This window comes from Triturus cristatus, chromosome 1_1, assembly GCF_964204655.1.
Source record: "Triturus cristatus chromosome 1_1, aTriCri1.1, whole genome shotgun sequence".
Taxonomy (NCBI): Eukaryota; Metazoa; Chordata; class Amphibia; order Caudata; family Salamandridae; genus Triturus; species Triturus cristatus.
Genome location: NC_140579.1, coordinates 647,852,779 through 649,006,211, shown reverse-complemented (window position 1 = coordinate 649,006,211; position 1,153,433 = coordinate 647,852,779). Strand labels below are relative to the sequence as shown.

The 1,153,433-nt window shown below is 46.3% G+C and overlaps 3 protein-coding genes across 8 annotated transcripts; 2 read left to right on the top strand and 1 right to left on the bottom strand.

Moving 5' to 3' along the window:
* Positions 1-14,735: 14,735 nt before the first annotated feature.
* Positions 14,736-15,110, bottom strand: LOC146870775 (protein phosphatase 1 regulatory subunit 3D-like). Its single transcript, XM_085644210.1, has one exon. The coding sequence runs from the start codon at positions 15,108-15,110 to the stop codon at positions 14,736-14,738; it is 375 nt and encodes a 124-aa protein (XP_085500336.1).
* A 40,216-nt stretch (positions 15,111-55,326) lies between these two features.
* DBF4B (DBF4B-CDC7 kinase regulatory subunit) lies at positions 55,327-185,377 on the top strand. The gene is given in 12 exon segments (XM_085644196.1): positions 55,327-56,191; positions 56,759-57,045; positions 67,859-68,086; positions 68,217-68,267; positions 71,428-71,491; positions 72,773-72,833; positions 74,605-74,751; positions 89,809-89,943; positions 137,061-137,166; positions 151,596-151,720; positions 183,782-184,761; positions 184,764-185,377. Coding segments are annotated over 12 exon segments (3,663 nt in total).
* Positions 185,378-305,336: 119,959 nt separating this feature from the next.
* ADAM11 (ADAM metallopeptidase domain 11) lies at positions 305,337-1,095,242 on the top strand. 6 transcript variants are annotated; one of them, XM_085646669.1, is made up of 27 exons: positions 305,337-305,563; positions 344,761-344,939; positions 426,605-426,681; positions 521,636-521,702; positions 586,191-586,279; positions 587,245-587,308; positions 590,831-590,897; positions 618,383-618,447; positions 631,197-631,271; positions 632,038-632,109; positions 633,618-633,784; positions 641,631-641,715; positions 663,782-663,872; positions 707,068-707,119; positions 717,735-717,834; positions 719,159-719,230; positions 784,577-784,672; positions 792,053-792,133; positions 793,527-793,577; positions 794,511-794,574; positions 812,362-812,461; positions 981,476-981,595; positions 989,006-989,174; positions 990,215-990,326; positions 1,063,640-1,063,730; positions 1,089,200-1,089,217; positions 1,091,489-1,095,242. In XM_085646669.1, exons 1-27 carry the CDS (start codon positions 305,500-305,502, stop codon positions 1,091,502-1,091,504), a joined length of 2,304 nt encoding a protein of 767 aa, XP_085502795.1. In that variant the 5' UTR covers positions 305,337-305,499; the 3' UTR covers positions 1,091,505-1,095,242. The 6 variants fall into 6 exon arrangements, with proteins under 6 accessions (XP_085502795.1, XP_085502805.1, XP_085502768.1 ...); XM_085646679.1 differs by lacking the exon at positions 1,089,200-1,089,217; XM_085646642.1 differs by having other exon boundaries at positions 1,089,200-1,095,242.
* The last annotated feature ends 58,191 nt before the right edge of the window (positions 1,095,243-1,153,433 follow it).

The window sequence follows — 1,153,433 nt, the reverse complement described above, 5'->3', positions numbered from 1 at the left end:
TGAGTCGCTCTGGACCCATCGAGGCTGGCCACCCCGCTTCCCTGTCACCTGCCTGCCACTGGAGCGTGCCTGGTGCCCTCTCGCCCTCCCACCGGATTTCTAGTTGGGAAGTGCAATCCAGCCTCGGACGGCCGCCCGTACGTCGTAACGTATCCGGCTGCCCCGCTTCACCTCCCAGCCTGAGTCTGACCGTGCCGCCCTCCGCAGCAACCTCCCGCACAGTCCGTGTCGGAGGCCCTGGGCCGCACCTGTCTACCAAGAGCCGCCCGCTGAATTCTTGATCCGGAGACCCGCGAGGTGCAGAACCTGCATCTCCCCCGAAGACTCGTGCAAGCACATCGCACGTTCCCAGGTACAGTGAACTTTCTATCGGACTCGGGGTCCGCAACGTTCTGATTTCCCCGTATCACTGTACCCCGGGTGCACTGCGCATCATTGTGACTGGACCGACTCAACCGAGCCCTGTGAAGCGCTCGTGATCGAATAAGTTACCAAAGAAAAGAACAGTGCCTAATTATCATCTTGTGGCTTCCATTTCGCAACCGTTATTGATGGTCTTGTACATGCCTGCGTAACAAAGAATCTTTTATATAAAGCATCCGTATTTTTGATACAACTTACGCCTGGTGTCCATTTTTGGGGGATCGTTGTGATTTACTGTGTGTGATCATAAATGCTTAACTGATTAGCGCCCTGAAGTTTAGCCCTGACTGCTCGCGCCACACTACCTATAGGGTGAGCAGGGGTTGTTCTGAAGGGGTAATTCTCTCGCCCTGAATAGAAGAAGGGACCACTGCTTGTCACAAGTACCTACCTGTGCCAACCAGAGGTTCCCCATTCTAACACCCACTCATAACCTGAACTTACCCATACATGTAGAAGAGACTCGGTTCCCGGTTTATGTATCTCTAAATGGATTTGTGAGTGGGTGCAGGAGTCTCTGAGTGGGTCTGTGAGTGGGTTTGTCAGAGGGTGCGCAAGTCTCTGAGTAAGTCTGAATGGGTGTATGAGTCTTTGACTGGCTCTTTAACTGGGTGCATTAGTCTCTGAATTGGTCTGTCACTGGGTGTTTAAGTCCCTCAGTGGTTCAGTTATTTGGTGCATGAGTGCCCAGGGGGGGTCTGTGAGTGGGTGTAAGAGTCTATAAGTGGGTCTTTAAGTGGGTGTGTGAGTTTCGGAGTGGGTCTGTACATGGGTGCATGACTCTGAGTAAGTCTGTGTGGGTGCATGTGTATCTGAGGGGGCATAGGAGTGGGTGCATGAATATCTGTGTGGGTATGTGACTGGATGTATCAGTGTCTGAGTGGGTGTATAAGTGTCTGAGTGAGTTTGTGAGTGCATACATGAGTCTGCAGCAGTGACCAGCAGTGTGTACATATATATATATATATATAATCTACTGGCGGTCGCCAGTAGATAGTTATAGTTAGGACTGAGTTCCCATAGGAAATCTGAAAATTCTATTTTGAATAACTTTGGCGCCGGTTGACTTATCTTCGTGACATTTTCAAAACTAATGGGGCGCTCCGCTCAGCTCCTACCCTGAAAGTCTCGGGGTGATTCGTCAAGCGGGGGCTTTTAGTCAAATGTACAGCCCGAACGGCTGAAGAGAATTACTTGAAATTTGGCAAAGAGGTAGTCCTCAGGTCAGGCATGTGCCTTTTGCTTAAATGGTGTAAATTCGTTCAGTAGTTCCTGAGAGAATCAAAAGTAAAATCACATATATATCTGGGCGGAGCCTAACCACACATCTCATCGTGAGATCTGATTGGCTGTCAGCACTTCATCCAAGAAGTGTTGGCAGCCATCTTGGGACCAATATACATGATAGCACCTCATTAAAAAGCATTGCAGTTAATAGAGGGTTTTAAGACTTTAGTTACATTATAAATCATTTGTTGATGGTACCATACTCATTTTAGGAATTGTGGTGTGTTCTAAGGTGATTTTACCATGTGAAAAAGCCTTCTGCTGTGATATCATGAATCATGTTTGAGAGAAAACTATTTTCTCATGCTTTTCCCACAGAGGTTTGGAAGGTGATCTATAAGCTAACTGAGAGCACATTTTCTGTAAATTCACATTATCTTTCTCAGTCATGTGAGAATGAAGTCTGACATTCTCAGGAAAACATGTACATCCCACAAGGGCAGAGACTGTCAGTTGATTCCTTTGTGTTCTACTGCAGCTTCCCAGAGTGTTATAAAGAACAACTAGAGCGCTAACAGTCCTACTTATGACAAACGTATGGCACACCTGAAGCCATCTTGGTTGGAATAAAGTGGTAACTCTTATAACATTTAATTTAAAAAGGAACAAAATGAGGGGGGTCATTTTGCCATAGAAAGTATGATTAGTGCTGCAGAAAGGAAAAATTAGGGCACATTTTGAGTGACTTCTCAAATCCTCTTCTATTTCATAAACAAATTCTGACATGCAGACTGAAACATGCACTTTGAATACCAGCAGCAGACTTCCCTGGTGAGCAGTGGTTTTACTACAGTGATCTAATGAGCAACTAGAGTGCTAACATTCAGAATTTATGGCAAATGTGTGACACATCTGAATGCCTTCTTGATGGAACCAAAATAAAAAACTGACAGTATTCCCACTGAGGAGACTGCATTAAATGAGGAAATTAGGAAACTTCATAACAAATAAATCTCCCAAGATGGCCACCAGAGACAAAAGAGCCCAAATGTAGCCCAAATATCACCCAGATGTAGCCCAAGTATAGCCTAATGACAGAATGTCCCAGAGTGTTCTTAACAACAACTAGAGCGCTTACTGTCTTACTTATGGCAAAAGTATGGCACACCTGAAGCCATCTTTGATTGGAATAAACTGGTAACACTTAAAACATTTAATTTAAAAAGGAACACAATGAGGGGGTTCATTTTGCCATAGAAATTATGATTAGTGCTGAAGAAAGAAAAATTAGGGCACATTTTGAGTGACTTCTCAAATCCTCTTCTATTTCATTAAAAAATTCTGATATGCAGACTGAAACATGCACTTTTAATACCAGCAGCAGACTTCTGTGGTGAGCAGTAGCTTTACTACAGTGATCTAATGAGCAACTAGAGTGCTAACATTCAGAATTTATGGCAAATGTGTGACATATCTGAATACCTTCTTGATGGAATCAAAGTAAAAAACTGAAAGCATTTCCTACAGAGGAGACTGCAGTAAATGAGGAAATTAGGAAACTTCATAACAAATAAATCTCCCAAGATGGCCACCAGACACAAAAGAGCCTAAATGCAGCACAAATATCACCCAGATGTAGCCCACATGTAGCCCAATGACAGAAGTGTGCAAAACACTTATGTTTTGTGTATTTTCAGTTTTATATAGTGCAGACTTGTCAGGTATTGGAATGCTTTACATGAGCATTGGTTACATCACACAAGATCAAATTCATTTTGGTTGTAGACATGGGGAGATTAAGTGATTTGACCACAATCACAGAATGTTGAGCTGAAGCAGAAACTCCAACCTGGTTCCCCAGTTGCAAAGTCTGCAGCTCTGGAAGTAACACCACATCCTCTCGCCAAGGTGCAACATTTAATCAAGTGGTCAACTGGATAAAAAAACATAAAGATTACAAATAATTTAAAAGTTCTTTGTCGCTATTTGAAAACTCAGAAAATATGTCCTCATTTTAGTTTTTTAGAGCACTAACCATAATTTTGATGCAAATAAGACCCTCTCATATATGTAATTTCTAAAGGAAATACTCTAGGTATTACAGTTTTGATTACATCAAGATGACGTCAGGCGTTCCACACTTTTGTAATAAATATAGAATGTTAGCAATCTAGTTGTTCATTGGGATACTGTTGAGAGGCAGAGGCCAGGGGCACGGACTCTGAAAATTGAAGGCAGGTAGGAGAGTGCAGAGGCAACAATTTTACCACACTGGGCAGGCAGGAAGGGCAGTGGCAGCACAACAGACTATGGAGGGCAGTGGAAAGGGGGGCAGGGGCAACAAACCAACAATACAGGACTGGCAAGAGAGACTGTGGCAATATAATAGACCATTGTGGGCAGAAGGAAGAGGCAGTGGTAGTACAACCATACATGCCAACAGACCCGTTTCAGCCAGGAAACGTCCAATGTTTTTAAGCTCAAATGGGCTTTATTTGATCTGTCTCCTGTCTACAATCTCTTTCAATGTAACTCAAAGGGGAAAATCAATACCCCAGTTTTTTTTCAAAATCTCCCTCTTACCAAGTTCAAAATGTTCGCAAGTATGGTACATTGAATCATGGTAGGCAGGAGGGATTGGGGTAGGGACATGGACTCGGATAACAGAGGACAGGAGGGACATGGAGAGGTGCACCAAACTCGGCAGGCATCAGGGTTTGCAGCAGCACAATACACCACACAGCGCATGCGGGACGGGAGTGCAGCACAACAATCCATAGAAAGCAATAGGGAGGGGACAGGACCATGCACATGGACAACAGAGAACAGATGGGAAAGAGGCAATGGTAGCTAGCTGACCATAATGGACAGACAGGAGAGAAAGCTGCAGCATAACAGACCATAAAGGGCAGGAGAGACGGATCAGGGGCATTACAATGGAACAGACAAGCCAGGAGGGAGGGAATAGGGGGTCTGCACATGGAAACAGAGGGCTGGGGGCAAGGTGGCAGGGCAGGAGCAGCAAGATGACCATGGAGGTCAGGCAGGATGGGCACTAGAAACAAGACACACCATGGAGAGCAACAACGAGACTATGGTGGCATACACACAGACCATGGAGGGAAGGTGGGAGGGGGTCAGGGGCAGCTAGCTGCCCGCACAGGGAAGGTGGGAGGGGCCATGGCAGCACAGAAGACCATGCATGGCAAGCAGGAGTGTTAGTGGCAGCACAATGGCTATGATGGGCAAGAAGGAGGGTGCAGGGGCATGCACAAAGGACCATGGAGGATAGAAGGGAGGGTCAGGACCTGGGCACAGACAAGAGAGTTCAGGGGAAGGGGCTTCACAACAGACCGTGCGGGGCAGGCAGGAGGAGCAGTTGCAGCACAACAGATCAGGGAGGGCAGAAGGGTGTGGCAGTAAAATGGACCATGGAGGACAGGAGGAAAGGGATAGGGGCATGGCGTGTGGACAGGCAGGGTGGAGGTGGCAGGGACAGGTTACAGTCATCTGACAATGCTAGGCAGGTGGGAGGGGAGTCGCAGCTCAACAGAACACTCAGAGTAGATAGGAGTGGCAGGTCCATGGAACATGGTGGGCAAAAAGGATGGAGCAGGGGCATGCACAAAGACATCGGAGGGCAGGGGGAAGGAGAATAGGGGCAGCAAGCTAAGCACAGAGGCTAAGCAGGAGGTCCATGATGGGCCATAGAATTGGGCAATGGAGGGCAGGAGGAGTGGACTGGTAAATCATGCTAAATGGAGGGCAGTGGCAGCACATCAGACCATGCATGGCAGGAGGGAGGAGGCTAGTCCATGGATTCAGACAACAGAGGCTAGGGAGGAGGTGGATGGGGCAGCAAGCTAACTGTTCAGAGAAGGTGGGTATTAGGAATTTTATTGTTTTTAAAATGTGTGTCTGTTCAAACTACTTAAAATATGAACAAGTATGCAGCATAATCTCACTTTTATTCAGGAAGAAGAGGACGTTTGTGACTGTGACTCCGGGCTCACTTGGCAGAAACACCCCCTGACCCTCCACCCCCATCGCAAAATGTAATGCCTGTGAAAAGAGTAGGTGGACGCAGTGTTATATAGAACATAGTCCTGAGAGCACGATTGAAAATGAAAACTAGATATAGTATATGGTACAAACGATGCACCAAAAAGTGTGATATAAGATGAACCGGGGCGTGAAATATAATATGCAATACATTGTGCGCAATGACAGATTCATTGGAGAGCGCGAAATAGCACAGGCACTAGCGCGTGCTATGCGATATGCGCCTTGGAGTGTAATATGCACAGGGCAGTGTTGTGTAACCCAACTAGTCTCTAAAGTTGTAATATAAAATATGTGCTGGGGAGTGTAACGTTGCATATGCACTGTGACAAAGATATGGATCCCAGATTGTAATATGTATGGCATAGCGCTGTGCGTTATAACATAGGCAACGAGGAAGGCACGTTAGATGGGGCAATATAACCCGCACGAAGGCAAGTGTGGCATGATATATTCACGGGGTGGTGTTACAGTGCACATGGGCTAGAGAGTGTCATAGCATACGCACTAGCTGGTGGAATACAACACAGAGGTGTGAGGCAATCGACGGGCACTGGTGGGTGTAACACAGCATTGGGCTCAACCAAGAGCACGCTGTGACTCTCAAGTGAGGTTCATCTCCTTTCCAGAGAGTAAAATAAAGTCAGTCAGTCAAAAGCTTTTAATATCGGTAAAAAACCATAAAAAGACATAAGCACAAATTTGCAGTAAAAAAAGAGCACAATTAGAGCTAAAAACATATATATTAAAAAGAATCAGACTTTGTAGTCCTAAGACATAAAAAATTAATATCGAAGACGAAAAAGGATCATAAAATTTCATTAGATACATTGAGTAAGCACAGCGCTCCTAACGGGCAATCCCAAACTATAAAATATATAGACAACATAAGTTAGTGTTTGAGCTACTGCAGAAACAATAGTTTGTGGACTTTCAGATTTTAATTTTTTACACCTCGAGTACCACATAGACAAAAGAAATCTAGCAGTCGCAAACACTATTAGAGGGGTGGTATCATATTTGAGAAATCTAAATGCCTCCCTGTAGTCCTTAAGCCCCCTGGACTTGCAAAGTCGAATGATCCATTTGGCTCTTGCCTTGCCATAAAAGGGGCAAAAGAGCAGGACATGCAAATCTGTCTCTCTACTACACGCACAACCTGGGCAGGAACTCGTGGGATGTAATGCATTTGTCCACTTATATGTTGCGTCCCTAAGAGGCAATGAACCATATCTAAACTGTGTATATAATTTCTTGGCCAAGGGAGGCTGGATATCATCCAAGAATTTCTCAAAAAAAGGATGGACTTTGATATTCAAAAAGGTGTCAGTCAGCCTACCCGTGGAAGAATTTGTTATTATGTATTCCATGCGGTAGCGCTTAAGGGCTGTGCTCAAAGAGTTTTTGGAGTACAGGGCACAGGTCTCCTCAGGGGTCGACCACATATCCCCCCTACCTAGAACTTGACAAAGTTGCTTAATGTGATTTAGCCATTGAATTTTCCCCTTGCTCCCCCCGGACATAAGATCCCCTAGATCCTCCCTGTAGCTGGAGAGCTCGGGGGTCGTCCATAAGCGTCTCCAGTACAGGAGGGGGCGATTTGAAACCAACTCCTGAATAGGAGCCAAGCCCAAGTCCAACCGAAGGGGTGTCAGGGGCGTACTCATAGGGAGTCTCAGTAAACGCCTGATAAAACTATTCTCAGTGAGAGATAGGGGGGCAACACTAACGTGACCCCATAACTCTGCACCGTAAAGTGCTCCCCCTCTCGCCTTGGTTTTATAGATTTCCATAGGCGGACCCAACAGTTTAGAAGAGGTGTGTTAGAATCCGGGTTCTCTGGTTGGCACAGGTAGGTACTTGTGACAAGCAGGGAACCTTTCCTCTAGTCAGGGTAAGGGGTTACACTCCTAAAATAACCCCTGCTCACCCTCTAGGTAGCTTGGCGCGAGCAGACAAGGCTTATCTCAGAGCGTTATAGGTTAAGCATTTGTGAACACATACAGTAACCCAGTGACAACACTTCAAATGGACACCACACAGATAGGTATATTAAAAATAAGGATTCTTTATATAGGATTATCACAAGACCATTAAACAATTAAAAATACACAATACGGCTACTTAGTTGGTAAAAGGTTGCTTAGTTTCTCTCAAGTTCTTAAATGCGACACTTTAAGTCAATGTACCTTAGATGCGACACGCAGGGCAACGAAAGTGTTGCAGCGATGCAGATGCGTTGAAGTTCTTGGTGCAAAAGAAATAAAGACGGGATCTTCCAGATGCGTGACGCTTCTCCGAGGTTGCGAGAAGGCCCGACACGATGCGTCAGCTACAGCGGCGTCACCTTTGACGAGATGCGACGACAGCGGCTTTGGCAGCGGCACTCTTCTCCGACGTTGCGAGACGCTTCCGCTCGATGCGATGCTGCAGCGGCGACACCCCTTCTGCGAGGTGCGGCAACCGCGGCTCCGACGGCAGCACGCTTCTCCGTGGATGCGAGACACTTCCGGACGATGCGAGACGCTTCCGCTCGATGCGATGCTGCAGCGGCGACACTCTCTGCGAGATGCGACGGCAACAGCTCCGACGGCGATACGCTTCTCTCCCTTGCGTCGCGCTTCCAGCTCCTTGCGACACGCAGTCCCTCAGAAGGCCCAACAACAACAGCAGGCACTTCCAGAAGACTTTGGGGAGCTGGGGATAAAGTCCACTGGTCCTGGGACTTCGTTCAGGGGGCAAGCTCAGTTCAAGCCCTTGGAGATCTTTAAGCACAAGTTGAAATAAAAGTCTTTGTAGTCTTTTCTCCTCTCCTTCAGCAGCAAGGCAACCACTGCAGGCCAATCCCCCAGGTCAGGGACAGTTACTCCTCCTACAGCTTTTCCAGTTCCTTCTCTTCTGGCAGAGGTTCTTGTTTCAGCAGGATCTGATCTAATTTCTTGGGAGCAGGGTCCCAATACTTATACCCCTAATTCCTTTGTTCCTCTGGGGTAGAGGGGCCTTTGCCCAGTCCAAACCAGTTCTTGAGCACTCTGTTGACATGACTCGGCCTTTCTATTCAGGGTGCAGGGCAGAGACATCAGCCGCTCCGCAGGAGGTGGCGCCAGCATTGTGGTAGCAGAGCACAACCCTATTCAGAGCCCAGGTGTACTCCTCCCACCCATCTGACTGCCAATCTTCCTATTCACCACCAGGCTACCTAGCCCTGCCCCTCTGGGTTTCCCCAGCCCTGTCACTCACACAACCAGACAGGCAGATACACATCATAGCAGAGGCGGGCTGAAATGGTCAGGCAAGCAAATACCAACTTTCTAAAAGTGGTATTTGCAAACACAGAATATTAAAATAAACTTTACTAAAAGATGTATTTTATTATTCTGAGTTCAGGCATACTAAACTCGAATTTCTACCATGTTCCCTGGATCTGTTAGGATTATAGAATGTAACAATTCTGACAGCTCATTCTGGCCTATGGAGAACAGGTAGCCTTACAATAGTGAAAAACGAAAATGGCAGTAATTCACTATTAGGACATGCCACACACATCAGGGCTTGTCCTACCTTATGCTTACAATGCACCCTGCCCTTGGGCCTACCATAGGGGTGACTAATATGAAGTTAAGGGAAGGTTTAGGGACTGGGAAGTGGGTGCACTTACCCAGTCAGCATGACAGTACCAGACTGCACGCAGGTTCTGCAATGGCAGACCCTAGACACATTTTACTAGGCCGCTTCTGTGGGTGGCACAACCAGTGCTGCAAGCCCACCAGCAGCATTTGTATTTACAAGCCCTGGGCACTCCTGGTGCACTTTACTGGGGTCTGACAGTAAACCAAATAAGCCAATCATGGAATCCAACCAACATAAACATTTTAAATAGGGAGCACTTGCACTGTGGCCCTGGTTGGCAGTGGCACAGTGCCCTGAGCAGCTAACACCAGCAAAAACATAGGAGGCACAACGACAAAATGTGGAAGGGAGACTCACGCCAAGGTGCCAGGTCTAACAAGGTGTCATTAAAAACCTTTAAGATACCACTAGTTCATTGTGCCAATTTCAAGTTAGTCTTAACCATATGGGATCCCCAATCCATCCGATCATTTAATGTAATCCCCAGGTAATCGAAGGTGGTTACTCGTCCAGAGCAGTTCCATCCAGGTGGGGGAGGGGACAATTGGCTAAGTTGGTGTTATAGGCCATGAACTTAGTTTTAGAGAGATTAATCTCCAAGTTCCTCAGTCTACAAAAGGAGCAAAAAGCCTCTAATGTGCGCTGGATACCTGTAGTTGATTTTGACAGTAAAAGGGTATCATTAGCGAGCATTAGGGCAGGTATCTTCTGCCCCGCTAAACTTGGAGAATCCAGATCTCTTGCTCCATATAGATAGTCTATCAACCCGTTTAGGAAGAGCGAGAAGAGCGTGGGGGCCAGAACGCACCCCTGCCTTACTCCCTTTTCCACCGGGAACGGAGCTGACAGTTCCCCACACCTCCCAAATCTCACCCTTGCATATGTACCTTGGTGCATGCGTTTAAATAGATGGCACAGATAGGCCGGAACGCCCATCTCCAACAGGATTGCCCAGAGTTTATCCCTTTCGACCAGGTCAAATGCGGACCGAAGGTCCACAAAAATCAAGTACAAACTACCTGCCCCAATAGTGACCGTCTTCCAGTAGACCAACTGTAATCTAAATAGTTGGTCTATGGTGGATACTTTTGCACAGAAGCCCGCTTGAAGGGAGGTTAGGATGTGATGTTCGTCCATCCAGGTCTGCAGCCTAGACAAAAGAAGGCGGGCAAATCATTTCTGGAGGACGTCAATCAAACTAATGGGGCGGTAGTTGGCCGGGTCGAGAGGGGAAGCTTTTTTGTGGATTGGAATAATTTCAGCTCCCAGCCAAGTGGAAGGGATCTCCAAGCCCTGAAGAATGGCGTTAAAATAAACCCAAATATAGGGAGCCCAGACCTTTTGTTCACTAAGATATAGATCACCCGGGATCCTATCAAGGCCTGGGGCTTTCCCTAGAGACAAACTTTTAAGGGCCGCCTGGACTTCAAGGAGAGAGCAGGGTGGACAGGCAAGGCACAGGGCCTCCAAGTGTACTGGTGCACATATGCACCAGATCACTGGATCTACTCGAGATGCAGGGTTACTAAGAGAATAAAGAGGTTTAAAATGGTCCAGCCAGACCTCTTCACTAAGGTTAGGTGTAATGGCCGACATCCCTTCAGCCGACCCCACTTGGACAAGGTTCCAAAAGGACCTAAAGTTGCGAGCTTCCAGAGCTGCTTTGATACTTTCCCACCTTGAGGCCTCCCACTCTCGCCTAGCCTCCTTAATCAAGGTTTTGTAGGTTTCCCTGGCGATTCTAATACCTGACTGGGACCCCGATTTTACCTCCTTGAGCAAGATGTTTTTAGCCAGCCTACAGTTTTTATTAAACCAGTGGTCTTCACCCTTTGCCTTGTCATATTGGTAGTGTAAAAATAACCAATCAGGGAGCCGAAAAGCTTCTTGTGAATGCACTGCAATCCCTGTAGATGGGGAAGGGGGGAATCGCCATTAGAACTCAAGAGGTGAAGAACCTCTATTAGGGACTGTACAACATAAGAATATAACTCCGCTAGGTTGTTGGGTGCTAGTGCGATCTTCGCCCACCTGATACGTCTCCCACCTGCCGCTCTAACCAAGTTCAAGTTACAATTAATCTCAACACCCCCAATTTCTTTACGATGGCCCAGAGTAGTAGATAATTCTAGTGACAATAAATTGTGGTCACTGTCATCCCTTTGAAAGACGTGAAAGGCTCTCAACCTAGCCCAGAATTCTACATTTACCAAGATGTAATCTATGGTCGTAGTTTTCCCTGGTCTGTTAAAGGTGCATAAACCCGGAACATCTGGGGGAAGTCTGCCATTACAAACCCTTAAAGAATGTGAAACAACCAACTTGTTTATTGCAAGGGCCAAAGGCAGTAAGAGCTTTTCAGGATACATAGTGCATTCCGGGATCAGCCAATTTTCATCCTCGTCTGAGGTTACCGAAGGGATCCCCATAATGACAATTGAGATCGGCGCCAATGATTTTATGATATGACGAGGGGAAAGAATGAAGGAGAACCTCTAAGGCGTCCAAGATTGATAGACCCAACTGAAGCGGTTGGGGGCGCAGATAAACGTTAATCACTGCCAATGATAAGCCATCCTGGAAGTTAAGTATAATACATAGGATGTCTGGGCAATGAGAGTCTATTTTCTTAACTGAGCAGCCTAAGTGGGAGGCCACCCATGTACATAACCCCCCGAGGGTCTTCCCCTGGGTCCCTGCACTGCTGGAAAATAGAAGGACGCATATCCTACCCTCACTGGGTCAGATAATAACCAAGTCTCTTGGAACAGACATAAGTCGTAGCGATCCATCAGCTCACCCCATTCCGGATTGTGCAGCTTAGGCCCTAGCCCTGCTATGTTCCAAGACCCGATTAGTGGACTACGTAACACCACGTGGGTAGGAGAACCCTTGAGGGGTTGGGACGCGCTGAGAGGGGGAGATGCTATATGTATACGAGTGTCCAGCTCCTGTATACCACCAGTAAGGCCAAAGTTTTGGGAAGATGGGGGTATAGTTCCCCTACCCACCTTGGTGCTAATGACCTGCTCAGGGGACCCCACCACTATACTCGAACCCTCCACAGAATGACTCCGAGACCACAGCGAAACCGTTCCGGCTGGACGCAATGATGATAGTGGTCAATCTATATTGCTCAGTGCACTGTTTCTATTGCCCACTAAGATGTTGTAGTCTGGTTCATTGACATCATACTGAGGGGGAGATGATTCTAACATTCCCGGTATAAGAGGTCGAGAATAAAAATACCCCAGGTGGCAAGTGTTGATAATGCCCCTCTTAGAAGGCCCTCCATATGCTAGTATGTGTCCAGCTACTCTAGGATCCCTAAAGTTGATAATTACACAGTCGCCGCAAATATCTTTGGGTCTAGTCCCCAACCAACTGACTCTACGCACAAATAGGATCTCCCCCAGGTCGGCACCCCTTAAAGGTCTATGTCTGTTTAACCAAAAGGTGGTTTTATTCTTTAACTCCTGGAAGGTTTCCCCTCGGTCACTATCCAGTGGAGGTACACCCGTAAGCACCACCACATACGGTGACGCTTCTGGGGGTAACTGGGGGCGGGGAGGAGATGTGGGTGAACCGTTTACATCGGATTTCCGGGGAAGATTGTGTGGAGGCCTACCCGATTCTAGGCTCTGAGTACTGGGGATTTTTGGTATAGTAGATGAACCAGACTGATTCACACCCGATACAGCTGAAGACAGTTTGGAGCCAGTAGTTTGACCACAACCAGTCGGAACTACCAAGGGGGTCGGCATATTTTGAGAGGCCGAGGCATGCGTACAGATGTCAGGGCAAATGCATGCACCTTGAGTTGGACCTTTGATGGCAGACTAGGTTGCTCCTTCAGCCCCTATAATAACAGGATTCCCCGACGAAGGGCTAGACTGAGATCTCCCTGGGCCTTTATTGTCTATCAATGAGGCTAGTCTATCGATCCTGGAAGTCAAAGATTTGAAGTGAGTGGTAATAAGATGTTCTAAATGTGACTGAAGATCAATTATCAGATGGGTAGCCCAAACAGGCAGACCTATAGTAGAAAATGGAGGGCCCGGGTCGGACTGCACATAAACAGGCGTTGATGCTGTTCTCTTAGCCGATTTTTTGACCCGTTTTACATTTTTAGTTCTAGCATGGGGTTTAAAGGGCTTTGTACATACCGGCGGAGAGGATGGAACAACCTCTATTGAAGGATTTTCATCAGGCTCAATCTCAGCACAAGGTAGATCAGAAAAAGAGGGCATGTGAAAAGAAGTAAATTCAGAGGGGTTAGCTGTGGCTACAGAGCTATCGCCCACAGAAGTAAAAAGGGGCAAAGCGGGGGTAATTGAAAGACGCCTTTCAGTATTTTCTATGGCTGTTGCCACTACCCCTATTGTTTTCTGTAGCATTTTGTCAATGGCTGTAAGGGTCGGGAGCGATTGGGTCGTTTCTGCTAATTGTCTAGTCAATGGGCGGGCAGCAGAGAGCTTACTATTTTTGCCCTTGCTGCTCATTGTAAAGGATTAAACAAAGCTATCTACAAAAGATAATACACTCTCATACACAGATTAAACTGGTCGATTGAGATAAGGAGAATAGACAATATTAAACAATATTAACAATGTATAGCCCCACAGAGGCACTTCAAATAATAATAAACAAGTATCAGGGCACAAATTCACTGGTTACAAAATATTATTAAAATTACCACGAATGTCGGGGGTCCGTAGCTCGTATAGTCTCTACCATCAGGACCAAGAGGGGTGGCCCAGCCCAGCCTCCTGCAGCCCCTGACGGCCACAGACGGACCCGCCCTTGTCCCGGCTTCTCCCGCACGCGTCCCGCGGGACGAGGATCCAAACAGTCCTTTATGCGCCTCCTGGTGCTTACGGATGGCGTTTGCAGCGACCTCGCCGCAGTCCGGGTTGATGGAAGATGTAGTCCCAGTGTAGCGGAGCCAAACCCGGCCAAGGAAAGCGGCAGAGCAAAGCCCGGCCCGGAGTTCAGCCCCAAGCAGGAATCAGCTGCAAGTGAGCCAGGGATCACAGGTGGAGGCTCGGCGGAGTCAAACCCGCCCAAGCAGAGCGGCGGAGCAGAGCCCGGCCAGCGGTTCAACCCCCAGCAAGATAGAATGATCACAAGGAACTCGGCCCCAAACAGTCCTCCTATGCGCCTCCTGGCGCTTACGGATGGCGTTTGCGGCGAGGCTCGGCGGAGTCAATCCTGGCCAACATGAAGTGAGGTCCAACAGAATATGAACTGTATCCAGACGCCTTTCACTGCGGACCTCGGGGCGCTCCTTAGAGTATTCCTGTGCTCTTCTTGGAGGGCTTCAAGTGTCCTCAGGATGGTCTAGAGGCCACGTGGAGTGTTTCCAGGCGCTCTCCTCATGGGTCTCGGTGGTGCTATATGAAGTGTATCCAGGCGCTGTCGCAGTCCCGGGGCGGGGACACCCGCAGGCGGTGTCTGCGCACTTTGTAGTCGTGACCCTCGTTGTCCCAGTACTCGGCCCCGCACACGCAGTAGCGGATGGCGAACTCGAGCAGACCGCCCTTCTCGAGCAGCGAGGGCATCACCAGCTTGAAGCTGAAGCGGTCGGTGTGGCGGTCGCTGGAGCCGGGAAGGTAGGAGGCGGCGCAGTCGGCCGAAGCGGCCCAGCGGTCCAGACTGTAGCGCACGGTCACCGTCTTCTCGAAGGACTCGTTGATGACCCGCACCAGACCGCTGAGGCTGAACTGGTCGGTGCGCAGGCTCTCCAGGCACAGGTGCTGCTTCCTCATGCGCTCCAGGAAGCTGGGGTCGGCTGAAAATCAGGTAGGCAGGCATTCCGCTAGTCCCACAGTCAAAGTTCTTTACAAGCTCAATGAGTGCGATTCTCCGACTAGGAATGTATGCTGCCTCCTGAATGTTTATCTCGTTCACTTGGGATTATCGATCAGACATAGCACAACGCCGGAACCGCTGTAGTGCGGGTGGTGCTGACACGGTCTGACACAACCTCGGTGAAGAGCGTGATTCCGCGGGGGGTACAAAGGGCTGCTCGGGTGCCTTGGTAGTGCAAGCTCCCCTCCCCGTTTTTCGCTCTCGCTATGTTCCACTCTAACTGCAGCAGTACCTCCGGCGTCCGTGTCCGTGTCCGACCTCTCTGGCTCTCATAGGAGTCCGTCCTCTCTGTCCCTTACAAGATTATTCCTCAGTAAGTATCAAACAGTAAAATAAAAAGTATTACACATCCGGCGGTGGATGTGTGTAGGAGAGTAGGGTCTGCTATCCTATGGTCACCCCAAATTTTTGCTTTTTGCTTCACTGGTTTTTGACATATTGAGGCTGTGGGCCTGCCAATCAGACCCCCAGCCTGCTGTTCTCTCTACTAAATTCACACTATGCACCCTAGGTGCATAACCAATTGGAAGTGGATCACCCTGTGAGCCCCTGTACCAGTGTACACTAGGTACCCAGGGCATTGGTGTATCTAAGGCCTACCAGGGGCTGAAGCATGTATTGTGCCACCCCTGGCCTGGCCTAACAAATTTGACACAACTGGCTGATCACTCAGCTGGGGTAAGTTGGTGTAACCACCTCTTACTTAGGTGTAGTATACCTATACCTAACCTTAAATGGGACACCTGGTAACCTATAAGTCACTCCTATGGCAGGCCTTAACAATCCTGAAGGCAGAGTGCTTGGTTCCATGTGAGATGGTGCTCTGGCATGAGCTGAGCCTGTCTGCAGTGGTCGGAACCACTTCCTTCTACTGTTTCCAGATATCGTCATACCATATACTCTTAAGTGCATTATGAACCTCGCGGTTAAATGCTATCTTTGGTTTGGCTTTATCAAAACATGTCGAGTAAGGTGTCATACGAATTGGAATACTAACCCCTCGCCAATTCTGGCGACGGGGTTAGCATTCCACCCTTCTAGAGGGACACGACATGTACAGTACCTAAAACCCGGGTAAAATCAGACATAGCCTCAGCTCCACAAAATGGATGCTGCCACCACAGACACAAGTCTGCCCTCCTGCTGCTGGGAGTCCTTCCAGCTTGGGAGGTGTGGACAAAGTGTTTCCTGCCAGGGGAGGTGCGTGCACCACCCCAGACAGGATTTTGTGTATTGGTCAGGTAGGGCTTGAAAGAAACCAGACATGCCTGAGGCTCACAAGGAGCCTCGGTGCATATGCCAGTTCAATCCAGTCCTGGGGCACACCAGTCCCGGGCCTGGGGCGAGCTGGACAAAGGATTGGGGGTGTAACCACCCCCCTTCCTGGTCCCACCCTTAGGGAGGGACCTAGCAGGTAGTCCGGCCCCTAGAATCCGCTTAAAGGTAGGAGCTGTGTCCTAAGACTTCAGACATCCTGGAATCGACTTGAAACTAAGAAGAAGACGGGAACTTCGACGCTCTGCCGCACAGAGGACTGAAGCCAATCTCCCCTGTGGTCAGGGAGTGACCACCTTGCTAACGCAAGCACCATCCAGCAAATCAACGTCTGCTTTGCCGCCGCCTCCCGCCGGAGCCCGAGCCCAGAGACTGACAAGACCTGGACCTCCAGACCTCTCACCGCCCGATCCACAGTCCCTGAAAAGAGGAGACCCGTGGAGGCACCGAGACACGTGGAGCCAGCCATCTTGAAAAGACCACGACAAGCTGCAAGCGCAACAACCGAGGCTCCCTCCAAGTTGTGCTTTGGGATCGGAGAAGCCCAACACCCGAGCAGCATCTGCACCAAAGGTGAGCCCTCCAGCATCTCCACGATCTGCGTGGGGCCCTTCTGCATTTTGCCACTCGACGCGCCTAACCGGTTGCTGGCCTGCTGGCTAGTGGCCATCTTGGCGACGAACTTCAAGAAATACACCACTGGTCTGGTTGCTTCAGACTGGCCCTTGCTCCCCTCCAAAGGAGCAGTCCCTCTGACCTTGCTGGTCAGAACCATCAGCTTATTTCGTTTTCCACAACAATTGCTTTTGCCAAGGCTTGTTTGCTTCAACCAAGTCGCCGGCACCGCCGACAGTGAGAGCCTGCGCGGGACAGCTCGTGAACCGACTCCTGGACGTCGTCAACCTTCAGGGACCACGTGGCTGCAGAGACAAGCTACACCTTTCTTCCTGTTTGCACCCGACATCGCCTGGTACCCACCTGGTGCCACGCTGGTCACTGGCTAGTGACTGTGAACACTGTCCCCTCTGCTTACAGGTCTTCTACAACTCCGATCCACTCTTGGATCCACCGCATCCCTTCCGGACCGACCGCCTGCAGCATCTTTGTCCACAGGCTCCATTGAATAGATAGAAGAAACCCGACGCACTTCGAGGCCTATGCACCCGCTTCCTGTGGGTGAGGTAAAGCTGGCACTCCGGTGCCCAAGTGTAGAGAATCATCTCTAGTGTCTGTGTTTCCAATCTTGAGTTCATAGTCCATCCGGAAGATCCTTTTTGCAGTAACGTTGTAACTTTTACGCACCCATTGAAAACCTATGGGAGCACGCGTGTGACTATTTGCTCTGCACACGCAACCCGTGGACCTCCTGGTCACTAACTAAAGTTAGCTCCTTGTAGGCCCAGCGATTCTAGAGGCCCTAGGCCTTTTCCCTTTTCTGGTCGTGGTACTTATACCACTATTTTAGTATATGGTTCGAGCGGCCACCAGGGCCTATCCATATAAAGTGCAACTACTGTGTATTCTAACGTATTCTTGTTTAACGATTTGTGCTCCTGTGCTCATAAAGAGTCTAGGGGATACTTTGAGAAATAAATACATATATATTTTCAATATATATCTGTGTGGTGTCCTTTCATTGGTATAAAGGGGGGTTACATTTGGTAAAACAGCCTGCTTAACACGTTTCACGAGTTTAGCCTCAAAGACTGCTTAGCCTACGCTACCACTAGGGCAGCTAGTCCGAAAAGGTTGACTTACAACCACACCATAAGGGTTGCTTGGCATGGTACAAGGTGGTCACTTTAACTAGTGAACATCATATACCAGGCCAACTTCTCACATTGGTGAGCAGCGGTTGGATTTGAGCTTGCTGTGTTTTACCATTGTAATCTCTTGGTTACCAATTGAAAGATCACATAGGTACCTGTAGGTACATATAAAACAAGATTAGATATACTTAAGTTCTACTGAACTTAGTTGTTGTAAAGCAAAGGGAGTAGCACACCCTGACTACAACTACTAGATAGGTTTAGTAGGTAAACCCAAGTGTAGGTAGATTGCAACACATCCACCCACACTTAAGAGCAATGGCTGGGGCAGAGGGGTCCACTGTACCCATCTCTGTTGAGAGTGACCCCCAGAGGGCACCATCCATCTTTGCTACCCTTAATCAAAATGAGCTCAGGCAGTTGGCAAATATCAGGGGCCTTAAACAGCCCAAGAGTCCTACTTCTGCTGAACTCAGGGAGCTCTTACAGGCTGATGAAGATCAGAAAGCTCTCAGGAAAGCCTCCCAGTCAGGCCCCTTAGGGACAGGAACAGGAGACCCCCTTCTGAAGATGCTACTGAAGTACCCCTTTCCAATAGCCATCCCTTAGATGAGAATCATACTACAGAGGAGGAAAGTGGTGGGGATACAGAAGGTAGTGAGGATGAAAGGAGAATTAGCCCAGTGCCAAGTGTTATACGTGGCCCAGCTAACTTAAGGCTATTGGGGACTGACAATGGGATCACCCCATTGGATCTCCCCAGTGGACTTAACCAGGGGCTTGGGAGGCAAAGGAATCACTCAGGTGAATCCAATGCTTCTCATACCTCTAGAGGCTCTCAAGGTCACTCCAGGAGAAGGATGACCACCCCTCAGAGGAGGGAGCATGAGGCCAGAATGCAAGAAGCCCAGCTGAGGATCAGGAAGCAGGAGCTAGAAGTAGCTCTGATGGAAGAGAAACTGAGCAAGGCTAGGCAGCATAAAGAGAGTGGGTCTATACCCACTGGTGGCAGCATTGTCCCTAAGGACAAAGATAGGGTCTTTGATAATAGGAACCTGTCTAAGGTTGTGCCCCCCTACAAAAGTGGGGATGACATCCACAAATGGATGACTGCTCTTGAGAGAGCCTGCAAAGTACAGCAGGTTCCTGAAGACCAGTGGGCAGCAATCCTCTGGCTCTCTTTTGAAGGAAGAGGCAGAGATAGACTCCTCACTGTTAGAGAAGAGGATGTCAGAAATTACAGAGCCCTGAAGAGTGTCCTAGTTGATGGGTTAGGCTTAACCACTGAACAGTACAGGTTAATGTTCAGAGACACCCAGAAGACACAGACTCAGGACTGGTCTGAATACATTGAATGTGCCACTAAGGCTTTGGAGGGTTGGTTGCTGGGAAGTAAGGTATCTGATTATACAGGATTGTACAATTTGATGATGAGAGAACAGATTTTAAATAACTGTCAAAACCAGCAACTGCATCAACACTTGGTTGACTCTGATCTGACCTCTCCCCAAGAATTGGGAAAGAAGGCAGACAAATGGGTCAGAACCAGGGTTAAGCAAAAGAACCAGAACCAGGGCCAAGGGGGTGATCAGAAGAAAACAGACCAAAAGGGTGGAGATCAGAAATCTAAAGACCAGAAGTCTTCAACAGGGCCCCAAACTACTGCTAAGGAGGGTGGGTCCCAACAACAATCTAAGGGAAAGAAGAAAGAAGGTCAAAAGAAACCCTGGTGCAATCATTGCAAGAATACAACTCACTGGACTAGTGATTGTAAAAAGGGTGGAGCCCCCAACACTGTTGCCCCTAAGGCACCTGCTCCCCGTACTACTGTTAGCAGTGTTGGTCCCCAGACAAAGGGTGTAGTGGGAATCACTATGGGAACTGAAGGAGATTCTGACTTAGACAGGACCCTGACACAGGCAGTCTTGATCTGTGATGGGGACATTGATTTGTCCCTGACTGTGAGCCCCAGTAACCTGGGCAAGTACAGACAGACTCCTTTAATTAATGAAAAAGTGGCTCAAGCCTACAGGGACACATGTGCCAGTGTCACTATGGTGACACCAGGCTTTGTGGACCCTGGACAGTACATACCAGGTGAGAATTACCTGGTGACCAATGCCAGCAATGCCACTACTTCACATAGTGTGGCAGTTGTTAACTTCTCATGGGGAGGGGTAACTGGACTCAAAAGGGTTGTGGTTAGTGCAGACCTCCCAGTAGAATGTTTGTTGGGCAATGACCTAGAGAGTTCTCTATGGTCTGAAGTGGAGTACAGGACACATGCAGAGATGTTAGGTATATCACCACATGTCCTTGCTGTGACCAGGTCACAGGCCAAAAAGTGCCTTACTGAACCACAGGTCTTGGATCCTGGAACAATGGACCAAGCACCTACCAAGAAGAAGAACAGGAGGGTCAAGGCTGTGCCTTCCCCCCTGCCTCAGAGTGATGATCAACCTTCCCAGGAAGCTGATCTAGAGGACCCTGAAGGAACTGTCCCTGAAGAGCTTGAACCTGATCAGGTTGAGTTTCTGGGACGGGGGACCTTCAAGGGCTGACTTGAGGCAGGCTCAGTTATCCTGTCCCTCTCTTGAACCCCTCAGACAGCTGGCTGCTGCTGGGAATGCTCAAGGTACCCATAAAGTGTATTGGGATGAAGGGCTCCTTTATTCAGAGGCTAGAGACCCCAAGCCTGGTGCTACCAGGAGGTTGGTTATACCTCTGCAATTTAGGGGCTTCCTTCTTACCTTGGCCCATGATATTCCTTTAGCAGGACACTTAGGCCAGAACAAGACTTGGGACAGACTTGTCCCTCACTTTCACTGGCCTCACATGAATGAAGATACCAAGGAGTTTTGTCGCTCCTGTGTGACCTGCCAAGTCAGTGGCAAATCAGGTGGCACAACAAAGGCCCCCCTCATACCACTACCTGTGGTGGGGGTCCCCTTTGAAAGAGTGGGAATAGATATAGTGGGTCCCATGGATCCTCCCACTGCATCTGGGCACAGATTTATACTGGTGGTAGTGGATCATGCCACCAGATATCCAGAGGCAATTCCCCTTAGGACCACTACAGCTCCTGTTGTGGCCAGGGCCCTGCTGGGAGTATTCTCCAGAGTGGGGTTTCCTAAGGAGGTGGTTTCTGACAGAGGTACCAACTTCATGTCAGGATACTTGACAGCTATGTGGAAGGAATGTGGTGTCAACTACAAGTTCACCACCCCTTATCACCCACAATGCAATGGGCTTGTTGAGAGATTCAACAAGACCCTAAAGGGTATGATCAAAGGATTACCTGAAAAGCTTAGGCGAAGATGGGACATCCTTCTACCCTGCCTTCTGTTTGCTTACAGAGAGGTCCCACAAAAGGGGGTTGGCTACAGCCCCTTTGAATTGTTGTTTGGGCACCCTGTAAGAGGCCCACTGTGTTTAGTGAAGGAAGGATGGGAGTTACCTCTCAAAAAGCCTAAACAAGACATAGTGGACTATGTACTTGGTCTCCGCTCCAGGATGGTTGAGTATATGGAGAAGGCATCCAAAAACCTTGAGGCAAGCCAGGCCTTACAGAAAGCTTGGCATGACCAAAAGGCTGTCTTGGTTGAGTTTCAGCCAGGACAGAAGGTCTGGGTGTTGGAGCCAGTGGCCCCAGCAGCACTCCAAGACAAATGGTCTGGACCCCATACAATCCTGGAAAAGAAGGGAGAGGTCACCTACTTGGTGGACCTAGGAACTCCCAGGAGTCCCCACAGGATACTCCATGTTAACAGGTTAAAAGCATATGTTGACAGGGCAGACATGGGCTTGCTCATGGCTACAGATGAGGGACAGGAGGAAGAGAGTGACCCTCTCCCAGACCTGTTGTCTCAGAACCCTGAAGATGGCTCAGTTGAAGGAGTGACCCTTGGAGGCAACCTCACTGCCCATCAGCAGACTGAATGTAGACAAGTTCTACAATCATTTCAACATCTGTTTTCCCTAATACCTAGCCAAACTGACTGGTGTACCCATGTGGTGGACACTGGTGACAGTCTGCCTGTAAAGAACAAGCTCTACAGACAACCTGACCACGTCAGGGACTGTATAAAGGCTGAGGTACACAAAATGCTGGAATTAGGTGTCATTGAACCCTCAGAGAGCCCCTGGGCTAGCCCAGTGGTTCTGGTCCCCAAACCTCACACCAAATATGGCAAGAGAGAGATGAGGTTCTGTGTGGACTACAGGGGTCTCAATGCTGTCACCAGGACAGATGCACACCCTATTCCAAGGGCAGATGAGCTCATAGACAAACTAGCTTCTGCTAAGTTTTTGAGCACATTTGACTTAACAGCTGGCTATTGGCAAATCAGATTAGATGAGGAGTCTAAGGCCAAAACAGCATTCTCAACCCCAGGTGGGCATTATCAATTTGTGGTGATGCCCTTTGGTCTGAAGAATGCACCTGCCACCTTCCAAAGGCTGGTGAACCAAGTCCTTACTGGGTTGGATGACTTTTGTGCAGCATATCTTGATGACATTGCTGTCTTTAGCTCCACCTGGGAGGATCACCTGATCCACCTGAAGAAGGCTCTTGAGGCTCTGCAAAGGGCAGGCCTCACTATCAAGGCTACTAAGTGCCAGATAGGGCTGAGTAAGGTTGTGTATTTGGGCCACCTTGTAGGTGGAGGCCAAGTTCAACCACTGGAGAGTAAGATACAATCCATCAAGGACTGGTCTCCTCCAACCACCCAGACTCAAGTTCGAGCTTTCTTGGGCTTGACTGGGTACTACAGGAAGTTTGTTAAGAACTATGGGTCCATTGTGACTCCTCTTAATGATCTGACATCCAAGAAGATGCCCAAAAAGGTTCAGTGGACAGGAAGCTGTCAAAAGGCATTTGATGACCTGAAGGAGGCCATGTGCTCTGCACCTATCCTGAAAAGTCCTGACTACTCCAAAGAGTTTATTGTCCAAACAGATGCTTCTGAGTTGGGTGTGGGAGCTGTGCTGTCACAACTTAATGTAGATGGTCAAGACCAACCCATTGCTTTTATTAGCAGAAGGTTGACCCCCAGAGAGAATTGGTCAGCTATTGAGAGGGAGGCCTTTGCTGTGGTGTGGGCCCTGAAGAAGCTGAGGCCATACTTGTTTGGCACTCACTTCACGATTCAGACCGACCATAAGCCCCTCTTGTGGCTAAATCAGATGAAGGGTGAAAACCCCAAACTGCTTAGGTGGTCCATTTCCCTACAGGGGATGGACTTTACAGTGGAGCACCGGCCAGGTACTGACCATGGGAATGCAGATGGTCTCTCCAGGTACTTCCACTTAGGACATGAAGACGAGACTGGTCAAGGCTAGTTTAATGTCCCTGCGTTTGGGGGGGGGTTGTGTAGGAGAGTAGGGTCTGCTATCCTATGGTCACCCCCAATTTTTGCTTTTTGCTTCACTGTTTTTTGACATATTGAGGCTGTGGGCCTGCCAATCAGACCCCCAGCCTGCTGAGCCTGTCTGCAGTGGTCGGAACCACTTCCTTCTACTGTTTCCAGATATCGTCATACCATATACTCTTAAGTGCATTATGAACCTCGCGGTTAAATGCTATCTTTGGTTTGGCTTTATCAAAACATGTCGAGTAAGGTGTCATGCGAATTGGAATACTAACCACTCGCCAATTCTGGCGACGGGGTTAGCATTCCACCCTTCTAGAGGGACACGACATGTACAGTACCTGAAACCCGGGTAAAATCAGACATAGCCTCAGCTCCACAAAATGGATGCTGCCACCACAGACACAAGTCTGCCCTCCTGCTGCTGGGAGTCATTCCAGCTTGGGAGGTGTGGACAAAGGGTTTCCTGCCAGGGGAGGTGCGTGCACCACCCCAGACAGGATTTTGTGTATTGGTCAGGTAGGGCTTGAAAGAAACCAGACATGCCTGAGGCTCACAAGGAGCCTCGGTGCATATGCCAGTTCAATCCGGTCCTGGGGCACACCAGTCCCGGGCCTGGGGCGAGCTGGACAAAGGATTGGGGGTGTAACCACCCCCTTCCTGGTCCCACCCTTAGGGAGGGACCTAGCAGGTAGTCCGGCCCCTAGAATCCACTTAAAGGTAGGAGCTGTGTCCTAAGACTTCAGACATCCTGGAATCGACTTGAAACTAAGAAGAAGACGGGAACTTCGACGCTCTGCCGCACAGAGGACTGAAGCCAATCTCCCCTGTGGTCAGGGAGTGACCACCTTGCTAACGCAAGCACCATCCAGCAAATCAACGTCTGCTTTGCCACCGCCTCCCGCCGGAGCCCGAGCCCAGAGACTGACAAGACCTGGACCTCCAGACCTCTCACCGCCCGATCCACAGTCCCTGAAAAGAGGAGACCCGTGGAGGCACCGAGACACGTGGAGCCAGCCATCTTGAAAAGACCACGACAAGCTGCAAGCGCAACAACCGAGGCTCCCTCCAAGTTGTGCTTTGGGATCGGAGAAGCCCAACACCCGAGCAGCATCTGCACCAAAGGTGAGCCCTCCAGCATCTCCACGATCTGCGTGGGGCCCTTCTGCATTTTGCCACTCGACGCGCCTAACCGGTTGCTGGCCCGCTGGCTAGTGGCCATCTTGGCGACGAACTTCAAGAAATACACTGCTGGTCTGGTTGCTCCAGACTGGCCCTTGCTCCCCTCCAAAGGAGCAGTCCCTCTGACCTTGCTGGTCAGAACCATCAGCTTATTTCGTTTTCCACAACAATTGCTTTTGCCAAGGCTTGTTTGCTTCGACCAAGTCGCCGACACCGCCGACAGCGAGAGCCTTCATGGGACAGCTTGTGAACCGACTCCTGGACGTCGTCGACCTTCAGGGACCACGTGGCTGCAGAGACAAGCTACACCTTTCTTCCTGTTTGCACCCGACATCGCCTGGTACCCACCTGGTGCCACGCTGGTCACTGGCTAGTGACTGTGAACACTGTCCCCTCTGCTTACAGGTCTTCTACAACTCCGATCCACTCTTGGATCCACCGCATCCCTTCCGGACCGACCGCCTGCAGCATCTTTGTCCACAGGCTCCATTGAACAGATAGAAGAAACCCGACGCACTTCGAGGCCTATGCACCCGCTTCCTGTGGGTGAGGTAAAGCTGGCACTCCGGTGCCCAAGTGTAGAGAATCATCTCTAGTGTCTGTGTTTCCAATCTTGAGTTCATAGTCCATCCGGAAGATCCTTTTTGCAGTAACGTTGTAACTTTTACGCACCCATTGAAAACCTATGGGAGCACGCGTGTGACTATTTGCTCTGCTCACGCAACCCGTGGACCTCCTGGTCACTAACTAAAGTTAGCTCCTTGTAGGCCCAGCGATTCTAGAGGCCCTAGGCCTTTTCCCTTTTCTGTTCGTGGTACTTATACCACTATTTTAGTATATGGTTCGAGCGGCCACCAGGGCCTATCCATATAAAGTGCAACTTCTGTGTATTCTAACGTATTCTTGTTTAACGATTTGTGCTCCTGTGCTCATAAAGAGTCTAGGGGATACTTTGAGAAATAAATACATATATATTTTCAATATATATCTGTGTGGTGTCCTTTCATTGGTATAAAGGGGGGTTACATTTGGTAAAACAGCCTGCTTAACACGTTTCACGAGTTTAGCCTCAAAGACTGCTTAGCCTACGCTACCACTAGGGCAGCTAGTCCGAAAAGGTTGACTTACAACCACACCATAAGGGTTGCTTGGCATGGTACAAGGTGGTCACTTTTACTAGTGAACATCATATACCAGGCCAACTTCTCACAATGTGTTTTTTATTAACCGTGAGGGGGGTTTCTTGCATAGTTTGGTCGAATTTTTGTCGAATCCCCTTTGAATGGCTTGCTGTGCATGTATATTAAATGTGCCCGTCAATAGCTACCCATGTTTGTATAAATAAACGACAAAAGTGTCTACTTGGAGAGTACCCACCGGCGGGGGCGCCGGGATTAGTCACGGTAGGGCGTCAGACACGTCAGATCTTCACTAGCGGTGTAAATACATACCATGTGGATTCATTCTATGCATAGTCGCCTTTTAATGAATATCACGCAAATAGTCATGGTGATAGGTACATACAGTTTGTCCAGCATGTCCTAGGTGTTTCTATAAATATATATATTTTTAAAACAATAAAAAACATAAGTGGCCTGAGGAGGGGGGCAACGCAGCCCCCTCCTAAAGAATTTAAATAAAAAAAAGGCCATGACCCGGGGGTTGGGGTCCCCGGGGCCGATTAAGGCCTTGGGAGGGCCAAATGTATTTTTTTCAACAAAAAAAATTAGGGTGCAGGCCCTGGGGGGTGGGGTCCCCAGGGCCAGTAAATTAGAAAAAGAAGGGGGGCCACACAGCCCTCCTTCTTAAAAAAATAAAATAAATAAAAGACCGGCATCGCGCTGGAGGCCACGCCCCCTCCTTGCAGCACTCTGCAAACGCACCTCCTGGCCAGTTGTAAGTTGGGGAATTAATTCCCCTTCAATACTGAGGGTCCCTGAGGGCCAACTAGCCCAACAGGTATCTCCAGTGTGCGCCAGGGAGCTGCGTTGCAGACAGGTGTTCTGAGGCCACGCCCCTTTTTACACCTCTCTGCAACGCAGCTCTCTGGCGCATACTGGAGGTACCTAGTGGGCTAGTTGGACCCTAGGGACCCTCAGGATTCAAATGAACTTAATCTCCCAACTAAAAACGGCCACAGGGCGTGTTTACACTGTGGCGCGTTTTAAGAGGTAGTTTTAATCCCCTGCCCTATTATATACTAGGGGCTTACAGAGGAGGTCATGCTGATCACAGGGGGACCCCAACGCATAGTGTTCCCTAGTGTATGTAGGTGTTTTCACTGTATTCTGAGTGTCTTTTAACATAGCACTGGCTCTAGGACTGGTTAGTCAGACTCAGATACCACCAGTATCCGTCTGAAAAAGTTGAGGGTACAGGATGATTTTGCAACAAGGCTTCTTTCTGCTCTTCTGTTTGTTCTTTCTGCACGTTATCCTTCTTCCTGCACTTTTCTTCATCTTTGAGGACTTCTGTTGCTTCTTTCTGCATTTCTTTTTTTTCTTTCTGTGCGTTTTTTCTTCTTACTTCACATGTCCTATCTCTGTAGGCATAGTTAGAAATTAGCATTTAAAAAACCTTTGAAATTCACAGAAAAAACCATAGGTTTCAGGCACGTTATAGTTAGGAATTAGCATTTAAAAAACCTTAGAAATTCACTGAAAAAACCATAGGTTTCAGGGGCGTTATAGTTAGCTGGACTTTTCACTCGTACAAAACCATTGAAATTCCCCCGTTATAGTTAGTTTAGCTAACTATAACTCGCGCGCCCGCAATGCACTGCTGATGACGTCACATATTACATCACTCATGACATGGTCAGTGACATCACTCATGACATCACTGATGACATCACTGATGACATCATCCTTGTGATAGAGTGGCAGACCTCCTCTTCCCCTAATATAACCTTTGATACACACATTCAAAGTTAGAAAGTACAATGTTCAAAACAATGGACATACCAATACCAGTTACAACAACCTATTCAGTAATTCTAAGATCCACATACACATCCACTCATTCACCAACAGTCCTATACAGTCACTCATACATGTACTCACTCATCATATGTACTCACACACCTATAAATCCTTAGAGTTACTCCCACACATAGTCACTCATGCTAATAAAGAATCAAACATCCATTTACTTGCATATACAGTTATACACACACCACCACACCTACTTCTACAGAAACTTACACATACTTAGTCTTTTAAACAATCACTTATAGAAACACATACTTATTCATACAGGAACTCTTCCAATCTCTCACTCTCACATATACTCACTTATATACACCAATAGTCACATATACTAGTTTAAAACATATGTAGTTACTCATAAAGACACTATTGAGACAGTCATTCACTCACTAACACACCCATGCACACACTCATCCACCCATACAGTCCTGCACACATGCTGTCTTCAACACATACAAACAGTGAGTCACTCATTCATGCACCTATGCACTACGTAATACCCCCCACCGAACCATACAGACACTCATACTGATACTCAAAAAACCAACTAATAACCTATATAGACACTCATGTAGCTACTCACCAACCCATGCAGCCACTTATACACAAAGTGAGAGACTGATACAGATATTTACACATTTAAACATTACTCACTAAGCCATGTATTCACTAAGATACACTTAATCAGTCAGTTATACAATCAACTTCTCAAAAACAAATCATCCATTTAGACACTTATATACCCATTTATTCTTCCATCGACCTTGAGATATACATATATAAAACATATGTAATTTTCAGAAAAATACACATTCACTGGATGATGTCATCAGTGATGTCATGAGTGATGTCACTGACCATGTCATGAGTGATGTAATATGTGACGTCATCAGCAGTGCATTACGGGCGCGCGAGTTATAGTTAGCTGAACTAACTATAACGGGGGAATTTCAATGGTTTTGTACGAGTGAAAAGTCCAGCTAACTATAACGACCCTGAAACCTATGGTTTTTTCAGTGAATTTCTAAGGTTTTTTAAATGCTAATTCCTAACTATAACGTGCCTGAAACCTATGTTTTTTCCAGTGAATATATATATATTACCTACTGGCGGTCGCCAGTAGGTAGTTATAGTTGGGACCTATTTTCCATTGGAAATCCGCAACATTCTATTCCTAATAAGTCTGGCGCCGGTTGATGAATCTTCGCAAAATTTTCAAAACTTTTGGCCAGCTCCGGTCCACTCCTATCCTGAAAGTTTCTTGGTGATTCGTCAAGCGGGGGCTGAGAAAAAAGGGGGGTCCCAAACCGCGTTTTCCCCTTACAATTTCCGATAGGACCTGTTGACGCAGCTACAGCCCGAACTGCTGAACGGAATTGCACCAAATTTGGCAGAAAGGTAGACCTTGGTTCAGAGTCGTGCCTTTTGCTTAAATGGTGTAAATCCGTTCAGTAGTTCCTGAGAAAATCTAAAGTAAAATCACATATATATCTGGGCGGAGCCTAACCACAGATCTCATCGTGAGATCTGATTGGCTGTCAGCACTTCATCCAAGAAGTGTTGGCAGCCATCTTGGGACCAATATACATGATAGCACCTCATTAAAAAGCATTGCAGTTAATAGAGGGTTTTAAGACTTTAGTTACATTATAAATCATTTGTTGATGGTACCATACTCATTTTAGGAATTGTGGTATGTTGTAAGGTGATTTTACCATGTGAAAAAGCCCTCTTCTGGGATATCATGAATCATGTTTGAGAGAAAACTATTCACATGATTTTCCCACAGAGGTTTGGAAGGTGATCTATAAGCTAAACTGAGAGCATATTTTCTGTAAATTCACATTTATCTTTCTCAGTCATGTGAGAATGAAGTCTGACATTCTCAGTAAAACATGTACATCCAACAAGGGCAGAGACTGTCAGTTGATTCCTTTGTGTTCTACTGCAGCTTCCCAGAGTGTTCCAAAGAACAACTAGAGCGCTAACACTCCTACTTATGATAAACGTATGGCACACCTGAAGCCATCTTGATTGGAATAAAGTGATAACTCTTAAAACATTTAATTTAAAAAGGAACAAAATGTGGGGGTTCATTTTGCCATAGAATGTATGATTAGTGCTGCAGAAAGAAAAATTAGGGCACATTTTGAGTGACTTCTCAAATCCTCTTCTATTTCATTAAAGAATTCTGACATGCAGACTGAAACATGCACTTTCAATACCAGCAGCAGACTTCCCTGGTGAGCAGTAGCTTTACTACAGTGATCTAATGAGCAACTAGAGTGCTAACATTCTGAATTTATGGCAAATGTGTGACACATCTGAATGCCTTCTTGATGGAACCAAAATAAAAAACTGACAGTATTCCCACTGAGGAGACTGCACTAAATGAGGAAATTAGGAAACTTCATAACAAATAAATCTCCCAAGATGGCCACCAGAGACAAAAGAGCCCAAATGTAGCCCAAATATCACCCAGATGTAACCCAAGTATAGCCCAATGACAGAAATCCCAGAGTGTTTTAAAGAACAACTAGAGCGCTAACAGTCTTACTTATGACAAAAGTTTGGCACCCCTGAAGCCATCTTGATTGGATTAAAGTGGTAACACTTAAAAACATTTAATTTGCAAAGGAACAAAATGAGGGGGTTCATTTTGCCAATTAGAAATTATGATTAGTGCTGCAGAAAGAAAAAATAGGGCACATTTTGACTTCTCAAATCCTCTTCTATTTCATTAAAAAGTTCTGACATGCAGACTGAAACATGCACTTTGAATACCAGTAGCAGACTTCCCTGGTGAGCAGTAGCTTTACTACAGTGATCTAATGAGGAACTAGAGTGCTACCATTCAGAATTTATGGCAAATGTGTCACATCTGAATGCCTTCTTGATGGAACCAAAGTAAACAAGCATTGAAAATGCAATAGGTCTCGTTTAAGTTAACCCCTTCCATGCCCATGACGGAACGGTTCCGTCATGAGCATCGGTTGCGCTGTGCTCATGACGGAACCGTTCCGTCATGGCCCCGCCCGCGCTCGAACCCTTCAGCACCGCGGGGGAATTCCCGCCGCGCTGAAGGGGTTATAGTAATTCTGTTTGTAATTAGGTAGCTTTTTAGCTTTGCTTTTATTAGTGTTTTTCAAAATTTCATGTACATAACATGCATATATGTATATGTATGCATGCATTTATATTTGTATTTATATAGATATGCAGATTAAATATATGTTTCTGAATGTGTATATATATATATATACACATACATATATATAAATGCATATTACCTACTGGCGGTCGCCAGTAGGTAGTTATAGTTAGGACCACGTTTCCATAGGAAATCCGCAACATTCTATTTTGAATAACTTTGGCGCCGGTCGACGAATCCTCGCGAATTTTTCAAAATAGGTGGGGCGCTACGCTCCGCTCCTACCCTGAAAGTCTCGGGGGGATTCGTCAAGCGGGGGCTGAGATAAAAGGGGGGTCCCAAAACGCGTTTTTCCCATGCATTTTTCCATAGGACCTTTAGACACAGCTACAGCCCGAACGGCTGAACAGAATTACTTGAAATTTGGCAGAGAGGTAGCCATAAGGTCAAGGAAGTGCCTTTTGCAGGTCTGGTGTAAATCTGTTCAGTATTTCCTGAAAAATAGCATTTAAAAGCATATATATATGTGGGCGGAGCCTAACCACACATCTCATCCTGAGATCTGATTGGCTGTCAGCACTTCATCCAAGAAGTGTTGGCAGCCATCTTGGGACCAATATACATGATAGCACCTCATTAAAAAGCATTGCAGTTAATAGAAGGTTTTAAGACTTTAGTTACATTATAAATCATTTGTTGATGGTACCATACTCATTTTAGGAATTGTGGTATGTTCTAAGGTGATTTCACCATGTGAAAAAGCCTTCTGCTGGGATATCATGATTGAGAGAAAAATATTTTCTCATGCTTTTACCACAGAGGTTTGGAAGGTGATCTATAAACTAAACTGAGAGCTTATTTTCTGTAAATTCACATTATCTTTCTCAGTCATGTGAGAATGAAGTCTGACATTCTCAGTAAAACATGTACATCCAACAAGGGCAGAGACTGTCAGTTGATTCCTTTGTGTTCTACTGCAGCTTCCCAGAGTGTTCCAAAGAACTACTAGAGCGCTAACAGTCCTACCTATGATAAACGTATGGCACACCTGAAGCCATCTTGCTTGGAATAAAGTGGTAACTCTTAAAACATTTAATTTCAAAAGGAACAAAATGAGGGGGTTCATTTTTCCATAAAAAGTATGATTAGTGCTGCAGAAAGAAAAATTAGGGCACATTTTGAGTGACTTCTCAAATCCTCTTCTATTTCATTAAAAAATTCTGACATGCAGACTGAAACATGCACTTTCAATACCAGCAGCAGTTTTCCCTGGTGAGCAGTAGCTTTACTACAGTGATCTAATGAGCAAAAAGAGTGCTAACATTCTGAATTTATGGCAAATGTGTGACACATCTGAATGCCTTCTTGATGGAATCAAAGTAAAAAACTGAAAGTATTTCCTACTGAGGAGACTGCAGTAAATGAGGAAATTAGGAAACTTCATAACAAATAAGTCTCCCAAGATGGCCACCAGAGACAAAAGAGCCCAAATGTAGCCCAAATATCATCCAGATGTAGCCCAAGTATAGCCCAATGACAGAATGTCCCAGAATGTTCTTAAAAACAACTAGAGCGCTTACTGTCTTCATTATGACAAAAGTATGGCACACCTGAAGCCATCTTGATTGGAATAAACTGGTAACACTTAAAACATTTAATTTAAAAAGGAACACAATGAGGGGGTTCATTTTGCCATAGAAATTATCATTAATGCTGAAGAAAGAAAATGAGGGCACATTTTGAGTGACTTCTCAAATCCTCTTCTATTTCATTAAAAAATTCTGACATGCAGACTGAAACATGCACTTTTAATACCAGGAGCAGACTTCCATGGTGAACAGTAGTTTTACTACAGTGATCTAATGAGCAACTAGAGTGCTAACATTCAGAATTTATGGCAAATGTGTGACATATCTGAATACCTTCATGATGGAATCAACGTAAAAAACTGAAAGCATTTCCTACTGAGGAGACTGCAGTACATGAGGAAATTAGGAAACTTCATAACAAATAAATCTCCCAAGATGGCCACCGGAGACAAAAGAGCCCAAATGTAGCCCAAAATCACCCAGATGTAGCCCAAATATAGCCCAATGACAGAAGTGTGCAAAACACTTATTATTTAGTGTTTTTGCAGTGTTATATAGTGCAGACTTGTCAGGTATTGGAGTGCTTTACATGAGCATTGGTTACATCACACAAGCACAAATTCATTTTGGTTGTAGACATGGGGAGACTAAGTGATTTGACCAGAATCACAGAATGTCGAGCTGAAGCAGAAACTTCAACCTGGTTCCCCAGTTGCAAAGTCTGCAGTTCTGGAAGTAACACCACATCCTCTCCCCTAAGTGCAACATTTAATCAAGTGGTCAACTGGATAAAAAAAACATAAAGATAACAAATAATTTAAAAGTGCTTTGTCGCTATTTGAAAACTCAGACAAAATGTCCTTATTTTAGTCTTTTAGAGCACTAACCATAATTTTGATGCCAATAAGACCCTCTCATATATGTAATTTCTAAAGGAAATGCTCTAGGTATTACAGTTTTGATTACATCAAGATGATGTCAGGCGTTCCACACTTTTGTAATAAATATAGAATGTTAGCAATCTAGTTGTTCATTGGGATACTGTTGAGAGGCAAAGGCCAGGGGCACGGACTCTGAAAATTGAAGGCAGGTAGGAGAGTGCAAAGGCAACAATTTAACCACACTGAGCAGGCAGGAAGGGCCGTGGAAGCACAACAGACTATGGAGGGCAGTGGAAAGGGGGGCAGGGGCAACAAACCAACAATACAGGACTTGCAAGAGAGGCTGTTGGAGGGAAGATCTATTACGGGTCAAGGAAGCTAGAGGCGGTCCCCAGAGCCCCGGGAGCCACCACAGAACTGAGCAGGAGAGTGAGTCAGGGACAAAAGGGGCACCTTAATTTGAGCCGGGGTGCCTAGGAACGCTTGCTCCAAAAATGAAGAAAACAGACATATGAGACATGGAATTGGTGGCAGAATACAATGGCAGTTTAATGAGAAGATACAACTTCAAAGAAACCGCAGAATAGAGACATAAAGTACAAAATACAGAATCCAGATAATCATACAGCTGTCATGATATTCTCTGTATCTTAATTAATGTACTGACAGAGAGAGAGAGAAAACACATCTATAAATGCATCATGAGAAACAAGTTACACCAAGGAAAATGTTACCTAGGAACACTCACGTTTACTCTTAGAGCAAGCATTCCTGCAATTACAATACAAAATCTTTTAAATGCAAAAGTAAAGAGAACAATGGTTAAACATAACATGACATTTCATATAGGTAAAATAGAATAAGATACTTCAAGCAAAGCAGAGCAAGACATTTTAAGCAAAGGAAGACAAGAGCTCCCAGCTCTTGGGGAAAACCTGCACAGCCTGTTAACCTACATACAGACGGCGAGGTAGTCCGTCGATATCTGTGGGTGCTCCCTTTTTATATCATTTTGTGGGCTCCTTTGCACGCTACATCTACCTACGTATGCTACCCAAAAGCTTCGTCTGCAGATTTTACCAGACATTTCGTCATTTACCCACTTAATGCTGACAATGGACTGGGTGAAAAGGTCAGTCTCTCAGGCCAATCGCTTATCGTAAGTTCCATAGAGCAAGCAGAAAATAATGGGTATTGTACGGGAATTCAATATATTCATGTACAAAATCTCCTCAGTTCTCCTAACTTGACGCTCTGCGGTTGCCACTTCCTTAAAAGCGGGAAACCTGCCCAGGAAGCAAGTACCAGTCCAGGATGCAGCCTACTGTATGTCGACAGCTTCAGTGGGATGTTGAACTTTGATACCGAGCACGGAGCACTCGTGTAGGGTGGGGGCTACTAGTTTGGAGCAGAAGGCCTCGCAGACCTGCCTTCAGACTGCTATACACTAAAATTGCAGAGCTATGGTCAATTTAACAAAGAGGCCTACATATTGAACAGAAGGGCCTACACAGGGGTTTTATGCTGGCTGAGTGGTAAGGATGTCTCAGGATAATTATATAGCAACACAGGACCCGCTGGTCAATTTAATACGGCCTACAAATGCGGCTGGCAGGGCAAGGACAAGGGTCTCATACTTCAGGTGTGGACAGAACGGGCCAGGGGCCCCCTGTGATACAAAATCTACACTCCTTCAAGGCTGTGGCAATGTAATAGACCATTGTGGGCAGAAGGAAGAGGCAATGGTAGTACAACCATACATGCCAACAGACCCGATTCAGCCAGGAAACGTCCAATGTTTTTAAGCTCAAATGGGCTTTATTTGATCTGTCGCCTGTCTACAATATCCTCTTTTTCAATGTAACTCAAAGGGGAAAATCAATACCCCAGTTTTTTTTCAAAATCTCCCTCTTACCAAGTTCAAAATGTTCGCAAGTATGGTACATTGGATCATGGAAGGAAATGGGATAGGGACATGGACTTGGTTAACAGAGGACAAGAGGGGCATGGAGAGGTGCACCAAACTGACCCTGCAGGGCAGGCATCAGGGTTTGCAGCAGCACAATACACCACACAGGGCATGCAGGACGGGAGTGCAGCACAACAATCCATAGAAAGCAAGAGGGAGGGGACAGGACCATGCACATGGACAACAGAGAACAGAGGGGCAAGTGGCAATGGTAGCTAGCTGACCATAATGGACAGACAGGAGAGAAAGCTGCAGCATTACAGACCATAAAGGGCAGTAGGGACGGATCAGGGGCATTACAATGGAACAGACAAGCCAGGAAGGAGGGAGTAGGGGTCTTCACATGTAAACAGAGGGCTGGGGGCAAGGGGGCAGGGCAGGAGCAGCAAGATAGCCATGGAGGTCAGGCAGGATGGGCACTAGAAGCAAGACACACCATGAAGAGCAACAGTGAGACTGTGATGGCATACACACAGACCATGGAGGGAAGGTGGGAGGGGGTCAGGGGCAGCTAACTGACCACACAGGGAAGGTGGGAGGGGCCATGGCAGCACAGAAGACCAATGGCTATGATGGGCAAGAAGGTGGGTGCAGGGGCATGCACAAAGGACGATGGAGGATAGAAGGGAGGGTCAGGACCTGTGCACAGACAAGAAAGTTCAGGGGAAGGGACCTCACAACAGACCACACGGGGCACGCAGGAGGAGCAGTTGCAGCACAACAGACCAGGGAGGGCAGAAGGGTGTGGCAGTACAATGGACCATGTAGGACAGGAGGAAGAGGATAGGGGCATGGCATGTGGACAGGCAGGGTGGAGGTGGCAGGGACAGGTTACAGTCATCTGACAATGCTAGGCAGGTGGGAGGGGAGTGGCAGCTCAACAGAACACTCAGAGTAGATAGGAGTGGCAGGTCCATGGGACATGGTGGGCAAAAAGGATGGAGCAGGGGCATGCACAAAGACATCGGAGGGCAGGGGGAAGGAGAATAGGGGCAGCAAGCTAAGCACAGAGTTTAAGCAGGAGGTCAATGATGGGGCATAGAATTGGGCAATGGAGGGCAGGAGGAGTGGACTGGTACATCATACTAAATTGAGGGCAGTGGCAGCACATCAGACCATGCATGGCAGGAGGGAGGAGGCTATTCCATGGATTCACACAACAGAGGATAGGGAGGAGGGGGATGGGGCAGCAAGCTAACTGTTCAGAGAAGGCGGGTATTAGGAACTTTATTGTTTTTAAAACATTGAGTCTGTGCGAACTACTTAAAATATGAACAAGTATGCAGCATAATCTCACTTTTATTCAGGAAGAAGAGGACGTTTGTGACTGTGACTCCGGGCTCACTTGGCAGAAACACCCCCTGACCCTCCACCCCCTATCGCAAAATGTAATGCCCGTGAAAAGGGTAGGTGAACACAGTGTTATATAGAACATAGTCCTGAGAGCACGATTGAAAATGAAAACTAGATATAGTGTATGGTATAAACTATGCACCAAAAAGTGTGATATAAGATGAACCGGGCGTGAAATATAATATGCAATACATTGTGCGCAATGACAGATTCATTGGAGAGCGCGAGATAGCACAGGCACTAGCGCGTGCTATGCGATATGCGCCTTGGAGTGTAATATGCACAGGGCAGTGTTGTGTAACCTAACTAGTCTCTAAAGTTGTAATATAAAATATGTGCTGGGGAGTGTAACGTTGCATATGCACTGTGACACAGATATGGATCGCAGATTGTAATATGTATGGCATAGCACTGTGCGTTATAACATAGGCATCGAGGAAGGCACGTTAGATGGGGCAATATAACCCGTGCGAAGACAAGTGTGGCATGACATATTCACGGGGTGGTGTTACAGTGCACATGGGCTAGAGAGTGTCATAGCATATGCACTAGCTAGTGGAATACAACACAGAGGTGTGTGGCACTCGGCAGGCAATGGTAGGTGTAACACAGCATTGGGCTCTGTCAGGAGCGCGCTGTGACTCTCAAGTGATGTTCATCCCCTTTCCAGAGAGTAAAATAAAAAGTATTACACATCCGGCAGTGGATGTGTGTTTTATTAACCGTGAGGGGGGTTTCTTGCATAGTTTTGGTCGAATTTTTGTCGAATCCCCTTTGAATGGCTTGGTGCGCATGTGTAATAAATGTGCCCGTCAATAGCTACCCATGTTTGTATAAATAAACGACAAGGGTGTCTACCGGGATTAGGCACGGTAGGGCATCAGACTTGTCAGAGCTTCACTAGTAGTGTAAATACATTCCACGTGGATTCATTGCATGCATAGTCGCCTTTTAATGAATATCCCGCAAATCGTCATGGTGATAGGTACGTACGGTTTGTCCAGCATGTCCTAGGTGTGTCTATAAATAAATATTTTTTTAAAATAATAAAAAACAGTGGCCGGCCCTAGGGATTGGGGTCAAAAAAATATAATTAGGAGACAGGCCCTGGGGGATGGGGTCATCAGGGCCAATAAATTAGAATAAGAAGGGGAACCACACAGCCCCCCTTCTTAAAAAATTAAAATAAATAAAAGACTGGCATCGTGCCGGAGGCCATGCCCCCTCCGTGCAGCACTCTGCAAACGCGCCCCCAACAGGCATCTCCAGTATGCGCCAGGGAGCTGCGCTGCAGACAGGTGTTCTGAGGCCAAGCCCCTTTTTACACCTCTCTGCAATGCAGCTCTGTGGCGCTTACTGGAGGTACCTAGTGGTCTAGTTTGACCCTAGGGACCCTTAGGATTCAAGGGGACTTAATCTCTCAACTTAGAACAGCCACAGGGCGCGTTTACACAGTGGTGAAGGGAGGCGACGGGGCCTGAGGTGACGTGTGCAAACACGCACTATGGCACGTTTTAAATTGGGGATATAATTTCCCTTCAATACTGAGGGCCCCTGGGGGCTAACTAGCCCACCAAGTGCTTCCAGTAAGCGCCACTGAGCTGCATTGCAAGGAGGTGGTCCAGGCCGTGCCACTTTTTACACCTCTCTGCAACACAGCTCTGTGGCATTTACTGGAGGTACCTAGTGGGCTAGTTGGACCCTAGGGACCCTCAGGATTCAAATGAACTTAATCTCCCAACTAAAAATGGACACAGGGCGTGTTTACACAGTGGTGAAGGGAGGGGACAGGGCCTGAGTTAACGTGTGCAAAAACGCCCTGTGGCCTGTTTTAAGAGGTAGTTTTAATCCCCATGCCCTATTATGTACTAGGGGCTTACAGAGGAGGTCATGCTAATCACAGGGGGACCCCAACGCATAATGTTCCCTAGTGTATGTAGGTGTTTTCACTGTATTCTAAGTGTCTTTTAACATAGCACTGGCTCTAGGACTGGCTAGTCAGACTCAGTTACCACCAGTATCCGTCTGAAAAAGTTGAGGGTACAGGATGATTTTGCAACAAGGCTTCTTTCTGCTCTTCTTTTTGTTCTTTCTGCACGTTATCCTTCTTCCTGCACTTATCTTCGTATTTGAGGACTTCTGTTGCTTCTTTCTGCACTTCTTTTGTTTCTTTCTGTGCATTTTTTCTTCTTTCTTCACATGTCCTATCTCTGTAGGCATAGTTAGAAATTAGCATTTAAAAAACCTTGCAAATTCACTGAAAAAACCATGGGTTTCACACACGTTATAGTTAGGAATTAGCATTTAAAAAACCTTAGAAATTCAATGAAAAAACCAAAGGTTTCACACATGTTATAGTTAGCTGGACATTTCACTCGTAAAAAACCATTGAAATTCCCCTGTTATAGTTAGTTCAGCTAACTATAACTCGCGTGCCCGCAATGCACTGCTGATGACGTCACATATTACATCACTCATGACATGGTCAGTGACATCACTCATGACATCACTGATGACATCTCAAATGACATCACTGATGACATCACTGATGACATCATCCTTGTGATAGAGTGGCAGACCTCCTCTCACCCTAATATAACCTTTGATACACACATTCAAAAATAGAGACTAAAATTTTCAAAACAATGGACATACCAATACCAGTTACAACAACCTCTTCAGTAATTCTAAGATCCACATACACATCCACTCATTCACCAACAGTCCTATACAGTCACTCATACATGTACTCACTCATCATATGTACTCATGCACCTATACATCCTGTTACACAATGCCACTCATCCATAGAGTTACTCACACACATAGTCACTCATGCTAATAAAGAATCAAACATACATTTACTTGCATATACAGTTATACACACACCACCACACTTACTTCTACGGAAACGTACACATACTTAGTCTTTTAAACAATCACTTATAGAAACACATACTTATTCATACAGGAACTCTTTCAATCTCTCACTCTCACATATACTCACATATATACACCAATAGTCACATATACTAGTTTAAAACATATGTAGTTACTCATAAAGACACTATTGAGACAGTCATTCACTCACTAACACACCCATACACACACTCATCCACCCATACAGTCCTGCACACATGCTGTGTTCAACACATACAAACAGTGAGTCACTCATTCATGCACCTATGCACTACGTAATACCCCCCACCGAACCATGCAGACACTCAGACTGATACTCAAAAAACCAACTAATAACCTATATAGACACCCATGTAGCTACTCACCAACCCATGCAGCCACTTGTACACAAAGTGAGAGACTGATACAGATATTTACATATTTAAACATTACTCACTAAGCCATGTATTCACTATGATACACTTAATCAGTCAGTTACACAATCAATTTTTCAAAAACAAATCATCCATTTAGACACTTATATACCCATTTATTCTTCCATCGACCTTGAGATATACATATATAAAACATATTTAATTTTCAGAAAAACACACATTCACTGGTTATAGTTAGGACCCTGTTTCCATAGGAAATCCGCAACATTCTATTTGGAATAACTTTGGCGCCGGTCGATGAATCCTCGCGAAATTTTCAAAATAGGTGGGGCGCTACGCTCCGCTCCTACCCTAAAAGTCTCGGGGGGATTCGTCAAGCGGGGGCTGAGAAAAAAGGGGGGTCCCAAAACGCGTTTTTCCCATGCATTTTCCCATAGGACCTTTAGACACAGCTACAGCCCGAACGGCTGAACAGAGTTACTTGAAATTTGGCAGAGAGGTAGTCCTCAGGTCAAGGAAGTGCCTTTTGTAGGTCTGGTGTAAATCTGTTCAGTAGTTCCTGAGAAAATAGCATTTAAATCAATATATATATGTGGGCGGAGCCTAACCACACATCTCATCCTGAGATCTGATTGGCTGTCAGCACTTCATCCAAGAAGTGTTGGCAGCCATCTTGGGACCAATATACATGATAGCACCTCATTAAAAAGCACTGCAGTTAATAGAAGATTTTAAGACTTTAGTTACATTATAAATCATTTGTTGATGGTACCATACTCATTTTAGGAATTGTGGTATGTTCTAAGGTGATTTCACCATGTGAAAAAGCCTTCTGCTGGGATATCATGATTGAGAGAAAAATATTTTCTCATGCTTTTACCACAGAGGTTTGGAAGGTGATCTATAAGCTAAACTGAGAGCTTATTTTCTGTAAATTCACATTATCTTTCTCAGTCATGTGAGAATGAAGTCTGACATTCTCAGTAAATCATGTACATCCAACAAGGGCAGAGACTGTCAGTTGATTCCTTTGTGTTCTACTGCAGCTTTCCAGAGTGTTCCAAAGAACTACTAGAGCGCTAACCGTCCTACTTATGATAAATGTATGGCACACCTGAAGCCATCTCGCTTGGATTAAAGTGGTAACTCTTAAAAGATTTAATTTAAAAAGGAACAAAATGCGGGGGTTCATTTTTCCATAAAAAGTATGATTAGTGCTGCAGAAAGAAAAATTAGGGCACATTTTGAGTGACTTCTCAAATCCTGACATGCAGACTGAAACATGCACTTTCAATACCAGCAGCAGTTTTCCCTGGTGAGCAGTAGCTTTACTACAGTGATCTAATGAGCAAAAAGAGTGCTAACATTCTGATTTTATGGCAAATGTGTGACACATTTGAATGCCTTCTTGATGGAATCAAAGTAAAAAACTGAAAGTATTTCCTACTGAGGAGACTGCAGTAAATGAGGAAATTAGGAAACTTCATAACAAATAAGTCTCCCAAGATGGCCACCAGAGACAAAAGAGCCCAAATGTAGCCCAAATATCACCCAGATGTAGCCCAAGTATAGCCCAATGACAGAATGTCCAAGAATGTTCTTAAAAACAACTAGAGCACTTACTGTCTTCATTATGACAAAAGTATGGCACACCTGAAGCCATCTTGATTGGAATAAACTGGTAACACTTAAAACATTTAATTTAAAAAGGAACACAATGAGGGGGTTCATTATGCCATAGAAATTATGATTAATGCTGAAGAAAGAAAATGAGGGCACATTTTGAGTGACTTCTCAAATCCTCTTCTATTTCATTAAAAAATTCTGACATGCAGACTGAAACATGCACTTTTAATACCAGGAGCAGACTTCCATGGTGAACAGTAGTTTTACTACAGTGATCTAATGAGCAACTAGAGTGCTAACATTCAGAATTCATGGCAAATGTGTGACATATCTGAATACCTTCATGATGGAATCAAAGTAAAAAACTGAAAGCATTTCCGACTGAGGAGGCTGCAGTACATGAGGAAATTAGGAAACTTCATAACAAATAAATCTCCCAAGATGGCCACCGGAGACAAAAGAGCCCAAATGTAGCCCAAAATCACCCAGATATAGCCCAAATATAGCCCAATGACAGAAGTGTGCAAAACACTTATTATTTTGTGTTTTTGCAGTGTTATATAGTGCAGACTTGTCAGGTATTGGAGTGCTTTACATGAGCATTGGTTACATCACACAAGAACAAATTCATTTTGGTTGTAGACATGGGGAGACTAAGTGATTTGACCAGAATCACAGAATGTCGAGCTGAAGCAGAAACTTCAACCTGGTTCCCCAGTTGCAAAGTCTGCAGTTCTGGAAGTAACACCACATCCTCTCCCCTAAGTGCAACATTTAATCAAGTTGTCAACTAGATAAAAAAACATAAAGATAACAAATAATTTAAAAGTGCTTTGTCGCTATTTGAAAACTCAGAAAATATGTCCTTATTTTAGTCTTTTAGAGCACTAACCATAATTTTGATGCCAATAAGACCCTCTCATATATGTAATTTCTAAAGGAATGCTCTAGGTATTACAGTTTTGATTACATCAAGATGATGTCAGGCGTTCCACACTTTTGTAATAAATATAGAATGTTAGCAATCTAGTTGTTCATTAGGATACTGTTGAGAGGCAGAGGCCAGGGGCACGGACTCTGAAAATTGAAGGCAGGTAGGAGGGTGCAAAGGCAACAATTTAACCACACTGAGCAGGCAGGAAGGGCCGTGGAAGCACAACAGACTATGGAGGGCAGTGGAAAGGGGGGCAGGGGCAACAAACCAACAATACAGGACTTGCAAGAGAGGCTGTTGGAGGGAAGATCTATTACGGGTCAAGGAAGCTAGGGGCGGTCCCCAGAGCCCCGGGAGCCACCACAGAACTGAGCAGGAGAGTGAGTCAGGGACAAAAGGGGCACCTTAATTTGAGCCGGGGTGCCTAGGAACGCTTGCTCCAAAAATGAAGAAAACAGGCATATGAGACATGGAATTGGAGGCAGAATACGATTGCAGTTTAATGAGAAGATGCAACTTCAAAGAAACCGCAGAATAGAGACATAAAGTACAAAATACAGAATCCAGATAATCATACAGCTGTCATGATATTCTCTGTATCTCAATTAATGGACTGACAGAGAGAGAGAGAAAACACATCTATAAATGCATCATGAGAAACAAGTTACACCAAGGAAAATGTTACCTAGGGACACTCACATTTACTCTTAGAGCAAGCATTCCTGCAATTACAATACAACATCTTTTAAATGCAAAAGTAAAGAGAACAATAGTTAAACATAACATGACATTTCATATAGGTAAAATAGAATAAGATACTTCAAGCAAAGCAGAGCAAGACATTTTAAGCAAAGGAAGACAAGAGCTCCCAGTTCTTGGGGAAAACCTGCACAGCCTGTTAACCTACATACAGACGGCGAGGTTGTCCGTCGATATCTGTGGGTGCTCCCTTTTTATATCATTTTGTGGGCTCCTTTGCACGCTACATCTACCTACGTATGCTACCCAAAAGCTTCGTCTGCAGATTTTACCAGACATTTCGTCATTTACCCACTTAATGCTGACAATGGACTGGGTGAAAAGGTCAGTCTCTCAGGCCAATCGCTTATCGTAAGTTCCATAGAGCAAGCAGAAAATAATGGGTATTGTACAGGAATTCAATATATTCATGTATAAAATCTCCTCAGTTCTCCTAACTTGACGCTCTGCGGTTGCCACTTCCTTAAAAGCGGGAAACCTGCCCAGGAAGCAAGTACCAGTCCAGGAGGCAGCCTACTGTATGTCGACAGCTTCAGGGGGATGTTGAACTTTGATACCGAGCACGGAGCACTCGGGTAGGGTGGGGGCTACTAGTTTGGAGCAGAAGGCCTCGCAGACCTGCCTTCAGACTGCGATACACTAAAATTGCAGAGCTATGGTCAATTTAACAAAGAGGCCTACATATTGAACAGAAGGGCCTACACAGGGGTTTTATGCTGGCTGAGTGGTAAGGATGTCTCAGGATAATTATATAGCAACACAGGACCCGCTGGTCAATTAATACGGCCTACAAATGCGGCTGGCAAGGCAAGGACAAGGGTCTCATACTTCAGGTGTGGACAGAACGGGCCAGGGGCCCCCTGTGATACAAAATCTACCCTCCTTCAAGGCTGTGGCAATGTAATAGACCATTGTGGGCAGAAGGAAGAGGCAATGGTAGTACAACCATACATGCCAACAGACCCGATTCAGCCAGGAAACGTCCAATGTTTTTAAGCTCAAATGGGCTTTATTTGATCTGTCTCCTGTCTACAATATCCTCTTTTTCAATGTAACTCAAAGGGGAAAATCAATACCCCAGTTTTTTTTCAAAATCTCCCTCTTACCAAGTTCAAAATGTTCGCAAGTATGGTACATTGGATCATGGAAGGAAATGGGATAGGGACATGGACTTGGATAACAGAGGACAGGAGAGACATGGAGAGGTGCACCAAACTGACCCTGCAGGGCAGGCATCAGGGTTTGCAGCAGCACAATACACCACACAGGGCATGCAGGACGGGAGTGCAGCACAACAATCCATAGAAAGCAAGAGGGAGGGGACAGGACCATGCACATGGACAACAGAGAACAGAGGGGCAAGAGGCAATGGTAGCTAGCTGACCATAATGGACAGACAGGAGAGAAGGCTGCAGCATAACAGACCATAAAGGGCAGGAGGGACGGATCAGGGGCATTACAATGGAACAGACAAGCCAGGAGGGAGGGAGTAGGGGTCTGCACATGTAAACAGAGGGCTGGGGGAAAGGGGGCAGGGCAGGAGCAGCAAGATAGCCATGGAGGTCAGGCAGGATGGGCACTAGAAGCAAGACACAACATGAAGAGCAACAGTGAGACTGTGATGGCATACACACAGACCATGGAGGGAAGGTGGGAGGGGGTCAGGGGCAGCTAACTGACCACACAGGGAAGGTGGGAGGGGCTATGGCAGCACAGAAGACCATGCATGGCAAGTGGGAGGGTTCAGTGGCAGCACAATGGCTATGATGGGCAAGAAGGAGGGTGCAGGGGCATGCACAAAGGACGATGGAGGATAGAAGGGAGGGTCAGGACCTGTGCACAGACAAGAAAGTTCAGGGGAAGGGGCCTCACAACAGACCACACGGGGCAGGCAGGAGGAGCAGTTGCAGCACAACAGACCAGGGAGGGCAGAAGGGTGTGGCAGTACAATGGACCATGTAGGACAGGAGGAAGAGGATAGAGGCATGGCATGTGGACAGGCAGGGTGGAGGTGGCAGGGACAGGTTACAGTCATCTGACAATGCTAGGCAGGTGGAAGGGGAGTGGCAGCTCAACAGAACACTCAGAGTAGATAGGAGTGGCAGGTCCATGGGACATGGTGGGCAAAAAGGATGGAGCAGGGGCATGCACAAAGACATCGGAGGGCAGGGGGAAGGAGAATAGGGGCAGCAAGCTAAGCACAGAGTTTAAGCAGGAGGTCAATGATGGGGCATAGAATTGGGCAATGGAGGGCAGGAGGAGTGGACTGGTACATCATACTAAATTGAGGGCAGTGGCAGCACATCAGACCATGCATGGCAGGAGGGAGGAGGCTAGTCCATGGATTCACACAACAGAGGATAGGGAGGAGGGGGATGGGACAGCAAGCTAACTGTTCAGAGAAGGCGGGTATTAGAAACTTTATTGTTTTTAAAACATTTTGTCCGTGCAAACTACTTAAAATATGAACAAGTATGCAGCATAATCTCACTTTTATTCAGGAAGAAGAAGACGTTAGTGACTGTGACTCCGGGCTCACTTGGCAAAAACACCCCCTGACCCTCCACCCCCTATCGCAAAATGTAATGCCCGTGAAAAGGGTAGGTGAACACAGTGTTATATAGAACATAGTCCTGAGAGCACGATTGAAAATGAAAACTAGATATAGTGTATGGTATAAACTATGCACCAAAAAGTGTGATATAAGATGAACCAGGCGTGAAATATAATATGCAATACATTGTGCGCAATGACAGATTCATTGGAGAGCGCGAGATAGCACAGGCACTAGCGCGTGCTATGCGATATGCGCCTTGGAGTGTAATATGCACAGGGCAGTGTTGTGTAACCTAACTAGTCTCTAAAGTTGTAATATAAAATATGTGCTGGGGAGTGTAACGTTGCATATGCACTGTGACAAAGATATGGATCCCAAATTGTAATATGTATGGCATAGCACTGTGCGTTATAACATAGGCATCGAGGAAGGCACGTTAGATGGGGCAATATAACCCGTGCGAAGACAAGTGTGGCATGACATTTTCACGGGGTGGTGTTACAGTGCACATGGGCTAGAGAGTGTCATAGCATATGCACTAGCTAGTGGAATACAATACAGAGGTGTGTGGCACTCGGCAGGCAATGGTGGGTGTAACACAGCATTGGGCTCTGTCAGGAGCGCGCTGTGACTCGCAAGTGATGTTCGTCCCCTTTCCAGAGAGTAAAATAAAAAGTATTACACATCCGGCAGTGGATGTGTGTTTTATTAACTGTGAGGGGGGTTTCTTGCATAGTTTTGGTCGAATTTTTGTCGAATCCCCTTTGAATGGCTTGGTATGCATGTGTATTAAATGTGCCCGTCAATAGCTACCCATGTTTGTATAAATAAACGACAAGGGTGTCTACCGGCATTAGGCACGGTAGAGCATCAGACATGTCAGAGCTTCACTAGTGGTGTAAATACATTCCACGTGGATTAATTGCATGCATAGTCGCCTTTTAATGAATATCACGCAAATCGTCATGGTGATAGGTACGTACGGTTTGTCCAGCATGTCCTAGGTGTGTCTATAAATATATATTTTTTAAAAATAATAAAAAACAGTGGCCGGCCCTGGGGATTGGGGTCAAAAAAATATAATTAGGAGACAGGCCCTGGGGGATGGGGTCATCAGGGCCAATAAATTAGAATAAGAAGGGGAACCACACAGCCCCCCTTCTTAAAAAAATAAAATAAATAAAAGACTGGCATCGTGCCGGAGGCCATGCCCCCTCCATGCAGCACTCTGCAAACGCGCCCCCAACAGGCATCTCCAGTATGCGCCAGGGAGCTGCGCTGCAGACAGGTGTTCTGAGGCCAAGCCCCTTTTTACACCTCTCTGCAACGCAGCTCTGTGGCGCTTACTGGAGGTACCTAGTGGTCTAGTGTGACCCTAGGGACCCTTAGGATTCAAGGGGACTTAATCTCTCAACTTAGAACAGCCACAGGGCGCGTTTACACAGTGGTGAAGGGAGGGGACGGGGCCTGAGGTGACGTGTGCAAACACGCACCATGGCACGTTTTAAATTGGGGATATAATTTCCCTTCAATACTGAGGGCCCCTGGGGGCTAACTAGCCCACCAAGTGCTTCCAGTAAGCGCTACTGAGCTGCATTGCAGAGAGGTGGTCCAGGCCGTGCCACTTTTTACACCTCTCTGCAACGCAGCTCTGTGGCACTTACTGGAGGTACCTAGTGGGCTAGTTGGACCCTAGGGACCCTCAGGACTCAAATGAACTTAATCTCCCAACTAAAAATGGACACAGGGTGTGTTTACACAATGGTGAAAGGAGGGGACGTGGCCTGAGTTAACGTGTGCAAAAACGCCCTGTGGCCTGTTTTAAGAGGTAGTTTTAATCCCCATGCCCTATTATATACTAGGGGCTTATAGAGGAGGTAAGGCTAATCACAGGGGGACCCCAACGCATAATGTTCCCTAGTGTATGTAGGTGTTTTCACTGTATTCTAAGTGTCTTTTAACATAGCACTGGCTCTAGGACTGGTTAGTCAGACTCAGTTACCACCAGTATCCGTCTGAAAAAGTTGAGGGTACAGGATGATTTTGCAACAAGGCTTCTTTCTGCTCTTCTTTTTGTTCTTTCTGCACGTTATCCTTCTTCCTGCACTTATCTTCGTATTTGAGGACTTCTGTTGCTTCTTTCTGCACTTCTTTTGTTTCTTTCTGTGCATTTTTTCTTCTTTCTTCACATGTCCTATCTCTGTAGGCATAGTTAGAAATTAGCATTTAAAAAACCTTTGAAATTAACAGAAAAAACCATAGGTTTCAGGCACGTTATAGTTAGGAATTAGCATTTAAAAAACCTCAGAAATTCACTGAAAAAACCATAGGTTTCAGGGGTGTTATAGTTAGCTGGACTTTTCACTTGTACAAAACCATTGAAATTCCCCCGTTATAGTTAGTTCAGCTAACTATAACTCGCGCGCCCGCAATGCACTGCTGATGACGTCACATATTACATCACTCATGACATGGTCAGTGACATCACTCATGGCATCACTGATGACATCTCAAATGACATCACTGATGACATCACTGATGACATCATCCTTGTGATAGAGTGGCAGACCTCCTCTCACCCTAATATAACCTTTGATACACACATTCAAAAATAGAGACTAACATTTTCAAAACAATGGACATACCAATACCAGTTACAACAACCTCTTCAGTAATTCTAAGATCCACATACACATCCACTCATTCACCAACAGTCCAATACAGTCACTCATACATGTACTCACTCATCATATGTACTCATACACCTATACATCCTGTTACACAATGCCACTCATCCATAGAGTTACTCACACACATAGTCACTCATGCTAATAAAGAATCAAACATACATTTACTTGCATATACAGTTATACACACACCACCACACTTACTTCTACGGAAACTTACACATACTTAGTCTTTTAAACAATCACTTATAGAAACACATACTTATTCATACAGGAACTCTTTCAATCTCTCACTCTCACATATACTCACATATATACACCAATAGTCACATATACTAGTTTAAAACATATGTAGTTACTCATAAAGACACTATTGAGACAGTCATTCACTCACTAACACACCCATACACACACTCATCCACCCATACAGTCCTGCACACATACTGTGTTCAACACATACAAACAGTGAGTCAATCATTCATGCACCTATGCACTACGTAATACCCCCCACCGAACCATGCAGACACTCAGACTGATACTCAAAAAACCAAGTAATAACCTATATAGACACCCATGTAGCTACTCACCAACCCATGCAGCCACTTATACACAAAATGAGAGACTGATACAGATATTTACATATTTAAACATTACTCACTAAGCCATGTATTCACTATGATACACTTAATCAGTCAGTTACACAATCAATTTTTCAAAAACAAATCATCCATTTAGACACTTATATACCCATTTATTCTTCCATCGACCTTGAGATATACATATATAAAACATATTTAATTTTCAGAATAACACACATTCACTGGTGGCTGTCATAGGCTGGAGTGGGGGTAGGTGTTGGAGACTAGTCTGATGATATTGGATAAAGGAACCTGTGTAGATGGTGAATAGGTCGTTAGGCTAAGTGTGGTCTGGTGGATAATGAGTAGAGATGCAGGATTGGGGTGTACATGTCTGGTGTGGTGGGTGAGTGTAGGGTGAGTTTGTTATTTGGCGAGATGGGGTGGGGGTAGTTGGATTAGCTGCATTGGGAGAGGAGTTGGGGATGTCAGGTTCAGCACTGGTGAGTGGAGAGGTGGGTTTGGGGATAGGGCGTTGAGGGTGGGGATGAGACGGTCAAAGATGGAAAGATTTTGTTCTGTGGCTTAAATGAGGATATTTCCATTTTTGGAGCTGGTTATGAAGAGTTCGCCAGCGAAGTTTTGTGAAGGGAAAATGGTGAGTTTTGTATCCATATGGGATATTGATGGCATTGGCCACGTGTAGGATCTGGAAGAAGTTGGTTTAGTGATAGAGAAGAGTGGCGGCTACTACTCTCCGAATAGTAAAGTGCCAGAGGCGTGATGAGGGAGGGTTCGGGGGTGGGTGGGCTTGAAAAGATGATCTAGTGAGATCCCTGTGAGCTACAGGAGACCTTTAGAGCTGAAGAGTGCTGATAGGTATGCTGATCTTTCTGGGACCGAAGTGGTCATGGTATCTAGGTGCTGGGGGTTGTGACTGGGTTTATAGGCTGATCTGCAGAGAACCCTTTGTGTGACACTGTGGACTGGTACACTAGAGGTTCCAGATTGATGGTTGAGAAAAGTTTCAGCAGCAAATTTTGCTATGTCAAAGGTATTGTTGTTTTTTTACTTTTTATTAAACATAAAAACAAGCTTCAGATAATTATCACATTCGCATTTACATTTCAGGATAAACATTGTTACAAGTATCTCAAAACATGGCAGAACTCTATCTCCATTACTGGCTGTTACCATCCAGAATTTAGGTATTGTTGTACTTCTAGTGAACCATGAAGGAGAGCTGGCTATAGACTGAGAAAGTCATGCTGCTTTTTTTGGGTAGTGGGGGCCTATATACAAGAAGAATCTCAGCATCCAATGGTTACACATACACTTTAAGTAGGATATCCATGTAATAAAGGACTAGTAGACCTCAGTAAAAGCAAGGTAGAGTAGGCAAAAATCACATGATACCCATAACATGACAGTATATGCATACTATATAGGCATAAAGTAGGCAAAAATCACAGCATAGGCAAACTGTGACAGTGTAGCTCTCAAGTCACAGTATAAAGTAAGATAACGGTTTAGGGGTGAAATAATTAAAGCAATCAATAAAGGCATGATCCGGAGTTTATCAGCGGCTGTTTGCAGAGTTGCACTCTAGTAGTGACCTGCAAAACCAGGCCATTGGGTGATCGGGGTATAGGAGTGCTGGTAGTTGCCCAAGAGGGCGACAGGGAACCACTGTAAATGGGGAGTGAGACTGGCTGAGGAGGAGACTAGGCGGGCTGGGCGGTCTTCTAGCACGGCCCCAGTGAGTCAAGAGCTGGTTGTCAATGGCACTGTTGAGGAAGCTGAACCTGAATGAGGCTCAAAAAAGTGCATCTACAGGACTCCTCCAAAGCCCCGATCTCAGAGAGCTGTTCCTGACATTGGAGTTAGTTGTGCAAAAGAATAACGACCACCCCTGAGAGGCCGAGGCAGGCAGTACACTCCATAGGACTATAGGGACCTCCAAGGGCGCAATCGGAGATTTGTGGACCTCCTCCGCAGGATGGTGCAGGCTCGTTTAGGTGGGGCAGACAGCATAACTGACCAACCTTGCGAGCAAAAGTGCTCGGCCGCCGGGGCAGGTGCAGCAGAGAGTGGTGTCCAAAGAAGCGTATGAGGAATGTATGACGTTACTACGCCAGCAAATACCACGCAGTAGGTTACAACGCGGTCGTTACAACGACCGTGTTGTTACCACGCATGGCTTTACATCGGCAGTCGTTTCTACGACTTGCACTAGATGGTGCGCTGGATTTAGAAATAGTATAAATTACTATTCCTACTCCAGTTAGCGCAACAGCAGGGAATGTGTTGGACTTAAAATCCAACACATTCCCTGGTGTTGCACGCCACCTAGCGCAAGTCGTAGAAACGACTTGCGATGTAAAGCCACACGTGGTAACAACGCAGTTGTTGTAATGACTGCGTTGTTACCTACCTGCATGGTAACAGCAGCTTTGTAAATGCTGTTTCCCGCGTATGAGTGCATAGATTTTGCAAAGCAGTGGCTCAGTGTCACAGATCAGGTGTTGGCACCAGAACCAGTCATACATTCCCACCCGTACTCTATCAGTTTGATGGGGGGGCCCTTGTGTCATCAAACGACTGTAGTCAGGCAGCACCCTGCAATGGTCACCTTAGTCTAGTCAACTTCGGGGAGGTCCCCTCTGGGTCGATGGCGTTGTCGGGAGCCTCAGGAATTCCAGAGGACTGCCTCTGGGGACCAGCTTGTGGCCAGAGACAGACGAGGTGTAACGGGGCGGAAAGCAAGATGCCTTTCCATGAAGACTGCCTCTGTTGAAAGCAATGACAGCACACACTGTAGTGCACTGCTGAGACAGGACAAGTGAGCATCTTGGTAGTACTGACTGGGGTGCTGCTGAATGTTTCAAAGTTGGAATGCGACCCATAGATGCTTTATTGGTGCGGGGGGCCCGATAGATATGTGCTTTGGAGAAGCTTTAGTGTAACAAGGTTACAATAGGGCGTGGTGTCAGGGAGACTCTGATCATGGGCAGTCAGGCGTTGTCCTCTGCTTCGATACAGTGGTGTGATTCGGTTAAGTTAAAGTTCTAAGGCTGGTTGTGATCGGGCAGAGTTACAGCAGGCACGCTTTAACTCGGTGGGGCTCTTAGAGGCATTTGTGGCACGGAAGGGCTGGCCGCCATCTTAGGTGTGCTGTGTCTACAAATGGATCCCAACAGATATAAGAAAGACAGTCACCCAGGCCCTCGTCAGCAGCAGACTAGACTACGGAAACGCCCTCTACGTGGGAGCCCCGACCAAGCTCATCAAACAACTACAACGCATCCAAAACGCCTCGGCGCGACTGATCCTCGACGTACCCCGCCACAGCCACATCACCCCCTTCCTGAGAAACCTGCACTGGCTCCCCGTCAACGAGAGGATATCCTTCAAGCTCCTCATCCACACACACAAGGAACTCCACAAGACCGGCCCTGCCTACCTCAACAGACGTCTCTCCTTCTACATTCCCAACCGCCAGCTACGCTTCGCCGACCTCTCACTGGTCACCGTCCCGCGCATCTGTAGAGCTACCACCGGCGGGAGATCCTTCTCCCACCTCGCTGCCAAAACATGGAACACCCTCCCACTAAGCCTATGACAGACCCAAGACCTGCTGACCTTCAGGAGAATGCTCAAGACCTGGCTTTTCGATCAGTAGCGCCCCCCTCCCCCCCCCCCCAACCCCCGCGCCTTGAGACCCTCGCGGGTATGTAGTGCGCTTTACAAATGATTGATTGGGTCGGGGAGTGTTGCTGACCAATTCCCATGTTTGGCGAGAGATCTCCAGGGGGCATATGTTCGATCGTCTTCTTGACCCCGAGGTGGTGGATTCACAAGTCTGTTGACCCAGGCAGCGCATAGAAGTATTGAAAGTATATATATCCTCCAACATCCTACATCGCCCTCACCCACCCCTCCATCCTACTATTGATCCTCAGTGTTTTATGCATTTAAGTGGTGGTAGCACCCAGAAGTCCAGCTCCTTCTTAAATGGTGGTTTCAGGACCATAACTACAATTCTCTCCCAAACCCACACAGTTTGTCGCTCTGTAGGGATATTCCTCAGCCACCCTAGAAACTCCTCAAACAGTTCCATCAAGGGAGTATCTTCACAGGTACACCGAGCTTGTTAATTAATGAAAAGGTACCATATCTCTGAGTTGCTTCTGGACCAGAAGCACTCTTTCCTACACCAGTATCAAGAGTCCTGAAACGACAACCAACCACCCTGGACTAAACTACCCTACAAGCAAGGTGACCTGCTGTAGTGGGATTATTCTGTGGTCGTGCTACCCTCTTTGGTCTGCGTGCTGTGTTCTGTGAGGTTGGATGACTTTTGTCTTGGGTGCAGCAATAGGGAGGAACCATTCTATCCTGTGTGTGGACACGCACACTTTAAAAACATTTTTTTAAACCAATTTCTGTTTATGGTTGCTTATATAAGCAAACTCAGTCCATGAGTATCATATTTATGTTCTAGCCGAATGGGCAGAATTGGTGTGGGGGGAATATGGTGGGATAAGCTGGGCCTGGTTACACAACTGGTACCTGAGCACCCTGAATTCCCCCAGACCGTTAACCCTGCAGCAAATATTGCCCTTCAACAAGGTCAAGGTGCAAATATATTTAGTGCTTCTCGCTCCCTGTTTTTCACCTTCTACCCCACAGAGCCGCAGCGACCACCGGTTGGACTTTCATAACCGTCTCACCCATTATGACGACTGACCATTCAGGATCAGTTACCGATGCCATTTCAGACCTAGACACCTTCTCCGATTCAGTTGGCAACGGGTTCAGAGCCAGAGTAGAATTCAGTAAAGTCAGTTCAAATTATTTTTAGTAGTGAGCCAAAGAGGATTGACTTTTGAAAAAATAAATGTTCTGCTTGGCCATCAGGTCAATTTTATGTGCTTTTTAGATGGGTTCACCCATGATTGTGGGACATGATCAGTAAAGTTTTGCCAGTCATCCCGGACAACTTCTGGTCCTTTTTGCCCCAAACAATACAGGATAGCCAGGATGCAGCCAAGTTTTTTCTGCGCACTAACCTGGACTCCACACACTGCATAAGAAAAGATATTGGCACCAGTGTCACTTAAAAGACACACCTGGATGAGATCAACTGCGTTTTCAACAGACGTCCAAGTGTCTTTGATGGATTTTGCCTCTTGGGTCCAGGTTGTCCAGAGAGAAGGCCAATTCTGTGCTAGAATTAGAACTTGGTACTAACCTTCGTTAGAACTTGGTACCTGCGAAATACAGGTTACTCATAGACCATCATAATACATGCTTTAACTAATTAATCTGTGGCTGGGACCTCATGTGATCAGAAGTGCACACAATCTCTGCTCTAGGTTTGTTAATCTAGTGTGTTTTTCTTACTGGAATTAGTGTTGGGGTGCCTGCAGGGATCTACATTGCGTGCTAGATGTGTCTGTGGATGTTTATTAATCCACTGAAATATGTCCAGAATTGGAACCAGTAAACCAAAGATGTCAGATGTTCTAGGCAGTCTGTCAATTTCTCTCCTGAGGCGGATGCCGGGAGATCTTCCTTTTACATTACTGTAGTGCATTGTGCATTTTTAAAAATTGTTTGTGTCACTGAGACTTTGTGTGCGCTAGCGCGTGGGTTTTCTACCTTTCGGTGGGGAAACCTGCTAAAGCTCCTGGAAAGTCATCTCCCCCCCCCCCCCCCCCCCCCCGTTGCCGGTTACTCTCAGCCGAGTACCGACGCTGAGAGACCGGCTTCGTGGGACGAGGGGTAAACGGCGGCCATATTGGCTTGGGCTACTGGTCGGTGGCGCTCTAGCTGTGCATAAAAGGGGACAAGCATGGCCCCGTGCAGCGGACGTGTTCAGCGGATGCGCCGTCCCTGCGCCGGAGTCGTGCCAGAGTCCTGCCCGTCTGCGCTGGTCAGCGCTAAGGAGGCGATAGGAGCAAGGGGGAACGGGGCTATTGTCACCGGGGCCGGTCCTTACAAGAGAGAAGATCTACTAAATATCTGGCAGACTCTACTGCCTTGTGAGTGCACCCCTCTTGCCCCGCTGTGCGGTCCCTACCGGTGCCCTTGTGGTAATTTTGTTCTCAGCTCCCCCACTCCCATTAGAGCACTTTGTAAGAACCTTCCCATGATCACTTTGCCCAGCGAGTCTCAAACTCCCCGGATCCTTAAAATATGGAACCTCAATGTTAGATCATTGGTCAAACATCACGCTGCTATTTACGACCTTATCATAGCTGAAGCCCCTGATATCTTTTGTATGACTGAGACTTGGCTTCATGATGAGTCTATGGTGGAATTGAACCTGGCCATTCCGCAACACTATTCCATCTTCGTGAACAATCGTAACTCTAGGGGCGGGGGTATTGCTATGGTAGTTAAATCATGCTACCCCTGCACTTGGAAGAAAGTGACTATAGATGGCTGTGAGAGTGCGCACTTTTCTGTCTCGATTAATCCTCACCTCACCTTCTCTGGGCTTCTAATCTACAGACCCCCTGGCAGTGATATAGCCTTTAGAAAGGCTCTTCCTGAAATAGTGAGCTCTCTCGCGATAGGCTCGGCTAATTTCAACATTCTTGGCGATCTTAATCTTCATTTCGATCTCTGCCACACTCCTGATATCAGCAGTACTCTTGCAGATCTAGAGGCGCTGCAGTTAAGACAAATGGTCACCCTTCCTACGCATATAGGTGGTCATATCCTGGACCCCATTTTCACTAATCTGTCTGCGGCCAAGGTTCTGCCCCCTTCCCCGGTAGCCTGGTCAGACCATTCTTTGGTGGTTCTGAACCTTGTAACTGAAAATCCTCCCTTTACAAACTCAGACAGGTCTGTCTTTAAACGCCCTTGGAAGAAACTGAAACTCGAGGACTTCCATCGGGTGCTCAGTGAACACCCACTTGACCCTTTTTATGATGTCGAGTCTGGCTACGACCTCTTTTGTGGATGGGTTTCTCGTGCTCTTGATTCTTTAATTCCTGCTACGTGGGGTAAATGTCGCTCTTTTGAACCCAGCCCATGGTATGATAATACCCTATTGCTTTTAAAAAAAACATGCAAAAAAGCGGAAAGAGACTGGCGAAAAACTTATGACGCTGAGAAAAAAAAACTGTACCTTGATAAAATTAAAATATACCACAGAGCCATTTGCAGAGCCCGCGCGGCTCATTACTCCCAGGAGTTTAAACGCAGCTCTAATCCTGCCAAGCTGATTTTTAAAGTTCTTAAAGATCTGACGGCTAAAAGAGCTTCAGCTGCTGAGATATGCTCTGCATCTCATTGTGAGGAATAGGCCAATTTCTTTCTGGATAAGGTGCATACCATCTATCGCTCCTTTCCTAATACCACCCCTCAGGGTGAAGGACAGAGACCCGTTTCTACCTCTATTGCTGCTCTATCTACATTCCCGGGAATTTTAGAGGCCGAGTTTAATAGGCTGGCAGCCAAAGTTAAATCCGGGTCCCCTGCAGACCCGCTCAGACCCGCGCAGTTTGGAGACTCGGCTGCTTTATGTTTCCCCCCTGTACGCCAACTTATCAATCTTTCATTGTGTTCAGGGATTGTACCAACAAAGTGGAAACAAGCCTATGTCACCCCTATTTTGAAGAAACCCACCTTGGACCCCCTTAAACTGGAGAATTATCGTCCAATCTCTCTTCTCCCATGGGTCTCCAAGGTTGCGGAGGCTTATGTCAATGGAATTCTGACCCAATATCTTCAAACTGCTAATATCTTGGATCCTTCCCAGAATGGTTTCCGAGCGGGTCACAGCACGGAGACTGCTCTTCTAGCAATGACGGAACATCTGCGCACCATGCTTGATTCCGGTCAAACTGTGGCACTGGTACTACTCGACCTCAGTGCAGCGTTTGACACGGTCTCACATGTGATACTTCTGCAGCGCTTGGGTGAGGCCGGTATCTCTGGCTCAGCACTGAATTGGTTCCGGTCCTTTTTAGCAGGTCGCTCTTTCCGGGTCGCTACCCCTCCTTTTGAATCTAAATCCTATTCCATCGAACAAGGAGTTCCTCAGGGGTCGGCACTCAGCCCCACACTGTTCAACTTATATGTGCAGCCGCTGGCTGCGGTCGCCAAGCAGTGGGGCCTGACTCTGGTTAACTATGCGGACGACACGCAGTTGGCGGTTGCACTAAATGGGGATTCCGACTCTGAGGCCCCTAGGTTCAGGGAGGGTCTAACAGCAGTAGCGGGCTGGATGACGGCCAACTGTTTACAACTCAATGCTAAAAAGACGGAAGTCCTTATCATTGGTAAACAGTGCAATCTCTGGGACGATCAGTGGTGGCCCCCAGAGTTGGGTCCAGCACCCATCTTGGTCCCTGAGGTTAAAAACCTGGGGGTCTGGCTAGATTCTGCCCTCAGTTTCTGTGGACATACAAAAAAAGTGGCTGCTGCCTGTTTTGGGGTTTTGCGGGGGCTTAGGCCAACCCTGAAATTCTTTGATGCCCCCACAATCCAGGCCACCATACTCTCACGGCTTGACTATGCGAGCTCACTCCTGGCTGGGGCCAATCAGACGGAAGTTATCCGGATGCAGCGAGTCCAAAATGCGGCGGCCAGAGCCTTGGTGGGCCTACCTAGATTTTGCTCCGTGAAGGAAACTATCCATAAGCTTCACTGGTTGCCCATGGCTCAAAGGATCGAGTTTAAGACTCTATGCCTCTCCTTTAAGATCCTTAAGCTGGCCTCCCCTCCGATCCTGGAGCATCTTCTCATTTCTTATGTTCCCTCTCGCTGTTTGAGGTCATCTGGCCAAAATCTAGCAGTAGTTCTACGGTTCAAGCGCTGCAGAGCGGGAGGGCGTTCCTTCCGCTTTCTGGCGGCTAGGCTTTGGAACTCGCTACCCGCTCATATCTGCGCCCTTGATGACTTGTTTATGTTCAGGAAGGCTATTAAAACATATCTTTTTCCCTCTGGCTGCAGCTTTACTACATAGGCTATCATTCTTTTCGCTGCTCTCCGTTTTCCTTTCAGTTTTGTTGTTCTTGGTGTTTTTTATTCTGCCTGTTTGAGCGCCGGGACGCCCCTTTGCTGGGGCAGCTGTGCGCTATATAAGAACATATAACATAACATAACATAACATAACAATATGTAGTTTCCATTAGCATGTTAATCACATAATAGCCTACAACTTCCCTTTGTCTCTTTGTTATGCTATGTCAAATATCTAATGCAGCACACAACCATCTTGAATCAAGTAGGAAGAGGTCCCTAGAGTCCCAATACTCCTAGTTGAAATCCTTAGAGAACCAGTTGTTTTGCTTTTAATACTTTGAAAAATTATTTGCCTTGTGTCAAAGATCTAGTTTCTTTACCTGCAGAGTCTCCTTTCATTTCTTTACTCCGTGTTTTTAGGTCTCGCCTGACTCAGCGCATGCGCTGGTCTAGCGAGACTTATTGAGAGGGCTCCAAAAAGTGCTACCAGGCCAGCCTAGAGCCATAGTGCGCGGGCGCGCGCGCAGCGCTTTACCGCGATTACTTTCACTTTGATGTTTGATCGCGATCACTTTCGCGGCCGCACGGCCGCTTGGCATAGCCAATAGGTCTTGCTTTTGGGACCTTATAAGTATTTAGTTATGCAACTGTTGCATGGCTAAACACTTATAAGGTCCCAAAGGCGAGACCTATTGACTATGCCAATGCTTGTTTTTTTTATTTTAGCCCATATCTTTCCTTTCATGTTTGCTTTAAATTTACCATTTCCTGGTTTTCTCCTTTAGAGTGGTTATTCCCTCACTTCTTTGTTCCCTACTTGTTTTGCCCTCCCATTTTTAGGTCTCGCCTGACCCAGTGCATGCGCTGGTCTGGCGAGACATTTTGTGAGGGCTCCAAAAAGTGCTACCAGGCCAGCCTAGAGCTACAGTGCATGTGCGCGGGCGCGCGCGTCGCGCTTTACCGCTATTAATTTCACTTTCGCGGCCGCATTGATGTTTGATCGCGATCACTTTCGCTGCTCCACGGCCGCTTTGATGTTCTCCGTGAGGCAGAAGTCAGTACGAATAATACCCTTTTTATTAATTTATTTTCAATTTAAAACGAAATACATTAGTTTAAAGATGAGTCTTCTGTTAAAAAAAATCTCACATTTTGAATGTATAATATCTCCATATCATACAATTATTTGTCCAGTCATTTGAATACCAGCAATACCTTGTTTTATATATAGTGCTGCATACTGCACTTTTACTATTTGAATGCACTGTGAAGAATAGGTGTTAATTTACTCAATTCCATGGCAGTCGGTTTACCGTTTTAGGAAGGATTAAAGACTGAATTGACTTTGTTGGGATTCAAACTTTAGAACAAGGGAACATATTTTCTATTGCTCCACCTCAGCTTGTAATTCACTGCCTCTTTGCGTTCAGGTTATTAATTTCGTCTCTTCTTTTTTAGAAAATTATTGAAGCCTTGGCCTTTTCTGTCAAATTTCAATTCCTAGCACACCCATTTTAACATCGCAATTTTTGTCTACATCATTTGGTTAAAATACTTTTCAGAATCACATCTGCATAAAGTCCTTTAACAAATGTCATAGAGTGTAGTTTCCCATATCTTCATATATATCTGTTTATATGAGCCCTCATGCGTCGCCAACATGTTTAATCAAATAGGCCTTTAGCCCTATGACTTCCTCATCTTGCATCTGTATTATTGCGGTCTGTACTTCAATGCATTTGTAATCGATGCAAGCTCACATGGGGACTGGAGGAGGTACTTTTTGAGAAATATCGTTCTCCGTTGCTTTTAGTGCCTAACTAGAGGTCAGGGACACACCGGTTGTGATATTACCACATCATTCCGAGTGTCCTACCTCAGAATGAGGGATACTATGTATGTTTCTAGTTCTGAGCTGCAAAACTCAGAATGTGGGTCATTTACCAAGCATTCCAAGTTTTACATGGCAAAAAATATGTGGGGGGAAAGGTGGTAACGTCCTTCAGCTTGAAATCTGAATCCAGGGCAAACTCCTGTGTGTGCCAACATCTGGATCACTGCCTCCACTTGAAAGAGCGCAGGAGAGGTGTTTTAGTATTCATAGTTTCCGGCTAACAAAACAATACGGGAGCCCAAAATTCAGAGCATTGTGACACATTTTATCATATGCTTAGGAACTCAGGAAGGGTTTTGAAGGTGGGTTGGTTGGTGGAAGAACAGGTTTGTGCCCTGAGGGAAATGCTTCCTACTGCCTGGAACAAAATTCATAACATTACGCTTTCTTGTGCAGCATGCTCTGAGGCAGATTGAATAATATGCAGACCATTGGTGTGCAGTGGGGATAATCAGATTTATAAATATATCCTGAGCCCGTCCCCTGGAAGTGCAGTGTGTGCTGAAACATTCGAAGGATGTTCTACCAATCAGCTGATGGAACGAGGCCACTCAGACACGTTGCACTAGTTCAGGATACCTCAGAAGCTTTCAATATGACACTTCTGTAAAATTTTTGTTTTCCTTGGAGTTAGTTGTACGTTAGCCTCTGCACCCCTAATTTTTCCCACTATTGTGTATTAGCCTATCACACTCTATTTCTGCCCAACCTTCGCACAGTTCTCCCAGTTGTGGATTCTGTCTGCGTGTATGTGCTATATGTGTTCAGGAAGGGCAGCAAGTTAACATAATGAAAATATCTGAACCCAGAAATGGCGGGAAGTCTTCTCTGTGCACCCCCTTGTCGAGCAGATGAGGAATGATCTGCCAGCCCATGGATCTGGAAACCTAATTAGAAAACTGACGTCCGCATCCCAGCTCACATCAGTTCTCGCTATACACATCCCTCTACATACATGTACACACACACATGCAGTAGTCACTGTCCTAACTCTGACAATAATAACAAGCATTGGCATAGCCAATAGGTCTCGCCTTTGGGACCTTATAAGTGTTTAGCCATGCAACAGTTGCATAACTAAACACTTACAAGGTCCCAAAAGCGAGACCTATTGGCTATGCCAATGCTTATTTCATTTTACTACATTCCTCTTATCCTCGTCTTTCTACCTCCCACATGCTTGGGTGCTGGGAAGGGCCTTGTGGAGTACAATCACCTGGAAGGAACAGTTGACATTGAACTGGGGCTCGCAGGCCTGTAATATTATAGCGGACGTCGCCACCTTCACCTGCACAGACACACAACCTCCTAAAAAGATGCATTTATAGATCTGATCCGCTCATCTTGAAAAGCGCTTCTTACTCTCTTCCAAGAGCTGCTGTCCCAGTTGATGGCAGAAGGGATTGGCAGCAGAGAAGCTTGGTTGTCACCTCGATGGGAAATTTTATAATGTATCCAAACTGTTCTATATGCAGTGGTTAGATCGGAGCGTAATCAAAAGTACATAAAGTAGGGTCCATGCTGCATTTTAACCACAAACTTATCTACAGACCAAGCCACGCATGTTATAAGAATACTGTTAAACATGAGTGGTGCTTCTTTCAACCGGTCAGCGGTACAAAAGGGGGTGGTGATGGACGGAGCATCAGAACCAATCAAACACTCACACCCAGTCAACAGATCTGGGTTTGATCCATCACCGTTCTTTAGCCCACTCTGCCACCCCAGTTCAGACATGGCCATATGCAAATCAGTCTGACCCTGTGCCTCATGGGAACAGTCCAGCCCGAACTGCCAAGCCATGCCTTCCCTGGACCGGAAACAAGCTTCCTAGGACCGGTTTCTGGCATTTCAGCCGTCTTCAGCCAGGCTTGCTTGAATCCAGTGGCAAAGTGAGCAAGGGACTCACGTCTGAGCATACCCTGCCAACTTATGGCGAACAAAGCGGTACAGAAGGGGGTGGTGATGGACGGAGCATCAGAACCAATCAAACACTCACACCCAGTCAACAGATCTGGGTTTGATCCATCACCGTTCTTTAGCCCACTCTGCCACCCCAGTTCAGACATGGCCATATGCAAATCAGTCTGACCCTGTGCCTCATGGGAACAGTCCAGCCCGAACTGCCAAGCCATGCCTTCCCTGGACCGGAAACAAGCTTCCTAGGACCGGTTTCTGGCATTTCAGCCGTCTTCAGCCAGGCTTGCTTGAATCCAGTGGCAAAGTGAGCAAGGGACTCACGTCTGAGCATACCCTGCCAACTTATGGCGAACAAAGCGGTACAAAAGGGGGTGGTGATGGACGGAGCATCAGAACCAATCAAACACTCACACCCAGTCAACAGATCTGGGTTTGATCCATCACCGTTCTTTAGCCCACTCTGCCACCCCAGTTCAGACATGGCCATATGCAAATCAGTCTGACCCTGTGCCTCATGGGAACAGTCCAGCCCGAACTGCCAAGCCATGCCTTCCCTGGACCGGAAACAAGCTTCCTAGGACCGGTTTCTGGCATTTCAGCCGTCTTCAGCCAGGCTTGCTTGAATCCAGTGGCAAAGTGAGCAAGGGACTCACGTCTGAGCATACCCTGCCAACTTATGGCGAACAAAGCGGTACAAAAGGGGGTGGTGATGGACGGAGCATCAGAACCAATCAAACACTCACACCCAGTCAACAGATCTGGGTTTGATCCATCACCGTTCTTTAGCCCACTCTAGGCCTGTAATATTATAGCGGACGTCGCCACCTTCACCTGCACAGACACACAACCTCCTAAAAAGATGCATTTATAGATCTGATCCGCTCATCTTGAAAAGCGCTTCTTACTCTCTTCCAAGAGCTGCTGTCCCAGTTGATGGCAGAAGGGATTGGCAGCAGAGAAGCTTGGTTGTCACCTCGATGGGAAAATTTATAATGTATCCAAACTGTTCTATATGCAGTGGTTAGATCGGAGCGTAATCAAAAGTACATAAAGTAGGGTCCATGCTGCATTTTAACCACAAACTTATCTACAGACCAAGCCACGCATGTTATAAGAATACTGTTAAACATGAGTGGTGCTTCTTTCAACCGGTCAAGCATAACTGGAATATGTACAAAAGTAGGATCAGCAGCGGTTTCATGTTAGCGGGAAATGCATACTGGTGTTTTATCAGACTAATTTAATATTAAGAATGATTGTAATCCTCAGAGTACACTAGATCATTAAACAGTAGTCTAAGACTGGAAATTGTATCTTCATTGGCAGGGAGCTTCTGGTAACGCCTTCCAGAACAACATGGGTATACTAAACTCTAGAAGGAAGCCAAGTGCCTGCTAGTAGTACCCGACAAGAAAGTAGAAGAGGCTGAGCAATCAACCGATTGATGTGGGTTTACAGGAAACCATTGTACTGGAAGCATCTTGCATAATGTAGCCGCCTTTAAAGGTCAGGCCAGTGCTTTGCATAAACCCTAGCAGACTGTGCCAGACAACAATCCTGCCTGACACGAACACCTTGCAATACAAGAAAAGAGACTGATGGAAAAACAGTTTTTGTTCTGGGGACTAACACAGATGACCCCTGACAACTTGCCAGTGGTTTTTTTTCTCAAACCTTACTTGCTGCGACCAATTCCACTTGCGTAATCCATAGTTTTTAAAATGACAACGGCACTGTGTGATTTACAGCTTAGCTTAATGCATCGTCTAAGAGCTCCTCGGTAACCATTAATCACCCGCTAAAGGTCTTGTCTGTTTATTCATATACAGAAATCCCGTTTTCGATGACCATGTGCTAATCAATTTACTGTAAAGTATGCTGAAGGGCTGTGATAGCAGAACGAAGAGGATTGAGAGGTAGGTTATAAGGGAGAGTAGAGGGGGTTATAGAGCAGTTACTGGCGGTGTTTAATCGTGGACACAGGAGAACTAATAACCTATGGTATAAGCTGCAGCAGAAGAATTCCAGATAAAATTGTAGAAACCCAGGAGCCTAACAGAGCTTGGCTGAATCCAGTAGTTAACACTGAGGTACAGCTGGTTACGCGCTCACTGTCCTCATGTTTAGTTGTCCTTTGGACAAAATAAACCATATCCCTTCTTCTGCCAGTTGGAAACCTACAGGTCTTGATAGATACCCCTGAAAGCATCTAAGTTATGATCATTGAACTGGAGTATTGGGTGTGGCAAGTGAGAGATAGTGTGCAAGAGAGTGCGAACCCACGTGAGGCAGGAGTAATCCACCAGACTCAGTATAAACATAGAATGTACCAGGTTTAAGCCTTGATCTGCTCTTTCCCTTGCAAATAACCTTAATATCTGCAGTCGTATGGGAGAGAATCGATTTGTGCATTATAGGTAGCATTCTAATAACATAATAATATGGTTCAATTTCAATGCCTGTGTGTTGCCCCATATTAAGAACTGCAGTTTGCGACCACCTTTCAAAATCTGCATGAGTCTTGGCCATCAGAAGGAGTACATTATGCTCCACCATATTGTTCAGTTCTGTATTAAGTAAACTTCATAGATATTTCATGCCCTTTGCGACCCATTTCAAATCTTTCAATGCTGGCCCTGGTTGGTTACATAGGACATGACCTCGTAATTCTACCAGTTTACCTTAGATCTGGAAAACGACACAAGCATGCCTATGATGCAGGCCAAGATGTATTGTGTTTTGTAATTGGCATAACGATATCTTTTCCATACATGAAAGATTTTAATGAGCCTATCCTAGGTGGTGACATCTAGAATCTGTGGGAAGGGGGGCGGGGGGGGGGGGGGAAGGGGGTCATTTTACAACTGCTAGAGGATCTAAGGCCAAGAGTAACAGTGAGGGAGATAAAGAGTGCTCCTGCCTCTTATTTGAATAATGAGAAAAGGCCTCTGCAACAGATTGTACCATCGGCATCTAGTATATCAACTTACTTTTATTAATGGAGTTCTGCCATCAACTAAACCTGTCAAGTTCCTTCAGTAGATGTTCCTGATCCACCCAGTCAAAAGCCTTTTTGGCATAAAGTGTGATTGCCAATGTTTCCTCTTATATGTTTTTCTATTCCCAAAAAAGTTGTGCATGTGTTCTCATGAATTCTAGTAGCTTGCCCTGGGACTAATTCCACCTGGGAGGAGCAGGTCCGTAGTGAGATCCAGTTCAGCCTGGTCAGAATTTTTGTCTAATGTTATGATGGCATTTATGAGAGGTGGCCCTGTTACTCCCAGATTCTAATCGTTCTTTCTTATCTTTGAGTATGAATGATATGTTGGGCCCTGTTGGATACGACACCCAATAACTATGGCTTCGGCTTCCTTTAAGCTATTATATAACATGCAGGCTCTTTTGGTTTAGCATGTTTAAAAAAATTGGCTTGAAACTCCATCTTCACCTGGCGATTTTGTCATTTCACTTCTAGAAACGTTAGTTCTTCATTAGTAAGAGAGGGAAGACCAAGTTCAATAACGTATTCAACATCTTGGGCCTCCTGCTGGATGAGCCATATAATTTCACTTAAAAGGAGGTAAACAGCTGAAATATTTTCGGGGTGAGTGAGAAGCTTCCCTATATTATTGCTGATTGTTGTAATGGCCACTTTAAAATTCTCTCTGACTTTACTAAAAGGCTAATATCCTGCCTGTTTTCCCCCAGTCTTAGTTTTATCTTCGCCTAAGTTTACTAAAGCCTTTTTTTGGCACAAGTATGGTGTGCATTGAGAGCCGATAGTGTCCTAGCTAAACGGTGGTGTTTGAATTATATTCCACCATCACTGTGGAAATAGTATATTCAAGTGTACTTTTCGGTTAAGGATTTAGTAATATTTATAGTGAAGTCCCTTCTAAGAAGAACCCTCCAGGTCTCTTCGTCTGGCGAAATAACGGACTTCTTGGTTTTAAATCTACACAGGTGTATGTGTAAAAATTAAGTGGTGCTTCCTTTCTGGTAACTTTATATTTGGAAGCATTCATCCTCCAGAGTTGTTGGAGGTAATCCATGGCCAAAGTGGATATTGAACTCAATCGGACAACAGTCTCATACGCCATCTGGTAAAATGTCAGCCAGGAATTGGGATTGAATTAGATTCCTGTATCAGGAAGTAACCTAACCAGGATGAAATGTTGTGCACTTATGAGATGTGTTGGATGCTGTACGTGTATCAGCGCATGGTCACTCATGACATCGTGTAGGAGTGCCCTGTCCTCATCATTGCATTTATATGTAGAACTAGTTAGGTTTATGGTTGGATCAAGGTCAATAATCCAGCCATCCCCACAATAAATTGTGTTCGCAAATACAGTCCAGATAATGTGCAAGAAATGTGGCTTTACTGTATTATAGGCATAGTTTGATCCTGTATTAATTTCTCACCAGTTGTATCTCTTTTCACGTAACTGCCCCATTCGAGATCAGTCCATGTGAGGGGTATAGTGTATGGGAAAGGTTTGCATACAGGAATTGGAACCCCGAATTTCCTAGCATAGTTATTTATTGGTGTCTGGCTGGCATTCTCCGAGTCAGTACAACTGCTACTTGTATCTATTCCAAAATAGGTGTATGTGATAAACTCTGCTCCTCCTGTAAAGTTTGCAGAATGTTGCCCACTTTGAGCTCTACCTAGAGTTTTGGAAAAACTCCGCCAACCGCCATGTGGCAGTTTTTTTTTCTTCTCTCGTATGCTTCTTGCCAATGGCAAGTTGACGAGCGCAAGTGAGAAAAAAAACACTAGACCGCCTCCCAACGAGATTTATGAAGGCGGGTGGTTGCTGCAGGTCACTACCGCTCGCGTTGAGAGAGCTGCCGCTCGAGTAAAAAATCTACTCGAGCGGAAGAAAAAAGCAGTGCCCTCCGGTGCGCAGTGTGGTGCTGCTCGTACTGATTTTACAGTGTGGGACAAACTCCTGTTGCTAAATCTGCACAAGCAGCGCGCCATGCCACAACTCTGCCACACATGGAACTCCCTGGAGTTTTTGGGTAACTCCACGGAACTCCACAGAGTAACACTAAGTTCCACCCAACCCTATTTTAACAGTGAGTTATATGTAGTTCGAAGTATCCATCAGAGGAAAGTTACTTAACCTTCGGTAGCACTTTTTCTAGTGGATACTCTATTTAACCACAGATTACTCACCATTAGAATACACCTGACAAACCCCATTAGTTTCTTTCTGTATTTAGGTGACAGGACTACACACACTGGACATGCCTGATAGTTTCTGTGCAGTTGTGTTAGTGGACACGAGCACTGATTAGACAGCTTTTCTTCAAAGCAGATGGAAACCTACTTTGCAAAACAATTCCTGATTTACTTCATTAAATATTAATTTCCTCTGTCTTTCGGGTAAATCATTGAGTTTCATGCTTGTTTGACGAAACCTAGATTGGCAACAAAGTGATGCTGAGAGCAGACTTTAATGAACTGAAAACTATGATTGGTTTTTGGACGTGGAACAAGCAGGATAAATAAGCCTGAGAACTTGTGATATGGTTTGGATGCATCCTTATGTAATTTGTGCCACGTTGCTCCTTTCTTGGAGACCCAGGCTATTGGGTCATCCTTTGTGCTGAACACCCCCATCCCTTTTGTGGGTTTTAAAACATTTTTAATGTAACATTGTTATGTGGTGTGCATTTTGAAACCTGTTGTCCTTTTTTCATATTCTTGAAGTGTGATATGTGCCAGAGGGATGAAAACTGCAGGATGCTTAGAATTCAGTGTATGTGTCCCAGCGTTGCTTTGTTTGCTCATGGTCGCTCTGCTGAAATTCAAAACCTTGTAATAGGCCAGCACTTCAGTCTGACTGATTTGATATCCTCTCTGCTTCCTTTCCAGGTAATTGAGAGCTATCTGAGCAAGGAGGTAATTTATGCGGTTACCAGTAATAAAGAAGCAAGGACCAGTGATGGAGCTACCCGGCAGACAAATCTGAAAAACAATGCTGGTTCGGCTTCAATGGAAAAAGCAGAGGTTAAGTTGCGACTATCAGACAAGAAGCGGTTGTCAGACACTCCTGGCAGCTCTGGACGGGATCAGATGCGCCGGCAAAAACCTGGCCAGAACGTAAGGCTTGTCCAGCAACGTACATTTTTTTTGTTAATAGATCTAGATCATACTATATTTTCATTTTATATTTTTTACCTCACACGGGCTTAATCCTTTGTTTACCGGTTGCTGTCTTTTCCTTCCACAGCCTGCCTTAATTAGTCGAGGGAAGGAGTTGCTGAACAAGGCCATGCAAAAGGTTTTTTTTATTATTCTTAATACGTGCATTGCAAAAGTCCCAATTACCAAGGAATAGCTTTGTCACACAGTGCACTCCTCAGCATGATGGATGTAGGGGGTTCATAATTACTACTCTCATTTGCTAACTAAATTGACTGCTTGATGTGTAAAGCTCAGCCTCCATGATTTACTCTAAAAATGTGGAGGACAAGAACTCCATATGAACATCTCGTCCTCCACACAGAGGTGGATAATCCTTTAGGTGCTTTTACATGAAGGATTTTCTATGTATAAGACATTTTTTACTGATATGAAGCGCACACAGCATTCTGACATGATGGTGAAAAAAGTTAAACCGATTTATGCCGTTAGGCACTATTTCCCCTAAACCCAACCCACCATTAAGCACTAATCCCTCCAGCTGGCAAAAAGCCCACTAAACAACAGGGATTTTGTTTAGGGGAAGTACCCCCACCCAAGAGCAAGAGGTTCCCCCTCTGATAAAAAGATCGTGTGAGGAGGCAGCGTGCCCAGTAATTGGCCTCAGAAGTCTTTCTGCCCACCCCCCCCGACCATCTGTTCAAGCGCCCCCCAATTCTTTGTGTTCTTCCTTTCCCCGTGGGGGTGGTTTAAGGGGTTTTACCCACCCAGGTATTGGGCCCAAGCCCCCATCCTTAAAGCCGCTTCCTAGGGCATCCCCACTGGAAGTATAAATCCCAATTTTCTTGACTGCCATGATGAATGGCCATACTGTTCAGGATGTGAATTAACTAGCAACTAGGAAACCCTATGAGAATTTCTGAATCCTAGTGACACAGACCAATCTAGGCTGGTGGGGCTTGCATAGATCCAGCTGTGTATTTTTAACCAAAATATCCTGCAAACCTCAAACTTGGTCTAAAATCATGAATTGTCTTCACATTTCTGTGAGGGAATGTTCTAGAATGTGATCAAAACAGGGACTATGCAAAGACCACATTTACTTCATATGGTCAATTTTACTCCGATCTGGTTTCAGTCAATGGGCCTACCCACTCAAGTGTAGAACTGTTTTTATCAGGAGAAATGTGGGCACGCAGATTACAGATAAAAAAAAATTAAAATTGCGAGGAACATTTGTGTTTTTAGTCAGAGTTTGAGGTTTATAGGCCTTTCTGAGTAAGAAACAGTAGTGTGAGCTATGCAAGTCGCACCACCCTGTCTCCTCATGTCTGTATTTCAGAAATGTCATCTTCGGTTTGGTAGGTTCCTCATGAGCCCAATTTCTTTAGTCCACTTCGCCAAAATGGGTCATTCTTCATGGGGAAAAGTTTATGTGTTCACATTCCATTTTGGGGCCTTTTCTGTCACAGGCGAACTGTGGGAATACAGAATAGTGAACATTCGTTATTCTCAATTGAATTTATATCCATTTTTCCAGTGGAAGGAAAGCCATATTTTGAAATGTAAATGTGAAACGTGATGTAATGGGTGTAATCCCGAATTCAGAGTTGTACATTTACTACTGAACTCTGAATCTTTGGCACATTTCTAAAATTCATAGGTTTCCATATTGCCTGTTTTTCATTAATTAGATTTTAGTATTTGAATTGCTACATGGTTAGTGCTCAAAGTGGATACCACTGCTTATGTTGGTTTCTGCAATTCCGTAAAGCAACTGGTTGCGGTATGCCACTCGTGGGATACGTTTGTAATGCTTATTATTTTGTCTTTAATGGATTTTTCATTTGTTTTTTTCTGTCCCGTGCCCTCTGTAGGAGATGGCCTTAGGTTAACAGATTTTCTAGATAGACCTCGTCACTTATTGTGTTCTGCAGCGCTCAACATTACAATTTTCTTTGACAAATACACAGCATTCTTTCTCTGTAATCATAATGAGAACTCCACTCTTATACATAATGTCCTTTGATTATTTCAGCAACGCTGTTTAACACATTTTCAATCCATTATTCACTATGGACTTTCAGCCCCCACTAGTTGTGGCCCATAACGGATCATATCGAGTATTGGGACCATCAAAACCAAAATGGTGGCCCCATTATACAATTGGTGCAAAAACTGGCCCCCCACATGTGTAGAATGATAGAAATGAATTTAGCACTCCATTTTTATAATGGAAAAAGCTTCATAATCCCAGAAACTCATTGCCATCCGCCAGCTTCAACCCCCAACAACTTACATGCACAATAAACACCCTACAGTCCACAATACCACAATTAGCATCATATCCATGTGAACTTCTCCGCATAAATCACCACTACCCGATGTTCGCTAACTACACTACTTATTGCACCACCATTCTTCACAGTCCCTTTCTCAGAATTCTTATTCTCAAGTTCTCGGCTGCATTGACCACAATGTGTTCTCCCCACTGGCACACAGCTCCCACTAGCGTGGTAGCGCATTAAGTGGCCCTCTTTCCCTCTCTGCCTCGGTGCGAAGTTGCCAAACTCCATGACTGGCAGCTCCTGTCGCTTCACACAGCCCACCATGCTAATGGAAGGGCTCCGACAGCAACAATGTCCCCAGGATCTAGACCTGAAGCTCAGTAATAGTCCCACCGAGTCTCCATACAGTCCCCAACCAGTGGCTTAGGTGTTTCACTGCAGTCCCAGACACTTTCACTCTTTTACAAACTAGGTTTTCAGTTCAGTCCGCACTTTCCATTTTAATCTGAGTTTGCAGAGGAAAACAATTTCAGCAAAAAACCTCTCACTACATAAGATGAATTTTCCTTTGAGTGCAGAGATGGATTCCGTCTTTTAATTTATTTATTTTTTAAATAGTTTGACCCGTATGAACCAGATAAACCCACAATGGGTATCCACGCTGGCTTCCTTTAGTTCATTGGATTTGGCCATTATTATCCCTATTATACAAATGGCTCAAAAACTGTCCCACCACAGATCTAGAATAATAGAAGTGAATTAAGCACGCTTTTTGACAATGAAAAGGCTTTGTATTTCCAGATCCTCATTTGGTATGATGTGCTACATTTACAGCTTTTCCAAACATGGTACATTGCATTCCAGGCATTATTTGCAACGTTTTATCTAATAAACACCCGCGTTGCTGCAAACAATTGCAGGGTGCCATTGGCTTGCACTTTGCAAGCCGATTTTATTTTGTCTTCTTGATGATATTTGAGAAGTCAAGACCATTTTCCTTTTTCTTTTTAGGACGGTGGCACCAGTATCCTTGCCAATGCACACTCTTGGGGAGTTCACATTCTGCATGTGAATGGTATCCTTTTATTTAGACTCGAGGTAATTGTTTATTTAGGAGTTGTGAAAGGAGCAGAATGTCTTTGGATTGTGGGAAGGAAATGCATCTTATGCGCTCTTGTCATTGATAGTATAATGTCCTCTGACCAGTTCTTACAATTCACTTTTTTTTAAAAGAAAGCAATATTTCAGGTACTGCACTTCCATAACTTGTGTAAATGAGCCTTTTTAGGGTCTCACTGGTGCAGGGGTTCACCCTTATCTGTCCACTGGTTCTTAAACCAACAAAGAAGAGATTGGCACGGAAGCTGTAATATCAAAAAATAGATTTATTAACCTCTCATGAGTGGGGCTGTGTCAATACAGTACCCTCAGGACACTGTAGGAGGTAGTCTATAGAATACAAAGGCCATGGGCCTTGTATATACATTTGTCGCATAGTCTGCATGGAGACTCAAAGGGAGGTACTGGCACATACAAGAATAGTTATTGACTATCATGGGCCTACAAAAATTGCTTGGTCAACAGTGGGAGGGGAGACATTTCTGCTTACATCAGTTAAAACAGCCTGACTGTTATACACTAAGACAGGTGCATTCTAGCAGCTACAGGCCTTTCTGAGCATGCGCAGTGCTCTAGCTCAGTACTGAAAGAGTTGACTATAGTTGCTGAATCAAGCAAAAAAGAAAAGCAGGCAACAGTGAAGACGGAAGAAGCACATGGCTAACTAAAATGGATGCCACAAACAAAATGGCTTCAGTTTATGCTAACGGTAACTTCTGCGATTTCCGCAAACCTGGGTAATGTTAAAGTAATGATGGTGTCCGGTATGAGTGGTGTGCAGTATTGGAGTCTAGTGCAGTTGTAGATTAATAAGAATGGGGTGGTGGATGTTGGGGGGCTTGCAACAAACTCTGTCCTCATTCCCGTCTTGCAGTTAATTGCTAGTAATGAAATGGGCGCAGTGTGGAACAGTTCATGCCTGAATTTGTGTTTTTTTTTAAAAATAATAATTGTAATGAGAAGGGGGAGGTGGCAGCGAGGCATTTCTTTAATCATTAAGGAACAAGCGTATACACTCAACACATCCCCTCTTCTACTGTTGAGGACTTCTGAAGTGTCAGTAAAAGTTGTTAGCAGAGCATTACTCATAATAAGATCTTATGTGGTTATGGGTGGGGGAACTGGAGGTTAAAAACCCAGTTGGCCACTGTCTCCTGTCACTCTCAGTAAACTGTTTCTTGCGCTGTCCTCCCTGTTAGTCACCACGATGTTGTCCTTAATTATGTCGTGCATGAAGAAGTTTTGGATTACATCGCAAAGCTGTGCGTAACAACAAAGAAAGTCTGCAACCAGAGAGGGTAGGTAAGGCACAGCATCCCATACTTCGAGGTTCGCCATGGGGGCACAGTATTATACTTTGGACTTGGGCAGTTATATATTCATGGTCATTTGAATCTTGCTTGCATGGAGAACCACATCATGTATCATGCTGGAAAAATGATGGGGCGTTATCATCTTGTTACTTTGACATTTAAACACATTGCTACATAAGGGACAACAGCACAGAAGAAAGTTGAATGGTTTCTTTAGGAAGAAATCTTGATATGCAGCAAAACACATTGAAAACGTTTTCACCCACACATCTATCTGGCCAGCAGTTTCACTAAATTAGAAACTATTTAGCACCTGTATACAGCAACGAATAGTGGGACGTGTAAAGTGTTTGTTACTGCCTTGCACTACACATTCCTGGCTTTTTCTAATAACGTGGCTTTTCTGAGCTAGAGACACGTTTTGAGTCTGCAGGTCGTTCAGTATCGACGTATTATATGGCAAATGCATAACTGTCAAAACCTGCAGCTTCATTGGCTCTGAATATAGTCTAATAAAGGGTTGCAACACACAATTTAAAGGTTCGATTGCTTTAAAATCTAAAGTCCACTCAAACAGTATGAAGCCAAAAAAGCTTGCCTTTTCTCAAGGTACACTCCAAGCAGGATTCTCACGTCTGCCAGAGACCATAACTGGTTCTTAAAGTGACAGATCTTAGTGTTAGTTTTGGAATAGCGTCCATCCGCTCCTGTATCTACAGCTCAGCCTTCTTGGATCTGCAAAGGCCGAAAATTCATTTTATAACCAAATGTTATTTGTCTTTTTCCTAAGATTATTGTAGCTGTTATGCAAGTCTAAGTAATGTTGTTCCCCTAAGCGCATGACTGAAATACTATCATGTTTTCTAATCGCTGTAGTAACAACGTTCACACTTTTGAATGAACAATGTTAAAAATTCCAACTTTTTTGCTCAGTTTTTTCAACACCTCCAAAAGGTATATTTTCTTTTGTATTTCAAAAGGCATTCTCCATGGTGGCTAAAACATAATCGCCTTATTTTTTGCACGTCATTACCTCTTTCTTTGCAATTTTCTAGTGCTGAAAGTAATGATTACTAATTCGTTTTTGCGTCATATATTAACATTGGCAGGATGGAAGTGCTAATTTGGCCTTTCTGGGATTCTTACCTCGGACCAACATGTCTCACACATCCAACAATGCTTAACTCGGAAGAATTATTCGAACTGCTACTACTCAGCAAATTTCTTGTTGCTCTCAAGGACTACAAAATATAAAACATTGATCTTTTTATTCTTTTATAGTAATTATTCATTTTGGGTACTGACTTTTGTTTGGTATGTGCCAGTACTCCATGAAGATACCCGATTTGCAAGGTATCCCCCACCCTATTCTTAGTCTTGGACATCGTTTACTTTTAATAAAAAGTACTTCCTTTCCAGACTGCCACTTCTTTCAGAAGTTGACCTTTCATATATTTTGAAGGAGAGGCATCTAATATTTTCCAAGTGTAGTTTTAATTTCATTTGCTGTAGACTTTCATTCCAAAGGACAACGTTAACATGTTTTTTACTATTCGCTTTTTAACAATTGGCAGCTTCCAGTCCTGCACGAAAAGGTCAGTAATTACCGTGACATATGTTTTTTCTCACCCTGAAACTAGTCCTTTCCATCAACATTTAGTGTCTCCCAAAGCCCTTTGCCTCCCACAAAGAGCTCAGTGAATGTATGCAACTGACCAGGTGTACTCAGACTTCTGTTTCCTAGTCCATTCTACAGATCGAATACTAGTATTCATAAAGGCAGAGGGAGTTTGGGTGGAGGAGAGGAGCAGTCTTCCAAGCATGATGGGTTTCATTATTTTAATATTTTATTACCAGTGGCACAGATGAAGGTCCCTTTTCTGAAGATTGAAGACCAGAGCAGGTAAGACCAAATTTTCTTGAGTCTTTAAAATACAATGAGCTCTGAAAGCAGATTATTGCAGGTAAAGAGGATATAAGTACACAAGGCTCCAGGGAATATATAAGCAGTTAATGTTATCTGGCTCAAAATGGCGTGAGCAGGATCACACAAAAATTGAGCTACATTCAAAGGACTTTTGTGAGATATTGACAAATAAGGTGGATGAAGTGATTTGTGGAATATAGTAAACTATAAAGGGATGAAGGCGCAAAGGTGGCTACAGGAGAAACTAATTGAACGTTGCGAGGGAATGAAACCACGAGGCTGCATCTGATCTTGCTTTGCTGTTGGAGTCTTAGTTACATCCTGTAGCTTACCGAGAAGGATGTGTTGCTATTATGACTAAATACATTGCGTTTAAGGATTACCATCATTGCCTGCAGGCATTTTAACCTCTGAAAGGGTTAGCATGCAAGAACCTATCTGTAGATATTTATATAATTAATGTAAGGCTGCCCTGGTCCAACAAATATTTCTTTAGAGAAGAGCTACTAGAATGTATTATGATATGGGGTGAAGTATTGGAAGTTTGGTTTATGGTAGTTTAAACTTTGTGCAGAAACAAAACTATAAAATCACCGTAACTGCTAATCCTCATCAAAGCCCTTGATTATAGCGTATTAGTAACTCCTCCCACACATTTAAAGGCCATGCTGGAATGGGTATTGGTTACTGAAGCAGTCGTAAACTGCAAATTACTCAGCTTGAATGTTTTATACAGTCCCATTCTGTGCATATCCTACCACCTTGTGGCTGCTTTGGAAGACTAGTTTTTACCTAAGTATTTTGACAGTTGACAGGCAGGTGTCTACAAAGACTCCCATGTGAACGTAGAGCCTTATGCAAGATGGGTGGCGTTTGTGCAACTGAGGAGCGCTACGAGGGATGTAGGGTAAAAGCCACCTCTTGGCCTGATCCTGAAGTTCTTGCAGCAAGGAACTGATGACCAACTGGAGAGGCACACTAAGCGGACTGGTGGGGATGTGTTGGAGGCATGGGACAGTCCAACAATGTGTGAGCAAACCCACTGTGGTTCGTGTGAAGAGCACAAAATGGTGGCATGGCAGCTGTGCTGCAATCCTTGTGCAAGTGGTTCAAGGTGAGCACCCCAGCTAGCATGGTACTGCTGCAGAGAATTGTGTGGCAGTGAGACGTGCGACTCCCTTAGCAATTGTATATCTAAGCCATCAACTGTTGGTCGTCCTGGAGCCCAGCGAGTGAAGTAGTTGTATCTTAGACAAAACTGATGGTCTCCTCCAGGCGGAGAAGGTAGCGTGGTGCTTGATCGAGTCTGCAGGCTGTGGTCCTTAGCGTGGCTCTCTGACTTGGTGAACTTTTTATCTGAAAGAGACACGTTAGTGATGGATTCCTTACCTTAGAATATCCCCAGGAGTCAGACTGAATCCAGAAAGTTTTCGTCAGCAGTACCCCTGCACGTCGGTAGGTGTCGTCGTACGGCTCCGCGTACGTCGCTGGCGTTGTAGCTGCAGAGACGACGTCGTCAGAGCTACATAGATGCGCCCACGCGCTCTGACGTCCGTTTCTTTTTCCGCACGAACAAGCGAAGATCCGAGAGAGTGGTACTCCTAGTCAATAAAATTGACTTTTTTATGAAACTTGTATCTTGTTTGTGTCGACAATTCGACTTTTGTTGCAGTGGGGATGCCCGGGTTTAAGTCCTGTTGGGACTGCCATCGGACCATGTCGGTGACGGACCCGCTCAACGTCTGTCTCTTCTGCTTGGGGCACACAGTCTTCGCGAGACGTGCCCTGATTGTTGGGCCATGGAGCAGCCGACATGCAGGAGCGTTCCCGGTAGTTGTTGAAGACCCGGCACTCGGTCCCGCGCCACTCGAGGTCCCGCGCCACTCCAGGTCCCACGCCCGTGGGAGGTCGAGGGATCGGAATCGGGGACAGGTAAGTCACAAGTGCCAATAAAGGTCGAAGGAGCGGTGTCGCTCTTCGTCCACCCCTCACCGGTCGCAGGACTCAGTGGAGGGTCGGGTGGTCACTCCCCTGCGGCTTCTTTGGGGCCTCGGTTGTTGCCTGAGACTTATCCGCATTGTTGGGCACCGTACGTGCCTCCGGAAGAAGTACAGGTGCTTGTGTCGGCCATGGGCCGTTTCTTTGTTCCATCGGGTCCCTCCGGAGCGCCTTTGTGTCCCGCAGACCCCTTGGGTAGTTCTGCCGCTGCCTTTGGCCCCGGTTACGCCGGCAAGATACCCTGTGGCGCCGTTGGTTCCGGCCTCGTCGCTACCGCCGTTGGTTCCGGCCTCGTCGCTACCGCCGTTGGTTCCGGCCTCGTCGCTACCGCTGTTGGTTCCGGCCTTGTCGCCGCCGGTGGCTCCGGCCGTAGCACTGCCGGAAGCCTCGGCGCGGCAGTTGGTTCCTTCTCGGCGCCGCCTTAAAATCCCGCATCGGCTCTGGCCTCCGCACCGCCTTTGGATCAGGCATCGACGGCGTTGCCTCCCGGGCCGGATTATATCGAGCCTGCCTTGTCCTGCCTCCAATTCCTGACCAAAGGGGGTTAGAAGGGGGGGTTCTGAGGACCTGCTCGCTGTGAGGATGATCTACACTAGATTGACAATATGGAGGATCCCAGCAAGCAGGAATTATCTCCACACCCTGATACACTGTCCCCCTTCTCCGTAGCTACGGAGGTGGTGGGTTCATTCTGTGATATGGCGTAGGGGAGGCTCCTAATCTCAAATTCCCTACAGTGCCTATCAGGGCAAATCTCCTCACAGCAGTGCTTCAGCAGCGGCCTCCTCTACAGAGCTGTTACTACCCTTCAATAACGCACTTTAAAAGTCACACAGGGGCGCCTTTGCATGCAAGGCATCCCCAGTTTCATCGCACAGCACCTACCGCCAGAGTGTCTAGTGGTCCAGGGCTCTGCTTGTCCGAGGGCCTTTGGCCCTCTATTACAACTCTGTGTGGGACACGGTGGCGCAGGTGCTGCCACAGTGTCTAGCGGAGGCTTTGAAGGTGCTCTCTCAAGCAATTGCCGAGGATGCGGCGGGATTCACCATCCATTATGCTCTTGACCCCGCATCCTCCATGGGCAGAGCAATTTGTATAACAGCAGGGTGGGTCCCAGGGCTAGTGGGCAGATCAGTCAACCACCACCCCTACCACCGCTGCCTCAAAACCTTCCTAGTCTGCTGTTTCAGGCCCTCTGCATGCCAGGGGGCGGCTGGATTCGCCATCCCCTCCCCCACTGGCGTGCCATTATTTTACACAAGTGGGTTCTGTAAACAGTCCGAAGGGACTACTCCCCCCCCTTCGAGACTACGCCTCCTGCTCTGCCACGTCAGTACCACCGCATGTCGGGGGATCACTTGACACTTTGCAAACAGGAAGTTGCGGCACCCTTGGCGTAGGGGGCCATTGAGCGTGTTTTAGACCTTCGGAACGTCAATCGTTTCCTAGATCCGCAAGCCTGGATGGTAGCGTTACACTTGCAGGACGCCTACTTTCACGTCCTGCAGTCCAACCGGCGTTACCTGCGGTTCACGGCTGGCCACAAGCACTTTCAGTTCACTGGGCTCCCCTTTGGGCCTTACCAGCGCCCCTCGGGTGTTCCCTAAAAGTGCTGGAGGTGGTCGCAGCTCGTCTGCGCAGATCAGGGGTTTCCGTCGTCCCCTATCTCGACGACTGGTTGTTGAATGCAGGCTCGCCCCAGGCAGTAGTCTCCCACCTCTGGCCGACCTCCTGCATTTGCTGGGGTTCTCCATCAATGTGCCGAAGTCGCATCTGATTCCCTCTCAGAAGCTCCTCTTCATCGGAGCGGTTCTGGACTCTGCGCACTTTCGGGTTTGTCCTCCCGAACAGCGTGTCCGAGACACTCTGGCTATGATTCCGATATCTCAGCCCTTGTCCTGGGTTTCAGTCAGGGAGACACTGAGGCTGCTGGGCCTCATGGCCTCCTGCATCCTGCTGATCAATCATGCCAAATGGCATATACGGGCTCTGCAGTGGAACCTGAAGTTCCAGTGGACGCAGCGTCAGGGACACCTGTCTGGCTACGTCCAGATTTCGGAGGGCACTGCACAAAACTTGCAGTGGTGGTTCACTGACCAGCGTTGGGTCAGCGGCAGGTCCCTCTCCCTTCCCCAACCAGAGCACACAGTGGTGACGGAAGCGTCCCTCCTGGGATGGGGCAGCCACATGGGGGAGGCAGAGATCAGGGGTCTCTGGTCTCAGGCGGAGTTCAAGCTCCATATCTATCTTTTGGAGCTCAGAGCGATCCTACTTGGTCTGAAAGCATTCCTTCCCTCTGTCAAGGGGAGAGTAGTGCAGGTGTTCACAGACAACACCACCGCAATGTGGTACTGCAACAAGCAAGGCGGGTGGGGTTGTGGACCCTATGTCAAGAGGCTCTGCGTCTCTGGACATGGCTGGAACATCAGGGCATTTTCCTGGTGGTTCACCACTTGGCAGGTCCTTTGAACGCCAGAACGTACGCACTCAGCCGTCTGTGCATAATGGATCACGAATGCCGTCTTCACTCGGAGGTGGTGCAAGGTCTCTTTCACATGTGGGGAGAACCTTGGTTAGATCTATTCGCTGCCGAAGAGACCGCGCAAGTTCCGCCATTCTGCGCGTTGGAGTTTCCAAGGCGGCCCTTGCTCGGTAACGCTTTTCGTCGCGAGTGGAGTTGCGGTCTGTTATACGCCTTTCTGCCTATATCACTGAAGAGATTCCTTAAAGGCATTACTCACCTTTTCCCTCCTATTCCTTTTGTGATGCCTCAATGGGACTTGAACCTGGTTCTCACATATCTGATGTGTGCTCCATTTGAGCCTCTTCATATCTGTCCTTTGCCGTTATTGACTCTGAAAACTGTCTTCCTGGTGGCCATCACCTCAGCTCGGCGGGTGAGTGAGCTCCTGGCTCTTTCCTGCAAACCTCCTTTCCTGGCGATTCATCCGGACAAGGTTGTGCTTTGACCGCGTCCCTCCTTTCTACCAAAAGTAGTCTCTGCCTTTCATCTCGGGCAAACTATAACTCTTCCCACTTTCTTTCCGCCTCTGCACCCTTCAAGAGAAGAGGAGAGGCTCCGCCGTCTGGACCCAAAACGTGCGCTCTCATTTTATCTCAACCGCACACAACAGCTCCAGGTGGATGACCAGCTCTTTGGTGGCTACGTGGGCGCCAAGAAAGGCCAGGCTGTGCACAAGCGAACTATCTCCCGATGGGTTGTCTTGTGCATTAAAGCCTGTTACACTCTGGCTAAAAAGGAACCTCCGGTTGGGCTGCGCACCCGTTCTACTAGGGCGACAGCAGCTACTACAGCGTTGGGACGAGGTGTCCCCCTGCAAGACATCTGTCAGGCGGCCACCTGGGCCTCGTTGCATACTTTCACTAAGCACTTTTGCCATGACAGTCCGGTCCGGAGATACTGCTTTTTTGGCCATTCAGTTCTCTGTGACTTTCTGGTGTAATCTCACTTCGCAGACCCACCACTGGGGTTGGTATTGCATGGTTTATATTCTAAGGTAAGGAATCTATCACTAACGTGTCTCTTTCAGATGCACAAGTAACTTACTTGTGTAACGATATATCTGTAAGAGACATTAGTTAGTCATTGATTCCTTACCGCCCGCCCATCCTCCCCGTTCTGCGAACTGTTCTCTAGGGTTCAGGTCATCCCTTTCAGGGCTCTAGTTTTATTGCACCAGTAGTCGGTCTCTGGCATAGCTCTGCGCTTCTGGTGCGGAAAAGTTGTGTACAGAACTGACGTCCACGCACATGGGCGCGTCTAAGTAGCACTGACGATGTCATCTCGGCGGCTTCGACGCCGCCTACCGATGCGCAGGGGTACTGCTGACGAAAACTTTCCGGATCCAGTCTGACGCCTGGGGAGGTTCTAAGGTAAGGAATCTATCACTAACTAATGTCTCTTACAGATATATTGTTACGCAAGTAAGTAACTTGTGCTTTAATAGCTCATTGGTTGGCAGGACCCTGGATGTTGTGGGTCAACTTTCCCCTCCCCCCCCCCCCCCCCCCCAGCAGTAATCGGAGGAGAACCAGGGAAGCAAAACATTATAGGTTGGCAGACACTCTGTTATAGTTATGATCAACATCTGCACTGGCAAGTATAGAAATGAGACCATATACTATCAGACTAGTCTTGTCTAACTAGATATCCCCTCCTGTAGTGGCAAATAAGCAGAAAGTTGACTTGCACCACGTTTTGGGAAGGGGTCAGTGAGATCAAGCGAGGGTGTGGGGGGGAGGGGCAGTACTAATGATCTCCTAGCGGGACCCAGCATATCCATGATAAGTGGCATAGCAATGCATAGTTATAAGAGTTTTCCTCACACTGCTGATAGCAACCCATAGCTCCGAAGATGCTGTATCCACATCTAATAAATTAGCATCTAATAAAATACATGAATCTGAGTGGATCCAAGTGGAACCTTTTAATGTATGACCAAATTGTAGCACACTGAGGTACCCTTAAATGACGTAATTAAGTGCACATGGTGGTTAGAGTGGCTGGAACAGAAAGGGGAAGGATTCCAATATAAAATCTTTAAAAGGGTAGGGCCTAAAGTAACTATTAGGAAATGTGGGCAGAAAGAGTGAAGAGACTGCACCAGGGAGTGCCCACTGGGGAAGGCAACAAACCGGTTATTAGAAGATTTATAAAAGTGGTCCTTCTTGATGTTAATGCAAAAATTGGTGTGATTAGGCACCATCTGAAACTGAATTAAAGAGGTGAAGAAATAAATTTCTGGGCTATGGAATAGTGAGCTCCCTAGAAGAAATGGGAGACTAGCAAACTCCTAAACAAGAGAAACTTTGAGCTTGTCTCCTGCAAAAGTAAAATGTGTTATTAAAAAAAATAACAGAAAAATCAAGAAATTCTGATTGATACTTCTAACAGCATTTTCCTCCCCTTAGAATATGCGCCAGAGTGAACCTGGAGAATTATGCATCAGTGCCTCTGCTGGCCGATATGTTGCATAGTGAAGGCTCTGTGCCGCCGTATACAAGTGCCACCCTGCATAGTAACCTCATTTCCTTTTCTGCGCCTTCTAACGCATGAAGTGAGGTACCGTTTTTCTCTGAAGACTTTAGGGAATGCGGGGTGGGTGGAATTTTGTGGATCCATGCAGATTTCAGAACTTTCCACCACAGAAATATGAGGAAAACGTGTTTTAAAAAAAAAACATTTTTGTACAAAGTTTGAGGTTTGCAAGGGATTCTGGGTAACAGAACCGGGTGAGAGCCAGACAAGTTACCCCACCCTGGATTCCCCTGGGTGTCTAGGTTTCATTAATGTATAGGTTTGCTTGGTTTCCATAGGTGCCGGCAGAGCTAGGGTTCAAAGCCTACAGCTAGGCACTTTGCAAAAACAAAAGGTCAGTTTTCACTGTGAAAATGTGGTGTGCCCTTGTTGCGTTTTGGGCCGTTTCCGTCGCGGGCACTAGGCCTACCCACAGAAGTGAGGAACCATTTTTCTCGGGAGACTTTGGGGAACGCGGGGTGGGTGGCATTTTGTGGGTCCACGCAGATTCCAGAATTTTCCACCACAGAAATGTGAGGAAAATGTGGTTTATTTGACAATGTTTAAGGTTTGCAAGGGATTCTGGGTAAAAGAACCTGGTGAGGGCCAGACACGTCACCCCATCCTGGATTCCCTTGCGTGTCTAGATTTAAAAAATGTATAGGTTTGCTAGGTTTCTCTAGGTGCCGGCAGAGCTAGGGTTAAAAATCTACAGCTATGCACTCGGCAAAAAAAGGGTCAGTTTTCACTGTAAAAATGAAGTGTGTCGCGGGCACTAGGCCTACCCACACAAGTGAGGTACCATTTTTATCGGGAGACTTGGGGAAACACAGAATTGTAGAGCACCTGTTATCTATTGACTTTCGATGCATTTCTGCCTTCCAAATGAAAGACAATGTGTAAAAATAAAATAAAAAAAGTAGTCTCTTTGAAAAATGTCCTATGATTCTCATGCTAGTATGGGTACTCACAATTTTGGAAATGTGCAAATAGCTACTGTTTCTAAACTCTATATGTTGTTCCAATTTCAGAAATACATAGATGTCTTTCATCCCGATTGTTCACTGTATATATTTTCCCAAATGAATTGCTATATACCCGGTACATAATAAAAAAACATTGCAAGATGCTGCTCAATTATTGGCTCTGGGTTCGTCAGGTTCTTGGTGAACCTACAAGTCCTATATATCCCCACAACCAGAAAGGTCCAGCGGATGTAACGGCATATTGCTTTCAAACGTCTGTCATAATTAGAAGAAGTTACAGGTGAAAATGTTGGCACAAATGGCTGTTTTTTTCAACTCCTTTGCAATTTTTCTATTTTCAACTGTTAGTTTCTATAAAGAAACCTTGAAGAATCTACACAAAAAAACCCTTGCTGAATTTTGTCTACTTTTTTAAAATGTATAGCTTTCCAGGATCCATTATTGCTTTCGTACCCCTTTCTACCATTAACTGGAAGAAGGTTGAAAGCACACAAAATAGAAGAAATAGGCTATGTCCCAGTAAAATGGTTGATTTTGACACAAGTCTGTTGCTCCCTGAAAGCTGGGAAAATGGTGATTTCAGCCCCACAAACCCTTTGTTGATACCATTTGCGGGGGAAGAAAACAGTCGCTTTTGTTTCCAGCACTTTTTTCCCATTTGTCCCCCCCCCCCAAAAAAACAAAATGTAGCTGTATTTTGGCTAATTTCTGGGTCCCCTCCAGGGAAATCCACGAACCCTGGGTACCTTTAATCCCCGTAATGTTGGACGAAAAGGACACAAATTTGGCGTGGATATCTTATGTGGTCAAAAAGTTACAGGGGCCTAAGCGCAAACTACCCCAAATAGCCAAAAAAAAGGCTTAGCACAGGTTGGGGGTAGGCCTAGCGGCCTAGCAGCGAAGGGGTTAAGGTGGCTTCCCTGCTCACTTGTAATATGCAACAATGGAGCTAGACATTACAAGGGCATATCTTATCATGCAGATATGTCCTTGCACCTGATATAATCCACCCTGCCTTAGGGCTCCAAGTCTTGCTGTAGGGGTGACTTGCATATAGCCTATGCAGTGTCTTTGGCATGGCACACAGGAGTGTCATGTCAGATTTCAAACATGGTTTTCACAATTTCACGCAGTCTGCAATGTCAGTCTGTGTGGAATTTGTGTGTGGGTCCTTTAGGTTGGCATAAGATATGCTGCAGTCCTTAGCGATGCTCTAGTACCCATGCCCTAGGTACCTGGAACACCATTTAATAGTGACTTACAGCGACACTAAAGTTCTTTATCAATTGTAAAACAACCAGTCATCACTTGGTTTTAAGGAAGGTGCACTGGCACTGAAGTCCAATTAGCAGGCCTCAGTGCACTGTTGGATTTCATAATCCGCATCTAGCAGCTATACAGGGGGAAAAAAGTGGGGGTATAACTGCAACAAACACCCAGTTTCCTACATTTATTCCATATAATGATACACTTGCAGATACTCTGATGGCAACTGATTGAAACCATGTTCTTGCCTGCCTTTTAGCTGGCAGGTGACCAGGTGAAATAGGCTGGCACCTGGTGACCTGAATTTTCTCACCAAGCATCCTTACCTGGATAGTCTTATCGCACATGCCTTGATCAGGAAGGTTTACCCTAATTAATTTCTGACCAATTTTTCAGAGTGAATACAAAAGTATTGATCTTTTTGGCAAATATTCAGTTTTCTTTTGCCAGCCTGGCATTGATGTCCATAAATGCCCTGGTTATATCGAACTGATATATGCATGCTCTTTGGGACATGGTCAGAGAGGTCTTGCTGGCTGTCCCGGAGGACCTTGGGGCCTCTTGGGGTCCAGACATTCCATGATTTGCAGGATCCACGCAGGCTTGGCTATCACAGACTGTATTGTCAGACAGTTGGTGCCATTGTTGTGCTTTGCAGGCAAACTTGGATGAGATCAAATCTTGGATGAAATCGACCAGCTTCTCCAGTGATATACAATCATCCTTTGATCGGTTTTGTCTCTTCAGAGAGAAGGAAAATTCCACTTTAGAATATTTTAAAGGTACCAGAGAAGAGTGCGTTGATTGGGGCTGTTAACCTCCTGCGAGGCAATTTCCTCACCAGTTCTGAAAAGTCAGGGACTAGCATACAGACAGACAGCTTTCTCAGACAGTGATGCAGCTGACCGCCCAGTCTTTCCAAGGCTGTGGAACTGGCAGATGGCACACAGACGGGCTGGGGCTACTGATCTCTGACTCCTTCCCCTGCTGCAGTGGGAAACAAACCACAGTTTGTCTTCAGCTGTGCATGCCCAACCAGTTGAGAAGGTGCAGGATCCAGCACTTCCTCCGGGGTTGGTGATCCATCACGTCTGACAGGTCTTGTATATTGTTCAAAAAGGCTATAGATTACATTTTTCTCTTCTCCTCACCCCCTTATCACTTTTACACCAGAAAGAACTTCAGAAGAGCACATGCCCATCCTGTTATAGGAGGGTATGCATGTTACTCCAAGTATGCTATAGAGAGGGTACTGGATTCAGAGAATGGCAGTGTTATCCCTCTACGTCCTCATCCCTGAAAAGGACTGGGGCATCAGGCCTAACTTGGACCTCCAGCCCCTGAATGCCTTCCGGTGGAAGAACAAATTCAGAATTCTCACATTGGCTTACCTCTTTTCTGCCCTGGGCCCAGGAGACTTGGTGTCCTTGGGCCTCCAGAATGCATAGTTTCATATACCTCTCCTGCTGTCCCACAGGCGTTAACTGCAGTTCAGGGTGGCCCAGGAGCATTTTCATTTTGCTGTGACCCTCTTCAGCCTACCAGTGTCCCTTTGATGTTCACGGAAGTGATGGTGGTGGTTGCTCTTTTTCTGAGGTCTGGAGTGCCTGTATTCCTGTAGTATGACAGCTGACTACTGAAAGCGTGCCCACCACAAGCAGCCATTAATCACCATAGGACAACTGCAGAATTCAAAAAAATCATTTGGATTTACCAAAAATTTGTCAAAATCCCACCTGACCCCTTCACAAAGACTTCCATTCTTTGGGCTGATACTGCACACTGTGGCGTACAAGGCTTTTCCTCTGCTGCAACTATTCTGGGACATTCAGGCTATGTTCCTGATATTACAAGTTTGAAACTGGATCGAGGTGAGGGTGGCTTTGAGGCTTTTCGATCTTGTACAGCCTCTTTTCAACTGGTGCACATGCAAGCCCTGCAGTGGAACATTGTCTCAGGGGTCCAGTATCAACACTGCATTTCCGACACATTCCAGGTCTTGATGAAGATGGCCCATTATCTGCAGAGTTGGCTAACCGATCCCAATCTGTTTTGCTGCAGGCCACGCTCACTTCTCAACTCTGCACTGACAGTGGTGACAAATGCATTGCTACTGGGTTGGGAGGGTGGATGGGGGTTTGGTAGGGAGTCCTTTGGTGGAGATTAGAGGTCTCTGGTTGCCTGCGCAGGGCTAGCTCCACGTCAACTTTTGAAGTTACAAGCCATTCACCTGGCCCTGAAGGCCTTTCCTGTCATCCATCAGGTGAAGCCTGGTGCAGATTCTCATCGACAGCACCACTGCGATGTGGTACTGCAACTAGCAAGTTTGTGTGTGGACCTGGGTCCTGACATGTTGCACCTCCTTGAGGTGGATGGGGCATCTAGGCTTCTTCCTAGTCAACCACCTGGCAGGATCCTCGAATGCCAGAGCAGGCAAACTGAGCCAATGTCATCTGGCAAATCACTAGTGGCACCTACATCCTGAGGTGATTAGAGCTAGACCTTTTCCTATGCATTAACTTGCAATATCAATAGTTTTGCGCATTGGAGGTTCTGTAACAGCACTCGTTGAGACGCATTCCTTCTGGAATGGAATAATGGACTTCTGTATGCCTTCCCGCCACTAACTCTCCTTTCACAAGTTCTGAAGAACATAAAGTAAAGCTGGGCCATCCTAGTGGCCTTGAATTGGACTTGGAGAGTGGTACTCTGCACCTCCTGAGCTTGAGCATCTGTCCTCCCATCAGGCTACCACTTCGGGAGGACCTGCTGTCTCAACATGAAAAACCATAACTTTCACCTCCATGCCTGGAAATTTGATGTTGATCTGTCATTTGAAATGGTGGATGTTACCCTCTCCACTTGATGTCCTTCTAAAAAATCATCTACACTGGGAAAAGTTTGCAGCCTGATGTGGTGCCTGGAATATTGACTACTTACAGGCAAAGCGGTCGGGATTATTTTCTGTGTTTTTGTCTTTGGACAATCAAGGCCTGGCAAAGGGATCTGTAAATGTTTGTCAGCTCTTTCACTCTTTCTACATCTGATGGACCAACCGTGCTTCTTTAAATTGCCTACTGTGATGAGCTTTATTAAAGTTTGGCACACAAGATCCCTTCCACTCAGTTTGTGATGACTCAGTGGAATCTTAATTTGGTATTGACGTTCCTCATGGGTATGCCTTTCAAGCCTATGCATAGTTGGTCACTGCAACTCCTGACCTTGAAGACTGTCTTCCTCATTGCAATTAGCTTATCATGAGTGAACTGTCGGCACTTTCAGTGCAATTTCCCTACAGCACTATTTTTTCTGACAGATTGATTCTGAGGACTCAGGAGGGCTCTTTCTAAAAGTTTTAACTTTCTTTTTACATATTTCTGACTGTACCTCTTGCCCCAACATGAACCTTTGGTCATGAATGAGGTCACTGACAAAATGTAGAACCAATTGGGGGGATGGAAGGTACCACTGTCTCAGATGAGATGGGGACTTGAGCTGAAGACTTGGGTCTTACTTGTGGTTGGCTGCTAGACCTCCTTTAGAAAAACGTCTTACTCTACTCAGCAGCGCACAAAAACTACACCAGAATGCACTAAATTTTGATAGATAAACAGCTTCTAGTGAAGATTAGGGACTCTGATTAGAGCCCCCTGACATGGTCGGATCATGTTTTGGTTAACTTTGCTTGTGACTGGCTTCCGAAACCAGAAGGGTTGAAAAGGAATCTCTGGCTACTGAATACGGCTTTCCTCAAAGACCAGAATGTGCAGAAGAGCGTGCAGGAGTATTTAGTGGGGCAAAAAAAGGCTTAGTGATTCCAAACTTTTCTTTAGCGGATGCTATTGCAGTGACACTTTGTACTCTAAGCCTTTTGCACTTCCCAAGCTAGGCCCTTCTCCCACAGCTCTCTGTGATGGGGTTTTCTTTAAAGGCTTCTCTACAAATCTTAGGGCCTTTTGTGTGTCTGGCAGTTTTAAATTGTCAAAAATTCCTAAATGAAGTCTCCCCAGAAGCGAAAGATGAACAACTCAGTGGGTGCATTGTTAGACCACCAAAGAGGCCATGACTCTTGAACATCCTTGCAAGCAAGAGAGCCACTGGTCTTTCAGTGTCTTAAGAGAACGGACGGACAGAGGGAGGTTGAACAGACCCCAGTAAATAATTCATGGAACCCAACCAGAGCAGCCTGAGGGCCCAATCCCTAGAACCACTGTAGAGCTACCAGGAATACTATATAAAGCCAATTCACTAGGATGTTGGGTCAGTGGGCTAACAAGTGTTATTAACTGATCTGGTTAGGTGCTGTCGTTGATAGTGTTGCGTCTGAAATGACTATAAAGAAGGTATTTGGTTAGATGATGAAACTGGGACTGCAAAATGAGGAGTGAGTTCTCAGGCAAATGAGGAGTGGTTCTAGGCCAAGACTTGTTCCAGGCCCAAACCGAGAATAGACGGCACACGCTAGAGGGCCTAAAGGGAAAGGTTAGCTACAATTTCCAGGAGAGATCATCTGCCGATCGATGCAACCATAAGTCTAGCATTTCATGCCCCTGGGTGGCTTGAGGGAGCTGGTAGGTTGGTAGCTGGACTGTTAGGTGGGGGAGAGACGGATCTCAATTCTCCACAAAGGTTCAAAGTTTGAGTTGTATAATCGTATGGACAGTCTATGGCTCACTTCACTGTTTGACCATTTAAGTTTTGCATTTTGTGCATAGTGTATAACGGAGACTACTAGCTACTTTGTGATTTCAAAAAACTTAAATAAAAGCTTAGAGTAGTGTTTTCTGTCAACCGTACTCAAGCCGTTCCTAAATGAAAATCCCAAAAGATTAAAAATGTCTCTTGCATCAAAGGTGTTCTGCTGCTAATAGATTCATAGAGAATACCAATGGCACCAGACTGTGAATACAGCAAGTACCATGTTCCTTTGTGCCAGTTATCTTGTTGGGGTACTATAGGCAAATGTAGATTCTAGGCCTGGGGCACATGGAAATGTTGTAAAGTATAGCTAGGATAACAGCTCTGCCAGAATACCTGTAATGTGAAAGAACGCTCCTCCGCATATGGTCCCCTTCACATGCATCCCGCGTAACTTCTCTTTGGAGCAAACCAGTTCAAAGGTGGAGTCATTTTCATGTGGTGGCTCAATAAGACCATATGAAGATGCCAACCAATAGCCATTGAGGGCTTGGTTGCTGTCACAAGTGCTGTGGTAAGACAGATAGTACCGCATGTTCAATGCCCATATGCAATTTGAATGTGGACATAATTCTTGACTAGCCACTATATGGCAGAATTATATGCAAAGACTTTAATGTATATGGTAAACAAGAGTATGATGTATAGACAAAAAAACGTTATATTCAGTTCAGATAGAACCGGCAAAGGGGAGACTTTAGGGACTTCCAGAAAGCCAGATGATTGGGCATGGAATGCATGTTGGTAGAGAGGGGGGTTCTTGGATTTTTAGCTCCTTCTGTATATTGCGGATTCCATACTTGAGAAGCTGTGAATCTCGATATTTCGAATAGATGAGTGTTTGCATCTGTGACCACATTAGCCGCCAAAGATATTTGAAACCTCGTACAATGTTAATTTTTGTAGAGGAATTGCTTTTACTTAAGAATAGCATTACTGTAGATGAGCATTTATTCATTACACATGCACATAATGATTTGAAATTCAGTGAAGCAATTCAAAACATGGAGGTTGACTAACTTGCCAGTTTATATTGTTTGATTTCAGGCTATTCCGACCTCTTCATTATCATTTCCAGTCCTTCCCTCAGCTGAACCTGTTGGCAGCTCGTGGGTTCAGCCTGTTTGAGGCTGCAAGCCCTTGCAATTCGCACAAAGACCAAAAACGAAAACCTAAGGAAATGTGAGTATATTTTTCCTTGTTCTTGATATAAAATTAACCGTTGGTGGGGGTGTACTTTTTTTTCTTTTCTTTTTCTTTTCCTTTTCTTTTTTTATCTGAACGGAGCAAGAAACGTGAGGTGATGTACATACAGGAAGACCTAGTTGGTGTTGAGCTGTGCTGGCAATTGTGCGATAAACCTGTAGACTGTTTTCACTTGTTAAACTGGATGCCTGAATTAAGAATCTAGGACTATGGGAGGGTGTGGATGATGGTAGTGGTGCTAATAAAATATTTTTCTGTGTGCTAGGGGATAATGCCCCCACTGAAAACGACATGCAGCGACTGGGAGAAGCATTTAAGTAACGAACCCACATGAGTAGTGCCTTTTGGGGCCTGGCTTCCAGATATGACTACACTGTGTGACAAGTTCACATTAATACACCTGAAGGTGGTTAGAGATAGAGAGGCGAAGCTGTATGTAGCTGAACACAGGAAGCCGCTGCTTTCGCACAGATTCTAAGTCGTGGGCCTTCTCTCTGCCCAGTCCTAGGGATGCTCCCTTGACCGCTCCACTTCCAATCCGTCGTCTCCAAACATAATAAAGTGAAGCAGGAATCTACCTCAGTAGTCTCCAACCAGTAGCTCGTGAGCTACGGGTAGCACTCCAGCTAACCTGTGATTAGCTCTCCGATATACAGTCTAGCCTACTAGCACAGAAGCTTTTGCTTGGTTGAATTATATGTATACCATAATTAAAAATCACATATTAGACACACAAATGTGTTTATATGCAGAACTCTTAGACTGATGTCTGGAGGAAAATGGTTGAATTTCGAAAGTGTATTTCAAGCTATTACTTTAGTTGGAAAGACATATTGTTCGTATTATCACCTTGGTCCCAGGGGTATTGGTGGCAACCCTGCCTAATGCACTGATGTGATCGCGGCTGACAATGTCGGATATGGTAGTCGTTATTTCATCACTAATATTAAACGCTCTGGATCAGTCTCATTGAATATAAGTACATCTTATTACAGGAAAGGTGGAAAACCCCTGCTTTACCTCATCCCGCAGCTCTGACTCCAAAGAGAAATGTATGAGTGTGTCAAGATATAACTTTCACTTTGAGGGCATCGGCCACGGAACCGATTCCTCAATTGATCACAATGCGTCTTGAGTTTCCTAGGCCATCGTCAACCCGGCAATAGATCAAGACCTTCAAAGAAGCCATGCTGCAGGGTTCTGCATGCAAGTAACTGGGTCTTTCCTGGCACAGTATGTCCCATTTGAACACATTACCAGACCTGTACCAATTCTGGTAGTCTTCTACTCTTCTTCCATGAGCCACACTGGTTTCAGGCACCAGTATAGTAGAATGTTCCAGAGTAGACACCCATATTGGATCCAAAACAGTTTGCTTGAGCGCGGCAGATGGCGCACTATGAGATTACAAAGACTAAACCTGTTTTCATGCTCCCTGACTATAATTCTGTTCCTCTACCGCCCTGCATCAATCTGGATCTTGGTGCTCATGTCTTGTACATGAACATCACATGGAATCATTACTGGTTAAACAACCTGGTTTAGAGTTTTTTTTCCCTAACTTTTACAAGCCGAGCGATGGTTTGAATAGCGAAGGAAATGAAATTTCATGATTTAGTGCCCTGGAATAAAATAAATCTTCCTTGCCCATTTGAAAGGCAGCACCACTAGCCTCAGTTTGGTGCTAGATGTGAGTAATTGGCTGGGTTGAGACTTTTTAAATGTTTCACAAATGTAAAGGAGAGTCCTTCCAGCAACGATTTTTAAACATGATACAGGTGGACTTAACATAAATCAGTTTGCCCACTGGCATCCAGTGGCGTTGTCAAAGGTGGGCAAAAGTGGAGTCCATTTTTGTAAGATGGAAGATGGATCTGACCAAGGAATTCTGATTTTTTTTTTTTGTCATGCAGTTGACGTTTTGTGGATTCCAAGGTATACAGCATTGCTCTAATTCATTTAAAAAAAAAAAAAATTCTATTCATATTTTAGTGTCATTTGACATCTAGATCAAATTTCACATCCTGGGTAAAACCCAGAATTCTAGCCTTTTAGAAGCAGAGTGTACAATCACCCAGATTAAGAGGCCTTAAAGAATTGTTCCATAGAATCTATTTACGAAAGACAGACCATTTCTGAATTTGGGTTAATTTGAAGTTAATGTTGTCCCATCCATTGATTACGAAATTCATGGTGACTTGGACTCTTGAGCCTCTTGAAGGTCATCCTGCAAATCAACAATCTCCTTATCATCCGCATAAAGATTGAAAAGTGGCTTTGGCATGTTTTAACAGTTCTGTAAGAGGGTCAAATAAAGATGGAACAGAAGTGGTGCTAAAGATGATCCCTGTGGCACTCCTCTGTTTATCGGGGTGGAGGAAGGAGGAGTCCAGTTGGACGGTTTGGAATATGCCTTATAAAACGAGGCAGTCCACTTCAGGGCTTTAACTCTACTCCTGATATAGTTCAAGTAGCATCTTATGGTCAATCGTATTGAAAGCTGCAGAGAGGTCCAGAAACAACAGGGCTTAAGATCCTGCTGTAAAGCCCCTAAGGTCCGACTCCATTTTTAGATAGGCCCCGACTTCATCTTGGGAAATGGAAGTCGCCGTTTAAAAAACAATTATGCAGAATCATTGTCATGTCTGTCATTGACGCTGAGGTCTTCTCACCTTATCATTCCAAAAAACTTTGAAATTGTCAAATGATTCAGACAGTGACACAGATATCACACCTGATGTGAAATGTCTGGAACAAGTCTCTAGTTCTCACAATAGCAAGGTCAAATAAGAGCAAACACGGACATAGAGCCAAAATAGTAGTCTAAATTGACATCTCTTTACCTTGTATGTTCAGAAGGATACTTCCAAGACTCACACCTTGAGATACATCATCTCTGTCGGCAGTCCCAATCTTTGATAAGATTTAATATATAAGAAATAACCCCTTGACTATTTGTTATAAGAGGTCCTTCACCCAGATTATAGCACAGGATACTGCCGGAGACTGTCTTGACGGCAGCCAGCACACCATGAAGATGCTACATCGCATCTGTTGTGAATGAAAGCTGAACCCAGGATAAAGGATGCTGCTGCATTGTGTGTTTTTGTTTCACGGGGAGCACTGCCTTCTCGCCTCTTTGATAACCACAGCTTTGGCTGTCAACATGGTATGAAGTGTGTTGCTTCTCCTTAAGAAAGACTGGATTGCAAGTTCTACTTTATATGCTTTCCTAGTGCAGCGCATAAAAGTAGGTTTCGGGGTGTTGGCTAATAAATGACATGTTAACTATGTTAAATTGTTGTTTTTATGCTTTAAGTAAGTTGAGGTCTAATGTGAGAGATAGTTTCTAATCATTTAAATTTTGTCTTGGAGACCAGACTATGGGTATCTACCCATTGGGAGGGCTCTAGACAGTCTTTGACTGCTGAGGGATCATTTAAAGACTATATAGTTTCAAATAGTTATTTGATATTCTTGGGGACTAAAAGGTTTTTCTTGATACTCGTGATGTTTTCGAATCAAGTGATTCCACTTGAGCATCTGTTTGCGGTACTCTGCATTTGCCTAGGTACTATATGGCCTCCTCCAAGCTTTTTCAGAATTGTGGGGTACATTTTCTCTACTTCAAATTGCTCTATGAACCTGGGACATCTGGATTTATACAACTTGACCAGAGTGGGTACTAGACTATATCTTCTCTCAAACTTTGCATGCTTAGCAGCAAGTGTTCTCAATTAAAATGGCCATTAGCAGAACACAAACTTTGGGCCAGAGTGAGGGTGTCAAAGGTATTCTTAACGTTCTCAGTAGTCACGTTGTTCCTTTCTCTCTTAGCAACTGGTTATTTGCCATTAATCTTAAATATTGTTCTCCCGTTTATGACAAAGATAAGAAAATGATCAGATAATGGCAGTGGAAAAGGGGAAACCAATCCTCACTGGCAGTGTTTGAAAAAATATATTCAAGTGTATGCCAATTAATTGACTAAGGCCTAAGGGACATATATTCTTGAATGTTATAGCCGCACGAAATGGGCTATTGAGCTCCTCAGCTGAAAGATTCAAATTACTTAATCACAATATAACCAACATTTATAATGAGTTCTTTAAGCTTAATAAAGTCATTGGTGATTTTGATAGGCAGTAACTAGTGCTTGATTTGTAAAATGAGTGCTGGTGCTAAAATCTGTTTACTTGCTCTTGGCTGGTGCGGCGCAGTGATTTCAGTCTTGAATCTACCTCATGCCTCTCTTATCCACTACAAGACACACTCTGCTGTCTCTCCTGCAGGTTCCTGCTTTGTCCCTTGATAACCTCTTTCTGACTTTCTACTTTCACCGGTTTGTTTTTCTTGCCCTCAGTCACTATCTGATTTAAAAAATATATAGATAGATGTTTATGCACATAAAAATCATAATAGTGCTATAACTGTTAAAATGGATCACATAAAGAGCAGGTTTCACAGTATAAATATGTGTATGCCTGGTAGTGCATAAATTGTGATCAACCGTTGTGATAACGTGGCTGGTCTGAGTGTAAAGTACAACAAGCATTTGCAAGGCATTAGGTCTCGCTTTTGCGAGATTTTGTGTTATTGGCATTGTAAATGATAATGCCTTTTATTATTGTATGTTTTTTTTAAACATATACATAAAAGGCATTGTCATTTACAATGCCAATAGCACAATATCTCCCAAATGCGAGACCTAATGCATTGCAAATGCTTGTTTTGTTAGGCATGGGGAGATTAAGTGTTTTGCCCAGAATCACAGGATGTTGAGCGCCCCTTGCGAGACTCGAACCCGGTTCTCCTGCTCCCAGGACGACCCTCTAGCCGTAAGGGTACATCCTCTCCCAAACTTAGTCCCTTGTCTAGAGATGGAGTGTGTTGTGTGTACTATACAAGTTCCTCCAGCAATAGGCTTTTTCGCTGTAGGCTTTCTAAAGTTAATATTTGTATGTGAACCACCACACATCTAAAACTACTGAAACTGGGCCATGCCTGCAGGAAAGATGACGAGCAACGCATGTGCTGCGTCGCTAGGCAAGACCTAAAAAGGAAGGTTTGGGCTTTCCCATTACCTTAAATGGCTACGTTGAGTTAGCAGTTGAAACCTTCCCAGCCACCCAGTAGTGGCAGGCTGGGAGTCGCACGTTGCTTTGTCACATTAATGGTAGCACAATAAGTGCTGCAGTCCATGAAAGACTCTTTAACTTACAGATCCGGGATGCCACTAGTGCCATATTCTAGCGACTTATTAGTAAGTTAACTTATAGTAATTGTGGGTGAACCAATAAGACGTATACCTTTCAATGGTCAGGGTGCTGGTACTGAGGTCTGTTTTTGAGGCCTCAGTAGCACCTTCAAAGTTGAAAAAGCAGCATAATCAGTCCAAAAACTTGAGGGTGATCGTGCAAAAAAAGATTTCCTTACAATACCCAAGTTCAATGAAAAAATAAATGTCCATTTGTTTAAGGGTTGCTAAATATTAACATTTAACTCTTTTATGAGCATTTTTGGCAGCTCACAAAACGGAAGCACATGGTAATTAAATAATTCGAGCAAGATAAAAATTGTGGTGCATTTGAGGAGCCAGGGTTTGAACATGGATCATCTTGGACAACAGTTGCCAAGTTAGTCATTAGACTATGTATTTCCACGTATTGGGCTACTGGCATTAAGTGAAACACGTACATTTCCCAATGGAGTAGTTGCTGTAGTAGTCTTTTGGGGCCAGAGGACAACTAGTCATTCTTGTTTACCATAATGTACTGCTACTGGAATAATGCGATTCTGCAGCTTTTATTCATAAATATAGGTTTGCCACATAACCCATCATCTGCTGTATAAATTGCAGATTTTAACAACAAAAATTTCGATCTCAAACAAATCAAAAGTTCTTAAAAACGTGGCAACATGTATTTGTGCGCAGTGGAAGGCCCTGTGCAAAGGTCTACAGGTCATCTTTCAGTTGCTTATTCCTGCACATGGTTTGTGAAACTGGTACTAATGAGGTGAAATCTGTGCCCAGACTGTATTACCCTGTGTAAAAATGACAACATAATGAATTAATACTATCAAATAATGTGCTGCATTATTTCGCATAATTTGCCTTTTCTTACCACGTAATTTAGTAAACCCTATTGTGTAATTTGGTGGTCCCCTGCCACATACTTCCAGTGGCCCTGCCATTATGTGCTTGATGATGCTCCAGCCCTATTGGCTTTTACATACTCAGCTTCTGCCTGAAAGAACAAGTGCCATTGGAAGACTTATGAGCACATTTATTATGGGGGTTTTCTATAAGTTTCCCAAAATGTCCATAAGGTAAGCATGCAGCACCAGCTGTTTAACAATAATACACCATCGAAAACATGGTCTGTAATCCTGCAGCAAATGTACGCCTTCCTGGAGTTGACGTTTTGTTATAGTTTTGTGTACAAATAAGCTGGTTAAAATAGCGTGACTACGTGTTCACTTATGTTGATGTAGGAGAGTGGAATCTGACTAATGGTTGCCCCCAACTTTTTGCCTGGTATTTAAGTGGTTTTTGACTAGTCTGGCTGGGATCCTGCTATCCAGGACCCCAGCCTATCTGCTTTCTCCCTAAAACTGTTGTGAGTACTCTAGGTACAAACATAATTGGATGCTGGACATGCCCTACCAGTCCCTTGTAGATGGTACCCTAGGTTCCCAGGGCATGGGGCCCCCAGTAGGCCTACCAGGGCTGCAGCACTTATTGTGCCACCCTGGGACAGCCACCCAAACTGACACCACCAGGCCACTACTGTAGCCTGGGTAAGGTGGTGCTAGCACCCCTTACAGGGATGTAGGTACCCTATGTCCCATACCATACAACACATATACTCTCATAGGTCACCCCTATGGCAGGCCCTGGTAATCCTACAGGGCTGGGTGCTGAGGTATGTGTGAGGGGGGACCCCTACGTGAGTAGGACCTCCCTGCAACCTTCGTAACATCGTTACTGGGTTGTTTGTAGTGTAGCCATACCATATACTCTTACCGCATTATAAGTTATTGCGTCATCGCTGTAACTTTGGAGTGGCTACACAGAACCATATCGTGTTTGGTGTCAATCATGAAGGAATCATACCCCCAGTCCAGCCATGGGCATGGGGGCACGATTCCCCCTTGCTAGGAGGGTGATATGGGAAAAGCGGTAGAATTTGGAAACCAATTTAAAAGTGCACATGTACCACAAAATGGCTACTGTTCGCCACCTACACGACTCTGGCTGGCTGTTGCTGGGGAAAACCCCAGCCTCGCCATCTGGACAATAGGGCTCCTGTGGCAGGGAGGTGCCAGCACCTCCCCAGACAGGATATGTGGATTGGAACAGGGTGGGTGCACCAAAAGTCCATTCAGAGTTGCACGTAGGCAGCTGCAGAGCCCCAATTCTGCATACACCGCCTGGAACCGGTTCAGGGGCATCCTGCCCCTCGCCCAGGCGGGAAACACACAAAGGGGAGTGGGTGTAGCCACCCTTTCCCGCCTCTACTCTGATTGGTAGGCTCTATTTTGGACCATCCCCTAATCTTGGGGATATATGGGAATAACTTTGCCCTAGAGCCTTAGATTCGTACAGGACTTCACAGAACTGACCTTCGACGAGCTGCTGCCCAGCTGACTGAAGAAATCTCCCTTGGGATAAAGGAGTTATCCCCCTGCTTGGCAGGCACCTAAAAGACTACAAGATACCCGGTTGGAACTTCATTGCTCTCACGACCTTCGACGCCTTCCAGCAACCTCGAGGTGGGTCTCCAGTGCATCCCAGCGTCCTGTGAGCGTGCCCAGCAAGTCTGAGCACCCTGGACCACGTGGGTGTCGAGATCCCCGCATACCCCGAGACACCGGCCACCTCTTGTCCAGCACACGACCCCGACCAGTGGGGAAGTTGTGCTTTGGCCCATTCTTGAGCCAACCTTCAAGCAGCATTTGTGCCGACCCTCAGCTCCCTGGCCCGCTCCGGTGGCCCGTGGGAGCCCTTTTACGCACTCCATTTTGCTGCCTTCCGCGGTCCCTTGTCTCTCGACTTGTGGGCCCTGACGGAGGACAATCTTCTTTTCTAAGAGTTCCCCTGGTTGCTCCAGGCCTGCTCTACGCTCCCTGCAAAGGAGAGCACCCTCAGACCACGTGGGTCTGCACCAGCAGCTGCTTTGTTCATCTTGCGTGGGTTGCGGTTGCCAATGCTTAGTGGATCCAATCGGGACACTAACACCGCAGCGACCCTCAGCCGACGTGGGACAGTTGCCCTCCAGAAGCTGGCCTTCCTTGAAGCCTCCCGGAGCCCGTGACTGCAGAGCCCAGCTGTACCTTCCACACCTGAAGCACCCGACATCCACGAGCTCCTTCCTGTGAGCTCCCTGGTCACTGTGCTGTGACCCAGACTCTGTCCCCTCTGCTTTCAGGTTCATCTTTGTCTTTTCTTCAACTTCAATCTTCACGACTTCAGCGACACTTCCAGCTAGCAGCAGTTTGGACTCCTTTTCCATAGAAAATCAGCCCGCGACCCGACACCAGAATCGACCTATGCACCCGGCTTCCCTGGGGCAGGTAACAGTGGTACTTCGGTACTTCCGTGGTGGTGGGCTCTCCAAAGCCTTAAGTCTCAAGCCTTAACTTTGTACTGTTGTTAGAAGTGTCCTTAAACCTTAATTATTCAACCGCGACATTCTCCATAGGCTAACATTGCGATCCCGACAGCAACTTCTCGCACTGCACACGCCTCCCGTGGGTCCCCTTCCTCTTAACTGTGGGTGGATTCTTAAGGGGCCAGCGATCCTGAATGCCCTAGGCATTGCCTGTAGAATTGTCGTGGTTCTTATACCACTATTTTAGTATATGGTTTGGTCCCCCCCTGGGGCCCATTGATTTCTGTGCTATTTATTGTATTTAGAAATGCTTGTTTGAATTGTAACTTTGCCACTAGCCACATAAAGTGACTGTGGGATTCTGTCTAGAATAAATACATATATTTTATATATATACCTGTGTGGGCTACTCTTTCATTTGGTTATTCAAGAGGTTATTATGGTAAAACAATAAGCTTAACACTCCTTCAAGACTTAGCCTGAAGGCTGCTCTCCACAGCTACCACTAGGATAGCTTTCTTTAAAGGTTGTCTTAAACCTACCATCAATAGGAGTCGAATTGGACTGGTGCAAGGTGTCCCTATAACTAGGAACAGCATATGCCAGGCCAACTTCTCACAGTTGAAAACTTCAATTTTTTATTTTTAGCCAAAATAACAGTTAGGTTAAATGCACTTGATCGCTGTCTGGAAGAACAGACCAGTTCCACCACAATGCTCACTTAAAACTCTGATTGACGAACACAGTTCGCTACCTCGTGAGGAGCAACGCATGTCCATATATAGTTATTTAATTGGAATTTCAGACATTTAATTTTGGTTATAATTGGTGCTTGCTTCATAACGTTTGTTTGAAAGCATAGCTGTGCGCTTTCCAAGCATGTTTCATGTATGCAAGTGCGTATTTACAATGGTTTTTCAAGCTGCCTTCGTTAAAGGGTGAGGGGATGAGCGGACCGCGCCTGCTCGTCGCCTCCTGCCCTGGCTCATTGCGGCACCCCCTGGGACTCGTCTTTTTTCCGCACTTGTTTTCTGCTTGCCAATGAAGTCACTTGGTGAGCTCACAGGGCCTAGGGGACGGGGGTTCCATCAATATGCGGCACACTCACACGCACCCTTCTGCTATAAGCAGCCGTTGCCTTCCAGTCTCTTGAAAGGCAACGGTCCCGGACTAAACACCTGAGGAGCTCGATTACTGGGCCTAGTAAAAATAAAAGTGGTGTGCGCGCTGCTGCGTGTGTGGATGAAAGCAGCAGCATATGTTTCCAATTATCGCGTCCGTGTCTGGGCACGATAATTGGAAACATATGCTGCTGCTGCGTGTAACAGACACCAATAGGCCATGGGTGGAGCAATGCGCCCGCCTTTGGCCAATTGCGTGCTGTCTTTGTAAAAAAGACGCACGCAAAGGCCAATAGCGTGGCCCAAAAGGAAAGGCGCACGCTCATGTGTGTGAGATTCCTAAACCCTTTACAAGAGGTCTCTCGCTGCGCGAGACCTAAAAACGATATGTTGTGTGTGAATGTCGCCTATGTGAGATCAGAACTACTTTCAATCAGTAGTAGATATCGGGTCTAGTGACCATTGTTATTCCCGGATTGTCAACGAGCAGGGTGGTGAGTGGTAAGTCCCCATTAGATTAAGTCAGTCAGGGGTACTAAGGCTGTCCAGGAAGAGTGCAATTATGGTACAATATTACAACATGGTGAGAGTGAGGGTCTAGTGCCCTATGGTGTGCGCCAGACGGTGATTAAAAGGAGTAGGGGTGGGTATCCGCCAGGTTCTCCTGTGCCCATAATTGTAACACAAACGTGACGTTGAAGATTGGTCCTCTGCTCTACTTGCCTGTAACAATCCAAACATGGTATAATTAGCGACATGTAAGATACATATCTATATGAAAAGATGAAACACATTTCATACAACATAATGTGATAGGTGACATATAAGCTACATACACGTACAATGACAATAAGCACATTTTGTTAACTGATACGAGACTACACCCTCAACACAACGATCCAGGTTCGATGGTGTCTGCTCTTGTGGTACTGAAGAAACAGAGTGGTTAAAATCAAAAAAGGAGGGAAGAGAGAGGTGGGATGTGAGTGAACCAAGGCAGGTTATCAGAGTGATCTAAAAATTACAGGTGGGAATACAATTCCTCATCCTGGTTGAGACCGTCTGGGAATTTGGTTCCTGCTAAAAGGATGTAACGTGACTCGCGTTTGCGTAAGGCTGCAGTTCGATTCCCTCCCCTTGGGTTGGGGTTGACTGTATCCAGTCCAAAAAATCTGGCTTTGGTCCAGTCAGCCCCATGCTCCTTAGCGAAGTGTCTTGCTGTGCTATAGCTTTGGTCGCGGTTGGTAATAGCTCGCCAATGTTCCAAAATGTGCTTTTTTACAGGGAAGGTTGTTGACCCTACGTACCAGAGGTCACAGGGGCATATGATGGTGTACACTACGAAGTCTGTGCTGCAAGTTATCGGCTTCGGAAGTTTCCGTAGTGTGCGCATTCTCTCTAGGGTAACCTCGGATACGTTGTTGCTGTGCTTGCAGGCTTTGCATTTTCTGCAATGGCGAAACCACTTACCTAGCTTGAGCCAGCTGGTTATTTTGGGTTGTAGGTGGCTGTGTACTAGCATATCTTTGAGTGATGTACGTCTCCTGTATGTGATGGATGGTGCTACACTTATTTTGTTCCTCAGAATAGGGTCTTGTCTGAGGCTGTCCCACCTATTCCTAAGAATTCTGCGTATCGGATTGGATTGACTGCAATGTATCGCGTGATAAATCTGATGGGTTCTTTCATAATGTTTTCAAGAGTTCTTACAGGTTTTACTTTGGTCAAGACCTCATCTCTAGACTGCTTCTCAACCCGTTTTTCTGCTTGTAGTAGTGCTTTCCTGGAGTACCCCCTTTATCTGAATCGCTCTTTCATCTCTTGTTTGGTACCTTCATAGGATAGGGGGGTGCTACAATTGCGCTTAGCCCGCAGAAATTCGCTGTAAGGGATGCCCCATCTGAAGCTAGGTGGGTGGGAACTAGCGGCATGTAGGACCGAGTTTCCCGGCGTTTTCTTTCTAAATAGGCTGGTACTTAATCTCACATTTTCAACGGTAAGTTTCAAATCGAGGAAATCAATAGAACTCTGACTGTAGTGCCTAGTCAATTTAAGGTTCACATTATTCAGATTCAAACAGTCAAAGAGATTCAATTCCATTTCGTATCCTTTCCACACAAAGATGTCATCAATGTACCTTAGCCATTTTGATACATTGAAAATCCAGTGTTCAGTTTGGTCGTTCCAGATATATATATATATATTCCAGTATTGGAACTTTCATAGATTCCCATGCTTGTATCATTCCCCTTCGTCGGAATGGGAGTCCCCGGTATACATGCAATAGAAACCATTACAAAAACAGAACCTAGGTCCATTCTTGTTTTGCAACCTATCCACCTCTTTTTGTTAAAAGACCAAAAAAATGAACAACCAATCAGAATAGCCTCACCCCTTAGAACCCTCCTGAGAGAAGCTCAGAACCTCAGATTTTCTACCAACCATACGTTGTGCAAGGGAGTTTCCACTGAGCTCTGCTCAGTTTTTTCCTGTCAATTTTAATTCTACAAATTTTTCACCCGTTTTCTTCAACAACTTCTTCAGGATGTCTGATAAGGAGAAGGCCCTCTTTAAAGCCTATGCTACCTGTGCTAAGAAGAGGTTATACATTGAGGACAAGGAAAAAGATTGTATTTAGTGTCTGTACCCAGACCATAAGGCTGCAGACTGTAAAATATGCCGCACTTTTCCCACCAAGACTCTGCGAGACCGGGAGGGGCGTCGTTTGACCTGGCTCCAGAAGCTGAAATCAAGGAAGGAACCAGTCTCCAGTGATAGTGACGAGGCATCCGCTGCAACATCTTTAAGAAGGTCTGTAAAAAGGGGTAGAGCTTCTCCTTCACCTTCTAAGAAACGCCCTGGTAAGGCCTTAAAAAAGACCTCTCATAGGTCTGAAGGGCTTAGTCCTGTTGAATCTCTTCACCGAGGTGTAAAGGAGAAGGAAGGACTGTCAAAAGGAGTAATTTCTGAGAGGAAATCCAGATCTGTTCCTCGATCTTCTCCTCCTGTGGCTCTGAAGACCTGCAAAAAACCCTCATTGTCTTCTGAGGTAAAATTCACGAAAAAAGTTCACTCGACGACGCGGTATATGACTGTTGACGAAAGCTTCAAAGGTACAGTTTTCTTCTTCTCTGGCCCCGTCGACTGTTGTTTCCTCGTCTCCGGCACTCCGACATGGGTTCCGCGTCGACTATATCGATGCCGGTAGTGATTGTATCGTCGACGAGGATGTCTACGACTAGTGCGACGACGGCGAGTACGTCGACGACTGCTGGGATGATGACGGTCTCGACGACAGCTGCGTCGACTACGTCCATTTCTTCGTCGACAATGCTCTCCTTCGTCGACGGTGGAAAAAAATTCTATTTCACTCAGGAAGCGCCATATTATGCCTGAGATGACTTCCCTCAAGAGGGTGACTCCTTTACCTCCTGCACTCCTCCTTGAAGAAGAGGAATCTGAAGAGGAGGTGTTGCACAGAACTATGCGCAGGAAACCAGGACCTCAGTGAATTGTGGTGTACCAAAAAACTCACCTCAGTACCCAGAACCCCTATCCGACTAGCATCAGTGTCTCATTCGTTCTCCGTATCATCTCGAAGCTGCCAATGATTAGACAACCCAGAAAAAGCGACTTGCAGTACTCTCAGGAATGGTGGGAATCAGAAACCCATTTTTGTTATTATTCTCATATCAGTCCACAACAAGAGTAATCGGAGAGCGACACGGTAAAGTTTAAAGTGTTTATTTATAACTATGTGCTCTAAGGTGCAGTACTTTGGCTAACATAAGCAGACAAATGAATAAAAATAAAACCATCAGCATTGTTACAATACCATAGAAAATGAAGGGAGAAATCAATTGCGTTCTATAATGCAGTTCGCATGGACTTTACAAACATTGAAAGCTGGGAAAGTTCCCTGGGACTACATGAACACATCATCTTTGTTCCTGCCGTTTAATCTGACTGATAAACAACAGTTCCTGTCCATGAAGGCTGCAACATACTCATTACTGCGTATTGAAAAGTTGGAACCTTTACCCTAACATTTTGATCTTATGATTGAGACGCCTTAGTAGTGCTTATATTAGTCCACAATACCCTCACTCTTGTTTCCGGTTGACGGGAGTGACGGTTTAAACCTACCTAAATAGTTCATATATAGGTTCTCTCAAGCTTGACAATTTAAAAAGGTTTCATTTTAAATTATACCCTTTGTGTGCTACAGTTAATTTAGATTGTTTTTCATCTCTGTGTCCTTATGTCTGAAGTCGCTATTGCAGCGCATAGTCGTGCACCTCTCCGGCGTCATTTGACGCAGTTCGGGGCGCCTGACGATGGGATGTCTATCTTTGTAGTGAGTGCCGATGCATCGCATCCCTATGAGCTATTTTACTCTTGGGTTACTTTGCCAGAGGTGAATGCAGATGATAATACGTTTCACTCATACACTCCTACGGCAGTCCCGGCCAATTACACGCCGTATAGGAAGCAGGAAATTCCAATTTCTGCTTGGCAGCATCGTATTTGGTTCAATGGCGCCCTCCCCCACACGGTTACACCGATTCGTTTGGGTCCCTTGTCCATTCCAGGGGCCACTTGACCAGTCTTGGCTGGGTTTACACCACATCAACGTTATTTGCAAGCCCCGGTGGATGATTTGCGTCAACTCCATACCGCCCTGATTACAGTACATAGGGCTTTAGTGCAATACGTCTCACGCAGTGTCCAGGTGGGGGCACCTGGGGTTGCGGCGCAACCAGCTGGCCCAGCCGGGATTACTATTAGTCCCGTCATGGTTAATTCGGTAATGGGCAAGCGCCCCCAGAATCAGGACGATGTGCCTTATTGGCTTGCTGAGAAATTTGACCAGCTGGAAGCAGTTTTTCCAAATTCTACTACTGTAGAAAAACACAGGATCCTCACCATTAGTTTGGAGAAAGACTTTACCCCAGTTATCACAATCAGCTACCTCTGGGACTAAGTGTTTGCGGCAGTCTACTCAAAGTGCTACGGCACCCCGTCTATGGCTGTACTGCCCTCCGTGATCAAGCGTGTTCAGGATCAACACGGTTCGGCGGCCGAGTTAGGGATGAGGCTTGTCGGCATGTTCAACGTAGTTGCCAAGGTCATCCTTGCTAACGTCAAGGGAGATGCAGTTAACTTTCAAGTGTCGAATGAGCTGCGCCTCGTCGCCGATAAACCCCGGCAATTACCAAGGATTATTGCGGAGGCTTATAAGACCATTGGCCGCAATAGTTTTTGGGGTTAAGGCTTTTGTTCAAACAACAACTACGCAACCGCAAACTAAGACCGGGACGTCTTCTAAAGACGACCGTCCAGCTTTAACTAAACAAAATTGGAAAGCTAAAAAACAGGGGAAGCAGCAACAGAAACAGGGGTCTCATCCCGTGTCGCCGGTTCAAGCAACTACTGAACGCACATATGATTTGCGCGATCGCACTAGGATTAGGTTTTCTGATAGATTTCGGGTTCCTGAACAATGTTCACAGGAAACATCGGTCTCAGTCCGGTGGAGGAGAACGTGGCAAAGGTCGGGGTGCCCAACAAGGACGTGAGCAGCCCCGCCAGGCTGACTGTTAAGGCAAGCAGGACGAATTTGCACAACAACGACCCCCGTTTCAAAAGAAAAAAGTTGCTGCACTAACAGCGAGGTATGCCACCGATAGTGAGAACGCAGCTTCGGAACATGACATGGGCACTAACGCTGCTAGACAGCGCAGCGGAGGTTACAGTAGTGCGGCAAGCACTGCGTCCATATCTGAAGGCGACGGCAACTGATAAATTCACTGCTTCAGAAACTGCTGATACTAGAGTAGCTCCCCCTGACAGACTATATGACATAGTCCTTTTAATAGAAGGTGACATACAGCGTCACATAAAAGGGATTTTTTGGGAAAATCTGACCTCTACATATGACATTCTGTTAGCAGAGGCAGACTGGCCCCCAGCTTTTGTTTTGGCTTCTCCTAGAAGGGAGGAGGTAATTCTCCCATCTTTCGCACACACTGTTGCAAAGGATCAGGCTCAGAACTTTGCCGAAGAGTGGGCTCAGGTACTTGCTCCAGCGTTGTACCATACTCTGGTTGGGTGGGATGAATTGTCTCTTAGCCATGAGAGTGCATTACGGTCTATGTCCCAGCCACAACCCCAATATCCCATGCGCCGCGAAGCTAGATCTCACGTCGTGGAAATCCTTGAACAATTGGAATATCAAGTTGTTATTGAAATGTGTGTCACCCATGAATAATCCTTTATTCACTGTAACCAAACCTGATGGGTCGTACCGCCTAGTTTTGGATTACCGACATTTGAACTCTCATTGTCGGACCTGTGCGGTACAGAATACCCACAGTTCTGCCCTCGTTGATAGTCTCGTGAGAAAAAGGTTTAAGACCACACTTGACATCTCCAATGGCTTTTATAGCAATAATCTGTCCTCTATTAGTAGTCAATGGACAGCCTTTACTTCTGGCGGCAAACAAACATTTTAAAAGATTAGCCATGGGCTATAAAAACAGTCCGGGTGTCTTTGCCGCTCGTGTAGTCTCTCTATTCGAGAGCATTGACCCTGATGCATGCTCGTATGCTGATGATATCTATCTCACAGACGACGAATTATGGCAGCCTCTGTGTTGCGTTGACCGCATCATTATGTTTGCAGACTTCGGTTACAAATTCAACTTTGCAAAGTCACACATTGCAGAGTATACAGTGTTGTTTTTGGGCTATGAACTCAACAACGAAGGACGAGGTTTAGCGCCTCACTTACTGGAGAAGTTTGCATGTTTGCGTGCTCCCACAACACTGAAGAAACTACAATCTTTGCTGGGTTTTTTGAATTTCGGGCGTACTTAGATTCCCGATTATGCCCGGCATATCAAGCCGCTATATGCCTTGGTACAACCTACTTTTTCCAAATCTGAATGGCTGCCAGACCATTCAGCTATCCTGCAATCTTTGCAGGCTGATATTCTTGCTTCGAAATACTTACTGACGCGTGATAACCACACTAACCTGGTAATAAGAATTGTGCCAGGCACGGTGGGTTTCACGTACTTAACATTCAATGAGGGCGACACAGTCCCCATTGCTTACAGATCACACTTGTACACATCGGCTCTCCCCCTGCAGCAACCCGAGGTGACACGACCACTGGAGGAGAGATATCCCTATTATGCACAGGACTGGCCCGTGGGAAGTGAACAGGGCTCCTTTAACTTCGCCTTTCAGAATGACGAAACCCCTCCCACCGACGACGTCACGTTGCTGGGATACACAAAAGCAGTAGGATTCCGGAAGACGACGGACGGCGTTTCCCTGGAGGCGGAAGGAGATTCAGAGCGGAGAAGGAGGACGATTCGGGAGTGGAGAAGCGGAGGTAGCAGTACGGCGGAGGAGAGAACGGACGGAGACGACCCCGACAAGCCAGGAGGCCAACGTTACCACGAAGCGCCCGGCCACGTTCCCAGGGGAGGACCATGGCTCGAGCAGGTACGTGGAAGGGTAGCGGGTTGGTTGGGGAAAACCGCCTCGCCTCCACTGATAAACCCAGACCCGTAGCACCTATACCGTATCCGGTACCCTGCCATAGTCTCCCCCTCGCACGTGCACCTGCCCCCCCTCACAGTCACAATCGAGAGAGAGAGAGAGAGCACGAAGAGCACTGGGTTTCCCTCACCCCCGGCCCCATTGTGCCCCGGCGCACGAGATCCCCGACCTAACTCGTACTTTTCATCTCTTTTGTTCTATACGACGGAGGGAAGACTCTGAGGGATCCCCACCGCGGACTCGACAGCAACTGGCCAGACGACCGCCTAGGAGCTTGCTGACGAACTTTGCACTGAGTGTCCACCAGACAGTCAAAAGACTGGAAGAGCCAGAGACATACCATCCGTGTACCAGACAGTATTGGGAGAACCCCTGTATAAGGTCGAGAATAAAGTGCTCAACCTAAACTGCATCCTCTTGTTTGTCGTCTCTGCCGCACCAGCCCTGCCACACTGGTGTCAGAAGTGGGATCCAGTCCGTCTGTACGACAAGATGGACGCCCTCATCCAGCATCTCGTAAAAGGACAGGAAAAATTAGAATGGGCAGTACAGAGGCAGATGACGTCAGCCCAAGCCGACCGGGACCTTTTCCAAAATACTATCGCGGCCCACATGGAGAGTCTACAGAAGACTCCTACGGTCGCAATCGTCCAAACACCCCTGGAGACGCGACCCCTTCCCGCTCCTCACCCCTCAGGACTGGCCTTACAAAAATATACGCCAGAGGAGGACCCGGACATGTTCTTGATGAACTTTGAGAGGGCGGCCAGAGCAATGGGATGGCCGGAGGACAAGTGGCCCTTCTTTTTGGCGCCGCTCCTGTCAGGGGAGGCGCAGTTTGCATACCAGGTGGCCAACCCCACGGGCACCACGCCCTACCCAACCATAAAAGAGGTCATCTTGGACCATCTAGGGCTTGACGGGGAGGCCTACAGACTCCGCTTCAGGAAAGAGAGGGGTATACCTGGCGAGAACCCCAAAACTCTGTTTTTCCGATTGAAGTTCGCCGCGGATAAGTGGCTAAGACCGGCCACCAGCACGACGGAGGAAGTAATGACCAAAATATACTTAGAACAGTTTATGGAGGCCTTGCCGTACGCATCTCAGAGGTGGCTCAAACAACACCAGGGGTTGTCCTTGGAGCAAGCCATTGAAATGGCTGCTAATTATGCCCGTGCACAACCTAAGGTCACAGGGTGGGACTACGAGAAGGGGACAAAGATACAGACTCCCGTCAAGACCGAGAGAAAGAAACCGGTACCAGACACCACGAAACCTAGAACCCCAAGATGTGAGGGAACACCGCTCCGAGGCCCCCAGTGCTTCGAATGTGGAGAGCGGGGCCATATAGCGCGACTGTGTCCCAAGAAACGAGCGACCGAGGAGCCCATGGAGGTTGGGTACCTCCCTAAGACCATAATGTATGCCGCCAAAACAGGTCCCTCTTTTTATGTGAGTGTGTCGCTAAACGGTAAAACCGTAAAAGCCCTCTTAGATTCGGGATGCCGACAGTCGGTGGTCCAGAAAAGACTGATACATCCACACCAATATGTCCGGGACGTTCTAGTACACATAAAGTGCGTCCATGGGGACGTTAGGCCCTACCCTCTTGCTCAGGTCACGATAAAACCCCATGACAAGAACCCGTGCACGGTAAGGGTAGGTGTGGTTGACTCCCTGCCGGAGGAAGTGATTTTGGGGGTGGATAATCCGGAGTTTTTGGCCCTCTTTCATAGATCGATAACCATTACAACAGCCCCTAGGATAGTAACAACCCTTATCTCTCCCGAGCCATGGGTCACGGACCGCAGTTTTCGTTTCGCCCAAGCCAATGACTCCACTTTATTAAACGCTTGGGAGAGCGCACACATGTCCCAGAACCTAGACCCCCCGAGATATCCTAGATTTCTCATAACCAAGGATCTCCTATACCGGGAGGGGGTTGAGGGAGGGGACCCTCAGTGGTGCCTCTCTCTTTCCGAGACCAGGTTCTCTTCTTCGCCCACACCCATCTCACAGCCGGACACAGTGGGACCGAGAAAACCACAGACAGTATACTACGGTATTTCTACTGGCCCGGGATTTATAAACAGGTGAAGGACTATTGCACGAAGTGTGAGATATGCCAGCGAAGGAACCTACATCGCCCCCCAGCAGCACCTCTGGTTCCATTACCCATCGTAGGACGGCCCTTCGATAGAATTGGCATGGATTTAATCGGACCGCTGCCCCGTTCATCCAAAGGTAACATGTACGCGCTGGTACTTGTTGATTATGCAACCAGATTTATCGAGGCTTTTCCCCTGAGAGCGCCCACAACAGCTAACATAGCCGAAAGATTGATTGAGCTATGCTCCAGGGTCGGATTTCCGAAGGAGGTTTTAACAGACCAAGGTACCCCGTTTACCACGAAATTAATGAAGGAGGTCTGTAAAACCTTAGATATACGACACCTACGGACGTCGGTGTACCACCCGCAGACGGACGGTCTCGTCGAGCGGTATAATCAGTCTCTGAAAACCACCCTAAAGAAAATGCTGTCGGCTGAAGGGCCCGAGTGGGACCGCCTCCTCCCGTTAGCCCTCTACGTCTTGAGAGCACAGAAACAGAGCAGCTTGGGATGTTCAGCCTTCGAACTCCTTTATGGCAGACATCCGAGATCCTTACTGGAAATGACCAAGGATGCATGGGAGATGGAAGGGGAACAAGAACAAAGGGCCCTCCTCGACTACACACAACAACTCCGGTCCAAAATAAGAAAACTTCGGAGCTTGGCCTATACCAATTTGGAGATGCAAAGACAGAAGCAAAAACGATGCTATGACAAAGGAAAAAAACTCCGGACCTTAACTGTCGGCGATTGGGCATTGATCCTGCTTCCAGCCTGCGCCAGCAAAGAAAGGAGTGAGTGGAAGGGACCTTACGAGGTGGTTGGTACGATTGGAGACACCACCTACCGATTACGCCTTTCACCATCAAAAACCCAAACATACCATATAAACCTATTGAAGAAATGGATAGGGCCTCCCCCAACAAGCGCCCACTTGCTCCTACCTCAACCCCAAAAGGAACCCTCCACCCTGAACGAACTGGTAATAAGTGAGGAACTTCCACGAGTCCGGCAGCAACAGTTACACGACAGTCTCCTCCCCTTTCAGGACATATTTTCAAACAGACCCGGGAGGACATCGTTAGTGGAACATCACATTGAGACCCCGGCCGGACAGAAGGTAAAGCTGAAACCATACCGCATACCGGCGACTCGGAGAGAGGCCATCAAAAATGAGGTCAGAGAGATGTTGAATCTCGGAGTGATTCGGCCCTCGAATAGTGACTGGGCCTCACCTATCGTTATGGTGCCTAAACCAGACGGCTCGCGGCGTTTCTGCATGGACTTCCGAGCCCTAAATGCCATCTCTACGTTTGACGCCTACCCCATACCGCGCGTGGACGAGCTGATTGAAAAACTCGGAGAAGCCGCCTTTATAACAACGCTAGACCTGACAAAGGGATATTGGCAGGTGCCCCTCACAGAAGCCGATAGGAAGAAAACGGCCTTCATCACGGACGAAGGATTATTCGAGTTCACCGTGCTACCGTTTGGCCTTCATGGGGCCGCGGCCACTTTTCAAAGACTTATGAATGCGATCCTACAACCCTTCCCGTCATTCAGCTCAGCTTACCTGGACGACATCGTCATATACAGCGACACTTGGGAGGAACATCTGGGACACCTAAAGACGATTCTCACCGCCCTGCAAAAAGCCGGACTGCACATAAACGCCAAGAAATCCAGAGCGGCGTTTACAAAGGTCAATTATCTTGGCTTTGTGTTAGGTGAGGGCTCTATCACCCCACAAACCTCCAAAGTCCGAGCTATTCAAGCTACCCCCTTTCCTTGCAATAAAAGAGATCTTAGGGCATTCCTAGGCCTTATCGGGTACTATCGTAGATTCATCCCCAACTTTGCAGACACCGCTGCCCCTCTTACAGACCTGCTACGCAAGGGGATAAACCAAAGGGAGTTCCTACAGCCCAGTCCTAGCGCCCTGCGCGCCTTCTCAGATTTGAAAGATACCATCACGAACCAGCCGGTGTTGTTGTCCCCGAACTTCTCCAAGCCCTTTATATTAGCCACCGACGCTCAGACATGGGGATAGGGGCGGTGTTGTCTCAGGAAGGAGGGGATGGGCTAGAACACCCCATACTATTTGTGAGCCGAAAACTGTTACCGAGGGAGACCAAGTACCCAACTATTGAGAGGGAATGCCTGGCCATAAAATGGGCCGTAGATAAGCTCCAATATTACCTGGAAGGAAAACCATTCATCCTATACACTGATCATGCCCCCCTGCAATGGATGCATAAAAATAGGAGCCAGAACCCCAGAATCCTACGCTGGTTCCTCGCCTTGCAGCCGTTCGCATTCACCATCAGACATAGGAAGGGCAGGGATAATGGTAACGCAGATTTCTTATCGAGGGCTTCCCTCTCCCCGAACGGGAGAATCCAGGGGGGGAGGAGTGTGACAGGGCGTTAGACACTGTAAGACCACCCTCCCATGAACAGAACAGTTGTACACAAGACGCCTCGTTGACCCCTTCTCTCCCCCTGCAGCAACCCGAGGTGACACGACCACTGGAGGAGAGATATCCCTATTATGCACAGGACTGGCCCGTGGGAAGTGAACAGGGCTCCTTTAACTTCGCCTTTCAGAATGACGAAACCCCTCCCACCGACGACGTCACGTTGCTGGGATACACAAAAGCAGTAGGATTCCGGAAGACGACGGACGGCGTTTCCCTGGAGGCGGAAGGAGATTCAGAGCGGAGAAGGAGGACGATTCGGGAGTGGAGAAGCGGAGGTAGCAGTACGGCGGAGGAGAGAACGGACGGAGACTACCCCGACAAGCCAGGAGGCCAACGTTACCACGAAGTGCCCGGCCACGTTCCCAGGGGAGGAGCGTGGCTCGAGCAGGTACGTGGAAGGGTAGCGGGTTGGTTGGGGAAAACCGCCTCGCCTCCACTGATAAACCCAGACCCGTAGCACCTATACCGTATCCGGTACCCTGCCATAGTCTCCCCCTCGCACGTGCACCTCCCTCCCCTCACAGTCACAATCGAGAGAGAGAGAGAGAGAGCACGAAGAGCACTGGGTTTCCCTCACCCCCGGCCCCATTGTGCCCCGGCGCACGAGATCCCCGACCTAACTCGTACTTTTCATCTCTTTTGTTCTATACGACGGAGGGAAGACTCTGAGGGATCCCCACCGCGGACTCGACAGCAACTGGCCAGACGACCGCCTAGGAGCTTGCTGACGAACTTTGCACTGAGTGTCCACCAGACAGTCAAAAGACTGGAAGAGCCAGAGACATACCATCCGTGTACCAGACAGTATTGGGAGAACCCCTGTATAAGGTCGAGAATAAAGTGCTCAACCTAAACTGCATCCTCTTGTTTGTCGTCTCTGCCGCACCAGCCCTGCCACACACCCCTGCCGTTTCACTTGCCGGCCAGCTGAGTTGCACCCTGCCGTTTCACTTGCCGGCCAGCTGAGTTGCACCCTGCCATTTCACTCGCCGGCCAGCTGAGTTGCACCCTGCCATTTCTTTCGCCGGCCAGCTGAGTTGCACCCAGCCGTTTCACTCGCCATCCAGATGAGTAGGCGCCCCTGCACTCACCGGCCAGCTGCAGCAGGACAGCCATTCACGTCTCGCCCGCCGGGCAACCACTCAGGCGCAGGTCCACTAAGATTGCCATTAGCATTTGACTCGAGGTGGGTCCCCGCAGCCGAGTGATCGGGGGACCCACCCCGGTGGCTGTAACGAAGAGCTGCTGCTGCTGCTGCCTCTGGACTCTGGCTGTCGGTTCTTCAGATCCAGGCCTGGCCCACCGATAGGCGGCCCTGGACTCGGAAGCTTGTCTGCTCGGGCGTGGGCCCCACCCTTGAAAAACACCCTCTCAACTTTGCAGATTCTGCAGGAGTCATTGGCATTCGACTCCCGTGGGCTTCCGGTGGGGGCAACCGCCGCTATTTGCTTGCTTATTCCACATTAACTTGTCCGTAAAAGAAAGACTGATTCAAGGCGTCGGCGGAAGAACCCGCCTGCTGCCCCGCCCCAAGAACGGACCACGGCATTGCTACAAGATCGCGGTGACGCCATGCTGACGCAAGCTGACGCTAACGAAAGTTCTCGAACTACCGAAAGGGATTCTGGTCCGGCAGCCAGTTAGTGCGAAGACTTAGACTGTGCACTGGACCCACCCGACCTCGCCCCAAAATGGCGCCAATGTAGGAGGGGCCTGCAACTCCTCATGGCGTCCCGGTTACTTGACATTTATGTATGCAATATTTCCACACATGATGGTCGGAGGGACGGGGAGGGTACTGAATTTATGCTAAAGTAGTGTTGCTCATGATACTCGACGCCTTTCACACCGTGGCCGGCCTGTAGCGGTTGTAGGCCCGTATTTGTATACTGACATTGTTTTAAATAAAGGGCTTCTTAAAGGAATTACGGAATCAGCGTCATGACAAATCATCTAGGTTGGTAAAGGTTTTTGAATAAATGATTGTTACTCCCAAGCAATAGAAAGCAGATAATGCAGACCCTATTTGCCTGAATTTTGGATTGATGAAATTTGTACCAATCACGCCTGTCTTTTTCAGAATTGTTGGAAAATGGTTGACTATTGCTTAAGGTATCTGCCGAATGCAAGGTACGGTACCTTGCCCCATAATACGCGACCGATTGAGAAACAAATGCACGACAAGGGAACCCGAATTTAGGAGACGAATAAAATGGAGCATCTTGTATAGTCGAAAGGAAGGATATAGTAGGTCTGTGGTATTACCCGCTCCTGCCGCTAGCCTGGTACGTGGTAAGTAGAACTTTTTTCGTGTCTATGCGCGCTGACGTGCTTCGAATGCTGCACACCCCCCTTCTTTTCTTCTCTATAGGTCACATCGGAGTTCCGACTGAAGAATGGAATGGACATGGACCGCACCGTGCTCAATGTAGGGAAAAACATAGACAAACGTTGTGAGATGGTGCGTGAAGTGCAGACCACCACTGGGAGCGTGAAAAACTGTATGGTATGACTGTGCGTATGTGCCCTGATTATACGGTATGAATGTGTATGCATTTCATAGGCTTGGGTCGCTGGAAGAGAACGTCATCATATGACTGAAGTGCTTGTCTATCGATCAAAGGGAGGGGAGTGAAAAGTCCGACACCCCCCCCAAAATGAATTACGGAAAATACTGAAAATACGCAGCATGCATAGGAAAGAGGACAGGAAAGGAGAGGTCCCCGTACTTAACGTAGCTCTGTGTCTTCGTCTTAATTCCTGCGCTTGATGTATGTACTGTTACGCCCTACCCGGTATTTGTGTGTACGTGATCGCCGAATTTGTGTTTTTCCCCCGCTTGTGTTTTCTTACGTAGAATTGACCCGTGCTACTCCATGTTGTGTGTACACCAAGTAGCCTATTATCATACCCATGTCTCTCTCTCGTTTTATGTAGCCTACTTGATGCGCACGTCTCTCTCTCTCTCTCTCTCTCTCTCTCTCTCTCTCTCTCTCTCTCTCCCTCACTGAAGGCTCTCTTGCTCTCTCTCTCTCTTTTTGAATAAATTAACGACACTATACCTCCTCAGTATGTGTAGAATTGGCCTCAAACACGGCGGTGTTCGAACAAATTGACAGAAACAAAAAAAAGAAAAAACGACCGTACTTTACCACGTAACTACCTCTCCTTTCTGCAAAATGTTGAATTTAATTGGCTGAGAAAGAAGGGACAGGTAAGACGACTGATGTCTCCCAATCTGGCCCTCAACACGGGGACTATATGTCAGTGGTTTTCGTTTTTAGAGCTTTAACGACACCATCTTCACCGCCCAGAATTGCCCCCGCCCAATTGTTCCGAACTAGAATATCCAAGCACCCCGTCCTCCCAGAATCACCCCAGCTCTGTACTAGCCGTCCCAGAGTATTCCGAACAAACCAGCTGATGACTTTATTTTCTAAAGGTACATCGCCTAAACTAATGAGGGTTACCTATTGTCTCCAGCAAGAAAAATGTTTAGCTTGTGTCCTTCCCCGAAATAGATCCCTGTGAACCCATGACAGTAGCACCTCGCGCTTTTCTTTTTTTTTTCATAAACTTAGCAGTCCTCGGAGGAGAATGTGTATGAACAGAACTTGTGTAAAGAAGAACGAGTCTCTACCGGAGAAGCCGGTTCGAATTTTTTGATAGACCAGAAAGTTGACAGATATCAGGCTTCCTACAACGATTATAGGACACAGGAATCAACACCTAGCAGGCCAGACGATGGACAGGAACACCCACAGAAACCTGCACCACAGCAATGATTAATAAATTAGTAACACACACCGACATAAGAGTTAATAGACATCAATCATACAGCGACCGATAAAAGCATTTCCCCAACTACTCGGTGGTTGGGAGAGAGGATGAAGTGTGTAAATGTCTTCCCTGCCAACTCTCTAAGATTTTGTTTCTTGTACTCATTCCAAGATAACCTGTGGCCATCGGAAGAGAGGGGTCGGACGTGACGCACAGCCTGGCTACGGACCATGGAACATCTATGGCATCGACCAAGGGGGAGCCACAAAGCAAAGGGATGCAGGACGAGGCACCATTCACAGCATGGAAAGCAATAGAATGAAAGGCTATCCCGAAGCCCCCTGCTCGCTGACCAACGTGCCTGAAGTCCCAACCCGTCGGGCCCGATTGATGGGCCCAGTGCTGAAAGATTCTGCTCTCCTTGGTCCGCTTTTTGATCCGATCCCACTCCACCCCCTCTTCCCTCGGCCTCCCAAACACCCCTATTTTTGACATTGACCTTACAAAAGAACAATGAGAAGCGGGTACCCCGTCTCAAGGTACCTACGATAAGACCAGTCAAGGGACAGGACAGAACAGGACTGTGATCCAAGAGCAAAGGATGATCACACCCTGCAACGCAAAAAATCTGGATTTGAGCTGGACCTTAGCTCCACCGCCGGTGCTCAACAGTGCCAACGTAAGAAGAAGAGAGAGCTTACCAGTGATGGCTCACTGCAATAAGACACTGGAAAGAAGAACCGCCCCCCCCCCCTGACTGTAATTCATGTTGAGTTGTATTCCTCTCCCAACCACTTTTTGATTTGACTACCTCCCAATCAAGTTTCCAAGATCTTTTTATCGGTCGCTTCCAGCTACACACTAAATAAATGAGGAAACATTAGCTTATTATAAATGACAATTGTATAACATCAACCGTACACATGACTATGCTGTTTAGTTTGATCCACACGAAGTCTGGGCCTTAAGTAATATACGAAATATTTTACTTTACGGTATCATGTTTGTGCTCGAGCAAGCTTCTCTCCTCCTATCTCTGGGTCTGACATGTGGCGCAGCTGATGTAATTTTGTATGCACTGCCTCCTCGCCTATCCCATCAGCTACATGTAATTATGTACAAATGTGTCAGGTTATTCCCGTCCGCCCTAAAACTCTGAACTTTGAAGCGGAGCGAATGAAAGCTTTTTATGAGGAGGAAGTTCGTAGTATCATGGGGATAGATCCGAACTAAAACAAGCTGGCGAGATATGTTAAAAGGGAGGACTGTGGAAATTTAGCTTGCGAACTGAACATTATCTGCGCCATCTTGTCTCTCCCCAGCGCGACACACAGGAAAGCGCACGGCAGCCATTTTTAGGCACCCTGGTCTCTCCCTGCTCATTGCCGATCGCCAGCGCGTCCCCCTGGCGCTGCGAGCATTCCCCCGCGCGCTGGCCACCCCCGCTCTCTCATACACAGGCCATAAACCCTCTCCTTCTGCGCGACCCTGCCATGGAACCACATCCCACGCCTGACCGACATCCCATACATGGTCATGCATCTCTTTGATAACCCCCTTCCTCTGCGCTCAATTGTCCGAACCGATCCCAGGCCATCACCTAGCCCTGCGGATTCAGTTTATTGCCCCTACTGTAAGGGAAACACCCCACATCAAAGGGATTACAGTAGATCAAGGCCCCCCACCCCCTGAGACCCGACCGGTCACACACACACCCCCGGGAATTGGCGGAATGCCCAGCTGTGTGATAGCCATCTCCTACTGTGGGTGGGGTGGGGACTTCCACTGTAGATATGTGTGGGAACGAGCTTGAAGTGGGGATTCTGAGGATGTTCTTTCATGTATCAAAGCGATCTCAAGAATGTGCCATGTATGATAAACTTGCAATAAAGTCATAAACCTGTGTATAAGAGGCCAGGCCTCAGAGATGCAGTTAGAGCACCTCATGACGATACCTTGCTGTCTGACCTGATGTGTTCTCCTCCGGAGAGAATAAAACCTCGTTTCCTGCCTTCCAGTCTCCGGCGCCTGCCTCTTTGTTGGTTTAGCATCGAATGGTATAAGAGGCGATTACCGCCGGGCAATACTTGAAAGGTTACCGACTACGACTGCCGCTACCATTTAACAATGTGACAATGTCAAACTACGAGTGGCCGATTCTTCTTAGTATGACTCCAGAGGTCTCTTGTCCAGCAATGCTGAGATTCTGTTTTGGCTCCGGCAACCACCAACAGGCCTGACATTGCCATCGAGATGCATACAGTTACTAATCCTTTATTGCCTCCACTGGCTGGTGGTCCAATTGAAGATACTGAATATACTTATCCCACAGATGTGTTGTTGCCTGGTTTACATTCAAGTGCAGTTGACCAGTCAAGTTTTTCATTTGACACTACCTCTGTGACTTCCAATACCCCATCGAAAATTTATATTTTTGCCGCTTGGTTTAAAAGACATTTTTTAATTCTCCCTTGCACTTACATTTGGCTGGTGCTCATAACTATTTTCTTGTTTGTCCATTGGATTTGTGGTTGTGTTTTTTCGTCTAGTAAATGGATACTATCTCACCGAAAGATCTACAATTAGATTAATTGATGGAACTTTGGCACCCCACTCCTCATCACACATTATGAAAAGGGACCAGACTTTTGTGAATATTAATGCCTGGCCTGTGTTGGATGGGATTGTATGGGATGCTGTTAAATTTCAAATTCATTGTCCCATAGAGGTGATTAATGTCCCTAATGTACTTCGTGTTTCTATGGGGGATGTTGTGAAACAAAACATACGCTCTGATGATTGGGATGTCCAAGCCGTAGAGGCTCTTTTTTCTGATTTGAAATATTATGCTGCTTTTGATGCTGAAGATTTGTATTTAGACACGGCAAATTATGGCGAGTTGTTTTGCTACCAACACTATGGCAATCATTTCCTACATAAAGCAAATACATTTAGAAATGTTGTCAATTACACACAATGGGAACATTGTCCAGCACCAATTGAAGGCTGCTCCAAAACTCTTGAGCAAATTTACATATTTTTCTGACTTCAATGTATCTAAACCTGAAGCCTTTTATTTTAAATTGGCTGCTGAGTCAAATTCCAAAATCAGACTGACCCACACTAAATTGCTGTATTCAAAATCCTTTATGGATGAATTGGCTATAGGAGGCTATGAGCTGTGGAAAGATACCATTGATCTTAAATCTGTTTGGGGTTCTAAAGCTTGGCAGGTACAAGGCATCGAGGCACTATATCGTGCATGCCTTATTCTGAACCACATGCCGTTTTTGAATTCTACCATATATCAAACCACCTGCCTTGGATTGGCTTCTTCTAAAAAGATGAATTCCCCCTCTATTCCTGATCTGGGAGCTTATCCAAAATGGAATAATCACACAGATCTGTCCCTTGATGCGTTGCAGTCATTCATTACTAATACATCCTTCAACGTTTCAAACCTAGACCCTGAAGGGTGGTTAATATGGCAGAAGAGCTCAGAATACTGTCAACCTAGTTTTCTGGGTCTATACCCTGGCTATACACAGGTTAGAGTGGACCACCGATTTGAATATTCCCATTCAGTTACTACCTATTCTGTAGGGAAGTTGTGTCAGAACTGGCTGCAACATTTCACCTTTGCATCTGTTAAAATTCATTTATCAAAATTGAACGACAAAATGGATTTGAATGATTTTGTTAAGGGTCCTGTGGGTGGCAGGTCCAAAAGATGGGTGTATGCTATTTACAACGAAGTTTGGAAATTATCTCAAATTGAGGCTGCTTCCAGATTAAGGGCTATTAATCAAGCCAATTTAGAAAGTGCTAGCTGTCATCGATAACCACATTAACACCCTTTCGTCCAGAATTTACACATTAGATAATATTGTTTCATCTGTTGTGGATATTGTACAGGATGACGTCTGTTTTATACCATGGTCAAAATCAATTACGTTCTATAATGCAGTTCGCATGGACTTTACAAACATTGAAGGCTTGGAAAGTTCCCTGGGACTACATGAACACATCATCTTTGTTCCTGCTGTTTAATCTGACTGATAAACTGTTAATGTCCATGAAGGATGCAACATACTCATTACTGCATATTGAAAAGTTGGAACCTTTACCTTTCTCTGTAGCCGAATCAAACTCAGCTGTGTGGCTTATCCACGGTTTAATAACCTTACCTTTTCTATTGTTTAAGTTCAGTTCATGCATGAAACATTATGCCCTAGGCAGATACGAACCATTGGGTATTGCCTTCCTGCATGAAGTTTGGTCACTACCATTTACATACAGATGCCTGAGAGAGGGTAATGAGGTTTATTTATAAGGAGAGGAATGCACTTCCACACCTGATCACTCAGTAGTCTGTAGGAACATCCAATTGCATGGCGCCTGCAACGTTCAGGCACCTAATTTAGCTTGCATTCTGAAGGGAAATCCTGTGTCAGCGATTACACCCACTTTTATATTACTAGCTAACGGTAGTTATTTACTTTTTAATAATAAGGCATGCTGCGGGATGCTAGTGGAGATTCCGTATATTGTAACTGTCTCAACGCGTAGTCTGTTGTAAAAATGTCCTTATCCCACCCCCCACATGGGAGACTGGATGTATCCATCTGGCCTTCCATCCCAACCTTGAAAGCAGAGTTCAACAAGATGAGCAGAATAAGGGCTCTATTGTCTCAAAAAGAAGTCGCTCTGACTTCCTCCCGTGAAACATTCGTCCTTCACGTGGCAAACACCCGCACCGAGGTGCATGCGCTTCTAAATACTGATCTCCCCCTTCATTTCGGTGCTCTGATTCATACTATATTCAATGCCTCGTCAACAACTGGCTTGGTAAATTTTTTCAAAATTGTGGGCTCCGGCCTCGTGACCTCCTTCCAAAAAATATTTGGTGTGATACCGGCATTTTTTCATTCTATTTTTTCCAGCGTCTTCGGCAGGCTACCATTGATTCTGGCCCTGACTGCTGGTGTGCTCCTGTTCTGTTGAACGCAAGCGCTAGGCCAGCCAAAGCATGGGGTAGCACTTTCAAAACCCCGCTTACTAAATGTCTCACCAGGGCAGCGCATGCGTGCCTCAGGAGAGACCTAAAAAGCAAGCAGTTTTTCTCTTAATAACAGCTACCTGCAGTGTCGTGTGCAAAAGCAGCAAAGTGGCAAGATGGCGTTTTACATCTAAAGCGCTGATGCTAACATAGCAATGTGTGTACATAAAACCTCGTGCTCACTACACCCTCCCTTGATCGGACCACGAACAGAAGAGGGGAGCAATGTAGGAACGCAGAGTTCAAGTCCGTGCGAGACAGAACCAAGTTCATGTATTGTCAAGCCATATTATTGGAAGTAAAAGTTCGAAAAATGTGTTGGATATAAAAAATTAAAACCTCTCTCAGGGATGGTATACCTCCCAATGTGGAGGAAAAAAGATAAATTAAAAAATCTGGATGAAGACGTGCGGAAGATGGACAACTACCAATTCAATCCATCAACGTGTAGGCACAATAAGTTGCAACTGCCTCCAAGAGGAAGTCATTATAATGTTCAGTAAAAGAGTCAGCCATCCAGTCAAGCACAGTAAATGAACATACATGTTCTTCGATAACCGGAGCCTCTAGCACAATCCGAGGACATCTCGCCTGTTCCTCAAGATAACTTCTCGCCAAGAAGTCATATGCTGCTGCATATATATCCCAATTCCCCCATGTGCCGCTCCACAGGCCATAATCCTGATGCCAGAACAGCCCAACTCATGAGCCACTAAGGGACTCATTAGTCGATCATAATCCGGGGCAGGAGACACCGTGTTCGACAGGCACAAATCCAGAGCCCATTCGAATGGAAAATCTAGGCAATGGAAAACAGGTTGCAAGCAAGTAAAGTAAGAGAACCAGAAGGATAATCCATAGGCTACGCTTAAAGTGGCCAGTGGTAATGTTCCATAGTATTCAAGCATCCGGTTGCGCAGTTGAAGTAGCCGGGGCAGGTTGTCGTGTGATACAGATCGTGCAGCCATTGCGGAGCAAACAAACCAACAGGAGCACACCAGCAGTCAGGGCCAGAATCAATGGTAGCCCACCGAAGACGCTGGAAAGAATAGAATGAAAAAATGCCGGTATCACACCAAATATTGTTTGGAAGGAGGTCACGAGGCCGGCCCCACAACTTTGAAAAAATATACCAAGCCAGTTGTTGACGAGGCATTGAATATAGTATGAATCGGAGCACCGAAATGAAGGGGGAGATAAGTATTCAGAAGCGCATGCACCTCGGTGCGGGTGTTTGCCACGTGAAGGACGAATGTTTCATGGGAGGAAGTCAAAGCGACTTCTTTTTGAGACAATAGAGCCCTTATTCTGCTCATCTTGTTGAACTCTGCTTTCAAGGTTGGGATGGAAGGCCAGATGGATACATCCAGTCTCCCATGCGGGGGCGGGTAAAGGACATTTTTACAACAGACTATGCGTTGAGACAGTCACAATGTACGGAATCCCCACTAGCATCCCGCAGCATGCCTCATTATTCAAAAGTAAATAACTACCGTTAGCTAGTAATGTAAAAGTGGGTGTAATCGCTGGCACAGGATTTCCATTCAGAATGCAAGCTAAATTAGGTGCCTGAACGTTGCAGGCGCCATGCAATTGGATGTTCCTACAGACTACTGAGTGATCAGGTGTGGAAGTGTATTCCTCTCCTTTTAAATAAACCTCTTTACCCTCTCTCAGGCATCTGTATGTAAATGGGAGTTACCAAACTTCATGCAGGAAGGCAGTACCCAATGGTTCATATCTGCCTAGGGCATAATGTTTCATGCATGAACTGAACTTAAACAATGGAAAAGGTAAGGTGATTAAACTGTGGATAAGTCACACAGCTGAGTTCGATTCGGCTACAGAGAAAGGTAAAGGTTCCAACTTTTCAATATGCAGTAATGAGTATGTTGCATCCTTCATGGACATGAACAGTTTATCAGTCAGATTAAACGGCAGGAACAAAGATGAGGTGTTCATGTAGTCACAGGGAACTTTCCCGCCTTCAATGTTTGTAAAGTCCATGCGAACTGCATTATAGAACGTAATTTATTTTGACCCTGGTATAAAACAGACGTCATCCTGTACAATATCCACAACAGATGAAACAATATTATCTAATGTGTAAATTTTGGACGAAAGGGTGTTAATGCTATTATCTATAACAGCTAGCACTTTTTCCAAATTGGCTTGATCAATAGCCCTTAATCTGGAAGCAGCCTCAATTTGAGATAATTTCCAAACTTCGTTGTAAATAGCATACACCCATCTTTTGGACCTGCCACCCACAGGACCCTTAACAAAATCATTCAAATCCATTTTGTCGTTCAATTTTGATAATTGAAGTTTAACAGATGCCAAGGTGGAATGTTGCAGCCAGTTCTGATGCAACTTCCCTACAGAATAGGTAGTAACTGAATGGGAAGATTCAAATCGGGGGTCCACTCTAACCTGTGTATAGCCAGGGTATAGACCCAGAAAACTAGGATGACAGTATTCTGAGCTCTTCTGCCATATTAACCACCATTAGTAATGAATGACTGCAACGCATCATGGGACAGATCTGTGCGATTATTCCATTTTGGATAAGCGTCCAGATCAGGAATAGAGGGGGAATTCATCTTTTTAGAAGTAGCCAATCCAAGGCAGGTGGTTTGATATATGGTAGAATTCAAAAACGGCATGTGGTTCGGAATAAGGCATGCCCGATGTAGTGCCTCGATACCTTGTACCTGCCAAGCTTTAGAACCCCAAACAGATTTAAGATCAATGGTATCTTTCCACAGCTCATAGCCTCCTATAGCCAATTCATCCATAAAGGATTTTGAATACAGCAATTTAGTGTGGGTCAGTCTGATTTTGGAAGTTGACTCAGCAGCCAATTTAAAATAAAAGGCTTCAGGTTTAGATACACTGAAGTCAGAAAAATATGTAAATTTGCTCAAGAGTTTTGGAGCTGCATTCAATTGGTGCTGGACAATGTTCCCATTGTGTGTAATTGACAACATTTCTAAATGTATTTGGTTTATGTAGGAAATGATTGCCATTGTGTTGGTAGAAAAACAACTCGCCATAATTTGCCGTGTCTAAATACAAATCTTCAGCACCAAAAGCAGCATAATATTTCAAATCAGAAAAAAGAGCCTCTACGGCTTGGACATCCCAATCATCAGAGCGTATGTTTTGTTTCACAACATCCCCCATAGAAACACGAAGTACATTGGGGACATTAATCACCTATGTGGGACCATGAATTTGAAATTTAACAGCATCCCATACAATCCCATCCAACAGAGGCCAGGCATTAATATTCACAAAAGTCTGGTCCCTTTTCATAATGTGTGATGAGGAGTGGGGTGCCAAAGTTCCATCAATTAATTTAATTGTAGATCTTTCGGTGAGATAGTGTCCATTTACTAGACGAAAAAACGCAACCACAAGTCCAATGGACATAAACAAATAAATAGTTATGAGCACCAGCCAAATGTAAGTTCAAGGGGGAATTAAAAAATTTCTTTTAAACCAAGCAGCAAAAATAGAAATTTTCGATGGGGCATTGGAAGTCACAGAGGTAGTGTCAAATGAAAAACTTGACTGGTCAACTGTACTTGAATGTAAACCAGGCAACGACACATCTGTGGGGTAAGTATGCTCAGTATCTTCAATTGGACCACCAGCCGGTGGAGGCAATAAAGGATTAGTAACTGTATGCATCTCGATGGCAATGTCAGGCCTGTTGGTGGTTGCCGGAGCCAAAACAGAATCTCAGCATTGCTGGACAAGAGACCGCTGGAGTCATACTAAGAAGAATCGGCCACTCGTAGTTTGACATTGTCACTGGAGATGTACCTGTTATCCTTGCGACCAGGAAGTGGAGGTAAAATGACTTTTCGTGTACCCTGCACGCCAAGCACTGGTACTGGAGCACTATAAGAGGGGCCAAACTCCTCCTTGTTCTCCACCTTCTCACCATGGTATAAAACCCCGTCCTCACTACAGAGGATGGACCTTTTGCTTATGCTAATAGCCCATCTCACCTGCACGTTAAGTGCCAGGACATGGATTCTGAGGGGGAATATGAAGATTATGAGCGGTATGGTCCTTCCTCACAATATCAAGACCAACAGGAGATGGTCTCTATGCCGTGCTCCTTGCTAACGGACTTGCAAGCTATGCTGTTGGTCTATAGAAAAAGATTCGCAACTCAGCCTCCAGTTCCAGTTGTGGAGCCTCTTACTACTGTTCCTCCAGATCGTCTTGTTGCCCCTCAATTGCCACCACCTCAGCCAGTGCTTGAAGCTCAGGCTACACCACCTGTTGTGCCCCCCGTTCAGGAGGACACCTCTGACGACCAGGGCACCATCACGATTCCGGATCCAGATGCTGAGTGGGATGACTATATCATTCCAGATCTGGCTTCTCTGGCACCTGTTGATTCCCCCCTGCAGACATAGGGGGGTTTCCATAACTTGATGGAGAGAGCCGCTAAACGATTTGACCTGCCCATGGCCAAGGTGCAATCTGATTGCTTCCTTTACGACTTTAAGGAACCTTACAAGAAGTCAGTCCGATCAATACCTATTCTTGGTCATGTCTGGGATGAAGAGTTAAAGGTAATGCAAAGTCCAGCCACGGTCATTCCAGTTCACCTCGCCTGTAGAAAAAGTATAATGCTCCAGATAGCCCAGCCTGTTTGACCAGCCAACCCAAACCGGACACCGTCATCTCGCAAGCTGCCCAGAGGTAGTCCAGAAATCCTTCGGCTCCCTTTACCACTCCTCCGGATAACGAGGGCAGGCGTCTTGATAATGCAGGCAAGAGGTTTCATCTATGTCCAGCCTGTTAGTCAGAGCTGCTAACTCCTTGGCTATACTCGGTCGCTATGATCGCCAAATGTAGTGCGACCTTTCACCCTATCTAGATCAGTTGCCGGAAGAAGGGATGAAGGAAGCAAAAAGGATTCTCCAAGAGGGCGAGATAACATCTGCAGAAATAATTGACTGTGCAATGGATATTGCAACGACTACTTTCTGCTCCTTGGCTGGCGCGGCTGTCTTTCGTCGGCAAGGCTGGCGGCGGGCTACTTGGTTTCATCCGGAGGTCTAAAACAAGATCTTGGATGTGCCTTTTGATGGGGAAGCGCTCTTTGGAAATCATGTAGATGATGCGCTCCAGGATATTAAAAAGGATACGGAAACCGCAAAATCCTTGGGCACTCAGCAATACCGCAAAGTTCCATTCCGAGGAGAAAGAGGAAGAGGTAACACAACCTACAGGGGAGGATATCAACAGCAGTGATATTCTTCATATGGTTCCCAGTCACAGACCTACCAGCCGAACTACAATCAGCGGCAGAATCAATCCTCTTCTTTCTCTCTCTCTAATAACAGGAGAACAAGGACGCCAGGGCAGAGATGCCTCTAAGCGTCAATAGCGGCTTTCTGGCTCTGACTGCTGTCCCTTCTCCTCCTGTGTCATCAGTGGGAGGCAGAATTTCTTGTTATCTTCACAACTGGCAACAAATAACATCGGACCGTTGGGTGTTGAAAATCATTCAATGCGGCCATACTCTGGAGTTTGTCCAAGCACCACCAGCCAAGCCCCCTCGCGCCACTGTATCAAAACATCTCCGTCTTCTACGGTTGGAGGTCCATCAAATGCTCGTCAAAGGAGCGATAGAACCGGTCACTATCTCTCAGCGGGGAGAGGATTTCTCCTCCCGGTTCTTCCTGATCCGGAAGACCTTAGAAAAGTGGCACCCTATTCTAGATCTGAGGGAGCTCAACACCTATCATCAAACCATCATTTCGAATGGTTTCTCGTCTTCTAAACTCGGGGGATTACATGGCCACATTGGATCTCGAGGACGCTTATTTTCACGTGCCCATTCATCCAGCTCACAGGAGGTTTCTTCGCTTCACAGTAGCCACTTTCAGTTCAAGATTCTACTTTTTGGACTCCAATCTGCTCCGCGGATCTTTACAAAGGTGTTGGCTCAGGTAGCAGCTTTTCTTCGAAAATAAAAGCATCAGGTCATCCCTTACCTGGACGACTGGTTACTGAGAGCTACCAGGGAGGCAGCACAAGAATCATTCGTAGCATGCACACGCCTGTTCGTCAATCTTGGACTAACTCTAAACGGGGATAAGTCTTCTCTCTGTCCATCCAGAACAGCCAGATTTCTCAAAGCCATTCTGGACAAGTCCATAAACAAAGGTTTCCCGACCTTGGAGAGGCAAGAAAAGCTGATGACCATGACCTCCCGGTTGTTAAAAAGACAGTCGCTTTCAGTTCGCCTCTCCAAGTCGTTTCTGGGGTCCACCTCCTCCTGCATACCTCTAATTCCTCACTGCAGGTTGCGGATGCGTCTACTCCAGGAGGAGTCGGACTTGCAGTGGCGCCAAGTCGACGGATCCTTCGACAAGATTTCAGTTACCGTGGGCATGAAGGATACCGCATCGTGGTGGATGAACCAGGAAATCATTCCTCAGGACCTGTCCTTCAGGATCACCCCGGCTCCTCACATAATAACTACAGATGCTTTGCTAGAGGGCTGGGGAGCAGTGTTACAAGACCTCCATGTAAGCAGCCGTTGGCTACCCCAACGTCGTCTTTTACATATCAATCTGCTGGAGCTCAGAGCGATTCGCCTAGCCTTGCAGGCCTTTCTTCCACGGATACAGCGATCTGGTGTTCCAATACGTACAGACAGCACGACGGCCATACATTATATAAACAAAGAAGGCAGATCCAGATCTCGACTGTTGTCACAAGAAGCCCAGACAATCTGGGAATGGGCAATCCAGCAGGAGGTATCTCTCCAAGCGGAGCACCTTCTAGGTGTTCTCAACAAAGCAGTGGACACGCACAGCAGACTGAATGAAGTCTGTCAGCCATGAGTGGAAACTGGACCACTCCACTGTACAAGAGGTCTTTCACAGATGGGGCAGGCCTTCCATAGATCTTTACCATGCTGGAGAACAAGAAATGCCAGTTCTATGCAAGCAGGCTTCACCATCTGGGAACGTTTGGGAATCCACTTTCGAATGCCTGGTCAGGCGCATTTGTTTACGCCTTTCCCCCCATTCCTCTGATCCCCAGACTTCTCAGGAAGCTCAAAGCGGAACCCTGCAAGATGATTCTGATAGCTTCTGTGTGGCCTCAACAGTTTTGGTTCACAGAACTGCACCTTTTCTCCCTGAACCTTCCTCTCCTGCTGCTGACGATGGCCCAGGGCCAGGTTTGGCATCCGTATCCGCAGTCTCTACAGCTCTCGGCATGGCTCCTGAGCAGCGAGAATTTCATGGTCTAAATCTTTCATCAGAATGTAAGGCAAGAGCACCAAGTACCAACAAGACATACAGATTGAAGTGGAAGCGTTTCTGCATTTGGTGCCGGCAAAACGATGTCCATCCTTTTAAATCTGATCCACATAAAGTTCTTCTATATATTCTATCATTGGCAAAATCGAGGCTGGCTCACTCTTCCATCAAGGTGCATCTTGCGGCCATTTCTCGCTTCAGATGCACGTCTTCAGGCCCTTCCCTCTGGTCGGCTAGAATCATTAAGCAATTTCTCAAGGGCCTTTTCAGAGTTTTCCTTCCAGTCAAGCCTCATCCTCCTCTTTGGCATCTGAACTTGGTTCTTGCCCAACTTATGAAACCTCCTCTTGAGCCTATTCACAGGGCAGAGTTAAAATTCCTCTCCTGGAAAGTAGCTCTTCTACTCGCTTTGACTTCAGCTAGACGAGTGGGTGAATTGCAGGCTCTCCCCATTCAGGAACCCTTTCTCCATTTCAAAAAGGGTACAGTGATTCTGCATGCCAACCCTAAATTCATGCCTAAAGTTCCTTTGGACTTTCATTTGAATGAGCTGGTGATACTAAAAACTTTTTTCCCTCAACCAGCTACTCCGGCAGAAAAGCCACTTCACTCTCTGGACATTCAGAGGTGCTTCAAGTTCTATCTCCAACGTACTAAGGACTACAGGAAGTCTTCTCAACTGTTTGTGTCCTTTAGTGACCCTCGTAAGGGTTTTCCCCTTTCCAAGCAAGGGATTGCTCGTTGGATTACCAGCACTATCCTGTATTGTCACAGAGCAGCGGGCAAGCCCCTGGAAGGTTGAGTCCGTGCTCATTCCACAAGGGTCATTTCTTCTTCTACAGCCCTCTTTTCTGGAGTTCCTATCCGGGAGATCTGCAGGGCAGTGATCTGGAGCAGTACCTATACGTTTACAAGGCATTACTGCCTGGATTCTGCAACGCTGAGTGACACAGCAGTCGGCCAGGCAGTCCTGAGGAACCTCTTTCAGTAGTAGTGAGCTTTCCCTTTCATCCCTCCTTCCATGCTACTGTTTTTTCAGCTCTGGCACATTTTTTAACCTCATGTGTTTATATTTTTTAAAGTTTCTAAGTATGTTATTGACCATTGAAAATGTCATTATGGTGAATATGCTATTGCTTTGTTCTTGGTTTTATAATTGGTCATGGTTCCAAAAAATGTGCTATTAACTGTTAGCTACTCTGATACAAGCATGGGAATCTATGAAAGTTCCAATACTGGAGTAAGAAAACAAGTTACTTACCTGTAACTTTGATTCTCCAGTATTGGAAACTTTCACAGATTCCCATGCGAGCCAACCTACTCCCCTGGGAAAGCTCAGCCTCTTCCATCTTCAGTGGTGTGGTTACACAACGGCTACGAAAATCTGTGGTTCTGAGCTTCTCTCAGGAGGGTTCTAAGGGGTGAGGCTATTCTGATTCGTGGTTCATTTTTTTTTGTCTCTTTTACAAAAAGAGATGGATAGGTTGCAAAACAAGAATGGGCCTGGCCTAGGTTCTGTTTTTGTAATGGTTTGTATTGCTATTTTATGCATACCGGGACTCCCATTCAGACGACGGGGAATGATACAAGCATGGGAATCTATGAAAGTTTCCAATACTGGAGAACCAAAGTTACATGCAAGTAACTTGTTTTCATATCTGTCCCTAAACATCAGTGTCGTTTGGCCCCACAGGCAACCACCACCTCCAATTAAGCGTTGGTGGTGACCCAATAATCCTAGTATTCACTTTTAATAACTGGAAATTGGGAGCGCTATAAAGACAGAATTTCTATATATTCCCTATAGATTCTACCTGCCCACCACTTCTCTTAATGAGGTGGTAAAATCTTGTTAATTTGAAGTGAGGTGGGACCACATCTGTTAGAAATGGCAAGCAATCTGATGTGAATCCACGTCTGAGTCAAGAGAATTTTAAGTTCCTAGATTTCAGTTAATGAGGGCGTGGTTCTTTATTGCGGAGGACACATTGCAGAGACGCACCTTGACGTTACTACGGCCAACCTAACCCCAATCCCCACTTGAGGGGCTGGCATGAGATTGAATTACAAGGCTAAGCGGGAATGACCATACAAATGCACAGCTTTTGCAATTGGATACCTGTTGGATACCTGGGTTCAGACATGGGCAAAAAAATCTGATTTAAAAAATAAAAAAGCACAGCAATTCAAAAGGCTTCAGGTCCCATTGGGTGATTTCTTGCCTGTACCACCTCATTGCATTATATCCAGCAGCATGGCTGGCCGCCAGACCCTGTCTGGTGCAGACATACTTCCCTTGGGTGCCATATGCAAAAGAAACCATTGATGGACGGAATGCTGGACAATGCAATCATTCACCCCCAGTCATAAGGATCTGGGTTAAATCCAGCATTCGTTTGCTCACCACACCTCCCCAGTTTGGACCCAGCCATATGCAAATCGATCTTGACCCTGTTCAATGTGGGAACATGCTTTCCCGAACTGCCAAGCCAAGTCCTCCCTGGACCAGGAATAAGCATCCTGGGACCGGTTTCAAGGCATCACCCTTCTTCAGCCAGGCTAGCTTGAATCCAGTGGTATAGTGAGCTCGGGACCAACGTCTGGGGATACCCTTCCCACTTAGGGTGACATATGCAAAAGCAACAATTGATGGATGGAATGCTGGACAATGCAAACATTCATCCCCAGTCACAAGCACTTCTGCCATTTAACGCTCTAGTAAAAGCGGTGCCTAGGTGGGGAATATACAGAGGGCTTGGCTCCACCCAGAATCAGGCAGGAGAAAATAGGGCAAAAACAACCACACTGGCAACAAACAAGCTAAAATAACAGCCTAACCAACAAGCATTGGCATTGCCAATTGGTCTTGCCTTTGGCACCTGATCAGTGTTTAGTCAGAGCTATTGATTTTGTCAATGTCTTTAAGCTATGTTGTAAGCAGTGTGGCTTCTGTACAGCATGCTGAAACGTTATAATAAAAAAGTGTTATAAACATTTACTTATCTTATATATAACCACTCTGCATGGCTTGTATATACCTTACACTCAGGTGGCGAAGCGCATACTACCAGGTGCACAGGCTAGGTGCAGAGTTCCTATATAAAAATACACAAAATAAAATGAAATACATAGTTTCAGTAACTCAACTTACCATTCATAGTGTGCAAAGGTTTCTTTAAGTTAGCTCTTTGTCAGCTTTGTGAATATTTTTAAAATACTCAGCAGCTTTTCTTTGTATCGCAAAGTTTTCTGTAAATATATCTGGTGGATAACCATACAAAAAAGTAGCATTTGCTGGGGAAATGGTGGGAAAATATGCGCTTTAAGCAAGATTCTTCCCGTAAAGGTTTTGCTAAAAAAAACACCAGCAAAAACTTATTACAGAAAATTTCATCTGCGAGCAATGTGTTGTGTTCTGTGGTAGAAGTAGACACTAGTAGCCAAGTAGATTTAACATGTAGCTTTAATCTGTAGTCGGTTCAAGTACATCCAGATGGTTGGTAAGTACATCAGACAGGTAGTCCAGGTAACAGGTGAAGTAGCCAGTAGATAAGCCAGTAGTCAAGCCATTAGTTCCAGGTAGTAGGAAACCCCTTGTAGTAGCAAACCCCACCAGGAGCAGCCATTTCCTTTTTAGACAGTTGAATCCCTGCTTAGGGATGGGAGTGGGTTTTTAGTCCCATCACCCCACGTCAACAGTAATTGATATAGGAATGGGTTTTAGCCCCATTTTTTAAGGGGGTTTTAGTCCCACCTTTGTTATTTTGAGTTTGGGTGTCAGTCCCATTTACTCTGTTATAGGGGGTTAGAGTCCTACCTATTTATAGGGGGTGAGAGTCCCACCTATGTCATTAGTAATGGGTGCCAGTCCTATTGACTAAGTTAAAGGGGGTTTTAGTCCCACCTTTTACGTGTATGTTGGGTAACAGTCCTTTCATTTACGTATTTGCTGTCTTGTGTGTGGGTAGCCATCTTTTGATACCACACTGTGCTGCATGTCGGTTTTACATGCTGCACGTGTCAGTGGGTTTCAGTCCCATGTGAAGTATTATTTACATTTGGGTGTTAGTCTCAAACACGTGGGTTTTAGTCCCATAGTGTCCCTTTCATGAGGGGTGGCGTTTTGAGTTGTCGTCAGGGTCTTCTCACGTGAGAAGTACTTCCTTGGGTATTGTTCTGTTGGAACCTCAACCAACGTCAGCATCTTTTAGCACCACACAGGTACGGTGATACTTATACATGATACTACGTGCTAATGTGCAGCAGCCTGTTTGATGAAACTAGGGACCTCTGGATGTCTACTCTTGAGGCGAGGTGCCTGATCGGTGTCTTGGGGCACTTTGGGTTGTATGAACTTTGGCTCCTATCTGCAATGAAGCGGAGATCCACTCTGATCGGGACTTGCACAGGTGTTTGCAGCCGCAGGATTGGCAGCGTCTTGCAGTTGGTGCACTGTCGGGGAGATTATGGAGTGTGCACACTGCCCTGCGATTGACACACGATGCTGCACTACATTTGGCATTTTTAGTGCCGAGTTGGCGTACCGTATCCTTCTACAGTTTTTTTACTTGGACCTTTTCTACATGTTATGCGATAAGATGCGGAGGCAATTGCTCAAATACAGACTTTTAAGCGCTTTTAAGGTGAGCCATTATTTTGTTTTAAACCGTTCTGGCTGCGCTTTACTTTTGCCACTTTAACCGCTCTCCTCACATTCAAATTTTAAAAGTGCCTGCTCGTGCCACTCACCTTTGTTCGGCGTTGCGCGAGGCTGCTGTGGAACTTTGGTGATGCTTCATCCAGTTTGCTGCTCGAACACCTCCTATGGACATTTTGGTGCACGGACGCACCGTGAGCCACTCTGCAGTGACGTCGACGGCGTGCCGCCATCTTGAGGTTGGCGGCCGCTATTGCCTTTCCCCTTTGGAGGTTCCAGTTTGCTGTAGTGTTGCCGTCCACACAGCTTCCTTCTGCCAACCACGGTGTTCGTATTTCTGTGTAGATAAAGTTTTCTGGAAGTCGACATGAGGGTCGGGGACAACGCGTTGCCTGCACAACTTCATCTTGATCTGCAATTGTGGACCCTGGAATCTTCTTGTGGTGATCCTCCGTTTCATGGATGTCGGAGGTAGTGTACATGGTTAATTGTTCCCACAGTTGAGTGCATGCTTGCCACACGGTACATCCACGTTCTCTGTTACGAGTTGTTTTTCTGTCTCCAGTTACTCTTTACAATCAGCTTAACTGTTTTGAAGATTACCCAAGCCTCTTTTGAGTACATTACGTCGCAGAATCGCTGCAGTTGCGGGCACAGGAGTACATGCCTGCATGCTCCCACTGTTATCACTGAACACTTATTGGATATGGTGTTGTTCCCAGCAAGGTTTTATTTGTGCTTTGTCAGTCTTGACGTGTCCTGCACCCAAATAACATTTATTCAAGTACAAACTCATTTCCAATAAGTAAACTCTCCTTGCAGGTGCAGGACTTGTGGGTGTACACACAACCACCAGGTACAGCACTCTGTAGTTGGGGCTGTCCGAAGTACAGGACACTGGTGGGGCTGTGGAGAGTGCTGTGCCAATTTCTTTTGTTGCTTGTGACATCTTGTGTTGCGTTGGAACCTCTTGAGTCTCTTCATAAGTTGCCTTTAGTGTGCTTATAGTTGCATCATTTCTATGCTGTCTTGGCAAGTTAGACCTGTGGTTTCTTCTCATCATGTGGACTTGTGCAGATGTCATCCTGTGGTTACTTGACCAACTGTAGAGGCAAGTAGGCACGTCTCCAACTGTCGCTCGTCGCCAAAATTTGTTGTGTTCTGTGGTAGAAGTAGACACTAGTAGCCAAGTAGATTTAACATGTAGCTTTAATCTGTAGTCGGTTCAAGTACATCCAGATGGTTGGTAAGTACATCAGACAGGTAGTCCAGGTAACAGGTGAAGTAGCCAGTAGATAAGCCAGTAGTCAAGCCATTAGTTCCAGGTAGTAGGAAACCCCTTGTAGTAGCAAACCCCACCAGGAGCAGCCTGCCTGCTGCTCAGCCCCTCTCTCTCTAACTGTCATTCCTCACTCACACAGACACCCAGCATTGCATGCATCACTGCATTCCCAACATTCTACAGTAAACATGCACTATGGCTGAGCAGCAGGAATAAAGGATGAAGTGTAGAAAATACAGTAACTATGCAGGGCATAACACAATGTTTTGTTAAGTTGACAAACTTCACAATGTCATGAAAAGCAGAGCTCCTAAAATGTATGAGAACTTTTAATTTCACTAATCCAACTTATAGTTCCACTTACAGCAACACCCACAGTTCTTCTAAGAGTTCCACTCACAAAAAAGCGGAATGCTTCACTCTCAGTTCCAGCTGCAGTACTCAGCATGTGGTTCCACTCACTGAATCCACTCACTTTATCTTTTTAACAGGTGGTTCTGTGTATTTGTCAGCGTTGAGAAAGTCGCACCAAGCATCCAGGGAGAAAACTATGTTTGCGGAGCTTAAGACCAATACTGTATGACCGCTTTTGTCTTCCTGATTTATAAGCACCATTCTGAATATTTAATAAAAGTTCTTTTTGAGGATAAAGATAAATTGAACTTTCTGTACTCACTGCATTCTGCAACCGTACGAAGACCCAGGCAAACACCCTCGTAGCACGGCATCAATAGGACTTTTTGAGCGACAAAGCTTAGCACAACTTAAGGGATCTAACAGCATAGTACTATGTATACAGGACTTGGAGAAATATGTTTAATGTAGATCGTAATTCTGAAAATGAGATACAGGTTACATGAGACAGTACAGCCCCCTGGACTGTCTGAAAATCAAGCAATAACTCAGAGAAGTATTGGGTTAAAGAATTCACTTTACGTACTAAAGGTGCGCAAAATAGGCGCTCGGCTCTGTGCTGTGCCGGAAAAGTCCATCATGCTCTTAGATGCAGTGTTGCACATTCAGTGCATATGAACACACCCAGATCAGGCAACGGCTTTTTGATGTGTTCTTCCTGTTTATTAACTCCTTTCTGAAAAGATGATGGCCTGGCTGTGAGCTCAGGTACGAGCTAGGAGTGTTTCAGGGCCTGCAGTATTTCAGTCCAAAGGAAGGACATGCCCACATGTGTTTTTGTCAGTTTGACAATTTAATGTTGAACCCGATTTGTGCTCGACCCTGGAGTTTTTACTTGCTCAAATTCCTCGGTGTTTGGACTAAAGATTTTAATGTGTGCGGAAATCACAACCGCGCATTATTCCTATTCCTACTCCCAACAAGGAAGTTAACCGCGGGGCCAAAGTGAAAGTGATCGCGGGGGAAAAATGCTACCGCCGGCCCCAGCTTGCAATGCATGTATGCGAGTGGTGCGCGCGCAGCAGTAATCACGCCATATGACGCCTCTGCTCAAGCGCGCGCGCACATGCACTGCAAGCTGTGGCCGGCGGTAGCATTTTTTGAAGCCCTTACTTAAAGTCTCGCCAGACCTGCGCAAGCGCTGGATCAGGCGAGACCTAAAAATAAAAGAAACCGGGCAGCTGCAGACAAAAACACGAACTGGAAGATTTAAAACTAACCAAAACACAAATGATGGCCAGTCACCCCTGTCTAAGGGACTGGGGGATTTCGGCCACTAGAAGTAAATGGTCAGGTTAAATAGCTCATCCAGGGAAGCATTGTTAAGACATGGCATGCAAATGGGTCTGCGCTAAGGCCACCATATAATGCCCAAGTAAGGGTGGTGCCTCGGAGGATTTGTGAAAGGTGTTGGGAGGTGAGGGGGGTGCATACAGAGTGCATGGTGCCTCGGGGGATATTGGGGGATGGGGGTCTCTGCCCAGAATCAGGTGGGAAAAGGGGGGCAAAGAAACCATATTGGCTACAGAGATGAGCTTCATATTTTTTACTCCGATTCTGATCCTGTGTTAGAAATGGGTGCACTCCAAGATATTGATGGTGGTGGGGAGGATGGCTTGTGCCCCCTTGTTATACTGAATGATGCCTCATACTGTCATTTACAAAGCGCCAACGGCCTTAATACCATACACGAGAGAGCTTGACTTGCCACATGAGCCACCAATTGATGAAATTGCCTTTTTTTGCAGTGTGGCCCGGAAGGCAGCCAAAGTACTAGAAATACAGCTGCCTGTCATTTAGACTAAAATATTTTGATAGAAATTCTACAACCTTGGCCAGCAACGTCTGACACATCCCCCAACCCCCCTTTACGCCTATTTAATGATGCTCTCACATACTTGATGGCTACCTGGTTGATACCATGTTCTTGCCTGCTTGTTGGCTGGCCAAGTATCCTAGACTTGCACCTGGCCAACCACCGTGCTCCAAAGAGTTGTCTTCTACCGCTTCGACCAGTAAGATTAACCCAAACTCATTTCCAACCAATCCTCCGAACTGAGAGTCCAAAATGATCGACGCGCTAGCTTGGCACTGCGGTCTGCTTGTTGTGGTGCTAAATGTGTTTTCTTTGGGACATGGTCAGCAAGATCTTGCTGGCAGCGAGTGTGTGTGGGTGTGGGTGTGGGTGTGTGTGTGTGTGTGTATGTATGTGTATATATATATATATGTGTGTGTGTGTGTGTATATGCACACACACACATGCTTGGCAAAGCTCTTGCAAAAGCAGGTGTTTCGCTTCCTGTTCCGTGTTGAGGCCCTTTGTGTTAGATCTTCTTATAAAGGATTATTTTTACTTTTAGATTTGGAAGTATGTTGGCATGATTGAAGTAGCCAGGAAACCGTAAGACAGGAAAGATTAAAGAACAGATTTAAGACACTATGCAAGGTTAAATTGTGGACTGGTTTGTTTTTATGAGTTTGTGTTCGATTGAACTGAATTGTTGGTGGGGGTATGGAGATTAAGTGTAGGACTAAATTGGTGTTCTGTATGTTTCAGCAAAAACGTATATTCTACTACATCTCTAATGCCAGGGCAGCTTTCTTTTCTAGCATCAGAATAGGTACTTTTTTCTGAATACCAGCCTACCAACTTTTCTTTAATTCTTCCCACAGTGATATCAAATGTTGTCTTACGCACAGTGAAACAGGAGAGAGAAGCCCGAAAGTTAAGCTAACCCTTGCAGCGAAGAAAAAGAGAAAGGGGTACTGCGAGTGCTGCCAGGAAGCCTTTGAAGAGCTTGTCACGGTGAGCGTACATGGTGTTTTGAGTTTGAAACATCTATCTGCTTATATGGGTGATTAAATAGTCTCTTATGAGAATTTCACCTACTGTAACAATCCTATGAGAAGCAGATATTCACTTACCACAGACTTTGCTGCCACAAGCTGCATTATCTGGTTCATAAAGGAGATCTTAAACACTTAGACCTTCAAATGGGCACATTCATTCTCCAGTATGGAATCTTTTATGAATTCCCATGCAAGGCCCGCAAAATCTGGCATTTGTAATGCATTTTGTAAAAATACCTGGAAAGAGTGTGACACACTTGGATATTACTTTGTTGGGGAAAAGGCCTCACAGCTCTATCTAGTCTAGTACTTATCAAGCAGAAAAAAAAAATTTGAACCAGCCGCTGATCTAAAGGAGGGAGTGGCAACACCTTCAAGTAAGTGACCCACCAAGTCTGCTGTTAAGGTTCAGCCTTTCATGTTTGCCCTCTGCAGAGTCATCCTGATGCTTTGACTAAATTTTACAACAGCATTCAACACAGAAGACCATCCCAAATTGATACGCACCCTGAAACCACAGACGACTTCCCTGGTTCAATCCTACAATGATTCACATCCTGCTTCACTGACTAGAAAGCAACTCATTCCTATAGGAACTACCAGATCAGCCTCTTCTTGCTTCAAGTGGCTCCATCCTTATATCCAAAATGTTCAGCCTTTATGTGGAAGGATTACATGGGAGCCATCCTTTCAGACAACATCAAAACTCATCAATATGCGGACAACACCCAAGGTGATCTCAAAATCTCCTCAACCAATTATCTACATAGAATCAGTCTCCCTCAAAACCATCCAAGGCTGAAAGTCCACAAACTATCTGCATGTAAATGTGCTACAAGGGCAGATGGGCTGACAAAGTCTTTCTTTTCCCAGGAGTTGTAACATCTATGGCTGTGGCCCCTGTGTACAAACTGAACTTCATAATGGTTCATATGACATGGGTTGACCATGTATGTCCTGATATGCTTTGTTGACATTGGGTAGACAAACACGAATGTGAATTAAGTGGTGAGTAGATGCAATTAGTGTTTCAGTTGGGGGGAGCTACAATGGGATCTGTTCTCAACCCGCAACAACAAATACTAGTTATTCATGAGGATGCAACCATGGCCCAGTTCTCAAACGATCAATCAGTATTTATAAAGCGAAGCTATTCACCTGATAGGTTCTCCAGGCGCTTGAGATGAGAAAACGTCTAGATGGATTGGGTGGTTAAATTCCTGTATGCTTTGCTACTGATTCTAGTGATTAGCTACTATGTAAAAGGATGAGAGCTGTCTCATGTCAAACTTCATATGCCTGGTAACACTGGTTTCCAGAACTGTGGGACAGGTCAGTACAGACAGTTCAAAGCACACCTGTCACAACCAGACAACTAATCAATTACAAGTTCTTAATCTGACCAAAGATTCAATGTACTTAACAGCTACAGCTTGGCTGCTGAGGATTAGAAGTTCTTGACCAGTGTCGAAATCATGAGGTCAGTCAAAACTACCTTCACACTTAACTTATGATTGTAAGTGGTTTTTTTTTTGGTAACTAGGTACAAGTGAAAAACCTAAATATTGCCAATGACTCCATCAATTCCTTCCTTATTTAGTACTCCTTGCTAAATCGGGGCTTAAACCTCCATCCCTATAGTCCAGTTATTAGCAAAGTCCAAGTACTTGAGAAAGTCGGGTACTCCATTTCTATTCTCAAGTAGAAGTATTACGGAGTATGAGTGGTTAATTTTGAACATTCTTTCCCAGTAAAAAAAAAATAACACATATTTGGGAATTCAATCCTGTTTTTGCTACTTTGACAAGGGTACTTTTGAACCAATACATATTTCTACAGTTCAGAAATTATCCTGGAAGGACTGCCTTTGTCTATGTTTCTTTGAAGATAAAGTCAACCTTAAAACTAAACCAAAGTTTGTTTAGGATACAGTGATCTTTCCACTTAAATGAGCAAATATGACTGCCTACTAATTTTCAACAACCATTGATAGAATCTGAAATAGAATTTAATTTTGCATTTTTTGGTTGTCAATGTCTTATCTCTGTAGAACAAAAGCATTCCACTATTCAGATCCACTTTCTGTAGCTTTCAGAAATGCAACCATGGTAGGCCTTCCACACAACAGAGAATTTCTAATGGGTACCTCTAACTGCAGATTCCTCACCTAAGAATACTCCTCAGGTGTCTGGAAATGTTCACAATAGCAGTGCTCCTATGCTCTGCTAGGTGGCATTGTATGTCTCCAGGCTGACTCCATACTGCCCTGGAAGTGGAGTGGAGCCCCATGTAAGCGCCACTCCTGAGCCTGATGTCGGTTCCTTTCTTTCCATACATTCAGATGCAGATCAAAAGCTCTGCTGTCAACTTTCTTGGTTTTCCGAAAACTTCAAAACTATTTCAACGGTGTGCTAGGGAATGATGTCCCGACCCAAAATGAAGGGTTTCATACCAGGCTATGACTGCAGGAAACAGTTGTCGGTCATGAACCAGCACAAAGTGTCTTTGGTGTCTGGGCTTGAGGCATGACTCAGTCGTGTGATAAATATTCCCTCATGCACCCAAAGGCGATCTGAGACCGGGGGGTGAAGATGCATATATCCGAACACAAGGCTTTGCAGCCTTTGTGTAGGTTTTGCTTGCTCTGCAAGACACAGGTGCAGACTCTCCTGAGGCTGTTCCCATGACCACTGAACTTCGCACTTGAAGTACTCCAGTAACTTGTCCAAGGGCAAGCAAGCAAAGCGGGTCCCCAAAGAGAAGGCTCCAGGGTGTTGTAATATATGTGCAACCGTTCAAATTAACCAGCCATAAAAGATTCCTCAGTTGGCATGTATGTGCCTCGAATTTCTCAGACCTCCTTGTCCCCAAGCAGATCGATGCCTTCAATTAGGCCATATTGCAAATGTTTGATGTGCACCTTCAGGCCCCATGGAACTGCTGGGGCCTGCAGTCTGGTTATCACTGCGGGTCCATCCCTGCACAGTCTGCCACCAGGGGAAATTACTGCTCCATACCAATGCCAGCACAGACTTCTACTCCATACTCAAGATGGTTCCTGCTACCCCAGTGCTGATGCAGACGCCAATGAACTAAAGGATGATCAAGTATAAACTCCTGTATCACACCCTGAACTGTCTTCGACTCGTGCCGGACCAGTGTCCCACTATAAGATAAAAGCACAACCAGTTATCATGCAACCTAACTAACCAGTGCATTTCCCATGCTGCGTCTACCAGCACCGCCTCCATTATCTCTTTGAATCGACTTTGATCTTATAACAGAGTGGGCGGCACCTTCAAGATGTTGACGTAATGGAGATGGCTTGCTACCTATACTGATGATGCCTTGGCCATTGATTTTCAAAATGCCAGTGGGCTTGATACCTCGGCTGAGATGGAGCTGGATTCACAACTTGGGCCCAAAACAGAAGAGTGTCTCATTTCAGTGGTGATTTGGAGGGCAGCTGAGTCATTAGAATTGGAGCTGCCATCAGTTGAGACTAAAACAAATATCTGAAAGAGACACGTTAGTGATAGATTCCTTACCTTAGAATATCCCCAGGCGTCAGTCTGCATCTGGAAATTTTTGCTAGCAGTAACCCTGTGCGTCAGTAGGTGGCGTCCTGCGGCTCCGCGTCCGTCGCTGGTGTCGTAAGCGCTGACATGACGTCACGGAGACTACTTAGGCGCCACCCATGCGCGCTGACGTCAGTTCTTTCTTTTTCCGTGCCAGCAAGCACAGATCCGGATTGAGCACGTACCTTAGTCAGTTTTTGACTACTCTTTTGAGACTTTGTCTCCCCTTTTTTCTCCTGGTGCACATAGGGATGCCTGGGTTTAAGTCTTGTGGGGCCTGCCATCGCTATATGTTGGTGGAGGATCCCCACGATGTCTGCCTCTACTGCCTGGAGGCCGGCCACGACTCCCTGTCCTGCCGGGATTGTCGGGCTATGGCCCCGAAGACCTTGAGGGAGCGGCGCCAGAAGCTGCTGGAAGCCTGGCACTCGTCCCCGCGCCGTTCCAGATCCACGGACCATTTCTGGGATCGCTCGCGGGGCCGCAGTAGTCGTTCCTCGGGCTCTAAGTCTTCGCCCTCGGATTCCGGTTAGCGACGTCATAAAAAGAAGTCAAAGAAGCGTGCTTGCTCTCCAACCCCCCCCCCCCCGTCGGCCCTCGGATGTGGACGAGGGAGAAAGGGGCTCTGCCCCTGCGGCTCCTTTGGAGCCTGGGAGTCCTGTGGCCTACCTGCCTTACCCGGGTCCGTCTGCGACTCCCGAACAGATACAAGAGTTTGCCACCATGGACTGCCTTTTTAGGCCTCGGGCTCCCGCCGGCTTGCCTTCGGGCCCCGCGGTCCCGTGTCCAAATCCTGTTGGGCCGTCGGCAGATCCAGCTTCGGCGCCACAGGATCCTGCGCTGTTGGCTCCGGCCTCGGCGCCACGAGGTCCGGCGCTGCCGGCTCTGGCTCCAGCGCTGCCCTCGGATCCGCCTCCGGCGCCGCAGTGGGTGCCGTTCGTTCCGCCGTTGCCCCGGTTCCAGGACCATTTTGTTCCTGCCTGGGATCCGCATTGGGAGACTGCCGCCGCGGCCGATTCCTCCTGCTACGGAGGTGGAGGAGGACTGAGAGGGGTCCGAGGACCCGCTTGCCTGTCAGTGTGACTCCGAGCAGGACTGGGTGAACGACCTGGAGGACGCCGGCGACCTCGATGTCTCCTCTGACCCAGGGTTTGCCTCTCCTCCCCCTACTATGGTGGAGGGCCGCTTCCTACACGATGGTGCTCCGTCGGGTGGCTGAGGTCCTCCATCTCGACCTCCCTACGGTGGCCCTCAAAACTAATCTCCTCACTGAGGTGCTCCAGACGGCATGTACTTCATCAGAGCCACTGCTTCCCTTCAACAACGCCCTCACCGACGTCCTGTTGGCCACTTGGTCGCGGCCGGCCATGGGGGCCCCTGTGGATAAGAATGTCGCCAGGCGTCACCGCCCGGCGCCTGGTGACCCTGCATTTCTGACCACTCATCCCACACCTGAGTCTGGTCATCCAAGCCTCGAAGTCGCAGCGTGCCTTTCCCATGGCTCCGCCGGGTAAGGACTCTTAAGAAGCTGGAACAGTTCGGTAAGCGGTTGTTCCCTTTGGCTAGCTTGGGGCTGCGGTCGGTGAACACCGCCTGCTTATTGGGCAGCTATTCCCATGCGATGTGGGATACGGTTGCTCAGGTGTTACCTCAGTGTCCTGAGGAGGTCCATGCTGTTCTTTCCCAGGCGGTTGCTGAGGGTAAGGATGCGGCTAAGTTCGCCATTCGGTGTGGTTTGGACACAGCTGACTCATTGGGCAGGATGATTTCTACGACTGTGGCGCTGCGTTGCCAGGCCTGGTGGTGATCTATTGGGTTCTCGCCCGATGTCCAGAGCTCGCTCATGGACATGCCCTTTGATGGCACTAGCCTGTTTGGCGATAAGGCTGACAGTGCACTGGAGCGTTTTAAAGACTCGCGAGCCACGGCCAAGTCCTTGGGTCTTTCCACTAAGAGCCCAGCCACTCCTGGTTTTCGTTCCTTTCGTGGCCAAGGCTGGGGCACCCAGACACGTTCCTTCAGCAAGCCTGTGCAGAACCAGCCTCAGCACGGACGAGGCTTCTGCAGGGGCTGCTCTGGGAATCAGTGTGGGGGGCAGTCCACCTCCGCCCCCGCTGCCTTCAAACCTTCCTAATCCATGCTTTGTGGAGCACCCCATGCCAGTGGGTGGCAGGTTTCGCTATCACCTTCCCCACTGGCACGCTATCACATCGGACAAGTGGGTGTTGCAGATCATCCGCAAGGATTACTCCCTTCCCTTTCAGTCCACCCCTCCAGCCATGCCACCTCGGTACCACCACATGTCGGGGGAACACTTGGCGACTCTCCAGCAGGAAGTTGCGGCCCTCTTAGCCAAGGGGGCCATTGAGTGCGTTCCTGGGCCAGAAGTAGGGAGTGGTTGTTATTCCCACTACTTTCTGGTCTCCAAGAAGGACAAAGGGGGTCTGCGTCCCATCTTGGACCTCCGGGACATCCACCGCTTCCTCTGGGAGAAGTTCAAAATGCTGACTCTGGCTCAGGTCTCGGCTGCCCTTGACCCTGGAGACTGGAGGGTAGCGTTGGACATGCAGGACGCATATTTTCACATCCCCGTCCTACCGGCCCACCTGCGTTACCTGCGGTTCACGGTAGGCCAGGAGCATTTTCAGTTTGCCGTGCTCCCCTTCGGCCTTACCAGCGCCCCTCGGGTGTTCACGAAGGTGATGGCAGTGGTCGCAGCTCATCTGTGCAGGTCGGGGGTGTCAGTCTTCCCCTACCTCAAACTGGTTGTTGAAGGCGGGCTCGCCCCAGGCAGTCGTCAACCACCTTCAGACTACGGCCGACCTCCTGCATTTGCTGGGGTTCTCCATCAACGTGCCAAAGTCACACCTGAGTCCCTCTCAGAAGCTCCCCTTCATTGGAGCTGTACTGGATTAGACGCTGTTTCGGGTTTATCCTCCCGAGCAGCGAGTCCGGGATATTCAGGCTATGATTCCGATCTTTCAGCCTCTGTCCCGGGTTTGTCAGGATGATCCTCCGGCTTCTAGGCCTGATGGCCTCCTGCATCCTGCTGTTGACACATGCCAGATGGCACATGCGGGCTCTGCAGGCAACCTGTCCGATCATGTCCAGATCTCGGAAGGCACTGCACGGCAATTGCGGTGTTGGCTCACGAATCGCGATTGGGTCAGTGGCAGATCTCTCTCCCTTCCCCAACTCTGGTCTCCGGCGGAGTCCCGGCTCCATATCAACCTTTTGGAGCTTCGGGCGATCCGACTTTCACTGAAAGTATTCCTTCCCTCTGTTCGGGGAAGTGTGGTGCAGGTGTTCACGGACAACACCACCGCCATGTGGTATTGCAACAAACAGGGCGGGGTGGGGTCTTGGACCCTTTGTCAGGAGGCTCTGCGCCTTTGGACATGGCTGGAACATCACGGCATTACCTTGGTGGTTCAACACCTGGCAGGTTCTCTGAACGCCAGGGTGGACGAACTCAGCCGCCGGTGCTTGATGGATCACGAGTGGCGTCTGAACTATGACGTGGCGCAAGGTCTCTTTCAGCAGTGGGGAGAGCCTTGGTTCGATCTATTTGCCACCGAAGAGAACGCGCAATGTCATCAGTTCTGCACGTTGGAATTTCCAAGGCGGCACTCGCTCGGCGACACACTTTGTGACGAGTGGAGTTGCGGTCTGTTGTACGCCTTTCTGCCTATACGACTTCTGCCCAGAGTGCTGAAGAAGATTCGGCGCGACCGGGCCCCAGTCATCCTTGTGGCTCCGGATTGGGCACGAAGATACTGGTATCCCGAGCTACTCAGCATGGCGATCGATCCCCCGATCCGACTTCCCCTTCGGGAGGATCTTCTGTCGCAGCAGCAGGGGATGGTCTTCCACCCAAACCTGTCCAGCCTCCACCTCCATGCGTGGAGATTGAGCGGCGACAGTTGAGAGCTTTCGATCTTCCTCCCGAATTCTGTGATGTCATTCTGGCAGCCAGGCGTCCCTCCACTAAAACGGTATATGCCTGCAGACGGAACAAGTTTGTGGCATGGTGCACAGCTAAGACGGTGGATCCCCTTTCTGCCCCTCTTTCTGAAGTCCTTCTGTTCTTTCTTTCTTTGGCCCAGGAGGGCAATGCTCTGGGCACTATCAAAAGTTATCTTTCGGCCATCTCCGCCTTTTTACGGCTTCCAGATTTGCCTTCTCTTTTTAAGTCCCCGGTTGTTAACCGTTTCCTGAAGGGCATTACGCACACGTTTCCTCCGGTGCCGTTCATAATGCCTCAGTGGGACTTGGACCTTGTCTTTACATATCTGATGTGCGCTCCCTTCGAGCCCTTTCATAACCCTCCTTTGCATCTTCTCACTCTCAAGATGGCTTTCCTGGTAGCTATCACCTCTGCCAGAAGAGTGAGTGGGCTCCAGGCTCTTTCTTCCAAGACTCCTCTCCTTTCTGTTCATCCGGACAAGGTGGTTTTAAGGACACGTCTTTCTTTCTTGCCAAAGGTTGTCACGCCCTTCCACATCGGGCAGACCATCACTTTGCCCACCTTCTTTCCACCTCCGCATCCTTCAAGGGAGGAGGAAAGGCTCCACCGTCTGGACCCAAAACATGCGCTCGCATTCTATCTGAAGCGTACGCAGCAGTTCCGGGTGGATGACCAGCTCTTTGTTGGCTACGCGGGCGCCAAGAAAGGTCGGGCTGTGCACAAACGGACCATCTCGCGGTGGGTTGTGTATCAAAGCATGTTACTCCTTGGCTAAGAAGGAGCCTCCTGTGGGGCTGTGTGCCCATTCGACCAGGGCAACTGCAGCCACTACTGTCTTGGGATGCGGCGTTCCCTTGCAGGACATTTGTCAGGAAGCTACGTGGGCCTCGCTGCACACGTTTACCAAGCATTACTGCCTTGACAGTCAGGTCCGGAGAGATGGCTTCTTTGGCCGTTCTGTTCTCCGTGACTTTCTGGTGTGATATGTTTGCAGACCCTCCACCGGGGTTGGTATTGCTGGGGTATCTATTCTAAGGTAAGGAATCAATCACTAACGTGTCTCTTTCAGATGCACAGGTTACTACTTGAGTAACGATATATCTGTAAGAAACATTAGTTAGTGATAGATTCCTTACCGCCCCACCCATCCTCCCCGTTCTGCGAACTGATTCTAGGGTTAAGGTCATCCTCCTTTCAGGGCCCTAGTTTAATGGCCCCAGTGGTCAGTTTCTTGCATGGCTCTGCATTCCTGGCGCGGAAAGTCGTGTATAGAACGGACGTCCGCGCGGATGGGTGGTGCCTAAGTAGTCTCCGTGACGTCATCTCGGCGCTTACGATGCCAGCGACGGATGTGGAGCCGCAGGACACCACCTACTGAAGCGCAGGGGTACTGCTAGCAAATCTTTCCGGATCCAGTCCGACACCTGGAGGTAAGGAATCTGTCACTAACTAATGTCTCTTACAGTAGTAACTTGTGCGTTTTAACCGATTTTGCAGCCCAGGCCAGCAACCTCTGAGACCTTGCATGCTTTTAATGATGCCTTCACTCTGTGGCCACTTGGTCGAAGCCTTGTTGCCTGCATGTGACTAGGCAGATAAACAGAAGTCACAGGCTGGCGTCTTATGACCCAGACTTTTCTTAACAAGCATCCCACTCCAAAGAGTCTAATCGTATAGCCATCCACCTGTGAAACTGCAGCTCGTTTCCAACCCCCGTTCCGGATGGGAAATCCAAGAGAATTGATGCTTTTGGCAAGCACATGTTTTCTTAGGCCATTTTAGCATTGCGGTCTGTGAATGTTTATTTGCTGGGCCGCTACACACATGCCCTTGAGGACATGGCAAGCAAGATCTTGGTGGCGATACTAGAAGATCTTGGGGCCTCTTGGGCCCAGACGATCCACGATGCTCGCAGGCAAATATTTTATCTGCACAGGTGTGGATACAACGGCTGTCTTAGGAGGGCAGTTTATAGATGTGTTGGTTGTCGACCTGCATGGATGCATTCCACAGAACTTTCCGGTAATATAGAGGCCCTCTTCCTGGATATGCCTTTTGATGAGTCCCACATTTTTGGTGGGAAGGTGGACTCTGAAAGGGGTCTGCAGCTCCATAGGTTTGCTGTTCTTAAAGCGCTACAATGCAAAGAGTTCCCACATCTACTCCAGTTTAGAGTCTATTCTAGTAGGCTGGTGTATAGACCGAGACCCCCCTCAACCGATGCAGCAGACACCCCAGTCCTTATGTGGACGTGGATCTGGCAGCAGTGTGTGGGCCATCAAACTTCTTTAGTGTGCTCCAAGTGGTGCATACCTAACCATGATTCGACATTTCCTCCCAGGTTGGCAATCCCTTATGTTCAATAGATGGGTCTCACAGATCTTTCAAAATAGGTGTGCCTGCCTTTTCTTTCAGTGCCACCTACTATTCTATATATACACACCTGTCTCTTCTCTTACAGGAGGTGTGCTGTTGCCCTCCAAGGGTATTATCAAGAGGGTTTCGGACTCAGGAAGAGGAGGGGGTTGTTGCATTTACTATTGCTTGGTTCCAGAGGAGGTCTCTGAATGCCTTCCTGTGGAAAGACAAATTGGAAATGCTAATGCTTCTGTCTGTTCTTGATTCGGTTGACTGAATGGTATCTTTGGACCTGCAGGAGACACGTTTTCATATAAATGTCCTGCAGTCCCACAAACGTTCTCTGTGGTTCAGGGAAGGCCAGGAACCTTTTCAGTGTGCTGCACTCACATTTGGCCTCACCCCAGTACCCCAGAACTATAAAACAAAAAACAAAAAAGTGATTGGGTCAATGCCCATCTCTGGAGTTTGGGGATACCAGCATTCTCGTACCTTAAAAACTTGCTGTTGAAAGCAAGCTTACCAGTCCTTCGTGGACCACCTCTGGGCAATGGCTAACCTCTTGATGTGGTTGCAGTTCAGTTTCAATGAGCCAAACTCCCACTTGACAACTTTGTTGGAGCCTTCTATCCATAGGAGCAATCCTGAACAAGGTGAAGCTTAGGTCTTTTCCCTCTGCCGCAACGAGTCCATTACGTTCAGGCTAATGCTCTCAATGTGATCTAGAATCAAGAGTGAAACATCAGAACAGCTCTGCCTCAAGCATCCTCTGTCGGCTCTGCCAGCTGATGCATGCAAGCTCTGCAATGGAATTTGAAGTTCCAGTTGGCCCAGCATCTAGGCATTCTGACCAGGTCCCCAAGGAGACTGCTCGTGAAACGCAGCAGTGTCTGCTCAAATGCAGTTAGTCCAGTGGTAGACCCCTCTCCCTTCCTCACCATGAGCTAATGGTGGTGGAGTGCATGTCTCTGGTCTGCTGGGCTTGGGTGGGATGGAGATGAGGTAACTGTTCTCCACTGGAGGGCTGGCTCCTCATCAATCTCTTGGTGTTGTAGGCCATTCATTTGGCTCTTAAGGCCTTCCTGACATCCATCAAGGAGAGGCTGGTACAGCTTCTCACGAACAACACTACCGCCAAGTGGTACTGCAACAAGCAGCATGGAGTGGATCCTGGGTCCTCTGTGAGGAGGGTCTTCTCCTCTGTGGGTGGTTGGAGCCCCAGTGCATTTTCCTGATAACAAACCAACGGGCAGTGTCCCAGAGAGGACTAACTAACCAGGTGGCATCTGGCAGATCACGAGTGGAGCCCACGTCCTAAGTTTGTGTGGTGTGGCAGTGGGGACAACCACATGTACCTTTCACCACTGTTGAGCGTGCAGTGTGGAATGTTTTGTACATTGGAGTGTTGACACGAACCCTCATGAGATGCCTTTCGGTTGGAATGGAAAACGAAACTCTTGCCGCCCATGCATCTTTTTCCCAGAGTTCTGAAAACTGGATAGACTGGGTCCAAGTTCACCTAGTGGCTCGAGATAAACTCTATAGATAGGTGTACGTTTGGGTGCTATTATTGCAGAAATGCAGTGGTATAAAAACCCATATTTCACAGTGAACCGTGAAATATGTAAATTGAATAATTGTTCCTTGTGAAATATGGATTTCATGACCACACCCAAACCACTCTGTAGAGGTTTAACTCTGGGCTATTTGAAGATTGTGGCATAGAAGACTAAATTGTGCGGCAAGGTTCTCTTAGTTATGTATCAAAAATCTGAATTATGATGCATATTTTCTGACTGCATTTTCATCAATTTCAGGTATAAACATAATTTTTGGTGGAATCTACACATTTTTCAAATTTTTTGGCAAGTACAGTGAATCCATAATTATGTAGTTGATGCTGCACCGTCAAAATTGGTCTGGGATGTTATTAAAAATTGGTCATTTAACATTGAACCTAAATGCTCCAGTTACCAATATTGCCCTTCTGCAATTTGAAGAACACAGCTTTGTTCAAAGTAACCACCCCAAAACAAGCATGTAATATTGAAAATATGCATCAGGTAAAGTGTAATTTGGTCCTATATTGCCATCCCAGGATTCTGCTGACATTTACAAACCACCCAGCCTTCGGCCTTGTGGTTTGATGTCAGTAGAACACCTTAATGGCAATGTTGGGTCATATTACTCAGTTACCTGTTGTATATACTTGTACATGGGAGCCTGCAACCTCTGTATAAAAGGCAGTCCTTAATTTCCTTATTACAAACCACTTCTGATGTCCCTGATTGCCCCAGTAAAGAAATAACTTAGCTGCTAAACTGTAATAACTTATTACAGTTGAGTTCTGACGTCATAGTGCCTGTCAGATCACAGAGCATGCATGACTCTTGTTCTCTCACTTTCCTTATAAAAATTCTTTGTCAAAATGTTTGTCAATCTTTATTTAGTCACTTAAATAAAATCGGCTGCTTTTAATTTAAAAGAAAAATGAAAATTGATCAATAAAGCCTTCAATAGCCTGTCAAATGTATTTTATTGTAAGTAGGAAAAATAGTTTTTACTCAGAAAAGTATATATTTATATTATGTAAAGTGGTATGTGTTCCGGCTCATGGGCGGGACAATTTGGTGCTTATGATTTCAATGTGGATAACCTGGAAAGTAAGTGAAGGATACAAGAAAGGAACAGATCCTTCCTTGTTCTCCTTTGTTGATGTAAAATGTATGCCAATTTTAACCTGGACACCCATTCAATATACTTTGATTACTTGTCCAGCAGTGCTGCTTTCTTAATGTCTGTCCCTGCTGTAGGATCTTGGCATCTCTTTAAATGTAGTCGTCTAAACGTAATAAGACTAGTGAGATGATGTTTTGCCACTTAAAATATTTCATTCACCACTGCGTAACTTTGACTTACCAGAACTATCCATGGTGTCTGTGAAAGGATAGAGAGAAAAGTTTGCTGCAGGAATTTATAGATATTAGTGGGAAAAGTTACCAATGGAGATGACTGAGGCAACCAGGGGGTGGGGCTCATGTCCATGGTAGAGTAGGGTAAGGTTGTGTTTGCAAACAGTATTACAAATTTGTGCAAAGTGCCATGTTATATTTGCAGCAAAATTCAATCCGTGTCATGTGCTGTCTGCTGGGAGATGTATTGTTTACTATAAAGGGTGTTGAACCCGCCCATTGCTTACCATTCGCTGGCATCATTATCACTCTGTGCTGCCTCTAAAATGGCCAGCACGTGGCAGGGGTAAACAGCCCTTACAACGAATCATTCACCCCGCATTCAATTACAACACGGTCGCTACAACGACCGCGTTGTAACAACGCATACCATTACCCCGCAAGTCGGAACAACGACTTGCGGAGGGGGGAGAAGGTGTTGGATTTAAAATCCAACATCTTCCCTACTGTCCGCACAGACTGGAGTTGGAATAGTAAATTATACTATTCAAACATCCAGTGCCCCCTCCGCAAGTCGTTACGACTTGCGGGGTAATGGTATGCATTGTTACAATGCAGTTGTTGTAACGACCGCGTTGTAATTGCATGCGGCGTGAAGGCATGCGTAAAAGGCATATTCCGTGCCAGGCATCACTTTCTTTTCTTTGTGTGGAGCACGGTCCAAGCACAGATTGATTCATCCTAATTAGTGTCGGTCGGCTGCTCGCTCTGTGATTCAGGTACTATTTTTCCATTACTGCACTTTTTTTTATTAATCATTTATTGATTACCACCACAAGCTAGGCACTTCCTCTGTCTCCACGTCTTGTGCTGCTTTCTCCATTCGTTCTGTTTTCAACACTTGGTTGAACATTCTTTATCTAGGCCTACATCTTGTGGCTTACCCGCACAACTAAAATAGAAATAAATTTTATGTGGCTTGGATTAATTGGTTATGTATAAATGGCACACTAGCAACACATTTATACATTTACGATGCTTTTGCTGCTCACCTATTTTTGTTGTCATTCATTTTTATGCCTCTTACCTTTGCCTTGATGAGTTTATTTCTGAAGTACACCCACAACTGTACTACTTTATGCCACTCCCCGCCACTCCACTCTTCCACTTGACTTTATTCTACTTAACTCTAGACCACGTTACTCTGCGCACCCTACGCCCTTCCACTCCACTGAATTCTACACCAATCCTCTTTACACCACTACACGCCACTTTACAACACGCCACACCACGTTACACCACTCCACTAACTTTTAGCCATGTTGAACAGCAGCCACGCTGCTGTACATTTCTAAAAGACATTGGCAAAGCCAACAGCTCTCCCATAGTCAAGACATTTGGCTTTGCCGATAGTGAAGTGTGGTATCAGTGAGGATGTGTAATTGGCTAGGCTAAGTGTAGCAAATCTATTGCATGATTATGTCTTTATCCACCTCAGAGAACTGGGGCAATATGTTAGTCATTGCTGCCTTCGTGTGTTTCTGTGCTGAACTCTTCTTTTAATTTTCAGCATCTCTACAGTGAGCAGCACAATCGCTTTGCATTGGAGGCAACACATTATGCTCTTGTTGATCATGTCATCTCTCAGTTCCCCAACGACTTCATAGAAAGTCCACCAGTCTGTCCGGATTCTAGGTAAGTCCACTCCTCCCTCTTAGCAAACCTATCCTGTCCGTGCCTTTCTGTGTGCACCTAGCATGCCTGACTGCAGTTTTTGGGAAGCTGTACTATAATAGCGGTCTATACTACTTTGCATGTGAATAGAAATCAAATTGCTGGTGGCGTGCCATCTTATATGTTGCATGGACTAGGAGTACTTTTCCATCACAAGATCTTCAGTTGCATGCAATATTTTTGCCAAGGTCTGGGATTTTTTTTTTTAATATGCTTGTCTATAACAGCAACATTAACTGATTTTGTATTTTGTTTCTGTAGTGTGAAGCAAAATGTATTTAATTTAAGGAACCACTTTAGAGTTGAAAGTCTCACCTCCTTTCTGCACTGCAGCATTTCTGTTTTTTTGGGGTCTAAGATGATTGATAAATTTAGTGCCTGCACTCCCAGTTAAATTGCAAATAATTTGATTGGTTGACCATCTCCAATTATTGGAAAGATGGGTGAGAGAGTGAGTGGCGGCTGAATGGGAAGGAGACCTGCCCTTAGGTGCTCCTTGTTAACCAGCGGATGTTGAGATATTACATTCTGATCATTGGTGTGGGTGATTGAGGCTGGAGATAGTGTTTTGGTGATGAGCAAAAAGATGCTTCCGTCCTTATTTTTATAGAAGATGTATTTTGCCACAGTTCGATTTTAATTTTTGTTCTTTCAGGTTACCCAAAAACATTTCTTCCTGGGTACCCGAACCTATGAATTTATCTTTTTGGTGACCACTTAAAAATCAGCATTTACCCAGAGCAGTCTTACTTGGGCATTCTTTCACAAGGACATTTTCCCTTAATAGGCGATTTTGGGTGAAGAACATTCTTGTGTTGTGGCAGCTGTCCTTGTGTAGTAGTCTTTGCCTGATTGGCAGTGCTTACTAAGGAACCTTCTCTTCCCAATGCAAAATACTTCCTAAGCAATCTCACCTTCCCATTAGATGGTCCTCACGAGGCACCCTTTCCTTTTGGACGAGTAGTTCTTTCTGGGGAACCATTCTTTCTGCTTCGCAGGTTGTTCATTGGGGGTGAGTGTGTATATATGTATATGTGTATATATATATATATATATATATATATATATATATATATATATATATATATATATATATTCACTGAAAAAACCATGGGTTTCACACACGTTATAGTTAGGAATTAGCATTTAAAAAACCTTAGAAATTCAATGAAAAAACCAAAGGTTTCACACACGTTATAGTTAGCTGGACATTTCACTCGTAAAAAACCAATGAAATTCCCCTGTTATAGTTAGTTCAGCTAACTATAACTCGCGCGCCCGCAATGCACTACTGATGACGTCACATATTACATCACTCATGACATGGTCACTGACATCACTCATGACATCACTGATGACATCTCAAATGACATCACTGATGACATCACTGATGACATCATCCAGTGAATGTGTGTTTTTCTGAAAATTAAATATGTTTTATATATGTATATCTCAAGGTCAATGGAAGAATAAATGGGTATATAAGTGTCTAAATGGATGCTTTATTTTAGAAAAATTTATTGTGTAACTGACTGATTAAGTGTATCATAGTGAATACATGGCTTACTGAGTAATGTTTAAATATGTAAATATCTGTATCAGTCTCTCACTTTGTGTATAAGTGGCTGCATGGGTTGGTGAGTAGCTTCATGGGTGTCTATATAGGTTATTAGTTGTTTTTTTGAGTATCAGTCTGAGTGTCTGCATGGTTCGGTGGGGGGTATTACGTAGTGCATAGGTGCATGAATGAGTGATTCACTCTTTGTATGTGTTGAAGACAGCATGTGTGCAGGAATGTATGGGTGGATGAGTGTGTGTATGGGTGTGTTAGTGAGTGAATGACTGTCTCAATAGTGTCTTTATGAGTAACTACATATGTTTTAAACTAGTATATGTGACTATTGGTGTATATAAGTGAGTATATGTGAGAGTGAGAGATTGAAAGAGTTCCTGTATGAATAAGTATGTGTTTCTATAAGTGACTGTTTATAAGACTAAGTATGTGTAAGTTTCCGTAGAAGTAAGTGTGGTGGTGTGTGTATAACTGTATATGCAAATAAATATATGTTTGTTTCTTTATTAGCATGAGTGACTATGTGTGTGAGTAACTCTATGGATGAGTGGCATTGTGTAACAGGATGTATAGGTGTATGAGTACATATGATGAGTGAGTACATGTATGAGTGACTGTATAGGACTGTTGGTGAATGAGTGGATGTGTATGTGGTTCTTAGAATTACTGAAGAGGTTGTTGTAACTGGTATTGGTATGTCCATTGTTTTGAAAATTTTAGTCTCTATTTTTGAATGTGTGTATCAAAGGTTATATTAGGGGAAGAGGAGGTCTGCCACTCTATCACAAGGATGATGTTATCAGTGATGTCATCAGTGATGTCATTTGAGATGTCATCAGTGATGTCATGAGTGATGTCAGTGACCATGTCATGAGTGATGTAATATGTGACATCATCAGTAGTGCATTGCGGGCGCGCGAGTTATAGTTAGCTGAACTAACTATAACGGGGGAATTTCATTGGTTTTTTACGAGTGAAATGTCCAGCTAACTATAACGTGTGTGAAACCTTTGGTTTTTTCATTGAATTTCTAAGGTTTTTTAAATGCTAATTCCTAACTATAACGTGTGTGAAACCCATGGTTTTTTCAGTGAATTTGCAAGGTTTTTTTAATGCTAATTCTTATATTTACCTTTTTTTTTTTTTTTTTTTTGCAATGTTTTATACATATTTTTATTTTAATTTTCTATCCTTTTTTAAAGACTATGGTTAAATTTTAAAAATTCTACAATATATTTTTTATTTTTACCTTTTTTTTAAACTAAACAGGTAAGATTTATTAGTATAACATAGTGTTTTTTAAATTCCCCTTTTTTTTTTTTTTTTTTAGTATTTTTTTAACGTGCGCGTACGGTAAGCGCACGTCTTGCTTTTATTACGTTAGATTTCTACGCTGTTTGCGTTCATTTACGCAATTTGCGTAGACGTACGTCACGCGTACGCGGCGCGTAACGCGTACGCTGCACGCGCATGTTACGCGGAAGTGAAGGGGCGTGCCTGTTTTGCGCATGCGCGCGTGCGCGTGTCTTTTTTACGCGCATGCGTACTTTTGCCGTAAGCGCACCGTAAGCGCACCGTAAGCGTAACGTACGTGCACGTTGGGTCATGTGATCAAGAAACAAGACTTTTGATTGGTTTTTACTACTTTCAGTTCTAGAACTCTCCTACACCACACCCATTCCCCTCATTTCTGCTTGTGATCCCTTAGGAGAAGGAGCTGGGTTGTCTTTGTGATACGATGGCAGAACAGCAGAGCTCTTCTGAGAGTGAGGCTAGCAGCACTACCTTGAGGCAGAGAAGGAGGAAACAAAAGACCTCTTTCATATGGGAGTATTTTTCTTTTCCAGAGGGCAAGAAAAAGGTAAATGCACCCTTAGTGACTTGTAAGCTTTGTGGCCGTGTACTTTCAAGAGGGAATCCCAACAAGAAGTATTCCTTCGGGAATCACACCATGTTGAGACACCTTCAAGATGTACACGGTAGGACACATGCTCGACATACTGAAGGTAACCCTTCAGTAAGTCAACCAAGCACATCCACAGCAGCTCAGCCTGGTCCATCATCTGCAGGGCCGAGTCCATCTTCGGTAGGTCAGCTGAGCCCTTCATCTGTGGGGGGAGCATCTCCTTTTTCTCGTCCTCTGGAAACCAACCATCGGTTTGCGAGGGTTTTAATTCGGTGCGCCACTTGTCATGATCTAATTTGTCATAGGGAGACCAGTGTTGCCCTAGTGAACAATTTAATAGATCAGCACATTTGTCGTACCGACTAATATTCCCATTCTTTCTTTCCTCTGTCCCTGCATGAACACAACGGCTCTTTTAAGAGCCAACCTTACCTTTTAACTTTTTTTTATATATTTTTTAAAACTTTTTTTTATTTTTTTTTACCGTACGCGTACGGTACGCGTAATTTTTTTTTTTTTTTTTAAAAACACTAAAAATCAATTATCACATTACAAGGTCCTTGAGAGACTACAATGAAAAACTGAAAATGTGATTGTGGAGAAGTGGAAAAAAGGGACCATGAAATTTTTGACTTACCATACCCACTTTAAAAATTATTTATGAATTAAAATTTAATTTTAATTGCTTTATCAATGGTTCAAGTTTTCGAAAATTTTCTATCTCAATCTGAAAAAAAGAAAAAAGTATTAATATTTAATAAAACATTTTATAATACAGTACACATATTTACATATTTTCCCAAAAAATGTTTTGCCTTTTTTTTGCTGTTTTCAGAATATATTGCATTTCACTATAAATTGTGAAAGCAATTGCATTCATCATTTAACAGCGGGCAAAAAAAAATAACAATCTCAAAGATTGTTTTAAAAAAGCCCAGAATCTCTTTTTACTTAAACATAACATTATAGAAATGCATAATATTCTAAAAAAATATCATCTAATATCAATACTTATTTCTTTAAAATACCGTCTGACATTTTTGTTTCAGAAGTATAATCACAAAAATATATCTCAAATAACTCCACAATACATCTGGTTCCATTTCCTTTAGGCCAAATAGTAATTTTAAAATTCTTTTTTGATTAAATTTCCAATGTTAATCCAATAAAATTCTAAAGTTTAAATTGTTCAGATCTCACCGATTCTCTGTAACATTTTGGTTTCCGATTGATTAATTAATAATTAAATAAGTCCACAATACAATTGTTTACCTTTCCTCATGGCCAAATAGTAATTTAAAAAATCTTTTTTGAATAAATTTCCAATGGCAATCCAATAACATTCCAAAATTTAAATTGTGCAGATGTTAATGATTTTGTCTAAATTTTTGGTTTTCCAAAGTTTCATTAAAAATTTAAAAAGTCCACATTACAATTGGTTACCTTTCCATTAGGCCAAATGATAATTTGTAAAATCATTTTTTTTTTTAAATTCCAATGGTAATCCAATAAAATGGTAAAATTGTTTTGTACAGATCTTGCCAAGTCTCTCTAAAATTTAGGTTTCAGGAAGATTAGATAGGAATGTGCTAAATCAAAAGGCAAACGTTGCTTGAAAATCAATTGAGAATCATTACACAGTGTCCAGCCTTTTTCACATTTAAGATAAACTGTGTAATGTCCAGAAGTAACAGTAGGTCCTTCATGGAAAATTATTGCAACTGTTACAAAAGTTTTTCCTGAAATTGATAATTGCTGTCCTGTAAACTTCTTTATTAAAGTATCCAATTTTGAACCATCAGCTTTACATCGTTGCATCATTAAAATTACATATTTTCTGTATTCCTTTAAAATTAACGTTGAAAACATTTCAGATTGACACTCACTGCATTCCATGCTATGATTAGCATCTTTAACTAATTTAGCAAAAGTGACTGTTTTACTTTCTGGCAATGTTAAATAAATAAACCTTTCAGAATCAACATTAGAGCCACATGTATTGTAACAGTTTTCACAACTATGTTCCCATTTATAAGAGACACCAAACATATTTTCAATGGGAACCCCTTCTTCTTCCAGTACCTGAAGAAAAAACATCAAGAATTCCTGTGCGTCTTGCTGTACATTTTGAGAAAACTGTGTTCGTCCTGAACATACATCTAAAAGTTTTCTAATTTCAGTAGCACTTTCTAGTTGAGTTTTATCATTACTCAGCTTTTGAAAAAGGAGACTCAACTCAGAACAGAATCTTTTTCTCTGATTTACTATTATCTGCTCTTGCACACTTTCCAGATAAAATGCAACATTCAGCACTACATTAGCGTAGCAGTTGACACCAGAGCTATTTTCAAAATGACAACCTACAACCTCTTCAACATTTTCCTTTTTCTTTTGCTTGCAATTACATCACTCCTCTTTTTTTTCCTCCTCTCTACATCTTCATTACAGATATTCTCATTTCTCCTTTTACGAGAAACTACACGTTTCTCAAACACAGGATACTGACCTAAATGAGGAGCATAGGTTCTTCTTAATCTATTATACTCCTTTACACAATTTGTATCAGCACTAACTTTTGAGTCATCAAAGTCTATCATGAATAAACCAGATAATGTTTTCACTCGTGACAAAGCTACATAAGCCATACCTTCTTTGAACACAGTTGAACCAATGTTCACAAAAGCACAATCTACAGTCAATCCTTGAGACTTGTGAATAGTTACAGCATATGCTAGAGAAAACGGAAACTGCTTCCTACGTACATATAAGTCTTTCACAAGCATGAAACGAACTGAACAACGACAAATGTCTTTAACTTCTTCTATCTGATCAAATTTTATTTTTAAACATTCAATTCCATCTTTTTTCTGATAATTAATAAAACCCACAACTCTTCCCATAGCTCCATTAACTAAACCTTTTTCAACATCCAAATTTCTCCTTAAAAATACTCTACAGTTCATGCAAACATATAGATTTTTTTCTAATCCAGCTGTTTTGGAAATGTTCTTCTCTAGTGAATCCAATTTATTTTTCAGTGTGCCTGTTAATGTGATAGTAATTCTTCCATCCTCAATTTTGTCCACTGCTTCCAATTTCCTGATATCTTCCTTTTCCAATTTTAAAAGCTCCTCATTGAATATTGAGCATTCACGTAGAGTTGGCATTAAGCAGATGACACTTTTCTTTTCTGCAATGTTCTTGTATATCTTCTCTGCAACTATTTCTTCCTTTGGAAATAAATTATGTAGCAGCCGACTCTGTAATGCTTTCGTGCCAGCTTCAGTGAGTAGTCCAATTCTGATATCTTTCAGAATACTTCCATATTCTTCATCGTTTGCTTGCCTCATATTAGTAGTAAGTTCCTTGTACTCAAAGAAGGACCAAATATTTGCATTACCGATGCTTCCCAATGACTTCTTTGTGTCTTCATGTGTCATAGTATTAAACACTGGTTGTCCTTTAACTGGAGTAAGTTGTAGAAGATCCCCAAAAACTATGACATGTTTTCCACCAAATAACACGTCATAGTCTGTCCTTAGAATTTGCTGCATTCTTAAATGCACAAAGGCAAGCATTAAGTTTGATACCATGCTCACCTCATCAATAATGAGAACTTGCATCTTCTTCAATACTCTTGAAACTTCCAAGCATGCTTCTCCAGTTAGCTTGTTGTATTGTATTTTGTTCTCATGCTCCACTGGTAACATTAGCAACCGATGTAAGGTGATTCCTTTTATGTTATATGCTGCTAACCCAGTTGGAGCAGTAACCACACAAGACAAAGTAGAATCCGTTTTTTGCTGTAGGTAGCTTCTGATGACTTTTATTAAGAAACTTTTTCCAGTTCCAGCTTGTCCGCTTACATACATCCTGATTGGATGAAATGATGTGCATGAGCACTCTTTTTTTTCATGTAGTAATCCGTGATCAATTTTGCTTCTGATCTCCTCATAAATTTGTTGCTGCTCTTCATTCAGTTGTCTTTCCAAATTTTGTAAGTCTATAAATTCTTCTTGAGCTTGATTCATAGCCGTTTCCACTTCATTCATGGCTATTGATGCTTCATTTTCAACGATTGGTTGTCCTAGGGGATCTTGACTGAGTGTTCCTGAACTTTGGCTGTCTGGAGAACTGTCTCTAGCTACTTCAGCTGCAATTGTAGTTTCCTGTTCAATTTCTTCATTTAACATTTGCAGATAAGTTGAGAATGTACTGCATTGTATGCTGTCTTTGCAAGCATTAAAAGAATCTTCATAGCTTTGAAATTCTCCCAGTAGTTCATCCTCTGTACGCCATGGTTTAAACAGCTGTAAAAGAGCCAAGTAGTAAAATTCCTTTTTGTCAGTAGTGTCGCAACTCAGCTTCCTGTGATTTATCAAACTTCCTTTTGTTTGCTTCACCAAACATCCTTCCTCACCAATGACTTTATATTTTCCATTGTTGATGTCTTCTGCGGCTTTCCGTGAATAAATGTAGTTCTGCAGCACTTCATAGAGACACATGTTTTCCAGATGATGACTTCTTTTTGGATAATATGTGTCCAACATGTTTGATTTAAAAAAATCTGTACTTTCTGGGTCATTCTCGGCCAAATGTTCAATTTCTCCAACAGATTTCAGTACCCGATTTCTCATTGCTGCAAGGCCTAAACTTGCCCAAATTATTCTTCTTGATTTCGAGTAGAGACTTGCAGAAGATAACCTATCTGAACATTCGTAGGATCCAATTTCTCGATGCGATAACATCTTTAAACTGAAACTGTACAGCTTCTTACTGACAGTCTTCTCGTGAGAATTCTCTCCCCACATTTCTTTCAATTCAGTTTTTTCAGATTTAGTAATGTAAGACGTTACATATCGAGCAACAGCAATGGAATTGTCAGCTACATACTGTATATCCATGTTAGCATTCCACATGGATAAAATGACTGGGTTGTAGTCATTTATATTTTTTGATTCTTCTTTTCTTTTTAGGTTGTAGGTATTCTTAGGTGATTTTCTTGTGATAGTATGTCTCACAGATGACATAAAATTGTTTACTCTTCCATTTGAAAGAACAGGTCTAGGAAATCCAAATCGACATTTAGGTGCCGATCACGATCCGGTAAAAAATGTCCCCGTGCGACTCGTATCGGGTCTTTTTACCGTACGAATCGTACAAGTGCCGTACGAACTGGCAATCACAATTCGCATGGTAAAAAGTCCATACGAACCGCACTGGGAATCATTCCCCACACGTCCTCGGGTCGGAAAATGTGTCCGACACGTCCTCGGACGATTTACCTTACAAACGTGAAAAGCCAAGTCCGACCGAGGAATCACGATCCATCCCGTGCGTCCGAGCGTACAACCGTATGGAAAAAACACCGTCCGCACCGAACTCCTATAGCAACCATGGAGACATGTGCCCGCATACGCGCCCAACACTCCCCCCAGCCCCCGTACGTCCGACACGTACCCCCCGTGTATGTATACCCCCACCCGTCTAGGTACACCCCAGTACGTTCAAGTCGTACCCCCACCCCAGTACGTGTCGTACCACCGTCTATGTACACCCCAGTACGTTCGAGCCCCACCCCCACCCCAGTACGTGTCATACCACCGTGAACCTACACCCCAGTACGTTTGAGTCCTACCCCCACCCCTGTACGTGTCGAACCACCGTGTATGTACATCCCAGTACGTTCGAGCCCCACCCCCACCCCAGTACGTGTCATACCCCCCCGTGTACCTACACCCCAGTACGTTCCAGTCGTACCCCCACCCCAGTACGTGTCGTACCACCGTGAACCTACACCCCAGTACGTTCCAGTCGTACCCCCACCCCAGTACGTGTCGTACCACCGTGAACCTACACCCCAGTACGTTCGAGCCCCACCCCCACCCCAGTACGTGTCATACCCCCCGTGTACCTACACCCCAGTACGTTCCAGTCGTACCCCCACCCCAGTACGTGTCGTACCACCGTGAACCTACACCCCAGTACGTTCCAGTCATACCCCCACCCCAGTACGTGTCGTACCACCGTGTACCCAGTACGTTCGAGTCCTACCCCCACCCCTGTACGTGTCGAACCACCGTGTATGTACATCCCAGTACGTTCGAGTCCTACCCCCAACACAACCTCCTAACTACGGAGCGCACCCCAGGCCCCAACATCACAACCGCATGTACGAGTCGTACCAAGCCACACACAAGGACAGCACCGTACAACCAAATGGCCCATGTACACACCGTACACACGCTCAAAACGCACGGACACAACCAGGACACAACAAAACAACACAACAATACACCATTCGAATGGCACAAAGCCACTAAACATGGCCAAAAAACACCAAAACAACACCTTCACTGACCTGCAACTGCCAAAAACAAACAGAGGCCCAATACACCACCACTCCTTATAACCAACCCACCCACAATTCAAACACAGCCACACCCACCAATGGACCAATAAAAAGGGCCCACACACACAAACCATGAGCCTTTGCAACAGACCCACTGCTGCCAGACCCCACAGACAACCCACAGCACCAGACCTCAACCTTTACTACACCTTACACTTGCACACCTTCACACAACCACCTTCACAAACACACCCTCATCACATTCACACACACACGCACCTGCACAACCACACCCACACACCCACAACCATCCACACACCACCCCCACCATCCACACCCCCCCCCACCATCCACACCCCTCATCATGCCCACTACCAAGAATCCAAAGTTCAGTAACCGAGAGTTGGAGGTTCTTGTTGATCAAATCCTCAGAGTCGAGCCACAGATCTTTGGAACATTGGTCAGAAACACCAGCCAGGCAGCAAAAACAGCCATGTGGCAGACCATCGTCGATGCTGTGAATGCTGTTGCGGACACCAGACGGACCAGGCAGGAATGCCAGAACAGGTGGTACGATCTGCGGAGGAGGGTCCGAGCCAAGAGGCAGGATGAACACGACCAGGCCAACGCCACCGGAGGAGGGCCCTCCCGCAGACCCGTACACTACCATCCCTGGGAGGAGAGGGTGATGGCCATACTGCCGGTGGAGGCAGTCGAAGGATTAGAAGGACTCCGAGACCCGGGTGAGTACACAAACAACGCACCTCACATGGGGGGAACGGCATCCACAACCAACATCACTAACAGGCACGCAACCACCACAAGCCATCGCATGACTCAACCACACTCCATGAGCACGCACATGCCACTGCTGCCACCATGCCCCATGCACCCAGCTGGACAATGTCAAGTCACAGGCCACAGAAGACAACAACACATGACACGGTAACCCGGATGGCGGGAGGCTGGGCCCAAAAAAGCACATAGTGCAACTCAGAAGCAGACAACAATTCACTCTACCCATATGGCCTAGGTCACAGCCAGACAAACAGTGTGTCCCAACACAGGAATGACTTGCCAGCAAATGGCGGACGCCTTGCATCAACACATGGGGGTAAAGGCACTGTTTTGCACATGACAGCAGCTAATGAACAGCCAACATTGTGAAAGAGTGGCAGCACACACCACCACAGCAGCAGCGCACAGACACACATCACACCCAATGGGTGCCTGGAGATCAGAAACAAACTCACATCAACAAGCCAAGGGCCACTCAAAGATCTGCTAACAGTGTGTGCCCAGGAAGCTGGGCCGAGGTGACAGAGGGTGACACACGGAGGGAGGGAGAGGGGGACAGAGAGGGAGGGAGAGGGGGACAGAGGGAGGGAGAGGGGGACAGAGAGGGAGGGAGGGAGACGGACAGAGGGAGGAGGCTGACACACGGAGGGAGGGAGAGGGGGACAGAGAGGGAGGGAGAGGGGGACAGAGGGAGGGAGAGGGGGACAGAGAGGGAGGGAGGGAGACGGACAGAGGGAGGAGGCTGACACACGGAGGGAGGGAGAGGGGGACACAGAGGGAGGGAGAGGGGGACAGAGAGGGAGGTAGAGGGGGACAGAGATGGAGGGAGAGGGGGACAGAGAGGGAGGGAGACGGACAGAGGGAGTAGGCTGACACACGGAGGGAGGGAGAGGGGGACACAGAGGGAGCGAGACACAGGGAGAGCTAATCAGCCGTGTTGCGTGTGTGAATGTCTGCTCGTCAGCAGGTAGACTGCGTGCATGTAGACAAGGGTGGCCAGTGCCAGAACCCCCCCTCTTCACCATGGCAAAACACAGGGCCATGTCACAACCTGTACACGAGCACAAGGACAGCTACCTGGATATAAGTGTGTGGATCCACTCCATGTGCGCATGTACAGTGCTAAACGGAAGGCGCCAATGCATGGCTCGCCACACCTGCCCACTCCACTGCTGACTGCAGTCACACTTGACGCAGCAAGTAAGACTGTGCCACACATAGTTAAAGGGGCCAAAGTGGTGGCCAAGGGACACACCACTAAGAGTACGCATACGCGTGCAGACCCATAGTGATAGTGAGCGTAGATGCGTGTGTACGGCCCTATCACTATGGGTCTGCACGCGTATGCGTACCCGTAGTGGTACGGACCGTACACACGCATCTACGCTCACTATCACTATGGGTCTGCACGCGTATGCGTACCCGTAGTGGTACGGACCGTACACACGCATCTACGCTCACTATCACTATGGGTCTGCACGCGTATGCGTACTCGTAGTGATAGTGAGCGTACATGCGAGTGTACGGCCCGTACCACTACGAGTACGCATACGTGTGCAGACCCATAGTGATAGTGAACGTAGGCATGCATGTACGGGCCGTTGCCATGCATTTGGGGTGCCCTAGGGCCCCGAAACGCACCGTACCTGTGTGTGATGCTCCAAATTACATAGGGGACAAGTATTAAGGCCTACATGCATGCTGGTTGTCATGGAGACCAAGTTCAAATTTCGAAATTGTTCTGGAAGGTGCACAGCAGGAGTCAGTTGGAATTATTCTACTTTGTTGCAATGTGTTTGTGGGGCTGACATCATGCAGGAGAATGAAACCGATAGAGAACCCACAGACTGCTAGGTTTGAAGGGATTGGTGGAAACATAGGATGCAAATGTGAGTGACCAATCACTCTGTACTCCTGTGCATGAGACTGGGCAGAAGGGCACATATAAGGCAGCCAGGTCCCATGAGGGAGTACTTGCCTGCACATCTTTGCATTCGTCGACCCAGCTGCTGCTACTGATTCCCTGGAACCATGTCAAGGGCTGTGGAGAGGACACAGCCATTCACCCTGGAGGAGAACATGGCTCTGCTGGATGTGATCCTCCCACAGTACTCCATGCTGTATGGGCGACCAGGGTATCAGGTGAGTGCATAGGCCACTGCCACAGACTGTCCCTATGTTGTGACTGTGACTTCTGGCATTGTGTCCAGGTGTAACACACATGCCATGTACTGTCGGGGGGTCCCAGGGGGGGGTGCCTGATGTCTCCCAGCAGTGCCCTGAGACAGGAGGGGTGGGGGCCTATCACTCACAGCAGTGCCCTGAGCCAGGAGGGGTGTGTGCAGAGTCCTCCCAGCAGTGCCCTGAGACAGGAGGGGTGGGGGCCTATCACTCACAGCAGTGCCCTGAGACAGGAGGGGTGGGGGCCTATCACTCACAGCAGTGCCCTGAGACAGGAGGGGTGGGTGTGATGCACAGTGTGAGCCTTGATCATTGATTGTGACATTGCCATCATTCCACCTGTGTACCCACTGTGGCACGTACTGCTTTTTCCCTCACCAGGGGATGATGTCCCTATGACAAAGGTGCAATGCGTTGGCTGCATGACATGCCTTGTTGTAACCAGCTAATTTGTACCCATATGTCTCTCTGTGACATGTGGCTGGTGTATTAATGTGGTGTCACTTGTTCCTCCTCACAGGTAGGCGCCACTGCCAAGGAGCAGATCTGGCTGACCGCCGTCAGTGCCGTGAGGGGTGTGGATGGTCGGAGGCGGAGCCTGCCCCAGGTGAGGAAACGCTGGCAGGATATCCGGTGCTGGACGCGGAGGATTGCACGGCTCCTGCTGGTGGACTCACCTGAGAGCCACAAGAACCGCGGCCGCCGCCGTCTGAGCCACCTCCACAGGCGTGTGCTGCCGGTGGTCTTTCCAGACCTGGAGAGGCGCTTACAGGCGATGCAGCAGCCGGAAGGGGGTAGGTACATGTGTGTTTGTTGTGTGTCACCGGCATTTGTAAGGGCACAGTAGCATGAATTCACTGGCATGGTTTAAAGGTGCTGTGCAGATCCTGTTTGCCCCAGTATAGCGCTGCGCCCCTGCCACCCTTCCCCTCCTTGCAATGTGTTCCCTGGTCTGTGTGTAGTCACTCCTTCACAAGGTAATGTAGGCTGGCGCTTTGTCCACGAGAACAATGACTGTAGCATCATGTGTGGGGGTGGTGTGTAACAGGTTGTGGGACCTTGCCTGTGCACTGTCAAGTTCACTGCATGTGGGTTCCATGTCAGTTGGCACTGATGCTGACTCCAGACATGGGAGTTGGTCTCTCATGTGTCATGCCTTACAGCGCGCATGTCCTATGTAGTGGCCTGTGACATGATGTGCATGAGTGTGCGATACACATAGTGCAGGGATGGTGACGTGTGTTGCAGTCATTACCATTCAGTAGCATGTAGTTGCGTGCCCACTACTGTCCCCTGGGGCACCTTTTCCTCAGTGGTGTATGTGTCATCATAAACGTGGACAATCTCAGTGTCTACAGCGTAGGTTGTGCTCTGTGCCATTGTCCCCTGTCACCATGTATATAGACGTGCTATTTTGTACAGGTGTCCACTGTGCAGCCTGACCTGATTGTCCTTCTTCATACTCACAGTTGCCAGTGCCTGTGTGTCTTGTTATACTCATCTGAGGATGGGCACTGGTACCTCATTATTTGTACAGGCGCACCTTGGCTGTTTGGCGTCCAATCTTGCTTTTTGCCTGCCCCTGTGTGTATCACCCAGACTATGAGATGTTGGTGCCACCTGTGTCTCAACAATTTGCCTCGTGTAGGGTCTTGTTGGGGCGGGCAATGCCTATGTGTCAAATCCTGATTTCTACTTGCTGGGTCTGGGCAGTGTGTGATGTGTCTGGACACACACGCAATGTGCAGTGACCGAGTCATGTTGGGCATGTTTTCAGCATTACCTATGCAGCATGTGTCTCAAGTTCATGGATATGGTCCCTGGTCATCGGTATTTTCGCCAACGCTGTGTGGTGCAGATGCAGTGCTGGATTGTCCCCAGGGCCTGGGTGCTATGTCAGACTCCGTTTCCTGTGTTTAGCTATTGTCTCATGCTCTCCATGGTATTTCAGTGGCATGGTGGCTCAACCAACTGTGTGTTTCATGCCCTACATTGGTACCTTGTTTAGTAGATGTTAGGGATCTTCCTTTTCAGGCTATGCAGTGTTACCTATGTCGATTGGACTCATGTGACTGATGTGTACAGCTGTCTGATTAATTTCTGTCTCTCCACCCTGCCCACAGCATCGTCGGGGGACACAGAGGGAGACATGGACACAGGCAAGGCGGAGGGACCGAGCACCAGTGCCAGCCGTGACATCGGGGCTGGCACATCGAGTGGGACAGAGGTGGAGGATAGTGCGGCCGAGGACCTGTCGACTGGCACGTCAGAATACGAAGCTGACAGGTCCGAGGAGGATGTCTCCGAGTGGGCGGTGGCTGCACCAGCAGCTGACAGCGGAAAAACACCTCGCACCGCCCCCTCAGTTCCCACCAGCCGCCTCCCACTTGCTCGTGTCCCTTCCCAGCGTGCCCGGTCACAGCATGTCTCCTTCCTGCTAGGCACTGCACCCCCTGCCCCTGTCTCCACTGCTGCCGCCAATGCAGAGTCTGTGGACATCCAGCGGCAACTGCAGGTTGGTCAGGCTGCGATCTTTAATGTCCTCCATGCCCACGGCAAAACCCTCACCAACATCGAGGCTTTCTTGGAGGGCATTCATTCATCGCAGGCTGACCAACGCAACTTGCTGAGGTCCATAGACTCCACACTGACTGCAGCAGTGGGTCTCCTGCAGCGCGACCTCCCCCCACCTACCCCTGCCCCATCCGCACTTCCCACTCCCATGCCTGTCCCACGTACACCCAGACGTCGGCATGCACCCACATCAACGGACACGGGCACCACACCAGCAGGGAAGGTCCACCGCACTCCTCCTGACACGCACACACAGGGTGAGGTAGGCACACCCACTGGGTCGGGGGGCAAACGTGTGACACGCAGCCATAGTGGGAGTCCGCATTCCACCCAGTCCACTCCCTCCAAATCCCCTCCCCTCAGCTCTCCTGGCCACATCTCCCCCAAGGACTCCTTCATGGCCGCTCTGTCCCTGAGCCCCACAGTTACACCACCACGCAAGCGGTCAAGGAGGTCCCCGGTCAGGGTGGTTGAGTCTCCCCCCCTGTCTCCACCCTCCCCCGGTGGCGCTGCGACCCATCCCTCTGACCCCCCCCCCTCCTTGGGGCCTGAGGTCCCTTCGGGTGCAGGGGACTCCCTGGAGGACCTTGCAAAGGTGTGTAGTGCCATCCTGGCCTCCGCCTTTGGCACTGACCCACCCCCTGTGGTGGAGTCCTCCATCCCTGCACCCACAACGCCGCCCCTTTGCCCTGATGTCCCTGCGGTGCCTGTTGCTTCCCCCCCCCCTGATGCCCTCACCAGTGTGGAAGACGATGCCATTTGACTGTGCAGGCAAGGTAGGGGACACGCATCCCACTGTGTCCCCCATCCAGCTGAGAATCATTGACTGCCCTATGGGCTTTGTGAAGATTGAACTGCCTGCGATCCACGGACATTGTGCTCATGCTGAATAAAGCTTAATTTTGTTTTCATTATCACACTACTGCTATGCTGGTATTGGTGTTGGTGGGGCTGCTACATGGTTTTGGGTGGTGTGTGAGGGTTTGGGTGTGTGGGATATGTAGTAGTGTACTGCTCATTGGTGGGACCCTGGGATCTGTGTGCCATCACAAGGTGTTGGCTAACTTTCTTTGTTCATGTAAGCAGTTACTGCATGGTGCACTTGTCCCAGGGTGTATTCCTTCCTCTGTGTACCCAGCTTTCTTCCCTGCAGGGTGTTCCCAATGTTTAGCGCAGAGCTGTGTCTACATGAGCTGTGTGTGTGACGGAGCCCTTCTACTTTGGCCATGCATGCAGGGCCATGTCTCCACCTGCAACAATCGTGGCATCCTTGGTGATCACTGTACTTGTGTGTGGAGTCTGTTGACATGAGTTCATGGGGACATGTTCCCTTGTAGCCAGTATGCATGTGGATAATTCTGGCCTCACACACACATGTGTTACACCCCTCCTGTCTCAGGGCACTGCTGGGAGGACTCTGCACACACCCCTCCTGTCTCAGGGCACTGCTGGGAGGACTCCACACCCACCCCTCCTGTCTCAGGGCACTGCTGGGAGGACTCTGCACACACCCCTCCTGTCTCAGGGCACTGCTGGGAGGACTCCACACCCACCCCTCCTGTCTCAGGGCACTGCTGGGAGTGATAGGCACCCACCCCTCCTGTCTCAGGGCACTGCTGTTAGTGATAGGCACCCACCCCTCCTGTCTCAGGGCACTGCTGGGAGGACTCCACACCCACCCCTCCTGTCTCAGGGCACTGCTGTTAGTGATAGGCACCCACCCCTCCTGTCTCAGGGCACTGCTGGGAGGACTCCACACCCACCCCTCCTGTCTCAGGGCACTGCTGTTAGTGATAGGCACCCACCCCTCCTGTCTCAGGGCACTGCTGGGAGGACTCCACACCCACCCCTCCTGTCTCAGGGCACTGCTGGGTGGACTGTGCACACACACCTCCGATTTCAGGATATGTACGCTTGGAACATACACGGTGGGGGTACGCTCAATGCATTCGAGGTGAGGGTACGAGTCTACTTACACTGGTGTGGTGGGGGTACGCTCCATGCATACGCGGGTGAGGGTACGGGTCGTACTTACACTGTTGGGGTGTGGGGTACGCTCCTTGCATACGCGGGTGAGGGTATGGGTCGTACTTACACTGTTGGGCTGGGGGGTACGCTCCTTGCATACGCGGGTGGGGGTACGGGTCGTACTTACACTGTTGGGCTGGGGGGTACGCTCCTTGCATACGCGGGTGAGGGTACGGGTCGTACTTACACTGTTGGGCTGGGGGGTACGCTCCTTGCATACGCGGGTGAGGGTACGGGTCGTACTTACACTGTTGGGCTGGGGGGTACGCTCCATGCATACGCGGGTGGGGGTACGGGTTGTACTTACACTGTTGGGCTGGGGGGTACGCTCCATGCATACGCGGGTGGGGGTACGGGTCGTACTTACACTGTTGGGCTGGGGGGTATGCTCCTTGCATACGCGGGTGAGGGTACGGGTCGTACTTACACTGTTGGGCTGGGGGGTACGCTCCATGCATACGCGGGTGGGGGTACGGGTCGTACTTACACTGTTGGGGTGGGGGGTACGCTCCTTGCATACGCGGGTGAGGGTACGGGTCGTACTTACACTGTTGGGCTGGGGGGTACGCTCCATGCAAACGCGGGTGGGGGTACGGGTCGTACTTACACTGTTGGGGTGGGGGTACGGTCCGTGAGTCCGCGGGTGGGGGTAGGAGTCGTACTTACACTGGTGGGGGTGGGGGTACGGTCCGTACGTCCGCGGGTGAGGGTTCGAGTCGTACTTACACTGTTGGCATGGAGGGTACGCTCCATGCATACGCGGGTGAGGGTTCGAGTCGTACTTACACTGTTGGCATGGGGGGTACGCTCCATGCATACACGGGTGGGGGTACGGGTTGTACTTAGACTGTTGGGCTGGGGGGTACGCTCCATGCATACGCGGGTGAGGGTTCGAGTCGTACTTACACTGTTGGCATGGGGGGTACGCTCCATGCATACGCGGGTGAGGGTACGGGTTGTACTTACACTGTTGGGCTGGGGGGTACGCTCCATGCATACGCGGGTGGGGGTACGGGTCATACTTACACTGTTGGGGTGGGGGGTACGCTCCTTGCATACGCGGGTGAGGGTACGGGTCGTACTTACACTGTTGGGGTGGGGGTATGCTCCATGCATACGCGGGTGGGGGTACGGGTCGTACTTTCACTGTTGGGGTGGGGGGTGCGCTCCTTGCATACGGGGTGGGGGTAGGGTCCGTACATATCCGTCCCCACGCTATGTGATGCTTGTGTGGCCCGTACCCAGGCCTTTGCCACGTGGGTGCGATCCGTCCCGCCATTGTTGGGGTGACGTGTGTGGGCGTGGTCCGACTCGTACCCACGCTCTTCAGGCGTGGGTACGGGACGTACCTGTCTGGTTGTGTTGCCGGTTCGCGTGGTGACGGACTTCCGTTGTGGCGGTCGCTGGCTTATCAGGACACGCCCCCACCCCCTCGTGGTGACCAGGGCATGGGAGTCAGGTATGTCCAGGCCATGTGTGGTGTGTGACTTATGTGGTTGTTTTGTGGCCTGCCCTGGTCCTGCCACCCCCACCCCACCCCACTTTCCCCCCTCCCTTAGTTATTCTGACCTTCTGCGGCGTCTGCGTCGTAACCTGTAGAGGAGGTGGACTGCTATGAGGGCAGGGATGACTCGTAGGTTCGGGTCCATGTCTGTCCGTCGCGTACTGGTACTCCTTGATCGCGTCGTCCTGTCGCATACGGGTCCTCCTTGATCGCGTCGTCCTGTCGCGTACGGGTCCTCCTTGGTCGCGTGGTCCTGTGTGTCCGTCGCGTACTGGTCCTCCTTGTTCGCGTCGTCGTCTGTCCGTCGCGTACTGGTGGTCCTTGTTCGCGTCGTCCTGATTTCCCGGCAGTTTTTGGCTGCCGCAAAATATTCACCGTGCGGGGTGACGTCGGTGCGAATCGTGATTCCTGGGTCGTGAATGGCTGGCTGCGAGCGTCCCGACGTCAGGTCGGCGCTTTTCCGGATCGCATTGGTAGGTTTTTTTGGTCGGTCGGGCTTTTTTACGATTCGTACGGTACTGGTGTACCCGTGCGAATCGTAATTCCTTGTTTGTAAAAATTGACGACCGGGTACGCGTCGGATGGAGATTGTGCTCCGTCCGACGGTTTGTACCCGGTTTTTGCCGGATCGTGATCGGCACCTTATCTTATCTTTGCTCTTGTATTTCCGTCGACAGTATTTTCCACACCGATGACTTTGGAAACGTAAAACTTGCTCCTTTAACTTTTTCTCTTCTGTGCTTTTTGGTATAGCACATGTTGCATATTTTTCAATGTAAGATAACACTGCTTCATCAGTATCTGTTCCAAACTTTGGGGCATCCTTGATCCACAACAGCATATGAATATGAGGAGCACCTCTTGCCTGGTACTCTTTTCTCCAGAAGAAATCCACTACTTCTCCAAGGGGTGGATTTTTTTTATTGCAGATGAAGGACATCATAGCCTCAAATCTATGATTGAAATATCTGCAAACATTAACCGGATCCAATGAGCACAGTTCTCCTGCTGTCTTGTATTCAATGTTTTTAATGTTTGAATTTGCCTCTCGTAGAAAATCCAGTAAATCATCCCAAGCGTACTCAGCACAGCTTAGGGTAAGGAACCATGTTGGTGTTCCTAAATTCCGTAACATGCATTTTAATTCACCATGGCGTCGGTACCAATATTCATTTGTCCCACGCTGACAAGCCATCAGATTGAGCAGTTGTGTTTCCAAATGATCATCTCGGTGCTGCACTTTCTCCATAAAATCCTTAGCAGACACATTTTGTAAATGTACTCCACTTTTTAAAATGTGATTTACTGCATAAGATAGTGCAGACAAGTCGCTTTCAAATAAAAGATGGAACAAATAAGGAATACTTTGTCGAAATCTGGGATCTTCTGCATATAGTCTTGTAGTCCGATACTCAGAAGCTGGAATCTGTTCTGGACGTTCATCGTATCGTCCTCCTTTTCCTTTAGGAAACAGCTGGGGAAAACATCGAGCTTCCAAGCTCTCCTCCCATACACTCACGGGAGTTCCTTTTGCTTTCTTCATCTGAAACAGATCAATATTGTCTCCCATAGCTTCTTTTGAATGTAGAGGATGTATGCTAAAATGTTCATAAATTTCTTCTTCCTTTGACTTGTCCACTTTTTCAATTTGTCCAGTTGGTGTTTCTGTGTCTTCTTGTAAATCTTCTTCTTCTTCTTCTATATAAATTGATTCATACCATTTGTTATTCCTTTTCAAATACAAATTTGCTCTTTGTACTTTCCGTACATCTACCAGCTCCTGCCAAATCTTCTTATTCTTTAAAGTATCTGCATCAATAGTTTCCATATTTTTTTTCAAATCCAAGGGCAAATACACCACTCTACCTTTTAAACCTCTCAGTAAATCTGAAGGAGGTAATTTACCAGTTTTGGGCTCCATACGTACTATGGTCTGGAAGGGATGAACACACATTGAATGAGTATAGACTCATATGTATTTAATTCAGAAAGTTCGGCAGGAATAGCACCCAATTCTAAATTATTATGTACAGCTCTGGTCGGCATTCTATTTTCTTCTAATTTGTTGTAACAGTATTTACAAATACGCTGAACTTCACCCAATTCAAAACAATTTTCAAGAAATATATATGTGGCAAAATCCTTCCACTTATAATTATCTTCATTTTCACTTTTTCTGTAGAGATCAACATACCTGGTTTGTTTTCTATAGTGAGTTCTGCGGCAACAAATACAAGTAATTTTTGGTCTTTCATTAGAGATTATTGCAAATTTTGTTATGTGATCATTAAATGTCTTACTTACAGAGGGTTCTACATTCTCTTCCACTTCTTCCTCATTTACTGTGTCCTTTTCTGCACTGTCTTGTTCAGGACCAAAGTAACAAAACTGAATTTCATCAACAACCTTCTCTACATCTGATACCGATCCACGGAACAGAGCCCTATTTAATTCATCTAACTTTATTGCTGGACTTTTAGCAAAATACAACCGTCTCACAAACTTTCTCATTTCAGTATGATGAACAGCCAGCATCCTAAAATGATGGAAAACACTATTACACACTTTTCTAGATAGACAAGCCAGAGAATGACCCTGCAAACCAGTATTCTCTCTCACTCTGCATGGATCTAGACTTTGAAGCACCTTAATCTTCTGTTTTACACTTTTTTTACTATATTCTCTTAGAAACTCACGAAATTTATCAATAGATTCCTGACGCACAGTGCAAATACTACTACAATTCCAAGTGTACACTGGGGCTTTAGGACGTCTCCCCATAGCCTCATCCGCCATCACTTGTACCTCATCTCTTGGAACCATTTTCTCCTTCTCCATTATACAACCATTTTTCACTTCGTAAGCACGACCTCTGGTGTCAACTGCATGCAGCAAACTATTACTTTGAAAATAACTCTCTTCATTAAAAAAAGGTTCACTACTTGAACTATGCATCCATTCTCCTGAAAACACTTTACAAAAGTTTGTTCTTTTCACTACTCTTTTCCTTTTGCTTTGTGATTTCAGTACATTGACCATTTTATCTAATATACCCATCCTATTCGAAATTAAAATGAATAGTTTCCTTTTTAATTCTAATGCCTTTGCTGCAATGGCTTCAATTTCTTTTTTTCTCTTGTAATATTTTGCCTTTTTCTTATATTTCTTTACATCCTTTATCAAATTGGACATAACTCTTCTCTGAAACATTTTTCTACGTATCTCTTTAAACGCTGTTTTTCTGTTTAAGTTAATCTTTGTTATTGCAGAAGGTATATTTGCATTAACTAAATTCTCAATTTTTTCCTGTTCTTTTCTATTGAAAAGATTCTTTCCAGTACAGACATTTTGTACATTTTTCCTTTTTTTGAAGATGTTCTTTAAAAAAATGTTTGTCTGCTTACCAGAAGACTTTCTCTTTTTCCCAACATGAGCATCTCCAGCTAACTTAGGTCCTCCAGTTGTCTTCAAATATAGATTTTTTTTGTGGTTTTTCCTTTGTCTGGATTTTGTAGGCATCTTAAATTTTGTTCACTGCTCTTCAGTAATACCTGAAAAAAACTAAAAAAAAAATTCCTTTATTTTATTTAAATATATTACTACATTTTTTAAATTAAATATCTAAAAACAATTCCTGTGTGCACACAGAGTCATGGTTTGAAATTAGGCAGAAAACGAAATTTCTTTGCCATTTTGAAAGCACACTTACTACTCTTTTTTTTGGCAAGTAATAAGTACTTTTACAGTCTGACACATTTTGAATCCACTTTTCAGATTCTGATAAAAGCACATGTCCAAACTGCTTTTTGAGACCAGCACCATGTGTAACCTGGGTGACTGACTACACTCCAGCAAGGGCAACCAGCCTTAGTGATGCTGAATGTATTTGCATTACTGACTGCAACCTCAAACCCAACTCGGTTGTGAATACTGTGCATGATTCCACAGGATAAGCAGCTGGGTGTGTGCTAAGAGTCTGCTTCTGCATAAAAAAAAGCTCCCCCTTTCCATCTAATGCAAATGTAAAATCACCAGAGCAATACCAAACAGATTTCTGAGACCAGCAACATGTGTAACCTGGGTGACTGACTACACTCCAGCAAGGGCAACCAGCCTTACTGATGCTCAATGTATTTGCATTACTGACTGCAACCTCAAACCCTAAAAGTATTCCTCATTTATACCACTACACCTTAATTTATAGTGAAAACATAGTCCATATTATTTTACATGTTTTTATTTGCATTATTAAGTGCAACCTCAAACCCCACTCAGTTGTGAATACTGTGCATAATTCCACAGGATACGCAGCTGGGTGTGTGCTAAAAATCTGCTTCTGCATAAAAAAATAGCTCCCCCTTTCCTACTAATGCAACTGTAAAATTACCAGAGCATAACGCAATAAATCTCTGCCTGTAATTCCTCTTTGCACACAGAGTCATGTTTTCATATTAGTCTGAAAACGTAATTTCTTTGCCAATTTGAAACCACACTTACTACTCTTTTTTTTGGCAAGTGATAAATACTTTTACAGTCTGACACATTTTAAATCCACTTTTCTGATTCTTAAAAAAGCACATGTCCAAACTGCTTTTTCAGACCAGCAACATGTGTAACCTGGGTGACTGACTACACTCCAGCAAGGGCAACCAGCCTTAGTGTTGCTGAATGTATTTGCATTACTGACTGCAATCTCAAACCCCACTCGGTTGTGAATACTGTGCATGATTCCACAGAATAAGCAGCTGGCTGTGTGCTAAGAGTCTGCTTCTGCACAAAAAAATAGCTCCCCCTTTACATCTAATGCAACTGTAAAATTACCAGAGTAATACGCAATAAATCTCTGCCTGTAATTCCTCTTTGCACACAGAGTCATGTTTTCATATTAGTCTGAAAACAAAATTTCTTTGCCAATTTGAAAGCACACTTACTACTCTTTTTTTTGGCAAATGATAAGTACTTTTACAGTCTGACACATTATGAATCCACTTTTTAGATTTTTAAAAAAGCACATGTCCAAACAACATTTTCAGACCAGCAACATGTGTAACCTGGGTGACTGAGTACACTCCAGCAAGGGCAACCAGCCTTAGTGAAGTTGAATGTATTTGCATTACTTACTGAAACCTCAAACCCCACTCGGTTGTGAATACTGTGCATGATTCCATAGGATAAGCAGCTGGTTGTGTGCTAAGAGTCTGCTTCTGCATAAAAAAATTACACCCCCTTTCCATCTAATGCAAATGTAAAATCACCAGAGCAATACCAAACAGCTTTCTGAGACCAGCAACATGTGTAACCTGGGTGACTGACTACACTCCAGCAAGGGCAACCAGCATTAGTGATGCTGAATGTATTTGCATTACTAAGTGCAACCTCAAACCCCACTCGGTTGTGAATACTGTGCATGATTCCACAGGATAAGCAGCTGGGTGTGTGCTAAAAGTCTGCTTCTGCATAAAAAAATAGCTCCCCCTTAACATCTAATGCAACTGTAAAATTACCAGAGCATAACGCAATAAATCTCTGCCTGTAATTCCTCTTTGCACACAGAGGGGGAACAACCTTTACAACGCAACTTTTACAACGCACTACCTTTACAACGCATTTTTTACAACGCATAATCCATTACAACGCATGACATTACAACGCATGACACTACAACGCATTTTTAAAAACTACCTTTACAACGCATTCCATTACAACGCATACTACCATTACAACGCATACAATTACAACGCATAATGTTACACTACACTATCCAACACTTACCCTACTGTTGCGCCCCCTGGAGTTAGAATAGTAATTTTTACCCCTATACTATCCAACACTTACCCTACTGTTGCACCCCCTGGAGTTAGAATAGTAATTTTTACCCCTATACTATCCAACACGTACCCTACTGTTGCACCCCCTGGAGTTAGAATAGTAATTTTTACCCCTATACTATCCAACACTTACCCTACTGTTGCACCCCCTGGAGTTAGAATAGTAATTTTTACCCCTATACTATCCAACACTTACCCTACTGTTGCACCCCCTGGAGTTAGAATAGTAATTTTTACCCCTATACTATCCAACACTTACCCTACTGTTGCACCCCCTGGAGTTAGAATAGTAATTTTTACCCCTATACTATCCAACACTTACCCTACTGATGCACCCCCTGGAGTTAGAATAGTAATTTTTACCCCTATACTATCCAACACTTACCCCACTGTTGCACCCCCTGGAGTTAGAATAGTAATTTTTACCCCTATACTATCCAACACTTACCCTACTGTTGCACCCCCTGGAGTTAGAAAAGTAACTTTTACCCCTATACTATCTAATACTTACCTTAAATGAAATTTAATATTATGCGTTGTAATGGTATGCGTTGTAAAGGTATTATGCGTTGTAATGGTAATGCGTTGTAAAGGTAGTTTTTAAAAATGCGTTGTAGTGTCATGCGTTGTAATGTCATGCGTTGTAATGGATTATGCGTTGTAAAAAATGCGTTGTAAGTGCATGCGTTGTAAAAGTGTGCGTTGTAACGTCATACATCCCACACAGAGTCATGTTTTCATATTAGTCTGAAAACGTAATTTCTTTGCCAATTTGAAACCACACTTACTACTCTTTTTTTTGGCAAGTGATAAATACTTTCACAGTCTGACACATTTTAAAACCACTTTTCAGATTCTTAAAAAAGCACATGTCCAAACTGCTTTTTCAGACCAGCAACATGTGTAACCTGGATGACTGACTACACTCCAGCAAGGGCAACCAGCCTTAGTGATGCTGAATGTATTTGCATTACAAAGTGCAACCTCAAACCCCACTCCGTTGTGAATACTGTGCATGATTCCACAGGATAAGCAGCTGGGTGTGTGCTAAGAGTCTGCTTCTGCATAAAAAAAAATGCTCCCCCTTTACATCTAATGCAAATGTAAAATCACCAGAGCATAACGCAATAAATCTCTGCCTGTAATTCCTATTTGCACACAGAGTCATGTTTTCATATTAGTCTGAAAACGTAATTTCTTTGCCAATTTGAAACCACACTTACTACTCTTTTTTTTGGCAAGTGATAAATACTTTTACAGTCTGACACATTTTAAAACCACTTTTCAGATTCTTAAAAAAGCACATGTCCAAACTGCTTTTTCAGACCAGCAACATGTGTAACCTGGGTGACTGACTACACTCCAGCAAGGGCAACCAGCCTTAGTGATGCTGAATGTATTTGCATTACTAAGTGCAACCTCAAACCCCACTCGGTTGTGAATACTGTGCATGATTCCACAGGATAAGCAGCTGGGTGTGTGCTAAGAGTCTGCTTCTGCATAAAAAAAATGCTCCCCCTTTACATCTAATGCAAATGTAAAATCACCAGAGCAATACGCAATAAATCTCTGCCTGTAATTCCTATTTGCACACAGAGTCATGTTTTCATATTAGTCTGAAAACTTAATTTCTTTGCCAATTTGAAACCACACTTACTACTCTTTTTTTTGGCAAGTGATAAATACTTTTACAGTCTGACACATTTTAAATCCACTTTTCAGATTCTTAAAAAAGCACATGTCCAAACAACATTTTCAGACCAGCAACATGTGTAACCTGGTTGACTGAGTACACTCCAGCAAGGGCAACCAGCCTTAGTGATGCTGAATGTATTTGCATTACTGACTGCAACCTCAAACCCCACTCGGTTGTGAATACTGTGCATGATTCCACAGGATAAGCAGCTGGCTGTGTGCTAAGAGTCTGCTTCTGCACAAAAAAAATAGCTCCCCCTTTACATCTAATGCAAATGTAAAATCACCAGAGCAATACGCAATAAATCTCTGCCTGTAATTCCTATTTGCACAGAGTCATGTTTTCATATTAGTCACAAAACGAAATTTCTTTGCCAATTTGAAAGCACACTTACTACTCTTTTTTTTGGCAAGTGATAAGTACTTTTACAGTCTGACACATTATGAATCCACTTTTCAGATTATTAAAAAAGCACATGTCCAAACAACATTTTCAGACCAGCAAAATGTGTAACCTGGGTGACTGACTACACTCCAGCAAGGGCAACCAGCCTTAGTGATGCTGAATGTATTTGCATTACTGACTGAAACCTCAAACCCCACTCGGTTGTGAATACTATGCATGATTCCACATGATATGCAGCTGGCTGTGTGCTAAGAGACTGCTTCTGCAGAAAAAAATACCTCCCCCTTTCCATCTAATGCAAATGTAAAATCACCAGAGCAATACCAAACAGCTTTCTGAGACCAACAACATGTGTAGCCTGGGTGACTGACTACACTCCAGCAAGGGCAACCAGCCTTACTGATGCTGAATGTATTTGCATTACTGAGTGCAACCTCAAACCCTTAAAGTATTCCTTATTTATACCAGTACACCTTAATTTATCGTGAAAACATAGTCCATATTATTTTACATGTTCCTCACATTTAAATTTCTCCCAAAACAGAAAATGATAAACACAACTTCAACAAAAGGAATTCCAATTCTATTATTCATTTCTTAATTTACCATATACATCCCCTCTCAAACTCTAAACTCACCTTTAAAATTAGTTAGTTGTGAAAGAAATGTGGCACTCAAACAGCAGATTATCAGAGCCAGGATCTCTGTTCTGTACACCTCTCTCCTCTCAGCAGAACCAGATAATGGCAAAGTTTCCCTCTCTTTTTCCACACATATACATGTAAGTTTCAAATCTCAGTGCTTCCCCCTTTTTTTCAAATGTAATCACACATTTCTATTGGTTGAAAACCAACCCTTTTCCAAAAGTACCCTTCCCCCAACTTGACTTCTGCCTAGTACCCTTCCCCCAACTTGGCTTCTGCCTGCTACCATAGCAACAGCTCTTGAAACACTGCTGTGCAGAGTTAGGTCAGAAGTTCACCAAACAATGTTTCATTTCCAAAGAGCAGGAGTGGTTGACTTTTCAAACCTAACAGCAAATCCATAGTACTGTTCTTTGGTAAGACATTTTTCTGTACCAATACAAAACATGCTTCTATAAATTTACACATACAGCCTAGTTTTTATTGTAGAATGGTATGAAACAGCCAATCATTTTTTTTTTTTTTTAAATATGTATGCCTCCATTTCCAAACTGTCTTTCATTTCTTGTTACCATTCTACTGAATTACACCTCCTGAGTGCATCCAGTTCTCCTTTGAAGATGTCCACAGTGTGGATTGTAGGGCACAGCTATGTCTTCTGGAGTGAAAAGTATGCAGAGAAAACAGGTATGGTGAGAGACCTTGCTTTGCCAAATGTAGACATTAAATGGATTGGTCAGAGAGGGTTAAAGTGGCACCAATTGATGCCATTGGTGAAAACCTTCATGCAAATCCAACACCCTGACCTCATAATAGTGCACTGTGGTGGCAATGACCTAGGCACTTTGACTGGGGTAGGTCTGGAAATGCTTATGAAGGAGACCTTTGCACAACTGTTTTCACTTTTCCCTAAAACTGCCTTTGTGTATTCTAACATATGCCAAAGGCAAAAATGGAACTGGTCCAATCATTTTTGTCCGCAGATTGACAAAGCAAGAAAGCACGTCAGCAAATCTGTTTCTGCTTTCCTCCGTGACTATGGTATGGGTTCCATTTACCACAACAACTTGCGTTACGACATGCAAGACATTTATAGAGGAGATGGTGTACACTTCACTGATGAAGGGAACAGAGTCTTCCTCTTGAACCTTAGACTCTGCGTCGGTACTTACTTGTAGGTACCACTAAAAAATCACTTCAAAAACACAACGGCTCTTTTTAGAGCCCCCTAATATCTAAACACTTAAATCTGAATTTCATTTCATTTTTTATTTTTTTTTTCTACCGTACGCGTACGGTAAGCTTACTGTACGCGTACCTCGCGATTTTTTTTTAAAAATTAATAAATGTTTTTTTTGTACTTTTCTGTCCTTCTTTGACCCCCTTTCAAATGTTAGGGGGTCTGTAACTCTCTTCCTTGCCCCCTTTTCAAGTTATCACCTTTTTTTTTCTGAGTGAAACACACAAAACGGCGGCCGCCGCTTCCTGGTTTCGACCGATTCGAATGTTTACTAAGATCTAACAGCCAATCAGAATCGCGCTCGCGCACGTCACCGTACGCGTACGGTAAGCGCACCGTAAGCGCACCGTAAGCTGGCTCAGATATATATATTGATTTAAAGGCTATTTTCTCAGAATCTACTGAACAGATTTACACCAAACCTACAAAAGGCACTTCCTTGACCTGAGGACTACCTCTCTGCCAAATTTCATTTAACTCTGTTCAGCCGATCGGGCTGTAGCTGTGTCTAAAGGTCCTATGGAAAAATGCATGGGAAAAACGCGTTTTAGGACCCCCCTTTTATCTCAGCCCCCGCTTGACGAATCCCCCCGAGACTTTTAGGGTAGGAGCGGAACGCAGCGCCCCACCTATTTTGAAAATTTGGCGAGGATTCGTCGACCGGCGCCAAAGTTATTCAAAATAGAATGTTGCGGATTTCCTATGGTAAGAGGGTCCTAACTATAACTACCTACTGGCGACCGCCAGTAGGTAATATATATGTATATATATATATGTATATATATATATATATATGTGTGTATATATATATATATATATGTATATATGTGTATATATGTATATATGTGTATATATGTATATATGTATATATATATGTCAAACCAAAGCCCTCGAGCTTAAGAGAGCACTCAACGGTGTTCAAACCTTCCGGTAGTATTTGCCCCACTGCAGCTCGCTTTCCTGTTCCATTAATATATTGCCATTTCCGACGCGTTTCGAGGCCAGCACGCCTCTTATTCATGGATTGCTTCACAGAGGCACAGACAGCTCACCTTGTAATTCACTTCTCCATTTATTGAAATGAACTGCCCTCAGTGGGCGTGGCTCACAATGAATGCCTAATAGCATGATGGTCGTTGTGGTCCTGAACAGGGTGAGTAAGTACTTAACCTATAGTAGGCTCCATGCCCCTGTGATTATTTCGAGCTTCTTTTGACTCCCTTTGTAGGTAGGAACTCGGAAATTGCGGTCCTCATTAGCATATTGAACATCGTGCTTTCACGGAGAGAAACCGTTCCCCTCCAAGCCTTTCTGTCTTTACGAGAAATGATGCATCTCTTCTCCGGCCAAGGGCAGCCGCGTTCAAATTTGTCAAACCAAAGCCCTCGAGCTTAAGAGAGCACTCAACGGTGTTCAAACCTTCCGGTAGTATTTGCCCCACTGCAGCTCGCTTTCCTGTTCCATTAATATATTGCCATTTCCGACGCGTTTCGAGGCCAGCACGCCTCTTATTCATGGATTGCTTCACAGAGGCACAGACAGCTCACCTTGTAATTCACTTCTCCATTTATTGAAATGAACTGCCCTCATATATATATATATATATATATATATATATATAGTGTGTATATTGTGTGTCTATATATACACGCACTTACTTTCCATTCAAAAGGCCCAGGTATGTTGAGGGTTGTTCCGGTCCTTGGGTGTGATGTAGGAGAAAGCTTGACCTCCCGTTCTGTCTTTGTGGATGCAAGGGGGAGGTGAGTGAGGCTAAGCATAGGTGTCTGGTGGGTTGGTGAAAGCGAAGTGGTTTGTTCAGGTTTGTTGGTCTAATGTTGTGCAGTGCCTTATACGCATGCGTGAGGCATTTGAATTTGTGGATTGGGAGCAGTAGAGTTCTGAGATGTGGGTGGGGTCATGGGAGGTTAAGGATGAGTCTTGCTGCTGCATTCTAGATGGTCTGAGTTGGTGGAGGGGATGATTAGACATCCCAGCATAGTGCGTTGCTGTAGTCTAATCTTCTTGTGATGGGGGATTGTGTGATCGTGCATCTGGTGTTCAGGATTAGCCATTTGAAAATCTTGTACAGCATATGGCAGTAGGAGGAGCTGACTGTGTTTACTTGTGCTCTCATGCTCTGCTTGTCATCCAGAATGATTCCCAAGTTTCTGACAGTCAGTTCGTGTGGGTTCGAGCTCTGATGGCCACCAGGTCCCAATGAGAGTTCTTGTTCCCGAAGATCAGCACTTCTGCCTTGTCGGAGTGGAGATTCAGGCAGTTAGAGCTCATCCAGTCTGCTACATTGAGCATGCGGTTGGAGAAGTTGGTTCTGGTGGACTTATCAGTCAGAGAAAGGATAAGTTTGGTGTCTTTGGAGTAGAATATGATGGAGATGCCTTGTAACCTGATGTTGGCGGGTGGTACCATGTAGATGTTGAACAAGGTTGGGCTAAGCGATGAGTCCTTGGGGACTCCACAGATCAGATTCTTGGATTCCGTTGTGTAGGGTGGTAGTCTGATTCGCTGTGTTCTTTCTGTGAGGAAGGAGCTTATCCCGTTGAGGGTCGGTCGCTGGCTGCCTTTGTTGTGCAGCCTTCTTACAAGGGTGTGGTGGGAGCCTGTTTTTATCGCAGGGGAGAGGTCGAGTAGGATGAAGGACTGCGGTTTCTGTGATCCAGTGTGGTGCGGATGTAGTCTGTGGTTACGATGAGAGCAGTTTCTGTGCTGTGGTCGCTCCAGAATCCTGCTTGGTTGTGGTTCAATAGGTCCTGCAGATCAAGGTGGTTGGTGAGTTGTTTATTGATTGTCTTCTCCATCACTTTGGCTGGGTATGGGAGCACAGATGGGTTGCTAGTTACTTAGCTCACTGGGGTCAGCTGATGTTTTTTTGTGAGGAGGGCGTTCACTGCTGCATGTTTCCACTCTTTTGGGAAGGTGACAGAATTGCTGGAGGTGTTGATATAGGTGAGCAGGTTGATGATTGGTAGTCCTGGTGGTCCTCCTATGTTGTAAATGTGGTGGGACCCCTGAGAGTACTGTTTTCAGGATCGCTGTGATGTCTTCAGTGAGGGTTTCCGTTAATCAGGAGTTTGTTTTGGTTGGTGGTGGTCAAGTTAGTGATGAGATCTTTGGGCTCAGATTGTTGTTTGAAGTTGCAGTAGATCTTTTCTATTTTACTGTGGAAGAAGTTTGGTAAGCTGTCGCAGAGTTCCTTATTTTTCTTTATTTGAATTTTGATTGCATGTACCCTTTGACCAGCACCATCTGATCACTTTTTTCTTATTGTTTAGAATGTTGACTGCAGATGATGTAGGTGCTGGATTCCCTGAGAACATGGTCTCTCTTTCAGAAGAGGTGAAACTATCTTCGACTGGCCTTGGCGTCATAAACGACTCGCCTACAATCAATGGATGCCTGGAGTTTCTTAGTGACTGCTTAAACTTAAACATGGCTGGTGTGGAAAGGCCAGATGAGTTGGCAGATAGGTCTGCCCCAGGTGCTGGAAAGGAGAACTGCCACAGAGTCGACCCTACTAGCCTTCATCTCCATAAGGTGAACTGTCTGGTGGAGACGTCAAGGAGGAGAAATGAATTGTCAATCCGGGCCCTGTTAGAAGTTGGAGTACAGCATGCTGGGACTGAACAAAGTGGATGCAACCGTGAAGAGGCTATTTGCTGCAAACTGACAAATAATACAGTATCCTCACTAAATTATCATTTTGGAGGATGCATTAATAGGGAGTCTGCTGCAATCAGCAGACTGCCTTTTTCACTCGGTGAACAGATACAAATTTGCCATGACACACCCTCTGTGGTACTTGAAATAAATGTTGCTATACTCCATCTTGGGAGTAAAGGCCTGATGCGATCTGACTCTGAATTGAATGAAACTACCTCCTCTGTCAAAAAACGCAAGCGATCCGGCCATCTGAGTCCTCAAGCACTAAAACGGCGGCAAATCAAGCCTGGTTGTAGTTTGTCTGGCCCACTTAGTGCCCCTTACCAACGTGATGAGCAGAAACCTGTACATACCCTAAGCTGCTCTAAAGGAAATGTGGCAGGCAGCATGCAGGCTTCCATTGTGGGGCAGTTGGAGATATTTCCTAGAATGCCCTGCAACCTTAGGCAACCTCCTTCAGCATTGGCACATCCCACGCTGCCAAAGGACCTTCAACACTATGAGCAACTTTTAGGTCTCTGGGAGTGCTTTTCCCCCAGAACGGATGTTGATCAGACATTGCCCTCAGGATTGTCTGTTAGTAGAGATGAGTGGACCTGAATACTGCGACTCCCCAGGGTCAGACAACACTGGTGAAGGAGCAGGGCTTTTCGTGTGATATGGACTGCCCAGCCTTGAATGAACTGTCTTTGTGCTGCAAAACGTACCGTAAAGGTGGATCAATGCTTCAAGAAGTGCAGCAAATGGAGCGAGTGCAGTGTGCATCGCCTGAAAGCCCTTTGCATTCCTTTCCTAGTGGATGCGGTGGCAGTCTGCAGGCTTCACCCAAGCGCGTTTGCACTGTAGGTGCAGCTGATGCATTGTGCATCACCCCCGAGCATATTTTAACATCAGGTGTTAAGAATGGAACGGGTGTGGCCTCAGTAGAGAGTGTTTCCTCGTTATCAGACTGGGATGTTCAGCTGATTTCTCGACTGGGCAGTCTTCATGCCATGAAAGAGCACACACTAGATGTGGAGGATCTGCGGCGGACTTCTGTCAGCATGCAAGACACTGGCTACGAATCTCATCTCTACTCAATCTTGAAGCCAAAGTCTGAACTTGACTGGGTACCCAAGGAACAGAGTGTTAATGCCAGCTGTTGGGCAGAAGCAAATGGTATCCCCTTCAATTTGTTTGAGGCTTGCCTCAATGGCTTGACCAGTTGAACACTAATAATACTGCAGAGTTGGTAGTCTCTCGAATTTCTCTGATGCCTCCAAGGCTGCCAAAGTTCTTACTCCTGCTTTTCAGTTACTGACCTTGTAAAGGGCGAGCGTTGAACCTGCAGCAATATGGGTGCTACCAGGAAGGAGTGGAGGTGCGGATTCATTGCAATGAAACCAAAGAATTCTATTTTTGAAATACTGGATAGGTAACGAGTGTATTTAGTTGTTGATTAGTAACCAGTAGGACAGATTTTGACCTGCATTCGCCCAGGTGCAAACTGTACAACAGGCCTGTATTATCCATTTCAACCATTTCCCCTATTGTCATACCAAGAGACATCGCCAATTCCGCTTTCAACCTCCTAAGATTAGTCTAGAAAATGTGTGCGTATAAATACTTGATGCAGTTGACATTAATTTGTAGACACACATTCAATTGTCTGCTTTTGAGCATATCAAGCCCAATATCTCACGTACAGTAAGCAAAATGGGAATGCAGCTTTGCGCCTGTAAACAAAATGCTGTGCTGTCGCACTGAAGGAACAAAACGCCTGTCAGTCTATTTCTGAAGTTTCGTAAATGTTTCAAATGTAGTTTGCATTCCAGCATTTAGTAGTTTAATTATTTCGTTTTTGGTAACTATTTACCTGATGTAAAGAGTAATATCAGGTGTAAATTAACAATCCAATAAGGATGTGTGGGACCGGGCGGGCATTCAGATGACTGTTCCAGTGTCTGATTTTTCTCACCTGACCGGCGATACTCTAAACTCCATTTTTTTTTCTTTTTGATGTCTGTCGGTGCTGCTTACCACATTTTAGGAAAGGACTATGCTCATGATGTAACGGGGGAGAGGGGTCGTTCGACTGGACAATAGCATAACAGCCAGAGCAAATTGACTGCAGAAGGTGAATTTTTAAAAACGATTTAGGCTGCTGGCCCAATTTGTCCCTGTCTTCTAGAAAGCTTTATTTAGCACAACTAACCTGTGGAATGGGCCGTGCCATGTAAAACGTTTGGGGAACACCGCTGACTGATTTCTGTACATCACCAATTATCTAAACATTTGTCTACCTGGGACTGTAGTACGCATAAGGGGCACTTTTCTGGTTTTTGCCATGGCGCACCTTTAAATCAGTGTGCAAACAGGGAAAGTGTGCCCTATTAAAAAGAATGTGCTACACCTAGGGGAGCCGCAAACTTATGCTGGCTGGAAGCAGCCCATTCAAGTGAAATGCGGAGTGGCTGCTTCAAAGCCACTCCATGTTTCACAGCACAGGCGGCAACCTGCCTGCACTTTGAGGAGCGATGAGAGATCCCTTTGCAGCTGGGTGCAGTGAGTGACTACAATCGCCTGCAAGGGGTATATCTTGGTGGTGGGGGGGGGGGGGAGGGGGGGTGCCTGGTGTGCTCTGGTAGTTTAAAGAACTGAACACAAGACAAATATTGTAGTAAGTGTGTATACCTTTGGTGGGACTTGAGGTGAACTAAATGGAGGTAGAAAGGGTAAAACTCTTACATACAAATCACCTGTCCATGTTCTTCCATTGTACTCCATCATTGTTCCAGAGTTTGCGTGTTGAACCTGTTACTGTACATCATTTTGAAACGTCATTCACGGTGGACCGGAAGCAGTAGTCAAGGACCTGCATATTCCAAGTACTTAATTGCTAGTCTAAAAACCCTTTATAACTGGTATTTTAAACTTCAGTGAAACATTGATTCACAGAGGTATTTAGAACTCTTCTTACAGGAAATACAATTTTCACATGGATTTGCAGGAAAGCGATCTTCCAACGCTGAGAAGATCAACAGCAGTTCTGATTGGCTTTCATAGGGTGAAGGTACCTTGCTGACCCATTCATTCAAAACACCAAAACAGTCCCTTCAGAAATAGTTGTTTGATCTGTTTGAAGTGTGAAAGACTAGTCTGTGTGTTTTCCTCCTTCCTCCCTCTGAAAACCGTTGGGATTGTTAACAATATTCAATTGTCACTGATGGAACTTGTAGTTTTGTCGGGTTTTTTTGGGGTGGGGAGGGGGTACTTGTTTTCCTTTGCTCACTGTGGCCTCCTTGGACTGGGCAGGTGCATTCCACTGACAGCTGGGTTATATTTTTTCTTTTGTAATCTCTAAGGTGCTATTGACCTTTGCGTTCTATGCAGACTGTTACTGTATGTTCCTGTGGCCACTGATCAAACTCATCATTTCCATATAGTGAAGAATGGATGAAATGTTCCCCGGTCCGCTCCTTTTTTTTTTTGTTATCTTTTATCCCAGGGTGGTGTGCCCTCACCTGTTGATACTCTTATCATGCAGCCTTGAATTTTGTGGTGACAATCTGATTGTCTGTTTTTTGGAGGGAGGGGTTCTGACGGCATTGATGTGCCTGTGCCCCTGCAGTCAGATATTGCCATATTAGACTGGTTTAAGGGGTCACATGTCCAGATGACTAAACTATGTCTAACCTTCATACACTTCTTTAACCTGTCAGTTACACAACTTTTACAGCCCCTGTCCTTGTGAAGCTTTAGATGCCCCCTCTGAATGATTATGTAATGGGGAGCAGTTACTGGACACCGTTCCTTACAGGCTAGCATTAGCATGATCCCGTGGGTGGGCTTTTGCGGCCTGTGTCTTACATCTGAGACCTCTTAGGTAGCCCTGTACAGTACATGTCTTACCTTTAGCAAGAATGTAGGGGTCAGGTCCTCTCTAACTGCCAGTACTTTGAAACATTTACATCCGAATCCATCCTGGCCTGTGCAGTCCCCATCCAGATTTCACATAGGTCTTTACTTTTGACTTTGATGGGAGGCAGTCATAGGAGTGAGAAGAAATACCCCTTGCAAAGTAACGTGCGTGCTTTCCGTTATTCTCACTTATTGTAGCAGCACAGAAGAAGCTTAAAGTCCTGATTGGTCAGCTGTGGTGAACGGACTGCGTTGAAGTGCATGTGGCTGCTGAAGGAATGTCCTGGACTCGTGGGGCGGGAGGTCGTGCTTACCCCATGCTCTCGTCGCATGTTGCTTTAGAACATTCTATAGTTATACCTATTCCGAATGAGGATCCCAGGTGCTTTACCTTTACTTTTATAGTCTTCCTTAAAGCACAATAATCATTGTTTACATTATAAATCTGGTACCATAAATAATGACCTTGCATCATACTGTTCATCCTAAATTAGTAAACGCCTAAAGATGCGTGCACCCAAAACCTGAGGGATACTGTTTAATTTCTGCAATATGGTCCTAGCCTCAGAATCCTCATTTGTGTGGTTCTGGAAGTTGGCCGCAGTTTCCAGCCCATCCGCCTGGGTCACAAGAAGTATCAAAGATGCCAAATGGCCGGACTGTTGACTGGCGCCTGCCACCATCTTGGAGCCCGTACAAGGGGAATGGCATGGCCATGAATCCAAACTATTGAATGCAAAGGAACCAGGGTACCTTAGTGCATTCTCTTTCATAATGGATTTATTTTAACTTCAAAGTTTTTTACTTTCTACAAAATCGTTCTGTTTTTAACGTTTAGCTAGAAGTAATGCAGAGAAGTCTGGTGCTTTAAGCAGAACTTTTCAAGTGAAGCCAATAAAGAGTAGAAGAATAAATTGAGCTGTTGTGACAAGATGGAAATAGTCTGGCCGCTTTTGCCTACTGCTTTTTGGATGTGCTTATGTAAAACACGTGCCCTTGGGGTTTTTACTATGACCGTGCTGCCTCTGGTGAAGTTCCTTTTCAGCTATTGTACTTGACGGTGGGTGGGTCGAAGGACCTGTGTTAAAGTAAGATAATATTGTAACAAAAGCATTGCTGTAATGCAAACTCATCTCGTTGTTAAAAAATAGTTCGCAGTCAATATCGTCTATCATAGAGCGCTGAATAATTTAAAGGCGGTAATGACGCTTCTCTCCACTCGTCTGTATATGTATTGGGATCGTTCATAAAGGGGCGATTGGGGAGGGGGGGGCAGGTAGGCAGGTGGAGTGTTCCACTTAAACTCCACACCTCCAAGAAGATGGCAGCTGTGCAGTGATGTGAAAGCGTGTGCATTTCTTTGCCATTACTCGCTCATTTTAAGTAGACCTGTGCATTGTTTGTGTGAGCCCCCGGCGCCCTGCTCTGCCCTCCCCTCCATTTTGAGCTTGTTGTTGTTGTTGTGCTCCGTCCCTTGAGCCCGCCACGCCTCCCAGCTGAGCCGCCCTCCCACTAGCATTAAAGCGCGTCCTCTGACCACGCAGCGCTGTGATTCACTCGTCGCTTCCTCCTCGAGTGATCGCTCCCCTGCCTGCGCTCTCTGTGCAACGTGGTATCGTTATTTCAAAGCTGCACTGTTTGGCGATTTTAAAGCGTGTGCATTTCTTTGCCATTACTCGCTCATTTTAAGTAGACCTGTGCATTGTTTGTGTGAGCCCCCGGCGCCCTGCTCTGCCCTCCCCTCCATTTTGAGCTTGTTGTTGTTGTTGTGCTCCGTCCTGTGGAAATATGGATTTTTATGATCAGTTATGTCCCCTATCTTGGACCCCAACGGTTTCATGTATAAATCACAAATACATGTATGTTTCCTCCAGTTCCAGTTATGAAGACGCAAACACATGTGCGTCCACCGCCAACATGTCCTCTTTCAGATCAGCCATGAATGGGCCGGATATTCTATTCCTAAGTGTGAAAGGCCACCGGCTTTATATGGTTCATTTATCCCATTTTACAGTTCAGGCGAGTAGGCCCTGATTCTGCCATTAAGCCTTTTCCTGCCTTCTGCCTCTGAAAGCTCCAGTCTGAGCTCGCATCTGTATCCATGAACTTTGTCCTACTCCCTGTGCGGCTAACGGTGCCTGACTCGATCTGTCTGCTTGCCAAAAACTGTATTTCACCTTCAAGATTATCTGCTCTGCTCCGCTCCTCACCCAATGCATTCCTGTCTAGTAGTTTAAGTAAATATTCTTCCAGCTACCGAGCAAAAGGCCCGGCTCCTCTGTCTTTATGCAAGTAATTCATAGCCCTGTTACTATGGAAGATTTCTGCCCTCGCATCTAGTGTAGACACTTAGACGCTTGTACACGCACTAACAGTCAGTATAGTCAGTATAGTCAGTATAGAATAAGATTCTATCCTAAGAGACCTCTCTTTTTGGATAACATAGTTCTTTAAACATAGGATGTTAGATATGATTTGGGATTAGGTTGACATAACCCCAGACTTCTGTCTCCACATGTAGAGCTAAATGTCAAGTCCCCTTCACCCCCTAGTCGCACGTCAATCACACGTCATGCTGCTGCGCGCGCATCTCTGCCAAGTATTTCTGCTGACATTGCGAAATTCTTTCATGGAACCACCCTATTGTGACATCATACCTGATGACGTTCTTTAAGTTACGCCCAGTTACACCCATTTTAGTTACGCATGTATGTTCTTATCTTTGTTATCAACTGTTACGCCTCCTGCATCTGTTTCACTGTAATGCCTATTGTATAAAAATGATTACTTGTCAATAAAGTTGGTCCTTCACTTCCTGAACCTTCGTGGTGATGGAATATGGAGTCCATCAATTCGAATTGATTTTGGAATAAAGCCCGTTCCGAACCTCTAATACCACGGATTCTGCCTCTTATTTTACTGAGCTATTATTTTAGATTTTCCGCATCAAATTAAGTTCCGGTAATTAAATTATTTACCCCATATATGGCGCCCGAACAGGGACACTTTCTCATCTCACGCGCCGGAGGTGCGTTGCAGGCCCGGTCTCCTGCCACAGCTGGACGGACAACAACGCGTACCCACAGGATTTCCTGTATCTCCCTCCTGCCGAGCGGGGGTAACTGAGGCTGCGATCAACACCCAGACGAGGCGGTGAGAAGTGCGAAGTATCCCAACCAGAGCCTAGCTGAGAGAGCAAGATCCGAGGTATACAGAGGCCCACCAGTTCCGAGGTTCCGAAGTTTCGAGTCGAGTCCAGTCCGGTCCGAGTCCAGTTCAGTTCAGTTCCGAGGCTTTCCGTTCCGAGCTACCCGGTGAGTACCATTGTCGGGGAGGCGTTCTGACGTGCACATAGTTTGTGCCGGTCAAGACGGGTTTGGGTACACAAATCCGGTCTGCACTGTTTTAGCAGTGTATCTGTACTGTTTAGCAGTATATCAAGTATGTCTAGTATATAATCCAGAATTACCTAGTTAGTGCCGAGTATTATGCTTAGTGACTAGTTCCCTAAATGGCCATCATTGTTGTTCATTAAATGTTAAATGTTAAAATGTTTTAAATACGTTCTGCATATTGTGGTGTGAATGACTGTTCATTATTGTGTTTTGTTGTATTAAAACGTGTTCAGAATTAGGTATCAGATCAGTTCTCAATATGCCGCTCTTTTCGAAATTAAGACAGATCAAAACTAGAAAAGGGGTACTCGAAGAAGCTGTTCCCATTCCTCCTAGGGACACTCCAGGGTACTTCATGTATCATAAACATGGCCTAGACGCCATATTATTTCTTGATTTATGGGTAGACTACACCAAGGAATTACCAGAAAGTCAGAGGTGGCCCGCAGCTGGGACCTGGGATGCAGATTGCATCATGAAAGTAGAGGAAGAATTATGGAAAAAGAAAGCTAGACAATCACAGAAAGATGCCATTGAATTATGGCGTAAAGAATCATATAGACGTACAGAAAAAGCACTCAGACAGGAAGAGAAAAGTAAGGAAAATTCAAATAAAGTTCGAGAAAATCTATTAATTGAAGAAGGTACTCGAGTAAAATCAGAACAAATAGACAGACAAAGAAATGCCCTTATGAATGGTATGTATCCTCTTCTGGCTGAAGGGTTACCTAAGGCTACTCCGGAGATACCAAAAGACTTGCCACCCCCGTTGTTTCCGATAAAAGTCCATCCCAAAGGGCATCCCAGAACCGCAGAAGATGTTTTTCTTTCCTCTTATTTAGACGACGCAGCTCCCGAGTATGCTAATGCTGCGCCACATAGACCGCCTGCCGAGGGGGTTCAACGCCAAGACCCTCCTCCGTCTGTACCTCCGCAACAACAAACTCCGATACAAGTTCCGGCAAGCACATCTGTTTCTACAGCTGTACCCACACCCATGGTTGCTATATCACGTTCAACGAATCCTTTCACATCCAGCACCCCAGGTGGTGCTACGGGAGGTACAGCAAACATTTTTTCCACGCCACCCAGAGTAAATAAACTTTCCTTTCAAGAATTAGCCCACCAACGTACGCCCAAACTAGTAACTCCCGACGCGCTTAAGGAACTTCTAATAGATTGTAGATATGACCCGGTGCCCGGAAAAGGGGACGAAATGCTGCTGGCATCATTACGTATCCGACGAGCTGCAATATATTTAGGGAGGCTACCAGGAATGACTACACATTTAGAAAATATATATCACTTTGTCCAGTCAGGACGAGATTCTGAAAGTATTAATAGAGCCTTGGAGTACCAGAAAGTGGAGATACAGGGGGAACTGTTACGTTTCCTCATAAATTGTGTGATCAGAAATCAAGATCGACCAGGGGTAAATCCGGAAGAAATGCAAATTCTTACCACATGGAGTCGGAATATATCAGAGGGGAGACATGATAAACGATCATGTATAGTAGCTATGTGCCGCAAGATCCGCAAAGAAGTAGAACGAATACACGAAGAAAGATTAGCAGTAGACGAGCCTGAACAAACCGAGGAGGAGGAAGAATTAGAACTACCCACAGGACAGTTAGAAACTATGGCCTATGTAGGTAGAGGAAGATCTTGTAATAATACTAGATGCTTTACTGATCCGATACGTCCAATACGTCCAGATAATAACAGAAATTTCCAAACCCCTATAAAAAATATAAGGTCCCCCGAACATTCGTTCCAAGCCGCTGACAAATTACTCCGAGAACGAAGGGGTTATCATATACTCGATTCTATGGACGAACAAGAATTAGCCAGGTCAGCCGTTCACTGGGTTGACAGTCCCGGAAAATATAGTGATGATACATTAGCGCACACGTTTTTGAACCTCACCCCAGATGAACAGCGTTTAGCTGGTATCTATATGATTCAACAACTCCTTATATTATATAAAAGCCAACACTCCGATCCTGGTCCATTACCTGATATACTGACTGAATTACTCACGAATAAATGGAGAGGTTCAGGTACTGAGTTAATTAGAGAAATACTAGAATACAGAAAGCAGTACATTCTTTTTGTATGTCCCGAACATGTCTCACTGCCCATAAAAGAAAGAACGACGTATTATATGGATAGACAGAATCCCTTACGCGAAGTGCACCCGATAAAAGGTGATGACAATCAGTTTAAACGTGTGTTTGTATACACACCCATATCTAAAATAGAACTATTAGAAATGAAGAAAGTGGTACCCAGTCATGACAAAGACCCAGCGGGTTTCCACCGTGAAATTAAAGACATGTTGCTCATGGGAGAGTATACCTATCCCGACATTATGACAATATTGAAGGTATTAATGCCTGCGGGCATTTACGAAAAACTCAAGGAAAAGGATTGGGAGGTGGGAGACCAGAAGATAGATTGGACAGCATTAGAAAACGAAGAAAAAGCTCGAGGTCCAGGTTCAGGGCTTGGGGAAAAGACCAAAACACTACCAGGTTTACTAGTACAGGTACTGCCATGTTTATTAACTACGAAAAAGGAAGACTGGGGTGCAATATCAGCCTGTAAACAAAAGCAAGATGAAGATACTAGTGATTTCTATGCCCGATTCGAAAAATGTTTTGGTATAAATAGTGGAATAAAAGCAAGTAGCGAATCGTATCCACATCTGTTTGTGACAAAATTAGTTGAAAATTCCTTGCCCCAAGTTAAGAATAGAGTATTGAAATTCGAGAGTACATGGCAAGGTAACACTCCGTCACAAATGTTACAAATGCTACAGTACCATCACAATAGAATTAGAGAGGAACAAGAACATGAACAAAGACGCATGAAAGACACGAAAATGAAAATGCTAGTTTCTCAGACAGTTCCAGCTGACGGTCATAAAAAGGGTATGACACAGTCCAGTGTTTCAGCAGGTCCTGTAAAAGGGACATGCAACTATTGTAAACAGCCAGGTCATTATGTACACGATTGTCCAGTTTTAAAACATAATATCGCCATAGGTAATACAAAAGAAAGACCACGGCCAGTTAGACAGGATCAGAACCAACAAGGAGCTCCGCAGCATGCACAGTCCATGCCAGCTCCGCAACAATCTATGACAGCTCCACCATCGCAGCCTATTGCTGCCACACAAACAACGACACGACAGATGTACCAGACCGCACAGTATGACTATCCTGATTATCAACGATACTCATGAAACAGCCTAGAGAGGGAAGTTGACTTACCCCTTATCGAGGTCCCTGTAGATCAAGAAGGACCTTATGTACACAGTGAACTATTAGGCCAAGATAGAAAATTTTTACTTGATACAGGGGCAAGCCGAACAACAATAAAACGGAGTGAAGTTCCAGGGGCACCCCTCTCAGGCTCACAGAATATTTCCCTTGGCTTTTCAGGAAAACCTATCGTTAACGAAGTATCACAGCCTCTTCCCCTTACGATTGGTCCCTTGACACGAACTACAGATTTATTGCTTACTAAATCATGTCCAGAAAACCTGTTAGGTATAAAAACTTTGAAAGCTCTAGGAGCTATAATATGTTGTTCTCCGGAAGGAGTAAGATTGTTTCTACGTGATTTCAAAGGGCACTATGTGTCCCGAGACATGGATCACCGACTGCAGACTTTACCCACACATTTATGGGCACAAGGCCCTACAGATGTTGGTTGCATGAACATTACACCATATCGAGTCACACTAAAGGCAGGAGTGGTACTACCACGAATGCGACAATACAAGTTACCCCCAGATGCTGTAGTGGCTTTACTGCAAATCATTGACGAGCTTATTACCCAAGGAGTGGTTGTGGAAACCGACTCCAATGTATGTAATTCACCGATAATTCCGATTCTTAAACGAACTGATCCGAAAGCCCCACCAGTATATCGATTGGTTATTGATCTGCGCGAATTAAATAAATGTATTGTACCACAATACCCCGTAGTCCCAGATATTTCTTCATTACTGACAGCCATTGATTCCGAAGCAACATTCTTTACTGTAATTGATCTCAAGAATGCCTTTTTCAGCGTCCCAATAGATCCGGAAAGCCAATACTTGTTCGGATTTAGTTTAAATGGACGAAGCTTTAAATTCACACGCGCACCTCAAGGATTCACAGAAAGCCCCAGCATCTATAGCCAAGCACTGAAACGAGAACTTGACAGTATACACATGCCAGTCAACACTGCCCTGCTTCAATATGTCGATGATCTGCTGATCACCGCTAGAAGCGAACCTGAATGTGAAAAAGCCTCACTGACGGTTTTACAATTCTTGGCCGAAAAGGGGCACAAGGTGTCCCCTTCTAAGCTGCAATTCTGTGTCCAGCGAGTTGTTTACCTTGGTCACTCGCTGTCCAAGGAGGGAAGGCAGCTTACACCCGATCGCATCCAGTTAATTGCTAACATGCCAATACCCAAGACACAAAAGGAGGTGCGGGCTTTTATAGGCCTCACTTCATATTGTAGGCAGTGGATCCCTCAGTATGCATTTCTAGCAAAACCACTCATTCAGTTGACAACACAGGAGGCAGCCACATCGACTGTCCTCCCTTGGACTCAGGAACATACACAAGCTTTTGAAAGCCTAAAGAAAGCTTTATGTCAAGCACCTGTCTTAGCAACACCATGTTACAATAAACATTTTACACTCTTTGTTACAGAACGCGAAGGTACTGCTTTGTCAGTACTCACACAGGAACAAGCAGGATCACACAAACCATGTGCTTATTTTTCTAGTACATTAGATCCCGTAGCTCAGGCTCTGCCTGCGTGCCTGAAATCAGTGGCAGCGACAGCTTTAGCAATCAGACAAAGCGATGCCATAGTGTTAGGACACCAATTGACGGTACAAGTACCACATGCAGTAGAGGTTCTCTTGAACCGCACACAAACACAACACTTGACTATAGCAAGACTCACTGGTTACGAATTGACATTGTTTCAGCCACACATAGAAATCAGACGTTGTAGTACATTAAATCCTGCCACACTGTTACCAGTAAACGGAACAGACCCATTAGCACATGATTGTATTGAAGTTATTACTATCACGACGAAACCCAGACAAGACTTGACAGACGTCCCATTGTCAGACCCAGACCTGACGTTGTATGTAGATGGGTCATGTATGAGAACAAGTACAGGAGAGCTAGTGGCCGCGTATGCAGTCACAACAGACACTGAAGTCACTGAAACAAATCGTATTAATACCTTGTCAGCTCAAGCAGCAGAGCTCATCGCTCTGACACAAGCCTGTATTCAAGCTACAAATAAGAAAGTCAACATATACACTGATTCACGTTATGCATTCGGAGTTGTACATGACTTCGGCGTGCTGTGGCGAGAGAGAGGTTATTTAACTTCTCACGGTGCCCACATTCAGCACGGACCCCTCATTCATGCCTTATTAGATGCAATACATCTACCCGCTGCAATATCAATTATGAAATGTAAAGCTCATACGAAAGTTACTGATATCATTTCCCAAGGCAATGATCTAGCTGACAGAACAGCTAAACAGACTGCTCAAACTCACACATCTGACATGACAAAAACAATAGTTCCGACACCAACACATTGCATGATGGTTAAGGATCCCGCTCTTGACGTAATTGACATACAGACACATGCTACACCAGACGAAATAAAGAAATGGACTGAATTAGGAGGGATCCAAACGGATCAAGGATGGATGACGAAGGAAAAATCTGTATGGTTTCTTCCCGACTCAATGGTCCAAGTTATCATTAATACAATACATAGTCCAGCGCACCTAGGAGAAAAGGCTATGCTAGACAGCATTCAACACATTTGGTTCAACAAACATTTACGAGCAGCAGCTAAACAAAAAGTCCGTACCTGTATGATCTGCTGTCAGTTTAACCCAGGTAAAAGCATTCCCGTAGAACAGGGTGGATTTCAGCCTCCTGAGCACCCTTTTGAAGTCCTCCAGATGGATTATATCCAGATGGAACGATGTCGAGGATTCAAATATGTTCTTGTAGTTGTCTGTGCTCTTTCCCGTTGGACAGAGGCATACCCGGTTTCAGATTACACTGCCCCGACTACTGCCAAACAGTTAGTTCGAGAATTCTTCCCACGGTACGGTTTACCACGTGCTGTCTACTCAGATAACGGCCAGCCGTTCTCATCCGAACTAATGAAACACGTTTCACTTTTGTTAGGCTATCAATGGAGATTTCATTGTGTCCGACACCCCGAGGCAGCAGGTCTCGTGGAACGACATAATCAAACTCTGAAAATTAGATTGTCCAAAATATGTAGAGAGAAAGGTGTCGACTGGGTAGTAGCCTTACGAGTTGCACTCTTTTACATGAGAATGGTAGCGCACTCTCGAACAGGGCTATCCCCTTATGAGGTGATCTTCGGTAGACCACCAAATATGTGGGGGACGCCTATACCACGCAAAATAACTGATGTAGACTGTAATATGCTGACAGATTACCTAGCTTCCTTGATGTCTGCACTACAATCTTGTCGTTCACAGGTAGCTGCAGCCTTTCCCGACAACACCGAGGTGAAACCCCATGACGTAATTCCCGGGGACCTGGTGTTAGTGAGGAACTTTGACCGGAAGTCTCAGCTGGATCCTAGGTGGAAATCACCTCAACTCGTACTGTTAACCACGAGGACAGCCGTGAAGATCGAAGGTCGAAAAGGCTGGATACATTCAAGTCATATCAAGAAATTTCATGGATTACCATCCGATATAGAGACTAAACCCTGTATTTCCTCAAAGACAGACTCAAAGCTCCCCTTGGTTGAGCAAACGAACTCAGAACTATATAGACTAAAATTGAGGTCCAATAAGTCAGACAATTTGATTGTTTAAGTCCTCTCCAAGGTGAATCGGTTGAATTTGTCTCTGACATGTATCCTCTGGACCGGAATAGAGAAAGAAATAATCAAATCCAGTTGAAAAAACATGCGTACTGTAAATCACTGCGTAGTCATTGCACAGTGACGTTATTAATTCTGTTTTTCTCATGTCTTTTAATAATCGCTGCAAGTATATTATTGCACATATATTATCCTATTTCTAAACATGTTTACAATGTTACTGCTGAACATTCTTTTAGTAAATTACCCCTGCATGAGTTGTCATATAGATTTGCGCTGCGCAATAACACTTTTATTAGTATGTTACATCATTCCCATCAGGCTAGCAATGCTACAAATTGTTGGATATGTGGCCGACTCCCTCCCTATCAGAACTATAAGGGAATTCTGCCTCTCTTTCCATATCCGTTCACACACAATGGCTCCTGTGGAGCATGGTTTAGTTTAATCGATTCCCTAGATTCGAATTCCACAGTTTATCAAGACAACTGGGTATGGGGAAACCTGAACTTAGTCTTGCTTAAAGTCTGTTACCCTAACAAGGAGGGACTTCCCAAAAGAACAGGAACTGATCTAGAAAATGAAGTATATGGATTAGGTAATTTCACGCTTAATCTCATGATCCTGAATGTCGAATCCGAAGCTGCACCAATTTTGCCCGCTATGTCAGTATTTCCAGTTAAAGGTGAATTGTGTATAAGAAAGAATGGCTCCATACACATGGGCCATAGTAAATGCATCACTGTAATAGAATTCAGTGATCAAGGCAAATCTACATTTAGAGCTTCTCGCCATTCCTACTTTGTATGTGGTCAGACTGCATATACACGTTTGCCTCTAGATTGGGATGGTACCTGTTACATCGGATTCCTTTTGCCACCTGTTTTCCTAGCTCCTCCTGATTATCATAGAAATACTCACTTAGTACACAATAGAGAACGGAGAGATCTCCCAATAGTCGACTACACTGAAACAGCATGGGAAAAATACACAGATTTCAATAAAGGTCTCTTTCCCTATATAGGTACAGTCACTAATAGTAAACTGATACGTAGATTAACCAGAACCCTTGAAGCAGTAGTAAACGAAACTATTTCCGCCTTAGGCAATTTAACAGAAGAGCAGTCTGCTATGCGGATTGTTGTGCTTCAAAATCGTCTTGTCCTTGACGTCATTCTGGCCGATAGGGGCGGAGCTTGTAGGGTCATCGGATCAAGTTGTTGCATTTTCATACCAGAAAATTCGCCATCTGTATATAAAGCCATAACTCGCCTTCATAAGATTGTAAGCCAGATACACCAGAATCCAGGCACCTGGACTTGGTCCGGTTGGTTTTGGAGTGTATTATCTACCTTTGGATGGAGGGTCCTATCCTTCCTAGGTATTGGCTTTCTCATACTATTCAGTTGCTGCTTATGCCTACAATGTGGACCAGCGATTTGCGGTCTGTGTGCCACATCGTGTATTCCACCACCAAGATTTCATTCATCCCGGAAGAAGAAAGAAGAACAAATGATGCTATATGAACAGATCAACGGATTGATGAAGATTGATATCTCTTAAGGGCAAGTAGGGGACAAGGAGGGAATGTGGAAATATGGATTTTTATGATCAGTTATGTCCCCTATCTTGGACCCCAACGGTTTCATGTATAAATCACAAATACATGTATGTTTCCTCCAGTTCCAGTTATGAAGACGCAAACACATGTGCGTCCACCGCCAACATGTCCTCTTTCAGATCAGCCATGAATGGGCCGGATATTCTATTCCTAAGTGTGAAAGGCCACCGGCTTTATATGGTTCATTTATCCCATTTTACAGTTCAGGCGAGTAGGCCCTGATTCTGCCATTAAGCCTTTTCCTGCCTTCTGCCTCTGAAAGCTCCAGTCTGAGCTCGCATCTGTATCCATGAACTTTGTCCTACTCCCTGTGCGGCTAACGGTGCCTGACTCGATCTGTCTGCTTGCCAAAAACTGTATTTCACCTTCAAGATTATCTGCTCTGCTCCGCTCCTCACCCAATGCATTCCTGTCTAGTAGTTTAAGTAAACATTCTTCCAGCTACCGAGCAAAAGGCCCGGCTCCTCTGTCTTTATGCAAGTAATTCATAGCCCTGTTACTATGGAAGATTTCTGCCCTCGCATCTAGTGTAGACACTTAGACGCTTGTACACGCACTAACAGTCAGTATAGTCAGTATAGTCAGTATAGAATAAGATTCTATCCTAAGAGACCTCTCTTTTTGGATAACATAGTTCTTTAAACATAGGATGTTAGATATGATTTGGGATTAGGTTGACATAACCCCAGACTTCTGTCTCCACATGTAGAGCTAAATGTCAAGTCCCCTTCACCCCCTAGTCGCACGTCAATCACACGTCATGCTGCTGCGCGCGCATCTCTGCCAAGTATTTCTGCTGACATTGCGAAATTCTTTCATGGAACCACCCTATTGTGACATCATACCTGATGACGTTCTTTAAGTTACGCCCAGTTACACCCATTTTAGTTACGCATGTATGTTCTTATCTTTGTTATCAACTGTTACGCCTCCTGCATCTGTTTCACTGTAATGCCTATTGTATAAAAATGATTACTTGTCAATAAAGTTGGTCCTTCACTTCCTGAACCTTCGTGGTGATGGAATATGGAGTCCATCAATTCGAATTGATTTTGGAATAAAGCCCGTTCCGAACCTCTAATACCACGGATTCTGCCTCTTATTTTACTGAGCTATTATTATAGATTTTCCGCATCAAATTAAGTTCCGGTAATTAAATTATTTACCACAGTCCCTTGAGCCCGCCACGCCTCCCAGCTGAGCCGCCCTCCCACTAGCATTAAAGCGCGTCCTCTGACCACGCAGCGCTGTGATTCACTCGTCGCTTCCTCCTCGAGTGATCGCTCCCCTGCCTGCGCTCTCTGTGCAACGTGGTATCGTTATTTCAAAGCTGCACTGTTTGGCGATTTTAAAGCGTGTGCATTTCTTTGCCATTACTCGCTCATTTTAAGTAGACCTGTGCATTGTTTGTGTGAGCCCCCGGCGCCCTGCTCTGTCCTCCCCTCCATTTTGAGCTTGTTGTTGTTGTTGTGCTCCGTCCCTTGAGCCCGCCACGCCTCCCAGCTGAGCCGCCCTCGCCCCTCCCCCTCCACTCTCCATATATGACAGTACTTCCCGCGCGCAGCGTTTACGCGCAGCGCCCGCGCCCAACCCGCGCCGAAGGTGCGCCAAAGGTAAGCCCGTCTACGCCCGTCCGCGCCAGGACCGCGCCCAGCGCCAGACCCCCTGCCCCTCGCGCTGCGCTGCCCTCCCGCATCACCTACGATGCCGCCACCCTCCTAGCCCTCAACCCCGGTCGCGCCCCCAACTGCGTCCAAGCCGCTCCTGGACACACTCATGGACCTTTCTCCTGCTACTCCTGCAAATTCAGCGGCACCGACAACATCTCCGCTACGACCACACCACAGATTCCCGACCCCAACCACCTACAATGCATCCTTCTCAACACCCGCTCGGTCCACAGGCACACCATTGACCTATGGAACCTACTAGACACCATCTCTCCAGACGTCGCCTTCCTAACAGAAACATGGATGAACGCTTCCTCCGCCCCAGACATCACCATTGCCATCCCTGAAGAATATAAGATCACACGCAAGGACCGTACCAGCCACACAGGAGGAGGCATCGCCATCGTCCATAAGAAATCTATCCGCATCTCAACCAGCTCTGACGCCAACCTCGCCAACTCCGAACACCTTCACTTCCAGATCCACATCGACCCCAAGACCACACTCAGAGGCACCCTCCTCTACAGACCACCAGGACCCCGCGCAAAATTCAGCGAAGACATCACGGACTTCATCACTCCACACGCGCTCCCCTCCAAAGACTACATCCTTCTGGGAGACCTCAACTTTCACCTTGAAAAGACCAACGACCGCAACTCCACCACCCTGCTGGACAACCTCGCCAACCTCGGACTTAAACAACTAGTCACTTCCCCCACCCACATCGCAGGGCACACACTCGACCCCATCTTCACCTCCAGCAACCATGTCTCCTTCAGCCACACTACGGATCTCCTCTGGACTGACCACAGCTGCGTTCACTTCACCTACAACAAGCCAAAACCCACCAACCACCTCCAACCAACTCTGCAAAGAAACTGGAACAAAATCACCACCGACCAGATCTCCGCATCGCTCCTTCTAAACACCCCAGCCCACTCTTCTAACCCAAACCAAGCCGCCGCCAACTTCACCCTATGGCTATCCAACACCTCCGACACCCTAGCACCACTGAAAAAACGTCAAAGCAAACCTGGCAGCAAGAAGGCCTCATGGTTCAACGATGATCTTAAGAAGTCCAAGAAACTCTGCCGCTCCCTTGAAAAGGCCTGGAAAAAAGACCCATCCACTAGCACCAAGGACGCCTTCAAAAACGCCACCCGCACACACCACCAACTAATCCGAAAGGCCAAGAAAACAGCATTCAAGGATCGACTTGACAACAACGCCCACAACAGCAAGGAACTTTTCAACATCGTCAAAGAATTCTCCAACCCCTCAGCCAACTCCAACGACATCACCCCCTCTCAAGCCCTCTGCGACTCCCTAGCCTCATTCTTCCACAACAAGATTGCAGACATTCACAACAGCTTCGACAACCAACCCGGAGACCAACCCACCCAACCATTTGCTGAACATTCTCCCCCCGTAAACACCCTCAACGACTGGAACCCAATCTCCACTGCGGACACAATCCGCCTGATGAATTCCATCCACTCAGGATCCCCCACAGACCCATGTCCTCACCACATCTTCAACAAAGCAGACTCCGTCATAGCACCGCACCTCCGAGACGTCATCAACTGCTCCTTCAACTCCGCCACCTTCCCGGAAAACTGGAAACACGCTGAACTCACCGCCCTTCTGAAAAAACCCACAGCGGACCCCACCGAACTCAAAAACTACCGCCCCATTTCGCTCCTTCCATTCCCAGCCAAAGTCATCGAGAAAGCCGTCAACAACCAGCTCGCCGCCTTCCTCGAAGCCAACAAATCCCTCGACTCCTCACAATCTGGCTTCCGAGCAAAACACAGCACTGAGACCGCCCTAATCGCAGCAACAGACGACATTCGAACTCTATTGGACAATGGAGACACAGTCGCCCTCATCCTCCTCGACCTCTCTGCAGCATTCGACACAGTCTGCCACAGCACCCTGTTACAACGCCTCAATAACATCGGAATACAAGGAAAAGCACTTGAATGGATCACCTCTTTCCTCTCCGGAAGAACCCAGAGAGTCCGCCTCCCACCATTCAAGTCCGAGGCCACTGAAGTCATCTGTGGCGTACCACAAGGATCATCACTCAGCCCCACCCTCTTCAACGTCTACATGAGCCCCCTCGCGGCCATCGCCCGCCAACACAACCTCAACATCATCTCTTACGCGGATGACACTCAACTAATCCTTTCTCTCACCAATGACCCCAGCACCGCCAAAACTAACCTACACGAAGGAATGAAAGAAGTTGCCGAATGGATGAAACAAAGCCGTCTGAAACTGAACTCAGACAAAACAGAAGTCCTCATCTTAGGTACATCCCCCTCTGCATGGGACGACTCCTGGTGGCCGGAAGCCCTTGGAAAAGCACCCATCCCGACAGACCACGCACGGAACCTAGGCGTCATCCTGGATTCTTCACTCTCAATGAACAGACAAGTCAGCGCCGTATCCTCATCCTGCTTCAACATTCTTCGCATGCTCAGAAAAACATTTCGCTGGATCCCCACCGAAACAAGGAAAACAGCCACCCATGCTCTAGTCACGAGCCGACTGGACTATGGAAACACCCTCTACGCAGGTACTACCGCTAAACTCCAGAAGAAACTCCAACGAATCCAAAACGCCTCAGCCAGGATCATATTAGACATCCCGCGCAACGAACACATCTCCAGTCACCTGAAAGACCTCCACTGGCTACCCGTCAATAAGAGAATCACTTTCCGACTGCTAACTCACGCACACAAATCACTCTACGACATCGGACCAGAATGCCTCAACTCACGACTGTCCTTCTACACCCCCTCCCGCCAACTACGTTCTTCCAACCAAGCCCTCGCCACTGTACCTCGCATCAACAGGACCACCATGGGAGGCAGATCCTTCTCATACCTGGCTGCTAAAACATGGAACTCACTCCCCGCTTACCTTCGCCTCACCCAGAACCACCTGGCATTCAGAAAACAACTTAAAACGTGGATATTTGACAAGTAATCCTCCTCCCCTTTCTAAGCGCCTTGAGACCCTCTGGGTATGTAGTGCGCTATATAAATTCTCTGACTTGACTTGACTTGACTGACCTTCGCTTAGGGCAGCAAAGAGGACGGACTGTCATTTAAAGGGCACATGTCCGTTTCTTTCAGCCTAGGAACATAGGAAAGTTAACCATGTTGCACCCTCCGACCAAACCCCGTTGAATCTCGTCCCCCACGTGGCATGATCTGACAGTGCAAGAAAGGAAAGGTTTCTTGAACCTCGTAAAGAGAAGGAAAGCCCTTCACACTTGAGGTACAAGGAAAGGCGCGGTTTTTCGAGTGTTTTTCCGGTGAGTCCTCGCTTACGAAGCGAGCCGTCAGTCTGTACCAATGGTCTGAGACCCCGTTTTCTGTGTGACAGATCTTTGGTAGCTGCTGCGAGAGGCCCGGTGTTCACTGAGTTGGGCCTAACTCTCCAAGCGCTCAGAAACGCATAGCACTGACCCAATTCAAGAATCTGGAGTATAGTTAGTGAAATAGAAACAAACTTTCTTCTTCGAGTCGGGGCGTTTCCTTTCCTTCATACATTGAAGCACAGAAGAATGCTCATCTTATTGAGAGCACGATGAGAAGAGGCGACACAACATGCACCCAGTACTACCTAGCTTTGGGCACTCTAATGCTACGTCCAGTGCCCACAGCTATTACTGTGCAGAAGCACGAGCAAGCAGTATACAATTTAGAGGCACTTGTAGCGTGTGATGCCTCTTGATAATTTGTGATATTAATTCATGACCGTGGAACTGTCCCTCTGGACTGGATTTGCGGCGGCTTGACTTTGAAATATCTTAATTAACATAAACATGTTTTCAAATGTATAGAGCTGCTGCCTTACAGAAAGGCCTCCAGTCTGACCAGCAGTACATTCTCCTGGCCCTGCTTTTGCAGATGTTAAGAAATGTGACCTGGATGCTTCTCGTTTACATTTATGCTCGGAGCCCTACCTTCCCCTTTCACAATATTTTGTGGTGTCCTCTGTCTTGTGGCCACTGTTTGCTTAATGGACCACTCGCTAGAATATCTCAAGAAGTCTCCGCATGTGCTCTCTGGAGTGAAAGCTTCCAGCCACCACGCTCCAGTGGTCTGGGTCTTTTCTCAGTCTATCTCTTTGGGACTACAGCTATGGCTCTTGGCACAGGGAGTGGAAACATTATTGCAACATTAGTTTAGGGGCGCACTGCACCTCTGTGTGGATTTAGAGATGCCCCTTAGCTACCTCCAGTCCATATTCGCTGCTCCCCCACTCAACCCGTAATCACTGGCAGTCCTTTTACCCCAACATGGGGAACTCAAACAACCATAAGGAGCCGGTGCTTTGAATGATTTTTGCCTATCCAAATAACCCATAAATTTGATGCGAACGTATGTATTGTGGTCTTCAGTGCGGCTAGAAGCACCTTTAAGTTAGCGTTTGGGAACAGTCTGCCTCGCCATTTAAGAAAATACAAAGATCAAAGCACTATTTCTCTTGCGCTCTTTCCTAGGACTTTTGTATGGAAAGTTTGTGGGTAGGGAATGGAGACCGCTGGCGCTTTTTCTGAAGCCATTATCACTGATTTGCCCAAGTCTAACATTTCAGCAGGTTTTTAATGGACTCTAATGGTTCGTGGATGGGGAGGGTTCATAACTTTTTCATTTTCCTCCCCATCTTCGCAAGAAGATGGGCCTTTCATCACTGACTGAAACATTAAGATTGGCACAATATGGTGCAGAGGCAGACGAGGTGCTCTCAAATGGAAGGGCCAAGAGCTTTCTGGTTCCCATTACAAAAGTCTTCCGGTTAATATGATTCTCTTCAGTACTTATCCTGTCCCAAAGGCCCCCTGCGCTATAACATTAACCTGCTAATGCACTAGCGCCATTGATTTTGTTGTTGTTGCTATAATTTGTTTTTTTTTCTAGCTTCGTGCACATGGATTTCAAGCAGAGTGGCTTGACCATTGGCATCCACCATGATTTAGTGTTTTTTGTGTGTGTTTTTTTTAAAGGCTTCTGAATGTTCGATTTGTCTTTTTCATAAAATGTTCATAATGCAGGAATCTCATCTTGTTTGGTTAAATCAGCGGTTACAATTTTTTTTGAGTAATTTGAATCTTCACAATTTGCCTGCATTGCCTCTGTTACCACAGAGTTAGTGCAGTCAGCTGCATACTTTAAGAGTGCTGTTTGAGGTAGGGCTTGGCAAACCGCCAACAGTCTGCAAGGACTTCATTTGTCACCAGCTAATCAACACGCGTGACCTTTCCTGTCCATTCAGATACCACCATCTGTAGATGAATGGGCAACCTGCATGACTTCTCAGGTCTTTAGAAAAAGTATTATTGTTAAGACCAGCCTGTGATTGGCTCTGCCATCGCCGGCCAGCCATTAGACTATTAGTTCTGCTGTCGCTGTATTTCCTTAATAGTAGTCTGCTGCTTTGTGAACAAGCGCCTTTCACTTGGGCAAGTGACAAAACCTGACTGAGGATTTCTTTCGAGTATGACGTTTCATGTTACTGACCTGAAGCTTTAACTCACGTTGTCTAATAGTGAATGTGGTAGCTCAGCTTTTTTCACAAGGTATTTTATGCTGTATAACAAGGTTGTCGAAAAGATGAAATGCCTTTGTGCAATTTGGAGAGTACGGCTCTGAGGTGAAGATGGCCCTTTTCGAGTTCTTTCAAAATGCAGGGGTGCGCCTTGATTTGAAAGCACCTAGCCAGTCCTAAAACCTACTGGTAAGATCAGTGGCTTTTGCACAATCAAGCCCTTTTCCCCGAAAGTTAAGAGCCCATGAAAGGCTTTAGGAAGTATATTTTTAAATGCTAACATTTTCCGTTTTCTGGCTGTAATATGTGGAGGCTACATCATCGTTGCACGTGTTCCATTTGCAGGCAGACCTAGAAAGACTCCCCGTTTTGAACGTGGTCCCTTACTCTTACCAGTTTCAGAATCGAGATTCCTTGCGATTGGAGCTGCACTCTAAACACGGTAGCAGAACACTGTGGAAAATGTTTTCTTTTGGGGAATTTTTAATAGATCGTACTTCAAGTGAATGCACATCAAACCTTCCTACTATAGTTTCCTTCCCTTGAATCCCCATCCATCTCTCTCCACATCTGATTTAAGTATCTCCAGTCCTCTGCCTCCCTCCACGCCAAAAGATATGTATTTTTTGCAGAATAAGTAACTCCATATCTCCCTTTGAAATGCTTAACAAAGGTGCCTTAAAAGACAGGCCTTTCTAATCTGCAAAGGGCGCTTCTTACTAACTCTGTTTACTATGCTAGTTGCTGTACAGTTGGAGCAAGAGCCGACAACTGAGAAATTGGGGGGTCCGTTCTGTCTGAGCATTCTTATTGTCAATGTGTCTGTCTTCTGCCCAATTTTTATTGTGTAGTTTATTTTAATGTGCATATTGTAAACGTTTCAAATATAGATTTTATGAACTGTGAGGACCTTTTGATATTAAAAGCCCAAATGTTCATATTAAATGAAGTGTTATAATAAAGTGCTCATAAAACCTTTTATGCATCAGCCATTAATGTTTCCTTTTAGTCCACCTGGCCCTGCTGCCCTTTGTTACCTCTTGTTCCTACACTTAAAAAGCTGATAGCTATTCATGCCTTATCCACATTTGAGTTGAGACTGGGATCCCATCTACCGGATGAATTCTAATAGGTCTATGGATAGTCTCAAGCTTATCCCATCCACAGCAAAAAACACTATGCTGATGGAGTGGTCATTGGTTGGGTATTAACAGGAGAGAGTAGGATTACTGGAATCACCAGAAAGGTAACTTGATCCCTTTTCTACATTTATGTCCTCACCTGTCCTCCTTTAATGTGTGGAACAGATAAAAAGTAGAACTGTGTAAAGAAGCCGGGACTCTGGAAACTATCTTCAAGTATGCTCAAAGGCCAAAAGTGTCCTACTTGTCTTCCATTGAGATTTGTCGTATGGCAAGTGTTGAAGGGTTCCGATGTTGCCTAATCCCTGAGTTTACTCTGTACCTCCCTAGAAGATGAGAACAATGAAGGCTATATCAGCGTGCGATGAAGAAAATCCATGCAGCATTAACTTTAAAGGAGGATTTGCTGGTCGGTGGCTTGGCTAGCCAAGATAGCGGTCGCATTCTAAGAGTGCTCTGGACCCCTCGGCAATCCGTCACCATCCTGACTCTCCTCCAGTGAATTAGTCTGCTGGGGCACATCCAGCCTTGAGATGCCCTCCCCTGCAACAGCCCTGACACCAGACGTGCGCCTTAGGGGATGTAGGAGTCTGCCAACAACCTCTCGAGGAGCGGCCCGTCACCGTGCCGAGCCAAAATGACAGCTGGCTGGCTTACCATCTGAAGGTTAGCCCCATGAGCCTCATGGGAGGTGTCTCACCGCAGTGGAATGTGCCGGAGACCCTGTTGATCGATGGGCTCCTGAGGCGTGAAATCTCCACACTATTCCATGTGTGGCTCTGAAGACCTATAGGCGCCACGGCGCCCGGGATGGCAGCTTGCGGCTGAAAGGAGCTATCGAGACCTACGCGGGCGCTTGGGGTGAGGAGAGGGCCTCTCCGACTAGTACAGAGGCTGCTACGTTGCACCGGAGATGACGGTGACCCTTGACAGCATAAGATCCAGTCTGCAGGACTCCTCGAGAGGGCCAATATTCAGTGTGGGGAGCGGGCCTTGTGGCGGTTAACCATCCCGAGGCCCTATAAGACTGCGATGGGCTACCCGGGTGACTAATTCAGCTCTCTCCGACCCCACCAACACTAGTGAGGGTGCTGCTTGACCCACGGTCAGCAGACAACACCAGGCGACAGGTGGCCTCCAGAAGCCGGCTGACGCTGCGTGTTCTGACATGGCGGCCAACTGACTGGGAGTCTGCAACAACCTCGGAAGAGCCACTGAGGGAGGAATAGCCGAGCCGCCGCTTGGCCCTTGGGATGTCAGTGACCCTTGAATATTAGGAGGCTCCCTGCACGTGGGCACTTCGAGGGCTAGCGACCTGCGATCGGCAGGGCATCTCGGGGTGAGCCCCACCCCATTAGTGGGCCCTGCCTTTGGCACACACTGCGGATCCTGCCCGGCTCATGATCGGATGGACTGGGACCTGGGCTGCTGATGCCCTGGGCGCTACATCGACTGAGCCCCCCTGCCCCTTTATTGCCGGGCTATCCTTTCAAGGCGACTCTCTGGGGCCTGCCTCCCAAGTCCCTGCAGGCCGTGAGGCCTGCTGACGCCGTTCAGTTGGTGGGACAGACTCAAAGGTGCCAGGGTTCGCTACCACTTCAGTGGCCATCGACCGGCGGGGTGCGCTGTGGTGAGCCCCCCCAATAGCGGGCCCTGCCTCCTCAGCCACCTGCCGGCGCACAGTAGGGGTCCCGCCTGGCCTGCGATCGGCAGGACTGAGATCTGTGCTGCTGTGGCCCCCTGGAGCTGTATCGCCTGGAGCCTTCTGTACATACAATGTTGGGGTAGTGGTGGCGGCCCCAAAAGGGGATTTACCGCACCTCGTAATATAGTAGTAGTTCAGAAATATTCTAAAAGTATGGGAAACAACTCAAATATGCCAAATGTAGACCAGAGAAACAGAGGTGCTGCTAATGCTCCAGCAGCCTACTACCCAAGGTTGCACTTGCACACTACCACAGTTAATGTGTTCAACATACATTATAAAGGAACTCGAGAAAAGCACTCTCCTTACACAGTTGTGGATAAAGGTTCATAGAACACAATATGTTGTATCCTTTTGATAGGTTTTCAATCATCCATGTGTCAGTACATTTCAAAAACAGAAATTCTTTACTTTGTTTATAGGAAAACACATTTCTCCTTTTCACTCCACTTACATTAAGTCTAAATATGGGTCCGTTTTCACAAAGAAAACAATCCTCTCTTTATTTGATTATTTGATGAAAAAACAGTCTCCAGGAAGAGTTCAGCCAACACGTGTTTCGTCTGTCTGGACTTTTTCAAGGCAGGTAAGTAGAAACGAGAACAATGTAATGTTGGTAATTCCAAGCCTTGATCGCAATGCGACTCATCCGTAAGGATCTCGGCATGTTCAGTGTTTGTCAACTATTTGTAAAAAAGGGGTAAACCACACACTACTAATAGAAAGAGCAGTCTGGAAGTAGTCTCCTGATGAATATCTAAAATTGGTACTTCTCAGGAAAAAACAACTCCAGCGTCACGGACATATGTATGTTACCAGAAAGCAACGGTGTTCAAAAATAACACAGTAACGTATGAGATCAACCTGGTACCCCATTAAGCTTCTAAGAGAGAGAGTCCATGATAAGCTCCAAAGCCTTCTGTTTCCCAGAATGCCCAAAAAACGCACTAGAGGTAGCTCCATTGCGCTCCTCAGTCAGCTGAGCTAAGTCTCCAGGGTGACTCTGTGGCCGGGGTGCTCCTGCTGAGTACTGCCGGGTTTTGAGGCCCGCTCACACAGTTTGACTCTCGGTTGGCAGGACAGCCTAGCAGGTGCAGTGTTCCGCTGCCCCCCCAGCACCAGCAACAACAGCAACCGCAAGGGGGCACTGAAGCCCGGGACAGATCTGAAGAACCCTATAGATCCCTAGCCTGCAGCCTGCTGCACACGGGGGGGTGGGGTCCCACAACTCTGCAAACTACCGGTAGCTAGCTGTCAGCATCCCTCCCCGACACCGACTTGCTTCCTCCAAAATCTCCCGCACTTTGGACACAGCGCGACAGCCGGACACTGCCGAGGGCTCGCACGAATGGACGCAGCGACCATAACAATCCAGCCTCAATAGGCCGCAGAGATCTTATGGGACCACAAGCATCCCTCACCCGGCTCAGTCGACCAGCGTCCCTGGAAACTAAACGACAGAGCACACAAAGGGATCGAGGTGTGTGTCCCCCCCCCCCCTTGAGAACGAGCAACCATTGGGAAAGATAGAGGGCTACACCCCCTTCGACTCAGACTCGAATGGAGCAGTATGCAATCAATGGCCCTGGACATGGGGAGAATGCACCCCCAGCAACCAGCCACCCAGAGGGAGACCTAGCCACCATCCTGTGGGCCATTAAGTCCTAGTCAATGGAGACCAAAATCGGGGAGCTGCAAGTAGACCTGGCCCTTATTCGACAGGACCTCCGCAATGCAACCGCTCGCATCACAGAAACCGTATCCTGCATCCTAGTGGTCGAGGACGATGTATCCAGCTTGAAAGCCCAGGTAAAGCATCTCTTATCCCACATGACTGATCTTCATAGATGAGCTGAAGATGCTGAAAACCGATCACGTTGGAATAATCTTCGCCTGGTGGGCCTTCCCAAAGGAACGGAATACCTTCATCGAAGATTCAATTAAGTCCTGGATGCTCCCAAATGCCCTATCATCGTGGTTCGTGGTGCAGAGGGCCCACCCGGCGCTCGCACCCAGGCCACCTCCGGGTGCCCCTCATCGGCCAATAATTGCAAGGGTACTAAACATCAGAGACCCCGATGCCATTCCTCTAGGAAGTCTGCTCCCAGTCAGAGTTGTACTACAGAGATGCAAAAATGATGATCTTCCCCGATTATACAAAGCAAGTGCAAGCCCAAAGAAGATATTCACCCATGTGAAACAAACTGCGAGCCCTCAACCTGCAATACAGACTCCTCTTCCCAACCCGTCTGAAAGTGATCTTTCAAAATAAGTCGTACTTTTTTGATATTCTGGAGGCGGCGTGGACCTGGGTGACCGAGGAAGGCCCAATCCGCCCTCTAAGAAGTGCTCCCCAGACCGAACTCCAGAAGGAGCCTCGGGTAGATGTGCTGGTGGGCACCTGTGGGCAGCGCACCGGTTCCCGAAGAAGGCGCAATGCCCGTGGAGCAATCTCCGCCTCACCCGCAGGTTCCTGCCCATAAGAGGAGCAGATAGTCGGCATCCCTGGAACTGGCAAAAATCTGTGAACTCTGATGGGCCGGACTCAACACCCGAGGTGTGTTCTGTTGATTACCCGGGGCTAAGCTCTGAAGACACCGACTGTGGGAAGGTGGATATCTGACTATGGTTACCCCCAAATTTTTGCCTAGTGTCTAGCTGGTTTTTCGACTTAGTTGGCCTGAGATCCTGCCATTCAGGCTCTCAGGCTATCTGCTCTCTCTTTAAAATGGACTCCATGTACCCTAGGTACATACCCAATTGGTTGGATCACCCTGTCAGCCCCTGTACCAGTGTACACTAGGTACCCAGGGCATTGGTGTACCCCAGGCCTGCCAAGGGCTGCAGCATGTATTATGCCACCCCAGGCTTGGCCTAACAATCTGACACAACTGGCTGATCACTCAGCTGGGGTAAGTTGGTGTAATCACCTCTTACTTAGGTGTAGTATACCTATACCTAAACTTAAATGGGACACCTGGTAACCTATAAGTCACTCCTATGGCAGGCCTTAACAATCCTGAAGGCAGAGTGCTTGGTTCCATGTGAGATGGTGCTCTGGCATGAGCTGAGCCTGTCTGCAGTGGTCGGAACAACTTCCTTCTACTGTTTCCAGATATCGTCATACCATATACTCTTAAGTGCATTATGAACCTCGCGGTTAAATGCTATCTTTGGTTTGGCTTTATCAAAACATGTCGAGTAAGGTGTCATACGAATTGGAATACTAACCCCTCGCCAATTCTGGCGACGGGGTTAGCATTCCACCCTTCTAGAGGGACACGACATGTACAGTACCTGAAACCCGGGTAAAATCAGACATAGCCTCAGCTCCACAAAATGGATGCTGCCACCACAGACACAAGTCTGCCCTCCTGCTGCTGGGAGTCCTTCCAGCTTGGGAGGTGTGGACAAAGGGTTTCCTGCCAGGGGAGGTGCGTGCACCACCCCAGACAGGATTTTGTGTATTGGTCAGGTAGGGCTTGAAAGAAACCAGACATGCCTGTGGCTCACAAGGAGCCTCGGTGCATATGCCAGTTCAAACCGGTCCTGGGGCACACCAGTCCCGGGCCTGGGGCGAGCTGGACAAAGGATTGGGGGTGTAACCACCCCCCTTCCTGGTCCCACCCATAGGGAGGGACCTAGCAGGTAGTCCGGCCCCTAGAATCCGCTTAAAGGTAGGAGCTGTGTCCTAAGACTTCAGACATCCTGGAATCAACTGGAAACTAAGAAGAAGACGGGAACTTCGACATTCTGCTGCACAGAAGACTGAAGAAAATCTCCCCTGTGGTCAGGGAGTGACCACCTTGCTAACGCAAGCACCATCCAGCGAATCAACGTCTGCTTTGCCGCCGCCTCCCGCCGGAGCCCGAGCCCAGAGACTGACAAGACCTGGACCTCCAGACCTCTCACCGCCCGATCCACAGTCCCTGAAAAGAGGAGACCCGTGGAGGCACCGAGACACGTGGAGCCAGCCATCTTGGAACGACTACGATAAGCTGACCAGTGCAACAACCGAGGCTCCCTCCAAGTTGTGCTTTGGGTCCTGAGAAGCCCAACCCTCGAGCAGCATCTGCACCAAAGGTGAGCCCTCCAGCATCTCCACGATCTGCGTGGGGCCCTTCTGCATTTTGCCACTCGACGCGCCTAACCGGTTGCTGGCCCGCTGGCTAGTGGCCATCTTGGCGACGAAATCTACGACAAACACCGCTGGTCTGGTTGCTCCAGACTGGCCCTTGCTCCCCTCCAAAGGAGCAATCCCTCTGACCTTGCTGGTCAGAACCAACAGCTGATTTCCGAATCCTCCTGCAATTGCTTTTGCCAAGGCTTGTTTGCTTCGATCAAGTCGCCGACACCGCCGACAGCGAGAGCCTGCGTGGGACAGCTCGTGAGCCGACTCCTGGACGTCGTCGACCTTCAGGGACCACGTGGCTGCGGAGACAAGCTACCCCTCATCACCTGTTTGCACCCGACATCGCCTGGTACCCACCTGGTGCCACGCTGGTCACTGGCTAGTGACTGTGAACACTGTCCCCTCTGCTTACAGGTCTTCAACATCTCCGATCCACTCTTGGATCCACTGCATCCCTTCCCGACCGACCGCCTGCAGCATCTTTGTCCCAGGCTCAACGGAACAGATAGAAGAAACCCGACGCACTTTGAGGCCTATGCACCCGCTTCCTGTGGGTGAGGTAAAGCTGGCACACCTGTGCCCATGTGTAGTAATACATCTCTAGTGCCTGTGTTCCAAATCTTAAGTTCCTAGGTCATCCGGAAGATTCCTTTTGCAGTAACTTTGTACTTTTTACGCACCCATTGAAACCTATGGGAGCCCGCGTGTGACTATTTGCTCTGCACACGCCACCCGTGGACCTCCTGGTCACTAACTGACGTTAGCTCCTTGTAGGCCCAGCGATTCTAGAGGCCCTAGGCCTTTTCCCTTTTCTGTTCGTGGTACTTATACCACTATTTTAGTATATGGTTCGAGTGGCCACCAGGGCCTATCCATATAAAGTGCAACTTCTGTGTATTCTGTGATAATCTTGTTTGACGATTTGTGCTCCTGTGCTCATAAAGAGACTAGGGGTTACTTTGAGAAATAAACACATATATATTTTGAATATATATCTGTGTGGTGTCCTTTCATTGGTATAAAAGGGGGTTACTATTGGTAAAACAGCTTGCTTAACACGCTTCACGAGTTTAGCCTCAAAGACTGCTTAGCCTACGCTACCACTAGGGCAGCTAGTCCGAAAAGGTTGACTTACAACCACACCATAAGGGTTGCTTGGCATGGTACAAGGTGATCACTTTAACTAGTGAGCATCATATACCAGGCCAACTTCTCACATTGGTGAGCAGCGGTTGGATTTGAGCTTGCTGTGTTTTACCATTGTAATCTCTTGGTTACCAATTGAAAGATCACATAGGTACCTGTAGGTACATATAAAAGAAGATTAGATATACTTAAGTTCTACTGAACTTAGTTGTTGTAGAGCAAAGGGAGTAGCACACCCTGACTACAACTACTAGATAGGTTTAGTAGGTAAACCCAAGTGTAGGTAGATTGCAACACATCCACCCACACTTAAGAGCAATGGCCGGGGCAGAGGGGTCCACTGTACCCATCTCTGTTGAGAGTGACCCCCAGAGGGCACCATCCAGCTTTGCTACCCTTAATCAGAATGAGCTCAGGCATTTGGCAACTCTTAGAGGCCTTAAACAGCCCAAGAACCCAAACTCTGCTGAGCTCAGAGAGCTCTTACAGAATGATGAGAATCAGAGAGCACTCAAGAAAGCTTCCCAGTTAGCCCCCTTAGGGTCAGGAACAGGAGGCCCCCCTTCTGAAGATACTACAGAGGTACCCAGTTCCAATAGCCATCCCTTAGATGAGAACCATACTACAGGGGAGGAAAGTGGTGAGGATACAGAAAGTAGTGATGATGAAGGGAGAACTAGCCCAGTGCCAAGTATTATACTTGGCCCAGCTAAACTAAGGCTATTGGGGACTGACAATGGGTTCCCCCCATTGGATCTCCCCAGTGGACTTAACACAGGGCTTGGGAGGCAAAGGAATCGCTCAGGTGACTCCAATGCTTCTCATGGCTCTAGAGGCTCTCAAGGTCACTCCAGGAAAAGGATGACCACCCCTCAGAGGAGGGAACATGAGGCCAGAATGCAGGAAGCCCAGCTGAGGATCAGGAAGCAGGAGCTAGAAGTAGCCCTGATGGAAGAAAAACTGAGCAAGGCTAGGCAGCATAGAGAGAGTGGGTCTATACCCACTGGTGGCAGCAATGTCCCTAGGGACAAAGATAGGGTCTTTGACAATAGGAACCTGTCCAAGATTGTGCCCCCCTACAAAAGTGGGGATGACATCCACAAATGGATGACTGCTCTTGAGAGAGCCTGCAAAGTGCAGCAGGTTCCTGAAGACCAGTGGGCAGCAATCTTATGGCTCTCCTTTGAGGGGAGAGGCAGAGATAGACTCCTCACTGTTAGAGAAGAGGATGTCAGAAATTACAGAGTCCTGAAGAGTGTCCTAGTTGATGGGTTAGGCTTAACCACTGAACAGTACAGGTTAATGTTCAGAGACACCCAGAAGACACAGACTCAGGACTGGTCTGAATATGTGGAATGTGCCACTAAGGCTTTGGAGGGTTGGTTGCTGGGAAGTAAGGTGTCTGATTATACAGGATTGTACAATTTGATGATGAGAGAGCAGATTTTAAGTAATTGTCAAAACCAGCTTCTCCATCAACACCTGGTAGACTCAGATTTGACCTCTCCCCAAGAATTGGGAAAGAGGGCAGATAAATGGGTCAGGACCAGGATCAGGCCTAAAAACCAGGGTGGTGACCAAAAGAAAGATACCACCAAGCCTCAAGAGAAGGGTGGGGATAAAGAAAAAGAGAAACCTTCCTCAGGGCCCCAAAACTCCACACAGGGTGGTGGGTCCCAAGCTCCCTCCTCTACCACAGCTAAAAAGCCCTACTGCCATGAGTGTAAAACTCCTGGGCATTGGAAAACTGACAGCGGTTGCCCAAGGGCTAAAAACAAAACTGTTCCTCCAATTACTCCTGTCACACCACCTATTACTGTTAGCAGTAATCCCCCAGGTGGTGGGAGTGCCCCCAGAAATCTGGGTGGGTTTACTTGGGGAACACAGGGGGACCCTGGCTTAGCCAATTCCCCTACAGCAACCACTCTTGTCTGTGATGGTGGCATGGGGTTTGCCAACTTCACTGCCTGTCCCAACACTTTGGGTAGGTACAGACAGGAGCCCTACATCAATGGTACAAAAGCTGAGGCCTACAGAGACACTGGGGCTAGCATCACAATGGTGGCCCATTGGCTAGTTCCCTCTGAGCAGCTTTTGCCCGGTTTCTCCTACCAGGTGACTAACATTGATGGCAAACAGAACAGTCATCCCATGGCAGAGGTATGTCTCAGCTGGGGAGGGGTCACTGGCCCTAAAAGGGTAGCAGTGTCCCCAACCTTGCCTGTAGACTGCTTACTGGGGAATGACTTAGAACTCTCAGCTTGGGCTGGAGTTGAACAAGACACCCATTCTAAAATGGTAGGCCTTTCACAAAAGGGTAGGGGGGTTGTGCCATTCACAACCCCTGTCCAAATAGATTTCCTCCCTGAAAAGGTTGGAAGGGCAGTGGTAGCCACAGCCCAGGCACAGACAGACTTCCCTGTAGGGACTGGCAGAGCTGTGACAGTCACAGCTCAAACACAAACTGAGTGCCCCCCTGAAAAGGTTGGCAAGGCTGTAATGGTCTCAGCCTATACTCAGACTGACATAGGTGTAGTGAAGCCTGAAACAATGGATCACTCCACACAAACTGAGAGTAGTGGGGAGGAAGAAAAGTCTCCCTCTCCCCAGACATTAGGAAAAGGTCAGCCTCCTCAGGGATCTGACCTCACCCCTTGTGAAGGAACTGCCCCAGAGGTAGCCAGGCCTGGCCTGGCAGAGCCTCTGATGTCAGTGGCCCCTTCCAAGGTGGGATCCAGTCTGGTGCAGGTAGCCTGCCTCTCTCTACCCTGCCTCAGTCAGCCCAGGGCTGCAGAGGTCAGGGAGGCCAGTGGACCCCCAGAGGGCCCCTGTCCACAAGAACCCCCCCATCAAAAGAATGAGGATTGCCTGGCTAGTAGCCCTAGTCAGGTGATGGGTAAAAACATTCCTGAGGGATCTCCTTTACAGGTAGTTAGGGACCTCCCCCAGGGGGATTCTGTTGGGCACAGGCAAACATGGGACCTTAGGGCCCCAAACCTGACCCGTCCCTCCAGTAAGCCCACAAAAGGGACCCAGCCTCCAGCTTTAGGTAGCCAGAGGCTGACCCTGAGAGCACAGTGCAACTCAGTTAAAGAAAGAAAGGCATCCATGGTGGAGGATGATTGGAGGAAGCTGAGGCCTCACTTTGAGGACACTCACTTCAGTACTCCATCTCAACACCAGCCTTTTACTTTGCCAAGACACACCACAGGTAGAGATTCCCTATGGTGGAGACCCTCTGATACCCTTAGGGTGAGGGATTGCTTAGTGGACCATGAGACAGGGGGTAACCATGCCAGTGCTGGTTCCTCCTTATATGGCCACTTGGGCAATATAGGCTTACCTGGTCAAGGTCAGCCTTATCTCCCTTCGTTTGGGGGGGGGTTGTGTAGGAAGGTGGATATCTGACTATGGTTACCCCCAAATTTTTGCCTAGTGTCTAGCTGGTTTTTCGACTTAGTTGGCCTGAGATCCTGCCATTCAGGCTCTCAGGCTATCTGCTCTCTCTTTAAAATGGACTCCATGTACCCTAGGTACATACCCAATTGGTTGGATCACCCTGTCAGCCCCTGTACCAGTGTACACTAGGTACCCAGGGCATTGGTGTACCCCAGGCCTGCCAAGGGCTGCAGCATGTATTATGCCACCCCAGGCTTGGCCTAACAATCTGACACAACTGGCTGATCACTCAGCTGGGGTAAGTTGGTGTAATCACCTCTTACTTAGGTGTAGTATACCTATACCTAAACTTAAATGGGACACCTGGTAACCTATAAGTCACTCCTATGGCAGGCCTTAACAATCCTGAAGGCAGAGTGCTTGGTTCCATGTGAGATGGTGCTCTGGCATGAGCTGAGCCTGTCTGCAGTGGTCGGAACAACTTCCTTCTACTGTTTCCAGATATCGTCATACCATATACTCTTAAGTGCATTATGAACCTCGCGGTTAAATGCTATCTTTGGTTTGGCTTTATCAAAACATGTCGAGTAAGGTGTCATACGAATTGGAATACTAACCCCTCGCCAATTCTGGCGACGGGGTTAGCATTCCACCCTTCTAGAGGGACACGACATGTACAGTACCTGAAACCCGGGTAAAATCAGACATAGCCTCAGCTCCACAAAATGGATGCTGCCACCACAGACACAAGTCTGCCCTCCTGCTGCTGGGAGTCCTTCCAGCTTGGGAGGTGTGGACAAAGGGTTTCCTGCCAGGGGAGGTGCGTGCACCACCCCAGACAGGATTTTGTGTATTGGTCAGGTAGGGCTTGAAAGAAACCAGACATGCCTGTGGCTCACAAGGAGCCTCGGTGCATATGCCAGTTCAAACCGGTCCTGGGGCACACCAGTCCCGGGCCTGGGGCGAGCTGGACAAAGGATTGGGGGTGTAACCACCCCCCTTCCTGGTCCCACCCATAGGGAGGGACCTAGCAGGTAGTCCGGCCCCTAGAATCCGCTTAAAGGTAGGAGCTGTGTCCTAAGACTTCAGACATCCTGGAATCAACTGGAAACTAAGAAGAAGACGGGAACTTCGACATTCTGCTGCACAGAAGACTGAAGAAAATCTCCCCTGTGGTCAGGGAGTGACCACCTTGCTAACGCAAGCACCATCCAGCGAATCAACGTCTGCTTTGCCGCCGCCTCCCGCCGGAGCCCGAGCCCAGAGACTGACAAGACCTGGACCTCCAGACCTCTCACCGCCCGATCCACAGTCCCTGAAAAGAGGAGACCCGTGGAGGCACCGAGACACGTGGAGCCAGCCATCTTGGAACGACTACGATAAGCTGACCAGTGCAACAACCGAGGCTCCCTCCAAGTTGTGCTTTGGGTCCTGAGAAGCCCAACCCTCGAGCAGCATCTGCACCAAAGGTGAGCCCTCCAGCATCTCCACGATCTGCGTGGGGCCCTTCTGCATTTTGCCACTCGACGCGCCTAACCGGTTGCTGGCCCGCTGGCTAGTGGCCATCTTGGCGACGAAATCTACGACAAACACCGCTGGTCTGGTTGCTCCAGACTGGCCCTTGCTCCCCTCCAAAGGAGCAATCCCTCTGACCTTGCTGGTCAGAACCAACAGCTGATTTCCGAATCCTCCTGCAATTGCTTTTGCCAAGGCTTGTTTGCTTCGATCAAGTCGCCGACACCGCCGACAGCGAGAGCCTGCGTGGGACAGCTCGTGAGCCGACTCCTGGACGTCGTCGACCTTCAGGGACCACGTGGCTGCGGAGACAAGCTACCCCTCATCACCTGTTTGCACCCGACATCGCCTGGTACCCACCTGGTGCCACGCTGGTCACTGGCTAGTGACTGTGAACACTGTCCCCTCTGCTTACAGGTCTTCAACATCTCCGATCCACTCTTGGATCCACTGCATCCCTTCCCGACCGACCGCCTGCAGCATCTTTGTCCCAGGCTCAACGGAACAGATAGAAGAAACCCGACGCACTTTGAGGCCTATGCACCCGCTTCCTGTGGGTGAGGTAAAGCTGGCACACCTGTGCCCATGTGTAGTAATACATCTCTAGTGCCTGTGTTCCAAATCTTAAGTTCCTAGGTCATCCGGAAGATTCCTTTTGCAGTAACTTTGTACTTTTTACGCACCCATTGAAACCTATGGGAGCCCGCGTGTGACTATTTGCTCTGCACACGCCACCCGTGGACCTCCTGGTCACTAACTGACGTTAGCTCCTTGTAGGCCCAGCGATTCTAGAGGCCCTAGGCCTTTTCCCTTTTCTGTTCGTGGTACTTATACCACTATTTTAGTATATGGTTCGAGTGGCCACCAGGGCCTATCCATATAAAGTGCAACTTCTGTGTATTCTGTGATAATCTTGTTTGACGATTTGTGCTCCTGTGCTCATAAAGAGACTAGGGGTTACTTTGAGAAATAAACACATATATATTTTGAATATATATCTGTGTGGTGTCCTTTCATTGGTATAAAAGGGGGTTACTATTGGTAAAACAGCTTGCTTAACACGCTTCACGAGTTTAGCCTCAAAGACTGCTTAGCCTACGCTACCACTAGGGCAGCTAGTCCGAAAAGGTTGACTTACAACCACACCATAAGGGTTGCTTGGCATGGTACAAGGTGATCACTTTAACTAGTGAGCATCATATACCAGGCCAACTTCTCACACCGACCATTCATGCAGCCCCCATATCTAAACTTAGGTACTCACATTAGTTAATTTTTAAACTGGAGGAACGCTAATCCTTAATTGTAGAGGGGCCCAATGCCTCGCCCTACACCGCACTTCCATAACTAGTTTCTTACACTCTAAGTCTTTGTTTAACTGGGCGACAGATGCTTCAAATGGGGAAGTATGAGGAGTGGGGGGGTGGTTGGGATTGTGGATAGGGAATGTTCTCCCTGATGTTGGTTGTGTTAACCTGTTTCTCTCGGCGACACTGTTCAAAATTCATGATGCACCCCCACATAGTCCGTGTAGTAAAGCGGAATGCCTCCAGCCGCGCCTAGGCCCCAAGCATCGGGAGCACTTAAGCGCCCCAGGCAGTCACTACTCTGCCATAATGTCAAGACCATATAGCGGAGGTGAGCCCCTTAGAGTCCTTTCATGGAATGTTAACGGACTCTTACATAAAATTAAACGGACTGCGATCTTAAAGTGTGCACGGATAGTGTGCCCAGATGTCCTTTTATTGCAAGTGACGCACCTGATGGGAAATCTATTCCCCTTTTTAGCATGTCAGGGCTTTGACAGGGTATGTCACTTTGGGTTCTCTAGAGGGGCCTGAGGAACGGCGATCCTTCTAAGACGCTCCCTCCCCTTCACGCGACCCCCGGGGGCGATTTGTCATCCTCACAGGTACCCTTGGAGACACCACTATTAATTTGATGTCGATCAACTTAGACACCACTCTCCCCTAGGGCCATGGAGACAATACCCTCTCTCCCCTAGGGTCTGACGGTGATTGGAGGAGACTTTAATGCTGTCCTTGACCCAAAGATGCCAAGGGCTCACCATCCTCCCATACAAGGCTAGGGGCTAAATGTCTCAGAGACTTTATCTCTAAACTGGGTCTCTGCGAAGTCTGGTGCGAGGCAAATCGGACTACTCCCCACTCCTCCTGCAGATAGGGGGCTCCACTGGAGCTCTACGCCCTTTATGGAGGCTAAATGCATCTTTTCTTCAGAATCAAGAGTATAAAGGAGGGATTGAGGAAGAACTGACACTACTTTCACGCTAACGGGGGCGCAGTCCAACTTCAGAGCACACTATGGGAGGCGGGCAAGGCCACAATTTGTGGGTATGCCAAAGGGTTCCTCAAACGCAAATGGCCGCTCCAGGAACGCCATCTCTCCCAACTTGAGGCCAAGGCCTTCCATCTGGAAATTACTATGGCCACCAAAAACGGGGTGGCGGAACTCCGGCAGCTCCACTTAGTACGGGAAGTGATCAGGACCTTCTCTCTATCAATCTTATTGTACAGCGATCCCGCGGGCCCGCGGCAGGAGAGAGGATCGCTGTGAAATAAGATTGATAGAGTGAAAGATTTTGAACTTAGGAGGAGGACTGAAGGATTTCAGAAAAATAACAATTGATTATTTTCAAGTGATTATCTTTTGAACATGGTGAAAGGGGGAGTATTGAAGAAATTATGAGAGATAAGAATTGATGGAATTCAAGATACATGGTTGCGCACCGCAAATTTATGACACAAAGTATTCGATGTTTAGAAAAAGAAGAGAATTCTTCTCTCTAAAATACAGGCCCTGATGAATTCCTAAGGGAAGGACGAAACGCGTAGGCAGAAAGGCTGTTGATCTATAGAAAATGCAACTGTGATCTTCAAATCGATTTTGTATTGTCGATTGAAGTAACTCGTTGAAGAATCAGCAAATTTGAAATAAGAAAAAAATAAAAGGTTACTGAAACCTGAAGGAAAGATTTCATGGACTCTATTTTTTGATGTTCCTTCCTAACTGTACTCTTTTATTGATTGTGGTTTTGATGACAGTGAACCACAGGAAGTTGAGCATCTAACATTTTTCAATTGGGTGGTACTGTATGCGTTAGTTGCGCACATTGTGTTCCCTTACTGTCATGGTTCTCAGAGTCTTGCATTAGTTAAACTGGTTGAGAAAAAGTTTCAGTAGATTGGAAAATACGGAACTAGATTTTTTATAAGTTCGAGCAAATCTTCAATAGCAAGTTTGTTCAATTTTTGGGAAGTGGCGACTATTCACGCATTGAGAGTCTATATGTGCCACTCATGGCCGTGTTGGGAGAAGATTGGCTACAGGAGATACTCCCCGCGGAGGCACAACTTGTGTTGTTCAGACTGGCAATGCTTTCATCTTCCGTGTTGTGCATTGCTGCCCTCAGCATTTGGAGAGCTTGTGCTGATAGACATCACGCTGCACATTCTAGCTGCACTCAGCCTGCAATTGTGGGGGCGGGACAGCAATCCCCCCTGTGTACGCATTCACCTAGCGCGGTGTGCAGGGTGTCTTCGCCCACCTCTCTCTGACCTCCCGCCCTCACCACTCCTCCTCCCCCCTCACTATCTCACTGAAGGAGGGGGGGGCACGTCGACGCACCACGCACTTTTAGCTTTTGACATGGCGGTATCTTGGCAGCCATCTGTGTCAATTGAGAGCCTGAGGTAAACAGACGGGGGCAGGTAATCCCTTGACGGCGGAGACTGTGGTGGAATGTGGGCCGCCTGCCCAGTGGAGGTTTCGGCATGCCCAAATCTGTATCCTGGTGTAGTGTAAATAAGGCGGCTTGTAGGCAGCCTTATCAACCGTAGAGCAGGCCGGGGCAGCGTGAGGTAACACAAGCTGCGGCTTGGCATCCCAAGTGGGGCAGGGACTCGCGCTCCTGAAAGCATGCACTTCATGGAAATATGTGAACAAAGTCCCAGTGTGTTCCTCCCCCCAGTGCCAGTCACTGGTCCTATAAGAGCATTCCTCTAATGTGAAATCTTAGTTCCCACAGCCCCACGCTCTTGCATCACAGGTAGGAACGAGCACTGCCTGACCCTGCATCGGCCCTCCCGTCACCGAGGAAGGGGTATTGTTTCACCAATGTGCCACCCATTTCAACACCTCCCTTCACTCTGACAGATTTTTATTAGTTGTTATTTACATAGCTTTATTGATGATTTAAAGTTCTTACACAATCCAGCTTATGAACGTAGCCAAAGAACGCATAAAAATGGTAAAAACACACAACAAGCACGGAATCGAAACCTGTGGTGCGCGCGCACCACAGAGGAGCCGACGTGGGAATCGAAACCAGTGGTGCGCGCGCACCACAGAGGAGCGGGGGCGAGGGAGCCCTTCGTCTGTGCTGCGCTGATGCGTGTGCTAGACACCGGCGGGAATGGGTGTAGCAAAGGCGGGACATGCGCCCACCTTTGCCCAATTGCGTGATGTATTTTTTTTTTAAAAGCTACAACCAATTGCGGCCTGCGAAAGCAAAGCCACACGCACGAGCGTGTGGTGAGCTTTCTGAAGCCCATACAAGAGGTCTCGCGCTGTGCATGCAGTGTTGTGCACTGCAACGCTAGGCGCGAGACCTAGACAGGCACGGCCTCCTCTTGCAGGACAACCAAAAGAAATCATTAGTGAAATCGCCATGGGAGAAAGGAGCCACACAAAGGAGGGACAATTGCTGTAATAGTCCAATAAGAAGCCAGCCTTTCTGAATGCTGCAGCTAACAGCCAATAGCAATGGGTGAGTTTGCCAAAGCCACACAGAGACATACAACAGGTCATCACTTATACTCGACCTAAAAAGGACATAACACTGTCCACCCTAAATAGGGTGGAAGGTGTAATGCCCATCCGTCGACAGACCCTACTCTGTATGTAAGTTTTCCATTGATGTTGGCAATAGGAGCTCTGTCAGTAAGGTATGTGGAGGTGGTGGACCATCTTTTTAGCAGAGAGGGTACCTGTCAGTCAAGCCAGGACCGGATAAGTGACTCAGTCTGACGTAGATCCTTAAAAACTTTAATTTGATGCATTTTATTGAAAAGAACCCTTTACAATTGCACAATAGAATATATATATTTTTAAATATAATTTTAAACCACTCTTTTTACTTTTTATATAGGGCAACAGAAGACCCGCTCAAATTCCAGGTATTCATAAATCAAATTACATTCAGAGTGATTTTCTCAGTCCGTGCACGCAATTTACTCCAAAGCTGAGCAATTCTTTCTCATGGTTTCATTTATTAATATTAACATCGATTGCTATTTTAAATATTCTAGCACTCCTATCTCCCACTAATGAATTCATTCATCACCGTTTGTGTCTTTTACATGCTACTTAGTGGTTCTTTGGTTATATTCACTTATTAACTTGTGTTCCATGCGTTTTGGGCATTTCTTTGCCTTCATCAGGAACGTATTATTAAGTCACTGTACAAACAATCTGTTAAACATAAAAACAATTACAAACAAACGTCAATTTCAATGCATTCGCTTAAAGTTCCTTTGCCAGGGCAGTGTTTTCTGTTGTTAATTCAAACCTGAAACACTGCTTTGCCTCTTCTTCTCTCTCTGCATCTCACTGGCTACTCTTCCCCGTCCGCCATCTTGAATCTCTGTTCTACTCATAGATCTCTATGGCTGCCTCTGCAGCTGTTTTCTATGTGTTCTTTCTAATATTACTTTTATTTCCATGCCTCCTATCAGGAGTGTTATGTCGTGTTTATTAATAGGATGGATTGTGTCCTTTTTGATGTTTCACTTTTTTGTGTATCTCCCATTCTTTACATAAATGTGTTTTATAAATGTAACTGCAATCATTGGATGGCACTGCTCTGCCCCCTCCAGCTTTCTTTAGACGTCCTTCCTTTTCTCCTTTGCCCACCCTCCCTGCCGAATGCAGTGCATAAGTAAAGAAGGGTAGATGTTCCTGCCTGCCAAATGCTAAGTCGAGGTTTTGTGTTCTTTTCCTTTTTTCTCTCTCTTTTTTGCTTGTATGTGTGTTTCTGCCTATGTGTGGTCGGGCTCTTATGTTGATGTTCACCTGAGATGGTGTGGGAGCAATGATGACCGTTTGTGTTGTAATGGGCACCCCTCAACCCCCCCAACCGGCGATGTTTCATTCCTGTTGGGCGTGGGCAATACCACTAGAATACCTTGTGACTGTTGATTCATGCTTACCCCAGCTGGTGCAGGCCTGCCCTGACCTGTATTTTTGTTGTCTGTAGAAATGGCAATAAACACATTTTTTTGTTAGGTTCTAGCCGTTACTTTTTTTTTCCCCTTCATTCGGCCACAGTATTTTTTCTCATTCTCTGCAACTCATATCTTCCTTTTGATTATCCTCAGACAGCTTTGGGGTCTGTCTTTACATTCTTTCATTTCAAATTATTTCTCATGTTACATTTTTTATGATAGACTGTGCTGGTGTCACTGGGCCAGATATATCAATAATGGATTTTGCGATTCCATAATAGCAAATTTTACCGATTCGCGATTATGGAATTGCAAGATGCAATGTATGTAGGTTTCGCAATAATAATTCGATTCCTACATATTCCTTATTTGCGACTCGAAAATTGCGAGTCACAAATAAGGAATGGCTTCTCATTCATTCCTATGGGCCTAGAGGCCTATAGGAATGAATGGAAATTGCATGGGCAATTTGCAAGTACCCAATAGGTACTCGCAAATTGCGCATGCAATTTCAAGGGTGCAAGGGTGCCAAATGGACACCCTCTTGCACCCCTGAAATATACATGTGTGCCCCAAGGGCATGTATGTATGCCACATGGCACCTAGAAAAATGCAGCAAAGTGCATTTTTCATGGAATTTGCAAATTACCACCAACTAGAAGTTTATGGTAATTTGTGATTCATTAAAGCCAGGTTGCAATTTTGTTTTGCTTTCTGCATTGCATTTAAGGAATCGCAAATTACAATTCCTTAAATGCATTCGCAAAATAGGTAATCGCAAATAATTGCGATTACCCATATTGCGAATTCAAAATGTTTGATACATTTGAAAACGCATATTTGCGTTCGCAAACGGCCCGATTGCGAACGCAGAAACCATTGATACATCTGGCCCACTATGTTTTTGACCTCCCCATGCATGATGTCTCTTCATCTTTGGCTCTGTTGAAAGGCTAGTCTATGAGCAAAATCGTAATTTTCCTTTGTACTTTTCCAAAACTGATTGTAGTTCCCTCTCATAATTTCATGTACACTGAATCATCATCAGTGCCGCGTATTGTTTTCCTTTTCTGGCTGGGTATTGTTACTCTGGAGTATATGTCGCAGTTGTTTCTGCATTACTTCAGCTTCTCTGCTTATGAAAAAACATTGCATCTTTGCTTGATAGTCTGTTATCCTATTTCTGTGTTAGTGCGACTTACTTCTCGTGTTCATACAAACCCCTTCATCTCAATTCGATGATTATTTTTTTCTGGTTGTAGGGTTTGTAGTGCTTTTTGTCCAGTACATTTCCAAATTTGGTAATGATATTTCAGTATTCCCATCTCTGTCCTAAAATCTGGAAGTTAATTTGACCTATACTGTGTCATAATTCCGTGCAATATTTCCTCAGTAGTGAATTATCGTAGTTTATTCTCATATTAGATTTTTGTATTGACCGCCTAATTTTTCCCTTTCTTGTGGGTTTCCCCTACAGCTTTTGCCACAGAGGCATTTGATTGCGTAAAAGCAATATGCTATATCGCATGTGCAGTATCCCTTCACCTTGTACTTCATGCCCATTCCCTGGTGAGTGTGGTATTTAACTTTTATAATGTTTGCACAATGTGTGCAATTCAGGTGTGAAAGTGTGCAATTTGTCTGTTAATTTTAGTGCACTTTGTGTTGTTTTCTGAATGGGGTGTCTGCTTTGACTACCTTATCTTTGACGTTTAGTCCTTTTTTATATGCAAACCCGATTTGTTAATTAAATATCTTCCGCCATTCTTCATCCATCTTAATAAGTTGTCAGTTTCTCTGCATAATCTTTTTAATTTTCAAACTTTGTTTTAAATATATTAAAGTGTAAACTAGCTTCCCCACTTCTGAACTCAATATCTCCCCCTTGTTTTTCCATTTTTTCTGCGTTGCTGTTTCTTTAAATCTTTCGGAATATCTTATTTGCAGAACATTTTCTTTAATCGTTTGTTGCTGTGTCTGTGCCTCCCTCTTGTCTCAAACTATTCTTTTGATCCAGAGTCCTTGTGATAAAGGTAGACTTTCTGCTAATGGTTTTGGATGGACACCTTCATATCTTTGTTATGTGTTTGGGTCTGCTTGCCGTGTGATGCTTGTGAGGCCCCACATCATCTCATGGCAGAGTGTGTTCTTCAGTAATCAAGGATCAGTGCCTGGGGATGACTATGTCCCGCCTCTTGAACCTCCCAGATTTTGGTGGAGCATGCGTTTCACTGCATCCAGCCAGAGAGGGAGAGGTTTTGGTCTCCCTGATTCCTGCCACATTCATGAGAGTCAAACATCAGTGTATATATGGTGCCAGACATATTCTTTTTGAACCCTAAATCCCACTGCTCTGCAATTGCCACTGTGTACTATTGAGTCTAGTGGGGAGGGGGGGGGGGGGGGGGGGTTCTAGCCGTGAAAAAGAGTACTTGCACACAGCTGTTTCCAGATTTGGCTCCATGCAGTTTTGTAACCCAAATAAAGGTACTTCTGGGGTTGGCAGTGGTTGCTGGACAGTGTCGTTTTCCAAAGGTTTCCCAGGGCCACACATGCTTGTGCTCACTGATTGCATAACGAATTAGCTTCTTTTTGGAAGTTGCCTGTGCAGGAAGAGTGGAATCATGCTGTTATGCATTGCTGTAGTGTTCGTGGGTTAGAACTCCCATACAGCACGACCCAGTGAATAATTCTCAATTCATGCACATCTACCCAGAACTATTACTTTATGAGGATTATGTATTTATTCCCAGGAAGGTATGGTGGGGCAGGTACAAATATGTCAAACCCAGAAAATAGAAGCTACTTGCCAGATAGGGCTCCAAACACTTTGTAGCATTTATGTGCTGGGTCCTAGATTTTCATATCATGGGACCTTGTGTAAAACGGTGTGTTATGGGGAAACATTGTGTCCTTGATGACTTTTAGAAGTTCTTAGATTTGCTACTGTTTAACTCTCAGTGAGTCAGTGGGGCAGAGGTACTAAACCAAGTGCAACTATGTGTTACTTTTACTATGACATGTCTGTCATCTTCCCTATCTTGTCGTAAGCTCTTACTTTGAATCGGTGCGGTGACTGTCCCACAAAATAGTCCAAAAAACTGAAAATTATAAAAGATTGCATCCTAAACATGAAAAGAGGCCCTGCCCAAGACCAGAATTGGTTCAGGGCGCCAAAGGCTAGTTAAAAAATAAGCTTTCCGTCAAATTTAATTGGAATACTGGAGGGGTCCTCTTGGGCAGCGGTATGCTTCTTTCTGTCCTCTCGGCAGGTCAGCTTCTCTTCTTCCAAGACATGATCTCTTCTAGAATATAGACCTGAATTTGGCTTTGACTGGTTATCCTGTCCCTGAAAAACACCTTTCTCAGCTGGTGCACAAATACTCCTTGATGTGTACCTGAATTACAAATTTCTGACACAAGGGGGTGCTATGTATCCTGCTTTGGGATCACTGGGGGAAGCCAGACCCAATAAAGTCTCAGCTTCATTAAACATAAAACATCCTCACATCACGGGTGAGGGGCTTTTTGTTCCTCACCTGGGGCCCTTTGGATTCTTCCCTTACCATACCCTGTGCCCTGCTGCTTTCAGCCACACCTCATCACCTGGAGTGGAATGTAGCTGTTTCCCACTCACAGTATAGCCTCACATCTATAGTGAGAAACCTGGTATTAATATCCGTTACCAAGTATGTACCCCAAACACTATACATAGGAAGCTCTTTAATAAATAAAGATCATGTGAATGAGGACTGTGCCGTTGCTCTGCTAGAAACATATACCCTGACACCACTTGTGAGCTAGCCTTCTATATACACTATCCTTAAATCCTTTTTCATCTGTAACCATTCCCTTCTCACAGTCTTTGGGGGGCTTTCAACTTTAAGAATATTGTTCCATGTGTAGGGTTGTATTTTGCTCCTTGAAGTTTAATTTCCAAGTGATGATGTAAAATAAGTCTCTTAACTGGTGTGATTTTTCATTTTGGTATTTGCATTTAGAGCACTTAGAATGATATTGACCATTCTTTCTTTACACTGAACATTCCTTTCTTTATTCTTTGTGTATTGTTTCCTCCATAGTCAAAGTCAAGCCACTACTTGGAACTGGGTCATTATAAAGTGGTATGGAAAATAATGCACCATTAAACATATTTCCAGTAAGACGTTTGTAGTGTTTCCCAATTCTTTTTTAGGTCTCGCTGAGTCTGCGCGCATGCGCTGCTCGAAGAGACATTTTGTAGGTGAGTTTTCAAAGTGCTGCTGGCTGGCCTAGCGCTTGCGTTCACGCGAGCAATCACGCGCGCATCCGCCAGCTTTCAGCCCCGCACCGCATCGCACACCACTCGCCAGCCTACTTTTGACATGGCGCGCGTGCTTGTTAAAATTCCTTTCCTGCGTAGCTACCACACTAACGACTAACTTATCCCCATACCAAGTTATACCAATGCAACCTTTGAGCGTACATAAAAAGTTTGAAATTGAAAAAATTCTGCAGGCCTGCAGCGTGTGTTTTACCTCCTGCCTCATGTACATTTCATTGCTGGCACATGGCTGGCATACACGTAAGCCTCTTAAAGATTAATTGTTGCCATCCCTCTATTTTCACATTTGTATTTCAGGTTTTCTGTGGTATAGTTAACAATAATCAAGGTGCACTTTAAGTATGGGCACAGCAGAACATTAATGCTGTGTCGCAGTCACAGGTTGTTGGACCCGGCCTCGTAACATGGCTCTACTGGTCCCCACACCACCTAACCTGGTGCCGGCGGCCCCAATCCCCCGGCCTCACCAAGCCTTTCCACCAGAACACACGCACTCAACCCGGACACCCTCGTCCATGGCCTCTCTCCTTTCGGCCACCCCGGGCCCGCGTGCCCACTTCATGCACCAAGATGGCCGCCCGGCCCCAGCGCGACCCGGGCCTAGAGGCGCCACTCCGGCTGGAGGACATCACGCTTCCAGGGGTGAGAGAGGGAGGAGCAGTTTCTATCGCACCTCTGAACTCCCCTGGGACGATGGGTTTCGATCGGCCCTCCGGCCTCCCTGAAGGCTGGCTCCACGCCTGCTGGGTGTCTGGGACTCCTCCCGACCCGGCCCTGAAAGGATCAAAAGACAATGGCAGGAAACCCCCGACAAGCGACCCCCAGGTGACAAGACCCCTGCCTGCACAGACTCCGGACATCAAAGAGGGGTCGACCTATAACCAGGGGTGCTCTGGGACTGTCCGGCAGATTCGACGCTGGAACAACGAGAGCCTGCTGACGCGGTCGCGGCTCCTGGAACTTAGAACTACCTGAGCCCTGCTGAGTGACTCGCGGCTCCCCGAAGATCGTAAGACCTCCGAACTTGTACCTGAGCCCTGCTGAGTGACTCGCGGCTCCCTGAAGATTGTAAGACCTCCGAACTTGTACCTGAGCCCTGCTGAGTGACTCGCGGCTCCCCGAAGATCGTAAGACCTCCGAACTTGTACCTGAGCCCTGCTGAGTGACTCGCGGCTCCCTGAAGACCGTAAGACCTCCGAACTTGTACCTGAGCCCGCTGAGTGACTCGCGGCTTCCACAGACTCCACTGGTCCCGCCGGACCCCACGACAACCAGCCTACCCCCCAGCTCGAGGATTGTGAGCTGTGCGCCGGGTACATCCTTACCTTGAACTTTTGTGCCAAAGACTGTCCCGCTACCCCCTATCCCTTCCGAGACTCATTGAGCCCGCGTTCTCCTTGTACATATTTGCAGTGCTAACCTATTTGATAAAGATTGGTTCCTGAGAACGCACGGTGTGTTGTTTCTGTGTCGTGTGGTGCCCGAAGTACGATCCTCGCTACGAGACTTCTCCTCCTGAGGAGTCTCCCGCCAGCGCCCGGCTACGATACTTGAGGGTGGGTCTCAGGGTAGTCAGGACTCCCTTCCCGGGCTCCTCTGAGGTCGCCGTCTAACATTGGTGGCAAGCGACGGGATTCGGGCCCATCACCGAGAGATCGTACTGTGAACGACGGACGCACTACCAACAAAGATGGCAGAAGGAAACACCGTGATCCCCGCAGAAATAAACGCCAACAGGGTGTTCCAGGTGGAACAACTAGAAGAATACACACACAAAGAACTAAAGCAATTCTGCAAAGAACTTAGAATCGCTACCACCGGTCTCAACACCAAGGAAGATTTGCAGAAAGCACTGAAAGCCTGGGTGGATACCGGGGCCTCCCGCCCGGAAAACACGGGGGAGCGCCCCGACGAGGCCGAACCTCCCCAAGGCGAAAGCAGCAACAATCAGGTGCGAAACATCGTACCAGAAGGGGGCCTATCCCCGGAGGAACTCGCGGACAGAGAGAGAAGCCGCAATCACGAACTCGAGTTAGCTAAGCTCAAAATCGAAGGCGAATTAAAGTTAGCAGAGAAAAAGCTAGCAGTAGAGCAAATGCGCGTGCAAGGCGAGCTAGAAGAGAAGAAGCTCCAACGGGAACACGAAGGAAGGAAGCTCCAACTGGAGCACGAACGCAGCTTGAAGGAAATCGAACTCAAGGCCAGAAGTGAGGAAGGGAGGCCCCCGGGAAACCGAGAGGCGACCTCCCCAGCGGAGCAGAAGGTCCACATCCCCAAAGATGTGGTCAAGGAATATTATAAAAACGATGACATTCAGCAATGGTTCAGGGCCTACGAGGTCGCCATGACCTCCCATCGGGTCCCGCAGAAGGACTGGGGGGCAGGGTTGTGGGGGCGATTTCTGAGCGAAGGAAGAGACACCCTGCTCGACCTACCCCTCTCTCTGCAGACCTCCTACAGCCACATGAAAGAGGCTCTACTCACAAGGTACGGTCTCACCCCCGAGATGTACCGTCAACGATTCCGGGACTGCAGGAAAATCCCGGGCACCACCTGGGTAGAATATGTAAACTTTTTTAGTCGGGCCTTCGATGGGTGGGTCAAGGGCAGCAAAGTCACCACTCTTGAGGAACTCACCGACCTCCTATTGTGGGATCACCTGGCTGCGAACTGCTTTGTGGAACTACGCCAGCATCTGCTCGACAGCAAACTCACCGATCCCACGAAGCTGGCGGTGGAAGCAGACCGCTGGACCAACACCCGGGTCACCCGGGGCATGGTAGGAGAATACCCCCGAGCCAGTCAGGGACCACCCCGCCAGAGAGGAGGGGGGAACCAGGGAGGCCAGAGAGAGTCCCAGCCTAGTCCTCCGAAGACCCAATCTCCACCTTTCCCAGCGCCCCCCCCACCAGTAACCGGACCCCCCGGGAGACGGGGACACAGGGTAACCGTCACTTGTTTCCGTTGCCAGAAGCCCGGGCACTACGCCAATGACCCAGAGTGCCCCATGGCCACCCAAAACACCCCTGCAAGACAGATAGCCAACGTAGCTCTGGGGGAGGAGGTTGAGGAAGCCGGGGAATGGGAACCCGCAGCCATGGCCCTAGTATCCCTGGGAGATAGAGAGATGGTCCCTGGTAGCCTCCTGCCCTCCAACACGAAGAAATACGGGCAGCTCGTTAAGATCAATGGCCACCAAATAGAGGCCCTGCGGGACACCGGGGCCAGCATCACCGGTGTCCTCAGGCACTTAGTCCCCGAGGAGCAGATCCTCCCCAACGTCTTTTGCCCAGTCATTTCCGCCGATAATAGAGAGAGTATGTGTCAGGTAGCTCTGGTGCCGTTTGAGTGGGGTGGAGTAATAGGTAAACTGAGGGTGGCCGTAAGAACCTCCCAGCCGGTCGACTGCCTCCTAGGGAACGACCTGGAGAGTTCGCCCTGGAAGCACGTCGAACGCAAGGCCCACCTAGGGATGATGGGGCTCCCCGAGTGGGTGTGCGCCACCACCCGATCTATGTCAGCCCGACTCACCCCCCTGGGAGAAGTCGAAGACGCCCCGACCGAAGAAGTCAGAGCAGTAACCCCCGAGGGTCCTCCCGTCCCCCCATCGGAGGGCCCCGTCGCCAGCGACGAGCCCTCCCTGTCCGACACCGCCCCGGTCCCTGAGTTAGGCGATCTACCCGAGTTGGCCCAATGGCGCCACGAGGGTGGACCCACCCGGGAGGAGTTTTGCCGGGAGCAAGCCACCTGTCCTTCCCTGATCGGACTGCGGCGCCAGGCCGAGGGCCAAGCCGCAGGCGACCAAACTGGCACGCACCGAATTTATTGGGAAAATAGCATTTTGTATAGTGAGCAGAAGTCGGTGGAGCTGGGATCCGGACGGGTGCTGGTGGTACCCCTCCGCTTCCGAGACTTCCTCCTGGGCTTAGCCCACGACGTCCCACTTGCCGGCCACCTGGGTCAAGACAAGACCTACAGCCGTCTCGTGACCCATTTTTACTGGCCTAAGATGAGAGCAGCCGTAGAAGCCCACTGCAAGTCCTGTCCCACGTGCCAAGCTAGCGGGAAGAGTGGGGGGAAGCGCAAGGCTCCCCTCCAACCCTTCCCGGTCGTCAGTACCCCCTTTGAACGAGTCGGGATCGACATCGTGGGGCCCCTGGACCCCCCCACCTCCCAAGGTCACCGTTTCATCCTGGTCCTGGTGGATCACGCCACCCGATACCCTGAGGCGATCCCCCTACGCACCGTCACGGCCCCCGTAGTGGGCCGGGCCCTGATGGGGATCTTTTCCCGGGTAGGGTTCCCCCGCGAGGTCGTGAGCGATCGCGGCACTAATTTTATCTCGAGGTACATGACGTCCCTGTGGCAACAATGTGGAGTGTCCTACAAATTCACTACCCCGTACCATCCCCAGGGGAACGGCCTAGTAGAGAGGTTTAACCGGACTCTGAAAGGGATGATCACCGGCCTAGAAGAGCCCCTCCGGCGTAAGTGGGACGTCCTGCTCCCCTGCCTCTTGTTCGCTTACCGAGAGGTCCCCCAGAAGTCCCTAGGGTTCAGCCCGTTTGAGTTGCTCTATGGACACCCCGTCCGGGGTCCCCTCAGCTTGGTTAAGGAAGGGTGGGAGGCGGCACCCCAGACCACCCCACGAGATGTGTTCCACTATGTTCTGACCCTCCGGAACCAGACCAGGAAGTTCCGAGCACTGGCCGAGGCCAACCTAGAGACAAGCCAAGAAGAGATGAAGCGCTGGTACGACCAGAATGCCACTCTGGTCGAGTTCCAGCCGGGCCAACAAGTATGGGTCATGGCTCCCGTGAAGCCAGGCGCCCTCCAGGACAGGTGGACCGGGCCCTACAAAGTGATTGAGCGGAAGAGCCCAGTCACATACTTGGTGGACGTCCAGTCGCCCCGGGATCCCCTCCGGGTCCTTCACGTGAACCGCCTCAAGCCTCACTTTGTGCGGACAGAACTAAGCCTCCTGTTGGCCACCGATGACGGGGCCGAAGATGAGTCCGATCCCCTCCCGGACCTCCTGTGTGTCAAGGAGCAGGATGGCTCCGTGGAGGGAGTGAATCTCTCCCCAGCTCTCACTACCCAGCAGCAAGAGGACTGCCGCCAGCTACTAGGACAATTTGCCGACCTCTTCTCCCTGATCCCCCGAGTCACCGACTGGTGTGTCCATGACGTGGACACCGGGGACAGCCCGCCGGTGAGACACCGAGCCTACCGGGTCCCCGACCGGGTCCGGTCCTGCATTCAAGCTGAAGTCTCAAAGATGTTGACCATGGGAGTGATCGAGCCATCTGACAGTCCCTGGGCCAGCCCCGTGGTCCTGGTCCCGAAGGCAGCGGCCCCCGGTGTCGCCCCCGAGCTCCGGTTCTGTGTGGACTACCGGGGGCTCAATGACGTCACCCGAGCCGATGCCCACCCCATCCCACGAGCCGACGAGCTCATTGACCGACTCGGGGCAGCACGGTTCCTCAGCACCTTCGACCTCACCTGCGGATACTGGCAGATTGCGCTCACCGAGGGGGCCAAGGAGCGGTCTGCCTTCTCCACCCCAGATGGGCATTACCGCTTCCGCGTAATGCCCTTCGGAATGAAAAATGCCCCGGCCACCTTCCAGCGACTGGTAAACAGAGTCCTGGCCGGGCTAGAACAGTTCAGCGCGGCATATCTGGACGACATCGCCGTTTTCAGTTCCGGATGGAGTGAGCACCTCCAGCACCTCCGGAGGGTGCTAACCGCCCTGCACCAGGCAGGCCTGACAGTAAAAGCCAGCAAGTGCCAAATTGGACAAGGATCAGTAGTCTACCTGGGGCACCAGGTCGGGGGTGGCCAGGTCGCCCCTCTACAACCAAAAATCGACGCCATCGTGGCCTGGGAACCCCCCACCACCCAAACGGAGGTCCGAGCCTTTCTGGGCCTCACTGGCTACTACCGCAGATTCATCAAGGGGTATGGCAGCCTTGTCGGCCCCCTCACAGAACTCACATCCAAAAAACAGCCAAAAAAGGTTCAGTGGACAACCGCCTGCCAGGAGGCGTTCGATGCCCTAAAGAAGGCCATGTGCACGGCCCCCGTCCTCCAGGCTCCCGACTACTCCAAGGAGTTTGTAGTCCAGACCGATGCCTCCGAGCATGGCATTGGGGCCGTCCTGTCCCAGATGAGTGACCAAGGCCTGGACCAGCCCGTCGCCTTCCTCAGTCGGCGGCTGTTACCCAGAGAACAGCGATGGAGTACCATTGAGCGCGAAGCCTTTGCCGTGGTCTGGGCACTCAAGAAACTACGCCCTTACCTGTTCGGCACCCATTTCAAAGTCCAAACCGATCATCGGCCCTTGCGATGGCTTATGCAGATGCGGGGAGAAAACCCCAAGCTACTGCGGTGGTCAATCTCCCTTCAGGGGATGGATTTCACCGTGGAACACCGTCCTGGGACGGACCACGCCAACGCCGATGGCCTCTCCCGGTTCTTCCGCCTCAGCGAAGAGAACCCCCCAAGATGATGGGCAGTTCTCTCCGGCTTTCAGCTGGGGGGGACGCGTGTTGGACCCGGCCTCGTAACATGGCTCTACTGGTCCCCACACCACCTAACCTGGTGCCGGCGGCCCCAATCCCCCGGCCTCACCAAGCCTTTCCACCAGAACACACGCACTCAACCCGGACACCCTCGTCCATGGCCTCTCTCCTTTCGGCCACCCCGGGCCCGCGTGCCCACTTCATGCACCAAGATGGCCGCCCGGCCCCAGCGCGACCCGGGCCTAGAGGCGCCACTCCGGCTGGAGGACATCACGCTTCCAGGGGTGAGAGAGGGAGGAGCAGTTTCTATCGCACCTCTGAACTCCCCTGGGACGATGGGTTTCGATCGGCCCTCCGGCCTCCCTGAAGGCTGGCTCCACGCCTGCTGGGTGTCTGGGACTCCTCCCGACCCGGCCCTGAAAGGATCAAAAGACAATGGCAGGAAACCCCCGACAAGCGACCCCCAGGTGACAAGACCCCTGCCTGCACAGACTCCGGACATCAAAGAGGGGTCGACCTATAACCAGGGGTGCTCTGGGACTGTCCGGCAGATTCGACGCTGGAACAACGAGAGCCTGCTGACGCGGTCGCGGCTCCTGGAACTTAGAACTACCTGAGCCCTGCTGAGTGACTCGCGGCTCCCCGAAGATCGTAAGACCTCCGAACTTGTACCTGAGCCCTGCTGAGTGACTCGCGGCTCCCTGAAGATTGTAAGACCTCCGAACTTGTACCTGAGCCCTGCTGAGTGACTCGCGGCTCCCCGAAGATCGTAAGACCTCCGAACTTGTACCTGAGCCCTGCTGAGTGACTCGCGGCTCCCTGAAGACCGTAAGACCTCCGAACTTGTACCTGAGCCCGCTGAGTGACTCGCGGCTTCCACAGACTCCACTGGTCCCGCCGGACCCCACGACAACCAGCCTACCCCCCAGCTCGAGGATTGTGAGCTGTGCGCCGGGTACATCCTTACCTTGAACTTTTGTGCCAAAGACTGTCCCGCTACCCCCTATCCCTTCCGAGACTCATTGAGCCCGCGCTCTCCTTGTACATATTTGCAGTGCTAACCTATTTGATAAAGATTGGTTCCTGAGAACGCACGGTGTGTTGTTTCTGTGTCGTGTGGTGCCCGAAGTACGATCCTCGCTACGAGACTTCTCCTCCTGAGGAGTCTCCCGCCAGTGCCCGGCTACGATACTTGAGGGTGGGTCTCAGGGTAGTCAGGACTCCCTTCCCGGGCTCCTCTGAGGTCGCCGTCTAACACAGGTGAAAACTGGTACTAGCCAATCGGAGGCAGCCAACTCGATGGACAAGTCTTGGAAGAGCCAATGGGTTAACATGTATGCTTTTTACTTGACTTGATGTGAGGTGATTGAGTTACACTTTGTGAATACTGAGGAAAAAGTAGCTGATGAGGAATGGAAGCCATGTCACTGTAATCGCAGATAGTGCATTTCATGTGTGTGACACAGTAGTATATTGCATATTCATACAGCTTAACGTGAGATTCACTTATTGGTAAATCTAATGACTCTCCAATATATTCTTAGTATGTGTTCTTGCTGTTCATTTAAACATTTACTTGTTCGTGGCAAATTCATTTACATGTGATTAGTTAACAACATGTAATGAATCGAGTCAGTGCTTGCACTTATTCATTCACGATGGACTCTGGAGGCCACACCCTTTAAATCCTCCTAGTCTGGCAAGTATGGACACATCTTTCTGTGGATAGATGAGCAGCTCCGTCATTCTTACCCTAATCCCAGGCGCCATCTTTGTACGGGTATTCTAGCACATTCCTGATCTGAGGTGCAACCAAAAACAACCAGCAGAGGGGTTTCGTCAGCTGTTCACTCAACATGGTTTCTACTAACTCTGCAAATGGCAATAATTACCAATGTCAAATTAATAGACTGAAAGGCAGGATGCACAACAGGCAACTATAGTTTATAAAACTACCCAAATGGTCAAAGTTAACATATTTGCACTGTTTGAGAATGATTTACAGCCAGAACACGTCCAATAGACTAAGGTGAGACTGTCTGTTTAACTATTTCACAATATTCTACAAAATGAAACTCGGCTGTGAGAACTAAATCCAGATGACAGTGGGGCGAAGTCAAACAAACCACTTCTTGTTTTTTCATTCTTTTATAACCACCAGAGTGTGTAATATCAGAATAACCAGATGAATGCATGCACCATTGCAACAAATTAGGTAATGCTTGGCTTATCCGCATACCTTTCTAATCAGACGCAAGTGAAAAGGGGGGGCTCTTGGCAACCCCGCCCGCATGGCGGTGCGGCGACCCCCCTCTCCTCCTCGACCTCTCAGTGGTGGGGCGTGTCTTCTGGGGCGCGCCCTGCCACCGATTGGTTGCCAACCTCCCTTGACCCGGATGTCGTTAATCGACATCCGGGTCGGAGGGGAGGGGGCGGGCTGTGGAGGAATAAGAAGGCGGGGAGCGCCCAGGTGACCCCCTTGTTGCCTGGACGCTCCCCCTCACCGGACGTGCCCTGCGCTCGGGGCCTCTTGTTTTTCTTTTAACCTTTTCTTCTTTTTTCAGGAGGCGTGTGGACCGCGGACGTTTCGCCTGCTAGGAGAAGCGGGAGGCTGGGTCGGCAATTTTGATTTTCGCGCCTCCACTGCGTTCGATGCTCCGCTCAAGGCAGAATACGGATGGGCTGACGCATCCAGCCTGCTTGACTCTCGGCGGGGACGTGGGCAGTAATCGACGCTCCGCTCAAGGGTCCTGGTTGAGCGAGGTTTGGCGCGCAAGTTCGGCGGCCAGGTGCGAGGCGGACGCACGCTTTGGTTTTGTGCCTTCGATCTCAGAGGTGAGGTGTGGGGGGCCTTGGGCGGTGTCCTGCGGCCATCCCAGGCGGCAAGTTTATTTGGAGAGCTAAGGAACGTGGCACAGCACTCAGTGCTGCAGATTTAGGAGCTGGAGTTCCGTGTTCGAGCCCCAGCCTCGTTTTCAACATCATTGGGGAACTATTTTGCATTTATAAAGGAAAACACACCAGTTGCTCAGCCGGCAGCGCTATCGGCCGCCACTCATAGTTTAACAAGTGTATTGAGCTCCATTCAATCTGTTTTTTTTTTTTTTTAGCGTTTGGTAAGACGGGAGCAGGTGTGGTTTGCTGCCGAACCGAGAGAAGATTGTTTTCTAATTTTAGGCAATTTGATACTGCATTTCTGATGGGGATCATGGTATTGACACAATAGATAAATTGAATTTCCTTGGCTAAGCCGTGTGTTAAACGCTCTTTTACGTTTTGAGAGAGCCAAGGGAGGTGAAACAGCCAAGGGCAGTAGGGGGGGGGGCATAAAAGAGGGTAGGTACGAGCTTGTACAGAGGTTGTTTCACCTCATACAGTCTGCTGTCACCAATTATTTGATTTCACACTCCCAGGAATTAATACATTTTCTATTTTAGGCATGTTAGAACTGCATTCCTGCAATTTCACGTGGTAAACTCGTAGTGGTGGACAGCGGTTGTGGTCGCAGGTCGAATTCCGGCTGGGAGTGCGCAGGATTGGAACGGTAAGAGGAGAGCGGGGGGCTCGCATTACATTGCTTCTGGTAGCCGCCGGGTGGGTCTACGTTAGAGTTTACTCACCCCTGACAAACCGGATAAGCCGGGGCGTTGCGGTTGCATGGTGCTTACAGCCCCCTGTACATCCTCCATCTGGTGAAGGTAAAAGCGCACTTACGCCTGAGTTGGAATACTAGGAGTGTAGGGCAGTACTCCTCAGTCATGCCGGGGTCGAAGGGTGGTAACGGAGGGTCCAGGATGGAGGTTATGATGCAGGCCATGATGCGGGAGATGAACAGCATTAATAGGAGGTTGGGGAAAGTGGATGAATTAGAGGCCCTCATGAATGAAAGGTTTGCTGATCCCCCAGGCCATTCAGGCAGGCCCACGCGGCAGCGAAAGGCACCCTTGCCAAGGGGGGATTTCGCTAGCCCACCACAGAAGTCTAAGGACAAGAAGCCCAGGTACAGTGCCCCAGCCCCGGTAGTTCTGGTTTCGCTTCCACCCACGCTTCCGGTACCTCCTATACCTTTGCAGGTAGTTCCGGCGCCCGCGGCACCGGCTCCTGCCAGGCCGCCGGTGCTCCCTCCTGTGGGCCCTGCTTCCCCGCCCATGGTACCGATGCCAGTGCCGGGCCTGCCGCCACCGGTCACGCCATTGCCTACCATACCAGTGCCACCGGCCATGCCCCCTGGGGCGCCTGTAGTCCCAGCTGATAACCCGGACTCGGTCCCTGCTGAATTGGTATCGCAAATAGCGGCCCTATTGCCGTGGCTACAAAAGGGGGGCATGCTACTTGCTTCATCAGATCATGCTGCGGAAGCAGCACAGTTGGTAGAAAGGATTAAATCGGCAGCGGCGGCTGACAGAGCTGCGGTTCCCTCATCTTCTTCACTTACAGGTTCCAGCCCCGCCCAACCGAACGCAGATGGTGGTCAACCGGGCCGGGTGCCAGGAAATGGTAAGGAGGTGGCACTGCCTCTTTTGGGGGATGGGTCAATGCCCTCCAGGAGTGAGAATTTGGCACAACATGTGTCCCAGGCCACGAAAGAAATGATCTGGGCGGGAAAATATATTTACATTTTTTCATTGCTACTTGATAACAGGGAAATGGAACATGCAAAGACACTAAAGGATTGGATGCATCCGAGTGAATGGAGGGCACAGTGTTCTAGATTTAGGGTGGAGGAAACTTTGCTCAACCGGGTTAGGGCTTTCGCAGTATTCACGACCATCATGGCCGAACGGCCTCCTAATGTACAGGCGCCATTGGCTTGCTACCAGAGTAGGATTGTGGGGTGGAGCGAGCAGTACCCGGGGTATGCCTGGAAGGAGTATGATGTCAATTTCAGGAAAGCTAAAGAATTTGACACATCACTGACATGGGACAGGGTTGACTCTGTGTCGTGGCATAAGCAGTTCTCAGGGAGCACAGCCCCATCCCCGTCCACCAGCGCGGTCAGGGGTTACTCCGCCAGACCCCAATACCCCTTTCGGTTGGCCCAGGGGAGCGAGGTCCCGGGTAGGAGTAGGGGGGGGTCTGAGAGAAAAGGGGTGTGCTGGGATTTCAATAAGCGCTCTTGCACAAGGGCCCCTGGCACCTGTAGATTTAGACATGCATGTTCAGTCTGCGGTCACCCCTCCCACCCCGAGTCATCTTGCAGGTCTAAGCAGGGCAATCACAGTCAGAGGGGGAAGAGGAAGCCAGAGTAGTGCAGATAATTGGGATATCCCCACCCTTTAGCAATGATCCCTTGGTTGAATAGGTACCCGAACCACACAGCGGCCACTCTACTTCAGGAAGGTTTCTCCCAGGGATTTAGGATCCCGGCAGGGGGGTACACAGGTAGCGCACATTGCAGGAATCAACTGTCAGTAAAACATAACCCCGCAGTGGTGGCTGCTAAGATTAGCAAGGGACTGTCTCTGGGCAGGATAGCGGGCCCTTTCCAGAAGGTGCCGGTCCCCAATTTTGTGTGTTCTCCACTGGGGGTAGTACCCAAAAAAGAGGAAGGGGAGTTCAGACTGATCCACAACCTGTCGGCACCTAGAGGAGCGTCATTGAATGATGCTATTGATGAGGGGATTTGTAGTGTAAAATATGCCTCATTTGACCAGGCGGTTGACTTATTGCGGGCGTTGGGGCCAGGGGCAATGATGGCAAAATCAGACATAGAATCTGCTTTCCGTCTCCTCCCAGTCCATCCTCTGGACCACCATCTCTTAGGTTTCACTTTCGAGGGCAAGTTCTATATGGATAAATGCATGCCCATGGGCTGTTCCATTTCATGTGCCTACTTTGAGACGTTTCGCTCATTTTTGGAATGGGTCATGAGGGAGGCGACGGGCCACCGGCGGGTTATGCATTATTTGGACGATTTCCTTTTCTTAGGTGCGGCGGGATCTCAGGAGTGTGCTTGGGCGTTGCAGGAATTTTGTGTGCTCATGCGGGCTTTTGGGGTCCCGCTAGCACCAGGGAAGACGGTTGGACCGTCCACCTGTTTGGAATTCCTTGGTATCGAAATTGATTCAGTGGAAGGATGCTTCAGGTTACCCAGGGACAAAGTGTCTAGGTTTAGAGCAGTCCTACGTCAATGCCTACGCAAAGACAAGGTTACATTGCAACAGCTACAGGAAGTGGTGGGGCAATTGAATTTTGCACTGCGGGTCATCCCAATGGCACGCCCTTTCTCACGCTCCATTGCCCAAGCTATGAAAGGGTTACGGGAGAAACATCACCGCACGAGGTTGTCATCTGAGGTTCGCCAGGATATGCGTATTTGGATGGCATTCCTGGAGGACTTTAATGGCAGAGTAGTGTGGTCAGGTCCTCCCGCCACATCAGCAGAATTGGGTTTATGGACGGACGCTGCGGGGAGTGCGGGCTTTGGTGCCATCCTGGGGAACAAGTGGGTCGCCCAGCGGTGGCCGGCAGAATGGAGAACATGGGGTCTGACCGCCAATATTGGCTTACTGGAACTCTTCCCAATATGGGTAGCATTGATGGTCTGGCCGGAACACTTATGCAATCAATCGGTGGTGTTCTGGTCCGATAACATGACAGTTGTGAAATGTATAAACCAGCAGGGGGCACGCTGTCCATTCATACTGCGCTTAATAAAGGAGATTGTGTTGCAGTGCTTGAAATGGAATGTGGTTTTCAGAGCCAAACATGTCCCTGGCATCCTCAATAATGCAGCTGACTCCCTTTCTCGCTTTAAAATGCAGGTTTTCAGGGAACATCTTCCTGCAGCAGACCCCTCGCCAGCACAGTTCCCGGCAGTACTTTGGCAGATTGGTGCCCCAGCTTACAGGACCTCGTGGTTGCTAGCTTAGCCCCCAGGACCAAGACAGCTTACGAAGGGGCGTTTTTGTCTTACCGGGCTTTTTTGGGGCAGGAATGGGAGGTTAGGTGGGCCCAGGAGGACAGCTTCGCAGCTTACATAGAATCAATGCACAGGGAAGGGCGCTCAGTGGCGGCTGCGAGCAGACATAGGGCGGCAGTCTCCTTCTTCGCACAGGCTAAGGGCATGCGAGATCCCACTAACACCTTTCTGGTACGCAAGGCCTTGAGGGGTTGGCGCCGTTTACAGGGTTACCAGGGTGATAAGAGAAGGCACATTGGACTGGCACGGCTAACAGCCTTATTGGGGGCGCTTCACAGTGTATGTAGCTCTCAGTGGGAGGTACTTTTGTTCAAGGCTGCATTTTCCCTGGCCTTCTATGGGGCTTTGAGGATTGGGGAGTTAGTGGCTGGGTCAAAAGCTGATAAGGTGGGCGGATTACAGTGGGCCGGTGCGAAGATCAGGGAGGACTTTATGTGGATAACAATTCAGAGATCAAAAACTGACCAGGACTCTCGGGGTCACACCATAGTGCTCCACCGGGCCCGGGCCGACCCTTGCTGCCCGGTTTCTCACGTGGAGGCTTTCTGCAGGCAGCGGGAGGGCACGTAGGGGGGCGCACTGTTGTGTCACGCCGACGGTACACCATTGACCAGGTACCAGTTTAGACGAGTCTTGGAGTTAACTGTCGGACTGGCAGGTTTTGATCCAAAGGAATTCGGCACCCACTCATTTAGGATTGGGGCAGCAACTGAGGCAGTGGCGAGGGGTCTCCCAGTTGAGGATGTGAAGAGACTGGGGAGATGGTCGTCCGAACGTTACAAGCGTTATGTACGAATTGACATGTTGTGACAGGACAGTGCTCACGCCTGGTATGTTTCTGGTTTTTTGCAGTTTCTCAAACCTGTCACGCGGGGGAGGAACTCGCTACCGGGCGTCAACGACCGACACCAGCACAGCACGAAGGACACAGGAAATTGGTGACTTGGATTGTGGGCCACTCTTATGTTAGGCGTGCGGAACATGTTTTTCTTTCAGGAGACTGTAGGACGAAGGCGGCGCAGAGGGGGTTTGATATCTCATTCTTCGGGAGAGGGGGTTTATGCCTCAGCCAGTTTCGGAACTTTTTCCAGGGACTCTTAGCTCAGCAGCCCGCCCCCCGTCAGTGGTGATACTTCACCTAGGGGAGAATGATTTGGCCAAACTGGGGAGGCGCATCCTTATTGAGGAGATCATTTCCACTGCGGGGTGGGTGGCCAGGATTTGCCCGGGTTCCACAGTAGTTTGGTCGCAACTTATCCCTCGGTGGCAGTGGCGAGGGGGGGACTCGGTCAGGGCTTTGAATCACTCGGTACAGAGGATCAACACACAGTTGGACAAATTATTTAGAGCCCCCCGGTTGCAGACGATTCCACATGGGTGTATCTGGGGCGAGCAGTTCTACCTGAGGGACGGGGTTCACTTGACTGAGGCAGCAAACGTCTTGTGGTCTAATAATGTCTGGGCCTGGTTGGAGGGTTTTGCAAAGTAAGCGCGCTCCTGGCTTAGGTCTAGGTAAGGGGGAGGCCAGATCGTCGGTTAACAATGCTGGCCTGTGGCGGTAAGGTCATGACCGGTGAGCAACTATTTTAAGGTCTGAGGGGGCGGGCATCATCCTATGGAGGTTCCCGCCCAGGGGGAGGGGCCATTGGCCCCTCCTAGAACTTCAGGGGCAAGGTAACGGGGGCTTCAAAGGGGCGCGGGTTGGGGAGTCACGCTTCCCTTAGGCTGGTAGCCACCCCGCGCGCGCATACTCATGACGTCACCGGATGGCGCAGAGTAAGGGCCCTCCTTTAGTGGGTAAATGAAGTTCACGGCGTGGACTGGGTAATTACCGGGCCCGGCTGCGCATGCGCACAGCTCTAGGGGAGGCGCAGCTAGTAGGACCTGACACCGGTTAGCGACCTTGCCATATGGCCCAGAAATGTTAGTATACAAAAATGCAGAGGAGGATGTTAGACTCGGTTAGGAAACAATCTGTATTAGAGTTTTTGTTAAGGATAGTCACTCACACCTGTTGACAATAATGTATCTAATGTCCTGCTGATTTTTGTATAACTGTTATCATGCAAGTATAAAAATGTTATTGTTTTATAACTTAATAAATACGGCCGGGGGGTCTTGCGACCTCCCGCCTTCCAAAGATACCATGTTTATGTTCCTGTGTCCGGGGGTTGGTGAGGTCATAGGGGGGGGGCGGTAGCCAGTCACTGACCATGTGAAAAGGGGGGGCTCTTGGCACCCCCGCCCGCATGGCGGTGCGGCGACCCCCCTCTCCTCCTCGACCTCTCGGTGGTGGGGCGTGTCTTCTGGGGCGCGCCCTGCCACCGATTGGTTGCCAACCTCCCTTGACCCGGATGTCGTTAATCGACATCCGGGTCGGAGGGGAAGGGGCGGGCTGTGGAGGAATAAGAAGGCGGGGAGCGCCCAGGTGACCCCCTTGTTGCCTGGACGCTCCCCCACACCGGACGTGCCCTGCGCTCGGGGCCTCTTGTTTTTCCCAACCCACCATCCCTGGAGTACGCGGTTGATGCGTTACTAGTCCGATTCAGTGTGTAAATTGCTAGGATTTTGTTAGCTTAATTTCCCAGGCACGGTAAACGGTAATGTTGATTTTCTGATGAGGTTTTCTTTTAGGACTTTCTCTCCCATTGTAGTGATCGATACTGTATCTGGAATGTATGTTGCTGATTATGCTTTCTCCTAGGCCTTTCTTTCCCATTGTAGTTAATGGTACTGTATTATGTGTCGCTGGTGCAATTGTGTTTAGGCCCTTTTTTCCCTTGTAGCTCTACGGTGTTATACATGATGTATGATTTAGTCAGTGTAGTTGTCCTTTAGAATTTTTCCCATAGGTCGTCGTATTTATTTGGAATGGGGGCATGCGGTAAGGTCATGACCGGTGAGCAACTATTTTAAGGTCTGAGGGGGCGGGCATCATCCTATGGAGGTTCCCGCCCAGGGGGAGGGGCCATTGGCCCCTCCTAGAACTTCAGGGGCAAGGTAACGGGGGCTTCAAAGGGGCGCGGGTTGGGGAGTCACGCTTCCCTTAGGCTGGTAGCCACCCCGCGCGCGCATACTCATGACGTCACCGGATGGCGCAGAGTAAGGGCCCTCCTTTAGTGGGTAAATGAAGTTCACTGCATGGACCGGGTAATTACCGGGCCCGGCTGCGCATGCGCACAGCTCTAGGGGAGGCGCAGCTAGTAGGACCTGACACCGGTTAGCGACCTTGCCATATGGCCCAGAAATGTTAGTATACAAAAATGCAGAGGAGGATGTTAGACTCGGTTAGGAAACAATCTGTATTAGAGTTTTTGTTAAGGATAGTCACTCACACCTGTTGACAATAATGTATCTAATGTCCTGCTGATTTTTGTATAAATGTTATCATGCAAGTATAAAAATTTTATTGTTTTATAACTTAATAAATACGGCCGGGGGGTCTTGCGACCTCCCGCCTGACAAAGATACCATGTTTATGTTCCTGTGTCCGGGGGTTGGTGAGGTCATAGGGGGGGGCGGTAGCCAGTCACTGACCATGTGGTTCAAGCTGTTTTATCAGCTGGCTATTTTAATTTGAATCAGTCTCGGTTTGATAGCCGGCGCCTGTGCAAAGCTGTTCACAGCAAAAAAGCATAGTTCTGTTCTTTTTCTTATGTTGTCTTACAGTCTAACTTTTGTTATTTGTGAAAATGTTTCAGTAGTTTTCTGTGAGTTTTAACCTGGCATTCTGCTGCCCGAAGGTACAAGTGCCACTAATTTACCTGGACATTTGAAGAAAATGCCACACTTTCCTAAGAGTGAAAAGCAAAAACTGTCCCTATTGGAGCACAAATAAAGGGTCGAGTTGCAAATGGTTGCACCCTGCCTGGGGGGCACAAGAAGCTTAAAAATCAATGAACTAAAATGCTTCCCGAAGTAATTATGAGACTGAGATCATTTCATGTGTTCCACCTATCGCTTTAATGTTTTTTTTTTTACTCTGATGCCATTGGTACCCAGATGTGGCTAGAGTGACTCACTGTGCCATAGGACTAAAGCTGCACCATACTAACGAAGCACAACAAGGCTGAAACTAGTCTGAGGTTGCTTGTGGTCCGATTCAGAGAGGACACGGCCTGACAGTTTGAGCTGGACTATTCCTATTGGAGCAGGGCCAAAGCTGAGCTGCATATGGTTTCTCCCAGTATGTAGTGGAACAGTGGGCAAAAATGTGATGGACTGGAATGTGACCCAGCGTAATTACTAATGGGCTGAGATTAATTCAAGCATTTGACGGATCACTTTTTTTTCTCAGTGTGATGCCCTGAGTGCAACGGGTGAGCACAGATGTAGCTTATCGTGCCCAAGCACTCAACGTATGCCTTGTTGAGGAGGTCCATCAAGGCTGAAACTGTTCTGGGGACGCTTTTTTCTCCAATTTTAGATAGCGCAAACTCGAACCAAAGGTATCAGAGCGCTTTACATGAGTACCAGTTGCATTACAAATGGACACAATTATTTCTAGGCATGGGGGATTAAATGATTTGTCCGGAATCACACGATGACTGAGCCTCCTGCCAGACTCGAAACTGGTTCCCCAGCTTCAAAGTCGGCCGCTCTAACCATTAAGCCGATCAGAGGGTTTTCAGAGGAATGCAACTGGGCAGTTTGGTCTGGATTAATCTACTGGACCAAAACCAAAACAGATTTGCATATGGCTGCTCGTGTCTGAAGTGCATAGTGAGCATAAACAATAAACTGGATCACGGCCGAGAGTAATTAACAGCAGGTGAGATTAATTCAAGCATTTGTCCCATCACTTTCATTTTCACACTTGCCTAGATGTCACATCCCCATTTAGTGTTCTCTTGCAACCAATATTATGAGCGCACGTGCAGGTAGCCCGCAATTCAGTGTTGGGATAATGTGATCAGAGCACATGGCATCCTGTGAGACTTTTCTATCCGAATACTCTGAAAGAGGCAGAAAAGGTTCCTTGGCTCACTCTGAATGAAGGCTTTACCATAAGACTATGCCTAGCTTCCCTACTTACATTTTCTTTCAATAAAGATACTTTTTTAGCAAAGCTGAGATATCACAACTTGAAAAAGCAGTAATTACAGGTGATTTGAACAGCCTCCCATAGTTACTGAGAAGGTGTTCTTCTTTGGAGAGAAGCCTTTAAACTTTAGAATAGTTTTTCATTGATAGGGAAAAACTACTATAAGGATACAAGTGGGAGTTCTGAGGAGGAAGCCAGCAAAAATATATTTTTTCTACCTTTGCCCAAAAGAGTCCCTTCATCACAGTTAATTCTGGCACAGAGCATATAAATAAAAGCACTGTGAAGTGAACTTTTATAAAAACCAATGATTTGCTATGTTTGAATGAGAGCCACTCATCCCAGACAAAGAGAGGTCAGACAATCCCTATTCAGTCCTTTTTAGGTCTCGCCTAGAGCTCTGCGAGGCTTCTTGTAATCGATAACATTTTAGAAGTGGAGTGTAGGCTCCCCCCCTTGTTTTCATTGGCTTGCGTCATTCTTTATGGTAAACGCTGGCTTTCCATTGTAAGTGAGGCTTTTCAGTCCCACCTTGTTACCGCCCAGTCTCCTTTTGGCCCCACCCACCCGAACTGGATTGTTTGCTTGCGGCGTTACACCCACAGTCTCCATAAGTCGGTGAGCACTCTTTTATTGTTATTTGCAGGACCACGTTGTTATTTGCAGGACCTGGCTTGTTTATTTAATTGATTTGCCGCCTGGGCCACATTCACTGCGCTTGGTTTCTTTATTTAATTAATTTGGAGCGTGGTCCGCTGACTTTAGCGGCTGCACTTGGTTAGTTTATTTAATTCATTTGGAGTGTGGTCCGCTGACTTTAAAATTACTTTCCTGCCCACCCACCAGCCTACTCGTCGTGCGCGCGCGAGCACCACTCGTGCGGCACGCGCTCTTGTTTTCTTTCTTCTTTGCTCTCTACGGTCCTAACTTCTTTTCTCAGTTCCTTTCTTCCTCCCACCACTCATTCATTCTGCATTTCCTTCCTTCCTGACTTATTTCTGATTCCTATATTGCCTACATTTCTTTGCCTTCGTCTCTTTCCTCCCCCCTTCTTTTTATTCTGCCCTTCGTTCCTTCCTTCTATCCATTTTTCACTAACTTCCATAACACTCTCCTCCTGCCCTGGATTGCCTTCCCTTCGCCCAAGGCTTCTTCCCTCGTTTGCTGTTTGCTCCATTTCTCCATCTTTGACTCCCTCGTTCATTGCTATTCCAGACCTGTTTCCAGGCAAGGGTGTCTTTCTTTCTGCCCTCCATCTCCTGTAATCACCCAGCTGTTCCCGTGAACTCTGCTCCTTTCAATCACGGAGAAAACCAGCATTACCATAACAACCTAATGCGATCACTGAGAAACAGCCGGCCTCCTCTGCAGTCGCCCTGCAGTCACCGTCAGTTGCAGCGGCCGCCTGGGGCCTTGAGCCCTCGAAAGCGATGGCTCCCCCCCCTCCTCCCGCGTAGAGCCTATAACGGGAGGAAGAATAGTGAGCTAAAAAATGCCTCCGAAAATGTTAGACAAGCCCTGGATTTTGCTCTGTGCTACATTCTGATCCTCTCAAGGGAGGTTAGGGTGTTCTTTCTCTAGTATTTTTTTTTAAATGATGCCAAAGCATGCTTTTTAAATAAAGATTTTCGGTTTGGCATGCAGTTCTGAGACATGAATGTGCCAGTGACATTTTGCTTCCTTGCTGCTTTAACGATTGGCGGGGCCGAGAAGCCCCTCAGCCCTCAACTGAGCCCCCGCCTGGCGGTACATACACCATCGACCTCACTACATGAGAAGGACGGATCCCTACTCTTACATAAAAGAGATAGAAAACTAAACTAAGAACAAGCATTGGCATAGCCAATAGGTCTCGCCTTTGGGACCTTATAAGTGTTTAGACATGCAACAGTTGATGTTGTTGCACCTAGGATATTGTACTGCATAACTAAATACTTATAAGGTTCCAAAGGCGAGACCTATTGGCTATGCCAATGCTTGTTATGGTTTCCCACTTGTTTTATTGCGGAATGTGAAGTATTTGACCTGTAGAATAGATGGGGTCTGTAGATTATACTTCAGCTACATATGGTCTTCTCTAAAGGTGAACAGCATTTTTGTGGTTAAATCACCATATTTGACATGTTAAACTCAGGTTTAATCATGCAGAAAGGTTTTGCAGTGCTGTACAAAGTTCAAATAGGGAATGTAAGTTTTAGGAAGATATTTTCCCCACTTGAATCTTAAAACAAACAAGCACTGGCAAAGCCGATAAGTCTTGCCCATCCTACTTGGTGCCTTCCTGTTGCCTTTGCCAATGTTTCTTCCCCCTCCCCACTCCAGGAGGGATACCAAGCATACCAGTTCATGCACAGTGATCATCTTGTAATGGAAGTCTGTTACTGCTTCTAGAAAATTACCATCTGCCTTACAGAGAACTGTGGAGACAGTATGTCTCCAACTCTGGGACTAGAACACTGCTCAAAGAGCTAAGGCAGATCACCTCTTGCTCGTCCACAAAGACAAACGAGTTGGGGTTCTGTCAGTAGACCCCGTTTGGTTGTGGAACTTATCCACCAAAGCTAGAGAAGCAGAAAGGCCTGGAGAAAGAGGAAGTTGCATCTGCGTGGGGTGAGTAAAACCAGTTGTAACTGGACATTTGATCAGCTTACCCTTGTGAAACTTCTCCTGTGTCTGAGGAGTGATGAAGGCCCTCAGGGCTCAGACAGCTGGAGCTGGTGCAGAGTATACACTTGAACCACGTGTAAATAGATATTTTGCTGCAGAAGTGGGGTTGTGTGTATATCCCTCCGCAAAAGAAGATCGTTGACTAGTGCTCAAGGTGCGAGCTCTCAAACTAGAATAGTTTTCGTCAATGGCTTTCTGACAGGTGTCACCTATTAAATCACAGAACCCTGCACCCTGTTGCAGAAACCTGTGCTTTTAAACATATGTTGTAATTTTTAGATACATATGGCTAAAATATATCCCTAAAAACTGCATCCCAGATCTGAATGTTGTGCAGCTGTACAACAAACATTTTAGCACAATTACAACTGACTAAAGTGTTAAATATAGCATTTTAAACATTTTTTTTTTCATATTGAGGACAGAAGACGTACAGTCTGGGCCTGTTTAGAAGGCCAAAGCCTCTTCTGATGCAAAACACTAAGGGCCTGATTATGATGTCGGGTGGAAAGCCTCCTTCCGACAGTCGAAATCTCCTTGACCGTGTTTGAACCCTTCCAACCGACTCGGTCGGTTTACATTCCGATCGACCAATTATGATTTTTGCGGTCTGAACATAAACTGGTCTGTCGTTCTGAATCGGTTCCGACTGGCTCTCGGAGTATTCGTGTCAGTTGGAGCTGCATCGTGCACCTATATGGACAGCATTTCCGACCGACCGATTACGATGTCGATTTGCAACAGCCTTTACAAGTCGGCCTGTCAGACACGAAAAGGCTGTCGGAAAGCGACTTTGGGAGCCGCTAGCATGGCCCCTTGCCTCTGCAGTCTATGGTTATTGGTCAAGGTGGGTACCTAAGGGACCCCCCTGTAAAACTGTGTGGCAGGCACAATGGGGTGCCCGCACATCCCCCATTTCCCCATAGAAGCCCGCGTTGTCTGGCGGAACACGAGCTCCCATAGGGAACAACGGGACTCTGATCGAACAGTGTTCGGTCGCATCGTAATCGGTTGGGTGGAACTGCAGACTGCGAGTTGGTCGGTCACGAATCTGAGATGATGTCTGGCAGAAAGTTTCCGCCCGACATCCTTATTGGGCACTAAATGTCCACAGTGCACAGATAAAAAAAATTGGGATAAAGTTGTCAAAAAGATGTTTTTCCTACACACACCCTCCCAGACGGACGTTAGCCAGGAGCTACCCACCTGCTTGGGATTTTCCATCACTAAAGTAATGGAATGTAGACAATTTATCAAATTTGATGTGAAGCTTGTCTGTTCTTCACCTGCACAGTAAACCTACTGATCTGAGAATCCCACTTTTCATGTATGGACACCACCCAGGAGGAAAATAACTTCAGTTTGCTCTGTGTAGTGAGAATAGCCCCAGGGGCCAATCTAGTGATGTGGCCAACTGTGCCTCCTGTTTCACTTCCATTCCCAAACTCAAGAGCTAAATCTTCTAAACAGGGTGAGCAAAGGCAAAGGCCAAGTGTAGCTGCACATGGGATCTCAGAGTAGTCAGTTTGTGGGACAGAAGCACCATCCATCCACTCATGTGTGGTTGTTTAATTCTATCTATCCAGGTATTGGACTCTCATGTTAGAGTCAGGCACAGTACCTAACACCACTCCATCACTCATATTAGCACAAGGGTCCCATAATAAAGGGACCAAAAGAGCCCCTCTCACTCCCAAGTGTGAGGAACAACCCACTATCCGCATTGGTTAGGGTAGCTAGCACTTCAACCTAAAGGCATAGGGCCTGATTATGAGTTTGGTGGTCCATGGGACAGCCCAACCTCTGGTGGAGGTGCGGTGGCAGTCGGGGACCGCCACACCAGTGGTCCGACCACCGCATTACAACCGTTGTGAGACCGCTTCAACCACCGGGGAACCCCGGCAGTCCGGAGTCTTCAATATGCAGCGGCAATGCCAAGCATATTACGAGTTTCCTCACCCCAGCAGTTTCATGGCAGTGCGCCCCCTGTTGCCTTAGGCCCATGGGATGCAGGCAGGGGGCACATGGTGTGTCACCTGTGTGCATGCATCCCTTTCCTGAAGGGTGCGGACTTGATAAGGCACCGCCCTGGGAATACCAAAGAAGCGCCGTACTACAAAAGTACTTGTAATCTGGTGGGCGGCCGGCGACCCTGTTTGGTTGCCCTGGAGTGGGGCAGTGGCATGGCGGCTGGCTCCAGGACCGCCAAACTCATAATTGGACCCATAGTCTTTTTAACTAAGTTAGTTTGGATATTTCAGGTTATAGATAATCTTAATAGTGTTTCTGTTTTGGTCAGTTGTAACATATGCATTGCGTGCATTTCTTTAAGGGAAGCCTTACTGCTTAAGCCAGATTTCAGGGGTGAGCAGATATTCCTCACAGGAACCAGTTTACCTAAAACAACCAGCCCAGACAGTCTGACTTTGGGTGAGCTAAGGCACAACTCACATTAAGATGTGACCTCTTTCTTTCCTAGGTTACAAATCAGGTTTCCTGTACACTGCGATTTTTGTAATTCCACTACTGTTTAAAATTATGCTAGTTTCATTACACGAGAAGTGTTTTTATTTTTTCCCTTTCTGTTTTCTTCCTCCGTCCCCCCTTATCCTGTTTTCTACATATAATTGCAAATATTTTCTGTATTGTCTCATTATTATTCAAATGTTTTCAATACATTGTTATTATATTATATTTTAAACCCGCAATTTGTTTTTCCCTTTTACCTATTTAATAAACTTTACTTTTAACACTTAAAAAATAAACCTGGTTTCCTATTAATATGTTAATCTCAGCCCGACTTTCATGGGCTATTGCTTGCTCTCTTGCCTTATGCTTCCCGCAATAAGCCTTTCTCTACTTTATGGGATAACTCACTATCACTGGTCCATCCCTTTCCTTAGGTTTTGGGCTGGCAGATTAAAAACTATACTGGTTCTGAATGATCCATAGTTTTAAAGAGTTAGCTAAGACACCCGTAACTAAATGTACCTGGTTGTTACACCAGACCCAACAATGTTGGGTTTCAGGAATAGTAGAGAAGAACTGGTTTGGGCGGGCTGCAGCTACCCATCGCCCATTAGACAGCTGAATTTAAGGGCCGAAAAAAGGGAACAAAGGACATGTTGTTGTCAAATGCACAGAGGACAAAGGCAGCGCCTGCATGTGCAACTTCTATACTGTCTACCTTCATGATTTCTGCACTTTGGAGCTGTTTCACAGATGTGGAATTGGACTGTAAAGAAATCCTGACTGTACCCCATACATATGTACAAAGTATTGCATTGCATCCTAGTTGTGTTTAAATGCAGCTTCCCATCCTTGGCGAGGGACTGAAGCACATTTGTGGATGGATAGCACGCTACTCTGTGGAGATGCTGTAGATCAGGGGCGGATCCTCCACTAGTGCGGAGGAGCGTCGCCCTACTGCTTTCTCGCAGTGCGAGAAAGCCAAAACATAAAATGGTAATAACTTTTAGTTATTACCATTTTATGTTCGCTTTGCGCATTGTGGGCGGATGGGCTGCTCTGCACTGTGAGCAGGGCGGGGAAGAAGTGGTTTGCCCACTCCTGAGTGCGCAAAGACTGTTTGGTCGGACCTCTTGGGCTGCCCAAACCAGTCATGCGCACTCTGCCCTTCTCCATGCAGTTTGCATTGCAGCCTGCATGGAGAACATGCCTACCCCACTAGCCCCTGGTGTTCTGCACTCTGTACCTCCCAAAACACAGTACCATTTCAGTGTTTCCACTGAAACCACTTTACAAAAGAAAACATATTTTATTACTGCCAAACTACTTTGCCAGGCAGCTCCAGTGAATCAGAATTGCCTTCACTTATAGGTGCAAAATGTGTGTACAACATAACTCCTCACTGACACACATTTGAAAGCCATGGCACGCAACTCTCAGAATTATAACAGTTGGTCTTTATGCTGCTGGTATTTGTACAGCACAACCCTAGCCGAAAGGGAGTGTAGCACTGTACAAGATCAAATGTTAAGATACAAATTGAAAGGCTACTGGATTTATGAGAGCTCAATGAGAACTCTTTTCTAAATTGAACCCGCAGTTGAGTAGTCCTGACTGATACGATTATGTTCTTCCAGATCCTGGTTGTATAGATGAAGGAGGCATTTTACCTTTTTTCCCCCTGTTTTGCACATCTTCCACTCCAGATGGATGCAGTGGCGGCTAGAACTAGAAACATACGGTGACACACGACTGTTCTAAAGTCAGCATGGATACAGCTCCCCCAGGTGCAGGACTTCTCTCTTCGATCAGCGTCCTCGAGCAGAAAAGGGAAGGACTTCCTTCTTGCTCACTGGAACGCAGACAACCAATCCTGGAGCTGCTCTCATGCTGTTTTCAGCAAAGAGCTGCTTTGGGATTGGTGGGAGCAGGCCACCCAGTGCTCATGTTAAGGCTGGGGACCTGTGCCAGCAATCCCCAGGCTTTTTCACAGCCAGGGGATTGCTGGGTCTACAGTGCACATGTCGGGCTAGCTGTAGCAAACCAACCGGCCAACCCGACATGCACACTGCAGGGGCAGCTGTAATCCTGCGATTGCAGAATTCAGCTTCGCCCCTGCACTCACACTGTGATTTATAAGAATAATGCCATTGACATGTCATTTTATTTATTTCTGTGTGCCGGCTACGCTCGCAGCAGGCGGTGCAAAGCTCCCCCGCTCTTGAAGAGCCACCACTCCTGGTTTGATGGCATCCTGGTTGAGAGTGTGCAGAGAGCCACCAGTGGTAGTAAGCTTGGCAGCCAGATAGGCAGGTGTTGTGGTTGTTGTGGCTTTGTTGATAAAAGAGCTAAGTTTGAAGATGGTGCAGGCTGGCAAGGGGAGCCAGTGAAGGGTCATCAGGGTGGGGGTGATATGGTCATATTTCTTCAGGTTCTTGTTGGGGTGTGCAGCAACTTGTAGAATGCTCATAAGTAATGCCACTCCAGAGTCTAGGTGGCTGCAGAGCAAAGCCGCCATTCAAATGCAATGGCAATGAGAGCTCAAATAGCTGTTCTGAAGTCACCTTCTGAGAGGAATGGTTTCACTTTCTTTAGTAGTGTGAGATTGCTTCAGACTGGCTTCTCCTGCAGTGTTGCATCCTCGCAGCGCCACATGTAAACGTTGCTGCTATTACACCCCCTTTTCGTTTATGGCCCTTGGAAGCTTGAACAGTTGAGCCATCCCCACAGGATTTGAAAGCAACACCTGATGACTGGCTAGATTTTCAGGTTAGGAGCTCAGGCGGCTGCAGCTGTCATTCAGTTTAGCGCTATACACAACCACATTAAAGTACATGAATGGCATTTGTGTCAATTCCTAGAAAGGTGAAAAACACCACATTTTGTAAGTTACTCCAACTCTCCTTTTTAGGTCTCGGCTGTCGAAAGCAGCGCATGCGCTGCTCTCGGCATTCGAGAGCTTCTTGGAATAAATACAGATTCCAAAGCTCTTGAGGCGGAGTTGAAGCCCCGCCCATCTTCCTCATTGGCTGGCGTCATCCTGCATGCAAAACGCAGGCTTGCGATTGAAAAGGAGGCTTCTTAGTCCCTCCTTGTTGCCGCCTTGTCTCCTTTTGGCCCCGCCCACCGGGATTGGATCGTTTACTGGCGGCGCGTTACCATCCTCTTTAATTACCGGGTGAGGACTCTTTTGGTCATTCCAGCTGGTTAACTTTTAACTGAGCGCGGCACCGCTTCAGGGACACCGCGCTCGGATTATTTATATATTTCTTAACTTAAGCACTGAGCGCAGCGCCCGCTTCAAGGACACCACGCTCAGTGTTAAAGTTAAGAAATATATAAAGAAACCGAGCGCGGTGTCCGTGAAGCGGCACCACGCTAAGTTATAAACGTAAGCATTTGCAAAGCAATCGGACTAATTACATTGCAAATGCTTGTTGTTTATTAGAGAGAGGTTGTTCATTTCCCCATCTACGGACAAACCGGGTCCATCTCGCTGTTTATTTACTCCTAGTCTGCTAATTGTGCCGTAGTTTGTATGATAGAGGCTCCGTATTAAAAATGGCGAAAACGCAAGAATGGATAACCCCGCGACGTATCTAGCCGGATGTGGTGAGCCTCATGTCCGGTCGGTCTTTTGAATCACAGCGCCGAAACTCAGACCGTGGATGTTCGAACCCGGGCGCAGCTTCGACCAAAGGACACATTTTGTATGGGTAAGCCTAACTCCGTGGGACTGTTCTGTTTTGTCAGGGTCTCATCATCTAAAGTCCTCAGTTGTCGATGTAGTGCTGCTGCAAACAAGACATTTTTAGTGATCATGGACACCCTGGGCAGACCTGTTCGTCATATATTGTTTGTAGGGGATTGAGGAAAATAAAATATCATGAGGCCTATGTGTCCCCGTGTGTTCCCCACCACTCATGTGCACATACATGTCACCTATGTATTTCCCCTCCATGGCCTGTCTATCATGATGCTTATGCTATAACGTGGCCTGCCATCATCCAGTCTCCCATGAGAGAAACGACAAATCTGCACTGAGGCCTACACGTTTTGCATCATGTTTTCCCGCATTTCCATTATTGTGGCTCAGCCAGAGCCGAAATGAGGTTTCAGGCCTCAGAACGCTCTGAAAGCTGCAGCTGCGTATCCTTGGCCTTGCACACTTGGGCCTCAGCCAAAGGGGCCCCGACCAAGGTGCCGAGACAGTATTGAGCACGGTTATCTGCTTACTCCTACCGAAACCACATTCCTGCCTGGAGAAGGAGGGATAAACATGACCCATCTGCAAAGGAGAAAGCCTAGCCTTCCTGTCTCTTTTTGTGCGATTACAAAGCTCACGTCAGTGAAAAGCCCATAGCCCCCATGTAAGACTTCAGCAGTAAACGAAGAAATAAATGCCACATTGGCCCTTGGTGATGGGCAACCTATGTCACGTATCAGTCCCTGCTCCAGACCTAAGATATCAGATAATACAAGATGTGCTGGTCGCCCTGACACTGAAGGCCTCATTTTCAGACTCCAGACTCCCCGGTTGCATAGCAACCTTTCACACGTCAGTTACACGTCATGCTCGAGTTGAGCACAAGTAAGGCAAAGTTCCAGTAAAGTTCCAGCTGATCACGCAACCCCCTCCAGGCATCCACCCACCTATGACACTTACCTATTATCATCAAGTGGACGTCCACCATCACGCCTAATTACACACCCACATGTTCTTATCTCATTTTCTCTTGCTCCGCCTGAAGCACTCCTGCTTACGTATATTATTACAAACATATATATACTGTACTCTGTGAATAAAGTTTGAGAATATCTTTTTGAGAATCCTGGTCCTGATCCCTTGTGGTGATGGAACTATTCTCCCTATAACTCGAGTTATTTGAATAAAGCCCTTGTTGAACCTGATACCACAGACTCAGCCTCTTGCTTTATGCATGATCATATTGATAAAGAAATTATGAGTGCGTAATTTTATTTACGACATAATGGCGCCCGAACAGGGACAAATCTCCTTCCCCATGCGCCGGAGATGAAGGTCCAGTTTTGCCCCCTTCCACAGCCGTGACGGACTTCGAGTGTACACGTCGCGGGTTTTCCCGCCAACTCCCTCAGGCCAACGAAGGAGACGGACTGCGACCAGGCATCCATACGAGGCGGTGAGGATTGCGGATCGTCCCGACCCAGAGCCCACCCTGCGAGAGAGCTGTGTCCGAGGTTTCTAGAGATCCACCTAAGATACGCCATTCCCTGCGCAGCGTCAAGTGTCCGAGGCCTTCAAGTTCAAGTTCAAGTTCTGCTTCCCGGTGAGTTTCTCATGGGGGTTGCAATAATGACGGGTTCATTTAATGAACACGGTAAAGACGTGTCTCACTTGTGAGACCGGTATGTTCAAGAGCATGCATTCAAGGATTAATGTTTCAAGAATTAAAGTCCAAGTTTTCAGGTGCACCGATATAACTGTATGAATGTTATTGTCTTAGTAAGGTTCAGTTAGGTTTGAATGTGTCAGGTTTTTGTGTAAGTTTGTTTCATTGTGATTTTTGGTTTTTTTTGTTCATTGTGATTTTTGTTTTCGGTTACATTCCAACATGCCGTTATTTTCAAAACTGCGTAAGATATGTACCAGAAAAGGTGTACTAGAGGAACCAGTTAACATTCCGCCTAGAGACACACCTGGACATTTTATGTACTGTAAGCATGGTTTAGATGCCGTGTTGTTTTTAGAACTATGGGTGGATTACACGAAGGATTTAGAGACAAAGTATAAATGGCCTATTACGGGAACGTGGGATGCGGAATGCATTATGAAGGTAGAGGAAGAGATATGGAAGAGAAAATCTAGACCTGCTCAGAAGGATGCCATTGAGTTATGGCGCAAGGAGTCACATAGAAGAACAGAGAAAGAGTTCCACAAAGCAGAGAGAAGTAGACAGGAGTCCGAAAAAGCCAAAGAAGAGAAATTACAGGAGGAAGGGGAGCGGGTAAAAAGAGAGCAGGCTGAAAGAGAAAGAAATACTGTCGTTGCTGGTATTTATCCCGTCCTTTCAGAGGAACTAGCAAAAGTGGCCCCAGTAGAAAGACCAGTTAGAGTGCCACCGCAAGTACCCCGAAAAATAAAACAAACAGCATCCGAAACGTTCATTAACACCTACCTAGAGGAATCCCCACCAGCATACGTGGACGGATTTTTCCCTGCACCCCCAACGCAAGAACAACTCCAGGAGCTCGAGGACGGCGGGGAGGGAGGATCCGGGGCAACATCAGGAGGGGGGCCGACAGTAAAGATAGACATCCCCGAATGTATATATGACCCAGATCCAGGAAAGGGCAGAATGCTCGTGTTTTCACTAAGGCTTAGACGAGCAGTCGCAGATTTGGAAAAATTACCAGATATGGATAAACATCTAAAGAAAATGTACACATTCATAAGAACAGGGGAAGGTCCTGAGTGTATAGCAGAAGCTGTACAAAATAGAAAGGTAATTATTAAGAACTATATCCTTCGCTTCCTAATTAATTGTCTGATCAGGGAAAAAGACGAAGGCGACGGGGACGTAGACCGTTGTTATATTGGTTGGAGTGATCGCATAGATGCCGGTCAGCATGATAAATCAGGCCAGACAGACAACATGTTGACCAAAATCCGAAAGGCAATAATAGCGTCACACGAAGGAGGCCCGAACGAAACAGCTGAGTTATCGTCTGATGAAGAAGCAGGGGACAAAGACAGAATACATTAGGTGGGCCGTGCCCGACGATTCGAAAGGCCCAAGGGCCTCAATCACCGTAAACAGGGAACTGCCATAAAAGAAAGATATTCCCTTGAAAGTTTGTTCCAGATCACCGAAAAAGCGGTGAATAAATGGCTAGGTAACGATCAGCCCCTCACCCCGACCGAAAATGAATTAGCACAATCAGCCACCCTATGGATATCCCAATATGATATATATAATAATGATATCGTAGCCCAAACGTTCTTGAGCCTCCCACCAAACGAACAGCGCATAGCTGGTGTTTACATGGTCCAACATTTGATCACGTTATATGAGAGTCAATATTCTGGTCCTGGTCTATTGTATAAGTTGCTGGACGACATAATACTAGACAGGTGGGTGAACATGGGTACTGAACTGATTAATGTCATTCTGGATCAGCGACACAAGTATATAGTATACGTGACTAGATCCCTGCTTCCCGCTCCACCCCAGGTTAAGGAACAGTCATACGACAAGCTGAACCCCCTACGAGAGGTTCATCCTGTAAAGGATGCAAATAATGAACTGCAACGGGTGTATGTCTACACCCCCTTGTCGAAATTAGAGATACTGGAAATGAAAATTTTTTTACCATCCCATGATAAAGACCCGGGGGGGTTTCACCGAGAACTAAAGGACATTCTTCGCTTAGGAGAATATACATATGCTGACATTCTAAAGTTATTAAAAGTATTATTGCCTGCTGGTATTTACGAGAAGCTGAAAGGACAGGACTGGGAGGTGGGAGAGAAAAGGCTCAGCTGGGATCTGTTGGAAAGAGAGGAAGTGGGAAGAGGCCCGGGGGTTGGTCTGGGTCCCCGAGCTAAAGACCTACCTGAACTCCTTGTACAAGTTTTGCCCAGATTACTAATTACCAAGAAAGAAGACTGGGATGCTATTTCAGCCTGTAAACAGAAACCAGACGAGGACACTAGCGATTTTTACTCTAGGTTTGAGAAATGTTTCACTATCAATAGTGGTCTTAAGCCCGGTAGTGATTCATATCCCCATCTTTTCGTGAGCAAACTAGTAGAAAATTCCCTACCAGAAGTGAAGTATAGGGTACTGAAGGTTGAGAGTACTTGGCAAGCAAACAGCCCTTCACAAATGTTACAGATGTTACAATACCACCAGAACAGAATTAGAGAAGAACACGAACAGGACAAGAGACGAATGAGAGACACAAAGATGAAGATGCTGGTGGCCCAATCGACCCCGGCAAACACAAACACGAACAAGAATAGCACAAAACAAAATAATGGGACCTGTAATTATTGCAAGAAGCCAGGCCACTTCGTAAATGAATATGCGGTCCAGAAACACAATATAGCGATAGGTAAAACTAAGCCACGTCCTTATCCTCCCAAAGAAAATAACACACATCAGACATCAGATACATTTCCACCGCCGCCGCCGCCTGTCCATGCACCTGCACCAGCCCACGCCACAACACAAATGTATGAGCACGCTCAGACTAACTATCCAGAATACCAAGCATATTCGTGAAGAAGCCCAGAGAGGGAATTCGACTTGCCCCTTATTCCGGTTCCTGTGGACCAAGCGGGTCCCTATGTGCATGCACGTTTACTAGGAAAGAATAAAAAGTTTTTGATTGACACTGGGGCAAGTAGAACTACCATCAGTCATTCTGAGGTTCCAGGGGCACCCCTCTCGGGCTCAAAGAGTATATCCCTGGGCTTTTCAGGAAAGCCTATTATCAATGAGGTTTCAGAACCAGTCTCTTTAGGAGTTGGTCCACTAATACATACAACAGACTTACTGCTTACTAAATCATGTCCAGAAAACTTACTCGGCATAAAAACGTTGAAGGAACTGGGGGCAATTATCTGTTGCTCGCCAGAAGGAGTGCGGCTGTATTTACGTGATTTCAAGGGACATTTTGTTATGAAAGATATTGACATCAGGCTTCAAAATGTACCACAGCACCTATGGGCACAAGGCCCGACTGACGTAGGTTTCATGAACATTACACCATACCAGGTCACCCTCAAGGAAGGAGTGGTGCTGCCACGGATTAGACAATATAAAATTCCACCTGAAGCTGAAGTAGGGTTGCTGAAAATTATCGATGAACTCATCGCACAAGGGGTGGTGATAGAGACAGATTCAAACATATGCAATTCACCTGTTCTTCCTATTCTTAAAAGAACTGATCCCAATGCATCACCTGTCTATAGATTAGTTGTGGACCTGCGAGAATTAAACAAATGTGTGGTGCCACAGTACCCTGTGGTCCCGGACATTTCTTTATTATTGACTGCCATTGATGCGAAGGCTACGTTCTTTACAGTTATCGATCTGAAGAACGCCTTTTTCAGTATCCCAATACATCCGGACAGCCAATATCTTTTTGGTTTCAGTTTAAAAGGCCGCAGCTTCAGATTCACAAGAGCACCATAGGGCTTCACGGAAAGTCCTAGCATCTACAGTCAGGCACTCAAAAGACAACTAGACAGTATTCATATGCCTACCACTACAGCACTGATACAGTATGTAGATGACATTCTCATTACTGCACGATCGGAAACTGACTGTGAAAATGCATCACTCACTGTTTTACATTTCCTGGCTGACAAGGGGCACAAAGTGTCCCCTTCGAAGTTACAATTCTGTGAACAGCAAGTGGCGTACCTTGGGCACTTGCTATCCAAGGAGGGTAGGCGACTGACACCAGAACGTATTCAATTGATTTCTGGCCTTTCACAGCCCAAGACACAAAAGGAAGTACGTGCATTCATTGGCCTCACTTCATATTGCAGGCAGTGGATTCCCCAGTATGCTTACATAGCCAAGCCCCTAATACAGTTGACGACACATGAGGTAGCTTCTACTAAAGTCCTCCCTTGGACACAAGAACACACTGTGGCATTTGAAGAATTAAAAAGAGCTCTATGTCAAGCACCAGTTTTAGCGATCCCTGATTACAACAAATCTTTTATGCTTTTTGTGACAGAGCGAGATGGAACAGCACTATCTGTCCTAACACAAGATCATGCAGGAAAACACAAGCCCTGTGCTTATTTTTCTAGTACATTGGACCCAGTAGCACAGGCTTTGCCTGCGTGCCTAAAATCTGTTGTAGCAACAGCCTTAGCCATAAGACAAAGTGACTCGATAGTGCTGGGCCACCCCCTGACAGTACAAGTACCGCACGCAGTGGAGGTTCTCTTGAACCGAACACAAACACAACACCTGACTGTAACGAGACTGACAGGTTATGAGCTGACGTTATTTCAACCACACATAGAGATCAGACGATGCAACATACTGAATCCTGCTACTCTTTTGCCCTCTAGTACAGAAAACGTTTCCCCACATGACTGTGTTGAAGTAATACATACCGTGACTAAACCAAGACAAGACTTGACAGATGTTGCACTCCCAGACCCTGACCTAACACTCTATGTTGACGGCTCATGCATGAGGACGGGGGCGGGAGAATTAGTGGCAGCATATGCAGTGACCACTGCTACTGAAATCATAGAGACTAAAAGAATAGACATACTGTCAGCACAAGCAGCAGAGCTCATCGCTCTGACACAAGCGTGCATAAGAGCTAAGCACCTGAGAGTAAACATTTACACTGACTCACAATACGCATATGGGGTAGTTCATGACTTCGGCGTACTATGGAGGGAAAGAGGTTTCTTGACTTCTCACGGGGCCAAGATACAGCATGGCCCCCTTATTCAAGCCCTTCTAGATGCTATACATTTACCAACAGCCATAGCTATCCTGAAATGCAAAGCACATACTAAAGCCACAGATACCATTTCTCAAGGCAATGATCTGGCAGACCGAACAGCTAAACCGACAGCTCAGACCCCACTAGACATGACAAAATCACAGATACCATTAATGTCCAAAGCCATGACAGTCAGGGATCCTTCCAAGGATGTACAAGACATACAGACACATGCTACTCTAGACGAATTAAAGAAATGGTCGGAACAAGGAGGGGTACTGACTGATCAGGGTTGGATGACTATGGGCAAAGAAACATGGTTTCTTCCTGATGCGATGGTACAAGTGATCATCAATACCGCACATAGTCCTGCACACTTAGGAGAGAGAGCAATGCTAGACAGCTTACAGAATATATGGTTCAACAAGCACCTGCGTGCAGCAGCGAAACAAAAGGTCAGAACATGTATGATCTGTTGCCAATTCAATCCAGGTAAAGGCATTCCAATGGAACAAGGTGGATTCCATCCACCTGACCATCCTTTTGAAGTCCTCCAAATGGATTATATCCAAATGGACAGATGCAGAGGTTACAAATATGTCCTGGTAGTAGTATGTTCCCTATCAAGATGGACAGAGGCCTATCCAGTTCCTGATTATACTGCTGTAACTACCGCCAGACAATTGGTCCAAAAGTTTTTCCCACGTTATGGATTACCGCGTGTCGTATATTCCGACAACGGTCAGCCTTTCTCCTCTGAACTCATGAAACAGGTGTCCCTTCTGTTAGGGTATACCTGGAAGTTCCATTGTGTACGACATCCTGAGGCAGCAGGCCTTGTAGAAAGACATAATCAGACCTTAAAGATAAAACTAGCAAAGATTTGCGCAGACAAAGGTGTAGATTGGATGGTAGCCCTGCCGGTTGCTCTCTTTTACATGCGAATGGTAGCCCATTCTAGAACAGGCTTATCTCCCTATGAAGTGGTCTTTGGTAGACCACCGAATATGTGGGGCACTCCAATGCCTAAAAAGATCACTGATGTTGACAGTAACATGCTGACAGATTACCTGGCTTCCTTGATGTCTGCACTACTCTCTTGTCGTTCGCAGGTTGCTGCCGCCTTCCCTGACAACACCCAGGTCAAGGAACATTCCCTCGTTCCTGGGGATTACGTAGTCATACGGAACTTTGATAGAACGAGCCCTCTTGAGCCAAGGTGGAAGACGCCCAAGTTGGTATTATTGACCACGAGGACCGCTGTTAAAGTCGAAGGACGGAAAGGATGGGTTCATCTTCATCATTGTAAACGCTACTTTGGAAATAACGATTCGTTTAAAAAGGACATACACTTTTCAGACTTTGAGCCCCCTTTACTAGAGGAGACTCCCCAGCAGGAGTACAAAGCTAAACTTAGATCTAAAAAGTCAGAACCCGTTTGATCAATTAAGTCCACTAGGTGGTGAAGCGGTTGAACATGTATTCTGGCTTGCATAAGTTCTTGGATACTACGGATGAAAAAAAGAGCAAGATGAAAAGCAAATACTGTAAAATATTACGTGGTAGATGTATAGTGACTTTGATTTTTTTATTTCTTCTGTGCATCATGATAATATGTATCAGCTTAATACTACATGCTATTTTTCCTCCTATTGCCTCACTCTTACACTCTTCTACTAATGATACCATAAAGCACACATTTAGTGATCTGCCATCCCATGAGCTATCATATCGACTTGCCTTACGCAACAATACCTTTATTCAGATGCTGCACCATTCACATCAGACTAGCAATGCTACAGACTGCTGGGTCTGTGGCCGACTTCCCCCGTATCAGAAGGTGAAGGGAGTGTTGCCTCTTTTCCCTTTTCCATTCTCCCATAATGGTTCTTGCGGAGCATGGTTTGCCTTAATGACATCCATCAACGGTGATGCCAAAGAATGTCAAGACAAGGAGTGTAGGGGCGACTGGGTATGGGGTAATTTGAATAAAGTCATGAATAAAGCATGTTTCCCAGATGACGAAGGTCTTCCCCAAAGGAAAGGTACAGATCTAGAAAATGAAGAGTATCTGCAAGGAAATGCGACCCTTGACTTTATAGTGTTGAATGTTAAGCCCATACACAATTTAGGTCCATCCTCAATCACAGTCCTGCCAGTAAAAGGGAACTTGTGTATCAGAAAAGAAGGCTCTGTACATTTGGGGCACAGCGAGTGTAACACTATACTGGTGTTTAAAGACAAAGGAAAGTCTTACTTCAGAGCATCACGACACACCTACTTTATTTGTGGCCAGACAGCCTATGTGCAACTGCCCCTAGACTGGGGTGGGACGTGCTATATATCATTCCTTTTACCACCCGTTTTCTTGGCCCCATCGAACTATCATCAAAATCTCCAACTAGCACTTATCAGACACAGACGAGGGCTCGATGCCTCTGGCATTGACCAGACTGAAACAGCTTGGGAACAATATACAGATTTCAACAAAGGTTTCTTTTTCTTCATAGGTCCCGTCCAGAATAGTAAACTTATCCGCAGACTAACAAGGATTCTAGAAACAGTTGCTAATGAGACTGCATCAGCCCTGGGGAACTTGACCCAGGAACAGTCTGCTATGAGAATGGTCGTTCTTCAGAATCGTCTTGTTCTTGACGTCATCCTAGCGGATAGGGGCGGGGCCTGTAGGGTCATCGGTTCCAGCTGTTGCGTTTTCATACCTAATAACGCACCGTCTGTATACAAAGCAATAACAAGACTCCACAAGATTGCCCAAAGCATACACCAAGACCCAGGCACGTGGACTTGGTCCAGTTGGCTCTGGGAAATAATATCAGCATGGGGATGGAAAGTGTTGACAGTCTGTGGACTAATACTACTGATGATATTCAGTTGTTGCCTATGTCTGCAGTGTGGCCCGGCCATTTGCGGCCTGTGTGCTACTGCATGTGTTCCGCATCCCCATTTACAGCGCATTGAAAATGGTAAAATAATGCTGCAAGAACAGATTGACTGTCTCATGAGAATAGATATGACATGAGGGTCCACTAGGGGACAAGGAGGGAATGAGGAAAATAAAATATCATGAGGCCTATGTGTCCCCGTGTGTTCCCCACCACTCATGTGCACATACATGTCACCTATGTATTTCCCCTCCATGGCCTGTCTATCATGATGCTTATGCTATAACGTGGCCTGCCATCATCCAGTCTCCCATGAGAGAAACGACAAATCTGCACTGAGGCCTACACGTTTTGCATCATGTTTTCCCGCATTTCCATTATTGTGGCTCAGCCAGAGCCGAAAAGAGGTTTCAGGCCTCAGAACGCTCTGAAAGCTGCAGCTGCGTATCCTTGGCCTTGCACACTTGGGCCTCAGCCAAAGGGGCCCCGACCAAGGTGCCGAGACAGTATTGAGCACGGTTATCTGCTTACTCCTACCGAAACCACATTCCTGCCTGGAGAAGGAGGGATAAACATGACCCATCTGCAAAGGAGAAAGCCTAGCCTTCCTGTCTCTTTTTGTGCGATTACAAAGCTCACGTCAGTGAAAAGCCCATAGCCCCCATGTAAGACTTCAGCAGTAAACGAAGAAATAAATGCCACATTGGCCCTTGGTGATGGGCAACCTATGTCACGTATCAGTCCCTGCTCCAGACCTAAGATATCAGATAATACAAGATGTGCTGGTCGCCCTGACACTGAAGGCCTCATTTTCAGACTCCAGACTCCCCGGTTGCATAGCAACCTTTCACACGTCAGTTACACGTCATGCTCGAGTTGAGCACAAGTAAGGCAAAGTTCCAGTAAAGTTCCAGCTGATCACGCAACCCCCTCCAGGCATCCACCCACCTATGACACTTACCTATTATCATCAAGTGGACGCCCACCTTCACGCCTACTTACACACCCACATGTTCTTATCTCATTTTCTCTTGCTCCGCCTGAAGCACTCCTGCTTACGTATATTATTACAAACATATATATATACTGTACTCTGTGAATAAAGTTTGAGAATATCTTTTTGAGAATCCTGGTCCTGATCCCTTGTGGTGATGGAACTATTCTCCCTATAACTCGAGTTATTTGAATAAAGCCCTTGTTGAACCTGATACCACAGACTCAGCCTCTTGCTTTATGCATGATCATATTGATAAAGAAATTATGAGTGCGTAATTTTATTTACGACAGGATTCAGGGGCATATTATCAAGCAGGGCGTTAAAATTATCGCCGCTTTAGCGGCAGAAAACTGCCGCTAAGGCTGCGATAATGGGCTTGATAATATGCCGCAGAGAATTCCCATAGAAGCCTATGTTGACACCAGAACATGGGCTTCTATGGGAATTCTCTGCGGCATATTATCAAGCCCATTATCGCTGTTTTAGCTGCAGTTTTCTGCCGCTAAAGCGGCGATAATTTTAACGCCGTTTCTTGACAATATGCCCCTCAGTTCTTCTGTTGGCCTGCCTAGGAACTTGGGGCCATATTATCAAGGAACGGCGGTAACATTATCGCCGCTTTAAAATGCCTGGGGGGAGGCGGAGTGGGTTTAGATGCCACTCTAACCAGCTTCACGCACGGGCTGTGATTGAATGACCTCCCCCATTAGCTTTCAGCACTTGCGCCTTTGTACTGAATGAAAAGTTAGAGTAATCGCCAGCGCTTGGTATAACTGGAGGAGGCACAGATAATTGGCTTTAGAGGAGGGAAGGGTAGGTTTGTGTGTCTGTTCTCATATTGCGGGCAGTGTTAAAGTTATTGATTACTCAACATTTTGTGCCTAGGAGCGTACATCTATGAGATACACGCTTTTTTTTATTTTTTGAAGAGTCAGTTTTAATTTTTGCACAGTGGGTGAAACCGAGTGACACTGTGCAATATCGAGTCCATTAAAGAAAATATTCTTGGACTGGTGCAAATAACTTTTCTGGCAGTTCCTGTTCTAGGGTAAGTAGTAAGTGTGACTGTGTACGTTGTTCACAAGTTGTAGACTGCTCTGATTAAAAGAAAACTCTACCCGACAACACAGGGCTGTTGCCAATTGAACTGTCTCTCTCCCATGTCTCCAAGGGGAGCCCTGTCCTCATTGGAGAGAACTGAGGGCATTAATCTTATGTGATAGGGAGCCTGGACATCCCATGGAGAGGGTGGGTGCCTGACTGCCTGAGAGGCGGAGTAGAGAAGCGTTCATTTGAGTTCACTTCCAAGCAAAGTTAGAGGAGGGGAGAGAGAGGAGAGATAGAGAAGAGATGGACAGGAGGGACAGTGGAGAACTTGGTGGGGTATGCGAGAGAAATGTGAATCGTAGGGAAGCCAGACAGCAGCAGGAGAAGTAACAGTTACGTGATTCAATGTCAGACAAATCATGCTGAGTGCGCTCAAATCATAGGGGGGGGGGGGGCGCCTGTGAAGCACTTGAAATAAAAATATATATATGTATAAAAAAACAACAAAGAGAACCACCTATAGGGGCCACTCATTATACATAAATTCGCAAACAAGTCTATTAGCACTGGGCTTAACTGAAAACACAGTGTTAGTGGCAACACATTGCACAGGGACAAACGTGCGCAGAAATGCTCCTTCGTACGTGATAAGCTACATTGGTATAAACTGGCATGTGCAGTAAAATCTAAACTAGCATAGGGAACAGTAACTTGCAACAATGTTGCACACGCAGTAAATAAATGTGTATGAAACTAACACGAGGAACACGCTGGTAACGAACTAGGACAGCAGACACATACACTGAATGACAAAGAAACGAAAATAAATCAAAAGCCCTGTTTAAAGTTAGCAGCATGATAACCGCAACTTAGTTTTAACAAGCCAGGGAGTTGTGGAAGACGCGCGGCCGCGAGTCGCACTCTGTGGTGGGGGAGGAACGTTGAAGCGCGCGCTAGGGATAGACAGCTCCTTGCGCTATAAGTAAAACAAGCAGGAAGTGGGATAAGGGAGGGGGTAGGGGAGAGAGGCACGCAGGCTGGCAAATGGTGAGCACTTTCGCGGCCGCTTTGATGTTCTCAGTGGCAGCGCGGCTCACTGAGAACATCAAAGCGGCCGCAAAATGATCAGGCGGGCTGCCAAATGGTGCGCGCGCCCGGCACACATGCACTGTATTTGGAGGCCTGAAAGCACTAGTTTGCACTTCCAAATCCCCCGTTTACTAAAGCTCTCACCAGAGCAGCGCTAAAGCGCTGGCTCAGGCGAGACCTAAAAAGCTACTACCAGCATTAAGTGACGGCCGGCCACCCTGGTGTCACTTCTGAGACTCCGTAGTTAATTCAGTGTGCTGGTCGTTGGGCGTACCATGTCTCCTCGAGTATCTTGTGAGGCGAGATGTCTAGGATAGACAGAGGGGTGTGGCAGATGCCCGTCAGACCCTAATTAAGTTTGTCCCCTGCGAGCTGGACAGTTTGTATAGTTCTGCACCTGCTTTGCACTTTAGGAAATGACATTTCCAATGGAGATGGCACTTTATTGCCGACAGCCTTATAACACAATAATTCCCATTTGCAATTAAGAGAAACGAGGCATTTGGGAGATAAACTGATTTGTGCAAGATCGCACACTGCATCAAGTGGGTGAATCAACAGTGGAAATTGAAGTCATATCCTCAGTTTGTTTAGTTAATGTGGTCTTATGGGCTTTTAAAGGCTCTTTGCTGGAGGGTGCTTCAGTGATATTTCTATAATGAGGCCTTCAACAGAGGCGTAGCTAGAGCTTGTGGCACCCGGGGCTATCCCTCAGATTGCCGCCCTTGGGAGGGGGGGTTGCTGGGGAAAAAGGACGGCAAGCACTTGAAAGAGGACCGAGAGACACGTAGTATCGCCGCTGATAGTTACCTCGATCATGCAAGTTACATGCACATACATGACATGGTCCAAGGCTACACAGTTGAATACACCGGTGACTGGCAGTGACTGGCATTACAAAAGAGAACACACAGACTGCATGATCTATCTGGGGACTCAGAAAAACCGCATGTGACATCCATCAGAGAGCTGCGTGAACAATTACCTGGTAATCCCCTCAACACAATGCAAACATGCACATACATGACACTGTTCAGGGATCCATCATCTACAGCTGACATTAAATGACCATTCATCATGGTCCACCCATTAAAGCAGTGCCTTTGTGATCTGCATGGTACATGTTCTTTGCAGCAGGCACATTAACCCTCTGTGTTACCTTTCCAGGAGTCAACCCTTCCGCTAGACAAAACTGGGATCTCTCACTAGGAAGAACATTAATCACCGAAGTTATCATGACATTTTTATTCTTTCTGAAAATTGCTGGAGGCCAGGAAGGCGGCAGCAAGTTTTTATTTAAACCATAATATACTTGCAAACACTACGCACCCACCCGAAATAGGTACCCAGTGCGGTCACACCGTTCGCACCGCTCTAACCTGCTCAAGGTTCATGTGACCTCAGTGACAGAGTCACAGTGACTGGATCACTGTTGCTCTAGGGTGAGCTGCTTCGTAGGCCTGCCCGCAAGACTGGAGATGAACTTCAGTATGGATTGTGGTGGACAGGCCTTCAAGGTTAACTCACAATTGACACCACTAGGCTACACCTGCTTGTGCTAAGACATCAAAGCCTTCTAAGGTCTAGCATGGGAATATGCTCCCTCAGTAGAGTGGTCTGGTGGACTGGTCATGAAGGCTGAATCCAGTTCCCCAGTTCCAAATTTGACAGCTCTGACCATAGTGCCAAATCTCTACCCCACTGAACACCATACTGCCCCACTGAGAGAAACTCGCACTGCCTTCAGCTACAACCTAATTGTGCCCGCTATAAACACTTGGATGTGGCTCAATTCAAATTATGCACTTGATAAGAGTAATATGCTGCCTAAAAAAAAAGTAAAAGCAAACACTCATAGGGAATACAAGATTAAGTAAAGCATGTGAAATGTAAGCAGAAACAACATGGTTACCTTAACGATCTCTCACTCACTATTCAGAAATCAGCGAGTGGTTTTACCTGAAAAGTTAAGGACATGACTAGAGGGCCCTGAAGGGAACCGTTTCAATGTCCATTGCTTATATCCTTACAAAACGTAAGCAGTATGGTTTAAAAAGACCACATCCATAAACACAGAGCCATGGTACACATTTTGTTTTCCAATCCACCCATCAACCAGGTATTGCAGTCCCTCCAGGAATGGTACACTTTCCCACCTGGGGACAACAATGCTGTTCATAGAAAGACTAGAAAACAAAAGTAGCGCTTCACTGCAAAGTCTGTAAAGTGATGCTGATGTATTTGGATGTGAATAAAATTAATCTGGCCACTTTGCAACTGTCTTGCTTTATTTAGGTATGTATTTATTTTTCATATTTAAAACCTTCTATTTCTCTCCATCCCGCTGCACTTTGGAATAGAAAAATGTCAGAAAAAGGGCATTTCCTGCAAGAGTGTTTTTCTGTTTTTGAATCCATTTCACAGGGAAGCAACTAAATGAAAGAAGGAAAGAGGTTGTAAACCGTTTCTTCAAGTCACAGTTTTCAGTAAGTGAGGAGCAAGACAGAAAGAGAGGGAATAATAGGTAGAGAGGGGGGGGGGACAGCTGCCAGCACAAAAAGAAGAGGACATTGCCCGAGTCCTATTCCTTCTCTGCCCGTCCCCGAACGTCCACGTAAGCAAGCCAAGCCGTATATGTATGGCCAGGTACTACCTACACCCCCTCCTCCCCACTCAAGACCCATGACAGGAGAGAAGTTTTTGGATGCGGGGGCGTGACACCCCCCGGACGTATTTATTATATACACTTAATAAACATTAATCATAATTACAATATTTACAAACTGTAGCAGAAAATATACTTTACACGGATTACAAATGATAATTACAAATATTCGATGGCTAACCGTAACATAACTCTAATACAAAGGTTTCCTATCCATATCTAAACATATCTTCAATAATCTTTACAATCTTTATTTTCGGCGTACCTAATAGAGCCTACGGCAAGGTCACTAACTGGTGTCAGATCCTTATCAATTTCTAACCACGTCCTCCAGCCGGAGTGCACATGCACAGAGGGCCCGTTCACCGTGAGGTTACTTCCCCCCCCCCCGGTTACCCACGTACGCTCTGTACCTGATCTCCATAAAGGGGCCCTTGCAGCCGTTGTGCACGTGCGGGATGGCCAATCAGCCTAGAGAAAGCGTGACTCCCTCCTCTCCCGCACCCAACTGCCCCTGGAGTTCTAGGAGAGACCAGTTGTTCCTCCCACTTGGGCGGCACCATTCGGGAATGGCGCCGCCCTCTAAGGACCTTAAATTTACTGCTCACAAATCATGACCTTACCGCCACAGGCTAGCATAGTTGACCGACTATCTAGCCCCCCCCCCTGTGCTCACTAGAAAGATCATCCCCTGTGACTAAGGCCCCTCAACCATGCCAACATATTCTCCAGGAAAACCTCATTGCCTACTTTGGACAAGTGAACGCCGTCTTTTAGGAAGCACGGTTCACCCCTAATGCATCCATGGGCGATGGTCTGTAAGTGGGGAGCCCTGAAAAGTCTCTCAATCTTGTTATTTATTCTCCTCGCGGAGTGATTCAAAGCCTTTACAGATTCCCCCCCTCTCCATTGGAATCGGGGTATCGTCTGAGACCACGCGATAGTGCAGCCCTGACAAATCTTGGCTAACCAGCCTACTTCAGTGACTATAGTTTAAACCAACCCTCTTCTTCCCAGTCTTGCTAGATCATTCTCCCCCCAAGTGTAATATGATTATATTAGGGGGCGGACCACCTTTCTTTAACAAGTCCAGTATGATACCCCTGAACTGATTAAAACATAGCCCCCCTTTCCCATGGCATGCTATTTCAAAACCTGCCTGCCGTGCTCTTTACATATGAATGGCCTATGATCCAAACTGCCTGTGGTCTTTCTTTTAGTGGTGATGATATTCACGTTGTCAAATGTTGCTGACGCCGTGTCTTGAGTTTGTTCCCCGTGTGACAGGCTTGAGAAACTGTAATGGAAGCAGAAAAGACATGCATCAGTGCTGTGTGACTCTCTCACTCACAGCATGTGTAGGTGCACATATCGTTTGTAACAATTGGAAACCCCTCTCCCTATCCTCTGTACGTCGCTGTTTGGCAGACCCCTGGCCGTTGCTTCAGTGGCAGCCCCTATCCTAAAGGGGTGGGTACCAAAACTGCCTGGATTCTGACCTGACTTCAGAATTGTCATGTCCAACACCCTTTTGAATTGAAAGCGTGTCAGTGGGACCCCATCCACATGGATCAGGAAAGGCCCCCCTACGTTATGTGGTCTAACTTGCAGGTAGCTCTCAACATGTGATACAGGACAGCATGGGTTACCCTGTGCCCGGTGCAGAACTACCCCATCACCCCGGGTCTCCTGATCGGTCTTTGACTTCTTGATCGATATTAGTAAGGTGTTGGCCCTGACTTTAAAGCATTCAAACTGTAGACCGCCGTGTATGTCCAGTTTGCTTTGGGCCACTATCTCCCCAATTCTAAATGCGCCGTAAAAGGCCAACAAAAAGGCTACAGTGAATAACCGTACTTCCCCTGATGTGTTGCAAATTGCGGGGAGGGCTGCTAGTAGTGACGTCAGGAGCTCAACCCCAATTGGCTGCCTTGTGTCTGGGGCCAACCCTTGGAGGAGTTGCCAACCTTTCAGAGCCTTCCTCACTGTGAAACTGTTAGTGGGATCCCCCCTGTCGCTGATCTGAGCGAAGAAGGAGATCGCCGCCACATGCCGCTTAGCTGCTGCCGCTGAACGTCCGTTGGTCTTTAAACAACCTAGATATGCAATGAGTGCCCCAGTGTCGTGCCACCTCTCAGCCCACCCCACACCCAAGAATGAACAATATTGCCAGAACGCCCCTTCGTATGCTTTCCTGGTCCTGGGTGCTAGGCTGGCTGCAACGAGGTCCGGTAAGTGGGGGCACCAATCTGCCAGAGTCGTTCTGGGAAGAGGGTGGCATACTCTGCCGCTGTTGGGAGGTGAGCCCTGAAAACCTGCATCTTAAAGCGAGAAAGTGTATCAGCAGCATGATTAAGGACACCAGGCACGTGTTTAGCCCTAAATTGTACATTCAATTTCATACATGTGAGAACAATCTCCTTCAAGAGGCAGAGAATCATCTTACACCGGGCTGCTTGTTGGTTGATGCATTCGACCACGGTCATGTTGTCTGACCAGAAAACTACTGACTGATTACGCAATTGTTCAAGCCATACAGTCAATGCCACCCAGATGGGGAAGAGCTCCAGGAACCCAATGTTACCTGTTAGGCTGTTCTCTACCCACCACGCCGGCCAACGTTGTGCCACCCACTCGGTACAGAGTATGGCTCCAAATCCCTCACTGCCCGCGGCGTCAGTCATTAAACCCAACTCCGCGGAAGCAGTGGGCGGACCGGGCCACACTACTCTGCCATTGAAATCCTGCAGGAATGCCATCCAAATCCGCATGTCCTGCCGAACCTCAGCCGACAGCCTTGTGTGGTGATGTTTTTCCTTGAGGCCCGCCATGGCTTGGGAGATGGATCTGGAGAAAGGTCTAGCCATTGGAATGACCCTTAAAGCAAAGTTCAGTTGCCCTACTGTCTGCTGCAGCTGGTGTAGTGTGACCTTCTGTTTGCCCAAGCATAGCTGTAAAGTAGCTCTGAATTTGTTGACCTTGTCCATGGGTAACCTAAAACACCCCTGAATAGAATCCAGCTAAATGCCCAGGAACTCTATCGTGGATGCCGGGCCAACTGTCTTTCCCGGAGCCAAAGGAACCCCCAAAGCCTGCATGAGCGCGCAAAATTCCTGCAGCTTGCCCACCCACATTCAGGGGAGCCCCACGTCCCCAGGATAAGAAAGTCATCCAGGTAATGCATGACCCACTGGTGCCCTGTCCTCAGTCTGAAAACCCATTCCAAGAATGAACTGAATTTTTAAAAATATGCGCATGAAACAGAGCAGCCCTTCGGCATACACATATCCATATAAACATTTCCTTGAAATTTAAAACCAAGCAGATGATAATTGTCCGGATGTACAGGGAGTAACTGAAAGGCTGATTCTATGTCAGATTTTGCCATCAATGCTCCAGGGCCCAAACCCCTGAGGATCTCCACTGCTTGGTCAAAGGACACGTATTTAACACTGCAGAACTCATCAATTGCATCATTCAGAGAATTACCTTTGGGAGCTGACAAGTTGTGTATTAGTCTGAATTCCCCTTCTACCTTTTTGGGGACTACACCCAAAGGGGATCAGACAAAGTTCACAACTGGCACAGACTTGAAAGGGCCCGCCACCCTACCCAGGCGCAACTCCTTGGCAATCTTTGTGGAGACTGTACCTGGATTGGTCCGGGCAGAGAGTTGGTTACTCCCACCGCCGGGGCGAGAATGCCTGCCTTCCCCAACCATGGCAAAATTGCCGCCAGATGTGACACTACATCTTGAGGGACCACCCCCCCCCACCGGTGGTGTCCCCCCCACGGGTGTTGGTAAAGGAACGGTGACCGGGGTGGCCGGGACTGGCGCCCCTAGGGGGGGAGAGTTGGGGCACTGGGACCACGGGGATCGCTGGTGGCAGTGGATGCAGAGGTGGGGTCTGTGGTGCCACTGGTGGTGCAGGTACTGGTGGGGCTGTTGCCGGCACTGATGACAATGAGCTCACTGGACCGGGTACTGGGACAGGCAAAGGGGTAGGTGGCACCGGGTCGTTACCTCCCGGGGTCTGGGGAGTGGGTGGAGGTATTCCCTTTGGCACGCGCTTCTTGGTTCTCACCCTTTTAGGGATTGATGGGAAAGCAGCCTTGGGAGGCACATTTGGGCGCCTAGGCCTCTCTCCCTCTTGCCCCTCAACTTTCTCCCTGAGGTTAGCAAGATCCTGCTACGGAGCAACCTACCCGTAGGGCTGATGCTACAAATCTTAGATAAATTATTCACAATAAATTGAACATTAAATCAATACTCATATACAATTTGAAAAAACAATTTTGCATGGACATTTCTATATTTCAAAACGACATTTTAATCATTGTTTAAGTCACAATAATATTGTGTTCATTTCAATAATACATAGGTCAGATGTTAATCGAATTCATGCTTGCCCAATGCATTTCGGGCCTCTCAGCGGCCCTTCTTCAGGGGAAAATCTAGAAACAAATAAGAATAATGCAATCGTTTTAACATTTGCGTGCAGGAAACTACTATCCATAACAAAAAGCCATTTTTGTCAGACAGTTAATGACGTAAGTTTTTGATAAATGCAGAAAAAATGCTCATTTTATGAATCCTAGAGAGCCATAACATAATAATTCTGTGAAAAAGGACACCTTACTAGAACCAGTCACCCTGTGTGGTAAAATAATACATGTGAACGCGTGCTATATACAAAAAACCACAAAAGATTAGCAATACCTGAGTGCCATGTATTCGAACGCTCTGTGGATAAAAAGGAAAAAATACGCATCCTTAGCATGACGTAAACTCCAAATGACCAAAATGAAAATACAATGGTCCCCCTCAGACTGACCTTTTAACTGAAACAAATCCACGTGTACTGGTGCTGCCTAACGGGATCACAGTCACAAAATGAATTACTGGAAGAAAATAAAAAGAACGGATTACCGTCCCCATTGATCAACACTGTGACACCGAAACTGCTCAGGATTAAAAAAGAGAACTCCCGCTCACCTTTTACCGAACTTTTCCAAATGAGCGCTAAATAACCAAGCCGAACTCGACAAGAGCTCCTCTGCCGATATAAAAATCAGTTCCGCGCCACTGACAACAAAAACGGACAAAACCACGTGATCCACATGTTTACACACCCGCCATATTAGAAAGGAAAAGTTCATTACCCCACAACAGAGAATTACACACACTAGAAAAACTAGCAAAATGGAATCAGAAACGCCGCTGTGCAGAAAAAAATAATATGTATAAGTAATAACGGAAAAGTGTGAAAAAGGTGAAATTAAAAAAGTGAAAGAAGGCTGTAAAAATCGCTCTATCTGGTGATGTAATCATAAGCATTTTTATGAGATCTGTCAACATGTCTTCAACAAAGCACAATACATCGGATTAAAGAAAACATCCTAAATCCACTCTGTCGTTGATGCCATGGGGATGTTGAGTGTTTAACCTCCTTATCCAAAAAATCTCCCTCTGTAAGAGTGTTTTGGTTAAGTTTCTGCCAGGGGTCGGGGCCATTTTCTCAATCACTTGAAATTTAAGTTGGGATATGGAATGTTTGCGTGTATTCCAATGAACCGCTAAACTACTTTTGGGGTTAGCGTTTCGAATCGTGCTTTTGTGCTCTGAGATTCGAGTTTTTATCTTCCTCTCTGTTTTGCCTATGTAAAGAAATCCACACGGACATTTTATGGCGTAAATCAAGTTGATGGAATCACAAGTTGAATTGTGGCGTAGTTTGATGGTTTCCCCTGTAGAGGGGTGATGTGCTTCATTACCAGTGATTACGTTATTGCAATGTACGCAATTTGAACAACGTTGCGTACCTTTGTATTCTATTTCATTAGTTTTGAATGTGGTAGAGAGAATTTCTTTAACATTTCTCGATCTTTTGTAGGCAAACAAAAAGGTTGTATGAAAGGCACTCTGTTCTATGAGTAGTACTACTATATTTTTATCCAGGGGTGCTTCCGAAAAGGGGCTGGCTGTCTAAACAGACCCAGGGGTTTAATAGGAAATCATGCAAGTAAAGAAGTCTTGCTACGGAGCAACAGGTATTCATCTAAAGGGTACCCTGAAAATATTCTCAAAGAAGCCACCACAAAAACCAAACAAATAACCAGAGAAAATCTACTGCAGATTAAATCCAAGAAACGATCTACCAGACAGGTTTTTGTGTCTACATATTCGACAAGTTCCAGGCAAATTAAAAAGATTCTGATGAATCGTTGGGAGATGTTACAAAATGAAGAAGACTTTAAAGATTTATTTCTTGAAAAACCTTTATTTGCCTACAAAAGATCGAGAAATGTTAAAGAAATTCTCTCTACCACATTCAAAACTAATGAAATAGAATACAAAGGTACGCAACGTTGTTCAAATTGCGTACATTGCAATAACGTAATCACTGGTAATGAAGCACATCACCCCTCTACAGGGGAAACCATCAAACTACGCCACAATTCAACTTGTGATTCCATCAACTTGATTTACGCCATAAAATGTCCGTGTGGATTTCTTTACATAGGCAAAACAGAGAGGAAGATAAAAACTCGAATCTCAGAGCACAAAAGCACGATTCGAAACGCTAACCCCAAAAGTAGTTTAGCGGTTCATTGGAATACACGCAAACATTCCATATCCCAACTTAAATTTCAAGTGATTGAGAAAATGGCCCCGACCCCTGGCAGAAACTTAACCAAAACACTCTTACAGAGGGAGATTTTTTGGATAAGGAGGTTAAACACTCAAGATCCCCATGGCATCAACGACAAAGTGGATTTAGGATGTTTTCTTTAATCTGATGTATTGTGCTTTGTTGAAGACATGTTGACAGATCTCATAAAAATGCTTATGATTACATCACCAGATAGAGCGATTTTTACAGCCTTCTTTCACTTTTTTAATTTCACCTTTTTCACACTTTTCCGTTAATACACTTATACATAAGGCTACAGTGAATAACCGTACTTCCCCTGATGTGTTGCAAATTGCGGGGAGGGCTGCTAGTAGTGACGTCAGGAGCTCAACCCCAATTGGCTGCCTTGTGTCTGGGGCCAACCCTTGGAGGAGTTGCCAACCTTTCAGAGCCTTCCTCACTGTGAAACTGTTAGTGGGATCCCCCCTGTCGCTGATCTGAGCGAAGAAGGAGATCGCCGCCACATGCCGCTTAGCTGCTGCCGCTGAACGTCCGTTGGTCTTTAAACAACCTAGATATGCAATGAGTGCCCCAGTGTCGTGCCACCTCTCAGCCCACCCCACACCCAAGAATGAACAATATTGCCAGAACGCCCCTTCGTATGCTTTCCTGGTCCTGGGAGCTAGGCTGGCTGCAACGAGGTCCGGTAAGTGGGGGCACCAATCTGCCAGAGTCGTTCTGGGAAGAGGGTGGCATACTCTGCCGCTGTTGGGAGGTGAGCCCTGAAAACCTGCATCTTAAAGCGAGAAAGTGTATCAGCAGCATGATTAAGGACACCAGGCACGTGTTTAGCCCTAAATTGTACATTCAATTTCATGCATGTGAGAACAATCTCCTTCAAGAGGCAGAGAATCATCTTACACCGGGCTGCTTGTTGGTTGATGCATTCGACCACGGTCATGTTGTCTGACCAGAAAACTACTGACTGATTACGCAATTGTTCAAGCCATACAGTCAATGCCACCCAGATGGGGAAGAGCTCCAGGAACCCAATGTTACCTGTTAGGCTGTTCTCTACCCACCACGCCGGCCAACGTTGTGCCACCCACTCGGTACAGAGTATGGCGCCAAATCCCTCACTGCCCGCGGCGTCAGTCATTAAACCCAACTCCGCAGAAGCAGTGGGCGGACCGGGCCACACTACTCTGCCATTGAAATCCTGCAGGAATGCCATCCAAATCCGCATGTCCTGCCGAACCTCAGCCGACAGCCTTGTGTGGTGATGTTTTTCCTTGAGGCCCGCCATGGCTTGGGAGATGGATCTGGAGAAAGGTCTAGCCATTGGAATGACCCTTAAAGCAAAGTTCAGTTGCCCTACTGTCTGCTGCAGCTGGTGTAGTGTGACCTTCTGTTTGCCCAAGCATAGCTGTAAAGTAGCTCTGAATTTGTTGACCTTGTCCATGGGTAACCTAAAACACCCCTGAATAGAATCCAGCTAAATGCCCAGGAACTCTATCGTGGATGCCGGGCCAACTGTCTTTCCCGGAGCCAAAGGAACCCCCAAAGCCTGCATGAGCGCGCAAAATTCCTGCAGCTTGCCCACCCACATTCAGGGGAGCCCCACGTCCCCAGGATAAGAAAGTCATCCAGGTAATGCATGACCCACTGGTGCCCTGTCCTCAGTCTGAAAACCCATTCCAAGAATGAACTGAATTTTTAAAAATATGCGCATGAAACAGAGCAGCCCTTCGGCATACACATATCCATATAAACATTTCCTTGAAATTTAAAACCAAGCAGATGATAATTGTCCGGATGTACAGGGAGTAACTGAAAGGCTGATTCTATGTCAGATTTTGCCATCAATGCTCCAGGGCCCAAACCCCTGAGGATCTCCACTGCTTGGTCAAAGGACACGTATTTAACACTGCAGAACTCATCAATTGCATCATTCAGAGAATTACCTTTGGGAGATGACAAGTTGTGTATTAGTCTGAATTCCCCTTCTACCTTTTTGGGGACTACACCCAAAGGGGATCAGACAAAGTTCTCAACTGGCACAGACTTGAAAGGGCCCGCCACCCTACCCAGGCGCAACTCCTTGGCAATCTTTGTGGAGACTGTACCTGGATTGGTCCGGGCAGAGAGTTGGTTACTCCCACCGCCGGGGCGAGAATGCCTGACTTCCCCAACCATGGCAAAATTGCCGCCAGATGTGACACTACATCTTGAGGGACCACCCCCCCCCCACCGGTGGTGTCCCCCCCACGGGTGTTGGTAAAGGAACGGTGACCGGGGTGGCCGGGACTGGCGCCCCTAGGGGGAGAGAGTTGGGGCACTGGGACCACGGGGATCGCTGGTGGCAGTGGATGCAGAGGTGGGGTCTGTGGTGCCACTGGTGGTGCAGGTACTGGTGGGGCTGTTGCCGGCACTGATGACAATGAGCTCACTGGACCGGGTACTGAGACAGGCAAAGGGGTAGGTGGCACCGGGTCGTTACCTCCCGGGGTCTGGGGAGTGGGTGGAGGTATTCCCTTTGGCACGCGCTTCTTGGTTCTCACCCTTTTAGGGATTGATGGGAAAGCAGCCTTGGGAGGCACATTTGGGCGCCTAGGCCTCTCTCCCTCTTGCCCCTCAACTTTCTCCCTGAGGTTAGCAAGATCCTGCTACGGAGCAACCTACCCGTAGGGCTGATGCTACAAATCTTAGATAAATTATTCACAATAAATTGAACATTAAATCAATACTCATATACAATTTGAAAAAACAATTTTGCATGGACATTTCTATATTTCAAAACGACATTTTAATCATTGTTTAAGTCACAATAATATTGTGTTCATTTCAATAATACATAGGTCAGATGTTAATCGAATTCATGCTTGCCCAATGCATTTCGGGCCTCTCAGCGGCCCTTCTTCAGGGGAAAATCTAGAAACAAATAAGAATAATGCAATCGTTTTAACATTTGCGTGCAGGAAACTACTATCCATAACAAAAAGCCATTTTTGTCAGACAGTTAATGACGTAAGTTTTTGATAAATGCAGAAAAAATGCTCATTTTATGAATCCTAGAGAGCCATAACATAATAATTCTGTGAAAAAGGACACCTTACTAGAACCAGTCACCCTGTGTGGTAAAATAATACATGTGAACGCGTGCTATATACAAAAAACCACAAAAGATTAGCAATACCTGAGTGCCATGTATTCGAACGCTCTGTGGATAAAAAGGAAAAAATACGCATCCTTAGCATGACGTAAACTCCAAATGACCAAAATGAAAATACAATGGTCCCCCTCAGACTGACCTTTTAACTGAAACAAATCCACGTGTACTGGTGCTGCCTAACGGGATCACAGTCACAAAATGAATTACTGGAAGAAAATAAAAAGAACGGATTACCGTCCCCATTGATCAACACTGTGACACCGAAACTGCTCAGGATTAAAAAAGAGAACTCCCGCTCACCTTTTACCGAACTTTTCCAAATGAGCGATAAATAACCAAGCCGAACTCGACAAGAGCTCCTCTGCCGATATAAAAATCAGTTCCGCGCCACTGACAACAAAAACGGACAAAACCACGTGATCCACATGTTTACACACCCGCCATATTAGAAAGGAAAAGTTCATTACCCCACAACAGAGAATTACACACACTAGAAAAACTAGCAAAATGGAATCAGAAACGCCGCTGTGCAGAAAAAAATAATATGTATAAGTAATAACGGAAAAGTGTGAAAAAGGTGAAATTAAAAAAGTGAAAGAAGGCTGTAAAAATCGCTCTATCTGGTGATGTAATCATAAGCATTTTTATGAGATCTGTCAACATGTCTTCAACAAAGCACAATACATCGGATTAAAGAAAACATCCTAAATCCACTCTGTCGTTGATGCCATGGGGATGTTGAGTGTTTAACCTCCTTATCCAAAAAATCTCCCTCTGTAAGAGTGTTTTGGTTAAGTTTCTGCCAGGGGTCGGGGCCATTTTCTCAATCACTTGAAATTTAAGTTGGGATATGGAATGTTTGCGTGTATTCCAATGAACCGCTAAACTACTTTTGGGGTTAGCGTTTCGAATCGTGCTTTTGTGCTCTGAGATTCGAGTTTTTATCTTCCTCTCTGTTTTGCCTATGTAAAGAAATCCACACGGACATTTTATGGCGTAAATCAAGTTGATGGAATCACAAGTTGAATTGTGGCGTAGTTTGATGGTTTCCCCTGTAGAGGGGTGATGTGCTTCATTACCAGTGATTACGTTATTGCAATGTACGCAATTTGAACAACGTTGCGTACCTTTGTATTCTATTTCATTAGTTTTGAATGTGGTAGAGAGAATTTCTTTAACATTTCTCGATCTTTTGTAGGCAAACAAAAAGGTTGTATGAAAGGCACTCTGTTCTATGAGTAGTACTACTATATTTTTATCCAGGGGTGCTTCCGAAAAGGGGCTGGCTGTCTAAACAGACCCAGGGGTTTAATAGGAAATCATGCAAGTAAAGAAGTCTTGCTACGGAGCAACAGGTATTCATCTAAAGGGTACCCTGAAAATATTCTCAAAGAAGCCACCACAAAAACCAAACAAATAACCAGAGAAAATCTACTGCAGATTAAATCCAAGAAACGATCTACCAGACAGGTTTTTGTGTCTACATATTCGACAAGTTCCAGGCAAATTAAAAAGATTCTGATGAATCGTTGGGAGATGTTACAAAATGAAGAAGACTTTAAAGATTTATTTCTTGAAAAACCTTTATTTGCCTACAAAAGATCGAGAAATGTTAAAGAAATTCTCTCTACCGCATTCAAAACTAATGAAATAGAATACAAAGGTACGCAACGTTGTTCAAATTGCGTACATTGCAATAACGTAATCACTGGTAATGAAGCACATCACCCCTCTACAGGGGAAACCATCAAACTACGCCACAATTCAACTTGTGATTCCATCAACTTGATGTACGCCATAAAATGTCCGTGTGGATTTCTTTACATAGGCAAAACAGAGAGGAAGATAAAAACTCGAATCTCAGAGCACAAAAGCACGATTCGAAACGCTAACCCCAAAAGTAGTTTAGCGGTTCATTGGAATACACGCAAACATTCCATATCCCAACTTAAATTTCAAGTGATTGAGAAAATGGCCCCGACCCCTGGCAGAAACTTAACCAAAACACTCTTACAGAGGGAGATTTTTTGGATAAGGAGGTTAAACACTCAAGATCCCCATGGCATCAACGACAAAGTGGATTTAGGATGTTTTCTTTAATCTGATATATTGTGCTTTGTTGAAGACATGTTGACAGATCTCATAAAAATGCTTATGATTACATCACCAGATAGAGCGATTTTTACAGCCTTCTTTCACTTTTTTAATTTCACCTTTTTCACACTTTTCCGTTAATACACTTATACATATATTTTTTTTTTCTGCACAGCGGCGTTTCTGATTCCATTTTGCTAGTTTTTCTAGTGTGTGTAATTCTCTGTTGTGGGGTAATGAACTTTTCCTTTCTAATATGGCGGGTGCGTAAACATGTGGATCACGTGGTTTAGTCCGTTTTTGTTGTCAGTGGCGCTATTCCCTTATATGGCAGACGCGGAACTGATTTTTATATCGGCAGAGGAGCTCTTGTCGAGTTCGGATTGGTTATTTATCGCTCATTTGGAAAAGTTCGGTAAAAGGTGAGCGGGAGTTCTCTTTTTTAATCCTGAGCAGTTTCGGTGTCACAGTGTTGATCAATGGGGACGGTAATCCGTTCTTTTTATTTTCTTCCAGTAATTCATTTTGTGACTGTGATCCCGTTAGGCAGCACCAGTACACGTGGATTTGTTTCAGTTAAAAGTTCAGTCTGAGGGGGACCATTGTATTTTCATTTTGGTCATTTGGAGTTTACGTCATGCTAAGGATGCGTATTTTTTCCTTTTTATCCATAGAGCGTTCGAATACATGGCACTCAGGTATTGCTAATCTTTTGTGGTTTTTTGTATATAGCACGCGTTCACATGTATTATTTTACCACACAGGGTGACTGCTTCTAGTAAGGTGTCCTTTTTCACAGAATTATTATGTTATGGCTTTCTAGGATTCATAAAATGAGCATTTTTTCTGCATTTATCAAAAACTTACGTCATTAACTGTCTGACAAAAATGGCTTTTTGTTATGGATAGTAGTTTCCTGCACACAAATGTTAAAACGATTGCATTATTCTTATTTGTTTCTAGATTTTCCCCTGAAGAAGGGCCGCTGAGAGGCCCGAAATGCATTGGGCAAGCATGAATTCGATTAACATCTGACCTATGTATTATTGAAATGAACATGATATTATTGTGACTTAAACAATGATTAAAATGTCGTTTTGAAATATAGAAATGTCCATGCAAAATTGTTTTTTCTAATTGTATATGAGTATTGATTTAATGTTCAATTTATTGTGAATAATTTATCTAAGATTTGTAGCATCAGCCCTACGGGTAGGTTGCTCCGTAGCAAGACTCCTTTACTTGCATGATTTCCTATTAAACCCCTGGGTCTGTTTAGACAGCCAGCCCCTTTTCGGAAGCACCCCTGGATAAAAATATAGTAGTACTACTCATAGAACAGAGTGCCTTTCATACACCCATATTGCTTATAGCAAGATCCTGCCCCATCTCAGTCACTTTCCTCATCATATCCTCCATCAGCCTCTCCATACGAGAGCCCTGCTCCCCCCTCTTAGCCTTCCCCGCCATACTACAATAGATCCCAATAAAACCACAAAAACATTCACTAGAACCAACCCTTACCCTAACTCGAGCTTACTGCGATTGCTCCGGTGTGCACGGAGGGTACTTCTCTTAGTGGCCTTTACCGTGAAGTTATTAAGATGAAATGAGTAAAAAGGCTAAACAGGCGGAAATTGCATAAAAAACACCCCGAAATACTGAGGCCCCACACAAACCAACGTGTTAGAAGTTCAAACCCACTTAACAAAGCTAATAATTGCCCCTAAAATGCATGCAGCTAACAGTACGATCAAAGACTCCACCAAGCAAGCATCAAAGGCAACGTTTTATGCAGTTGGATACAGCCAATACTTGACCCTAAAACCGTTTGTATTGCGATCCTATGTGTTCAACTGATCGCACATTCATATGGTATTTTGTTCCAACCCCTCACTTGTCCAATGGACACTGCTGTCTATAGTTCACCGCTTGCGCGCTACTGCTTTAGGACGCGCGGTGAGGTACAAACAGACTATACAAACACTAAACGGGGACCTGAAACAATGTGCTGCTGACATAGCATTTCCCAGCGCACGCTACTATTTTTGGACGCGCGGTGAGGAACCAAACCGGACTACAATGTAGATGCCCCCTTCCTGCACGCACGTAACTCAAAACTATAAACGCGCGGTGAAAACAGCACAAACGAACGCGCCTGATCAAATACTTTCGCACAGTGCAAAACCGGAGGGGTGCATGCCATTACAGGACCTGCACAACCCCAACCGGGTACCTGACCAGGATGCTCCTGCCCCTCCGCCTCCGTACGTAACAAAGCAGCCTCGCTGAGCCCGCTGCTCCCTCCGTTTGAATCGCCTGGATTCCGCCGATGCCTGGGAAAGTCCAGCAGCAGTCGACGGCCTACCCCTTCTTCCGGCTTCCTCTGGTGAATTCAGCCGATGTCCGATGCCCGTCTTCGCCACCGCTGACCACGACCTGCAAAAACAAACCAAAAGCAAAAGTTACCGCCTCCTAGCGAGGCGTGGGGGGCAAGCTGGGGAGTCAGGAACCTAGAGGCAGATTCCTGGGCTCCCCAGCTCTTTATACCCGGGATGGTCCGGCCAGACATACTGGCCAGACGTTTGCCCATCGTCGCGACCCGGAAGTGATTCCAATCACCTCCGGGTCGCGCCCACGACCGGGCCAATGTGGGTAGGGGGGGTGCGCCTGCCGTGTCACATAGGTGCGCGAGAGGCATGCCCCCTGCTGTAGCGGAGGGGGCTGGCTCGACCCGCCATACTTTTGGCGTGGCCGATGCCGGCCCCGCCGTTCTAAATGCCTTTGTCCGCCCCCAAAATAGTGCCGCCTGGGACGGACTGCCCCAAATGCCCCCCCCCTAACTACGCCACTGGCCTTCAAAGTCCAACGAGGAACTGGAATTAACAGGAGCTGCCGTCCAGGGGTGAAAGACTAATATTTATTCAGGGCTACCTTTTCTCCCTATGTGGAGATGAGAACGAAGCTCCTGCCTTCCCGGGGACTGGCCCTTTGATGCTTTTTGTCGCTTCGGCCCTGTTGGGTGCAAGGACATTCTGCTGAGAGAGGGGGAGCAAACACGCGCATGGCAAAGAACTTGGGACACTCTTGGGTGTTTGAGGAGCCCTGGGGTTGGCATTTGGGTTTATCAGAGGAGGTGTCAAAACAGTTTGGCTCTCCGGCCTGGAAAGCATTTATGCACTTTTTGTATTTAAACTCCACCAAAGACGTTAATTTATATTCCACAAGTTATAATGTATCACCTGCCGGACTCGAGGGTGTAGTGTTGGGCCACAGGCCTAGAAATAATGGGGGCCACAACACACGTGTCTCCAACTGGTGGCTAGAACACTGCTTGCCACGCCCGGTGTCCCGGGCTCTTTATTTGCTTATACCACGTGTCCTCTCCCTGGACGTCAGGCACGTCCACAGGAGGCACGCTCGCAGGGGGAACATGCTTTCACTTTGGCCAGGGACCCCCACGACAGTGGAAGGGTCCACCTGGCAACACTACATTCCTCCTTTACCCACGAATAGAAAAACTTGAGAAACAACAATAAACATAGCGACCATGGCCACACATTTCTTTAGAGTCTCTAAACACAGTCTCTGCCGGTTTCTAGACACAACATCAACACAGAACAGTCTTACTTGGTCTAGGCGCAGCTCACTTCGGCTTCGGGAGATGACAGCGGGCCACAAAGTCTCGGTACCTCTGGGATGGCTGCGGGCATGGGCGTAGGTGGTACCTGCTTTGGCTGCGCCCATCGGGAGGGGTGAGACGCATATCCTCCGAACAGTCTGCGCCTGCTCTGTGGGGGCGGTTCTGTGTCTCTTGCGACTCCTGACCTCCTTGGGCTGAGGCGGTCGGGGCGCTCACCTCTTCTTCGGCGCTGCGGGGAGTCCTTCCTGCTGCCGCTGGTTCTTGTTCCGTGGCCTTCCTGGGGCTCGTGTGTGCCATTGGCCCGTCATCTTCCTGCTCAGGACCCTCTTCCTCTCCACCGTCCGGGACCTTCTTGAAGAACGATACGTTTCTCGTGACTTCTTCACCATTCCTGGCCGCCGTGACCAGGGTTCCACAGACTCGCGTGACAGTCCAAGGGTCCAACTCGAAAGGCAGTCGGAACTTTCCCCCGGGGTGGCGGTCTTTCACTAGCACCCGGTCCCCCACTTGGATGGGGCTGTCAGCCGCTCTCCTTCTCCGTGATGCTTCGCAATTAGTTTTTGTCCTTTGTTCCATGGATCGGTTGGGTGGGGTTGGTGCTGACGCCCACCGGGGATGGTGTGGAATAGTGTCGGTGACTGTTCGGCCAAAACAGAGGCGGCTCGGATAAACCCCCGTGGTGCAGTGGGGCATCACTCGGTACTCCCGTAGAAATTGATAGAGGGCTAGTTCTATGCTCTGGCCATCTGCCAGTGCGATTTGAATTGTCTTGTTTAAAGTCCTCATTAGTCTCTCGACTTCTCCATTGGCTTGCGGCCACCTTGGGGTTATGCGTCGGTGTTTGATGCTGTGTGACTGCAGGTACTCTGCCAGCTCGGTGCCATTGAACGGGGGCCCATTGTCTGTGCGCAGCTCCCCGATGAGGCCGTGGGTGGCAAGTATCTTTTCCAACTTGGGGACCACTTCCGCAGCGGCTGTTGAGGACAGGAGCTCCACCTCGGGGTATCGCGAGAAATCGTCCACTACTACCAGCATGTACTTCCCTCCGGAGAGGCTGCCGAAGTCTGCGCTGGCTCGCTCCCATGGAGCCGCTGGGCCTTCCTCAGTGATTACAGGTGCTGGAGGGTTGGGTAGGCTGGTCGCTAGGCACACGGGACACCGCTGGACGATTGTTTCCACCACCCTGTCGAGGCCGGGGAACCAGAGCTTGCTCCGGAGGCGGTTCTTCGATTTCACGATGCCTTGGTGCGCACCGTGCGCCAGAAGGGCTGCCTGTTGGGTGAGGCAGCTAGGTAGTACCAGACGGGGCCCTCTCAGGAGGCATCCTTCCGGGGATACGGACAGTTCGTTCCGGACTTGATGTAGGGCTTTAAGGGTTGCTTGGGCGTCCGACGTGCGGAACGACGCTGGGCTTTGGAGGTCCTTCCAGTTGCCAGACATGACGGCTTGGATGGCAATCTGGAGACAGTCATCATCTTTGGTGGCTCGCGCCACTTCCTCTAGAGAGATCGGTAGTGGCCGTGACCTTTCGACGATCATCTTGACAAACTCCTCCGTGGCTGCGGCTTCAGCTGCCTCTGAGTCCGTGCCTCGACAGAAAGTCAGCAGGGTTCCGGGTGCCTGGTCGATACTCCAACGTGAACTGGAATTCCTGGAGTTGGAGCACCCATTTCTCGATGCGTGGCGGGGGGCGAGTGGAGGATCCCTGGAACAGTGGGACTAGAGGTTTGTGGTCCGTGATGACCACAAAAGGGTGCCCATACAGGTAGATGTGGAAATGCCGGCATCCCCATAGGATGGCGATGGCCTCGCGTTCAATTTGCGAGTACCGCTGCTCCGTTGGTGTGAGGGTCCTGCTCGCGTATGCAATGGGGGCCCACTCCCTGCATGCTTATCGTTGGGTCAGCACGGCCCCTAGGCCTGTCGGGCTGGCGTCCACCACGAGTTGTGACTCATTACGGGGGTCAAAGTAGGCCAGGGTGGTGTCGGCCGAGAGCGCCGCCTTGGTCTTCTGAAACGCCTCTTGCTGTGCCGGGCCCCACTCCCAGGTGGCAGCCGCCTTGGTGAGGTCCCGGAGGGGGCCGGTGAGGTCGGACAGGTCCTTGATGAACCTCCCGCAGTAGGTGACCATCCCCAGGAAACTGCAGACCGCGGTCACCGACGTGGGGGCTGGAGCAGCGTGAATGTCCTTGACCTTTTCTGGATCCGGCCCAATTCCGTGGTCTGAGAACCGGTAGCCGAAGAAACTGATGTCCTTGCGTAGGAAGTTGCATTTTTCTCGGTGGAGGGTCAGCCCTTGCTCTTGGAGTCGGGTGAACACGGCCTGGAGGCGTTGGATGTGCTCGTCCAAAGTCGGTGCGTGGACCAAAATGTCGTCACTGACATTCAGAACTCCCTCGAGTCCCTGTAGTACGTTCTGGATGATGTTTTGGAACACCTCCGCGGCACTCGAGATTCCAAAGTTGAGCCGGGTGTAGCGCCAGAGGCCTGCATGCGTTGAGAAGGTGGTGATTGAACGCGAATCCGGGTGCAGGGGAATCTGGTGGTATCCTGACCTCAAGTCCATCTTGAGAACCACTTTGAGCCGGACAGCTCTCCGACTATCTCATCAATAGTTGGCGTCAGGTGGCGTTCGCGCTTGATGGCGAGGTTGGGGATGCGCATGTCCACGCATATTCGCACCGCGTCCGGCTGCTTCGGTTTCTTTGCCACCACGATTGGCGACACCCACGGCGTGGGCCCGCTTACCCTCTCAATGATGCCAGCCCGCTCAAGTACTCTCAGTTCTGCTTCCACCTTGGGTCGCAGGTGGAATGCAATGCGTCGGTGCCGGAGGGCCACCGGGGCGACCGACTTGTCTATGTGGAGGTGAATAGCAGGTCCTTTCAGGCAGCCTATCCCTTCGAATAGAGATGTGTGGTTCCGAACTAGGTGGTCGAGGCTGCTGGCTTGGACGGTGAGTGCGAAGTGGATCAACCCGAGGTCTTGGGCTGTTCGACAACCAAGCAGGAATCCTGATCCCTCTTGCGACACATAGATCTTGGTTTGTAGTCGAGTGGCATCATGGTACAGGTCCGTCCGGAACATCCCGCACAGGCGGAGTGGGCGGCTGGTGCCGTAGGCGTACACCTGTACCCTCGTGGGATGGAGCGCCGGGGCATTCTCTAGCGTCCGGTATACGCTGGCAGCCATCAGGTTGATTGATGCGCCTGTGTCGATCAGGGCCGCCACAGCTTGGTCCCGTACGTTGACCGTGCACATGGGTTCTGTGGATGGAGAGGTCGCCAGGGTGTGTAGAACTCTCACGACATGGATAGAGGCCACGTCCGCTTCATCGTCATCCATGTCGCTGCTGGTGGATGTGCTCGGTAGCGGCTCTACCTGCCTAACCCTCCTGGGCGGGCCACTCTGTTTCTTCCGGGGTGCCGACAGACACACGCTCGCAAAGTGGTTGGCCTTTCCGCATGCGCTGCATACTTTGCCGTGTGCTGGGCACGCTCCTCTGTGGGGCGTCGCCCCTCCGCACCACGCGCACGCGCGGCCGGGGGTTGCTTGCGCCGGTCTTGGGTTCCTCCGCCGAGGCTGCTTTGAGTTGTTCTCGCCAGCGTCAGTCTTGAGGGCGCACACTGGCTCTGTCTTGATCGCGACTGTCGGCTTTGGCTCCATGTGGGCGGCACGTGCTTTAGACAACTCCTTTGACCGCCCGAGCGCAAGGATGTCCCGCATGGGCATGTTGTCCGTTTCTAACACCCTCTCGCGCAACTTTGATGACGCGCAACCTTGTATGAATTGGGCGCGGATCTCGTCGTCCACGTCGGGGAGTGTGCATGTGCTGGCTAGCTTCTTTAGTCTGGCGTGAAAAACATCCACCGACTCCTCCGGGAGTTGGCGGGCTTGGCGCAGTAAGAATCGCTCATAGTCGGCACTCGCAAATGGCTCAAAGTATCCAGTGATAGCGTCGCGCAGCGTGGCATACGTCCTGGGCGGGCCAGCCTCCGTCACGTCCTTCGATATGTCGTGGATCGCCTCACCTCCTAAGTGTAACAGCATGGCGCGCTGTCGCTCTGCCGCGATTTCCGCCGCCACGAAGTAGTTCTCGAGTCGTTCCACCCACTTCCTCCACCGTGCCGCCTGCGACGGGGGTGTGCCAGTGACTGCAAACGGCTCCAGGGGGGGCACGGTGGCCATGGTTGTCGTGGGCGGGCGCAGCAGCGGGGGTAGGCTCACCTTCACCCTTTCGGGGCCGGCTCACTCGTCTTCCGGGCGTCGTGTACTGACCCTCTGGGGCCTTCCCGGCATCCAGGGGAGTCCTGGGAGGCAGGAGGAACAAGTCCAGGCAGCAGAACTACCAAAAATGGGTCTCACGCGAGATACGTGAGAAACGGCAAGGCTGGATCACCCGGTGCACGCGAGATGCGTGGGAAACGGCAGGCGGGTCCGATGTTCCGCGCGTGCAGGCTCCGCGGGCTCAGAAGCTTCTCGGGCAGCCCGGAAGCAGGCGCTGGAGGCCGAGGGGGCAGCGGAGGGCCCTGCTAGGCGGAGGATGGGCGCAGCACGGCTGGGCACAAGGTAGGTGGTGCGAGGGCAGCTGGGGGCCACGCTGGGGGCACCACTCCTCACGAGGTGAGGAAAGCATAGTCGCTCCTTGGGCAAGAGCGCAGCGAGGCGGTGCACGCGATGGGGTAGCGAGACCACCTCGTCGCCAGTGTAGTGTTGGGCCACAGGCCTAGAAATAATGGGGGCCACAACACACGTGTCTCCAACTGGTGGCTAGAACACTGCTTGCCACGCCCGGTGTCCCGGGCTCTTTATTTGCTTATACCACGTGTCCTCTCCCTGGACGTCAGGCACGTCCACAGGAGGCACGCTCGCAGGGGGAACATGCTTTCACTTTGGCCAGGGACCCCCACGACAGTGGAAGGGTCCACCTGGCAACACTACAGAGGGGTAGACTTGGGGTGCATGCTTATTACACCCCGAGCCTAGCTTCACACTCCTGAGTCGGGAGGTCACTAGACGTATTTTGTATGTCTTGGTTTCTAAATAATTTTAAATACAACGTTCTTGTCTGTGTGCGCATTAACTGATGTGACCACTAGAGGGTGCTGAGAGGTTTAATATAAGACGTAATTGAAAGACCGTTACCTAGCACACAGATTTCCGTGAACAAAACGGGTAATAAACATGTGTACTCACTGTAACACACGGTGAATCTCACAACTGCACAGTGTACTGCAACACACTTTAGAAAGATACAGTGCTCACAACAGTCGGTCAGGTGAAGTAACATGCTACACAAAGCTTACAGGAGGGTGAGGGCAATTGATGGAAACTTTTGTCATAAGCCTCCCCCTACACAACTCTCTGTAGTCGGCTTACAGGGCTGCCAGCCAATAGCGACAGGGCCACTTCCTGATCCGGGGGTTCTACCCTCTCACAAGGAGCACTTCCAAAGACAAAGCATTTTCCTTAAGCGCCACTGACCACTGTGTGTTTTTTGAGACCAAAAATATTTTTTGCTATTTGTCAATGTTGTTTTGTAGATTGATGAGGGCCGGTCAAGTTCCCAACAATAAAGCACTTCAAAAACCATGACAACGAACGCATTGACAAAGCCAAGATGGCAGCTAAAGCCAGATTTAACTGGTTTTGCCAATGCTTGTCCTTTTATTATATTGACTACTTCTTCAGCCTGGCAGGTCTTGTACACTTTGCATCTTTGTAAGCAAGGGCATTAATGAATACCTTATAACTGTGGGCAACTGTGTAAACTAGCTAGCCATATTTGTGTTATTTAAAAGCACGTAACAGTAATTAATGTGACCATAGTTTTTTTCTTCTTTTTTTTAAAATCCATAAAAGCAACACATAATAGTAATTTAAATCTAAACAGCAACAAAACCACAACTCCATACAAATAACATAAAATGAAGAGGCCCAGCAAGACTTCATTCTCATCACGCAATGACTAACCTGCCTAATACATCCTGTTGAGATTACATTACATGTAACAGCAATCTATTCATCTTCGAGGTATTTGCCAAACCTCCATCCTTTGCGTGCAGGCAGCATGCATTAAAGGCGCGCGCACTGAGCACCTGGGGATGAGAGTGTGCTTTGCTTCTGTGCACGGCAGGCGCAGTGATCTGGTGATTTCCTTTTGTCTCTGTGCCCCTTGCAGATCTGGGTTTGTGTCTCAGATTCTCCTAAGTATCCTTTGCCTCCATATTCACTCTGCCGCTCTTGTTCGGCCCCGTGACATCACCCTACCTCCCACCCCCTACACCATTATCACCACACTTTGTCGGCTACACACCCTCGTCATCCCCATCTCGTCTTCTTGCTCTCCAAGTTCTTCGCCTGGCCTTACTCTCTCTTGATCCTGTGCCTTGTTCTCTCCCCCTCGTCTTCTCTTTCTGCACACTCATCCCCTGCTCTGCCTCTGTGCGGCCGTACTCTACTCCACGCGTTCCGCACTCCCTATCCCCCCTGCGCCTGCACTCTTCTGCTCCTCTCTTCTCCCCAGCCCACCCTTTGTTTCTTACGCTGATTTCCCCGATCTTCGAATCTATGCAGCTAAAGAGCTCATCACGTCGGCAGTCTCTTATCTCCATGCACACGGACCGGCTCCCTCTTCACGGTTGACGCGCAGCCACTGTCCCATTATCTACTGCAATGGTGAGGCAGGGGAGGGGTGGGCGGAAAAGACACAGGAGCAGCGTTTAGTGTTGTTTTAGCCTGTCGTTTCTTACTTGGGTACTCTATCTTCACCCAGGGCTTCTTGTGTACCACTGGTGACGCCTGAACCGACATCATTAATGAGCTTACAACATCACTGTACAACTAGTGTAATGTATGCTGCGGGGCGTGTACATCAGGCCCGGCTCCAGGAATTTTTATTTGGGAGGGCCAAGGGTGCATTCGGGTTGGCCACTGCTGGCCCAATTTGGCACTTATATGTCTAGCCAGGCCTGCTTCAGGGCCTCCTTTATCTCTTTTTAGTCTTACAAGGCCCAGTAAAACGCACTCTTTTCCAAATCTCTTTCCAAATTTTATCACTCTCAAAAAGTGTTTTTTTCCATGTAATGTCTCTTTGATTGGAAGAGGAGGTTTTTGAGGTGGGTGTATCAGGCAAATGACTCTACTTGGGCTCCCTCTGTTCGAGCCTTCAGGGAGAATTCCTCTTCATTACTACCTCCACCTGACCCCTGACTCTGCAGCGCACTCCCTTACAGGCTTGATTATCCACTTTTCTACCACCCCTCTCCAGTGCCCCTTATCTCATAGCTGACCTTGGGCTCCAGCCCCATATCAGCCACCATCTGGTTTCACTTTCATTCTTCCTGGAAAAAACACATTAGTAAAATCACCTTGAAACTTGAAACATTGAATATAGCAATAAATGTAATTAGCATGTACTTTAAGGTATGTTCCACAGTTGCCCTAATGACCCGACTGGTAATTAAATAACCAAAAACAGAAAGGCCATGACAGAGCGTGCTTTAGCACTGGTGTGAAAGTCTTTCTTTGCGCCCACCAATGACCTCTTTGTCTGCACATGGCATTAGTACCACCCTCCAACAGTGCCCTTTATCTCTCCGTAGCCCCTCCCCTCATGACCTCCTCCTCAGACTCCCCCACTATCACCCTCCACCAGTGTCCCTCATCTCTCCGTAGCCCTTCCCCCTCATGACCTTCTCCTCGGATTGCCTCACTGCCACCCTCCACTAGTGTCCCTCATCTCTCCATAGCCCCCCTCCCCATGACCTCCTCCTCGGATTCCCTCACTGCCACCCTATCACTAGTGCCCCTCATCTCTCCATAGCTCCCCCCCCCCACCCCATGACCTGCTCCTCGGATTTCCTCACAACCACCCTCCACCAGTGCTCCTCATCTCTCCATTGCCCCTCTATCATATCCATTTCATTTGTTGTATAGCGCTACTCAGATCAGTGTAGGGTATCACAGTACTTTACAGCACGCACACATTATACAGAGACAATAAATCAGTCTATGGGGAATGTCACATAAGCCAATGAGGATTACAAGGTGTAGAAATTGCATATCATCCATACTGGTGGGTCTGGAGAAGCACAAACTCAGGATTTAAAGAGTACTCCAGTGGTTGGGGGTTGGCTTTACTGATAAAAATGTATAACTGCCCATACAAACTCTTTTTAGCAGCATTAGAATAATGAAAGACTGGGGAAGTTCTGACTATATCACATCACAATAAAGCGAAGTTTGTAAGCAGCTCTTTGATGACAGTTCATAGGTCACTGTCCTATTTTAGGATTGCAACTTCTGAACTGCGAGTAACACAAGGATCTCTGTGACAAACGCAGTAACCCACTGAGCTATCCATATAAAATTCAGTTTATCTGCATTTAAAGACTATAAACAGATAAATGATTGCTCTCCAGCAGGATCATAAATCACCAGTTATCGGAACATTTTTTATTGGTGTTGTACATCGGTGGCAGATTCACTGCGAGGGCCAAAGCTCATCTTTGGGTGGGCCTGACCCACCCGACCCACCCGCTAGAACCAGGCCTGGTGTACATGTCCAGAAACCACAAGAAATCATTTCATTTCATTTTCCAATCTTTATTTCGACCATTTGGTCATAAAAGATGCACATACAAAAAAAAATCACATGAATTCTGTCAGATTTGTTAAAACATCAATACATGATTTTAAGATCAACACAAACAATAAAAACAGTTATTAAGAATTGAAGTGATTCTAAAATCTACCCAGCATTTTTTAAAAGACGAATACGCGTATACCAAACATTCGTAAAGAATTTGGAAAGTGCAAAAACGGTTGGGCCAGAAACATCGGATTTTAAAATCCTGTACATAGGTGTATATTCCCTACCACCCAAATTCTTAATCAAGGGAAGCAGCCAATGCTTTCTGGCTGCCTTGTAGGCTGGGCATAAAAAGATCACATGCAAATCATTTTCCTCTTTATCAACGCAAAGAGGACAGTATTTGGTGGAAGGGACTTGTAGCCAGGTGCTTGAAAAGGACCGAAAAGGCAATGTACTGTATCTCCACTGGAGAAATAACTTTCTGGTGAGTATGGGATATATGGGATCGAAAGCCTTCTCAAATCTGTAGAGATCCTTAGTTTGCAGGAATATGGAAGAGAGGGACCCCTCTGTCTGGGTAGCTAAGGCCCTTGCCCTTTTGTGTTCGTGATACAGATTCGCCAGGGATCTCTTAGAGATTCCTGGTGCTACATTCGCTGGTTCAGTCCACAATTCAGGGAGCCCCAGATCGGTGCAAATTGACTGGATGTTTTTGACCCAGGGAATACTGAGCGCCTTGGGGTGCTTTAATAGTTCGGCCAATTCCGCCCTATAGTCGGCGAGATCATCGCTGCTCCATAGCCTGCGCCAGAAGGCAATGGGTCTTAGACTTATCTCGTCGGCAAGTGGCCGTAGCCCTAGATCAAGCCTCAGAGGAAGAAGTGGAGTGCTAGGGGGAAGTGCGGTTATTTGTCTTATAAACCTATTTTCCGTGGAAGACAGGTTCCGACATGGAATGTGGCCCCACAATTCAGCCCCGTACAAGATCGCCCCCCTGGCCTGGGCTTTATATATCTGAATTAAGGCCCCCAGTGGGCGGTAGGTCGAACCAATCATCATCCGGGATATACCCCCGGTAATTTGCACTAATTTAAGGTTAGCCCTGCTCTGATGGGTCCCCCAGATCATATTTTCGTTGAGCGTCACGCCGAGATATTCAAACGTGGCTACTCTTTCCAGCCGCACTGCTCCCAGTTGGGGATTCGGGCGCTGTTTGGGGCTCGGATTCAATACCATATATTTGGTTTTTGTGGCGTTGATTTCCAACCCTCTATCCTGGCAGAAGGCCACAAAGGCATCGAGTATCCTTTGGATGCCCATGGGTGTTTTAGATATTAACAATGTGTCGTCCGCGAACATTATTGCGGGCACACTGTTGCCGTTTAGTTTGGGGGCATCTGTGTAGTCGGTGGCGTTAAGATGGGCGATTACCCCGTTGACGAAGAGGCAAAACAGGGTCGGCGCCAGCACACAGCCCTGTCTTACCCCTCTGCCAACGGGGAATCTGTCAGTCAGTTCCCCCGACCTCCCACACCTCACCTGGGCATAATTGTTATGATGCAACCTCTGCAAGGTCAATAAAATATCTGGTGGTACGCCCATCCCTGCCAAGATAATCCAAAGTTTTCCCCTGGGCACGAGGTCGAAGGCGGCCCGTAGGTCCACGAAAATCGTGTACAAACTACCGCCCTCGAACCTCACTGTCCTCCAATAGACCAGTTTCAATCTAAAAACCTGGTCCACAGTCGATACTCCTTTCCTAAATCCTGCCTGGTAGGGACTGAGGGCGCCCACCTCCTCTATCCAGTCCTGGAGCCTATTCAGGAGAACCCTGCCGAACAGCTTCTGCGCTACGTCTATCAGACTAATCGGTCTGTAGTTGGCTGGGAGGAGGGGGGATCCCTTTTTGAAAATCGGGACCACCTCAGCCCCCAGCCAAGTACTAGGGATTTCCATCCCACCGAGGATACCGTTAAAAAGAGCAGCGAGGTAAGGCGCCCAGACGGTGGGCTCCTGCTTGAACAGGTCTCCCGGTAGCCCATCCAGTCCAGGCGCCTTCCCCGAAGCCAGGCCTGAAATAGCAGCAGTGACCTCACTCAGTGTTATTGGATCCGCCTGAGGGCCCAGCCTCTCCGGTTCGATTGGCGCAGGGAGTTCTCCAGACTCAGCGCTATATAGGGACTGGAAGTGGGCCTGCCACACTCCAGGAGCTATGTTAGGCTCCACTGCCGAGTGTAGACTCCCTGATCCCCCATTCACAATTCTCCAGAACAGGCGTTGATCTTGAATTGCTAGGGCCTTTGTAAGTTCTTCCCACAGATTTTCCTCCCATTCTATTTTGGCCTGAGCAAGAAGCTTCTTGTAAGCTTGCCTGCGTTGCTTAAGGCGTTCCCCTCCTGTGCCCTCCTTAATTGCTCCAAGGAGTTCTGTTTTGGCCCGTCTACAGGCTACATTATACCATTGTGTTTTACCTTGGCACCTCTCCCTTGGCTTTCGTATGTTACGAGTAAAGTGGGGTGCCGCAACTTTTATAAGTTCCTCATGGGCAACAAACAGTTTGCTCCTTATATCTATTTTATTTGCCACACTGTCAAGATCCCCAACAGTTTTCAGGATGGGAGTAATCTCTGCATAAAGCAGTGGGAGTTTATCCTTGCTTGTGACCATATGCTCCCACCTAATTCTTCTCCTACTGTTGTCTATGAGGAGCGTGGGGCGATTCCCTTCCTCATGGGTCACTGGGGCCTGAGGTGCTGGATGAGCAAGGTCTAACTCGAGGGCATTGTGGTCACTGTCCAACCTGTCTATTACCCTGAAGTCCTGTATTGTTGACCATCTCGCCAATTGGACCAGGACATAGTCCAAATGAGACTCTCTTCCCCGCCGATTGTAAGTATTTTTGCCTGGTATATCGGATTTAATTCGCCCATTACACGCTCTGAGTCCAAACCTTAACGTAAGGGCAGTGATTTGCAGTGCCAGTGGAGTCCAAGCTTTCGGAGATGGCACATCAACCCATGGTACTGCCCACCTAACTTCTTCTTCTGATAAGAACCCTTCCTGGAGGCCGGGGAGTGGCTCAAAGTGAGAGTTAAAGTCCCCACCCACCACATAATATGAATCAATCGACAGTTCAGATAAAAAGTTCGAGAGTTCATCAAAGGTCGATGATTCTTTTGCCATTCCCATCGGCCTGGAATAGATGTTAACCAGCAGGAGGTTAGCTTTGTTTGGCCATGTTAATAAGACCGCAAGGATGTCATCAGAGTTGAATGGGAGCCGTGTGGCCACACAGCCCAGGTGCGCAACAACCCACGTCGTAAGGCCCCCTGATGGGCGGCCTTTGCCTTCCCACCTTGCTGGGATGAAAAATGACGAATAGCCTTGATGTCCATAGTCCTCTCTGGCCCAGGTTTCCTGGAACATGCATATGTCACCAGTTTCTATGTACTTTGCCCAAGCCGGGTCTTCCAGTTTGTTAGCTAATCCCGCGATGTTCCAGGAAATTATCTTCAAATGTTCGGAGGTGGCAGATGCCATACCATGAGGGTTGGAGGAGGTGAGTCCATGCCCCACTTCAAATGCGGGACCTATAGTAGGGGCAGCAGAAGATGCATGTGGCACCGGTGGTCTTGGCGCACCATTGCCCACAAGGAAAGGAACCGTAGTTATCCCCTCAACAACAACTACCCCATCAGTGGCTTGGTGAAAAGATTCGGTTCTGCCATGGTCTGAAGCAGCTGGATCATTCAGGGGGCCAGAAATTGAACCGGAGGACACAGCGGGGGAGCCCGAGACCCCTGGCACTGTCTTACAGACGGTAAGTCAGTCGACCCCACCCAAACCGTTCAGGCAGTTAAAGCGATTAAAATCGCAAAAAGGTGTTTCAGGCGGTTGGAAGTACGGGCGTTGTCGAAAGCCTTTGTGTTTACGTCTGTGTTCCACCCTTGTCCAGTCATCGTGTGTTGGGACCTGGTGCCTGGGAATCGGGGGGAAGAAAAAAGATACTGGGAGGGTCTGTATGGTGGAATCAAGGGATCGGTTCATTCCTCCACAAATGTGTCGTACCGTTCCCGGATCCTTAAAGGTTACCATAATACAGTCCCCCACTATGGTTTTCCTGGTCTTCCCTAGCCATGGAACCCTTCTCACCATGATGATTTCGTTATTAAAATGGGATGGCAAGGGTCGGTTCCAGTTAAGCCATTTGATTACCTTTTTCTTAAGGGATTGGTAGTCCTCATTTTCCCATGATCTTAAGTGGGGGGCACCAGCTAAGACCACCATTAATCTATTAGCTTCAGGCGGGAGGTCTGGCCTTCGTGGTCTGGGAGTTGGGCAAATGGGCGTGGGTGGGGGGGCGTTAACCTGATCTTGATGTATTCCAGAGGACTCTATTTGAGAGCTATGGGAGGCTAAGTCCACGGGGTGGGTAGGTCTGTTGCTTTGATTATTGTGCCGTGCCTGGAGTTGGATGGCCATAAGGGGTTGCAGAGGGGGGGCAGGCGGTGGGTTTCTGGGGGGGGCTTTATTGGCATTAGTTGCAGCTTCTGCTTTGTAAGGATCCCCAGCAAAGGAATAGGTTCCCACTAGCTTTGTCTGCTTACTTACTAGAGTGTTCAAAGTGGTAAGAGAAGTTTCTAGTAGGGTGAGCCTGATCTCGACTTTTTTTAAGCTGTCGGTAATGGGCTGCAAAAGGGAGCGGAGTAGGAATTCAATGCTCCCTTTGGCAGAGAGTGGGAGGTTTAAGTTTGAAGAAATTACCTCTGGTTCTTTAGTGGTGGCCGTTATACTGGGGTTTGGGGGCGTGGGCGGTGGAATGGTAGGCACTATCTTCGTAGGCTTCCCCGATAGAGCGGTGTTAGTGCGTTTCTTGCCAAAGTCAAGATGTGATATTTTGGATTTCCCCCGCCCCCCCACTGTTTTCCGAGCACGTTTGCTGGGTGGAGGCCTATGTAACTCCGCCACTACATTTAATTTGGACTTGCTCTTATTAACCAATTGCGTAGGTGGGGTTTGAGTTACCAGGTTAATAGGGGCATGGGAGAACTCGAGAGGGGCTGGCTCTGTGTTTTTTCCAAGCGCTATCCCTGGAGTAGAGGGAATTTCCCTTAGTAAGACGGGGAAGTCCTCGAGTGTCGATTTAATCAGACTGCTGGGTGGAGTGCCTTCCTCTTGAGTGGTGGGATAAGGAATGATATCGGTCAAGGGCCTGGTTTTCATAGATTCAATGGAGCGCCTGCGCTCCACCCTACGGTTCTCAAGCGAGCTTTCCTTGTCCGCTTCTCCTTTAGTGGGTTTAAAGTAATTATCCAAAGTCCCAGAGCTGGAGGCGCCATCCCTTGAGGGGGTTTCCCGTGGTGGGGGCGAAGGCATTGCCTTAATTGTAACACACAGGGGGATCAAGAGAGTGGGCCCAGCCCAGCCTCCTTCGGCCACTGACGGCCAAAGACGGTCCCGCCCTTGTCCCGGGCTTCTCCCGGGACGTTCCCGCGCGCTCCCGCGCAGCGGTGTTCGTGCTCTTACTTATGGCCTAGGATATAATTGGGTAATGGGTAGGGGCGTGGCGATGAGGGAGAGCGGCCCAGGTGTTGCGGGCGGAGCTGAGCTGTGACTCTTGGGAAACTGAGTCCAGCCCCTCCTGCTCGCAGCCCTCACAGCCCTTAGCCCTGGTCTGTCCCAACAACGGCAGCTCCCAAGTTCCAGGCGCCCCTTGGCGAAGCGGGACCCGCGGAGCGGGTTCCGCGAGGCGTGAGGTCAGAGACAAAGGCAATGGCGATCCAAACGCCGTCCAGTAGGTCCACGTACTGCCCAGGTATGTGCGAGTGTTGTCCCACGTAGAGGGAGGAATCCGGCAGCTTTCACTGGTCAGCTGAGGGCGGGGCGATGAGGGAGAGCGGCCCAGGTGTTGCGGGCGGAGCTGAGCTGTGACTCTTGGGAAACTGAGTCCAGCCCCTCCTGCTCGCAGCCCTCACAGCCCTTAGCCCTGGTCTGTCCCAACAACGGCAGCTCCCAAGTTCCAGGCGCCCCTTGGCGAAGCGGGACCCGCGGAGCGGGTTCCGCGAGGCGTGAGGTCAGAGACAAAGGCAATGGCGATCCAAACGCCGTCCAGCAGGTCCACGTACTGCCCAGGTATGTGCGAGTGTTGTCCCACGTAGAGGGAGGAATCCGGCAGCTTTCACTGGTCAGCTGAGGGCGGGGCGATGAGGGAGAGCGGCCCAGGTGTTGCGGGCGGAGCTGAGCTGTGACTCTTGGGAAACTGAGTCCAGCCCCTCCTGCTCGCAGCCCTCACAGCCCTTAGCCCTGGTCTGTCCCAACAACGGCAGCTCCCAAGTTCCAGGCGCCCCTTGGCGAAGCGGGACCCGCGGAGCGGGTTCCGCGAGGCGTGAGGTCAGAGACAAAGGCAATGGCGATCCAAACGCCGTCCAGCAGGTCCACGTACTGCCCAGGTATGTGCGAGTGTTGTCCCACGTAGAGGGAGGAATCCGGCAGCTTTCACTGGTCAGCTGAGGGCGGGGCGATGAGGGAGAGCGGCCCAGGTGTTGCGGGCGGAGCTGAGCTGTGACTCTTGGGAAACTGAGTCCAGCCCCTCCTGCTCGCAGCCCTCACAGCCCTTAGCCCTGGTCTGTCCCAACAACGGCAGCTCCCAAGTTCCAGGCGCCCCTTGGCGAAGCGGGACCCGCGGAGCGGGTTCCGCGAGGCGTGAGGTCAGAGACAAAGGCAATGGCGATCCAAACGCCGTCCAGCAGGTCCACGTACTGCCCAGGTATGTGCGAGTGTTGTCCAAGAAATCATTAACAAGCATAGACATAGCCAATCGGTCACACCTTTAGGTCAGAATGGCTTTGCCAATTGCTTTTGGTGATGCTTCACAGGCTTGGGGGATGCTGTGCAGCATTGTTAAAGTGACATTTAGTAGAAAATGTTTTAAAAAGTGCGATTGCGGCCGTCTAATCCAACTGATATCACCATGCCTCAGAACGCGTGTGCGCCAGAAGAATGACATGGGTACCATGGTGTACTGATCTAGGATGGCAGAAAAAAATATGATTTTTTTAGACCAGAAACAAAACAAAAACAACAAAAAAGAAAAGGAGAGAATAGCATGCAGGAAGAAAAAGCGGATGGGATGAGAGAAAGCAACACGGAGTGGGGGGGAAGCACTTGTGGGAGACAGCTAAAAAAAAAGCATTGTAAATGCAATAGGTCTCGCATTTGATTAAGTTAAAGCCATTTGCTTTGCTAATGGTATTGTATAGCAAAGCAAATGGCTTTGACTTAATAAAAGACGAGACCTATTGCATTTTTAATGCTTGTTTGTATTAGGAGGACCGTAAAAAAATATGGTACCTCAGTGAAAATACCGGCCAGGTGCCAACCCGCCCTATCCCGTTGCCCGCACGGAGGCTGTTCAGAGAGCAGGTGCTGAAAGATGCTGGGAACGAGCAGCTTTTCGCGAGCGGGGCGGGAGGAAGGGGCGTGCTCCGCAGCCGCCCCCTCACGTGCCACTTACTTCCCCTCCGCCGCTCCTCGCGCTCCATCGTCTCTCACACCGCAGAAGAAGCGCCTTCAGGATGCAGCTCGACGGAGGCAGATTGGCGGTGCACACCCTCGGGGCCCCCAGGAGCCGGAGCTCGGTATGAGGCCTCCCCCCGTCGCCGCCACCCTTCTCTCCGAGGCCTCCATGCCAGCTGAGCCAGGCAGCTCTGGGATGAAGGAAACATGAGGATCGTGCATTGCTGGCTGTGGACAGCCCTCCTGTTCCTGCAGCCCCTGCATCACCACGGTGAGTACCACCGGCTCCCGTCGTGTTTTAGCTGAGCTCGTTCACCCCGGCGCAAATTCCAGTTCACCAGTTACAAATGGTTTCTACTGGATCCACATGTGGCTTATAGGTTTTTTAAAATACTGGCACGTGTTGCCAGAGTAATTGAAATCGACCGAGTAAAGAAAAAGCGCAACCTAAAACATTTGGGTACACGTGAACGCCCGTTCAGCGAGGCAACTGGAATTTTCTCCCCAGCGGTTCAGCATACCACAAAAAACCCACACTCTAGCTATTGGGTCCAGCGAAATCATTTGCAACGAGTTACCTGGAAGTTTCACCTGGTAAAGCGTGTCAGGATGTTACCTGTTTGGCGCTTATTGCGCTTTGTGATGTAATCATACATATGTATACTGTACCGGGGATACAGGTAAGCTGCACTAACTGCCATAGGACAACAACGAAGGGGCCTTGCAACCTAGTAAGCTAAAGTGTCATTAAGGTGTATCATCCATACTTTATCGCGATAATATTTTCTTAAGTCACCAAATAATTTTCTGCTTATTTTTATTTAACTGGCTTTACAAACTGTGTGCCTCGAGTATTTAGAACAGTGCTACAAGAAAGTGAAAAAGAAACAATCTGCCACCCGCTGCCTGTCGTCCCTTTTGGGTGCCTGAGTTCTTGCCTCCAGTGGGATCCAGATGTGTTTTGTCTGTTTTAATTTTGTTCCATGTAGAGGAATTTCACAATTATTTTCTTCATTTGCAGAGGATAATCTTATAAACGGTGCGTGGATAGCAAAAATATTTTGCTTAGGGATGGGTTAAAGGGTAAATTCGACGTGGTGGGTCGTGGGTTAAAGGGTAAAGTCAACGTCGTAGGTCAGCTCAGTGTGTCAGTGCTCCTGCTGTTGATGTGTGTACACCCTGCTTTGTGACACGTCTCCCTGCTCGTTGAGGACACATTCATTGCTGGTAAATGATAATTGACCTTGCCAGGTAGGTCTCCCCCCCCCCCCTGCTGCAGCTCCACCTGCGCTTCTGTGCCTGTTGCTCCTGTGCCCCCGCTGCCCTTGTTGCCTTGTTCCACGTGTGCCCCGGTCCCGCCGTGCCCCGCTGCCCTTGGTCCCTCTGTGCCCCCGCTGCCCTTGTCACCTCGCTCCCCGCTCCCTGTGTGCCCTTGGTCCCGCCGTGCCCCGCTGCCCTTGGTCCCTCTGTGCCCCCGCTGCCCTTGTCACCTCGCTCCCCGCTCCCTGTGTGCCCTTGGTCCCGCTGTACCCCGCTGCCCTTGTTGCCTGATTCCCTCTTGTGTGCCCTTGGTGCCCCCTTGCACCCCGCTACCCATCTTGCCTTCTGTGCCCCTCCATTGAGCCAGCTCGCCTCCTGGCTCGCCCCCCTCGCCGCTCCCGTTCCAGCCGCTGCCTCCCCTGCGGCCCGCCCCCCGCGCCCATTCACTGCCCTCTGACACCCGCCTCCCGCTTTCCAGCTGCTCCTCCCTCCCACCTCCCCTTAAATTGGCGGCCGCTGAGCGGTGAGGAGAGTGACCCTTGACCTTGCCAGGTAGGCCGCTCCCCCCCCTCCCCGCTGCACCTCCACCTGCGCTTCTGTGCCTGTTGCTCCTGTGCCCCCGCTGCCCTTGTTGCCTTGTTCCACGTGTGCCCCGGTCCCGCCGTGCCCCGCTGCCCTTGGTCCCTCTGTGCCCCCACTGCCTTTGTCACCTCGCTCCCCGCTCCCTGTGTGCCCTTGGTCCCGCTGTACCCCGCTGCCCTTGTTGCCTGATTCCCTCTTGTGTGCCCTTGGTTCCCCCTTGCACCCCGCTACCCATCTTGCCTTCTGTGCCCCTCCATTGAGCCAGCTCGCCTCCTGGCTCGCCCCCCTCGCCGCTCCCATTCCCGCCGCTGCCTTCCCTGCGGCCCCGCGCCCATTTGCTGCCCTCTGACACCCGCCTTCCGCCTCCCAGCTGCTCCACCCTCCCACCTCCCCTTAAAATGGTTGCCGAAAGCAGCTGGCACGCCACTGGCGCGCCGAAGGCGTGCCTAAGGCATGCCCGTCTGCGCCCGTCCACGCCTGGCCCGCGCCCAGCGCCAGAACCCCTAGTCCCCGCACCAGCCATAAAGACCACCTCCGATACGAGGCCAGCACCCTCACCGCTCTCAACCCAGGACGGACCCTCGCCTGCTGTAGGGCCACCCCGAAGGGCACTCACGGTCCCTTCACATGCCAGAACTGCAGCTTCTCCTGCATCAAAGACGCAGAGACACCCGCCGTGACAAAACACAACCAGCTCCGATGCATCCTGATCAACACCCGCTCCGCACGCAAACACGCCGTCGAGCTATGAGACCTACTCGACACTACATCACCAGACGTCGCCTTCCTGACCGAGACCTGGATGAATGAAGCCTCCTCTCCAGACATCGCCATACCCATCCCAGACGGATACAAGATCGCCCGCAGAGACCGCACCAATGGAGTCGGAGGAGGAATCGCCATCGTCCACAAGAAAACCATCAGGGTCTCAACAAACACCGACGACGCTCTCAGCACCGCCGAACACATGCATTTCCAAATCCACACAGACCCCAAGACCACCCTAAAAGGCACCTTCGTCTACAGACCACCCGGACCCCGACCACAATTCTGTGACGCCATCGCCGACTTCATCAGCACGCACGCACTGACCTCCACCGATTACATCCTACTCGGAGACCTGAACTTCCATCTGGACTGACCACCACTGCATCCACTTCCCCTTCCGGAAACCCGTTGCACATCACCGCACACTGCAGATCTCCCGCTGCCACTGGGGCAAAATCACCGAAGCACAACTACAGACAAACCTCGCACTCCACCCACCGACCAACCCCTCCAACCCCGATGGCACGCACCCTTAGATGATGGATGGACGACTGCGCCAACACCCTAGCCCCGCTGAAAAAGCAAACCCTCGAAGACACCAGCAAGAGAGCCAACTGGTTCACCCCGGAACTCCTAGCGTCAAAGCGCACCTGCCGGAAATTGGAGAACATATGGCACAGCGATCAATCACCGGGCAACCGCGCAGCCCACAAAGACGCCATCCGCAACCACCACCACCTCATCAGGACCGCCAAGAGGACCTCCTTCAAAAGCCGTCTCGACAACAACAAGGAGCTCTTCAGCGTCGTGAAGGAACTCTCGAACCCCAGCTCCAACGCCAACGGCATCCCGCCGTCACAAGCCCTGTGCGACTCCCTCGCCACCTTCTTCCACCGCAAGATTGCTGACATCCACGACAGCTTCAACCCCCGGACGACCCTAACGGGCCCCAACACGCCAGACCCACCACACCCCACCGACCACAACCCCCTGACAACCTGGGCCAACGTGACCAATGAAGAAACAATCAAGACCATGGGCACAATCCACTCCGGCTTGCCGTCTGACCCGTTTCCACACCACATCTTCAACAAAGCCAGCAACTCCATCGCACCCCACCTGCGCAACATCATCAACCTCTCCTTTGAGACCGCGACCTTCCCTGAGAGCTGGAAACACGCCGAGATCAACGCCCTACTAAAGAAACCCAAGGCGGACCCGAGCGAACTCAAAAACTTCCGGCCCATCTCCCTGCTTCCGTCCCCAGCTAAGGTCATCGAGAAGATAGTCAACAGCCAACTCACCCGCTACCTCGAAGACAACCGCATCCTGGACCCCTCCCAGTCAGGGTTCCGCAGCAACCACAGCACCGAGACCGCCCTCATCGCCGCCACAGACAACATCAGGACCCTACTGGACAACGGCGAGACAGCGGCCATCATCCTTCTGGACCTCTCCGCCGCCTTCGACGCCGTCTGCCACCGCACACTACGCACACGACTCCACGATGCAGGGATCCGAGACAAAGCCCTGGACTGGACCTCCTCCTTCCTCTCCGGTAGAACCCAGAGAGTCTGCCTCCCCCGTTCCGATCCGAAACCTCCGAGATCATCTGTGGCGTCCCGCAGGGATCCTCCCTCAGCCCGACGCTGTTCAACGTCTACATGGTGCCCCTCGCACGCATCGCCCGACATCACAACCTCAACATAATATCCTACGCCGACGACACGCAACTGATCCTCTCCTTTACCAAGGACCCCCTCACCGCCAAATCCAACCTCCACCAGGGAATGAAGGCCGTCGCCGACTGGATGAAGGATAGCCGCCTTAAGCTGAACACAGACAAGACGGAGATCCTCATCCTCTGGCCCAACCCCTCAGCATGGGACAACACCTGGTGGCCCGCGTCGCTGGGGACACCCCATGCACCTACCAACCACGCACGCAACCTGGGAGTCATCCTCGACTCGAAACTCACCATGGCCAAACAAGTCAACGCTGTCTCCTCCACCTGCTTCAACACCCTCCGCATGCTCCGCAAGATCTACAGATGGATCCCGACTGACACAAGGAAAACAGTCACCCAGGCCCTAGTCAGCAGCAGACTCAACTACGGAAACGCCCTCTACGCCGGAGCCCCGACCAAGCTCATCAACAGACTGCAAAGAATCCAGAATGCCTCTGCACGCCTGATCCCCGACGTCCCGCGTCGCGACCACATCACTCCCCACCTGAGGTACCTGCACTGGCTCCCTGTCATCAAAAGAATCTCCTTCAAGCTCCTGATCCACGCACACAAGCCAGCCCAGCCTACCTCAACAGCCGAGTCTCCTTCTACGTACCCAACAGGAAACTCCGCTCTGCAGACCTCTCCCTGGCTACCGTCCAACGCATCCGCAGAACCACAGCCGGAGGCAGATCCTTCTCTCACCGTGTTGCCAAGACCTGGAACACCCTCCCCCTCAACCTAAGACAAACCGAAGACCTTCTAACCTTCTGGAGATGACTCAAGACCTGGCTGTTCGACCAGTAGCTGCAGCCCCCCCCTCCTTCAGCGCCTTGAAATCCTTGCGGGTATGTAGTGCGCTTTACAAATTGCATGATTGATTGTTTGATTGATTGATAGTTGAATAGCTAATCCGAAACGGAAGGGGTTAATTCCATGCAATGAAGTAAAGACCCATCGAATGTGGGCACGTTAAAATTGGTACCTTTTGGGCCACCGTTTAGAATACAGCAAAGAGATGTTTACTGTTAATTTACATAATGATACCTTTTTTTTTGCGTGGGCGTTATTATAATCCGCTTTGTGGTGCAGTTAGTATAAATTATTATAATCATTATTATCGTCACGCTCTCTTTCGGCAGCGCACTGGGGACGCGCGCGCCCCTCCCCTCCTCGCGGCTGTTGTTATCCAGTGAATGTCTGCATCCGTGCCGCAGCTCCTACCTGCTGCAGCCTCCACCTGCTGCTTAGCCGGGCACAGGTGGACAACCGGTGGGCGTGGGAGGTGCCCCAGGGCTTGTCTTGTTGGGAAAGGGAGGGGGGTCTCCACCGGATCGGTCGATCCGTTTGCAAAACAGACCCGGCTTGAATTTCCCCCATTCCGCGGTTCTGCTGTGTCTGCAGTGCTTTCTGCTGCATCGACACATTAGCTGCAGTGTCTCCCGTGGTAGGTAGGGGGAGGAGCGATCATTGTTTTAAACCCATTTCACACGGAGTCCTGCACGGGCGATCGATTGACAGCGTTAGATTGTGTTCCCGTGAGCGGGGTAGGGTGGCGAGTAAGAAAGAGCACGGCCTGGCGGGTGGCCTGCCTGCTCACCACAATTGTCTCCTTTAATAGTGATAACAACACACTGCTTGTACAGAGGCCTGCCTCATAGGTGCAGAGCACCAGCTTCTCCTGACATCTGCCTGTCTCGCGGAGGACGACACCATCTTCAGATTCCGGCCGCAGCTTTCGAGACCCAGATTCTGACAGCTACGTGTCTCGCGCGTGTTTTTGTTTGTGTCAGATTCTGACAGCTAGCAGTCTCTCTCTCGTGTTTCTTTGAGTCTCTGATTCTGACAGCTCCCTGACTCTTTCTTGGACTTGGAGTCTCTTGATCTGACAACTGCCCGTCTTTCTCCTGTTTTCCTTCGAGCCTCATATTCGGACGGCTATCGGTATGTCAGCATAAAACAAAACCTACTGGACAGAAAGCCAGCCGTCCTCGCTTCTCGGATAGCTGTCAGTCCCGCGTTTTTTGTGTCATAGCCCTTCCTGTGTCTTTAGCAGATCTCCCTTTCCCCCCTGTTGGTTTTTGTCCTCAGATTCTGACAGCTGCCTGCCTCTCTGTAGCCATGTTCACACACTCCAGATAGTTGCAGTAGGGTCTGTAGTGCAGCCATAGTGGTACACAATGTTGCTTTCTTCGGTCAATGTCTCCTGCTGACTTCTTGTCAGAGTACAGAACCTGCAATCTTAAATGTCACCCCCGGGATCACAGCTTTCCAGCTGATTCAACTCTACACATGCTTATTTCCCTTCCTAACAAATTACCAAACACAATACAAAATGCTTCGTAATTATAAGTAACTGACAAGTTAACACAAAAAGAATTAAATGACAGCCATAGTGCATTCCACAACAGCAAGGGTCATAACAGTAAGAATAGTGCACTCAATAAAAGAAAGAAAATAACAGTAAAGGATAGTATCTCCCTTTTGATAATAATCAAGTTCATTTTTGGGTTTGTTGATAACACAACCATGTTTACTTTTTCTTTCATTCCCACCTCGGTCACTCTCAAGTGACAGATCAGGAACAACTTCCTCTTGTGTTTCTTCGCTTCTATCCTCTTCCTCATCCAACCTGTTAGATTTACTTGTGTACCTGCAATGCTTTTGTTACACCTAGGCAATCTTCCCACATGCCACGTCTTGCAATCGCTCAATAACACTGAATTACAATATAATTCTACCACTCTCAAATGTTCTGAAAACCTACACTCTCCTTTCTTCAGGATACCACTCCTTTTCAATTTGAACTCATTCTTCTAAATTGAGATCATCTTCCTTCACTTGATGTTTAGCATCTGTTGGAGGGAGCTTTATTAAGGGTCAAGAGGGCAGGGGGCTGAGCACAGAGCTCTTGGAGCCTTCATGGAGTGATCAAGGGAGTGAGTTAGGGACAAAAGGGGCACCTTAATTTGAGCTGGGGTGTCTGGGAACGCTTGCTCTAAAAATGAAGGAAACAGACATGTGAGCCATGGAAACTGACACTGAGAGTTTAATTAAGAAGGTGCAACGTCAAAAACTGCAAGACAAAGGCATAAACATACAAAATACAGAATCCAGATAGTCACATGGATAAGATGGCATTTCTGTATTAAAACTATTGTACTGTCTGAGAGAGAGAAAGACTAAACCTCAACGACACATTTATAAATGCATTATGAAAAACGTAAGTTAAATCAAGGAAGATCTTCTCAGAATGCAAAACACACTTGATCTAAAATACTGAGAATACTCGCGTACCTACCTAAAACCTAAAAGAAAGCAGCTTTGTAAATGTAATACAAGTATGAAATGCTCAATAAGAAAACACCACTTTAGGGACAAAATAGCATAGCAAAATAGCATATACAGCAAATATATTGTCAAGTTAAATTGTATCTTAAAAAACAAAAAACAAGAAATGAAAGCTCTTGGGAACCACCCACACCCGCCTGCCATCTACTAACAGACGGGTGGGGTAGTCCAAAGATGTCTCTGTGGTCTCCCTTCTTATACTCTTTAAGGCGGTTAGAAGTGCCTACGGTATCGTCATCTCACGCCATTTCTACCTCGTGACTTACGGTATGGTTCTAATATTTTACCATACATGGTGACGCCCTTTCCAGTAACTGTGGTACGTGAGCTAGGTGAAAGTTCATATCTCATGCAAGGTGCTTGCCGTAAATTGGAAGCAGAAAAATGTGTATTGTAAAGGGATTCTGTATATACATATATAAATCTTCACGTCCTGTATTTCTCAGCTTGACACATCTGCGGTGGCAACTTCCCTAAAAGTATGTACTGGCCAAGGATGGAGTCTGCTGCATGTCGAAAGAACAGGGGCATGTTGAACTTTGCGCTAGTGAACTTGGCTCACGGGTAGGGTGGGGGCTCTATAGTTTGGAGCAGGAGGCCTCACAGAAAGAGGAGCTAGATATGATTTGGATCAGACCTGCCTTCAGCCTGTTGTACAGGAAAATGGCAGAACTATGGTCAATTTAACAAAGAGGCCTACATATTGAACAGAAGGGCCTACACAGGGGTTTTATGCTGGCTGAGTGGTAAGGATGTCACAGGATATTTGTTATATAGTAACACAGGATCCTCTGGTCAATTTAATACAGCCTACAAATTAGGCTGGCAGGGCAAGGACAAGGGTCTCATACCTCAGGTGTGGACAGAACGGGCCTGGGGCAAGCTATGATATAAAATCGACCCTCTCTCACATTATATCCCTTTTTATAGACCTTTTGAGGCGTTTCTGGATTCACCCATACTCCTACGAGTGACCACATTCTTTCCTGCTTTTCCCCATTACAAAGATGTCATCTTTAAAGAAATGACGTTAGATGCATCCTTAAACAGTGTAAAAATAATTGCTGAATAGCTGTTGCTGCTGCTGAATCTACCCAAAACGGTACTCGACAAAATTGGAAACACACAAATTGTGTTATATAGGCAATGAGTTTCTTACATGTTTTATGTAAAAGTACCCACATGATGGTATGCCGCTTTTACATCAATAGTTAAAAAAAACGTTTTACTCCCTTAGCCATGGACAAGATGTCTTTTAATTTAGACTAGAGAAATCAGTCATTAAAAATATTCCTATTAAATTATCTTAGGTAGACACATGATGGCACCGTACCACTGGCCTATCTTGCCACCACCAATGGTGAAATACAATTAGGTGATTCTACAGGGTCTATAATGCCAGATTCTGCAAGCCTCCAACTGCAATTCCCCACTCAAAATAATAGGTGCACTCTTCTCTTTATGCACACATGGTACAGCGTTCGCCTTCACCACAATGCATAACGCCACCCAATCTGCCTGCATTTCCAGAGAATACCTTGGGAAATTCTATCTGAACTTGTGCCTCCACCATTTCACTCCCTGTCACAACTAATAAAGGTTCAGGGCTATTAGTATCTAAAATCATAACAAGTGTCTCAAAAGCCATCCAATAAAGAACTCTTGGGTGTTCTGCATTCCTGTTTTTGAATTCTAATAATAATCTCCTAAATCCTAGTAATTTAATAGACGCACCACTAAAACTTTCTGGCTTGATGTCAGAATGTTTAAGATCCTCACCCATGTTTTCCACAAACTTCTCTTTCCAAACATTGTTGTTGATAATTGTACATGGGACACAAAGTCTGCACTATATCCAACTATATTCCACAAACGTCATGTCACATAATGGTTTCCATACATTACTATAACCAACAGCTTTATCAACACATAGTACACAACCATCTTCCTTACTACCATCCCAATCACTCATGTTATTTTCTTCCACATAAATACACTTGACTCTATCATTTCCCTTAAGCTGGCCATTACTATTTCTTTTCCTTCACACCTTTACAAAATGACTCATGACCACACCCTGAACATTTTTGTTTAAGGGCTGGTCAAGATTTACTATGAGCAAAATGCTCATAACTTCCACACCTATAACATCCATTTACGCATACCACCTTTCCAAGCTGAAAATTCTTTCTGGTGTAACTATTGTTATTGGCATACTTCTTTACATCCTTTTGCCTCTTAAGCTATTCTTTGCCACCCTTAATCTTCCCACCACCACACTCTCATTTACCACTGCTTTAGTGCACCTTCCTCTCAACTTAGCTTGTTGTACTATCGCTACTACATCTTTCAGCGACAACTTGCCATCAACCCACAACCAGTCTTGTATACTAGGATCCTTAATATATCCTTAAATTACTTGATGCCGCATTTGTTTGTCATGTAAAGTACCAAGTGATGCAACATAAGCTATCATTTCTTTATTTCTTTGCTTCCTTTGAAAAAATGTATAGGGGTCTATAGCAGCACACACTGTTGGTGAAAAGTATGTATCGAAATATTCCAAGGCATGTTCTGAAACATTTCCTTGTTCAGGTTGCCTAGATTTCTTCTCCATTGTGCTATGTACTTTTAAACCATCTGGGTCCAGGCAATGAAGTAACATTTCCTTCTTCCTCTTCAGTGCCTTGACTTGTCAAATTCTTCAAATGTAGAGATATCATTATAAAAGAAATCCCTCCATTCTTTTCATTTTGTGGATGATTCTGAGCCAGAATTTATAACTGGTTGTTTAGGTGTGAGATTCATGATTGTGCACACATGTTGTTTACACAATTTATTTCAATGTACTTTGTAACATAAGTCTTACAGAATTGCAGAAGAACTTAAAGCAACCCTTGACAAGGGCGGGATCACTGCTCTCATTCGCCTTGATTTGAGTGCAGAATTTGATACTGTTTCCCACCTGTTCCTTAGAAGACATGAGGAGTGTGGGATCACTGGCATGGCCTTGGGATAGTTTTCCTCCTTTCTGGATCATCACTCCATTCAGGTCACCTCCAAACCTTTCCCCTTTACTACTCAGACAATTTTGTCCTCTTGCGCACTTTGTGGACGCCTTTGATTTCTGTATACTTTCATATGCGGGCGATACTCAGATCGTTGTTACCCTGTCTCCAGTTTCATGCAAGTTCCTTTCAACGTAAACTCTGCCTAGAATCTATTGCACAGTTGGTAGGAGGCAACGGCCCTAAACTTAATTGGCAGTAAAACTGAGATAATTTTAGTCAGGAACTGGCCTTGCTATGGGGTCCCCAGAAGTGACCATAAGCACGTGGTCTCCTGCCTGTACCTAAACACTTCCCATAGAAAAGAACATTTATTTTAAGGATCTCTGTTTGACTTACAGAGCCATGCGCCACTCAGGCCCTTTATCTCTCATATGTCTTGTTAGTCCTTACCGGCCTACAAGAGCAATACGTTCCTTCCACCTCCAACTGGCGCAGGTATCCTGTTTAACTGGGTAAGGCAGGAATACTGTTAGTCTCTGCCTCTGAAAGGGATCTTCGAAAACAAGACCTGGCTATTCTAATAGCCACGGCCCTTATGGCTGTTGAGGTTTTCCTTCTGTCTGCCAGGGCTGGGAAGCTCTACTTGGGTCGTCATGGGCTATATAAATTATTGAAATAAAAAATAGAAATATATAAATATCATGCACAAAAAAATAGCCAAAATCAGCACTTTGGCATGAACCAGTATTATACAAAATATGTGAAGTAAAAGTACAGTTATACACCACTACTTATAGACCCCCAAAAAATGATTACAGAACCTTGGCAGGTTATTTTCTTTAATCAACACGATGATCTTTTAGAGTATACTTGGACAATATTTAGTGGCCCCAAATGACTAAGCATAAAGCATTAGCAGTATATACATTCGTTGAATGTTCACATGAGTTGAAATAGTTCACCAATTTGTACTGATGCACACACAATCAAGATACTTTAAGTAAAGTCTTTATTGCCACCCTTGTGTTACACAATATGGCTGTCTTCAGGCAGCCGACTTCTCCTTGTTATTGCACAGAACCTAAAACCTTATGATGCCAAACACAGCATCAAAACCTTTAATCTAATCCATCTCTGAACTTAGTCGCTGTGTTTCTGTCTGTCTCTTTCCCTGTCCTCATATTCCAGCTGTGACAGCTACTTGACTCTCTCTGATGAGTGCTTGATCCTCAAGCCTCGAGGTACCTGTCCCTCTCCCTGCTGTAATTGTGACAGCTGTGTGTCTCTTGCATGTGTTTTTGATCTTCTGATCCTGACCGCTGCCTGTATTATGATGTGCTTGATTCTCAGAATCTTATAGCTACCTGTCTTCATTGCTGTCCGTTTGCTCCCTGACCCCCATCCTGCCATTATGGTAGCTGCCAGTCTCTTTAATGTATTATTTCTTCTCAGATTATGTTCGGTGTCTCTCAGGCAAGGGAGGATATTTAATGCTTTCCTCTTGGACACTTGGGGCCTGATTACGACTTTGGTGGTGCAGCTCTGGGTCAACCCCGCTGCCGCACCACCAAAGCTGAGGTCGGGTCACCCTTCTGATTCTGAGTGTAACTCATGTCTGGCGCGCTTTGTTTTGACGTTCCAATGACAGTGCCCTGACAGTGGGCACCGCATTGGGAACGCTCCAAAAAGGTCCTGCCCGGCATGGACTGTATCAACTATGCCATGCAGGAACTGGTGTGCATGCACACGGGGGTACATGTTGAGCCCCCTTGTGTGCATCCACATGGCGCTAAGGCACACGGGGGCTCTACCTTTGTTTCCTCTCTGCCACTGTTTTCAAACCATAGCGGAAACTTGTAATATGTTCTATATTATTGCCTTCTGACTGTCGCATCACTGACAGGGAACGGCAGTTCCCTGGCAGACGCGGTGGGGCGATGGCGGTCTAACTCCCCTTATTGTAATATGGCAGTCCAGAGAGCGCCACCGCCTCGCCGCCACGAGTCTGGCAGTTGGTAATTAATCCCTTAGTGTTCTGTATTTCTCTTGTTTTGTTTGCTCCTTAGATTCTGTCAGAGGCTTGCCTCGTTTTTTTAGGTGACTGTCATTTTCAGGGTTATATGATTCTTAGAGTCCAATAGCTTCCCCTCTCTTCTTGGGATATTTGATCTTCTAATCGTGACAGCTGTGTCTCTCATGGTGTGCTTGATTCTAACATTTTAGACAACTGTTTTTAGTCGTAGGGTCAGAATTAGAGTTTGGCAGACAGTGTACCCTGTCACAAATGTAACGGAGTACCCTGTCCAACAAATCCTCTGTCTCCCTGCTCAGTTTTGAGTCAGACAGAACATCAGTTTGCCGTTTCAAGTGCCCCCGCTGATTCCACCATCTGAAAATTTACTTCGAAGGCCCGATGGAGTAGGGGCCATCAGAGTAAGAGCATCAGACTACCCACCCTGCTTAGAGTGGGGGCTCTGATGTCCTTTTTCTTACGAACAAAAAAAGAGGCCTCCATTGTCTGGGAGAAAACTCCTGCTTTGGAAGTTTGTTTCTGAAAAACAGAAATGCACACTAAACTTTGTGTACCTTTACAGGAGCCACCCCAGTATTGGCTACTGTGAAGGCACAGAAATCACTACAGGGCCGGCTGTGATCTCTTAATTTGACATGTGGCAATGCAGTCGGGTTGGAGGACATGACTTCTGCCACCTAGCTAGAGGGCAGGCCAACTGCCAGAGTCTAAATCTGCCCCTTTGTGTCTGTCCCTCATAGTCTGGCTGTTGCGTGACTTTCCTGTGTGTTTTATCCTCAGATTGTGACAGCTGTCTGTTTCTCTCTTGTTAAGTGTAATCTTCAGAATGCAACATCTGCCTCTGTATTCCGTGTTAATTATCAGATTATTGCCAGCTGCCATTCTCTCAGAAGGTGTCTGAATCTTAGATGCTTGTAGCTGTCTTCCTTATGTTGTGCATATCCTCATTTCTGACACGTGAATATCTATAATTGTGTCTGTGCCTCAGATCTGTCAGCTGACTCTCTCTTGGAGGGAGGGAGGAAGGGAGGAGATGTTTGATTCTCAGCCTGTGTCAGCTGCTTCTCTTGCTCACGTGGGTTCATCCACTGCTTGCCTTTCTGTTGGAGATGTTTCATTCTGATACTCTTCTTACTGCTGCACTCTGCCTGCCTGTCTCATAAGATACTTTATCCTTAATTTCTAGAGATGGCACTGTGTTCACTGCGCACCCAAAATGAGAATATCCAGTATTGGATATTTATGTCGACCAATTATGTGAGGCGATGACATTGCAGCCACAAATACGGCAAAACATTCTAGTATCGTCAATCAGTGACTAAATGATACAGTTGATCTTAGATTTCATACTGATTAAGCCAAGTCATTCACACAATCGCTCCTAGATCTCTGGCTTTTGATGCTGTCTCAGATTCAGAGTTCAGGCAGCGGATTAAACCTTCCCCATCTTTAATGAAAAAAAAATAAAAAAAACCTTCACCATCTTGTATATCGGGATTGCTTCTGAAGTTCACAGTTCAGGCGTCTACCGTGTATCGGCTGCTGATAAATTCTCATGTTCAGATTGGTTCATCTTGAACTTTTGATACTCCTTACACTGCATCACATACAGTGATTACTTCTTAGAAGCAGGGGCGCATCTACTCACCATCTTCAGATAATTTGAAGCTCAGACTTCAGGTAATAGCTCATGTTGGAATTCAAAGTTGCAGTAGCTCACCAGATCTTAATTATTTGTAATGATAGCCTAGACTCTTTTTATTGACATTGGAGCAGAGTAGACTTTTCTGAGTCCACATTCACTCTGGTGGATCCTGGATGGCTCATAACCCCTCACATTTCCATGGCAGAGCTTTTACTTCTTCTGAGTTTTGGTATTTATCATCTTATATTGTAAGACTTGTAATAACCATTCGTGTTTGCCTTGTGGAATCTCAGATTTTTCATAGCACTTCAAGTTTGCCATGGTGAACTTCTGACTTTGTCCTTTTGTTTGACTTGGTGGATATCAATTCAATTCAATTCAATTAAGTTTTATTCGGTGCAAATTAATGACCATAAAAGCACAATACACAAACATAATAAGAAAAAAAATAAATAAATACAAGGGCAGATTATAGTAGACATAACAATACATTAAAAACAATAAATTAATTATATAATACTAATTAAAAAAAATAGGGGCATTTGGTTAAAAACACATACTTTTCCTGGAATTGATGCATTTGTTTAAAAAGGTTGCAGTATAAAAACAAATATCCGCAGATTGCAAATTAAAAATTAGTTTCATTGCTTGCTCAACTGAACGTGTTCCATATTTAACAAACATTGGTTTGAGAAGGGCAATCCGAAAATTAGAATACAATTTGCAAAATAGCATAAAGTGCAATGTGCTTTGCATGGAGATCCCGTCACATCTACAAGGCCCAGATGGATGTTTTTTCATTGTTGGATGGCCCACCAAATGGTGCGCTATTCCAAATCTGAGTCTTGTTAACACAAATTTATGTGACGGTCTTGTGACCAAGGTTAAGTAGACAGGAAATCCATCCGTAGATAAATATCTGTTATAAAATGTGACAGTGGACAGAGTTCCAGCGGCAACAGTCCTCTTTCTCTCTACAAAGGCCAGAAAACCCCTTTTTAACTCGACTTTGGGGATCAGTAAAACTGCTTTGTGCGAGGGCGAGTGAAAAGGAGCACAGGTGTCTAGCAGGTTGGTGGAAGTTCAGCCGATGGGTGAGGTAGGCAGGTCGTAGGTCATGGCGGGCTTTGTAGGTGTGCGTGAGGATCTTGACCTGGCATCTTTTCTGGATGAGGAGCTAGTGGAGGTCTCTCGTGGGGAGCGATGTGGGTTCATTTGGGGAGGTCCAGGATGATTCTGGCTGCAGCGTTCTGTATGGTCTGGAGTATTCTAAGGAGCCGGATGGAGATGCCAGCGTAGAGGGTGTTCCTGTAGTTGAAGTGGCTGGTGAAAAGGACCCGAGTTACGGTCTTTCTGGTGTTTTTTGGGATCCATCTGAAGATTCTGCGGAGCATGCAAATTTTGTGGAAGTAAGCGGCGGCGACTGCGTTAACTTTTTGTTTCATTGTCTGTTGACTCTCATGGTTGATGCCGAGGTTGCCTGCGTGGGTGGTCAGTGTGGGTGTGGGTTTGAGTTCTGCTGGCCACCACCTATGGTCCCATGTGGAGGCGTTCTTCCCAAAGATCAGTACTTCAGTTTTGTCGGAGATGAGTTGGAGGCAGCTGTCTCTCATCCATTTGGCCATGTTGGTCATGGCGTTGCAGAACTTCGTTTTGGCGTTGGCGGGGTCTTCGGTGAGCGAGAGGGTCAGTTGATGTCATCTGCACAGAAGATTATGTTGAGTCCGTGGGATCTGACATCAGTGAGGGAGGTCATGTAGAAGTTGAACAGGGTGGGGCTGAAGGATGATCCTTGTGGTACACCACATATAATGTCTTTGGGTGCAGAGGTGAAGGGAGGCAATCGTATGCTCTGTATGCGTCCTGTAAGGAAGGAGGCAATGCACTTGAGGGCATTGTGCCGTATGCCTATGATGTAGAGTCTGTTGATGAAGGTGTTGTGGGAGGCTGTGCCGAACGTCGTAGAGAGGTCGAGGAGTGTTCTGATGTCGTCTGCAGCGGCAATCAGCATGATCTCAGTGCTGTGTTTGGAACTGAATCCTGATTGAGAGGCGTCCAGTAAGTGGTTTTGTTCTACGAATTCATTGAGCTGCTGGTTCATGGCTTTCTCGAGAACTTTGGCTGGGTAGCGGAGATCGAAAGATAATTTTTGAGATCGTTGGGAGTCACCGTAGGCTTTCTTTAGGAGTGGTCTGATGTCTACATGTTTTCATCTGTCCGGAAAGGTTGCTGTGGAGATGGAGGCATTGAGGATGCTGGTGAGTTGTGTGCTGATTGGGTTTGTTGCAAGGTTGTAGAGGTGGTGGGGGCAGGGGTCGTGTGCGCCCCAGTGTGGATGGAAGACATGATGGCTGAGGTGGTCAGGCTGGTGAACGGTGACCAGGTGGTGATGGTTTGGCTGGTGTTTGCTGGTTGATTCAGGTCAACGGGGTTGATGGTGGCGGGTTGGATGTTTAAATTGTTGTAGATGTTGGTGTTCTTGTTGTGGTAGAAGTCTGAGAGAGTGTCACAGAGTTCTTGGGAGGGATAGATGATGTTCTTATGACTGTCGGGTTGGAGAATTCTTTGACTATTTTTTTTTGTAAACATATTTTATTGGTTTTAGATATACAGTACAGGGTTTTTGAGCATCATACGACAAGACATCTTTAGTAGCATTATTTCTCGGTCTCCCATGTGCATTCTGAATCAAGGAGATTCCCCCATACATTGACGCAAAAAAAAAGCGAACTTAACTCTAACTATGCCGTGTACCTGTATAAATGTATGGTCTTGGTCGTGTACCTACTTGGTGTGTCTATGTGTGTCAATAGATTCTCTGTTCTCGTACCTATGGGACGTGGTGAGACTGCTGTGTTACGGCGGCGCTGCTAGCTGCATCGAACGACATTGATGTGTAAATACTGTATGTTTTTAAACTGAAATTATTGCAATTTTAATAGCTTGACAAATTGGCTAAAATTGGTTACATACCGATATTTACTGAATTGCTCATTGCTCATTTGCACATTATATTTGCTGCTACTTGCATATAGGCATAGAAATTACCTTTTAAAATTGCTCATTTGCACATTGCACACGCGCTGCTTGTTCCTCGCCACCATGCCTCGGTCCGACTCGGCAAATGTCGTTGATCGGAAGGCGATTTCTGGGCGGACATATTGAGGGTCTTGGACATCTCAGGGTAAGAGTGGGTAGCGGACTAGCATTCCCGCTGACAGCACCATAAAACCCGATGCAAGAGCGCACGCGCAGTGGACGCGATGGAACTGCTGTGTTACGGCGGCGCCACTAGCTGCATCCAACGACATTGATGTGTAAATATTGTATGTTTTTAAACTGAAATTATTGCTATTTTAATAGCTTGACAAATTGGCTAAAATTGGTTACATACCGATATTTACTGAATTGCTCATTGCTCATTTGCACATTATACTTGCTGCAACTTGCATATAGGCATAGAAATTACCTTTTAAAATTGCTCATTTGCACATTGCACACAAGCTGCTTGGTCCTCGCCACCACGCCTCGGTCCAACTCGGCAAGTGCCGTTGATCAGTAGGCGCTTTCTGAGCGGACATATTGGGGGGTCTTGGACACCTCAGGGTAAGAGTGGGTAGCGGACTAGCATTCCCGCTGACAGCACCATAAAACCCGATGCAAGAGCGCACCCGCAGCGGACGCGGTGGGACTGCTGTGTTACGGCGGCGCCGCTAGCTGCATCGAACGACATTGATGTGTAAATAATGTATGTTTTTAAACTGAAATTATTGCAATTTTAATAGCTTGACAAATTGGCTAAAATTGGGTACATACCCATATTTACTGAATTGCTCATTGCTCATTTGCACATTATACTTGCTGCTGCTTGCATATAGGCATAGAAATGACCTTTTAAAATTGCTTATTTGCACATTGCACACGCGCTGCTTGGTCCTCGCCACCACGCCTCGGTCCGACTCGGCAAGTGCCATTGATCGGAAGGCACTTTCTGGGCGGACATATTGGGGGTCTTGGACACCTCAGGGTAAGAGTGGGTAGCGGACTAGCATTCCCGCTGACAGCACCATAAAACCTGATGCAAGAGCGGACGCGGTGGGACTGCTGTGTTACGGTGGCGCCGCTAGCTGCATCGAATGACATTGATGTGTAAATACTGTATGTTTTTAAACTGAAATTATTGCAATTTTAATAGCTTGACAAATTGGCTAAAATTGGTTACATACCGATATTTACTGAATTGCTCATTTGCACATTATACTTGCTGCTACTTGCATATAGGCATAGAAATTACCTTTTAAAATTGCTCATTTGCACATTGCACACGCGCTGCTTGGTCCTCGCCACCACGCCTCGGTCCGACTCGGCAAGTGCCGTTGATCGGAAGGCGCTTTCTGGGCAGACATATTGGGGGTCTTGGACACCTCAGGGTAAGAGTGGGTAGTGGACTAGCATTTCTGCTGACAGCACCATAAAACCCGATACATGAGCGCACGCGCAGCGGACGCGCTCAGTGGGCGCGTCGCCGGCGCGCCAAAGGCAAGCCCGTCTGCGCCCGTCCGCGCCTGGCCCACGCCTAGCACCAGAACCCCTGTGTCTCCTCCATCAGAACCAAAAATTGTGACCTATACACAAGAGGAGCTATGGAGGCTGAACACTATGAGCACATCAAACTGCGGGTTGTGTTATGATTTTCAGAAGGAGCCAAAGAGATGTGAACAATGTGGGCTGCAGCTGAGTTATATGAAAGTAAAGACATGAATAACACAGCAAAAATCCACTAACACTAAAGAGATTAAAGCTGTGCTAATTAACGCACGCTCACTGGTAAAACACAACATTGAACTTGCAGAAATGATAGAAACTCATAAACTTGATTTAGCGTTTATAACGGAGACTTGGGCAGAAAAAACGTCAGACCTGGAGCTAATACTAGCACTTCCTGCGGGCTACTCCATTACCAGAGCTGACCGAACACACAAGCGGGGAGGAGGATTAGCTATCATCTCCAGAGAAGAAATCAGAGTAGCTGGATGTTCGATGGGCAGTACACCGGACTGTGAAATATTAGCATTCCGAATATCAATAAACAATAATGATTCACTTAAAGGACTTCTTATATATCGTCCGCCAAAAGCCCGGACTCCGCTAATTGATAATATTAGCTCCTTCTTGGAGTCCAGCATAAACTACTTAGATTTCACAGTGCTGGAAGATTTCAACTATCATCTAGAAAAGGAAAAGGAGCACAATATTGTCACATTCATTGAGACCATGGCAAGTTTCTCCTTGGAACAGATAGTTAGGCAAGAGACACATGTCGCAGGACATACACTGGACAACATTTTTACTTCCAATCCATGGGTAAGGATTTCGGAAGTCATTCCAGTCCCGTGGTCGGATCATTAAGCTATAATATTAACTGTACAGAATAATGGGCACAAAACACTATCAATTAGCAACAACACCCCGGTCGTATATCACGATTGGGATAAAATAAACATTCCTAAATTACATGCCCAACTAAGCGCTTCAAAGCCAAGCCTAGACTCAGACTCTAACTCTGGGGTTAATAAAATTACCCCAACAAATCAATAAGAGAGGGGACTAGGAACTATAGGATTGAAAGAGGTCCTGAACCAGTGCTCCTAAAAGTCATATACTATTCCAATGGATGGTTACAGTTCCTACATAAGGAAAAAAAGTGATAGCCAAAAGATAAGCTATAGAAAGTAGGGGATGTCTCCAAGGGCAAAGTGAGTGTGCAGAGTGAGGAGAGGATACTCCTTGATGTGGTACTTGGTGCCCTCATACACCCTTGCGGATGTTTGGCATCATCATTGGGCACAGTTGCTCCTCGTGGGGGTGGCGCTGCAGTCCCTCACGGGCCCTTGGTTAGGGGCTCTCTGGCGGAGTTCTTTTAGGAGTTGCCGCATTTGTGAGTGTGGGTGTGTGGGTAGTAGTGTGCTAGTGAGTGCAGGTTATAAAATTGAAACAGGGTCCAAAAATAGTTTAATTGGGAGGTCCCTGGTTCAAATTAAAACATGGACGGGGATGGAGATGCACGGTAGTGCTAATATGAGAGGGGAAACTGAACCAAATAAAGTCCCACTTCTCTCAACCCGTGTAGTGTATTAACAAAAGTGCTCTAAAGAAAGTCAGGTCAACATGTTTCGCGCTATCTGATGGTCCCTATTGGATCCAGGAGCGCTTCGTCAGGACCAAAAAAGGAAGAATATTAGAAGAATGGGTTCGGGAAAAGACAGCCCGTAATCCCATTCGTTACCTAGGTCTGGTATGCTTGACAGATCATGTCCAGAATCCGTTTTTATACGAAAATCCTGTATCACAGCCTAAGAGGAGACATAACAAAAAAAGGGGGGGGGGGGGAGAGGAAGGGGGGGGGGAAAGAATAACATATCAAGGGTGCCGTAATAATATGGACACTCTTGCACAGTCTGTGCTCAGGTGCCCGGTGCATGTAGACCACCGGTGATCGATACGTGGTGATCATGCTTACTACGCGGCAGGGTACCGGGATACTACCCAGCATAAACAGGAAAAGGTGTGAGGGTGATGATTAATAATAGGAATTGCGTGTGACACACGAGACGGTCGTGACTGACTGGAATGCAACACTGCAATGGTGCTGAGAAGACATCGGTATATTGGTGTTACATTGCGACCCCTTAGAGTTGGTGCTGTGAAGGCTCTCCACATCCAAAGAATACGAGATAAAACTGTTAACAAGCCTGTATCTCTGCTGAATATGGTGGGGAGTGACTGACCATAGCAGGGCGGTGCAAGTGCCGGTCGTATGGTAACTATGGTGTCCTCTCCTGTGAATAAACTAGCACGGTGTAATCTTAGTGCTATGTACACGTGAGGTGGTCAGGTGCAAAACAACAGTACATATCAAATTTACCAGACACATAAAACGAGAGCACACGCCTACCCTCTCCAACTAGGTGATGGGCTCCGTCAGCTAGAGCCGCGTTGTAAGGCTGTAAATGGTAGAAGTAGTAAGAGGTAAGAGAGAATTGACAATACCTGGATCGAGGATACTGCTCGGGCGTCCCGTGACAAAGGTGCCGGTACTTACTAGACTTGTAGCCTTACGTTGCGGGGTGACCTACCCGAGCGTTGCTCTGCCGGTAACATCAGAGTGCATAAACCATTAGGTTATGTAGTGCTGCCGGACAGGAAGCAGGCTCCGACTAATGACGTCCTATCGGAAAGCGCCCGTCAGTCAGCATGCACGACGGAGGACAGAAAGGGGCTGGGCTGTTGGCTCTGGCGGCCATGTTGGAGTGGTAAAACGGTCCATAGGGGACTAAGTAAAGGGAGATGATGACTGATACCGTGAGGTCAGGGGGTGGGAGGTATAGAGCAATACCTCAACACACAAATCAATATGGTAAATGCGTGTCATTCTGGAAAATAACAACGATAAGTGGAGTTAACGGAAATTATAATTAATAACTGACTAAGATGCTATTCTCAGATAAGAAAAATGGACGTACTAAAAACGATCGTGTTCCCACTCGGGGTTAAGACCACAGCGTTCTAAGCCTCGAAAGAAATGTTACATGATGTGCCTGTGGCGGTTCAGTAAGTGTGGCAATAATGGTAATACATACTAGAGCCTAGTAATATAAGCAGCAGAGGTATGTTGGAAGGATATTGATTTGTGTGTTGAGGTATTGCTCTATACCTCCCACCCCCTGACCTCACGGTATCAGTCATCATCTCCCTTTACTTAGTCCCCTATGGACCGTTTTACCACTCCAACATGGCCGCCAGAGCCAACAGCCCAGCCCCTTTCTGTTCTCCGTCGTGCATGCTGACTGACGGGCGCTTTCCGATAGGACGTCATTAGTCGGAGCCTGCTTCCTGTCCGGCAGCACTACATAACCTACTGGTTTATGCACTCTGATGTTACCGGCAGAGCAACGCTCGGGTAGGTCACCCCGCAACGTAAGGCTACAAGTCTAGTAAGTACCGGCACCTTTGTCACGGGACGCCCGAGCCGTATCCTCGATCCAGGTATTGTCAATTTTCTCTTACCTCTTACTACTTCTACCATTTACAGCCTTACAACGCGGCTCTAGCTGACGGAGCCCATCACCTAGTTGGAGAGGGTAGGCGCGTGCTTTCGTTTTATGTGTCTGCTAAATTTGATATGTACTGTTGTTTTGCACCTGACCACCTCACGTGTACATAGCACTAAGATTACACCGTCCTAGTTTATTCACAGGAGAGGACACCATAGTTACCATACGACCGGCACTTGCACCGCCCTGCTATGGTCAGTCACTCCCCACCATATTCAGCAGAGATACAGGCTTGTTAACAGTTTTATCTCGTATTCTTTGGATGTGGAGAGCCTTCACAGCACCAACTCTAAGGGGTCGCAATGTAACACCAATATACCGATGTCTTCTCAGCACCATTGCAGTGTTGCATTCCAGTCAGTCATGACCGTCTCGTGTGTCACACGCAATTCCTATTATTAATCATCACCCTCACACCTTTTCCTGTTTATGCTGGGTAGTATCCCGGTACCCTGCCGCGTAGTAAGCATGATCACCACGTATCGATCACCGGTGGTCTACATGCACCGGGCACCTGAGCACAGACTGTGCAAGAGTGTCCATATTATTACGGCACCCTTGATATGTTATTCTTTCCCCCCCCCCCTTCCTCTCCCCCCCCCCTTTTTTTGTTATGTCTCCTCTTAGGCTGTGATACAGGATTTTCGTATAAAAACGGATTCTGGACACGATCTGTCAAGCATACCAGACCTAGGTAACGATTGGGATTACGGGCTGTCTTTTCCCGAACCCATTCTTCTAATATTCTTCCTTTTTTGGTCCTGACGAAGCGCTCCTGGATCCAATAGGGACCATCAGATAGCGCGAAACATGTTGACCTGACTTTCTTTAGAGCACTTTTGTTAATACACTACACGGGTTGAGAGAAGTGGGACTTTATTTGGTTCAGTTTCCCCTCTCATATTAGCACTACCGTGCATCTCCATCCCCGTCCATGTTTTAATTTGAATCAGGGACCTCCCAATTAAACTATTTTTGGACCCTGTTTCAATTTTATAACCTGCACTCACTAGCACACTGCTACCCACACACCCACACTCACAAATGCGGCAACTCCTAAAAGAACTCCGCCAGAGAGCCCCTAACCAAGGGCCCGTGAGGGACTGCAGCGCCACCCCCACGAGGAGCAACTGTGCCCAATGATGATGCCAAACATCCGCAAGGGTGTGTGAGGGCACCAAGTACCACATCAAGGAGTATCCTCTCCTCACTCTGCACACTCACTTTGCCCTTGGAGACATCCCCTACTTTCTATAGCTTATCTTTTGGCTATCACTTTTTTTCTTTATGTAGGAACTGTAACCATCCATTGGAATAGTTAATAAAATTACCACCTGGATTAAAACAGCATTAGACACAACAGCTCCCAAAAAGAACTTCATGTCGAAAAGGAAAAAACCCTCTGAGCCTTGGTTCTCAGAAAAGCTAAGAGTGAAAAAAAAGAATGTAGAAGGTCAGAAAGAAAGTGGAGAGCTAATTATGACCAGACAAGAAAAACTGACTACACATATACCATGACAGAATATAAGAAACTGATTATCGAGGAAAAGAGCAAATATTTTACAAAGAAAATTCTGGAGGCTAAGAACACCAGTAGAGAGTTGTTTGATACAGTAAAAAAATTAGCAAACCTCCCAATGAATGCTCGAAAAAGTTTCAGCCCAGATTTCTGTAACACCTTAGGTCAATTCTTTATAAACAAAGTCGAGACTGTTTATAGAACATTCTCGGATAACAACACCTTTTCGGATGAAAGACCTAGGCTAGGACCAGGGGCATTGGACACGTTTTTTACTTTTTCTGGACCTACGATGGAAGAGATAACCAAGTGGTAAAGACTACCAAGTCAGGGGCTCCGTCTGACCCTTGCCCTCCTAAGGTTTTCCACCTGTTCCCAGAAATACTCAGCGAGCAACTTAGAGCACTGTTCTCCGATATAATACAATCAGGCACATTCCCAATGGCATGGAAGTCAGCCTCAGTCCGACCACTACTGAAAAAATCTAACCTTGACCCCAATAACCCTAGCAGCTACAGGCCCATCTCTAGGATCCCGTTTCCATCTAAGGTGCTGGAGAAACTACTTAACACACAGATCTCAACATATATCACCACTGGAGACTTCTTGGACCACTCACAATATGGTTTCCGAGAGGGCCATGGGACAGAGACGGCACTGATTATGGCAGTAGAGGAGCTCAGAAGAACTCTGGATGCAGGAAAGAAGGCAGCCTTGATCTTGTTGGATCTCTCGGCGGCCTTCGACACTGTTAACCATAAGATCTTAATTGGTATACTAGTTGAGCTGGGATTCCAAGACAATGCCATTACCCTACTGTCGTCATATTTAGCAGACAGATCCTTTGTAATAGAAGTAGATGGCTCAGCATCTAAATCCTTCTCGATGCCATGTGGGGTGCCACAGGGCTCATCCTTGAGCCCTACACTGTTTAATATATACGAGGCCCCTCTGGCAGCGATCATCAGGCAATGTGGCTTCTCGGTGATATCATATGCCGATGACACCCAGGTGGTGGTATCAGTCTCAAATAACATCGATGAGACAGTCGATCAATTTAATATCTGCATGTCACAGATAAAGACATGGATGCAGAAAAACTGCCTTAAATTGGACGGTGAAAAAAACGAGGTGCTGCTATTAGGGGCAAACACCTCCTTCTGGTCCCCAAGATGGTGGCTAGTTGATATGGGTGAATACCCAACTCAAGTCCCAAAGGTTAGAAACCTGGGGGTAATATTCGATGAAAGACTGACATTTGAATGTCAGATCACCAAGCTCGCCTTTTTGGAGCATCCTGAAAATGATTAGGAAAATCAGCCCTTTCATCCCCAAGGATACATTAAAGACATTGGTCACAGCACTGGCCCTTTCTAGACTGGATTACGGCAACACCCTATATGTGGGGTTACAGTCTCAACTCCTACTGAAGCTTCAGCGAATGCAGAATGCAGCAGCGAGATTAATTCTAGATGTCCCCAAATACGAACCAGTTTCTCACCGGTTGAGAGACCTCCACTGGCTTCCAGTGGAAAAGAGAATTAAATTCAAGTCACAATGCCTAGCATATAAGGCCCTACAGGGCAGAGGACCTTTGTATATAAGAACACATCTCCAAAGATGTATACCAACCACAGCCTACCGATTCAGATAAAAAACAGCACATCACTCATGTCATTTAGAAAGCTATTGAAAACTTGGTTATTCGCCAACTGAAACGCCAAAATTCCTAGGGCCGCCAAAAAGTTCAGTACTCCTGCCTACTCTGGCGCCAAGACGCCCTTGGGCATACGTTGCGCTTTACAAGTCTATAAATCAAATCAATCAAATCATTATGTTATCACCTCTGTAGCTAGTTGATCTTCTGCCTCGCAATACGTTTTCAGGGGTATATTTCTATAGGTGGCCCACCTTGCCCAAATTTTGGTGTGTTTCTGCGGGCATCCTGGAGCTATGAAAACAGGGAGTTCCAATTCCATGATAAAATCCATACCCGCCTTCTAAAGCACCACTCGGGGAGGGCTCTCCGTTTTCTATTTTTTGGCAATGACCCAGGAACAACAAATATCTTTTATACCTATTTCCCCCTATAGGGTCTGTGCTATGCAATAATGTTAATTTTGGAGATCTGGGTATGTCCCATGCAAGCACTTCAGTCAGACAATTTAATACCACACGCCAGAAATTATCAAGAACTGGACACGACCAGAGTGTGTGTATGAATGTACCTTCTTCTACATGACATCGAAGACAGAGCGGAGACGCAATCAGTCTCGCCTTCCATAACCTATGTCTGGTGTAGCAAACTCTGTGTAAATATTTGAAGTGGATGAGGCGGAGTCGGGTGGAGACCCCTGTTTTGTGCGGTGATTGTAGCGTCCCCGCCCAATCATCATCCTCATTCTGGCCGATATCAGTATCTCATGTAGCTCATAAGGATTCTAAATTTGTGGGACTATTAGTGACGAGACTTTGGTAAATTGTGTAGATTTTGTGAACTCCTAGATCCCCCATCAACAATTTGCCCTCTAATGGGCTAAATTCTGGTATGGTAGTCAGGTCATATATGGGTGAAGGGCATGTCGCAGTTGTAGGAATTTTATAGAATTGCATATGGGGCATGGAGAAGTCTTTACGGAGGCTCTCGAAAGATTTTAGTACTGTTGGCTTCATGACATCTCCAAGGGTGGAGAGTCCAATTCGGTCCCAATTTCTGAATCCCTAGAGGTCCGCGATTTGTGGGAGCAGTCAGTTTTTGCCAAAGCAAAGTGGCTTGTGTTAGACAGATTCTTTGACTATTTGGAAAAGTTCCTTTGTGTGGCTGGCTGCTTTCTTGTTTTTTTTGATGTGCTGGTGATAGTTGCCGAGGGCTATTTTGTGAGCCGCTCTGTTTGCGGGGTTCTTGGTGGCCCGCCATTGTTTCAAGATATCAGTACAAGGCAGTACACTTACAATGCAAGATGTAAACAAAAGTAAGTCCATGATACACAGCCAAATTAGAGCATTTGGTGCCCAATAAGCACCTAGCCTCCTTCATCTGTAATAGAGTGGCCCTTAGAGAGCATGCAAGCAGAAGAATTTGTGTGCAAAAGTCCCTTACTATCCCTTGCCTTGCAGCTTCACTAGGGGCCCTGGCTTACAGTAGACTCCCACATTAGCAGACCAAGATACCTAGATAGTTGGGTACGTGGGAGACCTGTGGTAGTTCAGCAGGCACGTAACTTTAAAAAATAGAACAACTCGACTGGCTGAGAGGGCTTTTTTCCTCATTGTTTGCCTCGTTCCCATGGTAGCATGAAGCTCCTGTGAGCCCAGCAGGAGCTTGCCCTCTGATTGGCTGGCTGCAGTCTGAAGAAAAATGTTGCGCTGCCATTACAGGATTAGTGGACTCTATCCCTGTGTCCTGAAAATCAAAATAAAATAAGGTATAAGGGGACAGGGTAGGGGTACGCTGAACCCCTGTACCTTGTGGCGAGTCCCAAAAGGCCCCACCTGGGTCAAATAAAAAATGGGTTTTTTTGGGTTGGAGCTGCAACCCACCGGGATCCAGCACAGCCCCTGTGTACTCCAGCGGGAGTCCCTCGGAAAGCGTCATGACCCCCTTGCTCCCACAAGAGTCCTGCCAAATCAGGAAAACAATCTAAAAAAAAGGAGCCGGTTAGGGTCCACTGGTGTTGGGAAGTGGGAGTGGGCCGGAAGATGGGCAGAAGGGTAGGCGCAGGGCCACTCTGTAGACCAAACCCTGCAGCAAACCCCACCACGCACACAGGCAAAGGCTCTGCGTAGTGTTGAGTTGCCAGAGTTAGGAATGGTAATAAAATCTTAATTGATGTTAAAAAATCCTTTGAATTCACTGACAAACCAAAGGTTAAAGTAATGTTATAGTAAGGTATGAAAAAATATCCTACTTTACCTTCAAAAACCCTCCAAAATTCACTGAAAGACCCAAAGGTTAAAGCAACGTTATAGGTAGATAAAAATGTAAAAAAACACTAAAATTCACCAGTTATAGTTAAATGAAGTAAATATAACTTGCACACTTGCCATGCACAGATAAGGACCTCACATATTACATCACCCATGATATATTTTATGAAATCATTGATAACGTCACTGATGACATCTCAAATGACATTATTAATGACATCATTGTCATGGCGAGTGCAGAGACCCTCAGCATTTCTTTTATATAAAATGCTACTTTTTCACCTAACTATAACGTCACTTAGAGCTTTGTGTTTTTTCAGTGAATATATGTGTATATATATATATTCACTGAAAAAACCATAGGTTTCACACATGTTATAGTTAGTGGAAATTTTACTGATAAAAAACCAATGAAATTGCCCCGTTATAGTTAGCGCAGGCAACTATAACTCACGCGACCGCAATCCTCTGCTGATGCTAATACTGTATTTAGACACTTATTTGCCCATGTCTTCTTCCATACATTTTTAGCTATACATATATTACAAATATTTTTTTTTCATAAAGACACATATGTCATCAGCAGAGGATTGCGGTCGCGTGAGTTATAGTTGCCTGCGCTAACTATAACGGGGCAATTTCATTGGTTTTTTATCAGTAAAATTTCCACTAACTATAACATGTGTGAAACCTATGGTTTTTTCAGTGAATTTGCAAGGTTTTTTAAATGCTAATTCCTAACTATAACGTGTGTGAAACCTATGGTTTTTTCAGTGAATTAGTACGGTTTTTTAAATGCTAAGTTTTTTTCCCTTATAATAAGCCCTGTACATTTGGTGGCCTACGGCCACCAAAAGCACAGGGGGTGGGGTAAGTGTGGATAGTGTTTTTTTCCATTGTAATAAGCCCAGCACATTTGGTGGCCTTCGGCCACCAAAAGCACAGGGGGTGGGGTAAGTGTGGATAGTGTTTTTTTTATTTTTATTTTTTTACCGTACGCTTACCGTAAGCGTACGGTAAGCGTACCCCGCGAAATTGCCGAAAAAAAAATAAAACCGTTTTTGCACTTGGGGGATGTTTGGGGACTCCCTCAACATGACTATGTGGGAGGGAGTTGTCAAAACAGCCCCTTTACATGTTTTTGGGCTTCCGATTTTAAAAATCTCTCTCAGTGCGAGAGACAAAATGGCGGCCGCCGCTTCCTGGTTTCGGCCGATTCGAATGTTTACTAAGATCTAAGAGCCAATCAGAATCGCGCTCGCGCACGCCACCGTACGCTTACCGTAAGCGTACGGTAAGCGTACCGTAAGCTGGCTCAGATATATATATTGATTTAAAGGCTATTTTCTCAGAATCTACTGAACAGATTTACACCAAACCTACAAAAGGCACTTCCTTGACCTAGGGACTACCTCTCTGCCAAATTTTGAGTAATTCTGTTCAGCCATTCGGGCTGTAGCTCGTTCTAAAGGTCCTATGGAAAAATGCATGGGAAAAACGCGTTTTGGGACCCCCCTTTTATCTCAGCCCCCGCTTGACGAATCCCCCCGAGACTTTCAGGGTAGGAGCGGAGCGTAGCGCCCCACCTATTTTGAGAAATTCGCGAGGATTCGTCGACCGGCGCCAAAGTTATTCAAAATAGAATGTTGAGGTTTTCCTATGGAAACGTGGTCCTAACTATAACTACCTACTGGCTATCGCCAGTAGGTAATATATGTATGAATGTGTGTGTGTGTATGTATATATATATATAAATATATATATATATTACCTACTGGCAGTCGCCAGTAGGTAGTTATAGTTAGGACCTATTTTCCATAGGAAATCCGCAACATTCTATTTGGAATAACGTTGGCGCCGATTGACGAATCATTGCGAACTTTTCCAAACTTTTGGCCAGCTCCGGTCCGCTCCAATCCTGAAAATTTCACGGTGATTTGTCAAGCGGGGGCCGAGAAAAAAGGGGGGTCCCAAAACACATTTTCCCCATGCATTTTCCCATAGGACCTGTTGACGCAGCTACAGCCTGAACTGCTAAACGGAATTACACCAAATTTGGCAAAGAGGTAGTCCTCAGTTCAGACTCGTGCCTTTTGCTTAAATGGTGTAAATCAGTTCAGTAGTTCTTGAGAAAATTAGAGTTAAAAAGATAGATATATCTGGGCGGAGCCTAACCACACATCTCATCGTGAGTACTTCATCCAAGAAGTGTTGGCAGCCATCTTGGGACCAATATACATGATAGCACCTCATTAAAAAGCATTGCAGTTAATAGAAGGTTTTAAGACTTTAGTTACATTATAAATCATTTGTTGATGGTACCATACTCATTTTAGGAATTGTGGTGTGTTCTAAGGTGATTTTACCATGTGAAAAAGCCTTCTGCTGTGATATCATGAATCATGTTTGAGAGAAAACTATTTTCTCATGCTTTTCTCACAGAGGTTTGGAAGGTGATCTATAAGCTAAACTGAGAGCATATTTTCTGTAAATTCACATTATCTTTCTCAGTCATCTGAGAATGAAGTCTGACATTCTCAGTAAAACATGTACATCCAACAAGGGCAGAGACTGTCAGTTGATTCCTTTGTGTTCTACTGCAGCTTCCCAGAGTGTTCTAAAGAACAACTAGAGCGCTAACAGTCCTACTTATGACAAACGTATGGCACACCTAAAGCCATCTTGATTGGAATAAAGTGGTAACTCTTAAAACATTTAATGTAAAAAGGAACAAATTGAGGGGGTTCATTTTGCCATAGAAATTATGATTAGTGCTGCAGAAAGAAAGATTAGGGCACATTTTCAGTGACTTCTCAAATCCTCTTCTATTTCATAAAAAAATTCTGACATGCAGACTGAAACATTCACTTTCAATACCAGCAGCAGACTTCCCTGGTGAGCAGTAGCTTTACTACAGTGATCTAATAAGCAACTAGAGTGCTAACATTCTGAATTTATGGTAAATGTGTGACACATCTGAATGCCTTCTTGATGGAATCACAGTAAAAAACTGAAAGTATTTCCTACTGAGGAGACTGTAGTAAATGAGGAAATTAGGAAACTTCATAACAAATTAGTCTCCCAAAATGGCCACCAGAGACAAAAGAGCCCAAATGTAGCCCAAATATCACCCAGATGTAGCCCAAGTATAGCCCAATGACAGAATGTCCCAAAGTGTTCTAACGAAGAACTAGAGTGCTAACAGTCTTACTTATGACAAAAGTATGGCACACCTGTAGCCATCTTGATTGGAATAACGTGGTAACACTTAAAACATTTAATTTACAAAGGAACAAAATGAGGGGGTTCATTTTGCCATAGAAATTATGATTAGTGCTGAAGAAAGAAAAATTAGGGCACATTTTGACTTCTCAAATTCTCTTCTATTTCATAAAAAAAAATTCTGACATGCAGACTGAAACATGCACTTTTAATACCAGCAGCAGACTTTCGTGGTGAGCAGTAGCTTTACTACAGTGATCTAATGAGCAACTAGAGTGCTAACATTCAGAATTTATGGCAAATGTGTGACATATCTGACTACCTTCTTGATGGAATCAAAGTAAAAAACTGAAAGCATTTCCTACTGAGGAGACTGCAGTAAATAAGGAAATTAGGAAACTTCATAACAAATAATTCTCCCAAGATGGCCACCAGAGACAAAAGAGCCCAAATGCAGCACAAATATCACCCAGATGTAGCCCACATGTAGCCCAATGACAGAAGTGTGCAAAACACGTATTTTTTGTGTATTTGCAGTTTTATATAGTGCAGACTTGTCAGGTATTGGAGTGCTTTACATGAGCATTGGTTACATCACACAAGATCAAATTCATTTTGGTTGTAGACATGGGGAGATTCAGTGATTTGACCAGAATCACAGAATGTTGAGCTGAAGCAGAAACTCCAACCTGGTTCCCCAGTTGCAAAGTCTGCAGCTCTGGAAGTAATACCACAACCTCTCCCCTAAGTGCAACATTTAATCAAGTGGTCAACTGGATAAAAAAACATAAAGATTACAAATAATTTAAAAGTTCTTTGTCGCTATTTGAAAACTCAGACAATATGTCCTCATTTTAGTTTTTTAGAGCACTAACCATAATTTTGATGCAAATAAGACCCTCTCATATATGTAATTTCTAAAGGAAATGCTCTAGGTATTACAGTTTTGATTACATCAAGATGATGTCAGGCGTTCCACACTTTTGTAATAAATATAGAATGTTAGCAATCTAGTTGTTCATTGGGATACTGTTGAGAGGCAGAAGGGAGAGGCAGTGGTAGTACAACCATACATGCCAACAGACCCGTTTCAGCCAGGAAACGTCCAATGTTTTTAAGCTCAAATGGGCTTTATTTGATCTGTCTCCTGTCTACAATCTCCTCTTTTTCAATGTAACTCAAAGAGGAAAATCAATACCCCAGTTTTTTTTCAAAATCTCCCTCTTACCAAGTTCAAAATGTTTGCAAGTATGGTACATTGGATCATGGTAGGCAGGAGGAATTGGGGTAGGGACATGGACTCGGATAACAGAGGACAGGAGGGACATGGAGAGGTGCACCAAACTGACCCTACAGGGCAGGCATCAGGGTTTGCAGCAGCACAATACACCACACAGGGCATGCGGGATGGGAGTGCAGCACAACAATCCATAGAAAGCAATAGGGAGGGGACAGGACCATGCACATGGACAACAGAGAACAGAGGGGAAAGAGGCAATGGTAGATAGCTGACCATAATGGACAGACAGGAGAGGAAGCTGCAGCATAACAGACCATAAAGGGCAGGAGGGACGGATCAGGGGCATTACAATGGAGCAGACAAGCCAGGAGGGAGGGAATAGGGGTCTGCACAAGGAAACAGAGGGCTGGGGGCAAGGGAGCAGGCCAGGAGCAGCAAGATGACCATGGAGGTCAGGCAGGATGGGCACTAGAAACAAGACACACCATGGAGAGCAACAGTGAGACTATGGTGGCATACACACATACCATGGAGGGAAGGTGGGAGGGGGTCAGGGGCAGATAGCTGACCACACAGGGAAGGTGGGAGGGGTCATGGCAGCACAGAAGACCATGCATGGCAAGCGGGAGGGTTAGTGGCAGCACAATGGCTATGATGGGCAAGAAGGAGGGTGCAGGGGCATGCACAAAGGACCATGGAGGATAGAAGGGAGGGTCAGGACCTGGGCACAGACAAGAGAGTTCAGGGGAAGGGGCCTCACAACAGACCGCGTAGGGCAGGCAGGAGGAGCAGTTGCAGCACAACAGACCAGGAAGGGCAGAAGGGTGTGGCAGTAAAATGGACCATGGAGGACAGGAGGAAAGGGATAGGGGCATGGCATGTGGACAGGTAGGGTGGAGGTGGCAGGGCCAGTTTACAGTCATCTGACAATGCTAGGCAGGTGGGAGGGGAGTGGCAGCTCAACAGAACACTCAGAGTAGATAGGAGTGGCAGGTCCATGGAACATGGTGGGCAAAAAGGATGGAGCAGGGGCATGAACAAAGACATCGGAGGGCAGGGGGAAGGAGAATAGGGGCAGAGGCTAAGCAGGAGGTCAATGATGGGCCATAGAATTGGGCAAATGGAGGGCAGGAGGAGTGGACTGGAACATCATGCTAAATGGAGGACAGTGACAGCACATCAGACCATGCATGGCAGGAGGGAGGAGGCTAGTACATGGATTCAGACAACAGAGGATAGGGAGGAGGTGGATGGGGCAGCAAGCTAACTGTTCAGAGAAGGTGGGTATTAGGAACTTTATTGTTTTTAAAATGTGTGTCTGTGCGAACTACTTAAAATATAAACAAGTATGCAGCATAATCTCACTTTTATTCCGGAAGAAGAGGACGTTTGTGACTGTGACTCCGGGCTCACTTGGCAGAAACACCCCCTGACCCTCCACCCCCCATTGCAAAATGTAATGCCTGTGAAAAGGGTAGGTGGACGCAGTGTTATATAGAACATAGTCCTGTGAGCACGATTGAAAATGAAAACTAGATATAGTATATGGTATAAACTATGCACCAAAAAGTGTGATATAAGATGAACCGGGGCGTGAAATATAATATGCAATACATTGTGCGCAATGACAGATTCATTGGAGAGCGCGAGATAGCACAGGCACTAGCGCGTGCTATGCGATATGTGCCTTGGAGTGTAATATACACAGGGCAGTGTTGTGTAACCTAACTAGTCTCTAAAGTTGTAATATAAAATATGTGCTGGGGAGTGTAACGTTGCATATGCACTGTGACAAAGATATGGATCCCAGATTGTAATATGTATGGCATAGCACTGTGTGTTATAACATAGGCATCGAGGAAGACAGGTTAGATGGGGCAATATAACCTGTGCGAAGGCAAGTGTGGCATGACATATTCACGGGGTTGTGTTACAGTGCACATGGGCTAGAGAGTGTCTTAGCATACTCACTAGCTGGTGGAATACAACACAGAGTTGTGTGGCACTCGGCGGGCACTGGTGGGTGTAACACAGCATTGAGCTCAGCCAGGAGCACGCTGTGACTCTCAAGTGAGGTTCGTCTCCTTTCCAGAGAGTAAAATAAAAAGTATTACACATCCGGCGGTGGATTTGTGTTTTATGAACCGTGAGGGGGGTTTCTTACATAATGTGGTCGAATTTTTGTCGAATCCCCTTTGAATGGCTTAGTGTGCGTGTGTATTAAATGTGCCCATCAATAGCTACCCATGTTTGTATAAATAAATGACAAGGGTGTCTACTTGGAGAGTACCCACCGGCGGGGGCGCCGGGATTAGGCATGGTAGGGCGTCAGACACGTCAGAGCTTCACTAGCGGTGTAAATACATTCCACGTGGATTCATTGTATGCATAGTCGCCTTTTAACGAATAGCACACAAATCGTTATGGTGATAGGTACATACGGTTTGTCCAGCATGTCCTAGGTGTTTCTATAAATATATATAGTTTTTAAATTATAAAAAACAAAGGCCGGCCCCGGGGGATGTGGTCCCCGGGGCCATAAGTGACCTGAGGAGGGGGGCAACGCAGCCCCCCTCCTACAGATTTTTTTTTTAAAAAGGCCATGACCGGGGGGTTGTGGTCCCCGGGGCCGATTAAGGCCTTGGGAGGGGGGCCACGAGGCCCCCTTCCAAATAAAATTTTTTCAACAAAAAAAAATTAGGGTGCAGGCCCTGGGGGATGGGGTCCCCAGGGCCAATTATTTTGAAAAAGAAGGGGGGCCACACAGCCCTCCTTCTTTAGAAAATTTAATAAATTAAAACACCGGCATTGCGCCGGAGGCCACGCCCCCTCCTTGCAGCGCTCTGCAAACACGCCCCCTGGCCAGTTGTAAGTTGAGGAATTAATTCCCCTTCAATACTGAGGGTCCCTGAGGGCCAACTAGCCCAACAGGTATCTCCAGTATGCACCAGGGAGCTGCGTTGCAGACAGGTGTTCTGAAGCCACGCCCCTTTTTACACCTCTATGCAACGCAGCTCTGTGGTGCTTACTGGAGGTACCTAGTGGGCTAGTTTGACCCTAGGGACCCTTAGGATTCAAGTGGACTTAATCTCTCAACTTAGAACTGCCACAGGGCGCGTTTACACAGTGGTGAAGGGAGGGGACGGGGCCTGAGGTGACGTGTGCAAACACGCCCTGTGGCGCGTTTTAAGTTGGGGAAATAATTCCCTTTCAATCCTGAGGGACCCTGGGGGCCCACTAGCCCACCAGGTGCTTCCAGTAAGCGCCACTGCTCTGCGTTACAGAGAGGTGATGCAGGCCTTGCCCCTTTTTACACCTCTGCATCTGCAATGGCGCTTACTGGACGTACCTAGTGGGCTATTTTGCCCCTAGGGAACCTCAGGATTCAAGGGGACTTAATCTGCCAACTTAAAACGTCCACAGGGCGTGTTTACACAGTGGGGAAGGGAGGGGATGGGGCCTGAGGTGACGTGTGCAAACACGCCCTATGGCGCGTTTTAAGTTGGGGAAATAATTCCCCTTCAATCCTGAGGGCCCCTGGGGGCTAACTAGCCCACCAGGTGCTTCCAGTAAGAGCCACTGAGCTGCGTTGCAGAGAGGTGGTCCAGGCCGTGCCACTTTTTACACCTCTCTGCCACACATCTCTGTAGCGCTTACTGGAGGTACCTAGTGTGCTAGTTGGACCCTAGGGACCCTCAGGATTCAAATGAACTTAATCTCCCAACTAAAGTTGGCCACAGGGCGTGTTTACACAGTGGTGAAGGGAGGGGACGGGCCTGAGTTAACGTGTTCAAACACGCCCTGTGGCGCGTTTTAAGTTGGGGAAATAATTCCCCTTCAATCCTGAGGGACCCTGGGGGCCAACTAGCCCACCAGGTGCTTCCAGTAAGCGCCACTGCACTGCGTTGCAGAGAGGTGGTCTAGGCCATGCCCCTTTTTACATTTCTCTGCAACGCAGCTCTGTGGCGCTTACTGTAGGCACCTAGTGGTCTAGTTGGACCCTAGGGACCCTCAGGATTCAAATGAACTTAATCTCCCAACTAAAAACGTCCACAGGGCGTTTTTACACAGTGGTGAAGGGAGGGGACGGGGCCTGAGTTAACGTGTGTAAACACGCCCTGTGGCGCGTTTTAAGTTGGGGAAATAATTCCCTTTCAATCCTAAGGGACCCTGGGGGCCAACTAGCCCACCAGGTGCTTCCAGTAAGCGCCACTGTGCTGCGTTGTAGAGAGGTGGTCTAGGCTATGCCCCTTTTTACATCTCTCTGCAATGCAGCTCTGTGGCGCTTACTGGAGGTACCTAGTGGTCTTGTTGGACCCTAGGGACCCTCTGGATTCAAGGGGACTTAATCTCCCAACCTAAAACGGCCACAGGGCGTGTTTACACAGTGGGGAAGGGAGGGGACAGGGCCTGAGGTGACGTGCGCAAACACGCCCTGTGGCGCATTTTAAGAGGTAGTTTTAATCTCCTGCCCTATTATATACTAGGGGCTTACAGAGGAGGTCATGCTAATCACAGGGGGACCCCAACGCATAGTGTTCCCTAGTGTGTGTAGGTGTTTTCACTGTATTCTGAGTGTCTTTTAACATAGCACTGGCTCTAGAACTGGTTAGTCAGACTCAGTTACCACCAGCATCCGTCTGAAAAAGTTGAGGGTACAGGATGATTTTGCAACAAGGCTTCTTTCTGCTCTTCTGTTTGTTCTTTCTGCACGTTATCCTTCTTCCTGCACTTTTCTTCGTCTTTGAGGACTTTTGTTGCTTCTTTCTGCATTTCTTTTTTTTCTTTGTGCGTTTTTTCTTCTTTCTTCACATGTCCTATCTCTGTAGGCATAGTTAGAAATTAGCATTTAAAAAACCTTTGAAATTCACTGAAAAAACCATAGATTTCAGGCACGTTATAGTTAGGAATTAGCATTTAAAAAAACCTTAGAAATTCACAAAAAAAACATAGGTTTCAGGGGCGTTATAGTTAGCTGGACTTTTCACTCGTACAAAACCATTGAAATTCCCCCGTTATAGTTAGTTCAGCTAACTATAACTCGCTTTAGCAATGCACTGCTGATGACGTCACATATTACATCACTCATGACATGGTCAGTGACATCACTCATGACATCACTGATGACATCTCAAATGACATCACTGATGACATCATCCTTGTGATAGAGTGGCAGACCTCCTCTCCCCCTAATATAACCTTTGATACACACATTCAAAAATAGAAACTAAAATGTTCAAAACAATGGACAAACCAATACCAATTACAACAACCTATTCAGTAATTCTAAGATCCACATACACATCCACTCATTCACCAACAGTCCTATACAGTCACTCATACATGTACTCACTCATCATATGTACTCATACACCTATACATCCTGTTACACAACACCACTCATCCATAGAGTTACTCACACACATAGTCACTCATGCTAATAATCAAACATCCATTTACTTGCATATACAGTTATACACACACCACCACACTTACTTCTACAGAAACTTACACATACTTAGTCTTTTAAACAATCACTTATAGAAACACATACTTATTCATACAGGAACTCTTCCAATCTCTCACTCTCACATATACTCACTTATATACACCAATAGTCACATATACTAGTTTAAAACATATGTAGTTACTCATAAAGACACTATTGAGACTTTCATTCACTCACTAACACACCCATACACACACTCATCCACCCATACAGTCCTGCACACATGCTGTCTTCAACACATACAAAGAGTGAGTCACTCATTCATGCACCTATGCACTACGTAATACCCCCCACCGAACCATACACTCAGACACTCATACTGATACTCAAAAAACCAATTAATAACCTATATAGACACTCATGTAGCTACTCACCAACCCATGCAGCCACTTATACACAAAGTGAGAGACTGATACAGATATTTACATATTTAAACACTACTCACTAAGCCATGTATTCACTAAGATACACTTAATCAGTCAGTTATACAATCAATTTTTCAAAAACAAATCATCCATTTAGACACTGATATACCCATTTATTCTTCCATCGACCTTGAGATATACATATATAAAACATATGTAGTTTTCAGAAAAACACACATTCACTGGATGATGTCATCAGTGATGTCATTTGAGATGTCATCAGTGATGTCATGAGTGATGTCACTGACCATGTCATGAGTGATGTAATATGTGACGTCATCAGCAGTGCATTGCGGGCGCGTGAGTGATAGTTAGCTGAACTAACTATAAGGGGGAATTTCAATGGTTTTGTACGAGTGAAAAGTCCAGCTAACTATTACGCCCCTGAAACCTATGTTTTTTTAGTGAATATATATATATACATTTTGCACATGATCTCCTAATCCCCAATTCTAATTGTTGAATTTGTTTCAGTTATGTTGATTCTTGTTTATGCCTTACTCTTTAAAGCATCTGGACGTACAACAAGCCTTGCATGTACTATATAAAATCCCCAAATTAATTAAAAATACCTCAGGTTTCTTTTTCCATTCTACCTCCTCACCGTTGGTATGCCTGTTTCATATTGCCACTCATTTTGTTCCGATATACCTACTCCCTCTCTATCATTGTTTTCTGAATTGTTTACTTGTTTTGAACTGCTTACCTATCTCTGCTTAGCTCTGCTACTAGACCTATAATTTCTGTCTCTCCTAACTTCGGGGTCCTTATTTTCCCCAAACCTGCGAGTTGCCTCTTCTACTTGACCTAGCCCTCCTCTCGCCTTATATGGTGTTGTCTTTGGTCTGCTTCTCCATCAGTCTCTTCCACTTCTGTCCTTTCTTTACTACCCGCTCCTTTTGCCCCAGCCAATTGCCTTGCTCCAGTTTATTCCACTATTTTTATTTGCTGGTTCATTCTGCTGTGATAGGGGATTGGCTGATCCACCCCAACCAGTCTCATCCTTCCTGCCCTTTCTCCATCTTCTCTCCTTCGCCACCTCTTCTTCTCATTCCAAGTTGGGTGTCTTGGTCTGTTTTGTGTTTGACTTGCAGATGTACTCCCAGATTTTGTCACTCCTCCATCTGCTTCTTCCAGGTCTCGTGAAGGCGGAGATGCCACCTGTCGCTCAGCAGTGGGAGACTCCCAACACTCGGTGGGATCCAGGGCCTCCTGCCTCTGAAGTAACCTATCCCAGCCGGTTGGTAGCACTGAGCTTAGGCGGAGAGGTGCAGACGCAGCAGCTGGACACCCGGGTCAGGAGTGATACTGAACAGGTATGTGAGGCAGCACATTATATTGAGGTACTTTGCCAAAGCAGAGATCCTCAGATCTTCTGACATCTGGGGATGGATAGCACAAGTCTCTCTTCTAAGTGGTTAATGTGATGTACACACCACACACGCCCAACATGACATAACACTGTCTGTTTTCTCTTGTATCTGCTTAACATTACCTTGCTCCCCTTTAATGCTTTTCTTGTTTGGTCAGTTCCCCATAGCACTTTGAAGCACTCTCTGGTCAGCATGAGCACTATACAAGCAATTAGCAGAAAAGAGCATCATTCGCTTCTTCCCTTTTGTATATGACTCTCCCTCCGTTACAATCCCTTCAGCATTCTGTTCCCCACAGATGGTAAAGTGTCGGCGGGACATGACATCTAATCGAAGGTCAGATGTGAGGGCTCTTCTATGAAGAGATGTAAAGAGTGCGCTCCTATTTATTCAAGGTGTAGAGGGAGAAGGAAAGTCCTTTGGAGAAAAGTTGGAATCTGCAGACAGCCAAGTGCCTCTGAATCATAGGTCAATATTAATTGTGCAGAGTTAGTCACATATTAAGTACTATCTGACATGCATCAGCCCTTTAATAAAGCAAACACAATGCATACTTTGGACAGTTCAGGTTGTCAACCGCGTGTTGGTGATTCTTAAATCCTGAACGTTGGATGATATTGGGCAACCTCTGCCCATCCTCCAGCACTGGGTATAGAACACCGAACAGAGTAAGACTGGACCATCTTAAGGAAGTTGCCCAGGCCATGGTGTGCTCTAAGGAATCTGGAAAGGCATTCACATTATTTTGATGTATAAGAGGTACTACTACGGGGAGGGTGGTTTGTCAATTGCTGGATATTGCTATGTGACATGCATCTCTATGTCTGTTACCATGTTTGAAGGAAATTAATAAACATATTAAAAAAAAAAAAAAATAAGAGGTACTACTAGCAAAACACTTATTGTTTTGTCTCTAAAGATATGGTTTCTTTTGTACTCTCGAAATGCTCTCTCATCTCTCCATTCATTCCCACTCCTAGTCTTACTTTATTCTTAATTCCTGTTGTCCATCAACCACACTCTCTCCTCCTGTCTATTATCCTCTTTCTGGTACAACCGACTGCTCTTTTTCCAGAATGTTTACCTCTCCCTCACCCGTAAAACAACAAAACCCAATATGAGAGATGAGATTGTTAAACTTGTCCTCATTCTCCCTGTGCATTCCTTCCACTAGTCTGCCTAGTTTTTCTCACTGGTCCCATTTTACCTCTTCCATCCTCTCACTACCTCCTTCCTGCTTCAATGAATCCATTTCTCTTCCCATGTGTCTGCCTTTTGCCACCTCTGTGCTCCTTCAAATTATTTTTCCCCATTCCACATGCAATCCCCTCTTCCCTCTGCCCTCAAAAAATGTCACACCATTGTTTAATCTGAAGTCTCCCTCCTCCCACATTTCCATCTCCTTTGAACTGTCCCTTCTTGGGTCTGTTCCCTATTATTCCTCCTCTGCACACCCCACTTGTCCTTAACTCCTTTCACCCCTTGTTCGGACATGGTGACGAAATACCCTGATGAACAAATTCTCTGTCCACTCGGTCTATTATACGTCGGGCAGACCGCCAGGTTTAAATGTACTCGGTGTACACTTTCCTCTGAAGGCCCAAGGGAGTACAGGCCGTCAGAGGTAAACCATCCGCCCATCCACTGTATTTAGAGTAAGTAGTCAAATATTTTTTTTACTGTCTGCCACCACGAGGAATATCCTGGTGGTAAGGGACAGAAGAAATTTAAAAAATGACCGCCACAGTATGGGAGAAAGCGCCTTTGATTTTGGGGCTAATTGTTTTTTCTTTTCCAAAACAAACTTCTGCTTTGGGAGTTTGTTTTTGGAAAAGAAAAAAAACTTTGTACATTTTGGTGCAAATGTCTATTACCAATGATGGAAGTTTACAAGACTTTTAAACGGACCGCTATGATGGCAGTTCATACAGACCGATAGAGGCCACCGCAGGGCGAGTGGTGAACTCTAAATTTAGTGGGTGGAGTAAAGGCAGGATGGCTGACGTAAAGACCTCTGTCACCCTGTTGGCCTTTACTCTGTCCACCAAACGCTAAATTGAGTAGATTTTAGGGGTTGGGATTCCAGGTTTAGACCCTTTGACTTGGGACTTCAGTTTTGGTGTTATAATTAGGCTGATGGATTTTCTTCTTGGATCTTAGTTTTGAGGTTTAAGGCTTAAGGGTAAGGATTATGCTCATATGTAATGTAGTATACATTTATATGTTTAAGAGGTTGACTGGTAGGATTTGGCGCAGGAGTTTAGCTATAGTCATTGGCTAAGTTTCAGACTTAGGGTTACATTTCAGTGTTTACGTTTAGTGGATAGGAATTAAGTTTATGACTTTAAGTTTTGGCATAGAAATTTAGGAATTATTTGACAAGGCATACCTGTGGATATGGAGTTCAGTTTATTTTTATATTTAGGAGCTTAGTCTTTGGTTTGTAAATGTGATAGTGCAAGTGTTTACGTTATGGCAGGGAGGTTTGCTTTAATGCCACAGAGTTAATGTTTACAGCTTTAGTGTCCAGGTTTAGATTTAAAGTTGCTTAGGCTTACAGACCTAGGTTTAGGGACTCAGGTCTTAGATTATGGACTTAATGTTTAGAAGGTTTTAGGTATTTATGTATTGGGTTAGACTTGTAGCTATGGGTTTAGTCTGTGGATTTAGACTTTGGGGTTAGAGTATAAGGGGCCTGTTCACAAACTGCATTTTGTAGCAGGTGAATCAGTACTACAAAATGCTATTCATTAATGTACAACCAGGAACCTCCACCTCTCCTTTATTTTCTGTAGAGAGATATCCACATTTGTAAGCCTTAATGTTATTAGTAAATGTGGGAGGCATAAGGGGGAATGGCTGGTAAATGGAAGATACTTATACAAAAGGGAGGAGTTTAAGAGTTACCACAGCCTCAAAGTTGACAAAACAGTGGCATTGGAGTAAGTCAAGCATCCACATGGCCACTCAGAGGTTAAACAACACCCTCACAAAGCCAAAATAATGGAGCAGGAAGGGGCTAGAAATAACACCCCATCGGAAATAATATTAAATAAATAGCATTATTTTGACTTTTAACGTGTCTGTATATTTTTTTTTGGGGGGGGGGGAGTTTTATATAGCGCTAACTCAACCCGAAGGTATCAGGAATCAGAGTGCTTTCCATGGGTACCAGTTGCATTACAGAAGGACACATTCATTTTTTTTAGGTACGGGGAGATTAAGTGATTTGCCCAGAATCACAGGATCCACCCCAAGCAGTTCCCTCCGGGATCCCTGGTCTGTCGTCAGGTGGTTCAATGAGCCGACGGAACAAAAACCAGCTGTATTACCACATAACTGAATTAAATTAAATTAACACTTTGGAGTAGTTGCTAGTTGCAGGTTTAATAACCAGTCATAACGCGTTTCAACAGCAGAGCTGTCTTGATCACATATATATATAAGCTTCTATACATAAAAGCTTCTGTTTGAGGCCTCAGCCTCATGAGGGAGTAGCACACGCCTGGAGGAGCGCGCCATCCCACAAATATATCCACAAAGTTTCCAAGACAGGCACTCACTTAGGAACAGTTCTGATACAGCAATTGTATTTTTGAGTGACACAACTCATAACACATTTCTGCTTTGAGCCAAAGTTAAGCTTAGTTTTTAATTTAGTTAGGCCGAGTTTTAGGATATGGGGTTAGGCTTTGGGGTGGGAGTTTAAGTTGAAGGCTGTGACTGTGCTTAGAGGTTGGGCTTAGATGTAGGGTTTGCTTAGAGGATGGGCTTGGATTTAGATACAGGCTTGAGTGCCTGGTTGGTTTATAGTCTCGATTAACCCCTGTGCCAGTTCATTTTAAAATATCTTTGTTAGATTCATAAAGAATAACGTACAGCAGTACATTAGCAAATTGACTTAAACTCCGAAATCACCTCCACCCCCACATTGGGATTTTAACTAGGAATGCTTATACCTTAATGTAAACTTAGTATATAGAGTTCATAAAATGCAACAGCGCAGTTATCAGGAATATGGGGAATCTGTAAGATAAAATACTTATTTACGTTACTGTTGGGGTTTCTTACAGATGCATACAAAAATGCAAAATGCTCAAACAAATAAGAATACAAATACATAGGTGGTTCAACTAAAAGTAGTCAAAAAGAACCACATTTGTCATTTCCTGAAGAGACCCTGGCATGATGCAGCACTGGCTTTGTGTTATGTAACATGGGGTGAATTTTGTGAGCAGCAGTGGTGGCTGGTGTATTCAAGGAGATTTGCCTCTAGCAAATCTGGGCAAGTATTATGTAGTGGATGCAGTGTTCATGTTTAAACAAGTGCACTGGGCGCAAACATGAACAGTGCGCCTGATTACAATGAATGCGTTGCCCTCAGGGCTGCTGTTAACTTGGGCTTCCCTGGAGGCAGAGCATTCAGTGAAATGCAGAGCGACTGCTTTAATGAACCACTCGATTTTTAGGTCTCGCCTGGCGTAGGCTGCACGCATGCGCAGTCTCGCTGGCCAGATTTAATGAGATGTGGTATTTTCTGTAAGAGGCATTAAGCCCCGCCCCTCTTTTCCATTGGCTGGCGTCACCGTTTATGCTAAACGGTGGCCAGCCATTTGAAAAGAGGTGTCCGTGACGTATTTGCTTGGCTTTCCGAGCCGTCCAATTTGGACTGACTCGCTTGCTTTGCGTTGGTCGCAAAAGGTTTCTTATCTTTATGGGGCCAAACACATGGCCCCATAAAGACAAGAAACCTTTTGGCAGAAGCCGAGCAAATACGTCATGGCGAGCGCTTGTGCGATGTGAGCATGCGCAGAGCCTTTCGGTCCTAGCGTCGCCTCTTGTTATTCGAATGTACGTGCCGTAGCCCGAAGATACCAATGCTGAGCGGAGGGGGCAGGCCACTGTGCTGGGTATGCTCCGGGGACAGGCTGTAGTTTGGAGCAGACACTGGGTTTCCATTGGTAATTACACATCCTGTGCTTAATTACACAGTAACGGGCTCCAAATATTATCCAGATTCCGGTCTGCGGAAGAAGAGTAAACTTCCAGTCAATGGCATTTCCTTACTGATGAAAGCACCCACTTTTCCACGTTGTTCCTACGTCATAAACAGGTCTCCCCAACAGCACAGGTATGCGTCTCTTGGCACCCCAAGGGCTTAGATCATTCTGCACCACAACGAGAGGACAGGGGTCTCTAATCCCCAGTGCCAAGTGCAGAGGGTCACACAGGCCCAGGGTGCCGTCCACATGGACTGTGTAACATGGGCGTGGGTCTCACAAGAAACAACGACGGGCATCGAAAGAAAGTGCTGGCGGGGCAGACACTCGGGTACAAGGGCCCGCGAGGCACAATGCTGAGTAGGGCACAACAGTTTCCTTTATAGGGGGTGCACTGGCTCTTAGATTCATTGTATCCGAAGCAGACTCCTACTGATATTGGAAAGCGGTGATGTTTCTGGTTTTAGTTCTTTGCAAACTTGAATGACTGACTGACTGCCCAGCCTCTTCCATCTTGACTGAAATGGTAAATGCTCGTTTCACTTCCTCTGATTGTTCCAAACTCTGAATTCTTTAAAATTATCAGCATCCCTCACAGCATCCGGAGCCCAGAGCAGGGATTGCAGGGAGAGGGGTGTGTGTTACAAGAACATGTGCTGCAGGGGATATTGTGCCTGACAGGGAGTGCCGAGAGCAATCGCTGCAGGACGAATTGGAGACAGGAAGGATTAGGAAGTGGGCCGTGCGGAGCTATAAGCGAGCTTTTGGCTGTTTTTTTTGTGTGGGGGGAGGTGCGCGAGGGATGTTTCTTGTGACTCAAAGCATGCAGCAGGGGGGGTTCCACGGCCAGATTGCGGTGACCTAGCAGACGCCCAGAAACGGCTCTAACTGCTGGAGTTGCAGTGTTGTGTTGGTGAGGAATGAGGTGCATTGGAAGAGCCCTGTTCGGACTCCAGTGCTGGAACAGCAGTGTGCGGCAGACCAGGACTGATGTGGTTTGGCAGAGCTGTGCGTGGGTCCTTGCGGAAGAACAGTAGATTTACAGTTGATTTTATTTTTTGAAAGTTTTATATAAAGGTGAATGAGGGTGTGCGCAGTGCGGGAGATATTTTTCCTTGTAGTTGAGTAGCTTGCTCCTCTCTACACACTGCCAGCCCCATATGTGATGGCGCTTCGGTGACCCCGACAACATCACCCTGCAGGTTGTGCGTATACTCTGCCCTGCATGCTTTCCATCTGGGCATATTGAGCCCATATGCCGGGCCAGGCTTATACTTGTGCCCAGTGTTGCACATAAATAATGTGCTACTTTCTGCTTACTGCCCTGCGTATACTGTGGGTTAGGTAACAATTTGGTGCGAACTTTTAACTCAGTGATGGGCAGGCAGCCTACACTAGGTCTCCACTTTGTGCCATGGATGCACACGGTTGCCCAGCTCTGTATTCGCCAAGGAGAAGATATATTCAGAGATGCACATGCGCTCGGCGCCACCCTACATTTAAGCGCTGCTTCCGTCCTAGTTCCCTTTTCAATCTTCTCTCATACTTCCCCCCCACCTTCACAGTTTTGCTCTGACTTCCGCCACACATTCTCTCACCCTCATCTCTCTGGTTCTCCACCTGCACCACTGATTCTTCCACCCACTCCAGCTTCACCAGTTCACTTTCTCACCACTAACTTTCCCCCTCTCTTCCTTACCACACTGCCCCCTATCGTTCCTTCTCATGCACATTCCTAAGTGACTTACTCCGCGCACAGACAACAGGGACAACAAATCGTCCATAAAAAAATATAAACAGTTAACCTCCACTGCTCGCTCTCACTTTCACTCTGGCCATTGCCCCTATTTCCCAGTTTCCCTCTGCTCCACTGTTATTCCTTGGTTCTCTCCCACCTCAAACTCTTCTTCCGTCGCCTGCATATTTTCCACATTCATTCATTCTCGCACCTGGGTCTCTGCCTTTTACTTCTACATATTTCTTTACAGTTTCTCTGTCTCCCAGTTCCATTGTCCTCTCTTCCTCCTCGTCCTTCATCGGTCACCCTCCCATGTCCACGTCCTACAGGGTCTCCCCATCATCTCCCACCTTTCTCTTACCTTTGCCTCCCCCACTCCCTCCCCCTCTAGCTCCACCAGTCTCCTTACAGATTCCACCTTTCTTCTATTTTTTTGCCCCCACCTTCTGCAAACGGCATCATTTCTATTTCTCACCGCTCCACCATCACCCTTCCCTTTCCCCATTCATCTCTAGCGCTTATTCCCTCACCACTACGTGCTCCATCGCCCTTCTCTTCCCTATACAATCAGCATAATTTCACTCAAAGCTACACACTTCCACACCACACAATTCAACTCTTCACATTTCCATTCCACACCACATACAGCAAACCACATCATTCAACTCAACAACACAATTACACAACACACCACATACATTCAATCCATACCACAGAATTCCACATCATGCCACAAAAAACAACAGTAAACTCCTCTACATACCACTCCCGAACACAAAATACCATTCCAAATAATTACACTCCATAATGCACAATGCCACTCCACATAATTCCAGTGCACTCATTACCACATCTTTACTATCCACAAAAAAAACTGCACACCATACCACATAATTCCACTACACTAATCCGCTCCACACCACACAATTCTACCTCATAGAATTCCACAACTAACAATATCAATTCAACCCACACAATTCCACTCCACACCACCTACATCCACTACACTCCAAACCAAAGCACATGGGTAAAAAATATTATCATTTACAACGCAAATAGCTCTAACTCTCACAAATGCGAGACCTATTGCATTGCAAATGCTTGTTCACTGTGCAGGCGGCAGCCACCTACACTTTAGAGAGGGTACAGAGATCTCCCTGCAGGCGGGTGCAGTGAGTGTCTGCACCCGTCTTCAGGGAAATGTCTGGGGGGTCCATGCAACCTCATTTATGCCAATAAGAGGGCTGCCCTCAGGGGGCGTGCTGACAGTGCACCACCTTTTTGTCAGGGTGCCTACTGTTTTCTTTTTTGAGTTTGCATCCACGTCCATAATATGGCGCAGAGGCAAAGAGATTCGCTTCAGAGGCCATGACCCATGCAAATGAGGGAATGCCCTCTCGAGATGTGCGCCCAGAAGCGTCTGCGGCCTTTTCTGTAATAGCAAAGTGCCCTGGGACGCACATGCCCATTGCGCCCCCATGGGACTTTGTGTAATACTGTTCCAGGTGTTTGTGTTATTGGAGAGAAAATGGACTGTCCCAGTGTTTTATAATTCAAGTCGTTTAGTGACACTCTCTCTGGTTCCGTCCCTACTTCACAAATCTGCTTGTCATGGCAGATACAGAGCCTGCAAGCATAAACAGCTTAACGAGGCCATTGGTGTAGAGAAAAAATACTACTGTCTTGGCCCAATCCTGTATCTCTAATAGTCAGCACAAATTATGTTTCTTTGTTGGTATCAGCTGGGATTTTTAGGACTTTTGTGACTTCTTTCACCAGATGGGGCTCCATAAAAGGTGAACAATTCCTGCCTGAGGGCATATGGGCAGAATCAAGTCCCTCACCCCCCACCCCCCTTGCATCTCCATGTAGCTTATCAGTATATAGTGGCGCAGACTTTATCTTTTTTTGGTAGATGTGGTCCAGCTGAGATGGCTGGATGTGTGAGTTCAGGTGCAGATTAACACAATATTTATCACAATAAAGAAAAATATTTAACCAAAGTTATGTGTTTGCATAGAAATACATCACCAGTATCAGTATACAAATCACAAATGTGAAAGTACATTAGCCTGTTTGGTGAGAAGATGACTCCATGTGACAGGAACACTGGTTTTTCCGGTGCCACTCTTTCTTTTAACATGTCGGGTGTGTTAGTCCAGTTGGTTCAGTTGTAGGAAAGCAAGACTACAACTTCTCTTGTGCACTGTTTTGTTTAATGAAAGCCCAGGCTGTAAACAAGATTTCCCAAAGACTGTCATCCCGGTACCCTTTCCGCAATTAGTGCATATTCCAATGCTGTATGGTAAAGACAGCTGCAGGTTTTGTGGTGTAAATTAACATTTCTAGTGGGTAAATGGACTCCTGCATTTAGATAAGCTGGGCCACAGATATCATATTCTGTGGTCGACTCTGCAGCTGAACACAAGGTGTTTAAAGGACCTTATGTTCTAAGACCCCTTCATTGATGAGAGGTGTCAAGCAAGAAATCAAATAGGCCTATACCATCTAACAAATACTTTCCAGGACATTAACTCCAGACATTGAGATCTGAAATTTGCATGGTGCTCTTAACGGTGTATGAGGTCGAGTCTCTTAGGGCCTACGGAGCACCACTGTGATCTTGATAATAAGTGAGAGAGAGAATGGTGCCCAAACTTGCGTGCCCTTTTGAAGAAATTTTATAGGCAGATCTTCTTAAAGGCTTAAAGGCTTTTCTGCAACAGGAATTGACTGTAGTGCACCCTGTACATCAAGGACCATCTCTTATTGGCTAGCTGCTTCCCTACCTCCTAGACCAGCTCCATGAACCAGAATAAACCTTACATCAGCAATAGACACTTCTGTTGGGGGACTGCCCAACAGGGTGACTTCTCCATGAGCCAGTTGAGCTGCAATGCATGCGATGGGGTGCGTGACAGGGGCATGGTTAGGGCAGAACCATGACATTTTGGACCCTGATTGTAATTTCTTAACATCAAAGACGCCAAGGTGTCATGTACTGGGAGTGCTGTATGAAACTACTAGTGTACAATGAAAATAGATGCAATTAGCCAGACATGCAATTTATTATAGATGTTTTTGCGTGAAATACACAGGGTCAAGACGGATTTGCACATGGCTGAGTTCAAACTGGAATGGCATGGTGAGCAAAAACACAATGGATTTAAGCCCAGATCTCTGTACTGGGGTGAATGTATAACATTGTTCTGCGTTCTGTCCCTCAATTGTTTTTTTTGCATTTGTCACCCCGAGTGGAACGGGTATGCCCAGACGTGGGTCCCGTGCTCTCCATGCCACTGGAGTCAAGCTATCCTGGCTGATGAGGGCTGAAAGCCCGAAACCGGTCCTAGTATGCTTTGTTCCAGTCCAGGGAGGACCTGGCCTGGCAGTTCGGGCTGGACTGTTACCATTGGACACAGGGTCAAGACTGATTTACATATGGCTGGGTTCAAATTGGAATGGCATGGTGAGCAAAAAAACGATATACTGAGGTGTAGACCTCAATGAGTGCATCGTGTGTCACAGATGCCAGTAAAATAGCTCAGCGAGTCAAGCCCTCACTTTTGAAACCTCTGGTCTGGTAGGGTTAATGGAGTCAAATCCTTTCTGGAGCATGATTCTAAGAGTAATCGTCTGGGCTAGTGGTAGCCTCATGCACAATGCTAGTCGTCATCGTATGCAATGATCGCATTTGTTTGGATGGTTGGAGTGTTTGGTTTAGTGTTGTTTTTGGGAGCATGTAGAATACCGATAAGAGAATGCATCCCTGGTGCTTCATGGCATACACCACATCCATGGCGGTTGTCGGGGGGTGAGTTAACTCAATTGGCGCACTGTAATAACAGGACACACACACAGGTTGATGGCTAGTGTGGGCCGGAAGTCCCGAGCGACTCCGGCCCGTTTATTTAAGCCTTCTGGCCACGCCTGGCCAGAAGGTGATACAATGTATGTATCTGGTTCCGGGTAGGGGCCTCAAGGACAGCTAGCGGCAGATAACTAGACCGCTACATCCCACCCCAAATCAGTTCAAGACAAAACAAAATAAAATAAAGATTAACACACAAAATCAGCAAGTCTTTGATTCGACTTTGGATTGAGTCTCAAGTCATACCGATGGTGACGGGTACCTCCCCTTGGACTGGCAGTCCCTGCTGCACTGGGTAACTCGTTTGGTATTGGGTCACAAGGTATCGCTGGCACTGCTGGGTTCGGAGCCAGGTCATCAGTGGTGCTTGGGATCATGTCTTCACACATGCCTTCTCCACTGCAGGACGCCCCGGACCTTGGTCTTTCACCCTCCGGAGTGGGGACCCTCTTGAACCATGAGATGTTCCGGGTAATTCCTTCTCCGTTCTTCTCAGCGGTGACAGCAGTTCCCCTGACTGTCTTGACGAGCCATAGTCCTGGTTCGTAAGGTGTGCAGAATTTTCCTCCGCTGCGATGGCTCCTCACTAGGGCGACACACCCTGGCACCATCGGCCGGATACGTGCTCTTCACCGCCGACTTGCTTTCTCATTGGTTGCCGACCTCCAGGCTTGAGCGTTTGCGGGGTCATATGGTTCTTGTTCCCAGTTTTCAGCTACCAGGATAGTGTCCGCCTGTGCCCGGATAGCATCAGCGACCACGAGGATCCCTGGGTTGTGCAGTGGGGAGTACTCCGGTACTCCCGCAGAAATCTCTGGAAGGCGACCTCTGGGTCTGACTGCTCAGCCACTGATATACGTAACATTTTGTTCAGGGTCTGCATGAATAGTTCATCCTCGCCGTTGGCTTGTGGCCATTGTGGGGTGATGCCTTACTCCCAGCCGAGATAGGAATTCCCTGAACTCATTCCCTTGGAACGGGGGCCCATTGTCTGTTTTGACTACGTGTGGCAGCCCAAATAATGCAAAGGTCTTTTCCAGCATTGGTAATAGGTGGTCGAATGTGGTGGAAGGCAGCACTTCCACGACTGGGTATTTCGTGTAACCATCGACTAGGACGGCAGTTACCCGCCCGTCTGGAAAGCTCCCAAAATCAAGGCTTACCCACGACCAGGGTGACGGGGCAGGGTCTTCGGTTATCACAGGAGCTGGTGATTCCGGTCCGCCGGTGAGTTGACACTCTCTGCGCCCACGCACAAAGTCATCTACGACCTCTTCCAGACCAGGGAACCACACTTTTTCCCTCATCCTGGCTTTCACTCTTCTTGTGCCTTGGTGACCTTCATGTGCCAGAGCAGTTGCTCGTTCTTGAAGGCTCAGGGGTATGACGATGCGTGAGTCTCTCAACACTACACCACTTGCTGCGGTGCTCAGTTCTTCATGGATTCTCCATACTTTCCCTAAGCGGGCCCGGTCCGACTCGTTCCACCCATTGACGTTGTGGTCCATGAGCCTTTCTGTAGCGCTTCTAACACCTTTCCTAGAACCATGTCAGTTTGTGTGTGAGCTTCAATTTCCGAGATAGTGAGGGCTTTTGGACAGGCCCACTGGGCGACCATCTTGATAAAGTCTTCAGTCTGCCTCTCTTGATCTGAGGTTTCTTCTACGAGAGCGGCTGGATGGCGCGACAAAATGTCAGCTGGGTTCTTGGCACCTGGCTGGTAGACTAATTCCAATTGGTAGTGCTGGAGTTGGATCGCCCATCTCTCGATTCTGGGTGGCAGATGAGGTGCGGTCCCCTTGAATAACGGGAGGAGTGGTTGATGGTCAGTTACCACGTGGAACGGGTGCCCACTGATATAGAGATGAAAGTGGTTGCAGGCCCACTTGATGGCGAGTGCTTCGCGTTCAATTTGTGAATATCTGGTCTCCGTTGCAGTCAGCGATTTGCTTGCGAAGGCTAGCGGGACCCATGTTCCTGGTAATGTTTCCTGCGTCAGTAAGGCTCCCAGCCCCACGGGACTGACGTCCACTAACAGCTCTGTAGGCCGTGATGTGTCGAAGTATGCCATTGTCGTTTTCTCCAACAATGCCGACTTCACCTTGCGGAAGGCTTCTTCTTCTTCTTGGCCCCATCTCCAACCGGCGTCTTTCTTCATCAGGTTTCGCAACGGCTCCGCGATGGTCACGAGGTTGGGTATAAATCTCCCACAGTATGTTGCCATGCCTAAGAAGCTCCGAACTTCTGACGCTGTTGTGGGAGCTGGGGCAAGCTGGATGGCTTGTGATTTTCGGGGGTCCACCTTCACACCTTCCTGGCTGAAGATGTATCCGAAAAATTTGATGGATTTCTTGAAAAACTGGCACTTCTCCTTGTAGAGGGTCACTCCGTGCTTTGTGAGTCACTGGAGGGTGACGCGGAGCTCGCGGTGATGGCCCTCGAGTGTTGCTGAGTGTATCAGGATGTCATCGCTGACATTCAGCGCTCCTTGAAGTCCGGACAAAATCTATTTCACTGCATTCTGGAATATCTCGGCGGCTGACGATATTCCAAAGTTTAGCCTCTTGTAGCGCCTGAGCCCCAGGTGAGTCGAGAAAGTGGTGATGTATCTGCTTTCTTCAGCTAACCTCAATTGGTGGTATCCTGCATTGAGGTCCAGCTTGGAGAACCATCTGGATCCATTGAGGTCAGCCAGGATGTTGTCCACCATTGGCGTCAGGTGTCTTTCTCTTCGTATCGCCTGGTTGGGCATTCGCATGTCTATGCAGAGTCTGATCTGTCCGGGTTGTTTTGGTTTCTCCGCTATGATCATGGGGGAGATCCAGGGGGTTGGTCCAGTTGCTTTCTCTATTACCCCTTGTTGCTCCAGTTTTTGTTCTACTAGAGGTCGCAAGTGAAACGGGATTCGCCGGTGCCACAGGGCAATGGGCTTTACTGACGTGTCGATGTGCAGCCATACAGGTGGTTGCTTCATACTCCCTAAGCCTTTGAATAGTTGTGGGGAGCCTTGCCTGTAGCCTTGCGTGCTGCGTGGGCCATTACCTGTGTGTTTGTTGCTGAATCCTGCATTGTTTGGGGACCTGTGGGGACACATCTTGCTGGTCTTCCCCGCCGCCGCAGCCCCGTTACACCGGAGGGCGCGGCCTCTGTGAGAGGAGACTACATCCCCCAGAAGCCTTAGCGGCCGGACGCCGCATATCGTCATCTCGCGCCTGGTGGCGCTTAAAACAGAGCGGGACGCGCGCGGGCGGCGCCGGGAGAAGCCCGGGACAAGGGCGGGCCGTCTGTGGCCGTCCGGGGACAGACGAGGCCAGGCCGGGCCATACCTCTTGGCTACCTCCCTCGTGACGTGAAGTAAGACTCTTGATCTGTGATTCGGACTGACAATTGATTTGACATTTGCTATTGTATTCCTATATTATTGATCCTCTGCTAGCTGCGTGGCCACAATGTCAGAAATTTTGTCTACACGTTTAAGCAAAGGCAAGAAGTCATTGGTGGGAGGAAACCTTAGAGGGACACTAGATCACTTCCTGACTAAGGCTGCCTTGAAATTAGATCATGAGATAGCTGTTACCGAACGCCGTTTGTCCTCAGATCTACACCCTAACAAACGCTCATCCCTGGGTTCTATTCAAACAGCGCTTTCTCCACCCATACAACGCACTGAAAAAAATCTTATTAGCGACCCGGGCTTCCCTCTACTCTCACAAGACCGGTCGCCAACTATAGAATCTTCTAGGGGGTCTGATATTATCATTGCAAACTCGGATCCTTCTTTAGAATCTATTTTGAAGGAGGCCTTACCAATTTTGCCACCTAAATCTAAACCTAGGAACAAGAAAAACTGTAACCCACACAAAATTTCAGGGCCAGGGGTCACATCAAAGAGAAAGCGGGGTGGAGAGGGGACCAAAGGCAGCCGCGCTAAAACACCCAGACTACATATAAGCCCTTTACAGGCTAAAAACATCCAAGCACCCCCCGTGTCTGATCTGACCCAGGGACTAGTAGAGAAAATAGAACACCTAGTAAAATCCCTACTATTGCCTCTTTTCGAGAGAGTTAAGAAACTGAGTGAACAACTGGACTCCTTAGCGGAAGTATCCTCATCAAATTGTAAATTATTGAAGGAACTGGCTACTATTCAACCTCATATCACTAGTGGTCAGAAATCCTCTAATTCTACCACCACTGGGGACATCTTACCGCCACTCACAGAAAGCATATTGATTCCGGTTGACACCGTCAGTGCGCCTACTACAACAGGCACGGTGAGACCATCAGCACACCTGAATACACAAGGAAGTAAAAGCGCAACCACCACTAGGGTACCTCTCCCGGACAGGATTATGAAAGGAACGGGTCAGCTTATAGACTTGCCACCCGAGGCGGCTCCATACGTTATAGTACTTACAGGAGTCCCAGAGCTGACAGCTGGGAAGACGGAGGGGTTTAAAGAACTTAAAAACAAAGCAATTTATTGGTTAAGGAAACATAGACCTCTGCCCCCTAACATAAATGGCGAAATTCTATTTGTGAGAAGACTGGCTTGGGTAGGGCATAGACCCAAAGATATAGAGGGGGATATTTTAATCATTAACTTCAAGGATCGAAGGGTAGTTACCCATATAGTAGATTGGTACCTGGAGAGAGGAGGGGCAGGAATATCAACCTGTGATCTGAACTACTTTTACCCTCAATCTCTCTTGATGCCCCGTAACAATAGATCCATCCGTGAGACTTTTAAGAATCCTAGACATACCCCCCCAGCCCAACCCTTTAGGTTATCTAGCCATTGGGTAGACCCCTATCCATTACCATCACATGTAGATAGGCCCTTCCCCTACCAACATCATAGTATACAAAATGGAGTTCAGTATCCACAATGGTCCATCCCTCTAGCTAACCACTTTGAGGCACTAACAGATTTAGATGACCTGGACTGACAGATGAAGAATAATCTGGAGGCCCACTTTTATGTAACTACTATTGTGGCACCCAACGATCATTCTAGAAATGCATGCCTAGGCAGGGATGCCTATAAAAACTGGGACAAGGGAACCAAAACTCAAGAGGCAGTAAATGACCAGGGTCAGAATGATCTAGACAAAATATACATGGACTCTATGTCTCAACCTGATCGTCAAACAAAGTTAGCTCCTCCTCCCACTATAGCGGTCATACTTAGAGACAGTATTGACGACTCCTCCCCTAGTAGGGTAAATGCTACCCAAAACATCCTATCATCGAACGTCGCAGGTCTTACAAATAAAGTGATCTATCAACCGTGGCTAGATATAGTCACCAATTATAGTATTATCTGTCTCCAGGAAACGTGGGCTGTAGATGAACTGCACATACCTGGATATCAGACTTTTCATACACCCGCATTAGTAAGCCCACAGGGGAGAAATAAAGGGGGCCTGTGTATATGTTTCTATTACAGAGGAAATAAAAATACTCAGATACATGACTACTGAGTATTAACAGATTTTATCAATTAGCTGGGGTCATGGAAAGTTTCTGACCCTAATAAAGTTTTACAATAATGTGCCAATAAACAGTTTAGAAAGTGTAATTGATAAACTTATGCATAGTGTTAATATTATGAAGGACCAGAAAGAAGGTGAGATGGCTCTGATCTGGCTGGGTGATTTTAATTGTACTGTCTGTCCTAACGGTTCCAAGGGCATTTGTGGCCTTGGTGAACATAAGGATGAAAATCCCACCCATTTCACCCACTCAAATCCAGGAAATATGTTTAATAATATGATTTTTCATTTTAATTTGTCCTATATTAACGAGTTATGTACTCCAAATATTCCGTTTCAGCCAACTTTTCACGGGCGGGGGTGCAACTCAACAATTGATTTTACTTTTATATCCACAACTCATGCAGGGTTAGTATCAACATGGGAAACACTTGATGCTGTTTTTAGCGATCATTATCCAATTTCTTTTAACCTAAAAATTAAAGGGTGCCAACAGACCTCAGTGGATAAGTTTATATACCAATCCACCATTAACCTAGCTACTAAAAATGGTTATTCTATAAAATGGGACAGGGTAGACCCTGTAGGATTCCTATATAATTTAACAGTAACAACTCAAGAAGATATGTTTATCTGTCTGTCAGAAACTGAGAAGTCACCAAAAATTATGGGCTCGTTCTTAAAAATACAATCGGAATTGAAAAAGCTGCTAACTAGGGAGTATCGACCAAATTCCAATAGCACCCACGGCTGGTTTGATAACAGCTGTACAAAAGCACTCACAGCTCTAAAAAGAGCATTGCATGCATCAACAAAATGCCCTGTGGAGATTCGCCAAGCTAGAAAGCTGTATCAGTCGGCAGTTAAAATGAGGAAATTATCCCTGAGGAAAGAGGCTTGGTCGGCCCTGTATGAAGCCTCTAAATCCAAGGATAATACCGCTTTTTGGAAAGCGGTAAATGCTCCTTACTTACAGAATAAACAGATAGACATCATAGACCTAGCCATCAACGGGGAAATCTGGGTCAACCATTTTAAACACCTGTATGACAAAGTTAATCATTCTGACCCTGTTAATCCCACGATTGATGAGACGGGTACCCAACATATTACAAACTCATTGAATATATTCCCGCTAGGTATTATTTTTACTTGTAAGGAGGTCATTAAGGCAATTAAAGAAAGCCCTTCAGGTAAAGCACCGGGCCCGGACGGAGTCCCAATAGACATCTACAAAGCTGAGATTGATCTTTGGGCTCCCATGTTAACAAATGTTTTAAACCACTCAAACCAACATGGGTTTTTATCGTCCTGGTCTGAAGCTATAGTTGTTCCAATTTTTAAAAGAGGAGACAGAAATGACCCCACCTGTTACCGGCCAATATCATTATTAGATGCATTAATGAAGGTAGCTGGCCGGATAATTTTAAATAGGATACAACTCTGGGCAGAAGAGAATAACGTAGTCTCAAACTTACAGTATGGATTTAGATCGGGTAAAGGTACCATAGAGCATGGATTACATTTGGCTTTAGTTTTATCTAAGTATACTCAGGCCAAAAAGGGAAACCTCTTTGTTACCTTTGTGGACCTGAGTTCCGCTTTCGATTGTGTGGACCACGAGAAACTATGGTCCACATTATCTGAAATGGGTATAGATTTTAATATCCTCCAGTTCATAAAAGCACTGTATAGGGATGCAGGTGCCAGGGTACATTATGGCAATAAGGGCGAGTGCTCTGACAAGTTTCCCATTAAGAGAGGGGTGCGACAGGGGTTCATTTTAGCACCCCTTCTCTTCACCCTATATATAAATTCCATCGGTCAACACCTAAGGGAGTCACAGTACGATTACCCAACTATCCTGGGAACATCAGCGCCACTATTCCTTTATGCTGATGATGCCGCTATCATGTCTCGAACTAGGATTGGCTTACAGAGGGCCGAACTGAAATTTGCTAACTACATGAGAGACAGAGGGCTAAAAGTCAATACTACAAAAACATACACCATGGCATGCGGTCCTGGGACAAAGAAAGCACCCTGTCCAATCTTCCTTGATGGCAAGAGGATCGAGACCACGGATCGATTTTCCTACCTCGGAATAAATTTCGATAGGAAGGGCAACTGGCATGCAGCATTAAATGCCAGGCATCTAGCTTTCACCCGGGCAATAGGCGCTCTGAAAAATTTTGCGGCCAAACTAGGTGGTAGACCTGTGAAGGAACTGATTTCAATTTATAAAGCAAAATGTATCTCTACTGCCACTTATGGGTCTGGCCTTTGGGGTATTGAAAACCCACAACTGATACAAAAAACTGAAAATCAGTTCCTTCGCTATTTATTAGGGGTCCCCAAATCATCAGCTACCTACATTGTACATATTGAGCTGGGCCTATTATACATTTCCGATGTCATAAAAATCGCGCCTATATTATTGTGGCACAAAATATGGGTTACCCCTGAGACTTCATTAAACAGAGATTTAATCATTGACTGTCTTAAACTTGATGGAATAAGTAATATCAAATGGCTCACTTATGTAAAGAACATGCTAACTGAGCTTGGACACCCAGAGTTTTTTGTGAGGCCATCAAGTATGGAAACGGTGTCCAGAAAGTCGCTAAGAAAGCTGGCCCTCAACCATCTAATTAATATTAGGTGGAATCTGGAAAAAACTAAAACCGCAGTCATTGGATATCAGCAAACCACTGTTCATGAAGGGCTCCAAGGGTACCTTTCGATTCAGTCAAGCTGCTATGCCCGAATGTTATTGACCCGTTTTAGACTAGGCACTTTTTTTCGCCTGACTACCTTCCCAGATTGTAATAATTGGTCAAACGAAATTTTAGTATGCCCATGTGATGACATCTCTGCTCAATCAAATATCCATTGTGTTTTATTTTGTAAATTTTATCAGGTGCCAAGGGGGGCTTTCCTGAAACCAATTTTAAAGGCATGGGGTATTCGTACGTGCAGATCAGCTATAACCAGGTTATTACAGCTAGAAAATGAATCTGTTATTTTTGCTGTATCTAGCTTCTTAAAACTGGTTATCAGGTTTCGGAACTCAATGCAATCACTATGAGTATCAACCCTATATTTTAGATCTTGCTGTTTCTCGAGGAATACTAGCTTCTTCTTAAATGAACTTTTATGATTTGCACATGACAGATATATTGATAATATTTCCAACTCAGGCGACTGTTTTAACTGTATTTAATGTTTATTGCACCTTTTAATGTATGCTTTTATGATTTTGTTCTGAAAACCGAATAAAGCTTTTTGAGATTGAGATTGAATAGTTGTGGGAATAATTCTAGAATGTCTTCTGTCTGTAGAGTCTTCACGGCGTCTGCAAACATCACCAGGCTTAGGTCCTCAGCGGTGTGACTTCCCACGAGAATGTCTGCTTCCCTGTCGACTACGTGAAATGTTGTCGTAACTTCATGGCTTTCTGACTTGACTTGGACAGTCATCTTCCCTTTTAGGGGTAGTGGTGTTTGGCTGCCATATGTGAGGATCTTTACTTTGGACGGCATGAGCGCTGGTCTTGGGTTCAGTTTTTTGTAGTGCTGGCTTCCCATGACATTTACTGAGGCTCCAGTTTCGATGAGGGCTGTGACGGGGGACCCTGCGATTTCGATGGCACATGTTGGCTGAGGACGCCGCCTCCATTTGAGGTCATTCGCGAATGATATGAGAAAGCACTCTTTTTCTTCCTCGGTGGAAGGGTCTTCGAGGTATGATCTATACTGGGTAGATGTCTTCGGCGTTCGTGACGTGTCAGGCTCGTCTAATGAGAGGTGTTTCACCGCTCTGGTTGGTGGCCTTCGTCCTGGAATTCCTCTGCTCCGCATTTCTCCTCGGCATACGCTTGAAAAATGATTGGGGATTCCACACTTCGAGCAGGTTTTGCCTTTTGCTGGGCAGTCATTTGGAGTATGTTCTTCCCTGCCACAGTACCCGCACTGTGGCTGGCGCGGTCTTCTGGTAGGCCACCGTCCTCGGTTGCCGCGAGCCGATGTGCGGGCTACGTCCACCCGCTCTGTCTTAACTGTCACGGCTTGGTCAGTTGTAGTGGTGAGCGCTGCTTCTATTGCCATAGCTCTGACTTTAGACAGGTCGTGGGATCGCGCCAGGACAAGCATGTCCTCCAAGGTGATCCGGGGTTGTCGGTGGATGGGTGTGCTCAGGGTTTTATTTTGGCACCCCTGGATGAGCTGCGCCCGTACTTCTTTGGATTGATCGTCTTCAGTGCACGTGCTGGCTAGCTCTCTCAGACGGGCATGGAAGGCGTCCATGGATTCGCCCTCCCTCTGATGGGCCTGACACAATTTAAAACGCTCGTAGTCTGGGTTGAGTTGGGAGTCGAAGTGGGCGTTGAGCGCTCCAACTGCCGCTTCGTAGTCTGTGGGGGCCCCCATGTTCGTTAGGTGCTCAAATAGTTTGTGAATTTCATCCCCTGCGAAGTGTAACAACAGTGACCTCTTGACTGCGCCATCTGTTTCTCTGGTGGCGACAAAATAGTTGTCTGGGCGGCCAACCCACACGGTCCACCTCGGGTATGCAGTAGCAGGATCGATTAGTTCACTGAAAGGTGGCAGTGCACTGACTTGGGAGTGCACATGCGCCGATGGAGCTGCAGGGGCCACTGGCTGTGGAGCTGCTTCTGCTGTGGCTTGATCAGTCATGGCGGAGCGTGGCACGCCAGCCTTCTTGCTTTAGGGATGTCTGTGTCTTTGTCCCTTTGTATGCTTCACCGCAGTGTACTTTGTCAGTGCTTATTTTTCTTTTCTTCTTTTCTTCCTGGAGTGGTGGGTTGAGCCAATGCTTGTTGTGTCTGGCACTTATTTGCTGAAAGTCATTCGCGCAGATTTTGCCAAAACTTGTGTTCTCCAGAATGCTGTATTTTGCCACTGCTTGTTGCTTTATGTGTGTGTGTACTATGAATTGGCCGGGGGCGTCACACACTTTCTGTCTATTCGGGCCGTGGAGGGTTCCTTGTGCTGGCTGGGGCGCTGCTGCGCATGTGCGCCTTTCAGGATTCAGCGCGGGCTCCAGTTAATCCAGTCAGGTTGCTTCTCTCGTTGCTGCGCATGTGCGCGCTCTGATCTGCCGAGCGGGCTCTACCGGGCTTCTACTGGGAGCACCAGCACGTCTCTACTCGGTGTTGGGGCGCTTCACCTGCCTTGTGTGCGGGCGTGGCTGTACCTGAAGCCACAGGCTGGTGGCTCATTCCTTTTCTCGACGATGTCTCCCGATCTTCCGCGCTGACGTGCCTACACGACAGGAACGTTTCGGTTTGCTCCGACAGGCAAACGGATCGGACGGTTCACGTCAGCTGAGTGGAATGGCGGGGTCTTTATATCCCATCCTCGTCGCCAGTGTCGGGGGGTGAGTTAACGCAATTGACGCACTGCAATAACAGGACACAGGTTGATGGCTAGTGTGGGCCGGAAGTCCTGAGCGACTCCAGCCCGTTTATTTAAGGCTTCTGGCCACACCTGGCCAGAAGGTGGTACAATGTATGTATCTGGTTCCGGGTAGGGGTCTCAAGGACGGCTAGCGGCAGATAACTAGACCGCTACAGCAGTGACGGGCTTGCTCTTGGTGTGCCCAGTGTAGGTGATGGCATCACATTCTCCAGGACGTGCTTGTGAGCATTGCGGGCCTCCTCCTAGAAGAGGCAGGAGAAGCGCTGAACTCCTCCACTTCACGGTAGACTGCAAATGGCAGTCTTGGTGATGCCCCTGATGTTGCCCCAAAGCACCTTCCTGTGCCTCTCAGGGATTCCTCTCCTCCTTTGCCGCGTGCAGACATGGTCTTTTTTCGCTTAGAACAGAGCTAAGGGTCTCTCAACTGCGCTCACACCCTGCCTCGCTCTGCAGCGTGAGCTTTCCTTCAGTCAGTTTCTGCTCTCATTGTCATTGGTAGAGTTACACTTTAACCACTCTGCTATCCAATAAACCAAACATTGTCCCAGTCCTTCTGCAGATGAAGGTGTTGGAGTTCAGCAGTGGCGGCTGGTGACATTTGAAAGTGGTGAGGCGTCAAATTATTGCCGTTCCGCACTGCGGTGAGCAAGTGTAGCAAGCGTGTCCGAACAACCGACGGGGGCTGGGGGGGGGAGAAATTTTTGAAAAAAGAGTGGACAAATGGTGCATTTTCAAGCAAATTTGAGAAAGCAGGAAGGTTAATAAAGCAATACGATTTAATTATCATTTAAGAAATTGTCAATTTTTATGACCTATAGAGGACAATCTTTGCCAGAAGCGCCAAGGAATGCCCTACACTTCTACTGTTCCTCGTGTCCAGCCTTATGTAAAAACTCCATAGGTATGAGTGAACCTACAGAAACATGATTCAACTGAGACATAGAACTTAGAAAACCAACAGAAATATCTCACTGTGACCCCACGGCACAAAAAGATACCATGTCAGTGTGCAAGCGCCGCAAAAGTGTACAGAAACAACCAGCAGTAAAATCATAGCAGAACAGCATAAACAACGCACTGTGAATTTAAGTCACAGAATTGAATTCACACTGTGAAATAACAGCACAGCATACCCTTAAAGACATCTCTCTGCGCCATCTGAGAAAAGCAAACAAGTGGACAGCATAAATACACAACATTTTATACTGTTAGCAGAGGAAATCACAAATATGTAAAACTCTTCCTGGTTTTTTGGTGCATGAAAACATGTACCTAAACATCTCATTTTCACATCTGCCCGAATGGATCAGACCTAGACAAACATTTCTATGACTTTATAAAAAAGCAAATCAGAGAGGCACACACATTTGACGGGGCAGCGACGAAAAAACACAGAGACAACTTGTTGTGACTTCAGAAAAACAGAGGACACAAATGGACGCACCGCCACTGAAATAAAACCGGAGTTGCTGTAGTACATTAGCAACAACCAAAAAACATATGGACAACATCGTTATTTTCAGTCTGTGGTACACCGTTTGACACCCTGTCCACGGAAGGCATACCTATGGAGTCCGCAGCTCACAGCAAGGAAGGCTGGTGCTTGAGGCGCCCCCTGTTGAAGTAGAAACCACGTCACACTTGCCTTTGGCAAAGTACACGGCTGTTGAAAGACCCCCTCCAAGCGCTAAAACTTGTATACACAGTCTGCCGCATTAACTGTGATATCGCGGCCTGCTGCTTGGTCGCTGTACGCAACAGGCCACACAAAACACAAGGGACACAGAATGACACGCACACACGCTGTGATAGTGTGTCGGGAGCTGAACCCCGTGCGATTCCTCCCCATTTATTATGCACCCTGCAGGCATTGCCTGACCCGCGGATGACGTGACATCCTCATCCGGCCAACACGCCGTAAAGTAAGACAGCTGACCCACTACATTAATAAGGGTAACCATAATAATATGCCGGTCCCATCATAAATTACGCTGTTTACGTACTGACTTTTCAGTCACCCTACAGCCCGATTCAGAATTATTCGCCCCCTTGTCTATTAAGGGACATGAGCTATTTTACTTTTGATTGTAATCCTTCCCCCAAAAATATTGTATAGCTGAAACTGGGAATATAAAACGTAAGCCCAGTGATTCTTTTAAAGAGGGAAAATGTTTTGGGGATGGGGATTCAAGATGACGTGTTCGTGTTCTGAATCATAACAGTGGAGGAAGAGGGGACGATTGGGAAGAACCTCAAATCAGTGTAACATCACAACATACACTGCAATGTCGCTGAAACCCTCTGCTGACCAGCATTCGAATGGACATCCCTCTGCCCTTTCCGAAAGTGTTAGAGAAACGCCGAGGACCAGCAAACCCGACGAGAATTGTACTTTTAACCACATATAAGGAAAATACAACATTACAAATCACTCGCATGAAAACAAAGTGAAAACCAGACCCCAGGGATTTGGAAAGCGCTTGCAGTGTTTGCGCGGCATGACCTGGGAGCAGTACAGGCGGGTTCAGTTCCTAGCACACAGGCACATGCCCGGCAGCCACGGCCTGGGGGGCCCCCAGCAGAAAGCCCTGCTCAGACACAGTGCATCCTCTGTAGCGAGAGTCGGGTGCCAGCCGGGGAACAAAGGGATCTTCATTAACACTTTGAAAGCCCTGCAGTGGACCAGGGGCCGCACAGAATCCCTTTGTTGCCCCATCATGTAAATAAAACCCTCCTGCCGGGGCACTTGAAGCAGCCGTGGCGTATGCATGTGAAGCACACGCCCCGTGAAACGGCATGTGAATAAAACCCTCCTGGCACTCGCATGTAAATCACAAACATTGTATAACGTGATGTGTGTAAACGGATTTGAATAGCTCGCCTGATGAATGCGAACAAATCACACAAGGATTCTGAAAAGTGGTTTAATTAAAACGGAGTGGCACACGCATCTGAAGCACATACTTTAAACCAATGCATCACTTACCACAAAGGCTAGATTCGCTTCTTGTCACCGTCTGATTTTTAATGCATATACCTGAATAACCTGTTATGCCTTTGGCCTACAACGGCCTTTCCTATGTATTGTACTTTGATGCATATGGCCATAATTTGCAATCAGTCGCGGCTCGCGGGGGGGGGTCGCGCACGGGGGGGAATGAAATATATTAAACAAAAAACTTACCTCACAGCCGGTCCACGCCACCTCTCAGACCTCTGCTCCCCTGGGCGCCTTCACGAACGGCACTGGAGGGGCCTGTCAGCCCCTCTCAGCCAATCCTGGCGCTGCCAGCAGCGCCAGGATTGGCTGAGGGCACAGCTTACGCTACGCCCGCTGCCTGCCCATTAGGAGACCGAGGGGCTCCTAATGGGCATGCGCAAGCCAGTGCAAACACAAGTGCGCATGACTGGACACGGGTGAAAATTCGCTCACCTTCCCCACTCATGCGCACTTGTGCTGCTGCCTGTTGCCCCTGGTCTAACAATCATGTCAGTCAACATGACGCCGGACCGCCCACCTCCTTCAGACTCTGAAGGGGGTGGGCGGTCCGACGTCATGCTGACTGACATGATTGTCAGTTGGTTCTCCCTCGGCGTCTTTGAACTTAAGTAAACTGATTCAGTTTACTTAAGTTTAGAAACGCCGAGGGAGCTACGGGCGAGGGAGCTACGCCCCAACGCCCCCAATGGACGCACTGCCACTGTAAAGTGTGCTTTAGAGGCGGGCGCATCGTGGTACGCACATAAGAACCTGCTTGTCCTGTTAGAGGATGGACTAGGCTAAAGCAGGAGCCATCCTTGAATTCCCCAGGCACCCTCTTCATGGAGCCTTTCCATCTCCAAGCCCTGCTCGGTAGAGACCCGTCCGGCCGCTGAGCCACAGATCAGCGCATATCCATTACAAGGAGCCAGCTGCTGGTATCAGCACGGGCGTTGTGTGGATGTGTTTCCTCTCGGTGATGTGTGAATGAAAGGCGATCTCCCCCGCGTACACAGCAGCGGGGCTCGAGGCTTGCCTCAAGTATAAGGTGTTTTGTGAACGGGCGGGGTCGAGGAGTGGCCGGGATGCGAGGACCAGGTGCGCGGGAAGAACAGGTGGCGAGATGGTTTAGCCTGAAACAGGATCCCCCAGCCGATCTCATTGGGCCCTCTGGTCTCTCTAATGCTGCCGCTCACTCTTCCCGTCTCTCCTTCAGTAGTTATTCCCCACCCAGGATCTGTCCTTGCGCGCCAATATTTCTGCTCTTTTCCCGACATTTATTTATTTATTTAATGCGATTTTATATAGCGCGTACATTACCCAAAGGTGTCAGAGCGCTTTACAAAAAAACCAGTTGCGTTACATAAGGACTTTGGATTACATGAGTTACATAAGAGATACAAACAGAATTTTTTTTGCAAATGTACAAGGTGTAAAGTCGCTCAAGGAAGAGATATAAACAGGAACAAATTAATCTTCACGATGCTCCGTCTCATCCTCTTTAGTGAGCAGGGTCAGGCCTTTCTCCGAGCCACGGGACAGACAGTCTTGACGTGTCAGTCCTGTCATCTGTCACCAGGGTCCCAGGGCCTTTGTTAGTATTGCACTGCTCACTGGAGTCATGGAGCCAGATTCACAGAGCCATTTGCAGCGTAAAATGTACATTAATGTCTGAATAGCACCATTTACGACTGCACCACCTACAAAAGGTTACATGCAGGCACACATGGTTTTACTACTGCATAGTCTTCTGCCTTGAGTGCGCAGTGACGCAGCGGTCGCGCTACGCATGGGGTGGCGGGTGGTAGTTACAAGGCATGATTTGCCATGACTTTGTCAGCGCCTACAAACTCCTGAGTCTGTGACCGTTCACACACTTCTAGCTTACCCCTTCCCACTCTAGAAACTGTAGGAGTTTTGCTCCAGGGAAGGGTAATTGACACCCCAAACTTGTTGAGGGCGTGGGAGAAGGGGTTCCTTCATGAGTGCAAATGTTTTGCCTATGGAGGGAAAATAATAGTGCTCTTTGCACATCGACTGCCGTTCAACAGTGTGTAATTGTATACTGTACACACTTATACCTGTGGGAAACGGCAGCCTTTACAAACACCAGAAGCTCACTAGCACCCCTGACTGGTTCTACCGGCTGAGCTCCCCAGGTGCACTGATGTTGAGTTTTGTATATAAGGGAAACTCGAAAACTTCATGTGTGTGTGGAATGGTCCTGCTCTGAGCACAGATGTGTGATTCCCTTTGTGACTGGGCCCCACAGTAGTCTTATTTGGGCCTTAACTCGCCAAGTATTTCTGGGGTGATGAGGGTTGTAACCTAGATACTGAGTGACACAAGATAATTGCAAAGCAAAAACCAAAGGAAATGATGGACGGAGTGTTGAACATTGCAAGCACTCACCCCCAGTCAACTGATCTGGGTTTAATCCATCACCGTTCTTTAGCCCACTCTGCCACCCCAGTTCAGACATGGCCATATGCAAATCAGTCTGACCCTGTCCCTCATGGGAACAGTCCAGCCCGAACTGCCAAGCCATGTCTTCCCTGGACCGGAAACAAGCTTCCTAGGACCAGTTTCTGGCATTTCAGCCGTCTTCAGCCAGGCTTGCTTGAATCCAGTGGCAAAGTGAGCAAGGGACTCACATCTGAGCATACCCTGCCAACTTATGGCGAACAAAGCAAAAACCAAAGGAAATGATGGACGGAGTGTTGAACATTGCAAGCACTCACCCCCAGTCAACTGATCTGGGTTTAATCCATCACCGTTCTTTAGCCACTCTGCCACCCCAGTTCAGACATGGCCATATGCAAATCAGTCTGACCCTGTGCCTCATGGGAACAGTCCAGCCCGAACTGCCAAACCATGTCTTCCCTGGACCGGAAACAAGCTTCCTAGGACCGGTTTCTGGCATTTCAGCCGTCTTCAGCCAGGCTAGCTTGAATCCAGTGGCAAAGTGAGCAAGGGACTCACGTCTGAGCATACCCTGCCAACTTATGGCGAACAAAGCAAAAACCAAAAAACAAGATAATTGCACACATTAAACGTCACTGTAGCAACAAAGCTGTGTAAATATAGGCTTTAATTTACATCAACAATATATACCCTGATTAACAGGATAGGGCTAGTCAAAAACTACCGTTCTGCACTTCAGTAGTGCTATAAAGTGGCTCATCCTCTACCAATCAGCGCTTTGAAAAACATTAAAATTAATAAAGCCCTCAGCCATCACCAAAACCTTCGGGTCTCGTTTTTTAAATACTACTGATAACCTTTCTCAGTGACTTTTGTTGCAGGAAAAGTTATACAAATATATCCGGTGAGCTGCTAGGACTGCTCTCTCATCTAGTTTCACAGCAGGCCCGGGTGCAGGGGGAAATACCTGTGGATTTGTGTTTTCCTAATAAGGACTTCACCAAAAACTCAAGAAGCGCAAAGAAGCTGCCAACCCACAATGTTGATGTTTTCTGCTTGGCAGCTGGTTGTAATGTTAAAGTTCCTGTGTTAAGTTAAAAAGGCTAATGGAGATCCGATTGCTGATGATGGAGGCGCTGGGCACAGTTCAGGGGCTCAGTAATGCTGCCAGGGCTTTAAGTGAAATGGATAAACTAGGGGGTCTCTACAAGGGGCCTGGCCTATGCAATTAAGGGCGTGGCTTAAAAATAAGCAAGCTAAAAATCTGTGCTTATCATAGTGTGCCGTTTTGCTGTTTCTGGCATCGAATACATATGTATAATACAACAAGTAACATTACACCTGCAAGAAGTCAGGGCTATTAACTTTGCCAATGGTTGTTAGTTGTGTAAGGTAAATAACCAACAACTATGGCTTCGTTGTATATAATATTGAAAATGCTTCAGTTTTGAAATGATGAGACTGTGAAAGAACTATAACGAGTCTCTTTGAAGTTGCATCAAAGGCAGTGAAGGGTGGTCCTGCTGCAGAGTTAAGATTTTATTTTCACCCTAATGGTGAGGGCAAAAATGGAGAGCCCGATAGGAACCCGTCTCAGCACCTGCTTTTAAGAACAGGCAGGACCCGGCTCATTAAAAAGCCCTGGTTATACATAACAATTGATCCTAAAGCAATTTACTAATATATCACCCTGCTGTTGCTGCCCCTTCATCTCTGACGATCCATCCACTCCTGTGGCTTTCTTTCTCACTCCACTGTTCCATCTCTGCCTCCCTTACCCTGGCACTCCCTCCTCACTGCCTTCTCTACCTAGTCTCAGATGTCCCTCGCTCTTGGCCACTAGCCAGAATTCTTGATTGCCAGGGCACAGTGATGCTGAACCCGATGGCACGATTTCTGAGCTATTTGGATGTCAGTGAAGACACAAGCTTCAGCTCTCACTGTATCGAGGCAGGATGGGTTTTGCTCTGCCAATCTGGCATAATGTCGAAGTGTTCCCGTCAGTCAGGGAAATCTTAGATGATGTGTTGGCCGGACTGCGCGACACTCTTTTCTATCGCTTCCCCTTCTTCAGAGCCCCCACTCTCCTGGAGATCGACCACATCTGCCTTCGAGCCTCCAGTGTCTCCAGCTAGGAGGGAAGACCCCTGCCAGCTCTCCTGCCAGAACTCACCTTAGCTCCCTTGATAATCAGACGCATCCTATCCAGCCCCATTATCTTGGCCACTTTCCTGCTTCCGCTCGTGCTGTCTTTCATTAATGGACTGTTAGCGACTTACATTCTTCGCTTGTTTTATCGCCAGGAAACTATTCTCTCTGCCTTGATTTGCTTCACTGCCTTTCCTTCGAGTGATTTCCTATACTAAGCCCCAAAATACCTCCACTTGCAGTAGGTGGGCACCATGAGCGCTGCAGGCCTCTACTAGGCTTCAGGGAGTGTTGAATCTTGATGAAATAACTTATCTCACTAGACAGTGAAGAGTGGAAAGGGAGGTATCAGCAGGCGCTTGGAGACATGTCCGAAGAGGTGCTTCATAAGGCTTATATGACATATGCGTGTATCACCAACGGCTAGACCTGTTTTACGGAAACTTAGGCAGAGCGATGACGGCGGTGAGATCTCAGATGCAATTCTGGAGTACGCTCCCTCTTGCGGCGGTTGGTAATGTGGCACTGCTCAAAATGGTGGCCCTGCCGTGATTCCTGTACTAGTTTGCTAACCTGCCCATCAATGTCCCCGCCTCCTTTTTTGCCACACTGGAGAAGATGGCCAGGGATTTTATTCGGGTCCCAACCGACACAGGGTGGCGATTTAAAAAACTATACCTACCCGTTGACCAGGGAGGCCTGGCGGCACCCTGATTTGAGCACTACTACCTGGCAGCCCAACTACAGTGGATTGCCAGATGGATGGCAGACCGTCAGCGCTGCGACACAGCGACCTCGAGCCCCTGGTACACGCTCCCCCAGATCCTTGTGCTCTTCCACCCCGTTACACGGGTGCGCCCCCCAAGCCTCGATTTCTGAATGTAGCGTACAGGTGCTACCGTAGAAGCCTTTACCTTTCCCCGGACACAATACCCTATGCCCCTGCATTACCCCTGGAGTGTGCCCCTGCCGGCCGGGCAATGATTACGGCCCCCGAACTTCAGCATTGGCATGATGCGGGTATGCACACTCTGGGTGATCTCTACCATGAAGGCACGCTTGTTCCCTACACCACACTAGTGACCGACGAAGGGCTCCCTGCAGGGCAATTCCCCCTGCATCTTTCATTGATAACTACGCTCTCTGAGAAGTGGGGAGGTCTCGCCACTGAACCGCAAACACACCTCGTTGTGCAATATATACATGTCATGGGGCGTGGTAGGCATCTGACGCGGTGGTTGCGGCCTCACTGCGGCAACACGCAGCGGTAAATCTTGGACCCCTCTGTCATAAATGGGAGCACGATCTGGGCCGACAATTCATGGATAAAGAATGGGAGCGGGTGCTGGCCACCCCGGTGCAGAATCCCAGAAACGCTAGATTTCGACAAATCCAGTACTACATAACACAAAGGGCATACCTCACACCAGCTAACATCAACCGATATTTTCACTGCGCTGACTCGTCCTGGCCCAGGTGTGCTGCAGTGAATCCAGACCTGGTGCACATGCTCTGGGGCTGCATCAGGCTGCGCGAATACTGGGAGGTGGTAGCATCCACACTCCGCGCCTGTACCGATAGAGAGATACCCTTTGATTGGCCAACATACCTGCTACAGATATTCCGTAGGACACAAAACATTGGAGCCACCTCTAGAATCCTAGACCTGGGCATGGCGACAGCCAAGAGGCTCATTACAAAAAGGTGGAAGACACCAGATCCCCGCACATACAGGCATGGAGGCACTCTACAATTGCGTGGGCCAGGGCTGAGGGAATAGCGATCCGACGAAAGGAAACTATGGGCCTCAGGAAACTACCTATCTCTGCAAGCTGGGAGGCGACCGGGGCAACACTACAAAAATGTGTGGATCAATCAGAGCAACCCTCTCAAACACCTAAATCGGTGGGGTACCCCCCGCGCATGCGCCCAGTAACCCTAAACCACTTGTAGACACCAGAACTGCTGTCACTCTGCTATGCTATGGCGGACTGGAGCACACACACACCTGACACCATCTTCTAAGTCTATTCATGGGGGCGCTCAAAACAAAGCTCAGTACCTCATTTACCTTGTTTTCTTTCTTCATCGCATGTACAAAATGTCTGTGGTACTCAAACTGAACTTGAACCGGCAAGACAATCATAATGCAAGAACTCTGTACAGTACACATGTTATAATGTGCCGTGCATATAGTGGCCGGACAAATGTAAAGCATGCATATCTATGTAACATCATAACCATTGCAGGAATGTAAGGAGTATTTATTGTCATGATTAAGTAAGTCATAGTGGTTGTCGCTACGTGTTGTAACGAACTGCTCCAGCGGTCAGACATGGAAATGTAGAATTTCAAAAATTCAATAAAAAATATATACAAAAATAAAAATCTGGCTTTCATGACCCGTTAGATTTTCCAGGTATCTAATAACCACTACTATGTAACATTCCCTTTTCAGCCACTGCTCTGAAGAACCAAATTTGATTTTTTGTTTCCTCACATATTTGTTTTTATTTTATATTTTATGTGTTGCCGCTTCAAGGTCTCTGTTTATTTCTCCTCTTTTTATCGGTATCTGATAGCTGACTCTTTCCTCCCCTGTTTCTCAGCTAGTCATGCCTTTGCTGTTGCGTGAAATGCCAACCATGTTACATCTTGTGGTTGGTTTTGGATAGGACTAGGTTAATCAGTGTTGTTGTGAAGGAGGCACTTTTGTCATGGCGGTTGGCTGAGCATGAGTGATGGTTAGAGTTTATGAGTCCTCTAAAGGATGACATGCTAGAGCCCTTAGGAGCTTTGCAGGTCTCGGTGGAGACTCTGAATAGGTTAAAATGTACTTACCTTCTTTCTAAGGCGTTACAAACAGCTCTGGTAGTTTGTAGGATCTGGTGCGGTTACACTGGAAAGAGTTCCAGTAATGCTACACACTTCCTGGAAATTATCTCTTAGGGAAAAAGTAAAAATACTTTGCCACATATCTTCAGCTCCCAAGATAACTTTTCCCTTTTTTGGGGTTTCGACAAGTACGACAAGTACAAGCATCCACTGTATTGATGCACTTTCATGACTTAACTAAACCTCTTTCTCAGACTACCTTCGATGCAGGTTACAGTGGATTCAGAAGTAGACTGTTAGTTTGCTACCGTTTCTGTGATTCTAGGGCAGGGTGACTGGAATTATGCAATTTAGCAGCCGCTGTTTTTTCTGCAAATTAATGGATTTGTCACATTTACCACATAATCCATCATCTACTGCATATTCTTCAGATTTTAACAAAAAAATAGTTACTAAAACTAGGCAACGTGTGTTGCCGCACAGTGCCAGGCCCTCCATTAAGGTTGATTGGTATCCTTTCTGTTGCTTATTGGTTTATTTGTGCACTAAACTGGTACTAATGAGATGAAATCTTTGCCCAGGTATTGTTAAAGTGTAAAAGTGAAGAAATAATGAAGTACTATTATTAAAAAATGTTCTGCATTACACCGTGTCATTTTGCTTTTCTTGCCACATTATTTAGTGAACCTCATCATCATCATCATCATTAGTCTTTATTCGATTTAAAAAAATCATAGAAGACACAAACATATATCCCAGCATAACATGTAAAACCCATTAAAACTTTTGAAATTCATCAATAAATACTTAAAAAGTGGTAAAAAAGCATTAAACAGATCAAGATGACAACGGAATTGATAAAACATGATTAATAAACCCACATCAGCTACAAAGTTATGGAGGATCAATTAATAAGGTTCACACTATATTGCGTCAATTTAGGCAAAATAATGGAAATGTTTCTAGTATTTGCCACAGACTTGAGCCCTTAGGGTCCATGCCCAGCCCAAAAATTTAGCTATTGATACGGAGACAATTGGTAAAGTGCTAGTGCATAGAATTCTTAAAGCAACAACACAGCTCCTGGTACCTAGAGTTCTACACAGAGGTGACAACCACACTCGCCTAGGAGTGGCTAATGCTGGGCAGACAAAGAGGAAATGGGCAATAGATTCTGTCTGTGACCCACAAGCGGGGTACTTTTCCTCTCGGGGACTAGACCATCTACCTGTGAGAGATTTTAGTGGTAGAGAGCCTGCTCTAAGCTGGAAGTAAAGCTTCCTGTCTCTGGGTTTTGCAATCAAGTCCCAGTACTGTTCTAGAGCAGGTGTGATCTTTACCTCAAGATAGCGCCCAGTCATCCCGTTGGGGTTTGCTCTACTCCATACTTGGTGGTCAACTCGTTCCCAATATATGGATTGGATAGACTTCTTTGGAGGAAACTGTGCAGCCGCTGGGTCGCTCCACAACCCCTCCATACCCAAATCTATCAGGGTCTGGCGGAGCTGCCTCAACCAATCGATCTTGTGAAAGACGTCTAGTTCTATAACATCCATAAGCCCTTTGGCATACAGGGAAAGCTCTGGAGTAGTCCAGAGCCTTCGCCAATATAGAACCGGACGGAGTCTGGCTATATCCGCAATGGCCTTCCTACCAAGCTCATATCTTAAGGGAACCATAAGGGAGCTCTGAGGAAGACCTGTTATGCTACGGAGGAATGTATTTTCGGCTGTAGTTAAAGCAGCCAGCCGATTAAACCCCCATAGTTCTGCCCCATACAAAGCTGAACTTAAGGCCTTAGCCTCATAAACTTGGAGCACAGGTTTTACGGGCTTGGTAAAAGATTTTTTGTGCTCCCTAGTTAATGCTCCTGATATTTGCCTATGCTTCAGGGTGGCCATCTCTATATGCTTGTCCCATTTATTGTTACTAGTTATATGTATGCCCAAATAAACAAAATTAGTAACCAATTCTAACGGTTGTCCATCCATAAAGAACTTTCTCCCTCTAAAGCTTGGATGTGGGTTAAAAACCATGAGCTTCGTCTTGGCCACGTTTACCTCCAAGCCATGGCCAAGACAAAAATCCTCAAAAACTAATAAAGCTCTTTGCAAGCCACTCGGAGTTTTTGATACGATAAGCGTATCATCCGCGAACATTAATATCGGAGTGATAACTCCGGCAAGCTTAGGGGCGTCAGTGGTGGCACTAAGCATAGATTTAACTATCCCATTGATATATAGGGAAAAAAGCGTAGGAGCCATGGTGCAGCCTTGCCGCACACCACGTTCTACCGGGAACTCAGGAGTAACGTCACCCTGTGGAAATTTAGTTCGTATCTGAACATTATCTGCGCCATCTTGTCTTTCCCCAGCACCACACGCAAAAACACACGGCAGCCATTTTAGGCACCATGGCCTCTCTCCCTGCTCATTGTCGATCGCCAGCGCGTCCCCCTGGCGCTGCGAACATCTCCCCACACGCTGACCACCCCCGCTCTCTCATACACGGGCCATAAACCCTCTCCTTCTGCGCGACCCTGCTATGGAACCACATCCCACGCCTGACCGACATCCCATACATGGTCATACATCTCTTTGATAACCCCCTTCCTCTGTGCCCGATTGTCCGGACCGATCCCAGGCCATCACCTAGCCTTGCGGATGCAGTTTATTGCCCCTACTGTAAGGGAAACACCCCACATCAAAGGGATTACAGTAGATCAAGGCCCCCCCACCCCCTGAGACCCGACCAGTCGCACACACCCCCGGGAATTGGCGGAATGTCCAGCTGTGTGATAGCCATCTCTTACTGTGATTGGGGTGGGGACTTCCACTGTAGATATGTGTGGGAACGAGCTTGAAGTGGGGATTCTGAGGATGTTCTTTCATGTATCAAAGCGATCTCAAGAATGTGCCATGTATGATAAACCTGCAATAAAGTCATAAACCTGTGTATAAGAGGCCAGGCCTCAGAGATGTGGTTAGAGCACCTCGTGACGATACCTTGCTGTCTGATCTGATGTGTTCTACTCCGACGGAATAAAACTTTGTTTCCTGCCTTCCAGTCTCCGGCGCCTGCCTCTTTTGTTGGTTAAATCATCGAATGGTATAAAAGGCGATTACCGCCGGGCAAATCTTGAAAGGTTATCGACTGCAACTGCCGCTACCATTTAACAATTGGCGCCCACTGTGGGACCCATCAGCGACACGTGGATCCAGTGGGAGAGGTCCCGACGACAGAGTGAACAACTGCAACGATCGGGAGAGCTCCTGCCCGATAGACCCTCGTCTGGCAGCCGATCATCCGAACTTCACTGGTTCCGAACAGACCTCTCTCGAGTGATCTACGGTCCTGACTGGGAACCATCAGGAGTGCTGTGGCAATAACGGAGAGTAGAGGACGATCGGGCGCTGGAGGCGGAAGACAAGAAACTGTCCATGCGGTCCGGGTAAGGTCGTGAAACACGACAAATTGCGACACGATTGATTGATTGATTGAAAATACTAGTATTACTTATTGATTGTTCTCCATGAGATATTCGCTGTCTACAAACGGGGAAGAGTAGAAATACTCTCTCTTCCTTTGCAGATAGTGAAGGGTAGGTAACGCAGACTTTTGTCCCCATTGTAACACGTCGTGCCTATTTTTATCTCCCCACTGATTGATTGTCCGAACATTGATTGTTTTGAAGAATAGTGCTCTTTGAGATATTCTCTGTTAGCAAATAACGTAGAATAGAAATATTCTGTCTAGTCTTTGCAAATAGTGAAGGGTAGGTAACGCAGACTTTTGTCCCCATTGTAACCCGTCGTGCCTATCTCTTTCTCACCATTGATTGATTGATTGTCTGAACACTAGTTGTTCGATATTGGTTCTTTGGAGGTATTCTCGGCTTACAAATAACGTGGAACAGAGATATTCTGTCTAGTCTTTGCAAGCAGTGAAAAGATAGGTAGTGCAGACTTTTGTCCCCGTTGTAACCCCTCATGCCTATCTTCTCCCCACTGATTGGTAGTTGGTTCTGCCCGGACCGCTTATTAGAGGTGAACCATCCGGCTCCACTGGAGGGCACCCCTAATAAGGACATGTTCACTAAATATGGACTAGTCGCCGTAGCTTATAGCAAGCTATGGCATAAATATACAAAGAAGGACCCCGAGAGTCAGTGGCCACAGATGGGATCCTTCGATGACCATAAAATAGAAACGCTAGACATAGCTCTACGTGGTAATAAAACGACGCCTACTATGCTTGACAGTGTCGGCATGTGGCGCAAAGAAGCAACGCAACGGAAAAAGAGGGAAGAATAAAAGCAGAAAAGGAATTACGAAAGGCAGCTCACCTTGCCGCTAGAAAGTTAGAGGAAGAAATAAAGGAGAGAAGGGAAGCTAAACTAAAACAAGAACCTGAACCTGAAACATCAGGCCAGTACCCTGTTAGGACCCCCTCTATGCTCTACCCTGAGTTGCCTCCCAAGCAACGAACGAATGACGAATTGCTATTAGGTCCCCCGATCATCTACATGCCCCCTCCATACGCACCCTCCCAACCGGTAGTGCAACACCCACAACCCCCAAACACAAGCGAAAGCAGTACCAGGGCCTCGGTCCTCACGGCCTCCGCGCCGGCCGAGCCTCTTGTACTGAACACAACGTTGGCGATAACGTTAGACGACCCTGAGATGAGAAAGAAAGATTCCACCAGAATGAATCGACTAACAAAGGATGAACTAGCCGGAATCGATAAGACATTAAGGACACTGGTAGAGCGAAAGGAAAGTGAGGAGTATATAACAGACGTGTATGACTCGTATGCTGACAACCGCAGACGACACTTTGTCGTACGACTTTGTTATCACGCCCTGAATACATATGAGGATAGGTACCACGATAAAGGTCCCGAAGGCTTAGCGGCCCTATATAGGAAGGTAGACATTGGGGATGAAGGAGAGGGCGATGTGACGGACCTCTTCACTCGTACACTCGAGGTCCTCCGGCACCTTAAATAGCACAGACAGACAACCAAAGCAGAGACCCCCATAGCGACTGGACCCCAGACAGGAAGGGCTGATACCATGATGCCCATCAAAGAAGCCGCCCCCTACTGGGTCCCCCCACGAGGTCAGGGAACGCATGACGACATCAACCACCAAGATGCGAAGGGAAGGGTTGTATATAACTGGGTCTACCAGCCATGGGACCGACAAGACATTTTGACCTTTAGAAAAACCCTACCCGACTTAAGAAAGAACCCGACTGCCTTCTACACCGAACTAGGTACGGCCTTAGGTTCGACAATAATGACCTTAGCAGATATCCACTTGTTCTTCGGGTTATGTCTGCCGGCTGATGTGTGGAAGCAAATCCGGAAAGTCGACCACGCTGAGCCGTTCGGATATACCTGGGTACAACTCGATACCATAGACAAACAGCGAGAACCGGGACAGAAACCCCCGAAAGCCATATTGGAGCTCCCAGACAAGATTGTACAGAAATTGAAGACTCTAATCCCAGAAAGAAAGGTAGACTGGTCGATAGTGACGGCTTGTCGCCAGAAACCCCAGGAGGATGTGTCTGAATACTTCTCTCGATTCGAGACCGTGTTTTCCGATTATAGTGGCCAGGACATGACCACTGCTACCGGACATCACCTCTTTGTCCAGAATTATGTGAAGGGTCTGTCACAAGAAGTCTCCCAGAAGCTACAGACCAGCGAGAGTAGTTGGGCAGCCTCCAAACCCGCAGCAATCCTCCAGATGGCCCAATACTACGAAAACCAAAAGAATGAGAACGATAGGGCGTCCGAGAGAAAGAAAAAGGAACTGAAGGAGAGGGTAATGATAGCACAGTTGCAAGGGGTGACCATAGGAAGGGAGCCCCCTAAAGGGAATTACCAACCAACCGCCTCTAGAAAGCTACCCCCTAGAGACCAAACACCTGCACCCTACACCGGACGAAGAGATTTAGACGGGAACCAATGTGCGTTCTGTAGAGGGTTCGGACACTGGAAATCCCAGTGCCCGGTCCTTCTGGAAATGAACAAAAATAGGGACACCAGAGACATGGCATATGACCCCAGAAGTAGAGGACAGGGACGAGGGTACACAAACGACGCCATCAACGACAGGCCAGGCAGACCAAACACCTTTGATCGCCCCCGACAAAACCAGTGTCAGCAGTCCGACTACGAAAGCACCCATGACTTTGCATAGGACCGCCAGGGGCAAGGGAGGGATCCAGTCGAACTCCGTGTTGACCAGCAAGGTCCTTACGTCACTGCTAAGGTCTTGGGCACAAAGTCTCCATTTCTGGTAGATACTGGGGCGACACGTAGTGCGTTATCTAAACGACTGATTCCTAGGGCACCCTTATCTGGCTCACACGTAACCTCAATAGGCTTCGATGGAACGCCCTCCACTAACCCCTTGTCAGCACCAATCTCCTTTGACTTAGAAGATAACACCACTGACACGACCTTTCTGCTCTCCTCCAACACCCCCGATGCTATTATGGGACTCGATTTGCTAAAACATTTCCGAGCTACCATCAGATGTTCCCCAGACGGAGTTCGAGTCATCCTGCACGATAACCCAGATCTGTTCAGACCTTGTCACACACGACGTATGCTCTCTATAACCGATGCTGACCTGTCCCTACTCGACACGTTACCCTCACATCTATGGGCAAAAACCGACTCAGATGTAGGGCGCATGGTGATCGACCCAGTACACATAACCGTCCGACCGGACGCAGTGCTCCCAAAGCTTCCACAGTATCGAATATCGCCCGAAGGCGAGATGGCATTGGTGGAAATCATCCAGTCCCTAGTCGATGCAGGAGTAGTAGAAGAAGTAGTCAGTAATGTTTGCAACAGCCCTATCCTACCCATTGTAAAGAAGCAAGGCGAGGGAGATGAGAAAGCATACCGCTTCATTGTTGACTTACGAGAAGTTAACAAAGTAGTCATACCTCAGTACCCCGTGGTCTCAGACATCACCACCATCCTCACCCTGGTTCCGTCCACTGCCACCACCTTTACTGTTATTGATCTCAAGAACGCATTCTTTTCCATCCCCATCCACCCAGACAGCCGCTTCCTGTTCGGCTTCACTTTAAAAGCCCGCTCGTACAGATTCTGTAGGGCACCCCAAGGCTACACTGAGAGTCCCAGCATTTATAGCCAAGCCCTCAAGAGACAACTAGATGCAGTCCACTTACCCGATGGAGTGGTGTTAATACAGTACGTCGATGACATTCTTTTGGCGGCCGACACCACTCCACTTGCTGTCACAGCCACCATTCACCTCCTCCACTTCCTTGCGGAGAACGGTCACAAGGTCTCCAGGAAGAAGTTACAGTTCTGCCAACCCCAAGTGACATACCTAGGCCACCTCCTATCCAAGGACGGGAGGTCTCTAGTAGGCCTCACCTCCTTCTGTCGACAGTGGTTGCCAAACTTCAGTCTTATTGTAAAACCTCTGCTTTCCCTGTTGGCTAAAGATGCCCCCTTCTCTCTCCCCTGGACACCCGAATGCCAATCCTCCTTCAAAGAATTACGAGATGCCCTTTGCTCAGCACCAGTCCTAGGAACCCCAGACTACACTAAACCTTTCTCCCTCTACACCCACGAAAGGGAGGGATGCGCGTTGTCTGTCCTAACCCAGTCCATAGGTCCTAAACAACGCCCTTGTGCCTACTTCTCTGCCACTCTTGACCCTGTAGCCAGAGCTTTGCCCGCCTGCCTTCGAGCAGTAGCCGCCGCTGCTGTCTCTATCCGGCAAAGTGAGGGGATCGTGCTCTCGAACCCCCTCACTGTATTGGTACCCCATGCGGTTGACACCCTCCTGAACCAGACCAAGACTCAACACCTGACTAGCGCACGACTGACTGGTTACGAACTGACTCTGCTTGCACCCCACATCACATTAAAACGATGCACCACTCTGAATCCAGCTACTCTACTACCTCTCCCTGACACTGACCCCAATGCGTCCCCTATACATGACTGCGTGACCCTCACCGACGAACAGACCAAGAGTAGGGTTGACCTTCGAGATACTGCCTTCCCGGACCCTGAGGGAGAACTGTGGGTAGATGGCTCATGTATCAAGCTCCCCGATGGCACCACCTCAGCCGCCTATGCAGTCACCACAGCCCGAACAGTTGTAGAGACAGCCCGCATCACACAGCGATCCGCGCAGGCGGCTGAACTGATCGCTCTCACACGAGCATGCATCCTAGCAACAGGGACTACCGCAAACATTTACACAGACAGTCAGTACGCCTTCGGGGTAGTTCACCACTTTGGGCTCCTATGGAAAGAGAGGGGATTCCTGACTTCACATGGCACACCCATCTTACATGGAGATCTAGTCTCTGCCCTGACCGAAGCAGTCCTCCTCCCCACACGGCTGGCTGTGATCAAATGCCAGGCACACAAGAAGGTGACAGACATTATAGGACAGGGAAATGCACTAGCTGACATTACTGCCCGAACCACAGCCGAGGATAGGTCCATGACCCGTATGTACGTGACCAGGTCACAAACTGAGAAATGGAAGGATGCTAGGGAAACGATTAGGGACATCCAATTAGCCAGCTCACCGCACAAATTAACTGAATGGGCACAGGTGGGATTGAAGGACGATGACGGTTGCTGGCGAACTAAAGACTCGAACAAATGGTTGCTACCTGACTCATACTTGATCCCCATGCTGACCATGGCACACTCCCCCGCGCACATAGGGTCCGCCCCCATGATCGAACTCATCTCCAACGTCTGGCACAACGACAAAGTCCCAGACTCAGCCAAACGTCTGGTCCAACAATGCCTGGTATGCCTCCAACACAACCCTGGGAAAGGAACTGCTGTACCCCGGGGAGGGTTTGGGGTTCCCAATCACCCCTTTGAAGTCCTACAAATGGACTACATCCAGTTAGAAAGGTGCCAAGGTTTGAAGTACGTACTTGTCGTTGTGTGTGCCTTCAGCAAGTGGGTGGAAGCCTACCCAACCCGCGACAACACCGCTATGACTACCGCAAAAGTACTACTGAAAGAATTCTTCCCCCGGTACGGCCTTTGTCGAATTTTGTGGAGCGACAACGGCCCCCACTTTGTAGCCGAGGTTATCCAACTCATCTTAAAGGGGCTGGGTGTAAAACAGAAGTTCCATGCGGTCTTCCATCCCCAATCTGCAGGCTTGGTCGAGCGACATAATGCCACATTGAAGCTTAAGATAGCCAAAATAGTTGCCACCACAGGACTGAAATGGCCAGACGCTCTCCCGCTAGCATTGCTATCAATGCGTTCCACCCCCACAAAACACCACTTAACCCCCTACGAGGTCGTCTTCGGGCGGCCCATGAACCTTTGGACTGCACCGAAACCAACATCCATCCACGACGTCCCGGACGTCCTCATGTCCGACTATTTGTACAACCTAACTAAAACATTGTCTGTTATCCATCAGCAGGTGCTGCAAGCCATTCCCGATGTTTCCAGGGGCCCCGGGCACGACATCCAACCCGGTGACTTTGTCTTAGTGCGTAACTTCCAGCGCACCAAGAGTCTGGAGCCCCGGTGGACGGGCCCCCTACAAGTCCTGATCACCACCCGAACAGCTCTTCGAGTAGAGGGGAAGCGCAATTGGCTACATGCACACCACTGCAAGAAGGTATCATCGACCCTGACGACCACGAACAACATCACCGCCCAAGAGGAACTTCTGGACAAAGACCGACCATCCCTGAGCCGCTGCCCGGATACAGAGACACTTGAATTAATTAAATATCCCGATCCCACTGTGCCATCCAAAGAAGGGTATAACCTACGACGAAAGGAGGGAACTTCGGCTAAGCAGACCACAAACTAAATTGAAATCTCAGAGCGGTTGCCTAGCCACTTCAAAGGCCACCAGGAGAGAAACTAAACAAAGTCTGTGGCTCTGCCCGCTACCAAGTCCCTTGAAGGTGATGGAAGCACCCGACATGAAGATGATGGAAGCAACCGGACGTCCGAAGATCCACTACAAAAATCCAAAGACTGACAAAATGCACAGCTCAAAGACTATTGCACTTTTCATTACCCTTCTCTTTTGCCTTCTCCTCGTGGTCACCTTCTGGATCGTAGAGGAGAGCGCACCTGCTCATAGGACATTACTGACCACCGTTCAACCTACCACCATGAAAGAACACCATCTGATCTCACTTTCACCCCAACTCCGAGAAAGGCGTAAGGAGTTCTGGAATAACTCTTTTGTGCAGTTGCTCCACCAACACAATCTTGCCGCCAATGCCACAAATTGCTGGATCTGTGGATTACTACCACATGCCACCGGACACTCTATCCCTTTCATCCCTTCACCTTTTTCGGTCCATGGCTCCTGCCTCGCTTGGCTAATCCTCCTGCAAGAAAGCTACAAGGATAATGCCACTTCCGGCAAAACTGTGTCACACTTCTACCATGGGTTCTGGCTGAACAAAACTGGAAAAACTTCTGCCCCCTTCTGTCCTCTGAGATCAAACACTTCCTTTCACATGGACATCCCTGCCAAAGAACGAGTTGAAATGCAGGTGTTCAACAACCCAGCCAGACCCACCTTCTCTTACCTCCAGAAACGGACGGCCGCCACCCTAACAGTGGCCCTATCCGTCATCAACATCACTGGACTCGTGTGCCTAGAAGTCCTGGGGGCGCAGCTGGTGGGCCACAGCTCCTGCCTCATCACCCGAACATTGGACTCAGTTGATCCACCCTCCTTTGTTACCTCCCCAAATATGTACTTCGTCTGTGGTACTAAGGCCTACACCTGGCTTCCGAAAGGTTGGGGAGGCACCTGCTACATCGCTTTTGTCCTTCCTCCGACATATGTGGCTCCAGCAAACCATCACCGACAGAAACGTGCCAAAGACATTGTACAAGCCGACTCCACCGGAGCACAGTTCCTGGATGCAGTAAAGGGACTTGTTCCACTCTGGGGTCCAATGGCAAACAGCCGTGCCATCCGCCACCTAACCCAGGCAGTCGAAACGGCCATGAACATTACGGCTGGCATCCTCACCAACAACACCGCCGAGCTTCAAGCCGTCCGCCTGGTGGCTCTTCAGAACCGCCTCGTTCTAGATGTGGTTCTGGCTGATCGTGGAGGAGCATGCCGCATCATTGGGTCCAGCTGTTGTACCTACGTACCGGATAACTCACCCACAGTCTACAAAGCAATTGAACATCTCCACAGACTTTCCGCAGAGGTTCATCAGGAGCAAGGAGGATGGTCACTTGGAAGTTGGTTTTGGGACACTATTAAAAGTTGGGGATGAAGGCTGTTTTCATTTATCCTAATACCGATTGTGATACTATGTGGATGTTGCTTGGGGATACAGTGTCTGCCACCTTTATGTTCGCTTTTTATGAACTGTATCTGTCCTAAGACTCTGGACTTTGAAGCCGAACGTATGAAAGCTTTGTATGAGGTAGAAATGCGTAATATTATGGGGATAGATCCGAACTAAGCAAGCTGGCGAGATATGTTAAAAGGGAGGACTGTGGAAATTTAGTTCGTATCTGAACATTATCTGCGCCATCTTGTCTTTCCCCAGCACCACACGCAAAAACACACGGCAGCCATTTTAGGCACCATGGCCTCTCTCCCTGCTCATTGTCGATCGCCAGCGCGTCCCCCTGGCGCTGCGAACATCCCCCCACGCGCTGACCACCCCCGCTCTCTCATACACGGGCCATAAACCCTCTCCTTCTGCGCGACCCTGCTATGGAACCACATCCCACGCCTGACCGACATCCCATACATGGTCATACATCTCTTTGATAACCCCCTTCCTCTGTGCCCGATTGTCCGGACCGATCCCAGGCCATCACCTAGCCCTGCGGATGCAGTTTATTGCCCCTACTGTAAGGGAAACACCCCACATCAAAGGGATTACAGTAGATCAAGGCCCCCCCACCCCCTGAGACCCGACCAGTCGCACACACCCCCGGGAATTGGCGGAATGTCCAGCTGTGTGATAGCCATCTCCTACTGTGATTGGGGTGGGGACTTCCACTGTAGATATGTGTGGGAACGAGCTTGAAGTGGGGATTCTGAGGATGTTCTTTCATGTATCAAAGCGATCTCAAGAATGTGCCATGTATGATAAACCTGCAATAAAGTCATAAACCTGTGTATAAGAGGCCAGGCCTCAGAGATGTGGTTAGAGCACCTCGTGACGATACCTTGCTGTCTGATCTGATGTGTTCTACTCCGATGGAATAAAACTTTGTTTCCTGCCTTCCAGTCTCCGGCGCCTGCCTCTTTTGTTGGTTAAATCATCGAATGGTATAAAAGGCGATTACCGCCGGGCAAATCTTGAAAGGTTATCGACTGCAACTGCCGCTACCATTTAACAACCCGGTCCTCCCCACTGGATTTTAGCGAAATTAGACTCGTGGAGCCTCATTATCAGGGTCAAAATTTCTGCGGGGAGCCCTAATTTTTCTAACACTGCCCACAACCGCTGTCGAGGCACGAGGTCAAAGGCAGCTCTTAAGTCCACAAAAGCTACGTAGAGACTGCCTTTCCCCAAAGTAACCACTTTCCAGTGGAGTTGCATGAAGCGAAAGACCTGGTCCACTGTGCTAGTTAATTTACGGAAACCAGCTTGAAAAGGGGACAGGATCGTATTGTCTTCAGTCCACACTAATAACTGGTTCAGTACCATCCTCCCTATAACCTTCTGGATTGTATCGATCAAGCTGATTGGTCTGTAGTTACCAGGCAGCGTTCTGTCACCCTTCTTGAACACTGGGATTATATCGGCCCCCACCCAAGATTTAGGGACTGGGGCACCTTCAGCAACAGCATTTGCTAGTAAAGTGATGTATTTACTCCAGCAATTTTTGTTGTGAAGGAAAAGATCAGATGGAACCCCATCAAGTCCTGGTGCTCGTCCAGATGCTACAGATCCCAGAGCCATTAAGGCATCTTTGGTGCTAAATGGTCCTTGGCGAAAAAAAACATGAGTTATCTCCCAGGTGGGATTAGACTGAGGGTCACATGCATATTGGGGTTTAAAATAGTTTACCCATTCATCTTGTGAGACATAATTTGAGGGTCTGTCGGGTAACCCTCCTCTGTCCCACTTGATGATATTCCAAAATAGCCTGGTGTCCCTGGCATGGCTGGCATCCTTCAAGTCAGACCAATAGAGCTCGTCCCATTTCTTATTAGCCAGACTAATACCTTTTTGTAAAATTGGCGAGCTTTCCGCACGTGGTCATTACGACCACTGGAAAGGGCTGTAGTAAGATCGGCTCTGGCTCTCCTGCAGTCATTATCATACCACCGTAGACGCTTGGGAGGGAGACTTTTGTCTTTCCTAGCAGGTTTGAAAAAATACCGGTGTATCCCTTGAAAAAAGTTTTGTGGAGTCCAGTGATTAGCGAGATGCCTGGGACAGTGGTCTTGTAACTCTCAAACTCCAATATAATTTTGGACAGCTGATTATCAATGCTATCGGTAACCTTGTCATTGGACTTAACCACACTCCACTTGAGCCTGCGCATGTCGTTGAAGGGGAAAACTTCAGGTAGCATGGATTTCGTCTCCTCTTCTTTTGAGTTGCCATTCTTCCACCAGCAGTGCGTTACACATAGAGGATTATGGTCACTTTCTGGTCTAGGTTCGACTACCATATCTTTTACAGATTGCCATAACCTCATGCTACAGAGGACATAGTCAATCCTGCTCCTATGGTGGCCGTCATCAAAGGTGTTGGCCCCTTCCAAGTCCCCCGGGGTTCTTCCGTTCAATGCCCTCAAACCTCTCTCGTAACAGAGGGTGTTGACCTGCACTACGGCCTCTGGCCATCGTTTGATTGGTTCTATTTCGAGTCCAGGAATACCCCATAGCTGGTCTTCCTCAGGGTCAAGTCCCCAACAAAAATCTGGATTTAGAAGTGGTTCGAAGGTTACATTCAAATCCCCCGCAGCAAGCACTCCCCTCTCACTCGAGTGCTGAGCAATAAGGGAATCCAATATAACCAGAGTCCGGGACCTTGTCCCTTTGGTCCCTCTTAGGTACAGATTATAAATATCCATGTCACCCAGTGGGCCCAGGGATAATCTGACCAGTTGGATGTCGGGGGACCCTGTGGGAATCTCATTAGCCACCAAAAATAAGTCTTGGCGAACCCACGTTGTTAATCCTCCCATGGGACGCCCTTTGGATCCCTTGGATTCGGGAATATGAAAGTTCAGGAAACCCGGCAGAAGCTGGGGCTCACAGGACCAAGTCTCCTGGAGGAGGCAAACGTCAAAGTTACCAATAAATTGAACCCACTCCGGGGAGTCCATTTTTGCCTTTAAGCCGGCAACATTCCACAAGATCATTGAGCCCACCCCTGATCCCAGCTTATTGGTCTGGTGGTTGATTTTAGGACTTACGTCATGATGGTTCGGATGCTCTGGGTGCGTTTGCAATGGAAAGACTCTGGCTAAATTGGACGACCCAGGAAGCGGAAGGTCCGCTTCGTCGCTTCCAGCCATGGGCACAGCACCAGCTACAGTGGCATCCCTTGGGGCCTGAGATTCCGGTCAGTCAAGATAGTCTAAATTACGGAAATCATTGTAGCAATTGAAAGGGGGAATGCTGAACTCAGGAGGCGATCTCTCCCCCGCCCAGTGTTGGCTAGTCCTTTCAGCATGATAAGGAGCTGAATTATAGAAATGGCCTAGATCATGCACCCCTATCCCCGACTGGTCACCAGAAAATGAACAATCACAGATAAAACGCACTAAGCGCCTATCTTGAAAGTTCACAATGATAGAATCGCCCACAACATCTTTCGGTCTGGATCCGACCCAGCTGACCCTTCTAGCAAACAAAATCTTCCCATTCAAACTGGCAGGGATAGGTCTATTTTTATTTAGCCAAAAGGTCACTTTATTTTTGAGTTCAAGGTAGGATTCAGACTTGCCACCTTTTAGCTCCGGGACACCAGTTAATACTGCTACATAGGGGAGAGAAGCTGGGGGAAGATGAATATGGACATTGGGAGATTTCGCAGGTCTGGTGTGAATCCCACTGCTTGTATCTTCGCTCATGCCCTTGTTCTCCCTAGTAATGTTCTCGCTATTATTATTGCCCCCAGATTCATTACTAGTTTGGCCTATCCGTAGATTAGTTTGATTAGTATTGGCCAGAACCGTGTGTGGGTCAGTCCCTGAGTTATCCCTTGCGGTTGCAACGGAATCAGCATTAAGAATGGGTGAGGGGGTTAGTGTGGGTGCTGCCAAGACTATTGGGTTGGAATTAGATTTTGCTCTCTCACTTGTTACTAATTTGATAACATTTTTTAGGGAGCAAAAATTATCGAGCATCGTCTGTTCAAGGCGTTCAACTCTTGCATGGACCAGTTTAACCCTTTCTACAAGGGGGAGTAGTAGTGATCGAACCATCTGTTCTAATTGGGTGATCATTTCACCAGGTTGAAGCTGGTCAGGGGGGCAATTGTTACCCACCCCAGTAGCTAGGCATTCCCTCACTGATAGAACACCAGGCACATTAATTGGATTATCCACTTTTTTGGAAAGTTTCGACTGCCTCCCACCTTGAGTATCCCCAGCTCTTTTCCTTTTTGGAGTAATCTTGCTTTTTGATTTCTTACTAGCCCGTGTCTGAGGATAAAGTGCTTCGGATCTTGTAGAGTTTTCGTCTACAGAAGTGACCTCACCAGAGACCTCGGAGATCCTTATGCTGTCCTGATGAATGATAGGACTTGCCTCAAGATCCCCAAGCTGAGAAGGATTATTCACATCAAGCCCGGCAGGCCTAATAGGAGATTTAACTAGTGCTAGAGGCCCGATAGATGAGCGTCTAACTTGCATTGGCTCAGTAGAGAGTCGCCGCTCAGTTATGGCGATTTCATGCTCTAGGACTGAAACAGCCCGCGTTATAAACTGATCTAGAGTGCCAGTAACTGTCCCGCCCCCCGTGCGTTTGCCCTTCCCTGCCATTGGCCAGCCGTTTATTAAAGTAAGGACCAAGGAACTTACTATGGGGTAATGAGCTATAATAAAAAGTGATTTCACGTAAGTGTAACTGATAATGATAAAAGTTCTGTAAAACACTTATATAACCACGATGTTGAACATAACATTACACCCGTGTATACAAATATAGAGTCCGCAGGGTACACGAGATGGAGCTCAGGGACGGCAATTTGGCAAGTGATCAACCATACGCCCTCTGTAACTTTGCCCAGGTATTGTTAAAGTGTAAAAGTGAAGAAATAATGAAGTACTATTATTAAAAAATGTTCTGCATTACACCGTGCCATTTTGCTTTTCTTGCCACATAATTTAGTGAACCCTGCTGCATATGTTGTCCTTCCCTGCTACATGATTCCAGCGGCTCTGCCCTATGGTCACATCACAATGGCATTGCCATTCCACAAGGTGTGATATTGCCTCATGCCTTATTCAAGACGTCTTGCATTGCCCCCAGTGCGTTAATGATGTTGCTCCTTACTTCCTTCAACACAACCTTTAAATCTAAGATCCTAGAAGGAGTCTCAGATTAAAACCCACACTTCAAATCGACCTCCTAAGATCTGCCAAATCTTGCTTGGCATCTCCATTTTAAGTACAGACTTCCAAACCTTTCGCAACACTGCTGATCCACATTTGCAAACGCTGTTATCATGTGGTCTTCTGAAGACTGTGCGTGTAAGTACAATCTCAGGTTTAACTTGCTCTGGATAAGAAGTTTCCTAGCACGGTCATCTTAATAATGTTCTCTCGTGCAAGATGGTTCTGTAGCTCACCTACCTAGGTGAAATGACAACCAATTAGCCAAGCTTGATGCTTCTATGACCTTTGTTTGACCTAGCATGCTGCACACACAAAAATGTCCATCCCAGCTTTCTCTGTGTAGGAAGGTTCTGTGTTTTAGTTCCATGTGTAGTAAACAGTCTGTTTAGGCTCAGTGCTAGTAATAATGGTTTTATATCTAGCTAGCCCAGCATATCATTCTAGGTCAATTTGTGAAACAACAAACTATAGTCTTGCTAGTCTCCAAGGTAGGGTTCCCTTAAAATCATTACAGACAGAAGTCTGGAGGCTCCTGGGCCAACGGCCTTCATCCTCGTTGAGGATGTACACATGTACTGTGAATGCAGAGATGTATGAGTGTGAGAGAAATTAGGGTGACTAACAGACTGCTTGTTAACAACAGATGAACACAGCGTGACATACGGAGGCACTTACCTTTGTAAGGATTGCGGTGGTAGCTCTCTCTGTGAAATATTAATCTGTGTCCTAATTCTCTCCTTACAACACTCTCTAGTCTAACTCCTTGATCAAGGGCCTATGTGCTAGTTTTCTGTATGATGGATTGGTCTGTGTCATACTCTGTTCCAGTTTGCAGTGTGTAGGAACATTCTGTATTCTAGCTCTGTCTATAGGAACAACTAGTCCGCTCCTTGAAGGTATGTTTTCTGTGCTAGCTCTTTCTTCAAAGGGACCCTGTAATTGCTAGACCACTGAGTTGGAACAATCTGCATTTGAGCTCATTCTGTATAATAACTTTCTTTTGCATGACTCTATGATCGAGAGTTTTCAAAGTTCACTGTGTGTAAAAAGGTTCAGAATCCTAGTTCACTCCAATAAGGAAGTTCTCCATCGTAGTTTGCTCTTCCTATCCAGCATTGTATATTAAGGTTTTCTGCCCTAGCCTGTTCTGAAGAAGGTCCTTTCTTTGAGAAGTTGTTGCCCATCTTTACATTGGTACGCTTTTTGGAAGAATTCTGTCTTAGCTCAGTTTGTGAAAACATGTCTGTCCCTGTTCACTCTGGTCATATCTCGCTCTGTGGAAGTCAGCTTCCTGACTGTCCTAGCGTGAAGTACCCTAGTCTTTCTCTGAGTTCATTTGAGCGAATGTGTTCTCCTCAAGCTCTTTGTTAAGGAATGTTCTGTATCATCGCTCGTGCTGTGTAAAACGAGTGTCTAGCCTCACTCGTTCTCTGCAAGAGGGTGCTCGCTCCTTACCGAGCGAATAGGCAAGCGAGTGCTGTAACTAGGTCACGAGTGATTTCAATTTTTAGAAGGGTGAGTGCTCTGTGTGAATGCAGTGGTCGGTGCTTTAGGCAGAAGTGTTACACACTGTCTAGTGGGGGGTGGGGTAACTGCAAAATTAAGATTACAATGGATGGTATCAGTTCCTATGGATGAAGGGGAACATCCACTAATTATGTGGTGTTATAAAGAAAAGGGGTAGTCTCCTGGGATAGGTGAGTGTGTGAAGAAAGAGAAAGGTACTCCTAGGTTTTGTACGTAGTGCCCTCACACACCCTTTCGAGTGTATAGCATCATCATCGGGCAATGTTGCTCCTCGTGGGGGTGGCGCTGCAGTCCCTCACGGGCCCCGAGGGGCTCTCTAGCGGAGATCTTTTAGGAGTTTGCCACAGTGGTGAGTGCGGGTATGTGGGAAAAGGTGTCAGTGAATGTGAATTAAAATGGAGCAAGAGGCCCTGTCAGTTTTATTCGTAGGACCCCTGCTTCAGAGTAAAAGTCAACGGGGATGGAGATGCACGTATGTGCCGTTGTGAGAGGGGAAATAAAAACAAATAAATTCCCACTTCTCTCAACCCGAGTGTCAATGTGATAAAGTGTAGTTTAAAAAAAAGGGGGTCGACATGTTTCGCGCTACAGAATGGTCCCTAAGGGATCCTAAGCGCTTCATCAGGACCAATTAAAGAAAAGAATTACCAGGGATCAGGAAAAGACACACTGTATCCCTAGACAGACCTGATTGTGGTAATGATTGGGAGGACCCGTTCTTATACTAAAGTCCTACTTCTCAACCTAAAAGGGAGACAAAAAGAGGGGGGGGGGAAAAAAAAGGGAGAAAACATACAAAAAAGGAGTTCAGAGCCCAGTTGCATATAAATTATATATGTATCAAGGACCATGGATGGGTCCCCAACCCGTATGGAACGGTCCCATGGGACAGAACCCGATACAGAGTTATCAACGATACCAGAACCCACCCCCACCTTTTTTCAACAGAGGGAGGGGCAGAGGCAGAGGCAAAAGAAGAGGAAACAACAAGTCCGTCCATTGGCAGGACCCGGAACCAATGACCTTGAGAAGCAAGACAACAAGACCCTAGTGGTGAACCTATCTTCGAGACCCATCACTGACGATGAGAACAACCTTCTGGAGAAAGGTTTAGGGTTTGTACCGACACCAAAGGAAGACGACTTCCTGTTACATCAACAGCCAAAACCCAAATTGGCAAACCCTGGCCACATGTCAGCCCCTGGTAAATGGTACCCTAGGTACCCAGGGCCTTGTGACCTGAGAAGGCCTCTAAGGGCTGCAGCACTCATTGTGCCACCCTTAGAGGCCCTGTACCCTAACACACACACACTGCTCTTGCAGGCTGAGTGTCTGGATACAAGACAAAACAGAGAGTCGACATGGCACACATCCCTGTGTGTAACGATAAGTGGGAGAGGTTCTGGAGTGACCAGAGCCTACGTGAATCACAGCTCGGACCCTCAGGTCTCAACAGGAGTAAACCAAAACATATACAAGTTGTGCGAAAAATTTACAATGAAGCTAGATGCTAATGATAAAATATGAAAGACAACAAACAAGTTCTGTTTAGCCGTTTTTTGTATTCAAAAACAAGCTTAATGGGTATTGTTAACACCACAATACGTTCAATAAAGATTCTGTGTTTCAATTCACAATAAAAAATGACATTCAACAATTACAAAGAATAGATCCCAATGCATTTCGGGTTAAACTCTAACCCTTCGTCAGGGGATACATTTGTTCACAAAACCATCTTAGCAAATGTTGTGGTTCTTTTAAACTTCTTTTCAGTCTCACACCGGAGCTGCACACCTTGGTTAACTAAGTCCACTTTGAGACAGTCCTCTTTCCATTTTTGACCACTCGTAATGGACGTGGTCCTTCGTTTATGTCTTTCACCTTCCCGTTATAACCGACACGGTTTTCACACACACGCATGCGCTAGCAGTAGACTTGCTGGAAGTGAAGATTTCGCGGAAAGACAGGAATACTTTTCTAGTACGGTAAGCCTCGTTCACGTTCTCTGATTTCATCGAGCGTATTACAACCCCCGGGTTGTTTTGTTAATCTTAGCCCTCGCTCATTACAGATTTCATCGACCGGCAGACACTCCGATTCTGTTTCGCATATCCCTGGCGTCTCAGCTAGGTGAGTCGAGGCTAGACAGTCTTTTCCGTCAGAGTATCGGTGGTGGTTTAGCTCTAATATGCATGTCCTTTACGTCTCTTGTAAACGCATGACTTCACTCGGCTGGTTACACATCTTATGATTATAGCACAGTTTCTCTCACACACACCAAAATGAGACTTCACGTTTTTTACTTCCTTCGTTCCCTTTAAATACAGTCACTCCCTGATCTCTCGGTCACGGTTTTTCACCCTTTTGGACCTAATGTCGAGTGCAAATCCTATTGTACCAATGTACATGTAATTTCCTTAATTGGATTTATGTGGCTTTTGTTGCAGCTCCGGTGTGAGACTGAAAAGAAGTTTAAAAGAACCACAACATTTGCTAAGATGGTTTTGTGAACAAATGTATCCCCTGACGAAGGGTTAGAGTTTAACCCGAAATGCATTGGGATCTATTCTTTGTAATTGTTGAATGTCATTTTTTATTGTGAATTGAAACACAGAATCTTTATTGAACGTATTGTGGTGTTAACAATACCCATTAAGCTTGTTTTTGAATACAAAAAACGGCTAAACAGAACTTGTTTGTTGTCTTTCATATTTTATCATTAGCATCTAGCTTCATTGTAAATTTTTCGCACAACTTGTATATGTTTTGGTTTACTCCTGTTGAGACCTGAGGGTCCGAGCTGTGATTCACGTAGGCTCTGGTCACTCCAGAACCTCTCCCACTTATCGTTACTGATAGGGACGTTGACTCACATCCCTTTACGTGAAAGCACGCTTAAAATACACTAAAGATTTTTGCTATATAAGAAACATAGGTACACAAAAATAGGTGTGCAGGCCCACTCAACCACATATTAACACATCCCTGTGTGCCATGCCCACAACCTACACTGCCCTGGCATACATCAGCCACCCCTCTAGCTGGGTGCCCTATGCCAGTGGTGTGGACACAGAGGCAGGAGCCCTGTGCCCCTTCAGTACCCAGGTCCATTCCTGGGTCCTGTAAGTGCAGTGCTGCCAGCTAAGAGTATATGGTGCTGGGAGCTTGTCAAACACGAACTCCACAGCACCATAATGGCAGCACTGAAGACTGAGAAGTTTGGTATCAAACTGCTCAGCACATTAAATCCACACTGATGCCAGTGTGGGATTTAATGTACAAAGCACCACAGAGGGCATCTTAGAGAGGCCCCCTGAAACCTAAACCTACAATCCACGTCTGTTCTGAGGCTGCCTAGGCTGCCACACAGCAGACATGTTGCTGGACCCCTGGGTAGGAGAGCCCCTGCTCTCCTCGGTCTGCAACAATGCACATCCTGGGCGAGGTGCTAAATCTCCTCCCCCAGGATGGGCAGGGGGAAGCTTCAAAGGCATTCCCCATCTGTGAGCTTCCCCAGGCCACTGCAACCCCCCACTCTGGCGGGAAGCTTGGCCGGAAACCCCAAATAAGGACAGAGGATGTGCCAGCCTGCCAACCCCACCCCTCAGGTGGGGGAGGCGAGGTGAAGCACATCTCCGGGCTCTCGCCATCTTGAAGATGGGAAGCCCTGCCCAATCAGGACTAGGCTCCTGCTCCCCTCCCACAGGAGAGAGGCAGGATAGGGGGTGTACCCACCCCAGGACAGGGACCCATTGGCCCCTGCCCTTCACCTACCTGTAGCGCCCCTAAATCTAGTATTTAGGGGCACCCTGAACCTTCCTTCCCCAGATCCCAGATTCGAAACGACAAGAAGAGCAAGAAGAACAAAAACCTGCCCTGCAGCTGCTAAAAAGAGGAAGACACCAACTGCTTTGGCCCCAGCCCTACCGGCCTGTCGACCCTCGAACCTGCTCCTGCTCCTGCTCCAGCGCGGCATCTCTCGTGGCCAGCAACCTCACCAACCCCGGAGGACCTAGCTACCTTTTGGCTCTAAGCCCCTGGGACTCCCATGAGTAGAGGCTCTACTCGAAACCTATCTCTAACCCCTGGCAGCAGCCCGGAACCGCGAACCCAGCACACTCTGCACCAGCCAAGCCTGGCCAGTGCCGGAGTGAACAAAGACCCTGAGGACGACCCCACGGCGACTGTGACCCCGAGTCCGGCACCCAAGGACCTCCCTCGACACTCCTGAAGAAGCCTGCAGCCTCAGAACAAGGTGCCCCCCCTACCGCGATCAACAGAGGGTAAGATTTCCTGACACCAAAAGGCACCCCTGCACGCGGTGCCCCACGGCCCCCTGTTTCCAACCCCGGGGTACCTACCTATCCTACAACTACCCAACTTACCTCTCGAAGTGGTGGTGGCACCTGAAGAGTTCTCGTCCCCGAGCTTGCAGTCTTTTTCCTAACCGGAGATTTCCCATTGACATCCATTGAGCGCCCGAAGGCTCAAAAGCACTCTGCACCCAGCCGCCCGAGTGGCCCTGGCAGTGAAAACTCTATTCCTTCCTACTTCCCCACTTGCCCTGAGTAAGTGACCAGGAGCCCAGCTACCACAGCCGCGTGTCTTGCCAGTCAGCAGCCACCAAACAAGGCCCCCCTATCCCTCATAGGATAACATTGGGCCTAACTCTCTCTGCACCCGGCCGCCCTAGAGCCGCTGTGGGTGAACCAACTGTACCTACCTGACCCTGGGAGACCCCTGAGTCTGTGCCCAGAACCTCAACTCTGCCAGTCGAGTACTTACCCTTAAACCGCAAACTCTATTTTCCTCATAGGGTAACATTGACTGGCTTTTTCCTGAAATTTCTTCTTAAGTGTGGACTTTTCAAATCTTCAAATATTCACCAAAAATCAGCCGAGTGACAAAAACGAATTTACTCACCTGTTCCTAGGTGAACTCCCAGTGCTGGAGCTTGGTGCCCAGCACTGACTCTGAAAAGTCTCTACAGCTGTACTTACCCGTGACCCAATTATCTTCCATAGGAAACCATTGACTGTTTTTCTGTGAAATTTCTTCTAAGTGTCGATTTCTGCAATCTTTAAATATTCTTCAAAAATCGTATAATATCTGAAAACGTAATTGCTTACCTGTTTTGGATAAAGGTCCCAGTACTGAGTCTAGGCACCCAGTACTGGATTACAAAAGTAACGAGAACATACTGTACCTGTAACCTGCATTTTCTTCCATAGGGAATCATTGATTGTTTTCTCTGAAATATTTTCTAAGTGTCAACTTTTAAAATAGCTAAATATTAGTTAAAATCATTACAGTACTAAAGTCGACTTTCATCACTTGATTCTGAGAACTGACCCAGGACTGAATCTAGGATCCAGTCCTGGAATTCCAAAAGTAATTTGTTGCAAATAACTTGAATTTACCATTGAGCTCAATGTATTGTTGTGTTTAAAAATAGAGTTGCCTACTGCAACCTCTTGTAACTGTTTACTAAAATCTATTGCATATTGCAAAAGTATTTATATGAAACATCTACTGTTGAGAAAGTATATTTTAACTCCAAATGTTGGTTCTAAAATAAAACAGGCATATATTTTTTATATATAAACCATTGGCCTAGAGTTCAGTTATTGAGTGTGTGAAACTATTTGCTGACTGAGTGTGTACAACAAATGCTTTACACTGTCCTCTGGTACTGCCTTACTGCTCGACCAAGCTACCACTTCAGAGAGTAAGGTTATACCTAACTTTAACCTCTGTCAAACCCTTGTAGATTGTGGACTCTGTACACCCTGTACCTATTTGGGAACAGTATATACAGAGCCACTTTCTCACACCAGGGCGATAGGTGTGTGTGTGTGCGCGCCTGAAGTCTCCTTTGCTCCAGATCGTCTGAGAGGGTGGAGCGTGTCGTGAGAGTTCAAGGGAGAGAGAGACTCTTGAGGATGTCTCTTTAATGCTTGCCTTTGGATGTGTCCACCACAAAGGCCCCTCTCGTGGGATGGCTCCCTTCATTATTGGCATGTTTTTGATTGTTCTGTATAAGATTGTTACCCACTCTATCTTGCTTTCTCTAAAGAACTGTGTATCCTAGTTCACTCTCCATGAAAAGTCTCTATGGTAACTCATTCCGTGACAGAATGCCGTCTCGCCTCTGCTTTAGAAGATTTTATACATTAGCTTACTCTCCAAAAGTTCCTTCTTTTGGCGAGCTCTTTGTAGTAAAGTTCTTGACCCAAGCTTAGCCTTGGTAACAATGGTTCCTAGTCTAGCTCTATCTGTGGAAGAACAATCCCACAAAGAGCTTTACCGTTTCTTTAGTTGTAATAGATTATTTGCTCTGTTCTAGCTCACTTAGCTCAGGCTGTGTAAGTAAGATCTCTGTTTTAGCTTACTTTGTAAGAACCTTCTCTTTTTCTCATCAAACTTCTTTTCATCTAAATATAAAAGAACAGACAGAATCACAAGTAATGAGCATAGGTACGTTCCAGCATCATAAATTACATATAATATTATGGGGACTAATTATTCACTCGTCCAGATGGGTTCCACGTCTCGGAGGTGAATTGGGGTTTGCTCGCTTTAAATGGTTTCCGGCGGTTGTGATGTGCAGGTCCTGCCCGATAAACACTGTAATAAATCACTGGAGATATCCCAGTGCATTTGTCCTAGAGGGATTGCGTTAATGTCCTTCAGCCTTCGTCCTGGATGCACATTAGATATGAGCCTAGAGATCCGCAGGGAGTATTTGGTTATACGCAGACACAGCCAGTGTGGAGTTCTTGATCATCATTGAGGCAAATTCTGTGAGTCTCCATTGGTGTTCTCAGTAGGATAAAGGACCCACAGTAAGCAGAACATCGCCAACAGGTAACGCTGTATCAGAGAAGGCTCTCAAAGTATCAAATCAATGATAATGAACCGCAAGAATTGGACTTTGGACATTACCAGAGGATGCATAGGAAGATGTCTCTGAAGGTGGGATACTGCTCACCAGGAATGGTCGCATGGTGCATTGTTATGCAGTCCTCATGGTGTGAGATATAATGATTTATGGATCACCCTTCGGCTTGCCTATAGAAGCCCTTTACTGTGTCTGGGACCTCCTCCTACTCCAGAGAACAACCAATACCAGCTTCCTATGTCCTAGGAATTGTGCAAGTACTTCATCCCAGATGGTTGGGTGCAAAAACTTTACCTGTCTTTGCTCAGTGTAAGAACATTCTCCATACTAGGTGCTCTGTGTAATAACGACCACCCCCCAGCTTAGCTTGTGCTGTGCAAGAAGAGCCTCCAGCACGGCTTGCTTTGTGAAAGAAGGTGCCCTGTCGTATCATATTTTTGTGAAACCAGACTGTCCCGGTTAGCACTGCCTATGAAGGTTGCTTGTTTGTAAGCCATCTCTCTGCCGTATCCCACTATTTACTGCTTCTCCATCACAGCTCACTATATGTAAGAACTGTATTTAGATGAATTATTTTGTAACTCGTTTATACCACTGGCAGCCTCTACGGAGGGGAGAAGCAATGTGCTGGAATGGGTTAGTATTGTAGGATCAGATGGGTCTCCAGTACAGCCGACCTTATGTGGAAGGGTTCAAGTGGTAATCGCAGTTGTAGGGAGTTACAGAGGGATGGGCCTTGGTGAGCTAACATTGTGGGGACGCTGGGGCAGTAGTTGAGTTAATGTTTATGGGTAAACCTGAGGGTTTTTATAGATATGCATTGTTTCATCAGCAGATAGTACAAGAGTGTCATGAGTGTAGCATTCTGGGCTCACCTTTTAATGTGGGAGATGTTTGCCCTAAATAGCAAATGTGCAGCACTAACCTGAGGGCGTCCCAAACATAACCCATTCCTGGTGGGACCCACAGCGGCCTGCACATTCTGACAACAATACAAGGAAAGGGGAGGGCAACACATTTGAAGGACCAGCCAAGACTCAGAAGGATCTTCTGAGAAGGAAGAATAACGGCCTACACAAGCCTCAATATTGAATTGATCACCGAGAGTAAAGCTATGTGGGCTTTGGCACTGTTTAGGGTTTTGTGGCAACATTTTGGTATTTTTGTACAACTGTTCTGTGCACGGTCAGCAGGCGCAGGACAGCTGTCGCTCAATATTTTATTTCATGGGAAAAACCATCTTGCCAGGTCTCAGTTTTAGTTCATTTGGCTGAGTCCAAAGTGTCTCTGAGGCTACTTGTCGTTCAGGGCTGGAATGGTGTAGAAAATAGGCCTGGCACCAAAAAATAAAAGTGGCCTCCCTTAGCAAATCAGATCGCACAAAAATGGCCCACATTTGTAAACTGGGGCGATTTGGAACTTGTAAAAAAGCATGCTATAGCTGGCTGTTTTCCAAGGTGTTGGGGACCGCATGCGTTTTTGCTCTCTGCAGGCAGTGTTTGTGGTAATATAAGGGAAATCAACAGTAAAACCATACCATACCAGAGGCCCACGAACAGCCGAAAAACACAGACCTTCACACTAGCCTTACAGACCAGCCCTTCGGGCACTGCCAGATTGTATATAGGCCAGTCCGACCCTAGTGTCCTCTGCAGAAATGCACACTGTATGTTGACTTGACCTGTACACATGTTGAGCGGGGGTGTCCATTCGAGTTAAATTCCTCTGTTTCCTGCATACCGTAGTGATTCCATACTTTATGACAGTGATGCTTTCAATGCACGTCTCCCTCTTCTTTGCGGCTCTGTGTGCCTTACACTTTGCTCTCCATGCGTAACAAGTTAGAAAGCGCTTTGAAACTCTAGAAGTACGCCGTGACGTGACCCATAGTGTAGTTTTTGGATAGTTATATGATGAAAACAAGTTTTATAGGTAAGTGACACAAGGGTGGAGTAGACCACGAGAGGGCTGGGAGTATGGGTGTGGGGGCTGCTGCGGGCCCCAAGAGTCTTGCTGGAGGTCAGCGGAATGAACAATAAAGATCTTTACATTCTGTTTTATCTCGCTGGATATGCTGATTGTGCGAGAGAGATCGAATGTCAGGCAAAGTTTCCTGTCAAATTGCTTTTTATTCTTTTAACACGAGATTGCTGTTTACCTTTCCGTTCCCTGTAACATCAGGCGCAAGGGAATGCCTCATGTGAATCAAACGACCATCTTGCTGGGGTACAGGGAGAGTGAAAGGAAAGGCAGTAGTGTGTCAAATGTTTTCTAACACACAACAACATTCAAATAGTTGCAAATCAGCTAAACAAATATATCGAAATGTAAGCTGCAAGGAGAGTACAAAAAATACATGTTGGCTTTTTTTTGTAACTCTGAAGAGTGATAGTAACAAAAGATTCAATAGGATCAAACTAAGCTAAACCGAGACACTTGTGTGATGTACAAAAGATATGAACTGAAAAACGTTTTCACTTATTATCCTTTCTGCACCATATATGTATAGAAATAAAGCTGCATGTTTGATACAATTTAGTATTCATTTCAATGGAAAATGTGCTCTTTGTAAATGGCTGTACCCTACCACACCATGCTTTGGTGACGTATTCGGGACAGTGTGCTCTAAAGGGCACCACTGCACACATACTGCTCCCTACCACCCTTCTGCTGATGGGCATGGCTCATTTGCCACCCTTGTTCTTTGTGTAACACTTGGATTACCCAATATCATACCTGTGACTTCAGTGACGTAACATTGTTTGCAGGACCCCCCACTGTGAAAGTTGTTCCCGCTCCTTTGGATGCATGAGTACAGTATATATACCAGAGTACCGTGGATGTGAGCTCGGTGTAAAGAGCCCTTCACGCGGCTCAGAATCCAGACATAAAGTGCGCTGCTAAACAGTCTGAGTCTAGGCTGTAAGTGCTGACAGTCAATCCTGTTCACTTTGTAGTAGTGCAAACTCAAAGTGACTGAATGCCATAGCGTCTGGCTACAGTGCTTAAGAGTGGGCGCTGTGTGGTTCCATAGTCTAGTGTAGCAACCAGGTGGGGGTCTCAGAGACGCCCAGTTTCCATCACTGACACGAGAACAAAAAGAGCATACTAGTGAATATTTCCTAGTGTGGAAATGTGCCTAAAAGTGGGCACACTGGTGCAGGGTCACCCTCTTGTCCACGGGTCCAAAGACCAACAAAATAGAGATCTGCACTGGAGTTGGAATAAATAACAAGTTTATTAATCACTCATGAGTGGGACCACATCCACACAACACTCTCAAGTGCTGCAGGAGGTAGTACACTGAATTGACAAACCATCGTCCCTTTTATACTGGTTTTCTGCAATGTAAGCATGTGAACAGAAATAGGAATAACAAGTTTTAGAAACAGTTATCAGCAAACACGGGCAGATGAATAACTACGTGGTCAGCAAAGTGGGAGGGGGAGCAGGAATGCTTATGGCAGCAGTAAATGGTCGACAGTAAACATCTGAGACCAGGTGCACTGGCAGCTACAAACCCTCAGCACATACATTGCTTTTAGCTGAGTCAGGAAGTCAACTAAAATAGATAACACAAGCAGAGTGAAAAGACGAGCAGCTGAGGATGGGAGAGTTACGAAGGAAACAAAATGGACACCACAGCCAAAATGGCTGTCGCTTATGCTAAGTACAATACTACACATTTCCACAGACGAACCTTTTAGCATAAGCTAAGACATTTTCTTATGCTTCAAAAGGGGTACGATAAACATCATGTATATCAATTAGCATCATATCGCTGACTTCGCGGTCTTATTGCTAAACGGGCATTTACATTTTGGACATTCGTTTTAGATGGTAGACAAGTAGTACACGTGGAAATACAGAGGGAACAACACATTGGTCCTGCATTGGATACATAAACAACAAGAGAAGAGAATTACAATAATTATGAACAAGGTCGATAATATTTTCAAACCCCATACAGAAAATAAGCTCCAGAACCATCCAGCCCAAGTCCATGTTCTTGAATCTTGATGTATCTCAGTGGCTATTTTATGCACTTTGGAAATGGCATCATAAACAGCAGGGGCGTGGCCAGGGATAAATGCACAACAACTACTACCGATAATGCGACATGCTCCACCACGATCAGCTAGAATAACGTCTAGCACCATTCTGTTTTGTAAAGTTACAATTCTCGTAATTTGGAGTTCTTCTTTAATATTTCCAAGCGCCATCGCTGTCTGATTAGTCACAGCCTCTACTACACAGGTTAAGCGTCTGATTTTCCTGCTATTTAAAGCTGCGCCAACAAAGAAAAAGAGTCCCAAATTAAAGTCAACATATTGCTGTAATGCAGTGTCAGTTTGATGCACTTCATCATTATTTATAGTTCTTTTGAATTGGTTCAAGGAAATGTCATTAAACAGTTTTTGATCTTTATGATAAGATGCAGCTGCTAGGAACACTGGAGGAAGCAAGAAAGACACATAATATGTTCCAGACCACCTGATTGGTAGATGATAGTAGCCACGACTCCCACAAATGAAAAAAGTGTTATGTGAGGATAGAAAACTGCTATTGTTCGCTCCAGTAATGTTCAGTACTGTGGTACAGTCACTTTTTCCCACTGGGATACTACCAAAACTGCTCACACAAAGATTTGCTCGGGTTCTAGTAACAGCGATAACAAAGGCGCCCATTACCCTTAGCCGTTCGAGTGTTGGGGAAAATATAACGTGTGGAGGAATTTCCTTTGTGTTACTCCTCCATTTCCCATTCAGTTCCTTTGGCTTGTGGGTCCCCTTCCTCATCGGGGTGACAAACTTTATTAAGTTTTGCATTAAGTCCTCCTACATCAGCTAGAGTAATATTAGCAATTTCAGAGGCCCACATCAGTGCAAACCAGGCTCTACAGGAGCCATTATGCGAGAATGGCAAGGGAATGAAAGGCGTTCCTCCCTTCTTCTGATGAGCTGGCATCATTCCACATACCCAGCAGTTGGTAGTGTTCGTAGCATTATGAGTATGATGCAGCATTATGAGTATGATGCAACATTTGTATGAAAGTGTTATTGGGATACGACATTTGGTGCTTCTTTTCATGATAGGGAAGAGTAAAATAATAATGTTCGGTGGGAACAGGAGTAGTAGCAGTCAATAAGTTTCGAGCCGGAGCTACTTCCTCTACAACCCACATTATTACAGCAATGATGACAACAGTCAAAGTTAGTCCAAGAGTGAACATCATATTTTTACTACAGACTTTTGCAGCGTTCAATTTCTTCTCCTCCCCCATGTTCATTTCGTCGGTAAACAACAAAAAGATGGTGCCCTAAGGTCCTGGGCAGGCATTGGTTTCTTCACTAACGTTGATGCGAGTAGTCACTAATAGGCTACCCCCCCTTTGTAGACAGTCTTTAACCACCCAGGACCGTGACTCAAACAGTCTCTTTCTGCGATGAAATGTATTTCTTTCTGGATCGAAGCAGATATCTAGATGTACCCTTTGATCGTGTGGTCCGGGAAGACTTCCTCAGGTCTTTCAGGTGGCACAGCTCGTCCTTTCTTGGTGACCAGGATGTTGCAGTGGTCTGTCAACGCAGCTGGGCTCACAAGAGCATGCAGAACTTTTCGACAGTGGGTGGCATGCACCCAATTTTTCCGGTTGGTCACTCGCACTGCAAGTCTGGTAGCCAGGAGGACTTGCCAAGGAACTGGTCCGTTGAAACGACTTTGTCAAGACAAAATCGCCAGGCCGCAGATCATGGCCATCACCCTGCAACCTGTCTGGAAGGGCTACCCGTACCTGCTGATAAATAGAAGACAAGCTGTCAGTTAACTGGGACAAATAGTCACTCATCAACACATGGGGTATGTAGGAGAGTAGGATCTGCACTTCTGTTGCCCCAACTTTTTTTCTGATGTTTACACTGGTTTCTGGCTATAGTCTGGCTGGGTCCCTGCTAATCAGGGCCCCAGCCTCTCTGTTCTCTCTAAACAACTTGGAGTGCATATTAGATGCACTAGTGATTGGATACTGTGGTGCCTTATGAGCCCCTAGTATATGGTACCTTAGGTACCAAGGGCATAGGTACTTCACAGGCCTACCAGGGGCTGAAGCATGTATTATTGCACCCCTGGGATGCAGACTAAATCTGACACCACAGGCCTGCTACTGCAGCCTGGGTGAGGTAGTGTTAGCACTCCTCACTGAGGTATAGGTTCCTATATCTCACCTTACACACACATATAAACCTATCAGTCACCCCTAAGGCAGGTCCTATCAATTCTGAGGGCAGGGTGCTTGGTTTCCATGTGAGGGGGTGCCTCTGCCTGAGCAGGGCCCCTCTGCAGCTCTCAGAGTCTGTTCTCTGTAGCTGTTTGTGGATGTGGTTAAACCATATACTCTTAAGTGCATTATAACCTAGCGGTAAATGCTAACTTTGGGATGGCTGCATCAAAACATGTCGTGTTTGGTGTCAAACGCTTTGGAATCATACCCCCACACCAGTAACTGGTGTGGGAGTATGATCCCACCCTTCTAGAGGGATAGACATGTACCCACTGTGGAAACACGGTAGAATCCTGAAGAGCCCTGGCATCACAAAATGGATGCCACCAGCACAGACACTGGGCTGCCCTCCTGCTGCTGACCGAAACTCGCAGTGGAGGAGGCCCAACAATAGGCATCCTGTCACAGGGAGGTGTAACCACCTTCCAGACAGGATTTAGTGTATTGGGGCTGGGTGGGTGCACTTCTAGAGTGCTTTGAAGTCCTGCACTGGGGGAGCAGTAGGCTCCTCTGTGCATATGCCAGCTCAAACCGGTTCAGGGGCTACCAGCCCCTGCTCTGGTACGAAACTGGACAAAGGGAAGTGGGTGTAGCCACGCACTCCCCTGACCCTCCCATAGGAGTGGTCATAGAGCTAGTCCCTCCCTTCTTTCTAGTATAAGTGAGGGAACCCTTGCCATTGCAAACTAGATATCCCTGGATGACGCTCTGAAGAAGAATCCTGGACCTTCGCTGTTCCACTACCTTTGGAAGACTGAAGAATCTCCCTTGGAGTCAAGGAGTGACTCCCCTGCTTGGCAGGCACCAAGACTTTGCATCAACGGTCACAAACGTTCCCACTCCCACCAGAGTCCAAAGTTCCCTGCAGCCCCAGAAGTGGATTTCCTGACGGCCATTGTGAGTCCCCAGCGAAGCTGAGGCGAGTGGACCCCACGAGTGATGAGGAAAAGCAATACCCGGGTACCATGCACTATTGTCGAGTGCAATCCCTTCACAACGTTCTATGAACTTGTGCTTTGGACCACGTGTGGCCCAAGCCTCCAGCAGGATTTCCCTCGAAAATCAGAGGCCTACCTCGTCCCAAGTGACCGTGGGCTCCTGTGAAGGGAATCCTCACGAGGCATCTTCGCGATCCCTTGCCGGTTGGCTTGTGGGTCCCCTAAAGACTTTTCTACAGAACCAAAGGGCTCCCCTGGTTGCTCCAGGCCTGCCCTGACTTACCCTTGCTGGGTGAGTCCCTCAGACCTTGCTGGTCTGCACCGCTGACTTTCTTAACTTTCCCCTAGACTTGCTGTTTTCAAGGCTTGTTGGCTCCAATCCGGTTGCTGACACCTCAGTAAGCTGTAGACTTCGTGGGACACTCCGAATCCAGCTCCTGGTCATCATCGACGCTTCGTGGACCTCGTGGCTGAAGAGTCAAGACACCCGTGATCACCTGAAATCACCCGACATCTGTGGGCATCCAGCTTCCTGGCCCCGGGTCACTGGCTAGTGACTTTGAACACTGTCTCCACTGCTTTCAGGCCTTCTTTCTTCAGAATCCTTGGATTCCACAGGACACCTCTCCTGTCTTCACAAGCAGCAAGTCTTCTTTGGCTCCCATTGAAAACGACGCCGCGACCCGACACCAAAAGACACCTATGCACCCGGCTTCCCTGGGTGAGGTAACTCGAGTACTCCGGTGCTCCTTTGTGTGTTGGCCCTAGAACTACTTACCCTGTAAGTGACTTGCTTGTAGACTCCCGAAGTAAACTAAAACTTTAAAATTCCAACCGCGACTTGCTCCATTGAAGTGTATTGGGATCCGCAGCTGTGTTCTCACACTGCATGCGTCTCCCGTGGGTCCTTTACTTACCTGCCTTGGGTGGATTTGTGTGGCCCCAGCGCTTCTGAAGACCATAGGCCTTCTCCCTTCTCAAGTCGTTCTTCTTATACCTCTTTTTTAGTATATGGTCTGGTACGCCCCTAGGGCCCCAGTCATATAAGTGCTTAATTTGTTGTGAAATGTTGATTTGTGCATATGTCCTTGACTTCTAATCTCATAAAGAGATTAGTAGAGTGTGTCTAGTAATAAATACATATATATTTTATATATATACCTGTGTGGTGTCCTTTCATTTAGTGATTCAGGAGATTATAAGGTAAAACAAGCTGCTTTACATTCCTCTGAGACTTAGCCTGAAGGCTGCTCTCCACAGCTACCACTAGGATAGCTTTCTTTAAAAGGTTGTCTTAAACCTAACTACCATAAGAGTCGAATTGTACTGGTGCAAGGTGGCCACTTTAACTAGTGACCAGCATATACCAGGCCAACTTCTCACAGGGTACATCATGTATAGGGGGAGGCTTAGGGATTCCCCAAATATTCATGGGCCTGCCAAACACAACCTCTTATGGCGTAAGGCCAGATCCCGTATGTGGTATTGATCTGATAGAAAGTAGTGTTAGGAGCAGGGCATCAGGCCATTTCAAAGACGTGGAAGCCTGTATTTTAGCCAATTTCAATTTCAGGGTGGAGTTGTAACGCTCCACCAAGCCTGCTGATTGTGAGTGAAAAGCGGCATGAAATTTCTACTTAATCCCTAACCCTTTCATGACATATTCAACAACTTGCCCAATGAAATTAGGTCAGTTGTCACTCCATAAGAACCGACAAATGCCGAATCGAGGGAAGAACTCCTTTAGAAGAACTTTCGCTGTCGTGAGAGCTGTTTTATCCTTCGTAGCATAACCCTCCACCCATTTACTGAAGGCACAAACCACTACCAGGACATATTTCAGATTATTACAGCGCTCAAACTGAATGTAGTCCATTTGCAGGACCTCAAAAGGTGCAGTTGGTGTCGCAAACCCTCCTGTTGGAGTTCGCGTTCCCTTTCCAGGATTATACTGGAGAAAAACCAAACACGACTGGACCATCTTTTTAGCAGTGCCGGCAATATCAGGATGATCCCAAACTTGCATAAGTTGTTTTGCCATTGTGGATGCAGCAACATGTGCCGGCCCATGTGCCATGTGAATCATGGGGTATAAGTAGGCTGTGGATAACTTCCATTTGGGCATATCTTTATTCCTCCAACAGCCCTCATCATCCAGTGTTCCCTCCTTAGACCATTGGTCTAGTTCATCAGTGGAGGCTGATTGTTGCATGTCCAGCACCTCTTGCCTGGCATCATGCCAACGTTCAGCTTGTGACTTCACTACATACATAGATGTGGTACTTCGCTGCATTGCAGTTTCACTGGCTTTGTGATCTGCAAAGGCATTACCTGCTCCTATTTTATCAGTCCCTTTCTTGTGTGCACTACACTTAACAATTGCCACTTTCTTAGGATAGGTTAGAGCAGTAAGGAGATTATGCACTAATTCTCCATGCACTATCTGTGTCCCATGTGAGGTGAGAAAGCCCCTTTCTTTCCACAAACGCCCTAATTTGTGTGCCACCCCAAAAGCGTACTGGCTGTCGGTAAAAATGTTAAGAAGTAAGTCTGTACTAAGCTCACATGCTCTCATCAGTGCAATCAGCTCGTCTGCTTGGGCTGACTTCAATGGGATGCGAGCTGTTTCAACTACTGTCTGAAGTGTTGTAATCGCATCGGCAGCAGATGTAGTGCCATCAGGCAATTTTAGACATGAGGCGTCAACTCATAGCTACCCATTAACACTAGGTAGAGGTGTATCATGTAGGTCAATGCGGCCCTTTGTTTGCTCTTCAGTAAGGAATATACAATCATGTAACTCTTGCGACTGAGACTGAGTAGCTGGAAATGGCAATAGTGTAGTAGGGTTTAGGGTCAGACATCTTTTCAGCATAATATGAGGGGCCAAAAGTGTCAATTCATATCCTGTCAAGCGAGCACTAGCCAAATGCTGTGTTTTCGTTTGATTTAGCAAAGCATCAACAGGGGTACTAACACAAGCAGTTTATGTGACAAAACTATTCCTTCACTCTGACTTATTGATACAGCCATTGCTGCCACTGCTCGGAAACATCCAGGCAGCGCACGGGCGACTGGATCAAGGACAGCTGACAAATATGCACAAGGACGTTGCTTATCACCGTGTGTCTGTGTTAAAACTGAGAGGGCACAACCTTCCCTCTCGTGTACATAGAGTGTGACAGTTTTAGTGTAGTCTGAAGTTCCTAATACTGGTGCAGAGCAAAGAGCTTGGCGTAACTGTTGGAAGGCATTCTGACATTCAGTAGTCCATGGGAGGGGCATCGGAGTGTCTTTAGTCAAAAGGGCCAACAAAGGTTTATTAATGTACGAAAAGCTGGGGATCTACTGCCTACAGAAAGTAGTGAGGCCAATCAGTGCACGGACATCCTTCTTAGTACGGGTCACGGGAGTATCTAAAATAGTCTGAATTCGGTCTGGTGTAAGTGCACATCCCTCCTTAGACAGGAGGTGACCTAAATAGGTAACCTGCGGTCTACAAAATTACAATTTTTTTCGCAAGACTTTGTGATTGTGAGAGGCAAGAAATGATAACAATAACAGTGTTTCTTCTTCACACTGCTCAGGGGTATCTGCAGCCAACAAGATATCGTTGACATATTGGACAAGGGCCACCCCTTTAGGTACAGGAAAAGAAACACGCTGCCTTTTTAATGCCTGACTGTAAATGCTAGGACTCTCTGTATAGCCCTGTGGAGCTCTACAGGACCGAAATTATCTATTTTTCAGGATGAACCCGAACAAATAACAGCTGTCAGGGTGAATGGGTATAGAGAAAAAAGCATTCTTCAAATCGATCACTGAAAATGTAGTGGCAGTAGGAGGGACCATAACTAGAAACTACCGGATATTGGGGCACTACAATTTTATTAACTTCTCGCAAATCAATAATGAATCCATAGATTTTAGTGTCAGTGTCTTTTTTCAAAATTGGAAGGATAGGGCTATTGCAAGTGTTATAGGGGACTTCTTCCACTACCCCTACTTTAATCAAATCCTGAACAATATGTGCAAATGCTTCTTCACTTTCTCTGGATATTTTGTATTGGGGCAGTTGAGGCAATGAAACATTCTCCTTTACGTGAATATGTACAGGTGGTATAACCATTTGACCCACATCAGTATCTGATTTAGCCCACAAAGTACTGGGTAAGGATGCCAGAGCGACATCCTCATTGATAAGACAAGATCTCTCAACCATTGGATAATTGTCATTCAAAATAACACGCACACCTTCCGGAGAACAACGTATTGGGGCACGAAAATATTTAAGCATATTGATACCCACAATGTTGTCCGGTGTGGTAGGGGGAAACAAAAATGGACATGCTGCAGTGAATTTATCAAGTCTGAATTCAAGTGGCTGTGAAAGTGGGCTAGGTGTAGGTGTCTCATCGAATCCTATCGATGTTATCATTGTGCCGGACAGGGGAGCCCTAGGAACCAATTTTTTAGACAGAGCACTACGGGTAGCCCCTGTATCAACCAGAAACCGATAAGTATATCCCAAGATGTTTGCGTCAACATAGGGACCCATTTGATCAACTGGCACCTCACTCGGTTCCTTACCCCATCCTAGGCATCCCTATGCATAGTTGGAATCTGCAAGGGCATCAGCAGCATAATCAGACATTTGATATTGATTTTGTCTTTCAAAAGTATTAGAGTCATTTGGTCCTTGTTCAACTGCTTCAAATCTGGGGCGAGCTCCTGTACTTCCCGTGCTTCCTGAATTCCCTGGGCGTCCTCTTATACTGCCCCTTCCCCGCTGATACTGGTGACCTCGCAATAGAGGGCACTCAGAACGCCAATGCCCAGCCTCTTTACAATAAGCACACTGATCAGGGGACATTTGCTTGAGGAAGAGGGGGCACTCCAGGTGTATACATTGCATGTCCGTCTCTTCATCCTCCCCTAAATGGTGGACCATATACTTGAGCCAACATAACTTTTGTCTTTAATTCTCTAACCTTCTTTTCCTCCCTGCCTTTCACTTCCTGTTCCTGCCGCTCATAATATTGGGCCATAGTCAAAAGGGAAACTGGGGAAGCTGTGGTCCAAGAACTCTCGCTGGCATTTAAGCAACTAGCTATTTCCGGTAACATATTAGCGACAAATTTATCGACAAACAAATGCTTACCCGTATCATTGGCCAAAGACTGACCACTAAAATCATGGAATGTTTCCTCAAACCTTGAAAAGAAATCAGAAACTGACTCATCCGTTTTCTTTTTACAGGACGCTAACGTAGTCCAATCTATTTTCTTAGGGGGTATGAGAGTCTTTAACTTAGTCACAATAGCTTTAGGAAGATCTAATATCTCCTTCTGAGGTTTCTGTGCAGGCTCCCTTTCCGCATCTATTTGTTCTATATGTTCCCAGGTATCACCATATGCTACATAATCATCTATTTTACATATCGTTCTTCACATATCAGGACGCAAAATAGCCCCGAAGAACATATCAATATTTGGCAAGGTCATAGTGCCGGAGCTAATGACTCCTTCCACCTCCTCATAGAAGGCGGCAGGATTTTTCTGGGGGTCCGGCAAAGCAGCTTTAAGAGCCATCACGTCAGCTTTGCTCCAAGGAGTGTAAACCCAATAATATATAACATTTCCCTTTGCATCATCTGAAGTTTTATCATCATTGGTTCCCGCACCCTTTCTAGGAACATACAGGGGTGCAGCTTCACGTGTAGGTTTCACAGTAACTGTAGTACTATTGGGTGCAACCTCTTCCACCGGAGCATCTACGTCCTGTGATTGAGCTTGAACTGCCTCTATACCTCTCTGTTTTCTAGCTAATTCTTGCTCCTTTCGTAAAAGTAATGTTACATCTCGTATTTTAACCACTCGTCTAATCATATCAGAAAGGTCCAAAAAAGGAAAAGTCCCCTCTGTTAATCGTTTATAATCCGTATTTATATCAGCTGGCTCTAGTTCCTGAGAAATCTGTCTATAATCAAATATTACCTCCCATGCAAATTTTTCTACAAAATAAAATTGCTCTGTATTTTTCCACTGTTGAACCATAGTTACAATGAGCGATGCAGCGTGAGGCCGACGAGCCTCCTCTCTAGCAACGGTTTTTAATTTATCTTTTTCTGCTTTAGTCAAAGTAGAGTGAGACTGTCACCCATCTTGTTTATCGTGTTCTTTGTAGTCTGAAGACAAGTGCTCGTTGTCAGAAACCTCATCAGGGGCACTTAGAGTGGGAAGTTTATATGGGGGTGGGGGGTGTTCTAATAAGATGCAATCATCCTTAGATGTATCAAGAAGGGAATAGAGATGGCGCCTAATAGAATACTGGCCATTTACCTCTAATCGACGTTCCCTATCTTCTTTTTCTATTTTTTCCTTCTTTTCTTTATTTTTTAATTTTAGCGCTTTTTGATATATCATTTTTCGTTGTTCTTTTACTGCTATAGCTTTTGCTCTCTTCACTCTCTCTCGTACTTCTTTCTCCCGCATACGCAAACAATAAAACATATCCTGTCTACTTTTTCTTTTAAATAAACACTGCTCTATATATTGAACCTTTTTAGAATCGAATGACCCATTCACTGGCCATTGTAGGTCGGAATCTTTCTTTGTGTATTTGTTCCATAGTGGACCGTACATTATGGAAGAAATACCATATTTGACATACATGTCTCTATTAGGTGTTCCTTCTGGGGGGGATGGCTGACTTTGTTCCAAGCTTATTTTGGTAGCACTGGAGCAGCAACACCACCTACGAAGTGTTCTGAGAACAGGCATGTTTTATAAATATATGTAAAAGATTACTACTCCAAACAAATATTCCAAAAGGAGAAAAATCTCCACATTACTTGCCTTCAAACTTTGCAAAGAATGAATAACAAATCTAAACAAAAAAAAAAGCCCAGGCCACACAAATCAAGAGTACCGCTTCAGCGACCTTACCAAACGGAAGTCTCTAACTCCCACCTGCCGATCTCTTGGTCGACCTAATGCTCACTTCAAAATTACGCCAAAGAAAACCCCAGTGGAGACCGGCCACCACCTAGAGGGTCAAATCGGGAAAAACAGTCACGATGGCCTGCAAAAACAAAGGTCTCCTCGTGCAGTGTGCTTCTTCAGTAATATTTCGATCCTCTGTCAAGACCACTCCTTCGGACGGCCGCATCTCCGATGGGGCCCCACGTGTCGGGCGGCAACTGTGGAAATGTGCCTAAAAGTGGGCACCCTCTTGTCCACGAGTCCAAAGACCAACAAAATAGAGATCGGCACTGGAGTTGGACTAAATAACAAGTTTATTAATCACTCATGAGTGGGACCACATTCAAACAACACTCTCAAGGGCTGCAGGAGGTAGTACACTGAATTCACAAACCGTCGTCCCTTTTGTACCGTTTGTTTTGCAATGTAAGCATGTGAACAGAAATAGGAAGAACAAATTTTAGAAATAGTTATCAGCAAACAAGAGCAGATGAATAACTACCGGGTCAGCAAAGTGGGAGGGGGAGCAGGAATGCTTATGGCAGCAGTAAATGGTCGAAAGTTAACATCTGAGACCATGTGCACTGGCAGCTACAAAACCTCAGCACATACATTGCTTTTAGCTGAGTCAGGAAGTCAACTAAAATAGATAACACAAGCAGAGTGAAAAGACGAGCAGCAGAGGACGGGAGAATTACAAAGGAAACGATATGGACACCACAGCCAAAATGGCTGTCGCTTATGCTAAGTAAAATATTACACATTTCCACACTAGCATCTCTGATTTGTAGGACTTGGGTCTGGTGATTCTCGGGTCTAGCTTGTTGTGTGCACGCTGAATCGTCCTAGTTGTGTGTGTAAGACTCAGCTCTGTACATACCATAAATGCCCCTTGTGAGCATGAGCTGCTGAGGGCACTTTATATATCGTAGCTTCCTGTGGGTGAGAATCAGCTCAAGGTTCCTATATTTAGTAGAGCTTGTTTTGTGTCTGGATGGACTCTGGCTAGCTCTGGATGCCAGCTGGCACGCACATCTTTGTAAGTGTGGCTTCTATTGGCTCTTTGTAAATGTGGCCACTGTATCCTTGCTAACTCTCTTCATAGGACCCTCCTTGCTGCTCTGCATCATGGCATAGTTAGTGCCTAGAAGAAGTTTGTTTAGCAACGCACTCTTTACGTAAGCGCAATCTCTGTGTGCAAGTGTTAAGACCAAGTGACTCAGAGAGGACGTTGTATGGCCTAGCTTAGCTTGTAGGTCCATTCAGTGTCCAGCACCGACAAGAGGAAAGAAGCACTGGCAAAGCCAATTGGATGGGCTTTAATGTTCAACTGCATGCAAATACAAACATGCACTAATGGGGGTTGCATGTGTTTCATGCACTAATGCTGCTTAACATGTCAATGCCAAATTCGCAATACTGGGGAAAACAAGCAAAAAACATTACTTTCTATAGAAAATAGAAATAGGAGATGAACATTTGAATGACAAACATTGTGATGACAGAGTGTACGTTTCAGATGTATATAGCCTTTAATGCATTCCAATGGAAACACTTCCTAGATTGTTGAATGATATACCTAACATCCAAAAGCATGAGGGGAAAGAGAAGTACTCCGCTATTAAACTGGACTTAAAAGACGATATGCTCTACTGACTGGTAAGAGTCCGCCATAGCTGGTGATGTAGTGAAGGTTAAGTATGAACAATATGTTCTATCTAGCTCACCATTCTACCTGGCTAGCTTTTCGTTGTAGTGTTTAAGAGCAGGCTGTAAGTGTCTGTATAGGATAGCTTATAGTGTGCAGAAGTGACTGTTAGCTGGGTCTTTGATGTAAGCCGCTGGGTGTCTGCGGGACCAGCCAGCTCACTAGGTGAGGGACACGAGGGCCTGATATGGATCTTGGCGGACGGGTTACTCCATCACAACAGTGATGGATGGGATAATGGGATTTATATTTCGGCTGATTGGATATCAGCCACCATTGTGATGGAGTAACCCGACTGCCAAGATCTAAATAAAGCCCTGAGTAGTTACTCTGTGCAAAGTGTGCTTTGATGTAGGTAAGCTTCAGGTTCACGTCAAATACCCTAATCATTCGACACTCACAAGTTATGAGAGAGGCCGGTTTAATTCACACCTCAGGACTAGGCTGAGCCACTCAGCAGCACGAGGGACGCAATGTGCCCATCGAGTAGGCCTCAGCATATGGAAAGGATTTAAAATGTTTTAAGGCAAAAGCGAAGTGGACAATTGTGAGGGGGCCTATGTTCAAAGGGGCCTCTGTGAAAGTGATCGTTTTTTGATTTTACTTCTATTTCTCTCCCAACCTGTAACATATAGTTCAATATTGTTTGGCATCAATATTGTTTGACATCATGGAATTTAAATTAGTAAAAAGGAATGGGTAATCAAATGTAAAGTTGTTCCGAACAAGGATTCCAAAATATTTTTTGCCCAGGGCCCCCAAATGCTCAAGATGATGACCCTGAACAGGGGCGGCTTCTCCGCTATGGTGGAGGAGCATCGCCCCACTGCCCGCAGAGGCAAATGAAAAATAAAATATTAATGCAGATCATTTTATTTTTCGTCCTGAGTCTTGGGGGGTGGAGCCACAGCACTGGAGCAGGGGAGGAGGAGTGGTGGGCCCTGATGCCGTGCGCATGAGGGTTTGGCTTGCCGTCTCAGGCCTGCTAAACCCTCATGCACACTGACATCTCTCCAACCCAGCTGTATTGCTGGGTGGAGAGATCAGCAGGCACGCGCTCCAAGCTCCCAATGGAGTGCATAACCAGTGCGCTTCGCCCAATCTCTATGCTGCTCTCATGGTGAGAACAGCGTTGGGATTGGCTGCAGGGGCAGCTGGGAGCCTCAGCCTGTATTAAGAGAAGAAGCCCGGGGAGCAGCGCAGCAAGCGAAAGACTGGCAGGTAAGTTTTGACTTAAAAAAAAAAAATCTTTTAGCCCACTTGCGCTGACCCTTCCCCCCACTCTCCCATCCCCTCTGCACTTCCCACCCTACCACATTTATTTTACATCAGCCGCTACTGACCCTGAAACGTACTGCCTATTGACCCACAGTACGAACCCTACACCAGGTAGCGGTGGGTACCTGACCCTGAGCAGAAGAAGAACAAAGAGCGATGGGGTCCCAGGGCTGGAGGAGAACATAACCGTGAAACATGAAAATTACATCATTGCATGGAACAAGCAAGAAACCTGAAATGTTCAAAAAAGATTTGGGAGAAATGATCACCTGAGAGAAGAGGATGTTTCCAACAGCCTGTCTCTAGCCATAGCTGTCTAATGTTTATGAGAACATGCTTTAATCCGAGGAGAATCGAGTGTGGTCCAACCTGGAGCAGAAGTACTGTAATCCTGACACTAAGGACCATTGGTCGAGGCTCAGAATCAGAGCCATTGACCCCTGGTCTACAAAGCGCTTTGGCACCTGGACGAGAGGTGGAAAAGTGCTATTGATATGCTACAGTACAGTACCATGGCTGGATGCTGTACAGTTTCTGGAACTAGGGAGGACCAGACTTTCCTTGCCGCCTCCAGTGCTTGGAGCTAAAGCGAGCCAAAAAGGAAGAGCACCAAATGTTCCAACGTTGCTTTCTGGAACTTGGAGCTACACCGAGAAGGATGGAACAGCACGACCAGGCAGACTGCAGAACAGAGGGCGGGCCCTGCAGCTTGCTGCTCCACGGAGAAATGGTGCGCTTTCAACCAAGCCGCGAGCTCGAATCCCAGCGAGGACAACTCGGCCTTCCATCCTTCAGAAGTCTGTGTATGAGTACCAGTGAAGTGGAATATAGTAATAAGCAATGTCAAAACTGGCAGCAGTCAGGCCATGCAAGTTGTTATCAGTGCTTAATTTGTAAAACAGTAAGTGCCAGGGCCTTTCTCAGGAGGCCACTGCAGTTTGCACCACCCCTCCCCCATGTCAGCGATGCCAATTGCAGTACCAACACAACTACTAACCATTGCACTCCTAAAAGTGTGACGATTCAAACTTCCACAATAGAGTGGTTGGCAGGTATTATTCATCTGATAATGTATATTGAATTATTAAAAACTGTTGTTGAGCTCATCTCAAAATTAGACAGACAACGCCACCATGTGTTGGACTGTCAATATTGCCAATGTTGAGAATTAAGTGCCAGTGCCGAGCACTGGAAACCAGTGGCTCAAATTAAGCACTGGTTATTATTATATAAACTTTCAACTTTGGAACTCAGGGACCTGTGTTCAAATCCTAGCCTCGTACTTTACTGAAAAGTATGCACAGGTCTTCAAGTGGGATCAAAAAAGTGGAGGTCTCTAGATGAGGTGTGGCCTCTGTAATTAAGGGTGTGGCTGAAACATGTAGAATGCATTTTTGCTTTATGTATATAGTGCCACTTCAGTATTATTTTGTTTCCTTTTTGATCTTTCTTTTACTGCATCCAGATCTATAACCACAATGAACATACAACTGAAACCAGCCAGGGCTACTGTTTTGTCAATGGTTGTTAACTGTTTTAGATAAATGAGCTACAACAATGAATTTGTAATTAATATTAAATGTTGACAACATTTCAATTCTGGAAGTTGTGAGACTTTGAATTAAACATTCCAGAGGCCTTTGGAAGTGGTAGTGGTCTTCAGAGTGTCTCATTCATTGCTGTTATGCTCACTCTGTTAGACATGTATGCCCTTTCTCTCTCCTAAATGGATTTCCACAGTATCTGCGTCACTCTTCACCCCCAAAAACAAAAAGCACCCGCTCATCTGTAAGCACTGCATTTTCTTTTTCTTCCGCTTTGTCAATATTTTGACAACTGTGCATCTCCCTCACATACGTTTGCACAGAATCACAATTGCAATTTTAATTTGTGATCATTGGTCTGTGCGCTCTGCAGAGAGGCAAAGAATTGGATAACCATGTATTCTAAACCAGGGTTGGATTTAGCGCTGGTGGCGCACGGTGCGGCAATTTTGTTGGTGCCCCCCCAGTGACCACCTCCACCACGGATTCGCTCACTACCACCCTTTAACAGTACCCCTCAAGTCTCCATAATCACTCTCTCTCATAAGCATTTCATTAGTTTTATAGTGCCACTCATACCATTGTAGGGTGTCAGAGCACTTTACATCCAACACACATTACACAGAGACAATCAATCATATGTGTGTAAATCAGTGTATAGGAAATGTTACATAAGCCAGAAGACTACAAGGTGTATGAGTGACATGTCATCCATACTGGTAGGCAGTATATTTTAAGAGTGCTTGGTCTTGAGAAGCACAAACTCAGAATTTAAAATGTAACACTATGGTTGGAGATTCTCTTTAATAATCAGAATTGATTTCCACCCAAATGAACCCTTTTAGCAACATTAGGATAATGAACGACTTGAGAAAAAATCATAACGCTCTAATCTCTAACTTGCAGTTTTCATGCAGCTCTCTGATGAAAGTTAATTGCTGACTGTTCTATGTTAGGATTTTAACTTATAAACTGCAAGTAACAAAGGGATCTCTCTGACAAAATCAGTAACCCACTGACCTATTTAATTATTTTTCTTTTTTGTGGTCTGCTTGTTACTCGTTTTTTGCAGCATATTAACTCTCTGTGCTACCTTACTTCCACTAGATAAAACTCCGATCTCTAAACTCTGATCTCTGTCCAGGAAGAACATTAATCACCGGAGTGATTTTGACATTTTTATTGTTGCCTCAAAATTGTTGGAGCCCAGGAACACCGCAGCAGGTGCTTTTAATACCAAAATTATGCTTGCAAAAATGGCACACCAAGTGAGTGCCTGCCATGGCTCCGGTCACGCCGCCCTAGAGCCGGCCCTGTTCTAAACACTGTATTGGCCCACTGGCAGGCACTGTGAGAAATGCACTATCTTTAGCTTCAACCCCAGAGCTCTTAATCGTGGCTCCTTTAAAAAACCTGGCGGCAACTCAGTTCAAAGTATGCACTATACAAGAGTAATAAGCTACACAAAAAAATACAGAATGACAACATCCTGGAAATAGCAAACACTCTTAGGGAATGCAAGATTAAGTAAAATGTGAAATATAAAATAGAACTCTATTGCTGACATTGATTATCTTAATGTTTTTAACATTCATTGTTAAAAAATCGATAGGGGCCAATTTCAATGTCTGTTTTAAATTACTACTGGGTCTGAGACAGGACAGACCTGCGGCACTTACATTTCTGGGTGTGTCATCCTGGACAAATCATTTTGTCTCCCTGTGCCTAAATTGTGAATCTGCAAAATGGAATTGTAAATATGTGAATTGTGGAATTCAAAAGATGTAGATCCCCCACTTGATGTACTTAATCTTGGATTATCACTCACGAACAGCCCACATAGGGCCTCATTTACATGTCCATTGCCCGCTGGGGCATCACTTTTTTTGACGCACCGGCGGTGCAATGGGATTGGCCATATTTACAAGGCCACGTAATGTCACCCTGCATGACTATTCATGGGCTTGCATGTATGCACTCCTTTTCATGCATTAATCTGCATAAAAGGGGTGTTCCATGGGTGTTGCAGTGGTTGTTCCCATACAACATCCATGGAGCCTGATATATTCCCAGATTTAGAACGTTTTGAAAAGTTGGGAATGTGTAAGAAACCTACCCCTTCCCAGGGGAGGCGTAGCAGTGGCGCAACGACGAAAAATACTTTTATTTATCCAAGTTTTCTTCTCTTTCTAGGAAAATGCCATCAATGATTGTTTTTGTGCAGGAAGGGACAAAAACTAAAACAATCATCCCTGCAACGCAAGCACCCTTGCAACATGATGCAAGGGTGTCTGTGGTGGCTCACTGCTTCTTTTTGTGCGCCAGTGTCGGTTAGAAGGACAGGAATGGACCATATCTTACAGATACAGCCAATTCCTGCCCTTTTATTTTGATGCACGGCAGCGTAACAGAAAGGCTTGCTCCGCTGCGTGCGTCAAAATATAATAAATGAGGCCCATAATGTGCAGTGCTGCGGTGCTCCTCGTTTTGGTGCGTGCAGAACGCCACCACCTACATATAGAAATATGTACCGAAATCACTGAGAATTTAGAAAAGATCTCCATGAAACCTTCATTCTCGTAAAACGTCCTAAAAAGTGGAACTCCCTCCATTGAAAGAGTTTAAAACAAGTCAAGGTTAAATAACCATGTACTGGCTAGCTTAGAATGCTGGTACATGAACATTTATTCCAGTGCTAAAACTGTGCAGTACCTGCCAATACAGATTATGCACTGTTGCTCGACTCTTTCCTTCTCGTTTTTTAAGCTGAACTTTGTTTTCCAGCATGTAAAGGGCGATTTTTTTTCTACCCGAAATGCAGAAGTGAAAAAACACGCAGAACTGCTTGTTACTGTTTCATGAAGTTTTAACATTATGCTTGGTCAAGGTGAGGGTGGAAAGCACCCCAAATTCTACGAAAACTGCAAAATCTCAGTGGAATACATTTGCTAAAAAGTGTTGATTTCGTTTTCCATGTGAGATTTCTCCAGCAGACGGACTTTACATTTCATTGCAGTGTTTTGGCCACTGCTAGCGATAATTTCACATTATAAAGTCAAAACAATATTCATTGAGAAGACAGCACTCTCATCATTCGTCTCGCAAGGGTTCACAAAACCGCTAGAGAGTGGATATATTGGCAGGATTTCATTTGTGAACATGGTGGAATTGGGAAGGTAAACTTGCACACTGCCTAAAATTGTCTTCTGGTGTTGTGTAAGAGTGAGCGCCATGTGGGCATATCCTAGCTGAGACTTTGTAAGATTAGGGTATGTCCAGTCCTATTTTAACTAGACTGTGTAAGACTGAGCACCATGTGGGCCTATGTTGGAGCTGTGCAAGGCTGAACTCCGTGTGGGCCTATCCTATCTGGGTCTGTGTAAGATCAAGTTCCGTGTGGGCCTATCCTAGCTGGTCGGTGTAAAACCGAGCTCCACGTGGGCCCATCCTAGCTGGGGCTATATATGACCTAGCTCCTTGTGGGCCTACTCTAGTTGGGACTGTGTAGGAGTGAGCTCCCTGGAATTCTTTACTCACATGGTGCAGTGTAAGAGAGAATTCCTTTGGCTCCTATCATATTTAGTGCTGTGTAAGAGTGAGCACTATTAGTCTGTTGTAGATTTTAATAAGATCAGATTCCTTGAGTTTTATGTTTTTTTTCTTTGCAGTTTTATTTAGTGCGGACTTGGCCCGAGGGAATCGGAGCGCATTACAAGAGAGGCAGATGACTTTACACATTTTTTTAGGCACCAGAGATTAAATGATTTTCCCGAAATCACAGAATATTGAGCTGAGGCTGGAATTCGAACCCAGTCCCCAAGTTCAAAAGTAGACCGCTCTAGTCAGTCAGTCATACCTCCTGAGGTGGGGCTGTGTAACTGGGAGGTGTCTATGGGGCTATAATGGTATTTAAAAATGGACTCTCTAAAAAAGTGTTGTAAGAAAGTGTACACTGTTCTATATCAGCTGTTGCTGTGTAAGAGAAAGCTAAAGAAAATGTATTTCATAGTTGTGCTATACAATGAGTTTTACGTGGTTCTGTGTTGTATCTTACTCCGTGTGAGGAAAGTCCTTTAGGATTTACAGTCTAGCTTGTTCTGTGTTTGACTCTTCTCTATAATAATCCACATTTGTAAAGCGCAAACAATCACCCGTAAGGGTCTCTAGGCGCTGGGGGCCGTCGGGAAGATTAAGCAAGCTATTGCCCAGAGTCACATGGTGCTGGGCTAAGCTGCCTCCGGCGCCGGGGATCGAACTGTGATCCCCAGATTCCGGAGTCAGTCGCCCTGGCCACGGCGCCACACCTCTTCCCTTATCTACCCTTGCACCTTTCTATAACTTCTATGAATGAACCTTTCTCAACCTCAATGACTGCAGTACTGCATATTAACGGTGGGCGCAGTGCTCCGCTCCGCCCGCGGAGTGTGCGTAGTGCTGCCTACTTCGCGCTTCGCAAAGTAGGCGTAGCAGGCAGACTACGCACACGCCACGGCGGAGCAGAGTTGCCTGCCACCCGCTTCCCGCCCGCCCTCATTTTAAAATTACTTACAACCTTAAAAGTAAAGAAAATTACTTACCTCAGCTGCGGTGTCCCGGGGCTCCATCTTCTTGCTTCCTCGCTAACTTCTTCCTCCCAAATGCGCATGCGCGGGCGGCCGCGCATGCACATTTCTCCCGAGAAATGTGCATGCACGGGCGCCCGCGCATGTGAGGAAGAAGTTAGCGAGGAAGCAGGAAGATGGAGCCCCGGGACGCCGCTGCTCAGGTAAGTAATTTTCTTTACTTTTAAGGTTGTAAGTAATTTTAAAATGAGGGCGTGAGGGAGGCGGGTGGCGCGTAGTGGGGCTACGCGGAGTGTGCGGGTGCGCGTAGATTTTGCCCCACTCCGTGATGCTCCGCGTAGCCCCACTACTCCCACTACGCCCAGGGTTACTGCATATAGCCTGATGTCCTTAGCCTACAAAACCGTATCTCTGATGCCTCACTCCTCTGTGACTGCCCACCCTTTCCTTACCACTGTCTTCAAGCCTCTGGGTTTGCACACCTAGCCTTGCCCCCTGCCCAGGGTTTTGTTTCCATACTCACTTTAAATGACTCCAGCTCTGTGCCTCATTCCCGACTCAAAGCCTCAATGACTCCACCATCAATCAATCAATCAGGATTTATAAAGAGCGGCTAATCACCCAATAGGGTATCCAGGCGCTTGCAGGTCCCAGAGGCTTATTCGAACAGCCAGACCTCGAGGGCCATTTGGAATTACGGACGTGAGATGATGGTTCGGAGGTGCGTGGGGAGGCTGTTCCAGGTCTTTGCTGCAATGTGGCAGAAGGAGCGTCCTCCACTTCTGCTTCGATAGATGGAGGGAGCATGGGCAAGTGAAATGGAGGATGAGCGTAGTCCTCTTGACGGTTGGTGGAAGTTCCGGCAATGGTTAATGTAGGCAGGTCCTTGGTTGTGTAGAGCCTGTTGTGTATGGGTCAGCAGCTTGAATTGGCATCTCTTCTGTACGGGAAAGCCAGTGCAGTTTCCTGAGGTGGGATGTGATGTGGGTTTATCGGGGAAAGCCAAGGATGAGTCTGGATGCGGCTTTCTGTATGGTCTGAAGTCTCCGTAAGAGATGTGTGGCGATTCCTATGTAGAGTGCCTTACTGTGGTCCAGTCACCATGATCTCAAACTCTCGCGTCCCCTCCGACCCCACACTTGGGGCCATCCAGTTGTTTCCAATCATGCACCTTACATCTAGCCCTAACCACATCTATGCTTACTCCTCAGTGACTTCACCTCTGTCACTGTGTCTCTCTCCCCAGCAGTCATTTTCTTCCATCCTCTGCATTGTTCACTCTCCCCTGTTGTGCACTCTAGTGACACTGCACATTGTGCAGTTTGTGAAGTTAACCTGTTGGGTTTCATGCTTATCTTGTGTTTTTTTTTGCAGCCTGTACATCTCGCAAAAGTGAGCTTCGTTATCCAAGCCTTTGTGTCGGCCTTCACCCTGGACCTTCATTTAAACCAGTAAGTCTCTTCTCCCCATCATCTTTATGTTGGCGATGTGCAGTGTAGATGAAGGTTTCTGACACGGTATATATATAGATTTATATTTATCTATATCTATATCTATATTCACTGAAAAAACCATAGGTTTCAGGCACGTTATAGTTAGAAATGAGCATTTAAAAAACCATAGAAATTCACTGAAAAAACCATATGTTTCAGGAACGTTCTAGTTAGTTGGACATTTCACTTGTATAAAACCAAAGAAATTCTGGCGTTATAGTTAGTTCAGCTAACTATAACTCGCGCCCCCGCAATGCACTGCTGATGACATCACATATTACACCATTCATGACATGGTCGGTGACATCACTGACGACATCACTGATGGCCTGTCAAATGACTTCACGGATGACATCAACGCGAAAATCTGATGCACCTCCTCACACCTGAATATAACCTTTGATACACCCACTCTAAAAATACAGGCTACCATTTAAAAAAAAATAGACACATCAATACCAGTTACTAAATACGCACTGACTGATTCCTATAGTCTACACACACATCCAATCATTCACGCATACAGTTACTCATACATACAGTCACTCATCAATATAACACTATCCTATGCACTCATACACCTATAAAGACACTCACACTCCAGAGTTACTCACACACCTAGTCAGTCATGCAAAGAATCAATCATACTTCCATTTACTCACCTATACACTTATACAGACATCACCTCACTTATTCATACAGACACTAACACATAAATACTCTCTTATAGACTCACTGACACAAATACACACTCATCCATGCAGCCACTCTCACAATTACTGACTCTCACATATAGTTATTTATATACTCCATCACTCACATATACTACCTTTTACATATGTAGTTACTTGCACATGGACCACTGAGACATCCATTCACTCACAAACACACCCATACACACACTTTTTCTATTGTTTTTTCAATGCTAATTTCTAACTATAACGTGCCTGAAACCTATGGTTTTTTCAGTGAATTTCAAAGGTTTTTTAAATGAAAATTTGTAAGTCTAATGTACCTCAATCCTATGTTTTTTTAATTTTCTATATATACCTATATATATGTATTCATTGTTGTAAAGTGCGTGCAAGTATTTCTTCCATATTTATGACGATCTAATGTGGGATGGACTATATATACTTACGCTGTAATGGCGCCTTTTAGATTGACAAAGACTCCTGTGGAGTCGAAACGCATCTCTCGTAATCCTGGGTTGAGGGTGACCTGATTAACTAAAAAGAAACCTTAATCCTACACTCTTGCATCCGTGCCTTCTTCGTTGGAGTTACGTCTGAGGGAGCTGGATTGTCGTGTTTATCTAAATACAGCGTTTGGGTCTTAGCGCTGCTCACGGAACACTGGTCGTTTTGTGGCTCTCCCTTAGGACCGCATTTGGAGGAGAAGTACAGGAGCGCTATTGGTTGAGCCCCCAGTTGCATTGCCAGGAAGCGGACTTTGGATGACAGCAGAGGGAGGTCATGACCTAGTAGCGAGGCGGTTGTTTGACTGCCAGCACCCGGTCTGTATTCCCTTTACAAGAAATGCCTTGCCCTTGATACTGATGCCATCTGGTGACCAGGCACCGCCGACGCCGATGCCGAAGCGGTGATGAGTGTGTGGCATGATTGGAACTTTTCATTTGCAGGTCCCCTTCCACCCAGAGCCTGCGCCTGGTTTGAATTTTCACTCAACGCTGCTTGCTATTATAGACATGGTAACTTTTTTCTGCATAGAGACAATATTTGTATTGTAATGAACATTTAGTTTTTGCTTTATGGCCCTGGTATTTTGCATTTACAGACAGTGACTTTCTCTCGGACATTTTGGCCTAGCTTTGCTGTTACTCGCTATGTTGAATTATGGGAACAGTAGTCCCGTTTGCAAATAGGCACGCACTGGGTGTGTTGACATTTATGTCTCATATATCGCTAACTATTTATAGTTATATCCCGGTGCTTCAGTGCGAGCATTTGGGCTTCGGTGAACCCAGGTGCAATTTTTCCAGCAACTGCAAGCAGGCACAAATGGACATTTGTCAGAGAGGTCCAAAGGTTCTTTTACCAGAAGGTCAACAGCAAGTGCGACAAAACTATTTGAATTGAAAGTGGTGCCATGTCGAAAAAAATGTTTTATATAGCAAGGTCGTTTGTTTTAAATTTCAGTTTTATTTACATATTATGTGTTGGATGAATTGGCGATGTATACGAATGAAGGGGCGCAATATGTTATATGTACAAAATGTTCCCACTTAGTGGAAGTTATTTTCCACTTTTAAGGGCACTTTCCATCACCCATGCTCTCAAAATGTATGGTAAAAAAACATGCAGACAATATACAAGTATTAAGACTTGATGTTTTTACCTTTGTAACATCGGAGCATACTGCATAGGGTATTCATTGTTGTAAAGTGCGTGCAAGTATTTCTACGATCTAATGTGGGATGAACTATATATACTTACGCTGTAATGGCGCCTTTTAGATTGACAAAGACTCCTGTGGTGTCGAAACGCGTCTCTCGTAATCCTGGGTTGAGGGTGACCTGATTAATTAAAAAGAAGCCTTAATCCTAAACTCTTGCATCCGTGCCTTCTTCGTTGGATTTACGTCTGAGGGAGCTGGATTGTCGTACATATATATATATATATATATTTAAAAAAAATGTGAATAATTTTTAGTTAGGAAAACTATAGTCAATCTTTTTTTTAAAGTATTATACAGAAGTCGCGCACCCTACACGATGGCTGCGTGCATTCTGGTAGCCATTTTGAAAAGTCACGCTGGGGTCGCGACTTCAGCTTAATTTGTAAAGTATGAAATATCTTTAAATTAATTATAAATAAAAGTTTTCCTTTAAGTGTTTGTCTAAATTTATTAATAAAAGTATTTTGAAAGTATTATGTTCAAAATAATTTTGACGAAAAATTATTCGATTATTATTGGATTCTGAGGTTAGGAGAGATGGCCATTTTGCTTGATCTGTTTTGCAAGATTTTTTGGTCTAGTAAGGTGGACACCCTCCTCCGGGTGAGGTACGGCTTGGGGATTCTGTTTAAAATGTGAGGAATCTACAGGCAGAAGTATCCATCAGAAGAACAAGTTACTTACCTTCGGTAACGCTTTTTCTGGTGGATACAGTATCTTCGTGTGGATTCCTCACTGTCCCACCTGCCTCCCCGTTGTCCACCTGTTTCTACCAAAAATATGCTATTACTGTTTGGCATGAATGTTCTTAATATGTCTTAATCATGCGTATGTTTTAATAGTGATAAATGCTTGATCTGTTGCTACTTCTTTATGCCTTTATTGGTTATGCATATATATAAGCCCTCGGAGGGGCTGAAACGCGTCATGGCGGCATTTTTGCACAATTAATAAATGAATTTGCACTTAACTCTGGTCCGTATCCGTTTTCTGCAAGGAGATACAAACGGAGTTCTTGGTATATATATATATATATATATATATATATATATTCACTGAAAAAACCATAGGTTTCACACATGTTATAGTTAGCGGAAATTTTACTGATAAAAAACCAATGAAATTCCCCCGTTATAGTTAGTGCAGGCAACTATAACTCACGCGACCGCAATCCTCTGCTGATGACATATGTGTCTTTATGAAAAAAAAATATTTGTAATATATGTATAGCTAAAAATTTATGGAAGAAGACATGGGCAAATAAGTGTCTAAATACAGTATTAGCATCAGCAGAGGATTGCGGTCGCGTGAGTTATAGTTGCCTGCACTAACTATAACGGGGGAATTTCATTGGTTTTTTATCAGTAAAATTTCCGCTAACTATAACATGTGTGAAACCTATGGTTTTTTCAGTGAATTTGCAAGGTTTTTTAAATGCTAATTCCTAACTATAACGTGTGTGAAACCTATGGTTTTTTCAGTGAATTTGTACGGTTTTTTAAATGCTAAGTTACTTTACGCCATTCGTGGCGTGCGCGCCCACTTAACGCAGTTCGTTCCGTGCGCGCACGGTGCGCTTCGCGCACCGCGCGCCCACTTTACGCAGCTAGATGGGCCATGTACGCACGATGCGCTTCGCGCACCGTGCGCACATGGAGGACATATGATGCGCTTCGTTGTGAAAGGTAATATTTTAGTTTTTCACTATTATTAAATAAGCCATGCACAAATGGTGCCCTTCGGGCACCATTTGATCATGGGGTGGGGAGAGTATGGATATTTTTTTTTTTTTATAATTTTTTACGTACGCGTACGGTAAGCGTAATCGGCGAAATTATCGAAAAAATGAAAATTCAGTTTTTGGCTTTAGGGGAACTTTGGGGACTCCCTCGACATGGTTAGGTGCTTAGGAGCTGTCTAAACAGCCCCTTTACATGTTTTTCCTCTTTGTTTTTTAACCCCCTATCAGAGTGCGAGAGAGAAAATGGCGGCCGCCACTTCCTGGTTTCGACCGATTCGAATGTTTACTAAGATCTAAGAGCCAATCAGAATCGCGCTCGCGCACGCCACCGTACGCGTACGGTAAGCGTACGGTAAGCGTACCGTAAGCGGGCTCAGATATATATATTGATTTAAAGGCTATTTTCTCAGAATCTACTGAACAGATTTACACCAAACCTACAAAAGGCACTTCCTTGACCTAGGGACTACCTCTCTGCCAAATTTCGAGTAATTCTGTTCAGCCGTTCGGGCTGTAGCTCGTTCTAAAGGTCCTATGGAAAAATGCATGGGAAAAACGCGTTTTGGGACCCCCCTTTTATCTCAGCCCCCGCTTGACGGATCCCCCCGAGACTTTCAGGGTAGGAGCGGAGCGTAGCGCCCCACCTATTTTGAGAAATTCGCGAGGATTTTACCGGCGCCAAAGTTATTCAAAATAGAATGTTGCGGATTTCCTATGGAAAAGGGGTCCTAACTATAACTACCTACTGGCGACCGCCAGTAGGTAATATATATATATATATATATATATATCCAGCAATACCTCCGCTCCACATGGAAAAGAGCAGGCACACATGGGCAACTGCGTTTGAAGCTTTTTGATTGTATAGAGCCTCCTCCGACCCGGCAGACAAGAGAGACACGTTTCGGCTGGCACATCAGCCATTCTCAATCTGATCAGTGCCATTTTTCATCAAACTTAAATACCTTGCTGCAGTCATAGACATAGAAGAGTTTCTAAATCACAGATAATAAAGCATTACATTTCCTTGAAATTGCGAAAACATGCATTGTCGTCCTGTTGTATAATCAATGTGCTGTGTGGAAAATATTATGAATGTCTTTAAAAATACATAGTGCATCATAATGTTCCCATTAAGTGGCCAGTGCACACACAAACCCCTGCGAATTACACAGAAAAAGTATTGCCTTATTTAGTTCAGAAACAGGTACTCATAAAAAATCATATAGTAAAAACGTCGCGCTAACCCTTACAGGTAACACTGTTTAAAAATTAATCATGCTGTATCTAAAACATGGCAAAAGAGTGATTTGCTGAAATACAACTGCTTCCTTCATTTCATAAAAGCACCACAGGTCAGTGTCCGTAAAGACTTGTTTTCATACTCCTGTGAATATTAAGTTAACAGTCATGCTCTTCAATATCAGGGTCTGGCACAGACAAATCAGAAACAATCAAAAACAATCACCATTGACATTTCAGAAACTGAAAACATTTTGTATGCCAGAGTAAATACGGGACTTTCGAACACACCCAATGCGCTTAATCGCCTATGTCAATCTCCACATTGCCTAATCCCCACAGCAGAGACTATATATATATATATATATATGTATATTCACTGAAAAAACCATGGGTTTCAGGAACGTTCTAGTTAGTTGGACATTTCACTTGTATAAAACCATAGAAATTCCGGCGTTATATTTAGTTCAGCTAACTATTACTCACGCCCCCGCAATGCACTGCTGATGATGTCACATATTACATCATTCATGACATGGTCAGTGACATCACTGATGACATGTCAAATGACATCACTGATGACATCACTGATGACATCATCCAGTGACTGTGTGTTTCTGTAAAGTTTAAATTTGTTTTATATATATGCCAAGCTGTATTGAAGAATGAGTGGGTGTATAATGTCCGTATGGAGGATTTAGTAGGTACGTGACTGACTGTATAAGTGAGTGATCAAATGTGTCTTACTGAATGCATGGGTTAGTGAATAAACTGAGTGAAAATCTGTATCAGTCTGTCTGTTGTTGTGTAAGCTGCTGCATGGGTTGGTGAGTAGTTGCATGAGTGTCTATATGGGTGATTGATTGCTTGCCTGAGTATTTGTACAGCTGCCTGAGTGTGTGTGTGGATGGGTGGGAGGTATATGACTCTGTGCATAGAAGTGTGAGTGGTTGATTCACTGGGTGTATGGGTTCAAGAGTGCATGTGGAAACAACTGAATGGGTGGGTGAGTGTGTGTATGGGTGTGTTGGTGAGTGAATGGATGTCTCAATGGTACATGTGCAAGTAACTACATATGTAAAAGGCAGTATATGTGAGTGATGGTGTATATAAATAACTATATGTGAGAGTCAGTAATTGTGAGAGTGGCTGCACGGATGAGTGTGTATTTGTATCAGTGAGTCTATAATAGAGTAATTATGCGTTAGTATCTGTATGAATAAGTGAGGTGGTGTATGTATAACTGTATAGGTGAGTAAATGGAAGTATGATTGATTCTTTGCATGACTGACTAGGTGTGTGAGTAACTCTGGATATGTGGCAGTGTGTGAGTGTCTGTATAGGTGTATGAGTGCATACGATAGTGTTATATTGATGAGTGACTGCATGTATGAGTAACTGTATGGGTGAATGAGTGGAAGTGTGTGTAGACCATGGAATCAGTCAGTGCATTTTTAGTAACTGGTATTGATGTGTCTATTTTTTCGAAAATGGTAATCTGTATTTTAGAGTGGGTGTATCAAAGGTTATATCAAGTGTGAGGAGGTGCATCAGATTTTCACGTGGATAATGTCATCAGTGATGTCATAAGTGATGTCATTTGACATGTCATCAGTGATATCACTGACCATATCATGAATGATGTAATATGTGACATCATCAGCAGTGCACTGCGGGGGCGCGAGTTATAGTTAGCTGAACTAACTATAACGCTGGAATTTCTATGGTTTTATACAAGTGAAATGTCCAACTAACTATAACATTCCTGAAACCAATGTTTTTTTCAGTGAATTTCCATGTTTTTTTAAATGCTAATTTCTAACTATAATGTGCCTGAAACCTATGGTTTTTTCAGTGATTGTCTATTGTTTTTTCAATGCTAATTTCTAACTATAACGTGCCTGAAACCTATGTTTTTTTAGTGAATTTCAAAGTTTTTTCAATTGAAAATTTGTAAGTCTAATGCACCTCAATCCTATGTTTTTTTTATTTTCTATATATATATATATATATACATATATATTTTAAAAAAATTGTGAATAATTTTTAGTTACGAAAACTATAATCAATCTTTTTCAAAAAAATAATATACAGAAGTCGCGCACCCTTCGCGCACCCTACACGATGGCTGCACGCATTCTGGTAGCCATTATGAAAAGTCGCGCTGGGGTCACGACTTCGGCGTAATTTGTAAAGTATGAAATATCTTTAAATTAATTATAAATAAAAGTTTTCCTTTAAGTGTTTGTCTAAATTTATTAATAAAAGTATTTTTAAAGTATTATTTGCAATATAATTGCAAAGAAAAATTATTCGATTATTATTGGATTCGGAGGTTAGGAGGGATGGCCATTTTGCTTGATCTGTTTTGCAAGATTTTGTGGTCTAGTCAGGTGGACATCCTCCTCCGGGTGAGGTACGGCTTGGGGATTCTATTCAAAAGGTGAGGAATCCACAGGCAGAAGTATCTATCAGAAGAAGAAGTTGCTTACCTTCGGTAACGCTTTTTCTGGTGGATACAGTATCTGCCTGTGGGTTCCTCACTGTCCCACCCACCTCCCCGTTCTCCACCTGTTTCTACCAAAAAGATGCTATTACTGTTTGGCATGAATGTTTTTAATATGTCTTAATCATACGCATGTTTTAATAGTGAGAAATGCTTGATCTGTTGCTATTTCTTTATGCCTTTATTGGTTATGCATTTGTGTGTGTGTGTGTGTGTGTGTATATATATATATATATATATATATATATATATATGTGTATATATATATATATATATATATATTCACTGAAAAAAACATAGGTTTCAGACATGTTATAGTTAGGAATTAGCATTTAAATAACCTTAGAAATTCACTGAAAAAAACCATAGGTTTCAGGGCTGTTATAGTTAGCTGGACATTTCACTCGTACAAAACCATTGAAATTCCTCCGTTATAGTTAGTTCTGCTAACTATAACTCGTGCGCCCGTAATCCACTGCTGATGATGTCACATCTTACATCATTCTTGACATGGTCAGTGATCACTGATGACATCTCAAATGACATCACTGATGCCTACCTCTATTACTACCAATCCTAAGCCTGTATATAAAAGTTGCCAGAATCTAACTCCACTCATGTGTTGGTTAACCATTTAACCCTGACTAGTTTACTGTTCATTTTTATTATCGTTAGAATCAAATTTTATAAAGCTTCCCACCCTATTACAGTGGGAAGTCTATTTACCGCACTATTAAAAATAAAGATCTGATGACCACTAACTGGCTGTTAATGTCATAATTTATCAAGTAACTCAATACCGGCGGGCAATCCCTTACATGTGTAACCAATTTCTATTTATATCGAGCAATCCTTCAGCTGCAAATCCTATCAATCAAGTCCTCTCGATTCTCACAGTAAGAAGTGATGAAGTTACGTATCACTATTTAAACCCAGAGAAACCGATCTGCACTTACTAATCCATCTGGCCTTTTCCTGTCTAATTCTTAATTCCCAATCACCTCCTCTCATGCTGGGAATCACTCTGTGAATTCCATGAAACCTGAAATCATTCTGCGTGTTATGATGTTCCTTAATGTGTTGATAGAGTGGTGATCTAATATCCTGATTTAATATAGAGCGTCTATGCTCCTGGATTCTTAATTTCAAATTCCTTTTGGTACTGCCTATATAGAGTATATTTGGGGCCGTGCAGTGGTGTTTGGGAAGTGTAGGTGTTCATGCTGGGGGTAGTGTTTTAGGGTGTAGGGTAGTGCAGTGGTGTTTGTGTAGTGTAGGGGGTTGTGCTGGGGGTAGTGTTTTAGGGTTTAGGTTAGTGCATTGGTGTTTGGGTAGATCGACAACAATAGATCTCGCCAAGCCAAAGCATTGCACCAAGATGGCTGCCAACACTTCCTGGATAGAAGTGTTGTCAGCCAATTAGAGCCAAGCTCGTGTTTGTGTAGTTAGGTCCCGCCCAGATATATAAACAGCATTTAAAAACAAGCATTTGCAATGCAATAGGTCTCGCAATGACATTATTTTGAGATATTGACATTGTAAATGGCAATGCCTTTAAAAAAAATTAAAAGGCATTGTTATTTACAATACCAAAAGCCACACCTATTGCATTGCATAGCGCGGCGTCCGTGAAGACAGCGCCGCGCTTATTAAAGTAAAAAAAAAAAGTGTGTTGGGAAGGCAGAGAGCATTGGCATAGTCAATAGGGCTTGCTTTTGGGACCTTGTAAGCTTTTAGTTATGTAGCACAATATCCTTGGTGCAACAACATCAACCGTTGCATGGCTAAACACTTATAAGGTCCCAAAGGCGAGACCTATTGGCTATGCCAATGCTTGTTATTTATGTTTTTTTGAAAACCTGCAAGATGTGCGTTAACAAGCACTTTGTACCTCTAGTCCTTGCTTACAAGAAGCAAGGCTGGCAGTAGCTGCGCCCGTTTTACTGACAGCTTTGCTTCTCGTAAGCAAGGACTATAAGTACAAAGTGCATGTTTGCGCACCTCTTGCAGGTTTTCAAAACACATATATAAAAAGCATTGTCATTTACAATCAAGGATTGAGTGCATGTCTCGCATGCCAAAACTGGGAAGCCGAGGCACGCTACCAGCAAGGTAACGTAAAATGATTGGCGTCTCAGCAGAATGAGTCTCCCACACTGCACAGACATTTGACCTTAAAGATGAATGAGGCCCCTCTAAATGACTGAGGGCCCTTAAATGAGTGCTTGTGATGTGCCCTGTCTATTGGGGGATGGGGGGGGAGTTGCAGCTATGATTCCCTCATAAGGGGTACTTACACATCCGCATTGGAGCTGTAAACACTTAGTGAGAAGGGCCCAGCGCTCAGAACCACGTTACTGGAATAGTGAAGGCCCCGTGGGCCACGAATAACACGCGACAGCTGCCTCCATTTCTGCAATGAAACATTTTGGGGTGCTGCTAACGTCGGCGACTATATGAAGGCTCCAGTCTGATACCTGGGCCCTGGCTCGGCATCTACTTGGAAACTCGAGCCGAAAACGAGCCGATCTTTGAGGAGGCTTCGGCCCCCCTCTCCACTTCATGTGGTTGAAAACTGCACACAGGGCCGCACTGGAGCTGTGGGGCGAGGGAGCCAAAGGGAGAATGGGAGTGGAAAAGAGCAATGGGGAGGGGGGGGGACAGGAATTGTGAGTACGACCCTGGCTACGTGGACGTGTGGAGGCATGCACGGATGGAGAAGGGTGGACAGGTGCGTTTTTGCTGGTTGTCATTTTGGGATATTGTTGAAAGTTGGGGGTACTTTAATTGTCTGGCCCCTCCCTTGCTTTATGTCAGCAAAGAGGAGGGAGTGGGAACCAAGCTGGCACACTGCACAGATCTGGAGGGGAAATTCAATCTTTGCGGTGGATAACATGAGAAGCGTGTTCAGCCGAAAACAAAGAGACGAACACGATGTGAGAGCTACACTGTGTGCAGACGGCGGAGGAACAATAATTTAACCAAGAGCAACCACAATCACAAAACTGAATACAACACGTGTAAACTCGTTAGAGAGCAATGCCCTGCTGCTAACAGGCTGCTACACCTGCACAGCTATATCCGAGCGGGACAAAAAGTTAATTTTGTAGATTTGAGCAGATTTCAAATGAGCCTCGCCTGCCAGTTTGATCACTTCATAACTACCCTACTGCTGGCTGGCCTCAATTCTTACAGCGCCTCGTGCTCTGAAAACAATTACCGAATTGTTTGCACTTTATTTATCAAGCTTCGGAAGGGTAGACAGCCTGTTATTATCATGTTATGTGATCTCGGGAAACAGATTCTCAGCTGGAGGGGTGCACAGCGGAGCCGGGGGCTAGGAAGAGAACACTTCTATATGAAACGTGCCACTGTCGTCATCGAAAGCACACGTAAAGCACCTGGCTGAGATATAAAGTGTCACTCCATGGTTAGAAAAGCTGTCAGTCCCCCACCAACGGCGGTTGTGTGCAGGTATACCCCAGGTACCCACACCAGAGCTTCCACGTGTCTGTGAGTGTGTGTCTCCCATAAACACGGCACATCTGACATGTTCGCCCTCTTTTATTCCTCCTTTGCAGCTGGGAACACAGTGCCTCAACGCGACGAAAGCTACGAACTCCCGCGGAGCACCGGCAACTCTGAATCATAAAAAATAAATTTGGTGTGCGGTTTGAAAAATAAAGGACACGCTATGCCCTGCTGAGTTTCCCGATGAGGTTTCTGTTTTTCTGCCGCCAGCCTCTCACCCCGGCTTTGCCAATGTGACCTCTCCCCGGTGGCCATTTCGACATGAAGTAATGGCGACAAGTTGGACGTCCCCGTGCTGGACATGAACAAGCACAGATCTGTACATATGCAAACAGAGAGTCCCTACTAGAAGGAGTTTCTGTTGCGTGACCAAGGTTCTAAATAGGCTTCCTTTGAGCGACCACAGCGGAAAGACAGATTCCCAAATTCATTGTTTTACACCGCTTGTTAAAACAAGCAAAAGAGAAAGCAGCTCCATATCCGGGCCGGGGAGGAGACCTGCGAGGGAGGGGGCTGCCTGCGCATGCGCGGTACCTGTAACTTTCGCGTTTTCTGCGGCTCGGGGCTCCTGTGAGCAAAACGGAGCCACGCGTGTTGCTGCAGTGACCGGCAGGAACAGCAGAGGAGCAGCGCAGAGTACCAACAAGAGCCGGTAAGTGCTTGGAGCGCGTGTGCGCATTTAAAAAAAGAAAATGAAATTGTATTAGGCTGCTCAGGACGGAAGAGGACAGGAGATGTGCACTCCGCGTGGCTGTACGTGCGCGTACACCAACTCAAATCCGCCAAAGCATGCGCGTGCCCATCTCCTGTCCCACTTCCAGCGCGAGTCAGCAACAATAGATCTCGCTGGCGACAGCAGCGCTTCGCGCTGCGTTCGCCAGGCGAGACCTAAAAAGGTCTCTTCCTGAAACAAGGGCTACCTTTTTGCCAAATTCAGCAGTTCGAGCTGTAGCCGTGTCTAAAGTTTCCTATGTGAATTAAAATGGAGAAAACATGTTTTGGGTCCCCCTTTTTTTCTCGGCCCCTGCTTGGCGAATCACCCCGAAACTTTCAGGATAGGAGCTGACTGGAGTGCCCCACAAGTTTTGAAACTTTCGCGAAGATTCGTCATCCGGCACCAAAGTTATTGGGAAAACAAAAAACGCTTTTCCTATGGAAACTAGGTCCTAACTATAACTATCTACTGGCGACTGCCAGTAGATAATATGCACAGACATGCACGCACACACATACACACACCTACAACTTTCTTACAAATAGCCACACATTTCACATACTGTGAGACATAGTTCTGTACTTATAGAAGATCGTTCAGATCAGTTACATACGTCCAGACCAACTGATAAATATGGCTTTGACCTAGTGTGGGTTTTGTCTATATGTATATTTGTATTTAATGCTAATGTAAGTGTAGTTTTTGTAGTGTGGGTGTGATAATTGCACTGGGCACTGTGTGTGTATTGTTGGAATTACCTGTCTACTATACTGTACTCTCTACTGTCTGTGTTTCTGTGAGCACAGCCTGTGTGCCATTGTAGCAGCCTATGAGTTGTAGACACAAGCACTATTCCTTCTGTGCAATATGTGCTTTGTAGACACAGCCAGTCTGTTGTGGGTGCACTCTGTGGTTTCTAGGTGCAGTCTGTGCCCTGTGGCTGCTGTCAGAGCCCTCTGGCTGCAGTCAAAGCCCTCTGCCTGAAGTCCGAGCCCCATAGCTACGGTCATAACCCCTGGCTGCAGCCTGAGCACCATGAATGCCATGAGTCCACACTGACAGCATCCTGAGCACCCTGGCTGCATACCATACCCCGTGCCTACAGTGTGTGCCCAGTGGCTGGAGTCAGAGCCCCCTGGCTGCAGTCTGAGCACTGTGGTTGTAATCTGTGCCCCTTGGCTGCAGTGTGTGCCCCGTGGCTGCAGTGTGTGCCCCGTGGCTGCAGTGTGTGTCCGTGGCTGCAGTGTGTGCCCTTTGGCTGCAGCCTGTGCCCTTTGGCTGCAGCCTATGCCTTTTGGCTGCAGCCTGTTGCTGTGGCTGCAGTCCGAGCAGTCTGGCTGCAGTCAGAACCCTGTGGCCGCAGTCTGTGCCCTATAGCTGCAGTCAGAGCCCATGGCTATGTGCAGACTGCAGTCAGAGCCCCCTTGGCTGCAGTCAGAGCCCCCTTGGCTACAGTCGGTGCACTGTTGCTGCAGTCTGTGCACCGTGGCCACAGTCTGTGCACCGTGGCTTAAGTCTGAACACCATGGCTGCCGCAAGTCCACACTGGCAGCATCCTGAGCACCAAGGCTTTGTCCCTTGCATCATGGCTGCAGTGTGTGTCCAGTGACTGGAGTCAGATCCCCGTCGCTGCAGCCTGAGCATCGTGGCTGCAGTCTGTGCCCAGTGGCTGCAGCCTGTGCCCCGTGGCTGCAGCCTGTGCGCTGTTGCTACAGTTAGCACACCGTGGCTACAGTCTGTCCCATGTGGCTGCAGTCTATGCCCTGTGGCCACAGCCTGTGCACCATGACTGCAGCCTGTGCCCTGTGTCTCTGTGCAGACTGCAGTCTGTGTACCATGGCTTCAGTCTTAGCCCTGTGGCTGCCGTGAGTCCACACTGGCAGCATCCTGAACACCCGGGCTGCAACCTGAGCATCATGGCTGCAGTCTGTGCCCCATGCCTGCAGCTTGTGAACCGTGGCAGCAGCCTGTGCACAATGGCTGTAGCCTGTACCATGTGGCTGCAGGGTGTGCACCGTGGTTGCAGTCTGTGCACAGTGGCTGCAGCTGGTGCACCGTGGCTGCAGCCTGTACCCCGTGGTTGCAGTGAGAGCCCCTTGACTGCAGTCAGAGCCCCTTGACTGCAGTCAGAGCCCTTTGACTGCAGTCAGAGCACTGTGGCTGCAGTCTGTGCACCGTGGCTGCAGCTTGTGAACCGTGGCAGTAGCCTGTACACAGTGGCTGTAGCCTGTGCCTTGTGGCTGCAGTCTGTGCCCCGTGGCTGCACTCCGAGCAGTCTGGCTGCAGTCTAAGCCCTGTGGCTGCAGTATGTGTCCTATGACTGCAGTCAAAGCCCCCTGGTTGCAGTAAGAGCAACTTGGGTGAAGTCTGTGCACAGTGGTGACAGCCTGTGCCCCGTGCCTCTGTGCAGACTGCAGCCTGAGCACGTTGGCTGCAGTCAGAGCCCCCTGGCTACAGTCTGTGCACTGTGGCTGCAGTATGTGCACTGTGGCTGCAGTCTGTGTCCTGTGACTGCAGTCAATGCCCTGTGGCTGCAGTATGTGCACTGTGGCAGTAGTCTGTGCATCGTAGCAGCAGCATGAGCACCGTTGATGCAGGCTGTGCCCCCTAGCTGCATTCTGGTCCCAGTGGCAGCAGTATGTGCCCCGTGGCTAAAGGCTGTGCCCTGTGGCTGCAGTCTGGGTCTAGTGGCTGCAGCTTGTGAATCGTGGCAGCAGCCTGTGCACAGTGGCTGCAGCCTGTGCCCTGTAGCTGCAGGCTGTGCCCTGTAGCAGCAGTCTGGTCCCGATGGCAGTAGTCAATGCCCTGTGGCTGCAGTATGTGCACTGTGGCAGTAGTCTGTGCATCGTAGCAGCAGCATGAGCACCGTTGATGCAGGCTGTGCCCCCTAGCTACATTCTGGTCCCAGTGGCAGCAGTATGTGCCCCGTGGCTAAAGGCTGTGCCCTGTGGCTGCAGTCTGGGTCTAGTGGCTGCAGCTTGTGAATCGTGGAAGCAGCCTGTGCCCTGTGGCTGCAGTATGTGCCCCGTGGCTGCAGGCTGTGCCCTGTGGCTGCAGTCTGGGTGTTGTGGCAGCAGTATGTGCCCGGTGGCTGCAGCTTGTGAACCGTGGCAGCAGCCTGTGCACAGTGGCTGTAGCCTGTGCCCAGTAGCTGCAGGCTGTGCCCCGTAGCTGCAGTCTGGTCCCAATGGCAGAAGTATGTGTCCTGTGGCTGTAGTCCGTGCCCCGTGGCTGCAGTATGTGCCCTGTGGCTGCAGGCTGTGCCCTGTGGCTGCAGTCAAAGACCCCTGGTTGCAGTAAGAGCAACTTGGGTGAAGTCTGTGCACAGTGGTGACAGCCTGTGCCCCGTGCCTCTGTGCAGACTGCAGCCTGAGCCCTTTGGCTGCAGTCAGAGCCCCCTGGCTACAGTCTGTGCTCCGTGGCTGCAGTATGTGCACTGTGGCTGCAGTCTGTGTCCTGTGACTGCAGTTGTTGCAGGGATTCTGCTTATGCACAGAACTATGCGCAGGAGACCAGGACCTCAGAGAATTGTGGTGTACCAGAAACTCCCCTCAGAACCAAGAACCCCTTATCCGACTAGCTTAGTATCCCATTCGTTAGCCTAGATCTAGCTAGGCGGTCCCAATGTATAGACAAACCAGAACAAGCGACTTAGATATTTCTCAGGAGCGGTGAGAATCCAAAATACCTGTTCGCATCTATTTGTTAGTCCACAACAGAATAATACAGACACGGTAAAGTTTAAAGAGTTTATTTTATAAACCTCGCGTCCTAAGATGCAGTACTTTGGCTAACACTAGCAGACTAACAGTACAGATCAGAACCATAAGCATTGTTACAATACCATATAAAATGAAAGGAGCAATCATACTAATAATGACAGTGGTATACAGCCACACTCCTTTCTCTAGAATCTAATACAATATTATTAGACTATTAGAAGGTCTCTTAGGTTAACAGGGGGGACCCCATACCGTATAGATCAGCTTAGTAGAATCACATCAAAGGATAAGCTAGCTCTCTCATGCATCAGCTCTTCTGTTCGAATGCTTGCAAACCCAAACTGTTCTGCAATATTAAAGACGCTTGTCCTTCAGATATTGGCAACTGCATGTATGATATGTCTAAAAAGTGGTACGATCAATCTAATCACAACACTCTGTACCTTCTAGTGACCCAGACTCGTTCTTTACATGATGTACAGACCAAGGGCACATTTCACTGTTAAGAATGTGAAACAACAGTTTGTTATCCTGTAAGGCAAAGTCGGGTCAGCATTTCTAAAATGAATAACACATAACAACAGTGTCGTGTGCAGCGCAGCAGAAACGACAAGCTGGCTTGCTAACAATTATCTCGGTTATGCTAACTTAGTGTTGTAAATAGGGCTTAATCCATCCTACACCCCCCCATGATCGGAGCACGAACCAATAGGGATACACTTATCAAGAACGCAGATTTCAAGTGATATAGAACGGAACCAAGGGCATGAACTATAAGTCCATATAAGGTAAGTGTAAAGTCCGAGTATTAAAACAAATAGTTAAAAAAAAATTTCGATGAAAAATGAACAGCCCCGGATGCACCCTGGAGCGACAATGTCAATCAGTCAATCCATAAAGGTATATGCACCGCTAGTTGCAACAGCTTCCAAGAGGAAATCACTGGAGCGTTCCGCAAAAGTATCTGCCATCCAATTTAGCAAGTGAAAGGAACACACGTGTTCATCAATTATCGGAGCATCCAGCACCAAAATAGGACAACTGTCCGCATCCTCGATATAACTCCTTTCAAGGAATTCAATAGCCGCCTCTCCGATATCCCAGTTACCAAGGACTCCTTGTGCAGCACCCAAAGCCATAAGCCCTACACCAGAACAATCAAAATCATGAGCCACTAAGGGGCACATTAGTTCATCAAAATCCGGGTCAGGTGACGCAAAGTTTGACAGGCACAAGTCCAGAGCCCACTGGAAGGGACAATCTACGCATTGAAAGACAGGTTGCACACAAGTAAAAAAGGGAAACCGGAAAGACAATCCATACTTGACGCTTAAGACCGCCAGAGGGAAAGCGCCGTAATAATCAAGCATCCGGCTACGAAGATGGAGCAGGCGGAGCATGCTGTCTTGCAACTCCTGGTGTGCATCCATATCGAAGTGCGCAAATCAACAAGAGGATCCCAGCCACCAAAGCGAGGAGCAAGGGGAACCCTCCGAAGACACTCGAAAAAATAGAATGTAAAAATGCGGGGATCACACCCCTGGAAAGATGTCACGAGGCCCGAGACCAAAATTTTAAAAAAATGAACAAGGCCAGTCGTAGACGAGGAAATAAAGATAGTTTGAATCAAGGTTCCAAAATGGAGGGGGAGGTCAGTATTTAAAAGAGCTTGTACCTCAGTGCGTGTGTTCGCCACATTTAGAAGAAATGTTTCACGGGACGAAGTCAACGCAACTTCCTTCTTAGACAAAAGAGCCCTTATTCTGCTCATCCTATTGAACTCTGCGTTCAAGGTTGGAATCGCCGGCCAGATAGATATATCGAGTCGGCCTTGCGGGGGTGGGAAAAGGACGTTATTACAGCAAACCACTTTTTGCGAAACAGTGACTATGTAAGGAATACCCACTAGCATCCCACAGCAAGCTTCACTATTTAAAAGCAAATAACTACCGTTGGCAAGCAGCTTAAAAGAAGACGTTATAACTGGCAGTGGAATCCCCTTTAGGACACAAGCCAAATTAGGAGCGTGTATATTGCAAGCGCCATGTAATTGTATATGTCTACAAACCACAGAATGATCAGGAGCGGAAATGCATTCTTCACCTTTTAAGTAAACCTCCTTGCCATCCCTTACACATCTGTAAGTGAACGGAAGTGACCAAACTTCGTGCAGAAACGCATCACCCAGTTGTTCATATCTGCCAATGGCATAATGCTTCATGCACGAACTAAATTTAAACAGACTAAAAGGTAAAGTGACCAATCCGTGTATAAGCCACACGGCTGAATTCAACTCAGCAACAGAAAAAGGTAAAGGTTCTCATTTTTCAATGTGCAGCAATGCGTAAGTTGCGTCTTTCATGGACATGAACTGCTGTTTTGTCAAATTAAAAGGAAGGAACAACGATGAAATATTCATGTAGTCCCAAGGGACTTTCCCTGCCTTTAACGTTTGTAATGTCCATGCAAACTGCATAATTGAACGCAACTGATTTTGACCATGATACAACACAGATACATCATCTTGCACAATGTCTACAACAGAAGAAACAATATTATCTAATGTATAAATTCTAGAAGACAAAGTATTAATACTATTATCTATCACAGCCAATACTTTTTTCCATATTGGCCTGGTCAATAGCACGTAGTCTAGAAGCAGCTTCAATTTGCGACAATTTCCAAATTTCATTGTAAATAGCATAAGCCCATTGTTTAGACCTGCCATTTGCAGGACCCTTAATAAAATCATTCAAATCTATTTTGTCATTTAATCGTGATAAATGAAGCTTAACTGAAGTTAACGTGGAATGTTGCAGCCACGACTGACATAACTTACCTACAGAGTAGGTAGTCACTGTGTGTAAAGATGTAAAACGAGGGTCAACCCTAAGTTGTGTATACCCTGGAGCCAAATCCAGAAACCGACGTTGACAGGAATCTGAGCTTGTTTGCCAAACCAACCAACCCTCAGGATTCAATGTGGAAATATTGAAGGTGCCATTGGAAACAAGGGACTGCAACATAGTAAGGGACAGATCTGAGTGATTCTCCCAACCAGAATAAGCACCCAGATCCGGGATCGAGGGGGAAATTAATTTTTTAGATATAGCCAATCCAAAACAAGTGGTCTGAAAAATAGACGCATTCAAAAATAATATATGGTTTGGGATAAGACAGGCACGATGCAAAGCTTCTGTTCCTTGTACCTGCCACGGTTTAGTTCCCCAAACCGATTTAAGATCGATAGTAGCTTTCCATACGTCATAACCTCCAATAGCCAATTCATCCATAAAGGATTTGGAATATAATAATTTTGTGTGTGTCAATCTAACCTTAGAAGTGGGTTCTACCGCCACCTTAAAATAAAAAGACTCAGGGTCTGACACACTAAAATCCGAAAAGTACGTGAATTTTTTCAATAAAGTGGCAGAGCTGCTAGGCATAGGGACAGGACAATGTTCCCACTGAGTAAAATTAACAAAATTCCGAAAAGTATTTGCTCTGTGTAGGAAATGAGTGCCATAATGTTGAAAACAAAATTGCTCATCGTAGTTTGCAGTATTTAAATACAGATCATCAGTATCAAATGCAGCATAATATTTTAAATCAGAAAACAGTGCTTCTATTGCTTGTACATCCCAATCATCTGAGTGGATGTTTTGTTTAACTACATCACCCATAGAAACACGAAAAACAGTTGGCACATTAATAACTTCGGTGGGACCATGAATTTGAAAGTTCACTGCATCCCAAGCAATCCCATCACGTACAGGCCAGGCGGTGATGTTCACAAACGTCTGGTCTCTTTTCATGATGTGTGATGAGGAATGGGGGGCCAAAGTTCCATCAATTAATTGAATTGTAGAACGCTCATTCAGGTAGTGTCCATTGATAAGTCTAAAAAACACTACCACAAAGCCAATTGTCATGAATAAAAAAATACAAATCAGCACCAACCAGATGTAAGTCCAAGGTGCAACCAAAAAATGTCTCTTGAACCAGGCAAAAAATATAGAAATTTTGGAAGGGGCAGTGGAAGTCAATGATTCAGTTTCAAAGGAAGAATGGGTCTGGGTAAGTGTTGTTGTATGTAATAGGGGCAAAGGGACTTCTGCAGGATAAGCATACTCAGGATCAACAGGCAAACCACCAGCAGTAGGTGGCACAGGCGGATCAGTAGGGTGGCATCACAACAGAGTTTCTCAGCATCGAAGGGCAGGAAACCGAAGGTGTCATACTATGGAGAATCGGCCACCCTGTGTAGCTTGACATTTTCAATTGAAATGTACCTGTTACCCTTGCGACCAAGAAGTGGGGGTAAAACAACTGTACGTGTACCCAATACTCCAAGCACCGGGACTGGTGCACGATAAGAGGGGCCAAACTCCTTCTTGTTCTCCACCTTCTCACGGACCAGGTCACCAACTCGAGGTAGCCAGCCGACTACCGGAATCTGGAGCGCTTCCTCGGATGTAGAGGGCACGTGTTCCTTTGCTAGAGTGTCTCTTGCTTCTTGTAGATTCTGTAATACAGCACAGTGGTCATCTAGGTTAAAAGGCGCGGCAGCCGCCGCCATGTCTAGACTGTCAAGGTCCGGAACAAACATTCTCACTCCAAAGAGCATCATGTAAGGGGTCCTCCCACCCAGAGACCTTCTAGGGAGGTTATTAAGTGCACGTTGGACGTCATACAAGTGGGCAAGCCAGTTCCGTCCTGTACCTAATACCTTGGCTGTCAACGATTGCTTTAGGTCACGGTTCATCCGTTGCACAACACTATTGCCCTCAGGCCGGTATGGAGACGAAAATTTGACTTGGACCCCCAAACTTCTCATTGCTTCTTTGTACGCCTTAGAGGCGAAAGCCGGGCCCTGATCAGAGTGAAGGGTACCACATGCAAAACTCCCTATAAAGACACGCAATACTTTGATGACAGTCCTGGCATCAGCACTCCTTTGTGGCCACACCCACAGAAAACGTGTGCACGAATCCACTGCAACCAAGATGTACTTGTACGCTGTATCAGAGGTAAAAGGACCGCAGTGATCTAAATAAACACACGCAAGTGGTTGATTAGATATATGCAGCTGCGTTGGAGGTGGACGCGCAACAGAAGAAGGTTTAATCTGCTGGCAAATGTCACAACGAAGTACATAAGCCCGCGCTTGTTTATACAAACCATACCACCAGTAACTTTGCTGCAAAAGAGACACAGTTGCTGACACTCCAGCATGCGCAGACGCAACACCTTCGTGGGCAGCCGTTATCAAATTTGGTCTGCAGTCCGCGTTGGGAATCAATCTATCACCAACGTCGTTAATCCTCACTAACGGGACGTTATCAGGACTTAAGTGATAATGGTATCGAGAAGGGAACCCTCTAGGGAAGTTTGTCCCTGTCTCAGAAGCAGCAATAGCTGCTAAGATGTCAGTATCAATCTTAGATTTTGATCTTGTAACTGCTGCTACTAAATATGTCACCACTGCGGTTTTAGCTGCCTCGTCAGCCAAACTGTTACCAACAGCTTGGACACCAACTCGTTGGTGACCAAGAGTGTGAATTACATTCACAAGTGGCAGACTCCCTTTAAGTTCTGCCACTCGGGCCCAAAGCGTTTTATGCTTCACTGTGCCACCTTTGGAGTCACGAAAACCATTCATAATCCAAAAAAGTAAATTGTCGTTGTAAGATTGAACACAATAGTAAGAATCACTCACTATAAGAGTAGTGACCCTGTGATCAGCAAACAAGTGCAAGCACTAGAGCATGAAGCTCCGCCAACTGCGCGGTACAATCACCCAATGACTGTGTATGCACTGCATCGGATTGGAACTCTTCATTTACGAAAGTACCGACTACAATTGCGCAAGCCGCTGAATAAGCGTGCCTTGATCCAGTTGCGGGTTGCGCCGACCCGTCAGTGTATATGACACAATGGTATTCCTCGATAGGGCGCAATGACAGAGGAGCAGGATGAACAAATTCATACTCTAAACTCTCCTGAGTTTGCAACGCTGCGTCAAAGATGTATTCGACGTCAGGCGAAGCTAAGGAGGTCGCCCATTGTATCCACCTTGGATGCAAAGCCTTTGAATTCGGTACACTAGCTTTAGTGACTGCTTCGAGAGCAGAAAACGGTGTTACCACCAGCATGCGCTTTCCTTGTGATAGGGCTCGTTCTTTCAGGATCGCCATCTGAACTGCTGTCAAGACTTTTTCAACAGTGGAAAATCGCAGCTCAGCCGAAGTGTACAGATGAGATTTGTATGCAATGGGGACTGTGTCGCCCTCATTGAACGTGAAGTACGTGAAACCCTCCGCGCCTGGAACAATTCTAAGGACCAGGTTGGTGCGGTTATCACGAGTTTTTAAATATTTAGCAGTAAGAAGATCAGTCTGCAAAGAATACAATGCCGACGAATGCTCAGGCAGCCAGCAAGATTTGGTAAAAGCTGGTTGTATCAAAGCGTACAGCGTCTTGATACGCTGGGCATAATCAGGAATGTAGGATCGACCGAAATTCAGAAAGCCCAGCAAGGATTGTAGTTTCTTCAGTGTCGTAGGGATACGAAGGCGTGCACATTTCTCAAGGAAGTGCGGTGCCAAGCCTCGACCCTCATTATTGAGTTCGTACCCCAAGAATAACACCGTGAACTCAGCAATGTGGGACTTCTTAAAGTTAAACTTGTATCCTAAGTCTGCAAACATAGTCACTATGTTATCCACACGAGCAAGGTGTGGAAGCAACTCGTCGTCTGTCAGATAGATGTCATCAACATACGAGTATGCCTCCGGGTCTACCATCTCCAAGAGAGAGACCACTCGAGCGGAAAAAACTCCAGGGCTGTTTTTATAGCCCATCGGGAGCCTCTTGAACAATTTTTGTTTGCCACCCGAGGTAAATGCCATCCACTCATAACTATGAGGGGCCAGGTTATGGCAATAAAAACCATTTGACAAGTCGAGCGTTGTTTTGAAACGTTTTCTCACAAGACTATCGACGAGAGCCGAACTATGAGTATTTTGTACCGCACACGTCCGGCAATGTGAGTTTAAATGCCGGTAATCCAAAACTAGGCGGTACGACCCATCAGGCTTCGTCACAGTGAATAAAGGATTATTCATGGGTGACACACATGTCTCAATCACTCCTTGATATTCCAATTGTTCAAGGATGGATGCGACGTGAGATCTTGCCTCGCGACGCATGGGCTATTGGGGTTGAGGCTGGGGATCGGACCGCAATGGAATCTCATGATTGGGAGAACATTTATCCCAGCCAACCTGATTACGATATAACGCAGGTGCAAGCACCTGTGCCCACTCCCCGGCCAACCTATTAGACTCATCCGTGGGCACTGCGTGCCCAAAGGAAGGAAGAATGACTTCCTCTCCCCTTGGAGTGTCCAAAATGAAAGCCGGAGGCCAATCTTTCTCCGCCAAAAGAATATCATAGGTGGTCCTAAGATTGTCCCAAAAAACCACTTTAATTTTGCGTTGTATGTCACCCTCAATATTAGGGACTATTTCAAATAATCTTTCTGGGGGAGCTACGCGAGTATCAGCAGTTTCAACTGTCACATAAATGTCAGTTGCTGTCGCCTCCAGAAATGGACGCAATGCTTCCCGCACTACTGTAACTTCCGCCGCGCTGTCTAGCAGCATTAGTGCCCATGTCAGGTTCCGAAGCTGTGTCCGTACCATCTGAGGCATATCTCGCTGAGATTGCAGCAACTTTCTTTTTCTGAAACGGTGGACGTTGTCTGGCAGCGTCTTCCTGCTTGCCTTTACCGTCAGTCTGGCGGGGCTGGTCTCGACCTTGAGTTCCCCATCCTCTTCCACGCTCTCCACCACCAGTATGAGAAGCCGATGTTTCCTGTGAAGAACGAGGAGAGCGTTGTTCAGAAACCTGAAACCTATCAGGTGACTTAATACGAGTACGATCGCGCAAATCATAAGTGCGTTCACTATACGACTGTACGGGTGAGGCAGAACGAGAAACCTGTTTCTGTTGCTGTTTCTCTTGTTTTTTGGCTCGCCAACTTTGTTTAGGAAAGTTGGGCTTTTCGTCTTTGGTAGACGAACTCACCTTAGTCTGCTGTACTACATCAGGAATTTTGATGGTGGGTTTCACGCCTAAAGCACTACGCCCAACCATCCTGTAGGCTTTTGCAATAATTTTTGCAAACTCCTTGGGCCTATCGGCTACATCCACAAGTTCCAGCATATTACCAACTTGGAACTGTATGGCATCACCTTTGAGGTTGCCCATTACCATGGAACAAACCACATCGAAACTGTCGACAAGCCTCAATCCTAACTCAATAGCTGCCTCCGCACCATGATTGTCTTGGACCTTCTTGATGACGGAGGGTAGTACAGACATAGACGGAGTGCCGTAGCACTTCGAATAGGTCGCAGCAAAGACTTTACCCCAATTGTCACAATCAACAATATCAGGGACTAAGTCCTTCGGCAAAGTAATGGTGAGTATCCTGTGTTTATCCACAGGTGTAGTGTTTGGAAACACGGCTTCCAATTGATCAAATTTTTCGGCAAGCCAGTAAGGAAATTCATCCTTACTGGGGGGGCGCTTGCCGACAACTGCATTAACCATAACCGGGCTTATCACCACCGCGTGATGGTGATCAGCCCCGTGCCCAGCAAGCGCAGGTGCTCCCACCTGTACTGTGCGAGACACATACTGCACTAAAGCCCTATGGACCGTAATCAGGGCTGTGTGCAGTGTACGTAACTCACCCACTCCCACCGTCAGGTAGCGTGGGTGTGGTGTATATCCGGCCAGTACCGGCCAAGTGGCCCCTGCAATGGACAACGGGCCCATTCTCGCCGGTACGACCTCATGGGGGAGGGCGCCATTAAACCAAATTGTATGCTGCCAAGCAGAAATAGGTATTTCTAGCGTCCTATATGGGGCATAAACCGCAGGCACAGGCGTGGCTGTATATTCGTGGAACAAATTATCGTCCGTATCCACCTCCTCAAAGGTCACCCAAGAGTAAAACAACTCATAAGGGTAGGTGGCATCAGCACTGACCACAAATACTACGGCCATCCCGTCATCAGGTACCCCATAGGCCTTCAAATGAGTGCGCAGAGGAACCCTACTATGGGCGGGAATATTAACCGCCATAAGGACACACTAAAGAGCAACAACGATCTCTACTGTAGCACGTGGGCTCAAAAGTCTTAACCTTTTTAATATTCAAGCTTGAATGAACCTTTAGTCATAACCTAGGCAGGTTAAATCGTCACTCCTGTTATCCGGAAACAAGAGTGAGGGTAGTTGTGGACTAACACAAGTACTACTAAAGCGTCTCAGATCATAAGACCAAACGTTAGGTGCGCCATGTTGCAGGGATACTGCTTATGCACAGAACTATGCGCAGGAGACCAGGACCTCAGAGAATTGTGGTGTACCAGAAACTCCCCTCAGAACCAAGAACCCCTTATCCGACTAGCTTAGTATCCCATTCGTTAGCCTAGATCTAGCTAGGCGGTCCCAATGTATAGACAAACCAGAACAAGCGACTTAGATATTTCTCAGGAGTGGTGAGAATCCGAAATACCTGTTCGTATCTATTTGTTAGTCCACAACAGAATAATACAGACACGGTAAAGTTTATAAACCTCGCGTCCTAAGATGCAGTACTTTGGCTAACACTAGCAGACTAACAGTACAGATCAGAACCATAAGCATTGTTACAATACCATATAAAATGAAAGGAGCAATCATACTAATAATGACAGTGGTATACAGCCACACTCCTTTCTCTAGAATCTAATACAATATTATTAGACTATTAGAAGGTCTCTTAGGTTAACAGGGGGGACCCCATACGGTATAGATCAGCTTAGTAGAATCACATCAAAGGATCAGCTAGCTCTCTCATGCATCAGCTCTTCTGTTCGAATGCTTGCAAACCCAAACTGTTCTGCAATATTAAAGACGCTTGTCCTTCAGATATTGGCAACTGCATGTATGATATGTCTAAAAAGTGGTACGATCAATCTAATCACAACACTCTGTACCTTCTAGTGACCCAGACTCGTTCTTTACATGATGTACAGACCAAGGGCACATTTCACTGTTAAGAATGTGAAACAACAGTTTGTTATCCTGTAAGGCAAAGTCGAGTCAGCATTTCTAAAATGAATAACACATAACAACAGTGTCGTGTGCAGCGCAGCAGAAACGACAAGCTGGCTTGCTAACAATTATCTCGGTTATGCTAACTTAGTGTTGTAAATAGGGCGTGGCTTAATCCATCCTACACAGTCAATGCCCTGTGGCTGCAGTATGTGCACCGTGGCAGTAGTCTGTGCATCGTAGCAGCAGCATGATCACCGTTGATGCAGGCTGTGCCCCCTAGCTGCATTCTGGTCCCAGTGGCAGCAGTATGTGCCCCGTGGCTAAAGGCTGTGCCCTGTAGCTGCAGTCTGGGTCTAGTGGCTGCAGCTTGTGAATCGTGGCAGCAGCCTGTGCACAGTGGCTGCAGCCTGTGCCCTGTAGCTGCAGGCTGTGCCCCGTAGCTGCAGTCTGGTTCTGATGGCAGCAGTATGTGCCCTGTGGCTGTAGTCCGTGCCCCGTGGCTGTAATATGTGCCCCGTGGCTGCAGGGTGTGCTCTGTGGCTGCAGTCTGGGTCTAGTGGCAGCAGTCTGTGCCCTGTGGCTGCAGCTTGTGAACCGTGGCAGCAGCCTGTGCACAGTGGCTGTAGCCTGTGCCCTGTGGCTGCAGGCTTTGCCCCGTGGCTGCAGTCCGAGCAGTCTGGCTGCAGTCTAAGCCCTGTGGCTGCAGTATGTGCCCTATGGCTGCAGGCTGTGCCCTGTGGCTGCAGTCTGGGTGTTGTGGCAGCAGTCTGTGCCCTGTGGCTGCGGCTTGTGAACCGTGGCAGCAGCGTGTGCACAGTGGCTGTAGCCTGTGCCCTGTGGCTGCAGGCTTTGCCCCGTGGCTGCAGTCCGAGCAATCTGGCTGCAGTCTAAGCCCTTTGGCTGCAGTATGTGCCATATGGCTGCAGTCAAAGCCCCCTGGTTGCTGTTAGAGCAACTTGTGTGAAGTCTGTGCACAGTGGTGACAGCCTGTGCCCCGTGCCTCTGTGCAGACTGCAGCCTGAGCACTGTGGCTGCAGTCAGAGCCCCTTGGCTACAGTCTGTGCACTATGGCTGTAGTATGTGTCCTGTGGCTGCAGTCAAAGCCCTGTGGCTGCAGTATGTGCACTGTGGCTGCAGTCTGCATCGTAGCAGCAGCATGAGCACCGTTGATGCAGACTGTGCCCCCTAGCTGCATTCTGGTCCCAGTGGCAGCAGCCTGTGTCCTGTGGCTGCAGTCAATGCCCTGTGGCTGCAGTCTAAACCCCGTGACTGCAGCCTGAGCACTGTGGCTGCAGTCAGAGACCCCTGGTTGCAACCTGTGCCCCGAGGCTGCAGTCAGAGGACTGTGGCTGCAGTCTGAGCAACGTGGCTGCAGTCTGAGCACCGTGGCTGTAGCCTGAGCACCATGGCTGCAGTCTGTGCACAGAACTGTAGTCCATGCATCGTGGCTGCAGTACATGCACCCATGTAGCAGTCTGTGCATACCCACTTGATACCAGTTAATATTTCATGTGCCTCCCCTTCACACATTTGCTCTGGTAATTAAGATGGCTCCGGTGCTGTAGTGTAAGGTGACCCCAGCCCTGGGGCTAGGAAGTTGAAGTTGAACCCGCGGATTGTATGCTCTCCAGCTCCAGCACGCCTGTTCTATCACTCCTGCACCTGCCCGGCTTGCGTCCATGGCCTGGGACTCTGAAGGTTTGTGAATTCAAGACACAGGGCAAAGGATCTCTGCTAGATTTATAGTATCATAATTCACAATTGGCAGCCTTCCCCACCCCTCCAGCGTAACATGCATGCTAATAAATAAACACACAACACATTTCTTGTTTGGGTAAAGTTGCTGCAGGTTTATTACATACACCGTTATGTAATATGGTGGGTTGTCTTACGGGCGATCCAAGGGCAGGCAACCAAATGGGCCGTCTGCCCGCCTGATGAGCCAAGCAGCACTGGGGCGAACCCCATCTGTGGTGCCCCTTTTGGTGGTCCTCTTCCCGGATCACGTGATGCATGGTCCCTTATTACTCACGCCCCTTTCAGGGCGGAGCGTAGCATAGCAAACCTCCGGTTGTTCAGGCCCACAACCGCCCGAAGGACTAACGAGGCACCGACACGGTTTTCCAGGAACCTCCCATGAGGCTCCTAGGATTTAGCTTTGGCACCCACTATGGTGCCGTGCAGACATACCCTTCTGTACCCCTCTGCTTCCAGATCGCTCTGTAACTCCGCCTGCAACAAAAAAAGACAACATCACATCATACTCTGCCGCCTGCCTGCCACGAACCACGCCTGGTAAGCGGTAGGGTGGGTGGCGGCGTGTCGGGCGCGCGAAAGAGAGCGCCAAGATGGTGGGGGAGGCCTATATACACCTCTCGCAGTCCTAGCACCCAGTAAGTGACGCTCCCTAGCACGCCGCGACAAGGCTGGGGGGACTCCTCCCTGAGTCCCTGCCCCTAAAGGGGGGTGTGGGGTGCCCCGATGATACTAGAGGGCTGCCCTCTTTAGTGGCACCCTGCGGGGGCCTCGGTCAGCCGCATAGTATCACCATTGGCAGCCTTCCCCACCCCTCCAATGTAACATGCATGCTAATAAATAAACACACAACACATTTCTTGTTTGGGTAAAGTTGCTGCAGGTTTATTACATACACCGTTATGTAATATGGTGGGTTATCTTACGGGCGATCCAAGGGCAGGCAACCAACCTGGCCGCCTGCCCACCTGATGAGCCAAGCAGCACTGGGGCGAACCCCATCTGAGCTGCCCCTTCTGGTGATCCTCTTCCCGGATCACGTGATACATGGTCCCTTATTACTCACGCCTCTTTCAGGGCGGAGCGTAGCATAGCAAACCCCCGGTTGTTCAGGCCCACAACCGCCCGAAGGACTAACGGGGCACCGACACGGTTTACCAGGCACCTCCCATGAGGCTCCTAGGATTTGGCTCTGGCACCCCATATGGTGCCGCGCAGAGGTACCCTTCTGTACCCCTCTGCTTCCAGATTGCCCTGTAACTCCGCCACTGCTCTGGAGGCGGCCACCGTTGCCGCCAGAGCCCCCCACCACAACAGCTATAGTCTTACCCACAACCTCTCCTGTCTAGAGCCCCCTGCAACTCTAGATGAAAGTGAACCATTCCTACTGGTTATAAATGACCCCATCTATATCCCAATAGCCCTTGACATTAGCCTGGTTCAGCTAGTGTCTGATGAAACAAAAGGCCCTTTTGGCCTGTGAAGTTGTGCCAAGAACTATTCACCCCATGCGGGAAAGTTCCACTGCGTCACATGACTCTGGGCGGGACGGTTTCAGACACCCTGGCTCACAATGCCCCATCTATTTGCTGCTCTTACCTCGCTGCCATCCTTCTAGCACGGTGTGTGCCTGAACACCTGTGTCCCACATCTATGGGACTGCAGCCCACTTGTTGGGTGACCACTCCCGTAACCCGCCTGCCTACCTTGGCTATTAGGGCGAGAAGGGTTGTCCTTAACTTTTGAACAGCCCCTTAGCTTTCAAAATCATGACACACCGGAATGACCACAACTAGAAGTATGTGACAGTGAGCAAGGGTGCCATCCTGCCCTTGCCATGCATCCCCTATACCTTATGGGGAATTTCGCCCGCTCAGCTTCCTCAGTGGTGGAACCTCTTAGGCATACCAGCTTAGAGAATCTGTCTGATTAAATACAGTGCGCACTGTCTACAATGTGGTGTCTAACACTAAGGATTGCTAAGTCCTACTTTACCCCCATCCTAGGAACTCCCAGATAGGGGGGTGGGGTGGGGGTTCACACAGCCCACCCTGAGCTGCCCCGGTGGTGGAAAATTACCTGCTCCGTTAAATTTACATTTTTGTTGAACACTGGACGTGCCAAATGTTCTTACCGCAAAGTAGCCTTTTGTGCTCGACACCCTGTTTTCCTATTTATTGGAACAGCAGCACGCTATGTTGGTTGACAGCGTCCACACCCAGCGTGGCTAATATAGCTGACCGTGCGGGGCTTTTGAGCTTAACTGCAGCAGAGGTCACCTACCCTTGGTTCTGGGATGCATTTACTTTGCCTTGTTGACCAGACAATTGCACAGACCCTTCTGATTGCTAAACCCCGGTCAACACCTTATTGGTGTCAATTTGGTTTGAACCATATATGTATTCTCACTATTGGCGATACCTCACCCTTTCGTGTAGTGACAACTTACGCAGCACACCCTGCTTGCTTAACTGCCGTCGGATCACAGATGCCAGTACCTGCTACCCATCTCTGACCCTGGCTGCTTAAACTCGCAAAAGTGTCGGACTCCCAGATTCCCCGTTCTCTGTTCAGCTGCAGTACACCTTCAGTGGATCCGCTGGGAGATACCACAAACCGCATTGGTCATGCGAACCCTAAGAAGCACCCAATTCTCACCTGTGTGTACCTCTAAAGGAGATTGGCTCCACCCCGCTGTAAGGCCAGAGACACACATATATTAAACTTATTTACTGGTTTCTGCCACTTGGCACCTTTCTGGTTGCAGCTCTGTGTTTTGTGAAGCGTGCGTGCCCCCGGGACATGCTGTCACTGAATAACCGGTGTATGTTACCCACTCCCTGATACTGTGCAACGCTAACTGCCCTTGTTAGGGTTGAAGGAATGCTGGATGATTCCTAAGGACTGTGAACTTAATACTCCACCCAGTTTGACCCAAACAATTTTGGGACAACCAAAGGAGTAATCATGCCCTTCATGGTACATCTACCCCAGCGTTGACTATCAACGTATTTGGCCACCGGTAGCAGAAGACGCCCCTTCCAGTCTCAGGTTCTAGCCCATAGAAGAATAACCCAGGGGGCAGACAAGTCTGTGGGAACCAGAGGGGAACATTCTGTGCAAATACCTGCCCTTTCCTGAATATTGGGAATGCCAAATGGTCTATAATGCCCTGTCGCCATTCGGCTCTAATGAAGTGTTTACCAAACTGTTTTTCAGCGCAGCACACTTGTTAGATGACAGCTACCACCACCCGCCTGCTGCCCTGAAACCTGCCCTTGGTTGCAGAGGAATGCCCACCCAGTGTACATGGTACCTGTTTCTATATGGTGCCAGCAGATGTTCCTCATAAAGGCCCTTGTAGCCAATTGCCCAATGCAGTCTCAGCCTTTTGCAGCGCCTCTTTGTGCATATCATTCTGGGGTGACTAAGCCTAATGTGCCCCCTTACCTGGATGATTCCCAGTACGAGGGTACAGACTGATGACCAAGTGCTGCACCAGCCAATAAACATGTAGACATGGCGTGAATCTACACTATCTCATGCCCTACAAGGCCACTCAGTGTGCCACTTCACCTAAACCAAGGCAAGAGTGGCTCACCCTGTCCTTATAGCCTGCAAACCCATCCGTCATCTGCACTGACGGATGCTGTGTCGGCACCTCTGCATATGTGTGTGGGTGACCCATACGCTGGCATTTTTATAAGCTTAGTGTGCTGCCGGCTGGCATTTCGCGGCTTCTGTCACTGCCTCCAGCTATATACCTCACAACCACACTATACCTGCAATATGTCACTACCATTGGCTTAGACAATGCTTGTCTAGTTGTATAAGGTAAATTAAGCCCTAATTTAAGCTTCGTTGCATAGTGTATTGAGAATGCTTCATTCTATAATGGTGGGTCTGTCACTCCTAATGTGCTGACCATTGAATTACATGTCTCAATTCACGCGAAAGCAAGTTGAACCGCAAATGAGATCATTACCACTAAGCAACATCACATCACGAATCAACCGAGATCCTGTACCGCCCCATGAAGCAGGTGAATGTGTGTAAAACCCAGTCATAGCCAAACAAAACCTCTAGAAGCAGTTTATCAGGGAATCGTAGAGACCACCGGAGTCCCTCCACGCCCTCCGTACTTCCGCAACAGCCAGACAGGTCACCCGCGCGCATGCCAGGTGCCGAATCCAGAAAGCGGCAGCCGTTTTGAAAATGGAATGGCGGTGCGCAGTCCTCGCATAGGAGACAAAATTGGCTTGTGCCGGCATCTGCCCCACACTGGGCTAGCTACTTTATTTAACCATGGTGCTTTCAGCGAACTGCCCTCTTCCAGTGAACTGGAAAGTCATGGAGGAAGCTGCATCTATCCTTAACCTGGCAATTCTCACCGGCACCACGCAGCTCGGTACCTGTGAACTGCGTGCCCCACGATGCAGAAGTCAACAACCCTGGTGCTCCAAGGCCCAAAACTGGTAAAACCAGGCACACAACCAGAGCACCGTGCCTGCACTGTTAGCCTGTAGCGAAGACGCCCAGGTCTATAATGCGTTTCTTGTAAGTTACCTCCCATTCCAACATTCCACAAAACTACTGCTTTATCGCTGTGCTTTATGAATATTGGCAACCTATCGAAGTACCACAAAACGTAACTAAGAAATTGAGCCTCAACCTTGAAAAGTAACAAACACTGGCCCTGAAACGAGGCAGACAATGCTTCAGCAACTCAGCAACCTCACTCTCCAAAATTACCTGCAGGTTATATGCTCACACAACTGGGCAGCTAATAGCTAAACGACCAGAAATATTGATTATCTTTATATGCTCATACCTACTCTTTGTCCGTAAGGGGAACTGGGTCCATTTCATGGAGCACCAACAAATCCCCCTTTAGACTGAGTCACCGCATGCAGACAGCAAAATAGTGCGCTGGCCAGACTCAGTGCTCCGTAATCAGGTTGCCTATCTTGGAAAAGGCCTAGTTTGAGGATTCTGAACGTGCATGCTAGTTCGGCCCCATCCATAGCTGCCATTGCTGCAGATTGCTATGTATGACGTTTGCATAATTCCAGTGCATCTGTGAGTGACATCAAGACTATGCCTGACATTGTCTAGCACTACACCTACAACAAGCCCATTTATTGGCTTTGTCAATGCTTATTAGTTGCCCACACAACTACTAAGCTCGCCACTCCTATGAGTGCGACAACTCAGACTGCTCGAGGTACCAAAAGTGATTTGCCCCACTTCACAGGATGCTTGAGCCTAGACACGAAGAAGGATTTTTGAGCGGTCACTAGGTGTCGCCAATGCACATTGAACAACAAACAACTGCTGTGCTCATCTTTAACCACACAAGAAAACACACAAACAGCGCCACCATGTGGCAGCAACCACATCTGCTGCCAAGCTCCAGAAACCACCTGCTCAAACCAAGCTCTGCGAAAATACCGGCGAGGCAAATGCAGACCCCCCATCTATCCGATGGCCATAGCGAGCAGCACCGGGCGTCCGCGCGTTGGCGCTTGACACTGTACTGCATCCAAAAGTAAATTTACAACAAATTACGAAACCGTCCCCATGTAGCAACCGTGGTAAGCGCCGCTCTCATTTGCCGCCGGCCCAAATTAAACGCTGCGACAATGCCGAGTCAAACTTAGAGTTTTATCCCTCCGATGGCAAAAAGTGAGCAGCACAGCTCTGAGTAAATAATCTCGTTATTACCGCACTTTCGCGCCAAAGCGTTTTAGCATTATATCAAAAGTGAATCGAAAACACCTAGTCGCCATACCACAAGGGCCCCTTGCCTACTCAAGTGTGCCCTTAAGTTCAAAACCATCGGGAGGTTTGCTTCTCATCACGAAAAGCTAAACAGTGGTGCACGTGGCCGCCACCTGCCCCCCCGGTTGGGGTCTGCCCATAAGAGGCCCGCCTGTTGTGGGCGCTGCAGGGTTTGCGCTGTGCCAGACATTTGCACACTTCATTGATAGTTATACTTCAGAACGACAACCATTGAAGCACCAGGGTTTGAACACATGACATTCGGAGTAGGAGTCAGAGACCTTAACCAGTACGCACTGCTAGATTTAGAAACACTAATAACACTAATAACACAAAGGAAACTGCTTCCTTCCTATTATGTAATTAACAAAATGGACTCCCTCCATCGTCTGCTTAAACTGCACCTTGAAGTTCAATGCACTTAGAAGGGGGCAGTCCTGCAATCAAGTTAGCTGATTCACCCAGCCACTTCCCCTAGCTTCAGCGTGGCCTGCAGTTGCAAGAATGCGACGCGACCGAGGGGCAGTGGGACCTGAGATGTGTCACGATCGCCAAAGGTCCAGGCTCACCACTGTAAACTATTGCCTGGCCCCGCTCCACCGCCGTTTGGACTGCACTGGCGGCATGGCAAGGGAGGCCTGGAGACGTGTGCAAATATTTCTCAATGGCGATGTGCCCTCTGCCACGTTGCTAAACTTGCCTCAACTCATGTAAAATCTGCGCACTGACTGTGCATGAAAACTACCGTGGCACTTGCCCCTTGAGTATGAGTGGGCATGACCTATCCCCGGCGCTGCTAGTGAGGCTGGACCCATGTGATAGCCCGGCTGGAACGCCCCACCGACCATCAATCAGGAAGCAGCACATCAGTGTAGACTCAAGGTCCGGGCTCTGTCCATGTGGGACCTAGCCCAGCAGGAAAGAAATGAGCCCCCCCCCCACATGAACCAGTTACATGGAACACTTCAGCTGCCTAATTTAGAGTCACACCGTCAGCTGACTTGCACGCAGACAGGCACCATTTGGACATTGTTTACCACAGCGGTGTGCCAGCCGGGTCGCCCGCCTCCTTAGAGTCCCATCCTGGCCGAGCCAACATGCACAACCCCCCGTCGTGCCCTTTGGACATACCGGCGGTCATGCGACAAATGGCTGCCCGGTACAATACAAACACTGCTGGACGCCACGTGCGGGGGGCTACGGCGGGCACCCCCTGTCATGGCACCTCTGGGGGAGATCTGAGGCCCGATCGAGATGGGCCCGCGGCCTCCTCAACCATCGGCAGGCCAAGCCAGGTTACCAGCCAGGAGGAAGTAACCTGGCGCTCGCTGCCCCCGCACCCCCACCAGGCAGCCACAAATTCCCGCGGGCCCAAAGCCCTGGAACCGGCACAGACCCACCGAAATTCCCGACGCATCTGAGCCACTCTCGGGCTCATTGCAACACAACACCATCCACATAATGTAGGTAACGGTTACCCGAATACTGTCTCTCCCTCCAGCCCTCCTAAAGATGAGGGTCTGAATGGGCCCTGTTGGGGTCCCACTCGTGACATGCCCGTCGCCCTAGGCTCAGTGGTGATTAATATCATCCGGCAACCTCGACCTTACCACCCGCAATGCCATTACTGATCAACCGAGGTTGCTGCGGTTCACCGAACCGGGCACCTCGCACTTGCAAAGCCGCCCCAGCGTCCTGGAGCTGGGATGGAAGCAGTCTGACTGTGGTGCCAGAGAGGGCCCTCTCCCCGCAAATGCTCGCTGCATGGGGCCCTAAACATAGTTCCCCCTGCACTTTCCAAAGCCTCCACAGCTGGCAATGGAGGTGGACCCACAAACACAACACAACGGACCCACGCAGGCCGTAGCCTTGCTACCATCCCGCCAGAGAGAGCAGACACAGAGGGGGATAAACAGGGTGCTCGATGCCCCCCCACACACACACCACCTGAGACCGGCCCTCACAAGGGGGTACCTATATAATGATATAGAAATGTTCTATAGAGGACGGACGGACGACCGATTCGGTCAACAGAGGAGGGAGGAGCATCGCGGCGACCACCCCCCCCACCCTAGCGGAACAACAGGCCCGCGCCTGAACTCACCCTCTCAGGGTAAACTAGCTGTTAAACCCACTGAGCCCAAGCTGGGCAGGGTCCCGGCACGTGCCGAGCTAAGAGGTGTTCTGGGCCTTCATCCACCTTCAACCCACTGCGCTGCTAGCTTGCCCCTTGCTGCATCGCCTCTGGAGCTTCCAGTGCACTGGTCCTGGAAGAGGGGGCCGTGCTAAGGAATGGTGAGAGGAGCTAGTAAAGCTCCTTAGTCTACGGCTGTTTGGTCACCTGCGCGGCATGAGGCCGGGAGGTTTGTACCCCCCTTACCCTGCCCCCATCCCAATCCCTCGCCAGCACCCCACCCGCAGGTACCGACACCAGCGGACCTCCTGCGGGGGCCGAGGCAAAGGATTTGTAACTAGGAGGGGTCCCACACCGGCCATGGCCTTACGTAGTGGGACGGGGGGGTTGGTGACCACACTCACCTCACTACCGGACGCGACCGACCGCACGACCTCAGGGCAGGACAGCATGTCCTGCAGCAGACGAACAGCACGACCCACCAGACGGCGTGTCAGACGTGCGAAAGAGGGCGCCAAGATGGTGGGGGAGGCCTATATACTCCTCCCCCAGTCCTAGCGCCCAGGAAGTGACGCTCCCTAGCGCGCCGTGACAAGGCTGGGGCGACTCCTCCCTGAGTCCCTGCCCCTAAGGGGGGGGGGGTGCCCCGATGATACTAGAGGGCTGCCCTCTTTAGTGGCCCCCTGCAGGGGGCCTCGGTCAGCCACAAATATCCTGGTCCTTCTTTATTATCAGCTTTTTCAGCTTATTTCCCTCCTCTCCTCCCTCCTACAGTACAAGACTGCCTGTCCCTTGTTCACAGGGGAGATGTAGGCCCCTCTCCAATGCCTGCTCTCCTACCATGGAATATTTCCAGAGCCTCGTGGAAACAAACCTCTCCCTGAGTCAAGCATTCAACCTGCCGGGACCATGGACCTTGCAGCTGTATCTGCGTTAGGATGCGCTTTCACCAGGGGTGGGTGGTGGTGCTGGGACGGTGACCCTTGTGCTCTGCGCCTCTTTCATGCTATCATCATGGAGCTGTAGGCCTCTTTGGAGAGGATGCTTCTTGTCTCTAGGACTGGTCCCAACGTTTAGCTCTTCCTCCTTCAATTCTGCGCCTTAGGCCTGGACTTCAGTTGGGTACCAGAGGTCTCAGATTCTATTCTCTTCATGAGGTTTTCTAAAGCACCTGGCTACCCAAAAGGTTCTACCAGTGCTAAGCCCACAGCCGGAGATGTCTGAATGATCCGATGAGTTCAACAGGATGGTTTTTAGCAGTTGCCTAAACTTAGGGTAGGACTCTGTTTTCCTAATATGTTGTGGAGGCGCGTCCCAGAGCTTCGGGGTTCAAGAACTGAAAGGAACTTCCTCCACTCCTAGTTCTCTTTATCCGAGGTACTGTAAACTGCTTCTGAATGGTAGAGCACAGCATTCTGGCAGTGTTAACTGGTGAAAGAAGTCTCTGAAGTAACATTGGGCCCATTGCTCGATGAGATAAGCACAGTGCTTTGAAATGTACTCTTTTACTTACTGCTTACTGGTAGCCAATGCAGGCTTGCCAGTGCTGAAGCAGTGGACTGATGTTTGGAGATTATTTTCATAGTATACGATCAGTGGCTTTCTGGTTAACCTGTAATCTTTTTATGACAGCCTTGGGACTTCCCTTATGTAGGGAGTTCCCATAATCAAGACGTGAGATGAATAATCCTTGCACCGCTGTTCTGCGCGATGGCTCAGGTAGCCATCTCAAAAGCTTTTCAATGTTCTGAGCATGCCAAAGCACGTTTTTTTTGCGTGACTTGTCATGGTGAGCTTGTCATCAAGCCAGAAGTCCCGGCTCTTCACCTCTGATTTTGAGGTAGGTTGGCTGCCCAGACAGGCTTGCCAGTTTATCTACATCCACCTAGTGTGGTTGTGTCCCACCACCATCGCTTTTGCTGTTCCCCGTTCAGTTTTAGACTGCTTTCTGCCATCCAATCTACAACATGTTCGAGTCAATGCTTTAACTGAGTTGAAGTTTTGTCGGTTTATGAGGAGAGAGAGATGATCTGATGTATCACTGCGTAAGAAATTGAATAGAAGTGGTTAGCATTTATGATCTCTGTCAGTGAGATGACATAAAGGTTGAACAAGGAGGGACGTAGCCAGGAGCCCTGAGGTATCCCACAGTTTAAGGAGTGAATTTCCATTTTAGTGGCTGCCTCGCAGACCTGGAATGTTCAGATTTGGAGGAAGAAGGTAAGCCATTTAAGTGCTTTTCCAGCTACACCTGCTTCTGCTCCAGCGCTGAATGCCACAAATCCCCTCGCTACAGACCAGAACACAGATCTTCTTCTACAACCACATTTCATTCACTCATTCACTGGTGGGGCCATAACACCAATCATTCATTCTACTTTCAGATCAATGGTCCTCGAGAGAGGGGAATCCTTTCTTTATTCCATGCGCTGGAAATGGGAGGAAGATTGCACCAATCACCTGATGAGTAACAACAAGTTTACCTATACCTCCCTACCTCACCAGGATCTCAATACATTATAACCTAGCAGTTCCTCCCATACTATTGGCCATGGATCAGCCAGTTGCTGGGAATAGCAACACTAAAACAATATACATTGAAATACTTCAAATAATAACCCGACACAGTTCTTTAAATGTAATAATATGTTTATCTAATTAAAGCATAAGGAAATCATATAGCATTCAATATTTTGGTTCGCATATTTACCTAATCTGGCTAAATGGCGTCCTCTATGTCAAATTCAGATCTTTCATCTCTATGCCCATAAATCAAAGAATCAGTTTGTAAGTTAATAGGGCATTTGATCAGTCCATCAGAGTCTCTGGCAAGCAGCTGTCCAGCCGTGTCACCGTCCTCTCCGTCAGCATAACGTCGGGCAAGCTGGTAAAGTGATGGTGTGCAAGGGGATAATGTCCTACCCTCTCTAGTCTACTTTTATAGTAAAATTTTATTAACAAATGTTTCAATACATGGTTTAGAACAAATTCGATTGGTTAAACCAGGATCATTCTTCCTGATTCCCATGAATTAGATGTTGCATTAGATGCAGCTCTCAATTTATTACTAAAGTAGCAACAGTTTCTAGTTCATTCAGGGCATGTTGATTCCCATGCGGGGTTGTGTCCATAGTGTCATCAATTATAACAGTTCATAGTTTAAGAAAGTCCTTTGTTTGATGCTTGGCGCTCCTCCCAGGATGTCCTTCACGGGTACAGTCTGCCTGGGGTCAGGACGAGGTTATTGTTGCTCATCTTTTAGCGCAGGCGCACTTCACTCAGTGACTTCCGTGTCTTGTCTGTGCGTCAAAATAGGGATGGCAGCCATTTTGTGGCCACTCCAGAAAGGCCAACTTGAGCAAAGAAACATAAAATGTAATTAATACATGGAAATGACTATCAAAATGTTATTCCCTCACTAAACCCTCTATGTGTGTGTATTTATCTAGCAAAAGCAACACGCATTGCAGTTTATTTATTTAGAAATCTGTTTATTAAGTTTTAAGTTTTGTAGCAAAAATCATACAATGCAGTTCAGAATGGCAAAGAGCATAATTACAACTAATGCACAGTAAGGTCTCAGAGCATATCACATATAATCATAACACTTTACACCAGTTGAAGGGCGTTTAGTATTGACTAAAGTTGTAACCCGTGAGTCTGTAAGGATAACTATCATCACGCGTGGTGTTGCAGTCTCTGCGCTAGCTGAAAGTAACAGGTCGCAGTCTCGTTCGCCAAAGACGTATGCTGCCCAGTGTACCCCCTGATCGATAATCAAACATCTCTGTGCTTCCATATTGCAACTGGGGAACTGTCCTTCCTGCCACATAACAACGAAAACAACATCCAACAGCAGCTCTCCTGTTTTAATTCTAGGCGTCCTTCCCCCTCAAACCCCCCTCCCGTCGAGTCCCTCCCCCGGCCCCCGCCTCCAGGAATGTCATGTGCACTATCATCCGGGCTGCGGCATGCAGGGACGCCAGAATCCAAGCAAACCGACCCCAGCGCTGCGGCACCCCGTCAGATCGGACTACCTCCCTGCAGCTAACGCGGTTCCTGCAGCTCGCCCTCGTCCCCAGCCAGAGTCACCCCATCAGACTGTAGCAGGACCTGCAGCATCTCTCCCCATTGGGATGCGATCGGTGTCATCCGGAGGCCCAGTGTTTCCTCCCTCCGAAGTGCCACCTCCTCCGCCTTGGCCCAGACTAGAAAAGAGCCGCGCCACGCCCGCACGTGTGGTGCAGCGTCTGCCTTCCAGCGTTTAGTGATGAGTCGCTTTGCCACTATGATCCCCAGATCTATAAAACGAGATGCTACCTTGACCGGGGGCGACCTATGAAAGAGGTGCAACAGGTAAGTAGGCCACTCAGGGGGGATCTCTCGTCCCGTACACCTGCGGAGCATCCCGTGTATCGCCTGCCAGTATGTGCTCAGTTCCGGGCAGCCCCACAGCATGTGAAGCAGATCAGCATCAACCTCCGCACAACGGGGACAGCTGGCATCCACACGGTGGAAATATCTATTAATGGCAGCAGGCGTTAGGTAGGCCCTATGCAAGACGAAGAACTGTATTTGGCGGAATCTCATATTTCTAGGTACCCTCCTCGGCCCTTGTAACACCTTTTCCCATTCTTTGTCCGCCGTGGGGCGGGCAAGGTCTCCCTCCCATTTCTCGCGTAGTGCCCCCAGGCTTGGCACGGCATGCGTGCGTGCGTAAGGCCGCGGCAAACCACTTGATCAGGTGCCCCCCTCGGCCCAAGACGTGGAGATATTGCATCACCAAGTGTTGTTCCGGCTCCTCCCGCAGGTCTCCCCAGTGCCCTGTGAGCGTCTCCACCAGGGCCCGACGGCGGAGGAACTGGCCCTGCGCCAGCCCCGTCTCCTCCGCAAGGGTCGCGAATGGCAACAGTTCTCCCTCACGGTAGAGATCCTCTAAAGTGTGGATATCCACCGCATGCCAGTCCCTCAGTTCCGTGGCCCCAAGTGTGTCCCGGCCACAAGGGGAACACTCCAGGGGCATAGCTGGGGCATAAGGGATCCTGGCACTGGTGAGCCGGAGGCTTCTACGGTAGCATTTGCACGCCACCGCTAACAGCACCGGTGCTGGTCGTGAAGCACCTGTCGTCGGGTGAAAGATCCGCAGAAGCTCCGCCACTGCCATCAGAGGACCCTCCGGCATTGCAGTATCCTCCCGACACCTGTCCGCCAGCCACCGGGCCACCCATTGCAACTGCGCCGCCAAATAGTAGTGTTCAAGACAGGGCATTGCGAGCCCGCCCTGGCCAACGGGAAGGCATAGTTTGGGCAGCGCAACCCTGTGGCGTGCCGCTCCCCATACAAAATCCCGGAGGGAGCGCATGTGGCCTGCGAAGAAAGACGCCGGTAAGTACAACGGCAGATTGGCAAAGTAGTACAACAACCGAGGCAGCACTACCATCTTGACTAGCGCTATTCGGCCAGTGACAGACAGGGCAAGCGTACTCCAGAATGCCATCTAAGTCCGAAGCGCCATCACGGCTCGTCCCAGGTTGCCCTCCACCAGGTCCTCTGGCCGGCGATAGATCTGGACTCCCAAGTAACGAAAGGTGTCCGGTTGCCACAGCACTCGTACCCCACCAAGCTGGTAAGCGGGATCCTGAGTGTCGTCTCTGAATGCATAGAGACAGGATTTGGCCGTATTCACCCGGAGTCCCGAGAGCTGTTCAAAAGTAGACAAGACACGCTCCAACCCCGCAGGGATAGAAGACACATCTCTAACAAATACTAGGAGGTCATCTGCATAAAGGGATACCTGGTGTACCGCATCTCCCAGCGGAATGCCATCTGCCAAGTCTCTACGAAGCGTCGCCGCCAACGGCTCCATTGCGAGCGCAAACAGGAGGGGTGACAACGGGCAGCCTTGCCTGGTGCCGCGTCCGACCTTAATGGGTTCCGAAACATACGGGCCAGTACGCACTCTCACCGTCGGGCCCTTATACAGAAGAGCCGCCAGCTGGAGAAAGCCGAGCCCCAGCCTGAATCGCGACAGTGTAGTCACCAGGTACCCCCATTCCAGGCTATCAAAGGCTTTCTCCAGGTCTAAAATCAGACAGCCTGCCCGGGGCCAGAGGCGGCTTGCTCTCCGCCATGATTCGAAAGAACCGCCGCAAATTGAGAGAGGTGCTGCGCTTGGGCACGAAGCCGTTTTGATCACTGTGTACCAGGGCAGGCACCACTGGCGCCAACCTCTCCGCCAGTATCTTCGCCAGGATTTTATAGTCTGTATTGAGCAGGGCGAGCGGGCGGTAAGACCCCAGCTGGGTGGCATCGCGACCCGGCTTAAGGAGGGAAATCAGATAGGCCTCCTTCATCGACTCCGGTAGCGTGCCTTTCTCCAGAGCTGTTAAGTAGAGGCTGTGGTGTTTTGGTATCAGTGACTCTCGGTAGGACTTATAGTATTCCGCCGGGAGCCCATCCGGCCCCGGCGCCCTCCCCGTCGCCAGCGAGGAGACAGCATCCCCTATCTCCTCCACTGTGGGGGGGCCCTCCAGGAACGCATGATGCTCCCCCGGCACCACGGGCAGTACTACATTGCCCAAAAATTCATCCAAATCACACTCTCTTCTCCTACCAGTTGACCGGTACAGAGAGGTATAGTACGCCGTGAATGCTTGGTGAATTTCCCATTGGGTGTGGACAAGCGTACCATCAGGACCAGCAATGGCGCCTATTGGGGCTTGAGCGGTCTCCTGCCTAATCAGCCAGGCCAGGAGCCGCCCGGCCCTATCCGACGTAGCGTGCACCCTAGCCGAGTGAGCCGCATAATTAAGGCAGCGTAGTCGGTCTAGAAGTTCGGCATGGTGTGCCCTGAGCTCCAATAAGCCACTGGAGTCTGCACCGCCACCCTCCCCAAGTAATTCACACGCGAGGAGGCGGGATTCCAGGTCGGCGAGAGTTCGCGCCAACTGCCTACGAATATTCCATGTCGCACCCAAGCAGTGCCCCCTAATATACACCTTATGGGCGTCCCATTCCAACAACTCACTATCCGTGGTGCCCTCATTAAGATCAAAGTATTGTTCGATCGCTGTACCCAGGGAGGCACGAAACTCCGAGTCCTCCAAGGCCACCGTCTGAAGGCGCCAGGTCGGAACCGGAGGTCTATCCGGTCGCCACCAAAGTCCCAGGATGAGGGGATTGTGGTCCGAGTGCGTCCGGCCCATATATTCCGCCCGAACCACCCACGGAAGCACTGAATGGGTACCCCCCACCCTGTCCAACCGAACATGGAGGCCGTGAACCGCTGAATAGAATGAGTAGACACGGTGGCCGGGGTGGATGCTCCGTCACAGGTCAATCAGGGTCCACTGCGATAACCAGGCGGCCAGGGCCCTAGCGTTCGACCCCACCTGAGTGCTCCGCAGGGGTGGGAAGGACCGGTCTAAGTGCACATCTAGGACGGAATTAAAATCTCCTCCCAAGAGCCAGGGAATGCCAGCGTATGGCGCCAGTACCGCCGACAGACCGGCCAGATAGGAGGACTGTTCTACATTTGGCGCATAAAGGGACCCCAGCAGTACCTGTTGCCCATCAATCTTCCCGTGCACCAGGGTATACCTCCCCTCCGGGTCCACCAACACCTCCAAGCAAACAAATGGGGTGCCCGCCCTCACCCATATCAGCGTGCCTCTAGCGTGCGCCGAGCATGTAGTGCCATACACCTGCCCCCTCCAGCGCATGCGCAGCCTGTCCAGTTCCCTCGGCGTCAAGTGCGTTTCCTGCAGGAGAGCTATGGCCACTGCGTGTCGTTGCATGTATGCATAGACCGAGTACCTGCGCGCCGGCGTGTGCATACCCCGGACATTCCATGTGACTACATTGGTAACAGCCATGTGTAGATCCGAAGTGTAGATCTGCGGCAGGGGCCAGGGACACTGCCCCAGAGCGGGAGGCAGAGGGTCGTCACTAGACTATGTAGGGAGCTGCATTGATAACCCATCAGAACAATATCGTATAAACGTACAGTCAAACACAAAACCAGACCAAACAGGCCAAAGTAACCATCAGGGCAAACCCCTCTACGGGTGTTCGTCCAAACCATGAGGCAATGCTCACAAAATTGAACTGAGCCTAATTGTGGCTAATGGGGCGGGCGAGTGGTGGTCGCTGCGTGTGTGTGTTCTCCTGTAAAGGTGCCTGTGTATATGCGGTGCAAGGGACTCCCATGCCCAGGGTGCAGTGTGAGCCTGAGGAGTGCGCGGCCCCCACAACATGATCCCGCGGTCGTGAACGTCTAGCACCACAGGCGCGCACCCCACTACAGAGAAACACGAGCCCGGCCGCCTCTTCCTCATCCCATCCTCCTCGCCAACCCCCCCAGAAATCCGACAACAGGCCCCCCCTGTCCACCTCCCACCACTCCATCCACCCCACAGGCCCGGACCAAGCGGCGTCAGCCCGCAAGAGTCAGGGCCCATCTCTGGGGAGTATCCTTGGCGATGACCCCAACCTCCTCACCACCCACGCCCTACATTACGTGGTCCGATGTCTGTGGGGTGACCAGCGGCAGCAGCTGGTCATCCGATATTACAGTGGACGGGGAAGAGGAGCCGCTGGCCACCAGTCCACCCTGCTCCCGGGCAGCCTCCCCACTCCTGCTGTCCGGGGACCCGAGAGTGGCCACCGCCTCCAGTGCCTCCCGCCGTTCCATTCTGCTCCTCTCCGGGCTGGGGGCCACTCCCAGGCTCCGTCCCTCCTCTCGCATGTGTCCTCTCCCCCTGCGTTGCCGAGACCTGCTGTTGCGCCGCGGAGCCGCTTCCATGTCCTGCGGCCGCCGGCCATCACTGCGCCCAGTGTCCTCCAACCAGTTCCAGACCTCAGATGGTGTATCGAAGAAGCGGGTGCCGTCGGCAGTGACCACCCGCAGACGGGAAGGAAACAGAAGGGCATATGACATCTCCAGCTCACGCAGGCGACGCTTGACCGCCAGATAGTTACTGCGGCGCTTCTGCACCAGGGCGGTATAGTCCAGGAAGATTTGTACCTGTCCACTGCCAACGGCGATGTTACCAATCCGCCGGATCTCCCGGAGCACCACATCTCTGTCCCGGTAGTTAAGGAGCTTAAACAGGAAGGGTCGAGGTCGAGACCCGGGGCTGGGCCTCTGTGTTGGAACCCTGTGGGCCCGCTCCACTACAAAATGCGGCGAAAGCTTCTCGGGAACGATCAGGCCGCGCAGCCATTCCTCCACGTAGTGCTCCGGCTGCCGCCCCTCCTCCCCCTCCAGCAGGCCCACCACGCGCACATTGCTGCGCCGCGAACGTCCTTCGGCATCGTCCACGCGATCCTCCAAGGCATGGACGCGGTCAATTAGGTCCTGGAGGGCGGCCGTGTGGGTGGCCACGACCGGCCGCACGTCTTGTAGAGCCTGCCCCTGCAGCGTCACCTTGTCCGCCAGTTTGCGATGATCCGCGTGGAGCAACGTGAAGTCAACCGTGACCTTATCAATGGGGGCCTCCAAGGAAGATCTTGTTTGCTCGAGCGAGGATCCGATCCGCTCCACTGCGGCCAGCACAGAATCCAGCTTAGCTGCCAGTAGCTCAGTTTGTGGAGTCGGGCCAGGGTCCCCAGATGCCGTGACCCGGCCTGGGCCGGCTGCTGGCGGCTGGCCATCCCTCTGGGCATTGCGCAGCCGACCCATGACTAATTGCTGCGCAGTGGGCATCCGCTCCGCCAGTCAGCCCCCAGCAATGACCCTGCGCGAAGCGTTGCACTCCCAGGACACGCAGCGTGGGCAGCAGTGGAAGAACCGCTATCTGCGGGCCCCGGGCGGCGTCTCACGCCCCGGCCTTCCCGTTACCTTCACAAAAGTCCTCCACAGGGGCCGAGAGTTCAGGGGCGCAAGCACTGCCGAGTCAGGGCCGCCTCCCGTGTCCGCCTCCGTCTCCGCAGGGCAGGCAGCCAGGTGTCGCAACGGGGAGCACCTCCCCCTCCACAGCAAGGTGATCACGCTTCGGTGGGCTCCGGACCGCAGGATGGCTCCCGCTGGTGTGTCAGGCGTACCCCGCTCCCTCCGCGGCTGGCCAGATCGTCCTCCGCCCAGGGCTGCCCGCCGTCTACACCGTCGGCGCTGGACACCTTTCGCTCCGTGTGGCTCCTCAATGCCGGCTCATCACTGCGCGTGCACCGCACTGGCACCCCTGCGGATCCGCAGCACTACCTCAGGGTCCCGATCTCCGGCGCCGTAACTGTCGCGGCCCAGAGGGCCCTCGCCAAGCCGCGGTGTCCAGTCGGGCACACTGCCGGGCGCCGAGCTCCAGCCTCACTCCTCAACTGCCGGCCGTAGCTCGCAGGCGTCCCCAGCTTTCCGCACAATGCCCACGCGTGCCGACCGCCACGCCGACGTGTCGGGGGGTAAATGAGCCGCCCCCGCCGCAGCCCACAGCACCCAGGAGGGGCCCCCTGCAGGAGAATCCCCAGGATAAGGGCACCAACAAGACGGAGCTCTACAGGGCTGCGACCATCTTAGTCGCGCGCCAAGCCACGCCCCCAACACGCATTGCAGTTTATACTCACAATTTAAAGCACGATTCACAAATCACATCACAAAAGCAACATATAACATGCAAATTCTAAATATCTGACATTAGTATGCGTTCGAAATTAGTTTATGTATCAATCAAGCCATGCAAATGCGATTCCCACGTGTATTTTCTAATTAGTAATGTTGATTAATTAAACAAAGCAAACAATTATTACTATTAATGTTAATCAATTATTCATGTTAATTCAAAATGATGAAATGGAGGAGGTATACAATTCTTAGGGAAAACCTCACTCCAGCAATCCCCTCTTTGGTGATTTTATCACCACAAAACACCCAAATTTAGTACTCTTTTACGGATACTTGAAATGACTTCTTACTCATAGCTCAAAATTCAGTTTCTTCATATTCATCTCTTTTTACTTTCTAGTCTTTCCACTCATCTAAGGCTATCTCTTCAAAATCCTTTTCTGGATCTTTTCCTTTTCTCTTAAGTTTATCTCTTTTTATTTTATTATTTGTTTTCTTTTTCCTGCAACACATACACCCTAATCTTATCACTAATACTGCAACTATCACACATGTTAATGGAAACAGAATTTTACCTATAACAGTACTACCTATTTTAGCTAAGAAATTTTTAATAGCAGCTATTTTCTTTCCCATTCTTGTCCATACATCTTCAACCTCCAGTGGTACAAGTTCATCGTGCAATTCAGTAATATTTTTAATGTAAACATTTACATCTTTACTTTCATCTGGAATGTAAGTGCAACAATGTTGAACTTTCAGCATTCCACAGACTCCACCCTCTTTTGCCAAAAGAATGTCAAGGGCAAGTCGATTTTGCATTACCATAGCACGCATGGCAACCATTTCAGTATTAACCAATAAGAATCCATGAGCAGTGCTTGTTGACAAGCGATCCACTACTGTAGATAATCTTCTAATTTTATTTGCATTCAGAGTTATTCCCACTGCCGGTATCAATGCACAAAATATGTCACCCACAATTTCTGCCCAAGATTCTCTCTTTCTTCGCACTAAATGACTATTTAAACTATTTACACCCTCTTCTCTGTCCATGTGAAAGATTTTTGGAAAAACCAGGCCTACATAACATGTGCCATACCAATGGTCTGGCAAACGATAATATGCCCTGTTCCCACAGATAAAATATATTCCAGGAAATACTGGATCTCTTCCACCTTTGAATCCCCATCCACCCATGATTTGGTATGTATCATGGCACTCACTATTACCTACAAACAGGTTATCATATGCAGTTTGATTCCTTCTTATACAAAGTTTTCCTTTCTGAGGCCTATCTAAAGCTATCGTTGGTGTTGACTCTCCTTTTGTCAGGTGTTTCTCCATTTCTATGTCCCAAGCTGTTTTCTCAACCTTTCCTTCTGATGCCTTTTTGTGCATCTTATGCCTTCTTTCCTCAACCATATTCAAAAATGTCTTTTCTTCTTTCTGCAAACTGCATGTCAAATTATATTTAAACACAGCTTCCAATGTTAGTTCACTAGTTTCTAAGAAAAATTCACCTAAAACCTTTGCAGGTCTTACCTTATTTAGCTTATTATTAGCAGACACTAATGCAAAAATGTTATCTACATCTGAAAAATAATACTCTAATTTCCCTATCTCATAAAATAAGCTAGCTATTACACTACATGTTATTCCGTAAGTAGCTGGAAGGTGATGATAAGCCACTCCCTCTGCCACAGAAGCAGGTAACTGCATGCAGACGTAGCAGTCCCTTACATCCATAGTCTTTACATATTCATACAAAAATTTTAAAAATACATTATTAGAGAAATCGTTAATAGACCTATCTTTATGCAAATGAATGTTTGTTTCTACAGTCGGTACTACCTTTGAGATTTTACCTATGTTAGTTTTGTTTTGACCATTTCCTTCTATTGTATCTATTGTGACTTTAAATGATATTACAAGAGCTAGGATGCTCCATAAAAGCATTAATAATCCTGTACAACAGCAACATGTTTTACACCATCTCTTCATGAATGTACATCTACTTTTACTACCATCTGTGTTAGCCATTTTTCTAAATAGACTGTGTCTTTTGACTTAGCCTCTTCTACTTTGTGACCAGTTTCTACCCCAAAGCTTCTAAGCTTCTACTAGTTTTCTACTTTTTCTCTTTTATTATCGTCCTCCACATCAACAGCTTGTTTGATTATTCAGTTTGGCATCTCATCGTCCTTTGCCTCCTTCACCCAATCAGGATACAGAATTTCCTGAATCTCTGCTTCTTCTTCTCCAATGTCGGACAAGAGAACTCTCAGGATTTCTGATTCTTCTTCTTCTTTAACCACTTTCAGTAAAGCCTCCTCTGGATTTCCTTGACTATCTGCCTCTTGGGATTCTTCAGGCAGGGCCACATATGTCCATTCCGGTGACTTATACTTCTGGTTATGTTTTCATGTTCTTCCAGATTCTTTTGTTACAACTGTTTCTTTTTCCTTTGATTTTTCCTGACTCGTGACTTCAATCAACTGTTCAGCTCTTGGTGATTTCACTCGAGACAGTCGATATCTTAGTCTTTTTACTTTGTTCGGCCAAACTTCTGGTTTTACGGTTCTTATCAATTTACTTTCTTTGACAATCTTTTCATTCTTTTCTTCTCTCCAAGCTCTCTTTCTCAGAACTCGACCTTCAGGTATTTCGTTTCCACTCTCTTCTGATTCTGTCCCAACTTGCTTTTCCTTTTTACCAGTTTCTTTATCCACCACTTGTTCTGGTTTCCCTACTTCTTTCCCTCCTCGGATCTCCGGCACGCAATCTTCCTGCTGACTACTTGTCCCTTCACCTAACTGGATGTTGCAGTTCCCTACACCTCCTCGGGGGTCTTCCGCAATCTGTCCCTCTCTCTCTGTAACTGTTCCTTCTTCATTCAAATCTATTAGTTCAGGTGGAATTTCTCTCAAATTTTCATCTGGTATTTGTTCCTTTTGACTTTCTTTTACTGCTTCTTCTTTGTCTTTTCCTTCTTTCTTTTTAGGTTCTTTGCTGGGACCTTTCTTTCTCTGCTCATCTTCAGAATCTGAGCTGTCAGAAATCTGCAATCTTCTTCTCAGAGAGACACTTCTGGGGACCAGAATCTGCTTTGGTTCGTTTTCCCCCTCTCAGGATCTTCACGTGTTTTTGGTTCTTCGTGATCTGATTCAGTACTTGACTCTGATTCGTCATAGTACTCTTTCTCCTTGCAATCCACCGGATTTGGTATTCTCAAGGTATGGCTGGCATGGATCCAGTTTTTTAGTCCAGCACACTTCACAGCTGTCGTCGTGGTCAGAATGACTTGTCTTGGTTTTCCCCACCTGGGAACCAAACAGTTTCTTCTTCTGTGGACCTTTATCCTCACCCAATCTCCTGGGCTTAAATCATGGGATTGCTTCTTTTCAAGGGTGGTGGCATCCGCTCCAACCTGATGAAACACAGAATGAACTGCGTCAGCCAGGCCTTTACAGTACTCCAACATCATGTCATCAGAAATTGTCATCAGCTTGTTGACTGGTATGTAAGCATGCCTCATTGCACGTCCCATGATTATTTCATGAGGACTTAGCCCTGTAGTTCTATCTGGGGTTGCACGTATGGTCATCAAAACTAGAGGCAAGACATCAGGCCATTTCATTCCTGTGGCTAAACACATTTTCCCAATTCTGTTCTTGCTTGTACCATTCATTTGCTCAACCACACCAGAAGCCTCTGGTCGGTAGGCACAGTGCAGTTTCTGTTGTACATTTAATGCTTCACTGACCAATTTCACAATCTCATTATAAAAATGCTCTCCTTTGTCTGATTCAAGGGTCACTGGGAACCCGAACCTGGGGATGAATTCCCTCAAAAGTAGCTTTGCTACTGTCAATCCATCATTTTCCTCGTCGGGTATGCTTTTACCCACCTGGAGAATAGGCAGACTATGACCAGAACGTACCTCAATCTGTTACATGTTGGCATCTCAATGAAATCTATTTGCATTCTGGTAAAAGGCCCTCCTTCTCGGCCTATAGTTTCCAGGCTCACCACTGTCTTTCTCCCAGGATTGTACTGCTGACAAATTAAACATCTCTGACATAGGCTCTCTGATATGATTCTGAATTTTGGGTTGTACCAGGTCTGCTTAAATGACCTGTTCATGGCATCTCTCCCTATGTGTCCCTGGCCATGATACATCCGTGCCATGGTAGACAACATGCTATCAGGCATGACTGGTCTTCCATCTCGATAGACCCACACATGATCCTTTTCCCTTGGTGCACATCCTGCTTTTACCCACTGCCTTCTTTCCTCATCTCCTGCTTCCTCTTGCAATTGTCTCACTTCTTCCCATGTCCCTACAACGTTAGTAAACATTAAGGAATAGATAGTCATTTCTTTCTCCTTTGCCCGATTGACTGAATAATGATTTCTGGCACAGTACTGTGCCATGTCATTGGCATAACGATTGCCAACAGTAACATAATCCTCCCCTTGGTTATGGGCAGCACATTTCACCACAGCCAATTGTTTAGGCAGCTGTATCGCCTCAATCAACTTTCCAACCACTTCAGCATTCTTTATAGGAGTTCCACTTGAGGTCAGGAAACCTCTTTGCAGCCACAACTGGCCAAAATCGTGAACAACTCCGAAGCCATACTGGCTGTCAGTTATCACAGTCACTCTCACACCTTTCCCAATTTTGCGTGCTCGAGTCAGAGACACTAACTCTGCTACTTGGGCAGATTTCACTCCTTTCAAATAGGATGCTTCCATCACTGTGGAAACCGTACACACTGCATATGCTGCACTCAACACTCCTTCTTCTGTCCTCAAACATGACCCATCAACAAACATTACATAATCATTTTCTGCCAAAGGTACATCTTTTATGTCTGGTCGTGGTTTCGTACAATACTCAAGCACATCCAAACAATCATGATCTGCTTCATCTTTCACTTCCACATTCTCACCATCAGGTAACAACGTTGCTGGATTCACATTCACACATCTTGCAAGTCTCACATTCGTTGCACCTAATATGACTTTCTCATACTTAGTCAGCCGACTATGTGTCATATACTGAGTACGACTCCTTGTTAAAAGAATCGCCACATCATGAGGTACAAACACTTTCAAAGGATATCCCAGATTCCTTCACTCTGCTCCAAACTTCGGCATGTTGCAGCCACTGATGAGTAATATGCAATCGGTCTCCTCAATCTTCCCTGCTTCTGGATTAACACAGAAAGTGCGCATCCATTTCTTTCACTGCAATATAACTCAAATTCCTTTTCATAATCAGGCATACCCAATGCTGGGGCTTCACACAATCCATCTTTCAATCGTTTGAATGCTGCCAATTCTTCCTTGTTCAATTCAAGGGGATCTTTTACATCACTCCTTGTTAGCCGTACCAGAGGTTTTGCAATCAGCGAAAAGTTGCTGTTCCACTGGCGGCAGTACCCTACCATTCCCAGAAACATTCTCTTTGAGTCATGGGGGCTCTCATTCCTTTTATGATTCTGATTCTGTCTATTGTTATTTTCCTCAGTCCTTTTTCAATGTTATGTCCCAAATACTGTACTTCCTTTTTACAATACTGCAGTTTGGCTGGGGACACTTTCAATCCACCATCTGCCAGGTGATTTAGTAAAGCTATAGTGTCTACTTCACAAGCTTCACGAGTTTTCGACACCACAAGGAGGTCATCGATGTACTGCACTAGTACTGAACTCTCGGGCATTTGCAGACTCTCCAATGACTTTTTCAACAATTGATTAAATATTGAGGGGCTTTCTGTATACCCCTGTGGGATTCGGCACCATGCCAAAATACGGTCTCCAAACCGAAATGCAAAAATTTGCTGACTGTCGTGATGCAATGCAATGGAAAAGAACGCATGGCACAAATCAATTACTGTGTACCATTCTGCATCATGGGGAATCTGATACAAAATCACTGATGGATTTGGCACAATGGGACAGCATGGTACAACTATTTTGTTTACCTTTCTCAGGTCTTGCACTATTCTGAATTTCCCATTTGGCTTTTTCAGGCCCATAATGGGTGAATTACATGGACTGCTCAATATTTCCCTCAGAATTCCTTGCTTGATCATTTTCTCAATTATTGGAGTTACTCCTTCAATTATTTCAGGTGTCAATCTGTACTGAGGAATGTTCGGATAACTAACTCCATCTTTGACAGTAATTTTTACTGGGTCCACGTTTCTCATTAGCCCTACATCTTCTCCGGTAAAATCCCAAACCTCTGCTTTTACAGACAGTTTCAATTCTCTGGGCAGTTCATCTGGATTAAATATTGCATATGTTCCAATATTTTCACATTCTCTGTTAGCTATGGTCATTTTGTACAATACATCCTCATCTGGTGTTTCAAAAGCTATTCCATCTGGAGTACAAAATATAGTGCAGTTCATCTTGCACAGCAGGTCCCTACCTAGCAAATTCACAGGACTGGTGTCACACACCACAAATCGGTGCATGTCAGAAAATTTCCCTATACTAACCTTTACAGGTTCTGTAAGGTACGTTTTCAACTGTTGGTTAGATATACCAACTACTTGGATTGTTTCATCCGAAAGAGGAAGGTTCTTAACATCTGCTGATCTAACAGTAGATCGAGTAGCGCCAGTGTCCACTAGGAAAATAATGTTATCATCATTAATCTTCCCATCTACAAATGGTCCTGTCTGGTCTACTTCTAGAGTTGCGCCAAGTACGCACTCCTCTTCCTCCCTTCGGCACAGTCAATAATCCATTTCTGAATCACTCTCATCATGTTGCAGCCAGTACTGCGAAACAGTGGGAGCGCGTGATGGTTTATTTACCTGTTCTTCATTGTAGAATCCCGATTCTTTACTATACTTCTGTGAGCTTCTGTTCTGTGGAAAAGGTGGTTTTGGCACCTGGTTCTGGGAAGTAACCACCTGCTGCTGATGCTGCAGCTGACCACCCACCTCTTTCCGCACCTGTGGATTCAACGATCGATTTTCAATATTAGTATTTGGAGGGTTCTTACACTCGGATTTCCAATGCCCTAACTCACCGCAATTGTGACATGGGAATTTCTTTTTGGCTTCCTCTATATTACCTTCCCCTTTCCCTGTACCAAATCGGGGTCTTACTCCTGGATTGTTCGCTTGTTCTACCAATTGAGCTTCCTGTCGTTCGGCTACCTTTACCTGTGCCCACATTGACTTTTCTTTCAGCTTTCGTTGTTTTGCCTCAATCTCATCACTGAAATATTTTGCATGTCTCAAAACTTCATCTATTTTCTTATTTTGCCAATCAACTGTATGCTGCTTTATCATATCACCAATTTCTGGGCGTAAACCATATACAAACCTGTATACGAAATGGCTCAAGTCATTATCACTCAGGTTCTCATCTCCACTGAACTGTTTAAAAGCCTGAATTAGTCTTTCATAATATGCATGTACTGACTCCTTGCTTTCTTGTTGGGTTCTGTCAATTTTTACCCAATCGGTCTCTTTAGGGGGTACCTTATTTTTCAGGAATGCCATAACCTGCTCATATTTCTTCATTACCTCTGGATCGGGAGCTCCTGTCTTAGGGTCCCTGGGATACTCTTGAGTGGGCCAATTTATCATCAGCTTGCACTCTGTCCACAAATCTGCTGGTACTATTATATCAAATAGACTATTCAAATCTATCCATAATACCTTTGCCAATTTTACAAATCTGTCTACCTGCCGGTACCACTCGACGGGCTTTTCGCGTAGTCGAGGGAAATCATTTGTGAAAGACAAAATGTCCTGTCTTGTCCATGGAACATGGACATACCCTCCCCCTGGAATCTCTCTCATGGGGTATTCTGTTGTTACCTTTTCTTTCTCTCTAACGGGAAATGCTGAAACTGTCCTTTCTGTGATATTATCACGTCTTCTACACCACTTGCTTCTCCATCTGTAAACATCTCCCCATTTTCTCAACAAACCAATTATGTCCTTAATTTAACCTATCCTTCCTGTGGTATTCATGTTCTCTATATCCTTCTCAGTGAAATCAACTCAATAAGATTTTTGCAGTGCTTTTACTTTATCAAAATCTATTCCCATTTCATTTGCAATTTCCTCTAATCTTTCATGAAGGTTTTTCGCTCTCCAGGTTGCACTCTTACAAAGGAACAACAATTCCTCATCCTGGTAATTTTTCAATTTTTCAGTAGGGATGGTTCCTACTATTAATTCTTCCAATACCATTCGTAATTTTGCCACATCTATTGACTGGGATTCTTGATCCTTTTTCTGTAACTCTCTGATCCATTCATTTAACTCATCTACGGAAGGTCCCTCTGGATTGTTTACACTATTTTGTTCTGGGGCCTTTTGTGGTTCTAATAATGTTTACATTGTCATTCTGCTCTTCTCAGCATCAATCTGATTTACAAATGGATTATTTGAAACATTTGGTTCAAACATATTCATTGTCGGTCCCCACGGATTTGACTCTGTTCAGTATTTTCAATTGTATTTTGGCTTCTGTATGGCACTGTCAAACAATGTTCAGTATCTTTTTGATTCTCAAATATGGGCATTACTGGACCTATTGTTACTGGAACTGTTACAGCTTCTAGATTCTTAGTCAGTTTGTTTTGGCCGGTTCTACTGAATTCTCATCATTTACCCTACTTCCTGTCTGTTTTTCTATCTCTCTTGCAGAGTTACTTTTCCCTAGTTCTGGTGACATGGTCTCTGTTTTAATTATTCGTAATGTTTCTCTCATTGGGGCACTTGGTGTCAATGCCTCTGGTTCTGGTCGATACGGTGGTGGGTTTTTGTAAAACACTTCATCAAGAACATCATCTTCTGATTCATTCACTTCATACCCACTCAAATCCGTATTCCGCCTTTTCTCAGTGCATTTTCTACCTTCATTCTCTCCTATCATTCTCACGGGATACATACCATCAGTCATACTTGCATTCCGCCACCTTTTCATCCTGTCTTCATGTGTCTCATGTCAGTATGATCTACCAAACATGTATTGATAACCCCTACCATTTCTCTGTTTTTCTTGTTCATGCATTTCGTCTTCCCATTCCGTCAATGCCACAAACTGCGTCGGTCTAGGTCTTGGTTCTAAGTTCATCATTTTGTCTCGGAGGTTTCTTAAGACAGCCAAATTAAAGGAACCATGTTCTGGAAACGCCAGGACTCCATCGTCCTTGGTGTATTTTGCCCAATTATCTAACCAAATACAAGTATGATACCCATATTTCGCAATCATTGTAGATGCGGGGGTTTTCGGTGGAGGAAGTAACTGTTCTTCCCTAGTCTCAGCTACTTTATCTTTCTTGAACCACCTTTTAATTTTCCCAAACCACGATTTCTTCTTTTCTGGTGGTTGGTAATACATTTTCTCGTTTTCCGTATACCGTTTAGTCCTCTTACAATGGTACCGCTATTCTGTTCACTCACAGTGCGACTCTTACTAACGCACCAATCAGGAGTGACTACGTCACTATTGCAATCCTCCAATCTCAGCGCGACTCACACTAACGCACCAATCAGGGTGCGCTTACGTCACTCTGTATTCTTCCACTCCTAGCGCGGCTTTACACTAATACACCAATCCGGAGCGATTTACGCCTCGAACCTACTGTCCAATCCCAGCGCGGTCGTTCTGACGTCAGGAGCCGCTACGGCAGCTCGCTCTGCTCTGCTCCCGTCTACCCCTCCTTTACAAGACCGCTCCGTGAACTCTTACTGTAACTTTTTACGATTCGATTAGTAACAACACTAAAACATCTCCATTGTCTGCTTCGCTGACCAAAGAACAGTGAAAAGAACTTTCTCACAAGAATTCCGTCTGTCCCGAGGGCAGCGCTTAGCTCTGCCCTACTACGGAATCGTTACTTCCGTTGACAAAGTAGCACATCCCTCTACTTCACCCTTCTAGCAAGCATTAGCTAATTGTTTCACTGGTATTTTAGAAATAACCTAGAGTTTCACAATCAACGCAAATGCCTTTTCATTCACACTCGTTTATACAAGAAAATGTAGTACATACACACAGAATTCTGTCTTTCCCGAGAACAGCGAACAATCTGTCTTACTACAGAATTATGACACTCGTTAACAAAGCAGCGCTTCCCTCTACTTTGTCCTTCTAACAAGCTCAGAGAACACCTGCTACCTTTTCAGTGATAAGCGTTATTGGTATGCCAATTGGTTTCCTGGTACTTAAAGACCAAAATTTCACAGGTATCCTTCGCTATCATATACACTTCTCTCACACAGAAAATGTCTCTATTGGCAACACACGACGATGTCACCGAATTGAACCCAGACAATGCATCGTGCAACTTCACTTGTCACACGTTTTCCCTGTGTACCTACAGGGCTACAACAATCCTGTCTTTCCTGAGAGCAGCATCTGCCTCTGCTCTACTACGGAACTGTTAAACTTCCGACTCCCTACATCCCAGAAGCCGTGCAAACAACATATAACTCAACGCGACTCAACATATGGGTGCCAATTACGATCCGGCAAAAAAATTCCCCGTGCGACTCGTATCCGGTCTTTTTACCGTACGAATCGTACAAGTGCCGTACGAACTGGCAATCACGATTCGCATGGTAAAAAGTCCATACGAACCGCATCGGGAATGATTTCCCACACGTCCTCGGGTCGGAAAATGTGTTCGACACGTCCTCGGACGATTTACCGTACAAATGGGAAAGGTGAAGTCCGACCGAGGAATCACGATCCATCCCGTGCGTCCGATGTTACAACCGTATGGAAAAAACACCGTCCGCACCGAACTCCCATAGCAACCATGGAGACATGTGCCCGCATACGCTCCCAACACTCCCCCCGCCCCCGTACGTCCGAGACGTACCCCCGTGTATGTACACCCCCACCCGTGTATGTACACCCCAGTACGTTCGAGTCGAACCACCACCCCGTACGTGTCGTACCACCGTCTATGTACACCCCAGTACGTTCGAGTCGTACCCCCACCCCTGTACGTGTCCGACCCCCATGTATGTACACCCCAGTACGTTCGAGTCGTACCCCCACCCCTGTACGTGTCGTACCACCGTCTATGTACACCCCAGTACGTTCGAGTCATACCCCCACCCCTGTACGTGTCGTACCACCGTCTATGTACACCCCAGTACGTTCGAGTCGAACCCCCACCCCTGTACGTGTCGTACCACCGTCAATGTACACCCCAGTACGTTCGAGTCGTACCCCCACCCCTGTACGTGTCGTACCACCGTCTATGTACACCCCAGTATGTTCGAGTCGAACCCCCACCCCTGTACGTGTCCCACCCCCGTGTATGTACACCCCCACCCGTGTATGTACACCCCTGTACGTTCGAGTCGTACCCCCACCCCTGTACGTGTCGTACCACCGTCTATGTACACCCCAGTACGTTCGAGTCGTACCCCCACCCCTGTATGTGTCCGACCCCCATGTATGTACACCCCAGTATGTTCGAGTCGTACCCCCACCCATGTACGTGTCGTACCACCATCTATGTACACCCCAGTACGTTCGAGTCGTACCCCCACCCCTGTACGTGTCGTACCACCGTCTATGTACACCCCAGTACGTTCGAGTCGAACCCCCACCCCTGTACGTGTCCGACCCCCATGTATGTACACCCCAGTACGTTCGAGTCATACCCCCACCCCTGTACGTGTCGTACCACCGTCTATGTACACCCCAGTACGTTCGAGTCGAACCCCCACCCCTGTACGTGTCGTACCACCGTCAATGTACACCCCAGTACGTTCGAGTCAAACCCCCACCCCTGTACGTGTCGTACCACCGTCAATGTACACCCCAGTACGTTCGAGTCGAACCCCCACCCCTGTACGTGTCCGACCCCCATGTATGTACACCCCAGTACGTTCGAGTCGTACCCCCACCCCTGTACGTGTCGTACCACCGTCTATGTACACCCCAGTACGTTCGAGTCGAACCCCCACCCCTGTATGTGTCGTACCACCGTCAATGTACACCCCAGTACGTTCGAGTCGAACCCCCACCCCTGTACGTGTCGTACCACCGTCTATGTACACCCCAGTACGTTCGAGTCGAACCCCCACCCCTGTACGTGTCGTACCACCGTCAATGTACACCCCATACGTTCGAGTCGAACCCCCACCCCTGTACGTGTCGTACCACCGTCTATGTACACCCCAGTACGTTCGAGTCGAACCCCCACCCCTGTACGTGTCGTACCACCGTCAATGTACACCCCAGTACGTTCAAGTCGAACCCCCACCCCTGTACGTGTCGTACCACCGTCTATGTACACCCCAGTACGTTCGAGTCGAACCCCCACCCCTGTACATGTCGTACCACCGTCAATGTACACCCCAGTACGTTCGAGTCGAACCCCCACCCCTGTACGTGTCGTACCACCGTCAATGTACACCCCAGTACGTTCGAGTCGAACCCCCACCCCTGTACGTGTCGTACCACCGTCAATGTACACCCCAGTACGTTCGAGTCGAACCCCCACCCCTGTAGGTGTCGTACCACCGTCTATGTACACCCCAGTACGTTCGAGTCGAACCCCCACCCCTGTACGTGTCGTACCACCGTCAATGTACACCCCAGTACGTTCGAGTCGAACCCCCACCCCTGTACGTGTCGTACCACCATCAATGTACACCCCAGTACGTTCGAGTCGAACCCCCACCCCTGTACGTGTCGTACCACCGTCTATGTACACCCCAGTACGTTCGAGTCGAACCCCCACCCCTGTACGTGTCGTACCACCGTCAATGTACACCCCAGTACGTTCGAGTCGAACCCCCACCCCTGTACGTGTCGTACCACCGTCTATGTACACCCCAGTACGTTCGAGTCGAACCCCCACCCCTGTACGTGTCGTACCACCGTCAATGTACACCCCAGTACGTTCAAGTCGAACCCCCACCCCTGTACGTGTCGTACCACCGTCTATGTACACCCCAGTACGTTCGAGTCGAACCCCCACCCCTGTACATGTCGTACCACCATCAATGTACACCCCAGTACGTTCGAGTCGAACCCCCACCCCTGTACGTGTCGTACCACCGTCAATGTACACCCCAGTACGTTCGAGTCGAACCCCCACCCCTGTACGTGTCGTACCACCGTCAATGTACACCCCAGTACGTTCGAGTTGAACCCCCACCCCTGTACGTGTCGTACCACCGTCTATGTACACCCCAGTACGTTCGAGTCGAACCCCCACCCCTGTACGTGTCGTACCACCGTCAATGTACACCCCAGTACGTTTGAGTCGAACCCCCACCCCTGTACGTGTCGTACCACCGTCAATGTACACCCCAGTATGTTCGAGTCGAACCCCCACCCCTGTACGTGTCGTACCACCGTCAATGTACACCCCAGTACGTTCAAGTCGAACCCCCACCCCTGTACGTGTCGTACCACCGTCAATGTACACCCCAGTACGTTCGAGTCGAACCCCCACCCCTGTACGTGTCGTACCACCGTCAATGTACACCCCAGTACGTTTGAGTCGAACCCCCACCCCTGTACGTGTCGTACCACCGTCAATGTACACCCCAGTACGTTCGAGTCGAACCCCCACCCCTGTACGTGTCATACCACCGTCTATGTACACCCCAGTACGTTCGAGTCGAACCCCCACCCCTGTACGTGTCTTACCACCGTCAATGTACACCCCAGTACGTTCCCGTCGCACCCCCAACACAACCTCCTAAGTACGGGGCGCACCCCAGGCCCCAACATCACAACCGCATGTACGAGTCGTACCAAGCCACACACAAGGACAGCACCGTACAACCAAATGGCCCATGTACACACCGTACACACGCTCAAAACGCACTTACACAACCAGGACAAAACAAAACAACACAAGAATACACTATACAAATGGCACAAAGCCACTAAACATGGCCAACAAACACTACAAAAACACCTTCACTGACCTGCAACTGCCAAAAACAAACAGAGGCCCAAAACACCACCACTCCTTATAACACACCCACCCAAACTTCAAACACAGCCACACCCACCAATGGACCAATAAAAAGGGCCCACACACACAAACCATGAGCCTTTGCAACAGACTCACTGCTGCCAGACACCACAGAACCATACTACAAGCTTCACCACACCTTACACTTGCACACCTTCACACAACCACCTTCACAAACACCCCCTCATCACATTCACACACACACACCTGCACAACCACACCCACACACCCACAACCATCCACACCCCCCCCCACCATCCACACCCCTCACCATGCCCACTAACAAGAATCCAAAGTTCAGTAACCGAGAGTTGGAGGTCCTTGAGTCGAGCCACAGCTCTTTGGAACATTGGTCAGACAGACCAGCATTGCAGCAAAAACAGCCATGTGGCAGACCATCGTCGATGCTGTGAATGCTGTTGCGGACACCAGAAGGACCAGGCAGGAATGCCAAGCCAGGTGGTACGATCTGCGGAGGAGGGTCCGAGCCAAGATGCTGGAGGAACACAACCAGGCCAACGCCACTGGAGGAGGGCCCTCCCGCAGACCCGTACACTACCAGCCCTGGGAGGAGAGGGTGATGGCCATACCGCCGGTGGAGGCAGTCGAAGGATTAGGAGGACTCCGAGACCCGGGTGAGTACACAAACAACGCACCTCACATGGGGGGAACGTCATCCACAACCAAACTCACAAACAGGCACGCAACCACCCCAAGCTATCGCATGACTCACCCACACTCCATGAACACGCACATGCCACTGCCGCCACCATGCCCCATGCACCCAGCTGGACAATGTCAAGTCACAGGCCACAGCAGACACCAACACATGACACGGTAACCCGGATGGCGGGAGGGTGGGCCCCAAAAATCACATCGTGCAAATCAGAAGCAGACAACAATGCCCACTGCCCATATGGCCCAGGTCACAGCCAGACAAACAGTGTGTCCCCACACAGGAAAGACTCGCCAGCAAATGGCGGACGCCTTGCATCAACACATGGGGATGAAGGCACTGTTTTGCACATGACAGCAGCTAATGAACAGCCTACACTGTGAAAGAGTGGCAGCACACACAACCACAGCAGCAGCGCACACACAGACACTACACCCAATGGGTGCCTGGAGATCAGAAACAAACTCACAGAAACAAGCCAAGGGCCATTCAAAGGACTGGAAAAAGTGTGTGTCTAGGAAGCTGGGCTGAGGTGACAGAGGGTGACACACAGAGGGAGGGAGAGGGGGACAGAGAGGGAGGGAGAGGGGGACAGAGAGGGAGGGAGAGGGGGACAGAGAGGGAGGGAGACACAGGGACACGGACAGAGGGAGGAGGCTGACACACGGAGGGAGGTAGAGGGGGACAGAGAGGAAGGGAGACACAGGGACACGGACAGAGGGAGGAGGCAGACACACGGAGGGAGGGAGAGGGGGACAGAGAGGGAGGGAGAGGGGGACAGAGAGGGAGGGAGACACAGGAACACGGACAGAGGGAGGAGGCAGACACACGGAGGGAGGGAGAGGGGGACAGAGAGGGAGGGAGAGGGGGACAGAGAGGGAGGGAGACACAGGAACACGGGCAGAGGGAGGAGGCTGACACACAGAGGGAGGGAGAGGGGGACAGAGAGGGAGGGAGAGGGGGACAGAGAGGGAGGGAGACACAGGAACACGGACAGAGGGAGGAGGCTGACACACAGAGGGAGGGAGAGGGGGACAGAGAGGGAGGGAGACACAGGGAGAGCAAATCAGCCGTGTGGTGTGTGGGAATGTCTGCTCGTCAGCAGGTAGACTGCGTGCATGTAGCCAAGGGTGGCCAGTGCCAGAACCCCCCCTCTTCCCCATGGCAAAACACAGGCCCATGTCACAACCTGTTCACGAGCACAACAACAACTACCTGCATTATATAAGTGTGTGGATCCACTCCATGTGCACATGTACAGTGCTACACGGAAGGCGCCAATGCATGCCTCGCCACACCTGCCCACTCCACTGCTGACTGCAGTCACACTTGACGCAGCAAGTAAGACTGTGCCACACATATTTAAAGGGGCCAAAGTGGTGTCCAAGGGACACACCCATGCACAAGTGCACTGTGAGTGGAATGCAAGACAGATCCTAATTCCAAGAGGAAAAGTGCCAACTTTGAAACTGATGAAACATGGATGTTGCATGGACCAAAATTAACATTGTCTCTCTCACACACAGGTCAACGTCGTGGTTCACCCCCCAACACTGGGGGGGAAGACTCACAGGACCCGGATCTGCGGGAGCCCGATCCCACCAGCAGCGACGACTCCCACCACTCTGTGGACGACCCCGACCGACCTGGCACCTCTGGTGTCCAACCACCTGCAGCACCTGCGTCAGGTACAACTGTGCCAACCACCACCCCCACTCCTGCCACATCCCAGGAGACACCCAGGATCCCTGCCCCACCACCACAATGCAGCCAGGCTGGCCAGGAGGGACACGGTGTCCCGGGCACCCAGGAGGAGGCAGGCGACAACGCCAATGCCACCCCTCAGGGGTCCCGGAGACCCGATGTACCCACAAGGGCAGGCCAGGTGCAAGTGGGCAGGGGTGGTGGGAGTGGAGGACGGCGGAGGCGCGAGCCTGACCAGTTGGCTGGGGAACCGGTATTTGCCCATGTCCGTAACATCATGGACACATACCGGCAGGACACCACGGGCATGGCCCAGGTTGTGTCCATCCTCGAGGGGATCAAGACCCAGCAGGCCCAGCAACATGCCTGTCTACTGCAACAGCACCGGAGGATGGAGGACAGACAGGCTGAGCAAGTGACGGTGTTCCAGGGGATTCACGATACACTCCGTCGGATGGCCGACAACATGGCCGACCCTCCCTGTGCCAGAAGGCGGAGAACATCACCACCCACAGGGAGGGAGCAGGAGGAGGAGGAGGAAACATCCGATGGAGCATCCCAGACGTCGTCACGGCCTGCTTCTGAGGGTCCCCGCAGGAGGGCGGGTCGTCCACGTAAAAGACCGTGAGGGTCGGCGCAACATCACCATCTCCCAGGACACCTGGCCTGGCACCTGGCCCACTGGAGCAACAGCATCACAGCATCAAGAGACATTCTCTGCCACATGGCCCTGCTGGTCACTGTCTGACCAATGTTGACAAAGACTGTGGCATGGACTCTGAGGATTTCAAATGGCAAGGACACCAACTCCCCTACTGAACTTTGGATTCCAAACTCCCGGAAAGCCCCTCACTTTATCCCCCCCCCCCCCAAAATAAAAATTCACACCATGAAGAGAAGATGCCTGCTGGTTGCATTATTACCTTACATGTGTGTTGTAAAGTCTAAACATGCCTGAGCTCTCTTTTGACTCCAACCATCCACACCCTGGGGCCTGAGTCTGGCACAGGACACACGGGTCACAGTGTATTAGTCAAGACAGACATGGAGCACCATACACACCCGTGATGGGCCCAACCAGCTGAGGGGGTGGCCGCACAACCGTGCTGACAGACACATTGAGTACAGCAACAGTCATGCGCAGAGGTCAGGGATCATGTCCAGTGTCCTGGGGGGCACCCAGGTATGTGTAGACAGGTGGCAGAACCATGTCCTGCAAGCTTGAGTCCGGTGGATGCAGAGAATGGGGGCCTGGCCAACGTTGGATGCATGGGGATGGCACATGTCACAATACCCACACAGTCATGGACATCATGCCCAATACACAGTCTCAGCCCACACACACAGCTTGCATGTTGCTACTCGACACATCGACACATAGCCACTATCAGGGAGAACCATGCCAGACATGCTGGATGCACCGTGGCAACACACCAGCATTGACGGAGAAGAGGCACCTTGGAGGCATAGGGACACCTTTATTAGTCATGTTTTCGGGATTGCAGAGGCAACTTGAAGTACACATGAACACATCTTGTGGAGTAACATGTGGGTCCAACACTGGCACCCCCCTTCTGCAGCACAAATGCGTGTTAGCCATGAATCGGCTAACAGCTAAACACCCACAGCTGCTCACGGAGAGCCTGCCACACACCATTGATCCGCTGATGTGGAAGTCCCACACCATGTCAAGCCAATGCTAACCGCATGTGTCCGAGGGCAGTGTTACACACATTGATGCCATCATCACAATCCACTATCCCATCACTGATGACTGTCAACAAGTCTGACCATCTATTCAGGTGTACACAGCTGCATGTCGTGTCCCATGGTGATGCTACATGGCTGCAGAGGAACCAAACATCGACAGGGGCAGTGTGCATACATCGTGAACAACTGCCACACCCAATACACCCCTGATGCATCCCTTACCCTATGGAGACTTCCAAACGTGTCCATGCCTGTAACGCTGAGTCAGCCCACGATGACGTGTCCATGAGGAATAGCAGTGCCACAACAATGCAAGCAGCAGACGGCATGCGCAAGTACCTGGGGAAGAGAGACACACAAGAAGTCAGCCACAAAAAGCACAGCCACTTGCATGTGCATTTACTCGACACATGTATGGATGACAACATGCTAGGTCACAATTATGACTGGGGAAATACAACCATCACTGCCACCATCACTCCAGTGACACACCCACACACACCTCTGACTCACGTGCCATACATGCAGGTGGAGACACACATCACAACACATGCCACACGGGGACCAATGCGTGCACACTCAGACGCTGGTACTCACCACTAAGCAAAGAAGTCACGTATGAGCCGAGTCCGGATGTCCTCTTGCGGCTCCACATCCTCCACATCACTAGCCCCATTGCCAAGCCCTTCGTCCTCCACGGGTGGATGGTCCTCGTCATGTTGATCCAGGATGAGTGGCACAGCTCTCTCAACTGCCATGTTGTGCAGCATGCAGCAGACCATGAAGATTTTGCAGACCTTCGCAGGGGCATATGGGAGCGCGCCGCCGGTCTTGTGTAGGCACCGAAATCGGCTCTTCAGCAGGCCAAACGTCCTCTCTATCACTCGCCTTGTCCGGCCATGGGCGGTGTTGTAGCGGAGCTGGGCCGGCGTGATGGGGTTGCGGAGAGGTGTGAGCAGCCATTGCATGTTGGGATAGCCAGCGTCCCCTACATGGGAAGCACATTGACATTGTTAGAAGTGGTGCAGCGGTCGTGCTGGTAGGCTATGCGAAATACAGGACAGACAGACTGTACCCACCAACAACACATGCTCTTTCGTTGCGCAGCTGCATCATCATTTCAGGCATCCTGCTATGCCTCATGATGTAGGCATCGTGTGCTGATCCTGGAAAACGAGCACAGACATGTGAAATCACCATTTTGGACTGACACACCACAAGGGCATTGATGGAGTGGTAGAGCTTCCGATTGCGGTACGCCAACTCCCGTGCGTGTGGTGGTACCAAAGCTACATGTGTCCCATCTATGGACCCAATGACATGGGGCATCCCTCCCAGGGCATAGAATCCACGCTTGACCGCAGTCAACTGTTCAGGGGTTGGGAACTTGATGAAGTCATCCAGGTGAATCAACATGGCCTCTAAGAAATCATGCAGCACACGGCAGAACATGCTCTGAGACATGCCACCAACATGAGCTATGGTATTTTGAAAGGTACCCGTGGCAAGAAAATGTAGGGCAGCCATTACCTTCAGCTGGGGTGTCAGTGCCGTAGGATACCTGTGCTGCGGTTGCAGGTGTGGTGCCAGTCTTGCCGTCAACTCCAGAATCAACGGTTGGGGGAAGCGGTAGAGCCGGATGCTGTCATTCTCCCGCATGTCAGCCAAGTCCGGAATTGCTCGGGCAAGAGGCGGCGCTCTGCAGTAATTTGGAAGTGACAAGGAAGAGTGAGTGCACTACGACAACAATTCATATGTACTGAGCACATGTTAATCTGTCAATACACATATGCTACATAGGGAGTCAGGTATGTGCTACATGCCCAGGACACGTATGGATGCAAGGTGACACCCCTACCAAGACCCAGCTACACACGGAGATTGAGAACCTCCCCATGCCATGCCATGGGAATAGCTGTGTCCCAGTGCAAGTGAACAGCCAGACGCAAGACAGGAGTGACATACGCCCACACATCAGCAGAAGTAGGATGCCGATTGCAGAGACTGGTAGCGGAACACTAGAGCCACAGGTCACATGACATTACACTAGGACAGCCCACACACCTTGCCATGAAGGTGCACATGTCATGACTCACCACACATTCATTGTGAGGATGCAGACATGTCCTTGTCACGGTACTCCGTGTCCCATGCATACATGTGGACCTCACATCCGCTACCACATGTGGCATGGTGTGCGGAACAGTGTGCAATGTCAATCTACACACAGACACATGTTGGTTGCTGCAACGGCTGCAGCTTTTGAGGGTGCTCCAACATCAACCTGATGGGAAGCCCCCACACATACATGACATAGTCACATTGTGCACCGTGGGTAGTGACAAGTCAGGTGTGGTAACCCCTGTACCGGGCATCAGGGGACACTTCCGTGTGTTGGTGTCCGTGCCATGCCAGTGACGCTCACCCCAAGTGTGCAGTACGACATGCACACATGTCAAAGGAGTCAAGGGCATGCCTGGCACACATTGCACCATCACACAGTACATCTGTAGACATCTCATCATACATCTGGTGCCTTCTCGACTCAGGAGTAATGTTCCACATCACAGGCCGTCACACCTGTGCCCCACACATGTAGTAATGCACAGACGATGCCTTGATGTCAATTAATGGACAAGTATGTCCATTCATGGACAAGTATGTCCATCCATGGACAAGTATGTCCGCCCTATCCCTACCTGTGTGCCGCCTGTCACCACTGTAATGTGTGAAAACCGCTGTACTGCTGCGAAGAGGGCCTGTGTACTTCCCATATCACTATGGGAGTGCTGCCGTATGTGTACCCATCGTGATGGCGAGCGTACAGGCATGTGTACGGCCCGTACCACTACGAGTACGCATACGCAAGAACACCCATAGTGGTAGGGCCGTACGCACGCCTGTACGCTCCCTATCACTATGGGTGGCCTCGCGTATGCGTACTCGTAGTGGTACGGGCCGTACACACGCCTGTACGCTCCCTATCACTATGGGTGGCCTCGCGTATGCGTACTCGTAGTGGTACGGGCCGTACACACGCCTGTACGCTCCCTATCACTATGGGTGGCCTCGCGTATGCGTACTCGTAGTGGTACGGGCCATACACACGCCTGTACGCTCCCGATCACTATGGGTGGCCTCGCGTATGCGTACTCGTAGTGGTACGGGCCGTACACACGCCTGTACGCTCCCTATCACAACGTGTACGCATACGCGAGGCCACCCATAGTGATAGTGAACGTAGGCACGCGTGTACGGGCCGTTGCAATGCATTTGGGGTGCCCTAGGGCCCTGGAACGCACCGTACCTGTGTGTGAAGCTCCAAATTACATAGGGGACACATGAGGGACAAGTATTAAGGCCTACATGCATGCTGGTTGTCATGGAGACCAAGTTCAAAATTTGAATTTGTTCTGGAAGGTGCACAGCAGAAGTCAGTTGGAATTAATCTACTTTTTTGCAATGTGTTTGTGGGGCTGACATCATGCAGGAGAATGAAACCGAGAGAGAACACACAGACTGCTAGGTTTGAAGGGATTGGAGGAAACATAGGATGCAAATGTGAGTGACCAATCACTCTGTACTCCTGTGCATGAGATGGCCCAGCAAGGCAGATATAAGGCAGCCAGGTCCCATGAGGGAGCACTTGCCTGCACATCTTTGTATTCCACGACCCAGCTGCTGCTACTGATTCCCTGGAACCATGTCAAGGGCTGTGGAGAGGTCACAGCCATTCACCCTGGATGAGAACATGGCTTTGGTGGATGTGATCCTCCCACGGTACCCCATGCTGTATGGGCGACCAGGTTATCAGGTGAGTTCAGTGTCCACTGGCACAGACTGTGTCCCTTTTTAGTGACTGTGACTTCTGCCATTGTGTCCAGGTGTGACACACATGCTTTGTACTGTAGGGGGGGTCCCAGGGGGGGGAATGCCTGATGTCTCCCAGCAGTGCCCTGAGACATAAGGGGTGGGGGCCTATCACTCCCAGCAGTGCCCTAAGACAGGGGGGGTGGGGGCCTATCACTCCCAGCAGTGCCCTGAGACAGGAGGGTTGGGGGCCTATCACTCCCAGCAGTGCCCTGAGACAGGAGGGGTGGGGGCCTATCACTCCCAGCAGTGCCCTGAGACAGGAGGGGTGTGTGCAGAGTCCTCCCAGCAGTGCCCTGAGACCGGAGGGGTGGGGGCCTATCACTCCCAGCAGTGCCCTGAGACAGGAGGGGTGGGGGCCTATCACTCCCAGCAGTGCCCTGAGACAGGAGGGGTGTGTGCAGAGTCCTCCCAGCAGTGCCCTGAGACAGGAGGGGTGGGGGCCTATCACTCCCAGCAGTGCCCTGAGACAGGAGGGGTGTGTGCAGAGTCCTCCCAGCAGTGCCCTGAGACCGGAGGGGTGGGGGCCTATCACTCCCAGCAGTGCCCTGAGACAGGAGGGGTGGGGGCCTATCACTCCCAGCAGTGCCCTGAGACAGGAGGGGTGGGTGTGATGCACAGTGTGAGCCTGGATCATTGATTGTGTAGTTGCCCTCAAACCACCTGTGTCCTTTCAATGGCACGTACTGCTTTTGGCCTTCCCCCACAGGATCTTGTCCCTATGACAAAGGTGCAATGCGTTGGATGCATACTATGCCTTGTTGTAAACAGCAAATGTGTTCTAATCTGTGTCCCCGTGACATGTGCAAGGTGTATTGATGTAGTGTCACTTGTTCATCCTCACAGGTAGACGCCTCTGCCAAGGAGCAGATATGGCTGGACGCCGTCAGCGCCGTGAGGAGTGCGGATGGTCGGAGGCGGCACCTGTCCCAGGTGAGGAAACGCTGGCAGGATATCCGGTGCTGGACGCGGAGGATCGCACGGCTCCTGCTGGGGGACTCACCTGAGAGCCACAAGAACCGCGGGCGCCGCCGTCTCTCCCACATCCAGAAACGTGTGCTGGCGGTGGTCTTTCCTGACTTGGACAGGCGTCTACAGGACATGCAGCAGCCGGAAGGGGGTAGGTACATGTGTGTGTTTGTTGTGTTTCACCAGCATTTGTAAGTGCACTGTTCCATGGATACACTTCCAGGGTTTATGGTGCTGTGCAGATCCTGTTACCCACAGTGTTGCAGGCCTCTCCTGCCTCCCTTCCCCACCTTGCAATGTGTTCCCTGGTCTGTGTGTAGTCACTCCATCACAAAGTTATGTGGCCTGACACCTTCTCCAAGTGTACAATGCCTGCAGCATCATGTGTGGGGGTGGTGTGTAACAGGTTTTGTGACCTTGCCTGTGCCCTGTCCAGTTCTGGACTTGTGGGTTCCATGTCAGTTGGCACTAATGCTGATTTCAGACATGGGAGTTAATCTCTTGAGTGCGAGGCCTTCCAGCAGGCATGTCCCATGTGGTGGCCTGTGACATGATGTGCATGAGTGTGCGTTACGCATAGTGCAGGGATGTTAGCGTGTGTTGCAGTCATTTCCATTCAGGAGCATGGAGTTGTGTGGCCACTACTGTCCCCAGGGGCATATTTTCCTAGGTATCATGTGTGTAATCCGAGAATGTCGACAATCTCTGTGTCTACAGCATAGGTTGTGCTCTGTGCCATTGTCCCCTGGCACCATGTTTCTTGACGTGAGATCTATTACAAGTGTCCACTGTCCAGCCTGACCTGATTTTCAAAGTGCATACTCACGGTGGCCATTGCCTGTGTGTCTTGTAGCAATCATCTGATGATGCCCATTTGTACATGATTCTTTGGACAGGCGCACCTTGGGTATTTGGTGTGCAATCTTGAATTATTGCATCCCATGTGTATTTCACCCAGACTAAGAGATGTAAGTGCTTCCTGTGTCTCCACAGATTTGTCTCATGTAGGGGGTGGTTGGGGCGGCCATGGCCTACATGTCAAGACCTGTCATCTCCTTGCTCGGACTGGCCAGTGTGTGATGTTTGTCTGGACATACACTCAAGGTGCAGCGTGCCAGTCAGGGTAGTTCCTGGATTTGGTCCCTGCCATCCCAATTTCCTGCCACGCTGTGTGGTGCAGATGCAGTGCTGTATTGTCCCCAGGGCCTTGCTCCTCAGTCAGAATAGCATGTCATCTCATTTGCTATTGTGTCATGCTCTCCATAGTTTTTCCATGGCATGGTGGGTCACACAACTGTGTCTTTCAGGGCCTACGTATGTACCTTGTTTTGTAGTTGTAACTCATCCTTTGTTTCAGGCTATGCACTGTAACCTACGTAGATTGTACTCATGTGACATATGTATACAGGTGTATGAATACTTTCTGTCTCTTCACCCTGCCCACAGCATCGTCGGGGGACACGGAGGGAGACATGGACACAGACGGCGGGGAGGGACCGAGCACCAGTGCCAGCGGTGACATCGGGGCTGGCACTTCGAGTGGGACTGATGCGGAGGAGAGTGAACCCGGGGACCTGTCGACCGGCACAACAGAGTATGAAGCTGACGGGTCCGAGGATGATCTCTCCGAGTGGGCGGTGGCTGCACCACCATCTGACAGCAGCCCTACATCTGGCACCGCCCCCTCCATTGGCATCAGCCGCCTCCCATGTGCTCGTGTCCCTTCCCAACGTGCCCGGTCACCACATGTCTCCTTCCTGCCAGGCACCGCACCCCCTGCCCCTGTCGCCACTGCCGCCGCCAATGCTGAGTCTGTGGACATCCAGCGGCAGTTGCAGATTGGTCAGACTGCGATCCTTAATGTCCTCCATGGCCACAGCCAGGTCCTCAACAACATGGAGGCATACTTGGAGGGCATTCATTCATCGCAGGCTGACCAACGCAACTTGCTGAGGTCCATAGACTCCACACTGACTGCAGCAGTGGGTCTCCTGCAGCGCTACGTCCCACCCCCTACCCCTGCTCCTTCCACAATTCCCACTCCCATGCCTGTCCCACATACACCCAGACGTAAGCATGCACCCACCACAACAGACACAGGCACCACACCAGCAGGGAAGGTCCGCCGCACACCTCCTGACACGCACACACAGGGTGCAGTAGGCACACCCACTGGGTCGGGGGGCAAACGAGTGACACGCAGCCAGAGTGGGAGTCCGCATTCCACCCAATCCACTCCCTCCAAATCCCCTCCCCTCAGCTCTCCTGGCCACATCTCCCCCAAAGACTCCTTCATGGCCGCTCTGTCCCTGAGCCCCACAGTGACACCACCCCGCAAGCGGTCAAGGAGGTCCCCGGTCAGGGTGCTTGAGTCCCCCACCCTGTCCACACCCTCCCCCAGGGGCGCTGCGACCCATCCCTCTGACCCCCCCCTCCTTGGGGCCTGTGGTTCCTTCGGGTGCAGGGGAGTCCCTGGAGGACCTTGCCGAGGTGTGCAGCGCGCTCCTAGAATCCACCTTTGGCCCTGCCCCACCCCCTGTGGTGGAGTCCTCCATCCCTGCACCCATGACGCCTACCCTTCACCCTCCTGTCTCTGCGGTGCCTGTTTTTTCCCCCCCACATGATGCCCTGACCCCTGTGGAAGACAACGGATTGTAACTGTGCAGGCAAGCTAGGGGACACGCATCTCACTGTGTCCCCCATCCAGCTGGGACTCCTGGACTGCCCTATGGCCTTTGTTAATATTGGACTTACGTCATACTAGTTTTTTGCTCATGCTAAATAAAGCTATTTATTTTTTGCCCTTGGAACACTCCTGCATTGCTGGCATTGCTGTTGGTGGGGCTGCTACATGGTTGTGGGTGTTGGTCATGTGTTGGGTGTGTGGGTAATGTAGTGGTGTGCTGCTCATAGGGGGGACCCTGGGATCTGTGTGCCATCACACGGTGTTAGCTACCTTTCTCCATTCATTTAAGCAGTTGCTGCATGTTGCAATTGTCCCAAGGTGTATTCCTTCCTCTGTGTACCCTGACTTCTTCCCTGCAGGGTGTCCCCTGACTTTAGCACAGAGCTGTGTGTCCATTAGCTGGGTGTGTGACCTAGTCCTTCACCTTTGCACATGCATGCTGAGCGATGTCTCCACCTGCATCATTCGTGGCATCCTTGGTAGTCATTGTACTTGTGTATGTGGCCTATTGACATGACTTCATGTGTACATGTTTTCTTTTCTGCGCTATGCATGCGTATACTCCCAGCCTCGCACACATGTGGTACATGTACTGCAGGGTCTTTGTGCACCTGACTGACATTTGTGGGCATGGTATCTGTGACTACTCCACCCTTTGCGTTCCATGGGCACTGCTGGGAGTGATGGGCACCCACCCCTCCTGTCTCAGGGCACTGCTGGGAGTGATAGGCCCCCACCCCTCCTGTCTCAGGGCACTGCTGGGAGTGATAGGCCCCCACCCCTCCTGTCTCAGGGCACTGCTGGGAGTGATAGGCCCCCACCCCTCCTGTCTCAGGGTACTGCTGGGAGTTATAGGCACCCACCCCTCCTGTGTCTGGGCACTGCTGTGAGGACTCTGCACCCACCCCTCCTGTCTCAGGGCACTGCTGGGAGTGATAGGCACACACCCCTCCTGCGTCTGGGCACTGCTGGGAGGACTCTGCACCCACCTCTCCAATTTCACAATATGTACGCTCATGACATACACGGATGTGGGTACGCTCCATGCATTCGAGGTGGGGGTACGTGTCGTACTTACACTGTTGGGGTGGGGCTACGCTCCATGCATTCGAGGTGAGGGTACGTGTCTTACTTACACTGTTGGGGTGGGGGTACGCTCCATACGTACGCGGGTGTGGGTACGGGTCGTACTTACACTGTTGGGGTGGGGGTACGCTCCATACGTACGCGGGTGTGGGTACGGGTCGTACTTACACTGTTGGGGTGGGGGTACGCTCCATACGTACGCGGGTGGGGGTACTGGTCGTACTTACACTGTTGGGGTGGGGGTACGCTCCATACGTACGCGGGTGGGGGTACGAGTCGTACTTACATTGTTGGGGTGGGGGTACGCTCCATACGTACGCGGGTGGGGGTACGAGTCGTACTTACATTGTTGGGGTGGGGGTACGCTCCATACGTACGCGGGTGTGGGTACGGGTCGTACTTACGCTGTTGGGGTGGGGGTACGCTCCATACGTACGCGGGTGTGGGTACGGGTCGTACTTACACTGTTGGGGTGGGGGTACGCTCCATACGTACGCGGGTGTGGGTACGGGTCGTACTTACGCTGTTGGGGTGGGGGTACGCTCCATACGTACGCGGGTGTGGGTATGGGTCGTACTTACACTGTTGGGGTGGGGGTAGGCTCCATACGTACGCGGGTGTGGGTACGGGTCGTACTTACACTGTTGGGGTGGGGGTACGCTCCATGCATACGGGGTGGGGGTAGGGTCCGTACATATCCGTCCCCACGCTATGTGATGCTTGTGCGGGCCGTACCCAGGCCTTTGCCACGTGGGTACGAGCCGTCCCGCCATTGTTGGGGTGACGTGGGTGTGGGCGTGGTACGACTCGTACCCACGCTCTTCAGGCGTGGGTACGGGACGTACCGGTCTGGTTGTGTTGCCGGTTCGCGTCGTGACGGACTTCCGTTGTGGCGGTCGCTGGCTTAGCTGGACACGCCCCCACCCCCTCGTAGTGACCAGGGCATGGGAGTCAGGTATGTCCTGGGCATGTGTGCTGTGTGACTTTGGTGGGGGGTTTGTGGCCTGCCCTGGTCCTGCCACCCCCACCCCACCCCACTTTCCCCCCTCCCTTAGTTGTTCTGACCTTCTGCGGCGTCTGCGTCGGAACCTGTAGAGGAGGTCGACTGCTATGAGGGCCGGGATGACACGTAGGTTCGGGTCCATGTCTGTCCGTCGCGTACGGGTCCTCCTTGTTCGCGTCGTCCTGTCTGTCCGTCGCGTACTGGTCCTCCTTGATCGCGTCGTCCTGTCTGTCCGTCGCGTACTGGTACTCCTTGTTCGCGTCGTCCTGTCGCGTACTGGTCCTCCTTGTTCGCGTCGTCCTGTCTGTCCGTCGCGTACTGGTGGTCCTTGTTCGCGTCGTCCTGATTTCCCGGCAGTTTTTGGCAGCCGGAAAATATTCACCGTGCGTGATGACGTCGGTGCGAATCGTAATTCCTGGTTCGTGAATGGCAGGCTGCGAGCGTCCCGACGTCAGGTCGGCGCTTTCCCGGATCGCATTTGTAGGTTTATTTTGTTCGGTCGGGGTTTTTTACGATTCGTACGGAAATGGTGTTCCCGTGCAAATCGTAATTCCATGTTTGTACATTTTGACGACCGGGTACGCGTCGGACGGAGAATATGCTCCGTCCGACGGTTCGTACCCGGTTTTTGCCGGATCGTAATCGGCACCAGAGTGTTAGTACATAAATCAATACCAATCAATAATCAATAAGCAATTTACAAGCAATCATCGCTAAACCCAAAACAATAGCTAACCATCATTCTGCTACCAAGAAAACTGCTCCAGCACTGAATGCTACAAATCTCCTCACTACAGACCAGAACACAGATCTTCTTCTACAACCACATTTCATTCACTCATTCACTGGTGGGGCCCATAACACCAATAATTCATTCTACTTTCAGATCAATGGTCCTCGAGAGAGGGGAATCCTTTCTTTATTCCATGCGCTGGAAATGGGAGGAAGATTGCACCAATCACCTGATGAGTAACAACAAGTTTACCTATACCTCCCTACCTCACCAGGATCTCAATACATTATAACCTAGCAGTTCCTCCCATACTATTGGCCATGGATCAGCCAGTTGCTGGTAATAGCAACACTAAAACAATATACATTGAAATACTTCAAATAATAACCCGACACAGTTCTTTAAATGTAATAATATGTTTATCTAATTAAAGCATAAGGAAATCATATAGCATTCAATATTTTGGTTCGCATATTTACCTAATCTGGCTAAATGGCGTCCTCTATGTCAAATTCAGATCTTTCGTCTCTATGCCCATAAATCAAAGAATCAGTTCGTAAGTTAATAGGGCATTTGATCAGTCCATTTTGTGGCCACTCCAGAAAGGTCAACTTAAGCAAAGAAACATAAAATGTAATTAATACATGGAAATGACTATCAAAATGTTATTCCCTCACTAAACCCTCTATGCGTGTGTATTTATCTAGCAAAAGCAACACGCATTGCAGTTTATACTCACAATTTAAAGCACGATTCACAAATCACATCACAAAAGCAACATATAACATGCAAATTCTAAATATCTGACATTAGTATGCGTACAAAATTAGTTTATGTATCAATCAAGCCATGCAAATGCGATTCCCACGTGTATTTTCTAATTAGTAATGTTGATTAATTAAACACAGCAAACAATTATTACTATTAATGTTAATCAATTATTCATGTTAATTCAAAATGATGAAATGGAGGAGGTATACAATTCTTAGGGAAAACCTCGCTCCAGCACTTCCTCCAGCCTTTTGATTAACACCAGATGGAAAACTGTGTCAAATGCTGCATTCAGATCCAATAGGATCATCCCACCTGATCGAGAAGGGCTTTAAAGTCCTCCATGCCAGCAAGCAGGGCGGTCTCTGTGATGCTCTCTGGTCTGAAACCTGTCAGAGAGGGATGTAAGATACAGGAGCGGCCCGTGTAGGTAGGGGCGGTGGGGCTGGGCAGTGGGGCGGGGTGGGGGGTTGTTCTCGACAGACAATGATGAGGGGAAATGTATTATTTATTTAATTTTCCCTCGTCGTTGTCTGTCGAGTCCTCCCCACCCCACCTCTCATACATGCACGGGTTGCTCCTGGTAAGATATCATGTGCTTCCCAATAAAGTGGGAGAGTCTTGCTGATAATTTTTTCTAATATCTTGCTCGGTCCTGGTAGGAGAGAGATAGGGCAGTAGTTTTCACATTTAGAGGGATCAGCTAATGTTTTTTTTTCAGCAGCAGCCTAGCAATTGCGTGCTTCCATTCTGCTGGGACAGTCCCTGACTTCAGTGACAGATTAAACATTTCAATCAAAGTGCCAATAACTGCCTTGCCACCTTTAAGCATGATATCCGGAGGGGCAGGGTCTAGCGGGGACCATGATTTGAGAGATTTGAGGATTCTTACGGGTCTTCCTGGGTCATTTCTGGAAATGTGTTTAGTTTTTCATGTTGCAGTGAAGGCATTTTCATGACTTCATTATCCTCTCTCAGAGTAAGGAGGATGTTATTAACTTTTTCTAGAAAAAAGGTGGCTAACATATTACAACGGGAGTCTGATGGAGGAGGACCTGATTTACTACTTGCTGGTTTTGTCAGGCTACTCACCAAAGTGAACAGTTCCTTAAAGGAATTTACTGCCTTATCAATCTTGGAGGCAAAGTAGTTGATTCTTCCTTCTCTAATGGCTTAATGGTATTTATTTTACTGCCTTCTGCCCTCACTTTCACCCTTTACATTCTCCCCTTGGTTAAAATCATCTGCAGCTTTGGACTAACTTAGAAGTACGCTGATGACACCCAGCTTTGTTTTATCAAACTTGGGAGAAAAGTATTAATAATGGAGTTTTAACCAGTGTTTAAGAAGTGTTGTTGTGTGGATGTATTTGAATAAAATTGAAATAAAAACCCAGTAGAGCCCAGATCATGAAGGTAGTTAGACATTAAAAGCCCTATTATGATGTCGGTCGGAAAACCTCTGACCTACGGTCGGTCAGAGGCTTTCCGACCGACATCATAGGTTTCACTTTTGACCACCGTATTAAAATGACAGCTGTACAAAGTCGAAACTGGCACGTAATCCCTTCAAGACGGCGTTTTCGCCGTCGGGATTACAATGTCGGTTTCCCACAGGCTTTGCATGTCGGGCTTTCCGACATGGATAGCTTGTTGGAAAGCGACTTTGGGGGCCACCAGCAGGGCTCACTTCTCCCGGCGGCCTCCAGTTGGAGGCCGAGGGGGGCACCTATGGTGCCCCCCTGTTAATCACTGCATCGTGTGGCAGGCACCTTGAGGTGCCTGCCGAGTGGTGCAGGGTTCAACAAAAACTCACATTTCTCTATGGGAGCTTGTGCTACTGCCAGTTTACAGCCGCAGCTCAAGCTCCCATATATTGAAATGAGAGTATGCGACCGCATCTTAAGCGGCCTCATTGTAATAGTGGTGTCAGGACAGCCGAGACATTCTCTGGGTACAGCACCTCGTCGTGGCACATCCGGAAGCTACTTTTGTGTGTGTGCCCAATGATACACGTGGGTGTGGGTCATGTGTGGTCACTGCCTCTTTCCCAGTGCAGGTGCAAACCATCCATAATTCACTTGCCTTCGTCCGTTGGTGTGAATTCGTAACTACATCTCCTGCGCTAAGCCAATTCCTTCATAGAACTGTGCCCTCTTTTTTTCAGTAACTTTTGTGTTAGCTGTCTAATCTGTCTTCAGCTGTGGACGGCTTATACCATTATGGCCTCATTTAAGCCATGTGCGTTGTGCCCCCTCTTGCAGTATTTCACCCGTATTACCTCTACCTCTCCTTCACACCTGGGCTGTGTGTGCTGTTATTGGTACAGAATCCTACTGGAATCACCTGACATGCATTTAGAGTAATATGTGCCCTGTCACACTGTAGAAAATCGATATCATCATCCGGAAGAGAAGTCATTAGGCAGCTAAAGGGGGGAAACAGCCTTTACAACGCAGCTTCAAACACATTCCGTTTCACCGCAAGCTAAACAACGCTTGCCTTAACCATGCATATGCCTAAACCACGCAAATGTGTGGTTAAGGCAGTCGGCGTTCTAGCTTACTAAGCGGGCGGGGAGAGGGCGGGTAGAGGAACCTTAAGGCAGGACCTGCATGAATGACGGGGACACGGCAAGGTAAGTTGGCTGGGGTGGGGGTGGTGGGGTAGGTTTTAAGGGAGGGGTCCAATTTTAGGCCTCAAGGTGGGGGACTGGGGTCAGGGTAGTTTTTAAGGTAGGTGGCGGAGTTATAGGGCTCAGGGCAGGGGGAAAGGGGCAGTTTTCAGGGCATGGGCAGTTTTTAGGGCTCAGGGCAGGGGGGTGGGGGTAGGTTTTAAGATAGGGGGCAGAGTTTTAGGGCTTAGGGCAGGGGGATGTGGCAGTTTTCAGGAAAGTGGAGGACGTTTTTAGGACTCAGGGCTGGGCGAGTCTGGATAGTTTTATGGGTCGTGTCGTTTTTAGGGCTTGGGGGTCAGGTTATAGAGCAATTGCCAGAATTTTAGGTCTCATGGCGAAATGGCTAGGGTGTAAACTTTACCACACATTCCTTTACTAACATGCCTTTACCACGAAATTGCGTGGTAAAGGCATGCATGGTAAAGAAATGCATTGTTTAGACGCATTAGTTGTTGGGACTGTGTGGTAGAGGCACATGTGATTCAGCCATGCGCGCCTCTGTCATACAACCGCTAAAGAGGCTTAGAAACAGCGAAGTAGCGGAACCTTCCTATCAGTGAGGCACCAGACGCATTGTCCAGGTATCCTCCTTCTGCCACAGTTAGGCCAGCCTCACTGGCCTTATGCTTGTGGGGTGAGTAGCTCTGGGGCAGGCGAATGTACCTAATTGCTTGACCGGGTATTGACTACTTACTTTCAGGTGAATCCAGTTGTCCAGGTACAAGGGACGGAGCGCTAGGTGTTCATGTGTCTGGGAGCTGAGGCGCTTCAGGGACCAAATGTCACTTAATTCAGAGACTCCATTTCACCATCAGGCCTAGTGGCTATGCCTGTCTGGGTGCAGAGGTCCAGAGCCCCAGTTGTCCCATGTGATCAAACTAGTTTCTCTTTCTGGGTGGGTTACTGCTGCCTCATTGCATGGAGAGAGAAACCACACTTCCCTCCTTTGGTGCAAGTGAGGGAACCCAACAGCATCCATCGTAGGTCTTTGTGACCCTAACCAATTCTTCTGTTGCAGAGCCTAAGTTGCAAGCCAACTGATCTTCAGTTTTGGCTCCTTCGGCAGCTTTAGTTTCAGATGCTCCATTACCATGCAGTTACTTTCTGCTCAGGGCAGCCTCTGAGCCAAAAACCCCACAATTGGTCTTAGTACGCTATAACACCCCAGTCATTTCACATGCATTACTCTTTCCAGCAACCTCAGTATCAGTCCATGACGGCTGCATAGATTTAGACTGATAGAAATTGAATGCTGCATTAAGGAAGTAGGCTGGGTAGCCACTGATCCACTGGTGTAGAGAGAAAATGGGAGATTTACATATACGCTGGGTTTTCTGCAATACCAGTATATCTGGGGCGAAGTCACTAACAAAAACATCGAAAAAAATATATTGATGTGAAATATATTGATGTCCAAAATATAGTTTTTTAAAATATATAAAAAATTATGTTAAACAAATTATATTATAAAATTAACTAAAAAAAAAAATATATATTATATAAAAATAATGTAATTAACTAAAAAAATAGATATAATATACATTAAAAAATATATAATAAACACATTTAATTTAAAATAATTTAAACATACATATATAAAATTTAATATATAAATGTATATATTTACTTTAAAATAATTAATAAACTAATAACTAATTTATTTAAAAATATATAAAAATGTACCATTATATATATATATATATATATATATATATATATATATATATATATATATATATATATATATATATATACAAACCCCGCTCGCATTCCACTGCCACCAGTATTAGTGACGGAGCACGGACCACGTTTTTAGTGCATAGAAGTATTTTATTTAAACTCCTCCAACACCAGCCATCATGACGCGTTTCGAGCCCCAAGGCCCTTGATCACATGACGCGCTCTCTGGTAACAGGTACGTTTAAATGCATTTTTTTCCATTTTCTCTTAAAGTGCCAGTGCAATGGGTGGTTTTATATATTAGACATAGTGAACAGACCTTTGGCATTATAAAGTGCAAGTTATTAAGTAAACATCATATGAATAGCAGCAAATGTTATAATAAATAAATAAATATTCACAATTGATTACATGTTAAGGTTAAAAACAGTTTTAAATATGTAAAACCATTGATGTCAAAAAATTATATATTGTTGTTAATAACATATATCTGACAGCTTGCTAGACTTCGGCAGTAGTGCTTAGGTCTGGCTGTATCTAATTCAAAGCTGATTAGCAGGGAACCCCATTTGTGAGTATCCTGTATCTTCCATATGTTAATTACTATAATTCCCCCTGTTTTCCTCAAGATCTATTGCTTGCCTTTGTTCTTGCCTTGTCTCACTAATGTCTGCCTGTATTGCCCATTTAAGGGCTTTAGGTGGCGTTCAGGTCTAAATACCTGAAGTTGCCATAGACTTCGTACAGTTGTTGCTGTGCTATATAGCCATATAGCTTGTTGTTTCATCATGTGCAGTTATATTAAAAGCTCAAAGATAAATACCTGCAAATAAAATCTTTCCCATTGCGTGTAGTGCAAATACTAACAATTCTTAATTTGGGAGTCGGGCGGTTTTCATCTGTGATTCTGTTAACCTTATTTCATTTAGATTGATGTAATTTGACAGATTTAGTTCAGCTAGATTCTGTGCAATTGATTCACTAGAGGCATGTGTAGAGCTCCTCTGTAGCATTCAAGCCCCGTGGGGCCTTTGTATCTAAATCCAAAATGTACCGGGTCTCTAAGCGTCTTAGTGCCTTTTCTCTATTTCCTCCTCTCTTGTTAGGTGGGATGGCATCTATTAGGAAATACATGAGACCCTTAGGGTTTCCATTGTGTTTTTCTTCAAAGTGCCTCGCCACCGAGTAAGATTGGTCATGATTTTTGATAGTTCTTATGTGTTGGAGTACCCTTTTGTGGCCCTGCAGAATGGTACTGCCCACATATTGTAGGTCACAGGGGCACTCCAGCACATAAACAACAAACTCACTTTTACAAGTTAATGTTTTGGTGATAGGTTTGCTCACTTCACTGAAAGGTGTCTGGTAAGTAGTTTTGCTTGTCCCAAATTGGCAAGCTTTGCAAACTTTGCATTTATGGAAACCCTTTCTCTGGGATAACCATGTGACAGTTGGTGGAGTGCTTACATCATTATGTACCACGGAATCTTTCATTGAGGGTGCCCTGCTGAATGTGATGGAAGCTTGTCTTGGTAGCAAATGACCTATGATAGGATCTCCTAGCAGGAGTGGCCAATTTCTTTTGATGATATTTTTTATGTTTCTGTGCTGTTTGTTGTAGCCAAAAATCATTCTGAATGTTGTATCATCCTCACCTTGAGTTCTTTGCTTTCTTTTATCTGGTTTCTGTTCTAGGAGGCTTGCTCTGGGGATAGCTGCACTTTTCTTTATAGCTGCATCCACACATGTTTGCGTGTAGCCCCTTGCTAAGAATCTGAATTTGCTGTCTGTCTGTGCTTTTTTCAAATCATCCTGACCACTACAGATCCTTCTCAATCTAAGCATCTCCCCATAGGGGATGCTATAGATCAGGTGCGACAGATGGGAGCTGCTCGCATGTAAGACAGAATTCCCTGCCGTAGATTTCCTATGCAGTGTGGTCTCTATCTTACTTTCTTTTATGTAAATCTCAACACCCAGGAATGTGATTCTTTCTGGGCTAATGGTGGATGTAAAATGCAGGTTTAGGCTGTTTATATTGAGGCAGTCTATAAACTTTTGTGCTAACCTTTCTGAACCTTGCCATACTACAAAAAGATCATCTATAAATCTGTACCAACATTTCACATTATTGCTTAAAGTTGTTTCAAAGTGTTTATGGAGGACCAGCTCCTCCCCCCACCCCATATGCAGACAGGCATAGCTTGGGGAGAAGCTGGCCCCCATAGCCACCCCCTGTTGTTGTTGATAGTGGGCATTTTGGAACAGAATTTTTTTTTTCAGACAGAATTCAAGCATACTGATGATCATTTTACTATGCTGTTCTTGTTCCGATGTTCTTTTTGCAAGGTGATGACTCAGGGCCCTGAGTCAATCCTGGTGGTTGATAGAAGTATAGAGCGACGTGACATCCAAAGCAATTAGTAGATAGTCCTCTTTCCACTCCAGGTCTTGTATCTTGGATAGAAAATCCCCCGTGTCTCTGATGTAAGAGGGCAGTTGTTGGACATGGTCCTGTAGATAGTAGTCTACATATTGCGATGTTGCTTCTAGTAGACTGCATCGGGACGAGATTATAGGTCTGCCTGGAGGTTTGAGAGGGTCCTTATGCACTTTTGGAATAAAATATAGTATGGGAGTGACTGGATGGTCATTGCGTAGAAATTTGTATTTCTGTGCTGTGATTAGTCCTACACGTTTCCAAGCTATTAGCTGGCCATAATAGTTGCTCTGCATTGATTTGATTGATGTTTGATCACAGCGGAGATAACATTCCCTGTCCTTCAGTTGCTTGTTAGCCTCTTCAATATATGCTTTTTTACTCCAAATTACTAGGTTTCCCCCTTTGTCTGAGTTTCTAATGACAATATCTTTGTTGGTCTTTAATTTGCTGATCAATAGATGGTACTGTAGTTCTTTTTTGTTGTTTGTTTTCCTTCTGTTAGTTTTGTTGACCTCAAAGTTCAGTTTTTTAATGTCTGATATCACGTGCTCTTGAAAGATGTCGATGGCGTCTCTAGTTGTAATCGGGTTAAAGGTTGACCGTGGTATGAATGGGGTTGTTTCCCTGATTGATGCAGCCTGTCCACTAGATTGGATGTGTCAACTAGCAATCCCTTGAGTCCAATTCCATTGGTTTACAATACATTCAAACACTCTAATTAAAAAACATTGACATTTATTATATATAAAGCATGTGATACATCATATTTAAAAACAAAACTTAAAATAGTCCCTTCTTTGCACTTGTCTGAACAATAGATTTTTCCTTAATGAGACAAGAGAAAACAAAATTGGGAATATATAGGGAAAACCCTAAAACAGAGCTTAAATTCTTACAAAATAATCAAACAATAAAAACACCCCGTTATGAACCTGCATAACCGAGAAAACACAACATGGAAAGACAGTACACTTTGTCATATATTGCACATCCTCTTGAACACAACTGAGATTGTACCACTTATGAGATATTGGTACATTCGTCTCTATAGGTAGGTACCCGTTCCTTGGATTGTGCTTTATCTATGCGTCGACGCGTTTCGATGGGCTTGTTCGTATGCCACTATCTTTGTCAAGACCATTGATGAGGGTTTTCTCAGACTCAATGTTCCATATTTCAATCCTGTATTTTAAGATAAATATATCAATCAGTCATCCAATTTGGACCTTGTTTCCTTCTCCTCTTTCCTATCATCAATTCCTAGGTAGCCCTAACTTTCATTTCAACCTTCCAGTTTCATGTAAACCATAGTTTAATATATATCTCTCACACTTATCCCCCTGCATTTTTTCGAGTTAAATCTGGGTGGCTCATATTATCTTTATGTCAGGGTTCTCACCTTTTTATACTTTCAATTTTTTCTTTTCCTTGGGTAAATCTGCTATAGATAGTTAGTTGCTCTTCCTTTTCATTGTGGTGAGCCGTCCAAACTTTCTGCGTTATTTGCTGTTATCTACAAAACATATGTGTTCTCAGTCATATCTATTCTAAATTGGCCACTCCCGACTTCACCCTTTTAACCATAAAGCTTTCTCCCCAAATGCCTACCTTAAAGTTGATGCTGATGCTATTCGCGCCTTCTTAGATTTTGATATTTATGTTTTTTTGCACCGGACACAGGGGGAAAAGATTCCGGGTCTCCAGCGATCCTCCCTGTTCCATGAACCACCTTTACCTGAAACGGGAGGATTGGAGAATTGCCCCATGAGTCGTTACTCTCTATCACTCACCCAGTGTTTGTCTAATACGACGTATTCTTAAATAACTTTGAAGCAGAGATATTCCTCCCGCTATTATGCCTCGTATTATTCTTACCTATGGCGTTCAGGCAGTTTCGTTGATGCGGAAATGTTTCCTCGTAGTTTCTTACGCTACTCTGTATCGCGTACTACTATTTGACCTCGCTAACCTGCTTGCTTATTGGTCCTCATGTGCATGTGACCCAATACGGACTGGTACCATCGTATTTTTTATTAATCCCTATCTTTGCGTTCTCATTCTAAAATCCTAATGTCATACAATTTTGAGAAACCTCGCTATTAAAGTTACTCTATAAGAGCAGTTTGTTTCATATATTCGTTAAAATTCCAACTTGTGGCTTACTCGTAACGAGTTCACTGATAGGTATTCCTGCCTCTCTCCTTTGTTTTTTTCTTTTTTTCTCGATTAGTCGGTTACGTCTAAAACTTTATTACGCACCCATAGGCCCAATCAAGTCTGTAATCTCACCTGATTGGCCAATTGTTTGAGTAACAATTTTTTTTAATGTGTATTTATTGTCTCAACTGGATCGCATGATTCAATAAGGTCCTTGGACCGGTTCGCAGAGTGTTAAAAACGCAACCACATAGCTCCTGCTCAAAGATCTTAAGTTGCACCTTTACCGTCATATCTTTTGTGCATGAGACTGCTCCTAAGTGAAGTAAGGCTCTCCCGCATAACTCACGCAGTTCGTTATAATGATTAATACCCCCTCTCTACATGTTTAAGGGAGACTCACCCGAATCCCATACTCTATGATATACATTACTAGTAAAATAAAAACCTCATGCATCACTCGCGCGGTTTGTTATGGTAATCAATACCGTCTTTCTACATTTTTAAGGGAGACTCCCCCAAATCCCATACACTAAGATGTACGTAACTAATATCTCCATGTGTGTTTATTTTGTACGGAAAACTAATCCTCAGTTTACGCTCACATATAGCAAATAAGGCATATTTATTGTCTTGTAATGATGCTCATCCAATCTTCTTTAGAGTTTAACCCCCTGTCAACTGTATTTAAATGGCACATAAACCATTGCTCACGTTGTTTCCTTTTTGCATTCAAATCGCCCCCTCTCCTATTTACTGTCACCTGTTCCAGTACGAACCATTGAAACTGCTCACAGCCATGTTTCAATAGTTCATAATGGTCTGTGAGTGGAGCATTTGCTTTGTTCTTCCTGATTGCAGACTTGTGCTCCAACAAACAAATGCGGAGTTCTCTGCTTGTTTCCCCTACATATCCTAATCCGCAAGGACAGATCAGGAGATAGATTACATTTTTACTGCGACAGTTATTTAGAGATTTGGCCCACATTTTCTTGTTATTATGAATTATACTTTTAGTTACAATACACTGTGCGCATACAGAGCAAGTACCACATTTGTGGTTACCCCTTGCTCTCTCTCCTGTTAGTGTAGTCTGAGTATCGTACGTCTGTTTGTATGTATTCACTAGGGAATTGCGGATGGTTTTGTTTCGTCTAAATGAAAACAACGGTTTCTCTAATTTGTTGTTCGCTTCATAATTTAAAATTTTCCAATTTCTGTTGACTATATTCTTTATTTTGTTGCTCATATTTGAAAATTGTGAGACAAAGACAATTCTGCTACTTGATTTGTCCTTTTTATTTTTGTTGGTTTCTAATAAGCAGTCTCGGTTATAAAATCTTGCCCTTTTTAGTGAGTGTTTGATAAGCTTTCCTGGATACCCTCTGGCTTTTAATTTAATCGTGAGTATTTCCGCATGATGGTAAAAGTCCGATAGTGTGGTACAGTTTCGTCACAGTCTCAGAAACTCCCCAAAGGGAATATTATCCTTCTGAGATCGCAGATGATTGCTGTTATACGTTAATAAAGTGTTTTTGTCAGTCGGTTTAGAAAAAAGCTCAACCTGTAACACCTCTGCAACGTTCTTTATTTTTATATCTAAGAATTCCACATAAGAATTGCTATAATGCGCTGTGAATTTTAGGTTTGGATCTCCCAAGTTGATCCATTCTAAAAAGGATTCTAACTCATGACTGTCACCGTTCCAGATAAAGATAATGTCATCTATAAAACTGTGCCAACCCGAGATATTTTCAAAATATGGGGCCATTTCATTAAAAATAAGTTTCTGTTCGAAGTTGCCTACATAGAGACATGCCAGGCTGGGAGCACAGGTAGCCCCCATGCTGGTCCCTTTAACCTGAATGTATGCCTCCTCCCTAAATAAAAAGATGTTGTTTTTTAGAACCATATCAATGCATGACACATTAAAGTTTTTATTTGCACCTGCTAGATCTTCCCCCTCCAGAATATTTGAGATTACCCCGATGGTATCATTCTGGGGAATGTTAGTGTATAAGGCTTCAATGTCAAGGTTGACTAGGATTTGGGCACCCCGTTGAAGCCCTGCCCTTCAAATATCGAAATAGCATGGGCTGTGTCTTTAATATAGAATCTTTGTTTCTGTACTATGGGTTTCAAAAAATGGTCAACGTATCTGCTCAAAGGCTCTAATATTGAGCCTATGCTACTGACAATTGGCCTCATGGGGGGATCTTTGGTATTTTTATGGATTTTCGGCAAACCATAAATAGCCGGATTTATAGGGTGCATGTTCAAGAGATATTTATATTCATTGTCACAAATCCACCCCTCTTCACGTCCCTGGTTTAAAAGGGAGGCCACTTCTTTCTTCAGTTTATCAATGGCTGTTAGGCCGATGGGTCGATAATGCTCCCTCACATTAAGGAGATTCCTCATTCTCTTTTCGTAATCTGTAGAATCAAAGATTACGACCCCCCCGCCTTTATCGGCGGGTTTGATGGTGATATCATCACACTCCTGTAGTGATTTTAATGCTTTCTTCTGATCTACTGACAAATTGTGATTGTTATTTTTGGGGACAGCATTCCTCATGTTTTTGATATCCATTTCCACAACCCTTTCGAATATCTCTACATTTTTATCTACCTGACCTAGATTCGGGGTGAAAGTAGATTTGGGTTTAAAACCCGAAACATTCGGTGGTTGTATATATTGTTTATCTTCAAAAAACCTATTTAGCCTAATTTTTCTAAAAAACATCTTTAAATCACTTTCAAACTCATATGTGTTGTGGGGGGATATAGGCGCAAAGCTAAAACCTTTTTTCAAGATCTCTTGTTCGTCTTTGGTTAGTACCTTTTTTGATAGATTTATAATGGGTAATTCCTCTATCTCCAGTATTGTCTGCTCCTGGTCGTTAGGTATTCCTGCCCCGCATTCTGAGGTTGATGGTTCCTCTAGGGTTCTTGCCGATTGTAGTTTCTGTAACCCCTCTGTCCCTGATTCTGGCGTCTGCCTAAAAAAGGCTCTCGTTCAAATGTTGGTGCAGTCCTACTGTTATGTTCTACTTCTTGTTCCTCCTCGCTACTAGAGCCTGATGTTTCAGAGAAAGTTACCCGTTTATTGCCCCCTCTTGAATACACGGGTCTAGCATATTGGGGTTTTTCCCACCTTTGCTCTTGTCTATTTTTAAAATACTCCTTCCCTAAATATGGATATACTGTCTCTTCATTGTATCTATCTATATCCTTTCTCAGCTTCTTCATTTTTTTATTAGCCAAATAGTCTCTATAACTGTTGGTTTCACTCTCTAGTTTATCCATCTTTTTCTTGGCCTCTTCCAATACTGAATTTTGCCTGAGAAGAATCTCCAGGTCCTCTATTTGTTTTTTCTCTATTGCTATTAGTTCTTGGGCCGTCTCAATAATAAGAATGAGCCAGTCGCGGCTACAGCGATTCGCTATATGTGTCCATGTTTCTATAAATTTAGGGTTCTCAATAAAAAGTCCGGGTTCATTCCTCACTTGTAGTCCAATAGGAATTACCCCTGCCTTCAAGTATTCAATTAAAAATTCCGCATGTAATTCAGTGCGGATTGATTTCTTCTTTAAATTCAATATTTTCACCAATTGTTCATGACTGGTGTTTTTTAGAGCATTGGTGTTGCCATTACGAGGATTCTGACTAATAAGCCTATTGAATTGGTCTTCTGAGAATCCAAAGGTTTTCAATTTATCCATATTTGGTAAAGATTTGTTAATATCAATACAATTTGATTAATCTATGTGTCTTAGGGTAAACCTAAGCCCTCTCCAACCAACAGGTTGTGCTGAAAATTTGTAAAAAAGTAGAGAGATACCCCTTGTAGTGCTCAAGGGAATAGGGTACTCTTACAAGTGTCAACTAGCAATCCCTTGAGTCCAATTCCATTGGTTTACAATACATTCAAACACTCTAATTAAAAATCATCGACATTTATTATATATAAAGCATGTGATACATCATATTTAAAAACAAAACTTAAAATAGTCCCTTCTTTGCACTTGTCTGAACAATAGATTTTTCCTTAATGAGACAAGAGAAAACAAGGGCCTATTCCGATCCTGGAAAAATATTCCCCGTACGAATCGTATCTGGATTTTTTACCGTACGAATCGTACAAGTCCCGTACAAACTGGCAAGTACGATTCGTATGTGAAAAAGTCCATACGAATCGCATTGGGTAAATTCCCCAACACGTCCTCGGGTCGGAAAAGGTGTCCGACACGTCCCCGGACATTTTTACGTACGAATCTGAAAACTGAAGTCCGAGCGCGCAAGTACGATTCGTACCGTCCGTCCGATTGTACAACCGTATGGTAAAAAGACCGTTCGGAGCGAACTCCTATAGCAACCATGGCGACGTCCAAACAGGTGCCCGTTACGCGCCGAACACCCCCCCCAGCCCCCCGTATGTACGCGCCGTCCCCCCCCAGCCCCCCGTATGTACGCGCCGTCCCCCCCAGCCCCCCCACGGATGGACGCGCCGTACCCCCAGCCCCCCCGCGGATGGACGCGCCGTACCCCCAGCCCCCCGCGGATGGACGTGCTGTACCCCCAGCCCCCCCGTGGATGGACGCGCCGTACCCCCACCCCGGTGTGTACGGTGTGGACCCCCACCCGTGTATGTATGGCGCGGACCCCCACCCGTGTATGTACGGCGCGGACCCCTACCCCCGTAGCTCCGGTGCGGACCGCACCGTACCTACGGGGGTGGGGGTCCGCGCCGTACATACACGGGTGGGGGTCCGCACCGTACCTACGGGGGTGGGGGTCCACGCCGTACATACACAGGTGGGGGTCCGCGCCGTACCTACGGTGGAGGGGGTCCACGCCGTACATACACGGGTGGGAGTCCGCACCGTACCTACGGGGTGGGGGTACGGCGCGTCCATCCGTGGGGGGGCTGGGGGTACGGCGCGTCCATCCGCGGGGGGGCTGGGGGTATGGCGCGTACATCCGCGGGGGGGCTGGGGGTACGGCGCGTACATACGGGGGGCTGGGGGGGGACGGCACATACCGGGCCCCCTATTCCGCTCGCATCGCGGCGTACTTCGCTTTTCCGGCACTTTTTGGGTGCCGTAAAAATATTGCCGTCCGGACTGCTGTCGGTACGAATCGTACTTGCTGGGACGTAAAAACATGCCTAACTCCGTCCGGACGTCACGTCCGCGGTGTCCCGGATCACATTCGTATGTATTTTGCTGTCGGTTGGTGTTTTTTCCGACTCGTGCGTAAATGGTGTTTCCGTACGAATCGTACTTGCAAGTTTGTATGGTGTTTTTACCGGAGAAAACGCTCCGACCGACGGTTCGTACCCGGTTTTTCCAGGATCGGAATCGGCCCCAAAATTGGGAATATAAAGGGAAAACCCTAAAACAGAGCTTAAATTCTTACACAATAATCAAATAATAAAAAAAGATTGGATTACATTCCTACTTTCTTCTGCTAAATCCAATAGATTGTTGAATATTGGGTCATCAGAAGGCGTGAGGTCAAAAGAAGGTGATATATTTGAGGGTCCAGCTAACTGTTCTGAGGGTTCCCTGTCTGTTTTATCACTTAGGCGAAAGTGCTTCTTCAGTTTCAGTTTTCTCACGCTTTTGTAGATATTCACTCTGGTTTCTGCTTAGTTGAAACTAGTTTGAGGACAGTATGAAAATCCAAGGCTTAGAAGTTGTTTTTCTGCTTCGTTAAGTTTAATATAAGTCAAATTGATGATTGTCTGGTTATTTGAATGTTCTGTGCTGCTTAACGCCTCCATTTCTTTTTTGATGTTTGTGGTGCCAATTACGATCCGGTAAAAAAAATTCCCGTACGACTCGTATCCGGTCTTTTTACCGTACGAATCGTACAAGTGCCGTACAAACTGGCAATCACGATTCGCATGGTAAAAAGTCCATACGAACCGCCTTGGGAATTATTCCCCACACGTCCTCGGGTCGGAAAATGTGTCCGACACGTCCTCGGACGATTTACCGTACAAACGTGAAAAGCGAAGTCCGACCGGGGAATCACGATCCGTCCCGGGCGTCCGAATGTACAACCGTATGGTTAAAAGACCGTCCGCACCGAACTCCAATAGCAACCATGGAGACGTCCAAACAGGTGCCCGGTACGCGCCGTACCCCCCCCCAGCCCCCGCATGTACGCGCCGTACCCCCCCCAGCCCCCGCATGTACGCGCCGTACCCCCCCAGCCCCCGCATGTACGCGCCGTACCCCCCCCAGCCCCCGCATGTACGCGCCGTACCCCCCCCAGCCCCCGCAGGTACGTGCCGTACCCCCCCCAGCCCCCGCATGTACGCGCCGTAACCCCCCAGCCCCCGCATGTACGCGCCGTACCCCCCCCAGCCCCCACATGTACGCGCCGTACCCCCCCAGCCCCCGCATGTACGCGCCGTACCCCCGTGTATGTACACCCGAGTACGTGTCGAACCCCCGTGTATGTTCTTCACGTTTTAGCCGCTTAATCATTTCCTCTTTTAGCTTAGTTATTTCCTCTTTTAGTTGCCCCATGGTGTCTAATTCATCCGGTCAATCTGTTCCTGTAATTTCTGACGATCTTTCTCCGCATATTTGACTAAAATTATCATGAGCCTACACGATGAATCTAGATTTGTTTCTGCCCATTCACGCACCATGTCCTTATCTGGGTATTCATAGCTGGGTGCCGTTAATATCCTCAAGCCTCTTGGCACCCTGCCAACATCCAAATATCTCTGGAGGGATTTACCCTCCCACCATTTGCTTTGCTATATATACATATACACCTATAACATAAAATATCATAATAAAAACATTATGTTATAAAATAAAATACTAAAATATTTATACATTTTTAAACTTACATTTTGCACTTCATTGAGTGCAACAGTAGGAAAATTGTTGAATTGCATAAGGGTAAAAATGTATTATTCCCACTGCAATTACTGCAACATTAGGGAAAGTGTTGGATAGCGTAGGGGTAAAAATTACTATTCCCACTCCAGAGAGTGCAACAGTAAGGAATGTGTTGGATAGCAGAGGGGTAAAATTAGTATTTCTCAAAAATTTTAATAAAAAGAAAAAAGAAACAAAATACCAACTACAATACAAAAATTGTTAACACAAAAATAAAAAAATATATAAAAATATGAAAAATTATATAAGCTTGACAAATATTTTAATGTTAAAAAGTACTAAAATTTAACTACAATAACTAATTTATAAAAGTTAAAAATAACATTTTGCTAACAAATAACTATATTTAGCATAAATATATTATAATCAAAAAATTAATTATTAATGATTTTTAAATAAATTACTTCACACCATATTCCCCTATAAACGCACAAACAACTCCTACATAATAAACACAATTAACATATTTACCAATTAATTATTTATAATTAACAAACAATTAATAATTAATTTATAATAAATGAATTACCACAAACACTATAAAATCAAAATGTAAAATAAATACTAATAAAAAAACTATTAATTACTGTATTATAATCAAATTACTTCCCACCCTATTCCCCTATAAACCCACAACCCATTCCTAAAAATAACACAATTAACATCATTATCAATTAATTAATAAAATTTGATAACCAATTAATAATTAATGAATACATTTCTTTTTATAAATGCTAGTAAATAAAAACATGTTAATTACTTTATTCAAATTAAATTACATCCCACCCTATTCCTCTATAAACCCACAACCCGCTCCTAAAAAAAAACAATTAACATAATTATCAATTAATTAATTAATAAAATGTAATAACCAATTTATAATTAATAAAAAATAATTATAAATACTAATAAATAATTATTAATTACTTTATTATAATTAAATTACTTCCCACCCTATTCGCCTATAAACCGACAACCAGCTACTAAAAAATCCCACAATTAACATAATTATCAATTAATGAATTAATAAAATTTGATAACCAATTAATAATTAATACAAAATTAATTATAAATACTAATAAAAATTATTACTTTATTCAAATTAAATTACTTCCCACCCTATTCCCCTATAAACCCACAACCCACTCCTAAAAAAATAACACAATTTACAGAATTATCAATTAATTAATTAATTAAATGTAATAACCAATTAATAATTAATAAAAAATTAATTATAAATACTAATAAATAACAATTATTAATTACTTTATTATAATTAAATTACTTCCCACCCTATTCGCCTATAAACCGACAACCAGCTACTAAAAAATTCCACAATTAACATAATTATCAACTAATGAATTAATAAAATTTGATAACCAATTAATAATTAATACAAAATTAATTATAAATACTAATAAAAATTATTACTTTATTCAAATTAAATTACTTCCCGCCCTATTCCCCTATAAACCCACAACCCACTCCTAAAAAAATAACACAATTTACAGAATGATCAATTAATTAATTAATTAAATGTAATAACCAATTAATAATTAATAAAAAATAATTATAAATACTAATAAATAACAATTATTAATTAATTATTATAATTAAATTACTTCCCACCCCATCCCCCTATAAACCCACAACCCGCTACAGAACTAAAATACGCAAAATGTCATTAACATAAAATTAATCATGTCTAATAATTTCAAACATTCTTTTAAAAAAACAGCTATACTTATACAAAAAAATTAGATCACACTCTTTCAACATACATACTAAAATACAGAACACTAATATAAATATCGATATTATTAATAACGATATGTTTACAAATGATATTACTGACTTCGATATTACAGAAAGCGATATTTCTTACCTTCAAGTCGATATTCTGGTCAACGATATTCTTGCAGTTGATATTATGCCACTTCGATATTCAGATCTCGATATTCTGTCTGTGCATCGTCTGTTACATGCCAGACGAGTTCTTCACTCTGGCCCATGCTCTTGGGTAACCCTAGTGGTTCTGCATCATTCTGTTTCTGTTTGCCTATAGCGAGTTCTCTTGCTGCTGGAACTTTGCTGTCCTGACTGTCTTTGTTGCTGTACTCCAGAGAGGAGAAAAATGGCATTGCTTTCCAGTCTTTTCTGGGAAATGGGGATGTGTGATCCTGTATCAACCGCTGTGGCCTCACCATCCAGCAAATGATGTCATCAGCTAATGACTCCCCACACCCTTGTTCCACACCATCAGCCTGTTCAGAGATCACCCTCTCTCCCCTGATATCAGTCTACCTGGCACCAGTGAGGGCCCCCAACAATACCACGAACCTTGAAAATGACTGGAAACAACTACCTCACAAACCTCCTGTGGCGTCTTATGTACTCATTCCGCCTAGACTCTTTGGAACCTGCACACGCCCTGCAATGTGCCTTAGTGCTTTAAAAGAGCGCTTTAAAAAGTATATTGATAACTGAAGGCGATTCTTGGCACCTTCGGGTACTCCACGTTTGTTAACTCTGCCTTAAATTGCGCCAGTAAAAGCTCATGGATTGTACAGTGGGCTTCTGCATGTTTGTGGCTGCTAAAGGATCAGAATCTGCACATTTTATTTCACATTTTCATAGAGCGCTGCTGGACTTGTGTAGTGGGTGTTGGGGAGCCTGAGAATACAACAGCAGAGGATGGCCTCTTCACTGTGTGATCATCGCAGAAGGTTCAGTAATTCATCTGGACCTTCCTTTAAGGCTTCTCCTACTGATAAGTGTCAAAGGCTCTGTTCCCTTCGTAGTGACCTATCTAGCAGCGATTTGCCAGCTTCTAGTTACTGGGCCGCCAACTATTCATTTTAAAATATGCACATTTTCCTAGTGTTTTTCGGAACATCCCAGCAGTTTTCTATCACTTCCAAAACTGATCATAAAGGTTCAGCCAATGCAATTCAGAAAAGTTCCATCACTTTTTTAAAGAACTTTCCACCTTATCAATCTATGACAGTGTTCACCTTACCATCCCTCTGAATCCGTCCTTAGTCTGTGACAACACAGAACAGTTTACAGAGCCAAGGAGAGTTGTCCTTGCGTGTTCATTAGCATAGTATGGTGATAATATAGTCTTAAACCAGAGCAAATACTTTGTGAAAACAGGAGAGAGCTGCCACTTGCATTTATAAACAAGAAGTTCTCAGCCTGGCAACATCCACGTGATTCATTTGCTTCATATTACAACAGGTTTAGTGAGGCTTCAACACAAACACAACCAACCTATATCGAAACAATAAATCAATATATCACAAAGAGCAATTTATTCTCACATTACTTTTTCAATAAAATCCAGCTATCAAAATGTAACATCGTATGCCTCTAGTACCATAGTAACAAAAAATGGAATGGGTTTATCGTTTTGATATTGAGGTTGAACGTGTTTGGGTTATATCCTCACAGAAATTGTTGTAATAATATATCCATGAAATTGGGGCCAGTGGGATTTTCTGGTCTTTTTCAGGTAGAGGATAGCAGGGCCTTCAGAAATGACAAAAACATCCCAGTCCTGTACTGTTTCTGAAGTCCATTTCTTTCTCTCTCCACAGCCACTTGCTGTCGTCACACTACGTTGAGCGTCACTTCGACCACGAAGGCAACGCCACACATACATCGGTAAGTGATGGACTGCAGTTGAGCAAACAGACAGGGGCTGTGTCTTTTCTGCCCTGTTGGTTGAGGGTAACGGTGATTGGCAGAGGGACTGATGACCCTGCTAGTTGAAGTGCACACACCGAATGGGATGACAGCTCCTTATATAGTGAAGACTGTAGCAGCGAGTCGGCAGGCTGAACGGCAAAGGTCCAAGTAGCTCTACCTACTCCTTTCTTCTGCCATTGAGTCCCAGACTGTCTTCTCAAATTCTTGATATCACAGTAAGAAACTGTTAGACCTGGCACCTTGGCGTGAGTTTCCCTTCCACTTTTTGCTGATGTGCCTCATTGTGTTTTGTTGGTGTTAGCTGCTCAGGGTACTGTGCCACTGCTAATCAGTGCCACAGTGCAAGTGCTCCCTTTGGAAAAGTGTATACATTGATTGGTGTCCATGTTTGGCTTATTTGGTTTACTATCAGCCCCTAGTAAAGTGTACCAGGAGTGCCAGGGCTTGTAAATACAAATGCTGCTGGTGGGCTTGCAGCACTGGTTGTGCCACCCACAGAAGCAGCCTAGTAAAATGTTTCTAGGGCCTGCCACTGCAGAACCTGCACGCGGTCTGGTACTGTCGCGCTGATTGCGCAAGTGCACCTATTTGCCAGTCCCTAAACCTTCCCTTAACTTCATATTAGTCACCCCTCTTGTAGGTCCAAGGGCAGGGTGCATTGTAGGCATAAGGTAGGACATGCCCTGATGTGTGTGGCATGTCCTAATAGTGAATTACAGCCATTTTCGTTTTTCACTATTGAAGGCTACCTGCTCTCCATAGGCCAGAATGGGCTTCTGGAATTACTACACGCTGTAATACCAGTGGACTCAGAGAGCATGGTAGAAAGTCAAGTTTAGTATGCCTGAACAGAGAATAATAAAATACTTCTTTTAGTAAAGTTTATTTTAATATCCTGTGTTTGTAAATACTACTTTTAGAAAGTTAGTATTTACTGACCTGGCCATTTCAGTCCGCCTCTGCTGTGTGTGTGTGTTCTGCCTAGTAACAGGGAAGAGCAGGGCTGGGGAATTCCAGGAGACAGGCTGGCTGCCAGCTGGTGGGTAGAGAGATTACACCAGGATGGGTGGGAGGAGTACACCTTTGACTCTGAATAGACCTGTGCTCTGCCTCCACAATGCCGGCTCCGCCCCCTGTGGAGCGGCTGATGTCTCTGCCCTGCTGCTGAAAGGAGAGAGCAGAGTCACCACAACAAAGTGCTCCAAAACCGGACTGAGCCAGGCCCAGGCCCAGGCCCCCTGGCGACAAAGAACAAAAGAATTGTGCTATAAAAGAAGGAGCCCTGCTCCTAAGAAATCAGATCCTGTTTGCGCCAAGAAGAACCTCTGCCCGAAGAGAAGGACCTGGGAAAGCTGCATGGAGGACTACTGTCTCTGACCTGTGAGACTGGCCTGTGGTGGGTGCCTTGCTGCTGAAGGAGAGGAGGAAAAGAAGCTGCCGTGGGTGATTCTACAACGCTGACCCCAGAGAACCTGTGCACCCCCTCATCTCGCTGAGCAACGCGACTTCTGCCGCCGGAGCTGCTGTGAGCAACGTAAAGGCCTGCCAGCCTGAGCAAAGCAAGCAACTGCCCCCTCGAGCCGTAGCTCGCAACGTAAGGAGGAGATCACCGTGTCTGAGCGCTGAGCCCCTGCGACCCCCTCCGGGCCGTAGAGACTACTGTAAAGACCTGAAGTGCCCTGGTTCGCCACATCCGGACGAAGCTAACAGCGCGCTGCGCTGCGACATCACCCCCGGGCTGCCCCTCCTGCTTCCCACTTCGCTGGTGGGCTGAGAAGTCGGAAAAGTGCCCCCACGAAACATCGTCGTCCACGGAGAAGCCGGGACCAGGACGCAACGTGGGACACTCGTGAAAGACGTCTGCAAGCCTCCGCGAACATTGCCCCCAAAGAACTAAGGTATTTGTGACTTGTACGCCGTGGTACGACCCGTACTTGCCTTTGTACGAGCCATACCTGCTCTGCCGTCCTTGTGCGGCGCGTACCTGCCTCTGTACGGTCCGTACAGTGAAAAATCCATTGCCGGCGCTCACGCGGGAAGCGTGGGACTTGGCAAGAGACGTCCCGAACGTGTACGACGCGTACCTGCGAGGGTACGGTCCGTACGGTTCACGTCCGGCATACGCGTACTCACGTGAGAAGCGTGAGGAACGGCACGACACGTCCAAATAGCGGTATGACGCGTACCGGAGGCGCTACGAAGCGTACAATACCCCAAAGAAGCATTTTTAAAGTAGAACTTGGCCATTTTAAGATCTGTGGACTGCCTAAAAGCAATACAAGTAACTGGAGCCTCATATGAGTGAAGAACTGTATTTTTGAAAGCCTGCTTAAAGAAATCTTATATATAAAGAACTTTATTTTTACATAAATACAGCCTTGTGTCTCTGTGTGGTGGGTTGGTGGTTATTGTGTGGGACACTGTGAATGCTTAACCTAATGCCCTCTGGAATCTAGCCTGACTGCTCGCGCCACGTTACCTAGAGGGTGAGCAGGGGTTATTTTTAAAGAGGTAATCCTACGCCCTGACTTAGAGGAAAGGGTCCCTTCTTGTCGCAAGTGCATACCTGCGCCAACCAGAGACCCCGGATTCTAACATTGGTGGCAGCGGTGAGGATTTACGGATTTGCATTCTTGGTGTCTGCGCAGTGATTACTAGCCATTGCACAGTGAGGACAGTCCAGTAGCTTGAGCCAAAGAACTTTACAATTTTAATTTCGCTTGCCAAGACAAGAAGATCCCTTGTGTTTGGAGTCATGCCGGGCCCAAACAGCATAGAGAAAACAGCATCTGAAGCCTCAGAGGCTGGAGAATTGGAAAGGGATGAATCAAAGCTGGACAGCTACACAAAAAACCAACTCAGGAGCTTTTGCAAGAAGTTCAAGGTTCCACATGTAGGATGTAGGCTCAAACCAGATCTCTACAAGGCGCTGAAAGCCTGGATGGAATCAAGAGGTGGCGTTGAGGAGATTGTGCCAGTGGAACCAGCAGAGAGCACCCACAGTTTTGGCGGAGGCCTGTCACCAGAGGAGCTGGCAGACAGACAGGCCGCCAGAGAGCAAGAGGTCACTTTGGCAAAACTGAAATTAAATTGCCAGTTGGAGCTAGAGAGCAAGAAACTGGCTCTGGAAGAAAAGAGAATGGCTCCGGAGGAAAGAAAGATTCTGATGGAGCACGACGCAAGAATGAGGGAGTTGGCGATAAAGGAGAAAAGTTTGGAAAACCCTCCCTCTGGTGGCAGCGCAATGCCGGTGCAGGTAGAGTCAAGGGTGTACATGCCAAAAGATGTAGTTAAAGAGTATTTCAAGAATGATGACATAGGGCAATGGTTCCGGGCCTATGAGATAGCCATGTCCTCCCACCGGGTCCCTGAGAGAGATTGGGGAGCGGGGTTGTGGGGGCGGTTCCTCAGTGAGGGGCGGGACACACTCTTAGATTTGCCCTCTGATGTCTACACTCTTACCCCCACATGAAAGAAGCTTTAATGACCAGATATGGGCCAACTCCTGAATTATATAGACAGAGGTTCAGGGGGTGTACCAAGATTGTGGGGAGTACGTATGTGGAGTATGTAACCTTTTTCTGCAGAGCACTGGATGGCTGGGTGAAGGGTAGCAAAGTGAATGATTTCCAAGGTCTCTTTGATCTAATTGCATGGGAGCACTTGTCGCTTAATTGTTTTCCTGAGCTACGCCAACACCTGATGGATAGCAAGCTGACTAACCCTAGGAAGCTTGCTGAAGAGGCAGACCGCTGGGTCAGCACCAGGGTCCACAAGGGTCAAGTGGGAGACTCCGCCAAGGGTGGGCAGGGTCCCCAGCAGAAGAGTGGGGGGGACAAGGGAAAACAGAAAGGGTTCCAAAAAGGCCCCCAAAGTAATCCCCAAGGGAACCAGCAGAAAGTTTCGCAGCCTCCCCCACCCCCGAAGCCGACAGGGGCCCCGACAGGTAAATCTGTTCCCAAGGGGCCCTCTCAATGTTATAAATGTGGTGAACTAGGTCACTTTGCCAGTGATCCCAAGTGTCGCCAGTATGTGGAACCCGCGTGACCACCCGGTCGATGGCAGCCAGTAGGGGTGTTGAAGGGACCCTGGAGCCTGAGGGAGAGGCCCAGGAACCGGCTTTAGGGAGAGGGCGCAGGAGGCACGGGAAACCGGCTCCTAAAGTTCCCACGGCCCAGGAGGAAGCAGACCTTGAGGGGGATGCCCTGGAGCCTACCGGGGAACAGATAGCCGAACTGGGGGACCTGCCTGAGCTGACCCATTGGCAGTAAGAAGGAGGCCCCACCAGGGAGGAATTCTGCAGGGAGTAGAAAGAGTGCCCCTCTCTAGTGGGTATGCGGCAGCAGGCTGCAGCCCAGGCCAATGGTGATCAGTCCGGTACTCACTTAATCTACTGGGAGAACGACCTCCTGTACTCAGAGCCTAAGGTTGCTGAACCTGGGTCAGCCCGTGCGCTGGTGGTACCCCAGAAGTTCAGAGCCTTCCTACTGGGGCTGGCTCACGACGTTCCGTTAGCATGGCATTTGGGGCAGGACAAGACCTTCGAAAGGCTTGTCACACACTTTTATTGGCCTCAAATGCGCAGGAGTTCTGACATTCACTGCAGGACATGCCAGACTTGCCAGGCAAGTGGCAAGAGTGGAAGGAAGCTGAAGGCTCCACTCCAACCTTTCCCTGTGGTCAGTACCCCATTCCAGCGAGTGGGGATTGACATTGTGGGGCCACTGGACTCCAAGACAGCCATGGGCAACAGGTTTATCCTGGTCTTGGTGGACCATGCCACCCGGTACCCTGAAGCCATCCCTCTGAGGACAATTACGGCCCCCGTGGTGGGACGGGCACTGATGGGAATTTTCTCACGAGTAGGATTCCCTATAGAGGTGGAGTCCAACAGGGGGACCAATTTCATATCGAAATATATGAAATCCCTTTGGCAAGAGTGTGGTGTGACATACAAGTTCACCACCCCTTACCATCCCCAAGGAAACGGGTTGGTTGAGAGATTCAACCAAACCCTAAAGGGCATGATTATGGGTCTTGAGGAACCCATGAGGCGTAAGTGGGACGTCCTCTTACCATGCCTTCTCTTTGCGTACTGCGAGGTGCCACAAAAGTCTCTGGGGTTCAGTCCCTTTGAGCTTTTGTATGGCCACCCAGTACGAGGACCTCTTAGTCTGGTCAAGGAAGGCTGGGAGCAATCTCCCAGAAAACCTCCCCAGAATGTATACAGTTACTTGCTGGCCTTCCGGAACCAGACTCGGCGTTTCAGGCAACTTGCTGAGGCAAATCTGGAAGCCAGCCAGGAGGAAATGAAGCGGTGGTACGACCAGAACGCCACTCTGGTTGAGCTTCTACCTTGTCAAAAGGTATGGGTCCTGGCCCCTGTGGAGCCTTGTGCACTCCAGGACAAGTGGACAGGACCCTTTGAGATTGTGGAGCGCAAGAGTTCTGTCACCTACTTGGTGGACTTGCAGTCTCCGAGGAACCCCTTGAGGGTCCTCCATGTCAATCGACTGAAGCCCCACTTGGAAAGGTCCGAAGTGGGCATGCTCTTGGCCACCGATGAGGGGACGGAGGAGGAGTCTGAGCCTCTTCCTGACCTCTTGGTAGCCTCAGAGCGAGACGGGTCAGTGGATGGAGTTAGCCTCTCACCCACCCTGACCCCTGAGCAACAGGATGACTGCTGCCAGCTGCTGGGGCAGTTTCCTGACCTGTTCTCCCTGGTTCCTGGTATCACAGATTGGTGCGTCCATGATGTGGATACAGGAGACAACTTACCTGTGAAGCACAAGGCTTACAGGGTAACTGACAGGGTCAGAGCCTGCATCAAAGAGGAGGTCTCAAAGATGCTTGCTCTTGGGGTGGTTGAGTCCTCCAGCAGTCCTTGGGCCAGCGCCGGGTGCCACACCCGACCTCCGGTTCTGTGTGGACTACCGAGGACTCAATTCAGTCACGAAGACTGACGCGCACCCCATCCCCAGAGCTGATGAGCTCATCGATCGGTTAGGGGCTGCACGGTACCTCACCACGTTTGATTTAACGTCTGGGTACTGGCAGATCGCCTTGACTGATGGGGCCAAAGAGAGGTCCGCAGTCTCCACACCAGATGGGCATTTCCAGTTCCGGGTTATGCCATTTGGGATGAAGAATGCCCCTGCCACCTTCCAGAGGTTGGTCAACCAGGTGTTGGCTAGGCTGACCGAGTTCAGCGCAGCATACCTGGATGATATCGCAGTGTTCAGCGGCACATGGAAAGAACACCTGCAACACCTCTGGGAAGTGTTGATGGCGCTGCGCAAGGCAGGCCTCACGATCAAGGCAAGCAAGTGTCAGATCGGGCAGGGTTCCGTGGTGTACTAGGGACACCAAGTAGGGAGCGGCCAGGTGGCGCCCCTACAACCCAAGATCGAAACCATCCTGGCTTGGGAGCCCCCAAAGACCCAGACGGAGGTGAGGGCCTTTTTAGGACTCACAGGGTACTACAGGAGGTTTGTCAAGGGGTATGGCAGCATCGTTGCCCCCTTGACAGAGCTGACTTCGAAGAAGCAGCCCAGGAAAGTGATCTTTACTGACACCTGTCAGAAGGCTTTTGACACCCTGAAGACTGCCATGTGCACGGCGCCCGTGCTCTTGGCTCCTGACTTCTCCAAAGAATTCCTAGTGCAGACAGACGCATCAGAGCATGGTGTAGAGGCTGTTCTCTCACAGATGACTGAGGAGGGCTGGGACCAACCTGTAGCCTTCATAAGTAGGAGGCTACTTCCACGGGAACAAAGGTGGAGTGCGATAGAGCGAGAAGCATTTACTGTGGTCTGGGCGCTGAAGTAGCTGAGGCCCTACTTGTTTGGGGATCACTTCCGGATTCAGACCGACCACAGGCCCCTCAGATGGTTGATGCAAATGAGGGGTGAGAACCCAAAACTGTTGAGGTGGTCCATCTCCCTACAGGGTATGGACTTTACGGTGGAGCATCGCCCTGGCACAGATCACGCCAATGCTGACGGTCTGTCCAGGTTTTTCCGCCTTAGTGAAGAGGAACTCCCTGGGGTAGGGTAGTTCCCCCCACATTTCAGCTGGAGGGGACACGTGTTAGACCTGGCACCTTGGCGTGAGTTTCCCTTCCACTTTTTGCTGATGTGCCTCATTGTGTTTTGTTGGTGTTAGCTGCTCAGGGCACTGTGCCACTGCTAATCAGTACCACAGTGCAAGTGCTCCCTTTGGAAAAGTGTATACATTGATTGGTGTCCATGTTTGGCTTATTTGGTTTACTATCAGCCCCTAGTAAAGTGCACCAGGAGTGCCAGGGCTTGTAAATACAAATGCTGCTGGTGGGCTTGCAGCACTGGTTGTGCCACCCACAGAAGCGACCTAGTAAAATGTTTCTAGGGTCTGCCACTGCAGAACCTGCGCGCGGTCTGGTACTGTTGCGCTGATTGCGCAAGTGCACCTACTTGCCAGTCCCTAAACCTTCCCTTAACTACATATTAGTCACCCCTCTGGTAGGCCCAAGGGCAGGGTGCATTGTAGGCATAAGGTAGGACATGCCCTGGTGTGTGTGGCATGTCCTAATAGTGAATTACAGCCATTTTTGTTTTTCACTATTGAAGGCTACCTGCTCTCCATAGGCCAGAATGGGCTGCTGGAATTACTACACGCTGTAATCCCAGTGGACTCAGAGAGCATGGTAGAAAGTCAAGTTTAGTATGCCTGAACTCAGAATAATAAAATACTTCTTTTAGTAAAGTTTATTTTAATATCCTGTGTTTGTAAATACTACTTTTAGAAAGTTAGTATTTACTGACCTGGCCATTTCAGTCCGCCTCTGCTGTGTGTGTGTGTTCTGCCTAGTAACAGTAAAGGAGCAGGGCTGGGGAATTCCAGGAGACAGGCTGGCTGCCAGGTGGTGGGTAGAGAGATTACACCAGGATGGGTGGGAGGAGTACACCTTTGACTCTGAATAGGCCTGTGCTCTGCCTCCACAATGCCGGCTCCACCCCCTGTGGAGCAGCTGATGTCTCTGCCCTGCTGCTGAAAGGAAAGAGCAGAGTCACCACAACAAAGTGCTCCAAAACTGGACTGAGCCAGGCCCAGGCCCCCTGGCGACAAAGAACAAAAGAATTGTGCTATAAAAGAAGGAGCCCTGCTCCTAAGAAATCAGATCCTGTTTGCGCCAAGAAGAACCTCTGCCCGAAGAGAAGGACCTGGGAAAGCTGCATGGAGGACTACTGTCTCTGACCTGTGAGACTGGCCTGTGGTTGGTGCCTTGCTGCTGAAGGAGAGGAGGAAAAAGACTGAAAGACTTTTGATCAACTTGTGCTTGAAACAATCTCCAAGGGCTTGCTGGTGAACTTGCCCCCTGATCTGCGCCCCAGGAACAGTGGGCGCTACCCCCCCCTAGAAGGAGAAGAAGCTGCCGTGGGTGAATCTACAACGCTGACCCCAGAGAACCTGTGCACCCCCTCATCTCGCTGAGCAACGCGACTTCTGCCGCCGGAGCTGCTGTGAGCAACGTAAAGGCCTGCCAGCCTGAGCAAAGCAAGCAACTGCCCCCTCGAGCCGTAGCTCGCAACGTAAGGAGGAGATCACCGTGTCTGAGCGCTGAGCCCCTGCGACCCCCTCCGGGCCGTAGAGACTACTGTAAAGACCTGAAGTGCCCTGGTTCGCCACATCCGGACGAAGCTAACAGCGCTCTGCGCTGTGACATCACCCCCGGGCTGCCCCTCCTGCTTCCCACTTCGCTGGTGGGCTGAGAAGTCGGAAAAGTGCACCCACGAAGCATCGTCGTCCGCGGAGGAGCCGGGACCAGGACGCGACGTGGGACACTCGTGAAAGACGTCTGCAAGCCTCCGCGAACATTGCCCCCAAAGAACTAAGGTATTTGTGACTTGTACACCGTGGTACGATCCGTATTTGCCTTTGTACGAGCCGTACCTGCTCTGCCGTCCTTGTGCGGCACGTCCCTGCCTCTGTACGGTCCGTACAGTGAAAAATCCATTGCCGGCGCTCACGCGGGAAGCGTGGGACTTGGCAAGAGACGTCCCGAACGTGTATGACGCGTACCTGCGAGGGTCCGGTCCATACGGTTCACGTCCGGCATACGCGTACTCACGTGAGAAGCGTGAGGAACGGCACGACGCGTCCAAATAGTGGTACGACGCGTACCAGAGGCGCTACGAAGCGTACAATACCCCAAAGAAGCATTTTTAAAGTAGAACTTTGCCATTTTAAGATCTGTGGACTGCCTAAAAGCAATACAAGTAACTGGAGCCTCATATAAGTGAAGAACTGTATTTTTGAAAGCCTGCTTAAAGAAATCTTATATATAAAGAACTTTATTTTTACATAAATACAGCCTTGTGTCACTGTGTGGTGGGTTGGTGGTTATTGTGTGGGACACTGTGAATGCTTAACCTAATGCCCTCTAGAATCTAGCCTGACTGCTCGCGCCACGTTACCTAGAGGGTGAGCAGGGGTTATTTTTAAAGAGGTAATCCTACGCCCTGACTTAGAGGAAAGGGTCCCTGCTTGTCGCAAGTGCATACCTGCGCCAACCAGAGACCCCGGATTCTAACAGAAACCCGATGCAACTGGCAGTGATAAACCTCCAGTGTTGCGCCTTCCAGGCCGTACTGTCATAGTATGGAAGGACGGGCGAGGCAATGATAAAATACCATAATATTCCATCTCTTGTAGACTGTATTGCCCTTCTGGCATAGGAGAAATACCGAGAATTAGTGTGAAAGGCTTCTTGGATATTCATTGATTATCCATTTGCCTTCTGTAGATGGTGCATTTTACAGCTTTGAGTTGTCCTTGTCCACAGACTTGCAAATTAATTGCTACTGACACTTTATTTGGTCGAGAGACAGACAAATACTGAAACCAATAGGGTTAAGAGAGGCACTGTTATGTTGGTAATTCATTATTTTTGCTGCATGCATGTACAAACTTCCCCATTTGAAAGAGACCTGTACATTTACACCTGCCCGTCTCCCCTTTAGTCCATCCCTCTTGGTGTGTGGGTCTAACCTCCCTAACTCCAGCTGCACAATTCCAGGTGAAAAAGTGGCCAAGAGTCCAAGGCTCCTCCTTGACTGTAGATATCTTTTCACTTTTGATCCGCTAAAAAGTGCAAATAAGATATGCTTGTAAACCTTACATCTAAGATCAAAGTCTTCAAGTCGACACTAGCGTTTATTGATATGCATTATTACTTGTTGTTAATTCTTTAAAGTGTTATTTGTTCACTTCAGTTCAAGATGTAAAGCACATATGGCCACATTCTGAGTGCGCACAAAAATTGGGTGAAAAAAACACTTGCGGAAATACTATCTACATATGATATTGGGTCGTTTTTCTGCATCCAGGTACATATTTCCCCCTGTGCAAGGGGAATAATGCACCAGAGTGATCTTTGTGAGCAGTTTTACTGTATATTCTGTTTATTGTGCTATTCTATGCACGGAGTTTCCACTAGTCATTACCTGGAGAAAATTGCACTTTCAAATAATATGGGACAGATCACATAGCTCTGCGGTGGTATGTGTGGGAGTGAGGAGGGCCAGGGTTCATGGCACTTGGCACGGTCCGGGTGCGTGATGTATGTGTCCAGCATTTAAAAAAAAAACTTTTTATTATTTTCTCACATTTCCTTATTAAACAAGAACATTTTTATCGCTAATAAATGCACATAAAGTTTGGACATACACAGATTTCCCCCAGAAATATTTATCACAACCACATTTGCCAACGCTTCTGTCATTTTTCCCGTTACTGCCGTTTTCCCGCTCCCCGCCCTCTCGCCTCCCTGACAGCTCTTCCCACCTCCCAGGACTACTTATGGAGGCTGATGCGTGACTGCGCTGTAGACGCGCCACCGATATGCTGAAAAGCGTTACAACAAACAAATGATGGACGGAATGCTGACCATGCATACATTCTCCCCCAGTCAAGAGATCTGGGTTAAATCCATTGTTCTTTTGCCCACTACACCACCCCAGTTTAGACATGGCCATATGCATACATTCTCCCCCAGTCAAGAGATCTGGGTTAAATCCATCGTTCTTTTGCCCACTACACCACTCCAGTTTAGACATGGCCATATGCAAATCAGTCTTGACCCTGTGCCTCATGGGAACAGTCCAGCCCGAACTGCCAAGCCATGTCTTCCCTGGACCGGAATCAAGCATCCTAGGACCGGTTTCTGGCTATCAGCCGTCATCAGCCAGGATAGCTTGACTCCAGTGGCGTAGTGAGCACGGGTCCCACGTCTGGGAATACCCATCAGTTCGGGCTGGACTGTTCCCATGAGGCACAGGGTCAAGACTGATTTGCATATGGCCATGTGTAAACTGGGGTGGTGTAGTGGGCAAAAGAACAATGGATTTAACCCAGATCTCTTGACTGGGGGAGAATGTATGCATAGTCAGCATTCCGTCCATCATTTGTTTGTTGTAACGCTTTTCGCCCTAAGTGGGATGGGTATTCCCAGACGTGGGACCCATGCTCACTACGCCACTGGAGTCAAGCTATCCTGGCTGATGACGGCTGATAGCCAGAAACCGGTCCTAGGATGCTTGATTCCGGTCCAGGGAAGACATGGCTTGGCAGTTCGGGCTGGACTGTTCCCATGAGGCACAGGGTCAAGACTGATTTGCATATGGCCATGTCTAAACTGGGGTGGTGTAGTGGGCAAAAGAACGATGGATTTAACCCAGATCTCTTGACTGGGGGAGAATGTATGCATTGTCAGCATTCCGTCCATCATTTGTTTGTTGTACCGATATGCTGAAGGCGCTCCAAAGGCAAGCCTGTCTGCACCTGTCCGCACCCGGACTGTGCCCAGCGCCATGAACCCTGGCGCTCCTCACTCCCACACATACCACCGTAGATCTCCGTCCCCTCTACCCCGGATGCAACAACAACTGCTGCCTTGCATCGCCTCGCTCCAGAGCTGGACCTTTCTCCTGCATCCACTGCTGGTTCACCGCCACCCTAGGACCAACTGACATCTCAGCAACCAGTGCCACGCCATCTCCATCGGCCAATATCCCCTCACCCCCAGAACAACTCAGCTGCCTCCTGATCAACGCACGGTTTTGGTGCAATTATACCACCGAAGCCATCTCTGCCCTCACCCTGTCATGACCTTCATCACAGAGTCCTGGGTCACCCACACATCCGCCCCGGACATCGCCACTGCAACATCCATTGGCTACAAGATGAAACACATGCGACCGCGCCAACTGACGTAGAGGTTTCATCGCCATCATACACAAAGAATTGATTGTCTGCACTACCACCGATGATGAGACCACGCTGATCATGGAGCACATGAACTTCCAGCTCCGCACCACATTTCTCAAACAATCACACCCTACTCAGTCTTGGTTTATACAGGCAACCCAACCTCAATCTTTTTTTATAAACAAACAGGGAGGAACGTTTGCATGTTCTCTCACTGGAACTCAGTGGTTGTTGAATTGAGCAATTCAGTATTAAGTCTCATAAACGGCAGAGCATTTGCCAAGAGATCCGACTCACGTAACTGATGCATAGGAAAATGCTACGGTTGGTAGTTGAACCAAACAAAACTGAACAAAATCTTCCATCGTGGTGCAAACCAAATCTCATTCTCTTTGCCACCAACATCAAGCGCAAATGTGGTTAGTCAGGAAATATATGCTTCAGAGATTTTGGGGGAATTAGTTTTAAGTAGCTTCTGATTTCCAGTAGGTGGCACCCTGGGGCTCTGTACCCTTCTTCCCTGGAAGTGAATACTGGAGCAACAAATAAGCGCCACCCAAGTGCTGACATAAGTTTAATTCTTGACAATGTCCGTGCCCTTGGACGCGGAGCCGAAACCAATTAACTGTGCTGGTGTGCAGATCTCTGATTTGGGACCTTTTTAGATGGAAAAGAGGCCATTTCACAGAATGGGCAGGTGGGAGGGCAGTGAGGAATCTGCAGTTAGAGTAGCCACCAGAAAGAGTGTTTCCAGAGGTAAGTAACTTGTTCTTCTGATGGATACTTCTAACTGCAGATTCCTCCCCTTTAGAACAGATACCAATGATGGAATAGTTTATTTCTCCATTGAAATCATAAGCACTGAATAGTCCTGCCCATGTGCTGGGATCCCAGAGCACTTCTTTAAGATATATCTTCTTTAGGGTAGACATTCGCCTTACTTCAGGAACGCCAAGACTAGGACACAATTTTTTAAAAACATTTTGCAGCCAATAAAGAAGCTATACTGGCCAAGTACATTAGTTTATATTTAAAAAAAAGTCAAAATATCATTAAAATAGGAAAAATATCCCGGAGCTGAATAACTTTTTCTTACATATATCTTTCATAAACCTCCATATAGGCTGCAGTACTGTTGCTATACAAACTGACACTGCAACTTTAAGGGCTCACTGCCCTCCAGTGTCCCATCATGCCCAGCAGGTGGCAGTTACCTCAGTTATTTTTACTAAGCAAAAAATAGTAGAAATAATGAAAATAGAATGTCACCTTTGTCTCTTTCATTGCGGAGGAGGGCGGGTTGCTTATGATTTCAATGGAGATTCCCCTGAGAGAGAACTAGGATTACAGGTAAGAAACCATTCCTTCTGTCTGAGGGGATCTCCCTTGATATCCATAAGCCAAGAATAGACTTGCAAGCCACCCCAACCAACAGCAGTGGAAAAGTAAAACATGATCTATCTAAGCAGCCAAGCAAAGACATTCCTTAAGGAAGCTTGTCCTACTTGACCATCTGTTCTAGCATCTGAGTTTAACCAATAGTACTGCTTAAAAGTGGGAACAGACCGTCATGTCGCTGCTTTACAGATTCCTATAATGAGAATGTTCCTCTCTAAAGCAGCTGTTGCTGCTTTCCTATGAGCCTTTGGTCTACCAGTCAGGGTTTTGTTTGCTTTTTAATATCACAATAGAATGCAAGAGACTGTCCACCTGTTTATAGACTGTTTAAATGTGGCTAGACCTGTATGTAAACAACCATAATATAAAAACTATTGTTTGGATTTGCGAATATCCTTTGTTTTGCCTAGATAAAATTTTAAGAGCTGTCCCACATCTAAAGTGTGCTGAGATCTTTCCGCTGCAGTTGAAGGATTCTGAAATAAAGTTGGCAGGGTAATGGTTTGATTAATGTGAGAATCCCAAACAACTTTGGGTAAGAATTTTGGATGTGGGGGGCTCCGTAGTCCGGGAGCTCCGTGGCAGCCCTCCCGTCCTACGGAAAATCCGGTATCAATTTGAGGTCCCTTACACAACAATTACTGCTCTAAAAGTCCGCAGTATAGCAGGGCAGTGAGCAGTCGGAGAGAGGAAAACCGTGATCGGCAGCGCCGGAGGCCAGGGAGCATCGAAGCCTAGCGAGGGAAGTGCTCCACTGCTGGGAGCCTGTGGGGGGAGGATCCCCATCATCGCTGTTTGCTTCCTGATCGAGGGAACAGAGACCGCAGCCGCGGGACATCATACCCGGGTTCGTCTGAGCCCGCAGTGCCGCCTTCCATAAAGAGAGAACCGGCCAGCGAGCAAGACAGCAGGTGAGGCCGACGGTGTGGGCCGGGGCCGCGCAGAAAGCAGCGCCGTAGCGGCAAGGGCCGCGCAAATCTCACATGACTTGGCGATCACCCACAGGGGGTGGCTGCCGAAGCGCCAAGCCCCTGCAGCTTGGAATGCTACTTCTTCCCCGGCCGGACGGTGCTGGCGCGGGGGCCGCTGCTGTGGACGCCACAGGAATAGCAAAAGCACAGAAGCGGCGAGACCACCCACAAGATGAGTGCCGGGCCGCACTGCAGAGAGCCGCAAGCGGCAGCGAGGGCCAAGCTTTAAGGCCGCTGGCGGCGGAGACCGTGCATGTGGGTGCGGCATTGAGGACTGCGGTCTTGAGTGCCTGCAAGAACCACTTCGTGTGGCTTGATTGGGGCAGTGAACTCAGCTGGACAGTACCAGGAGGTGCAGAGGTGCTGGGCCAACGAGCCTCAGGGAAATAACAGGGACCCCTTGGGGGCTCGGACCTGTTCCTTCTCACCCAGGCGTTTGCTGGTGCGGGATTGATTGTACCTCACGCTCGCACTCGAAGGGGGCCGTGGACTGCTGAGCTGAGAGGGCCCATTAAAGATCTGAGATGCAGAAACAATAGCCCCAGCGCCTGACCCGAGCACAGTATGCCCCCCAAGACTTCCCCCGCAACAATCTAATAAACTGGACAAATATACTGTACCCAAAGTAACGATGGCAGAGGGAGTATTGATGCAGGGCTCCCAGGATCCGGTGGAGCCTTAATTTGGCTTTCAGTGCCACACTGACAGGAACCGCGTATTGTGCACCAACAAAGGATACTGTTTAGTAGTCAAAATCGCACCAGATAAGTCGCTGTGGCCGTTAGCTGTTGCTTGCACGGTTTAACTAAATACGTGCATGTAAACTGGTCGCAGATATTCCTTAAACCGGACGCTGCACGCGTCGAAGTACCTTGATGCTTCTGGGTCCAATTCCTTTCAAAGAAACTATAGAAGGATATCTTTTGGTTTCACAATCAACCCCACGTCCTGAAGATGGTCTGACGGTCTTATTGCCAACACAGACTGAAACGTCGACTGCAACGTCTATTTCTTCACACATCTGTTGATCTTAAGGAACCATTTTCTGTTTTGTCAGATCGTTTTCCTTAGTTAATTTATTTAATAGATGTATACATATTTGCTTTGCAGGATAATTTGCAATACCTCTAGCACTATATCTGGCTGATTCTAATTATACTTCCCTTGTTCTTATTGGTGTATATATTAAATATATATTTTTTTTTAAGAAAGGTGTGCCCCGTGTTTCCCAATTTATGTTTTTGAGACAAATGTCTGCCTGAAAAAGAATTATTTGTCTTCCCTCTCTCTGTTTGCTTAATCATTAGTTCACCACTAATTAGGGTTGAACAATAATCTTTCTAGATATAACTATTGAACTAAGCGTAGAAACAAAATCCCTTGTAGACTGGAAAAACAAATACAGCATCTCACACACAACAGAATGCAATGGCGGCAAAGCTCAAAGACCAGGAGGGGAGAGCCCGCAGAAATAACATCAGAGTCGTGGGGGTGCCTGAAGGGGCAGAGGGCCCTGACGCTGGACTCTTCCTGGAGTATTTTATCCTAAACCACCTCAAGCCCAAATGCCTCTCGAACTTCTTCTCTGTGGAGCGAGCGCACAAAGCGTTGGCGCCACCCCCCAAGCCGGGTGCTCCACCACGAACTATGATTGCGCGCATTCTCAATTTCCGAGACCATGACATTATACTACAAATGGCGCGCACCAGGGGTGATCTACCTTTTGAAAACGCAGTGGTACGGTTCTTCCCAGATTTCACCCTTGCGGTCCAACAACAGAGGCGCACCTTCCACGAAGTTAAGGTGAACCCTAAGGGCACAGAATCTCAAGTACATGATGCTCTTCCCTGCTAAGCCTAGGATCTTGGTACTTCACATCGCCTCAAGATTGGCTTGAGGGAGGGAGAAAGCAGTGGCTAGGGGCCTAAAGAAGGAGAGTCACTCCAAGTGCGACACACTAGAACAGGAGACAGTGCAGCTAGAACGGGGCACCAAATGCAATGGAGCGAATACTCAAGATTTACACCACACAATCCGCCTCAAACATCATGCAGTGGCAACATAGAGGCGCCTGCATGACCTGGGGGATAAGGCAAATAAACGTATTGCTTGGCTTGAACGGAGGGACAAGGAGAGGAACTGGGTGGCTGAAATCCACACAGCGGACGGTGCTAAACGGGGATCGGGAGCTGATATAGCAGAAGCATTTGCGACCTATTACGAATCACTCTACCAGTCCAGGACAGACAAATCTGAAGACTTGGGCAGAAAGTTTCTTAGAGGCATCTCTCTCCCAGTGCTTGCTGCTTAAGAGAGGGAGGTGATTGATGGCGGCCTAACAAGGGAAGAGGTGGAAGGGGTCATAAAAGATTTACAAATCGGGAAAGGCGGCCGGACCAAACGGGCTGCCCACGGAACTCTTTAAATGCATAGCCACAAAGGTGGAGCAGCCGATGCTTGATATGTTTCGGGCAGCATTGGAGGAGGGGTGTCTACCTGACGACCTGCAGCGGGCTACAATCGTGGTCATCCCCAAAAAAGGCAAACCTGCGGGTACATGTAGCTTCAATCAATCAATCGATCAATCAATGAATTTGTAAAGCGCGCTACTCACCCGTAGGGTCTCAAGGCGCTGGGAGGAGGGGGATCCGCTACTGCTCGAAGAGCCAGGTCTTGAGCTGTTTCCTGAAGGAGAGATGGTTCTGGGTCAGCCATAGGTGGGTGGGGAGGGAGTTCCATGTCATGGCCGCCAGGTAGGAGAAGGATCTTCCTCCGGCGGTGGTCTTGCAGATGCGCGGGACGCTGGTGAGGGCGAGGCTGGCGGAGCGGAGGTGGCGGGTGGGTGTGTAGAATGTGAGGCGGTTGTTGAGGTATGTGGGTCCCATGTCGTGGAGAGCCTTGTGTGCGTGGGTGAGGAGTCTGAACGTGATCCTCTTGCTGATGGGGAGTCAGTGCAGGTCTCTCAGCTGGGGAGAGATGTGGCTGAAGCGGGGGGTGTCCAGGATAAGTCGTGCAGAGGCGTTCTGTATGCGCTGGAGTCTTTTCTGTAGTTTGGCTGTGGTTCCAGCGTAGAGGGTGTTTCCGTAGTCCAGTCGGCTGGTGACGAGGGCCCGGGTGACTGTCTTCCTGGTGTCGGTGGGGATCCACCGTAAAGTCTTTCGGAGCATGTGCAGGGTGTTGAAGCAGGATGACGAGACAGCGTTGACTTGCTTGGTCATCGTGAGGGAGGAGTCCAGGATGAAGCCCAGGTTGCGAGCATGGTCCGTTGGCTTTGGAGCGGAGCCCAGGGCTGGAGGCCACCAGGAGTTGTCCCAGGCGGAGGCGGATGTTCCCAGGATGAGGACTTCCGTCTTATCTGAGTTCAGTTTCAGCCGGCTGAGCTTCATCCATTCCGCGACGTCTTGTCTTGGCTTGTATCGGCCCATATTCCTTCTCAACTATGAAATAAAAGTACTAGCAAAAGTACTGGCCACTGACTCCTACCCATAATCTCCATGTTAATACATCCCGATCAGTCTGGGTTCATTCCCCATAGAAGTACCTGACTTAATCTTAGGCGAATATATGGGGTTATCCACGCCATGACGAGACGCCGCATAAACCAGCCGCCCTCATGTCATTGTATGTCCGCATGGCGTTCAATAGCATTGAGTGGCCCTACCTGAACACAATGCTCCTTAAACTGGGCCTTGGGCCACCCTTTTGCGCTTGGGTTCGATTGCTATACCAGTGTACAGTGCGTGTTAATAGCTCGGTATCGAGAATGTTCACACTCCACTGGAGCATGCGACAGGGCTGGCCGCTTTCCCAAATACTTTTTGCCTTGGCACTGGAGCCGGGATAAGTCCCTCATATTCAGGCTTGCGGGCACTCTCCCACCTTTCACGACAGAATGTGCAGCTCTACCAATCCAAGACAAATTCAAATACCAGGGCATGTGGATCACAAAAACGGCAGAAGAATTCCTAAACCTAAACGTGTATCCACAGCTGACGAGGCTGCGCAGTGACGTAAGGCTTTGGCGTAACCTACCGATCTCAGTAATGGGAAGAGCGACATTCTTTAAGATGATGGCTCTGCCGCGGCTGCTCTATGTCCTACAAAATACCCCGTACAAAATCCCGGACTCCTTCTTTAAAAATGTAGAGGGGGAACAACGCACTCTCCTATGGGAAGGAGGCAGACCCCGAATAGCACTGCGTAAACTACAGCGCGAAGTGTACGACTGCTGCCTAGCGGTCCCGGACATCCGGAGTTATTGCCTGGCTTCCCAATTGATAAAAATTAACGTCTTTGAGCCGCAGCCGGAACCAGCATACAGAATTGACAGATACACGATGGGAAGCGGTGGACACTTATCGGCCCTCTTTCAGAAACGGCGAGGGAATCAACTGCGACCACACACACATGAGGTCATTAGAGCATGACGGACCACGAACAGGCTATTGGGGTGGGAGTCAAGGCTAACCCAGCAGACACCACTCTGGTAGAGCGATAGGCTGAAAGACGTGGGGCGCCTGCAGGAATTCCATAAATGGAGCCTGATAGGCTTGGACACTCTTGGGGATGTGTGGCGAGGAGAGAAAATGCTAACCTTTGCAGAACTCCAAAATGAATATAAATTGACTGACACAGAACACTTCCATTATATACAGCTATGGCACGCCATACACCACCATATATCGGAAGGAGAATCCGTCCCGAAGTACTCCCCACTTGAAGACTGTGAGAAGTTGGCCTGGCATATGCTGGTCACTAGTTATAGTGGCCACCTTGCACCAGTCCAATTCGACTGTTATGGTAGATAGGTTTAAGTCCACCTTTTAACCTCTTCAATGCCCATGACGAGCTGGTCTCGTCATGGGCCGCGGTTGCGCTGTGCCCATGACGAGACCAGCTCGTCATAAACCCCGCCCGCTAATGAAACGGCCGGCACAGGGCAGGGAAAGGGGCGGGCACTGAAGGGGTTAAAGAAAGCTATCCTAGTTGTAGCTGTGGAGAGCAGCCTTCAGGCTAAGTCTCAGAGGAATGTAAAGCAGCTTGTTTTACCTTATAATCTCTTGAATTACCAAATGAAAGGACACCACACAGGTATATATATCAAATATATATGTATTTATTACTAGACACACTCTACTAATCTCTTTATGAGTCAGGAACATATGCAAATATCAACGTTTCACAATAAGTTAAGCACAAATATGGCTGGGGCCCTAGGGGCGTACCAGACCATATACTAAAAAAGAGGTTTAGGAAAGTCGACTTGCAAGGGGACAAGGCCTAGGGCCTGTAGAATCGCTGGGGCTTCAGTAATCAACCCAAGGCAGGTAAGTAAAGGACCCACGGGAGACGCGTGCAGTGTGAGAACACAACCGCGGGTTCCCTATTGATTTCAATGGAGCAAGTCGCGGTTGGATTTTTAAAGTTTGATGGTACTTCTAGAGAGTCTACAAGCAAGCCACTTACGAAGTAAGTAGTTCGAGGGCCAACACCCACAGCAGCACCAGAGTGCACGAGTTACCTCACCCAGGGAAGCCGGGTGCATAGGTGTCTTTTGGTGTCGGGTCGCGTCGTCGTCTTCAAAGGAAGCTGAATAAGTTTTGCTGCTTGTGAAGACTGGAGAAGTGTCCGGTGGAATCCAAGGCTGGATTCAAGATGAAGAAGACCTAAAAGCAGAAGGGACAGTGTTCACAGTCGCTTGCCAGTGACCCGGGGCCAGGAACATGGATGCCCTCGGAAGTCGGGTGATTTCAGGTGATCAAGGGTGTTTTGACTCTTCAGCCACGAGGTCCAGGAGGCGTCGACGATGACCAGGAGCTGGATTCGGAGTGTCCCACAAAGTCTGCAGCTTACTGAGGTGTCGGCAACCAGATTGGAGCCAACAAGCCTTGGCAACAGCAAGTCTTGTGGAAATTGAAGAAAGTCAGCGGTGCAGACCAGCAAGGTCTGAGGGACTCACCCAGTGATGGTAAGTCAGGGCAGGCCTGGAGCAACCAGGGGAGCCCTTTGGTTCGATGAGAAATTCTTCAGGGGACCCACATGCCAGCCGGCAAGGGATCACGAATACGCCTCATGAGGATTCGTCTCACAGGAGCCCACGGTCACTCGGGACGAGGTAGGCCTCTGATTTTTTAGGGAAATCCTGCTGGAGGCTTGGACCACACATGGTCGAATGCACAAGTTCGTAGAACGTCGTGAAGGGGTTGCACTCGACAATAGTGCATGGTACCCGGGTATTGCTGTTCCTCGTCACTATTGGGTTCCACTCGCCTCAGCTCTGCTGGGGACTCACAATGGCCGTCGAGAAGTCAGGAAATCCACTTCCAGGGCTGCAGGAACTTCGGACTCCGGCGGGAGCGGGAAAGTTTACGACCGTTGATTCAAGTTTTTGGTGCCTGCCAAGCAGGGGAGTCACTCCTTGACTCCAAGGGAGATTCTTCAGTCTTCCAAAGGTAGTGGAACAACGAAAGTCCAGGATTCTCCTTGTAGAGAGTCGTCCAGGGATATCTGATTTGCAATGGCAAGGTTTCCCTATCTTATACTAAAGGAAAGGGAGGGACCAGCTCTATGACCACTCCTCTGGGAGGGTCAAGGGAGGGGGTGGTTACTCCCACTTCCCTTTGTCCAGTTTCGCGCCAGAGCAGGGGCAGGTAGCCCCTGAACCGGTTTGAGCTGGCATATGCACAGAGGAGCCTACTGCTCCCCCAGTGCAGGACTTCAAAGCACTCTAGGAGTGCACCCACCCAGCCCCAACACACTAAATCCTGTCTGGAAGGTGGTTACACCTCCCTGTGACAGGATGCCTATTGTTGGGCCTCCTCCACTGCGAGTTTCAGTCAGCAGCAGGAGGGCAGCCCAGTGTCTGTGCTGGTGGCATCCATTGTGTGATGCCAGGGCTCGTTCAGATTTATACCGTGTTTCCACAGTAGGTACATGTCTTCCCCTTGAAGGGTGGGATCCTACTCCCACACCAGTTACTGGTGTGGGGGTATGATTCCAAGTTGTTTGACACCAAACACAACATGTTTTGATGCAGTCATTCCAAAGTTAGCATTTACCGCTAGGTTATAATGCACTTAAGAGTATATGGTTTAACCGCATCCACAAACAGCCACAGAGAATAGACTCTGCCAGCTGCAGAGGGGCCCTGCTCAGGCAGAGGCACCCCCTCACATTGTAAACCAAGCACCCTGCCCTCAAGATTGATAGGGCCTGCCTTAGGGGTGACTGATAGGTTTATATGTGTGTGTATGGTGAGATATAGGAACCTATACCGCAGTAAGGAGTGCTAAGACTACCTCACCCAGACTGCAGTAGCAGGCCTGTGGTGTCAGATTTAGTCTGCTTCCCAGGGGTGGCATAATACATGCTTCAGCCCCTGGTAGGCCTGTGAAGTACCTATGCCCTTGGTACCTAAGGTACCATATACTAGGGGCTCATAAGGTACCACAGTATCCAATCACTAGTGCATCTAATATGCACTCCAAGTTGTTTAGAGAGAACTGAGAGACTGGCGCCCTGATTAGCAGGGACCCAGCCAGACTATTGCCAGAAACCAGTGTTAACATCAGAGAAAAAGTGGGGGCAACATAAGTGCAGATCCTACTCTCCTACACAACCCCCCCCCCAAACGCAGGGACACTAAACTAACCTTGACCAGTTGAGTCTTCGTGTTCTAAGAGGAAATACCTTGAGAGTCCATCTGCATTGGCATCTTGGGTCCCAGGCCTATGTTCCACTGTATAGTCCATCCCCTGTAGGGAAATGGACCACCTTAGCAGTTTAGGATTTTCACCTTTCATCTGTTTAAGCCATAGGAGGGGCTTGTGGTCAGTCTGAACTATGAAGTGAGTGCCAAACAAGTATGGCCTCAGCTTCTTCAGGGCCCACACCACAGCAAAGGCCTCCCTCTCTATAGCTGACCAACGTTTCTCTCTAGGGGTCAGCCTTTTGCTTATAAAAGCTACTGGCTGGTCTTGACCTTCATCATTCAGTTGAGACAGTACAGCTCCGACACCCAGCTCAGAAGCATCTGTTTTGGACAATTAACTTTTTTGTGTAGTCTGGGCTCTGTAAAATGGGGGCAGTGCACATGGCCTGCTTTAGGTCATCAAATGCCTTTTGACAGCTAGCTGTCCACTGAACCTTTTTTGGCATTTTCTTTGAGGTAAGATCATTTAAGGGGGTCTCTATAGATCCATATCCCTTAACAAACCTCCTATAGTACCCAGTCAGGCCTAAAAAGGCTCTCACCTGTGTCTGTGTGGTTGGAGCTACCCATTCCATTATGGTCTGGATTTTGCTCTGCAATGGTTGAACCTGGCCTCCACCTACAAGGTGGCCCAGGTACTCAACCTGACTCTGCCCTATATGGCACTTAGTGGTCTTGATAGTGAGGCCTGCTTTTTGAAGAGCCTCCAAAAAATTTCTGAGATGGACCAGGTGATCCTGCCAGGTGGAACTAAAGACAGCAATATCATCTAGATAAGCTGAGCAATAAGTTTCCATACCTGTCAAAACTTTATTCACCAACCTCTGAAAAGTGGCAGGTGCATTTTTCAAAACAACGGGCATCACCACAAAGTGGTAGTGCCCACCAGGGGTTGAAAAAGCTGTTTTGGCCTTGAAATCATCAGCTAACTTGATGTGCCAGTAGCCAGCTGTTAGGTCAAATGTACTCAGATATTTGGCTGAGGCCAAAGTATCAATGAGCTCATCTGCCCTGGGAATTGGATAGGCATCAGTCCTGGTGACTGCATTGAGGCCTCTGTAGTCTACACAAAACCTCATTTATTTCTTACCACCCTGGGTATGAGGTTTATGCACAAGGACTACTGGACTAGCCCAAGGGCTATCTGAAGGCTCAATGACACCTAGTTCCAACATTTTCTGGACTTCAGTCCTGACATGGTCAGGTTGCCTGTAGATTTTACTCTTGACAGGCAGACTGTCTCCAGTGTCCACCTCATGGGTGCACCAGGAAGTCTGACTAGGGGTCAGGCTAAACATATGTCTGAACTGCTGCAGAACTTGTCTGCATTCAGTTTGCTGATGGTCAGTGAGGCTGCTTGCCAAAGCAACACCATCTACTGACCCATCATCAGGGTTCTGTGAGAGCAGGTCAGGGAGAGGGTCACTCTCCTCCTCCTGCTCCTCATCAGTTGCCATGAGCAAGCCCATGTCAGCCCTGTCAACATATGGTTTCAATCTGTTGACATGGAGCACCCTAAGGGGGATCCTGGGAGTTCCAAGAGTCACCAAGTATGTGACTTCTCCCTTTTTCTCAACAATTGTATGGGGGCCACTCCACTTGTCTTGGAGAGCTGCTGGGGCCACAGGCTCCAACACCCACACTCTCTGTCCTGGCTGGTATTCAGTCAGCGCAGACGTTTGGTCAAGCCAAGTTTTTTGTAGTTCTTGGCTTGCCTCCAGGTTTGTAGTTGCCTTTTCCATGTATTCGGCCATCCTGGAGCGGAGACCAAGTACATAGGCCATCACATCCTGTTTGGGAGGTTTGAGAGGTAACTCCCAGCCCTCCTTCACCAAACATAATGGACCTCTTACAGGATGCCCAAACAGAAGTTCAAAAGGGCTGTAGCCAACCCCCTTCTCTGGGACCCCTCTGTATGCAAACAGAAGGCAGGGAAGTAAAAGGTCCCATTTTCGCCTAAGCTTTTCTGGGAGGCCTTTAATCATTCCCTTTAGGGTTTTGTTGAACCTTTCAACTAACCCATTGCATTGTAGGTGATAGGGAGTAGTGAATTTGTAGTTTACACCACACTCCTTCCACATTGCTTTTAGATACCCTGACATGAAGTTGGTACCTCTGTCAGATATAACCTCCTTTGGGAAACCCACTCTGGAGAAAACTCCAATGAGGGCTCTTGCCACCACAGGAGCTGTGGTGGTCCTGAGGGGAATTGCTTCTGGGTACCTGGTGGCATGATCCACTACCACCAGGATAAACCTGTGCCCAGATGCTGTTGGAGGGTCAAGGGGACCAACAATGTCAATCCCTACCCTTTCAAAGGGTACCCCCACCACAGGTAGTGGTATCAGGGGGACCTTTGTTGTGCCACCTGACTTGCCACTGGCTTGGCAAGTGACACAGGAGCGACAAAACTCCTTGGTGTCCTCTGACATGTGTGGCCAATGAAAATGTGGAACAAGCCTGTCCCAGGTCTTGTTTTGGCCCAAGTGTCCTGCTAAAGGGATGTCATGTGCTAGGGTCAAGAGGAACCCCCTAAACTTCTGAGGTATTACCAACCTCCTGGTGGCTCCAGGGGTAGGATCTCTATCCTCAGAATATAGGAGTCCCTCATCCCAATAAACTTTATGGGACCCACTAGCACTCCCAGCAGCCTCAGCAGAAAGCCTGCTGTCTGAGGGGTTCAAGAGAGGGGCAGCACTGTTGCTCCTTACTCAGATCTTCCCTGGAAGGTCCCCCTGCCCCCAAGAACTCAACCTGATCAGGCTCAAGTCCCTCTAGGGCAGTTCCTTCTTCAGGATCTGCTTCTCCTCCCTCAGGGGGGGAATCTGAGATCTGAGACAAAGGGGAAGGCACTGCCTTAACCCTACTGCTCCTCCTCTTGGGTAGCACCTGGTCCATATTTTCAGGATCCAGAGCTGGTTCAGTTTGATGCATTTTGGCTTGTGACCTGGTCACAGCAAATACCTCTGCAGGTATGCCCAACATCTCAGCATGAGTCCATAACTCTACTTCAGACCAGGCTGAAGCCTCTAGATCATTGCCCAATACACATTCGACAGGGAGGTCTGCACTGACTACTACCTTCTTGAGGCCAGTTACCCCTCCCCAGGAGAAATTCACAACTGCCAGACTGTGGTTGGTCCTGACATTGTTTGCATTGGTAACCTGGTACATTTCACCCAGGATGATCTGCCCAGGGTCCACAAGATCCTCTGCCACCATGGTGACACTGGCACCTGTGTCCCTGAATGCCAAAGCCTGTTTGCCATTTATTACAGGCTGCTGTTTGTATTTGCCCATATTACTGGGGCTCACTAGGAATGACATATCAATGTCTCCATCACAAATCAGCAATGCCTGCTTGGGTACTCTGACTAGGCCAGAGTCCACTTCAGAACCCAGGGTCAACCCTACTACACCCTCATTCTGATTACCACCTCCACCAGTAGCTGCACTAGGGGGAACAGCTGCCTTAGGGGCAGGAGTGGTGGTGGTTTGGTCTTTGGACTTGGTAAAATCAGAAGTCCAATGCCCTTTCTGTTTACAGAATTTGCACCAGGGCTTCTTTTGGCCTTTTCCCTTTGTAGACTGTGAATCCCCACCAGATGCAGATTTTTAGGGCCCTTGTGAAGACTTCTGGTCTTTTGACTTATCCCCACCTTTCTCAGAGCCTTTAGGATCCTGCTTCTTAGTGTCACTCCCTTGGTTCTGGGTTTTCTGCCTCACCCTGGTTCTGACCCATTTGTCTGCCTTCTTTCCCAATTCTTGGAGAGAGGTCAGATCAGAGTCCACCAGGTATTGATACAACACCTGGTTTTGGCAAATATTAAGGATCTGTTCTTTCATCATAAGATTATACAATCCCTTAAAATCAGTAACTCTACTACCAACCAGCCAACACTCCAGAGCCTTGGTTGCACAATCTACAAAGTCTGTCCAGTCCTGATTCTGTGCTTTCTGGGTGTCTCTGAACTTCAACCTGTACTGCTGAGTGGTTAAGCCAAACCCATCTATTAATGCACTTTTCAGAACTTCATAGTCATCAGCATCCTCTTTGCTAACAGTGAGGAGCTTGTCTCTACCTTTATCTGAAAAAGAGAGCCACAAGATTGCTGCCCACTGTTTCTGGGGGACCTGTTGTACTCTACAGGCCCTCTCCATCGCAGTTATCCATTTGTGGATATCATCCCCACTCTGGTAGGGAGGAACAACCTTGGACAGGTTCTTATGGTCTGGAATGTAATCTCTGACTCTAGGGACACTGTTGCTGCCACCAGGGGGTTCTAATCCCTCTTTTCTAGAAGCTCTCTGGAGCTCAAAGGCTTCTTTATCTAATGCCAACTGTGTGGCCTTAAGGGCAAACCTTGCTTCCTCATACTGCAGCAGTTTGTACATTCTTTCAGTGGAGGTCTCTCTTCTATTAAAGTATGAGCTCCTCTGGTGGACAGATTATCTGCCAGAGTGATATGAGTGGTCAGAGTCCCTAGAAAGGGACCTAGCCCTCTCCTCTTCTCTGTCAGTTCTCTTAGGGAGAATTCCTCTGCCCTGTTCAGACCCATGTGGGTCTGGCCCTTCAACCACAGAGTCCTGGTCATCTTGATTTTCACCATCTGACCCAGACACTGTAATTGACCCACTCCCTGATTCAGATCTGTTAGCTCCTAGGGAAATTCAAACTCTGAAGCCTGCCTACCTGTTGGTGGTCTCGTTCGCTGGTCTGCTCTGCCGGCCAGCGCTGCTGTTGCCGCTGCGAGGGTTCCCTTGGCCGCATTTCTCCCCCGTCGCCGCCGCCATGGTACTCTGAGGACGAGAGAGAGGGGGAGACTACATTACCCAGATCTCCTAGCGGTCCCTCACGCCCTGACGCCACCTACGCGCCCGGAGGCACTCAAAAGACCGAGGCTCCCTCTGGGGAGCGGGAAATTCAAACTCTGAAGCCTGCCTACCTGTTGGTGGTCTCGTTAGCTGGTCTGCTCTGCCGGCCAGCGCTGCTGTTGCCGCTGCGAGGGTTCCCTTGGCCGCATTTCTCCCCCGTCGCCGCCGCCATGGTACTCTGAGGACGAGAGAGAGGGGGAGACTACATTACCCAGATCTCCTAGCGGTCCCTCACGCCCTGACGCCACCTACGCGCCCGGAGGTGCTCAAAAGACCCAGGCTCCTTCCGCGTCGCGGGACGCGCGCGGGCGGCGCCGGGCTAAGCCCGGGCAAAGGGCGGGCCGTCTGTGGCCGTCCGGGGCAGGAGGAGGCAGGGCTGGGCCACATCTCCTTCGTTTGCGTACTGTAAGTAGCCCGATTATGTGAAGTTGTGTGTTGCTGGGACCGAGCATACCAACTTTTGTGACAGTGATAACAAACAGTTTACAATCTCTTGAGTGAGCTCCAGAAACTGTCATTCACACTCATATACTGTTGTCCAGTTGAAAATTTTCGGGACTGAGTAATTTGAAGTGTATAGTGCCTTGGTCTGAGGATGGGGAAACGGGCTTGCACTGTGAGACAACACGATCCTACCCCCTCAACGAGCATGTCCAAACCCACATCCATAGACAGAATGTTGGAGAAAGCCTTAGGTGTAGTGGCCACTGAAATAGAACGCACTGAACGGCATCTCTCTATCACTCCAATTTTAGAGCAGACTACTCAAGTTTCTGATTCTTTAATCACCACACGATCATTAGAAACAGAGCCCCCCAAAGAACATTCCCTAATTGAGGTGATCCAGACCTTAGATTGTCCAAGAGAGGAGGCTCCCCGCTGCTTTGGTCATAAATGTAAAGAAAAAACCAAATACATTACGAAACCAGCTATAAAAAAAAGCAAGGGACAGGCCGTGTCCTTGGAGAAGGGGAATCAAGGTAGGCCTACTGAGGCTGATATTGCAATTGCAAATGTTCAACCTGAGTGGGTCACTGCACTGATGACGAATCTGCAACTGCAGATAAGACTCATCATTAAAGAAGAAATAACCCCTGTACTAGCAAGGTTGGATAGCCTGTTATCAACGTGGAATGCACGGGCACAAAATCAAGAAACGTCAATCAATATCAATAATGAAAGGAGTAGGGCGAATGTCCCGGCCCCAATGAGCAATAAGCAATTTGGGTCGACCTTAGCAACTAAGGCCCCCTCCAACATGACCCCACAGGGAATATCTGTTGATGACAGGGTGGGTTCTGTCCTTAATGCGGGTTGTAGTCTGGCCCCAACCAACTTGGCGTCCCAGCTTCGACCGCAAACGACATTAGAGGTCACACGTAGACGGGGGCCGGTCGAAACTCTCCCAAATCCAGATTACAACGATTTTGTTCCAAACATTCAAACACAGGGTCCCCCAACTATCAATCTACCACCCGAGTCTGCACCTTATGTTTTGATTCTAGCAGGAACCCCTGCTCTAAGGGAAGGTACATTTGAATCTCATGAAGAGCTAAAATATAAAACCCTCCATTGGCTTGCTAATCACAGTAACTTTAGCTATGAGTATACCCATGAGATCTTGACCACAAGAAGGGTAGGATGGATTGGTAAACACCAAAAGGACATTCAAGGAGACTGTGTAATAATTAATTTTAGGAATTCATGTATCATTGAGCATATTCTAGCGACAGAGCACGGAAAAAACAGGGGGTCCATTATTCTACTTCCTCTGGGATATTTCTACCCCCCGATAAGGCCTCTCTACCAAAAACATCTATTCCAGCCAAAAAGGAGAGCTCCTTTTACAAAGATGGATCCTCCCAAACCGGCTCAATTGTTTTATAATTATCCAATTTTTAACATCCCCACCAGTAATAGGTATAGTTCACTTGAAGGCGTGGATTGACATGGGGACCCAGACATTATCACCAATGTGGGAACAGATATGACAACACCCGATTCTGAGCTCCAGGATAGGATAATAGGGATGATCTCTAAAACTCGGGAAGAACAAGTTAAAGTGAGTGAGAGCGGTTCCAGCAACTTAAGTTTTTCTTCTCTGTGTTGCGATCTTTCTGAACCCATAGATCGCCCGAGTCACCTTGTTTGTAATCCTATTGCCAGTGTAGAACCATTAAATGCTCCCCCATATAAAATAGCTATGTTACCGTATAAGAACTCATCTATAGCCGAAATTACTAGGGTTTTATCTTGGAACATAGCGGGATTGACCAGTAAACTTGATGATCCTGAGTGGGGTACGTTCATTGATGGGTTTGAATTCTGCATGTTCCAAGAAACCTGGGCAAGAAAAGAGGTTCTTAAACTAGGATATGCCAGTTTTAACATCCTGGCATCCTCGAGGGGAAAAGGAAGACCCTCTGGGGGTCTTATTATTTGGGTACGTTCCCATCTGGGGTGCTCTGCAACCGTAATAGACACAGGCTCTAATGATATTTTATGTGTCAGGTTACAGTTTCCGGCTAGGCCCCCTGTTGTTTTAATAAATGTATACTCACGCCCGTCTCCAAAAGGTATTGAATCCAATACTTTGGAGGAATTAACTACCTTCCTTGGTACCATTGATACCAACCAGTTGATCATATTAGGTGGGGATTTTAATTGCCAATTTGAACCGCTGGAAGGCTTGCCACTGGATGGTTTGTATGATGAGGACCAGTTTTTAAAAATCCCAGAGTCAGGGTGCCCCAAAGTAAAAATTTGGTCCCCTTTGGCGATCCAGATGAGTTGTCTCACTATGAGGCATAGTCTTCGTGCCTGTAATGGGAGAGCAACATCTGTGACATCGAATAGCCACACATTCTATAGCAAGAACAAGGGGTCTATATTAGATTATATTTTAATTAATTCACATTTTTGGGACATGGTGCTGGATTTTAAGATAATTCCCCGCACTGACAGCGATCATTCCGCCCTTGTGGTGGAACTTAAAGCGCTGAACAAAGGGAGTTTGCAGGATATGGGTAACCCCCTTGACCCTAGGCTTGTGGTCTCCCACTGTAGAAAGAGAGTGAAATGGTCTAATTTTATCCAATCAGAAACAAAAATTGCCACTTTATACGATGCCTTGCTCCCAGTTTTTATAGATGCGTCCAACCTGTCGAACTTGACTAAAGAGAGTCTAGACCTTCAGCAGGCCCAATTAAATTTTGATAAACTAGGTAAAATTACCTATGATTTCTTTTTCCCAACAAAAAAATGGAAAAAAGATAAGCAGCCTATCCATCCTTGGTATAATAGCTCCTGCCGTAAGGCAAAAAAGGAATTGGTATTGATAGAGATCTGGGTGTATATAATATCCCTACTTCCACAGATAGAGTAATCTCACAGTTACACGCACATACATTCTTCATACACTAGGGCCCATTTCACTAACATACGTTCAAATACTCTACCAGTAAAAACCTGTGGAAAGAAAAACTCCTAAACACCCTGCATCTATATCAGGTCGATAAGATCTGGTTATTGAGACTGCCCTTAAACATAATTTAAACAATCTATACAATAATAATCAAAATAGGATACTCAATAATTTACAAGAAATAATAACCAACACCATATTCAAAATTATATTGCTTTATCTAAAATTAGTCAAAGAAAATCAATCAGAATAAATCATTTTTCTCATAGTTACCTATTCTAGCTAAATGTCAGAACGGGTCAGGACAAGTCTCTCGGTAAAGTCTCACAAGACGAAGTCCTCTCAGCAACGATCTTCACCAACGCAGATTCGGAACGCGGTAAAGGCAAATGGCAAGTGGCAAAAACCCTCTCTAGGCTAACAATTCTTATAGTAAATCAAACAAAGGAAAATATAATTTGTATTGACTTCTTCCGTCAAACCTCTGAGCAAAGCGAGAAGGAAAGGATGTAGCATCGCTACATTTGAAAATCTCCGCTCAGGAAAAATCACAAAATAAACATAACGGAACAGGAACCAAAAAATACATTTGTATCTTGTAGTTTCCACGTCTCCTCGGCAATGAGATCATAGTTCAGAGTCTTTCTTTAAAGCTCCTTTGTTTCTCAAAATTGCCAAGGACGCTTCATTTCATTTGGAGATCGCCCAAAACTGCTGCTGTCCTCACGGAAAGTTTTAACCAGGCAAAGCAAGGACTGTGGTCAGCTGACTTCAGGACCATATTCAGCAAGGCTCTCTCTCATCACAGTTTTCTACTCGAGGCCAGGTTTTACATGTCGGCCATCTTTATTTAGGCCACAATAGGCCACAATAGACCATCTTAATTAAAAGAAACAAAAACAACGTTACCACAGAATAGTGATTGAACAGTGTTAACCCCACTAATACCCTTATGTGTATGCAATTATCTAGCTCTTGCAACATAGGAAAGCATTAATTCGAAAAGCGTTTTGTGCTTAAAAAATAAAACAACACACAGCAATCTTTAAACATGTAAACACGCACATTATTATTAAACAGCACACTTATGCATTCCCACGTGTAATTCTCTCTTGTTAAAACAAACGAGTTGATTAGTATAAACACTTACACAAGACAAATAATTAATAATTAATAATTAATAAATTAATATAACAAATAGACATGCCAGAGCTTCAAAACCCAGTTAATTGTCAAACTGAAAACTCTGCTCTAGCAATCCCCCCTTTGGTGATTTTATCACCAAATAAACCCAAAAAAAAAAAATTAGTGAAAATGTAGTCCCATTTTAGGAGAAATCGGAAATGTCTTTTCCTCCTTACACAACACTACACACCAGTCACTCTTTCATCATCCCTCTTTGTTTCCAAATAAACACTCTCCCTCAATTCTTCTAATTCAATTTCTTGTGGTTCTCTTTTCAACCTTTTGTTTTTCTTCTCTTTATTCAATTTCTTCTTCCCTCCCCTGTTTTTACAACACACACACACTAATCTCAGTATCAATAAAGCAATAATTATACAAGTTAAAGGAAACAATATTCTACCTATAATAGTACTACCTATTTTTGCAATAAAATCTTTAACAGCTATCACCTTATTAGCTATTTTAGTCCATAAACTCTCAGCTTCAAGTGGTACTAATTCTTCATGCAAATCAGTAATATTTTTAATATAGACCTTCAGGTCTTTGCTTTCGTCTGGAATGTAAGTGCAACAATGTTGAACTTTCAGCATTCCACAAACTCCACCCTCCTTGGCCAATAAAATATCAAGGGCAAGTCGATTTTGCATTGACATGGCACGTACGGCACTTAATTCCGTATTCACTAAAAGAAACCCTCCAGCGGTATTTGTCGATAAGCGATCCACCACTGTTGACAGTTTCCGAATTCCATAAGCATTTAAAGAAATTCCCACTGCTGGAATTAAAACCCCAAAAATATCACCCACTATTTCAGACCAAGTTTCTCTCTTGAAACGCATTAGTAAATTAATATGTTCTACATCTCTTATTTTATCTATATGGAAAATCTTTGGAAAAACCAGGCCCACATAACACGTGCCATACCAATGGTCAGGCAACTTGTAATAAGCCTTGTTCCCACAAACATAATACACTCCTGGAAAAACTGTATCTTCTCCACCTCTGAAACCCCAACCTGTTGCAATGAAGTATGTATCATGGCACTCACTAGTCCCAACAAAATATGTATCATATTGAGATTTCCTCCTTGTAATGCATAGCTTACCCTTCTGTGGTACATCTAGAGCTAAAGTTGGACTAGCCCCATTTCTCAATTCTTTTCCCATCTCAATGTCCCAAATTGTCTCACTCACTTTATATTTCCCTGCTTTCTCATGCATGTTCAATCTCCTTTCCTCTACCATATCCAGGAAAGCTTTCTCCTCTTCTCTCAAACTGCAAGTTAAATTATTCTTAAAAATGTAATCTAATGTTAATCCTTTCTCTTCAATAAAAATTTCACCAAAAGTGTTAGCTTCTTTAGCTGGATTCAGGTCTTTGTTCATTGGCAAATGCCCAAAAATACTATCTCTGTTAGACATCTTATAATCTATTTTCCCTAACAAATATAAAACACTACTTAATATACTACATGAAATACCATATGTAGCTGGCAAATGATGATAAGTAACACCCTCTGAAACGGATGCAGGTAATTGCATACAAACGTAGCAATCCCTAACTTCCATTGTTTTCACATATTCGTACAACAACTTCGAAAAAACATTACTAGAAAAATTATTAATTGACCTATCTTTGTGTATGTAAGTATTACTAATTCTAGTCAAAACTACTTTTTGCAAATTCTTCTCTATATCTGTCATATTTTCTGTATGCATCTCAAATGTAACTTTAAAAGTAACTACTAAAACTAAAACTCCCCACAGTAGCATTAATAATCCAGTACAGCAGCAGCACATTCTACACCATCTTTTAAAGAAGGCACATCTACTTTGATTATTCTCTATGTTAGCCATTTTACTACTTTGACCTTGTCTTTTGACTTAGCCTCTACTACTCCACTACTATTATTTCTTTGGATTACTTCAGACAACTGAATTTCAGACTTTCTCTTTTCACTTTTCCTCCAAGTGATTTCTCAGTTCACTCAATTTGGATATTCATCAGTTTTCACTCCTACTTCTTCAGTAACATCAAATTGTATCAGATCATCAACAACATCTTGTGCATCTGACTCATCTCCAATGTCAGTCAAGATAACTTTTAAGATTCCTTCTTTTTCCTCAACCACTTTTCTCAAGATCCCCTCCGGATTATCTCGAGTCACTGTTTCTTCTTCTCCTTCTTCAGACAGTGCCACATAAGACCATTCCGGTGATCTGTACTTTTGGTTGGGTCTTCTTATTCTTTTTATTTCCTCAGGTTCTCTTGATTCTTCTTGCTCCTTTCTTTTTACTTCATTTTGACTCGATACTTCATTCACTTGTTCAGCTTTTGATGTATTTGTTCTTATTACTCTGTATCTCAATCTTTTTACTCTGTTGTTAGGCCAACGATCTCCTTTTATCACCTTTTTCGGCCTAATTTCTTTATTATTTTACTTCTCCAATCCAAGTTCTCTTTCTCAGAACTCGACCCTCTGTTTGTTCATTCTCACTCTCATCCAATTCTGTTTCAAGTGCCTTCTGTTTTCGTTTTCTATCAGTTTTCTTTTCTTCCACAGTTTCTTTCACCACTATTTGAGACTTCCCTACTCCTGTCCCTCCTCGGGTCTCCGACACGCAATCTTCTTGCTGTCTACTTGTCCCTTCACCTAGCTTGTCAAGAATGTTCCCTACACCTCCTCGGGGGTCTTCCGCAATCTGTCCCTCTCTATCTTTTTCTGACCCTGTTTCTTCAGGTATAATCTCAAGTGGTTCTTCAGTCTCCTCCTCTTCTGATTCAGGAGTAATCTCTGTGGAATTGCTCTTTTCTTTTCTTTTTTCTTCACTGCTTTTTGAAATTTCAGGCTCTCTTACAGAATCTGATCTCCTTTCTAAGACTCCCAATGGTTCTCTTGGAGCTTTTTCTGCTTCTTTTCTCACTGGTTCTGGGTCTTCATCATCACTGGAATCCGATTCTTCAAAGTACTCTTTACCAGTTCCCTCTTTTGGGTTTGGAACTCTCAGAGTATGACTTGCATGCACCCAGTTTTTCACACCAGCACATTTCACTGCAGTTGTCGTAGTTAGAATGACTTGTCTCGGCCTTCCCCACCTTGGAACTAAGCAATTTCTTCTTCTGTGCACCTTAATCCTCACCCAGTCTCCTGGACTCAGATCATGAGCTTGCTTCTTCTCAAGTGTGGTAGCTTCTTCTCCAACCTGGTGAAACACAGAATGAACTGCGTCAGCCAGGCCTTTACAGTAATCCAAAATCATGTCATCAGTTATTGTCATCAACTTATTGACAGGTACAAATGCATGGCGCATTGCACGTCCCATGATTATTTCGTGCGGACTTAAACCAGTAGTTCTATCTGGAGTAGATCTAATAGTCATTAGCACTAGAGGCAAGACGTCCGGCCATTTCATGCCAGTGGCTAAGCACATTTTACCAATTCTGTTTTTGATTGTGCCATTTATCTGCTCAACCACACCAGAAGCCTCTGGTCTGTATGCACAATGTAGCTTCTGCTGTATGCTTAATGCTTCACAAATCAAACTCATGAGTTCATTATAGAAGTGTTCACCTCTATCAGACTCAATCGTTACTGGAAACCCGTACCTAGGAATCAACTCCCTTAACAGTAATTTTGCCACTGTTACTCCATCATTTCTCCTAGTCGGATAAGCTTCAACCCATCTTGAAAACAAACAAACTACCACTAGAACATACCTCAGTCTATTCACTTGGGGCATTTCAATGAAATCAATCTGCATTCTTGTAAAAGGACCTCCTTCTCTGCCTATTGTTCCCAGACTCACCACTGTCTTTTTCCCAGTGTTAAATTGCTGACAAATCAAACACCTTTGACAGATGCTCTCTGCAATTGTCCTGAACTTTGCATTGTACCAGGTCTGCTTGAACGACCTAATCATCGCATCCCTCCCCAAATGTCCCTGGCCATGATACATCCTTGCCATTGACGACAAAATGGAGTTTGGCATTACTGGTCTGCCATCCCTATAGACCCAAACATGGTCTGTTTCTCTTGGGGCACATCCTGCCTTAATCCAATCTTTTTTCTCTTCCTCTCCTGCCTCATCCTGCAACTGCTTCACTTCATCCCATGTCTCTAAGGCATTAGTAAACATCACAGAGCAAAAAGACATTTCCCCCTCTCGTTCCCTATTAATAGACTGATTGGATTTCACACAGTATTGAGCAATGTCATTCGCATAACGGTTTCCAACCGTTAAAAAATCCTCCCCTTGTCCATGGGCAGCACACTTTACAACTGCTAACTCCTTAGGCAGCTGTATCGCCTCAAGTAATTTCCCAATCACTTCAGCATTCTTTATTGGAGTTCCACTCGATGTCAAGAAACCTCTTTGTAGCCAAAGCTGGCCAAAATCATGCACCACTCCAAATCCATACTGACTATCAGTCATCACAGTCGTCCTCAAATCTTTCCCAATTTCACAAGCTTTTGTCAATGCCACCAATTCAGCAACTTGTGCAGATTTCACTCCTTTCAATGGTGATGCTTCCATAACCTCTGAAACTTTGCACACCGCATATGCTACACATAGCACACCATCATCATTTCTCAGGCATGAACCATCCACAAACAACACATGATCACTCTCATGTAAGGGAAGATCCCTTATGTCTGGTCTCGGTTTTGTACAGTAATCAAGCACATCCAAACAATCATGATCATCTTCTGTTTTCACACCCACATTTTCAATATCCGGCAAAAGTATCGCTGGATTCACATTTACACATCTCTCAAGAGTCACATTCGATGCTCCTAGAATCACTTTCTCATATTTAGTCAACCGACTATGTGACATGTACTGAGTTCTGCTTCTTGTCAAAAGAATTGCCACATTGTGAGGTACGAATACCCTTACAGGATATCCCATTATGATTCCCTCACTCTGTTCTAGACTCCTGCATGTTGCAGCCACAGATTTCAGACAACCTGGTAAACCCACAGCTACAGGGTCAAGTGTCGATGAGAAGTACGCAATAGGCCTTCTCAGTAATCCATGCTTCTGAATTAACACTGAAAGTGCACATCCATTTCTCTCACTGCAGTACAACTCAAACTCCTTTTCGTAGTCAGGCATACCCAAAGCTGGAGCCTCACACATTCTATTTTTAAGCTCTTCAAATGCTGCCATTTGTTCTCCATCTAGTTCCAATGGGTCTGTCATCTCACTTTTTGTCAGTTTAATCAGTGGCTTTGCTATCAGCGAAAAATTAATTATCCACTGACGACAATAACCCACCATCCCCAGAAACATCCTCACTTCTCTCTGGGTCTTTGGGGCTTTCATTTCCCTGATGATTCTGATTCTGTCATCAGTCACTTTTCTCAGACCTTTTTCAATATTGTGTCCAAGATAATGCAACTCTTTCTTGCAAAATTGCAATTTGGCTGGAGATACCTTTAACCCTCCATCTGCCAGATGATTCAGTAAAGCTATTGTATCTACTTCACAAGCTTCTCGTGTCTTTGATGCCACAAGTAGGTCATCAATATATTGTACTAGTACTGAATTTTCAGGCATGATCAAACTCTCCAACGATTTTTTCAACAACTGATTGAATATCGAAGGACTCTCTGTATACCCCTGTGGGATTCGACACCATGCTAAAATACGCTGGCCAAACCTAAATGCAAAAATTGGCTGGCTATCATGATGCAATGGAATTGAAAAGAACGCATGACACAAATCAATCACTGTATACCACTCAGCATCATGTGGAATCTGATACAGGATCACTGATGGATTTGGCACAATAGGACAACATGCCACCACAATTTGATTAACTTTTCTCAGATCCTGTACGATCCTAAATTTCCCATTAGGCTTCTTTAGCCCCATTATCGGTGAATTACACGGACTACTCAGTAGTTCTCTCAGGACTCCCTGCTGAATCATTTTCTCAATTATAGGAGTTATTCCTTCAATTATTTCTGGTGTCATTTTGTACTGAGGAATGTTAGGATATGTAATTCCCTCTTTCACTGCAATTTTTACTGGATCTACATTATTCATCAATCCCACATCCTCTCCAGTAAAATCCCATATTGTACTTTTCACTGTGTCCCTCAGCTCTCTAGGCAAATCCTCTGGATCAAACACAGCAAATGCACCAATTAACTCACTTTCCCTATTTTCTAGAGTCACTCGGTACAAAACATCCTCATCTGGTGTTTCAAAAGCTATTCCATCCGGTGTACAAAAAATTGTGCAGTTCATCTTGCACAACAGATCCCTACCTAACAGGTTCACTGGACTCGTGTCACAGACAATAAATCTGTGCATGTCTGAAAATTTCCCTATCTGTACTCTTACTGGTTCCGTAAGACGTGTTCTGATTTGTGTATTGGCTACACCAACTACTTGGATTGCTTCATCCGAGAGAGGAAGATTTCTAACATCTGTTGACCTGACAGTTGATCTTGTCGCACCTGTGTCTACTAAAAAAGTAACACTCTCTTCATTTATTTTCCCATCTACAAATGGTCCTGCCTGGTCTATTTCTAGAGTTGCACCAAGTATGCACTCTTCCTCCTCTCTTCGGCACCGTCAATAATCACCCTCAGATTCACTCCCTTCATTCTTTAACAAGTACTGTTGTACCTGATTAGAACGCTTTGGTTTGTTTACCTGTTCATCATTGTAGAATCCTGAATCCTGATTATACTTTTGTGCTCCTCTATTCTGCGGCAAGGGCGGTTTTGGCTCTTGACTCTGCTGTCTCACAACTTTCTGCTGTTGCTGCTGTTGATTTTTCCCCTCGTTCTGCACCTGTTGATTCAAGGAATTTCCCTCATTATTCACTAATGGTGGATTGGTACACTCCGATCTCCAATGCCCCAATTGGCCACAGTTGTGACAAGGAAACTTCTTTTTTGCTTCCTCAAGATTCCCCTTTCCTTTCCCTGCATATCTAGGTCTATTCCCTGCATTATTTCCTGGATTATTCGCCTGTTCCATCAACTGTGCTTCCTGTCTTTCTGCAACTTTCACTTGTGCCCACATTGCTTTCTCTTTCAGCTTTCTTTGTTTTGCTTCAATTTCATCACTGAAGTATTTAGCATGTCTCAGAATCTCATCTATTTTCTTACTCTGCCAATCCACTGTGTGCTCACGAATTCTCTCACCAATTTCAGGTCTCAGGCCATATACAAATCTGTATACAAAATGACTCAAATCTTTGTCACCCAGGTGTTCATCTCCACTGAATTGTTTAAACGCCAGTATCAGCCTCTCGTAAAAAGCATGAACTGATTCTTTTGCTTCCTGTTGTGTTCTATCTATTTTTACCCAGTCTGTCTCTTTTGCAGGTACTTTACTCTTCAGGTATACCATCACCTGATCGTACTTTCTCATTACCTCTGGATCTGGTGCTCCTGTTCTTGGATCTCTTGGATATTCCTCAGTAGGCCAACTCACAACTATTTTACACTCAGTCCACAAGTCAGCTGGAACAATTATATCAAACAGACTATTCAGGTCAATCCACAGCACTTTTGACAATTTCACAAACCTATCTACCTGCCTATACCACTCGACGGGCTTTTCTCTCAATCGAGGGAAATCATTCGTAAATGATAAAATATCCTGTCTGGTCCATGGAACATGTACATATCCTCCTCCAGGTATTTCTCTCATAGGATAATTATCCACTGGTTTCTCTTTTTCTCTCACTGGAAATGCTGAATAAGTTGTTCTATCTTCAGATTCCTCTCTTTTCTTATACCACCTATCCTTCCATTTTTCTACATCTCCCCATCTTCGCAATAATGCAACCATTTCTTTAATCTGTCCTGTTCTACCAGTTGCATTCAAATTTTCAATATCCTTTTCTGAAAAATCCATCCTGTAGGTTTTTTGCAAAGCTTTAACTTTATCAATGTCAACTCCCTGCTCATTCGCTATTGCTCTTAACCTGTCATGTGTATTTCTCGCTCTCCAGGTAATGTTTTTACACATGAACATTAATTCACCATCATGATGACTTTTAAGAATTTCTGTTGGAACTGTCCAGGTAACAAGCTCTTCTAATTCTACACGTAACCTAGCCACATCAATTGCTTGTGAATCTTTATCCTTTTTCTGAAGAACTTTCATCCAATCATTCAAATCTTCAGCTGTTATTGCAGTAGTTTTTCTCACTGGAACCACTCTCTTTTGCGGTTCTAAAATTGGCATCCCTGAACAACTAGCTTCACTAGCATCTAATATTTCACTACATGTGTCATGTCTGGATTGTCTCAGGTCACTACTTTCTGTCCTTTTTCCTGAATCTCCTGAAGGACCAACTGAACTTATCAAATTATTCCCAACATATGGAATCACCAAACCATTTTCACCTATTCTCTGCTTGTCAAACACAGGCATAACCGGACCTATTGTTACAGGCACCGTAACAGCTTCCAGATTCTTCGTTAACTCCCTAATCTTTTCAGTCAGCTCTGTTGTAGTTCTGGCTAATTCTCTTGCATTTTCGTCACCACTTCGATTCACTTTCTCCCTGAAAGAATTACCACTTCTCGATTCAGATGTCACATTTTCTGTCTCAATGATACAAACTGTATCTCTTATTGGAGAAACAACTGGTGTACTCTCATCTGGTTCTGGTCTATATGGAGGTGGTCTTTTGTAAATCATGTCATTCAAGACCTCATCCTCATATTCATTAACTCCATATCTTCTCATTTCTGATTCAGGAACCCTCTCTGCTCCTTCTTCAACTGTTCTCATTGGATATAATCCCTCTGACATACTAGCATCTCGCCACCTTTTCATTCGATCATGATGAGTCTCACGATCATGTCTCCTCCCAAACATGTACCTGTACTGTCCTTCAGATCTCTGTTTTTCTCGCTCATGTACTTCCTCTTCCCATTCCACTAAAGCCTCAAGCTGTGTAGGTCTTGGTTTCGGGTCAAGACATAACATCTTTTCCCGTAAATTTCTCAACACGGCCAAATTAAATGAACCATGTTCTGGAAATGCTAGAACACCATCCTCTTTGGTATACCTAACCCAATTCTCCAACCATATACAGGTATGATACCCATATCTTGCAGCCATGTAGGATGCAGGTGTTTTCGGTGGAGGTAACAATTCACCCTCTCTCGTCTTAACATCTTTATCCTTGTTAAACCACTTTTTAATTTTTCCAAAGAATGTTTTCTTCTTTTTCTCTTCTTGGTAATACATTTTAGTTTTTACCAAAACTTCTACTCTTTTCCTGTATTATAAATATACAATACAGATTTTCAACCAATAACAGCGCGACTCACACTAACGCACCAATCCTGGAGCGTCTACGTCACTAGAATAGCTCTTCCAATCCTTGCGCGGCTCACACCAACGCACCAATCCCAGCGCGAACACTATTCTGATCTATTATCCAATCAGAGCGCGGTCTTCCTGACGTCAGCAGTCGCTGCAGTCGCTTGTCTCCTGTCTCCTGTCACTCGTCTACCCCTCCTTTACAAAATCTTTTCAGTAGACTTCGTGTCAAAATTTCTACAAAATCTATTAGTTACAACATATAAACATCTCCATTGTCTGCTTCGCTAACCATAGAATAGTAAAAGAAATCTATTTCACAAGAACCATCAAACTTTCATACATCTCTTAACTGTTTCCTCCAGGACTTATCCAAAGAGTCTTACAATCAATTAAATGTATATGCATTCACGCACATTCATACAAGAAAATATAGTACATACACACAGAATCCTGCTTCCCGAGAACAGCGAACAATCTGCTCTACTACAGAATTATAACACACATTAACCAAAGCAGCTTACCCTGCCCAGTTCCTCAAACAAGCTCAGAGAATACCTATTACTCCTCCCGCGATAAGCTTTAACGGTAAACCTTACGGATCCCTGGGACTTAAGACCAGAGTTTCAAAGATAACGTTCACTACCATACACACTCCTTAAATACCAGAAATATATTCTAATAGTAACATACAATAATGTCACTGATTCCGAACTCAGACAATGTGAATTTTCCTGCATACATACAGGACCAACAATCCCGTCTTTCCCGAGAGCAGCATATACTTCCCTCTGCCCTACTACGGAACTGCTACCAGCTTCCAAGTTCCAGAAGCACTACATATAACTCAACATGACAACTCCAACATATAGTATTAGTACATATACCAACATCAATAATCAATATGTAATCTAATCAAATCAAGACAATCATCAATAACCATCCTACTCTGCTACCAGGAAATTGATAGAGATCTGGGTGTATATAATATCCCTACTTCCACAGATAGAGTAATCTCACAGTTACACGCACATACATTCTTCATACACTAGGGCCCATTTCACTAACATACGTTCAAATACTCTACCAGTAAAAACCTGTGGAAAGAAAAACTCCTAAACACCCTGCATCTATATCAGGTCGATAAGATCTGGTTATTGAGACTGCCCTTAAACATAATTTAAACAATCTATACAATAATAATCAAAATAGGATACTCAATAATTTACAAGAAATAATAACCAACACCATATTCAAAATGATATTGCTTTATCTAAAATTAGTCAAAGAAAATCAATCAGAATAAATCATTTTTCTCATAGTTACCTATTCTAGCTAAATGTCAGAACGGGTCAGGACAAGTCTCTCGGTAAAGTCTCTCAAGACGAAGTCCTCTCAGCAACGATCTTCACCAACGCAGATTCGGAACGCGGTAAAGGCAAATGGCAAGTGGCAAAAACCCTCTCTAGGCTAACAATTCTTATAGTAAATCAAACAAAGGAAAATATAATTTGTATTGACTTCTTCCGTCAAACCTCTGAGCAAAGCGAGAAGGAAAGGATGTAGCATCACTACATTTGAAAATCTCCGCTCAAGAAAAATCACAAAATAAACATAACGGAACAGGAACCAAAAAATACATTTGTATCTTGTAGTTTCCACGTCTCCTCGGCAATGAGATCATAGTTCAGAGTCTTTCTTTAAAGCTCCTTTGTTTCTCAAAATTGCCAAGGACGCTTCATTTCATTTGGAGATCGCCCAAAACTGCTGCTGTCCTCACGGAAAGTTTTAACCAGGCAAAGCAAGGACTGTGGTCAGCTGACTTCAGGACCATATTCAGCAAGGCTCTCTCTCATCACAGTTTTCTACTCGAGGCCAGGTTTTACATGTCGGCCATCTTTATTTATGCCACAATAGGCCACAATAGACCATCTTAATTAAAAGAAACAAAAACAACGTTAGCACAGCATAGTGATTGAACAGTGTTAACCCCACTAATACCCTTATGTGTATGCAATTATCTAGCTCTTGCAACATAGGAAAGCATTAATTCGAAAAGCGTTTTGTGCTTAAAAAATAAAACAACACACAGCAATCTTTAAACATGTAAACACGCACATTATTATTAAACAGCACACTTATGCATTCCCACGTGTAATTCTCTCTTGTTAAAACAAACGAGTTGATTAGTATAAACACTTACACAAGACAAATAATTAATAATTAATAAATTAATATAACAAATAGACATGCCAGAGCTTCAAAACCCAGTTAATTTTCAAACTGAAAACTCTGCTCTAGCAGTATCAGCCATTAAAAATAAAGATCGTTCTTCAATAAGGATGGCTAGAGCACGCTACAAAATAGTTATAAATAAAACAAAACAAAGCTGGGAAGTAGAAAACTGGGCTACCATGAAAATCGCTTTGGGTGATAGAGACATGAGGACCTTCTGGGGAATAGTCAATTCAGGCACAACTACTTTACGCAGTGCGGTCGAACCAAATTTAGATGAACAGACCTGGCGGACCCACTTCGAAACCTTGTATGCCAAGGAACCTGAAGTTGCCCATGCTTATGGCTGTGATCCACCAACCTCTGGCCCAGTGATTAACGAAGATTTAAATCCTTTATTCGAAGATGATCTGATATTGACCATCTCTATAAAGGAAATAAATACCGCATTAGCTAGTATAGCTCCGGGCAAAGCCCCAGGGTTAGACAAGATACCCGGTGATCTATTTAAAAGCGAATCTGTTATTTGGGCTCCTTATCTTTGGATGCTTTTTAATTCAATTATGCAAGGCATGAAGATCCCTAAAAGCTGGTTAGGTGCGGAAATAATTCCGATTTTTAAAAAGGGTTCCCCACTTCTCCCCACCAATTACAGACCCATAAGTTTAATAGACATCTCCCAAAGTTTTTTTGCGAGAGTTCTCCTCCTCAGACTACAGTCCTGGATGGAGGAGAGGGACATCTTGTCTATCCTCCAGGCCGGGTTCAGAGAAAAATTATCAACTCTGGACCAAGTCTTAAGACTGCAATTATTATACTGGAAAACTGTGTGCCTGCAGGGGGGTAGTCTTTTTTTAATATTTGTTGATCTAAGATCAGCATTTGATCTGGTCCCAAGGGAGAAATTATGGTCTGTTTTAGGTAGGATGGGGGTTCCTGTTTATTTAATAGATCTTTTTAAACGTTTGCATGAATGTAATTATGCCCAAATTAGGTATGGGAAGGATGGAAATCTCACTGCTCCTATTCCAATCAATCGTGGAGTTAGACAGGGTTGTGTTCTTGCACCAACCCTGTTTAGTCTCTACATTAATGGCCTAATTGATACCCTGTCTGCAGCAAAAGACCTAGATGCCCCCAAGCTAGCCACTCGTAGAATTTCAGCCATGATGTTTGCCGACGACACCCTTTTGGTTGCCAAATCATCCATGGGGATACAGAATGTTTTGGATAAATTTGAGGAGTTCTGTAAGGATCGTGGTTTAGAAATAAACCTTCAAAAAACTAAATTCATGGCATTTAATTGCCCAAAAAGTACACGTCCCAATCCATACCTAAATGGTAAACCCCTTGAAAGGGTGTCATCTTTTGTGTATCTTGGACTTACAATAACCGAGTCTATGGACTGGGGGGCACACATTACAAAATCTACGTTAAGATTAGCACAAACTTCAGGAGGGATCATGAAGGTTTTTAATAAGTCCAGCAAAAGGAATGTTAGTCCAGCTGTGGAAATTTATAGGGCTCAGGCAAGGGGTGGAGCATTGTATGGTGCAGAGTTATGGGGCCACCTAAACACGCCAAACTTATTGCAGGTGGAGAACCAATATTTAAGACAACTATTTAAACTGCCCCGTAGTACCCCTCTGGTCCCGCTTCGCCTGGACGCAGGCATAACGCCAATAGATGAAGTAGCGGGACTTAAACCAATTATGTATTGGCGACGCCTGTGGACAATCCCCGAGCTTACACCATACAGGGAGGAGCTCTCTGAGGTACTAAGGTCATGTGGTTCTTTGAAAATTCCATGGTTTGACCATATAAGACTTCTCCTAACTAGCCTGGGCCTTAGAGATTGTTGGCTTCATCCCGAGTCTGCTTGTTTGTTAATATCAAAGGGTCAAATGAAGGCTTGTTACAACGATTATAAACTTGCACAACTTAATAATTCCTCTGGGACAGGGAAATGTACTAGTGCCTTCTTAGAAATTAAAGCCTTTCCACGCTTTGAACCGGCAATTGATCTCATTACTCCACCTGCAGCCAGGAAGCTCTTTTTACAATTTAGATACGGGGTACTCCCACTACGTTGTTTTACATCTAAATGGAGTAAACAAAACCCGACCCATTGTCCAATGTGTGATTACCCTGAGGAAACAGAGCTCCACGTTTTTTTCTATTGCTCTGGGCACCAGAAGGCAAGGAGTCGCTGGTTGGCCCAGATCTGCAGGAATCTTGGCACCAGGTCTTGTTTTGAAGCATTTAGGATACTGAAATCGGATACAAGTATCCCAATAGTTTATTCGGTGGCCGGTTTTCTATTTTCGGTATGGTGCACTAGAAGGGCCCATTTGAGAACCCAGAATGTAAATTGATTGCGCTAGCATATGTTGTATTTTTATCTCTTACCTATCCATTCATGCATTATTTTTAATTATAGGAATCTCTCTTCCTATTTTTATTGGAAAAATGTTTTTAGCTTAATTTATATACTTATTGTTCCATGAACTCTCTAACTAAAACCGTGATATCTCTGTCCAAATTTTATGATGCAATGTTTCGATGATTTTCTAAATTTAAAATTGTATGCATAACTGTATTGTTTTTATTTATTTACATGTACTTTTTAGGACATTTTGTCCGTAGTAAAGTTTTTTGACTTGACTTGTTAGCTCCTAGAGCCTACCTCAGATCATCTGCTGTCAGCAGATCTATCAGGCCTAGTGTGGAGGGACTCTGTCCTAGCTTCAGGTGTCTTGCAACACACATGGCCTTCAAGTCAAAGAAGGTCATGTCCTTATACTGAGGCTGGGTGGACCCACTGGCTCCATCCCTTGAGGACATTCTAGTGTTGTGCAGTGTTGTACTACCTACACTAGTTTGTGGCCTACTGATCCTAGCTTGAGCTGTAGCAAGGGTGTGCTATCCCTTCACTCACAGCTCTAAGTTCAGTAGAACTTATTGATACTAAGCTTGACTTTTATATGTACCTTGAGTACCTTTAGTGGTTTTCAGTTAGTAATTCAAATAGAGATTTTCCGGTAAAACAATGGCAAGCTGGAATCCCACACGCTGCCCACCAATGTGAGAAGTTGGCCTGGCATATGCTGGTCACTAGTTATAGTGGTCACCTTGCACCAGTCCAATTTGACTCTTATGGTAGATAGGTTTAAGACAACCTTTTAAATAAAGCTATCCTAGTGGTAGCTGTGGAGAGCAGCCTTCAGGCTAAGTCTCAGAGGAATGTAAAGCAGCTTGTTTTACCTTATAATCTCTTGAATTACCAACTGAAAGGACACCACACAGGTATATATATATGTATTTATTACTAGACACACTCTACTAATCTCTTTATGAGATTAGAAGTCAGGAACATATGCAAATATCAACGTTTCACAAGAAGTTAAGCACAAATATGACTGGGGCCCTAGGGGCGTACCAGACCATATACTAAAAAAGAGGTTTAGGTAAGTCGACTTGCAAGGGGACAAGGTCTAGGGCCTGTAGAATCACTGGGGCTTCACTAATCCACCCAAGGCAGGTAAGTAAATGACCCACGGGAGACGCGTGCAGTGTGAGAACACAGCCGTGGGTTCCCTATTGATTTCAATGGAGCAAGTCGCGGTTGGATTTTTAAAGTTTAAGGGTACTTCTAGAGAGTCTACAAGCAAGCCACTTACGAGGTAAGTAGTTCAAGGGCCAACACCCACAGGAGCACCGGAGTGCACGAGTTACCTCACCCAGGGAAGCCGGTTGCATAGGTGCCTTTGGTGTCGGGTCGCGTCGTCGTTTTCAATGGAAGCCAAAGAAGTTTTGCTGCTTGTGAAGACTGGAGAAGTGTCTCGTGGAATCCAAGGCTGGATTCAACATGAAGAAGACCTGAAAGCAGAAGGGACAGCGTTCACAGTCGCTTGCCAGTGACCCGGGGCCAGGAAGATGGATGCTGACGGAAGTCGAGGGATTTCAGGTGATCAAGGGTGTTTTTTTTTTAATTTACATTTGTTTATTGGTTTTAATCAAAGCCATACATACATTATTGGACGACATACCTGAGACAGTTAACAGATCAAGGAACAGCCATTAGTACTTGAATTATGCTATGCTCTCCCCTCACGGCTCACTTGCTTAGTCATCTCCATGTCAGCAGTAGGTGACACACAAGGGTTCCCTCGATACACATTCCAATGCGACCATTTTTTATCCCATTTCTTTGGGCACCCCCAAGCCCCAAAGACTGCGGTCTCTGCCAGCATGCATCTATCCATCTCGGGGTGTTTTGACTCTTCAGCCACGAGGTCCAGGAGGCGTCGACGATGACCAGGAGCTGGATTCGGAGTGTCCCACGAAGTCTGCAGCTTACTGAGGTGTCGGCAACCGGATTGGAGCCAACAAGCCTTGGCAACAGCAAGTGTTGTGGATATTGAAGAAAGTCAGCGGTGCAGACTAGCAAGGTCTGAGGGACTCACCTAGCGACGGTAAGTCAGGGCAGGCCTGGAGCAACCAGGGGAGCCCTTTGGTTCGATGAGAAATTCTTCAGGGGACCCACAAGCCAGCCGGCAAGGGATCACAAAGACGCCTCGTGAGGATTCGCTTCACAGGAGCCTATGGTCACTCGGGACGAGGTAGGCCTCTGAGTTTTTAGGGAAATCCTGCTGGAGGCTTGGACCACACGTGGTCTAAAGCACAAGTTCGTAGAACGTCGTGAAGGGGTTGCACTCGACAACAGTGCACAGTACCCGGGTATTGCTGTTCCTCGTCACTCGTGGGGTCCACTCGCCTCAGCTCTGCTGGGGACTCACAATGGCCGTCGAGAAGTCAGGAAATCCACTTCTGGGGCTGCACAGACTTTGGACTCCGGTGGGAGTGGGAAAGTTTGCGACCATTGATTCAAGTTTTTGGTGCCTTCCAAGCAGGGGAGTCACTCCTTGACTCCAAGGGAGATTCTTCAGTCTTCCAGAGGTAGTGGAACGTCGAAGGTCCAGGATTCTTCTTGTAGAGCATCGTCCAGGGATATCTGATTTGCAATGGCGAGGTGTTGGACCTGGCCCTTTGGCAGGTTCACCCCTAACCTTTTTGCTTTTATCCTAGCCTTTTCCCTATGCAGTGTTAGTGGTTTTAGGCCTCTAGGCACGTTAGCACTGTGTCCCAGTGTAAAGTGCGTGCGCTCTGTGTTACCTTTAGTGAAACTGGCCTGCCCTCCCATAGGAACGCATGGGGGATATGTGTGTCCATGGTAATTCCTGATGTGAGAGGAGTGCAGGGTCAAGTTTAGTATGTGCAAACTCGTAAGAATAAATGCTGCGCAATGATGTGTGCAGATTTATTATAACTATAGGAGAAGTGCCACTTCTAGAAGTTTGCATTTCTGTGTGCTGTGTGTCTGCCTGCCTGATGTGGAGTGCCTGTCTGGCTTGTGATTGACAGGTGCTGGATGGTGTGGGGAACTCCAGGAGCCAGGGTGAGTCTGCCCGGTGGTGAATGGAGAGATCTGCATGTAGATGGGAGGGAGGAGTTGCACCTGGGAGCTGAATATGGCTGTGCCTCCCCTACACAATGCTGGCTCCACCTCCTGTGGTGCGTCTGATGTCCCTAGCCTGTCCTGTGAATAGGGAGAGGGGCTGAGCAAAACAAAGTGCTCCAGAACCAGTTGTAACTGGTTCTCCCCATGCCCTACAGTTTGTAACAAAGTAAATGTGTGTATAAGAAGGGGCTGTGACCCCATGTATGGGTTCTGCTGTGCTGGTCCTGACGCTGGGCGTTGCTGCTTCTGTGCTTCAGGAGGAAGCGCCACTAGGGACTGCCTCCCTGCTGGAGGGCCCTGTGTGCTGGCCTGCCTAAGCCCAGCCTTGTGCCCCCTGACCTTTGCCTTTTATTTGGAAGAGCGCTTGGCTCTACATTGCTGGGAAAAGCGCTCCATTTCTAACTTTGGACTTTGACTCTAGCGCCTTGGGAGCGTTTCGCATTCATTTTTGAAGAACGCTTTGCTGTCCGCACCTGAGGAGCAGCGCTTCCAATTTTAGTTGCAGCACGGAGCTGCGATCCTTTTAAAAAGGCAATCCCCGGTGTAGAGATTGCCCCGCAATCCTCTGTATTCCAGGAAGCGGGTGCCCACCCCGCGTTTCTGCCGCATTTTCCATTTGTTTTCGGCGGGTGCCCACCCCCCCGTTGTGTTAGTTGGCGGGTGCCCACCCCGCTATATATATTTTTAATCTCGAGAGGGAGAAACGCCCACGATCCGCGGCTCGCCTGGTTGTGGGCGGGGCCGCGCTGGCGGAAGCGGAAGGGCCGTGCGGCAGGAAGCACCGCGTTGAGAGACCCAGGCAGGAGCCCACCCTGCACTGGGATGTGCTGGCCCGAGAGAGGAAGCAGCCTGTCTGGAGGCAGGGCTTCCGCGAGTGCTGCAGCCGTGAGCCCAGAGAGGAGCGGGGTCCCCATGTGTGAGGAGAGCCCCGCTACGGGAAAGCCGACCAGAGGAAGCCCAGTAGAGTCCCGGTGAGTGGTGCCGGCGTTCTGTCTGTCTCATCTGCACCGCAGTTGCGGGCAGCTGCGACGCTTGGATAATTTTGTGTATTTCTGAGTCCCAGAGCGAGACTCCAACGTAGCACGCACATTGTCGGTGCCTCCCCCCGGGGGGACGCTCTTCAAAGGCACAGAGGGTGCAGGTGATCGTTGGTTGCTGCCAGCTGCCCCGTACGACAGTGGACAGCTGCAACATTTTCTTTGGGGGGCTTCACAGCGGCACCGCAGTTGCGGGCCGCTGCAACATCTTGGCAGTTCCTGTGGTTATTTCTAAGTCCCGGAGGGGACTCCCACGTGTCAGTACTTTGCTTGCTGGTTTTCAGTTGCACCGCCGTAGCGGGCAACTGCAACTTGGGGGTGCCTTTTTGTTTTCAAGAGTCCCAGTGGGGGACTCACGGCCAGATGGTACCGGCACTATTGCCTGTGAGGGCAGTATTATTGCAGAGAAGCCCCAGTGAGACCCAGAGCAGGGCCCCCGAGCCCAGCGCTATTCTTAAAGTGAGTACCCACATTTCTGCCTGCACAGCTGCCCAGCAATTAGTGGGCAGCTACAACGTTTAGGCCTGATCTTTTGCGCCTTCTGCTTTTGCTGCGTGCGCAGCCGCCCGGACATTCTGGACATCAGGCCTTTGAGCCCCCGTGGGAGGCCAGCTGGCCTGGGGCCAGTTTTCAGGTGTTTGTTATAGTGATTACATGATGTTTTATACCTAACATGATGCCTAATGTGATTTATGCGCAACGTATTTATGCCCCTAAGGGTTGGACAGGATATAATTGATCCCTAATGTGTAGTGTATTTATGCTTAGGATGTTAGGCATAATGGGATTTATGCTAAATTGAAGATGCCAAGTTCATTTCTTCTACCAGTAGCGACTGGGTGTTATTACTGATTGACTACCTTTATTATTTTATGCTACAATTAGTATATCTTCTACATTTGCTAAATTCCCTTTGTGATTGTTCTGACAGTGGCCCAATTGGCCCTGTCAGGTGTATATAATCCCCTGTAGATACTGCCCAGTGCCAGTTGGCACAGTGTATATGATGTGATTATGATCTAATGTGTTTATTATAATACAAAGGCTATTTTTATATATAACCTTGTGTGGAGTTCCTTGTGTGGTGTGCCTAGGGTGTTGTTGCTGTGTGCGCGCGCAAACGCTTTACACATTGCCTCCGGGATAAGCCTGACTGCTCGCGCCAAGCTACCAAGGGGGTGAGCAGGGGTTATCTTTGGCGTGTAACTTCCTTGCCCTGACTAAAGTGGTGGTTTCTGCCTGGCTTTGGCGCAAGCCTTAGCCAACCAGAAATCCCATTTCTAACACGAGGTTTCCCTATCTTATACTAAAGGAAAGGGAGGGACTAGCTCTATGACCACTCCTCTGGGAGGGTCAGGGGAGGGGGTGGTTACACCCACTTCCCTTTGTCCAGTTTCACGCCAGAGCAGGGGCAGGTAGCCCCTGAACCGGATTGAGTTGACATATGCACAGAGGAGCCTACTGCTCCCCCAGTGCAGGACTTCAAAGCACTCTAGGAGTGCACCCACCCAGCCCCAATACACTAAATCCTGTCTGGAAGGTGGTTACACCTCCCTGTGACAGGATGCCTATTGTTGGGCCTCCTCCACTGCGAGTTTCAGTCAGCAGCAGCAGGGCAGCCCAGTGTCTGTGCTGGTGGCATCCATTGTGTGATGCCAGGGCTCTTTCAGATTTCTACTGTGTTTCCACAGTAGGTACATGTCTTCCCCTCTAGAAGGGTGGGATCATACTCCCACACCAGTTACTGGTGTGGGGGTATGATTCCAAGTTGTTTGACACCAAACACAACATGTTTTGATCCAGTCATTCCAAAGTTAGCATTTACCGCTAGGTTATAATGCACTTAAGAGTATATGGTTTAACCGCATCCACAAACAGCCACAGAGAATAGACTCTGCCAGCTGCAGAGGGGCCCTGCTCAGACAGAGGCACCCCCTCACATTGTAAACCAAGCACCCTGCCCTAAGGATTGATAGGGCCTGCCTTAGGGGTGACTGATAGGTTTATATGTGTGTGTATGGTGAGATATAGGAACCTATACCTCAGTGAGGAGTGCTAACACTACCTCACCCAGGTTGCTGTAGCAGGCCTGTGGTATCAGATTTAGTCTGTTTCCCAGGGGTGGCATACTACATGCTTCAGCCCCTGGTAGGCCTGTGAAGTACCTATGCCCTTGGTACCTAAGGTACCATATACTAGGGGCTCATAAGGTACCACAGTATCCAATCACTAGTGCATCTAATATGCACTCCAAGTTGTTTAGAGAGAACAGAGAGGCTGGGGCCCTAATTAGCAGGGACCCAGCCAGACTATAGCCAGAAACCTGTGTTAACATCAGAAAAAAAGTGGGGGCAACATAAGTGCAGATCCTACTCTCCTACAAAGACCGACTACTACTTGATGCTATGATAGACAAGGCAGCACCCCTAACGTATGAAAAAAATCATGGATAAGCTTCCAAACTCCCTCGTCTCCCTGAGGGAAGATTGGGAGACTGATCTGGGATTGATAGAGGATGATGACTGGCAAGAAGCAATCCAGAGCCCCCGAGAATTTGCCATCAGGGCATGGTTCCGGCTGGTTCAGCTGAGAGTACTACACAGGTCCTACACCACCCGGATGTTATATCAGAAACTAGGCTGGATAGATTCAGAGCTTTGCATCAGGTGTTGCGGCGAGGTAGGCACATTATTTCATATAATCTGGGAATGCCCTGCAGCACAGCAATACTGGACCCGAATCACCCGAGTAATGTCTGAAGTCATCGGTACACAAATACCCCTGGACGCTCGCTGGCATTTGTTGGGCATCACAGGCAAAATTCGCTGGCCGCCTCATGTAAAAATGTGGCTAGCCTTAGCCTCTGTGGTGGCAAAGAGCAACATTGTCAGACTGTGGGGTGTTCAGGAAATATGGACGCTCACTGCTTGGAAACGAGACCTAGACTGGTGTTGCCTAGCTGAAAAAACTGTCTATCAGAGCAGGGGATGCCCCAAAAAGTGGGAGAAGATATGGAACACATTGGACAAGTACAGATCCTTGACACAAATGGGCACAGCCCAGGGGGAGTAATGGCACAAGCACAGTAAACAACTGAGGGAGGGGCGGATCCTTCCCCCATGCCCATAGCACGCAATACTGTACCCCGACCTACACTACAGATGATGTACAACGTGTTAGGTATATGTAATGATGGGATGTTTACATGTTTGTTTGTTCAATAAAAATAATAAAAGAATTTCGGATGTGTTCTCATAACTGGTTTATTGCTATGAAATATTGTGTGTGGTTCATGGGAGCATAAAGCTTGAACCTCACTAACCCCATGTGCTGACGTGATGGCAACCAGAAAAGCCATTTTCCAAGAAAGATGCTGTAATGAAACTTTATGAAAAGGTTCAAAAAGGCCTGCCAGGAGCTTGCCCAGCCAAGTTAGAAGCCTCCCAGCCCTCTCTCCTGACTGATAGAGTTGGTGGTGGGTGGCCTGAATTTCGGCTTGTACCTCCCGCTCTGTCAGGTCCCAAAGTTCCCTGCGTGTAACTGTAATTTGTTTTATCAGAGTGGCCTCTGCATCTGGGGTAACACCTTTCTCGAAGTCTAGGAGTTTACGTTCCAGTGTTTCTACTTGGTGAGCTTCTTCCCACCTTTTCTAAGCTATTACGTCCTACACCCTACCTCAGATCACTGTCTTATAAGCCTCTGAAAGGGTGGCATCCGAGGCTACCGAACCCTCATTCTCTTGGAAGTATAGCTCAGTCTCCGTCCTTATCACTCCAGTTACTGTTTTGTCCTGGAGCTCCCAGGCATTCAGTCTCCAATCTGACCGTGTCTACTTCCCCTGCCTCCCACCGTCAACCACACTGGTGAGTGGTCAGAGTACTCTTGCGAGGTACTCTCCTTTTCCACCGTCCGTACCTCCCCTCCCAGGGCAAAGAAATAATCAAGTCTGGAGAAGACTCCGTGGGCCCCGGAGAGGTATGAATAAGTGCGATCTATTGGGTGGTGTTGCCGCCAGAGGTCAGTCAGCCCCAAAGAGTTCACGAATTCGGCCAATGGAGTGGGTATACGGGTTCCTGACGTAATGTGTGTGCGGTCAAGGTTTGGGTCCATTACGTCGTTGAGTCACCACCAATAATGTGTGTGGAGGGGCCCGATTCTAATAATAGCTTAGCTACTGCATCTAGGGTTTGAGATTGCAGTTGTGGTGTGGCATAGACACTGATCAACGTAAGCGACGAAAGTCCTACCGGAGTCTGTCCAGATCTTAGTTGTATGGAATGGGGGAGTTTTCTAAATCAATATTGCAACACCCTGAGCCCCTGAGAAAAATCCTGCGTGTGCAAGTGTTATGTATGTCACCCTCCCTATAAAGGTGCAATGTGTACCCATCAGGTGGGTTCCTGCAAATAGACAATGTTGGGCTTAAGCCTCTTGATGTATCTAGCTACTAGTCCTCTCTTGATCTTATTACCTAGCCTGTTGACATTCCATGTCAACGCTGTATAGGGTTCCTCATCCATCGTACATGGGTCCCTTATTTGTCCCTATGTGTTCGGGAAGACCTGCCTGCTTGTCTCTATCCCCATGATAACGGTAAAAATGTAATCCCTCCACCTATCCCCCCCACCCCACTCTCTCCCACTTCCCATGCCCATCCCCATAACTGTCAATATGACAACCTGGCATAGGTGTTGCCTGAGAGGTCGGTATTCCCTCCTCTTCCCCATACCCTCTAAAATGCTAAACAAACCAATCAAGGATATGAACTTCAGGTAAGTCTTTTCGCTCAGAAACGCTGAGCGCGGTAATGTCTGGGGGGCTCCTTAGCCGTTCTGTAGATCATTTGCCATTGGCATATCCCGTGTTTCAACCTTCATCGCCGCTCTTGTTCTCTGGATTTCCTGTCCCGGTACCTCGTTGTTCTTCCAATTGGTTAATGTTCATGAGAAGTGGGTGATCGCTGTCCGTGTCGGCAAGGTACTCCTCATCTGATGGTTTTGTGTGGGTACTGTCCCATTGGCTGGAGTATTTTTTACTAGCTTTGGCTTGTTGCGACCTCATCCGAGTCCAAACGCATCTTCTTCTCCAGCGTGTGTGGTATCCCCTTCAGGCGGGTCCCCGTCCGTGTTCTGCACCCTCCTGTGAGTAAGCGTCTCTTTTTCACTCTCCGTGGTTTAGGTTCTGGACATGTTCTCTGAATTGCGACCTTCCGACCTTTGCCTCACACCTTAGAGGGGGGCGCTCCTCAATCCAGGCTCATGCTTCTTCTGGTGACTGGAAGAAATGGGAGTTGCCCTGAAAAATGACTTTTAGTTTGGCAGGAAAGAGTAGCTTGTACTGCATTTGCAGGGCTCTCAGTTTAACTGTCACAGAATCAAATGTGTACCTCATCTTCTACACTTCTCGCGAGTAGTCAGGCATGTTTGATTTCACCAACACGCCGTGACTCTCTAAGGATTGTATCTCGGTCTTGAAAGTTGAGAAATCGCGCAATCAGTGGCCATCGAAGGGGCATTGGGTGGTGGTCTTGCATTGGGCATCATGTGGGCCCGTTCGACTATAAAGCAGGGTGAGAACTTTGCCATTGGGAGGGAGTCACGCAGCCATGTAATCAAAAATGCTCCTGGGTCTGAGCCCTCTGTTCCCTGAAATCCAATCAAGAGCAGGTTGTTTCTGCGTGCCCTGTTTTTCGCGTCTTCCACTTTCCATGCTACCTCCCTCACGGTTGCCTTTAGGACGGTAACGTCTGCTTTTAGGTTGTGTGTCATATCTTCCACCTCAGTGATACGATTTTTAGTGTGGGTTACCCTTTCTGAGATATTACGCATGTCCTGGCATAGGAAGGACACCTCCGACCTTATTCCTTGCCATTTGAACAAGGATAGTTGAACCAGTAAATGCAGAAAGGGACAGACAGATAACATTTACCAGTGCCCACTGCAAGACTATACAGGGCCAAAGACAAAACAAACAGCAATACATTTGGCCTGTAACAGGTCTGTATTACAGGTGCTGCATCAAGCCACAAACTTCTCCTTTCGTCCAGCCTCAGAACACTATGGAGGGACGCCTGGCCACACCCACTGCTTATAGAATATAGACAACTGCTTCTGCTTAATTTCCTTGCATAAAAGTGTAGATTGCGCAGGCCCGGGTGCAAGACCCTGCTGCTATGACACAAGATCCTCCAGAAGTGGCAGCCTGATCGTAGGACAGATCCTAATGCCCTGAAGTTCGGGTACCACATTTTCCTAGCCTAATCCAGAGGCACTAAGATGTCTTTTGCCTGGTTGTTCCTGATCTTCTTTAGGACTCAGGGCAGGAGAAGTAAAAGCGAGAAGCCATACAGAAGCCCCATGCTCCACTCTAGGTGGAATGCGTCTCCGAGTGAGCTATCAGGAGAACTACAGCGTGCAAAAGTGATGACATTGCGCATTCTTGGTGGTGGCAAATAGATCGCGCCAGAGTACTTTCCATTGTTGGAAGACGCCCTGCACCAGCTCCAGGTGTAAGTGCAATTCGTGATCCGCTAGGTGTTGTGGGCTGATCTCATACGCTCTAGCATTTAAAGATCCTGCCAGGTGGTGATTAATCCGGGAAATGCCCTGATGATTAAGCCATTTCTAGAGGCACAAAACCTCCTGGCACAGAGCCAGGACCCCAAACTGCCCTATTTGTTACAATACCACATGAAGGTGGTATTTTCTATGAGGACCTGAACTAGCCTCTTCTTGATGGATGGCATGAAGGCATTCAACAGCTAAGTAATGGCCTGTAACTCCAACAGGTTGACATGGAGAGCAGTGCTTCATTTGTAAAAAAAAGAGGTGCTGGTGTCGAACATTTTGCCAAGGAGGCCACAGCCCACTTATACCTCCGGAGAGCCCCACTTTCAACACTCGCACTGCCTCAGTCTGTATCGTCCAACCTTGCTTTGTTGTCTGTCCCCCAAGTCTTTGCTCTAAGATTCTATCCTCTCACCTCTCTAATCGTTTCTTATCGTCTTTGTCACACCTGGTGCTTTACCTTATTCCCTGTATTTCTGATTTGCCATCTATTCATTCTACCCCTGCCCTTTTTCCGCTTCACTTTTATCCATCTTGTGCTCTCTCTCCCCTCTATCTTGGCTCTTTACTATCACTCTTCTAGCAGTGATTAGCTGTGTCTCCGTTTTATCATTTCTCCACTTTTTTTCTCTGTCCTGTCCTCTACATCCTTTCATTTTATCTTTCCTCTTCTTATTGCGCTCTTCTTCACATCATGTCTGCTGTCTCTTTGTCTCTGATTTGCTCTCCTTCTTTTCTTCTACTTTGCTCTGTTTTATCGCGCTCCTCTCTTGTTTCTTTCTCCTCTTTACTCTTGCTCTCTCTCATCTAGAACACTGCCTCCAACCTGTACTTGTCCCTCCTATTGTGAACTCTGCGTTTTCTTGTTGTCATTCCTAAAGAAGAGGAAGATGACATGGATTTTACTTTCCTACCTATACCGAGTGCAAAAACAAAATGTACACCAAATGAAAATGCTTTTTTCGCATATATTAATCAGTGCGGAACAGGCGGCTGCCCAAGCACAGCAGGTCGTGTCACTATTAGTGCTGCCTGTAATTAGTAGGTCCGGGGATGACAACAACATCAGTATCCACTGCTGAGCTTGCTGTGACCCTGCCTGCTACTGTGCTACAGCACAAACATTGTCCCCGGCCGATGCCGGTGAGTATGGCTGTGGCGCCTATGGCTCACGCACGCTCAGCAATTAGCATGGTGGGAGGCAGCAGCACCGATTCTACAGGTGACTCCATGGCGCAAAAAAGTTGTGGTGGGCCGCATCAAGCACATTGAAGATTTAGCAGCAATTCAGGGCTACAGGTAATGCTACTCTGCCTGCGCAGCAAGAAGAAAGTCCACACTTTCATTTATTCTTCCTCATAATGAGCCCTCACTCTCAAGTTCCAAATGCGCTCTCGCAGCTTCCTTGCCTCAACTCCGTCATGAGCCAGCCCCCAGCTACAATTATCCAATGGGAGGCCTAGGCTCAGGCAGTGGACGGGTGCAGCAGACTTGGGGAATAGAAAGCAAGCTATTGTTTGAAGATGACTTCTTGGATACGTGACTGCCAGGCGTGAAGACATCATTACTAACGTAGTGATACACGATCATGCCTGCCTGGACAGGCATACGTCGGCCTGCCTAAGAACACATAGCAGCCAGTCACTATGCAAGGTATGTTATTTATTTTATTTTATAACTGAACAATTAATATTGAAACCACCACCTGCAGGGTCAGAAATTGTAGCCCCGGCCCAGTGAAATATTTATATAATTGACCACCGGAAAGCACCGGCTCAAATTAAGCACTGGTGGAGAGATGTTTCTACCAGAAACCAAAGTCCTCTGATATCTACCCCTCCTAGGTGAGCTGCCTAACCCAGAAGGGCTGCATTCATCACACAGCTCTGGTTGGGCAATGGTGGTTTAGCGGCCACCACTGCGGATCTTTTGCAGTCTCCGAAGAAACCTGAATGGAATCCACCCAGTTCCCTTGATGCTGAGTCCAATGAAATTTCAGAGCCCGCATATGCCATCTGGCATGGTTGATGTGCAGAATGCTGGAGGCCAATAGGCCATGAAACCTCTGATCCACCCTCACTGAATCCCAGGACAGAGGCTGAAACACTGAGATCTTAGCCCGAATGTCCTACACCCGCTGATCCGGAGTGAAGACCCAAACGTGCAACGTATCCCGGATAGCTTTGATGAAAGAGAGCCTCTGCAAAGGAGTCAGGGGTGATTTTGGCATGTTGATAATAAATCCCTATGATGACAAAAGGTTCATCGTCATCTGAAAGTAGACCACGACTGACTGTGGCGAGTCCAACTTCAACATGCCAAACTGAAAATGCTCCTGGCCAACCTTGAAGCGCAAGTAGTGTCTGTAGTCTACAGACTGGGTACATGAAAAAAGACGTCCTATAGTACCAACCAGTCTCCTGGATCCAAAGCATATAGAGCCAGGGCCAGCATGGGCCAACATGAGCATCTTGAATTTGTCCTTCCGCAGGAAGAAATTGAGATGCCAGAAATATAAATTGGACAGAGGCCTCTGCCCTTCTTCAGCATTATGAAATAACAAGTGTGTTGGAAATGGGGGTCTCTAGTTGGCAGAGGTAGGTACCTTTGACCAAATAGGGACCCTTGCTTCTAAGTCAGGGAAAGGAGATTACACTACTGGATAACCGCTGCTCACCCCCTTGGTAGCTTGGCACGAGCAGACAGGCTTAACTCAGAGGCAGTGTGTTAAGCATTTGTGAACACATACAGTAATACAATGAAAACACTACAGATGGACACCACACAGGTTTTATAAAAATAAGTATTCTTTATATAAACACAAGACCACAAACGACAAAAATCCACAATACTGTACTCAAAATTGACTTAAAGATGGTAGAATTAACTTAGTTCAAGTTGATGGTAAATGCGACACAGTTCTCACAAAAGTACCTGGATGCGTAACGCAAAATAAACAAAAGGCTCGCAGCGTTGGAGATGCGTCGGTTCCTTGCTTCGGGGGAGACGATGCGTAGCGCCTCAATGCTTGTGCAGAGTAGGGGATGCGTCTTGATCCTTACCGGAGAGGAGGTGATGCGTAGATTCTCGTGCTGCAGGAGGTTGCGATGCGGCAAGATGGCGCCCTTGATGCGACGTTATTGAGATGATGCGTGCACGCCCTGGCAGCCTTGCGGCGACTCTGTACTTTGGAGCCGCGACAGGCCCTGCAACACGCTTCTCCGGTGATGCGACGACGACCCTCACGGTGGTGACACGCTTCTCCGTGATGCGACAGTAGACAACTGTGACGAAGACACGCTTCTAGGGAGATGCGGTGGCGGCACGCTTCTCCGGCAATGCGACGACTACAGCTGCGGCGGCGACATGCTTCTTCTCGTTGCGTCACGCTTCCAGCTCCCAGCGACACGCAGGCTTCTGCAGATAGAATTCCCAGCAAGGAAATTCAGAGGGGAGCTGGTGGTGAAGTCTTTTGCCCCTGAGACTTCAGCAGGAGGCAAGCACAAGTTCAAGCCCTTGGAGTAATATTCTGCAAGATGATGAAAGTCCATTGAAAGTTCCTTCTCCTCGCCTTGGCACTGAAGACACCACTGTAGGCCAACACAGCACACTGGCAGGGGGCCAGTACAACTCCTACAGCTTCCTTTGGTTCTTCTCCTTAGCAGAGGTTTGTCTTGTTGTGTACCAGAAGTGATCTAAAGTCTTGGGGTCTGGGTCCCCATATTTATACTACTTTTCTCTTTGTTCTCTGAAGGCAGAGAGGCCTTTGCCTAGTCCAAACCAGTTCTTGTCAGTCCTGGAGTACTTTGTTGACAGGACTCCTTCTTTCCTTTCACAGGTTAGGCAAGGGACATCAGACACACCACAGGAGGTGGAGCCAGCATTGTGGAGGGAAGGCACAGCCCTATTCAGGTCCCAGGTGCAGCTCCTCCCTCCCATCTACATGCAGATCTCTCTATTCAGCCCTGTGATGACTCGCCCTCTCCTGGAATCCCCCAGCCCCTGCCACTCACAGAACCAGACACACTATACAAAACCTAGCAGAGGCAGGCTTGGACAGTTGAGCAAGAAAATACCTACTTTCTAAAAGTGGAATTTTCAAACACAGAATGTTAAAACCAACTTCACTAAAAGATGTATTTTATCCTTCTGAGTTCAGGCATACTAAACTCGAATTTCTACCATGTTCCCTAGGTCAGTTAGGATTATAAGATGTAATAATCAAACTGCCCATTCTGGCCTATGGGGAACAGGTTGCTTTGCAATAGTGATACACGAAAATGGCTGTAATTCACTATTAGGACATGCCACACACACCAGGGCATGTCCTACCTTATACTTACAATGCACCCTGCCCTTGGGCCTACCAGAGGGGTGTCTGATATGAAGAAAAGGGAAGGTTTAGGGACTGGCAAGTGGGTGCACTTGGTCAGTCAACATGGCAGTCAGAGACCGCACACAGGGTCTGCAGTGGCAGACCTGAGACACACTTTACAAGCTGCTTCTGTGGGTGGCACAACCAGTGCTGCAAGCCCACCAGCAGCATTTGATTTACAAGCCCTGGGCACACATGGTGCACTGTACTCGGGTCTGACAAGTAAATCAAATAACCCAATCATGGAGTCACTAATCAATACATCAATTTAACATAGGGAGCACTTGCACTGTGGCATTGAATAGCAGTGGTACAGTGCCCAAAGCATCTAAACCAGCAAAACATATCAAAAACAGATGAGGCAATCAGAAAAAATGGAAGGGAGACTCACGCCAATGGTACCAGGTCTCACAAAGAGTAACAGCCAGTACCCATTTCCAAGGCTCTACTCTGATGTGAGTGGAAGATGTGGCGGGCTGGAAAGGAATGGCAGGGCGCAGTCTGTTTAACTATCTGCAGGACCCACTTGTCAGATGTGATGACCTGCCTAAAAAAAACAATGGATTTTGCCTCCCACAGGGTGGTGGTACACCGTCAAATGCAGACTAAAGTGGTTAGGAGGCTGTTCCTGGTGAGGGGGTGCAGAGGACTGGGAGTCTGCTGTCCTTGTATGCCTTGATAGTGTTTGCTAGATCTCCTGTCTCGTAATAACTGTGGTGTCTGTTGCTGGGTTGGTGGGCGTTGGTGTTGTCTGTAACCAAAGCCCTTTTCAATGGCACAAAAAGAGCGTACCTGTAGGGGGACACTGCCTGGTGGGTGTGGGGAGACTGAGGGAGCGTGATGTGACCCTGCTTTCCTTGAAGAGCTCTAGTGTGGAATCGGCCTTCTCACCAAATAGGTGAAACCTGTCGAATGGCATATCCATGAATGATACCTGAAAGTCACCTGGGAAGCCCATGGATGTCATCAATACGTGGCTTTAGAGCACCACGCTAGTCCCAAATGCTCTACCTAAGAAGTCAATAGTGTCCAGTCCTGACTCGATAATGTATTTGGCCGCCCCTTCGCCATTCTGGATGGTTTGTGCTGGTTTGGCTTGGAATACCTCTGCCGGCAGGGTCTTTGCGACCATGCCCCATAATACTTGGGTGTATTTACCCAGCAAGTTGCTGCCATAGTCTGACCAAAGGGCTAGTCTAGCTGATGAAAACATCAATTTCCTGAGTGCTTCAATTATTTTTGACCCTGTCTGGGGAGGGGGGTTGTAGGGAAAGAATTGAGATTAACCCTGCTAGTAGATGCCTGAACTACCAGGCTCTTTAGAGTAGGATACTGCATCACAAAGGCATGGTCACCTGGAGTGGGCCAGTGGAATTGTACTGCCTGTCTGTTCACAGTTGGGCAGCAACAAGGTGTAGTTCAAGTACCTAAGAGGGTGTCCATCAGGGCTTTGTTTAATATCAGCAAGGGCTCGGACAAGGCCTGCCTGGTCTGTAAAACTTCAATGAGGAAGTCCACGACTTCTGCTTCTAGTCAGAGGACTAGAGCAAATGAGGTGGTCTCTTCCATGAAAGGGTCAGAGGGAGAACCCAGTCCCAATGTCAGGAGAAGTGTCAAATCTGCTGGCCTCTTGTAGATCCAGATAAAAGTTGCCATCGTCATATTGTGGGGGAAATTCATCGGCATCAGTACCAAAACCGTGTTGACTTTGGTCAGAATCCAATCTAAAAAGTTGTTGGAGCTCGGGAGAGTGGTACCTATGTAAGGGTATTGTTTTGTCAGAATGAACTGGTGCTGGACACATCGAAACTGTTCTGGTACGCGACCTCGGCCAAGGTCGAGAAAGACAGGCCAATACAATCAGCATCCTTCAGTCGGGCGTCATTGTAGCAGGAACCAGCTTGGATCGTGGTGCCAGGCATGAAGTCTGCTCTGGAGTTGAAGCTGAACCTGAAACAGGTTTAGGAGACATAGCCGGTACTGAGAGCAGACCCATGGGCGATATCCTGATGAGGCCTCCTTGGATCCGTGGGCCCCAAGGCACTCCAGAGGAAGTCAGAAGGGTGCCAAAGATTCGTAACACTGGCTCTCTTGAACTCCTCAATCTGTTGAGGTGTCACCAATGGCCTTGGAAATTTATGGTCTATCGCGATCAGCTGCAGAATCTTTTTGGGGTGTTTGTATCCCTTTATCTTCATGTGTTTTTACTCTTGGTATAGCTGTGACTACCTCTATATCCTTTACTACTGTTGTCTCTCTCTTTCTGTATATCTCAACCTCTACCTCATTCATCCATACTTGTTTGATGGATCTGCCCATTTCTTCTTCAGGTTCTCCTTCTCACTGATTCACATGTTTGTCAACCTTAGTTGCCTCTTCCGTTGTTATGTATGCCACATTTAATTCGCTCACTATTAGCTCCAAACACGTCATTAGCTCTATTTCTCAATACAACATCTCAAAATATCTTGCCGTGTATTGAAACCTTATCACAGTGTCCTGCTCTTTCTTGCATTCTCTACGAGTTGTTCAACATGGTTCAGCTGTCGGTAGGTTAGGTTATCCTTTAGGATGATACTTGGCAAGGATGTGCAGGGAGGTGAAATGAATGTAGTCGTAGTGCATGCACATTACATTTAAACTGCAGACAATTCAGGGTGATATCTTGGCATTGGATGAAAGTAGTCTGTGGAATGTTGCTTGCTACTTTCAGCAATTTGGCTAAAAGTAACTTGCCATGATCCTGGTCCTGATCGATGCTATCAGAAATAGGATGAGTGTTCTCTGTGCTCCCAATTCTGAACCACCTGCACCTTTCCTGGAGGCTGTACCTGTGCAGAAATCTGCATTCCTGTCTATATGTGCTGTGACATGCTATGCTGGGGCCCACATCTTGATTCGTATTGCTGTTTGCACCCTTGCTTGTTAGGGTATATGGAGTTGATTGGTGGTAGAGGTAACTGGGGGTTAGGTAGTTGAGGATATTTGAGACCTTTCCGTGGTGAAAGGGACATTTGGTTTGGTGGTTCATCATCATCTTTCTATGGGACAGACAGTTTTGGTTTGCATGGTTATTGAGGAAATCTAGATTCTGTCCCACGCTCATAATCCTTAGAGTCGAGTCTGCCATTCTTAAATATGTATGCATAAAAGAACCTTGTGAATCTAAAACAAACTCTGACTCAGTGACACCAAACCTAGCTCACAGTCAGATTGCAAATAAAATTAATGATTCCTTGTTTTGTTTGCAACTGCGCACATCACTGAAGCGCTTTCATGGCTCCTAAGCACAGTCCGCATCATCCAAAGATGGCGAAGCCTCCTGACTTTGTGATCACTCCTGTGTGAAACACTTAGATCTAGACTGTCCTCCAAATGTATTTATGGCTTCTCAGAATTTGATCTCACTTTTGAACACTTTATCTTGAGACTGAGAACCCTTGTTAACCTAGTGTTCAGAAGAATGATTATTCTGTTTCAAAGCATTCCTGTTTTTGAGGGTATGAGTGTAAACTGATGTCACTAAACGAAACACAGCCAAGTTAGAACTAATTACTTAAACTTGTATTGATCCCTTATGATGCTCTGCTCTAGGTTCTGGTGATTGAACACTGCTACTATCAAGGCAGAGTGCGAGGGAATGTTGACTCTTTTGTGGCTCTGTCCAGTTGCCATGGGTTGCAGTAAGTACCCTTTGTTTGCACATACAACTTCTTGATCGATTTGCTGTGAGTGGCCTGAGTTGTTGATGAGTGCGAAGTATGAAGGCTTTGTATATGGGGCTGGAAAGTGGTGTGATTGCATCATAAGTGATGTGTGTATATCTGAGAAAATGTTAGCTGTGAGTTTATGCTGGGTGACAGAATATAAGGTGTAGGAAAAGGTGGCAAAATACCAGGTATAAGTCTATAAGAAGCCATCGACCCCAAATGGCAATATGTGAGGAACAACATACTGTTATGTGTCACCCCTCAAGGGGAAAGACAATGTCAGGTATAAGTCTGCAAGAGGAGACAAAACTTGCAAACTTTGAGTGTTGAAAAGAAATTTCATATATTGGCTCCTGACATAGAAAATGCTGGATGAGACCCGTGGTGATAGGAAATACAGATGTGTCTCTAGGGGTAGGAAATGGCAGGCGATTGTAATCAGAGGTAAGGGCAGATGTAGATGGTCATACTGAGGAAACACCTGGTGTGACTCTTTGGAAAGAGGAAATGCCAGGTGTGACTATTGCATCAGAGGAAATAGGAAATGCCAGGTGCGATGGCTGGGACAGAGCAAATGACAGGCATATATTTTGGGGCATAGCACATTCCCATTGTCCCTCTTGGGACAGAGGATATATAAGGTGCCCCTTTTAGGACTGGGCAAATGCTGGGTTCAACTGTTTGGACAGATGATATGCTTAGCATGACTCTTAGGACAAGGGAAATGCCATGTGCAAATTATGGGACAGAGTAAAGGCTTGAGTTACTCTTGAGAGAGGAAAGTCAGGTGTGACATCTGGAACAAAGGTAGTGTTAGACGTGGTGATGGGTGCACAATCATCAGAAGTGACTGACTGGAATAGGATGGCTGGGTGCTTGAGGGCACTTTAGTTGGGAATGATGGCTTTTCTTCACATGACTTTTCATTTTTCCTTTAGTGGTGTCTTCTCTGATGGAAACTTCATGTACATGATAGAGCCACAGGCAGTTGACAGCCAAGAGGTGAGACCAGACTTCACTGAGATCTCTCTACACTTTGTTTCATAAACAAATGGGACCATGCTGTTTTCCCTTGCTTGCCTTTCACTTTTGCGAGCATCTTGCTTCTCCATTGGGATTAGTGACCCTTGTGAACTGTAAACTGCTCCTAGGAAAGCTTGGGTGTTGCTCTAGAATCAGAATAGGGATGTAAGGTTGGCAGGGTGGAAGGCAGAAGGGCGGCGATGTTACGTGATCAGGCAGGCTAAACTTTCCATGATCACTCAGATTCACAATGCTATGGTTCGATGAGATGCTACCAAACTTTGAAGAAGATAGTGAGTGGAGGAGGATCTTTGCTGGCCTGAGCTGCAATTGTAGTGGCTCTGGAGAAAGCAATGCTTAGAAGCACTGTTAAAAGTTTAATTCTTCATTTAAGATTTCAATATCCTACATCATTATAGAAAAACTGTTTTGTTCTGGAAGTGAGTTTGAGTAGCTGAGCAGCCTCTTCTCCCATCCCCAGTACCACAGCAGCCCCTAAGACCACATCTCATGTTCTGGCGAGGTAGCAAAATCCGTAAAGGATTACATCAGTGCAGGGCCTCCATACACAAACTGAAAACCTACACTGGTCCAGCACACCTTAGTATTCACTATGTGATAAATTCTCTTCTCCCGATGTCCGTGTGAAGAATGCTGATACTGCTTTACATGGTGTCACCATCTGAGTTGACTGGACTTGGAGTCCGATGTTATGTGTTCCAAAGTTGGAAATGAGCAAGGTCAGATGTTAGTCTTTACATTTTATAGGTGGTGCGCCTCGTCAAAATAAAACTAAAGATTTTAAGACAGGACACATACACACCTGGTGATAGGATGTGAAACTGCTTTCATGGTTGGTCCATTTGAGCTTTTGCATGGACGTGCCCTCGACCGCAACACAGGTGCATTTTCTAACTAGTTCCTTTTTTGTACCAATTAGTGTGGATCAGAACTTGCTTCTCGTGTTCTCAGCAACTCTGTAAATGGAGCTCTTGTCCTGTTATTTCTCTTATTTCAGTTTTCTTGTTTTTCACTCTGCTTCATCTCTTGCATCAGTCCAGGTAGGGTATTCTGCAACACTGTAATCCTACGATTTGTACATCGTTTCACTAAACATTTGCATCAAATGATCTACATAATCTCTGTATCTCTTTCCTGGGTGACCCAAACCCACAGGTGTCATCAAAAGGGGAGTCAGTAGGGAAGTGTACAGAGGCTCAGACACCACATGCAGTAACAAGTCCCATTCCTGAAGGTAGGGTTGTAAGGTATCCTTTTCAGAGACTTCTGCTTCCTGTGTGGTGATATCTCTCACTACTCTAGGAAAGTGGAGTGAGTAACTTCTGAAAAGGAGAAAGTACCTAAATGCATGACAGTTTTTCCCTCTAATTCTGACATCTTATTACAGCTACATCCAGTTGTAAATGTCAGAGATTTGGCATTTTGTGTGTGGGAGGTGAGGCTCTTCTAGGACTAAGTCTTCATTTGTTCCAGAGACTCAATTGACCTGTTGGGTGGAGCCTGGAAGAAATTCTTTCATCTCCAGTTCACTGAGGAGTACTTCTTTAATCCTTGCATCTTTGAAATCCTGCAGCCGTCTTGGCACATTCATGGTCAAATCGTTGAGCTTCGTCTAAGTGTTGTTCACCAGACCATAGTCTTTTCAGTCTTCCAAAACCAAAGACTCCTTTTGCTCGCAGCCTCTGGCGGCTGCCTACTCTTTCTCTCACTCACTCCCCTCATCCTTGAGGAGGTGTTTCAGGCAAAAGACCGTTCTGACTCCTATTCTGGGATCAATGGAGGATACAATATCCCAGTGATTTCCCTCGGGATCAGTAATCCTCCTTAGCTCAATCTCCGGAAGTTAATTTCCCTGAGTGGAAAGTTTGTTCCTCCATTATCACCATCTAAGACAGATGAACACTGAGGTATGTGATCTCTCAGTGATAAATGTGGCAGACAATGAGCAGACCTGTTATATGCTGGGACCGGCTTTAATACCGGGACAAGCATTCATTACTCCTAACCATGGTTGCAGGGCTCTGTACAACTCCTGCACCCAGTTAATCAGTCCGTGTCCCAGTCCCAAATTATATATTACTATAAGAAGCAACAGGCAAATTCAGTCAAATGTTTTTTCTATGCCTTATGTAAGCACTGCCTCCTCTTCGAAGTTCTTTTTCCCAAGTTCCATGGCTGAGGGGAGTCTCCTAAGATTATGAGAGGTGTTGCTCCCTTGTCTGATGTGATTATACCTGTAAGGGAGTTACGCCATTCAGCCTGGCAGCTAGTAACATTGCTAATAGTTTAGTATCTCAATTCAGAAAAGACAGCGCATGATAGAATGAGCTATTAGAGTGAGCCTTACACGACTAAGGTTGAACTGTGATTAGTACATTTCCCATTGGAAGATGCCTAGCAGCCAGTAACTCATTGTAAAATGGGGCATATTCCTGATAGAACTCAAAAGTGCTGTTGTTCCTGGTGCAGTGAGTTGGGGTGTCTCTCTTGTATCCTGAGACATAGTTTTAATTACGACTTGCTCTAACTGTTTCATGACTAAACCTATTGGAAACAAGTTATTTTAGTTTACAATTAGATCTATAAGGAGGGGGTCTGCACATGTGCAGCAGGAGAGGTGTGCCTACATATGACACGCCACAACCGGCCCACTGTGTGTCCTTGGCCCCTCTCTTATTCTTCCCCAATTAGCTCCCTCTCTAGGCTCGCATGATTCCCTTTGATTTTGATCCTTCTAGTTTTACATACAGATAAACACTCCCTTATCTTAGCCTTCAGCATCACGCTTTAATTTCCACACTGTTCACATAGTTCCCTTACATTTCCTTCCCTTTGGTTACTGACACACTGTCAGCGATTATGTAAGGATTGAAATCAATCTCTTGCTCTCTTTTCCGTTGTGGTGTTAATCATGGAAAGTGTTGGGAGGGAGGTACGAAAAAGGAGGGTGATGAATTAATCAGGATGGTGTCGGCTTTACGCCAGGAGGGGAGTGCTGAGTGAACAGAGGAGAAGAACTTTCCATCTCATTACCTATTATTCTATGGACATATAAGTAGGACATAAAAAAAAAATCATTCAAATTTCATGGCTCAAAATATGTCTACTGCGTTGAGAGTCTTCGGACCAAAAATACTGGTCACTGCTGAAAACTGATTATGTGTTGACAGATAAATGAAAGTTAGACCTTGAAAGTGAGCATTGGTTGAGAGCTACTGAAATCCTGTGAGCAAAATCCCGTTTAAATCAACTATTTGTATCCCAAAGTGCATTTATTACCAAATGATGGTGACTCTCTAGTTGTGTTCTGTTGACGCTCTAAAGATACAGATCTCTTATCTTCTTCAATTCCCTGTAACCCTGTCCACTCCTTGCACGCCTCTCTTTGTTGCTTGTATAGTGAAATCCCTGATGAATTACACGCCATTGTGACTCATGTCCAGAAATGACCATCTCCTCTTCTGCGATTTCCATTCACAGGGGCCGCACCCTCATCTGATTCACCAAACTCCAGCCTTCCGTCTTTCTCAGGGATGCACAGAACCAGGTGAGCTCAGCGGGTCGTCTTCAGTTTCACTACTAGCGCTTGGTACCAAAACATCAGCAAGGCAACCACAAGTGTTTGTAAACAAAGAACTGACAGAGGATATGCAATAAATGGTCTCTGCAAAGAGAGCTAACAGATTTGTGCAATTCCATCTTCCTTTCCGAAGCTTTATGACCTGATTTACAGTTTGGCGGGTACTCTGTCACAAACGTGCTGCATATCGTCCGGCTTATTTCAAGTGCCTTAGGATATAATGCACTTGTAGTAAGACTTGATTTATTGTTTCTTGCTTGGCCCTCAGCTGGCAAATTCCTGTGGACAGCAATGATGCATACGGATATCTAAGCTGATAGGATTCTCACCACATTGAATCTCATCTGTTAAGAGACCCTCTCCAAAGTCATCTACAGAGACATTGTACAGTATCTAAATGATTTACTATGAAACCGTGCAACTGGAGCCCCTCTCCACCTTGCCCCCTCGTCCAATTTCAGTAAATGAGTAACTCCTGTACAGAGCAAATCACTGGATTTTTATATTTTCGTTACCCTTTAGTTGCAGAATCTCTGCACTAAAGTTAATAAAAAAAGGCAAAGTTACAGTGCTCTTTCCTGGCTACACAGTTGCCTGCACTCTAATGAGCAGTAAGGTATATAGTGACAGGCTTCCGTCAACCACAGGCTGTTTCTTTCATTTTTCAGTTTGTGCAGTCTAACTCATTGAATGAATGTCATTTATGAAGCGCAACTCCTGCCCGTGGGCGTCTTGGCACTATAGAAAACGGATATAGCTACAGCAATGTCAGAAACGAGTCAAGCAGATGATCAAGTGCCTTCTAATCCTGTGAGAAAAGCCAGGTCTTTAAGGCCTTTCTGAAGGTGAGTAAAGAGGGAGCAGCTTTTAGTTTCAGTGGAAGGCTATTCCGGAGCACAGCTGTGGTCCTGAAAAAACCCCTCCCGCCCCTGGTGGTCCTTCTAAATGAGGGGACAGTCAGGTTCATGGCAGAGCCTGAACGAAGCATCCTCACTGGGACGTACCATTTGAGTTTCTCTTGAAACGGGCTGGCCCTAGTCCGTGCAATGATTTATAGGTCAAACGGAGAGCCTTCAACTTACAGCGTTGTCTGACTGGTAGCCAGTGTAGGTTCCTGATGGCTCCTTAGCTGATTCATATTTGGGAATTTAAAAAAGGAAACGAGCAGCAGCATTTTGCAAAGTCTGAAGCCTCTTCAGGAGTCCCGGTGTGAGATTAAGATAGAGACTATTACAGTAATCGATGCTTGTGAGTACCAATGCAATGGTTACAGTTTTCAGAAGTTGAGGAGGCAAAATATTTTTGATCTTTTTTATGAGCCTTAAAGGAGCAAAATGAGACAGATGTAATTGTATTCACTTGGTCCTTGAACTTCAGTTCTTTAGCTAACAGGAAGCCAACGTTTTTTACTCTGTTTGAGGGCTCAGGCACTGAGTACAATTCAGGCGGCCACCAATCCGGCATCCAAAATGAGGGGTTGTTGCCAAAGATGATGACCTCAGTTTTAGCGACATTCAATTTAAGGCAGTTGTGATCCATCCAATTGCTAACGTTGCTCATGCATGTTCTGAATGCCACACCCAAGTTGTTTTCAGGTCTTGCTAGTGACACTACAATTTGGGTGTTGTCAGCGTAAGACACTAAGAAGAAACCAGAATTTTTAATAATTGTCGTGAGTGGCGTAACGTAGAGGTTAAACAGTGTTGGACTCAATGCCGAACTTTGGGGGACTCCACAAGGCAGGGAGAATGGCCTGGATGTAAACTTGCCTATCGTCACATTATGTTGTATTGTATTGTATTGTATAAGGTCTTATATAGCACTCTATCACCCTACGGGTATCCTGGCGCTTTGACAAAACAGTTGATGAAATAAGGCTGAGAGGAATAGGCAACGGTGGAGGCAATCAGGCTACTGGAAAGAGCCAGGTCTTGAGACTCTTTCTAAATTCCGTTAAGGAGTCAAGCTGTCTGATCCTCGGAGGGAGCTCGTTCCACAGCCGAGCACCTGCCACACTAAATGCCCTCCCCCCCCAACCTGACACGTTTGAATCTGGGTTGTGACAGCAAATTGGCGTTGGAAGAACGCAGCTGTCTCGGGGGGAGATAGCGCGAGAATCTCTCCTGCAGGGGAATCGGGCCTCTCCCGTGTGCTGCTTTGTGGATCAGGCAGAGAGATTTAAAAAGGATCCTTTCTCTGACTGGCAGCCAGTGGAGCTCACGCAGCGCCTGAGTGGAAGAGGCGTCGCGTCCGCGGTTTAGCACCAGCTTTGCTGCAGCCGACTGTACTCTCTGTAATCCCAGCAGAATATACTGGGGGGCACCCAGATACAGAGAGTTACAGTAATCCATTCTGCTGAGTACTGTGCTCCTTACAATCAAGGCACGCATCTCCCCTGGCAAGAATGGAAGAATCCTGCGGAGAACTCTCATTAGTCCGAAGCACACACTGGCTGTCTTGTTCGCCTGCGAGTTCAATTGCAGATTATTGTCGAACAAGACGCCAAGATTACGAATGGTATTTGCTGGAACCAGTGGAGCCTCATCTGGAGCAAGCCTAAACTCCATTGTCTATTGGCCAAGAAAGATTGGAGGAAATTTAGTGCTGTATCCTCTATCCCCAGACTACACATAAGGTCAACCAAGATCTCGTGGCTGACCGTATTAAATGCTGCGGTGAAGAAATTCAAAACTCCTTCTCAGGGTTAAACTAACAAAAAACAGAAGTTGGCACAGAAACTGAAATATAAAAGAACATCTTTATTAAACTCAAAATGAGTGTGACTACGTCACCCAGAAGCCGCAGCAACTGAATGAGGCAGTCCCAAGAGAGCAGAACACTGGGGCCTTATATATGTGAGGGTTACATACTCAGCATAAAAGAAAGGGGCAGTCCTGGCTCATGCAAGCATGCAAAATGCCAATATGGACATACAAGATCTGCCAAATATTAGCCAATAGGAAAACATTCAAAACAAGGCATCATGTAACCAGAACGTCCCCCTTGAGTCTTGTTTTTGCCCAACCCCATAAGTCAATCAATGACAGCACCTATGGGTCAATCAGTAACGGCAGGACATGTTTGTGTGCTTCAAAGGACAACTTGCAAAATAGGATAATGCAGAGAAAGAATACTGAAGGCCAACAAATAGTTGGGACAAGGATTAGTCAGTATAGGCAGGGCTTTAGTCAGTCTGGCTAGTTCCTGGAATTGGCTTCACAACAAGGAAGGGAAGGTTATTTGACACGTGGCAGTACAAAGGGCAAAAACACTCGGTTTACCAAGTTGCCTTAGTGAGGGCAACAAAATGGCGACAGAATGCAGAATGGAGTTAAAACTGAATTACCTCAGACCCTCCTTTTGCCATTACTCAGGCAAATCCTAATTCATTGCTAGGTGAGCATTTTCCATTCTACACATTTCATTTAAGCAGGTATATGTAAGCTATCAACAGGGATACAAAGAGAACAAAGCATCGAGTCATAATTAACATTCAGATAGCAGAAGAAAGTAATGACCATTATTACAAACAGGATTATCATTTTTTCACAACCCTAGGCAAAAGCAAATCCTAAAATTATTTAGCGAACCTTTTCAGGGCTCTTATGCATTTCAGTGACTATTGTATACTCAGGTGAAACAGTGGCGATCCTTATCAATGTTCTCAGGTGAAATGGGGATACTCTTCAACAGAGGATAGACCTCATTCTGCTTTTACTAAACAGAATACTACTCTAAAACAATGCCAGCAAAACAATAAGAATCAGTCTCCTAACACCCATTCTATGCAGTTGCACGGGAACTGCTTGTGCAACCATAACTATGCCAAAGTCCGTTCTAAGCCTCTCTGGTAGGCTTCTATCGTCCATCAAATCTGCTTCTGTTGTTTTCTTCCGCATTGGGCCTCTTCATTCAGGCCTTCCATGAAAATAGTGCTTCTCAGTATCCGTTGGAGTGCCCTCCTGGCAAACACTCACAGCTTACTCGAAAGTATCAATGTCTCAAGGCAGTGCGCCAATATATTTCCTCTGCGGCAGGCACTACAGATATTGTGCTCTTCGTTGGTCATGGGCGCAGATCATCTTGTGCAGACCCAAGTACTATTAATCGGAAAGAACAACAGACTTTCACGCTCAGCAACACTTTCAGGCTCCAACACTCGCTATTCAGTGTCAAAGGATGTTTGGGCTGCTCTTTCCTTTAATTTTCCTTTCATCATGTAGTGCCTTAGATCCTCCGGTGCACTGCCCTTCCGTTGGAGCAAAGAAAAGAGAGCGGGGGGGGGGGGTGGCCAAAACTCAGGCCAAGGGGCTCAAGGGACTGCACACTGTCAGAGGTTACCAGCACATGACAGGTAGAAAACTGAAGCCTCAAACCAGCTCTGCCATCAACAACAGGGATCCTTCTCTTTCGCTCTTTTACACTGAAACTCTGGTTTTGTGATGTCCAACGCCGTCTGATGGAGCAAGTACGATGCTTTGGAGATACCATTGATGGTGCGCTGGAGATCGCTGTCCAGCCTTGCTACTTTCTGGGTGCTGGGACTGTAGGGCCAAGACGTCCGTCTTTCATCTGTAGCTGTCACTGATGGGAATTAGGCTTAAATCAGTGTTCTGCAGGTTATTATGACTTAATTCCCGCAGAATCTAGTGACGTAGGAAATGTGACACAGTTGTTAGTTTCCCTCAGTTTAGTATAAAAACAGTTCATTGTATTTAACAATGGGACTGCTAGCAGGTGGCCTACAATCTGCAAGGGAGTGACCATACACCATAGGACAACTCTGGTCTAGAATACACTGTCATTCTCAAAGGCAGTACTTCTAGTCTCTTCAATTTGGGTACCCTTCATTATCCTCTGCCATCTGAGGGTAGATAATTACATGGGAATTCTATCACATGGTGGCATTGCCTAATGGGGTAAACATTTATTTATTTATTTTTCAATGATTACGTCTAGGTGTTCCTAAATTCCTTATCTAGAACACCTCAAAAGAGAAATCACATGATACAGATTATCAGGGACATGTAGATACCTCCCTTTAATAACTGTGCATCAGGTGCACTATGCAATACACAGGCTAATAATCAAATGTGGAAACAAAAGACAAGAACTAGAGAGTCCTGGTATCTCCATGATTTAGAACACATCTGATCCCACCGACAATTAAAGAAGCAGGAACAAAAGGGTAAAAAAACAAATTAAAATAGTCATTGAAAATTTGTCATGTTCAAAAAAATAAATGTAAGGTATCTCCTATTGAGGTGGAAAACTTGTCTTACTATAGTATTGAGTCAGTTAACCAGTCCATCACTACCCTGACAGTCAGACTGGAAAACATCGAAGTAGGCCTAAAGAAAATTCTTAAAAACCAGTCTGGTCATACAAAAAGGTAATTATACATAATATGGGGGTCCCTGGTATATTACTACAGTCTGGAAATGTGAACCTGAACAATACAGCAATAATAATAAAAGGGCTGACTGGTGAAAGGAATTCGAAAAAGAAAAATGGGACTAGGACATAGCTAAAATCCCCAATAATTAGGCACAATGCATTATCAATCAGGGGAGAAGCGGCAAAAGAATAATCTATAGGAAGAACGAAAAATTACTCGGGTGATAGTCAAGTTTGTGACACAATACCAAGAGTATGGGTGATACACAAAAGTCAAAATAGTACACAAATGTTAACTCTACCGCTGGCCCCTACACCATATATGGTAATCTCAGCTAATGTTCCAGTTCCTCACAACACCATGTCATGTACTTTATGCACTATGAACCTGCAGCCCAAAACCCAATATTCGGGCCTGCTTAATTTGTCAGGCTTAAAATGAAAATTACACTTTTTTTACTTTCCTAACCCTCCGTTTGACAGCTGGTCACCAGTTAGTGGTGACCGGCTATCAAATATAACTTACTGTGTCGCTTCTGACACACAGGACCAGCAGGAACAATTCATAGAAGGACAAAATGCAAAAACATGGAAAACACACAAACATTTTGTTTTGTTTTCAAAGAAGTCATACAAAAAAAAATCATCTTGTTTCAACCTACTGCTGATACTTCACATAACACACAAAATATCAATTGTAACCAACCATCTTAAATTAAGGCAACTACGTGGACAATATTTTCAAAAGCAAAAATATTAATGTATCACCCCCTTTGAGGCCCTGCTTTGAGCGAGGCCGTGCAGGAATGCACTTCTCGACCTTGCACAGTCCTCCAATAGCTAAGAATAACACCTCAGCAGAACTTTCTGGGCTGCTATGCAGCCTCTGCCAGCATTCCTGGTCCCCGCCACTTTTCAAGGTTCCTATAGTGTGCAAACATTAATGTCTTCTTCTCAGAGATGCTTTTCCAAGCAATGGTTACTCCATCTGTTTACACTCACTCCTAACTCCCACCTTACTGACCTCAAGGTCAAAATCTGCCTCGCGTTCTGCGCTCCTCAGCCCTGTCTCTCTCCTCACCCTGAAGCTTGTCACAGACAAAAAAACCTTCCTAACTCTTCCTAACCTGCAATAATTAACCCTTTTTAAAAACACATGTTATATATATTACTTCTTTTAGGGGCTACAATTTATTTCTATTCTTAAATTATTAAAATATTTACTGTGAATAACTCACAGAACATAATAACATAACATACTAGCTTTAGAACAAATGTTTGTTATTACCCTTTGCAACGGTACTTAGTTCATCAACCTTAAAAGGATGAACGTCTCAGTAGGTCTAGCTAGAGTTAGAACCTTTAATCTTGATATTAAACCGAAACCTCTGCACTGGGCACATTGGCTCACTGAGACATTAAAAGCAACCCCAAATGGGAACAACCTGCAAATTTGTATTATACCTAAATATATGCATTTACTGAAGCCTAAGGCACTTTAAAGCTATTGTAAAGGCCAAGAATGCTGTTAAATAGTCTATTTTACCCAATTTCGACTTTGATATCTGGGGCACTTAAAAATAAATATCCTATAATTGTGCTACATATTAATCATCCTCAGAATGTTCTTTACAGATTGCAGATATTGGACATTAGACATATCTCTTGCAAATCCTTTAGAAAAATTAGTTTTTTTAAGCCTGCGCCAAGTGAAATTCCATATACAAATGTCCTCATTATGCAGTACAACACAACTTAAATTAAATTATAATGCTAGGAGGTCACCGTAGGAGTATTAAGCTTTATAAATAGTAAAAAAATGAATTTAGAAGCACTTATTTTTAATAATTATTTTTCATGATTAATAATTATTTTTGATAAACCCAATCATTTTTGATAATTTCACATATAAAAGCAAGCTGCATCCCTTGCCTATCATTTTAGATGCATTCATTTATAAGCCTAAGCACAGAAGCCTAACTTAAAACGACAAAAAAATTTTTCATCGCCACTTTTTAAAAAAAAATTTTAATAAAACAATTATTTTAACATTGGAACCAAAAATATTCTTATAAAAATGCTTAAGGAGAGGAAACCCTTAATTGAAATGTCTTCCTGTAATACAAAATAATGAACCTTAGTTCTGGAACCTTTTTAAAACAACATTTTGAAATGCAAAGTTTCACCCGTGTTCAACTGAGGGCGAAGTCCTGGCTGAGTAAACATTCCTGTCTATTAGAGCTGCTTGCTTAGCGACAATAAAAGCTTGTCTCTCAGTGTTGTAACATGAGCACGGTGGCAGTCTTTTTCAAACTAAGACATATCAATGCGTGTTGCGTTTGAGTTCAGCAAAAATTTACTTCAGCTGAAGTGTTTGCCTGTTAATATCTAAAAAAATTTATGTAAGTAAAAAATACTATAAGTTTATTTTTCTACAAAACGCACAATTTCGTTTTTGAGGCCATTGTATTCCTAGTGAATGTACATTTTAATTCGATTGTTTTTTAAGCATTTAACAGTTTGTACATGTGCATAATTGCTTACTCTATAAATTATATAGCAACATATAGCTATTTAGCATATCACATGGTTCATTTCTGGATTTTTATATAATTTCTACTTAATATTAATTAACTGACATTTTGCTTAACAGACTGAAAACATCAAGAAAAACCACAAACACACATTGATCTCATTTCAGACATAAACAAAAAGGGGTCAAACACTCAAGACACATATATTTAACCCACAGGAACACACATTTAACCCACAGATCAACACTTAGGACAGAAACAAAGGACAGCCCACAGACTGTACTTAAACCAAACCATTTGTAAATACTAGTTTCAAGTCATATTTACAAGAAACGCTTCTTAATAGTGTTCCAAAAGACTGCAAAAAAACCAGCCCAACAGGCTGCTATATGTCCAAGAAGCCAAAATACACTTCATTCATAAGATTGCGCAGAACAAAGGATCCTTGTATGTATTATGTTCATATTTAAATTCCCTGGGGATACAGAATCACCAAGGAAGAAATATGTTTTTATACCTAAACCTATTTAGGTATACCCTCATGGGAGCCAGCTAATTTAATTCACATCTCACTATGGTACCTTCAAAAACAAAAAAGCAACACATTCTTCGATGTGGGCTTGAAACAGGCATGCCCAAAAACTACTGCAGAATATGCAAGTATTTATAATCAAAGTAGTGCTTAAGGTACTCTCCGTACGTTGCACCGTTCAAATTTCATACAAAGTAGAGAAAAATCTCCTCATGACCTGCCTACACAAATTGCAATTTGCATATCAATCCAATACAAATCCAAAGTTGGCCAACACAAATTCATAACGACTCTTACCAATAAAAAGGTTGTCCAAATTCTAACTGCCAAGTTCTGAATGACCTAACGGTCTTTCTTTAGAATACTCACGCCAAAAAAAAATTCTCAGTCAGGAGTGATATCATGTGGAGGATCAAAATCAGGAAGTTCAGCAATATACTGGGCTGCAGAGACAAAGAATACCCAGAATCTCCGTGCACAGAGTACCTCCTTAGTAGAGTCCTGTCCTGTCCTCCTCAGTAGATTTGAGTCTCCTGACAAGATCGCTCCCTCAGATAGCCACTCCTGATGAGCCTCAGAGAGGGCACCAATTGAAGAAATTCAAAACTCCTTCTCAGGGTTAAACTAACAAAAAACAGAAGTTGGCACAGAAACTGAAATATAAAAGAACATCTTTATTAAACTCAAAATGAGTGTGACTACGTCACCCAGAAGCCGCAGCAACTGAATGAGGCAGTCCCAAGAGAGCAGAACACTGGGGCCTTATATATGTGAGGGTTACATACTCAGCATAAAAGAAAGGGGCAGTCCTGGTTCATGCAAGCATGCAAAATGCCAATATGGACATACAAGATCTGCCAAATATTAGCCAATAGGAAAACATTCAAAACAAGGCATCATGTAACCAGAACGTCCCCCTTGAGTCGTGTTTTTGCCCAACCCCATAAGTCAATCAATGACAGCACCTATAGGTCAATCAGTAACGGCAGGACATGTTTGTGTGCTTCAAAGGACAACTTGCAAAATAGGATAATGCGGAGAAAGAATACTGAAGGCCAACAAATAGTTGGGACAAGGATTAGTCAGTATAGGCAGGGATTTAGTCAGTCTGGCTAGTTCCTGGAATTGGCTTCACAACAAGGAAGGGAAGGTTATTTGACACGTGGCAGTACAAAGGGCAAAAACACTCGGTTTACCAAGCTGCCTGAGTGAGGGCAACAAAATGGCGACAGAATACAGAATGGAGTTAAAACTGAATTACCTCAGACCCTCCTTTTGCCATTACGCAGGCACATCCTAATTCATTGCTAGGTGATCATTTTCCATTTTACACATTTCATTTAAGCAGGTATATGTAAGCTATCAACAGGGATACAAAGAGAACAAAGCATCGAGTCATAATTAACATTCAGATAGCAGAAGAAAGTAATGACCATTATTACAAACAAGATTATCATTTTTTCACAGCCCTAGGCAAAAGCAAATCCTAAAATTATTTAGCGAACCTTTTCAGGGCTCTTATGCATTTCAGTGACTATTGTATACTCAGGTGAAACAGTGGTGATCCTTATCAATGCTCTCAGGTGAAATGGGGATACTCTTCAACAGAGGATAGACCTCATTCTGCTTTTACTAAACAGAATACTACTCTAAAACAATGCCAGCAAAACAATAAGAATCAGTCTCCTAACACCCATTCTATGCAATTGCACGGGAACCGCTTGTGCAACCATAACTATGCCAAAGTCCATTCTAAGCCTCTCTTGTAGGCTTCTATCGTCCATCAAATCTGCTTCTGTTGTTTTCTTCCGCATTGGGCCTCTTCATTCAGGCCTTCCATGAAAATAGTGCTTCTCAGTATCCGTTGGAGTGCCCTCCTGGCAAACACTCACAGCTTACTCGAAAGTATCAATGTCTCAAGGCAGTGCACCAATATATTTCCTCTGCGGCAGGCACTACAGATATTGTGCTCTTCGTTGGTCATGGGCGCAGATCATCTTGTGCAGACCCAAGTACTATTAATCGGAAAGAGCAACAGACTTTCACGCTCAGCAACACTTTCAGGCTCCAACACTCGCTATTCAGTGTCAGAGGATGTTTGGGCTGCTCTTTCCTTTAATTTTCCTTTCATCATGTAGTGCCTTAGATCCTCCGGTGCACTGCCCTTCCGTTGGAGCAAAGAAAAGAGAGCGGGGGGGGGGGTGGCCAAAACTCAGGCCAAGGGGCTCAAGGGACTGCACACTGTCAGAGGTTACCAGCACATGACAGGTAGAAAACTGAAGCCTCAAACCAGCTCTGCCATCAACAACAGGGATCCTTCTCTTTCGCTCTTTTACACTGAAACTCTGGTTTTGTGATGTCCAACGCCGTCTGATGGAGCAAGTACGATGCTTTGGAGATACCATTGATGGCGCGCTGGCGATCGCTGTCCAGCCTTGCTACTTTCTGGGTGCTGGGACTGTAGGGCCAAGACGTCCGTCTTTCATCTGTAGCTGTCACTGATGGGAATTAGGCTTAAATCAGTGTTCTGCAGGTTATTATGACTTAATTCCCGCAGAATCTATTGACGTAGGAAATGTGACACAGTTGTTAGTTTCCCGCAGTTTAGTATAAAAACAGTTCATTGTATTTAACAATGGGACTGCTAGCAGGTGGCCTACAATCGGCAAGGGAGTGACCATACACCATAGGACAACTCTGGTCTAGAATACACTGTCATTCTCAAAGGCAGTACTTCTAGTCTCTTCAATTTGGGTACCCTTCATTATCCTCTGCCATCTGAGGGTAGATAATTACATGGGAATTCTATCACATGGTGGCATTACCTAATGGGGTAAACATTTATTTATTTATTTACTTTTCAATGATTACGTCTAGGTGTTCCTAAATTCCTTATCTAGAACACCTCAAAAGAGAATCACATGATACAGATTATCAGGGACATGTAGATACCTCCCTTTAATAACTGTGCATCAGGTGCACTATGCAATACACAGGCTAATAATCAAATGTGGAAACAAAAGACAAGAACTAGAGAGTCCTGGTATCTCCATGATTTAGAACATATCTGATCCCACCGAAAATTAAAGAAGCAGGAACAAAAGGGTAGAAAAACAAATTAAAATAGTCATTGAAAATTTGTCATGTTCAAAAAATGAATGTAAGGTATCTCCTATTGAGGTGGAAAACTTGTCTTACTATAGTATTGAGTCAGTTAACCAGTCCATCACTACCCTGACAGTCAGACTGGAAAACATCGAAGTAGGCCTAAAGAAACTTCTTAAAAACCAGTCTGGTCATACAAAAAGGTAATTATACATAATATGGGGGTCGCTGGTACATTACTACAGTCTGGAAATGTGAACCTGAACAATACACCAATAATAATAAAAGGGCTGACTGGTGAAAGGAATTCGAAAAAGAGAAATGGGACTAGGACATTGAAGAAATTCAAAACTCCTTCTCAGGGTTAAACTAACAAAAAACAGAAGTTGGCACAGAAACTGAAATATAAAAGAACATCTTTATTAAACTCAAAATGAGTGTGACTACGTCACCCAGAAGCCGCAGCAACTGAATGAGGCAGTCCCAAGAGAGCAGAACACTGGGGCCTTATATATGTGAGGGTTACATACTCAGCATAAAAGAAAGGGGCAGTCCTGGCTCATGCAAGCATGCAAAATGCCAATATGGACATACAAGATCTGCCAAATATTAGCCAATAGGAAAACATTCAAAACAAGGCATCATGTAACCAGAACGTCCCCCTTGAGTCGTGTTTTTGCCCAACCCCATAAGTCAATCAATGACAGCACCTATAGGTCAATCAGTAACGGCAGGACATGTTTGTGTGCTTCAAAGGACAACTTGCAAAATAGGATGATGCGGAAAAAGAATACTGAAGGCCAACAAATAGTTGGGACAAGGATTAGTCAGTATAGGCAGGGATTTAGTCAGTCTGGCTAGTTCCTGGAATTGGCTTCACAACAAGGAAGGGAAGGTTATTTGACACGTGGCAGTACAAAGGGCAAAAACACTCGGTTTACCAAGCTGCCTGAGTGAGGGCAACAAAATGGCGACAGAATACAGAATGGAGTTAAAACTGAATTACCTCAGACCCTCCTTTTGCCATTACGCAGGCACATCCTAATTCATTGCTAGGTGATCATTTTCCATTTTACACATTTCATTTAAGCAGGTATATGTAAGCTATCAACAGGGATACAAAGAGAACAAAGCATCGAGTCATAATTAACATTCAGATAGCAGAAGAAAGTAATGACCATTATTACAAACAGGATTATCATTTTTTCACAACCCTAGGCAAAAACAAATCCTAAAATTATTTAGCGAACCTTTTCAGGGCTCTTATGCATTTCAGTGACTATTGTATACTCAGGTGAAACAGTGGCGATCCTTATCAATGCTCTCAGGTGAAATGGGGATACTCTTCAACAGAGGATAGACCTCATTCTGCTTTTACTATACAGAATACTACTCTAAAACAATGCCAGCAAAACAATAAGAATCAGTCTCCTAACACCCATTCTATGCAATTGCACGGGAACCGCTTGTGCAACCATAACTATGCCAAAGTCCGTTCTAAGCCTCTCTGGTAGGCTTCTATCGTCCATCAAATCTGCTTCTGTTGTTTTCTTCCGCATTGGGCCTCTTCATTCAGGCCTTCCATGAAAATAGTGCTTCTCAGTATCCGTTGGAGTGCCCTCCTGGCAAACACTATAAGCTTACTCGAAAGTCTCAATGTCTCAAGGCAGTGCACCAATATATTCCCTCTGCGGCAGGCACTACAGATGTTGTGCTCTTCGGTGGCCATGGGCACAGAACATCTCGTGCAGACCCAAGTACTATTAATCGGAAAGAGCAACAGACTTTCACGCTCAGCAACACTTTCAGGCTCCAAGACTCGCTATTTAATGTCAGAGGATGTTTGGGCTGCTCTTTCCTTTAATTTTCCTTTCATCATGTAGTGCCTTAGATCCTCCGGTGCACTGCCCTTCCGTTGGAGCAAAGAAAAGAGAGCGGGGGGGTGGCCAAAACTCAGGCCAAGGGGCTCAAGGGACTGCACACTGTCAGAGGTTACCAGCACATGCCAGGTAGAAAACTGAAGCCTCAAACCAGCTCTGCCATCAACAACAGGGATCCTTCTCTTTCGCTCTTTTACACTGAAACTCTGGTTATGTGATGTCCAACGCCGTCGGATGGAGCAAGTACGATGCTTTGGAGATACCATTGATGGCGCGCTGGCGATCGCTGTCCAGCCTTGCTACTTTCTGGGTGCTGGGACTGTAGGGCCAAGACGTCCGTCTTTCATCTGTAGCTGTCACTGATGGGAATTAGGATTAAATCAGTGTTCTGCAGGTTAATATTACTTAATTCCCGCAGAATCTAGTGACGTAGGAAATGTGACACAGTTGTTAGTTTCCCTCAGTTTAGTATAAAAACAGTTCATTGTATTTAACAATGGGACTGCAAGCAGGTGGCCTACAATCTGCAAGAGAGTGACCATACGCCATAGGACAACTCTGGTCTAGAATACACTGTCATTCTCAAAGGCAATACTTCTAGTCTCTTCAATTTGGGTACCCTTCATTATCCTCTGCCATCTGAGGGTAGATAATTACATGGGGATTCTATCACATGGTGGCATTGCCTAATGGGGTAAACATTTTTTTTTTTCAATGATTACGTCTAAGTGTTCCTAAATTCCTTATCTAGAACACCTCAAAAGAGAAATCACATGATACAGATTATCAGGGACATGTAGATACCTCCCTTTAATAACTGTGCATCAGGTGCACTATGCAATACACAGGCTAATAATCAAATGTGGAAACAAAAGACAAGAACTAGAGAGTCCTGGTATTTCCATGATTTAGAACACATCTTATCCCACCGAAAATTAAAGAAGCAGGAACAAAAGGGTAAAAAACCAAATTAAAATAGTCATTGAAAATTTGTTATGTTCAAAAAAATAAATGTAAGGTATCTCCTATTGAGGTGGAAAACTTGTCTTACTATAGTATTGAGTCAGTTAACCAGTCCATCACTACCCTGACAGTCAGACTGGAAAACATCGAAGTAGGCCTAAAGAAAATTCTTAAAAACCAGTCTGGTCATACAAAAAGGTAATTATACACAATATGGGGGTCCCTGGTATATTACTACAGTCTGGAAATGTGAACCTGAACAATACACCAATAATAATAAAAGGGCTGACTGGTGAAAGGAATTCGAAAAAGAGAAATGGGACTAGGACATAGCTAAAATCCCCAATAACTAGGCACAATGCAACATCAATCAGGGGAGAAGCGGCAAAAGAAAAATCTATAGGAAGAACGAAAAATTACTCGGGTGATAGTCAAGTTTGTGACACAATACCAAGAGTATGGGTGATACACAAAAGTCAAAATAGTACACAAATTTTAACTCTACCGCTGGCCCCTACACCATATATGGTATTCTCAGCTAATGTTCCAGTTCCTCACAACACCATGTCATGTACTTTATGCACTATTAACCTGCAGCCCAAAACCCAATATTCGGGCCTGCTTAATTTGTCAGGCTTAAAATGAAAATTACACTTTTTTTACTTTCCTAACCCTCCGTTTGACAGCTGGTCACCAGTTAGTGGTGACCGGCTGTCAAATATAACTTACTGTGTCGCTTCTGACACACAGGACCAGCAGGAACAATTCATAGAAGGACAAAATGCAAAAACATGGAAAACACACAAACATTTTGTTTTGTTTTCAAAGAAGTCATACAAAAAAAAATCATCTTGTTTCAACCTACTGCTGATACTTCACATAACACACAAAATATCAATTGTAACCAACCATCTTAAATTAAGGCAACTACGTGGATAGTATTTTCAAAAGCAAAAATATAAATGTATCACCCCCTTTGAGGCCCTGCTTTGAGCGAGGCCGTGCAGGAATGCACTTCTCGACCTTGCACAGTCCTCCAATAGCTAAGAATAACACCTCAGCAGAACTTTCTGGGCTGCTATGCAGCCTCTGCCAGCATTCCTGGTCCCCGCCACTTTTCAAGGTTCCTATAGTGTGCACGCATTAATGTCTTCTTGTCAGAGAAGCTTTTCCAAGCAATGGTTTCTCCATCTGTTTACACTCACTCCTAACTCCCACCTTACTGACCTCAAGGTCAAAATCTGCCTCGCGTTCTGCGCTCCTCAGCCCTGTCTCTCTCCTCACCCTGATGCTTGTCACAGACAAAAAAACCTTCCTAACTCTTCCTAACCTGCAATAATTAACCCTTTTTTTTTTTAAAACACATGTTATATATATTACTTCTTTTAGGGGCTACAATTTATTTCTATTCTTAAATTATTGAAACATTTACTGTGAATAACTCACAGAACATAATAACATAACATACTAGCTTTAGAACAAATGTTTGTTATTACCCTATGCAACGGTACTTAGTTCATCAACCTTAAAAGGATGAACGTCTCAGTAGGTCTAGCTAGAGTTAGAACCTTTAATCTTGATATTAAACCGAAACCTCTGCACTGGGCACATTGGCTCACTGAGACATTAAAAGCAACCCCAAATGGGAACAACCTGCAAATTTGTATTATACCTAAATATATGCATTTACTGAAGCCTAAGGCACTTTAAAGCTATTGTAAAGGGCAAGAATGCTGTTAAATAGTCTATTTTACCCAATTTCGACTTTGATATTTGGGACACTTAAAAATAAATATCCTATAATTGTGTTACATATTAATCATCCTCAGAATGTTCTTTACAGATTGCAGATATTGGACATTAGACATATCTCTTACAAATCCTTTAGAAAAATTTGTTTTTTTAAGCCTGCGCCAAGTGAAATTCTATATACAAATGTCCTCATTATGCAGTACAACACAACTTAAATTAAATTATAATGCTAGGAGGTCACCGTAGGAGTATTAGGCTTTATAAATAGTAAAAAAATGAATTTAGAAGCACTTATTTTTAATAATTATTTTTCATAATTAATCATTATTTTTCTTAAACCCTATCATTTTTGATAATTTCACATATAAAAGCAAGCTGCATCCCTTGCCTATCATTTTAGATGCATTCATTTATAAGCCTAAGCACAGAAGCCTAACTTAAAACGACAAAAAATGTTTTTCTTCGCCGCTTTTTTTTTTTTTAACAGAACAATTATTTTAACATTGGAACCAAAAATATTCTTATAAAAATGCTTAAAGAGAGGAAACCCTTAATTGAAATGTCTTCCTATAATACAAAATAATGAACCTTAGTTTTGGAACCTTTTTAAAACAACATTTTGAAATGCAAAGTTTCACCCGTGTTCAACTGAGGGCGAAGTCCTGGCTGAGTAAACATTCCTGTCTATTAGAGCTGCTTGCTTAGCGACAATAAAAGCTTGTCTCTCAGTGTTGTAACATGAGCACGGTGGCAGTCTTTTTCAAACTAAGACATATCAATGCGTGTTGCGTTTGAGTTCAGCAAAAATTTACTTCAGCTGAAATGTTTGCCTGTTAATATCTAAAACAATGTATGTAAGTAAAAAATACTACAAGTTTATTTTTCTACAAAACACACAATTTCGTTTTTGAGGCCACTGTATTCCTAGTGAATGTAAATTTTAATTCTATTGTTTTTTAAGCATTTAACAGTTTGTACATGTGCATAATTGCTTACTCTATAAATTATATAGCAACATATAGCTATTTAGCATATCACATGGTTCATTTCTGGATTTTTATTTAATTTCTACTTAATATTAATTAACTGACATTTTGCTTAACAGACTGAAAACATCAAGAAAAACCACAAACACACATTGAGCTCATTTCAGACATAAACAGAAAGGGGTCAAACACTCAGGACACATATATTTAACCCACAGAAACACACATTTAGCCCACAGATCAACACTTAGGACAGAAACAAAGGACAGCCCACAGATTGTACTTAACCCAAACCATTTGTAAATACTAGTTGCAAGTCATATTTACAAGAAACGCTTCTTAATAGTGTTCCAAAAGACTGCAAAAAAACCAGCCCAACAGACTGCTATATGTCCAAGAAGCCAAAATACACTCCATTCATAAGATTGCGCAGAACAAAGGATCCTTGTATGTATTATGTCCATATTTTAATTCCCTGGGGATACAGAATCACCAAGGAAGAAATATGTTTTTATACCTAAACCTATTTAGGTATTCCCTCATGGGAGCCGGCTAATTTATTTCACATCTCACTATGGTACCTTCAAAAACAAAAAAGCAACACATTCTTCGATGTGAGCTTGAAACAGGCATGCCAAAAATATACTGCAGAATATGCAAGTATTTATAATCAAAGTAGTGCTTAAGGTACTCTCCGTACGTTGCACCGTTCAAATTTTATACAAAGTAGAGAAAAATCTCCTCATGACCTGCCTACACAAATTGCCATTTGCATATCAATCCAATACAAATCCAAAGTTGGCCAACACAAATTCATAACGACTCTTACCAATAAAAAGGTTGTCCAAATTCTAACTGCCAAGTTCTGAATGGTCTTTTTTTAGAATACTCACGCCAAAAAAAAATTCTCAGTCAGGAGTGATATCATGTGGAGGATCAAAATCTGGAAGATCAGAAATATACTGGGCTGCAGAGACAAAGAATCCCCAGAATCTCCGTGCACAGAGTACCTCCTTAGTAGAGTCCTGTCCTGTCCTCCTCAGTAGATTTGAGTCTCCTGACAAGATCGCTCCCTCAGATAGCCACTCCTGATGAGCCTCAGAGAGGGCACCAATTGAAGAAATTCAAAACTCCTTCTCAGGGTTAAACTAACAAAAAAAGAAGTTGGCACAGAAACTGAAATATAAAAGAGCATCTTTATTAAACTCAAAATGAGTGTGACTACGTCACCCAGAAGCCGCAGCAACTGAATGAGGCAGTCCCAAGAGAGCAGAACACTGGGGCCTTATATATGTCAGGGTTACATACTCCGCATAAAAGAAAGGGGCAGTCCTGGCTCATGCAAGCATGCAAAATGGCAATATGGACATACAAGGTCTGCCAAATATTAGCCAATAGGAAAACATTCAAAACAAGGCATCATGTAACCAGAACGTCCCCCTTGAGTCGTGTTTTTGCCCAACCCCATAAGTCAATCAATGATAGCACCTATAGGTCAATCAGTAACGGCAGGACATGTTTGTGTGCTTCAAAGGACAACTTGCAAAATAGGATAATGCGGAGAAAGAATACTGAAGGCCAACAAATAGTTGGGACAAGGATTAGTCAGTATAGGCAGGGATTTAGTCAGTCTGGCTAGTTCCTGGAATTGGCTTCACAACAAGGAAGGGAAGGTTATTTGACACGTGGCAGTACAAAGGGCAAAAACACTCGGTTTACCAAGCTGCCTGAGTGAGGGCAACAAAATGGCGACAGAATACAGAATGGAGTTAAAACTGAATTACCTCAGACCCTCCTTTTGCCATTACTCAGGCAAATCCTAGCAAATCCTAATTCATTGCTAGGTGAGCATTTTCCATTCTACACATTTAATTTAAGCAGGTATATGTAAGCTATCAACAGGGATACAAAGAGAACAAAGCATTGAGTCATAATTAACATTCAGATAGCAGAAGAAAGTAATGACCATTATTACAAACAGGATTATCATTTTTTCACAACCCTAGGCAAAAGCAAATCCTAAAATTATTTAGCGAACCTTTTCAGGGCTCTTATGCATTTCAGTGACTATTGTATACTCAGGTGAAACAGTGGCGATCCTTATCAATGCTCTCAGGTGAAATGGGGATACTCTTCAACAGAGGATAGACCTCATTCTGCTTTTACTAAACAGAATACTACTCTAAAACAATGCCAGCAAAACAATAAGAATCAGTCTCCTAACACCCATTCCATGCAATTGCACGGTAACCGCTTATGCAACCATAACTATGCCAAAGTCCGTTCTAAGCCTCTCTGGTAGGCTTCTATCGTCCATCAAATCTGCTTCTGTTTTTTTCTTCCGCATTGGGCCTCTTCATTCAGGCCTTCGATGAAAATAGTGCTTCTCAGTATCCGTTGGAGTGCCCTCCTGGCAAACACTCACAGCTTACTCGAAAGTCTCAATGTCTCAAGGCAGTGCACCAATATATTTCCTCTGCGGCAGGCACTACAGATATTGTGCTCTTCGTTGGTCATGGGCACAGATCATCTTGTGCAGACCCAAGTACTGTTAATCGGAAAGAGCAACAGACTTTCACGCTCAGCAACACTTTCAGGCTCCATCACTCGCTATTCAGTGTCAGAGGATGTTTGGGCTGCTCTTTCATTTAATTTTCCTTTCATCATGTAGTGCCTTAGATCCTCCGGTGCACTGCCCTTCCGTTGGAGCAAAGAAAAGAGAGCGGGGGTGGTCAAAGCTCAGGCCAAGGGGCTCAATGGACCGCACACTGTCAGAGGTTGCCAGCACATGACAGGTAGAAAACTGAAGCCTCAAACCAGCTCTGCCATCAACAACAGGGATCCTTCTCTTTCGCTCTTTTACACTGAAACTCTGGTTTTGTAAAGGCCAACGCCGTCTGATGGAGCAAGTACGATGCTTTGGAGATACCATTGATGGCGCGCTGGCGATCGCTGTCCAGCCTTGCTACTTTCTGGGTGCTTGGACTGTAGGGCCAAGACGTCCGTCTTTCATCTGTAGCTGTCACTGATGGGAATTAGGATTAAATCAGTGTTCTGCAGGTTATTATGACTTAATTCCCGCAGAATCTAGTGACGTAGGAAATGTGACACAGTTGTTAGTTTCCCTCAGTTTAGTATAAAAACAGTTCATTGTATTTAACAATGGGACTGCAAGCAGGTGGCCTACAATCTGCAAGGGAGTGACCATACGCCATAGGACAACTCTGGTCTAGAATACACTGTCATTCTCAAAGGCAGTACTTCTAGTCTCTTCAATTTGTGTACCCTTCATTATCCTCTGCCATCTGAGGGTAGATAATTACATGGGAATTCTATCAGATGGTGGCATTGCCTAATGGGGTAAACATTTTTTTTTTTTTTGTTTTTCAATGATTACGTCTAGGTGTTCCTAAATTCCTTATCTAGAACACCTCAAAAGAGAAATCACGTGATACAGATTATCAGGGACATGTAGATACCTCCCTTTAATAACTGTGCATCAGGTGCACTATGCAATACACAGGCTAATAATCAAATGTGGAAAAAAAAGACAAGAACTAGAGAGTCCTGGTATTTCCATGATTTAGAACACATCTGATCCCACCGAAAATTAAAGAAGCAGGAACAAAAGGGTAAAAAACCAAATTAAAATAGTCATTGAAAATTTGTCATGTTCAAAAAAATACATGTAAGGTATCTCCTATTGAGGTGGAAAACTTGTCTTACTATAGTATTGAGTCAGTTAACCAGTCCATCACTACCCTGTCAGTCAGACTGGAAAACATCGAAGTAGGCCTAAAGAAAATTCTTAAAAGCCAGTCTGGTCATACAAAAAGGTAATTATACATAATATGGGGGTCCCTGGTACATTACTACAGTCTGGAAATGTGAACCTGAACAATACACCAATAATAATAAAAGGGCTGACTGGTGAAAGGAATTCGAAAAAGAGAAATGGGACTAGGACATAGCTAAAATCCCCAATAACTAGGCACAATGCAACATCAATCAGGGGAGAAGCGGCAAAAGAAAAATCTATAGGAAGAACGAAAAATTACTCGGGTGATAGTCAAGTTTGTGACACAATACCAAGAGTATGGGTGATACACAAAAGTCAAAATAGTACACAAATTTTAACTCTACCGCTGGCCCGTACACCATAAACGGTAATCTCAGCTAATGTTCCAGTTCCTCACAACACCATGTCATGTACTTTATGCACTATGAACCTGCAGCCCAAAACCCAATATTCGGGCCTGCTTAATTTGTCAGGCTTAAAATTAAAATTACAGTTTTTTTACTTTCCTAACCCTCCGTTTGACAGCTGGTCACCAGTTAGTGGTGACCGGCTGTCAAATATAACTTACTGTGTCGCTTCTGACACACAGGACCAGCAGGAACAATTCATAGAAGGACAAAATGCAAAAACATGGAAAACACACAAACATTTTGTTTTGTTTTCAAAGAAGTCATACAAAAAAAAAATCATCTTGTTTCAACCTACTACTGATACTTCACATAACACACAAAATATCAATTGTAAGCAACCATCTTAAATTAAGGCAACTACGTGGACAGTATTTTCAAAAGCAAAAATATGAATGTATCACCCCCTTTGAGGCTCTGCTTTGAGCGAGGCCGTGCAGGAATGCACTTCTCGACCTTGCACAGTCCTCCAAGAGCTAAGATTAACACCTCAGCAGAACTTTCTGGGCTGCTATGCAGCCTCTGCCAGCATTCCTGGTCCCCGCCACTTTTCAAGGTTCCTATGGTGTGCACGCATTAATGTCTTCTTGTCAGAGAAGCTTTTCCAAGCAATGGTTTCTCCATCTGTTTACACTCACTCCTAACTCCCACCTTACTGACCTCAAGGTCAAAATCTGCCTCGCGTTCTGCGCTCCTCAGACCTGTCTCTCTCCTCACCCTGAAGCTTGTCACAGACAAAAAAAACTTCCTAACTCTTCCTAACCTGCAATAATTAACCCTTTTTAAAAACACATGTTATATATATTACTTCTTTTAGGGGCTACAATTTATTTCTATTCTTAAATTATTAAAACATTTACTGTGAATAACTCACAGAACATAATAACATACTAGCTTTAGAGCAAATGTTTGTTACTACCCTATGCAACGCTACTTAGTTCATCAACCTTAAAAGGATGAACATCTCAGTAGGTCTAGCTAGAGTTAGAACCTTTAATCTTGATATTAAACCCAAACCTCTGCACTGGGCACATTGGCTCACTGAGACATTAAAAGCAACCCCAAATGGGAACAACCTGCAAATTTGTATTATACCTAAATATATGCATTTACTGAAGCCTAAGGCACTTTAAAGCTATTGTAAAGGGCAAGAATGCTGTTAAATAGTCTATTTTACCCAATTTCGACTTTGATATTTGGGGCACTTTAAAATGAATATCCTATAATTGTGCTACATATTAATCATCCTCAGAATGTTCTTTACAGATTGCAGATATTGGACATTAGACATATCTCTTGCAAATCCTTTAGAAAAATTAGTTTTTTTAAGCCTGCACCAAGTGAAATTCCATATACAAATGTCCTCATTATGCAGTACAACACAACTTAAATTAAAATATAATGCTAGGAGGTCACCGTATGAGTATTAAGCTTTATAAATAGTAAAAAAATGAATTTAGAAGCACTTATTTCTTAATAATTATTTTTCATAATTAATAATTATTTTTGATAAACCCAATCATTTTTTATAATTTCACATATAAAAGCAAGCTGCATCCCTTGCCTATCATTTTAGATGCATTCATTTATAAGCCTAAGCACAGAAGCCTAACTTAAAACATGACAAAAAAAAAAATTCTTCGCCACTCTTTTTTTTTTTTTTAACAGAACAATTATTTTAACATTAGAACCAAAAATATTCTTATAAAAATGCTTAAAGAGAGGAAACCCTTAACTGAAATGTCTTCCTGTAATACAAAATAATGAACCTTAGTTTTGGAACATTTTTAAAACAACATTTTGAAATGCAAAGTTTCACCCGTGTTCAACTGAGGGCGAAGTCCTGGCTGAGTAGACATTCCTGTCTATTAGAGCTGCTTGCTTAGCGACAATAAAAGCTTGTCTCTCAGTGTTGTAACATGAGCACGGTGGCAGTCTTTTTCAAACTAAGACATATCAATGCGTGTTGCGTTTGAGTTCAGCAAAAATTTACTTCAGCTGAAGTGTTTGCCTGTTAATATCTAATACAATATGTGTAAGTAAAAAATACTATAAGTTTATTTTTCTACAAAACACACAATTTTGTTTTTGAGGCCATTGTATTCCTAGTGAATGTAAATTTTAATTCTATTTTTTTTAAGCATTTAACAGTTTGTACATTTGCATAATTGCTTACTCTATAAATTATATAGCAACATATAGCTATTTAGCATATCACATGGTTCATTTCTGGATTTTTATTTAATTTCTACTTAATATTAATTAACTGACATTTTGCTTAACAGACTAAAAACATCAAGAAAAACCACAAACACACATTGAGCTAATTTCAGACATAAACAGAAAGGGGTCAAACACTCAGGATACATATATTTAACCCACAGAAACACACATTTAACCCACAGATCAACACTTAGGACAGAAACAAAGGACAGCCCACAGACTGTACTTAAACCAAACCATTTGTAAATACTAGTTGCAAGTCATATTTACAAGAAACGCTTCTTAATAGTGTTCCAAAAGACTGCAAAAAAACCAGCCCAACAGACTGCTATATGTCCAAGAAGCCAAAATACACTCCATTCATAAGATTGCGCAGAACAAAGGATCCTTGTATGTATTATGTCCACATTTTAATTCCCTGGGGATACAGAATCACCAAGGAAGAAATATGTTTTTATACCTAAACCTATTTAGGTATTCCCTCATGGGAGCCGGCTAATTTAATTCACATCTCACTATGGTACCTTCAAAAACAAAAAAGCAACACATTCTTCGATGTGAGCTTGAAACAGGCATGCCAAAAAAATACTGCAGAATATGCAAGTATTTATAATCAAAGTAGTGCTTAAGGTACTCTCCGTACGTTGCACCGTTCAAATTTTATACAAAGTAGAGAAAAATCTCCTCATGACCTGCCTACACAAATTGCAATTTGCATATCAATCCAATACAAATCCAAAGTTGGCCAACACAAATTCATAACGACTCTTACCAATAAAAAGGTTGTCCAAATTCTAACTGCCAAGTTCTGAATGACCTAACGGTCTCTTTTTAGAATACTCACGCCAAAAAAAAATTCTCAGTCAGGAGTGATATCATGTGGAGGATCAAAATCAGGAAGTTCAGAAATATACTGGGCTGCAGAGACAAAGAATCCCCAGAATCTCCGTGCACAGAGTACCTCCTTAGTAGAGTCCTGTCCTGTCCTCCTCAGTAGATTTGAGTCTCCTGACAAGATCGCTCCCTCAGATAGCCACTCCTGATGAGCCTGAGAGAGGGCACCAATTGAAGAAATTCAAAACTCCTTCTCAGGGTTAAACTAACAAAAAAAGAAGTTGGCACAGAAACTGAAATATAAAAGAACATCTTTATTAAACTCAAAATGAGTGTGACTATGTCACCCAGAAGCCGCAGCGACTGAATGAGGCAGTCCCAAGAGAGCAGAACACTGGGGCCTTATATATGTGAGGGTTACATACTCAGCATAAAAGAAAGGGGCAGTCCTGGCTCATGCAAGCATGCAAAATGCCAATATGGACATACAAGATCTGCCAAATATTAGCCAATAGGAGAACATTCAAAACAAGGAATCATGTAACCAGAACGTCCCACTCGGGTCATGTTTTTACCCAACCCCATAAGTCAATCAATGACAGCACCTATAGGTCAATCAGTAACGGCAGGACATGTTTGTGTGCTTCAAAGGACAACTTGCAAAATAGGATAATGCGGAGAAAGAATACTGAAGGCCAACAAATAGTTGGGACAAGGATTAGTCAGTGTAGGCAGGGATTTAGTCAGTCTGGCTAGTTCCTGGAATTGGCTTCACAACAAGGAAGGGAAGGTTATTTGACACGTGGCAGTACAAAGGGCAAAAACACTCGGTTTACCAAGCTGCCTGAGTGAGGGCAAAAAAATGGCGACAGAATACAGAATGGAGTTAAAACTGAATTACCTCAGCGGAGAGATCCAGCAAAATCAGGGCCGCTGTCGCTCCCCTGTCAAGCAATTCCTGTATATCCTCAATTGCTACCACCAGTTGCAGACTCTGTACTACGGTTTTTTCTGAATCAGTGTTGTATATCGTCCTATAAAGAGTTTTCCACCAGATACTCTGAAAGTTGTTGATTCATTACTTTCTCTACCAATTTGGCGGCGAAGGGAAGTCTTGATATAGGGCGATAGTTATTCAGGTCCAAAGCATTCAGATTGTCTCTTTTTAACAGGGGCAAAATAGCGTCATGTTTCCAGTGAATAGGGAAGGTTCCTCCTGCAAACATGTTGTCAAGAATTTGTCCCAGATATTGTGCCACTTGAGCAGGGATCGTATGCATTATTTTAGGAGGACAGGGGTCTTGTGGCGCACCAGATTTGATTAATGGAATTAACTTTGTGAGTTGTTCTTCTGAAGGGGCCTTAAAGGTGGAAAATCTGATTTGACCTAGAGAGGCAGTTAAGGCGTGCCCATCTTGTTGACCAGCTACCCTCTTCACAGTAACTATATTAAAAATATTAGCAATTTTTTCTTGAAGGAAGTTTGCCAGCACATCACAAACATTTAGATTTTTTACTGCATGGTTAGGGCTAGCTGGTACTACCAATTTTTTTTATTACTAAGAAAAGGGATTTGTTTGCATCACGGGCTGCTTTTATATGCTCAGAGTAATATGAGGTTTTTGCTGCTAAGATATGTTTTTTATGTTCGGCTAGTTTATTTTAATAGATGTTTTTCTCCTCCACCTCATAATTTTTTCTCCAGTTTTGTTCTTGTCTAAGGCAATTCTGCTTTGATATCCTAAGATTTTCATTGCACCAGGGCTGTGATATTTTCTTGGCTGTGATGGTTTGATTGATTGGTGCTATATTGTCCAAGGCAGAATTTAGCCAAAGCGACACTCTGCTCCAGGTTATCGTCTGGTTGCCATGGACCATGGGTGATGACCTCTCTCACTTCGGCCGGCCGTATTTTGTGCCAGGCTCTACTTGGGGTTTGTTGGATAGTATTTCTTTGCATGATACTTTTCTCAGTCTTTGACATCATTTAGGTGTAGCCAGAAGACGCAGGTGCTACGCCTGGCTTGCCCTTTGCTGAACTCCGTGGAATCATGAAGGTCGTTACATGAACAGAGTAAAAATGCTCAAATACCAAATTTGCACTCTGTCGTTTCCACTTTATGCCCTTTTGCTAAACCTTTAACAGTAGCTTTGATGCTGTTGAGAGAGCCCTGGTGGCTCTCTTTAAACATAGACAGAGGCATGCCCAGGCATGTTTCTTTCCAAGTTCCCGCCACAGACTCTTGCCATATTTCTATCCAGTTACAGGGACAACTGGCAGTGGCAAGAATTGGCAAGGGTTGTGGTGGACATCTTCAATGGGACGTAAGCACCACTACACTGAGATCACTTTTCTGTCTGATCACCCTGAAGGGCCACTGTGGAAATCAATACCCGGCAGATAGCTTATAGACATCTAGAGAGTATTGGTCACGGGGAATCCCCAGGAATTCCAATACTGCAGTGCTGGGCATGCACATCAGTGTTGAGGGTGTAGTGTAATTTTTATGACTACATTCTCTTGCATGTACAAACACCATTAAGCAAAAGTATTCTATCAGCAGTATCACACACAGAAGCACTTTTCAGGATTAAATAAATGTGTTTCTTTAGATGAAATAGAAGTGACCTCAATGATGAGACTGGGGTATCTTTTAAATTAGAGCTGAACCTGGAAATAAGTTTGAGGCTGCTCCGTAAAATGGGGTCTCTTCGGGGATAACATAGAGGTGAATCAAGGAACTACATCTGTGTGTCCCCTGGGATTTGGTGTGATTGGAAGTATCTTTGACAGGTTGATAGTGAGTTTAAAGCAATCTTTTACTCTGCATGTGAATGTCTGTTGAGGGTGTTTTTGTGCTTTTTGCACAACGTAATGTGTTTACCTCACTGTGACTAAAATAGCTGTGTATTATTTTCTTTTAGTTTTTAACTTTAATTTCCTGTTTGGTTCTATGATTGAGGTCTGACCTCTGTAATAGAACACACATTCCTCTACAAACCTCTCTTAATAATTTAATTTTTATCCTTCTGTTCCCAGGGTGCCTATTTTATGGCTTGGACGAATATACTTCCAATATACCAAAACTTAGAAGAAAACGACAGGTACAGAAGTGTGTGCAATGCTTTCATTTGTGCATTTCTCTTGCATAGTCAGGGTGGTTATGAGGAAATTTGCCTAGGTGGTCACAATAATTCCTCAGTCGTAAACACCTCTGAGAGATCCAGAGGTACTCCAGACCAGGTAGTAATTAGATGACTATCAAATCAATTAATATAGCTAGAACGTCCATAATGAAGCATGCAGTGGGGCGAGATATTTAGTTTGAGTTTGAAGTTAAACCTACATGTACATTTTTGAATTATCAAGGCCGCTGAACATGTAAGTATGAAACATGCATTAAGACATTTGCTGCAAAGTTTATCATAAATAAAGGGAGTGTGTGCTAAGTGTGCATTGGGGTGTTCCCCCAGGGCCATTTAATTGGTTGGAGACATGTTGGATTGTACTCCTAGGTGAGGTTTGGGTGCATTTTAGAGAAATGACCATTCACCTGAAGGCACCAGTGTGCCCAGTTATATTTTCCATGGACCTTGATTTAAAGTTGGTATTCACAGTCGGTGCCCATGCGGGTAAGAGCGGTGGGGCTGGATTGCGGGGGGGAGGGTGTTGTCGACAGACGATCGGGGACAATTAAATGAATAATTAATTTTCCTTCATCTGTCGAACCCCCCATTCCCACCCCCACCTTCCCCTCTTAGCCCCACTGCTCTTACCTGCACAGGCCATGGCTGGGTTTTCAGTGAAGTTCCAACGCAGGTAGGTGAACTGCACCTTCTCTCCAAATGAGCATGCTTGTGAGAAGGTTATAGATAGTTATAATGTTTGGATTAGTTATTGATATTTGCCATTTCTTTCCTTGCGTCCTAGACAATGTTATATACTCATACACGCAGATAGTTGCACCAAATTCCTCAGAATTACCTTGAAGTAATACTGATTGTTTCTTGTCTGCCCTCACAGACCATACATTTCTGGAGGGACTCATAAAGGACAGACCTGCAACTCAATATATTGAAAAACTATTGTATCATTAGTTTGAGGCAGCCCCGCTCTTGGGGGCAGGGGTGTGTGTGAGGTCGGAAGGGGGAGAAGAGGTAAAAGTGCTCTGACAGGTAAAAAGACAACAGGTTTTCATGTTTATTTTGTCCACTGGACAAGTGTACCCATCCCCGGCAGTACAAGAGCTTTGGCTGCTAGTTTACAGTACGGATCTGTCCTAGAAGATTATCTGCAACTAAGGAAAGATTCATATCCTAATTAAAATGTACACAAACATTTTTAAACGTAAACTTTAAAAACAATTTCCCTGTGGCATCCTTTTGTAAAACATATTTGAACTACACCATTATATAAAACAAAGAGCAATTATTCATGGAGTTCTGCGCCAAACCATCATGCTCAATATGAAAATTAATGAGGAGCCCGATTCTTCAAGTAAGTCACAAATATGCACCCCTGCAGTTATATTTCCTTGCATTGGTGAAGATTTACAACTTTCAGGAATTCACAAGATTTTACAGAAGTAGGCCTGGAAATCACACACTTAGCAAACTTTGGTGAATTTAATTTTTGCATAAGGAGATATACATCTGTATAGATGGTGAAATTCTGCTAATCGAGTACAAATCCACTTTCCGTACAACCCCTCTTTCCCAGCCTGGCACAAACCGTTTTACTCCAGTTGTAATTTTCTAATGTTAGAAGAGATTGGAGAGGAGTTGGTGAATACACTTAAGCTTATTAGTTTGTGGCTCTGGACAGACACACAAATGACATTCTAACCCTGCTTCCTGCTTTTGTCCAGCCCCTGTATGTAGATTTGCAAGGTGGCAGAATCAAAGCCTTGCCAGAATCAAAACCTGATACATGATGAACCACCCTAACCTAATCCGAGTTCTGAAATCACGTGAATGCTGCCATCATTTGTCATCTCACTGCATGACACTAGAATGGACAAGTGCATTTCTTTACAGGGCAGGTATATTCCTGAATCATCCAATCCAATGGGCTAGTAGGTATTTTATAACATGCATTTACAATGCAATGGTCTCGGCATTGTTAAAGTTAGAGCTATTGACATTGCTCATGACATTATTTTTGTTTATGTTTTTTTTTTTTAAACATTTTTTAAAAACGGCACTGTTATTTACAATGTCAATATCTTAATCACTCTCAAATGCGAGACCTATTGCATTTGCACCCACACACAGAGCCACACACACAAATAGAGCCACCCACACACACAGAGCCACCCACAGAGAGCCACTCACATAGAGCAACCCACACACAAATAGAGCCACCCACAAAGCCACCTACACACACACAGAGTTATTAAAAGGTGTTTGTGATGGCGTGACAATCGTCTGCTCTAAATACACAAACACAACCGGTATAGCCATTCGCCGCAAAGCACGCATATGCACACATCCTTACGAACACACTAATATGCATAGATGATTGCCCACACAAAAACAATGCCCACACGGAAACTCATACGAATGAAGAGGCACACACAAACATCTCCTTACCACTTCCTCCTTTGCTTGCCCGTCGACTGTATATAAAATGTGTGCAGGGTGAGCGGGTTTGGAAAACATGTAAGATAGTTAACCCTTCTTGTCCTCTTAAATCATGAATTCAATTCAACTTCTGTTTTCTCAATGCAATACTTCATCCAGTCTTCAGATTTCTTTGAAGGGTGAGGAGGCTGGAGGTGGGTTTGTTCAATGCTTTCAGCCGTCAGAGGTGTGCCTACAGTTTCTATGAGGGATTGCTCCAACCCTCCTATGCCTAAAAAGTGTGTAAAGTGTTCAACCTCCCCATATGTGTGCATGATAACAGAGTAATGCTCCCTTTATTTCTCCCACAGGGTGCTGACAACGTGAGGGGGATGTTTCACCCATCTATCCCCAAAATATGTACATGTAGGGTGTATCAATAAGGAAGAGGGGTGTTTTAGTAAAAAACCCTCTTCCTTATCGATATATGTACATATTTTGGGGATGCACAAAGCAGGTTAGCTCTTTTCTCCACAGAGGTGTGCATACAGTGTGTGTCTATATTTAAAGCTTTTTATATAGCGCGTACTAGACTCAAAATCAAAGAGCTTTACATAATACCTCATAAAAAGATCATAACACAATAAGATGATTAGAGGGGGGAGGGCATAACTGTGAAATAGGAAAAAGGTAATAATTGACAATCCAATAGAAGTCACATATCCGCACACAAGGTTGCGAGAAGCTGAACCATTAAGTACACCATGCTTCCAAGCCCAAACACAGATGGAATAAGACGTCAACAAACCGTCTCACTTAGAAGTCACCAGTGGATATAGGGATGAATTTGTCGAAGTGGAATGCTTTAGGTTTTGACTCATTACAGTAGTTAGGGTTCAGATTTCTGGTCAGATTGAGAGAGAAATCTGTAATTCTGTGACGGGTTTGGATTTGGTAGTCTGCATTTCTACCCGAGATATTGCTGACGTTGTGAAGGTAAAATTACTGTCCAGGATAAAACCTAGGGATTTTAAGTTCTTTTGTAGAATAAAGCCATTCTTGGACCAATGTTGAAGAAGATTTTGATGCAATGAGGACAACCCATGCACAATACTACTCCAGATCTGCCGTTTGTCTGGGACCTATGATATCAAACCTCTTAGTAATGAAGGGGTGCAACAGCAGATTATTTCTGACTAGCCATACTGTTTGCCTTCATTCAGCCACCATGTCAAAGACTAGGCGGCTTAACGGCTAGACAACTATTTAAATCTCATGAAATCCGTTCACGGTAGGAGACTGAATACTAGAATGGGCTTGAACTACTTAATGTTACAAAATAGCATCTCTCTGTATACATATAGTTTTAGGCAGGGTAACATTTACCATCTCTTAACCCAAAGGATCTGCTTACAAGGTGGCAGAGAGGTTTCTGTGTTCCTTTCTGTGACGATGCACCACAATGCAGATTTCCCAACAACTTTGCGTGTTGCTGGTTTACAGGAAAATGAAAGAAAGCAGGGGTCTTGATATGACCTCTAAAGTGCATGCTCAGTGCGTAAGTGGTGGTCATGGGGTAACATCATGAAATCTGTCTAGTTAACATCAAGGAACATATATAGTTGTATTAATTTTGTTTACGCACTCAGCAGGTTGAATGAGGGGGAAATCAAATAATTATTTTATTTGCCAAGAGGCCAAAGGGTGTTTCTACCAGAAACATAGTATAGAAGCATTGAATTGCCAACTTGCAAACCTCCAGTGTCGTGTCTGGGAATCTGCAGTTCCATGTCTTGCTCATGAGTGCGTGTTCTCACTGTCCATTCTTGTGGCATTTAACCTAACAAATTACTGGATGGGATTGCTTTTTGAGGAGTCAGTCGAAGAGGCTGAATTTGGCCTGAGCAAGGGTCATTGTTGCTCCTGACGGTTTGTGTTACTCACTTACAGATTTTTCGGTCACTATGAAACTACTGAACATAACTGGTTTAATGTACCTCACTACTAGTGGATGGACTCTGCAAACAGTTTAACTAGAACTATTTGGAGTGTGATAAAAAGATGGTGAACGGACAGTGGCAGTATATCCGCATGACATTTTAAAGTATATAAACTTACAGAGCACTGTGAGGTAAACTGAGTATAGGAGCGTTGAAGTGGGCACAACAGAAACCTCTATATTATCTGTATCCCCGGAGGGTGAGCACAAAACAGTATGTATCCAAAAATACCAATTTGGGTTGAGCCGAGTACATTCGAGAACATCCTCGTCTGGAGGAAAATTTATCTTCGAGACCAAACTACGAAATCAGTGTTAATTTCAGCACGGTGTGCGCGAGAACACAACGCAGCCTCACTGACGAGCATCCTCTTGCCAGCCCGCTCTAAGAGGCTGCCAACATTCCAGGTTTTAGTTCCTCTCTAATCCAATCGACGGACTCCAAATACCCGCAACAGTCGCTGCTTACCCTTAACCATCTAAAACCACGGTTCCCCCGACCCAACTAACACCTCTTCCTTAACCCTCAAGGTGACTTTCTCCCGACTCTACCTCGTTCTCTAAAGGTGACCCAGTCTCTCACTTACCCCTTTGTTTAGGTGGTCATAGAGAGCGTCCGCTCCTTGGTCAAAGGCCCGTTCAAAGAACAGAGCGCCCACCACAATAGTCAAGGTGAATGTTGAAGTCCTGCGGAAGAGCAGCTTATACACCGTAGAGCCCAACGCCATTTTTGCTGAACGTGTGCGCCTGCGCGACCTTTCAGTAAACTGTGTCTTCTCGTGACCTCACGCTTGAGCGACGTGGCTCAGGATTAAGTCGCACGCTTTAGGACACTCATGACATGAGCAATATTTTGCCTGTTCCTAAAATGGCGGCTTCTTAAACTACTGCCAGACTAGACACTCGAGAGGAAGCAGTGAACATCCTGCTGTGCGAACGCTGCAGATGTGGGTTTAGACTGGTCACTGCCTGGGAAATGGTCACGTCCCCAGTTCCCACCTACATTGTAGCGACAGATCTGCAACTAAAAGTCGTGTCATGTGAGCAAGTCTATCCAACGAGACACCAATGATGACAGTGGCAGCAGCAAACATGGTTTTAATAGAAATCTACAAAGGGAAGAGGTACCTACCAAAGAAGTACATCGTGACCAGAGCAGCAGCCGGACACGGGAGCACCGAGGGAGCCGAGAACAGGGGGAAGAGGACGCCATGAACACCACCGCCTTTCTCCGAGGTCAAGCAGAAATGCCTCGGAGAAACGCAGCAGCGTTTTCGGATTCGGGGGTGTGTTTTTCTTTCTCTCCTCTTGCCATTGGCTGGAATGTTTACATTCCAGAGGAGAGAAAGAAAGTTAAAAACACGCCCCTGAAGCCAGCCAATGGAGAAGAGGGGCGGGTTCAAGCCCCGTACTGAAGTCATTAAATCTCGCGAGCGAGACTGCGCAAGCGCAGCCTTCCCTAGCCGAGACCTAAAAACGAATTAAGTCACACCCCTATGAGTAATGAAGGTTACTGACAAGTACCGATCATTCCTCCTGATACTCTTCCTAGTCCTGTTAATTACTTTTGAGTATATACCTTCGAGAATAATATGGGTTAATCCAATCCCCTGTTGAAAACAAATTTCACCATATGTCCAGTCTGCTACTATCACATTTAACTTGATTAGACAACAGATTGGATTTTTTTAAACAGAATGCTGTAAGCTTAAGGGATCGAAGACAAAACTGACGGTTCAAAATGTTAAATCTTACAGTCAAATGTCTTGCATTGCTCTGCTGCTCAAAAAGCAGACATGCCTCTTGTACACTTTCCTTAAACCCAACTCATCCTTACTTCAAGACCAAGAACTCAATAACTTGATCTAGAAGCAAAGGGAGGAAGTGTAATATTTGCACCCCTTTCTGGTGACCTCTAAATCACATAAACATCTCATAAATGATAGGCAGAGGACCAATTGAGGGACCAGGTCACCACCCTTGTGACACCCAAATGGTTATGAAGAGTATTGACCTCTCAGCCTGGGAGGGATGTGGACAGGGGTGGGAAGGGTGTTAGGAGGCAGCAGGAAAGTGCTTCACATAACCATTCCCCCTAGTCCATGGAACTACATATTTGCCACTAAGAAAAACAACTTCAACTACTGGAAAATCTTAAAAACTACAAGAAGGACCTTTAAGATGGAATCTGTAAAGAAACTAGAACTAAAGGAACCAAAGTTTATATACCAGTGCAAGGAGCAATATCTCTTCCTGCTTCAGTTGATGCTAAATCACTCAGAAGTTGCTTGCAAGGCCTATACTTTTGCTTTCTAGTTTGTGGATGAAAACTAATACAGTCAGGTTCAATACCTTCTGCAAGAACTTTCAAATTAGACAGGAATCTCAGTCCCTGTGCTAAAACTGCTTCTAGTGACATAATGGCTGCCAGTGAAAGTGAAAGGACCTTGTCTAGAGGTTGCACTACTTTAGAGACCATAACCGTAGAAGTCCAGCCCACTGACCCTCCACACTAGTAGCTGTATTGAGCGGATTGCAGGCAATAAACAGAATCAGGACAAGAATTGTCGTTGTCCTGTCACACTTTCCACAGTTCTTATATTAATTGCCATCAGGAAGCTGAAATAAGATTTTGGCTGTGGCCCATGTGAAAGGTCAGGGTTGCTAGAGGTTGTGACCCACTTCTACACAGCCAGGTAGCGAACTATGTGAGCACTGTTTCTACCTTTCCTACTCTAACTTTGGAAACCTGAATACGTGGTGCTCTTGTGACTGTCACCTTTAAACTTTTCCACTGATTTCAGTGGGTAAAGCTGCTAGCGCAGTGAGGTAAAGAAGTACACTGTTGAGGTTCGCTGTCTGCATAGACTTAGCTCCTGGAAGAGCTCCGTATTACTTCTCCAAGTCCTGAGGAGAATCCCAGTTGAGAAAATTATTTGTCAAGCCATCTGGACAGAAACAAGTGAACTACTTGATTGGCAAAATGAGAAACATCCCATGTCCTACACACTTGAAGCCAAGTCTAGCACAAGAGATCAGGACGTCACTTGGGAAAGTATTTATTGAGATAGAAAAACTTGCTTCAATGAAAAGCCCACCCTGGGATGGAGCAAGGCAGTGTTCACAGGTTTTTAGAAGCAATCTGTGCATTGACAGACTGTTTCCATGTCTCTCTGTACGTGGTCCATAGATGCTCAAGTCATAAAGTTAGGGGTGCACTCTGACTCTGTTGTGAATTTCACCATAATAAAGATCTACAGCTTTGCGAAGACCTGAGAGAAGAATGTCAGTGTTAACAAAAGCAGATTGCCAAACTGCTTACTGTGTTGTTGTGACATGCACGTAAGAATTTTGAAGGTATTCATCAGTTCCTGTCTGTGAGTTGCCACTACCATCACGATGCAAAAATTGATGCCATTAGCTCATCAAAAGCTGTCAGGCAGAATTACCACAAGGGGAGAAGGAGAGAGGCTCATTAGTCACACGTTTCCCTCTAAAAGTAACTACTACCAGGGTGGACTCAACCTCAAGAGATTGTCGAGGGAGTTCTTATAATAGTATTCTTCTGGATAACATTCCAGAGATCCAGTAAAAACAAGCATTTGCAATGCAACAGGTCTCGCATTTACCTGAGCATGAGCTATTGGCATTGTAAATAAAAAGGCCTTTTATTTATGTTTTGGTTTTTGAAATATAAATAAAACGCATTGTCATTTACAATGCTAATAGCTTAAACTCGCGTAAATGTGAGACATATTGCATTGCAAATGCTTGTTGTTACCAGTCATTGGTACATGCTTTTTCATCCTTGCCTCATCTGTCGACGTTCCATTTATAACCAAAAATTATTCCACCAGTTTATCTACTCATGTTCTGTATTTTCTGTTAACTTAGCTATCTGACACATGCTGGTGATCCAACATCCTTAAAATTATTAGCTGATTTTGCTTCAACCACAACCATAAATGTTTTCTTAATGAGCATTACTAACCCTAATGCTGCCTAGGCGAGACCTAAAAAAATATGTTTTGTGGTGCTAAGAAAGCAGTTTATATTCACTTTATGCTGTGTAAAAAGCATATTTGAGGAAGGTTGTTAGCAATGTATGGTTTACCACATTTTGGAAATCAAGCATTGGTTTTGTAGCCATGAATACAAATTAGAGACTGAATATTTTTTACATTTTGCATTTTTTCCATCAGGGAGCAATCACAAGGAGGCAGTGCCACCTATCGCACCACCATAAGTTTAAGATGTGGTTATAAATATATGGATCTCGGGAAAAAGAGTGTGTGTGCGAGAGAGAGAGAAAGAGCGAAAGAAAGAGAGAGGGGGAGGGAGAGAGGGAGAGAGAGAGGGACAGAAAAAGTGAGAGGGATAGAAAGAGATGGAGAGAAGAGGGAGAAAGAGAGAGAGAGGGGAGAGAGAGAGAGAGTAGAGCGAGAGGGAATGAAAGAGAGAAAGAGAGAGGGAGAGAGATAGAGGGGGAGAGAGAAAGGGAGAGAGAGAGGGAAAGAGAGAGGGAAAGAGAGAGGGAAAGAGAGAGGGGGGAAAGAAAGCTAGAGTGGGAGAGAGAAATAGAGAGAGAGAGAAAGAGAAACAGAATGAGAGAGGGAATGAAAGAGAGGGGAGAGAGAGGGAGAGAAAGAGAGGGAGAGAGAGGGAGAGAGAGGGAGAGAGAGAGAGAGGGACAGAGAAAGAGAAAAAGAGAGGGAGAGGGAGAAAGGGAGAGAGAGGGAGAGAAAGAGAAAGAGAGAGAGTGAAAGAAAGAGAGAGGGAGGGAGAGGGGAGGAGAGAGACAAAGCACAGTGGGACAGCAAGAAAGATGGAGAAAAGTCATCATGGAAGAAGCGAGGGGGGAGAGAGAGAAAGAGAGTGGGAGAGAGAAAGAAAGAAAGAGAGTGGGAGAGAGAAAGAGCGAGAGAGAGGGAAGGAAAGAGAGAGAGAGGGGGGAGAGAGAGAGAGAGAGAGAGAGAGAGAGAGAGAGAGAGAGAGAGAGAGAAAGAGAAAGAGAGAGAGGGCGAGAAACTGACAGGGAAAGAAGAGGGAGAGAGAGAGGGGTAGAGAGAGAGCGAGAGAGAGAGGAGAGCTAGAGGAAAAGAAAGAGAGAGAAATGAAGGGAGAGAGAGAAAGAGAGTGAGAGAGAGAGAGGGGGAGAGAGAAAGAGAGAGGGAAAGAAAGAGAGAGGGAGCGGGAAAGAAAGAGAGAGGGAGCGAGAGAGAGAGACAGAGACAAAGAGAGAGAGAGAGACAGAGAGAGAGAGAGCGGAGTGGGACTGCAAGAAAGAAGGGGAAAAGTTATCATGGAAGAAGAGGCTGAGATAGGCAAAGAGAATGAAAGGTAATAAAAGTGGAGAGAGAGTATGGCGGGAAAAAAAGATTTGCCTATTAGCTGAAAATATAGACTAGCATGCCAAAGACATGAGACAAAAAAAAGTACTAACAAAAAAAGACAACAGTAATAATAACAAGTAAAATAATAACGCCAATACAATAATTATAGGACTGCAATAGTTATTATTGATATTAATAATGATAATAACTATAAGAAGGATTTAATGTTGATACCACTATAAGTAAAGCTATTTTATCTTTCTATTTATTATTTTACTGTTTTAGTGAAATGGTCTAATTCTTAGATATGAATGGATTCAGGTGTGATATAATTATTGAACGTGAGGGGCGCCTTAAACTATTGTGAAATCAGGCTGGTTATCTAAACAAGTGTTCATTTCTGTTTATGGCTTCATCAGTGTCACAGTAGGGTCAATATTGCATTCGCCTCGGAGCCGGTGTGCCGATATTTAATACTGGCACTGCCCACTGTGTAAGCAGTAGTGCCATATGTGGTATCCATGGCTTTAAGGTGCCGCGTCAATGTGAAATTCATATTTAAAAGCAAGTAAGAGGCTGGCACACACATCACTGCACATGCATAATCCCTTCCAGAAGCCGTGTGCCCTGCTCGGTGGGTGCGACCACCGTGCACAAAGGCCGTAGATGTCCCTCGGGCTGGGGGATGCCACGCAGGGTTGGTACAGCGCACTCTGGGCTTTGATGCTGTGCCTGCCAGCCCCCTCACATGCCAGGCCTACTCTGCGGGGGTGAGCCAGCTGCACGGGGCCTGGGGTGTGGGCAAACATATGCTCCATTTGGGAAGGCTAGGCCCCGGCCCGGGGTAGCTTGCTCTGCAAAGGGGGCTGGACTCTGATTATAGGCAAATTTGTTTACGTCTTTGATGTCCACTGCCAGTGACAGCGCTGTGCTATGTCCTGTTTTTACTAGGAAACATTTAGGTCTACAGCTCGAGTAGGGGCATCTAAGTATACGTGAGTGGTTCCGGAGCGAAGATAACAAGCATTGGCAAGGTCAAGTTTCAGATTGCCGATGTCCGACATTTGTGTCTGCCAATGTGCAGTACGCCTCGGCGGGCTTCTCCCTACCTGAGCAGGAGATGGTGGAGGCCTGCTCGCAGAATGGGCGGACCACCGGAGGACTGCTTCTGCTGTGTTTGTGTTCGGAGGGTGGAGGGCGGCTGATAATGGAACAGAAAGCAATTGATTAAAACAGCGCGTGTGGGCTTGAAGTCAAAGCAGTGCACTTCATAAATATACAAGGAAGTTAACCGCAAAGTGACAGAATCTTGCCAAATTGCATAACGGGAGCTTGTTAAAGTGCGGCCGCGAAAGTGAAAGTGATCAAACATCAAAGCGGCCGAGCGGCCGCGAAAGTGAAAGACAACGAGTGCTTTCAGGCTGCCAAATGGTGCGCGCGCCCGGAGCACATGCACTGTAGTTGGCGGCCTGAAAGCACTCGTTTGCACTTCCAAAAGTGCTTACTATAAGTCTCGCCTGACACAGCGCTAAAGCGCTGTGTCAGGCGAGACCTAAAAACGAATAAAAATACCTTAAGGTACCCGTAAAGTAATACTTTATTAGGTGGTACCTTAGAAATGAATAAAAAAATTACTGAATTATACATTTAGAGGATGTTACTGGGTATAATGAGCCAAATGTACCCTTGTTTTGCTATCATGTTTCTGCCTCACAGTAGCCATATGCGGACCCAAGCATTCATCAAGCCTCTAAATGGATCCCTACCAATTTAGTGATAAGAAGGAATAGGGAGGACCTACTTCCCTTCCGAAGTTTCAAATACGTTTCCCAGGGTTTTGCTTGGGCTTTCTTGTCTGATCAGGAGTGGCAACTCCTTTAGTCACACATTTGCAAGGAGAATCACCGGCAAATGTCCTATCTCTCCCACATATTCAATCAAACTGAGGGACCAGCTGGCAGGGCAGGAACATCTGCAATGGGAAGAGTTAGTAGCACTAGTGCTAGCCCTTATTTGCAGATCAGGGTGTATGCAAACTTCCATTCCACCTAATCTGCAGTTGATACAGTCTTGACATCACAGCCATGCTGGCTGAAAGAGGAGAAAACAAGCAAAATCCAAGTTCATTTCTGACTACAAATAGTATGACCACCAATGCCATAACCTGCCTCCTTGAAGGGACACTGCTTTTGTAATGATTCACAAAGTCTCGATGCCGAAGCTGTTGTGAGGATGGCTGTTAATCAATTCATTTTCTTTGTCTGGTTATCATTAAGGGCCCATTAGGATGGCTGGGACCGGCAGCCAGAAGTCCGGCGGTCACGCACCAATGATTAGGATGCAACCGCCACCCTGGTGGTCGCATTCCGCTATCTTGACATTGTGGCGGGTGCTGCTGTAAGCAGCAACCGCCGCAATACCAAAATAGAATGTTGTGCATTGCCATGCACAACATGGCAGGCATCGTGCGGTGCCTGCCACCTTGTGCATGGCAATGTAGCGCAGCCCCCCATCCCCCCACGCCCCCGGGGGCCCGCAACAGGCCCCCAAAGCAATTCCTGCCACCATGGAAAGGCCTTTGAGAACACCCATACTAATATGGATGGCCGTGCCTGGTAGGCACCGTCACCATATTAGTGCCCAAGTCCGCCCGGCCGGCAATCGTAGTGATTGATGAGCGGCGGACGCACTTTGCGTCCACCGCGATACACCCTGCCATGATAATATGGCGGGGGGTAAATCAGGTTGTGATGGCAGCCGGATTGCCACAGCCAGTGGCAATCCGGCCGCCATCATAATGACCCCCTAAGTGTTTTGCTGTTTATAGTCCAGTAAGTGTTGTGGTGAAAGCGTTGTATGTTGTGTTGGAACTCCAAGAAAATAAAGATACAATAAAAAGGTAACTCGACTGAGATCAAAGGCTAATTTAATATTTTCTCTTCTCCTTGTTTCCTGTCCAGGTCCACCGAGTCCAGCACACTGTCCAGAGCGAAACCAAGTACATTGAGCTAGCTGTGGCCAATGACCAGCAGCTGGTAGGTCATGGAGTGTTTTCTGTGTGTTGTCGTGGAACATGCTATTTTTGCGCACACAAAGTGACTGAAATTAACTTTGTTCTTGACGACATGCTAGGATAATGTCCTGATGTTCCTCAATCCCGTGCACACCTTCCAGCCCCACAGCTGCCGTGGTGAGATCTTTAGCATTGTTTGCAATGGGCTAAGGTGACAGCAAAGAGAATATCTATTTTGGAATGGTTTGCACAGCTGCTTCTTCCTCATAGCTGCCTCAGGACCAAGGATATGGACTTTCCACACTATACAGAACATTATGCCCAAATCTCATCACCTGGCTGCTTCTTGATAAAGATCATTTACCAGTCCCAGTACAGTTAACTAGAATTTAACATTTTTAAGGAAATAATTTCTGCTTTCAAGTTGTGTGTGTACAATATCTAACATTTACCCCCAAAAAGCTCCTTGGACCACAATTTGATTAGATCTCACATATGTACACCTAAGAAAGGAACTTGTCTCAATGCAAGAACATCTACATTTCTGATACTGGAGAGTTCTTTCAACTGAGAAGTGCTTTTCTTAGAAAGATGGGATCCCTGCAAGGATGTTGGCTTTAAGGTTCTTCAGCTTTTACCTTAAGTGGCCTTCCCATCTCTTTCTAAAAATATTGACTAAGGATAGACATATCTGCCTCCCTTCCCTGGATTAGTGAACGTGGAACATTGCATTCTGGGCTAAAACTCTGTTTTTTTCATTAACAATGTTAATTTGCTTTGCCTTTCAGTTTGATCAGCTTCGCCAGTCAGTTGTTCTCACAAGCAACTTTGCCAAATCTGTAGTCAACCTGGCAGACGCAGTAAGTGCTGTTGATGGGCTTCCTTTGAATTAAGAGTTACACGGGTCTGTCCTGAAAGTGGTCATTATCTATAAGCAGATTTTACAGAGCTAGCAAACCTGGGTGCTTGGAATATGAAAGTACTTGATTTGCCCGAAATGGCTGTTCAGTAGATGTTATACATGTAAGAGAAATGTTTTAAGTTTACAAAATTATTTTTCTGCTTATTATAGTTTCACGGCTTTGGCATAAAGCTTGGACACCGATGTTTTTTTGATTTAGAGAAATAAGCTTGTTGGTAGACTAATGGTGTGGAACAAATACATCTAATAGTGCTGAAATGCTCACAAAAATGTGTTTTGTGAGCATGTAGTGATATATGTGAAGGGCAATGCCATTCTACTTTCAGTGACCTCACAAGGAGCTTATTTGAACCCACAGTAAAGTACGGATCTGCACAGACCAGATATTTCCCCTTCCTGAAATTTCTAAAAACGTAGGTTTCTGGTCTCTTTATTATGGACCTGGTAGTTGTGCATTTCATAAATAATCTGGTATAGCACAAGTGCATGTGTCATAATCGCAAATTGATTGCAAGTTTCAAAATCACATTGTGCATATGAACAATGGACATTGCAATTGTTCATTTGATAAGATGTTCCTTATGGTTTGCTTCAGTGCAAATCTTACCATCTATTTTTGTTTTGTGTGGAAACAAAGTTGTATATTAATGCCAATTTGTAAACCACTTAATATTTAATATTACGTGAAACCAAAAATGCAATGTGGCCGTACTTCAAACATTTAAGATTGACTATCTGCCTGCTCTTTTACTCTATTACTGCACTGTGGACATTGCAGTTGTACAGTTATTTCTCACTCTACAATGCATTATAGTCTTAGTAGTAATTTTTGTGGTAAACGTTTACTCACATTTTGCATCCATGCACCTCTTAATAAATTCATCTTCATTTAGAACTCATGAGAACAGTGTAGTAGTGCCATTTTGTAATCAGATAAATATACAGTAGCAAGTTGTGTAATGCAATGGGAGACCATAAAGAGAGGAAGGGCTGATATATCCAGTGGCTGTTTTAGAGTGGACTCGCCTAACCATGATGTGGTTGTAAACTTTGAATGTTCTGTCTGATGTTTGTCTGAATTGTGTAGAGGCCAGGCAAATTTCCTAAATCTTGTGTTTGATTTAGGCTTAAATGTAGTTTATAGCTTGTCTGATTGTTATTCACACTTGAATCCCTCAATGTATGGCACAGATAAATGTCAGCAGCAAAATTGTCTGTACCAGTGCACAGTTGTAAAACAAGACTGCTCAGTTGATCAGCTGTTCCAGGCCACATGGAGCAGTGGGAGCAGGTTGACTGCCTTGGCCATTCTAGGTGCCTCCCAATTTCCCCAATATTCTCTAGCTTTCCCCAAGGGGGGTGCTGATGCCCAGTGTAGAACAGTCAAATTTATGTGACCCGTTGCGGTGCTGAATTTTGCTGAGATGCCTCTTGTGCTTCCTACAGATCTACAAGGAACAGCTAAACACTAGGATAGTCCTAGTTGCTATGGAAACGTGGGCCTCTGGTGACAAGTTCCAGGTGGAAGAAGACCCTTTGGTCACCCTGAGTGAGTTCTTGAAATTCCAGCGGAAGAGGCCACAGGAGTCAATAGATGCTGTGCATCTCTTCTCGTGAGTCGTATGCCTTTCTTACAACATTCAACCACTTTGTCGGTGCTATAATATTTGGGTTGCTTTCATCTCAGCCTCTTTCTGGATATTCAGCATCTCCAGCCTACTTCTATGAATTCTTTGTCTGTTGTTTTCTGACTGAAAGTAATCCTCTCAGTGCTATCATCAAAGGATTTGGTGGCTCTCTTCTGGTCTGTCCATTTCTGAATCCATCTGAAGAGTTTATTTTATTCCCTACCTATGAGAAAGGTTTCCATGTGCCTGCGAATCTAAAAGCAACCACATTGTGCTTCCTTTATATGATGGCACCGGAGTAACTAAACTTGAGGGGGCCCCTCTGCAAGGTACGTGTAGGGGCCCCCTCCGGACTCAATCAGGAGCTCTCCAGCCAGAGTATTGCGCTGAGGGGGCCCCCTGGAGCTTGGAGGCCCCCCGCACCGCGGGGGCCTGTGTTATACCACTGTATGATGGAGTACTTATATTCTTCCTCTAAATCAGGCTTCTCCAAAGAGTAGCTTGTGAGCTACTGTTAGCTACTAGCTGCCTCTGTGTACTGCCCAACCTACTAAATTAGACATTTTTCTTGGCATATTTAATATATTTGTACCAAAATGGAAGAGTGTATTCAAGATGAAAATGGTTGAATTTCCAAAATACTTATAAAGCTAATATTTGAGTGAGAAATCACTTGGCGTAGGGGAGACTTATTTCTAATTTTTCCTTGGTGTCACAAGCAGTGCAGCTATGGGTTTTATGCATTCCAACTTAAGAGCACCTTTTCTACTGTACTGCTGGTAACGGTGTCTGATCCACTGAGGTGATCACTGCTGGTAATCTTGCATAGGGTGGCCACTGATATAATCTTGTTTCGTGTGGTCTCAATTACAACAGTAATAATATTAGTAGCTCGGGATAGTTTTCATTGAACATAAGAAGCTCTTGTTACAGAAAAGGTTGGAGACCCCCTGCTCTAAATGGTTCATGATTCTCCTTTCCATTAGCCAATCCCCTCAAGCTTATTCCTCCAGAGATCTCTGTTGGTGAGTGTGCCCATTTCCCACACCTTAAGGAAAAGCCCTGTTTCCTGGGAGAGTTTTGCATCCTACTTCAGTTAAGTGGCCTTCTGTTTTCAGAGCCTTAAATCGTGTGGAGGTGTTTCATTGAATATTGTCAGGAATACACATTTTGTTTGCATTATCTTAGAGTAGATGTCATTGGTTTGGCACAGATGATTTAATAGGGGTTGTCAGAGGTTGTGTAGGTGGATTTGAAGTGGGATATCAAAGACCTTATAAGGAGGGTTTAATGGTTGATGTAAGAGGTTGAGAAAATTATTTGCAGAAACTTGATCAAGAATATCGGAGGCCTCTTGTATAAAGTTTGAGATTGGACTTTGTAGGTAGAGTAACTTTGGAGTCATGACTAAAAGGGGATGTAAGAGGCCTTGTACTCATTAGGTATCAGTGGTTTTCTAGAGAGGATATAAAATGTGGTGCCTCATGCCTTGTTTGGAGGATGTTGGAAGATGTACATTGCATAGTGGATATTAGAGTGGGTGAATTCCTTATTATGAATTTGATTTGGTAGGTTAGAAGCATTTTGGATTCAAACAGGGTTTCTAAACACGTTTAAAAATATTTTAGAGGGAATACACAGGTCTTGTGCATGGGACAAATATAATTTTCTTTTTAAATTAATTATTGGATCAACACGATGGCTGCACATATTTAATTAATTCCATGTGATAACATACACTGGAAAAATATCTGTCGCAAAAACATAGAGTTCAAAATATGGATTGCCATAATCTTAACCTTACATAAGTATCTCCCTACAAACTTGCTGACTTCTAAGTATTGCCTAAATCAAGCCAAATGCACGTCCCCCCTATTTTAGGTGAATTGATTTACTACTTAAACTCTAATCGAAACATATTTGGTGGCAATTGCCTAATAGTGGGATTAAGTACTGGATGAAATTGATGAAGGGAGGTATTTATGTGAGAGAGAGATGTTGCTAGTTATGTTTCAAAAATGGGTTTTGAAAAATAGGTTTTGGAGCTGGGTTTTTTTATCATATGCCACCCATTTCATCCTCAAACTGATAGCTTACGAGCATTTACCTTCATTATTTGAAGCATTGTTGTCTGCTTAAAAAGTCAAATGAAATAATACAACATTAATTATCTACAGTAATCTGTAATTTGTAATTTGTATGATATTATATGTTTGTGTCTTTTATGATCGTTTGATCGAAATAAAGACTAAATTAAATTAAAATTACAACATTAATAACATATGTTTTCATGCTGCCCTTCCATGCAATACCTCATAAGTCCGAACGAAGGTACTTACTTTCAGCCTTACCTTGTTACAATAAAAGTCTTGTCAGTTGCAGTTTTCCGCGATTGGACATTATACTATTCTTGAAAGACATTTTATGGATCTTCATCAGTTGGAGTATTTTCAGTGTTTCTTACCAACATGTAACAGTCCTATCTTTCCTGGTGTACATTATAATATTCAGATAGTTCAATGCCAAGCCCACCCATCATCGTCCCAACTAGAGATATAGCAGTCAACCTTAAGCACTGCACTGAACAATGTCCAGGTAACAACTCCAATAGATAGAAGGGGTTTTTGGTAGGTATTACACTTAGTAGTCGGCCCTGTTGCTGTACTACCTGTCCTGCTATCTTTTTTTCTTAGTTCCTGTTGCATTTCAGTTTAGTTTGTTGATGCCCAAGCCAGCAGGTTGATTACTCAATCTCTGGTCCAAAGCTTAACTTCCAGATCATCATAAAATTATTTTTGTGTCATTAATCTAGAAGCACATGAAACGTCCGTATGGACCTGCCTACCTGTAATCTCTTTCATAGCATCACATTCTTGTTCAACAAGTGTCCATAACACAGCTTGCCCAACTATATAAAATCTGAATACCCCGTTTGACACCTAGGGCACCCTGCAATGACACTTAGCTAATTTTGCAGACTAATTGTGGAGTAATGTTTTGACACCATTTAAATGCAGTTGAATCTGGTGAAACCTAGTGGGTCTACACTCAGAAAGGGGACAGGTTATTCGAGAGAAGGAAAAAGGTATACTTTAGTTAATATAAGGTTATTTCTTTGGAGGGAGAAAACATAGAGTGCCTAATTTAAATGGAACTCCAATATTGCCTCCGACATGAGAATTATAGATTACTGAACAAACAAAAGATAAACAGAGAATCAGGTGTAAGTGACGGTGATTAATCCGAAGAAAAACATTGGTACCAGTGCAGAAAGCATACTGAATTCCATGACAGACATGGATAGGAAGCAACATTATAGTCTGAATTGCATGATGTTATATACGCATTTATGTTATGAGCCATATATAATGTGATTAAACGATAATGTAATAAACAGATTTTAAAACACTGCTGATGAACGTGTTGATGACAAAATCTTTGTCATACCCCTCGACTAAGAAGATCCCATTGAAAATGGTGATGCTGTTGGTGATGACTTCTGGACACTCTTCTTCAAACCCAAGAACACAGAAAATGATGAGCCTGTCAACGGCGACACTGGCCTCATCAACAAGCATGACATTGAGTAGCACTGCGACAAATACATATCAGCGGCAATAGAACTCTCAATGAGTACATAGTTATCTCTTTTGTCATCCTTGGAGGCACCTTAAACCCATTTACAGTGACTATTTAAGATTTCTGCTCAATAACCAATGCATGTCTTGGACTCTGAGCTAGAGGATTATATCAGGCACTAAGCTAAGGCATATAGTGCGGTGCAATTGAATGTGCAGTACATTCCAGAATACAAAGAAGGAGTCTTTGAAGAGGCGGAAGGAGACACATACTACCAGCAAGGCTATGAGGAGTATAATCCTCAAACCTTTTCATCTGAAGGCCATCCATGAGTATAAGGGCTGTCGTAATAGTGCAGTCATCAGTTCATGACCTCCTGTAGTGTAGGTTCCAATTTCCCTCATGACCGCACTGCAGCAAATGATGGAAATTTTCAGAACCGGATCCTTCAACTGCAGCATCTTTAATCTCTGCAGTGTCCTCTGGCAGAACCTCCATTACCACCACATCAACTGATGTTCCCCCCGTGGGAACCCACTGCATCCTCAACCACAAGAACCAAATATTTAACCTGCAGCACATCCACCAATGGTGCCCTGCTCAGTAACCCCAGCGCCAAGGGATGTGTAAGAAGAAGTGATCAGAAATCTGACCTAGATAAGGAAGAAGTTGAGGTCATGGATGAAGGGCAGGAGGACGACTGTGAATCCTAAAACGAGGAAGAATGAAGAGACTTTGTCTTACCCAAGGTAGGAAATAAATATTCCCTTCCCCCACAACCGACTCTCCTCTAGACAATATCACCTGATTTCATCCCTGCTAGAATGAGTATGGAATAGGGTTGACCATCCTGTGTTTTTGGTGAACCAGTAGTGTTTTTTTATGACCTCAAAGAGAAGCCCAGAAAGACGACTAAATCCATCTCTAGCCTGGATCACATTTTGGATAGAAGGGCTCAGATTCATGCCGACACCAGCCACTGTACACGCAGTGATGTTGTGCTTGAAAAAGAAATGCAGGGCTCTGCCAGACTCAAAAACAGTATGTTCGACCAGCCATTCTAAGTTTGATTCTGTTTATAAGGAAGCTAGACAGAGACTTTCGGAAAATCCTTTAGCACCCATCTTTGCCCCTTCAGTTAGAGATAGAAGCATATTGACAACTTGGCACACAGAGTGAGTTATATGGTGGTGAATTCCAAAAAGGCAGCAAAAGCAGTGGCAATCCTAGGCCAGTATGACCACCATATGTGACATGATATCTCTCCTCTTATAGACTTAATTCTGGACAAGAGGTCCGAAGATTCTTCGTCTAAGGACATAATTAGGTAAGGGGCTAACACTTCGCCTTAAATCATCGTTGCAGCAATAGAGGTATTAAATGCTAGTTGTTCTCACCTTGCAGGAGCTGTACCGCTTAGGAGACCAGGCTGAATAACTTCTTTCTGCCCCGAAGTGCAAGCAAAAATCCTTGACATGCCTTTCATCAGCAAGGCCTTGTCCGACAAGCATGTAGACAGTGCCCTGTAAAGTGTTAAAAATTACACAGATATGACATGCTTGCAATACAGATGTGCTCCTTCCACTTCATTTCAAGGCTCCAGGTGCTGCCAAGCTTACGGGGGAGGTTACAATCCATATGACAGACAAAGTCGCCACTACTTTCCATCCAAATAAATCTGATTACGACCAAGTCTACTCATCATGAAAAGGCGAAAGCTGTCAAGGCTAAAACAAGGTGACAGGAAAGAAGAGAGGTGCCACTCTGTCCTGCTACCAAGATGCTACAAGGAGAGCCTGACTTGTATATGCTGCCCCCCATGCTAACCCCCATACAGACTGTGAGGGGATGGTAAATTCCTGTTTTTCCTGTGCATGGGTACAGATTACCACCGATTGTAGGATGCTCCAAATAGTGCAGTCAGGACATACACTGTAATTCCTGGAATGACCTCCAGATCATCCACCCTGGAAAGAGCACAGTCTGCACATGTAGAAGGCGCGATACAAAATTCTTCTCCTCCTTTGATAGGGAATGTACCGAAACCCCCAAAAAATCTGGGCAGCTATTCCATGTTCTTCCTGGAAGAAGACAGGAAAATAGTGTAAAGAACTAAATGGGGGTCTGAAAATTTTTTTATTTGAGGTTGGTCACCTCACAGAAAGTCCTTCTGTTGCTTCACAAAGGGAATTCCTTACCTTCTTGGACTTACAGAACGCCTACTTCCATGTCCCTATGCAACAATATCCCAGACAATACATCTGGCTATTAGTTGCATGGCAGTAGTAGTACTAGTTGAAAGCCCTCCCCAATCTTTATACGCAGTGTCAGCAGGTGTATCCATACTTGGACTGGCTTGCCAGTGCTCCTTTAGAAGAAACTTCAGTTTCCATGACAACTTGTATCAGTCTTTTCCATTAGCTGGGTCTGATGCTAAATGTGCAGAAGTCTTCCATTCATCCTGAGCTAAGACTACAGTTTCTGGGACCAATCTTGAACATGTGACTTGTTGAAGCGTTTCCCCCAACGAAAAGGGTTAAAAAGCTCATAACATTGGCCACTTATTGTTCGATCATCTTGACATTCCTGTGGACTGCAGGAAAATACTGGCACAACCATGGGCACTTGCTACAACATGGACTTAGAATGCTAAATGGAAGTGCTTCGATGTCTGGTGTAAGGATGAAAGGCTTAACTGCCATATCGATGCAACCTCATCAAGTACTGGTGTATTTATTGCACCTAATCTTATGACAGTCTCAAATACTCCTCTGTCAGAGTTTACTTTGTTCCAAAATCACTATTTAGGTGGACGAGTGATGTGTCTGCATTTTTCTCTCAAAGAATCATCGAACAACTTTGACGACGTTTGGGAGAAGGACCTTTTTCGGACTTTTCCACGATTCAGAGGCCCTCCTGTTCCATGGGAGTTGAATATAGTGCTGGGTCAGCTGATGCTGTCACCCTTTGAACTGATCCATATGGTACATCCCATGTATCTGTCATCAAATACGGCGGTGATGCTAGCTCTCACCTAAGGGTAGAGAGTTAGAGAGCTTCAAGTGTTCACCAGAAAAGAACTATACATATGGTTCACAAAAGACAGACATCATGCGCTCTAATCTTAAATTCATGCCCAAGGTCCGTCGGACTTTTACCTGAATGAACATGTTATTCTTGCTCCTTTTTCCAAATTCATGCAGTCAGCAGAAGGATCGTTAGCTGGATGCATGCAGGGGTATCAGAGTTTATATGGACAAAACTAAAGCAGTTATTTCCCTCATTCGGCCACCCAGAAAGATTTTGCTCGCACCCAAGCAAGGAATTGCCCATTGACTATCATCCAGCATCTCCTTCTTTCACAGTAAAGCAAAACACCCACTTCAAGCCAGAGTGAGGCTAACTCCCAATAGAAACATGGCAAAGACAACTGTATTGTGCTGAGGTGTACCTCTCCTGTTTATTTGCCTCACAGCCACATGGAAAAGCTGACACACTTTTACAAAGTAGTTCTGCCCGCGTGAATGCTGCAGCCGATACTTCCACGGGTCAAGCAGTCTTACGCACCATGTTTCAGTAAAGGTGAGATTACTTTCCTCCTTATTGACATTTGCTAATTTAATGTACTGCTTACTGTTCTGATACCAGTAGATTAATCTATGAAAGAAATTAGGTAATTAACTGCACCTCCAGTTCTCTAGCTTTGGTATCCTTCATAAATTCAGATGTGAGCCTTATCACCCCTCCACCCCCGATCAGAGGCTCACTCCCTATTATGTCTATACTTCACAGTTGTGCTGTGATATGTGAGATATGGTGGCAGCTAGGAAGAGGTTTGGCTGAAGTTTGGGTTATTTTTAATAAGTGGGCGTCCTAATGAACAAATATTACTGTTGAGTCTCTGGCCATTTTTAGACTGGTTTCGGATGCTTAAAGTTGCCAGGGTTTCCCAGGCTGAAAACAGGAAAAATTCAAGCAATTTGAATTTATGAAAGATATCCCCGGAGAACAGGAGCTACAGGTAAGTAATTGACTTCTTCACAGCTGCTTCTCATACCCCTCTTACACAAGCCATTTTCACAGATGTTGAGGGCCGGTTTTGTGTGGGGATATCATGGCTAGTGAAGGGTTTATAAAGCAAACCGCATGAGCCGTAAATAGTTTGTGCAGAAAATCTGTTAAATGGTCAAAAAATTGAACTTGGAATGGTTGTGCCACATTTTGTTAACACTTGATTTCCTTTTTTCCCCAGGGGACGAACATTTCAGAGTAGCCGTAGTGGCACGGCTTACTTTGGAGGAATTTGCTCACCAACAAGAGGAGGTGGTGTTAATGAGGTGTGTATTCTAGGGCAACTGACAGCAGTGTCCATCTTAACTTCCAGTGCCTTTTGGATGCCTATAATGCAAGCAGACTGAAAAATCCTCAGTAAAAGTGGGGGCTAGCAAACAATTAGGAAGGAGCTTTTTTCGTTAAGTAACTTCTTCAGGTTTCCCGCTCAACCCATAGTGATTTGGGTTTATTGAGAAAATGAGGTACTCCGCATTAGCTTGCCTGTCTGAATTGCGCCAAAATAAGAAGTTTCTACTTTCCATTACTCTCCCTTCGTCACCGAGAACAAGTTAATTCGGGATGGTATTGCAGGTCTGCTTTAATGTCCTTTGATGTTTTCCCATTAGTATACTAAATCCTCCATTATACTGATTCTGATGCAGTGATCGTCTTTTCATATGTAGAGAAGGTTCTTATTTCTAGCCACTGTGATGTGGTTCTCCTATAGGACACTAAATGCATCACAAACTTCTCCAACTTTACAGATCGGTTGCTCTCCCGCCCAGTCAACAGGAGACATACCCTGTGTGAAAAAATACATCTTAATCAACTAGCCAATTCGAGCTATCCAACTTTCAGGGCAGGTGCAAGGATTTTTGCTCTCCTAGGAAAGGTGGCAGTTTTCTGACTCAGCAGTAAGGTCTCATTTGCTGCAAGCAGGTTGCAATCTGGCACCTGGCTGTTGGTGGTAACCCAAACAACTATCATTGTCTTGCCATAGCACTTTTATGAACCTGCCTCCTATATTTTCGGAAAAGTAAACACTTCAACCGATTGGCTGAAACCACTTCCCTCTGTCTAACCCAAAAATAACTACCAGTTTTCCGACATGATCAGTAAAATTTGCTAGAGTTTAAAACCGAGGTTAAAATGTGCTGCAACAGAGCTGCTGACCTTTATCTCTAGGCCCGCTGTGCGAAGTTCATAATAGGATGAACATACAGATCCCTCTCTGTCTGACAGTGGATAAAATCTTCACAACTGCTTTCATTTGCATATTACTCTCATCCAGTGAAGGCTGGTGAAGATGGAATGTAGTGGATCGTAAGTTTCACTGGTAAATTCCGTACATAAATGCACACTTAGATGTATACAGGGTTATATACATATATGCATAGCTAAATTGATGCTTTTCTTACCTGCATGTATACAAATAGAAAGGCATGGATACACACATATAAACATGCATACATTAACATATATATGTATATATTTGCATTCCACTGACACATACATTCAGTCTACACATGCCTTCTCAATTCATCATAACTTAATACATGTTTCTCAGAGTTGTGTCTCCAAATTGTCATGGTGCTTGTCTGGTACACCCTATCTGTGCGACAGGCCTGGGGCTGGAGTATGCCATATATCCAGTCATTGGAGTTGTTGAAAACATCTCAGATTGTCCCAGTTCGGTTGTGAGTAGCTTGTCTTGTCCTACTCTTCCTTTCATTGTGGTTCTTACAGTGCTTAATATGTAGTAGAAAAATAATGGAAGTAATAAAACAGGACTAGTTGGCTTTACTAGATGTTCCTCTTGTGTCAGAAGCAACTACTTAACAAGTCTGTCACAAAGCTGTAGTACCCCAGTCATTACTAGACATCCCTCTTAAGTCAGAGGCAACAGCTTAAAATGTTCTTCACAAAGTTGAGGGGGATGACTGCAAAATGTAAATTTACACACACACCCTTTCACCCCTTTGCTATTGTAATGAATTGTGCTTGTTTTCATTAGGATAATATGCCAAAGCAGGGGTATGATGATGAGTCAGTATTGCAACTTACAATACATGTCTTTATTACTATGGAACTTGTGATGACAACTGAGTGCACATATGTACTAGCAGTCACTGGTAAATTGGAGTGCCTTACACCTCATTCTTTGCAAATTGCTTTTTAACTTTCACTATACATGTGCCACTAAATTGCTTATCATAAAGTTGGCCTATGACTGAATTGTTCTTGAGATTGGCAATACTTTGACAATATTGCAACTTTCAATAACTGTCTTGATTACTATGGAACTCCTTTGATGACAACCCATGGTATAGATAGGAACTAGCAGTTACTGGCAAATTTAAGTGCCATCCACTCTCTGCCTTATGCTTATGCTGTGGGCTGTGGTAGGAGGAAGCAAAAGGTCAATGTCACCTGAGTAAACCAATAGATAAAGATAGTTAATGAAATATACACATAAATATATATTTTACTATGATTTTTCTTGAGGCTAGCAAGCCTATCACAGTCAACTGCATCACCTCAAGTTGGTACTGGAAATACTTCTCGAGTCTGCTGCTGGACTTCATCTGGTTACTTGGTGTCCCTCTTGAGTCAGATCTAACGGAAGTGTCTACAAGCTTACAGTATATCAAGTTGTTACTAGAGGTTTCCCTTGAGTCCTAAGCCAAAGACTCGAATTTTTTTCATAAAGCTGCAGTACCTCATGTTGTAACCAGGTGTTTCTTACTAGTCAGATATTTGCACTTCAGATAACCTTTACAAAAGTGAGGCAGTGTGACATCAACATATACATTTGTGTATGCACTATAGCTATTTTAATGGTTTGTGATTGTTTTCCATAGGATAAATAAATATGCCAAAGTGGTTTAGGCTAATGAGTCAACATTGGAGATTACTATACATTTCTTGATTTTCATCAAAGTAAGTGATGACACTATACTCTGTATAGGTACCTGCGTTCACTGGTAAATACAAGTGCATTAAAATGTCTAAAGATTGGGGTATTATTTATCTGATAGAGACATCTAGCCACAGATTCCTTAACTTAGAATATCCCCAAGCGTCAGACTGGATCCAGAGAACTTTTCTCAGCAGCACCTCTGCGCGCTGGGGGACAGCCCCGCATGGGTCAACCCTGACGTCGTCCACGGACATGATGTCAGTGGAGCCATATAAGTCCCTCCCGGCGTGTTGACGTCAGTTTTATTCTTTTCCGTGTCCCAACGCAGATCAGGAGTAGCGGTTCCTCAGGCCTGTTTGGTTTTCAGGCCTTCTCGAAGCCTTCAGGCTTCAAATCGTTTGAGACCTGTACGTGGCAGATGTCTGCGACGGATCTGCATGTGATCTGTATGTGGTGCCTGGGAGAGCACCACGTCTCCAACGAGTGCAACGCCTGCCGGCAGCTGAAGCCGAATTCTCTGCGGGAGCATCGCATGACGTTGCTGACTGCCCGGATGTCCCGTTCGGAGTCTGCTCGTCGTTGGTCTCCATCTCGAGCCCGGGCTCCTGTTCGGGTCCGGTCACGGAGTCGTTCCTGCAGACGTCGTTCGCCTGATGCAGGTAAGCACAAACATAAGTCACAGAGCTCGTCGGCCTCGCATAAACATAATGGCGGGGCCCGCTGCTCCTGGTCTTTACCGGACATGGTCTCCCAGGAGTCGCCCCCACCTACCCACCGTTTCCTGGTGTTGGGGTGTCTCGAGCCCTGATGGAAGCCTATTCACAGGATCTTCAGTCCATCTTTGGGTCACCCCGTCTCCCTGGCGTGCCTTCGGGCCCCACAGAGGGGGTAGGGACTGAAGTCGGGTCTTCGCCAGTGGGTTCGCCCTTGGTCCGATTGAGGTTCCTGACTCTGGTCCCGGAGTCTCTGCGACGTCGGGGCACGACCCGGAGGGGCATCCAGGCCAGACGTCTAGCCCTCCTGTGATGTCTCTGCATAGTCCTGTGAGGCTCTCTGCGCCAACACCAGATGCGGCTGCCGCACAGTGCTCGAGTCGACGTCGTTCTTCTCCGCAGTTCCCCATCTCGGTGGAGGTCGAGTCGACACCTGTCGGACGCTGGGTCATCCTCGGTGGTCATCGATGTCGATATGATGCCGTCTCAACGTCGGTCAATGCTGGTGCTGGTCTCTGCTGTTCCTCTGTTAGAAGAGGATGAGGCCCCTGAGGTCTCTCCACACCCAGGGTTGTTGCTGTGCTCTTCGGAGCAGGTGCCCATGGGACAGTGATCCATTGATCGATCTCAGGCTCCTGCGCCTCTACTGTCTGGTAGACGGATTAGCCTCCAGCCGTCCCCTACAAATGGTTTATTGTTGCCACCTAGAATGGCTACAGAGGCTAGTGCGGTGTTTGCGAGGGCTGTTCGCAGGGCTGTAAATATTTTACACATGTAGCCTCCCTCAGTCTCTTTGCCTTCTGATCCTTTATCGGAACTACTCCACCAGGATGCTGTTGAGCTGGAGCCCTTGATGCCTTTTGGTGGGTCTTTGTATGACACCCTTCTTGGGACGTGAGTGCGGCCCTCATCCGGAGACCCAGTGGATTGGGCTATAACACATCGTCATCGCCCGGCTCCAGATGACCCTGTCTATTTGTTCCTCCATCCTAGGGCTCAGGGACTGGTGGTCCCGGCGGCTTCAGCCTCGCTACCTTCCTCTCCTCCCCCACTGCTTCCTCCCACTAGGAAGTCTCGCTGGTTGGAGTCGTGTGGCCATCATATCTTTGCGTCCACCTGTTCGGGCCTCCGTTCTCTAAATACGTCTTGCTTGTTTGCACGGGCTACTTTTGCCCTTTGGGACTCAGTCAAGCTTCTTCTGCCATCTCTTCCAGAGGGTCCCCATGCTGACCTGGATCGTCTGTTGGATGATGGCCGGGAAATGGCACAGTTTTCCATTAGATGAGCCGTAGACACCACTGACTCTGTGGGTCGGGCAATGGCCAGGTTAGTTGCTCTGCGTTGCCATGCTTGGCTGCGAGATGGCAGTTTCCCTGAAAATGTTCAGGAACGTCTTGGGGATCTGCCTTTTGATGGAGTTGCCCTTTTTGACAGTTATGCTGACCACCGTCTGATGTCTGAGTTTCCAAGACTGTCTTTGCTAGTCCTTCTGTGGACTTTTACTTTCATATGCAGAGTTCTCTCTGTTTGTTCTGGTATCCGTCAATGGGTTCATGACGTTAATTCCCAGGCTGTCTGTGCGGCTATTCCGTCGTTTTTGCCCTTATTTGGTACAGCAGGCCAGCTGGTTTACTTTTCCTTTCGCTTCCTCCGTCTGAGTTTGTCTCAAGAGGTGCCCCCCTTGCTTATGAGGATGAGACTTACCCTATGTACGGTATCCGTTGTCTATTGTGTAGCTGTCCTTCCTTGCTGAGAAGCTTCGTAGGCTCCTGTAGAGGCTTCTTTGGTCGGGGTTGTCCTAAGGATCTGACTGTGGTCTTTTCCTGCTATTTTGGGACCCCCCTCCCTTCCTTCCCTCCCCCTGGTGCAGCCCACAGGTTGGCGTCACTCTCTTCTAATAATTATGCGTTTTGGTCTGCGTTTGGTCCGTAGCACTCCCCTGCATCTGTGGATGCTGACTTCTTTGAGGTGTTGTTGGGTGTCTGCTATGACTGGCTCACCCCGGCGTGTTCTTTCAGCTTTGCTCTCTACGTTGGCTTTCATTGCTGTCAGTAAGTGTCCCTTGGGGACATGTTGTTCTGTTCCGTTCCGGCACAGTTCTCCGTGTTCTATGTGGACACGTCATGTGGGTACACCCATGTATGTTCACTGTCATGGGGTGCCTGCGATACCCGTTGTGCCTCTGAATTTGCTGTTTTCTACTCTCCACCCTTTGGGCTGGGGAAGTGCTTTGGGCTTTTCTCGTGGCTCAGACCCTGTCTGGTCTTTGTCTATGGGCGGTCGAGTCCCCGCCAGACATGTCAATGCTGTACTTTGCCTTGTGCCCTACTTTCCTGTGCACTTCCCAAGCAGGGGTTCAAGCTCCTCTGCTCATTGTCGCGCAGGAGTTCAGATACTTTCTGCTCCGGGCTTCTGCTACTGTTGTCAGTTACAGTGCTCTCTTCAGGATACTCGCTGTCATTGTGTGGTCTTTGTATATGGATCTCTATGCAATTTCCTGTTACTCTATGTTGTGTAGTACTAACTCATACCTCGTTCATGTGATGGTCAGTCTCCCTGTCTGTCACATGGAGGACAGGGCCTCCTCTCTGACAGGTAGCTGATGTCGCCTTACGTTTCTGGACATTGTCCTATCCTGCTGGGCTTCTCACTGGTACTGCTGGTACCTATGGTGTGGTCGTCTTTCTCTACATCATGCTCGTCGAGCCCTTTTCAATTTTTTCATAGCTGTGTACATGTCTATGTGTATTCTGTCTTGCGAGCTACACACAATGAGAGGTCACCCATAAAAGGTTTTTCCTTGCTGCTGTATCTGGGATATTTTGCCCCAACTTCTCTCTCTCTCTCTCTCTCTGTCTCGCTCTCTCTCTCTTTCTCATTGGAGCGAGCCTTCTGTGTGTGTCTGGCTTGCCGGGTCCCCTTCGCCGGTTGGCTGGTTGACTACCTGGTGATGCGTCTCTCTCTCTCAGCTGCCGCATCCGTGATGTTAACGCTACATTGCATTGGACATTACATATATGTGGTGTGGTTTTCACAGTGCACACTGTCTGCTCCTGTGCACTCCTGTTATTTCTCCACCCATTATCGTGATTGGGTAGTAGGTTCATGTGTCCTTCTATGCTCCTACACCCTGGTCCTTCCAGTATGGGGCTTACTCATGTCCTTCCCTCCCGTCCGCCATCCCCTGCCTTTTCTCCATTGCTTGGGGTCTCTTGACTCTGCTACAGTCAATTGGTTCAGGGTCTATTTGATTGTGCCTCAGTCCATAGGCCTCTTATAGGGGGTATGGTTGCACATTCCCTGTTGTTGTCAACCTGTGGTCGATTATCATGAGTCATGTTGCTCAGGTCTTGTTGCCCTTCACGGTTGCATCCTTTGGTTGCTGACTTCCTGTTGTTTGCCATGACATGGATTTCAAATGCCGTTTTGCCTCTTAGGAGGCATAGTTTTCACTTTTCTAAAAGCGGGTACATTGCTCTTTTCCTTCAATTCCTTTCAGTATAAAGTGCTCCTTCACTGTCATTTATGGTGATTTTCTCACCGTTCTATTCTTTCTGTTATTGTTTCAATGTTTTTCATCTTTTTTGGCACACTATTCCCAAACTCTCACAGTTTTCGTAGTGGCTCCGCGTTGTGGCACCGAAAAGTTTCACCCAAGAAAACTGACGTCAGCGCGCCGGCAGGGAATTATATGGCTCCACTGATGTCATGTCCGTGGACGACTTCAAGGCGGAGCCATGCGGCACTGCCTCCCGGTGTGCAGAGGTGCTGCTGAGAAAAAAATCTCCGGATCCAGTCTGACGCCTGGGGATATTCTAAGTTAAGGAATCTGCGGCTAGACTGTGTCTCTACCAGATACATTGTTACCAAAGGTAAGTTACTCGTTCGAGGCATGTGGGCTGCTGAATTCATATCTGTGCATAGATCGCCGCCTAGTGTTGGGTCCGGATGTTTGCATGTTGTTGTCCTGGAAGAGTCTTCGAAGTATCACGAGATAGGTGACTCCTCCCCTGGACCACAGTGCGCATGGGCATCCTCTCCATCCTTAGATTGTTTTTTTCCGCCATTGGGTTCGGATGTGCTTATCTTAGCTCAAGTTAGGAAAATTTAGTTTAAGGCCAAAAGGCCTTTAGTTTTCGTCGGTACTGTTCCCGCTCGGTATCGACTGCTTTCTTGCTTAGTTTAGAAACTTCTTCCATGTTTTTCGGATCCGTTTAATCCGAACATCGACCTTACATCGACGATGGAATCGAGGACCCCATTCAAACGGTGTCCTGTATGCCACGCCAAATACCCACACATCGACGTCCACCCGGTATGCAACAAATGTCTCTCGCCGGATCACGACGAATCGAAATGTATGGCCTGTGCCCGATTCCGATCCAAGAAGACTCTCCGGAATCGACGGGCAGCGAGATTAGAAGCGCAGCAATCGGCACCGGCCCCGGCCAACATCTTCAGCACCGATGACGAAGATGTTGAAAGCATGGAAGAAGTAAACTCCAGCCCCGCTTCCGAACACGATTCCCGATCGGAAGACGCCGATGAAGCGCTTTTTCACAGGGAAGAAGCCGTCGATGAGGTAGGAGACTACGATGAGGCCTCTGGGGCCGAAGAAGATAGCTCTGGTGAAGAGCCAGGCCTACCCGTCGAAACGGAGGCTATCAAAGTGCGTCATTCTACGGCTCTGGTCAAGGGATCGCCTCCGGGCCTTACCCGAGATCAATCCCAAAGTTCTTCGGCCCCGCCTTCGGGCCCGGCCTCGAACATCCAGCACGAGCCATTATTACCGAAAAAGACTGGTTTCCCTTCAATGAAACCGAAACCAATCGTCGCACCAGTTCCACCGAAACCAAAAGTGAAACTGGCAGTGGTCGGCTCGAAGCCCTCAAAGACCTCCACTCCTTCGACGCCAGCACAGCCCATCGGCTCCGAACGCACTAAGAGGGATTTCGGCGCCGAACTCGCTGCAGCAGATATCGGTACCGACCCGAAAAGGAAGGCCATCGGTCCCACAAAAGCGCCTCGGCCCCTAGCACCGAAGCAGTCGGCCCGACCACCAAAGTCAAAATGGCCGCTCCATCTGAGTCCACTTCGAAGACAGCGACACGCGTCAAGTCATCGGCTCCGACGACCGCTGATACCTCTCCTCGGATCGATGACCCTGTGGCTCCGAAGCAGTCGACGCCTACCTCTACGGAACCACTCGGCACCAAAGAACCTTCGGCGTTCTCGGTGCGGCAAGTCGTGGCATCGTTGCAACGCATCAGGGAACAGGCAGCCCTCCGGTCCACGTCGGGCCCCGACCCGAACAAGGCTCCAAAGGCACCCTCGGCACCAACCAACATCACTTTTGGTTTGCCGCCATCCACGGCGCCGAAGATGTTCGAGATCCGAACACGTGTCCGCCAGACAAAGTCCCCATCTACTGGACACTCTCCTACTGAGCCTTCACAGTCACAATTCATCGACGCCGACACTGGCAGACTCATGCTCCGAAAACGGAAGGTCATGCCAGAGCAGGCCTTGGACTCCTACAGAATCCCTCTGAAGCAGAAACTGCCAGCAGAGTCGGAACCGGTTCTATACGAACGCTTGCACACGTCCTATCAGGATCCCCAGTCCTTTTCTCCTACGCCCTCCGACACGGACGCAATGAAGGATTACATAGGTGATGATACCACCTACCCTAGGGATATCGATTCTGAAGAGCAGCAGGACCCAGATCAAGCTTGGGATGACCCTGCAGACCAGGGTGCCGCAACAGATACCCAGGACACGCAGCTTTACGGCACAAAAACATCTCCCACAGAGGACACTGCTGCCTTCAATGCCCTCATAGAACGTGCTGCAGCCAATCATGGAGTACAACTCCACTCTGACACAGTTGAGGAAGACTTCTTGGTGGACACTTTCGCCTCCTCCGAGAGAACTGTCAAAACTTTGCCCATGTTGAAAGGTGTTCTCAAGCCTGCATAGGACATTTTCAAGGAAACAACCAGGGCACAGGTGCTAAACCCCAGGATTGAAAAAAAATACAAACCTGCGCCCGGGGACCCTATGTACATTAGAGGTCAGTTACCTCTGGACTCCATGGTGGTTGCTAATGCTCGCAAACGAGCCCACTCGCAAACAACAGATGATGCTCCTCCCCCAGACAAGGAGTCCAAAGTGCTGGAGACCTCAGGCAAGAGAATTGCAGCTCAAGCAGCAAACATCTGGCGCATTTCCAATACACAGGCCCTCCTGGCTCGCTATGATCGTTCACACTACGACACGCTAGAGTCACTACTCCAACATCTGCCAGACGAATACAAAGAGGCAGCGGAGCTCCTCATCAGAGAGGGACAACTTCTTACCAACGCATCCATTAAGTGCGCACTAGATGCTGCCGACACAGCTGCAAGGGCGATAAACACCAGCGTCATGTTACGACGACACGCTTGGTTAAGAATCTCCGGATTCAAACCAGAGATTCAAAACAACATCCTGAATCAGCCAGTCAACCCCGACTACTTATTCGGCCCAGAAGTTGACACCACCTTAGAAAAAATAAAGAAGGACACTGACACTGCGAAGTCAATGGGGGCTCTGCAAACGCAGACATTTCGTAGTAGCTCCTTTCGTCGCCCCGGGAATAGGGGAGCAGCTAGAGGCCAGGGGTCACAGCAGCAATACACTAAAGGGGGCACACAGAGTACCTACGATAAAACCAACAGAGGTGGATATCGTGGCTCCAGCACCAAGGGCAGAGGACGCAGTTACAGCAACACCAGGTCCTCACCCAAGAACAAACAGTGACGCCCTCTCCCTTCCCCCCGACCACATAACACCTGTCGGGGGGAGACTCCAGCGGTTCCTGTCCACGTGGAAAACCATCACCACGGACAGGTGGGTCAGGGATATTATCCAGCACGGTTACTGTCTCGAATTAACCTCCACTCCACCCACAATACCGCCAAAGCACCGTCCTATGTCCGCAGAGCACTTAGCATTATTGCAGCAGGAAGTGCTAAGTATGCTGCAAAAAGGTGCAATAGAGGTCGTGCCCGTCAACCAGCAGGGGACAGGGGTGTACTCTCTGTACTTCCTAATCCCAAAAAAGGACGGGTCGCTCAGACCTATACTAGACCTGAGACCCCTCAACCACTACATTCTGTCAGAGTATTTTCATATGCTCACCCTACAGCAGGTTCTCCCGCTGCTCAGCCAAGGAGACTTCCTAGCCACACTAGACCTCAAAGATGCGTACTTCCACATACCCATACACCCGTCACACAGGAAATATCTCAGGTTCACTATTCAGGGACAGCACTATCAATTCAAAGTCCTCCCCTTCGGCGTGACAACAGCACCCAGGCTTTTTACCAAGTGCCTAGCTACAGTGGCTGCACATCTACGGAGACAACACATTCACGTCTACCCTTACCTGGACGACTGGCTTGTTCAGGCAAAGTCAGCCCAGCAATGTGCCAGCCACATGTCCCTCACCATTCACCTTCTTCACAGTCTGGGATTCTCACTAAATTACCCAAAATCACATCTACAACCCGCACACGTACAACAGTACCTGGGCGCGACCATAGATACTCTGGCAGCCACAGCTCAGCCAAATTTAGTGAGGATCAACCGCATGCAACTGCTGATCTCAAAGTTCAAACCTCAACACTCCCTTCCTGCGCGAGTGTTCATGCAGTTGATAGGCATGATGGCCTCCTGCATTTTCATAGTCCCGCACGCGAGACTACATATGCGCCAGCTTCAGGAGTGCTTAGCACGTCAATGGAATAAGGCTCACGGGCAATTAAAAGACCTAGTGTTGGTGAGCGGTCGGGCATACAACTCTCTGCAGTGGTGGAATCCACAAAACCTTTGCAAGGGCCGACCATTCCAAGAGCCTATTCCACAAATAATACTGATGGTGGACGCCTCTCTCCAGGGATGGGGAGCTCATGTACTCAATTACACAGTGCAGGGACTATGGACGACACAACAAAAGAAGATGCACATCAACGTTCTGGAACTGATGGCAATCTTCCTCGCCATGAAGGCATTCAAAGTACACTTGTGCAACAAAGTCGTGTTGATCCGGACGGACAACATGACTGCCATGTACTACATACAAAAGCAGGGAGGAACACACTCTCCACAGTTGTCTCAACTGGCTCAGAGCATGTGGAAGTGGGCCATTCAGAGGAACATATTCCTCATGGCGGAACACCTCCCCGGCAAGGACAACCAGATGGCGGATCTGCTCAGCAGACACAGCCACCAGATGCACGAGTGGGAGCTACACCCATCAGTACTCCAACCGTACTTCCAACAGTGGGGTCATCCAGAGATAGACCTATTCGCCACAAACGAAAACGCAAAATGCCAAAGCTTTGCCGCCAGGTTCCCACATCCGCAATCGCAGGGCAATGCGATATGGATGAACTGGTCCGGCAGATTTGCGTAAGCTTTTCCCCCAGCGCCATTAATACCGCTAGTGGCACGCAAACTGCGACAGCACTCACTGACACTCATCCTAGTTGCTCCAACGTGGGCGCGCCAGCCATGGTACACCACCTTTCTGGAACTTTCCGTGGTGCCGCATCAAAGGCTGCGGATAAAACCTGCACTCTTAACGCAGAGCCATGGCGAAATTCAGCACCCAGATCCGCAACAGCTGAACCTGGCAATCTGGCTCCCGAAGTCTTAGAGTTTGGCTACCTAAACCTGCCACCTGACTGTATGGAGATCATCAAGGAGGCCAGGAGACCCACTACCAGAGCTTGCTATGCAGCTAAATGGAAGAGGTTTGTCATTTACTGCACCAACAATGACATTAACCCGCTAGACGCATCCATTCAAAACATAATCTGTTACCTCTTACACCTATACCGATGCAATCTGGCATACACCTCAATCCGTATCCATTTAACCGCAATAGCAGCCTATCTCCAAAACAGGCAGCACCTCTCTTTATTCAGAGTGCCTGCCATCAAAGCCTTCTTGGAAGGACTTAAACGAGTGATTCCCCCAAGGCACCCACCAGCACCAGTGTGGAACCTCAACTTGGTCCTCACCAGACTAATGGGTCCACCCTTCGAACCTCTCCACTCATGTGAGATTCAATTCCTCACCTGGAAAGTAGCTTTCCTAGTAGCAATCACTTCGTTAAGAAGAGTTAGTGAACTCCAGGCACTAACCATTCAAGAGCCATTCATACAGGTTCACGCAAACAGGGTCGTACTACGTACCAACCCCAAATTCATGCCTAAAGTAATATCGCAGTTCCACATGAATCAAACTATTGAACTGCCTGTTTTCTTTCAAAATCCACAAAATGTCGCTGAGAGAATGCTCCATACACTAGATGTAAAGAGGGCCCTCATGTACTATATAGACAGAACTAAGGACTTTAGAAAGACAAAACAACTTTTCGTTGCCTTTTCTCCACAACACAAGGGCAACGCCATTTCCAAAGCAGGTATAGCCAGATGGATCGTTAAATGTATTCAAATTTGCTATCAAAAAGCTAAACGCACACTAACGATTCCCCCACGAGCCCACTCAACACGAAAGTTAGGGGCGTCCATGGCTTTCCTGGGAAACATTCCTTTACAGGAAATATGTAGAGCAGCCACATGGTCCACTATCCATACATTTCCCAAACACTACTGCGTAGATGTACACTCAAAACAGCAGGCAGCTGTAGGACAGGCTGTTCTCAAAACTCTTTTTCAGACTGCTGCAGCTGGCACTGGTAGCCGCCGCTAATAGGAGGTACTGCTATGTATTCTATGCACAGATATGAATTCAGCAGCCCACATGCCTCGAACTGAATATGCTACTTACCAGTATGCATCTGTTCTTGTCATGTAGGGCTGCTGACATTCATATCGCCCACCCTCCTCCCCGGCGCCTGTAGCAGCTGCAGCTCTCAGAATTACTGTATAGCATGGTCATCACTTACTGTATCTACTCCATCACTGCCACAATGGCGAAAAACAATCTAAGGATGGAGAGGATGCCCATGCACACTGTGGTCCAGGGGAGGAGTCACCTATCTCGTGATACTTCGAAGACTCTTCCAGGACAACAACGTGCAAACATCCGGACCCAACACTAGGCGGCGATCTATGCACAGATATGAATGTCAGCAGCCCTACATGCCAAGAACAGATGCATACTGGTAAGTAGCATATTCAATTCTTTACGTCGATTCATACATGTGCATAAGAAAAATGCAGTCTCTCATGGTGGAGGTATCTAGTGGCTGAAGTGGGCTGACTCAGTGTCCTACACTTTGTGTTGTGGTGGGAGGAAGCATTGTTTGCGTGACATTTGAGCATCCAAGTGGATAAAGAGGATTGAGCCCCACTTATGCATACATTTTTATTATGATTCTTTTGAAAAGCACATGTCTGAGAAGACCTAAAACCCTGCACTGACTGAAGGTTTCAATGTGGTAAACCGTCATCCAGAAAAATATGAGTGTCAGCAGCTCATCTAGCAGGAGTGAACAATGTAAACACAGACAAAGTCGCACACACTGGCCGAATTCAAGCGATTAGTTTGAGATGATACATCATGCTCAAATATTTTAACAGCATTTTGGCAAGTGTGGTATCCTCAAATAAATATTTCTCTGGTATCCCCTTTCCCTGAATCCATTGAGGGACTCTCTCTCTGCCTCGAGATAATCTTTAGGAAGGGAACAGTTACGCTTAAGTCTCAATAGTTCCCCATAGGGTATGCTATTGATTAAAGTGCATGGGTGCAGACTTTGTGAATGTTTTACCATATTCCCTGCCGTGGGCTTCGCATACAGTTTCCTACATAGTTTATTGTCTGATTCAAAAACCAGGAGATCTAAAAAAGCAACTTCGCTTTTGCTCATGTTGCTTGTGAATCTCAGATGTAAACTATCATTTAGGATTCAAATATATTCTTCGGCTTCTGTTTGTGTTCCTCTCCAGACAATAAAAAGATCATCTATGTATCTAGCCCAAAGGGCTACCTTTTCTACCCAGGACTCATTGTTTTCTGCCCATGCCACGTGCTTCTGCCACCAGCCTACGAAAAGGTTCACATAGCTGGGGGCGAAGCACGTGACCATGGCAGTCCCCTGCGTCTGTAAGTACAGTTGACCTGCAAATAGGAAAATGTTATTATTGAGGCATAATTCCACAATTTGAAGTAACATTCTACTATGTTCTTGAAATTTGAGTGGTCAGGTTTTCAGAAAAGATTCAAGCACCACCAGACCCTTTGAATGTACAATACAAGTATAAAGGCTTGTAATGTCTAGGGTGATCAGCAGGAGGTCCTCTTCCCAACTAATGTTCTGTATTAGACATATAAAGTCTGTGGTGTCTTGGATAAAAGAACTGAGATCCTTCACCATGGGAAACAAGAAAAAGTCTGCTTAAATAGATGATCTTTCCAACAAACTTCCTTTGGAGGACACATGTGGGTGCCCAGTTGGCCTCGTCATGCCCTATGTATTTTGGGCAGATGGTAGAATGTAGGAAGAACCGGGTGATGCACCTTGATATATTGGTATTCATCTTCCTCCAAAATGCCCTTCGTCCTCCAATCCTGGAGCAGATCATGAAAGGCTTGTATTGTAATCCTCCCTACTGATTTTTCTGTAGCTCTGTGTATCACCTAGAAAGCATAATGCTTCTTCTTTATATAAGTCCTTTGGCATAACCACGACGTTTCCGCCTTTATCCGATTGTTTAATGACCAATGATGAGTCATCCTTCAATGTTTTAACAGCATTCCATTGTGACCTGGAGAGGGTATATTTCCTCCTTGCTGCCAGTTGGATGAATGATGTTCACAGTTTGTCAAGGTCTTGGATCAGTGCCTCATGGAAACAATCTATGGCATCAAATGGGGGTTTTTGGAATAAATTTGGATTTGTGTTTACATTTACTCTTGCCACTCCCTTGCTGGATCCCCATGTGCTTCAGCATTATTTAATTACATTTTTTGATTTATGGTTGCCAGTACTAGTTTAAACTGTCACTGTGATGTTTAAAGATGGCTGATAGCCTTTAACTATTTTTGCCATATTGATTAGGCCCATACAGGGCGAGATACTGTGGCAATGTATCCATAAGTATTTGAAAGGGACGCTTAACCGGCTCATATTCAGTCTGGTTTAAAGGTTCTTTCAAATATATTCTGGTAATTGGTATCTTTGAAGTGGTCACAGTGATGTTCTAAGATGGCCGACAATTCGCTTAATTTTTGCTACTTGTTTTGAGTCCATTAACTATTTTTTTTATCGTGCCGCCATCCAATGAAATCATGTTTTGTTAAAACGTGATTTCACGAATATTGACTGACATTGACAAAGGCCAGGAGGCTGAAACGCGTTTGTCAGTTTGTTTGCCTCGAGTGACATGAATAAAAATTTACATTATCAGCCTGAGTGCGCAGCTTTGTCTTCGGACTTTCGGTGTGTGATATATATATATATATATATCACCATACTCCCCTTCAGTGCGAAGAAGAAGAGGCCACACGAGGATTCCTTAGGGAGGCACTTTATTGACAAGCAACGTGGCATGATGCATTTCGGCGTAGTATCGCCTTCTTCAGATGCCGATGCTATCCATGTCTCGCATTGACACCGCCTTAAAAATTGCCCTCTGCACATCCCATTGGTGGGATTGCTCCACTCCCAAAGTCTTGTATCCGCCCACTAGATGCAGTGTGGTAGATATATATATATCCCAAATTAAGTTTGCTCGTTCGTTGAGGAAACCACACACAACGTTAAACTCTGCCTCCTTTATTTGAATGACAGCAACAAGACCGGTAACAGACCTCCCAGCATAATCTTTGCCACTATTGCCACACGCGTTCCGGGACAACCTCCCTTGATCACTGGCTGGGCTCGGGTGGAAGAAGGACAGCGTGTTCATTTTTTTACAATGTTTTAAGGTCTATTAGACTGGCCCTTCGGGGAGTGTCCTCGCTGTGCATGCTGGTAAATGCAGTTCAGGTAAGTGTAAAATCTTTAGTAGACACTGTCCGTTTTCCCTACCAAAATAAAAATAAGAATCCATTGGGTTGCTGTGTGGTGCACTACCTGCTTGCTGCTTTTCTTTTGTCAGCCAAACCAGCACGTTGTTCCATTGTGTGCTTCAAAGTCCATGGCACACGGACCTGTTCAGTCTGCAGGGGGGTCTCCTCGTGGCCAGAGCGGGCCACAAAACATCCCAAATGAGGTTTGCTCGTTCGTTGAGGAAACCACACACAACGTTAAACTCTGCCTCCTTTATTTGAATGACAGCAACAAGACCGGTAACGGACCTCCCAGCATAATCTTTGCCACTATTGCCACACGCGTTCCGGGACAACCTCCCTTGATCACTGGCTGGGCTCGGGTGGAAGAAGGACAGCGTGTTCATTTTTTTACAATGTTTTAAGGTCTATTAGACTTCCCCTTCGGGGGCGTGTCCTCGCTGTGCATGCTGGTAAATGCAGTTCAGGTAAGTGTAAAATCTTTAGTAGACACTGTCCGTTTTCCCTACCAAAATAAAAATAAGAATCCATTGGGTTGCTGTGTGGTGCACTACCTGCTTGCTGCTTTTCTTTTGTCAGCCAAACCAGCACGTTGTTCCATTGTGTGCTTCAAAGTCCATGGCACACGGACCTGTTCAGTCTGCAGGGGGGTCTCCTCGTGGCCAGAGCGGGCCACAAAACATCCCAAATGAAGTTTGCTCGTTCGTTGAGGAAACCACACACAATGTTAAACTCTGCCTCCTTTATTTGAATGACAGCAACAAGACCGGTAACGGACCTCCCAGCATAATCTTTGCCACTATTGCCACACGCGTTCCGGGACAACCTCCCTTGATCACTGGCTGGGCTCGGGTGGAAGAAGGATAGCGTGTTCATTTTTTTACAATGTTTTAAGGTCTATTATCTGCCCCTTCGGGGGCATGTCCTCGCTGTGCATGCTGGTAAATGCAGTTCAGGTAAGTGTAAAATCTTTAGTAGACACTGTCCGTTTTCCCTACCAAAATAAAAATAAGAATCCATTGGGTTGCTGTGTGGTGCACTACCTGCTTACTGCTTTTCTTTTGTCAGCCAAACCAGCACGTTGTTCCATTGTGTGCTTCAAAGTCCATGGCACACGGACCTGTTCAGTCTGCATATATATATATATATATATATATATATATATATATATATATATATATATATATATATATATATATATATATATATACATACGCTCACTCTCTTCTCCTCTATGGTCTCGAGAAAGCACTCACAGGGGTCTTTGCCTTTTCCAAAATCACTTTAATTCGTACAATCCACAGTCAACATGACGAGTTTCGGCTTACGCCTTAGTCAAATGTTTACATGTCATGTAAACATTTGACATGTACCTGTCTATGATTTAACATCCCATGCGATGTAGTAGTAGAAATATTTACCTATAAATTAGTGAATCCCTGTGTAGTGCCAGCAAAGTAATGAGTCCCAATCTAGAACTCTTGTTGTAGTGGAGCATCTGTCCATCTGCATTATGCTTTTCTCCCATTTATGTTCTCCTGAGGGTGACACAGTAGATGTTTAGATTTCTACAGCACACTGTTACCCCAGGGATGTTCTGGTGCTATGGCAAACAGGTAAACTTGCTAGAGAGGGTCAAAAGGGGTCACTCTGGGATGGCTGGATAAACAGAATTTAGTTTTGAGCTGCCATTGAAACAGGCGATGGTCAGTGGTAGAGTGTAGGGAAAGAAGAAGTTTATTCCAGAATTTTATCGCTAAGTAGGAAAAGAATTGACTACCAGCGCATGCTCAAAGTGTAGGATATACGTTTATACTTCAAATAAGTGGGATCTAACCTATGTAGGACTCTGCGGCAGAGGCATAAAATATGTTTATGTACTGGTAGCCAATGAAGCAAGTTCAAGTGAGCAGATATGGAGTCCCTAGCAGGAAGACGTAGTATGAGTTGAGTGGCAGAATTTTGAGCTAGTTGCACTCAATTAAGTGGCACCAAAAAGAAGAGTCTAATCGTGAAACAGCAACTGTACTAATATTGCTGTTTATTTTGTAGCTTGAAGGGGAGCCATATTTGGGGATGAGCAGTCTATTGTGTTGCCTCTTTGGGCATGACTCGACAGTTCCCAGGCCCATTTAATGCCTGCAGTAATGCAGATGCACAGCTAAGTCAGACTGAATTTGAATCTTTTTAATGCATGGGGAATTTGGCTGGGGGGTTTGCTTTTAATCGAAAAACTGCTTTTTTGCTTGATTTGTTGGGCATTACGGGCCATAATTCTATATCCGTGAATTGCGGCCATTTTTACTCACTTAGGGGCATATGCATCAACATTGGCATTTGCGATTCCTTATTAGCGAAAAATAAGGATTCGCTAATAAGGAATAGCAAAAGGCTATGCATGTAGGAATCGCTATTCAAATAGCGATTCCTTAACTTTCCTTAATTGCTACTAGCAAATTGCGAGTAGCAATTAAGGAATGCCGTCCCAATCATTCCTATGGGCCTCCAGGCCCATAGGAATGAATTGGAGATTGCATGAGCAAATTGCGAGTACCAGTAGGTTCTCGCAAATTGCTCATGCAATTTCAAGGGTGCAAGGGTGTCAAAATGACACCCTATTGCACCCCTGAAATTGATATGTGCACATATGTTGCATACACACATGCTCTAAGGGCATGTGTGTGCGCAACATGAAACTTTGAAAAATGCACAAAAGTGCATTTTTCAAACTTTTAGCAAATTACCATGCAGTTCATCTTCATGGTAATTTGCTCCCCCTATTAGCGAATTCGCTAATTTTTTAACTTTCATGCATTGCATTTAAGGAATCCCAAATTGAGATTCCTTAAATTAAGGAATCTCAATTTGGGATTCCTTAAATGCTATCGCTATTTAAGGAATCGCTATTTAAGGATTCCTTAAATAGCGATTTTTGCTTTTGGGTTGATGCATTGGGATTGGGTATTTTTAACTCAATACCGGGAGCTATTAGCGAATCGGATTTTGGCTTGATGCATGAGGCTGTTTGACGGCTCCACACCAGATGCCCTTTTTGGGGGTGAGCAGTCTAGTGTGCAGTGTGTTTGTGCAGGACTGGACAACTCCCAGGCCCATTTAATGGCTGCAGTGACGCAGCAAGCCTGTCTGTTCCTGTCCACGTATGGCCAATGTCCAGCGCCAGCCACACTGCATCTCTCCCTAAAATGTAAAGGTCAGACTTTCATATCAGAAAAAAAGATTTGATGGCTTAGCAGTAGAACTGTTGTAACATTCCCTTTAATTTAGCAGAAGAGGTTAACCTCTTTAGCAGCTCAACATTGACAATTTACACTCCAACCAGGATATGACCCTTTCCCTCATCCTACTAGCAAAGATGATGATGCTCACTTGCCAATACTTGATAAAGTAACCAAATTTAAGGAGAATAAGGAGCTAAGACCCTGTTTTAAAAAATTGTGTGAATGCCTAGAACGCATAAGGCTCAAGGATATTAGCATCAATATTACAACCATCTACCCCTCAGCCCTGAGGGAATATAACAAGCTCATCCATGCTGCGCAAAGAGATTTCTATGCTCATAGGATCAAGGCCTCGTCAAATTCCTCTAAAGAACTCTTCCAAATTGTTAATGCCCTATCATCCCTGGAACGTGTATCTGCCCACATAGTCCCATCCTTACAGAGTCACCAACTGATTGCCTGCTTCTTTTCTGACAAAGTTGTGAAAATCTATGACTCTTTCGCGGAGACTCTAAGGGATTTCCAGTGCCCAATTGCCTGGTTTCACGCCCCAGTTTCTAACAAGGGTCTTTCTGTTTCCTCTTACCCCTCCCTGGATGAACTTCGCATACTTCTCGTGAAGATAAAATCTGGATCTCTCTCTGATCCGGCTCCCCCAAGAATCTGAGTCCAGGGAATACAGTCTATTTTACCTGGGCTGAGCAATCTGCTCAACGTCTCCTTTACAACAGGTATAGTCCAAGTGGAAGTATGCTGTGAAGCCTCTTCCCAAAAAGATTCATCTTTTGCAGAAAACTTTAGGCACATCTTGCTTCTCCCCTTTTCCTTTTTAAAAAATCACTGGGAAACACATTAATGCCCAACTGCTAAGCTTTTTGGAATCTAATAGCATACTCCATGAATCACAGTCAGGTTTTCGTGCCCAGTTCTGAACAGAATCGGCCTTATTGCTTGCCTCCAAATCTCTCAGACTCACCGCTGACCAAGGCCTAACGACCGCTCTATTTATGCTGGACCTTAGTGCAGCTTCCAATACTGTTTACCATACCCTCTTGTTTGAATGCCTTGGAACCTACGGTATCAGGGGCTTAGCCCGAACATGGATGGCCTCTTTCCTTCAAGACCGAACCTTTCAGGTGGTACTGCAGCCATTTGCTTGAGAAGTGCTTTCTCTATCTCAGGGGGTGCCCCCAGGGCTCGATACTAAGCCGTACACTGTTCAATCTCTATATGCGCCCCCTGGCTGATGTCAAATGACACAATGTCACCATAGTCTTGTATGCTGATGGCATACAGCTCATTGTCATTCTCTCTCAGTAGAAGGAGTGGGCTGCACCTCAATTTAGATCCTGATTTCTGTTTGATTCTAGACTCACCTTTGACAGCCAAGTAACATGTGTGGCTGGGGAATGCTTTGGCACCCTTCAGACACTTGCCAAAATCTTGGATCTTCTTCTTCTGTCTGCCAGGAAAACAGTTGTCCAGGCTCTTGTAATGTCCAAACTGGATTACTGTAATGTACTTTACATTGGAACCTCACTGGGCAGACTAAACGAACTCCAGAGAGTGCAGAATGCTGCTGCACGTATTGTACTGAAACTTCCGAGGAGGGAGCTTTCCGTCCCTGCCTTGGAAGATCTTCATTGGCTGCTGGTGAGCAAAATAATCTCTTTTAAAGCTATGTGCTTCTGCCATAGGATTTTTTTAATGGCAAGGGCCCCCCTTTTCTCTTTCCACTAATTAAATCCTACCAACCCAGCAGAAGGCTCATATCTACAGATTCTGCACTGACAACAGTGCCCAGCATGAAAAGAGCTCGTTTGGGTGACTCCTCTTTTGGCTTTCGGGTCTCTAAGCTGTGGAACACTCTGCCTCTCTACTTGAGACAAGAACCCATTGAGAAAATCTTCAGGAAAAAAATCAAAACATGGTTGTTTTAGCTAGCCTAACTTCTTCTGCTTGGGGCCTTTTTTTCCTTTTTTCCCTTCCCTTCATTCTTCATGTCACTCATGCACTTCAACAGAGCAATCCTAGCTTGGGGACGCTCCATCCGGAGCAACCATGCTCTCTAAAAAAGTTTACCGTGGCATTACGCCAGACCTTTTCCCATACATAAGTGGGATATTTGGTCACTCCTGTTTGAGAGCTCTTGGGATCCTATGTTTTTAATGCAAGCCTGGCTTAAGGAAAGCTCGGTCTTGATTTGGTGGAATCCATTCCAGGCAGATACTCAATTCTGCACATCAGTCATGATTCAGGAATGGGTGGGGGAGTGGCAGTGATTTATTGCACTTCCTTTTGTTTTGGCCATTGTCGACTCTGTTTAGTTCTTATTTTGTCTCAGTGGAGCATAAAAAAGTAGGCACTGATGCAGGTAGCTCCTTTATTGAACTTTCTATCAGAAAATATTTTGTTGAAGATAACCAACTTTTTCTTTTTATTCTTGCAGTATGGTAACATTGGCGCCATGGCTATAACCTTGGCACAGACCCTGGGCCAGAACATTGGAATGGTGTGGAATAAGCAGCGTGGTGCTGCAGGTAAGCTGACACATACTTTTTAATACATCCTTGCCTTTACCACAGGGATGCTGCACAGCGATAAGCAGACTGTTATTTTATTATTTTTATTTTGTTTATTTTCTTTTTAATTTATTTCACTGTTTTGGTGAGTCCGAATCATGCTAGTTCATGCATCGCAGTCCTGTCCATATTTATGAGATCAGGTAACACAATTTATTGATCTTTAATATTATACATCTAAACCAGTGGGTTTAGGCAATAGACCTTATTAGTTCAGACATGATTTTGTAGACACATATGTGTGTAGGTAGTTTTTAAAAACATATGTTGGTACATATGTTGGTACCATTTAATTTAACTTATTTGGTAAAAGAAAAGATTAAAGACAAACTATGATTTCTGCATTTACATTGGAGTTGGGTGTTGCCCTTTGAAAAATGTTTGCTCAGGTTCTAGCTTTTAGGACTTTGTGCAGACTCTGGAGGTTTGCCCTGAATCAGGGATGCACTCTATCATGCTTTTTATGGGCCCGAGGGTGTATCATAAATAATTAGGTTGAACACTGTAGTGGAGGAGAACACCGATCAGTGTCCGAGCACACTGCAGTCCTTTATTTTTATTATCCACTCTCCTTACGCCACACTACATTCCTCACCAAATTTCTTTAAACTGAACAATCAACTCAGAGTCAAACAGGTAGCAACTCGACAGGGAACAACAACTGTTGCTTTCCTGGAGTCACATGTTAATCAGTTTATAGCATTCATAGTCATCGAATCTCTTGGGCCTGTGGATTTGGGATCACAGATAATAGGGGTGCCTTGGAGATTTTCCTTGGTAGTTGTCCCTTACCGCCTGTCCCCGTGGGAGCTGTAGATGGTCCATGGTGCTTTCGAGAGCTGTCACCCTAGAGTGTGTTAAGGTACCACTTCTGGTAAAATTATACAAATCTCATGACCAGTCCCCTCTGGGCTATTACCATTGACCCTTTCATGCTTGTCTCTTGGAATGGTTATGTTTCAAAAGGAAGACTGAATTTTCATTTCTCCAAATGCCGATTCTGTACTAGAACCCAATCGCCCACCTTCTTGGCGCAGTCAATTTGGTATTATAGTGAGTTCAGTGACTCACCTGTATGTCCAGTGGTGCTGGTGTCCATGAATTTGTGGGGGGGGGGTGATATCCTAGGTGGCTCGACCAAACATGATATCAACCTGCAACATACTTCTGTACCCACCTAGTTATGCATTGATTACATCTTCAACATCTTCCTGCTGCTCCAGCCTGATCCTGATAGATTTATTTAGCATCCTCATCACCTCTCAACCTCTCCATTGGCCTGTGGCCACCGAGGCATTATTTTCCCGTGAGTTAGGTTAAGGGTTTAAGGCAGTCACAGAAATCGCTACACTGGAGCCCAAATAGCGTAAAGATTGTGTGGAGATGACTCTTTTAGTTTGTGCAAAGTTTGTGGTATGGACGATCTCCACCACTGGGAACTTTGAATAGGTACCAGAGATGACCAGCATGTGGCACCCATCCAGCAAGGAACCGAAGTCGATGCTGCTGTCTGGCTCTGGACCATAACTCGGGTCTTCAGGCACAAGCGGTGCTGGTCTGTCTGGGTTTGGGTGGCTGGCACCAGTGGCAGTTTGCTACCATCTCATCAACTGAAGAATACAGTGCTGGAAACCAGACCTTGCTGCTTAGTCGAGTTTCCTTTTGGTTGCACCCTGCTGGCCTGTGTGGGCCAGAATTAGCATTTGGCATCTCAACTGTTTTGGGACAACCAGCCAGTGTCTCCTAATGAGGATCCCTCCTTCTGTGACACTGAGTTAGTTGTGCACATGCCAAAACACTGCCATATCCTGCTGCAAGACGTCTTCCAGGTCATTGATGTACTGGAGAAAGTACTTGCATTGATACTATATTGCGATGTCGCATTCACGCTAGAGGCAGGGGTCAGATTTGGTTCCTGCAGCAATGTCTGTGAGTTTCACTGCAAGGGGGCAGTTGGATGTACTCACCCACTCGAAGTACTCATCAGCCCCGCCTAATGGGTTTTGGGCATTTAGTTAGTTACATAAATCTGAAAGAAACACGTTAGTTAGATTCCTCACCTTAGAATATCCCCAGGCGTCAGGCTGGATCCGGACAGATTTTCGCCAGCAATACCCTTGCACGTCGCTAGGCGTTGTCTGCGGCTCCGCGTCCGTCGTCGGCGTAGTTATCGCCGGAATGATGTCGTCGGAGTACTTAGACGCCGCCCTCGCGCGCTGACGTCAGTTCTTCTTTTTTCCGCGCCAGTAAGCACCGATCCGGGAAGAGCATACCCTTTAGTCATTTTTTGACTAAACTTTTTGAACTATTTTGGTTCGATTCTCGTCGACTCGACTCTGGTGCCGGTAGGGATGCCTGGCTTTAAAGCTTGTGTCACCGACGTCGGTTACGGACCACCACCGCCGGTGCCTTTACTGCCTGGGGGCCGACCACGATTCCGAGTCGTGCCCCGACTGCCGGGCCTTGACTTCGAAGGATAGGCGGGAGTGGTCCCGCAAGCTACTCGAGCTCCGGTAGTCGGCTCCGCGCCGTTCACGGTCCCGGTCGAGGAGGAGGTCGAGGGACGGGTCGCGGCGCCGCAGCCATCACCACCACTCATCGGGTTCCAAGTCTTTGGGTAAGTCGAAGCATAGTAAGAAGTCCAAGAGGCGACATCGCTCTTCGGGCTCCCCTCGCCGGTCGCGCGACTCGGCTGAGGGTTCAGGTGGTACCACCCACGCGGCTGGCGCGACTCCTGTGGGGATCAGTGCCTTCCTCGTGGCCATGAGGAGCCTGGCTCCGCCGTCAACGCCTGCCGGCGCGCCTTCGGGCCCCGCAGGCTGGACCGGGAGGCCTAGCGAGCTGGCGACTCCGCCCCCGGCGCCGACTCCGGTCCCGACGCTGCAGGTCCCCACGGGATCCAGGCCTGGATCCCAGTCGGCGCCGGTCGACCTCACCTGTTGACACTTAAGACTGCTTTCCTGGTAGCCATCACCTCTGCTAGAAGGGTGAGTGAACTCCAGGCTCTCTCTTCTAAGCCTCCTTTCCTTTCTGTCCATCCGGACAAAATTGTTCTCACAACTCGTCCTTCCTTTCTTCCTAAGGTGGTGACTGCCCATCACATTGGGCAGTCTGTTACGCTGCCCACCTTCTTTCCGCCTCCACATCCGTCTGGACCCAAAACGAGCACTGTCCTTCTATCTGGTCCGCACCAAGCAGTTCTGGGTGGACGACCATATCTTTGTCGGCTACGTGGGCGCTAAGAAGGGGCAGGCGGTGCACAAACGAACCATCTCTCGGTGGGTCGTTTTGTGTATCAAGGCTTGTTACTCCTTAGCTAAAAAGGAACCTCCTGTAGGGCTGAGGGCCCATTCCACTCGGGCCACAGCAGCGACCACTGCCCTGGGCCGGGGAGTCCCCTTGCAAGACATTTGCCAGGCAGCAACGTGGGCCACACGTTTGCCAGACACTATTGCCTGGACAACCAAGTCCGGAGGGACGGCTTCTTTGGCCGTTCTATTCTCCAGGACTTTCTGGTGTGATCTTGGTACGCAGACCCACCACCGGGGTTGGTATTGCTGGGGTATCTATTCTAAGGTGAGGTGAGGCGACACTGGTGCCAAAAAATGCTAGGGCCCTGAAAGGGATGACCTCAACCCTAGATATCGGTTCGCAGAATGGGGAGGATGGGTGGGTTGGTGAGGAATCTAACTAACGTGTTTCTTTCAGATGAACAAGTTACTTACCTTTGGTAACGATATATCTGTAAGAAACATTAGTTAGTTAGATTCCTCACCGACCCACCCATCCTCCCCGTTCTGCGAACCGATATCTAGGGTTGAGGTCATCCCTTTCAGGGCCCTAGCATTTTTTGGCACCAGTGTCGGTTTCTTGCATGGCTCTGCGTTCCTGGCGCGGAAAGCTATGTACAAGAACTGACATCAGCGTGCGAGGGCGGCGTCTAAGTACTCCGACGACGTCATTCCGGCGATCACGATGCCGACGACAGACGCGGAGCCGCATATGACGCCTAGCGACGCGCAAGGGTATTGTTGACGAAAATCTTTCCGGATCCAGCCTGACGCCTGGGGATATTCTAAGGTGAGGAATCTAACTAACTAATGTTTCTTACAGATATATCGTTACCGGAGGTAAGTAACTTGTTCATTTGGCGACGAGCGGGAGAAGGTGAAAAGAAGGCAGCTCTCACCAAGATTTTGCGCTTGCTTGCGTTGTGCTGAAGACCCGTTTTCTTGGTGAATCTGTTTCTACTCATCCCAGGGTCGTGTGCTGAAGACCCGTTTTCTTGGTGAATCTGTTTCTACTCATCCCAGGGTCATCGGCTGATCGAACTATGTGATCCTACCTCTGGTAGGATTTATATTTTTTGATTTTGGGCTTCCTCTGCCTCTTCACTACACTCTGGTTGCTGTACTACACGTGTGCAAGTAGTGTTAGTATGCGTTTATACTACTTCTGTAGTTATGCATTTAACAAAGCATCATGGTCCCATGGAGCGCCACCTCCCAGGCGCAGGTCATACAATGTCCCGGGGTGTGCAAGCGCGGTACATTTATGTTTGCTATTACAGGGCGGGAGCATTGCTTGCACCCTGTGATAGTAATTTCTTGTTTGCCTCGTTGAAGCGAGAGGAGGAAAACCTCGTATCGTTTCAATAAAGCGGAACCGGATGGTAAAAATGGAGAAAAAAAAAATGAAGCGGGGTCTCACCCGTTCATTTAAATGAGCCCACTGGTGGGTAATGTTCCGGGGCCAATCCTATTATTATATTGCGGGGTCTCTGCAGCACTGGGGCACTGGGATCTTAATCTCACATGTAAATTAGGCGCAGGAGGGCACAGAGACATTTCGCAGACTAGGGGATCGACACCTCCCCGGGTATTGTTTACAAATTGTTCGGGGGGCTTCGAGGCCAACTCAAGACCGGGGATCGGCAACCTCCGGGGCTTTATTTAAATATGCAGGGGGGGCCTCGCCAGTCCTTGAAGCGTTGGTGCTCTGGGCAGTGCCTTATTGGTTCTGAAATCACACGGGCAGTACTCATGGTGTTATAAAGTGATACACTCATAGAACTCTTGCCGTTGTACAATTACCCAGGCTTCATTTATGTAATAGTCTGTTGGTTTATATTTGGTAGGTGCACCGGAAAATTAAACAACATTTTCCTTATAACCTACTATCAGCCACCGATTTTTACAATAAACTACAGACAAGTGTTGTCAGAAAAAGAAGACCCATACACTCAGTTCTATTTATTGGTAAAAAAAAAACAACTTTTATTAACGCAACACAAATAAATGGAAATGTAAGTTTATTCGAACAACAGTAAAACATGAAAGAAGTGGGTGGGACTCCTCCGGAAGCAGCGTACAAAACCTGCAAGACAAAAAAGAAACATAAGTATGTGTGCCATGTCTAAGAGAAAAAGAAAGGTAGTGAGAATGAACGGTGGAAAGTGAGAATGGGACAGAGAGCAAGTGGGTGGAAGGGAGAAGGGGAGGGAGAGTGAAAAGAACAGAGGGAGGAGGAGACAGAGCGCCGGCCTACTGCACCCAGCCCTCACTATTCACCTCCTGTCACCCGTGTCTCAGGGACGCTGGGGTCCGCGAGAAAGAGTGCGGTCCAGCAAGTCCTTAAAATGAAACAGAGATATGAATGAGGCCAGAGATTATATTCTTATCCATGGCAACATCGCTTGCCTGCACCTGTGCACCCCAGCTCCTTTCTCCGCTCTGTGCTCAGTTTCAACTCCTGCACACCGAGGCTTGACTGCTCACCTGCCACAACTGGTGTGTCCAAGGACGTGCCGGTGCGAGCTCCAACTCCGGGGTGCCGCTATGAGGGTGGCCTAGCAGGTCTCCAGTCGGGGACGGTGTCTTGATACCATGGTGGAAGTCGTCAGAATGCCCAGGGCATCATCACGGGGTGAGCACCCTCTCCGCCCATTTTGGCTCCACCGACCCAGTGACTGAAAAGGGAGAAAAAATATAATGTTGGAAACGTCTTGAGGTAAATGAAGGTTTCTTTCAACGTTATTACACTAGTTGAGTGCATCCTTCCTTTTTGAAGTACGATCTTCGAACTGTTAGTGGTAATCGTGGTTCAAAGAGGAGTTGGAGTGCACGAGAATACACAAGGTTAAATAATATGTTATGCCAACGTTCACATACAAAGGAACAGAGCGCATGGTAGAAGCATAATGTGCGGGTGTAATTTAGTGGCGCAAGCCTGTGTTGCATGTACACTTAGTAATCAGCTCACTACAGTGCCCCAAAAGCCAACACCACATGTCTGTAGGGCAGTGCTGCCCGCTGCTTCAGGCCTACAGTATGGTCCAGCAGGTCCTTAAAATGAGACAGAGATGCGACTGAATGAGGTCAGAGATCACATCGGTACGCAGGGTAACATCGGTTGTTCGCACCTTTGCACACAGGCTGATGCACCCCACCCCTCCCGCAGCACTGCACTCAACACGTGTCTGTAGGGCAGCGCTGCCCGCTGGCTCAGGCCTACAGTACGGTCCAGCAGGTCCTTAAAATGAGACAGACATGTGACTGAATGAGGTCAGAGAACAAATTATTAAGCAGGGCAATATCGCTTGTTTGTACCAGTGCACCCAGGCTGGTGCACCCCACCCCTCCCGCAGCATCGTGCTCAATTGTAGCCCCTGTGCACCCAGGCCCCACTGCTCACCTGCTGTCATTGTTGTATGTCCAAACACGACAGGCAGCAGTGTTCACAATTCAGGTGCAGTGTTGATTGCGACGATGGTGTACACCTTATGGGTCCCTTTTTTTATTGCGCATTGTGATATGCGAGGTGAATGCGGCCATATCACCTGAGGCAGTGTAGAAGAACTGGTACATGTGGCATCGTCGTTATCCTATTTATACGTACGCAAAGTGGGCTGAGCTTGCGTATGCCAGTCGGGCGCAGGGGTGTCAATAATAGTTCCGGGGACCTGGGCGTTGTTCAGTTCCTGCCTGGCCAGGAAGTGTACTTATGTGTGTTTCTATTGCAGTTTTGACGTCGCAGAATTCTGAATTTACATTAATGTAGCATGTACTGGGAGGGCGGCAACTATCGCTAATGAGATGCTGTTCGAAAACATTTTGAATGGCCAACATCACATGTCGTTGTCAAGGTTGTGGATATGCGCAGACACTCATGTCAATGGTGTGCGGTATTATTGATAGTGTTGCTATCGCGAAGCGCACACATGTGAATGTGCTCGGATGGAGGGAGGATCAGCATTGAGGCTACGTCATAAATAGTCAAGCAATGCATGCCAAACGTGAATCTGAAAGTCTCACATATGACACACTACTATACTGGTAAAGCCTGACAACATAGAATACAGCAATACAAATGTACACATTACTGTTTACTGTTTGTCACATGTGATCTAGTATGTGCACTCTGTCCGTGGCTGATGATACCCCTTCAGGCCAGCAATACCCATGCCGAAAGGCAGCACAATAATGTGCACACACACACACACCAGGGGCATCGTGTAGCACACATTTGATTTTTGATGTAACGTTTGAGATGCATGGCCATCACACGTGGAAGGCTAATTTACAGACCATGAATATTGATCAAGATGATCGTTGCATGTTGTGTGTAGTAGAAGATGTATGTACACAGCAAAAAAAACTTTTCAAAAAAGCTCTCTAAGCAGAAAGGGTGTGTCTCATCAAACACTGTAGAGAGAATGACTAAAATAGGTGGGGTCCTCCAACTGTTACAATGGCAAATGTTATGAACTAATCAAATTCTTTTTTTTAAGGTCACATGTCAATCGCACATCAAGGGTGCAAGGAGGCCGCACCAGACAAGATTTTGATAAAATATATTTATCATAATATAAGTTTATTACAGTTAGAAATATATAAATGTTTAAAATATTTTAGATTATTGCTTGCTCTCATATACAGTTTAAAGTTATTTAGATATAGCTTTGAGACATAAAAAAAAACCGAGGGAATGGCGTACCCGGCTCGACACCATACGTCTATGACGTAATACAGGGCCTAGCAGCGTGCACTCGTTGCATACGCAACGTGCCGTGGGCGCAACCCTATACGTACATGACATATCGCGTGGCTTGGTACTACGTACCCGTCGGATACCTATGTAGCAGCTGGCGCGAACTCATACGTGTATGATGTTGCGCGGGATGTGGTGCCACAAATCCATCGGATACGAAATGCGCATCCTTTACGAGTTTAGCAATATGGAGGATAGGATTCGCGTGGTGTTGGAGCTTGGTACACTACCGGTATGGCAGTGCAGTTTTCTCCCAAAAAATATATATATATACATATTTTTTGTGGAAGGTTTAAAACATTACTTAATTTTTAAAGTTAAAAAAAAAAGAAGTATAATAGAGTTCCAAAATATTTTTTTTAAAAAGAAAAAATTTAGGTTTTATAAACATTAATATATGAAATTACCATTTAAAAAACCTAGGAAACAGTGAGTGGTATGTAGTATATGGCATTGTTGTGTGTATAGTTTCAAAAATTGTAGTCTGCATTTTAGAATGGGTGTATCAAAGTTTATATTAAGTCATCAGTATGTGCATCAGATTATTACGTGGATGATGTCATCAGTGATGTCATTTGAGATGTCATCAGTGATGTCATCTGTGATGTCACTAACCATGTCATGAGTGATGTAATATGTGACATCATCAGCAGTGCATTGCGGGCGCACGAGTTATAGTTAGTTCAACTAACTATAACAGGCGAATTTCTCTGGTTTTATATGAGTCAAACGTCCAACTAACTAACGTCCCTGAAACCTATGGTTTTTTTGTGAATTTCAAAAGTTTTTTAAATGCTAATTCCTAACTATAACGTCTGTAAAACCTATGGTTTTTTCAATGAATATATATATATATATATATATATATATATATATATACACACACACACACACACATATATATATATATATATATATATATATATATATATATATATATATATATATATATATATATATGCCAAGGTGTATTGAAGAATGAGTGAGTGTATGAGTGTCTGAATGGATGATTTAGTAGGTGCGTGACTGACTGTATAAGTGAGTAATTAAACGTGTCTTACTGAATGCATGGGTTAGTGACTAAACTGCGTGAATGTCTTTATCAGTCTGTCAGTTGGTGTGTAAGCGGCTGCATGGGTTGGTTAGTAGCTACATGAGTGTCTATATGGGTTATTGATTGGTTGTCTGAGTATCTGTATGGGTGCCTGAGTGTCTGTGTAGGTGGGTGGGGGGTGTGTGACTCTGTGCATAGATGTGTGAGTGGTTTATTCACTGGGTGTATGGGTTCAAGAGTATATCTGTGAAGGGCTGTATGGGTGGGTAAGTGTTGGTGAGTGAATGGATATCTCAGTGGTACATGTGTGAGTAACTGCATATGTGAAAGGCAGTATATGTGTGTGTTGCACTATATAAATTACTATATATGAGAGTGAGTGATTGTGAGAGTAGCTGTATGGATGAGTGTATGCTTGTGTCAGTGATTGTATAAGAGAGTAAGTATGTGTTAGTATCTGTATGAATAAGTGAGGTGGTGTGTGTATAACTGTATAGTTGAGTAAATGGGAGTGTGATTGGTTTTTTGCAAGACTCACTCTGTGTTTGAGAACCTCTATGAGTGAGTGGTGGTGTGTGAGTCTCTGTACAGGTGTATGAGTGCATATTTCAGTGGCTATATTGATGAGTGACTGTATGGGTGAGTGGATGTGTGTGTAGACCTATGAATCAGTAAGTGGGTATGCACTAACTGGTATTGGTGTGTCTATGATTTTGAGAATGGTAGTCTGTATTTTAGAGGGGGTGTATCAAAGGTTATATTAGGGTGTGAGGAGGTGCATCAGATGATCACGTGGATGATGTCATCAGTGATGTCATGAGTGATGTCATTTGAGATGTTATCGGTGATGTCATCAGTGATGTCACTGACCATGAGTGATGTAATATGTGATGTCATCAGCAGTGCATTGCGGGGGCGTAGTTAGCCCAACTAACTACAACAGCCGAATATCTCTGGTTTAGTATGAGTGAAATGTCCAACTAACTATAACATCCCTGAAACCTGTGGTATTTTCAGTGAATTTCTGAGGTTTTTTTAAATGCTAATTTCGAACTATAACGTCCCTGAAACCTCTGTTTTTTTCAGTCAATTTCAAAGGTTTTTTATATGCTAATTTTTTAATATGCCTACATAGGTAGGACGTGCAGAAAGATGAAGAAAGGCGCAGAAAGAACCAACAGAGGTGCAGAAAGATGCCTACTTTGACTGTACCTTACAACAGACTCATACAAAGTACCCTAATCACTAATCCTTCTCCGAAGATGTCTTAAACCTCACTTTTCTCTTGAAGGTTTACTATTAATCAACTGCTAAGAATGTTAGGCCAACCAAATATAAAACAGCAATCCTAAGCATATCACTGTTGTAAGTTTGACCAAGTTTGTGAAGGTATGCATGCGTGTCTATGCTTTTACCTAGTGACATGTTAAATTAAAATAAACACGCAAACACTTGAATACCTGTGTTTCAAACAGCATACTCTGTAAATTTGTGTAAAAGAAGGTGTATGCATTTCTTTCTGCTCACAATACAGGGCACATGGGTATTCAATAGTTTATTTGAGGGGCTCTATAACAAATATATACATAAGACATGTCTAGGCCTGGGCGAAGCACTACGCTACGCTCGCGTAGTTTGCGAAGTTCGCGCTACTTCGCACTACGCGAACTGCACGTAGCACAGTGCGAACACGCGTAGCGTAGTGTTGCGTAGTGCTGCGGTCATTTTTTGCTTGCTCGCGGTCCTCAACGTCAAGTTGGCGACCGCGAGCAAGCAAGATGACATCCTGGCGAGACTTTTTCCTTGTTCGCGATCGCGAGCATGGAAAATAAACCTCCCGGCGAGATTCACAACGCGAGAAGGTCAGGTTTCTCATTGCGAGGGGTCGCGTATGCTCGCGACCGCTCGCGATGAGAAACTACCAGTTCGCGTTGAGAAAGCTGCAGCTCGAGGAAAAATCTACTCGAGCAGCAGAAAACTACAGCTCGCACTGTGCAAGATGCCATTTTCAATGATTGCACAGTGCCGGTTGCTTGTCCGCACTGTGCAATCATTGAAAACAACATCTTGCACAGTGCGAACATGTTACTTCGCAGTTCGCGAAGTGCTACGCGTAGCTCGCGTAGTGCGAACTTCACTTTGCGTAGCTTCGCGAAGTGCTACTTCGCGAACTACGCCCACCCTTAGACATGTCTCCCTGTGCAACCGAATGACAGAACAGAACTGAGAAGATTTGACCACCTATTGGTGAAGTTACCCGCTGTTTATGCTACAATTTTCAGATAAATAACACATGTAAGAATACATATACAAGTAGACATATACCTCAGTCACGAGAACACTCAGACCTTTAAACTTGACAGCTTGCACTTCCCATTTGAGTACAGAGGGAGGCAAGAGAAGTACAGAAACAGGCAAAAGAGGTGAAGAAAGAAGCAAGAGCAGTACAGAAAGAACCAACAGAGGTGCAGAAGGAGGCAAGAGGGGTGCAGAAAGAGGCAAGAGGGGTGCCAAAATTTGCAAGAGAGGTGCAGAAAGAAGCAACAGTGGTGCGGAAGGATACAAGAGAATTGCAGAAAGAGGGAAGAGAGTTGCAGAAACAGGGGTAAAGAAACAGGTGGGCAGACTGAGGCAAGAGAGGTGTAGAAAGAGGGCATGGGGGTGGAGAAAGAGGCAAGAGGGATCCAGAAATTTGGAACAGAGGTGTAAAAAGAAGCAAGAGCAGTACAGAAAGAAACAAGAGAGGTGCAAAAAGAGGCAAGAGGGGTACAGAAAGGGGTAGGAGAGGTGCACAAAGAGGCAAGGGGGACCGAAAGAGGCAGGAGGGGTGCAGAATAAAGGAAGAGAAGTGCAAAAAGATACAATAGAGGTGCTGAAAGAGGCATGCAGGGTGCAGAAAGAATCAAGAGAAGTGCAGAAAGAAGTGACAGAGGTACAGAAAGAGATAAGAGTGGTGCAGAAAGAGGGAAGGGAGGTGTAAAAAGAGGCAAGAGAATTGCACAAAGAGCGGTGCAGAAAGAAGCAAGTGAGGTGAAGAAAGAGGTAGGTGAGGTACGGAAAGAGGCAAGAGAGGTGCAAAAACAGGCAAAGGAAGTGCAGAAAGAGGCAAGGGAATTGCTGAAAGAAGCAACAGAGGTGTAGAAAGAAGCAAGAGAAGTGCGGAAAGAGGCAAGTGAGGTGCAGAAAGAGGCAAGAGAGGTGCAGAAAGAGGGAAGACGAGTGCAGAAAGAGACAACAGGGGTGCAGAAAGAAGCAAGACAGGTGCATAAAGAAGCATGAGAAGTGCAGAATGGAGCAACGGAGCTGCAGAAAGAAGCAAGAGAACTGCAGAAAGAGGCAAGAGACTTGCAGAAACAGGAAAAAGAGATACAGAAAGAGGGAACAGGGGTGCAGATAGAGGCAAGAAAGGTGCAGAAAGAGGTAAGAGGCGTGCAGAAAGAGGCAAGACAGGTGCAGAAATTTACAAGAGAGGTGCAGAAAGAAGCAAGAGCAGTTCAAAAGAACCAACAGAGGTGCAGAAAGAGGCAAGAGAGGTACAGAAGGAGGCAAGAGAACTGCAGGACGAGGCAAAAGAGTTGCAGAAATATACAAAAGGGGTGCAGAAAGATGGAGCAGGTGGGCAGACTGAGGCAAGAGAGGTGCAGAAAGAAGCAAGAGGGATGCAGAAATTTGGGACAGAGGTGCAGAAAGAAGCAAGAGCAGCGCAGAAAGAACCAACAGAGGTGCAGAAAGATGCAAGAGGGGTGCAGAAAGAAGCAGAAGTGAAGAAAGAAGCAACAGCGGTGCAGAAAGAGGCAAGAGAAGTACAGAAAAAGGCAAGAGAGGTGCAGAATGAGGCAGGAGAGGTGCACAAAGAGGCAAGAGGGGTGCAGAAAGAAGCAGGAGAAGTGCAGAAAGATGCAACAGAGGTGCTGAAAGAGGCAAGAGGGGTGCAGAAAGAGGCAGGAGAAGTGCAGAAAGAAGCAACAGAGGTGCAGAAAGAGTCAAGACAAGTGCAGAAGCAGGCAAGAAAGGTACAGAAAGAGGGAACAGGGATACAGAAAGAGGTAAGAGGGATACAGAATTTTGCAAGAGAGGTGCAGAAAGAAGCAACAACAGTGCAAAAGCACGAGAAGTGCAGAAAGAAGCAAGAGAAGTGGACAAAAAAGGAAGAGGGGTGCAAAAAAAAAATAGGCAAGATGGATGCAGAAATTTGCAAAAGAGTTGCAGTGCAGAAAGAACCAACAGAGGTGCAAAAAGAGGCTTATGACATATTGATCCATGCAGTACTATTTGCTTCTCTAGAATCTTAGGGTTCACCACTGGCGTGCTTGCTGCAGGGAGTGGAGAGGTACGCTGTGTGGGCACATATGCGCTGTGAAATGCCGGTCTGTCTTCAGGTCCCTCTGACCCATGACGTGAGCCTTGTAAACCATTGCAGAAGCCTGTCCTGCGGTACTGTCACTTGCTAAGCATCTACATGCATTGTACCAAAAAGCTCGGGGACAAGATGGAATGACTTCACAAATGTTTAGAGTTGGGTACAAAACAAGTGGGAGGATTAGAAAAAAATGTATATATAATGAGACTAAAACATGAACATATAGAGGGGCAAAGGGGTGTGAGGGGGCTGACAGTTGGAGTGTTTGAAAAAAGGCAAGTAAAGTAGAAAACAGAGAAGATGCACACATAGAAAATGGGAAAAGATGGGCAGGAGGGGAAAAGAGAGAGTGGTCAGCTGTCACAAAAGGCAGGCAGAAAAGATTAAGATGGATAGAAAATGAGAAAAGACAGACAGAAACAAGGGAAACACGCAGATAAAAAAATTAAAATCACACAAAGAGACAGTTACAGTGAGTTGTGGCTAAAGCAGAGGCAGGCAGATAGAAAAAAAGGCAAAAGGATGAATGAATATTCAGACGGACAGGTGTCACGCAGCAAAGAGACACAGGAAGGCAGATAAAAGTCAGAGAAAAGCTAGCTATGGAAAAAGTAAAAGCAAACACGGAATGACAACAAGGGAGGCAGACAGTTAAAGAAGGGATACACACTAGTAAACCAAGAGGGGAAAATGAATTAAGGCAGGCTAAGGGACAGATACAATATTATAAAAAAACAGGCAGTTAAAAAAAGCCAAAAAATAGGTTTAACCAGGCAGACAGATGACTAAAAAAATGACTAAAGACAGACTGAAAAGTAAAACAACCATCAAGCAGTAGGACAGAGAGTGGGCAAACGGCAAACAGACGCAAAAGGGTAAAAAAGAAATTCGGCAAAAGACAAATGGAATGACAAGCGGATGGGAACTCAGACAGAAAATGGCAACCACACATTCGGGCAGCCATGCACAGCTTGAACATAGGAGAGTCGGGCAGACAGAGAGACACTCATGTACCTATTCACCAACCCATGCAGCCACTTACACACCAACTGACAGACTGATAGACATTCAAACAGATTATTCACTCACCCATACATTCACCCAGACACGTATAATCACTCACTTATACAGTCAGTCACACACTGACTGAATCATCATATATATATATCACATTCTTAAACATTTTAGAAACACTCACAGTCACTGGATGATGCCATCAGAGATATCAGGGATGTCATCAGTGATGTCACTGACCATGTCATGAGTGATGTAATATGTGACATCATCAGCAGTGCATTGTGGGGGCGTGAGTTATAGTTAGCTTCGCTAACTCTAACGGCTGAATTTCTCTGGTTTTGTACAAGTGAAATGTCAGACTATAACGTCCCTGAAACTTGTGGTTTTTACAGTAAATTTTATATATATGTATTTAATCTCCTCTCACTCTTACAAGGAAGGAATCAACGCTCAGGTTGTAGTTAGGAAGTATTTAATCTGCAAAGGACACGATCCACACGTTTCGAGTCGTCCGAACCTTGATAACGATACAAGACGTCATTGTAGCTTCCTTATTTAAATGTACAAATGCCTCCAGTTGCCAACATTAACAAAGGACTGCATATTACTTTAATCCAAAAAGCTGGCGGCCATATTGGCCTAGTCACGATGTGAAAATTCAGGAATTGATACAATAAAGAAAAGAAAACAAGTGTTAATATGCACACAATGTCATTTCAGCATATCTTGCCACGTGACTGCCATACCTGTATGTTCATCAACATGACTTATTCATAATAAACATACTTAGGATTGCAAACATCAACATAAACAATGGACTACATATTACTTTAAAGTGAAAGGCTATCGGCCATATTGATCTGGGCACGTTGCGTATTATAATGGTTCTTACACAAATGAAAAGAAAAAAAAGGGGTGTTAATATACACACACTATCCCTAAGTAAAGTTCTAGCGATTATAGTTCCATTCCATTCACAGCTCATTTGAGATGTCAAGAGTGATGTCATGAGTGATGTAACTGACCATGTCATGAATGATGTAATGTCTGAGGTCATTAGCAGTACATTGCGGGGGCGTAAGTTATAGTTAGCTCAGGTAACTATAACTGCTGAATTTCACTGATTGTGTATGAGTGAAATCTGAGCCTAACTATAACGTCCCTGTAATCTTTGTTTTTTGCAGCAAATTTCTAGTTTTTTTTTACTTTAAGTAAGATGCCTATCACAATGGATGGTGGGGGGTTGGAAGCAGGGCCTGGCCTGGCATTGTGCTGCCCCCCGCAAGCTTGCTGCTACTGCCTCCCCTCCTCCTAGCCATCCATTGTCCAAGTCCATGTCCCTGCTCCCTTATTACAGCCCTGTGTGGCTGTTGTTCTGCCACTGGCCTTCCTACCTTCTCTGAACAGTTAGCTTGCTGCCCCATCCACCTCCTCTCTATCCTCTGTTGTCTGAATCCATGCACTAGCCTCCTCCCTCCTGCCATGCATGGTCTGATGTGCTGCCACTGCCCTCCATTTAGCATGATGTACCAGTCCACTCCTCCTGCCCTCCATTGCCCAATTCTATGCCCCATCATTGACCTCCTGCTTAGCCTCTGTGCTTAGCTTTCTGCCCCTGCTCTCCTTCCCCCTGCGCTCCGATGTCTGTGTGCATGCCCCTGTTCCATCCTTTTTACCCACCATGTGCCATGGACCTGCCCCTCCTATCTATCCTCTCTGAGTGTTCTGTTGAGCTACCACTCCTCTCCCACCTACCTAGCAGTCAGATGACTGTAACCTGTCCCTGCCACTTCTACCCTGCCTGTCCACGTTCCATGCCCCTATCCCCTTACTCCTGTCCTCCATGGTCCATTTTACTGCCACACCCTTCTGCCCCCCCTGGTCTGTTGTGCTGCAACTGCTCCTCCTGCCTGCCCCACGTGGTCTGTTGTGAGGCCCCTTTCCCTAAAACTCTCTTGTCTGTGCCCAGCTCCTACCCCTCCCTTCTATCCTCTATGGTCCTTTGTGCATGCCCCTGCCCCCTCCTTCTTGCCCACCATGGCCATTGTGCTGCCACTAACCCTCCCGCTTGCCATGCATGGGCTTATGTGCTGCCACAGCCCCTCCTACCTTCCCTGTGTAGTCAGCTAGCTGCCCCTGACCACCTCCCATCTTTCCTCCATGGTCTGTGTGTATGCCATTATAGTCTCACTGTTGCTCTCCATGGTGTGTCTTGCTTCTAGTGCCCATCCTGCTGACTTCCATGGTCAGCTTGCTCCTCCTGCCCTGCCCCCTTTCCCCCTGCCCTCTGTTTTCCATGTACAGACCCCTATTCCCTCCCTCCTAGCTTGTCTGTTCCATTGTAATGCCCCTGATCCCTCCCGCCCTTTATGGTCCGTTATGCTGCAGCTTTCTCTCCTGTCTGTCCATTATGGTCAGCTAGCTGCCATTGCCTCTTTCCCCTCTGTTCTCTGTTGTCCATGCGCATGGTCCTGTCCCCTCCCTATTGCTTTCTATGGATTGTTGCACTCCCGTCCTGCATGCCCTGTGTGGTGTATTGTGCTGTTGCAAACCCTGATGCCTGCCATGTAAGGTCAGTTTGGTGCACCTCTCCATGTCCCTCCTGTCCTCTGTTATCAGAGTCCATGTCCCTACCCCAATTCCTCCTGCCTTCCATGATCCAATGTACCATACTTGCTAACATTTTGATCTTGGTAAGAGGAAGATTTTGAAAAAAATTTCCCCATTGACTTACATTGAAAAAGAGGAGATTGTAGACAGGAGACAGATCAAATAAAGCCCGTTTGGGCTTAAAAACATGGGGCGTTTCCTGGCTAAATCGGGTCTGTTGGCATATATCGTTGTGCTACCACTGCCTCTTCCTTATGCCCACAATTGTCTATTATATTGCCACAGCCTCTCTTGCCTGTCCTGTATTGTTGGTTTGTTGCCCCTGCCCCCCTTTCCACCACTCTCCATAGTCGGTTGTGCTGCCACTGCCCTTCCTGCCAGCCCAGTGTGGTCAAATTTTTGCCTCTGCACCCTCCTACCTGCCTTCAATTTTCTGAGTCCGTGCCCCTGGCCGCTGCCTCTCAACAGTATCCTAATGAACAACTAGATTGCTAACATTCTACATTTATTACAAAAGTGTGGCATGCCATACGTCATCTTGATGTGATCAAAACTGTAATACCTAGAGCATTTCCTTTAGAAACTACATAGATGAGAGGGTCTTATGTGCATCGAAATTATGACAAGTGCTCTAAAAAACTAAAATGAGGACATATTTTCTGAGTTTTTAAATAGTGACAAAGCACTTTTAAATTATTTGTTATCTTTATGTTTTTTTATCCAGTTAACCATTTGATTAAATGTCGCACTTAGGGGAGAGGCTGTGGTGTTACTTCCAGAGCTGCAGACTTTGCAACTGGGGAACCAGGTTGGAGTTTCTGCTTCAGCTCGACATTCTGGTCAAATCACTTAGGGGCATAATATCAAGACAGGCGATAAAATTATCGCCACTTTAGAGGCAGAAAACTGCCTCTAAAACGGCGATAATGGGCTGGATAATATGCTCTATGGAATTCCAATTGAAGCTCAGGTTAGATGTCCTTCACATCTAACATGGGCTTCCATTGGAATTCCATAGAGCATATTATCAAGCCCATTATCGCCGTTTTAGCTGCAGTTTTCTGCCGCTAAAGCGGCGATAATTGTATCGCCTGTCTTGATAATACGCCCCCCAATCTCCCCATGTCTACAACCAAAATTAATTTGTCCTTGTGTGATGTAACCAATGCTCATGTAAAGCACTCCAGTACCTGACCAGTTTGCACTATATAAAACTGCAAAAACACAAAAAATAAAAAGTGTTTTGCACACTTCTGTCATTGGGCTACACGTGGGCTACATCTGGGTGATATTTGTGCTACATTTGGGCTCTTTTGTCTCTGGTGGCCATCTCAAAGGATTTATTTGTTATGACGTTTCCTAATTTCCTCATTTACTACAGTCTCCTCAGTAGGAAATACTTTCAATTTTTTACTTTGAATCCATCAAGAAGGCATTCAGATGTGACACACATTTGCCATAAATTCAGAATGTTAGCACTCTAGTTGCTCATTAGATCACTGTAGTAAAGCTACTGCTCACCAGGGAAGTCTGCTGCTGGTATTGAAAGTGCATGTTTCAGTCAGCATGTCAGAATGTTTTAATGAAATAGAAGAGGGTTTGTGAAGTCACTCAAAATGTGCCCTAATTTTTCTTTCTGCAGCACTAATCATAATTTCTATGGCAAAATGAACCCCCTCATGTTGTTCCTTTTTAAATTAAATGTTTTAACTGTTACCACTTTATTCCAATCAAGATGGCTTCAGGTGTGCAATAATTTTATCATAAGTAAGACTGTTATCTCTCTAGTTGTTCTTTAGAACACTCTGGGAAGCTGCTGTAGAACACAAAGGAATCAACTGACAGTCTCTGCCCTTTTTGATGTACATGTTTTACTGAGAATTTCAGACTTCATTCTCACATGACTGAGAAAGATAATGTGAATTTACAGAAAATATGCTCTTATTTTAGCTTCTAGATAACCTTCCAAACCTCTGCGGGAAAAGTATGAGAAAATAGTTTTCTCTCAAACATGATTCATGATATCCCAGCAGAAGGCTTTTTCACAGGGTAAAATCACCTTAGAACATACCACAATTCCTAAAATTAGTATGGTACCATCAACAAATGATTTATAATGTAACTAAAGTCTTATCACCCTTTATACGTTCTCCTTTTGGTGACGCTCAAAACCTTCCATTCACTGCAATGCTTTTTAATGGAGTGCTATCATGTATATTGGTCCCAAGATGGCTTCCAACACTTCTTGGATGAAGTGCTGACAACCAATCAGATCTCACGATGAGATGTGTGGTTAGGCTCCGCCCAGATATATTAATTTCTTTTTCCTTTAATATTTAATAAACTACTGAACGGATTTACACCATTTAACAAAAAGGACTCTTCATGAACCAAGAGCTACCTTTCTGCCAAATTTGGTATAATTCCATTCAGCAGTTCGGGCTGTAGCTTTTTCTAAAGTTTCCTATGGAAATTTACATGGGGAAAACACGTTTTGGGACCCCCTTTTTTCTTGGCTCCCGCTTGACGAATCACCCCGAAACTTTCAAGACAGAAGCTGACTGGAGCAGCCCACTAGTTTTGAAAATCTTGCGAAGATTCGTCAAACAACGCCAAAGTTATTTAGAAAACAAAAAACGCTTTTTGAATAGAAACGAGGTCCTAACTATAACTACCTACTGGTGACCGACAGTAGGTTATATATATATATATCTATATCTATATTGACTGAAAAAACCATAGGTTTCACACACGTTATAGTTAGGAATTAGCATTTAAAAAACCTTGCAAATTCACTTAAAAAACCATAGGTTTCACACATGTTATTGTTAGCTGGACATTTCACTCGTGAAAAACCATTGAAATTCCCCCATTATAGTTAGTGCAGGCAACTATAACTCACGCGACCGCAATCCTCTGCTGATGACGTCAGATATTACATCACTGTATTTAGACACTTATTTACCCATGTCTTCTTCCATTAATTTTTAGCTATACATATATTACAAATATTTTTTATTCAGAAAGACACATATGTCATCAGTGATGTAATATCTGACGTCATCAGCAGAGGATTGCGGTCGCGTGAGTTATAGTAATTCTGTTCAGCCGTTCGGGCTGTAGCTTGGACTAAAGGTCCTATGGAAAAATGCATGGGGAAAACGCGTTTTGGGACCCCCCCTGTTTCTCAGCCCCCGCTTGACGAATCCCCCCGAGACTTTCAGGGAAGGAGCGGAGCGGAGCGCCCCACCTATTTTGAAAATTTCGCGAGGATTCGTCAATCGGCGCCAAAGTTATTCCAAATAGAATGTTGCGGATTTCCTATGGAAACACGATCCTAACTATAACTATCTACTGGCGACCGCCAGTAGATTATATATATATATATGTGTATGTATATATATATATATATATATATGTATGTATATACACATATATATGTATATGTATATACACATATATATATATTATATAGATGTATGTATATATATATATATATATTCACTGAAAAAACCATAGGTTTCACACATGTTATAGTTAGCTGTACATTTCACTCGTAAAAAACCAATGAAATTCCCCCGTTATAGTTAGTGCAGGCAACTATAACTCACGCGACCGCAATCCTCTGCTGATGCTAATACTGTATTTAGACACTTATTTGCCCATGTCTTCTTCCATTAAATTTTAGCTATACATATATTACAAATATTTTTTTTTCATAAAGACACATATGTCATCAGCAGAAGATTGCGGTCGCGTGAGTTATAGTTGCCTGCACTAACTTTAACGGGGGAATTTCATTGGTTTTTTACGAGTGAAATGTACAGCTAACTATAACATGTGTGAAACCTATGGTTTTTTCAGTGAATTTGCAAGGTTTTTTAAATGCTAATTCCTAACTATAACGTGTGTGAAACCTATGGTTTTTTCAGTGAATTTGTACGGTTTTTTAAATGCTAAGTTACTTTACGCCATTCGTGGCGTGCGCGCCCAGTTAACGCAGTTCGTTCCGTGCGCACCGCGCGCCCACTTTACGCAGTTAGTGCCGTGCACGCACGGTGGTCACGCGGTACGCTGCGCGCACCGTGTGCCCACGTTATGCGGGATGGGCCATGTACGCACGATGCGCTTCGCGCACCGTGCGCACATGGGGGACATATTATGCGCATCTTTGTGAAATTTATTCTTTGTTTATTTCCGGTTTTGTAAAAAGCCATGCACAAATGGTGCCCTTCGGGCACCATTTGCACACAGGGTGGGGAGGGTGTGGCTAATTTTTTTTAAAAAATTTTTTTACCGTACGCGTGCGGTAAGCGTAATCGGCAATTTTCGGAAAATAAAAAAAAAAAATTATTTGGGCTTGGGGGTTGTTTGGGGACCCCTATATCAATGCTGGGTGGTTAGGATCTCAAGAAACTGCCTCTTTAGACATTTTTTGGCATCGTTTTTGCTGCCCAACTCAGAGAGCGAGAGAGAAAATGGCGGCCGCCGCTTCCTGGTTTCGACCGATTCGAATGTTTACTAAGATCTAACAGCCAATCAAAATCGCGCTCGCGCACGCCACCGTACGCGTACGGTAAGCGCACCGTAAGCGCACCGTACGCTGGCTCAGATATATATATTGATTTAAAGGCTATTTTCTCTGAATCTACTGAACAGATTTACACCAAACCTACAAAAGGCACTTCCTTGACCTGAGGACTACCTCTCTGCCAAATTTCAAGTAATTCTGTTCAGCCGTTCGGGCTGTAGCTGTGTCTAAAGGTCCTATGGAAAAATGCATGGGAAAAACGCGTTTTGGGACCCCCCTTTTATCTCAGCCCCCGCTTGACGAATCCCCCCGAGACTTTCAGGGTAGGAGCGGAGCGTAGCGCCCCACCTATTTTGAAAAATTCGCGAGGATTCGTCAACCGGCGCCAAAGTTATTCAAAATAGAATGTTGCGGATTTCCTATGGAAACGTGGTCCTAACTATAACTACCTATACTGGCGACCGCCAGTAGGTAATGTGTGTGTGTGTGTATATATATATATATTTTTTTTTCACTCAAAAAACCAAAGGTTACAGGGACGTTATACTTAGACAAAATGGAATAAAAACAAGCTTAGAAATTCACTGACAAAAACAAAGGTTACAGGGACGTCAGAGTTAGGCTCTGGTTTCACTCGTACAAAACCAGTTAATTCAGCAGTTCTAGTTAGCTGAGCGAACTATAACTTGCGCCCCCGCACTGCACTGCTTATGAACTCACATATTACATCACTCATGCCATGGTCAGTGACATCATTGACGACATCTCAAATGATATCATCAATTGAGTGTAAGTGTTTTTAAAAAGAGTTTATGGGTGTTAATCATATATACTAACCTACTACAAAAGTTAAATTAGTATACTAGGTACAATACTACTGAGTGATTCTACTTCTAACATACATTAAGTGAGTAGCTGTGTGACTGTATGTATCCTTGTGTGTATGGGTGTGTAAGTGGCTCTATGGGTGTAAAGTAAGTGTGTGGGTGAGTGAGATGATGTGTGAGTGGCTGTATGGGTGAGTAAGTGGCGATGCAAGTGGCTCTATGGGTGTGTAAGTGGGTGTGTAGTGACTGTATGGGTGAGTGAATGGGTGTTTAAATTGTATTGTATTGTAATTGCATTTATATAGCGTTTACTATCCCTGACGAGGCGGGGAAGCGCTTTTTCAGCGAGTAGCACTCAACTCCAGAACCCATAAAAGATTAGGGGTGAATTACTATTGGGAAATATGGAAGTAATTTGAGTGGTGGATATGTTAGTCAGTTTTTTGGATTGAGAAGGATAGCAGAGGGATAGAAGAGGGAAAAAGGATTGCATTTATATAGTGCTTGCCACCCCTGATGAGGTGTTGAAGCACTTTTTGGCAAGTAGCACATTACTCCGGAACCCATAAAGGATTGGTGGTGAATTAGTATAGTGAAATATGAAATAAATTTGAGAGGTGGACATGTTAGTCTGTTATTTGGATCAGAAGGATAGCGGAGGGATAGAAGAGGGAAGGATTTATACATTATTTTTGTTTTGAAGGTCATAGCAGTAGGAGGAGGTTTGGGATGAGTAAAAGGGATGTGGAGGAGGAAGAATCAAAGTGAAGGGTTTAGAAAGGCTTGTTTTGGGGGATCGAAATAGTAAAAGAGGTATGAGATGATGCTAGGAGTTGGTAGAGTAGGGAAGAGTCTAGAAAGGGTTATTTTAGGAATCATAGTGGTGGTATGGTGCGAATGAGAGAGTGGAGGTACAGGATATATTGATAGAGGTATAGGGTAAGAAATAGGATAGTGCATTTTAAGGAGTAGTAGAAAGAGGTTTGAGATGAGTTAGAGAGTTGAGGGAGAGGGTATATTAAGAGAGGTGTAGGGTTAGAGATAGGGTAGTGTATTGGATATGCTGAATTAGAAGAAAAGTAATAAATATATTGATCCATAAGTCTATGGAAGGTATATAGATGAAGGAAGTAAGTATATGTAGATCAAAGATGCATTAAATAAACTCCAGCTTTCAAGTGTTGTTGTACTTAAAATACATTGGATTTATTTGTGTGTATGTGTGTATATATATATTTTTTTTTGGGGGGGTAATTAAATTGTGAAGCACTTGTAGATAAATAGTTATGATAAAAGATTTACTTATTTATGCAGTCACGTATATACATGTTAAAAACAGAATAATATCAGTAATATATACATTTGTTTCGCATAACTAATGAATATCTATTTTTACATAAGTATTCTACACGTTTATACATAGCAATACACATATATAGGTACATATCTATAGTACAAATAAATGCTTATATACAGATGGATATGCTGCATATTTCTGTTTGCGTATGGTGCTTATGTGGGGAAGAGCCGTTTCTTGAGCAGTTTTCTGAAGATAAGGTGGTTATCTGTGGATCTTATGTTGGGAGTCAAGAGTTCCATACTTTACCTGCTCGAACAGAGAGAATATGCCACCCATGTTTTTTTCCTTGTATCTTGGGATTTTGTGGCAAGGGGCCACTCTAGAGTGGAGGTTCCTTTGTTGAATGTGTTTGGTGATTTTATTCCTGATGAAGAGTGGTCCCGTTCCATGTATCGCTTTGTGGGTAATACCAAGCAGCTTGAACGTGGATCTTCTGGCAACTGGTAACCAATGCAGGGCTTTCAAGGCAGGGGAGATGTGGTCTTGTGGTTTTATATGTAAGAGTAGTTTGGCAGCCGAGTTCTGAATCAGTTGTAGTCTTTTCATGGTCATTAAAGGTGATCCGTGGTAGAGGCTATTGGCGTAGTCGAGTTTGGACAGAACAAGGGAGATGGTAGCTTGGACCTTGTGTGGACTTCCCAAATTGGGGAAGATTCATTGCAGAGGTTTTTTTTAGTAACAAAGCTTGATCTTGCTAGTTTGTCCACTTGGACATTCATCGATAGCTTGGATTCCATGGACATTCCAAGGTTTCTTCCTTCCTTCAATACTTTAGGCAGTGTTCCCAGATCATCAGGCCAGGCCGCGAGCAGGTCATAATGTTTACAATCGCCACACGTGAGTATTTCTGTTTTGGAAGCAATGAATTTGAGATGGCTTCACATCATCCATTGATCCACAGCTCTGAGTCAACTGAACTCAGTTTGTGGAGTTTACAGAGTTTTCTGCACTCCGGGGAGCTCATGGAGTGCAAAAAACTCCGCTTTGAGTAGTGCAGCATAGTTTTTTCCCCGCTCACGCTTGTAAATGGTAAGTTCGCGAGCTGCTGCTTGGGTAGAATTTCTGCCTGAGTGGCAGGAAGACCAGCGCAAACAGCAGTTCTCACTGCACTCCTTCACTTGTGGAACCCCGCAGTGTTTTTTGTCACTTTGCGGAGTCCTGTGTAGTGAAACTCCGCAAACTACTGCTTAAGGTTCCCTCTTTGGGCAAATGGATAATGTGTTGTTCTCCTCTTTTACATAATCAGCAAGGTATCAGTTATGTTGTACGCAGCCATGGCATTGCATCAGATGATCCTCTGAAAAGGCCAAATCATGCTTAAATAAAAATATGTGTTAGATTTAAAGACCAAGCGGATTCTAAATAGGATTGTGCTTTGACAGATTTGTACTCGTTGATTAGTGTCCATGCATGCAATCTTTTTGCAAGGGTTTCTTTATCTTTAGGCATCGATAGTTGTTTTGTTATTTTATTAATACCCTTTTTAAAAGATTCTGTCGTTATAGGTATATCCCAAATGGTATGTCCTGAGTATTCATCTGGCTGTTTGAGTAAGTGACTCGGTGTGTAAGTGGCTGTATGGGTGAGTGAGTGGGTGTTTGAGTGGGTGTTTGGTTAAGTGAGTTGGTGTGAGTGGCTTTTTTGGAGAGTAAGTGCTTGTGTGAATTGCTGTAGGATTAAGTGAGCAGATGTGTGAGTGCTTGTATGGATGTGTGAATGGGTATGTAAGTGGTTATGTGGGTGTGTGAGTGAGTGTGTGAGAGCTTGTATTGGTGAGTGAGCAAGTGGCTGTGTTGAGAGGCTGTATGGGTGAGTGTGTGTGTGAGTGACTGTAGATAAGTAAGTGGGTGTGTGAGTGGCTGTAGGGGTGGGTGACTTGTAAGAGTAGCTGTATGGGTGAGTGAATGGTCCTGTGAGTGGCTGTATGAGTGAGGGAGTGAGTGAGTGGGTGTGTGAGTGCCTCTATGGAGGAGTGAGTGGGTGTGTGAGTACTGGTATGGGTCTGTGAATGGGTATGTGAGTGGCTGTGTGGGAGTGCTTACAAGAGGTTGTATGGGCAAGTGGGTGTGTGAGTGGTTCTCTGGGTGATGTCATCAGTGATGTCATTTGAGATGTCATCAGTGATGTCACTAACCATTTCATGAGTGATTTAATATGTGAGGTCATAAGCAGTGCATTGCGGGGACGTAAGTTATAGTTAGCTCAGGTAACTATAACTGCTGAATTTCACTGGCTTTGTAGGAGTGAAATCTGAGCCTAACTATCCCGTCCCTCTAACCTTTGGTTTTTTCAGTGACTTTGTATGTTTTTTTAAATAGTAATTGAGTTTGCAGAGTGGTGGAGAAAGGAGACTGGGGCGGGCCTCTGACCAGCTCTCAGGAATCCCGCTGTGTAGGAAATTTACTGGAGGTAACAGGAGGGCTTGTTGACCCCCAAGGACTCTCTAGAGTCAAGGGTACGTCATCCCCCAACCAGCAGTGCACCAGGAGGCACGTTTGCAGAATCGTGGAGAAAGGGAGCATGGCCTCCGAAAGCCTCTCAGCTGTTTCACTGTGTGGAACTTACTGGAAGTAACAGGAGGGCTTGATGGCCCCCTAAGGGCCCTCTGCAGCCAAGGGGACTTCATCCCCCAACCAGCAGTGCATCAGGAGGTGCATTTGCAGAGTGGTATAGAAAGGGGGCATGGCCTCCGGCGACTTGCCAGGTCCAGCATTCCCTGGGGCCTGGTCTTTTAACAAACATGTTTTTGCAAAATTAGGGGGCTGAGCGGCACCCCTCCAAAGCCGATTTTGGACCCAGCACTCCAGCACGCGGGGCCCGGCCTCTTTTTAAAAAAAATCTTTCAATGTTTTTTTAAATAGGCAGAGAGGGTCCCCGTGGCCCCCCTCCCGGGCCGATTTCAGCCTGTAGACCCCATCCCCCGGGGCCTGGCTTTTATTGTGGGTGCCCTGTCCCACCCAGGACACCCTCTTACAATTGTTGTGGACCGTGCGGGCCTTGAGGCCCCTGTGGTCACTGCAGTCACCCTGCGTCCTGCGGGAGCCAGCATTGCTTTTACAGAGAGGGAGCTGCTGAACATGCAGCTGCCTCTCTGTGAAAACAATATTGTTCCGTATTCCAGCAAGCGAGAACATTTTTAATGCCCTCTTGCTGGAAGCCAAGCACAGTTTGTTATGGTTTGGCGGGAATGGAAAAGCTCCCGCCAAGCCTTAGCAAACACTGATGTACCAAGCGGGGGCACCCCGCGACATAGTAGGAGCCGGCCTGGCGGGTGACATTCCCCAGGGCCACCCATAAAGCCACGCGCAGGTCAGGACCTAAGTACCTTTCAGCACGTTTCTCCCCTTACACCACCATCAGGACTCTCAGATCATCCACAGCCAATCTCCTAAAACCACCTAATTTCAAACTAACGACAAAGGGAGGCAAAACTGTTGCTTACCTGGGGTCTAAAGCCTGGAACGCACTTCCAATCAACCTAAGACTACAGGAATCTGAATCTCTTTTTAGGAAGGCATTAAAAACATGGATATAAAATATCCCAGATGGCCACTGCTTTGCGTTAATCTAATTTTATCTTACAGAAATTCATATCCATCCTTCCTTACTTCGATTCCTTAGCGCCAGGAGGCTCCTTCTGGAGTGACAGTTTGCGCTTTATAAATGCAGATTTACATTACATTACATTACAGGGCTGTTATTTTCTCCAGGAGGGGGGCCCGCACGGCCCCATTCCTTTGTTCAATTTTGCCCCAGGGAGGTGGTGGTCCCCCGGATCTGCAGGGGGTGGGGGGGGGGGGGGGTCTGCTCGGCCCCCTGCATTGTTTCTAGATAAAACCCCGGGGAGGTGACAGTCCCCAGGTTTGGAGGGTGTCCAAGAGGCCCCCCCAATTATAAATGAATAAGCCCTGGGGGTCCCTGGGGCAGCGGGGGAGGCCGGACCTCCCTCCCCTGCTTTTATTTGTAACCAAGCCCCTGGGAGGTGGTGGACCCTGGGGCATCAATAAGCCCCAGGAGGGGGGAAGCTGTGCGCCACCCTCCTTTATTATTAGAATGCACCTTGGACATGGCCCACCTGCATGCCAATTAGTAACAAAGCACAGGAGCCCGCTCTTTGCTTTTAAAAAAATATATATTTCGGCGGGATCTGCGGATCATGAAAAAAAATAAAATGCTTTTTTTGGCCCTGTGGTACCCCCCAAGACGCCTAGGGATTCAGGGTATTTCTGCCCTGCCCTCTATTCTTTTTTTAAAAAAACATTCTGGGAGTCTGCTCAAGCTGAGTTCCAAGATGGATGCCAAAACTTCCTGGTTTCTCATCACGAGATCGAAAGGGATCACTGATCCTCTGCATCCCTATATATACACAACTGGAAATTTCTTTAAATTACTCAGCATCTACTGAATTTACAAAAAGGGCGTTTTCTGGATTAACAGCTACCTTTCTGCCAAATTTAGTGTATTTCCGTTCAGCAGTTCAGGCTGTAGTCGTGTCTAAAGTTTCCTATGGAAATGAACATAGGGAAAATGCGTTTTGGGACCCCCCTTTTTCTTGACCCCCGCTCAGCAGACCACTGCAAAATATTCAAGACAGCAACTGAAGTGAGCGTCAAACTAGTTTTGAAAATTTCGCGAGGATTCGTCAGATGACGTCAAAGTTATAGGCAAATCAAAAAATGCTCTTTCTATGGACACTACATCATAACTGTTACTACCTTCTGAAGGTAAAAATTAAAAAAAAAATATATATATATATATATATATATATATATATATATATATATATATATATATATATGTCCGTAGCTTGCTGCGAGAGCAGCCCCCAGGCCTGCAACGTTGGTGCTGTCAGTGGCGGCAGCAGCCACTGTGATATAATCCAAGTCTTATGCTCCAAGAGAATCCAGGGATAAGAAGACAGCACACCAGGAAACAGCACAAATACTTTATTGTGCGCTAGCTTTAGAAGGACGACGCGTTTCGGCGTTTGCCTTTGTCAAGTTACTTCCTGTGTGCCCATCGGCCATAGAAATACGAATGCATCATTCATAAACATAGAGAACATACTCGAGAATACATTATTTCGCAACCACTATTACCGTAATGAATTCATTAGGTCATGTTAATAATTCAGGCACACCAATAAATACAAATATATGGATTAGAAGGCAATTGTCTTAAAGAAACATGCTGTTTTACGTGCGTCAAAATATTGAAAATAAGGTTTGTCCGAAGTGTTCGGAAACAATAAAGTTATAGTGAATAAATGAAATACGCGTGAGAATTCACTGCTTGTTATGAACATAGTAATTCAAATTCATTCTAATGCATATACCTCTCCGTGTGCTAGCATGCTGGAAGCGCCTACAAATAAATCTATGTGGGCTGCATCAGTAATACAAATGGAAGTAATCGCTCCACCCAATCTGAATAGACATGCTAATCACACTGCGAGCTAACGAATTCACGATTACAGCATATGATTCAAAATAATAATGATGAAGAACGGCATACTGCCTAATTAATGTCAATACAGAAAAGCAAAGGTTGCGCATATTGAGAATGAGATTGACACATCATCTCAAACAATAATAGTTCCTTTGTAGCACCTTGGATAAAGAGAGAGAGCCCAAAATAAAGTTAAGGATTTAAATCAGCATGACATACTCTTTAAACCTTCCATGAGTACTATTAAAAGAACTAATAATGACAGCAACCAAAGGAATATTCCAAGAATGATAACCAAATTCAGTAGGGGAGCATGGACTCTCAACAAAATTATGAAGAAACATTGGAGCCTATTAAGAGCAGACCCCATTATTGGTGAATCTATAGGCACCAGCGCTTCCAGCATGCTAGCACACGGAGAGGTATATGCATTAGAATGAATTTGAATTACTATGTTCATAACAAGCAGTGAATTCTCACGCGTATTTCATTTATTCACTATAACTTTATTGTTTCCGAACACTTCGGACAAACCTTATTTTCAATATTTTGACGCACGTAAAACAGCATGTTTCTTTAAGACAATTGCCTTCTAATCCATATATTTGTATTTATTGGTGTGCCTGAATTATTAACATGACCTAATGAATTCATTACGGTAATAGTGGTTGCGAAATAATGTATTCTCGAAGTATGTTCTCTATGTTTATGAATGATGCATTCGTATTTCTATGGCCGATGGGCACACAGGAAGTAACTTGACAAAGGCAAACGCCGAAACGCGTCGTCCTTCTAAAGCTAGCGCACAATAAAGTATTTGTGCTGTTTCCTGGTGTGCTGTCTTCTTATCCCTGGATTCTCTTGGAGCATAAGACTTGGATTATATCACAGTGGCTGCTGCCGCCACTGACAGCACCAACGTTGCAGGCCTGGGGGCTGCTCTCGCAGCAAGCTACGGACTTATAAACTTTTCTGCAGCGGTTCCCGCCGTTCCCAACTGACATTTTGTGAAATTTAACATCTGTGGGTAAGCCTGTGTATCTGTGTTTAAGGGTTTGTGTGGGGGTTAATGGTCCGGGTTGGAGAACGCGGATTGTTCGTCTTTACAAACTTCTCTGGATACTCTGCACAGTGCCTCTGCCCCGAAGAGAATATCGAGCATTGATTGTAGTACGGGAACAAACGTGATTGCCACAACTCGTGTTGTGGTGTCAGGATACTAAGGAGTTATGAGTGAATGGGACATTGAAAGAAAAGCAGAGGCCATATCTTTGTTTAACGAAGAGCAAGATGAGTTGGGAGTGAAACCCACGACAAGTACCGCCCCCGTGGGAAGTGACACTTCATTGAAACAAAAATTATTCCTGTTAGAGAAACTGAGTAAACGGGAAATAAACAAATGGTGGGAAGTCGCATCGCTCACTAATTATGTAGAAGTTGGCCGCGTCCCCAGAGGCTTAAGAATTACAATCGTACCAACGTATGACAATCCCAATCCGGATCTTCTAGCTGAATGGGCTCAATTTATGGCCAAAACCTGTAAAGGAATGCTAGAGATGCTCGTCAAATACGCCCAAATAGATCTTGAAACTACCAGAAAGGAATTGTCAATTCTGAAAGCCGATTTAGAGAAATACAAAAACGACAATATAGTGGAGGAATTCCTTAAAACACTTCCAAAGAAACTTAAGGAATACGAAGATTCAATCAAACAAAAGAAACAACGTAAATTCCTCAGGGATAAGCGTGACTACGCTGAGGGACGTATCCTAACTTACGCCAAGAAATACGACTGGGCTCAAAGAAACCTGAGAGCCACCACTACTGAACGGACAACGGAACTTTTGTCAACAGGTTCCAGTTCTGATATCAGTACTGATTCAGAAGCTCCCAGCACAGCGATCCCTTTAGCCACACGTCCTCTCACTTTCTTACACGAGTTTCAGATACTAAAGCAGAAAAAAGATCAAACTCAAGTAAACAAGCCCCAAACGAGAGGACAGGCAAGAGGAAAGGGGCAAAGAAGAGGAAGAGGACGAGGGACCGCAAAAGAAAAAGATTAAGCAAGAGAAGGTCAAAAAAATTTCATACACCGACCTTGCAACTCCAAGATCAGACAACAAATCAAACAGTCATCAATTTATCCACCAGAAGCTTGAGTGACGTGGAAATCTCAGTTCTACAACTGGGCTTGTCCTTCTGTCCAAGTAGCAATCTAAACTATATGGACACCAGAATTGATTTATTCTTATTTATCCGGAAACTAAAATTGATGAAAATGTTCGAGGCACGCTCGAAATCTAAGTCCAAAGAAATAATAACCAATTCAGATGATCTAGAAACACGCAATTTACAAATACAAGACATGGAACTACTAAGAATTATGCATGACCTAGAAACTGAAGACAATCATTGTAGCGATGACAATTCGTTATTGCAAGCATGTGGCGTTACCAGTATGCAACACACGCATAGCGGTCTCAAAAGGAAATCAAAGTTCAACCCCAATGTGCCTTTTGATAACATTGAAGCATACAACTCAGCGGTCATTCTTGAACTCAAGAAATCACGAGAGTCATTCCAAAAATCGAAATGGGACAATCTTTTAAAGACACAACGGGAAGCCATCAAAACCTTGGAATCTGACACCAAAATCATAATCAAGCCCTCGGACAAAGGAGGTAATGTTGTAGTGATGAACATGGAACATTACAGATCAGAGGCGATGAGACAGCTCTCAGACGAAACCTGCTATGAACTCATTGATTGGGCACAATACAAGGAAACTATTCAGGATTACCATAAATTATTAAGTGATTGGTATTTTCATGGTCTTATTGACACTGATGAATACAGCTTCTTGAGAACGGATAAACCACGCATACCATGCATTTATTTTTTACCAAAGATTCATAAGCATGCCACTTTACCACCAGGGCGTCCCATTGTCTCATCAAATGGAGGACTTCTTGAAAACACATCAATTTTCTTGGACTCTTTTCTGTCTAAATATGTTCTTAATTTAGCATCATATTGTAAAGATAGTTCAGATTTCCTACGCCAACTTCACGACATGCAATGGGAAGACAGCTACACTATGATTAGTTTAGACGTCTGCTCCTTGTATACGTGCATAGACCAACGGAAAGGGGTGGAAGCATGCATGCATTTTCTAAAAAGTAGACATATAGACCTCTGGGAACACAACAAAATGTTGGAGACCATGATGTTGTTCTGTCTCCAAAATAATATCTTCCTCTTCGAAAAATCTGTGTATCGCCAGCGGTCAGGTACCGCGATGGGTACTTGTTTTGCCCCCAGCCTAGCGAATTTGTTCCTAGGATGGTGGGAAGAACAGATAGTGTGGACTGATGAGTGGGAAGTGTATACCGACCATATACTTGTATGGATCAGGTATATAGACGACCTGTTCCTGATCTGGAATGGCCCCCAAAATCTTGCCAATGAATTCATTGACAAATTGGGGATCAATGATCTGAACTTACAGTTTACTCACAAGATCAGCCCGACCTACTGTGAATTCCTGGATATTGCAGTTGAAATTAAAGAAAAGAAAATTACAACACGTCTCTTTAGGAAACAGACTGCAGGCAACACACTATTACACGCAGCTAGTCATCATCCAGTCCCCCTAAAACAGAGCATACCCTATGGGGAGCTTCTTAGAGCACGTCGTGCTTGCAGTACCAACAGGGACTTTATGAATGAACAAGAAACCATGCTCACACGTTTCAGGGTAAGAGGATACAAAGAGGAAACCCTAGAGAGAGCCCAAAATAAAGTTAAGGATTTAAATCAGCATGACATACTCTTTAAACCTTCCATGAGTACTATTAAAAGAACTAATAATGACAGCAACCAAAGGAATATTCCAAGAATGATAACCAAATTCAGTAGGGGAGCATGGACTCTCAACAAAATTATGAAGAAACATTGGAGCCTATTAAGAGCAGACCCCATTATTGGTGAATCTATAGGCACCAGACCACATATCACTTACAGAAAAGCCAGGTCACTTAAGGACAGATTTGTCCATAGCTACCGTGATGAGACTACACAATCACATTGGCTCACAAGGCCTAACGGTTTCACTACTTGTGGAATGTGCAAGGCAGATCGCAATGGCATTAACTGCAAAGAATACAGTATAGGTACTAACTACAAACGACCTATAAAACACCAAATTAACTGTAACAGCGATTTTACTGTCTACGTACTTGAGTGCCCATGTGGCCTCAGGTATGTGGGCAGTACAAAATTGCCACTCAAACTCAGAATTTTGCAGCATCTGCGTGCCATCTCCAACCGCGATCACAACTATCCGGTAGCCCGTCACTATACTGAACTCCATAATAGTGACAACAGTAGCCTACGATTCTTTGGAGTGGAGAGAATCCCGAAACATATTCGAGGAGGGGATCGTGAAAAAGACCTAAGAGTATTAGAATCCAGATTCATCATTGATCTGGATTGTAAAATACCGAAAGGGCTCAACAGTGGGGAGGAACTTGCAACCCACATAGGCTTGTAGTTACCCATTATATGGCCTCTCAGACAAACTGATCATTACTATATAGTCCCAAGAAAAATATGAGCACTCCCGATATATCGTTGGGATTTTAAGTTTAAATTGTTTTATTCTCATTTCTTTCACCTTTTATCTCACTTTTATTAAGATAGGGATCCAGGTGCACTTAGGTTAATATATTATTTCCCCAATTGGGACAGTATACAAACATTTACCGTATTTGCGGTTGCTCTTGGATACAGCCACGAGCCTTCCCTTGTGCCCCTTCATACCCTTCCTCTATCACTTATTTTTATATACACCACCATCCTTTCACCCCCCCATCTCCAGCTCTCACTAGTAGGATACTTCCGAATTTTGCCCATCACATAACCGGTTGGATATCAAGAGAGTACATTACCTAACCACTGGGAATTATTGACACATCCAGCATCACTCACTAAAGGCTCTCTACTTAGCCAAATAACATTGGACCCTTGGTTCTGGATACATATTAAGGCAACAGTACCATTAATTACACATATGGCTAATTGTGTCCATTACTAATTTTTCTGTCTGCCATGTGATAAGCGCAATTGCGCGCAGTATTCACTCTTTATCCAAGGTGCTACAAAGGAACTATTATTGTTTGAGATGATGTGTCAATCTCATTCTCAATATGCGCAACCTTTGCTTTTCTTTTCATTAAGGTGTATTGACATTGATTAGGCAGTATGCCGTTCTTCATCATTATTATTTTGAATCATATGCTGTAATCGTGAATTCGTTAGCTCGCAGTGTGATTAGCATGTCTATTCAGATTGGGTGGAGCGATTACTTCCATTTGTATTACTGATGCAGCCCACATAGATTTATTTGTAGGCGCTTCCAGCATGCTAGCACACGGAGAGGTATATGCATTAGAATGAATTTGAATTACTATGTTCATAACAAGCAGTGAATTCTCACGCGTATTTCATTTATTCACTATAACTTTATTGTTTCCGAACACTTCGGACAAACCTTATTTTCAATATTTTGACGCACGTAAAACAGCATGTTTCTTTAAGACAATTGCCTTCTAATCCATATATTTGTATTTATTGGTGTGCCTGAATTATTAACATGACCTAATGAATTCATTACGGTAATAGTGGTTGCGAAATAATGTATTCTCGAAGTATGTTCTCTATGTTTATGAATGATGCATTCGTATTTCTATGGCCGATGGGCACATAGGAAGTAACTTGACAAAGGCAAACGCCGAAACGCGTCGTCCTTCTAAAGCTAGCGCACAATAAAGTATTTGTGCTGTTTCCTGGTGTGCTGTCTTCTTATCCCTGGATTCTCTTGGAGCATAAGACTTGGATTATATATATATATATATATACACACTTAATACTTGTAAAATCTTTACCACGTGTATCACGTGTATGCCTTTACCATTCATGCCTTTACAAAATTAAAATAAATAATACTTGCTTTTAAAACCTTTACCACGCATATGCCTTTATCATTCATGCATTTAGAAAAAAATGTGTTGTAAAGGCATGCGAAGTAAAGGCATATTCGGAGTAAAGACATGCGTGGTAAATGTATATGCATTGTAATGGCTTTGTGGTAACGGTCATGCATGGTCATGAACGCGTTGTAATGGCTGTATCCCGTTCGATGTTAGCTCCACATTGCTGATCCTTCAGATGATGGCAGCCAGCCTCTTTTGGTGTACCGAAATAGTGGGAGCATGTATCAGCATCTATCAGAATGTCATCAGATTCGCAAATAGCATTTTGAAAAATGTAAGTAGTGTATGAGATGCCAAAGTAAGATGGTGGTACCTCCTGAGGCAAACATGGGTTGAAAAAGTAGTAATAGAGTGGCAGTTGTCATGAATTTGCAGCTGGTGGTACACTCATTTGGAATCTAGCTTTTCAGAATCGGCAGGCCATATTCAGATATGTGATGAGGTAATTGGTATTCGGAGTAATGTAAAATCAATGAGGACAAGAGGAGCACTCCTTACTTTTGGCTTCTTATTAGACCTTTTTTCTAAATTTTAAACATAGCGTGCTGCAGGGACTGACATGCTGTTTGGTCATGCCAGTTTTTATACCATCATATTTCAAGTCTTAGAGCTTGACCTCTGCGCACTGTAGCTACTGAGCAATTGCTACAAAAGTCTCTTAATACTTTCTAAAACATTTACAACATTCTATACAAATGATATGCAAAACTACACACCAGTGTTTTAGTTCAAATAAATCAAACATTTATCTGTTGTGAATCACAAAACAATCATTCTTATTAAAAAAAAAGAACAATCTTCTTGATGCCCATGAAGAATACTCTTTTCAGTGCCCAATGCATTTCGGGCCGGCGTGGCCCTTCCTCAGGGGAAGAATACAGACATAACAGTTACAAGATAATATGCATGGAAGCAATTGGAAATTTCATACCATCATTTGTGCCTAAATTCCACAACCGTGATATCATGAAAATGCTGATACTAATGCACGTAAATTCGCCAAATCTTGGTTGTTACATTACATGTTAAACATTTCCTTAATAACATTCGTGAAAAGGAAACCCAAAAAAATGACAATACTCAAAAGTGACCAAAAAGTGCACACAAAATAAACTAGCTACCACTCTCCATACTCCAACCCGAGAGAAGTTTTAACACCAATGCACATAGCAAAGCCACTCACGGAGGCTTTGATCCTTGTGGACAACCACGTAATGCTGCTCCATAATCTTCCATATTCTCAATTCCCACGAGCCAAAAGAATATGTTCTGGTCATACAACACTACAAAAGAATATCAGTATACAAAAAAGGAGATATATTTCAAAAGGTTACCAAGAGGACATTCTGAATGAAGCTATTAATAAGATGGAAAGCAAGACACGTGTTAGTCTGTTGGAGAATAAACCTAATCCAGAAATGACCAGACAAGTTTTTGTTTCTAAATACTCGACCTGCACCAGATTGTTGAAACGGATCATCAATAGTAGATGGGAAATCTTACAAAATGACTTCAAAGGTTTATTCAAGGACAGACCTTTACATGCATATAAACGATCTAAGAATTTGAAAGAGATGTTGACACAAAAACCTATTGCAACTACTAAAGTATTCAAGGGCACCCAAAGGTGCTTAAACTGTGTGCATTGTAACAATGTAATCTGCGGAGACGGAATCCAGCATCCACTGACTGGAGAAACGATAAAATTAAAACACAATGCAGACTGCGATTCAAGAAATTTGATCTATGGCATAAAGTGTCCGTGCGGACTACTTTAGGTAGGTAAAACGGAAAGAAAAATAAAGACTCGTATCTCGGAACATAAAAGCACCATCAGAAACCGCAACATCAAAAGCAGTCTAGCATTGCACTGGATGAAACACGGAATACAATAGCCCAAATAAAATTACAGGTTATTGAAATGGTAGACCCCACACCAGGTAGAGATTTAACTAAGACCTTGCTACAAAGAGAGGTTTATTGGATAAAAAAACTGGACACTCAGGACCCCAAAGGGATTAACAATAAAGTAGATTTAGGATGCTTTCTGTGACTGCATCAATAGGGAAAGCGCATAGAGGCGCGATGGGATACTATGCACACATATAGTGTAGGTACGGTGTTGAACAACCTCAACATTGTAAATATGAGCATTCATGTTCTCTTGTATTATCCCTTCACTTTATGCATTTATTACAGAGTTGTTCTTTTCACTCACTGTTTTCTTTTGTTTTTCACGTTTTTTTATGAAAGGCGGCAGTAGTATATTGGATCGGTCACCACAGGATGGTCTTTCAAGGGGAGCAAGGGAGTTTTTTGTTTGTATTTTTAAGTAATGAACGTGGGTTTTAACTTGATCATTATTTATGAAGTTCTGAGTTGGTCTGGGGTGTACGACATTATGTAGTTTTCGTTTAGAAGTGGAGTAGTTTTTCACAGTAGACTCATACCAGTTGTGTACTACAAGGTTGCAGTCCTTCGTTTGTTGCGATGGTACGGCCGACGCGAATAGACGTCATCCATCTCCGGGATTAATGGCGCTCTAAACGGGAAGGCATGAAAATGATCGGTACTCATCAGGTGCGCAACACCCATTGGACGCAAAGGGCTTCAGCACCCCCGTCGTGTGTGGCAGCCCGGGATGAGACAGCTTCCCGGGTACACACACAGCCGCACCCGAGCACTTCACAAGACCATTTGTATGTTAATGAGGCCTCGCTGTTGTTTCACCCCTTCTAAGAGCCCCTGCAGCCCCACTCTTGCTTAAAGATTCAGCCCCCCCCGAAATTTTTTCTTAGCCCATCTGAAATTTGGCTTTTGTTGCGCCTCTGGTACTCATGCATAAGCCACTAGGCTGTTCAAAGCGTTCATAGAGGTGAGGACTGTTGTTGAGGGAGGGATTTTGTGATGCAGGTTTTCGTATTACAACGGGGAGAATAATTCTCTCTTGTGGTTTCTGTAGGTATTGGTATCCAGCAGAAGAGTGAAAGTTCCGTTTTCACAGCAGCACCCGACAGGGTTAGTTCTGGTCATGTTTATGCATGTAGGATGACTTTTACGGTTTTTTGAAGGTGGCACAATGACTTAGTATTTACATATCTTATCAGCAGGAGCAGCATTACGTGGTTGTCCACAAGGATCAAAGCCTCTGTGAGTGGCTTTATGTTATGTGCATTGGTGTTGAAACTTCACTCGGGTTGGAGTATGGAGAGTGGTAGCTAGTTTATTTCGCGTGCACTTTTTTGTCACTTTTGAGTATTGTCATTTTTTGTGGTTTCCTTTTCACCAATGTTAATAGGGAAATGTTTAACATGTAATGTAACAACCAAGATGTGGTGAATGTACGTGCATTAGTATCAGTATTTTCATGATATCACAGTTGTGGAATTTAGGCACAAATGATGGTATGAAATTTCCAATTGCTTCGATACATATTATCTTGTAAATGTTATGTCTGTATTCTTTATAGAATCAAGCCCCTGAGGCACTGAAAAGAGTATTCTTCATGGGCATCAACAAGATTGTTCTTTTTTTTTAATAAGAATGAATTTTCTGTGATTCACAACAGATTAAATGTTTGATTTATTTGAACTAAAACACTGGTGTGTAGTTTTACATATCATTTGTGTAGAATGTTGTAAATGTTTTAGAAAGTTTTAAGAGGCTTTTGTAGCAATTGCTCAGTAGCTAGAGTGCGCAGAGGTCAAGCTCTAATACTTGAAATAATTCAGAGTAATGTGCCATTCCCTTTGGATGGCTCTGTTTAGCAGTTTCATGTCGATACGAATGTGGATATTCCCTGGCTGCTTGGGCCTGCATATGAGAACCATGAGAGTGACTCAGGGTGTGGATCCAGAGACTTTTTTGATGACTTGTCCTAAATTGTCTTCCACAGCCGTCCAAAGGTGGAAAGGAATCTGTCTGTGATGGAAAGTAAACAGTTTCATAGAAAGAGAGTCACAGCATGTTTTTCAGGTAGCCATGCCTCTTGAAGAGATGTTGAAGTTTCTGAGAAGATCATCAATGCCCTTGTCGCTAATGGCTGATGCAACGTGGATCAGGCTGAGTTCATCCTCGGTTGAGCAGCCTAGAAACATTTCCATTCCTTCATTTGCACAAAGAATTTTGCCTCACACAACAGTTCATCATGAGTGAAACACCCCATCCAGCTGGATAGATGTTCTCCCACAGGCAAAGATTTTGACTGATGTCGGGAGGATTGCCGGTGAAGGTTTGAGTAGGCAGAATTGAGTTGTGCTCATCACGTTCCCCGAAGCTCCTGAGTCGACGAGGGATGTTACTGGCATGTAACCCACTGTCACCTGGCAAAAGGGGTGGAAGTGGTATATTTGATATTTTAATGTGCCACATTAATTTGCATGAGATGAGGAAAATCTCATTATCTTCCTCAATCAGCATCATCTGGGATGGTGACTCCTCCTACCTGGGTACGGAAGGGTCCCCTGCGTCTGCAGTAGTGGGTATTCTTTGGTGCTTGGGATGTCCTCGTTCTCTCGGTGTGCCTTTAAGACTGCCTCTACTCTCTTTCGCAAAGTAGTTGGTACATAGGCAGGTGGGGCAGGTCTTCCCCCACACAGGGTAATCCTGCTGGTGTGGACTGAGAACCTAAAGTATCCATACCCTTTTTGTTCCCAAGAGTCTCTGTGGGCTGGTCTGGAGGTCATGCAAGCGGTATGCATTTTGTGAGGACCTCAGCAGCCTCTTTTTTGATCTGCTTGGGTTTGTGTTCTTGCTTTATGTAGAGCTTGTTCAATGCTTGTTCCATGTGCTCCATCCGGTTATTAGAGATCTTGTGTGAGTGAGCGAGGGTGAGCATTTCACCTAGGGACACGCCAGCCTCCTTCTGAGGATCGTCATCTGTGCTGGCCAGTTCGTGCAGCTGGGCGATAAGGTTGTCGATTGAGTCTCCAAAATGTTGATGTGCATGACGGAGCTTTAAACCTTCGAAGGCTGGATTTTTTTTTTTCAAAGTATAGACACCTAGAAGATTTACTCACCCACATAGTGAAACAGGCGCAACCTCTATCTCACTGTCTGTTTCTTTGGTAGATTTAAAATAATTATTCAAGCGAACTATCCATGTGTGCCATCAAGGTGCCGCAGTAGCCGAGTTGCTTAGTTCATTGAAAGGAGGGGAAGGGTTAGCAGCTCTTCCCATTGTGTGCAAAATGCTGCTCTAGGTTGGGGTGCTGGGTTGTTCTCTCCTTGTAGTGCCGCTGGTTGGTGGTGTTTGGCATGTATGACAGGACTGCAGCTTTGATTGCCATTTGAGGTGTTCACACAGCTTGTCAGAGCACGCCAGTTGTGGTTGTTAGGAGGGGACTAAGAGGCAGGAATCTGGGTGTACCCACGAGTGATGACAAAGAAGCCAAAATACAGCAGGAAGAACTCAGCAGCCTGGAGTGCAGGCGAACAACATGTCACAGTGCTCTGTGGTGGCAGGATGATGCCACTACTACCCAGAGTCAGGAGGAGGTGTCTTGTCCTCAGGGATAAGGGTAGACAGCCACGCAGGCACAGGTAGAAGTGACTGTTGGTTTGCAGGGAAGAGCGGAAGCGACGGCATTTCGCTTGATCGCATACTTGGCATCAGATGAGGCACTTAGCATCTGTGGCACCGCACCGGTCAGAAGGCTGGGGATTGTGGCTTGATCGGGTTCTGCTGGCATGGGAGGCAGTTAGTAATCCTTGAATCCATTATTGTGCTTTTAATGAGGCCGAAATTATAGTGGAGGAGAACTCCCAGGCCTCAAGCCAAGGTTTGACACGGGTAGACAGGTAGACACGGATAAACTCTTTTCACAGGGTGGACTCCTTCTCCCCTGCCAAGAAGTTGGGCAACACAGAAATATGCTGATCTTGTCCTAGTGTAATTTTCAGACACCAGGACATATTCAGCAGCGCCTGCCAGTTGTTTGCTTTCATTCCGAACAGCAACTTGCAGGTGAGGGGGCTTTGTTATTTTAAATTCCGGCTGAGCCCAAAATAAAGGCCAAAGTTAAGGGGCCATCAGGTCTCCTTTCGACTTAGTATCTTGGCTGGGAGCTTTCTGGAAACTCACACCTAGCTGCAAATGCAGTGGAGTGAAACAAAGGCTCACAGCTAGTGATGACTTCACAGGTCCTTAAGAAAGGCATGCTTTTGACTTTGTTCAGTCCCTCTTTATAAGACATATGCATGCACTGTAAGAATGTCAGATGTGTTGGTCTGTCCCAGTATTTACAAAAATAACAATTTAAATACCACTATTTTGTTTTATTTCTTTTATATCTCTATTCATCCCAATCCAGGGTGTCCGAGTGCTTCATATCACACATGCACATTATACATTGCCAATAAATCATGTGTGTGTAAATCAGTGTACAGGATGTGTTACAGAAGACAGTGAGGGTCACAAGATATAGGAATCACATGGCCTTCATAGACTAGAAGTGTTACTATTTATGAGGAGCAAGTATCAAAAGGATCTCTGTGTTAAAAGCACTAACCCACTTACCCATCTACATAAAATAAACATCTGTTATTTGCTTGTCATATGATGCATTTTGCAGGAGACATATTACCTTCTATGCTACTTTAATTCAAAACTGGGACAAAATAAAACACAGATCTCTACAGCAAGTGCATTAATCTCCAGAATAATTTTACCATTATTGTTATTTCCTGGGATTTACTGGGCACACAAAGATCTATGCAGCAGGTGCCTAAACCTCAAAAGATATTTTAAAATGCAGACTTTGCAACCAATTAAGCAGAACAGATTTCTCCTTGTTGCCAATTTCTTTGTGCCATAGCAATCATAAATGAATAAGTTGAGGCCCAGATCTTGCGTCGGGGTTGCGTCACATTTTTTTGGCACACCTCTTATGCAAAATCTCCTTTGTAAAATGTTGTAATGCGCTCAAATGTGCTCACGATAGACATGCTAAACATCTGTATGAGATCTTAAGATCTGATGTCACCAGGGCTGGACTGGCTGTAGCGGGAACCGGGTGTTTTCCCGGTTTCGGGCCCCTGGGGGCCGTTTTTGTTACCGGGGGTCGGCAATATCGGCCCCCTGTGACAAAATCGTCCGAAACCGGCCCCAGCAAACAGCTCGGAAAACCCCCCTCACCCCAGGGCCGGTTTCGGTCCCAGTCTGGCCCTGAATGTCACGTCTTATGATGTCACGTCCTGTGTGGTCATGGGTTGTGATGCCACATCCTGTGATGCCACGTGTTATATAACGCTCTGTGATGTCACGTGCCATAATGCCACATGCATACTACCTAATTTGGCTAGTCCCCCACTTCTTTTTTAGGACTTTTGTTCTGAGAACACGGGTAATTGTCCGGGCATCCTGCCGTCCTTTACTCTTATTATCCACACCCCTACTGCATGCAAGGGTCATCAGTGGAGGTGGTCGTGGATGTTTTGAAGATCCTAATTTAAATGGGCGCCTGAAATGCAAAGGAGCAGGGTTAAAGAGGGCTTTGGTTTAAAGGGTTGATGGTGAAGGGGAACAACTCGTGCAAAGGTTTTTTACTCCGGACTCATACAAGATTGCCTGGCAAACCAGGTTTTTTATGAACGCGTGCTTGGATTGTATTTATATATCCCACGTAATATATCTCTTGGTGGTACTGGGAGCTATTCCATAAACAGATCCTAAAAAGTGCCCCTATTGACCTGTAATGGCCCATTAATTGTTTTCATTATGGAGTCACATGCAGCCAATGTCACAATCCCTGGTATATGGAATGGCACTGGCACACTGCTACAGATTTCTCACTTGGACAAAGTGTCACTCCAAACAATAGCTTCTATCTTGGTTTTTCACACAGGAGTCTGTAGGTGTCCGGATTCCTGGCTTGGGTGCATCATGGAGGATACAGGGTGAGTAAAGGGGGGGGAGGCTGTCAGTACAGTGCATGTGAAATAAGTGGAAATGTACAGGGATATATGAGAAAATGAATTGTACACGTTGTTTGCGTGGCCATTATTGATGGGAATCGCTCAAAACTGTTAGTGGCATGACTTGCATTAGCCTGTCACCTAGTGGTTGGATGCAGAATTTACCTGTGGAGGTTTTTGGAGAAAAAAGATGAAAATGGAGCAATGTGGGCACTCACATGAATAACATTAAATTGTTTATGTGTACACTTCTGCCATTTCTACTAACAGTAAATGTGTTACTATTACCCAATTTAGTGGTACAGGCTTTTTAAAGATAGAAGACCCAGAATTTTTCTGCCTTCATGTCGGAATGTGATTTAACTAACAATAATTCAAAATCTTTTGTCATGCAAGTGGGGATACGCCCCCAAAAAAGCTTTCAGTTCAGGGTAGGTATAGTTAACCCCTTCTGTGTCACGCCCTTTCCCCCTCCTGTGCCGGGCGTTTTATTAGTGGGTGGGGTTCATGACGGGATAGTCTCGTCATGGGCACAGCGCGACCGTGCTCCATGACGAGACTATCTCGTCATGGGCATTGAAGAGGTTAAGGTACTTCGAAACGATGTATTTTCTTACCTCGGTGTCATCTTGGATGACCAGCTTAAATGGGGACCACTCAAACAAAGGAAGAAGAAGGACTTGGTGCGGGTGAAGACAGCCATTTTTAGGTCTCGCATAGGCAGCGCATGCGCTGCCTCTCCGAGGCATCAAGTAAACAGTATTAGTGATGAAACTCCACCCATTGCTTTTTCATTTTTTTTCTCGCTTGCCATTGGTTAAATCTGGCATTGCTCTTTTTCTCTCTCTCATTGTTGGCTAGTGGTCCGATATGTCACTTCCGTTTTCTTCCTTTTTAAGAGGAAGCAGCTTTGACCAACTACAGTAAAATTACGCTGCAGGGCGGTATCTTTGAATGTAGGGACTACTTGGTTGTTTTTTGCCATGGCGCCTGGTTCACCAGACGCCATGCGCTTACGTTTAATATGTACGCTTTCTCAATTACCATTACAAAAATGGCAGATGCGCCACTTTGTTTTTTAATAAGCGCCTCCTTGTTTTAAAATCGTGCTAATGTTACTGCGTGAGTGTTCCCATTGCGCGCCTCACAAGCATCGCCTCTTGGATCCGGGTTATTTCCAGACAGAATTGTGCTGAGGTATTTTACAACGTCACTTTTCCATTATTCGTCCCGTCACACTCAATGTCACTTTTCCATTATTTGTCCCATCACACTCTTAACTCGAGCCCGTAAAATCTCAGCAGCATCTTTAGTATGCCATACGCGGCTCAAACGCACTTAGAGTTCTGTCTTTGAGAATATGTGCACCTAATTCTTCGGGCCTCCCTGTGGTCACCGTGTTATCCTTACTCGGTTATACCCCTTCCCATCGCCAAGGCAAACACTGGGGACGTCCTCCGCTTGCTTCACTAGCACATCACTCACCACTGAACTGCTAAACTCCTGTGCATCCACCTCGCACACACACGGCACTTTTATATATATTAATTCCTGCGCAAGCCTTTTCTAGACTTGGATGCTTTTTTATTATCATTATCCTGCCGTTCCGGGCCGGACTCGAACCTCCATAGAGTAGCGCCTGGTGATCTAAAGCCACAGTAAACCTCTTGAAGGAAGGCAGGGGAGCCGGGTGCGGGCAGGCAGCGTGTGCTGGCGGTAAGAACCTCCGGGGGCTGGGCGAGGTGTGCCCCTCATGCTAAGGATATGTAGTTCTTGTGAAAGTGGCTTCCCTGTGAAGATGGCTCTGGGCTCCAGATGCTGAGGGTGCCAGATGGGAGTCCAGCTGACTGCAGTCTGGGCCGGAGCTGTGAACACTGCTGTCTGTCCAGCACGTTCTAGATTCTCCTCTAGGTCTCTGGGTTCCGTGGCTTGAATGGAGTTCTAGACTCTGCTCCCGAGATGTCAGTTTCAACTCTCTGTAAAGCACATTAGAGTCTGCGCCACAGTTATAAGTTCCTGCTCTGCGTCTTAGATGGCTTAGAATTTGCACCAACGCTACGGATTCCAACAGTTTGCACAGCACTTTACAGATAGTGCTGTGTGGTTCTGCTGCAGCTCTTAGCACGAATCTCCATAGCGCCTTCTTCTTAGACTGTGGCACTATATCTTTGAACACCACTTTCCACAGCTTCCTATCGATCGAAGCCTTTCTATTCTTCAACCAATGCGTTCCACCGCCTGTGTTTAACCGCTGGGTTCTAGTTAATGGCACAACACATTGCAGGGCCTGCTCCAGGGGTCTGAAACATTTCTTCCTACGAATTGCAATAGACGCTTCCCGGGCGGTGATTTTACAACTTTAGACAATATGTCCTAGAACCATTCTTATTCCCTAAGTTCTACATGTTCAAACGTAATGTTCTAGAGACTGTTTGTGCTTTCTATTTTCACTCTTTGCACAACATATTGGAAGGTAGCTCTATAGGCCAGCTGTTCATGTAGCGCTTTCAAGGTACTAGACGTTTCTAATGGTAGCCTGTGTGCTCTGCAAGTGCTAATGAACATTGGGTTCCAGACTGTTTTACAGCATTTTTGAGATTTGCTTGCTGAGTTTTGAGCTGTAGCTCTTACAAGAATATGTTCTAGAGCATGTCACTAATCCCTGTTCTTACCAAAAAAAATATGAACAATGTCTTACTTTAATGTAACTGGTACTTGTGTAAAGCTTTTCAATACCTTCAGGGTAGAGTTAGCACAATATGGCATTGCTAAAAAATAATGCAATTGCCTCTAGGCTCTACTTTAGTTTCAGGGCACTTAAACCCAGGCAGTGGAGCTAGTGTGGCGTGCTTGTGCTTAAAGGGATCTGTTGACCGGCTGTAAAAGGGGTACGTGGCAGCTACCATTCCCATCAGGATCACTTCGCTCTGCCCCTCTCCTGTTGCTTTTGCATCCCCTGTTGTTTTCAAATCTCCTCCTGTGTTGCCCCCCCATCCTTCCCCGTGTGCTTCCACTGCACACGCCCACCTTAAAAAAAAAAAGCATTTGCAATGCAATAGCTCTCGCATTGCTGACAGTTTGAGCTTTTGGCTTTGCATTATTATTAGCAACACCAATAGCTCAAACGTTCAGCAATGCGAGACCTATTGAATCGCAAATGCTTGTTAATTTGCCTCTAAACTGGGTAACAGACCTATTGCTGCTCTGTTGAAGTTTTATCAGGCAAGGAGTGTAGCTACAGCCTCCTATGGGAGTGAAATATGGGGGCATATTGCCACAGATGCTTATCAGGTAGCTGAGAACTCCTTTTTAAAGCGCTTGTTAGGTGTTCCCTGTGGCCTGTCTAATTTGGTAGTACACGAGGAATTGGGGGTGCCCTATTTAAGTGATACCCTTGCACTTCGTCCTTTAATTTTCTGGCTAAAAATTTGGTTGAACGAGGGATTAACACTCTGACAGTTGATTTTAAAAGAGTGTATGACCCTGGATCACTGGCTCAACTTACATTGGCTCAGATATATTAAGAGCAGTTTTGAAAAATTAGGACGAGTTGAACTTTATACCAACCCTGATCTAATAACCAATAAGGACGTGGGGATAACAAGGGAGTCCTTTAGCAGTGTAAGAAAATCGGAAAGGGAGGAGCTGGAGTTGCGGAAACCTAGCGTTCGCAATTTTTTTATGCTAAAGACAACTTTATCAGCCGAGCCTTACCTCCTGGGGTTTTTATCTGTTTATGAACGGTTTTTATTGACTAGGTTTTGCTTGGATCTTTTTCACCTCCTGCTTGCCTTCCCTAGGGGATGTAGTTGAGGCCAGCAGCTAGCATCCTGTGGCTGCGACGGAGAGTATCCACAGAATTTGCTACATTTTATGTTTTTTTGTAAATTTTATGAGGTTCCTACGAAGTCTTTTTTAGTCCCTATTTTAAAGAAGTTGAATTTTATCCAGGCTCACCCAACTCTCCTGTATCTACAACTGCTGAAGGACGAATGTATTTTTTTCATCGTTGGTTATTTGAAATCTGTGGTGAAGTCTAGGGTGTGTCTCGATTAAAAGTGATGAGGGCCAGGGTTTTTGATTATTTTTAAGACCTATATTCTTCTGTAAACTGGGATAATTTTTATTGGGGAACTTAGTTTAAAGGGGAAGACCACTGGTTCCTGAACCGTATTTCTTGATGTCACCAATTACCTGGGGTCATAATAAAATGTATTTTTACCATGTTAAATGGTGTTGATACTTCACCAAATCTATAGTACTTTATGTACTGTCAACTTTTATGGTTTTATGTCCACCATGGAATATCCTTTGATAAATTGTGTCGATATTTTAGGAAATTATAATAATTTTATGTATTGTCAACTTTTATGGTTTTATATCTCTAAAACCGAATAAAGTTTATTTGATTTGATTTGACCCAGAATCAAACTTGTGATTTGCCTTGCAGATGACGCTATCTTTTGGGCAAACGTCACTCTGTCAACATGCCTGTCATTAGGCACTTTTATAACATTTATCTGAACTCCACAATGACCCTTGCGCCTGTACCATCCTCATATATTTTTTTCTGCTGACTTATTGTAGAGCAGCTTCAATGACTTTGTGCTGTCTACTTGATCAGCAAGTTTCAGTTTGTAGGCGCCTCAAGCTAAAAACACTACACACCTAAGAGAAAAACATTCTGTCTGAAGAGCTGTGCAGACACATCAGTGATCAGCATGAGAAATGTGTGCACATCGAAACCACCGAAAACATGGATTCATAGAGACCGATTATGAGTCAGTAAAAATCGCATGAGGCTTGGCTGCCACAGCAGCCATGGCTCGCCCTCACCACACCCACATTTTTAAGGTCTCGGTTAGACAGCACATGCGCTGTCCCGAAGAGATATGTTCTGTTCTATCTGTGGACTTAACAGGCCGCCCATCTCCTGCCATTGGGAACCTTCAGCGTTGCTCTCATTTTCTTTGATGCCATTTGTCATGGCATGCGGGCGTCATGCCCTCTTCTTCTGGTTGGCCCTCCTATAGAGAATGAACCAATCACATGTCTCGATGCACTGCTCCCGGTTTGCAGAGCTAATTTTTACTTTATTTTCAAGCACTCCATAGGAGTATTTGTGTATTCAGGCCGTCTCCCTTGTACACATACAAACATACCACTAAAATGCATGCGTGTGTATGTAAACTAATGCATTTCTTAAAAAGTTGTTAAAACATGAACAGCACTTGTTTATTTTTATTTTTTTGCACAAGCCGATGGTATTGGAGCGCTCGCTTCGTCATCCCTCTTGCCACAGCGCGAACACAAGCCGATGGTATTGGAGTGCTTGAAGTGGTCACCAATTACATTACGAAATAATACATTCATTTTTGTAGCTGATTCTGCTTCAGTTGAGGTTTTATTTTCCTGTTGTTGCTTGCCCATCTCCCCATCCCCTCCTGCTTCCCTGCTTGACCCATCCCCCACCACCTTCCTCGTCGCTGGTGCTTTTTTCGTTTTGTTTTGCACGATCTAGTGGTACTGGAGCGCTCCATCCTGCCATAGTTACATTACACAATGACACATTCAATGACGTAGACAGGGTGAAGCATAATTGATTTGCCCAGAATTACTAATTGTTTAGCCGACCCCAAGATTCATACCTGGTTCCCCAGCTCCCCTGTCGGCAGCTTTAGACTTACGCAACATCCTCGCTTCACTTCAAAGCGCCTCAACTGTTTCTCACTATCACTTACACTTTTGTTCAGCAAGACCCATCAATATCGAACAACCATTGGCAAAATCAATAGATCTTGGCAATGCCAGAGTTATTGGCTTTGTCAATGTGAATGTCTTTTACACATGTTGTCTAGCAGCACATCTGACTAGCGAAGCACTGGTTGTCCAGGAGAAGATAAGAAAATGGCGCAGCATTAACATTCTGCATAGTAACACTGAGAAATTAAGGCTAAAAACATGAAAGCAAAAATGAATAACCAAAAAGCAATTAGATCATAAGAGAAAAAAAAACTTATGTCCAGTATCCGATGTGATACCCGAAGCCAAACAATAACACAAATATTGGATTCAATACCCGAATCCTAAGTGAAGCTGAAACAAAAACTGTAATGGAACGTTAAAAAGAACAAGACATTGCCGGAAATAGACAGCCGAAGTGAGAGCATGGAGGGTAAGGATCTCCCAAAGCGTACACTCACACTCTAATCCAGCAAAGAGAAGATGGAGTCCGCTTTCGGGTGTCTCGTGCCGGCTAGGCAAGTAGTTCTCGCGCACACAATAATGGACGCAGCACCAGAGGCCTCGTTTGTTTGTCTTGTGCCGGAAAGGCAAGCAGATCTCATGCACACAATAATAGTAGCTGCTGTTTGCAATGTATGTACGTGTCCTGTATCCGTGACTGGTTTGGGCTTCGAAACTGAAGTCACCATTGCGCACCTGACCCTGTAATAATAAGAGGCAATTTCAATGATTGACACAAAAAAAGGTACACATTTAATTAACTGCAAGCCGCACACCAAGTTAAAGAAATACAGTTTACAAAACTGATCTTGAAGTGTAAGAGTTCTTGTTGGTATTTCCGAGTGGTGTGGAAAAATAAATTCCAGCAGATAAGCAGCAGATTACACACCGCTTCAACAAACGTATTCACTGTATAAAATCTGAAATGGCAATCCCAGCCAAATCAAAGGGATAAATAGTTCAGCAGATGAGTTGAGATATTATTAGTGGTAGCTGTTGAGGTCAAAAGGGAAAAAGGTTCTTCCCCTCTTTGCAAAGGGTAGGAATATATACTACAGGGAATCTAAAGGAGGGTTTTTAAAAAGGGGTTATTTAAGAGCCTGATAACAACCTCAGCCAGCTATCCTTTGCACTTCTCTTCAACTCCCCCATTGTGAAACCCAAACAGTCTCAGAACAAACAGTACAGAGTACTCTTCCATGCAAAGGCATCTTGAAATACCCCAGTTTTTTCCCTTCTAGCACTACCTTCTCTACCTCCCTTCCTCCACCCGGCACACATTTACTACCTGCAGGGAAATGTCAGAAAGATCCAACTCTAAAGTCCCTTGATTGGCCATGAAAGATTAACTTTAACTTTTGACTGTATTGGCCTTGAATGCAAGGAAGTCCTAGTTTCCGGTTCAATTCAGCAAGGTGATAAAGAATAAAGGAGCATTGGCAAAGCCAATAGGTTGCACCTGCAAGACCTCTTGGTTTGATAATGTTTTTTCAGCCATGCTGTACAGCGCTGTGGCTCCTGTGCAGCATGATTTGAAAAACATATGAGTTACTGGCTCGGCCGCTGCATAATTTTTGCAGAAGAGGCGGTGGCTCCCGAGCTGCCCTACATCTGCTTGTAACTGTAATTGTTGTTCTGCTCGTTGTTTTTGTCTTTTTAGACTAGGCCCCACTGAGCACCACGACCTGCCCACATGTTCACTGTGGTCTAAACGCTCATTATTGCAGACACATATCCAGACAGTCTATGTACTTTATGGACAATTGGGACCAAACCGAGATGTGTAACTGGACGGAGAGGCCAGCTGCCTGCTGGTTACACGTGTCTCTTTTATCTACCTCAAAAGGATTAGAAGGTGAACTCGATTAAATTCTCATCATACAGTGAGGGCTCCTGCTGGGGGCATTTTATTTTAAGCGGAACATGGAATATCCCCAAAGAGTCCCTGGAGAACTATGAGGGATTGAGTGTTTTTGCAGACTACGGGAAATTGGTGCAAACCATTGTCGCACCCAAGTTTCTGCCCAAGGACATAGGTAAAAGTTTCTGAGCTTTCGCTGTCTTTAACAAGGACAACAGGGAAAGAAGAAAAAATAATAAAAATAGTACCTTGGTTACAGCGCTATCAGTTGAGGGACAGCAATCAAATTGAAACAATCAGTACCTGGTCCGTGCAACAGCCGAACGAAGAGGAGCTTGGCACAAGCTGGGCAGTTAAAAGGCAGCATATAAGAGTGACAGTGAAGCCAATGTATGGTAATAATTGGGCGGGCTGCAAGCTCCTTGTAGTATACAATATCTCTTGGAAGGGAGAGTGTATTCAGCACATTTGCTGTTGCAGGCGAGACCTAAAAAGTAGACCTCAAACTGCGTGGGACCGAAAAATAGCTGGTGTGTAGGACGCCTCTATGAAGAAATGTCAGTTCTGAAAATTATTCTAGCAGGCAACAAACAAAACTTTGAAACTTTGAAGTTGTACAAGTGGAACCATTCATGTAAGGTTCAATTATTGCCTGAAATAACTAGTGGAGTGAAAATATATCAACTTTGGAGTGGGCCAGAATCGTATCAGATATTCCCAGAGTCAACATTGGCTTGCCTCAACAATAACGTAGGGAGCATTTAGTCAACATCCACCTTAAATGGAGCCCAGCCAAAACAAAGTGTGTTTGTCTCTCAGACTGAGATGTTTTCTGGGAGTTCACCTACAACCTATGCTTCTTACTGGCCCTCAGATACAATAGTGGTGGATGGTGATCAAAGTAAGAATTATTTTCATCACAAAGGTGGCACTCCTAGTATGACCGAAGAACTCTCACCTTTTTAAGGAGAAAGAATGTAGAAACACCTGGCAAGAATTTTTGACAGTAGTGTAACTAAATGTGAGTGACCATCGTCAGCGTTAAGTGCTTAATGTTTTGCTTCACTATTTAACTTTCCTAGAGGCTAAGTTTTCTTCATGTGACTCCTGTTAACATTTTATACTTTTTTATATCAGATTCTTTTATAAAGGATGGGGACGAAGAGAACCCATCATGTTATATATGATAAACGTATGTATTATCCACTATTGCCTAGCCTTGCAGTTCTTTTGATATCTACTTATTGTTGTTTTAAATAAGGGGGATTGGCCTAAAAGCAAAGTTATTTTCAAGGCACAACTGATGAGAGCACCAAAGGCATATTTTGCAAAAGGAAAAGGCGGCCAGTCTGTCCATTTTGTGTAATATCACATTGCTCATATTGCGCACGCGCAATACACACACACATACATATACATCTGAAGGGGGTGTTGTGTGTTTCTTTATGACTAGCATGTCAATCTGTAACCTGTTTATGTCCCAAAAGGAAAACAGTATTGACCTGTAGGAATACCTTTGTAGCTGATGCATGTTAGAGATTCACCATAGAGGCATCCAATCTCCCTTTGAGTAAATGTGTGATGAATTATAAACTTAATGTGCAGTGGTATAAAGACAAAGTAGTCTGAAGATGTAGCCTATCCACATGGCCTGATGTGGTTCCATGGCAGCCCAGAGGAGGTGCCTGAATATATAAATGCCAATGAGTCAGTGCTCGCTTGGCTAGATGTTTGCCTCCGGTCACCTGAACAATTTTGCATCCAATTTCCAAATGGCAGGATACTGCAAAGCATGTGAAAACTATATATTTTTCTTTTCAGTACTTTGAGACGGGTAGCATATTGGGATTGCAGTGGATTTCAAAATGGAGGTTAATCAAGTTGGAAGCTTTGAAAGTAGTTGACAGTCCCCAGTGAGAGAAGTATGAGACGTGAGGGTTCGATAGCAGCAATTTGTTGCTTCACTGATTAACTCTAATAAACAAGGGCGAAGTGATGGCGCTTCTTCACAGCTCTGAGCCAAAAAAGGCATTTATGGATAAGTCTATATCTTAACACATAAACGTTCTTTGACTGGCAACCCTTGGATTTTCAAGCTGTCAAGTCACAATAGCGCAGGAGCCTCTGGACACAGCAGGAAACTATGGTTTGAAAGTGAACAATATATACTATGAGTTCAGATGGGACTTGCCAGGCTACTGCCTTTAGGGGCATGGTACAAATGAGAGCTGGTTGGTAATATACCAGACCCTTGCTTCTGAATGGCCAGTTGAAGGGGAGGAAGTGAGCAAGGTCATGTCCTGTGATGGGGTAGTGGTAATGATGCTGTGTTGATCTCAAATCAAGCTGTTGCCACCGACGTGTGTTGTGCTAGTGAATTGCCTCTACTTTGGAATGGGGCATGTTCAGTTACATAGTAGATCAGGCCTGTGATGCTGAAGGTGCCTTCAGAGTGAGCAGAAGCTGTCATGGGTTAGGTATTCCAATACATTTGAAGGGCTTCCAGGACCGGAGAAGAGGCAATCACTCATCAGATAATCCATGAAGGAGAAAGCTTAGAACTGCACTTAGAGTTTCTTAAAGTCGTAGAGACAATATAATAAAAGCCCATCAGTGGACATTAACAGAGTATAGGTGGTTCCCTGTGTAGCTAATTTCTAATTCTTGTTCCAGGCACTGGGTGACCTGGCTCAGAAATTCCCACGCACCTTGCCCTGGAAGAGCCCACACAACTTGCTCAGATCGGAAACGTTATTCTATGTCTCCCAGCCTCATGGGGGATACTGCAATGCACTTGATGATGTACAGGTGTGGGAGTGAGCAAAGTGGATTGTGCCATCTGTATAGTATGAATCAAAGGTGTGGTTGGATTGTGCCTTGTGATGAGAGTATGGAGCTTGTAAATTACAATCACTGGGAACAATCAATAGGACTGGGAAAAAGCATCCTGATCTCTACTTATCAAGTGATGTGTGTTTCTCTCGCCGGCAGATATTACCTGCCTCGTAAATTTTCTCGCTGCAGCATTGATGAGTACAGCCAGTTCTTGCAGGATGGAGGGGGCGCCTGCCTTTTCAACCGGCCATCCAAGGTAAGCTTGTTGTTCGTTTGTGTGTCTACTATATAGTTTGGGCCATGCTTCTTCTTACAATCCTGTGCATCCACGAGGGTTCAGAACCTAGTGGAATACAACACTTCAATGAGGACGTAACAGCAAGGCACTTCAAAGTTACATACCATGGTAGAGGTGTAGAGCTGAACAGGCTTTGCTACTCGTGCCTTTCAGAACATTGGCTGGACTATTGTTAAGTTTTTTGATTCACAAATAGACCAGGCTTTTTTCAACCATGAGGAAGGAAGAGGAAGGAAAGCCTTTTTTGATCTTGGAGAGCTCTACTGAGGAAAGGCCTCCTTTTCTGGGGTAGGGTTAATCTTAATTCCAGCCTGCCCCTTCCACTGTTTCTCTCCTCACCAAACTATTTCCTCCCTTGCCTTTCTGTTCAACCCCAACATTTCTGTCCCCTCTTTTTCTCTTTTATATTCTCCCATTGACTGTTTTCTCAATCAGCCTTCCCATCTTTCACTCATCAGTCGCTTCGTTTGCATTCTTTTCCTCTATCGCCTGTCTGCCCCCTTCCTTCACCCTGTATGGCGTGTTGTCTGTGCCCTGCTTCTCCAATCTAGCCGATTGAACTGCCTGTCCTTCATGAATCCTATCTGCTTGCTCCCTCACGCCAGTGTGTCTCTCTTCACTGTATCTTGCGTTTCCCTGTCTCTCCCTTTCCTCCCCTTGCAGTGTTTCCTTTGCCATATCTCTCCTTAATATTGGATATCTGATCCCTCTTTGTTCCATCCTCCAATTTCCTGTCTTCCTTGCCTGTCTTTTCCATCTTTCACCCACTTGTTTGACTAGTCCGTTTACCTGTGAGTGTTTTCACTGCTTGTCTACCGTTAACTACATTTATGCCTACTCATTGCTTTTGTGTCCTTATACTCCCACAAGTTTGTCTGTCTGTCTGTCCAGGAGTGAGTGTATTCCAAAGAACTAGCCATATGTCCACTGCCTAGCTGCCCATACTCAATGTCTTCTTACGTCACCTATCTTGTTGCTTTCCCCGCTCTATGCCTACAATCCCACCAGGCAATTAACACTGCTGCTGTTTATTCCTTGCACAGCAAATTGTGCCACTCTGATCCCATCCTATTTTCCTCCTTCCCTGTTCCTCTGACTCGCATGTCTGTCCCCAAACCTGCTTGCCTGCTTCATCTTGCACATGAATGCCACTTCTGTTTGCTTCTGTATCCTTCTCTTTAAGTCCCAACCTTAGTCTTTCCAACACACTCTATCACTTATCTCTCACATTTCTATTCAACCCTGGTCTCTGGTCTCTCACATATTTTTGTTTCTTTCACAGTTACTAGACCAGCCTGAGTGTGGCAATGGATTTGTGGAGGCTGGAGAGGAGTGTGACTGTGGATCTGTCACAGTGAGTAATCTTAATATCCTATCATATCCCTGGTCCTTCATTAATCCTATAAAGACCAAGCTTTTGGGGTACTGCAGAGAAACTGCAGCCATGGCTGTTTTTAAGTCTTAAAAATGTAAAGTACATCTATGTTATGTACCCACTGCATATTATTAATGTTGTGAAGACACTCCTGAGTTTTGTTTTGTTATTTGTTTTTGTTATACCTGATAGAGACTTCTAGCTGCAGATTCCTTACCTTAGAATAATCCCCAGACGTCAGACCGGATCCAGAATTTGCTTCTGAGCAGTACCCCTGCATGCCGGTGGCGTTGTTCGGCTCCACGTGGCGTCGTCGTCATTGTCCAAACAGGAAGTGTTGTGCAAGGTGCCTATATAGGCTCCACCCCAGTGCACTGACTTCAGTTCTTTTCAGTGAGCGTAGATCGGGAGAAGAGCTACCCCAAGCTTTTTTTTACTTTTTGTTGATTTTTTTTCGAGGCTTTGTCTCCTTGTGCGTCAAGGATGTCAGCTAGGAAAGCTGGTTTAAAGCTGTGTGATGCCTGTCATCGACAGACCCCCATTTGGTGACGCTAAGGGGCTTGTAGCATTGCCACGATGCCAAGACCTGCGTCTACTGCTGCACAATGCCCCCCAAGGCCTTGAGGGAGATGTCTCTCAAGCTCCTCACCACTCGACTAGCAATGCCCAAAATCTTGATCGAAAGGAAGGACCCAAGATCGGTTGTGGAGCCACTCCAAGTGCTTGTTGCCATACTCAAGATCATCGGGGATTTAAAGTAAGTCCCAAAGACACAAGGAAAAGCAAAAGTCGAAGAGATCTTCGACTTCGCCACATCTGTCGAAGTCGTCTGATGAGACGAGGGAGCGCAGGCCTTTAAAGCCTAGCTCTGTGGTGGAGTCTGCCCCTGAGCCATCTCTGCACCTCCCAGAGCTTCCGGAAGTTGGAGCGACCACCGCCCAGCTAGACAAATTTTATGAGGATGTGGACCTCATATGTGGGCAGCCTTCCCGGTAGGAATGGGAAGGGCCCCTACTGTCCTTCCTCCGAAGGCAAAACCGGCACCATTCAGGCCCCTGATAACCTTAGATGAATCCAAAGTGGTGCTAGTTGAGCCACCTTGACCTGCCCCAACTCCTGCTCCAGCGCCAACGCCAGCCCACCATGACAACGCCATCGTCATTCCTGAATCGGTCACAGAGGGTGCCTTACAACACCGTCCTGGCGTCAGTGGGGGGCAGATTCCCCATGATGGAGCCAGTGCCTTATTGATATGACAGGCCTCGATTGGGAGATGAATGGGAGAGGCCCTTATGTATACCAGTTAGAAGATCTCGAGGACAACTGGTTTGAGTATTTGGAGGGTGCCAATGGACTAGTCACCTCTCCAGACTCTGGTTTGGTCTCACCTGCCTACTGTGGCTACGGAAGAGGTTGCCTCATTTGCAGTGGTGGTGCAGAGGGCGGCTGAGGTGCTAGACCTTAAGCTACCCTCAGTGGCTAACAAGATGAACATCTAGACACCCACCCAAACGTCACTCCCATTCAATAAAGCCCTTACTGATGGCCAGATCCAGGCCCTGCACAGGGGCTCCTAAGAATAGGACAATTTCCTGCTGCTATCGCCCGCTCCATGTGACCCATTTTCATCACCCAGCGCCACACCCTGGAGAGCTTGGTGGTCCAGTCCTCCACCTCCAAAGTTAACCGCTGCGCATTCTCTGCCACTCCAATGGACCAGGAATCCAAAAGGCTGTGTCCCTTCGGGAAGAGGATGTTCTCTTCTGCCAGTCTGGCAGTGTGGTTGGTGAACACCGCATGCCTATTGGGCCGATACTCCCCTACCATCTGGGACTTGGTTGCACAAGTGCTGCCCATGGTCTCGGAGGAGGCCCGAGTCATGTTCTCTCAAGCAATTACTGATGTGAGGGATGCAGCCAAATTCACCATACAATGTGGGCTTGATACGACGACTCGCTGGTCAGGATGATTTTATCACAAGTTGCCCTTAGGTGCCACGCCTGACTGAGAACCACTGGCTTTTTGGGGAATGGCCTGGTCTTGATCATGGATATGCCTTTTGTTGACTCTCGGTTGTTTGGAGAGAAGGCGGCTTCAGTGCTTGATAGCTTTGAGGACAGCAGCACTACTGCCAGGTCCTTGGGCCTTTCCATTGCCCTCGCCACTCCCAGTCCACCTTCCGCCCCTTTCATTGCCCCACGGCAGGCTTCTAACTGCGTCTTTACATGCCCAGCCGCCCAGCTTGAAAAACTCGTAATCTTTTTGTGGCCGAGGACTTGGTTCCCAAAGACCACATGGAACAGGCAGCCAAAAGTCAAGTTACTCCACCACCCTACGGCAACCACAGCATCTATACCCTTTTAGTATGCTCTCCAACCATCATGGACATGCAGTGGGGACAGGATACGCCATCACCTGTACCACTGGAGGTCAATAACATCTGACTATAGGGTTTTGTAGCTAGTCCAAAGGGTCTACTCCCTCCCCATTGTGACCACCCCCGACAATGCCACTTACTTACGACAAGCTGATGGAGGCCCACCTCTCTTTGCTATGTCAAGAGGTGTTAGCTCTCTTGGCCAAGGGAGCTATAGTGAAGGTGTTGACATCAGAAGTAGGTCATGGTTGCTATTCCCGCTACTTTCTGTTGCCCAAAAAGGGTGGGGGTCTTTCGTCCTATTCTAGACCTGCGCCTTCTCAACCTCTTCCTGAAAAAGGAGAAACTCAAAATGCTGACGCTTGTGCAAATCCTGTCTGCCCTTGAGCCAGGAGACTGCCTACCATTTAAGTTCTAAGGAAAAGGAGAGATCCCATTGGCTGCACCCAAAAAGAGCATTGTCGTTTTACCTTGACCTCACAAGAGAGTTCTGGGTGGATTATCAACTCTTTGTGTGCTATGTTGGGGTCAAAAAAGGAAAAGTGGTGCAGAAAAGGACCATTTCACGTTGGATAGTTCTCTGCATCAAAATCTGCTGCACAATGCCCAAAAAGCAACCTCCTGGAGGTTTACGAGCTCATTCCACCAGAGCCAAGTCTGCAACCACTCGCTTGGGCAGGTATTGCTTGGGTACCTGTTACACATTACTTACCTTCAGTAACGCCTTACCTGGTAGGGACTCTCTCTAGCTGCAGACTCCTTACCGATCCACCCATCCAACCCACTCTGTGAACAGATTTCAGAGTGAAGGCCTGTTTCCTTTTTTAGGGCCATCGCTTCACGCACCAGTGGTCAGTGTTCTTAATGGCTCCACACTTCTGGTGTTTAAAGTCGTAAAAAAAGCTGACAGCACGCTGGGGTGATGCCTATGTAGACAACATGCACGTCACTTCTGGCTCAGACTATGCTGCCAACGTTGCACGAAGCGAATGACGCCACCTTCTGGTGAGCAGGGAAACTGCTCAGGAGCAATTTCTGTATCCAGTCTGATGCCTGGTGATTATTCTAAGGTATGGAATCTGCAGCTAGGTAGAGTCTCTACCAGATAAAGCGTTACCGAAGGTAAGTAATTCATTCATTAACCACACCGAATGAAGCTGGATCCTCCTCTCTCCATATTAATTCTGCTCTCTGATGTCATTCCTGCTTCCTCTGCCAGTGATAGGCATGGTGGAGATTGACAAGTGTAGTTTCTGTCCTCTATGGAAATGCAATTATTCATGGCTGATTTGCAGTGAGTGGAGGAGGCATATGAACTGCTGGTATCTTGCTAACTCATGAATAAACCAAACAATCCTCCTTATTCAAAATGTTGTGCACAGTTGTATTACTACACATGATTACAGGTTTTACCAGGTGCAGGCTATTGATCCAGCGCGGGACCGGAGAGAGAAAAAGAAGGAAATCATATAACTATCCTCCCTGCGTCGCAGACCCAACTTCACACTAGCTCATTCACACATGAATTCATTGGTGGGGACCATAACACCAACACTCACACGTCTCTGACTCACGAGTCTGCGCACAGGAGGGATGATGATATCGCGCTGGACATGTGGGGGGTACGTTATAACCTATAGGGAAGGAAAAGGTATTTTACAGAATTTACATTATCATCCGTCACCTATGGATTCTTAATCCCAAACATCAAGGCACTCCACGCACTTGGTCGACGGACCAATTAGTTGGATTGGTTGATGGTGATTTAGAACCAGCTAAAACACATTTTAAGACTCAGAATCCTTTATTCTCTTTTCCGAAAAACCACAAACTCATAATTTCTGTTAATCAATATTTGTTTATCTAAAATTTCATTGCAATTAATATTAGCATTTGTTTCATCAAAAGTTTAAGAATTTTCTAGATCAATTAATTAAAATCGCCGGACATTATATTTACCTATTCTTGCTATCTGAATTTTCTCTAATTCATTGGCTCTGCTTAACCAAATTAGCCATTAAATTGTCCAAATAAAGCAAGTCAAAGCTCAAAGTCCGAAAGTTCTTTGCTCAGCACGTTACAGTCCCAAATATCTCCATAGGACCAGAAATCATGCAAGCATAAGTCATCGCCAGCATAGACAGCATCGACCGCATCCACCGCAACTACCCCTCCCTATTCTACTACTCTTTTTATAATAAATTTCAGGATAATGTGAAACAATTTTAGGCGGAGAAAGTCTGTGATTGGCTGATCGAAAACGTCCGATTTTTGTTCATTATGGTTTCTCTTGGATTTTGCTGTTTCACTCCCGGAGATGACATAGTCCTTATGTTACAAAGTCTTGGTTTTACTTGTATGATTCGATTGTTCATTTTAAACCGGTTTTTACTATCCATGCCTTTGGTAGCCCACCAAGATCCTATCCTTGACGAGGACATGGTGTACAGGGTTCGTTAGGAAGTTCACAGAGCCATCCGAGTCTGCGCAGTAGGTATCGCGCTCACGAGACGGTGGCCACTTCTGAACTCGATTTTCAACTCTATTTTGTGGTAGGCCCAAATGCTAATTTAAGCAAAACAAACACAAAGGAATAATTAATACAAAGAAATAATGATTCTAATGTTATACTCTCACCAATCCCTTTTTATATTAGTGTTTTCCTAGCATATAGCGACATTTAAAGCGATAATATTCACCTTTTGGATCCACTCAAGAATGCAAACATCACATAAGCAACATAAATCATGCGATATCTGTTACCACATGTACTACTATTAATATGCGTACATATTTTAATCATTCGAGTTATTTTGCCATGCAAATAGCAATTTCCCACGTGTAATTTGTGTATGCAAAGGTTGGGTTAGGATAACACACCACACTGTTAGTAAAACTATAATCAGTAAGTTATATGGTTAGTCTTTTCATGCAAAAATAGAGGAGGTATACAAAATTTCGTTCTACCTGCTGCATCAATCCCCCCTTTGGTGATTTTTAACATCACCACATTACCTTTAAATTTGGAAAAATTTAGTAAATGGAAATGAATTCAGTTCTCTTAACATTTTGTTAGCTCACATTACTGTTTCACCTGTCTCCTCTTCTCTTGTTTTTCTATACATGTTCTCTTTCCACTCTTCTAATTCTACTTCTTCAAACTCTATCTTTTCTTTCTTTCTCTTTTCTTTCTTTCTCTCTTTTCTTAACAGTTTCTCTTTTTATGTTATTTCGTAATTTTCTTCTTTTGCTACATAGACATCCTAATCTTAAAATTAATACTAAAATAATCACACGTCACTGGGAATAGAATTTTACCAATAAAGGTACTACCTAATTTTAATAAAAAAGTTCTTAATAGTAGAAAACTTTTTCCCAATCTTTTCCAAAATATCTTCAGCCTCCAGTGGAACAATCTCCTCATGCAAATCAGTTATATTTTTAATATACGTCTTCAAATCTTGACTTTCGTCAGGAATGTAAGTACAACAATGTTGAACCTTCAGCATTCCACAGACTCCACCCCCTTTTGCCAAAATTATATCAAGGGCAAGTCCATTTTGCATTACCATGGCTCGCATGGCAACCATTTCAGTGTTTACCAATAAGAACCCTCCAGCAGTGTTTGTTGACAAGCGATCCACTACTGTTGATAATTTTCTAATTTTATGGGCATTCAGAGATATTCCCACTGCTGGTATCAGTGCTCCAAAAATGTCTCCTACAATGTCTGACCAAGATTCTCTCCTTCTATGTGTTAGTTGTCTACCTATCTCATGGGCACCATCTTTTCCTCTTCCCACATGGAATATCTTTGGGAAAACCAGGCCTAGATAACATGTGCCATACCAGTGATCTGGCAACCAATAATATGCTGTGTTCCCGCAGATAAAATATAATCCAGGAAAAACCGGATCATTTCCTCCTTTAAATCCCCATCCTCCCATGATTCTATAAGTATCAAGGCAATCACTTGTGCCTACAAAATAATTATCATATGCAGTTTGATTCCTTCTAATACACAACTTCCCTTACTGAGGCCAATCTAAAGCCATTGTTGCACTAGCTTCTCCTTTCAAATGTTTCTCTCTTTCAACATCCCAGACTGTCTTTTCATCTTTTCCCTCAGGTACCTTCTTTTGCATCTTCAATCTTCTTTCTTCTACCATGTCTAAAAAAGTTTTCTCCTCCTTCTTTAAACTACAAGTTAGATTGTTTCTAAATATTGACTCTAATGTTAATTCTTTAGTTTCTAAGGAAAACTCACCTAACACTTTAGCAGGTTTTACTTTATTCAGCTTGTTAACTACAGGTATTTGTGAAAATATGTTATCTACATCAGAAAATTAATATTCTAGTTTCCCTATTTTATAAAACAAACTTGCTAAAACACTACAGGTTATTCCATATGTCACAGGGAGATGATGATATGTCACTCCCTCAGATACTGTTGCAGGCAACTGCATGCAGACGTAACAATCTCTCACGTCTATCCTCTTCACATATTCATATAATAATTTTGAAAAAACATTGTTAGAAAAATCAGTTTTGGACCTATCTTTATGTAAATAATTTCTATCTATTTTAGTTGGGTAAATCTTTTGAATCTTTTCTTCATTAGTCTTATTTTCGCTATGACCTTCTATTGTTTCTAATGTAACCTTAAATGAAACCATCAAAGCTAACGCACTCCACAGAAGCATTAGTAATCCTGTACAACAACACATTTTGAACCATATTCTAAGGAACACACATTTAGATTTTCTATTTTCTGTGTTTGCCATTTCGGAAAATGACCAGTGTCTTTTGACTTAGCCTCTTATACTTCACAACTAGTTTTGTCTAACCCAAGGCTCTAAGCACCTACTTGGTTCTTTCGGATTATGTCTTTTCAGGTAAATTATTGTTTCTTCCTTCAGAACACTTTTGGTCTCTTCAGTTTGGCATTTGATCGTCTTTCACTTTTCTTTCGTAATTTTGATGCAGAATTTTATGAACATCTGTCTCTTCTCCGATGTCGGACAAGATAACTCTCAGGATTTCCGATTCTTCGTCTTCCTCAACCACTCCTGGTACAGTCACCTCTAGATCCCCTTGGCTGTCAGTCTCTTTTACTTCAGGCAGTGCCACATATGACCATTCCGGTGACTTATACTTCTGGTTAGGTTTTCTTGTTCTCTTACTTTCTTCTACTGTTGTTTGTTTCACGTCTTTTGTTTTCTCTTGGCTAGACACCTCATTCACCTGTTCTGCTCTAGATGAATTTACTCGTGTCAATCTGTATCTTAATCTCTTTATCTTGTTTGGCTTGTTTGGCCAAATTTCATCCCTTGCTGGCCTTTTCAACTTACTTCCTTTTTCCTTTTTCTCAGTTCTCCATGCTCTTTTTCTCAGGACTCGACCTTCTGGTATTTCTTCATCACTGTCCTCTGATTCACTCCCAACTTGACCTTTACCTTCAGTAGTCTTTCTTTCCACCACTTCCTCTTTATTACCTACTTTTGTCCCTCCTCGTGGTTCGTCCACACAATCTTCCTGCTGACTAACTTCTTCTACCTGGATATGTGATTTCCCTACAACTTCTTGGGGGTCTTCCACAAAAAATCTTTCCCTCACTCTCTGTATCTGGTACTTTACCATCTAATTTTGTTATTTCAGGTGGAATTTCTCTCGAATTTTCACTTGGTACTTCTTTATCAAGGATTTCTTTGACAGTCTCTTCACTGTTTATATTCCCACTCTTGTGTGCTTGTACTGGTTCAGTGTCTGATTCTGAGCTGGTGTCAGAAATCTGTAATTTTCTCCTTAGAGGAAGATTCTCTGGTGCAATTACTGGACTTGGTTCTAACTCCCCCCTTTCAGGAGTTTGTCTTGTTCTTATTTCTTCAGTATCTGATTCAGAACTTGCATCTGATTCTTCAAAGTATTCTCCTTCCTTGTTATCCACTGGGTTTGGAATTTGCAAGGTGTGACTAGCATGAATCCAGTTCTTTACTCCTGCACATTTTACAGCTGTTGTCATGGTCAAAATCACCTGACGTGGTTTTCCCCAACGTGGGACCAAACAGTTTCGTCTTCTGTGCACTTTTATTCTCACCCAGTCTCCTGGGCTCAAATCATGAGCTGGCTTCTTTTCAAGAGTGGTGGCATCCGATCCAACCTGATGGAACACAGAATGAACGGAATCAGCCAACCCCTTGCAATAATCCAACACCAAGTCGTCAGATATAGGCAATAGCTTGTTGACTGGTATGAAAACATGTCGCATTGCTCTTCCCATGACAATTTCATGGGGACTCAAACCTGTATTCCTATCTGGAATAGATCTAATAGTCATGAGTACCAGAGGCAAGACATCAGGCCATTTCAAACCTGTGGCTAAACACATTTTTCCCAGTCTATTTTTTATGGTGCCATTTACTTGTTCCACCACACCAGAAGCCTCTGGGTGATAGGCACAATGTAGTTTATGTTGTACATTCAATGCTTCACAAATTAATTTCATGATTTCATTATGAAAATGTTTTCCTCTATCTGACTCGATCGTAACTGGAAAACTAAACCTAGGAATAAACTCTCTCAATAATAGCTTGGCTACTGTAATTCCATCACTTCTTCTTGTTGGATATGCTTCCACCCATTGGGAGAACAGACAAAACATCACTAAAACATACCTCAACCTGTTACAGGGGGGCATTTCAATGAAGTCAATCTGCATTCTGGTGAAAGGCCCTTCTTCTCGTCCTATCGTTCCCAGACTTACCACTGTTTTTCTTCCAGGATTGAATTGCTGACATATAAGACATCTTTGACAAAGGCTTTCAGCTACAAGTCTAAATTTTGCATTATACCATGTCTGTTTGAAGAGTCTGATCATAGCATCTCTACCTACATGTGCTTGTCCATGATCCATCCGTGCCATGGCAGAAACCATGCTATCAGGCATAACTGGTCTTCCATCCCGATAAACCCACACATGATCTGTTTCCCGTGGTGCACATCCGGCTTTTACCCACTGTCTCATTTCCTCATCTCCTGCTTCTTCCTGCAACTGCCTCACTTCTTCCCATGTATTCACAGTGTTAGTAAACAACAAGGGACATGAATTCATTTCTCTTTCTCTTCCCCGATTCACAGAGTTCTGATTACGTGCGCAATATTGAGCCATATCGTTGGTAAATTGATTGCCAGCTGAAATATAGTCGTTTGACTTCTAGTGAGCTGCACATTTCACAACAGCTAACTGCTTAGGCAGCTGTATCGCCTCAAGCAATTTTCCAACCACTTCAGCATTCCTTATAGTTGTTTCACTCGATGTCAAAAATCCTCTTTGGGACCAAATTTGCCCAAAGTCATGCACTACACTGAAGCCATATTGACTATCGGTTATCACAGTCACTCTCACATTCTTTCCCAACTTGCATGCTCTTGTTAACGCAAAAAGTTCAGCAACCTCGGCTGATTTTACTCCTTTTAGGCAAGATGCTTCCAATACAGCTGCTACTGTACATACTGCATATGCTGCATTCCCTCATCCGTTCTCAAGCATGATCCATCCACGAACATCACATAGTCACTTTCTGTCAAGGGTACATCTTTTATATCAGGACGTGGTTTGGTACAGAAATCAAGCACTTCCAAACAGTCATGATCCACATCGTCTCTGACTTCTACATTCTCAGCGTCGGGCAAGAACGTTGAAGGATTCACATTCAGACATCTTACAAGGCTCACATTCGTGGCACCTAGGATGACTTTCTCATATTTAGTCAGACGACTATGCGTCATGAACTGAGTTCGGCTCCTTGCTAAAAGGATCGCCACATCATGAGGTACAAACACTCGCACAGGATATCCCATCACGATTCCTTCACTCTGTTCCAAGCTCTTACAAGTGGCTGCTACAGCTTTCAAACAACCAGGCAGTGCTACAGCTGCAGGGTCTAATATAGCAGAGAAATATGCAATTGGTCTCCTCAGTTTTCCATGTTTCTGTATTAATACAGAAAGTGTATATTCATTTCTTTCGCTGCAATAGAGTTCAAACTCTTTCTCATAGTCAGGCATGCCAAGTGCTGGTGCTTCACACAAACTGTCTCTCAATTGTTTAATGGCTGTTAACTCTTCTTTATTTAATTCAATGGGGTCTTTTACATCACTTCTCGTCAAGCGTACCAAAGGTTTTGCAATCAGGGAAAAGTTACTTATCCACTGACGACAATATCCAACCATTCCAAGAAACATTCTCACTTCTCTTTGCGTCATTGGGGCTCTCATTCCTTTTATTATCTTGATTCTATCTGCAGTTACTTTTCTCAGTCCTTTTTCAATTTTGTGGCCTAAATATTGTACTTCTTTCTGACAGAATTGCCATTTCGATGGGGATACTTTAAGTCCTCCATCTGCCAAATGATTCAGCAATGCAATGGTATCCACTACACAAGCTTCTCGAGTTCTTGATGCCAGGAGCAAGTCGTTTATATATTGGACCAGAACTGAACTTTCAGGCATTTTTAAATCTTCTAAGGACTTTTTCAATATCTGATTGAATATTGAGGGACTCTCTGTATACCCCTGTGGGTTTCGGCACCATGCCAAAATACGTTTGCCAAACCGGAATGCAAAAATCTGTTGGCTGTCAGGGTGCAATGGAATGGAAAAGAAAGCATGACACAAATCAATCACTGAATACCATTCCGCATCGTAAGGAATCTGATACAAAATTACAGATGGATTTGGTACAATGGGACAACATGATACAACTATTTTATTTATTTTTCTCAGGTCTTGCACTATTCTAAATGTTCCGTTAGGCTTTTTCAGGCCCATAATTGGTGAATTACATGGACTACTCATTATTTCTCTCAGAATACCTTGCTTAATCATCCTACCTATTATGGGAGTAACTCCTGTAATTATTTTGGGTGTCAATTTGTACTGTGGAATATTTGGGTAACTTACTCCTTCTTTTACAGCAATTTTTATGGGATCTACATTTTTCATTAATCCCACATCTTCTCCTGTGAAATCCCATACCACTGTCTTTTTTAATTCTTGAGGCAGCTCCTCGGGATTAAATACACCAAATGCCTCAGTAATCTCAGGTTCCATATTAGCCATAGTCATTTTATACAATACATCCTCATCTGGAGTCTCAAATGCTATACCATCTGGAGTACAAAAGATTGTGCAATTCATCTTGCACAGTAAATCTCTCCCTAACAAATTTACAGGGCTTGAATCGCACACAACAAAACGGTGCATTTCGGAAAATTTCCCTATGTTAACTTTAACTGGTTCAGTGAGATACGTTTTTATCTGTCTATTGGATACTCCAACTACTTGGATTGTTTCGTCCGAGAGAGGAAGATTTTTAACATCAGCTGAACTAACAGTTGAACGAGTAGCACCAGTATCTACTAGGAAAGTTATGTTTTCGTCATTTACCTTTCCATCCACAAATGGGCCTGTCTGGTCTACTTCTAGAGTTGCGCCAAGTACGCACTCCTCTTCCTCCCCTCGGCACCGTCAATAACCTTCTTCTGACTCACTCTCATCGTGTTGAAGCCAATACTGCGAAACAGCACTAGCGCGCAGCAGTTTAGTTACCTGTTCTTCGTTGTAGAATCCTGTCTCATTACCGTAATTCTGAGGATTTACGCTCTGTGGAAAAGGCGGTTTTGGCGCCTGATTCTGTTGGGCAACAACCTGCTGCTGTCGCTGCGGTTGACAACTCACCTCATTCTGCACCTGGGATTCAATGATGTATTATCACCATTAGCACTTGGGGGAAATTTACACTTGGTTTTCCAATGCCCTATCCTTCCGCAATTATGACATGGCCATTTCTTTTTGGCTTCATCTAAATTAATTTGTCCTTTCCCTTTTCCAATGATAGGTTTTTGTCTCATGCCCGTATTATTTGCTTGTTCAATCAATTGAGCTTCCTGTCTCTCTGCCACCTTTACTTGAGCCCACATAGCTTTTTCTTTTAACTTACGCTGTTTGGCTTCAATCCCATCACCAAAATATTTTGCATGTCTCAGTACTTAATCTATCTTTTTATTTTTCCAATCAACTGTATGTTGTTTAATCATTTCACTTACTTCAGGTCGTAACCCATACACAAATCGATATACAAAATGACTCAGATCTTTCTCAATCAAATTTTCATCACCACTAAACTGTTTAAAGGCAAGAATCAACCTTTCGTAATAAGCATGTACGGATTCCTTCGCTTCTTGAGGAGTTTTATCAATCTTTACCCAATCAGTTTCTTTAGGAGGCACTTTATTTTTCATAAAGGTAATCACTTGTTCATATTTTCTCATTACTTCTGGATCAGGGGCACCTGTTTTTGGATCTCTGGGGTATTCCTGTGTAGGCCAGTTTATCATTATTTTACATTCTGCCCATAAATCTGCTGGTACAATTATGTCAAATAGGCTATTCAAATCAATCCATAGAACTTTTGATAATTTTACAAACCTGTCTACCTGCCTATACCACTCGACTGGCTTCTCGCGCAGGTGTGGGAAATCATTGGTAAATGACATAATATCTTGTCTGGTCCAGGGGACATGTACATAGCCTCCACCTGGAATCTCTCTCATGGGACACTCAGTTACTACCTTTACTTTTTCTCTTACCGGGTAAGCTGTAAACGTTTTATCTGTTGCATCCTCTCGTTTTCGAAACCATCTACTTTTCCATTTGTCTACATCGCCCCATTTTCTCAGTAAAATAATTAAATCTTTAATCTGAGATGTTCGTCCTGTAGTATTCAAATTTTCAATGTCCTTTTCAGAAAAATCTACTCTGTATGGTTTTTGCATTGACTTTACCTTTTCGAAGTCAATACCCATTTCATTTGCTACTTCTTCTAATCTTTCATGTAAATTTCTCGCTCTCCATGTTTTACTTTTGCATAAGAACATTAATTCTTCATCCTGATAGGTTTTTAACTTTTCCGCAGGTATAGTCCCTACTATTAATTCTTCTATCACTATTTTTAATTTGGACACATCTAAAGGTCTAGGCTCAGCATCTTTTTGCTGTAAACTTCTTAGCCATTCACTTAATTCATCAGAAGTAGGATCTACGGGAATCATTTCATTTTGTGTCTGTTCTAAACCTTTTGGAGATCCTGGCACTGACTCTGTCGTCATTATTGCTCTATTTGTTAGACTTTGATTTACTGTCAAATTTTTAGGAGTACTTTGTTCGGAAATCCCTACCGTTTGTCCCCATGAATTTTCTCTTGGATCTCTTCTTTGTATTTCATTTTCTCTGTTACTGTTATAAGGAATCGTTAGACAATGCTCACTATCCTTTTGTTTGTCAAAAATCGGCATTACAGGTCCTATTGTTACAGGAACAGTTACAGCTTCCATATTATTAGTCAATTCCCTAATCTTCTCAGTTAACTCTAAAGTGGTTGTGGCTAATTCTGCTGAATTTTCATTTGCCATTTTACTGGGTTGAGTATTGTCTGTTTCTCTGAAAGGATTATTTCTTCCTACCTCATGTGGTACTGTTTCAAATTTTATATTCTGTGGTGATTCTTTTACCGGGGCACTTGGTGTCAATAATGTGGAATTTGATACGGGGGTGGATTTTTATAAAACATGTCTTCCAGAACATCATCCTCCGACTCATGCACACCATACTTACAACCTTCTACTCCTGAATTATTTCTCTTTTCTGTACATTTTCTACTAGTAGTCTCTTCAACATTTCTCATAGGAAACAACCCATAAGTCATATTTGCACTTCGCAATCTCTTCATTCTATCATCATGATTCTCTTGTCCTTATGATCTGCCAAACATATATCTGTACCTTCCGCCACTCCGTTGCCGTTCTCTGTCATACATCTCATCTTCCCATTCTGTTAATGCTTCAAACTGTGTAGGTCTAGGTCTCGGTTCTAATTTCATCATTCTTTCTCTCAAATTTCTCAAAACCGCTAAATTAAATGAACTATGTTCTGGAAAGGCCAAAACTCCATCATCTTTTGTATACTTTGCCCAATTGTCTAACCATATACATGTATGATATCCATATTTCGCAACCATAAAGGATGCAGGTGATTTCGCTGGAGGAAGCAACTGTCCCTCTCTAGTCACAATCGGTTTGTCCTTTTTAAATAAGTTCTTGATTTTACCGAACCAGGACTTTTTCTCTTTTTCTGGTGGATCGTAATACATCATTTTCTCTTTTCTGTATCGCTAGATTTCTTCTACGACTATTTTGTTTGTTTTATCCAATCGTAGCGCGACTCACACTAACGCACCAATCCGGGGCATCTACGTCACCCTGTAATTCTCCACTCCTAGCGCGGCGCACACCAACGCACCAATCAGGAGCGTCTACGTCCCTTACTGACAATCCAATCCCAGCGCGGTCTTTCTGACGTCAGCTTTTCTCGCTACTCCTGCTTCTGCTGATCCCTCCTTTACAAAATTTATCGACAAAACTTTTTACATTCACTTTTTACTAAAATTCTGTTAGTAACGACATAAAAACACCACCATTATCTGTTTCACTAACAAAAGAGATAGTCTTGACCTTTTTCACAAGAATTCCGTCTTTCCCGAGAGCAGCGAACAGTTTGCCCTACTACGGAATTATTACATCAGTCGATAAAGTAGCTCTTCCCTCTACTTTACCCTTCTAGTGAGCATTAACTAACCATTTCTCTAGAAATAAAACACCTGTTGGAGACCCAATGCTCCTGAGAATTAAAACCAGTTTCACAATTAACCTGAATGCTATTTCATTTACACACATTCATACAAAAAATTTAGTTCATTCACACAGAATCCTGTCTTTCCCGAGAGCAGCGATCAATCTGCCCTACTACAGGATTATTACACTTGTTAATAAAGTAGCACTTCCCTCTACTTTATCCTTCTAACAAGCTTAGGGAACACCTATTACCTTCCCAGTGATAAGCGTAATCAGAGTTCCTTTTGGACTCCTGGTACTTAAGACCAAAATTTCACAGGTGGCCTTCGCTACCCATACACTTCTTTCATACAGAAAATCTCCCTAATGGCAACACATGACGATGTTACCAATTCGAACCCAGACAATGCGTCGTGCAACTTCAATCGTCACACGTTGTACCTACAGGGCACAATAATTCCGTCTTTCCCGAGAGCAGCGGACAATCTGCCCTACTAAGGAATCATTACAAACTTCCGACTTCCTACATCCCAGAAGTCGTCAAACAATATAAAACGCGACGCGACTCAACATAGAGTGTTAATACATAAACCAATGCTTACCCAACATCCACAATCAATAATCAATATTCTAAATAGGAAAATCAATAAGCAATAATCAAATCTATAAGCAATAATCACCAAACCAATGCAATAAAACCATCATCCTGCTACCAGAAAAACTGATCCAGCGCGGGACCGTAGAGAGAAAAAGAAGGAAATCATATAACTATCCTCCCTGCGTCGCAGACCCAACTTCACACTAGCTCATTCACACATGCAGTCATTGGTGGGGCCCATAACACCAACACTCACACGTCTCTGACTCACGAGTCTGCGCACAGGAGGGATGATGATATCGCGCTGGACATGTGGGGGGGTACCTTATAACCTATAGGGAAGGAAAAGGTATTTTACAGAATTTACATTACCGTCCGTCACCTATAGATTCTTAATCCCAAACATCAAGGCACACCACCCACTTAGTCGACGGACCAATTAGTTGGATTGATTGATGGTGATTTAGAACCAGCTAAAACACATTTTAAGACTCAGAATCCTTTATTTTCTTTTCCGAAAAACCTCAAACTCATAATTTCTGTTAATCAATATTTATTTATCTAAAATTTCATTGCAATTAATATTAGCATTTGTTTCATCAAAAGTTTTTTAGAATTTTCTAGATCAATTAATTAAAATCGCCGGACATTATATTTACCTATTCATGCTATCTGGATTTTCTCTAATTCATTGGCTTTGCTTAACCGAATTAGCCATTAAATTGTCCAAATAAAGCAGGTCAAAGCTCAAAGTCCGAAAGTTCTTTGCTCAGCACGTTACAGTCCCAAAGATCTCCATAGGACCAGAAATCGTGCAAGCATAAGTCATCGCCAGCATAGACAGCATCGACCGCATCCACAACAACTACCCCTCCCTATTCTACTACTCTTTTTATAATAAATTTCAGGATAATGTGAAACAATTTTAGTCGGAGAAAGCCTGTGATTGGCTGAATGAAAACGTCCGATTTTTGTTCATTATGATTTCTCATGGATTTTGCTGTTTCACTCCCGGAGATGACATAGTCCTTATGTTACAAAGTCTTGGTTTTACTTGTATGATTCGATTGTTCATTTTAAACCGGTTTTTACTATCCATGCCTTTGGTAGCCCACCAAGATCCTATCCTTGACCGAGGACATGGTGTACAGGGTTCGTTAGGAAGTTCACGGAGCCATCCGAGTCTGCGCAGTAGGTATCGCGCTCACGAGATGGTGGCCACTTCTGAACTCGATTTTCGACACCATTTTGTGGTAGGCCCAAATGCTAATTTAAGCGAAACAAATACAAAGGAATAATTAATCCAAAGAAATAATGATTCTAATGTTATACCCTCACTAATCCCTTTTTACATTAGTGTTTTCCTAGCATATAGCGACATTTAAAGCGATAATATTCACCTTTTGGATCCACTCAGGAATGCAAACATCACATAAGCAACATAAATCATGCTTTATCTATTACCACATGTACTACTATTGATATGCGTACATATTTTAATCATGCAAGTTATATTGCCATGCAGATAGCAATTTCCCACGTGTAATTTGTGTATGCAAAGGCTGGGTTAGGATAACACACCACACTGTTAGTAAAACTATAATCAGTAAGTTATATGGTTAGTCTTTTCATGCAAAAATAGAGGAGGGATACAAAATTTCGTTCTACCTGCTCCATCACTATATAGGGCCCAGAATCAGGGAATTGCATGCAGGAATGGGCCTGGTGTTTCTGGTACCCACATGTTTTCCTTGAGTCGAACTTGGAAATTTGTGATGACTAGAAGCTGGCATGGAGTTAAGCACAAGAATCAGTAACTCTGGCCCTTGATACTTCCCTTCCATTTATTAGTCTTAATGTAATGAAGACCTGTGTTGTGTTCAAGCCAGTGCAGTAAGAGCACGGCTGGCTTTGTGTGATAACTTCGGACGCTCAGACTTGGGAAAGCAATAAAATGGCAGGTATTCTGGAACACAAAATAGTTGCATGCATAATGCCTTGCAGCTTGTACATGCAAACTGCACTGTGCTGGTAAATAGAATGGCAATCACAGGGTTCTCCGGTCAGTTATTGCAAGTGTGAAAGGCAGCACCCTGGAAAGGTTGCTACAGAAGAAGATGGAATATTGTGTTGCACTGTATACAACTCCTTAGTTTATTGTCTCGCAAATAATGAATTTGTGTTTTATTTAAATACTCTAATCTATCTCATAAACAGCAATACCAATTTAGGAACCAATTTAAGAGAATTTAAAAACATCTATTCATTATACTCAGAACTGTGAAATGTAGAGAACAAGGGCAAGTAAATGAAATAAAGTTGTCTGACAAAGACAGAAGTCACAATGCATGCTTTGCTTCTTGGTAATTAGAGTACAATGTCTCAACAGGTATTATTTAGTTGACAGTTATAAAGAATCATGCACATAACATGTTGCAAGGGAAGGGGAAAAAAAAGAGAAAAGGGAGACAAGAAACCAAGAAACAATGAATGCAAAAAATATTTTTCATAAATTTGATCAAGAAGTCAAAACAACAGTGCTCTGTTGCATTAGATTTCATGTAACCTGTAAATATCTGTGCATAAGATGCTCCTGGCATCCCCAGACTCACGCCGGCGCCTGTAGTTTATCTGGCTGGACATTGTGCCTTGCCCACGAGGATCCACAACTTGACTGACTCAGGGCACACCGCTGTTGAATTTATAACCTTAACCGTGTACGGTATTCTTTCTTGTACCTCGGTATCTCGAGCGCGCACTGAGCCTCATCTCTCAGCCCAAGTCTTGTGAAGATTCTCAATTACTCCTCATCTCCACTGACCCTCCCTAGGTCACAACTATTGTTTAGCACTACCCTAGTGCTACACCCTGCTTGTTGAACATACATACGCCTTCAAGCAAGCACTTTTGTAAAATTAGTAACCTGGTCCTGATGATGGCCTGAAATCTGTACAGGTTGAAATGCCGTCGACTTAGCTGCACAATCTATGGTGCCATCCTCATGGTTCCCATAAACATTAAGGGGTCGATTCCGATCCTGTAAAAAGGCCCTACGAATCGTCGTACGGAGCGTTTTCTCCGTGCGACTCGCACCCGGTAAACCATCCCTACAACCTAGGAAGTACGATTCGTACAGAAAGCCTATTTCCGTACGAATCGTACAAAAGACTGTACGTGGAAAAAATACCTACGAACCGCTTGTACGCGACGTCCGGACATATTCAGGCAGCGGTTTCCGGCCCACCAAGTACGATTCGTCCCTACGTCACTCCGTACGGCCCTTTTTTTACTGGAGTCAAACACAGCCGGAAAAGCAGAGTTCGACGCGAACCGCTACACAACGGAGCCCCAGTACGCGACGTACACGCCATGAACCCCATCGTACGTGTCATCCCAGTCCTCTTGGCCTACGACCTGGTGCACCGCACCCGACGCACACGCCGCAGAAGGTGAGAACAACACCCAGGGGCCAGGGGGCTGTGAGGGCAGGTAACATACCCCATACACAAACCCAAACTTATAATATGGAGGCCTTACATTACCACCAGGCTCTTGTCACTTGGGGGGGCTTGTCCAGCAACACCTGCGTACTGCAACAACGGAAGTGGACGTGTACGGTGCGTACCACATGTACCCCTACGGCACCATGACAACTCAGGTGCGGACCGTACCCACGCATGAATGCGTGGGTATGGTGCGTACCCCACGTACCCCTAAGGCACCATGACAACTCAGGTACGGACCGTACCCACAAATGAATGCGTAGGTACGGACCGTACCCACGTATGAATGCGTGGGTACGGTGCGTACCCCACGTACCCCTACGGCACCATGACAACTCAGGTACGGACCGTACCCACGCATGAATGCGTGGGTACGGTGCGTACCCCACGTACCCCTACGGCACCATTACAACAGTGGTACGGACCGTACCCACGCATGAATGCGTGGGTACGGTGCACACATACCCCTACGGCACCATGACAGTGGTACGGACCGTACCCACGCATGAATGCGTGGGTACGGTGCGTACCCCACATACCCCTACGGCACCATGACAACTCAGGTACGGACCATACCCAAGCATGAATGCGTGGGTATGGTGCGTACCCCTACGGCACCATTACAACAGTGGTATGGACCGTACCCACGCATGAATGTGTGGGTACGGTGCGTACCACACGTACCTCTACGGCACCATTACAACAGTGGTACGGACCGTACCCACGCATTCATGCGTGGGTACGGTGCATACCACACGTACCCCTACGGCACCATGACAACAGTGGTACGGTGCGTACCACACGTACCCCTACGGCATCAGTACATTTGGGATACGAGGCGTACACACGCCATGAATTTGGGCTTCGAGGACTGGCCCAGCATGTTAACATCATATTGGTGTGTGTGTAGGTCCAGGCCAGCAGTGTACAGCTCCAAGGGGGTGCATGGGTGGGTGCATATGACTCCCAGCAGTGGACAGAGATATGAGGGGTGGGTGCATATGACTCCCAGCAGTGTCCAGACATATGGGGGTGGGTGCATATCACTACCAGCAGTGTCCAGACATATGGGGGTGGGTGCAGAGGACTCCCAGCAGTGGACAGAGATATGAGGGGTGGGTGCATATGACTCCCAGCAGTGTCCAGACATATGGGGGTGGGTGCATATCACTACCAGCAGTGTCCAGACATATGGGGGTGGGTGCATATGACTCCCAGCAGTGGACAGACATATGGGGGTGGGTGCATATCACTACCAGCAGTGGACAGACATATGGGGGTGGGTGCAGAGGACTCCCAGCAGTGGACAGACATATGGGGGTGGGTGAATATCACTACCAGCAGTGTCCAGACAGATGAGGGGTGGGTGCATATCACTACCAGCAGTGGACAGAGATATGAGGGGTGGGTGCATATGACTCCCAGCAGTGTCCAGACATATGAGGGTTGGTGCATATCACTGCCAGCAGTGGACAGAGATATGATGGGTGGGTGCATATCACTACCAGCAGTGTCCAGACATATGGGGGTGGGTGCATATGACTCCCAGCAGTGTCCAGACATATGGGGGTGGGTGCATATGACTCCCAGCAGTGTCCAGACATATGGGGGGTGGGTGCATATCACTACCAGCAGTGGACATAGATATGGGGGTGGGGCATATCACTACCAGCAGTGGACAGACATATGGGGGTGGGTGCATATGACTCCCAGCAGTGGACAGAGATATGAAGGGTGGGTGCATATCACTATCAGCAGTGTCCAGGCTTATGGGGATGGGTGCATATCACTACCAGCAGTGTCCAGACATATGGGGGTGGGTGCATATCACTACCAGCAGTGGACAGAGATATGGGTGTGGGTGCATATCACTACCAGCAGTGTCCAGACAGATGAGGGGTGGGTGCATATCGCTACCAGCAGTGGACAGAGATATGAGGGGTGGGTGCATATAACTCCCAGCAGTGTCCAGACATATGGGGGTGGGTGCAGAGGACTCCCAGCAGTGGACAGAGATATGAGGGGTGGGTGCATATCACTACCAGCAGTGGACAGATATGAGGGGTGGGTGCAGAGGACTCCCAGCAGTGGACAGAGATATGAGGGGTGGGTGCATATCACTACCAGCAGTGGACAGAGATATGAGGGGTGGGTGCATATGACTCCCAGCAGTGTCCAGACATATGGGGGTGGGTGCATATCACTACCAGCAGTGGACAGAGATATGGGTGTGGGTGCATATCACTACCAGCAGTGGACAGAGATATGGGGTGGGTGCATATGACTCCCAGCAGTGTCCAGACATATGGGGGTGGGTGCATATGACTACCAGCAGTGGACAGAGATATGAGGGGTGGGTGCATTTCACTACCAGCAGTGGACAGAGATATGAGGGGTGGGTGCATATCACTACCAGCAGTGTCCAGACATATGGGGGTGGGTGCATATCACTACCAGCAGTGGACAGAGATATGAGGGGTGGGTGCATATGACTCCCAGCAGTGTCCAGACATATGGGGGTGGGTGCATATCACTACCAGCAGTGGACAGAGATATGGGGGTGGGTGCATATCACTACCAGCAGTGGACAGAGATATGAGGGGTGGGTGCATATCACTACCAGCAGTGGACAGAGATATGAGGGGTGGGTGCATATCACTACCAGCAGTGTCCAGACAAATTGGGGTGGGTGCATATCACTACCAGCAGTGGACAGAGATATGAGAGGTGGGTGCATATCACTACCAGCACTGGACAGAGGTATGAGGGGTGGATGCATATCACTAGCAGCAGTGTCCAGACATATGGGGGTGGGTGCATATCACTACCAGCAGTGGACAGAGATGTGGGGGTTGGTGCATATCACTACCAGAAGTGGACAGAGATATGAGGGGTGGGTGCATATCACTACCAGCAATGGACAGAGATATGAGGGGTGGGTGCATATCACTACCAGCAGTGTCCAGACATATGGGGGTGGGTGCATATCACTTCCAGCAGTGGACAGAGATATGAGGGGTGGGTGCATATCACTGCCAGCAGTGGACAGAGATGTGAGGGGTGGGTGCATATCACTACCAGCAGTGTCCAGACATATGGGGGTGGGTGCATATCACTACCAGCAGTGGACAGAGATATGAGGGGTGGGTGCATATGACTCCCAGCAGTGTCCAGACATATGGGGGTGGGTGCATATCACTACCAGCAGTGGACAGAGATATGGGGGTGGGTGCATATCACTACTAGCAGTGGACATAAATGGGGGTGGGTGCATATGACTCCCAGCAGTGTCCAGACATATGGGGGTGGGTGCAGAGGACTCCCAGCAGTGGACAGAGATATGAGGGGTGGGTGCATATCACTACCAGCAGTGTCCAGACATATGGGGGTGGGTGCATATCACTACCAGCAGTGGACAGAGATATGGGGGTGGGTGCATATCACTACTAGCAGTGGACAGATATATGGGGGTGGGTGCATATGACTCCCAGCAGTGTCCAGACATATGGGGGTGGGTGCATATGGCTCCCAGCAGTGGACAGAGATATGAGGGGTGGGTGCATATCACTCCCAGCAGTGTCCAGACATATGGGGGTGGGTGCATATCACTACCAGCAGTGGACAGAGATATGGGGGTGGGTGCATATCACTACCAGCAGTGGACAGAGATATGGGGGTGGGTGCATTTGACTCCCAGCAGTGTCCAGACATATGGGGGTGGGTGCATATCACTACCAGCAGTGTCCAGACATATGGGGGTGGGTACAGAGGACTCCCAGCAGTGGACAGAGATATGAGGGGTGGGTGCATATCACTACCAGCAGTGGACAGAGATATGAGAGGTGGGTGCAGAGGACTCCCAGCAGTGGACAGAGATATGAGGGGTGGGTGCATATCACTACCAGCAGTGTCCAGACATATGGGGGTGGGTGCAGAGGACTCCCAGCAGTGGACAGAGATATGAGGAGTGGGTGCATATCACTACCAGCAGTGGACAGAGATATGAGGGGTGGGTGCAGAGGACTCCCAGCAATGTCACACTCCCAGGAGGATGGATGTCTTTCACACACTGCATGACACACCACATGTGGGTGTGAGGACATATAACACATGCATACCCACTCATGGCGGATGCAGCACAATACACACCCTGATTTCATGCCAACAGACTGTATAGTCATGTAACTGCATACAAAACTAAGATAGCCAAAGGGAACAAACACTGTCACGCACATCCCAGGACTGATAGGAATGTCCAGGTGCTGGTCCAGCCACCAAGATGTTGTCTCTCATGGAAGGAATAGGGTTCAATGCCACTAGATACAATGCCCACAATTGTGAGTCAGGTGCCCATATACCTGCATAACACGTACCATTTTTGTGTTAGGCCGTGATTACACACATGCACAGTGCTGAAAAGGGACAATTTGTCCCTGATGCCATTCCTACATACCCAAAACACAAGTACAGTGACTAGCAAGGATGGCAGAGACGATTCAGCAGGAGACATCGGTGAGCAGGCATGGCCATTGTTGAAGGGAGCCCTCACCAACAAAGGAAATGTGGACACAGGTCAGCACAACAATTGTGCAACTGTTTGCAGGGACGATGTCAGGTGCCACAGAGGAAGGAACACTCCTTGGGACAATGTATCCAAAGGAAATGAACACACACTACCAATGATTATTTACACAGACATTGTGATGGCACACAGATACCATGGTCCACCTCATGACCATCATACAAAAACCTATCTCAGAACCCTAACACATTACCAGAACACCAACTTCATGAGCCTCATCACCAACATCAAGTACCTGAAATGCAATAGTGTGGAAAGGAAAAGAAAAGGCTTTATTCAGCACAGAAAAATAATAAATTAATAAGACTATGTACAAAGGCCAATGGCCAGTCCATTTCTGGAGTCCAAGGGTGGACGTAGGGGACCGTGTCCACCCCTACCTTGCCTGCACAAACGAACCTCAAGGTTTGTCGACCGGGGGGTCATCATCAGTGGCAGGACCAGGCACCGCAGGGACAGGAGGGGGTTGGGTAGGTGTGGTGGGTGCAGGGGTGGACGTCTCCACCACAGGGGGTGGGGCAGCGCCAAAGGTGGAGGTGAACACGGCGCTGCACACTTCAGATAGGGCCTCCATCCCAACCCCTGCACCGGAAGGTACCCCAGGGCCAACGGAGGGTGTGGTGGCCGAGGGATGGGGTGCAGCGCTCTTTGGGGAGGGGGTTGACATGGGGGGGACTCAACTCCCCTGCCCGGGGACTTCCTCGCACGCTTGTGGGGTGGTGTACAGTGGGGCTGAGGGCCAGACCAGCCATGTAGCTGTCCTTGGGTGACAGTTTGGCAGGGGAGCTAAGGGGAGTGGTTTTGGAGGAACTGGGTTGTGAGGACTGCGGACTATGACTGTAGCTGCGTGTCTGTCGTCTTCCCCCAGACCCTGTGGGTGTGCCTACATCCCCCTGAGTGTGCGTGCCAGGATGTGTGCGCTGTGCCTTAATTGTGGGTGTGCTGGATGTGTCTGTTGGGGTGCGTGCCCGTGACTGTCTGGGTGTGCGTTGGGCAGGCATGGGAGAGGGCAGTGTGGATCAGTCCAGGGTAGGGGGGGGAGCACTGCAGGGCAGTAACTGCTGCTGTCAGTGAAGAGTTCATGGACTGCAGAATCCTGCGTTGGTCAGACATCGTTGCTGACATGCCCTCCATGAACGACACCACCTGTGTGAGCAGTCTAGTGTGGTCATGGAGGACATTCAGCATCGATGCCTGCCCAACCTGCAACTCCCGCAGTATGTCCACAGACTCTTCACTGAGGGCAGCAGGGGTGACAGGGGCAGGGGGTGCGGTGCCTGGCACGAAGGAGACACGGTGGGACGCTGCACGGACAGGAGGGACGGGAGCAACTGGGAGGGCGGAGATGGGAATTGAGGAGGCGGGGACAGATGTGGGGATGCTGCCAGTTGGTGTTGCAGCCTCCGCCTCCTCAGGGAGTTCAGCCTCGGACCCGTCGGCGTCGTAGCTGCTCTTGCCTCCAGACAGGTCCTCCAACTGACTCCCCTCGCCCTCCGTGCCACTGGCTCCTGCTGACTCCACAGCACTGGCGGCACTGTCGCTGGGTCCCTCCTCCAGGTCCATGCAGGTGTCTCCCTCGTTTTCGGTTGATGATGCTGTGGGCAAGGAGAAGAAACCAAAATGCATCAGTCACCTGTATACATCTGACAAATGAGCACAAAACAATTGGTCACAGTGCATATCCGGCAATGCATCATGAGTAACAGCAACATTACTCCGCACATATGTATGCCCTGTACTGCCCAGTTGGTAGACCCACTATGCCACTTGGACACCATGAAAAAAAGAACACACCAGGCTACAACTTGAATGAGAAATACACTGAGAAGCTAGTGTCTGTGAACCGGTGAGCACAGCAATACAATGAAGTCATGCCACCTCTTGTTTACCCTGAAAGAAAAAGTAGTGGTGCACCCAAGGTAAACTAACACACCTCAATACTCAAGGTGTCACCACACTCAGAGACCTGTAAGTACTTTGGAACACAAAACAAAAAAATTTGGGACAATACTTTACACAATCGACATGTTTTGAATGTGGAAATTTGCCATCTCGTGAAAAGAACACTCATGTGCCTGGATGAAATATGTCGCACAAGGCAGTGCACACAAAAGTACATTTACCCTGTCATTGAAGAAGCTGACACCTTTTCTAAGAAGCCACAGTTAGAAATAAATGGTGTTGCAGAAAGTACATATACATGTGTCCACGGAGGTCTTGATGTCTTGACGCTCGTTAGTTCGTATCACCAACAACAAAGGAGTCTCACAAAATCCACACCACAGTGGGAACTTGTATATGGAGAATCTGCAACACCAATTTATTCTAACAGTGGCCTCTTTGAAAAGGTGCCAGTGTGTTCAATGAAAGTGGAAATGCCGTTTGGTGTGCACTTCCTTGGGAGATATATTTCATGCAGGCACATCATTGTTCTTAACACAAATCATCAAATTACCACATTTAAAACATGAAGAACTGCTGACAAGTGCTGTGAGTGCCAAGGTACAATTTATTTAGAATGACAACTTGAATTATGTCAGTTGTCACATGGCCATCCGTCACCTGATTACACAGTTGGCTACACATATGACCTACTGCCTGTCATCTGGAGTGGCACACATGTCCACATCCAGGACAATGCATAAGCTAATGGGCCTGCAATTGGTTTGAAATAAAGCCTAGCTGTACTGTGGGGACACCCTCATGGCAAGCCAGAATGTACACACAGATGTCAGCACACAAAGTCAAAACTGTGTTGCATCTGAACCACACACAGGTGCAAAAAATGTATGAGCATGTTACATGTTTGTAAAAAACTGACACAGGCTGGAAAGCACAAACATTAAGCACTGGCCACCATCACAGGGGCACTGCACGTTGATTTTCTGTACAGCCAAGTCTCACACACAAGTCAGACCTGGCAATGAAAAATCAGGGTTGCACATGTATGCCCCTCCCGCACCCCCCCCCCCCCATGTGACTGATACAGATCAAGAAGTGACACCTCTTATTCAGGGTTACAATAACTGTGCTTGAAAACTTGCTTCATTGACACAACATCACCTCGTGGGGCTGGCAACACATATCTGTGACAAACAACCATCAACAGATTCTTGTGAATAGCCACACAGGCACTGCCCAGTGTGAGTATGCACAAGCAAAATGGTGTATCCCTGTCCAGTGGACACATGTAGCACACATTTGAAAAATACAAACTAGGCCAGGTAACAATGCCACAGAGGCAGACCTATGCTGAACCCACAGTGAATGTGCACAGTGTTTAATGACACACATGATTAGGAGGCCAGGGTGTCTCAGGGGACTGTAGTGGGTACACTGCTCCGTGGTCCTGGAATGACCTGACTGTACCATGTTCAACCGTCATGGCACTATGCATATCTCCCACTCATGCACATCATGTCTGAGGCCACTACATTGGTCATGCATGCTGCAAGGGGGTTCAGTTGAAAGCTCACACTCCTATGTTGAGAATCATCATCAGTGACAACAAATATGGACCTCCAACATAGTGAACAGGTCATGGCACAGGCAAGGTACCAACACAAGTCACAGACCACCCTCCAACATGATGCAGAAAGCTATGTGCACTTAGATTCACTGGCACCCTAGATGACCATGTGCAAATGTGATTACACACAGACCAGGGGACACATGTCAATGAGGGGAAGGGATGAAAAAGAGCCCCAGGTGACAATGGGGAACAGAAAAAGCACTGCACATATCAACTCTGGGAGTGTATTCATGCGAAAGAGCACTTTCAAAAGCAGGCGACACATGACACGACCAAAAGCCATGTACCTACCCCCTCCTTGCTGCAGTCTCTCCTGTAACTGCCTATCGATGTCAGGGAAGACCACCGCCAGGACACGTCTCATGTGGGGGATGAGGCGTCGGCGGCTGCCGTGGGGGCAAGGACTGTCGATCCCCAGCTGGACCGGGCGATCCGCCGGGTCCAGCACCGGATGTCCTGCCACCTCTTGCGCACCTGGGGCAGCTGCGGACTACGCTCCCCCGCAGATCTCACGGCCCTGACGATGTTGTTCCAGATCACCCCCTTCTCGTAGGCAGTTACCTGTCGGGATGACAAAGTGACACTACATCAATATACCTGCTACATGTCCCAGAGACACACATTAGAACATCTTTGAAATGTTGAACAGGGCATAGGATGCTGACATGAATTGCCTCATTCACAACAAGAAATAGCCCTGTGTGCAAGCGCCAATGCACTACATGGCATTGAAAGTCAACAGGTGGCATGAGGGGTGCAACACACTCACTGATCATGCCACACATTGTGCAGCACATGCAACAGCAGGCTGATGGCCAGCACGTGCCAAGCAGTCACATGTCCCACTCCACTGACGCTCCCTCAGCAGACTAGGCAGACACACCCAGGCACAGATCACTCGCCTGTCATTGACAACAGCAGATACAACCCTCACGCTGCACATGTGCCATTTGCCAGTGGGGAGTCACAGGTGTCGTGCTAGCTCTGCAAGTCCGACACAAAGCACGGCTTACTTATCACATTAGATGGGTAGATCTGTTGCCTCCACCATGCAGCTGTGGTGCAACACTTCACATAGACACTCACCCACATGACAAGGAACGTTCACACACATCAATGTCCATGAGGCCGTACACATCATGTGGACACTCATCACAGGTCCACTCAACTCATACACATGTCTGGGTACAGTCACTTGTCACACCGGGGGGACCACTGAATCACCTTAGGACAACAGGAAAAAAAGCCACCAAGGATTTGCCAGGCTGAATGTGTCATGCATTATGCAGTGAAAGTCACTGTAAGCACTATGCAAGTGAGGAGTGCACACAGGAACTACATCATGCTCTGCATGTGAGCCATAAGCATGACCCCCCCCCCCCCCCGGCACACACTCTAAACAACATTGCATGTGTGTCCCACCTGGACACTATATTGACAGTCACACAACAGGTGCATAGGCAAAGGTATTGGAGTCAGCACTCACCTGCTCCCCTGGTCTCCCATACAGGCTGGTGTACTGTGGGAGGAGGACGTCCAGCAAGGCTTCATTCTCCTCCTGGGTGAATGGCTGGGCCCTCTCCACAGTACGTGACATGGCCAGAGGTAGCAGAGACAGCAGCAGTGTTGTCGACTCTTGAGTTGTGCAAGCAAGTGCCCTCTCATGAGTGCTGGCTGCCTTATATCTGTCTTGCTGAGGGGCATTCATTTTGAGGAGTACATAGTGATTGGTCTGAATCATTTGCATCGTACGTTTACTCCAATCCCTTTAAACATACACCAGTGACAGCATTAGCATCGTTCAAACTTTGAGCATCATGTCAAGTCAACAACCACTTTGCAACATTGTATTTTGTGGCCAACTGACTTTTCCAGGACACCTGATGGACAAATTTCAACTGAAAACTCGGTATCCATGACAACCAGCATTTTTGGCCTAACACTTGTCCCTTATGTGTCCCCTATGTAATTTTTAAATCCACACACAGGCACTGTGCGTTTCACACGTACCCCTACGGCACCTGTTGTACAGTGCGTATGACACGTACGTGTATGCACTAGTGGTACACGTACGTGTACTACTAGTGCGTACCCGTAAGGGGATCGCAATAGTAGTACACTTACACACTAGTAGTACACGTACGTGTACTACTATTGCGATCCCCTTACGGGTACTACTAGTGCGTACAGGTACGTGTACTAGTGCGATCCCCTTACCGGTACGCACTAGTAGTACACATACTTGTACTACTAGTGCGTACCCGTAAGGGGATCTCAATAGTAGTACACGTACGTGTACGCACTAGTGTACTACTAGTGCGATCCCCTTACGGGAAGGACTAGTAGTACACGTACGTGTACGCACTAGTAGTACACGTACGTGTACTACCTTTGCGATCCGTAAGGAGATCGCAATAGTAGTACACATACATGTACGCACTAGTAGTACACGTACGTGTACTACTAGTGCGATCCCCTTACGGGTACGCACTAGTAGTACACGTACGTGTACTACTTGTGCGTACCCATAAGGGGATCGCAATAGTAGTACACGTACATGTACTACTAGTGCGTACGATACGTGTACTACTAGTGCGTACACATACGTGTACTACTATTGCGATCCCCTTACGGGTACGCACTAGTAGTACACGTACATGTACTACTATTGCGATCCCCTTCGTGTACGCACTAGTAGTACATGTACGTGTACGCACTAGTGGTACACGTACGTGTACTACTAGTGCGATCCCCTTATGGGTACACACTAGTAGTACACGTACGTGTACTACTAGTGTGTACCCGTAAGGGGATGGCACTAGTAGTACACGTACGTGCACCACTAGTGCGTACACGTACGGGTACGCATTGCACACACTTACAATGGTAATACAGGCGTACACATGCCAGGAATGGAGGGCTACCAGTCGCACAAGGATGTCCATCAAGTACTTGTCATTGCATACTTTCATGTGCAGGCCCTAGGTGTGTTAGCCAGTGATATTGCACAGGTCATCTCATCTAATTGCACAATTGATGTGTGATGACCTGTGGACACATGTCATGTGTGATGGGGCACTATGTGGCACACATCACCTTGACACTTGCCACATGTGTGGCTGTAGTCCAACTGTGTCATGCACAGCAGCAGTGGGATGGCACAGTCATCAACACCCGCACCTGTCTCCTGATGCCAGGGACAGGGACACTCTATCAACTGACCTGTCACGATCAGCGTGCCCCTTTGGGACTATGTCAGGTGTGTGTCATGTGTTCCCATGAGCTTGATGTCAGTGTCCCGTCAACTGCATCTGCTGTTGGTGCATCCAACAGGGGTCTGTGTGGAGATGGGCATGGAACACATCTACGCACACCATGCCACATGTGGATTCCCACGGCTGTAGGGTCTGTGTGCATCGGACATCATATTTTCCCAGTCATACATGTGTGCGTTGTCTCAATGGCTGTGTCTTTGTGTTGTCACGTGTACCCCTTCATCGCACTGTGTTTGATATGTACATTTGTCATTCCATGTGACCTGTGCGTGTGCCTTTCAGTCATCTGTCTGGATGAGATGACATCCTTCCAATGATTACACACAGACCAGGGGACACATGTCAATGAGGGGAAGGGATGAAAAAGAGCCCCAGGTGACAATGGGGAACAGAAAAAGCACTGCACATATCAACTCTGGGAGTGTATTCATGCGAAAGAGCACTTTCAAAAGCAGGCGACACATGACACGACCAAAAGCCATGTACCTACCCCCTCCTTGCTGCAGTCTCTCCTGTAACTGCCTATCGAGGTCAGGGAAGACCACCGCCAGGACACGTCTCATGTGGGGGATGAGGTGTCGGCGGCTGCCGTGGGGGCAAGGACTATCGATCCCCAGCTGGACCGGGCGATCCGCCGGGTCCAGCACCGGATGTCCTGCCACCTCTTGCGCACCTGGGGCAGCTGCGGACTACGCTCCCCCGCAGATCTCACGGCCCTGACGATGTTGTTCCAGATCACCCCCTTCTCGTAGGCAGTTACCTGTCGGGATGACAAAGTGACACTACATCAATATACCTGCTACATGTCCCAGAGACACACATTAGAACATCTTTGAAATGTTGAACAGGGCATAGGATGCTGACATGAATTGCCTCATTCACAACAAGAAATAGCCCTGTGTGCAAGCGCCAATGCACTACATGGCATTGAAAGTCAACAGGTGGCATGAGGGGTGCAACACACTCACTGATCATGCCACACATTGTGCAGCACATGCAACAGCAGGCTGATGGCCAGCACTTGCCAAGCAGTCACATGTCCCACTCCACTGACGCTCCCTCAGCAGACTAGACAGACACACCCAGGCACAGATCACTCGCCTGTCATTGACAACAGCAGATACAACCCTCACGCTGCACATGTGCCATTTGCCAGTGGGGAGTCACATGTGTCGTGCTAGCTCTGCAAGTCCAACACAAAGCACGGCTTACTTGTCACATTAGATGGGTAGATCTGTTGCCTCCACCATGCAGCTGTGGTGCAACACTTCACATAGACACTCACCCACATGACAAGGAAAGTTCACACACATCAATGTCCATGAGGCCGTACACATCATGTGGACACTCTCACCACAGGTCCACTCAACTCATACACATGTGTGGGTACAGTCACTTGTCACACCGGGGGGACAACTGAATCACCTTAGGACAACAGGAAAAAAAGCCACCAAGGATTTGCCAGGCTGAATGTGTCATGCATTATGCAGTGAAAGTCACTGTAAGCACTATGCAAGTGAGGAGTGCACACAGGAACTACATCATGCTCTGCTTGGGAGCCATAAGCATGACCCCCCCCCGGCACACACTCTAAACAACATTGCATGTGTGTCCCACCTGGACACTATATTGACTGTCACACAACAGGTGCATAGGCAAAGGTATTGGAGTCAGCACTCACCTGATCCCCTGGTCTCCCATACAGGCTGGTGTACTGTGGGAGGAGGACGTCCAGCAAGGCTTCATTCTCCTCCTGGGTGAATGGCTGGGCCCTCTCCACAGTACGTGACATGGCCAGAGGTAGCAGAGACAGCAGCAGTGTTGTCGACTCTTGAGTTGTGCAAGCAAGTGCCCTCTCATGAGTGCTGGCTGCCTTATATCTGTCTTGCTGAGGGGCATTCATTTTGAGGAGTACATAGTGATTGGTCTGAATCATTTGCATCGTACGTTTACTCCAATCCCTTTAAACATACACCAGTGACAGCATTAGCATCGTTCAAACTTTGAGCATCATGTCAAGTCAACAACCACTTTGCAACATTGTATTTTGTGGCCAACTGACTTTTCCAGGACACCTGATGGACAAATTTCAACAGAAAACTCGGTATCCATGACAACCAGCATTTTTGGCCTAACACTTGTCCCTTATGTGTCCCCTATGTAATTTTTAAATCCACACACAGGCACTGTGCGTTTCACACGTACCCCTACGGCACCTGTTGTACAGTGCGTATGACATGTACGTGTATGCACTAGTGGTACACGTACGTGTACTACTAGTGCGTACCCGTAAGGGGATCGCAATAGTAGTACACTTACGCACTAGTAGTACACGTACGTGTACTACTATTGCGATCCCCTTACGGGTACTACTAGTGCGTACAGGTACGTGTACTAGTGCGATCCCCTTACCGGTACGCACTAGTAGTACACATACTTGTACTACTAGTGCGTACCCGTAAGGGGATCTCAATAGTAGTACACGTACGTGTACGCACTAGTGTACTACTAGTGCGATCCCCTTACGGGAACGCACTAGTAGTACACGTACGTGTACGCACTAGTAGTACACGTACGTGTACTACTATTGCGATCCGTAAGGAGATCGCAATAGTAGTACACGTACATGTACGCACTAGTAGTACATGTACGTGTACTACTAGTGCGATCCCCTTACGGGTACGCACTAGTAGTACACGTACGTGTACTACTTGTGCGTACCCATAAGGGGATCGCAATAGTAGTACACGTACATGTACTACTAGTGCGTACGATACGTGTACTACTAGTGCGTACACATACGTGTACTACTAGTGCGATCCCCTTACGGGTACGCACTAGTAGTACACGTACATGTACTACTATTGCGATCCCCTTCGTGTACGCACTAGTAGTACATGTACGTGTACGCACTAGTGGTACACGTACGTGTACTACTAGTGCGATCCCCTTATGGGTACACACTAGTAGTACACGTACGTGTACTACTAGTGTGTACCCGTAAGGGGATGGCACTAGTAGTACACGTACGTGCACTACTAGTGCGTACACGTACGGGTACGCATTGCACACACTTACAATGGTAATACAGGCGTACACATGCCAGGAATGGAGGGCTACCAGTCGCACAAGGATGTCCATCAAGTACTTGTCATTGCATACTTTCATGTGCAGGCCCTAGGTGTGTTAGCCAGTGATATTGCACAGGTCATCTCATCTAATTGCACAATTGATGTGTGATGACCTGTGGACACATGTCATGTGTGATGGGGCACTATGTGGCACACATCACCTTGACACTTGCCACATGTGTGGCTGTAGTCCAACTGTGTCATGCACAGCAGCAGTGGGATGGCACAGTCATCAACACCCGCACCTGTCTCCTGATGCCAGGGACAGGGACACTCTATCAACTGACCTGTCACGATCAGCGTGCCCCTTTGGAACTATGTCAGGTGTGTGTCATGTGTTCCCATGAGCTTGATGTCAGTGTCCCGTCAACTGCATCTGCTGTTGGTGCATCCAACAGGGGTCTGTGTGGAGATGGGCATGGAACACATCTACGCACACCATGCCACATGTGGATTCCCACGGCTGTAGGGTCTGTGTGCATCGGACATCATATTTTCCCAGTCATACATGTGTGCGTTGTCTCAATGGCTGTGTCTTTGTGTTGTCACGTGTACCCCTTCATCGCACTGTGTTTGATATGTACATTTGTCATTCCATGTGACCTGTGCGTGTGCCTTTCAGTCATCTGTCTGGATGAGATGACATCCTTCCAATGATTACACACAGACCAGGGGACACATGTCAATGAGGGGAAGGGATGAAAAAGAGCCCCAGGTGACAATGGGGAACAGAAAAAGCACTGCACATATCAACTCTGGGAGTGTATTCATGCGAAAGAGCACTTTCAAAAGCAGGCGACACATGACACGACCAAAAGCCATGTACCTACCCCCTCCTTGCTGCAGTCTCTCCTGTAACTGCCTATCGAGGTCAGGGAAGACCACCGCCAGGACACGTCTCATGTGGGGGATGAGGTGTCGGCGGCTGCCGTGGGGGCAAGGACTATCGATCCCCAGCTGGACCGGGCGATCCGCCGGGTCCAGCACCGGATGTCCTGCCACCTCTTGCGCACCTGGGGCAGCTGCGGACTACGCTCCCCCGCAGATCTCACGGCCCTGACGATGTTGTTCCAGATCACCCCCTTCTCGTAGGCAGTTACCTGTCGGGATGACAAAGTGACACTACATCAATATACCTGCTACATGTCCCAGAGACACACATTAGAACATCTTTGAAATGTTGAACAGGGCATAGGATGCTGACATGAATTGCCTCATTCACAACAAGAAATAGCCCTGTGTGCAAGCGCCAATGCACTACATGGCATTGAAAGTCAACAGGTGGAATGAGGGGTGCAACACACTCACTGATCATGCCACACATTGTGCAGCACATGCAACAGCAGGCTGATGGCCAGCACTTGCCAAGCAGTCACATGTCCCACTCCACTGACGCTCCCTCAGCAGACTAGACAGACACACCCAGGCACAGATCACTCGCCTGTCATTGACAACAGCAGATACAACCCTCACGCTGCACATGTGCCATTTGCCAGTGGGGAGTCACATGTGTCGTGCTAGCTCTGCAAGTCCAACACAAAGCACGGCTTACTTGTCACATTAGATGGGTAGATCTGTTGCCTCCACCATGCAGCTGTGGTGCAACACTTCACATAGACACTCACCCACATGACAAGGAAAGTTCACACACATCAATGTCCATGAGGCCGTACACATCATGTGGACACTCTCACCACAGGTCCACTCAACTCATACACATGTGTGGGTACAGTCACTTGTCACACCGGGGGGACAACTGAATCACCTTAGGACAACAGGAAAAAAAACCACCAAGGATTTGCCAGGCTGAATGTGTCATGCATTATGCAGTGAAAGTCACTGTAAGCACTATGCAAGTGAGGAGTGCACACAGGAACTACATCATGCTCTGCTTGGGAGCCATAAGCATGACCCCCCCCCCCCCGGCACACACTCTAAACAACATTGCATGTGTGTCCCACCTGGACACTATATTGACTGTCACACAACAGGTGCATAGGCAAAGGTATTGGAGTCAGCACTCACCTGATCCCCTGGTCTCCCATACAGGCTGGTGTACTGTGGGAGGAGGACGTCCAGCAAGGCTTCATTCTCCTCCTGGGTGAATGGCTGGGCCCTCTCCACAGTACGTGACATGGCCAGAGGTAGCAGAGACAGCAGCAGTGTTGTCGACTCTTGAGTTGTGCAAGCAAGTGCCCTCTCATGAGTGCTGGCTGCCTTATATCTGTCTTGCTGAGGGGCATTCATTTTGAGGAGTACATAGTGATTGGTCTGAATCATTTGCATCGTACGTTTACTCCAATCCCTTTAAACATACACCAGTGACAGCATTAGCATCGTTCAAACTTTGAGCATCATGTCAAGTCAACAACCACTTTGCAACATTGTATTTTGTGGCCAACTGACTTTTCCAGGACACCTGATGGACAAATTTCAACAGAAAACTCGGTATCCATGACAACCAGCATTTTGGGCCTAACACTTGTCCCTTATGTGTCCCCTATGTAATTTTTAAATCCACACACAGGCACTGTGCGTTTCACACGTACCCCTACGGCACCTGTTGTACAGTGCGTATGACATGTACGTGTATGCACTAGTGGTACACGTACGTGTACTACTAGTGCGTACCCGTAAGGGGATCGCAATAGTAGTACACTTACGCACTAGTAGCACGTACGTGTACTACTATTGCGATCCCCTTACGGGTACTACTAGTGCGTACAGGTACGTGTACTAGTGCGATCCCCTTACCGGTACGCACTAGTAGTACACATACTTGTACTACTAGTGCGTACCCGTAAGGGGATCTCAATAGTAGTACACGTACGTGTACGCACTAGTGTACTACTAGTGCGATCCCCTTACGGGAACGCACTAGTAGTACACGTACGTGTACGCACTAGTAGTACACGTACGTGTACTACTATTGCGATCCGTAAGTACACGTACGTGTACTACTAGTGCATACCCGTAAGGAGATCGCAATAGTAGTACACGTACATGTACGCACTAGTAGTACACATACGTGTACTACTAGTGCGATCCCCTTACGGGGACGCACTAGTAGTACACGTACGTGTACTACTAGTGCGTACCCATAAGGGGATCACAATAGTAGTACATGTACTAGTAGTCTAGTGCGTACACATACGTGTACTACTAGTGCGATCCCCTTACGGGTACGCACTAGTAGTACACGTACATGTACTACTATTGCGATCCCCTTCGTGTACGCACTAGTAGTACATGTACATGTACGCACTAGTGGTACACATACGTGTACTACTAGTGCGATCCCCTTATGGGTACACACTAGTAGTACACGTACGTGTACTACTAGTGCGTACCCGTAAGGGGATGGCACTAGTAGTACACGTACGTGGTACGCATTGCACACACTTACAATGGTAATACAGGCGTACACATGCCAGGAATGGAGGGCTACCAGTCGCACAAGGATGTCCATCAAGTACTTGTCATTGCATACTTTCATGTGCAGGCCCTAGGTGTGTTAGCCAGTGATATTGCACAGGTCATCTCATCTAATTGCACAATTGATGTGTGATGACCTGTGGACACATGTCATGTGTGATGGGGCACTATGTGGCACACATCACCTTGACACTTGCCACATGTGTGGCTGTAGTCCAACTGTGTCATGCACAGCAGCAGTGGGATGGCACAGTCATCAACACCCGCACCTGTCTCCTGATGCCAGGGACAGGGACACTCTATCAACTGACCTGTCACGATCAGCGTGCCCCTTTGTCAGGTGTGTGTCATGTGTTCCCATGAGCTTGATGTCAGTGTCCCGTCAACTGCATCTGCTGTTGGTGCATCCAACAGGGGTCTGTGTGGAGATGGGCATGGAACACATCTACGCACACCATGCCACATGTGGATTCCCACGGCTGTAGGGTCTGTGTGCATCGGACATCATATTTTCCCAGTCATACATGTGTGCGTTGTCTCAATGGCTGTGTCTTTGTGTTGTCACGTGTACCCCTTCATCGCACTGTGTTTGATATGTACATTTGTCATTCCATGTGACCTGTGTGTGTGCCTTTCAGTCAGCTGTCTGGATGAGATGACATCCTTCCAATGCAGCTATGTGGTTGTGTGTCACTGCGGTGATATCTGTGGCTCTCCACTCAGACTGGCCCCCAAATCATTTCAGGGCATGTCATGTTGACTTGACAATCAACAGGTGTATCTGGCTTTTTGTAGGAGTGCCAGCAAGCTGGCATATGTGTCCTGTATGTATTGCACACACCCGACTCCATGGTTACCTGATGTGTATTAGCAGTGTAGCATGTGCTATGTTCATTGACATTGATATTGGCAGACTCTCAATCTTCTTTCTTACAACCAATGTCTTGCAGGGCACCGCCTGTCCCAAGACCAATGCCAGACTTGGGTGCCATGAGGGAACGTGCCTGCATCCAACGTTACAGATTCACTCAACAGTTGATTGAGGACTTGACCGACAGGCTGGCATCCTACTGCACTGACCTCAAAGATGAAGGTGATGGCAGCCCTACATTTTTTTGCCACAGGTACGTTTCAATTCACCATAGCTGATGTTGGTGGCATGTCACAGACAATGTTCAGCCGTGTCCTGCGTGATGTTTTAGCAGCCATGTTAGAGCGCCTTGATGAATTCATCACATTTCCTACTCCTGAGGAGTTGACAGATGTCAAGGGTGATTTCTATGTCCTGGGAGGGATACCCCATGTCATTGGGTCCATTGATGGTACACATGTGGCTTTGGTACCACCACAGGCACAGGAACAAGTCTATCGCAATAAAAAACATTACCACTCGATAAATGCCATTGTGGTGTGTCTTGCTAACATGCTGATTTCCCATGTCTGCACGTTTTCCAGGATCAGCACACGATGCCTACATCATGAGGCGTGGCAGGGTGCTACAAATGATGCTGCGGCTGCACATCGAACGAGCATGTCTTGTTGGTAGGTATACTCAATTCAATTTCAAGTCTTTATTTCGATTTTCATCATAAAAGACAACATTAAAATATTTAACAATAATGAAAGAGAAAATACAAAAAGGAGGGAAAAAGACCGTAATTTCATCATAAGTTACAAAAGATGGCGTATATAGCAGCAACAGGTACAGACTAACGACTCATTCCTAAAAGTCATAAAATGTTAAAAAATAGCTAAAAAATCAAATAAGACGTAATTTATGAGCACAAAATACCCAAATCCAATGGAGAAATTTTGCAACAGCAATAATCACAGATTGAGAAGTATTAGTTTTGAGACACCGCAATGCCTCAACACCTGTCTGAAGACCCAATAGAAGGCAAATAGGTTTAAGCCAAACCCGCCTTGGAGTTTTATACTCTGGGCAAATAAACAAGATGTGTGCAATATTTTCCCATTGTGTTGGACAAAAGGGACAGTTAGGGTTAAGGCCTCCTCGCCATTTGGCAACAAAAGAGTTGATAGGAAGGGTGCCCACCCTGAATTGATGGTATCTTTTTCTATCCTCCACAACTGTAATATAATCCCAATAATTTTCAAACAGGGGCCTGTCCTTGAGTGCCATATAGTCCGAAGTTAAAGATGGGCCAATGCTTGAACCAAATCTTCTTTCTGTCACCACCCGCCAATATAAATCTTTTAAAGAATTTTTCTAGGGGGAAAAATATGTACTGTAGGATCTTCCCATAGACTTGCTAGGCCCATAGCAGAATAGAGTAGCTTGACCTCCCGCATCCATAAAATCTTTTGCGCCTTATCAACTCCCCTAACATCCAAAAAAGCCCGGGCGTACTGAGAGAGCTCTGGGGTAACCCAGAGCCGCCTCCAGTAAGCCACAAGTCTGTATCGTGCGATATCCTCTAAGCGCATAACCCCTAAATCTTAATAAAGAGAAATCAGGGGAGTGGATGCTGGAAGTCCAGTAATTGTACGCAAGAACTTGTTTTGGGCCCTAGTCATCTGAGTAAGGTTACTATAACCCCACAGTTCAGCCCCATAAAGAATTGCCGAGCCTATCTTAGCATCATATATTTTAAGTGCGGGTATCATAGGTCTAGTATGAGACAAATGGAGTTCTTTTATTAATGCACCAGTTAACTGAGCATGCTTTATTATCGACTGGGCTATATGCGGTTTCCATTCTAACTTCGGCGCAAGGGTTATACCCAAATATGAGAAGACCTTAGTCTGCTCTAATTTAGATCCATTCATTAGAACGTTCCCTCTAACATGTTTGGACTTGTGTAAAACCATAAACTTCGTTTTGTTTACATTAACAATAAGCCCATAATCTTTGCAAAAGACCTCAAACACATCAATGGCTTTTTGTAGGCCCTGTTGTGTCTTGGAAATTAATAAGGTATCATCTGCAAACATCAGCAGAGGAATCAACTTACCATCCAACTTTGGGGCATCAGTAGGAGTTTGCTTAAAGTAGTTGATCACTCTGTTGATGTATAAAGAAAAAAGAGTCGGAGCAAGAACGCACCCTTGGCGTACTCCCCTGTCAATTGGAAATTTATCTGTGATGCTGCCTGATTGATTCCATCTAACTTGCGCAAAATTGTCCTCATGTAATTTCATTAAAATAGTTAAAATATCTAATGGCATACCATGATCTTTAAAAACTGCCCACATTTTTGCTCGAGGAACCAAATCAAAAGCTGATTTAAGGTCAACAAAGGCTGCAAATAACATACCCTCTCCCAACTGAACCACCCGCCAGTATATTAACAAGAACCTAAATACCTGATCTATAGTACTTGTGTGGCTATGAAAGCCTGCCTGGAGTGATGACAAAACTTCCTCCTCCTCAATCCATCCCTGAATTCTTAGTAAAACAAGCCTAGCTACCACCTTCTGAATACAATCGATCAGGCTTATAGGCCTATAATTTCCTGGGTCAGAGCGCTCTCCCTTTTTATAGACCGGAATGATCTGGGCGCCCTTCCAGGTATTTGGTATGGGTAAACCGTTGGAAATGCAGTTAGCTAGGCATAATATGTAGGGTGCCCAAAGTTCCTTGTCATGCATAAAGAGGTCTGCTGGAACCGAATCTAAGCCTGGTGCTCTACCACCAGGGATGGAATTCAGTACCTTTCGTACCTCATTTAACTCGAATTTCAAGGGGGTTATATCCATGGTAGGGGAAATAATTACTTTACTTCTCCCCACATGGGCATCAGTAGATGCAAACTGAGATGCATAATGCGAGACCCACAGGTTAGGTGGCACATAATTGGTTGGTTCTTCTCTTTTTATCCCCCTACCCCACCTGACCATGTCCCAAAAGGTGCACATTGATCGTTCTTTACTAGCAGATTGGAGATCCCTCCAATAATCCTGGTCCCAAGCACGTTTAGCATCATACTGAGCTTTTTTGTAAGATACACGAGCACTCCTAACCCGAGCTATGTCTTTTGTTTTTACTGCATCAGACAAGGCCTGGTATTCAGTCCTGCATGTTTTCCCATACCATTGATCCTCTTTTCTAGGTGGCTTATTGGATTTAACATGAGTCTGTTTAGTAAAAAAAAACCTAAAAAAATGTGTGTGGATTATATTTGCTTTTCCCATGTCCTCCTTCTGAGCAGAACATTTTTGTAGGGCATTGGTCGCCTTAATAGTTAAATTCCTGATAAATAAAATCTGACTCTCATTCCTTAGACAATTAACCCATTTGACACGCCTGGAATCATTAGATTGGACAATTTCCGTCTTCCTAGAAGGAACATCCTGACAATTAAACTTAAATAGTTTGAATGATAGAAGTAGGGGATCATGATCGCTTTCCACCCTTTCCACCACTATCATATCCTTAATACTAGACCAATGTTCTTTATTAGTAAGTATATAATCAATGCGGCTTTTTCGAAGTCCATTATTGAACGTAAAAGCCCCATGTTTGTCAGAAACTGATCTACCATTAATTGCACGTAGCCCTTGTCCAATACAAAGTACCTTTAGCTGGAGTGCAGCCTCAGTCCATTTTTTTATTGGTGGAAGTGTCAAATGGGGAATGTTCCAGGAACAATCTTCTTCTAACGTAAGATCAATGTCGTTTGAGTCTAAAGGTTCGAAACAACAATTAAAATCACCCGCTACTATAAGATTACCATCTTTACAATATGTATCAAGAAGCAGACCTAACTCCTCCACCGTATTTGAGGATTTACCCCCCGGCAGTCCTCTGGCATAAATATTAAAAACAAAAAGATCCTTTAATCCGGGACACTGAACGTGGATAAGTAGGATATCATTGCTTTTTTAATCCAATTGAGTTAAATTATCTACTATCTTGTTTTATCCATGTCAGGAGTCCCCCCTTAGCTCTTCCATGAAGACTAGGGACAGCTGGAACATAAAAACTAAGATAACCAGGTCTATGATCTAAAACAATCGACCAAATTTCCTGTAACAGAATAATGTCCCTGCTGTCGAGGAACTTAGACCAGTCAGATGACACTACTTTATTCCTGAACCCTGCCACATTCCAAGAGACTAAGGATGTGAAAACGTTATCATCATCCCTACCTTGGGAGCCATATAATGAGACTTCCTGCAAGTCTCCACTAACTTGATCCCCCTGTTGAGAAACCTCTTGTACAAGATTATTAATGTTAGCTGAACCACTTGTCTGAGCTGTAACAATAGGCGCTGGCCGGATTTCACCATAAGGGCCACCTCCGAATGAAACAGTCACTCCAAGGAGGTTGACCGGTTGAGTTCCTTGTGGATCTAAATCCTGTCCATGTTCAAGTCAATCATTGCTATCTAGTGAACTCAACACCTCAAATCTATTACTAACTGGTATAAATCTAGCGTGAGGATCTGGTCGAGGAACCTGATCTCTCCTTCTTGTAGCCGGACAGGGAGGGTAAAAATACCCCAAGGGCAGGATATTAATACGATCTTGGTGTATCCTCAGTGATCCTGCCTGTCTTAGGATATGATCTACCAATTGGGGGAGGCAAAATTGACAACTACACAGTCTTCCTCCATACCCTTCCTAGTCTCACCCATCCAATCCACCCGTCTAACCATCTTAAAGTTATTATAAAGGTTTTCGCCCAACACTGTTCTAGTATTCAGGTAATGGAGTACTTTGTTCTTAAGTGTAGACCAATGTTCCTCTTTACCATCCGAAGTTTTAGGGACATTAGCCAGGATGATAGAATATGGGCATGCCTCAGGGGGAAGATGGAGTGTTGTATGCTTCTGGGGAATAAAATCTGTACGGTTTATACTACCCCTGGAGCCACCGCAAACAGAATTGATACCTCTCGCAGAGGTTAGAATATTCGGGATAATAATCGATTGAGCTGCTACAGGGTCACTACATTCAGGCGCTCCAACGTTCAAACTAGTGACTATTGGTAATTGTGTAGGAGCACTAACAGGACGTGTTACTATTGATTTAGTCTCTATCAGGGAGCCCTGTTGGTTTGATACCTGTTTTTCCAGGGCCATTAATCTATGGTCAATTAGCTCGAGCTTTTCCATAACTGGATTAATAAGAGCCTTAAGGCGCTCCTCCAGATTCCCCAAGAATCTCATCATTTGGTCACCCTCTGTGGGTTTGTCTAATACAGATGGCGTTAAGTTACCCTCTACATGTAACTTGGGTTGATTATCCTGGGTCATTTGGCTTTCTACTAGACAACCCAGGCCAAGAGTGGAATTATTTTTCTAAGCTTGTTTAGCGAGTGGTTTACTACCCTTACTGGCACTATCTGCCTTCAGCTTCCTCTGCTGAACTTTGGCTCTGCTAATGAGTTCTGCCCGTGCCTGCCTAGTACGTGTGTTAGGAGGGGAAGGTGGCGGGCTAGGTACAATAGGACAAAAAGTGTTTGTTGTATCTAACACCTGTGTGAGAGCACCATTTGGAAGTGTATCAGGGCTTTGTACAGAATCGATGGGGACCTGAAAACTCCCCGTCGAAACAATTGTTGGTATATAGTTCATGTCTCAACAAGCTCTATCTCCTTTGCAACAGCAGTTTCAGCCCGTTTAAGATAAGCATCCAAAGTCCCAGGCCCCCCTTTTGGAATAACCATAGATTTTGCCATTTTTGCACCCCACCATACGCTGGTAGAAAGCTAATAAACAGCCGAAAAACCCCGCACACTATAGTCACACTTAATTAAGGTGCAAAAGTCACGTTATAACTTATCTTATGGCACAGTTCACAGCATATATCCCAGGGCCGTACGCCAAATGTCAAGGATCTGGCCCAGTCCGGCCTCCTGCGGCCCCGGACGGCCACAGACGGTCCCGCCCTTGTCCCGGGCTTCTCCCAGCGCGTCCCGCGTGCGTCCCGCGGGACGAGGTTCCACTCGCAGCTTTAAGCGCCTCCTGGTGTGCGAAAGCGGCGTCTACGGCATCCCCCGGGAAGGCGGGGCTGCTGGGTGATGTAGTCCGTGCAGCTTCACCGCTGAACGAAGCCCGGCTGGAGGGGAAGCCCAGGAAAGACGAACGGCGGAGCCAAGCCCAGCCCGAAACAACAGGAGCCAGCAAATGACAGCAGGTAGGTAGGAGTTTTCCCAGGGGCCTCGGCCCCACTCGCAGCTTTAAGCGCCTCCTGGCGCGCGAAAGCGGCGTCTACGGCATCCCCCGGGAAGGCGGGGCTGCTGGGTGATGTAGTCCGTGCAGATTCACCGCTGAACGAAGCCCGGCTGGAGGGGAAGCCCAGGAAAGACGAACGGCGGAGCCAAGCCCAGCCCGAAACAACAGGAGCCAGCAAATGACAGCAGGTAGGTAGGAGTTTTCCCAGGGGCCTCGGCCCCACTCGCAGCTTTAAGCGCCTCCTGGCGTGCGAAAGCGGCGTCTACGGCGTCCCCCGGGAAGGCGGGGCTGCTGGGTGATGTAGTCCGTGCAGCTTCACCGCTGAACGAAACCCGGCTGGAGGGGAAGCCCAGGAAAGACGAACGGCGGAGCCAAGCCTAGCCCGAAACAACAGGAGCCAGCAAATAACAGCAGGTAGGTAGGAGTTTACTCTGTTTGTCCTTTGTGTTGCAGTATCTTTGGCTCTTACGGCATCTCCTGACCCACTTTTTTACATGATGTTTCCATGTAGGGGACTCTGGATATCCCAACATGCCATGGCTAATGACACCTCTCCGCAACCCAAGTACAGCTGCAGATCACAGGTACAACAATGCACACGGGCAGACAAGGCGAGTGATTGAGAGGACGTTTGGACTCCTGAAGAGCCGATTCCGGTGCCTGGACAAGACAGGCGGGTCCCTCCCTTATGCCCCGGAGAAGGTCTGCCGAATCTTCCGTGTGTGCTGCATGCTGCACAACATGGCAGTTGAGAAGGCAGTGCCACTCATCCTGGATCCGGATGAGCAGGAACATCCACCCGTGGAGGATCAAGGGCTTGCTCGTGAGGCTAGTGATGAGGAGGAGGATGATATCTGGAGTCAGCTCATACGCAACTTCTTCTCATAATGGTGAGTCACTGGGTATGAGTGTGCAAGCTTGTAGCATTGAGTGGCATGTGTTGCAATGTGTGTGTCCAGCTGACTGAATGCAAAGTGACTTGGATGTGTGTCCTGATGTGTCACTCGAGTGATGATGTCATGCCACACAGTTTTGCGGAGAGACTTTCTTTGCAATTTACATGTGTCAAACATGGTTCATGTTTGGTAAATGTCCATGTGTGCGGTGATAATTGTTTTAGGTGACTTCTTGTGTGTCTGTCATTCCCAGGTATTTTGCGCCTGTTGTCTGCTCGTGTCATCGTTGTCCTCCTGCTATTCCTCATGAGGATTGCAACGTGTGCTGAATCAGTGTTCCATGCACGGACATGTGGAAAGGTCAGTCTTGGTAAGGGTTGCAGCAAGGAGTTTTTGTGGTTGTACGGATTTGGAATGTGTGGGGACTGCTTCTGTGCATGTTTTGGTACCATGCATACATGTCTTCTCACCATGGAGCATATCACATGTAGCATCACTCCCATGACATGATAGTCACCCTTCTTGACAGTCATCTGTAGTGGAGTGTGGCGTCTGATGAAGGCATCAATGTGTGTAAACCTTGCCTCTGGAACATTGCAGATGCTATGGGTGGACATAGTGGGGGACATCACAACAACAGGCTCCATGGGGAATTGCAGCCTCTCCGTGTGCAGCAGGATGTGTTAGGCTCATCCCTTTGACTTGTGTGCCAGTTCATTGGGATTTACATCATCCGTGTTGTGAAGGGGGTGTCCAGCGTATGTCCCACATGTTCTGTCAACTGAGCTGTGAGTCTGTTAATATGGATGCATATCCCTTTGTGTGTGTATGTGGAATAAAGGTGTTCAGCACAATCCAAAGTGCCTCATCTCTGTCACTGCAGCTCTCTTGACAGTTTGCATGCGTCATCTATGGCATAATTGTCAAAGATTGAGCATCTGTGTGTATGTGTACTTTGGCAACATGCATGCAGTGCTTTATGGCTAATGGACTCTATTGTGCATGAAGTACCTGGTTGTGTATGTATTTGTGCAGGTTGCTCCCCACAACGGGACGTGAACGCCTGCTGGTGGTGTGTGTCCTTTGCGCATCTCCGCATTTTGTTGCCTGATCCAGTGGCTGTAATTTATGGTGATTGTTCATACATTTTCTCGTAGTGACCCATGAGTAACCTGACACTCCTTCCTTTACATACACCTGTTGCACTGTGCCTTTCAGACCTTGTCTTTGTGTGCTACTTTTAGCCTAATTTCTAAACCCTTCCGCCTGCTGCTGCCTCACCTGCGGCACCGCCCCACCGAGTGCCCTGATTCTGCAATCCCCACGCCTCAAAAATGCTCTGCCCATCCCCCTCCACCCATTCGAAATGCAGGCAACAGCTTTTCTGTGCCACTGTAGCCCCATCGCCGTGCCAAAGGCAGGAACGTCTGCGCCTGAAACATGCACAGTGCACGACCCTCTAGTCTTTACATGACCCACGTCACACAACAGGCTCACGCTGCAGCCACTCTCCAAGCAATGTCATCGTGACAATCATCCTCCTGCTATCAGGCAACCCCTAAGCACACACACGACACCTTCGCATGCTGAGTGTGCTACTCCAACTGCCTACACAGCGCTGCCCAGACTCGCAGACCCTGTCAGAACAACCAGTTAATGTGCCTCCTACTCCACACCCGCTCCGTCCACCAGCACGCCATTGGACTCTGTTACCTCCTCAACACAACAACCCCACACATCACCTTCATGACTGTAATCTGGACAAAAGCATCCTCAGCACATGACGTCTTCATTGCCATCTCAGACGGATACAAGAACACCCGCAGGGATAGCAACACCAATCCCGGGGGATGAATTGCTATTTATTCACAAGTACACCCTCAGAGTCACAAATCCGGATTTACAGCAACTCCATGGCAACCCTCAGTGTAACACTCCTCTACAGATCTGCAGGTCTACATCCACTATTCCGCTAAGCCATCAACACGTCCATCTGCACGCACGCCCTCACCTCCACGGGCTACATGTGGCTGGGGGCCAGTCACTTCTTGCTGGAGGGGAACCACCCCACCATCCATCATTGGTCCATCAACATTTGAATCCACGTCTCCGACAAGCAACACACTGCCCCACACCCCGCTACCGATCCCCCAAAGATGCTTGATGTAAGTCACCACAGACAAGCTGTGTGGGACACTCAAAACAACACCCCCGCCACACCCTGCAACCTCACGCACTGAATCAGCAACTGATTCAACAATCTTGCCACATTGACGGACTTTCCTGTGAAGCACAACAACAGTTAAGGCACCTGGGACAAGGCAGACCTACTGGACTCCTACAGACTTAGCCGGACTCTTGTGCAATTCTTGCAACACAAAGAGCCATCATTTGCCTTACAGCCCTGGTAAACACCACACACAGCCATCACCATATCATCAGCAAGGACAAGTGGAGATCCTTCAGATAGTGCAGAGACACCCAAACACACGACATCAAGGAGCTCATCAGCATTGTGAGTGAACTGACAGCAGATCTCCATCCAAGACACCCCACCCTTGCAAGGCAGATCACATCCCTTGCAACTTTGTACCACTGCAAGCTCATGGGCATACACGACAGCCTTGGCACCCAGAGGCAGACAGCACTATTATCCGCAGGACAAACCCCCATCAGGTTATGGACTCCCATCAGCAGCAATGACACAACCTGGCTCATGTGCAACATACACTCTGGCTCTCCATCAGGCCCCTTCCCACACAACATCTAAACCACATCATTCCACATCCTTGAAGCCCATCTCCAGCGCGTCCTGAATGTCTCCTTTGAGTTTGCCACATTCCATGGGTGCAGGAGGCATGCAGAGACCCAGGCCCTTCTTAAACAACGGACGGCAGTACCGCAGGATCTCCTGGTACATCACCCTGCTTCCCTACCCAGCAAATGTCATCAGGAAGACACTCAACAAGCAAATGACAATTTTCCTCCATGCAACCATCTCCAGGCAACCGGCACCAGACCATCTTCCACAGTAATCACACCACTGCAACCGTCCGCATTGCCACCACCAACGACAACTTTGCCATGCTCAACAATGGTGAGGCCACCACCCTTGACCTCTCAATGGCATTCTACACCATGTGCTACCACACTGTCAGCTCACACATCTCCAACACTGGTATCCAGAGGAGGGCCCAGGGTTAAATCAGAAAGTCGCTCACCAGCAAGGCCCAGGGAGTCTGCCTCCACCCTTCAGCATGTAGTACACTGGTGTCATCTGGCCTATGTCACAGGGCTCTTCTCTCAGCGTGACGATCTTCAATGTGTCCATGAACCCCCTCTCCACCATCACATGTGCACACAACCTCATCATCATCTCGTATGCCATGGACACCCAGCTGCTCCTCAAACTCACCAAAGACCCAGCCATTGCCAGATCCAAACTTCAAGAAGGCATGAGATCCGTTGAGGAATGGCTGAACATCAGCCACCTGAGGCTGGACTTGGACTGGACAGAGGTCATCATCTGAGGATTGTCCCGTTACAGCTGGGTCAACTCCTTGTGTCCCACCGGTCTGTGCACCGCACCAGCGGCCACGCACGCAAGCTGGTGTTCATCATGGACCCATCGCTCACAATTACCATGCAACTCACCACCATCTGTACCTCATGCTGCAACACCCTCCACATGCTGCAAATGACCCACAGATGGATCCACTCCAAAGTAAGACAGACCGTCCCCCTGGGCCATGACACCAGCCGGCTCAACGACAGCACCGGCCTATATGGAGAACAACGGCAAAACTGCAGGAGAAGTTGTCCACATCCAGGGTGCATCCGCACACCTCATCTGCAACATCCCCCGCCCCAGCCACATCACCGTCCACCTGAGATAGGTACAATGGCTCACTGCGTGCTGCAGGATCACCTTCAGACTCCTCAACCACACTCAGGAGGCAGTCCACAACCCCAGACCCAACACCGACCTTGGATGTCTGTCATCCAACACCCCGTTGGCCCAACTCCATGCAGCCCACCTTGCCCTGGCCACCATTCATCACATCCACAGAAAAACTGCATGCAGGAGATAGTTCTCCCACCTCGCCAAAGAGACCTGGGACTCCCTCCCCGGGCACATCAACATGACCCATGTCCTCTACACCTTCATGATACTCTTCCAAATTGGTCTGTCTGAACAGTATTGCAAGCAACCCCTCAGCAGCTTGAGGCCATCACGGGTGAGTATTGGGCTCCATGTCTTTATTTTGTGAAACATTGTCACCCATGTGTGTCCTCGACCGGACTCAGATCCAAGTGTATGGATGGCTGGAGTTTGTTCCACACTCAGGCATACTTCGACACATCCCCACACGTATGTAGTGGACTCATGCTAAATGACTGCAACATAAAATTTCATGTCTTAATTTTTAATTTATAGCTCTGGGGCGTGATTTGTGCACCGAAAAAGGTGCTATGCAGGGACCATAGAATCCAAAGTTCACAGGGGGAGATGGGATCCTTGGCATTTGAAGTCATCAGAGTCCAGACCACAGTGTTTGGCATCATTGGTCAGACTGTGACCAGCAAGTCCATGTGGCAGATGATGTCAGTCAATGAGGTGATGCTGTCGCACATGAAGGCCAGGTGCCAGGCCAGGTGACCTGGGAGATGTGGATGGGCCGCTGCCTCTCATGGTCTTTTCCTTGGATGACCCACCTTCCTCGCGGGACCCTCAGATGCAGGCCTTGACGATGCTTGGGGCGCTCCGTCAGACGAATCCTCCTCCTCCTCCCTCCCTGTGGCTGGTGGTGGTCTGCGCCTAGTGGCACAGGGAGGGTTGCCCATGTTGTCGGCGATCCGACGGAGTGAATGGCTTATGTCCCTTTGCACCGCCAGGAGCTCAGCCAGTCTTGCCTCCATCCGTCGTTGGTGTTCTTGTTGACTGGCGTGTTGCTCGAACTGCTGGTTCTTGATCTCTGTGAGGGTCACCACTACCTGGCTGAACTCCCTGGTGTCACGCCGGTATGCCTCCATGATGTTGTGGATGTGTGACATACCGGTCCCTTCAGCTGGCTGGTCAGGTTCTCGCCTCCACTGTCCTCCACTCCCACCACCCCTGCCCACACGAGCCTGGCCTGCCGTTGTGGGCACATCGGGTCTACGGGACCCCTGAGGGATGGCAGTGGCGGTGTTATCTGCCTCCTCCTGGGTTCTCGCCGCACCTTGTCCCTCCTGGTCAGACTGGCTCAGTTGTTCACTGCTGGCAGGGCTCCTCGGTGTCTCCTGGGATGTGGCAGGAATGGGGGTGGTGGTTGGCACAGATGGTCCTGAACCAGGTTCTGCAGGGGCTTGGACACCAGAGGGTCCAGGTCGGTCGGGGTCATCCGCAGAGTGTTGAGAGGCGTTGCTGCCGGTGGGATCAGGTTCCTCCCGAGCCTGTGACTGTGATTCTTCCCCCCCATTATTGGGGGGATATTCATCACGTTGCCCTGTGTGTGAGAGACATACAATGTTAATGCTGTTTCATGCAACATGCATGTTTCATACACATTGAAGTTGGCACTGTTCCTCCAGGTAGTTGTATGTGCCTAGCATTCTCCTCAATGTTCACTTGTGGATGGGTATGTTGCGGGGGACAGATTGGTATGTTCTCCTGAGTCTTTGACATGTCGATTTGAGGCTTGGATGCTAATTCGGCAATGTATTGGTCTTGCTGTGTTGCATGTCCATTGTGACAGTGGGTAAATCCATTGCCTGTCCTGGTGGTGTCTGCTTGTGTAAGGGGTGTGTGTGTGACAGGGCCTGCTGGTGGGTGTAGTGTGATTTGGCCCTGGGGCTCCCAGGTGATGTAGCTGTCCCCCCATGGAGCATGCTGCCATGACAGTCAGTGTGAGTTCCTGTCCTAGTATCTGACCTTGTTATCTTGGTGTTTGTGTTTGCACTGGTCACAGGAGGGCCTTGTGCTGCCTACACCAGGGCCAAATGTCAGCTATCTTGTCAGTACTTTCCCAATCCCTGTGCATTGCGCATGGTACGTGGGACGTAGCTGGGCCATATGGAATGAGGGCAATTGTGTCTGATTTATGATTCTAACATGCGTTTTGTGCCACCCACCCTCCCAGCATACCGGACATCCATTCTTGGGTTGGTGCTTCATGTAGCATGGGACATAGCATGGCCTTGCTTTCTCAATGGGGCATACACATGTTATTGGCATTAGCGTAGTTTTTGACTGTGGTTCTGGCCGGTGATGGCTTGGGGGTAGTTACGTGCATTTGGTGTAGTTGGGGTGTGGATGGCATTACCCCCATGTTACGTAATTTGTTTGTGTACTCACCAGGCTCTGCAACTCCTTGGAGTCCATGTACTCCTACCGGCGGAAGCATGGCCATCACCTTCTCCTCCCAGGGATGGTAATGTACTGGTCTGCGGGGCGCACCACCTCCAGTGACGTTGCTCTGGGCGTAGTCGTCCTTCATTTTGCTCTTGACCGCCCTCCGCAGATCGTACCACCTGGCTTGGCATTCATTCCTGGTCCTTCTGATGGGTGCAACAGCATTCACCCTATCGACAATCCTCTGCCACAGGCGTAATTTTTCAGCTAGGCTGGTCTGTCTGACCAATGTTCCAAACAGCTGTGGCTCGACTCTGATGACTTCATTGACAAGGATCTCCAGCTCCTCCCTTGTGAACTTTGGATTCTTGTCTGTGGGCATGGTGTAGGGTGAGGGTGTGGATGGTTTTGGGTGTGTGGGTCTGAATGTGACGGTGTGGGTGTGAATGTGTAGAGGGGGTATGTGTGAAGGAGGTTGTGTGAAGGTGTATATGTTAAGGTTCATGGGTGCTGTTGTTGTTGTGCTCTGTAGCTGCAATGAGTCTGTTGCAAAGGCTCATGGTTTGTGAGTGTGGGCCCTTTTTATTGGTCCATTTGTGGGTGTGGCTCAGTTTGAATTTTTGGTGGGTGTGTTATAAGGGGTGTGTTAGACCTGGCACCATTGGCGTGTGTCTCCTCTGTTTTTGCTGGTTATAGATGCTCTGGGCGCCGTGCCACTGCCATTCAGTGCCACAGCGCGAATGCTCCCTTTGTAAAGATGACATGTGAATTGGTACATCCATGATTGGCTTATTTGGTTGGCCCGTGTGTGCCCAGGGCTGGTAGAACGAATGCTGCTGGTGGGCCTGCAGCACTGGTTTGTGCCACCCACAGAAGCAGCTTGTAAAGTGTGTCTCAGACCTGCCACTGCAGTGTCTGCATGCAGTCCAAAACTGCCATCTTGGCTGTGAAGTGCACCCACTTCCCAGCCCCTAAACCTTCCCTTGGCATCCTGTAAGCCCCCCTTATGATAGGGTGCATTGTATGTGTAAGGTAGGACATGCCCTGATGTGTGTAGCATGTCCTAGTAGTGAATTACACCCAATTTCGTTTTTCACTACTGTAAGGCTACCTGTTCTCCATAGGCCAGAATGGGAGGTCTGGGCTGTTACATTCTATAGTCCTAACTGACCCACAGAACATGGTAGAAAAACGAATTTAGTATGCCTGAGCTCAGAATATTAAAATACATCTTTTAGTGAAGGTCATTTTTATATTCTGTGTTTGAAACTACCACTTTTAGAGTATAGGTACTTTCTTGCCTAAGCCTTCCAGTTTGCTCTGCTATTATGTGTATTGGCTGTCTGGTTTTGGAGGGACAGGGCAGGCTGAGTCAGACCTGGGTTGAATAGAAAGATCTGCCTTGGAGTGAGGGGAGGGGTAGCTCCTGCACTTGAATAGGGCTGTGCCTGGCAAGGTGAATGCTGGCTCCACCTCCCACTGTGCGTCTGAAGGCAGACCCCCTCTTTCTGAAAGGAAGGATGCAGCCTGGTAAAAAAAAAGTGCTCCAGGCTGGGCAGAACTGGTTCTGGCTGGGTTCAGAGGCTTGTGACCCCTAAGAACAAAGACTTTGGGGGTATAAATATTTGTGCCCAAACCCCTACAATTTGTATTGCTCCTGGACAACAAGAAGAACCTCTGTCCGTGTGACTACAGGAATGTGCAGGAGAAGGACTGTCCTTGTGCTTGTGTGCTGTTTCTGGGACTGGCCTGCAGTGGTTACTACTGGACTTGGAAGAAGAGGAAAAGGACTTTGAAGGAACTTTTATTTTGTGGCTACAGCAATCACCCAAGGGCTAGAAGAGAGCTAGCCTCCTGCAGGAGTCTCAGGCACATCAGACTCCACCACCAGCCTCCTTTTTCCTCCCAGAGAGGATTTCTATCTGCAGGTGAGGCTCCTGTGAGTTCCAGGGCCTCTAGTTCTACTGCTGAGAAGAGAGTGCTGAAGATTTTTGATTCTATTTTTGATCGTTATTGCCAGTTATTGCTACAATGGGCAAGCCCAGATCCAATGCCTCTGAGGATCTCTCCTGGGAAGAAGAGAAATTAGAAACCTACAATGCCAAGCAGCTCAGATATTTTTGCAAACTCTTCACAGTCCCTATCACAGGTCTCACTAGAAGGGAAGAGTATTACAAGGCACTGAAGGCCTGGTTAGAAGCCAGGGATGCCCCTAGGGATATGGAAGGGCCTGTGGAGGGGGGAGAGAATGCAGGAGAGCAGCAGGAAGAGATTGTAGATTTGGTAGGGGATAAAGCAGTTTCCAGCCCGGGCACTAGTGTGTCCTCAAGGGGCCTGACTCCAGAAGAGATGGAGGACAGGGAGAGAGATAAGCGGCATAATATGGAGATGGCTAAGCTTAAATTGGATGGTCAGAGAGACCTAGAGAATAAGAAGTTAGAATTCGAGATGATGAAGGTGAAATTTGGACATGAGAGAATTTTGAGGGAGTTGGAGATTAAAGCAAAGAGTATAGAGATCTCCCTCTCTGGTGGCAGCATACCAGTAGTGCATACTGAGAGTAGAGTGTATATACCTAAAGAGGTTATTAAGGATTTTCATAAAAATGAAGATATTAGGCAATGGTTTGCCGCTTATGAATTAGCTATGGTATCCCACCGGGTCCCTGAGAGGGATTGGGGAGCGGGGTTGTGGGGACGCTTTGTGAGTGAGGGGAGGGATACCTTGTTGGACCTGCCCCCAGAAAGTAGGATGGTTTATGCCCACATGAAGGAAGCTTTGATTATCCGCTATGGTTTGACCCCTGAAATGTACAGGCAGAGATTTAGAACCTGCAAGAAGATAGAGGGTACCACGTGGGTTGAATATGTGTCATTTTTTGGCAGAGCAATGGAGCGCTGGGTAAAAGGCAGCAAAGTAGAAACTTTAGAGTAACTGTATGACTTGATTGCATGGGAGCATTTCTCTAGTAATTTTTTTCCTGAGCTACACCAGCATCTGATAGATTGCAAGCTAACTAACCCTAGGAAGCTTGCTGAGGAGGGGGACCGCTGGGTGAGCACCCGGGTTCGCAAGGGTCCAGTGGGAGACTTCGCCAAAGGTGGGCAGGGTCCCCAGCAGAGAGGTGGGGGGGACAGGGGTAAACCAAGGGAGTTCCACCGAGGGCCCCAAGATAATTCCCAAGGGTACCAGGCAGTGGTGTCCCAGCCTCCCCAGGATAAGAAGCCAATGCCCCCAACAGGTAGGCCTGTTCCAAGGGGGCCCCCTACTTGTTTTAAGTGTGGCCAGGTGGGCCACAGATACTTTGATTCCCAGTGTCCCAAAAGGGATACTCCTGCACCGCCCCGTCAGCTTGCTAGTGTAGCCCTGGGGGAGGAGGAGATGGGTGCCCAAGGTGGGTGGGACCCTGTAGAATTGACCCTTGTCTCACTAGGAGACTTTGAAATGGTTCCCAAGCCTGCACTGCCTGATAACACTAAAAAATACAGGCAGTGGGTAACCATCAATGGCCATAGAGTGGAGGCTCTGAGGGACACAGGAGCCAGTGTAACTGCTGTCAGCTCCCGGTTGGTGTCCAAAGAGCAGGTTGTGCCCCATGCATTCTACCCAGTAGTGTCTGCAGACAACACAAAGAGCCAATGTGAGGTGGCTCAGGTTCCCTTTGAGTGGGGGGGGGGGGGGGTCTCAGGAACTCTTCAGGTGGCTGTGAGGCCCGCCATGCCTGTGGACTGTCTGTTGGGCAATGATTTAGAGAACTCACCGTGGGCTACGGTGGAGAGGAGAGCTCACTTGCAAATGTTGGGTCTGCCTGAGTGGGCATGTGAGAGTATGGCCCAGGTCCCTGCCTTAGAGAGAAGGGGCAGGGGGCGCGGAGAGCCAGCCCCCTTGGTTCCCACGGCCAGGGCCGGACTGGGAACTGAAAGCAGCCCTGGCAAACTTTGTCAGACCAGCCCCCGTACGGTGCGCAGCGAGCATGCCCAGTCACTGCTACAGGGGTTTGGGGCGGTTCTCCCTCCCCCCCCCCCTTCACCCCCCCCAAGAAAAGTTTGGAAAAAGAAAGACCAAAACATTGCATTTTATAGCACTTTTTTCATTACACATTTAATTGTATTCACTTTCAAAGCCTCAAAGCACGGTAAATAGTAGATGAAGACCTTAAAGAGCACCAGGTTACCAGTCATATGTACCCATAGACATTCTTACAGAGAACATAAAAAATAAACACAAGAGTAGTGAATCGGAGAGCAGAAACTATGGAAACGTCACACATAAGCACAGGCCCAGGCCAGTAAGCATGGAAACATCTAACATAAGCACCCAGGGCAGTAAGCATGGAAATGTCACACATGAGCTCCTAGGCCACTGAGAACAGAAACTGTGGAAATGTCACACATAAGCACCCAGGTCACTGAGGCCAGAAACTATGGAAACGTCACTTATAAACACAGGACCAGGCCAGAAAGTATGGAAACGTGACACATAAGCACCCAGGCCAGTAAGCATGGAAATGTCACACATGAGCTCCTAGGCCACTGGGGCCAGAAATTGTGGAAATGTCACCCATAAGCACACAGGCCACTGAGGCCAGAAGCTGTGGAAAAATCATATATAAGCACACAAGCCACTGAGGCCAGAGATCATGGAAAAGTCACACATAAACACCCATGCCAGAAAGCGCAGAAACGTCATACATAAGCACCCAGGCTAGTAAGCATGGAAATGTCACACATGGGCACCCAGGCCACTAAGGCAAAGAAAAGTAGAAATGTCACACATAAGCAAGCACCTAGGCCAGAAAGCATGACAATTTCACACAATGGCACCCAGGCCAGTGGCGCTGGAATACTTTTCAGAGTGTGGGTGCTGCCAACAATGTTACATCACTGAAGTCATTGGACTGTGAAATTCAACAATCACACAAAAAACAAGGGTAGCAAATGAGCCTCGCCTTTTCTGGTGGAGGTGGTGAGGGTGTGGTTCAGACTGGAAAAGGTCAAAATTTCATGTCAGCACATAACACCCCTTCAGAACAGATACTGTGACAGATTCACCATCTGTGGGGGTTTTATGGAAGCTGAAGACTCTTCTTTAGCAGATCTGAGCTTTCCCACACACACCCATTCAACACCACTAAAAGCGAGATCAAAGGATTTATCAAATGACACTATAGATGGACTGAACATTAACATCCTGCATGCCACTCTACCTCACATACGCATTTTAAACTTCATATTCATACAGCAGGCACAGCACATGCAGTTTTAGCATTGTCAGACTAAGAACCAGAAACTGCAAGAAAGAGAACCAGAAGACAGTCTTTCCGCATCATGCATTTTAGTTTAAAACAGCACGATTTCGAAGACCTGACAACAGGGCTTTAAGTGGGCCAGGTCCTACTGGTGCCCGGCAGTTCTAAAAAGCAGCTGCTGAGATAGATCCCTATCGGGCTCTCCATTTTTGCCCTCACTCTCTGTGAAAAAAAATCTCAACTCTTCAGCAGCCGTGCCACCTTTCACTGCCTTTGAAGTAACTTCAAAGAGACTCGGTATAGCTCTTTCACAGTCTCATCATTTCAGAGCTGAAGCATTTTCAGTATTATATACATTGAAGCAGTAGTTGCTGTTTTTTTCTTATGCAACTAACAACCATTGACAAAGCCAATAGCTTGTTGTAGGTATAATGTTACTTGTAGCAGTATGCACTGTATATATATCTGGATACAATGACAGAAACCCCAAAATACCAATTGGGGGGCACACTGTGCTAATCACAGATTTTTAGCTTTCATGATTTTGAGCCATGCCCTTGATTACATCGGCCACGCCCTTTTGAGACCCGTTTTTTCATCCTACTAAGGGCTCTGCCTGACTAGCATCATGATATGATGACTCTTGTCCCTGACCCAGAGAGTGAAAAGCGCAAGGTCAGGGTCACACATTACTTTCTGGCTGGTGAGGTGAGGTGATGTGCAGCCAGGTCACGAGTTAGATCCAATTCCAAGGCCGACAGGCCTGAAGGTCTTTATATTTGTTGCCAGGGCAGCGCGCGCTTCTGTGCCTTTAACACATTTTTGCCCTATCATGTGAAACATTTTTAAAGGACACTTACTTTAGTTAACTGCTGTGATGTGGCCAGACTCGGAGGGCTGCTCAGGCCCTTGCTTCTACAGTGTGGAGCCTGGAGGACGTGCGCATTACCTACTTTGCTGCAGTGCCAGCAGATGAACGTGGGGAAGGGGCTTAGATCATTGGTCCGACTCATGCGTTGCTCAGCGCGCTGCGCGAGTCAGACCAATGATCTGCACCCCCTCCCCAAGTTTGCCCTATACTCGCGCTGTCATTGGCAGGCACTCCAGTCCTCAATGGTTGGTGTAGCTCACGCTGCACGTAGGCGGTGCAGAAAGTGTATGCGGCGCGCACTGCACATGCACTACTAAATTCAAACAACAGTTCACTCTGACTCAGAGTGCACTGTTTTAATTTAGTAGTGTGTGTGCGGTCTGACCTTTGTGCGGCAGGAGAAAAAATGCTTTTTCTCCTCACAGAGGTCAGAGTGCGAAGCATGAGACTGTAACAGTGACTGGTGGCCTTCTGATTTTGTCACTGGGGGCCGATTTTGCTAAAAAACCGGCCCACAGTAACAAAACCGGCCCCCTGTGACCAAACCGGCCCCCACCCTTCCAGCCTACCGGGGGATTGCCCGGTGCCCGGTATCACCAGTCCGGCCCTGCCCACGGCCCAGGAGGGAGCAGACCCTGAGGGGGATGCCCTGGAGCCTACTGGGGAGCAGAGTACCGACCTGGGGGACCTGCCTGAGCTGACCCAGTGGCAGCAAGAAGGGGGGCCCACCAGGGAGGAGTTTTGTGAGCAGCAGAGAACTTGCCCTTCTCTTGAGGGTATGCGGCAACAGGCTGCAGCCCAGGCAGCAGGTGATATGTCCGGTTCACATCTGATTTATTGGGAGAACAGTCTCCTGTATAGCGAGCCTAAGGCTGCTGAGCCGGGGTCAGCCCGTGTGCTGGTGGTACCCGAGTGCTTCAGAGCCTTCCTACTGGGGTTGGCTCATGACATTCCATTGGCAGGACATCTGGGGCAGACCAAGACCTTTGAGAGGCTGGTCACCCACTTTTATTGGCCCCTGATGCGCAAGAGTTCAGATACGTATTGTAGGACCTGTGAGACTTGCCAGGGAAGTGGGAAGAGTGGGGGGAAGATCAAAGCCCCACTCCAGCCCTTTCCAGTTGTTAGTACCCCATTCGAGCGAGTGGGCATTGACATTGTGGGGCCTCTGGACCCCAAGACAGCCATGGGCAACAAGTACATCCTGGTCTTGGTGGACCATGCCACCCGGTACCCTGAAGCCATTCCGCTCAGGACAGTGACGGCCCCCGTGGTGGGACGTGCACTGATGGGGATCTTCTCCCGTGTGGGGTTCCCCAGAGAGGTGGTGAGCGACAGGGGGACCAACTTCATCTCCCAGTATATGAAGTCTCTGTGGAAGGAGTGTGGGGTGACTTACAAGTTCACCACTCCTTACCACCCCCAAGGTAACGGTCTGGTTGAGAGGTTCAACCGGACCTTGAAGGGCATGATCATGGGCCTAGAAGAGCCCCTGAGGTGTAAGTGGGAAGTCCTCTTGCCATGCCTGTTGTTTGCATACCGTGAAGTGCCACAGAAGTCCTTAGGGTTCAATCCCTTTGAACTGCTCTATGGCCATCCGGTACGAGGGCCTCTGAGTCTGGTCAAGAAAGGCTGGGAGCAATCGCCCAGGAAACCTCCCCAGGATGTATTTAGCTACATCCTGGCCTTTAGGAACCAGACTCGGCGTTTCAGAAACATTGCTGAGGCAAATCTGGAAGCCAGCCAGGAGGAGATGAAACGTTGGCACGACAAGAATGCCACTCTGGTCGAGTTTCAACCTGGTCAGAAGGTTTGGGTACTGGCCCCAGTGGAGCCTTGTGCGCTCCAAGATAAGTGGACCGGTCCATTTGAGGTGGTGGAGCAAAAAAGTCAAGTTACCTATTTGGTGGACTTTAAATCTCCCAGGAACCCCCTGCGGGTCCTGCATGTGAATCGCCTAAAGCCCCACTTTGAGAGGTCTGAAGTGGGCATGCTTCTTGCCACAGATGCAGGGATGGAGGAGGAGAGTGAGCCTCTTCCTGACCTCCTGTGTGCAGGAGAGAAGGATGGGTCAGTGGAGGGTGTGGTCCTCTCCACCACACTGCCCCCAGAGCAGCAGAGAGATTGCCACCAGCTGTTGGGGCAATTTCCGGATTTATTTTCCCTGGTACCTGGTGTCACTGATTGGTGCGTACATGAGGCAGACACCGAGGACAGTCCTCCTGTCAAGCACAAGGCTTACAGAGTGACTGACAGGGTAAGGGCCTGCATTAAGGAGGAGGTCTCCAAAATGTTTGCCCTGGGGGTGATTGAGTCCTCTAGCAGCCCTTGGTCCAGCCCCGTGGTCTTGGTGCCAAAGGCTGCAGCGCCTGGTGACACTCCAGAACTTAGGTTCTGTGTGGACTACCGAGGTCTCAATTCGGTCACGAGGACCGACGCGCACCCCATCCCCAGAGCTGATGAGCTGATAGATCGGTTAGGGGCTGCCCGGTACCTCAGCACGTTTGATCTAACGTCTGGGTACTGGCAGATCGCCTTAACTGATGGGGCAAAGGAGAGGTCAGCATTCTCCACCCCAGATGGGCACTACCAGTTCCGTGTGATGCCCTTTGGAATGAAGAATGCCCCTGCCACCTTTCAGAGGTTGGTCAACCAGGTGTTGGCTGGGCTGGATGACATTGCAGTATTTAGTTCCTCGTGGGAGGACCACTTACACCACCTCTGGTAAGTGTTGATGGCGCTGCGCAGGGCAGGCCTCACAATCAAGGCCAGTAAGTGCCAGATTGGGCAGGGTTCGGTGGTGTACTTAGGACACCAGGTAGGGAGTGGCCAGGTGGCACCTCTACAGCCCAAGATTGAAACCATCCTGGCTTGGGAGCCCCCAAGTACCTAGACCCAGGTGAGGGCCTTCTTAGGACTCACGGGTTATTACAGGAGGTTTGTCAAGGGGTATGGCAGTATTGTTGCCCCCTTGACTGAGCTGACTTCCAAGAAGCAGCCAAAGATTGTGAACTGGACTGACACCTGTCAGAAAGCTTTTGATGCCCTCAAGACTGCCATGTGTACAGCACCCATACTCCATGCGCCCAACTTTGCTAAGGGATTTATTGTCCAGACAGACGCTTCAGAGCATGGGGTGGGGGCTGTTCTGTCACAGATGAATGAGGAGGGACTAGACCAACCTGTAGCCTTCATCAGTAGGAGGTTACTTCCACGGGAACAGAGGTGGAGTGCAATTGAGCGTGAGGCCTTTGCTGTGGTCTGGGCACTGAAGAAGCTGAGACCATACCTGTTTGGGACTCACTTCCGGGTTCAGACAGACCACAGGCCCCTCAGATGGTTGATGCAGATGAGGGGTGAGAATCCCAAGTTGTTAAGGTGGTCCATTTCCCTACAGGGTATGGACTTTACGGTGGAACATCGCCCTGGTACAGAACACGCCAATGCTGATGGTCTGTCCAGATTTTTCCACCTTAGTGATGAGAACTTCCCAGGGGATGGGTAGTTCTCCCTACATTTTAGCTGGAGGGGACGCGTGTTAGACCTGGCACCATTGGCGTGAGTCTCCCTTCCATTTTTCGCTGTGTCTCCTCTGTTTTTGCTGGTTATAGATGCTCTGGGCGCCGTGCCACTGCCATTCAGTGCCACAGCGCGAATGCTCCCTTTGTAAAGATGACATGTGAATTGGTACATCCATGATTGGCTTATTTGGTTTACCTGTTAGTCCCTAGTAGCGTGGCCCGTGTGTGCCCAGGGCTGGTAGACCGAATGCTGCTGGTGGGCCTGCAGCACTGGTTTGTGCCACCCACAGAAGCAGCTTGTAAAGTGTGTCTCAGACCTGCACTGCAGTGTCTGCGTGCAGTCCAGAACTGCCATCTTGGCTGTGAAGTGCACCCACTTCCCAGGCCCTAAACCTTCCCTTGGCATCCTGTAAGCCCCCCTTATGATAGGGTGCATTGTATGTGTAAGGTAGGACATGCCCTGATGTGTGTAACATGTCCTAGTAGTGAATTACACCCAATTTCGTTTTTCACTACTGTAAGGCTACCTGTTCTCCATAGGCCAGAATGGGAGGTCTGGGCTATTACATTCTATAGTCCTAACTGACCCACAGAACATGGTAGAAAAACAAATTTAGTATGCCTGAGCTCAGAATACATCTTTTAGTGAAGGTTATTTTTATATTCTGTGTTTGAAACTACCACTTTTAGAGTATAGGTACTTTCTTGCCTAAGCCTTCCAGTTTGCTCTGCTATTATGTGTATTGGCTGTCTGGTTTTGGAGGGACAGGGCAGGCTGAGTCAGACCTGGGTTGAATAGAGAGATCTGCCTTGGAGTGAGGGGAGGGGTAGCTCCTGCACTTGAATAGGGCTGTGCCTGGCAAGGTGAATGCTGGCTCCACCTCCCACTGTGTGTCTGAAGGCAGACCCCCTCTTTCTGAAAGGAAGGATGCAGCCTGGTAAACAAAGTGCTCCAGGGCTGGGCAGAACTGGTTCTGGCTGGGTTCAGAGGCTTGTGACCCCTAAGAACAAAGACTTTGGGGGTATAAATATTTGTGCCCAAACCCCTACAATTTGTATTGCTCCTGGACAACAAGAAGAACCTCTGTCCGTGTGACTACAGGAATCTGCAGGAGAAGGACTGTCCTTGTGCTTGTGTGCTGTTTCTGGGACTGGCCTGCAGTGGTTACTACTGGACTTGGAAGAAGAGGAAAAGGACTTTGAAGGAACTTTTATTTTGTGGCTACAGCAATCACCCAAGGGCTAGAAGAGAGCTAGCCTCCTGCAGGAGTCTCAGGCACATCAGACTCCACCACCAGCCTCCTGTTTCCTCCCAGCGAGGATTTCTATCTGCAGTTGAGGCTCCTGTGAGTTCCAGGGCCTCTAGTTCTACTGCTGAGAAGAGAGTGCTGAAAATCATCGCTAACCCCCGTTAGCGAGCCGCTGCAGCTGGTGAGTTTGAGAAAAATCATCGCTCAGCTGTCGCCGAGCGCTCACTAACCCCGAAGATTATCGCATCATCCGTCAGCGGGCCTGAAAACGCCCGCTATCCCGAAGATCGTCGCATCACCCGTCAGCGGGCCTGAAAACACCCGCTTTCCCGAAGTTCGTCGCAGCACCTGGCTGCGGGCCTGAAAACGCCCGCTATCACGAAGATTGTCGCATTGCTTGTTAGCGGGCCCCAAAGTGCTCGCTAACCCCAAATCATCGTATCAAGCTCATCGCAGCGCGGACGCGAGCGTTCGCCATTTTTCCCGCATCGCATCAGGATCGTCGCTCCCTCGCGGAGCGCCATTTTCTTTCATCGCAGCAAGATCGCACACGCAACAGGCTTGGTGCATCATCCTCCCTTAGCGGCAAGGATTTTATCGCATCACCGGCTTAGCGTGAAGAAGTTTGTCGCTTTCTCCTGCCCGCAACCCAGCGCATCATCCTCCCTTGCGGTAAGGATTCAACACATCGCTGGTTAGCGTGAGGAAATTTATCGCTACAACTCCTTAGCGACCTTTTTGTTGCTTTGCTACGGAATACAGATGCTTTGTGAGTAAAAGGGTCGCAGAGACCACTGCATTGAACTGAACATCATTTTGTGCACCTTGAACTATTTTTGCAGCATTTTTAAAGTAACCCTATTTTTCTAGTATTGTGGAATTTTACTGTTATTGGTCTTGTGATTAAGTCTATATAAATATACCTATTTTTCACAACTACTTGAGTGGTGTCTATTTGTAGTGTTCCTCATTATATTACTGTGTATGGTCATAAATGCTTCACACACTGCCTCTGAGATAAGCCTAGCTGCTCTTGCTACGTTACCACAGGGTTGAGCAGGGGTTGTCAAAGGGTGTAGGCTGCTTACTCTGACTTAGGAAGAAGGGTCCCTACTTGGACAGTGGCCATCCATTGCCAACTGGAGACCCCCATTTCTAACAGGGTGGTTGTGAGTTTGCCCCTCTGTTTGCCTGTTTGGATGTGTCGAGGTCAGTCCTTTCCATTTTTGTGCAGTGTAGACGTTTTTTGTGGTGTTGTGCGAGTCGAATAGACCCTCCTTGTGCTGTTTTACAGTGTCCGTGGTTCAGTACGGTACAGGGGTACGAGTCGTAAAGGCACACACACCCATGCGTTGTGTATGTACGGTGCGTACACCACCATTGCTATGTACGGTGCGAACACCCCCATTGCTATGTACGGTGCGAACACCCCCATTGCTATGTACAGTGCGTACACCGCCATCGCTTATGTACGGTGCGAACACCCCCATTGCTATGTACGGTGCGTACACCGCCATCGCTTATGTACGGTGCGTACACCACCATCGCTTATGTACGGTGCGAACACCCCCATCGCTATGTACGGTGCGTACACCCCCATTGCTATGTACGGTGCGTACACCGCCATCGCTTATGTACGGTGCGTACACCCCCATTGCTATGTACGGTGCGTACACCGCCATCGCTTATGTACAGTGCGAACACCCCCTTCGCTATGTACGGTGCGTACACCCCCATTGCTGTGTACGGTGCGTACACCGCCATCGCTTATGTATGGTGCGTACACCGCCATCGCTTATGTACGGTGCGTACACCCCCATCGCTATGTATGGTGCGTACACCCCCATTGCTATGTACGGTGCGTACAACCCCATTGCTATGTATGGTGCGTACACCGCCATCGCTTATGTACGGTGCGTACACCGACATTGCTACTGTACGGTGCGTACACAGACATTGCATATGTACAAGTCATTCCCCGTGTACGGGACGGACGTTTTACGTACAAATCGTAAATCGGGAAGCCGGTCCGGATCGTACTAGTACGGTCGGACTGCATGTTTACGATTCGTACGGAAAAGTGTCCGGGTACGTCTCGTACAACTTTTCCCGATCTGATTCGTACGGATAGGGCAGATCCGTATGTACTTTTTCCCGTACGAATCGTACTTCACGGTTCGGACGTGACTTGTACGATTCGTACGGAAAAAAATACGGATACGAGTCGTACGGGAAAACAAAATACAGGATCGGAATCGACCCCTAACTGTACTCATTAATGTATGGGAACTAATAAGAGTTCACTGTATATATTATTGTTCTTTTCTGCGCCATTTTCCGCTGTATATAACCCTTCACTTGTCACTTGTGCCGTTCACCTTTTTCACGAGCACTTGTGCACAGTTTTGTACAGGTTACATGACATTTAATGTAACAGAGTGCCGTTGTTTTGATTTCTTGATCAAATACATGAAAAAGATTTTTTGCATTCATTGTTTCTTGGTTTCTTGTTTCCCTTTTCTCTTTTTTTCCACTTCCCTTGCAAACTGTTATGTGCATGATTCTTTATAACTGTCAACTAAATAATACCTGTTAAGACCTTGTTGTACGCTACATACTATTGACCCAGGTCACACCTGGGTTTATGGGTATCCTCCTGTGGTTTGTTTCTGAATGCTTCTTGGTATGGACAGGGTATGTGTGACGTTTGTAAGGAGAGGGGAGAAATTATCTGTCATGGACCAAGCAGATTGGCACACGAAGATCAAACCTTTTTTAGTTCCTTCTCCATGCTGGTGACACTGGTAACCCCCAAGGCCCAGTCCTCGCTTATAAACTATGAAAGGGTGGCACTCTGTGTTCCAGGATAATCTTTTGTTGCTACTTATTGTGAAATACTGCACAAAACAGAATTTATTTTATGTTTTTTGTATTCATTAGGAGTGCTCTAAGACATCCAATGGACACTGCTGCAAAAAATGCACATTGACACATGATGCAATGTGTAGTGAGGGGCTTTGTTGCAGAAGCTGCCGGGTAAGAGGTTTGCTGAGGGGCAATGTGGAAAGGTACAGCAGGATGGGCCCTAAAAAAGGAAACAAGAAAAAGGGGGATGAGGGAGCTGTGCACAGGGAGTGACATTGCAAGCTGGGGACACCAAGGTGAGGAGCAGAACTGGGGTAGTGAGGAGGACAGGTCTTGTGAGTTTCAAGGGAAGATGCTTTGATGGCTACAGGTGAGATGGGGAGAAACAACGAGTGGGTTGAAAAGAAGAGCAGTGATCTCTGGGGTTTGGAGAATGAACCTTAGAGGGCTCGATGTGTCAGAATGAGCAGTTTGAATCCAGTCCGCAATTGGTGGGTTTGATATTATTCCATCAGCTGTAGATGTAACAGATCCATTTGAGGCAATTAGTGAAACACATATAGGATGTTTTTCTCTCTGATCGGTTCCATGTGAAAACAGACACTTAACAGATCAATTTTGCAAAACATTGACTCAATAATATAGAATGCCAAAAGCCGGACATCCTTACATAAATATCTCCTAACAACATTTTCGACTTCTATTTAATTTCTAACACAAGAGACAATCACTTCCAGCATATTTGCAGGTTCTGATGGATATTTCTAACCACAAATTCATCACCTTGTGAATATTTCCCCAGGTGTCTGAATGGATCTGGAAACTCAAAAACAGTACTAGTGCGCGCCGGTAGGTGGCATCATACTGCTCTGCACCAACGTAGTTCCTCTCCGAAGGTGACAAGCAGGGCTGCATATAGGTGCCAAACTGGCAAGCTGACTCCTTTTCCTTTCTTTCTGTGTCTTCAAATGCAGACCTGAGTTCTACTCCTCTTATCTTCTATGAGTCTTTATCTACAAAATTCTCTTTTTTACCAGTGCACAAGGGAAACACGCCACTTCTAAAAACAACCGTTTTTAAACCTTGTAGGGACTGTCACAAAGAAATGTCTGTGACAGAACCCCACAAGGTACATCGGTGGTCCTAGGGTTGGAGCATGACTCCAGGGCCTGCGATGACTGCACCCAGATGAGCCCGAAGGTCAAGTGTGAGCGTGAAGCCAAACTCTGTGCTGCCAAACAGTGGAGGACTCAGTGCCATGACCAGCTAAGAGTCAAAAGGAAAGCCCCGCTCCTGAAGTTGTTCCTATTGCTGGTCCTAGTCACTTTTGAAGTCTTCAGGTAAGAAGAAGCACAAAAATCAAAGAAGGATTCGGTTACCTTTTATGCCACTCTTGAACTCCAGAAAGGGCATTAGGGCATAATATACCCTTCCATTTCGCTCCTGAACTCCTAAACAGCTGATTCCGAGGTTTGGTCCTGGTGTAACCTGATTTCTTGGCACTCAGTGACATCACAGCAGGTAGAGGCTTTTAGGGAGGCCATGCTGTGCATATCTGGCATGCATCAAGCTCCCTTTGGTGCATGTTTGGGCACAAGGACCCACTCAGGCCCCCAGTTGAGGCTCCACTGATGGGTTCACCCTCGGCGCAGTCTGTGCCTCTTCAACCTGCTGTGGGTTCCTCACCGGCTTCGGTGCTGCCTTCAGTTCCACACTCTCCCTGCGTTGGTTCCCTTCACATTGACATTTGTGCCGACGCCGCTGGCAGCGGAAGAGGATCTGCTGCTTATACAATTTCTGACTCCAAGCTGTCTCGACCTCAACTAAGGCCATTTTCCGATCCTACTAGAGAGCAGCCTATAGCCAGTCCTTTACATTGATACCTACCTTTACAACGTGGCAGATCTTTGGCCCAGATTCTGACGGAGCCACTCCGTTCCTAACACACAGAGCACTGCGAAACGTCCCTGGGGTTTCTCTTTATAATGTAAACATTTTTAATCATTAGCATCAAAAGATAAAAAACTTTATACACAAATGTGATTTTAAGCAATTCTTCATTTGATATTTGTTTCTCAATTAAATGTATAAAGACATAAATTATCTACTCAATAATGCTGATATCCAAGGTTCAAACTAGACACATCTAATGCATAAAACAGTATGCTAAAAACATAGGTTTTAACAATTTGCAAAAAGCGGACCCAATGCATTTTGGGTTGAACCCTTCATCATCAGGGGGAAATCATAGATTTCATTCTGACATTATGAAAGCTGTTGTCTCCTACCGGAACAGTGAAGGAGAAAGGAATAAAATTAGAAAACAACATCAAATCAATATTAATCTAATACACAATGTCATTAAAGCGATTTACGATATCTGTGCTTGCAACCACTATACACCTTTGTGGTAATAGAAAACGTACTACTGGAGAGATAAAATAAAATAGAAGTTCATGCGGTACCACACACGTTCAAACAACCTGAAACAACTTTTGAAATCAAAACCCTCGCACCCAACACACATACACAAGGGCATGAGGAAATGTTGGAATTGTGGACAATTTGGGAATGTAATCACCGGTAACATTTATCACCATCCCCATACCGGCAAAAACATCAGGTTAAAACACACTTCAGACTGCAACACAGAGGGAGTAATATATGCTGTACGTTGTCCCTGTGGACTAACATATGTCAGCAGAACTACACGTAAAATCAAAACGAGAATCATTGAACATAAGAGTATGATACGCAATAAAAACAGCAACTCATGTTTAGCTGCCTATTGGATTGACACACCACACACCATCCCACAACTCCGTTTCACCATTCTAGAAAAAGTAGTTGAGTGTGCTGGCATAGAAGCTCATACCTTATTGACACAACGAGAAACCTTTTGGATAAATTACCTTGGAACTCTCACACCAAAAGGTCTTAATGACAATTATGAAATGTCATGTTTTCTGTAAAAAAGTATTGCTAAGATTTGGTATTGTTCACTAATTAACTGAACGTATTGTGAGTGTACATCTGTGCTCGTACTCACTATCACCACGTGTCACTGACTCACATTCGCCTAGCATATTTGTTTATTTTTGTTTTGTCTATTTTTGTTTATAGTAGCAAAGAATTGTTGATAGGGTCATTTCCTAATAAGCCTGTGTTGCTTTGTGTTTGTCACTTCTTAAACACTTCTTTCACCGTTTGGGTTTGTCACGATACGATTGCTAGCCTCGTCCGTGTTATTTTGTAGGCATTGCCATCAATAAAGTTAGTGCCCTTTTGAAACTAGTTCTGTGCAGAACACATAGCCATATAAGCAGATAACGCGTCAGGTTCTTACGGAGTCAGGTGATTAGGGACGTCTTAACGTCAGACGCTGGTGAGTCTTTTTATTTGTATCCTGTTGCAGTCGGAGTAATTGGTAGTTTAACTCTTTACAGGAGTTTAACCAGAGACTTTCTCTGTTTTAGATATGATACGTTAACTTCTTTACAAGTTCTAAAGGTAAGACGTATCACCAGTTGGCAGACATTAGGCATGCCATGCGCACACGATTACTAATGGGGCAGTGGATGGCTTAGAATTCTGCATTACTTTTTCAGATAAAGTTGGTAACGACATAGGAATAGGTAAGATCGTTTATTCCTCACTTCATCACCATTGAGGCAGTTAGTCGGTGGGCATGAAATAATAGTTTACGTTTGGTTTTATAGCGACGCACCAACATGAAGCCGGAAGCTCTTTCCGCATTGATAATTTAACGCTCTGAGGTAATTAAATTCCACGATGACTTGCACTTACACGACAAGAATATGCATTTACTCAACATGTACGCACAGTTTTTTCTATTTTCGAATACACCACAATTATTTCTCAACGAGTTTTATGGTGCCACCTGGTATGCACGGTTTTGTCACCGCATTGTGAATAGCTCGGGGGTCACAATCTCATCTAGAGAATACAGAATCCGACTTATCAAGCACTTTCCTTCGTACCGCATTAACTTCTATTTTATTTTCTCTCTCCGGTAATACGTTTTCTATAACCACAAAGGTGCATAGTGGTTGCAAGCACAGATATCGTAAGTCGCTTTGATGACGTTGTGTATTAGATTAATATTGATTCGATGTTGCTTTCTAATTTTATTCCTTTCTCCTTCACTGTTCCGGCAGGAGGCTACAGCTTTCATCATGTCAGAATGAAATCTATGATTTCCCCCTGATGATGAAGGGTTCAACCCAAAATGCATTGGGTCCGCTTTTTGCAAATTGTTAAAACCTATGTTTTGAGCATACTGTTTTATGCATTGAATATGTCTAGTTTGAACCTTGGATATCAGCATTATTGAGAAGATAATTTATGTCTTTATACATTTCATTGAGAAAGAAATATCAAATTAAGAATTGCTTAAAAATCACATTTGTGTATAACTTTTTTTATCTTTTGATGCTAATGATTAAAAATGTTTACATTATAAATAGAAACCCCAGGGACGTTTCGCAGTGCGCTGTGAGTTAGGAACGGAGTGGCTCCGTTTCCTCTTCTGAATAGTTTTGGTCACAGTACCAATAGGCAGGTCCCCAAGCTCACAGCTGAACGCACTGGTATAAACATATTATCTTACAAAAATTTTATAAAAACCGCCTGTAGTCAGGTGTGCAAGTTGGAACCCACTTTTGAGTCACATTACCCAACATTTTCCCAGACAAACTAGTGTTGTGAACGCGAGCTGTATTCCTACCGAAAGTAGTAATACCTTTCCATGTCAGGCAGGCTATCACCTTTCTGGCTTTCTTTGCCCCACCTCACTACCTGAAAGAGGAGGAAAGACTCCATTGTTTGGAATCACAGAGAGCCCTCAGTTTCTACATTGATCATACCAGGGACCATCGGGTTGAGGATCAACTCTTTGTGGGCTTCTCAGGAGCAAAGAAAGTCTGTGCAGAAAATAATTATTTCTAGGTGGATAGTCCTCTGTATTAAGATTTGTGCAAGCTAAGCAGCCACCACCTGAAGGATTAAGGGCTCATTCCACTCGAGCCAAGGCTTCTACTGTTGCGCCAGCAGGCAGAGTGCCTGTCCTGGATTTCCATCAGGCTTCTACATGGACATCAGTGCACATATTAACAAAGCACTATTGCCTTGACAGGTCATTCGAGATGGGGTTTTTGCCTGTTCGATCCTGCAGGACCTTTTTGTCTGAGCCATTCCACAGATCCACCACCCAGAAAGGTACTTCTTTAGCATCTATTCCAAGGTGAGCAAACTGTGGTTAGAGGTATCAACCCGAAGAACAATTTATTTACTGTAGGTAATGCTCTTTCTGGTGGTTACTCTATCAAAACTCAGATTCCTCACCGACTTTCCCACCTCCTCATTTTATGGAATGGTTTATTTTTTCATCTAAAATGGTATCAAACTAGAGACCCGCACACTGGTTAAGCCAATTTGGCAATGGTCTATGCATCTGAATGCGCAGACAAGCCTTTGAAAGCAACTGATGTCAGCGTGCCTGGGTGTTTCTTATATGCGACACCATTTGTTACTTCCAGACGGAACAACAATGATCCAGAGCTTCACAATGCCTCTACTAGTGTGCAGGAGTACTGCTTTTGAGTTTCCAGTTCCAGTCTGATGCCTGGCAGAGCTTTCACAAGGTGAAGAATTTGTAGTTAGATAGAGTTTCCACCAGAAGAGTGTCACTGAAGATAAGCAATTGGGTTAATTTCCCACTCTAATTCCAGCCCTCGCATGTTAGAAGTGCTTGGTAGTGGGATCAGGTCAAGGTGCAGGTTCACATTTTTGTAGGGAGATATTCCAGTCTGAATTTTGGTACTCTATATTTTCATGCATGTTTTTTCAAATTATATTTCTGTAGGCTATATTTTTACTTGCAACCCTTGAACTTGGATTTAGCGTATTGCACAAACGATTTAACATTTCAATTGTGATCATGTATAAGGTGCTGCAGAATTTTGTATATGCTAGAGCCGAGACCGTAAGTAAGAAGGAAGGCTAATGTAAAGAGAATTGCAATGGTGCAGATGAGAGAAAATAAGAGTCTGAACTGCAGTTTAGTGAAAAGTGGACTGGTAGAATAGGAGTGAACATTCTAATTGCTGAAAAATATCAAAGCAAGATAAGGACGAAAGTAACTTGGTTATCAAGATGATTCCATATTTCATGTCAATGACACTGGGGCGGGAGGGGAACTCAGATCATCTTCTGGCCACTAGTGGGATGCCAGGCTAAGACCTTGCCAAAAGCAATAAATCTGTCTTATGTTTATTGAATCTAGGAGAAATGTGGTTAGTTCATCTTTAGAGACTCCTTAAGTTGGTTAGGGATAAAGGCTTGTCTCCATCTAGGGGAACAATTCCAACCCAAGGTTGTAGTTCCAAGTTTCACCTCTATAAAGCTTATTGGGTGATTAGTGTTGTTAAGTTCATGGTCATTTTGGGCATACAGTTGGGTATTGATTTTAACATCTGGCCTGATTCTTTGTCTTCGTGGGCTTTGTGTACAGTGCTGAAGGCTTCACCTTTGATCCTCACATCTACTATGAAGCAGAAGAGTCCTTTCTAGTCTGGTTTATTTGGTTTCACATCCATAGGTTCTTGTAGATTTCAGCTGCCTGGTTTGGAAGGCTTTGCATCCTAGTGAGCTCTACCTAGTGTTTGGTTCAGAGTAATAGAAGGATTCTCAGGGAAGTTTGCAAGTTTAAGCCCTTTACTCCATTGAAAAGAGGCCTAGGTTTCGTAATTTCTGCGTTGTGAATAGTGGTGCTCCTATGCTGGGAGGTCATTCGAAGGGAGGGGAGATGTATTCTGTTCCTCTCTTCACCATTAACTCTTTCTTAACTCCATTCAAAGGAAGTGGTAACGGGAGAAGATTACCAATGATATAAGTGCAGTGAATGATAAGTACGATTGACCAGAGTTGCATGTTAGGCAAGCTGAATTGACTGTCTCTGCTCACGACTTTGCCTGTTAGTCATTTATAGGCACTAGCTTTTTTGGAAAAGCCAATTTTTGGGAAGGCCCCCTGTACTTCTGGGCACTGACATGCTTTTGTAGGACATCCAGGCTCAGAACCTTTCACATTCCTTTCTTGTTGCTGTGCACATAAAGCGTTTAAGCACAGACACCTATAGAGATCCTTACCCAAAGTAAAAAGGGGTGTACATTAAATAGGGCCACTATACATGGAGAAATCATAAAACTGAGTGCCCTTTTGAAAGAATCAAAGTAATTGTTGACAAAGTTGTGCAAGTGGGAAGAAGAGGTGCTAGTATCAAGCAAAGGATAGTACAATATTTGATACATTATCGAACATTATCAAAATACAGTTAAAATGACTGTGAGAAGACACATAGCCCTATTAAAGAGGGGAAGAAACTTACTGGTGATATTCTAACAAGTAGTATTAGGCTAAGGGGCCTCCTTTCAATGATGCCATCAGGCCAACACATCAATTTAAACAACTTGAAAGAGGAACCGTGGTGCAAAATAGAAAACTAGAAATGTTATTTTGTTCTTCTTACAGTATGAACCCAGAGGAACGACGTGTCGAGACTCGGCAAATGAGTGTGACGTTCCTGAGGCTTGTCTGGGTGACTCCAATACGGTGAGGATTGAGGTGGAGGAGAGTAAACATGGAGGGAGAGGAGAATAGTATGTGGCAGAAAGAAGGCTGTAAATAGGAGAGGATGGGGCATCAGAAGCTTGTGTGGGGGTGGGAAGGAAAGGCAAGTATAAATATGTGATAAGGAGTGTATGATGATGAGTAGGAAAGGTCGAAGTGGAGATGGGAAGAGCATGGCTAGGACTCGGGCAGAGCTTTAACCATGATGGGGACAGTCTCTAAACAGGAGATGGAAGAAGCATCAAGAAGTAAGAGACTGAGTACCTTTAGGGGATTAGAAAACGAAGAAAAATCAGATCAGGAGATAAGGCAGTGTTTAGTAGGGTGATTGGTCAACTCTAGAGGAAAGGATGGATAATATAGGCATAAAGAAAAGATGTTTAAAGCACAGAGAGAAAGGAGCTAGTAAGAGGATGTGAAGGAGACAGTGGTAAGCACGTATAGAAACACAGATATGAAAAACCACAAAGAGAGCACGGGGAGGGTAAGGGTAGCTATAGGATAGAAAAGAAACAATTGAAAAAGCAGCGGAAACAGGCAATAAGAAGAGCATGGTGCATAGTCTATGGGAAAGGCACCTTGAGGTACCATTAGGAAGAGCTCAGAGACAATATGATAGAAAAGCTACCTTAAAAGTGGGACTAAAAAACATTGGGAAGGTAGGATAAGAGCATAGAAAGGAGATGAGTGGAATAAAATGGGAATAGTGACAGTATTAGCAATAAACAATTAGAGGAAAGGAAGGCAAAAGCATTGGGAAGAGAGTGTGGGAAGGACCTTGTCAAGAGCAAGGAAAGGATAATATGACCTGAGTTTGTGTGGCAGAGACAATGTTGCTAACATAGGCAACATTAGGAAATATGCCATAGAGCAGCATATTGAATATATGTTGTTAAGAACTTTGGTAAGAAACGTGGGGGAGATGATAATTGTGTCAAGTAGGACTTTTCTGAACATTTTTTGGAAGAGCATTCAGGGGAGATTGGGGATAATCATGGGAACAAGATGAAGGAAATTTCCTTTGGAGCAATATAGGCAAATATATGAAGAATAAAACTTCAAAAGACACTGTATAAAAAGCAGTAGGTAGATGGGGAAGAAGTGACTAATAAGGTAAATGGTCAAATTAGTGGGAGAGCTTGTCAACTAATGAAAACAAAAAGTAACATTTGGTTTGGAGGCGGCAACTGTTAGCTCTTGCCATGAGTGTCGGTGTCTTGGTCATGGTCTGCTGGCTTAGTGATCTCAATTTTATTAATTAGGGAACCCATTCTCTGGATTTGGTTGGTACAATACAACAGCAATGCCCCATTAGGATTCTGAAAATGAATTTAAAATTACATTTCTGAACTGTCTACTCTTCTGCTTTTTTCAGTGTCCTCCCAACCTTCACAAACTGGATGGCTACCTCTGTGAAAATGAACAGGTGAGGATCTGCTGCAATGCTTGACTGGTAAAGAAGACAGGCACACAACAGCTGACTGGTACATTCAGTGAGAGGCAAAGCCTATTGAGACTGCCAAGGTGATATTAAAACTCCAGAATAAAGAAGCAGATGAGCAGCAGTATGAGGGGAAGGTTGAAAAGAGGGCCCAGCATATGCAGGCTGCCTCTCAAGAACAGAAAAGAGACAAAGTGAGTGGGAGACAGTCAGACAGATGTTTGTAAAAAGGCAAGCCCAGAGAGAGAAAGGGTTCGAAATTGTGACACATGCGTGAAGGGAGTCAGGGGCAATGGTATCCGCATAGACAATGTGATTCTTGGACTGTGAAACATACAAAGAGTAAATCAGTTAGGGAAATGCAGAGTGTGTAAGGTTTAGGGGTTGCAAAGTCAAGATTTGCAAGATATACCGATAAAGGCTGGGCCTGGTATCATGATACATTAAGAGAAGTTAGGAACTAACACATAAGCAGACAGAAAAAGTATCTGTGGTCATGAGTCATGCAGAAAGAAGTGCTAGGGAAGGATGCTCAAGTGGGGACAGAGAAAGAGGTAGGGACCGTAAGACAAACAAAGAGAAGTGTTAGAACCCGAAAAATGTTCTTAGAGAGTAAGGGTGTAGGTACATGTGATGGACAGAGATAGAAAGGGCTTCGACAATGTGATACGTAGAGAAAAAGGAGTGAATATCATGAGACATGTATAAAGTAGTAAGTGCCACGGACATGATGCAGGCAGCTAGAAAAGGTTAGTAGCCAAGACATAAGCAGAGTATGGAATGGTCTAAAGGCATAGGCCCGCAGGGAGAAAAACATGATCACTGAACCAGTACATGCAGAGGGAAGATGAACCGATTAAATTGCTTGCAGTTTAGTTAGACCAGATGTAAGCATTAATTTCCTTTTTTCATCCTTAGGGCCGGTGTTATGGAGGCCGCTGTAAAACTAGGGATCGGCAATGTAGTGTGTTGTGGGGACACAGTAAGTGCCTTTTGAAGATCTTTCTGTTTTATTGCAATTATCTCTTGTAATCTGTCAGTTTTGTTTACTTGCCTGCTGTTCTTAGTCATAGAATGTGAGTTTGTTACTAGTGTGGCTGCATTCACAATATAGAGTGTAGGCTGAACAGGATAGATGCTCCTCCTGGCGGGGCGTTCCACTACCTGCCATCCTCAATAAAGTTTGTACTTTTTTCCAATTTGATCTGGGGTTGACTCCTGATTCAGCAAAACTAACTTCTGATTGTAACATTATCACTATTGTCTGGTATTGAACTCAGCACACAGTAGAAGAGTAGACTTAGCACACTTAACAGCTTAGGTTCACACTCAGTTAAAGAATAACATTTAAGAGGAAAAGCAGCTTTTGTGACTTCCTTAAATTGTCTCACCTAATGCCATGCCATTATTCAAACATCATTGTGTGGTCTGCTTTGAGCAAGGAGCAGAACTAGATGGATAAAAGCCTTCCTGCTCATAACTGCCAACAAACTTACATGGAGCTAGAGTGGTAACTCAACCACCACAACCACTATACATTACATCAGAAAACAAGGGGAGCTATAGGGAAAGAAGCCTCATCCCTTTGACACCAGTCTCTGAAGCATATAGTTGATGGGTGAACATCTACCAGTGACATAGATCACTAATGTGTGCAGTCCCTCTAGGCAGAGTGCTAAGGGAAGAAGACCGACTCTTTTGCAGCATATATGGCAAATGGGGCTAGACAATGAATGATTTGTTCTTTGTTTCAAAGTACACAAAATGCCTACAATTGGATCCCCTTTCCTGCCAGAAAAAAAACAATCTTATCCACTTGAGGGAGGTGGAAAGGTGGGTCTTCAGTATTCGTTGCAGAGACTGTAAATGTCAGTTATTACGACCCAATGAACAGATGTAATGTACAAAGTTCTTTTTTTACCATGCCTATTTTTAAGCATTTTTTTTAAAGCTCTTGCTTAATTGCCTGTTGCGATGTAGCCTAGTGAAGTAGCATTCAGGCAAGACGTTTCGCTAGGAGAGGGCTGGATAGATACATAATCGACCCTGCCAGGAGTAGGTGTAGTTAAATGCTCGGCCCTGGTCGGTTTCGCTCAGCCATCCTTCAGGGAATCCTCATGACTCTGACATTCCACGATATCATTTGGAACCCTGTCAAGCAGGAGATCACAGATCTCCCTCCTTTCTAAAAAGAAGGGAAATACCTCCCACTATTGGAAACTCAGACCACAAAAACATCATACTATGCAGTATTTCTTTGCCTTATTTTGCCCTGTAGCTGATCCTTTGAGGACCGTGTAGACTTCCTATCCTCTCACCCACAGGTGTGGTAGCCACATTCTCTGAGTTCAAAGGATCTTCTCCGCACTTGTGGGACCACATTTTCAGCCTCCATATGACCCTCCTGGGCACATGCAAGCCGACATCCCCGCCTGGCTGGCCGATCCCCAGTTTGGTAAATAACCACAAAGACTATGCTTTGTATTCAGACCTTGATGCTGCCATACTTGTGTCCATGTTTCGTGCATCTGGTTTAACTAATGACCCTGGGATTGTCCTGACGAGGCCAATAAAGCACTCCCTAGTCCAAAACATGTCAATACCCCTGCAAGGCCAACCAACCATAAGAAAAAGGATGAGCTAGTAAGGACTCTTGTTATGGTGTTATTGATTTAGGCATAAATACTAGTATGTCACTTAATTGTGGGCCTCTTTTCAACAAATAAGTTCCTACACTGAACATTGACTTTTCAATGGCTTTTGCCTCAATTACTCTGAATTTACTGATGAAAAAACTTTATGCGCCTTTTCTAATTTTTTGCAAAATAAATTGTGAATAAGGCAATAAGGTTCTGACAGAGAACACTCATCTGTGGTGTAATCGTTAGTTATTTTTTGAATTAATATATTAAGGATTTGGCCTAGGACGTTGCAGTTAATAAGAAACTCAGAAGCATTATCCTCTAAGGGTTTGATCTATCCCTTTGAGAGTATGTTTGCTCTAGCTGTTCCAGTTTCCCCCATCTTGATGGCAGTGGTTAATCTGTAAACAAATAAGTGCCAGGGCTCTCGTCAGGAGAGTTTCTACCAGCCCATTTCTCCTGTTACCACTGCCTAAAATAGAAGCCATGAAACCCTACAAGAGGGAAGAGCATGTGGTGTAATGGCCAGAGCTGCCGACCTCAGAGCTAGGGAATAAGGTTCGAGTCTCAGTGTAGGTTCAACATCTTGGGATTCTCGGCGAATCATTTAATCTTCCTGTGCCTACCAAAAAGGAATGCGTCCGTAACTGGTGCTCAAGCACCGCGTCGGTGTTGATGATGAAGTGCCGGAGCAGAGCACCGGAAACCACTGGCTCAAATTAAGCACTGCTTGATGGGCTTATAGCGGGCACCCTATGCTTATTGTTGTTATGCAGCATTTCACTGAACCGTCAATATGATGCTTGTATAGAGGATACAGAGAACATGCTGATACTATATAGGGGTGAGCGGAATTTGCATAGTCGCGCTATGCAAAGCTCTGCAAAATTGTAAAAAATCACCGCGAGCACGCAGAGTTCCACGAACACGTGGAATTGCTTGTTCCGCCCATTTGCGATGCTTTTTTCCTGTTCGCGAATGGTGTTTGCGTGTTCGGAGGGAAATATCTCGCGAACACGCATTTTGAAAGCACGAACAAGCCAAAAATTCTGCAAAGCCACGGATCGCAGAATTTTTGGCAATATCGGAAATTACCGAAATTCCACAAATTCCGCAAGCGGAACGGAATTTGCCGCCCAGGCCTAGTACTATACTACAAACACAACCAATCCAGACCTGTGGGCCAGACAAGAATGACTCATTGACGGAACACAATAGTTAATACAAGACACTTCCAAACACTGGAATAGCCTTCCACGTAACTGAACAAAACTTGGGAAAGTGTATCTTATAATGTTGACTCAGTGTTTACTCATAATGGGTATCTTTCACCTCACATGCTCGTCCCATGAAAGGGCAATTTTCGTTATAGCAATCTGTATCTTTCAACTCACATGCCCATCCCCTGCAAGGTCAACAGATGTCTTTCAAGCCAGTCTTCTAGAGTGTGCTAGCGCCGATCTGCTGTCCCGTTTGTCTCAGATACAACAGGCCAGTTGAATGTCCTTGGGCTTAGGGCTTAAGGGTGACTCTCTTGGCATAGGTGGCACACAGGTCGCTGTGTTCAAAGAGCCTGACCACATAAGCCTTGCTGGCCTTTTGCAGGGGCATTACTGCAAAGGTCTGGAAGCGCAGATCAGTCTTGAAGTCCTGTGCAATCTCCCACACCAAGCGCTGGAAGGGCAGTTTGTCGATGAGCAGCACAGTGGACTTCTGGTGGATCTCGCAGAGAGCAATGGTCCTGGCCCGGTAATGGTGTGATTTCTCGACTCTGCCAGTGGCAGGAGTGCTCTTGTGGGTAGCCTTGGCAGCCAGCTGTTTGGAAGGCACTTTCCCTCCAGTGGACGTGCGGGCGGTCTACTTGGTATATGCCATAGAGAGAGCGAGAGTGGTCTCTGTACCATGTACAAGATAGAAACGTATCCTTTGTGGTAAATCTAATGAAGAACAGACTACGTCTCTTATAAACCTGAAACGTTCTGGCCAGTATCTCTTCCAATTGTCAACAGGGTCTCTATACAGTCACTCAGTTCAACATCCAGGATTTGAACATGTCGTAGGAATCACACACCCTTCATTCATACTAGACTGTAATCTACACAGGATCTGTCTGCCCAGCAGTACAGTGTATCTTGTGAATTTCAAGATACACAAACAGTGCAGCTCAATAATTTTCTTTCTCTAGATTACATTAAGGACAGTTGCCTTCAGTAAAAGTTCCAGCATCCAGTTCGATATACAAGACCTTATGACTGAAAAGTACATGAATAGCATACATAGCTCTGTAGAACTTGAAAGCTTTGAAATGTCAGCGCAATCTAAACAAAGCCCCAAGTAAAACAGACTGTATCTCGTGAAAAACAAATCACAATGCAGATTGCCAATAACACACGTCCCTGAACCAAGAAGTTGCTAAAATTGCCAAAACATATATTTCCTATTTTTGTCTCAGACCTGGGGAGTTGCAATTCCCAAAAAAGTACAGCATATTTCCCATATTCTCATTATACATTACTGATGTGTCAATGCAGAATAGACCTGTTTTACTTTCACTCAACATGCTAAACATGGAAGCCATTAAAAAAGAGTAACTTCTTTTCCACAGAAAGATATTATTACAGGCCCTCATCTGTACATAACCGCAATTTGAATATCTACCTACATCCAAATCAAGTGGTCAGAAAAAAGTACAGGACTCTTTAATTTTGCAGCTTGACAGGAATACTGCAGTTTGCACAAAAATGAGATTGTTTTTTCCGCCATCGGGCTCGGATGTGATCTTCGCGCTCCGGTTCCGAACAGCTTCCAGTTCGACGATCGACGCGCAATCCTCACCCCAATCGCTGTATTGTTTTCGATCACGATCTCTTCAATCAACGCGCCTTCTCATCAACACAAACCTTCGGTTCCAGTCATTGACGGCGGCCTTCGGGCCTACCCGGGCTCCGGTCCCGGCTCATGGAAAGAACTCCATTTAAAAAGTGCCCTCAATGTGGGTCCAAATTTCCCCACACCGATCTTCATGAGGTATGCAACCTTTGCCTCTCCCCGGAACACGAGGCTCGAGACTGTCCGGCCTGTAAGTCTTTCCGATCCAAAAAGACTATTCGGGACCGAAGAGCCAGAAGGCACATGGCACACTCCTCGACGTCCATTCCAGTCGACATCTTCGGAGACGACATCGACGATCCGGAACATCATCGTACCGAAGAGTACCTCGTCAGCGCTTCCGAGGGCGACGAGTCAGATGTGGAGGACATCACCCCGGCGCAGATGGTTGTGAGTACCAATCTACCCCCTCCCACACCCGCGCCGACACCCAAAAAGGCTTCGGTCACGCCTTCGCCTCCGGGCCTAGGCAAGACCAGAGACACTGCTTCACACACCCCACCATCGGGCCCGGTGAAGAGCCTTCCGGCGGCTCGGGCTCGAGCCAGCCTGCCAGCGGTGCCGAGAAACACACTTCGGCACCGAAAAAGAAGATGGCCTCCACCTCGACACCGAGCTCCGCACCGAAACCCTTGGGGTCGAAACCCAGCCCTTCGGCACCGACGCCGTCTTCGGTGCCGACCAAACCACACAAGGCCACCGGCACCGACACTTCCAAGCCGAAGCACATCTCGGCGCGGACCAAGAGACTGGAGGGTCCCAAGCCGGGTTCTAAACATCAAACCGGCACGGAAAAACCTAAAAAATCATCAGCCCCGACGCCTTCAGCGCCGACGGACCAAATTACCTCACCAGAGTTATTTACACCGGATCCCTTGCAAAAAACTCTTACCAAGGATCCAAAAACTGGACATTTGACGCTCTCTACTAAGAAGAGACATTTGGAGAAGCCTGCTCCGCCTCCACCTCCACCTCCAAAGAGGAAGGACTCTGCTACCTCTCCATTCAGAATACCTTTCACTCCTCCTTCACCTCCTCCTCCTTCCCCACCTCCACCCCCTCCACCCTCTCCACTCCCACCTCATCGGTCTCTTACTCCGTCTCCAGACGATGATGATCATGGGGACCCATATTATGATACAGGGGATGTGCCACAAGACCCCACCCCCTACATGATCTCCAGATCGATGGGACGATTACCATATACCAGATATCCCCAACGTCCCACAAGACGATATTTACCCTTCTAGACCATCTCCACCTGAAGATTCACTAGGGTTTAACCATCTTCTGCAAAGAGCAGCACATTATCATGGGGTGGACATGCATAATGACCCTGTGGAGGAAGATTTCCTCCTAGACACATTCGATACTACACAGAGGTCCACCTCAATACTGCCCATGCTCAAAGGGGTGGTAAAGCATGCGACAGAAGTTTTTAAAGACCCAGTTAGAGCCAGGGTCCTTAACCCACGTATCGAAAAGAAGTACAAATCTGCTCCCTCAGATCCCTCTTACATTAGAGGACCAGCGCCACTAGATTCCTTAGTGGTCTCTACGGCACGTAAAAGGGCAAACTCACAAGCGTCAGGCGATGCACCACCACCTGACAAGTAATCAAAACTGCTAGATGCTTCAGGCAAACGCACAGCATCCCAGGTCGCCAATATATGGCGTATAGCAAACACTCAGGCACTGCTGACCAGATATGACAGGGCTCATTATGACCAATTAGAGAGCATAATGCAACATCTCCCTGAAAAATATAAAAGTAAAGCCAACAACTTCATTCAAGAGGGTAAAACAATCACAAACACCTCTATACGTTGTGCCCTAGACACAGCAGACACAGCCTCCAGGGCCATTAACACCAGCGTCCTTTTCCGTCGTCATGCTTGGTTAAGGGTATCCGGGTTTAAACCAGAAGTACAAGCCTCTATCCTTAACCATCCCTTTGACCAGGAACATCTATTCGGGCCAAAGGTGGATGAGGCCTTAGAAAAGATGAAAAAGGACACGGATACAGCAAAATCCATGGGGGCCTTACAGTCTCACCCGCCCAGACGCTCCTTTCGCTGCTCATCCTTTCGGAGTGCATCCAGAGGCTACTCCTCAGACACAGCGTCCACATCGTAAAAGTCCCCTACTCAGACCACCTTTACAAAAGGTTACCAAAGAGGCGGCTACAGGGGTAACAACAACAAGGGCAGAGGCAAAACAAACAATGCCCGTTCTGCCACACCTACTACCCAATTACTTCCTCCCGCTCCCCCCAGACCATTCCACTCCAGTCGGTGGCAGACTCACAAATTTCTTTCATGTCTGGAAGACCATCAGACAAATGGGTGACCCAAATAATTCGGTCAGGATACTGCCTGGAATTAACATCTACCCCCCAAAGTTTCCACCCAGGCAACGCCCAATGTCACAAGAACATTCCACATTGCTAAAGCAAGAGGTAATCTCCCTCCTACAAAAACAGGCAATAGAACACGTTCCTGTCAATCAACAAAATTTGTGGGTTTACTCCATATATTTTCTAAAACCAAAAAGGGACGAGACTCTACGACCTATTCTAGATCTCCGGCTCCTAAACACATACATACACTCAGACCATTTTCACATGGTAACGCTTCAGCAGGTACTTCTGCTCCTCTCCCAGAACGACTTTCTCACCACACTGGAATTGAAAGACGCATACTTCCACATTCCAGTACACCATGCTCACAGAAAGTACTTCAGATTTGTAGTGGACGGACAACACTACCAATTCAAAGTGCTCCCGTTCGGAGTCACAACAGTACCACGGGTATTCACCAAGTGCCTAGCGGTGGTGGCGGCACACCTCAGAAGACAGCACATTCACGTATTCCCATACTTGGACGATTGGTTGATAAAAGCCACTTCATACAACCAATGTGTACACCACACCGCCACCACAATCCAACTACTTCACCAACTAGGCTTCACAGTGAACCACCAAAAGTCCCAGCTAACACCATCCCACTTAAAACAATACCTCGGTGCCACCATAGACACCTCAAAAGCAATAGCCTACCCCAATCCGGCCAGGATTGCAAGCATTCAGGCTTTGCGACAAAAATTCGTACTTCAACACTCCCTTCCAGCACGAGTGTTTATGCAACTGATAGGGATGATGGTCTCTTGCATTTTCATAGTGCCTCACGCAAGACTCCAGATGCGTCCACTCAGAGAGTGCTTAGCGCGCCAATGGAACAAGGTCCAGGGGCAACTGAAAGATCTGGTGTTGGTAGACGGTCGCACCAATCACTCTCTGCAGTGGTGGAACACCACAAACCTTTCCAAAGGTCGACCGTTCCTGGACCCGGTTCCCCAAATAATACTAACAATGGACGCATCGCTCTCCGGCTGGGAAGCTCATCTATTACACCTCACAGTGCAGGGCACATGGACGCCGCAACAAAAGTTACTCCATATCAACCATCTGGAGTTACTAGCAATCTTTCTAGCCCTGAAATCCTTTCGACCACGGATCTCAGGCAAGGCAGTCCTCATTCGCAGAGACAACATGACGGCCATGTATTATATTCAAAAACAAGGTGGCACACACTCTCCACAGATCTCTCAATTAGCACAGAGCATATGGAGATGGGCAATTCCCCCAAAAATCTTTCTCCTAGCTCAACATGTCCCAGGAGTCCAAAACACCGTGGCAGATCTGCTCAGCAGACAGACACAACAGATCCACGAGTGGGAACTTCACCCACAGGTTCATCGCTTTTGTCGTTTTTTTCTCGCTTTTCCGGCTTTTGTACCCCTTCTAGGTACTTTTCCGCTTTTTCGGGCCTCCTCGCCTCCCCGAGGCCCTTCGCCGCTTTTCCCGCTCTTTTTCCCCCCTACCCGCCCTCCTCCCGCCTCCCAGCTGTCCCCGCCTCCCCGGCTACCCCTTATATGGCGGCCGCTGCGAGGCCGCGCAGCACCCGAACCTCTGGCCCCCGCGCCCCCCGCCTGACCTACGACTCCGCCTTCCTCGCCAACCTCAACCCCGGCCGCACGCCGGGCTGCTACTGCGCCACCCCGAAACGTACCCACGGACCCTTCACCTGCAGCAACTGCCGCTTCACCTGCCTCCGAACCCACTCCGCTCCCGCCAAGAACTACTCCCCCGGAAACAACCTCCACTGCATCCTGGTCAACACCCGATCCATCCACAGGCACGCCATCGAACTGTGGAACCTCATCAACTCTACGAACCCGGACATCGCCTTCCTCACCGAGACCTGGATGAACCCCTCCTCGGCACCCGACATCGCCATAGCCATCCCCGACGGCTACAAAATCATCCGGATAGACCGCACCAACCGCATCGGAGGAGGCATCGCCATCGCACACAAAAACTCCATCCGCATCTCGACCGACACCGACAACTCACTCCCCGACGCCGAACACCTCCACTTCATGATCCACAGCGACCCCAAAACCACCCTCAGAGGCACCCTCATGTACAGACCACCAGGACCTCGCACCAAGTTCAGCGAAGACATCGCAGACTTCGTCAACCCTCACGCACTCTCATCCACCGACTACATCCTCCTAGGAGACCTCAACTTTCACCTGGAGAACCTCACCGACAACAACACCACCGCCTTACTGGACAACCTCGCCAACCTGGGACTGAATCAGCTAGTCAACACCCCCACCCACGACGCCGGACACACGCTCGACCCCATCTTCTCCTCCAGCAAACACATCACCTTCAGCCACACCACCGAACTCACCTGGTCGGACCACAGCTGCGTCCACTTCATCTTCAAGAAGACCACCGTGCCCCACCACACCCAGCAACCACCAAGAAGACACTGGAATCGTATCACCACGGAACAGCTCGCATCAACCCTCTCCCAGAACCAACCCACCAGCACCACCGACCCCAACGTAGCCGCCAACAACCTCACAAACTGGATCTCCGACTGCGCCAACCTCCTGGCCCCCCTGAAGACTCAAGCCAGCACCAACAACCACAAGAAAAACTCCTGGTTCACCCCCGACCTCAAGAACTCCAAGAAAGAATGCCGCGCCCGCGAGAAGACGTGGCGCCTTAACCAGACCCAAGAGAACATGTCAGCTCTCAAGGACGTCACCCGCCAACACCACCAACACCTCCGCGCCGCACGAAAAACAGCCTACCGGAATAGACTTGACAACAACGCCCACAACAGCAAGGAACTATTTGGCATCGTCAAAGAGCTCTCCAACCCGGAAGCAGAAAACAACTCCATCCCTCCCTCACAGGACCTCTGCGACTCCCTCGCAACCTTCTTCCATCACAAGATCACCGACATATACAACAGCTTCCCGACCGCCGACACGAGCCCCCCTCCGGAACCCGCCACCGACACCACCACCATCCTCACCTGGAACCCTACCACCACCGAGGAGACCACCCGCATAATGAACTCGATCCACTCCGGATCCCCATCGGACCCCTGCCCGCACCACATCTACAACAAGGCCGACGACATCATCGCACCGCACCTCCGAGACGTCATCAACGCCTCCCTCACGGCCGCCACCTTCCCGGAGAGCTGGAAACACGCAGAGCTCAACGCCCTCTTAAAGAAACCTACAGCAGACCCCACCGAACTCAAAAACTTCCGGCCCATCTCTCTCCTGCTGTTCCCCGCCAAAGTGATTGAGAAAATCGTCAACGCTCAACTCACCAACGCCCTGGAAACCAACGACTCCCTCGACCCCACACAGTTCGGTTTCAGGGCCAACCACAGCACCGAAACCGCCCTGATCACAGCAACGGACGACTTCAGAGCCCTGACCGACAAGGGAGAGACCGTGGCCCTCATACTCCTGGACCTCTCTGCAGCCTTCGACACGGTCTGCCACCGCACTCTGATACGCCGCCTCAGCAACGCCGGCATCAGAAGCAAGGCCCTGGAATGGATCGTCTCCTTTCTCTCCGGAAGGACTCAGAGAGTCCGCCTTCCCCCCTTCAGATCCACAGCCACGGAGATCATCTGCGGCGTACCTCAAGGATCCTCCCTCAGCCCCACTCTCTTCAACGTCTACATGACCCCCCTGGCGAACATCGCACGCAAACACGGACTCGACCTTATATCATACGCCGACGACACCCAGCTCATCTTATCCCTCACTAACAACCCCACATCAGCTAGGACCAGACTACATGAAGGAATGAAGGAAGTGGCGAACTGGATGACAGACAGCCGTCTGAAACTGAACACAGACAAAACGGAGGTCCTCATCCTCGGCCCCACTCCCACCGCATGGGATGACTCCTGGTGGCCCCCCGCCCTAGGCAGCACTCCCCAACCCACCGACCACGCGCGCAACCTCGGCTTCATCCTGGACTCTTCCCTCACCATGACCAGACAGGTGAACTCGGTGACCTCGGCATGTTTCAACACCCTCCGCATGCTCCGCAAGATCTTCCGCTGGATCCCCACCGACACCAGGAAGACCGTCACCCACGCCCTCGTCACCAGCCGCTTGGACTACGGGAACACCCTGTACGCCGGCATCACCACCAAGCTGCAGAGGAAACTCCAACGGATCCAGAACGCTGCCGCAAGACTCATCCTGGACATCCCTCGCCACCACCACATCTCCGGACACCTGAAAAAACTCCATTGGCTACCCGTCAACAAGCGGATCACCTTCCGACTACTCACCCACGCACACAAAGCCCTTCACAACCTCGGACCCAAACTCATCAACAACCGCGTCTCCTTCTACACTCCCCTGCACACTCTGTGCTCCACCGGACAGGCCCTGGCAGCCGTACCCCGCATCCGCAAAGCCACCGCCGGAGGAAGATCCTTCTCTTTTCTAGCAGCGAAGACCTGGAACTCTCTGCCCAGCCACCTTCGCGCCATACCTGACCACCTCTCCTTCAGAAGGCAGCTCAAGACCTGGCTCTTCGAGCACTGACCCCCCCCCCCTCCCAGCGCCTTGAGACCCTTGATGGGTGAGTAGCGCGCTTTATAAATGCGATTGATTGATTGATTGATCATCCGTTCTTTCAAATGTGGGGACATCCACAGATAGACCTCTTCGCCACCCACGAAAACACAAAATGCCCAAGCTTCACCGCCAGATACCCACACCCATTGTCCAAAGGAAATGCAATATGGATGAACTGGTCAGGCAAATTTGCGTACGCTTTTCCGCCTCTCCCACTCATTCCATTAGTGGTGCGAAAGCTACAACAGCACTCCCTCACACTGATCCTAGTTGCTCCAACGTGGGCCAGACAACCGTGGTACACCACGCTGCTGGAACTCTCGGTAGTACCACACCAAAAGCTACACCTCTCACCATGCCTCCTAACCCAGAACCATGGAGAGATCAGGCACCCGGACCCAGCTCAGCTCAACCTTGCAATCTGGCTCCTGAAATCCTACAATTCGCGTACCTAAACCTTCCCCCTGACTGTATGAACGTCATCAGAGAAGCTAGACGCCCTACCACTAGAGCCTGCTACGTTGCCAAGTGGAAAAGATTTGTTGTTTATTGCCATAACAACACAATCAATCCTCTAGACGTGTCTATACAACACATCATATGCTACTTACTCCACCTACAAAGGTGTAATCTAGCCTATACCTCCATTCGGCTACACCTCGCAGCAATTGCAGCTTACTTACAAAACAGGCAGCACCTATCACTTTTCAGAGTACCTGCCATTAAAGCCTTCATGGAAGGCCTCAAAAGAATAATTCCCCCCAGAGTACCACCCTCACCTGTGTGGAACTTAAATATCGTTCTCACAAGGCTGATGGGGCCTTCCTTCGAACCTTTGCATAAATGCGAACTGCAATTCCTCACATGGAAAACAGCTTTCCTTGTACCCATCACTTCCCTTAGAAGGGTCAGTGAGATACAAGCACTTACCATACAAGAACCTTTTCTTCAAATGCACCAGAACAAGGTTGTTTTCCGTACCAACCCAAAATTCCTACCTAAAGTCATTTCCCCTTTTCACCTAAACCAATCTGTAGAATTACCAGTATTTTTCTCGCAACCTCAGACCGTTGCAGAAAGGGCTCTGCACACGCTAGATGTCAAACGAGCCTTACTTTACTATATCCAAAGAACACAACCTTTCAGAAAGACCAAACAACTGTTTGTCTCTTTCTCTCCACCACACAAGGGCAACCCCATCTCAAAATCAGGGATAGCTAGGTGGATTGTAAAATGCATCCAGATTTGCTACCACAAAGCAAAACGAACGCTTTCCGTTCCACCTAAAGCCCATTCTACACGGAAGATAGGGGCTTCCATGGCTTTTCTAGGGAACATCCCACTAGATGATATCTGCAAAGCAGCTACATGGTCAACACCGCACACTTTCACTAAACACTATTGTGTAGATGTGCAAACCAAGCAACAAGCTAGTGTGGGCCAGGCTGTACTAAAAACACTATTTCAAACCACTGCAACAGAAACCGGTGGTCGCCGCTAAGGTTGGGAACTGCTATATAGTCTATGCAAAAGTGTGTAATCTGCAGCTCATATGCCTCGAAAGGAATATGCTACTTACCAGTATGCATCTGTTCTTGGCATGTAGAGCTGCAGATCTACAAACGCCCACCCGCCTCCCCGGCTACCTGTATCTGTTCCATTCTATCTTATTTAGATACAACACACATGGGTTACTTCACTGTTGTTACTACGCTCCATCTTTCCCTGCTGGCGAAAAACAATCTGAGGATGGAGCCGAAGCCCATGCGCAATACGATCCAAAGGAGGAGTCACCGACCTCGTGACTTCCAAAGACTTTCCAAGAGGAAAAACAAACTGCAAACATCCGGGCCCAACACCAGATGGCGATCTATGCAAAAGTGTGTAGATCTGCAGCTCTACATGCCAAGAACAGATGCATAATGGTAAGTAGCATATTCCCTTTGCAACATAATTAAAGCCCTTTAACTTAACGGCCTGCCACGAGATTGCATAAATCTATTTGTGAATAGGCCACGTGCTGGCTGGGGGAACACATTAGTGCGATTCTGAGAAAATCTGATGTCATGGCGCAGGAGGTTCACTGCCAGACACTCAGAGATCTCTGAGAGAAGGCAGGTGAAGATTAGGCCTGGGTGATTTTTTAATTACGCTGGCGAATTAACATAATTTAGAGAATTCATGTTAGACGTTTTTTTCTTTTTTTTTTAAACACATTTTATTGCGTTTTGGTATAACACAAGTTCTTATGCTGTCATCACATTAGGTTACAAGGCATACATTGCATAGATATCTGTTGTTAAATTACATTCGGCATTTCCTAATAACCCAGTTAAAGTCTTGGTATCGTCACATTGGTTATGCTCATTCGAACTCCCCTTCCCCCAACATCCCCCAACTCCCCCCTCCCTCTCCCGCACTGCAGGCCATCACAAACCTTGCCTTCCATTGTTTGTCGCTTTTCCCTACTAAACATTAGTTGACTGTGTAGTTTTCATGTTTACACCTCCATGTCATGTTTGGTCCAGTTCGCTTTGCTAAATCTATGGGTCATTCTCCCGGGGTCCCAACCCTGGGTCAGGTCTGGGGTCCTGTCTCTGGGGGCTCCCCTGTCTAGATCCCACCATTGGGGAGGTATTGCCGGATTCTTGACCATTGCGTTTCATCTCCTCCACAAGTGTCCCCATGCTTGGCCCCTCTCTATTCTGTCTAAGCCTTGTCTTGCATTCCTTATCAGGACCCCGCTCTCGCAGCCCGCCCATTTCTCCAGCTCTCACTTCCACCGAATGATGCTAGGGCCATCTGGTGCCTTCCACCTACTGGTGATTTCTCGCTTGGCTTATATGAAAGCCAGGTCCTGAAACCTGGAGGTGACTTTGGTCTTGGCCGTGTGCGGGAACATGTTGAGCAAACGGTGTGCCGGTGTACATACTATTCTATCAGTGATTCGGGCCATCTACTTCGTTATCTCCTGCCAAGATACGCCAATGCTCGGCAGTTCCACATCATGTGGATGAAATTCGCTCCTACTTCCTTGCATCTCGGGCACTCCGCGTCTTCCCTGTGAAAGTATCGGTTTATTCATTCCGGGGAAATGTATGCTTGGTGTAATTTGTAAAAACTTAGCCTGAATCGTGCGTTTCTAGACACCTTTGATGCCCTTTGCAATACGTTTTCCTAGTCCTTGTCCTCCAGGGGGCGTCCTATATCCTCTGCCCAGCGGTTCCTTATCCCTTCTAGTGGCCTAGCAGAGTCTCCTCCAATCGCCATGTACAAAAAAGTGACTGCATTTATAACCCCTCCGGCTACCCCAGCATGTTGTGGTGGTTCTATTGTACCCATCTGCCAGTGCCGTCGCATCGCACCCGTGATTGCTCTGTGCAGCAGAAAGTGGCCCTGCGGAATGTCCCAATCAGTTCTGAATTCCTCGAATGGGAGCAGTTCTCCATCTCTGTAGAGATCCCCTATCCTTGTCGCCCCCCTGCCTGTACCCAGTTGTCTATGCCTCCCCATTGTCCCCTGTGTGGCAGCGCCCTTATCGCCATCAGCGGGAGTTCCGGTGAGTATGGGTGTTTCGTCTGTGTCTTCTGAAGGCACCTATTCTAGCACCTCTGTATCACTCTATGCTCATTATTGTGTATGTGTTGTGGCTTTGCGGTCCTCATTAGTGTTCGGAGCAGTTCATCCCTCCCCGGGGTGAAGGGGGGACCCCCCTATCTGGTGTGATCCTCCCCGCTACCCATTGAGTGAGTCTCTGCAGTTGCCCTGCCAAGTAGTATGCTTCGAAGTCTAGGGTCGCCAGCCCTCCCTCCGTCGAAGGCCGCTTTAATGTGGCTAGGGCCACTCGTTGCCTCCCAGTTCCCCAAATAAAGGTCGAGAGGCACGCGTCGACCGCCCAGAAACACGCCCTGGGGATCCACACAGGCTGCAGGACAAAAAAGTACAGCAGTCGGGGAGGGCCACCAATTTTAGCAAGGAGATCCTTCCTGCCATCGAGATGGGGAGTTTCACCCAGACTCCCATATTATCTTTTAGGGTCCTTAGTGGCCCCCCTAGGTTTCCTTCCTGTATGTCCTGGAGCGAGTGAAAAATCTTTACTCCCAAGTATCGGAAGCAGCGAGGCTCCCACCTCAGATCCCCCAGCCCCTCGGGTGGTTGTCGGTCCGCTACCATGGGAAACAGTCGGGATTTCTGCCAGTTCACTCTTAGGCCGGAAAGAGACCCAAACTCCTCCATCATATTCCTAGCTCCCCACAGGTCTTCCCCTGAGTCTTTCAGGAACAGTAAGAGGTCATCAATGTATAACGCTATATGATGCACCTGTCCCCCCAGCTACAGTCCTCTGTATCTTTCTCCCATCCATGCCACGCAGGCCAAGGGCTCCACCGTCAAGGCGAAAAACAGGAGAGAGAGGGGACGCCCATGGCGAATGCCCCTCTCCACCCAATACTGCTGTGAGATTGTGCAGGAACCCCTGCCCTATTCCCAGCTTCGCTAACACAGCGTAGAGAAACTCCCACTCCAGGCTGTCAAAGGCCTTTTCTATGTTTCATGTTATGTGTTTAATTTCACATTCCCAAAATGATGTGATCAGCTACTTTGCATAAATATGCAACATTAGCTGTGAAAATTTATTGTGAATGACCACATTTGCGGTAAACATTTTCGACAAGCACACAGTAACAACAGAATGAAAGTGGTTTTTGTTTGTGGTGCTTTGTATTACATTTTGTGTAATTTTCCTTAATTAAGCCAACATTTCACATAATTAAGTGAATCTTGCACACCAGTAGTGAAGGCACGCCAAATCTTCATGGGAGGTAACGTCACTCTAGTATGAGAAGTCAACAGCTGCTAGTTTGCGCAAGAACAGTTCATTGACATGTAACATTGAATGGTTCACTTCACATACATATTGTAGTGCCACGACACTTCACACACATATGAAAAACATTTGAGGGTAAAAATGAAGTCAAACAGGAACACATTATGTTACCAACCAGTGGACCGTACAATCACGTGCGCCAATCGATCATGTACACCGATCTGCCATCATAGGTCTCTTTTACCGTGTTTTATACTGGCTATAAGCTCGCCTTTGAATTTATCACTCCTACAGCATCAAATGGTCTTTGTGCTCTGGTACTGATAACAGCAAAATGTCACTCCAGTAGATCCTCCTTGAGAGGTCTTGTTATGGCTTTTGTGTTGTTGTCACATTAGAGCTTCTTTTGATTTTGGACAAAACTGTTCTCTCACTCTGCTTCTAATGTGCCTCTTTTCTGCACCATGTCACTGCGCTGCACTTCTTGTGTTTTTTGCAACTACTGGTCTGACAGCAGCCATAACGTCTAAGCCGGTCCTGGTCCACAGTCAACTGAAAACAGTCCAATGTAGCGTCACACATTTAATCTCTGGGCTACCTGTTCTCTTGGCACTGGTTAGGTCCTCGCAGCGCAGCTTTATTCCGCTGTTCTTTCTTCAGTGTCTTGTTTCTCCTGCTTCTGCTGTGATGTTCTGTGACATCATAGATACTCTGACAAGCAGGTCACCGCAGTACCCCCCCCCCCCCCCCCCCCCCACCCATATGTGCCAAAGTCTCTAAGCGTGGGAGCTCGATGTGGTATTAACTACAACGACGTGGAGTTAATCTCTGAAAAGCAGGCTCTGCACATATTTGATGTGAAGCCTGCCGTAAGATGCTGCAAAATTGGTGTTTGGGCTTTGGCACTGACAGAAGAACGCCTCCAACTGCTGTTAATGGAACGTCTGCAGAGGTTAGGTAATCTAAGTTCAAAGGAGTGTAATATACTGCAGTCATTTACATGTCCTTCTCCTTAAACAGAAAAGGGAACATGTGTTAGCATGGGGACCTTCCTAAAACTGGTGGGAATAGACACATAGTTACTTTTGTGGAACAACGGGACACATCATGAGGTAACACCCTTTTGAAAAGTTACGGAAACTGGTCAACCATAGTACTTTTCAAAAACATTAATGGTAAATATAAAATGTATAAAGTAGGATAAAACAGCTGAGCACTGCACGGACCATGTGTGCCTGTTTTAAACTGTCCAGAGAAGCATTGAGTGAGATCTTTCTGTTACAAGAACTTGAGAAAAATAAGTTATGTCCATCCATCAGAAGGTGTTGGAAGCACAGCAAGATTCAGATGCTTTGCCCTGATGTATGGGCAGGAACATTCATGTTGAGACACGATCTGAACGCCTAATTAAATAATCTTTGTTCATGTCTTCCAGATGCAGCCGACAGATTTTGTTATGAAAAACTCAACATTGAAGGGACAGAAAATGGAAATTGTGGGAAAGAAGGTCTGGTTTGGCTCCAGTGCAGTAAACAGTAAGTGGGCATAACCTTAATGCTGCAAATCGAAGGCGACGTGATTGGCGGGTCTTGTGGGATGTTTGAACCACTGTAATTATCACAAAGGCACTATGCACCTTCAGATAAGCCAGATTAAGCTCTGAGGTTAACTTTCAAAGATCCCTGGAGTGAGATTATTATATGGGAGAAGGGAACTTAATATTCTGTGAATTGAGGAAGATAGGTAGGTGGAGGCAGACTGGTTGATAGAGAAAGGCAAGTAGGGTGCAGGAGCAAGAACATCTGAGTTTAAGGTCTTGCCCGACCTGGCTCTGAGTGCAGTTCCCACAAGAAAGGATGCACCCTTTTGTTTACAGTAAGGAATCATCTCCTAGAGTTGTGGAAGATTTAGTAATCCATAGGAGTTTTCTCCTCAGAACCTTTGCTCTTTTAACCTAGGTACACCTATGCCCAATCACCTTTCCTTATACTAATGGAATGTTCTTCTGACACGTATCTCTATATGATGTAGACACAAGGTTACAGGCAACGAGAATGAGTCGCTTTCCTAGGTAACTTGTCCATTTGATATAAGAATGGGTGTTGTCCACGACATGAGAATGGTAAATCTTTGTGGCCTCTGTTGGCTTTGGTATATGCGACTGAGAGGAGTGGGAAGCAGACAGGACTTGTAACAGTGGAATCTGAGCGCGTAGTCACTAGAAATAGTCAGGGTGAACTCAAGGCTTCAGAAATGACTGCAATATGTCTTATTGAGACTAGTTCACATTTCATTTCAGTGTAATGACACTGACATGCATAGTAGGTGAATACTATGGCAGATGTTATCCAAACAGCCAGGTACACGGTTATGTGTTCTGCAGACCACGTCAGCAGCTCAGGATTCTGGGGGAGATTATAACAGAGTTCCCAAATAAAATGACATGGCAGAAAGAATGCTAGTGAAATGACGTGCATGTTGAGGCTTAAATAACATAAAACAATTGGTGGCTTTAGCGCTGTGTGGTACTACTTCAGAAACAAAACCTTCACTATTTGTAAGTGCCTGTTAGTCAATGAGAACATTCAGTCCCAGACTTTTTTGTTTATAACTACGAGAAACTAAAATTCGTATTCTTTGAAATCTCTGATAATGAATATAGACACTCCCATTGTTGTGCTCAGGCTCTTCAAGTCTGAGGTGGGACTTTGTTAGAAATGGGATTTCTGGTTGGCTAGGGCTTGCGCCAAAGCCAGGCAGAAACCACCACTCTCAGTCAGGGCTGGGGAGTTACACACCAAAGATAACCCCTGCTCACCCCCTTGGTAGCTTGGCACGAGCAGTCAGGCTTATCCCGGAGGCAATGTGTAAAGCGTTTGCGCGCGCACACAGCAACAACACCCAAGGCCCACCACAAAAGGAACTCCACACAAGGTTATATAGAAAAATAGCCTTTGTATTATACCTAGGCTGTGGGGTTTTAGGTTTAAACCTATAATAACTGATAAAACCCCACTGAAAGAGAAATAGCCCTCACTAGTGAAAACATATAAACACTGAAAAAACACCTGCACAACCACAAACTAAATGCCATTCAAAGAAAAGAAAAAAGAGAATGAAAGAGTCATTTGTTTTCTTCCTGAAGGGGCAATACAATGTAACTTTGCTACACAAGCTAGCAGTAAGTACAACTGGGCTAACATTGTTCTGCTTGAGTTTTGTTGTTTAGAGATGCCACTAAAATATTGTTTCTTCTTCCTTTTGCTTTTTTCAGTTTTGTGATCTTTGGTCTAAAGATGCAGGGTTTAGAAGCATGTTTTAGCTCTTGTTTAATTATTTTATAAACTGTAGAGAATCAGGAAATATCAAAATCATATTTGATATTTTAGCTGCGTTTGATTTTTCATTGATAGGTAAAATGGCTGGTTTCATTAAAATCTTTCCTAATATGTGTCATCACATTTACCTACAGAGAATGGGTAAAAACCCTTAATACATCAGCCCACAGTTTCTAGTAGGTCAGTATTGATAGTAGGTGAATTGCCAACACCTCAGGCTTTAAACATTCAATGCAAGGTATAGTGACAAGTATATGCATAAAGAGCGCTATCACCAAGCATCTGGGATAGTGGTGAAAACATGACACCAGACTTTTGGAAGAAATGGAATGCAGTTTCACTTGGAGTGCTCTGCAAAAAAGGTTCTTTCCAAGTTCAACAAAGATTGGAGTGATATTGTTTGTATTTGCTGTGATTCAGCTACGTATATGAAAACAATGTATGATGGCCTGTCAAAATTGATACCCGAGCTGAAGTGATTCCTTGTAGTAGATCCTTGTCACTTGTTAGATGGTATGCTGAAGGCATCTTTACAATCTTCAGGGTATATGAGGGATGCTATTGACTTTTTAGTCCATTCCGGTGCACTGTTTTCTTATGCACTGGAACTAAAACGCAAATATTTATTATTTTGTGCTTTGTGTGGCATCAAAGAAAGAATCATCCCAACTGTGTCCCTTAGCTGATGGTTCTCAGTCCAAGGGGCTATGAATGCTATATTATCCATGTGGCAACCGTTTACAGACTTTTTGCTGAGTGATGATGCCAAAGGCAAGAAATGTGAGGATCTTTGGTCGCATATTGATAGTGATGTAAAAAAAAGTGCACTCTACTGCATTATTAGATTTTTACAGGAAAACATAACTGCTGTAGCAGACATAATAAAAAAACTGGAATCTGAAAAAACACTTGTCTGCCAAGTGTTCAGCATTATTGGTGTAGATGTGAAACATCTCCTTGAGAGTAGGCTGGGCGACACCTTTAATGACTTTGGCACTGCAACATGTTCCATGTTAGAGTGCTTGCCACTTGGTAAGCAAAGCAGTGTTGAAGAGCAATTCAGGAACGTTTATTTTACAATGTATGAGAAATGGCTTGCAATGATGCATAGAAATGTCCCTTCACCACCAATGGCATTTGAAGTCAATGAAAACTCACTGTGGTACTCTGTACTAGTTCTAGATCCCTTCAGTAAAGGGGAATTTCCTCCGTAGTTTCAAAAGTGCTGCTTTATTTTTGACTGCTTCAATAACTCTTAGGGCGTAAGCGCCCAGCTCAATGCAAATGTTGCAGAACCTGCCATGAGAATCGCAATCTTCAAGTGCACCAGTATTGGCACGGAAAGCTATCTCAGTGGCCAGAGTTAACAAATTGTGTACTGGCTGTTTTGGCGTTGCCCTACTCAAGTTCCAATGTTGAGAGGGCCTTTTCACAGAAGTTTATGTGGGAAGGAAAGATCGAGCGCACATGACCACAGACTCACTGAAGAAGTATTGTATGGTGTACTACAATAAGTTTAATTTGCAAAAATCCATTTGAACCTCATATACACTACATGTACACTGTCTATATATCATATTCTATCAGTGCAAAAAGCAAGCAATAATAAAAGCAAAACGTTCCATAAACACCAGAAAAACACTTTTTCTGTTGTTTTTAGTAGTGCACAAATGTGTAACCACTGATAACAACTGTTTGTTAAGGTATTGAAATCACTTGAAAACACTGAAAAAACCCCACCAGAATTTACCAAAAATAGAAAGTGAAAACAGGAAAGCCTAATTATACCAAAACACATTAGATAATATTCATAAAATTTACACTGTGCCAACTGGCACTGGCAGAATTTACAGGGGACTATTTACACAGGACAGGGCCACATGGACCACTGTCAGAATTAGCACAAATCACCAATTGTAGATGTAAGACATATACCAACTGTAACACAAATTATCACTGTAGAGCACAACCATTAACTACTGGTAAAAGGTAAGTACACCCTACGCAATCCTAAACACCTTAGGCATATATCACGCAGGGAACCATGAACTCACTAGCATAACCTATACTAGGGAAACAATCTCCTAAGCATAGACACATTTAGAAATAGGAATAAGCATAAAGGCAATGCACATTACGCAAAAGTACACATGTAGAAATACCCATATACCCTAGGTGAGGGCACAACACAGAAAAACTGTCCCCAGGCCAACTTGGCCTCTCAGGGGCTCAAACGCCCTTTGTCCAAAATGTCAGGGCTGACTAACAAAACCAGCCAAGCCAAAGCGCGCAGGGCCACAATCTAAACGTTGCAGCTGCCCACTAAGTGCTGGGCAGCTGTGTCAATGAGTCTGGGCACCAGCGTGCCCCCTGAGCCCCCACTCTGGGACTCTGACATCAACTATGGCCCCCCGTTGCAGCGACTCGCATCTGCGGCGCCGCTGTGTTGAATAGCACAGACTGTGACACTCACGGTGCCTGTGGAGCCCTACTTGGGGACTCGCAACTTGAAAATGGCCCCAAGTCCCCCACCGGGACTTTTAAATTACTGTGGCCCCATGTTGCAGCTGCCTGCGTTTTTGCGGGACAGCTGGGGAAGCCACCAAAACAGGTACTGGCACTATGTGTGCCTCATCAACCCGTGGCCACTGCAGGGCTCCTCCGGGAATGCGGGAACTGCAGCCTGAATGCCCCCAAGACGCTGCCGCTGCCCACTGTCAAGCGGGGCAGCGGGAAAGAGAACTGGGCACGTCACTCGCAGTGCCCGAGGCTTAGCCACGGGGGCAGGCACCGAAAATGTGCCCCGACACACCCCCAATGCCCATAACACGGAGCCCCACTCACCGGGCTCTCTGCTGCGTCGTCTGCACTCTCTCCGCGGCTCTTCCTTGCCACTGGAGCGTGGGGTAGGCTCCCGTCCGCTCCCTCTCTCATTACCGCGGGGCTGCTTCCTCAGTACGGGAGCCCTGAGGGTGGGTTGCCAGTGCGGGGTAGGCTCCCGCCTGGCTTTTACTGGCACTTCCTTTCTGCTGCGACTTTTCTCCTCTCGGCGCAGGGCTTCCCTCAACCGCACGGGAGCCCCGCGCAGATCCACCACTGGCGCCCTTCCGCCCCGGTTGCAGGCCCCGCCCTCGTCATGGGCAGGAGTGCCTGGCTTCCAGTTTTGTCGCGAGGGCCACGGCGGTGATTTTGGTTTTCTATCTGGGCAATGCGGGGTAGGCTCCCGCCTTACAACGTTAAAAATAGAGCGGGGTGGGCACCCGCTGGAGACCAATAAAACGAGCGCGGGGTGGGCACCCGCTAAGTATAATTAATACCGATCCCACAAGTCAGAGACGCGGGGTGGGCACCCGCTAACGAGCCGAACATGGGGGAATCCCCAGGCAGCCTCTCCGGGCTGCAATTCACGAACAGACGCGTCCTCCAAGCGCCAGGGCCCACAACTCAACAACAGGTCGAAGGGGCAAGCTGGACAACACACAAGCGCGGCTCCCAAGAAGCACAGGGTTCCTCAGTAAGGCTGTGGCTCTTCTCAGTCAGAGTCCAGGTAGGCACCCAGTCTAGAGAAAAGGAATGGAGCGCTCTTGCCAGAGATACAGAGCAAAGCGCTCTTCCACCTAAAGACACAGTTCATGGAAAGTCTTCAGGATGCAGGGGGGGCAAAGGCTGGGCCCAGGGGCCAGCTCACAGGGCCCTCCAGCAGGGAGGCAGTCCCCAGTGTCGGTATCTCCTGGCGCCCAGCAGCAGCAGGCCCCCCTCAAGCTAGGAACACAGAGAGAGAACCCTTTAAAAGGGGTCACAGCCCCTTTTTATACACAGGTTTCCTTTGTCTCAAGGTGCAGAGAAGGGGCGAACCAGATGCAACTGGTTCCTGAGCACTTTTTTTTGCTCAGCCCCTCTCCCTATTCACAGGACAGGCCAGGGACATCAGTCGCACCACAGGGGGCGGAGCCAGAATTGTGTAGGGAAGGCCCAGCCCTATTCAGGTCCCAGGTGCACTCCTCCCACCCATCTGGATGTACATCTCCCTATTCACCACTGTGGCGGACCCATCTTGACTCCTGGAGCCAGGCACACCAGCCAATCACAAGCCAGACAGTCACTTCACATTTATTACACAGACATTCCAGCTTCTAGAAGTGGCACTTCTACACTAGACACAGTAACGCCGCACACATCATCGCGCAGCATTCAATCTCACGAGTTCGCACATACCAAACTTGACCCTGCACTCCCCACGCATCAGGAACTACCATGGACACACACATTCCCCATGCATTCCTATGGGAGCGCAGGTCAGTCTCACTCAATGTAACACAGAGCGCACGCACTTTACACGGGGACACCGTGCTAAAGTGCCTAGGGGTCTAAAACCACTAACACTCCATAGGGAAAAAGCTAGGATAATTGCAAAAAGTTTAGGGGTGAACCTGCCAGAAGGGCCAAGTCCAACAGACTTCCGACAATGGCGTGCAGAAAGCTTCACCAACAACACTTCCAGGACAACATTGTGAATGCATTGATATGACCTGTGTCACTAGTTACGGATATTCAAATGTCAGGTCAGGTCTAGAGATAGCCTTTACATATTCACCTCTACCTAAAAAAAGTGCACGTCAGTGCCAGGACCGGTGTGCCAATACTTTTCTCATTCTTTTTTGTTTCTATTGTTTATCCTTTTCGTTTGTTTAGTCATTCGAGACAGTAATTCAAAAGCAATGGCACCTTTTATGGAATCCTATTTTCTTATTATGAGTGTAAAAACTAATAAGGGTTTCTCAACCTGTTCTCAGCTCAACTGTCTAGGAAGCATCTGTAATATCAATTAAATGTGATGGATTTTTTTGTTAAATGTCAACTTTTTATTGCAAGCATGTGGTTGCCATGTTTACTAGGTTGCAGCTTTATTTTTTTTAATTCATTTTTATTCTTGTCATGTATTTTGCACTAAAAAAGCCACCACACCAGTTTGCCAAGTGCAGACCTTTTGACTATGCCATTGCATGTTAATCTATATATTTTGCGCACAAATACCCCCGTGCCTGTGATAACTTGCCTTCAAGTGTGACATGCTCAGCTGGCAATACGTATTTTCTCTTTTGAGAAAGATGGACCTGGGCCCTGCGATATAGGGTTGGCAGGAGTGTCAGAGTTGCCCTTAATCTTCGATGATTTTTTCCTTAGCAGTAAGCAAGCGAGACGCACCTGAAGGGGTGGGGACGAGGCATAAGGCCAAATAGGGTAATTTGTATAATATCATAATACACAGATGATACACTAGTATTCTTGTAAGATGTTCACAAAGATCTTAATCTAACTGTTACTGAATTAGGCGTGGTTTAGCCGGCTGCAAAATGGACTGCACTCTGAGTGGGCTCTGCCGCCCAAGCCTATAATCCTGCATCATCCTGCGGACTTGCGTGGACCTAACGACCCAGGCCTGGTGCTCCTGTTCCCCGGCTTCAAGAGGCGCAGTTTGATCCCTCTGGGGGCCCTCACGCCTGTCATTTGGCAGACTAATCATCCTGCGGGCCCTGAGGCCGCGTGCGCCTGCCGGGCCCTGAGGCGGCGTGCGATCCGGGGCGGCGCTGGGCTGCGTTGAATCCGGACCTTCGCTGGGGGCCCAGTGGATGCGACTAGCGGATCCGCCACTACGAGTGCTGAGTTGCCTTCTCCGGACTGCGGTGAGTGACGCTGTGTGAGGCTTTGGTGGTGGGGTGGGGGCGCGCGAGTCGCACCGCGGGGCCTGGTGCTGCACACCACGCTAGCGGGTGCCAGCCCACGCTCAGTCTCCTTGTTTGCCCGCACTTGCTCACCCAGGGCCCTGCGACGGGGGCAGCGCGCCCCCCAAGTATCCCCGCTATCTCTGGCCCTCTCCTCCGGCGCGCTCCCTGAGGCCCACGCTCTAACATTCTTCAGTGTTTGGCCCACGGCGGCAGCGCTGCCCATTGCCCCTGACCTGGTGTATTGACTACGCTCCCAGACCTGCCGATTACATCAGGGCCACCACCGGTGAACGGCCACGATCTCTGCTTCCTGCCACACTGCTCCAGTGTGTGTGCCCCCCTGCAACGCATCACACCGGGGGCTGGTCGCGGGGACGGCCGGCAGCCCACCTCTCCTCCCAGCGCTCCCTGCTGCACGGCGGTGCTCCTCATAGCGGCCCGCTGCTGTCACACTCCTGTGGGCCCTGGAGGCCCTGGTGACTGGGTGAACTTCTCCTCGGCGATCCCCTTGAACGTCGGACTGCGGGGGAGTGCTGCCCGCCTGTGGCCTTGAATTTCCGGCCCGCCTCGGTGTCGGTCACCCAGCGGCCCCAGCGCCTACTCAGCTCCCTCCCCTCCGGAGTCTCCCGGCTGCGTGTGCGTGCCCAGCCAGCTGCGTGTTCCTCCTCATGGGGAAAGCAGACCCCAAGCATCCCAAGCTGGCGTTTGAGCAAAGCAGGCTGACTCGCCAAGATGGCACTGCCCAGGAGACAGGTGAGCTGGCTACCCAGACGGAGTCTGGAATGATGAGGGACAAATGACATAAAGGCGATCATGTTGGACGTCAGGGCATCAGTTTCCGGCATTGCATCCCATCTCCATAAGTTATCCTCAAGGTTGGACACAGTGAAGGCAAGGGTGGACTCTCATGATTCACGCATCGCGCAGGTCGAGGTATCGGATGCTGAGGACGCTAGGACCGGCGACCACCACAAACGGTTACAAATGGACAAGGTACTGGAACTCATCAAAAGCAAAAATGAGGTTTTGGAGGCGCGCTCACGGAGGAGTAACCTCGGCATCACTGGAGTGCCCAAATCCACTCACATAACAAAAATGGAGGACTACGTAGAGCAACTCCTGCGGGACTTGTTTGGCGATGTACTGTCCCCTGTCTTCATCGTTGAGCGGGCCCACCGCTCTCTGGGGCCGCGTCCTCCCCCAGGGGCTCCCGCCCGTCCAATCATTGCCATGCTGCTGAACTTTCGTGACCGTGATGCAATCCTCCGGGCCGCCCGCGAGAGAGGAGAGGTCTGTCATCAAGGCACCTCTCTCGCCTTCTACCCAAACTTCACGATGGCGGTGCAGGCCGCCCGGCGAGAGTTCCTACCGGTCAAACGACTGCTCCAAAAGCTCGACGTATCATACTCCTTGGTCTACCCGGCCAAACTGCGGGTCAAAGAAGGTTCCCAAACACACCTCTTCACCGAGCCATCTGCCGCCATGGCCTTTGCAAAGAAGTTAGACAAGGGACAGAGCTCGTCCCCGCCCAGCTCGCAACAAGTCCAAGGTGGCGATCTCAGCGACGACTAGCGTGGACGCCTACTACTTTCTCTTAGCCTCCCTGCTTGTTAATTCCGCAGCCCTTTCAGGCTATTGCCAGTTCATTATGTACTCTCGCAGTTAGACCTCCCTCTGTTTCCTCCTGCCGGCCCCTCTTCTCCTGGGGGGCGGGTTGTTCCACGGCGTCAGGTCACCTCTGCAGTGAAAGGCAGTGCTCCACATTGCCTAAGGACTTCCTGAACTTGTTGCACGGACCTTCTCAGTCCTGCCCTCAACACACACCTGACCACGAGCAGACCTAGGCGTCATTCTTCGCATTGTGGAACTGTAGTCCGAACTATACCTTGGCTTGGCCACCCCATCCTCGAGATGGGGTGAATGTCCGGTGGAGCCATGCCTCCTCTGGATAATTCCCTTCTACATCCCCTTGGGTCCCTTTCCAAGTTTGCTTCCCTGGGACAGGGTGGGGTGGTGTACTCAACCTATTTGGGGGGTTGGAGTGGGTTGGGGTGGGGGGTAAGGTTTGCCGGGGTGGTTGCCTCCTCTTGGTGGCTTGTTTTTTGTATTGCTATCTATTTTTTCTGTAACATGTAATTTGCTACATTGACCTCTGCACTACACATCCCTTCCCAATCACATCTGACTCCCATTTTGCATCTGTCCTCTTCCGCCATTTCCTTTCATGGCACAGCGATATGACGGACACCACACTGGACGTGGAACGTCCGCGGTCTCAATGACCATCGAAAGGCCCGCCTAGTACATGCCCACCTCATCTGACACAAGGTTGACATCTGTTTCCTCCAGGAGACCCACCTGATGCCCGCTACATCCTCCAGGCTCCTCTCTAGACATTGGGGTGAAATTCACTCCTCCTTCTACTCTTGCTGCTCTCGCAGGGTATCCATCCTATTGCGCAGAGGGCTTTCCTGGCACACATCTCAGGTCATTGTGCACCCGGGGGGGGGGCACTTTGTCATTCTCCTTGGCACTCTCTTGGCCCAACCCCTAATCCTTGCAGCGATATATGGTCCCAACTCCAATGACCCTGAATTCTTTGTGCAAGTTTGGCAACACATCTCTTCCCTGGGCCCTGCTGCGCTGCTTTGGGGGGGGTGATTTCAACATTGCACCTTCAGCCACCTTTGATCGCTCTGGGCCCCGCGCTCTGCACCTGCGCGCCACCTCTCTCCTGCATTCCATACTAACCGACAACTCACTGCTTGATGCGTGGAGGCACACCCACCCGGGGGCACTACGGGCACCCTGGGCTGTTGGTCCCGCCTGGACCTCTGGATCACCACTCAAGATGCCTTTGCGTGGGTCACCTCCATAGAGCACATGGCGTGTACCCTTTCTGACCACGCTCTCGTCTGCCTCAGTTTGCTCCCCCCGCATTCCCCGCGGCGCATGTTTGTCTTGCGACTGCCCCGCAATGCACTCTGGGACTCGGTGTTCTGCGACGAGATCCAAACCTCAATTGCAAACTATTTTGACCTTAACGCCAGGTCCGTCGACTCCCCTTCCACACTTTGGGAATGTTTTAAGGTGGTGATTCGGGGCAAATGTCTCTCTAAGCAGGCTGGAGTACTATGCGCTATTCGTGGTGTTCTTGAACTATTGGAGGGAGAAATCAAGGCTCTTGACTCTTTGCATTCTCTTAGCCCTAACCCCGACATCCTCGCGCAGCTCAGGGGTAAACTTTCTGATTTTAATCATGCGGCCAATAGGGAACTTTCTTTTCTGGGTAGGGAGGCGAGGGCACGCCGCTTTGGTGAAGGGGATCACCCGGGCAAGACTCTAGCCAATCTCCTCCGACAGCCTCATGCTGCCTCTTATATCACAGCGCTCCAGGACGTGGGCCCGGAAAGAACTACCTCTCCCGAGGAGGTGGTGGCTAGATTCACCGCCTTCTACTCTCGAATCTACACCGCTGGGGCTGTGCCCTCACGTGACATCCTTGACCAATACTTCGACACTCTTGAGCTCCTCTGGCTGGGCAACAGCCACCGAGAGTACCTCGCCGAACCCTTCTCCAAGGAGGAGATCCTGGCAGCCATTAATAGTCTTCCAGGCAATAAGGCTCCGGGCTCCGACGGTTTACCTGCATCTTTTTACAAAGCACCTTCTAGTCCCGCACCTTGCTGCTATGTACAATGACTCCTTTGGGTGCGGCTATTTCCCTCCTTCGCTTCGTGAGGCCCTGTTAACGCTTTTCTTGAAGCCGGACAAGTCCCCCGACCTCCGGGACACTTACCGCCCTCTGTCTCTCATCAACACTGATAATAAGATTGTCGCCAAGTTTTTGGCCTCTTCCGCTCATGCCCCTGATAGATCACCCAGACCAGTCCAGTTTCATCCCCGGCCGTGCCACGTCGCATAATCTTCGGACTATATTCACCGTTCTCCACCAAATCAACCCCGCACTCCCGGCTGTGGCTGCCCTCTTGGATGCTACCAAAGCTTTTGATACTCTTGAGTGGCCCTTCCTCTTCTACCTTCTCCCTCGCTTAGGCTTTAGCCCGGTGTTTCTGTGCAAAATCCATCTTCTTTATTCTCTACCCACAGCTCACCTTCGAATCAACGGTCAGATTCCGCGAGGTGGTGCGCTTTGGGGGTTTGTCTTTAATCCAGGTCAACTGGGGTAAGTCCATTCTTTTTCCCCTGACGGACGCCACTGTCCCCTTCACTCCAGATTATCCGTTGTATGGGTGTCGGGCCCACTATATATCTGGGCATTTGGCTCAGCAGGGACGTCGACGAACTCTGAGGGGCAAACCTCAGCCGGACTGTCGACTGGGTGGAAACTAAGATCCACCTCTGGCGGCGTCTGACCGTGTCCCTGGCGGGCGCATTGCCTTCGCCAAGATGGTGGTGCTCCTGAAGTTTCTTTACCTGTTCTTGAACATCCCCTTTCCCCTCACGGCTCATTTTTTTTCGTAAACTTCGCTCCCTTATTATTTCTCTTGTCTGGGCCGGGCGTCAGCCTAGAATTGCATACAATATTCTCACGCTTCCCTCATTGTGTAGCGGACTGGGCACCCCAGATTTCAAATTATACGCACTTGGTGCCCAAGCCAGCTTCCTCCACTTCTGGCTGCATCCGACGCCTTTTCAGCCTCATGTGGTGGGGGAAGTTGATCTTGCGGCCCCCTGGCCGCTCCAGACCGCTATCTTTGCCCCTGCAAAACCCCCACGCGGAGAGATCGACACTGTGGAGACCCTGCGCTGGGCCTGGGACAGCCTCCGGAGATACTCTGGCGCTAGTATGCTCTCCGCCAATGCCATGCCCATCGCACACAATCCTGTATTCCTCCCTTTGCAAACTGCCGGGATTGTTAAACGCGTGACGCGCCTGACGCTGTCCACGTTATCAGACCTCTACCCTGCCAGCGGCTTCTTTTCCCTTCCAGCCGAGTCCGGCCCCATGGACGCTCTGCTGTATTAACAACTTAGAGCGTCCTGCAGGGAGATGCACCCCATGTTTCCTCAGCCCCTCCTCCGTTGGTTTCCCTCGACTTTGCATACACTTCCGCCTCCCCACGCAAACTGGTCTACAGACTTTACGCCCTCATGCTGGCTGCATCCCAGATTTCCGCTGACCGCGCCTGCACTGCTTGGAGTGAGGACCTAGGTGCCTATCTTTCGGGTCTGGCTGTACTGTTGCAAGCAGACCAAACGTCTGTCCCCCAACTACCGCCTGCGCCTCATACATTTTAAATATCTGCAAAGATTGTACCACTCCCCTGCCCAGCTGCACAAAATGGGCCTCACTCCTAGCGATAGATGTCTCCGATGCTCCGCCCCCGCTGCTGACTTCTCCCATCTCGCCTGGCTGTGCCCAAAGGTCTCTGCATATTGGCGCGATGTGTGCACCGCCATCACTGAAATCGCCTCCACACCTGTCACGCCAGACCCACTGCTCTGTCTTTTAGGCTTTGTGAAATATTGTCCAGACGCATCCCGCCGGCTTACCGCTATGCTGCTCGTTCTCGCGCAGTGCAGGGTCGCCATGCATTGGGTATGGAGACCCGCACCCAAGGTCAGTGCTTGGTTTAAGGATGCTGCGCGTTATCAGACGCTTCTGTCCGAATTCTGGGATTTGACGCCAACAACTTCCCGCCCGATTGACGTTTGGGGTGCCCTCGTTTCTTATCTCCTGCGCCAGAGCGATTTGGCCTCCGCGGCCTCTCCCGTTCCCCCCGCCGGCTCTCTGCCCTCGGCGGCCACTGGTGATGGCTCGTAGAGTGCAGCCTCCCTCTCCATGTGCTCTGTCGGCTCCCTGCGGCCTCTCTCGCCAGCACTTGACCTCCCCAGGACGCTTCTTTATGCCCTTCTTTCTCCATCTCCTGTCACTTCCCTCCAAGTACTGTTGTGGGCTGCTTTTGTACAATTGTTCCTATGATGCATGTAACAGATGTGATTTTCCTCTTTGAGTGCGTAATCCCCGCCTATGTACATTGTAACTTGATGTGCAAGTCTCTCAAAGGTTTTTGAAAAATTTAAAAAAAACAAAAAAAAAACGTACTGAATTAGAAGCATTCAGTACAATGTCTTGCCTTAGAGTGAACAGGCCCAAATCATTCATATACCTGATTTGACCAGACATCAACGAGTACAGTGCTACCAACCAATAGCGCTATTTACTGGGATTCTCAAACATTTAAATATCTGAGGATCAGAGCATACCATGTGGAATCTGATATAGTTGCTGACTACATAAATACAATGTATATATAGAACAACAAAATTGCCATAGGGGCGGCACTTTCTGCTCCCAGAGGTAGTGAAACATTCATGTTGTAAGTATTGGGGAGGGTAGCGTTGGCCAAGATGGTAATTATTTCTCATCTGCTGTAGTACTTTGCTAATCTCCCTGTGCAGTTGAGACAGGCTCTTTTTATAGAACTGTATTTCATTTGTTTTGATCTGGTTTGGGCGACCCTCCACTTTGACGTAGTAACTGAACACTGCTTAGTGTTCCTGGATTATGTGTTTTACTACCTCGCTGCACAGCTTCAGTGAGTGGTGTGCTTGTCTGGGACTCCTCTGCAGATATAGAGACCCAGCTGAATGCATTCCAGGGTGGATCCTACTGTTGTTTTTCCTAGACCATGGGTCCTGAGGGAAATTTCTCTGACTAGCGAGGACCGCTTGTTAGTGCTGCAAAATGTATTCTAAGAGAGTGGGATTTGAGTTAAAATATGCACCCAATATGTACTGTAGTTTATCAGAATAAGAAGAATATTGGAGGCCAGTAGTTGATGGCCTAGTATGAAAAGGGAGTGCAGAGAGTAGAGGATCTCTGTGAGGCAGAAACTCTCAGGACATTTTATGAACTGATCCGAAACAATGTTATGCCTGTACAATTCCTAATGCATGGTACTATAACATGGGAACTCCAGAGATTATGGGGCAGCTGGAACTGGAACTTATTGTTCACTCTGGGTGGGGAGAAAACAACAGTCAATTTCTATACAAAGCATTAACAGATAAAACTCAATGTTAGCCGGAAATACTCGGGCAAAATGATTTTGTGGATATACAAAATAAATTGGTTACTAATATTGAGTTATTCCTCTAATGTAGCTAAGATTCTGAGTCTTTTCAAAGGCAAGCAACTCAAACAGAATTTAGGTATATAGTGAAATTACGTTATATTATGGAGCTTGTGTACATCTTAATTTTTGGTTAGAAATATATGTTATAGTTAAAAACAATTGAACAATTTAAAGAAACAATTTTGTCAGGGAAATCTTTTGAACTCTTTTGAAGCCAGTGTATGTTTCATAAGGTATTCTGAAGAAAATATGTTTCAAAGTTCTCTATTATATAGTGTTTCTAGAAAAAGATTATCACAGAATCATAGATCCAACACAATTGTAGTTCATGCAAGTGGGATTGATACCTCTAAAGTAAATCCCAGATTTATTTCCAAAATGAGTTAATTTTAGGGCATTCAAAGAAATATGTTTATCTATGGATAATTGGAGTTTTTACAATGCCACATATATTAGCTTCAAGTCATGAGATGTGCTGTCACCCCTTCCTTAGTCCACAATGCTCATGGGCACATACACCACTTTGGAATCTTTTTGTATTTTGTTCAATCATCGTGTTTGGATGTGTTCAGCTACGGCTTCCTGATTGATGTGTTTCTCGCAGCCTTTCGGGGTGAACAGCTCCCCTCTTTCGTGTCTGACAACTCGGAAAACAATCCGTGCACAGTTGACCACTGTATGCCAGCTGTCCTTACGGGAAAACCACTCCAATCCCACCCATTGGGCTCGTTTCTCTTTGGTGCCCTGGTGACTGGTGCTCTGGTCTTCGACTTTGATCCCCAAGAAGCACTTTTCAGAGACTGCAGACAGGTAGGGGCTGATGGAACGCACACTTTTACAAATTTGCCCACAGAGCACCGCACAATACTCGTTGGTGGACCACCATGGTTTGCAACATTTGCCTCTCTCCTGACTAAACCGAGACTTCCTGTGAGTTCTGCCTTGCTTTCTGGTGCAAGAAGACCCAGAGGTACTGAAGGGAAAGACATTGGTCTCACTAGAAAACTCAACAGCAGCCATACTTCAAGATGCTCAACATCTTCAGCAAACAGAACTCACTCAGCATCTAGGAAGAAGGGGCGGGTCCTTGCGGGATCCTAATGGCCCAGTTGACATCCAGCCTGGCGGCTTTGTCTTCAAGTGCCTCTTGAAGATTTTGACTAAAATAATGCATCTTTGTGATTGACTGCATGATATGGGTCTTACTGAATCGCCACCTCAATCATGAATGCTCGTATATGACTTGCTAAGTTACTGTTTCCTTCTCTCTGTCCCCTGTTTTCCTCCCCTTGTTCTTTTTCTTATGCAGTGTACTATTCCGAACAATATCTCTTTTAATATATTGCGACATGTATATCGTTGTCACTTTTGTGATTGATTGTAACTGTAAGCTGTAACCTCTGCATTGTTTGAAACTCAATAAACAGAATTTTCCTTCTGATAAAGACTTAGACTAAAAGGGGGCACCTTTGGTATTGGTTTCAACTCGTTTGGGACCTTTTAGCAAGAAGGATCAGAGGACCTTGAGTATAGCCATAGGTCAACACTCCACCCACTTAAGCAGCCCTATGCTGAGACAAAGCACCACGCCTGCAGGAGTTGGGTATCGAGCCCCAGCCAGGTAGAAAGAAGATTGTGGCCTCTGGTCCACTGTTGCCCTCGGGCTCCTGATGACACTGAAAAAAGGCTTTGGAGTTGAAAGCTCCCACCAAAGGGTGTCAAACCTAGACACTCATTAACTTCCCTATTGTCCTAATGACACCATACCTCTCCTTTTGGAGAAAACATTATGCCAAGAGTGGTTATGAAACCGAGTGCTAGGCTTGCGTTGATGCCCAGTTCAAAGGAGTCAGAGGCTTCCAACCTTGAAAGACTGGCAGACAAACTCAAAGCCATACTAATGCTGTTCTTCATCCACCCAGAGACCGCCAAGATTTCTGCTAAGCCATCTTGAGGAAAACTGTCAACCACACTGCTTCCGGCTCCTAACAAACAACGGTTGACTTCTGGAGATGAACTCTCCTTCAACTAACTGCGACACCCGGTACTGAAAAGACACAATGACAAGGTAAAACGCCCTCCATTCTAGTCTCCTACACCCAGACACTCACCACTGCCATCTCCTCTCTCTACACATGCACTTCAACATCCATATTAACACCCCCCCCCCCCCCACCGCCTCCTCAGTCTCATGATAGATCAGTCCATTCCTTTTCTGACCCTGGCAGCCTGTCTGGAGAAAGAGACCCTAATGGCCAGCCTGCTGGGGCAGAAGACAGACTATTCCTGAGACAACTAGTCGACATCACATATGATGTGGAACTAGCCATATCCAGTCAAGCTAGTGCCTCCGGATTACACCATTGCGTGTCATGACGTCATCTAGAGAGCAGCCCACTGCCATAAAGTGGACATACATGTCCCACAGGACAAGGTCAACTTTTTGTTAGAGACCCTCTCCAAGACCGAACGCACGGTGTGGTTCCTGCCTATGCAGGACATCGTCCATCTGTTCTGACAAGGTGATTACATGACGGCGCTCTACCCCATGGACGCCTACTTTAACATATGCATCCACAATATCCAAATTGTTTACCTTTGCTTTGTGGCAAGTGCACATCACTCCCAAGCCAGAGTAATCACTCCGGAGTTACCACGGCTCCAAAGGTGTTCATGAAGTACCCAGCAGTGGTGGTGGCACATCGATAAAAAGGCGACTCACGTCTTCCCCTACCTCTGTTATTGGTTGATAAAGAGCAGCAGCAGGTGGCAATGCCTATCCCACACTAAAATATAATTTTCCCTGCTCCACAGCCTAGGGTTTGCCATTAATACCACCTATTCCCACCTCCAACCTCAACAGATTACACCCTTCCTAGAGTTCTGGATTTACAGGAAAGGTTTACCCCAACCAACAGAGTGTGTTGGCTTTTCAGTAGCTGATGCTTATTTTTCAGCACAGTCGTCAACTCAGTCAGAACCATGATACACCTCCTAGGGATGATGGCCTTGTGCATCTCAATTGTATGCCAGGCCCATATGCATCCCCTACAAGTGTGCTTCACAGGGCAATTTTCACTGGGGGGGGGGGGGGTCACTGGGAAGATCTAGTGTTGTTAAAGGCTACAACTCATCGCTCTCTGCATTGGTGGAACTGTTCAACTTACTGCAGGGATAGCCTTTCTCCAACACTGTTCCTCCGGAGACAATTACCATGGACTCTTCTAGCTACCTGACCTACAGTACATGGGAAACGCACTATAGACAAATTGGTCAGGAATCTTTGCCTACACTTTTCCTCCTCTCCCACTCCTCCTGTATGTGGTGAGGAAAATGAAACAAATATCCCTGATACTCTTCGTGTTGGCTCCGTATTGGGCCTGGGAGCTAGTGCTCCATGCTCCTGGAAATGTCGGTCAGCCCCCAGGTGTAACTTTTGCTCAGGCTGGACCTTCTCACCGAGAGACAAGGCTAGATCAACCACCCAGGCTCCAGACAACTCAAAATAGCAATCTGGCTCCTGAGGTCTTAGAATTTAATCTCTGAATAAAGCCTCCCTCAGTAATGCAAGACCATTCTACTGGAATAACATAGGACTACTACACCGGCCTTCTACGCTGCTAGGTGGAAGATGTTTATCTTGCATTTCCAAAGGCGTGGACCCCTTAAAGCTTAATATCTAGGACATCATCTGTTGTCTTTGACATTGGCAGACATCAGGTCTTGCCTACACATCAGTACAGCTACACCTAGCTGCTGCTTCAGCCTCCATGCAAAACATGGAATATTCATCTCTATTTAGGTTCCTAGCACTCAATCAAGGCTTTACTGGAGGCTCTTAAGAGGTTCAAGTCTCTCAGAATACCTCCAGCCCCTCTGTGGGACCTTAATGTAGTTCTCATATGGCTCATAGAGCTGCCCTTTTAAGCTTTACACTCATGCCTCCTACAGTTTCTTTCCTATAAAGTGGCTTGCTAGTGGCCATTAGACACATACGTGAACTGCAAGCACTCACCTTATAAGAATCTTTGATTCAGGTTCACAGAAATATGGTTGTTCTTGAATCCAGTCCTAACTTTCTCACCAAGGCAGTAGCATCTTTTCTTCTTAATCAGATAAAGATCCCCTAGTCTTCTTTCTGCAGCTAGATTCAGTAACGTAACCAGCTCTACACATGTTGGATGTCTACATTGATACATTGACAAGACCAAGCCCTTTCACAAGTCTAAGCAGCTCTTTGTAGCCTTTACAAAACCCCATAAAGGTCATCCCATCTCTAAGGTAGGTGTAGTAAGGTGGATAGTCTAGTGAATCCAAACCTGCAACCACAAAGCTAAGAGAGTCCTTCCTGTTCCGCCCATGGCATACTCCAACAGTAACAAAAAGAAAACCTTAGCTTTCTTAGATAACATCCTGCTAAGCTGATACCTGTAAATAAGCCACCTGTTCAACACCACAAACTTTTACCAAGCACTGCTGTGTGGACATCTTTGCCCACCAGCAGGTTATAGTTTGCTAGACAGTATTAAGAACTTTGTTACAGACATCTGCATCATGTGCACACACGCCATGGAGGGCACTGCTTAACAGTCTATTGCAGAGCATTTGTATCTACGGGCACACATGTAATGCATGGAAAATGTTACTCAGCCTGTAAGCATCTGTTCATAGCTTGTAGTGCTGTAGATTCACATGCATCCGTCCTCATCAGCGCGACCCATGCAGGTAAAAGCGGTGTTTTTTTTTTTTTATTGAAGTTTCCCTCGTCGTTGTGTTTTGAATCCCCCTTCCCACCGCTGTTACTTGCACGGGCCCCACCTGCATTCTCATCCCTTGAAACTTGTGTTCATTGCAGAGCTCTTCCATTATTACTTAGTTGACACTGCACAATATACATGGTGCACCATGCTTTGCTCACTTTACATTCCATGCGCATTCTCACTCTCTGTGCCAAATAAAAACTAAGATGTAGGCAGTGCCCATGCATATTGTGCACTAAGGGAGGAGTTGAAGCACATGTGTCTCTAAAGCAGTGTTTCCTAAACTGTGGGTCGCGACCTACTGATGGGTCGCGTGCTGATTTTTGGTAGTTCGTGAAAGTCCAAGCAATAAATAAATGTGCATTAAATTCTGTATATATCTTTTCACATTTGCTGCACTTCAAAGACAAAGGTCAAATGTCAGGCTAAGTTTTCTGACAAATTGCTGCTTACTTTTTTATCATGGGGATTGGTGTTTACAAATTCCTCTTACTTTTAAGTCAGAGGAAGTAAAGTGAATTTTGTGACAACCTTGCTGGGTACAGGGACTGTTAAAAGGAAAGGCTGTAGCATGTCATTTTTTTGTAACAGACAACAAAATGAAAATGCCTGTAAATGAACTGTCAACATTCAGCAGTAAGGAAAGCAAAAGCAACTAAAAAATGCATAACTTAAAAAAAATTCTGAAGTGTGATGGAAACAAAGATTTTAATAGGATCAAAACAAATCAAGATTCTTTACTTGGTGACGCACAAATTTAAATAATCACTGAAACCGGATTTTTGCACATTATCATTTGTGTTGAATATAATTTTATCAGTAAAACTGTATGTCTGTGCATATTTAGTGGCCATTTTAATGCAAATTGTACTGAAAGTAAATGACAGGGCGCTACTACACGATGCTTTAGTAACATTAAAAAATTGCCCGCCTTATGTCCATTAAAGGTAGGTGGGTCACGAATGTTTGTCGCTCTAAAAAGTGGGGTTTGGTTCTATAAAGTTTGGGAAGCGCTGCTCTACTTTTGTTTTTAAGAAAATCAGCCTGCAAACATCCGAACCCAACACTATATCACTAGATGGCAGGAGTATGCAGAGCATGTTAGTCTGTAGCACCACATGCTATGAACAGTTGCTTTCAGGATGAGTAAAATGTCCCTTTCAGAATTGTTTTCTCTCTGCCAGTGTGTTTTGCGAATTAGGAAATTCAAATTTCAAGAAAAATCATCACCTAAAAACTAACCGACTACGCGGCAGGTACAAAAATCCCCTTTGGAGTGGAGTTCAGTCGCGGCTCACGCAGGTAAGTGCAGTGGGGCGGTCAACAGACGACAGAAAAATAAGTAAATCCTATTCCGTCGTCTCTCGACATCCATCCGCCCCGGCCCAATGCGCTCACCTGCAGGAGCCACGACTGGCAGAGTTATGTGACACTTATTGACTATATTATATTCTACAGGTATTGTGCTTCAAAACAGTTATTAAACTCCAAGACGGCCCTTTGTTATACCTTTGTAACCTAAAATTTAATTCTTAGGGCTTCATTCACAAAACGTGAAGAAATATACACAGGAATGTTCTTGTTTTTCGAAATCCACAAAATCCCAAGTATGCGTTGGAAATTCAAACGTAGTAGATTTCCAAGCATACCTTCTCCCCTACACTTACTCCTCCAGGTTGTCCGCTATGGTCAAGCTAAAATACGCATTTGCACACTGTTGTTTTTCTCTGCGTATACAAAACATCTTTTCTCTGCACCATGTGAGAATACGAAACTGTTCCTCACCCCTTTTGAATGCTCATTCCATGAATAAAATTACATGTTAAAGCAGAGTGAATAAAGCCATCAGGAATGTTTGAGAAAACAACAAACTTCAAATTTTATTGGATCAGGATTCATACTATAGGAAATTCATCCAATATGATGATTTTCCACAGTAGGACTTGGAATTAGCTATCGGAAAAATCTGCAAATGCTATTCCTGTAAATCACTTATGGAAATTTGATTGTGAATTCCAATTTTTCCATTTGTGAATTAAAATTTTGACTACAATTTGTTTGTGTATTGGACCCGCATATTTTGTTAACTGGGTAGGCACGACAAACCTGCTCAATTATAGTAACTGGTGTGTTCAAAAGTATTTTCCTTTTCCTTACAGTCAGTATGTGTTTATTTGTTCTGTATTATCTCCTTTGTTGAGTCTTACTTGTCTCCTGCTTTTGGAATTCCTAAACTAATTTCATTCTACAGATGCATTAGAAGAAGGTAAAACATGTTTTAATTTGTGACTTTTGTTCATTTGTCAACATATTTTAATTGCATCAACAAGCTATGCCCTTGTTTGTAACATGTTCTTTTTGTCATTGGACAGCATCTTACTCAGGGGTGTTTGGACTCCATTGTGTAAATTGGTAGTTCTTTTTTCTTTTGCGTCGGATGATGCAGGCGCCCACTCAGCCTTTGCACTTCTTGCATGAAAGACGCTCTTTGCAAGTTCCCTCTAAAAAACTCTCTCTCTAGTAAGAACATCAATTCAATTTCTGGCATTTCCATCAGTTTCTTTTATTGAAACGGGATCCCTTGTGTTTTAATGTTTTTTCAGACTCTTGCATCTCATATCACTTATCAGTTTCACATGCTCGTAGATTAATTTATAAAATGTGTTCTTCCTTCAAAGGCTACATACACTCCTAAAACATTTTATGTGTTGTTCCTTACAAAGAATTGTTTTCTTTTCATGGTCTCTCTGCTTCCCAACTGGAATAAGCTTCTCAGGAACAAATGCTGTCTTTTTAAAGGTTTTTGTGTGGAGACGCAGCATAAGGGTCCTCAGAAGCAGGCTCTTCTCCCTACATGTGCATCATCATTGTTCCCTAACCCAGTTCCAAGAAAACATTACCTACCTGAGCCACACATGCTGTTGGATGATGAGCTTCAAACGGTGCATTAGGTGTTGTGGGACCTTTATTTGTGGTGACTTTCACAAGGCCTGCATCTCATGTTTAGGAAATAAATTGGAAGAAACCTTGTCATTTGTATGCTGGAATCCAGCCATAGTTGCTCAGAAATCATTGTTGAAGAAGGGGCTTTTACTGAAGGAGGCCATTGAGGTGGGATGGAAAGTCTTGCACTTTGTCATGATATTCTGGCTTGGTCTTTGTGCCTGGTGTAGTCTATGCTTTGGCAAAGTCTGCTAGTTCCGCGCTCTCAACCAGCTTTCCAGAAGAAACAACCTGTAAATGTACTCATTTATAAAAATGACTCTAAGAGAGAAAAGCAATAGGTTTTACAAGACTAGGGTGCCGCGGTACATTCTTTTCATACCGACAGAGCTGTGAAATTATCTGCCTGTGTTTGAGAATGGGTACAAAGTACTCTAGTACTCTGAGGTCAAAGCTTCCTCTGACAAATAAATCCCCAAGAAGGTCGCTATGACTCTGGATAAATTATTTCACCCAGGCGTTGATCCAGTCTTTCATCAGGGAAGAGGTGTGGCGCAGCGGCCAGGGTGACTGACGCCGGACGCTGGGGATCACGGTTCGATCCCCGGCACTGGCGGTAGGTCAGCCCAGCACCATGTGACTCTGGGCAATAGCTCGCTTAATCTTCCCGACAGCCCCCAGCTCCGGGATGACTAAGGTTAGCTGCACAGGGTGCACAAGGTCTTAGCTAAAGAGACCTGCAGCAACAGGCTGCTCCGGCACTAGTAAAGGTTGGATTTGGATTTGGAAGGTCTCCTTAATGGTGCTGATTCTATGACTAGATGTTGCTGGGAGTTACAAAATATCGGAATTTTATAAATATGCTTCTAAAGAGGTCTGCTGTTGCTGAACCTTGTACTAAGGCTCCACTAAGCCTTTCAGAGACACCGCTTTGTTCATGGAGAATCTTTTTTTAATTGTGTCTGACACCTCAGGCAATTTCTAAACAGCTGTGAAGCAGGGTGAACAAGGACTAAGAGGACAATTACAACGGTATGTTTTACTTTCTTAACTTCTGCCAGGTTTCTCAATCTGAATCTGTATCCATCAGTACAGATGTAAAAGCGAAAGGTTGTGTTTTTTGTTGGTGGAATAAAAAAAAAAAATGCAACCTTTTAACTTACACCTTTGATGATGAATATAGATCCGGCAGATTGCACGTCCCGCCCTTATCTTAATTCAGCTTATGTTTGAAGCTCTTAAAAAGGAGAACAGTCTAAGTAAGAAGACTATTCTCATGAAATTGAATTTGACTGATAAACCTAGCATAAGCTAAAATGTTAATATTATGGAACAACATATTTGTTAAAGAAACTGTGTGTCTCCTTTACTAAGGACTTGTTTTTATAACACTTTCCATCAAACTCAGATTCACAGAGATTTTAATGAAAGGTGGTGCTATTGTTAAACTCTCCTGTTCACTTTATGGGATTCTAATGCGGTCCAGCCAATGGTTTTGTTCTTGTGACATGCAGGCTCAAGTTGGCTTAGAGGCCTATATAATAGGTGTTATAAGTTACCAGGCTATCATGCTTGCTTAATTTCCGCCCTCGTAACACTTATTCCAATGTTTTGATGAACACCTACAGAATTGTTGTAAACAACTGCTTTTTTAATCTTATGAGTATTAAACATGGAGGGATGAGTGAGACCATTCACTTCACTTATCCATGTTCACTTCACACACCAATTATTGATCATCTACATGCATTGTGCCATGCTTAAACCCTCATATAGGCTTTTCGCATGGTCTGCGATTACATACATTTTGAATGTTTTCTCCTCCAACAGCAAATGCCATTGAACTCATTTTGAGTGTTGTGACCAGTTACATGGGTCTTATTTTCAAAACATTATAAGAGACGGTACATAGAAGGTTAAACAATATTGATGGTGTGAGACCTAAGACCTATGAGGTCAGTTACAATCTGTAATCAGCTACTAACAAGAGAAAGGAAGAAGAGAAACAGTGATGTGGCAGAAGCACATGTTATTTAAGGGTGAGACTCGAATGAGTATTATAACGCTGTAGTGAGAAGACCTCAGAGTAACATGAAGGTAGTGTTTCATGTTAAAGTGTGCACCAGGTGTAATCAGGGCTCCACATGAGGGGACAACTGGCCTGGTGAACTTTCTAAAATGACCTAATACTGCTGACATGAAAAATGAGGTGTAATGATAATCCCAAGAAAAACAGTAATTCCTTTACTGCATTTTGACCCCTGCATTTTTTCTCATTTTATTATTTTCTAAGTAATGGCATGATGCTGCAAGGGGAGACAATGCTATTGCTACTGTCAGATCTAAAGAGTCTCTTTAGGGGGAAAATACATCTTCTATTTATGTGAATTACAAGCCACAAAAAAGTAAGTGTTTCTGAAAAAAGTAATTGTTTAAAATTTGGACAACACTTTTACTTTCATACATTTTTTACTTTCAAATTAAAACAAGCATTGGCATAGCCAATAGGTCTCGCCTTTGGGACCTTATGTGTTTAGCCGTGCAACAGTTGATGTTGTTGCACCAAGGATATTGTGCTGCATAACTAAATACTTAGAAGGTCCCAAAAGCGAGACCTATTGGCTATGCCAATGCTTGTTTTCTTTTAGTGGCTGTACACGCTATGAAACCGTGCGTTAGGAAGTTCCTATCGTCCTCACATACGGTATCCGCTATTTGTCAGGATAGTAGAGGACTGATTTATTAGATTCCTAGGCGGTCATCTGTTTTTCATAAATCCAATCCTTAGTGCAGCAAAAGAAGCCCCAAAATCCTCTCAAACGACTGGCCCAATTTATTAACTAGGCTGAGTGAAAAAAGGCTAGTGTAGCTTACAAAAAGCGCACATTATTGCGCTTAGGCGCTACTTTTACTTTTGGTTTATTGTCTTTGTATTCTGCATTAATTACGCGAAGCTTGAATTTATTAATGTATTCTCTGAAGTAGCCTCATTGTGTGGCCTTGTTGATTGTGTGTTCTGCAGTGCTTTATTGCTCCCTTAAGTGGAAAGGTAAACCACTCAAAAGCAATTATTTCCAGTTAATAGAAATGCCGTTAATATGGTCGATGAGAGTAATTGCTTCTTAAATTATAGTCTTATGTGATGTATATTGTACATACTGTAAATTAATTATTTAGGGTTACCGAAGCATTGTTAAGACATGTAATTGCCTTGAACCGTTGATAAATTAAACTACGTGAATATTAAACCGCGAAGGTAATTGTCGTATAGTTCACTTAGGCCAACACGCTTGTATATCTCCAGCAAAGGAACTCTAACACCAGAATACAGGTGAGTAACATTCAACTCTATTAATTAATTATATACAATTTGTTCAGTCGAAAATTCATGCTCACTAATTCCTCATTGCTCAGGATCCAAACAGAGAGCGCCAGGCCTGTATGGGTGCAGTCTTCTTTTCTTTTGTCCCCGGTCCACTCTTTCAACCGGCACTGTGATGAGCACACGCTTCCTAAGTCCAATTTCAGGAATGTCGTTATCATGGCGATCCTACATCTTCAATATAGCAAGAGAGAGGGCCCCACGCAACAAGTGGAGGGAGTGCCGTTATTCAGCTATATAATCAAATCTCACCTTGGGAAAGCACCGTGTTCCACAGGTATACTTTGCACACACTGTCAAAGCCCTTTATAATCCTTCAAACTAGTACCACAACAATATAGAGAAGCTCCAAGTTTTTAATAATGTGTTTTACAAACACTGTTTATAGTTACAGATAGTTTCAATATCAGTGTGCTTAATAGTCTAGTGATCAGACCCAAAATGTAAACAAACAATTATAAATAAATATATATATATATAAATAAAAAAGAGGTGGTGGGGGTTCTGGGGAACCCAGGGTCACACATCCACACGATTAAAGCGTCAACACTCATTCTGCATCAATTTCATGCGGTAGCGTGAAAGCAATAACCTGTCTCCTAACAGCTTTACTGTTCGTGCAAATTGATAAATAAAATCCAAAGTGTATCTGGGATGCAGTGATAGTTGTTGAATAACAAACGCATTCAACACGTGGGGAAATTGCTGGACGTCTTCCTTCTTCTAGGACATTGTAGAAATCCCCCTGGGAGCGCCCTAACTAAATAAAATGAACACGCAAGCCTCTTACGTCACATTCTTTATAATGGGACACTGTGTTTAGTCAAATGTCTCCGGTCACTGTAGTTAAACGCGAAACTTTCAGCGGATGTAACGTGTTTAGAAATGAGCTGCAGCAAGCCAGTTTTGTCATAATGTACAATACTATTACTATGAGACATATCCCATCTGCTGCCCTAAAATGCGGTAAAGCCCGATTATTCCGGAAAGCTCTCTTAAAATAGCGTTTGGGAGGGCTGCATGTCGCCCACTCAGGGAACACGTTCACAAACTTATGTTCACAAGATATATTTGGTACTAAAATGAAACACACAGTTTACAGTGTTAAACCACTTGGTGCAGATGATGTAGTCCCGACAGACAAAACAGTCAATAATAAAACGAAACAGCTGCACTGCGAGCAAATGTCCCCGCACGTGAATAGCTTGTTGCGCACAGATAACACACATTCGTTTAACAAACAATAAACAAAATGTCAAGACATGCAAATTGCTGCAGATGTGCACCTTTATGGATGCCAGTGGGCACGGAAAGCGGTTAGAAGCGTGTAACTTACCCGGCATAGCGGTTGTTGTAGTGCGAAGAGTGCACCAGCAGCCAGGTGTTAAATGCAAAGAGTGCACACAGAGCAAGGGCCGGTGCCGCCCCGCTGGGCACATTCTTGATCAAGCCCATAGTGTGAACGCTCAGGTACAGCAACGAGTAAACTTCTGCCCGGGAGCCTGAGCCGATGGAGAGTTTCACGCAACAAGGTGAAGTTTTGTGTGCAGATTGCTTACTGGCGGCACATGGTGTTTCAGCCCAGTGATAGAAGTTCCCAGAATGCCTCTGCTGCTCCCCCTGCTGGAAGACTTTGGGTACTGTTCCTAGATGCACAAGGACAGCAACACGAAATTGAATAAGACCTGAATTGCACTCGCGAGTGAAGCGCGAAGTGAACAGATCCTTCATCTGCCAAACTCATAGTGACAGAATATTTCATTGCATACACGCTTTATTCGTTCGCCCTAGAATTTATGAATTATATTTCAGTCCCATCCTGTCTAAAAGCTCTAATCGATCACTACACATCTGACAGCTTCCTGTCTTGTTCAAAAGTCATGCTGTAAGGAGTCTGGCTCAAGGAGCAAATATCAACAAGCATTGGCCGCGCGGCCGTAAAAGTAACGGCCGCGCGGCCGTGAAAACGAAAGTGATCGCGATCAAAGCAAAAGACGTGCGGATGAGTGGTGCTAATGACCCCTGAAAGACAGATGGCGGCTGCGCGCGTGCACGCTCGCGTGAACGCAAGTGCTAGGCCAGCCAGTAGCACTTTGAAAACTCACCTACTAAAGTCTCTCCGAGCAGCGCATGCGCTGGCTCAGCGAGACCTAAAAACGGCTTGGTGGAAAATAATGGTCTATGACAAATATGCAGTAAGTTGGTCAGCAGAATGAGTAGGTATATTTTCCCACTACAGAATTCTGTTTTATACGGAGCCCTAAAAGAGGTGAAGGATAGTGTATGCCAGATATGAAGTATGGTGTTTTATGGACTGAGAAAACAAAAGTTTCAGACGGAGTAGGATACACATATTATAGCATGGAATGGAATGGACAGATAGAATTGACCTATGTGTGCTTTACATATAATCCACACAGTCAAGTAACTTGCATGAGCCCAGTGACTCAAAGAGGAATCCTGTTCTTGCTGGCGGTGTTTACTACGTATGATGATTCTGTATTATCATATTTCAACTGACCTTGTTCCACTCAATGTTTATTTTTATGCAAATAGCTTGTTTCCTAAAATGTGCAATGAAGAGGTTAGAAAGGGGAGTGGGTGAAGTCATTCCTTGCTAGTGGGTTGTATGCAGTTACCAGTACAACTTAAAAAGTTGGAAGAAGAGAAGAAAACAAATACTGCGCACGAGAACTTCTGCTTATTGTGACTTGATGTATATGTTCTGTCATCATGACTTGTTTACACAGAACACACCCCATCTGCCTTAATGTATCCACAATTGAATGTAAACTAATATTGGTGGTTTTCAGTCCCTAACACTCGAAAACCTAACTATATTCATGAACCTAATTTAAATGAATACTAGTACTTCGTATGCCCTGTAACCTGAACCAAACCATCAATGGTACTATCTTTGCTTAACTGGATTGATGTTAGTACATTAGGAGGATTCTAGATATCAGAATTAATAGTGATGAGCATTAAGGTGATTGTACAGTCTTGATATGCAAAATCACAAATAATTATGTGTTTGAAACACTCTGATAATCTTGCTGTTCCAGAGGCCTCAGATAACAGCTTTATCTTAGCCTTGCTCGTTACACAACTAAGGTTGACCTGCCCTTTGCAAACGGGCTCTAGACGACTGCACGCACTGTGAAAACTTTAGTGGGACTGGTATACTACATCGTAGCGGAAGGCATAATTGGGACATTTTACTGTCTCTTGAGCTTTCCATCTTACCCTTTTCGCTCCCACTCATTCAGCTCTCTGAGACCACCAATCTAGGGCTGTATCTTAATCAGTAAGATTAGGTTGGTGTGAAACTCAGATTTCCCAGCATGGTGGCCAGCAGGTTCACGGAGTGAGATGACCTAGGGATCCTACACCCATAAAAGGTCAAAAGCTTTTGGTGCAGCTTTCTGACTTTTTTTTTTAACATTCAACACATGGAATGTGATCTAATAAGTATTTTTTGAAAATTGTGCAGTAACGTCAGTTGTTAGGACACAAATTTGTTTCAGATTTTGTTGATGGAATAATTCAATCACACAAAAGGTGATGGGAGTAATACTTGCAAATACTCTTAACCACTGACAAACGCTAGGGTAGCATTCCAACCCATTGTTTTTCTACTAATGATCTATTCTAGACAAAGGCCACCTTATGCAAATCCCACCAAAAGGAAAATAACCCTCATCAGTGTAAACCTATAGGCACTGTTAAACACCAGCACAAATACAAACTAAAATGCCATTGAAAGAAAGGAACGTGAGTGAGAATTAGTAATGTTATTTTATTCCTTAAAGGGGGTAACACAGTATAACTTTGTTATAGAAGGTAGGAGCAAGCAATGCTGGTCTATGATTATTCTGCTTGGGCTTTGTTTAGGCATGTTGCAAAAATACTGTCTCTTCTATTTTTTTGTGAGTGCTTGGATTAAAGGTGCAGGGTTTAGAAACATATTTTAGGTCTGATGTAAATATTTTATACACTGTAGAGAATCTGGGAATATTAAAATAATATGTGCTCTTTTGGGGTATTTAATTCTTTCACTGGCTGACCAATAAGAGTCTTGTTCAATATGTACTTTCACATTTACACAAAGACAAGAATGAGTAAAACCCTTTTACTCATCCGGCCCCCTACTCTAACAAGCATTTACAATGGAATAGGTCTCGCAATGACATTATTTTGAGCTATTGACATTGTAAATAGCAATGCCTTAAAAAAAATGAAAATGCATTGTTATTTACAATATCCAAAGCAACACCTATTGCATTGCATAGCGCGGAGTCCATGAAGACAGCGCCACCCTCATTAAAGTAAAAAAAAAAAACATTTGAAATGCAATAGGTCTCACATTTACGTGAGTTTGAGCTATTGACATTGCAAATGACAATGTCTTTTGTTTTTGTTTTTAAAACATAAATAAAAGGCATTGTCATTTACAGCGCCAATAGCTTAAACTCGCAAATGCTTGTTTTAAATAAGGTCCATGAATTTTATTGCTAGGTGTTGTTGTCCATCATGTGAATGTATCTTCAAATATTGCCTCTCCTCTAACCACATGGCATGGCGATAATTTTTATCACACTTTTTCTCTTTGTACTTATTTCGGAAATAAACATTTGCATTCTTTTCGTGCTGGAAAGGAGAGAGTTACAGAATCTCCCATGTTTGCAATAGGCCAAACGACCTCATGTCTTCATCATGTTTAATTAGTTTTTATCAAGCACTGACGAGCCCAGTCAGGGCTTTGGGCGCTGTACATTAACTCAAAGGGTTGTTTCTTCTGTGATACTGGTGCTGTGAAGATACGCAATTAGTAAGGCACGCGGTGGGAAGCAATAAATGATTTTAATGGTAGTAGAAAGAGGCATGGCATGGAAGGAAGAGATCCAGTTCTGTGCCCGAGGAGTTGATCAAAAGGTCAGCACCATCTGTTTGAAGTGTAACCGCTTGAGCTCATAAGGCGAAGGGGGGACTTCACAGTTGTACAAGGCTGGAAGAGAGATGCTGCAGTGGATGGAAATAATGAGGCAACACAAGGCTGGGTCTTAACCAGCTAATTCTGCCTGGCAATACAGAGAGCACCGGGGTTTACACGCAATCAGCCACTTACTCTGGTCAGCTGGAGTTAAGCCCGTGGCTCCTTTCCTGTACTGTATTTGTAGAAAATATGTTTAGTTTGTATGTTTGTGCCATCTACACCTTTCTCTATACGTGTAATGAGCAAGCGTGTCCGTTAGAACAGCGTCATCCTTTATGAAACTGGAGTGGTGTGAAGTCTATTAAATTGAATAGTGTTATAACGCCATATCCCCAACCTCTTTGATTTAATTAAAAAATGCACGCTTCTATAAATTACAGTCTGTTAAGTGTTCGGGAGACAGAAGCAAACTCCCCTTCTCCCCACCAAGCACCCCCACGTCTCCTCCCCTGACGCACAGGGGTTTCCCATGGATTGACAAGGCTCTTTCACTTGGACAGACTCACGTTCCTTCTAAAATGAAATCTGAGTCAAGCCTTTGAAGTCGCTGTGTACCCATTACTTCGTCTACGTGGAAAAGCGTTATGCTACCTCCATGTTTAATCCGAGGCAGCCCCCGTTCACCCCACCCCCTTTTACCCCCGGCGCACACACACTAGCCATCTCTCTCATACTGAATACAGACACATGCGTACCCCAAATGTGAGGAGTACACATCTGAAAAAAAGCTGAAATACCCATAACGGCAACCACAGACAGAAGATTTTTCAGCGTTCAGGTAGCGCATTCCACATAAAACGCCTACAGCATGCACTCTGCTAATGCCCCATCAAGAAAAGTCAAGCACTCTGCTAACCCCTTACAAAAATCACAGATCATAGGGGAGGGGCCATACATTTGGTGGGGGCGGGGCTGCCAAACATGTCTGGATATGCCCCAGCAACTTGTTGACGGTTTGCAGCAGTCAGTCTGGACATCTGATGGGTACTGGCTCTGTAGCACCTCGCAGAATTACACACTGGAACGCCCATGTGCCTGTCACGTGGCCCCGCTCCCGCAGTCTGCAACATGCATTAGGGCTCCTCACTGCGCCACACATGCCCCCACCTCACCATTCTTCAATGTGTGTAGGTGTGGAGAGCCACAAGTATAGCTTGAGATATCTAGGCGCTAAACAGCAAGGCATTACAGATCCTGCGAGGAGTGGATGGACAGAGAGTGACACGACAGAGAGCTCGTGATCAGAGGGTGCTATGGACAGAGGAAGACTATGAGGAGACAGAGCATGTGATGAAAGGAGGAAACAGGGAGAGAAGAGACAGAGCCCACGACGGAGAGAGGAAGAGTATGAGGAGACAGAGCATGTGATGAAAGGGGGGACAGGGAGCCGAGAGACCAAACCCGCTACAGAGACAGGAAGAGTATGAGAAGATAGAGCATGTGATGAAAGGAGGGACAGGGAGACGAGAGACAGAGGGCGCTATGGAGAGAGGAAGAGTATGAGAAGATAGAGCATATGATGAAGGGAGGAAACAGGGAGAGGAGAGATCGAGCCCACAACGGACAGAGGAAGAGTATGAGGAGACAGAGCATAGGATGAAAGGAGGGACAGGAAGACGAGAGACCGAGCCCACAGCGGAGAGAGGAAGAGTATTATAAGATAGAGCATGTTTAATCCGAGGCAGCCCCCATTCCCCCACCCCCTTTTATCCCCTGCGCACACATACTAGCCATCTCTCTCATACTGAATACAGACACATGCGTACCCCAAATGTGAGGAGTACACGTCTGGAAAAAAAGCTGAAATGCCCATAACGGCAACCAAAGACAGAAGATTTTTCAATGTTCAGGAAGCGCGTTCCACATAAAACGCCTACAGCATGCACTCTGCTAATGCCCCATCAAGAAAAGTCAAGAACCCCGCTAACCCCCTACAACAAGAAAACAAGCGCGATGCAAACAAAATTAACACGCTGCTGCCAAGCACCCACAGTCTGCCGGGATCCCCCTGTCCTCCCTGTGACCCCTTGCGACTCTGAGCTCCATGCCTGCCTGGAGTAAACAAAGTCATAAAAGGAAGCATGACCTGTGAACTGCGACAACCAATCAGAGAGCCTACTGCTGCATGCTTCACGCGTGACTGATAAGAATAGTCGTCACAACACACGTAAAGCAAGCCACCGAGTCCGGAGGGGCCAGACCAAAAAGCCAAAGGGAGGCAACACAGATAGCTTATTTCCAATGGCTGGCCACCATTTAGCATAAACGGTGCCGCCAGCCAATGGAAATAAGGGGCGGGGCTAAAAGCCCTTTTCTAAAAGTACTCATCTGCATTAAATCTCGCCGAGCTGGCTGCGCATGTGCGCAGCAACGCTAGCCGAGACCTAAAAAGTCCGTATTGTTAGCAGGTCATCTGCCAAACAATCCATGATTTAAACATTAAATGCAAGGTACAGTAACAGGTACCTGTAAAAAGAGTGCTGTCACCATGCACAAGGGATGTTGGTGAAAACATGGTGCAAGCCTTTCCATACACCAATAAAGTTCATAGCTGTAAGGTGTCCCATTGTAATGTGTGATAACGTCAGCTAATCACAGCTTTTTACCCAACTGCACTTTACTGCTTCTGTTTTTGAGCCCATAGTTACAATGTTAACAGCAAAATTTCAAATCCCAGATTACAATGTGATGTTGGATAAAACGTCAGGACTGACTGTAAATGAGACATTTGCAATAGGGACACCTGGCAGTTATAAATGTCTACACAACTTCATCACCACCTTGATGTAGTCAGGCAAAGAGTACAGAAAAGCAGTTGTAAGAATGCTTAAAGCATAAGTTTCAAGTGCCTTAGAATGCAGGGCCATAAATTAATCTGGTGCAATTCAAAATTGTAAATATTTCCCAAGTTACTATGCTGTTGGCAGGGTTGACCAGCCCTACAGTGTAATAATATTCAGTAAAGAGCAGATGAATAACCCCCAACTGTGTCCAGAAATGTGTTTAAAAAATAATTGAATATAGTATTCTTATTTTTTTAATCCGTTAATAGTCCTGTAAACTAAACAAAGTCTTGACAGAGTGAGTGTGAGAGGTAATGAGATGTGAGAGAGGGTAACAAGATGTAAGTGAGAATGCAATGCACAGATTTTCTATGCTTAAACAGTCTAACATAACCCATTTGACAAACTTCCTATGGGAAGACACTACACGCCGTACATTACTTCTCCTTTAAATTAAATATGTGCTTTATAACAATCACTGCAAAAAACATGTTTTGTAAACACTGAAAAAAACACAGTTTTGTCGATTTTGGGTGTGAAAAATACTGATAAGCGCTGATTTCAAAGGGTTAGGAAAACACTGAGAAAACACCAATGAAAATTGCAAAAGATGAACCCTGAAAACAGGACAACCTAGCTGAACCTCACTGAAGAGGCCTAGCAAGGCTGAAACTGGTCTACGGTTGCTTATGCTCCCTTCTGGAGTGGAATTTGTCTGACAGTTCAGGATGGACTGTTCCCATGAGACGCAGGCTTCATTACTGATATGCTTAAGGCGACCCTTTGTGTAGATTGGCAAGGTGGGCAAAAAGGGTGGGTTGTAATGGTACTCCGAGGGATTGCCAGTGGAGGTTAGACTATTTGCACGCATTCCCCCCATCACTTTTTTTGTGATTGATGGGATAACCCAAAACATCCTGGAGATGATGACTCTCTTGGTTGGCTCGTTCTGTGCAATACGGAACTGGGATTAAAACATATTGTACAACTGCTTTTAGGTCTCAGTCTAGCTCTGCAACATGAAGCATAAAATACCAGGAACATTGTTATGTCCTTTTGTCCTGCTGTACCAGGTCACAGTCCACCAACAAAACAGAGCACTTATGCATCTAATACAGACATTGTAGGACTAATTCACATAAACAAATGTTTGCCTGCCAAGTATTCACCATAGGATGCTTAACATTTACTACTGCATAATTGTACATCACACTTGCGTGTAAGAAAAAGGTTACCTACCTGTAACTGCAGTTATCCAGTATTGGTATCTTTCATAGATTCACATGCCCAAATTATTCCCCGTCATCGTAGTGGGAGTCCCACGGTACATATAACAAAGTAGTAGATAGTAAATAGTGCATTCCATAGGCTATCATGGTGGTAACCATGTACTCTATAGCCTATTAGCCTCCTTTTACAAAAAGGACCAAACTAAAAACACAACCAATCAGCAGCCAGTCCCCTCTAGAACCTTCCCAAGAGAGGCTGAATCCCTCAGATCTTCCAGCACAAGTGTAGTTAGTACTGAATTGTAGAGGTGCCTCTCCGGGGAGGAGGGTGGGTTGCATGTGAATCTATGAAAGATACCAATACTGGATAACTGCATTTACAGGTAAGTAACTTTTTTCTTATCCAGTATTGGGGTATCTTTCATAGATTCACATACCTGAATCAGAATAGTAAGCAGTTCCTTATTTGTATGTATGTATATATTTAAAAAACCATAGAAATTCACTGAAAAAACCATAGGTTTCAGGCACGTTATAGTTAGAGATTACCATTTCAAATACCATAGAAATTAACTGAAAAAACATAGGTTTCAGGAACGTTATAGTTAGTTGGACATTTCACTTGTATAAAACCATAGAAATTCCGGCGTTATAGTTAGTTCAGCTAACTATAACTCGCGCCCCCGCAATGCACTGCTGATGACGTTGCATATTACATAATTCAGGACATGGTCAGTGACATCACTGATGACATCACTGATGATGTGTCAAATAACATCACTGATGACATCACTGATGACATTATCCATGTGAAAATCTGATGCACCTCCTCACACCTGAATATAACCTTTGATACACCCACTCTAAAATATAGACACATCAATACCAGTTACTAAATACGCACTGACTGATTCCTAGGTCTACACACACATCCACTCATTCACCCATACAGTTATTCATACATGCAGTCACTCATCAATATAACACTATCATTTGCACTCATACACCTATACAGACACTCACACACTGACACATATCCAGAGTTACTCACACACCTAGTCAGTCATGCAAAGAATCAATCATACTTCCATTTACTCACCTATACAGTTATATAGACACCACCTCACTTATTCATACAGGTATTAACACATAATTACTCTCTTATAGACTCACTGATACAAATGCACACTCATCCATGCAGCCACTCTCACAATTACTGACTCTCACATATAGTTATTTATATACACCATCACTCGCATATACTACCTTTTACATATGTATTTACTTGCACATGTACCACTGAGACATCCATTCACTCAACAACACACCCATACACACTCACCCACCCATACAGCTGTTTCCACATGCACTCTTGAACCCATACACCCAGTGAATCAACCACTCACACATCTATGCACAGAGTCATACACCTCCCACCCACCCACCCACACACTCAGGCAGCCATACAAATACTCAGGCAAGCAATCAATAACCCATATAGACACTTATGCAACTACTCACCAACCCATGCAGCAGCTTACACAACAACAGACAGACTGATACAGAATTTCACTCAGTTTATTCACTAACCCATGCATTCAGTAACACACATTTAATCACTCACTTATACATCAGTCACGTACCTACTTAATTATCCATCAGTGATGTCATCAGTGATGACACTGACCATGTCATGAATGATGTATGTGACATCATCAGCAGTGCATTGCGGGCGCGCGTGTTATAGTGAGAAGAACTAACTATAACGGAGGAATTTCTATGGTTTTGTACGAGTGAAATGTCCAGCTAACTATAACACACCTGAAACCTATGTTTTTTTCAGTGAATTTCAAAGCTTTTTTAAATGCTAATTTCTAACTATAACGTCTCTGAAACCTATGGTTTTTTCAGTGAATTTCAAAGGTTTTTTAAATGCTAATTTTTAAGTGTAATAGTAGTTATACCTATTTTTTTGTACTGATTTTCTACAGTTTTTTACTGTTTATTTATAAATATTTTATTCATTAAATAACACTATCTTTTTCTGAAAATTGCAAAAAAGAAATAAAATTAAAACTGAAATATTGTTTAATTTTGTTGTTTTATTTTTTTATTTTAATATATTTATATTATTTTCTTTTGTATTTTTTTTTTCCCAAAATTTTTCTGAGTCGCGCACCCAAAGCGTACACATAACGGTGGGTGCGCGGATTTTAGCCGCCATTTTAGAAACGTCGTGAAGGATCCGCGTACGGTGTGCGACGGCATCGTGTTTTTCTGTTATATCATATACATTTAATATTACGTGATGTGTGCGATTGGTATGCGACCAGTCCGCGACTCCTGCTCCCGCACATTTGCGACACATGTGCATTACGGTATGCGACGCTTGTGCGGTGGCGGGTCCCGCGTGACGTCATATACGTGCTGGGACACGCTGGGTGCGCGACTCCCGCGAATTTTTTTAATGTTCTAAAATGATATGTATGTGTGTTTAATATACATATTAGGGCAAGAGACTATCTAAGATATTCATAAAAATAATATATTTGTACTTATATTAAACTTATATTATTTTTAAATACATTTTCGAGATGTCGCGTCGGGTGCGTGCTTCGTGAGTGCAGAGTGCGCGGATCCCATGTGACCTAAAAAAAAAAGATTTCATTTGTTCATAACATTTCCCACTGTAACTATTGAAGGACCACACCCATTTTAATCATTCTTGTTGGAGCATCTTTAGAGAGACATCTCTTTTCCTACAAGAACCCTTTTTGCTTGTTTTTTTTTTGTGTTTTTCAAAAAATATCAAACAAAATGGCATCTGGACAGCAGCAGCAGCAGGAGGAAGTATCTTCTGAAGAAGAATTTTTGCAGGAGGCACCACGTCCACAGAGGCCGGAATCTGTTGTGTGGAAATTCTTCACTTTTCCACCTGGAGAGAAGAAAGTACAAGCATCTCCGGACCACAAATCCTCTCAATCTTGCTCGGGAAGAAATGAGGCGAGCTGCTTTGAACCCCTCATCTGCTGTGGCAAGTACATCTGGAGCATCCTCAGGAACACCTGCAATGGACATTAGGCCTGAATTCGCCTTTCTCGAGCAACACTGCGTGAAGTGTAAGAAACTTATATGCTTCGGTGAGCAGTCGGTGGATGCAGTTTGTGCTGCGCAACGCAACCATCGTTGTTAATTTTTTGTTTTTTTTGTTTTTGGAATGATAAGTATTTCCAAATGTTTCCTGTTTTATTTGTTCTTTTTTTTGTTCATTTTTTGAAAAAATACCAAAAAATACAAAATTGTTCCCCCCCAAAAAAATACAACAGAAAAAAGAAGAAAGAAAAAGTTCTTATCAGAACTACCTTATCTGGTTAAAGAAAGAACTATAATTGCAAGGTAATGTGTGAAAGTTTGGTTGAATATATGTATACAGCATGATTGACTGAAAGAATGCATTAGTAGTGTATGGTGAATTTATAGGTGAAGATTTATGAGGAAGTACTGCAGCGTGACACTGCAAATTCTTTAGATGCACTGCACTGTGGCACTTCCGAAGCACAGGGATGTGACATATGTACATGAATATGTTCCAACTCTGTGCTTCCCTCTGCACTGCTGCACAAACTGCAGCCATGCGGTGACACAGGCACCCTTGCACCATGGTGCAAGGATGTCTGTGTCGTGTGGAGATTGTTTTTGTGCAGGAAGGGACACCTTCCTACACAAAAACAATCAGTAAAGGCATTTTCCTCTTTCAATGTATGCTGTGGAATGCAGCATGCATTGAAAGAGGAAAAAATGAGGAGAAATGAAAACAATGCTCCTCGTTGCGCCTTGCCACACCAACTCTAGAATGGCGTAGCATTCACACACATCTCCAGATTTACGATTTCTCATAAATCTGGAGATGTGTCTTGTTCTATGGGTGTTGCGTGGGAACACCCACAGCAACACTTATGGTACGCCCCTTCAACGAAAAATGTTCTGTGTATGAAGGGGTCGTATTTACAAGGAGAGGAAAAACCACGCAGGGTGGCTTTTCCTCTCCTTGTAAATATGAAGGAGTGCCTGGCGCCATCACTACGTTACAAAAAGTGACGTACTGGTGGCGCAGGGTGCTTGTAAATCTGCCCCATAAGTGCTTAGGTATTGGCAGACTGATACAATAATAACATAGTGCTGGATGGGTGATTGAAGAATTGCATGAGACTGACAGGAGGTATCCTACGCTGCATGGGTACTACTTCAGTATTTAATGGAGTGGACCAATAGTATATATCTGCTTAGAGATTTGTAGGGATTATGCACAGAATATTTTATGTGTACTTGTGTTGGTGCCTCGGTCATTTTATAAGAATACCACTAGTAACTCGAATGATACACCAAGACAAGAGGAGTGGCGATACTGGGCAGGAAACAGGATACAATAGTTAAGAGAAAGCTGGAGGATAAATGGGGAAGATGGGTTATAGTAGAATTATTGTTTAGGGGGGAAACCTTTACGCTTGTTTCAGTCTATGGCTCTACTGGAGATGACCCAGACGTTCCTCAATTCCTAGATGCAGAACTTGCTCAGTGGCCTGAGCCTATTATATTATGCGGCGACCTGAATATTCATGATTCAGATAGTAGTTTTTTAGACCCTAACAGGAAGTATGCGGGGAGGAAAAAAAGAACCTATAGGGCTCTAGCAGATTTAGCAAGGAATAACTCTCTAGAGGATCCTTGGGTACATTGCCATCCGAATCTCGACGGGAGTACTTTCTTTTCAGCGCCCCATCAGATCTTAGTCAGGCTGGATTATTTTTTAATTACAAGAGGGCTGCTAGACGGTGCAAGGATAGTAAGAGAACCAAGGATCATATCAGATCACAGTCCGTTAGTGTTAGATGTAAATATTGGGCAAAGGAGAAATAAGGAGCCGACGCAATGGACATTTGACAGAGCACTCCTTCAGGATCATAAATATAGGGAAAGAATGGCTGAATGGATTAAGGAATTTTGGGTAATTAATAGAGGTACTTCATCACCAGGGATTGTGTGGGACGCTTTTAAAGCTGGAATACGAGGAGAGACCCTTAGTTATGTTATTAGAACGCAAAGAAGAGAAAGGGAGGAACTAGAAAGAAATAACGAATCAATTAGAGAGGCAGAGGAGGAACTCATGTTGGCTATACATGCGCACACACCAGTTGAGCAGATATTGTTAAAACTAGTCGCTCTCAAAGCAGTGGTCATGGAAGGGATGGCAAAAAAGATGGTGGAGAAATATTTAGCCAATAAAGAAAAGGCGTATGAACTTAGCGAAAGAGTGGGTCATATATTAGCGGTGCGAGCTAGACAAAGAGAGGGGATGGCTGATATTAAGGAGATCAAAAATGGTCAAGGAATTAAAGTTAAGGGTGCAGAACAGATTAGAGAGGTTTTTAGGCAGTTTTATACGGAATTGTATCAGGCAGATGGGCATGGAAGAGAGGAGGACATGAGGGCTTATCTGAGGGATATTGAGCCATCAAACTTGGAGGAGTCAGACAAAATAGAGCTGGAAGAGAAACTCAAGGTGGATGAACTTGTTGAAGCGTTGAGGGAACTCCCATCTGGGAAGGCTGCTGGCCCGGACCAGATTCCAGTTGAATTTTATAAGGTCTTCCAGACCTCTCTGCTAGCAGACATGTTTAATATAATGGCGTCAGCACAACTGGGTGAAACTGTTCCATGTTCCTGGGGTGGCGCAGACATCATTGTTATCCCAAAAAAAGGTAAACCGCCAGATGTCCCAGGCTCCTACCGACCCATCACCTTAATGAACGCCGATGTCAAGGTGTTTTCAAAAATATTGGCAAAAAGATTATCTAAGACAATTGAATCTTTAGTTACACCCTCTCAGCATGGATTTATTCCAGGGAAAGGAACAACCCACCACACCAGGCAGGTAATTACGGCATTTGATGTAGCAGACATCCTGGAAGATCCAATGGCAGCGGTGTTTCTGGACGCTGAAAAGGCTTTCGATAGGGTCTCATGGGGTTATCTATGGGATGCTCTAAGGTGGCACGGTATAGGACCAGGATTTATAAAGGCTCTGCAGACGCTATACATAGCCCCGACGGCCAAGATAAGAGTCAATAGAGGTTACTCAGCCGCAGTTAACATCCAGAGAGGTACAAGGCAGGGTTGTCCCTCTTCTCCCTTATTGTTTGCTCTATATCTTGATCCCTATATTCGTAAATTGGAAACGAATCAACAAATATTACCATTAGTACTAAACGGTTGTAGACTTAAATCACTAGCCTACGCGGACGACGTTGCCATCTTGACTCCAGACCCTGTAGCCGCCATCAGGGCAATTGAATCAGAAGCTGAGAGGTTTGGTCAGTTCTCTGGGTATAGTTTGAACACAACTAAAACACAGATAGTCAAAAATCAGTGGGTAACGTGTAACGATGTAAGAGTGACAAATACGGCAACTTATCTAGGGGTGCAAATGACGGCAGATAGTCAAAAATCAGTGGGTAACGTGTAACGATGTAAGAGTGACAAATACGGCAACTTATCTAGGGGTGCAAATGACGGCAGAAGTAAGTAAAATTGTGGAAAAAAATATGGATCCCTTGATAACTCAAATGAAAAAAGATTTAGAAAGAATGAACAATTTACACCTGTCGCTAGTTGGTTGCACAAATACTATCAAAATGATGATTTTACCCAAATTTTTGTATGTATTCAGGGCTGTACCATTGTTGATTGAAGCCAGCTGGTTTAATTGCATAGAGGCTATATGTAATAGGTTTATATGGGCCCAAGGTAAAACCCGGAGAGCTTATAGGTACATGACACTCCCTAGAGAAAAAGGGGGATGGGGGGCACCAGATTTTCGCTTATATTATATGGCCTCTGTGCTGCAATATATTCAAGGTCTTATTGGTGGAAGCCCTGACGATGTTAGAATGCAGAAAATGTCTACAGATGTGTATGCTGTCGCCTTAGGGGTAAATGCTGAGAACTGCTTTTTGAAGTGCATTGATTATAGCTATTTTAAGAGGACTAAGTTTAAAACTGTTAAAGCGGCAGTTACGACATGGATTGCATTCTTGAAGAGGGTAAAACTTGGGAGGTATAACAGATATGTCTTATTAAGTAACAATAGGTCACTCCCCAAGGAAATTTTTGGAGATCATACTATGGCAGAGTGGGCACTAAAGGGGGTTACGCAAATTGGAGATTTATATACACAAGATGGCTTTATGCAATTTTCAGAGTTGAGAGGAAAATACGGCTTAGATAATAGGGGATTTTTCAAATATCTACAGGTTAGAAGTTTCCTTAATAATAAAGTTGGGGGCCCGGCAGGTTTTAATAAAATGGAAATAATGGAGAAAATAAAACTGTTGGGGGATTGTACCATCAAGTCCTTTTATGCAGCATTGGTGAAAGACAAGCAGGATGATTTAGTTAAATTTAGTAAAAAATGGGAAGATAAACTGGGTATTGATACTAGACTTTTTTATGATTCTTTGAATTTTGGATCTACGATATTATGTGCTGCCCCGCTGCAGTCGCAGCATTATAAAACATTGTACTCTTTGTACTTTACTCCTGCAAAGATTGCAAAATGGGGAGGGAATCAAGGAATCAATTGTCCCAGATGTAATGAGCTGGAAGCAGATAGCGTACACATCTTTGCTACATGTCCACAACTAAGAACTCTGATTAGGGAAATTGAGGGGTTTTTGGCGAACTCACTGGATATTGAGATATCTCTTACACCAGTTTGGATTATGTTAGGGGTGAGCGATGACGAGCAGACTCAATATGCTGAATTCCTTTTTGTAGTAATGGCTGTCTATAGACTAACAATAGCTAGGGCATGGCTAGATAAAAGCCCTCCGAAAATGCAATGTTGGCTGGCAAATACCCTATATGCATATAATATAGAGGAAAACATTTTTGCCCGAAAGGGGAGGAGTGGAAGACGTTTGGGGAGAAGAATTTGGGAGCCATTAGGTAAATGGAAAGAGAGACAAAGAAGGAATAGCTAGGGGGAGGGGTAGGTAGTTGCTTTTACTTTGATGTCGAGTTTTTATTTTTTTTCACTGATTTTGGACTTTGCTCACTAATTATAGCTGATTTGTATAAATGTGTACATTGTGATCGGTCAGATTTATTGTATAATTTATTTGTTAGTAATTAAGGCTTGTGATATAGGTAATGCTCATAATCCATTGTTGTAATGAAGAAAAATAAAAAAATCTTATAACTAAAAAAAAAAAAAAAAAAAGTAACTCGAATGATGACAGTGCTGCAAACAGTGAACACTTAATTTATAAGTTCTTACGTATTAGTGAAGTGATAGGATAAGTAGATAGTGGTAGATAAGTGATTAAAGAAGTGCATGGGACAGACTGGACGATTCCTACACTGCATGAGTACTAACTGGGTATTTAGAAGAGTGTATCAATAGTATGTAGCTAGTTAGAGGTCTGCTTGGATAGTACACAAAATATTATAGATGTACTTGTGTTAGTAGCTAGACCATTCCATAAATTCATGAGAAATAACTAGAATAATTGCAGTATTACAAACAGAGTGTATAGTAGATTTATAAGTGCTTAGGTCTTGGTGGAGTAATAGGATAAGTAGATAGTGCTGGATGGGTGATTGGAGAAATACATGGGACAGACAGGAGGATTCCTACACTGCATAGGTACTGACTGGGTATTTAGAAGAGCGCATCAATAGTTTGCGGCTGGTTAGAGGTGTGCATGCATAGTGTACAAAATATTGTACCTGTACTTGTGTTTTTGACTACGTCATTCCTTAAGTATACGGCTAATAACTGCAGTAATTTCAGTGTTGCAAAGAAAGTGCGTGCTGAATTTATAAGTGCGTGGGTATTGGTGGAGTGATAGGATACGTAGATAGTGCTGGATGGGTGAATGCAGAAGTGCATGGGACAGATAGATGGATTCCTAGACTGCATAGGTACTAACTGGGTATTTAGAAGAGCGTATCAATAGTATGCAGCTGGTTAGAGGTCTGCATGCATAGTGTATAAAATATTGTACCTGCACTCGTGTTAGTGGCTAGGCCATTCCTTAAGTATATGACTAATAACTGGAGTAATTTCAGTGCTGCAAAGAGAGTGCATGCTAAATGTATTAGTGCTTAGGTATTGGCAGAGTGATAGGATATGTAGATAGTGCTGGATGGTTGAATGGAGAAGTGCATGGGACCGCAGAAGGATTCCTAGACTGCATAGGTACTAACTGAGTATTTAAAAGACTGTATCAAAGCTATGTAGCTGATTAGAGGTCTGCATGCATAGTGCACAGAATATTGTAGCTGTACTAGTATTAGTGTGTCTATGGTTTCGAGAATGGTAGTCTGTATTTTAGGGTGTGAGGAGGTGCATCAGATGATCACGTAGATGATGTCATCAGTGATGTCATTTGAGATGTCATCAGTGATGTCACTGACCATGTCATGAGTGATGTAATATGTGACGTCATCAGCAGTGCATTACTTTAATCCAAAAAGCTGGTGGCCATATTGGCCTGGTCACGATGTGAAAATTCAGGAATTGATACAATAAAGAAAAGAAAACAAGTTTTAATATGCACACAATGTCATTTCAGCATATCTTGCCCCGTGACCGCCATACCTGTATGTTCGCCAACGTGACTTATTCATAATAAACATACTTAGAATTGCAAACATCAACATAAACAATGGACTGCACATTACTTTAAAGTGAAAGGCTATCGGCCACATTAATCTGGGCACGTTGCGTATTATAATGGTTCTTACACGAAAGAAAAGGAAACAAGGGGTGTTAATATACACACACTATCCTTAAATAAAGTTCTAGCGATTATAGTTCCATTCCATTCACAGCTCATTTGAGATGTAATGAGTGATGTAACTGACCATGTCATGAATGATGTAATGTCTGAGGTCATTAGCAGTACATTGCGGGGGCGTAAGTTATAGTTAGCTCAGGTAACTATAACTGCTGAATTTCACTGGTTGTGTATGAGTGAAATCTGAGTCTAACTATACCGTCCTTGTAATCTTTGTTTTTTTCAGCAAATTTCTAGTTTTATTTTTAATGTTAAGTAAGATGCATATCACAATGGATGGTGGGGGGTTGGAAGCAAGGCCTGGCATTGTGCTGCCCCACCCAAGCTTGCTGCTCCTGCCTTCCCTCCCCCTAGCCATCCATGTCCAAGTCCATGTCCCTGCTCCCTTATTACAGCCCTGTGTGGCCGTTGTTCTGCCACTGGCCTTCCCGCCTTCTCTGAACAGTTAGCTTGCTGCCCCATCCACCTCCTCCCTATCCTCTGTTGTCTGAATCCATGGACTAGCCTCCTCCCTCCTGCCATGCATGGTCTGATGTGCTGCAACTGCCCTCCATTTAGCATGATGTACCAGTCCATTCCTCCTTCCCTCCATTGCCCAATTCTATGCCCCATCATTGACCTCCTGCTTAGCCTCTGTGCTTAGCTTGCTGCCCCTAGTCTCCTTCCCCCTGCCCTCCGATGTCTTTGTGAATGCCCCTGCTCCATCCTTTTTGCCCACCATGTTCCATGGACCTGCCACTCCTATCTACTCTGAGTGTTCTGTTGAGCTGCCACTCCCCTCCCACCTGCCTAGCATTGTCAGATGACTGTAACCTGTCCCTGCCACCTCCACCCTGCCTGTCCACATTCCATGCCCCTATCCCCTTCCTCCTGTCCTCCATGGTCCATTTTACTGCCACACCCTTCTGCCCTCCTTAGTCTGTTGTGCTGCAACTGCTCCTCCTGCCTGCCCCGCGTGGTCTGTTGTGAGGCCCCTTCCCCTGAACTCTCTTGTCTGTGCCCAGATCCTGACCCTCCCTTCTATCCTCCATGGTCCTTTGTGCATGCCCCTGCACCCTCCTTCTTGCCCAACATAGCCATTGGGCTGCCATTAACCCTCCCGCTTGCCATGCATGGTCTTCTGGGCTGCCGCTGCCCCTCCCACCTTCCCTGTGTGGTCAGCTAGCTGCCCCTGACCCCCTCCCACCTTCCCCCATGGTCTGTGTGTATTCCATCATTGTCTCACCGTTGCTCTCCATGGTATGTCTTGCTTCTAGTGCCCATTCTGCCTGACCTCCATGGTCATCTTGCTGCTTCTGCCCTGCCCCCTTGCCCCCAGCCCTCTGTTTCCATGTGCAGACCCCTATTCCCTCCCTCCTGGCTTGTCTGTTCCATTGTAATGCCCCTGATCCGTCCCTCCTGCCCTTTATGGTCTGTTATGCTGCAGCTTTCTCTCCTGTCTGTCCATTATGGTCAGCTAGCTACCATTGCCTCTTTCCCCTCTGTTCTCTGTTGTCCATGTGCATGGTCCTGTCCCCTCCCTATTGCTTTCTATGGATTGTTGTGCTGCACTCCTGTCCCGCATGCGCTGTGTGGTGTATTGTGCTGCTGCAAACCCTGATGCCTGCCCTGTAGGGTCAGTTTGGCGCACCTCTCCATGTCCCTCCTGTCCTCTGTTATCCGAGTCCATGTCCCTATCCCAATTCCTCCTGCCTTCCATGATCCAATGTACCATACTTGCGAACATTTTGAACTTGGTAAGAGTGAGATTTTGAAAAACAACTGGGGTATTGATTTTCCCCTTTCAGTTACATTGAAAAAGAGGAGATTGTAGACAGGAGACAGATCAAATATAGCCCATTTGAGCTTAAAAACATTGGACGTTTAATGGCTGAATAGGGTCTGTTGGCATGTATGGTTGTACTACCACTGCCTCTTCCTTCTGCCCACAATGGTCTATTATATTGCCACAGCCTCTCTTGCCAGTCCTGTATTGTTGGTTTGTTGCCCCTGCCCCCCTTTCCACTGCCCTCCATAGTCTGTTGTGCTGCCACTGCCCTTCCTGCCAGCCCAGTGTGGTCAAATTGTTGTCTCTGCACCCTCCTACCTACCTTCAATTTTCAGAGTCCGTGCCCCTGGCCTCTGGCTCTCAACAGTATCCTAATGACAACTAGATTGCTAACATTCTATATTTATTACAAAAGTGTAGAACGCCTGACGTCATCTTGATGTAATCAAAACTGTAATACCTAAAGCATTTCCTTTAGAAATTACATATATGAGTGGGTCTTATTTGCATCAAAATTATGGTTATTGCTCTAAAAAACTAAAATGAGGACATATTTTCTGAGTTTTCAAATAGCGACAAAGCACTTTTAAATTATTTGTTATCTTTATGTTTTTTTATCCAGTTGACCACTTGATTAAATGTTGCACTTAGGGGAGAGGATGTGGTGTTACTTCCAGAGCTGCAGACTTTGCAACTGGGGAACCAGGTTGGAGTTTCTGCTTCAGCTCGACATTCTTTGATTCTGGTCAAATCACTTAATCTCCCCATGTCTACAACCAACATGAATTTGTTCTTGTGTGATGTAACCAATGCTCATGTCAAGCACTCCAATACCTGACAAGTCTGCACTATATAAAACTGCAAAAACACAAAAAATAAAAAGTGTTTTGCACACTTCTGTCATTGGGCTACATGTGGGCTACATCTGGGTGATATTTGTGCTGCATTTGGGCTCTTTTGTCTCTGGTGGCCATCTTGGGAGATTTATTTGTTATGAAGTTTCTTAATTTCCTCATTTACTGCAGTCTCCTCAGAAGGAAATGCTTTCAGTTTTTTACTTTGATTCCATCAAGAAGGTATTAAGATATGTCACACATTTGCCATAAATTCTGAATGTTATCACTCTAGTTTCTCATTAGATCACTGTAGTAAAGCTACTGCTCACCACTGAAGTCTGCTGCTGGTATTAAAAGTGCATGTTTCAGTCTGCATGTCAGAATATTTTAATGAAATAGAAGAGGATTTGAGAAGTCACTCAAAATGTGCCCTAATTCTTCTTTCTTCAGCACTAATCATAATTTCTATGGCAAAATGAACCCCCTCATTGTGTTACTTTTTAAATTAAATGTTTTAAGTGTTACCAGTTTACTCCAATCAAGATGGCTTCAGGTGTGCCATACTTTTGTCATAAGTAAGACAGTAAGCGCTCTAGTTGTTCTTAAGAATGCTCTGGGACATTCTGTCATTGGGCTATACTTGGGCTACATCTGGGTGATATTTGTGCTACATTTGGGCTCTTTTGTCTCTGGTTACCATCTTGGGAGACTTATTTGTTATGAAGTTTCCTAATTTCCTCATTTACTACAGTCTCCTCAGTAGGAAATACTTTCAGTTTTTTACTTTGAATCCATCAAGAAGGCATTTAGATGTGTCACACATTTGCCATAAATTCAGAATGTTAGCACTCTAGTTGCTCATTAGATCACTGTAGTAAAGCTACTGCTCACCAGGGAAGTCTGCTGCTGGTATTGAAAGTGCATTTTTTTCGTCTGTATGTCAGAATTTTTTAATGAAATAGAAGAGGATTTGAGAAGTCACTCAAAATGTGCCCTAATTTTTCTTTCTGCAGCACTAATCATACTTTCTATGGCAAAATTAACCCCCTCATTGTGTTCCTTTTTAAATTAAATGTTTTAAGGCTTACCACTTTATTCCAATCAAGATGGCTTCAGGTGTGCAATACGTTTGTCATAAGTAGGACTGTTAGCGCTCTACTTGTTCTTTAGCAAAAAGAACAATTGATTGACGGAATGCAGAACAAATCAAAATATTCACTCCCAGTCAAGAGATATGGGTTAAATCCATCATTCTTTTGCTCACCATGCCACCCCAGTTTAGACCTGGCCATATGCAAATCAGTCTTGACCCTGTGCCTCATGGGAACAGTCCTGTCCGAACTGCCAAGCCAGGTCCTCCATGGACCGGAAACAAGCATCCTAGGACTGGTTTCAGGGTTTCACCCCTCTTCAGCCAGGATAGCTTGATTCTATTGGCATGGAGAGCACGGGACTCACGTCTGAGCATACCCGTCCAACTCGGGGTGACAAATGCAAAAAGAACTATTGATGGACGGAATGCAGAACAAATCAAAACATTCACCCCCAGTGAAGAGATCTGGGTTAAATCCATCATTCTTTTGTTTGGTTCCAGTCCAGGGAGGACCTGGCTTGGCAGTTCGGGCTGGACTGTTCCCATGAGGCACAGGGTCAAGACTGATTTGCATATGGCTGGGTTCAAACTGGAATGGCATGGTGAGCAAAAAAACGATGGATTTAGGCCCAGATCTCTGTACTGGGGTGAATGTATGACATTGTTCAGCATTTTGTCCATCAACTGTTGTTTTTGTATTTGTCACCCCGAGTGGGACGGGTATGCTCAGACGTGAGTCCCGTGCTCTCCATGCCACTGGAATCAAGCTATCCTGGCTGAAGAGGGGTGAAACCCCGAAACCGGTCCTAGGATGCTTGTTTCCAGTCCAGGGAGGACCTGGTTTGGCAGTTCGGGCTGGACTGTTCCCATGTGGTTCAGGGTTAAGACTGATCTGCATATGGCTGGGTTCAAACTGGAATGGCATGGTGAGCAAAAAAACGATGTATTTAGGCCCAGATCTCTGTACTGGGGTGAATGTATGACATTGTTCTGCATTCTGTCCATCAACTGTTGTTTTTGCATTTGTCACCCCGAGTGGGACGGGTATGCTCAGACGTGAGTCCCATGCTCTCTATGCCACTGGAATCAAGCTATCCTGCCTGAAGAGGGGTGAAACCCCGAAACCGGTCCTAGGATGCTTGGTTCCAGTCCATGGAGGACCTGGCTTGGCAGTTCGGGCTGGACTGTTCCCATGAGGCACAGGGTCAAGACTGATTTTCATATAGCTGGGTTCAAACTGGAATGGCATGGCGAGCAAAAAAACGATGGATTTAGGCCCAGATCTCTGTACTGGGGTGAATGTATGACATTGTTCTGCATTCTATCCATCAACAGTTGTTTTTGCTAGTTGTTCTTTAGAACACTCTGCGAAGCTGCAGTAGAACACAAAGGAATCAACTGACAGTCTCTGCCCTTGTTGGATGTACATGTTTTACTGAGAATGTCAGACTTGATTCTCACATGACTGAGAAAGATAATGTGAATTTACAGAAAATATGTTCTCAGTTTAGCTTATAGATCACCTTCCAAACCTCTGTGGGAAAAGCATGAGAAAATAGTTTTCTCTCAAACATGATTCATGATATCCCAGCAGAAGGCTTTTTCACATGGTAAAATCACCTTAGAGCACACCACAATTCCTAAAATGAGTATGGTACCATCAACAAATGATTTATAATGTAACTAAAGTCTTAAAACCTTCTATTAACTGCAATGCTTTTTAATGAGGTGCTGTCATGTATATTGGTCCCAAGATGGCTGCCAACACTTCTTGGATGAAGTGCTGACAGCCAATCAGATCTCACGATGAGATGTGTGGTTAGGCTCCGGCCAGATATATATGTGATTTTACTTTTGATTTTCTCAGGAACTACTGAACGGATTTACACCATTTAACCAAAAGGCACGACTCTGAACCAAGGGCTAACTTTTTGCCAAATTTGGTGTAATTCCGTTCAGCAGTTCGGGCTGCAGCTGCGACTAAATGTTCCTATGGAAAATTGCATGGGGAAAACACTTTTTGGGACCCCCCTTTTTTCTCGGCCCCCGCTTGACGAATCACCCCGAGACTTTCAGGATAGGAGCGGACCGTAGCTGGACAAAAGTTTTGAAACTTTCGCGAAGATTCGTCAACCGGCGCCAAAGTTATTGGGAATAGAATGTTGCAGATTTCCTATGGAAAATAGGTCCTAACTATAACTACCTACTGGCGACCGCCAGTAGGTAATATTCACTGAAAAAAACATAGGTTTCAGGCACGTTATAGTTAGAAATTAGCATTTAAAAATCCATCGAGAAATTCACTGAAAAAAACATAGGTTTCAGGAACGTTATAGTTAGGTGGACATTTCACTTGTCTAAAACCATAGAAATTCCGGCGTTATAGTTAGTTCATCCAACTATAAATCGCGCCCCTGCAATGCACTGCTGATGACGTCACATATTACATCATTCATGACATGGTCAGTGACATCACTGATGACATGTCAAATTACCTCACTGATAACATCACTGATGACATCATCCAGGGACTGTATGTTTCTGTAAAGTTTAAATTTGTTTTATATATATGCCAAGCTGTATTGAAGAATGAGCGGGTGTATTAAGTGTCTGTATGGAGGATTTAGTAGGTATGTGAGTGACTGTATAAGCGAGTGATTAAATGTGTCGTACTGAATGCATGGGTTAGTGAATAAACTGAGTGAAAGTCTGCATCAGTCTGTCTGTTGTTGTGTAAGCTGCTGCATGGGTTGGTGAGTAGTTGCATGAGTGTCTATATGGGTTATTGGTTGCTTGCCTGAGTATTTGTATGGCTGCCTGAGTGTGTGTGTGGGGGTGGGTGGGAGGTGTGTGACTGCATAGATGTGTGTGTGGTTGATTCACTGGGTGTATGGGTTCAAGAGTGCATGTGGAAACAGCTGTATGGGTGGGTGAGTGTGTGTATGGGTGTGTTGATGAATGAATGGATGTTTCAGTGGTACATTTGCAAGTAACTACATATGTAAAAGGCAGTATTTGTGAGTGATGGTGTATATAAATAACTATATGTGAGAGTCAGTAATTGTGATGAGTGTGTATTTGTATCACTGAGTATAAGAGAGTAATTATGTGTTAGTATTTGTATGAATAAGTGAGGTGGTGTCTGTATAACTGTATAGGTGAGTAAATGGAAGTATGATTGATTCTTTGCATGACTCACTAGGTGTGTGAGTAACTCTGGATATGTAGCAGTGTGTGAGTGTCTGTATAGGTGTATGAGGGCATATGATAGTGTTATATTGATGAGTGACTGCATGTAGGAGTAACTGTATGGGTGAATGAGTGAATGTGTGTGTAGACATAGGAATCAGTCAGTGCGTATTTAGTAACTGGTATTGATGTATCTATTTTTTCGAAAATGGTAGTCTGTATTTTAGAGTGGGTGTATCAAAGGTTATATTCAGGTGTGAGGAGGTGCATCAGATTTTCACGTGGATAATGTCATCAGTGATGTCATCAGTGATGTCATTTGACATGTCATCAGTGATGTCACTGACCATGTCATGAATGATGTAATATGTGACGTCATCAGCAGTGCATTGCGGGGGCGCGAGATATATTTAGCTGAACTAACTATAACGCCGGAATTTCTATTGTGAAATGTCCAACTAACTATAACGTTCCTGAAACCTATGTTTTTTTCAGTGAATTTCTATGGCTTTTAAACGCTAATTTCTAACTATAAAGTGCCTGAAACCTATGGTTTTTTCAGTGAATTTCTTTGGTTTTTTAAATGCTAATTTCTAACTATAACGTGCCTGAAACCTTTGTTTTTTTCAGTGAATTTCAAAGGTTTTTTAAATGAAAAGTCTAATATACCTCATCCTATGGGTTTTTATTTTATATATATATATATATATATATATATATATATATATATATATACATTTGGTACAGGTATCGGGGAGAGGGAGCAGATTGACTGCTAGTGGGCTGACCAGCAACGATGGAGTCTGTCAGGATGTTTCCCACAATTCTATAAAGAGCTGGTGGTACCAACGTATTATCATATACGAGAGCGGGTCACTGTACCACGCTCTGAACTATGGACTGTCCTATCTCTTCTAGTGGGAGGTCATGCACAACATACGAGGATCCTTTGATTGAAAGAGGCTAGTACTGACTAGGTGGAACATTCCCTGTCCTCTTTCTGTTACTACAACTTCTAGCCAATAGGAACCTTCGGAAAGATCTTTATCAAAGACCCGCGAAAACCTACCCTTTTGAACTTTCAGCCAAACGCCCAGGATTGAGAAAGGCATCCGCCGAAACGCGTCTGCCAGGAGCTGATGGCGTGGACATCGCGTCTATTCTTTATGTGCACCTTGGAGGCATTAAAATTGTGTTGACCAGCCCAAGCAAGTGTCAGACCCGTTTTTTGTGTTGAAGCGGGATTGGAAGTATATGTGAAGCGGTGGTCGGCTCCGCTTATCTGGCACGCCCTTCGGTCTGGAGCTCCGCGTATTGCCGGCATATTTTGTGGTTTGTGTGCATGGACTACACAACGCGGCGCCCCCCCGACCTGGATTTGGCAGAGGTATCGGGGAGAGGGAGCAGATTGACTGCTAGTGGGCTGACCAGCAACGATGGAGTCTGTCAGGATGTTTCCCACAATTCTATAAGGAGCTGGCGGTACCAACGTATTATCATATACGAGAGCAGGTCACTGTACCACGCTCTGAACTATGGACTGTCCTGTTTCTTCTAGTGGGAGGTCATGCACAACATACGAGGATCCTTTGATTGAAAGAGGCTAGTACTGACTAGGTGGAACTTTCCCTGTCCTCTTTCTGTTACTACAACTTCTAGACAATAGGAACCTTCGGAAAGATCTTTATCAAAGACCCGCGAAAACCTACCCTTTTGAACTTTCAGCCAAACGCCCAGCATTGAGAAAGGCATCCGCCGAAACGCGTCTGCCAGGAGCTGATGGCGTAGACATCGCGTCGATTCTTTATGTGCACCCTGTAGGCATTAAAATTGTGTTGACAAGCCCAAGCAAGTGTCAGACCCGTTTTTTGTGTTAAAGCGGGATTGGAAGTATATATATATACATATATATGTATTTATGTACAGAAGTCGCGCATCCTTCGCACACCCTACACGATGGCTGCATGCATTCTGGTAGACATTTTGAAAAGTCGCGCTGGGGTAGCGACTTAGGCGTAATTTGTAAAGTATGAAATCTCTTTAAATTAATTATAAATAAAAGTTTTCCTTTAAGTGTTTGTCTAAATGTATTAATAAAAGTATTTTTAAAGTATTATTTTCTATATAATTTCAACCATTTTTTTTACGATTATTATTGGATTCGGAGGTTAGGAGGGATGGCCATTTTGCTTGATCTGTTTTGCAAGATTTTTTGGTCTAGCCAGGTGGACACCGTCCTCCGGGTGAGGTACGGCTTGGGGATTCTATTCAAAAGGTGAGGAATCCATAGGCAGAAGTATCCATCAGAAAAACAAGTTACTTACCTTCGGTAACACTTTTTCTGGTGGATACAGTATCTGCTTGTGGATTCCTCACTGTCCCACCCGCCTCCCCGTTGTCCACCTGTTTCTACCAAAAAGATGCTATTACTATTTGTCATGAATGTTTTTAATATGACTTAATCATGCGTATGTTTTAATGAAATGCTTGATCTGTTGCTATTTCTTTTATGCCTTTATTGGTTATGCATTTGTATATATGCATATACATCTATATATCTATATGTATATATGTATATATATATATATAGTATACTATGTATACATGTGAAAATTTCTTGGTCAGCCTGTTTGCCTCGGTCATGTGATCAAGACCCGAGTTAGGGTTGAAACGCGTAATGGCAGATTTGCTTGGCACGAAATAAATTGGAATTTGCACTGACTTTTGGTGGTCCGCTTTCGTCCTTTGGTCCGTGGGAGACCGGTGATGGTGGCGAATTTTATATATATATATATATATATATATATATATATATATATATAGTATACTATGTATACATGTGAACATTTCTTGGTCAGCCTGTTTGCCTCGGTGGCACGGAAAAAATGGGTGGATCTGACGTCAGCACACCGACGAGATCCTCTTATTGCTCCGATGACATCATACAGTGTCGCGGGCGGAGCCGTGCTATTATGACGTCCTCGTCGAAGTGGGAGAACTAGGAAATAATTTCCGTGGAATGCTGGTGCAGGGGATATTCACCTAAATGTTCAGGCTAGTCCTTTGGGAGCAACTGTTTATGTTGCCAATCCAGAAACTGAAACCAGTGATCCGAGGGCAGAGGCCCTGCAGATGGCACACGAGGTGGGGTGCCCACTCATGTGCACCGGCGGTGCAGCAAAATGACAAGCACCACAACCCACAAAAAGGTAGGTAACAAGGGCACTGAATAACACAGGATATTCTCTTTGTATCTGGCAGGAACAACGAGGTTAAAATGCCTTAGTTCCAAAATGTAGAATTAGTGCTACAACGGTCTTCAAGAGGACCTGCGATCCCACTTCTGCCTCCCGTACCCTGGAGGCAGCACATGGGACACGCGGTACGGTCATACTGCGGTGGGACGCACACACGTTGACCTCTCATGGCACTGCTCCACACTTCAGGGCCTCACCGGCCCCGTCCAACAACAGAACTCCTTTAGATCCAAACAGACTCTTCCACTCTCTCACCGGAAGTGAAACCAGGCCACGGGTACACTTTCACAATACAGCAGCCGGGAATGCACTTTGCGGTTAAAAAAAAGCACATTCCTTCCTCCTAATTTATCAAATAAACGACTCACTGAAGAACAGGGGCCAGCTTCAATCGGTAAACAGCCGTTACAATGACTTTTTTACTTTGCGATACCATTACAACGCATGCATTACCACGCATGCGTTGTACATCGCAAAGTCATTACTACGCATTGTTTTAGAACGCATGGTCATTTACCATGCATGTCTTCACAACTAATTTCATTGTAAAGGTATGTATGGTAAATGCCCATGCGTTCTAAAAAACATGTAGATGATCCATGCCATTGTAAGGAAACAGAGTCTGTTCCATTTCCTCACGACGACGTGCACCGCCACTCAGACGACGTGAAGCAGGAACCACGAGGAGAGAGGAACCACGAGGAGTGAGAGGTAAGGGGGATTGGGCATGGGGTGGGGGTTTCTTTTCTAGGGTTTAGGGTAGTGCAGTGATATTTGGGTAGTGTAGGGGGTCGTGCTGGGGGTAGAGTTTTAGGGTTTAGGTTAGTGCAGTGGTGTTTGGGTAGTGTGGGGGGGTCGTGCTGGGGTAGTGTTTTAGGGTTTAGGGTAGTGCAGTATTGTAGGGGGTCGTGTTGGGTGTAGGGTTCTAGGGTTTAGGGTAGTGCAGTGGTGTATGGGTAGTGTAGGGGGTCGTGCTGGGGTAGTGTTTTAGGGTAGTGCAGTGGTGTTTGGGTAGTGTAGGGGGTCATGCTGGGGGTAGTGTTTTAGGATTTAGGGTAGTGCTGTGGTGTTTGTGTAGTGTAGGGGGTCGTGCTAGGGGTAGTGTTTTAGGGTTTAGGGTAGTGCAGTGTTTTTTGGGTAGTGTAGGGGGTCGTGCTGGGGGTAGATTTAGGGTTTAGGGTAGTGTAGTAGTGTTTGTGTAGTGTAGGGGGTTGTGCTAGGGGTAGTGTTTTAGGGTTTAGGGTAGTGTAGTGGTGTTTGGGTTTAGGGTAGTGTAGTGGTGTTTGGGTAGTGTAGGGGTTCATGCTGGGGGTAGTGTTTTAGGGTTTAGGGTAGTGCAGTGGTGTTTGGGTAGTGTAGAGAGTCATGCTGGGGGTGGATTTAGGGTTTAGGGTAGTGCAGTGATGTTTGTGTTGTGAGGGCGTCGAGCTGGGGGAGTGTTTTAGGGTAGTGCAGTGGTGTTTGGGTAGTGTAGGGGGTCATGCTAGGGGTAGTGTTTTAGGGTTTAGGATAGTACAGTGGTGTTTGGGTAGTGTAGGGGGTCATGCTGGAGGTAGTGTTTTAGGGTTTAGGGTGGTGCAGTGATATTCGTGTAATGTAGGGGGTCATGCTAGGGGTAGTGTTTTAGGGATTAGGGTAGTGCAGTAGAGTTTGTGTAGTGTAGGGGGTAGTGTTTTAGGGTTTAGGGTAGTGCAGTGGTGTTTGTATAGTGTAGGGGGACATGCTGGGGGTAGTGTTTTAGGGTTTAGGATAGTACAGTGGTGTTTGGGTAGTGTAGGGGGTCATGCTGGAGGTAGTGTTTTAGGGTTTAGGGTGGTGCAGTGATATTCGTGTAATGTAGGGGGTCATGCTAGGGGTAGTGTTTTAGGGATTAGGGTAGTGCAGTAGAGTTTGTGTAGTGTAGGGGGTAGTGTTTTAGGGTTTAGGGTAGTGCAGTGGTGTTTGTGTAGTGTAGGGGGTCATGCTTTGGATAGTGTTTTAGGGTTTAGGGTAGTGCAGTGGTGTTTGGGTAGTGTAGGGGTTTGTGCTGTGGGTAGTGGTTTAGGGTAGTGCAGTGTTATTTGTGTAGTGTAGGGAGCCGTGCTGAGGTAGTGTTTTAGCATTTAGGGTAGTGCAGTGGTGTTTGGGTAGTGTAGGGGGCTGTGGTGGGGGTAGTGTTTTGGGGTTTATTGTAGTGCAGTGGTGCTTGGGTAGTGTAGGGGGTAGTGCTGGGGTGGTGTTTTAGGGTGTAGGATAGTGCAGTGGTGTTTGGGTAGTGTAGGGGTTCATGATGGGGGTAGTGTGTTTTAGGGTTTAGGGCAGTGCAGTGGTGTTTGGGTAGTGTAGGGAGTCTTCCTGGGGTAGTGTTTTAGGGTTTAGGGTAGGGCAGTGGTGTTTGTGTAGTGTAGGCAGCAGTGCTGAGGTAGTGTTTTAGCATTTAGGGCAGTGCAGTAGTTTAGGGGGTCGTGCTGGGGGTAGTGCAGTGGTGTTTGGGTCATGTAGGGGTTCATGATGGGGTAGTGTTTTAGGGTTTAGGGTAGTGCAGTGGTGTTTTCGGTAGTGTAGGGGGTCATACTGGGGGTAGATTTAGGGTTTAGGGTAGTGCAGTGGTGTTTGTGTTGTGAGGGGGTTGTGCTGGGGGTAGTGTTTTAGGGTTTAGGATAGTGCAGTGGTGTTTGGGTAGTGTAGGGGTAGTGGTTTAGGGTAGTGCAGTGGTGTTTGTGTAGTGCAGGGGGTCATGCTGTGGGTAGTGTTTTAGGGTTTAGGGTAGTGCAGTGGTGTTTGTGTAGCATAGGGAGTCATACTGGGGGTAGTGTTTTAGGGTTTAAAGTAGAGCAGTGGTGTTTGGTAATGTAGGGGGTCGTGCTTGGTGTAGTGTTTTTGGGTTCAGGGTAGTGCAGTGGTGCTTGTGTAGTGTAGGGGTCATGCTCGGGGTAGTGTTTTAGGGTTTAGGGTAGTTCAGTAGTGTTTGGGTAGTGTAGGTGTTCATGATGGGGGTAGTGTTTTTTGGGTTTAGGGTAGTGCAGTGGTGTTTGGGTAGTGTAGGGGGTAGTGCAGGGGTAGTGTTTTAGGGTGTAGGGTAGAGCAGTGGTGTTTGGGTAGTGTAGGGGTTCATGATGGGGTAGTGTTTTAGGGTTTAGGGTAGTGCAGTGGTGTTTGTGTAGTGTAGGGGGCATGCTGGGGGTAGTATTTTAGGGTTTAGGGTAGTGCAGTGGTGTTTGTGTAGTGTAGGGGGTTGTGCTGGGGGTAGTGTTTTAGGGTTTGGTAGTGCAGTGGTGTATGGGTAGTGTAGGGAATCGTGCTGGAGTAGTGTTTTAGGGTAGTGCAGTGGTGTTTGGGTATTGTAGGGGGTCATGCTGGGGTTAGTGTTTTAGGGTTTAGGGTAGTGCAGTGGTGTTTGTGTAGTGTAGGGGATAGTGCTGGGGTAGTGTTTTAGGCTTTAGGGTAGTGCAGTGGTGTTTGTGTAGTGTAGGGGGTCGTGCTAGGGGTAGTGTTTTAGGCTTTAGGGTAGTGCAGAGGTGTTTCTGTAGTGTAGGGGTAGTGTTTTAGGGTTTAGGGTAGTGCAGGTGTGTTTTTGTAGTGTAGGGGTTCATGCTGGGGATAGTGTTTTAGGGTTTAGGGTAGTGCACTGGTGTTTGGGTAGTATAGGGAGTCATGCTGGGGGTAGATTTAGGGTTTAGGGTAGTGCAGTGATGTTTGTGTTGTGAGGGGGTCGAGCTGGGGGAGTGTTTTAGAGTAGTGCAGTGGTGTTTGGGTAGTGTAGGGGGTCATGCTGGGGGTAGTGTTTTAGGGTTTAGGGTGGTGCAGTGATGTTCGTGTAATGTAGGGGGTCATGCTAGGGGTAGTGTTTTAGGGATTAGGGTAGTGCAGTAGAGTTTGTGTAGTGTAGGGAGTAGTGTTTTAGGGTTTAGGGTAGTGCAGTGGTGTTTGTGTAGTGTAGGGGGTCATGCCTTGGATAGTGTTTTAGGGTTTAGGGTAGTGCAGTGGTGTTTGTGTAGTGTAGGGAGCCGTGCTGAGGTAGTGTTTTAGCATTGAGGGTAGTGCAGTAGTGTAGGGGGTCGTACTGGGGGTAGTGTTTTAGGGTTTAGGGTAGTGCAGTGGTGTATGGGTAGTGTAGGGGGTCGTCCTGGGGTAGTGTTTTAGGGTTTAGGGTAGTTCAGTGGTGTTTGGGTAGTGTAGGAGGCGTGCTGGGGTAGTGTTTTATGGTTTAGTGTAGTGCAGTAGTGTAGGGAGTCTTGCTGGGGGTAGTGTGTTAGGGTTTATGGTAGTGCAGTGGTGTTTGGGTAGTGTAGGGGTAGTGCTGGGGTAGTGTTTTGGGGTTTATTGTAGTGCAGTGGTGCTTGGGTAGTGTAGGGGTTAGTGCTGGGGTAGTATTTTAGGGTGTAGGATAGTGCAGTGGTGTTTGGGTAGTGTAGGGGTTCATGATGGGGGTAGTGTTTTAGGGTTTAGGGCAGTGCAGTGGTGTTTGGGTAGTGTAGGGGGTCATGCTGGGGGTAGATTTAGGGTTTAGGGTAGTGCAGTGGTGTTTGTGTTGTGAGGGGGTTGTGCTGGGGGTAGTGTTTTAGGGTTTAGGGTAGTGCAGTTGTGTTTTTATACTGTAGGGGGTCATGCTGGGGGTAGTGTTTTAGGGTTTAGGATAGTGCAGTGGTGTTTGGGTAGTGTAGGGGTAGTGTTTTAGGGTTTAGGGTAGTGCAGTGGTGTTTGTGTAGTGCAGGGGGTCATGCTGTGGGTAGTGTTTTAGGGTTTAGGGTAGTGCAGTGGTGTTTGTGTAGCATAGGGAGTCATACTGGGGGTAGTGTTTTAGGGTTTAAAGTAGTACAGTGGTGTTTTGGTAATGTAGGGGGTAGTGCTTGGGGTAGTGTTCTTGGGTTCAGGGTAGTGCAGTGGTGTTTGTGTGGTGTAGAGGGTTGTGCTGGGGGTAGTGTTTTAGGGTTTTTGGTAGTGCAGTGGTGTATGGGTAGTGTAGGGAATCGTGCTGGGGTAGTGTTTTAGGGTAGTGCAGTGGTATTACGGTATTGTAGCGGGTCATGCTGGGGTTAGTGTTTTAGGGTTTAGGGTAGTGCAGTGGTGTTTGTGTAGTGTAGGGGATAGTGCTGGGGTAGTGTTTTAGGCTTTAGGGTAGTGCAGTGGTGTTTGTGTAGTGTAGGGGGTCGTGCTAGGGGTAGTGTTTTAGGCTTTAGGGTAGAGCAGTGCTGTTTGTGTAGTGTAGGGGTAGTGTTTTAGGGTTTAGTGTAGTGCAGTGGTGTTTGTGTAGTGTGGGGTGTCGTGCTGGGGTAGTGTTTTAGGTTTGTGCAGTGGTGTTTGGGTATTGTAGGGGGTCGTGCTAGGGGTAGTGTTTTAGGCTTTAGGGTAGTGCAGTGGTGTTTGTGTAGTGTAGGGGTAGTGTTTTAGGGTTTAGTGTAGTGCAGTGGTGTTTGTGTAGTGTAGGGGGTTGTGCTGGGGTAGTGTTTTAGGGTTTAGTGCAGTGCAGTGGTGTTTGTGTAGTGTGGGGTGTCGTGTTTTAGGGTTTAGGGTAGTGCAGTGGTGTTTGTGTAGTGTAGGGGGTTGTGCTGGGGTAGTGTTTTAGGGTTTAGTGTAGTACAGTGGTGTTTTTGTAGTGTAGTGGGTCGTGTTTTAGGGTTTAGGGTAGTGCAGTGGTGTTTAGGTAGTATAGGGGGTCATACTGGGATAGTGTGTTTAGCGTAGTGCAGTTTTGTTTGGGTAGTGAAGGAGGTCATGTTGGGGGTAGTGTTTTAGGGTAGTACAGTGGTGTTTATGTAGTGTAGGGGGTCATGCTTGAGGTAGTGTTTTAGGGTTTAGTGTAGTACAGTGGTGTTTGTGTAGTGTAGGGGGTCATGCTGGGGGTTGATTTAGGGTTTATGGTAGTTCAGTGGTGTTTGTGTAGTGTAGGGGGTCGTGCTGGAGGTAGTGTTTTAGGGTGTAAGGCAGTGCAGTGGTGTTTGTGTAGTGAAGGGGGTCGTGCTGGGGGTAGTGTTTAGGGTAGTGCAGTGGTGTTTGTGTGGTCTAGGGGGTTGTGCTGGGGGTAGATTTAGGGTTTAGAGTAGTGCAGAGGTGTTTGGGTAGTGTATGGAGTCGTGCTGGTAGTAGTGTTTTAGGGTTCAGGGTAGTGTAATTATGTTTGGGTAGTGTAGGGCGTCGTGCTGGGGTAGTGTTTTAGGGTTTAGGGTATTGCAGTGGTGCTTGCGTAGTGTAGGGGGTCGTGCTTGGGGTAGTGTTTTAGGGTTAAGGTAGTGCAGTGGTGTTTGGGAAGTGTAGGGGTTCATGCTGGGGGTAGTGTTTTAGGGTTTAGGGTAGTGGAGTGGTGTTTGGGTAGTGCAGGGGGTCATGCTGCGGGTCGATTTAGGGTTTAGGGTAGTGCAGTTGTGTGTGTGTTGTGAGGGGGTCACGCTGGGTGTAGTGGTTTAGGGTTGAGGGTAGTGCAGTGCTGTTTGTATAGTGTAGGGGTCATGCTGGGGGTAGTGTTTTATGGTTTACGGTAGTGCAGTGCTGTTTGTGTAGTGTAGGGGATCATGTTGGGGATAGTATTTTAGGGTTTAGGGTAGTGCAGTGGTGTTTGTGTAGTGTGGGAGGTCTTGCTGGGGGTAGTGTTTTAGGGTTTATGGTAGTGCAGTGGTGTTTGTGTAGTGTAGGGAGTCATGCTGGGGTAGTGTTTTATGGTTTAGTGTAGTGCAGTAGTGTAGGGAATCTTGCTGGGGGTAGTGATTTAGGGTTTATGGTAGTGCAGTGGTGTTTGGGTAGTGTAAGGGTTCATGCTGGTAGTAGTGTTTTAGGGTTTAGGGTAGCGCAGTGGTGTTTGTGTAGTGTAGGGGGTCATGCTGGAGGTAGTGTTTTAGGATTTATGGTAGTGCAGTGGTGTTTGTGTAGTGTAGGGAGTAGTGTTTTAGGGTTTAGGGTAGTGCAGTGGTTGAGTAGTGTTGGGGGTAATGCTGTGGGTAGTGTTTTAGGGTTTAGGGTAGTGCAGTGGTGTTTGTAGTGTGGGAGGTCATGCTGGGGGTAGATTTAGGGTTTAATGTAGTGCAGCGGTGTTTGGGTAGAGTATGGAGTCGTGCTGGTGGTGGTTTAGGGTTTAGGGTAGTGTCATTATGATTGGGTATTGTAGGGCGTCGTGCTGGGGTAGTGTTTTAGGGTTTAGGGTATTGCAGTGGTGCTTGTGTAGTACTGGGGGTAGTGTTTTAGGGTTTAGGGTAGTGCAGTGGTGTTTGTCTAGTGTAGGGGGTCATGCTGGGGGTCGATTTAGGGTTTAGGGTAGTGCAGTGGTGTGTGTGTTGTGAGGGGGTCACGCTGGGTGTAGTGTTTTAGGGTTGAGGGTAGTGAAGTGGTGTTTGTTTAGTGTAGGGGGTCATGCTGGGGGTAGTGTTTTACGGTTTAGGGTAGTGCAGTGGTGTTTGGGTAGTGTAGGGGATCATGCTGGGGATAGTATTTTAGGGTTTAGGGTAGTGCAGTGGTGTTTGTGTAGTGTAGGGGATCATGCTGGGGATAGTAGTTTATGGTAGTGCCGTGGTGTTTGGGTAGTGTAGGGGTAGTGCTGGGGTAGTGTTTTAGGGTTTAGGATAGTGCAGTGGTGTTTGGGTAGTGTAGGGGTTCATGCTGGTAGTAGTGTTTTAGGGTTTAGGGTAGCGCACTGGTGTTTGTGTAGTGTAGGGGGTCATGCTGGAGGTAGTGTTTTAGGATTTATGGTAGTGCAGTGGTGTTTGTGTAGTGTAGGGAGTTGTGTTTTAGGGTTTAGGGTAATGCAGTGGTTGTGTAGTGTAGGGGTAATGATGTGGGTAGTGTTTTAGGGTTTAGGGTATTGCAGTGGTGTTTGTAGTGTGGGAGGTCATGCCGGGGATAGATTTAGGGTTTAATGTAGTGCAGTGGTGTTTGGGTAGTGTATGGAGTCGTGCTGGTGGTAGTGTTTTAGGGTTTAGGGTACTGTAATTATGATTGGGTATTGTAGGGCGTCGTGCTGGGGTAGTGTTTTAGGGTTTAGGGTATTGCAGTGGTGCTTGTGTAGTGCTGGGGGTAGTGTTTTAGGGTTTAGGGTAGTGCAGTGGTGTTTGCGTAGTGTAGGGGGTCATGCTGGGGGTCGATTTAGGGTTTAGGGTAGTGCAGTGGTGTGTGTGTTGTGAGGGGGTCACGCTGGGTGTAGTGTTTTTGGGTTGAGGGTAGTGCAGTGGTGTTTGTATAGTGTAGGGGGTCATGCTGGGGGTAGTGTTTTACGGTTTAGGGTAGTGCAGTGGTGTTTGGATAGTGTAGGGGATCATGCTGGGGATAGTATTTTAGGGTTTAGGGTAGTGCAGTGGTGTTTAGGTAGTGTAGGGGATCATGCTGGGGATAGTATTTTAGGGTTTAGGGTAGTGCAGTGGTGTTTGTGTAGTGTGGGAGGTCATGGTGGGGGTAGATTTAGGGTTTAGTGTAGTGCACTGGTGTTTGGGTAATGTAGGGAGTCTTGCTGGGGGTAGTGTTTTAGGGTTTATGGTAGTGCAGTGGTGTTTGTGTAGTGTGGGGAGTCGTGCTGGGGTAGTGTTTTATGGTTTAGTGTAGTGCAGTAGTGTAGGGAGTCTTGCTGGGGGTAGTGTTTTAGAGTTTATGGTAGTGCAGTGGTGTTTGGGTTAGTGTAGGGGTAGTGCTGGGGTAGTGTTTTAGGGTTTAGGGAAGTGCAGTGGTGTTTGTGTAGTGTAGGGGGTAGTGTTTTAGGGTTTAGGATAGTGCAGTGGTGTTTGGGTAGTGTAGGGGTTCATGCTGGTAGTAGTGTTTTAGGGTTTAGGGTCGCACAGTGGTGTTTGTGTAGTGTAGGGGGTCATGCTGGAGGTAGTGTTTTAGGGTTTATGGTAGTGCAGTGGTGTTTGGGTAGTGTAGGGGGTCGTGTTGAGAGTAGTGTTTTAGGGTTTAAGGTAGTGCAGTGGTGTTTGTGTAGTGTAGGGAGTAGTGTTTTAGGGTTTAGGGTAGTACAGTGGTTGTGTAGTGTAGGGTAATGCTGTGAGTAGTGTGTTAGGGTTTAGGATAGTGCAATGGTGTTTGTGTAGTGTAGGGGGGTCATCTTTTAGGGTATAGGGTAGTGCAGTGGTGTTTGGGTAGTGTAGGGGTTTGTGCTAGGAGAAGGGATTTAGGATTTAGGGTAGTGAAGTGATGTGTGTGTAGTGTGGGAGGTCATGCTGGGGGTAGATTTAGGGTTTAGTGCAGTGCAGTGGTGTTTGGGTAGTGTATGGAGTCTTGCTGGGGGTTGTGTGTTAGAGTTTAGGGTAGTGCAGTGTTGTTTGTGTAGTGTAGGGAGTTGCGCTGGGGTAGTGTTTTAGGGTTTACGGTAGTGCAGTAGTGTAGGGGATCATACTGGGGGTAGATTTATGGTTTAGGGTAGTGCAGTGGAGTTTGGGTAGTGTAGGGAGTCATGCTGAGGGTAGTGTTTTAGGGTTTAGGGTAGTGCAGTGGTGTTTGTGTAGTGTAGGGGGTTTGCTGGGGGTAGTGTTTATGGGTTTATGGTAGTGCAGTGGTTTTTGGGTAGTGTAGGGGTAGTGCTGGGGTATTGTTTTAGGGTTTAGGAAGTGCAGTGGTGTAAGTGTAGTGTACGGAGTAGTGCTGGGGGTAGTGTTTTAGGGTTTAGGATAGTGCAGTGGTGTTTGGGTAGTGTAGGGGTTCATGCTGGTAGTAGTGTTTTAGGGTTTAGGGTAGCCCAGTGGTGATTGTGTAGTGTAGGGGGTCATGCTGGAGGTAGTGTTTTAGGATTTATTGTAGTTCAGTGGTGTTTGTGTAGTGTAGGGAGTAGTGTTTTATGGTTTAGGATAGTGCAGTGGTTGTGTAGTGTAGGGGTAATGCTGTGGGTAGTGTTTTAGGATTTAGGGTTGTGCAGTGGTGTTTGTGCAGTGTGGGAGGTCATGCTGGGGGTAGATTTAGGGTTTAGTGTAGTGCAGTGGTGTTTGGGTAGTGCTGGGGGTAGTGTTTTACGGTTTAAGGTAGTTCAGTGGTGTTTGTGTAGTGTAGGGATTCATAATGGGGGTAGTGTTTTAGGGTTTAAAGTAGGGCAGTCGTGTTTGTGTAGTGTAGGGGTCGTGATTGGGGTAGTGTTTTTGGGTTTAGGGTAGTGCAGTGGTGTTTGTGTAGTGTAGGGGTCGTTCTGGGGGTAGTGTTTTAGCGTTTAGGGTAGTGCAGTGATGTTTGGGTAGTGTAGGGGGCGTGCTGGGGGTAGTATTTAAGGGTTTAGGGTAGTGCAGTGGTGTTTGTGTAGAGTAGGGGGTCGTGCTGGCTGTAGTGTTTTAGGGTTTGGGGTAGTGCAGTGGAGTTTGTGTAGTGTATTTGGTAGTGTTTTAAGGTTTAGGGTAGTGCAGTGGTGTGTGTGTAGTGTAGGGGGTCATGCTGTGGGTAGTGTTTTAGGGTTTAGGATAGTGCAAAGGTGTTTGTGTAGTGTAGGGGGGTCATCTTTTAGGGTATAGGGTAGTGCAGTGGTGTTTGGGTAGTGTAGGGGTTTGTGCTAGGAGTAGTGATTTAGGGTTTAGGGTAGTGTGGGAGGTCATGCTGGGGTAGATTTAGGGTTTAGTGCAGTGCAGTGGTGTTTGGGTAGTGTATGGAGTCTTGCTGGGGGTTGTGTGTTAGGGTTTAGGGTAGTGCAGTGGTGTTTGTGTAGTGTAGGGAGTTGTGCTGGGGTAGTGTGTTAAGGTTTACGGTAGTGCAGTAGTGTAGGGGGTCATGCTGGGGGTAGTGTTTTATGGTTTAGGGTAGTGCAGTGGTGTATGGGTAGTGTAGGGGGTCGTGCTGGGGTAGTGTTTTAGGGTTTAGGGTAGTGCAGTGGTGTTTGGGTAGCATAGGGGGTCATGCTGAGGGTAGATTTATGATTTAGGGTAGTGCAGTGGTGTGTGGGTAGTGTAGGGAGTCATGCTGAGGGTAGTGTTTTAGCATTTAGGGTAGTGCAGTGGTTTTTGTGTAGTGTAGGGGGTTTGCTGGGGGTAGTTTTTAAGGGTTTTTTGGGTAGTGTAGGGGTAGTGCTGAGGTTTTGTTTTAGGGTTTAGGAAGTGCAGTGGTGTTTGTGTAGTGTAAGGGGTAGTGCTAGGGGTAGTGTTTTAGGGTGAAGGGTAGTGCAGTCGTGTTTGGGTAGTGTAGGGGTTCATGCTCGGGTAGTGTTTTAGGATTTATGGTAGTGTAGTGGTGTTTGTGTAGTGTAGGGAGTAGTGTTTTAGTGTGTAGGGTAGTGCAGTGGTTGTGTAGTGTAGGGGTAATGCTTGGGGTAGATTTAGGGTTTAGTGTAGTGTAGTGGTGTTTGGGTAGTGCTGGGGTAGTGTTTTAGGGTTTAAAGTAGTTCAGTGGTGTTTGTGTAGTGTAGGGAATCATACCGGGGTAGTGTTTTAGGGTTTAAAGTAGTGCAGTTGTGTTTGTGTAGTGTAGGGGTCATGCTTGGGGTAGTGTTTTTGGGTTTAGGGTAGTGCAGTGGTGTTTGTGTAGTGTAGGGGTCGTGCTGGGGGTAGTGTTTTAGGGTTTAGGGTAGTGCAGTGGTGTTTGTGTAGTGTAGGGGGTCATGCTGTGGGTAGTGTTTTAGGGTTTAGGATAGTGCAATGGTGGTTGTGTAGTGTAGGGAGGTCATCTTTTAGGGTATAGGGTAGTGCAGTGGTGTTTGGGTAGGGTAGGGGTTTGTGCTAGGAGTAGTGATTGAGGGTTTGGGGTAGTGAAGTAGTGTTTGTGTAGTGTGGGAGGTCATGCTGGGGGTAGATTTAGGGTTTAGTGCAGTGCAGTGGTGTTTGGGTAGTGTATGGAGTCTTGCTGGGGGTTGTGTGTTAGGGTTTACGGTAGTGCAGTGGTGTTTGTGTAGGGAGTTGTGCTGGGGTAGTGTTTTAGGGTTTACGGTAGTGCAGTAGTGTAGGGAGTCATGCTGGGGGTAGTGTTTTATGGTTTAGGGTAGTGCAGTGGTGTATGGGTAGTGTAGGGGGTCGTGCTGGAGTAGTGTTTTAGGGTTTAGGGTAGTGCAGTGGTGTTTGGGTAGCATAGGGGGTCATGCTGGGGGTATATTTATGGTTTAGGGTAGTGCAGTGGTGTTTGGGTAGTGTAGGGAGTCATGCTGATGGTAGGGTTTAGGGTAATGCAGTGGTGTTTGTGTAGTGTAGGGGGTCATGCTGGGGGTAGTGTTTTAGGGTGTAGGGTAGTGCAGTCGTGTTTGGGTAGTGTAGGGTTTCATGCTTGGGGTAGTGTTTTAGGGTTTAGGGTAGTGCAGTGGTGTTTGTGTAGTGTAGGGGGTTGTGCTGGGGGTAGTGTTTTAGGGTTTATGGTAGTGCAGTGGTGTATGGGTAGTGTAGTGAGTTGTGCTGGGGTAGTGTTTTAGGGTTTAGGGTAGTGCAGTGGTGTTTGGGTAGCATAGGGGGTCATGCTGGTGGTAGATTTATGATTTAGGGTAGTGCAGTGGTGTTTGGGTAGTGTAGGGAGTCATGCTGAGAGTAGTGTTTTAGGGTTTAGGGTAGTGCAGTGGTGTTTGTGTAGTATAGGGGGTTTGCTGGGGGTAGTTTTTAAAGGTTTATGGTAGTGCAGTGGTTTTTGGGTAGTGTAGGGGTAGTGCTGGGGTATTGTTTTAGGGTTTAGGAAGTGCAGTGGTGTTTGTGTAGTGTAAGGGGTAGTGCTGGGGGTAGTGTTTTAGGGTGTAGGGCAGTGCAGTCGTGTTTGGGTAGTGTAGGGGTTCATGCTGGGGTAGTGTTTTAGGATTTATGGTAGTGCAGTGGTGTTTGTGTAGTGTAGGGAGTAGTGTTTTAGTGTGTAGGGTAGTGCAGTGGTTGTGTAGTGTAGGGGTAATGCTGTGGGTGGTGTTTTAGGATTTAGGGTAGTGCAGTTGTATTTGTGTAGTGTGGGAGGTCATGCTGGGGTAGATTTAGGGTTTAGTGTAGTGCAGTGGTGTTTGGGTAGTTCTGGGGGTAGTGTTTTAGGGTTTAAGGTAGTTCAGTGGTGATTGTGTAGTGTAGGGAATCATACTGGGGTAGTGTTTTAGGGTTTAAAGTAGTGCAGTTGTGTTTGTGTAGTGTAGGGGTCGTGCTTGGGTTAGTGTGTTTGGGTTTAGGGTAGTGCAGTGGTGTTTGTGTAGTGTAGGGGTCGTGCTGGGGGTAGTGTGTTAGGGTTTAGGGTAGTGCAGTGATGTTTGGGTAGTGTAGGGGGCGTGCTGGGGGTAGTATTTAAGGGTTTAGGGTAGTGCAGTGGTGTTTGTGTAGTGTAGGGGGTCATGCTGTGGGTAGTGTTTTAGGGTTTAGGATAGTGCAATGGTGTTTGTGTAGTGTAGGGGGGTCATCTTTTAGGGTATAGGGTAGTGCAGTGGTGTTTGGGTAGTGTAGGGATTTGTGCTAGGAGTAGTGATTTATGGTGTAGGGTAGTGAAGTGGTGTTTGTGTAGTGTGGGAGGTCATGCTGGGGGTAGATTTAGGGTTTAGTGCAGTGCAGTGGTGTTTGGGTAGTGTATGGAGTCTTGCTGGGGGTTGTGTGTTAGGGTTTAGGGTAGTGCAGTGGTGTTTGTGTAGTGTAGGGAGTTGTGTTGGGGTAGTGTTTTAGGGTTTACGGTAGTGCAGTAGTGTAGGGCGTCATGCTGGGGGTAGTGTTTTATGGTTTAGGGTAGTGCAGTGGTGTTTGTGTAGCATAGGGGGTCATTCTGGGGGTAGATTTATGGTTTAGGGTAGTGCAGTGGTGTTTGGGTAGTGTAGGGAGTCATGCTGAGGGTAGGGTTTAGGGTAGTGCAGTGGTGTTTGTGTAGTGTAGGGGGTCATGCTGGGGGTAGTGTTTTAGGGTGTAGGGTAGTGCAGTCGTGTTTGGGTAGTGTAGGGGTTCATGCTGGGGGTAGTGTTTTAGGGTTTAGGGCAGTGCAGTGGTGTTTGTGTAGTATAGGGGGTTGTGCTGGGGGGAGTGTTTTAGGGTTTATGGTAGTGCAGTGGTGTATGGGTAGTGGAGTGAGTTGTGTTGGGATAGTGTTTTAGGGTAGTGCAGTGGTGTTTGGGTATTGTAGGGGGTCATGCTGGGGTTAGTGTTTTAGGGTTTAGGGTAGTGCAGTGGTGTTTGTGTAGTGTAGGGGATAGTGCTGGGGTAGTGTTTTAGGCCTTAGGGTAGTACAGTGGTGTTTGTGTAGTGTATGGTTTCGTGCTAGGGGTAGTGTTTTAGGCTTTAGGGTAGTGCGGTGGTGTTTGTGTAGTGTAGGTGTAGTGTTTTAGGGTTTAGGGTAGTGCAGTGGTGTTTGTGTAGTGTAGGGGGTTGTGCTGGGGTAGTGTTTTAGGGTTTAGTGTAGTGCAGTGGTGTGTGTGTTGTGAGGGGGTCACGCTGGGTGTAGTGTTTTTGGGTTGAGGGTAGTGCAGTGGTGTTTGTATAGTGTAGGGGGTCATGCTGGGGGTAGTGTTTTACGGTTTAGGGTAGTGCAGTGGTGTTTGGATAGTGTAGGGGATCATGCTGGGGATAGTATTTTAGGGTTTAGGGTAGTGCAGTGGTGTTTAGGTAGTGTAGGGGATCATGCTGGGGATAGTATTTTAGGGTTTAGGGTAGTGCAGTGGTGTTTGTGTAGTGTGGGAGGTCATGGTGGGGGTAGATTTAGGGTTTAGTGTAGTGCACTGGTGTTTGGGTAATGTAGGGAGTCTTGCTGGGGGTAGTGTTTTAGGGTTTATGGTAGTGCAGTGGTGTTTGTGTAGTGTGGGGAGTCGTGCTGGGGTAGTGTTTTATGGTTTAGTGTAGTGCAGTAGTGTAGGGAGTCTTGCTGGGGGTAGTGTTTTAGAGTTTATGGTAGTGCAGTGGTGTTTGGGTTAGTGTAGGGGTAGTGCTGGGGTAGTGTTTTAGGGTTTAGGGAAGTGCAGTGGTGTTTGTGTAGTGTAGGGGGTAGTGTTTTAGGGTTTAGGATAGTGCAGTGGTGTTTGGGTAGTGTAGGGGTTCATGCTGGTAGTAGTGTTTTAGGGTTTAGGGTCGCACAGTGGTGTTTGTGTAGTGTAGGGGGTCATGCTGGAGGTAGTGTTTTAGGGTTTATGGTAGTGCAGTGGTGTTTGGGTAGTGTAGGGGGTCGTGTTGAGAGTAGTGTTTTAGGGTTTAAGGTAGTGCAGTGGTGTTTGTGTAGTGTAGGGAGTAGTGTTTTAGGGTTTAGGGTAGTACAGTGGTTGTGTAGTGTAGGGTAATGCTGTGAGTAGTGTGTTAGGGTTTAGGATAGTGCAATGGTGTTTGTGTAGTGTAGGGGGGTCATCTTTTAGGGTATAGGGTAGTGCAGTGGTGTTTGGGTAGTGTAGGGGTTTGTGCTAGGAGAAGGGATTTAGGATTTAGGGTAGTGAAGTGATGTGTGTGTAGTGTGGGAGGTCATGCTGGGGGTAGATTTAGGGTTTAGTGCAGTGCAGTGGTGTTTGGGTAGTGTATGGAGTCTTGCTGGGGGTTGTGTGTTAGAGTTTAGGGTAGTGCAGTGTTGTTTGTGTAGTGTAGGGAGTTGCGCTGGGGTAGTGTTTTAGGGTTTACGGTAGTGCAGTAGTGTAGGGGATCATACTGGGGGTAGATTTATGGTTTAGGGTAGTGCAGTGGAGTTTGGGTAGTGTAGGGAGTCATGCTGAGGGTAGTGTTTTAGGGTTTAGGGTAGTGCAGTGGTGTTTGTGTAGTGTAGGGGGTTTGCTGGGGGTAGTGTTTATGGGTTTATGGTAGTGCAGTGGTTTTTGGGTAGTGTAGGGGTAGTGCTGGGGTATTGTTTTAGGGTTTAGGAAGTGCAGTGGTGTAAGTGTAGTGTACGGAGTAGTGCTGGGGGTAGTGTTTTAGGGTTTAGGATAGTGCAGTGGTGTTTGGGTAGTGTAGGGGTTCATGCTGGTAGTAGTGTTTTAGGGTTTAGGGTAGCCCAGTGGTGATTGTGTAGTGTAGGGGGTCATGCTGGAGGTAGTGTTTTAGGATTTATTGTAGTTCAGTGGTGTTTGTGTAGTGTAGGGAGTAGTGTTTTATGGTTTAGGATAGTGCAGTGGTTGTGTAGTGTAGGGGTAATGCTGTGGGTAGTGTTTTAGGATTTAGGGTTGTGCAGTGGTGTTTGTGCAGTGTGGGAGGTCATGCTGGGGGTAGATTTAGGGTTTAGTGTAGTGCAGTGGTGTTTGGGTAGTGCTGGGGGTAGTGTTTTACGGTTTAAGGTAGTTCAGTGGTGTTTGTGTAGTGTAGGGATTCATAATGGGGGTAGTGTTTTAGGGTTTAAAGTAGGGCAGTCGTGTTTGTGTAGTGTAGGGGTCGTGATTGGGGTAGTGTTTTTGGGTTTAGGGTAGTGCAGTGGTGTTTGTGTAGTGTAGGGGTCGTTCTGGGGGTAGTGTTTTAGCGTTTAGGGTAGTGCAGTGATGTTTGGGTAGTGTAGGGGGCGTGCTGGGGGTAGTATTTAAGGGTTTAGGGTAGTGCAGTGGTGTTTGTGTAGAGTAGGGGGTCGTGCTGGCTGTAGTGTTTTAGGGTTTGGGGTAGTGCAGTGGAGTTTGTGTAGTGTATTTGGTAGTGTTTTAAGGTTTAGGGTAGTGCAGTGGTGTGTGTGTAGTGTAGGGGGTCATGCTGTGGGTAGTGTTTTAGGGTTTAGGATAGTGCAAAGGTGTTTGTGTAGTGTAGGGGGGTCATCTTTTAGGGTATAGGGTAGTGCAGTGGTGTTTGGGTAGTGTAGGGGTTTGTGCTAGGAGTAGTGATTTAGGGTTTAGGGTAGTGTGGGAGGTCATGCTGGGGTAGATTTAGGGTTTAGTGCAGTGCAGTGGTGTTTGGGTAGTGTATGGAGTCTTGCTGGGGGTTGTGTGTTAGGGTTTAGGGTAGTGCAGTGGTGTTTGTGTAGTGTAGGGAGTTGTGCTGGGGTAGTGTGTTAAGGTTTACGGTAGTGCAGTAGTGTAGGGGGTCATGCTGGGGGTAGTGTTTTATGGTTTAGGGTAGTGCAGTGGTGTATGGGTAGTGTAGGGGGTCGTGCTGGGGTAGTGTTTTAGGGTTTAGGGTAGTGCAGTGGTGTTTGGGTAGCATAGGGGGTCATGCTGAGGGTAGATTTATGATTTAGGGTAGTGCAGTGGTGTGTGGGTAGTGTAGGGAGTCATGCTGAGGGTAGTGTTTTAGCATTTAGGGTAGTGCAGTGGTTTTTGTGTAGTGTAGGGGGTTTGCTGGGGGTAGTTTTTAAGGGTTTTTTGGGTAGTGTAGGGGTAGTGCTGAGGTTTTGTTTTAGGGTTTAGGAAGTGCAGTGGTGTTTGTGTAGTGTAAGGGGTAGTGCTAGGGGTAGTGTTTTAGGGTGAAGGGTAGTGCAGTCGTGTTTGGGTAGTGTAGGGGTTCATGCTCGGGTAGTGTTTTAGGATTTATGGTAGTGTAGTGGTGTTTGTGTAGTGTAGGGAGTAGTGTTTTAGTGTGTAGGGTAGTGCAGTGGTTGTGTAGTGTAGGGGTAATGCTTGGGGTAGATTTAGGGTTTAGTGTAGTGTAGTGGTGTTTAGGTAGTGCTGGGGTAGTGTTTTAGGGTTTAAAGTAGTTCAGTGGTGTTTGTGTAGTGTAGGGAATCATACCGGGGTAGTGTTTTAGGGTTTAAAGTAGTGCAGTTGTGTTTGTGTAGTGTAGGGGTCATGCTTGGGGTAGTGTTTTTGGGTTTAGGGTAGTGCAGTGGTGTTTGTGTAGTGTAGGGGTCGTGCTGGGGGTAGTGTTTTAGGGTTTAGGGTAGTGCAGTGGTGTTTGTGTAGTGTAGGGGGTCATGCTGTGGGTAGTGTTTTAGGGTTTAGGATAGTGCAATGGTGGTTGTGTAGTGTAGGGAGGTCATCTTTTAGGGTATAGGGTAGTGCAGTGGTGTTTGGGTAGGGTAGGGGTTTGTGCTAGGAGTAGTGATTGAGGGTTTGGGGTAGTGAAGTAGTGTTTGTGTAGTGTGGGAGGTCATGCTGGGGGTAGATTTAGGGTTTAGTGCAGTGCAGTGGTGTTTGGGTAGTGTATGGAGTCTTGCTGGGGGTTGTGTGTTAGGGTTTACGGTAGTGCAGTGGTGTTTGTGTAGGGAGTTGTGCTGGGGTAGTGTTTTAGGGTTTACGGTAGTGCAGTAGTGTAGGGAGTCATGCTGGGGGTAGTGTTTTATGGTTTAGGGTAGTGCAGTGGTGTATGGGTAGTGTAGGGGGTCGTGCTGGAGTAGTGTTTTAGGGTTTAGGGTAGTGCAGTGGTGTTTGGGTAGCATAGGGGGTCATGCTGGGGGTATATTTATGGTTTAGGGTAGTGCAGTGGTGTTTGGGTAGTGTAGGGAGTCATGCTGATAGGGTTTAGGGTAATGCAGTGGTGTTTGTGTAGTGTAGGGGGTCATGCTGGGGGTAGTGTTTTAGGGTGTAGGGTAGTGCAGTCGTGTTTGGGTAGTGTAGGGTTTCATGCTTGGGGTAGTGTTTTAGGGTTTAGGGTAGTGCAGTGGTGTTTGTGTAGTGTAGGGGGTTGTGCTGGGGGTAGTGTTTTAGGGTTTATGGTAGTGCAGTGGTGTATGGGTAGTGTAGTGAGTTGTGCTGGGGTAGTGTTTTAGGGTTTAGGGTAGTGCAGTGGTGTTTGGGTAGCATAGGGGGTCATGCTGGTGGTAGATTTATGATTTAGGGTAGTGCAGTGGTGTTTGGGTAGTGTAGGGAGTCATGCTGAGAGTAGTGTTTTAGGGTTTAGGGTAGTGCAGTGGTGTTTGTGTAGTATAGGGGGTTTGCTGGGGGTAGTTTTTAAAGGTTTATGGTAGTGCAGTGGTTTTTGGGTAGTGTAGGGGTAGTGCTGGGGTATTGTTTTAGGGTTTAGGAAGTGCAGTGGTGTTTGTGTAGTGTAAGGGGTAGTGCTGGGGGTAGTGTTTTAGGGTGTAGGGCAGTGCAGTCGTGTTTGGGTAGTGTAGGGGTTCATGCTGGGGTAGTGTTTTAGGATTTATGGTAGTGCAGTGGTGTTTGTGTAGTGTAGGGAGTAGTGTTTTAGTGTGTAGGGTAGTGCAGTGGTTGTGTAGTGTAGGGGTAATGCTGTGGGTGGTGTTTTAGGATTTAGGGTAGTGCAGTTGTATTTGTGTAGTGTGGGAGGTCATGCTGGGGTAGATTTAGGGTTTAGTGTAGTGCAGTGGTGTTTGGGTAGTTCTGGGGGTAGTGTTTTAGGGTTTAAGGTAGTTCAGTGGTGATTGTGTAGTGTAGGGAATCATACTGGGGTAGTGTTTTAGGGTTTAAAGTAGTGCAGTTGTGTTTGTGTAGTGTAGGGGTCGTGCTTGGGTTAGTGTGTTTGGGTTTAGGGTAGTGCAGTGGTGTTTGTGTAGTGTAGGGGTCGTGCTGGGGGTAGTGTGTTAGGGTTTAGGGTAGTGCAGTGATGTTTGGGTAGTGTAGGGGGCGTGCTGGGGGTAGTATTTAAGGGTTTAGGGTAGTGCAGTGGTGTTTGTGTAGTGTAGGGGGTCATGCTGTGGGTAGTGTTTTAGGGTTTAGGATAGTGCAATGGTGTTTGTGTAGTGTAGGGGGGTCATCTTTTAGGGTATAGGGTAGTGCAGTGGTGTTTGGGTAGTGTAGGGATTTGTGCTAGGAGTAGTGATTTATGGTGTAGGGTAGTGAAGTGGTGTTTGTGTAGTGTGGGAGGTCATGCTGGGGGTAGATTTAGGGTTTAGTGCAGTGCAGTGGTGTTTGGGTAGTGTATGGAGTCTTGCTGGGGGTTGTGTGTTAGGGTTTAGGGTAGTGCAGTGGTGTTTGTGTAGTGTAGGGAGTTGTGTTGGGGTAGTGTTTTAGGGTTTACGGTAGTGCAGTAGTGTAGGGCGTCATGCTGGGGGTAGTGTTTTATGGTTTAGGGTAGTGCAGTGGTGTTTGTGTAGCATAGGGGGTCATTCTGGGGGTAGATTTATGGTTTAGGGTAGTGCAGTGGTGTTTGGGTAGTGTAGGGAGTCATGCTGAGGGTAGGGTTTAGGGTAGTGCAGTGGTGTTTGTGTAGTGTAGGGGGTCATGCTGGGGGTAGTGTTTTAGGGTGTAGGGTAGTGCAGTCGTGTTTGGGTAGTGTAGGGGTTCATGCTGGGGGTAGTGTTTTAGGGTTTAGGGCAGTGCAGTGGTGTTTGTGTAGTATAGGGGGTTGTGCTGGGGGGAGTGTTTTAGGGTTTATGGTAGTGCAGTGGTGTATGGGTAGTGGAGTGAGTTGTGTTGGGATAGTGTTTTAGGGTAGTGCAGTGGTGTTTGGGTATTGTAGGGGGTCATGCTGGGGTTAGTGTTTTAGGGTTTAGGGTAGTGCAGTGGTGTTTGTGTAGTGTAGGGGATAGTGCTGGGGTAGTGTTTTAGGCCTTAGGGTAGTACAGTGGTGTTTGTGTAGTGTATGGTTTCGTGCTAGGGGTAGTGTTTTAGGCTTTAGGGTAGTGCGGTGGTGTTTGTGTAGTGTAGGTGTAGTGTTTTAGGGTTTAGGGTAGTGCAGTGGTGTTTGTGTAGTGTAGGGGGTTGTGCTGGGGTAGTGTTTTAGGGTTTAGTGTAGTGCAGTGGTGTTTGTGTAGTGTAGGGGGTCGTGTTTTAGGGTTTAGGGTAGTGCAGTGGTGTTTAGGTAGTATAGGGGGTCGCACTGAGATAGTGTTATTGTGTTTAGCGTAGTGCAGTTTTGTTTGGGTAGTGAAGGAGGTCATGCTGGGGGTAGTGTTTTAGGGTAGTACAGTGGTGTTTATGTAGTGTAGGGGGTCGTGCTTGGGGTAGTGTTTTAGGGTTTAGTGTAGTACAGTGGTGTTTGTGTAGTGTAGGGGGTCAGGCTGGGGGTAGATTTAGGGTTTAGGGTAGTTCAGTGGTGTTTGGGTAGTGTAGGGGTTCATGCTGGGGGTAGTGTTTTAGGGTTTAGGGTAGTGCAGTGGTGTTTGGGTAGTGTAGGGGGTCATGCTGTGGGTCGATTTAGGGTAGTGCAGTGGTGTGTGTGTTGTGAGGGGGTCACGCTGGGTGTAGTGTTTTAAGGTTGAGGGTAGTGCAGTGGTGTTTGTATAGTGTAGGGGGTCATGCTGGGGGTAGTGTTTTATGATTTAGGGAATTGCAGTGGTGTTTGGGTAGTGTAGGGGATCATGCTGGGGATAGTGTTTTAGGGTTTACGGTAGTGCAGTGGTGTTTGTGTAGTGTAGGGGATCATGCTGGGGATAGTATTTTAGGGTTTAGGGTAGTGCAGTGGTGTTTGTGTAGTGTGGGAGGTCATGGTGGGGATAGATTTAGGGTTTCGTGTAGTGCAGTGGTGTTTGGGTAGTTTAGGGAGTCTTGCTGGGGGTAGTGTTTTAGGGTTTATGGTAGTGCAGTGGTGTTTGGGTAGTGTAGGGGGTAGTGCTGTGGTAGTGTTTTAGGGTTTAGGGAAGTGCAGTGGTGTCTGTGTAGTGTAGGGGGTAGTGCTGGGAGTAGTGTTTTAGGGTTTAGGATAGTGCAGTGGTGTTTGGGTAGTGTAGGGGTTCATGCTGGTAGTAGTGTTTTAGGGTTTAGGGTAGCGCAGTGGTGTTTGTGTAGTGTAGGGGGTCATGCTGGAGATAGTGTTTTAGGATTTATGGTAGTGCAGTGGTGTTTGTGTAGTGTAGAGAGTAGTGTTTTAGGGTAGTGCAGTGGTTCTGTAGTGTAGGGGGTAATGATGTGGGTAGTGTTTTAGGGTTTAGGGTAGTGCAGTGGTGTTTGTAGTGTGGGAGGTCATGCTGGGGGTAGATTTAGGGTTTAATGTAGTGCAGTGGTGTTTGGGTAGCATATGGAGTTGTGCTGGTGGTAGTGTTTTAGGGTAGTGTAATTATGATTGGGTATTGTAGGGCGTCATGCTGGGGTAGTGTTTTAGGGTTTAGGGTATTGCAGTGGTGTTTGGGTACTGTAGGGAGTCGTGCTGGGGGTAGTGTTTTAGGGTTTAGGGTAGTTCAGTGGTGTTTGGGTAGTGTAGGGAGTCGTGCTGGGGGTAGTGTTTTAGGGTTTAGTGTAGTTCAGTGGTGTTTGTGTAGTGTAGGGAATCATACTGGGGGTAGTGTTTTAGGGTTTAAAGTAGTGCAGTTGTATTTGTGTAGTGTAGGGGTCGTGCTGGGGGTAGTGTTTTAGGGTTTAGGGTAGTGCAGTGATGTTTGGGTAGTGTAGGGGGGCGTGCTGGGGTAGTATTTAAGGGTTTAGGGTAGTGCAGTGGTGGTTGTGTAAAGTAGGGGGTTGTGCTGGCAGTAGTGTTTTAGGGTTTGGGGTAGTGCAGTGGAGTTTGTGTAGTGTAGTTGGTAGTGTTTTAAGGTTTAGGGTAGTGCAGTGGTGTGTGTGTAGTGTAGGGGGTCATGCTGTGGGTAGTGTTTTAGGGTTTAGGGTAGTGCAATGGTGTTTGTGTAGTGTAGGGGCGTCATCTTTTACGGTATAGGGTAGTGCAGTGGTGTTTGGGTAGTGTAGGGGTTTGTGCTACGAGTAGTGATTTAGGGTTTAGGGTAGTGAAGTGGTGTTTGTGTTGTGTGGGAGGTCATGCTGGGGGTAGATTTAGGGTTTAGTTTAGTGCAGTGGTGTTTGGGTAGTGTATGGAGTCTTGCTGGGGGTTGTGTGTTAGGGTTTAGGGTAGTGCAGTGGTGTTTGGGTAGTGTAGGGAGTTGTGCTGTGGTAGTTTTTTAGGGTTTACGGTAGTGCAGTAGTGTAGGGGGTCATGCTGGGGGTAGTGTTTTAAGGTTTAGGGTAGTGCAGTGGTGTTTGGTAGTGTAGGAAGTCATGCTGAGGGTAGTGTTTTAGGGTTTAGGGTAGTGCAGTGGTGTTTGTGTAGTGTAGGGGGTAGTGCTGGGGGTTTAGGGTTTAGGATAGTGCAGTGGTGTTTGGGTAGTGTAGGGGTTCATGCTGGTAGTAGTGTTTTAGGGTTTAGGGTAGCACAATGGTGTTTGTGTAGTGTAGGGGGTCATGCTGGAGGTAGTGTTTTAGGATTTATGGTAGTGCAGTGGTGTTTGCGTAGTGTAGGGGATAGTGCTGGGGTAGTGTTTTAGGGTTTATGGAAGTGCAGTGGTGTTTGTGTAGTGTAGGGGTTCATGCTGAGGGTAGTGTTTTAGGGTTTAGGGTAGTGCACTGGTGTTTGCGTAGTGTAGGGGGTCATGCTGGGGGTCGATTTAGGGTTTAGGGTAGTGCAGTGGTGTTTGGGTAGCATAGGGGATCATGCTGGGGATAGTATTTTAGGGTTTAGTGTAGTGCAGTGGTGTTTGTGTAGTGTAGGGGATCATGCTGGGGATAGTATTTTAGGGTTTAGTGTAGTGCATTGGTGTTTTTGTAGTGTTGGAGGTCATGGTGGGGGTAGATTTAGGGTTTAGTGTAGTGCAGTGGTGTTTGGGTAGTGTAGGGAGTCTTGTTCGGGGTAGTGTTTTAGGTTTTACGGTAGTGCAGTGGTGTTTGTGTAGTGTAGGGAGTCTTGCTGGGGTAGTGTTTTAGGGTTTATGGTAGTGCAGTGGTGTTTGGGTAGTGTAGGGGTAGTGCTGGGGTAGTGTTTTAGGGTTTAGGGAAGTGCAGTAGTGTTTGTGGAGTGTAGGGGGTCATGCTGTGGGTAGTGTTTTAGGGTTCAGGATAGTACAATGGTGTTTGTGTAGTGTAGGGGGTCATCTTTTAGGGTATAGGGTAGTGCAGTGGTGTTTGGGTAATGTAGGGGGTCATGCTGGTGTTAGTCTTTTTTAGGGTTTAGGGTAGTGCAGTGCTGTTTGGGTAGTGTAGGGGTTTGTGCTAGGAGTAGTGATTTAGTGTTTAGGGTAGTGAAGTGGTGTTTGTGTAGTGTGGGAGGTCATGCTGGTGGTAGATGTAGGGTTTAGTGTAGTGCAGTGGTGTTTGGGTAGTGTATGGAGTCTTGCTGGGGGTTGTGTGTTAGGTTTTAGGGTAGTGCAGTGGTGTTTGTGTAGTGTAGGGAGTTGTGCTGGGGTAGTGTTTTAGGGTTTACGGTAGTGCAGTAGTGTAGGGGGTCATGCTGGGGGTAGTGTTTTAAGGTTTAGGGTAGTGCAGTGGTGTATGGGTAGTGTAGGGGGTTGTGCTGGGGTAGTGTTTTAGGGTTTAGGGTAGTGCAGTGGTGTTTGGGTAGCATATGGGGTCACGCTGGGGGGTAGATTTATGGTTTATGGTAGTGCAGTGGTGTTTGGGTAGTGTAGGGGATAGTGCTAGGGTTTTGTTTTAGGGTTTAGGAAGTGCAATGGTGTTTGTGTAGTGTACGGGTAGTGCTGGGTGTAGTGTTTTAGGGTGTAGGGTAGTGCAGTTGTGTTTGGGTAGTGTAGGGGTTCATGCTGAGGGTAGTGTTTTAGGGTTTAGGGTAGTGCTGTGGTGTTTGTGTAGTGTAGGGGTCATGTTTTAGGGTATAGGGTAGTGCAGTGGTGTTTGGGTATTGTAGGGGGTCATGCTGGGGTTAGTGTTATAGGGTTTAGGGTAGTGCAGTTGTGTGGGGGTAGTGCTGGGGTAGTGTTTTAGGGTTGAGGGAAGTGTAGTGGTGTTTGTGTAGTGTAGGGGGTAGTGCTGGGGGTAGTGTTTAAGGGTTTAGGGAAGTGCAGTGGTGTTTGTGTAGTGTAGGGGGTAGTGCTGGGGTAGTGTTTTAGGGTGTAGGGTAGTGCAGTTGTGTTTGGGTAGTGTAGGGGTTCATGCTGGAGGTAGTGTTTTAGGGTTTAGGGTAGTGCAGTGGTGTTTGTGTTGTGAGGGGGTCGTCATGGGGTAGTGTTTTAGGGTTTAGGGTAGTGTTGTGGTGTTTGTGTAGTGTAGGGGTCATGTTTTAGGGTATAGGGTAGTGCAGTGGTGTTTGGGTATTGTAGGGGATCATGCTGGGGTTAGTGTTATAGGGTTTAGGGTAGTGCAGTTGTGTGGGGGTAGTGCTGGGGTAGTGTTTTAGGGTTGAGGGAAGTGTAGTGGTGTTTGTGTAGTGTAGGGGGTAGTGCTGGGGGTGGAGTTTTAGGGTTTAGGATAGTGCAGTGGTGTTTGGGTAGTGTAGGGGTTCATGCTGGTAGTAGTGTTTTAGGGTTTAGGGTAGCGCAGTGGTGTTTGTGTAGTGTAGGGGTCATGCTGGAGGTAGTGTTTTAGGATTTATGGTAGTGGAATGGTGTTTGGGTAGTGTAGGGGGTAGTGCTGGGGTAGTGTTTTAGGGTTTAGGGAAGTGCAGTGGTGTTTGTGTAGTGTATGGGGTAGTGCTGGGGGTAGTGTTTTAGGGTTTAGGATAGTGCAGTGGTGTTTGGGTAGTGTAGGGGTTCATGCTGGTAGTACTGTTTTAGGGTTTAGGGTAGCGCAGTGGTGTTTGTGTAGTGTAGGGGGTAGTGCTGGGGTAGTGTTTTAGGGTTTGGGGAAGTGCAGTGGTGTTTGTGTAGTGTAGGGGGTAGTGCTGGGGGTAGTGTTTTAGGGTTTAGGATAGTGCAGTGGTGTTTGGGTAGTGTAGGGGTTCATGCTGGTAGTAGTGTTTTAGGGTTTATGGTAGTGCAGTGGTTGTGTAGTGTAGGTGGTAATGCTGGGGGTATATTTAGGGTTTAGTGTAGTGCAGTGGTGTTTGGGTAGTGTATGGAGTCGTGATGGTGGTAGTGTTTTAGGGTTTAGGGTAGTGTAATTATGTTTGGGTAGTGTAGGGAGTCGTGCTGGGGGTAGTGTTTTAGGGTTTAGGGTATTGCAGTGGTGCTTGTGTAGTGTAGGGGGTCGTGCTGGGGGTAGTGTATTAGGGTTTAGGGTAGTGCAATGGTGTTTGGGTAGTGTAGGGGTTCATGCTGGGAGTAGTGTTTTAGGGTTTAGGGTAGTGCACTGGTGTTTGCGTAGTGTAGGGGGTCATGCTGGGGGTCGATTTAGGGTTTATGGTAGTGCAGTGGTGTTTGGGTAGCGTAGGGGATCATGCTGGGGATAGTATTTTGGGGTTTAGGGTAGTGCAGTGGTGTTTGTGTAGTGTGGGAGGTCATGGTGGGGGTAGATTTAGGGTTTAGTGTAGTGCAGTGGTGTTTGGGTAGTGTAGGGAGTCTTGCTGGGGGTACTGTTTCAGGGTTTATGGTAGTGCAGTGGTGTTTGTGTAGTGTTGGGAGTCCTGCTGGGGGTAGTGTTTTAGAGTTTATGGTAGTGCAGTGGTGTTTGGGTAGTGTAGGGGGTAGTGCTGGGGTAGTGTTTTAGGGTTTAGGGAAGTGCAGTGGTGCTTGTGTAGTGTAGGGGGTAGTGCTGGGGGTAGTGTTTTAGGGTTTAGGATAGTGCAGTGGTGTTTGGGTAGTGTTGGGGTTCATGCTGGTAGTAGTGTTTTAGGGTTTAGGGTAGTGCAGTGGTGTTTGGGTAGTGTAGGAAGTCATGCTGAGGGTAGTGTTTTAGGGTTTAGGGTAGTGCAGTGGTGTTTGTGTAGTGTAGGGGTAGTGCTGGGGGTTTAGGGTTTTAGGGTTTAGGATAGTGCAGTGGTGTTTGGGTAGTGTAGGGGTTCATGCTGGTAGTAGTGTTTTAGGGTTTAGGGTAGCACAATGGTGTTTGTGTAGTGTAGGGGGGCATGCTGGGGTAGTGTTTTAGGGTTTATGGAAGTGCAGTGGTGTTTGTGTAGTGTAGGGGTTCATGCTGAGGGTAGTGTTTTAGGGTTTAGGGTAGTGCACTGGTGTTTGCGTAGTGTAGGGGGTCATGCTGGGGGTCGATTTAGGGTTTAGGGTAGTGCAGTGGTGTTTGGGTAGCATAGAGGATCATGCTGGGGATAGTATTTTAGGGTTTAGTGTAGTGCAGTGGTGTTTGTGTAGTGTAGGGGATCATGCTGGGGATAGTATTTTAGGGTTTAGTGTAGTGCATTGGTGTTTGTGTAGTGTTGGAGGTCATGGTGGGGGTAGATTTAGGGTTTAGTGTAGTGCAGTGGTGTTTGGGTAGTGTAGGGAGTCTTGTTGGGGGTAGTGTTTTAGGTTTTATGGTAGTGCAGTGGTGTTTGTGTAGTGTAGGGAGTCTTGCTGGGGGTAGTGTTTTAGGATTTATGGTAGTGCAGTGGTGTTTGGGTAGTGTAGGGGGTAGTGCTGGGGTAGTGTTTTAGGGTTTAGGGAAGTGCAGTGGTGTTTGTGGAGTTTAGGGGTTCATGCTGTGGGTAGTGTTTTAGGGTTCAGGATAGTACAACGGTGTTTGTGTAGTGTAGGGGGTCATCTTTTAGGGTATAGGGTAGTGCAGTGGTGTTTGGGTAATGTAGGGGGTCATGCTGGTGTTAGTCTTTTTTAGGATTTAGGGTAGTGCAGTGGTGTTTGGGTAGTGTAGGGGTTTGTGCTACGAGTAGTGATTTAGGGTTTAGGGTAGTGAAGTGGTGTTTGTGTTGTGTGGGAGGTCATGCTGGGGGTAGATTTAGGGTTTAGTTTAGTGCAGTGGTGTTTGGGTAGTGTATGGAGTCTTGCTGGGGGTTGTGTGTTAGGGTTTAGGGTAGTGCAGTGGTGTTTGGGTAGTGTAGGGAGTTGTGCTGGGGTAGTGTTTTAGGGTTTACGGTAGTGCAGTAGTGTAGGGGGTCATGCTGGGGGTAGTGTTTTAAGGTTTAGGGTAGTGCAGTGGTGTTTGGTAGTGTAGGAAGTCATGCTGAGGGTAGTGTTTTAGGGTTTAGGGTAGTGCAGTGGTGTTTGTGTAGTGTAGGGGGTAGTGCTGGGGGTTTAGGGTTTAGGATAGTGCAGTGGTGTTTGGGCAGTGTAGGGGTTCATGCTGGTAGTAGTGTTTTAGGGTTTAGGGTAGCACAATGGTGTTTGTGTAGTGTAGGGGGTCATGCTGGAGGTAGTGTTTTAGGATTTATGGTAGTGCAGTGGTGTTTGGGTAGTGTAGGGGATAGTGCTGGGGTAGTGTTTTAGGGTTTATGGAAGTGCAGTGGTGTTTGTGTAGTGTAGGGGTTCATGCTGAGGGTAGTGTTTTAGGGTTTAGGGTAGTGCACTGGTGTTTGCGTAGTGTAGGGGGTCATGCTGGGGGTCAATTTAGGGTTTAGGGTAGTGCAGTGGTGTTTGTGTAGTGTAGGGAGTTGTGCTGGGGTAGTGTTTTAGGGTTTAGGGTAGTGCAGTGGTGTTTGGGTAGCATATGGGGTCACGCTGGGGGGTAGATTTATGGTTTATGGTAGTGCAGTGGTGTTTGGGTAGTGTAGGGGATAGTGCTAGGGTTTTGTTTTAGGGTTTAGGAAGTGCAATGGTGTTTGTGTAGTGTACGGGTAGTGCTGGGTGTAGTGTTTTAGGGTGTAGGGTAGTGCAGTTGTGTTTGGGTAGTGTAGGGGTTCATGCTGGGTGTAGTGTTTTAGGGTTTAGGGTAGTGCAGTGGTGTTTGTGTTGTGAGGGGGTCGTCATGGGGTAGTGTTTTAGGGTTTAGGGTAGTGCTGTGGTGTTTGTGTAGTGTAGGGGTCATGTTTTAGGGTATAGGGTAGTGCAGTGGTGTTTGGGTATTGTAGGGGGTCATGCTGGGGTTAGTGTTATAGGGTTTAGGGTAGTGCAGTTGTGTGGGGGTAGTGCTGGGGTAGTGTTTTAGGGTTGAGGGAAGTGTAGTGGTGTTTGTGTAGTGTAGGGGGTAGTGCTGGGGGTAGTGTTTAAGGGTTTAGGGAAGTGCAGTGGTGTTTGTGTAGTGTAGGGGGTAGTGCTGGGGTAGTGTTTTAGGGTGTAGGGTAGTGCAGTTGTGTTTGGGTAGTGTAGGGGTTCATGCTGGAGGTAGTGTTTTAGGGTTTAGGGTAGTGCAGTGGTGTTTGTGTTGTGAGGGGGTCGTCATGGGGTAGTGTTTTAGGGTTTAGGGTAGTGTTGTGGTGTTTGTGTAGTGTAGGGGTCATGTTTTAGGGTATAGGGTAGTGCAGTGGTGTTTGGGTATTGTAGGGGATCATGCTGGGGTTAGTGTTATAGGGTTTAGGGTAGTGCAGTTGTGTGGGGGTAGTGCTGGGGTAGTGTTTTAGGGTTGAGGGAAGTGTAGTGGTGTTTGTGTAGTGTAGGGGGTAGTGCTGGGGGTGGAGTTTTAGGGTTTAGGATAGTGCAGTGGTGTTTGGGTAGTGTAGGGGTCATGCTGGAGGTAGTGTTTTAGGATTTATGGTAGTGGAATGGTGTTTGGGTAGTGTAGGGGGTAGTGCTGGGGTAGTGTTTTAGGGTTTAGGGAAGTGCAGTGGTGTTTGTGTAGTGTATGGGGTAGTGCTGGGGGTAGTGTTTTAGGGTTTAGGATAGTGCAGTGGTGTTTGGGTAGTGTAGGGGTTCATGCTGGTAGTACTGTTTTAGGGTTTAGGGTAGCGCAGTGGTGTTTGTGTAGTGTAGGGGGTAGTGCTGGGGTAGTGTTTTAGGGTTTGGGGAAGTGCAGTGGTGTTTGTGTAGTGTAGGGGGTAGTGCTGGGGGTAGTGTTTTAGGGTTTAGGATAGTGCAGTGGTGTTTGGGTAGTGTAGGGGTTCATGCTGGTAGTAGTGTTTTAGGGTTTATGGTAGTGCAGTGGTTGTGTAGTGTAGGTGGTAATGCTGGGGGTATATTTAGGGTTTAGTGTAGTGCAGTGGTGTTTGGGTAGTGTATGGAGTCGTGATGGTGGTAGTGTTTTAGGGTTTAGGGTAGTGTAATTATGTTTGGGTAGTGTAGGGAGTCGTGCTGGGGGTAGTGTTTTAGGGTTTAGGGTATTGCAGTGGTGCTTGTGTAGTGTAGGGGGTCGTGCTGGGGGTAGTGTATTAGGGTTTAGGGTAGTGCAATGGTGTTTGGGTAGTGTAGGGGTTCATGCTGGGAGTAGTGTTTTAGGGTTTAGGGTAGTGCACTGGTGTTTGCGTAGTGTAGGGGGTCATGCTGGGGGTCGATTTAGGGTTTATGGTAGTGCAGTGGTGTTTGGGTAGCGTAGGGGATCATGCTGGGGATAGTATTTTGGGGTTTAGGGTAGTGCAGTGGTGTTTGTGTAGTGTGGGAGGTCATGGTGGGGGTAGATTTAGGGTTTAGTGTAGTGCAGTGGTGTTTGGGTAGTGTAGGGAGTCTTGCTGGGGGTACTGTTTCAGGGTTTATGGTAGTGCAGTGGTGTTTGTGTAGTGTTGGGAGTCCTGCTGGGGGTAGTGTTTTAGAGTTTATGGTAGTGCAGTGGTGTTTGGGTAGTGTAGGGGGTAGTGCTGGGGTAGTGTTTTAGGGTTTAGGGAAGTGCAGTGGTGCTTGTGTAGTGTAGGGGGTAGTGCTGGGGGTAGTGTTTTAGGGTTTAGGATAGTGCAGTGGTGTTTGGGTAGTGTTGGGGTTCATGCTGGTAGTAGTGTTTTAGGGTTTAGGGTAGTGCAGTGGTGTTTGGGTAGTGTAGGAAGTCATGCTGAGGGTAGTGTTTTAGGGTTTAGGGTAGTGCAGTGGTGTTTGTGTAGTGTAGGGGTAGTGCTGGGGGTTTAGGGTTTTAGGGTTTAGGATAGTGCAGTGGTGTTTGGGTAGTGTAGGGGTTCATGCTGGTAGTAGTGTTTTAGGGTTTAGGGTAGCACAATGGTGTTTGTGTAGTGTAGGGGGGCATGCTGGGGTAGTGTTTTAGGGTTTATGGAAGTGCAGTGGTGTTTGTGTAGTGTAGGGGTTCATGCTGAGGGTAGTGTTTTAGGGTTTAGGGTAGTGCACTGGTGTTTGCGTAGTGTAGGGGGTCATGCTGGGGGTCGATTTAGGGTTTAGGGTAGTGCAGTGGTGTTTGGGTAGCATAGAGGATCATGCTGGGGATAGTATTTTAGGGTTTAGTGTAGTGCAGTGGTGTTTGTGTAGTGTAGGGGATCATGCTGGGGATAGTATTTTAGGGTTTAGTGTAGTGCATTGGTGTTTGTGTAGTGTTGGAGGTCATGGTGGGGGTAGATTTAGGGTTTAGTGTAGTGCAGTGGTGTTTGGGTAGTGTAGGGAGTCTTGTTGGGGGTAGTGTTTTAGGTTTTATGGTAGTGCAGTGGTGTTTGTGTAGTGTAGGGAGTCTTGCTGGGGGTAGTGTTTTAGGATTTATGGTAGTGCAGTGGTGTTTGGGTAGTGTAGGGGGTAGTGCTGGGGTAGTGTTTTAGGGTTTAGGGAAGTGCAGTGGTGTTTGTGGAGTGTAGGGGTTCATGCTGTGGGTAGTGTTTTAGGGTTCAGGATAGTACAACGGTGTTTGTGTAGTGTAGGGGGTCATCTTTTAGGGTATAGGGTAGTGCAGTGGTGTTTGGGTAATGTAGGGGGTCATGCTGGTGTTAGTCTTTTTTAGGATTTAGGGTAGTGCAGTGGTGTTTGGGTAGTGTAGGGGTTTGTGCTACGAGTAGTGATTTAGAGTTTAGGGTAGTGAAGTGGTGTTTGTGTTGTGTGGGAGGTCATGCTGGGGGTAGATTTAGGGTTTAGGGTAGTGCAGTGGTGTTTGGGTAGTGTAGGGAGTTGTGCTGGGGTAGTGTTTTAGGGTTTACGGTAGTGCAGTAGTGTAGGGGGTCATGCTGGGGGTAGTGTTTTAAGGTTTAGGGTAGTGCAGTGGTGTTTGGTAGTGTAGGAAGTCATGCTGAGGGTAGTGTTTTAGGGTTTAGGGTAGTGCAGTGGTGTTTGTGTAGTGTAGGGGGTAGTGCTGGGTGTTTAGGGTTTAGGATAGTGCAGTGGTGTTTGGGTAGTGTAGGGGTTCATGCTGGTAGTAGTGTTTTAGGGTTTAGGGTAGCACAATGGTGTTTGTGTAGTGTAGGGGGTCATGCTGGAGGTAGTGTTTTAGGATTTATGGTAGTGCAGTGGTGTTTGGGTAGTGTAGGGGATAGTGCTGGGGTAGTGTTTTAGGGTTTATGGAAGTGCAGTGGTGTTTGTGTAGTGTAGGGGTTCATGCTGAGGGTAGTGTTTTAGGGTTTAGGGTAGTGCACTGGTGTTTGCGTAGTGTAGGGGGTCATGCTGGGGGTCGATTTAGGGTTTAGGGTAGTGCAGTGGTGTTTGGGTAGCATAGAGGATCATGCTGGGGATAGTATTTTAGGGTTTAGTGTAGTGCAGTGGTGTTTGTGTAGTGTAGGGGATCATGCTGGGGATAGTATTTTAGGGTTTAGTGTAGTGCAGTGGTGTTTGTGTAGTGTAGGGAGTTGTGCTGGGGTAGTGTTTTAGGGTTTACGGTAGTGCAGTAGTGTAGGGGGTCATGCTGGGGGTAGTGTTTTAGGATTTACGTTAGTGCAGTGGTGTTTGTGTAGTGTAGGGAGTAGTGCTTTAGGGTTTAGGATAGTGCAGTGGTTGTGTAGTGTAGGGGGTAATGCTGTGGGTAGTGTTTTAGGGTTTAGGGTAGTGCAGTGGTGTTTGTGTAGTGTGGGAGGTCATGCTGGGGGTAGATTTACGGTTTAGTGTAGTGCAGTGGTGTTTGGGTAGTGTAGGGAGTCGTGCTGGGGGTAGTGTTTTAGGGTAGTTCAGTGGTGTTGGTGTAGTGTAGGGAATCATACTGGGGGTAGTGTTTTAGCTTTTAAAGTAGTGCAGTTGTTTTTGTGTAGTGTAGGGGGTCGTGCTTGGGGTAGTGTTTTGGGGTTTAGGGTCGTGCAGTGGTGTTTGTGTAGTGTAGGGGTCGTGCTGGGGTAGTGTTTTAGGGTTTAGGGAAGTGCAGTGATGCTTGGGTAGTGTAGGGGGGCGTGCTAGGAGTAGTATTTAAGGGTTTAGGGTAGTGCCGTGGTGTTTGTGTAGTGTAGGGGGTCGTGCTGGCGGTAGTGTTTTAGGGATTGGGGTAGTGCAGTGGAGTTTGTGTTGTGTAGTTGGTAGTGTTTTAAGGTTTAGGGTAGTGCAGTGGTGTTTGTGTAGTGTGTGGGGGTCATGCTCTGGGTAGTGTTTTAGGGTTTAGGATAATGCAATGGTGTTTGTGTCGTGTAGGGGGTAGTAGTTTAGGGTAGTGCCGTGGTGTTGGTGTAGTGTAGGGGGTCGTGCTGGGGTAGTGTTTTAGGGTTTAGGGTAGGGCAGTGGTGTTTGTGTAGTTTAGGAGGTCATGCTGGGTGTAGATTTAGTGTTTAGGGTAATGCATCGGTGTTTGGGTAGTGTAGGGGGTCGTGCTGCAGGTAGTGCTTTAGTGTTTCGGGCAGTGCAATGGTGTATGTTTAGTGTAGGGGGTCATGCTGGGGGTAGTGTTTTAGGATTTAGGGCAGTGCAGTGGTGTTTGGTTAGTGTAGGGGTCGTGGTGGGGGTAGTGTGTTTGGGTTTAGGGTAGTGCAGTTGTGTTTGGGTTGTGTAGGGGGTCGTGCTTGGGGTAATGTTTTAGGGTTTAGGGTAGTGAAGTGGTGTTTGTGTAGTGTAGGGGTTGTGCTGGCGGTAGTGTTTTAGGGTGTAGGGTAGTGCAGTGGTGTTTGTGTAGTGTTGGGAGTCCTGCTGGGGGTAGTGTTTTAGAGTTTATGGTAGTGCAGTGGTGTTTGGGTAGTGTAGGGGGTAGTGCTGGGGTAGTGTTTTAGGGTTTAGGGAAGTGCAGTGGTGCTTGTGTAGTGTAGGGGGTAGTGCTGGGGGTAGTGTTTTAGGGTTTAGGATAGTGCAGTGGTGTTTGGGTAGTGTTGGGGTTCATGCTGGTAGTAGTGTTTTAGGGTTTAGGGTAGTGCAGTGGTGTTTGGGTAGTGTAGGAAGTCATGCTGAGGGTAGTGTTTTAGGGTTTAGGGTAGTGCAGTGGTGTTTGTGTAGTGTAGGGGTAGTGCTGGGGGTTTAGGGTTTTAGGGTTTAGGATAGTGCAGTGGTGTTTGGGTAGTGTAGGGGTTCATGCTGGTAGTAGTGTTTTAGGGTTTAGGGTAGCACAATGGTGTTTGTGTAGTGTAGGGGGGCATGCTGGGGTAGTGTTTTAGGGTTTATGGAAGTGCAGTGGTGTTTGTGTAGTGTAGGGGTTCATGCTGAGGGTAGTGTTTTAGGGTTTAGGGTAGTGCACTGGTGTTTGCGTAGTGTAGGGGGTCATGCTGGGGGTCGATTTAGGGTTTAGGGTAGTGCAGTGGTGTTTGGGTAGCATAGAGGATCATGCTGGGGATAGTATTTTAGGGTTTAGTGTAGTGCAGTGGTGTTTGTGTAGTGTAGGGGATCATGCTGGGGATAGTATTTTAGGGTTTAGTGTAGTGCATTGGTGTTTGTGTAGTGTTGGAGGTCATGGTGGGGGTAGATTTAGGGTTTAGTGTAGTGCAGTGGTGTTTGGGTAGTGTAGGGAGTCTTGTTGGGGGTAGTGTTTTAGGTTTTATGGTAGTGCAGTGGTGTTTGTGTAGTGTAGGGAGTCTTGCTGGGGGTAGTGTTTTAGGATTTATGGTAGTGCAGTGGTGTTTGGGTAGTGTAGGGGGTAGTGCTGGGGTAGTGTTTTAGGGTTTAGGGAAGTGCAGTGGTGTTTGTGGAGTTTAGGGGTTCATGCTGTGGGTAGTGTTTTAGGGTTCAGGATAGTACAACGGTGTTTGTGTAGTGTAGGGGGTCATCTTTTAGGGTATAGGGTAGTGCAGTGGTGTTTGGGTAATGTAGGGGGTCATGCTGGTGTTAGTCTTTTTTAGGATTTAGGGTAGTGCAGTGGTGTTTGGGTAGTGTAGGGGTTTGTGCTACGAGTAGTGATTTAGGGTTTAGGGTAGTGAAGTGGTGTTTGTGTTGTGTGGGAGGTCATGCTGGGGGTAGATTTAGGGTTTAGTTTAGTGCAGTGGTGTTTGGGTAGTGTATGGAGTCTTGCTGGGGGTTGTGTGTTAGGGTTTAGGGTAGTGCAGTGGTGTTTGGGTAGTGTAGGGAGTTGTGCTGGGGTAGTGTTTTAGGGTTTACGGTAGTGCAGTAGTGTAGGGGGTCATGCTGGGGGTAGTGTTTTAAGGTTTAGGGTAGTGCAGTGGTGTTTGGTAGTGTAGGAAGTCATGCTGAGGGTAGTGTTTTAGGGTTTAGGGTAGTGCAGTGGTGTTTGTGTAGTGTAGGGGGTAGTGCTGGGGGTTTAGGGTTTAGGATAGTGCAGTGGTGTTTGGGCAGTGTAGGGGTTCATGCTGGTAGTAGTGTTTTAGGGTTTAGGGTAGCACAATGGTGTTTGTGTAGTGTAGGGGGTCATGCTGGAGGTAGTGTTTTAGGATTTATGGTAGTGCAGTGGTGTTTGGGTAGTGTAGGGGATAGTGCTGGGGTAGTGTTTTAGGGTTTATGGAAGTGCAGTGGTGTTTGTGTAGTGTAGGGGTTCATGCTGAGGGTAGTGTTTTAGGGTTTAGGGTAGTGCACTGGTGTTTGCGTAGTGTAGGGGGTCATGCTGGGGGTCGATTTAGGGTTTAGGGTAGTGCAGTGGTGTTTGTGTAGTGTAGGGAGTTGTGCTGGGGTAGTGTTTTAGGGTTTAGGGTAGTGCAGTGGTGTTTGGGTAGCATATGGGGTCACGCTGGGGGGTAGATTTATGGTTTATGGTAGTGCAGTGGTGTTTGGGTAGTGTAGGGGATAGTGCTAGGGTTTTGTTTTAGGGTTTAGGAAGTGCAATGGTGTTTGTGTAGTGTACGGGTAGTGCTGGGTGTAGTGTTTTAGGGTGTAGGGTAGTGCAGTTGTGTTTGGGTAGTGTAGGGGTTCATGCTGGGTGTAGTGTTTTAGGGTTTAGGGTAGTGCAGTGGTGTTTGTGTTGTGAGGGGGTCGTCATGGGGTAGTGTTTTAGGGTTTAGGGTAGTGCTGTGGTGTTTGTGTAGTGTAGGGGTCATGTTTTAGGGTATAGGGTAGTGCAGTGGTGTTTGGGTATTGTAGGGGGTCATGCTGGGGTTAGTGTTATAGGGTTTAGGGTAGTGCAGTTGTGTGGGGGTAGTGCTGGGGTAGTGTTTTAGGGTTGAGGGAAGTGTAGTGGTGTTTGTGTAGTGTAGGGGGTAGTGCTGGGGGTAGTGTTTAAGGGTTTAGGGAAGTGCAGTGGTGTTTGTGTAGTGTAGGGGGTAGTGCTGGGGTAGTGTTTTAGGGTGTAGGGTAGTGCAGTTGTGTTTGGGTAGTGTAGGGGTTCATGCTGGAGGTAGTGTTTTAGGGTTTAGGGTAGTGCAGTGGTGTTTGTGTTGTGAGGGGGTCGTCATGGGGTAGTGTTTTAGGGTTTAGGGTAGTGTTGTGGTGTTTGTGTAGTGTAGGGGTCATGTTTTAGGGTATAGGGTAGTGCAGTGGTGTTTGGGTATTGTAGGGGATCATGCTGGGGTTAGTGTTATAGGGTTTAGGGTAGTGCAGTTGTGTGGGGGTAGTGCTGGGGTAGTGTTTTAGGGTTGAGGGAAGTGTAGTGGTGTTTGTGTAGTGTAGGGGGTAGTGCTGGGGGTGGAGTTTTAGGGTTTAGGATAGTGCAGTGGTGTTTGGGTAGTGTAGGGGTCATGCTGGAGGTAGTGTTTTAGGATTTATGGTAGTGGAATGGTGTTTGGGTAGTGTAGGGGGTAGTGCTGGGGTAGTGTTTTAGGGTTTAGGGAAGTGCAGTGGTGTTTGTGTAGTGTATGGGGTAGTGCTGGGGGTAGTGTTTTAGGGTTTAGGATAGTGCAGTGGTGTTTGGGTAGTGTAGGGGTTCATGCTGGTAGTACTGTTTTAGGGTTTAGGGTAGCGCAGTGGTGTTTGTGTAGTGTAGGGGGTAGTGCTGGGGTAGTGTTTTAGGGTTTGGGGAAGTGCAGTGGTGTTTGTGTAGTGTAGGGGGTAGTGCTGGGGGTAGTGTTTTAGGGTTTAGGATAGTGCAGTGGTGTTTGGGTAGTGTAGGGGTTCATGCTGGTAGTAGTGTTTTAGGGTTTATGGTAGTGCAGTGGTTGTGTAGTGTAGGTGGTAATGCTGGGGGTATATTTAGGGTTTAGTGTAGTGCAGTGGTGTTTGGGTAGTGTATGGAGTCGTGATGGTGGTAGTGTTTTAGGGTTTAGGGTAGTGTAATTATGTTTGGGTAGTGTAGGGAGTCGTGCTGGGGGTAGTGTTTTAGGGTTTAGGGTATTGCAGTGGTGCTTGTGTAGTGTAGGGGGTCGTGCTGGGGGTAGTGTATTAGGGTTTAGGGTAGTGCAATGGTGTTTGGGTAGTGTAGGGGTTCATGCTGGGAGTAGTGTTTTAGGGTTTAGGGTAGTGCACTGGTGTTTGCGTAGTGTAGGGGGTCATGCTGGGGGTCGATTTAGGGTTTATGGTAGTGCAGTGGTGTTTGGGTAGCGTAGGGGATCATGCTGGGGATAGTATTTTGGGGTTTAGGGTAGTGCAGTGGTGTTTGTGTAGTGTGGGAGGTCATGGTGGGGGTAGATTTAGGGTTTAGTGTAGTGCAGTGGTGTTTGGGTAGTGTAGGGAGTCTTGCTGGGGGTACTGTTTCAGGGTTTATGGTAGTGCAGTGGTGTTTGTGTAGTGTTGGGAGTCCTGCTGGGGGTAGTGTTTTAGAGTTTATGGTAGTGCAGTGGTGTTTGGGTAGTGTAGGGGGTAGTGCTGGGGTAGTGTTTTAGGGTTTAGGGAAGTGCAGTGGTGCTTGTGTAGTGTAGGGGGTAGTGCTGGGGGTAGTGTTTTAGGGTTTAGGATAGTGCAGTGGTGTTTGGGTAGTGTTGGGGTTCATGCTGGTAGTAGTGTTTTAGGGTTTAGGGTAGTGCAGTGGTGTTTGGGTAGTGTAGGAAGTCATGCTGAGGGTAGTGTTTTAGGGTTTAGGGTAGTGCAGTGGTGTTTGTGTAGTGTAGGGGTAGTGCTGGGGGTTTAGGGTTTTAGGGTTTAGGATAGTGCAGTGGTGTTTGGGTAGTGTAGGGGTTCATGCTGGTAGTAGTGTTTTAGGGTTTAGGGTAGCACAATGGTGTTTGTGTAGTGTAGGGGGGCATGCTGGGGTAGTGTTTTAGGGTTTATGGAAGTGCAGTGGTGTTTGTGTAGTGTAGGGGTTCATGCTGAGGGTAGTGTTTTAGGGTTTAGGGTAGTGCACTGGTGTTTGCGTAGTGTAGGGGGTCATGCTGGGGGTCGATTTAGGGTTTAGGGTAGTGCAGTGGTGTTTGGGTAGCATAGAGGATCATGCTGGGGATAGTATTTTAGGGTTTAGTGTAGTGCAGTGGTGTTTGTGTAGTGTAGGGGATCATGCTGGGGATAGTATTTTAGGGTTTAGTGTAGTGCATTGGTGTTTGTGTAGTGTTGGAGGTCATGGTGGGGGTAGATTTAGGGTTTAGTGTAGTGCAGTGGTGTTTGGGTAGTGTAGGGAGTCTTGTTGGGGGTAGTGTTTTAGGTTTTATGGTAGTGCAGTGGTGTTTGTGTAGTGTAGGGAGTCTTGCTGGGGGTAGTGTTTTAGGATTTATGGTAGTGCAGTGGTGTTTGGGTAGTGTAGGGGGTAGTGCTGGGGTAGTGTTTTAGGGTTTAGGGAAGTGCAGTGGTGTTTGTGGAGTGTAGGGGTTCATGCTGTGGGTAGTGTTTTAGGGTTCAGGATAGTACAACGGTGTTTGTGTAGTGTAGGGGGTCATCTTTTAGGGTATAGGGTAGTGCAGTGGTGTTTGGGTAATGTAGGGGGTCATGCTGGTGTTAGTCTTTTTTAGGATTTAGGGTAGTGCAGTGGTGTTTGGGTAGTGTAGGGGTTTGTGCTACGAGTAGTGATTTAGAGTTTAGGGTAGTGAAGTGGTGTTTGTGTTGTGTGGGAGGTCATGCTGGGGGTAGATTTAGGGTTTAGTTTAGTGCAGTGGTGTTTGGGTAGTGTATGGAGTCTTGCTGGGGGTTGTGTGTTAGGGTTTAGGGTAGTGCAGTGGTGTTTGGGTAGTGTAGGGAGTTGTGCTGGGGTAGTGTTTTAGGGTTTACGGTAGTGCAGTAGTGTAGGGGGTCATGCTGGGGGTAGTGTTTTAAGGTTTAGGGTAGTGCAGTGGTGTTTGGTAGTGTAGGAAGTCATGCTGAGGGTAGTGTTTTAGGGTTTAGGGTAGTGCAGTGGTGTTTGTGTAGTGTAGGGGGTAGTGCTGGGTGTTTAGGGTTTAGGATAGTGCAGTGGTGTTTGGGTAGTGTAGGGGTTCATGCTGGTAGTAGTGTTTTAGGGTTTAGGGTAGCACAATGGTGTTTGTGTAGTGTAGGGGGTCATGCTGGAGGTAGTGTTTTAGGATTTATGGTAGTGCAGTGGTGTTTGGGTAGTGTAGGGGATAGTGCTGGGGTAGTGTTTTAGGGTTTATGGAAGTGCAGTGGTGTTTGTGTAGTGTAGGGGTTCATGCTGAGGGTAGTGTTTTAGGGTTTAGGGTAGTGCACTGGTGTTTGCGTAGTGTAGGGGGTCATGCTGGGGGTCGATTTAGGGTTTAGGGTAGTGCAGTGGTGTTTGGGTAGCATAGAGGATCATGCTGGGGATAGTATTTTAGGGTTTAGTGTAGTGCAGTGGTGTTTGTGTAGTGTAGGGGATCATGCTGGGGATAGTATTTTAGGGTTTAGTGTAGTGCAGTGGTGTTTGTGTAGTGTAGGGAGTTGTGCTGGGGTAGTGTTTTAGGGTTTACGGTAGTGCAGTAGTGTAGGGGGTCATGCTGGGGGTAGTGTTTTAGGATTTACGTTAGTGCAGTGGTGTTTGTGTAGTGTAGGGAGTAGTGCTTTAGGGTTTAGGATAGTGCAGTGGTTGTGTAGTGTAGGGGGTAATGCTGTGGGTAGTGTTTTAGGGTTTAGGGTAGTGCAGTGGTGTTTGTGTAGTGTGGGAGGTCATGCTGGGGGTAGATTTACGGTTTAGTGTAGTGCAGTGGTGTTTGGGTAGTGTAGGGAGTCGTGCTGGGGGTAGTGTTTTAGGGTAGTTCAGTGGTGTTGGTGTAGTGTAGGGAATCATACTGGGGGTAGTGTTTTAGCTTTTAAAGTAGTGCAGTTGTTTTTGTGTAGTGTAGGGGGTCGTGCTTGGGGTAGTGTTTTGGGGTTTAGGGTCGTGCAGTGGTGTTTGTGTAGTGTAGGGGTCGTGCTGGGGTAGTGTTTTAGGGTTTAGGGAAGTGCAGTGATGCTTGGGTAGTGTAGGGGGGCGTGCTAGGAGTAGTATTTAAGGGTTTAGGGTAGTGCCGTGGTGTTTGTGTAGTGTAGGGGGTCGTGCTGGCGGTAGTGTTTTAGGGATTGGGGTAGTGCAGTGGAGTTTGTGTTGTGTAGTTGGTAGTGTTTTAAGGTTTAGGGTAGTGCAGTGGTGTTTGTGTAGTGTGTGGGGGTCATGCTCTGGGTAGTGTTTTAGGGTTTAGGATAATGCAATGGTGTTTGTGTCGTGTAGGGGGTAGTAGTTTAGGGTAGTGCCGTGGTGTTGGTGTAGTGTAGGGGGTCGTGCTGGGGTAGTGTTTTAGGGTTTAGGGTAGGGCAGTGGTGTTTGTGTAGTTTAGGAGGTCATGCTGGGTGTAGATTTAGTGTTTAGGGTAATGCATCGGTGTTTGGGTAGTGTAGGGGGTTGTGCTGCAGGTAGTGCTTTAGTGTTTCGGGCAGTGCAATGGTGTATGTTTAGTGTAGGGGGTCATGCTGGGGGTAGTGTTTTAGGATTTAGGGCAGTGCAGTGGTGTTTGGTTAGTGTAGGGGTCGTGGTGGGGGTAGTGTGTTTGGGTTTAGGGTAGTGCAGTTGTGTTTGGGTTGTGTAGGGGGTCGTGCTTGGGGTAATGTTTTAGGGTTTAGGGTAGTGAAGTGGTGTTTGTGTAGTGTAGGGGTTGTGCTGGCGGTAGTGTTTTAGGGTGTAGGGTAGTGCAGTGGTGTTTGTGTAGTGTTGGGAGTCCTGCTGGGGGTAGTGTTTTAGAGTTTATGGTAGTGCAGTGGTGTTTGGGTAGTGTAGGGGGTAGTGCTGGGGTAGTGTTTTAGGGTTTAGGGAAGTGCAGTGGTGCTTGTGTAGTGTAGGGGGTAGTGCTGGGGGTAGTGTTTTAGGGTTTAGGATAGTGCAGTGGTGTTTGGGTAGTGTTGGGGTTCATGCTGGTAGTAGTGTTTTAGGGTTTAGGGTAGTGCAGTGGTGTTTGGGTAGTGTAGGAAGTCATGCTGAGGGTAGTGTTTTAGGGTTTAGGGTAGTGCAGTGGTGTTTGTGTAGTGTAGGGGTAGTGCTGGGGGTTTAGGGTTTTAGGGTTTAGGATAGTGCAGTGGTGTTTGGGTAGTGTAGGGGTTCATGCTGGTAGTAGTGTTTTAGGGTTTAGGGTAGCACAATGGTGTTTGTGTAGTGTAGGGGGGCATGCTGGGGTAGTGTTTTAGGGTTTATGGAAGTGCAGTGGTGTTTGTGTAGTGTAGGGGTTCATGCTGAGGGTAGTGTTTTAGGGTTTAGGGTAGTGCACTGGTGTTTGCGTAGTGTAGGGGGTCATGCTGGGGGTCGATTTAGGGTTTAGGGTAGTGCAGTGGTGTTTGGGTAGCATAGAGGATCATGCTGGGGATAGTATTTTAGGGTTTAGTGTAGTGCAGTGGTGTTTGTGTAGTGTAGGGGATCATGCTGGGGATAGTATTTTAGGGTTTAGTGTAGTGCATTGGTGTTTGTGTAGTGTTGGAGGTCATGGTGGGGGTAGATTTAGGGTTTAGTGTAGTGCAGTGGTGTTTGGGTAGTGTAGGGAGTCTTGTTGGGGGTAGTGTTTTAGGTTTTATGGTAGTGCAGTGGTGTTTGTGTAGTGTAGGGAGTCTTGCTGGGGGTAGTGTTTTAGGATTTATGGTAGTGCAGTGGTGTTTGGGTAGTGTAGGGGGTAGTGCTGGGGTAGTGTTTTAGGGTTTAGGGAAGTGCAGTGGTGTTTGTGGAGTGTAGGGGTTCATGCTGTGGGTAGTGTTTTAGGGTTCAGGATAGTACAACGGTGTTTGTGTAGTGTAGGGGGTCATCTTTTAGGGTATAGGGTAGTGCAGTGGTGTTTGGGTAATGTAGGGGGTCATGCTGGTGTTAGTCTTTTTTAGGATTTAGGGTAGTGCAGTGGTGTTTGGGTAGTGTAGGGGTTTGTGCTACGAGTAGTGATTTAGGGTTTAGGGTAGTGAAGTGGTGTTTGTGTTGTGTGGGAGGTCATGCTGGGGGTAGATTTAGGGTTTAGTTTAGTGCAGTGGTGTTTGGGTAGTGTATGGAGTCTTGCTGGGGGTTGTGTGTTAGGGTTTAGGGTAGTGCAGTGGTGTTTGGGTAGTGTAGGGAGTTGTGCTGGGGTAGTGTTTTAGGGTTTACGGTAGTGCAGTAGTGTAGGGGGTCATGCTGGGGGTAGTGTTTTAAGGTTTAGGGTAGTGCAGTGGTGTTTGGTAGTGTAGGAAGTCATGCTGAGGGTAGTGTTTTAGGGTTTAGGGTAGTGCAGTGGTGTTTGTGTAGTGTAGGGGGTAGTGCTGGGGGTTTAGGGTTTAGGATAGTGCAGTGGTGTTTGGGTAGTGTAGGGGTTCATGCTGGTAGTAGTGTTTTAGGGTTTAGGGTAGCACAATGGTGTTTGTGTAGTGTAGGGGGTCATGCTGGAGGTAGTGTTTTAGGATTTATGGTAGTGCAGTGGTGTTTGGGTAGTGTAGGGGATAGTGCTGGGGTAGTGTTTTAGGGTTTATGGAAGTGCAGTGGTGTTTGTGTAGTGTAGGGGTTCATGCTGAGGGTAGTGTTTTAGGGTTTAGGGTAGTGCACTGGTGTTTGCGTAGTGTAGGGGGTCATGCTGGGGGTCGATTTAGGGTTTAGGGTAGTGCAGTGGTGTTTGTGTAGTGTAGGGAGTTGTGCTGGGGTAGTGTTTTAGGGTTTAGGGTAGTGCAGTGGTGTTTGGGTAGTATATGGGGTCACGCTGGGGGGTAGATTTATGGTTTATGGTAGTGCAGTGGTGTTTGGGTAGTGTAGGGGATAGTGCTAGGGTTTTGTTTTAGGGTTTAGGAAGTGCAATGGTGTTTGTGTAGTGTACGGGTAGTGCTGGGTGTAGTGTTTTAGGGTGTAGGGTAGTGCAGTTGTGTTTGGGTAGTGTAGGGGTTCATGCTGGGGGTAGTGTTTTAGGGTTTAGGGTAGTGCAGTGGTGTTTGTGTTGTGAGGGGGTCGTCATGGGGTAGTGTTTTAGGGTTTAGGGTAGTGCTGTGGTGTTTGTGTAGTGTAGGGGTCATGTTTTAGGGTATAGGGTAGTGCAGTGGTGTTTGGGTATTGTAGGGGGTCATGCTGGGGTTAGTGTTATAGGGTTTAGGGTAGTGCAGTTGTGTGGGGGTAGTGCTGGGGTAGTGTTTTAGGGTTGAGGGAAGTGTAGTGGTGTTTGTGTAGTGTAGGGGGTAGTGCTGGGGGTAGTGTTTAAGGGTTTAGGGAAGTGCAGTGGTGTTTGTGTAGTGTAGGGGGTAGTGCTGGGGTAGTGTTTTAGGGTGTAGGGTAGTGCAGTTGTGTTTGGGTAGTGTAGGGGTTCATGCTGGAGGTAGTGTTTTAGGGTTTAGGGTAGTGCAGTGGTGTTTGTGTTGTGAGGGGGTCGTCATGGGGTAGTGTTTTAGGGTTTAGGGTAGTGTTGTGGTGTTTGTGTAGTGTAGGGGTCATGTTTTAGGGTATAGGGTAGTGCAGTGGTGTTTGGGTATTGTAGGGGATCATGCTGGGGTTAGTGTTATAGGGTTTAGGGTAGTGCAGTTGTGTGGGGGTAGTGCTGGGGTAGTGTTTTAGGGTTGAGGGAAGTGTAGTGGTGTTTGTGTAGTGTAGGGGGTAGTGCTGGGGGTGGAGTTTTAGGGTTTAGGATAGTGCAGTGGTGTTTGGGTAGTGTAGGGGTTCATGCTGGTAGTAGTGTTTTAGGGTTTAGGGTAGCGCAGTTGTGTTTGTGTAGTGTAGGGGTCATGCTGGAGGTAGTGTTTTAGGATTTATGGTAGTGGAATGGTGTTTGGGTAGTGTAGGGGGTAGTGCTGGGGTAGTGTTTTAGGGTTTAGGGAAGTGCAGTGGTGTTTGTGTAGTGTATGGGGTAGTGCTGGGGGTAGTGTTTTAGGGTTTAGGATAGTGCAGTGGTGTTTGGGTAGTGTAGGGGTTCATGCTGGTAGTACTGTTTTAGGGTTTAGGGTAGCGCAGTGGTGTTTGTGTAGTGTAGGGGGTAGTGCTGGGGTAGTGTTTTAGGGTTTGGGGAAGTGCAGTGGTGTTTGTGTAGTGTAGGGGGTAGTGCTGGGGGTAGTGTTTTAGGGTTTAGGATAGTGCAGTGGTGTTTGGGTAGTGTAGGGGTTCATGCTGGTAGTAGTGTTTTAGGGTTTATGGTAGTGCAGTGGTTGTGTAGTGTAGGTGGTAATGCTGGGGGTATATTTAGGGTTTAGTGTAGTGCAGTGGTGTTTGGGTAGTGTATGGAGTCGTGATGGTGGTAGTGTTTTAGGGTTTAGGGTAGTGTAATTATGTTTGGGTAGTGTAGGGAGTCGTGCTGGGGGTAGTATTTTAGGGTTTAGGGTATTGCAGTGGTGCTTGTGTAGTGTAAAGGGTCGTGCTGGGGGTAGTGTATTAGGGTTTAGGGTAGTGCAATGGTGTTTGGGTAGTGTAGGGGTTCATGCTGGGAGTAGTGTTTTAGGGTTTAGGGTAGTGCACTGGTGTTTGCGTAGTGTAGGGGGTCATGCTGGGGGTCGATTTAGGGTTTATGGTAGTGCAGTGGTGTTTGGGTAGCGTAGGGGATCATGCTGGGGATAGTATTTTGGGGTTTAGGGTAGTGCAGTGGTGTTTGTGTAGTGTGGGAGGTCATGGTGGGGGTAGATTTAGGGTTTAGTGTAGTGCAGTGGTGTTTGGGTAGTGTAGGGAGTCTTGCTGGGGGTACTGTTTCAGGGTTTATGGTAGTGCAGTGGTGTTTGTGTAGTGTTGGGAGTCCTGCTGGGGGTAGTGTTTTAGAGTTTATGGTAGTGCAGTGGTGTTTGGGTAGTGTAGGGGGTAGTGCTGGGGTAGTGTTTTAGGGTTTAGGGAAGTGCAGTGGTGCTTGTGTAGTGTAGGGGGTAGTGCTGGGGGTAGTGTTTTAGGGTTTAGGATAGTGCAGTGGTGTTTGGGTAGTGTTGGGGTTCATGCTGGTAGTAGTGTTTTAGGGTTTAGGGTAGTGCAGTGGTGTTTGGGTAGTGTAGGAAGTCATGCTGAGGGTAGTGTTTTAGGGTTTAGGGTAGTGCAGTGGTGTTTGTGTAGTGTAGGGGTAGTGCTGGGGGTTTAGGGTTTTAGGGTTTAGGATAGTGCAGTGGTGTTTGGGTAGTGTAGGGGTTCATGCTGGTAGTAGTGTTTTAGGGTTTAGGGTAGCACAATGGTGTTTGTGTAGTGTAGGGGGGCATGCTGGGGTAGTGTTTTAGGGTTTATGGAAGTGCAGTGGTGTTTGTGTAGTGTAGGGGTTCATGCTGAGGGTAGTGTTTTAGGGTTTAGGGTAGTGCACTGGTGTTTGCGTAGTGTAGGGGGTCATGCTGGGGGTCGATTTAGGGTTTAGGGTAGTGCAGTGGTGTTTGGGTAGCATAGAGGATCATGCTGGGGATAGTATTTTAGGGTTTAGTGTAGTGCAGTGGTGTTTGTGTAGTGTAGGGGATCATGCTGGGGATAGTATTTTAGGGTTTAGTGTAGTGCATTGGTGTTTGTGTAGTGTTGGAGGTCATGGTGGGGGTAGATTTAGGGTTTAGTGTAGTGCAGTGGTGTTTGGGTAGTGTAGGGAGTCTTGTTGGGGGTAGTGTTTTAGGTTTTATGGTAGTGCAGTGGTGTTTGTGTAGTGTAGGGAGTCTTGCTGGGGGTAGTGTTTTAGGATTTATGGTAGTGCAGTGGTGTTTGGGTAGTGTAGGGGGTAGTGCTGGGGTAGTGTTTTAGGGTTTAGGGAAGTGCAGTGGTGTTTGTGGAGTGTAGGGGTTCATGCTGTGGGTAGTGTTTTAGGGTTCAGGATAGTACAACGGTGTTTGTGTAGTGTAGGGGGTCATCTTTTAGGGTATAGGGTAGTGCAGTGGTGTTTGGGTAATGTAGGGGGTCATGCTGGTGTTAGTCTTTTTTAGGATTTAGGGTAGTGCAGTGGTGTTTGGGTAGTGTAGGGGTTTGTGCTACGAGTAGTGATTTAGGGTTTAGGGTAGTGAAGTGGTGTTTGTGTTGTGTGGGAGGTCATGCTGGGGGTAGATTTAGGGTTTAGTTTAGTGCAGTGGTGTTTGGGTAGTGTATGGAGTCTTGCTGGGGGTTGTGTGTTAGGGTTTAGGGTAGTGCAGTGGTGTTTGGGTAGTGTAGGGAGTTGTGCTGGGGTAGTGTTTTAGGGTTTACGGTAGTGCAGTAGTGTAGGGGGTCATGCTGGGGGTAGTGTTTTAAGGTTTAGGGTAGTGCAGTGGTGTTTGGTAGTGTAGGAAGTCATGCTGAGGGTAGTGTTTTAGGGTTTAGGGTAGTGCAGTGGTGTTTGTGTAGTGTAGGGGGTAGTGCTGGGGGTTTAGGGTTTAGGATAGTGCAGTGGTGTTTGGGTAGTGTAGGGGTTCATGCTGGTAGTAGTGTTTTAGGGTTTAGGGTAGCACAATGGTGTTTGTGTAGTGTAGGGGGTCATGCTGGAGGTAGTGTTTTAGGATTTATGGTAGTGCAGTGGTGTTTGGGTAGTGTAGGGGATAGTGCTGGGGTAGTGTTTTAGGGTTTATGGAAGTGCAGTGGTGTTTGTGTAGTGTAGGGGTTCATGCTGAGGGTAGTGTTTTAGGGTTTAGGGTAGTGCACTGGTGTTTGCGTAGTGTAGGGGGTCATGCTGGGGGTCGATTTAGGGTTTAGGGTAGTGCAGTGGTGTTTGTGTAGTGTAGGGAGTTGTGCTGGGGTAGTGTTTTAGGGTTTAGGGTAGTGCAGTGGTGTTTGGGTAGCATATGGGGTCACGCTGGGGGGTAGATTTATGGTTTATGGTAGTGCAGTGGTGTTTGGGTAGTGTAGGGGATAGTGCTAGGGTTTTGTTTTAGGGTTTAGGAAGTGCAATGGTGTTTGTGTAGTGTACGGGTAGTGCTGGGTGTAGTGTTTTAGGGTGTAGGGTAGTGCAGTTGTGTTTGGGTAGTGTAGGGGTTCATGCTGGGGGTAGTGTTTTAGGGTTTAGGGTAGTGCAGTGGTGTTTGTGTTGTGAGGGGGTCGTCATGGGGTAGTGTTTTAGGGTTTAGGGTAGTGCTGTGGTGTTTGTGTAGTGTAGGGGTCATGTTTTAGGGTATAGGGTAGTGCAGTGGTGTTTGGGTATTGTAGGGGGTCATGCTGGGGTTAGTGTTATAGGGTTTAGGGTAGTGCAGTTGTGTGGGGGTAGTGCTGGGGTAGTGTTTTAGGGTTGAGGGAAGTGTAGTGGTGTTTGTGTAGTGTAGGGGGTAGTGCTGGGGGTAGTGTTTAAGGGTTTAGGGAAGTGCAGTGGTGTTTGTGTAGTGTAGGGGGTAGTGCTGGGGTAGTGTTTTAGGGTGTAGGGTAGTGCAGTTGTGTTTGGGTAGTGTAGGGGTTCATGCTGGAGGTAGTGTTTTAGGGTTTAGGGTAGTGCAGTGGTGTTTGTGTTGTGAGGGGGTCGTCATGGGGTAGTGTTTTAGGGTTTAGGGTAGTGTTGTGGTGTTTGTGTAGTGTAGGGGTCATGTTTTAGGGTATAGGGTAGTGCAGTGGTGTTTGGGTATTGTAGGGGATCATGCTGGGGTTAGTGTTATAGGGTTTAGGGTAGTGCAGTTGTGTGGGGGTAGTGCTGGGGTAGTGTTTTAGGGTTGAGGGAAGTGTAGTGGTGTTTGTGTAGTGTAGGGGGTAGTGCTGGGGGTGGAGTTTTAGGGTTTAGGATAGTGCAGTGGTGTTTGGGTAGTGTAGGGGTTCATGCTGGTAGTAGTGTTTTAGGGTTTAGGGTAGCGCAGTGGTGTTTGTGTAGTGTAGGGGTCATGCTGGAGGTAGTGTTTTAGGATTTATGGTAGTGGAATGGTGTTTGTGTAGTGTAGGGGGTAGTGCTGGGGTAGTGTTTTAGGGTTTGGGGAAGTGCAGTGGTGTTTGTGTAGTGTAGGGGGTAGTGCTGGGGGTAGTGTTTTAGGGTTTAGGATAGTGCAGTGGTGTTTGGGTAGTGTAGGGGTTCATGCTGGTAGTAGTGTTTTAGGGTTTATGGTAGTGCAGTGGTTGTGTAGTGTAGGTGGTAATGCTGGGGGTATATTTAGGGTTTAGTGTAGTGCAGTGGTGTTTGGGTAGTGTATGGAGTCGTGATGGTGGTAGTGTTGTAGGGTTTAGGGTAGTGTAATTATGTTTGGGTAGTGTAGGGAGTCGTGCTGGGGGTAGTGTTTTAGGGTTTAGGGTATTGCAGTGGTGCTTGTGTAGTGTAGGGGGTCGTGCTGGGGGTAGTGTATTAGGGTTTAGGGTAGTGCAATGGTGTTTGGGTAGTGTAGGGGTTCATGCTGGGAGTAGTGTTTTAGGGTTTAGGGTAGTGCACTGGTGTTTGCGTAGTGTAGGGGGTCATGCTGGGGGTCGATTTAGGGTTTATGGTAGTGCAGTGGTGTTTGGGTAGCGTAGGGGATCATGCTGGGGATAGTATTTTGGGGTTTAGGGTAGTGCAGTGGTGTTTGTGTAGTGTGGGAGGTCATGGTGGGGGTAGATTTAGGGTTTAGTGTAGTGCAGTGGTGTTTGGGTAGTGTAGGGAGTCTTGCTGGGGGTACTGTTTCAGGGTTTATGGTAGTGCAGTGGTGTTTGTGTAGTGTTGGGAGTCCTGCTGGGGGTAGTGTTTTAGAGTTTATGGTAGTGCAGTGGTGTTTGGGTAGTGTAGGGGGTAGTGCTGGGGTAGTGTTTTAGGGTTTAGGGAAGTGCAGTGGTGCTTGTGTAGTGTAGGGGGTAGTGCTGGGGGTAGTGTTTTAGGGTTTAGGATAGTGCAGTGGTGTTTGGGTAGTGTTGGGGTTCATGCTGGTAGTAGTGTTTTAGGGTTTAGGGTAGTGCAGTGGTGTTTGGGTAGTGTCGGAAGTCATGCTGAGGGTAGTGTTTTAGGGTTTAGGGTAGTGCAGTGGTGTTTGTGTAGTGTAGGGGTAGTGCTGGGGGTTTAGGGTTTTAGGGTTTAGGATAGTGCAGTGGTGTTTGGGTAGTGTAGGGGTTCATGCTGGTAGTAGTGTTTTAGGGTTTAGGGTAGCACAATGGTGTTTGTGTAGTGTAGGGGGGCATGCTGGGGTAGTGTTTTAGGGTTTATGGAAGTGCAGTGGTGTTTGTGTAGTGTAGGGGTTCATGCTGAGGGTAGTGTTTTAGGGTTTAGGGTAGTGCACTGGTGTTTGCGTAGTGTAGGGGGTCATGCTGGGGGTCGATTTAGGGTTTAGGGTAGTGCAGTGGTGTTTGGGTAGCATAGAGGATCATGCTGGGGATAGTATTTTAGGGTTTAGTGTAGTGCAGTGGTGTTTGTGTAGTGTAGGGGATCATGCTGGGGATAGTATTTTAGGGTTTAGTGTAGTGCATTGGTGTTTGTGTAGTGTTGGAGGTCATGGTGGGGGTAGATTTAGGGTTTAGTGTAGTGCAGTGGTGTTTGGGTAGTGTAGGGAGTCTTGTTGGGGGTAGTGTTTTAGGTTTTATGGTAGTGCAGTGGTGTTTGTGTAGTGTAGGGAGTCTTGCTGGGGGTAGTGTTTTAGGATTTATGGTAGTGCAGTGGTGTTTGGGTAGTGTAGGGGGTAGTGCTGGGGTAGTGTTTTAGGGTTTAGGGAAGTGCAGTGGTGTTTGTGGAGTGTAGGGGTTCATGCTGTGGGTAGTGTTTTAGGGTTCAGGATAGTACAACGGTGTTTGTGTAGTGTAGGGGGTCATCTTTTAGGGTATAGGGTAGTGCAGTGGTGTTTGGGTAATGTAGGGGGTCATGCTGGTGTTAGTCTTTTTTAGGATTTAGGGTAGTGCAGTGGTGTTTGGGTAGTGTAGGGGTTTGTGCTACGAGTAGTGATTTAGGGTTTAGGGTAGTGAAGTGGTGTTTGTGTTGTGTGGGAGGTCATGCTGGGGGTAGATTTAGGGTTTAGTTTAGTGCAGTGGTGTTTGGGTAGTGTATGGAGTCTTGCTGGGGGTTGTGTGTTAGGGTTTAGGGTAGTGCAGTGGTGTTTGGGTAGTGTAGGGAGTTGTGCTGGGGTAGTGTTTTAGGGTTTACGGTAGTGCAGTAGTGTAGGGGGTCATGCTGGGGGTAGTGTTTTAAGGTTTAGGGTAGTGCAGTGGTGTTTGGTAGTGTAGGAAGTCATGCTGAGGGTAGTGTTTTAGGGTTTAGGGTAGTGCAGTGGTGTTTGTGTAGTGTAGGGGGTAGTGCTGGGGGTTTAGGGTTTAGGATAGTGCAGTGGTGTTTGGGTAGTGTAGGGGTTCATGCTGGTAGTAGTGTTTTAGGGTTTAGGGTAGCACAATGGTGTTTGTGTAGTGTAGGGGGTCATGCTGGAGGTAGTGTTTTAGGATTTATGGTAGTGCAGTGGTGTTTGGGTAGTGTAGGGGATAGTGCTGGGGTAGTGTTTTAGGGTTTATGGAAGTGCAGTGGTGTTTGTGTAGTGTAGGGGTTCATGCTGAGGGTAGTGTTTTAGGGTTTAGGGTAGTGCACTGGTGTTTGCGTAGTGTAGGGGGTCATGCTGGGGGTCGATTTAGGGTTTAGGGTAGTGCAGTGGTGTTTGTGTAGTGTAGGGAGTTGTGCTGGGGTAGTGTTTTAGGGTTTAGGGTAGTGCAGTGGTGTTTGGGTAGCATATGGGGTCACGCTGGGGGTAGATTTATGGTTTATGGTAGTGCAGTGGTGTTTGGGTAGTGTAGGGGATAGTGCTAGGGTTTTGTTTTAGGGTTTAGGAAGTGCAATGGTGTTTGTGTAGTGTACGGGTAGTGCTGGGTGTAGTGTTTTAGGGTGTAGGGTAGTGCAGTTGTGTTTGGGTAGTGTAGGGGTTCATGCTGGGGGTAGTGTTTTAGGGTTTAGGGTAGTGCAGTGGTGTTTGTGTTGTGAGGGGGTCGTCATGGGGTAGTGTTTTAGGGTTTAGGGTAGTGCTGTGGTGTTTGTGTAGTGTAGGGGTCATGTTTTAGGGTATAGGGTAGTGCAGTGGTGTTTGGGTATTGTAGGGGGTCATGCTGGGGTTAGTGTTATAGGGTTTAGGGTAGTGCAGTTGTGTGGGGGTAGTGCTGGGGTAGTGTTTTAGGGTTGAGGGAAGTGTAGTGGTGTTTGTGTAGTGTAGGGGGTAGTGCTGGGGGTAGTGTTTAAGGGTTTAGGGAAGTGCAGTGGTGTTTGTGTAGTGTAGGGGGTAGTGCTGGGGTAGTGTTTTAGGGTGTAGGGTAGTGCAGTTGTGTTTGGGTAGTGTAGGGGTTCATGCTGGAGGTAGTGTTTTAGGGTTTAGGGTAGTGCAGTGGTGTTTGTGTTGTGAGGGGGTCGTCATGGGGTAGTGTTTTAGGGTTTAGGGTAGTGTTGTGGTGTTTGTGTAGTGTAGGGGTCATGTTTTAGGGTATAGGGTAGTGCAGTGGTGTTTGGGTATTGTAGGGGATCATGCTGGGGTTAGTGTTATAGGGTTTAGGGTAGTGCAGTTGTGTGGGGGTAGTGCTGGGGTAGTGTTTTAGGGTTGAGGGAAGTGTAGTGGTGTTTGTGTAGTGTAGGGGGTAGTGCTGGGGGTGGAGTTTTAGGGTTTAGGATAGTGCAGTGGTGTTTGGGTAGTGTAGGGGTTCATGCTGGTAGTAGTGTTTTAGGGTTTAGGGTAGCGCAGTTGTGTTTGTGTAGTGTAGGGGTCATGCTGGAGGTAGTGTTTTAGGATTTATGGTAGTGGAATGGTGTTTGGGTAGTGTAGGGGGTAGTGCTGGGGTAGTGTTTTAGGGTTTAGGGAAGTGCAGTGGTGTTTGTGTAGTGTATGGGGTAGTGCTGGGGGTAGTGTTTTAGGGTTTAGGATAGTGCAGTGGTGTTTGGGTAGTGTAGGGGTTCATGCTGGTAGTACTGTTTTAGGGTTTAGGGTAGCGCAGTGGTGTTTGTGTAGTGTAGGGGGTAGTGCTGGGGTAGTGTTTTAGGGTTTGGGGAAGTGCAGTGGTGTTTGTGTAGTGTAGGGGGTAGTGCTGGGGGTAGTGTTTTAGGGTTTAGGATAGTGCAGTGGTGTTTGGGTAGTGTAGGGGTTCATGCTGGTAGTAGTGTTTTAGGGTTTATGGTAGTGCAGTGGTTGTGTAGTGTAGGTGGTAATGCTGGGGGTATATTTAGGGTTTAGTGTAGTGCAGTGGTGTTTGGGTAGTGTATGGAGTCGTGATGGTGGTAGTGTTTTAGGGTTTAGGGTAGTGTAATTATGTTTGGGTAGTGTAGGGAGTCGTGCTGGGGGTAGTGTTTTAGGGTTTAGGGTATTGCAGTGGTGCTTGTGTAGTGTAGGGGGTCGTGCTGGGGGTAGTGTATTAGGGTTTAGGGTAGTGCAATGGTGTTTGGGTAGTGTAGGGGTTCATGCTGGGAGTAGTGTTTTAGGGTTTAGGGTAGTGCACTGGTGTTTGCGTAGTGTAGGGGGTCATGCTGGGGGTCGATTTAGGGTTTATGGTAGTGCAGTGGTGTTTGGGTAGCGTAGGGGATCATGCTGGGGATAGTATTTTGGGGTTTAGGGTAGTGCAGTGGTGTTTGTGTAGTGTGGGAGGTCATGGTGGGGGTAGATTTAGGGTTTAGTGTAGTGCAGTGGTGTTTGGGTAGTGTAGGGAGTCTTGCTGGGGGTACTGTTTCAGGGTTTATGGTAGTGCAGTGGTGTTTGTGTAGTGTTGGGAGTCCTGCTGGGGGTAGTGTTTTAGAGTTTATGGTAGTGCAGTGGTGTTTGGGTAGTGTAGGGGGTAGTGCTGGGGTAGTGTTTTAGGGTTTAGGGAAGTGCAGTGGTGCTTGTGTAGTGTAGGGGGTAGTGCTGGGGGTAGTGTTTTAGGGTTTAGGATAGTGCAGTGGTGTTTGGGTAGTGTTGGGGTTCATGCTGGTAGTAGTGTTTTAGGGTTTAGGGTAGTGCAGTGGTGTTTGGGTAGTGTAGGAAGTCATGCTGAGGGTAGTGTTTTAGGGTTTAGGGTAGTGCAGTGGTGTTTGTGTAGTGTAGGGGTAGTGCTGGGGGTTTAGGGTTTTAGGGTTTAGGATAGTGCAGTGGTGTTTGGGTAGTGTAGGGGTTCATGCTGGTAGTAGTGTTTTAGGGTTTAGGGTAGCACAATGGTGTTTGTGTAGTGTAGGGGGGCATGCTGGGGTAGTGTTTTAGGGTTTATGGAAGTGCAGTGGTGTTTGTGTAGTGTAGGGGTTCATGCTGAGGGTAGTGTTTTAGGGTTTAGGGTAGGGCACTGGTGTTTGCGTAGTGTAGGGGGTCATGCTGGGGGTCGATTTAGGGTTTAGGGTAGTGCAGTGGTGTTTGGGTAGCATAGAGGATCATGCTGGGGATAGTATTTTAGGGTTTAGTGTAGTGCAGTGGTGTTTGTGTAGTGTAGGGGATCATGCTGGGGATAGTATTTTAGGGTTTAGTGTAGTGCATTGGTGTTTGTGTAGTGTTGGAGGTCATGGTGGGGGTAGATTTAGGGTTTAGTGTAGTGCAGTGGTGTTTGGGTAGTGTAGGGAGTCTTGTTGGGGGTAGTGTTTTAGGTTTTATGGTAGTGCAGTGGTGTTTGTGTAGTGTAGGGAGTCTTGCTGGGGGTAGTGTTTTAGGATTTATGGTAGTGCAGTGGTGTTTGGGTAGTGTAGGGGGTAGTGCTGGGGTAGTGTTTTAGGGTTTAGGGAAGTGCAGTGGTGTTTGTGGAGTGTAGGGGTTCATGCTGGGGGTAGTGTTTTAGGGTTCAGGATAGTACAACGGTGTTTGTGTAGTGTAGGGGGTCATCTTTTAGGGTATAGGGTAGTGCAGTGGTGTTTGGGTAATGTAGGGGGTCATGCTGGTGTTAGTCTTTTTTAGGATTTAGGGTAGTGCAGTGGTGTTTGGGTAGTGTAGGGGTTTGTGCTACGAGTAGTGATTTAGGGTTTAGGGTAGTGAAGTGGTGTTTGTGTTGTGTGGGAGGTCATGCTGGGGGTAGATTTAGGGTTTAGTTTAGTGCAGTGGTGTTTGGGTAGTGTATGGAGTCTTGCTGGGGGTTGTGTGTTAGGGTTTAGGGTAGTGCAGTGGTGTTTGGGTAGTGTAGGGAGTTGTGCTGGGGTAGTGTTTTAGGGTTTACGGTAGTGCAGTAGTGTAGGGGGTCATGCTGGGGGTAGTGTTTTAAGGTTTAGGGTAGTGCAGTGGTGTTTGGTAGTGTAGGAAGTCATGCTGAGGGTAGTGTTTTAGGGTTTAGGGTAGTGCAGTGGTGTTTGTGTAGTGTAGGGGGTAGTGCTGGGGGTTTAGGGTTTAGGATAGTGCAGTGGTGTTTGGGTAGTGTAGGGGTTCATGCTGGTAGTAGTGTTTTAGGGTTTAGGGTAGCACAATGGTGTTTGTGTAGTGTAGGGGGTCATGCTGGAGGTAGTGTTTTAGGATTTATGGTAGTGCAGTGGTGTGTGGGTAGTGTAGGGGATAGTGCTGGGGTAGTGTTTTAGGGTTTATGGAAGTGCAGTGGTGTTTGTGTAGTGTAGGGGTTCATGCTGAGGGTAGTGTTTTAGGGTTTAGGGTAGTGCACTGGTGTTTGCGTAGTGTAGGGGGTCATGCTGGGGGTCGATTTAGGGTTTAGGGTAGTGCAGTGGTGTTTGTGTAGTGTAGGGAGTTGTGCTGGGGTAGTGTTTTAGGGTTTAGGGTAGTGCAGTGGTGTTTGGGTAGCATATGGGGTCACGCTGGGGGGTAGATTTATGGTTTATGGTAGTGCAGTGGTGTTTGGGTAGTGTAGGGGATAGTGCTAGGGTTTTGTTTTAGGGTTTAGGAAGTGCAATGGTGTTTGTGTAGTGTACGGGTAGTGCTGGGTGTAGTGTTTTAGGGTGTAGGGTAGTGCAGTTGTGTTTGGGTAGTGTAGGGGTTCATGCTGGGGGTAGTGTTTTAGGGTTTAGGGTAGTGCAGTGGTGTTTGTGTTGTGAGGGGGTCGTCATGGGGTAGTGTTTTAGGGTTTAGGGTAGTGCTGTGGTGTTTGTGTAGTGTAGGGGTCATGTTTTAGGGTATAGGGTAGTGCAGTGGTGTTTGGGTATTGTAGGGGGTCATGCTGGGGTTAGTGTTATAGGGTTTAGGGTAGTGCAGTTGTGTGGGGGTAGTGCTGGGGTAGTGTTTTAGGGTTGAGGGAAGTGTAGTGGTGTTTGTGTAGTGTAGGGGGTAGTGCTGGGGGTAGTGTTTAAGGGTTTAGGGAAGTGCAGTGGTGTTTGTGTAGTGTAGGGGTAGTGCTGGGGTAGTGTTTTAGGGTGTAGGGTAGTGCAGTTGTGTTTGGGTAGTGTAGGGGTTCATGCTGGAGGTAGTGTTTTAGGGTTTAGGGTAGTGCAGTGGTGTTTGTGTTGTGAGGGGGTCGTCATGGGGTAGTGTTTTAGGGTTTAGGGTAGTGTTGTGGTGTTTGTGTAGTGTAGGGGTCATGTTTTAGGGTATAGGGTAGTGCAGTGGTGTTTGGGTATTGTAGGGGATCATGCTGGGGTTAGTGTTATAGGGTTTAGGGTAGTGCAGTTGTGTGGGGGTAGTGCTGGGGTAGTGTTTTAGGGTTGAGGGAAGTGTAGTGGTGTTTGTGTAGTGTAGGGGGTAGTGCTGGGGGTGGAGTTTTAGGGTTTAGGATAGTGCAGTGGTGTTTGGGTAGTGTAGGGGTTCATGCTGGTAGTAGTGTTTTAGGGTTTAGGGTAGCGCAGTGGTGTTTGTGTAGTGTAGGGGTCATGCTGGAGGTAGTGTTTTAGGATTTATGGTAGTGGAATGGTGTTTGGGTAGTGTAGGGGGTAGTGCTGGGGTAGTGTTTTAGGGTTTAGGGAAGTGCAGTGGTGTTTGTGTAGTGTATGGGGTAGTGCTGGGGGTAGTGTTTTAGGGTTTAGGATAGTGCAGTGGTGTTTGGGTAGTGTAGGGGTTCATGCTGGTAGTACTGTTTTAGGGTTTAGGGTAGCGCAGTGGTGTTTGTGTAGTGTAGGGGGTAGTGCTGGGGTAGTGTTTTAGGGTTTGGGGAAGTGCAGTGGTGTTTGTGTAGTGTAGGGGGTAGTGCTGGGGGTAGTGTTTTAGGGTTTAGGATAGTGCAGTGGTGTTTGGGTAGTGTAGGGGTTCATGCTGGTAGTAGTGTTTTAGGGTTTATGGTAGTGCAGTGGTTGTGTAGTGTAGGTGGTAATGCTGGGGGTATATTTAGGGTTTAGTGTAGTGCAGTGGTGTTTGGGTAGTGTATGGAGTCGTGATGGTGGTAGTGTTTTAGGGTTTAGGGTAGTGTAATTATGTTTGGGTAGTGTAGGGAGTCGTGCTGGGGGTAGTGTTTTAGGGTTTAGGGTATTGCAGTGGTGCTTGTGTAGTGTAGGGGGTCGTGCTGGGGGTAGTGTATTAGGGTTTAGGGTAGTGCAATGGTGTTTGGGTAGTGTAGGGGTTCATGCTGGGAGTAGTGTTTTAGGGTTTAGGGTAGTGCACTGGTGTTTGCGTAGTGTAGGGGGTCATGCTGGGGGTCGATTTAGGGTTTATGGTAGTGCAGTGGTGTTTGGGTAGCGTAGGGGATCATGCTGGGGATAGTATTTTGGGGTTTAGGGTAGTGCAGTGGTGTTTGTGTAGTGTGGGAGGTCATGGTGGGGGTAGATTTAGGGTTTAGTGTAGTGCAGTGGTGTTTGGGTAGTGTAGGGAGTCTTGCTGGGGGTACTGTTTCAGGGTTTATGGTAGTGCAGTGGTGTTTGTGTAGTGTTGGGAGTCCTGCTGGGGGTAGTGTTTTAGAGTTTATGGTAGTGCAGTGGTGTTTGGGTAGTGTAGGGGGTAGTGCTGGGGTAGTGTTTTAGGGTTTAGGGAAGTGCAGTGGTGCTTGTGTAGTGTAGGGGGTAGTGCTGGGGGTAGTGTTTTAGGGTTTAGGATAGTGCAGTGGTGTTTGGGTAGTGTTGGGGTTCATGCTGGTAGTAGTGTTTTAGGGTTTAGGGTAGTGCAGTGGTGTTTGGGTAGTGTAGGAAGTCATGCTGAGGGTAGTGTTTTAGGGTTTAGGGTAGTGCAGTGGTGTTTGTGTAGTGTAGGGGTAGTGCTGGGGGTTTAGGGTTTTAGGGTTTAGGATAGTGCAGTGGTGTTTGGGTAGTGTAGGGGTTCATGCTGGTAGTAGTGTTTTAGGGTTTAGGGTAGCACAATGGTGTTTGTGTAGTGTAGGGGGGCATGCTGGGGTAGTGTTTTAGGGTTTATGGAAGTGCAGTGGTGTTTGTGTAGTGTAGGGGTTCATGCTGAGGGTAGTGTTTTAGGGTTTAGGGTAGTGCACTGGTGTTTGCGTAGTGTAGGGGGTCATGCTGGGGGTCGATTTAGGGTTTAGGGTAGTGCAGTGGTGTTTGGGTAGCATAGAGGATCATGCTGGGGATAGTATTTTAGGGTTTAGTGTAGTGCAGTGGTGTTTGTGTAGTGTAGGGGATCATGCTGGGGATAGTATTTTAGGGTTTAGTGTAGTGCATTGGTGTTTGTGTAGTGTTGGAGGTCATAGTGGGGGTAGATTTAGGGTTTAGTGTAGTGCAGTGGTGTTTGGGTAGTGTAGGGAGTCTTGTTGGGGGTAGTGTTTTAGGTTTTATGGTAGTGCAGTGGTGTTTGTGTAGTGTAGGGAGTCTTGCTGGGGGTAGTGTTTTAGGATTTATGGTAGTGCAGTGGTGTTTGGGTAGTGTAGGGGGTAGTGCTGGGGTAGTGTTTTAGGGTTTAGGGAAGTGCAGTGGTGTTTGTGGAGTGTAGGGGTTCATGCTGTGGGTAGTGTTTTAGGGTTCAGGATAGTACAACGGTGTTTGTGTAGTGTAGGGGGTCATCTTTTAGGGTATAGGGTAGTGCAGTGGTGTTTGGGTAATGTAGGGGGTCATGCTGGTGTTAGTCTTTTTTAGGATTTAGGGTAGTGCAGTGGTGTTTGGGTAGTGTAGGGGTTTGTGCTACGAGTAGTGATTTAGGGTTTAGGGTAGTGAAGTGGTGTTTGTGTTGTGTGGGAGGTCATGCTGGGGGTAGATTTAGGGTTTAGTTTAGTGCAGTGGTGTTTGGGTAGTGTATGGAGTCTTGCTGGGGGTTGTGTGTTAGGGTTTAGGGTAGTGCAGTGGTGTTTGGGTAGTGTAGGGAGTTGTGCTGGGGTAGTGTTTTAGGGTTTACGGTAGTGCAGTAGTGTAGGGGGTCATGCTGGGGGTAGTGTTTTAAGGTTTAGGGTAGTGCAGTGGTGTTTGGTAGTGTAGGAAGTCATGCTGAGGGTAGTGTTTTAGGGTTTAGGGTAGTGCAGTGGTGTTTGTGTAGTGTAGGGGGTAGTGATGGGGGTTTAGGGTTTAGGATAGTGCAGTGGTGTTTGGGTAGTGTAGGGGTTCATGCTGGTGGTAGTGTTTTAGGGTTTAGGGTAGCACAATGGTGTTTGTGTAGTGTAGGGGGTCATGCTGGAGGTAGTGTTTTAGGATTTATGGTAGTGCAGTGGTGTTTGGGTAGTGTAGGGGATAGTGCTGGGGTAGTGTTTTAGGGTTTATGGAAGTGCAGTGGTGTTTGTGTAGTGTAGGGGTTCATGCTGAGGGTAGTGTTTTAGGGTTTAGGGTAGTGCACTGGTGTTTGCGTAGTGTAGGGGGTCATGCTGGGGGTCGATTTAGGGTTTAGGGTAGTGCAGTGGTGTTTGTGTAGTGTAGGGAGTTGTGCTGGGGTAGTGTTTTAGGGTTTAGGGTAGTGCAGTGGTGTTTGGGTAGCATATGGGGTCACGCTGGGGGGTAGATTTATGGTTTATGGTAGTGCAGTGGTGTTTGGGTAGTGTAGGGGATAGTGCTAGGGTTTTGTTTAAGGGTTTAGGGAAGTGCAGTGGTGTTTGTGTAGTGTAGGGGGTAGTGCTGGGGTAGTGTTTTAGGGTGTAGGGTAGTGCAGTTGTGTTTGGGTAGTGTAGGGGTTCATGCTGGAGGTAGTGTTTTAGGGTTTAGGGTAGTGCAGTGGTGTTTGTGTTGTGAGGGGGTCGTCATGGGGTAGTGTTTTAGGGTTTAGGGTAGTGTTGTGGTGTTTGTGTAGTGTAGGGGTCATGTTTTAGGGTATAGGGTAGTGCAGTGGTGTTTGGGTATTGTAGGGGATCATGCTGGGGTTAGTGTTATAGGGTTTAGGGTAGTGCAGTTGTGTGGGGGTAGTGCTGGGGTAGTGTTTTAGGGTTGAGGGAAGTGTAGTGGTGTTTGTGTAGTGTAGGGGGTAGTGCTGGGGGTGGAGTTTTAGGGTTTAGGATAGTGCAGTGGTGTTTGGGTAGTGTAGGGGTTCATGCTGGTAGTAGTGTTTTAGGGTTTAGGGTAGCGCAGTGGTGTTTGTGTAGTGTAGGGGTCATGCTGGAGGTAGTGTTTTAGGATTTATGGTAGTGGAATGGTGTTTGGGTAGTGTAGGGGGTAGTGCTGGGGTAGTGTTTTAGGGTTTAGGGAAGTGCAGTGGTGTTTGTGTAGTGTATGGGGTAGTGTTTTAGGGTTTAGGATAGTGCAGTGGTGTTTGGGTAGTGTAGGGGTTCATGCTGGTAGTACTGTTTTAGGGTTTAGGGTAGCGCAGTGGTGTTTGTGTAGTGTAGGGGGTAGTGCTGGGGTAGTGTTTTAGGGTTTGGGGAAGTGCAGTGGTGTTTGTGTAGTGTAGGGGGTAGTGCTGGGGGTAGTGTTTTAGGGTTTAGGATAGTGCAGTGGTGTTTGGGTAGTGTAGGGGTTCATGCTGGTAGTAGTGTTTTAGGGTTTATGGTAGTGCAGTGGTTGTGTAGTGTAGGTGGTAATGCTGGGGGTATATTTAGGGTTTAGTGTAGTGCAGTGGTGTTTGGGTAGTGTATGGAGTCGTGATGGTGGTAGTGTTTTAGGGTTTAGGGTAGTGTAATTATGTTTGGGTAGTGTAGGGAGTCGTGCTGGGGGTAGTGTTTTAGGGTTTAGGGTATTGCAGTGGTGCTTGTGTAGTGTAGGGGGTCGTGCTGGGGGTAGTGTATTAGGGTTTAGGGTAGTGCAATGGTGTTTGGGTAGTGTAGGGGTTCATGCTGGGAGTAGTGTTTTAGGGTTTAGGGTAGTGCACTGGTGTTTGCGTAGTGTAGGGGGTCATGCTGGGGGTCGATTTAGGGTTTATGGTAGTGCAGTGGTGTTTGGGTAGCGTAGGGGATCATGCTGGGGATAGTATTTTGGGGTTTAGGGTAGTGCAGTGGTGTTTGTGTAGTGTGGGAGGTCATGGTGGGGGTAGATTTAGGGTTTAGTGTAGTGCAGTGGTGTTTGGGTAGTGTAGGGAGTCTTGCTGGGGGTACTGTTTCAGGGTTTATGGTAGTGCAGTGGTGTTTGTGTAGTGTTGGGAGTCCTGCTGGGGGTAGTGTTTTAGAGTTTATGGTAGTGCAGTGGTGTTTGGGTAGTGTAGGGGGTAGTGCTGGGGTAGTGTTTTAGGGTTTAGGGAAGTGCAGTGGTGCTTGTGTAGTGTAGGGGGTAGTGCTGGGGGTAGTGTTTTAGGGTTTAGGATAGTGCAGTGGTGTTTGGGTAGTGTTGGGGTTCATGCTGGTAGTAGTGTTTTAGGGTTTAGGGTAGTGCAGTGGTGTTTGGGTAGTGTAGGAAGTCATGCTGAGGGTAGTGTTTTAGGGTTTAGGGTAGTGCAGTGGTGTTTGTGTAGTGTAGGGGTAGTGCTGGGGGTTTAGGGTTTTAGGGTTTAGGATAGTGCAGTGGTGTTTGGGTAGTGTAGGGGTTCATGCTGGTAGTAGTGTTTTAGGGTTTAGGGTAGCACAATGGTGTTTGTGTAGTGTAGGGGGGCATGCTGGGGTAGTGTTTTAGGGTTTATGGAAGTGCAGTGGTGTTTGTGTAGTGTAGGGGTTCATGCTGAGGGTAGTGTTTTAGGGTTTAGGGTAGTGCACTGGTGTTTGCGTAGTGTAGGGGGTCATGCTGGGGGTCGATTTAGGGTTTAGGGTAGTGCAGTGGTGTTTGGGTAGCATAGAGGATCATGCTGGTGAAAATATTTTATTAGGGTTTAGTGTAGTGCAGTGGTGTTTGTGTAGTGTAGGGGATCATGCTGGGGATAGTATTTTAGGGTTTAGTGTAGTGCATTGGTGTTTGTGTAGTGTTGGAGGTCATGGTGGGGGTAGATTTAGGGTTTAGTGTAGTGCAGTGGTGTTTGGGTAGTGTAGGGAGTCTTGTTGGGGGTAGTGTTTTAGGTTTTATGGTAGTGCAGTGGTGTTTGTGTAGTGTAGGGAGTCTTGCTGGGGGTAGTGTTTTAGGATTTATGGTAGTGCAGTGGTGTTTGGGTAGTGTAGGGGGTAGTGCTGGGGTAGTGTTTTAGGGTTTAGGGAAGTGCAGTGGTGTTTGTGGAGTGTAGGGGTTCATGCTGTGGGTAGTGTTTTAGGGTTCAGGATAGTACAACGGTGTTTGTGTAGTGTAGGGGGTCATCTTTTAGGGTATAGGGTAGTGCAGTGGTGTTTGGGTAATGTAGGGGGTCATGCTGGTGTTAGTCTTTTTTAGGATTTAGGGTAGTGCAGTGGTGTTTGGGTAGTGTAGGGGTTTGTGCTACGAGTAGTGATTTAGAGTTTAGGGTAGTGAAGTGGTGTTTGTGTTGTGTGGGAGGTCATGCTGGGGGTAGATTTAGGGTTTAGTTTAGTGCAGTGGTGTTTGGGTAGTGTATGGAGTCTTGCTGGGGGTTGTGTGTTAGGGTTTAGGGTAGTGCAGTGGTGTTTGGGTAGTGTAGGGAGTTGTGCTGGGGTAGTGTTTTAGGGTTTACGGTAGTGCAGTAGTGTAGGGGGTCATGCTGGGGGTAGTGTTTTAAGGTTTAGGGTAGTGCAGTGGTGTTTGGTAGTGTAGGAAGTCATGCTGAGGGTAGTGTTTTAGGGTTTAGGGTAGTGCAGTGGTGTTTGTGTAGTGTAGGGGGTAGTGCTGGGTGTTTAGGGTTTAGGATAGTGCAGTGGTGTTTGGGTAGTGTAGGGGTTCATGCTGGTAGTAGTGTTTTAGGGTTTAGGGTAGCACAATGGTGTTTGTGTAGTGTAGGGGGTCATGCTGGAGGTAGTGTTTTAGGATTTATGGTAGTGCAGTGGTGTTTGGGTAGTGTAGGGGATAGTGCTGGGGTAGTGTTTTAGGGTTTATGGAAGTGCAGTGGTTGTGTAGTGTAGGGGTTCATGCTGAGGGTAGTGTTTTAGGGTTTAGGGTAGTGCACTGGTGTTTGCGTAGTGTAGGGGGTCATGCTGGGGGTCGATTTAGGGTTTAGGGTAGTGCAGTGGTGTTTGGGTAGCATAGAGGATCATGCTGGGGATAGTATTTTAGGGTTTAGTGTAGTGCAGTGGTGTTTGTGTAGTGTAGGGGATCATGCTGGGGATAGTATTTTAGGGTTTAGTGTAGTGCAGTGGTGTTTGTGTAGTGTAGGGAGTTGTGCTGGGGTAGTGTTTTAGGGTTTACGGTAGTGCAGTAGTGTAGGGGGTCATGCTGGGGGTAGTGTTTTAGGATTTACGTTAGTGCAGTGGTGTTTGTGTAGTGTAGGGAGTAGTGCTTTAGGGTTTAGGATAGTGCAGTGGTTGTGTAGTGTAGGGGGTAATGCTGTGGGTAGTGTTTTAGGGTTTAGGGTAGTGCAGTGGTGTTTGTGTAGTGTGGGAGGTCATGCTGGGGGTAGATTTACGGTTTAGTGTAGTGCAGTGGTGTTTGGGTAGTGTAGGGAGTCGTGCTGGGGGTAGTGTTTTAGGGTTTAGGGTAGTTCAGTGGTGTTGGTGTAGTGTAGGGAATCATACTGGGGGTATTGTTTTAGCTTTTAAAGTAGTGCAGTTGTTTTTGTGTAGTGTAGGGGGTCGTGCTTGGGGTAGTGTTTTGGGGTTTAGGGTCGTGCAGTGGTGTTTGTGTAGTGTAGGGGTCGTGCTGGGGTAGTGTTTTAGGGTTTAGGGAAGTGCAGTGATGCTTGGGTAGTGTAGGGGGGCGTGCTAGGAGTAGTATTTAAGGGTTTAGGGTAGTGCCGTGGTGTTTGTGTAGTGTAGGGGGTCGTGCTGGCGGTAGTGTTTTAGGGATTGGGGTAGTGCAGTGGAGTTTGTGTTGTGTAGTTGGTAGTGTTTTAAGGTTTAGGGTAGTGCAGTGGTGTTTGTGTAGTGTGTGGGGGTCATGCTCTGGGTAGTGTTTTAGGGTTTAGGATAATGCAATGGTGTTTGTGTCGTGTAGGGGGTAGTAGTTTAGGGTAGTGCCGTGGTGTTGGTGTAGTGTAGGGGGTCGTGCTGGGGTAGTGTTTTAGGGTTTAGGGTAGGGCAGTGGTGTTTGTGTAGTTTAGGAGGTCATGCTGGGTGTAGATTTAGTGTTTAGGGTAATGCATCGGTGTTTGGGTAGTGTAGGGGGTCGTGCTGCAGGTAGTGCTTTAGTGTTTCGGGCAGTGCAATGGTGTATGTTTAGTGTAGGGGGTCATGCTGGGGGTAGTGTTTTAGGATTTAGGGCAGTGCAGTGGTGTTTGGTTAGTGTAGGGGTCGTGGTGGGGGTAGTGTGTTTGGGTTTAGGGTAGTGCAGTTGTGTTTGGGTTGTGTAGGGGGTCGTGCTTGGGGTAATGTTTTAGGGTTTAGGGTAGTGAAGTGGTGTTTGTGTAGTGTAGGGGTTGTGCTGGCGGTAGTGTTTTAGGGTGTAGGGTAGTGCAGTGGTGTTTGTGTAGTTTAGGGGTCGTGCTGGGGTAAGTGTTTTAGAGTTTAGGGTAGTGGAGTGGTGGGTGGGTAGTATAGGGGGTTGTGATGGGGCTAGTGTTTTAGGGTTTAGGGTAGTGCAGTGGTGTTTGTGTGGTGTTGGGGAGTTTTGCTGGGGTATGTTTTTTTGGATTTAGGGTAGTGCAGTGGAGTTTGGGTAGTGTAGAGGGTCGTGCTAGGGGTAGTATTTTATGGGTTAGGGTAGTGCAGTGGTGTTTGTGTAGTGTAGGGGTAGTGTTTTAGGGTTTAGGGTATTGCAGTGGTCTTTGTGTAGTGTAAGGTTCGTGCTAGGGGTAGTGTTTTAGGGTTTAGGTTAGTTCAGTGGTTTTGCGTGGTGTGGGGTGTCATGCTGGGATAAGTGTTGTAGGGTTTAGGGTAGTGGAGTGATGTTTGGGTAGTATAGGGGGTCGTGCTGGTGGTAGTGTTTTAGGGTTTAGAGTAGTGTGGATGTTTTTTTTGTGGTGTAGGGGTTTGTGCTGGGGTAAGTGCTGTAGGTTTTAGGTTAGTGCAGTGGTGTTTTAGTAGTGTAGGGGGTCATGCTAGGGGTAAAGTTTTAGGGTTTAGGGTAGTGCAGTGGTATTTGTGTAGTGTAGGGGGTCGTGCTGGGGGTAGTGTTTTAGTTTTTAGGGTAGTGCACTCATGTTTGGGTAGTGTAGGGGGTTGTGCTGGGGGCATTCTTTAAGGGTTTAGGGTAGTGCAGTGGTGTTTGTGTTGTGTAGGGGGTCGTTGGGGGGGTAGTGTTTTAGGGTTTAGGGTAGTGCAGTGGTGTTTGTGTAGTGTAGGGGGTAGTGGTTTAAGGTATTGCCGTGGTGTTTGTGTAGTGTAGGGGGTCGTGCTGCGGCAAGTGTTTTAGGGTTTAGTGTGGTGCAGTGGTGTTTGTGTAGTGTAGGGGGTCGTGTTTTATGGTTTGGGATAGTGCAGTGGTGTTTGGGTAGTGTAGGGGGGTTGTGCTGAGGGTACATTTTTTGGGTTTAAGGTAGTGCAGTTGTGTTGAGTAGTGAAGGGGGTCGTGCTGGGGTAGTGTTTTAGGGTTTAGGGTAGTGCAGTGGTGTTTGGGTATTATAGGGGGTCACGTTGGGGGTAGTGTTTTAGGGTTTAGGGTAGTGCATTGGTGTTTGTGAAGTATAGGGGTCATGCTGGGGGTAGTGTTTTAGGGTTTGTGGTAGTGCAGTGGTGCTTGTGTAGTGTAGGGGGTCACGCTGGGGGTAGGGTTCTAGGGTTTAGGGTAGTGCAGTGGTGTTTGTTTAGTGTACGGGTAGTGTTTTAGGGTTTATGGTAGTGCAGTGGTCTTTGTGTAGTGTAGGGGGTCACGCTGGGGGACGTGTTTTAGGGTTTAATGTATTGCAGTGGTGTTTGGGTAGTGTAGGGGGTCACGCTGGGGGTAGTGTTTTAGGGTTTAGAAGTGTGCAGTGGTGTTTGTGTAGTGTAGGGGGCCACGCTGGGATTTTTTTTGGGGGGGTTTAGGGTAGTGCAGTTTTGTTTGGGAAGTGTAGGGTGTCGTGCAGGGGGTAGTGTTTTAGGGTTTAGGGTAGTGCAGTGGTGTTTGTGTAGTGTAGGGGGTAGTGGTTTAAGGTATTGCCGTGGTGTTTGTGTAGTGTAGGGGGTCGTGCTGCGGGAAGTGTTTTAGGGTTTAGTGTGGTGCAGTGGTGTTTGTGTAGTGTAGGGGGTCGTGTTTTATGGTTTGGGATAGTGCAGTGGTGTTTGGGTAGTGTAGGGGGGTTGTGCTGAGGGTACATTTTTTGGGTTTAAGGTAGTGCAGTTGTGTTGGGTAGTGAAGGGGGTCGTGCTTGGGTAGTGTTTTAGGGTTTAGGGCAGTGCAGTGGTGTTTGGGTATTATAAGGGGTCACGTTGGGGGTAGTGTTTTAGGGTTTAGGGTAGTGCATTGGTGTTTGTGAAGTATAGGGGTCATGCTGGGGGTAGTGTTTTAGGGTTTGTGGTAGTGCAGTGGTGCTTGTGTAGTGTAGGGGGTCACGCTGGGGGTAGTGTTTTAGGGTTTAGGGTAGTGCAGTGGTGTTTGTTTAGTGTACGGGTAGTGTTTTAGGGTTTATGGTAGTGCAGTGGTCTTTGTGTAGTGTTGGGGGTCACGTTGGGGGACGTGTTTTAGGGTTTAATGTATTGCAGTGGTGTTTGGGTAGTGTAGGGGGTCACGCTGGGGGTAGTGTTTTAGGGTTTAGAAGTGTGCAGTGGTGTTTGTGTAGTGTAGGGGGCCAAGCTGGGATTTTTTTGGGTGGGGTTTAGGGTAGTGCAGTTTTGTTTGGGAAGTGTAGGGTGTCGTGCAGGGGGTAGTGTTTTAGGGTTTAGGGTAGTGCAGTGGTGTTTGTGTAGTGTAGGGGGTAGTGGTTTAAGGTATTGCCGTGGTGTTTGTGTAGTGTAGGGGGTCGTGCTGCGGGAAGTGTTTTAGGGTTTAGTGTGCTGCAGTGGTGTTTGTGTAGTGTAGGGGGTCGTGTTTTATGGTTTGGGATAGTGGAGTGGTGTTTGGGTAGTGTAGGGGGGTTGTGCTGAGGGTAGTGTTTTAGGGTTTAGGGTAGTGCAGTGGTGTTTGGGTATTATAGGGGGTCACGTTGGGGGTAGTGTTTTAGGGTTTAGGGTAGTGCATTGGTGTTTGTGAAGTATAGGGGTCATGCTGGGGGTAGTGTTTTAGGGTTTGTGGTAGTGCAGTGGTGCTTGTGTAGTGTAGGGGGTCACGCTGGGGGTAGTGTTTTAGGGTTTAGGGTAGTGCAGTGGTGTTTGTTTAGTGTACGGGTAGTGTTTTAGGGTTTATGGTAGTGCAGTGGTCTTTGTGTAGTGTAGGGGGTCACGCTGGGGGACATGTTTTAGGGTTTAATGTATTGCAGTGGTGTTTGGGTAGTGTAGGGGGTCACGCTGGGGGTAGTGTTTTAGGGTTTAGAAGTGTGCAGTGGTGTTTGTGTAGTGTAGGGGGCCACGCTGGGATTTTTTGGGGGGGGTTTAGGGTAGTGCAGTTTTGTTTGGGAAGTGTAGGGTGTCGTGTAGATGGGTCGTGTTTTATGGTTTGGGATAGTGCAGTGGTGTTTGGGTAGTGTAGGGGGGTTGTGCTGAGGGTACATTTTTTGGGTTTAAGGTAGTGCAGTTGTGTTGGGTAGTGAAGGGGGTCGTGCTGGGGTAGTGTTTTAGGGTTTAGGGTAGTGCAGTGGTGTTTGGGTATTATAGGGGGTCACGTTGGGGGTAGTGTTTTAGGGTTTAGGGTAGTGCATTGGTGTTTGTGAAGTATAGGGGTCATGCTGGGGGTAGTGTTTTAGGGTTTGTGGTAGTGCAGTGGTGCTTGTGTAGTGTAGGGGGTCACGCTGGGGGTAGGGTTCTAGGGTTTAGGGTAGTGCAGTGGTGTTTGTTTAGTGTACGGGTAGTGTTTTAGGGTTTATGGTAGTGCAGTGGTCTTTATGTAGTGTAGGGGGTTACGCTGGGGGACGTGTTTTAGGGTTTAATGTATTGCAGTGGTGTTTGGGTAGTGTAGGGGGTCACGCTGGGGGTAGTGTTTTAGGGTTTAGAAGTGTGCAGTGGTGTTTGTGTAGTGTAGGGGGCCACGCTGGGATTTTTTTTGGGGGGGTTCAGGGTAGTGCAGTTTTGTTTGGGAAGTGTAGGGTGTCGTGCAGGGGGTAGTGTTTTAGGGTTTAGGGTAGTGCAGTGGTGTTTGTGTAGTGTAGGGGGTAGTGGTTTAAGGTATTGCCGTGGTGTTTGTGTAGTGTAGGGGGTCGTGCTGCGGGAAGTGTTTTAGGGTTTAGTGTGGTGCAGTGGGTTTTGTGTAGTGTAGGGGGTCGTGTTTTATGGTTTGGGATAGTGCAGTGGTGTTTGGGTAGTGTAGGGGGGTTGTGCTGAGGGTACATTTTTTGGGTTTAAGGTAGTGCAGTTGTGTTGGGTAGTGAAGGGGGTCGTGCTTGGGTAGTGTTTTAGGGTTTAGGGTAGTGCAGTGGTGTTTGGGTATTATAAGGGGTCACGTTGGGGGTAGTGTTTTAGGGTTTAGGGTAGTGCATTGGTGTTTGTGAAGTATAGGGGTCATGCTGGGGGTAGTGTTTTAGGGTTTGTGGTAGTGCAGTGGTGCTTGTGTAGTGTAGGGGGTCACGCTGGGGGTAGTGTTTTAGGGTTTAGGGTAGTGCAGTGGTGTTTGTTTAGTGTACGGGTAGTGTTTTAGGGTTTATGGTAGTGCAGTGGTCTTTGTGTAGTGTAGGGGGTCACGTTGGGGGACGTGTTTTAGGGTTTAATGTATTGCAGTGGTGTTTGGGTAGTGTAGGGGGTCACGCTGAGGGTAGTGTTTTAGGGTTTAGAAGTGTGCAGTGGTGTTTGTGTAGTGTAGGGGGCCTAGCTGGGATTTTTTTGGGGGGGGTTTAGGGTAGTGCAGTTTTGTTTGGGAAGTGTAGGGTGTCGTGCAGGGGGTAGTGTTTTAGGGTTTAGGGTAGTGCAGTAGTGCTTTTGTAGAGTAGAGGGTCGTGCTGGGGGTAGTGTTTTAGGGTTTGGGGTAGTGCCGTGGTGTTTGGGTAGTGTACGGGGTTGTACTTGGGGTAGTGCTTTAGGGCAGTGCAGAGGTGTTTTTGTAGTGTAGGGGGTCATGCTGGGGGTAGTGTTTTAGGGTTTAGGGTAGGGCAGTGGTGTTTGTGTAGTGTAGGGGTCGTATTTTAGGGTTTAGGGTAGTGCAGGGGTGTTTGGGTAGTGTAGGGGTCGTGCTTGGAGTAGTGTTTCAGGGTTTAGGGTAGTGAAGTGGTGGTGTAGTGTATGGGGTCATGCTGGGGGTAGATTTAGGGTTTAGGGTAGTGCAGTGGAGTTTTGGTAGTGTATGGCATCGTTTTTTAGGGTTTAGGGTAATGCAGTGGTGTTTGGGTAGTGTAGGGGGTCGTGCTGGGAGTGGTGTTTTAGGGTTTAGGGTAGTGCAGTGGTGTTTGTGTTGTGAGGGGGTCGTCATGGGGTAGTGTTGTAGGGTTTAGGGTAGTGTTGTGGTGTTTGTGTAGTGTAGGGGTCATGTTTTAGGGTATAGGGTAGTGCAGTGGTGTTTGGGTATTGTTGGGGGTCATGCTGGGGTTAGTGTTATAGGGTTTAGGGTAGTGCAGTTGTGTGGGGGTAGTGCTGGGGTAGTGCTTTAGGGTTGAGGGAAGTGTAGTGGTGTTTGTGTAGTGTAGGGGGTAGTGCTGGGGATAGAGTTTTAGGGTTTAGGATAGTGCAGTGGTGTTTGGGTAGTGTAGGGGTTCATGCTGGTAGTAGTGTTTTAGGGTTTAGGGTAGCGCAGTGGTGTTTGTGTAGTGTAGGGGTCATGCTGGAGGTAGTGTTTTAGGATTTATGGTAGTGCAGTGGTGTTTGGGTAGTGTAGGGGGTAGTGCTGGGGTAGTGTTTTAGGGTTTAGGGAGGTGCAGTGGTGTTTGTGTAGTGTAGGGGGTAGTGCTAGGGGTAGTGTTTTAGGGTTTAGGATAGTGCAGTGGTGTTTGGGTAGTGTAGGGGTTCATGCTGGTAGTACTGTTTTAGGGTTTAGGGTAGCGCAGTGGTGTTTGTGTAGTGTAGGGGGTAGTGCTGGGGTAGTGTTTTAGGGTTTGGGTAAGTGCAGTGGTGTTTGTGTAGTGTAGGGGGTAGTGCTGGGGGTAGTGTTTTAGGGTTTAGGATAGTGCAGTGGTGTTTGGGTAGTGTAGGGGTTCATGCTGGTAGTAGTGTTTTAGGGTTTATGGTAGTGCAGTGGTTGTGTAGTGTAGGGGGTAATGCTGGGGGTATATTTAGGGTTTAGTGTAGTGCAGTGGTGTTTGGGTAGTGTATTGAGTTGTGATGGTGGTAGTGTTTTAGGGTTTAGGGTAGTGTAATTATGTTTGGGTAGTGTAGGGAGTCGTTCTGTGGGTAGTGTTTTAGGGTTTAGGGTATTGCAGTGGTGTTTGGGTAGTGTAGGAAGTCATGCTGAGGGTAGTGTTTTAGGGTTTAGGGTAGTGCAGTGGTGTTTGTGTAGTGCAGGGGGTCGCGCTGGGGGTAGTGTTTACGGTTTAGGGCAGTGCAGTGGTGTTTGGGTAGTGTAGGGGGTCATGCTGGGGGTAGTGTTTTAGGGTTTAGGGTAGTGCAGTAGGGTAGTGCAGTGGTGTTTGTGTAGTATAGGGGGTCATGCTGGGCGTAGTGTTTTAGGGTTTATGGTAGTGCAGTTGTGTTTGGGTAGTGTAGGGGTTCTGCTGGGGGTAGTGTTTTAGGGTTTAGGGTAGTGCAGTGGTGTTGGGTAGTGTAGGGGGTTAGGGTGTAGGGTAGCGCAGTCGTGTTGGGTAGTGTAGGGGGTGCTGCTGGGGGTAGTGTTTTAGGGTTTAGGGCAGTGCAGTGGTGTTTGTGTAGTGTTGGGGTAGTTCTGGGGGTAGTGTTGTAAGGTTTAGGGTAGTGCAGTGCTGTTTGGGTAGTGTAGGGGTGGTTCTGGGGGTAATGTTTTAGGGTTTAGGGTAGTGCAGTGGTGTTTGGTTAGTGTGGGGGGTCGTGCTGGGGGTAGTGTTTTAGGGTTTAGGGTAGTGCAGTGGTGTTTGTGTAGTGTAGGTGTCGTGCTGGGGATAGTGTTTTAGGGTTTAGGGTAGTGCAGTGGTGTTTGTGTGTTGTAGGGGTCGTGCTGGGGTAAGTGTTTTAGGGATTAGGGTAGTGGAGTGGTGTGTGGGTAGTATTGGGGGTAGTGTTTTAGGGTTTCGGGTAGTGCAGTGCTGTTTGTGTGGTGTAGGGGGTTATGCTGGGGTAAGTGTTTTAGGATTTAGGGTAGTGCAGTAGTGTTTGGATAGTGTAGGGGGTCATGCTAGGGGTAGTGTTTTAGGGTTTAGGGTAGTGCAGTGGTGTTTGTTTAGTGTAGGGGGTCATGCTGGGGATAGTGTTTTAGGGTTTAGGGTAGTGCAGTGGTGTTTGTGTAGTGTAGGGGATAGTGGTTTAGGGTTTAGGGTAGTGCCGTGGTGTTTCTGTAGTGTAGGGGGTCGTGCTGGGGGTAGGGTTTAGGGTAGTGCAATGGTGTTTATGTTGTGTCGGGGGTCGTGTTTTAGGGTTTAGGGTAGTGCAGTAGTGTTTGGGTAGTGTAGGGGTCGTGCTGGGTGTAGTGCGTTTGGGTTTAGGGTAGTGCAGTTTTGTTTGGGTTGTGAAGGGGGTTGTGCTGGTGGTAGTGTTTTAGGGTTTAGGGTAGTACAGTGGTGTTTGTGTAGTGTAGGGGGTTCTGCTTGGGGTAGTGGTTTAGGGTTTAGAGTAGTGCAGTGGTGTTTGGTAAGTGTGGGGGGGCGTGCTGGGGGTAGTGGTTTAGGGTTTAGGGTAGCACAGTGGTGTTTTGGTACTGTAGGGGTAGTGCTGGGGGTAGTGTTTTAGGGTTTTCGGTAGTGCAGTGGTGTTTGTGTAGTATAGGGGGTCTTGCTGGGAGTAGTGTTTTAGGGTTTAGGGCAGTGCTGTGGTGTTTGGGTATTTTCGGGGGTTGTGCTGGAGGTAGTGTTTTAGCGTTTAGGGTAGTGCAGTGGTGTTTGGGTAGTGTAGGGGGTCATGCTGGGGGTAGATTTAGGGTTTAGGGTAGTGCAGCGGTGTTTGTGTAGTATAGGGTTTCGTGGTGGGGTAATGTTTTAGGGTTTAGGGTAGTGCAGTGGTGTTTTGGTCGTGAAGGGGGTCATGCTGGGGGTAGTGTTTTAGGCTTTAGGGTAGTGCAGCGGTGTTTGTGTAGTGTAGGGTGTCTTGCTGGGGGTAGTGTTTTAGGGTTTAGGGTAGTCCAGTGGTGTTTGTGTAGTGTAGGGGCTCAAGCTTGGGGTAGTGTTTTAGGGTTTAGGTTAGTGCAGTGGTGTTTGTGTAGTGTAGGAGGTCATGCTGGGGGTAGGTTTAGGGTTTAGGGTAATGCATCTGTGTTTGGGTAGTGTAGGGGGTCGTGCTGCAGGTAGTGCTTTAGTGTTTCGGGCAGTGCAATGGTGTTTGTGTAGTGTAGGGAGTCATGCTGGGGGTAGTGTTTTAGGATTTAGGGCAGTGCAGTGGTGTTTGGGTAGTGAAGGGGGTTGTGCTGGAGGTATTGTTTTAGGGTTTAGGTTAGTACAGTGGTGTTTGTGTAGTGTAGGGGGTCGTGCTTGGGGTAGTGTTTTTGTGTTTAGAGTAGTGCACTGGTGTTTGTGTAGTGTAGGGGTTCATGCTGGGAGTAGTGTTTTAGGGTTTAGGGTAGTGCAGTGGTGTTTGTGTAGTATAGGGGTTCATGCTGGGGTAGTGTTTTAGGGTTTAGGGTAGTGCAGTGGTGTTTTGGTACTGTAGAGAGTCATGCTGGGGGTAGTGTTTTGGGTTTTGGGTAGTGCAGTGGTGTTTGTGTAGTGTAGGGGGTCTTGCTGGGGATAGGGTTTTAGGGTTTAGGGAAGTGCAGTGGTGTTTGGGTATTGTAGGGGGTTGTGCTGGGGGTAGTGTTTTAGCGTTTAGGGTAGTGCTGGGGTGTTTGGGTAGTGTAGGGGTCATGCTGGGGGTAGATTTAGGGTTTAGGGTTGTGCAGTTGTGTTTGTGTAGTATAGGGTTACGTGCTGGGGTAATGTTTTAGGGTAGTGCAGTGGTGTTTGGGTAGTGTAGGGGGTCATGCTGGGGGTAGATTTAGGGTTTAGGGTAGTGCAGTGGTGTTTGTGTAGTGTAGGGGGTCGCGCTGGGGGTAGTGTTTTAGGGTTTAGGCTAGTGCAGTGGTGTTTGGGTAGTGTGGGGGATCACGCTGGTGGTAGTGTTTTAGGGTTGTGCAGTGGGGTTTTGTAGTGTAGGGGGTCATGCTGGGGTAGTGTTTTAGGGTTTAGTGTATTGCAGTGGTGTTTGTGTAGTGTAGGGGGTCGTACTGGGGGTAGATGTAGGGTTTAGGATAGTGCAGTGGTGTTTGGGTAGTGTAGGGGGTCATGCTGGGGGTAGGGATTTAGGGTTTATGGTAGTGCAGTGGTGTTTGTGTAGTGTAGGGGGTAGTAGTTATGGGTAGTACCGTGGTGTTGGTGCAGTGTAGGGGGTCGTGCTGGGTGTAGTGTTTTTGGGTTTAGGGTAGAGCAGTTCTCTTTGGGTAGTGTAGGGGGGTCATGCTAGGGGTAGTGTTTTAGGGTTTAGGGTGGTGCAGTGGTGTTTGTGTAGTGTAAGGGGTCGTGCTGGGGGTAGATTTAGGGTTTAGGGTAGTGCAGTGGTGTTTGTGTAGTTTAAGGGGTCATGCTGGGGGTGGGTTTAGGGTAGTGCAGTGGTGTTTGGAAAGTGTAGGGGGTTGTGCTGGGTGTAGTGTTTTGGGTTTAGGGCAGTGCTGTGCAGTGGTGGTCCCTGTGTAGTGTACGGGGTCGTGCTAGGGGTAGTGTTTTAGGGTTTAGGGCAGTGCAGTGGTGATTGGATAGTGTAGGGGTCGTGCTGGGGGTAGTGTTTTAGGGTTTAGGGTAGTGCAGTGGTGTTTGTGTAGTGTAGGGGGTCGTGTTTTAGGGTTTAGGGTAGTGCAGTGGTGTTTGGGTAGTGCAGGGGGCGTGGTGGGGGTAGTATTTTAGGGTTTAGGGTAGTGCAGTGGTGTTTGGGTAGTCTAGGGGGTCATGGTGTGTTAGTGTTTTAGGGTTTAGGGTAGTGCAGTAGGGTAGTGCATTGGTGTTTGTGTAGTGTAGGGGGTCATGCTGGGGTAGTGTTTTAGGGTTTAGGGCAGTGCAGTGGTGTTTGGGTAGTGCAGGGGTCGTGGTGGGGGTAGTATTTTAGGGTTTAGGGTAGTGCAGTGGTGTTTGTGTAGTGTACGGGGGTCGCGCTAGGGGTAGTGTTTTAGGGTTTAGGGCAGTGCAGTGGTGATTGGATAGTGTAGGGGTCGTGCTGGGGGTAGTGTTTTAGGGTTTAGGGTAGTGCAGTGGTGTTTGTGTAGTGTAGGGGGTCGTGTTTTAGGGTTTAGGGTAGTGCAGTGGTGTTTGGGTAGTGCAGGGGGCGTGGTGGGGGTAGTATTTTAGGGTTTAGGGTAGTGCAGTGGTGTTTGTGTAGTCTCGGGGGTCATGGTGTGTTAGTGTTTTAGGGTTTAGGGTAGTGCAGTAGGGTAGTGCATTGGTGTTTGTGTAGTGTAGGGGGTCATGCTGGGGTAGTGTTTTAGGGTTTAGGGTAGTGCAGTTGTGTTTGGGTAGTGTAGGAGGTACTGCTGTGGGTAGTGTTTTAGGGTTTATGGTAGTGCTGTGGTGTTTGTGTAGTGTAGGGGTCATGCTGGGGGTAGTGTTTTATTGTTTAGGGTAGTGCAGTGGTGTTGGGTAGCGTAGGGGGTTAGGGTTTAGGGTAGTGCAGTAGTGTTGGGTAGTGTAGGGGGTACTGCTGGGGTAGTGTTTTGGGGTTTAGGGTAGTGCAGTGATGTTTGGGTAGTGTAGGGGGTTGTGCTGGTGGTAGTATTTAAGGGTTTAGGGTAGTGCAGTGGTTTTTGTGTAGTGTAGGGGGTAGTAGTTTAGGGTAGAGCAGTTGTGTTTGGGTAGTGAAGGGGTCGTGCTGGGGCTAGTGTATTAGTGTTTAGGGTATTGCAGTGGTGTTTGTGTCGTGTAGTAGTTCATGCTGGGGGTAGTGTTTTAGGGTTTAGGGTAGTGCAGTGGTTTTTGTGTAGTATAGAGGTTCGTGCTGGGGTAGTGTATTAGGCTTTAGGCTACTGCAGTGGTGTTTGGGTAGTGTAGGGGGTCATGCTGGGGGTAGATTTAGGGTTTAGGGTAGTGCAGCGGTGTTTGTGTAGTATAGGGTTTCGTGGTGGGGTAATGTTTTAGGGTTTAGGGTAGTGCAGTGGTGTTTTGGTCGTGAAGGGGGTCATGCTGGGGGTAGTGTTTTAGGCTTTAGGGTAGTGCAGCGGTGTTTGTGTAGTGTAGGGTGTCTTGCTGGGGGTAGTGTTTTAGGGTTTAGGGTAGTCCAGTGGTGTTTGTGTAGTGTAGGGGCTCAAGCTTGGGGTAGTGTTTTAGGGTTTAGGTTAGTGCAGTGGTGTTTGTGTAGTGTAGGAGGTCATGCTGGGGGTAGGTTTAGGGTTTAGGGTAATGCATCTGTGTTTGGGTAGTGTAGGGGGTCGTGCTGCAGGTAGTGCTTTAGTGTTTCGGGCAGTGCAATGGTGTTTGTGTAGTGTAGGGAGTCATGCTGGGGGTAGTGTTTTAGGATTTAGGGCAGTGCAGTGGTGTTTGTGTAGTGTAGGGGGTCGTGCTGGGGGTAGTGTGTTTGGGTTTATTGTAGTGCAGTTGTGTTTGTGTAGTGAAGGGGGTTGTGCTGGAGGTATTGTTTTAGGGTTTAGGTTAGTACAGTGGTGTTTGTGTAGTGTAGGGGGTCGTGCTTGGGGTAGTGTTTTTGGGTTTAGAGTAGTGCACTGGTGTTTGTGTAGTGTAGGGGTTCATGTTGGGAGTAGTGTTTTAGGGTTTAGGGTAGTGCAGTGGTGTTTGTGTAGTATAGGGGTTCATGCTGGGGTAGTGTTTTAGGGTTTAGGGTAGTGCAGTGGTGTTTTGGTACTGTAGAGAGTCATGCTGGGGGTAGTGTTTTAGGGTTTTGGGTAGTGCAGTGGTGTTTGTGTAGTGTAGGGGGTCTTGCTGGGGATAGGGTTTTAGGGTTTAGGGAAGTGCAGTGGTGTTTGGGTATTGTAGGGGGTTGTGCTGGGGGTAGTGTTTTAGCGTTTAGGGTAGTGCTGGGGTGTTTGGGTAGTGTAGGGGTCATGCTGGGGGTAGATTTAGGGTTTAGGGTTGTGCAGTTGTGTTTGTGTAGTATAGGGTTACGTGCTGGGGTAATGTTTTAGGGTAGTGCAGTGGTGTTTGGGTAGTGTAGGGGGTCATGCTGGGGGTAGATTTAGGGTTTAGGGTAGTGCAGTGGTGTTTGTGTAGTGTAGGGGGTCGCGCTGGGGGTAGTGTTTTAGGGTTTAGGCTAGTGCAGTGGTGTTTGGGTAGTGTGGGGGATCACGCTGGTGGTAGTGTTTTAGGGTTGTGCAGTGGGGTTTTGTAGTGTAGGGGGTCATGCTGGGGTAGTGTTTTAGGGTTTAGTGTATTGCAGTGGTGTTTGTGTAGTGTAGGGGGTCGTACTGGGGGTAGATGTAGGGTTTAGGATAGTGCAGTGGTGTTTGGGTAGTGTAGGGGGTCATGCTGGGGGTAGGGATTTAGGGTTTATGGTAGTGCAGTGGTGTTTTTGTAGTGTAGGGGGTAGTAGTTATGGGTAGTGCCGTGGTGTTGGTGCAGTGTAGGGGGTCGTGCTGGGTGTAGTGTTTTTGGGTTTAGGGTAGAGCAGTTCTCTTTGGGTAGTGTAGGGGGGTCATGCTAGGGGTAGTGTTTTAGGGTTTAGGGTGGTGCAGTGGTGTTTGTGTAGTGTAAGGGGTCGTGCTGGGGGTAGATTTAGGGTTTAGGGTAGTGCAGTGGTGTTTGTGTAGTTTAAGGGGTCATGCTGAGGGTGGGTTTAGGGTAGTGCAGTGGTGTTTGGAAAGTGTAGGGGGTTGTGCTGGGTGTAGTGTTTTGGGTTTAGGGCAGTGCAGTGCAGTGGTGGTCCCTGTGTAGTGTACGGGGTCGTGCTAGGGGTAGTGTTTTAGGGTTTAGGGCAGTGCAGTGGTGATTGGATAGTGTAGGGGTCGTGCTGGGGGTAGTGTTTTAGGGTTTAGGGTAGTGCAGTGGTGTTTGTGTAGTGTAGGGGGTCGTGTTTTAGGGTTTAGGGTAGTGCAGTGGTGTTTGGGTAGTGCAGGGGGCGTGGTGGGGGTAGTATTTTAGGGTAGTGCAGTGGTGTTTGGGTAGTCTAGGGGGTCATGGTGTGTTAGTGTTTTAGGGTTTAGGGTAGTGCAGTAGGGTAGTGCATTGGTGTTTGTGTAGTGTAGGGGGTCATGCTGGGGTAGTGTTTTAGGGTTTAGGGCAGTGCAGTGGTGTTTGGGTAGTGCAGGGGGCGTGGTGGGGGTAGTATTTTAGGGTTTAGGGTAGTTCAGTGGTGTTTGTGTAGTGTAGGGGGTCGTGCTGGGGGTAGTGTTGTAGGGTTTACGGTAGTGCAGTAGTGTAGGGGGTCATGCTGGGGGTAGTGTTTTAGGATTTACGTTAGTGCAGTGGTGTTTGTGTAGTGTAGGGAGTAGTGCTTTAGGGTTTAGGATAGTGCAGTGGTTGTGTAGTGTAGGGGGTAATGCTGTGGGTAGTGTTTTAGGGTTTAGGGTAGTGCAGTGGTGTTTGTGTAGTGTGGGAGGTCATGCTGGGGGTAGATTTACGGTTTAGTGTAGTGCAGTGGTGTTTGGGTAGTGTAGGGAGTCGTGCTGGGGGTAGTGTTTTAGGGTTTAGGGTAGTTCAGTGGTGTTGGTGTAGTGTAGGGAATCATACTGGGGGTAGTGTTTTAGCTTTTAAAGTAGTGCAGTTGTTTTTGTGTAGTGTAGGGGGTCGTGCTTGGGGTAGTGTTTTGGGGTTTAGGGTCGTGCAGTGGTGTTTGTGTAGTGTAGGGGTCGTGCTGGGGTAGTGTTTTAGGGTTTAGGGAAGTGCAGTGATGCTTGGGTAGTATAGGGGGGCGTGCTAGGAGTAGTATTTAAGGGTTTAGGGTAGTGCCGTGGTGTTTGTGTAGTGTAGGGGGTCGTGCTGGCGGTAGTGTTTTAGGGATTGGGGTAGTGCAGTGGAGTTTGTGTTGTGTAGTTGGTAGTGTTTTAAGGTTTAGGGTAGTGCAGTGGTGTTTGTGTAGTGTGTGGGGGTCATGCTCTGGGTAGTGTTTTAGGGTTTAGGATAATGCAATGGTGTTTGTGTCGTGTAGGGGGTAGTAGTTTACGGTAGTGCCGTGGTGTTGGTGTAGTGTAGGGGGTCGTGCTGGGGTAGTGTTTTAGGGTTTAGGGTAGGGCAGTGGTGTTTGTGTAGTGTAGGAGGTCATGCTGGGTGTAGATTTAGTGTTTAGGGTAATGCATCGGTGTTTGGGTAGTGTAGGGGGTCGTGCTGCAGGTAGTGCTTTAGTGTTTCGGGCAGTGCAATGGTGTATGTTTAGTGTAGGGGGTCATGCTGGGGGTAGTGTTTTAGGATTTAGGGCAGTGCAGTGGTGTTTGGGTAGTGTAGGGGTCGTGGTGGGGGTAGTGTGTTTGGGTTTAGGGTAGTGCAGTTGTGTTTGGGTTGTGTAGGGGGTCGTGCTTGGGGTAATGTTTTAGGGTTTAGGGTAGTGAAGTGGTGTTTGTGTAGTGTAGGGGTTGTGCTGGCGGTAGTGTTTTAGGGTGTAGGGTAGTGCAGTGGTGTTTGTGTAGTTTAGGGGTCGTGCTGGGGTAAGTGTTTTAGAGTTTAGGGTAGTGGAGTGGTGGGTGGGTAGTATAGGGGGTTGTGATGGGGCTAGTGTTTTAGGGTTTAGGGTAGTGCAGTGGTGTTTGTGTAGTGTTGGGGAGTTTTGCTGGGGTATGTTTTTTTGGATTTAGGGTAGTGCAGTGGAGTTTGGGTAGTGTAGAGGGTCGTGCTAGGGGTAGTATTTTATGGGTTAGGGTAGTGCAGTGGTGTTTGTGTAGTGTAGGGGTAGTGTTTTAGGGTTTAGGGTATTGCAGTGGTCTTTGTGTAGTGTAAGGTTCGTGCTAGGGGTAGTGTTTTAGGGTTTAGGTTAGTTCAGTGGTTTTGCGTGGTGTGGGGTGTCATGCTGGGATAAGTGTTGTAGGGTTTAGGGTAGTGGAGTGATGTTTGGGTAGTATAGGGGGTCGTGCTGGTGGTAGTGTTTTAGGGTTTAGAGTAGTGTGGATGTTTTTTTTGTGGTGTAGGGGTTTGTGCTGGGGTAAGTGCTGTAGGTTTTAGGTTAGTGCAGTGGTGTTTTAGTAGTGTAGGGGGTCATGCTAGGGGTAAAGTTTTAGGGTTTAGGGTAGTGCAGTGGTATTTGTGTAGTGTAGGGGGTCGTGCTGGGGGTAGTGTTTTAGTTTTTAGGGTAGTGCACTCATGTTTGGGTAGTGTAGGGGGTTGTGCTGGGGGCATTCTTTAAGGGTTTAGGGTAGTGCAGTGGTGTTTGTGTTGTGTAGGGGGTCGTTGGGGGGGTAGTGTTTTAGGGTTTAGGGTAGTGCAGTGGTGTTTGTGTAGTGTAGGGGGTAGTGGTTTAAGGTATTGCCGTGGTGTTTGTGTAGTGTAGGGGGTCGTGCTGCGGCAAGTGTTTTAGGGTTTAGTGTGGTGCAGTGGTGTTTGTGTAGTGTAGGGGGTCGTGTTTTATGGTTTGGGATAGTGCAGTGGTGTTTGGGTAGTGTAGGGGGGTTGTGCTGAGGGTACATTTTTTGGGTTTAAGGTAGTGCAGTTGTGTTGAGTAGTGAAGGGGGTCGTGCTGGGGTAGTGTTTTAGGGTTTAGGGTAGTGCAGTGGTGTTTGGGTATTATAGGGGGTCACGTTGGGGGTAGTGTTTTAGGGTTTAGGGTAGTGCATTGGTGTTTGTGAAGTATAGGGGTCATGCTGGGGGTAGTGTTTTAGGGTTTGTGGTAGTGCAGTGGTGCTTGTGTAGTGTAGGGGGTCACGCTGGGGGTAGGGTTCTAGGGTTTAGGGTAGTGCAGTGGTGTTTGTTTAGTGTACGGGTAGTGTTTTAGGGTTTATGGTAGTGCAGTGGTCTTTGTGTAGTGTAGGGGGTCACGCTGGGGGACGTGTTTTAGGGTTTAATGTATTGCAGTGGTGTTTGGGTAGTGTAGGGGGTCACGCTGGGGGTAGTGTTTTAGGGTTTAGAAGTGTGCAGTGGTGTTTGTGTAGTGTAGGGGGCCACGCTGGGATTTTTTTTGGGGGGGTTTAGGGTAGTGCAGTTTTGTTTGGGAAGTGTAGGGTGTCGTGCAGGGGGTAGTGTTTTAGGGTTTAGGGTAGTGCAGTGGTGTTTGTGTAGTGTAGGGGGTAGTGGTTTAAGGTATTGCCGTGGTGTTTGTGTAGTGTAGGGGGTCGTGCTGCGGGAAGTGTTTTAGGGTTTAGTGTGGTGCAGTGGTGTTTGTGTAGTGTAGGGGGTCGTGTTTTATGGTTTGGGATAGTGCAGTGGTGTTTGGGTAGTGTAGGGGGGTTGTGCTGAGGGTACATTTTTTGGGTTTAAGGTAGTGCAGTTGTGTTGGGTAGTGAAGGGGGTCGTGCTTGGGTAGTGTTTTAGGGTTTAGGGTAGTGCAGTGGTGTTTGGGTATTATAAGGGGTCACGTTGGGGGTAGTGTTTTAGGGTTTAGGGTAGTGCATTGGTGTTTGTGAAGTATAGGGGTCATGCTGGGGGTAGTGTTTTAGGGTTTGTGGTAGTGCAGTGGTGCTTGTGTAGTGTAGGGGGTCACGCTGGGGGTAGTGTTTTAGGGTTTAGGGTAGTGCAGTGGTGTTTGTTTAGTGTACGGGTAGTGTTTTAGGGTTTATGGTAGTGCAGTGGTCTTTGTGTAGTGTTGGGGGTCACGTTGGGGGACGTGTTTTAGGGTTTAATGTATTGCAGTGGTGTTTGGGTAGTGTAGGGGGTCACGCTGGGGGTAGTGTTTTAGGGTTTAGAAGTGTGCAGTGGTGTTTGTGTAGTGTAGGGGGCCAAGCTGGGATTTTTTTGGGGGGGGTTTAGGGTAGTGCAGTTTTGTTTGGGAAGTGTAGGGTGTCGTGCAGGGGGTAGTGTTTTAGGGTTTAGGGTAGTGCAGTGGTGTTTGTGTAGTGTAGGGGGTAGTGGTTTAAGGTATTGCCGTGGTGTTTGTGTAGTGTAGGGGGTCGTGCTGCGGGAAGTGTTTTAGGGTTTAGTGTGCTGCAGTGGTGTTTGTGTAGTGTAGGGGGTCGTGTTTTATGGTTTGGGATAGTGGAGTGGTGTTTGGGTAGTGTAGGGGGGTTGTGCTGAGGGTAGTGTTTTAGGGTTTAGGGTAGTGCAGTGGTGTTTGGGTATTATAGGGGGTCACGTTGGGGGTAGTGTTTTAGGGTTTAGGGTAGTGCATTGGTGTTTGTGAAGTATAGGGGTCATGCTGGGGGTAGTGTTTTAGGGTTTGTGGTAGTGCAGTGGTGCTTGTGTAGTGTAGGGGGTCACGCTGGGGGTAGTGTTTTAGGGTTTAGGGTAGTGCAGTGGTGTTTGTTTAGTGTACGGGTAGTGTTTTAGGGTTTATGGTAGTGCAGTGGTCTTTGTGTAGTGTAGGGGGTCACGCTGGGGGACATGTTTTAGGGTTTAATGTATTGCAGTGGTGTTTGGGTAGTGTAGGGGGTCACGCTGGGGGTAGTGTTTTAGGGTTTAGAAGTGTGCAGTGGTGTTTGTGTAGTGTAGGGGGCCACGCTGGGATTTTGTTGGGGGGGTTTAGGGTAGTGCAGTTTTGTTTGGGAAGTGTAGGGTGTCGTGTAGATGGGTCGTGTTTTATGGTTTGGGATAGTGCAGTGGTGTTTGGGTAGTGTAGGGGGGTTGTGCTGAGGGTACATTTTTTGGGTTTAAGGTAGTGCAGTTGTGTTGGGTAGTGAAGGGGGTCGTGCTGGGGTAGTGTTTTAGGGTTTAGGGTAGTGCAGTGGTGTTTGGGTATTATAGGGGGTCACGTTGGGGGTAGTGTTTTAGGGTTTAGGGTAGTGCATTGGTGTTTGTGAAGTATAGGGGTCATGCTGGGGGTAGTGTTTTCGGGTTTGTGGTAGTGCAGTGGTGCTTGTGTAGTGTAGGGGGTCACGCTGGGGGTAGGGTTCTAGGGTTTAGGGTAGTGCAGTGGTGTTTGTTTAGTGTACGGGTAGTGTTTTAGGGTTTATGGTAGTGCAGTGGTCTTTATGTAGTGTAGGGGGTTACGCTGGGGGACGTGTTTTAGGGTTTAATGTATTGCAGTGGTGTTTGGGTAGTGTAGGGGGTCACGCTGGGGGTAGTGTTTTAGGGTTTAGAAGTGTGCAGTGGTGTTTGTGTAGTGTAGGGGGCCACGCTGGGATTTTTTTTGGGGGGGTTCAGGGTAGTGCAGTTTTGTTTGGGAAGTGTAGGGTGTCGTGCAGGGGGTAGTGTTTTAGGGTTTAGGGTAGTGCAGTGGTGTTTGTGTAGTGTAGGGGGTAGTGGTTTAAGGTATTGCCGTGGTGTTTGTGTAGTGTAGGGGGTCGTGCTGCGGGAAGTGTTTTAGGGTTTAGTGTGGTGCAGTGGTGTTTGTGTAGTGTAGGGGGTCGTGTTTTATGGTTTGGGATAGTGCAGTGGTGTTTGGGTAGTGTAGGGGGGTTGTGCTGAGGGTACATTTTTTGGGTTTAAGGTAGTGCAGTTGTGTTGGGTAGTGAAGGGGGTCGTGCTTGGGTAGTGTTTTAGGGTTTAGGGTAGTGCAGTGGTGTTTGGGTATTATAAGGGGTCACGTTGGGGGTAGTGTTTTAGGGTTTAGGGTAGTGCATTGGTGTTTGTGAAGTATAGGGGTCATGCTGGGGGTAGTGTTTTAGGGTTTGTGGTAGTGCAGTGGTGCTTGTGTAGTGTAGGGGGTCACGCTGGGGGTAGTGTTTTAGGGTTTAGGGTAGTGCAGTGGTGTTTGTTTAGTGTACGGGTAGTGTTTTAGGGTTTATGGTAGTGCAGTGGTCTTTGTGTAGTGTAGGGGGTCACGTTGGGGGACGTGTTTTAGGGTTTAATGTATTGCAGTGGTGTTTGGGTAGTGTAGGGGGTCACGCTGAGGGTAGTGTTTTAGGGTTTAGAAGTGTGCAGTGGTGTTTGTGTAGTGTAGGGGGCCTAGCTGGGATTTTTTTTGGGGGGGTTTAGGGTAGTGCAGTTTTGTTTGGGAAGTGTAGGGTGTCGTGCAGGGGGTAGTGTTTTAGGGTTTAGGGTAGTGCAGTAGTGCTTTTGTAGAGTAGAGGGTCGTGCTGGGGGTAGTGTTTTAGGGTTTGGGGTAGTGCCGTGGTGTTTGGGTAGTGTACGGGGTTGTACTTGGGGTAGTGCTTTAGGGCAGTGCAGAGGTGTTTTTGTAGTGTAGGGGGTCATGCTGGGGGTAGTGTTTTAGGGTTTAGGGTAGGGCAGTGGTGTTTGTGTAGTGTAGGGGTCGTATTTTAGGGTTTAGGGTAGTGCAGGGGTGTTTGGGTAGTGTAGGGGTCGTGCTTGGAGTAGTGTTTCAGGGTTTAGGGTAGTGAAGTGGTGGTGTAGTGTATGGGGTCATGCTGGGGGTAGATTTAGGGTTTAGGGTAGTGCAGTGGAGTTTTGGTAGTGTATGGCATCGTTTTTTAGGGTTTAGGGTAATGCAGTGGTGTTTGGGTAGTGTAGGGGGTCGTGCTGGGAGTGGTGTTTTAGGGTTTAGGGTAGTGCAGTGGTGTTTGTGTTGTGAGGGGGTCGTCATGGGGTAGTGTTGTAGGGTTTAGGGTAGTGTTGTGGTGTTTGTGTAGTGTAGGGGTCATGTTTTAGGGTATAGGGTAGTGCAGTGGTGTTTGGGTATTGTTGGGGGTCATGCTGGGGTTAGTGTTATAGGGTTTAGGGTAGTGCAGTTGTGTGGGGGTAGTGCTGGGGTAGTGCTTTAGGGTTGAGGGAAGTGTAGTGGTGTTTGTGTAGTGTAGGGGGTAGTGCTGGGGATAGAGTTTTAGGGTTTAGGATAGTGCAGTGGTGTTTGGGTAGTGTAGGGGTTCATGCTGGTAGTAGTGTTTTAGGGTTTAGGGTAGCGCAGTGGTGTTTGTGTAGTGTAGGGGTCATGCTGGAGGTAGTGTTTTAGGATTTATGGTAGTGCAGTGGTGTTTGGGTAGTGTAGGGGGTAGTGCTGGGGTAGTGTTTTAGGGTTTAGGGAAGTGCAGTGGTGTTTGTGTAGTGTAGGGGGTAGTGCTAGGGGTAGTGTTTTAGGGTTTAGGATAGTGCAGTGGTGTTTGGGTAGTGTAGGGGTTCATGCTGGTAGTACTGTTTTAGGGTTTAGGGTAGCGCAGTGGTGTTTGTGTAGTGTAGGGGGTAGTGCTGGGGTAGTGTTTTAGGGTTTGGGTAAGTGCAGTGGTGTTTGTGTAGTGTAGGGGGTAGTGCTGGGGGTAGTGTTTTAGGGTTTAGGATAGTGCAGTGGTGTTTGGGTAGTGTAGGGGTTCATGCTGGTAGTAGTGTTTTAGGGTTTATGGTAGTGCAGTGGTTGTGTAGTGTAGGGGGTAATGCTGGGGGTATATTTAGGGTTTAGTGTAGTGCAGTGGTGTTTGGGTAGTGTATTGAGTTGTGATGGTGGTAGTGTTTTAGGGTTTAGGGTAGTGTAATTATGTTTGGGTAGTGTAGGGAGTCGTTCTGTGGGTAGTGTTTTAGGGTTTAGGGTATTGCAGTGGTGTTTGGGTAGTGTAGGAAGTCATGCTGAGGGTAGTGTTTTAGGGTTTAGGGTAGTGCAGTGGTGTTTGTGTAGTGCAGGGGGTCGCGCTGGGGGTAGTGTTTACGGTTTAGGGCAGTGCAGTGGTGTTTGGGTAGTGTAGGGGGTCATGCTGGGGGTAGTGTTTTAGGGTTTAGGGTAGTGCAGTAGGGTAGTGCAGTGGTGTTTGTGTAGTATAGGGGGTCATGCTGGGCGTAGTGTTTTAGGGTTTATGGTAGTGCAGTTGTGTTTGGGTAGTGTAGGGGTTCTGCTGGGGGTAGTGTTTTAGGGTTTAGGGTAGTGCAGTGGTGTTGGGTAGTGTAGGGGGTTAGGGTGTAGGGTAGCGCAGTCGTGTTGGGTAGTGTAGGGGGTGCTGCTGGGGGTAGTGTTTTAGGGTTTAGGGCAGTGCAGTGGTGTTTGTGTAGTGTTGGGGTAGTTCTGGGGGTAGTGTTGTAAGGTTTAGGGTAGTGCAGTGCTGTTTGGGTAGTGTAGGGGTGGTTCTGGGGGTAATGTTTTAGGGTTTAGGGTAGTGCAGTGGTGTTTGGTTAGTGTGGGGGGTCGTGCTGGGGGTAGTGTTTTAGGGTTTAGGGTAGTGCAGTGGTGTTTGTGTAGTGTAGGTGTCGTGCTGGGGATAGTGTTTTAGGGTTTAGGGTAGTGCAGTGGTGTTTGTGTGTTGTAGGGGTCGTGCTGGGGTAAGTGTTTTAGGGATTAGGGTAGTGGAGTGGTGTGTGGGTAGTATTGGGGGTAGTGTTTTAGGGTTTCGGGTAGTGCAGTGCTGTTTGTGTGGTGTAGGGGGTTATGCTGGGGTAAGTGTTTTAGGATTTAGGGTAGTGCAGTAGTGTTTGGATAGTGTAGGGGGTCATGCTAGGGGTAGTGTTTTAGGGTTTAGGGTAGTGCAGTGGTGTTTGTTTAGTGTAGGGGGTCATGCTGGGGATAGTGTTTTAGGGTTTAGGGTAGTGCAGTGGTGTTTGTGTAGTGTAGGGGATAGTGGTTTAGGGTTTAGGGTAGTGCCGTGGTGTTTCTGTAGTGTAGGGGGTCGTGCTGGGGGTAGGGTTTAGGGTAGTGCAATGGTGTTTATGTTGTGTCGGGGGTCGTGTTTTAGGGTTTAGGGTAGTGCAGTAGTGTTTGGGTAGTGTAGGGGTCGTGCTGGGTGTAGTGCGTTTGGGTTTAGGGTAGTGCAGTTTTGTTTGGGTTGTGAAGGGGGTTGTGCTGGTGGTAGTGTTTTAGGGTTTAGGGTAGTACAGTGGTGTTTGTGTAGTGTAGGGGGTTCTGCTTGGGGTAGTGGTTTAGGGTTTAGAGTAGTGCAGTGGTGTTTGGTAAGTGTGGGGGGGCGTGCTGGGGGTAGTGGTTTAGGGTTTAGGGTAGCACAGTGGTGTTTTGGTACTGTAGGGGTAGTGCTGGGGGTAGTGTTTTAGGGTTTTCGGTAGTGCAGTGGTGTTTGTGTAGTATAGGGGGTCTTGCTGGGAGTAGTGTTTTAGGGTTTAGGGCAGTGCTGTGGTGTTTGGGTATTTTCGGGGGTTGTGCTGGAGGTAGTGTTTTAGCGTTTAGGGTAGTGCAGTGGTGTTTGGGTAGTGTAGGGGGTCATGCTGGGGGTAGATTTAGGGTTTAGGGTAGTGCAGCGGTGTTTGTGTAGTATAGGGTTTCGTGGTGGGATAATGTTTTAGGGTTTAGGGTAGTGCAGTGGTGTTTTGGTCGTGAAGGGGGTCATGCTGGGGGTAGTGTTTTAGGCTTTAGGGTAGTGCAGCGGTGTTTGTGTAGTGTAGGGTGTCTTGCTGGGGGTAGTGTTTTAGGGTTTAGGGTAGTCCAGTGGTGTTTGTGTAGTGTAGGGGCTCAAGCTTGGGGTAGTGTTTTAGGGTTTAGGTTAGTGCAGTGGTGTTTGTGTAGTGTAGGAGGTCATGCTGGGGGTAGGTTTAGGGTTTAGGGTAATGCATCTGTGTTTGGGTAGTGTAGGGGGTCGTGCTGCAGGTAGTGCTTTAGTGTTTCGGGCAGTGCAATGGTGTTTGTGTAGTGTAGGGAGTCATGCTGGGGGTAGTGTTTTAGGATTTAGGGCAGTGCAGTGGTGTTTGTGTAGTGTAGGGGGTTGTGCTGGGGGTAGTGTGTTTGGGTTTATTGTAGTGCAGTTGTGTTTGGGTAGTGAAGGGGGTTGTGCTGGAGGTATTGTTTTAGGGTTTAGGTTAGTACAGTGGTGTTTGTGTAGTGTAGGGGGTCGTGCTTGGGGTAGTGTTTTTGGGTTTAGAGTAGTGCACTGGTGTTTGTGTAGTGTAGGGGTTCATGCTGGGAGTAGTGTTTTAGGGTTTAGGGTAGTGCAGTGGTGTTTGTGTAGTATAGGGGTTCATGCTGGGGTAGTGTTTTAGGGTTTAGGGTAGTGCAGTGGTGTTTTGGTACTGTAGAGAGTCATGCTGGGGGTAGTGTTTTGGGTTTTGGGTAGTGCAGTGGTGTTTGTGTAGTGTAGGGGGTCTTGCTGGGGATAGGGTTTTAGGGTTTAGGGAAGTGCAGTGGTGTTTGGGTATTGTAGGGGGTTGTGCTGGGGGTAGTGTTTTAGCGTTTAGGGTAGTGCTGGGGTGTTTGGGTAGTGTAGGGGTCATGCTGGGGGTAGATTTAGGGTTTAGGGTTGTGCAGTTGTGTTTGTGTAGTATAGGGTTACGTGCTGGGGTAATGTTTTAGGGTAGTGCAGTGGTGTTTGGGTAGTGTAGGGGGTCATGCTGGGGGTAGATTTAGGGTTTAGGGTAGTGCAGTGGTGTTTGTGTAGTGTAGGGGGTCGCGCTGGGGGTAGTGTTTTAGGGTTTAGGCTAGTGCAGTGGTGTTTGGGTAGTGTGGGGGATCACGCTGGTGGTAGTGTTTTAGGGTTGTGCAGTGGGGTTTTGTAGTGTAGGGGGTCATGCTGGGGTAGTGTTTTAGGGTTTAGTGTATTGCAGTGGTGTTTGTGTAGTGTAGGGGGTCGTACTGGGGGTAGATGTAGGGTTTAGGATAGTGCAGTGGTGTTTGGGTAGTGTAGGGGGTCATGCTGGGGGTAGGGATTTAGGGTTTATGGTAGTGCAGTGGTGTTTGTGTAGTGTAGGGGGTAGTAGTTATGGGTAGTGCCGTGGTGTTGGTGCAGTGTAGGGGGTCGTGCTGGGTGTAGTGTTTTTGGGTTTAGGGTAGAGCAGTTCTCTTTGGGTAGTGTAGGGGGGTCATGCTAGGGGTAGTGTTTTAGGGTTTAGGGTGGTGCAGTGGTGTTTGTGTAGTGTAAGGGGTCGTGCTGGGGGTAGATTTAGGGTTTAGGGTAGTGCAGTGGTGTTTGTGTAGTTTAAGGGGTCATGCTGGGGGTGGGTTTAGGGTAGTGCAGTGGTGTTTGGAAAGTGTAGGGGGTTGTGCTGGGTGTAGTGTTTTGGGTTTAGGGCAGTGCTGTGCAGTGGTGGTCCCTGTGTAGTGTACGGGGTCGTGCTAGGGGTAGTGTTTTAGGGTTTAGGGCAGTGCAGTGGTGATTGGATAGTGTAGGGGTCGTGCTGGGGGTAGTGTTTTAGGGTTTAGGGTAGTGCAGTGGTGTTTGTGTAGTGTAGGGGGTCGTGTTTTAGGGTTTAGGGTAGTGCAGTGGTGTTTGGGTAGTGCAGGGGGCGTGGTGGGGGTAGTATTTTAGGGTTTAGGGTAGTGCAGTGGTGTTTGGGTAGTCTAGGGGGTCATGGTGTGTTAGTGTTTTAGGGTTTAGGGTAGTGCAGTAGGGTAGTGCATTGGTGTTTGTGTAGTGTAGGGGGTCATGCTGGGGTAGTGTTTTAGGGTTTAGGGCAGTGCAGTGGTGTTTGGGTAGTGCAGGGGTCGTGGTGGGGGTAGTATTTTAGGGTTTAGGGTAGTGCAGTGGTGTTTGTGTAGTGTACGGGGGTCGCGCTAGGGGTAGTGTTTTAGGGTTTAGGGCAGTGCAGTGGTGATTGGATAGTGTAGGGGTCGTGCTGGGGGTAGTGTTTTAGGGTTTAGGGTAGTGCAGTGGTGTTTGTGTAGTGTAGGGGGTCGTGTTTTAGGGTTTAGGGTAGTGCAGTGGTGTTTGGGTAGTGCAGGGGGCGTGGTGGGGGTAGTATTTTAGGGTTTAGGGTAGTGCAGTGGTGTTTGTGTAGTCTAGGGGGTCATGGTGTGTTAGTGTTTTAGGGTTTAGGGTAGTGCAGTAGGGTAGTGCATTGGTGTTTGTGTAGTGTAGGGGGTCATGCTGGGGTAGTGTTTTAGGGTTTAGGGTAGTGCAGTTGTGTTTGGGTAGTGTAGGAGGTACTGCTGTGGGTAGTGTTTTAGGGTTTATGGTAGTGCTGTGGTGTTTGTGTAGTGTAGGGGTCATGCTGGGGGTAGTGTTTTATTGTTTAGGGTAGTGCAGTGGTGTTGGGTAGCGTAGGGGGTTAGGGTTTAGGGTAGTGCAGTAGTGTTGGGTAGTGTAGGGGGTACTGCTGGGGTAGTGTTTTGGGGTTTAGGGTAGTGCAGTGATGTTTGGGTAGTGTAGGGGGTTGTGCTGGTGGTAGTATTTAAGGGTTTAGGGTAGTGCAGTGGTTTTTGTGTAGTGTAGGGGGTAGTAGTTTAGGGTAGAGCAGTTGTGTTTGGGTAGTATAGGGGTCGTGCTGGGGCTAGTGTATTAGTGTTTAGGGTATTGCAGTGGTGTTTGTGTCGTGTAGTAGTTCATGCTGGGGGTAGTGTTTTAGGGTTTAGGGTAGTGCAGTGGTTTTTGTGTAGTATAGAGGTTCGTGCTGGGGTAGTGTATTAGGCTTTAGGCTACTGCAGTGGTGTTTGGGTAGTGTAGGGGGTCATGCTGGGGGTAGATTTAGGGTTTAGGGTAGTGCAGCGGTGTTTGTGTAGTATAGGGTTTCGTGGTGGGGTAATGTTTTAGGGTTTAGGGTAGTGCAGTGGTGTTTTGGTCGTGAAGGGGGTCATGCTGGGGGTAGTGTTTTAGGCTTTAGGGTAGTGCAGCGGTGTTTGTGTAGTGTAGGGTGTCTTGCTGGGGGTAGTGTTTTAGGGTTTAGGGTAGTCCAGTGGTGTTTGTGTAGTGTAGGGGCTCAAGCTTGGGGTAGTGTTTTAGGGTTTAGGTTAGTGCAGTGGTGTTTGTGTAGTGTAGGAGGTCATGCTGGGGGTAGGTTTAGGGTTTAGGGTAATGCATCTGTGTTTGGGTAGTGTAGGGGGTCGTGCTGCAGGTAGTGCTTTAGTGTTTCGGGCAGTGCAATGGTGTTTGTGTAGTGTAGGGAGTCATGCTGGGGGTAGTGTTTTAGGATTTAGGGCAGTGCAGTGGTGTTTGTGTAGTGTAGGGGGTCGTGCTGGGGGTAGTGTGTTTGGGTTTATTGTGGTGCAGTTGTGTTTGGGTAGTGAAGGGGGTTGTGCTGGAGGTATTGTTTTAAGGTTTAGGTTAGTACAGTGGTGTTTGTGTAGTGTAGGGGTCGTGCTTGGGGTAGTGTTTTTGGGTTTAGAGTAGTGCACTGGTGTTTGTGTAGTGTAGGGGTTCATGTTGGGAGTAGTGTTTTAGGGTTTAGGGTAGTGCAGTGGTGTTTGTGTAGTATAGGGGTTCATGCTGGGGTAGTGTTTTAGGGTTTAGGGTAGTGCAGTGGTGTTTTGGTACTGTAGAGAGTCATGCTGGGGGTAGTGTTTTAGGGTTTTGGGTAGTGCAGTGGTGTTTGTGTAGTGTAGGGGGTCTTGCTGGGGATAGGGTTTTAGGGTTTAGGGAAGTGCAGTGGTGTTTGGGTATTGTAGGGGGTTGTGCTGGGGGTAGTGTTTTAGCGTTTAGGGTAGTGCTGGGGTGTTTGGGTAGTGTAGGGGTCATGCTGGGGGTAGATTTAGGGTTTAGGGTTGTGCACTTGTGTTTGTGTAGTATAGGGTTACGTGCTGGGGTAATGTTTTAGGGTAGTGCAGTGGTGTTTGTGTAGTGTAGGGGGTCGCGCTGGGGGTAGTGTTTTAGGGTTTAGGCTAGTGCAGTGGTGTTTGGGTAGTGTGGGGGATCACGCTGGTGGTAGTGTTTTAGGGTTGTGCAGTGGGGTTTTGTAGTGTAGGGGGTCATGCTGGGGTAGAGTTTTAGGGTTTAGTGTATTGCAGTGGTGTTTGTGTAGTGTAGGGGGTCGTACTGGGGGTAGATGTAGGGTTTAGGATAGTGCAGTGGTGTTTGGGTAGTGTAGGGGGTCATGCTGGGGGTAGGGATTTAGGGTTTATGGTAGTGCAGTGGTGTTTGTGTAGTGTAGGGGGTAGTAGTTATGGGTAGTGCCGTGGTGTTGGTGCAGTGTAGGGGGTCGTGCTGGGTGTAGTGTTTTTGGGTTTAGGGTAGAGCAGTTCTCTTTGGGTAGTGTAGGGGGTAGTGTTTTAGGGTTTAGGGTGGTGCAGTGGTGTTTGTGTAGTGTAAGGGGTCGTGCTGGGGGTAGATTTAGGGTTTAGGGTAGTGCAGTGGTGTTTGTGTAGTTTAAGGGGTCATGCTGAGGGTGGGTTTAGGGTAGTGCAGTGGTGTTTGGAAAGTGTAGGGGGTTGTGCTGGGTGTAGTGTTTTGGGTTTAGGGCAGTGCAGTGCAGTGGTGGTCCCTGTGTAGTGTACGGGGTCGTGCTAGGGGTAGTGTTTTAGGGTTTAGGGCAGTGCAGTGGTGATTGGATAGTGTAGGGGTCGTGCTGGGGGTAGTGTTTTAGGGTTTAGGGTAGTGCAGTGGTGTTTGTGTAGTGTAGGGGGTCGTGTTTTAGGGTTTAGGGTAGTGCAGTGGTGTTTGGGTAGTGCAGGGGGCGTGGTGGGGGTAGTATTTTAGGGTAGTGCAGTGGTGTTTGGGTAGTCTAGGGGGTCATGGTGTGTTAGTGTTTTAGGGTTTAGGGTAGTGCAGTAGGGTAGTGCATTGGTGTTTGTGTAGTGTAGGGGGTCATGCTGGGGTAGTGTTTTAGGGTTTAGGGCAGTGCAGTGGTGTTTGGGTAGTGCAGGGGGCGTGGTGGGGGTAGTATTTTAGGGTTTAGGGTAGTTCAGTGGTGTTTGTGTAGTGTAGGGGGTCGTGCTGGGGGTAGTGTTGTAGGGTTTACGGTAGTGCAGTAGTGTAGGGGGTCATGCTGGGGGTAGTGTTTTAGGATTTACGTTAGTGCAGTGGTGTTTGTGTAATGTAGGGAGTAGTGCTTTAGGGTTTAGGATAGTGCAGTGGTTGTGTAGTGTAGGGGGTAATGCTGTGGGTAGTGTTTTAGGGTTTAGGGTAGTGCAGTGGTGTTTGTGTAGTGTGGGAGGTCATGCTGGGGGTAGATTTACGGTTTAGTGTAGTGCAGTGGTGTTTGGGTAGTGTAGGGAGTCGTGCTGGGGGTAGTGTTTTAGGGTTTAGGGTAGTTCAGTGGTGTTGGTGTAGTGTAGGGAATCATACTGGGGGTAGTGTTTTAGCTTTTAAAGTAGTGCAGTTGTTTTTGTGTAGTGTAGGGGGTCGTGCTTGGGGTAGTGTTTTGGGGTTTAGGGTCGTGCAGTGGTGTTTGTGTAGTGTAGGGGTCGTGCTGGGGTAGTGTTTTAGGGTTTAGGGAAGTGCAGTGATGCTTGGGTAGTGTAGGGGGGCGTGCTAGGAGTAGTATTTAAGGGTTTAGGGTAGTGCCGTGGTGTTTGTGTAGTGTAGGGGGTCGTGCTGGCGGTAGTGTTTTAGGGATTGGGGTAGTGCAGTGGAGTTTGTGTTGTGTAGTTGGTAGTGTTTTAAGGTTTAGGGTAGTGCAGTGGTGTTTGTGTAGTGTGTGGGGGTCATGCTCTGGGTAGTGTTTTAGGGTTTAGGATAATGCAATGGTGTTTGTGTCGTGTAGGGGGTAGTAGTTTAGGGTAGTGCCGTGGTGTTGGTGTAGTGTAGGGGGTCGTGCTGGGGTAGTGTTTTAGGGTTTAGGGTAGGGCAGTGGTGTTTGTGTAGTGTAGGAGGTCATGCTGGGTGTAGATTTAGTGTTTAGGGTAATGCATCGGTGTTTGGGTAGTGTAGGGGGTCGTGCTGCAGGTAGTGCTTTAGTGTTTCGGGCAGTGCAATGGTGTATGTTTAGTGTAGGGGGTCATGCTGGGGGTAGTGTTTTAGGATTTAGGGCAGTGCAGTGGTGTTTGGGTAGTGTAGGGGTCGTGGTGGGGGTAGTGTGTTTGGGTTTAGGGTAGTGCAGTTGTGTTTGGGTTGTGTAGGGGGTCGTGCTTGGGGTAATGTTTTAGGGTTTAGGGTAGTGAAGTGGTGTTTGTGTAGTGTAGGGGTTGTGCTGGCGGTAGTGTTTTAGGGTGTAGGGTAGTGCAGTGGTGTTTGTGTAGTTTAGGGGTCGTGCTGGGGTAAGTGTTTTAGAGTTTAGGGTAGTGGAGTGGTGGGTGGGTAGTATAGGGGGTTGTGATGGGGCTAGTGTTTTAGGGTTTAGGGTAGTGCAGTGGTGTTTGTGTAGTGTTGGGGAGTTTTGCTGGGGTATGTTTTTTTGGATTTAGGGTAGTGCAGTGGAGTTTGGGTAGTGTAGAGGGTCGTGCTAGGGGTAGTATTTTATGGGTTAGGGTAGTGCAGTGGTGTTTGTGTAGTGTAGGGGTAGTGTTTTAGGGTTTAGGGTATTGCAGTGGTCTTTGTGTAGTGTAAGGTTCGTGCTAGGGGTAGTGTTTTAGAGTTTAGGTTAGTTCAGTGGTTTTGCGTGGTATGGGGTGTCATGCTGGGATAAGTGTTGTAGGGTTTAGGGTAGTGGAGTGATGTTTGGGTAGTATAGGGGGTCGTGCTGGTGGTAGTGTTTTAGGGTTTAGAGTAGTGTGGATGTTTTTTTTGTGGTGTAGGGGTTTGTGCTGGGGTAAGTGCTGTAGGTTTTAGGTTAGTGCAGTGGTGTTTTAGTAGTGTAGGGGGTCATGCTAGGGGTAAAGTTTTAGGGTTTAGGGTAGTGCAGTGGTATTTGTGTAGTGTAGGGGGTCGTGCTGGGGGTAGTGTTTTAGTTTTTAGGGTAGTGCACTCATGTTTGGGTAGTGTAGGGGGTTGTGCTGGGGGCATTCTTTAAGGGTTTAGGGTAGTGCAGTGGTGTTTGTGTTGTGTAGGGGGTCGTTGGGGGGGTAGTGTTTTAGGGTTTAGGGTAGTGCAGTGGTGTTTGTGTAGTGTAGGGGGTAGTGGTTTAAGGTATTGCCGTGGTGTTTGTGTAGTGTAGGGGGTCGTGCTGCGGCAAGTGTTTTAGGGTTTAGTGTGGTGCAGTGGTGTTTGTGTAGTGTAGGGGGTCGTGTTTTATGGTTTGGGATAGTGCAGTGGTGTTTGGGTAGTGTAGGGGGGTTGTGCTGAGGGTACATTTTTTGGGTTTAAGGTAGTGCAGTTGTGTTGGGTAGTGAAGGGGGTCGTGCTGGGGTAGTGTTTTAGGGTTTAGGGTAGTGCAGTGGTGTTTGGGTATTATAGGGGGTCACGTTGGGGGTAGTGTTTTAGGGTTTAGGGTAGTGCATTGGTGTTTGTGAAGTATAGGGGTCATGCTGGGGGTAGTGTTTTAGGGTTTGTGGTAGTGCAGTGGTGCTTGTGTAGTGTAGGGGGTCACGCTGGGGGTAGGGTTCTAGGGTTTAGGGTAGTGCAGTGGTGTTTGTTTAGTGTACGGGTAGTGTTTTAGGGTTTATGGTAGTGCAGTGGTCTTTGTGTAGTGTAGGGGGTCACGCTGGGGGACGTGTTTTAGGGTTTAATGTATTGCAGTGGTGTTTGGGTAGTGTAGGGGGTCACGCTGGGGGTAGTGTTTTAGGGTTTAGAAGTGTGCAGTGGTGTTTGTGTAGTGTAGGGGGCCACGCTGGGATTTTTTTTGGGGGGGTTTAGGGTAGTGCAGTTTTGTTTGGGAAGTGTAGGGTGTCGTGCAGGGGGTAGTGTTTTAGGGTTTAGGGTAGTGCAGTGGTGTTTGTGTAGTGTAGGGGGTAGTGGTTTAAGGTATTGCCGTGGTGTTTGTGTAGTGTAGGGGGTCGTGCTGCGGGAAGTGTTTTAGGGTTTAGTGTGGTGCAGTGGTGTTTGTGTAGTGTAGGGGGTCGTGTTTTATGGTTTGGGATAGTGCAGTGGTGTTTGGGTAGTGTAGGGGGGTTGTGCTGAGGGTACATTTTTTGGGTTTAAGGTAGTGCAGTTGTGTTGGGTAGTGAAGGGGGTCGTGCTTGGGTAGTGTTTTAGGGTTTAGGGTAGTGCAGTGGTGTTTGGGTATTATAAGGGGTCACGTTGGGGGTAGTGTTTTAGGGTTTAGGGTAGTGCATTGGTGTTTGTGAAGTATAGGGGTCATGCTGGGGGTAGTGTTTTAGGGTTTGTGGTAGTGCAGTGGTGCTTGTGTAGTGTAGGGGGTCACGCTGGGGGTAGTGTTTTAGGGTTTAGGGTAGTGCAGTGGTGTTTGTTTAGTGTACGGGTAGTGTTTTAGGGTTTATGGTAGTGCAGTGGTCTTTGTGTAGTGTTGGGGGTCACGTTGGGGGACGTGTTTTAGGGTTTAATGTATTGCAGTGGTGTTTGGGTAGTGTAGGGGGTCACGCTGGGGGTAGTGTTTTAGGGTTTAGAAGTGTGCAGTGGTGTTTGTGTAGTGTAGGGGGCCAAGCTGGGATTTTTTTGGGGGGGGTTTAGGGTAGTGCAGTTTTGTTTGGGAAGTGTAGGGTGTCGTGCAGGGGGTAGTGTTTTAGGGTTTAGGGTAGTGCAGTGGTGTTTGTGTAGTGTAGGGGGTAGTGGTTTAAGGTATTGCCGTGGTGTTTGTGTAGTGTAGGGGGTCGTGCTGCGGGAAGTGTTTTAGGGTTTAGTGTGCTGCAGTGGTGTTTGTGTAGTGTAGGGGGTCGTGTTTTATGGTTTGGGATAGTGGAGTGGTGTTTGGGTAGTGTAGGGGGGTTGTGCTGAGGGTACAGTTTTTTGGGTTTAAGGTAGTGCAGTTGTGTTGGGTAGTGAAGGGGGTCGTGCTGGGGTAGTGTTTTAGGGTTTAGGGTAGTGCAGTGGTGTTTGGGTATTATAGGGGGTCACGTTGGGGGTAGTGTTTTAGGGTTTAGGGTAGTGCATTGGTGTTTGTGAAGTATAGGGGTCATGCTGGGGGTAGTGTTTTAGGGTTTGTGGTAGTGCAGTGGTGCTTGTGTAGTGTAGGGGGTCACGCTGGGGGTAGTGTTTTAGGGTTTAGGGTAGTGCAGTGGTGTTTGTTTAGTGTACGGGTAGTGTTTTAGGGTTTATGGTAGTGCAGTGGTCTTTGTGTAGTGTAGGGGGTCACGCTGGGGGACATGTTTTAGGGTTTAATGTATTGCAGTGGTGTTTGGGTAGTGTAGGGGGTCACGCTGGGGGTAGTATTTTAGGGTTTAGAAGTGTGCAGTGGTGTTTGTGTAGTGTAGGGGGCCACGCTGGGATTTTTTTGGGGGGGTTTAGGGTAGTGCAGTTTTGTTTGGGAAGTGTAGGGTGTCGTGTAGGGGGTCGTGTTTTATGGTTTGGGATAGTGCAGTGGTGTTTGGGTAGTGTAGGGGGGTTGTGCTGAGGGTACATTTTTTGGGTTTAAGGTAGTGCAGTTGTGTTGGGTAGTGAAGGGGGTCGTGCTTGGGTAGTGTTTTAGGGTTTAGGGTAGTGCAGTGGTGTTTGGGTATTATAAGGGGTCACGTTGGGGGTAGTGTTTTAGGGTTTAGGGTAGTGCATTGGTGTTTGTGAAGTATAGGGGTCATGCTGGGGGTAGTGTTTTAGGGTTTGTGGTAGTGCAGTGGTGCTTGTGTAGTGTAGGGGGTCACGCTGGGGGTAGTGTTTTAGGGTTTAGGGTAGTGCAGTGGTGTTTGTTTAGTGTACGGGTAGTGTTTTAGGGTTTATGGTAGTGCAGTGGTCTTTGTGTAGTGTTGGGGGTCACGTTGGGGGACGTGTTTTAGGGTTTAATGTATTGCAGTGGTGTTTGGGTAGTGTAGGGGGTCACGCTGGGGGTAGTGTTTTAGGGTTTAGAAGTGTGCAGTGGTGTTTGTGTAGTGTAGGGGGCCAAGCTGGGATTTTTTTTGGGGGGGTTTAGGGTAGTGCAGTTTTGTTTGGGAAGTGTAGGGTGTCGTGCAGGGGGTAGTGTTTTAGGGTTTGTGGTAGTGCAGTGGTGCTTGTGTAGTGTAGGGGGTCACACTGGGGGTAGGGTTCTAGGGTTTAGGGTAGTGCAGTGGTGTTTGTTTAGTGTACGGGTAGTGTTTTAGGGTTTATGGTAGTGCAGTGGTCTTTGTGTAGTGTAGGGGGTCACGCTGGGGGACGTGTTTTAGGGTTTAATGTATTGCAGTGGTGTTTGGGTAGTGTAGGGGGTCACGCTGGGGGTAGTGTTTTAGGGTTTAGGGTAGTGCAGTGGTGTTTGTGTAGTGTAGGGGGTAGTGGTTTAAGGTATTGCCGTGGTGTTTGTGTAGTGTAGGGGGTCGTGCTGCGGGAAGTGTTTTAGGGTTTAGTGTGGTGCAGTGGTGTTTGTGTAGTGTAGGGGGTCGTGTTTTATGGTTTGGGATAGTGCAGTGGTGTTTGGGTAGTGTAGGGGGGTTGTGCTGAGGGTACATTTTTTGGGTTTAAGGTAGTGCAGTGGTGCTTGTGTAGTGTAGGGGGTCACGCTGGGGGTAGTGTTTTAGGGTTTAGGGTAGTGCAGTGGTGTTTGTTTAGTGTACGGGTAGTGTTTTAGGGTTTATGGTAGTGCAGTGGTCTTTGTGTAGTGTAGGGGGTCACGTTGGGGGACGTGTTTTAGGGTATAATGTATTGCAGTGGTGTTTGGGTAGTGTAGGGGGTCACGCTGAGGGTAGTGTTTTCGGGTTTAGAAGTGTGCAGTGGTGTTTGTGTAGTGTAGGGGGCCAAGCTGGGATTTTTTTGGGGGGGGGTTTAGGGTAGTGCAGTTTTGTTTGGGAAGTGTAGGGTGTCGTGCAGGTGGTAGTGTTTTAGGGTTTAGGGTAGTGCAGTGGTGTTTGTGTAGTGTAGGGGGTAGTGGTTTAAGGTATTGCTGTGGTGTTTGTGTAGTGTAGGGGGTCGTGCTGCGGGAAGTGTTTTAGGGTTTAGTGTGGTGCAGTGGTGTTTGTGTAGTGTAGGGGGCCGTGTTTTATGGTTTGGGATAGTGGAGTGGTGTTTGGGTAGTGTAGGGGGGTTGTGCTGAGGGTACATTTTTTGGGTTTAAGGTAGTGCAGTTGTGTTGGGTAGTGAAGGGGGTCGTGCTGGGGTAGTGTTTTAGGGTTTAGGGTAGTGCAGTGGTGTTTGGGTATTATAGGGGGTCACGTTGGGGGTAGTGTTTTAGGGTTTAGGGTAGTGCATTGGTGTTTGTGAAGTATAGGGGTCATGCTGGGGGTAGTGTTTTAGGGTTTGTGGTAGTGCAGTGGTGCTTGTGTAGTGTAGGGGGTCACGCTGGGGGTAGTGTTTTAGGGTTTAGGGTAGTGCAGTGGTGTTTGTTTAGTGTACGGGTAGTGTTTTAGGGTTTATGGTAGTGCAGTGGTCTTTGTGTAGTGTAGGGGGTCATGCTGGGGGATGTGTTTTAGGGTTTAATGTATTGCAGTGGTGTTTGGGTAGTGTAGGGGGTCACGCTGGGGGTAGTGTTTTAGGGTTTAGAAGTGTGCAGTGGTGTTTGTGTAGTGTAGGGGGCCACGCTGGGATTTTTTTGGGGGGGGTTTAGGGTAGTGCAGTTTTGTTTGGGAAGTGTAGGGTGTCGTGCAGGGGGTAGTGTTTTAGGGTTTAGGGTAGTGCAGTAGTGCTTTTGTAGAGTAGAGGGTCGTGCTGGGGGTAGTGTTTTAGGGTTTGGGGTAGTGCCGTGGTGTTTGGGTAGTGTACGGGGTTGTACTTGGGGTAGTGCTTTAGGGCAGTGCAGATGTGTTTTTGTAGTGTAGGGGGTCATGCTGGGGGTAGTGTTTTAGGGTTTAGGGTAGGGCAGTGGTGTTTGTGTAGTGTAGGGGTCGTATTTTAGGGTTTAGGGTAGTGCAGGGGTCTTTGGGTAGTGTAGGGGTCGTGCTTGGAGTAGTGTTTCAGGGTTTAGGGTAGTGAAGTGGTGGTGTAGTGTATGGGGTCATGCTGGGGGTAGATTTAGGGTTTAGGGTAGTGCAGTGGAGTTTTGGTAGTGTATGGCATCGTTTTTTAGGGTTTAGGGTAATGCAGTGGTGTTTGGGTAGTGTAGGGGGTCGTGCTGGGAGTGGTGTTTTAGGGTTTAGGGTAGTGCAGTGGTGTTTGTGTTGTGAGGGGGTCGTCATGGGGTAGTGTTGTAGGGTTTAGGGTAGTGTTGTGGTGTTTGTGTAGTGTAGGGGTCATGTTTTAGGGTATAGGGTAGTGCAGTGGTGTTTGGGTATTGTTGGGGGTCATGCTGGGGTTAGTGTTATAGGGTTTAGGGTAGTGCAGTTGTGTGGGGGTAGTGCTGGGGTAGTGCTTTAGGGTTGAGGGAAGTGTAGTGGTGTTTGTGTAGTGTAGGGGGTAGTGCTGGGGATAGAGTTTTAGGGTTTAGGATAGTGCAGTGGTGTTTGGGTAGTGTAGGGGTTCATGCTGGTAGTAGTGTTTTAGGGTTTAGGGTAGCGCAGTGGTGTTTGTGTAGTGTAGGGGTCATGCTGGAGGTAGTGTTTTAGGATTTATGGTAGTGCAGTGGTGTTTGGGTAGTGTAGGGGGTAGTGCTGGGGTAGTGTTTTAGGGTTTAGGGAAGTGCAGTGGTGTTTGTGTAGTGTAGAGGGTAGTGCTGGGGGTAGTGTTTTAGGGTTTAGGATAGTGCAGTGGTGTTTGGGTAGTGTAGGGGTTCATGCTGGTAGTACTGTTTTAGGGTTTAGGGTAGCGCAGTGGTGTTTGTGTAGTGTAGGGGGTAGTGCTGGGGTAGTGTTTTAGGGTTTGGGTAAGTGCAGTGGTGTTTGTGTAGTGTAGGGGGTAGTGCTGGGGGTAGTGTTTTAGGGTTTAGGATAGTGCAGTGGTGTTTGGGTAGTGTAGGGGTTCATGCTGGTAGTAGTGTTTTAGGGTTTATGGTAGTGCAGTGGTTGTGTAGTGTAGGGGGTAATGCTGGGGGTATATTTAGGGTTTAGTGTAGTGCAGTGGTGTTTGGGTAGTGTATTGAGTTGTGATGGTGGTAGTGTTTTAGGGTTTAGGGTAGTGTAATTATGTTTGGGTAGTGTAGGGAGTCGTGCTGTGGGTAGTGTTTTAGGGTTTAGGGTATTGCAGTGGTGTTTGGGTAGTGTAGGAAGTCATGCTGAGGGTAGTGTTTTAGGGTTTAGGGTAGTGCAGTGGTGTTTGTGTAGTGCAGGGGGTCGCGCTGGGGGTAGTGTTTACGGTTTAGGGCAGTGCAGTGGTGTTTGGGTAGTGTAGGGGGTCATGCTGGGGGTAGTGTTTTAGGGTTTAGGGTAGTGCAGTAGGGTAGTGCAGTGGTGTTTGTGTAGTATAGGGGGTCATGCTGGGCGTAGTGTTTTAGGGTTTATGGTAGTGCAGTTGTGTTTGGGTAGTGTAGGGGTTCTGCTGGGGGTAGTGTTTTAGGGTTTAGGGTAGTGCAGTGGTGTTGGGTAGTGTAGGGGGTTAGGGTGTAGGGTAGCGCAGTCGTGTTGGGTAGTGTAGGGGGTGCTGCTGGGGGTAGTGTTTTAGGGTTTAGGGCAGTGCAGTGGTGTTTGTGTAGTGTTGGGGTAGTTCTGGGGGTAGTGTTGTAAGGTTTAGGGTAGTGCAGTGCTGTTTGGGTAGTGTAGGGGTGGTTCTGGGGGTAATGTTTTAGGGTTTAGGGTAGTGCAGTGGTGTTTGGTTAGTGTGGGGGGTCGTGCTGGGGGTAGTGTTTTAGGGTTTAGGGTAGTGCAGTGGTGTTTGTGTAGTGTAGGTGTCGTGCTGGGGATAGTGTTTTAGGGTTTAGGGTAGTGCAGTGGTGTTTGTGTGTTGTAGGGGTCGTGCTGGGGTAAGTGTTTTAGGGATTAGGGTAGTGGAGTGGTGTGTGGGTAGTATTGGGGGTAGTGTTTTAGGGTTTCGGGTAGTGCAGTGCTGTTTGTGTGGTGTAGGGGGTTATGCTGGGGTAAGTGTTTTAGGATTTAGGGTAGTGCAGTAGTGTTTGGATAGTGTAGGGGGTCATGCTAGGGGTAGTGTTTTAGGGTTTAGGGTAGTGCAGTGGTGTTTGTTTAGTGTAGGGGATCATGCTGGGGATAGTGTTTTAGGGTTTAGGGTAGTGCAGTGGTGTTTGTGTAGTGTAGGGGATAGTGGTTTAGGGTTTAGGGTAGTGCCGTGGTGTTTATGTTGTGTAGGGGGTCGTGTTTTAGGGTTTAGGGTAGTGCAGTAGTGTTTGGGTAGTGTAGGGGTCGTGCTGGGTGTAGTGCGTTTGGGTTTAGGGTAGTGCAGTTTTGTTTGGGTTGTGAAGGGGGTTGTGCTGGTGGTAGTGTTTTAGGGTTTAGGGTAGTACAGTGGTGTTTGTGTAGTGTAGGGGGTTCTGCTTGGGGTAGTGGTTTAGGGTTTAGAGTAGTGCAGTGGTGTTTGGTAAGTGTGGGGGGGCGTGCTGGGGGTAGTGGTTTAGGGTTTAGGGTAGCACAGTGGTGTTTTGGTACTGTAGGGGTAGTGCTGGGGGTAGTGTTTTAGGGTTTTCGGTAGTGCAGTGGTGTTTGTGTAGTATAGGGGGTCTTGCTGGGAGTAGTGTTTTAGGGTTTAGGGCAGTGCAGTGGTGTTTGGGTATTTTCGGGGGTTGTGCTGGAGGTAGTGTTTTAGCGTTTAGGGTAGTGCAGTGGTGTTTGGGTAGTGTAGGGGGTCATGCTGGGGGTAGATTTAGGGTTTAGGGTAGTGCAGCGGTGTTTGTGTAGTATAGGGTTTCGTGGTGGGGTAATGTTTTAGGGTTTAGGGTAGTGCAGTGGTGTATTGGTCGTGAAGGGGGTCATGCTGGGGGTAGTGTTTTAGGCTTTAGGGTAGTGCAGCGGTGTTTGTGTAGTGTAGGGTGTCTTGCTGGGGGTAGTGTTTTAGGGTTTAGGGTAGTCCAGTGGTGTTTGTGTAGTGTAGGGGCTCAAGCTTGGGGTAGTGTTTTAGGGTTTAGGTTAGTGCAGTGGTGTTTGTGTAGTGTAGGAGGTCATGCTGGGGGTAGGTTTAGGGTAATGCATCTGTGTTTGGGTAGTGTAGGGGGTCGTGCTGCAGGTAGTGCTTTAGTGTTTCGGGCAGTGCAATGGTGTTTGTGTAGTGTAGGGAGTCATGCTGGGGGTAGTGTTTTAGGATTTAGGGCAGTGCAGTGGTGTTTGTGTAGTGTAGGGGGTTGTGCTGGGGGTAGTGTGTTTGGGTTTATTGTAGTGCAGTTGTGTTTGGGTAGTGAAGGGGGTTGTGCTGGAGGTATTGTTTTAGGGTTTAGGTTAGTACAGTGGTGTTTGTGTAGTGTAGGGGGTCGTGCTTGGGGTAGTGTTTTTGGGTTTAGAGTAGTGCACTGGTGTTTGTGTAGTGTAGGGGTTCATGCTGGGAGTAGTGTTTTAGGGTTTAGGGTAGTGCAGTGGTGTTTGTGTAGTATAGGGGTTCATGCTGGGGTAGTGTTTTAGGGTTTAGGGTAGTGCAGTGGTGTTTTGGTACTGTAGAGAGTCATGCTGGGGGTAGTGTTTTAGGGTTTTGGGTAGTGCAGTGGTGTTTGTGTAGTGTAGGGGGTCTTGCTGGGGATAGGGTTTTAGGGTTTAGGGAAGTGCAGTGGTGTTTGGGTATTGTAGGGGGTTGTGCTGGGGGTAGTGTTTTAGCGTTTAGGGTAGTGCTGGGGTGTTTGGGTAGTGTAGGGGTCATGCTGGGGGTAGATTTAGGGTTTAGGGTTGTGCAGTTGTGTTTGTGTAGTATAGGGTTACGTGCTGGGGTAATGTTTTAGGGTAGTGCAGTGGTGTTTGGGTAGTGTAGGGGGTCATGCTGGGGGTAGATTTAGGGTTTAGGGTAGTGCAGTGGTGTTTGTGTAGTGTAGGGGGTCGCGCTGGGGGTAGTGTTTTAGGGTTTAGGCTAGTGCAGTGGTGTTTGGGTAGTGTGGGGGATCACGCTGGTGGTAGTGTTTTAGGGTTGTGCAGTGGGGTTTTGTAGTGTAGGGGGTCATGCTGGGGTAGTGTTTTAGGGTTTAGTGTATTGCAGTGGTGTTTGTGTAGTGTAGGGGGTCGTACTGGGGGTAGATGTAGGGTTTAGGATAGTGCAGTGGTGTTTGGGTAGTGTAGGGGGTCATGCTGGGGGTAGGGATTTAGGGTTTATGGTAGTGCAGTGGTGTTTGTGTAGTGTAGGGGGTAGTAGTTATGGGTAGTGCCGTGGTGTTGGTGCAGTGTAGGGGGTCGTGCTGGGTGTAGTGTTTTTGGGTTTAGGGTAGAGCAGTTCTCTTTGGGTAGTGTAGGGGGGTCATGCTAGGGGTAGTGTTTTAGGGTTTAGGGTGGTGCAGTGGTGTTTGTGTAGTGTAAGGGGTCGTGCTGGGGGTAGATTTAGGGTTTAGGGTAGTGCAGTGGTGTTTGTGTAGTTTAAGGGGTCATGCTGGGGGTGGGTTTAGGGTAGTGCAGTGGTGTTTGGAAAGTGTAGGGGGTTGTGCTGGGTGTAGTGTTTTGGGTTTAGGGCAGTGCAGTGCAGTGGTGGTCCCTGTGTAGTGTACGGGGTTGTGCTAGGGGTAGTGTTTTAGGGTTTAGGGCAGTGCAGTGGTGATTGGATAGTGTAGGGGTCGTGCTGGGGGTAGTGTTTTAGGGTTTAGGGTAGTGCAGTGGTGTTTGTGTAGTGTAGGGGGTCGTGTTTTAGGGTTTAGGGTAGTGCAGTGGTGTTTGGGTAGTGCAGGGGGCGTGGTGGGGGTAGTATTTTAGGATTTAGGGTAGTGCAGTGGTGTTTGGGTAGTCTAGGGGGTCATGGTGTGTTAGTGTTTTAGGGTTTAGGGTAGTGCAGTAGGGTAGTGCATTGGTGTTTGTGTAGTGTAGGGGGTCATGCTGGGGTAGTGTTTTAGGGTTTAGGGCAGTGCAGTGGTGTTTGGGTAGTGCAGGGGGCGTGGTGGGGGTAGTATTTTAGGGTTTAGCGTAGTGCAGTGGTGTTTGTGTAGTGTAGGGGGTCGTGCTGGGGGTAGTGTTTTAGGGTTTTGGGTAGTGCAGTGGTGTTTGTGTAGTGTACGGGGGTCGCGCTAGGGGTAGTGTTTTAGGGTTTAGGGCAGTGCAGTGGTGATTGGATAGTGTAGGGGTCGTGCTGGGGGTAGTGTTTTAGGGTTTAGGGTAGTGCAGTGGTGTTTGTGTAGTGTAGGGGGTCGTGTTTTAGGGTTTAGGGTAGTGCAGTGGTGTTTGGGTAGTGCAGGGGGCGTGGTGGGGGTAGTATTTTAGGGTTTAGGGTAGTGCAGTGGTGTTTGTGTAGTCTAGGGGGTCATGGTGTGTTAGTGTTTTAGGGTTTAGGGTAGTGCAGTAGGGTAGTGCATTGGTGTTTGTGTAGTGTAGGGGGTCATGCTGGGGTAGTGTTTTAGGGTTTAGGGTAGTGCAGTTGTGTTTGGGTAGTGTAGGAGGTACTGCTGTGGGTAGTGTTTTAGGGTTTATGGTAGTGCTGTGGTGTTTGTGTAGTGTAGGGGTCATGCTGGGGGTAGTGTTTTATTGTTTAGGGTAGTGCAGTGGTGTTGGGTAGCGTAGGGGGTTAGGGTTTAGGGTAGTGCAGTAGTGTTGGGTAGTGTAGGGGGTACTGCTGGGGTAGTGTTTTGGGGTCTAGGGTAGTGCAGTGATGTTTGGGTAGTGTAGGGGGTTGTGCTGGTGGTAGTATTTAAGGGTTTAGGGTAGTGCAGTGGTTTTTGTGTAGTGTAGGGGGTAGTAGTTTAGGGTAGAGCAGTTGTGTTTGGGTAGTGAAGGGGTCGTGCTGGGGCTAGTGTATTAGTGTTTAGGGTATTGCAGTGGTGTTTGTGTCGTGTAGTAGTTCATGCTGGGGGTAGTGTTTTAGGGTTTAGGGTAGTGCAGTGGTTTTTGTGTAGTATAGAGGTTCGTGCTGGGGTAGTGTATTAGGCTTTAGGGTACTGCAGTGATGTGTTGGTAGTGTAGTGGATCGTGCTTGGGGTAGTGTTTTAGGGTTTAGGGTAGTGCAGTGGTGTTTGTGTAGTGTAAGGGGCCTTGCTGGGGGTTGTGTTTTAGGGTTTAGGGTAGTGCAGTGGTGTTTGTGTAGGGTAGGGGGTCAAGCTGGGGGTAGTGTTTTAGGGTTTAGGGTAGTGCAGTGGTGTTTGTGGTGGGGGTCATGCTGGGGGTAGATTTAGGGTTTAGGGTAATGCAGTGGTGTTTGTGTATTGTAGGGGGTCGTGCTGCATGTAGTGTTTTAGTGTTTAGGGCAGTGCAGTGGTGTTTGTGTAGTGTAGGGGGTCGTGCTGGGGGTAGTGTTTTCAGGTTTAGGGCAGTGCAGTGGTTTTTGTATAGTGTAGGGGATTGTGCCGGGGGTAGTGTTTTAGGGTTTAGGGCAGTGCAGTTGTGTTTGGTTATTGTATGGGGTTTTGCTGGGGGTAGTGTTTTAGCATTTAGGGTAGTGCACTGGTGTTTGTGCAGTATAGGGGGTTATGCTGGGGGTACATTTAGAGTTTAGGGTAGTGCAGTGGTGTTTGGGTAGTCTAGGGGGTCACGCTGGTGGTAGTGTTTTAGGGTTTAGGGTAGTGCAGTGGTGTTTGGGTGGTGTGGGGGTCACGCTGGTGGTAGTGTTTTAGGGTTTAGGGTAGTGCAGTGGTGTTTGTGTAGTGCAGGGGGTCATGCTGGGGGTAGTGTTTTAGGGTTGTGCAGTGGTGTTTGTGTAGTGTAGGGGGACGTGCTGGGGTAGTGTTCTAGGGTTTAGGGTAGTGCAGTGGTGTTTGTGTAGTGTAGGGGGTCGTACTGGGGGTAGATGTAGGGTTTAGGATAATACAGTGGTTTTTGGGTAGTGCAGGGGGTCGTGCTGGGGGTTGGGTTTTAGGGTTTAGGGCAGGGCAGTGGTGTTTGGGTAGTGTAGGGGTATTGTGCTGGTGGAGGTGTTTTAGGGTTTAGGGCAGTGCAGTGGTGTTTGGGTAATGTAGGGGGTCGTGCTGAGGGTAGTGTGTTAGGGAAGTGCATAGGTGTTTGTGTAGTGTAGGGGGTTGTGCTTGGGGTAGTGTTTTAGGGTTTAAGGTAGTGCAGTGGTGTTTGTGTAGTGTAGAGGGTCGTGTTTTAGAGTTTAGGGTAGTGCAGTGGAGATTGGGTAGTGTAGGGAGTCATGCTGGGAGTAGTGTTTTAGGGTTTAGGATAGTAAAGTGGTGTTTGTGTAGTGTAGGGGGTCGTGCTGGGGATAGATTAAGGGTTTAGGGTAGTGCAGTGATGTTTGTGTAGTGTAGGGGGTCGTGTTTTAGGGTTTAGGTTAGTGCAGTGGTGTTTGTGTAGTGTAGGGGGTTGTGCTGGGGGTAGTGTTTTAGTGTTTAGGGTAGTGCAGTGTTGTTTGTGTAGTGTAGGGGGTCATGTTGTAGGGTTTAGGGTAGTGCAGTGGTGTTTGGGTAGTGTAGGGGGTCGTGCTGGGGTAGGGTTTTAGGGTTTAGGGTAGTGAAGTGGTGTTTGTGTAGTGTAGGTGTCGCGCTGGGGGTAGATTTAGGGTTTAGGGTAGTGCAGTGGTGTTTGTGTAGTGTAGGGGTTGTGCTGGGGGTAGATTTAGGGTTTAGGGTAGTGCAGTGGTGTTTGGAAAGTGTAGTGGGTCGTGCTGGGGGTAGTGTTTTGGGGTTTTGGGGCAGTGTAGTGGTGTTTGGGTAGTGTAGGGGGATCATGCTAGATGTAGTGTTTTAGGTTTTAGGGCAGTGCAGTGGCGTTTGGGTAGTGTAGGGGGTTGTGTTTTAGGGTTTAGGTTAGTGCAGTTGTGTTTGGGTAGTGTAGGGGGTCGTGCTTGGGGTAGTGTTTTAGGTTTTAGGGCAGTGCAGTGGTGTTTGTGTAGTGTAGAGGGTCATGCTGGGGGTAGTGTTTTAGGGTTTAGGGTAGTGCAGTGGTGTTTTTGTAGTGTAGCTTGTCATGCTGGGGGTAGTGTTTTAGGATAGTGCAGTGGTGTTTGTGTAATGTAGCGGGTTGTGTTTTAGGGTAGTGCAGTGGTATTTGGGTAGTGTAGGGGTTCCTGCTGGGGGTAGTGTTTTAGGATTTAGGGTAGTGCAGTGGTGTTTGGGTAGTGTAGGGGGTCGTGCTGGGGGTTGTGTTTTAGGGTGTAGGGTAGTGCCGTGGTGTTTGTGTAGTGTAGGGGGGTCATTCTGGGGGTAGTGTTTTAGGGTTTAGGTTAGTGCAGTGGTGTTTGGGTAGATCAACAACAATAGATCTCACCAAGCGTGCAGCGCATGCGCTGCGTCGCTAGTCAAGACCTAAAAGCATTGCACCAAGATGGCTGCCAACACTTCCTGTATTGAAGGGTTGTCAGCCAATTAGAGCCAATCTCGTGTTTGTGTAGTTTGGTCCCGCCCAGATATATAAACACATTTTCCTTTAATATCTCAAAAACTACTGAACGGATTTACACCATTTAAAAAAAGAGCTCTTTCTGTACCAAGGGTTACCGCTTTGCCAAATTTGGTGTAATTCCATTGAGCAGTTTCAGCTGTAACCGTGTCTAAAGTGTCCTATGGGAATTTGATTTTCCGACCTCTAGTTTTTTTAATGTCTCAGGAACTACTGAACGGATTTGCTCCATTTATAAAAAAAGGTCTATTTCTGAAACAAGGGCTACCTTTTTGCCAAATATGGTGTAATTGCATTCAGCAGTTCAAGCTGTAGCCGAGTCTAAAGTTTCCGATGGGAATTAACATGGAGAAAACACGTTTTGGTACCCCCCTTTTTTCTCGGCCCCAGCTTGACGAATCACCCCGAAACTTTCAGGATAGGAGCTGACCGGAGCGCCCCACAAGTTTAGAAAATTTTGCGAAGATTTGTCATCCAGCGCCAAAGTTATTGGGAAAACAAAAAACGCTTTTCCTATGGAAACTAGGTCCTATCTATAACTATCTACTGGCGACCGCCAGGAGATTCTATATATATATATATATATATATATATATATATTCAAGAAAAAACCATAGGTTTCACACACGTTATAGTTAGGAATTAGCATTTAAAAAACCTTGCAAATTCACTTAAAAAAACATTGGTTTCACACATGTTATAGTTAGCTGGACATTTCACTCGTGAAAAACCATTGAAATTCCCCCGTTATAGTTAGTGCAGGCAACTATAACTCACGCGACCGCAATCCTCTGCTGATGACGTCAGATATTACATCACTGTATTTAGACACTTATTTACCCATGTCTTCTTCCATTCATTTTTAGCTATACATATATTAGAAATATTTTTTTTTCAGAAAGACACATATGTCATCAGTGATATAATATCTGACGTCATCAGCAGAGGATTGCGGTCGCGTGAGTTATAGTTGCCTGCACTAACTATAACGGGGGAATTTCAATGGTTTTTCACGAGTGAAATGTCCAGCTAACTATAACATGTGTGAAACCTATGGTTTTTAAGGGAATGTGCAAGGTTTTTTAAATGCTAATTCCTAACTATAACGTGTGTGAAACCTATGGTTTTTTCAGTGAATTTGTACGGTTTTTTAAATGCTAAGTTATGTTTTTTTTTTTTTTTTAAAGTTTTTTCACCGTGCGCGTACCGTACATATATATATATATATGCATATAAATGTATATATATATATTTTTCTAACAACAAGCACTTAAGTGGACGGTGGGTAGTGCTAAGATAATCCTTAATGCAATACTAATATTGAAATCAATGAACATGAAACAGTGCTTTAATGCATTGATTACTCGTAGTACTTAAAGGAAAAAAGAGAAGAACCATACACAGATATACCAATATATACATATACTCTATCCGAAACCTTATCTAGTAAGACCTCCATTAAAAGAGGCTTACCTTTAGTGAAATAGGCTCTGAAGTACTGTCTGTCCCACGGATGTGTCGGCACGTTGTGAAGACTCCAGGCATGAATGCTGCGTAAACGTGTGTGTTGTTTTCCACGTTGCAGCTCTGCAGATCTTTTCAAGTGGCACTCTGGCAAATAGAGCAACAGATGCTCAAACTTCTCTAGTGGAATGCGCTCTCACAGTCCTTGATAATGGCTTGCCAGCCTTGTTGTGGCAAAATTGTATTGCGCTCGCTATGCATCTGGCTATGGTAGCCTTAAAAACTGCAATGCCCTGGCAGTTTTGTCCATAAGCTATGAATAACTGATTTGACTTGAGTATAGCCTTTGTCCTTTGTAAAAAGAAATGTAAGACATCTCTTTATGTCAAGAGTGTGCAGCGTTCTTTCAGCAGGCGTGGAAGGGTTAGGGAAGAAAGTTCTCAGGATGACAGGCTCATTCAAATGGAATTGAGAATGCACTTTCGGGATGAATTTAGGGTTCGTCCTGAGAATGACCATTTCATCAGTGAAGCATAAGAAAGGATGGGATATGGTAAAAGCCTGTATTTTACTAACCCTTCTTGTTGATTTGACCACCAAACGAAGGGCGACTTTCCAAGTTAAGTATTTCAATTCTGCCTTGTAAATGGGCTCAAATGGCTGTTTTAGCAATTGAGATAATACCACATTAAGTTGCCACTCTGGAGGTGGAGCTCTGATGGGTGGGAAAGTTCTAAACAGTCCTTTCACAAATTGCTTTACAATTCTTGAGGACCATAAAGAAGGACATTTAGATGATCGCCTGTATCTAGATATAGCAGCAAGGTGAACTCTAACTGATGAGTGTGCCACACCAGATTTTGCTAAGGAGAGCAAATAAGGCAGAACTTCTTCTGAAGCAGAGAGGAAAGGATGTACTTCATTGCGCCTGCACCGTAGACAATAACGCTTCCACTTCAGTCTGTATGTCTTATTGGTGCTGTCAGCCCTAGACTTAGCAATTATGTCTTTGCATTCTTGTGCAATGTTCAGATCTTTAAATTCAAAGAATTCAGGAGCCACATATGAAGTTGTAAAGTAGCTGGCTCCGGGTGACATACTTGGCCTTTGTTCTTGGTCAACAGCGTTGGTGTTGGCAATAGGCGGATGGGTTGAGCTTCCAACAATAGGAGAAGTTCCGTGTACCAGTGCTGTCTGGGCCACCTGATGGCTATCAGCAGAATGCGACAGCGTTCCCATTTCATCTTCGTGAGGACCCTGGGTATCAGAGGACTAGGGGGAAATGCCTATGTATAGATCCCTGACCAGCGCATTAAAAGAGCATTCCCCCGTGAGTTCGGGAGAGGGAATCTGCTTACAAAGATTCAGCATTTGGAGTTGATCTGGGTCGCAAACAGGTCCAGCGCTGGTTTTCCCCAGACTACAAATATTCTGTCCAGTTGTTTCTGTTCCAGCTCCCACTCGTGACAGCTGTTGTTCGTTCTGCTCAAAACACCCGCTAAGGTATTCCGGAGGCCTGGAACATGCTCCGCTGTTAAGGAAACTCGGTGGAGTGCTAGCCAGTCCCATTGGGTGTCCTGTGACAGAGATAGGGACTTTGTGCCTCCCTGTTTGTTGATTTAGAACATGCTTGTGGTGTTGTCCGTGCGGATCAACACCGATGATCCCTGTATTTGAGGGAGGAAAGCCTGAAGGGAGAGAAAAATGACTTTCAATTCCAACCTGTTTATGTGCATTTGGCGTTGAGCCAAGGACCACTTCCCTTGAACCTGCAGGTCCTGTAAGTGTCCTCCCCAGCCTTCCATAGAGGCGTCTGTTGTTACTAACTAGTCTTGAACAACCGGGAGAAAAGGTAGACCCTGGGACAGATGTGATTTCTGAGCCCCCCACTGGAAAGCCTCTCTCATCCATGGAGTGATATTTACCACATCGTCGAAAGAACCCTTGGTTTGCATCTATTGTAGTTCCTCTTGAAGAGGCCTCATATGTAAGCGAGCCGTCGGCACGAGATCTATTTCTGAAGAGAGCATTCCCAGTAGAGACTTGCACACTCTTACCGAACCACACTTTTTTCTGGACAGTTTGAGTGCTAACTCTTGTAACCGTTGTTGTCTTTCCTGGGAAAGGAAGGCTTTGTTCTGAATGGTGTTCAATCTGCCACCCAGAAATGTCATTATCTGTTTTGAAAAGACCGAAGATGTTCGGTAATTTATTGAGAGACCCAACTTGCGAAACAGGGTTAGACAATCGTCTGTTGCAGCTTCCACTAGACGAGCAGATGGTACCTTCAGCAGCCAATCCTCTAGGTATGGGAATACCTGATGACCTTTGCTCCGTAAGGCTGCTGCCACCGTAGCAAAAATCTTGTGAAAGTCCGTGGGGCCGATTTGAGGCCAAATGGAAGGAATTGGAATTGAGAGTAGGTAGCAGCCACTGTGAACCGTAGGAACTTTCTGTGCTTTGGATAAATAGGGATATGAAAATATGCATCTTCGAGAGCCAATGAAATCATGAAGTCGCCGCTGTTGATGCGTCGTAGGATGTCCAAAAGCGTGACCATCCTGATTGTTTGACTTTTTAAGAATTTCCTGAAGTCTAAGATAGGCATCCACTCCCCCGATTTTTTGCAAATGAGAAAGAAGCGGGAGTAGAAACCTTTCCTTCTCTGAGGAAAAGGGGACCTTTTCTATTGCTCCTTTCTGAAGCATGATCCTTGCTTCCTTTTTGAGTTAGTGAAGACGAGGTGGTGTGATCCCCTGGGAGGGGTATTTGGAGGTATTTAAGTAAATTCCAAAGTGTGGCCATAAGAGATGAGATCTAGGACCCGCTTGTCTGACGTGATGTTGCGCTACTGGTGGATATGCTTGGAGATTGTCGCACCGTTTAGAGAAAAATGAAAAGTAACTGGTACCCTGTCGCAATCACTGCTTGCGACCGGAGTCATGGGCTTGAGACCCTGGCTTTCGTCTGGAGCCTTGTCTAGAGAAAGCAGCCGTTGCCGGTTGGTGGTAGGATTGTTGCTGGTATCCTTGGCGATATTGTGGCTGGTAGGACTGGTAAGTCTGGGAACGCTGGTAATTTCCCCTAGATCCTGAAAAGCCCCGGCCTCGAGCTCCTCGAAAGGGCACCTTGTGGTACTGAAGGGTACCTAGCGCTTTGACAGTATCTGTATCCTTTTTTATTGTGGTAAGCGCTTCATAAATGTGACTGCCAAATAGGCTATCGCCATCGTAGGCCATATCCAAAATTGTGGACTTCACTTCTGGTCAGAAACTTGTTGCTCTTAGCCACTCCTGTCTCCTTAGAACGGCAGCACCCGCTAACTGCCGGAAGCTGGTAGTGGCGATGTCCACTGCAATGTCTATTATTTCTGACACTGCTCTATCTCCTTCCGCAAGGATTTTAATGAACTCTTCTTTGTTCTCTTCCGGGATAAGGTCTTTCATCGTCCCCATATCGGACCACATTTGCCTATCGTATCTACCCAATATGGCCAATGCGTTAGCAGCCCTAACTTAGATTGCTGCCATTGAGGAAAATATTTTTCCAATGGCATCGAGACGTCGACCATCTTTGTCCGGTGGAGATGTGATGGGAGTAGACGGATTCTTCAATCCTCTCTGGGCTGCTTGTGAGATCACAGAGTCAGGCTTGGGGTGACCCGTGAGACACGCAGGAATTCTCTGGAGCTCTATATTTTTTGTCAAGTCTTGGTAGCACAGGAACCACCGAGGCTGGCGTCTTCATTACCTTAACCCCCTCTTGCCAAATGTAATCAATTATAGGTATTGACCTAACTGTCTTTCTCGATTGCTCTTTAAAATCGTACAGAAAACAGTCCGACTGTTGTACAATTGTTGTAATAAAATTGGAATCTATTACTGTCTCTCTCCATAATATTGTGGAAACCTTCAATATCCTCCGGAGGCGAGTCTGAAGGACGATGAGGTGTTGGGGATGGTGTTGGTGCTATGTAATCATCCCACTCGTCAGTGGACGGAGGAGGATCATTGATTTCTCCTTCCTCAGGCTCTTCTTCAGAGGTGGTAGGATCCTCCCTGGTAGGCAGAGGAATTATGGGAAGTGGTGATAACCCAGTTGTGGCAGGAAGTGGTGGTAGCGGTGTTTGAGAAGCTACCGGCAGGGGCGGGGGCACTGTAACATTGTCCTCTTGAGGAGGAAACCTCCTTTTGTAATCTGCCAGCATATTTTGAATCTCCAGTATTAATGCTGGAGGAAATTGAGCAGGCTGTTGTTTAGGCTGCTCAAAGTATTTGCACTGTTGATACTGAGCATGAGGGGCCAGATAGTGCTGATAATACCGTTCCTCATCCTTATCCTCATAGTCATCGTCTTCCTCTTGGTAGTTTACGTTGAGCTCAGAAGGGCTATGTGCCGTTCCAAATTGGCCTTCATCTTCATCAGTATCCTCCACATCTAAACGATGGCTGGGAGGTAGCGGTGAAATCTTTGATGTCCTAAATTCCATCTGTGCAGATTGCAGGAACGGAGTTGAAGGACCTGCATACAAAATTGGAATTTTTGTTGTCAGTGCCGTCTTCAATGGTGAAATTTATGTCGTCGAGGGAGATGTTGTCAACGGTAGTACTGTAGACGGTGGTATTGCCGTAGACGGTGGTATTGCCGTCGACGAAACAGCTGTCGTCGACGATGGAGGGATAGTCCAAAATGGTGTTGTTGTCGACGATAGTGTCGTAATTGACGATGATGTTGTTGACTATGGTGTCATTCGAGGTCTTTGTCGATGACGATGTTTTCGTTGTCGGTCTTGTCGACGATGAGCTTTTCGTCAGTGGTGCTCTCGTCGGCGGTGGAGTTGTCGACGATAAAGGCAACGTCGACGGTATGGAACCTTCGATACCCGCCGTAGATGTAGTTAACTCCGTCGATGGTCTCGACGACGATAGAGTCACTGTAGTCGTCGTTGAAGAAGTAATAGGCGTCGACTGTGAACTTGACGCCAAAGAAGATTTTTGGCTGACTCTACCTCTGGAATGGCTTGACGACTCTGGTTTTCTTTTTGATGTTCCTGAAGACTGAGGGGATCCAATCTCTGAGGAGACCTTAGGCTGTTTCTCCTGCTTAAGAGATTCCTTGGTCAGATGAGAGGCCTTAGAATGTTTCTTTCTCTCTTCAGGCTGACACTCAGGCGACCTGGGCCTCTTGTGTGACTTGGAGGACGTGTTGCTATTCACATCAGATGAGACACTCTGCTTCTTTTTAAGCCACAATAAAAGTATTCCTTCTCTATCTCTCAAGGCTTTGGTTGAGAAAGTGCAGCATATTTTACATTATCTTGTCTCATGGTTGGGATAGAGAAAATAAATGCAATTTTTGTGGGCATCATCCACATGCACTCTCTTCTTTCCACAGGATTTACGAGCTCTAAATAATCCTTTTTATCAGACATACTTCTTAAACGTTTAAGACATATATGTAACATTTAACAAAATAAAGGATGACTCCTTGTGTTGCTGCATCCAGATGTGGGTTTATTCATAGTAATCAGGAGTTAATGTACAGGATACAAGCAAGAATGTAATTCAGTAAAGGCCCCAGTTAAGGCCCCACCGGGAGCAGCTGCCCTGCTGCTCAGCCTCAGATATAACTGACCATAGAATCAAACATACACAAAGGAACTCTAAATGACATCATAGATACAGGCTGAGCAGCTTCGAACAAACACTAAAGAAGGACAGAGAAGGAGGAAAAGCAGGATGTAACAATATACTTATCTGAAAAAAGCCGAAGAACTTAGCAGAGCTCAGGGAGACTCCCTTACACAACGAAGTGCGGTGAAAATCTGAGGGATTCAGCCTCTCTTGGGAAGGTTCTAGAGGTTGCTGGCTGCTGATTGGTTGTGTTTTTAGTTTTGTCCTTTTTGTAAAAGGAGGCTAATAGGCTATAGAGTACATGGTTACCACCATGATAGCCTATGGAGTGTACGATTTGCTATCTACTACTTAGTTATATGTACCGGGGTACTCCCACTACGATGACTGGGAATGATTCAGGCATGTGAATCTATAAAAGATACCCCAATACTGGATAATTATGCAGTAGTAAAACCCATGCAAGGAGTGTGGATTGTATGGATCAACAGTGATTTGCTTTGACAGTTTGTGGATTCTAAAATGTAGTAAATATACACCGATTCCTATGAGTATGTCTATGGGTACAGATTTACTACCTTTTTTTTGTAAATTGGTCACTATACATCTTTATGTTCCTGATCAAAAAAATGAACAGAACAAATTAAGTTGCACTCTTACGGCTGCTTGAGTAATAGGGAATGTAGCAAATGATACTTGCACCAATCCAAGCATGTCAAAAGCTGCACATTACTATTGCAATGTAAAGCTTAGCTATAAGAAAGGAAGAAAATTCACCTTCTTCACTTTTTAATTTGAAGGGAGTGGCTACTTTTAAGGCAAAACAATTGTGTTCCGTTTTTGTTACATGGGTATCAAAACAGTTCATAATCAGTATTATCTTCTCATAGAGGAAGAATAAAAAGAACATTTTAAAATATAAAAAGGGTGTTTGTATGTCTTTGTATGAAACAGGAAAAAAACGAACACAGACATAGCAGACCCTACGCAGGGCCACCACACCCAACTACCAAGCCAAGAATGCGTTTATTTGGGGATATCACACCCCAACGATCCCATAGCTCCACAAAGCTACACCCCTGTACCAATGATGTGGGTAGCAGCACTTATCAAATGCCTTAAAATTAGTAAATAGCAAATCTTACTTAAGGTCTTACCTGAATAAATACATGCTCAGAACCTGCATATGGCATGCTCTGAGAACCAGCTGCTGAAAACCAAAAGTAGACTCAAGCAGTCACAGCTCTGAAACAAGTGTGCTCCTCTAAAATCACTCACTTTAGAGCAGGCCTTGGGTTTAGTGGCAGCTCCTAACATGACCATCTCCAGTGAGCACTTTGAAGTGTTGTTACATTTAATGTCTGTTAACTACTAAGAATACTAATTGTACTCAATTTCTTAAGATCTATGAACTTAGAACAGAATACAACAAACCGTGACAAACCATGCTTTTTAAGGATTTGGAAGTCATGTTTATGATATCGAGTATATTTGTATTAGCAATAAACATAACATAGAGACTTTAAGTGCTACTTAGGAAACATTGCCACCATCTATGACATGTTAATTGGTAACTTCCGAAAAGAACCTGTGATATCGTTCAGTGGGTCCCTTACGTGTGTTTGGTGATCCATACAAATCCTTATGAGCAGTGGTGATGGTACGTGTCTTTGGTGTGTGATTGGTTGATGCAGCTTGTTCTTGCAAGTGATATTGGCTTAATACACCAGTTGCAGGGATTTTGTTAAACAAGTGTGTCCCTACAGTTGATAATTTGGTAGTAAGTGGTTAATGACTGTTTTGTTAATACTTCATATACAGTACCTACAGTAGCTTTTTGCACAGAGTGATGGAAGTGGGTGCTTTATTAATACTGTTTTTCTCTGAAAGTTTTTTTATTGCAGTAAAAGGTCTGTGAATGCTTTGTTAATGCAGTGTGTCTTTGCCAGTGCTCTTCGAGCCGTGTTGTGATAGTGGATGCTTTGTTTCGACCTTTTCTCTTTGCATGTGGTGGTATTGTGTGATATTAGAGGAAGTTATGTTGATACCATCTCTTTGTACAGTCGCAGCTAGCATAGGGTATTGGTAGTTGGTGCTTTGTTGCTCTGGTATGGCCTTGAAGGCCCATCATGGTATTGAGTTAATACTAGGTGCTTTGTAGGTGCAGCATGTCCGTACCAGGACATTTATCAAAGTGTAATAATCAGAGGTGGTTTATGTTGCCTGTACGTAAAAATTCTAATTAAATAGTGTGATGGTAGGAGTGCATTGTGGGAGCAGCATGGATTGGCGGATCTACACATTTTCTGTTGTATGCTTTTAACTGGTGGTTCCTCTTTTTCCTGGTCTGGTTCAGAGATGTGCTATGCGGATACCTACTTTGCTCCAACATCAGTGGTTTGCCTAGGATCGGAGACCTAAGTGGTGAAATTACCAGTACAACCCTATACTACCAAAGCAAATACGTCGACTGCAGGTACAGTGTCCATATGCATGTTTTTGAGATGTGTCATTGCTCATTACATTATTACCCCTCCTTAACATGCCAATATAACAACTCAGTACTCTAGCTAGAAGTACCAACATCTAACTAAACCCACCGCGACAGCCCTTACTCTTCCAATATTCACAACACTCCTAGACCTTCATATGTGGTTTTACCAGTTCCTTTTATCACACTTCCTGACGCCCTCCTATGCATCTTTCCCAAATGAATCCTTCGCAATTGCTCCTCCGTTGGCCATTTCCAGCCCTGGGCTTTTATATGTTAATGTTCAGTGCTCATTTGTTTATGCACACACAAGGAGCTGTTCCATTGTCAGTTTCTACCACCACCCAAGGATCTCTTTCATGGTTATTTTTGGATCCTCTCCTTGAGGGTTCTTCCATCCACCCTTTGTTCAACAAGCACCTGGTAGGTTTTATCAGTGCTTTACATAAACCGGTATTTTACAAAAACAAATTAAATAATTTAGGATTTCTTACTGCATGTCTTAGGGGTCTAGCCTGTGACCTGCTCCCACGATGCACTCCTGCATGCGTTTCCATGGCAATTCCACTGCATCCCTGAGTGCTTTATAATGGTACATCCCCACTGTTCTCCTGAGAGCTCTTTTAAGACAGACCAATTGCCACTGTCCACTGATCATTTTTCACTTCACTTGCAAAGACTGATAACTTCCCACTGCATCCTCCATCAAACACATTTGTGGTTTATACTCACCATTCTGTGGCCCATATCTACTGCATTTATTGGTGCTCCACTGTTGTAAATGTCCAGAGTACTAAAATCGTACTGTGGAGATAAGAGCATTGCAAGTAACTGGTATTTTCTTATCTGTGCCTCTTTCTTTTACAACTGTTTAGAAATTGCCTCTGCAGAATTTGAGTAAAATGTAAAATCCCCCATAAAGATCAAAAGACCAGTCGTAAGATTAACTGGCCTCTCTCCTTGCTCTGTGTAGTAGCTCGTTATGGGTGGGGAGCAAGGTTCTATGATCAAACTGGTAACCAACTTACTGCTTTAGAGTTCATTTCTTAAATCCACAAACATAAAAGAAGGATAATTCAGAGAAAAGAACAAATTATCTTTCATTTCCGCACCAGTAGCAGACAGTAGTATGTCTTTGGGTGCTGACTACCATAAACTAGGTCTCTCTCTTTTCCAGTATTCCAGTACCAGAGGTTGCAACACAATGGGCCAGGTGTACGAAGCTATTTAGCATTTCTTAACAGGCCGAATAGCTATTTCGGCACGTTAAAAAATGCTAACTAGCCTTTTGGCATGTGCAAAGGCCGTTTGTGAATCGCAAAATGCGATTTCTACCCAGAAGAAATTCATTTTAGCGACACCCAAAACGGAAATCGCAAATAGGGATTTCCTATTTGCGACTTCCTATACAAATGTATAAAGCATTTCCTATATGCAAATTGGCATTTAGGAAATACTATTACCATAGACTCAAAGTCAATGGTAACATCGTGCAATTTAAAACAAACATTGGCATAGCCAATAGGTCTCGCTTTTGGGACCTTATAAGTATTTGGTTATGCAACTGTTGCATGGGTAAACACTTATAAGATCCCAAAGGCGAGACCTATTGGCTTTGCCAATGCTTGTTTATGTTTGTACGTGGGTCATAAAAACAAAATAAAATGCATTAAAAAAGTGGACTCAAGCTTACTTATTAAGATGCTTAATGTGTGTGAAATGGTGCTAAAGCACTTGTCCTCAGTTTTCCAGACAATTTACTGAAGAATTTCTCTTCTAAAGGACATGTGGGGAATCATTATGTTGGTTTATTTTAACTGCTGCAATATATTGAAGCATTGGCGCACAGAGAACATCAAAGTGGCCGTGCGACCGTGAAAGTGATCGCGATCAAACATCAAAGCGGCCGCGAAAGTGAAAGTATTCGCGATCAAGCGCGGCGCACGCGCCCGTGCACATGCACTGTAGCTCTAGCCTGGCCATGGTAGCACTTTTTGGAGCCCTCACAAAAAGTCTCGCCAGACCAGTGAATGCGCTGGGTCAGGCGAGACCTAAAAAAGGGCTATGACGCAGGCAGTGCTGGCCATGTCATAATAGTGTTTTTTTTTCTTTACCTTCAGCAGTGCTGCACAGCAGCCACACTGCCGCGCAGCATGGCTAAAATACATTAACAACACCATTAGCCCTACCATATATAGGATAAAACCTGTAGAGAGCACTAATACCAATGGGGGTCAAGGCGCTATCGCGAAACAAAGGGAAGAGCAGAAGTCAAGCTGCCAGGAAAGGGGTACTAAGATGAGAAGAGCCAGGTTTTCATATGTTTTTTGAAGGCCATCAAAGAGTCCTCATCAGAAATATAGGAAGGTAGGGCATCCCATAGGTTGGTGGCTGCTACAGAGAATAAGTGACCACCCCATCTAGTCTTACGGATTCTGGTGATGATACGTTTTTTTTTGCAATTGTGAATTGTAAAGCGTCCAGATACATGGCTTTCTGTGTGGTAGCATGCATTTGAAATTAATGTGCATCGTTCTAGAAGGTGGCTCACCATTGGATGAATGAATGAGCTGGGGGCTGGCAACGTCATATGAGGAGAGATACATGTTGGCATCGTCTCTGCTATTCAGTTGTTTTTTCAAGTTAAGAATACAAAGCACAAGTCAACGGCCCTAAAAAGTAGTTGCTTAGTAATGTTGTCACACTTTCATTCTATATTTTCTGCTGGCCTCTGGAAGTTCAATATATTTTCAATTTGCTCTAGTAAAACATAGATATCTGTTATTTCAATGTATGAGCAGAAGGCTCTACTTAACCTACGATGCATTCACTGTTTATTCATTAATGGAAATTGGATCGGGTGCAGCTTTTTGTACACCTAATCATTAGAAAGACGAATTTTTAAATTAGGTTAGGTGTAGTAATCCCGAAAACTGTCTTGCAAACGAAAAATCACTGATTACCTCCTATTAAGCTTCCAAGTTGTTCAAATGTTTAATAGCAGCGTAGCTGTTAGCAGAAAAACGGCAATCCATCCCTTCAGAACATTAACAGAGCATAAATCGCTACTACACTTCTCTGTTGGTTAGAGATCCTGGAGCCAGAGAAGCACATGTGATACTTAGTTCAGTGGGAACTGGGAAATATTGCACGAATGCCAAAACAAAGAGGAACAAGCGGCCGCGAAAGTGAAAGTGATCGCGATCAAACATCAAAGCGGCGGTGTGGCCGCGAAAGTGAAAGTAATCACAGTCAAGGGCGGCGCGCGCGCCCGCGCACATGCACTGTAGCTCTAGGCTGGCCTGGTAGCACTTTTTGGAGCCCTCTCAATAAGTATCGTCAGAGTCAGGCGAGACCTAAAAAGCACTCTGAAGTGCAATAAAGCTCACAAGTGCCCCTAGGACATTTGTGCACTTTACATGTGCACCACTTTTTTCAGGGTGCAGCTAGGGGGTCCTTAAGCTGAACGTCACCCTGAGTGCTTGCAATGTTCAACACTCCATCCATCATCCCCTTTGGTTTTGCTTTGTTTGCCCTAAGTTGGCAGGGTATGCCCAGACGTGGGTCCCTTGCTCACTTTGCCACTGGATTCAAGCAAGCTTGGCTGAAGACGGCTGATTAGCCAGAAACCGGTCCTAGGATGCTTGTTTCCGGTGCAGGGAAGACATGGCTTGGATGTTCGGGCTGGACTGTTCCCATGAGGCACAGGGTCAGACTGATTTGCATATGGCCATGTCTGAACTGGGGTGGCAGAGTGGGCTAAAGAACGGTGATGGGTTAAACCCAGATCAGTTGACTGGGGGTGAGTGCTTGCAATGTTCAACAATCCGTCCATCATCCCCTTTGGTTTTGCTTTGGTCACCCTTGCTTTGGCATTTCCTAAATTTACAGTTTCCTATTAGCAAATCGAAAATTAGGAAATGCAAAACCATTCATATCTATGGGCCTTTTGGCTCGCAGTAATGATTAGTTTGGTATTACATAAATAGCGATTTCCTAATAGCGATTAATACTCAATAGGAATCGCTATTAGGGACTCTCTATTTTTGTACATACCATTTTGCATTTCTTAAATAGCTATTTCTAAGAAGTCGCTATTTAGAAAATGCAAAATAACTATTTTGTACATCTGGCCCAATAATATGTGCTTCCAGTGGCAGAGCCTATAGACATTTCTGCCTCTGAAGACTAATTTAATTTGCTGGAGTGCCAAGAAGCTGATCGGGTGCTAAATGTTTTCACCTGTGGCTCCTGCTCATCTTTTTTGGCACTCCAGTAAGGGAAATTAGAACCCCTGGCCTTTAATTTTCAATGTGTACCATGGAACATATGTTGTTCATTTTCCTCTTCAACGTTGGTTGTAGAAGTCCCCCTAATGTCGCCTTTACTTTCCGTTTGTCTTATGAAGAAGATGATTTTTACAGTTTGCAGAATTGGGATGAATTACAAAAATATGGCAAATATCTGACACTGGATGTAGCAAAGGAATGCCTCATTTGGCTGTCAGAGGGAAAAGTAGGAGGTTGACAGCAGCTGCACGCAAATACAGACATCCCTAGCACCAGCACAGATCTGAGTGCATGAGAAATGCAACTTGGTTATGCGCTTCCTCAATTGCTTAGGACTGAGATCTTGCAATAGTGGATTTTTGACATTGAAATCCTTCAGACTTTTTACGACAAAGCCTCAAAAGCAGGATTAATTCCAGCTTTCTCGGAGATTGGTAAACAATCTGATTGCATGAATAAACAGATTTCTTCCCAAAAAGGTTTATTTATGAGTTGCTTCCATCTTCTACAACCAAAACCAGTGCTTTAAATGGGCCGGTACTCACCGGTACTGAGTACTGGCACTTCAAAATATTCTAGCCCTCAGTGCCGGCACTTTTCTTTAGTCAGGGAGAGTACTGGTACCCTGATTGATGTCACGTCAGGCTCAGGGTCCGTATCCCCTCTAATGCAGGACAGATGCCTCTCTGACTCCGGATCTCGCAATAACAGTGCCATGAAGTCGACTTTTGCAGAGACACTGGTAAAGTCCTGAGGCGCCCCTTTGTATTGCCTCACACTGCTGCAGGGGTTTGAGAGGGCTTACGTCATGCTGTGATTAACAGAGCAGGGTCTAGCCAGACCTTGCACTGTTGATTAGGCATGTAACGACCATTCAGCTGGAAATGCTTTATTTTTTTCGGGGCAGGAGCTGCTTCCCTTTGTGTGCCCCATCAACACTAATCGCTGCATTTACATAACAGCGAGGGATCCATGGGTGTGAAAGTAGCCCTGCCCAAAGAGCAATGCATAGCAGGGAACGCTGCAGCACTCCAGAAAGGAGCTCCCCAGACAACTAGCAATGGATCTGGCTGGGGGAAAACGAGATGATGAACATAGAAGGAAGCGGCGGGAGGGATGTAAAAAGGTGAGGTGACAGCTGAAGTTAGGATTGGCACTTTTTTCCCCGTTAAAAGTACCAGATATTTGTTCAGTTGTGAAATCCGGGCTTAAAAATGACGTTTTAACAGAAATGAGTGCAGAGTTCAAAAACTGTTATGTTTATTAACTTTAATTATGGTGTGTAAATATATATATATATATATATACACACACTTTTGCACTTATGAAGTGATTCAATGATTTATGCTTTTATTTACTGTTATAGATCATATGTATCATCATGTCTTGCTCTTAGCCACACCCCTAGCCCCGCCCACTCGACACACCTCTAGCTCATTTTAATGAGTACCTGCACTTATTTTTTCCCATTTAAAGCACTGACCAAAACTGAAGACTTAAATGCTAAAGTAACTTCCCCTCAAAGATGCATGAAACTCCTAAAATATTCAGAGGAATTTACTGTTTCTGGTGGTATGGAGAGTGTCCTCGCCTCATCGTAATGGGTGTTTGCTATCAAGACAAGTAGGTGCTGCACCTAGGGTTATGCATTGATTTTTTATTTCTTCCTTCAATACCTTATTCATGCGTCTCAAAACTTATGACATCTTCTAGAGATTACATTAAATGTCATCGATGTGTTGTGGTTGCTATCAAACTGGTTTCAGAAAATGAGTACGGATTGGAGTTGTATCTAGTATTTTAGGTGCCACAGAGCGATATGTTCATGGAATCGGAGCAAAGTTCCCAGTAGAGATCAGCAGTCTCCCTCCAGGGTCCTGGTGCGTTGGTTTGCTCAACAAGCCTCAGGCATAGGTGTTTCAAGATCTGTTTGACACTAACCAGTTTTCCTTCTGAAAATGTCAAATGTTTTGTCACATTTACAGTGATAAACAGATAAAGCAATCAGTGTTGTCTGTGGAAGTCTAGGATGCAAAATTCCAATCTGAAATTGGAAAGCACATTGTCAGGATTTGAATTTTGCCATCAGAGGTTACCATTATTGGTACAGATGCTTTTCTTTTGACCTCAACTTTTTTTATGTTTACCAAAATTCTCTGAAGTGTAGTTGCCCACATCCTTCTATGGGAAAACACATGTTCCTTAGCTACAGTTTGTTGGTGAAAGCACAATCCGCAGAGAATTGTCACAAGAAGCTTCGAGTTTGCAAAGCTATCCGCAATCTGCAGATTTTAGTCATACTTCGTGCCATCACTGAGTATTCAGACACAGTTACTACAGATGTTTCCATGTTGCTTAGTTTTTCCACTGTGTATATAAGTTCTGTCTTTAGAGCAAATTATTCAGCACTTCTCTGCACACCCGGAACGCTAGCAGGTTAGTTTCATAGACACCCAGGCTTGATAGGAGGGAAAGGATAAAGACAGAGTAAGGAATTGCATGCACACTGACTCCTGTCCTGATAGTCCTTGATGTCCATGACATCATACATCCACTCATACCGTATGTCCTGTTGTAATCCTAAATATGAGAAAGCACAAGTAGAAACTAGGTAGGGACACATGGGTAATGCGCTGGGCTCACAAGCTCTCCCATGAGAATCCATGCAAATGTATTACAAGGGGCTTTATTAAAGGAACTTAAAACGAGATTTTAGAGAAGATTTCTGGTCCTGCCTATGGTGCACATTCAGTTCCCAACGAATTCCGAACAATGCGGTGCAATGGCTAACAATATCGGCATCACCATGAATGTAATGTCTTTTGTTCTGAAAGGCCACTGCAGTGACACTGGTGTTTTTTTTCTCTTCACTGATCAATTTCACTCATTCTTCTCTTTCTTTTCCCACACTGTCTGTCTTGTGCACCATCCTCATTAATCTTGTTTCTCTACTTCTCACCACTTTTCTCATTTGCCTTCTCCGATTCTTTTATGCCACTCCTTCCTTCCCCACCCTATTATCTCCCTTCAACCTATTTTCCCTATTTATTGTTATCCCTACTTCCCTCTCATTTCCTTTTCTTCCTCCTTTTCTTGTTATCTTAAGGGGTGGGCAAGTGATGATGGTGGATGGTTCCAACCTGGGTTATGTGGAAGATGGCACTCCTTGCGGCCCCAACATGATGTGTCTCGACTACAAATGCCTACCCCTGGCAGCCTTTAACTTCAGTTCGTGTCCAGGGAGCTGGGACGGACGCACCTGCTATGGAAATGGGGTGAGTGCTCTTGTGAAGAGGTACCTAGAGGATTGTGAGCGAGTGCGTGGCATGGGAATAAACATGTTGGGGACTTTGTTATTTGGATAAAGAGAGCTTTTGTGTTGGGCATTTGTACAAGGCACCACTTCAGATCTGTATGATGCCTACCATAGGGACACAATTTCAGCCCTGGCCACACCCAATTACTTAATTGAGTAAAGCATAGCTTCAAATTCGGTAATCCCTGTTTTTGCGGTAACAACATTAATTGGCACATTTAAACATCATGATAATGATAAAATGTGCATAAAATTGATTTCTGCTCATTTGACTGTGCCGATTGGGAATATTGCTGTAAAAGTGCTAGTATAATTTTACCATGTCAGTGATGTGGTAAAACTGGATTTGCTGGTTGTAAAACTGTCTTCCATTGGGCTGGGGATAATTACAAGGTTACAAAATTATGAAATGCGAAGTTGCAGATTCACCAAGAGTCATGCCCCTATAAAACCCACAAATATTTAAACTGGGAAGTAAAGCACAGCGTAGATCTGATCAGCAGTATTACATTTCATAATGATTTCTAAGTGATCCTCTGATTATGTTTACTCAACAAACCCAGTGTCTTATTCCTTTGGAGCTTTAGAATTTGAGATTTAGGACGAAAGTTTGTGAATGCCAGTGCATGCCCTCTACAATGAGTAGGCAGTGGTCACGCCCTTTTTCAAAGTCTATTTAGTATGCTGTAAGGTGGCATCCATCTGTATAGGGAGGGGAGAAGGGAGGTACGACTTTACACTTGAATACAGGCGATGGGTGATGAGCAGTCTAAACCTCACATTAGATGCATGGTAAACATCTGGTTTCATCGCAATCATGGCACAGCTGTGTGTTGAGACAAGGGGTGGTGGGAAATTTAAAAATGATGGAAGTGGTAATCTCTGTGATTATGAAACACAGAAAAACACATATTCTTCAACCTGATAATTCTGCCACACCTTCTTCTGATATTGCTGTTCTTCACCCCACTCTTCAACGTTGATTTTTCTCTCCTATAGTTTTGCAGCAACGAAGGAAAATGTATCTGTTATTCTGACTGGACAGGAAAAGACTGCAGTGTGTACGACCCACTTCCAGCCCCGAAACCCAGAGAGGTTGAGAAATACAAGGGTTTGTATCCCCTGTTTTTCTTTCTCAAATTGTGAAGTGTCTCAACCTCCTTTCCGACTGCTTTACAGCCTTGAAATAGTCAGAAATTTACTTCAGTAAAAGACTGGCTTTACTCCCCTTCTAGATTGGGAAAGTGAATGGATCACCCCGACATTTGCTGGGGGTGTAAGAGAAGAGCTCTCTCTATGTATAAAAATGTATTTCCCAATAATAAAAACAAAAGTGTTTGTACAGGGGACTTCATTCCCCTGCACTAGGAGCCCTTAGGAATAATCAAATGACTTTCCCAGAAGTACGCCTTGAAATCTGTGCCTGGCTCAGCTTGCCTGCATATAGTAGTAAATTTGCACCTCCACTCAGATATATATCTACAGGGCAGGTTTGTTGCTTGTTTCGAAGAAAAGGTGCACTGCATTCATGGACATCAAACTGCTTATATGTTCCTTAGCTTGCTCAACTGATCGGTCGGATAGGTCGATAATTCCAATCCAAACAAGACTTGTAAAGCGTGGCTAATCACCCTTGAGGGTATTTAGGGGCTGAGAATTCTTGCGGCGGAGGCTTGGTCGAACAGCAAGGTCTTGAGTCCTTTCATGAATTCCAGCAGCAAGGGTAGGGTTCAGAGGTGAAGAGGGAGGTTGTTCCTGGCCCTGACAGCAAGGTAGAAGGAGCTACCTCCACTGTGGCTTCTACCAATGGGAGTGGTATGGGTGAGGTGAAGGGAGGCAGAGCGCAGGAGTCTGGAAAGTTGGTGGAAGTTTAGGCACTGGATGATGTATGCTGGTCCTATGTTGTGCAGGACTTTGTAAGTGTGGATCAGCATCTTGAAGTGGCATGTCTTCTGAAAGGGGAGACAGTGGCACTTCCTGAGGTGAAGGGTGATGTGGAACCGCGTGGGGAGGTCGAGGATGAGTCTGGCCTCAGAGTTCTGTATGGTCTGGAGGATCTTCAGGAGGAGCGAGATGATTCCTGCGCAGTCCATTGCTATAGTCCAGCCGGGTGGTGACTAGGGCTTGGGTGATGGTACGTCAGGTGTTGACGGGTAGCCATTTGAAGATCTTGTGGAGCTTGCGAAGTTGAAGGAAGCAGGTGGAGGAGACTGCGTTAATCTGAATTTTCATGGTGACCTTGCTGTCCAGGATGATGCCGAGGTTGCGGGCATGATCTGTAGGTATGGGTCCTAGTTCTGAGGGCCACCAGGAGTAGTTCCACGGGGATGTGTTGTTCCTGAAGATCAGTACTTCGTTTTTTCTGTGTAGAGTTTCATGCAGTTGTCTTTCATCCAGTCAGCGATGTTCGTCATACACCTGTGGAAGTTGGCCCTCCTGGTGGAGGGCTCTTCTGACAGAGAGAGAAAATGATGTTTAGTCCGTGGGTTCTGGCGATGTCGGCCAAGGGGTCATGTAGCTGTTGAACAGGGTGTGGCTGAGTGATGAACCTTGAAGAATTCCGCAGATGGTGCTGTGCTTGGAGGTGTAGGGAGGCAGGCGGATTCCCTGGGTTTTTCCGGTGAGGAAGGTGGCAAGCCATCTGAGGGCATCTCCTTGAATTCCAATGTGGTGGATTCTCTTGATAAGGGCGTGGTGGGATACAGTGCCCAAAGCTGCTGAGCGATTGAGGAGAATCAGGGCCACTATTTTCCCTCAGTCCAGGAGGGCTCTAATGTCGTCAGTGGTGGAGATGAGGGTGGTTTCGGTTCTGTGGTTGGCGTGGAATCCACACTAGGAGATGTGCTGAAGCTTGTTGTTCTCCGGGTATTCGGTGAGTTGGCGGTTGATGGCTTTTGTCGAGGACCTTGGCTGGGAAGGGGAGCAGAGATATGGGATGAAAGTTCTTGAGTTTTCTGGGGTGCTGGATGGTCTCTTGAGAAGTTGTTTGACTTCAGCGTGTGTCCATTCATCGGGTAAGGTGGCCGTGGAGATAGATGCGTTGAAGACGGTGGTGAGTTTGTTGCTGGTCAAATTTCTCCCAAGGTTGAAAAGGTGGTGGGGACAGGGGTCCATAGGTGCTCCTAAGTGGATACAATTAATGATGGCGGTGGTGCTTTGAGTGGGGAGCTGATCTCAGGTGGTTAGCAGGTGGTCGTGGTTTGCCTCTGTGGAAGCGATGAGGCTGAGGATTCTGGGGGAGGTAGGCTGTGGGAAAAGATGTCGGAGATTTTGTCATGGAAGAAGTCCGCCAGGGTGTAGTGAAATTCCTTGGAGGTAGCAATGATGTTCTTGGAGGCTGAGGGGTTGGAGAACTCGCTGAAGATTTTGAATAGTTCTTTACTGATGTTGGCGCTGACCTTGATGCAGTTGTCAAGTGCGCTCCTTTTCGTCTTACTCAGGAGTTGGTGGTATTGGTTGGGCAACACTTTGTAGGGCGTTCGGTCTGTGGCATCCCTGCTGGTGCACAGTGGCGGCTCCTCGTGGGAGTGCTGCGGGGCGGGGGGGGGGTAGTAAAGTCCGGCTTATGACCAAACGGAGTTAAGTAAATAAATATATAAAACGATTTACATTGTGCGCACAATGTAAATGCCGATTTGGCGTTGCAGCGCACAATGTAATTTGTTTTATTTATTAATTTCTTTACTTAACTCTGTTCTCGCCGTAAGCCAGAGATTACTACCCCCCACCCTACCCCTCCCCTGCCGCCCCGCATCACTCCATCGAGGTGCCGCCACTTCTGGTACACCATCTTTTCTCCACTTACTTGCAGTTGCATTTTGTTCTTCTTAGTTCCATGGTGTACCAGCTGGCCAGCGTGGAGGGTCACTTTGGATTAGTGGCCTGGTGACTCTGTCGGTGCAATTGGTGAACCAGGCAGAGAAGTTCTTGACAGCCTGTTCTAGTTTGATTGCAGTTTCCAGGCGGGAGGAATTGAGGACATCGGTCCATAGGGTCTCTGCTACTTTTTTCCAGCTTCAGTGAGGGGTCCTGGGCAGTTTGGTGGTGGTGCCGGGGGGCTCTGCAATGGTGAAGTAGATGATGGCATGGTCTGTCCAGATGAGTTTGGTGACATAGCTGTACTTGACTCTATCGCTGGCTGTGAAGATGGGGTCAATTGTGTGACCTGCGATGTGCCTGGGGTGGTGACTAGTTGAGTGAGGCAAAGGTCTTGCTTTCGAGGAGGTTGGTGGCATTGGTGTCATCAGGGTAGCCGAGGTGGGAATTGAGGTTTTTGAGGAAGATGCAGCGCTTGGAGTTGATGGTGAGCAAAGCGTTGAAAACACGAGTCGCGTCACAGAAGCTGGGGTGAGGTCCTGGAGGTCTGTAGGTGAGTGTGCCTCTGATGGTGGTTTGCCGCCTGTGCGGAGTTGGAAGTTGAGGTGCTCTATGATTGGTGTGGTGCTGTCTGTGGTGGTGGTGCAGTGGATTGTTTCCTTGTGGATGATGGTGATCTCGCCTACATGCTTGTTGATGTGGTCTTGATGTGTTATCTTGTATCTATCGGGTGTGGCTAGGGTGATGTTGGGCGCTCATGCGAGGGTGAGCCATGTCTCGTGAGGAAGACGACTTTGGTGGTGGTGTAGGTTTGGGAGGTGGGAGAGCCAGGGTTCCTGGCCCTGGGCACGGTCTAGGCGTGGATGGGCGTATATGAGCTTGCCTTCGGTGCGACCACGGTGTGCCGGCGGGGTGGCCGCACTGCTGCCTCCATTAAGTAGGTCCTGGGAGGAGGTAGGCGCTCTGGGAGGTGTGAAGCGGGTGGGCGGGAGGGAGGGAACGGACGAAATGGCAGGAAAAACGAGCGGCCGAGAGAATACAGAGAGGAGAAAACAAAGAGGTAAACAGCTGTAAGGCTGAGTTAAAATTTACACAAAGGAGGCTATGAATACAGTATTGTGCTACGCAGGAGTAAAAATACATTAATAAGGCTGGCTACAGTTATCAGGCTAAAGATACAAAGTTGCAGCAAAACGGCTATGCAAACATCAGATACCAAGTCGGTATCACAGTGAAACAATGGGGAACATAGGCAGCAGGAGGCAAGCAAGCAACATTCAGCAGGGGATAATTAGTTTGATGGGCCATGCATACATACTTAAGATGGCTTCTGCTTTATAAATATGGTGTTTGTTTGGTATGGATCCCCCAAGCTGCTAAGCTGTGCACAGTGCGTGTCACACCTGGGAGCCTGCAATAAAAGTCTGCCCCTACTTTCTTCATTACAGAGTAATGGATGCCTCAGGTCGCCAGTAATAAAGAAATGAAGTAGCTGCTCAATCTGTAATAAGTGATTATAGTTGAGTTCTGACATGACAATACCTGCTGCTAGAGCCAACAGCCAAGGGGGAAGGCAAGACACGGAGCATAATTAAAGATGCTGTTTAAAAAAACGAAAATGAAACCTGGCCTTTCCTATTTGTACTCTGTTTGTCTAAAAATAAACAGTGATAAGGAGAAAGGAGATAGTTATGGTAACATGTTTATTTTTTTGCTTTGATAGAATCTCTCTGCATGTTGTACACATTCTGAGCTACAGCGTTTTTTAATCTGACTTGTATTAATCTATTGTGATATATTTTTGCAACAAATATCTAACTGCTTTTTTGTATATTTAATATTTCAGTGGAGAGTCTACTTTTATTCTTCATGTTTACAAACATCCTATCCCTTCAACATGAAAGAGGAACACACCAATGATTTAAACGGTTAATGGGAAGAGTGATGGCATTACCATGTATCATAACTGATAAAGTACCTCCTGCCATACATTATACGGATATTGCAAGTCGCCTCGGAGTTCCACGACCTTAAAACGTCACAGAACTCCCTGATCACTTGAAATATGCTAATATGTACGGCAGAGGGTGCTTCCTTCCCATATATTAGGGATACCTTGAATTATTAGGATATATTTTCACCTATGTAATAGTCCATTAGGATGTATTAGGATGTATATAATGATGTGTTGTGCTATTCAAGGGAAGAATGAAAGGAAGCAGATAGCACAGATATCTTGCTCGAGCATTGATGGTTTAGGAGCAGTTTAATCCCCTTAACATCAGTGAATCTGGACCTATTGTTAAAACATAGACTTTAGCTTTTTACATCAATTAATTAATACATTTAAATTTATACTAAATAACACACCCTTACACTAAAACTTCCTCCATCATAGGATCTTCATTTACATTTATGTAAATGTCTCTCATAGTCTATATGCTAGATCATGGAATTATCTTCAAAGGGAAAACTCATTAAAAAAAACAGAACTAAAGGCATGCTTCTTTTCTTTTTTTATACAGCCAGTGGAACTTTAATTTATTTTCTAAATGTTTAATACGTGTGAAAATATTTTAATTTGTATGTCTCAAACTAAATATTAAAAATGGGAGTATATATCAGGTGAAAAACGATAGACCCTAGGGCCTATTCACAAAGAGGTTTTTGTCTGTAAAGATACTTTTATGACCAAACATACCTTACTTACAACTTCCAGGAATTACAATTAGGGATTCCTGGTTGGTGCAAATACATGTACTGGTGCAAATTTCTCTGCCACAAGTGCATAAATTCGCAGCAGTAAATTCCACTCAAGAGGTATGAAGTGGACTTTCCAAGGCATGGCTCGCCTTAGACGTTTGGGAACACCTATAAACATGTCAATTGTGTTGACATTCACAGACTCCTCTCACATGGCTTTCTATTCTGGAAGTGGTCCAGGGCATGAGTAACTCACTTTCCAGGAAGGCATGGGGAACAGATCACCCCCATATTTGTTGGGGGTGTAGGTAAAAAGCTTGCACCAAGCAGAGTAAAAAGTGCGACTTTGTAAAGGGCCTATATTCCTCCTGTGCAGACTTCTGTGTAATATAGAACTGTAAATAATAGGAATAAGAGCCTCTGGGAATAGTCACATTACATTCTCAGCAGTACCCTTCGAAACCTGTGCTTGGCACTGTGCGGAGAAGGAGTCGAATTCCAGAGCACTTGACATGCCTCTCTGCCCTTATGACCTTTTTGTCAAAGGAAATATTTCACTTTTTGAAGGACACATCCAAGGGCATTGTTGCTGAAGAAAATGTTTTTTTTTCTTTCTACTCAGTGACCGATTATGTTTTTAGTTACTGTTAGGTGTCCATCCTGTGAGAATTGAGTCTGAAAAAGACCTCCATGTGTTTTTTGTATTTAGCGTCTGTCTGAATGTCACACAGTGGGCTGTCTGCTTAAATATTAAAACACCCCAAAAACTTCCAGGCCAAGATCTGCCCACAGACTGGTTCTGACATAGTTTCAGGAGTGCAGAAGCAATATCCTTTGAATACCTCCTTTTTAACACCATCAGGTAAGGCGAGGAGCTGGATTGTTGTAGTAGGCTAGAGAAATCTGGCACATCTGCTTTATATGGGCGGATTTCTGTGATTTCTCTTGGTGATATGATAAAACTCTGGCAGTCAATTCAAAGATTCATGAGGCTATCCTTAAGGATAAGAAGAAGGAATTTTATGAAATTATTAACTGGGTCCACTTTAGATCCAAACGGCAAAGAGGTAATCCAAGGAAAGCGCTCTGAAATAAGTCCTGTGGGTATACCTAACCAGGAGAAGGACCACAGGCACCCAAATGAGCGAGCCAAAAACATACATGGTCATTCTCCCTGCCCAAGTGAATCCCGTCTCCCATGTATAGATCTGCCACCAGCTTCCTCTCCGTATGTGGTGGTACTAGCTGGAGTTCCCAGCCTACAGACTGGTCGGTGGAGACACATACAGAATTAAGGAACAAAGTATCATACTGGTTAAATAACAACAGACCCCTTCCACCCTGGGTTCATAGTGAAATTATCCATGTGCGTAGGGTCAGCTGGGTAGGCCAGAGGCAGAAAGACATTCAGGGGGACTGCATTTTGATTATCTTTAGGGACAGACGAACGGTCCCGCATATTCTAGGATGGTCCACTCTGACGATAAGTAATAAAATCCAGACACTACCACTTTGCCATTTCTATCCGCAGGGTACCTTTGAAGAGAGGATGGGCATGATATACAAAAAATGGGAAAAAAGGGCCCACCCAGGGGAGGATAGTGATTCTATACCATGCTTCAACATCCCTGTATGTAATAGATATAGCCCCCTTGATCTGGTAGATTGACAAACTCCCACAAATGGCAATAGGGATTGTGCGGCCGATCCACACGCAATAGTTTACGAGGGCGGTGGCCTCATGGTTAGGAACCAGTGTCCACTGATAGGCAGTAACCTAACCACCGCAAACATTAATATAGGTACTGACAAAGGGAAAAACGAGTTTTCTATACTACCCTACCACCAAGGCAGGGGGATCTGTTTAAAGATAACTCAGCTAAGGTTATACTGGAGGATAGCAGGGGCTGGACTCCACATGCACTTAGGAATACTGGAGCACATGGTGAGGGGAAGGGTAGGACATCAAAGGCCCACTCACTGTGCCTGGGGATACAGCAACCAACTGATCTGATAGTTTCATCCACAGATCTCTGGACAAAGACCCATGATGTTGGCCAGAGGGGTAATAACCCCCCTGGAATCCCATGCACCCCCATAACTAAATTGCAGGAAATGTCCAGAAAAGTAGGGTATAGTCTGAAGATCCTATCTTGGAATCTGGCAGGACTCAAAAATAAATTACCCTGCCCAGACTGGGGAGGCTTCATAGATAACCACGACATCTGCCTCTTTCAGGAGACCTGGACCACGGAGGAATACCACAGGACGGGATTCGCATCGTTCAATATACTGGCCACCTCCGGTGGAAGAGGTAGACCGTCGGGCGGCCTAACTATCTGGCTGGGTACGCATATTGGGGCGCAAGCTGAGTCGACAATTTTGTCAACAAATGATATTCAATGTGTTCTGCTGACATTTCCCACTAAGCTCAAACTAGCTCTCATTAATATATATTCTAGACCTGTAAACTATAGACAGGAATCAGTGATCTTGGATAAACTGGGATGTTTCCTGCCAACTTTAGACCCAGATACGTTGCTGATTGTAGGGGGCGACTTTAACTGTCAGTATGAGCCACTTACTGATCCCAACATAGGTGAGCCCTAAAAAGAAGATCGCCATTGGTCTATACCCGAACCACAAATTACCCCTATAAAAACTTGGACACCGCTGGCCATCCAACTCCATTCATTGACCTTGGCCCACTCCCTTAGGGCCTGTCATGGGAGAACAAAATCTGACCAACCAGCCCAGCATACATTTAACAGTGAAGGTCAATCATCTCTGATCGACTACATTTTAGTAGAAACTAAATCCTGGGACAAGGTTCTTGATTTTCAGGTACTTGAGAGACAGGACAGTGATCACAATGCTCTGGTACTGTCCTTGAACTCAGAGAACATGGGCATTTCCAACCTTTTACCTTCGTCCAGTGAGGGGACCAATCAACTGTTGCTCTCAAACAATAGGCGAAGGGTTAGGTGGTGCCACATAAAACAATCGCCAACAACGTTGGCTAAAGTATATGAGCTGGCGATACCACTAATAGAGGAAATGGAGGAACTAGGCCAGCTGGAGGTCTGTCATGGGACCCAGAAGAGGGCAGCTGAAATTCACGAGCAGCTAGTCGCTAAGCTGATCGGGATAGTCTACCCAACTGCAACACCTAGAGGAGTTAAGTGTAACACCAACTCCTGGTACAATGCCACTTGTCGTAAAGTAAAGCAGGAGCTAATAGCTGCAGTCAAGGCAAAGGACAGAACCCAAATCAAATGTCTCCGGGTAACATATAAAGGTACCCTAAAAAGGGAAAAGAGAAATTGGTTAACCAAGAATTGGGAGGCACTTAGGATTGCCTTGAAGGACAGAGATTTGAAATCTTTTTGGGCCCTAGTAAGTGTGGGAAATAAGGAAGGACAAACGGCCAGGGAGCCCAATATATCACCAGAAGCCTGGGAGAGGCACTTCGGGGCCCTTTACGCCGGGGAAGATTTGGTGGGCCATATTCTTTAAAAAATAGGTGAAAAAATGTGTAAAGAAAGAGAAAGTATCTCACGTGCGCACCACCAGAGGAGCTACTGGTAGGTTCTCACCAGCTTGCCCACGTTTATTTCATCATTGCTAACTTTCTCATGAGAAAAAAGAGTGATGTGTCCAGTGCAAAGAGAAAAACGAACACAACAAATAAATGTGCACCGTGAAAATAAAAGAAAAAATGTACCAACAGAGACGAAGAAGGGGTTAGACTCACAATTACTCTCTTATTTATTTCAATTAGGAGTCTATCCCACTGGTTAAAAACACAGCATGTTGTATACCTTATTAATGACGGCCAACATGTTTCATTGCCAATTTACTTGTGGCAAATTCATCAGGGCTTTTGAGGTCAAAAATCACCTCCCTGGACACACAACAATAAAAAAAGGACTGACGAACACAGAAAGAAACAACAAAAAGTTTGGTTAAATCAACGGGATGTCCACAATTAAATCCTCTATGATATATTTACAAACAATCATGGTAATTTCCATGATTATAACCTAAGATGTTTACCTAGTGGGAGCCATGGGCCCTCATACCAGCTCCCAAACCAGTCACAAGGGTGTGTAAAATGTCTGCTATCACGTCCCTGTCCGACAAAGCACACTCGTTGCTAGTGCCTGCGTCTGTGAAAAAGTAACACAGGTTGATAGATCATAGCCGATCAAATACCCAGTTTCCACAAAGTCATCATGTGTACTACAATCACTAGATACCCCAGCGGTGTTGTTCTAAAAGTTCCACATCCGGACATGTGTAAAACCTCACAGGCTTAGGACAGATGAATAGGCATATATAAACCCATTGCACCAACCCGGCCACTCAGAGGACTTACTACTCGTTCCGCCCACGAGTGAACCCGATGCCAATAGCCTACAAGTATGCCGGCATATTTAAATCCTGTATACACCGCCCCAGATCTTACAACATCAAGCGATTGTAGACACATAGAGTTACCAGCTCGATCATCGTAAAACTCCTCATGCTACCATTCCAGGCTACACGCTTACCGTCTATCTTCACACACGGACGGTAAATCAACCCAGCATCGAGTTACCGCCTCGCCGCGTCCTCTTACAAGCAACCATACTCGCGCATCGCGAGATTATGTCAATGCCGTATCCAATACAACCACTCTGGATATCACGGCGGCCATCTTAGCAATGCTTTTTCATCAAGAATAAATTATGATAATGGACCTGTTTCGTTTAACAATGGTGAACGAAAATGCAGACTTTTTGCCTATATTCACACATAGGCAGCAACTCGGCCGCAATTTACAGCGGCAACTCGTTACATCCCTCAAATGCGCGTACGACACTCGCATCTTAATCATAATCATAAGTGTCACCCACTAATCAGAGCGGGGGAGGCCATCTCGCCACAGTTTACAACTCAAACCCGGGCAAAATGCATACACGCTCTAGTTCGTCTCAACTCCACTCGTGGTTAGAGACTGAGCATCAGTATGTTACATATGCACATACATTTTCCCACACGCATAAAGTCAGCACTCATTCAGTGCAATAACAAAGATCAACATCAATACCCATCATTTGGACCCCTCAAGCTATATCATATAATCGTGTCCACTGATGCAAACCCTTAATTGCACGTTGGTCCATAATAGACAAGGGGTACAACCCCTACCTACTGACCTTATTCCACTCAATTTGGTCATTAAGGCCAACAGTGTCCCCCTTCTCTAAATAGATCCAGCGGGCTTCCTTCACTGCCAGTCTCTTCTCCACATCACCCGCAACACCAAACACCTTCTCTAAGATAACCCATTTCAATGATTTAAAATGATGTGGATGGTCGTGGTAATGTTGTACTAAGCGTGTTGTAAGTTTGCCTGCCCTGATCGTGCTTAGATGTTCTTGTATGCGCACCTTGACCTTTCTGGACGTGAGACCGATGTAATGTAACCCACATGGGCAAGAAAGTCTATATATTACGTTGCATGTATTGCAATTGGTGAATTGACGAAGAAACCAAGTCCTCCCACTACATAATGTAATTTCAGTCGTCTTCTCCGTCAGCTCACACACCGAACAACCACCACAAGGGTGGTGTCCAGGGGGAAGAGTAACATTCCTCTCGTTATGGACCGGTCTCGTGTGGACCAGTCTGTCCTTCAAATTCTGCGTCCTTTTAAACGCAAATCTAGGCTGGGGCATCTGAAAGTCACTTGTAGACAAAAGTGACCAATGCTTTTTCATTATCTGCCTGATTTTGCTGGACAGAGGGTCAAATGTCAAAACCACAGGTAGACTTTCTTTCGACTCCTTCTGGTTACTCTCAAGTAGGGCTTCCCTAGGCGTATTGTGGGCCCTTTTACGTGCTCTAGTTATAATTTTCTTTGGATAAGATCGTTGAGCCAGTTTATCACTCAAAACCTCCGATTGCCGCAGATAATCAGATGTAGAGGAACAGTTCCTACGGTACCTCAGAAATTGGCCCACCGGGAGATTATCCCTCAAAGCCCTGGGATGGAAAGACTGGTAGTGTAATAGGGAATTCTTGTCAGTGGGTTTGTGGTGCACACTGGTGCTAAGTTTGTCATTCACCACACGAATATCAAGATCAAGGTACGTAGCGGTCTCCCTACTTATCTGCCAAGTGAACTTCAAACAGGTATCAAGTGAGTTCAACCAGTCCAAAAATTCACAAAGCAACTGATGCGTCCCGGACCAGATACACAGCACATCGTCTATATATCTCTTCCAGAGGCAGATATGCCTCCGGAAGGGATTAAAGAGCTGGTCCAGATGGAATTCCTCAAATTGACCGACATAGATGCAGGCCAGACTCGGCGCGAAGGTCGCGCCCATAGATGTGCCCGAGGTTTGTAAAAACAGATCATCCTTGTAACAAAAATAATTACGTGTCAGGGCCAGCTCCACACATTGCATGACAAAAGACTGTGGAGTATCGTAAAACCACTCTTGTGCCCCAAGAGCGCGAGCTGCTGCCACCAGCGTCGCGTCTTGGGGTATGCTAGTGTACAAAGACTCAATGTCAATTGTCACAAGAAATTGCTGAGAAGAGTCAAAATCCATATCATTTATAATGTTCAAGACATCAGTCGTATCCTGAACATAAGACAATTGATTAATCACAGATTCCCTCAAAAAGAAATCAGCAAACTGCGAGAGGGGCTCGAGTACAGATGAAATCCCTGATACTATTGGGCGTCCGGGGGGGGTCGCTGGGCCTTGTGAATTTTGGGCAAAACATAAAATGCCGGTACCCTAGGGTTAACATTAACAAGAAAATCGGCCTCCTTGACAGTGATCCACTTCTTTTCACGTGCTTGTGCTACAATAGTTGTAATAATTTGCAGCAATTCAGCCGTGGGATCACGGACCAGTGGCTGGTAATTCCTCCTGTCACTAAGCAACCTCAGAACTTCGGCCTCATAATCACAGGTGTTCATAAGGACCACAGCGCCCCCCTTATCAGCAGATTTAATAGTTAAAGCAGCGTTCTCTTGTAAAGATTTCACTGCGTCCCAATCAGATTTACTCATGTTGTTGAAAGCATTAATCTGATGTGATTCCTCAAGCAGCCTGATCTCGCTCAATACCTTACTTTCAAAGACTGCAACCTCAGGGCCCACTGTAGATAACGGAGGGCAAAATTGAGATGGGCGATGCAAATTAGTAGAAAAGACAGACGAAGAGACAGGTTCCTTATTATCAAAAATTATTTTTATTCTTATCTTCCTCATCACTTCGTGGACTTCAGTTCTACATTTAAAAGAATCATGGGTAGGGGTCGGAACATAACCTAACCCCCGGTTCAAGACCCTCAATTGGCCAGTTGTCAGTTGATAGTCAGAAAGATTTACAACAATGTTGTTTATATTGGGGTCCTGCCTCGACTGCGAGTCTGGTGTGGGGAAAACATCTGCCAATTCTGTGACTGGTTCTGTCTGGCTCTGCCTCGTCCCCTGTGACCTCCCCCTCTGTTGCCTTGCTGGGCCTGGCCTAAAAAAGAACGAATCAAGGACCCAAGTTCTTGATTGGACTGTGGTTGAAGATTGAACCTGAATTTCCCAGGGACTGTCGTTAGGGAGGCTTCTTCCTCCTCACTGGAGGTGTTATCGAAGGTCCAATTATTAGGTGTTCTCCTGGGCTGTTGACGCCCCCCTCTCTGATATCTTGCTGAAGGGATCTGCTCACTACCTAGTTGATAATATTTATCATCAACATAAGGAAATGCCCACTCATGTGTGTATCTCTCCAAGTTCCTTTTAAGTCCCTTAATTTTTTGATTGACCATATAATTTTTATAATCGGTCAAATCATCTTGTATTCTTTGCCCGGGTTTGAGTTGTAAACTGTGGCAAGATGGCCTCCCCCGCTCTGATTAGTGGGTGACACTTATGATTATGATTAAGATGCGAGTGTCGTACGCGCATTTGAGGGATGTAACGAGTTGCCGCTGTAAATTGCGGCCGAGTTGCTGCCTATGTGTGAATATAGGCAAAAAGTCTGCATTTTCCTGCACTATTCTTAAACGAAACAGGTCCATTATCATCATTTTTTTCTTGATGAAAAAGCATTGCTAAGATGGCCGCCGTGATATCCAGAGTGGTTGTATTGGATACGGCATTGACATAATCTCGCGATGCGCGAGTATGGTTGCTTGTAAGAGGACGCGGCGAGGCGGTAACTCGATGCTGGGTTGAGTTACCGCCCGTGTGTGAAGATAGACGGTAAGCGTGTAGCCTGGAATGGTAGCATGAGGAGTTTTACGATGATCGAGCTGGTAACTCTATGTGTCTACAATCGCTTGATGTAAGATCTGGGGCGGTGTATACAGGATTTAAATATGCCGGCATACTTGTAGGCTATTGGCATCGGGTTCACTCGTGGGCGGAACGAGTAGTAAGTCCTCGGAGTGGCCGGGTTGGTGCAATGGGTTTATATATGCCTATTCATCTGTCCTAAGCCTGTGAGGTTTTACACATGTCCGGATGTGGAACTTTTAGAACAACACCGCTGGGGTATCTAGTGATTGTAGTACACATGATGACTTTGTGGAAACAGGGTGTTTGATCAGCTATGATCTATCAACCTGTGTTACTTTTTCACAGACGCAGGCACAAGCAACGAGTGTGCTTTGTCGGACAGGGACGTAATTGCAGACATTTTACACACCCTTGTGACTGGTTTGGGAGCTGGTATGTGGGCCCATGGCTCCCACTAGGTAAACATCTTAGGTTATAATTATGGAAATTACCATGATTGTTTGTAAATATACCATAGAGGATTTAATTGTGGACATCCCGTTGATTTAACCAAACTTTTTGTTGTTTCTTTCTGTGTTCGTCAGTCCTTTTTTATTGTTGTGTGTCCAGGGAGGTGATTTTTGACCTCAATAGCCCTGATGAATTTGCCACAAGTAAATTGGCAATGAAACATGTTGGCCGTCATTAATAAGGTATACAACATGCTGTGTTTTTAGCCAGTGGGATAGACTCCTAATTGAAATAAATAAGAGAGTAATTGTGAGTCTAACCCCTTCTTCGTCTCTGTTGGTCAATTTTTTCTTTTGTTTTCACGGTGCACATTTATTTGTTGTGTTCGTTTTTCTCTTTGCACTGGACACATCACTCTTTTCTCTCATGAGAAAGTTATCAATGATTAAATAAACGTGGGCAAGCTGGTGAGAACCTACCAGTAGCTCCTCTGGTGGTGCGCACGTGAGATACTTTCTCTTTCTTTACACATTTTTTCACCTATTTGTTAAAGAATATGGGTGTGTGTAGAGTGAGTTTAGTTGTTGAATTACTTTGAGGACTGACTTTCCACTTTCTTGTTTCTACCTTTTCTGTCGTTCTGAAATTTTAAGTATTGGTAGCACACTAAATGGGGTTATACCATATGATTTAATGGGTGTTGGAGGTTTTTGATCAACTTGTCTTTCCTCCACCCAGTCCAGATTACACAAAATAATATGTGCTACGCGGTGCCAGTTCTTGTTTGTTTAAGTAAGATTTGGTGGGTGCCAAAACAGCCTTTCTGGATTCCCTGCATGAGTTCCACCCAGAAGGTTTGTGTGACATCACTTTGACCGAAGTTTGGAATGCTAATTACAGACTATCCCCTAACAAAGCCCCCGGCTTAGATAAACTTCCCGGGGAGCTTTTTCGTATGGAACCAAAAATGTGGACTCCTTATTTATGTGCTTTATTCAACGCTATCCTGAGGGGCCTGGCTCCGCTAGATACCTGGTGTGGGGCCGAGATTGTTCCCCTCTTCAAAAAAGGTTGCCCGCTTTTACCGTCTAATTACAGACCCATCAGCCTTATTGATATCTCACAAATCCTGATGGGCAGGGTCCTTCTTGATCGCATCCAAAGCTGGATAGAGGAGGAAGGAATTTTAAGCCCCTACCAAGCCGGCTTCAGATCAAACACCTCAACTGTGGACCAGATATTGAGGTTACAATTGTTGTTTTGGAAAACTGCTAAGATGGAGGGTGGCAGCCTCTATCTCATTTTTGTTGATCTGAAGTCGGCTTTTGATTTGGTTCCTAGGGGGAAATTCTGGGAAGTTTTAAACGACCTAGGATTCCACCCTATCTCCTCAAAGTCCTGGTGATGCTGCATATAGGGACCTACGCGCAAGTAAGAAGTGGGAAACATGGAAAACTATCTGCGCGTTTCCATGTTAAAAAGGGGGTACGCCAGGGATGTGTGCTTGCCCCAACCCTATTTTGTCTTTATATCAATGGGCTCATTGACCATCTCAATAACATCAAGGATAATGATGCCCCGAAATTGGGTTTGGGGAAGATTCCTGCGCTGATGTTTGTGGACGACACTTTGTTGCTGTCCAAAACTCCATCAGGCAGCCAACGCATTCTGGACGGATTCGCCGAGTTTTGCACTAAGCGGGGTTTGGAGATCAACTTAATCAAGACAAAATATATGATCTTCAACCCCCCCAAAATTACTCGGTCAAACCCCTCTCTTGATGGCTCTCCCCTGGAATGGGTGAGGACATTTGACTATCTAGGCATTACCAGACTGAAATTATCACAGACGGTGGGTGGGATAGTGAAATTCCACAGGTCAACCACATATAGGTCAGTGGCCCCCGCAGTAGAAATTTATAAAGCCCAGGCAAGAGGGGCTGCCTTATATGGGGCTGAACTGTGGGGACATACATCTGCCGCCAACCTCGTAAAAATAGAGAATAATTTTATGAGACAGGTAGTAGGCCTCCCACCCAGTACCCCCCTAGTCCCCCTTCGTATGGACTTGGGTCTGCGGCACATAAATGAAGAAATTTCCCTGAGGCCCATTACATTTTTGCGCAGGGTGTGGGCGACTCCAGAACTTTCTGTCTACAGAGACGAGCTGAGGGAGATCCTCACTATTAAAACCACAAAAAAGATCACGTGGTTATTGTACATCAAGGATCTTTTGGCTAGGCTAGGTAGGCTGGATCTCTGGCTAACGCCAGAGTTATCATGCGTATCAACTTCTAGGCAAGACTTGGTGCACCTTTATAGACAGGATAACTTGTTGGCCATCCAAGGAAGTTCCATAGGGGGTTCGATGACTGCTGAGTTTTTGCTAGTTAAGGCTGAATACAGGAAAGAAGAGTTCCTGGATCTGATTTATCCTCTGCAGGCCAGGAAACTCTATATGCAATTTAGAGTGGGGAATCTCCCTCTAAATGCCCTCACTAGCAAATGGGCTCCAGAGAACAAGAAGAACTGTCCTGCATGTATTCATAGGGAAGAGTCTGAAATACATGTACTATTTTTTTGCCCGGCATATACTCTCCCACGTAAACGATGGATAACACAAATATGTCGCAACCTTGGGTTTAGGTTACATCTAGAGGCCTTCAGGGTATTAAAACATGATACCCATCCTCCAATAGTATTTGCAGTCTCTCGATTTTTTAATTCGATGTGGCATTTACGCAGGGGCCTTGTAAAGTGATATGTGAATCTTTGAGTATACTGCGTACTCTTTTTGATTGTGACTCAGGCTCTTTTTAATTCTATTTTTTTTCTGTGTGTTTTTATCCTATTTTATGACACTTTTAACCTGAGCCACTTCCTGTTTTTAAGATTTATACGTGGATTATAATATGGTTTTTTTTTTGGCCTGAGATGAATTAGCCGAATGTGTTTTTTATACTGTAGATATAGCAAGGTTATGTGTTATGAATGTTGGCTTTTTGTACAGTCCATTTTGCAGTATTTCTAGATCTGTGTATTCTTTGGTGTTTGACCAACTATGCTTACTACAAAGAAATTTCAATAGTATCTACACCTGTATATATTATAGCGTCATGATGTCTGCAACCAATCAATGATCATGTTTTTGGTTATTGAAAACCACACTACCTCATAGGTCACTGTTGCCAGTTTCTCCTTTCTGTAATGAAATTGCATACTGTAGTGTGTTTTTCCTATTCTGTGCTTTTATGGTCTTTTGACCGAAATAAAGTTACTATTGAATTGATCCAATCAGGTTATTTGTATGGCAGGTAGACTTCAGTCCTGTTGGCTACTGTATAGTAGTATGGTAGCTTGATGTCGCAATCACCAAGGTAACATCCAATTCTTTTCTATACATAACATTAACCACACTCTTAAAAGAAGGGACGAGAGGAAACAAACCTTCCCTAGTCCTCCCTCAAAAATGTCTATCCGCACACTTAAAGAAGGGAAGGCTTTAGAATCCAGTGATTATTTAGTAGTCTGTTTTCTGGGAAATCGCTCAGGCTTTTTAATACTGCCCTCACCCACTAGATAGCGGTATGCTTCATCATAGGGCCACTTCTACACCCTGCTGCAGGCCAGCATACAGGGTGGAGCGCAAAAATATTTTTAGAAAAAACTCTAGGGATCCATTTATGCAGAGGCAGTAATTAAGGTTAAAACTGTCTAGTAGGGTACCCTCTATACTATTTTATTTTTGGGTCCTAAAAATATATATGCGTGTGTACAAAGGGAATTGGTGTCCCTGTCACCCTCTTTGCTTCATATCATTGACATGTTTCTTGCCTATACTTCTATCCCCCTAGGGGTCTATGATATTCCTCAGGATGAAGATCCTGTATTATCCTCCCTGCTATTTATTTCCTAGGTGAGGATAATTGTCTACACTTAACTGTCCTGTTATAGTAACACCTCGGGAAATTCCTCTGACAAAAAGAAATGAAAATGTAAAAATAAAAAATAATAACTGCATTAGTTTCTGTACATGTGAGTAATTCCTCAGTATATTGTGTAGGTAGATCACACCATGCCACTTATGTGTTACCCATATCATTAGTTTTCCCCACTATGTGTTTTTTGCTCCATTATGTCGCTGTTGCGATTTTTCATAATTATTAAATCACACCCAAAAATGCATCTCAAACCAGATGGCATAGTCACACTTCATAATAATTTTGAAACACCTGTATCCAACACCCATGTTATTGTGCAAAACCAGATGTCTCATATTGAGCTGTTGTGTCCCTCACCCAAGTTTCATTTATTCGCTGCGGATATCAGGGAGAGTGGAACGTCGTCCTGCATTCACACTCTAAGGAATGAAATATGACAAATGTTATTTGTAAGGGTAATTCTCAAGTAGGTAGTGTCATGTGGAGTAAACCCGGTGCTCAGAATTCACTTCTAGATTACATCACATAAAAGACTGTGCTCCTCTTGTACACCCGGTATGTTTCTTAATTTATACTTTCCTCTACACTCAGTCTCATCTCATTCCTTCATATCGCCATGTATTCTTCGTTGCGTTCTCCACTTATCTAATTAAGTAGAGTTTAACAATTTTAAATGACAAATTATCCATCCCCCTCAGTTTTAGTACTTACTGCGTCAAGGCTCCATCGTCGCCAAATAAGACCTCTCTTCTCCCTGTGCCCGAATCTCTCTGCCCTTCCGGCTCTCTTTAAAACAGAGTTCCGTTTACGGGTCAGTACCCGTCATGTGACCGTGGACTCACTGCGTGTAATGGTCTCTGTATTACTGTCTATGCATAACTGGATCCCTAGAGTTTTTTCAAATAATATTTTTATGCTTCACCCTGTATGCTGGCCTGCAGCAGGGTGTAGAAGTGGCCCTATGATGAAGCATGCCACTATCTAGTGGGTGAGGGCAGTATTAAAAAGCCTAAGGGTTTTCCCAGAAAACAGACTACTAAATAATCACTGGATTCAAAGGCACTACATACCATAACGTGTATTTGTAAAGCGCATGTTCACCCAGAAGGGTATCTTGGCGCTAAATAACAGATGTTTATTGTTATCCACTCAATGGTACTAATTTTATCGATCTCAGAAGGATGAAAGGCTGAGTGGACCCACCAGGATTTGAACCTGTGACTATGAGGTCAAACACAGGCCACTATAGACCCAGATAAAAGGTGATTCAATGTACCAAATTAAAACTGAGGTTGACACTTTGAAGCAGTAATGTCTAGAAAAGACAACAGTTCGCAACCTTTCAAATAGTGCTCTTGACACTAGCTTGTTTGACCTCCTTTCTGGCAGCATTAGAATAAACCTTAGTACTAACAAAAGAGACAACTAAGAGGGGAGTAGCAGCTATCTACCTTCGGCTTTTCATGAAACGTGCCAGCCACAGCCAATTACTGACTCCAGCCTCTTTAATGCCATCTGCAGTTGGGAGTTGGCATTGTCAAACTGTAGGTAGAGTGGCAAAAAAGTACTAAAAGACAAGTGAATATTAAATAATGCAAAGAATGGCCATGCATTGTGGTTCGCAACTCCACCTTCCCAGCACCCCCCCCCCAATATTCAAACAGTAACATTGCACAAGCTATTTAAAGAGGTTTCTCTTCTACAACAAAACCAAATGGCACAGGATGTGCCTAAGCTCCAAAGAAGCAATCACATCAACCTGTAGTATTTTCTAGGATGACAAAGGACACTGGAGCCACTAGCCATGATCGGCCTCCTGGTTCTGTACTTGGAGAAAGCCTTTAACTCCCTGGAATGGAGATACCTTTTTGCTGTGCTGACTAAATTTGGCCTAGGTTCCCGCATGCTGGGGCTTATCAAGCTCCTATACACTGCACCGCTGGCCTTCTTTAGGACAGGCAGATATCTTTTCAAACTTATCTGTTTAGGTTGTGGCATAAGCCAGAGCTGTCGCCTCTCCCCCCTTCTTTTCTCTCTGGCTATGTAGATCCTAGCGCAGGGACTGAGAGGGCAAATGGCAGAGGATGTGCCTAAGCTCCAAAGAAGCAATCACATCAACCTGTAGTATTTTCTAGGATGACAAAGGACACTGGAGCCACTAGCCATGATCGGCCTCCTGGTTCTGGACTTGGAGAAAGCCTTTAACTCCCTGGAATGGAGATACCTTTTTGCTGTGCTGACTAAATTTGGCCTAGGTTCCCGCATGCTGGGGCTTATCAAGCTCCTATACACTGCACCGCTGGCCTTCTTCAGGACAGGCAGATATCTTTTCAAATTTATCTGTATACGTCGTGGTATAAGCCAGGGCTGTCGCCTCTCCCCCCTTCTTTTCTCTCTGGCTATGTAGCTCCTAGCGCAGGGACTGAGAGGTCAGGGGCAAGACTGGGAGACGGAATACATGCTGCCTCGCTGTATGCTTATGACCTGCTCCTTTACATCCAATATATTTTTCAGCCCTTACCTGCGACTACTTACCGGCTTTTCCGCTGTCACGGGCTTCCGAGTTAACTGGGGCAAATCTTGCCTTTTCCCCTTGTCGGCCGAGGCAACAGACCCTGCTCTTCTGTTGGGGGAGGAGCTGGTGCACAGGCAACAGGACACCATCCGCTACCTCTGTATTTGACTCTATCATAATGCAGCAACACTAGTGGATGGAAGTGTGCGTCAAGTGGGTCTTCCCTCTGCGGGCAAATTTCTCCTTCTGGACGACTTTGCCGCTGTTGGTTGTGGGAAGCATTGCTCTGTCTAAAACGGTGATGTTGCCGTGCTTCCTTTATTATTTTGCTAACATCCCAATTTACTTGCAGAAATGTTTTACTACACTTGAGCACCTGCTTGGGGATTTCATCTGGCACGGCACTCACTACTGTGTGGCACTATCTAAACTGTGTACTCTTCAGTTTTTTCCAGTAACACGAAGACTACAAATTCTGATCGGGTACATACAAACCTAGCGGTCTTTCATCCTAAGCTCAAGGACCATACGGCTTCATTCTACTATATATATCTTATATGCTGTCTACATGTGGCATGGCCCCTGAAAAAGGGACGATCCGTTCCGAAATGCATAGGGCATCACACAATTAAGTGGAACTTGAACCAAGAAGATTGTACTATATTGTATGATTTTGTATCACACATGGAGTTAACTATACAGCATGCTTTAATTCAACTGTAAACGTCATTATCAATTGATAGCAATGTAATACCATTTGTTCTGTGAAACCTTGAAAATGTTTATGTATACACATTTTTTATTATGTGGTTCTTTTGTGATTAAATTGATTAATGTTGTGTCATTTATGGTCAACAATTGTCATAAAACTGTCAAAGCATTCTCTCAGTAGTGCAAACAGTGTCTTCAGGCAATTTTCTACTTGATCAACCACTTTATCACTATCTAAACTGTGCCTGCTGACCGACAAGGGCTGGTTGGGGGCTTGCACTTTTGAGCATGATTACCTTGCTGCTCAACTGCAGTGGGTAGCGCGGTGGTTCTCTGAATGCGACTTGGATGCCACAGCGACATGGACGTTGCCCTCGTGGACACTGGATCGCTTATTGCACCTCTTTCACCCCATAGCACACGCTCCTATCCTGCTCATGGATCTGTTATCTGCAGTGCTTTGCTGCTGCCTCTTCCTAGAGGGCAATCCTACCTTACAATGGCGGCTATTTGCCATTGACACGAATCAGGCCTCCATACGTTGGGTTACTTTTTCTCCGGCCCATGTTCTCATCTAATCATCCAAACCAGGCTCCCCCGAGACAGTTCCTCATATGTAATTCAATCATAGGTATACTATGGGCACACTGGGGCCACAGCAACCTGTACCAAGTATGACCCAAGTACTTCAAAACCTACACCTACTGGGCACGGGGAGTCACTTGATCACATGGTATACCAAGGCACTGCACAAGCATACCAGCCTACTGCTCTCAATGCTTTACGGCCGGAGTAGTGAGGACCTGGGTAGCTCGGGTAGCATTAAGGAGTGGGCCATGATCCTGGCCTACCCTGCCACTGTCTCCCAGAATGTGCAATTCAAATTAATAAAATGTTATATCCTGCAAAGAGCATATCTCACCAGCACTCCGCTGGGGTTCCCTCACTGTGCACCTGGGGCGTGTGTGCCTCTGACCCGTTTAAACACACTAAAACAAACAGGGCAGTCACCAGGCTCTTTGACCTGCCACTTCTCTTAGCTAAGCGGGGGATCACGTGTGCCTGGAAGTCAAGAGCTCCTCCTCAGCCACTTGCCTGGGCTCGGTCATTGGGCATGTGGGTGATGGCACTGCCCAAAGGGTCTCCAGAAGTACCCAATCTCACATCAGTGGGATGTGCTTCTTGAGGCTTTCAAACCTAGTGTGACTACTCCTGACCCTCTCTCACCGGCCAAACCACTTGCACCCCTTAGCACAGAACCTGCTTCTCCCATCAGCGCCCTAGACCTGCTGCCTGCCACAGAAATCTCGCCTGTTGCATTATCTGACTGCCCACCGCTATAGGTCTGACCCATTGCTTCCCCTCCCTCATCCTGCTTCTATCACTTACCTGCAATATAGGTGCTATACTTGTGTGATCCTTTCTCCTGCAACAACGACGGATGTCCATGTGGGTGTAGTGAGGGTCTTTGTATGTTGGTTGTGTGCTCTTCTGTTGTTCATCCCCCACCTGTCTTTCTCCTCTTTGTAATTATGTGCACACATTCGCTTGCACTGCTTAGGTCTCCCCTTGTTACAAACCAAGTATATCCGGTACACGTTTGCCTCACTATTGTTATTGTAGCAAGCTAATGACATGTACCATTGCAATGCCTACCAAGTTCTGAAATAACTCTACAAAAAAAAATGTCAAAAAAAATGGGCGAGCACGGATCATGCACGCACGCACACCATGACCTAGACCTGTCTCATGTTAATGTGGTCTTGTTAGACTGGGAGGGGCTCACCGAGCACCACCTTTAGAGTGGTAGAGGCTACTGCCCTTACCTTGAGTTAAGTGACATGAGCACCGTGATGGCAGCATACCCGCTTTGTGTTTCATAGGAACAAGTGGTGTAAACAAGCCTTTTAATCTGTGTCACTTGAGTGTTGCCTACCAGCTCACTTTTGTAAAGGTCCGTAGCTGTGTACCTATCTCACCCTAGGCATGCATGGATTGGTGTAGCTCTGGACAGCGCATTATACTTGCGTGCTGTGCTGTGATCTGTGAATAGTACATAACATGGAGGCCTGTGGGCTACATTTCGGAAGCCCAAAGCTTAGAGAGGCCAGGGGATGTGAGGACTGCAACCGCCAGACAGTAAGTGTCAATTGCTGACATTCCTGATGGTGGGAACACACATACTCCAGGAAGGGGAGCAGAGCATCCTTTGTGCACATTAAAGATTTCTTTGATTCCATGAAGAGTTACTGGTAATTGGGGTCTGGGCTCCTTGTCAAGGATATGGTGAGACTATTAAGGTTAGAACTGCGGACCAGGGAATCTTGATAGAGAGGAAGGCTTAAACCTTTGAACCTTTGTGAGGTGTATTTCAGTGGAAGCTGGAAGCCAGGTGTGATCCCTGGTTACTTACTTGGCCTGTGTTGAAGGTTAGTTAGATTAGAGCCACTGTAACAGACTGTCCCTTTGACGAAAGAAAGGAAGAGGAGAGACCACTTTAAAGGCGCTTCCACAACCCAAATTTCAAAGGCTCAGGCACTAAATCACAAATATGTCTGGATTTGAACTAAAAAAGAGGGAAATGCAAAAAGAACAATTGATGGACAGAATGTGGAACAATGTCATACATTCACCCCAGTACAGAGATCTGGGCCTAAATCCATCGTCTTTTTGCTCACCATGCCATTCCAGTTTGAACCAAGCCATATGCAAATCAGTCTTGACCCTGTGCCCAATGGGAACAGTGCAGCCCGAACAGAACGATGATGTATTCAACCCAGATCTGTGACTGGGGGTGAGTGTCTGAAAAGTTTCAGTGCTCCGTCCATCATCTCTTTGTGTTTGCTTTGTTTGCCCTAAGTTGGCAGGGTATGCCCAGACGTGGGTCCCTTGCTCACTTTACCACTGCATTCCAGCTAGCCTGGCTTCACCCAGGAAGCCAAGAACACTTGCCCTGTACTTGGAGCACCAGCCTCCTGTCTACCTGTCAAGACCAGTATTCCAAGTGAGGAGTAGGAGAGTGCCTGGAGGACGCGAGATCCAGCTCTGATGCTGGCAAGTGGACCCTGGTGAGCAGAGTGTGAGGCATTTGGTGTGGCGAGGTGTGGTGCAGCGGCCAGGGCAGCTGACTTTGGAGCACAGGGCTCATGGTTCGATCCCTTGCTCCGGCGGCTGCTCAGCCCAGCACCATGTGACTCTGGGCAATAGCTCACTTAATTTCCACAACGGCCCCCAGCGCCTTGAGACCCGTAAGGTTGAGTAGTTCGTGCTTTAAAAATACAGATTTACATTTTTTGTTTTTTGTTGTTGGTGTCATTGGGACTGGTGTTGCTAGAGAGCTGTCCGGTCTGCGGCAGAAGTCTGTAACCCTTGTCTGGTCTATCTTGAGGTTGTAGACCATTGCCTGGTGCCTCAGACAGCATTGGGGCCTTCACCCATGTCTGTATGCCAGAGGGGAGGACCAATGGGACTTTTGGGGCCTTCGCCGCTTGCTACTGAATCTGCTTGGGCCATCGCCCATTGCAACTGAGACTCTTGGGGTCGTCGCCTGTGTCTGTGACCCACATACGCCATAGAGAGGCATGTAGGACTGTGGTGGCCATCGCTCAGTGCATTCGACCTAGTTGAGGCCATCACACATGCCCGTGACCCCATATGCCAGAAAAAAGGCTACTAGGACCATTGGAGCTGTAGCCCATGTCGGAGAAGTCCCTATAACTAGAAAAGAGACTCGGAAGCAAGGTCAGAAGCTGTCTTGCAGCATTGCTAGTGTTCCAACAACTTACCACCAGGAGTTGCAAAAAAGAAGCACCTATTGCACCTGAAAGCTGTCACCGAAGTGCAGGAAGACACGCCCCAGCTCCCAAACTCTTCTGAACTCTACAGTTGGGTAAGACTGGAGCTGTGGCACAGGCTCTTTGGGAGATGTGTATGAGCTTGGTGGATTAGCGCCTGAATAGCTGAAGTTTTCAAGGCTAAAGCCAGACTTTGACCAGCACCTGTGAGGTCATCTCCAGAGTTCTGGCAGTGTGGAGGGGGACCCAGTGGTTGGAACTCTGCCCAGATCAGTGCTAGGGCGGTAGCGTGGAGGGACATTCTGTGTAACCTATTTAAGGTGCTGTGTTTGCAGGCTAATAAAATATTGCTTTTCTTCCCAAGAGAAAGTATTGAACTGGACAGTGATATTCTTGGGGTCTCTCTGAGCGAGAGCTTAAGCATACTGTGCACCTATCTCCTCTGAAGAGCCTTGGACTGCTCAACCCGCTCTACCACTGAGAGTCAAGTGCTGAAGAGGTAGTACTTGGCCCAGTTAATCAGGTCCCATAGTGACTCAGGCCACGAGCGGCAGGAGTAAAATGCTACAACCCACATGGTTGGGCCCAGTAACTTCTACTTGCCCGTGGCCCTCTGAAATGGGCTCTGACAATGACTACATGCCTGCGCCTTGTCCAACCATTCTCTGCCCTACAATCATCCATCCTGTGGAGAAGTGTGGCTCAATGATTAGAGCGGCAGACCCTGATGCAGAGGTCTAGCCCGGGACCAGGGTTCAATTCCCCGCCTCGGCGGGTCTTGGGCTCAAAAATTCCACGGACCTGATAATTCTTGCCTCGGTGCTATTCCAATCATGGAGTCCCACTCTGCAACTCTGGGCAATAGCTTGCTTAATCTCCACAACGGCCCCCACAACGCTAAGGATGCCTGGCCTCCACCTTGGGGGTGCCCAGGAGTGGATGCCTCACAGGGAAAGCCAGGATGGGTTCCACAGCGGTATTCGTACAAGCGCCTTGAGACCCTTGCGGGTGAGTAGTGCGCTATACAAGTATTAATTTACATTTACATTACATTTACATCCTCACTGGGGAGTCCAGTGTCATCCTAAATTGCCACTTGGCGTTTCACTAGGCATTTGTGATCCCTTTTAAAGGATTAGTGTGTATTATTTCCTATTGCCCGTCGGTAAATTGGTAGCTTTCTCCTTCGTAAGTCCCTTTCTCTTGCTGTTCACCTTCTAGTAGAATTATATAGATTTTCAGAATGTGGTGTCTGTTTTCTTAATGGAGCAGCATTTCAAATGTTGTATGGGTCGTGTTGCAGGTTATCTGCCCATACTTCTACCGGTGCTGGGGAGGCTGGAGGTGCCACACTTAGGAGGGGGTACCTCCACGATCTGATAGGTGTGAGGGGGCTATCCCTTCCCCATCCCAGAGGCCACCCAACCTTACGCCCAACCAGGTGAGACGTCTTCGGATCTGAGCGGCCCCCAACCCCTACAGGGCGCTTGTCACGAGTGGGCCAACCCACAACAAAATAGCACCTACTCTGACTATTGTCCTCTATCAAGGCAAATCTGCGATCTTCGCCGCAGGATCCTACTCGGCGGGGCCCCTTGCAGACCATGCCCCACACCAAAACTAAATATAAGAACAGGGGAAACCCAATATACCCTTGGAGGCTTGGGCAAATCAGACAGTGACAGGTAAAGATGCCTACAAGGGACTTTGTTTCAAGAAAATTCTATAATTATTTATACTAGAATTACTCTGCGGGTGAGTCTGATTAGAACACACACCCAATTGTCATTTGACATTATCAATAAATGAATATACAAAGCACAAAACACGGGGATATCTTTTGTTGAAAATACAAAAATATTTATTTGAATCAAGTTAAAAAGGAGTACATATGAACAATTAATTCAGCAATAGATCATGGAAGAGGTAAAGTCAAATTTAATCCTACACTTCATGAAAAAAGACATCTATTCCCAAAAAATCAACAATGATATATCTCCTACTGAGAATAATAGTCACTTAAATACAATAAGTATTTCGGAAACAGATGATGGAGTAGACGTTTCGGTCTTAAATGGCGTGAGTCCGTCAGACCATCTTCAGGACAGTAGATATTGCATATGAGGAAGGACCCCTATATAAATATAAAACAGTCAGTTACATTAATGTAAACATAATTGAACAGTGACCATTTGATACAACAGTAGATCAAGATACCCGTGTGCAAACAAGAACCCAAAAACAATTCTAAGGTGGCAATTGCTGAATTAATTGTTCAAATGTACTCCTTTTTAACTTGATTCATATATATAAATATTTTTGTATTTTTAACAAAAGATATCCCCGTGTTTTGTGCTTTGTATATTCATTTATTGGTTTTGTCTAATGCCAATTGGGTGTGTGTTCTTATCAGACTCACCCGCAGAGTAATTCCAGTATAAATAATTATAGAATTTTCTTGAAACAAAGTCCCTTGTAGGCATCTTTACCTGTCACCACACCAAAACTGGCAAAGAGGCGTCAGTCGCTTCATCCAGAGATACTATGGTTGCCTCCATGTGGCTTACGTTGGGCCCCTCTACCTCGGTCCCCATGGACCCCCCGCAGGCAACAGCCCATCGTCATCCTGCGATGAGCCCCCTTATGCAGACCTTCGTGAATAACTTTCTACAAGAGATAAAAACAGAGATTGGCTCCCTCCAATCCAAATTCAAGGCCTGCCTACATGATCTCAGGCAGGATGTTGCAGAAATTAGGGGTCGGTTGATGAACTGGAACATACATTATATACACGCATGGAAGACCAGGAGAACTTGTGGCGTAAGATGATTGCTCTCAATGAGCAACATATCGACCTCCAACTAAAGCAGGAAAACATGGAAAACAGGAGCAAGAGAAACAATCTATGCATCAGGGGGATCCCCAGAGGAGCGGAGGGGGCAGACATCATGGCATTCACGGAAGATCTCCTCCAGACGATCAGAGGTGATAATGACGCCTGCCTTCCGGCCCTGGATAGAGCTCATCGAGTTGCTACAGTGCAGGGTCGCCCAGACTTTGTACCTGACATTCTCACACAGGAGCATTTCTTCATGGAAAAGGCGGTCATCCTTCAGGCTGCAAAGGGGAAGGCAGAGCTGGTCTATAATGGAACACTGCATCCAAATCTTCCAGGACATCTCCCCAGTGGTGCTGCAGCACTTCAGGGTCTTCAAGCCCGTTACGGATAAGCTGCGTGACCTCAATATCAAATACCAGTAGGGCCATCCCTTTTCTCTAATCTTCACTTGGGAAGGCAAACATCAAGTGTTCTGCTCTTTACGGGATGCATAACAGCTCCTACACATCCAACGGCCTCCCGAGATGCCAGCCCAGCCCAGTCTCATGCTTCACCCAGAGATGCTATACGCCCGGAGTGGTCTACAGTGCCCCCTCAAGCACAGGCTGCATGCCAAGGGATAATCGTCTTCTCAAGCCAAACAAGACATTATTGAACACCTTTGCTCCATGGACAAGGCCTGGTCTCCTGCCCAATCCCCCCTGTTTCTGAATTAATGCTAGCATGCTTACTCTCTTGTGGAATGTTGCTTTATGCCATGGTCCCACTCAACCCGGATTACAGACACAACAGACTTTCCACCATAGCACACATAGACTAAAGTTTAGCGGAAGAGGCATCTACTCAGACATTGTGGACTACAGCGCAGATTTTGGGCCCATTTATGGCCCCTCTCCTCCATTCGTGAAGTGGCTCACTTGCAGGACTGCTTCATTATCGACCCGGATCCCCTGGAGGGAACTCCTCCCATTCTGTTGTGTGCTGGCTGCGGGGTCCCGGAGACCAGGAAATGCACGAGGCCTTCTCCCACGCTCCCTCTGTTCAAGTCGTCCCCTTGGGGAGTTACTTCCTCAGAATGGCCTTGGCTCTGACCAATGGGCCGTTCCAGTACTTGAATGGAGTTTCCCAGCCCGTTGGGCTTTCGGTATTTTTGTTGTTGGTCCCCTGCTCCCTTCCCCTCCCTCCCTGTCCCTGGGGATTTCTGGTTTCAGGGCGGGGGCCATTGGGACTCCTTTTTGCCTTTATCCCTCTCTAAGGGGGAAACATCACCCATCACATTGGTTGATACAGCACTCTGACCTCTTTGTCACCAACCATCTAATCCTTCGCTCCCCCGCCGTGAGGAAACCCAATGGGCACCCAATTCATGGCCGGACAACGTATGGGGCTGTCCCTGTCCCCCCCCCCCGAACCTCTCCAGCTTGGAAAACCACTCCTACATACTGAACGCTCCATGGTGACTGCCTACACTGTCTCTCACACTGGCAAACAACATCACATATTAGATTTCTCTCACTTAATGTGAAGGGCCTCAATGCCCCCAACAATTGACACCAGATTTGGCAATATCTTCTTCTACACGAGCCTGGCGTCATTTTCTTACGAGAAACGCATATCCTACGCTCGGATACCCGACCCAATGCTGGTCGTCCTCTATATCTAAGAAGGCTGGAGTTGCAATACTCTGTAAAGCAGGCTTCTGCTTGAAGGGAGCCTGGGTGGTGCAAGACCGGGAACGTCGCTACCTTAAAATTAGAGCCCAGCACGATTCACAGCCTTCCACTTTCATTAATGTCTACGCGCCCATTCAGTCGTAGGACACATACCTCAGGAACCTCCTGGAAGAACTAGTTACACAGGAAGAAGAGAATCTACTCATTGGTGGGGATTTTAACTTGGTCTGGGATCCTGAGCTGGATTGCAGCACAGCCTCCTTTCAGGGTGCAGGGGCGATGTCCGCTGCATTGAAAAGAGATTTCATGAACCTTCGCCTGGTGGACGCTTGGCGATATAAATCGCCAGGCGCCCAAGGCTATACTTTTTTTTCCAAGTCCATCTCTCGTACACATCGATTATTTCTTTCTTTCACACTCGTTAATACGGACCCTTGAGCTGGCGCACATCTCAGACATCTCTATCTCGGACACGGCCAACTCGAGGTGACCTTGAGGAGCACAAATGCAGCAACCCACTCTCCGGATCGATGGCAGCTCCCTCCCCATATCCTACGTGACTCAGTCAATGTGGAAGAGATTCTACTTTGAGGCAAATGCCCTGCCCGATGTCTCGGGCCACACTTTGTGGGTCGTCTTCAAGGCGACCATATGCGGTACCATCACCTCAATTGTAATCGCCTGTACCCAGGAGGCTCGAATTGTGGAGGGCAGCCTGACCAAAGACATTAAGGCCTTGCAGCAATTAGACCACACTATGCCCTCGCGGCAGCACAAGAAGCAGTTGGCTCTGCTTTGGGACCAACTGAGGGTGCTTCGGGTAAACAAGGCAGAGCGCTCGCTTATGATGTTAAAGCACAAGTACTATGAGGGAAGGGTACAAAGTGGGTTCGCTCTTGGCCCGCCGATTCCGTATTCGGACCGCCTGAGCCCATGTTTCTAAACTTAAGAACGTAGACGGTACATGGGCCACCTCCGAGAATGACAAGCAACAGGCATTTCACTCTTTTTACACTGCTCTTTATGGTCAGGACGTCCTCACTCAAGAGGAAGTTGGCCCATTTCTTGCATTTTGCGCGTGGGCACACGCAACTTCTGGAGACCCCCATCACACTAATGGAAATACAGCGGGCACGAAAGGACCTAACTGGGGGCAAATCCCCGGGCCCAGATGGCCTTACGTCCGCTTTCTATTGCATGTTCCTACCTCAAGACCACCTAGTCTGTCTTTTCAATGTATTCTCTGAAGCAACTGGCCTCACACCTACGATAAGCGTGGCTGAAATAGCTCTCATATCCAAGCCGGGGAAGGGCCCCTCTCTCTGCACATTCTATCACCTTAATACATATGTCAAGATCTTCACAAAGATCTTTGCGAACCATTTGGAGCCACACCTACCTGACCTGGTAGACCCAGATCAGGTTTGATTCATATGCCAGCGTCAAGAGACGGTTAATATCCGTAGAATAGCACACTTGATGGAGAAAGTACAACATCGGAATATCCCGGCATGTCTTCTCTTCCTTGACGCGGAAAAACCTTTGACCGGGTTGATTGGGCCTTCCTGCGTACGGTTCTATGGAAAAACGGATTGGGCCCGACAATGAATTCTCAGATAATAGCACCCTACATTGCTCCTATTGTGCAGATCCAAGTTAATGGTGTTCTCTCCCCCATACACATTCGAAGAGGCACCCAACAAGGCTGTCCGCTCTTTCCTTTGCTCTTTGCCCTGGCGGTGGAAACATTGGCGATAGCCATACACCTGGCGTCCACCATCAAGGGCATCCCTTTTGGCAGCACTGAACATAAGGTCGCTCTCTTTGCAGATGATCTTTTACTTACCTTGACCGGACCTAGGACCTCCTTGTCTGCATTAGTTTTGCTCCTCCACATCTTTGAGAAGAGTTTGGGGCTCAAAATCAATATGGCCAAGTCACAGGCGCTGAACCTATCGCTCCCAATGCAGGAAATACTTGAACTGCAATCAGATACCCCTTTCCAATGGTCGACTCACTCGATCCGTTATTTGGGCCTAAGTGTAACCCCCTTCCTGACCTCTTGGTCCCAAGCCAATTGGCCGGAGTGTAGACCTCTGTTTTGGAGGGCCTCAGGTGTTGGAAACCGCTCCCCATGTTGTGGCTAGGTCACCTTAATGCAGTTAAGATGTCCATATTGCCGAAAATCCTGTATCTATTCCAAACCCTTCCCACACCTATTCCTTAGGCAGACATTCTCCGCCTTCAGAGGGATGTGAACTGTTATCTAGGAAAAGGGAGGTTCACGATTCTCCAATAAACTCCTCATGCTGCCCAGGGACTGGGGGGACTCGTCTGCCCTAACTTGTTGGTGTATTATTGAGCATCCCATCTCCGCTACATCTTGGAATGGGTGGTTCGCGAAAGTTAAAAACATTGGTTTCACATTGACCGGGCAATGACGTGTAGACCTCTCTGTGACTTGGCCTGGGTTCTTGAAAGAGACTCGACCTCGCAGCGCAGCACAATGGCACACAGACTCTGCTGAGGACATTTCCCACAACAATGGGAACAACTATGGCGCAACATCCCTAAAATACACAGAAACATCCCACAACGTGAAACTGCCTATAAAATCATGACCCGCTGGTACTATATGCTGCCACGCCTACAGAAAATGTTCCCTAGTTCCTCACCCTTTTGTTGGCGTTGTAACTCCGCAACAGGAAACTTCATTCATATCTGGTGGCTCTGTCCACTTCTTGCCATATTTATCTGATAGAGACATCTAGCCGCAGATTCCTTAACCTAAAATATTCCCCAGGCGTCAGACTGGATCCAAATTTTTTTTCCCCAGCAGTCCCTCTGCACGCCCGGCTCCGTCCTGACGTCGTCCATGGAAGTGACGTCAATGGAGCCATATGGGTCCCTCCCGGCGTGCTGATATCAGTTTTCTTCTTTTCCGTGTCCCAATGCGGATCCGTGAGAAGCGGTTCCTCTGGCCTTTTTCTTTTCAGGCCTTCACAATGCCTTTTCATGTTGGACTCGGTGTGCTGATGCCTTCGGGCTTCAAGTCGTGTGGTTCCTGTTCACAGCAGATGTCGGCGATTGACCCCCATGAGATTTGTATGTGGTGCCTGGGCAAGCACCACGACTCCGCCGAGTGCGACGCCAGCCAGCAGCTGAAACCAAAGTCCCTGCAGGAACGACGGATGAAGTTGATGTCTGCCCGGATGTCCCGGTCAGACTCCTCGCGGCGCCGGTCTCCGTCTCCAGCGGAAGGCTCCGTACGGCGTAGTTCTTCTTCCCACGATGGAGTTGCTGTCCGGGACAGGTCCCAGAGTCGTTCCTGTGGACGCCTCTTGCCTGTGTCAGGTAAGCACCGGAAGAAGTCACAGAGGTCGTCAACCTCGCGCAAGCGTGACGTCGGGGCCTGCCACTCCCAGTCTTCACCAGACACGGGCCCTCAGGAGTCGGCCCCAGCCTACCCCCGTTTCCTGGTGTGGGTGCGACTCGGACCCAGATGAAAGCCTATTCCAAGGCTCTGCAGGCCATTTTTGGGTCACTCCCTCTCCATGGCGCGCCTTCGGGCCCCACAGTGGGGGTAGAGACTCAGGTTGGGGGTTCACCAGCAGGTTCGCCCTCGGCGCCGTCCGAGTACCTTGACTCTGGTTCCGGGGTCGCTGCGATGTCGGGACATGGCCCGGAAGGGCATCCCACAGCGGCGTCTGGCCATCCTGATGCGCCTGCGCACAGACTAGGGAGCTCCCCGCATCATCGCGGGAGGTGGCTGCAGCACGAAGCTCGACTCCGAGTCGACGTCGTTCCTTCCCGCAGGCTCCTGCCTTGGTGGAGGTCGAGTCGATGCCGGCCCGGCGGACGAGCCCTCTCCGGGGGTCGTCGACATCGATCCGACGCCATCTCGAGGTCGGTCGATGCCGGTTCCGTCCCCGGCTGTTCCTTTGCTGGTAGAGGACGTGACTCCAGTGGGTTCTCCACCCCCGGCGTCGTTTCATTGCTCCATGGAGCAGGGGCCCATGGCGGAGCAGAGGCCCATGGGACAGCAGGGGCCCATGGTGCACTGGCCGACTCAGCATTTTGCAAGGCCTCTGTCATTGGGTGGATGGCTTAGCCTGCAGCCATCCCCAACTGATTCATTGCTGTCTCCATCTCAGGTGGCCACGGAGGCTGGTGCTGAGTTTGCGAGGGCGGTTCGCAGGGCTGCGGATATCTTGCAGTTGCAGCTGCCCTCTGCCTCCCTGCCTTCGGATCCTTTGTTGGATCTTCTCCACCAGGGTACGGTGGATGTGGAGCCATTGTTGCCTTTTGGTGGGTCCTTGTGCGATGTCCTTCTGGGGACTTGGGCCAGACCCTCATCGGGGAATCCCATGGGTCGCGCTATTGTGCATCGTAATCGCCCAGCTCCAGACGACCCTGCCTGTTTGTCCCTCCATCCTAGGGCTCACGGACTTGTAGTCCAGGTGGCGCTCCCTTCCTCTCCTCCTCCGTTGCTTCCTCCCGCTCAGGAGTCTAGGTGGTTGGAGTCATGTGGCCGCAGTGTCTTTGCATCCAGTAGCTCAGGGCCACGGTCCTTGAACACATCCTGCGTGTTTGCTCAGGCCACTTTTTCCCTTTGGGACACCGTCGAGGGGCTCCTCCTCTCTTTGCTGGTGGGCCCTCGTGCTGACCTGGTCTGCCTTATTGGGGACGGCTGCGACATGGCGCAGTTTTCCATCTGGTAGGCCATGGACACCACTGACTCCGTGGGTCGAGCTATGGCCAGATCAGTTGCTCTGCGTCGCCATGCGTGGCTGCGCGATGGCACTTTCCCTGACAATGTTCGGGAGTGCCTCAGGGATCTGCCCTTTGATGGGGTCCATCTGGTTGATGAGCATGCCAACTCGGGGGTCCGGCGCCTCCTCTCTGGATTTCGATGACTGCCAGGTTTTTAGTCCTTTTGGAGGACTTGTGTTTTCGAATGCAATATTGTCCCTGCTTTTATAATTTCCATCTCTGGTCAAGACATTATTGCCCAGATGGTCTGTATGGCTGTTCCGCCGTGTCTCTTTTGTTCCTCCTTCTGGTGCAGCTGGGCTAGCTGTTTAGGATGATTCTTTTCGAACTCTGCTTATGAGCTTGTCTCAAGAGGTGTCCCTCGTTTTTTGAAGGGATGTGACTTACCTTATGTGGGGTATTGGTTGGCTATTGAGTAGCTGTTGTTCCTTACTGGGCTGTTTTGGAGGCTCCCGTGGAGTTCTCTCTGTTATTTTCTGTCCCTCTGGTTTTTTTTCCTGTGGGTTCTGCTGTGAGCATTACCCTTTGTTCTTTGCTTCCTGCTGTGGTGGAACATCTCCTTTGTTGAGGCCAACGGGCTGGCGTGGCCCTTGCCTGGAGCTTCTTTGCTGCCTATGGTTGTTCCGTTGTACTCTCCTGCGTCTGTGGATGCAGTCTGCTCCGGTGTGTTGTTGGTGTCCCAAAGTGGGGTTCATGTCCTCCTTAGCACTTTGGCTGTTGTGGGTGTGTGTGCACGTCCCTGTGGGCGCTTTGTTCCATTCTGCTCCAGTCAGGCTCTTCTGTGTTCTGGGCGGGCGTCACATGTGGGTCCACACTGGGTGTGTGCAGTATCATGGAGGACCCGTAGTGTTCCTTGAGCCACTGTCTTGGCTGCGTAGTCTTCTTCCCTGGTGTTGGGATAGACGCGGGCTACCCCTGTTGGGGTTTGCCTATGGGCAGTAGGGGTTTCGCCAGGGCTGCTCCCTGTTGCGTTTTCCCTTCCTTTGCCGGTTCCCGGCCTGATTTTTGATCTTTCTGTTGTTGCCACACATGGCTCAGATGTTTCTCCTTCTGGCTTCTGCAGCTTTTTTTCGATAGACATGTTCTATCCCCGGATGTTTTCTGGCATCATCCGGTCTCTGGCTATACTTTTTCAGACATTCTGTGTCTGAGGGTTACTGACCCCTCTTCTTCCTTAGTGTGGTGGTCAGTATCCCATCTGTTTCACGGTGACTCAACCTTTCCTATCCCGATCAGGAGGTTGGGGTCACCCTCTTTGTTCATGGCCTCGGGTGTCCTACTACGTTCACATCGGTGACGTAGGTTCCTCTTTAGGCGATTTTCAGGGTCCCTTTTCATATGTTTCTATGATTGTTGTGTCAGCACATGAGAGGGCAAGCATGCATGTGGGGTTTCCTTGCGGTGGTTTCTTGGGGTTGGCCCAGATTTCCTCTCTCTCTCTTTCTCTTTCTCTCTCTCTCTTTCTCTCTCTCTCTTTCATGGGTGATAACTTGGGTGTATCGGGCTTGCCGGTGACCCTTCGTCGCTGACCCTGTGGGTGGGGTTGACTCGTTGACTTCCTCCTGCGGAGCCACTCTTCTCTGTCGACATGCATGATTAATTGGCCTATGCAGTGGTGTGGTTTTCACGGTACACACTGTCTGGTCTGTGTCTTCTTGTGATTCCCATCTATGGTGGACGTAGTGTGCATGTCTCGGCATGATGCCCTCTGCCACCATTTGCTGCCACCTGATGCTGTGCCACTCATTGGGTGTGTTCTGGCTCTGTCCTTTTGTTCAGTCCCTTCGCTGGGGCTTTGTCTCTTACTACTTCTGGGATCCTGTACTTAGGTTCCCTCTTTTCGTGGCGGCTGTGGCATTCTGCCATTGTGCACTGGCCCTTCTGGTTCAGTGTTTTCGTTTAGTCCCTGTCTGGCTGATGGTGGATTTGTGCCATCCTCTGACGGATTGTGGTACTTGGCTTCCTTTGCTCATGCTCCACTTTTTACTTCGTGGCCTAGTGTCAGCTCAGCTGGCATTGCTGAGGTTTATGGGTCTGGTGTCAGCCGCGCTGACATTGCCGTCCGCACCTTGTTTACGTCACTGTGCTTGAAGGTTTACTTCACTTGGGAACTTTGTGGCTTTCACTCGCAGACCTGCCTCCAATGGGGTATGGCTTTGGTATCTATTCTAAGTTAAGGAATCTGCGGCTAGATGTCTCTATCAGATGAACGAGTTACTTACCTTCGGTAACGATGTAGCTGGTAGAGACACAGTCTAGCCGCAGATTCCTTAACGTTCACCCATCCTCCCCGTTCTTCGAGAACCTTTCCAGGTGGGTTACTACCCACTTGCCTTCTTGCAGGTGGCATTGGTCTACCTCAAGGGTTTTTCCTCTTCGCCTGCTTCTGGGGCAGGGTGTGTCATTCTGTTTTGGCACATTGGCTCGCAGGCATTTTTGGTTCTTGGGTGGCTAGGTTATGTGCTTTCCATATTCCTTCACCCTGATTGCTACGGCATGGAGATTCTCATGTTCTTCTGCCCTACCTCTGCCCTCGTCTATTTCTCCCCCTTCCTTGGGGTCTCCTTGTTTCTGCTGCAGTCGATTGGGTTGTGCTTCTATTTGACTATGCTTATGTTCATCGATCATTGTCGGAGGTGTGGTGAGCATCCCTTGTTGTTGCTCACTTCTGGTCCCTTGTCATGAGTCATGTTGTTCCAGTCTTGTCCTTTACAGTTACAGTATATGGTTATTGACTGTCTGTCATACAGTTCCATTCTGTGGTTACGAATTGCCCTTCATTTGTTATGCCATTTATTTCCACTGCCATTGCCTCTTCCACTGGGCCGCGGCTCTTCGCTTTGGTGGGACTTTTCCTGGGGCAGGTGCTCTGTTCGCTCCCTTCAGTCCCTTCAAGTGTTGAGTTCTTTCAGTGTGTTGATGTTTCTCATCATTATCTGATTTCTTCTCATTGTTGTTCCGAGAAATTTGTTGTTTCAATGATTTTTACTCTTTTTTGGCACACTATTCCTATACGCTCACAGTTTTTGTAGTGGCTCCGCGTTGTAGCGCGGAAAGGTTTCACAGAAACTGATGTCAGCACGCCGGGGGAGACCTATATGGCTCCATTGATGTCACTTCCGTGGACGATGTCAGGTTGGAGCCAGGCGACGCCGCCCGCCAGCATGCAGAGGTACTGCTGGGGAAAAAGTTTACCGGATCCTGTCTGACGTCTGGGGAATATTCTAAGTTAAGGAATCTGCGACTAGACTGTCTCTTCCAGATACATCGTTACTGAAGGTAAGTAACTCGTTCTGTAAGGAAGTCCTGAGTCACATCAAAGATGCTGTGGGCTTCCCCATACCAAACTCACCCACAATGGTCCTCCTGTGTATTTGACCTCAACACCTCTTAGCCACGACACATTCCAATTGGCACCTCATTGTGCAAATGAAATGCTGGGGGCGGCTAAACAAATCCTTGCCCTCCATTGGAAGAAACCTTCGGCCTCACCTACCTTCTTGCGGTTCACACACCTCTGGCATGTCATGGCGATGGAACTCTTAACATGCCTCGTCTCACATTCTGAACCCAAATTCACGCATACTTGGCAGCCTCTGCGTGATCATTTTTCCAGGTTAGAATACTCCCGATTCATTCCCCCCAACTTCGCGCCCCCTTTTTTTTTTTAAAGGACGCACTCCTACCCTGTGGGGATGAACCCCAACCGTGAAGTGCTCTATCATACTGTAGGTGAACATTCCCCTGTCTATCCCTCTCCTCTTTACTTACTTCTTCCTCCTATATGTCCCTCATAATACCCCTCACATCAGCTTGTCAGGCTACATGGTACAGTACCTCTCGCCTCCCCCGTCTTTTTTTCCTTTCCCACTCCCCTCCCTTTCTCTCCATCCCAAGTTAACATGTTATGTTGATTAAAGTGCTTATCTGTTTCTTACGTGTTCAAAAGTCAATATGATGTGAAGGAACAGATATCCAAAGTATTTACAATGGAGTACATTTAATTACTCCTATGCATAGGATCTTAATCCCATCAGATTCAATTGTATTTTTTAATAAATCACATTCATAATTCATTCCAGGTCAAAACCATATTTTATTTCTTATTTCATATCTGGTTAAGACCAATGATCTTTTTGCTTTTTTTCTGCCAATATTAGACACACATCAAACAAAAATATATACACCAAACCTATACAACACATACAAAATTACAAAAACTCTAAAAATAATAATTATTTCCTAGACCCCAAATTTATATACGAGTTTCCGTTCATAAAAGTATGTTGCGGTCCACTGTGAGGTAACCCTTATACACAAAAGAGGTATTTTCTCCACCTCAACGCAATCCTTTCTATGTGCAAGTCCACAAATATATATCACACTTTAATATTCGATGGATTCCTCCTTTTCCAGTTGTCTACGCGTTTCGACCCTTCTATTTGGGCCTCATCAGGACGGGAGTACGAGGAAGAACCTATAATACAATTTCACAATATACACATGTTACTCAAGATCTAAAAACCTACGGAAAAATACAAGGTTGTGCTGGTGACTTCTTTTCATGCACTTACACCAAAAAAGTGCATCTAGTGCCAAAGAAATCCAGGGAAAATCCAAAATCATGCAATAACCTCCACACGTGTACGTGTTCCTAAAGTATGTTTTTGCAAATAGTTTTCATGCCTTCAAAAAGATCGACATATACCACCACCATGTGTTAGGAAAGAGCGATTACCTATTTTTAAATTATACTCCCCGCTGGTGACTCATGCTGTCAGCAGCTCTAACATAAACGGACCAACTTAGTTCAGCACAGTTCAAACTAACGCTCTAGCACAGTGGTTCTTAACCTGTGGCACAGGGACCTCTAGAGATCTGCGAAGCCGACTGCGTAGAAAATGAAATAATATTGACAGATGAACTGTAGATAAATAAAGACGCATAATGTAAAACTGAAAAATGTAAACCATTCTCTAAATGTGAAGCAATTTGAAATTGAAGGCTAAAAAGTAAGTTACTCTCAGATTGATATGTAGGAGCACTGCAGGTGCATCAAGCAGAATATAGTATGGATGATGTATGGATGATAAGTGGCTTCAAATGAATTTAGAAAAGATTCAACCTTTCCATTAAAATTAAAAGTTTGATTTTTCTTTATATTTTTGTGAGTTAAATAAAATATTTCATCATTTGTTTGATGAAAGTTTGTTTCTGTGTTTTTGTTCATTGTTTTCTATTAAATCATCAAACTTGCTTGGACCTGGGGCCCCAGCTTCTATTAATGACTCAGTGTCTGTCCCCGGATTATAATAATGATTCAGTGGGAGTCCCCGGATTCCACTAAGGATTGAGTTAGGGTCCACAGAAGTCAAAAGGTTAAGAACCACTGCTGTAGCATTTTGTTGGGAGTCTCAGTTGGGCCCTATGTCTAAATGTTCATTCTCAGTTCACACTGGCCAATCTTGTGGGTTGAGTGGGTGCCCTAAGTCTTGGAAGTGGCCCCCTCTAACAATGACTTGCTATTTCCAACATCCAGACACCTTAGAATGTTATACTCTTGGAGGGAAACCTTTGTGAGTGACAACTCCAGCATCTTTCCTGATTCAATTACTGATAGAGGTCAGTGCCAGCTGGGTTCGTACCTTGTCTCGCTCCCACCCAAAAAAGTTGTCTCCTACTGAACTTCGAGAGTCATTACCGCAAACTAAATCTTGGTGCCAAGAACACTGTTTGATTTAGGTAAGACCTCTGTTCAGGTTTGGGTGGAGGGTATTTGGGACATTATTTCGAAACTTTTGTTGCTAGGAACACAACTGACCCTTTGAAATGCCCAGCTTTGCACAAGAGACGGAAAATACACCAGGGCAAGACAAAGACATATATGGATATATTGTCTCTCAACGATAAGTACTTCTACCCCAGTGACTAGTGCAGAGTAAACGGACAAAGACAAAACATCCCTGAATGTTGGAAAGAGAACATGAATGCTTGCAAATAGGTTACTACAGCCCATTGGACTTAATGTTATTGAACCTCTAGCAGATAAACACTGTAAACACACTTTAGGTCTTACCTCGCCACAGAAGTTGTTCTGTGTTTTTCTGCGCATCTTTCTTTACAGGTAGGTAAAATAGAGCAGTTAACCTTAAGTCCTGTTTTTCTCTCAGTTAACAGTTGTGACATTGGATGTAGTGTGTCATTGCCTGTTGCATTATTTAGCTGAGTTTGTGATGTCTACCAAATTTGTAGAGTAAACCTTGATAAACCGATTTTACTACATATAGAGAGTGTTATGCCCAAACGGTGTACCTTGGTTATACAATTTGTGTGCAGCTGTACTGGAACACCAGTGGTAAATAACAGTGCCCACCATGGATAATGCACAGTAATTGTTGACTGCCATAGGATTGAAAGAAAACAGTCCTCCCTGTCAAGGTGGCACCAGGCTACTTCAACCACCACGCTGCCTGCCTATAATGTGATGACATACAGAGTACCAACTGATGAACTGGCACTGGTCCTTGTTTTTCCATGCCTTGTTGATGCATGGCTGGAGTTTTAATGAACTTCCTCAGTTTTTAACAGTGAATATCTTGGATGTGTTCTAAGGTTTTGGAATTCCAGATGCTGTAAGAAGATGCTGTAACTAACGCCATACTAAAGTTGGATATGGTGTTTGGCTCCAAACATACCCACTCGACCTGCGGCCCCGCTGTGATGCGCTGAAGGCCTTCAGAGAGCAGGAGGCAAGTCATTCTTAGCTAGGGCCACAGGGATACACCATTGTTGTCTCTTTCCCTGTCAGGTAAGTCTCCTGATGGGAAACTATATCCCCAGAGGTCTTCCCACAAAAATCACACAAAACGCCATTGGAAGAAGTGTTTTTCCTAGAGACAAAGGTCCTGCTCCCAGTGTGCTCGGGTTTCTTCATCATGATCGGAGCTGATTTTGAAAGAGATGAAGTTTGAATTTCGAAATCCATAGGAGATCCTGTTCAGGTCTAGACCTTCTAGTCACCCATGCTGAATATTTTTAGGTCCGTTACCCTCTGGACCACCTCCCAAGAGTGTACACACTCCTCCGGGTTTAGTGGTTCAGTGGGCTGAGACCCCGAGACACAGCCAACTGTGCACCTCCTGAAGCTTTGCCACCTCTGCCGAAGATTCCATTGCCTCAGAATGTGCTGAGCCCCGTGCAATATATATCAACTATGACACTCTCTTCACCTTAGTCCTATAAGCCAATTTCATTGCCACTGCCACCTTCGAAGTCGGCAGACTGCACATGAGTGGCAAAAGAAAAGGTCCAAGCTTGGTTCAGTGATGTGATGAGCCTCAGGCAGACCACCTCTCTAGGGCCCAAAAAATCACCAGGATGTAGGGACTGTTCCTATCCTTTACAGATAATCTTGAAATGCATGATAGAGACTATCGGCCCACAGAGGATTTTGACTTGGAGGCTGACAGCCTCCTTCCCTGTAACAGTAGATATGCTAGCCTCCTCCTCGACATCCAAAATGCATCTCCAGAAGAGGACATCCCTTACCCACCTGGGCCTCTTTCAGAGCTAGTTTCTTTGTTTGCTTTGGTGGTACAAAAAGGTGCTGTGGAGCTGGAATTGACTGTGCCTACCATGCAAGGGAGGGTTGCATTATTGCAACCCTCCCTTGCAGTCTCAGAAACTCTGCTTCCGTTAAATAGCACACTTTTGGAGCCTATGCTCACTGTTTGGGAGACACCATTCTTGGTCAGCAGTCCACAGAAAAATTGCATGACAACTCAGACCTCCATCAGTCTGACACAGAACGTATCCAAAGTTCCCGTGGTCACATCGTTCTCTTGAAGAGTGTGGTGATCAAAGCCTCTTATGTAGAACTAAAACCAAACACTTTTCCTACTGCTCCTCCAGTTTCATTTTCCACATCAAAAAAAGCCCTTTTCTGATCTGGTCACCATTTGTCTGCACACCTCCAAACAAATCCTTAAGATCAGCCTGGATTCTGCAGACATGATGGCACAAGATTCATGGCTGCATCAATCAACAAGCTTCTTCATGGTTGGATACATTTCACTAGCTTCTCAGGTAATGTCCCAGCAACAATCATGGACATACACTTTGATGGGGAGCTGAAGGACAACTTCCTGGAATGCTTAAAAAAAACAGCTGAGCCTTGGTATGCTCGCAAAGGTAACCTTCCCAGCGAAGGAGTACCAGCAGCGATACCGAAGGTTTTGGGACTACTGTGCACAAAAGTCTTGTCGGCATCAGTTTTCACATCTGTTTCATACAATCCACCAATTGCATTGCTCCTTTTAGAGTGGGCTGGATTGAAGGGACAGCAGCATCAGCTCCAGTACCCGTCAACTTTCTCGAGCTCTGCTGCCTCAAACCCTCTTTGACCAGCTTCCAGTGCGGATGGGGGAGGGAGTGGATTGTGTCCACCAATTTGGAGATATTCACAACAGATTGCTGGGTGAATCAGCTCATCGCAAGGGCTAAGCCCACCACTTCCTTCTTCCCCTCCAGATCGCCCTCCTGCTAGCATGTGTTTTCTCTGCACATGCCTTGATCTTGGAAGTTTTTGCTTTGCTGAACAAAGGAGCCATACGAGCGGTGCCTTTGATAAAATGAGGCATGGTATTATACTCCCTTTACTAATCCTGGCTTTCGCGTCTTACATTTGCTCATTCTGTATTTCAAGTTCTAAATTATGTCCTAGTGCTGCGTTATCTAGGCCTCCAGGACGTCTAATTTAATCTGGCAAATTTCCCAGATCACCGGTTTTATCTGAGTTTCATCGTAGGGTCTCAGCACTGTCAGGTTGTGGCTCTGCTGTTTGGTTTGATGACTGCTCCATGATTTTTCACCTGGCTTCTGACTGTAGTGGCACCTTCACTGCTGTGGTCAGCAGTCTATATATGTCTGTACGTGGCTGATTTCATAATAAAGGTGGGTTCATTACACTGGCAATGGAATATCTTCAGTGTACCATGACATTTCTTCAGGACTTGGGCTTCAATCAGTGCACAGATGGCCCATCTCGATCCCACACATTTTGATTTTTATATGAGTGGTGCTACAAAATACCTGCATAAGGGCTTTTTTCACCTCCTCAAAGGATTTACAGATATTCCGGATATGGTTCCAGTACTTCAACACCAATCATGGTTCTACAAGTTCTATGTCTGTTGAGCCTCAAGGCCTCTTGCTGCCTCTTAGTGCTGCATGCCAGTGGTGAATGAGGGCTCTTGTGTGGTTCCTGAAGACGTAGTGGCTCTAGCATTAGGGGATTCTCTTGGCTCAGGTGCAGATTCATGATTCGGTCCTACCAGATCTAAACTGGTGAATGGGTCCCTCCTATCTGTTGGTGGGTCACCCCTTCAGGCCTCTGTAGTTGTAGGCTTGTGGTATCCTGGGTGTCATGGTGATACTTTTGTGACACCTAGATCTCTCTGGCTCATTGTTATGACATGGAAATGTTCTATGCTGTGTTTCCTAGGTTTTAGAATGTAATTATTTGGAGTGTGGTTCCAACAGCAGAAGCTGTTATGGAGCTAGAGCTGGCTGTGGTATTGGATGGGTCCTATTGTACTTTGGATTAAACCTGCATGTTCCTGTTGAATCTCCTGAGTCAAGCGTTCTTATTCTACGCAAAGGAGATTCTCACATTGGCATAGTCGGCAGCTGGACCAAAGAAGGACCCAACATCCCCACCGCTCTGCTTTTCTTTTCCTTACAAGGTACTGTAATCTCTATAAATTAGGGGCTGGGAGCATTCGCCGTGAATATACATAATATGGCTATTATGTAAATGATTCTATTGTAAAGATGATCCACACGAAGTCTCTTTAGTATGTCTAATCTTAACACCCACCAAATACACAGCAATGACAGCAGACTTCAGCTCCAACTGTCCCTTCAGTCCCCTGAACACTCTCCCCCATGTCATTACATTCCATGTCAGAACTACAGCTTAAAGGGAAAGCTACAACACATCTTCCCTTTATAAAAATGTAAAAAGAACACAAAAGGAAGAATGAAAACAAGAAGAAAAATAAAATACAACAGCTTAAGCAAATATATAAGTAAGTCACACAATCTGGGAAAAACATAAAAATTCCAAATGACTTGCAGATACAAAGATAAAACCACCCTAATACTATTTGTACTTTACACAGTAGTCTTGAAGATACAAAGGTGGTCTCCTGATTCTGGAACCAAGAGTAGATGGATCAGGTCGAGTACAATTTTCATTACATTTCGGAACTCTGTATCCATTCCCAGCATGGGCACATTTTGACAAACGGGACATACTCCACACATCACCCCCATCAAGCATTACTACATTCCTCATGACTTTAATGATACGCCTCGGACCAAAATATTTCGTTTCACCTTTGGGAGACCAAACTGCTTTCTTTACAAACACAAAGTCACCAATTTTCCAAGTAGGTTGACATACCCCATTCCTCATATCAAACCTACGCTTGTAATTCTCTTAATATTTATTAAGTCTCCAATTCTTCACAACACAACCTCTATCTTTCACACTCAACCACAGAGGATTTAACTTTGAACCAGCTGTTCTCCCCTTAAGTTTTTCAAACGGGGAACAACCCGTCACACTATTAGGTGTATTTCTGTGCGCCCACAATTTCTCTCTAAGGATGGGCTTGAGTGGGGCTCTTATCTCCAAGGCACTCTGAGCAGAAGCTCTAATTAGTCTATTCATACTCTCAACTAGCCCATTTGCCTGTGAAGCATAGAGAGCAGTCCTGTGATGTGTGATGGAAAGTTCTTTCAAAAAATCTGTCATTTCTTGAGAGGTAAACTGTACCCCATTATCCGAAACAAGAACATCAGGTATACCTTCACAAGTGAAGGCATCCCTAAGAAATTCAATAATGTTCTTAGTCACAACTGAACCCATGCAAGAAGCAGACACCCACTTGGATGTGTAATCAACTAGTACCACAACAAACCTTTCTGAAGGGGGCAAATTGTCAAATGGGCCTACAATGTCAACAGCAAGCTTTGACCAAGGACGTTCAGGTATCGCAACAGGAGAAAGAGGAGCAGTCCTAACTTTCCTTGACTTGTCATTTCCTGCACACATGACACAATCCTTGACCACTTCTTCCACTTGACGATCTACTTCAGGCCACCAGTAAGACTCTCTAACTCTCGGTTTAGTCAAACTACGTCCAAGATGACCCTCATGAGCCAGATTTACAATTTTCTCCCTCATACCAACAGGAGGTATCAATCTATCCCCCCGCAAAAGTTCTCCTTGTAGAATATTCAATTCTTCACGTACATTCCAGAAACCTCTCACACAATTTGGAACCATATCCAAAGAAGGCCAACCATTGACAATGAAATTCATAATGATACCTCTAGCCTCATCATTCTCACAACCAACTTCCCATTCTTTCTTGTCAATAGCTTACTCTTTCACCCAACAAACAGTGCTGTCAAGATTATTAACGGAACCCTTCTCCAAAGGCATTCTAGATAGGAAATCTGCTGGAACATTTCTTAAACCAGGTAAATATTCCACAGTAAAATTGTATTCCCAAAGTCCCTCAATCCACCTTTTAATTCTTGGTGTAGTGCTTTCAACATTCCTACAAGAAAACATATGCACAAGTGGTTTGTGGTCTGTTCTAACAAGAAAAGGTATACCCCACAAGTAAAATCTGAAATGATTGATAGCCCAGTAACAAGCTAAAGCTTCACGCTCTATCACTGAATAGCGCTCTTCCGCACCCTTTAATGAGCGAGAAGCAAAACCAATCACCTTCTCACTACCATTCACCACCTGCGATAGCACCGCACCCAAACCTCGCACACTGGCATCAGTAGTTAAGATGGTCTTTCTCTGTACATCAAAATGTCCTAAGGTTGGCATACCTGCAATTTCCTTCTTTACTTTTTTAAAGGCATCTTCACACTCATTAGACCAAATAAATTCCACACCTTTTTTAAGAAGGACTCTTAATGGTTGCATAACACTCGCAAAATTATACACAAACTTTGAATAATACTCAGATAATCCTAAAAAGGATTTTACTTGATCTTTGTTCAGAGGAGATGGTGCCTGCAATATTGCCTCTGCTAGGTCAACTTTAGGGCTGATGCCCTCTCCAGAAATTGAATGTCCTAGATAAGAAACAGAAGTAACTCTAAATTTGCATTTATCACTTTTCAACGTTAGCCCCCGTTCTCTCAACCTTGACAGAACACGGAATAAAACTTCATCATGTTTATCCCTATCTTGACCATTGGCCAAAATATCGTCCTGGAAAAATAAGACAGAATCAATGCCATTCAAAACGTTTTTCATCACCCTTTGAAAACAAGCTGCAGCACTTGCCAGCCCAAAAGGCATACGATTAAACCTGTATGCACCTAAAGGGGTTACAAATGAAGTAAGATGTCTAGAATCTTCATTTAACAAAATTTGATGGTAAGCCGCAGATAAATCCATTACACTAAATAAACTGGCACCACCCAATTTTGATAATGCCTCATTGATGTTAGGTAAAGGCTGTCTGTCTACCCAGATGCAATTATTTAAACTTCTCAAGTCCACACACATCCTGATTTTTTTTCCATTATCCTTCGGGACCAAAACTATGGGAGCCAACCATTCAGACGACTCTATCTCTTCAATTACCTGCAGATCCAGAAGCCTATTGATTTCTTCTTTTAAAGGTTCCAACATAAGGTTGGGAACCTTCCTTACTTTGTGTACAATTGGTGTGGAATTTTTTGTTAAAATTATTTTATGGTTAAAACCATTGAGACACCCAAGCTTTTCACTAAAAACTTCCGGAAACTTTCCCAAAATATCTTGAACATCACTCTGTTGTGAAACTAGCATAACTTGGTTTGGTGCATTGGGATACAGAATGATGCCAAGATCCCTTTGATGACGCCAACCCAACAGGTTATCTCCTCGTTTCGCAACATACATTTTCCCTACTGTTTCTCTTCCTTCAAATACAATAGGATGAATTGAAAAACCAATTAAATCAATTTTCTGCCCTCCATAACCCACCGGATTGATGTCAGGTGTCATAAGTTTTATATCACAAGAGCCAAAAGTGGAATACCAAAACTTATCACTCAAAAGAGTGTAAAGTAAACCTGAATCAGCTAATACAGGAACACATTTACCTCCAATGTACACATCACATAAAGGCATGTTAACATCCCCAGTGTCTACTGTTTTCTCGTTATTCACTGACTCTACTTTACTATCTGTGATACAATGTATTGCTAACTGAGAAAACTCATCAGCATCACTTAACATATTCACTTTTGTGTTCCTACACATGCGAGCATAGTGACCTTTTTTCCCACAGCTTCTGCAAATGGTACTTCTGGCAAAACAATTTGGATAATTCTGTCCATGGTTCTGACTGCCACATCTAGGACATTTAAACTTGTTCTCTTTATTAAAACTAAAATTAGACTTCTGTTTATCCAATTTAACGGCAGGCTTGTCTTGACTGGTATTTGCTTTACCAACCAACGCAACAGGTGTTTCGCATGACGCACTTTCTTGGTCCACATTATTGACACTAGACATAGGAACAGAGGAAGGTGTGCCGCCGCTTCGCATCTCCTTGACCCAAAAAGAAGTGTGTTCAATACTTTCCACAATCCTAATAGCTTCTTTAAGATTAGGATTTTTTGACAGTAACTTTTTTTGAACTTTTGGATCATTGGTGCATCGTACTAGTTGATCACGGATGAGAGAGTCAGATAATTGTTCAAACTCGCAAGTCTGTGCCAAAGACTTTAATGCTGCAACATAGTTCCCAACTCTCTCTCCTTTGGCTTGTACACGCATGAAAAATTTGTGTCTCTCCATAACCACGTTTATGAGAGGTCCAAAATGACTCTGCAATTGCAATAGAGTCATTTCATTTACGTCATTAGGTTCCCCTGCACCTCTGCCAATTGGTATAGGATCCAGGCTGTCATGAATGTTCCTTCCTTCTTGTAGTATTCTCATATTAGCTCATTGTAAGAATGTTATGAGTCAGGTGGGGTTCCAGTTTCCACTGGTCAAGGGCGGTTACTTTGGCTTGGCACTTCTCGGTTGTGGTTGTCTAAGCTGTTTCTCTCTTGTATGGAATAAAAATACATGGAAACCCAAATCCGGCTTCTTCTTTCCTTTACATCATATTGGCGACAAGCGGGATCAAGAGAGAACGGCGTTCACTTGAAGAGAAGATTTAAGGTATTTTTTTTTTTCACAAGTGCGTGTATGCGTGAATGCACACGTACCCGCGGCTGTATCAATGAGTTGTGCCCTGATTGCACCAGCGGCTGTACTAGCATATTTAACGAGTGACTGAACGTGTTGTACGATGCTGACAGGGAGATCGTCAGCTGTTTAATGCAGAAGTTCACGAAACGGACACCACTTTGGAGTTTGTGCGCGTATGTGAATTCCCAGCGTGTAATTGACCACAACGAAACGGTGTTTTGAAATGCAAATTGGAAACGGTGTTTTGAAATACAAATTGGCATTTGAATAGTGCGTGTTCATAAGAAATTTGAAAATATACAACTTACTCAGAACCTATTTGGAACTTTACAGCAACGTTCGGACTCCGCGCTCATTCGGACTTCGCACTCAGCAATGAATGACGGCGAATCACGCTGAGAACACAAAGAGCATGCCGGGAGCGCGATGACATCACACGCTCTTGGCGGCCATATTGAGTGAGGATCTCAAACTATATCGCGATCTCTGCGCTATTTCCAGCGAGCCAAACTGAATTTTCATAAAGAAAAGAAAGGCGAGCACTATTTTCGGTGATTCGCACACCATTTACGCAAAAACGGTCTTCTTTTCTTCTTTTTGTTTGTTTTCATTTTAGTTTGGTATACTTCATGTTTGCTAAGCATATTGCAACTATATTGGTTAAAATACCATTTCAAGATTCTACTGCATGTATACAACTGTACTTTTAATTCAATTATTATAAGGGAATTGTTTTCATTTCATTATGTCAAATATTTCAGCACCCCCACATTTTTTACCCTCTGCAGGTGACCCAAAAATGGAATGGGATTTATGGTACCCCATGTTCATAGCCTATGTGGAAGTTTTAGAAGAGGATGGTTGTTCCCCCAAAAGAAAATTAGACCTTTTGAGACATTGTTTGGGGTCCAGGGCATTAAAGAGTTTGATAATCTACCACCTTTAGAGAGTACGGAAGGAATAAATGTGTTCGAAGTCGCAGTTAAAAAAATAAGTATAAGGTTTGGAAAAAAAACCAATGTTGTGATGGAAAGATTTAAGTTTTATTCCCGCGCACAAAAAGAAGATGAGTCAATAGAAAGTTATGTATCTGCTTTGCGTTCATTAGCAGGCTCGTGTGCTTTTGACACCATTAATTACGAGCAAGTGTTAAGGGATCAAATAATGATGAAGACTAAAAGCAAGAAAATACAAGAACGATTGTGGCTAGGTACCGAATCGTCTTTAAGTGCTGTAGTGAATATTGCCAAGGGCATTGAACAATCTGAGAAATTTGTTAAGGAAATCAGGGGTCAACCTCCAGTATGCAATACTAAAGTACAAGACACTGTAGTTGAGGTATCACTTGTAAAAAACCAATCTACAACAAAAAGACCACAATATGTCAACAGAAAGGATTCTAGTTTTAAGGATAACAAGTTCAACAATAGAAGAACGCCTGTTATATGTTACAGATGCGGTAGTTTTGACCATGTAGGCAACTACAAAGGATGTCCTGCTTGGAGTAAAATTTGTGTCAAATGCAAGAAAGCAGGCCATTTTGGGAAAATGTGTAGGTCTGTGCAGAAAGTTAACTATGTAACAAATGATGAGGAAGATATTTCCACTGAGTTCGATGAATTCAATTGTATCTCTTGTGTGACGGGGAATAATTGTAAAGGTTTTCCATCTGGTACGATATTAATTGATGGGAAAGAGGTATTAATGATGATCGATTCTTGTGCATGGTACTCCATCATTGGCAAGGATCAGTTTAAAAAATTGTGGGACAGGAAACAGTTGTTGCCCCCAGATATCAAACCAGGCAGTTATTCAGGGCATAAAATTGAGCTGGAAGGGTTCATTTGGGTTTCCATGTATGTTTATTCCATACAAGAGAGAAACAGCTTAGACAACCACAACCGAGAAGTGCCAAGCCAAAGTAACCGCCCTTGACCAGTGGAACCTGGAACCCCACCTGACTCATAACATTCTAACATGAGCTAATATGAGAATACTACACTTCTGTACCCAGGTTGTGAAGTAGTATGGCTTGTTTCCTAATTGCAGAAAACTTATCACCCCCAATCGCCAACAAATAAGAGTCAAAAAGTGGTTTCCATGTCTTCCAGGGAAGTACAGGTTCCCCTCGTTCACTTAAGAACTGTGGTGGTTGACTCATACCGCTTGCCGACGCCATGTCTGGATGTTTTGTCTCTGATGTTCTCTGTTCCTTAATCTATATAATCTCAATTGGGAGTGATAACTTGAATAATTATTTATATGCAGAATTTCTATGGTGCAACTACATTGTTGACCATTTCCTCCTCAACAAAAAAAAAAACAAATTTCCTCAGTTGCACTTTGTATACATGAGATGATGAGATTGTGAAAATGTTTAATTTTACTTGCACTCTCCAAAACGCATCCTCAGTACTTTAAATGAAGAGAACAAATAAAACTAAATAAATAAATAAATAATGATACCAATTTCAATCCTTTTTTTTTGAATTCCTATCGATTTTATAACATGAACCCACATCAATTAGTATCCTTTTCACGCTCCAATATACTCTTGAAGAATGCTTATAACCTCAATCCAGCATATAAACCTTTTTGTGAACCAAGGCTTCACACACTTTTTCCTCCTTTTATATTTGCTTTGCCATCGAGCGCCGAAAGACTCTAATGCATTAACCCCTTCGGTGCTCATGACGGAACGGTTCCGTCATGAGCCACGGTTGAGCTGTGCTCATGACGGAACCGTTCCGTCATGACCACGCCCGCGCAAGATTCCGTCAGCACAGCGGCGGAATCTGCGCAGCATGGAAGGGGTTAAACCAAGGTATGAGTCATCTGCATTCTTTGTGCAGCTGCTCATTTGAATAATGGCTTCACGCGTTGACTTCCTCCACCTTTGTTTGCTCAGGCTTCAAATAGACAGCTGATTCGCTCCATTAGCGTTCTGTGCTTCACAGGCCTCACGCGCTGACATTCTTCGCCTTTGTTTGTTTTGGCTTCACGAGCCAGCTGCTGTCACCACGCGCTCAGCTAACGCGTCTGTAATTCACCTCGCGCTTCTGTTTAAACAATGCGCGTTATTAACAAAATGAGGCTGTGTTTCCCAAAATAAACAAATCATGCCTAAAAAGTCTACGTTCGCTGGTCTTCACTCTTTTCCTAAGAGTTACGCAGGCAGCCCTCCAATTCAGCAATAATCAAGAAACACACCTTAACCTTGTTTCTTCGCTCGCTCTTCAGTGGCACGCTGGGTTTCCTTTGGTGGGTGTTTCTTCTAAATCGTCGCCAGTATTGTAAAGATGATCTACACGAAGTCTCTTTAGTATGTTTAATCTTAACACCCACCAAATACACAGCAATGACAGCAGACTTCAGCTCCAACTGTCCCTTCAGTCCCCTGAACACTCTCCCCCATGTCATTACATTCCATGTCAGAACTACAGCTTAAAGGGAAAGCTACAACAGATTCGTCGCGGGCTCGTCCCAATCATACCCAATATTACTGCTTTCTAAAAAAAAAAAAGGGAGAAGTTTCTCAAGCCGATATTCCCTTAACAAGAGCCACTCAAAAAAAAAAAAAGGAAATTTTATTATCAATTTGCTGGGGAGGAGTGTACCTGGTTACAATATTGTGTCCGTTCGAAGTTCAGACGTGTGGTGACTTCATAGGGATCGGCAACCCAATCTCGTGCTGTTTTATGTCCCATGGGAGCTCTTCATCCGTCGACCTTGCTGGCTTAATGATGACGTAATAGAACCCTACAGGGGGATTCAGCGATCAGTGTGGGTCATCATTAGTTCGAGAATTCGATTGCCTCTCATTAAGAATACATCTACGTAAACTAACTCTGTCAGCAGATTTGTCACAAATATATAATTTAAAAAAAAGAAGAGGAAGAACGTCTTCACACACGCAGAGGAAGCGTCACTACGAACAGTCCCTTCTTTGAACGTGTGTCTGTTAAAGTAGCTGCGTTTCGCTTCTGTTACCCGGCGCTTTACCCTCTGTCTCTCAGTGTGTGTATAACAAAGCTTCAAAGGATCGTGTAGTTTTCAGGTATATTTTGTGCAAGTCTCTGTATTGACATTTACGTGAAGTGATGTGAAGTGATTTTCGTTCTTGTTGATGATCAAATTACAACATGCATCTCCTCAATTCATTTAAAAAGATACTCGGCTTTACATTTTAAACATTCTGAGCGGCTTGGTGACTTCAAATACATCTAATGAAGAAATTACATTTTTCTTCGTTTTATGTGTGAACTCTTGTAACACTGCAGTTCTAGTAGATTGAGGCATTGGACATGTCTTTTGCTTACGTGATACTGCCATCTAGTGTTCAATAACTAGAACTCATTTTTCTTCGTCTTCAAGGTTTTGGTCTACAGTTGCTGAACTTTTTCCTCATTTTCATTTTATATTGTATTGTTGTGACATCATTCAGCTAACCTGAGATTAGGTGAAAGGAACATTCTATTTTATTCTTTACACCTTTTAAAGTGTCTACGACGTTTACATTTACATTCGAGCACCAAAGTGACTGAAGTATATCTATCTAATAAACAAGTTCTTCCTTTTGGTTGTTTTGTTTTGTTTTCTCATTTTGATTGTTTTCACATAGCATTTAGAAATCATGCAGAATGTGACCACTCCCCACTTCTTTCTATCTGAACCTGGTGAGCCCACTATCAAATGGAAGAAATGGAAAAAGGTATTTGAGCGATATGCCAAAGTTTGTGGGGTGAGTCTTAGTGCAGAAAGAAGAACCGCTCTCCTTTTACATTGTCTTGGGTCTGAGGGACAAGATGTTTTTGATCATCTGGCAGATCTTTCTGATGCTGAAAGCAGGGGTCTTAATGAATTTGAGATCTGTATTAAGAAATTAGATAATCATTACCTACCAAAAGTTAGCCAGATACTTGAGAGGTATCAGTTCACTAAAAGGCTCCAAAACGATGGTGAATCAGTGGAGGTGTATGTTACTCAACTCAGGAAGCTTGCGTCTTCTTGTAAATTTGACCAAGTATTAGATGAGAGAATAAGAGATCAGTTTATGATAGGGTGTAATTTAGAGAAAGTTCGCGAAGAACTCTGGTTAAGAGATGAACCATCTTTAGATTAAGTATTACAAGTGGCAAAAAGGATCGAACACTCCTTAAAGTGTGTCGACACTATAAAGAAGGACGTGCAAGTCTCTGTTCAAACTGGTAAAGAAGGGAACACAAGTAAAAGTGTGTCTAAAGGTGATAATACTGTTAAATCTAAAACTAAACCTTGTGTTCCGAAATGTTTAAGGTGTGACAAACTTGGGCATTATGCCAACGACAAAAAATGTCCTGCTTTGAAGGTAATTTGTGCTAAATGTAAGTGAAAGGGTCATCTCTCAGTGGTTTGTAAAACAAAAAATTCCGCTAGCAATGTCAAATCTGTTGAAAGTGAGATTCAGGAAGAGGACTTTGTATGTGGACAAATAGTAGTTCAGATTGAATCTGATGTACAACAAAATGTGTCTAGTGAGCGAAAATCTTGTCCTTTGGATATAATACAAGTAGAGGGTGAATCCACCAAAGTACTTTTTGATTCAGGGGCCAAGATTACTATTGTCTCAAAAGCATTCTATCAGACAAAACTTGCAGGGAAAGTCAATCTGCTTAAAGCAGATATACGCCCATTGGCTTATGGGGGTGAACCCATACCACTGTGTGGATATTTTGTAGGTTTAATTGAATGCTGTGGACGATATGTATCGGGAAAGGTGTATGTGTCCAGAAAGGGTGACAGTATCATCAGCTGGTTCCACCGGGCTGATTTAGTGGTCATGTTAGACCCAGGGAGTCCCTCTCCCATCATTCTTAAATAGAATGTTCAAACTGTTCATCTCAATTCTGATGGTGATGTTGTGAAAGATATTAAAAGAAAATTTCCAAAGGTATTCAGAGAGGAATTAGGATGTCTTAAAGATTTTAAATTGAACATTCCTTTACTCTCTTAACTCACAACCTTCTACATGTAAAGTTAGGAGTGTACCCTTAGCAGTGAGAGAGGAGATGAAGAAAGAATTAGAGAAGCTTAAAGATGGTGGAATAATTGAAGAGGTCACCAACACTGAATGGCTTGCTCCGGTTGTCGCTCCACGCAAGGCGAATGGGTCTCTACGCTTATGTGTGGACTTGAGACAACTAAATAAGTGGGTGATTGTGGACAAGTATCCACTACCTAACATCTCGGAGTTACTCGCATTACTAGGAGGTGCCAAAGTTTTCAGCACAATTGATTTAGCTTCTGCATATCACCAAATTGAGCTGGAGACGTCTTCTAGGGACCTGACTTCCTTTATCACACCTTTCGGAACTTTTAGATTTGTTAGGATGCCGTTTGGTCTAGTATCGGCGGCATCTGTATTTCAACGTGCTATGGAGAGAGTTCTTGAAGGATGTGATGGGGTTTGTGGACTGTCTATCAGGATGACATTTTGGTTTTTGCCACAGACTACAAGGAGCATAGGAAATTGCTTTATGACGTTTTAAACAAACTTGAAAATGCCAATCTAACCATAAAATTAGAGAAGTGTCGCTTTGCGACCTCTTCTATCCATTGTTTAGGACACACGATTTCAGGTGCAGGTATTTCTCCAAAACCTGATTTAGTTGACACAATTTCTCTTATGCCACCTCCATCTTCCATAGAAGAACTTATGAAGTTCTTTGGCATGGCAGAATATTATAATAAATTTGTTGAGGGATTTGCAGAACATTGCTCAAGTATAAGAGCACTTTTGAAGAAAGGTGTGGAATTCAAATGGTCTGAAGATTGTGATAAGGAATTTGTTTGGCTTAAGAAGAAACTCAATGATGCACCTAACCTTAAAGGTTTTAATCCTTCTAGGACATCTGTAGTAACCACGGATGCAAGTGTTAAAGGTTTGGGTGCAGTGCTGCAACAAGAGAGTGAAAATGGATTGGAAACCATCACTTTCATTTCTAGAGGTCTTAAAGATACAGAATCACGCTATTCTGTAACTGAGCGCGAAGCTCTTGCAGTCTTTTGGGCCATCAAAAAGCTAAAAAAAGATTTGTGGGGAACCAAATTCTTTGTTAAGTCAGATCACAAAGGGTATTGACCACGTTTCTTGGAGAATTAGCAAGTGGGTCATAGCTCTCCAAGAGTACGATTTCGAAGTAAAATACATCCCTGGTATTGAAAACACAGTAGCTGATGCCCTTTCTAGGCTTGTAGAGGGTTCTGGTGATGAAGAAGATGCAGATGATTGGGTATAGAGTGACTCACATGTGTGTTTGGTGAGTGCTGGTATAATTGATGAGAATCAATGGCGGATTAAGTTATCCCAAGATCCGGTATTGTCTGAAGTAATGGATCTAATTCAGAATGGATGGAACAAGAAAAATGTTGGGTCTAATGAAGCTTCAAAGTTTTGGGGTGTGAAAGATGAGTTGGGAGTGTGCAATGGTATGCTGTTACGTGGGACTCGGTTGATACCTCCTTTGGAGATCAGGAAAGTTTTGGTGGATATGGCTCACGAATTGCACTCAGGTATGTCCAGGACCAAAGAGAAACTTCGTTCCTCTTATTGGTGGCCTGGTATGGACTTACAAGTTAAAAGGGTTATCAGAGATTGCATGGTGTGTGCCACAAGTGAAAAGTCAAAACTTGTCAGAGTTCAACCTATGATTATCAGGGAACTTCCACGTGGGCCTTGGAAAGAAGTAGCTCTGGATATTGTGGGTCCCATTCATTCCAACGGGCAACAAACTTTCATTTTGGTGCTTTTGGATTTGTTTTCAAGGTGGCCTGAGATACAGTTTGCATCTGGTATAGAAACGATTCATGTAATTAGATTTCTTGAAATCCTTATGGCTAGAGAGGGATTCCCAGAGTCCATCTTGACAGATAATGGAGTACAGTTGGTTTCAAAAGAAATGGAGACCTTTCTAAAAAAATAGAGGCATAAAACATAAAAAAATTTCTCTTTACCAACCGGAAAGCAATGAAATGGTTGAGAGATTAAATAGGGTAATCAAGGAGACAATATCATTGGCAAACATTTCTGGGAAAAACTGGAAAGAACAAGTTTTAAAGAAAATTGAAGACTACAGGAGGACTCCACATAGTTCAACAGGTCAGTCTCCCTTTGTTCTTTTTAAAGGTAGGGCTTCTTGTACTCATGTTGAACCTTCATGGGTTAGACGTTCGGAAGACTCTGTTTCTAGCTCCTCATCTAAAAAGAACAATGAGGGGTGGAGGAAAAGAGAAATGAACAATTGTCTAGAAAGGAAAGCCAATTTTGATGCAAGAAAGTCTACTAAACATACAGATGTAAGGGTTGGAGACAAGGTACTTATTAGACTTCCAGGATCCAAAGTGAAATTCTCTAAGCCTATGCATGTTGTTAAAGTGTTTAATGCTGTAAGAACCAATGACCAGAAGATTTGGAATTTAGGAAGAATCTGTGTGTTCTGATTTTCATGTGGAAGGACAGAATACATCGAGAGATGGTAGTGTCTTGTCTGACTTTCCACGGAAATCCTCTAGGGTTCTCAGAAAGCCAGAATATTTGAAAGATTATATTTCTTGATCGGTTGTTTTCTTTTATTGTAAATGTTATTTTTTCTTGCTTACATGTTGCATACATGTTTAATTACTCATGCATTATTTTATTTGTTTTTTTTGTTGTTAACGGGGGGAGGTGTGTGGTATCCTGGGTGTCATGGTGATACTTTAGCGTCTGAGTTTATAAGAGATAAGGGTCAGTACGATTTGCAATGGGGCGGGTTTTTCTCCGGTTTGGGTAGTGTGAATAATGCTTCTCTTAGGGAAGGGGGGAGAATCCCGTTGTCATATGCCTCCGAATACGTATCTAGGAGATGGGGGTAAGTAGATCACTAAATTCTTTATACATTTCACCTGGAAGACCATCTGTACCCAGAACTTTATTCATGGGAAGGGATCTAATTGACTGTTTTATCTTGTCTTCGGTAATCAGCTGCATAAAGTATTCTTTGTGCGCATCCCAGTGGCACCTTTTCTAAAAGCTTTTCTCTGCTTGTTTACCCCAGCTTAATTTATTATTCGTCGGTTGGATTTGAATCTCATGTTCCTCAGGACCTCCTTATTCGAGCCCATGCACATTTTTCCAGCTATGTTGCACAACTGCCTTGGTCAATTGGCACTAATAAATCCCACATCTCAGAAGTTACTGCTTTGGCACTCAATCGTAATGTTAAGAGTCTGCAGGAAGAAATATCCATCTGAATAAAACATGAATTGCCTTTGGAAGTTATATTTCTGGAGGATACAATATCTTCCTGCAAATTCCTCACAGCCCTTCCTCCTCCCCTGAAGAGGTAGTGCTGTGATTAATAAGATTCCAAGGTATGCACACACATATGCTGTATTTGGCCTGTTGTTGATACTGTCTCGGTTCCTTTCTACATGCCTCAACAGGGCACAGGAGAAGTTACAGGAACTGAGGACAGCACACCAGGTACCACCTTATATGTCCTAGTGACGTTGCATCTCTGGCAGGCGGAGATGTGGCTGAAGTCGCATACCTTCATCTGGGGATGCTAGAGAGCTATTGCTGGGAAAAGGCTTCCTGGTCCAGTCTGGTGCCTGGAGGATATTCATAAGGTGATGAATCGGTAGGCAGGCATATATTTTTACCAGGAATATCAGTTTTGTAGCATGTGTGGCTATAGAAAAACATGCTCTGCATACTCCTGCCATCTAGTGTTGGGCTCAGACATTTGCAAGTTTTTTTTTGGGGGGGGGAAGTATTTTGAGTCACAGCACACATATGTGTGTATGTATGTATACATATATATCTATACATGTATATATTCATACATGCATACATAAAATGTAACTCATCCTTTAATGGGCAATGTGAATGGGCACCAACTCCATTTTAGTTTTTTTTTCTCCCCCCCCCCCATCAGGTTCTTTCCACCATCCGGTTTGGATGTGTACCTTTGGGGGTCCAAGATTCTGTGTGCCCACACTGTGAAGACTTCGATTCTCACCTCGGAAGAATCTCTTTATCGACCGTGTTTTCTCTCGTCGATACCCATGGAGACAGACACCTTAAATTCCAGGGCCCCCCCACCCTCCTGTGGTCCTGTGCACTCTTCACCAGTCTTCAACACCAGAGAATGTGATGTTTTAAAGAGTGATGAAATGGACACCCTTCCAGTACTTGTCTGGTGCCATGCAAAGGCTCTGGTTGGCACAGGGGGAAAGGCACGAGATCATAGAAAGAAACTGTCCAAGGGCGTCAACTCTTCCCAACTCTCTAGCCCTATACAGCCCATAGCGACCAACAAGCCTCAACACCACTTGAAGCCAAAGGTTCCTGCACCGACAGCTCCCAGACTCCCATCAGCTTCAAAGCCATCATTGATGCCAAGAGCACTATTGACGGCTGGCTCTTTATCCATACCCTGACAGGGAAAATTTCAGCCAGATCACTTCTGCCAAAGCCTTTAGAGACTCTGCCTCATCAAAAGAGAAGGCTGTCTTCCAGGAGGAACCCGTATTGGAGGCCCTGTCGGACAAGATGGCCAAGAGACTTTCAGACAAGGGCACCAGCCCTCCACCTTATCCACCTCCACTACCTCCACCACCAATACCATTGTCGTGCTCATGCGCACACACCATGCCCACTGCTTCCGCCAGAGTCATCTGGGTGGTCCCCACATTCCTTTGGCCATGCTGACCTCTATGATACACCCTTCGAGCTAGGGCCTGCAGATGACCATTTGGACAACTATAATGTTGATCCTTTGGGAGACCCAGAATCAACCTATACCCCTTCCTGTCACCCCCATCTCCACACTACCCCCAACTGTTTAACAGCATACCACAAAGTCATCCAGTGAGCAGCTGCTTTTTCCAAGGTGATCATGTACATCCTCCATGAGTCCTCCTAGTTGAACTGCTCGAAATCAAAGCGAACGCCTGAAGTTCCCGCCCATGCTCAAGGTCATGCTAAAATTGACTCCTGAGCTGACCAAGGCAAGGTAAGTGACACTCAGGGTAGAAAAAAAATATAAACCCTCCCTCCCCCAGCGACCCTGCCTATATCAGAAGAGATGTCCCTCCTAACACCTGGGCCTCTTTTTAGGTCACTGGTGATGCCCACCACCTGACCAAGAGAACAACAATTGCACCCTGAATGCTATGGAACCAGCCTCCTGGGGGATTAACAGCATAGTCCTCCCCAGATGCCATGCCCGCCCACACATCTCAGGGTTTAAGCCGGAGTTTCAGCAAACACCTCATTAGACTCTGTGGGGAACACAGATTGCCAAGCTGCTGGAGAAGATCAAGAAGGACAACAGCATCACAAAATCTATGGATGCCCTTCAAACTCATGCTGCTTAGATGCTCCTTTTGAAGGCAGCAGCCTATAGGAAGAACCAAGGCCACATCTCCCAACCAGCCTCACTCCTAAGAGAGGCAACAGCAGTCCTTCCACCAGCAGGCAGGTACAGGCTATACCAAATGCACATCAGAGAGCAGAGATAGAGTAGGTCCTGGTAAAGAGGCCTCCACCTCCAAACTCTGAATTGCTACCTCTCCTCCCCCCTCCCCCCTCAATCACACATTACCTGTCAGGGGGAGGCAGCAGGATTTCCTTCCCCACTGGGAGGAAATCAACTCAAATCAGCAGGTTCTCTTAGTTATCTGCTGCTGCTAATACCTAGAACATCTTCTAACCCACAACATCCCACCCCACACACATATCCTCAGCAGAGAGCATATTTGCCTTCTCCAGGAAGAGGAACAAGCACTCCTCTTCAAGGGCATAGAAGAGAGGGTGCCCCCTCACCACTAGGGAAAAGGCATCTACTCTTATTACTTCCTCTTTCCTAAGAAGAACGGTGCCCTAAGGACAATCCTGGACCTCAGACCTGTGATCAAATACATCCAGTTGAACATTTCTGATGACACCCCTCCAGGATGTCATTCTTCTGCTCCAGCAAGGTGACTACTTGACTGCGTTTGATCTTAAGAACTCCTACTTTCACATTCAAGTACACCTTGTCTATTGGTACTACCTTCACTTTGTGGTAAGTGGCCAGCACTATTTATTCAAACTACTGCCCTTTGGACTCACCATTACTCACCATTACTTCAAGAATGTTCACCAAGTGCCTGGCAGGGGTAGCCACTGGTATAAGGAGGGGCAGCACTCATGTGTTCTCTTATCTTGACAAATGGCTGATTAAGAGCGCCGGCAGGAAGCAATGCTTAGCCAGCACTCAAGGTGTAATCTCCTTGCTTCACAACCTGGGCGTTACCATATATTCTACCAAGTCCCACCTTTGACCCCTCCAGGTCCAGCCCTTCCTGGGGCCCATCTTAAACTCTGTTACAGCCATGGCATACCCCAACCAACAGAGGGTAGTGGCATTTTAGCAGCTGCTGCCTCTTTTTCAGCCCAATCATCACCTCACAGTCTGAACCATAATGCCTCTCATAGGGATGATGGCCTCGTGCAATGCCATAGTAGTTCATGCCCGGTCCTACATGCGCCTGTTAAAGGAGTGCCTCTCTGCTCAGTGGTCACAAGCTCAGGGTTACTGGGAGGATCTAGTGTTAGTAGAACAGCACCCATCTCTCTGCAGTGGTGGCACAAGGACGCATCCCTCTCAGGCTGGTGGGGCACATCTAGGCAAATTATAATACAGGAAGGTGGCCCCCAGTGCCAAGGATGCCCCATCAACTACCTAAAGCAGTGGTTCCTAACTTTTTGACTTATGTGGACCCCAACATTATTGGAGCCCCAGGACCCCACCAAATCATTATTGGAATCTCAGACCCCCACTGAGTAATTACTGGAAACAGGGGGCCCAGTTCTAAGCTTTGTCAATGATTTGAATAGCAAAACAATACACAAAAAATACCGAAACAAACATTCATCAAACAAATGCAAAACTGATGAAATATGTTTATTTGATTCACAAAAATATAAACAAAAATCAAACATTTAATATTTAATGGAAAGGTTGGAGCTTTTCTAAATTCAATTGAAACCACTCATCATCCATACTATATTGTTTGATGCATTTGCAGTGCTCCCATGAATCAATCTGAGGATAATAACTTAATTTTTAGCCTTCAATTTCAGATTCCTTCATATTTACAGAATGTTTTAAATTTTTATGTTTTGCTTCTTTATTTATATACAGTTTATTTACATCTTAACAATTTAAAAAAATTTAAGCAGTCACTGACCACCTGAGCAGGCTCACCGGAACAACACAGGTACCCAGACCACAGGTTAAGAACCACTGGCCTAGCTATACGCCTAGCTGTCAAAGCCTTCTTTCAGGTTATTTAGGACAAAGTAGTCCTCATGAAGATGGCCAACATGACTGCCTTGTGTAATATCAAGAAGCAAGGTGGCATGCATTCTTCCCAGCTTTTAGCACTCGCACATCCGATCTGGCACTGGGCCATTCACTGCTGCAGGCACCACCTGGTGGAGTACCGCCCTGGGTAGACAATGACTTTGCCTACATTCTCAACTGGATGCATCAGCAAGTCCATGAGTGGGAGCTCCAACCCGCAAGTCCTATTCCCCTATGCAAAAAACTTGATCTTCACCACCAAGTACCCACACCGGGAAACAGCATTTAGAAAAAATTCTAAACCACGCACTGCGTTTACAATGCAGCCTTTACAACAACACGACTTTACCACTACATTCCTTTACCATGCAAGTCTTTACAACAACTTACCATGTGGGAAGTGCCGTTGGACTTCGTAGTCCAATGCTTTCCCCACTTTTGTGCAGACTGGAGTTGGAATAGTAATTTATGCCTCTCCAAATTCCAGTGCTTTCCCTTATGGCAAAATGACTGTTCGTTGTAAAGGCTTGCGTGGTAAAGGAATGCATTGGTAAAGACACGTCCTTGTAAAGACCACATTGTAAAGCCATGCGTTATAATGGCTAGCATGGTTCTGACATACAACCACCCACACCTGCACTCCATGGGAAATGCTTTATGAATGAACTGGTAAGGGATCTTTGCCTTTGCTTTTCCTCCTCTCCCACTCCTTCCGTACAGGGTAAAGACGATGCAGCAAAGATTCCTCCCACTCCTCCTGGTGGCTCCCAATTGGGCCAGACAGCCTTGGTGCTCAACACTCCTTGACTCGAGATGTCCACAAGCCCCCACCAAAAGCTCCCCAAAAGCCCGGACTGCTTCACTCACCGAAACAGCTCACCCTAGCAATCTAGCACTTGTGATCTAAGAGTTTGGCTATCTCAGCCTCCCGCAGGAGTGTATGAGTATCCTGTGCCAAGCCCACAGACCAACTACTTGTGCAAATCATGCCGCAAAGTGGAAAAGGTTTGTCCACTATTGCATCCCCAGGCAACTTGACCTTCTGAAGTCTGTCATCCAGGACATGATTTGCTACCTCTTGCACCTACAAAAGTCAGGACTCTCCTACAACTCTATATGGCTACTCCTAGCCGCTATGGCCGCCTATGTGCAAAACAGGGTACATTCTTCTTTATTTAGGATCCCTATCATCAAGGCATTCCTGCAGAACCTCAAGAGGTTCACCCCTCCCTGGATGTCCCTGCCCAGCATAAAACCTTAAATTTGTATTCATGAGGCTATTAGGTCTCGCCTTCAGACCCCTGCCCTTTTGCCCTTTACAGCTTCTATAGTGGAAGGTGGCCATTCTCGTAGCCATAACGTAAACATTAAATAGGCATTCATGTACTAAATTGATAGAGCTTAGTACCCGATTCATATTCTGGCAGTATGTGTACTCTGTTGCAGTGCAGATGAAGTATACATCCTGCCAAGATAAAGGTTCGGCTACTAAATTTAAAAGCGGGTCGACCTTAAGTTAATCACAGTGGAGACTACTCTGTCTCTGCCATGATTAAACCCTTCTGGTGGCCCTGTGGACTTAGGGCCATCAGAGGCAGTCCTCTAATTCCGCCCACCTAATTTAGATGGGTGGAATTGGAGGTCAGATTTCACTGTTCATTGCCAGGAAATCACTGACGATAAGGGGTAGTGAAAACTGCTAAATGCTCTCCTCGCTATTGGAGAGGACTCCCATGGCGAGGGGATCATTTTTCTATCCAAAAAGAAAATCCTACTTCTGGATTTTCTTTTTGAAAGTAAAAAACAAAACAGTTTGGTTCAGGCCTCCGTCATATTGATGGAGCATTGCACCAAACTGTAAATAGCATTGACGGGATCCTCCCTGATGACGGTGCCTGACAATGCTTTAGAAATGACTGCCAGTTTGGTGGTTATTTCTAAATTAGGCGGGCGGCACCTCTATCCCACAGAGAAATTTACTCCGTCTTCCTGATGGAGAAATGGGCCACCCACCTATATAAATGGGGCTCTAAGTCCTTCCTCAAGTCTGGCTAAGTCTTTGTAGCCTTTGCCACACACCACAAGGTCCATGCTATCTCAAAGGCTGATATAGTTTGGTGGATAGTCAATTGCACCCATGCCTGTGATCCCAAACAAAACAAAATCTTTCCTCCCACCAAGAACGCACAGCCTCTCAAAAAGGCACAACCATAGCCTTTTTGGGCAGCATCCCTCTTGCTGACATATGCAAAGCAGCCACTTGCTCAACTTCACACCCCTTTACTAAAGGCTACTGTGTGGAAATCCTGTCCCGTCAACAGGCTATGGCTGACCAGATAGTACTAAGAATATTGCTTCAGACATCTGCACCACCCACAGGCTAATCAACGCTTATAGATGGTACTGCTTTACAGTTTACGTAGAGCTTGTGTATCTACAGCCACACATGGTAAGAATGGAAACTGTACTTACACTATAAGCATGTATTTGCAGCGTTTAGTGCTGTAGGATCACATGCGTGCACCCTCCTCCCCAGAGTGTGTGCCTACTGCAGATCACTCCTCTTGTTACACTGATAATATGCATGGTCACTATGCCGTGTTCACTCGCTATTCCTTCTATATACACATGCTTAGCGCTGTACGAAAAGCGATATAACAAATATAACATGCAGTCGGTGTCTAATTGGCGTTGCCCACTAGGGAAGGAGCCACAGTACATCCTGTGACTCTAAATACTTTTTGGGAGAAAAACAACATGCAACCACCTAGACCCAACACTAGATAGCAGAAGTATGCAGAGGAGGTAAATCTACAGCACTGTGGACACGTGCTTCCAGAGTAAGTAACATTTTCTTTTCAAAGGTAAGTAAACTTTTCTTCCATGCACATGTACAAAATCTTCAGATTTGTGTGTCCTGCTTTTTTCTTGCTTTTCAATAGAGGGTTTGAATGTTCGTGCTGTAGAGGATCATTGGTAAGCTTGCTTGATTGTATGTCAAAATATCAAGCAAAAGAAAACAAGTGGCCAAAATATCAAGGCCTAAATATTAAGAACCAAAATATTGTGAAAGTAAGTGCATATAGGTGAGCGTACACTACATGCATAGAGAGGGGATTGTAGCCTAGCGGCTCAAGCAGCTGCCTTTGGAACAAAGGACCCAGGTTTGAATCCCATCCTCGACTCTAAACTTAGCATTGTGTGATACTGGGCACATCTCCCTTTACCTAAAAATGGGAATGGGAAATGTATCTGTGTAATACCTACTTGATGTGAATGATCTTGTAGATTGTCTCATGTCCCCTCACGTAATGAACAGTTAAGGTTTGTGCTTTATAAATACCAATGTACCTTGAAGATATATTTATAGCGTTAAAGACATATATGTGATGTCAAGTATAGTAAACCTTTACATACACTTACCCTCACAGTATTCTGGTTCTTGATGTTTAGGTCTCAGTAGCTTGGTCACATGATATATTTTCCTAGATAATTGTTAAACACTAAACATGCCACAGACGCACCACAACCCATGCAGCACAAACACATGCACTACAGAACCAAAACCAGTGTAACCCAGAAACACTGTCTCTCACCAGGAACTCAAGAGACACCCAGAGGGTGAGGGTGCTGTCTTCTAAAACATGTGGCACCTTTATTGCTGTACAAATCTAGGTAATGCTAGGGTTACATATATTCTTAATATGAAGCTGTCTTTCCACACTATAATTAGTTAACGTATGCTACTTGTTGCAGCATTATTTCTTATAGTTTTGCCCACAAGGCCCTATTAAAATATTAGTAGCACTGAAAAGAGTCTATTCAGTATCCGTTCTAAAAATTCCCTGCTCCATTATCCCACCAAATGGGCTTTGCTTTGTGCAGCCCCATTTATGAGGGCAACGTCTGTCAGCGTGATGCTAATTGCGCTATGAAGCTCCATCAGAGCCTGTTTAGTATTATCTAAATCTCTGTGCAGACTTATATTCCTTCTGTGTAAGGCTGAGAGGCCACAAGCCTTCAGATAAAATCAGCCTGAAATCAACTTCATGGATTATTGTCAAAGAGGAACAGGATTCAATACGTGGGCTCTCGTTATAGGTTTCTTGCTCATTCTGATTCGGGCAGAAACAGACGTTTCCGTCTAAAGCAGGATTATAATAAATGCATTTTTTTATGGACACATCTCACTAGTGAAAACCTAAAGTAGTATATTGGGGCAAAATTGCATGGAATGTGTAAAACACGTGCAGAAATTGGTGCACAAATGGCGATTTCCTAGGTAGTTGCCCATTCCAAAGGGAAACTCTCTAAATAGTGTTTCTGATAATTACTGCATCATACGACATGTTCCTTCTCTTTCCATATTGTTTGGATTATTCCTCAAACATGTGCCTCTAATGGGTGAGATGTTAACTTCGATTGGCTTTTCTTTTTGGGAAGGATGTCTACTTGGAGTAGTTAAAAAGCTCAATTTTTTTGCCTATTTAGTTCATAGTCTCTTTCAACAGATTACAATTTGGGCTTAATTCATTTTAAGCCATTGTCTCTTTACTTTGGGATGAACACCTAGGAATAAAAGTAGACGCCACTCACTTTTTTCTATTATTAATCTCTTTCTCTATGGATAATGTTTTGAGGCAGTAGTAGAGTGTATTCTTCACACCTGTTAAAAGTTAACATTTTTGAGGGAGTTTAGCGGCCTGGGCTCATTGGTTCTGCATACTGTATCATGTGTCAGTCAGTGACCCGGCAACCACAAGCGTTAAGGTCTTACTGCCTTTAAATGTTTTCTCTGTTCCTATCTCTCTTCTCTTCCTTTCATAGTTTCCCTCTGTGGACAGTGTAGCTGAGCCGCCAACATTGACAAATGAATTAAAACAGCCCACGATTTCTGTGCACAATTCCTATATTTAAAGACTCCCCTCTTTCGCACTGTGTAGGGTTCCTATCAATACGCGTGCTTTGCGTTGACAAACTCGGCTACGTGGAGGAGGAGGAGCAGCGAAACCGTGAAGGAGCCGTGTTGATACGTCTCGCCCTCCAGGTTCCGACCCGACCCGGCTTACAAGTCCCGGGTTTGTAAACTGCAGCCCTTGATTTTGGAGGGTCCGGCAGTCGACGCACAGGCAGCTGAGCCTCTACTCCCCGATTCTTCTGGAAAAGTCCAGAGCAAAACGCAGCAGCACAGCAGGAGGAGGGGGAGGGGTCACAGGGATCACAGGAGTTGGAGGAGCCGTGGACCAGTAGAGCCGCAGTAAGCTTTAATCTGCCATCAGTTTCGCCCGGACTTTGTTGTTCTTCAGTTTGCCCCCCTCCCCAACCCAAAGGAGTATAATAGACACTTGTGGGTGAAGTAAAATTATCGGTGATTTCAGCATGAGTTTGCGGGCAAAGGAGGCTTGCCTGGTCTAACATACAAGTACGAGTGTGTGTAGTTGGAGGGGCTACGATTTTGGACTGCTGTGCCGCCTGTGGGCAGTGTGTGGACATTCTCCCTCCCAGCTGCTGCAGCGAGTCGCGCCTTACACCGGTGGTTGTTGCAGCAGCTGCGGGCCTGCGGCTGGCTCGGCGTGCAGGCCACAAGGTTGTGTTGAACGGGGGGGGACGTGGCCCACAGGTCGGACTTTGAGACCCAGGACCCAGTCATAATATTTGTCTCAGTTGGGCCTTGCGGAGAGGCCTGTGAAGAGTGGAGGTCATCGCCCCTGTGCCGTGGGCTAGCAGAGAGGGCGGAGATCTCGAGGGCCCCGTGGACAGGCTGATCGACTACTTACCGGGCTTGGCTCCGTGGTTGTTTTTTGTGGCCGGGCTTTGCTCCGCTTCCATTTTTTGTGGTAAATAATGGGGAAGAATACTTTCCCCCAACTCTGTCCTGCTACTAAGCAAAAAGTAGTTCCTAATACTCCCCTCCCTAGCTTGACAGCGATTGATCGAATGCTGCAGCAAACTATTGGGGTAGTTGCTTCTGCTATTGAAAGCACAGAAAGGCGACTCTCTCTTCCAGTTGGCACACTTCCTCCCTTGCCTGTTACAAATGTTTCGATGCTTACAATAAACTCCCAGGACTCGATATTAGTGCCTTCTTTTGCTGGCCTCCCTGGTGTTCGATCGACACATTCTGCCCAGGACTTTGTTTCTATCTTGCCTAACTTGTCATCTCCCTCTATGCCTATTATGACCAGGTTATCTTTAACACCAACAATTCCTCCAGCAAATGTATCCTCTGAGATCACACCTTTGCCTAAGGATTCAATAGAGAAAGGAGGGTCTGACTCGTGTTTAAGTTCGCCCTTGGTTTCGGCATCAATTGTTAGTTTAGTCACAGTCCTCGAGTAACAACTAGAGGGCAGAAGTCAAAGCGTAAAAAAAATCATATTAATAAGGAAGTACCAAATGTATTGACTGCCAAAGGTAAGATTACCCATAAGCAACGTAAATCTACTGCAATAATAAATTAAACGAAAACGAAAGGTAATAAGGGTAGTAGGCAGACATAGATTGCCTTTCCCTCGATTAGTACAGGTGAACCAGTAGTTGGGGAATGTTTTTGGGGGGAAATGGAGATATTGATATCAACTCTCCTAGAACCTATTCGTATTAAAGTATCGAATATAGAATCCAGGGTAATTAATATGGAGAAACAGCTTACGGGAAAACTGCAGTCTACGCAGGTTAAATGACCCCTTATCTTACCCCAAGTGACTCCGCCTGAAGCAAATAGTAATCCCCAAAAAACAACGGGGGCCTTGGAAAAACATGTTCAATTTAAAACCAATGTGGAATTGGGACGTTTGGAGTATAATAAACCCAGGGGTTTAGAACCTAGCGTAGCAGGTATATCCGGCCCCCCTCAAGTGCTAACTAACAACTCTAAGACTGTTGAAGATATTAAGGAGGCTGATTCGATATCAATTTTACCAACTCTTAATTTGCCCCCTAAGGCTATTTCATATACAGTGGTGTTAGCAAATGTTCCTCCTCTCCCCCCCAATGTTTACGAACACTGGTCGACTCTTAGGAATAAAGCACTTCATTTCCTTTCTACCAAGCTTGGACCCAATAGTTCTTTGTTTCCTGAGTTCAAGATGGTTAGAAGAGTTAGTTGGCTAGGCCCGTCGACTAATTCTCTGAGTGGTGATTGTGTAATTTTAACATTCCGGTCACCACCAATGGTCCGGAATATAATTGAGAGGGGTTGTACTGGGTCAGCTAGTTCTGATTTTGTTAATATTCTCCCCCTTGGCTTTTTCTACTCTCTCCAACGCCTGGATAGGTTTTCAGGTCCCCGTTGCCAAACATTAAGTCAGGGGGGGTCCATGGGAGGGAGATATGGTATCCCGAAGTTTAATCCCTTTGACACCCTTAGCGGTTTAGACACAAATGATTGACTACAACTCTATTCCCTTCACAACTCCCCAGAGATAGTCACGGATCTTATGCCTGTTATTACTTTAAGGGAAAACAGCAAGGAAGGCAAGGGGTTAGATCCTAGTCCTTCAAAGTCTGAGGGTCTCACAGGCGGGCCGGAGGCTCTGGTTGGTGGGTTAGATAAGCGGAGCGAGTGTGGTTCTGTATCTCTACCCGTCGGTCTGAGTGAGGACTCTTCCATCTCCCCCCCTTTGGGTCCTCCTTTACGTAATGTTTGTTCTTGGAACATTGCTGGTATCAAATCTAAGATTGGTAACCCATTGTGGCAGGCCTTTATTCAGACTTATGATCTGATTTGTCTACAAGAAACATGGAGTAGGGATCCGGTCCATATAAATGGTTTTAAGACCTTTCACACACCAGCCGTGGATGTTACCCACGGTAGAGCTAAGGGTGGACTGATGATTTATTTGTTAAATAAGTTGAACATCTTAAAGGTAACAGAGCCTGTCAAAGATACTTATTTCCAATTTTTGTTACTCGTTTTGGACTCAGACACTCCGATTGCCCTGATTAATTTGAATAATAACATTCCCCCTGGTGATGTACTTAATGTTTTTAAAAAGTTGGCTAATGCACTCTTTCTACAAGGTAAATTTTGTGGATATAATATGATGACCCTTCTCCTCAGTGATTTTAATTGTACTTTGTGCACCATGAGGGGAGATAATAGGTGCGGAATCACCCAGGAAGATGGTTTGTGTCAGTCACATTTTAATCATTCCCTTTTGGGTGAACAATTTAACGAACTAATAGGCAAACTTGATTTGGGATTTGTAAATGAAGTTTGTGCAACCCCTTTCATCTTACCTCCTACATTTACTGGGAAGGGTTGTACTTCCACAATTGATTTTGCTCTAGTAACTATTAAGCATGCTGGTAGCATATATTCTTTCAAGGTTTCAGATATTGCGTTAAGTGACCACTTTCCTCTTTGTGTAACCATTCTGATTCCAAGGAATTCTGTCCCAAAAGATAACATAGATGCGGACAGATTGCGTGAAAATGTGAGCATTGGTAGTATGAATGGCCACACGTTAAGATGGGATAAGGTGGATCAAGTAGAAACACTTAAAACAGTAATTGTTAAAAGTATGTCTGAGGTAGTGACTTGTTTGAGGGAGGAGTCTACATCTGAAGAGATTCTTGCATCCTTCCTATCTATTCGTAATGAAATCAGGTCCTCCCTTATTAGGCAATGTAAAACTAAAAACAAACAAAACGGAGGCTGGTTTAATTCTAGGTGCACAAGAGCGTATTCTCTCTTAAAGAAAGAACTGCATAAATCACCTAGGTGTGCAAAAAAAATGAGTAGACTTAGGATTGAGTATAAGCTCGCCCTAAAAGATAGAAAGAACGAGCTAAAAATAGAATCTTGGGAAGCATTGCACGACGCTGCGGTAAGGAAGGATAGTGCGGGCTTCTGGAAGATCATTAGAACTCCTTTCCTTAGCGATGCTACTGGCCCAGCTCTAGAGATAGCAATTGCTGAAACAGATTGGATTAATCATTTTACTAAAGTATACGAAGGACTAGGTAAGTCTAGCCCTCTTTTGAATCCCTCTGCTTATCCCATCTCAAGAAACTTAATGTTCACCCTGGAAGAGGTTGAGCTAGCCTTACGTGAATGTCAGGGTGGGAAGGCACCAGGTCCGGACGGTGTCCCTATAAATATTTTTAAGGCAATTGTTCCTTTGTGGGGTCCCCTTCTGGTCCAGGTGCTTAACGCTAGTTGTATTACAGAATTATTGCCCACTTGGGTGGAGTCCATAATTGTGCCCATCTATAAAAAAGGGGATAGACACGACCCGGTTTGTTACAGACCCATTTCCCTTTTAGATTCCTTTACTAAAATAGTGGGTCGAATAATTTTGGACCGCCTTTTGCTTTGGGCTGAGGATGATTCTATTCTATCTGACTTACAATATGGTTTCCGCTCCGGCTTAGGAACAGTGGAACAGAGCCTAAATCTTTTAATGCTGACCGGTAAGTACACGAGGGCCAGGAAAGGGAGTTTGTTCCTGGCCTTTGTTGACCTCTCGGCCGCATTTGATTGTGTTGACCATTCCACTTTATGGACTATGCTGGGACAACTTGGGGTTGAATCCAATATTATTTATTTTCTTAAACGATTTTATAGTGACGCTTCAGCTCGCGTCCGTTATGGCCTTAGGGGACAATGCACGGACAAAATCCCAATCAGGAGTGGTGTTAGGCAGGGCTGTGTCCTCGCCCCATTCCTTTTTAATTTATATATAAATGGTTTGGAGAAAGCCCTGTGCAATAGTAAACTCGACCCCCCATACGCTGCTGGTCGTCCAATCCCGGCGTTGATGTACGCGGACGATGCTGTGCTAATGTCCCGTACTCAAGTGGGATTACAGCGCGTGGTGGATAGTTTTGCCCTCTTTATGAACGAGTTGGGCCTTAGAGTGAACATCTCGAAAACTTTCATCATGCGCTGTGGTCGAAATCCCAAAGTTAAAAAGGCCATTTTTATAGCAGGACAGAAGCTTGACGCCACTAAACAATTTTCTTATTTGGGTATCTTGTTCAACCAGAATGACTCTTGGGGTCTGGCAGTGGCAGCGAAAAAACTTGCATTGGTTCGCTCGACTGCCGCCCTTAAATTCTTCTCTATGAAACTAGGTACCAGACCGCCGGTAGAATTAATTAAGATTTACAAAGCTAAATGCGTGTCTGGTGCAATGTACGGTAGTCGGGTTTGGGGCTTTGCTGACTCTGCTCCCATTCAGGCAGTTGAAAACTCCTTCTTGAAATGTATCCTCGCAGTACCCAAGAGTTCCCCTAACTATAATTGTCAATCAGAATTGGGTCTTCCTTTTATATCTGATCCTATTAAACTTGAACCAGTGCTATTATGGCACAGGATGTGGACTAAAGATGAAACCAAGTTTAATAGAGATATACTGATAGATATCTTGGAATTGGAAGGAGTGATGAGGATACCATGGCTGAGATATGTACGTACATTTTTAGCTGACATGGGAAAGCTGGATTATTTTTTAAATCCTCTTACTATCTCAGCCATATTGCGTAAGGACTTGAAGAAGGAGGGCCTTGCTTTTTTGGATTCCGCGAGAATTTCTGTGGAAATCCTAAAACCTACTGTCCTGCAACACCAATTAATTTTAACAACTTTTAATATTCAACCCTATTTGCTGTATGTCCCTGGTAACTATGATAGATTCCTACTATCACGTTTGAGATTTGGAATCTTCCACAGATTGGTTAGTTTTCCTATAACAAATGATTGGACGCACAAATTATTGCCCTGTCCTTGTGATGATGTTTCTCCTCAAAGTACTATCCATGTTGTTTTATTTTGTAAATTTTACAGTTATATTAGGCACACAGTTTTACTGCCATTTTTGAGAGAGGTGGGTCATCGGCAATGTCGTTTGGCTATGTTAGATATCCTACATTTGGATAATCATTTTTGTGTTGCCACAATTACATTGTTTTTTAAAAAAAAGTGATTTGCACTAGGAAAAGTATAATATAATGCACTTTATCAAGTCCTTGAATGATTTGTATTAATAATTCTGGTGTTTAAGCCATTGAGTTATCGCTAAATGAACTGTTGTGACTTTCTTAAACGCAATGATCTTTTAATGTATGCTTTTATGTTTTTTTTTTAACAATCAAATAAAGTTATATTTGATTTGATTTGACTCCCCTCCTATCTCTCACCTCTTTCTTTAAGTGTCACTGTGGATCTGTTTCTTGTATTCATCATATTGATATGTTTTTGTGATCTTATTTCTCCTCCCCACCCTTTCACCCTCTATCACAGGTCCCAGCGGCACCAATATTATAATCGGCTCCATTGCTGGCGCCGTCCTTGTGGCTGCCATTGTCCTGGGGGGTACAGGATGGGGATTTAAGTAAGAAAACCGCATGCATCCTTATGCTTTTTCATTATCCAAGTGGCTCTTGCATATTCTGTCTGAGAGTGGAGGGTTGGGCATGGTTGATTTTGCTGTGTGTTGAAACTTTGACAAACTTGTGGTCAGTTCTGTTGGTCAAAGGCTTTCACACTTGAGATGTTGTATTGGTTAATTCTAGGTGCAGCTTTGCATGAATGCATGAGGATGCGTAGGGAACACAGTATCTTAAGCATTTTATTGTGGAATAATGTAAATTGCTCTTAAATTGTGATATGATCTCTTAATTTGTGTGATCTCTTATCTTTGAGCATGCATTGGCACTCATTGGAGAGCAGCCAAAGCCTGCTTAGGTCTGTAAGAAACTCCAAAATACTGGTTCTCATTTAATGATCTCACTATATATAGTAACCTCTTAGAGTGAAAGCAGGGGGCTAGTAGAGTTGGCAGACCCCTTGTATGGCATGTGTCTCTGCCCCCTTGGTGCAATAAAGAAGTCCAATGGTCTAAATGTAGTTATTCTTATGCTCAGAGGTTAGAGTTTCCAACTCAACACAGTGAGCCACCAAGCGTATGCAGCTGCTCTTTTTGCTAAAACAATTTTGGTTCACATGCTGTGTCAACAAAAATGAGGTAAGTTTTGGGTGTTTCTGTGTTTAAGGTAGTTAAAATGTAATAGAGATGTCTGCATGTGGTGGTGATAAAATACAAAATATTCTTTCTAGATAAATACACTTCAACTAGTATACCTATAGCTGTTTAGGAAAGCCTGAAAATATTCTAGTTGACTTTGTTTCTTGTACTTCTTAACTATGGGTCTCATTACTCTCCAGTGAAATTCACATCTTAACTGTTTAGCATTTGGTTTGTAAACTGTCAAATATTTTTGCTGGTTCTCTAAAACAGCCGAATCATTTGTAAATCAATGATTTTGGGTATGAGCTGGAAGATGTCACACGCAATTCTTGGTGTTACATTTTACTTCTAAGGTTCTAAGGGATGAGGTGCACTGTTGTGTTTATACATTTTCTTAAATCTAATTCAGGCCCTCCACTAAGAGTTCTGTATTGATAGAATCATTTATCTCAACATTGACTCCAGTAATGGATGGGAAGCTTTTGTGTGTTCTTTCAGATCAGGTTTTCTTTCCCCACCCCATATTACCATGACTAACATAGCCACTTCCTCTGTTAACCTTGGGAGTCCAGTTCTGCAGTAGCCCTTCAAATGTCATCTTAGTTATTTCTGGAGGAATGGTAGAAGGTAGGCTTGAGCTGCCACAGTCTTCCTGTTTAAATTTAAATGCTAAGTGGGACACCCACACCGTGCAAGCTTAACTGGTTCCTATCTTAATTATCTGATTGATAATGCCCCAAATCGTTATCTCTGTTGCTCAATACCTTCACTTAGTATATATCTTCCTTCTGATATTTACCATGTTTGCTATGTATTTAAATAAAGTCCATTTATACACTACACACTACCTACCCAGCACCTTGACATTTACACAAGTCACCCATCATATAGTGTTGTTATTGTCGAACTCTTCAACTCCACGATCCACTGACCATTACCAGAGGGTTCCACTTTCCTTTGTATTTAGCCGAGCTTTGCCATTTTGCACATTTCAGTGCTGGTTTCTTCATTCAGTCTCCATAATCACGGTAACGGGCCTGCTGACAATTGAAGGACTGTACAGAGAGCCTGGATCAATGCTAGTTGCATTGGCTCAGTCCCCCAGGCAGTGTGCTGAGCCTCTGACTCTTAGAGCCAGATTCATCAATACACCGTTTTGCGATTCCCTAATTGGAAATCTTTGCGATTCGCAATTAGGAAATCGCAAAACGGCATGCATGAAAGTGTTTTGAACACTTTCTGCGATTCCTAGGGGATCGCAAATTATCTACCTCATGAATATTAATGAGGTAGGTCGCAATTTGCGACCCCCTCGGAATTGCAAAAATAATAGGGATGGTGGCCTGTTGGGGTCAGCAGACTACCATGTCCGTGATTGCTTTTAAATAAATCATTTTTTTTTTTTGTAAAGTAGCTTTACAAAAATAAAAATTAAAAGTTTTCCTTTCATTTTTTAAGAGCAGGCAGTGGTCCGTGGGACCACTGCCTTCTCTTAATAAATGCTTTTACAAACATTCCCAAAGGGGAAGGGGTCCCTTAGGGACCCCTTCCAATTTGCAAATGGGTTACTACCCACTTGAAGTAGGTGGTAAAATGCGAATGTTTTGCGACCGCATATCGGATACAAAACATTCCTACATACCGATGTGTTCGGTATTAGGAAGGGGTGCCCTAAACATGCCCCTTCCTAATAGCGAATCTCAAACCCATTTTGCGATTCGGTTACAGGCTACCGAATCGCAAAATAGGGTTTGCTGCATCTGAAAAGCATTTTTTGCATTAGCAAACGGGCCGATTCTGTGAATCGGGCCATTTGGGAAGACAAAAATGCTTGATGCATGTGCCCATTAGTTCCTGGGGGTATACCATGTGATCTCAGCTGTAGTATGCCTTTGTGGGTACCTGCTTAAAATGGTCCTGCTGAATGCTTACTGGATTTTCATTATGTATGACGTTCTACTCACCATGCATAGTCCTGTATTGTTCTTTTAACTCGTGAATGATTGTAACATAGTCTGGTGCATTTTAGGTGTGATTTTGAGTTCCATTTCATCATCTATTCCTGCACTCAAGAAACCTTTTCCCACTGCTACTGTGTAGTTTACAATCCTTGTAGCTGCTCCCATAGCACCCGCCTATCAACTACTGCCCCTAAACGGCCATCCATCATCCTTCTCTATGATACCCTACTTCGTTTGTCCAATTAACTGTCCTACCGCTTGTCTCCTGTACTTTCATCTCAACTGTGGACCTGCCTCTTTTCCCCAGCAGTCCCTATTCTCCTGCTGCCCCATCTACTCCTCCAGCTCAACAGCATCCTTGTACTGAGTCCTCAGCCTTGCTGCCCATCTGCACTCTTCTCTCAGCAATGTTGTCTGAACTTGTGTACCGATATACTACTTTCTCAGCACTGGTTGTCTGGCTCCACTGCTTTTACAACATGACTTCTCTGTCAGCATTAGTATCCCTATCACTGCTCTCCAAGTCCTTTTGGAACCCTAGCATTCCTGCCCTTGAGCTCCAGAATGCTGAGACTCCTACTTTAATCCATCAGCACTGTTTTTCTAGCACTACTGCTGGATTTGTATTCCAATACTGTTGTTCTCATGGGACTCTTCTTCCTATACTGTTGATTCTCCTGCCTACCAGTCCCAGCATTGTTGCCAACCTGCATTCCAATCCAGCATGGCAACACCCCGTATTTTCTTTTTGCCACTGATGAACCCCCTTGATTTCTCTCTCTGTCACTGCTCCCTTTTGACTCTTCTCCCGTTTTTGTTGTCCCGTATTCATTTCTACTTTCCCTTCATTTTGTTTTGCCCTTTTATTCTGGTCCACAAGAGCACAATTATTTTGCCAAAGCCAGCAAATAGAGAGACCAGCAGACAAGTGTTCTGATGTAGAGTGGCCTGTTTGAAGAGGCTGCATACATTACATTGCACATGGTTTTCCAGACTCACCAATACGTGGGATTAGATATAGCGATTCTGGGACCTGCTGCATTTCTCTCTCTCCCACAAGGATCTTTTGATTGTTTCATTAATCTTCCTTACTCCTATCTGTAGGAGAGTAGGATCTGCTTCACATGGGTCCCCCCACTTTTTGCTGGTGTTTCACTGTTTTTCAACCTCAGTCTGACTGTGGCTCTGCTAATCAGGACCCCAGCCTTGCTGCTTCCTCTCTACAATGGTTTCCATGTACATTAGGTACATCTATAATTGGATTCTGGAGTGCCTTATAAGTACCTAGTATATGGTATACTATGTACCCAGGGCATAGGTACCTCAGAGGCCTACCAGGGGCTGCAGCATGTATTATGCCACCCCTGGGAAGCACTCCAAAATGACACCACAGGTCTGCTACTGCAGCCTGGGTAAGGTGGTGCATGCACCCCTTACTGTGGTATAGGCTACCTATATCACTACCATTGCACACACTTATAAAACCTATAAGTCACTCCTATGGCAGGCCTTAACAATCCTGAAGGCACAGTGCTTGGTTTTTATGTGAGAGGGTGCCCCTGCATGAGCAGAACCCCTCTGCAGCATTCGGAGTACCTCCTCTGATGCTGTTTGTGGTGCAGCCTGACCATATACTCTTAAGTGCATTATAACCTTGCGGTAAATTCTAACTTTGGACTGGCTGCACGGAAAAATGTTGTGTTTGGTGTCAAACACTTTGGAATACTACCCCCCGCCAGTTCTGGCGGTGGGGGTAGCATTCCCCCCTTCTAGAGGGAGAGACATGTTGACACTGGTCTACCCGGTAAAGACTTTCTAGAGCCCTGGCATCACAAAATGGATGCCACTGCCACAGACACGGGTCTGACCTCCTGCTGCTGACCGAAACTCCGGCAGATGAGGCCTGGACAATAGGTTTCCTGTCACAGGGAGGTGTAACCACCTCCCCAGACAGGCAGATGTGTATTGGGGCTGGGCGGGAGCACTCTCTGGTGCTTTGAAGTCCTGCACTGGGGGCACACTTGGTGTCCCTGTGCATAGTCCAGTTCAAACTGGTTGCAGGGGCTACCTGCCCCTGCTCTCGCGCGAAACTGGACAAAGGGAATGGGTGTAACCACCCCTCTATCCAAACCCTCCCATAGGTGGGTCCCCAGAGTATGTCCAACCCCCTATATTGGTATAAGTATAGGAACCCAGTCCTTGACACTTTGGATTACCCTGGACGAAACTCTGTAACATATATCCTGGACTTTCGACGTTCTATTTCGACTAGAAAACTGAAGAAAACTCCCTTGGGGTCAAGGAGTGACTCCCCTGCTTGGCAGGCACCAAAGAGGCAACTGTCCGGTCTGCAACTCTGAAGATCCCGCCGGACGCCGTATTCTTTGCATCACCAGAGGTGGATTTCCAGACTTCCCCGAGGCTACCCTGAGTCCACAGCAAAGCTGAGGCCCCTGGCTATCGTGCGTGACGTGGAACCGTGACCCCTGGACACTGTAAACTTTTGCCGGTACACCATCTTCCTGGTCTTCCTCGAAGTTGTGCTTTGGGCTCCGAGTGGCCCCAGCCTTGGGCACCTACAGCACTGAAGATCTCTGGCCTCCACTCCACGAGTGACCCGTGGGCCAGTTTTCAGTGCGACTGCTCGCGAGGCTCCTTCGCGATCGCTAGCCCATTGGCTAGTGGGTCCCCACGAAGGCAACTCCTTTTCTGCTTGGGCTTTCCTGGTTGCTCCAGATGTGCCCTGACTTACTCTCGCTGGGTGAGTCACTCAGATCTTGCTGGTCTGCACCGACGTCCTCCTTCTATTTCCACTTGACTTGCCGTTGCCAAGGATTGTTGGGTCCATTCTGGTCGCTGATACCGCAGCACTTGACAGACTTTGTGGGACAGCTCGAATCCAGCTCCTGGTCATCGTCGACGCCTCCTGGACCTCGTGGCTGAAGAGTCAAGACACTCGTCAACTCACCTGAAGCACCCGCCATCTGTGGGCATTGGACTATCGTGCCCCTGGTCACTGGTAAGTGACCCAGACACTGTCCCCTCTGTTTTCCGGTTCCTTCCATCCTCGATCCAGGCTTGGATCTCTTCGGACACTTCTCCTCTTCACGGTAGCCACACTTCTTTGCCAGCTTCCATTGAAAACGACGCCGCGACCCGACACCAAAAGACACCTATGCACCCGACTTCCCTGGGTGAGGTAACATGAGTACTCTGGTGCTCCCGTGGGTGTTGGCCCTAGACACCTCTAAGTCCAAAAGGGTTTGCTTTTAGTCATCCTCTAAGTGTCCTTAACTTGTAATTTTCCAACCGCGACTTTCCCCATAGAAGTTAACGGCTATTCGCGCCTGTGTTCTAACACTGCGCGCGTCCCCCGTAGGTCCCCTATGTCACTACCTTGGGTGGTTCCTTGGGGCCCAAGTGCTTCTAAAGGCTCTAGGCCTTGTGTCTAGTTCAGTCGTGGTTCTTATACCACTTTATTGGTATATGGTTTGGTACGCCCCTAGGGCCCAAACGTGTATTTGTGCTTTTACTGTTGAATACTGACTTGTTACTTAAGTACTTCGAACTCCAGCCTCATAAAGAGACTAGAGGGGTGTGTTTTATCTTAAATACATATAATTTGAATATATACCTGGTGTGGTTGTCATTTCATTTGGTCATTCAAGAGATTATAGACTGGTAAAACAAGCTGCTTTACATTCCTTCAAGACTTAACCTGAAGGCTGCTCTCCATAGCTACCACTAGGATAGCTTTCAATAAAGGTTGTCTTTAACCTATCACCATAAGGGGTTGTTTGGGCTGGTACAAGGTGCCCACTTTAATTAGTGGACAGCATATACCAGGCCAACTTCTCACACTATCCCTCACTGAGTTACACCACCCTCAGATTCTGCATTTGCCGTGCCTTAATCGGACAATCACAATGGGAAGTTTTCTTCTTCACTGACTTGTGCAGAGTTCCGGTCTTCTTCATCTGATGATTTCTCTCCACTGAACCTTTTGAGATATGTTCCGATTCTGGACCAGCATCAGGTCACCAGGTGTTAGACCTGGCACCATTGGCGTGAGTCTCCCTTCCATTTGTTCGCTGTGCCTCCTCTGTTTTTCTGGTGATAGATGCTCTGGGCGCTGCGCCACTGCCATTCAGTGCCGCAGCGCGGATGCTCCCTGTATAAAGATGCCATATGAATTGATGTATCCCTGATGGGCTTAATTGGTCTACCTGTTAGTCCCTAGTAATGTGGCCTGTGTGTGCCCAGGGCTGGTAAACCAAATGCTGCTGGTGGACCTGCAGCGTTGATTTGCGCCACCCACAGAAGCAGCTTGTAAAGTGTGTCTCAGACCTGCCACTGCAGTGTCTGTGTGCAGTCTAGAACTGCCATCTTGGCTGTGAAGTGCACCCACTTCCCAGCCCCTGAACCTTACCTTGGCATCATGTAAGCCACCCCTATGGTAGGGTGCATTGTATGTGTAAGGTAGGACATGCTCTGATGTGTGTAGCATGTCCTGGTAGTGAACTACAACCAATTTCGTTTTTCACTACTGTAAGGCTACCTGTTCTCCATAGGCCAGAATGGGAGGTTTGGCTATTACATTCTATAGTCCTAACTGACCCATAGAACATGGTAGAAAAACGAATTTAGTATGCCTAAGCTCAGAATATTAAAATACATCTTTTAGTGAAGTTTATTTTTATATTCTGTGTTTGAAAATACCACTTTTAGAAAGTAGGTATTTTCTTGCCTAAGCCTTCCAGTGTGCTCTGCTGTTATGTGTATTGGCTGTCTGGTTTTGGAGGGACAGGGCAGGCTGAGTCAGACCTGGGTTGAATAGAGAGATCTGCCTTGGAGTGAGGGGAGGGGTAGCTCCTGCACTTGAATAGGGCTGTGCCTGGCAAGGTGAATGCTGGCTCCACCTCCCACTGTGCGTCTGATGGCAGACCCCCTCTTTCTGAAAGGAAGGATGCAGCCTGATAAACAAAGTGCTCCAGGGCTGGGCAGAACTGGTTCTGGCTGGGTTCAGTGACTTGTAGCTTCTCAGAACAAAGACTTTTGGGGTATAAATATCTGTGCTGAAACCCCTACAATTTGTATTGCCCCTGGATCTCAAGACCAACCTCTGTCCGTGGAACTGAAGGAAGCTGCAGGAGAGGACTGTCCTGGTGTTGTGTGCTGTTCCCTGGATTGGCCTGCAGTAGTTTTCATTGGACTGGAAATAGGAGGGAAAAGGAGCTGTAAGAGAACTTTTTAATCTTGAACCTGCAATCACCCAAGGGCTAGAGAGAGAACTAGCCTCCTGACTGAAGTCTCAGGACCAGTAGACTGCATTTCGTCGCTAAGGCCTGTTAGCGAGCCGCCACAGCCGAGGATCATCAAGAAAATCATCGCACTGCTGCCACTGAGGGCTCGCTGGCCTGACCATCGCCCCGCACGTTTGCGGGCCTAAAAATTATCGCTAAAGCAGCGGAGCGTCAGGAAAATCGTCGTATCGCTGCCGCTGAGGGCTCGCTAGCCTGATCATCGCCCCGCACGTTTGCGGGCCTAAAAATTATCACTACAGCCGTGGAGCATCAGGAAAATCGTCACATCGCTGCCGCTGGGGGCTCTCTTGCCTGATCATCGCCCCGCACGTTTGCGGGCCTAAAAATTATCGCTACAGCCGCGGAGCGTCAGGAAAATCGTTGCATCGCTGCCGCTGAGGGCTCGCTGGCCTGATCATCGCTCCACACGGTTGCAGGCACCAAAATCGTCGCTAACATCCGTTAGCGAGCGGCCGTGACCAAAAGCATGAGGAAAAACATCGCTAACCCGCCGTAGCGGCATTTTTGTGGATTATTGTCGGCAACTCTCCAGAACTGTGAGTAAAAGGGTCGCAGAGACCATCGCCCTGAACTGATCTTTGTATTCCCCATTTGAACTATTTTTGCAGCATCCAGAGAGAATTATTTTTGTACATTATTGTGGCTTTCTCATTATTTGGTCTTGTGATAAGTCTATATATAAAGATAACTATTTTTAATAACTACCTGTGTTGTGTCCCTTTGTAGTGTTCCTCACTGTATTACTGTGTATGATCATAAACGCTTAACACACTGCCTCTGAGATTAGCCTAACTGCTCATGCTACGTTACCACAGGGTGGAGCAGGGGTTGTCAAAGGGGTGCAGCCCTTCACTCGGACTTGGAAAGAAGGGTCCCTGCTTGGACAGTGGCCATCCACTGCCAACCAGAGACCCCCATTTCCAACACCAGGCTACATGCCAGATGGAATGGTTTCTTACCTGTATTCCTAGTTCTCTCTGAGGGGAATTGCCATCGAAATCATAAGCACTGAATAATCTCCCCCAGAGCAGTGGGGCCCCCGGGGAAGTTCTTTCAAAGTCACATCGCCTTATTTCAGAAAGGCCAGGATGCAGATGTGACACAAATGCAAAATTGTGCAGTCTTAAAACAGGCTATATTGCCTATTGTAATGCATTACTTTAAAAACTATAAGGAAAAAGGGGTCAAACTCTTAAAAGCCACCTAAGTATAATGAAAAGTGACCTTTTAAAAACATCTTTCACAAACGCTTTTTACTTCTTTTTAAAGTAGGAGATAGGATAATATATAGCAATGTAGTTGAATAGGCTGCAGCATTGGAAACAATGAGAATAGGATACTTCGCCTCTAAGGGCATCTTGATGTTTAGTGTCCCAATATCTCTTGCAGGTAGCAGTTCCTATTGACGAGCAAATTACAGTATAGAATTATTTGTAGTTCATCTCCTCATCTGGGGAGAAGGGAGGGTTGCATAGATTAGCAAGCTCATCCCGAAGAAATCCACGAGGGAGGAGATAAAAAACGTATAGCACAGTCAGGCAAATAAATTCCTCAGGGAGACTTGCTCTACTTGAGCAGCATTAGCATCGGAATCAAGGCAATAATGTCTTGTAAATGTGTGAACTGATCTCCAAGTTTCAGCTTTGCAAATCTCGGCAAGTGGGATTGTTATAAGTTTGCCACTTGGTACATTCCATCCTCCCCTCCCCATGTATCCACGTTGGTATTGTCCTAGAATCTTGACATGAAGGCAGCCTTGGAATGTTGACTAGCTGGCACTTCACAGAGGGTTACCTGGCTCCAGCGAGCTGAGGGTGCAGTGTTTGTTAATATTAATAAAGAAGCTTTCACTTACCTGTGTTGTGAACATTACTTCATTTTGGCGACGAGGGAAAGTGATGCTGTTACAGGGACAGCGCTGCATCTTCCCCTGTGGACTTTTCGTCTTGCTGGCCGGTTGGAGGAGCTGTCGACTTTCTGCTGCGAGCGGGGCATCTCTTGAATTAACAACTTACCTGCTGCTTTCATGTAGTGAGGTGCTCCAGTTTACATGTGATGAACACTTCTTTATTGTTGACTGTTCCTTCGGTGGAGTGTTCAGTGTGTGGTTGGTCTGTAGCCTGCCCTCAAAAGTTCATTCAAGGGGTAGCCTCATCATTCAATGGTAGCTGTGGTGCCTTGCTTTAAAGTGGACTTCCTTCCGCAGCCTGCCCTCAAACGTTCATTCAGGGGGTAACCTCCTCATTCAAAGCTGTAGCCGTGGTGCCTTGCCTTAAAGGGGACTTCCTTGGTTATTGGGCAAAATTACGGGGGATCTTTAGACTGTTCTTCCCCTTTCCTCCACTTTGTTTTGCCTAGAGGTTTGCTTCGGAAGGTGTTTAGTGACTGCGGGGAGGCGAACGGCTATTTTAAAGTTTGTGTGGAAGCTTTCGCTTCGAGTCTTCCGAAGCGTTGCACCCTTTGTCACGCTGCAACTGATCTTCGGTGCTTTGTGATCTGCGTGACTGCCGTCAGTTCTCGAATGCCTTGGAAGATTTAATGTTGGGGGCGGCTGCATTTTAACGCTTCCCCTCAGGCTTATTTCCAGTCTTCGGCGCAGTGGCTTCTACGAGCACCACACGTAGCGTGCGAGGGGCTTCGCTTAGCGTATCGTGTATCAAAGTTGAGGGGGAGTGAAGGAGAGGCTCCCTTGGCAGTGGATTGAACGGATTAAATTAAGAACAGTTTTTCATCTATCTTCAGGAGGAATCCGTTTTATTAGTGACTTTTCAAGGAAGAGAGAAAGACAGCGTTTCCTGCCTTTCCTCAGTATATTGACTCAGGAAGTTCCCGCCCCTGCCTCACGGGTAGAGCCATTGAGGTCACCTTTAGTCATAAAAATAGGACTAAGATTCATTGTGTTTAGTGCAGTAGCATTTCCCTTGTGTTACTGCTTATTATGGTATTTGAAGTTTATTGGAATGATTTGTTTTTTTAACATCCATTGATATTTATTTTCCTTCCTCATGGTGCATGTAATCAGTCTTTATTCTGTTTAGTTTTCTTTCTATTTTCCTTCTCTCTTTAATGTCTCTTTCTTTACTTCTATCTGTCACTGTACTTACATGCCCAGTGCTTTCGTTGAAATTATTTTAGTACTGTTCATACTGAGTTCATTATGGCAGGTGCGGGAATGAGTCAACCACCCCCCTATTTAAATGAGTTAGGGGAGCCTGAAATTCCATGAAGAAGGTGGGAAGGAATCTTCAAATCATACCTAATAGCCTTAGGGGGTGGTAATTTTTCAAATGTAAGAAAGCAACACATACTGTTGCACAATCTAGGTATCCAAGGTGGAAAAGTTTTTGAGGACATCACAGGGAGACTAGTGGAGGATGAACCTCATGAAGAAGAGGAAGGTGTGGATGTTTTTGAATATACATTAAGGAAGTTGGAGGCGCACTTCAAGGTTAAAATAAATGTGGTCCTTGAAAGGCACAAATTTTTCAAAAGAAATCAAAGGAAGAATGCGAAGGTATCCTCTTATGTGGCGGTGTTGCGTGGTATTGCTGCCATTTGCGAGTTTGGGGCTCTTACTGACTCCCTCATCAGGGACCAATTAGTAAGATGCACAAATGATGTGAAGGTTCAAGAGGAATTACTGACAAGAAATTCAGACCTTGAGTAGGCTATTAGCATAGCCAAAGGGCTGGAACACACAGCACTATGTATGAGAGAAATGAAAATTTCAGATGGGGTTAAGGAGAAGTCTGAACTCAAAGATTCAACCAGTGAGGAGGCTGTCTGCAAAGTAGACAATAAAAAGAGAGAGGCTTCTAGAAATAAAATGGGGGGCTTGCAATGTTTCAGATGTGGTAGCCCTAATCATTTGGCCAACAGTTGGAAATGTCCAGCCAGGAACATTATGTGTAGGAAGTGCAACAAGAAGGGGCATTTTTCTAAAGTGTGTAACGTATTCAGTCCAAAGGTACATGTGGTTGAACAACAGGAGGTTGAGGAAGCGGAGGAAAAGAGTTTTGTCTTTCAGATAGAGGACGGGAGCAAGGAAGAAAAAACCCAGTATCCCACATGTGAGATTAGGCTGGATGGGGAAAAATTCAAAGTTTATGCGGATTCGTGCTCTCCTTTTACTCTGGTGGAAAAGAACATTTTTAATGAGAAGTTTTCTAAACACAACATCAAGTTAGAAACTGCAGATATAGCTCCCTCTGGGTACAATAGAGTTCCCATACCTTTGGAAGGTATGGTAAGAATGAGAATTTCTTTCAAAAACAGGCAAACTGTAGGGAAGGTGTATATAACCAGTGAGGGTTCAAGTCTACTAGGGTGGAAACATCAGAAAGAATTAGGAATTACTCTGGACCCCAATAACCATGAGCAAGTCCTACTCATCGATCACCCAGTGGTTGGTGCCAATCTTATTAGGGATTTTCCTGAAGTTTTTAATGAAAATTTGGGTTTGCTACAAAACTATATGCATAAAATTGTGCTAAAAGAAGGAGCTATACCAGTAATACACAAAACACGATCGATCCCCTTACTAATGAGAGAACCTTTAAGAATGGAATTACAAAAATTGGTCAAACAGGGTGTCATTCAAGAGATTGATTGTTCTGCATGGTTGGCACCCATAGTCATCACAAGTAAGGATGGTGGGAATAGTATTAGGCTATGTGTGGACTTGAGGGCCTTGAATGCCAACATTGTTGTTGACAGACATCCTTTACCAAGGATCCATGGGATGCTGAGCACTATGCAGGGCGCAAAAGTTTTTAGTGTTCTGGATCTTTCATCGGCCTATTACCAAATCAAACTACATCCTGATTCCCAACCTTTGACAGCATTCACCACCCCATTTGGCAACTACAAATTCTTAAGGATGCCATTTGGGCTGGCGTCTGCAGCTTCTGCATTCCAACGAGCAATGCAACATGTCCTTAATGATTGCCCCAAATCGATGTGTTTTCAAGATGACATCCTAATTTATGGTTTGAGTTACACAGAACATAATTTGAATGCTGAGTTAGTTCTCAAAAGGCTAAGAGAAGTGGGGTTCACCACTAAGGAAAGCAAATGTAAGGTAGGAGTAACATCTGTTGACTATTTGGGGCACACAATTTCTGAAGAGGGAATAAAGCCAACAATTGATCTTGTGGATACTGTGAGGAGAGCTCCTACTCCAACATGTAAAGAGGAAGTTCTTTCATTTCTAGGTTTGGCTGAATATATGTCTAAGTTTATCAAGAATTTTGCGATGTTATCACAACCCCTCAGAGAGCTCATAAAAAAAGACAATACATTCACTTGGGGAAAAGATCAAGAACAGGCTTTTAAAAACATAAAGGAGGCCATAATTTCAGCTCCATTATAGGCAACTTTGATGTGGACAAGGACACTATCATTTCCACTGATGCCAGTGGTAAAGGTATAGTTGCCATGCTATCACAAAGGTTCGATAATAAAACGAAAGTAGTGGCTTTCGCATCTAGATCTCTGTCTGGGGCGGAGTCAAACTATTCTACAGTAGAAAAGGAGGCGTTGGCTGTGTATTGGGCTATTAAACACTTCAGTTTCTATGTGTGGGGATTGCCATTTGAAGTATGTACAGATCACAAACCCTTAATCTATTTGTTTGGCAATAAGGACATGGAAAACATGACTCCCCGCATTGCAAAATGGGTTCTAGGTCTGCAGGGATTTAACTTCAGAATGGTATATGTTCCTGGTCAACAGAACAAAGTTGCTGATTTCTTATCTAGGGCACCAGTGGAAAAACATGAAGAAGAAACCACTGGTAATGAGAGTGTTCTGGAGGTAAAGCTCCCAGCTGTTACGAAAGAGCAATGGGACTATCACTCTGAGCAGGATGGCATCATCAGCAAAGTAAAAACATTTATAATCAAAGGATGGCCCAACAGGTGTAAAGACCTTCCAGGGGACATACAACCATTTTGAAATGTGCGGAATGACTTGTCGATTGAGGGGAGGTTTCTTCTCAAGTCAGGGAAAATTGTTCCTCCAGAGGGGTTAAGAATCCAAATTATTGACCTCACTCATGAGGGGCACCTAGGTAGGAGTCTATGCAAGGCAAGATTAAGATCTGAATACTGGTTCCCTGGAATGGATCAGCTAATGGAAGATAAAGTGAAGGACTGCTATGCTTGTGGGATAAGTGATAAATCCAGATGTATTAGGCGCTCCCCACTCATACCAGTTGAGATCCCTAGGCCTCCATGGGACAAGCTAGACTTTGATTTCACTGGCCCCATACGTGCTAAAGGACCTCAGGAGTGGTACCTTTTCGTGCTCATTGATTATTACTCCAATTGGATCACATACAAATTTGTGAACACCATCAACACGAAATCACTGATAGAATTCTTGAGTGATGTGTTTTCTAAGGAGGGTATTCCCTCCACCATAGTCACGGACAATGGGGTTCAGTTGGTGTCGGAGGAGATGAAGGAGTTTCTTAAGGACATGTCCATAACCCACATACGCACCCCATTGTATTGTCCAAAGGCCAACGGTAAAGTAGAGAGGGCTAATCGAATGATGAAAGAGTGCATTCAACTGGCAGTCAAGTCTGGGACAACCATCGAGTCAGCTCTTAGAGACATGCTCTGGTCATACCATACCACATCTAGCCTCTCCACGGGTCATACTCCCTTTGAACTGTTGAGAGGGAGGAAAGCAGGTTCAAAGCTGTCACCTAATTGGTTGTGTCCCAAAGATAAGGTGGAGGTCAATCCGGAAGAATTAAAAAAAAGAAATTGAATCCAGACAAAAGAAGTACAAAGAGTGGTATGACAGGAAATGGGGTGCAAAGGAAAGGTCTCTCAGTCTGGGGCAAAGTGTGTACATCAGGAAACCGGAGGGCTTAGGGGGTAAAGGTGACAAATATTACACCCCAGAGAAAATAAGAGAGGTAAAAAGAATTGTTGTCATTCTGGAAGATGGGAAAAAATGGAGCATGGATCGGGTTGCCATAGGCCCGAAGGGGGTTAGCCATAGGGAGGCCAGCAAGCCTCTTGCCCAGAGCTCCAGGTCTTTTGATGCTCAAGTGAGAAGAGGGATGAGACAAAGAAACTCTCCGGCTTCGCACAAAGATTTCAGAATGGTGTGATCATTTGTATTTGGTGTTACATCTATATTCGTATTACTGTTTTGGGTCTCTTATCCATGGCCCCTGGTTGCTACCTTTTCCTGTCCTACCCCGTCCTCCTCCTCTTTTTTCTTTGGGTAGGAGGATGTGTTATAAGTTTGCCACTTGGTACATTCCATCCTCCCCTCCCCATGTATCCACGTTGGTATTGTCCTAGAATCTTGACATGAAGGCAGCCTTGGAATGTTGACAAGCTGGCACTTCACAGAGGGTTACCTGGCTCCAGCAAGCCGAGGGTGCAGTTTTTGTTAATATTAATAAAGAAGCTTTCACTTACCTGCGTTGTGAACATTACTTCAGGGATGTTTCTAAGTAACACAGCAGTAGCTGTCTTGCTCCTGGTGGAATGGGCTGTAGGTCTAGTGAAGGTGTAGAAGGATTCTGAAAACATTTAGGCAATGTAATAGTCTGATTGACATGGAAATTCGAGACTACTTTTGGAAGGAATTTAGGATTGGTCCTCATAACTACCCTGTTGCTATGGAACATTATGTATGGTTCATGTAAACATAGGGCCTGTATCTCACTAATCCTACAAGCGGAACCGATGGCTACCAAGAAGGAAGCTTTCTACGATAAGTGCTGGAGAGAAGCCTTATGAATGAGTTCAATGGGAGGACCCATAAGGCAAAAAAGGATAATATTAAACTCCCATTGAGGGGAAGGTCTCTTGAGAGGAGGGTGTATCTTTTTAATGCCTTAACTACAGGCACTCTGAAAAAGGACATTTTCGATGGACATTTTCAACAAGCTGCTATTGCTGCAAGATGAGCTCTAACAGAAATGAATTGCAATTTTGCTTTCGCCAGATGGAGGAGGTATGGAAAAGCAACCTCTTCTTAACAACAAAGAAGATTGAAATTGTTTTGACAACACCAGATGCAGAATTTCTTCCACTTCAAAAAAGAAGAAGTTCTAGGGAATGTTCTTTTGACTTCTCTCATCACATCCATGTATTCCTGAGAAAGGTTTAGGTGACCATATTGTATGCGATCAGAAGCCATTCAGCCAAGTTAAGCGAGTGAAGTTTGGGATGTTGAATCTCACCTCTGAACTTCTGAAGAAGATCCGGTCTGCATGCCAGCTTCCTGTGTAGACATTCTGAGAGATGGAGATCCGTGAACCGCCACTGTTGGGCCACTCTGGAACAATGAGAATTATTCTGGCCTTCGATTGTGACAGCTTGATGATCACTATTGGCAAAAGAGAAATTGAAGGAAAGGCGTAAAGAAATTTGCCTGACCGGTTGATCCATTGGGCATTCCCCAGTGTACCCGGTTCGTAGAACCTTGTGGCGAAGCTTGGGCATTTCTTCTTTTCTCCATCTGCGAAAAAATGTATATCTGCGAAATCCCCAATTCGTAAAAGATGTCATGAAGAACTTCTAGCATGATTCTACTGGTTTCCCTGTAGATGGACTGCTGTAATTTTGAGATTCTTCCAGATTGTTTGTGCTTTCAGGGACAGAGGTCTGGATCTCGTTCCCCTCTGCTTGCTCAGATAATGCTTGGTGTCTGTGTTGCCTGTCCGAACAAGATGGCAGTTGGTCCTGAATGATGGGAGATAAGCCTTCAAGACTAGATGAATTGCCTCTGCTCTAGCAGGTTGATGCGATAAAACTGTCCTTCTGAGACCATATGCCTTGTATTTGAAGGTGGTCCATGTGAGCACCCCAACCTGTTCGGGAGGCATCCTTCACTATAGTTTGGGTCGGAATGTCTTGGTGAACATTAATTCCTCTGAGTAGATTCTCTAAGCAGCATCACCATTAAAATAATTGCTTTGCATGAGTGGCTAGTATGACTCTGTCTTCTCAGATTCCTGAGAGCTGTTCCCATTGATCATTGTTGGAGAGACCGCATGTAGAGGCGTACATTTGGGACCAGAAAAATGCATAACCCCATTGAATCCAGCAGGGAAGATACTTGCCTTGCTGTTGGATGAGTTGTTTTCTTTAGATTGCGGAATTTCTGAACAATAGATAATCTCTTCGCCGAAGGAAACACTTCTGTGTGTACTGTGTCTAGAACTGCATCTAGGTAGTGCAGGGATTGAACAGGATTTGAAATAGATTTATTGTGATTCACGTGCCGATCCAGTCTTCTGAGAGTCATGACAGTGAGATGGTAATGTTGACTTGCTTGCTGATAAGATGATGCCTTGTGGAGCCAATCATCCAGATATGGTTAGATGAAAGATTTCATTTTCCTGAGATGGGCTACTACAATTGCCATACATTTTAAGAATGTTTGCGGTACAGACTTGATGCCGAAAGGAAGAACCTTGGGTTGGTAGTGGCCTTTTCCTTCAATAAACCTCAGGAAGTTTCAGTGTTTCTTGGCTATTGGGATGTGAAAATAGGTATCTTTTAGATCTATCGAGCATAACCAGTTCCCCTGATGGAGTTGAGGGTAGATCTGATGACGAGCCCATATCCTGACACTGTGAACAGGATGATTGCCCGCCACCACTACCCTGCCGCAGGGGACTCCAATTTCCTCAAGCAACATCCTACCCCGGAGAGCTTTGTGGTCCAAGCTTCCACCTCCCGTGTAAATCCTGGTACATTCCCTACCACTCCAGTGGATAGGGAATCCAAGTGGCTGGACACCTTAGGAAATAAAATGTTTTCTTCCACCTGCCTGGCACAGCGGTCTGTGATCACTGGATATTTTGGGCTGTTACTCCTACGCACTCTGGGTTGGGCTGCTGCAGCCTTCAAACCCCTTTAGTTTGCCCTCTTACCATCATGGGCACCCTGTGGGAGGCAGGATACAACATCACCTGACCCACTGGAAGTCAATAACATCAGACCGCTGGATTCTTCAGACTGTCCGAAGGGGCTACTTCCTCCTCCTCGTGACCTACTCTCCACCCATACCAGCCACTTGCAACAAGTTGATGGAGGACCATCTCTTCTTGCTTTGCCACGAAGTGCCGGCTCTGTTGACCAAGGGAGCCTTAGAGAGGGTGCCGACACCAGAAGTAGGTGGTGGTTGTTATTCCTGCTACTTTCTCGTACCCAAGAAGGAAGGAGGCTTTGATCCTATTCTAGACCAGCGCCCTCTCAATTTCTTCCTCAAGAACAAGTTCAACATGCTCATGCTCGTTGAAGTCCTGTCTTCCCTGAACCCAGGAGACTGGCTGGTAGCATTGGACTTGCAGGACGCATTATTTCACATTCCCGTCCTGCCTGCCCACATGCGTTAACTGCAGTTCATGGTGCGCCACGAGCACTTTCAGTTCTCTGTTCCTCCATTTGGCTTTACCAGCGCCCCTCGGGTGTTCACCAATGTGATGGCAGTGGTGGCAGCTCATCTGCGAGAACCAGGCGTGCCAGTCTTCCCCTATATCGACAACTGGCTGTTGAAGGTGGGCTCGCCCCGGGCTCTCCCAGACACCAGACTGTGGTGAACCTCCTGCATTTGCTGGGGTTCACTATCAACATGCCAAAGTCACACCTGACTCCCTTTCCGATGCTCCCTTTCATCAGCGCTGTTCTGGACGTGTTGCAGTTTCAGGACTATCCTCCCGAACTGCGAGTCCAGGATATTCAGGCTATGATACCGATGTTTCAGCCTCTATCCTGTGTTATGGTGAGACTGACTGTGGATGCTGGAACTCATGGCCTCTTGCATCCTGCTTATGACACATGCCAGTTGGCATATGAAGGCTGTGCAGTGGGACCTGTAGTTCCAGTGGGTGCAGCACCAGCAGAATCTGGTGGCGGTGGTTAATGAAATGCAATTGGGTCAGCGGCAGACCCCTCATACTTCCTCAACCATATCTAACTGTGGTGACCGATGCGTCACAACTGGGATGGGGTGGTCCTCTGGGAGAGGTAGAGGTCTCTAGCGGAATCCAGACTTCACATCAACCTGTTGGAGCTCCGGGCAATCCGGCTCGCATTAAAATCCTTTCTGCCCTCCATCAAGGGATGGCTAGTACAAGTCTTCACGTACAACACCACTGCCATGTGGTACTGTAACAAACAGGATGGGGTGGGGTCATGGCCCCTTTGTCAAGAGGCCCTGCGTCTCTTTACATGGCTTGACAGTTGGGGCCTATCCCTGGTCGTTCAACATCTGGCACACTCTCTGAACTCCAGGGCGGACAAACTCAGTCGAAGAAGTCTGGCGGATCACGAATGGCTTGTGGTGCAAGGTCTCTTTCAACATTGGGGAGAGCCTTGGTCAGATCTTTTAGCCAACGGCGAGAATGTAAAATGCCAGCAGTTCTGCTCACTGGAGTTTCCAAGGCAGCTTTAGCTCATCTCGAGTGGAAACCAGTCCCCCTGTACACTTTTCTGCCCATACCACTCCTGCCCAGAGTTCTCAAGAAGATCAGGAACCACTGGGCCCAAATTATTCTTGTGGCTGCAGACTGGGCTCAGAGAATTTGTTATCCTTAGCTGTTGAGCATAGCCATCGGTCCTACGATCCGGCTGCCCCTTTGGGAGGATCTTCTGTCGCAGCAGTAGGGGAGGGTTTTCCACCCGAACCTGTCAACGCTCTGCCTTAATGCGTGGAGATTGAGCGGCAGCATGGCATCTTTTGACTTTCAGGCTGAATTCTGCAATGTTATTTTGGCAACCAGGCGTTCCTCCACCAAGACTGTATTCGCCTGCTGTTGGGGCAAGTTTGTGGCATGGTGTTCAAAGAAACAGGTTGATCCTATTTCTCCTCCCCTCTCTCAGGTCCTTCTCTTTATCCTTTTTGTCTTGTCCAGCAGGTCTTTGCTGTATTTCTGCCATTTTTGTCTATCTGTGGTTGCCAGATCAGCCATCTGTCTTCAAATCCCCTGTTTTGAATAGGTCTTGAAAGGTTTACAACATGTTTCCTCTTTCACCCTTCATCATGCCTCTGTGGGACTTTAAACTATTCCTACTGTTTCTGATGTGCGCTCCCTCTGAGCCATTGCACAACTGTTCTCTCAGACGCCTTACCATCAAGACGGCCTTCCTGGTGACAATAACATCTGCCCGGAGGGTCAGTGAACTTCAGGCTTTGTCATCCAATCCTCCATACCTGAGCATCTACCCAAACAAGCTTGTTCTTTGCACTCGAACTTCGTTTCTGCTAAAAATTGTCACTCCTTTTCATGTAGGCCAGACCATCACCCTGCCTACCTTTTATGCTCCTCTGCATCCCTGTAAAGAAGAGGAGCAACTTCATCGACTGTATCCAAAAGACCATTGTCATTCTACCTTGACTGCATGAGAGAGTTCCTGGTGGATGACCAACTCTTCGCCTGGTATTTCGGAATGAAGAAGGGAAAGGCCATGCAGAAACAGACCATCTCCTGCTGGATCATGCTCTGGATTAAGATCTACTACGCATCGGCCAAGAAGAAACCCCCTGAAGGTCTCTGCGCTCATTCCACCACAGCTAAGGCTGCGACCACAGTGTTAGCATGCAGAGTTCTGGTCCTGAATATCTGCCAGGCAGCAGCGTGGGCTACTCTATGCAAGTTTACAAAGTATTAGTGCCTGGACAGTCAGGTTCGTTGAGATGGGCACATTGCTCATTCGGTCCTGCAGGACTTTGTAGTGTGACATTGGTCCACAGATCCACCTCCGGGGAGGTATTGCTTGGGAATACTGGGAGTATTGCCGGCCGGATCGGAGCTGTGTGTAATGCCCGATCGGTCTCTTGCTGCACTTACGAAATTTCTTTGATTTTTTTAATTCTTTCATCTGTTTTAACTATTTTATACTTCGTCCTGCTGCTAACGTGAATATTTGGAGGCTCATTGAGGTTGGCTGCTATTTTGCACTGGTACGGGGAGCGGGCGGCCATATTGGGGACACTTGAGTTAGCGCTCTTGTGGTTTGAAGGGGAAGGCTATTTACCACGCACGCTGCCGTGGACACGCCAAAGGCGCGACTAAGGCAAGCCCGTCTGCGCCCCTCCACGCTGGATCTGGGGCCAGACCCCCTGCTCATTTGACGTCAGCATGCCTGCGCTACTCCAAAAACGAGCTCCTAATGTTCAAGCAAGAAGGAGGTCTTTCAGGCTGTGTCAGGTATGTGTGTGGCTCTGACGGACGAGGCCAAGGTAGAGAATGCTCGAACTGTGGCGTCCAAATGGCCATTATTCTTGAGCAGATGGCCAAAGGGCAGGTTTTTAAACGGGGGGGGGAAAACTTGTAGGGCCAAATGTGGCAAAGTTAAATGTGCTCTTATAAATGCCAGGTCATTGGTTAAGCACACTACAGAATGTACGGTATTCCTGGAGGAATTAGATATTAAAGTTGCTTTCATTACAGAATCTTGGGCCGACTCGACCTCAGGCCCAGATCTGGTAAAGGCCACTCCTCCGGGCTATGTCTGCTACACTTTGAACAGACCCATGAGGAGGGGTGGGGGTCTTGCAATTATCTACCAGGATGATTTGAGCCCCACTTTTCTGCCAGCACCCAATACTTTTTGTGAGGCACTATGGTTTAATTTTAACTTGAAGCATTCCAAAAGTTTTAAGGGGCTATTGCTCTATCGCCCACCAGGTCCTAGAGCAGGGTTCTTGGATACAATAGGCACCTTATTAGAAGAAGGAATGTGTGCAGACTCATTCACGGTTATGGGGGACTTCAACTTCATTTTGGAGGATCTAGGGGACTCAGATACGCTAAACCTCAATAAAATTTTGGAGGCCGGGGACTTGAAACAACAGGTGGAAGGTCCCACGCACACTTTAGATAGGATTTATACTAATAACCCCTATCTCTCTGTACTTGAAGTAGTCCCTCTGGCTTGGTCTGATAATAGAGCGGTTATTTTTGAATTGTCTGACTCCAAAGCATCGATACCCAGTCCGGGGTTTCCCAAGACGTTGGAAATTAGATCCTGGAGGGATCTAGATGTGGCTCGGTTTGAAGAGGAACTTAAGAGTTCCTTTCTTCCTTTCCCGTCGGACATGGATAAGGCAGTGGAGGGTTACTCTGACTGGCTTGAAAAAGCCTGTAAAAAAACTGGTACCTGTGAAAAAATGGACCCCCAGGCGCATTAAGCCCTCCTCTCCTTGGTATTTGGATAAACTTAAGACTCAGACTCAGGCATGTAAAAAACTTGAACGGGTTTGGAGGAAGGAATACAATAACGCAGATAAAGAAATCTATAAACAGAGCCTCAGAAGTTATAAAGACTTACTGTTGGAATCAAAAAAGGAGTTTTATGCCCATGAAATTCTCCTAGCAAAATCAAACGCAAAAGAATTATTCAAAACAGTGTAGAAGTTAGCGGTGCCGAATTCGCCGAAGGTTATTAGCAGTCCAGGCTTGTGCAACAAACTGGCATCCTGGTTTCAACAAAAGGTGGGTGTTACTTACTCTTCCTTTTCTATAGGCCAATTTGGGATTAGAACCTCTTCCCATAGTAAGAGTATGGTAGATTGCTATACTGGGCCCACACTTGACCGGTTCCTCCCTTTAGAAAACTTGATTAGTTGGGGTCCCCCCACTGATCCTTGTCCTGTTTTTATTGCAAACACCATCTCGGATTTGATTGGGGGGGGCTTTACACCCGTTGATCAATGACATCCTGATCTCGGGGTATTTCCCGAAGGCTTGGAAATCTGCTTCCATTCTTCCCTTATTGAAAAAGCCAACGCTGGACCCCTCTGATCCGGTCAGTTACAGGCCGATTTCGCGGCATTCAATGCCAGCAAAAATCGTGGAAAAGGCTATGAATAGCCAGTTGAGCACCTATCTACATACCAACCACATACTCGACTCAACGCAATTCGGTTTCAGAGCCGAACACAACACTGAACTGGCCCTAATTAAGTCGTTGGACGAAGTTAGGGAGGCTCTGGACGGCGGTGGTAGAGCTGTGATGATCCTGTTGGATCTCTCCGCAGCCTTCGACACAGTCCATCATGCGATTTTGATGGATCGTTTGTCGGAGGTGGGAGTACTAGGGGTGGCTTGGAAACTGCTACGCTCGTTTCTCTCTGACAGATCCCAGACAGTCAACCTGGGGGATCATAATTCTGATTCCTTTAGTCTTCCATGTGGGGTCCCCCAGGGATCCTCACTTAGTCCCACCCTTTTTAATATTTATATGATTCCGTTGGCCGCTCTTATAAAATCCCATGGCTTTCAGCTAACGTCCTATGCGGACGACACTCAAATAGTGTTATCCTTTAAGGCATGGAAAACGAAACGGGACTGTGCTTTCATGATTGCATGAAGGAGATTGCTGGATGGATGGCCTCGAATTGCCTAAAACTCAATTCGTCCAAAACTGGGATTATTGTCTTCGGAAACAATTCCAATGTCTGGACCCCTGACTGCTGGCCGGTAGAACTGGGCAGCTGCCCCCTTCTCCCGCCGAAAGCAAACAATTTGGGCTTAACTGTGTATTGTAAACGAACCTTCAGAGATCATATAAGCACCGTGGTCTCCGCCTGTTTTATGTGGCTATGAATCTTGAGGAAAATTAAACCTTACCTCTCGGAGGGGAACTTTAGGACGGTGGTCACGGTGCTTATCATGTCAAGCCTGGATTACTGCAACGGCATTCTTATGAATGCCCATCAGCACCTGGTCAACAGGCTGCAGATGGCTCAAAACGCAGCGGCAAGGCTGTTACTGGGTATTCCTAAATTTGCATCTGTAAAAAATGAGTTAGCCAGGCTGCACTGGCTTCCGGTGAAGCAAAGAGTTTGTTTTAAGGCCCTCTGTACAGTCTTTAAGGCCTTAAATGGGACTGGCCCTCAATACTTGCAGGACAAGTTTACATGGTATGTTCCTACCAGGACCCTTCGGTCCTCTAGCACGAAAAAAGTTCTGACACCTTTTGTTAAGAAGGCCAGCTGGGGCGGTAGGAGCTTCAGGGCCGGTGCATCAGTGGCATGGAATAACTTGCCTTTCTCCTTGAGGAACGCCCCCAGTCTTCTTCTGTTCAGGAAGGGTTTGAAGACCTGGCTTTTTACTCAATGATTGTCCCCCCATCCAGTCAGGCAACAAGACAGCGCCAGGACACCTTATGGTAACCATTGCGCTCTATAAATTTTATTAACATAACATGACATCTATTCTAAGGTAAGATATCTGCAGCTCGTAGTCTCTCTCAGATAGACAAGTTACTTATCTTTAGTAATGCCTTATTCGGTAGAGACTATCTAGCAGCAGATTCCTTACTGATCCACCCATCCGTCCCCACTCTGCAAACGGATTTGTAGAGACAGGGCTGTTTTCCTTTCAGGGCTCTACATTTCCTCACCAGTAGTCAGTGTTCTTTGTGACTCCCTGCTCCTTGCATGGAAAGTCACAAAAAGAAACTGACGTCAGCACACTGGGGTGGCACTTATATAGGTATCGCGCATGCCACTTCCAATGCCGGCGACGCCACGAGGAGCCAAACAACGCCACCTACCAGCGAGCAGGAGTACAAATGACATATATATTTTCAAATCCAGTCTGACCACTGGAGATAATTCGAAGGCAAGGAATTTGCGGTTAGATTGAGCCTCTACCATGAAAGGCGTTACCGAAGGTAAGTAACTTGTCCATCAGTTATGGTGTTCAGCCTAGATTGCATTACTGATTCTGCTACGCCACTGTGTATTTCACTTCTACCAGTTCAAATTTCCACAAAGACTTTTGGTTTTTGCTCAGGGCTTGTGCATGGGGAGTCGAGACACTTTCTCTTGCATGATTTGCCTGTGTGCACTATAGTTGGTTGATGTTAATTCATGTTGTATTCTTTTGTGTCCTGCGGTCCCTCCCGGCTCCAGTGCTTTTGGACTGGTAATATGCCCAAATATCCAAGAATCTCCTTCTTTTGTACAATTGTTTCAGCCCTTATCAAATACTGCAAATGACATGTCCTGCTCTCATCTCTGCAGCTAGAAGGCTGAAAATGTCATAGCCAGCAATTTTAACCATTCATAACCTTAAGTTTATCCAATGGCTCCGATTTCTGTTTCAGGGAAATACCTTGTGTCACTGTCCATCAAATGTGGGTGCTCTCCTATATTAGGTGTTGTCAGATATCTGAAGAGCAACAATTCCCAGGGTTCTTTCAGGGTGATGGGAAGAGTGGCTTGGGCAGAGAGGGTGATGGTGCAGATGTCAACTGGCATATGGGAAAATGTATTAGATGAGCAATTCACTAATGCTTCTGAATGCCCAGCTGTGCTGACCGTGTCTGTTACTAGTACGGTGTGCTTGGTAAGTGCCTGACTGTGCACCAGTCATTCTGGCATTTCAGCAGCACCGACCTGCCAGAATAAATTTCAGTAGTGTGTCAGTCATAATTGAAACAACTTGTAGCCTGGAGCCAGAGGCAAACCACGAACATGAGATCGTTTAGACCATCCTATGTCAGAGACACTAATTTTCTTTTCTTTCTGTTTTTCTTTCCATCGTTGCTTCGGATAGGAACATCAGGAGAGGAAGGTATGGTGAGGCTGACCAGGGGGGGGGATGTGATGTCCATCGTCTTTGTCATCATGCTTGGCATCCACATCGGCTTTACTGCTGTCAGGCCAGCTCTGCAGCTAGCTGCTCTGATGAATGAGAGAGCTCCTTCCTAAAAATACTGCACCATGCCGCATGTTGCTTCCCTGTGGCGGGTTCCATAATTCAGGAACATAGTGGTAATACAGTTACCCATGAGTGTCCTGCTATTCACTCATTGCTTAATCATCATCACTTAGTGGGTGTTGCTCGAAAGTATGATGAATCAAAAACGCAGACCCAAATTGCTTCCCTAAAATTCCAAGGATCCTGGGCAATAAGAAGGAACATAACAAGACTGTAACATTTTGAAATTAGGCAACAAATGTCACTGCAGATTAATGCCCTAAAGTATGATGCTGGATAATTTCTAAGAAAAGGGAACTTCATAAGTGGTTTCAAGAGGAAGGCTGATGGGGGCTTCCATTTGAAACTAGAAAGTACAAAGAAATATTTCTACTGATGGATTGAGTATGCCAGTTGGCAAGCATAATCTGTAATTTAACGATTGCCTAGGAGTCTGCCTAACTCCACTATCCAGGAACAAGTACACATGTACCACCTGCTGGAGAAAATTCATCCTTCCATATCTTAGCTGATCAGAAGGCCATAGAGGAAGACCATAAGTGAGAAGGCCATAAGGGAGACCCAATTTCAGTGCCTCACTTTCCTTGTAGAACTCATTTTGGATTACCCCTCACCTAAATTCAAGCTGTGAATGGATCCTGGTCACTTCAAACATGGTAGCAAATCAAAGAATGCTTGGAACACATATGGATGTGGAATATCATTGAATAATTGGGAAAATACAGAAATTGGGGCAATACAAATCTTTGAGGTTTCCTTTTAAACCATTATCCTTCCAAAATGTTTAAGTCTAGCAACTAACTGTCCATCCCTTGATATGTCTTGCGGTGAGGGTCACAAGTAGTCTGGACACAGTTTGCTGTTGGAATGGAGTACATTGCTACATATAGATCGAAGGGTGTCAGCTGGAAAGTGGAAAACTATGGCAAATCCTAGCACAGTCAAGTAGGCCTTTTATCTTTTAGAGGTTTGAGCACACGCTTCCTTGGGCAGTAGAACTCATGTGACTTATTTGGAAGGTTTGCTGACTTTACTGACTGTGCCTGAATGTCCTGTGACAGCAGTTAGGGAAAGTGGAACAACGGTACAAGAAACTTTGCCCTGAGAGGGCTCACACACCTCACTACTGATAAAGGCCGCTCACATTGTACAACACTATTGCTTTCTGTTCATTAGGCATTGTAGATGTCAGGGATTTCAAAAGATAAAGTGCCACAGCATTGAAATACATTGTTCATAGAATACTGAGAGCATCTTGACGTTTGGTGACTCCATTAACTTTACCTCTGCACCATTTATCCAGGGCTCACACTCATATTTCCCCTGTGCGACCTGAAAATGTAATTCCTGAGCCATCTTTTATCTATCCTCCAACCCAAGATTCTTATTCTATGCCAGCCACTATCAACCATAATTAATTCTTCAGTTGGGAGCCACCATGCACCCAAAACATAATATTTTAACCCCTATGGCAAACTTTAAGCACATTGCCCCTTAGATAATTTCTGTCAAATGTGTAACCTGAAACTTCATCTTGATTGCATAGTCAGTGCAGCCCACAACCTGAATTAATCTGCTCCTATTACATACTTTAGCCATCCACAACCCAATTGCTTAATATGTGTAGCACCTTTTATCACCCACAAGATGAATCTATCCTCATAGTAGTAGTATCTGTCCACCTCTCAACCTAAATATCTTATTTGTTCATTCATGAATTCCCATTGGCTCGCAGTTGGAAGAGTTGCTCGTGACTCTCAGTTATGTCCAAATGACTATAAATTGTTTATTAGATTCGCAAGTCGCCAATATTGGTCTAAAAGACTGGCAGGTACATCCTAAGGTCCCAGAAATGTATTTGCGCCATGGTGCTTGTTAGTTTCTCACCTGAATTGTCCCCAGTGGATAGAAAATTCCCTTTTGATGACAGTTTAGCTGATGCCAAAGCATAGCACAGTGGGAGTGCGCACTGCTTGAGGCACGACAGGCTAAGTTTGTGGAAAGACTTGTGTGGCATTTTGCATGCCATGAACATCCCTTTCCTCTCCCTGAACTTATCCTCCCAATTCCCCTCAACTATTCTGTTGCACCAAACTAATGCCTCTATACTCATTCTTCTTACAGGTCTGGAGGGGGCTAACTTGATTTGCTCCTTGCTGCCTGCGCTGCTCGTCTGGGAACTCTAGAACCTGAAAGCAAAATAAGAATTCAGTTCTGCACTTCAAGTGAATGGGGTTACCTCGAGTTCCTGAACTGCATTTTGGACGTGAGACCTGCAGTTGGCACCAACAGATGGTGCACTCTGTCCTGCATGCTGGTGGCCAATCCGGTGTCCCTTGCAGTAGTGGTGCTCCTGGAAGCAGTAGATTCCAAAGGAATGGAATTATTCAATTGCCAGTATCTTCGCTTGGGTGGAAAGAGATGGGGAAAGGGGTTTGTGTGACCCTCCATGAGATTAAAGATCGACTCTTAGCTCACAGAAGTGTGGAATGGAATGCGATGCACAATCCCAAGGGCAACCGTCTCATTGATGCCACGCCTCCTGACCAAGTATGTACTTCCAGTGCTCACCATGATACAGAGCACTTGCCAAGAAGTGAGCAGGATGAGGCAGGACTCACATTTGAACCCTCTCCTAGCCCACTGATGTGGACTTCTAACTGCCATCTGAGGTTATTGGTCCAAACTGTGCATCTCAGACAATATGGTAAATCTCAGAACACGACACACATTTTGTAATCATGTTGCGCCTATCTCACCTCTGATCATGGAATTCCTTCAGCTGATCTGGAAAGCACATTTCTTCCATCCTGCAGCCTTCCATGGCCCATTTACGGTATTTGAGCAGCACTGCTGGAGAGGATCCTCTGTTAGAAACACAATGGATATTTCTCTTTTATTTTATACTAAGCAAAACAGATGAATGTAAAGACTTCTGTATTTAAAGAACCCAAGACTTTGTCTATGGCTGGGGATTAGTCTGTTTTCCCTAGAGCTTTTGGAGTCTTCTTTATAAGCTACTATGCAGAGTACAATTTCATGTGCACGGGGTGGAGGTGTCAATGAAAATACAGTGTTGTGTCACTTTGATGCAGTTAACCTGCTAATGCCAGGGGCAGTGATAGCCATGTTCAGTGATGTCAACACTCATTTCGCTACTGCGGGTGAGGAATATGGCTAGATGGCATCTGTTTATTTGCTGGAACAGAAAAAGAGATGCTGGTAAGTCATGAGGGGAGAGAAAGAGGAAGTATGCTCCCACTGCTCATGTTCTTATAAATCTGTGGTCCCAAGCAGCTCTAAAGTTACAGGTATCACCAAAATAGACTGACATAGAGTGTGTTCAAGGATGGTGAAGTCAGGGCAGGGGGACTAGTGGGAGAACGCCCATTTTTTACATCTCTACTAAGGCACCCAGTGAGCACTTAGGCAAAGGTTACAAACCTTTAGAAAGAATCAAAGAGGCCACAGCAGGTAGGAGGCTCTCAAAAACCAAAAGGTCAGATCCCACTCCAGGCCTAGTTCTTTAGAGAGGTTGCTCCAAGACTGAAAAGGAGCAGATACCTGTTCTCTGCAGTAGGTAGTAAAGGTGGCTAAGTTGATTAAAACTTCAAATATTCTATGACTAGTTTGCGGACTGTTGAAAGCAAACTATTGAGTAAACTGTCTGCATGAGAGGTATCCTTATTGACCCTTCGATGAAAACAGGATGTAGATTTACATGAGGGACAACCCTTGCAAACTGACACCGAGAGTCACCCCAAGACCAACCGTGCTTATTGCTCAAAAGCACGATGAGATCAAAATGCAGAGCCAAATTGCTTCCCTGGATTTACAAGGACCCTGGGCAATAAGACGGAACATAACAAGATTGTAGCTTTTTCTAATTAGGCAACTAATGTCATTGCAGATCGATGCTCTAAAATATGTGGCTGGATAATTATTTCTAAGAAAAGGGAACTTCATAGCTGCTTTCAAGAGGAAGGCTGATGGGTAGTTCTATTTGAAACTACAAAGTACAAAGAAATAATCCTACTGATGGATTGAGTATGCCAGTTGGCAAGCGGGCTTTGCATCTTAACAATATCTGAGGATTCTGCCTAACTCCTCCATCCAGGAACAAGTGCACATGTACCACCTGCTTTAAAAAATGAATCCTTCCATATGTTAGCTGATCGAAGGGCCGTAAGTGAGAAGGCTATAAGGAAGATCCAGTTCCAGTGCCTGGCTTTCCCTTTAGAAGTCATTTTTTTCAAATGTTTTAGTCCAGTTTCCTAAGTTGATATGCACCAAGACAACAACTCACCAATTCATAAAAGGTAAAAACACAGGGTATTGGTTAGACAACACCCTTTCCTTGAAACTGGAGGTTGATAACTGAGCAAAAAACACACTTTTACATCAAAGCTGTGTACTTTATCTATTTTATCCCATCGATATTTTACTGGTTGGTAAAAGATTATTTAACTACTTTAATGTCCTTTTTCTGGGAATTACCAAAGATACATAGTCGCTCCAGCAGAGAGCGCTAACACGAAACTCTCCTTGGCAGGGGGTTTGAATGGAATAGATCACTTATCCACTACACATAGAGCCCTCCCGCACTCAGGGGCATACTATATTAACAAGGAACAGGGAAAATTAACGCTAAGGGTGCTTAGCATTAATTTTTTTAACGCCCGCTATCGCTGGATAACATCGCCTGGTTATCGCGTTATTAACAACGCTAACAGCCTAGGCGATAAAAAATCCAGCGATAGCGGCATTTTGGGAGGTTATCGCTGGTAATGCAGCGATAAAGCTACAAGGATAGGGATATCCTTGTTGATAGCCCATGGTGGGCTTAGCCATGTAATCCACCTCTCATTGGATTACATGGCTAAGTCTGAAAATTAAGAAGGGGCTATAGGCCCTTACTCAGTGATATCATTCACTTAATTATGAGCTGAAGAGAATAAATTTGATAGCTCTCTGTATTAAATAAATTCAACGTAAACCAAAAAATGCAACAAAACAAAATCAAAATCACCATACATTTATTTTCTTATAGTCTTTACTTTGACAATTGTTGTCGTCAAGGTTGCTCCAGAGGGAACATGCATGTGTCAAGGGTGCTTAAGGGTGAATGAGTGAAGAAAGAAAGAATTCAGAGGGTAGTGACATAAGGAAATTTGGCAAAATTCAATACTGGACTGGTTATCAATCACCGTCCTATAGGGCCTGGTCACGTTTCAGAGTATGCAAACTGAATTATACATTTACAAATTGAACTAGAAGACAATTCTAGTATAGCACGTGGGGGAGTGACGTGTCCCAGGCTAATGAAATGGGGGCGTTGACGTTACGACCCGTCTATATGGCCTTAAGGGGGGTTTGAACCTTGGCCGTGCGGATCTTCATCAGGACAGAAGGGGCAACCTGGATAGGTGCTGGACCTGTTTGTGTGCCTAGAATTGATAAGAAGTGGTGATAAGGATGTTGCACTAGGATATATACTAATTCCAATAATGGGCCTGCAAGAAGGCTTACCCGCTGCCGTTCGTTGGGCGGGATTCCTTTAATGAAGGACATGAAGGATCAGGATCATGGTCCCTGTGTCCAAGCGTGATAATCCGCTTAAGGATACATATTAATTCAGTGGCTGAAAAATTAAGAAGGAAACCTCATTTCATTCCATTAGAATACATAAGTGTGCGTTCCAAAACATGCGCGGAAGAGTGGGACGCAACAGTTTACCTTCAATTTAGAAGTAAGGGTCCACTTAAGGACATGTACGTGTCTCTAGCAGCTGGAAGTCAAGCCAAGCTGGAATAGAATGAAATGAAGGAGGCATGATTAAGTCTAAGATCTAACTCAGCATCAATGGATGCAAGCTTGAGGGTGTAAAGGGAGGGAGGGGGGGTTGTGTTTACCTGGGACCGCTCTATTTCGGCATCCGTGTGGTGTCTCGTTTCGCTGGTAGCAGAATAACCGCTCGCTGCGAGGACGCTTAAATTAGAGTGAAACGTCAACATGAGATTGACGGTTCTGGTACGTTTTAAGAGACAGAGTTAAAAGACTCCACCCGGGCAGCTATTCTGAATCGGGGACAGGTTACTCGGAAAAACCTTGGAAGGGGAAAAGGTGCTACTTAGCTAGGTGGTCTATGAAGTATTACGGCAACGCAATTCAATATATTATGCGGGCAATACATTAAATGAAAGAAGGTCAAAGGGTTAAAAAACAATAATACAAACGTTTACAGAACAACATGTGTGGACAATTACGAGCCAAAAGGTTAATAAAACATTGCTAAGCCACAATTACAATAAGTACCTTGTTCGTGTGTGTACAAATCGGTTATTACAGAGTGGCTAAAGGTTAAAATTAATAATAGACAATACGATGCAATATGTATTGACAGTTGTGAGTAGGAAAAATGTCATGATTAATATGCAGGTGCACGGCACTAAATCCATAATACTGTTAGTCTGTGAAGAATATCAACTCTTGTTCACTGCTGTGATAAGTAATGCTGAACCTCAGACTAAGATAGTGCACTATAGCAGGCGGGCAGTGCGGTTGTGAGGGGGGAGTAAAAAGGCCATGACAACTGTTAAAATACAGTTTGGATGAGGTGTTCACGTGATTGGAAGTGATCTCATGTAGAAGGGCCAACAGCTTGTAGATACAGAACACTAGAGCCCTAGTGATCAAGGCCCGTGAAGTGCAACGGCTAGTTTACTGACATGGCCTCAGTTGTAGATTCATCCATTACTCATAATAGAGACCTGCTTACTAATTTCTTCAAATTCATTCAGGCCCCTCGCAATCGTATCTAGAGAATGTATCCATCTACATTCGCGTTTGTTGAGTATGTTGGTAAAATCGCCCCCTCTTGGGTTATGCTTGACTTTCTCAATAACCCACCATCTTAAACTTTCCGCAGTGTGTTCAAATGCAGTAAAGTGTTCCACCAGAGGTGCTCCCTGTGGCTAAGTCTGAAAATTAGCCGACGTAAAAAAGCAGCGTTAACCGTGGTTAGCGCTGCTTTTTTTGTCTCTAACAGGGTTAGCATGAAGCTTGATAATAGGACAAATGTCGCTTAGCGACATTTCTCCTATTATTTTGCTCTGGAACGCCCACTTCGCATCTCATTAGAGATGCAATGGGAAGCGTAGTGAAAAAGGGTGCTAACATGCAAAATCGCCAAAATCGCCAACCTTGTTGATAGGGCGATATTTTTTATCTCCGCTTCTTTGGCTTTTAAAGCCAAAAAAGCAGAGATAAAGCCCTTGTTAATATTCCCCTCTGTGTGGAGGCCAGAGTTAAATACAAATGTATTAGCATTATATTTAAATGTGTGAGTGATAATGTCCCTTGGTTTCTGTGGGTGAAAGTTAACCCCTTTAACTTACTAGAACATTATGGTCAACAGAGACAAATTTCACTAGTCAAATTAAATGCAAACTCACCACATTGGATGGTTACAGGCTGTATTAGGTTTGAGCCTGTTGGCGGAACATGCTTCTGGATTTTAAAATATATCCTCAACATTTATCACTTTTGATCCCCTCCTCTGACAAGTAGTGACTTAATAGTGCTTGGAGATAGCCGCCTAAAACGAATGTTCTTATATTAATAAAAGTAAGATATGGAGGGGCAGATTTACGTGCCCCGTGCGCCATATTTGCGCCGCCATTGCGTCACTTTTGTGACGCAGCGGCGGCATAAACCATGCACCACATTGCGCCCTATTTACAACGTGACGCATCTAGGGAGATGCATCACGTTGTAAAGCTCTGTGCCACATGTAACCTGTGCCAGGTTTCATGTGGACGTTCCGGCACAGGGGGGGCGTTCCGGTGCAGGAACGCGTCGGAAACGTGCCTGAGTGAAATTTACAAGATTTCACTCAGTCACTTTTCCGACGCCACTGCGTCAAAACCTTGCGGTTGCTTGAAGCAGGCGTAAGGCGTGACGCACCATGTTGAGGATAGGCCAGGTTGGAACAGTGCTGGAGTTGCGTCCCGCCCGCGACACAACTCCAGCACTGCGCCAACCTTACGCCGGCAGATGCGACATGCATCTGTTTATCCTTGCGCCATGATGCGCCGCATTGTAAATGCTGCGCATCTGTGGTGGCGCAAGGGTAAACTTGCATCACGCATCTTTCCTGGCACATCACTGCTGATTTGCAGGGATGCGCCAGGAAACGTAAATCTGCCCTGAGTCTTTTGGCAAATTTAACCAAATATCTTGTCACATGCCAATATCCCATAAGTGCATCTTGATGGAACTTAAAAACCTGACCTAACTTGCATAGCTAAATGCCTCCAACATTACCTAGTGTTGCCCTTTAAATGGAATCAAAATAAATGAGAGAGGACAGAGAGGTCGTGTTACCTAAATCTGTTATATTATATATATTACTTTTTGGTTCAGATCAATGAATTAAACAGTTGCAGCTATACCATTGATCAAATAGCACGTAGCTTAGTGAATCTTCCTTACTGACCAGATGCAGCATAAGAAAAGCAAAAGCAAAAACTAAAAGAAAAATAATCTCTCTGTCCCTGCATAACCTTTATAGAGGTGATGTTCAGTCTGTCCTGATGTTTTTGTAAGCCTATAGTATGTCTGGCTTTTGGTGTCTATGCATATAAGAGAATACCTGCCAACATTTGGACACATGAAAATGATAGATTTAGGAAAGACGTCCAGAGAATTTAATTTCCCTAACACCTTCATTAGGAGATAAGGAAGTTTTAAGCATGAAAATGCTAAAATAACTCCGGGCCCGATTCACAAAGGACCTCCATACTAGTGGTGGTGCTCACACAATCGTGGCGTGACCTCCATACTTCAGTTACTCATTTTGGTGCCCCGCCATGAGTGTGTGCCCCCTCGCCACGACTGCAGGGCCTCCACTACAACTGCAGAGACCCTTTGTGAATCTGATCCTTTGTAGGTTTAAAATATTATAAGGGTCCTTCCTAATTTAAGAGTGCTGGAATGAATGCAACGGGAAAGGTGAAACAATATGTTTCAGTAGTCTTGATGCTGTTTGCTGGAATCCCAGGACTGCTGAAAGCTACCCCCATGTTAAGGGACAAACTTATAGCCCTACCTAAAAGTGATTTTTATTGGGAGGTGCAGTGTAAATAGCAAAGAATTGTCATGGGCTTTTCCTTATGCTAATTATCTCCTGATTCTCAAAGAGAGACATAACAGGTCTGAAATATTTATGCACTGAAATGTTGTGAGCTGAATTGGTTTTAGGAGCGGCATACAAGAAACATGTTTAACCAATCCGGATTTCTAGAGCTTAGAGCTATGACCCCATATCCAGAAGTTGTATGATATTTTCTTAGTGAGATGAGGGGTAGCAGTGTGTCCTATATGGCTCTTAACCACAAATATCGCTTCTCTAATGCTTGCTAATTGATTAAACGCCTTGTATTGTTCGAGTAGCCCCGGCTGGATGTAGAATGAAGCTCTGCACACAGCTGAAGAGAAAATATGAGTTTGGACCAAGATTCACTTGCAGCAAAAGTGCATGGGATGTAAGGACAACCTGGTCATGGGCGGCCTGGGCTGTAGAAGAATGTAGAGAATTTTTGAGAGGTCAGTGCCTCTGAAGGGTCATGTAACAGTATGTCCAGGCTTTTTCAGCCTGTTAGAGGCACCAACCGATCTGGAAATTCCTAGCTCCATATGCCAGAGAGGCCCCTTAAACCAAACTAGAAAACTCAAATCAAGACCAAGTGAGAACTTGTTCAGTGGCACTGAACTGAATTTAAAAACCTGTAATGTGTCTAGGCCTGTAACCAGCCAGATAAATATGTTTTGCTTCCTGATATCATCTTTGATGCTACCTTGGAATGTTAGAAGTTCTCCATAACATATCCTAACAATATACCATAACAGGTTTTTTTAATAAGGCCTCACAGCTTTCTCACACAATTACTATTACAGGGGTGCTATGCAGGGTGCAGCTTTCCAGTGTTAAGTAGAGCAGCAGCCTGCTCTGTTGGATGTCCTGATTGCAAATTAATGAGTTGAAAATGTGTTTTCTGCTGCCTGCTTTTTTTCCCGCAATGGGCAATGCTCTGTTTTGAAAAGGATATGAATAAACTTGAATGTATTTTTCATAAAGAGTGTTAGTGAATTATTATGACATTATCTTTCTTGTGGGCAACAGTCTGGCAAACATCTGCTGAGGGAGGGAGCCTTGGTCCCTTGTGCTATCTTCATCTATGTTCAAAAACACTGAAATTCACCTGCTGTGTACAAGACCATAGATGAAGTTTTGTAATTGCAATATTTCTTCCCAAAACCTATAAATTAGGAGTACCTAGGTGTTTTTTTTTAATCAACTTCAACTATTTTTAGGTGTAAAGCAAAACTGTGCTTCATAAAACAGTTTTCAAAACTTTTGTTTTGTAGTTTGCACAACTTATTAATGGAGCACTCTTTGCTAACCATGGGTTGCTGACTATACTCAAATCAACACCTTTCGAAAGAAGTCATGAACCACGTGTAAGCCCTGCTTCTACTCCAAGTCGACATTGCAGACCCATAGCCGCTCTTCAGGCGTTCCTATAACGTGTCCTTGTTGCGGTTGAAATCCTCCAGTGAGTCCACGTTCAAGAAGATGCATAAGAAGTCGAAGTGGGACTTGACCACATCCCACCACTTTGTCTATAGAGAAGTCAGCAGGGTGTAATGGTGCCAACCGATCTCACTCCTGATCCCTGATTGCATAGCTGATTCCTAAACAAGTCCAGGTGTGCCCCGAATTTCCTTGGCCATCGGTGATGCTGCAGCAGGTTGAACCCTTCAAGCAGGCCATGTAGGATATTTTCGGCACTTTACTGGCTCCCTCTGGTGCTGTTGGGCCCAAGGATCTGCAGGGGCTTCCATTCGGGTTACCTTTGGCGGATCTGTCCTCGATGCAGTCTGTGCCCCTCGAACCCGCCTTGGGTTGAACCCCTGCTGACTCCAGTCCCTGACCTCGAGCCAAATCCTCTTCGATTCCGACCGAGGTCGAGCTTTAATTCCACTCCAGTACACCTGGTCACAGAATGTTCTGATTCTGATAAAACGTATGGATACATGGGCAAAGGCCTACTCTTGCCCACTAGTAAACAAGCAGGTGACCAGGCATCACGCCGTTGCCGAGCAACTAGGGCTTTCTTACCCAGCACCCAACTCCAGAAAATTGGTGGTCCAAGTATCCACCAACATAATTAACCCTAAGGCATTCCCTAAAACCCCTCAGGACAGGGAGTCGAAAAGTACTGAGGCATTCAGAAACCGTATATTTTCCTCTGCCAACTTGGCTCTGAGATCTGTCAATCTGGTCTTCCTTTGGGAAATGGCTAACACAATCTTTCCAGGGCTCCAGAAGAGTTTGGGCTCGTTTAGCTAAAACCATTCAGTACGGTCAGGTTGCAGCACAGTATGTTACTCAAGCTGGCTTGAATACAACTGTACTGGCCATCGACTGTCTCTTCAGGATATATGGATGCATGTCCACTAGATATTCCTTTTAATGGACCCTACCTATTAGGTAAAAAGGCTGATCCTACCCTTGAGTACGTTCAAGAAAGCTAAGTCAGAGCGCATTCCTTGGGCCTTTCCACCCATGCCCAGCTGTACCATCAGCAGTTTTGACCTTTCAAGGCAACTTCAGGGGGCTAGCGTGTAGGCATTGGTAGGTCCCACCACCTCTGCCGCAGTCACCCCAGTCCTTTCGAGGGCGAAGAAGGGGATCAGGCAAACATTGGACTGGCCACCATGGACACCATTCCAGTCAGTCCTCCAACCCTGTAACTTAAGCCTCCAGACAACTTCTGTTTGCCCATAGTGGTAAACAGCCAGCCTTTGGGAGCTAGGATCAGACATTTCCTTTCAGGGTGGCATGCCATTACATTCGACAGATGAGTCCTCCAAATCTTCCTGCAGGTCTATGCCCTTCCATTCCTTTCCGGCCCACTTCACCTCCATCCTTTCGGCTTTCAGAGGAGCACCTATCCATGTTGTTGCAAGACGTACAGGCTCTGTTGGCCAAAGGGGCCATTTAAAGTGTGCCTGACTCAGAAGTAGGGACGGGTTGTTACTCATGCTGTTTCCTTGGGCCAAAAAAACACAGAGGGCTTAGTCCTATTTTGGATTTTCGCCCTGCGAATGTCTTCCTTTAAATGCTCACTTAGGCCCAATTTTTGTCTGCCCTCGATCTGGGCGCCTGGATAGTCGCCTTGAACCTGCAGAAAACTTACTTTCATGTTCGCCTCCTGTAGTCCCACAGATGTTACCTGCGGCTAGCCAGTAGTATTTTCAGGTTGCTTTGCTCCCCTTCAGCCTTACCAGTGCCCCTGGGGTGTTCACGAAAGTGATGGCGGTGGTTGTTGCCCATCTTTAGATGTCTGGGATACCAGTTTTTCCCTACCTCCACGACTGGCTGTTGAAGGTGGACTCGCCACAGTCAGTAGTGGACCACCTCCAGACGACTGCAAACCTTGTGACAGTATTGGATTTTTCAACCAATAAGCCAAAGTCACTCCTGACTCCTTTGCAGAGGCTTCCTTTTATAGGAGCTGTTGTGGACACAATGCCACCCTTTCTCAGGCACTTCATGTGGCTCAGAATACCCCTCCGGATGACTTCAAGCGAGTAGATGCCTAAACAGTCTAGGCAGTTCGGACACTCTTCCATGCACTAAGCACAGTGTCGTACAACATGCTGTCGTACAAAGCATACAACACTCCTTCCTTCTTTGAAAGTATATAGGGCTATAAGTACAAATGCTTTTTGCATTTCTTAACACACTGAATTGCAATTTGGGCTCGTGAACAAATGCAAAACAAACTTCTTAATATACAAAGGCAGCTAGGGAATCGCAAAATGCAATTTCTACCCAGTAGTATTTGCATTTTTCGATTCCCTAAATAGGAAATAGCAAATAGGGATTTCCTATTTGCGATTTCCTACGCACATGTACAAAGCATTTCCTAAATGTGAAATGGGCATTTAGGAAATGCTATTACCATCGACTCCAAGTCGATGGTAACCATGTGCAATTTTAAACAAGCATTGGTGAATGCAATAGGTTTCGCCTATGTGATTAATAATGTTTTTTTTGTTATAAGTTTTAGCTTGGTGAGCAATTGTGCAGTATAAGTTGCTGAAACTCTAAGTGCTATGACTTAGTTATTGAGAAAGGAAATATATTGTGCAGTAACTGGTGGTAATATAAAGCAGGGAGATTAGGTAAAGGGCAGAGGACAAAGAAAATAAATACAGGCAAAAAGCATACTTGAAATGCGTGCTGACACGAGGAGATTAAATTAAAAGTGTGGGATAAACAAATAAATGCAGCGGAAAAGCACGCACATTATCTGCAGTCAATGAAATATTTACACCATTCATGAAGTTGTGCATCGGAAATCTAAAAAATCTAACTGTTGCTCGTGTATCTTGCTATGTAATATTGCACCAAAAAGCAAGCGCTGTGCAGGGGAAAGCTAAAAAAAGAAGTCCCACTAGAGTGGATGAAAACGAGTGCTTGGGCCATGGGACACTGATAAGAAGACCAACAGGAAATGGTATGCTCCAACCAATCCAAAAGGAGGAAAAGTAAGGACGGAATGTAATCTCCTTTTAAGATTCTATTCGATTTCCCAAGCAAAGTGCATGCTATGTGCTGGCGAAACTTAAAAACATAGAACCAGCGTTGATTACTGTGTGCCGGATCATGAGCGTGGGACCACCGAGTAATGAATGAATCAAACGTCAAAGTTAATGCAATGACGTGTAACATGGCTAAATAGAACAACTGATGTCAATGTATTTAGGCTGAATGAGACCAAATTCAAAATGACACCACTCCCGTACACTACATACGTGAGGTTATAACCGAGCTTGACCCTCACAGCTCCCCACCCGTGAACAATAGTGCGCTAAGTGTATAACCACGAGAACCCAGCATGCAACAAGAGATTCTCCAAAAACTGTCCTACACACTGAATATGTAATGCAACTACAAATAAAGTGTAATTACAAATGGATAGCAGGAATAAAGGGAACAAGCAAAACACAGAATCAAAATATACTTATGTTGTAGACTAAAACCATGGCTAAAGCAGTAGAAAATTAATTCTCATAAGGACATACCTTCGCTTAAACTAGAGCAACGTGAACGATATTTAAAACACGTTACTGTGGGATCCCAATACCCATCCTGGGAGAAAATGTCAGACAAGCAACGACTTTAGAAGGCTTCTTTATTATCAGTTGGTCATTGAGAAATTCGTCTTAAAGTTATTTGTCACATTCACAGGAGAGGCCATAAATTAAACCCAGAAGAGAAGGAAATTATGAAAATGATGTAAAATTGGAACCAGATAAAGGTAAAAATGAACATATCCTTAATTCGTGTATGAGTCCTAATCCAGAAGTTAAGATTCGTTTGCCAGGAAGCAAAAAACTCAAAGTAAAATAGAAAGAAAATTAATTCAACAGGAAAATGGAAAGAGACAATTACAGATGAACAAAAAGCCACAGTCATAGTAACGTGAAGCTTCATTAACTTTAATTTATTAAAGATGTATTTAATCAATGTGCCTCCCTCTTGCATTCTTGAAATGTAGTTGCTTTGTTCCCTACAGAATCTAAAGTATTTCTTGAAGTGTGTTAGGTACCAAGAAAATATATGTCCTTTCATTGTGTTTTAACAGTGGTACCTCAAAAAAGAGTGAACAAACATGAGCTGGCCAATCTCTACTGAATCAAGAATACGAACATATCTTTGGTTGTTAGTCTCCATGTGAAATGATTTATACCGAGTCAAAATTCCAAATTACCTGTTCTTGACCAAAACACACCGCAGTAAAATATTGCCGTGCTGGTCCAAGAATAAAAGGCAGACATGGGTGTTGTCCATATTTTTAACATCAGAGCGTGCAAAATAAATGTGATGAAAATGAAAAAAAAGACAAAGTTCGTACTTCGTACATGCCGATAGTGCAATGCAACAGAATCTAAGAAGTGAAGTACACCAAAAGTGTGTGCACTTGCATGTGGCAACAATAAAAAACAAGGTGGCCGCTACTTTGGAATGCATAATTGAAATGCTTTTTGATTGTGCGTTCTAAAGGAGTGTCAGCCATCTTATATGGTGAGCTCAATGTCCACGGAGCATTGAGAGACGCATTGAGAGACGATGTAGCGAAAGGACTAGTGCGGCTGATCTTTAAGCTGGGGAACCAGGTTCGAGTCTCGTTGGGAGTCTCAAAATCCTGTAATTCTTGGAAAATTAATGAATCCATCCGTGCCTGGGAATGCGTGCTATTTTAATGCAACTGGTGTGCGTAGATGAAGAAAACAAGCATGCTTTAAATGCGTGCAGCCACTGAGATTAGGTAAAGGGTGGAGGACAAACAAAACAAGCACAGCACAGGCTAAACCTAAGGATCAACAGGAAATAGGATGCTACAGTCAATAGAAATGGAGGAAAAGTAAGTGGTAAGCGCACAAACCAATGAAAGGTAAGGGAAGAATGTAAGCCCATTTTAAGATTTACATTAAATACAATAGCTTTCACAAGCACAGTGCTGCTGTTATGTTATGTTATCTTTATTTCTATAGCGCACGACTCACCAGGGGGCATCTCGGCACTTGCCTAGAAATAGTGCCTGAAGCTAGAAATCAGACCAGCTGCAAAGATTAAAACAGATAGGCTTTTAGTTGTTTCCTGAAGGTACTGTAAATGGAGATTTTACGCAGGGCCATAGGTAGTTTATTCCAGTACCTTGGAGCACGATATGAGAAAGCTTTACCCCCTGTACGACTCAAACCTATATGGGGTACCTGTAGAAGGCCTAATGTACTGGATCTGAGATTTCTGCACGGTGAATATTTTACGAGTTTCTTTTGCAGAACATAAGGGCCTCTACCTTTCAAAGCATTATAGGTGAGACAGCAGATTTTAAAATATTATTTCTTCCTTACAGGTAACCAGTGTAACTCTCTGAGGAAAGGGGCCGAGGAGGAACCTGCTGGGCGATTCAGAATCATTCTAGCTGCAGTATTCTGAATCACTTGTAATTTAGCAAGCAGTGTCTCTCCCACTTCGGCCAGCAGGGCGTTTCCATAGTCCAAATGGCTAATTACCATGGCCTGCACTAGAGTTCTACGATGGTTAATAGGCATGTAAGGAAGGATTTTGCGGAGTAGACGTAAACTATAATAGCAGGAGCTGGTAGTAGCAGCAATGTGGTCTTTCATAGTTGACGCCTAGTCCAGTTTTAGACCTAGGTTTTTAAGACATTGTTTAGGAACAGGGGCTACTCCCAATTGTGAGGGCCACCATTCGTCTGACTAGATATCTGAGGCTTTCCCCATTAGCATGACCTCGGTTTTTCCAGGGTTCAGCTGAAGGCAGTTCTCCATCATCCAGCTAGAGATTGCAAGCATTCCGGCGAAGAATCGAGTTTTCCTGCTTCTAGATTAGGGCCGATAGTAAACATAAGCTGAGTATCATCATCAGCATATGAAATTATCTCAAATCCTAGCTGTTCTACTATTTTTGCCAGAGGGGCCATATATATGTTGAATAAGGTCGGGCTTAGGCAGGAGCCCTGAGGTACACCCCTATCAAGGCTGTGTAGGCTAAACCTAAAAAGCACCCCAAAATGGCATAGGGCCAGATGTACAAACCTATTTAGCATGTCTTAATGGCCTGAATCTCTATTCTGGGGCTCTTAAGTAATGCTAAATAGCATTTTGGCATGTACAAATGCTTAAAAGCGGTCACAAAAAATTATTTCTAGCCAGTAGAAATAGCATTTTGAGATTCAATAAATATGAAATTGCAAATAAGAATTACCTATTTGCAATTTCCTAAACATATGTACAAAGCATTTCCTAAATATGAATTTACCATCAACTCCAAGTCAGTGGTTACCATGTGAAATTTCGAAAATCCACTTATAATGCATTTTTTCCTGTGCCATAAAGCGCCCACTTGCCCCGAGGGCTATTTAGTGCTCTATACGAGCACCGTTCTTTTTCCCCCTTTGATTTAGGGGGGCTTAGACCCCTAGGTACGATTGATTTTGCATTCCCAAAATTGTGATTTCTGATTAGGGAATTGCAAATTTGGAAGTGCAAAACCATTCGTACCTATGGGCCTTTATGGTTTGGTATTTTCTAAATAGCAATTTCCTAATAGCGATTCCTAGTCGGTAGGAATCGCTATCAGGAAATCGCTATTTTGTACATTCCATTCTGCTTTTCCTGAATAGCGGTTTCTTAGGATTTGGTATTTTGAAAATGTAAAATTGGAATTTTGTACATCTGGCCCATAAAGTGCACACATGCCCCTAGGGTATTTGTGTGCTTTACATGTGCACCGCTTTTTTGGGGGTGCATCAAGGGGGACCTTAGGCCCATAGGCATCCTTGTTTTTGCCTAAGGTGACCCTTGATGCACCCTTAATTGATGCATGCCTATTAGAAATTCGCAAATTTGGAAATGTAAAATCCTCGATTTCTTGGGATTCGCTATTTAAGAAATGCAAAATGGAAATTTCATACATATGGCCCATAGTTTCTAGTAAGCTGGGAGTACTGCTCTCGATACAGAAGCAACATTAGCAATGAATCTGAATGGACGTGTCTTTATTTTGCTCTTCTCGAGCAGAGCCACAAAGTGATGTTGCCAGACCTGAGGAGGCTGGGCTGGGTCACCACTCTTGGCTGGAAAAATTCATCCCCTGACTACTAGTTCCCTGACCCTGACACTTTTCTCTTGCGCTTGCTGGTAAGAGAAACGCCACTGCTATTGCTGCGAACTCTAACGATAAGTGGGGGGCTGGATCAATAACTACGGGGCATATCAGCAAGGGCCGGTGATAATTATCGCTAAGCGCACTTAGCGCGAGGATAATTATTGCCGGCTATCACTGGATTTTATCGCTGAGATAGCGTGCTATGAGCGATGCTTATCTCCAAAGCGATAAAATTCCAAGCGCAAGCTTCCAAATGTTTGATTATCGCTGGAAATCCAGCGATAATCGCACAATGTTTGGCGATACCTTGATAATAGGGCAAGGCAGACTTAGCCATTATATCCACCTTCCATTGGATATAATGGCTAAGCCAGACACCGGCGGTAACTTGCACACGGTTGTGGCATTCCGGTGCTTCATCTGCCTTGGATTAATTCCAGATTCGAATATTTCTCCCGCGCTACCAGATATTGCTTTGCACTCCAGAACCGTTCAGGGTTGAATCCCTGCAACCGATTCAAGTCCGCGCACGGCTGTCGTCTTCAGCCGATTCCCTTGGATGCTCATCTTTGACGCCAAACTAATTATCTATCCTACTATGATAGTGGTTCCCCTGATTCCCTGCGCTAGCATTAATCTTCATGCGACACAGCACTTTTTCAACTAGGCCACCCAGGTCCTGAAGATGATCCGAAATTAACAGGATCGAAACGCCGTCGACCCTTGTCCACCAGCTTACATATGCTTTAGGCGCTTTTTGAGTCTTGGTTCTCCTAAAACATTGTAAATGACAATTTATGTAACGAAAGTAATTTTTGTGTGAACCTTTTAATCTTGTACATATTTTGTATTATCCTCTGCGCCATAAGCTGTGGTTCTCTTTCACGTTGTCACTTGCGCCGTCACTTTCTTATCACGAGCACAATGTACACTGTTCTTTAGGGTTGCCTTGGCATTTATGCCTAACAGTGCTGTTACAACTGTTGTGTATATAATTTTTGGTCTTCTTAAAATATATGATGCTCAAGGGCACATTGAACAAATATTTTGAAGCCTCTCGCTCCTTCTTTTGCCGTAATATTTTGTATATACAAATTTAATCAATCTTAATGAATCCGGCTGAGATATTGTTGCATTTATATTGTGTTTACCCAGATCTCGGCTTGGTTTATGGGTTATACTCCTGTGGTTTTTCTATAAGTCAGACTGAAAGCAGGCGTAAGGAAAGTAGCGATAACCGCGGTTAGCGCTACTTTTCTTATCGCTATGCAGGTTAGCGAGCAACTTGCTGATAGGAGAATTGTCTTTTAGTGACATTTCTCACGTTATTTTGGGGAGGAACGCCCACTTTGCATCTCATTAGAGATGCAAAGCTGGGCGTTAAGGAAAAGGGCCCTGAGGCATGGATTCACGCGATAGCGTGACCTTGCTGATAGTGCGATAAAATTATTGCCGCTTTTGGCCCGAAAACGGACGCTAAAGCTGCGATAATTTTTTTCGCGACATCTTGATGATATGCCACTAATTACTTAACGACTGCCATGTCAGCAATTAATTCTGAGATCAAGTCCGTGGAAGGGATGCTGGGAGTTATTAGGAAATCCCTGGCACTCCACCCCTGTGATAACAAGAGTGCTAACTTGCCAACAACTGACTCGGTGGAGCCACCAGATCTGAGGTGGGGAGGGGAACCTGCGAGCTCAGGGGATCTACCCCTGACCGACCGAACTGTTATGTCCTTGTGGGGGGTTTGGATGTCACTATCAAACGTTGGGGTTTCAGCTCCCTACTGGCCAAAGCTCTAACTCAGACCATGCAGCCAACCTGCATAACAAGAGGAAAAAAGCTGTTGAATGCACAGGGTGAGAGGCAAAGGGAAATGGGAATAGCTGTACTAAAGTAGTTCAACTGTTGACCATGAGAGGGGCCAGAAAGCCCAAAGAACTTAAGGTGCCTAAGGGCCATTCGGTAATGCAAATGCAAGAGATTTTGACGCCCTGACTATGCACCACAAAGCATTGATAGAACACTAAAGGAGCTCCTTATAAAGGTGCAGTATACACCATCCGACCCACCTATGACCAACAGTCACATTCCCTGCCTTGTTGAGTTTACACAACAGGCTGCTAATGCATCTAGAGAAGCTTTTAAGGTTGGGGAACATTTGCATGCCAGTTTGGATGATCCGTTCACCTTAACACAGTTACCAAGGGGAAAGCCCGATAGTGCGACGCTTCTAAATTCGAATCTACCAGAAAAGGCCCCAAATAGAAAACTCCAAACACTACAGCTTCCCTCAGAGTGCACGCCAAATGTAGTTGTTCTGAAGAATGTTCCTCCCTTAGACACATCTTAAGAGATATCAGATCAACTGCTGAAGAATAAGGTGAGTAATTGGTTGGGCACTACTCTTGGATGCATCACATGGAATGTCCTTTCAAATGGAATAATAGGTGTCCGGAGGATGAATTGGCTAGGCTACACCTGCAATACGGACCCAGGAGATTAGGTTGTAATCAACTTTTGTGTCACAAGCCTGGTGGGGTATATAGTTGCCAAGCTCGGGGATCTGCATGGCCTTTTTCCAAAGAATCCAGTTGGTCCCCCTGGGTTATTTTTATAAGCCCACACCCACATACAATATACCGATACATAATCGCTTTGCTGCCCTGGACGAGATTGATTGACTGCACAGAGGGCCTGAGGCTGAGTCTTCAGAAGCTCTACACATGGGGTTCAGCGACCATGCAGAAACAACCAGTAGTGTCTCTGACCCGGCCATCTTACTTTGTTTAACAGGTCCACTAGCTGCAATGGTCAACTACAAGCTACTCCATCACTCGGCGGTGGGGAACAGGATATGGGTGCCAATATCTAGTCTCCCCATTGTCCACCAATGACAGGAAGTGATAGAACCAGTTGATTGCTTAATGGGGCCTTGACAGCACAAGATGCCTTAGCATTAGCACCAAATTGACTGATGGAATCTGGGCCTCAGAATACCGGAATGTACGCCTTCAGGAGACTTGAGCATGAACCAATATCCATATAAATGGTTTCTTGTCAGTGTTATGCCCGCAACACCATCTCCCTGTGGGCACCACAGCTGTGGCCTACTAACTCTAATAAGCACCACATGGGCAGCTTAGGTGGTGAAGACCTTTGTGGATTCCCCTTATTTTCAAATAATCTGTTGTTCTCATAAACGTTTATCACAATAACTTCATCAGTAGCAATGTTAATATAATTGAATCATTAGCTAGCACAGTAGATGTGTTTTTATTATGTTTGAAAGGGTATTATGTAATGTTTTGGGGGGAGAGATTTACCTTAGGCTTTGTCCAATTTCTGACGATCTTGTTTGTGGTTTAGTGGCTAATGATTTTTCCCATCTCTCGCACTTTATCCACAATCAATGTGGTGATAAATTGAACAGGTTCCTTATGACCTATGACCTTATCCTTGGTGTTGACTTAGTGTCAGCGAAATTCGCCAGGAAGTAACATTTACAAGGAGAGGCAGCGGCTCGACAATTGATTTTATTGCTCTGTTCAAATCTAGAACCATGAAGGTTTAAAACTTCCATATCCTGAACTGTGTGATCAGTGACCACCGTCCCTTCGTCTTAAGTCTAATTGTGGGGCTGCCGCCGAGGCCTGTGGTTAGGATCGATTGCCCAATCAAATACACCAGGAATGGGGGATACAACGGAAGTGGAGGGATGTGAACGTAAGGGACTTCCTAGTCCAGTTTGTGCTTAATTGCAGGGTTCATGTGAGCTCTGTCTAACCACCAAGCCTGAACCGGCGGCAGTTCCAGGCGCCTTTTCGAAAATCTGCATAAAGTCAAGGGGGCAATTAATGGTACCTATTTGGCACCGCCGCCTAACAAGTGGTTTGACAAAATCTGCTTGCGAGCCCATTCTAACCTTATAAGAACCCTCAAAAGCTCCCCTAGGGTTCTATCGCATATAAGGCACTATAGAATGCTTTACAAAGATGCTATCAGGCAAAGAGGGGAGGCTTGGGAGCAGTTGGTTAGTACCTCTGCAAGGAATAATGGGGCACAGTTTTGGAAGATAGTTAATGCCCCATTCTTTTACAGTAGTCCGAGTACTGACATTGAGGTAACGATACCTGAGCAAGATTGGGTTAACCATTTTACTAAGTTGTATGACTTTAATGACCAGATAGTCACTGAACCAGGTGATTTTAGACTTATCTAGTCCAGCATGCACAGAGGAGTTTACAATAACACTTGGGGATGTTATCTTGGTTGTAAACAGATGCCAAAACCACAAAGCTTCTGGACCAGCTGGGGTCCCTGTAGATCTTTTCAAAGATAACCTGTCCTTTTGGGCCCCAGCCTTGGTGAATGTATGGAGTGCGACCAACGTATCACCCCCTAATCGTCACGGGCATCGTGCCAATCTTCAATTAAAGAAATAGAAGCGACCCACAACGTTATCGACCAATCTCCGTAATAGATGCCACAGCCAAGGTTCTAGGCAGAGTTCTGCTTGATACATTAGAAATGTGGGCTAATGAAGATGCCATCTTAACACCAGCACCATATGGCTTTCAGCAGGGACTTGGTACGGCAGATCAATGCCTGAACCTACAATTAATAATGAGCAAGTATGTGGCTGCCAAAAGGGGTTGCCTATTCCTGGCATTTATGGACTTTAAGTGCAGCATTTGATAACGTCATTTGGGGGAAGCTGTGGACTATGCTGCTAAGTCAGGGTGCCAATCCCTAAACTGTCCACCTCCTTGCCCAGTTGCACACTGATGTAGAAGGAAGGATCAGGTACGGGTCTAGTGGGGAATGTACTTCTTACATAAAGGTCAGAAAGGGTGTCAGGCAAGGTTGTGTGCTGGCACCCTTTGGCCTGAGGCCTGTTTGATTGAAGCATCAGCTGGCCCACTCAGTATGGGGATACATCTACCCTTACTTATGTATGTGGATGATTGCGTCCTTATGGCGCGACTAGGGAACTCCTCAATAGTTTTGTGACTTTTATTTCAGATCTGGGCCTTTCCACGAATCAAACCAAGTCATATGCAATGATCTGTGGGCAACCGCGAAGCAGGTTAACTCTGTTTCATATTGATAGAATAGCCCTCAAATGTGCTTCCACATTCTCTTATCGGAGTGTACCATTTGATAGTAGGAATACCTGGCTGCATCTTAAGGGGTAAGGCTTACGCAATTTAAACAAGCAATAGAGTCCCTATGCAAATTAGCCCCCACGCTAGGGTCTATACCCCTAGATGCAGCGATTACTACCTACAAAGCCAGACCCATATCAATTGCTGCCTATGGGACTGGGGTGTGGGAGCATACTGACCCCTTACCCCTGCATAATAGTGAAAACAAGTTTTTGCGAAGGCTTATGTCACTCCCTCTCAGCATACCTGCCACAATAGTACATGAGGAGCTAGGTTTGAACTTTATAGGTGATCTAGTTAGGATGGCACCAACTTTACTCTGGCTGCCAGTCTGATGCAGTCCAGAAGGTGCGTTGATGTTCACTGTGTAAATGTAGCAGGGGCGCATAAGATCACGTGGCTTATGTTTGTCAAAAAAGAACTTGATGCCATTGATAGATCCGATCTGTTTCTCAACCCGAAGTCCATAGAAACTCACTAAACTCTGGTAAAAGGAGAATTGTTTAATTAGATGGTCGGAATGAGATAAGGTGATTCAAAGAAGGAGATGGTAGCGGCTTACCTCCCCTTCTGTACTACACCCTATATTGAGCTATACCTATTAAAAGTCCCACGCCACCAGAGATACTATGGGGCAGATTTACAAGCCCCTTGCGCCACTTTTACGTCACTTTTCCCATGTTAAAAGTAACGCAAAAGTGGCGCAAGGGGCTTGTAAATCTGCCCCTCTGTGTCTAGATTTAGATTGGGCTTGGCCCATCTTTTGATGTCTTACGTTTCCCAAGTTGTTGTTGCAAAAGATTTGATACCTTGCCCATGTACCTCAATCACCATGCAATCGCAACTACATATGGTTTTCTATTGTGAGCTCTACAGAGTTCAAAGAACACAATTCGTCCTACCTCCTTAAACAACTTTAAATATGAGGAGGTGCAAAGTGGCTTTGGCCTATCTACAATTGCCCCAGACCGACTTAGTATACCTATCAGTATACAGATACATTACCTCTGTTGTCAAATGTAGAATTGGTGGGAAATAAGACAGACCAGTATATTGTTTGAAGGTGTATGTTTTCTTTACGGTCTATTTACATGTTATCCCTGTTTATAAACCTTTTAATGCTTTTTTTTATTGAGTGTTAGAAATGAGGGGGCTCTGGTTGGCGCAGGTAAGTACCAGCGATAAGCAGGGACCCTTTACTTCTAGTCAGGGCAAAGGATGACTCTTTAGAATAACCCCTGCTCACCCTCTAGGTGCGTGGCGCGAGCAATCAAGGTTAAACTTCAGGGCGTACACAGTTAAGCATTTGCAATCATACACACAGCAAATACATTGCATGCACCACAAACGGACACCAGGCAGGTTTTATATAAAAATAAGGCTTTTATATATATATCTTTTATGCAGACTTTTACACGACCCAGTAACGTTTGAAAGGTTGGGCCACAATATCTAATACTGCGGAAAGTTCTTTAGTGCGGGGCAACAAGGTGAACTGTGGGTCTTGGCGCGCTTCGCGCTGGTGAGGCGACCTGGTGGAACGTGTAGGACGACAGGGAAAACAAACGTTGTGGACCCTGGATCCGATGCGAGCTCGCGGTCGAGTTCGTGTGTAACAGTACCTTATTTCTTTGTAAAGGCGGGTGCGGGGCGTCCAGCGGCTCTTCAGAAGGGCGAGGCGGCGTCCGGGGCTCCCAAGCTTTACGGGGGGATCTGGTCCTTCAGGCTTACAGGGAGAGTGGGGTGTTCAGGTTGGGCAGGTGAGCAGAGCGGGGCAGCCAGGTACGCTTTCCACGTCCGGGCCGTCCGAGGCTTTTGGGATGCTCACAGCGCCGATTGCGGCGGGTGGGGTGAAGGTTCACAGCGGGCCTCCAGCGGCGAGGTGACGGGGGCAGCCCAGCACGGCGTAGAGAGAGCGGCTCGGATCGAGCAAGGCTCTTCTCAAGGCAGGGTCGGCCAAGCAGCCCAGTCACGGCCCAAGGAGGGGCTGACAAGCACGAGAGTCACGGCTCCGGCGAGGGAAGGAACACCACAGTCCAGCGGTAGGCGGGTGAAGGTCAGGATGAGCCCAATGGTCCTGGGGCTCAGTTCAGGGGGCAAGCTCGCTTCCAGGCCCTTGGAGATTGTTTTGAAAGCACAAGGTTCTTGAAATAAAAATGGAGCAAGTCTTAGTAAAGGGTTCTTCTTCTCTCCTTTGGCAGCAAGGTCACCACTGCAGGCCAGTCCCCCAGGATAGGGACAGTCTTCCTCCGTACAGCTTTCCTGGCGCCACCTCCTCAGGCAGAGATTCTTCTTGGTTCAAAGCAGATCTTATTTCTTAGGAGCAGGGCTCCTTCTTTTATCCACCATTTCTTTTGTTCTTCCAGGCCAGGGGGCCTGCGCCTGGTTCAGTCCGGAGCTGGAGCACTTTGTTGACAGGACTCTGGCTTCTCCGTTCAGGGTGCAGGGCAGAGACATCAGCCGCTCCGCAGGGGGTGGAGCCAGCATTGTGGTGGCAGAGCACAGCCCTATTCAGAGTCAAGGTGTACTCCTCCCACCCATCCTGGTATAATCTCTCTATTCACCACCTGGCAGCCAGCCTGTCTCCTGGAATTCCCCAGCCCTGCCCCTCACTGAAACCAGACAGCACATACACACTCAAGCAGAGGCGGACTGAAATAGTTAGGCAAGTAAATACTAACTTTCTAAAAGTAGCATTTACAAACGCAGGATATTAAAATAAACTTTACTGAAAGAAGTATTTTATTATTCTGAGGTCAGGCATACTAAACTTGACTTTCTACCATGCTCACTGAGTCTGTTGGGATTATAGAGTGTAATAATTCCAGCAGCCCATTCTGGCCTATGAGAGCAGGTAGCCTTACAATAATGAACAACGAAAATGGGTGTAATTCCCTATTAGGACATGCCACACACATCAGGGCTTGTCCTACATTATGCTTACAATACACCCTGCCCTTGGGCCTACCATAGGGGTGACTCATATGAAGTAAAGGGAAGGTTTAGGGACTGGCAAGTGGGTGCACTTGCCCAGTCAGCATGACAGTACCAGACTGCACGCAGGTTCTGCGATGGCAGACCTAGACACATTTTACCAGGCCGCTTCTGTGGGTGGCACAACCAGTGCTGCGAGCCCACCAGCGGCATTTGTATTTACACGCCCTGGCACTCCTGGTGCATTTTACTGGGGTCTGACAGTAAACCAAATAAGCCAATCATGGAATCCAACCAACATAGCAATTTACAATGGGGAGAGCATATGCACTTTAACACTGATCAGCAGTGGTAAAGTGCCCAGAGTCATAAAACAGCCAACAACAGATCAGAAAAAATGCAGGAGGAAGGCAAAAAGTTTAGGGATGACCCTGCAAAAAGGGCCAAGTCCAACATTGAGATACTGCATTTTTATGATATGATGAACTAGCTGTTGACATTGTGTGATTATTTAGCTGGGCAAGGGATGACGGAGCAGGAATAGAACTCTTTTAGAATATGTGATTCTAAGTTTGGCTTAATTCTCTAGTTTAAAAACTGTGGGGGGTGAGAAGAGGTAATGTTTTTATGTAGCACTTTTTTAAATTGTGAAGAGATTATGGAATGATGGTTTTAAACATTCTGTGCACATTCCTGATTGCAGATCGTAGAGATAGCTAGTGTATTTCTTAAATTGATTTTAACATGTTTGTATGCTTTTATGGTTACTGTAAACCGAATAAAGCTTTTAAAAGTGAAGTAAGAGATAGGTGAAAAATGTAGGCCTGTAGCACCGTCGGAAAAAATGGGTGAAAATTAAGCACAGAGTGGGGACCCCATCCCATGTGCGAAGGGTTACCACCAACTTGAAGTTGGTGGCAAAATGCGAATGTTTTGCGCCCGCATTTCGGTAGCAATACATTTTTATATACCGCTTCAATTCGGTGTTAGGAAGGGATGCCCTAAACACGCTTCTTCCGAACACCGAATTGCAAACCCTAATAGGTGCAGCCATGCTGCCCATTGGAGATGACATTACACAAATGGTGCAACACTGTTTTCGAAATTAGATGTGAAGATTTCATAAATTAGAGCTAGAAAAGCCATCACGCCAAATAATGTTTTCAGTGCACATTTGACTAGAAAGATACAAAAGGCTGGAACTTCTTGGTGATCGCAGAAAGCCTGCAGGAACATAACAAGCATTGAAAATGCAATAGGTCTCGCCCTCGTTTAAGTTAAAGCAATTCTGTTTGTAATTAGGTTGCTTTTTAGCTTTGCTTTTTTCAAACTTTCATGTACACATGCATATGTGCGCATATCTGTATATGTATGCATGCATTTATATTTGTATTTATATAAATATGCAGATCTATATATATATTTATATATATATATATGTATGTATGTATGTATATATTTACACACATATATTATCTACTGGCGGTCGCCAGTAGATAGTTATAGTTAGGACCGAGTTCCCATAGGAAATCTGAAAATTCAATTTTGAATAACTTTGGCGCCGGTTGACTTATCTTCGTGAAATTTTCAAAACTAATGGGGCGCTCCGCTCAGCTCCTACCCTGAAAGTCTCGGGGTGATTCGTCAAGCGGGGGCCGAGAAAAAAGGGGGGTCCCAAAACGCGTTTTCCCCATGCATTTTCCCATAGGACCTTTAGTCGAAGGTACAGCCCGAACGGCTGAACAGAATTACTTGAAATTTGGCAAAGTGGTAGTCCTCAGCTCTGGCCTGTGCCTTTTGCATATATGGTGTAAATCTGTTCAGTAGTTCCTGAGAAAATCAAAAGTAAAATCACATAAATATCTGGGCGGAGCCTAACCACACATCTCATCGTGAGATCTGATTGGCTGTCAGCACTTCATCCAAGAAGTGTTGGCAGCCATCTTGAGACCAATATACATGATAGCACCTCATTAAAAAGCATTGCAGTTAATAGAAGGTTTTAAGACTTTAGTTACATTATAAATCATTTGTTGATGGTACCATACTCATTTTAGGAATTGTGAAGTGTTCTAAGGTGATTTTACCATGTGAAAAAGCCTTCTGCTGTGATATCATGAATCATGTTTGAGAGAAAACTATTTTCTCATGCTTTTCCCACAGAGGTTTGGAAGGTGATCTAAAAGCTAAACTGAGAGCATATTTTCTGTAAATTCACATAATCTTTCTCAGTCATGTGTGAATGAAGTCTGACATTCTCAGTAAAACATGTACATCCAACAAGGGCAGATTCCTTTGTGTTCTACTGCAGCTTCCCAGAGTGTTCTAAAGAACAACTAGAGCGCTAACAGTCCTACTTATGACAAACGTATAGCACACCTGAAGCCATCTTGGTTGGCATAAAGTGATAACACTTAAAACATTTAATTTACAATGGAACAAAATGAGGGGGTTCATTTTGCCATAGAAAGTATGATTAGTGCTGCAGAAAGAAAAATTAGGGCACATTTTAAGTGACTTCTCAAATCCTCTTCTATTTCATTAAAAAATTCTGACATGCAGACTGAAACATGCACTTTCAATACCAGCAGCAGACTTCCCTGGTGAGCAGTAGCTTTACTACAGTGATCTAATAAGCAACTAGAGTGCTAACATTCTGAATTTATGGCAAATGTGTGACACATCTGAATGCCTTCTTGATGGAATCAAAGTAAAAAACTGAAAGTATTTCCTACTGAGGAGACTGTAGTAAATGAGGAAATTAGGAAACATCATAACAAATAAGTCTCCCGAAATGGCCACCAGAGACAAAAGAGCCCAAATGTAGCCCAAATATCACCCAGATGTAACCCAAGTATAGCCCAATGACAGAATGTCCCAGAGTGTTCTAACGAACAACTAGAGCGCTAACAGTCTTACTTATGACAAAAGTATGGCACACCTGAAGCCATCTTGATTGGAATAAAGTGGTAACACTTGAAACATTTAATTTACAAAGGAACAAAATGAGGGGGTTCATTTTGCCATAGAAATTATGATTAGTGCTGTAGAAAGAAAAATTAGGGCACATTTTGACTTCTCAAATCCTCTTCTTTTCATAAAAAAATTCTGACATGCAGACTGAAACATGCACTTTTAATACCAGCAGCAGACTTCCCTGGTGAGCAGTAGCTTTAGTACAGTGATCTAATGAGCAACTAGAGTGCTAACATTCAGAATTTATAGCAAATGTGTGACACATCTGAATGCCTTCTTGATGGAACCAAAGTAAAAAACTGAAAGTATTTCCTACTGAGGAGACTGCAGGAAATTAGGAAACTTCATAACAAATAAATCTCCCAAGATGGCCACCAGAGACAAAAGATCCCAAATGTAGCCCAATTATCACCCAGATGTAGCCCAAGTATAGCCCAATGACAGAATGTCCCAGAGTGTTCTAACGAACAACTAGAGCGCTTACTGTCTTACTTATGACAAAAGCATGGCAAACCTGAAGCCATCTTGATTGGGAAAAACTGGTAACACTTAAAACATTTAATTTAAAAAGGAACACAGTGAGGGGATTCATTTTCCCATAGAAATTATGATTAGTGTTGAAGAAAGAACAATTAGGGCACATTTTGGTGACTTCTCAAATCCTCTTCTATTTCATTGATATGCAGACTGAAACATGCACTTTTAATACCAGCAGCAGACATCCGTGGTGAGCAGTAGCTTTACTACAGTGATCTAATGAGCAACTAGAGTGCTAACATTCAGAATTTATGGCAAATGTGTGACATATCTGAATACCTTCTTGATGGAATCAAAGTAAAAAACTGAAAGCATTTCCTACTGAGGAGACTACAGTAAATGAGGAAATTGGGAAACTTCATAACAAATAAATCTCCCAAGATGGCCACCAGAGACAAAAGAGCCCAAATGCAGCACAAATATCACCCAGATGTAGCCCACATGTAGCCCAATGACAGAAGTGTGCAAAACACTTATTTGTTGAGTATTTGCAGTTTTATATAGTGCAGACTTGTCAGGTATTGGAGTGCTTTACATGAGCATTGGTTACATCACACAGGACCAAATTCATTTTGGTTGTAGACATGGGGAGATTAAGTGATTTGACCAGAATCACAGAATGTTGAGCTGAAGCAGAAACTTCAACCTGGTTTCCCAGTTGCAAAGTCTGCAGCTCTGGAAGTAACACCACATCCTCTCCCCTAGGTGCAACATTTAATCAAGTGGTCAACTGGATAAAAAAACATAAAGAATACAAATAATGTAAAAGTTCTTTGTCGCTATTTGAAAACTCAGAAAATATGTCCTCATTTTAGTTTTTTAGAGCACTAACTATAATTTTGATGCAAATAAGACCCTCTCATATATGTAACTTCTAAAGGAAATACTCTAGGTATTACAGTTTTGATTACATCAAGATGACGTCAGGCGTTCCACACTTTTGTATTAAATATAGAATGTTAGCAATCTAGTTGTTCATTGGGATACTGTTGAGAGGCAGAGGCCAGGGGCACGGACTCTGAAAATTGAAGGCAGGTAGGAGAGTGCAGATGCAACAATTTGACCACACTGGGCAGGCAGGAAGGGCAGTGGCAGCACAACAGACTATGGAGGGCAGTGGAAAGGGGGGCAGGGGCGACAAACCAACAATACAGGACTGGCAAGAGAGTCTGTGGCAATATAATACACCATTGTGGGCAGAAGGAAGAGGCAGTGGTAGTACAACCATACATGCCAACAGACCCGTTTCAGCCAGGAAACGTGCAATGTTTTGAATCTCAAATGGGCTTTATTTGATCTCTCTCCTGCCTACAATCTCCTCTTTTTCAATGTAACTCAAAGGGGAAATTCAATACCCCAGTTTTTTTTCAAAATCTCCCTCTTACCAAGTTCAAAATGTTCGCAAGTTTGGTACATTGGATCATGGTAGGCAGGAGGAATTGGGGTAGGGACATGGACTTGCATAACAGAGGACAGGAGGGACAGGGAGAGGTGCACCAAACTGACCCTACAGGGCAGGCATCAGGGTTTGCAGCAGCACAATACACCACACAGCACATGCGAGACAGGAGTGCAGCACAACAATCCATAGAAAGCAATAGGGAGGGGACAGGACCATACACATGGACAAAAGCGAACAGAGGGGAAAGAGGCAATGGTAGCTAGCTGACCATAATGGGCAGACAGGAGAGAAAGCTGCAGCATAACAGACCATAAAGGGCAGGAGGGACTGATCAGGTGCATTACAATGGAACAGACAAGCCAGGAGGGAGGGAATAGGGGTCTGCACATGGAAACAGAGGGCTGGGGGCAAGGGGACAAGGCAGGAGCAGCAAGATGACCATGGAGGTCAGGCAGGTTGGGCACTAGAAACAAAACACACCATGGAGAGCAACAATGAGACTATGATGGCATACACACAGACCATGGAGGGAAGGTGGGAGGGGGTCAGGGGCAGCTAGCTGACCACACAGGGAAGGTGGGAGGGGCCATGGCAGCACAGAAGACCATGCATGGCAAGAGGGAGGGTTAGTGGCAGCACAATGGCTATGATGGGCAAGAAGGAGGGTGCAGGGGCATGCACAAAGGACCATGGAGGATAGAAGGGAGGATCAGGACCTGGGCACAGACAAGAGAGTTCAGGGGAAGGGGCCTCACAACAGACCGCGCGGGCAGGCAGGAGGAGCAGTTGCAGCACCACAGACCAGGGAGGGCAGAAGGGTGTGGCAGTAAAATGGACCATGGAGGACAGGAGGAAGGGGATAGGGGCATGGCATGTGAACAGGCAGGGTGGAGGTGGCAGGGACAGGTTACAGTCATCTGACAATGCTAGGCAGGTGGGAGGGGAGTGGCAGCTCAACAGGACACTCAGAGTAGATAGGAGTGGCAGGTCCATGGAACATGGTGGGCAAAAAGGATGGAGCAGGGGCATGCACAAAGACATCGGAGGGCATGGGGAAGGAGAATAGGGGCAGCAAGCTAAGCACAGAGGCTAATCAGGAGGTCAATGATGGGCCATAGAATTGGGCAATGGAGGGCAGGAGGAGTGGACTGGTACATCATGCTAAATGGAGGGCAGTGGCAGTGCTCCAGCGCGGAGTGCAAAATCCCTCCCTACCGTTTCGGACCAAAAGATCTCACACACGCACACTATCCATACATTCGCTGGTGGGGCCCATAACACCAACACACACTCACCTTCAGTCTATACGAGAGGCGATTAACCTTCCAAGTGCTGGATAATGAGGGAGGAAGATACCACTTTACCCTAATGAGCAACAAACCTACAAACCCTTCTTATACTCATTAGGCCCTAGATTCTACATTTGGTATTCCCCTCATGACCGGGATGGATCTGTTAGTTGTAGATTTAAGTGAATTTCTAATACTCTAATTAACCTTTTCATTAACGCATTTCAATGAATAAACAACCCAACTCATTTCTGTAGATGTTCAAATCCAAATTTATATTAATATTGCAGATTAAATCATTCATTTGATCAAGTTGCCATTCGTATTTACCTATTCCGGCTAAAGTCGTCCTCTATGTCAAATCTGGCAATCTCGCAAATCTATGCCCATCAATTTAGCAGGTTAAGTTTATCAGGATTTGGGGCATTAATTCAGTCCGTCAAAGATTCAGGCTAACAGCTGTCCTGCAGTGTCACCGTCCTCTTCGTCAGCATATCATCAGGAAATCGAAGGAGCTACCCTCCAACCTCTCTATTCTATGGGTTTTATAAAAATTTCAATAGCAAAATGTAACAATATTGAGTTTTAAACTGTTCTGATTGGCTGATCAGCGGTCAACCTCTCCGTTCCCATAAGGTTTAGTCCATGTTGTCAGCATACTTGCTGGTTCCGGTTCTTTAATAAAGCCTTTTGTCTGTAGTGCTGGCACCTTTCCCAGTGGCCTTGATAAGTACAGCTTGCCTGGGGTCAAGACAGGGCTATTGTTGCTCATCTTTTAGCGCAGGCTCACTTCACCCAAGCCTGGTTCAGCGTCGGCAGTTGAGTTAGGCACCAAAAGCAGCCATCATTTGATAGGCCAGAATAGTCAACTTAAGCAAAGAAACACAAAAACGTAATTAATACATAGAAATTACTAATTAAATGTTATTCCCTCGCTAATACCCATATGTGTGTGTATTTATCTAGCCAAAAGCAACACTCAATGCGGTTTATACTTACTAAATAAATCATGAATCACAATTTCATCACCAAAGCGACATATATCATGCAATGTTCTAATTATCTATCATTAATATGCGTTCGAAATTTAGTTCACGTCATAAATTAGGCCATGCAGATGCAAACCCCACGTGTATTTCGGTCATTAATAAGGTTGATTCGTTATTTCCACATCACTCCAAACCATTAGTACGATTATGATTAATTAATTAATCTAATTAATAAAACGACATGCAAAATGGGATGGGTATACAAAAATTTTGCATAACCCGCTCCAGCAGCAGCACATCAGACCATGCATGGCAGGAGGGAGGAGGCTAGTCCATGGATTCAGACAACAGAGGATAGGGAGGAGGTGGATGGGGCAGCAAGCAAACTGTTCAGAGAAGGTGGGTATTAGGAACTTTATTGTTTTTAAAATGTGTGTCTGTGCGAACTACTTAAAATATGAACAAGTATGCAGCATAATCTCACTTTTATTCAGGAAGAAGAGGACGTTTGTGACTGTGACTCCGGGCTCACTTGGCAGAAACACCCCCTGACCCTCCACCCCCCATCGCAAAATGTAATGCCTGTGAAAATGGTAGGTGGACGCAGTGTTATATAGAACATAGTCCTGAGAGCACGATTGAAAATGAAAACTAGATATAGTATATGGTATAAACTATGCACCAAAAAGTGTGATATAAAATTAACCGGGGCATGAAATATAATATGCAATACATTGTGCGCAATGACAGATTCATTGGAGAGCGCGAGATAGAACAGGCACTAGCGCGTGCTATGCGATATGCTCCTTGGAGTGTAATATGCACAGGGCAGTGTTGTTTAACCTAACTAGTCTCTAAAGTTGTAATATAAAATATGTGCTGGGGAGTGTAACGTTGCATATGCACTGTGACAAAGATTTGGATCCCAGATTGTAATATGTATGGCATAGCGCTGTGCGTTATAACATAGGCATAGAGGAAGGCACGTTAGATGGGGCAATATAACCCGTGCGAAGGCAAGTGTGGCATGACATATTCACGGGGTGGTGTTACAGTGCACATGGGCTAGAGAGTGTCATAGCATACGCACTAGCTGGTGGAATACAACACAGAGGTGTGAGGCACTCGGCGGGCACTGGTGGGTGTAACATAGCATTGGGCTCAGCCAGGAGCACACTGTGACTCTCAAGTGAGGTTCGTCTCCTTTCCAGAGAGTAAAATAAAAAGTATTACACATCCGGCGGTGGATGTGCGTTTTATTAACCGTGAGGGGGATTTCTTGCATAGTTTGGTCGAATTTTTGTCGATTCCCCTTTGAATGGCTTGGTGTGCGTGTATATTAAATGTGCCTGTCAATAGCTACCCATGTTTGTATAAATAAACGACAAGGGTGTCTACTTGGAGAGTACCCACCGGCGGGGGTGCCGAGATTAGGCACGGTAGGGCGTCAGACACGTCAGAGCTTCACTAGCGGTGTAAATACATTCCATGTGGATTCATTCTATGCATAGTCGCCTTTTAATGAATATCACGCAAATCGTCATGGTGATAGGTACATACGGTTTGTCCAGCATGTCCTAGGTGTTTCTATCAATATATATTTTTTTAAATAATAAAAAACAAAGGCCGGCCCCGGGGGATGGGGTCCCCGGGGCCATAAGTGGCCTGAGGAGGGGGCAACGCAGCCCCACCTAAAGATTTTTTTAAAAAAAAGGTCATGACCCGGGGGTTGGGGTCCCCGGGGCCGATTAAGGCCTTGAGAGGACCACATTTATTTTTTAAACAAAACAAATCAGGGTGCAGGCCCTGGGGGATGGGGTCCCCAGGGCCAGTAAATTAGAAAATGAAGGGGGGTCACACAGCCCTCCTTCTTAAAAAAATAAAATAAATAAAAGACCGGCATCGCACCAGAGGCCACGCCCCCTCCTTGCAGCACTCTGCAAACGCGCACCCTGGCCAGTTGTAAGTTGGGGAATTAATTCCCCTTCAATACTGAGGGTCCCTGAGGGCCAACTAGCCCAACAGGTATCTCCAGTATGCGCCAGGGAGCTGCGTTGCAGACAGGTGTTCTGAGGCCACGCCCCTTTTTACACCTCTATGCAACGCAGCTCTGTGGCGCTTACTGGAGGTACCTAGTGGGCTAGTTTGACCCTAGGGACCCTTAGGATTCAAGGGGACTTAATCTCTCAACTTAGAACGGCCACAGGGCACATTTACACAGTGGTAAAGGGAGGGGATGGGGCCTGAGGTGACGTGTGCAAACACACCCTGTGGCGCGTTTTAAGTTGGGGAAATAATTCCCTTTCAATCCTGAGGGACCCTGGGGGCCAACTAGCCCACCAGGTGCTTCCAGTAAGCGCCACTGCTCTGCGTTGCAGAGAGAGTTTGTGCAGGTCGTGCCCCTTTTTACACCTCTCTGCAATGGCACTTACTGGAGGTGCCTAGTGGGCTAGTTGGAACCTAGGGACCCTCAGGATTCAAATGAACTCAATCTCCCAACTAAAAACGGCCACAGGGCGTGTTTACACAGTGTTGAATGGAGGGGACGGGGCCTGAGTTTACATGTGCAAACAAGCCCTGTGGCGCGTTTTAAGTTGGGGAAATAATTCCCCTTCAATCCTGAGGGCCCCTGGGGGCTAACTAGCCCACCAGGTGCTTCCAGTAAGCGCCACTGAGCTGCGTTGCAGAGAGGTGGTCTAGGCCGTGCCCCTTTTTACATCTCTCTGCAACGCAGCTCTGTGGCGCTTACTGGAGGTACCTAGTAGTCTAGTTGGAACCTAGGGACCCTCAGGATTCAAGGGGACTTAATCTCCCAATTTAAAACGGCCACAGGGCGTGTTTACACAGTGGGGAAGTGAGGGGACGGGGCCTGAGGTGACGTGTGCAAACACGCCCTGTGGCGCGTTTTAAGAGGTAGTTTTAATCCACTGCCCTATTTTATACTAGGGGCTTACAGAGGAGGTCATGCTGATCACAGGGGGACCCCAACGCATAGTGTTCCCTAGTGTATGTAGATGTTTTCACTGTATTTTAAGTGTCTTTTAACATAGCACTGGCTCTAGGACTGGTTAGTCAGACTCAGCTACCACCAGTATCCGTCTGAAAAAGTTGAGGGTACAGGATGATTTTGCAACAAGGCTTCTTTCTGCTCTTCTGTTTGTTCTTTCTGCACGTTATCCTTCTTCCTGCACTTTTCTTCGTCTTTGAGGACTTCTGTTGCTTCTTTCTGCATTTCTTTTTTTTCTTTCTGTGCGTTTTTTCTTCTTTCTTCACATGTCCTATCTCTGTAGGCAAAGTTAGAAATTAGCATTTAAAAAACCTTTGAAATTCACTGAACAAACCATAGGTTTCAGGCATGTTATAGTAAGGAATTAGCATTTAAAAAACCTTAGAAATTCACTGAAAAAACCATAGGTTTCAGGGGCGTTATAGTTAGCTGGACTTTTCACTCGTACAAAACCATTGAAATTCCTAACTATAACTCACGCGCCCGCAATGCACTGCTGATGACGTCACATATTACATCACTCATGACATGATCAGTGACATCACTCATGACATCACTGATGACATCTCAAATGACATCACTGATGACATCATCCTTGTGATAGAGTGGCAGACCTCCTCTCCCCCTAATATAACCTTTGATACACACATTCAAAAATAGAACCTAACATTTTCAAAACAATGGACATACCAATATCAGTTACAACAACCTATTCAGTAATTCTAAGATCCACATACACATTCACTCATTCACCAACAGTCCTATACAGTCACTCATACATGTACTCACTCATCATATGTACTCATACACCTATACATCCTGTTACAGAACGCCACTCATCCATAGAGTTACTCACAGACATAGTCACTCATGCTAATAAAGAATCAAACATCCATTTACTTGCATATACAGTTATACACACACCACCACACTTACTTCTACAGAAACGTACACATGCTTAGTCTTTTAAACAATCACTTATAGAAACACATACTTATTCATACAGGAACTCTTTCAATCTCTCACTCTCGCATATACTCACTTATATACACCAATAGTCACATATACTAGTTTAAAACATATGTAGTTACTCATAAAGACACTATTGAGACAGTCATTCACTCACTAACACACCCATGCACACACTCATCCACCCATACAGTCCTGCACACATGCTGTCTTCAACACATACAAACAGTGAGTCACTCATTCATGCACCTATGCACTACGTAATACCCCCCACCGAACCATACAGACACTCAGACACTCATACTGATACTCAAAAAAACAACTAATAACCTATATAGACACTCATGTAGCTACTCACCAACCCATGCAGCCACTTATACACAAAGTGAGAGACTGATACAGATATTTACATATTTAAACATTACTCACTAAGCCATGTATTCACTAAGATACACTTAATCAGTCAGTTATACAATCAATTTTTAAAAAACAAATCATCCATTTAGACACTTATATACCCATTTATTCTTCCATCGACCTTGAGATATACATATATAAAACATATGTAATTTTCAGAAAAACACACATTCACTGGATGATCTCATCAGTGATGTCATCAGTGATGTCATTTGAGATGTCATCAGTGATGTCATGAGTGATGTCACTGACCATGTCATGAGTGATGTAATATGTGACGTCATCAGCAGTGCATTGCGGGCGCGCGAGTTATAGTTAGCTGAACTAACTATAACGGGGGAATTTCAATGGTTTTGTACGAGTGAAAAGTCCAGCTAACTATAACGCCCCTGAAACCTATGGTTTTTTCAGTGAATATATAAATGCATATATCTACACATATACATATGTGCATATGTGTGTGCGTAGAGAGGTAGAGGTAAAGGTAGAGAGAGGTAGAGAGGTACAGAGGTACAGAGGTAGAGAGTTAGAGGTAGAGAGTAGTAGAGAGTGAGTAGTAGAGAGTAATAGAGAGTGAGTAGTAGAGAGTGAGTAGTAGAGAGTAGTAGAGTGAGTAGTAGAGAGTGAGTAGTAGAGAGTAGTATAGAGGGAGTAGTAGAGAGTAGAGAGTAGAGTAGTAGAGAGTAGTAGAGAGTAGTAGAGAGTAATAGAGAGTAGTAAAGAGTGAGTAATAGAGAGTGAGTAGAGTAGTAGAAAGTAGTAGAGAGAGTAGAAGAGAGTGAGTAGAGAGTAGTAGAGTGATTAGTAGAGAGTGAGTAGTAGAGAGGAGTAGAGTGAGTAGTAGAGAATAGCAGAGCGAGTAGTAGAGAGTAGTAAAGAGTGAGTAGTAGAGAATGACTAGTAGAGAGTAGTAGAGTGAGTAGTAGAGAGTAGAGAGTAGTAGAGTGAGTAGTAGAGTAGTCGAGAGTAGTAGAGAGTGAGTAGAGTAGTAGAGAGTGAGTAGTGAGTAGAGTAGTAGAAAGTGAGTAGTAGAGAGTAATAGAGAATGGGTAGTCGAGAGTGAGTAGTAGAGAGTAGTAGAGTGTGAGTAGTAGAGTAGTAGAGAGTGAGTAGTTGAGAGTGAGTAGTAGAGAGTAGTAGAGAGTGAGTAGTAGAGACTAGAAATAGAGAGTGAGTAGAGTAGAGAATAGTAGAGAGTGAGTAGTAGAGAGTAGTAGAGAGTTAGTAGTAGACAGTGAGTAGTAGAGAGTAGTAGAGAGTGAGTAGTAGAGAGTAGTAGAGAGTGAGTAGTAGAGAGTGAGTAGTAGAGAGTAGAGTAGTAGAGAGTGAGTAGAGTAGAGAGTAGTAGAGAGTAGTAGTAAGTAGTAGAGAATGAGTAGTAGAGAGTAGTAGAGTAAGTAGTAGTGAGTAAGTAGTAGAGAGTAGTAGAGAGTGAGTAGAGTAGTAGAGAGTGAGTAGTAGAGAGTAGTAGAGAGTGAGTAGTAGAGAGTGAGTAGTAGAACGTAATAGAGAGTGAGTAGTAGAGAGTAATAGAGTGAGTAATAGAGAGTGAGCAATAGAGAGTAGTAGAGTGAGTAGTAGAGAGTGAGTAGTACAGAGTAGTAGAGAGTGAGTAGTAGAGAGTAGAGAGTGAGTAGAGAGTAGTAGAGAGTAATAGAGAGCGAGTAGTAGAGAGTAGAGTAGTAGAGAGTGAGTAGAGTAGAGAGTAGTAGAGAGTAGTAGTGAGTAGTAGAGAATGAGTAGTAGAGAGTAGTAGAGTGAGTAGTAGAGAGTAAGTAGTAGAGAGTAGTAGAGAGTGAGTAGAGTAGTAGAGAGTGAGTAGAGTAGAGTAGTAGAGAGTGAGTAGTAGAGAGTAGTAGAGAGTGAGTAGTAGAGAGTGAGTAGTAGAAAGTAATAGAGAGTGAGTAGTAGAGAGTAGTAGTAAGTAGTAGAGAATGAGTAGTAGAGAGTAGTAGAGGAAGAAGTAGAGAGTAAGTAGTAGAGAGTAGTAGAGAGTGAGTAGAGTAGTAGAGAGTGAGTAGAGTAGTGAGTAGTAGAGAGTAGTAGAGAGTGAGTAGTAGAACGTAATAGAGAGTGAGTAGTAGAGAGTAATAGAGTGAGTAATAGAGAGTGAGCAATAGAGAGTAGTAGAGTGAGTAGTAGAGAGTGAGTAGTAGAGAGTGAGTAGTAGAGAGTGAGTAGTAGAGAGTAGAGAGTTAGTAGAGAGTAGTAGAGAGTAATAGAGAGCGAGGAGTAGAGAGTAGAGTAGTAGAGAGTGAGTAGAGTAGAGAGTGAGTAGTAGAGAGTGAGTAGTAGAGAGTGAGTAGTAGAAAGTAATAGAGAGTGAGTAGTAGAGAGTAATAGAGTGAGTAGTAGAGAGTGAGTAATAGAGAGTAGTAGAGTGAGTAGTAGAGAGTAGTAGAGAGTGAGTAGTAGAGAGTAGAGAGTGAGTAGAGAGTAGTAGAGAGTAGTAGAGAGTGAGTACTTTCAAAGTCATCAAACCCCGGCAAGCTGCGTACTGAAAGCAGCCTTTTTAACTACAAAAACACACAAAAATCTGCACCATGTTACACGGCGCGCATTTCAACAAAATAAATACAAACTCAGTGTAAGCGGCATTTTTAAGAAACGTGCCGGTTAAGAATAAATAAATAACAACCATTTTCGTTGCTAGGACACCTTCCATGTCGTACAGGAAACAGCATTTTTGTTGCTAGGACACCAAAATGCAAAATGGCGTCGGGCTGTCCACAGTCACTACGGACCCACGCATGCTGTTTGCTATCACTCAGCAGAGGTCACTGTGAGCGTGCAGGCCCTAGTGTGAGCAGTGCTGAAGTGCAAACTCATGGGAGGGGGAAGGTGTTACTGGGGTAGGACGTGCTCTGGCCGGTTTGGGTCGGTTCTCTTGCATCTTGTATCTGGAGGGGAGGGGTATTAGAGGTATCCCCCCAGGAGGGCCTCAGGCCGTGAGAGGAGAAAGGAAGAGACTGATTTCGAACAGCAGCAGTGAGCTGCTCCTTTCCACAGTCCTCTAAAAGTTATCTTCTCCGGTCCAGTCACTCCTCGAAAGCGAGGAGGAAGACTAACCCCCCTCAACCCTACATTAAAAAGCAAGACTAAAACAGCCTGAGTATACAGCCAGGAACTGACCCCTACAAGCTTAGAGTGACAGCCAGCCCTTCATGAAAATGAACCCAAGCGTGATCCCTCGCCCCCCAGGGGTGCACCCCGGAAGCCGGACACTTTTGCTACAGAAACTCCGACTCTGTTTCTTTATTTAGGAGTGAGGATGCCGCTCTTTGATAGGAGCCTACAGTAGATCAACCTACCATTCAAGAAGTGTTTAGGTAAGACTGGAAGGGGGAAGGGTATGCGCAAACATTTGTGTTGTGATTGTCATGCTCCCCTCCGTGTCACATGTTCCACAGATAATGCTTTTTGCCTTATGTCCCTCGCCCACTAGCACCTTCACATTTGTCACGTCTTCCTCCTGTCACCAGAGCCCCCGGTAGAAGACGTTTGTCTGCCTCTCTCCATTAAAGTCCAGAGAACATTTCGCAAAGTATAGGTTTTTTAAACATACGTGTTTTTTTGTTAAATACATTTGCGGTGCGTATAACTTTAGTCATAGGACAGGCAGCTGATCACTAAGCGCCATTTATAAAATAATGCACTGTGAGAGACAGTCCAGAGGCGCACCACTATCTGAGACTGAAACTTACCTTGCGAAGCAAGCTGCAGCAATTCCTTTTTACAGCTGGGCCGCCTGACTCCTTAGAGTTCTCCTGGCCCCAAAGACGTCGACTTCATCGACAGACGTGCTGCATTTATGCTCAGCAGCAGGCAGCTGCACAGTGTGTGCTCTGTGCTGCACGATCCCGTGGGGTTGGGTCCGGACTCCGGCACAGGTCGCGTGGAGGATAGATCATTGATTTGAATTTGCTGCGCATCGGTGGTAGTAGTACCATTTCCGCAACCTGCTGCACCCAGCCTGGTTGCAACCAGACACCAAAAGGGAAACTTCAGGACAGATTAGCGGCTCGCAGAACAAACACAACCAGAGTTGAAGGAAGCCGGCGTGTTTAAAGTGAAAGCACGCCGCCATGCTCGGGCGTGCACTGTTTAAAGTGAAAGTACGCCTCTGTCACTAAGTATTAATTACCAGTGGTTTCAGCAAGGCTCTAAAGACCTCAGCTGTGTCCTCTCTAAGTGTCTTTTCTAGAAGGCATTAGACCCTCCCCCGAACGTGCCTGGGAGGAGCCCAATCACACCAGACCATGGCATGCATAAATCAGTACAAGCTATGCGCTGGTTGCATTTGTTGGGTGATGTGAGCGCTGTTTGCCCGAGGACTGCTGCACCCAGCCTGGTTGCAACCAGACACCAAAAGGGAAACTTCAGGACAGATTAGTGGCTCGCAGATCAAACACAGCCAGAGTTGAAGGAAGCCGGCGTGTTTAAAGTGAAAGCAAGCAAAGCTATGTGCTGGTTGCATTTGTTGGGTGACATGAGCGATGTTTGCCAAAGGACTGCTGCACCCAGCCTGGTTGCAACTAGACACCAAAAGGGAAACTTCAAGACAGATACCGGCTCGCAGAACAAACACAGCCAGAGTTGAAGGAAGCCGGCGTGTTTAAAGTGAAAGCCACCATGCGCGCGTGCACATCTCTGGTGCCAGAGTTGAAGGAAGCCGGCGTGTTCAACAAGATGGCGGCAGACTGTCCACTATACTTACATGCAAGCGCATGCTGTTAGGTTTGGACAAATGGCGAGAGCAGCCATCTTTGTCCATCCCTGCGCGTGCATGTAAGGCTTTCGGAGAATTGATTGCAAAAGGTCCTCTCCATGGCGAGCGCAATGCATGCGCTGCTCTCGCCAGGCGAGACCTAAAAATTATTAACAACTCATTTCTGCAGTCTAAAAGAAGCGGGTCTTACCCTAGAGACAAGTGTAAATTGACAATGGAGAAAAACAACTTTTTTTCGAAACATCTTCTCAAAACGACGAATATAACCTGACTCCCCCCATTCCCAAGAAACAATCAGTAAAGAAGACCATGACACTGAAGACGTCACTTCCATGAGAAGATTCCTAGGAGTGGAAAATTACTGCAGAAGATTCATGAAAGACCTAGCACCGATGACAGAACCAATAAGGAGGCTCATGCAAATGGATGATAAAATAAATCATGCACGAACACACAAGGATAACATTGTAAATTCCACATCAAATAACCAGGTTAATCATTGACTCCAGCCCCATGGGAATAGGGCCAATGCTCACCTCAGATTATATCTGCGAAAAAAGTATGCAGTGAATCTATGTGACATTTGAACTTCATTGGAACAACGCGCTACCCAAAAGTATAACAATAAAGGAGATGCTAGAATAAAATAAAGTCCTCAAAACACGGAGGAGAAAGAAGTGGAACATGTGGAGAAAAATGATTCTATAGAGATGTCCAGTGGCCAGGGTAGTCCTGCAAGTACTCTTACGCTTAAGACAAGAACTAATCATCACCTTTGACGCTATCTTCCTAATAGGAAACAAGTTTGTATCGCTATGACCATTATGGGAAAGGGTAATTAAACTAATACATGAAAGTCACCTAGGGGTAACTAAAATAAAAGGATTACTACAGGGAAAGATTTGGTTTCCAGGTATGGATACAGTGAAAGTGGAGATGGAAAGAACATGCACTTGGTGCCAAGCCACATAAAATACCCCACAGCAAGTCCCAATAAATACAATACCCACACCAAGAGAATCATGGGAGAAGGTTAGCTTGGTTTTGTGTGAAGGGTTGCACATTCTTGTACTGTTGGGCAACTGCTCAAGATATCCATTTGCTGAATTAGGCACATCAGTGGAAGAATCATATCTGTGGAAGAATCTGTATGCACAAGCACAACAAAAAAGGTGCTGCACAGCTCAAAACACAGAAAGGTCTTACAAATATTCATTGACCACATTGTTTGTTGAAAACCTGTTGTACCTACCACATTGCACCACTGGACAAGAGCCAAATGTATGACTTTAAATTCTTCAACTACAAATAAGCAAAGCAGAGGCAAAAGAAACAATGAAGAAGAGGACAGAAAATGCAATAATTACAAAATGTCAGCAAACTGAACCACCTGAGGTCAGAATGGCTGAAATAAGTAACCTATACAGGAAAGGTCACCTTAGTAAAGGGCATATGACCCAAATTCATACACTGTTTCAGCAAAAAGGACTAAATTGTCACAGCAGAAGACACAGAGTAACTTGTAAAATAATGTTTCAGAAAAGTAAAGAGGCATAGAGAAGGCGAAACAAAGTCAAAAAAATGCACAACTGATTTTTCAGAACTTCATCAGATGTAAATATAAACAGTTTTTTTTTTCCAAAGGAAAATGCAAACCACATAAGATATTTTATTTCTTTATAAAAGAGTATTGTCTCGATAATGAATAATGGTCTGATATGTTATTTTTATCAATGATGGAGATATTCAGATCTCCTGAATATCAGTGATGATCCCATGATACAGAACCTTAATGTACTTGGACTACTTTTTTGTCTCAGTCAATTTGGACCTGCTTATGGTACGTCCTCATATTGGCTGGATCTTCTTTTAAGAGATTTAAAAAGCAAAACTAATATAAACCTTAGAGATTTTAACTATGACGACTTCCATGCTCTGTCTCTCCCGTCTAGTTCCCACTTTTTCTCCTCTATTCTGTGGAATGGATTCGTACTGCCTTCTTCTGAGAATTGTTTGTACAGGTTGCCCTAGTAACTGCGGAATGGGAAGGGACATAACCCATTATTTACAGGTATTAAAACTGCACTTTCTGCAGTTCTTCTTACCGGATTCCAGATCCCCATGCTCAATGCCTTAAAATGTCTAAGAGTGAATTAATAAATTACATAGCACAATAAGTAACCAAAGTGCACTCTGTTGCTATGTGTATCTTAACAGTGATACAGACAGGATGGATCAATGAAAAAGCACAAGATTAAATGATAAGAAGTGAAGATATACGTTTTTAGGAGATTCCAGAAGACAAGGTGATTATTTGGGAGATCTTTTAGGAGAAAGAATTCTGAATTCTTGGCAGTTGGATAGGAGAAAGAAGTACTCTGTCTTTAAGATTGAATGGTCTCATGTAGCCTTGAGGGGTACAAGAGATTGGTTGGTCCTTATAATTAATACTGCTTAAAGGATTTCAGATGACCTTACGTAAAGATCCGAGTTGTTGAGAATGCATTGAAAGCCTTTATGCAAGTGACATCTTCGTATCAGAAAAGACTAGAGGAGATTAATAAAGAAATCAAAGAGAATAAGGAAATCTTGATCCAACAAAAACTAGCTAAATTGAATAAGGAAATCAAGCAGTTCAGTAGGGAGAAAGTATATCCCTGTACAATCAATTTTTATCAACCACGGCATCTTCCCGCCACCAATACATAACGTAAGAAGACAAGACAGTCGGGGTTGTCATCAAGCTCAGATGACTGGAGTAGTTGGTATGATGACCAATAACCCCGCCAGGATATAGACCACAGAGAATGGCATACTTTCCTCCCCAAGGCCATCAACTTTGGGCACCTCTCTTGAATGCTCCATAAGGCGCCATGTATTCACATAGCAATTCTCCTTTTTTAGGAAGAGGACGGTGCAGAGGAAGAAACAGGCCAGGAAGAAGAGATCTATAAGTCAGATGGGAAGAAGATCCTCAAATGGTGACACGATTGAGGGGCAGACAGCCCACACTAAGCACAAGGAAGGCTTAGTTTTTGTCAAGATCCTATTAGATAAGTTAATGACTGAGAATGAGGTATTCAATGAAAGACTTTGGGCCTTATTTATGAGCCCCTGTGTCACTTTATGCCTCTGTTGCGTCATTTTTTACAACGCAGCGGGGGCGTAAATAATGCGCCATGTTGCGCCATATTTACGAAATGACGCATCTAGGCAGCTGTGTCCCTTTGTAAAACTCCTGCCCTATATTATACCTGCGTCAGGTATAATGTATGCAGGGTTGGCGTTCCTCCCCAAGAACGGGTCTTAGGACTGGCGCAGTGAAATCTATGGGGTTTCAATACGTCACTTCTAGGACGTCAATGCGTCAAAACCTTAAGCCTGCCTCATGGTAGGTGTAAGGGTGACACAGGCTCTTTCACACGGGGCTTGCCCGATGTGAAAGGGCACATTGCTGGAGTTGCGTCTGTTTTCAGACACACCCCAGCAATGCGCTAACTTTGTGCAGACAAATACGTCAGTAATACTGACGTATCTGTCATTCCTTGCGACATGATGCGACAGTAAATATGACGCATCCATCCTGGCACAAGGAGGGTGCGCTGAGAAGTTTTACATCGCGCAGCGATTCACCATTTCTCATAAATGAGGCCCTCTGTTCCATGCCCACACCTCGGATTCGTTCTTTCCACTTACATTGGGACCTGTCAGGGATTTTTCACAAGATCAGACTACACACATTTTTCAAGGACATACCACTACCTGATCATGAAACTATTACATAGTTATGCAATCCTTCTACTTCTACCCTCAGATGACTGTGACACCGGTTGAGGTTTTGATGTTTGCACAAGCAGTGATAAATGATATTGACATCACCTCTAACAAGGAGATCTTTCATAATATGTTGAAAAGGGAAACTGAAGCATTAGAATCCCTAGCCAGTAATGACAGCATCAATATCACACTGTGCATAAGCGAGAGCCACAGTGATTATATCCATCAGAGACTATAGACAAGGATGTCTTCGACTGCTGCAAGATGTCAGGGATTAATTGGTTCTTCCGGGTGATCCTACACATGATATTGCAAACGAGATTCATATTATGGTCAATGAAGCAGAAACATCTGGTTGGATTACTAAACAAGAAGTAGATTTCCTTATTATAATTGATCCCAGTTTTCCTTATTTTTATATCCTTCTCAAAGTACATAAAGGAAAGATCCCACCACTAGACCACCCAATTGTATCAGACATAGGATCCCTTCTGGAACCTCTATAAACGTTTTGTAGTTTCTTTTTACATCAACTAGTGTAAACCATACCAGCCTTCTTGAAAGCCGTTTTAAATCTTATTGACACTGAATGAACAAATAGACACTACAACGATCTTCACTTAGGATGTGGAGGCTTTATACACGAGTATCCCTCAAAAGACAACCCTAACAGTATATTCAAGAAAAGTATCCAAAATGGAGTGCCTTTGGGAGGAATTTATGCAATTCTCTGTGGCCTTATATCTTGGCGGGGGTATTGGTCCTTCATCTCCACTACTCAAGTCATCTGAGCTTGATGACCACCCGATTGTCTTGTCTTTCATTCCACTGCATACGAAATCCAAGAGGCTGTATAGCCTTGGTAAGAGAATGTTCTTTTCTGCCAGTCTAGCACTGACATCAGTGAACACCAAGTGCCTTTTAGGCAGTTACTCCCATACGATATGAGACTCGATTGCGCAAGTGACATCTATGATGTTGGAGCCATACTCATCTAGGCTATTGCTGATGGGAGAGATGCTGGTAAGTTCACATAAGGTGGGGTGTCGGTACGAGCGTCTAGATGGCGGTCGCACTCTGAGAGTGCTCCGGACCCCTCTGTAATTTGCTCAAGGCCTGTGTCATATTACGGAGTCGGAGATAATCTGAACCTTCCTCCATGCCACAGGGAGAATCCGAACAGTAAAGGAAATCATGATTTCGCTCCCCGCCATGGACAAGCCAACGACACCTAAAGACAAGATGGCGGTTCCCGGGTGCCTATGAAGCCCTTAGCTGCGCCGATAAGGTCTGCACCCGCGGTGATATAGTGAGGCTGTGGTTTGGGGTCCTGGGCCGACCTTCCTTCAGCCGCCAGTCCTGGTGTGCAGTGGCCGCCAGACCCTGGGGATATCCGGGAAAGGGAGAGGAGGCACGGAGTGTGACTAGCGGCTTGGGGTGATCCCGCCCACCGAGGCACGGCCTGTAGGTCGGAGAATCCTGACCCCTACCTTAAAGCAATCGTCTCTGGCTGAAGTGGCGCACCGTAACCGGCCCACGGAGTGAATGCAGATTGGGGCAACGACTCCAGGTCAGTGAGAAGGGACAAGGACACAGTGAAGCCCAGAGCCTGGGGGGCTGCCCTGGGGCAAACCTGCAGCCCATTATCCACAACATAGTGCCCCCCCCCCACTGGCTTATCCTCCCCCATCCTCCGTGCCCATCACAGAGTCACGAACAGACCCAGTGGCGGCCTATCTCGCGGTGTAAATGGTGGAGGAGGCACACTGCACTAAGTGAACTGGGCCCATAAGAGGCCACATCTGCTGCAGCTGGAGACTGCATCTGGCTGAACCAGAACCCAAGAGAAGCTATACTTGAAACAGTGATTTTGGTGGATGCGTTCCTGACATGGGAGAGCCGATGACCGAGAGGGCCTGCACTGAGGAATTCCCACGGCCACAACCCTAGGGACAACTGCTGCCCAGGTGGAGGGCCGAGGGGCAGATCCTTGTTGATGCTGGGCCACCCTGGGCCATGGTGAGTGGAAGAACCAAGGGCTGTAGAGGCACCAGTGCCCCCTGACCGACCAGGCTCGCTCCCTGGGGTTCCTGCAGTCCGAGTGTCTCCCACACAATCCTCAGGGTCCGAACAGTGAAACAGACCTCTTGTGGCTTCCCCGGGGAGACCCCGCCGGGGTGGCAGGCTGGCCTGCCTGCGCTAAGACCCACTGTGCTGCGACAGGAGTGGTATCAGATCTGGAGATAGGGCTGAATGCACACCAGAGTCCTCACTCCGGCCCTGCAGCCTAACCCGACTGCTGGATCCGGGTCGCTAGCTGACCACTGGGGCCTCCCCGATTTGTCACTGATACCCAGCAGCCTATAACCAGCACCCCAGCATTGCAGATATATCAAACATAGCGACAGCCATTGGCAAGGATAGACCAGCGAAACCACCCCCTTCTCAGACACGAATGGATCAATTCTCCACAAGTGCCACGGCCACCAATGCCCTCACCACTAATAACATCCTGCCACTGTGGGGGGGGGGATCTGGCCACCATTCTTCAGGTGATCCGCGTGTCACAAGACTCAGAAGAGACTAGGATCAGTGAGGTGAGGGTCGACATGGCGCTCATATGTCAGGATCTCCGCAACGCCACGGCCAGAATCACAGAGGCAGAATCCCAGCTATCCTCATGGAGGACAACGTGGCAACATTGAAAGGCCAGGTTTTGAAACTCCTCTCCCAAATGGCGGACCTACACAGAAGAACAGAGGAAGGATGCGGACAATTGTTCCCGCTGGAACAACCTCCGCCTGGTGGGTATTCCGGAAAGCACAGAGCCCGCACAGGTGGCGTCCTTCATAGAAACCTGGGTTAAATCAAGGATGCCCACAGACCGCTTATTTGCATGGTTTGTGGTGGAGAGGGCCCACCATGCACTCGCACCTTGGCTGCCCCCTGGAGCCCCACACAGACCCATCATAGTGCGCATCTTCAATTTCAAGGACACTAGGAGACGCTATCTTGCAAGAAGAGCGCTCTCCACCCAACCTTTCCTATCACGGCAGTAAGGTTATGATCTTCCCAGATTACACTAAGGAGGTACAAGCACAACATAGATCATATACCACAGTTAAACAGAAGGTACGTGCTCTCAACTTCTTGTACCGACTCCTGTTCCCGGCTCGCCTAAGGGTAATCCATGACAACAAAAGCTTTTTCTTTGATACCCCGGAAGCGGCATGGAGCTGGGTCAGGGAGGAGCGACCCTCGGGCAGACACACCACAGGTTCTTCTGCCGCTATGAAGGGGCAGCCCAGCAAGGAGCCAAAATGTACACATAGGCTGCTGCGGAAGCGTACCTGGTCCCTCTGAGGATGCCCAGCAAGCAGGAAGAAATCCTCATCACCTGAGGTGACCACAAGAAGCACCTCTGGCTCCCCAATGGGAAAGAAGATGCGGTCTCCCTCGGATTAGCAAGATCATAATGTGGAGAGGCCACAGACCCATTCTCCGATGTCGGCGATGGCAGAGATTCTGGACTCAGAGTTTACCCGTGGTCCAACAATCTGAATTAAGGTGCCTGTGTGTAGTAGATGCTATCGGGAAGTGGCCTTGCTGATTGAACATATTTCCTGACTCCTGAACTCACAGACATCCATCATCTTGGAGGGTCCACCACTCTGTCCCTGACTCATCATATCCAACTATGTTCAAGTTCTCTTTTACAGGGTGACAGATGCTTCAGGGTTCGAAGTATGGGGAGGGGAGATGGTTGGGGGGTTTGTTTGGGGTTTTCGTTACTAGGTACTTCTAGTTGCGCTATCTGAGACACACGGCACAATTGGCCCACACCACTCACACACTGACACCTTGCCGATGGCACCTCGTGGCCCCACTGTGAAGGGCAACCCACACCTAATTCCACCCGCTGCAGTTCTGCTGGAAATCCCACCCATGGCTACTTCCAGACCGGACATAGAGTCCCTGCGTATCCTCTCCTGGAATGTTAACAGTCTCCTGGACAAGGTGAAATGCGCCGTGGTTATGAAGGCCGTCGCCTGTCTCGAGTGCTCATGCTGCAAGAGACCCACCTGCTTGGGACCCACTGCCCCTTCCTGGCAATGCAGGGTTCAACAGGGTGTACCATGCAGGCTACACACGTGGGTCCCGAGGAGTGGCGATCCCCCTTCGTCGACCCTTCCCCTTTGTTCTGAAGCGGACAGTCCGAGACCCCCGGGGGCGTTTCTTGGCCCTCCTGGGCACATTCTGCGGGCACCCCCTCAATATGCTCACAGTCTACATACCCCCAGCGGTCCTCGACTCCTCTCTCCGCAAGCTCTCAACCCTACTGTCTTCTCTGCCCCAGGGCACCACAGTGATGGGGGGGGGGGACTTCAACGTCATTATGAACCCCAAATGGGAGGCATCTGGCACCCCTTCCCCTCATCAGACTGGGTCCGCTAAGAAGCTTATGTCCTGGGACTCTCAACTGGGGCTATGCGATGTGTGGAGAACGTGGTACCCTCGCCTCCGCCAGTACACACACTCACATCCACGGCCCACCACACACACTCCTGTATCAACATGCTGTTTATGCCCACTCCTGATTGCCGACAGATCACAAACTTCCAAGTCCTTGCCTGAGGCCTTTCAGACCAATCCCCACTATTCTTAGATATAGTGTGCCACACCGGCTCAATTTGTTCTATCTGGCGCCTCAATGCCTGGTTTTTACCGAATAGGGAATGCAAGAAAGCAATCCAAGGAGAACTCGAGCAATATTTCCCCCAGAACAAAGGGTCAGTAGCCTCCCCATGCATGTTGTGGGCCGCTGGTAAGGTGACACTCAGAGGATTCGCGAAAAGTTATATAAAAAAGACTTACCAAGCCTGGGACAAAACACCTCACTCATTTGGAGGCCCATACAATGCTCCTGGAGCAGGCAGAGGGTGTGGAGGCGGAGAACAGCCTGGTCCGTCAGGATGAAATCCGAAACATCTCCCTGGAATCAGCCAGGCAGATGTGGAGATCCTCCATGGTGCGGGTATACGGGTGGGGAGACAAGAACGGTAAGCTCCTTTACTGGCTGGCTGCCCATCCCCTTACCAACAGGATCATCTCCGCAATTGAAGACACAGCCGGCACCACACATCAGGCACCAGAGGGGATGGCTCAAACCTTTGCATCATACTATAAACAACTCTACTCCAACATCCAGGCCCCACACATAAACGCTGGCATGGACTTCCTAGAGGACATTCCACTCCCCAGTCTACCCGAGACGGACTCTCAATCACTGGACCTACCCCTTACATTGGAGGAGATTGGTCAAGTCTAGCCACAAACAAAACTCTGGGCCCCAACGGGTACCCAGTGGAGCACTACCTGGCTTTTAGGGACCTCTTGATCCCACACCTCCAAGCCCAATATACAGAGACGGTGGAGAGAAGAGGCTCAAAACAGACCCCCCCTCCATTAAGTGCTCGGCCTACTGCCCAATTTCACTCATTAACACTGAAGTAAAAATATTTGCCTCCATACTCGCTACTCGACTTAAGAATGTCATCTCGACTCTAGTGCACCCCGACCAATGTGCCTTCATGCCAGGCAGAGGTACGAGACACTGTCTGAGGTGTCTGCATGTGGCCCTAGCTCACCGTCATCACCTTTCGCCAAATCTGGCTCTTTTGCTAATAGACTTCGAAAAGGCCTTTAACATGGTGGACTTGGGTTACCTGGAGGCCGTTTTGACCCGTGCAGGCTTTGGCCCTTACTAGAGGATTAGTGAAGGTGCTATATTCCATCCTTTGCTTGAGTCATGACTAATGTGGTGCTGTCTGAAGAAGTCCGCGAAGGCCACGGCATGATGCAGGACTGTCTCCTCTCCCCCCTACTCTTCACCCTAGCCATCGAACCCCTGGCCGGTCTCATTAGAAGCGAAGCCCAAGTCCTGGGTTGGCAATGGTCCAAATCCCACGAAGAAGGTATTGCCATGTATGCGGACGATGTCCTTCTCTACAAGGCAGACCCTGCATGCTCTGGTCCCCGATGGCTAAAACTCCTCAACCGTTTCGGAGAATCCTCAGGTTTAAAAATCAATCCTGCTAAATCCACATTGGTCCCACTTCACCCTTCACGCAAGTGCATGGACTGGCAAATGAGTATCCCAATCCAGCGCTTGAGTTTCAACTACCTGGGGATTTGGGTAGCAATACATCCAGAACTTACATGGTCCCTTAACATGGCCCCTCAGCTCAAGAGCACTAAGGAGGACCTGCAGAATTGGCACACTCTTCCCCTAAATCCAATGGGGAGGATCGCTCTGTGTAAGATGATGATCCTTCCTCGCTTCTTCTACATAGTACAAAACATACCTTTACACCTCCCACAGCAATGGTTCTATGCTCTAGACAGGGCCTCAACCTCGTTCCTATAGGAGAACCCGAGACCCCGCATGGTATTGATCCACTGCCAACTGGCTCCACATGATGGGGGCATGGGAATGGTCAATTTATATCTTTACTATATGGCCACATGCCTACTGGTGATCAATGAGTGGATGTCAGGGGGATGGGCAGATCCGGCATACCAGTTGGAACTTGAAAGTCTGGGACTCTCCCAGATCCACGCTATGCTTTACGGTTCACCAATCCCTCAAAGTATGCCAGAAGTCACCAGATGCACCCTCTTACCATGGCGCCCTGCACTCCGCCACACCCAGTGGGAACGCAAAATTACGCTATAAATTCCCCTATGGTAAGGGACATGGGTGGGCGAAGTGGCACGGCTAGGACGTTTCCGGAAATGGGATCTTATAAGTATCACTCAAATTGGTGATGTCTGGAAAGGGAGTCATATCCGAACATTCCAGGACCTACAGCACACTTATTCACTCAACACCACCCAGTTCCACAAGTATCTTCAGCTTCGGTACGTGCTTGTGGAACACATACCAAGCAACACCAGGCTCCCCAAGTTCAGCCCCCTTGAAGCTAAAATACTTATAAGGGAGTTGTGTCATGGAGTGGTCTGTCAGATATATAGATCTCTCATCATTAACTCTCCCACCACCCTGGACCACGTGAGGACCCAGTGAGAGGGCTGGTTGGGTCCTCTGGAGGATGAATACTGGAGAGATGCCCTTATGGCCGCCCCAGGTGATCACCATACCAGCCAGACTGAGGCTAATCGAACTCTGTTATCTCCATTGTGCATACCTTACCCCTGTCAGGCTGCACCGAGCAGGATGCCTGCCTGCCCAGAAATGCCCCAGATGTGCAGAGAAACTGGCGGACTTTAATCACATGATCTGGTCCTGCCCCAGTATCATTGTGATACTGGGCGGAGCGTGGTTGGGGAACTGAGTGAGACAGTGGGATGGGAGGTTCCCTGTACCCCCGAATGGTGCTCCTGGGGATCCTGGAGGGTATTGGGGGTTCTAGGGTGGATAGAGAATTCCTAGGAACGGGGGAAGTGGTGGCTAAGAGAGACATTGCTGCCAAGTGGAAAAGTCCCACCCTCCCCACAATCACCCAATGGAGAAAGGGATTGGACTGGCATGCCTTGAAGGAGCAGCAGGTCTATCTGGCCTGGGGATGCTCAGACAAGCCTAAAAGAGTGTGGGGCAAGTGGCTGGGTCAGTTGGGTTGAGGTGAGGGGCAGGGCAGGGGTGGCGACTTAGCCATCTTGAACCCTTAGCTCAACCTCATGCTAGTATTAAACTATTGTGGTGAGTGGGTTGCATGGCACCTTCAAGTGGTCTGGGTTAAACATCCATACTTTATGTCTCTGTACTGTTGTGTCTCAGCTTTGTTAATTTTCAAATCCAATAAAACTTGAGTATAAAAAAAAAGTTCACATAAGGTGTGGACTTGACATGAGTGACTCGCTGGGTACAGCAATTACATTGTTGGTGGCCTTGTGGTGCCTTGTCTGGCTGAGTATGACTGGCTTTTCAGGGGATGTCCAGGCCTCCCTCATGGAAATGCCCTTTGATGGCTCTGGCCTTTTTATAGAGAAGGTGGACTAAGCGCTGGAGCGCTTTAAGGACAGCAAACTACGGCCAGCTCCTTGGGCTTGTCTATGGCCCCTCGTCACCCCAAATCCACCTTCCGCCCCTTTCATGCCCATGGAAGGGGCCTCCAACAGCATCCATACCCTGCAAGCCTTTTCATGGCTGAGGATGCAGGTCCCAGAAACCAAGTGGGACCGGTAGTCAGTGGTAACGCCAGTCCACCACCCCCTGGTAGTAGCAGCTGCCAAGCCTCTTTAGGGTTACCCTCCAAACATCATGGCCACCCAGTGGGAGGCAGGATACGCCATCACTTGGCCCACTGGCAGTCAGTGACATCAGAATGCTGCTTCCTACGGATCGTCCAAAGGGACTACTCCCTCCCCTTTGCGACTCCCCACCACTCATGCCACTCACTTACGATCGGCTGATGGAGGACCATCTCTCCTTGCTCCGTCAGGAAGTGCAGACACTCTTGGTCAAGGGAGCCATAGAGAGGAAGCCTGCATCAGAAGTACGTCATGTTTGTTACTCCTGCTACTTTCTGGCACCAAGTAAGGATAGAGGACTTTGTCCCATCCTAGACCTCTTCCTGAAAAATAAGTTCAAAATGCTTATGCTTGCACAAGTCCTGTCTACCCTGAACCTTGAAGACTGGAGTGTAGCTTTGGACTATTTTTACATCCCCATTCTGCCTGCCCACAGACATTACCTGAGGTTCACAGTGGACGAAGAGCACTTACAGTTTGCCGTGCCCCCTTTCAGCTTTACTAGTGCCCCTTGGGTGTTCACAAAAGTGATGGGGGTGGTTGCAGCTTATCTGCTGTGGTCGGGGATTCTAGTCTTCCCCTACCTCAATGATTGGCTGTTCAAGGCAGAGTTGTCCCAGGTAGTCGTATCTCACCTCCAACTTATGGCAAACCTCCTGCACTCGCTGGGTTTCACTAAAAACGCACCAAAGTAATACCTGACTCCCTTTCAGATGCTCCCCTTCATCAGAGCCATTCTGAACACAGAGCAGTTTTGGGCCTTATCTACCGAGCTGTGAGTCTAGGATATTCAGGCTATGATTCAAATGCTTCAGCCTCTATCCTGGATTTCAGTGAGACTGACACTGGGGCGTTGGGCTTCATGGCCTCCTGCATCCTGCTTGTTACTCATTCCCATTAGCATATGCAGGGTCTGTAATGGGACCTGATGTCCCAGTGAGCCCAGCGTCAGGGGAATCTCTCCGTTATGGAGTCTCCGATATGGTCCAGATCCCTGCTTCATCCAGAAGTTACTTGTGAAACCTGGCTTGCTGGCCCAGGAAGCTGACTTTGTTTAAAGAGAGAGACAAAACGGTTCATAAACTTACTTGAACTGAAGGGAAAACTGCATGGTGAACACTTTCGAGGGTGGGAATGTCGGAGTAAGCCTCAGCAAGGCCTACCAGTGCAAGGGGTACGCCCTTCTCTGCACAGAGTCCTCAGACCAATAGGAAGAAGTTGGCACAGAAACTGGAATAGAAAATACAAAGTTTAATAAACCTCATGAGGTGGAACTATATTCACACAGCACCCTTCGGTAATGTATAAAGTAGCACACCAAAAAGAAGGAGCATGGTCCTTTTATACCCACACAGGGGCTCAAAAGAAGGCGGTACAAGTACAGAAGAAGGTTTTATGTACATATCAGGTCCTATAGAAATGCACAGCCGACAAGTAGGAGGAGTTAACAGTTTGCCAATGCTAGTAAACACATCCTGACAGTTACATACTACTAACAGCTGCAAGGACAGCTGCAAACTCACCTGAGCATGTGCGAAGGTGGAAGATGCTAAATATAGTTTGTTTCTAGGCAGATTACAAGAGCAGTCAACACTGAGGAAGGACAGAGCCATGGTGAGCACGTGGCAGCACATGGCAAACGAAATGGCTGCCAGAAATACAAATGGATTCCACAAAATGGACAAGATAGCCTCTAAATACAAGATGGCTTCCGCTAATCCTAACCCAATCGCTGCCAATTTGCAACAGACGATCCTTTTAGCATTAGCTGAAGACATTCGTTCCTCTGGGGTGATCTAAATATGCATCCCGTACATCTGTTAGCATTATTTCGGCCACCTCTTTATTCAACATTTGTTGGGCCTTTGTTTCTGCAACATTCCTTTTGGCAGGTATACAAGCAGAGATGCAAATGGAGCAAAGCATTGGTCCACATTGGATACATACACAGCATGTAAAAAGTATCGTAATCATTACACACAGGATAGTCAGTAGCTTCCAGCCCCAAGCAGAAACAAGAGTCCAAAACCATCCAGCAAAAGTCCAAGTACCAGTCTCTGGATGAATTTCTGCAGCAATCTTATGCAGTTTTGATATTGCGTCGTATACTGAAGGTGAGTGATCCGGTATGAATACGCAACAGCTGCTACCGATGATGCAACATGCACCACCTCAATCAGCCAGAACGACATCTTGAACCATTCGGTTCTGGAGAGCTACAATCCTTGCAATTTGCAGCTCCTCCGTAATGTTCCCAAGTGCCATAGCTGTCTGATTGGTAACAGCTTCCACAACTCTAGTCAATTGTCTTATTTTCCTACTGTTTAATGCAGCACCTACAAAGAAGAATAAACCTTAATTAAAATCGACATATTGTTGCAGAGTAGTGTCAGTTTGGTCTACTTTGTCAGCACTTATTGTCCTTTTGTATCTATTTCTAGAGATATCGTCAAATAATTTAAGGTCCCGGTGGTATGATGCAGGTGCCAGAAACACAGGGGGCAATAGAAAGGACACATAGCACACACCTGACCACCCAGCAGGTAGTTGATAATATCCTTGGCTACCACAGATAAAGTAAGTATTATGTGAGGCTATAAAACTACTGTTATTTACACCTTCAATAGTCAGAATTACAGTACATTCGCTTTTCCCCACTGGAATTCTCCCAATACTGCTTATACATAGATCTGCTTTAGCTCTAGTAACAGAAATCACAAATTGTTCATTACTGGTAAAAGTTCTCATATTTGTGAAGACATATGGTGTTGAAATATTGTCCAGTTGATACTCTTCCCATTCCCATTTGGTCCCTTTGGCTTGAGGATGACCATCTTTATCTTGGTAGCATACTTTATTAAGGTGAAAAAGAAGCCCGCCTACTGTACGTCTTATAAAAGGTGTTCCTCCTTTCTTTTGATGTGCAGGTATCATCCCACACACCCAACAGTTGGTAGTATTTGTGGCATTATGAGTATGATGCAACATCTGGATAAAGGTATTATTTAAGTAGGATTGTCGATGCTTCTGCTCATGGTAGGTAAGCGTAAAGTAGTGGTGTTCAACTGGTACTGGAGTAGTGGCGATCAAAAGCTCTCGAGCAGGAGCCACTTTCTCAACGAACCAGGTTATTACTGCTACAGCCACCATAGCAACAACAAATCCTATAGCACAAATGATCTTTCTCTTAGCAACAGTTGATCTCATTGTGGACATGATCAGCTCGTCGTTGGAAACAATCGTTGGAGCTCTTATCCCTGGGCAGTCATTGGTTTCTTCACCGAGGGTCAAGACGGGTGTCGCTACACTATACAGGGCTGATCCCCCCCCCTTGCCACATCGGCATACCATTTCACTAACCCAGGGCGGTTGTCCAACCAGTCTATTTCGACGATGCAGGTTCTTTCTGTGGTCTCAGTTGGTATCGGGATACTCCAGGAATCGTGTGGTCCGGGAAGACCTCCTCAGATTCGTCAGGTGATATGGCGTGGCCTTTCTCCACATCCAGGATCTCTCGATGGTCGGTCAGCACAGCAGGTTCCACCAAGGTAGGTAGCACCTTTTTGCAGTGGGTGCTTTGGACCCAGTTCTTCCGATTCGTCACTCGAACCTCTGTCCTCGTGGCCAAGAGCACCTGCTCCGGTCCTCGCCACCTCGGCTCCAAGCTGTTCGACCTTTCAAAGACTTTGACCATTACATGGTCTCCGGGCCGGAGCTCATGGGCCTCACCTGTGGATCTGTCAGGAAGTGCTTCTCGAACCTGTTGATGAATAGAAACCAAACTGTCGGTTAACTGTGCCAAATAATCACTCATTAGAACACATGGTACATTATGTATTGAGTGTGGCTTAGGAACTCCCCAAATGTTCATCGGTCTCCCAAACACCACTTCATAAGGCATAAGGCCAGTTCGAGAATGTGGCACCGATCTAATAGACAATAATGCCAAAGGTAATGCGTCTGGCCAATTCAAAGATGTTGAATCCAGAATTTTTGCTAATTTAAGCTTCAGAGTAGCATTATACCTTTCCATTAGCCCTGCTGATTGCGGGTGGAAGACCGCATGGAACTTCTGTTTGATCCCTAATCTTTTCAGGACATGCTAAATAACTTTCCCAACAAAATGAGGTCCGTTATCATTCCACAAAAGTTTGCAAACACCATACCTAGGGAAGAATTCCTTCAAAAGCACCTTCGCTGTGGTGATAGCAGTATTATCCTTCGTGGGGTATGCCTCTATCCATTTACTGAAGGCACATACCACCACTAGAACATACTTCACGTTATTACAGCGTTCAAGTTGGATATAATTCATTTGCAAAACTTCAAAAGGTGCAGTCGGTGTAGCAAACCCTCCTGCAGGAATTCGTGTCCCTTTTCCAGGATTGTACTGCAAATAGATCAAACAAGACTGTACTACTCTCTTAGCTGTGCTGACAATTTCTGGATGCTCCCAAACTTGCGTAAGCAATTTCTTTATTGCTGAAGCTCCAACATGTGCCAGCTCATGTGCCATCTGAACCATAGGTTGTACAAAAGCTATGGGCAGTTTCCATTTGTCCATCTGCTTATTCCGCCAACAGCCCTCATCATCCAACTCTCCCTCTTCAAACCATTGCTCACGTTCTTTCACAGAAGCAGATTTCTGTATGTCTAGTACTTCTTGTCTAGCATCATGCCAATGTTCAGCTTGTGACTTCACTACATACATAGAAGTAGTGCTTCGCTGCATCGCAGTCTCACGAGCTACGCGGTCTGCAAAGGCATTGCCTTGTCCTGCCTTATCAGTCACTTTCTTGTGTGCACTACACTTCACAATAGCTATTTTCTTTGGATATGTCAGTGCAGTCAAAAGATTATCTACTAGTTCTCCGTGCATTATCTGCATCCCGTGGGATGTAAGAAAGCCTCTTTCCTTCCAGAGCAGGCCAAAATCATGGGCCACTCCAAAAGCATAGCGGCTATCTGTATAAATGTTCACACACAAATCAGTGCTAAGCTCACATGCTTGTGTCAAAGCTATTAGTTCAGCTGCTTGAGCTGACTTCTGTGGTATGCAAGCTGTCTCCACTACTGTGTGAAGTGTCGTAATTGCATATGCAGCTGAGGTCGTACCATCTGGCAACTTCAAACAGGACCCATCAACCCACAATTCCCCATCTACATCTGAAAGGGGCGTATCTTGTAAGTCAACGCGACCCTTTGTCTGTTCTTCAGTAAGGAATATACAATCGTGTGATTCCTGCGACTGAGACTGAGTCACCGGGTATGGCAACAAAGTGGCTGGGTTTAGTGTCGCACATCTCTTCAGTGTAATGTGAGGGGCCAACAATGTCAATTCGTATCCTGTCAGACGAGCACTAGTTAAATGCTGCGTCTTCGTCTGATTTAAAAGGGCATCAACCGCATGGGGTACTAGCACCAACAGCTTATGTGACAAAACTATCCCTTCACTCTGACATATTGACACAGCTGTTGCTGCAACTGAACGGAAGCATCCAGGCAACGCACGAGCAACAGGATCAAGTACTGCTGAAAAATATGCACAGGGACGCTGTTTGTCACCGTGTGTCTGTACTAAAACTGACAATGTGCATCCATCTTTCTCATGTACATAGAGTGTAAAAGGCTTCGTATAATCTGGAGTACCTAACACTGGTGTTGAACAAAGAGCTTGTCGTAACTGTTGGAAAGCAGTCTCACATTCATCTGTCCATGGCAGGGGCATTTGAGTATCTTCAGTCAAAAGGGCTAGCAAGGGTTTAACAACGTGTGAAAAACCTAATATCCATTGCCTACAAAAAGAAGTAAGACCAATGAATGCACGGACATCTTTCTGAGTAGAGGGTACTGGTGTGCCTAAAATTGCTTGAATATGATCTGATGTACCTGCACAGCCCTCCTTAGACAGAAGGTGACCTAAGTAGGTTACCTTCGGTCTACAATATTGCAATTTCTTTCGTGACACTTTGTGATGATGTGAAGCAAGAAAAGAAAGCAAGGACAAAGTACATTTTTCACACTGTTCAGGGGTATCGGCTGCCAACAAGATGTCATCGACATATTGTATGAGAGCCACACCTTCAGGCAAAACGAAAGAATCAAGTTGTCTTTTTAATGCTTGACTGTAAATACTAGGACTCTCAGTATAGCCTTGAGGAACTCTACAAAATCTATACGATCGATTATTCAAAGTGAAACCAAGCAAATATCGGCTATCAGGATGAATAGGGATCGAAAAGAAAGCGTTCTTCAAGTCTATCACAGAGAATGTAGTTGCTGTCGGAGGAACCAAAGTGAGAAGTGTCGTTATTTCAGAAACCACGGGGTATTGTGGTACTACAATCTTATTAACTTCTCGCAAATCAATAATGAATCGGTAAATCCTAGTGTCAGTATCTTTTTCCAGAATAGGAAGAATCGTACTGTTACAAACATTGTAAGGAACTTCTTCAACAACCCCCACTTCAATAAGATCATGGACAATACGTATGAGTGCTTCTTTGCCTTCCTGTGAAATTTTGTATTGAGGCAAACGTGGCAGCACAGCACCCTCCTTGACACTAATATGTACTGGTGGAATAACCATTTACCCTACATCAGTGTCTGAAGTAGCCCACAAAGTACTAGGAAGTGAAGCTAATGCAATATCCTCTTTGACAAGACAAGCTCTCTCCGTCACAGGATGGTTGTCATTCAAGATAACACGTACACCTTTTGGAGAACATCATATCGTAGCCCTGAAATACTTGAGCATATCAAGACCCACAATATTGTCTGGTGTATTCGGGGAAAGCAAAAATGGACATGGAGCAGTACATTTATCAACATGGAATGCAAGTGGTTGTGACAGTGGGCTAAGGGAAGGTGTTCCATCAAAACCTATCGATGTAATGGTTAAGCCAGACAGGGGAGCCCTTGGAACCAATTGTTTAGACAAGGCGCTACGAGTAGCTCCTGTATCAACCAGAAACTGATCAGTAGAACCCAAAACATGTGCTGTAACATAGGGACCCCTCTGATCTACTGGAACTTCAACTGATTCCTTACCCCATCCTAGGCAATCCTATGCATAAGCAGAATCTTGAAAATCAGATGGCACATAGTCGGACATTTTATATTGGTTCCTTCTATCAAAAGTGTTAAACCCATCCTCCCCACGTATATTAGCATGAAACCTAGCACGATCACCTGTGCTTCCTCTAGGCCCTGAATATCCTGAACGATTTCTCATTTGTCCCCGACCACGTGGACACTGCTGAGCACGCAGTGCTGGACAATCGGAAGCCCAATGCCCACATTTCTTACAGTACGCGCACTGGTCAACAGACAAATTCGAACAAGTATAAGAAGGGAAAGACGAACCATAAGATTCACGTCCACCTCTATCACTACCTCTAGAAGGCGGTCCATAAGCCTGAGCCAACATCACCTTTGTTTTTAATTCTTTAGTCTTCTTTTCCTTATTACCCTTTGCTTCTAATTCCTGGTGTTCATAATACTGACTACTCACAAATCTCTTTCTACGAAGGGGGGGGTCCAAGGGATGAATTTAAAGACCAAGACAGTATATAATCCCCAAATCAACTATTAATATACAAAAATACTGTCGGTCTACTGTTCAGTGTGGCTCAGAAACTGATGCATCAGAAATACAAAATTGAAAAAAATGTTGGACAAACTAGTGTGTACTCAAAGAGGATTATGCTCAAAGAGATTTTGTTCCCATCACCCACCGACGGTGGTTTGCTTCATCATCTGGGAACACTGGGAAATGCTGTAAATACCACACACCTCTGAAATAGTGGTGGTTAAACAGTTATCCCCAAGGTGAGTACTAATGTACTTCTTTTCTCACACCCAATATGATGATGACTTAGAGGGTGATGGATGCAGTGCAAAAAGTGGTGAGTGAAAAGTGACTTAAAATGGCTACCAAGACACAAATACATTTATTCTGGCGCTGCCTTGGTGTCAGTTAAAAAACAGTGCATGAACAGCTTTAATAAATAACTATCAGATGTCTGGGTCTACATGTTTCGGCTAGTGGATAATTAAATCCTAGCTCTCGTCAGGACCTTAAATAAATGCTACTGCAAAAAAAATGCTAGTGTATAAAAACATTCAACAACATCTAGGTTGGTAAGAATACAACCTGGACGGTCTTGTAAATCCCAAGGGGACTGCTACAGACTGTGACATATAAACGATACCTAAAAGGGATCAAACACAATCAAAAATAATAATTTACTAATCCAATCAGTAACTCCTGAAGCATCAGTGAGGTCATCAAACATTTTTGATATATTGAATTCTTTATAATATGATACTCTAATTGTATCTAACACCCATTGGTGTGTTGAATGGCAACAGCTAATTTGGCTGTCGACAGTGTACTTACCCTGCTTGCTGTGGGTATGCACCACGCCTCACCTGGCATCCGCTCAGGACTTGAGGCACCGCTTTACAAAAATGGAAGGTTACAACAACCATTTATACACCCGAAGACAGGAAATTACTACATCTGTTAAGGGTAAGGTAACCTTCCTTGCACTCTGAATAGTATACAACATGGCAGAATAGGTATTAAAAACGTACTTTAGAGCAAATTATCAAAGAAGTATATGGCACAAGCCTAGATAGAAAAAGACGCAATGTCATATCTCCATACATTGCTCATTGAGATAAATTTATCTAAAAGGTATCTAAAGCCTTAATTTTCGAAATGCACATTGTCACTACTCCACAGTTTTGGCTAATATCTCTGCGTACGTGACCCTGAAACATAATCATTAGGCTATTTCACAGAGGGAAATGTCAGCTCTGAAAGTGTTCCCTAATAGTATCATCCATCTTAAACCAGAGGGGAACTATTATATCCGGGAAACTCTTGTTGACATTCAGACCAGATCATTAGAATAAATAGTTATGACCAGTTACGTACGAGGTCTAAACAGATTGCATGACGGCTCTGACCCGCTAAAAAACTGCTGAGAACTGAACAGAAGGTGAATTAAAACATTGGGATAGAAGAGATCGTACTCTAGCTTACCTATCCGTCGGTACCCCTCTCTGAAGTTTGAGCTGGAAGGGAAGGTAACCGGCGGGGATGCATTCCGCTATTAAATAAGCTCCGTAATAGGCGCCCATCGAAATGTGTCACTTCCGTGTTAGAAGCGCGTAAACGTAATGTAATTACGTCGCGCGTGTAGAAGCGCTGGGAATAGTAGTTTTTTGACAAGAGAGTAATCAAACGCGTTGATTACTCTCAGAACCACTAATGTCTGTCAATATATGCGCGTTATAAAAAGAACAGACAAACAAGCGCTTAAACATCTACTGTCGTATGTGCACTGTAAAAAGAAAAGCAGAAAAAACAGTCACATACAAAAACTCACTCAGTGACTCAAACTGCTCAATCCAAGTACTATCTCGATTAGAAGAGCAGAATAACAGAGTTCACAGAGGGTCTCTTACTGTGTTGGTGCTGGGTGCAAGACCTTAAGAAAACCTCCATCATTCTAAAAATTCGGACACTCATTTAATAAAGTACCACAATGTACATCGTGGGAGCCACACTAAATTGCAAGATGCTATACAGATTAATTCTCTCGGTGATGTATACACCTGCTTATTCCTTTACAATGATGACCAAGGTATCTCGTCATTCAGTCCTTGTTGGTCGCTTTGCAATTTTAACACCCACTTCTGTTGCTTAGTGAACAAAAAAAAATGTATGTCCATTACATGTATTGGAATGAAGGGTTGTTCCAGGACCACCCACCTTAGTTCTTCTGGTTTGTGCTTAAACGTCAGAAAGTGATTTGT

What these genes read in the sequence shown, in the direction of transcription:
- LOC146870775 (XM_085644210.1), bottom strand. Translation starts at nt 15,110, where the DNA reads ATGAGGAAGCAGCACCTGTGCCTGGAGAGCCTGCGCACCGACCAGTTC.
- ADAM11 (XM_085646642.1), top strand. Translation starts at nt 305,500, where the DNA reads ATGAGGATCGTGCATTGCTGGCTGTGGACAGCCCTCCTGTTCCTGCAG. An exon ending in TAAGCAGCGTGGTGCTGCAG is followed by an intron (nt 663,873 to 707,067) that starts GTAAGCTGACAC and finishes TTTTTCACACAG; the next exon opens with GAGTCTGTAGGTGTCCGGAT. An exon ending in AGAGGTTGAGAAATACAAGG is followed by an intron (nt 990,327 to 1,063,639) that starts GTTTGTATCCCC and finishes CCTCTATCACAG; the next exon opens with GTCCCAGCGGCACCAATATT.